The 1,130,807-nt window shown below is 41.3% G+C and overlaps 6 protein-coding genes and 4 pseudogenes across 13 annotated transcripts in view; 6 read left to right on the top strand and 4 right to left on the bottom strand.

Annotated features, from left to right (window-relative positions):
• THAP10 (THAP domain containing 10) overlaps positions 1-8,692 on the bottom strand; it is a 12,350-nt gene extending 3,658 nt beyond the window's left edge. Inside the window, exon 1 of the mRNA XM_036095179.2 lies at positions 7,972-8,692. Within this exon, the coding sequence (XP_035951072.1) occupies positions 7,972-8,400 (429 nt within the window). The 5' untranslated portion in view covers positions 8,401-8,692. The remainder of the gene's footprint in view (positions 1-7,971) is intronic.
• A 79-nt stretch (positions 8,693-8,771) lies between these two features.
• Positions 8,772-175,942, top strand: LRRC49 (leucine rich repeat containing 49). Of its 2 annotated transcripts, XM_036095171.2 has the most exons (17): positions 8,772-9,029; positions 9,683-9,739; positions 11,666-11,753; positions 14,718-14,915; positions 15,269-15,371; positions 19,441-19,644; positions 24,887-24,953; positions 42,702-42,845; positions 67,434-67,495; positions 110,137-110,284; positions 121,131-121,214; positions 126,181-126,344; positions 139,262-139,499; positions 152,480-152,665; positions 155,670-155,779; positions 166,045-166,198; positions 175,273-175,942. In XM_036095171.2, exons 1-17 carry the CDS (start codon positions 8,982-8,984, stop codon positions 175,474-175,476), a joined length of 2,259 nt encoding a protein of 752 aa, XP_035951064.1. In that variant the 5' UTR covers positions 8,772-8,981; the 3' UTR covers positions 175,477-175,942. The 2 variants fall into 2 exon arrangements, with proteins under 2 accessions (XP_035951064.1, XP_035951066.1); XM_036095173.2 differs by lacking the exon at positions 14,718-14,915 and having other exon boundaries at positions 8,777-9,029.
• On the bottom strand, positions 29,947-33,231 carry LOC118537592 (ras-related C3 botulinum toxin substrate 1 pseudogene; annotated as a pseudogene).
• A 34,920-nt stretch (positions 175,943-210,862) lies between the features above and the next one.
• Positions 210,863-211,816, bottom strand: LOC118537595 (small ribosomal subunit protein uS2 pseudogene; annotated as a pseudogene).
• Positions 211,817-232,168: 20,352 nt separating this feature from the next.
• THSD4 (thrombospondin type 1 domain containing 4) lies at positions 232,169-793,869 on the top strand. Its single transcript, XM_078079143.1, has 18 exons — positions 232,169-232,376; positions 254,499-254,606; positions 267,408-267,477; positions 314,459-314,826; positions 342,333-342,780; positions 355,618-355,720; positions 483,088-483,224; positions 681,999-682,203; positions 747,640-747,815; positions 750,213-750,309; positions 754,591-754,866; positions 761,333-761,462; positions 762,390-762,594; positions 763,153-763,326; positions 771,642-771,815; positions 778,545-778,724; positions 782,857-783,001; positions 787,249-793,869. The coding sequence occupies exons 2-18, from the start codon at positions 254,566-254,568 to the stop codon at positions 787,389-787,391; spliced, it is 3,072 nt and encodes a 1,023-aa protein (XP_077935269.1). The 5' UTR covers positions 232,169-232,376; positions 254,499-254,565; the 3' UTR covers positions 787,392-793,869.
• Positions 503,610-504,166, top strand: LOC118537598 (small ribosomal subunit protein eS24 pseudogene; annotated as a pseudogene).
• Positions 793,870-813,737: 19,868 nt separating the features above from the next.
• Positions 813,738-818,851, top strand: NR2E3 (nuclear receptor subfamily 2 group E member 3). The gene is made up of 7 exons (XM_036095204.2): positions 813,738-813,923; positions 814,100-814,203; positions 814,291-814,539; positions 814,625-814,800; positions 815,684-815,930; positions 816,185-816,290; positions 818,117-818,851. Exons 2-7 carry the CDS (start codon positions 814,119-814,121, stop codon positions 818,247-818,249), a joined length of 996 nt encoding a protein of 331 aa, XP_035951097.1. The 5' UTR covers positions 813,738-813,923; positions 814,100-814,118; the 3' UTR covers positions 818,250-818,851.
• Positions 818,852-822,126: 3,275 nt separating this feature from the next.
• Positions 822,127-1,098,911, bottom strand: MYO9A (myosin IXA). 6 transcript variants are annotated; one of them, XM_078079137.1, is made up of 44 exons: positions 1,098,518-1,098,911; positions 1,053,774-1,054,684; positions 1,038,769-1,038,863; positions 1,033,511-1,033,573; positions 1,026,118-1,026,217; positions 1,024,616-1,024,672; positions 1,021,138-1,021,235; positions 1,017,072-1,017,198; positions 1,009,554-1,009,643; positions 1,003,491-1,003,607; positions 999,249-999,383; positions 990,115-990,236; positions 984,737-984,878; positions 978,618-978,813; positions 969,223-969,342; positions 955,397-955,472; positions 945,327-945,470; positions 943,478-943,517; positions 938,771-938,893; positions 935,832-935,912; positions 933,522-933,632; positions 932,536-932,658; positions 930,574-930,723; positions 929,245-929,564; positions 927,075-928,676; positions 924,030-924,129; positions 923,305-923,520; positions 914,959-915,071; positions 905,169-905,311; positions 902,298-902,521; positions 901,668-901,784; positions 899,932-900,120; positions 898,641-898,688; positions 880,913-881,024; positions 878,552-878,613; positions 866,516-866,708; positions 864,687-864,815; positions 863,779-863,884; positions 862,873-863,004; positions 862,017-862,140; positions 860,672-860,725; positions 829,768-829,970; positions 827,554-827,696; positions 822,127-826,886 (listed from the first exon to the last, which is right to left on the bottom strand). In XM_078079137.1, exons 2-44 carry the CDS (start codon positions 1,054,611-1,054,613, stop codon positions 826,423-826,425), a joined length of 7,944 nt encoding a protein of 2,647 aa, XP_077935263.1. In that variant the 5' UTR covers positions 1,054,614-1,054,684; positions 1,098,518-1,098,911; the 3' UTR covers positions 822,127-826,422. The 6 variants fall into 6 exon arrangements, with proteins under 6 accessions (XP_077935263.1, XP_077935264.1, XP_077935265.1 ...); XM_078079138.1 differs by having other exon boundaries at positions 923,305-923,517; XM_078079139.1 differs by lacking the exon at positions 860,672-860,725.
• LOC118537611 (U6 spliceosomal RNA) lies at positions 991,184-991,278 on the top strand (annotated as a pseudogene).
• Positions 1,098,912-1,099,121: 210 nt separating the features above from the next.
• Positions 1,099,122-1,114,188, top strand: SENP8 (SUMO peptidase family member, NEDD8 specific). 2 transcript variants are annotated; one of them, XM_036095208.2, is made up of 2 exons: positions 1,099,122-1,099,291; positions 1,112,413-1,114,188. In XM_036095208.2, the coding sequence occupies exon 2, from the start codon at positions 1,112,493-1,112,495 to the stop codon at positions 1,113,129-1,113,131; it is 639 nt and encodes a 212-aa protein (XP_035951101.1). In that variant the 5' UTR covers positions 1,099,122-1,099,291; positions 1,112,413-1,112,492; the 3' UTR covers positions 1,113,132-1,114,188. The 2 variants fall into 2 exon arrangements, with proteins under 2 accessions (XP_035951101.1, XP_035951100.1); XM_036095207.2 differs by having other exon boundaries at positions 1,099,123-1,099,291; positions 1,112,457-1,114,188.
• The last annotated feature ends 16,619 nt before the right edge of the window (positions 1,114,189-1,130,807 follow it).

Genomic DNA, 1,130,807 nt, shown 5'->3' with positions numbered 1-1,130,807 from the left:
TAAGGATACAGAAAGACTGAAAATAGGGGCGCTGGGTGGCTCAGTTGGTTAAGCGACTGCCTTCGGCTCAGGTCGTGATCCTGGAGTCCCGCGATTGAGTCCTGCATCGGGCTCCCTGCTCAGCAGGGAGTCTGCTTCTCCCTCTGACCCTCCCCCTTCTCATGCTCTCTCTCTATCTCATTCTCTCGCTCAAATAAATAAATAAAAGAATGTAAAAAGATGTACTATGCCAACACTAACCTAAAGAAAGCTGATGTTGCTATATTAGCACTATATAACAGAATTAGATCAAATTATGTTAGAATTAGATCAAATATGTAAATTCAAAATTACAGCGGAAGATTTTTAACATGCCTCTCCCAGTAATTAATACAATAAGTAGACAAAAATTTCATAAGGATAGAGAACTTGTAAACATGATTAATAGACATATATAGAACACGTACTCAACTGCAGAACACATATTCATCTCAAGTGCATATGGAACATTTACAAAAACTGACCTATGTTTTGCCTAATACAAGTTTCAATAAATTTCAAAGGATTAAATTCATATGCTGTATATTCTCTGGTCACAGCATAACTGACCTAGAAATCGATAACAAAAATAGAACTACAAAATGCCAGTATGTTTGGAAATTTAATAACCTACTTCTAAATAACCCATGAAAAGATAAGAGATAAATTTATAGTGAAATAAAAAGATTTACGCGGGGCACCTGGATGGCTCAGATGGTTAAGTGTCTGCCTTCAGCTCAGGTCATGATCTCAGGGTCCTGGGATCGAGCCCTGCATCGGGTTCCCTGCTTGGCAGGGAGCCTGATTCTCCCCCTCTCCTCTACTGTTCCCCCTGCTTGTGCTCTCTTGCTCTGTCAAATAAATAAATAAAATCTTAAAAGAAAAGATATTTTATGCTAAATAATAATATTCTATATCAAAATCTTGTGGGACTCAGTTAATGCCATGCTTACAAGGGAATTTATAGTCTTACACGCACAAAAGAGTATAGAAAAATTAATTAGGCTTAATTAGAGTGGAATTATTAACACCACACAAAAAATTTATCCCACAAAATATTTCTAACATATCCTCATTTCAGAAGTCAATTTTTCCTCTCTTAATACCACTCTAGGGAATTCTACAATTGGGAAATACACATGCGAAACTCAGATGCCTCTTTGGCCATTAATGTGAAAATTCTGAAAACCCATGATCCAATTTAAATTCTCAAGAAGTTAGAAGAACAGTAAATAAAAATTTAAAAAGTAGAGGAATCAAGAGTGAACTATAATGTAAACTATGGATTTTGGGTGATAGTGATGCGTCAATGTAGGTTCATCAGTTCTAACAAATGTACCACTCTGGTGGGGATGTTGATAGTCGAGGTGCCAACATATGTGTGGGGGGCAGTGGGAATATGGGAAATCTCTCTATAGTCCCCTCAATTTTGCTGTGAACCTGAAACTGTTCAAAAAAAGTTAAGCCTTATAAAAATAATTTTTAAAATACTGGGGAAAAATTTGAATATGTTTATTTATCTGACAGAGAGAGACAGAGACAGTGATAGAGAACAAGAGTAGGGAGGAGAGGGAGAAGCAGGCTCCCGCTGAGCAGGGAGCCAGACACCAGGCTTGTTCCCAGGACCCTCGATCATGACCTGAACTGAAGGCAGCCACTTAATCGACTGAGCCACCCAGGCGCTCCACTACCGGAAAGTTTTTTTTTTTTTTAAGATTTTATTTATTTATTTGAGAGAGAGAGAATGAGAGAGAGAGAGAGAGCATGGGGGGGGAGGGTCAGAGGGACAAGCAGACTCCCCGCTGAGCAGGGAGCCTGATGCGGGACTTGATCCCGGGACTCCAGGATCATGAACTGAGCCGAAGGCAGTCGCTTAACCAACTGAGCCACCCAGGCACCCTCCACTACCGGGAAGTTTTAAAAAATTTAAGCAGCTGGGCAAAATTTGAAGTATTTGGTAATTCAATGTTTTGTCTTCACATAAGCAAGTTGGTTATTCTTACAATATTCTTTGCATGAAATACCACATCTTAATATGTACAGATATCTTTAAGTGAAGTTTTCACTTTTTAACAAGCTTGTTTAATGGAAAAATAGACAAGAAAATATCTCTGTTAATCATTTAGCTCAGTAATATATAAATCTAACCTATCAACTAAAAAATCAAAGTTGAAAAAAATAAGTACAGGGAAGGAAAAATGATACAAAATAATGAAAAAAAAATACTAGAAAAAAGACCAAGAAGGCAGTTTATTATTTGAAAAGATTAATAAAAATCGAAAAACACCTGGTGAAGCAGATCAAAAACAGAATGAAAAAGCAAAAATTACTACAGATCATATAGAATTTTAAAAGGTAAAAGATTATCATAACTTTGTGTCAATATATTTGAAAATTTAAACTGACAAATTTTTAGAAAAATATAATTTGTCAAAGTAAGTGCAGAAACACAAAACTGAATAACCATGTAACTGTTAAAAAAAAAATTGAATCCATCATTAAAAATCTCACAGGGGCGCCTGGGTGGCTCAGAGTTTAGGCGCCTGCCTTCGGCTCAGGTCATGATCCCAGGGTCCTGGGATCGAGCCCTGCATCGGGCTCCCTGCTCCGTGGGAGGCCTGCTTCTCCCTCTCCCACTCCCCTGCTTGTGTTCCCTCTCTCGCTGTGTCTCTCTCTGTCAAATAAATAAATAAAATATTAAAAAAAAAAATCTTCTCACAAGGGGCGTCTGGGTGGTGCAGTTGGTTGAGCATCCAACTCTTGGTTTCCTCTCAGGTCGTGATCTCAAGGTCGTGAGATCAAGCCCTGCAGTGGGCTCTGTGCTTAGCATGGAGTCTGCTTGAAATTCTCTCTGCCCTTCCTGCTCATGCGCACACGCTCTCTCTCTCTCAAATAAATAAATAAATCTGAAAAAAAAAAATCTTCCCACAAGGAAAACTCCAGGACTAGGTAAGGACCAGGTATCTTTATCAGCGAACTCTACCAAATATTAATACCAAATTTATTAATGAATATATGCCAATTTATAGAAACGTTTCCAGAGAATGATATAAGAGGAAATAACTCCAAATTGGTCAGCATAATCTTGATATCAAATCTGAGAAAGACATTTCTTTCTTTCTTTTTTTTTTAATATTTTATTTATTTGTCAGAGAGAGAGACAGAGGCAGGCAGAGGGAGAAGCAGGCTCCCTGCCCAGCAAGGAGCCCAAGGCAGGACTCAATCCCAGGACCCCGGGATCATGACCTGAGCTGAAGGCAAATGCTTAACCGACTGAGCCACCTAGGCACCCCTGAGAAACACATTTCAAGAAAGAAAAATTATAGACTGAGTTTGCCCATGAACACAGATGTAAAAATCCTATTAGCAAATCAAATCAAGCAATATATAAAAGAGCAATATGCATTGGCCAAAATGTGTTTACTTCAGCCATGCAAGTTTGGTTCTATATTTCAAAACCAGGCAATATAATTCACCACAATAACAGAATAATAGACAAAATATATGATTATAAATAGATTCAGAATAAGCACTTGATATAATTCAACATCATTTATGATTTAAATCTGTAGCAAAAACTAGTAATAGGCAGGAATATTTTTTTATGATAAAAAGCAGCTGCAAAAAAACCACAAAACTGTAGCAAAAATCATATCAAATGGTAAACTTAAAGGCCTCCCCTCTGGAAATAAGAATGAGAAAAAGGATTCCTCATCACTCCTTTGGTTCCCAACACTGTACTGAAGTTTCTAGTTAGTGTAGTAGGAATAGGAAATAAAAGCACAAATACCAACAACTATTTACTGACATGTTATAGACATGTAGAAAATTGGAAAATACCTACAAATTATTGGAATAAATAGGTTTACGCAAGGTTTCTGGATACAAGGTCAACAAAAATCAATTTATCCACATAAATACATAAAAAATAAAATTTTAAATACTGCTTATAATAGCAAAATCAAATAGGAATAAATCTAATAAAATATGTACAAAACCTTTACATAGAATGCCATAAAATATTTTTAAGAGGAACGTAAAAACCCAGATTAATGTAGGGATATACTACGTTCATGGATTGGAAGAACTGTTATTGTTAATATGCTCTTTCTCCCTACATTCATTTATAAATTCAATGTAGTCCCAATCAAATCCCAGTAGATAATTTGTGGAAATTGACAAACCAATTCTGAGATATATATGGAACTTCAAGGAGCCCCAAATAGCCAAGACATCCATGAAGATGAGCATGGTAAGAGAAATCGATCAATTGAATGTTGGCTCTTAATATAAGCCACAGTAATTAAGGTACTGTGATAATGCTGCAAAAAATATGCAAATGGATAAATGGGCAGAATTTAAAAGTGTGGAAACAGACTTAATGTGTACATGGAAACTTATGACAAAGTTGACACTGTAGGACAATGAGGAAATGCTGGTCCTTTCAATAGAAGACGCTGAGTCAACTGGGTATCTATAAGGGAAAAAAATGAAACTTAAACCCTATCTCACATCACACACAAAAGTCAATTCTGAATGGGTTGTAGATCTGAATGTAAAAATTAAGAACAAGTTTATAGAAAACAGCGTAATAGAATGTTCTAAGCATTAAGCATATAGAAAAATATTGGTAAGTTGGTCTACATTAAAATTAAGAATTTCAGTACATCAAAAGACACTATTAAGAGGAAAGAAGCAAGCCACAGTGGGAGAAGATACTTGAAACATATTTGACTGACAAAGGAAGCCAGAATTTATTAAGAACCCGAAATCAACAAGAGTTAAGATAACCTGACAGAAAAATGGGCCTATCACCAAAGAGGCTATCTACATGTACAATTAACATTTGAAAAGGTGTTCCCTTACTAATTTCATTTACAAATGGGAAATGCAAAGTAAAGCACCACTACAAACCTTGCAGGACTCAAATGTGAAAGTCTAACCAACCAAGTGCAGGCAAGAATGAGGAACAATGTAAACTCTCATGCTGCTGGTAAAGTGTGAATTGGTAAGACTATTTTAAAAAAACACTTGGAATTATTTATTGAAGTTTAACATAATACTATGTCCCAGCAATTCTAGGTATATACCATCAGAAATGTGTGCACATATGAAAAAGACATGTTCAAAAATGCTTATAGCAGCATTACTTATAATTGCCCCCAAATGGTAACAACCCAAAGGTCCAAATAGAGTAGAACAGATAAATTTTTTAGCATATTCATGCAATGGACTGCTACATAATAATGAAAACAAATTACTGCTGTATGCAACAACATGGATGACTCTCACAAATATAATGTTGAACAAAGAAGCCAGGTGCAAGAAATACCTACATAATGATTCTACTTTATGAAGCTTAAAAAAAAAAAACGCAAACTGGGTTTCTTCAAGAAGGAGGGAAGGCTGCAGCTCCGCTGATACAGGGGCCCCTGGGTTGTTAGCAGTGTTCTATTTCTTTGAGTCATCTAGTGGATACACTTGTTCAGGCTGTGATAATTTAATGACAATATTTGTGCACTTTCCTGCATATTTGTTACACTTCAATTAGACAGTTTAAAAAATACAGTTGGATAAAAAAATAAGAAATTAACGGTTAAGGAAAATAATCATAGTCTCATGAAGCAAAATATCAGATAATGTATAGTGCTCCTCAGAGCCCCCTTTCTCCTGGGAGATAGTCCCTCATCTCTTCTCAAGCTCCCTACAGATAGGGAACATTCAGTTATATTTATCTACATTAAGCACCAACTACCCAGAACAGTGTCTACAATAGCCCCTCAATAAATGCTGTAGAATGCCTGGAAATTTGATTTTTAGTCAGTTAGTCCTGGAATTGGAAATGAGTGGGGAAAGGAGCCAGAGGTGGTACAAGCAAACTTAGCAATGTTACTGGGGTTCTCAATCCAGACCTGGCGAAAAAGGGATTGCTAACAACTCTAAACTCTTTTTAACCTTATATACTTTTAAAGTAACTATTAATAAAACTAACACATAGTTTCCTAATAAACAGCAAGTATATTAATGTAATATGGATTGTTAGAAATGTTGGCTGGATATATTATATTAATATATATAATATTCTAATTGCAGAGTAGGTTTGGTATGTACTCCGGATTTCCTCAAGGTTAGCCTTTGTTATAAAATCTTTGTTTCACTAGCCTGGCTTTTCTTCTCCCAAGTTTTGATTAGGTGGTATAATTTTGAGGAAGTAAAATGGTGTAAGGGTGTGCATGGCATGTTTAATGTTCCTCTCTTTTACTACATATTTGCATTTGTGTATTATATATGTGCTTAGGTAAAGGCTGGATAAGTAGTGATAGTGGATAGATAAAGGGACAGATGTCTTGACTGGTATATAGCTGGGTGAGAAGGGTAGCTGGCAGAGAACTGAAAATTCTATTAAAGTACAAAAAAGTGTTCTTAGAGTCACATAATCATTCCACAAATATTTATTGAATTCCTAAAATTTGCAAAATATTGTCTAGGTACTGTCAATACAATCATGAACATGTCAGATAGGATCCCTGCTCTCATGGAGCTTACATTCTAATGTGAAGACAAACATTAAGCAAACGACACAATTATTTCATGACAACTGTGATGTGTTGTTGAAGTATATGTGCTACTGAAGCATATGAAATATATGAAGAATGAAAATATATAATTAGGGGACCAAAGGGAAAGGATGTTTGAATTGATTTTTAAAGTAAAAAGACTTAATTGATGATGATGGTGAATGGGAGGAGCATAATTCCAGGGTATCACGTGATACAAAAGAGTGAAGGCTTGTTGGTAGGAAGGAACATCGCATGTTCAAAAACAGAAAAGATCAACATGACTGGTGTATACTGAGCAACAAGGACAGCGGCCTTGGATAGGACTAGAATGGTAGGCAGGGCCAAAAAGCATGCAAGGACTTGTAGGTTGTGTTAATAATTTTGCTCTTTATCCTAGTAATTTCAGGATACCTTAAAAGTGTCTTAAGCACCCACTCCAACGTAGGGAGCAGGCTGGTATTTCAGAAAAAGTTTTGGTCTGGCAATTGGACTTAGAGCAAATATTACAGGCCCGTGAGGACATTCTCAATCTCCTGGATTGACATCCTTGTGCATAAAGTGTGAGTCTGGACTAGAAGAGCACTTAGTTTCCCTTCAGCTCTAAAAGTCTACCAACGCATCTGAATATTCAAAGCCAAAATGTCAGTTACAGATCAGCTGACTTCTTGGTGAACTCTTCCCACCTCTAGAAATGAACACCTTTTAGATCCAATTAAAAGTCATAATTTAATCTATGTAATGGTGACAGGGCTGAAGTCTGATTATCTCAAATAAGGCTGGGAAGTCTTCATTAAGATGGGAAGTGGGGAAGAAGATATAGTGAGCAGATGCAAAGTAAATCTAGTCAATGCATATGAGGATTAGTAAGTTAGCAGAAGAGGGCAAGGTGGGAAAATTCAGCTCACTGTGATGTTTTAACTTACAGGAAGCTAGTCAAGAGGAAGTTTAGGAGCAGGAAGGGATTGTTTATCAGCAAACCCCATCTTCATCCGTAGCTCCGCATCCCCCTTCCCTCACCATTTTGGCAGTTACAATCATTTCCTCAAGCTCAGGTAATATGTTACGCAGAAACAGTTTCAAGCACCCCTTTCCTTGAGATTTGCTCAAATAGAACCCTTTCTATTTAAAAAGTCTGCAGCGGACTGTGAAGGTGACTCTAGAATCTAAAGGACGAGAGTGGGAGTCTGTCTGAGGCTCGGGGAGAAGGAGGTAGAAGGAACTATAATTCCATAGTGTTCATGTTAAATAAGACCTGGAGATCACCGCTACAGCACCCTCCTAATTTTACAGATGGGAAAACAGAACCCTTCGAGGTGAGGGGACACTAGTGGCAGAGCCGAGCCACAGGCCGGGGTTCCTTCTACGACCCTCGGTGGGTCTGATGTCCCTTTACCTGTGAAGGCGCAGCCCTCTTCCTGGCCCGGAGGAGCGTACAGGCGGCCGGCCCCGGGGCGGCCTCTGCCTGCCTGACTGCCTGGGGCTCTCCTCCCTTTTCGGGGCCGCCCGCGTGCTCTCCCTCTTCTTCCCCCTTAGGTGCTGGGGCGGACAGCCGGTGCAGGGTGGGCACGGCGCCCGCTACGAGCCTCAGGCGCTGGGAGAAGCGCAGGTTCTTCTGGATAACCGAAGAGACGTCAAAACAGGCCGGAGCGAAGTGGTCCGAGCAGATGACAGAGCGGTCATTGCCCCCGTACCAGTCGGCGCGGCGGCCCCGCACGAAGCGGTCCCACAGCAGCCGCACGGCCCGGTCCTTGGGGAAGCGGAACAGCGACTTCCCGGACTTGGTGGTGTTGCCGCAGTGGGCGGCCACGCAGCGGGCCGGCATGGCAGCGGCCTCGGCCTCCGCACGCCCGCGCGCTCCCAGCCGGGACAACGCGGTCCCCCTGCGCCGGTCCGCGCGGCGCGGCGTCGGTGCCCCTACCTCCGGCCACCGGAAGTGCCGAGCTGGGGCCCCACCGGGGCGTACGCCGTGCTCGGATATCGGCCTCCGCCCGCGCGCGGCGGTCCTCCCCCGAGAGCAGGTGGCCACCGGCAGCGGGATCCAAATTTCGCGCGGGCGGAGCTGAGGTGGGCCGTAAAGAGGAACGGACCGGAAGTGGTGGTTGTCACAGCTACCGAGGCGGCCGCCCTCTTCCCGGTCTCCTCCTCCCCACACTCCGGCTCCTTTTGTACGAGGCCAGGAAAGTAGGACGAGGAAGTGCGGACGCACCGGACCCGGGCAAACATCACCGGAGGCGCTACCGACCGGGTTGGCCAGTTGATCTAGGAGAGGACCAGACCGGAAATGGTCGTCTCCATGGTAACCCCTGAGCGGGTTGCCTGGGAGATGACCCCTTTCTGTCTCTGAGTCTCCGCTGTATCGTCGCTTCTAAGGCAGATTTAACAGATCCTGGACTGTCTCCTGCCATGATTCCCGGGAAGTACCGCTCTGTTTCTGGCCGGGCTGCGAACAACGTAGGTTGGGTCTCCTGCCTTCCCTTTCTCCCCATTCGTATCGTTCTTTCTGACTGGCGTCTTTGTCCTAGGTGATGGGCTGGTATTATTGGGACCAGGACCGCTGAATCTACTCAAGCTATTGTCTGACCGAGGCTTGAGATAACGTGGACTGGACCAAGGCACTTGGAGGGTATTTAATATTGTATGATGGGTATTCAAAGTCTTGTCCAGGTTCTTGGCTTCCCAGAAGGTGGAGCTGGTCTGCTGTGAAAGGCTAAGGTTCATTTCAATTATTTTAACCAATCTCCCACCCCTTTTCTTAATTTAGAAAAAAATGTATTATTAATAGGTACTCCCCCTCCTTCACCTGTCCCATTGAGATATTTAGGTAGACTTGAGATGGCAAGTGTCAAAAACCTGAGGTGCTAAGGTAGAGGGTTAAATCGCTGCAGACATTTTGGAAAATAAATCACAGTGAAACCTTTTAATTCTTAGTCGTGATTTTATTGTTTTCAGCAGATCCTCAGAACATGATCATTTACCACAAACAAAAAGCAAGCATTCTGTTTTATTCTAAGTGTTTGTTATATCTTTATCTGTACCAGTTTGGGGAGAAATATGTGTGTATATAAGTTAAGAGCATATTTTATGCTATAATTTTTACATTGCAGGTGAACTGTGGGCTTCATCTGGTTATTCAAACATCATCGCTTCCTGAAAAAAGCAAAGTAAGATTTAAGCAGATTTGTATTTAAATCGAAGATAAATTATTTTGTAATCTACACAAATAGCAGCATGATTTAAAGAGTAGAGCTAAAATAATTTTTATTTTCTGCCCACATAAAGTCAAAGCCTCTTTTAAAAACTGATTCTTATTTCACCGATTACAAGAGGTGAGCTTTGTTTTGTTTTTTTTTACATTTAAACATTTCTTAAGTCAGGATTCTTCTTAAAATTGATGGCACATCATAGTTGAATTAGGAAAGCTTTTTCTTTCTTAGTAATGGTAAAATGATGGTATGTCTTCCTACTGATGGCATCTTATAATGGATAAAATGTGATAATTTGGGGGGAATACATCTACACATTCCGTTTAAAATCAAGGAGAACGTAATAGATTAGCAGTGAAAATATATTGAGCTTAATGCTATTTAGAAGTTAAGATACGAACGTAAGATTTTTTTCCCCCAAATTTGCACACAGTATCCCCTGGCATTTGCATTATTTCTAGCTTTAGATTTGATTTTTGAGATACACATTTTTCTTTCCCTCCTGTCTCACCTCAGCACTCAGACATACTCATCTACCTCCCACAGAACTGTCTCAAGACACAAAACAATTTTTCCCCCTTTGTCCAAGTTGGATACCTCCAACCATCACAATTCAGTGTTTTCCTAAAAGATTATTCAATAGATGTCACTGGGGGAACTCTAAAGTGAAGGACAGAGTTTACAAACAACAGCATGAGGAGGGTAAGGAGGGGCATGAGGAGTGTTGATGGAAGGACACCATTAGTCAAGGAGGCAGTAGTTGATTACGTTATATGTGAAAATAAACACTTGGAAAGTAGACCACTTGATCATCTTGAATAAATAGCAATTAGCTAGATTAATTGAAAATATTTTTTATTATAATTGGACGTAATGGATTCCCTCCAAAGTTTTGCTAATTGATTTTGCTGGAAAAATCCTGTTTTATCATTACAATGTATTTCTAGGAACTATGTGCCTTGTCCAGATTGTTTTCAAACCCATTTACTTTCTCTAGAGTGGACATATGTTCTGAGAAAATACCTTTAGCTCATATAATTCATAAAGTTATAATGCAAATGCTGTTATAATATTTATAGTATGGATGAATCAGAAGCATCATAACTCTTTTAAGATATGTACTTAGGGTTTTTTGGTGGCTAATCATGAGTGGTTGTTTTGGTTTTGTTTTTCTCAGTCCTCCTATCAAATAATTTAAAATCAATTTAGAGAAAACCCTTCTTAGAAGGTTTAGATATACAATTTTATTATACTTGGATTCTTAAAAGGAATTCTAATGATAAAAACATAGTGATTTTTTCTTCAACAGAATTTACTTTTTGTCATATGGTTTTTGCTTTTGTTTTCTAGAAAGTGGTTCTTTTAATCATTGTGTTTGTGGTGAGGGTATGGAGGAATTGCAAGTGGTTTGGAGCATAGTTTCATCTGACCTCATGAAATTGACTCTGATTGTGTGTGTGTGTATGTGTGTATGTGTGTGTGTTAAAAAACTCATAACATAAAATTTGCCATTTTAGCCATTTTAAGTTGTACAAATTAGGGGTATTAAATACATTCACAAGGTTGTGCGGCCATCATCACTATGTAGTTCCAGAACTTTTTGTCACTCAAAAGAGAGTCCCTGTACCCATTAAACAATCACTCCCCATTTCCTCTTCCCACCTCCTTTGAAAACCACAAATCTGTTTTCTGTCTCTTTATATTTTTTTATTATCAGTTTTTCATAGATGGAATCCTATGCTATGTGCCATTTTGTGTCTTGCTTCTTTCACTCATCATGTTTTCAAGGTTCATTTCTGTTGTGGCTTGTGTCAGTATTGTACATAATTTTATAATTATCTTAATTACTTACTGTTAAATTTTTCCCCAAATAATGTTTTTTAGGTTGAATTCAAGCTAAATAAAGAAACACCGTCATTCTCTGGTCGACTCTTGCAACATGATCTTGAAAGAAACTACTCAAGTAGGCAAGGTATTGTTCAGCAAGTAGAGGTCAGATATGGCTTATCTTATTTGAGTAATATTTGTTTAGTAATCTTGACTACCTAAATCCAAATTGACCTGAATTAAAAATGAAATGGTTCATTAACCAATGGTTCATTAATCAGATTGGTTTGGTATTTATTTGGATCAGAACTGATTTTATATATACAGTGTAGTAGATTATTTCAATACAGAAAAAGCAGTTGTACTGTAGTTTGAGGGTGGGCTTTGCACAACAGAATGGGAAAGAATCTTTCAAATACTGTCTTAGAACTAGGAAAAATGGCTAGTTAATGAGGGTAAGAGTATGGGAACACAGATGTCTAGGAAATAAGGAAACAGTGGAAAGAGTGAAAAGTCAGGAGTAGAAAAGAAAATCTTCCCCTTACTAGTGCATATAATTATAGATATTTTATATCAAAGGCCTTACACTTTGGTGTGCATCACCTGAGATTTTATTAGAAAGACAGGTTCTTAGTATTCCCCTTCCTTTCTTCCTCTTCCCCATTCTGATTTTGTAGTTTTTGAGTGGGATTTGGAAATGTGCATTTTAATGTCTCGAGTGATTCTGATGGATGTGGTTTGTGGACCACCCTTTGAAAAACATGGCCTTATATGATCTGGTTATATTTCTGAAATGTATTTTTCAGTTCAAGGAGGAATTTCCTTAGCACATTTGAGTTGTCAGTTGGTTGTTAACAACTGCTAGCCATCTGTAATGGGCTAATGTTAAACACTACAGAATCTTTATATAATGTGCCATCCCCACCTCCTCGGAGTTTGTATGAGGGGGTTGATCTGCATAGGCGTGTCCACATTGTTCATCTCATTACTGCATGAACATATGGTCATCTTGAATATTTGATTAGTTTTTCTTTTTTTGTTTTGTTTCCTCTTGGGCCCATCTAATTTGACATGGCTTTTCTCTTTCTTATATCTACAGTCTTGTCTTGGCCAACTGCTAGACAGTGGCATCGACCTAACTGCAGTTCCACACTACAGGGGGCATCTGTCTTGCTCTTTTTGATTCAGTTCAGTACATATTTATTGAGTGTCTACTATGTGCTAGACACTCTATTAGGAGCAAGACTTTGATTTTCTTTTTTTTTTTTTAACAGAAATAGTATGTGCAAAATAGATTTCCAATGAACTTTTAGTAAATTGGAAAATCAATTAATTAGTTTATTGATTGCTTACAGAATTTGGATTCGGGCAAGAATATAAGGAGTACAAAATGAGGTCTATCTCCCAAAGAGCTTATAAATTTAATTGGGAAAATAGGGGCTTCATATCTGGTAAATTAAATAGTGACATATGAAATAACAGGAGATGTTTTTGCCAAATAGTAATGTGGTTTATATGTAGGGTGAAACATCCCACAAATATATATGAATTTTGATATACAAATATATGTGCATATATGTGGGTATTTATATATCCACATAAGTGTGTGGATGTGTCAATCATAGATCACTCTGGTTTCCAGTCATTTAAAGGATCTTGTTTGTGGGTTTTAAGGTGTGTCTCCCTAATCATTCTCATTTCTTGCTATTTCTTGTAAGATATCTATCACACTGATTGTGATAGTAAGCTCATCATGGGGATAGGGATTATGACTTCTGTATATAATAGGAACTGAAAAGTATGAGGATAAAACTCCTTTAAGCATAAATGAAACTACTCTTTGATTATTTCCTGTATACCCCAAGTCTTTTAAAGTTTTAATCTGCCTCTTAAATTGAGGATTGGCTTGAAGCCTTAACAAAATAATTTAAAAACCTAACTCTGATGCTAATAAGAGAAATCAAGGTTGTCTGTTGTTTGGTGTTTTACCTTTATCATCTTTAGGTGACCAGCTACACCTTAATCAGTTAGTCCTTATACTAATTTTTGTTTGTTTCTATTTTTTTTCAACTATCTGAATTTTGATTTCCAAATCAGTGTACTGAATCATGGTTGCTTTGGTATCCTGTTAGGAGCTGAATCCTGTTACAAGAGCAGTTCATTGGTGAACATGATGTCAATTCTGAGTTACTCTAGAACATCATTATTAGTTATCTTGATGTTTCATGATATTTAGAAAAGTGGAGTATGAGCACTGATTATTTTGTACAAGAAGTTAGGTGTGTGATACTTCGGTTTGTGCTCTGAGACCTATAGAAGCTAGCAAATATCATTGCTTGACAGCTTTTTAATAGTATCTATACAGAACTTGATTTTAAGTTGTCATCATATTGTCTGATGGTCTCCCAAAGAGTATGTTAGGATCCTAGATTTGTTTTTTTCTTTTCACCTTATTGGTCTGTTTAAGCAGAAGAATTCTGTGGTAACGGTAGTTTCTATTTTACTGCTTATTGCTCCCTTCAACATCAATTGCTTCTTTCAGGAAATTTTCTCTTTATAGAAGATTCTTATACAGTAGATCTCCTCTGATGTTCAAACTGGCCCCTTTGACCCATTATTCAAATCTTACCTCATTTCTGGAACTTCCCAGCATCTCTTCTTGACCATTCTACATTCTTGTGGGTCTTTAGAATATACCTTAATACCCACCTCCCCCCAAACCCATCTTAAGTGGAAAATAACTGTCACATTCATGTGTGAATATATAACAGATGCTATTTTTTATTCTGCGTTTTGTGTACGTTGTTCTATATAGTCTATTAATTTCATATGTGTTTGCCAGTTAGATTGAAAGCTACTTAACTGCAGTCAGGTTTATAGGACCAACAGCCTATAAACTTCATAGGAGTATCATATACCCTGTGGACCCTAACAACAAATATACAGTATTTATCCACATCCATTGGTCTCTGCAATATTTTCTACTAATAGTAGTTGAATATACAAAGAAAAAGTGATACATCTGCTATCCAAAACTACTTTCTCTCTACTTCCAGTAGCAAAGTCATGTATTGTGTAGCTTTGTGATAAACTTTTTGATATTTTGAAGGAGATGGAAGAGTAATAAGCCCTTCACCTCGTAATAAATCATCATTCATCTCATCCACAACAAACGTGACAGAACTATGTGGGCTGGAAATGAAAACTACCATGAGTTCCTTATCAGCATTTGGAGATTCTTCCATTCAGACACCTTCAAAGTCCAGAATCCGGCAGGGCTGTCATAGTGCTGGCCCAAATGTATCTGGTAATGAGGGACTATCATCTCAGTTTTAAGAGTTAAAATTTAGTGCTAGGAGTCAGCCTTATAAAGGGGTAAAGATAGCACTAGAATAGTTCTGTACTTGCAACCAATCTATGGGGCAAGGGAAAAATTATTTGATATAGACAGAACATATATACAGAACATGTAGTTTAGGGTTGAGGAGGAAAGAAACAAACTCAAATGTAGTAATTAATTTTAAGTGTAGAGAGCTATGGAAACTGTACTTTCCAGAAAAGATATTTGTAGGTGCCAAAGTTCTCCAAATATAAGGTGACTTTAGTTTCAAGATTTTAAAGGCTTTTCTTAACAAGTAATTTGTATATCATTTTCAATAGGTGATCATATTCATCTGGCGAGCTCATCAATGCCATCATTTCCCATTCTGCAGCGTTCTTCTGAAGAGAAAATTCTTTACTCAGACAGGTTGACCCTGGAAAGGTGAGGACAGTTTCTTTTTTTTTTTTCTTTTTTTGACTAGATAATATATAAACATGGTACAGGATTGGAAAGATAGAAAAGTCTTTCTCTCTTCTCTTGTTCTCCAGCTCCCCCGTTCTCTCACATAGGTATAATCATTGTTACCAATTTTTTATTTATCCTTCCAGAGGTATGGGGAGGGGATTTTATAGCTGTGTAATGTAACAGAGCTTACCTATACCCTGAAAGAGTAGTATAGCAATTCTGGACTACGACATTGATAAAAATGGATTTTAGGATAGAAAAAATTACAGTGTAGTCTTCATATGGGCCCTCTGGGCCCTGTCCAGTTGAGTTCTTGTTACCTCACTGGCCTGACCTCCTGATTTTTCCTTCATTCACTCTGCTGAAGTTACCCTTGCCTCCTTGGTGCTGCGTGAATACACCAAGCAGGCTTATACCTCAGCACTTCTGCACTTGATGTCCCCTCCATAGAATGCTGTTCCCCCACATGTCTGTAGGCTTACTCTCTAACCTCCTTCAGGTCTTTACTCAGATGTCATCGTGTTGGGGATAACCTTCCCCGGCCACCATCTCCAAAGCTACTACCCCTTCTACCCTGACACTCCCCAACCCCCTTCTTTGCCTTATTTTTCTTCTTAACATTTATCACCCTCTAACATATGAAGTATTTTACTTATCAAGTTTATTCTTTGTCTCCTCCTACTGGAATATAAGCTCCACAAACACTGGGAGTTTTGTTCAGTTCTGTATCCCTAGCACCTAGAACAGAGCCTGGGACAAAATAGACTAAAAATTTTTGAACGAGTGAATATATTTAGGATTTGATCCCTAGCTTTAAATCTAGGAAGCCCTTGAACCCTCTTACACTGTTGGTGGGAATGCAAACTGGTGCAGCCACTCTGGAAAACAGTATGGAGGTTCCTCAGAAAGTTAAAAATAGAGCTACCTTATGACCCAACAATTGCACTACTAGGTATTTATCCAAAGGATACAAACATAGTGATTCAAAGGGGCACATGCACCCCAGTGTTTACAGCAGCAGTGTCCACAGTAGCCAAACTATGGAAAGGGCCCAGATACCCATCCACAGATGAATGGATAAAGATGGATAAAGATGTGGTATGTTATACATACATAACACATATATAATAAAATGGAATATTTTTTTTGTGTGTGTGTGTGTGTGTATAATGGGATATTACTCAGCCATCAAAAAGAACAAAATCTGGCCATTTGCAACGACGTGGATGGAACTAGAGGATATTATGCTGAGCTAAATAAGTCAGAGAAAGACAAATAGACAAATACCATATGGTTTCATTCATATGTGGAATTTAAGAAATAAAACAGATGAATATAGGGAAGGGAAGGAAAAAGAAAGTAAGATGAAAACAGAGAGGGAGACAAACCATGAGAGACTCTTAACTATAGGAAATAAACTGAGGGTTGCTGGAGGGGAGGTGGGTAGGGGGATGGGGTAACTGGGTGATGGGCATTAAGGAGGGCACTTGATATAATGAGCACTGGGTGTTATATAAGACTGATGAATCACTAAATTCTGCTCCTGAAACTAATAATATAGTATATGTTACCTAAATTGAATTTAAATAAAAAATAAAAAATAAAAAAATTTAGGAAGCCCTTGGCAATAGAATGGTGGATGAAGCACCCCTATCCTACCTTAGTGCTATAACCAGTCTAGACAAACCATCGCTGCTATGCATACCTTTAGCTTAGCAGTGTGTTTCCAAGAACGAATTGTTTTTTTTAAAAGACTTTATTTATTTATTTGAGAGAGAGAGAGTGAGCAAGCAAGAGAGAAATGGAGTAGGGGGAGGGGCAAAGGGAGAGGGAGAAGCAGACTTCCCGCTGAGTGGGGAGCCTGACATGGGGCTTGATCCCAGGACTCCGAGATCATGACCTGAGCCTAAGGCAGATGCTTAACCAACTGAGCCACCCAGGCGCCCATCCAAGAGCAAATTGTTAAGCAAACTTCTTACAGTAGCAGTGCACACCTGACTGAATTGTCATAGACCATCTGTGTGTGTAGTTGGGAAAAAGCTCTCCGGAGGGTGTGATGTATTGTAGGCAGAGCACCACTTGAGGGCACTAAATCTCATGACAGCTTTGCAGTATTGTTCCAGCATCAAGTAGGAAATACAGAGGCAAAAGTATTGTCCAATATACATGTGGTATTAGGGCAGGAGGTGTAGCAACTCAGGGATTTTGTTGGCCGAACAACCCCCACCCCCAACCCCCTCCCGGCGAGCCCTGGCTTATTATGTGTGTGTGTTTGCTTGTTTTGCTGCATGGCAGGGACTTAGGGGGCTAGGGGATGGATAAGTGAGCCTTGCAGTTGGGACTTAGTTATTGGATTTGGAATCTGAGAAAGTGACTTTGTTTCAAGCTATAGTGACTTATGTAAGAGGGAGGTCCGAGATTATTTATTTTCCTTTCTCAGTGATGAGTGACTCAAAGATTGGATGAACTAGAAGTTGGGGGTATTGGTAAGTTAACTGAGAAACAGAGGAAGACTGAAGCAGGAAAAATGAGACAAAGTTTTTTGCTAAGTGGATAAAGACATCAATTTTAAACTAGAATATTTGTCATTTATTAATTTATAATTTATAAGACAAGGAGCAAATGTGGTAGTATTGAATGCATGAAATGAATTCTAAATACTAAGCACACATTAAAAGAATTCAACTATTGTCTATTATGTTTTACTTTTCTTCTATTTTAAGCCGATTTTTTCAGGGTCTATATTTTTAAACATCATATCTTTTTTTTTTTTTTAAGATTTTATTTATTTATTTGACAGAGAGAGAGAGAGATAGCAAGGGCAGGAACACAAGCAGGGGGAGTGGGAGAGGGAGAAGCAGGCTTCCTGAGGAGCAGGGAGCCCGATGCGGGGCTCGATCCCAGGACCCTGGGATCATGACCTGAGCCGAAGGCAGACGCTTAACGACTGAGCGACCCAGGTGCCCCTAAACATCATATCTTTGTCAACCGTTCACCTTCAGTCATTTCTTTGTGCTAATCATCTTTTCTCTATAAATGAGGACGATTCTGATCACATCCACATTTCACTCATGCTTGTAGCATTCTGATTTATTTTCTTTAAAGGTTACATTTGCTTGATTTTTACTGAAAGGAAATAGTTCTAATAAGTCTCTCCCTTAGAGTTATTCACACACCGATCAATACAGTGACATTTTCCTTGAACACTGTTGAAAACCTTAGAGTAGAATCACTCCTCTCTGGCCATTTTATTATAGTAGTGGAATTCTTAAAGGGCCCTGTATGTATTTACTTCACATGTAAGACATAGTAACTTTTTGCACAATGGAGGCTTTACTGTTTCAAATACAGCTGAAAGCATGTAGTGGTAAGGTTTCATCCTATCCTGTAGCATTCTAAATGTTCTTCAAAGTCTAAAGTTAATGTTGAACATGTAAACATTCTTAAAATCTAAGCTTCTGAGGAAATGTGTTATAAGGACCACATTTCCATTAATGGATTTTCAGGATGAAACTGTTTCCATCAAAGGGAGCTGTAGGTGGCTGAATTTCTTACTTTTCCTAAGATGTTATCCAGCTCAAGAGTCTATGATTCTATGAGAGACCTGTGTATAAATTGTTGTTTTTTCCCTGATGACTTAGTTGTCTGGACAGTCCGTATCAGTGGATTGATGGCAAGGGCATCTCTTGTGTTATGTGACGTGGCTCTGAATCATTTCAATTTTGAGAAGGCAATTACATTGAGTGTTTTCTGATGTTAATTCAATTTTATGTGAAATAATTGATATTGGAGATTTTTTTTAATACAATGAGAGCTTAGACTAAATTTTAATAATTGCCTTTGTCAAAGTATATTGTCTTTTATAGAAATGATTTACAACTAGATCTAGGAGGCTCAGTTCCTGGAGGCAAGAAGTGGTTCTGTTTATCTTTTTTCTCCTCACAGCATGGGAGCACAAAGGTACTCTTAATAATATTTGTAATAATAAAACGAGGAGGCAGGTTGTCACATCAAAACTTTATTAACTTTTTAAAATGTTTTCTAGGCAAAAGCTGACTGTATGTCCTATCATTGATGGAGAAGAACACCTTCGTTTGTTGAACTTCCAACACAATTTTATAACTCGGATCCAAAATATTTCTAATCTACAGAGGCTAATATTCTTGGATTTATATGATAACCAAATTGAAGAAATCAGTGGGCTTTCTACTCTGAGATCCCTCCGTGTCCTTCTGCTGGGGAAAAACAGGTAATCTTTGTAGAACAAATTTGTTTATTTACTTAGGGCTAATGTTGAGACTTCCAGTGTCTAGATGGCAGCTCAGAATTGAATAATACTTAAGAAACTAATAGACTGAAAAAAAAAGAAACGAATTGACTAAAATTTGTTAAGATTATTTGAATGGATTAAGATTCAGTCATAATTTGTTTTATGAGATTCAATCTGACAGTCAAACCAAATAATATTTATTGAATGTGTATTTTATTATTTCCATTGCTTCCCAGTGCCATATTTTTATATGGAAGTAAATAGCAGACTTTGGCCTTAACTTTTTGTTTTCTCGGGCTATCTTGTAAGTGTGTGTATTCACTTTGGGCTTATGTGTGTTTCACTTATAATTCCTCCCAGTGCTTGACTGCGGGTAGACATTTGATATTTCATGTTTGTCAAATTACTGATTGATTCTTGTTCAGATGGTGTTTTCAGTATGTATTTACTATTACATCCTATATGAACTTCCCCAGTTCCTTTTGTAAGACTCTATTATGTAGTACAGTTACACAATTTCTGACTAATTTCCTTGGTATTTGTCTATGACTTTTCATTCTCTTTTGCTGGATAGCTTTTGCAATGCCTACAAAGAAGAGCTGTTTAGCAAACTCCAAAAATGATTTTTATATTATCAAATGATGAATTTTAGATACCAAGCTTGGTTCCACCCCCCCCCCCCCGCCCCCCACCGACAGCATGGATCTCGAATTACTTCTTTATTCTCACTGGCCAGTGGTAATATAGGATGCTTTTTCCAAGATCATGCCCCAGAATCCTAGGCTCTTGTCTGTTCTCTGTGGTTTCTTGGAAGTTCCCACCAACGTAGTTTATCGCCTATACTTGGTTCAAGCATTAAACTGAGCATTATGGTAGCTGGAGGGAATTTGGGGAAATTATAGGAGCATGGAGTCTTAGAGCATAAAATGACCTCAGAGATCAGTTCTCTCATTTCACAGATGAAGAAATGGAGCTGTAAAGGGACTTTTGCAAGGTTAGGTATGTATAAACTGTACACAGTAGGAGTACCCCAGCGGAGCAGTTGAGTGAGGTAAAGGAAGATGTCAACTTTTCATACATTTAAGGCATTCCCTTCTAGGTGCTCCCTGTTGTCTCTCCCAGAGATTTCCTAACTAGTTCCTGATCCCTGGAGTTTTTGATTTGTTTGCATAGCTTCCATTTATTCTTTGGCACTATCGCCTTATGCACTTCTTTCAGTCCTTCAGTATTTCCTAGCGGCGTTTTTAATCTCCTTTGCTAGTTTTAAACATAGTGTCTAAGAGCTGCTCCTGGGTCCCAGTGTTTTAAATCAACTCTCAATCTACTTTTCTTCCTGCTTCTACTTTGCAGCTTCTCTGGCTTCTTGGAAATAACCTTTTTAAGGTTTTTAAAAACTAATTTGTGGATCAAAGTCACCAGTCCATCTGACCTTCTGACCTTTCCAGAGGTCTCTGCTCCTCCAGTTCTAAGGGACCTAATGCCCTTTTCTGTATCCTTACTTTGGCCAATTAAAGCAATCTAATGCAGTCTCTTCTTCCTCTTTCTACTTCATCTTTTTGTTCATTTTGTTTGCACTTGGTCATGGTTTACTTTATTCTTCACATAAAGAAAATAGCCATTAAGCAATTTTAGAGCTGTTAGTGTTCTCGAATAAAAAAGAAAGTCAGAATGACAACTTTCCACATTCTCCCAAAATGCATATTTCTGAAGTATCAGAACAATGCACATCTGCCGTGTTCTCAGGTCAGCTGTGTGAGTCTTGAAGATACGAATCTAACCTGAGGCAGTACTTTAGTGAATTTTAGGCAAATCTGGCTGAGAAATGCTGGAGGAGAGAGCAGCTCTTCTGCCACCCTGTCTCTCCAGGTTTGTCTTGGATGAACTGTTGCCCCCTGCTGGGCGAGTCCGGGAAGTTTTCTCCCTCTCACTTTGCAAAGCACTGCACTATCTTAGTCCAAAACAATGGAGCCAGATGTTACAATCCAGGGCAACCATATTCCTCTAAGTTCAAGCAGCTCCAACAAAGATTTCTGCCCCAAAGCTAAAACGACTGTGCTCAGATTCTGTATATGAGGTTTGCATTGCTACCGAAGAACCCCCAGTCCTTCTGTACCACTGTGCTACTGAAGTTCTTGCCATCTCACTCTTCTGCTTTCTGTGTTCCTGTTTATCCTTGTGAGATCTTCTGGTGCCCTCATGATCACAGGCTAACAGGTAAAACTTCTATGCATTTTTTTCTGATCACCCAGGACTAAAGATACAAAACTCTCCACCAGGCTCTGGGATTCCATATTCCTTTCCTATTACTTCCTTGAAGGTCTCCACTTAAGGATTTGTCTCTAACACCCGAAAAGCCTAGCCTTCATATAGATTCTGCAGTGGGGTCCTTATGTAGGCCTCAGTATCATAATGTAGCCTGCAGAGATGGGCTCTGATGTACTAGGTATTTCAAGAGCAAAGCAGGTGAAGAATAACTTTGTAAACAGTTTTGTCTGTTTTCCTATCTGGTAGTGTCAGCATAAGCTTGAGAAATTCTTTTAAAATACTAAGGAAAAATAGGGATAGGAAGAACAAAAGATAAGATGGGGGGAGTGGTGTGTGTGAGAGAGAGAGAGAGGGAGAGAGAGAGAGATAAGGGAGAGAACTGCTGTCATATTGTGATGTGGCATAGTAGGTGTATGATAAATATTTTTTATACACCAAATTGGATTGAATTGGTTGTGGTGATGTAATTCTGGATTTGGCAATAATGGCTGAGGTCACATGGAGATGGAAATTCTCTAAGTTTAAACTGGTACTATGTTTACATGTTAATCAGCATATATGAAGTTTCAAGGGATGATCCAGGTTCTGGAAACATTTAGGAAGGTAGAAATGGTTCTTTGAGGCAGTAAGCACTGGCAACAGAAATAAATAGTGATAGGCAGATGATGATCAAGATGGATTGCATGTGAAAAAGTGTTCAATATCGCTCGGCATCAGGGAAATCCAAATCAAAACCTCAATGAGATACCACCTCACACCAGTCAGAATGGCTAAAATTAACAAGTCAGGAAACGACAGATGTTGGCGGGGATGCGGAGAAAGGGGAACCCTCCTACACTGTTGGTGGGAATGCAAGCTGGTGCAGCCACTCTGGAAAACAGTATGGAGGTTCCTCAAAAAGTTGAAAATAGAGCTACCATATGATCCAGCAATTGCACTCCTGGGTATTTACCCCAAAGATACAGAAGTAGGGACCCGAAAGGGTACGTGCACCCCGATGTTTATAGCAGCAATGTCCACAATAGCCAAACTGTGGAAAGAGCCAAGATGTCCATCAAAAGATGAATGGATAAAGAAGATGTGGTATATATATACAATGGAATATTATGCAGCCATCAAAAGGAATGAGATCTTGCCATTTGCAACGACGTGGATGGAACTGGAGGGTATTATGCTGAGCGAAATAAGTCAAACAGAGAAAGACATGTATCATATGACTTCACTGATATGAGGAATTCTTAATCTCAGGAAACAAACTGAGGGTTGCTGGAGTGGGGGGTGGGGTGGGAGGGATGGGGTGACTGGGTGATGGACACTGGGGAGGGTATGTGTTCTGGTAAGCACTGTGAATTGTGCAAGACTGTTGAATCTCAGATCTGTACCTCTGAAACAAATAATGCAATATAGAAATATAGAAAGAAAAAAAGAAGAAGAAGAATGTAGCAGGAGGGGAAGAATGAAGGGGGGGAAATCGGAGGGGGAGAAGAACCATGAGAGACGATGGACTCTGAAAAACAAACTGAGGGTTCTAGAGGGGAGGGGGGTGGGAGGATGGGTTAGCCTGGTGATGGGTATTGAGGAGGGCACGTTCTGCATGGAGCACTGGGTGTTATGCACAAACAATGAAGCATGGAACACTATATCTAAAACTAATGATGTAATGTATGGGGATTAACATAACAATAAAAAAATTAAAAAAAAAAAGATGGATTGCATGAACTGCATTTCTACCCTTTCTTTGCCATTGCTCCTTTCCTTTTACTGAATTATGGCAGTAGGAGAAAGTAGGATCTGTAGGAGGGGAAAATATAAAAGGGAAATAGTTTTTGTTTTGTTTTGTTTTGTTTGAACTGTCCAGTTGGAGGCAGTTGGACAGGTAAGGTAGCCAGAAAAGATAGGAATGAGGGAGGCAATGGGTGGGCCCTAATCATTAAGGAATATAAGAATGGGTATTTTAGAGATAAAATGCCGTGTTTTAAAATTTATAGCAATGTTTTAGCTTTTCATAAGATGGCAAATCAAAAATTCCAAATATTCACAAACTGAGCAGGTCCAGTAGAAAACATTTAAGTGGTGTCTAATCTGTGAATGTGATAAATAATCCTCTTATGAATACTCTTGGACATAAAACTCATCTATTTAGTTAGTATATGTTTATTTATTCATTAAACAAATATTTCTTGGTTCCTACCCAGTGCCAGCCCCTTTTATAAGTGCTGGGGATGGAGTAGAGAATATGTTGAAATTTCTGCACTCTTGAAACTCACGTTTTGGTTTGAGGAAGGAGATCATAAGAAGGTAAACACATAAACAATATAATTTTAGGCAAGGATAGGTGCAATGAAGTCCATTAAAGTAGGGGAAGGAGAGAGTAATGGGGATAGGAAGGGGGAGTGAACCATGCTAAGTTCTGGGTGAAGAACTCTGAGGAAGAAGGAGCAGCGAGGATAAACACCCCCAGGCAGAAATGAACTTGTCAGGTTAGAGCTCCAAGAAATCCCCTGTGGTTAGAGCAGAGAGAGCCTGAGCCGTGGTAGGAGATAAGCCTGGACAAAGAGTCAGCCGCCACAAGGTTTAGGGCCTTGAGAACTGAGGTAAGGAGTTTAGATCATGTTCTGAAGGAAACTGCCTTGAATAAGTGCCTTGTCCTAAGGTTCTTAGAAGTAGAATTGCTTTTTCCTAAAGATACAACTTTTAAGCTGTCTTTGGGACATTTCCTCCAATGGGATTGCATCTTTACCATTATAATTAAATCAACGGGAAATATGTTTTTGTTTTATATATGTATTTACATATAATCTCTCTCTATATACATATTTGTATAGCTATATCTATAGCTGTCTCTCTACTTATCTATAGAGAAAGAATAAATTAAAATGAGTTTTGCCTTAGCATGTTTTGATTTACAATAAATTTGATACATCTGTATTTCTACTCCACTTATTCTGATTTTCAGAATCAAGAAAATTTCAAATCTGGAGAACCTCAAAAGCTTAGATGTCTTGGACCTTCATGGAAATCAGGTATTGTAAAGCCCCTTTGTTTCTTTCTTTTCAGCAAAAAAGTCTGAGAAAGTTTGGTATTATAAAAGTTTTTTTTTTTTATTATGTTATGTTAATCACCATACATTACATCATTAGTTTTTGATGTAGTGTTCCATGATTCATTGTTTGCGTATAACACCCAGTGCTCCATTCAGTACGAATGATACTTGTGTTGAAGTATTTCAAGAGTTACTTTACTGGGGCGCCTGGGTGGCTCAGTCATTAAGCATCTGCCTTTGGCTCAGGTCATGATCTCAGGGTCCTGGGATCAAGCCCCGCATCAGGCTCCCTGCTCAGCGGGAAGCCTGCTTCGCCCTCTCCCACTCCCCCCACTTGTGTTCCCTTTCTTGCTGTCTCTCTCTGTCAAAAAATAAATAAGATCTTTAAAAAAAAAAAAAAGAGTTGCTTTACTGATTCACTGAAATTTCTAAGGTATTAAGCCTGTTTATTTAAGATATGGTAATCCCTTAGCAGTAAATGACAGATGAAACTCCTAAAACATTTGGAATCCTTAATAGTTACGATAATTTCATTTCTTATTTACTCTTTTATTTTTAATTTATTTTATTTTATTATTTATTTATTTGACAGAGAGAAAGAGAGAGAGAGCACATAAGCAGGGGGAGTGGCAGGCAGGGAGAAACAGGCTCTCCACTGAGCAGGGAGCTTGACATGGGGCTCGATCCCAGGCCAGGGATCATGACCTGAGCCGAAGGCAGACGCTTAAGGCACCCCTAGTCTTTTATTATTTTTAAAATACATATTTTCCAACCCTAGCCCAACAATTAGAATATTACTAATGATTTTCTTCTACTTAGGTATTCCTCCTTTATTCTGAGGCCACCACTATCCAGGATTTCACATTTATCATTCCCTTGTGGGTTTTTTTAAGTTGGTTTTATCACATATATGTGTCTAAATAATACCTTGTTTAGTAGTATTGTGTTGTAATTTAAAAAAGGTATTATACTGTATATTGTCATCTAGTGTTTGCTTTTTGCATATAACATTAGCTTACTGAGATTAATCTATTTTGATTAAGTAACTGTAGTTTACTCCTTTTTGCTGTTGTAAGTTCCATGGAATGATTATATGAAAACTTTTTTTCTCCAGTTTATTATTGATAGACATTGAGGTTGTTTCCTTTTGTTTGTTTCCTTTTAGGAATAGCCCTTCTAAGAGCATTCTTGTATGGGTTTCTTCCACATACCATATGTCACTCTAGGGAGTGAAACTGATAGAACAGAGGTTATTTAAATGTCTAACATAGTGGGGGTGGGAGGGATGGGGTGGCTGGGTGATAGACATTGGGGCGGGTATGTGCTATGGTGAGCACTGTGAATTGTGTAAGACTGTTGAATCACAGACCTGTACCTCTGAAACAAATAATACATTATATGTTAAAAAAAAAAAGAGGATAGCAGGAGGGGAAGAATGAAGGGGTGGAAATCGGAGGGGGAGATGAACCATGGGAGACTATGGACTCTGAAAAACAAACTGAGGGTTCTAGAGGGGAGGGGGGTGGGGGGATGGGTTAGCCTGGTGATGGGTATTAAAGAGGGCACGTACTGCGTGGAGCACTGGGTGTTATATGCAAACAATGAATCATGGAACACTACATCAAAAACTAATGATGTAATGTATGGTGATTAACATAACATAATAATAAAAAAAATGCAAAAAAAAAAAGATAATGTCAAATTGTTTTTCAAAGTGGTTGTACCAGTTTATATTCCCACCAGTAATGCAGGATAAATCCTGTTGCTTCACATTCTTTTCAACATTTGGAATTGTCATACTACTTTTTTTTTTTTATGACTCAAGGATTTATTAAGTAATACATGCAAAACATACTGCTAATTACATTAGCAAAAGATCAGTGTAAAAACACCCCGCAATTCTACAACTGTCAATTTAAAAAATGTTGTTCTAGTAGTTGAAAGGTACAACCTTATATTCTTGCCAGTGGGTAAGTTGTACAGAGCTTCATTAGCACGAGCACAGGCTTCCAGAACCTCATAGACCCAGAGGAACATGGTTAGGCAGAGCAACAGGAAGTGTGTGTCCAGGGGGGTAAGACCAAGAGGAGGGTCAGCATTAGTCAAGGTACAGTGTTGGTGATCTGGCAAGGCAGTGATGCTAAGAAAGTTCATAGTTTAGGAATACCTAAAATATTTCAAAAACTATAAAGCTGCAACATGTCATTTTTGCACCTAGTTACTGGAAAACTAAGTAAAGTGCTTATTAGCTTTGAATAAAGTAACAAGGAAATAAGAATACACCTTTACTAATCTACAAAAAAAATTTCTAATGCATTATCAGAAAGATTTTATAATATAAGGAGGCATATTGCTCATTAAGAAGGGATTCTGTAGGGGCGCCTGGATGGCTCAGTCGTTAAGCGTATGCCTTTGGCTCAGGTCATGATCCCAGGGGCCTGAGATCGAGCCCCACATCGGGCTCCCTGCTCAGCGGAAAGCCTGCTTCTCCCTCTCCCACTCCCCCTGCTTGTGTTCCCTCTCTCGCTATCTCTCTTGCTGTGAAATAAATAAATAAATTCTTTAAAAAAAAAAAAAAGGGATTCTGTAAGAAAAACACTAAGTTAGCAACTATGGGAATGACCAGTTCAAAGATGAATTATATGCCCAATTTCAGGAGGGATGGCAGGTCTAAGAAAAAGCTTAAAACAGTGATAATACCGATCTTTCCTTATCATTTACTGCATTTGACAGAGATTAACCTTTTAAAATTTTATCTGTGACACTTTTACTCAGTTTAATTTTTTCTTTTTTTTAAGATTTTATTTATTTATTTGACAGAGAAAGAGATAGCGAGAGAGGGAACACACGCAGGGGGAGTGGGAGAGGGAGAAACAGGCTTCCCGCTGAGCAGGGAATCTGATGCGGGGCTCGATCCCAGGACCCCGGGATCATGACCTGAGCCGAAGGCAGACGCTTAACGACTGAGCCACCCAGGTGCCCCTACTCAGTTTAATTATGATGTGTACAATGTAGTATAAATTAACCTCCATATTTTGTCAAAATAACTGTCTTCATTCTTTGATCACCTCCCATGCTGCTCACACCCCACCCCAGTGCGCCCACAGCTAGAGCAGATACTTCATCAGAGGAATGTGGGAGTAAGAGGTCTGTTCAAAATCTCAGCAATAGCATATACACTACGTTTTTTTAAAAAGAAAATCTCGGGGCGCCTGGGTGGCTCAGTTGGTTAAGCGACTGCCTTCGGCTCAGGTCATGATCTCAGGGTCCCGTGATCGAGCCCCGCATCGGGCTCCCTGCTCGGCGGGAAGCCTGCTTCTCCCTCTCACACTCCCCCTGTTTGTGTTCCCTCTCTCGCTGTCTCTCTCTGTCAAATAAATAAATAAAATCTTTAAAAAAAAAAAAGAAAAAGAAAAAGAAAATCTCACTACAGGGGTGCCTGTGCCTGAGTGGTGCAGTGAGTTGGGTGTCCAACTCTTGGTTTCGGCTTGGGTCATGATCTTAGGCTTGTGAGATCAATTCCCAAGTGGGAGTCAGCGCAGTCTGCTTGAGATTCTCTTTTCCCTCTGCCCCTCCCCCATAAAATAAATAAATTAATTAAAAAAAAATCTCACTACAAAATCAAAAAGATTGATTCAAAGAATTTTGAGTCCTTACACTCATTCCATTATGACATAAAGTCAGTGTTAGGGAATGGATGCAGGCTGATAAATTACTGGTGTGTTAGATGGCAACATTTCATGATTGTGAAATGTTGTGCTGCTTTCTTATCAGAAACTAGTTAGTGTCTCCATTTCCAAACATGAGACATTGCAGTCTCTTCTTCTTCTTTTTTTAGAAATAAAAATAAGATTTTATTTGGTAATGAAATATACCAAGTGTAATCAGGAAATATCTTTAGGTTTTAGGGTTTTAGGGGATTTGTGTATTTTCCTTAATAGTTTTATGTGTTTTTCAGGTTTTGTGATATAAACATGTCTTTTTTTTATTAAGTTAGCCACCATAGAGTACATTATTAGTTTTTAATGTAGTGTTCAATGATTCATTAGTTGCGTATAACACCCAGTGCTCATCACAACACGTGCCCTCCTTAATACCCATCACCCGGCTACCCTATCCCCCACCCCCCTCCCCTCTGAAACCCTCAGTTTGTTTCCCAGAGTCCATAGTCTCTCATGATTTTTCTCCCTCTCTGATTTCCCTCCCTTCAGTTTTCCCTCCCTTCCCCTGTGGTCCTCCGTGCTATTCCTTATGTTCCACATATGAGTGAAACCATATGATAATTGTCTTTCTCTGCTTGATTTATTTCTCTTAGTATAATACCCTCCAGTTCCATCTATGTTGATGCAAATGGTGGGTATTCATCCTTTCTGATGGCTGAGTAATATTCCATTGTATATACGGACCACATCTTTTTTATCCATTCATCTGTTGAAGGGCATCTCGACTCCTTCCACAGTTTGGCTATTGTGGACATGGCTGCTATGAACACTGGGGTGCATGTGGCCCTTCTTTTCACTACATCTGTGTCTTTGGGGTAAATACCTAGTACTGCAATTGCTGGGTCATAGGGGTAACTATTTTTAACTTTTTGAGGAATCTCCATACTGTTTTCCTGTAGTCTCTTCTTAAAGACAAAGATCTTGAATGGCTTAGTGCCTAGTGTTCTCAGCACAACAGTGCAACTTAGTTCACAAGCTATTTTGGCAACTCTTAATCTGAGCAAGAATAGGAGCTCTTGAAAAATAAGGCTTTAAGAAGGCTTGCCATTTTAGGGCTAAATTTTACTATAATGTGAAAGTTTGAAGTCTTACCCTTTAAACAAATAAAACCTAAAAATGGTTGGTTCAAAATGGTTTTATGGAAAAAGTAATCTGTAACAAAAACTTGGCACTATGTGAAAGGCTCCACCATTTTTGAGCAAAGCATATAAAATTTCCGAGGTGGACAGGGCAGGAGAGGGGCCCACACATTTATAGCAGCAGGCATTTTCTTTTCCTCGTCTTGACTGGAGGGCAGAGAACCCTCAAAGAGCTTCATCCAACACTGTCTTGAGGCCTTGCTTCGTGAGAGCTGAAGCACTCAGGTGTTTTCCAGCACTGATCTCCTTAGCCATGGCCAAACCCCGTGGCTAGGTGATGGGAGTTGGCTTCTTCTCCTGCAGTCACTCAGTCATGTCTTTGTTGTCCTTGAGATCAAGTTTAGTCTCTACCAGGATGATGGGGGTGTTGGGACAGTGGTGTCGCACTTCAAGGTACCACCATGCTCGAACATTTTCAAATGATGCAGGATTCATGAGAGAAAAGCAAATTAAGACCACATCTGTTTGTGGATAGGATAAGGGACGTAATCTGTCATAATCTTCTTGTCCAGCTCTATCCCATAAGCCCAGATTCACCCATTTTCAATCTACCATAACATTGGCAGGATAGTTGTCAAAGACAGTGGGGATGTATTCTCCAGGGAATCATTGGTTTAACTGATCGGTAGGTAACTTTTACCTGTAGCTCTGTCTCCCACCACCACACACTCGGTGGCTGCATCTGGGCTGCTTGCTGGGCTGCTGTGGCGTCGGGGCGCTGAAGCGAGAAGCGGTGGGCTTGCGGGGTGGGGTGTCAGGGCTGCTGTCTAAGCCACATCACCCTCCCCCTACGGGAAGCCAGAGCCAGCAGCGGCCACCACCCAAAGCTCTGAAATTGTCATACTTCTTAATTTTTGCCAATTAAATTGGTATAAAGTAGTGTCTCTTTGTGGTTTTGATTTCTATTTCCGTGATTACTATATAATCTGGACTTTTTATTCTATTGGGTCAGTCAGTTTGTCTGCCTCTCGGTCTGTCTGTCTGAATTTGTCTGAATCTGGTTTGTTACGTTCCCCCTCCTTCTCTCTCAGAGCATCTTGGCTGTTTTTTAGTCCTTTGTTCTTCCATTGAAATGTTTGTCTTTGAAATGGATTTATTTATGAACAGCTACATGAGCTACACTCATGCAGACGGTAGAGCCTCTCATGAGGTGGTAAGTGTACATTCTGGGATGATCCATGAGTCCCTGCCTGTTAATGAACAAGATCTGTCACTGCCACCTGCAGTTGGTTAAGTGCAAACTTCAGTATGATCTCTCTAGGCTTTCTAACAACTGCTAGTCCCAGTCGTTTTGGTGAAAAGCTAATGGAATAAATGAAAACCTTGACAGATCTAACTAGATCACATCCGCTAGGTTCTAATCTCACCCAGTCCCATCTGTGTGTATCTGTGTGTATCTGTGTGTGCCCAGAATGGGAGGAATGTTGGTGGCCTGGGAACTGTCCAGCTCTGCAGGCTGATTAGTGGCACTCTAGTAGAGAAGTTACCCAGTTAGTTGAGGGTGGAAGGGGAAGAAGATTAAAGAGTTTTGTCAGTAAAAGAATATCGTATGCAAAAGCACTGAGACTAAAAACAACACGATATTTTTTACTGCTTGAGAATTTAGCATGTGTTGAAGAACAGTGAGAAATGAGGGGAGAGAAGTAGCAGAGGCCAGACTGGGGAGGGCTTTGTATGCCACACCTGAGGAATTGCTATTTTATCTTGTAGCCCACTATTTTTATTTTATTTTATTTACTTATTTTTTATTTTTATTTTTTTGTAGCCCACTATTTTTAAAACTATTCATAACTAATTGCAACATTTTATGGTAGCAATTTTTAAAGTTTATTTTAAAATGTATATATGATAATTAAACATATTTATGTAGTTTTCACATTATATTATACCTTTAAGAATTCATTTTATTTATTTTTTATTATATTATATTTTATTTTTAGAGCAAGAGTTGGGGGTGAGAGGCAGAGGGAGAAACAGAGAGAATCTTAAGCATGGAGCCCAACAGAGAGAATCTTAAGCATGGAGCCCAACACAGAGCTTGATCTCAGAACCCTGAGATCATGACCTGACCCGAAATCAAGAGTCAGACGCTTAACCCACTAAGCCATCCAGGCGCCCCTACCTTTAAGAATTCATTGGGCATTACCCAAGATCTATGAAGAATCCTGGTTTACGAATAATAAACATATCACTTGATCCATATGTAATGTGTGGGAATTATTTACCAACCATTATGTTGATGAAAAATGCTCTGTTCCTTGTTAGCTGACCTGTGTTATGTCATATAATTTCAGCTTTGTGTTTGTACTTATTCTGTGTATTGAGATTAAGTATTTGTACCACACAAATTATTTCTCAAGGCTCTATAACTACAAGAATGAAGTTTTACGTGAAAATCCAAGTCTTGTTTCAAAATATCTAAATCCACTAAGCAGAAATTTGGAGTATTTCAAAGCAAAGACAGCCGTGGTGACCTTAGGCTTCTAAAAAGTCAGGAGATAAATTATTCAAGATGAAACAATGTCCAATTCTAAAAAGAAAATAGCATCAGGTAGTTAAAAACGTAAAAGAAAATTAAGTGAATATTTTTTGTTTTTGGAGTTTACTTTTGTTAGAAATAAAAATGATATTTGGTGTACATCGTGAAATAAAACGTATTTGGTTTATGGATGTGAAAATGGTCTGAGGGATGTTAATAGTGTGCAAGAGATAGGTTGGGGATAGAAGGAGTTGGAGGAAAGTGAAACGAGACAGAACAGTTGAGAGACTAATCCAGTAATCTTTGTGAAAAGTGAAGGTGGCTCGACCTGAAGTAGTAAAAATAAGGATTTAATAAGGGGGCAGATTGGATAAATATTTAAAAAGTGGAAACATCAAGATTTAGCAATTGATTATATTTGAATAATGAAGAATACAAAGGAATCTGAGAGGTTGGCTCTCAATTTCTGACAGAATTTTTTTGGTCTTCCAGAATTTGTTCTCTCGGTAAAAGCATTCTTTAACGTGGACACAAATGTGCTTCAGGAAGGATCTTTTCTTTCAAGGCCATCTTTTCCTTCAGGGAGAGTTTGTCCTTTCTGTGACTGCTTGACTGAAAGCAGACATTTGCCCTTTAGCATTGCTGAGTCAGAAGGTTGTCTTTATCCAGACAAAGCCGTCTGGGTTACTCTTATACATAAAGATGAGCCTGGAGTATCCAGCTTTCCTAGATGTATTAAGAAGCCCTGCGGTCTCCTGGAGACCCTCTCTCTGATCAGTATGACCCATGATTGGGCTTTCCGACATTCCCATCATTTCTTCTTCTTGCTGTGAAGTTTATTAACTAAACAAGAGCTGTGCTCTCACCCCACGCCACCTTTTGCCTGAAATTTTTATCATTTACTGTGACTTTGTCCATGGCTGCTATGCGTAATAGGCTCCATCAGAGACGCGCACAATTCTGGCCTATCTGATTGCAAACCAAGAAGCCAAACAATATCCCCAGTGATTTTTATTTTTTATTTTTTTTTTTAATTTTTTTTTTTTATATATGTGGGTTTTTTTTTTTTTTAATTTTTTTATTGTTATGTTAATCCCCATACATTACATCATTAGTTTTAGATTTAGTGTTCCATGATTCATTGTTTGTGCATAACACCCAGTGCTCCATGCAGAACGTGCCCTCCTCAATACCCATCACCAGGCTAACCCATCCTCCCACCCCCCTCCCCTCTAGAACCCTCAGTTTGTTTTTCAGAGTCCATCGTCTCTCATGGTTCTTCTCCCCCTCCGATTTCCCCCCCTTCATTCTTCCCCTCCTGCTACATTCTTCTTCTTCTTTTTTTCTTTCTTAACATATATTGCATTATTTGTTTCAGAGGTACAGATCTGAGATTCAACAGTCTTGCACAATTCACAGCGCTTACCAGAACACATACCCTCCCCAGTGTCCATCACCCAGTCACCCCATCCCTCCCACCCCACCCCCCACTCCAGCAACCCTCAGTTTGTTTCCTGAGATTAAGAATTCCTCATATCAGTGAGGTCATATGATACATGTCTTTCTCTGTTTGACTTATTTCGCTCAGCATAATACCCTCCAGTTCCATCCACGTCGTTGCAAATGGCAAGATCTTATTCCTTTTGATGGCTGCATAATATTCCATTGTATATATATACCACATCTTCTTTATCCATTCATCTGTTGATGGACATCTTGGCTCTTTCCACAGTTTGGCTATTGTGGACATTGCTGCTATAAACATCGGGGTGCACGTAGCCTTTCGGGTCCCTACTTTTGTATCTTTGGGGTAAATACCCAGTAGTGCAATTGCTGGATCATATGGTAGCTCTATTTTCAACTTTTTGAGGAACCTCCATACTGTTTTCCAGAGTGGCTGCACCAGCTTGCATTCCCACCAACAGTGTAGGAGGGTTCCCCTTTCTCCGCATCCCCGCCAACATCTGTCATTTCCTGACTTGTTAATTTTAGCCATTCTGACTGGTGTGAGGTGGTATCTCATTGAGGTTTTGATTTGGATTTCCCTGATGCCGAGCGATATTGAACACTTTTTCATGTGTCTGTTGGCCATTTGGATGTCTTCTTTGGAAAAATGTCTGTTCATGTCTTCTGCCCATTTCTTGATTGGATTCTTTGTTCTTTTGGTGTTGAGTTTGATGAGTTCTTTATAGATTTTGGATACTAGCCCTTTATCTGATATGTCATTTGCAAATATCTTCTCCCATTCTGTCAGTTGTCTTTTGGTTTTGTTGACTGTTTCCTTTGCTTTGCAAAAGCTTTTTATCTTGATGAAGTCCCAAGAGTTCATTTTTGCCCTTGCTTCCCTTGCCTTTGGCGACGTTTCTAGGAAGAAGTTGCTGCGGCTGAGGTCGAAGAGTTTGCTGCCTGTGTTCTCCTTTAGGATTTTGATGGACTCCTGTCTCACATTGAGGTCTTTCAACCATTTGGAGTCTATTTTTGTGTGTGGTGTAAGGAAATGGTCCAGTTTCATTCTTCTGCATGTGGCTGTCCAATTTTCCCAACACCATTTGTTGAAGAGACTGTCTTTTTTCCATTGGACATTCTTTCCTGCTTTGTCAAAGATTAGTTGACCATAGAGTTGAGGGTCCATTTCTGGGCTCTCTATTCTGTTCCATTGATCTATGTGTCTGTTTTTGTGCCAGTACCATACTGTCTTGATGATGACAGCTTTGTAGTAGAGCTGGAAGTCTGGAATTGTGATGCCGCCAGCTTTGCTTTTCTTTTTCAACATTCCTCTGGCTATGCGGGGTCTTTTCTGGTTCCATACAAATTTTAGGATTATTTGTTCCATTTCTTTGAAGAAAGTGGATGGTATTTTGATGGGGATTGCATTGAATGTGTAGATTGCTCTAGGTAGGATTGACATCTTCACAATATTTGTTCTTCCTATCCATGAGCATGGAATGTTTTTCCATTTCTTTGTGTCTTCCTCAATTTCTTTCATGAGTATTTTATAGTTTTCTGAGTACAGATCCTTTGCCTCTTTGGTTAGATTTATTCCTAGGTATCTTATGGTTTTGGGTGCAATTGTAAATGGGATCGACTCCTTAATTTCTCTTTCTTCTGACTTGTTGTTGGTGTATAGGAATGCCACTGACTTCTGTGCATTGATTTTATATCCTGCCACTTGACTGAATTCCTGTATGAGTTCTAGCAGTTTTGGGGTGGAGTCTTTGGGATTTTCCACATAAAGTATCATATCATCTGCAAAGAGTGAGAGTTTGACTTCTTCTTTGCCAATTTGGATGCCTTTGATTTCTTTTTGTTGTCTGATTGCTGTGGCTAGGACTTCCAATACTATGTTGAATAGCAGTGGTGATAGTGGACATCCCTGCCGCGTTCCTGACCTTAGGGGGAAAGCTCTCAGTTTTTCCCCATTGAGAATGATATTCGCTGTAGGTTTTTCATAGATGGCTTTTATGATATTGAGGTATGTACCCTCTATCCCTATACTCTGAAGAGTTTTGATCAAGAAAGGATGCTGTACTTTGTCAAATGCTTTTTCTGCACCTATTGAGAGGATCATGTGATTCTTGTTTTTTCTTTTGTTAATGTATTGTATCACGTTGATTGATTTGCGGATGTTGAACCAACCTTGCAGCCCAGGGATAAATCCCACTTGGTCGTGGTGAATAATCCTTTTAATGTACTGTTGGATCCTATTGGCTAGTATTTTGGTGAGAATTTTTGCATCCATGTTCATCAGGGATATTGGTCTGTAATTCTCCTTTTTGATGGGGTCTTTGTCTGGTTTTGGGATCAAGGTAATGCTGGCCTCATAAAACGAGTTTGGAAGTTTTCCTTCCATTTCTATTTTTTGGAACAGTTTCAGAAGGATAGGTATTAAGTCTTCTTGAAATGTTTGGTAGAATTCCCCTGGGAAGCCATCTGGCCCTGGGCTTTTGTGTTTTGGGAGATTTTTGATGACTGCTTCTATTTCCTTAGTGGTTATAGGTCTGTTCAGGTGTTCTATTTCTTCCTGGTTCAGTTTTGGTAGTTGATACATCTCTAGGAATGCATCCATTACTTCCAGGTTATCTAATTTGCTGGCATAGAGTTGCTCATAATATGTTCTTATAATTGTTTGTATTTCTTTGGTGTTGGTTGTGATCTCTCCTCTTTCATTCATGATTTTGTTGATTTGGGTCATTTCTCTTTTCTTTTTGATAAGTCTGGCCAGGGGCTTATCAATCTTGTTAATTCTTTCAAAGAACCAGCTCCTAGTTTCATTGATCTGTTCTCCTGTTCTTTTGGTTTCTATTTCATTGATTTCTGCTCTGATCTTTATGATTTCTCTTCTCCTGCTGGGTTTAGGCTTTATTTGCTGTTCTTTCTCCAGCTCCTTTAGGTGTAGGGTTAGGTTGTGTACTTGAGACCTTTCTTGTTTCTTGAGAAAGGCTTGTATTGCTATATACTTTCCTCTTAGGACTGCCTTTGCTGTATCCCAAAGATTTTGAATAGTTGTGTTTTCATTTTCATTGGTTTCCATGAATTTTTTTAATTCTTCTTTAATTTCCTGGTTGACCCATTCATTCTTCAGTAGGATGCTCTTTAGCCTCCATGTATTTGAGTTCTTTCTGACTTTCCTCTTGTGATTGAGTTCTAGTTTCAAAGCATTGTGGTCTGAAAATAGGCAGGGGATGATCCCAATCTTCTGGTACCGGTTGAGACCTGATTTATGACCTAGGATGTGATCTATTCTGGAGAATGTTCCATGGGCACTAGAGAAGAATGTGTATTCCATTGCTTTGGGATGGAATGTTCTGAATATGTCTGTGAAGTCCATTTGGTCCAGTGTGTCATTTAAAGTCTTTATTTCCTTGTTGATCTTTTGCTTAGACGATCTGTCCATTTCAGTGAGGGGGGTGTTAAAGTCCCCCACTATTATTGTATTGTTGTCGATGTGTTTCTTTGCTTTTGTTATTAATTGGCTTATATAAGTGGCTGCTCCCATGTTAGGGGCATAGATATTTACAATTGTTAGATCTTCTTGTTGGATAGACCCTTTAAGTATGATATAGTGTCCTTCCTCATCTCTTATTACAGTCTTTGGTTTAAAATCTAATTTGTCTGATATAAGGATTGCCACCCCAGCTTTCTTTTGGTGTCCATTAGCATGGTAAATGGTTTTCCACCCCCTCACTTTCAATCTGGGGGTGTCTTTGGGTCTAAAATGAGTCTCTTGCAGACAGCATATCGATGGGTCTTGTTTTTTAATCCAATCTGATAGCCTGTGTCTTTTGATTGGGGCATTTAGCCCATTTACATTCAGGGTAACTATTGAAAGATAGGAGTTCAGTGCCATTGTATTGCCTGTAAAGTGACTGTTACTGTATATTGTTTGTGTTCCTTTCTGGTCTATGTTGCTTTTAGGCTCTCTCTTTGCTTAGAGGACCCCTTTCAATATTTGTTGTAGGGCTGGTTTCGTGTTTGCAAATTCCTTTAGTTTTTGTTTGTCCTGGAAGCTTTTTATCTCTCCTTCAATTTTCAATGACAGCCTAGCTGGATATAGTATTCTTGGCTGCATATTTTTCTCATTTAGTGCTCTGAATATGTCCTGCCAGTCCTTTCTGGCCTGCCAGGTCTCTGTGGATAAGTCTGTTGCCAATCTAATGTTTCTACCATTGTAGGTTACATATCTCTTCTCCCGAGCTGCTTTCAGGATTTTCTCTTTGTCTCTGAGACTCGTAAGTTTTACTATTAGATGTCGGAGTGTTGACCTATTTTTATTGATTTTGAGAGGCGTTCTCTCTGCTTCCTGGATTTTGATGCCTGTTTCCTTCCCCAAATTAGGGAAGTTCTCTGCTATAATTTGCTCCATTATACCTTCTGCACCTCTCTCTCTTTCTTCTTCTTCTGGGATCCCAATTATTCTAATGTTGTTTCGTCTTATGGTATCGTTTATCTCTCGAATTCTGCCCTCGTGATCCAGTAGTTGTTTATCTCTCTTTTTCTCAGCTTCTTTATTTTCCATCATTTGGTCTTCTATCTCACTGATTCTTTCTTCTGCCTCATTTATCCTAGCAGTTAGCGCCCCCATATTTGATTGCACCTCATTAATAGCCTTTTTGATTTCTACTTGGTTCGATTTTAGTTCTTTTACTTCTCCAGAAAGGGTTTCTCTAATAACTTCCATGTTTTTTTCAAGCCCAGCTAGTATCTTTAAAGTGATGATTCTGAACTCTAGATCTGACATCGTACTAATGTCCGTATTGAGTAGGTCCCTGGCAGTCGGTACTACCTCTTGTTCTTTTTGTTGAGGTGATTTTTTCCGTCTTGTCATTTTGTGCAGAGGAGAATAGATTAATGAGAGAACAAAATGCTAGCAGGGTAACAACGTCCCCAGAAAATATACTCTAAACAAATCAGAAAAGACCTGAAGCAGTGGGAAAAGAAAGGGAAAGAGAGAAAAAAGAAAAGGAAAGAAAAAAAGAAAAAAGAAAAAGATAAAGATAAAAACAAACAAAAGCAGAACAAAACAAAACAAAACAAAAACAGAATGTGATCAAATATGATCAGGCTGGATTATAGATCAGTGCCACACACTAGATTTTGGGTGTATTTTGGTCTGTTAAAAGAAAGTCCCTCCCAAAATTTTAAAGAAAGAAAAACTTATATATGTACAAAAATAAGGGTTGATATGATGAAGGGATGGAATATGACTGTAAAGATGGAAATTATAAAAAATTTTAAAAAAGGATTTGATAAGTTGTTTGAAAAAAGAAAGAAGAGGATTAAAAAAAAAAGAAAGAAAGAAAAAAGGGAGAGAATGTGATCAGGCAGGGGAGTAGAAAAAACCCATACACTAGAGATTTAGAGTATATTTTGATCTGTTAGAAGAAACTATCTCAAGATTTTAAAGAGAGAACAACTTATATATATATGCCAAAAATACGGGTAACTACTATGAAGGGATAGAATATGACTTTAAAAATGAAAAATAAAAATGTTTTTTTTTTTAAAAAAAGGGATTGATAAGATGTTGGTTGAAAAAGGGAAAAAGAAAAATTCAAAAAAAAAGAAAAAAGGAAAAAAGAAAAAAAGACAGTTAAAAAAATAATTAACTTTGAAAGACTAAAGAATCATGGTAAAAAAGCCATGAATTCTATGTGCAGTGTTCCCCTAGCGCTGGAGTTCTGCCGTTCTCATTGATCGGTAAACTTGGTCTTGGCTGGCTGTTCTCGCTGATCTTCTGGGGGAGGGGCCTGTTGCCGTGGTTCCCAAATGTCTTTGCCGGAGGCAAAATTGCCCCGCCCTTGCCGGTCCGGGCTAAGTAATCCGCTCGGGTTTGCTCTCCGGAGCTTTTGTTCCCTGCAAGCTCTCCGTACAGCTTTGGAGGCGGAGAGTGAAAATGGTGGCCTCCCAGTCTCCGCCCCGGCGGAGCCGAGAACTCGGGGTCCCGCTCCTCAGCGAGCCCCCAGAGAAAAGCCGTCAGTCACTCCCGTCTCCCCGGTCTCCGGCCGCACTCTGTTCTCACCCGGCCTGTGACCGCGCGTTTCTATCTCTGGCACCCGACCCCGGGTGGAGTCTCCAAACCCAGCAGATCCCCGCGGTGCGCTCCTGCACCTCTCCTCCCGGGGGAAGAAGGTGAGTCTCCCCGGATCTGCCGCTTGTTGGGTCCCTGCTGGAGGAGCAGTGGCCCGACTGTGCCGCGGATCACGGTTTATAGCAACCCCGAGCTGAGAGCCCGCGCCTGGGCTCCGTCTCCGCAGCCGGCTTCCCCGCTCCAGTACCTGGGAGCTCTGCCGCACTCAGGCACCCCCGGTCTTTCTGTGACCCCGAGGGTCCTGAGACCACACTGTCCCGCGAGGGTTCCACCCCCCACTTCGCCACCAGAGTGACGTCCCTCAGCGGAGCAGACTTCTCAAAGTTCCGACTTTGTGCTCCGTGGCTCTATCACTTGCCAGAAGCGGCCGTCGGAGGCCCCTCCCCCGCCGTCTATCCTCCCGAATATCGCCTCGGATTCACTTCTCCGCACGTCCTACCTTCCAGAAAGTGGTCGCTTTTCTGTTCAGAGAGTTGTTGCTCTTCTTTTCTTTGATCTCCTGTTGAGTTTGTAGGTGTTCAGAATGGTTTGATCCCTATCCAGCTGAATTCCTGAGAGGAGACGAAATCCAGGTCTCCTACTCCCCCGCCATCTTGCTCCGCCTCCTCCCCAGTGATTTTTAAAAAAATTACATCTTGGTACCAATATTTTAGAATTAATAATGTTCCTTTTCAGAGTTACCAAACTAAATAAAAGGCAACTCACAATGTAGGCATTCTAATTATCAGTCCCACCTGGATGAAGGAATTAGAGAAAGGTGGTTTTCTAAGAGAAATGCCCCACGTTTAGTAGCAGAAGGGGGAAGACACTCTATGTATGTCATACAACAATTGTGCCCCTTCATTCTATATATTTCTATCTTTCCTGTTCTCAGGAAAATTTTATTTTATATATTTAAATATTGCTTTTCCATTCATGTTTGTTACATCTATATTATTTGTCTTCCATATCCCCGTCTTACCTTTTATTCTTCCTACCTCCATTTTTCCTTAGTATTTTAGGAGAATTTCTCAAACTTATGATGACATTATTGATTTTTCACAGTGTCTATTTTGCATTTTGCTGATTCCGTACATTTAAAATTCTATCACTTATATAGTTTTGAAATGCTTTTGTCTATGTCTCGTTGTAAATAGTTCTATCATCTACAAATACTGATTACCTTGTTTCTTCTTTTACAATTTTTATTTTCATTTTACATTAGTTAGACCAAAATCTTAGGATAAATTTTAAGGCATAGTCAGATGTCACCTTTATATATTACTGAATTTATAATAAACATAGGTTTTCCCTTTTGAACCTAGATGGAATCTAGATGGTATTTCTTGAATGTAAGAGAAGGTCCAATAACAACCTACAGACTGGATTATAAATCTAAGAAAACGTTCTCTTATCCAACATCTGTTTTGAAGTGTTAAATAAAAAATTTCAATTTTTTTCTCATCTGTACTGGGATGACAGTGTGGATGAGAAAGTTAATCCCTAGTGATTGTGAAAACCTTTTTTAATGTTTGGAAGAAAAGTGTCATGTGTATGACTCATTGTTAACTTAAGTAGATGGTTGACGCAGTCCCCCACAAGGACCCCTACTTATGTGTCATAGAGAACCATCTCACTGTGCTTGCTCTGTTACACTAGTGGGGCTTAAAATCCTGTTGTGCTCTCCTCAGTTCATGGGGATGGCTTTTCCTTACCCCACTTTACTGTGCAACTCAGAGCTCCTGTGCTGCAGGTCAGAGCTTGCGTGTATGTGCCTGTTCCGTGACTCAGGTCTTCTTGTTCTGAACACTCAATGTCCCCCATATTGCACTCTGGCTAAACCTTATCTGTTGCTTCTCTTAAGCACTTCCACTAATAAAGAACATCCACCCTCACTCTCCACTCGGGATCCTAGTTCCTTATATCTTTTCCATTTAGACTCTTGACGGCTTTCAGGATCCTGCAGTATAAATGGAAAGAACAAGGGGGATGTGGTGGCATTCCTTTTCCTTGCCTTTTCTCTCAGAGGGCTGTCTTGCTTGTTCAAAACATTGTGAGCTTCTGCCTCGGGCTCACAGTACATTTTTGTTTGGGAGTTAGTATGTATAGTTCTTGTCACCTTTATCTGGACCTGGCACAGTATTGGGTTATTAGAGATGCCCCCAAGGATGGACTTGTTGATTATTTGATAAAATTTACTTCAAATATTTACTATGGTGAAATTATAAAATATGTTCCTTTAGTTAATTTTCTTTTTTTCTAAAGATTTTATTTATTTATTTGACAGAGAAAGAGAAAGAGCACAAACAGGGGGAGTGGGGAAGGGAGAAGCAGGCTCCTCACTGAGCAGGGAAGCCTGATGCGGGACTCAATCCCAGGATGCTGGGATCATGACCTGAGTCAAAGGCAGATACCCAACTGACTGAGCCACCCAGGTGCCCTTCCTTTAGTTCATTTTCACAAGTTAAATGACTTCTTATTATCTACAACAGAGAAATTGGAAATATATATATTTTAAAGATTTTTATTTATTTGAGAGAGAGCCTGAGAGCGGGGTGAGGGCCAGAGGGAGAAGCAGACTCCCCACTGAACAGGGAGCCCGATGTGGGGCTCGATCCCGGGACTTCAGGATCATGACCTGAGTCAATGGCAGACGCTTAACCGACTGAGCCACCCAGGTGCCCCTGGAAATACATTTTTAAGTATCTTCATGTAAACCTGTCACTGAATCCAGTGACTATATATTTTATTTTAAGGGTTTTTATAACATGTGTATCTGTGACTTATGCCTGCTAATTATCCCTTTCTCATTTTTTAACAGATTACCAAAATCGAAAATGTCAGTCATTTGTGTGATTTGAGAGTTTTAAATCTTGCTAGGAACCTTTTAAGTCACGTTGATAATCTTAATGGGCTGGATTCACTAACTGAACTTAACCTGCGACACAATCAGATCACTTTTGTGGTGAGTATTAAAATGGAATCCATATGTGATTTCTGCCTTTTCTTCTAAGGAAATGAAATAAACGTTATGGCATTGCTTTATGCAAAGTAAGAATCTACGGTAACTTAGTTCTTTTCTGAATTTAATTGTGGATGTGATTATTAAGCTTTGTATTTTGATTTGGGAAGTGTTAAGGTGTTTTTAATTTTAAAAGATAAATGGAAAATTAGAAACAGAAATATTATCAATAAATGAATTAGCTAATATAAATGAGTAGTGAATTCTTTCCTGTTTTATCATGGGAATATAATTAATAAGAAAAAAGGTTATTGGTGACTTAAAGTTGATAAATTGTTGTACCAGGAGGGAAAAGGCTCAGAGAGGAGAGGCTAAGGGCTGTGAAGACATGGATAAATATAATTTCCTTTGCAGTGTTGAAAGAGGCAGGCTGGTATAGTGGAAAAAGCATTGCATAGGGCATCAGAGACCTCGTTCTGGTCACAGCTTCATCTCTCATTAGCTGGGTGACCTTGGGTAAATCGTTAACTCTATAAGCGTTGGTTTACTTTTCTATAAAGTGAGGGCCTTGGGTTAGATTATTTCTAGGATCCTTTTAGCTTGTTGAATCTGAAGAAAGACATTAAGGTGGTCAAGAACTGGCATGTGAGCAGGAGGGAACAAGTTCACACTGTGGGGGCAAAACTACAGGAAGGCGACTCTGGAACTCTGAAAATGAACTTTGTTAGATTTATAGCTTTACTCAAGTTCAGCCATGAAATAACAGCTTGATGCTCCGGTATTTTGTACTTGTGCACATGTGAGAGCACTAGAAATAGGACTTTTGACTGTATGATGTGATACAGGCTAAGAAGACTTCTAATGTTATATATAAATATTTGTGTTTTTTTTAACAAGCTTCCTTTCTTTACATGAAATAGAAAAATACTAGGTTCTCTCTGGATATCATTCAAGTACTTTTAAAGGCACAATCTAACTTAACTTTTTTGAGACATTGAGTTCCTTAGTAAATAATTAAGTGTAACATAAATGGTACACTTGGAAAGTTTGAGGGACAGATGATGCCTTATCTCTAGGCCTCATCGTACAGATTGGTTTCATTTTGAAGTTTTCCCAGAAAATCAGAGCTCAGTAATACTCACATCTTCTAGGAGGTTGGGATAATTTCAGAACCTTTTTCCAAGACATGGATTTATTCCAGAGCCCCTAAATTCTGTTGGATTTAAATATTGGAAATGGCTTGTTTATTTTAAAAGACATCCTGATTGAGTTAATCTGTTAAATTGCTGAGTGTCTAGGAACTGCTCAGGCTGGACTTGATCTGTCCTCAGGACATTGGGTATGGTAAGAATCCAAAAAGCCTTGGTAGAATGAGACACAGAAATCTATTGACTTTCACATATTCCTATCTCTATTCTTTTATTTGGAAAGTACATAATGTGTATCCAGGAAATTGCTTACTGAATTTCCCAGTGAGTATTATGTCTGATCATTACTGTTATAACTCAGGCAGCAGCCAACATCTATGGAAAAGGAAATTGTATTAACTTCTAAAAGTTAAAAAGATTTAATAAGTATGATGCATATGGTATCATCATGATAGTAAGTATCATGCATATTAATTTATAGGAAATTTGAATATACATGTAAGGATATATATATGAGACTGGATCCAACTTTTGTTTCTTTTTCAAAGCATCCTTTCCTAAATAGCCAAGAGACTTTTAAATCTGAGGATTCATTTTTTTTTTTCTTCAGTGTCTCTTCTTTCCTCTAGGGTCAGTTATCACACTTATTCTTTTGCTTTTTTTTTTTTCTTTCATGGTTTTGATTTTCCTCAGTGGCTGGTATTCCTTAAATGAAGGACTGTGTTAAGTAGTGACTGGGTCTCCTGTGCAGCTGAATAGGTCTTTTTAACTCTAAGATCTCTCCCTAGAATGACCCCTGGATTTGTGTAAGTTGTCGAATTCCACACATTGGCAGGCTTCCCTTTAGAGTGAGTGGAAGGGAAAAGGGAGGCTCACTCTGTAATTGCCAAAATAAGAGAACGACTATATGGGGGATAAAAGGACTTTACTACGCAAACAATGAATCATGGATCACTACATCAAAAACTAATGATGTAATGTATGGTGGTTAACATAACATAATAAAATAAAAATAAAAAAAGGACTTTACTATCTTCTGGGCGGAGTGAAACTGCCATTCCTTTTCCGTCTCTGGTTCTAACGTAGTAGTTATTAACCATCTCCATGGATAAGACACCCACACTCTCCATCCTTCCTTGACAGATACTCTTGTTTTGTTGAGAGAACAGAGCCTGAGGCTCCAGCTGAGGGTTTCTGCAGTGAGCTGCTCTGTACATGGCCTGTGTGTGTGTGTGGCAGGGGCGGGAGTGGGCTGAGGCTGAGGTGGGTTTGTTGCTCTCTGGTAATGGTGGTTAAGTAGACAGACCTTTAATTACACATCTGATAAGCCACAGTTAACCACTGTCCACTTCTGCTCTCTGCGTGTACTGAGCGTGAGCGCGGATAAAGCGGCATTCGGTCCGAGAGGATTGCTGTGGCTGCGGTGCCGCATGTCTCTTGCCAGTTCGGAGCTGTCTGCTTTCCGGCTTCCGGAAATTCATCAAAAATGTGCGTCTCTTAACAAGGACTCTCTCGTTTTTAGCATTTCCATGGATTTACTCATTTTGTGTATTTTTATTGCTTCGCCCATCGAATCTTGTAGAAGAGATGAAACAAATGCATTACCGACTTCACTGTCTTATCGGAAAACTTCTCTGATTTTTTTGATGTAGAAAAGTTTTTGTGTGTTTGTTTACTGTAGTTTAAAGTCACTGATCTTTTTCTGGGAGATGTTATAAATTTCAAACCAAATGTCTTTTTTGTTTATATGGTAGCTTTCCCTTTTAAACAATTGTGAAACATTTCAGACATTCTGAAAAGAAGATAAATAATATTACCAACATGTGTGTCTATCTACCAATCAACTTAATAAATAAAAACCCTTCGGATATAGTTAAGGCCTAATGGGTAACCCTCCCCCATCACATTCCCTCCCTCCTTTGCAGAGGTAAGCACAATTCTGAGTATGGTGTTTATTCCCATGCATGTCTGTTTCCTTTTCCATATATGTATGTGCCCTTTCCTAAACAATATCAAGTAATTTTTTTGTATGCTTTTAAATGTTCATCATACTGTACATATTTTCTATAAGTTGCTTTTATTAATATGCTTTGAGATTTGTGTTGTTATCTGTAGCTCTGGTTCACTAATTTTCATTGTTATATAGCATTCCATTGTATGATTGTAATGAACTATTCATTCTTCTACTTATGGACAGTAGTGTTTCCAATTTTTTATTATTAAAAAGTGTCACAAATAACATTTTTGTACATGTCTTTTGGTGGATATGTATAACAGTTTCTCTAGGACAGTGGCTTTCAGACCATAATCTATGATAATAAATAAAATTTACATTAAAACCCGATTATTAAATACCTAGTTATTAAATACTTATATGGGTATGTTATAAATAATAGAAGCAAGCATTTCATGAAGCTATACCTACCCTTGCTCTTCTATCAAAAATATTGGTCTCAACCTACTGAATTGATTTCTTGACCAATGAAAAGTTGGTCGCAACCTGTATTTGTCAAACAATGCTCAATGGTAGAGCTTGGGAGAGGCATTGCTGGGTGCCAGGATTACGCTCATCATTTCATTTTATCAGATATCATCAAGTTTTGTTGAAAACTTGATACAAAAATTTGGTACAACCAAATTACATTTCCATCAGCATTACCTGGGAGTTCCTTCAACTTCACGTTTTTGTTGGTACTTGATATTGTCAGACCTTTTATTTTTTGCCAGTCTTTTAACAATGAAATTATAATGCATTGAGATTTTAATTTGAATTTCCCGTGAGGCTGAATGCCTTTCATCTTTTTTCTTTTGTGATAATTGAGATTGCCTCTCATTTAGATTGCCTGACTAGTCTTATCCTTTGCCCATTGTAATGACAGGTTTTTGTTTTTTTTTTTCTTTTTCCTCTTGATCAGTGGTATTTCTTTCTTTCTTTTTTTTTTTTAAGATTTTATTTATTTGACAGAGAGAGAGAGAGCACAGATAGGTAGACAGGCAGGCAGAGGGAGAGGGAGAAGCAGGCTCTCCGCTGAGCAGGGAGCCCGATGCGGGGCTCGATCCCAGGACCCTAGGATCATGACTCCAGCTGAAGGCAGACGCTTAACCGACTGCACCACCCAGGCGCCCCGATCAGTGCTATTCTTTTGTTTCTGCTGTATTTTGAGGAACAGAAGTAAAAATTATCAATAGTTTTATTTATTGTTTCTGGTTTTTTTTTGTTTGAAAAATCCTTCCTTAAAGGTTGAGGACCTAAAGATATTTTTCTGTGTTGTCTAACAAAAGTTTTGAAGTTGCTCTATTTGGAAATGATTCGTTTCTTGTGGTATAAAATTGAAATCCAGTTTTGTTTTCCTTTTTCTCATATGGATTGCTAATTGTCCCAGCACCATTTATTGAAAAATGGATTATTTCTGTCCTTCCGTCTCCCCTTGGCAGTATCTCCCTCTAGCAAATTAAATATCCACATCTGCATGGGTCCGTGCCTGGCCTCTCTGGTCTGTTTGATTGATCTCTAACTATCTTAATAACTGTAATCTCTATTATGTCCTAAGAACCAGTAGCATGAGGTCCCCAATCTTCCTTTCTCTTCCCTAGACTTCCTTTCTTCCTTTAAAAAAAAAATCATGTTATTTATTTTTTTCTTTTTCTATATATATTCCAGAAATAGCATGTCAAGTTTCATGAAAAACCCTACTGGTCTGTTTCATTGGAATATTTTTGAATTTGAAGACAATTGACATTTTTGATATTGAACCTTTTTTTTTTTTTTTAAGATTTTATTTATTTATTTGACAGAGGGAGAGAGAGCGAGAGCAGGAACACAGGCAGAGGGAGAGGGAGAAGCAGGCTTTCCACGGAGCAGGGAGCCCGATGTGGGGCTCGATCCCAGAACCCTGGGATCATGACCTGAGCCAAAGGCAGATGCTTAATGACTGAGCCACCCAGGCGCCCCAGTATTGAACCTTTAATATCATAATATGCACATGGCATATTAATATGAAGGCATAATATGAATACAGCATATCTCTCAGTTCATATATGTCACATTTAATGATTTTTATTCTTCTCCATAGATAGCTTATTTGTTTTTTGTTAGCTTTCTTTCCAGATATTTTATACTTTTTTGCTACAGTTGATTTCGGTTCATTTAGCAACCATGCTCTGACACTTAATAATTCCAATAATATATCTGTAGGTTATCTTAGATTTTCTGTTTAGAAAATTTAAATTTTTTGTGAACAATTACAGTTTTTCCTTAATCATTATATGTCTTGTGTCTTCTTGTTTGACTGAGCTAGACTGAACGTCCAGTTTGACCAGACCTCCAGTACAAAGCTGAATAAAGAGGCAAAAGTGGGCATCCTTGTCTTATTCCTGATTTTAAAGGAAACATATCACTAGCTATGTTTGCTAAGTGCCATTTATCAGTCTGAAGAAATTATCCTCTATTTTTAGTTTGCTTAAGTTTATATTATGAATGGTTATTGCATTTTATTAGATGATTCTTATACAGCTCTTAGACTGGTCATATGGATTTATTCTTTAATCTATTAATTATGGAAATTATAAGATTTTGTAATGGTAAGTCATTCTAGTATTTTTGGTTATTATGCACTTTATCGCCTATATTTCATATACATTCCTGGATTTTGTCTATTAATATTTTATTCACAATATTTACATCTATGTTAAGTGAGGTTTATCTGTAATTTCTTTTTATTATTCTTTTCTGGTATCAAGGTCACACTAGCCTCATAAAAGGAATTGAGGAGTGCTTCCTATTTTAATATTTGGCATGAATCTCACTTTATATGAAATTAAAGATGATCTGCTCCTTGTATACTTGGAGGAACTTATCTGTAAAATAGTCTGGGTAGTTTTAAACTATTGGCTCAGTAATAATAATGTCAGTTTTGATATGTTATAGTTTCCTTTCATCTAAATTCATTTTTTTTTTTAGCTGCTCTCTCTGTCGTCATGTGCCTGTTGTCGTTTCTCATAATGCTTATTTATACTTTCTTATTTTTTGATTAGTATTGCCTGAGGTTTGTTTATTTTACTAGTAGTTTCAAAGAACTGGCTTTGGCTTTGTTGAACTTCTCTTATAGCTTTAAAAAAATATTGTTCTATTGATTTTTGTTCCTAACTCTCTTATTTTCTCCATTTGCTTTTTCTTTCTAAAGTTTTGTGTTGGATATTTGATACAAGTTTTCAGTCCTTTTTAGTTTCTAATATAAGGACTTAAGGCTATAAATTTCCCTCTAAGAACCACGTTAGCTTCTTCCCACAAATTTTGAAATTTAGTATTTTTATTCTAAATATTTTCTAAGTTCCATTATGATTTCTTCTTTGATCCATGTGCTATTTAGAAGTATATTTGAAAATTTTTTGATATGTATGGATTAATTATTCTTTTTTTGTCATTCTTTTCTAATTTAGTTGCATTGTGGCCAGTGAGTGTGGATTATATGTAAGCTGTTCTGTGAAGTTTGTTGAGGTTCACTGTATTGCCGAGTATGCAGTCAATATTTACAGTCAATACACACTATCTATATGTTTCCCTAGTATGTGATCAGTGTTTGAAGCTGTTTCTAGGTGCACACAAGGTCAAAATTGATATATCTTCCTGGCAAATTGTTCCTTTTATCATTGTGTATTAACTGTCTTTATTTTATTTTTTTAATAGTATTTTTATTTTTATTTATTTATTTTTTAATTTTTTAGTAATGTTAATCACCATACATTACATCATTAGTTTTTGATGTAGTGTTCCATGATTCATTGTTTGTTCTCCATGCAGAACGTGCCCTCTTTAATACCCATCACCAGGCTAACCCATCCTCTCATCCCCCTCCCCTCTAGAACCCTCAGTTTGTTTTTCAGAGTCCATCGTCTCTCGTGGTTCGTCTCCGATTTCCCCCCCTTCATTCATCCCCTCCTGCTATCTTCTTCTTCTTCTTTTTTTTTCTTAACATATATTGCATTATTTGTTTCAGAGGTACAGATCTGTGATTCAACAGTCTTGCACAATTCACAGCGCTCACCGTAACACATACCCTCCCCAATGTCCATCACCCAGCCACCCCATCCCTCCCACCCCACCCCCCACTCCAGCAACCCTCAGTTTGTTTCCTGAGATTAAGAATTCCTCATATCAGTGAGGTCATATGATACATGTCTTTCTCTGATTGACTTATTTCGCTCAGCATAACACCCTCCAGTTCCATCCACGTTGTTGCAAATGGCAAGATCTCATTCCTTTTGATGGCTGCATAATATTCCATGGTATATATATACCACATCTTCTTTATCCATTCATCTTTCGATGGACATCTTGGCTCTTTCCACAGTTTGGCTATTGTGGACATTGCTGCTATAAACGTTGGGGTACACGTACCCCTTCGGATCCCTACCTTTGTATCTTTGGGGTAAATACCCAGTAGTGCAATTGCTGGATCGTATGGTAGCTCTATTTTCAACTTTTTGAGGAACCTCCATACTGTTTTCCAGAGTGGCTGCACCAGCTTGCATTCCCACCAACAGTGTAGGAGGGTTCCCTTTTCTCCGCATCCCCGCCAACATCTATCTTTTCCTGACTTGTTAATTTTAGCCATTCTGACTGGCGTGAGGTGGTATCTCACTGAGGTTTTGATTTGGATTTCCCCGATGCCGACCTATGTTGAGCACTTTTTCATGTGTCTGTTGGCCATTTGGATGTCTTCTTTGGAGAAAGGTCTGTTCATGTCTTCTGCCCATTTCTTGATTGGATTCTTTGTTCTTTGGGTGTTGAGTTTGATAAGTTCTTTATAGATTTTGGATACTAGCCCTTTATCTGATATGTCATTTGCAAATATCTTCTCCCATTCTGTCGGTTGTCTTTTGGTTTTGTTGACTGTTTCTTTTGCTGTGCAAAAGCTTTTCATCTTGATGAAGTCCCAATAGTTCATTTTTGCCCTTGCTTCCCTTGCCTTTGGTGATGTTTCTAGGAAGAAGTTGCTGCGGCTGAGGTCGAAGAGTTTGCTGCCTGTGTTCTCCTTTAGGATTTTGATGGACTCCTGTCTCACATTGAGGTCTTTCAACCATTTGGAGTCTATTTTTGTGTGTGGTGTAAGGAAATGGTCCAGTTTCATTCTTCTGCATGTGGCTGTCCAATTTTCCCCACACCATTTGTTGAAGAGACTGTCTTTTTTCCATTGGACATTCTTGCCTGCTTTGTCAAAGATTAGTTGACCATAGAGTTGACGGTCCATTTCTGGGCTCTCTATTCTGTTCCATTGATCTATGTGCCTGTTTTTGTGCCAGTACCATACTGTCTTGATGATGACAGCTTTGTAATAGAGCTGGAAGTCCGGAATTGTGATGCTGCCAGCTTTGCTTTTCTTTTTCAACATTCCTCTGGCTATTCGGGGTCTTTTCTGGTTCCATACAAATTTTAGGATTATTTGTTCCATTTCTTTGAAAAAAGTGGATGGTATTTTGATGGGGATTGCACTGAATGTGTAGATTGCTCTAGGTAACATTGACATCTTCACAACATTTGTTCTTCCAACCCATGAGCATGAACGTTTTTCCATTTCTTTGTGTCTTCCTCAATTTCTTTCCTGAGTATTTTATAGTTTTCTGAGTACAGATCCTTTGCCTCTTTGGTTAGATTTATTCCTAGGTATCTTATGGTTTTGGGTGCAATTGTAAATGGGATCGACTCCTTAATTTCTCTTTCTTCTGTCTTGTTGTTGGTGTATAGGAATGCCACTGATTTCTGTGCATTGATTTTATATCCTGCCAGTTGACTGAATTCCTGTATGAGTTCTAGCAGTTTTGGGATGGAGTCTTTTGGGTTTTCCACATAAAGTATCATATCGTCTGCAAAGAGTGAGAGTTTGACTTCTTCTTTGCCAATTTGGATGCCTTTTATTTCTTTTTGTTGTCTGATTGCTGTGGCTAGGACTTCTAATACTATGTTGAATAGCAGTGGTGATAGTGGACATCCCTGCCTGACCTTAGGGGGAAAGCTCTGAGTTTTTCCCCATTGAGAATGACATTCGCTGTAGGTTTTTCATAGATGGCTTTTATGATATTGAGGTATGTACCCTCTATCCCTATACTCTGAAGAGTTTTGATCAAGAAAGGATGCTGTACTTTGTCAAATGCTTTTTCTGCACCTATTGAGAGGATCATATGATTCTTGTTCTTTCTTTTGTTAATGAGATACAATAGTATCACGTTGATTGATTTGCAGATGTTGAACCAACCTTGCAGCCCAGGGATAAATCCCACTCGGTCGTGGTGAATAATCCTTTTAATGTACTGTTGGATCCTATTGGCTAGTATTTTGGTGAGAATTTTTGCATCCATGTTCATCAAGGATATTGGTCTGTAATTCTCCTTTTTATTGGGGTCCTTGTCTGGTTTTGGGATCAAGGTAATGGTGGCCTCATAAAACGAGTTTGGAAGTTTTCCTTCCATTTCTATTTTTTGGAACAGTTTCAGAAGAATAGGTATTAATTCCTCTTGAAATGTTTGGTAGAATTCCCCTGGGAAGCCATCTGGCCCTGGGCTTTTGTTTGTTGGGAGATTTTTGATGACTGCTTCAATTTCCTTAGTGGTTATAGGTCTGTTCAGGTTTTCTATTTCTTCCTGGTTCAGTTTTGGTAGTTGATACATCTCTAGGAATGCATCCATTTATTCCAGGTTATCTAATTTGCTGGCATAGAGTTGCTCATAATATGTTCTTATAATTGTTTGTATTTCTTTGGTGTTGGTAGTGATCTCTCCTCTTTCATTCATGATTTTGTTGATTTGGATCATTTCTCTTCTCTTTTTGATAAGTCTGGCCACTGGGGTTTATCAATCTTGTTAATTCTTTCAAAGACCCAGCTCCTAGTTTCGTTGATCTGTTCTACTGTTCTTTTGGTTTCTATTTCATTGATTTCTGCTCTGATCTTTATGATTTCTCTTCTCCTGCTGGGTTTAGGCTTTATTTGCTGTTCTTTCTCCAGCTCCTTTAGGTGTAGGGTTAGGCTGTGTACTTGAGACCTTTCTCGTTTCTTGAGAAAGGCTTGTATTGCTATATACTTTTCTCTTAGGACTGCTTTTGCTGCATCCCAAAGATTTTGAACAGTTGTGTTTTCATTTTCATTGGTTTCCATGAATTTTTTTAATTCTTTAATTTCCTGCTTGACCCATTCATTCTTTAGTAGGATGCTCTTTAGCCTCCATGTATTTGAGTTCTTTCCGACTTTCCTCTTGTGATTGAGTTCTAGTTTCAAAGCACTGTGGTCTGAAAATAGGCAGGGAATGATCCCAATCTTTTGGTACCGGTTGAGACCTGATTTATGACCTAGGATGTGATCGATTCTGGAGAATGTTCCATGGCACTCGAGAAGAATGTGTATTCCGTTGCTTTGGGATGGACTGTTCTGAATATGTCTGTGAAGTCCATTTGGTCCAGTGTGTCATTTAAAGTCTTTATTTCCTTGTTGATCTTTTGCTTAGATGATCTGTCCATTTCAGTGAGGGGGGTGTTAAAGTCCCCCACTATTATTGTATTGTTGTCAATGTGTTTCTTTGCTTTTGTTATTAATTGCCTTATATAATTGGCTGCTGCCATGTTAGGGGCATAGATATTTACAATTGTTAGATCTTCTTGTTGGATAGACCCTTTAAGTAGGATATAGTGTCCTTCCTCATCTCTTATTACAGTCTTTGGTTTAAAATCTAATTTGTCTGATATAAGGATTGCCACCGCAGCTTTCTTTTGGTGTCCATTAGCATGGTAAATGGTTTTCCACCCCCTCACTTTCAATCTGGGGGTGTCTTTGGGTCTAAAATGAGTCTCTTGCAGACAGCATATCGATGGGTCTTGTTTTTTAATCCAATCTGATAGCCTGTGTCTTTTGATTGGGGCATTTAGCCCATTTACATTCAGGGTAACTACTGAAAGATATGAATTTAGTGCCATTGTATTGCCTGTAAGGTGACTGTTACTGTATATTTTCTGTGTTCCTTTCTGGTCTATGTTGCTTTGAGGTTCTCTCTTTGCTTAGAGGACCCCTTTCAATATTTCTTGTAGGGCTGGTTTCATGTTTGCAAATTCCTTTAGTTTTTGTTTGTCCTGGAAGCTTTTTATCTCTCCTTCTATTTTCAATGACAGCCTAGCTGGATATAGTATTCTTGGCTGCATATTTTTCTTGTTTAGTGCTCTGAATATATCATGCCAGTCCTTTGGCCTGCCAGGTCTCTGTGGATAGGTCTATTGCCAATCTCATGTTTCTACCATTGTAGGTTACATATCTCTTCTCCCGAGCTGCTTTCAGGATTTTCTCTTTGTCTCTGAGACTCGTAAGTTTTACTATTAGATGTCGGGGTGTTGACCTATTTTTGTTGATTTTGAGAGGGGTTCTCTGTGCCTCCTGGATTTTGATGCCTGTTTCCTTCCCCAAATTAGGGAAGTTCTCTGCTATAATTTGCTCCAATATACCTTCTGCCCCTCTCTCTCTTTCTTCTTCTTCTGGGATCCCAATTATTCTAATGTTGTTTCGTCTTATGGTATCGCTTATCTCTCGAATTCTGCCCTCGTGATCCAGTAGTTGTTTATCTCTCTTTTGCTCAGCTTCTTTGTTTTCCATCATTTGGTCTTCTATATCACTGATTCTCTCTTCTGCCTCATTTATCCTAGCAGTTAGCGCCCCCATTTTTGATTGCACCTCATTAATAGCCTTTTTGATTTCAACTTGGTTAGATTTTAGTTCTTTTATTTCTCCAGAAAGGGTTTCTCTAATAACTTCCATGCTTTTTTCAAGCCCAGCTAGTATCTTTAAAGTGATGATTCTGAACTCTAGATCCAACATCGTACTAATGTCCGTATTGAGTAGGTCTGTGGCAGTTGGTACTACCTCTTGTTCTTTTTGTTGAGGTGATTTTTTCCGTCTTGTCATTTTGTCCAGAGGAGAACAGATGAATGAGAGAACAAAATGCTAACAGGGTAACTACGTCCCCAGAAAATATACTCTAAACAAATCAGAAAAGATCTGAAGCCGGGGGAAAAGAAAGGGAAAGAAAGGAAAAGGAAAAAGAAAAAAAAAAAAGATAAAAACAAACAAAAACAGAACAAAACATAAAAAAACAGAATATGATCAAATATGATCAGGCTGGTGCATAGATCAGTGCCACACACTAGATTTTGGGTGTATTTTGGTCTGTTAGAAGAAAGTGCCTCCCAAAATTTTAAAAAAAGAGATACTTATATATGTACAAAAATAAGGGATGCCATGATGAAGGGATGGAATATGACTGTAAAGATGAAAATTATAAAAAATTTTATGAAAGGAATTGATAAGAAGTTGTTTGAAAAAAGAAAGAAGAGGATTTAAAAAAAAAAAGAGAGAGAAAAAAAAGGGAGAGAATGTGATCAGGCAGGAGAGTAGAACAAAACCATACACTAGAGATTTAGGGTATATTTTGATCTGTTAGAAGAAACTATCTCAAAAATTTAAAGAGAGAACAACTTATATATATATGCCAAAAATAAAGGTAACTACTATGAAGGGATAGAATATGACTCTAAAAATGAAAAATAAAAATGTTTTTTTAAAAAAGGCATTGATAAGATGTTGGTTGAAAAAGGGAAAAAGAAAAATTAAAAAAAAAAAGACAGTTAAAAAAAATTAACTTTTTAAAAATTTTTTTTTATTTTTTTATTTATTTGAGAGAGAGAGAATGAGAGACAGAGAGCATGAGAGGGAGGAGGGTCAGAGGGAGAAGCAGACTCCCTGCTGAGCAGGGAGCCCGATGTGGGACTCGATCCCGGGACTCCAGGATCATGACCTGAGCCGAAGGCAGTCGCTTAACCAACTGAGCCACCCAGGCGCCCAAAAATTAACTTTGAAAGACTACAGAATCATGGTAAAAAAGCCATGGATTCTATGTGCATTATTCCCCTAGCGCTGGAGTTCTGCTGTTCTCACTGATCGGTAAACTTGGTCTTGGCTGGCTGTTCTCGCTGATCTTCTGGGGGAGGGGCCTGTTGCCGTGGTTCCCAAATGTCTTTGCCGGAGGCGGAATTGCCCCGTCCTTGCCAGGTCCAGACTAAGTAATCCGCTCGGGTTTGCTCTCGGGAGCTTTTGTTCCCTGCAAGCTTTCTGTACAGCTTTGGAGGCCGAGAGTGAAAATGGCGGCTTCCCAATCTCCGCCCTGGAGAAGCCGAGAACTCGGGGCCCCGCTCCTCAGTGAGCCCCCAGAGAAAAGCCGTCAGTCACTCCCGTCTCCCCGGTCTCCGGCCGCACTCCGCGCTCACCCGGCCTGTGACCGAGCGTTTCTATCTCTGGCACCCGACCCCGGGTGGAGTCTCCAAACCCAGCAGATCCCTGCGGTGTGCTCCCATGCCGCTCCTCCCGGGGGAGGAAGGGGAGTCTCCCCGGATCTGCCGCTTGTTGGGTCCCTGCTGGAGGAGCAGTGGCCCAACTGTGCCGCAGATCACGTTTTATGGCAACCCCGAGCTGAGAGCCCACGCCTCAGCTCCGTCTCTGCAGCCGGCTTCCCTGCTCCGATACCTGGGAGCTCTGCCACACTCAGGCACCCCCGGTCTTTCTGTGACCCCGAGGGTCCTGAGACCACACTGTCCCACGAGAGTTCCACCCCCCGCTTAGCCACCGGAGTGACGTCCCTCAGCGGAGCAGACTTCTAAAAGTTCCGATTTTGGGCTCCGCGGCTCTGTCACTTGCCAGAAGCGGCCGACGGAGGCCCCCTCCCCCGCCGTCTATCCTCCTGAACATCGCCTCGGATTCACTTCTCCACACGTCCTACCTTCCAGAAAGTGGTCGCTTTTCTGTTCAGAGAGTTGTTGCTATTCTTTTCTTCGATCTCCTGTTGAGTTTGTAGGTGTTCAGAATGGTTTGATCCCTATCCAGCTGAATTCCTGGGACCAGAGGAAATCCAGATCTCCTACTCCTCCACCATCTTGCTCCGCTATTAACTGTCTTTATTACCTTCATTGAGTAAGTATTTTATGAGCGTGGACTACATGCCAGGCACTCTTCTAACTGTAGTATAGGTAAAGAAGTTAATCATACTTTTTGACTTAACATTTATTTAGTCTGATGTTAATACCAACTTTCTTTTGGTTATTTTTTTCCTCGTATATCTTTTTTATTGTTTAACCTTTTTTAATTTTTAATTTTGGCATAAATTCAGAAAAGGATGCAAAAATAGTGTAAAGATTCCTTAAATAGTAACATTTTAGTACATTTGCTTTATCCTCTCTCTCTCTCTCTTTTAAGATTTTATTTATTTGATAGAGAGCTTGCACATACATGAGGGTGAGGGAGGGGCAAAGGGAAAGGGAGAAGCAGACTCCCCACTCAGTGGGGAGCCAGGGCTTGATCCCAGGACCCTGGGATCATGACCTGAGCCGAAGGCAGACGCTTAACTGACCAAACCACCCAGGCACCCCGCTTTATCCTCTCTTTTGATTATTCTCTCTGTCCTTCTGTATCTACAAGTCTCTCTTTTTTTCTGAACCATTTAAGAGTAAGATGCAGGCATGTTGCCCCTTCATCTCCACATACTTCAGTGTGTATTTTCTAAAAACAAGAATCCTTTTATATAACCACATTATAATAATCAAAATTAGGGAATTAACATTGATAGGATACTATTATCTAATCTGTAGATCCCATTCAGGTTTTCTTAATTATCTCACTAGCAAGGACGCCTGGGTGGCTCAGTCAGTTAAGCGTCTGCCTTCGGCTCTGGTCATGATCCCAGGGTCTTGGGATCAAGCCCCACATTGGGCTCCCTGCTCAGTGGGGGGCCTGCTGCTCCCCCCTGCTTGTGCTCACTTGCTCTCTCTCTCTGACAAGTAAATAAAATCTTTAAAAAATTATCTCACTAGCATCCTTTATAGCAAAAGAAAATCCAAGATCACTCATTGTATTCCCGTAGGTATGTCTCCCTGGTCTTCTTTAATCTGCAAGAGTACTTGCATCATTCTTTGTATGTCATGACACTGACATTTTTGAAGAATAGTAGTTTATTATTTTGTAGAATGTCCCTCAGTTTGAGCTTGTCTAATGTGGCCTCATGATTAGATTCAGATTATGTACGTTTGGCAGGAGCAGCTGCAGAAATGATGCTGAGTTCTTCTCAGTGAGTCATATTACATATTCTTTTACTTTCAACCTTTTTCTTGTAAAGAGTGCACAACTTCTTTTTTAACTTACAATATGAGAATCCTTCTTCTGACTAGGGCCTTTAGTCTATTATACTAATTGCGATTACTGATAAATTCACCACTTTGCTGTCATTTCATGCTGTTTGTCCTGCATTTCCTGTGTGTGCATGTGCACCTTGCTGTGGGTTGTTGGAGTTTTCTCTGTTCTTTCTTATTCGCTTTAATGGTTACTCTTAATGTTTTAAAATACACACTTGACTTAAATTATAGAGTTAATGCATGTCCCTACCCGCTTCTTAAATAAGGACCCTAGAATCATTTAATCCGGTAACACTGTGCCGTTTTACATGTTTTTGTTTCCTAGGCTTTTCTTTTTATCTTTTTACTCCCAAAATTAGATATTTTAATTGTTGGTGTTTTCAGTCAGTGCTTATTTGGATTCACCCACATGCTTGTTTGGGTTTACCACTCTTTTGAAAATATATAATTTAGAAAAATTTCCTTTAAAATGGCTCTGGTGGTAAGCTCTCTGAGTTTATCTTTGTCTAATAATGTGTTTATTTTGCCTGGATTCATGATGGATGGTCTGACTTGATTGACAGTTATTTTTCTCCCAGGTTGTTTGAAGCTCATATTTCATTATGTTTGAACTCTATTATTGTCATTAAACTGTCTACTATTTTTTGTACATGATCTTTTTCTTTCTCTGGTAGCTTTTAAGATTATAAGAAATCTTTTTGAAGTTCTTCAGACTCACTAAGATGTGTAGGGATGTGGAACTACCATATTTCACCAATTTGGGATGCACATTTTTCCATATTTCACCAACTTTGAAATCTGGGTATGTTTTACAATGCATGGCATCTTAAAATCACTATTGGACAGGCTACAGCAATTTCATTGCTAAATATATGTGAACTTGGTTATAACTGTTTATACTATGCTCATTTCAGTTATTGGTACTACATGTTTTGAATTTAATCACTGTTCAAAATGTATTTAAAAAGATTACACCAATGGGGTGCCTGTGTGGCTCAGTCAGTATAAGCATCTGATTTCAGCTCAGATCATGATCTCAGGGTCTTGGGATCAGGCCACCTCAGGCTCCATGCTCAGCAGGGAGTCTGCTTCTCTTTCTCCCTCTGCCCCTCCCCCTGCCCGTGCTCTCTCTCTCTCAAATAAAATAAAGAAAATCTTTTAAAAAAAGGGTTACACCAAAATTTGGCATGGAAATGAAACATTTCTGTGTTCAAAAAGGCATGAACAACAAAGACATAAATTTAATATTAGTGAAACATACTTTTCTTTTGAGGAATGACTGCAATTCCACATTTTCTTGCTAATTAACAGTCAAATACTTTAAAAGGAAGAAAACCATGTTTGGTGAAGCTGTGTTCTATTGTGTTACCGAGATAGATTCAGAGAGTTTGCTTATCACATGCCAAGCAATGCACCTGAAGGCAGGAGAAATTGAGCAAACTCCTTGGAAGAGATGAAAGCATTTCAAAGCAACAAGAAGCTGTGGTATAATTCACACTGGTGTCTTAGACCGTTTGGGCTCTATCTATCACAAAATACCACAGACTTGGTAGCTTATAAACAAGATAAATTTATTTCTCACAGTTCTAGAGGCTGGGAAGTCCAAGATCAAGGTGGCAGCATGGTGGCATTCTCGAGAGCCTTCTTTCTGGTCCATAGCTGGCACCTTTTCACTGTGTCCTCACATGGTGGAGGAGGCTAGATCTCTTATAAGGCACTGATCCCGTTCATAAGGAACCACCCTTGTGACTTACGCACCTCCCAAAGGCCCCACCTCCTAATACTATCACCTTTGGGGTCAGGATTTCAACATATGAATTTGGGGGAGAGACAAACATTCAGACCACAGTACTGGTGTTTCTTTAACAATATAAAAATACACAGAATGGGTGTCACTAGTTTGGAAGAAAGTTCTGTAGACGATAATAGAGCACATTTTTAGGATATCCAGCATCACCAATGTTCTTGATGGCACAGAAGACAATATGATGTGAAAAGCATGGACGTTATTAGTTGAATAGTGATTCAGAAGTTGGACTCTAAGGGTGCCTGGGTGGCTCAGTAGGTTAAGCGTCTGCCTTGGGCTCAGGTCCTGATCTCAGGGTCCTGGGATCGAGCCCCGCATCGGGCACCCTGCTCCGTGGGGAGCCTGCTTCTCCCTCTGCCTCTACCTGCTGCTTCCTCTGCTTGTGCTCTCTCTCTCTCTGTCGAAAATAAATAAAATTAAAAAAAAAAAAAAGGAAACATTTCTTTCTCTCCAGAAAGTTCCCTTGTGCCCCTTTCCAGTCAGTGCTTTTCCCTGCCCTAGAAGTTTCTGACTTCTATCTTCATAGATTAATTTTGCCTGTTTTTGAACTTTTCATGAGGTATATATATAAAAAATATGTACTTTGTTACTAAACATGTTTTGATATTCATCCATTTTGTGGTGTGTATCAGTAATTTTTTTTTAATGAACTGAGTTGCATTCATTTTCTAATTATAATACAATTTGTGTTTTCATTCTTCTGTTAATAGTCATCTTGGTTATTTCCATTTTTGGCCCTTACAAATAAAGCTGCTATGAATATTCTTGTAGTCTTATTTATACATTTATTTTGGTGGACATGTACCTCATTTCTCTTAGGTAAATACTTAGGAGCGTCATTACCAAGCCATAAGGTAGGTGGATGTCTAAATTTATTAGAAACTGCCCAAACAGTTTTACCAAGTGATTATGCCATTTTACATTCCAACAGCAATAAATGGGTGTTCTAATTGCTCTACATCCTTGCCAACATTTGATATTGACAGTCTTTATAGTTTTAGTGATTCTATGATTCTCACTGTGGTTTTAATTTGCAGTTCCTTGATGAATAACTGGTGATGTTGAGCATCTTTTCAAGTACTTTTAGGCCATTCTAACATATGACGTATCAGTTCAAGTCTTTTGCCCATTTAAGAAAAAATTAGGTTATCTTTTTATCATTGAGTTGTAGTAGATCTATATTCTAGCTTCAGGTCCTTTGGGATATGTATTGGGTGTATTTACAGCATGGCTTGCTTTTTTGCTTTCTTAATAATGTTTTTGATATGTTGAAGCTTACATTTTAATGAAGTATGGTTTATCAATTAGTTTTCTTTTATCACTAGTTCCTTTTTTGCCCTGAACAAGACATTTTTGCCTATCTCGATATCATAAATATGTTCTCCTCTTCTTTCTTCCAAAAGGCTTATAGTTTTACCTTTAACTTAGGGTCTTTGATCCATTTTTAATTAAATTTTGTGTATGGTGTGAAGTAGGGATCCTGGTTAATTTTTCCCATATAGGGATATCTATTTGCTCCACACCTTTTGTTGAGAAGATCTTTCTTTACTCATTGAATTGGTATCTTTGTTGGAATTGAGTTATAATCAAATGGGTCTTTTTGTAGACCTTCTCTTCTGTTCCATCTATTTGTATATACCATTATGCCAGAACTACACCATCTAACTTTATGGTAAATGGAGATATTTTGGAGTTCATTCATTTAATGAATTTGTTTCGCTTAATTTTTATGTATGCATAAGAATGATATTTGATTAAAAGATGGTTAAATAAATCTAAAAGAACTCTTTGAGTAATAATGAAATAAAAATTCTAAGTGATATTTTATTATTGGTTAATTATTATACTATTGGGTATTTTATTATTGGTAATCAAGTGTTACTTAAAATAATTTTAAGATGATATCTTAGATTTGATCAAATATAGTAATTTTACTAGCATACCTAATATTTGTCTTTCCTGAATTGCAGATTTCTATCTTTCATTAATTATGGGAACATACTGAATCTTTATATTTTCAAATATTGCCTTCTTCCATTTTCTCTTTTACTTCTTAAACACCTACTAGATATAGTATGGATCTTCTTGTTCTATCCTTTTTTTCTTAAAATTTCTATCATTTTTTTCTTTCTGCTACATTTCTGCATTCTTTTTACTTCTTTAGTGCTATCTGCTAGTTAACTGTCTCCTCAGTTCTGTCTAGTCTGATTTTCAGTGCATCTACTGACTTTTTAATAATGACCATAATTTTTTGTTTCTAGAATCATGTTCTGCATGATTTTTTCATAAATGCCCAGATCTCCTTATTAATAGTATCTTATATTTTTTCATATTTAGATTTCTTTTATTTCTCTAATAATTTTAAAGATTGATCTTCCATAGTCTTTATCTAGTTACTATATTTTCTTAATTTTTGAGCAGTTCTACATTTGCTGCCTGAAGTTTCTGCTAACTCTTGCTCATACTAATTTTTCCCCACAGATTAGTAGTTTGGGATAGTCAGAATGCTGTAAACCCCGCGTTGGGTTTTGGGTCTTTCCAGAGAGTGTTGCCAGGAGTGTTAGGGGCATGAATGCCAGGAATCATTTTTTATGACGAGTCTTGTTAGATCATGCATGTGATGGAAATTTGAACTACAAATTCAAGTGAGGAAAGACCTATGATTATGGAATCCCTATGGGGATTAAACTGTATGTAGAAAAAATCAGACTGGGAAAGTAGCATGCAACTAGATTGAAAAAAAATATATATCTCCATACGATGGGTGGTAAATAAATATAAAAGGAGATGTATATATATACATATATATACACACACACACACATGCATATATATATACACACACACACTCATATGTATATATATATATGTGTGTGTGTGTATATATATATATATATATATATATATATATATATATGTCTTTGGTAACAGAGCCAGAAAATAGACTTTTTTAGTTTTTAATTTTTTAAAAGATTTTGTTATTTATTTGAGAGAGAGAGAAAGAGAGAGAACGCATATGGGGGGGAGGGGCAGAGGGGCAGAGGGTGAGAGGGAGAATCTCAAGCAGACTCCCCGCTGAGTGCAGGGCTGGATCTCATGACCCTGAGTTCATGACCTGAACCAAAATCAAGAGTTGGATGCTTAGCCGACTGAGCCACCTAAGTGCCCTGAAAGTAGACTTTTTTAAATCAGCATTTAAATGTACAATTGGACTTGTTGATATGATGGCTTGCACATATAATTTCTCATATAATATGTTTCTGTGTCAAAAGTGTTGGCTGTAGCTAGTAGTTATTTTGGAATTAATAAATCTTTTTATAAAAAGGAGTACTTTTTTACTTTTTTTCAGACTTATTCAGTGCTTAATCTCTTTTCAGTTCCCAAAATAATTATCCTATATATTTATGTGTTTATTTTTATTTATGACAGAATAGATAACAAAATGAGAGTAGCTATGAGGTTTTTTTAGTCCTCTTTGTCCTACTTGATGCATGCCAAAGTCTCCATCTCTTCACCTTTCTTCCTTATTCCTCTGCAGGAAGCTACTCCAAAAATAGCTTCAGTAATAGATGTTCTACACATGGTCAGATTGCTAAATCATTTAGTTCTTTTGTGAAGTTTAAGAATATGGAAAATCGTGTCTGAACTGAGTAGGACAAGCATGTTTCTCAAATGGCAAGTCACTGTTCTTTTGAAAAATAAAGAATTATAATCCTCTCAATAATCTGTAGTAATTTTATTTAAGTCTAATTATAAAGGATTATATTTTTAAAATATATAAAATCGTTTTGAATCTTCAAAAAATGTTGTGAATGTAATCTTAGAATTGTGTTTTGTTAAATATAATTTGAGACTATGAGCAGATTAATAACACACAAAGTATAAATATTCCCTTATATGTAAATATTTTATTTTGTCTTCTTTTTCTCCTCTTAGGTATGTTAACATTGTTGCTTCTTTGCAATAGTTTCTCTGCCCTGAAATAGTTACCTCCAGAAAAGATTTGTTGGGAGGATTTAACAATTGACAAATTAATGTGCTTTTTCTTCAAGTTATTAAGATTTAGCTTACATTATCCTTAACCCTCCATTTTGCCTTTCCCCATCATTCCAAAATAATTATATTTTTTGGATAAGTAGATTGTCAAATGCTGGCTCCCCCAGAATATCACTGGGATAATGTGTTAATAAAGAAAAGCTGAGATTATTACTTATTGGCAAGAAGAGCACACTACCTTGACATAGTCTTAGTGATGTCTTCAAGGGGAAAGGCAGGATATTTATTTTTGAGATTTCTTGGGGGGGTCTGGTTTAAGGTGGGTCTTTCAGTGAAGGGGCTTGATTCATATTGATGAATTTATGATGTAATATATTAGGATTGTCCAGCACAGCAAGATGAGCTTTGCAAAGTGAATATTGGATCATGGTATTAAACCATGAGATGTCATCCTAGGATTTCTCTTTGTCTCCCCCCAATGGTGAATCCCCTTCCTGGATCTTACGTATCTCCATCTTTGGTTTCCTCTCTCATATTAGAGGAGTCATTTTCTAGTGGCTTTCAATGAGTCTTTTTTTTTTTTTACTGTAAATAACTCACAGATAATTGATATGATAAATGTTTTCTTTTTGTGTATTGTAATGCTAGAAATTCATTACAATGTATATCTCAAAATTGCTAGCAAGATTAAAGTTGTAATTTTCTTATAGAAATGAAATTTGAAACAACAAAAATGATTGTGTGATTATGGGTATTTTGCTTTTTAAAGTTCTGGAAGGGCTGTCTACTTAACTGGTTATAGGGATATATGTAGTTAAATTCTGAGTTTTAGTTTTTCAGTTTGTTGTAAATATTTGACGAGGGGCTCTGGCTCATGACCCTGAGATCATGACCTGAGCCAAAATCAAGAGTTGGACGCTTAACTGACTGAGCCACCCAGGTGCCCCTGTTGTAAATATTTCTTATAGCTCTATCATGTAATGACAGCTAATGATTTTGAAAATTTGATAAAGACTTCTGGTAAAATTTTATTTCATAAATGAAGATAAATACAAAACATTATAATTTAATCAAATAAACTTTAAAAAACCATTTCTCACAAATTATAGACTGACGTAATTTGAGTTTATATTCCAATAGCAAAAACTTATGTCTTGAAAGGTGTCTGTAGTCTCTGAAGGTGGTAGGCTGGAGCTCAGAGAGGCAAATGTATTTTTTTTAAGGTGCCTTGATTTAAAGGAGATCCTGGCTACTGTTTCTCACCTTCTCCCAGTCAGATGTCAACAAACAATGCTTGTGCCCAGAAATATGTCAGGTAGATTTCAGGGAGAATTTGGGAGAAAAAACCCCGAGAGTACAGAGAGGGCTTTCAGTTTGGCTATGACCCATATTTTCAAAGACCAGATAGGAAGCAAGCCACCATTTCTTTGGAAAGTAGAGCCCTGGAATAAAATGAGACCTACCACCAGTCCATTACTCCTCCACCCCACTTCCCTGTCATTTCTGGCAATATCAGAGAGAGGAAGCTGTAGAGATGATTCAAGAAGTTGGCCAACATATAGAGCTTATCACCCACTGTGGGGAATTTGGCTGCCTTCCTGTTTTCCGCAGACTTATTCGTTGGCCATGGTTGAAAAACTCTAAAAACCTCTTACTCACATCTATGGAACAGGCTTTTCAGGGGTGGGACTGAGAATGGTAGTGCCAAATGAATGGTACACATAGTCCATGTTCTGATCACTGGCAGTTGTATTTGTTTTACACTGTTTAGGGTCTGCGGGGTTGAGAAGGTGTTGGAGAATGGTGCACAGGGAAACTCGATGGGAGAATGTCTTAAGCCAGATTCATTTCTCCTATGACCTCTCAAAAACCAGTGAGATATGGCTGTGCTACAATTCCATCACTTTTATATTTTCTTTGTATAACAAGCTTTCAAAAATAAATAAGTGAGGCATTTTTGGAAAAGCTAGGCTTGGCTGTCATTTTAATGCACTTGCCTTAATTCTTACTGGGGTCTTGGAAATGGTAGTTTTAAAAGGGAAGAAGGAAAAGAGGGAGGAAGAAAGATAAAGACTTACAGAAACAGTAAAACAAGTTTTGATTTGGGTTTAAATATTGGGCACAATAATATGTAAAATACATATATTAGCATTATTCCAACTCATATAACTAGGAATTAGTGTGATATTGCCCTTAAAAATGAAAAACGTTTCTTGTACACCTGAAACTAATATAACACTGTATGTTAATTATGCTTCAAAAAAGAATCAGTCCTAGACAAAATCAAAAAACAAAAACGAGAGAGAAATGTCTCCTGAATTTTCATACTCCATATTAACAGCAGATATTTTAGCTGGGTCATAATCCAGCAAATTAAAGTGAGTCTTGAAAAAAAATTTTTTAATGAAAAGAAAAAGAGAGAGAGAAAAACATTTTATATGGGAAGTGCCAGTGTGTAGAATCTTAACGGAAATCAGGATAACAAATCTTGTCCTGTCTTGGCCTCTAAGGCAGTATGTAATCCTGGGTCACCTTTCCACCCCACTCCCACCCTACCTCTGCAACAGCCTCAACTGTTTGCTTCTCATGTGCATAATAAGGTTGTAGACTAGGTAATCACTAAGCTTCTTAAGGTTCTATTACTCCAGTGTATGTCAGACTTTTAAGAAGTCTGTGTCTTTTCATTTAAGGAAGTTAGGTAGCTTTGTATTTATTTTGTGATTTTTTTAAAAAAATCATTTGAGCCAAAACATCTCAATATTTGCTAAGGATAAAACTACATTTAAACAGCCGTGGTTTACTTTGGGATGCTGTACCTAAACAGAACAGGGGTGATTTCTAATTGTAAGAATGTCTGATGTTTGCTTAGATTGGAAATTGCCCTTCAGTGACACTCATTATGATCTGCTTTTCGTTTTATGGGGGAGTTGCCAGCATATTGGTTCATTTATAACTGGGTGGTGTGTTTCCAAGGGTTTGAGAATAGTGAGGGAAATTGCTTTGAAATTCTCAGCACTGTTGTGAAAGCTAATTGCATAAATTTAAAATTTTAAAACATTTGAGCAGCTTCCTTTTAAAAGTGATTTTTAACAAATGTTTGATCCTACTATATTTGTGCTACAGTTGAAATGCTGAAGTAGCATTTTGGCTTCTTTCCCAAAAGCATGCTTAAAGAGGCTAGCAGCATCTCTCCCTATTCCCCTCAGTGCTTTTTACCTTGCGAGTGGTGCAGCTTGCTCTGCGGATGAACTGCCGCCCTCCCATTTAATCTGCAGTGGAGAAGAATGGAGCTCAATGTCTGGTAGAAAACAGTGCTCTAGCAAGGTTGCCGGAAACAGAAGTGAATATGTATTGCAACAGCTGAGCAAGAAGACATGTATGATAGTTTTTTTCTTTCAGCTGATAAATTTTTGCTTTCTGTTTCCTTCTAGAGAGATGTGGACAATTTGCCCTGCCTCCAACGTCTGTTTCTCAGCTTCAACAATATCTCTACGTAAGTGGAAACTCCCAGTTTGTCATTTATTAATAACCTGGCTGTGTGGGTTCTGGTGCTTTAAATGAGGATTGTAAGTACCTTGAAAAATCTTATTGTCATGTAAGATTTTAAATTTGAAAATGATAGGGCCAAATGACAAAGTTCTTTGTGGAAAAACAAAGCTCTGGTGGGGATCAGAGACTCTAAGGCTAAAATGATGAAATTAGTATAGCATGTGCTTTTTATTTAATTATACTTTAGGGTTGCTCTTTTGCAAAATGTGTATGTGGAAATGTCAACATATATTTTGCTGTCCTTTGTTTGACACTTACTGCACCAGTCAGTTGAATTAGAATTTCTTCCATAAATTATCATCTACAATCTGTGTAGCTACTAAGCAATTTTGATATAGCAGGCTATATTTGTCCCTGAGCCTCTTGCTAATTGGGCCATAACTTCTAACTTGCTATCCCTACTTTAGAACTATTGCTGCTAAGAAACAGTATATCAGAGTATATAAATGCATACATTTTGTTTTCCAAAGAGCTGAAGTGTATCATCCTTTACATTGTGATGCTGTCTCATTCAGTGTCAATGTGGAAGATTTCAGCACTGGAGCTGAGACAGGCATTCAGGCTTTTTGAAGCAAAAGGATCTCTACTCCTTCCCTCATTCTTTCCTTCTCCTCTTTCCCCCAGCCACTCAGTTTGAACTATGCTTTGTAACTGCCCCCTCTGTTCTTTAGTTTAACTTCAAGGCTGTACTTTGCACCAGCTTTTTTAAGAAGGTAAGAACTAAGTATAAAACAGTTCAGAACACATCTCTTCCTGAGCTCAACGTCTATGCTTCTGAAAATTAAGAACCAGTGTAGGGGCACCTGGCTGGCTAAGTCAGTAGAGCATGTGACTCTCTATCTCAGGATCATGAGTTCAGGTCCCACATTGGGCGTAGAGTTTACTTAAAATAAGTAAATAAACCTTAAAAAAAAAAAAGAACCCGTTTAGTTTTCGTGCATTTTTTTTGTTTGCGTATTTTTCCTCCCCTATCAGATCTAAGTGTTAACTCCGTATCTCTGTGCTATCTCTAAAAGTTAAGAGATTAAATCCAGGTAGTGAACTTTGCATATAGGCATTATTTCAAAGAAAATACCCTTATTCTGTCTCTCTTCTCTTCTGTGGGAAAAATATTGAAGTTTTCTGTAAGACTTTTCATACTCTTTTCAGTTTATGCTGAGTGCTGTTCCAGTGGTCTTTCCATCTGTTGGGGGGGTGGGATTTCTGACAATGGCAGTGGAAGGGACACTTAATTTTCTTTAGGGAATTTCTTCCTAAAGACCATTAGCAACTATTTTGAGAAGATAGTTTCTCACTCTCACAATATTTGCTGTTTAAGGTGCTGGAAACCCTTAGATTCCTCCAACTTATGGTGGAATACATTACTTTTGATTCTTGCCTTGATTGTGGGGAGTATTTAAATTTTTTTTTTTTTTTTAAGATTTTATTTATTTGCGAGAGAGACAATGACAGACAGAGAGCATGAGAGGGAGGAGGGTCAGAGGGAGAAGCAGACTCCCTGCTGAGCAGGGAGCCTGATGTGGGACTCGATCCCGGGACTCCAGGATCATGACCTGAGCCAAAGGCAGTCGCTTAACCAACTGAGCCACCCAGGCGCCCGATTGTGGGGAGTATTTAAAGAGAGATACAAGTTTGGGCGTATAGGGGCTATGATATTCCCAGGTTCCCAGGATACTCGAACTTCTGAACTTCTGGCTCTATATAGAGTTGGTTTGAATTGCTTGTATATAGGGAATTTTCTTCCCAACCTGGAAAGGAGTTTTACCACCCAGAAAAATAAAGATATGATTAATGGGATTACTATTGATAACTTTATTTTTTAAAAAACATTTTTAGTTTTATTTCAGCCATGGTAGGTTTTCCATGAGTTGTGAAAAGCTATGCTACTTGATAATAAACCTGTCGGTTCAATATACTACTTTGTAAGTTGGACCTCTGATTTTCATATGCCCAAAATCAATGATCTTTTGTGCCTTAAAGAGATAAATTACCAGGGGAAAGTTGTATCTGTCACATATATAATATATCCTTTGGTCATTGTCGCATTGTCATTAAGGAATATTTGCTTTGTAGGGGCAATTAAAGGTAATCAGTGTCATATGCTTCACTGTCCTCCTCCCTCTCTTATAACTTTCTTTAAAAAGCATGATTTCCCAAGAAATTGAGCTAGTGGTGAGTCAACAATTTTAGTGGTTTCATTTTCTTACTAATTGTTTTCTCTGTGTTTCTACATAGGCTTAGCCCTTTACCTTTCTTTAGTAATTCCAGCTCCCCTGCTTTTGAGGCTCAGTACATTCTCTTCTGTTCCTGTTGACACGTGTGGTGCAGGAGATGGTATATAGATTAGATTTGATCTGCTGGGGGAAATAATTGGAGAGTGCAAGCCTTGAAAACATTTCTGTTAGCTTTACTCAAGACACAAACATCTCAGATAGCTGGGCATCAGATGACATGTAGTGATAACTATAGTATCTTTTCAGGGCCTCCGTGTCCTGCTATAGTCCTGGCATAGTGGAGTTGTCTGGTTTTACAGTTTAGTGGCCCAGGAGTGACAGAGGTCAAGAAGAGTAGAAATAGCAGCATAAAGCTGAAAGTACCTTTTAGGACACCCTCTGGGAAACTCACAGATACTATTCAGCCAATGAAAACATCCAATTAACTGTATATCCATTTCAGGGAGACAATTATGTATTGACTGTTATATAGTAGGGCTTCCTAGTTTTTGACCAAATTGTTGGATTCTTAGAGGGCCATTTGCATAAACTATTAGGTACCTGGTGGAAATTCGGAAAGTTCCAAAATGTGATGGCACCCTATTGAATACAGAGAATTCCAACATGGGTTAAGTAGGTACCTATATTTATTTATTAAAAAAAAAATTTTTTTTTTAAGATTTTATTTATTTATTTGACAGAGAGACACAGCCAGAGAGGGACACAAGTAGGGGGAGTGGGAGAGGGAGAAGCAGGCTTCCCGCAGAGCAGCGAGCCCGATGTGGGGCTCGATCCCAGGACCCTAGGATCATGACCTGAGCCGAAGGCAGATGCTTAATGACTGAGCCATCCAGGCGCCCCTAGGTACCTATATTTAATGTCATGTGTACAGAACCCCTTTTGTATGTTTTCCTGCAGCTATTAGAACACTGCATTTAGCACCACCAGGAGGCATGCGAGATGTATTTAGAGAACGAATGACATGTATCTATGTTTATGTAGCTGAATAGAATCAGTGCTTCTGAAGTTAAAATATCTCTCAAACCTGAGGAAGGCAGAGACACAAATAGGTAATTATTATACAGTGAGTTAAACTTAGTTGTGGTGATCTGTGGGGATATTAGAAAATGTAAATCAGCCTGAGGAAGGGAAGCGAAGGAAGCATTCCCAGAGGGAAATGATACCTGGACCCAGTGCTAAGGGAAGAGTAGGCCTTAGTGGAGCAAAGGGTACTTGGACATTTCTGGTGGAGGACACAAGCTGGGCAGAGTTGGTGCAGAAGGCTCAGGGCGAACTCACTAGGCTTCCCCTCTCTGGACCTGCAGTGAGGTCCTTGCTCTCCCTTTCTCCCTCCCCGCCCGGGCCTTCCTCCAGACCGCAGAACACTGGAGGGACCTGCCAAAGTAGGTTTTATGATGACCACCCTGCGAGTAATATTCTGTGGTTAATCAAGGGGATCTGTTATATCTAATTCATTCTTCAGACATGGTCATTCCCCCATTATTCACCTCTTCTTCTGAGGTACTGTTTGTCTGGTTGATTTGTTTTGTTTTTCTTTGCTCTCATGATCTTAATTTCCAAGTAGTCTAATTGCATTTTTTTTCTAATGGCTTATTCTTAGTTTATGGTTGAGAGAAAGTTTTCTTTGATTTCTAGAATTTACTTTTTCCCCCTCAGAGTTAATCCTGTATTTGCTCTCCAAACAAAATCAAACAAAAATGCTCTTTCTTTTTTTGGTTTCTTTATTTCTTTGATTTTTGGATGGCAGTTCATATTTACAAATGAGAGTCTAGATGGATTTGTTTTGTCAGCAATGGTTAAAAAAAATCACTACAAATGCAAATTGAGTATAGGATCTCTGCAGAGGACATAGGGTAGGGAGGAGGGAAGATAACAACCCAGTTGGACTTTCCTTTATGATGTGCACGAGAAACTTGCCTTCTGGAAATGGAGGCTCCTTTTTCATCTTGGCCACCAGAATTTACCCAGAACACTGCCTTTCCTCTCTCATCATTTTCAACCTTCGGACAATTCACAAGGCAGCGACTCTGAGAGTGAGATGCTGGAAAACTGTTACTGAAGGCTTCAATAATTACTGGACAACTGACCCACATCCGTTGCCAACATTTGCTGCCTCTGATGTAGGGAATATTCTAAGGTCCTGCTGGCAACACTTACAATGTAACTGATCCTGTTCATTTCAGGATTTTAGCAATTTGGGGTTTTACTGATCCCATCTGCTTTATATCTTCCAGAAATTCCTTAGTGTTCTGGTCTGCTGATGGAACTCTTCCTGGTTTTCTAGTACTGCTATGGATATTTTCATGCTTTTATGTTCATTCATTTCAAAGAGATTTTGAGAGGGTGGAGAGAGGTAAGTGCATGTGCTCAGGCAGCCATTCTCATAACTGTCTTTTCTTTGAGTGATTTTCCCCAAATAGGCTACACATAAAAATATCGTTGGAAGCTTTAAAAATACATAGTCACTGGTTCACTGCTGGGTAATCTGCTCCAGCAGATTTGGGGTAGAGCCAGGGATCTGTAATTTTTTTTTTTTAAGATTTATTTATTTATTTATTTATTTATTTATTTATTTATTTATTTGACAGAGAGAGACACAGTGAGAGAAGGAACACAAGCAGGGAGCGTGGGAGAAGGAGAAGCAGGCTTCCCACTGAGCCAGGAGCCCGATGCGGGGCTCGATCCCAGGACCCTGGGATCATGACCTGAGCCGAAGGCAAGACGTTTAACGATTGAGCCACCCAGGCGCCCCAGGATCTGTAATTTTTAAAGGCTTCTCACAGTATCCTGATGTGCAACTCAGTGCTAGATTTGGGAACCAGTGAGTTATGGCGCCCCAAAATGAGAATATGTGTTAACATAGGCATCACGCAAAATTTCCCTTCACGAGGAAAAGCTCTATAAACAAAAATATTTGTCAAGGATAAAGTAAAGATTTGTGACCCTCAGGAGGTAGTTTATGATCTTTAGCCCAAAACTGTAGTGTTCCATCAGCTTCATCTCTTCCACTGAGATGGTTGCAGGGTGCTGCTCTTCATTACAAGGTTAAGTTGAAATCAATTCTTCTTTTCAGGCTCTCTCTCCTTTCATTCTCCAATGTAGAAAGTTTTTACAAGCTTTTTAAAAAACAAACAAACAAAAAAAAAAAAAGAAGAAGGGTTTATAATTCTAGTGTCTTGATTGCCTAAAAGGGAATGGTTGCTGTTGCTTCTAGAACTGAGGGGAATTCAGTATAATTAGGAAGGGAGTCAAATACTAGTGAGGATCAAATATCAGCTCAGGACTCTTGGGCTTGTGTATTCTTTTTTTTTTTTTTTTAATTTTTTTTATTATGTTGTGTTAATCACCATACATTACATCATTAGTTTTTGATGTAGTGTTCCATGATTCATTGTTTGCGTATAACACCCAGTGCTCCATGCAGAACGTGCCCTCTTTAATACCCATCACCAGGCTAACCATGAGAGACGATGGACTCTGAAAAACAAACTGAGGGTTCTGGAGGGGAGGGGGTGGGAGGATGGGTTAGCCTGGTTGTGTATTCTTTTTTAAAATTGTGGTAAATAAAATAAAATAAAATAAAATAAAATTGTGGTAAAATACATATAAATGTCCCATCTTAATCATTGTTAAGTATGCAGTGCAGTGGTGTTACATTCACATTGTTGTGTAGCCAATCTCCAGAACTCCTTCATCTTGTAAAACTGAAACTCTGTACCCATTAAACAACATTTTCCCTTTCTTCCCTTCCCCAGCCCTGGCAACCACCATTCTGTTTTCTGTTTCTGTGAATGTGATTGCCCTAGATACCTAATGTAAGTGGAATCATACTGTATTTGACTATTTGTGTCTGGCTCACTTCACTTGCATAATGTCCTCAAAGTTCATCCATGCTGTAGCATTTGTCAAAATTTCTTTCCTTTTAATTATTCTTGAGGTAGTGTGGAACATACTAGAAGATGGAACTTGCAGAATGAGCCATGTCTACCTCTCCATCCTCATTGCCTTCCCATAATGCTCTAGACTCCTGGTCCACTGAGCTTCCTTAAAGGTAGCATGCTCCCCTTTGCCCATTTAGTCTTTGTATCTACCATGGCTTCTGGCAATAACATTTTTCTACCTGCTCGGTGCCTGAATAACTCCTGATCATCCTTTAGATTTGAGATTAAATAATACCAAGGGTTTTCAAACTTTAATATGCCTAAGAATTATCTGGAGAGCCTGCTAAAATGCAGCTCTCCGGCCCCATCTTCCATGGATTCTAATTCAGTAGTTTTAGGTGGGGCTCAGGAATTTGCATCTTTAGCAAATGATGTAGCTGACTTAAAAATACCACTTGTCTGTGTTTTTTAGTCTTTGGGTCAAAACCCATATAGGGATCCTAAAATCAATCTTGTGGTTAAGGCTGGGAAGATAAAAATGGAATAGAAAATATCAGTTTGTCGCACATTTTCAGGACAAATATTGTTTCATGAAAATTTTCCAGTTTTAATTACATATGGGTGTGTCTATGCATGAGTTTGTGTGTGTACATTATTTTACTATAGATATGTGGGGACTGGGTTACAATGTAAATATATTTCTCAGTATGGATTGAGTTTACAAAGTTTGAACAATACTATGGTGTCTTGCTACACGCTTTCCTCATAGCTTCCTGTACTTCTACAATTATTGCAGTTCCGTAGTTTATTGAACTTTCTTTTATTTATTTATTTTTTAAAGATTTGTTTATTTATTTTAGAGAGAGAGAGGAAAAGAGCAGTGGGAGGGGCAGAGGGAGAGGGAGAGAGACTCTCGAGCTGACTCCATGCTAAGCTCGGAGCCTGACCCGGGGCTCCATATCATGACCCAGAGATCACGACCTGAGCTGAAACCAAGAGTTGGACACTCAACCGAGTGTGTCACGCAGGCACCCCTGAACTTTCTTTTTAAATTGTTCTCCCTGCTAGACTGTAAACTTGACAAAGGCAAAGGCACATATCTAAAATGCTCACTGCAGTCTCTCCAGCGTCTACTATGTAAATAATATTACTATTTTATCAAAAAATTTTCCAGAAGAATTAATTGAATCCCTCAAGTAGAAATATTTTTCTCTGTGGTTTCAGAACTGGTTTTGGTGGGTCCTCTTTAACGCCATTACTAAGTCATTTGGACTATTTTTAATGCCTGGACAGGTGAGGTTTAAAAGCTTATGCGATCAAAGTTCTCTTGGCAGTTGTTTCTGGCTTCTAGGTCAGTCTGTTGATTTGTCAGTAAAGATCTTGCCCAGAACTTCTAGAATAGAGGAAAATCTGTAGAACCTTCCCATTAGAGGGGTTGTATCAAGGGTAGGGTCACGGGTGTCATCGGCCCCAGGGTACGGGTAAGAAGGAGTTGCAGTATCTGTAGGGCATTTGAAAACAATAATAAAACTGAATAATTAAAACCTGCCCATGTGGGCCTCTCGTACCTCCTTCCTTTTCTTAGTAAGACTATGCTATTTGGACTCTGCTTTCTCTTTATGATGTCACTGAAAATTTTAAGCTAGGATTACATTTTCTTTTGGGGGGCAAGAATACTGTTACAAGTTCTCTAATGATCTCTTTTAGTAATTGTATGACTAAAGGTCACCAGACTGCAAGCTTTTGGGTGTGACTTTTCCTTCTTTATGGTTCTCTAGGGCAAGGGTATCCTCCAGGCTATTTTCAAAATTTATGAAAAATGGTTCATAATTTTACCTTTATTAGGAAATCATTCTCTTTGCATTTTTTTTTTTTTAAGATTTTATTTATTTATTTGACAGAGAGAGGGAACACAAGCAGGGGGAGTGAGAGAGGGAGAAACAGGCTTCCTGCTGAGCAGGGAGCCTGATGTGGGGCTTGATCCCCGGACTCTGGGATCATGACCTGAGCCGAAGGCAGACGCTTAACAACTGAGTCACCCAGGCGCCCCTCTCTTTGCATTTTTTTCCAAACTCTATTTCAACTTGGTTAGGCACACCATATGAATTATATATCCAGGAAGAAATCAAGTGAGAGAAACTCAGACTACCCTGCAGTTGTCTCTTTTAGTACTAGTTGATATTTTAAGGAGGAAATTGTTTCACTGACCTTCAGAATGTATTGGTAGTTGTTAGAAACTCAGGTTGTCATATAAAGTGTTCCTATAGCTGAGGCTTGACTCTCCTTGTGCTTTCCAGGATTGGAGGTGTTGCTTATGTCATTTTGGCTTGAAGGAAATTAATTTTTCTTAGTTCTAATATCCAGCAAACTGTTAAAATGGCTTCACATTTTTTTCCTTTCTGGCTCAAGTTAACAGATAACCAACAATAGGCCAATCTTCTTTCTAACCTAATAAAACAGAGATCAACAGAATAACACAGAAACCAATTATTGACAGATCTTTTCTGACCGCCTACTAAGAAAAGTTTTAAATTTAAGAAATGACTACATACTTGCCAAGGAAACTTCTGATTTTACTCCTCTTCAAGGTGTTTGCCTGATGGCTGACATGTGATTCACCTTCACACAAACATTTAATTTCATTTTTCTAAATGTGATAGGCATCATCTAAAGAGGACCTACAAAAAAAGTTCTAAAAATAGGGGCCCTTTCCTTTCCTTTCCTTTCCTTTCCTTTCCTTTCCTTTCCTTTCCTTTCCTTTCCTTTTCTTTTTTTATCCATTGCTGTTCGACTCCTCCGCAGTGAGCAAAACCCCTAGGGTATGCTAAGGCATAGTCCCTTAGCATCTAATCCTTAAGGCTACCTGCAGCTTTTCAGTCCTTTCAGAAAGAAAATAGGTGAACAAAAGTCTACAACTAATGACAGATTGGTTCCATCACTTCAGAAAAACAGACTTGAGGTAAGATAAATTTGTTTTATTATGTTTTGAGTTGACATAATTATTGGATCTAAATTTATTTAGAGCATGGAACTTTTACTAAAATTTTATATCATCTCCCATGTACACCTTATTTCAATATTGCCTTATTACAGGTTACTTTTCCATTTAGATATCAAAAGTAGAAATTATTCTAAAATACTGTAGAATATAAAAATGTTTAAAATGGATCTGTCGCATTTTCTTCATTGTTTTTAGGACATTTAATCTGTTAAATGACTATGCTATTTGTAATACTCTGCATTCTAATATAAAGTCTTGTTTGAATTTTTCTACCCTAAGCGAAGGATTATAGTTAGTTAATTTTCTCTACTGTTTTATTTTTTTTGTTATAATCAAAATGACTTTTTCTTTATGTCAGTTTTAAGTATTGGTTGATCTCATGCTGGACAGATTAGTGCCTTACAGGTGGAATATTAACATCATGATACCATGTACTCTTGTCAAGTGGCAGTATTATTGAACGTATTGGGAGATTTTTTTCTCATTTAAGGGAACTAACATTACTGCCATTCACACATTGACATTGTAAGATTATCCCATCAGTATTCTATAGATAAGGGAGCATTAGAAACCAATCTTTTTTATATATACCTTATATACCTTTATAGTATTTTGTACAGTTATAAATTCTATAATTTTTTTGCTTTGAGCAGCATTTTTAAGTGAACAGAGTATATTTGCTTTATATCTTCTTTTTTTTTTGTAACATTTTTTATTTATTTAAGTAATCTCTACACCCAACATGGGGCTCAAACTCACGACCCCAAGGTCACAAGTCACACACTCTTCGAACTGAGCCAGCCAGGCGCCCCTGCTTTATATCTTGTAATATACTACACTGCATATAAATTTTACTGCCAAGAGAAAATTACTTAAGTGACACAAATAGAGATTAAAGGCTTCATTCGGATGTATTATCAGCAGCACCTGAAAACCAGGCGACTCTCCAACTGAAGCAGGATCAGAGATTGTATAGGATTGGAAAGGTGATTATGGGATCTTGCCGTTTTACCAAAGGCAGCAGTTTTCCACCTCACTCTCCAATAGTGCTTGGGGGTTGTTCCTTTCTTCATGCCTCTTGCTTGAGGACTCCATAATAGAACGTATTTTCTGAGGACTATTTTTGCAAACCTTGTGGTTTATTGAAGAGCCTGAGCTCATAGGGCAGGGGTGGTAGTTAGTAAAGAAAAAACAAAAGGGGACAAAGGTAAGGCAGTAGGGAAACTTGGGACCCTCTATATATTTGTGGTAATTTCTTTTGTATTACCTTTGAAGGAGGGAAGGGCAGAAAAAAGTCAAGTGGATAGCAGTTCCTTTTTATTATTATGACAGCCTTATGTTATTATTCTATTTGTATCAGCATCCATAATCACTTAAAACATCAATACTGTGGTACAAAAGTACATACAAATGCTGTCATGGATTTTATTTATAGCGTTATGAAGGAACTTCACTGGAAGTTTTCCAGATACTTATTATCATCATAAAGTTTGATTTTCATGAGTGTGGAGGTAATATTTGTGTGTATATGTGTGAGAGTTATTCTCAGAGGAAGGATTATTGAACTCACATTAAACTAAGGGCCTGTGAGCAGGCTGTTTGCACACCTCGTCTCAGTCTGGGCTCACACATGCACAGTTGAGAGGCTGATAGCTATTTGGGGAAGTGAATTAATATTTTTAAAAGCATTGATGTATTAAAGGCCCTTTTGGGTTTTGTTGTTGTTAATGTGATGGTTCTAGAAGTTGCAGGAAAATTTTTGGTATGTATTACTTAGGGGAATTTTGAGTCTTAAAATTACTTATGATTAGGGGCGCCTGGGTGGCTCAGTAGTTAAGCGTCTGCCTTCGGCTCAGGTCATGATCCCAAGGTCCTGGGATTGAGCACCGCGTCGGGCTCCCTGCTCCGCGGGAAGCCTGCTTCTCCCTCTCCCACTCTCCTTGCTTGTGTTCCCTCTCTGGCTGTCTTTCTCTCTGTCAAATAAATAAAACCTTTAAAAAAAAATTACTTATGATTAAATATTATATCGGGTGGTTGTTTCTAGGTTCAGAAATAAACAAGTATGATAAATGAGACCAACGTGTTTTGCGATTTCCTTTTTGTTCTACAAATGCAGGGAAATACAAAGTATATTCAGAAACAAACTTAAGGTATATTTAAATCCAAAATACATTTAAAAATAAATTTAAGGTATGTGAGTAGCTTCCTCTAGTGCTATTCCTTGTACTTGTCTTTTTTTTTTTTTTAAAGATTTTATTTATTTATTTGACAGAGAGAGAGAGAGCACAAGTAGGCAGAGTGGCAGGCAGAGGGAGAGGGAGAAGCAGGCTCTCCGTGGAGCAGGGAGCTGGACGTGGGGCTCGATCCCAGGACCCTGGGATCATGACCTGAGCCAAAGGCAGCTGCTTAACTGACTGAGCCACCCAGGCGCCCCTCCTTGTACTTGTCTTATAGAAATACTTCCAAAAGGGGTTTAAAGTAGTGTACAATAAAAATCCCAAATACAGTGAACATCAACATTTAAAACAAAGGTAAATGAACAGATATTGAAAGGACTGAACACATTGGTAAATTCACTTCAGGAAAAAAAAACAAGCTCAAAATTAATTATGCCAGAACCCCAAATGCCTACTTCTACCTGGAGGAACTTCTGTTAATCCTTTATCATCCAATCCACACCCCAAACAAGGAGAATTGTTTCCTTTTTCTGATACTTCTACAACATCTCTTAGTATACTGTAATAGCTGTTTTTATATGTGTCCAGTTAGGCCACATTTCACTTATCTTTGTATTGGTCATATTTCATCTAACATTGTAGGCATGTAATAATCATTATTGTTTTAATTAATGAATGAATAGAACCCAAATCTGAAGCTGATATTTTCTAATATTCAGATAATTCTTAACAGCCGTATTCAATATGTTATTTAGTCGTCTGAGGATTCAGTTTGCAGCTACTTCATCATGGCTGTCCCCTGGGATGTAGACGGCTAAAAAGTAAATGAGACAAGGAAGCTAATTTAAGATTATTTTATGCAAAAATAGGATGATTAGTAACACCTGTCACAAAGTATTACAGCCCAAAGGCTGTCTTCAGTGACTTAAGATTCCATTGAGATACTTTTTAAAAATTTGAGTAGATTCAGAGTTGCTTCTTGGAGAAAAACTGAGACTTTGCTTGAGGAAGTTCCTAAATTATCTGGTGCAAAAATAAGGTAGCCTTCTATTTGAGCAGAAATATGCACCTGATTTTCATACATATATGAAATATATAGAAATACATATATTAAATATAGATAGAAATATATATGGAATCTATAGAAATATATATGAAATATATATGATATGTATAAATGAAATACAAAGATATGTTGTTATTAATCTTGGGGCTTGTATAGGAGCTGCTTTCATAGCTATACCTCTTCTCCTCTAGAGAAGAAGAAAGAGAAGGAGAGAGTGAGAGAAAGAGAAAAAGAAGGCTCTTTGGTCAATTACCCTTTGGAATGTAAACAAATGACTCCAGATTTTATTATTTTTTGAAATGTAAACACATAGCTCTGGGAGATAAATGTCTTTATTATTCCAGACTTGTCTATCTACATAATCACCCTTGAACCCAGATGCCAACATTCTTTTCTCAGAAAACCCTGGCCATACAGGAACAGGAACAGCTTCACATTGTTTCTCCATGTAGAGTAGCCCTACACCTAAAGCATAGCCTTTCTGGGGCCTCAACTATATAACCTGAGTGTTCAGTGAGCTCTTTTCACTGTGTCTGGTTGGAACTCCAGTGTCTCCCAACTCCACGTGACCTATAGGTACTCTTCATCTCACAACCTCAAGAGTTATATTTCGCTGGGCTTCCTGGAGTCTTGCCCTGTCGTGATGCATCGTAATATTCAGCCAAATACTTAAAAGACCTCTATGCAGATTTCTAGAGTTTCTTTTCTATATAGCTCCCTCTTCTCCCTGAAAATCCCAACAGCCTCAACAGACCCAAACTCTGACCTCTGTTTCATCCACCCAGTGAAACCTCTGTTCTCTTTTTGACTCCACTTCCCTGTGTTGTGATCTGGAAAGTGCCTCCAGGCAGAAAGCCAAGATGAATGTGGCTTTCTTGTTTTTCTCTTCTCCAAGGATCACAGCCCTTCCTGCCTGGATATTCAGTGTTTGCTTCATGCATTTTGTCCAGTTTCATAGTTGTTTACATTGGTAGAATGAGTCTCATATCATCATTGCCAAATTGCAAGTTCTTTCTATCAGATTTTCAAATTATCATGTTATGTATCATCTTCGCTGTCTGTCTGGTACTTAAAGGATATGAATTCCCTTTAAATTAACAATGTTCCTGTAGGTAGGAACCAATTATATAACCTAATTTTGAATTGACAGGTGTACAGTTTGTCTGAAAAGACTTCCTGATATTTAAAATGAACAGTTTAGAAATGGGCTAAAAATAGATTCTTTAGATTCCTTAAACTGCACTCTAGTATCATGTTATTTGTTCAGAAACTTCATGCTCTGTCTTTATTACTTTATCTTCCTGTAGAAATAGTTTCAAAAACTATGGTTTAGCAGATTCTAATCTTTACTGAAGAGACTGAGGAAGGAACTAATTAAACCACAAAACTCTGGCTGGTGAAAGATACAGTTGAGCATAGATTTTATTATGGGTCAGAGTGAAAGGAAACACTACACATGTATGATTAAATTATTGATACTTTTTATATGCACACACGATAATTATGTCTACATTTAGTCATTCTTGAGTCCCTGTCTGAGATTGCAGGATCAATGTCATTTTCAAAAGAAAAATGTTTTCCCCAAAATTTTGTGATGGAAAAATACAGGTGATTTAAAAGCTGTGTTAAATTAGGAATAAGTTTATAAGGATTGTGTATTTCCATGGAAGCTGCTGACTTTCAGTGTTTGAAAGGGTGATTGATAATCATACTCTTTCTCTTCTGCTCTAAGTTATGAATCAATTGAAAGATGTAGGAATCAGACAAATGGAATACAAAATAACAGAATGTAGTTTAGATATACATCTACAATAAAGCTTCCTAATACACCTGTCCTGAATGGGATGTTTGACTCACTTTGCCACTGGCAGAGAAATTGGAAAACTGAGAGCAACCCCTCTAGAGAAGGGGTGGAGCTGAAGAGAACGCCCCTATCCTGGAGACTGTGTGGCCTGAAGAAAGAGAACCTACTACAATTATTATGTATGCACTTTTGGGAGTTTACCTTTTAGAAAGAGTGTGTGTGTGTGTGTGTGTGTGTGTGTGTGTGAGAGAGAGAGAGAGAGAGAGAGAGAGAGAGGATACGTTATTAAATGGATAGAATTAGGTACTTTCTCCATATTAATTTTTAGTATTAAAAATGACTTTTATGAAGGGCTGAAATGTAACTTGGTCAGGAAGGAAAATTATTGCTTGATCTTGAAAGTCAGTGGATTTCTAATCAAGCCTTGGTTGAAAGAGGAGGCTATTTAACCCTTTAAGAAATCTTGTTTACAGCCAAATAAGGGAGTTGGGAGTTGGGATTCCCTATAAATGAGGAGGATACTTCTGGATTCTTGCTTTGAAGGGAAGTGAATCAGTTAGGCTTGTTTGTCCTGGGCACATAAAAAAGTATCACAGTGACTTATAGTTCAAAATTTTCAACTAATCTCTAAGAATTGTTTTTGGTAAAACTTCCTTCTTATGGTTTAAAAGGAAATTGACAATGTCACCTGTAGACCTCATGTTAAGGACCATAGTTTTTAGGTTAAGTATCTCCTAGAAAGCCCTGAGCAAATCTGTGAGTAAGATTAATGATATTTTTTGCTAGTTCCTTTGATCTTATCTTTGGGGCTTGCTTTTTTGCACTTAAGGAGAATCGCCTTTTAATTCTCCAAAATGACTCACTTGAGGGATTATGAAAATGATGCCAGTTTTTCAATAGCTGCATGGGTTCAGGATCTAGGACTATCTTTGGGATATCCAGAAGATGGTAGCTAAAAACTGGTCCTCCTTCTCCTTTACAATTTCATTAAAATATCTTCTTCATTTCTTTCATCTAAGAATTTAAAATTGTTTCCCAGTTGGTTGTTGAACACTGATTATGCAGTTCTATATGTAAAACACTAAATAAGGCATTGTGGGGAGTGACAGAAGATACATTTATGGCTTCTGTTTTCTGTAAGTGTATATATAATCTAATGACAGAGAATACACAAAGAACTGGATAATAGAAATGTAAAACAAACGAACCCTGCATCTTGTAGACAAGCCAGCAGGCCCAGCATCGGAGTCTATCCGCTTTGCAGCTCTGGTATAAAGAGCAGTTCTTCCCTGATAACTCTGGCAGAAAGTTTCTGAAGGGCCTTCATGTTCATTATTGTGACCCTGGACTAGCAGCATTGGCATTGCTGGGGAGCTTATTAGAAATCCAGACTCTCAAACCCTACCCGAGGCCTACTGGATCAGAATTGTCATTTTAAAAAATTCAAGTGTACATTACAGGCTGGGAAGCACGATTGCAGAGGATTCTGATGTGCTTATTTAGGTCGGGTGCCCAGGCAGAAGTCATCACTCTGGCCAGGGGCATATAGTGCACACTGAATGCTCAAGCCTGGGACGTATGGTCCCTACCCCTAGGGCAGTGGGGGTCGGATCAGGATGTGGATCGGGTTTACCACAGAACAGAGGTGTTCTATTGCTAGGAGAAGAGAAACTGAGCAGGAAGATAATAATAATAGGTACCCAATAAACTTATTTCCTCTTTCATGCCTGTGCTCACATTAATGTTAGGACTAGCTGTTCACTAACCCCTTCATGTTGGGCTGTTTCATCCCATTTTGTGCGTGTGCATGTGTGCGTGTTTGAGTGTACTACTCCCAACCTCACCTCACAATGCCATCTGTCTACTTGACCTAGATATCAGAGATCTTTCATTCTTCCACAGCATGGCTCTTCTACTCCACCTCAAAAGCATATTAACGCTTTCAGGGTTAAGTACACACATACCTGTGCCTCAATCTGACTTCACTTCCTTGCACTCTCGGTAAACATGTGTGCCTCCATCACTGCCTTTGGTTCTACTACTAGGGCGTTAACCCTTGCAGTCATGCCTTTTCAAGTTGTGAACTGTTAAAATGCATTTGTATTTTACTAGAGGGAGTCATACTTTTAGCCCTAAGGAAATAAAATCCTAAGTGACCACTTTCTAGAAAATTTTTGCATACAGGGAAAGACAAGGTTATAATCATTTACTATTATTACTAATTTTTTAAAAAAGATTTATTTACTTATTTTGGAGACAGAGAGAGCGAGAGAGAGAGAGAATCTCCAGCAGACTCCCTGGTGAGCGCAGAGCCAGACACAGGCTCGATCTCACAACCTGAGATCATGACCTGAGCTGAAATCAAGAGTCTGATGCTTAACTGAGTAAGCCACCAGGTGCCCCTATTATTATTCATTTTGATGCTCAAATTTTCCCAGAATTGTCAAGCTGGCTCCTGTTGTCTTTTGATATGTCCTTATTATTTTTTAAACTCTTCCTTACTTTCTTAGCACATCAAGATATTCCAGGCTCATCTTTTGCAGTCCTGGCTTTGGAATGAAGCAGTTTTCATTCCTTTTAGTGACAAATGGTATTTAGAAAGCAAGATTTGAGTGCTAAGTATATTCATGGTTATTGCAGTATCCTTGCTTCTAAGCTTTCTCAGTGGATAGTATTAGGAAGTGTGTGTGTATGTGTGCGAGTTTATTATACATCTTTATCTGTCTGTGTATATTAAAAACTGTGGCTTCATACTGACACCCTCCATGAATTCAATCATGAATCTTCCAATTACGGTCCACTACCACTGGGCTTACTTTAGCCATCCACCATCACCCCCTTTCCATATTTATAATTACTTTTTCTGACATTGATTCCCATTATATATATTTATATATTTGCTCAACATTTGAATATATAGAAAATAGTTTCAGAATTGCTAACCCATACTTCTCTGGGAGGAAAAAGACTACTAACCAGGGTTCAATATTATTTACACTGTTTTGTCTTTAGCTGAAAATACAATCAAAGAACTGTGTTCAGAAGTTGCTCCGGTTAGTTCTCCTCCACTGTTTTCAGGGTGTTACTCATTTGAACAGTAAAATTTATTTGTTTCTGTTTGTATTCCATTTTTTTGTTGTTTTTTTCCCCCTTAACCTTGCTATAATTTGATATATTTATTTTTCTGTTTGTGTAATAACATGGTTCCAAAACTCAAAACTGTACAAAAAGGTATCACTCAGAGATCCATCACTTTCCCATTCTTTCTACCCCACACCCAACGCCTCTCCTTTCCATTCTGTTTTCACCCACACCTATAGGAAACCAATCTCGTAAGTTTCTGGGTTAGCCTTCTGTTTTTGTAGACAGCAGATACATGAGTACTAGAGAGGAATTCACACATTTTTTTTTTTTTTTTTTTTTTAGTTCTTGTATGCTTTCAATGTTTGCATTAGAGCCCTGATCCACTTGGAGGTTATTCTTGCATAGTGTGAAGTTTGGAGCAAATTTAATTGTTTTTCATATGTCTATTCAGTTGTGCCAGAGCCATTTCTTAAAAAGCCCATCTTTGCCCCAGTGATTTGGGGTTCTTTATCTTTAGTAGCAACTTGTCTAACTCAAAATTAAGAAGCTTTTGGTATTTTTATTGGGATTGCATTAAAATTGTAAATTAACTTGGGGAACTGATCTCTTTCTTATATTAAATCATTCTATCAAGAACAAGTGATGTAGTTCCATTTATTTAAGTTTACTTACATATCTTTCAGGTGTGTTTGGAAGTTTTCCTCATATAGATTTCACACATTTCTTGTTAAGTTTATTCCTGAGTGTTTTATCTTTTTTAAAATTAATTAATTTTTAATTAACATATAATGTATTATTTGTTTCAGGGGTACAGGCCTGTGATTCATCAGTCTTCCTATTTTATCTTTCTTATTGATATTATAAAAGAGGTTTTCTCTACCATTATGTCTTCTAATGGGTCATTCTTTGTGTATATGAAGGCTATTAACACAGATTTCTCTGTGTTAATATTACATTCTGCTACCTTACTTAATTCTTTTATTGTTTGGGCTAGTTTTATCATTGATTCTCTAGGGCAGCACTGTCCAGTAAAAACCTGCTGAATAGAATGGAAATATTCTATAACTGCTCTGTTCAGTATTTTAAATGGCCATTAGTCACATGTCACTATTTAAATGTAAAATAAAATTAAGTCAAATAAAATTAAGTAAAGTAATAAAATTAATTATTTAAATCCTCAGTCACACTAGCCACATTTTAAGTCTTCAGTAGCCACATATGTCTAGAGGCTACCATATTGGTTAGACAGCATATTTCTATGGTTTTCCAGGTATACTATATGTCATCTGCACATAAAGGTAGTTTTACTTCTTCCCCAATTTTCATACCTCTAATTTATTTCTTTTATTTAATAACATTAGCTTTTACAGTAAAATATTGACTAACAGTGGAATAGTGGGCATGTTGGCCTTATTCGTGATTTAACAGAAATGCCTCAAATGTTTCCACTTCATTAAGTAAAATGGCCAACTGTCATTTATTTATATTTTTATCATGTTAAAGAAGAGTGTCCATCAACTTCTATTTTCTTGAGTGTTTTCTTTAAAAAATAGATGTTGAAATTTTTCAAAGGCCTTTATCAGTATCTATGGAGATAGCCATATGATTTTTTTCCTGCGATCAATTAATATTATATATTGTATTAACAGATGTCCCAAAATTGAACAAACTGCACTTCTAGAATAGATAGCATTTGGTCAAGTTGTATGATTTTCTTAATGTTCCTAATATTTTATTTAAAACTTTTGCAACAATACCGGCAAGTGACATTGATCTATCATTTCCTCTTGTTTAAAAGTACTATTTTTACCAGATTTAGGTGTAGTGTTATACTTGCTTCATAAAAAGGATGAGTAAGTTTTCCTTAATTTTCAATGCTCTTGAACAGTTTGTGAAGTATTGGTACTATCTGGTCTTTGAAGTTTTGGTAGAGTTTCTCCACGAGCCCTCGTATGTGTGTTTGTTCAGAGAACCTAGGTTGATAAAAATCCCTGATTCTTTGCAGGCCAAGTTGTCTGTGTTTCAACTACTTAACTTTGTTTTTATGCTACATAAACAATACAAAATGAATGAGGAGGGCTGTGTTGCAATAAAACTTGATTTATGAGGTTGCCTGGGTGGCTCAGTTGGTTAAGTGTCTGCCTTCGGCTCAGGTCATGATCCTGGGGTTCTGGGATCCAGCCCCACGTCAGGCTCCCTGCTCAGCGGGGAGCCTGCTTCTCACTCTCCCACTGCCGCTTATGCTTTCTCCCTCTCTCTGTCAAATAAATAAAATATTTAAAATAAATAAATAAAATCTTTTTAAAAACCTTGATTTATGGACACTGAAATTTGGATTTCATATAATTTTCATGTCATGACATATCATTCTTTTGAGTTTTTTACAATTATTAAAAAATATAGACTTATTAGTTTATGGGATGTACAAAAACAGGTGCTAGACCATGTTTGGTCCATGAGCTATACTTTGCTGACCACTGGTCTTTCTGAAACACTTTATACAGCCTATAATTGGGTCTTATTTTGATAGCCAAATTGAAAATCTTTTTCTTTTAATAAATGAGTTAAGCCCATTTACATTTATTCATATGACTGAACTATTTCTGTCATATAATCTTACATTTTAATTCTAATGTGTGTTATGTTTATACTTGCTAAGTTTCTTTGCATGATGGGTTTTCTTTCTTTTCAAATTTCTTTTGGTATTTGGAAAGTTTTGTATTTTTGTTCTGTTGGTTACTTTTTACTTAGTATCATTTAAGTGCCCTTAGTCCCAGTTTTTTTTAATTGACATATAACTGACATATAACATTGTGTAGAATTTCAAGTGTACAAGATGTTGATTTGATGCCCTTACCTACTGCAAAACGATTTCCACCATAGCATTAGCTACAACCTTTGTCATGTCCCATAATTATCATTTCTTTTTTGGGGTGAGAACAATGAAGATCTAGTCTCTTAGCACTTTTGTTGACTACTTTCACTCTGCTGTGAAAGATCTCCAGTCATCCGTTTTATTTCCTCCTTTACTAGCATGTCATTTTTAATGGTATCCTTTAACTCTTACATATTGTCTACACAATAATCATTAGCTTATTTTACTTTCCTCTTTCCTTCTCCAACCTTCCATTTTTTAGCTGCATTACTTGTACTTTCCTGCACATAAAACACATGATGTGTAATACATAACATGTTGTTCTTCCACAGAGGTTCCTGTCTTTATTTCAGTCCTAGAACGACAGTCAGTTCTTGTATGCTCATCACTAGTGCTCTCACTCAGGCTTACTCAGTCATCTCTCCGTGGGGGAAGCCCAGCCAGTATATTCCTCAGCAAGGACTCATGGGGACTGAATATTCCCATATCTTGCCTGTTTAAAAGTTTTATAATACTTTGCTACTTGAAAGATAGCTTGTCTGAGCATGGAATTCTTGGTTCACTCATTATGTCCTTGGGTTTTTTTAAAAAAAAATACAGCTGCATTATTTCTTCACATTGTAAGTTGTGTTTAGGGCATCTGATGCCAGTCTGAATTTCACTTTTGATCTTTGTGCTTAGACGTCCATGGCCTCTTTTTCTTTTATTTATTTTTTCTTTTATTTTTAAAGTCTAATTATTTGTTAGGATATGTTTTCAAATGGATCATTCTGGTTCAGTTTTCCCAGGTACCTTGGACCTTTCCCAGGTACCTTGTTGGACCTTTTCAATATGTACATTTTGGTCTTATTTCCAGAAAGTTTTCTTGGGTTATGGTAAGTATTTGTTCTGTTCAGTTCTTTTGTTTTTATGTTTAGGATCTTGAATTGCACATACTTGTTTGCTTCTTTGGTTTTCTTCTGGTTCAACCACTTTACTTCTGACCCATTTTATTTCTTTGCTTCATTTTCATTTTCTTGGGTTTTTTTCTGGCTTTCTTCTGTGTTCCTTAGTAACATTTTATTTGTATCTATTCTCCCTTGGTAATTTAACCTTTGTGTGATGGTTTTCTTTTCCTTTCATTTCTTTCCTAAGTTCAATCAACTCTCTTGTCATTTCTTCCTGTTTATTGTCCAAATCTGCTTTTAAGTTTTGAATTTCTTATTTAAGGTGGGTTTTCCCAGCTCCAAATGCTTACTTGAGGATATTTAATTCAGTGTGGAATGTTGTGTTACATGTTTCTTTGGGGGGAGGTGAATTTGATTTATATTCTTAAAATACTTTGTATATATTTATTCTGGTTTTGCCAGTTCATTTGTGGGTTTGGGTGATTTGTAAGAATCTTCCATCAAGGGGCACCTGGGTGGCTCAGTTGGTTAAGCCTCTGCCTTCGGCGGAGGTCATGACCTCGGGGTCCTGAGATGGAGCCCCACATCAGGTTTCCTGCTCAGTGGGGAGTTTGCTTCTCCCTGTCCTTCTGCCCCTCCCCCTACTCATCCTCTCTCTTTCTCTCTCTCAAATAAATAAATAAAATCTTAAAAAAAAGAATCTTCCATGAAGGGTGTCTTCTGTCAGTGCAGTGAGGCAGCAGTTGGGGTGTGTGTGTGTGTGTGTATAAAGGGGTTGTATATCCTTTTTAATCTTTAAATTTTTGGTTCTCTTTTATCTTACAAATCTCTAAATTTCCCCCTTTGCCTCTTCACTGTCACCATCCTGTCTCCAAAGAGCTCGTCTACTTTCCTTGCTATCTTCTCAGAAGCAATGATTTTTTGAAGACTGCCACCCCAAATCATGTGCTCTTTAAAGTCCCTTCCTTGTAGTACATGCTCAGATCTAGTAGCACTATTCCAATATTGTTGTGCCTCCTGAGGACTTTCCGCTGGTGATTTAGATTAGTCTTACACCTACTGCTAGCTTCCCTTTTCTGTCTTCCACATAATTTTTCCATATTGCACTTCCATATTACCTGCTTACAGGTAGTAATTTGATACTTGAGCCTTCTCTGTCTTTTAGTTATGTTGTGGGCATTGGTTTTATGTAATTTGTTCTTCTTGGTAGTTCGGTATTGTTTTTTGGAGGGTGGGTTTGGGAAATCAGTTCGTCTCTTTATTTACCTCATATATATGCATATGTGTATATTATATATATATATATAATCTCTCTCTTGCTCTCAATATCTCTCTCTCTCAAATAAATAAAATCTTTAAAAAAAAAGACTTGATCTTGGACTTCTAGCCTCTAGAACTATGAGAAAATACATTTCTGTTGTTGAAGCCACCCAGTTTGTGGTACTTTGTTGACAGCCCTAGCAAACTAATACTACAAGGATATTCATCATAGAATTTTGAAATAACAGCTCAAAATGGAAACAACACAAGTGTCCAACAATGGAGGCATAAGTTATATTGATCTCTAAAACTACCTATCCCACCTGCTTTGGCATTCTCTTTGATGGCAGCAAAGGACAACAAGAGTAGTCAAGGATGCAGACTGCTGCCATCGTAAGTAACCCGAGCCAAGTCATGAAAATTATTAGTAGAATAAGCTCCACTGTCTTTCAGTTTATGGCTTCCTCCATGCAATTGGTAGAATAGAAAGGCACCACAGATTAAGACATTCGTTTTATTTGTCCTGCTCATGAACATGCCAAAGAGAAAAAACTTGTGCCTGCAAATTTTAAACTGCATTGGCTCAATATATTCCTTTTCCCCCAAATGGTTTTATTCTGTCTTTTCTACACAGATTCCTCCAAACTCTACTTCGGAGCCTCCTTTGAAATAAGACTTAAACAGTTCAGTATTCTGTTTTATTTTCTCTCCATTATTATCCCTAATTACCATGCCAAGACCAAGATATACTTATTTATATCTGATAAATAATTGTTTTTGCCAGCAAAACCTTACAATATAGTCCCCAAAATTCATTACCACAAACAAAATCTCTGTCAAGTTTACTTCTCATATATGTTTTTATAATTTCTCTCCACTTTAATATAGTAGATTCCTCCCACAGATGATAGAATTCAGCAAGTTAAGTAAATAAGAATATTCCCCAAATATTGAAATATTAGGCACTTATTAAAAATAATAATATGGAAATAATTAGTGACATGAAAAGTGTTGGTAAAATGTAAAGGAAGCAGTATACAAAGTTATTTTATATAACATGATCCACATTTTGTTAAAAAATATATAAACAAGTATATCTTTAGAAGAAATGTCACATTGTTTCATTTTGGTCTTACACTTTTCCAGATTTTCTTAATGATTATGTATTTTATAATAAAGAGGGAAAAAAAGGAAGGCAGAAAGGAATAGCTAGGGAGAAGGCTGCTGATGGAATCTCATTCCACAGTTAAGATTTTTATTGCATAATTACAGGATGAGGTAAGGTTTTATTTAAAGAAAAAAACACTGTTATTATTTCATTCCATGTTTGTTATAGCAAAGACAAACATGTGTAAAGTAAAAAGTGAACGTGCCATCCCACAACCCCCAGGCTCAATTTCAGAAGCACAACTCTGTTAAGAGTTTGGTGAGAACTTACTAAGGAAGGATTCTACCAGATTTTTGTTTCTGTGCCAATACCATTGACACATGAATAATATTTTTGCAAATATAGAATCATGCTTTCTAGATTCTTCCTCACCTTGCTCTTTTAGTTAGCAAGGTACTGTAGCTATTTTTCCATGTTAGTACCTGTAGAAGGGGATAATGTAAAAAATGTCACAAGTATAGCATGGTATACTATAGCAAGGATAGTGTACTGATTCAGAAATTTTAACCAGTATAGCATGGGTACTGTTCAGTCAGAATAAATGCCAAACTGGGTCTCAAGGCTCCTGCTGTGCCAAGGGTTAATCTTTTTGCTGCCAAAACAACAGAGGTTCAGGGATAATGGGGAGTGTCAGGTAAGGCAACTTGAGGGCAGTGGCCTTTACCAACTGGCATGGAAGTATTTCAGAATTTTAACTTGTAATACAGTGAGTTATACCAGGTGAATACCAGCCTTATATGTATATCTCATTCTTTTTAATGGCTACTTTCCATTTCACTGTATGGATTAATTTTAATTTATTTTACGAGCCCCTTATTGATGGTTGTTTAGACAGTTTATCATTTTTTGTTATTACAAGCAATGGGGCAGTACACATTTTTGTACATATTATGTTTGTGAACATGGGCTGGTTTATCACAATGTGACCTTGGAGAAAACATCTTTCTTCTTAGAACTGTGAATGTTAATATTTATTTCTTAATATTAGTGAGGAATTGTAAGGCTCACATTAGAAATCTTTAAGGGTATATGAAGTTTACATCAGTGGTCTCAAACCTGACTCTGCATTACAGTCATTTATAGAACTATTAGAATAATATAACCATGACCCTGCCCCTAGCAATTTTGATTTAGATATGGATGGGTTCTAGGTATTTGTGTTTTATAATAAGCTCCACAAATGATTTTGATGCCCAGTCAGTATTAGAAGCTACTGAAATGTGGAGGAATTAATATTTTAAAATAGGACAAGATTATACAATTTGGAGATGTATAACATTTAGATAAAAAGTATTGGTGAAGATGTGAAGCCACTAGAGCTCCTATACCTGCCAGTGAGGGTGTAAATCAGTAAATCATTTTGTAAAGCTCTGGAAGTGTCTATTAAGTCAAACGTAATACCATACCTTATGACTCAGCAATGCCACTCCTAGGTATAAACTCCCCAGAAATGCTTAACATGTTCACCTGAATGTTCTTAGTTGTGCTATTTAGAATAACCTCAAATACAAACAATCCAAATTGTCCTCCCACAGTAGAATAGGGAAAGGGAGTTTAATGGAGTACTACCCGGCAGTGAGAGTCCTTAAGCTACAGCTACATGTAATATGGATGAATCTCAAAACATATGTGAAGCATAGGAAGCCAGACTCAAATAAGTGCATATGAAAGATTTAATTTACATAAAGTTAGTAGAGAGGCAAACCTTATCTATAGTTAGAATCAGGATAGTACTTACCTTGGGGAGGAGTAATAGCTGTAAGGGGACACAGGGGCGGGGGCATCAAGGTGTGAGTTATGGGGGAGGAAGAATTTTCTTTCTGCTTTTCTAGTATCTTTGGCTGGTTTAATAATTACATTGAGATAAGACAGATTAACAGGAGAAAAACAAGTTTAATTATATATGTACAGGAGCCCCATGCAAATATGAGACCCGAGGGCAAATTGAGCAGTAGAGGCTTATACGCCATCCTGAGCTAAGGAATGGGATGGGGCGTGGGGCTTCAAAGGGGAGGAGGATGATTCACAGGACGATAAGAAGAGCAGATGTTTGGTAATTAGATGTTTGCCCTGCCATACGTATAGATATGTATGCCATACATATAGATATAGATGTTTCAGTAAAAAAATTTTCTCTGGTAATAGCTCTTTCTGAGCCAGGCCCCCTATCTAAGTTCTTTTAGGTAGTTAAGGGAAAGGTACAAGTTTTTCTTGGATTTTGTGGGTCTTAATTGCCTTCAGCTCAGAATAATCCACACACCAAAGTGGCATATTTTGGAGTCATGTATTCTGCTCCTCTTCAGTCCCACTTTTGAAACTTCCCCAAGAAGTTTCACAGTCCAGAAGCTGAATTGGTAGATTGGTCCATTTTGTTGAACCAGTCCCTTAGTCTTGAGAGTAGGTTAATTCAGTTAGACAATTGTGTCTCCATTCAGAAGGCAACTGTGCATGTGGGCTCCCAAATTTAGGTCTGTGGTTCAAGCAATCAGGTATGTAGTAAGAGGCATTGCTATGGAAACAAAAGAAAAACAATTGTTAATGATTGGAGCAGATTATAATCCCAGTTTCTGCGATTCTGAAGGCAGCTTGTCAAGAAGATATGTAGAGTTTGGCTCAAAGCAAACATCTCTAGATGTTTAGTAAGGGCAGGTGGTGGCAATCTGATAGATTTTCCTGATTTGTAGTTTGAACGTCCCTGGTGATCTTTCTGAGTGGTATAGCAACAGGCATGAAGATTGTCCATATATGTACTGTTGGGGTGATTTCTCTGAAGTTTATATCAAATTGTCCAGCTTTAGTTTACATGGCTTCAGAAAAAGAGCAGTTTTAGTTAGTGATTCCAAGTCAGAAGGGTGGGAGAAAAGTTGGAAATGTTAGTTTGGAGAGTTACAGCCAAATATTGGAGGAAACTAAAAAATTCAGGTTCTAGTCCAGTTTACCAGTAGAAAACAAAACTTCAAAGACAATTAACAGTGTTAGAAACTACTATCCAGAAAGGTGTATCACTGAAACATAATTTTTCTCTCTACAGTCATACTCATGTCAGAGATAACTTCAATAAGAATAATTTGTTGAAACCTAGTTTCAATAAACTTGGCCTTATTCTTTACATATAAAGTGCAGAAAGAATGATGGATCATGTAGAATCTTTTAATCTGTTCTTTTGGAACTTTTCATAAGGAATCTCAGATTGTCTTTTTAAAAGCCTTGTGAGGCTAAGAAGCCAAACCAGGGTCTCACCATCAGACTTTGTGTGCAATACCTTTAGATTTGGGTGAGTTCCTCTCCTCGTGAGGTCCCCAAAATATCCTGAGGTTTCTAAGCTTGCCAGGAAGTGGCCTTCTTTTCTCACCTAGTGAGACTGCTGGGAACCCTGTAAGCAAGGTACCGGGCCAATTTTTCCAAGGAGTTTTATTGGCTCCATAAAGTCAACCTTAGTTCCTTAAAGCTGTCTGGCATATCTGATTCTATGCACATTCTCAAATATGATATTCCAGCCAAAGCCTTGGCAATATAACCAATGTTTCCAGTTGTGTCCTATTACAAGGGGAATAGATTCTTACTGAATTTATGCAATTAACTATATTGGCATGAAAATAAGAATACTAAATTTCCCAATTCTGGAATGATCAGATAGGGAGAAAACGTAATTGTTTCATCTTTGTTCACAAAGGTATATCTTACTGAAATTTTTGATAGCTTAAGAGAAAACAAAGGTTTCCTTAAACCTGAAAAAACAAAACATAAAAGAACCAGCAATGTCTCAATGAAAAAAATCATAAAAATTATTAGTCATCCTCCTCAGCTCATTCAGTCTCATGTTATTAATTCTTATTCTACTTGAATCCAGTTTTTCCATTAGTTCTGTAAATTGTTACCCAGTTCAGTTTTATGATCTTAAAGTTATCAGAAATCTGTACATATCAAAAGTCCTTTCCTTGAATCTCTTTGAAAATGAAGTACTTTAAGGGGCTCCTGGTTGGCTCAGTCGTTAAGCATCTGCCTTCGGCTCAGGTCATGATCCCAGGGTTCTGGGATTGAGCCCCGCATCAGGCTCCCTACTCGGCGGGAAGCCTGCTTCTCCCTCTCCCACTCCCCCTGCTTGTGTTCCCTCTCTCACTGTGTCTCTCTCTGTCAAATAAATAAAAAATCTTTAAAAAAAAATGAAGTACTTTTGAAGGAACGCTTTTGCAAAGCATCAGAGTAAAACAATAATTATCTGTAAATGACAAAAAACTTGAACGCTTTTGCAAAGCATCAGAGTAAAACAATAATAATCTGTAAATGACAAAAACCTTTAAAATGCCCATTGTTAAAGATCTGATGAAATTCATTATAATGAAATTGATAAGGAAATGTGTTTATTTTTGTGGCTCACATCTTGAGATAATAACTGGAATTATGATGATAACATAATCAGCAGTGCTCATACCAAATCTTTACTGGAGTTGCTATAGCCAAGGAATAAGTTCCACAAATGTTTTCTCCTGCTAATGTGCTAATTTAGAAAATGGAAAGGGCTCTCCCCACTCTCGCTTCCATCAGATCCTGGGCAGAAATCCAGGAGACTGATATAGTAAGAATTCTTACTTTATAATGGCTTTTGTCAGAGGTCCCAGCATCTCTCAGCTACAGTATCTTGAAGCAAGCAATGTCCAGCCAGTGAAGGTCCCTTCATGGTCACCAACTGTAGGGGAGGAAAAATTTCCTTTCTACCCTGCTAGGTTCTTTGGCTGGTTTAATAATGAAATTGACATATGACAGATTAACAGGAGAAAAACAAATTTAATTACATATGTATAGGAGCCCCATGTAAATATGAGGCCCAAGGGCAAGTTGAGGTTTAATATGCCATCCTGAGCTGAAGAATGGGATAGGGGCGTGGGACTTCAAAGGGGAGGAGGATGATTCACAGGATGATAAGAAGAGCAGATGTTTGGTAATTAGACGTTTGTCCTGCCATATATATAGGTCTTTCAGATAAAGAGTTATCTCTGATAAGGCTGTCTTTCTGATCCAGGCTTCCTAGCTAAATTCTTTTAGGTAGTTAAGGGAACAGTAAAAGTTTCTCTTAAATTTGCTGAGTCTTGATTGCCTTCAGCTCAAAATAATCCACATTCCAAAGGTTATGTATTTTGGGGTCAGGTATTCTACTCCCCATTAGGGTAATATTTTGTTTCTTAATCTGGAGACTATTTACATGGGTATGTTCAGTTTGTACAAAGTCATCACATTGTACACTTATGATTTGTAGACTTTTTTGTATGTATAGTACATCTGATAAAACGTTCAAAAAATACTGTAAAATCATCAGTAGAAGGAAGTTCCTCTATTCCTCTATTAATAACAAAATTATTTCATGATAGAATAATAACTATCCTTCCATTAACTGTAAAAGAGGAATTTGGTCTGCAGTGGTATGCTGGAGCCAGCTTGTGTGGCTCACTAGACCAACTTAGGTGCATCTTTTCAATTCAGCAACATCGTCTTGGTAGCTTGAAATCGGCTATGTTGGGAATATTTACACCATGGAAATTGGCAAATGCTACATCAGTCTGTTGTTGTTTTCCCAGAAAACTTCTTACCCATACAGTACAGTACTTAGATCTCTTTGCACATGGGAATGTTATTTGGCTTGCTTTAGAGACAGTGTAATTTTTAAACAATTAGTATAAATGTTGAAAGTGGTTAAGATGAGCATGCTTTTTAGAATTGTTATCACACTTTGAAACTGCAAAGAATCCTTCTCTTTTTCTTCTATAAATTTGAGGAGACTTATTTGTATTCACATGTCAGTTCATAAGAGGAAATATATCATCAAGAACTTTGTTGCCACTTTAAATTTGGCTTCAGTGTCACAAATTAGCATTATAAGAATATTACCATGACTTGAAATCTACTCTTGGTAATAAGAGTCATTATGAATCTCCTGAGACTGAAGCCATGTTGCTTTATTCTTTTTACTGCTAGAAAATGAATAAGGTAATAAAGAAAGCTAATAGAATTGTCACCTACAATTCTGAAACACTCAGTTCTGTGCTGGTGTCTTTTGTCAGCCAGGTGCATACAGACATAATAGATACTCTCCTTGTTGAATTGTTGTCAAGGGCATTGTTGCAGCAAAAGATGCCTAAACACACAGTTTAAATTTTTCTCTATTCTCTTTAATTCTTTATGTCTCTACCTCCTTCTTTTCGCTTTCTTTTTGTTTCTGTCTATAGCCATAGTCTTCTATTTATTTCTCTGTGGTATCACTTTAGCTTCTTAAAATCTTTTAAACACTGTGACAAGTGCGTTTAACTATTCTAATACTTTTCCCAAGGGAAATTTGGAGATTTTTTCATGTATGTAAAATTTTTTTTAATTGTTTCAGCCATATTTTTGCTTCATGACAAAAAATAATGGCTTATTTATTAGAAAGTGTCTTTACATTCTTTAAAACCATCTTGTTTCTAAGAACCCCTACTACCATCATGTACTAAAAATAATTTTAGTGACTAAGTAACTAACATTACTTAACAAGTATCAAAATAGATAATTATTTGTTAAGGAGCACCAAAAGAGAGAAACAAGAAAGTGAAAGAATTGTAAATGGAGGGAAAACAATGTGTGCTAGTTTTGCTTACTGTAATGCCAAAACTCATTATTGGGTTCACCTGTTGTTCACCTTTTCCATTTTTAATAAAGTCCCCCATCATCTTTTCAGTATTTTAGCAGTCATTGATGATCATTGTCTGGATCCGCTATTTCTTTAGGGATTACAAAATGGTGATAGTCCATCATTCCTCATCTTTTTAAGCTGTATTTCTTCTATAAAGAAAACTTTGATTGACTTTTTGATTACCCTGAAGAACAGTTTATGCAGGAAAGGCATGTAAATGCTTAATTCCTTTTATTTCCATTGACTGCCTTTGACTTTTTCTGTTTTAATTTTTAAAATATTTTTCTAGTCTGTGGAAGTTCTGTGTCTTTTCAGATCTTCTTGGAGTTTACTTGTATTTTCAAACCTGTTTTTCTTTCTTTTTTTAAGATTTTATTTATTATTTAGAGAGAGAGAGAAAGAGTGCTAGTGGGGGGGAGGGGCAGAAGGAGAGGGAGGGAGAGAATCTCAAGCAGACTCTGGGTGCAGAGCCCCACTCGGGGCTGAATCTCATGACACTGAGACTATGACCTGAGCCGAAATCAAGAGTCAGAAGCTTAGCAGCCCACTGAGACACCCAGGTGTCCCAACCTGTTTTTATTTCTTGAAATATAATGTTTTTATGTTTTTGTTTTGTTTTTTAAGATTTATTTATTTATTTATTTATTTGACAGAGAGAGAGAAATAGCGAGAGCAGGAATACAAGCAGGGAGAGTGGGAGAGGGAGAAGCAGGCTTCCTGCCGAGCAGGGAGCCCGATGTGGGGCTCGATCCCAGGACCCTGGGATCATGACCTGAGCCGAAGGCAGACGCTTAACAACTGAGCCACCCAGGCGCCCATATAATATTTTTATATCCTATGTTTCATAATCCAATTATGTGAAAAAGTCTTAGCCAATCTATGTCACCTATTGTTTCTGCTGGCTGTCAATCAGAGTGTTTTATTTCCTTTTGAACTATGAGCTATATATTTTTTGGTACTTTATCTTTAGAAATTCTTTGGGGTCTTGTATGAAGGTAGGTTCCTCCATGAAGGAGTTTCATTTGTTTCTGTCAGATGCCTATAGGCATAACCAGCCTTAGATGTCTTCAAAATATCAGTTCTCTTAAAATATTTTAGACCACCCATTTAGTGTGGATTCAGGCTGCAAATTGTGGTTTGTGGTTACAAGTAATCAGGGAAGAATTTTCCTCCCCTTCCTAGCCCCAGGTTTTGAGATGGGCTATATATCTCGGGTAGTGGGTAGGAAAGTTTATAACTAATTAACTCTATATTGAAAGTCTAGTCCTTGGGTCTCAGACTTATGGATAAGTCTCCAGTTAGACTCTCCAACTTGGGTAGCCCCTGGGATTTCTCTTCTGTTCCCCAGCTTTGAAGATTGTATGAACCAAAGTTCAAGTTCATTGGGTTCAATAAATGCCCTCACAGCAAAAAGGTTAGTTTCAACATTCTGGTTACCTCTTAGGGTTCCCACCTTTACTTTTTTTTTTTTTTTTAAACCTGTGTATTTCTCATTTTTTTTTTTAGCAGGTCATAGATGTACTTGAGAAGATTTTTAAAGCATATCTTATGTAGCATTTTTAGTTGTTTTTAGCAAGAGCCTCAGCCCACAAACTTCATTCTTTCAGACAGACAAACACCTTCATTATGTGCTCTTTTCTTGAACTGTGCTTCATTCTTTAATCCTTAATTATAGGTTATTGTACATTTTTCTAGGTATTTTATATTGTCAGTTGTGTATATTTTAGTTCTTTTGAGAACACTTGATTTATTCTACTGTTCCATTTCATTTCAGCCTGCTAGATACATAGTAACTATACAGTAAAATTTTCACTGATCAATATAAAATAAGTGAGGTTTTGTTAAGATTATTTCAGAGTATATGGTACTTTAATGGTATGAAAGAGTAAAACCCTTTTTCTAAAGTATCTAACTTACTTTTTGGAGAACTTTCTAATTGGAGAAATTTGACTGATATTTGGGGATTGTTAGTTAAATATCTATGTGGTATACATGCATATATGGGAATTTTATTTTCTCTGTATTTTATTAAGTAAGCAAAATGGACTGAAATATGTTCTTTTCCTTTTGAAATGTGAGTTTTGGTCAGTAGGGACACATTGTTCCTCTGTAGGTTCTTTAGCAGATAGGAAGCAGATGTGACATTGGGAGGAGACCACTAGGGAAAGAACAAATGCATGAGTAATCTGGAAAAAGATTAAAGACAACTTATGAATTAAATGTCAGCCTTTGGACCCAAGCTTTTCCATTTTTGGTACTCAGAAGAGGCAAGCAACTGAGTATTCTTAAAAAGAAAGAGACTGTTCTTAGAAGCCAGTAGTACTTCACTGTACTTACTGTCCTATTTCCAGGTGTTTTTGTTTTACAACGTGATTTTGATCTTCTTTGGTTAGGTACGATGTAACCCTTCATTAGCCTGGATTTGTACTTAACGAGTCTTCTTTCATTTGATTAGAGAATGTCTTTAAAATCATATGTACTTTGTCATTGCATTTCTAGGAATGTATGGCATGTTTATTGGTCAAATGCCTTGCATATGGAAATGAAATTTTGTGAGGAATCTTCTGGATCAAATACGGATTTATTTTTACTTTAATAAAACTATTCAAAGCATAAAGACTTTAGTCTGAATATCAGTGCTAGCAGCTGACCTGGAAAGGGTTGCCAGGACAGTACCTGCTAAAGATTGTAATGATTTTCCTACTCCTGGTGCCTCTTTGGTTGTGTTTGAATTATAGACATAGACCAGGTGGGCATCAGCAGGTCTTCTAGATCTCTGAAGTACTTCATAATGACTACATTCCCTGGACATAGGATTTTCTTCTATATTCACTAATGTGCTTTATATTTTAATTCAGTGAAGATACTGTGTAGTTTTGTGTTTAACACTGCCCATTTGGTAATTATTGGACTAATTACGTTCCCCAAAGGAATACTTGAGCGTTAGGGCTAGGAAAAGTTACAGTCATTTTAGTTTAAAATTATGCTTGCAGTAAGAAATAAATCATAGACTCATAGGCACCTCGGTGGCTCAGTCAGCTGAGCATCCGACTCTTGGTTTTGGCTCAAGTCATGATCTCAGGGTGGTGGGATTGAGCCCCACATCAGGCTCTGTGCTCAGCTCAGAGTCTGCTCAGGATTCTCTCTTTCCCTTTCCCTCTGCACCCCCCCCCCACTCACACTTCCTCTCTAAAATAAATAAATCTTTTTTAAAAAATATTTTATTTACTTGTCAGAGAGAGAGAGAGAGCACACAAGTAGGCAGAGGAAGAAGGAGGCTCCCCGCTGATCAGGGAGCCCGATGTGGGGCTCGATCCCAGGACCCTGGGACCATGACTTGAGCCAAAGCCAGACGCTTAACCGACTGAGCCACCCAGGTGCCCCTAAATAAATAAATCTTAAAAAAAAAAAAAAGAAATAAATCATAGACTCTCTGCAGCCCAACTTGTAAATAAATATTAAATAACAATAGGGACGCCTAGGTGGCTCAGTCGGTTAAGCATCTGCCTTTGGCTCAGATCATGATCTCGGAGTCCTGAGATCAAGCCCCATGGTGGGCTCTCTGCTGGGTGGGGGGAGCTGCTTCTCCCTCTCCCTCTGCCACTCCCCCTGCTTGTGCTCTCTCTCTCTCAAATAAATAAAATCTTAAAAAAATAAGTAAATAACAAAATCAGGATTTACCTACAATAAAATGAAGTTTTCCAGCCTCTCTATGCTTCTGGACATATTATTTCCCTTTTCAGTACACTTACCTGATTAGTGACAGATATCAGATCATAATGATTCCTGATAGCGTGATATCTCTTAAATAATTCTAAGACTAATGTAAGAAAAATTATTTATTAATTTTTATATCAAGGATAAGCCTTTTGAAATCATGTCCATTTATCATATTCTTTCATTCATTCACCAAAACTTTATCCCATACTTAACTAGATGCTAGGCACTATGTTAGGTTTTGGGATAGTGTTCACAGCACATTTTTAGCCCTCAAGAACCTTACAGTTTAATTCTGTTTAGATATGCTGGGCCATTGAAGAAAAATGCTCTTCAGCATAGAAGAGTTCTCTTGCCTCTCCTGGCTCTGTTGCCTCTCCTTTTCACATTACTTAATTTCTTAAAGTTTGAACTTAGTATCCTATCCTGTGGTAGTTGGAGGAAAACTTATTGAGAGCTTTTTTGAAACATGTCCTCACAGCCATGGGTCACCATTATAACATACTGTTCCAGATAAAAGAGACCTGATACATGAAAAGATGATCTGTCAAATATGTATTTTTTTGTATATTTAAATTTTTTATTTTTTTATTTGTAAATTGATATACTGATATATAATTTACATGTAATAAAAAACACCCATTTTAAGTGTAGACTTTAAGGAATTTTGACAAAGTATATGTCCTTGTAACCACCACCCAATCATTAACCCAAGAGAGAAACCTGGGTGTTATTCTAGAGCCTCTCTTCCTCACATTCAAAGAAGTACTAGTTTCTGTACATGCTACATCCTGGCTTCCACAGAACCTATCCTCTCTTCTTTATTCTCATGGCTTCTACCTTAGTTTTTGATGTGTTAGACCCTTTCTCCTTTTTTACCTCTACTTATTGCAATCTCTAATTAGTTTTTTGCTCTTAACTCATTTCTTTCCTTTATACCTCCCATAATGTTACTAATTATTCTAATAATTACTAATTATTCTAATCCTATTAGAACCCCCCTCCCTTGCTTAAAATCCCTTGATGACTCTTCCCAGTTTGCATTCTCAGGCATCAATTTCTGAGTAAGAGATTGTTCCTTAGCAACTGACTTGGTGGTGACATTATTTATCAGATAAGAAATATACATAGAGAAGCAGATTTGTGGATGGAAGATGATGACTTCATTCACTTAACACTGTAGAAGAAAAACAAATTTGCCTTGTGTTTCAGTTTTGAAATTATCAGAAGCATCTTTATTTGATTTTAGCTTTATGGAAACAACTGTCAGGGAAGAAGAGAAGCATTTTTTAAACATCCTTTAAACACCAGAAACTATTCTGAGATATCTTATATTGATGGGAAGAAATAATTTTGTTAATGCTAGGTGGGAAAAATTACAATGTTTGTTCAAGTTTATTTATGCTTGTAGTGATTGTTAATTTTAAGTTAATGAACTCTCATTTTCACCTGTATTCACTGGCCTTTTAAAAATGCCTTCCCAGTTGATACTGTTCAAATGTCAATACTACCAAAAGCCATATATAGATTCAGTGCATTCCCTATCAATATTCCAGTAGTATTTTTTACAGAAGTCAAAAAACAGTCCTAAAATTTATCTAGAACCACAAAAGAACCCTGAAATAGCCAGAGAAATCCTGAGAAAGAATAACAAAACAGAAGGCATCACATTTCCTGATTTCAAGCTCCACTATAAAGCCATAGTCATCAAAACAGTATGGTACTAGAATAAAAACAGACAATTCGACCAATGGAATAGAATTAAGAGCTCAGAAATAAACCTAAGTATAACAGGTCAGCTTATATTTGACAAGGGAGCCAAGATTACTCAATGGAGAAAAGACAGCCTCTTCAATAAATGGTACTGGGAAAATTAGATACTCACATGTAAAAGAATGAAACTGGACTCCTATCTTACACCACTCACAAAAATTAACTCAAAATGGATTAAAAACTTAAATGCAAGATCTGGGGGGCACCTGGATGGCTCAGTTGGTTAAGCGTCCAACTCTTGATCTCAGGATTGTGAGTTCAAGCCCTGTGTTAAAATATGACACCTAAAGCAAAAGCAACAAAATAAAAAATAAGCAAGTAGTACTGCATCGAACTAAAAAGCTTCTTTTTAGCATCAGCAAAAGAAACCATCAACAAAGTGAAAAGATAACCTATGCAATGGGAAAAATATTTGTAAACCACTTATCTGATAAAGGCTTAATATCTCAAATATATAAAGAACACATACAGCTCAATAGCAAAAAAACATATAACCCAATTTAAAAATGGGCAAAGGACCTGAATAGACATTTCTTCAAAGAAGATATACAAAAGGCCAACAGGTATATGAAAAGATGCTCAACATCATTAGTCATTAGGGAAATGCAAATTAAAACCATAATGAGTTATCACCTCATGCTTGTTAGAATGACCATCATCAAAAAGACAAGAGATAACAAATGCTGGTACGGATGTGGAGAAAAGGGAACCCTGTGCACTGTTGGTGGGATTGTAAATTCATACGACCACTATGGAAAACAGTATGGAGGATCTTCAGAAAATTAAAAACAGAGCTATCATATGATCCAGCTATTTCACCTCTTGGAATATACCCAGAGGAAATGAAAACTCTAACTTAAAAGATATCTGCACTGCCCTGTTCACAGCAACATTATTACAATAGCCAAGCCATGGAAACAAGTGTTCCATAGATGGATGAATGGATAAAGAAGTTATGGTTTATATACATACATGAATATATATACCTGAATATTATTCAGCCATAAGAAGTAAGGAAATCCTACCATTCATGACCACATGGATGGACCCTGAAGCATTATGCTAATTGAAATAAGTCAGACAGAGAAAGATTGATAGGTACTGTATGATCTCATCTATATGTGGAATCTAAAAGCAAAAACAAAAACCAAGCTCACAGAAAAAGAGATCGGACTTGTGGTTACTAGAGGTGGAGGGGGAATTGGAAGAAGGTGGTCAAAAGGTCCAAACTTCCAGTTATTAGATAAATTGGTACCGGGGCACCTGAGTGGCTCAGTCGGTTAAGTGTCTGACTCCTGGTTCTTCTCAGGTCATGATCTCATGAGTCGTGGGACTAAGCCCCATGTTAGGCTTCACGCTCAGCACAGAGTCGGCTTGAAGATTCTCTTTCTCTGCCCCTCCCCCCACACATGGATTCTCTCATCCTCTCTCTCTCTGTAAAATAAATAAATAAATCTTTTTTTTTTTTTTAAAGATTTTATTTATTTATTTGACAGAGAGAGAGAGACAGCGAGAGCAGGAACACAAGCAGGGGGAGTGGGAGAGGGAGAAGCAGGCTTCCCGCTGAGCAGGGAGCCCGATGTGGGACTCGATCCCAGGACCCTGGGATCATGACCTGAGCCGAAGGCAGACGCTTAACGACTGAGCCACCCAGGCGCCCTAAATAAATAAATCTTAAAAAAAAAGATAAATCAGTACTAGGGATGTAAAGTATTATATGATGATCACAGCTAACACTGCTGTATGATACATAGGAAAGTTGTTAAGAGAGTAAATGCTGTGGGAGTACCTGGATGACTTACTTGGTTAAACTTCTGACGCTTGATCTCCAGGTCTTGATCTCAGGGTTGTGAGTTCTAGCCCCATGTTGGGCTCCATGCTGGGCATGGGGCCTACTTAAGAAAAAAAAAAAGAAAAAAGAAAGAAAATGCTATGAGTTCTCATCACCAGGAGGAAATTTTTTCTTCTCTTTTTTGTCCTTTCTTTTCTTTGTTATTGTGTCTATATGAGATAAATGGATGTTAGCTGAACCTATTATTGTCATCATTTTACAATACATATAAATCTAAGCATTATGCTGTATGCCTTAGACTTATATAATGATGTATGTCAATTATTTCTCAGTAAAACTGGGGGAAAATGTCTTCCCATAATTATCTAAACATGTCTCAAAAACCATAACAAGTGTATGAATTGTGAGATATACCTATTAGATGGTAAAAATAATCTCTAAGGTAAAATAATTGATAGGAGAGGATCTTTTTACCTTGAGTGAGAGGAAACATGGAAGACATATTTAAATGTGACAATAAAAAAATAATGAACTTTATTCTTGCTATAGACCTTGCCTTGACCTTAATTGCCAACATATTATTTATTTTTTATACCATAAATATTCTGTATCCTCTAGCTTTTCTTAAAACAGGAAGAAGAGATATTCAATATAGTGCCTTAGTAAAGAAAGTATTTTTAGGTCTAAATGTTTACATTAGTTATTTTTTTTTAAGATTATTTATTTATTTATTTATTCATGAGAGAGAGAGAGAGAGAGAGAGAGAAGCAGGCTCCCAAGGAGCAGGGAGCCCGATGCGGGACTCGATCCCAGGACTCTGGGATCATGACCTGAGCCAAAGGCAGATGCTTAACCATCTGAGCCACCCAGGCGCCCTACATTAGTTATTTGAATAGTCATTGAATGAGGATGATTCTAATATAAATGATTTTTACTAACCTGCTCTGGGGTATTATTTAGAAAAATGAGTATTCCCTTTAAAAATGGAAAGTCTTCAAAAAATTAAAAATGGAACTACCATATGATTGAGTAATTCCACTTCTGGGTATTTATCCAAAGAAAATGAAAGCACTAACTTGAAAAGATATCTGTATGTTCATTGCAGCATTATTTATAGTAGCCAAGATTTGGAAACTAAGTGTCCATGGACAGGGGCGCTTGGGTGGCTCAGTTGGTTAAACGTCTCACTCTTGATTTTGGCTCAGGTCATGATCTCAGGATTGTAAAATCGAGCCCTACGTCAGGCTCCACGCTGGGCACGGAGCCTGCTTAAGATTCTCTCTCTCCCTCTGCCCCTCCCCACCACTTGTGCACTTTCTCCCCCTTAAAAAAAAAAAGTGTCAATGGACAGATGAATGGATAAAGAAAATGTAGGATGGATAGCTGGATAGATGAATAGGTAGATAGATAGAGATATATGTAATGGATATATATTATTCAGCCATAAAAAAGAATGAAATCTTGCCATTTGCGACTATATGGATGGACTTTGGGGCATTATGCTAAGTGGAGTAAGTCAGACAGAGAAAAACAAATACCATATGATTTTACTTATATGTGGAATCTAAAGACAAAAACAAAAACCAACAACAAAAAAAGCAAAACAAGCTAATACATACAGTTAACAGATTGGTGGTTGCCAGAGGCACGGGCTGGCAGGGAGTGAAATGGATGAAGGAAGTCAAAAGATAAAACTTTCAGTTATAAAATAAATTAGTCATGGGAATGTAATGTATAGCATATCGACTATTATTAATAATACTGTGTTGCATATTTGAAAATTGCTAAGAGAGTAGTTAAAAGTTCTTACACAAGAAAAAAATTCTGTGAAAAAATTTTGTAACTGTGTGGAGATGGGTGTTATACTAGACATATTGTGGTGGTCATTTCACAATCTATATAAATATTGAATTATTATGTTATATACTTGAAATTAATATAGTGTATGTCAATTATACCTCAATTTTTATGAAGTCCCAAACAAAATCCCAGCAAGTTGATCTCAACGAATGGATTCTAAGGTTTGTATGTGAAAGCTAAGACCTACAATAGCAACACAATACTGAGGAACACAATTGGAGGACTCACACTAACCTATTTCAAAACTTAACTGTTAAGGTACAGTAATCAAGACAGTGTAGTAGTGGTGAAAGAGTAGACATATATATCAATGGAAAAGAATAGAGGGCCTAGAAACAGATTCACACAAATATAGTCAAGTAATCTTTGACAGAGGAGCAAAGACAATTCAATAGAGAAAGGGTAGTCTTTTCAAGATGATACTGGAAAAATTGGATATTCACATTAAGAATCTAGACATAGACTTTATACCTTTTATAAAATTTACTCAAAATGGATTGTAGATTAAATATAAGACACAAAGCTATAGAACTTTTAGAAGAAAATTTAGGAGAAAATCTAGGCATTCTTGGGTTTGGTGATGAATTTTTAAATATAACACCAAGACCATGGTACATGAAAGAGAAAATTGATAAGTTGGGCATCATTAAAATTAAGAACTTCTGCCCTGTGAAAGGCACTATTAAGAAAGTGAAAAGACAAGTCACAGACTAGGAGAGATATTCACAAATCTTATATCTGTTAAATTATATGTATATAGGTATATTTTTATATATATCCATGATATACAAAAATTCAACAACACAAAAACAACAGGTGTTGTTAGGGATGTGGAGAAAAAAGAACCCTTGTACACTGTTGGTGGGAGTCCAAATTGGTGTAGCCACTATGGAAAACAGTATGAAGATTCCTCAGAAAGTTAAAAATAGAACTACCTTATGATTCAGCAATTGCACTACTATATATTTACCCAAAGGATGCAAAAACGCTAAAGCAAAGGGATACATGCACCCCTATATTTATAGCAGCATTATTTACGATAGCCAAGATTTGGAAGCAACGCAAGTGTCCATTGATTGATGAGTGGATAAAAAAGATGTGTGTGTGTGTGTATACATATATATATATATATATATGTATACACACACAATGGAATATTAGCCATAAAAAAGAAGGAAATCTTGCCATTTGCAATGACATGGATGGAGGTAGAGAGTATTATGCTCAATGAAATGTCAGTCAGAGAAAGACAAATACCATATGATTTCAGTCTTATGTGGAATTTAAGAAACAAAATAAATGAGTAAAGGGAAAAAAAGAGAGGCAAACCAAAAATAGACTTTTTTTTTTTTTTAAGATTTTATTTGCGAGAGAGAGAATGAGAGACAGCATGAGAGGGAGGAGGGTCAGAGGGAGAAGCAGACTCCCTGCTGAGCAGGGAGCCCGATGTGGGACTCGATCCTGGGACTCCAGGATCATGACCTGAGCCGAAGGCAGTCGCTTAACCAACTGAGCCACCCAGGTGCCCCCAAAATAGACTTTTAACTATAGAGAACAAACTGATGGTTTCCAGAGGGGAAGGGAGGTAGGGGAGGGTTAAGGAATGCCCTTGTCATGATGAGCACAAGCTCAAAAAGAAGGAAGCAACTCAATTAAAAAATGGGCAGAAGAACTATAAATGCAAAGAAGATATACAGATGGCAAATATGCATATGAAAAAAACGTTCAACATCCTTTGACATTAGGGAATTGCATTTTAAAATAATGAGACACCACTACACACCTATTGGAATGACTGATATAAAAAAAAAAAAACCTGACAAATACCAAATGCTCATGAGAATGTGGAGCTGGTAGGAATGCAAGATGTTACAGCCACGTTGGAAGACAGTTTGGCAGTTTCTCACAAAGCTAAACTTAGTCTTACAATATAATCCAGCAATTGCAATCTTAAGTATTTACCCAGTTTGAGTTGAAAATTTATGTTCACACAAAAACCTGCAGATAAATATTTATAGCAACATTATTCATAATCACTAAAATCTGGAAGCAACCAAGATGTCTTCAGTAGGTGAATGGGTAAACAGACTGTGGTACATCCAGACAATGGAATATTACTCAGTGATAAAAGAGAGAGAGCGTGTGCTCTCTGAAAACACAAAAAGACATGGCAGAACCTTAAATGCATATTGCAAAGTGACAGAAGTCAGTGTGAAAAGGCTATATTCTGTATGATTCCAGCTATATGGCATTCTGGAAAAGGCAAAACTATAAAGACAGTAAAAAGATGAGTGGTTGCCAGAGATTGAGGGAGAGAGGAGGAGGGTTGAATAGGATTGTTTAGGGTCATGGAGCTATTCTGTATGATACTTATGCATTTGTCAAAACCCACAGAACTTTAAAGCACAGAGTGAACCTTAATGTATGCAAATTAAAATATTTAAGAGGTTAGAGGATTCCAGGAAGGAATGAATATAGACTATGACAAGAGAAGCTAAGTGTATTTCAACTGTATGAAACAGCCTTGTTGAAAGGGGTGGCGGGAGGGGAGGTGCTGACCTAAGTAACTTTGAAATGAATGTGTAAGACTAAATGCTAAAGGAATTACACATAACGGTTATACTTCATAAAGTTGTTTCCCATGGGGATTCAGGTTGAAAATTCTGATACCACTATGCATATGTTCTAGAATTGAACAATTAAGTAAATGGATGAGAGCTGGTGAGAGATTGCTCCTTGTTGGAGGAGGAAGTTACAGATAAGCAAGGGAAAGAGGCTAGAGTGATCCTTTTGATAACAGATTAGAGTTGGGGAACATCAATGTGAACTCATGTTTAGCTTACTATAGACATAGACGTTACATATTACAGATAATATGTATACACACAGGTTAGTATGCACACATATATTTCCTTGCTTTGTCAGCAGAAGACATGAAAAAAATGACACCCCAGTGGCGAAAAGTATACCTAGCCACCAGATCTTTGGTTCCAGTACCATTCTCCAATAAAAGGAACCATGACTCCTTGGAGAAATGTTTGATTCTACGACTGGGGTAGGAAATAATATGAGTCTAGAGAATCTTATAGTGCCAGAAAGTAAGGAATGAATGAATGAATTGTAAATTATTTGTAAATAATTGTAAATTAATTGTAAAAAAAATGTACAATACTACTACAAGATGTTAATAATAGGGAAAACTGGGTGCAGAGTATATGGGAACTCTGTACTATCTTAATTTTTCTGTAAATCTAAAACTATTCTAAAATAATAATGTATATTAAATAAATGGAAGTACTATTGGAAGGTCTCACAATAATCCAGTGGTTTCTGTCTCTCCTACAGTTTTGAAAGTGTTTGCTGCCTTGCTGACTCTTCTTCTCTCTCAGACATCACTTTTGATGGCAATCCAATAGCTCAAGAGTCATGGTACAAACACACTATCCTTCAGAATATGATGCAGCTGCGCCAGCTAGATATGAAGAGAGTCACGGTGAGAACTCTTTTGAAGTGCTTACCATATTGTCTTTACTGTGGATTAAGAGACTGGGTGCATATTCTTTGCTAGAAATGCTTCTTAGTTTTAATAAACTATGGATTATCATGACTATACAATTCATAATTACAATTACAAATTTTTTACCACCTGTCCCTTATTCCCAATTTCATTCAGGGCTGTTAAATAACAAAAAATTTGACTGAGTAAATTTAAAAGATCTAATTGGCTTTATTAATCAATTCATAAATTGGGCAGCATCCCGTCTAGCAAGTGGAGGGGAGCTCTCAATGACTACAGAAAAAGGAAGGTTTTTAAAGGTAGAGAGGGAGTGGAAAAAGGGAAATTATTAGCAAAGGATCCATTGTTTTAGGCAAGGTCACCTTTCTAAAGGGAAGGGAAGGGGCCTATCAGTAAATTTCCTAGTCCTGACCAGGAAATTCACAGGTTGACTGGTTACAGATTACATTTCTGGGGGCGTCTAAACTACAGTTAGGTTAGGTTGTAAGTCTTGGTTTACTGGCTTGTGGCCTTAACTTAAGTGATGCCATTTTGGGTCTGTGGTTTCCTTTTTAACAGGTTTTTTTTTTTAACTAATAATTAGTCATCATGATTGTTTAATCACCACAGTTGTTTTATTTAAATTAATTATCATGATTGTTTTTTATTCTGGTTAATACCCAACTAAAAATTTATCTTGGAATGGATGAGTAAGAATGGCATTCATTAAGTTATGTAATGTAATGTTTCAGAACATGGGTGCCAAAGCCAGACTGCTTGAGTCTCAATCCTGGCTTGACCATTTTCTAGCCAAATGACCTTTGGCAATTTAACCTTTCTGTATCTCATTTTCCTCAAAGTAATGGGGGGCGGGGGGGTCATAATTATGTCAGGGTTGTTGTCAAGATAAAATAAAACACTAAACCTTAGAACAGCATGAGGTTCATAGGAAGCATCGCATGGAGCTGTTGTGCTTGTTATTGATGCCATACCTCTCAAAATAGCTCCTTTTTATTCATTCTATCTGCATGTTAGGTATGTTCTATACTTTGATGTTTTAATATGACTCCTGATCTAAGCAAAATGCTATATATGCACCTTTTAGGTGTACAGTGCACATTTGCATATTATAGGCTTTTAGAAGTTCTGTAATAAAGAAATTTGCCTTAGTTTTCATTGCATATATCAGATTTATTTGAACATTTTACTATCTCAGATATCATCTATTAATGATCTCAGTTTGATAATCTCAGAGCTAGAAAAATATCCTAAGCCTCCACTTGTTTTGTGACTTCTAGACTCTGCTAATTTTGATGTGGATTCTGAGTGGTCAGCTAAGTTTATTCAATTACCAATTGACTCATTGCCTATAGCCATTTTCACAATGTGTGCATTTTACATTTCTGTCTCAGCAATATCATGGACATCTCAGGTGACCAGCAGATAGTTACAAGTGTTGATGAATTCGTTAATGCCAGGGGTCTTCTGGGGGCTCTGCCTCTTTTTGTTCCAGCATGGAGATACAGTTCTTTGTCCTCAGCTTGTTCAAATCTATCCTGTAAACACGGTTTCATACTTTCACCCTTATCTCCATGTGTTTCTTTTTTTCCCCAAAGATTTTATTTATTTATTTGTCAGAGAGAGAGAGCACAAGCAGGGGGGGCGGCAGGCAGAGGGAGAGGCAGACTCCCCACTGAGCAGGGAGCCCGATGCGGGGCTCGATCCCAGGACCCTGGGATCATGACCTGAACCAAAGACAGACACTTAACTGACTGAGCCACCCACACGTCCCTCCATGTGTTTCTTAATTAAGCATCTTTGGTACTTAACAATTACTCTTCCTGGTGAGGTTGAAATGGGTGGGGTAAGAAATGAAGCTAACTCATTTATATAAATTAGTACTTAATTATATATTATGTTTCTCACAGTGAACTTATATGTCAGTCTTGCCTACCCAGCTGATGTATACAATCCTTAAGGTCAGAAGCCATTCTTCTTCCTTGCCTGATATATATACAGATATCCTATACATGTTTATTTCCTTTCCTTCCCTGTCTCACACAGTGCTGAGAATGTAGTAATGTTCATTAAAGTCTTAATTGAGTGAAGTTTATCTACTTTCATGCCTGAAATAAAGGAGAATGATGCTATATATAATCGTTGTCTTTGTACATTCCATGAGTGTTTGCCTGGTGAGAAATGAGAGAAAATCACCTGCGATGGGAGCAAGGCCAGCTGTTCTGCTAAACACAGAGCGGGATTGTACATCTGCTTCTTCACAGTTTAATTTGAGAAATTTAAAAAAAAATTAATGTCTTACTAAAAGCTTTACTTGAGGTATAATGGGCATAAAATTAATTGCACATGTTAACTGTACAAGTTGATAAATTTCAACATGTATATCACCTGTGAAACATCACCATAGTCAAGCTTTTTCATAATCCACTACCCAAAAAAGTTTCCTCATGCTCCTTTGTTATCCCTCCTTTCCACCCCTCCCCACCCAATCTCCATGCCCAGGCAACCACTGATTTACTTTTTGTCATTATAGGTTCAAAGTTTCCATTTTCTAGAATTAATGGAAACAATTTCAGAGTTACAGAACAGTTGTAAGTACACTAGCAAAACCTTTTTTTTCTTGAACTATTTGAGGGTAAGCTGCTGATTAGATTACCTAACAATCCTGAACACTTTAGTGTGTGTGTTCTGCAAGCAAAGACATTCTCCTATATAAACACAATATAACCAACAAAATTAGGAAGTAAACACTGAATAATTACTAGTGTCTAATTCTCACACCACTCTCAAATTTTACCAATTATGTCAATAATTTCTGTGTAGCGAAACAATCTGGTTTGGAAATATGTATTACATATGGTGCCTTTGGTTGTCAGGTCTCCCTCATCACTATTTTTCAGGAACAGTTTCTCAAGTCTTGACTCTAACATTTATGAAGATTACAGGGCAGTTTCTGGAAGGACCCTCAATTCAGACTTTTTGATGTTTCCTCACGATCAATTTTTATAGACTTTTGCATAAATATCACAGAAATGATTTTGATTTTTCTCATTTCATCCTATCAAGTGGTATGGTATTCTATTTATCCCTTTATTGATGTTGGCCACCATAATTAAGATGATGTCTACCAGCCTTCTCCATGTGAAGTTATTCTCTTTCCCTTTGTAATCCCATTCCTCATAAAAATTTTGGTTTATTCATTTATTCATATCAGTATGGACTCATAGTATTTAGTCTTACCTTTTATTTATGACTTTTTAGTAACTTTACTGTTGAAACAGCATACCTTTTTTCTCAGTAGGCTTTTTTTTTTTAAGACTTTATTTATTTATTTACTTACTTAAGAGAGAGAGATTGAGAGTGTACTTGAGAAGTAGTGTAATGTCCTACAGTTATACAGATTTCATTGGTAAGCAATTGTGGTTCTTTAAGAATGGTAGGTATATTTTTTTCTTTGAATTTACGTGTATCATTATTTTTTTCAAATGGCTACTAAGTTGCTAGAACATGAACACTTAATAAGTTGTTTACTAACTACTGAGTAAACAGAGCTATTAACACATTTCTTTTGACTTAGAAGCACCATGAAAAAATTCCTGAGCATTCTTAGGCACGTTGAACTGAAAAGTTCCTATAGTAGGATCTATATTAGACATTAGAGCTGACAAGATCAGAATCATAATTCATTCGTGCCCTCAAGTTACTCACTGTCTAGTGCAGACAGGTTATCATGCAAAATGCCAAGCTAGAGAAGATCGATTGATAGATATGTATATTTTTGTATATACGCTCACACACATGTGTGCATGTACATAGGCACAGCACAGCAACACTGAAGGGTAAAGGGGCGCCTGGGGGTCTCAGTCAGTCAAGCGTCTGCCTTCGGCTCAGGTCATGATCCTGGGGTCCTGGGATCGAGCCCCGCGTCGGGCTCCCTGCTCACTGGGGAGCCTGCTTCTCCCTCTCCTCCCCACTCGTGTGCTCTCTCTCGCTATCCCTGTCTCTCTCTCAAATAAATAAATAAAAATATTTTTTAAAAAATTGAAGGGTAAAGCGCCCCTACGTCTACCAGAGAAATAGGAAAAGTTCCAAAGGAGAAAATACTTGACTGGGGCTTGAAGAGTGGTTCAAAAGAAGGAAGATATATCTGTGGAGAGTGTTCCAGGGAGAATGAAGGCATGCAAAATGCAGAGAGAGGTAAGGAAGGGAATATAGCAACTGATAGCAGTTCAACATGGCTGAGCACTGAGTATACATGGAGGAGAGTAGCAGGACAAAGGGTGTCTGACAGGCAAGGCCTAGGCCATGAAGGGCATTTTGTCATAATGAAGAGTTTCGCTTTTGTCTTGGGCATAATAGGAAGCCCTAAGAGTTTAAGGTGGTTAAATTATATTTGCCTATTAAAAAAATTGCCTATCTCGGTAGCAGCCCAGGGGATGAATTGGGGAGGATAGGATGGGCGAGATGAGAAGCAGGGAGATGAGTTAGAGTGAGAGCTTCGGTGGGGGGAGTGGGGTGGGCACTGATCCGGAGGAATGGCAAAAGATAATATGAGGCCAAGAGAGAATAGAAGTCGATGGCCTCAGTTCCCGTTTTGCTTTTGTTATCTCTGTTAAGAATGGCTTTTAGTCTGTAAAGAGTAGAAATAAATATTAAGATGAGGAAAGTGAAGCCTAGGATAGGTGAACAGAGAAGTTTGATCTAGAGCAGGGGTTGGCAAACTTTATCTGTAAAGGGTCTGATAGTAAATATTTTAGGCTTTGGGGGCCATACGGTCTATTGAAAACTACTGAACTCACTGTAGTGTGAAAGAAGGCATAGACACTACATAAATGAATGCGCATGGCTCTGTTCCAATAAAACTTTATTTACAAAAATAGGTGACAGACTGGATTTGGCCTGTGGACTGGAGTTTGCCAGTCTTTGATCTACAGCACTGAATAAACGTAGTGAATAAATGGCTAGACCTTTGAAAGTTTTATCGGAGAAGCAGTGTAGAATAGTAGAGTACCTGCAAGGTAAGATGAACTAATCTGTCTTTTTATCATAGAAGGAAAGAATAAAAATTTCACAAATCGTGACAGTAAACTTGATGCCGAGTATGAAGGAACTCGAAATTGGATTATTAGAAGAGCTGTGAGTACTGAGGGGATTGGTCACTAGGAGGCAGCATTAGTTCACTAAAAACAATTCATGCCCGACAAAATTAATTTTCTATTTTAGCTTTTGTAAATAAGCCTTCTCAGAGGAGTGTTAGAGATAGTGTTTGGGTATTTAAGCAAAGCTTTTGACAAAGTCTTTTATGATACTGCTCTGAGTAAGATGTATGACAACATAGTGAAGTGAATTTGTGATTCGAGCGTCCCTACGGCACAGGAAGTAATGGATTAATGCCAGCCTGTAGAAGAATCTGTACTGGCATGCCTTGAGGCTTTTTCCTTGGGACCCTTTGATTCAACATTTTTGTTAATGATTGAATGAGAATATTTCTGTTATTCTGATAAAGTATGTGATTGACAGGAACTGGAGAACTTGGAGATGCTGATATACTGGTTAATCAAAACAGAATCCCAAAGTAGCTCAATAATCTACAGCAAGGTTTGGCAAACTGTAGCCTGTGGGCCAAATCCATCCTGCAGACTGTTTTTGAACAAGAGAAGAATGGTTTATATATTTTTAAAGCATTGTATTAAGGGGCGCCTGGGTGGCTCAGTCGTTAAGCGTCTGCCTTCGGCTCAGGTCATGATCCCAGGGTCCTGGGATCGAGCCCCGCATCAGGCTCCCTGCTCCGCGGGAAGCCTGCTTCTCCCTGTCCCACTCCCCCTGCTTGTGTTCCCTCTCTCTCGTTGTGCCTCTCTGTCAAATAAATAAAATCTTTAAAAAAAATAAAAATAAAAATAAAGCATTGTATTAAGAAAGTAAAGAAAAGAAAAACAACATGTGATAGAGATCTTTTGTGACTCACGAAGCCCAAATATTTACTATCTGGCCCTTTATAGAAAAAATTTGCTGACCTCTAGTGTAGAAAAACAAGCAGAATTTAGCAAGATAAAAATAGATACATTGAAAATCCTGAACTTGACTCCATGACAACAAACAATTCTCAGCACAAATGCAGATTTATGTGAGATGGGACTTAGCAAATTAAGTTCAGATTGAGTTAATTGTGAGATGTGATTGTTAGAAGTTATATGGTTTAAAAGAATATCATTTATCGAATAGAGAATTCAGAAAAATAGACACGGTAGTCGCCATTTTTTTCTTCGATGGTCAGATTACACCTGGACTATTAGTGTTAGAGGGGTGACAACAAACTGGAGTATTTCCAGAGAACCTGGCACGATTCATTGACAGAGGAGAAGACATAAGGAAGATATTACAGTGGTCTTCACATATCTTCACAACTGTCCATAAAAAAAAGAGAATAGACAGTGTATAGACAATTGTAGAATAGAGAATAGACATTGTATAGACAATTCTAGGATGGGCAGGATTTTTTCCTTTTAATTTCTAAGGCAGTATTTTGCTAACACAGACACTATTCTCAGAATTCTGAAATAGACACAATTTCACAATTTATAAAGTTTTCACTTCAGACGCACATCAGTTGGCTTAATATGACCTTGTTTACAATTTGCCCTCCAAAAATTGGAGCAGTCTGAGACAGAAGTGAGTTTTCTGTTGTGGCAGCTGTTACTAATGCTTACTGATACATTTTGATCCTCCTCTTTTGGGCAGGTGGGACGATTATATTTCCCTTCCCCTTTGAACTTAAGTGTAGTTGTGCAACTTGCTTTGGCCCTTGAAATGTGAGCAGAAGTAATGTACGTAATTTTCAGGCAGAAGCGTTTAAAACCCAATGTGTGGCACACTGGGTGTTATACGCAAACAATGAATCATGGAACACTACATCAAAAACTAATGATGTAATGTATGGTGATTAACATAACATGATAAAATAAAATTTAAAAAAAAACCCAATGTGTGATTTTCACTACTTTTCTCCTGTGTGATGGCCATTGTGGGAGCATGTATTGAGTTGAAAATGCCATCAGATCACAGCACCTGGGAATACTTAGGCACTACAAGGAGGACAGTTGCAGGGTTCTTTGCATGATCAAGAAGTAAACTTTTGTCATAAGCCAGTGTAAATTTTGAAGTTGTTATAGTATCATAACCTAGCTTGTTCTGGCTTTTCCCCCACCTAGTATTTAACGGCTTAATATCCCCGGGCCAAGAGAAGTCAGGTGATACGGCTTCCATCCTTCGCTCTGACATTAACTAGGACCTAGAAAGATCAGTTTTCTCTGTTATAAAAAAAAAAGATCATTTGAATGAAAGATACGAACTTCTCTTCTAAACAAAAACTCCGATTTTAAAGTCTGTTTTAATATTTGTTGTAGTCAAGGAGAACAATGTCTTTTATAACTATCCTAAAGTATATGGTTAAAAACCCACATTGCCATTTTTTTTTAATTCCCATAATAAATTACTGTGTACATTAGGACTACTATTATTTATTTGGAGCAAAACTTTTTCTTGTATAAAATATGCATTGTTTTAGAGCCTTAATAGTCTGCTAACAGAGTATAATCTAAGTTATCAAACACTTATTAAATCACTGTACTTATTAATTACTTTGAAATCATTTCTACATTTTATCTTCATAACAGACTGAAGTAAGGAAAAAAGATTTTTTGGTCCTAGATAGATCCTTTTGCTTTGCTATATAAAGGATATGGCTTTTATCCCAGAAATTGAACTATTATCATGAAGATGCCAGAAGTTTACAGGTTTTTTTCCTTCTTACCAACAGATTTATAGCTTATCTTTACAATTAGAGGTTTATTTTTGTTTCCAAGTTTAGTTACTCTATAATTATTTGGGTTGAAATATAGTCATTAGATGTATAAATTCCTTAAAACACTCAATATTTGAGTTGATTTGGCATATATCCAATTTTCTTAGGTTTAGCCTTCCTTTTAAAGTCCTACTGCCTTTAATAGAAGCTCAAATTCTTTTTGAAAATCTGATGAAATCATCTCTTAAGTATGTGTAGGACGTGATCCATACAGTTTCCAGTACTGTTTGAAATTGGCTCTTTGAATAACCAATCTGTTTCTAGTTCACATTTTATAGATGAGTCAACAATTGAACATCAATATATTTTGCTCTTTTAAAAAGTTTGTTCTGAAATAGGGTATACTTAATAGGTACCAAATCAGTACTTACTGAACAAAAGAGTTTAATATAGTTGTTAGTCCAGCTACGTTGTGAAGCTAGGAATCAAGCTTCTGAATGTCTTGAGTTCACCTCAGAAAGCTCTGCTTAGCCTTCGAACACCAAGAATAACTATTTTCCATATCGTAAAAGATTTTAAATTCACAAGTCACATTCAATTTCCATTCCCTTTAAAACAATTAAATCATATAGCAGATTACTATTGAGTTTTAACCTTACCTTTTCCATCTTCCTAAAATTAATAAAATACATTTAAACATGTCCTTATTATAAAAATACAAATTCCATTTCTCACAAGCTATGTCTTCTGGTCCTGATCTGGCTTTGTCACTAGCTGTATGACCTTGTATAAATGATTAACCTTCTCAGAGTATTCATTACCTTGTTTCTAAAATTAGAGTCTTCCAGTGGATGCATTTCTAGTTTTCTTTTTAACTTTGTGGTAATTTCTCTTTGTGCACTTTTATGTCCTTCTTTAGTCTAGGTCTTTTCTTTGTATTCAGAAGCATTTATAATGGCTCACCCCTTGAGTACATTTTCACGGCCTCTTTGTCCTTCCTTAATTCTAACATGCTATATATATACTGGTCAGGGTAGGCTAGATTATGCTGTAGAAACAACTTCTCTGACCTCAGTGGATTAAAGCAACAAAGTTTATTTCATGTTCATACTGCCTGTGTGCAGTATGTATGTATATATGTGGTCTGGAAACTTTGCTCTGTGTTGTCTTCATTCCAGAACCAAGGCCTACAAAGTACCCACAGTGTGGAGTTTTGCAGGTTCTATAGCAGAGGTGAGAGAGAGAACAGCTATCCCGTACATTGTCTTTGAAAGCTTCCTCCCGAATAAACTTCCTCCAGAAATAAACACATGTCACTTTTGTTCATCTGACATTGGTCAAAGAAAGTCACATGACAGCACCTAACTGATAAGGGGCAAGAATTGCTATCTTACAATATTGCCTGGATGTGGGAAGACACAGGAATATTTGGTGAACAGCTGTTATGACTATCTGTCATGTTTTAAATCAAATGCTGACTTCTGGTAGGGATGGAAATCAGTACCACACTTATGGAGGGCAATTTGTAAACATATCAAAAGTCCTAGAAATATGTCTTCCATTTGATTTAGTGGTTCCAGTTTTAGGAAATTGTTGAACAGATATATGAAGATGTATAATAATCAATTCTTCAAATATATATTTATTAACTATCTACGATGTGCCAGGAGCTGACATGGTCCATACCTTCAAAGACATATTGGGGTAGGAGAGGGGAGAGAGAGTAGCAGAGATTAAAATGGAACAGGTTAAGTGCTATAGTGGGGAGTATAGGGTGCTATGAAAGCATATGGGAAAATTTCTTCTGACCTGTTTTTCCATTGCCTGATTCTCTCTTCAGCTGTGTACAGTATGCTCTTCAGCTCCCCTCCATTGGATTTTTCATTTCAGTTTGTATAATTTTTCATTTCTGTAAGAGTTCTCCTTCAAATGTGCTATATTACTTTTTATGATTTCCTATCTCTGAAGATATATTCAAGCTCGTCTTTTAGGAAGGAATTGTTTTTCTCAAATTGTGACATCATTTTGAATACCTACAAATCTTTTGATACTAAAATTTTAAATTACATGTTTATAATTTACTAAAATTTGACAGTCTTTAGGGGAAAAAACATGATCCACACTGTGTATACAGATTGTAACTTGAAAAAATGTGTTTATTGGGCGCCTGGGTGGCTCAGTTGGTTAGGCGACTGCCTTCGGCTCAGGTCATGGTCCCAGAGTCCTGGGATCGATTCCCACATTGGGCTCCCGGCTCAGCAGGGAGGCTGCTTCTCCCTCTGACCCTCTCCCCTCTCATGCTGTTTCTCTCTCTCTCTCTCTCTCAAATAAATAAATAAATAAAATCTTAAAAAAAAAGAAAAAATGTGTTTATAGTTAATACTGTAAGGTGATAGAGAAATGATAAGATATGAGTCAGTATGTTGGAATTATGGCTGATTTTTAAATTTTTTTTTAAACTCTAATGTTATTTTATGGTTTTTAGAATTTAAGAAATTAGACTGACCAAATCAACTTAAAAATAATGTAAAAGTAATAATATTAATGGTGAATAATTTATTAATATCAATGGAGAGTTTTAAAAGGCTTTCATACTTGTTTTAGTATTTAAAAAGCTCTGGTTTACATCCATAGGTCAAATAAAAGTTGTGAGAAGTATAATTCTTGTCATTTTTATCATTATAGTAGAAAGTTTTTAAGTCTTATATGTGACACTGTAGTACATGGCATACAAAGAAAAACTATGTAAACCTGCTTCCCTCTTGCTTCTTGCTCTTCTCATTCTATTTTCTTTCTTGTATTAGCTGGGTTCATCTCACATCAAGAGTTGGGAGTAAAGTTAAGAACACACAGTTCTTTAGAATTGGGAAGAAAAAAGAATAAAGAGGAAAAGACTAACTTTCTAGGAAGGCATATTAGCAAGTAGTATGCTTCTCACAAAGAAAACCAGACTTGTAGAACCAAAGAAATCGCATAGAAGAGGTTAAATACTTAATAATACTTGTAAACGTTTTTTGCTTTTAGGAAGAAGAAAGGCGTATGGCATCTGTTGTAGCCAAAAAGGAGGAAGAGAAGAAACGGGAAAGTCATAAACAGTCCTTGCTTAAGGTACTTTCCCTAATGTCTGCATGCATGTGTGTGTGCACACTCCCACTGCACTGAAACTCGCTAGCTAGTCAGGTGGAAAAGCAGTTTCCCAACTTTGTAAAGTTTTCATTCCTATTGGTAGAATTTTTTTTATAAATAAATACCCTTATAATTTTTATAAGTTACCTATAAATAAGCCTGTACTTGTGAAATGCAACAATAATGTACATTATAAAACACATGCGAAAGCTACAGATTTTATTTTATTTTATTTTTATTTTTTTAAAGATTTTATTTATTTATTTATTTGAGAGAGAGAATGAGATAGAGCATGAGAGAGGGGAGGGTCAGAGGGAGAAGCAGACTCCCTGCTGAGCAGGGAGCCCGATGCGGGACTTGATCCTGGGACTCCAGGATCATGACCTGAGCCGAAGGCAGTCGCTTAACCAACTGAGCCACTCAGGCGCCCGCGATAGCTACAGATTTTTAAAGGAAAGGATAAAAAATAAATAGAACACAAGTTACATTTTTTTTTTCCACACCAGTGCATCACCTTGTGGATCCTTGTGCCATGTGCACTTCATTTTGGAAACCACTGTAATCGACCATCATCTTTACTGAGATATTTTAATGAGCTATGATGCATGGGTTTCTTTTTTAATAATTGCTCTTTAAATTTAAAAACTTTCTCTATTAGCTTCTCTTATATAGAGGTGGTAAAGATTTTGAGGATTTAGGAATTAAAATTTGTTTTAAACTAGTTTTAAATGATTTAGCATATCGTTATTTTCCTTAAATATTTTCTTTTAAAATATTTTATATTCACATCATGACTCAAATAAAGACAGCTTAAAGTTTATAGCTTGTACTATGTTCTAAAACTAAGGATATCATGCTGATTGTCATGTAGGTGCTTTTCTTTTTAAAATGAAAATGCCAGGGCGCCTGGGTGGCTCAGGCGTTAAGCGTCTGCCTTTGGCTCAGGTCATGATCCCAGAGTCCTGGGATCGAGCCCCGCATCGGGCTTCCTGCTCTGCGGGAAGCCTGCTTCTCCCTCTCCCACTGCCCGTTTGTGTTCCCTCCCGCTGTGTCTCTGTCAAATAAATAAATAAAATCTTTAAAAAAATAAATAAATAAATAAAATGAAAATGCCACTTAGAATTCAAAAGATGACTAGTAGGGATACAAAGTTGTACAAAACCTAGGAAACAAGGGAACTTGGTGCAATGGAAATGTATATCTTGATAGGGGTATGGGTTACAAAGGTGTATGCATTCCTCAAAACTGATCAAAGACTACTTGAATCTGTTTTACTCTATGAAAACTACTCCTAAATTAACAAAACAGAAAAAGAACTTGATCCCAAGCCCTCTCAGCTCAGGACTACTACTTCAAAAGTATTTAGAACTCTTAACCTGTTATGATACAATTTTCTCATTTGCTGTTATTTCTAACCTCCTGACTCCTCCCCAACTTACCTGTTTTCCCTCATCCCATTAATTAGATGTACCTAAGCCCCTTCTTGATAGCTCTATCTTTTTATTGACTTAGCCAATAGAATTTTTAGTCTTTCCTCTATTGGAATATTTCTAAGGGTTGGTCAAAAACACACTTTGGTTTAGAGGAAATACAGTTGTAGGCAAAATTTTTTAAATGTGTAAGTAGGAGCAAGATTTACCATTGCCAGATAACACTGTTGGTAAACTTTCTGAATGGTTCATTTGGAAAAAGTAGTAGAGTTGATTCTTGAAAAATATGAGTTTGAACTATGCAGCTGCACTTGTTACATGGATTTTTTTCAGTAAATACAGTACAGTACTGTAAATGTATTTTATCTTCCTAATGATTTTCTTAATATTTTATTTTCTCTAGCTTACTTTATTATATGAATACAGTATATAATTAATCTAACATACTAAATATGTGTTAATCAGCTGTTTATATTATTGGTAAAGCTTTCAGTCAATGGTAGGCTCTCAGTAGTTAAGTTTTTGAGGAGTCCAAAGTTTTACACAGATTTGCAGCACCCCTGACCCAACCCCATGTTGTTCAAGGGTCCACTCTATTTCCTGCTGTACAGCTGCTGTACACAAGCTGCCTAAGTGAATGAATGAATGAATGAATAAAAATATATAAGTAAATAAATAGACTAAAGCTCTCAGACCAAAAGAATACTTTTGTGTGAGTTCTAGAGCATGGAAAGGAAGAATAAACAAAGAGACTCCATTGGTGATTTAGCTTTAAAGCTCCCAGTTGAGCCTGGTATAGGCAACAGATTGCCCTTCACTCCACCTTTCCACTGAAGTCTTTTTTCTTATATACCCAATTCAGATGCTGTTCACTATCAGCATTTTTGGAAATATGCCATTAAACATTTAGCCAACATGGTTTTTACATGTTTGGAAAATTTTTATGAAAACTTCAGAAAATAGTGAATGCTTCTCTTGAAGTCACTGAATAGGACTCTTTAATTATGAGGGTTATTTAGCTTTAAATTTTTTTAATTAGAGGAGAAGCATGGGCAATCAAGAGACCTGGATTCTAGCCCGAGCCCAGATTTGAGATCATGATACCGAAGACCCTCAGCATTTGCTGGCTGTTGTTTCATTCGACAACACATACTGATCATTAAGAGAAGTGGGTGGGTAGTTATGAAGGGACCGGAAGAGTGCATTGACACATATCTTCTGTTACTTTTCTATCTTTCTGTTTTCCTTGCAACCTTGGAAATGAATGGAAGTGATAGTTACGGCTATACTGGTACGGTATTGCTCGGACTATGAAGAGTAGACTCAAGTGGCAAAAGCTGCAAATTTGGAATCTTCTAAAATAATTATCACCTTAACACAGACTTGGCAATGTATTGTTATGTAGCTTTAGAAACGTGACTATAATTGATACGCCAAATGCATCCATGATCTTTGAGCAGAAGATTTCCTTCGAATACCCCCCTTCTGCCTTGCAGAATCTCTAGCCTTTCTCTGGCTTCTTTTTTTTTCCTGCACCATAGATACCTAGAGCCCTTATGTGGCGCCCTGGCCAGCCAGTGACCGACCCCCACCTGACCCCAGGCTGCACTCCTATTTTAAAATATGTCTTCCCTCTTCCTGGCCCCAGTAAAAATATCCATTCTTTTAGTCAACCTGGTGTTGATCTAATTTCAATAACCCAAATAAAGGAAGCTTAACTTTGGGGTGGGTATAGGAAAGTGTTTGTATTTTCAGAGTATCTTACAAATTTGCTAACATGCTCAGTGGTATAAAGATATTGTGTATCTTTTTTCTAAATACCGCTATATCTACCTCATTAAGAATATTTCTTTCTGCCAACTCCCAGTGAGCCAGAAAACCAAAGGCCCGAAGCCAGCATGACAGCCATCTGCTGTGAACTCACTGCCCCTGCCTCTTTCAAAGTGGCCTGGTACTGAGCAAAAATGACACTACTTAGGTTAAGAATTGAGTTGTACCAGTTATCTATGAATAACTAAAATAGAATTCCTTAAGGTAAGATGCCTTTTAGTGTAGATTTGGGAAAAAAAATTTTTTACAGTCGAATAGCAGATTCCTACTTGCTTTAGATAAGGAAGACCTACATAAAGTGTCCAAAAGTCTCAGAAGTAAATGCATATTAAGTATAACCCATTTAACAGTCAAATTTGAAATACCAAGCAATAGAAAAAGAACCCATGCTAAAAACATTTTTAAACACAGAAACAGAACTTTTAGAAAGTTTAGCTTTAATTAAGCTTTGTCATCACTTTTCATTCCTACCCAATGCTATTTTTTGATGCTAAAATTTTCGGTGTCCAAATATAGACAGAGAGATGGAACTAAACGTTCGTTATTCTGCATGTGTATTTGCACTGAGGAAATGGGCAGAGAATTTTCCTAACCCTGACTCCGGAGGCAGCAGGTGAGGAGGGGTCGGTGTCACACGGCTGATCTGTCCTTGGATGAGTGCTCTCAGTAAAGAGGAAAGGGAAGATGTCTGCTTTCAGCACTCTGACCGAATTGACATGCCATTTAAAGATGCTAACTTTCGATCATGGACACTTTACCAGAATATTGATTATTTTCCTTATCAATTTATATAAGCTGAGTAGAAACATTTCAACCTTGCACATTTTCTTTCAGTAGTGTAGATCTGCATTTCTCAACATATTTCTGTGAGAGCATGGAGCCCCAATACCTGAAGTCCGTGGTTCTCACAGTGAGGTCCTTGGGGCAGTAGCCTTAAGGACAGCCGGGAGCTTTTAGAAATGCAAATTCTCAAGCTCCGCCTCAAACACACTAAATCAGGATGGGGTGAGAACCAGCAATTGGTGTTTTAGTAAGTCCTCCAGGTGATTTGAGGCGCCCTAAAGAAAAACCACTATCCTAAGGCATCCATTGCATATAATGAATTAACTAACTTCTTTCCTATTTATCTGGGATGGTACTAGTTGCCTAGAAATATTTCAACCTAGTACAATTTCTTTTCATAGTCTTTCTGTAACGAGTAGTTTTCAGACATTGTAATTCATTCTGTGAAGCTCGGAACATCGATCAATCCCTCTTCTTCTCCCCACCTTTCAACCAAGATTGTTCCATCATACTGGCCTGAATTATTGGGTAGGAAAATTAAGATATTATTAGTTTTCTTCTTGCTATGTTTAAATACCAAGGCATATAAATGTCTTTCAAATTAAAATCTTAGATAACAAGTGTAAAAATTTCTGTCAAATTAAACTTTCAGAGAGTGAATTTTCATATCTTCAATGGGAGTAATTATTATTTGTGTGTAATTTTTTCTCTTTAAGGATGATAGACCACTGTTGAGATGTTTGAATGCACAGGGTAAATAAAGGCCACTTGTACTTTGAGGGTACCTATTTATAGCTACTTTTAAGGAATAGACTCCTTTTAAAAGTATGATAAGTAGTATAAACAATGTGTTTCGGGGATACTCTCTTGCTATAAAAGTTGCATTATATAATTCTTTTTCATAGGAGAAGAAAAGGTTAACAATTAACAACGTAGCTCGAAAGTGGGACTTGCAACAGCATCGAATACCCAATATTGCTCCAAATCAAGATAGAAAAGTTTCTGACTCTTCTCAGGACCCTTCTCAGCTCCACGGAAGCACCGTCTCTGCATTTCCAGAGGAAACAGGGTATGCAGTGGTATTCTTTCTAGGTACCAGTGTCTTTGGAGAACTAAATTTGGAGCAGAAATGGCAAACCATTTCACATACAATTGTTTAAAAATAGTTTTCTTAAGAAAACCTACTGAGATCAGAATTTTAAATTTAAAAATGAAGACAGAAAAACTAAACATATAAATTGACCCCTAATGAAAACACCCTTCAGTGGTTTCCTGTTTTTCATAGGAAAAAAAAATCTCGATTACCTATTGTAGCCTAGGAGGCCCTCTACCCACCTCACCTCTTTCATCCCATCCCATCAGCCCCTGTTGCAATGCCGCATCATTGGCTTGCAGTTCAGTTACTCCCTAGCTCGGAGCCTTTCTCCTACAAACAGTTGTACAGTCCCCTGCCACTTCTTCCCTCCCCCTGACCTAGCTAACGCCAGCCCGAAGGTCTTAAAGTTGAACCTCCCGTCCCTCGAAAAGCCTTCCCTAACTACATCCTGGAGACTCAGCTAGATCGGATACCTCTTACGTCTCAGTACTGTGTACTTCCCCTTATCAGCACTTACCATAACCATAATTAAATAACGAGTGGGTAATTAGTTGTTTCATATCTGTCTTCCCCACTAGAGTGTAAGCTTGAAGAGGAAAAGAAACCGGATTCTGATTCTTGATTGTCTTGACCTCTTTCATGTCCCCAGCAGCCAGCATGAAACCTTACTCCTAACTAGTAGTAATTAAGCAATTTTGGCATAAAATCTGAATAACTACTCCAGTTGTGTTCTATAATATCGATCTATTCCAGTGGCTCACAACCTCTTTTCTTCTATAACATATGTGTCACATAAAATATAGCCCTGGTTTATGAGCAAATCTGAGTACACTATGTAGATTTTACATATTTCTCTTCCTCTTAAGAGAGCCTATTGGAATCAAGTAAATGAGAGAGATATAAAGCATATATATCTTTATAGTTTATTATAATTTTAAAAACATATAATTTATATATTTATATAATTTAAAACAAAGCCTAAAAATCAAAGATAAGATGCATTTCAGTTTTGTTTCATTTGATGAAGTACCATTATCTAATGACCTTAACCAAATTCTAAAGCACACTTCATACTAAATATAATGTAGATTTTCTTTCAAGTTTTTAGGTCATATTCTTTAAACTTTTAATATACAAAGAATGTCATGAAGAAAATAACAAGAGGCATTAGACTAATATTTTGGAAGTTTTCTTGGAGTTAAAGAGTGTGACATATATTTAGACAAATATACTTCAAAAATTTTAGTTACAGGATTAATTCAGGTTGATCAGTGTACTTCCTTCAGCTCACTTGGGTATCATATCCATATGTTGAACTTCTCAGCTCTTTGAGCTAGCAAAATAAAGCAAAAAGAACAGAAATTTTAATTAAGTGATAATTTATATAACAAATATATATCATTCTTATATTGCCCTAGAGCTTTTTTTAATATCATTTTACTTGATCAGAAGTATAACACTTTATAAAGTTAAAACTTTATAGCCCTGAGCTTTAGATTTATGAAATGCTACACAAGTCAGTTTCTGATTGCTGTTTTCTAAAAAACATTTTTTCCTATCTTCCTTAAGAAGTTTTCTTAGACCCAAGTTTATCCAAATAATCTTATACATTATATTCTAAAATTTTAATAAGGTTTTAAAAATTAGTCCTTTCTACATCAACTTTATTTTTATACATAGTGTTAGGTAAGAGTCTAACTTGCTTTTATTTCAGTTGGTCAATTTGATAATAGCATTTCTTAATTAAAGTATTCTCTTTTTTAATGAGAATGCCGTTTTCATCTTATATTAAGTTCCTGTAAATATTTGGATAGATTTCTAGACTTTTTTTTTAAGATTTATTTATTTGAGAGAGAGAGCGCATGAGTGGGAGGGGCAGAGGTAGAGGGAGAATCTCAAACAGACTTCACGCTAAGCACAGAGCCGGATGCAGGGCTCGATTTCAGGACCCTGAGATCATGACCGGGGCTGAAATCAAGAGCTGGACACTTAACCGACTGAGCCACCCAGGCACCCCTATTTCTGGACTTTCTATTCCATTTCACTAATCTGTTTATCTGTTTTAATGCCAATACCAAAGCTGCTTGACTATAGTAGTTTCATAGTAAGTTTTAATATCTATGTAGGGGAAATCTGCTTTCACTATTCAGAGTTTTAATTCTCACACACTTGTTCTTCCATATGAACCTTAAAATCATTTAATCTACTGATACAACATTGTACGCTAATTATACTTCAGTGAAAAACTATTTAATCTAAATGGAAATATTAAGAATTGTATTCAAATGACATTTAAGTTATTCATTTCGGAAGTATTGACATTGTTAAGATAATAAATCATCACTTTAAAGATCATGGTATATCTCCATATTTTCAGGTCTTGTTTGGTATCCAGAGGGAGCTAATTAGGGAAGTGTTGAAAGATTGAAGGAAAATTCTGAGGAACTAAATAAGGTTAGAGACCATGAAATTGTAGCAACTATAGTCTGAATTGTCGAATGAGTATTCCAGGAGCACAGAATAAGTAGGAATAAGAGTAGAGAAGCTATATGTTTGATAAAGAGTAAGGAGAAAAAGGATCAAAGATAAAGAATAAAAAATTCAACTATAATGATAAAAGAAAGAAATGATGGGCCATATGGTCTAGGCTAGATTTTTAAAGTATGAAAAATAGAAGGTTGCCAACAGATTAGGAGAAAATTTAGTATTTCTAAGACTGGAAGTCTAAATGAAGTTGAAGATGAGAAGCATATGAAGGAGTGAGTTGGAATAGTGGGAATTTATGGTCAGAGTTAAGTTTTTGAAGTTGAAGATTTAATTTAATTTAATTTTTATTTATTTATTTAAAAGATTTTATTTATTTATTTGACAGAGAGAGACAGCTAGAGAGGGAACACAAGCAGGGGAAGTGGGAGAGGGAGAAGCAGGCTCCCCGCCGAGCAGGGAGCCCAATGCGGGGCTCGATCCCAGGACCCTGGGATCGTGACCTGAGCCGAAGGCAGACGCTTAATGACTGAGCCACCCAGGCGCCCCTGAAGTTGAAGATTTTAAAGGTGGAACATACCTAAGAGCAATTTGGAGGCCATTATTGTGGCCATGGGAGTGGGTTGTTAGAGAAGAGTAGAAGTAAGAGTCATCGGAGAGAGATCAGTTGAAGCTATTATTGTAGATATTGAAGTTAGTGATGGTAGAGCTAGGTGTGGAACCGGGAACCAATTCAACAGTGCTCAGCCTTATCTCCTTCCAGTCTAAGTCATGTATCCTATGCTCCTGTTACAGGGCTGTTCACTGTTCACGTTTTACTAGGATTGGCAGCAACAGTGAGTGCAGAAGTGGCTTTGTTTATTAATTGGCTCTTTTACCTGGGAAAACGATCTCTGATAGGTATGGATTGCAGACTGTTAATATGATCTTCCCAGCACTTTGAACTTTTCAGGCAGCTCGTGGCCAAAAGTTCTGTGACCCTCTAAAATAATTTAAACTTATGGAGTCTTCACTTTTATGGTCTCAAAAACAAGCATTCAGTTCCAAGAGAAAGAGGAAGTATCTGTTAGTGAAAATCGTTATGCCTTGTAGTTACTGCCAAGAGTTTCAGAATTTTTATTAGAAGTTCCCCAAAGTCAAAGGCCTTTTAAGCAAGAAGCACAAAGGAAGACTTTGGGAGAGATGGGAAAAGTGATGTATGTGTTCAGTGGAGAGGATGTGGAGAACAGTAATGAATCATTGGAAAGGGATCCACAATTTCTGGCAAAAAATTTATTTTTTACTGATGTAAGTTCAAAGTGCCATGGAGACACCATTACATTATCTTGGTCTGACCCTTTTAATGACTTAAAAACTGTGAAGTCAAGGAGATAAAGATATTTGAAGTCAGAAAAGTAAAACTCTAAAGATAGTGAATTATTGGTAAAACTTAATGCAAAATTACTTACAACTTCTAGTGGTAATAGATAATTTCTTCAATTTAGTTTGTGGTTGTCTGATTCATGTAAAATCTCTTACATCAGAAAGATAGAAATATTTCTAAAAGAGCTGATTATACCTTGTACATGTATATACCAGGGACTCTTAGTGGAGCATCCAGATTGACTTCTTCAACTTGGAAATCCTTATTTTATACTTGAACTCTCCACACCATTTGACATAGTTGATACTGTTCATCTTGAAAAGCTCTTTGCATTGATTTTTCTGATAGCACATTCACCTGATTTTCCTTTTACTTATGTGGTTGATGTTTGTGTTTTTTTTTTTTTAATAATATCTTGCTAACTCCTTTTTGACCAGATCTCTACCTGTATATTATGTTTTCTCAACTTAAAAGATTTAGATAGACTTTTTGCTATAATAGATGAGGATTCGCTCACTTACTTGTTATCCCCCCAACACTGTATACCTAGAGTTCTTTTATTGATAACTTTTGTAATTTACTATAATTAAATCTCTATTTCTTTTTCCATCTGCTATAAATATTAGCTCTCAAATTTGCATTATGCAAGATGCGTCTACCCTTTACTTCTCCCACTTTTTTGCATTGCAGCTTTCTATGAGCTATATTTTTCTAGTTTCCCTTGTGATTTCTTCATTGACCCATTGTTTAAGAGTTTGTTAATTTCCATACACTTGTGAATTTTCCAGATTTCTCTCTGTTACTGATTTCTAGTTTTATTCCATTGTTTTTAGAGATGTTTTATGTGAGACTTGTTTTGTGGCTTAACATATAGTCTATTCTGAAGAATGTTATCATGCACACTTGAGAAGAATGTGCATTCTAATGTCATTGGGTAGAGTCTTCTATGTATGTTAGATCTAGTTGATATATAGTGCTCTTGAAGTCCTCTATTTCCTTATTGATTTTTCTACCTAGTTATTCTATCCATTATTGCAAGTAGGGTATTGAAATCTCCAACTATGATTGCAGAACTATTGCTCCCTTCAATTCTGTCAGTTCTTGCTTTAGATATTTTGGACATTAAGTGCAATATGTTTATAATTGTCACGCCTTCCTGATGGATTGACCCTTTTATCGATATAAAATGTCCTTCTATGTCTCTTGTAACACTTTTTGACACAATGTCTCTTTTGTCTGATATTAGCAGCCACTCTAGCTCTTTTGGTTATCATTTGCATGGAATATCATTTTCCATCCTTCCAATTTCAATCTGTTGTGTCTTTTAATCTTGTAGACAGCATATAGTTGAGTCTTGTTTTTTTAATCCATTCTGCTAATAATCACCTTTTAGTTGGAGAATTTAATCTATCAAATCCTGGTAAGAAAGCACTTAATTCTGTCATTTTGCTCTTTGATTTCTGTCATATATATTTTTTGTTCCTCAATTCCTCCACTATTTTTTTGTGTTCAAGGACTTTTTAGTGTGCCATTGTGATTCTCTTCTCATTCCTTTTACTGTATGTATTTCTTAGCTATTGTCTCAGTTGTTACCCTGGGGATTATAGTTAACATCTTAATTAATAACAATTTAGTTTGCATTAATACCAACTTACTTGCAATAATATATAAAAACTTTGCTCCTATATAGTTTCACTCTGTTTGTTATTGTCACAAATTTCATTTTTATACATTATGTGCACATTGACATAGATTTATAATTACTATTTTATGCATTTGTCTATTAAATCATATAGAGAAAAAGAAAATTTACCAGTCAAAAATAGAGTTATATTGGCTTTTATATTTACCTGTGTAATTACCTTTTCTGGTATTCTTTATTTCTTCATATGGCTTTGAGTTACTGTCTAGTGTCCTTTTATTTCAATCTAAGTGACTACTTTAGCATTTCTTGTAGGGCAAATGTACTAGCAATGAACTCTCACAGCTTTTGTTTATCTGGAAATGTCTTAATTTCTCCATTTCAAAGTGCAGCTTTGCTGGATATAGAATTCTTGGTTGCAAGTTTTTTCTTTCAGGACCATAAATATGGCATCCTCTGCCTTCTGCAGAGGATTAATTAATTATTATTAATTAAACAAAGAAATTTGGGGGCGCCTGGGTGGCTCAGTTGTTAAGCATCTGCCTTCGGCTCAGGTCATGATTCCAGGGTCCTGGGATTGAGCCCCGCATCGGGCTCCCTGCTCCGCGGGGAGCCTGCTTCTCCCTCTCCCACTCCCCCTGCTTGTGTTCCCTCTCTCACTGTGTCTCTCTCTGTCAAAATAAATAAATAAAATCTTAAAAAAAAAATAAACAAAGAAATTTGTGCTGCCTTTACTACATTCCAGTTTCTTTGAACTTCTTGTTTATCTATTGAAAGGAATTTACTCTTCTTGAAGCCTGCTATCTCCCTGACCTAATTTAGTCTTATTATTTCCTTTTGGACCATTGTTTACAGTTTATTATTTTACATCATATTACTAGTAGCTTTTTCTTGCCTTATGTATCTTTCTAATATCCTCAAGTACTTCTCTAGATGGTAGAGTTACTCAGATTGTAGTTCTGGGCCTTCTTTTCACTCTCTGCTTTCCCCCAAGCATTCTCATAACGTCTTTGCCTTTAAATAACATTTGTATCTTGAAGATACCCAATATATATACCTTCTCTTTTATGGTTTACCCATTTGGGTTGTATTTAAGAAAAAAACAATCCTCTACTACATTGAGATTATAAAAATATCCTCCAATTTTGTCTTCCTAAATAGGTTTAAAATTTCGCTTTTCATATTTTAGTTTTTATTACACTTGGAATTGATTTTTAAGTTTGAGATTGAGGTCTGATTTGTTTGTTTTTCTCATTAGGAGTAACCAATTGCCCTACTGCTACATACTGAGTGTTCTTTCCTTCTCCCACTGATCTGCAATGCCACTCGGCCTGTTTTATTGACAGTGGGAGAAGTAGGTGGTAGGGTCCTCTAACAGATCTTCAATTAAAGCCCCCATATTCAGTCTTACTTCTACTCCCATCTTCTATCATATCTACTGTTCTTTCCTTTCCAAAAGTCCTACTGGGCAGTTTGGCTATCATCTTTGTTCTTGTCCCCAGTGCATATTCCAAACAATAACTTCCTTTGTTTTTCTTCGTCATTCAACATTTTTTACTTTCCAGCTTCCAGAAGTTTTCTGAAACTTCTTACAGCAGATGGTCCCTCCCCTACCCCCAACTGTTGTACTTGTTGTTGTGGGTTTGTATCAGTTCAATTACTTTAATGGGGTTTTAGAGGGAGATTTCAAACATATGTGTTCAGTCTTTGTGCTAGTTTATCTGAAAGTACACAGTGAAATGTTTTAAATTTTAGAAGTTGTGTTACTATATTCTCTGTCTTTAAAATGTAATTAAATTTCATCTTTCTAAAATGATATAAGCCTTACTCTTTCTGAAGGTAGAAAGCTAGAGGGTCACAAAGTCCCTTCCTTAGGGTTCCAATTTGTTTTTTAATACTACATAAGTTTTTCCATTTTTAACAATCCCATTTATAGTCTTTAGTTTTTCATAATGCCAAAAAAGTGGCTAATTCTTGTGTTAGAGTATCTGTGACCTTTGACTTATGGGTGTGTAACAAATGCCTGGAAACAAGTATCCATGAAAAAATTATAGGCACATAAAGAGAAGAAATTCTATAAAACTTTGGTATATCCCATTAATGATTTCACTGTTCACAGTACTTGGGACAGCTCTACAGTAAAATGACATATTGCAGGTTTCTTTCTCCTGCCAGAAATGGGAAAGTACTTGGTGTAATGTTTTCTTTGCTTACATTGGATGCATGCAGTGAAGCTGGTTTATTTTTGGTCATTTCCTGTCTATGAAGACTGTGGTACTTTAGCCAACACTACCATAATAAAATATAATGCATAAAATGAATTTCCACACCTACAAATGTTGTAATAGAAATTCATAAAATATGTTATCATAGGAATCAGCACCACTTACTCATTGGGAAAAGAATCTTCCGAAATATCTTAAGTCTTTCTGTTCTAGCTTGTTATAGAAAGCCTAAGGATTTTTAAAAACACACCAGAAAACCCCATAATCCTCTGAAATATTGTCTTTTTTTTTCCATTTAGGCATTTAAGAGTATATTCTTTTTTTAGCCTGGCTTTCAGGGACTCGTTACTTTATTGCATTAAATTAATTACCCCACTTTTCTTAGAGAAGGCATAGAATATTTTTCTGACTCATTCTATATAAAGATCAAGTGACTAAATGAACATTTGTACTTGTAATTAATGACTTGATTGTGAAGATCTTGAAGAGAATTCCTATTTGATGGCAGATTGCCTACTGTTCAATAAATATTTGAGGTGGGAAATATATGTGGAAATGTATTGGGCTTTATGGGAAAACAAATTTTAAAACATGGATCCTCCATAGAAGAATGCCACATTTCTCCGAGTGTTAATTTAGACTAGACAGGGGTTGAAAACTAGACCACTTGACCCAGTCACCTACTCTAAAAATTTGAACAGCATTTGATGCTTTCCTCTCCTTTATTCCCCAGTGTCAGTCACTAAGTTCTGCTTTTATTTTTTCTTTCTTTTTTTTTTTTTTTTTAAAGATTTTATCTATTTATTTGACAGAGAGAGACACAGCGAGAGAGGGAACACAAGCAGGGGGAGTGGGAGAGGGAGAAGCAGGCTTCCCGCCGAGCAGGGAGCCCAATGCGGGGCTCGATCCCAGGACCCTGGGACCATGACCTGAGCCGAAGGCAGACGCCCAACGACTGAGCCACCCAGGCGCCCCTGCTTTTATTTTTTCTTAAACATGTTATTATCTATGTTCTCTTCTTTTATTAATAATAATCACTAAATTGTATTGAGCTGAGAGCGTGAGATATGGTTTTGAATACTTCTAGTTTATAACAACTTTGAAAAAATATGTATTATAATCACCATTTACATACAAGGAACCGAAACTACAAAGAAACTAACTTGCTCCCTAAGTCCTCTGTTTATCAGTGGCAGATCTGGGATTTGAACTAAGGTCTGTCTGGTGTTCTTGCCAATTCCATTTCCACTACCATGACCTCCTTTCTGTTATGCCCTTATATGATCTAGTCAACACCATAGCACTGCTTTTCCTACTAATCTAATCTCCCTCCATCCAGCCTCTCCCTGCTACATCTTCCACAAAGTTGGCCAACTTATCTCTCAGAAGTAGAGCCTTGAGGATCGAGAAATGTCTTGTTCATCTTTGTAACCAGCACCAGCACCTAGCTCCGTGGAGACACATTGGAGATGCTTAAAAATGTGCATCAAATATGGTCCTGTTACCTTTTTATTTTGCTCTTTTATTACTTTTTCTGCTCTTCAACCTCATAGGATAAAATCTGACTTTTCAGCTTCATCTTCAGCTGCGACTCTTCCATATGTTTCAGTGTTTTAGCCATATTGAAATTGTTCTTACCTGAATATGGTATATGTAATTAGTCTTCTGTGCCTTTCTTCATTTAGTTTTTCTTACCGGAAGTGTGCTTCCTCCTTCTAATTCTGGTGAAATTCTACTATTCATCTTTTAAGGATGAGTTCAAATGTTACCTCCTTTTGAAAACTGACTTCTCCCCACTAGAAGAATTCCTTCCTCTGTATTCTCATAGCATATCATTTAAATACTCAATATATGAAAATGAGCATATTGTATTACAATTAATATATATATTTGTCTTGTTCTCTACCCTCCATCCATATTGGGAGCTCTTTAAGGGCAAGTAAGTCTTAATTTATCTTTATATCCCCAGTGCCTATCATAATACCTGACACATAGTAAGCTCTACAGATAAACCTATTTGTTTAAGAGAGGTTGAGGTCATTTCAGTTTAATTTTATTTCATGTGTTTATTAAATTAATTGCAGAGTATGATTAGAGCAGTTATATTTCTGGGACTATAGCCCTATAAAAGTGAGGAAAAGTTTTGATATACTCAACACTTGTACATGATCTCTACACTGACTGTCCTTATCAATACAGATGAGGTAGTTGCCTATGCCAGAATCCTTAGCAGTGCCCTGTATATAATGGGCTTTCAGCAAATGTTTGCTAAATAAATGAACTAATGAAATAATATGTATGTGTGTATAACTGCAAAAATGTGGACACACCAACTAAGCATACAAGGAAAACTCAACATATAAACAAATTTTTAGCAAACTTTCCAAGTAATTTTTTATGCAAATCAGAGCACACCTTCCCCAAAGAACAGGTTCCTCTACTCTATGTTGGCCAGAGTTTGAGGCGAAACCCAAGCCTCATTCAGAAAATAACTGAAATGGGTGAGCTATTGTGTGACCTGTTTAACAGGTGCTACATATCCTGTTGAGAAGGATGAACCTTTCTGTAGCCCAGAAAACTCACCATTTGTTTTTTACAGAATGCCCATGTGAAATCTATGTAAGTTAGAGATTACTTCTGCTTTCTTTTGTAACCATATTACTGTTTTGCTGAGTGTAGGCTTATTTATTATTTCACTTATTTTCCCAATAGTTTGCTTGACAAACCTTTATACAAAATAAATAATCCCTTTCTGATGAAAGACTTTTATCTTGGAGTTTATATTCTTTAACTTTTAATCATATGGAAAAGAAAAAGAAAGGTAAGACACTTCCAAAGGACTATTCATAGCTGCGATTCCCCATCATTTTTACATTAAAATGAACTTGGTTTGCTGGATATCATGGCCATTAGGCATCATTGTATCAACGAGCTAGGTTTTTTTTTTTTTTCTTTCCTTGACCTTATTTCTTCATTTGCTTTTGCCTCACCTGAGAAAACCTTGCTAACCCTTATAATCTGTATCTGTATCACTGATTCTGCCCCTTTGCTGAAACCACAGCTTATAGTCAGAACATCCTTCTTAAGATTCAAGAGACAGTCATTAAAAACTTCGTAATTGTCTCACTTCATTAATTCATTCAAGAAATATTTACTGAGGGCGCCTGGGTGGCTCAGTCGTTAAGCGTCTGCCTTTGGCTCAGGTCATGATCCCAGGGTCCTGGGATCGAGTCCCACATCAGGCTCCCTGCTCTGCGAGAAGCCTGCTTCTCCCTCTCCCACTCCCCCTGCTTGTGTTCCTGCTCTCGCTATGTCTCTCTCTGTCAAATAAATAAATAAAATCTTAAAAAAAAAAAAAAAAGAAATATTTACTGAACACAACATGTGCTAGGAGCTGTGCTAGATGCTGGATCTACTAATGTGGCAAAGTTGGAGCGCTCAAGGATCACAGTGTTTGGTAAGAGAGACAGACAAGCAGGTAATTGCCATGCAGTGTGGTAAGTGCTGTAACAGGGGTATGCACTCTCTTCAGCAAGCCTTCTATATTTTGGTGGCAGTGAAATAGAACGCCTGTCCTTTATCTTATTCCAGAAATTATTGTATGCTTTACATAGCTCAACACAAAGCTATCAGACAAAGTACAATATAAGGAACTCTTAATTCCATCTTATTTTTGTTCTGTTATCAGTTTTTACCTTTATAGGATTATAGGTTATTCAAATACTACTGCTCGTTGAATGTCTAACTACTGTCATATAATAATCATTGTCTTAAGCACTAGTCTGGCAGAAATAAAGACTCTGTATTTTCTTGGTTGCATATTCATTTCAAATTGACTGTTATTACCCAGCTTATTATTGTATACACAGATGTGTTACAGGTTAACTGGTGCCTCTGTAAGAAGTGCATGTAAGTCCAGTAAGACATGATAAACCAACAAGGTGATGGTTTCTCAGTCTTTTCCTCCAATATCAGCATTATAAAAAATTTTAAGATCTTTGATAATTCATTTATTCAACATACATTGTGAAAAGCCCATTACCAGTCTCTAGAGCCCCAAAGATGAGGAAATATAGTCTTTAGCCTCAAGGAATTCACTGATAGAGAAGGCAAATTGTAAACATATAATTGTGATATAGTAAGAGAAGTGATATATTGGAGGAGTATATAAAAGTTCATAGGAGCACAAAGGAAGGTAAAGTACTAATATTAGTAAGGGCAAATAAATACTGCTAGAAAGCAAAAATAGCAGAATGAAAACATAACAAACAAAAGCCAAGCATTGTTTGAATTTTGAGATTGGGTAAAATAAATAGTTATGTCTCTATTCACAAATCAGAAAATTCGAGTTGGATTGAGCTATTTCTTTTCTTCTGTGGCTATTATTTGGGTACCTTTTGCAGAAAATGTGACCCCTACTTTGGAAATAGTAACTATTATCATTTTCATTGGAGTATGTGAAGTGATTTTGTGTATATTTTATATGTGTGTGTGTGTGTGTATGTATACATATGTAGAGAGAGATATTAAATAGTGAATTATTTTTCATCATTTTTTATTTCAAAATGGGGAATAAATATTAATTTTACTGCTTGTAACTGTAGTATACAATTGCAAAATGTCAAACAACATTGAGGTATTCAAAAATAGAAAGTCAGAGTTACCCCTTAATCTAGCTTCTGAGAGGTAAACTATTGTTAACAGTAATTATGTGTCTTCCTGAGTGTTTTATAAATATACTTTATATTATATGGTTCTTAATATAGAAATAGTATTCTGAAAAATGCAGGGTTTTTTTTTGCTAGACAGTGGAATACTTTTTAGATTAGGAAAACATATTCGTACTAACATGAAAAGATATCCATGATATGCTAAATCGATTGTTTTAAAACTAAATAGGATATCAATTACTTTTAATTGATATAAATAATTTGGGTTTAAAGTGGTATTTTTTTGTTCACATGTGCCTCTTTTTGAATTAAAATGTGTAACTAGAAGAATACAAAATGTCCCAATATTCTATTGAAATTTAATCTTTGGTGCTCTGGGTTTAATTATTGAAACAAAAAAAAAATGAATATAAAATTTCAAATACCTTTGCCAACAGGTTTTTATTGTCTCTTATTTACTTTTCATAATAAAACTTTCATTTAAAATTGTATGTTGCATTTTCCAGGTCTCTGGACTCAGGACTCACCAATGCTTTACAGGGTTTATCTGTCACAGATACACACCTTGTTGAAGTGGATGGGGACACACTTTCCCTGTATGGCTCAGGAGCACTGGAATCTCTAGATCGGAATTGGAGTGTTCAAACAGCAGGAATGGTGACAACAGTGTCCTTCACTTTCATAGAATTTGATGAAATCGTCCAAGTGCTTCCCAAATTGAAGATTAAATTTCCTAATTCTCTGGTAAACATTTCCTTTTAGTAGTATATTTGAATTATTCTCAGTCATGACTTGTGTGTTCAGGCCAAAGACCTGTTTTAACTTTTATTTATGCAGTTTCTATCTGGCAGGGAGACTAAGCTTTTGTGTTGATTTTCTGGATCTGGGATTTAAATTAGTATTCATAAATGGCCTTGCAGTTTTCTGTTAATATTAGAAATGGTCTCTCTATAAAATGATTCTTTATGGAGTATAAAGGACCAATATAATTTTATTCAAATTATGTTTTTCTACTTTATAAAGCATTCATCAGGACCTCACCTAATCCTATATTATGTATTCATTTATTCTATCAGGTATTAATGGGACATGTATATTTATATATAATTCTTACAGTAGTCCCTTAACAACATTTAAAATAATTTTAGTGGCTCATTTAAAATTAGTTTGAGAAGGGAAAAATGGTGGAATAGGAAGATCCTAAGTTCACCTCGTCCTATGGATACAGCTAGATAACACCCACAATAATAACCCAGAAAATGACCTGAAGACTGTCAGAACAGAGTCTCCACGACTAAATGTAAAAAAGAGGACACATTGAAGAGGGTAGGGAGGGCAGAGACAGGTCAGAAGATAATGGCATGTGCCATTTTCCTCTCCCACTCCACAGCCTAGATACACAGACACCTGCAGGAACTAGCACAACACCAGCACTCTCCATCTAGCTTGTGAACAGCATGCCCGATCCCTGCAGACTTCTGTGAACATGCCCTCTCCATCCTCGCCTGGGCAGGTGGTTTCCTGAGTGGCTGCAGGTCCCCTCCTGCAGTGGATGGATGCAGACCTTGCTGGCACCATGAGCCCTTCACCTGCACTCTCCTATGGGACCTGCCCCTTCTAATACACCCCTGACCAGAGCCCATCCAAAGTGGTGCCACAACCCTGGCACTGTGCAAGCAGCCCCAAAATGGGCCAACACCACTCTAAAATGACTGTTGCCCTGGGCAGAGGGGAAGATAACCATACACACCAGTCTGACTGTGGCACCAGCAATGGGCTGGGGGCAGATATCGGGTCTGACTGCAGGCCTCGCCCACCATTGAAAGCTTCTCAGAGGACAACACAGGGAAAGTGTCCTGCAGTTCAGTGCTACTGCATCGCTGGCAGACACCTGGTCTGACTCAACTCAAGCCCATGGTGGCCCCAGACTGGCCCACTAACAACACAGGGACCAAACCCTGCCCACAACAGGCAAAGAGAGCCATTCCAGATGGCTGGACTGAAGGCAAACACAGCTTAGCCACAATAGTAGGGCACACATGCAACACACATAAGAAACACCATTGAAACACTGGGTTCTGGTGAACAGGGGACATCGCTCTGCAAGGGCACTACAGGACCTCTACCTAAGGCTGCTACTTTCAAGAGCAGGAGATGAGCTGACTTTTTCAGCACACAGAAACAGATGCAGAGAGTTAGACAGAACAGGAGACAGAGAAATATGTCCCAAATGAAAGAACAAGACAAAATCACAAGAGAGCTAAATGAAATGGAGATAAGTAATGTATCTAATAGAGAATATAAAGTAATGGTCATAAAGATACTCATTGGACTTGAGAAAAGAGTGGAGGACCTCAGTGAGACCCTCAACAAAGAGATAAAAAACATAAAAAAAGAAACAATCGGAGATGAAGAACTCAGTAATTGAAATTAAAAATACACTAAATGGAATAAATAGTAGACTAGAAGAAGCAGAAGAACAGATCAGCAATCTGGAGGACAGAGTAAGGGAAAGCAATCAGCTGAACAGGGGAGAGAAAAAGAATAATAAAAAATGAAAATAAACTAAGGGAACTCAGCAACACCATCAAGCATAATAACATTCACACAGTAGGGACCCCAGAAGAGGAAGACAGAGAAAAGGGAGCAGAAAATTTATTTGAAGAAATAATAGCTGAAAAATTCCCAAATCTGGGGAAAGAAACAGAAATCCAGATTCAGGAGGCATAGAGAGCCCACAGCAAAATACCCAAGGAGGTCCACCCCAAGACACATAGTAATTAAAATGGCAAAAAGCAGTGGTAAAGAGAGAATTCTGAAAGCAGCAAGAGAAGAGAAAACAGTTACATACAAGGGATACCAGCTGATTTTTTCAGCAGAAATTTTGCAGGGCAGAAAGGAGTGGCATGATATCTTCAAAATACTGAAAGAAAAAAACCTGCAATGAAGAATGATCTATTCAGCAAGGCTATCATTCAGAATAGAAGGAGAGATAAAGAAATTCCCAGACAAACAAAAATTAAAAGAATTCATCACCACTAAACCAGCCCTAAAACAATTGTTAAAGGGGATTCTGAGTGGAAAGGAAAGACTATAAGCAGGAGTAAGAAAAGTAGGAAGCACAAAAGCAGTAAAATTAAGTATATCCATAAAAATCAGTCAAAGACTCCAAAAAAGGATGTAAAGTATGACACAATATACCTAAAATGTGGAGGGGAGAGGAGTAAAATTTTAGTGCTTTTATAATGGGTTCAAACTTAAGCAACCATCAACTTAATAGAGACTGCTGTATGTGTAAGATGTTATATATAAATCTAATGGTAATCACAAATCAAAAACCAGTAATAGATATGCAAAATAGAAAGAAATCCAAGTATATCACTAAAGAAAGTCAGCAAACCATGAGAGAAGAGAGCAAGAGAAGAAAGGAACAGGAAGAACTACTAAAACAAATATAAAACATGCAACAAAATGGCAATAAGTACTACCCATCAATAATTACTTTGAATGGAAATAGACTGTGCTCCAATCAAAAGGCATAGGGTGATGGAATGGATAAAAAAGCAAGACCCACATGGAAGTTATTAAAGAAACCCTTTCTGGAGAAATAAAAGAACTAAAATCTAACCAAGTCGAAATCAAAAAGGCTATTAATGAGGTGCAATCAAAAATGGGGGCACTAACTGCTAGGATAAATGAGGCAGAAGAGAGAATCAGTGATAAAGAAGACCAAATGATGGAAAATAAAGAAGCTGAGAAAAAGAGAGATAAACAACTACTGGATCACAAGGGCAGACTTCGAGAGATAAGCGATACCATAAGACGAAACAACATTAGAATAATTGGGATCCCAGAAGAAGAAGAAAGAGAGAGAGGGGCAGAAGGTATATTGGAGCAAATTATAGCAGAGAACCTCCCTAATTTGGGGAAGGAAACAGGCACCAAAATCCAGGAGGCACAGAGAACCCCTCTCAAAATCAATAAAAATAGGTCAACACCCTGACATCTAGTAGTAAAACTTACGAGTCTCAGAGACAAAGAGAAAATCCTGAAAGCAGCTCGGGAGAAGAGATATGTAACCTACAATGGTAGAAACATTAGATTGGCAACAGACCTATCCACAGAGACCTGGCAGGCCAGAAAGGACTGGCATGATATATTCAGAGCACTAAACAAGAAAAATATGCAGCCAAGAATACTATATCCAGCTAGGCTGTCATTGAAAATAGAAAGAGAGATAAAAAGCTTCCAGGACAAACAAAAACTAAAGGAATTTGCAAACACGAAACCAGCCCTACAAGAAATATTGAAAGGGGTTCTCTAAGCAAAGAGAGAGCCTAAAAGCAACATAGACCAGAAAGGAAGACAGACAATATACAGTAACAGTCACCTTACAGGCAATACAATGGCACTAAATTCATATCTTTCAATAGTTACCCTGAATGTAAATGGGCTAAATGCCCCAATCAAAAGACACGGGCTATCAGATTGGATTAAAAGACAAGACCCATCGATATGCTGTCTGCAAGAGACTCATTTTAGACCCAAAGACACCCCCAGATTGAAAGTGAGGGGGTGGAAAACCATTTACCATGCTAATGGACACCAAAAGAAAGCTGCGGTGGCAATCCTTATATCAGACAAATTAGATTTTAAACCAAAGACTGTAATAAGAGATGAGGAAGGACACTATATCCTCCTTAAAGGGTCTATCCAACAAGAAGATCTAACAATTGTAAATATCTATGCCCCTAACATGGCAGCAGCCAATTATATAAGGCAATTAATAACAAAAGCAAAGAAACACATTGACAACAATACAATAATAGTGGGGGACTTTAACACCCCCCTCACTGAAATGGACAGATCATCTAAGCAAAAGATCAACAAGGAAATAAAGACTTTAAATGACACACTGGACCAAATGGACTTCACAGACATATTCAGAACAGTCCATCCCAAAGCAACGGAATACACATTCTTCTCGAGTGCCCATGGAACATTCTCCAGAATCGATCACATCCTAGGTCATAAATCAGGTCTCAACCGGTACCAAAAGATTGGGATCATTCCCTGCCTATTTTCAGACCACAGTGCTTTGAAACTAGAACTCAATCACAAGAGGAAAGTCGGAAAGAACTCAAATACAGAGGCTAAAGAGCATCCTACTAAAGAATGAATGGGTCAAGCAGGAAATTAAAGAAGAATTAAAAAAATTCATGGAAACCAATGAAAATGAAAACACAACTGTTCAAAATCTTTGGGATGCAGCAAAAGCAGTCCTAAGAGAAAAGTATATAGCAATACAAGCCTTTCTCAAGAAACAAGAAAGGTCTCAAGTACACAACCTAACCCTACACCTAAAGGAGCTGGAGAAAGAACAGCAAATAAAGCCTAAACCCAGCAGGAGAAGAGAAATCATAAAGATCAGAGCAGAAATCAATGAAATAGAAACCAAAAGAACAGTAGAACAGATCAACGAAACTAGGAGCTGGGTCTTTGAAAGAATTAACAAGATTGATAAACCCCAGTGGCCAGACTTACCAAAAGAAAAGAGAAATGACCCAAATCAACAAAATCATGAATGAAAGAGGAGAGATCACAACCAACACCAAAGAAATACAAACAATTATAAGAACATATTATGAGCAACTCTATGCCAGCAAATTAGATAACCTGGAAGAAATGGATGCATTCCTAGAGATGTATCAACTACCAAAACTGAACCAGGAAGAAATAGAAAACCTGAACAGACCTATAACCACTAAGGAAATTGAAGCAGTCATCAAAAATCTCCCAACAAACGAAAGCCCAGGGCCAGATGGCTTCCCAGGGGAATTCTACCAAACATTTCAAGAGGAATTAATACCTATTCTTCTGAAACTGTTCCAAAAAATAGAAATGGAAGGAAAACTTCCAAACTTGTTTTATGAGGCCACCATTACCTTGATCCCAAAACCAGACAAAGACCCCATCAAAAAGGAGAATTACAGACCAATATCCTTGATGAACATGGATGCAAAAATTCTCACCAAAATACTAGCCAATAGGATCCAACAGTACATTAAAAGGATTATTCACCACGACCAAGTGGGATTTATCCCTGGGCTGCAAGGTTTGTTCAACATCCGCAAATCAATCAACGTGATACTATTGTATCTCATTAACAAAAGAAAGAACAAGAATCATATGATCCTCTGAATAGGTGCAGAGAAAGCATTTGACAAAGTACAGCATCCTTTCTTGATCAAAACTCTTCAGAGTATAGAGATAGAGGGTACATACCTCAATATCATAAAAGCCACCTATGAAATACCTACAGCGAATGTCATTCTCAATGGGGAAAAACTGAGAGCTTTCCCCCTAAGGTCAGGAATGCGGCAGGGATGTCCACTATCACCACTGCTATTCAACAGTATTAGAAGTCCTAGCCATAGCAATCAGACAACAAAAAGAAATAAAAGGCATCCAAATTGGCAAAGAAGAAGTCAAACTCTCACTCTCTGCAGACGATATGATACTTTATGTGGAAAACCCAAAAGACTCCACCCCAAAACTGCTAGAACTCATACAGAAATTCAGTAAAGTGGCAGGATATAAAATCGATGCACAGAAATCAGTGGCATTCCTATACACCAACAACAAGACAGAAGAAAGAGAAATTAAGGAGTCGATCCCATTTACAATTGCACCCAAAACCATAAGATATCTAGGAATAAATCTAACCAAAGAGGCAAAGGATCTGTACTCAGAAAACTATAAAATACTCATGAAAGAAATTGAGGAAGACACAAAGAAATGGAAAAATGTTCCATGCTCATGGGTTGGAAGAACCAATGTTTTGAAGATGTCAATGTTACCTAGAGCAATCTGCACATTCAGTGCAATCCCCGTCAAAATACCATCCACTTTTTTCAAAGAAATGGAACAAATAATCCTAAAATTTATATGGAACCAGAAAAGACCCCGAATAGCCAGAGGAACGTTGAAAAAGAAAAGCAAAGCTGGCGGCATCACAATTCCAGACTTCCAGCTCTATTACAAAGCTGTCATCGTCAAGACAGTATGGTACTGGCACAAAAACAGACACATAGATCAATGGAACAGAATAGAGAGCCCAGAAATGGACCGTCAACTCTATGGTCAACTAATCTTTGACAAAGCAGGCAAGAATGTCCAATGGAAAAAAGACAGTCTCTTCAACAAATGGTGTGGGGAAAATTGGACAGCCACATGCAGAAGAATGAAACTGGACCATTTCCTTACACCACACACAAAAATAGACTCCAAATGGTTGAAAGACTTCAATGTGAGACAGGAGTCCATCAAAATCCTAAAGGAGAACACAGGCAGCAACCTCTTCGACCTCAGCCGCAGCAACTTCTTTCTAGAAACATCACCAAAGGCAAGGGAAGCAAGGGCAAAAATGAACTATTGGGACTTCATCAAGATAAAAAGCTTTTGCACAGCAAAAGAAACAGTCCACAAAACCAAAAGACAACCGACAGGATGGGAGAAGATATTTGCAAATGACATATCAGATAAAGGGCTAGTATCCAAAATCTATAAAAAACTCATCAAACTCAACACCCAAAGAACAAAGAATCCAATCAAGAAATGGGCAGAAGACATGAACAGACCCTTCTCCAAAGAAGACATCCAAATGGCCAACAGACACATGAAAAAGTTCTCAACATCACTCGGCATCCAGGAAATCCAAATCAAAACCTCAATGAGATACCACCTCACACCAGTCAGAATGGCTAAAATTAACAAGTCAGGAAACGACATGTTGGTGGGGATGCGGAGAAAGGGGAACCCTCCTACACTGTTGGTGGGAATGCAAGCTGGTGCAACCACTCTGGAAAACAGTATGAAGGTTCCTCAAAAAGTTGAAAATAGAGCTACCATACGATCCAGCAATTGCACTACTGGGTATTTACCCCAAAGATACAAAGGTAGGGATCCGAAGGGGTACATGCACCCCGATGTTTATAGCAGCAATGTCCACAATAGCCAAACTGTGGAAAGAGCCAAGATGTCCATCGAAAGATGAATGGATAAAGAAGCTGTGGTATATACACAGTGGAATATTATGCAGCCATCAAAAGGAATGAGATCTTGCCATTTGCAACGACGTGGATGGAACTGGAGAGTATTATGCTGAGTGAAATAAGTCAATCAGAGAAAGACATGTATCATATGACCTCACTGATATGAGGAATTCGTAATCTCAGGAAACAAACTGAGGGTTGCTGGAGTTGTGGGGGGGTGGGAAGAATGGGGTGATAGACATTGGGGTGGGTATGTGCTATGGTGAGCACTGTGAATTGTGCAAGACTGTTGAATCACAGATCTGTACCTCTGAAACAAATAATGGAATATATATTAAGAAAAAAAAAAGAAGAAGATAGCAGGAGGGGGAAAAAAAAAAAGCAAGACCCATCTATATGCTGCCTACAAGAGACTGTTTTCAGATCTAAGGACATCTGCTGATTGAAAGTGAAGGGATGGAAAAGCATTTATCATTCGAATGAAAGTGAAAAGAAAGCTGGGGTAGCAACACTTATATCAGACAAAATAGACATTAAAACAAAGACTGTAACAAAACACAGAGACACTATATAATAATAAAGGGAACAATCCAACAAGAAGATGTAACAGTTGTAAATATTTATTCACCCAACATGGGAGCACCCAAATATATAAAGCAGCTAAAAACAAACATAAAAGAAGTAATCAATAGTAGTATAATAATAGTAGGGGACTTTAACACCCCATTTACATCAATGGATAGATCATCCAAGTGGAAAATCATCAAGGAAAAAGAGGCTTTGAGGGACACATTAGACCAGATGGATCTAACAGATATATTCAGGACATTTCATCCTAAACAATAGAACACACGTTCTTTTCAAGTGCACATGGAACAGTCTCTGGAATAGATCATGTATTAGGCCACAAAACAAGTCTCAACAAATTCAAAAAGACTGAAGTCATACCATGCATCTCTTCTGATCACAACACTATGAAACTAGAAATTAACCATAACAAAAAATCAAGAAAGAACACAAATACATGGAGGTTAAATAACATTCTACTAAACAATGAATGGGTCAACCACGAAATCAAAGAGGAAATCAAAAAATACATGGAGACAAATAAAGATGAAAACACAGTGGTCCAAAATCTTTAGGATGCAGTAAAAGCTGTTCTAAGAGGGAAGTTTAGAGCAGTACAGGTCTACCTCAGGAAGTGAGAAAAATCTCAAACAACCTAATCTTACACCTAAAGGAGCTGGAAAAAGAAGAACAAACAAAACCCAAAATGAATAGAAGGAAGGAAATAAAGATTAGAGCAGAAATAAGTGAAATAGAAATTAAAAAAAACAATAGAACAAATGAATGAAACCAGGAGCTGGTTCTTTGAAGAGATCAACAAAATTAAAAAACGTTTAGCCAGATTCATGAGAGAGAGAGAGAGAACTCAAATAAAATCAGAAATGAAAGAAGAGAAATAATAACTGAAACCAAAGAAAGAACAAAGGATTATAAGAGAATATTATAAAAAATTATATGCCAACAAACTGGCTAACCTAGGAATAATTTATAAATTCTAGAAACATATAAACTACCAAAACTGAATCAGGAAGAAATAGAAAATTTGAACAGACCGATTACCAGCAATGAAATTGAATCAGTAATCAAAACCTTCCAACAAACAAAAGTCCAGGATCAGAGAGTTCCACAGGTGAATTCTACCAAACATTTATTTTTATTTTTTATTTTTTTTAAGATTTTATTTATTTATCAGAGAGAGAGACAGAGGCAGGCAGAGGGAGAAGCAGGCTCCTTGCTGAGGAAGGAGCCCAATGTGGGACTCGATCCCAGGATCCTGGGATCATGACCTGAGCCGAAGGCAGACGCTTAACTGACTGAGCCACCCAGGCATTCCTCTAGCAAACATTTAAAGACAAGTTAATACCTATTCTTCTCAAACTATTCCACAAAATAGAAGAGTAAGGAAAGCTTCCAAATTCATTCTATGAGGCTAGCATTACCCTGATACCAAAACCAGATAAAGACATACAAAAAAAGAGAGCTACAGACAAATATTTTTGATGAACATAGATGCAAAAGTCATCAACAAAATACTAGCAAACCAAATCCAACAATACATTAAAAAAATTATTCACCACAATCAGGTGGGATTTAATCCCAGGATTGCAAGGGTGATTCAGTATTCACAGATCAATCAACGTGATACATTACCTCAACAAGAAGGAGGATAAAAATAATACGATCAGGGTGCCTGGGTGGCTCAGTTGGTTAAGTGACTGCCTTCGGCTCAGGTCATGATCCCAGGATCCTGGGATCGAGCCCCGCATCGGGCTCCCTGCTCGGTGGGAAGCCTGCTTCTCCTTCCCCCACTCCCCCTGCTTGTGTTCCCTGTCTCGCTGTCCCTCTCTCTCTCTGTCAATTAAATAAATAAATAAATAAATAAAAAAAACCTTTTTAAAAAAATCATATGATCATTTCAGTAGATGCAGATAAAGCATTTGACAAAGTACAGCATCCATTCATGATAAAAACCCTCAACAAAGTAGTTGTTATACCTCAACATGATAAAGGCCATATATGAAAACCCATAGCTAACATCATACTCAATGGTGAAAAACTGAGAGCTTTTCCCCTAAGATCAGAAACAAGACCAGGATGTTCACTCTCACCACTTTTATTCAAGAGTACTGGAAGTCCTAGCCACCACAATTAAGAAAATAAATAAAAAACATCCAAATTGGTAAGGAAGAAGTAAAACTTTAACTGATGGCAGATGCCATGATACTATACATAGAAAACTTAACAGACTCCACCAAAAACTACTAGAACTGATAAATGAATTCAGTAAGGTTGCAGGATACAAAATCAATATACAGAAATCCATTGCATTTCTATACACCAATAATGAAGTAGCAGAGAAATTAAGAAAACAATCCTATTTACAATGGCATCAAAAATAACAGAATATCTAGGAATAAATTTAACCAAGGAGGTGAAAGACCTGTACTCTGAAAACTATAAAACATTCATGAAAGAAATTGAAGATGACACAAAGAAATGGAAAGGTATTCTGCGTTCATGGATTGGAAGAAAAAATATTGTTAAAATGTCCATACTACCCAAAGCAATCTACAGATGTAATGCAATCCCTATCAAAATACCACCAACATTTTTCACAGAGCTAGAACAAAAAATCCTAAAAACCATAAAGAAACCTAAATAACTAAAGCAATCTTGAAAAAGAAAAACAAAACTGGAGGTATCAGAATCCCAAAGTTGTAGTAATCAAAACAATATGGTATTGGCACAAAAATACACACATAAATCAATGGAACAGAATAGAGAGCATAGAAATAAACCCATGATTATATAGTTAATTAATCTTTGACAAAGGAAGCAAGAATATGCAATGAAGAAAAGACAGTCTTTTCAACAAGTGTTGTTGGGAAAACTAGACAGCTACATGCAAAAGAATGAAACTGGACCACTTTTTTTTTTAAGATTTTGTTCATTTATTTGAGAGAGAGAGGCACGAGTGAGAGAGCAGCAGAGGGAGAGGGAGAAGCAGACTCCCCACCGAGTAGGGAGCCTGATATGGGGCTCAATCCCAGGACCCTGAGATCATGACCTGAGCTGAAGGCAGCCGTTTAACGAACTGAGCCACCCGGCACCCCAAAAGTGGACCACTTTCTTACACCATAAGCAAAAATAAACTCACAATGGATTAAGGACCTAAATGTGAGACCTGAAACCATAAAAATCCTAGAAGAGAACAAAGGCAGTAACTTAATTCACATTGGCTGAAGCAACTTCTTTCTAGATAGGTCTCCTGAGGCAAGGCAAACAAAAGTAAAAATAAACTATTGGGAATATATAAAAATAAAAAGCTTCTGCACAAAAAAGGAAACAATCAATGAAACTAAAAGTCAACTTACTGAATGGGAGAAGATATTTGCAAATGATATCCAGTAAAGGGTCAGTATTCAAAATGTATAAGGAATTTATACAACTCAACACCAGATACACAAATAATCTAATTTAAAAATGGCTAGAAGACATGAACAGACATTTCTCCAAAGACAAACAGATGGCCAACAGACACATGAAAAGATGCTCAACATCACTCATCAGCAGGGAAATGCAGTAAAAAACACAGTGAGATATCAGCTCACACCAGCAGAATGGCTAAAATAAAAAAGACAAGAAACACAGGTGTTGGCTAGGATGTGGAGAGAAAGGAATGAACCCTTGCACACTGTTGGTGGGAATGCAAACTGGTACAGCCACTGTGGAAGGAAGTATGGAGATTTCTCCAAAAATAAAAATAGGACCACTCTACTATCTAGTAATTGCAGTACTAGGTATTTATTCAAAGAATATGAAAAGACGAATTTGAAAAAATATATGCACTCCTATATTTATTGCAGCATTTTTTATAATAGCCAAACTATGGAAGCAGCCCAAGTGTCCATCCACAGATGAATGGATAAAGAATATGTCAGTCCACAGATGAACAGATGTGTGTGTGTGTGTGAGAGAGAGAGAGAGAGAGAAAGAGATGGCAAGATTTCATTCTTTTTATGGCTGAATAATATTCCAATGTATGTATGTATGTATATGTGATATATATAAGGATATATGTGATATATATAAAGGAAAAATTAGACAAATCAAAAAACAGACTCTTAACTATAGAGAACAAACTGATGGTTACCAGAGGCGGCGGGGTGGCAGGGTGGGTGAAATAGGTGAAGGGAATTAAGAGTACCCTTACTGTGATGAGCACTGAGTAATGTACAGAATTGTTGAATCACTGTATTGTACATCTGAAACTAATATAACACTGTTAACTGTACTGGAATTAAAAGTAAAAAAAAAATAAGGTTGAGAAATTAGCTTTTTCCAATTAGCTGTTTGTGGTACTATTATGTTACTTACTAGTATGTATTTGCAGAAACGGTGAGTTCTCCCTTGAGTTTTTATTATTGTTGTGTTTTTCTCCGTTAGCCAAGTGATTTCCTTCACCTGCCCTCTTATAGTTCTTTTTCTTTTGCCACATCATCCTCCCTAAAGAAGATAGATAGAAGTGGAGACAATATGTTCAGAAAAGAGCATCCAATTTCACAGAAAGAACACTTACATAGGCATTTCAGTTTTAGTGATTTTCTTTTCCCATGGCCAGTTTAACTAGCCTGAATAGTAATTGGCAAGATACAGGTAGTAATGACTAATTAATTCTTCTCAGAAGCATTGTGAGCCCTGTATTTATAAAGTTCTGGAAGTTTTATTTCTAGTCTTTCCTTTGTAGATTTAATTTCAGTGTAAAGCATATAAAAATCATTGTAATGCCTAAAAGTCTGAATTATTATATATTTATTTAATTTTAAGGATCTTAGTTTGCTAGTAAATGGGGGACATCCTTTGCAGACGGGAAATCACTTATAATTCAATACTGGGTGGGTTAATGGATTCCATCAATGATGTATCAGATGTACTAAAATTATGTAAATTTAGTAGATTCAGTTGATTTAATGTAATTGAAAACATACTAGTTAAGCCTAAAGTTTACAGATTTCTTGGGGAATGATCAGTGAAGCTTTAATGTTAATTTTTTAAGATGGTTAAATTCAATGTTCAGCTCTTTTTTGTGTTTTATTATTGCAGCACCTTAAATTCAAGGAAACAAATCTTGTAATGCTGCAGCAGTTTAATGCACTAGCTCAACTCCGCCGTGTCGACCAGTTGACAATTGATCCTCAAGGAAATCCAGTTGTCAATTTTACACTCTGGAAATACTATGTACTGTTTAGGCTGAGCCACTTTAGTATGCAGAAAATAAATGGGACAGAGGTAAGATAAACATAAGTCAACTGTAGAATTAAAATATTCCTTTTTAGGGGAAATAGTCATAATAATGGTCGGGAAATTCGGTAACCATGATAGAACTTTTTTTTTTTTTTTAAGATTTTATTTATTTATTTATTTGACAGAGAGAGACACAGTGAGAGAGGGAACACAAGCAGGGGGAGTGGGAGAGGGAGAAGCAGGCTTCCCACTGAGCATAGAGCCCGATGTGGGGCTCGATCCCAGGACCCTGGGACCATGACCTGAGCCCAAGACAGACATTTTAACGACTAAGCCACCCAGGTGCCCCACCATGATAGAACTTTTGAGAAATATTGTGGATCTTTCCCAAATCTTGACATTTAAGCTAAAAATCCATCAAAAAACTTCTAAAGCACTAGACAGACTTTAAAAATAGTAACCAAATCATGGTGAATAGCAAATACTTTTACTGTTGTTTGTAAACATTCAGAGAAGTAAAATGTTGGTAGGATGACAGTTAAGAAAAAAAAGAACACTTATGTAGGTACTGTGATCTTTGTATTCTTCAAAGTGTTTTGCAGACTGCCGGACACATAAGAAGGATGGGGAAGTAATACCCAAAGGTCAGCTGATAAGGGTCATGGTAGAGGAAGGGAGGAATAAAGTGAGAAAAAAAGAGAATGTATGCAGGAAAAGAAAAATAATTTTAAAAAGATGAGAAGGAGAAATAAGGAAGAAAGGTAAAAAAGAGAAAGTAAAAATGAGAAAAAAAGGAAATAAAACAAGCATATGTAAATGGCTGGACTGCTTTGTTAATAGTTTGTAACAGCTGCCTGTGGATTACCTGCACTGTATAACTCAGGCCTGGAATATTATTAGTGAAAGGATATTTTTCAGATTAATTTTGCTAAGCTTGTCACAAGGGTAATCTCCTTGCTATCCAAAGACCATGTTCTCTAAGTACTATTTTGGAAGAAAAGAGAAACTATGCTTCTTCCTCTCCTGTGGAATTCCTGCACTGAATTTAAATTAATCCTCCAAAGAAAGAAGATCTCTAATATGCTGTTAGTATTATTACGATTATCTCTTAACATTCAGAAGACCTCTTTATTGTAAAACGAGCTGTAATCAAGTTTGCCAGCATGGTGGTAATAGCAACTGTATTTCCCTGCAGCTGATGTACTACAAGTACCTCTGGCCTAGCACTCTAAAAATCTGGTAGAGTGTTAAGAGACTGGAGATCCCTGGGTCAGTGTACAACAGCCAAGTGAAATTTGCATCAACCATGGTAGGCTCACGACCACAGTATCAGCTATCTGTCGAAGATGTAGGACAAATCTGGAACCTTCAGACGACTAATTTCTCCAGCTAGTTCCCAAGAGATTTGGCTCAGTCTTGTGTACTCTTGTGTATTCTCTTGGCACTTCCCAGAGAGGTTGTAAGTCATTGATCAGAACTATATTTAGTCCCCTGGACTGGAAGTAGAATAGTTACTTTGGCTATGGGTGAGTATTCTCCTTCATTAAGGGCCAAACTGTTGACCCCATTAACCTAAGTAGTGTATTTACCCAGACATGGATCACTACTAGAGATGTATTAATTATGATAGAACCTTGAAATAGGAAGGAATGGTACAGTATAATTACATAAAATAGAGAAGAATTCGAAAGAACCAATATAACTTATTCTGATTTAAAGTTCCTAAAATGTCAATGCCTGGGATATTTGACCCTTTATTTAAACAGTCTAAAATAAAGCTGCTTATCTCAACCTTGACAATATGTAGTAATATTATACAATATACCTACTTTTCTTTGTATATGAGAGAGAATAATATTGCTTGAGGTAGAATTAAATTTGAATTGTGAGCATCAAGAAGAAAAGATGGAGTAGTGGCCTGCACTGGCCACTAGGTGACTATGTTAGACCAAACAACTTAGTTGTCAGCTAAAGGAAAGATTTGAGGGAACAGCAGCCTCGTTAACTCTGAGGGTCTTAGGGAAAATGTGAGATTGCACTGAATCATGTGTATAAGATGCTTGTGAATTACGGGTTTATTTTTTGGAAAATGCCTGTGAAGTGTATTACAGCAGTATTAATGAATTTTTTTAAGTTCCAAAATTTAACTATACCAGGGTTTCTCAACCTCAGCTCTGTTGACATTCTGGGCCACGTAATGCTTTGTTGTGGGGGCTGCCCTGTGCAATGTAAGATGTTTAGCAGCATCCCTGGCTTCAACCCACTAGATTCTAGTAGCTCCCCTCTGCCAGTTGTGATAACCAAAAATGTCTCCAGACATTGTCAAATGTTTCCCTAGGGGCCAGAATGGCCCCTGGTTGGGAACCACTGGTTACATAGGCAAACTAATAGTATTTAAAATGCAAGCAACCATATCTTATATTAAAGAAAATATGCCCAGATATTAATCCAAGTCCCACTTTTAGCTTTTAGTACCTTCTTGGTTAACATAGGAATAAGCCCTCACAGAGAATACCTGTGACAGTTCCTTGTGGAGAGAAAGGTAGACATAGTTTTAGAATGAACAGGAGTACCTTGCCTATCTAACGTTCCGTCTCTCAGAAAAGGACAATGTTATTCTTATAGAAGCAAGGTATGAACAACACCTTGGCTTACCTTTGACACATTATTAAAGTGAATCTATTCCATTGACACTTGAGAATTTTCCCCCTAAATCATTCTACTCCAGGAAACTATAGGATTTCTGAAAAAAAAAAAAATCATTAAGAATTTAAGTTGCCTCAAGTCTAATTCTCAGGGAACATTGCTTTGAGTCAGAGCGAATTCATCACCTCGGTCATCCTCCATCACCATGAGCCAACAGCTGTACGTCTTCACTTCAGTTAAGTTAGGGAAGAAAGAGATGTCAATGAGAACTCTCCTTTTACAGCCCAGAGAAGGCACTTCCCTGGACTAAAAGAAAACACGTTAGAAATTTCTTTGAAATTGTGTTAAGTGTATCAAGCTAGAGCCAGTGTCATTTTGACCCCTCTCCATTGTATCTCTTCAGGTGACGCAGAATGATATGATAATGGCTGAAAGGCTCTTTGGAATCTTAGCACATGTCGCATCTTCCGAGTTACCCCAGTACCGTATGATTTCAATTCTGGGTGATGCCAGGTAATCTTTAATTTCTGTCATTTTTATAGAATTTCTGTTGCACTAGAAAAAAGGAATACATTCCACACACCTCTTAACTGCCACTTGTGCATCCCACAAACATTGATCCTAAATTTGTCTTGTGGATGGCCCTCTTCAAAGTGTTGGGGTATAAAGTTGAATAAGACAAAATTCTTGCTCTTACGTGGCTTATAAGCTAATAATTTAAAGATATATGTAAGTACTTATAATGTGAATGTTTCAGATTTCAGAGAGGGCTGTAGGAGTGTAGGAGAGACCAACTGCACTTTGGAAGAACATAAGGGAAAGCTTCACAGAGGAGGTAACATTTTATCTAGCTCTTCAGGAATGAGGAGTTTTTCAGGTAGAGGATATAGGGGAAAGAGATTTGCAAAGGTGCAAGGAATTGTAACAAATTTAGTATAATTGGAGCATGGGATAATTGTGAATAGTGACAGTAAATGAAGCAAGAAAGATTGTGGTTTGATTTTGAAGAGTTTTGCAATCCATTCAAAACAAAAATGAATACTTGTGCTTTGTAATTAAGCACAACAATCGTGTGATTAGATGTATATTCTAGAAAGGCTGCCATTTGAACAGACAGAGATGGATGGACTGGAGACCAATCGAGAGGCTCATTATAGTCCAGGAGGGAGATTTTGAAGGCATGAACTAAGACAGTGAGAGTGGAGAATAGGATAAATTGAAAAATACTTAGAAGAGAACAGAACCTGATAGAACACACTAAGAAAATGTGCGTGGATGGAAGGAGAAAAGTCGAGGATGCTATGTCAGTCATGATTCAGTTATAGATAAGAGAATTCACTCTGGCTAGAATAAGCAGAAAACGACTGATATACAAGGAATTAGTTGTCTATAAAATCATCAGAAGGGACGGGGAAGCAGTCTAATGACTCCCAGAATGATACCACAGAACCAGCCCACCAAGAAAACTGCCGCCTCTGCTCAGGGAACTAGCTGATCAGGAGACTGTCATCCCAGTTGCAACCTCCAGGATCATACCACTTTCACTGCGTGGGGGATCAGGAATTCCTCACTCCTGTCCCCAGAACTTGGTTGCAGAATTTACAATTACAAATTTGTAATTTGTACCGAAAAAAACCAGGTATGTGTGTGCTATCTCTACTTCCCCACTTAGCTCAGTTCTGCTTTCGGATCTTACCCAAGTATGTCTGATTGGTAGAATCTAAATCCCATAAAAAACCTATAAAATCACTTGAGAAAAAAATATTGAAGGAGGGACTGCTACAAAATGAAGAGTGAACACAAGAAATAGGAAGCATTGAATTCAAAAACTGATGGTGTGGAAATAAGTAAAAATTAGAGGAAAAAATGAAACAAGATGAAACCAGAGAGGAAGACAAACCATAAGAGACTCTTGATCTTAGGAAACAAACTGAGGATTGCTGGAGGGGAAGGGGGTCGGGGAATGGGGTGGCTGGGTAATGGACATTGGGGAGGGTATGTGTTGTAGTGAGCGCTGGGTGTTATGTAAGACTGATGAATCACAGACCTCTACCCCTGAAACAAATAACACATTATATGTGAATTTTAAAAATATGCTCATAATTAAGGAATTAAAAATTAAAATAATAATAAAAATATGTCTAAAAATATATTTATCAAAAATATTAATGCATAAGGAAAAATTTAGTAACCTGAAAATAAAAATCCCAGAAATTCCTAAGGGAAAGGAAGTTAAACTTTCCTAAGTTTTTTTTTCCCCCTTGGGACTACTACTTAGCACCAAAAGTTGATGGAAAAATACATGTTTAACTGTGTATATTAAAATTTTAAGGGCTACATTAGGAAGAAAGGCTAGATGGTACAGATTCTAAACCACTAAAAAGAAAAAAGATCAACAAAAGGCTGGAAGGGAAGAAAAAAGAAAAATAAATATGTTATTTATAATAAATATTAATGAATGGAATTCTCCTATTAATAGATAATGGCTATCAGGATTAAAATTGAGTTACATGTTGTCTTTGGAGAAATACCCCTGAAGAAAGCAATATGTAAAGTTTGAAAATAAAGGGATGAAAATATATAACAGGGAAACGCCAACAATAGCAACAAACAAATCTGGGAATATTAATATTAGTGATAATAGAATTGATGACCAAAAGCTACAATCTACCAAAAAATATAATTATGAAACTTAATGTAACTCAGTTCCTAAATACATCAACAAGTACAAGTATACATTGACAAATTCACAGTTATTGTGATAGATATTAATCTAATAGATCAGTAGATCAAATAAACCAAAAAAAAAAAAAAAGAATATGGAGGATTTGAATAACACAGTTAATGTACTTTATCAAATAAATGGATTTATAATTTTATCCCCAGACTCTTATTTCCAATTCAAAAACAAATTCTATTCAAACACCTATGAAATGTTTGCAAAAATTGGACATATATTAATCTCAAAGGAAATCTCCCATGTTTCCCAAAAAACATACTCAAACAGATCACTTTCTCTAATCATATGATAAAATTAGAAAAATAATGAGCCAAAATTTTACCCAGTTGAAATTGGAAACACAAAGAAACAGGAGAAGCAGTTTCCCAGAAAATAAAATACAGTGCCTTTAAACTTAAAAAAGATGTTTAACATCAATCGAAGTCATAGACATGAAAATTTTAAAACAATGAGACAACTTTGTGGGGAAAGACTAAAAGTTTGGTGGGATACAGCATGTTGAAACAGAATTTTTATACACTGTTGGTGGTATAAGTTGAGGCAATTCTTAGCAATACCTAACAAATTTTAAGTTTATATCCCCTTTGACTTAGTAATTTTGCTTAAAGGAATCTTTTTCGGATAGCGTTTTTTTACATGAGCACAAATATATGTATGTGTTCAAGGATTTTCAATGCAGCCAGTGTTTATAATAGCAAAAATATGAAAGCCACTAAATTTCAACTAATAAAAGACCAATGACAGGCCACTCAAAAAATAATTAGTGGTTCTGATATGAAACAGTCTGTAAGATGTCTTAGAAAATAAAAGTGGAAGTTATAGGACGGTTGTATAGTGTACTGCAATTTATGAGATATGGGGCAGACATTTCAAAGATGTCCTTGTGTAGTTTTAAAATATTTGATTTTTAAAAAAATGACTGTCTCTAGGAGTTGAGCTGAGGACACTAGGGTTCCAAAAGTGTGTAAAAGCTTTCTTTTTACTGTATGCTTATAGATAACTGCTCGAATTACCTTTTTGGGTTTTATTTCTGTTTTGGTTTTTGTTCTTTTTATTATTATTATCATATTCCTTTTTTAAAAAAGATTTTAAAAAGTACTTTAACTCTTTTGGGTTGAAGAATAAATTAAAACCAAAGTTATAAATCACATATAAATGAATTTGATAATAAGGACACTCTGTGTCACAGCCTGTGGGATGTTGCTAAAACTGTACTGAGAAGAAATGATATATCTTTAATATACTTGTTAGGAAACAAGAAAGATTAGAAATTAATGAATGAGGCTTTCAACTCAAGAAGCTAGAAAAATACCAAAGTAAAGTAAAAGAAAATGGAGGTAAGAAATTCATGAAGATAGAGTAACTTTTAAAGAAATAAGAAAGAATAGTTGACTAGTAAAAGCAAAAATTGACTCTTTATAAAGACCATTTTCTAAGGAAAATCCAAGAACTCAACTATTAAACTTTTTTATAACTAATTAGAATATATAACAAGGAAACCAGACACTATATCAGCATACAAATATAATTGGCATTTCTTCATTAAAATAATAAATTCTTGAAAATAGTATTAGAAAAGTATCCCATTTAGAGAGGCAATAAAAATGATAAAATATCAGGAAATCCACCTGACATAAAGTAACTAAGAAGTAAACAGTGAAATTAGGAATAAAAAAAGAAGTCTAAAAAATGGAAAGATGTACATTGTTAATGAATTCTGAGGCTTAATAAAAATGTCAATTTATTTTAATTAAATCATGTAATTATTAAATTTCCAAACAACAATCCCAGTGTGATTTCTCAGTAAACTTTATTTTTATTTTTACTTTTTGTTTTTTTAATATTTTTCTAAATTTTATTTTATTATGTTATGTTAATCACCATACATTGCATCATTAGTTTTTGATGTAGTGTTCCATGATTCATTGTTTGCGTATAACACCCAGTGCTCCATCAATACGTGCCCTCTTTAATACCCATCACCAGGCTAACCCCTCTCCCCACCCCCAATTTCTCAGTAAACTAAACAAGATGAATTTTGTATCTTAGGAAGGCATTCATCACCTCAAGTTTATCAAAACATTCTGCTATACTTTCTAATACTTTTTAAAGTTTTGACACATTTAGCTCACAAAAATTTAGAACTTTTGTATGATAAAAGACATCATAAAGTCAAAAGACATGAACAGACAGGGAGAATGTATTTGCAACACATTTAACAGATTTAAGAAGTCCTACAAATTTAGTAAGAAAAAGACAATCAACATGAAAGTAAAAGTAAAGGATATAAAGACTTTACAACAGCAACAAAAAAAGACCAATTATTGTAAGAAAAGATCCAACTCACTTGTAATCAGAGAAGTAAAAATTAAAACAATGAGGTTTCATTTTTGCCAATGAGATTGAGTAAAAAATTTAAGAACTAATAATATTGGGGGTTTATTAGTATTCAGAGAAATATATAGTCTACATTATTGGTGGAAGTGTAACCTGATGCAGACTCGTGAAGGAAGTAGTTCAGCAATATCTATCATATCTTTGAACCCAGAAGTTCTAGTACTAGGAGTATAGCCTATTGAAATGCACATACATGGGCACAAAAAACTTACATACAGGCTGTCATTGCTTTATTGTTTGTAGTAACCCAACTTTAGAAAGTAATTAAATGCCTAACAATAGGGAAAGTCAAATAAATCATGATACTTCTAAACTATGAATGTAGTATCTATATGATACTGTGTACATTACAATCATTATAAGACAATAAGAAAAAGAAGAAAAAGGGAAAAAAAAGATTAAAGTAGTTTTTCTGTTCTGATGTGAAATGATCCAGAGACAGATAGTTCATTAAATAAAATAGTGTAAATGAGCATTTATATTATGACCCGATGTTATTTTTAAAAGCAACAAAATAAATGTATATGTATAAATACAGAGGCATAGAAAGGGAGTTAAAAAGATGAACACCCGATAGGATGTGGATGTTAGGAATGGTGGTTGAGTAGTTAAAGAGTGGTTTTCAAGTTTTACTCTATGTATGTTTGTGCAATTTGGAAGTTCTTATTGAGAATACATTAGACTTCTCCAATAATGGTAAGTTAGGTTGTTTTGACAATTCCTTGCACTACAAACAACTAAAAATTTGGATAAAATAAAAAATGAAAACTCCATAAAAGTACTGAAGAGGTGACAACACAGATACTTTGGATTTTGGCATTATTTTGTAAGGATTATAAAACGACTATGCATAGTGTATTTCATGATATAATTAGTCAAGTTTGAAAATACCTGGAAACAACAAGAAAATTTAAAAAGTGATCCATCAGATCTGGAAGGAAACCAAAGGAAGTTCTGTAAATGAAAAATACAACAAACACAATTAAAACTTGGGACGCCTGGGTGGCTCAGTCGGTTGAGCATCTGCGTTTAGCTCAGGTCATGATCCCAGAGTCCTGGGATTGAGTCCCGCATTGGGCTCCCTGCTCAGTGGGGAGCCTGCTTCTCCCTCTGCCTGCCACTCCCCCTGCTTGTGCTCTCTCTCTCTCTCTGACAAATGAATAAATAAAAAATCTTAAAAAAAAAACCACACACAATTAAAACTTAAGAGGTTTAACAGCCAATTAGACCTACTTGAAAAGAGAATCAGTAATTTGGGAAATAGCTTAGAGGGAATTTTGTCAAATGAAGCACAAAGAGAAAGGAACATCTGGAAAAGCAGTTAAGAAATTTGGAGATAGAATGAGTAAAAAGGTTTAAAATATGTTTGATTGGAATTTCAAAAAGATAAAGAAGGTGTGGTAGAGGTAATATTTAAAAATAATGGCAGGGACGCCCGGGTGGCTCAGTTGGTTGAATGTCTGCCTTTGGCTCAAAAAATAATAAATAAAGATAATGGCAAAGAATTTTTTAGAACTGATGAAATACACTAATCTACACATTAGACAAGCTCAATCAATTCCAAATGTATTCAGCTAAAAGAAATCTACCCAAGTCACCTCACAGTGAAACCACAGAGCACCAACTATAAAGGTAAAAAATTCTAAAACAACCAGGAAAAAAGATCTTAAAGGAGTGCACATCAGCAACTGACTTCACAACAGCAGCAGTGGAAGTTAGAAGACAGGATAATACATATATTCAGTGTACTGAAGGAAATTAATTGCCAACAACCTAGATTTCTATACACTGTAAAAATGTCTTTTAAGAATGAAGATAAAATAAAGACACTTTAAAGCAAAGTAATAAAAAACAAAAGCTAAGGTATTTCCCACCAGTATTCCTGCACTAAAAGAAATTATAAAGCCTGTAATTAAGCAGAAGGAAAGTGATCCCAGATAGAAGGTCTGAGGTGCAAGAAGAGCTAAATAAAGAGCAAGGAAAATACCAAATTTGTGGGATAAAGCCAAATGAACATTGACTGTATAAAGTAACAATAATTATGTGTTGTGGGTTTTAAAATATATAAAATTAACTTACACTACAATAGTGTAGTGTAGGAGGAAGTAGATAAAGATATAGTGTTTTAGATCCTTGTATTATCTAGGAAGGAGCTATAGTAATTAAGGCCAGATGTTAGTTAAGTTAAGAGTGCATGTTCTAATTTCTATGGTAACCAAAGAATAAAGAGTGTACAGCTTCTAAACTAATAAGGAGGAGGGGAGAGAAATGGAAATGAAGAGAAAGAGAAAAGAAACATAGAACATGTGGGTCAAATTGAAAGAAAAGAAAATGTCAGATTGAACCTAAATACGACTGTATCAGCAATTCCATTTGTACCAAAAGTCAGAGGCTTGGACCAAGAGTCATTTTCTCCCCTGAGTCTGCAAGTCAGCTGGATGGCTGTGCCTTCAGCTGGGGTCCTCATGCATCTGCAGTCACCTATGGGTTGGGTACGCAGCTCTGCTGATCTAGTCTGGGCTCTCACTTGTTCGGGAGTTGGCCAGCTATAAACTGGTCTAGGGAGGCCTTAGGACAAGTTGTCTTTGCTCCACCTGGTCGCTCATGCTCCAGAAATCTGCCTGGGCTTGTTTTCATGGGAGAAGAAGGGTTTAAAGAGAGAGAAAAAACATGCAAGGACTCCTGAGGCGTGGTCTAAGCAGGAGGTAGCCTGCTTAGCTGCAGAATCACATTGTAAAGGGCATGAATTCAAGGGAGCTCGTAATTATTACCATCAATGTTATCAATGATAAAATACAAATGTATTAATTGTTCTGGTTAAAAGCCAAAGATTGTCAGATTGAGTAAAAAAATGAAGTTCAGTTATATGTTGTTTACAAGGGACACATCTGAAACATAAGGTTACATAAAGTTTAAAAGTAAAAAAGTGAGAAAAGGTAACAACATAAATATTGGCCAAAATAAAAACAGAGTAGCCATTGAGGACTAAATAGACTAAGGTTAGAAGCCATACTAGAAATAAAGAGGATCATTTCAAAATGATAATAAGTTCAGTTCATCTGAAATATTAAGATAAATTTGCTAATTTAATTTGTATGCACCTATTAGCATAGCCTTAAAAACCTATAAACCAAAAATCGACATTACTATAACTCCGCCATTACAGTGGGAAGTTTTAATATACTTTTGAGTAGTTAATTTAAAAAGGATATGAAATACTTAAACAACATGATTAACAAATTTGATTTAATGGACATTCAAAGAACATTGCCTCCAATAACATGTTCTTTTTAAGCATGCATGGAAATTTATAAAAATTGATCAAATACTATCCATAAGGCAATTATCAGCAGATTCCAAAGGATTTACATAGCCCATGTTTTCTGTTCAAAATGCAATTAAGCTTTAACTCAGTTACTCAGTGTTAACCAGGAAATCTCCGTATATCTGGAAATCAAAAAACACATTTCTAAATAACCCACAGGTTAAAGACAATTTTATAATGGAAACTACCTTGAACTGAAATATAACAAAAATACCACATTTCAAAACTTGTGGAATAAAGTTACATGATGCTAAATGAAAACATTTTAGCCTTTGAAATGCATGTATTAGGAAAGAATAAAGGCTGAAAATGAATGAGCTAAACATTTATCTAAAGAAGTTAGGAGAAGAAAATAAAGAAGTTAGGAAGAAAAAAGCAAAATAATCCTGAAGGAAGTTAAAAGAAATAATGACATTAAAAACAGAATAACGAGGGACACCTAGGTGGCTCAGTCAGTTGGGTATCCAACTCTTGGTTTTGGCTCAGGTCATGGGCTCAGGTTCCTGAGATTGAGCCCCACATCTGACACCACTCAGCAGGGAGTCTGCTTCAGGATTCTCTCCCCTGCCCACCCTACCTCTTCCCCTACTTACGAGCACTCTCTCTCTCTCTCAAATAAATAAATAAATCTTTAACAAAATAAAAATAAAACCAGAATTAATGAAAAATTGATTATTTGAAAAGACTAATATAAGTGATAAAATGTACGTATGCATTGCTTTGGTAATTAAAAAGTCAATAAAGAAAATGCAGGTAAAGATCTATATGTTACTCACTTTTTTCTTTATAAAAGTGAGAAAATTATACTACCTAAATATCCAAAACAAGAGCCTGATTAGGGAAGTTGATTAACATCACAATTGAATTTTATTCATTCATTAAATTTTAATGACATAGAAAAATGCTGATTACATAGCATTGAATGAAAACAAGTGTACAAAATCAGATGTTTAGTATGATCTTAACTTTTTACAAAAATTCGTAGAAAAAACCTGCAAAAAAATACGTTGAATGTGAACAATGTTTTAGATTTATATAGATTTATGAGCTATAGATTTATGGGTGATTTTTATCTATTTCTTTATACTTTTCAAAATGTGTACTCCTTAAAATACTTCTAAAATTGCTGTTTGTTTGTTTGTTTGTTTTAAGATTTTATTTATTTGACAGAGAGAGACACAGTGAGAGAGGGAACACAAGCAGGGGTAATGGGAGAGGGAGAAGCAGGCCTCCCGCGGGGCAGGGAGCCCGATGTGGGGCTCGATCCCAGGACCCTGGGAAAATGACCCAAGCCGAAGGTAGATGCTTAACGACAGCCACCCAAGCACCCTAAAATTGCTGTTTTATGCTTTTAAATTAGAAAAGGGTAAAGAGCTATTCTTCTTCTCTTCCTAATCTTTAGTTTGGTTTATAGTAAAGTAGTAATACCCCTTCACTTAGAGACACCCTAAGTCTGGTGGAAACCAGAAATCAACTTTCACAGGAGATGAGTTGCATTTCTCTGTCTAGGCTTATGGGTCTGCCAGTGATGCTCTAAACACTGTTCATGTTCTTCATAATCAAATGAAGTTTCCAGTTTCATTATTTACCTCCTACTAGGATCTTGCCCCAATATGCTAACACTTGGAGGTTTTTAGGTTTTGTTTATTTTGGTTTTGCCTAAAGTTAAACCAGTATCCCATTCCATTTTCTAACTGTGAGTAATACTACTGAGCTGCATAATGGAATCATGAACTATTTGTGTGATTTATAAGAGGTAATACATGTTTTACGAAAGATAATGACTTAGAAAGTTTGGCCTAGGGTGGCTGGGTGGCTCAGTCTGTTAAGCGTCTGCCTTCGGCTCAGGTCATGATCCCAGGGTCCTGGGATAGAGCCCTGCATTGGGTTCCCTGCTTCATGGGGAGCCCGCTTCTCCCTCTGCCGGCTGTTCCCCCTGCTTGTGTGCTCTCTCTCGGTCAAATAAATAAATAAAATCTTAAAAAAAAAAAGTTTGGCCTACTACTCTTTAATTGGGTTGTTTTGTGCTCTGTGATTTTTAAATTTTGTATTGATTTCTTTAAGGTAGGGTTTGTTCACTTTAGAAATGGTTGAGACATGTTTATGTTGATGACTGGTAGTTGTGAAACAAAAGAATTTGGGTTGACTAGCTTAATTAGTAGAAAGATTGGGGTATTGAACTGAGTTCAAATAAATAACTCAGACTCATAAAACAGACATTCCAAAGAGCATATGCTTCCCTTGAAAGTCAACAAAAAGTAGACACATTTTAATAAATCTCATTGATAACTATATCTCTTGACTGTCTTTCTACAGAAAGAAGCAATTCCGGTATCTGCTAGAAACCAAAGGAAAAAAACCTGGTCTTGTCAATGAAGAAAACAGCGATAGCAAAAGACTTGTAGGAGAAAACACAAACCGTGCTATGCTAAATTATACCACGAGAGACTTTTATAACGAAAGGCTAGAGGTAAAACCACCATCAGTCTTTGGGATCTGGTGCCTGGATATCTCCCACCTGGCGTGGGACTTGGCAGTTGTATATTTCTCCCTTCGATCAGTGACGATAACATGTTTGTGGCCTGGAAAGTTAGCCGGCCTGATGTTATGTACAGCTGCAGACAGTGGGCACCATGGCGTTAGGAAGAAGTAGAGTCCATAGTTCCAATATCTTTATTTCAGCAGAAAAAAATGTTCCAAAGAAATCTGTACCAAAAATTTAGACCAAAGTGGACCAAGGGTTCTGATCTGTCTGAATTAAGACAAGAGATACGGGCTTGCTGTGAATACTTAACTGGCCCATGTTGGGTTGTGTCCTTGATGTTCTCATTCACCGCTTTCATTCTCCTACACCATTAACTTCTGCGTCCTTAATCGTGTGATGTCATTTTAACCTATTCTGTTTCCACTGTAGCTGCTTAGCCAGAAAAGCTGGAACTAATTCTTTACTTCTTTGTATTCAGAGGTTTATTGGAGGAATACAGTGTTAGGGGGCCACAGGAGCTGCAAAGAAGAAGAGCATGCAGCGCCGGCCTTGGTGGAACACATACGAAAGCTGAAGAAACAAATCCTCTAAATAATAATAGAATGTGGAGATTCTGCAAGAGATTTTGAGGGGACTGAAGGGCAAAAGAGCAAGACAAAGAGAGCAGGGAGCACTCACTGACTGAACATCTTTAACTGATGTGCAAGGCACCGTGAGTTATATTTATATAACTCACACAGGTTTTATATATGTATTATATATATATATATATATATATATATATATATATGGCAGTAAAATGGCCAGGCAAGTGGTTTTCAGATGTTTTTTAAAAGCCATGGAACTCTTTATTCAAACCATATTGTAGTTGAAACCCAGTATGTCAAAACAAAGCAAAAACAGCCGAGCAGCTGTTGTTATTAAGGGAAAGGAGGCTTCAGAGCTTCATTTGATTGGATTGTCTATTCTTTTCCTTTCTCCTCATCTCTCCCCGAGTCCTGAAGCATCTCTTCGGAACCCATAGGGGCTCTAAGGATTCAGCTTGAAAATACCTTGAAAACTCAATGCAATTGATATTTTTATAGCATCCTAAAAGATGTTCAGATTCTGCTTCAAATTCTTCTAGTACAAAAATTACTGCTTCATGAGGTAGCTCTTTATCACTGAACAATTCCATTGGTGAAAAAATTCTTACTCATGTGAAGCTGAAATCTGCCTCCTAATAACTTTTAATTCATGACCCTAGTACCACCTTATGTAGAAAAGAGAATTCATTTCTTTCTCATGAAAACTCTTCAAATGCTTGAAGTCAATAACTTGAAATCCTCCCCGACCTCCACATTCATGCTTTCACTCATTCAAAAATCATGTGTTAAACACCTGTCACATACATTACTTGGGCTGTAAGAAGTCCTTATCCTCACAGATCTCACATCCTAATGGAGGAGATAGACATATACAGGGATGGTTATAAATCAGTATACCAAAAGAGTATAGGAGGGATATCTTATCCAGGTCAAGGGAGGCTTTCCAAAGAAGAATCTTCCTGATAACAGTCTTAAATGATAAAATGTAGCTATATGCAAAGGGAAAAGGGAAATTCTGAGAAATAGCACAGTATGAATAAAAGGCATAGAAGCATAAAAAGACAAGGAGAGAGCCAGGAGCTATGAGCAATTCACTGTTAAGAAGCACAGAGATTGAGGTAGATGGTATTAAAAGAAGAGACTAGAAAGGTAGTAAGAGGGCTATGTGAAAGGATTGAATTTAATCTTTGGCCAGTAGGGGCTTCCTGATGTGGCCAAAGGAGGAAAATGAAAGCCAAAATGACAGGATTGCAAGTCTTTGTCTTCTTGAAGCAATTCAGTTCCATGAGCCAAAAATTAATACTAATTTCCATAAAAGAAATTTAGAAAAATATCAAAAAGCTGTATGCAAAACAAGAACAATTTCACAGAGAAATCAACCAATCTTTAAAGAACAGACAATTCCAGTGATTTTTAAATTGTGCAAGAGTACTGCAAAAGAAGAAAACTTTTCCATTTTTTTTAAGGCAGACATCATAACATTAAATCTAAAACCTGCCAGGATTGGCACAGAAAAAGAAAAGCCAGACCAAAAACCTGAGAATATTAATGATGCAAAAATCCTTTAAAAAAGGAGGAGTATCAAGGAGACTACAGCAGAATGTTAAATGTAGTTTAGTAGCCAAGTGTAGTTTATTCTAGCAATCCAAGGAAGATTCCTATCAGTAGATTGGTTGATCTCAAGTGAAAAGTTGTGATTATTTCTTTAGACATTGAAAAGGCGTTTCACACAATTCAACATCCATCCTTAATTTTTTTTAATCAACAAATAGAATAAATAGAAATTGAATAGGAAATGTCATGCTTGATGGGGAAACTCTAGAAACATTAGCATTAATGGTAGACAGAATTCTGACTGAGATGTCCTCCATGATTCCCACACCCTGGTATCCCTCTCTTCAGTGGCAGTAAAACATGTGACTTGCTTCTAACCAATGGAATATGGCAAGGGTAAAAAGATTTTGCAGATATAATTAAGGTCTCTAATCAGTTGGCTTTGAGTTAATGGAAAGGGAGATTATCCTGGGTAAGTCTGACCAGGTCCTTTAAAAGAGGATTCAGACTACTGCTGGTCTTGAAGAAGTAAGCCACCATGTGAGAGGGTACATGGCCAAGAACTATAAGAAGCTTCTAGGAGCTGACAGCAGCCCCCTGCTGGCAGCCAGCAAGAAAATGGGGCTTCAGTTCTACAACTGCAAGGAACTGAGTTCTGTTCAAACAACCACCTGGGTCTGGAAGAGGACCCAAGCTTCAGAAAGGAACACCACTTGGCTGACACCTTGACTATAGCCCTGTGACATCCTGAGCAGAGCACCCGGCTAAGCTGTGCCTGGACTCCTGATGCTTGGAACCTGTGAGATGATAGAAATGTGTTGTCTTAAGCACCAAGTTTGAGGTAATGTGCTGCACAGCAGTAGAACCCGAATGCATCACTGAAGTCAGCTTCAAGACAAGGGTGTCCAATATCGCCATTATCATTTATCGATACAGATAATGCAAAAAGGCAAGAGAAAGAGATTAGTGGTAACTTGAAAGTTGCGGAAAGGAGTGAACTTACTACTTGCAGACAATAGTATTGAATCTCTGGAAATCCCAAGATAATTAGTTGAGAAACTATAAAAGCTATAAAAAAATTCAGTAATGGAGCAGAAATCAACAGCTTCCATGTAAGTAAATAACAACCAGAAAGAAAAGACCCAACTCACAGCAGTAACACAAAAAGATAAAATACCTGATAATAACTAACTAATAAATGTGCATGATTTCTGTGAAGTAAGCTTTAAAACATTAATGAAGCACACCAAAGATTTATACAAGTGGAAAAACCTAACCATGCTTTGGATGAGAAGGATCTAAAGCAAAATGTCAGTTTTCCTTAATTTAAAAATTTAATATGATCTCAATAAAAATGCCAAAAATTTTCATTGAGGGTTTTTTGAGACAAGCTGACCCTATGGTACATGTGGGAAAATAAGCATAAAAACTCTGAAAAGGAAGAATATTGAGAATACTAGCACTAGTAGGTGTTAAGGTATATGATAAAGTCAGATCAATTCAAACAGGATGGCCATGAAGAGATAGTCTAATGGGATGGAATGGAAGATTCGAGTGCACATCCAAATACAAAAGAGAATTTATTATATGATAAAAAAGTATCTCAAGTCACGTGGACTCTCCAATAAATGATTTAGGAATAATTGGGGAACGGAGGAAAAAAGAAAGCTAGATTCAGACATTATATCTTACATCACATAAATTCCAAATGGGTCAGAGATTTTAAAGTTTATAATAAAAGTATAAAGGTTTTTCAAGAAATCCTGGAAAATCTATATGTGGCACTAGCATGAAAAAGACCTTCGGGGGTAGAAGAGGTAAGGGCAAAAGAGAAAGATGGTTCACAACTGAGCTTCCTCAATGATAAAGAACTTTTAGAAATCAGTAAGAAAAGGGGCTGACAACCCAATACAGGCTGTGTTACCTATTTAAAAATAAATTTAAAGTAATATACCATTTACTGTAACAATAAGTACTGTATAGGTATAAATAGCAATAAAATATGTATAAGCCCTCTATGGAGAAAATTATGTAATTTTATTGAAAAACATGGAAGAAGAACTAAATAGATAGTTCATGTTCAAGGACAGGAGCGTCCTATATGGGAAAGAGTCTTCCTGAATCCATCCATAAATATAAGGCAGTTCTAATCAAAATTTGGACAGGGTTATTGTAGAATGTCACCCGCTGATCCAAAAGCTATCTGATAGAGCAAAGAACCTAAAATACGCCAGAGTAAAAGTGGGGAGAACTTGTCTCACCAGGTATCAAATATTGTTGTTAAGCTGTAGTAATTAAGGCAGTGTAGGAATAGACAAATAGACCTGAGAACAAAAGAGAGCTATCCCATGTATATGAAATACATATATCCCACGTACATGGGGAGACAGCTAGGAGGTGTTACCGATTAGTGCAGACAATTTAATAAATGGTACTGAGGAAATTGAATATCAAATCAGAAATACATATTGAACCCTTACTTCACACCATACGACAAAAATTAACTCCAGATCAAATGAAAACCCAAGTACGAAAAGCAAAACTTTAAAGTTTTCATTGAAAAAGTAGGTGAAAATCTTTATGACCTTGATTGTATAGACTGTGATTTTCTAACACCCAAAAGGCACAAACCAGAAGAAAAAAAATGTCATAAATTTGACAATCAAGATCATTGTTTGTTTAAAACAGGAGTTGTTTCAGCGGAGTCAAGTCTCCGCTGAGACAAGCAATGTCTCAAAGTGGTTTGAGCAGTAAATAAGCAATCAAAAAGTCAGGACAGGGAATGTTGACTCCTGTTTTGAGAAATGTCAAAGGGAGAAGGAATCTGAAGCCAAGTAATATTTGGAAAGAACACTTGGCCACTAGGAGACCTGGATCTGAGCCCCTGATTCTACCACTTACTACCTGAAAGACCTCGCCCTAGTTCCTTAATCACTCTCTTGACTTACTGTTTAGCTTTCCTTCACTTAGACCATGCTCCTCACCTCTTGAAAAATATTTAAATCACTGCAGCAGAGAGTGCTCAGTCAGTCTCTTTGGTGTATCCTGAGTTGTTGAGGGAATTAATTGTAGTGAGTTCCTCACAAATCAGGCTAAGCAGACCCTTCCATTATACATATGACATGTATAATTATACGTACAACATGTATAATTCTGTTGCTTGGTAGCTGCTCATCCGTGCTCCTGCCTCATTTTAAAAAAGATCTAAGATGGATGTAGAGTCAGAGAGCTGAAAGGGACTAATGATTCCAGTCCTGTTCTTAGACAGATGAGGAAAACTGGAGACTCAGATGAACTACTGAAGATCACACGGTGAGTTACTGACGGAGCTGCCTCTAGAACTCAGACCTCCTGATTACTGACCTTGGACTCTTTCAGAGTGTATCATGCCACTTTCTGAAGTCTTCCTGACCACAAAGGGCTCTCTCTTTCTGAACACTGATTAGATTTGCTGTCTAAACATCTCATTCAGCCCTTAGTTACTGTTTAATATTTTTTAGTTAGCTTTTTCTATGTGTAGGCCATCTCTCCACCTGGGCTGCAGGTCCTTCAAAGACTAGATTAGAGTTTTCTCTGGGTAAGTAAGTATTAGTAGATGATGTGTAATCCTGAGCAAGTCTCTCAACTTCTGTTGACCTTCGTTTCCCATTTATGAGATGGAGATTATGGATTGTACCCCAGTACAAGAACCATTATAGTTAAAATCGTTCCACAACAGATCCCACCTTTGACTTTTTTTCCCAAACCATCTTCATGACAACAAAGTTTCAGTTCAATGAAATAATATTGTACAGAGTTCATCTCATCAGGATTGAACTTGTACAATACTTTATGAACCCCACAGGGATATTGTGGGATAGGAAAAAAATAAGTATATGAAAGCATTTGAGAATGGAAAAAGCATTATTCAAAGAGCAATAACTCCTTGACGGGTCAGGGCAAGAGAGGTATCTCTAATGTGCTTTTAACGGGATCATTCTGGACAGGCAGAGTGAGTCGTCCTGGCAGATACCTGATGAGTTTAGAGTATGCTTCATGGAGTTGGGAGTAATTGGCTTGGAGGAGAGAAGAAATGATGAAGTAAAACTGCTTTCCAACAGTTACTGAATTAAGGGTTATTATGGCAGATGCAATTCTGTAGCAACATGTTTATAAAGAAGTAGTGGAAGGAGCTATAGTAAGAAATTTTAAAGCACCAAAAATTGCACTATGCCAATTACAAAAAGTTTATATTATGTATAAATTATTTAACAAAATACATCATTTAAAAATTCTTTACATTTTCGTTATTCCTAAATTATTATAAAAATTTTCCAGTCTTACTGCTAGGACTTTCTTTTTTAAAAAACTCAAAATTGTGGGGTGCCTGGGTGTCTCAATCAGGTAAGTGTCAAGACTCTTGATTTCAGCTCAGGTCATGATCTCGGGGTTGTGGGATGGAGCCCCACATCAGGCTTGTGCTGCAAGTGGAGCCTGCTTAAGATTCTTTCTCTCCCTCTTCCTCTCCCCCCCTTTTAAACTAAATAAATAACTCAAAATTGTGTTTTAAGAAAACTCAGCAATATATAAAAGAAGCATTCACTAAATATGCTGTGTGCCTTCTATTTGTGTAAATGTATTGCACGTTGTAAAATATTGCTCGTTGGTAGCTTTTGATCGATCTCTGGTGATTCACACTTGTCTTTCTCCCTGGTAGTCCCTGTGTAGCCCAGATTTACTGAGTGTTAAAAGGGAACAGCTCTATGCTGTTCTCATCAACAAGCTAACTTAGTGCAGGTGACTAAGTCCCAGGCCATATTTCAGAGTTAAAGAAAGTTAGGTTCATCGGAGAAGTAGCCAGCTGGAACCATTTGTTATTTATCGCCCATCACAATCTGTACATTTTTTTATGCGAGGTCAACTCATGACCAGTTGTTTTTAGCGCATGAACTAAATCAGGTCAGCATGTTGACCCCTGAATGGTGAGTGATTATTTAGAGAAGTCTTGTATGTCATAAGAAAATTTCCAAAATATGCCTTTGTTAGGGAAAGTTAGTGACAATTGGGACTCATCATTAACTTACGTTAATTAATCAAGAATCTAAAATATGTTTTGTTGTTTTAGAAATTGTAAAAATTTGGAAAAGGAAGAGAAATAGAAAAAAAGAGGAAAAAACACTCATGGTCTCACAACTCAAAGGCAATCTTAATGATACTTCAATATATTTTCTTCCAATAATTTTCTTTATACTTTTTCTAACTTTTTTATGAAAATTTCAAACATATAGCAAAGTTGAAAGAATTTTACAGTAAATGCCCATACACCCAAACCTAGATTCTGCTATTAACTTTGTACTATAGTGTCCTTGCTTTGTCCCATATCTATACATCTATTCATCATCAATCCACCTTATATTTTTTAATTCACTTCAACTGCAGACATTATTAGCATGCTTCTTCCTAAGTAATTCAACATGCGTATCGTTAATCAGAGTTCAATATTTGGTATAGTTTCTTCTTTTGGGGTAAAACTCATATACGATGATATACAAATCTTAGGTGTATAATTGCTAAGTTTTGACGAATACATACATGTGTATAACCCAACCTCTATCAAAATTTTATTTTGTATTTTTGTTTTTCCATTTAACATTGTAATGTGTTTTCCTTGTTATTACAAGTCTTTGTAAGTATAATTTTAATGACAATATCTGTTGATATTTAAATTTAACTCTTTAATTCATCTTGCAATTATTTGGTATTTTGACTTGAGTTGGAGGTTTGAATGGATTCTTTTCTAAGAAGTTAAACCTATTGTCTCATTGACATTTATTATTTCTTTCCTCCTTCATTGATGTGAATTGCTTTCCTATAAATCTGATTGTCTGATCTATTCCACTAATTTTTCCATATGTATTATGGCACTTTGCATCATCATGCCTTGATCCTCCTCATAAGTATTAATAGCCAACATAAATGTTGAATTCTTTTTTTTTTTTTTTAAAGATTTTATTTATTTATTTGAGAGAGAGAGAATGAGAGACAGAGAGCATGAGAGGGAGGAGGGTCAGAGGGAGAAGCAGACTCCCAGCCGAGCAGGGAGCCCGATGCGGGACTCGATCCCGGGACTCCAGGATCATGACCTGAGCCGAAGGCAGTCGCTTAACCAACTGAGCCACCCAGGCGCCCCAATGTTGAATTCTTATATTGAACATTTCGTTTTGTTTCAGCCTCTAGGTGAAATTGAGGCCCAGTGCCTGAATAGCTTTAGGCCCAAAACTTCCCCTGTTGTGTTTTGGACCCAGATTTTTCATTTGCAGACTTCCAGACCCAGACGTTGAGTGAGAGCATTGTTTCTCTCAAGGCCAAGTTCTGGGTCCCAGGCTTATGTATGTTTCCTCTTCCTTCTTGTACACTTTTCCCCAACTTTGTCCAAATGGTCTAGGCTAATGAATCAGTGTAGTGCCACTAGTTTTCCTAACATACAGACTGAATTCAGAGTATGGTATTTCATGTATGTGTATGGATATTAACTAACCTTATACCGACTAAGATTGTCAGTATCAGTGCCCTGATACACTTACCACTTGAAGCCATGAAGCTGTGCGTTCATCTGTCTTGCGTGAGCTAAACTCCCTTACCTGAGAAAGGAGAAAGTCTACCAACAGAGAAATAGTAGTTACGATCCGGGTGATTCCAGTAAAGAAACATCTGCTAGCAGAGCTGTCTAATAGAGGTAGGAGTGGACTGGGAAGTAGAGAGCTCCTCATTGCTGTCTTTACTCAAGCAGAGCTCTGTGTCAAGAGTGTCTAAGAAAGTACTCCTGCTCTGAAGGGTGAAGCTCAGAACAGACTCTTTCATGTTACTCTGGTTCAGCTAATTGTTCCTTTGGCTCTTGGATTAACTATGATTCAATGCAAAACTTTCTTTTTTTAACAGGAAATAAAGGAAAAAAAGAAATTCTGCAAGATGTATATGGAGGACCTTGTGAAGGAAGCCACGGAAATCAACATGAAAAACGAGGCTCTGCAGAAGCTTTGGCCGCAGATGTTCATTGAGCTTGTTAGGGACGCAGTCATAGAAATCCGCAATAAAAATTCCTACATGAAGCTTTGCCTACAGCAGATAACTGACCAAAAATAGAAATGGCTTTTAGTTACAGTTGATTTTAGCAGTTTTGTGTTTTTGAAGGTTGAAAACAAGTAGGTTAAACATGTTGAAACAACACTATCCTACAAACTAGAAAGCCTAGCATCAAAGCACTATTGCCTACTGTTCCCGTAGTTAAAGGTGAGGAAGGAAGGAAGGAGAGAGAGAGGGAAGGGAGGATTGGCTTCCTTTGTAAGCTGACCAAACAACCTCTGGGAACTAAGCGGCCCTGAGAGCTCACTGGGCGTTTGCACTGGCCCCGTGACTCCGGCTCTCACTTCGCCTGGCGCCCCTGCTCTGGCCCAAAGCACGGAGTACTTGCTCAGGTTTCAGCATGAGTTGCTTCTACCTACTTGCAGCTGGTAATTTCCACTTATTTGCCTTTTTATTTTATGTCATGATTTCAAAGCCAAAAATACTTTCTTTTTTATGAGTGAAGAATAAACTTATTAATAAATTAGTAAAAAAAAAGAAAAGTGTGTTTGCCTCCTTCGTCCAGTCAGAAGTGTCATATTATTATATGTTCCTCTCTAGCTGAGGGGGAGCCCTTCTCTTCACGTAAGTAGGAAGAAGCTCCATTCTTCCAGGGATGCATCCTCAGGGCACCACAGGGGGTCATGGGGTCACTGTGGACAGAAAATATGAACATGAGTACAATGCGGGCAGGAAGAAAATGCTTTGTCTGAAGGGACCCCAAGTGAATGTAAAATGCAGTCACAAGTCAGTAAGTCTGCTTCTCTGAAAGGTGTTTCTTTCTGTTGTTAGCTGTTCGGGGCTCTGGCTTCAGGTAGGCGTGCATGGCTGTGCCTCAGAAGGATTAGGGATTCGTGGGTGAAAGGTTCTCATTTTTCTAATTCCCTTTGAAGATCAAAAAGGTAAATACGACGCTAGCAGGGGTTTGTCCTAGTTCATGCTAGTGGGGAGGGTGTTTCGAGGCCATTAGCATAGCTGGAGATAATACAGCTTCAGTAAAACAACCTTACAGGTCGGTAACTAGGAATTCTCCAACTTGCTCAGATTTCCCCTGGCAGCTCTCAGGGTAGCAGGGCCGCCAGGAGGTGGGACAATGAGAGTGGAAGTTACAGGACAACAAAGTCCTACAGAAATGCTCGGAAGGAAGCTAGGCAAGCTGCTTGTGCAGCTCTCAGGAGCTCCCCCAAGAAGGAGTGCTCCAGTTTTGACGATTAACATAATGTTTTGGGAGGCGACCTTTTAAGTCATACTGTCCTGGGTTTGTATCTTGGTGCTTATGCTACCAGTTCACTAGCTTGTGAGCCATCTGAACCACGCCTGCCTCATAATACAACCTACCTTAAATAGTGTTGTGAGGAGCAAATGAGATGATGCGTTTAAAGTACTGATCACAAGGCCTGGCACACAGCGAACACCAGTAAATGAAGCTATTCTTCTAGAAACAGGTTGAACCACAGAAGTGGTGCTCCTGGACAGGAAGAACTATTAGAGTTTCTTGATGATCCTTCAGCCTTTCGAAATTAAAACATGAACTGTCTGTCATCTGGCTGGTAAAGGGTGATTTCTCTCTGGGTTTTCTTGTTTGTTATGGAAATGAGATCCCACCTAGAGGGTGACGTTGAGAGGAGAGACAAAGATGTCTCGTTAATGGGCTTCCAGTAAATAGGAAAGGCCAGAACTTGCGATGCCTTGGGCATGTGGAGAACTTGCTCGCTAAAGGTTTTGCAGGTGAATCGTCTGGCTGTTTAATCAGTCATCTCTCTGGCTTCCTGAATGCTGTCTCTTCTCGCCTAGGCCTCCCATCCCCGATGCTACAGGCATCTGACCCTCATATTCACATGCATTCTTGGCTTTCCCCAGTTATTTTGGGAATTTGAGGAACTGTGGGTCAGCACTCAAAGACTTGGCAGCAAGCCAACAGCACTGCTGGCTCTACTCAGACCTAGTGATAAGGTTTCTGTCTTCTTCCTGAAACCAAGTCTTCTTACGCCCCAGCTCTAGTCACTTGGTCTCTCATCCCTTTGTACCTGAGCCGTCTCTTGCCTGACCCCACTATCCATAGTAGATGGATTTCTACTTCTTGAATCCTTCTTTTGCCTAGTCCCAAACTCCCAATGGCTATGTCCTCCCATGTAATTCCTATCCCCTCCAACTCAACTTCCTCCCAACCCATTTTGCTTGCTGGAGTTCCTAGGTGTAGATAATCCCCAGATGAAAGGACAAGGGGACCTGAGTCTACTGGGTGTGGAATCAAGTGAGGGTCCTATGTTGTTAGTGGTGATTCCTAGAACAACTTGTCCTCTCTACCTGGGGTTTCCCAGGGTCTTTGGGAAAGGAGAAGAGATGCACACCCCACAGTCTGAGACTATCTAGGTTAGTGTTGCTGAAGGATTGCTTTTTGCCAAAAGGAATCTCAAGCAGAAACAGAATATTGTGGTTGCTTCAAAAGCAGAAATGTCCAGTATCCCCCATTTGGAGAGACACTGCCCCCCACGTTCTGGTTCAGCAGTTAAATGGTTAAATATGCCGCTAGACCTGAGGGTGGTTGCTAAGTGTGCCATTGGATCTGAGGCTAGTTAACTGTGCTGCTGTCTGAGGATGGTGCTGGTATCAGCCTCCCCCACTCCTAAGCTTCACTCCACTGAAGGCCTAACACGTGAGCCAGCAAAACCTTACCCTGCTTCCAAGCTATTCCTGACCAGGGCAGGGAATCCACTGGGATTCATGTTTTCCTCCATTGATTAATAATAATAATCATAACAACAACTAAGATTGATTAATATCTTGTATTACTAAGCTCTTTACACACATTATCTCATTTAATCTCCCAATGTGAGTATATGATTGTTACGCCCATTTGAACATTTGAAAACTGAGGCACAGAGAGGCTGAATACCTCAACCAAGGTTATTTCAACCAATAAATAATAGATAGGACCTGCTTTCATAGCCAAGGTTAGTTTTAAGGATCTGGCATCTGAGTAAACTAAATGCAAGAGTGAAAAGAAAGAAAGGAAAGGAAGAAAATGAGGGAGAGAGGGTGGGAGGCAGGGAGGACAAAGGAACAAATGAAAGAAGAAGCTGGTTAGTCAGCAGGGCAAATGCAAAACAATACAGAGAGACTGCTCAGGAAAATACGAAGTTTAAATCTTGAAGAACAAAGGTTAGTTTTTGTAACCTGCTTTTCTGGGTCAGCTGGAGATGGAATGGGTGCCATCGCCAAGAAGTTCAGAGCCAAGCTTGAAACTTGATCACAGCAACTGTGGTTAACCAGTATTGATGGAATATTTGTTATCTTTGATCCTGATTTTCTACTTATGTTTATGTTTGTCCGGCTCATTGTATGTGTCTTTTGTTGCAAACTACCTTGAATTATTTGTGGAAAGAGGGTAAGGATATATAACTGATCTAAAGTATACTGAAAGCTCCAAAGAATGAATGACTCCTGTCATTTATAATATATAATAAATGACTTCCTTGGGCAATAGGAGAGTTTGCAGTTTCTCTTCAGGAGACAATGAAACTATTTATCCATCCTTTACACCAGTCTCTCTAAGCTTGATTTGGAGAGTTGACTCTTCTCTTTGTTTATCTTGAAATATTTCAACATGCAGAAATGCATGTAGAGTAGTAGTATCTCAAATAAATACCCTGTATCCACCACCAATCATAACAGATATTAATATTTTTCCACACTTGCTTCAGATTTTAAAAATAAAACATTGGAAGTAAAGATGGAGCCTCTGTTACTTTGTGCCTTCCCTAGAGGTAACCAGCATTCTGAACTTGAAGCTCATTATTCATTCATGTTTTCATACCATTTGTATTTATGCATTTATGCATAGGGAGTTTATTGAGTAGGTTTTTAAATATTTTCAAATTTTATAGAAATAGTAGCATGCAGTGTGTATTTTTCTGTGCCTTCTCTTTTCCCACTCAGTTTTATATTTCTGAGTAGGGCTACTCAGAAACATAATTGATGGCAGTAATCCTACTTTTTTTTTTTTTATGATGTTTGATATTCATTTTATGGCTAATATGGGGTTTATATATTCATTTTCCTATTGATGGGTATTGAGTGATTTCTAGTTTGTAACTATTACATGCTACCTTGAATATACTTGAATATATATGTTTTGAATATACTTGTGAGTTTGGGAGATACATAATTACTAGTGGAATTTCTGGATCATAGGCACACACTCAACTGTATTAAATATTGTCAAATTGCTCTCTGAAGTGATTTGTATCAGTTCACATTCCTATAGGAGAGAATACAAGTTCCAGTTGTTCCACATACACAATGACAATTAGATTTTCATATTTGCAATCTGATGTATTATGCGAAGGATGTGTGTACTTGAGGGTGGCCATTGTGCACAGAAGAGATTGTTCAAGGGCTTCTTTAAAAGATGAAATTCATGTACAGTGAAATGCACTTAAGAGTATAATTTGATTAATTTTGAAAGTGTAATCAACATCCCAATTAAGATACAAAACATTTTAATCATATCAGAAAAATTCTTCTAGTCAGTCCTTGCCCTTCCCCATGAGCAACTATTTTTCCTAATTTCTTTCACCATTGATTAATTTTCTCTATTCTAGAACTTCAAAAAATGTAACAATACAGCACTTACTTTTTTGTGTTGGCTGTTTTTGAGAATGACTCCTATTGTTTCATGTATCAACACATGATTGATTGATTATTTTTTATTACATAGTATGAAGATACCACAACGTGTTTATCCATTCTATTGGGTTATTTCTAACTTAGGGTTATTATGATTAAAGACATTTTTTACACAAGTCTTTTTTGTTCAGTGGACCTGAACATTTTAAAGGTTAACTTTATAAGGAACTGCTATACATTTTACAAAGGAGTTGTATAATTTTATACTCCCTCCAGCAATGCATAGAGAGTGCCAACTGCTCGACAGATTTGCTAGCATTTGTTATTGTAAGACCTTTTTTTTCATTTTTAGCTATTCTAGTGTGTCTTCTTCAGCCATCCTATTTATTTATTTTATTTTATTTTTCCTGATGTCTACTGATGTTGATCACATTTGTGTATGCTTTTTGGTCATTTATATATCTTCTTTTGTGAAGTAAATGTTCAGGTCTGGTACCCATTTTAAAAATTTTGAGTTTGTCTCTTTATTATTGAATTATATGAGTTATTTATATGTTCTAGATATAATACTTCTATTTTGAACTATGATAAAGTTCAGTTCATCAACTTTTTTATGGCAAGTGCTTTGTAATGTTCTTTCTGAAATGGTTTGCCTGATATTCTCAAATTTGCAAAGATATTCTCCTCTGCTTTTTTCTAGAAGTTTTATAGTTTTAGCTATTACATTCAGAAATATGGCCCTTCTGGGCGCCTGGGTGGCTCAGTTGGTTAAGCAACTGCCTTCAGCTCAGGTCATGATCCTGGAGTCCCGGGATCAAGTTCCACATCGGGCTCCCTGCTCAGCAGGGAGTCTGCTTCTCCCTCTGACTCTCACCCCTCTCATTCTCTCTGTCATTCTCTCTCTCTCAAAAATAAATAAAATTAAAAAAAAAAAAAGAAATATGGCCCTTCTTGAATTAATTTTTGTGAACGCTGCAAAGCAATGGTCAAACTTCATTTTCTTTTCCATATGAGAACCCAGTTGTTCCAGCAGAATTTGGGGCAGAATGCCTTTCCTCCATTGAATTGCCTTGGCAACTTGTTTTTGAGAATCAGTTGACCTGCATATATGTGGGTCTCTTTCTAAACTTACATTCTTTTCCATTTTTCTATTCTTACATGAATACCACACTGTCATGATTATTGTAGCTCTGTAGTAAGTCTTGAAATCAGGTAACATAACTCCTTAAACTTTGTCCTTTTACAAAATTCTTTTAGCTAGTCTAGCCCTTTGCATTACCATATAAATTTTAGAATCAACTTGCCAATTTCTATAAAGAAAATGACTTTGGGGATTATTATTGGGATTGTATTGAATCAATAAATGAATTGGGGGAGATGGACATCTTAATATTGAATCTTCCAATTCATAAATATGAGATATATCTTCATTTATTTAGATCATTTTTTCAGCAAAATTTTGTGGGTTTCAGTTTAAATTTTATTCTGAAATCAATTTATTCCTGAGCATTTCATTTTTTTACATCTTAAAGGTATTTTAAATTCTCATTTCTAATTTTTTTGCTAATATATAGTAATACAATTTATTTTTATTTACAGTTGGTCCTCATTATTTGCAGATTCTGTATTTGCAAATTCATCTCCTTGCTAAAGTTTATTTGTAACCCCCAAATCAATACTCAAAGTGCTTTCATGTTCATTCACGGACATGAGCAGGGTGGTGAAAAATTTGAGCCACCCAACATGACCTCCAGCTGAGGTCAAGGAAGGCAACATTCTTTTTTCAGTTGTCATAATGTAAACAAGTGTCCTTTTCAGGGTATATTTATTGTCACCTTTGTTGCATTATTATGTTTTTTGAGGGTGACTTTGTTATTTAAAGTGCCCCCCAAGGATAGTGCTGAACTGCTTTCTCATGTTCCTAAGTACAAGAAGGTTGTGATGTGCCTTACAAGGAAAATAGTGTATTAGATAAGCTTTGTTCAGGCGTGAGTTATAATCTGTTGGCCATGAGTTCAATGTTAATAAATCAACAATATATATCTTAAAAGATGTCTTTAACAAAAACACATGTAAAACAAGGTTATATATTGATTGATTGATAAAAATTTGCTAAGAGGTTCACAGGAATCTAACCCGTTTTCTTTAGGAGCAAATGTGCAGTACTCACCAATTCATTGTTCTCAACAACTTTATAGAACATAAGTACAGTGAATAATGAGAATATGCTATATTGACCTCATATCTATGTTTTATGCTCTATTAGTTCTGACAGTTTCTTTTGTGGATTCCTTAGAATTTTCCACATGAAAAAGCAGTTAGTCTTACAAATACAATGTCATAACTTCCTTCCCAGTCTTTACACCCTTCATTTCTTTTTCTTGCTTTATTGCACAGTTTGGGACTCTCAGTTCAATGTTTAACAGAAGTGGTAAGAGTGTTCATCATTGTTCCCAAGCTTACAGTAAAAGTGTTCAATATTTCACCATTATAAGGTTAGCTGTGGGTTTACATAGATAGCCTTTGTTATGCTGAGGAAATTCCCTTTTATTCTTAGTTTTCTGAAAGTTTTTATCATGAATTAGTACTGACTTTTATCAAATATTGTTCAACATCTATTGAAATAATCATTTGACTCTTTTCCTTCATTCTATTAGTCTTATTGTTTACATTGATCGATTTCCTAATGTTAAACCTACCTTGCATTACTAGGATAATAGGACAATATTCTTTAACATAGTAGTAGATTTTATTTGCTAGTATTTATTTAAAGGTATTTGTGTCTACGTTTATTAAAGATATTGGTCTGTGGGGTGCCTGGGTGGCTCAGTTGTTAAGCGGCTGCCTTTGGCTCAGGTCACGATCCCAGGGTCCTGGGATCGAGCCCCGCATCAGGCTCCTTGCTCAGCAGAGAGCCTGCTTCTCCCTCTCCCTCTGTCTGCCGCTCCCCCTGCTTGTGCTCTCTCTCTCTCTCTGTGTCAAATAAATAAAATCTTAAAAAAAAAAAAGATATTGGTCTGTAATATTTTTTCTGTTGCATCTTTTTCAGGTTTTGATATTAAGATTAAGCTGACCTCATAAAACAAGTGGGAAAGTGTTCCCCCCTACTCTATTTTCTGAAAGAAAAGAAGAACCATATCCTTTGAAATATATTATAAATTTCCTTGTGATTTATTCTTTGACTCAGAGGTTATTTGGAAGTGTGTTGTTCAGTTTCTAAGTATTTAGCCCCATGATATGAGTAATACACCTTTTCATGTCCTGTTAGTGTGTGTGTGATGTCACCAGGATCAACATCTGAAGTTTGGCTGACAGCTCCATCTTGTTTCTGAAAGCTGACTGAACATCTGTATGTATCAACTTAGGTCAAAATTCTTTTTTTTTTTTTTAAGATTTTATTTATTTATTTGACACAGAAAGACAGTTAGAAAGGGAACACAAGCAGGGGGAGTGAGAGAGGGAGAAGTGGGCTCCCTTGGAGCCCGATGCGGGGCTTGATCCCAGGACCCTGGGATCATGACCTGAGCCGAAGGCAGACACTTAACGACTGAGCCACCCAGGCGCCCCAACTTAGGTCAAAATTCTTAAGCATGTTGTTCAAATCATCTATCTTTTTCTTTTTTTCCCTAAGCTTGGCCTATCAATTATTGAAAGATTCAAAATCTCCCACTAAGATTGTAGATTTGTCTATTTCTCTTTGTGTTCTTTTATTTTTTGTTATACACATTTAAAGGCATGTTATTAGGTGCATACAAATTAAAAACTGACACATCTTACTGGTGAGATGATGTTTTTGACATTATGATGTAACTCTCTTCCATATCTAGAAAAATTTTTTTGCCTCGAAATCCATTTTATTCAATATTAGCTTTCTTTTTGTTAAGATTTGAATGAGATTTTTTTATACTTTAATTTCAACCTTTCTGTATCTTTATGTTTTAGGTGGTGTGTTTCTTTTAAACAGCATATAATTTATATTTCTATCCAATCCAACAATCTAGACTTTTAAAAGGTAAATTTTGTTCATTTGCTATAATTATAAAACTAGCTGAGTTTAAATTAACTACTTCAATTTGTGCTTTTACTTACTTCACCTATTCCATGTTTTGTAATATTTTTTTCCTTTTCAATTGCTTCCCTTTGAATTACTGGGCATTTTTTAACCATACATTTTCCCTGTATGGATTTAGAAGTTATATACTCTGTTTCTATTTTTTGAGTGATTTCCATAGAACTTACAACATATATAATATAAGTATATTTGATATTTATGTAATAGACAATGAGCTGAGAGCTAGGGGTAAGAGCATCACCAGTTCAATAATTTTATATAGACTTACTAATGTACACACTTAATAGTCACACTTTTATTTTTCATCTATTCATGTCAAATCATTTTACATAATTCCATTTGCCCAACATATTCATTTTCTTATCCTATATTTGCACTGGAATCAGCTCACTATTTAATTTGTTATTTGCATTAATTTAATATGTTCACCATTATTCTTGACCTTCAATAAGCCATTTTTGTGATTTGAAGCTAGACACATCATAATAGAAATGACAAATATGCAAATTAAGGAAACTCACTCATTCAATAGGTATTTACTGAGTACTTAGGTTGTGCTGTGGCTAGGGATGTAAAAGTAAGCAATAATAGATGCAGCCTCATAAAATTTGTAGTCAAGTGGACAATAGAGTGTGAATGATGAGAAGCTACATTAGCTCAGAGGAATTATACTGACTCATCCTCAGCAGAAAACAACTGATCAGAACATAGATAATTTTTAAGAATATAAAAATGAGAACATTTGTGTACATCTGTAAAATAATTAATTTTATGTTTCAAATTTGTGGAATATATATAAAAACAAGTTTTAAAGTATTTTGACCTCTCTGAAACTACCAAACTATCTGTAGGCCACTCCTTCAGACTGCTGGGGTTTACCGGTGGTCTAGGGAAAATGGTTTGAGAGATAAACATATAGTTGTGTTTTTTTAAATATTCCTCTCCAGCAGAATTTTGGCTGGTGGGATTGACTTTATTTGCTTGCTCCAGCGTGGGCCTTGATTGGCATAAACTGGTTAACATAGTTGCATGCCTCTTGCTACAATCATTGTGTACTGAGTAAAGCCTGAGCCGAACAACATATGGAATTTCTCTAGCATCAGTAACTGGCTTAAGTAGGACCAAACGGAGAGAAGGGCAGTTTTTGTTCTGTTTTGTTGATTTGTTTTGTTTTGTTTTGAATGGTTGGGAGCAAGACAGCTCTCTCTCTTTTGCTCTGAATACAAGATGTACAAATGTGAAGTCTGGAGCTTCTGCAACAATTTAATACCATGAAAGAAACCAGCCACACCCAGAAGGGGAAAGCTGAGAAATTGAAGAGAAATGGAAAAGGAGTCCTGTTTAAACCATGCTTGGAGGTTTCCCTACCACTGAACTTTTTCTCTGTTGAGTGGCCTGCGCCAGGAGGATGCAAAGGCTGGAGTCTGGAATCATCTGAAGGTTTATTCATTCATGTGTCCGGTGGTTGATGGTAGCTACTGATCCTGACGTCCGCTGGGTATTACCCAGATACCCGTATATGGCCTCTTCAAGTGGCTGATTGGGCTTCCTCATATCATGGGGGCTGGGTTCCAAGAGCAAGCATCCCAAGTTCTATTACGTTTTCTGACTTTGCCTTAGAAGCCACATAGTGTTACTTTCAGATCTGAGATCACATAAATTCAGCTCTGGACCAGTGGAGTATCAAAGTCATAATGTCAGAGAAGCATGTAGAATGGGAAAAAATGTTGCAGCCATTTTGAAAACTATCATTTGCCACACATACCATGCTACTTTTCTCTAAGGACTTGGATGTTTTGTAACATTTCCTTCTATCTTTTTCACCTGGCTAAACCATACTCAGCCTTCTCTGGGTGAGGTGTCCCTATCAACATGCACACAGCACCCTGTATTTCTGTAATCGAGTTTCCTTACCACTTACCTGCCTACGTCCTCCGCCAGTCTGTGAGTTCCCTGGCCGTGGTTGTCTTCATGTCTTCCTTGCTGTATCTCCAGCACATATAGCGAAACATACAGATGAACAATAAAGCTTTGTCTAGGGCTTCAGGTAGTAAATCAGTTTCATTTAAATTGGATCCTCATTTTAGCAAAAGCCCCCACCCCCCCCTGCTTCTGGCTTTTAATCTCCTTACATCCTGCAGTTTTGAGCACTTTGTGTTGACACCTCTATGCACCTTCCAGATGCAAAGTTTAGACTTTTATAAGCCAGGCAGCAAAGAACATCCTGAGCTACCTCATGGTGGCTTTGCTTGGCAGCCAACTGTTCAGTCTTATAAGCATCACCATGTGTGCACAGCAGAGTGAGTGGAAAAAGGAAAAATATGTAAGTCTAACACTGGTGATAAGAAGTGAAACCCTACAGCTACTACAACAGAGTCAAAGATGGAAACGATTAAGCATGATGAAAATGCCATGAAGAACAAGAAAAGGACAACATGTAAAGAACCTATACAAAATTCTGACACTGTATCATCAAAGATGGAATCTAAAAGGCAGGGCATTACTATGGATTTCATAATTTTTTTAAGCTTTCTGGGAATGAAAATCCCTCATCATACATAAATTCTCCTGTTGAACTTCTGCTTTTCTAGGAGACTTATAGGGACGTAGTCTGCATTAGAAGAGTGGACCGCCTCTCCTAAATAATATGTGAAGTTCATAGTTAGATTACAGCAGCTCTGCAGGTTGTGTTTAACGGTGTATCCAGGCTGAGATCTGATGTTGAATATGGTGACAGCAGGATATGTGATATGGAGGAAGACGTGAGGACTTGACGTATCTGTGCCTGACATAAGCAGGCAAGATACCTTCGAAAACATGAGCAAAGACCTACTGATATCACTCTGGGAAACATTTCTCAAAGAATGGCATGGGGATGCCAACATCAGAATCACATGTGGGAATCTTACAATTCAGATGCCTGCCCCCATCCCCTTTATTTGGACCAAATCCCTGCAGGTGGATCCCAGCATTTTTAACAGGCTCCCAGATGACTCTTGTTCATACCAAATTTTGGGACTAATGCTTTGGTAGATGCTGACATTGGGGCCATGCATCCCTTGGCCTCTTCCTGCAGTCCACTTTAGCCCATCACCATGAGAAAGTCAACCCCCAGATGATATAAGCCCACCCATATTAACAAGAAGAAATGGTTTACAAGAAAACAAGAAGAATCCAAGGAAAGTTTTTGTAATCAGCTTTTAAAATGCTAACTTTATGCATTTTCAAATGTCTGAGGTTTCTGCCTTTCTCCTCAAGCTGACATTGGGATATCAGGACGGGTAGTCATACTTCCAACAAGTTTCTTTGCTGCAGTGGTCATGCAATCCATCTGAATAGAAAACTGGACTATGGGAAGAGACTGGTGGCGAGTGGCAGAACATTTTGTAAGATTGTGACGCAGAGACTGAAGGCTTTGAGTATTTGTAAGAATAGTAACCCTCTGGCTTCTGCTCTGTGGAATGGACTGTTGGCAACAATGGAAATAGTGACAGGATAGGACTGATAGCCATGTGTGGGGCAAGTGAGGCCATTGACTTCCAGCTAATCCTAGCACTTAATGTACGATTGCAGAGATCTCCAACACTACAGATTACATCCAGTAGCTGAACTTACAAAGCCTATTACTCTAAGATGGTCAAAAGATGGACATGAAGATGCTGTAGCAAACATGAGGACTCGATGACCATTGCCCAAAAGAATCAAGCAAAACTGAGAATGGAAATATGGCACTAATCCCATAGAATTTAGTTCTTCATTTGAGTTCAACTAAAACCACTCAAATTCTGCTGTTTTTTCTGTCAGTGAATCTGTGGCTTGTATTTACAGTCTAGGAAAGAAACTGTATGAGCGAGCTTCTCTCTCTACCTTTCTGTCTCCTCCTGTCCATTTTTTCCCCTTACTGTCTTCACATTTCTCCCTAATTTTCATATCTTGCTGTAAATCCTTTCACAAAATCAATCATTTTCTTCAGATCTATCTTCTCTCCCTCCATTTTTCTCCCTTTATTTTTTGTCCCAAATATTTCTTTTTTTTATTATGTTGTGTTAGTCACCATACAGTACATCATTAATTTTTGATGTAGTGTCCCAAATATTTCTGTAATCCCCTCGCTTTTTCCTGTTCCCCCCCTCTCAGTGTTCTCTCTCTCCCCACACTTCTCATCACTAAGACACATCTCCCTCCCTCTCATTCCATTAATCTTTGTGTCTTTCTTGCTTGTTTCTGAATGTCTCTAGCCTCTGTTTTTCTATTTCAATCTTCCCAGACCTCTGTGGCTATTTTTTTTTTAATTTAAAAAAATTTTTCTTATTATGTTCAATTAACCAACATATTATCATTAGTTTTTGATGTAGTGTTCAACGATTCATCTGTGGCTATTTTTAAAAATCTCTCTGTTGATCTTAATCTCTATGAAATTATTCTCAGGAGTACTATGTGCCAAGGGAAAGGAAAGAGTCTGACAAGTAATGTCTAAAGCCCAATGACGAAGAGAGTAGAGACATGTTACACCTAGTTTGTCTCCTACTAGACTGAGAATTCCTCGAGGTAGGGACAGTGCTTGGACTGTATTAGGAGTATAACTGCTTAATGAACTGGCTGTTGTTACTGGGGAGAGTCTTAGTATCAGGAGATACCATTACTATAAGAAGAGAAAAGCATTGGAAACCATGGCTAATTTCTTAAAGTCACATTTTCCAGTGCAAATGGCTGAATAGCAGTGGTGGAAATTTTGCTCATCTTTTATATGCATCCTGCCATGGCCACTTTTTTAATCTGCTGTCAAGTAAAAGAAAGCAGGGCTTCCCAGAGGACAGATAGCTGCTTGTGTTGGAAAGGGGGGTGGGGAAGATCAGAATAAGCCTGGAATACCCTGTTGTTACCAGAAAGCAAGAATCTTATTTTTAAAAATGTTAGGGGTCATATCCAAAGGCCAAAGGACCCAAATTTAAGGGCTTCCTTTGACCAAGTTGTAACAATTTGAGCACAAAATTGTATTGTTATTATGGTTACCTGGAGCAAGTTGAGTCTATGAAAGAACATGGACTCATAATTATTCTCAAAAGAGAAAAGTTAACATAATGAGTACAAAAATATAGTTGTAATGCAAAAATGAATAAACAATTATGGATTTGCTTCTTGTTAATGGATTTTAACAAATGGCTATTGTTTATATAAGGATATTGTATTTCTCCCACTAAATTACTATTTTTTATAAAAATATACAAATATTTATGTATATATTTGTTTCTGAGGAAAAAATAAAATTATGCGACTAAGTAAACCAATAATCTAGGAAAAAACAGGAACTCTATCAAGAAGAGAGAGAACTGGTTTGCTTGGCACTAGGATTAACATACAATAATTTAGGTGGAAAGAAGGTCTAACAATCAGGATCAGTGATCACACAAAATTACCAAGTAGGAGAAAGTTTTAACAGGGTCTTCCAAAAAGATGAATTAGTCAAATGTCCCAAAAAAGAAGAAGATAATACCCAGACCCAATGCCTAATGCCTTATCTCACAGGAAATGAAACCACTGGATGGCCCTACTCATTTTAATAAAACACCAATAAGGAATACATGATTTTTTTAAAAGTAACAAGCCAAGTCAATATATCATACCGATAGGACATTGGGTTTTGTAAATCTGGCAAAGTGAGACTTAAAAGTACATCCTTTCCTGAAAGACAGCAGGTTGTAAAAATAGATAAATAAAGCCCAAGTGGAAGTGTGCCTTTAAAAATCATGTTGTGGTAACACTGGAAATTAATGCAGCCTGATGATGAATCTTGTGCCTAGACCCAAACTGGATCAGCCAGTCACCCAGATCCTGTAGCCTTAGCTGAGCTGAGCAAGTGTACTTTTTCTTTCAGGTCTAGTAATATTACTCCACCCCTGGGAAGAAATAAAAATATATTACTGAAACTCTAGGAAGATATTAAAATAAGTATACTAATATCCCCTAGGAAGGTATAAAACAAGCACATAAATTATCAAAGAAATGAATAAGTCCATTGTTCTGAGGATTTAGATTACAGTCAAGTGTAAGTATAATAATAAGCTTTGTAGTCACTGCATTTGTGAAAGTTTTATGATATTGGAAGTGTTCAAGAAGTCAGCCACAGTAAACATGTAATCGCACTTTAAATGATTTAAGAGAATTTAATCAAATATAGCTTACATTTTCAAGATAATTTGCTTTTAAATAGCTGTTTATTAGGTAGATGAGTTCAATAATTTGAGCATTATACAGAATGCAAGTTTCCAGTTCCTGACAGGAAAATTTAAAAAACCTGGGCTGTGAGGTCCGTTCCCCCCAGATCATCCCAGAGGAAATTAGAGACAGTGATTAAAAACATTTGTTACATGTTAGAATCACCCAGGGAGCTTTAAAAACTATTGATAATCAGGGGTCCTCCGTGGGCCAATTGTATCAGTCTCCAGAAACAGAACCTGGGCACTAGCATTTCTAAAATACTCTTTAGGTCCAACTCATATGTAGCCCAGGCTGAGAAACTGATAGAGGAGGAGAGAAGGCAGAGTCTGTGGAACTAACATAAAACCTTCGAGAAGGCCCTAAGGAGACCAGAGATAGTGGCGAGCTGGTGCAGAAGCTCGTGGCAGTATGGGAGGGACGTAGGGGGGGAGTAGGTGCAGCTGCGGAGGGAAAATGTTGCTGTTCCCCTACATGGCTTGGGCAAGGAGCTTTTCTGGCTCTATCACTTCTGTGGACTGGGAATTGGCAAGAGCAGCCCAGAAGTCAGGTGTGTGTGTGTGTGGGGGGAAATGGAAGTGTTGGGGGGACGTGGGGAGAATATCAGGGCAGCTTCAGGACCCTACCAGTTTGAGAATCTGGTCAGAACACATGACTAGCTGCGTTAAGGCATTTGCTTCCTCATTCCCTTTCTCTCCATCCCCTCAGTGACTGTGGATTGCGACCTAAGATAACCTGCTTTTTCCCAAGAATTTAAGGGAGATTCTCTGAATGGAGGCAATGCCCAGTAAAGGGATGGAAATGGCGTTAGTCTGCAGGTTCTGTCATGTGTGGCACTCTCATTCCTAGAGACTTTTTCCCAGCCTTCTCCATGAAGGGTCCTAAAGGTCAATATCACATAGACTATGTTCTCTGATCACAACACAATTATGTTGAAATAAACTAGAGAAGAGTAATTATTGGATGATAATTCTCCACGGGTCTCTTATGGTTCTGTATGTTCCCCGAGTAGAGACGTTGTCAGCTTTTGTTCCAGACTATATTTTCAAGGATGTTCATATAAGCAAATAGCCTTGGAAAATAAAGATTAATATCTCCCTCTTTGGTACAGGGCAGGTTTGCTGTCCAGTACAATGAAGACAATGTGTCCTTCTGGGGCACACGTTGGGTGGGTTGGCTTATACCCCCTTATACCCTCTTATAAAAGATCAGTTTCCCAATCTCAAGACCCCTCAAGTGTGTAGGTGCTGCATCCTCCTGGACCCACATAGGCGTCACTCTCGTGGGACTTGGGAGGCAGGTGAGCCAATGAGAAAATGAGGTGATTAAGTCCTTTGTTTCTGATCTAGGAGGCTCATGTCTTCTGCCAGCATTTTTGAAACTGTGACTGGCTACCTTGTTAGCTTATAAGTAGGGTAAAATCCAAGACTCTTCACGGTTCTTGCTAATAAAATTTTTAAAAATCCCTGAAGTCTGGATATGAAATAGTGTACAACTAAATAATTAGGTTAAAAAGGAACTCATGAAGATATTACAGAAAACAGAATAAACTGCAAGTATTTTGAGTTAAAATTTATGGACATAGCTAAAGCAGGATTTGGAGGGAAATTTATAAATTGAAATAAATGTATCAGGAATCAAGAAAGATTGAAAACTAATGAGCTAAGTGTTTAATTCAAGAAGAGGGTAAAAGAAAACTAGAACAAAACTAAAGAAATCAGAAGGAAATTTTTTTTTAAGATTTTATTTATTTATTTGACAGAGAGAGACACAGCGAGAGAGGGAACACAAGCAGGGGGAGTGGGAGAGGGAGAAGCAGGCTTCCCGCCGAGCAGGGAGCCCGATGTGGGGCTCCATCCCAAGACCCTGGGATCAGGACCTGAATCGAAGGCAGATGCTTAACGACTGAGCCACCCAGGCGCCCCAATCAGAAGGAAATATTAAGGGCAGAAATCAAACTAGACAACAAGAAAAACAGTACTAATGCAATATATAATAATAACAACAAACAACGGAGATCAGCAAAATTAAAAGCTGGGTTTTTTTTTTTTTAAAGATAAGCAGGATAGTCTTCTGGAAAGACTGGTCAAAAACAAGGAGAGATCATATAAAGAAGCAAAATGCAAAATGATAAAAAGGAAATAACTATAGATGCTTAAGAAATTTTAAAATAATAAAGTATTATGAACAACCATAGTGTGACATATTTGAAACTGTAGATGAAATAGATTTTGTTTTACTGGATGATGTATAAATTAATCCACAGGAAGAGCTTGGGCACTGACTCATCACAATGGATACCTACCACTCAGAAATCGGTGCTGCCGGGGGGCACCTGGGTGGCTCAGTTGTTAAGCGTCTGCCTTTGGCTCAGGTCACGATCCCAGAGTCCTGGGATCGAGCCCCGCATCGGGCTCCCTGCTCGGCGGGAAGCCTGCTTCTCCCTCTCCCACTCCCCCTGCTTGTATTCCCTCTCTCGCTGTGTCTCTCTGTCAAATAAATAAATAAAATCTTAAAAAAAAAATAAATCGGTGCTGCCAGGATGCACACTGGCCAAATAAAACCACCATTTTTCTGAGATAAAAATAAAATGGCCAATTGGAGAAATATAAACATCAAATAGGCCAGTAAGCATTAAAGAAGTGAAATGGTCATCAAAGCTTTCCTCTTCCAAAAAGCTGCAGCCCAGAAAGTTTTCTAGATGAAAGTGTTACAAACTTTTAAGGGACAGATTAATTCCCTATCCCATGTATTCTCAATGGGATACAAATTCATTGGCTTTTGTAGAGGGACAAAAACATCTTACATATCAAAAGAGTTTGTGGTCCTCTAAAGAGTTACAGTACAGATATTCAGGGTGTCTGCAGTATTAAAATTTCATGGTGGGGAATTAGGAAAAAAAAAAATCTAAAAAGGCTCCAGGAGGAGTAGCAGGCTATAACGGAAAAAAAAAGTGGAGACACGCTCCTAAATTTTCTTCAAGAAAATAGAAAAAGAGCAAAAGCTTTTCAGATCATTTTAACATTTTAAGAGGCTCATAGAACTGAATCCAAAACTGGACAAGAAGAACACACATGTATGTATAGACAGCTATCCCCTGCTTTTTGAAAGTTCACGTCACATCACTTTGCTTTTATGAAAGATCTACATTAGTGCCTGTTTCGCTAATGGAAAAAATCCGAAGACGATTTTCACTTTTGCCAAAAAAAAAAAAAAAAAAAAGATGAAAATAGCATTCAGGGTTAGTTTGGCAGCAACAGCCTGCGCCCAAGGAGCAGCGAGGGTGGCCCCACCAAGTTCCTTTCTGTGCTTTATCCCGATTCATTGTGTGCATTTGTTAGCAAGATGTGTGCTAAGCTAACAGAAAAGCCTAAGAGAGGTTATTTTTGGGGTCTGAGAATTCTCAAAAAAAACAATTTCCATATAAATTAATGGTAAGTGCGTCTTTGCTTTATGCCATTTTGGTGTATGAAAGGTTTCGTAGTCATGCTCTACTTTTGCATAGTGGGGGAAACCTGTAGTTATACACACATATGTAGGCATTTATATTCATAAGTGAAATGTGCCTCTTTATATATACGGAGTCATGATCAGTTATAAAAATGAGCGCAAAAATCCTCCATAAATATTAGTTAAATGAATCCAACAGAGTATTAAAAGTATATCATTGAACTAGCTTTACCTTCCTGTCTTAAGCAATGAGAAAAACTGGACAAAATATGTGGAGCAGCTGTTTGAAGATATTGGATAATAGAAAGAGAAGGACTGTGATCCCAGAGAAGAGGTAAACCAGTGCGACAAGTCCTGCGGCTTTCTGCCTGGAGGTGCCCTCCGGACGGCAGAGGGGTAGGGAGTTCTCAAGCAAAACACAGGGGTCTCTCTGAATTGAGGGGCAGAGACTGGAGTTCTCGAGTCTGAGGTGGCTGGAAGTTGTAGGGCAGAGTTCCAGAGAGGAGGAACTACATGGAAAAACAGCTCAGTCTTCAGTTAACAGTAAGATGTGTAGACAGTGAAACTCCTTTATATATATATATATACACAGAGATATGTGAGTGTGTGTATATGTATGCATATATGTATATATATAACTATAATATTACTAGAAGGTAGACTGTAATAATTAAAGCTGTTTACTATGAACTCTAAAACAACCACTAAATACAAAACAAAGAGTTATAACTCATAAGTCCTCAAAGAAGAAAAAATGGATTCATAAAAACATTCAATTAATCCAAAAGAAGCCAATAAAATAGGGAAAAGTTCACAGATAACAGATGGAACAAATAGAAACCAAACAGTGAAGTTTCAGAAGCATGTCATTAATGGAATAAAGTACAAATGGTCAAATTTAAAGGCAGAAATTGGATAATACAACAACATCTATCTGTATGCTGCTTACAAACAGCCCACTTCAAGTATAAAGACACAATAGATTAAAAATAAAAGAACAAAAAAGATACACTGAGGTAACTGATAAAAATAAAGCAGGAGTGGTTATACTAACACTAGACCAAGTAGAGGTCTGAGCAAATCTTAGCAAGGATCAAGAGGATCATTTCATAATGATGAAAGAATCAGTTCACCAAAGGACATAACAATTCTCAATGTTTTTGCACCAAGTAGCAGAGGATCAAAATACATCAAGTAAGAAAACCCAATAGACCTGAAAGGAGGAATTGGCAGTTACAATTGTAGTGAGAGATTTCAACATGCTCTCTCAATAATTCATAGAATAAGTAGAAAATCTGTAAGGACATAGAAGACTTGAAAAACACAATAAACACTATAAACCAAACCTTTTGTATAGTTATAGAGCACTCCCGCTCACAACAACGTAATTCTTTTCAGGTGTACAGGGAATATTCACTAAGACACTATTCTGAGATGTAAAACAAGCCTCAATAAATTGAAAATAATTCAACTCATTCAAAGTATGTTCTCTGACTACAATGGAAATAAATCAGAAAACAGTAAGAGAGAAATACCTGAAAAAAGCCCAAATATTTGGAAACTACCATACTTCTAAGTAACCCATGGATCAAGGAAGAAATCAAACGTGAAAGTAAAAAGTATTTTGAACTAAATGAAAATGAAAACACATCAAATATTGTAGGATGCTGGTAAAGTAGTGCTGAGAGGGAATGTGTTAGAAAGCTTTCAAATTAAAGACCTGAGTTTCCACCTTAAAAAAGTAGACCAAATTAAACCTCAAAATCAAAGGGAAAGCCAATGAAACCAAACATCTGTTTTTTAGAAAGTCAATAAAATTGATGAATCTCTAGTCAGATTAAGAAAAAAGAGAAGACACAATTTACTAATATCAAGAAGAAGGAAGCGACATAATTACAGTTCCAACAGACATTAGAAGGACAACAAGGAAACACTATGAACAACTCTACACACATAATCTGACAGCTTAAATGAAATGGACCAATTCCTTGAAAGACACAAACTGTAAAAGCTCATTCAAGAAAAAAATTGAGGGGTGCCTGGGTGACTCAGTCGGTTAAGCGTCTGCCTCCGGCCCGGGTCATGATCCCAGGGTCCTGGGATCAAGCCCCGCATCGGGCTCCCTGCTCCGCAGGAAGCCTGCTTCTCCCTCTCCCACTCCCCCTGCTTGTGTTCCCTCTCTCACTGTGTCTCTCTCTGTCAAATAAATAAATAAAATCTTTTTTTTAAAGAAAAAAATTGATAACCTATATAGCCCTAAATTAAAGAAACGGACTTTTGGGGCACCTGGGTGGCTTAGTTGGTTGAGCACCCAACTCTTGGTTTTGGCTCAGGTCATGAGATTAAGCCCCTTAGTCAGGCTCTGCACTCAGCAGGGCATCTGCTTGAGGATTCTCTCCCTCTGCCCCCCTCCCCACTTGTGCTCTCTTTCTTTCAAATAAATACATCTTTAAAAAATAAAAATAAAAAATAAAGAAACTGACTTTTTACTTAAAATCCTTACCCCAAAGAAAACTACGCTCAGATGTCATCACTAGTGAATTCTATTAAATATTTAAGAAAAAAACCCCATTAACTTTTTTAACCCCCACTAATTTTATTTATTTATTTATTTATTTATTTATTTATTTATTTATTTATACTTGTTAATTTTAGCCATTCTGACTGGTGTGAGGTGGTATCTCATTGAGGTTTTGATTTGGATTTCCCGGATGCCGAGTGATGGTGAGCACTTTTTCATGTGTCTGCTGGCCATTTGGATGTCTTCTTTGCAGAAATGTCTGTTCATGTCTTCTGCCCATTTCTTGATTGGATCATTTGTTCTTTGGGTGTTGAGTTTGATGAGTTCTTTATAGATTGTGGATACTAGCCCTTTATCTGATACGTCATTTGCAAATATCTTCTCCCATTCTGTCGGTTGTCTTTTGGTTTTGTTGACTGTTTCTTTTGCTGTGCAAAAAAAAGCTTTTTATCTTGATGAAGATCCAATAGTTCATTTTTGCCCTTGCTTCCCTTGCCTTTGGCGATGTTTCTAGGAAGATGTTGCTGCGGCTGAGGTCGAAGAGGTTGCTGCCTGTGTTCTCCTTTAGGATTTTTGCCCTGTGTTCTCCTTTAGGATTTTGATGGACTCCTGTCTCACATTTAGGTCCTTCGACCATTTTGGTCTATTTTTGTGTGTGGTGTAAGGAAATGGTCCAGTTTCATTCTTCTGCATGTGGCTGTCCAATTTTCCTAACACCATTTTTTGAAGAGACTGGCTTTTTTCCATTGGACATTCTTTCCTGCTTTGTCAAAGATTCATTGACCATAGAGTTGAGGGTCCATTTCTGGGCTCTCTATTCTGTTCCAGTGATCTATTTGTCTGTTTTTGTGCCAGTACCGTACTGTCTTGATGATGACAGCTTTGTAATAGAGCTTGAAGTCCGGAATTGTGATGCTGCCAGCTTTGCTTTTCTTTTTCAACATTCCTCTGGCTATTCGGGGTCTTTTCTGGTTCCATACAAATTTTCAACTTTTTGAGGAAACTCCATACTGTTTTCTAGAGTGGCTGTACCAGCTTGCATTCCCACCAACAGTGTAGGAGGGTTCCCCTTTCTCCGCATCCTTGCCAACATCTGTCATTTCCTGACTTGTTCATTTTAGACATTCTGACTGGTGTGAGATGGTATCTCACTGTGGTTTTGATTTGTATTTCCCTGATGCTGAGTGATGTTGAGCACTTTTTCATGTGTCTGTTGGCCATTTGGATGTCTTCTTTGCAGAAATGTCTGTTCGTGTCTTCTGCCCAGTTCTTGATTGGATTATTTGTTCTTTGAAACCCCCACTAATTTTAAATAAACTCTTCCAGAAAATTGGAGAGGAGATCACAGTCCCCAATTTATTCTTTAACATTACTCTGATACCAAAACCAGACAAAGTCATTATAAGAAAGAAAATTACAATCCAAAATCCCTCATGAACATAGATTTAAAAAAATTCTTAACAATATTTTAGCAAATCAAATCCAATACCACATAAAAAGATAATACATCATGACCAAGAGGATTTCATCCCAGGAATGTAAGGTTGGTTCAACATTTGAGAAATTAATCAATGTGATTCACCACATTAAGGACTAGAAAAGAAAAATCAGATGATTATCTGAATAGATGCAGGAAAGGTACTTTGTGCAGGGAACACAGGGAAGAGCATCCCTAACAGCTTGGGATATGACAACAGTCATCCCTCCACATAGACATCCAGATTGCTCCTGCATTCTTGCCTCTGGGCTGGCTCCAGGGAGTGGACAGAGAGGGCTTCTCTCTGCCTCATTACCAGCACTTCCCAGACCTGCTCTGTGTGATGTCCCTGCCTGTTTCCTTGTCCATCAGAATTAGTCCTTAGTTTCGGCTACTGATTTCATCAAAATGGGATTGTAGGGTTGGTTTCTGGCAGCCAGGTGCTTCTTCCCCAGTCACTGGAACTGACAACCCTCTCCACCACCACTGAGGTACTCCCCCACCCCATTTGCTTGATAATGGGTAAGTGGTCATTTTAGGGCTTTTACTATATGGCAGATGAATAGTGTTTACTGTTCAACCCACCTGACTCTTTGGTCATCCTGGATGCATTACAAAAGTGGGTTTATAGTTTAGTTTCTATGTGCTCCAGGGCCAATACCTACTTTCTTGTTTTTACTCTTAAATCCACCTTAATTTTTCACTCAGTAATTTCCATACTCTAATATTTCCACAGCATGCACTCTCTAACCCAAGTTCATTGTTAGCGTAGTTTCTCCAGTGAGGAGAGGGAGCCTGCTGACAAGACCCTGGCAAGAGGGATGCTGCTTTACATTATAAAACTTGGAAGCACTATTTGACTTTTAAGACTGTATATGTGTGGGGTGCTGGGGCGGCTCAATTGGTTAAGCATCTGCCTTCCCTTAGGTCATGATCCTGGAGTCCCAGGATTGAGCCTGGCACTGGGTTCCCCACTCAGCGGAGAGTCTGCTTCTTCCTCCGACCCTCCCTCTCTTGTGCTCTCTCTCAAATAAGTAAATAAAACCTTTAAAAAATAAAAAATTTCAAAAGAGAGAAAAATATTAAAAAAAAGACTGATACATGTAATTCTTTTATAAAATAAAATAAAATCTAAAACAAAAAAAGAAAAGACATGGTATGCTGCTGATCCTCCCCAACCTGGGCCTGATGCAGGCATCACTAATCCATAACGGCATTCCTTTCTGCTGACCCACGGCCTCCCAACCCCTCTGGATACCAGGCAGGCACTACCAATCAAACTAGAGTTGACTTGAAACCAGTTTTCCATTGCTGATCTTTTCCATTGGCTCTGCAAACGGATTTTGCTTTTGCTTTTCTAGCTCTGCTCTTTGTGCCTTTTCCAGAATGACTCCAAGCTCCATCCCCCTGGCATCATCCACCATAGCTTAAGATATATACTATTCCTAAACCAAGCCATGCCTTACTGCCAGGGAACCTTCTCTGGCCACATTCTGTGGTCTCCATGCTCAGTGGGGAGGGGGATTGGACAGTATAGTGTGCAGGAGCAGATTCATTTCAAGAGGTCCAAAGAGCCATCACCCCTGAGAGAAACCCCCTTTGGGATTAATGAGTACCGCGGATGGCACACCTATTGCTTCAGAGTTCTTCAATTCTTTCTCATTGGTCACAGGGAGTGACCTCTAATCTTTCAACACTTTCCTCTTTAAGAGGAGCAGCAACTTCCTACAGCCATTCCTGTGGTGGTTGGCTTACACCAGGTAGAAAGACCTTGCATTATATAGGGTGGATGTGGCCCGGGGAAGGTTACAGCTGTGAAAGCTGTTACCCTACGCTCCCTCCCATCAGGAAGAGCACTGACTTTTTTTTTTCCTATTTCCCCTTGCAAATCTTCAGTCTCGGAAGCAAAGCAATCAATCACGTTGTCAACACAAATAGGCCTCATAAAATTCAAAGTTAAAGTCAGCACTGACAGTTTCTTCTCCCATAAAATGAGGGGGTTAGACCAGATAATCTCTAAGGGTCTTTCCAGCTCTCACGTTTAGTGACTTTATGGCTTCAGTCAACAATATAAAACAAGAGGGGAAAGCAAAAGACTTCCTCTAAAATTTAGCACAGTTTCTGGAGAAACAGAGAGTTGACTTGAAAGGTAAGAAGCCCAAATGAATTCTGAAATGGAGCGGGAGGATAAGAATGTGCTTGTAAAATGTATCACCACCCATGTGCCTTCCAACTGGCTCTGGATAATTTCCAAACAGTGGTATCTGACTGATAAGCATCTTTCTTCGTTAATGTAACCTTGGTTTGTTGTGTTTGCCAAAGGTTGGAAGAAAACTGAGCCAACAGCTGGAGGCCAGAAGTTCCCCACTCCCGCCCTACATATCTAGACTCTAGGCTTTTACATTTTCTACTACATTGCAAGGCAAGTAACTCTAATTTTTGCTTCTCTGTCCCCTGTGACTACGATACACCACATCTCCATGGCAATCGGGGATGCATTTACCTTTACCAACCCTTCCAAAAATCCATCTAGAACATGCTGTAGCAGGAGTTAGCGTTCAGTTAGGAAGTTTCAGAATGCAGCCAGTAGCAGAGTGGCTTGTTCCTGGAATGCAAACACTCCTTGAATCCAGAGATGCAAGAGATCTCTCGTGGAGGAAGGGGGAGCTTTAACAGTTACAATGAAAAAGCCGTAGGCAAGAGAAGCTTGTCTTAAGTTTGGCATAGAATTCAGGACCATCGCTTTGGGAGTCAGTGGCACTGAGACAGGAACGGAGGCCTCTGGCAGGGGTGAGGCTGCTCAGGCAGAACAAACGTGCACAGAGAGGAGAGGACACAGGGCAGGAGGCTGGTGGGGTGGCGCCCTCCTGGGTCTGTTCCTAAGAAGCATGTGTCTCCGGCCTCTTCACGCCTCACACCCCCCCACTTAGGCTGGTGGCGTGTCGCATTTCTTCAGTTGTTACTGAGCTGTCCACTCCTTCACGTACTCGCTTGTTCATTCATTCAGTAAGCATTTATTCAGCACTTACCTTGTGCCATGCATTGTCATAGGTACTAAGTTCACACTGATGGATAGAATACCGTCCCTGCCCACCAGGACTCACAGCCCTGGCTGGGGAGGCAGATGACTACACAGGCAGATGCCCCTCTGCACAGTCCATGCCGTGGTGAGCAGATGATGTGGTGGGAGCATAGGAGAGGGACAGCTAAGCCACCTTGATGAGGGGATACAGTGGGCTTTCCAAAGGAGGCCCTGCCTTCAGGGTCCTGAGGATGTGGTGTTGTATTCCATGGGTGAGGAAGGGGCAGGGAAAGAGACACAGGGTCTTCTAGACCGGGGGGAGAGGGGGGTGCAGCTTTCACAATGGCTCAGAGACAAGGAAGAGCATGTGGGGCGTGGGGGCCGAGAAGTGGTCCAGAGAGCTCAGCTGACGAACTGACCCCACACTTCATGGTGGGCTGGACCCCATCTTCACTCAAGTGTTTACTGAGCAGCTTCTAGGAAGAAATTGGCTTGCTTAGGCTGGCCACATGGAATGATTTCACTTGATTTGATTGTATTCAACTCTATACAGTTGGGTTTAAGGAAATGTTGCCTCTTCAGAAAGAAGGTGCGGATTTTTGAACCAAAGAATAACCTGAAGAAATGGTGTAGTCATAAACAAGGCAATTGCTCAGTGAAGGGACTGGAGTCGGAGAGACCCCAGGAAAGTCTGGCAGCCCTTGGGAGCGTTCGGAAGGCACTAACACAGTGGGGAAGGGCCATGGTGTGAACTGAGCCCCTGCAAAATCAGGCACCAGGAGAAATGCTACTGATGGGTCACCTCCCCTCCCTCACAAGAACCTAATGGAAGGTGGTGTTTTTACACCCATTTTACAAACGAGGAAGTAGAGGGGTGGAGTTTGTCAAAGCCATTTGCCTTGCATCACTTTGAGAGGCTTGCCATGGTTTTCTGACTTGAGCGGAGACTGAGGTAAGTCATCAGAAATAAGACCCCCATTAGGCGAAGATGCAGCGCAACTGAGCGTCTGTTAAGCAGTGAGCAGCTCCGGACAATGGGATAAGTATGGTATCAGTGTTTAGAGCAGGGCACTCAGGAGTGGTTGGGGATTTTTAGCATGGAACTTCAATTCATTCATTCATTCTATTTATTCAGTAAAAGTTTTGCTAGAGTTGCAGCTGCAAAAGCAAACAAAACAAGACTAAGATCTGTACCCACATGGAGCTTCTGTCCTAGAGAGGAGGCTGATAATAAATAAGATAGAGGGATGCCTGGGTCCGTCGAGCCTCAGAGTCCTTTTTTTTTTTTTTTAAGATTTTATTTATTTATTTGACAGACATAGAGTGAGCACAAGCAGGGGGAGTGGCAGGCAGAGGCAGAGGCAGAGGCAGAAGCAGGCTCCCCGCTGAGCAAGGAGCCTGACGCAGGGCTCGATCCCAGGACCCTGGGATCATGACCCTGAGCCGAAGACAGACACTTAACCGACTGAGCCACCCAGGTGCCCCAGAGCCTCAGACTCTTGACTGTGGCTCAAGTCATGGTCTCAGGGTCCTGAGATGGAGCCCCCCCAACCATGTGGGGCTGTGCTCAGCAGGGAGTCTGCTTAAGATTCTCTCCCTCTGTCCCCTCCCCTGCTCACAGGTGCACACACACTCTCTCTCTCTAAAACAAAAAATGAAAAACAAACAAACAAAAAACAAGATAAAGAATTTAGTCACAGTAGGATAAATGGTGATAAGCGCTAGGGAGAGAAATACATGATGTCATTTGAAAGAAGCACAGAAACATCAGGGTGGCTGCAATTTTACATGGAGGGGCCAAGAAAGTAGCATTTGAATAGAGGCCTAAAGAAATGGAAGGCAGGAACCTGAGGACAACTGGGGAACAGTGCTCTGGCAGAGGGAAGAGCAAGGGCTAGAGACAAGAGTATGCCTGGGGAGTCCACGCACCAGCCTGGATCCCCTGCAGCTAGCTGGGAGGGAAAAGGCAAAAGAGAGGGGGCTGGACCTTGCAGGCCTTGAAGGCCATCCTAAGGACTACAGCCTTCCCTCCATGCAGGATTGGAAGTCTCTGGAAGGTCCTGAGTGGAGGGTAACCCCATCTGACTTCTGTTTCAACAATGTCCACTTGGTTTCCATGTTGGGGTCCATGGTCCGAAGGGGAAAAGGCAAAGCAGGGAGAGAATCGGGCAGCAGTGATCCAGGTGACACCGGGGAGCCACAGAGGTGGTGAAAGTGGTCCAACCTCAACATATGCAGAAAGTTGGGCCATGGATTGGATGTGGCGTGTGAGAGGAAGTGAAGGATGACCCCGGCATTTTGGCCCGGAACCAGAAGTGACTAACTGCACCAGGGCGGCAGGGCAGGGGGAGAGGGAGAGGAGGAGGCCAGGTGGGAGAGAAGGAGGCGAGAGGATGGGATGAGGAGGAGGCGAAGTTTGGGACCCAAAGCCAGGGCCTCTGTTAAGCTTGAGGCAGAGATGTGGAAGACACGAAGGTAGGACAGCTCCACAGAGGCCGGGGGCAAAAGGACTGGGTCAGATCCCACAGAAAGGACGGAGAGATGAGCTCAGAGGGGAGGTTATTGGATTTGCAAATAAACAGCCCTGAGATCACAAGAGACACACAGTGTGGGGTGTGGATTTCCACCCGGTTCCACATGCCCCTTACTTCTGTATGGGGCTCTTTGGGCCAGTTTCTTTTTTTTTATTTTCCTTCCCAGCTCTCTTCAGACCAGTGCTGGCCTGTGCCTATCCACTTCTCCAATACTGGCTTTGAAGCCTGTTTAATTTAATGGTCCCTCCAGGGATCTCTTGGTAATGGGTGGGAGGGTACCCTGTCCCCTGTATGGTATTTTTATGTTCATTTTTATGGGGCATTTATTTTTCATGCTAAAAATATCCTGTGCCTTTCTGGAGGTAGGGGAGGGGAGGGGAAGTGGAGTGGAAAAATTATTTCAGCATCTCGCTTACAAATCTGCTCAGTGGACCAGAGTCCTTACCTACCGTGGGTTTGAGGACTGGGTTTCCATGCCTGTTTCTGGATGTCCTCACTAACATATTCCAGCCCAGACCCTTCCTGTTTTAATGAAAGGAAAGCCCTGCAGTCCCTCCCACTCATCTTTGAAACTCCCTCCGGATGGCCTAGTGAGTTTCCATTCCAGTAGATGGCACGAAACTGAGTTCATGAAGCACAGAGAGCCCGAACATCTGTTTCTATGGGTCTACATGATGTCATTTGTCCTGAAACACCCCCAGCCTCACACATAGACAGCCCAGATTCTAAATTTGGAAGGAAACAAAAACCAGAAGGGGAATTCCTACTAGGATAACGTTCTGGGTGTGGAGAGGCACCCAAACCTGGCTTCGATGAATGGACTGATTGAGCCTGTAGACTTTAGAGGGCTAATCTCTTCTCACTGCTTCCCTAAACTCTGTCCTTTGAAAAAGAAAAGAAAAATAAACTGGGCAAAGTCGTTACTGTGTGAAATGAGCCTGGGGATTAGGATTTCCTTGGGTCTAAGAGCAATTGAGTCATTACCATTGCGTGGATTCAAGGTTGACTTCAGGGTAGTTGAGTTCATAGATCACAGGATATTTGAGACACTGTCTAAAGAAAAATTTACTGTGACCTACCCTGAGCCAAGGTAATAACTTGCTTCAGAAAGGCAAAAATAAGTAAATAATGTGGCTGTGGAAGAATGTGGGTGTAGAGACTGTTGCATGGAGAAAGGAGAAAGCTGTGTGAAGACACTTTTATGTGGCTCAGAACGAAGGGCTCCTTCCTGAGCTTCACTGTGTGCTGTCCCCAGGAGAGTCCCTGAGACAGTTCTCCAGGGTGAAGAGTGTGACTCTCTCCAGGTCTGGGAACCAGGACTTGGGACCACCGTGCTGGGAAATTTTGGTTTGGGGATGGTTTGTGACAATATTTAGCACTCCAAGTCAAATGGGCTCCTTTAAAGCAGTGCATGGTGGTGGTAGAAGGCAGGGGTGTGGGTGGATTGGCTGCGGGAATGTTCTGTTTTGCCAACTTGAAGCCCTAGAATCTTGACGGCAGCAGCACACGGGGTTCTCCTGGTAGAAAAATATGTCCACATCAATATCTGGAGGAGTGCTTTATCTGAGGACTTTAAGAAGGTAGCAAAGGAATGGTTGATGACATTTGAACCTATAATCTTTTTTTTTTTTTTTGAACCTATACTCTTGAATGAGAACTTTATATTGTTACTCTATGGATGACCTCTTTGATTATATACACCTGTGCAGGAAAATTAACACAGCAGGCCTGAGACTGCTCTCCTTAGAAAGAGCAAGGTTGCAAGGTTGCTTGCCTGCTTGCAAGGTTGGCCCTTGGCTGGTGTGGGAACTTGGCCAGTAAACTGTCTTTTGAATGGATATAAAGCTTTCCCTAAATGATAAGGGTAGCTCACTGTACCTATCCTATTTATACAGTGGTGGTTTCTGCTGAACACCTGGTTTCCTTCTGGGAGTCTGGAATTTTAGTACGGTTGGGTACTGATATGACCAGTCTCCAATACAAACCTTAGACGCTGAGTTTCTAATGAGCTTCCCTGATAGACAGCACTTCATATGTGTTGCTAGAACTCATTGCTGGAGGAATTGAGCTGGTCCTGTGTGACTCTGCTGAGAGAGGACTTTTGAAAGCTTACACCTGGTTTCCTCCAGATTTCTCTCCACAGCCTTTTCCCTTTGCTGATTTTGCTCTGTAGCCCTTCACTGTAATAAATCCCACGAGTGTGTTGTGAATGAAACCATATGCTGAGTCCTCTGAGTCCCTCTAGCAAATTGCTGACCCTAGAGGTGATCTTGAGGACTCTGACAGAACACTAAACCACTATCTGCGACAGGGTGGGGTTCTAAAAATTAATGACCGGATTCCCCTGCACTAAATAATTGAAAAAGTTCTTTAACCAGGTGGGGTTAAAGGAAGGTGTTGATGCCAGTCTGGATAGTTTTGTTGACCCTGTTTTTGATGACCCCTACTGGTCTTGTCCCATACCTCATTTCACAAGAGTAATTACGTCCCTGTACTTAGACCTTCCCTCCTGTGTGCACAGCATTCTCAGTCTTGATTTACTTGTCCTGGGGCAGAGGCAGATCAGAGACAAGGAAGGAGTATTTGGGTCTATCAACGGTTGGTGCTGGGAACTCCCTCGCTGCTTGCAGTTCACCTCCTACACCAGCAGGAGGGTGATCATGAGGAACTGGCCACAGGTAATGTTCAGGACAGACTCCCTCAGCAAGGCATGGATGTGCACTTTTCAAGTGTGCCTTTCTCACGGAGGTTTTTCTAGATTCCAAGTTGACCTACTTTTACTTGGTTTCCACACTTTCTTTCTTTAGATATGCTAATGTAATCAGGTAACTTATACAGAATCTTGCTCTGGCCTGTGGGCTTCACCTTCTGTAAGATGGCATTATCTGTCTGTAACCTGATGTGTTGACTTGGCTCTTGAAGAGCAACTTGATCCAAGTTTGGGGGCACTCCTCACTCATGGTCCTTTGCCCCAGCTCAGTTACCAGCTTGAATGCAGAATTGCTTTGATGCTTGGTGCCCTCTTTGGACATCCCATAGAGAAAAGAGAGTTTGTATATGCTGTTCAGGGTCATAGAAAGCAACTTGTCATGCACCCAATTCTGGGTTCCCATACAGCCACTCATGTGTGGAGGTTTCCCTGGTGGGACAGGTCTGTTTCTCCAGTCTCACCCATTTTGCACTCATAGCATACCCCCATGGGGATATGAGAAGGGGGCTTGGGAAGTACATAGGAGGTAATTGTTGGAAGTATGGAGGATTCACTTATGTTGTGGACCTTTGACTCTGAGGGCTGGTTTTCTAAATTTGCTAGCCCTCATTAGCTCATCCTTGAGAGAAAATAGCCCATGGGTCTGACAGCCATCATAGAGGGCCAAAGAGGAGTGGGACTCCTGGGTATGGAGGTGAAGGGAATAAGGGAGGAGAGTATGTAAGTGGCAACAGGACCCATGGGAATGGTGGGAGAAGGAAGGAGACAGTGTCTATGGATGAGGCAGTTCCCAAGGGACCAGGAAATCCTATGGGCTTGTCATCCCACTGGATTAAGGGACCATTCATGATTGTTGACCTTGTGTGGACCCTCATAAGTTGCTATAGGTGCGTTGTTGTAAGTGGCTTCAGATACAAAGTGAATGTTCTGCTTCAGCATGATGGATAGGCTGACAGTAAAACTTTTGGGTAAAGTATTGCCCACTCTCCCAACATGATGAGTTTAGTAAGAAAATCTCATAATTACCACTGCAGGAAGTGCTAGGTGACCAGGGAAATATACTAGAACTCCAGACTTTCCTATATGGAAGCTGTTTCTCCTTGTTAACCTCAGAAAGTCTCTTTATCAGAGGTATTTGGGGTCTACGCTTTGGGTTTCAATTAGAAGCTTTTAAGGGAACATAATGTGACAAGGGTCTCCTTTCATATCCAGGGGATCTGCTCTTCATCTCAAATGACTGTGCGCAGCAGGCCCCATCATGTCCACTGACACACATTGGCTACACACCTGGGTGGTTGGGGGAAGCCATAGAGTATTGACTAAGACCTGGCCTCTTTTTTCAGGGAGGTTGCAATCTAACACATTAAGATTGGTAAGTGGGATTAAAAAGATGCCATATTTTTTTAATACAAACATCATTATGATCATCAAATGTTCCAGCCTGCGGCGATTTCATTACCAAAATGTTTGCTTCAATTTTTTAAAGTTTTTAAAAATTTTAATTCCAGAGTAGGTAACATATAGTGTTAGTTTCAGGTGTACAATATAGTGATTCAACAATTCTGTACTTTACTCAGTGCTCATCATGACAAGTGTACTCTTTAATTTCCATCACTTATTTCACCCATTCCCCACCCACCTCCCCTCTGGTAACCATCAGTTTGTTCTCTGTAGTTAAAAGTCTGTTCCTTGGTTGTCCTTCTCTTTTTTCCCCTTTGTTCCTTTGTTTTGTTTTTTAAATTCCACATATAAATGCAATCATATGCTATTTGTCTTTCTCTGACTTATTCGCTTAGCATTATACTGTCTGGATCCATCCATGTTGCTGCAAATGGCAAGATTTTCATTCTTTTTTATGGGCAAATAATATTCCATTGCAAATATATATACCATATCTTCTTTATTCATCTATCGATGGACCCTTGGGCTGCTTCCATATCTTGGCTATTGTAAATAATGCTGCAGTAAACATAGGGGTGCATATATCCTTTCAAATTAGTGTTTTTGTATTCTTTGGGTAAATGCCCAGTAGTGCAATTACTGGATCACAGGGTCATTCTATTTCTAATTTTTTGAGGACCCTCCATACTCTTTTTCATAGTGGCTGCACCAATTTGCATTCCTACCAATAGTGCACAAAGGTTCCTATTTCTCCACATCCTCACCAACACTTGATGTTTCTTGTGCTGTTGATTTAACCAGGTGTAAGGTGATATCTCATTGTAGTTTTGATTTGCATTTCCCTGATGATGAGTGATGTTGAGCATCTTTTCATGTGTCAGTTGGCCATCTGTATGTCTTCTTTGGAAGAAGATGGCTGTTCCTGTCTTCGGCCCATTTTTAAATTTGATTATTTGTTTTTTGGGTGTCGAGTTGTATAAGTTCTTCATATATTTTGGATACTAACCAAAAGGATGCCATATTTTTGAACAGAGGTCAGGTTGGTTAACCAGTCCCAGTTCTCCATGGTGGAGGGGTCCATCCTTCCACATTTTCCATGTGCAGACAGATTTGCTCAGAGGACTGCACAAGCTGTATTAATTCCTCAGAAAAATGGCTTTCTGCACCGTCTGTAAGTATCTTTTAAGCAGGTCTTCAATGAATGAATTTTAATTTCTCATAATTCAAGTCAATCCAACATTTATTGAAGGCCTGCAAGGATGGGAAAAAATGTGTTCTCTGACCTCATGTCCTCTGCTTTTCCTGTCTTGGGATGGGCTGTGAACCCCAAGTCATTGCTTGGCAGGCAGCACAAAACCTACAGCCCCAGCTGAGCCATTTAATAGTTGCTTAAGTTGTATTTGGGGAAATTTTCTAGAAAAAAGAAGCAGTTGCCCTAAGCACCCAGGAATATTTCATGCAGCTGTATTTCTAGCCTTTGCATTTCTTCCTGTTACAAAGGATGACCTGTCACTGCCTCTGTTCAGGAATCCCACCACTTATGCACAGGTTCTTATCTCTTTTTCCCATTCAAGGACTTTGCATCTTTCTTTTGTATCATTGATTTTTCCATTTCTAGTGGATCATCCCATTGGCATACCAATATGTTGTAACATCCCTCCTTATATTTAAAAATAAATCTCTCCTTGACCTCCAATTCCTCCTTTATCTATTACTTTATTTTGCTCTCTTTATAGTAAAACTCCTCAAAACAGCTGTTGCTACTAGCTTTACTTCCTTTCTTCCTGTTCTTTCTTTGACCCTTATCAGTCAGGCTATAGTCTCCATAGTAATACTGAAACTAGAAGTTTCAAGTCATCAAAAACTCTCATCCTGCTAAATATACTGGTCACGTCACACCTTGACATCAGTTGACCTCTTATTAGCATTTATCACAGTAAGTCATATCCTTCTTCTGGAGACCCTTTCTTTGGTTGAATTTTGGGATAGCCCATTCCCCTGGCTTTCCTCATACTCACTGGTCACTCCTTCATGCCCTTTGCTGGTTTCTTCTCCTCTTCTTTCCCTCTCACTGTTGGGGTGTTCAAGGGCTCAGTCTTCAGACTTGTTCTTTATCTTCTCTCACTCTTCAGGTGATCTTACCCAGTCTCTTAACCATACCCAAACATTTCCTTCCAATTCCTGCAAGGCCCCCTCCTCATACCTGTCTTTTCTAGTTTGCCCCTCTCTCAATCAAGGGCACCACCACTTACTCAGATACTCAGGCTCCAAGCCTATACACTGTAACTGAATTTTCTTTTTGTCCGACACTCCATATCCAAACCATCAGTAAGTGTGGTTGGTTCCATCTGCAAAATATAAGCCAAATTCAATATCTTTACATATTTTGATCTTTACTATTGTCACCCATCAGAACTACAGCCATCTCCCTCTGGACCTACTCCGCTAGCCTCAGAGTTCATCCCTCTGCATCCTCTGTTGCTATCCCTCCCCCAGTCTATTCTCTCCATGGCCAGCCAGGAGATATTTTATTTTATTTTTTTAAAGACTTTATTTAATTATTAGAAAGAGAGAGAGTACAAGCGGGGTTGGGGGCAGAGAGAGCGAGGGAGAAGCAGACTCCCCACTGAGCAGGGAGCCTAATGTGGGGCTCGATCCCAGGACCCTGGGATCATGACCTGAGCCCAAAGCAGATGACTAACCAACTGAGCCACCCAGGCGCCCCAGGGAGATATTTTAAAAGCACAAATGAAATCATGTCAAACCCTACTCAAAACTTAGAATGAAATCCAGATTCCTTACCACAGCTGCCTCTCCCTCTCACCTTCTCTCTTGCTCACCATTCTCATCACACTGACCTTCATGCTTTTTCTCAACCCACTAACTTTATTCTCACCTCATGATGTTCATATTTCCTCTACCCACTGCCTAGAATGCTGTCAAGGATCTTTGCAGATCTCAAGCACTTATTACCTGATATTATAATGGTTATTAATGTGCTTACTTGTTTGTTGTCGGTCTCTAAGGCAATAGAATATATATTTCTTGGCAAGAGTTGAGTCTGTTTGGTCACTGATATATCACTGATGCCTGAAATAGGATCTGACACATGGAAGAGACTCAGTAAAATTTGTTGAATGAGTGAGAAATTATAGTAGCTAGAATTCATAGAGTATTTACTGTGTGCCAGATACTGTGATAAGGGCTTTGCATGCCTTGTCTCATTTAACTCTCAAGCAACCCTATGAGAAGTTTACTATTATTTTATTTTATTTTATTTTATTTTATTTTATTTTATTTTATTTACAAACTGTTTATTTTCCATCAACCTTTTCCATTTCTATTTCCATTTTGTTTGCCTTTGTGGAAGAAGAGCAGCTTAAGACCACTCAGTGGTTGTTCCTACCCATTCAGTGGCCTGAGCAGTGGGAGCTGCAGACTGGTCTTCAGTGGCCAGCTGGGCGCTCCAGTCTTCAGTAGGGAACTGTGGAATAGGCACTGAGGGCCCCTGCACACCTTCAGACCAGTCTGCGACTTCAGGCTGAGTAGCAGTGAACTCAGGAGCTGGAGCCGTCCGTTCACCCTGAAATTCCTCCTTAGTCACAGCCTGTTCAGCAGCGGCCTACTCTTCCTTTTCAATCTCTTCAGGATCTCTGTAGAAGTAGAGATCAGGCATGACCTCCCATGGGTGTTCATGGGAAATGGTGCCAGGCATGCGCAGAACTTCCCTGGCCAGCACCCACCACATCAGACCCACTGAGTGAGTTCCCTTGTTGTTGCGAGAGATGGCAATGTCCACACAGAGCAGAGGAGAGTCTGTGTTACACAGAGCAATGGTAGGCAGGTTAACATAAGACGCCTCTGTAAGAGGCTGGTGGTCAGCCCTGGGATCAGTAACCACCAGAAGTCTCGGCTCCCGGAAGGCTGCCTGGATCTGGTTGGTGAAGGTTCCAGGAGTGAAGCAGCCGGCAATAGGAGTGGCTCTGGTAGCAACAGCAAATTTCAGCACAGCTCGCTGGCCACTATTCCTGGACCATATGACACTGACATCGGCTGGGTTTTCAATGGCAACAGTGGCATGAGCTGCCAGCAGAAGCTTCTCCCAGGTTCTCTTCAGATTTATGATGTAGATACCATCACTTTTCTTTTTGTAGATGTACTGTTCCATTTGGAAGTCAAGGTTGGTGCCACCTAAATGGGTTCCTGCTACAAGGAATTTGAGGACATCCTCCTCCTTCATTTGCAGGACATCAAGGGCTCCAGACATTGTGAAAGTTTCCCTTTAAGTTACAATGGGAATGCAAAACAACACCGTATGGACCCTTCCCTGGGTAGTGCGGAAAGCGAGAAGTTTACTATTATTTTACTCAGTTTCCCAGATGAGTAAACAACAGCATAAAAAGATGAAGAAATTTGCCTAAGTTTACACAACAAGCAGGGGATGGATGCACCCACCTTGGTCTCACCACGGGAGATTATACTGCCCCCGACGAAGGCTGCTCTTCTATCAGTTAAAGTCCCAATGAAACCATTTTGAGATCCCCTGCTTATGAATTCAGCATGTGGCCACCATAATGCTCCTTCCAGTCTAAAGGGAATGGAAAGAACCATCGGTGCTTAGGGAAGAGTTGTGAGGACACTCTCAGCCTCCAGTTCTCCTGCCCAGCCCCTACAAATGAATTCATATTTCAGTGTGGGTGGGGGAGGGGAAGAGGAGGAGCACAGGTGGAATGGGACAGAAGCAGTCTACCCTGGAAGCTCAAATGTCTGATCTTTCAAGTCTAGGCTTTGACATGGGGCAAACACCTCAGGTTTTCCTGCTGTCTTCATCCTCCAGCTTTACTCTTCTCTTGCTGCCCTCCCTTCCTCCTCTTCTGGATGGCGGGGGGAGTTCTCTCTAGGAGACGCTCTTGGTCCCCCAACCATATGCCCTGGGTCTGCCCTAGAGCTCATTCCCCACCTAAGAATGTTTTCCTGGCTCTCTCCACCTAAGGGCAATTTCCAGCTCAAGAGTGCACTTCCTCCTGGTGGGCAACAGACCAGAGGGGCCAGTGAGTTAGCATGAGAGGGACCCCCTACCACTGAGGGACAGGAGTTGGTAGATAGAAACGTCTTCCCTGCTGCTCTCAGCAGGACAACTCTGCAGTGTGTTGCACAGTTTCCCAGAGGGTCCCCAGCAGGACTGAGCCCCACTTATCCACAGCAGTAATCTACTCATCAACACATCCTGCATGGCTTTCCTTTCTTCCCTGTCTCCTCCCCACCCCTTCACGTGCTTCCCAAGATCACCTCCGGAGTAAGTTACACATCCTGGAATCCTTGTCGCAGGGTCTGCCTTTGGGGAAACCCCACCCAAGACAGTGTTAAACCCGCTTGTTTGCTTTTCTCTTCTTTTATTATTCCAGTCAATGGTCTTCAAATCATTTTGTCAATGGAGTTTGGTCCATGCTGCAGAATAAAGAAATAGATGCACCTCCAGCATTTCCTTCTGCTCGGTGAATAGGTGCACCTGGTTCAGAGATTCTTCACAGTTCGCCCCTTCTCTCCAGAAATACCGGCTGGCTCCTGATCCCGGGGTGGAGCACATCTCCCCATCCAGCAGGTCCTCGCTGTGGGTCTGCAGCTGGGGAAGTTGGTCTGTTTAATTCGGAAAATGTGGCAGCTACCTGATTATGGCTTCCTCAGGGGTGGAGTGTGTGTTCTGCCCGTTCATGTTGTGTTTTCCCCATGACTCCGTCCTTTGCTATTCCACAGGAAGGCCACTCTGCCATAGCAACGCCTACTGACGGCGGCACCAGGCAGGCTGTTCCCTCTCAGCTGCAGAATGTTTCCTTAAAGAAACACACACCTGGAAATGGAATTCTGGAACGATTCCTGGATGCTTTCCAGAGGAACCCTGGCAACATGTGCACATACCCTTTTATTTTCCGACATGGGAACAAATATTTCCTATCTTTCTTTAGTGTGGAGGCTGGTGTCAATAACTATCCAGGGGACATGTTTCTGGGTGGCAGGAGTGGATGATGGGGGGTGAGGCTACAGCAATACCTCAGTCTGGGCCATTTGCACTGGCACTAAGTGGGTTATTCTGTTAATATCCCAGTGGAGATTATGGACTGGACTCAGGGGAAAAAAAAGATGGAGATGAAAATTCTGGAGTTATCTTCAAAGAGACAGAATTTTAAATTATGAAATGGATGCAATCTCTGTGGAAGAGAAGAGAGAGAGGGAGATTGGGACAGATGGGAGGAGACGGGGCCTTAGGCAGCTTGATCATATAATTTGTTGCCCAAACTGGAACCGCTTTGGGAGAGAAAGGGGCCACTATTAGTAATGACATTGGGACCTCAGATGTAAACCAGGATTGTCTCGGGCACACATAATGGTTGCCTAACAGTAGGGTCACCTCTGTTGAAGGGGCTGGGTGATGACTGCCTTTGCCACAGCCCTGACACGTGTTACACGAGAGCAGGAAGTGGCAAAGAGGTGGTCGCTTGCTATAGTCCAGAACATGTGTCCTTTTGGTGGGATCTCCGGAGGGGCTGTCGTGAACTCCTGCAAATTGTCTTCCCTTGGCTGGCAAAGGCCCCAGCCTTTTGATTGTTTTCACCTCCTTCCCTGGGGATGAGGAAGGTATGGTGAGAAAGGCCACAGAGGTGCGTGGTGCTCTCCAGATGTCTCAGGGGGAGTGGGGAATAGCTCTTGGAAAATTGATAGAATCGTCAAAAGAGTATAATCAGCTACAAAAATTGTTTAACCAAAATTATAATTGTGTGATGAAAATTAAATTTTTTTCATATATTAAAACTAATCATTACCACATCCATATAATTTCCCTCTTCCCCCAATTTAATTACAATATACCTTTGTCCCAACTTTGTTTCCAATCCAGCCCCTCTCTTCTATGCCTTCTTACCTTTTCTGGGGCCTTGATCCATATTTAAAAAAAATAATTTATTGACCCTGACTATCCATTTTGACCTATATCTAGAAGAATATAGATATAGCACCTTCCATCCACCACCCCTATTTCTCCCTAACCTGTGAAACCTGGATTTCTACAATCCCCATTTTCTTTAAGTGTATTAGACTACACGGAAGAATTCTAATAACTGATTTCATCTGGGTCCATATGGTTCACAATAGGCTCACACTAGTTAAGCCATTTCTGAATGTCAGGTTTCTAAGGGAAACCAGCTATCATAGTAGCAAATGGATTCCAAGTTGGTTAAAATCAGTTTTTAACTTGTTCTAAACAGGTCAAATCCAACCTTCCTGGATCAAATTGGATAAGGCCAGCTCAAGTAGAATAAAACATTCCAACTTGGAACAAATCAAATTGAGAGCAATTCATGCTGACTGAGACCAGATAAGCCTGGTTCCCACTTGTCCTTACTGGGTCAGACCAACATGAATCATAGTGGTTCAGAAGAAGGAAACTGGATTCAGCCAGGTGATACTGTTCCTATTAGGGGAAAATGGTGTAAAATGATTCTTGGCAGAGAGATTAATGATTCTTAGCAAAGGGATTCTAACTAAATCAAACCAGTTTAAAGTCACATTTGTCAAAGTAGCCTAGTTCAAACTGGATCTAATGTCAATAGTTTTGCTTTTGCTGATTAAAACCAGTTTGGGCCAGTTTAAACCAGATCAATCTGGCCAGCATTGCCAGATGGCTTCAAAGATATATTAACTATTTATTGAGGGAAAAAAAAGAGAGATGGATAGGTTATGGATGCCATTATCCACTATATCTTATTTACATTTTGCTTACATAGTTCATTAAAAGGTATATATTTTTTTAAAAATCCAAAGCAAGCTCTTTACTGATTCAGTACATTATTTGTAATGTTCCTTGGTCTATAGCTTACTCATACCATTAAAATGATTTTACACTGTTGAGTGTCCCAGATTAATCAAATTGGGGCAGTTTCTTTGCAAAAACAAAACAAAAAAAATTTTTTTTCTGATTATCTAGAGATGAGAGTCCATCGGTGGGAGTGAACTCATCCCCCTACCCCTGATTTCGCTTTCTATTACTCATGGTCACCTGTGGCCCAGAAGCAGATGACCTTCCTCTAATGTAAGTCAGAAGGTCAATAGTAGCCTAATGCTATGTCAAAACGTCTGTCATTCACCTCACTTTATCTCATCATATAGGCTTTTATCATCTCTCATCCTAAGAAGAATGAGTGCAGTACAATATTTTGAGAGAGAGACCACATTCACATAACTTTTATTACACTGTATTGTTGCAGTTGTCCTATTATTATCATTGTTAATCTCTTACTGTGCCTAATTTACAGATTAAACTATATCATATGTATTTATAGGAAAAAACAATATATTTCGGGTTCAGTACTGCCATTTCAGGCATTCCGTGGGGCTCTTGGCACATAGTACATGACCAGGCATCAACCTTCTCACGTTTTTTTTGGGGGGAAATCTTTTTTTTTTTCCCATGGGGACAAGACTAAGATTTGAAATTACTTTATCAAAAATAATTACTGAGGAGCCAGATCCACAGTAAGAGACATTTTCAAAGAGGCAAGATTTGCCCAGCTCTGTGAGGGCTCTGTCCCAGCTGGTGCTGTTTCTATGGAAAATATGTTGACTCTATTGAACTGCTAACCATCTTTCCATAATCTGATTATAACTCTCCAATAAAAACACTTTCATATTTTTTTCTTCAAAGAATTTCTGAATTAAATCCCAACTTAATATAGGGATATTTGACACTTTTGCTTAGTTACAGACTTCCTGCCTGAGGGACAGTGCAAACAGGAATGAATTCAAAACTACGTTGACTGCCTACATGCCACCTAAATTGATGCATAATCACATTTATTTATCCAAATGGCAAACCAATACAGGAGCAGAAAGGAAAGATGTAGAGAATGAATGAGAATACAAGTTGTACTGCAATGAACAGGAAAACTGAAGTGTAAAGGTAATTTATGTGAACTGCATTTAAAACAAATATATTTCCCAGACAAAGAAAATGTTGGAATTTATATTTCAAAACTGGACACCTACAAGCCTGCACACCAGGTCTGATCAGATCAAACTTGTTTAAAGAGTTTTATGCAAATGAAATTTGTTCTCAATTGTTTAAGCTGCTAGATTAAATTGGATTAAAGTGAGAATTGCCCTTTCATTTCAAAGTTTCACTGACCATGGCCTCAAGATGTCCCCTAGGAGGCTAGATGGTAAAGTAAGAGAATGCCTCTCCCCTTCTGCACCCCCGCCCCCCACCACTTCTCTATTTCTCTGGCTGCCTTTGAGAAGAACTGTTTGTGCATCAGGAGCTCCAACATGCTCCTTGTGTACTTGAAAGGAATGTGTGTTCTGCTGTTGGGTGGAGTGTTCTATAAATAGCATTTAGATTTGGTTGGTGTGTTTTCAGTTCTTCTACATCTTTGCTGATTTTCTCTCTATTTATACTATCAGTTACTGAGAGAGAAGTTTTGAAGTCTTCAACTCTAACTGGATTTGTCATTTTTCCATTCATTTCTATCAGTTATTAATTTTGTATTCTGAAATTCTGTTGTTGGGTACCATACGCACTGAGGATTGCTGCCTCTTTGATGAATTGACTCTTTTATGATTATGCAGTGTCTCCTCTTTATCCCTGGTAATTTTCCTTGTTCTGAAGTCTACTTTAATATTAAAATAGCCATTCCAGGTTTCTTTTGATTAGTGTTTGCATGGTTTATCTTTTTTCCATATTTTCATTTTGAACATGCCTATATCAATATACTTTTAGGCAATATATAGTTATGTCTTGTTTTATTATTATTTTTAATTCATTCTTTAAATCCCTGTCTTTTGACTGGGAAGCCTGATGGACACACTCTAACATGGTCCCCAAAGATTCCTGTCTCTTGAATTTATATTCCTTGCTTAGTCCCCTCTGCTGAAGTGTGGGCAGGTCCTGTAAGTTGCTCCTAACCAATATAATGTGGCAAAGGCGATGGGATGTCACTTCCTTGATTACATCATCTAAGATTATAACTTCCATCTTGATAGACTCATTCCCTTGCTGTCTTTGGTGAAGGAAGTTGCCATGTTGGGGAGAGTCACATGGCAAGGAACTGAGGGCAGCTGTCAGTCAACATCCAGCTGAAAACTGAGGCCCTCAGTCCACCAGCCCAAAAGAAATTGAATCATCCCAACAACCATGTAAGTGGGCTTGGAAGTGGGTCCCTCCCCAGTCAAACCTTCACATGAGACCATAGCCCCGGCCAACACCTTGGCTGAAGCTCCATGAGAATCCCTGAGGCAGAGGACCCAGTTAAACCATGCCTGGCTGGACTCCTGATCCACAGAAACTGTGAGATAACATTTTTTTTTTTTTTATGTTGTGTTAATCACCATACATTACATCATTAGTTTTTGATGTAGTGTTCCATGATTCATTGTTTGCATATAACACCCAGTGCTCCATGCAGTACATGCCCTCCTTAATACCCATCACCAGGCTAACCCATCCCCCCACTCCCCTCCCCTCTAGAACCCTCAGTTTGTTTCTCAGAGTCCATAGTCTCTCATGGTTCATCTCCCCCACCGATTTCACCCCCTTCATTCTTCCCTTCCTGCTATATTCTTCTTCTTCTTCTTCTTTTTTTTTTAACATATAATGTATTATTTGTTTCAAAGGTACAGGTCTGTGATTCAACAATCTTACACAATTCACAGCGCTCACCATAGCACATACCCTCCCCAATGTCTATCACCCAGCCACCCCATGCCTCCCACCCCCCACCACTCCAGCAACCCTCAGTTTGTTTCCTGAGATTAAGAATCCCTCATATCAGTGAGGTCATATGATACATGTCTTTCTCTGATTGACTTATTTCACTCAGCATAATACTCTCCAGTTCCATCCACGTTGTTGCAAATGGCAAGATCTCATTCCTTTTGATGGCTGCATAATATTCCATTGTTGTGTGTGTGTGTGTGTGTGTGTGTGTGTGTGTGTGTGTGTGTATACCACATCTTCTTTATCCATTCATCTGTCGAAGGACATCTTGGCTCTTCCCATAGTTTGGCTATTGTGGACATTGTTGCTATGAACATCGGGGTGCACATACCCCTTCGGATCCCTACATTTGTATCTTTGGGGTAAATACCCAGTAGTGCAATTGCTGGATTGTACAGTAGCTCTATTTTCAACTTTTTGAGGAACCTCCATACTGTTTTCCAGAGTGGCTGCACTAGCTTGCATTCCCACCAACAGTGTAGGAGGGTTCCCTTTTCTCCGCATCCCCGCCAACATTTGTCGTTTCCTGACTTGTTAATTTTAGCCATTCTGACTGGTGTGAGGTGGTATCTCATTGAGGTTTTGATTTGGATTTCCCAGATGCCGAGTGATGATGAGCACTTTTTCATGTGTCTGTTGGCCATTTGGATGTCTTCTTTGCAGAAATGTCTGTTCATATCTTCTGCTCATTTCTTGATTGGATCATTTGTTCTTTGGGTGTTGAGTTTAATAAGTTCTTTATAGATTTTGGATACTAGCCCTTTATCTGATACGTCATTTGCAAATATCTTCTCTCATTCTGTTGGTTGTCTTTTGGTTTTGTTGACTGTTTCCTTTGCTGTGCAAAAGCTTTTTATCTTGATGAAGTCCCAATAGTTCATTTTTGCCCTTGCTTCCCTTGCCTTTGGCGATGTTTCTAGAAAGAAGTTGCTGCGGCTGAGGTTGAAGAGGTTGCTGCCTGTGTTCTCCTTTAGGATTTTGATGGACTCCTGTCTCACATTGAGGTCTTTCAACCATTTGGAGTCTATTTTTGTGTGTGGTGTAAGGAAATGGTCCAGTTTCATTCTTCTGCATGTGGCTGTCCAATTTTCCCAACACCATCTGTTGAAGAGACTGTCTTTTTTCCATTGGACATTCTTTCCTGCTTTGTCGAAGATTAGTTGACCATAGAGTTGAGGGTCCATTTCTGGGCTCTCTATTCTGTTCCATTGATCTATGTGTCTGTTTTTGTGCCAGTACCATACTGTCTTGATGATGACAGCTTTGTAATAGAGCTGGAAGTCCGGAATTGTGATGCCTGCTATTTGGGGTCTTTTCTGGTTCCATACAAATTTTAGGATTATTTGTTCCATATTTTTGAAAAAAGTGGATGGTATTTTGATAGGGATTGCATTAAATGTGTAGATTGCTCTAGGTAGCATTGACATCTTCACAATATTTGTTCTTCTGATCCATGAGCATGGAATGTTTTTCCATTTCTTTGTGTCTTCCTCAATTTCTTTCATGAGTATTCTATGGTTTTCTGAGTACAGATTCTTTGCCTCTTTGGTTAGATTTATTCCTAGGTATCTTATGGTTTTGGGTGCAATTGTAAATGGGATCGACTCCTTAATTTCTCTTTCTTTTGTCTTGTTGTTAGCGTATAGAAATGCCACTGATTTCTGTGGATTGATTTTATATCCTGCCGCTTTACTGAATTCCTGTATGAGTTCTAGCAGTTTTGGGATGGAGTCTTTTGGGTTTTCCACATAAAGTATCATATCATCTGCAAAGAGTGAGAGTTTGACTTCTTCTTTGCTGATTTGGATGCCTTTTATTTCTTTTTGTTGTCTGATTGCTGTGGCTAGGACTTCTAATACTATGTTGAATAGCAGTGGTGATAGTGGACATCCCTGGAGACAACATTGTTTTAAGCTAAGTTTTTGGCAATTTGTTTCACTGCAACAAATAACTGGTATGTGTTTACACCATTTACATTTAATAGAAGAATTGATAGGTTTGTACTTAAATCACCATTTTAGTTATCTGTTTTTCATGTTCCCTTTCCTATCTTTTCTCATATTACTCAAATACTTTTGTATTCTGTTTTAGTTTCCTTTTGAGATTTTTACCATAGCTCTTTGAAAGGAAACATTTTTAGTAGTTGCTCTAGGAAATACAACATACATACTTAACTTTTCACAACCTATGTGGAATTCTATTCTGCAATTTCAAGTGAATTATAGAAATTTTATTATCATGTAAGTGCCTCTGGCATCCCTTTTCATGTTGTACTCATCATAGTATTACATCTGTTTACATTGACAACTCCATCAGACAGTGTTATAACTTTTGCTTTCAGCTGTCGTATATATTTTAAAGAACTTAAATTCTATTATATTTCCCAGATATTTGCCTTTTCAGTTGTTCTGCCTTCATTATTGTTACAGATTTTCCTCTGTAATTTCCTATTACAAAGAATTTCATTACCACTTCTTAGAGAATGGTTCTGGTGGCAATGAATTCTCTTCCTTTTCCTTTAACTGAGAATGTCTTTATTTCATCTTCATTCCTGAAGGATATTTTCACTGGATATAGAATTCTGGGCTGACAGTTCTCTTCTCTCAGCACTTTAAAATGTTCTTCTACTTCCTTCCAGTTTCCATGGTTTCTGATAAGAAATGAACATTCATGTGAACCTTTGTTCTCCTGTCTGAAATACATCATTTTTCTTTGGTTGCTTTCAGGATTTTTTCTTTGGCTTTTTCTTTCATTGGTTTGAGTATGATGTGTGGGTTTCTTTGATTTTATCCTGTTTGGAGTTCAGTGAGTTTCTTCAATCTGTATGTTTATGTCTTCTGTGAAATATGTAAGTTTTTCTACCATAATTTCTTAAGATATTTGTTCCCATTCAACACTCTTCTTTCCTTCTGGGAGTCTATTAACAAAAATATTAAATGTTTTGGTATTTTTCTAGGGATCCCTGAGGCGCTGTTAGTTGTTGGTTTTTTTCCCCCAATTTTTTCCTCTGTTGTTCAGATTAGATAATTTTTATTGATTTATCCTTGTTATTTCCACTCACTGACTTTATTTCAGTTGTTGTACTATTCAGTTCTAAAATTTCCATTTGGTTTATCTTTATATCTTCTTTTTTGCAGAGACTTTCTATTTTTCCATTTGTTTCAAGAGTGTTTGCCTTTACTTCTTGGAGCATGGTTATAATCACTACTTTAAAAATCTTCTCAGGGTTGACATCTGTTCTTTGTCTTTTTCCTTGTCAGTTGAGACTTTCAGGGTTCTCTATATGCTGAGTGATTTTGGTTTATATCCTGGACCTTCTGAATATTATATTATGAGTCTCTAAGTCTGGTTTAAGTCCTAAAAGGAACACTGATTTTTTTTTTTTTTTTTAAGCAGGCTATGGACCAGGCTCTATTCTGGCTGTAAGTTCCAACATTCCTCTGTGGTTCCTCTGGTTCCAACGTCAGGTCTGTTTTTAAAGTGCAGTGCCATTCAAATGAGTCTTGTGTGTGAGCTACGCAGTGGCCAGTCTTGGGCCTGGATCATGGTCTACCCTCTAGTTCAGTCCTCAAAACCTGTGTGGTATGCTGTTTAGGGTCAGATCCACACATGTGTAGCTTGGAGGGGAGCCCAGGAGTTCATCCATCAGTTTATGGGATTTCTTTTCTTAATTTCTCCATTCTCTATGATCTCTGCAACACTCTCTGGCTCTGTGGAGCCTCCACTCTGAGCCCTCCAGCCAGCAAGCTTGGGATTTAGTTTCCTTGCTCTGCCACATGCTTCCTGTGACTGTTTCTGTATCTTGAGCCAAAGGACAGGAAGACGGGGGAGGGGGGGGGGCGGGAGGAAGAATGAAGATTTGCTGCACATTCATGTGATCACTTCTCCTCTGCTCAAATAGAACAGTTCCCCCATTAGGGGTCCGCTCACTGCCACTGCCACCCCCACCTCCACGGCTGCCACAATATTGCCAGTGGGCAAAGTTGGAAAAAAAGAAACAAAACCCAGAGGATTTCTCCCTCTCTCTCTGACTCTTAGGAATCCCCTTTCTTGTTTCTTGAACCAGAAAGAGAGGACTTCTTTTGGAGCTCCTTCTGTCTGCTTCTGGAGCACACATCTAAGTTTCTGACTGCAATTGACTCCAGGCTGGGCAACACTGGAGGAAAAGAAGAATGGCAAACTCACTGCTGGTTTAGTGGAACTTTGCATTCTGGTCTCTTTCCCCGACCTGCAGGCTACAGTCTATGCTTTGGAGCCCTCAGATACCTGCTCCATCTAGTCTGTCCAGGATTTATAGTTGTATTTAGTGTGTCTCCCCTTATTTTAGCTTTTCTGGAATTAATAGTGTCTCCTTTTGCTTCTTAAATCATTCATCATTTGCTATGTGAAAAATGCTGTCTTTATATATGGCATTTATTGCAAAAGAAAAAGTTGCATTTAAAAAATTTCAGTAATAGCTCTTTGTTATGACCTAAAAGAGTTAGGCTGTCCACATCCTATTTTCTGAATCTATAATTAGAGGCATTTTTCCCAAAGACAAATTCTCAAAGGAACGCATTCACACTAAGATTGAACCACAACCTCATTAGGCCTGCACAATACTTTCAGTGGTTTTTCTTATTTGTATCCTCCTTTTTCACATTAATGGGGGAAAAAATGCTCTGAGAAGACCATAAGAACTCTGAGATTTTGAGCTTGAATGACTGGGAGAAGGTGGCTTTCACCCAGACATGGAGTGTAGAGTGGGAAACGGGTTCAGGTGGCAGGAGGGGAGGGGATATGTTCTGTGTTCTGTCCATAACACATCGATGGGAAGAGCCTGCCAAAATATCTAGGCAATGGGAGCCTGGAGTTGAGAGTCAGAGGTCCGACTGGGGTGGCATAAAGAATCACTCCCAGGGAAGTTATTGTGGAAGGTGTGAGGAAGAAAAATGATTATGGGAGGGAAGACAAGCTGGCATGGCAAGAGAGGAGAGGCAGGGACCGTGTCCAGAGGTGTGCTTAAGCCTTCCACGACCAAGGACTTCCCACCGCGGTTCCGGCCTCACTTCTGCATCCCTGCCCTGCAAACCGCTTCCCTCACTATGTCCTCCCCCCTTCCTGAGTTTCACTCTGCTCCCCAGAGCCTGGTGAATTCCCCCTAAGCAGCCTGCTTTCAGGGCCCTCTATCTGGAGTTTATTCAAAGGCAGAGGTGGTATTTTGGTCACCATGGCAGACCCACTGGGGGAGATTTTTCTGGATCTTCCTGATTCTAGCCCCTGGTGGAGACAATCTGGGGGTGAAATTGCAGCCTTCTGTGGCCACCTGACCTGTGCAAGAATTTGCATGGGCCTCCTAATCAGCACAATTACCTCTGTATGGTGAAGTAACAAGACTTTCGAAGCACTGTGCCGTTGCCAAACTGTATTTGCAAACACCACCATATTTTATTGTAACAACCACTGTATCAGTCACAGTCTGCTGGGTGGTGCTGCAGTAATAAGTCCACATCTCAGTGGCTTAACACAACAAAAGATGCTACACATGCTCACACAATAAGGGGGGGGTGCTTGCTCCTCAGAGACCTCTGAGACCCAGGCGAACCAAGGCCATATCTTAACCATGGTTTCCACGATCACAACATCAGTGGGAAGGGAACATGGTTTGTACACTAAGACTTAAAGCTAGCCCTTCCTCCTTCCTTCCTTCCTTCTTTCCTTCCTTCCTTCTTTCCTTCCCTCCCTCCCTCCTTTCAATTTTTAGAAAGAGAAGTCACATTCCATTGGCCAAAGCAAGTCACATGGCCACACTTAACTGTGGGACAAGGGGACAGGGAAGTTAAATTCTCTCTTCCCCCCAAGGGGGAAATGGTGAACCTCAGTAATGACTACCCAAACTGTGCACTTAAGAATTATTATCTCCGCTTAGGAGTCGAAAAACTCAGACTCCATTAAGTCATTTTTCCAGAGTCACACAGTTAATAAGTTAGCAGAGCAAGGATCCAGGTGCACGTTGGTTTAACTATAAAACCCCCACATCTTCCATAAGTCAGATGTCTCTTCTTCATGAAACAGAAGATGGTTCTTATTAGCTTCAAGGGAACTTCAGATGCTGACAAGTAAAAAGTTTGACCCCAATTAAAGTTAATCTTGTGAAAGTGTGTTTCTTTTTTCTCTCTCTTCTTGAAACAACCTGTTAAAAAAAAGAAAGAAAGAAATAAGGAAATAAAGAAAAAGAAAGAAAGAAAAGAAAAAGAAAGAAAAACAGAAAAAGAAAAAAAGAAAAACAAGCCCTTTGGGTTGACCTCTGACCTGTACCACAATATCTAATTGCATGCATGTCAGGGTGATGTGGTTTTTTTCTCACTGTGTGGTATTTTCCACTCATAGAACTGGGTCAGAAGAAGTTTGTGTCTTAATCTACATGCTTGTTCTTGCTTATGTTTGTTCCCTGCTTGATCCTGTACCCTTCATCCATCCTTTTGAATGTTCCCATGACAATGGAAGAATGGCAGTACAGCTAGCCAGAAAAAAGGGACAGAACAAGTACACAGTCCAACTTCTCTCAGACTTACAATTCAAAAAGGGAAGGTACAGGGCATGAGAGTACTCTCAAACCTGGGGCGCCTGGATGGCTCAGTCGGTTAAGCGTCTGCCTTCGGCTCAGGTCATGATCCCAGGGTCCTGGGATCGAGTCCCAGCTTGGGCTCCCTGCTCAGCAGGGAGTCTGCTTCTCGCTCTGCCTCTCTCTCTCTCTCTGTCTCTCATGAATAAATAAATAAAATCTTTAAAAAAGAGTACTCTCAACCCATTTCCCCACTTGAGAGAAGTCAGCAGTGAGTGTTTAGTCCCACTCTGCAGACAAGGAAACTGAGGCACAGACAGGTTAAGTGATTAAACCTGATTAAAACAAGCTGTTACTATTTTTTTCTGAATTGTAAGTTAGTTTCCTGTTCCCTCTACACTGAAGACTTCCATTTGCCTCCCCAACTCCTGGGAAACATGCCCTTAAGTAGCCCAGCTGATGCAGGGGGAGCTCTGCCTTGTCTAAAGACCTGTGCCCTCACATGGCTTTCTCTGTGATGGGTACAAGACCTAAGAGGTGAGGCGGTAAGCCCCCTCCCCCCCTCAGGCAGCTGGTCCTTGGAGGTTGCAGTCTTCCAAATGCTTTAGAAGAAATGCTTCTCAGGTCTCAGAACTCTTCCTGAACAAATCCGAAATCCATAGAAAAGTTCTAGAAAGAGGCATAGGTAGTAGTAGAAGCTCATGTCCATACTGCTGGGCTGAGCCTCTGCACAAGCCCATGAAGGAGACTTAGCAGTGTTCTTGCTTTAACCCCAAAAAAGGAAAAAACACCACTAGATTAGATTAAATATGATTTGAGTAGGCCCTGAAATCCTCAGCTTCAGTGTGTATGAGATTTGGAACTCAAGATGATGTTAGTGGTTGTGATGGCTTTTTCTGAAGTCACGAGACCCCTAGTTTCCTCCATCTGTGGACTTATGAGGGGTGGAAATGAAAGAAACCATTTCAAATGCAGCTTGAAATTTAAAAAAAAGAAGTCACATACTTCTCTGTGTATGTCATCTTTTCCCAGATGGATCCGAAATGAGCCACATAATTTCCCTGTTGCAGAGTTTCTGAGAGAATCATAGATTGGAGAGCTGGAAGGGGCTTCAAGACTTGGGGTGAGCCAGTCCCCTTTTCTTCCAACATATAAATACCTTCCTCCCATTTTATGGACAAGGTGACTACAGGTCTCGGGTTGGTGATTCCTATGATGACGTGGCCAGTGGGTGACGCTGGTATAGAGGTTGGGGGGCTGACTGCTTGCTTTTACTACACGGAACTGCTTCTTGCAGGTAGAAGACTCCATCGTGCAGAGAACAGTGACACAGGAAACACTAAAGGAAAAAATGAAAAAAAAAAAAAGGAACACAGGAACCATGAACATCTTGGCAGCAAAGTCTGGTAGGGCCTCTGTATACTGAAGAGAGGCAAGATGAAAGTGAGTAGGCAAGATAAAGCAATGAACTTGGAGACTGACTTTGTGAGCCCGTAGTGGCCTGGGTTTATATACGAACCATATCTGGCCAGGGTTCACTGGCTATGCAGTATCTCTGAGACTTTATAAAAATTAATTAATTCAACAAGAAAGCCAGTTTGCTAAAGAGGGAAAATTGCCAGGGAGGCCAAGGTGACAGCAATTTCAGGCGCAGTGTAAGCTGATTAGCCTCAAACAGAGAAGCAGCCTCCTGCACTGAGACCCCTCAGCCCCAGGCCATCTGGGAGGCTTGCAGCACTGGTCACAAGGTCAGCATGGGCAATGGGTGAAGGACAAGACCTTATTAGGAGAGTCTCCCAGGAAGCAGGGGAAGGCAGACACAAGGCATTCCTTTAGGATGATGGATTTGTTTTATTTTGCATTTAATTTTTTCATTACAAAAGAATTGTGGAATGATGTTTTTGCCTTACCTTTTTTTTTTTTTAAATAACAAAGTGGATTTTTTCCCCTCTCCCTTTGGATAAACACAGATCCGATCATGTCAGCCCCTGCTTAAACCCCCTCAGAAGCTTCCTCTTGCTCATTTGAAAATAACCCAACTTACAAAAATGGGCATAAGCATCACCACACTTTAACAGATTTGTGCAATATCATTTACAAAATGATATACTTCTATATTGGTTAGAATAATGGCCACTACCCAAAGCTGTCTCCTGCCTTCTTCCACTCTGGAACCCCTAGACGCCCCCCCCATCCAGCATCTAGGGCAGCAGGGGGCTCCAGGACCCCACTCCTTGTATCTGTTCTGATGGGACACCCCTGTGCCTTTGTGGTGGTCAGGAATTATGAGCCGTGCCTGCAAAGCTTGGCACACTCAGACCTCAGCCCATCCCTGCCCCACTGCCCTCCTCTCTCTTGGGTTCTGTGTCCTGGCCACACTCCCTTCCTTCTGCTCCTTGTGTGTGCCACGTCTCTCCCGGCGCTTTTGCAAACGTGCTACCTTCTGTCTAGAACAGTCTCTCCAACGCTGGCCTCTTTTTACTTTGGCTAACTTTTCTCATTCTCCCTGCAATCATTCGTCGTCAGCTTCAATCAGTAGAGGTTGGGGGGATGAATAAAAGGATGATCGATCAGTCATGTCTGGGAGGAGGCGCTAGCACGTGGACTTAGTCCGTAAATGGCGATTGTCTTCATCTAGGTGACTGGTGCCAGACGGACAAAGGGAGCCCGTGACCCTGGGGGCTGTGGTGTCCACTCTCGTTCTTGCTCAGTGTTGCCTCTCCTGGAGAGAAGCAGCTTCGGTCTGGGTGATGCCTTTGAGCTGTGAGTATTATCACTCTCCAAGAGGGAAAAGAGAAATAATCTGAATATTTGGGATTCCAAAAGTTGTCTTGTACCAGGTAACACGAAGTTTCCTATCTCTTCTGACCAGACATGGGGCAGGAAGGGATAAGAGCGAAGAGAGAGAGGGAATAAGAATTAGGTAATCTGAAATGTGGCCTGTCAACTCTGACGCTGGTTAGGAAACCTTGATATGCCATCTAGAAGCCATTTGCTTCTGTCCTCCAAGCTGGTGGCCACAGCTCCTCTCTTGCACGGCTGTGGATTACAGGTCAAGTAGGGGGGCAGCCCCAGGCCAGGGGCATGCGAGCTTGGGACTTGGTTTTTAGGTTGACATCCCAGATCCCCTGGAGGGAGAAGTGAATGAAGTGAACTCAGGAGGCAAGAAGGGGAGGAAAGGCTCCTTTGTACTCATCCGAGGCACTTAGAAACAGCTTAAAACCACAGATGACAAGTTTACCAGCTCACGACAGGTTGTGTTGTGTTGTGTTTTTGTGTTTCCCTTATTTCCTTATTATTTGCTGGGCACAAGCTTGCCTGACTTTACAGTCTGCAAAGGCACAACCAAGAAAGTAAAAGGCACAATTGTATAAGCATTGTGATGGATCCTGGTACCTCGCTGGAGCCTGAAATTAGGGGTTTGAGTATGTGTCTGTTTCCCTTCAACCTTCCAATGTTAACAAAGGAGGGATAATACAGGGGTTTCCTTCCCTGCCGGGACACAACCCCCTGAAATGCCATTAGGATGAAAACACTGGTATTTGTCAAAAGAGTGTAAAGCAGTGTTTTTCAAAGTGTAATTTTTGGAATTCTAGCCCCAAGAAATGTTCTGCTGGTAAAAGGATTCTGGTCGGTGCTTATTAGTGAAGTACAGAAGCTGGGTTACTGGTAAATCTCCCCCACAAAGATCTACTTGTCCTAGGTTTCCTTCCTGGAGTCTGTTCACACTTGGCTCTTACTCTGGTTCCACACGCTCTGAAATCCCAGGAAATGGCTTTCAGCAGTAGGCTGTTCTTCCTCAAGCATTCGGGAGCCTTTCCCATGCGCCAACGCTTCACCGGAGGAATGACTGACCGCCCGGGATGCGGCTCTAGGCAGGGGGCACACTTAGCCAGGTGGGGCAGTGGAAGTCCTCTGTAGGATGACCAGAGCCTTTCTCATCACAACTGAGACAACCAACGGAGTGAAGGGGCACTATTACTTATTACACCAGGACCACAGGTATAACCTAGGACTGTCCCACATGTGGCAGAGCTGACACACGACTGAAGAGTTATGTTTTTTTGTCTGTCATATCAAGAAGTCAGGCTAGTAGTTACAGGGGAATGGTTTCAGTTCAAAATGAAAAGGGGCTTTCTAACGGAGAGCCTCCAACAACAGTATGAGCTATTTTATTAGGTAGTGAGTACCTGTCATTGCAGATATGCAAGAGCGTAATTAACAACTCATGCTCCAAGATGTTGTATGTGGAAGACACTGACGTGCCAGGAAGTCACTGGGGCTAGATGACCCCTACTACTCTGAGGCGCCTGCTCTTCTTTGCCCTCTTTATTGGTAAGGGTTAGTAGCTTATCTCATATGGAAGGACCAAATCCTGCCTGTCTGATTTTACACATACATACGCACTCGGATAAAAGTAGAAATACAGCGGGACTGAAAGATGAAAAGCTTGCTGTTTTTAGCATAATTAATATTCACTGGTGCCTATGCATAATGTAAATATCTTTGTTTAAAATGAGATTGGATTTCACAGTATAGCCTTGACTTTTTTTAAAAAAGATTTTGTTTATATATTAGACAGAAAGAGAGACAGCACAAACAGGGGGATCGGCAGGCAGAGGGAGAGGGAGAAACAGGCTCCCTGCTGAGCAGAGAGCCCGACGTGGGGTTTGATCCCAGGACCCTGGGATCATGACCTGAGCTGAAGGCAGCCGCATGACCAACTGAGCCACCCAGGTGCCCCAGCCTTGACTTTAAATAAAGAGAACATTTGGGGTGCCTGGGTGGCTCAGTCAGTTAAGCATTCGACTCTTGATTTAGGCTCAGGTCATGATCAGGGTCCTGGGGTGGAGTCCCACGTTGGGCTCAATGCTCAGCGCGGAGTCGGCTTGAGGATTCTCTCCCTCTGCCCCTCCCTCCACTCGAGTGTGCTCTCTCTCTTTCTCTCTCAAATAAATTAATTAATTAAAAAAATAAATGTCTATAAAAAATAAAGAGAACATTTTGTGACAGTTAAGCAAAATACGATCTCTACAATTTGACCCAGTCTGAAGTGGATCAGAATTTGCTCTGAAGAAGCAACCTTGGTCAGCTGGGTCAAGTCTGGTCAATAATAACTGCACTTTGGTTATGCAAGATGTTGACATTAAGGGAAGAGGAAGATACAAGGGAATTCCTTGTACTAGTCTTGTAATTTATCTGTAAGTCTAAAGCTTGTTTTTACAAAATCCATATCCTTGCTCTTAAGGCCTATTCATACCAGACACTGCCTGAAGAACTCCCCTCATCCTTGACGACTCAGCTCAAGCAGAACATCCTAGATTTCTGCTCCCGTCCCAGCAGTCTTCAGAGACTTCTGTATACCCCCCAATGATACCACCTGTTAGTATAATTTCCTGACTATACGGCACCTCTCCCACCTGACTCCGAGCTTCTTTTGGACTGGAACATTTCCTCATTTCATCTGTAGCACTCAGTATATGTCTTTTATTTTTATTTTTATTTTTATTTTTTTTAAAGATTTTATTTATTTGACAGAGAGAAACCCACAGCGAGAGAGGGAACACAAGCGGGGGAGTGGGAGAGGGAGAAGCAGGCTTCCCGCGGAGCAGGGAGCCCGATGTGGGGCTCGATCCCAGGACCCTGAGATCATGACCTGAGCCGAAGGCAGACGCTTAACGACTGAGCCACCCAGGCGCCCAGTATATGTCTTTTAAATGAATTAATGAATCAATCCGATTTGAACACATTTTATTAGTTTTGCTTTGTTTAAATTGTGGTAAAATCTGCATTACATAAAAATGACCCTTTCAACCATTTTTAGGTGTACAATTCAGTGGCATTAAGTACAATGTGGTATAAATGATTTAAACTGGTCAGAATTTACGAGAGCTGTTAGATCCCCTTAATCTGGACCCATGGGACCTGTGACACTGGGAATTAATTTAATCCCACTCACACCAGGTGCCTCCAATCAAACTCTGTTTGATCAAGTGTGGAATTATTTCCTCCCATTTGAACCAGCACGGATCCGTCAGAACTGGCTCTGCCCACGCTCCTGGCCAGTAGCAGGCACTCAGAGTTCTTTGGCCTGATCTCTTGGGTTGCCACTTTCTCTTTGTTAATTTTTTTCCTGGCATTCTCTGCCCCGTTGCTCGCCTTTCTGCTCCCACACACCACACCCATCCCCGTGCAGCCTGGCTATGGGCAGGGAGCTTGCCGTCTGCAGCCACCTCCACCCGCCTGCTGTGCACCTGCACTTTCAAAACAGCTCCTGCAGACAGGCTTTAGAGGCAGGCCCAACAGGCTGACTCATTCTGAGGGAGACTGCCTATAGCTGGACAGCCTCTTCAAATGTGTTAGGTCATCCCCACCCCCTCCTGGGGAGGAGGCTCATTTCCACTACTTCCTACCTCATCAGCTGCCATCATCTCCCGTTTGAATGTAAGGAATACATTCCTTACTGCGTTAGGAACCAAGACACGGGGCTTCAGCACTTTTTCTGCCTTTAACTAGCTTTCCTCATGCCCTCCTTGGGACATTACTGGAAAGGCTTGGATATACAGACCGAAGTTCGATGATGATGATGATGGTGGTGGGGGTGGTTTGCAGCAGGCTTTTTCCTTCCCACACTGGTAACTTGAATAAGGCAAGAAAAAATGCTGAATCACCCTGGAGTGTGTTTCATGTCTACCTCATGCCCCTTGATGATAACTTGAGGGCTCTGGTCCTTTTCTGTTGCCTTCGGGAGCCCAGTGAGTCTTACCTTGGATGTGAGTGTGCGAGTGAGGGTGACCTCTGTGGCCTTTAGAGGAGGGCTCCTCCTTCCCTATCCTTAGAGTCCTGTCCTCTTCCCTGCTCTGGTTTACAGCCACATTTTCCTTGCTGGCTCCCTGCTTCAGCCTCAGCCCCATCCTGTTGCAGCCAGAATGATAGTTCCAAACACAAGGATGCACCTGTCCCTCTTGGACCTCAGTCCTTCAGTGGCTCCCACAAACCTCCGGATAAGATGAACCCGTAATTCAAGGCCTTCCACCATCTGGCCCTCCTTTACCTCCTGGTCTTAGCCCTTCTTCCTCTCCCCCAGCGGGTCCTGGCCGATCCGGACCACGCTTCCTTCCACTCTCGCCACGCTTCTGTCTAGACTGTCCTCCTCTTTACCGGACGATGTCTGTTGTCCTGGTACCCAGGGCTTAGTCCCGCTCGGGTTTGCAAGGGGCCCCTCCGGGGTCGCAGGGGGTGGATTGGGGGTCGGTCCTTCCCGAGGCGGCCGCCAGGGGGCGACAGGAGCGGCTCCAGATGACAGCGGGAGGCCGCGAGTGGGGGAGGGAGGAGGGACCGAAGGAGCGCGGATCCCGGTTCTCCGATCGCAAACTCCGAGCCACAGCTTTCCGCGCGCACCCGAGCCTCTGGCCGCCCGCTCAGCCCGACGCCGAACCGGGGCGCAGCGGGAGCCCGTGCAGGGCGGGCGCGGGGCGGCGGCGGCGGCCGTCCATGCGGCGTGCTCGGGGCTGCCCGGCGCCGGGAAGCACGCGGGGGCGAGGCGAGGCGGCCGCCGGCCGATCCGGGACGCGGACCGCCAGGTGAGCAGAGCCGCCCGCGCCGCGCGCCCCGCGCCCCCTGCGCCCCGACCCGGCCGGGGCCGCTGCCATCCTCTCGGGCCCGCTCTGGACCTCAGGACGCGATGGCGGGGGCGGCGGGGCGCAGTGGGTGTGTCCGGGGCGCCGCGGGGCTGCGCCCACACGGGACTTGGGGAGCCAGCGCGCGCTAGGTCCGTGCCGACGGCTGTGCCGCCTCTCCTTCCCTTCGCTTTCCTTCCACTTGGCTTCCCTTCCCTCCTTCCCTTCCTTGGGGATTTGCTCTGTCCCGGCGCCAGCACTCACCCCGCCACCCTCCAACTCTGAAACTCTAGGGACAGCCAACCTGGGCCGTTCCGTAGTCGGGGCCCCGCGCTCCCTGGGCCGGGGTCGAGGGGGGCCGGCGAGTGTACACCCAGCCCGTGCGCCCCAACCGCAGCCTCGCCTCCCTTCTGCCCCGGGCCGGAGAGCTGGTCGGTCTCGGTCCGCGCGCATCGAGCCCCAGCCCGGGGCCTCGGCCACGCCGTTTTCTAGAAAGCCTCAAATCCTTGTGTGTGTCTGAGCTAAGCCGCTGCAGCCCAGCGCCTCTGGGAGCCGGAGTGGATGGGTTGTTTCCGCCAACTCCGGAGACTTCCTCAAGTGCAGCCCAAGTACCTGCAGTCCCTTGGCGCGCTTATAGAATTGGCTGTTCCAGAAGTAGCTCGTGGAGCTTTAGAGATCTGCAAGTTAGCATATATTTTTTTTCTTTGAAATAACATCAGCCCTAACTTGGGAAGTGGATTTCAGGGCGTTCTCAGGCCCACTTAGCATCTGGAAATTGTGGGTCTGGTGTTTCCTAAGCAGTCTACACCCAGCCCTGGCTCCCCCCCACCCCCTGCCTCCCCTACTGCCTATTAAATGTGCATGCTTGCATCTCTTCGAGTCTCCTTTGTGACCACCCCCTCCCCCCCACGCCGCACAGTAAGTGAATCTGAAGCCTTGGACCTGGGTAGCTGAAATGATTGTGGGATGGGATGCCTGTTGGAATTGGGAATACGAGACATGGAGGGAGACCCGAGAGGGGTCCAAGAAATTATCTTGTCCAACTGTCTGCACAGCTGAAGGCACCCAGGCACTGAGTAATATTCTAAAGATTTTTCAAAGCTCACACAGCTCTTAAAACCTACACAACCTGCGTATGTCTTTACTTCATTGATTAAGGGGTGATGAAGGGCTTAATAGGATCTTACTGGGTCTCCATATACAAAGAAACAAACATTTTAAATACGCGATTTAAATACGGTACTACTCAATTCCTATAGATTTTTGTTGGCACCATAGCTGAATTCCTTGGAAAACAAAATCCTAGCCCTGGAATTAATACGAGGAAGCAGATGGGAGTCCTGGGACTTTCCCATAAACCTCTGCAGGGCTGGAGCAGGGATTTCCCAGAGGTCCCGGCCTGGGAAATGCGTTTGGGTGATCAGAATCCTGGAGTCCCTACGGAATAAGCCACCTGGCTGGCCTCTCCTGAGGAGGGCTGGTCAGATGAGCTCACGTGACCGCCGCCACGCGCAGCCCCGAGCACCCGGGTAGTTCTTTATCCCCATGTCAGTATCTCCTGCCCTGAAGAAATCTTTCTAACTGGCTGCTAGGAAAAAAATGAGTAAAATTAAATACAGTCCAGAGTTTGGGAGTAGGATCAGGGTTGGATGTTTTGACTGAGAGTTTTTTTTGGGGGGCTGTTTGTTTGTTTTGTTTTGTTGCCTAGAAATGCTTCTTGTCATTGCATCCAATTATCCTAGAGTGATGGGGCATTACCCACCCCCCCTTCTCCGCCCAGCATTTCTCTGCACAGCACTTGCCTCCCAATTGGCTGGAGTCTCAGTGTTTGAATGCCCTCGATGCCCCCATCCCGTCCCCCACATTTAGAGCCCGCTCATTACTGAGTTCCTTCCACATTCTTTTGTGATATCGCAGGGGATCATTTTCCTGTCTCCCTTCCCTTTGCCCCCTCCATAAACCATGTCCAGGTTACAGTAATAATCTCCCCTCTTGACTCCCAGCTACGAATCACTTTCTTCATTTTAATCCATCTTCTTTCATGCTGACAGATTAATATTCCTAAAATTCTGATTTCACCACATCATTTGCTCAAGAAATTACAATGGCTCCCCAGGATTAACTTCTATTTAATTCTTCTCCAACCGATATTTTTGGGCATCTGCTGTGTTCTAGGGACTGCTACCACGTGCTGAGGCTTAAACTCAGGACAATATCCGTGCCCTGGATCTGTTGACAGGCTAACAGATGATAGATAGCCACCCGGGAGAGAAAAAGATGTAAAAAAAAAAAAAGTAACCATGAAACAATGCGGAACCTTGGGGACGCAGATGAGGGAGAGGATTTTTCTGCATGGGAGAAGCTAGGAAAATTACAGCTGGGCTTTGAGGCATGAGGAGGAGTTCAAAGAGATGGGAAAGGCTGGAGGTAGAGAGGGCATGCCAGGCGGAGGGAAGAGATTGAGCAACGATCTAGCGACATGAACGTGCTGGTATGGACATGGTAGACAAGGCCAAGGTCAGTCTTCGTCTGGGCATTGGAATTGTCTTAATTCAAGTCTGCTGATCCAAGAGCAGCCCACCTCTTTCCTGCCTGATGTACCCAGTGTGTTTATGATGGTCTTGTGTGAGCTCTAACCGCAGCTCAGAAATTCAGTTCTGCCAGGAAGTGTACCCCAGCCTCTCTTGCACACACCTGTCTCAGTCCTCCCTGAACCCAGCTGAAGTGCTCCCCTGCCTCCTTTGCATTTACTGTGTATGCAGCCTGACATGTCCTAGTGGGCCAGCCTCATCTCCCAGGCGTCCTGAAGTTTCTCCTGACTGGCCCCTGGGCTTCTCCTTCCTGAGCCCTTCCAGGCTGTGTAGCCCGATGCCAGGCCACGGCCAGCTCCCGCCGGCTTCACAACACGACTGGGTTGGACCTTCCTTCCTTTGGTCTTCTTCTCTCCCCTTTCCCCAACCGTTTATCTCTCTTTTTCTGTGCATGCAGAATTGTGATAGGTATTTACATCTGCGTGGATGTAAGGGTTCCATACGTATTTATTGACTCTTCTCTGTGAAAATAGTGGATGAGCCGTGTTAGGCCAGGAGCCATAGCGTGACACGGGCGGGCGCCGGGAAGGAGCAGCCGCGGTGGGATGCTCTCTGGCCGCAGGATGCCTTGTGGACTCTTGCCCTCTTTCGGAACCGCCCCTTCCCTCCTCTGTGGGTCCCATGGGCTGACGCTGGGATCCCTCCTCACTTCTGGGCCTGTGTTGCCCTTTTTTCTCTCTCCAGCCCTTCAGAACTGACTTCTCTGGTTTCTGGAGCCTCGCTGGCCCGATGACCTCATTCACGTCATGTTTAGTGAGCGCTGGGGTGTGTTATGCCTGATGCCTTAATCCTCCCAGCAACCTGTGAGGGAGACAGTATAATCCGCATTTTACAAGGAAGAAAACTCCAGCTTACTTGCCTTGGGTCAACAACTCAGGTTTTGAACCTAAATCTTAGAACCCAGCTCCCTAAGTCAGGTGCTCTTTACATTATCTTACTGTTTCCTGAAAGGGTTGTCTGCGGAACGTCTGAATCTGAATTAGGGTCTGCTGGGAAGACACTCAGATTCCAGGGTGGAGGCCGGGCCTGGGAATTGGCATTTTTTTAAGACTGCCTCAAGTGATTGGTTGTTCTACACGCTGGATTTGAGGACCACTGCCCTAGGCTGCCTTAACAGCGAGGTTTTAGTGACAGGTGATGAGCTAATAAGCCACTTTATCCCAGGTCACAGTGTCCTTTTTTAACAGAGGCCTTGACCTTGACTCTAAGGAGTGAGCAATGGCGCATCGTTGCCCCAGCCAGGCAGAGACAGAGAACCCTGTTTTAGTCAAAGGGATCTTCAGTTCAGTCCTGAACTGCATGCTCCCCATTCCCTCCCTGCAAAGGTACGCAAGCCCAGCCCCCACCAGGCTCCTTGTGAATTTATTTCTGGGCCTGAGCAAGGCTGAGGGAGAAGGATCAGGTAGGTTGGTTCCAGAGCCCCAAGTTTTCTGAGGTAAAAAATGGGCTGGGACCCCCAAATAGGACTGAACATGCCGTGCCAGCCCCCCCTTCCCTGCTGGCCTCGTGAGTCGCCCCTTCCTCCCCAGAGCGGGGTCTGCTCACCAACACATCTCCTTTGTTCTACAAACCCTTATTTTGCCCCCTTTCTCAGTTTCAGCCATGTGTGACAGAGGGATGGCCAAAACCTGGGGGGCTGGTGTGAGGACGGGTGGACAGGCCCCCCAAGCATTAGGGAGAGGCCCAGCATGGAGTAGGTGCTCAATGCCTGTACTCATCCTGTTTCTCTTACCTTCTCTGTACCCAGTCAGGGTTTGGCAGGGAGTTGGCCCCCAATACATGTGCTATAAATATGTATATATATATACACACACATAATCTCAGGCCCCCTCAAGTCCAGGGGTTTGTGTCGGAAGGGCCAAATATTGCAAACTTATATTCCAACCCAGCAAATCAACACCCGCAGCTGTGCAATAATAATAATGATGATGATGAATTATCCATTCAACATCCCCTCCCCACCCCACTCCCTTCCCCTTCCTTGAGATTCCTCAAGGAAGAACCCCAGAAACAGATGGGCAGCTGTGTTCTCTGTTGATGGCTAGCTATCCTGGAAGAGTGGTTTCTTTCTGCTCATCTCTTTCTCTTTTTACCTCATCTTCCCACTGTGCATATCGCTGTCCCCTCCGGTGAGCCCTGCAGAAGCAGGTCCCTTCAGTGGTACCCCACGGTGTTCTCCCTCGGCCCTCTCCTCTTGGGCGTGGTCCAGAGGACAGAGAGCCAGGCTGTCGACGCAGAAAGGTGACCCTGGGCAGCTCGGGGCCTGGGCTGGGCAGCAGGCGGGCCCGCCCCACCCTCCCCGCCCGCTGGCTGGCTGCCTGAGGGCTGGCCAGCAGTGAGGACCCAAGTAATGAGTGATTAATGGGCGCCCCATCTAATCTCCTGCCAGGGGAAATGAAGGGCCAGCCGTGGGCTGGGGCTCGTCATGACCTGCTCCAGGTGGGCTTGGAATGCACCCAGCTCAGGATGGGGATTAAGGCTTGAAAGACAGAGGAAATGAGATGTTAACCCTTTAGGCCGTGGCCCTCTGAGCCCCAGCAGGGAAATCGCCAGGGAATTATGTACAGGCATCTGATGAAAGGGGGAGCATGGCCTTTGATTTATGGCTGGGATGCAGCCACATCACCACGGTGGGGGGGGGCGCGGGGTGACAAGCCACGCCTTTGACTTAACCATTTTTCTTGGAGGCTCAGTCAAGAGAGATTAATTTCTTAGGAACATGGATACATGGACAGCTGGGAGGCTGCTCTACCTGATTCCTTCTTGGAAACCTTCCGATCCTATCAGCAAGTTACAAATTGGTAGTTGCCAAACAGACTTTTCCTCCTGAAACGCAGTGCCTCTGACCACGTGTCATTGCAAGACAGAGAGGAGGGCGTGTGGCCCTGGCTGGCCCACATCTCTAGGAGTAGGGTCCACCTTCTCCTGGGCTGGGCAGCGGGCGCAGGGATGCTGAGGGTGGGAGCCCCGCGGAGCCAGCTCCCTGGGCTCCCGCCTGGCCTCCACTAAGCTGCGGCTTCCTGGACAGTTTCCTTTTCTGCTGTGATTTTCCGGTCTGTGGAATGAGGGTGATAATAGTACAGACCCCGGGTGAGATGCACGAGAGCGCAAAGTGCTCACTGCAGACTTAGACCCGTGGGAGTGCCGTCCTGTTCCCCCGGCTTTTTGGGCCGAGCCCAGAGACCACGCTTCTCTGCGAAGGGCGTGAGCAGCTTCTCCTCCAGGTCTCTAAGCCTTGCTGTGGGGGAACTGACGACGCTCTCTCTGATTGATCTCGTTTGTTTGACCCCTGACCCTCACATGCCTTGAATTCTGGCCCCCCTCTTCCCTCCCTCTGCTGCTGACTCCCTGGCCTCCAGCTGCCCTTTGGATGACACTGCCCTGCCCCTCGCCCCCTGCCTACATGCTCCCCGGCCAGACGCGGTGGATGGGCAGGGACACCTGCCTGGTCCTCCTGTGACATGCCCGCTGCGCACCAGCCCGTGGCCAGCCTTGCTGTGACCTGACGGCCCCAAGCGAAGCGGCTGAGGGTAGAGAGGGCAGTTGCCTTGCGAGCAGAATTAGGAACAGTGGAGACAGTCTGATCCGGATGCAAGTCACAGCTCTGTCCCCTGTTCTGGTTTCTCTGAACTCCCATGGCCTCATCCTTGATTGAGGCTAATAATAGTAACACTTATCTAATGGTTGAGAGGAGGGTCACAGCCGACAGTGGACAGGAGGCCCTTTGGACTGCGGGGGCGGGGGAGTTTACTGCTGGTTATAAGGCGAGCCTTCAGCGTGGAGCTGTGTCTTCAAGCTGAGTCTCATTAGAGGGTGTGCATTGACATCCTAGCCTCTGGCTCCTTTAGTGTCTTTGTCAGAACAGACAAGTACCCGGGGCCTGCTTGATTTTAGTGACGTTCCAGTGAGGGCCCAGGGTTTCATTCTGCTTGAAGTTCAAGGGATCTTTTGGCCTGCTAAGGAGAAGGAGCTACCATTTACGGAGCTCCGTATCAGGTCCTGGGATTTACCTGCATTAAGTTATTGCGTTCTCTCAATAATTCGTGTGAGCTAGACATTATTATTCCTATTCTACAGCCTAGAAAAGTGAGGCACAGAGAGGTTAAGGAACTTGCACATGCTCACACAGCAAGTAGATGTCAGAGTGATGTTTGAATTTCCAGTCATCTGACTCCAAACTGTGTGCTCTGGGCAAACTAATGGGCTAGTTAGTGCCTCAGTCTAATTGTAACCCACTGGGAAGTCTAATGGTAATCACTTAAAAGTCTAATTGTAACCCACTTACAATTTTTTAAAAATTGAGATGTAATGCACATACCATAAAATTCACCATTTTAAAGCGTACAATTTGGTAGTTTTTAGTTTATTCACGGAGTTGTGCAATCATCACCCGTTATGTAATTCCAGAATATTTTCATCACCTTCAAAAGAAACTCCATACCCATTAGAAGTCATTCCCCATCCTGCCTCCCCACCAGCCTCTCTGGATTCTGGACATTTCAGATAAATGGAATCCTACAATATGTGGTCTTCGGCGCCTCGCTTCTTTCTTAAGATTAATGTCGTCATCCCTCTTGAAGCGTGGATCAGTACCTCATTCCTTTTTATCACCACGTAACCCACTCTTAAAGTAAAATCTAAGGCGATTTTGCTTAGAGAAGGGATGGAGTTCCAGCCTCAAAACAGATGCAGCATCCAGGAGAGCTCATTCTTTACTGTGGGCAGATGTGAGAGAACCGGAAACGTCGGGGCAGGTGGAGCGAGTGCTCCTGCCAGTGTGGAGGTGCAGGCGGGTGCGGGCCTGGCTGGCTTGCTGCGCCCGGGACGCCCGGGATGCCCGGGATGCCCAGTTGCTCTCCTCCAGACACCTTGCTGCACCGCCCTTGGCTCATGCGGTCGGTGGAGTCTGTCGGGAGATGTCCTGGACAGGTGGCGTGGGTGCAGTGGACCTGTGCCCGGGAGGTGAAGCGGGCCGGGGGTGGGGTGGCATGGGGTGGGGGCTCAGGAGCGACCTTTGTCACAGTCCGTCCAGCGTGGGCGCTGCACATCGGCCGCGGCACTTGTAACCCAGGTGGACCGCGGTGGCAAACTCGGCCTGCAGGTTACAGCACCGCTGATTTGCTGGTTAGGTTTCTCAATCAGACTTGATTTTTTTCCAATTACAAAGATAAGGTATATTTATTGTAGAAAACTTAGGAAATAACAGAAAAACACAAATGATCCATAATTCCCCAACCAGTGATCCAGTGATGACCATTGTTTGTAAGGTGTACCTTTGTAGTCTCTCTCTCTACACACACACACACACACACAGTTTTATAAAATTGGTATCATGCTAAACATATTGTTTGGTTCAGTACTTTTTTCACTTAACACTAAATCATAAACATTTTCCCTAGATACTAAATATTCAGTATTCTTCCAAAACATGGTGTTCTTAATGGCTGCAGAGTATTTTTAAAAACATTACTTTTTGCTTAAACAGCCCCCTCTTGGGGGACATGTTGTTTTTGGTTTTTCAGTATTATTTACAAATAAAACTGCTTGTTTTGTGCGTGTTTGGGGTACTTCTGTTAATGCATTAGTGCTGTTTGGGGGACAAAAGATACAAATACTCCAAAGGTATATGATACATATGGGCCAATTGGCCTTCCAGAAAGACTGTATAATTTATGATTCCACAAATATGTTTTTTTTAACTTGACTTTTACTGTACATGTAACTTTACCAAAACTTCCCTCCCTCCTCTTTCTGCCCTCCTCGGCCCCTCTCATGTCTACATAGTACACTAACTGCTTACACCCTTCTGTTTTCTCCTTGATATTTGCCTGGAAGCACATGCACATCTGTCTTTTTTACAGACTGTGATTTTGTGTAAACATTTCTCTTGACCTAGTCAGGCTTCCCATTTTTAGGCATAAATGACAATTTCCATCATTTTAGTTCGTGGTCTCAGTTGTTTCTAGTTTTTCCCTAATCAAAAAATTAGTAACTAGCGGGGCACCTGGGTGGCTCAGTAGCTTAAGTGTCTGCCTTCTGCTCAGGTCATGATCCCAGGGTCCTGGGATTGAGCCCCACATGGGGCTCCCTGCTCGGCGGGGAGTCTCCTTCTCCCTCTGCGGCTCCCCCTGCTTGTGCTCGCTTTCTCTCTCTCTCTCAAATAAATAAATAAAATCTTAAAAAAAAAAGAAAAAATTAGTAACTACCAAGGTCTCTGTTCAACTTGCTGTTATTTTTCTCCCCGCCACCTCTTCTTCTCCCGCCCCCATCTCATGTTCTCTTTGGAAATTCAGTTCCCAGCCATGTAATGACCAGGTCCAAAGCCGGAGCCATTCCCATAGCGATCCGTGCAGCTCAGAGGCGCTGCAGAGAAGATGCACCTGGGAGGCTCAGGTGGGAGTGCTGAGAAACAGAAGGGGGGCTTGTTTTCTGTCTTCCCTTTCCCTCTTCGGTTCCGTTCTGTCCTCAGGCGGGCACCGGGGCAACTCGGCACCTCACTCCTAGCAAGAGGCGCGGGGAGGTGCGGCCTCCCTGACTTGCACACAGGGAATCCTGTGAGCGTTCATCGGGTGCTCACCTGGAAATGCAATCGTGCAGTGTGTGCTCTTTGGTGCCCGGCTGCTTCCTCTCAGCAGAGTGGGGCGGGAGGTCTCGCAGCTTCCGAGGTCGTGTTCCTCTGCTGGTGGGGGGGGGTTCCGTGTGGGCAGCTCCGGGCAGTCCCTTACTCCTGCATCCAGTGCTTTCTGAGCCTCTGGAGCCCCTCAGGTAGCAGCGCCCTGCGTTGTCAACGGTGTGAACTCCGGTCCTGACTCTGCCACTTACTGCCCATGCGGCTGGGGACAGGTGGTCTTAACCTCCTTGAACTTCAGCTTCCTCCTGTGTGAAATGGACCAGGAATCGCGGTAGGCACCGTAAGAGTTAGAGGAGACAGTGTTCATCTCTGTGATGAAAGGAAGGGCCTCCAATGTGCCTTACTTACCATCTTGAAGATAAAGAAGATGGTCTTCCTGCCCGGGGGTTGGGGGGGTACTTACAGCCTTGGGGAGGGGGCAGGCCGAGAGGATGATGGGTGCGATAAACATTATGCAGTAGGAAGGCTGGGGGCCAGGAGAGGGGCATCAGACTCTGACTGGGGGGAGTTCAGAGACTTGAGGGGGCCCTCAGCGTAACAGGGAATCAATGTGGGCGGAGGGGAAGGAAATAGAAGCCTGCTGGGTCTGATGGGAGGGCTGCATTCTTGAAGACCTCACAGGATTCAGATCTCTCATAATTGACTTTCTTTGTTCCCGTAAAATAAATGCAAAGAGCGTGCTGTGTGCTTGATACATTCTCCCAGAAAGTGTCGTTTTGCTTTAATGTTGCTTTTCCCGTTGTGGATCAGCGTTATCTCTAAGGTTGCTCATAAATTGCTCGATGAGTATCTCATGCCGGCTCTTTGGCTCCCTCAAGAACCACGCTGGTGGTGGTGGTTCATCATCATCATCTTGGTATGTTTTTAATCTGGCACCACTATTTGACAGAGGGCCTAGATCAGAGCTCGGCAGGCTTTTTTCGTAAAGGACCAGAGAATTAGTATTTCAGCTCTGCAGGCTGGATGGGCTTTGTGGCAATGAATCACCTCTGCCTTTTGAGCATGGGAAGAGCGATAGCACGTGAAGATGTGGGCCAGGCTGTATTCTAGTAAAACCTTTTTGTTTGTTTGTTTGTTTGTTTTTCTACGGATACCTCAGTTTGAATTTCGTATAATTTTTATGTCATAAAATAGTATCCTGATTTTTTCTATTTTTTTTTTTTTTAATTTGAAGATACCACAAAACAGGCAGTGGGTCAGGTTTGGCCTACTGGTCAGAGTTTGTTGACTATAAAGCGCTTGAAAATTGTTTTAAATTATAAAAGAGTGAATGCTAAAATATCCCAGTACTTAACAAAATCACTTGTAGAAGTCCGAATGCCCATAAGAGTATGTAGCTTAATTCACAAATTGATTCAAACGATTGTGGGTATTTATCATCTTGGGTGATACCAAGGTAGGCAATTACTTCGACACAGTTTGTAATTCTTTTTTTTTTTTTTTTTTTAAGATTTTACTTATTTATTTGACAGATAGCACAAGTAGGCAGAGTGGCAGGCAGAGGGAGAGGGAGAAGCAGGCTCTCCGCTGAGCAGGGAGCCAGATGTGGGGCTCGATCCCAGGACCCCAGGATCATGACCTGAGCTGAAGGCAGCCGCTTAACCGACTGAGCCACCCAGGCACCCCTGTAATTCTTTAAGTAGTTATTCTAACACGTTAAAAATTTTTAATTGTATCATTTCAAAATTTAGGCATCAAATGACTTTATTCACATTGTTATCGTCATTCCATCTCCTGATTCCAATTGTATCCCATGAAATTGTTTATTATCATATACTGTTGCGGAGTCTGGCAATTCTGCCTGACTCTCAACAGCATGATGACCTATGGTAAGGGCCTTGGAACTTGATTTTGCCTTGACTTTTTACTGTAGAGGCCCGGGAAGGCATGGAAGGAGGACCCAGACGTATGTCTGGCACATGGTGAACGTGGAATAAACTTTTGTTCCCTCCTTCCCTTTCTTTTCCTCCCCACCCAAAAGTTCTGTATATTTGATCAGCCCCCAAACATGCTGAGCCACTTTGAAACTGTGGCTTTGGTTCTTTCCACACGCAGTAAAGTCACTAACCTTTTTAAATGGAAATGAAAACAAAGGCTGTTAGAAAGCAGTTTCCCTTCCCGGGTCACCAGCTTTCCCTTGCAGAAGAACAAGCAGTGCTGGGCTGAGACCGCTGGCTGGCCCGCTGGGACCAGACCAGAGGCCCCAGGTCCGGGGCAGGCGCCTCCAGCTGGGTGCACACCCAGCTCTCCAGCCAGGAGGGGGGCGCCTGGCCTGCTGGCTGCTCTGAGTTCTGCAGCTCCTGGGTGTATCTTGGTTTCAGGGATTCCAATGGTAGGAAAGCCAGGATCCTCTCCAGATGGAAGACCACCAGCCCTGAAGGTGACCGTGATGCTGTAGCTCTTGGCTCGCGAGTGTGCTTTTGCTGTGTGTCTTGGACAGAAGGCCTGTCTTGAGTAGACGTCTGTTTGTGTTGTTTAGAGGATAATGGTGCATAACCACGTGTGCTTTCTGGCCTGGGGTCTGGCAGGATGTGAAAGGAGGCAGCCACTATCCTTTGGCCAGTGAGACTTTTTATTTTGCATTGGCTGGGGGCTGGTATTCTTCCTGCGCTTTAAGAGCTCTTTGGTTTACAGACAAGCGATCTCGGAGCCAGGGGCATGGGTGTTGAGTCCTGACTTTGCACGAACTTGCCGGATGACCTCCAGCCATACCTTCTCCATCTCTGGGGTCACTCATTCTTCGTTCCTAAGTGCATGGTGACAACCTAGACCATTTTGGAGGACTCTTTTCTCAGTCGAGATATGTGGGGAGCCTGGACTTTCATTCTCACCGAGCATCAATAAGACATCCCTCCCTCTCCCCACTGGGGTGTTCAGAGATGGCCTAGTGGGGAGTCAGGACTCTTAACACCACCCAGTAGTAAGGAGGCTATTTGTCCCCCTTTCCCTCCCACCAGTGGTGCCAGTGGAGGCCATATGAGGCACGGTAGTGAGGCATTCCTACCCCTTCCAGCCAGGGAAGTATCAATGGGACCTGCTGGAGAGCTGAACTCCTATCCGTGCTCAGCAGTTATGATGGGTCCCCCCTTCCCCTGCCAATGTCAGTGGAGGCCAAGTGGCAAATCTGGGCTTCCCTCTCCCCCGGCCATAATGGTAGGTTTACATAAGATCTAGAGCCTCATAACACGATACCTAAAACATCCAGGTTTTGATTGAACATTACTCATCATACCAAGAACCAGGAAGAGCTCCAACTGAATGAGAAAGGACAATCAAGGCCAACACCAAGATGATGGAGACGTGAGAATTATCTGGCAAAACTTTTAGAGCGGCCATCATAAAATGCTTCAGTGAGCAACTAGGAACGTGCTTGAGACAAATGAGGAAAAAACGGAAAGTCTCAGAAAAAAAAGAGCAGACATAAAGGAGAACCAAATGACAGCTTTTGAATTGAAAAATATAACAACTGAAATAAAATCTCATGGAGATGATGGAGGAAAAAATCAGTGAATTTGAAGCTGTAACAGTAAAAATTACCGGATCTGAGCAACAGAGCGAAAACAGACTGGGGGAGGGGAAATAAAGGACAGATCCTTAGGAAGCTGTAGGACTATAATAATGTCTCTGAAATCCTAAGACAGAAGAAAGAAGGTGGGACTGAAAAATACTTAGTGAACTAAAACTTCCTGGGGTTAGGCTAAGATACAAACCCACAGAATCAGGAAGCTTTAGTGAATCCCCAACAGGATAAACCCAAAGAAATCCGTACCGCGGTACATCATAATCAAACTTCTAAAAATAATTTTGCAAAAAAAGAATGTGGTAGGAGGAATCGGTCTGCCAGGTTTCAAGACCTCTGTAGCTACACAAATTCAGGCCGTGTGGTGTGAGCAGTGGGTCGGGCATGTAGGTCAGTGGCACAGAATAGAGAACCCAGAAACACGCCCATCTGATTGCTGACAAAGGTTCACAGGGAAATCAGCGACACAGTGTAATGGTCTCAGTGATGAGCGGGATGATAGAGTGGGGAGGAAAGAGTCCTGAGATAATAATCAGAGAGGTCAGAGTCCTTCCCCCGCATGCACAGCTCATTCGTGGAAGCTGTTATTGTTGATATTTTTCTCGTCCTGGTTTGGGTCACAGGGAGCGTCAACAAAGCAGACACAAGAGACAGGAAGAGAACAGATTTGCACAGCCATTGAAGCTAGAGAAAAGGGGTATGGTAACAGATTCATTCTGCTACACCTAATTGCCTTGTATTGTCCCCCTTGACCTCTGTGTGACCTTTGACTCCAATGACTTGCTTCTCTTGGTTTCCTTAAGTATATTTCCTAATTCATGACATGGCTGTCTGTTTCACATTATCATAATCTTTTAATCGCAGCACCTGATTTCGGCTTTACCTAATACCGGCCCATCACAGAATTGTGTAAAGGAAGTAAGACTAATTTGCTAGGCTTCTGCTTCTTTCTGGGAGGATATGTGGAGCCTCTTGGCATACACGGTACAGCAGTGATTGCTACAAATCATTGACTAGATTTCTATCACTTAAAAAAATAATGACATAATTCGAATGTCAATGCAGAAGCCCCAAGAGCCAAGCGAACAAAATGGCAAATCCTTTCCCCTGATGTTCGGAAGCACCAAGGGCAGAGCGTGAGGCTGGCTGATGTATGGCGGCCGAGGCGTACTGAGCCAGGACGTGTTCTGGCCGGGCAAATGCGTGCGGGCACTGAGGAAATCTCCGGGAGCCAAGGCCAAAGCCGCCCTGCAACGAGCAGGGCAGAGCACAACCTCACCCACGGCAGCACCCCCGGCTGGGGCCCGTGCTGCGGCCTGCGTGTTGTGCACTGGGTCAGCGTGAACACGAGCAGCTTTCCTGGAAACGTGTCTATGATGTAGCGCGTTAGGAGGCCCGGGAGACAGCTATCCAGTGGCCTGGGTTCAGATGCTGCTGCTCACTTACTAGTTCTGGGACGGCGGGCAAACTGCTTCACTGCTCACAGCCTCAGCTTCCTTTTCTGTAAAATGGGGAGATCGAGGGCACCTACCTCCTAGGTTGTCTTGAGAACATATATAAACGTGCCTAATTTTATAGAAAACTTTTTTCCTGAAAGAATACCACATGCACTGTGTTCCTCCCAGCCCTGAAGTCTCGCCTGGACCTATTTTGTAGATGAACGTGGCACTTGCCCTCTACGAATCTGTTATTTTACTGTTAGTGCTTCTGGTACACCCTTCTTCCCTGATACGTGTGTGCACGTGCACACACACACGCACATGTGCATACATGCACACGCACAGATGTACACACTGCTTGCTGGAGTGGCAAGAGGTCATTTGCAGGTGGCAGGACCTGAGTTTGTATCAGAAGGAAAGGAGGTGGAGCAGGAGGTTGGCTCAGCCTGAGCCAAAGCTGCCGTTAGTCCCATGGCCACCTGCCTTTGACCAAGTTGGTTTTTGAAATGAGCTGGGTCAGCATCCTGGGAGAGGGCCTGGGCGGCAAATCTGTGCTTCCCATGCAGAGCTCAGTTGTGGGAGTCTGATCTTGTTTCCTTTGATAACTACAACCTAGGGATCACAAACTGCTCCTGGCAGAGGGTGCTGGGGAAAGATTGAGTCCTCAGGCTGGGGAGGAGGGCTGGGGCTGTCTCTGGGTGTTTTTGATCCCTAGATAGGGTGGCCAGCAGCCCATCACAGCTGTTGATTTGCATGTTGGAGGCTTCCGGAGGGGGCCGGAGAATATCATCAATAGTGTTAATTTCAGAAAGCGTTAGCAATTATTGTGGAAGCAGAGTGGCTGTTCAGAGGCTGGGCTGGACAACGGTACCTTGGAAACACCGGAGACACAGTATGATCGTTTTGGAGAGAAGGCCCTCCGAGGGAGACTGAATGTAAATTCTCTCTGTCATCAAGGAGCACCTACTGTGCCCCAGGCGCTGTTCTAGGCTTCAGGAACATAAAAAAACAAGCCTTTTAGAAGAGTCTTTACTCTTCTGTAGTCTTGTGTTATGGGGGTTCAAAGACAAAAGCGAGTCACAGTGATACACTGTGACAATTGCTAGATCGGAGTTCTGCTGGAGACTTACAGGGAAGTAAAGACATTCAACAGGGTTTATCGAGTGCTGTAAATCAAATGACCAAGTAATATTTGGGGAAGAGAAAAGGTCTTTCTCCAGATGCATTTCTGCCTTTGATCCATAGTATCGTGTCATTTGAAACTGAAAAAGCAACTTTGTACAGAAGCAGGAACAAACGGCTCATTTATTTTAAGTATCTTGCCTTCCCGATTTTTCTGACCTTGAATATTCTCCTTAGTTACCTGGGAAACATTTTTTTTAGGACTGAAAACAAATGTAAACCACATCAGTGTTAATGACCATGAAAATGATGCAATTCGTATTGAAATCCTTAACTAATCTGTGCTGATTACCAATTCCTCCAGGTAAGAAAGGAGAGGTAGGTGTTTTCTTAACTGAGTAACCAAGCCTGCTGTAATGTGTTTGCTTGAAAGTATCCGGGGAGTTTCAATGGCTCTTCAAACATTTTCCCTAAATTGGATTCTATGGGTTTGCAGGTTGCTCTGGGTAAGCCAGCCAGTTTGCAGAATGGAGGCTCGTTGGGAAGAAATGAATTATGTGGCTGAGTTTGCCTATGACAGAGAAGAAAGGACAAGCCCTGCAAGGGGGTAGGACACAAGAGGGAGCACAGAAGATGGGGAGGGGAATGTTTTTCTGGCTGGCTTCGCCCAGCTGGAAGAGGCTAGAAATGTGACCTGGCCAGGGACTCCTCGGGTCTTGGCCTGGAATACCTTGCTGCGTGGGGCTGGATTTCCTGCAAGGGCTTTGGGGTGTGATGACAGCCACCAGAGGGCTTGGGAAGGTCAGCCCCTCTGGAGGCAGCAAGGGTCTGTGGTGGGTCAGCACCTTCCTTCTGGTTCTAGGGCAGTCTGCAGCCACTGATAAGTATCAGCAAGAGCAGAGAGAAATCAGACGTGGGCCCTGTTTTCTAAGAAGTGAAAGTCACACGTCTCTGCTCTGATCATTTAAGCCAGCCCTGTCTGGATGAGGGTGGAGGGCAGTGTCAGATGATGATCTAGTGCATAAAATCTGGGCTCGGGCTGCCTGGATTTAAATCCTAACTCCCTTACCTACTCACTGGGTGGCTTGGAAAAGTGACTTAACTTCTCTGTACCTCCATTTCCCAATGGTACTCCCTTCATGGGACTGTTGTGAGGATGAAATGAGATAATGTATGTCAAGCATGGAGAATGCCATTTGGCACATGGTAGCCACTCAGTAGATGTTTGCTAATATCCTCAGCCTCATGATTATTATTATCTGAAATAATAGATTATTAAGTCACTTATCTTGGCTCACTTTGCTCTAGACGGTGTTCATGGCACAGTAAACAATCATGTCCTGAAGTGTTTCATCTGCCAGCAAATCTGTGAGCCACACCCAATCCCTTAGGAGAGCATCCATCCATCCATTCATCCATCCATCCATCCATCCATCCATCCATCCATCCATCCATCCATCCATTTATTTACTAAATGTCTAGCTGAGCATGAATCTCTGCTAGGTGGGAGGCAGTGAGTCTAATAGCATGAAAAGAGGACCAGAGGACCAGCTCTGGTGTCGGTGATCTGTGCTCGAGTCCCAGGCCTACCCTCCACCCACTGTGTGGCCTCAGGTTTGTTGTGAGGATTAAATCATATGATTCATGTCCCATATCAGGTGCTTAGTAAAAGCTGGTTCCTGACTCTTCTTCCCCTTGACTGATAATGGAAGACAGTCATGGGTTGAACACTGATGTTGGGAGCCTACATCCTGGTACTTTTGTCCACAGACAGCTGGAATGTCAGGAAGGGGGCACTGCAAACAGCCGGCCACGGTTCTGTGGGAAGAAAATTGGCAGAAATGGTGGCAGAGCAAGAAAAGGTGTTGGTGATGTTGGTAAAGACAGGATAGGGCGGAACGTAGGCCCGGTGTGGAGGCTCTCGTTCTGTCAGGACCTTCAGGGGGTGGCTTTCATAAAGGAAAGGGCAGGTTCTGAGACTTGCCCCCACCACATGGTACTGGGTGCTGATTTGGGGTCTGGAACTGCCTCCTAAAATCTCTGGTCCTCATTCTTGTGGCGGTGCATCTCTTCCACTGCCCCAGGGAGTGTGGCTTTTGTCTGCGCGGTTGGTTGCTTTACATTATGGGAGTTCCAGAGGGAGAAGGCTGAGTGTGGGGGGAAGGCGGGGAGGTGGAACTGGACCCTGGAGTTGGGGTGTGGCCTCGGGGTGGGCCTCTCGGAACCACACACAAGAGGCTGAGCAGATCCTTCACTTCCAGGGTACGCGGAAATCGGGTGGATTTTTCCAGGAGTTCTGGTCAGGCCATGAGGAGAAGGGGCAGGAAAGATCCTCAGAGGTGGGCCTGTGGGGAAGGGGCAGCAGGATAGTGCCATTGTCCAGGGCACAGTGCCCTCTTCTGGGGTTGGGAGGTATTTTCTGCCCTGGGTTAGACCTGTCATGGCTCCTCTTTCTGTCTCCACCATACTGAGCCTTGGAACCCCCTGCCTCTTCCACCTGGTGTGTGGGGACTGTGCCGTGAGCCTGACCCGAACCAGGCGACTGTTCAGCCTTCCTGCAGGATTTCTGTGGAAAGGAGACAGGGTCGGGCCTCCATCCCCCAGGGAGCATATGTTCTAACAGAAACTAGATTGTTGGATTTTTTGATCACTGTCAAGAAAAGTTATAAATCAACAGAAGCAAACCTCAAAGAGCAGAATGGGCTCCACAGATAGCATGTTTACTCAACTCGCTAGCTCGGCACAGGATTGCCAGACGAATTTTCAGGAAACCTCACTTTCATCAAACCTCCCTGGTCCAGAACCTACAACGGCTCTTTCTTGGCCTCTCATCAGAATTCTCCTGGTGCGGCTTTTCAGGGCATTGGATAATGTGGCTTTGCCTCATCTTCATGATTTTATTCCCCCTGGTCAGGTAGAACCCTGCCAGGCCTTCTGGTCTTCCTGAGCAAGGGCATTTAAACAATTCCATGAGCCGTACCAAGACATGGTTACCCTCCCTGTGTGCGATGGACACCAGTGTATTTCTCTGCTCTTTTGTTCTTTTCTCTTTCATCTTAAAAAGTGCAGGTTATGGGGCACCTGGGTAGCTCATTTGGTTAAGCCTCAGACTCTTGATTTTGGCTTGGGTTGTGATCTCAGGGTTGTGAGATCGAGCCTTGGGTTGGGCTCCCCCCTTGGTGGGGAGTCTGCTTGAGATTCTCTCTCTCCCTCTGCCCCTCATGCCCCTAAAATAAATAAATAAATCATTAAAAAAAAAGTGCAAGTTATGACCCACAAAATTGATTCCATGACAGACTAAGGGGTTGTGACCCACTTTGAAAAGCAGAACTGATTTAGCACAATAGTAATCATAGACGCACAAGTGAACAGCAGGAAATAGCAGAGCTGCTCCCAGCTCTTCCGGACAAGCTCATCAACCATATCGTGAGATAAAAGTAGTGAATCAAGTCTGATTAAGAAGTTGGTCAAAAAACATTCTAGGCTAGTGGCCTCCAAAAAGTTGTTTTGATTGCACCCTCCATCAGTAAAAAATGTTTACACATATAAGTCCTGCGTACTGTTTGGTTATCCTTTTTAACCAATGTATGATGTGACCACGTAAAACATACACACCAAATACACATCTTCAAAGGATGAGATTGGGACGCCTGGGTGGCTCAGCCTGTTAAGTTTCTGACTCTCGATTTTGGCTCAGGACGTGATCTCAGGATTGTGAGATGGGGCCCCACATTTGGCTTCATGCTGGGTGTGGAGTCTGCTTGGGATTCTTTCTCTCCCTCGCCCCCCAACCCCGCTCACACATGCTCTCTCTCTCTCAAAATAAAAGGATGAGATAAAGATGAAAGAAACCCTATTTTAAGATGACATGCTAATCATGATGGCTTCATTCTATTATCAGCAAATATCTGAAGGCAAAATACACAGAGAGGACGGGGTCCGTGGTTCTTAGCAGTGGCTATAAATCTATTTTCAAATTGTGTTGATAATGTAAGCTGTTTTTCTGGTTGACTTCTTGTCAGATTTGGAAACCATTGCTTTGCAGCACACCTCCTTTCTTCAACATTGCCCTTCCTTCCCTGACAAAGCCAGAAAAGCTCAGTTGGTACCTTCTTTTGCTACTTCCATCCACCGGAAATCTGGGCGGAGTCATCACTAGCACTTCTCTTTCCCTCATGCCCTTGGCCATTCATTTACCCCATCCTGGGGATTTATAGCTCTCGATAGGGGGTCAGATCCTCCCACATTCGCCTTCCATTGCCGTGTTGTGCCACACTGCTTCCTTCTTCCTCCCATGCCTGTGCACACGGGGCTCCCTCCTTCTGTGATGTCCCCCTCCACACCGGCTGACACCTGCTTACCCATCAAGCCCCGGTATAACGGTCACTTACTCAGAGGGACCCTTCCCTGACCACCGCCCGGTATACTTTCTGAGGCACCTTAGAGTTCTTTCCTGGTGCTTATCACAATTGTCATTTTACTTCTGTTTCAGTTTGTTTAAAGTGTATAGTCCTCCAGCATCTAGACTCGAAGTTCCCTGGGGACAGAGACCATGGCGTGGTGCCGTGAGTGTGCGTGTGTGTGTGTGTGTGTGTGTGTGTGTTTGTCTAGCACCCAGTTCATGCAATCTTAACAAGTATTTAATACTCAGAACAACCCTATGGGTAGTTCCAAAGAGGATCCACACTTTACAGATGAGGAAATTGAGAGAGAAGGGTGATAATGCCAAAGGTCAGCTGGTTCGTGAATGAGCATGTTGGTCTCACACCTAGGTCGTGGGGGTTACACTTTTACCAGATGCTCGGGATTGTTCCTTCATAACCTGCATATACTAAAGGCTGATTTTACATCCCATCTTCCTTGCTGATGTCTGACCAGCCCTCTATAGTGATTCTTCTTCTTTTGAACTAGCTTGATTTGTGCATGGGGTCTCTGTATAGCACTATTTACACTATGCTGTTCTAGATAACACTGTCCTTTTCTCAGACAATTCCATGTCCCTAAATCTTACCCACCAAAGCTAGATTGTAAAGCCAGACCCAGCCCTGACTCATCCTTTTCTTGAATCTCATAGTAAGTAAATAATTATTGATTAGTTGATTATTACTAGGAGCTCGGCAAAGATTTTGTCCTCCTCCCAAGTCAAATCCTATCTTCGCATATACCCACTGCCCAGCCAAGAGCAAGACAATGCCTTGGATTCAGAGGAGTTTTAACTGTTCCAGTTTACACTTGTTGGCCTTCTTCCTGGTGGATCTCAGTGTAACTTCTGGCTGAGACCCAAGACTTTGAGGGTCTTCAATACCATGAGTAATTTCATGAGTTGCTGATGGCTAATTAGAGGTGATTACAGTTAAGAGTCTTTACTTTCTTAATAGCCCCAGAAAGGGCTGGTGGTAACTTTTAAAATCTTGATTATTTTTTCCTGGAAATAGAATGTTCTGATTCTCATTACTGTCTTTCCTTAAGTCCTTATAATTTATCTCCCCCTCCCCTCCACACCCCACTCCCTTTCTAGTAGGAAGGAAATTTGAAGTCCTGGGAAGAATGTGGAAACCAGTGATTTTGGAAAACTGGCTTTATTGGAGAGGACCCCGGGGCACGCCTTGAAACCTTGCTTCATTTAGATGCCTTTCCCTGAAAGGAGGTGTAGGAGGAGGGGAGGCCAGGCCATAGGTTTTCTGCCCAAGTTCTATTACATTCCAACCAAGCCTCTCCTCCCATCCCAGGCTTTCTGATGCTGTTTATAATTTACCTTTGAAACTGTTGGCTCATTTGACAGTGTTCAGACATTCTGTTCAGTAAAGGCTTCTGAGTAAAGGGGTATTTGTCGGTGAGGGGTTCTGCCGTCCTGTTTTTACTGTGATCACACATTTGAAGTGTCGCTTGACCTCTTCTTACATCGATATCAGCAGAGCGACTTGGGGACGGATGTCGCTCGGTGCCAGGCACTGGGCTGAGCACAGCACGGGCGTCTGCTCACCGATTCCCCACCACTGTGGCAGTTCTTCAGGCCGCGTTTTTAAGCAGTGTCATTGAGATATAATTTACATAGCATACCCTTCACCGATTTAACATCTACGATTGAATGGTTGTTAATACATTCACAAGATTGTGTGGCCGTCACAACAGTGTAATTGGAGAACATTTCTGTCACCCCAGGAGGAAACCTTGTACCTCCCGTTAGCCCCTCCCCACCTTCCTGACCCCGGCAACCACTAATGTATTTTTTGTCTCTATAGATTTGCTTATTCCGAACATTTCCTATAAATGGAATCATGCAATATGTCGCCTCTTGTGGCTGGCTTCTTTCACTTAGGGTAAGGTCTTCAAGGTTCGTCACACTGTAGCATGTATCAGTCTGTTTCTTTTTATTGTTAGGCAGTATTTTTAGCTCTAGGGTACAGTTGGGGAAACAAAGACACACAGAGGTGAAATGACTTTCCTATGGTCACGTAGCCTTTAATAGAGGGAGCTAGATTTCCAACGCCATCTTTAGCCCAATGCCAACTCTATTAGCCGGACTCTGAGATAATCGTACTAATAGTAATTTATTGAACATCTTTTATGGATCAATCCCTGTGCTGAATGTCCCATAACTTTGTTACCTCATGTGCATACATAATCGGATTTCGATTGGGAAATCTTGTAACCACAACGGGGCAGTGGCATTTTTGTTTTAATGTCTTCCATTTGCTCGCTTCTGGTTTCATTGGCCCACTTAGGCTCTAGGATCTTCCTAAGCAAACGATGCTGAAAATAGTATTGTTGTTCCTTCTACAGGAGCTGGACACCACTCCCATCTGCGGAAAATTGGTAACATCTTAGAGGAGCCCTTGCTTCTTCCCGGATGCCCAGCATCATGGTTTCTCATTTCATGGGGTCTCTCAGGTAAGTGGAGAACCTTTTAAAAATGAAAACAGGAAAATAGGAAATTCGATATTTACGTTTTACTGTATGGTCTTTATGGTAACTAGCCTCCTGGGTCTGCATGTCAGTGATCTCTTTGATATACTTTGTACGTAGGTGTGGTGAGTTTGCTCTTCACGGGGACCGCTGAGGCCTAGGGAGCTGTGTGCTGCGGGAAGAGGGGCTTGGACCGAGGTCCAAGAGGCTTGGCTGCTACCCTGTGCTCTGCTATTTCCCAGGAGACCTCCAGGATTCAGATTTTTATTTTTGAGTAAAGATGTTCCTGGATCTGTGGATATTTATCCTGGCTGCACACTAGAATTACCTGGAGAACTTCAGATAGTTTGTGTCCTCTGGCCGCATCAGTACCGATTTTGACTTAATTGACCTAGTGTGCTTAAAAAGTGACCTCTCTGGTTCCTTCTGCTCAGAACATCTTGACCTTCACCTGCATTTTTTTATTTGATCCTGATATCAACCAGGCGAGGTAAATAGAACAAGTAGTATTATCTCTGTTTCGTGCATAAGAAGACCATGCGGCCAACTCCTGGATGCACATTGCTTGAGTGTGGGGTCGGGAAGAGAGCTTGGTGCTCTGGAACTGTCGTCCGTGCCACCGAGGCTGTTTTCAAACTTTTTTTTTTTCAATTTAAAAAAAATTTTTATTTTGTTAAATTTTATTTTATTTTTATTTATTTGAGAGAGCGCACAAGAGAGCACGAGCTGGGGGAGGGGTAGAGGGAGAAGCAGACTCCCCACTGAGCAGGGAGCCTGATGTGGGACTAGATCCCAGGACCCCAGGATCATGATCTGAGCCGAAGGCAGGCACTTAACTGACTGAGCCACCCAGTTGCCCCCAAACTTTTCTCTATGCTGATGGACCCTTTTAAAAATTCATCAGTCCAAATGCTATGTAAAAACTCAATATACAAAATGGTCAATGGCAGTATTTTATCAAGATAAATTTATTTCCTAAGTTTGAATCTGTAACATTTACACATTATGAGCTCAATGGGTCTGTTTTGATAAACACCAACATTTAAAATCAGGATTTATGGATGATAGCTCATATATCAGCCTCAGCGTCTGGATTGTTCTGTGCTTGTCTTGGCTGCGTAGTATTAAAAGAATCTTGATCCCTCCAGGTAAGCAGTTGCAGTTCCTTGAGGAAGTTCGTCTTGCCATCTCAAGAGACTCTCTAAATAGACTCAGAATCTAGAAAGCAGGGAAGGAAGAAGGTTTTGTTTAAAAGTTGAGTCACTAAGGATATCTTGTACTTTTTTTTTCTTATACTATACATTAGCCCTGAATGCTTAGAACTTACAATAAAAAATAAAATGGTCTATAATATGTTATTATGGTGGTGCCACATATGATTGCCCAACTAGAGAGCTAGAGATTTGCTGGGCAGATGCTCTTAGGCCAACGCCTGGCATTTAATTGAGTGTAGTGTGTGTGTGTGTATATGTGTGTGTGTGAGCTTTAATCTTTAGTTGCTTGTATAATTTTACATGAGCAGACATGTGCAGGCCTGAAATCCAAAGACCCATGCAGAGCTACAACCTTCTTCATTAATGTCATTCACAAGCGTGTCACAAAGAGTCAGAGAAGTCAGGAAAAGCTCCATCCTGAGGCTTCTGCAAAATCCAGCCATTCACAGGGCAGCCCAGATCTGTTCAGGGTTAGAATTTGGTAACTAATCTAAATCAGTATGTTTGTATTTTTAAACCATAGTTTGAAAAGTAGTTTAAAAGGTATTTCAAGACACGGGCTATGTATCCTCTTTGTAGAAGCTCCGATATTCCTCTGTCTAACCACAGGGGAATAAGTGATGCAGTTGGGCCACTGGGTCAGTTCAGAACATATTTGAGCACCAGGACCCAATGGGGGACAGAGAAGTGGTCACAGTCATATACTGAACTGGATTGAAAAGAGCAGTGGGTGACCAAAGGTGGGTTCACCATGTGGAAAGCAAGTGTGAGTCTGGCCACCATCAGAAAGGCCCCTGCAAGTACTGAGGATCCTCAAAAATGTGGCAGCCGAGGCCACGCAAAGAAGGCCATGACTTGGGAGAACTCCATTTCACAGTTTTCTTCTTGATGGAATTTCAATTGATGCCTCTGCAAAAGCAATGAACCTCTCGTAATGACCTGATTGGTGGTTGGAAGCCATCGGTCTTCGAAGGCTACCCTCCAGGCTGTGCATTCTCTTGGAGAAATTGCCCACAGGTTAGAAATGAGCAGGGTGGGAGTAGTTGAAAGCTAGATGTGGCCTTGCTACCCTTGGGATGGAACTCTGGAAGTCTTGCCAGGCCTCCAGCGTTTGGATCCTTCCGAAGGGGTTGTTTGAACAGGGCTACTCAGCAGGACGTTTCTTCAAGAGTTCTGCTCTACGAAATAAGTCAAACAGAGAAAGACATGTATCATATGACCTCACTGATATGAGGAATTCTTAATCTCAGGAAACAAACTGAGGGTTGCTGGAGTGGGGGGTGGGGTGGGAGGGATGGGGTGACTGGGTGATGGACACTGGGGAGGGTATGTGTTCTGGTAAGCGCTGTGAATTGTGCAAGACTGTTGAATCTCAGATCTGTACCTCTGAAACAAATAATGCAATATATGTTAAGAAAGAAAAAAAGAAGAAGAAGAATGTAGCAGGAGGGGAAGAATGAAGGGGGGGAAGTCGGAGGGGGAGAAGAACCATGAGAGACGATGGACTCTGAAAAACAAACTGAGGGTTCTAGAGGGGAGGGGGGTGGGAGGATGGGTTAGCCTGGTGATGGGTATTGAGGAGGGCATGTACTGCATGGAGCACTGGGTGTTATGCACAAACAATGAATCATGGAACACTATATCTAAAACTAATGATGTAATGTATGGGGATTAACATAACAATAAAAAATTTAAATATTAAAAAAAAAAAAGAGTTCTGCTCTAAGGAGAGAGCAAATGTGAGCTCTGAGGATGGGTAATTCTTTGCAAGGGCTAAGCTGGAGCTTTCCATGAGGTCTCCTTCATAAGCCAGGTACTCATAAACCATTTTGCATTCTGTTTCTAAGGCCTTGTAAATCTAGTTTAATCTGAAAAAACCAAACAAACAAACCAAAAAACAAAACTAGAGTGACTTTTGTATAAATGCTTTAGAAAATGTTCTTGGGGAAAGGGCTATGTTTAATTTAAGAGCAAGATGTCTTTGATAACATTGGTAGATGATACATACATGCACACACACAAATATTAAGGGCTTGTTAATATTTATCAAGGCAACCAAATGCATAAAGATCAATTGGAAAAGCTGGAGGATTTCTCTACCTAAAGAGAAAACAGTCAAAATTAGAAGTTAGCTGCCAAGAAAATCCCTGAGAGGAAAAACCATTTAAGGGGATTCGCAATTCTGATAGGCAGAGATTTTGTTTTAAAAATCCCTCCCCGGTTTTTGCCAAGCCACAAAGAAACAGAAAGCCAGCTTCTCCCTCATTGAAAAAGACAGAGAAGCCCTGAGTAGTAACATAGTTAGAGTATCTCTGCCCTGCTCAGAGTCTGCTGTCATAAAAGGAATCACTGTTAAACCCAGGGGCAGGAAAAAAAGACATTAAAACTTTAACTCTTGATGGAGTTCGTTAGTGAGTTGTCATTGAACATGGGACAAGCCTGGATGCCATGCCAAATTCAGGGCAAGGAAAATCCATTTGGGCCAAAGGGTTGGTCAAGGCTACATTAGGGAGTCTTTGTCACCTGTTACAGCTTAATGAGGAAAAGATACTAAGTGAAACAGAAGTACATACATTTCTTAAAGTCTTGCTCCAAATGGTGCACCTTAAAATATATGTATATATGCACAGTTACAACTTGATGTGTTCGTTTAGTGATTGAGTGGAAGCAAACACAATTTTCTGTAGAATCAGTACAGCAAGTGGTGAGGACCGTGATGGCCAGCCAACAAAAATCTCTCTCGAGCTGGTCTGCTTGGTTAGGGGCTCATTTTGTACCTTGCAGTATGCTTTAGGATAGTCGACAGCGCTGATGTTTGGAATGAAAACACAGAGGAAAACAAAACGGTTGAAAATGCCAGACAAGTGGTTAAGTTGGCAGGAAACAACGTTGACTCGGTGAACCTTATTTTGAACGGCAGGTTTTGAAGAAATGCAGATGTAATTAGAGAGATTACAGAGGTAGATGGTGATTTTTATAGATCTTATGAAGTAGGGTTCTGGATTGTTTTAAGGGGTTTACAGGTTGATGGCCTTAGGTCAAGTGTCTGGTTTTAGTCTTCTGAAACGTAAAGCTTTTCTTTGCCATGATATACACTTCAATAAAGTAATACTACTGTAATGCTTGTCAGCTACTTCACTTAGAAATACAATCAGAAGGAACTGGAAATGAGAAAGAGAAAGATGGCCGTTTTGGGGGCAACTGAAAAAGATTCTGAATACAGAAAGAAAAAAAGAAGTGGGTTGAGAAGATGTGTTTGAGAATGCCCAAAATAGTGATGTTTGAGGTATGATGGATCAGTGAAAACGGAGACTCCCCTCAGGGATCGAGAACTATGTGGTCATTGGGAAGGATTGTGGGCTCAATCCGTGTCCCTATGCCAGTGACCCAGAAATGGGGCAGGAGAGGGGAAAATAGGGGAAGGAAGAAGATAAGAAAGAGGAGGAAGAGGAGGAGGAAGTGGAAGGGAGAGGGAGGGGGAGAGAGGGAAAGGGGGAGGGGAGAGAGGAGGGGGAGGAGGATCAGAGGGAGAGGATGTGGGAGGGGGAGGAGGTGGAGGGGAAGGAAGGTGGGAGGAGGGAGGGGGAGGAAAAAGAGGAGAAGGGCCCAGGTTTGATTATTAGTATTCAACTGTATGGTGTTAATAAGGCTGGAGAGACTGGGTAGCCCTCATCTAAACCACTACCCAGTTGATGCTTAGTAAATACTTGTTGAATATTGAATGAATACATTAATAATTACCTTTTGTGTAAAAGAAAGTAGGACATTTTTCTTTCCTGATGAGGATTATTAATTACAAAAGCAGGTTAAAGCAGAAAATCATACAAATGATACACACACACCTTTAACAGTTTATTTTTAACTTAAAGCACATGTACATTCACTCACTATTTTTTGATGTGGGGCCAAGGACTTTTCTTTGAGCATGAGCCCTTGATTGTCCTTGCACAGACCACACCCATAAGCATTATCTAAGGTTTCCATTTGGATTTCTTTAACGTGGAGTGAGAATTTAAAGACATTCGCAAAGCAATCTGAGTTCAGATGATTCTCAATTTTTATTATTTTTGCCCCTAATCATTTACAGTTGTCTCATCCACACCTAATTTGCCAGCAGTTTTTTTTTTCTTGGCTACTTGCCTTATTGAGTCTTTCCAAAGCATTCAGCTTCATTTTTATAGAAACAGCTAACAACTGCTCTTTTCTTTTTGTGCTCTGTTTCGTGGGCTTGTGTACCATTTGAATATTTGTAGGTATTTACAAAGCCACCGGAATAAGCAGGTTTGGGAACATGGTTGACTCTGTAGGAGCACGACTCCTCTGGTGGGAGCAGAAAAGTATGAGGGTAGCGGGGAAGAACCGGGGAAGAATCTTTTATGGGAAGCCTGGTAGGAGAGCCATCTGAATGGTAGGCAGAGAGGAGAGGAAATAAAATTGTTTTTTGGAGGACTGCCCTGGCAAACCCCTACCTATAAAATGATGGCAGGCATTCAAACAGTATTGATTTTTCTTTCTGCCTGGCACAGCCCTGCACCTGGATCATGTCCTCATCACTCAGTACTTGACTGTGGGATTTGCTAGAACATTCTCTACCAAAAGGGGTTCAATGGAGTCAAGTGTGATCACTGGGCTGCCAGTGACCCATTCCGTATGGACCCAAGTGGGTTGATAGGCCTCAGGGTAACATTGCCCCCCCTCCCCCAGGGGCTAGATCCTGTAACTGCCAACTTGTGGAAATCCTCATTTTAGGACTGTCTTCCTTTTGCCAGTTCTTTTATTTTCCCAACAGAGAATTCTGGGATGGACTTAGAAAACCCTTTCATTGTTGGAGTGCGGCTGACAACAGCACTTTGCCTCTCTTCCGAGACTGACCGTTCGTCCCTCCCTCTGGTTCTTCTTTCTCTCTCACTTCATCCCATCGTTCCATTCTTGCACCTACTGGCTATTGGCCTGAGGTGGGACAGAGCTGTGTCGACTGCCTCCTCGCGGCAAGGCTGTATCAGAAACCATCTCCTCAAGAAATCTCCCATCGAGGAGGGGAATTTACCAAAGGGTGCTGTGTCTTAAAAAGTCAGGCCGTGACAGACACCTCCCTTTTCCAGAGGCCCTGGTCCAGAACACGCAAATGGCTGCAAGAGTTGAGAACCTGGAAATAAGCAATAAAAGCCAATATGTATAGATTAGGTGTCTGTAAATCCAGGCTCCAAATCAGAAACATTCACCCCACGAAAGCCAGGTGGGCCCTTTCCCTGAGCCTGTTGGTCTTGCCTTGGCTGCAGGTTGGTTCTGAGGCCAGGACCGAGCTGAAGGGAGCCGAGTTAGGAGGACACAGGCTCATCCACAATGCAGTAAGCAATGCCTGACGGCAGGGAGGAGACAGCAGAGGGCCCACCGGATTCAGAACACCCCAGGCGTCTGCACCTCTCAACCCGCCCTGGTCCAGTGCTCCCACCTTGTGTCCCACAAATGGTTTGATCCTCAGGCTGGTGGTTCTGAGCCATCCAAAAGAGGTGACTTCAGCTCAGCATGCTCTGTAGAAGAAAGCAGGAAAATAAATAGAATGCAGCTTTTTTTTTTTTTTTTAATTTGGGATTGAGATGGTTAGCTTCAATTATTTTAAAATTTAGAAGGTTCTCTAGTGAGGCTGGATAAACTAGGTTTTATCACATGTACTTACTTTCTGATTATTTTTGCAAGCATGACAGAAAGTAAAACAGATGTGTGAAGCCACAGTGCCCCAAGACTGGGGAGGAAAATCGGTGTGATGAAATGCAAATGCTTGGTTTAAAGGGGTGTTGTGTTAATGAGGCCCCAGAGCACAGTGGTTAAGAGGGTCCAGGCCAAGGGTCTGACTGCTGGCATCGAAATCAGCCTTTGCCACTTAGTAGGTGTGTGTGACCTTCGATAAATGACTTAGCCTCTCTGTGCCTCAATTTCCTCACCTGCAGAGTGGTATATAATAAAAGTGTCTGGTGGGATGGTTGTGGAGATTCAATGAAATTATACCCATAAGTGTTGAGATCTGTGGTAAACCATCCAATCTTCATTTCCAATGTCATTTGTAGCCCATCTCCCTCTCTTGTCTGCCTCTACTCTTTCTTTTTTTTTAAAGATTTTATTTATTTATTTGACAGAGAGAGTGTGAGAGCAGGAACACAAGCAGGGGGAGTGGGAGAGGGAGAGGGAGAAGCAGGCTTCCCGCCGAGCAGGGAGCCCGATGCGGGGCTCGATCCCAGGATCCTGGGATCATGACCTGAGCTGAAGGCAGATGCTTAACGACTGAGCCACCCAGGCGCCCCTGCCTTTACTCTTAACTGCTGTCAGAGGAAGGCCGTACATGGTGACAGGCATGCTGGGCAAACCTTTTTCATCTCCGGAGCATAGTAGGGGGAGATTTCACTTCAGTGCTAAGGATTTGGCTCTCTTTTGCTAAGGTCAGTATAGTTTTATTAGTTTCCAGGTTGCTCCCCAAATATCTCTTGGGTTACACTAACTGAAGAAGAAAAGAAGTAAGATTTTTGGGTTTTGGTTGTTGTTGTTGTTTTTGTTTTTTTTCTTTTTCTTTTGTGTTTTCCTTGTTTTGTTACTTGATAATGCTCCAGTGGTGTTGAGTTTATTGAGATGATCCCTGGTACATGGTGGCTGTGATGTGATCCCCCCACACACCCGGAGTTGAGGATGGGTGGTGTGGGTGGTGGGGAGGGGTTGACCCAGGCCAATCCAGAAGCCCAGAGCGGAGCCCCAGTTCCATGCTATAAATCTTGTGCCAAATTTCAATGTGCGTTATTTTCTACCTGAGGAAATGAGACGGTGCAGTGTTTAAAATCTAGAACAATACTGGGGAGATGGCATTTTTTTCCCCCTGCGTGTGAAATGTTGGGTCATTTCTACTGCAAGGTGAATCGGAAAGTCTTGGTAGGAATGTGGCTTCCCCCGCCGCTTGGAGGGGAGAGTGTGATTTGTTTGCCAAGGGCCCTGGTAGCCTTCAATCTGTCAAAACGTTGCAAGCTGGGAGCAGTTTGCCAAAGCAAACTATCAAAGTGAAATAACACACGAGTTGCACACACGCAGACACACACATGCTCTCCCATTCCCCAAATATTCATTTTGAGTCGGGTCAGGAGGAGCAAGGATTTGGGCTAGATTGTTGGTGTTTTGAAGCGGTGTGGGCACAGCTATGGACGACCAATTACGTAGGTATGTGTGAGCAGGGTGGGGTATCCTAAAACAGACTCTACTGAGCAGGGGTGGGAAACTTCCAGCCCTTGGCAGAGGTTCATCTGGCCCCTGGGGTTATATATTGCTCTGGCCTGCTGTTATTGCAGCCCAAAGAATAATTTCCCCTCTGGGGGAATTTATTCTATTCCATTCAGAGCAGAGCCCATTTAATAACTAAGAGTTTATTCCAGGATGAATTTTATTGGGTACCCCTATGCATTTTAGTTCCACTAGAACCCAGCTCAGTGAAGAAAAGAAGCATCTGAACATCTAAATATAATTTGTGTTGCATTTTTGCAACAAGAGGCACCAACAAACTTTTTGTTGCCATACCTCGTGTTGAGCTGATGAGAATAAATTTTGAGGGCATCACACAGAAATTGAAAAATACAAGTGATTTTAGTAAATCCCTCATAAACTAACTTTTAAAAGCTCCCAAAGTGAGTCTGGGCATTTTTGAATCTGTTGATTCGCACTATTTCCATTTATCTTGAAATTTCATAAGCTGTCAGGATGATGGGACATCTTTCATTAATTCAGTAAATTAAGCTTTTATTATATAGTAGACACTCGCTAGATGCTGGGGAATAAAGTAGGGACAAAACCAACTCCTTGATCTCATGAAGCTTGTAGTCTAGTGGGTGGAGGGAGACATTTAAACGAATACTCAGTCTGTGAGATAGTAAGTGCTGTGGAGAAAAAGAAATAGGCTCTTTTGTGCAGGCCGGGGAAGGCTTTATGGAGGAGGGACAGCTTTGGGCAGACACTGAAAGAGGGGAGGGGATGAGCTATAGAAGTATCTGGGAGTAGACCAGGCAACTTGGAATGCCCTTCCTCTGAGACAGGGGAACACCCAGAATCTTCCCTCTTCTAATCTTCCACTCCCTGTCCTGCCCCAAGTCCTCTGGAAAGGTATGGAAGTACAGCCTGGGATGAGTGGTTATACAAAAGTGCTCCTGATTGCATTATAAATACGTGGCTTAGCTGTCTGCCAAGAACTTGGAGGGGCTGAGGTGTAACACATTTATGGAGCTGCTGTTTGTTTTTTTTAACAAAACCACTCCAATCTAGTTTTTTTTTTTTTTTATATGAGTAAACAGTGCCAGAATGTGTTACCATGATTCAGAGTTGTAGGCACAGGTTCATGAAAGGCTGTCTTTCACCTTGACTCATTTGAGGGAGGCCAGGCAGGTCATATTATTCCCATTTTACAGATGGGGAAACTGAAGTCCATAGAGGATTTATTTGCACAAGCCCATGTAACTAAGGAGCATAGACTTCTTAGTTGCAATGCACATGCACCTGGGTTTGGAGGACAAACTGGATCCAGTAAGGATTCAGCTAGAACATACCTGTTCTCTTCCCACCAGCGTGTTCACACCGACTCCTTTAGATGCCCCTGCCTTGTGGCTGGAGGACATCTTGGGCAGTTTTCTTGTTTGTTGCAGGTTAATGAGCAGTCTTGTTTTCAAGTATCAAAAAGTCCAAAGAAAGGGCACCTGGGTGGCTCAGTCCAACTCTTAAGCGTCCGACTCTTGAATTTGGCTCTGGTCATGATATCAGCTCAGGTCATGATCTCAGGGTGGTGAGATTGAGCCCCATATCGGGTTCCAAGCTCAGTGGGGAGTCTGCTTGAGATTCTCCCACCTTCTCCCTCTGCCCCTCCCGGGCTCTCTTTCTCTCTAGAATACATAAACAAATCTTTAAAAAGAAAAGTCCAAAAAAGGTGTATTTGTAGGAAGGGAGAGCCTTATTGGTGGAATGCCTGTCCTTTCAGAAGCTTTAGTTTTAGTTTTCCTTCAGTACTTTTTGGTATTCGTCTAAGACATGAGTCACTTCACCATCAGATCCGTGTACCTGTGCACTGGGTAGCGCAGAAATAGAACATTTCCATTGTCATAGAAAATTCTATTGGACAGCACTGGCCTAGATCCTTAGCGAGTTATAAACCAACTCTTTGATTCTCTTCATGACTAATTTCATATTATATTTTTCTGAATAGATCCCCTGCTTGGAAGGATTTTGCATATAGATATGCTACATTAAAATGAAAATCTAGTTAGGAAAAAAAAAAAGAAAGTCTTGTCAGACATAAAAATTTTAGTCTCTCATCCAATTGAAAGTGTCTCTCCTCCTCTCCCAGACTGGGAGAGTGGGGCCTCAGACACCTGTAGCAGGAAGAGAGGGTGGGGCTGGTTTCTTCACAGCCCAGTTCTCTGCCCGGCCCCTCCCTCTGCCACTGCTGGGGGCTCCAGGGTGGAGCAGGGGAGAGGAGAGGTAACTGGGCAGAGGGTTTCCATGGGCTTGGTGCCCCTGGTGATCTGGTGTTGCTGACCTTGGGTTGGCAGATGTCTAAGTTCTGCATTCTCCTCTCCTGGGGCACTTTGGGTGGTCCTTAAGAACCTCCCCCTCATTTGGGGTCTCCTGCTACATATCTCTTTATGACCCTCCCCCAACTCCCATACTCCATGGGTACCCACCACACATCACCTAACCCCGGCAAGCAGCCTTTGATGAGGTCCTTTCTAGACAACCTAAACCCAGGGTTTCATGGTGCCTGCATTCAGTTGGCGGGAAAAAGCCAGCATCTTCTGTCCCTGCAAGTTCCAGAAATGTAGGCTGTCCCCCCTCCAGCCCTCTCTCTCTCCACTCTGCCCTCCCAGACACTCCAGCTAGGTTTTGTCCTTTAGCTACTTTTCAGGGGAGAATCTGGCACCAGTCCTTATATCCCAAACATGGGGGCTCAGATAAAGCTCTCTACATGGTAGTCCTTCTTGCTTGTCTGGGGGGGGATCTCTGACTTTTCTTCTCCTACAGGAGAGGAGGAGGCTGTGCTCAGCACTCCTGCATCTCTCTTCAAAGCAATCCACACAGGGCAAACTTCTCTCATTCTCTGGCCCGCTCCTCGTGCAGGCTGGAGGTGGGGAGGGGCGACAACATGGGATGAGGGTGGGGCAGAGGGGGCACCTCCTTTTCTGGTCCTCAATAGATGGTGCAGCCCTTCCTGTTTGGAATGGGTGTCCATGTACTACCCTTGGGCCTCAGCTTTGTGGCCTCAGCCGCAAGTCTAAGACAACCATGGAAAGGATGCATCTGGCACCTCATTACATGTCCCCTTCGCCCCGATTCCTGCCCCACTGCCGTCTCTGACCAGTCTGTTCACATCCATTCTGGGTAGCCTGCCAGGGCTTGGCTAATGTTCATACAAAGAGGGGCTTAGGGCAGCATTTAGGAAACTTGGAGATGGTGGGAGCCTTTTCTAACTCCACACGCCCTAACCCCCACGTTCAGACAGGTTTCCTCATGTCCACCTCCACACAGTGAGTTCTGCTTGGACTGGAGCAGTGTTTCACGTCTCACAATTGTGTTGGAAGCCTCAAAAAAGGGTGAGAACCGCCTGGGTCACTCAACTGTCCTCAGGGTTAAACCCTAGAAAAGGATCCAAAAGATAACTAAGTAGGATAAGTGGCCTCTTTGCAGGGATGCTTCAAACAATGGCATTGATGATTTCAAGTCAAGGGACTTTGGGCATTTTAGTTAATTGACAATGTTTGTCTCTCCTCTGACTAACCAGCTGTGTGGGGGTTTCCACCTCTGTCATCCTCAGTGATCCCTCCAGAAGGTGAGGACGTTGAGGGTCAGACATCAGCTTGCCCAGGATCACCCAGATGGGAATGGTGGAGCTGGGATTCTAGCCTCAATGTGTTCGAATCCCAGGCGTCATCCCTCCCAGCACACCCTGCTGTCTCAGGGCCAGCTGGCTCCTATTCCTTACCTTCCCTTTATTTGATGACAAGTCCTAATCAGGGCTGGTGACAGTAGGGCTTAACACAGCTAATCCCGCCCATGGAGAACATCTGTGACACGAGAGGGCCAAGAACGGGCAGAGGGAAGGCTCCAAGGGAAGCATGGGGTGTAGGAGAGGAGCTTCCCTGGCCAGGCACAGAGCCCCACTTTCAGCCGGACCTGACCAGCTCCACCAGGACTAAGCACGCACTAGCACTTTCTCTGTGTCTGTCCTCCCCAAACCTCTGAGCCAGCTTCTGTGGTTGTCCCCCTCTTACCCGGGAGGAGACTGGGGCTCCTGAGGTTACACATCCTGACCTAGAAACCCTGCTGGTGAGTGGTAAAGGGTTTGATCCCAGATCTGCCCCCTGCCTTGGCCAAGTGCACAGCCCTGGGCTGCCTCCCCTGCCTCGAGGCTGGCCCTTGGCACCTTGGCTGGGTCACATCCCAGGGAGGGGGTTGGGCTGTTCTCTCCCTTCCGGGGATGAGGCAGAGCTGCTGCCTTCGACTGGGTGCTGTTACCCGCAACACACTCACGGCCCTGCCTGTTGCTGTTTTTCCTTCTCAGCATCCTGGGTTCCCTCCTGCTGCTTGGACTCCAGCTTGTCTGCCCACAGCCCTCCAATGAACACAGAAAGGTAAGCCATGGCCGTTCAGAGGCTTTGCTTCTCTGCACAAGGGGCTGGGGGCACTCCAGGCATCGCCCCGAGTTTGGTTCTCTTTGGAGGGGAGTCACCGCTAATCTTGAGAAGGGAGCACCATTTATAGAAGGTTCACCAGTCCTCCTGTCCCTCCTAAGCCCTTGGAGCTTAAAAATGAAGCTGGTGCCCAGAGTCAGGGTCCGACCTGAGAGCATCGCTGGTGTTGCTGGCTGTGTCCTTGAGGATGGGACCCTGAGGGAGAGGGCACTGAGAAGACTACCCACCCTGGAGTGGTGGAGCACCAGCATGGAGCTTTGACCCCCTCTAGGGGCACTTTCAGGGGCCGCGGGTACTGATGGTTACAGAGAGAGCTAGCTAGAGCCTTAGCTGTAGCTATATGCAAGAGGAGCCCCGATGGGGAGCCCTGATCTTTGCTAGGAGGACGTAGCCCCAGGCAACCAGCAGCCAGGCAGAGAGGGAGCAGGGAAATTAAGAGCTGGCCCTCTCTTTCCTCCCCTCCTCCATTTCCGGCTGGGGACTCCCTTGAGCTGAGCCCAACCAAAAGAAGACAAGAATCCCTTGGTCTGGTCCTCAGAGGCCAGCCTCCAAGGCAACAGGGCTGGATGGAGAAGGGTGGACAGAACACGGGGGTGGGGGACACACGGACAGTATGAAGCACACCTCCCTTCAGGCTCTGTGGGTTTGTGGCAGATGAACTATTCGCTGCTGCCGAAACAAGCTGAACCAGAACAGGTGCGTGATAAATGCTTCCTTAGAAGCAGATGCGTGAGGTGACTCTGAGTACGTCCCTAAAACCCCTTTCTGCTACCTAGGAGCTCCTCCTCTCTGCAAGTCACAAAATGCAGACGCTTCTGAGAGGGATGGTAGGTCAGGCTTTCGTATCTGAGTGCGACCGAGTTGGTTGGAAGCTTTTCCGAGAGAGGGATTTCACAGGGGAAATCCAGGAAACAAGGGCGCAGATAAGAGTATGCACAAGGGTTTGCCTGGATGAGATCCTTCTTGCAAGATTCTTAATGCTCTTGTCTGCATCGTCTGACTTCTTTTAGGTCTGTGGCTTATGTTCTGGCTTTGTTTTTCCGGACCAGATATGAACCTGTATTGTATTGTATGCCCCGCTGGGATGTTAGCTCCACGAAACTGCTGTCTTCCCAGCTCCTGGAAGGCAGCCTGGCATGTTGTAGGTGCTCAATAAAATACTTGTTAAGTGACCAACTGAATGAATGAATGACTGAATGAATAGAAAACCTTGCCAAGGTCTAAGCATCATTTTGTTAGAGTCACTGGAAATTTATACCCCTCTCACTTGGCTGCATTATCCCCATTCATAATTTCAGGAAGTCAGAGAGGACAACTCCTGTAGACTGAATGTTTGTGTCCCCCCCCAAATTCACCTCATTGAAGGTGAAACCTCATGTCCGATATGATGGTATCTGCTGGTGGGGCCTTTGGCAGGTGCTTACGTCAGGGGAGAGGAGCCCTGATGAAAGGGATTAGAGCCCTTAATAGAGTCCGGAGAGAGCTTGCTGCCTGCCCTGGAGGATATGGGGTGGCTGGGTGATGGACATTGGGAGGGTATGTGTTACGGTGAGCGCTGTGAATTGTGTAAGACTGATGAATCACAGACCTGTACCCCTGAAACAGATACTACATTATATGTTAAAAAAAAAAAAAGAAGATAGTAGGAAGGGAAAAATGAAGGGGGAGAAATCGGAGGGGGAGGCGAACCATGAGAGACTGTGGATTCTGAGAAACAAACTGAGGGTTCTAGAGGGGAGTGGGGTGGAGGGATGGGTTAGCCTGGTGATGGGTATTAAAGAGGGCACATATTGAATGGAAAAAAAAAAAAAAGAAATCTGCCACCCAGAAAAGGCAGCCTCCAGATTTCTAGACTGGATCTGGATTTCTAGCCTCCAGAACTGTGAGAAATAAGTTTCTGTTGTTTATAAGCCACCAGTGTCTGGTACTTTCTTTAGGCAGCCCCAACTGACTCTGACAAAAATGGACACTGGGAAGTGGGGGTGCTGCTCTGACAAATGCATGAGATGGTGGAGGTGGCTTTGGAACCGGGTGGCGGGCAGGGACCGGAAGAACAGGGAGGTGCGTGCTAGGAGGAGCCTACATTGCCATGAGGGGACTTTTCAAGGTGTTTGTGGTGCGAGCTTAGAAAGGGAAGAGGAGGGCTGTAGAGAAAGCCTCATCTGCTCAGGGAACGGCGATCCCGCACAGAAAGGTGGTGGACTGCGGATGGTGAAGGATGGGTCTCGGACAGAAATGAAGAACATGTTATTGGAAACTGGAGGACAAGCCATGCTTGGTATAAAGTGGCAAAAAAAACAAAACAAAAACCAAAACTTGGCCGAACTGTGTTCGTGTTCTCGCGTTTGTGGAAGGTAGCACTTGCAAGCAATGAAATTAGATATTTAGCTGAAGCTGTTTCGAAGCAAAGTGTGGAAGGAGTGGCCTGGTTTCTCTCGCCTGCTTGTGGTAAAATGTGAGAAAGGAGAAATGACTTAAAGATGGAATTGTTAATTGGAAAGAAAGCAGAGCACAGGACTTAAAGATTTGGAAAATTCTCGGCTAGTCTTGAAGAGGAAGAGAAAGTCTTCAGGAGAGAACACTAAGGGTGTGGCCAGGAGACCCTTTGATAATGAGACTAGTCCGCCATCTCACAGAAGCCAGGAACTATTTTCCAAGGCAGTGGGAGAAGGGAAAGGAGGGGATGCCCGTGCCCGACCCTCCAGCCACCACCTCTCTGGGTGGTCTCGCACCCTCTCCTCGGCTGCCCCAGGTGCTGCTCCGGCACCCCGATGAGGCGCGGGCTGTGCCCAGGGAGCTGCAGGGGCGTGGCTGCCTCCATCTTGATTTCAAAGGACCAGACCTCCCAGCAGAGCCAGGATCCCGGGCCCTAACCCTGGAGAGCCACAGAGGGGGCAGGGCTGCCCAAAGCTGTGGGGGCAGGGCAACCAGGAGCCTTGGGGCCTCAACATTACCCAGCAAAGCTGCAGGCAGGAGCACAGTCCCATTGAGTCTGAAGAGCCAGAGCATCAAGCCAAAGAGGATTATTCTTGAGCCTTAAGGTCTAAGGGAATTTGCCCCCTTGGGTTTTGGACTTGCTTGGGACTTGTTACTCCTTTCTTGTTTCCTCTTTCTCCCATCTGGAACGGGACTGCCTGTCCTGTGCCTGTCTCACCGTTGTATTTCAGAAGCACGAAACAGCTTTGATCAGGCAGGTTCACAGTTGGAGAGCAGATTGCCTCAGGATGAATTGTACGAATTTAGGCGATATTTAGATTGGACTTTGGACCTAGACTTTAATGTTGATGCTGGAACCAGTTAAGAATTTGGGGGCTATTCAGATGGAATGAATATATTTTGCATACAAGAAGGACATGAATTTTGGGGGACAAGGGTGGAATATGATAGACTGAATGTGTCCCCCCATATTTATATGTTGAAACTTAATCCCCAGTGTGATGGTATTTGGAGGTGGGGCACTTGGGAGGCGATTTGGTCATGAGGGGATTATTGCCCTTATAAAAGAGATCCTAAAGAAATCTCTGGCCCCCTCTGCTAGGTGAAGGTACAGTGAGAAGCCGGCTGTCTATCAACCGGGAAATTGGCTCTCCCAGACACCAAATCTGCCAGCCCCTTAATCTTGGACATCTGGGCCTCCAGAACTGTGAAACATAAATGTATGTTTTTGATAAGCCCCCTCTCCCCCCATCTATGGGATTTTTGTTATAGTAGCTGGCATGGACTAAGACAACTGTCTTTTCATTATTAAGTTACATTATTTATTACTGTTTAAAAGTATCAGGGTTGTTAATCCTAATAGTTGAATTGTTGACTCAATTATTGAATGAATTGTTGAATAGTTGAATCAATTTGCCAGTGTTTTGTTCTTGTTGCTCAAATAGACCATCATAGCTGAAAATATTTTATAAATGATCAATTTACTTTGCTATTTGTCTTAATCTTTCAAGTTAGCCTGATGACTGATTATATATATATATCCTGAACAAAAGATTCACAAATAGGTATTGCCTTCATCATTCTTAAGTATTTGTTTTGAGAAATGAAAGAAAAAAGGCTTATGAGTTACTTTGGAATGTTGAATTTTATTTTATTTATTTTTAAAGATTTTATTTATTTGAGAGAGAGAGAGAGAGAGAGAGCGAGCATGAGTGGGGGGAGGGGCAGAGAGAGGGAGAGAAGCAGACTCCCCACTGACCAGGGAGTCCGATGCAGGGTTCCATCCCAGGACCCCGAGACCATGATCCCAGGACTCTGAGCTGAAGGCAGATGCTTACCTGACTGAGCCACCCAGGCACCCCTGGAATGTTGAATTTTAACCAACTGAGCCACCCAGGCGCCCCATGGAATGTTGAATTTTAAAATTGAGCAGAAAGTATCCCATCTTGGCATATGATATCTCCCCAAAATATTGTTAAGAACTTTGCAGTAGAAAGATAGATTAATTTCTTTTTCAAAATCCTTTATAGATTAATTTACTCGGAGAACATACATTTTAGGACAGCTTTCAAATATAATTATATGCATTTTGGCTGCCAGTCATTGTCATTCACCCTAGAGAAGAAAGGATTCAATACTTTCTTGGGTGTTGAATTTCTTCTTGCTGTTTCATTAGAGCTTTGTGGAACTGTGGCTGTCATCCTGCCTGCTTGTATCCTAAGAATCCTGGCAGAGGTCCTGACAATGGTAGCATCCATTTATGGTAGCATCTGCAACATGAGAAGTAGGTACTTACTAAAACAGGGGTCAGAAATGTTTTTTCTATATAGGACCAGTTGTGACTATTTTAGGCTTTCTGGGCTACAAATTTCTGTTATAACTACTCAGCTGTGCTTTTGTAGCACAAAGGCAGCCATAGACAATAGGTAAATGAATGTGCATGGCTGTATTCCAATAAAACTTTATTTACAAAAACAGGTGGTTACCTGGATTTGGCCCATGCCCACAGTTGGCAGACCACCACTCTAAAGTCTGATAGAGAGGAGTTAACTGCATGTATATGTGTTTTGGAATTTGAAGGTGGAAGTTGTCTCCTTCCGGAACTTGAAGGAACACAAAAGATTGGAGAAAAAAGTCTGTTTTTTCATTAAAACATAAGAATTATGATTGCTCTCATTGCTTAGATAAATCATAATTGGCTTCCTGCTGACCCATTGTTTTATGACAAAATCCACTCCCAATCTGTAGCAGAGAGTGGCAGAAAGAATTAGAAAACCATTTATGGTAAATTCTTTAAGGACAGCATTACTAATTTGTGCATATTGCAGTTTAGTATGTATATGAAAACTACCCACTAAAAGACCTCTCTTTTTCTTTTTCATTACAATAGCATGTCCAACTTTAGCATATGGAAGCATTTCTGCAGTGTAAGTTATTCTGAGGAAAAGACATAATTTGTAAATGCTGTCAAGTAAACTATGCTTTTCTAAATATGGCTCGGGTGACTGGATACATCTCTGTCTCACATTGGTGCAGGAGAAGAGGACTCTGGTGCAGAGCATCAGTATCTCTTTTCAGATATTTCTATCCAGAGTCTTCCTCTTGCTCCTGGAACAAGGACAGTATCACAAAGGATTGCTCAACCTCTGTTCTTGGTAATTTTTATTTTATTTTATTTTATTTTATTTTATTTTATTTTATTATGTTATGTTAGTCACCATACAATACATCATTAGATTTTGATGTAGTGATCCATGGTTCATTGTTTTCGTATAACACCCACTGCTCTATGCAGTACATGCCCTCCTTAATACCCATCACCGGGTTCTTGGTAATTTTTAATGACACTTGGCAAATCATTGTATTTTTAAAACTTTCTGTGGCTTCATTTGCAGATAAGGTAAGACCAAGAGTAGGAAAAAAAAAACACTTGACCAAGACTTTAATAAAAACCATACATTATTAAGGGAAACTATGGAAATTGTAGAAAGCTTTTAAGTTAATGAAACTGTTCTACGGTGTCTGCCCAACAGACATTGACCGAGCAAGTTGCTTTTATAAGTCATAATGTGTATGGTCAACATAATCTGTTTCGGAAAGAGCTGTGAAACGTCGTATTTTATTCCTACAAATGAAAAAACATACGTATGCTTTCATCACAACTGCTCAATATGGTTTTTTTTTAAGTTTACTTTTTAAATTAAAGTATGCACATGTCTTATAAAGAATTTAGAAAACAATGAAAAACTAGAAGAAGGAAATAAAAACTCACTCCTTGGGCCCCCAGCCAAAGAAAAGGGCTCTTCAACCTGTTATTTATAGAAACTCTCAAGCAAAAAGAACAGAGACACTACAGAATGAAGTAAGGGTGAAGTAAAATATTTGTTTTGCTAACTGATTAGCAAGTCATGATGTGAACAGCAGGGGACCTTGTTTGTAATGGGTTTAGAGCCTACTATTAGTGTAGTAGGATGTGCAGCCCATGACTTCACATTGCCTGTTGACAGTGTCATACAGTTGGATATTGAACAGAAGGCTGATAGAAGGGCAAAAAGAAGTTTTTAGGCTACATATAATTTCTTATATCATTGCTGCTGTATTCAAGAAGAAAGAAGGAAAAAACAGTAATGTTTTTAGAAGAAAATATACGAAACTATTTTCATGATTTCTGGTGGGTAAGAATTTCTTAAACAAGTCACTCAAAGAACTGGACTACGTTGAAATTGATGACTTTTGTTTATCAAAATACGTCATAAGAAAAAGAGGGAAAAGATAAGTCATAAACAGGTGAGGATAGTCACAATAATATATTTGACAAAAGATTCATGTTCAAAATACATATTAAAAAAAAAACCCTACTGGTCGTTAAGAAAGTTAAGCAATCCAATTTTAAAATTGACCAAAGACTTGAATACACACTTCATGTAAGAGGATATTCTTATGGCCAATAAGCATATGAAAAGGTGCTCAATCAAAATCATTAGTCCTTAGGGAAATACAAATTAAAATGAGATACCACCAGAATAGCTTAAAATGAAAAACACCGACAGTACCAAGTGCTGATGAGGATGTGGAGCAACTGGAATTTCTGTACATTGCTGGCGTGAGTTTAAAATAGTGGACCCCTCCCTTTGGAAACTGTTTGGCAGCATCTCTTAAAGCTAAACATATGTCTATTCAGTGACCTGGCTATTCTACTCCTAACTATTTACCCAAGGGAGATGAGTGCATGTATCCACCAAAATATGCATAAAAATGTTCAAAGCAGTTTCATTTACAGTTACTCAAAATTGGCACTAATGCAAAAGTCTATCAACAACAGAATGGGTAAATAATTATAGTGTATCCATAAAAGATAACACTAAGCAAAATTAAAAAATAAACTTCTGATTCCAGCCAAGATTGGATTTACCTTCCCATCTAGAACAAGAGCACAATGGCCAAGATAGAGCAACAGGGACTGGATTTCCCCTTACCTTCTCCCTGAAACAATCCAAACAAAACATCACCAGACAGCATATATGAAGCAATGTTTTTCAAAACTATGGATATTGGTCAGCATAAGGCAATGATTTCTCAGAGATGGGAAACAAATGAGTTGAGCCCTAAAATTTCCCCAGCTAACTGCCTTGAGAGAGTTTCTTACCCTTGGAGTGAAGTGAGAATGGGAACCCAGGCAGAACCCGTTGGACTTCTTGATTTGAGGAGCTTGAGAGTCCAGCGAGACCGTGATGGCAAGAGTCTGCAGGACAGAGTACCAGAGAGTGGAGTGACACTGAGACAAGACACAGAGACTGCAGGGGTCCTCCTCAGGGAGGACCGATGAGGACAGGCATGAGACACAACAGCCTGAGATTGGGAAAGAACCGTCCAAAACGATTGAGGGAACAGTGTCCAGCACTCGTGCAGTACCAGAAGTACCAGAAGTAGTGACTCTTCCTAGCAGCCGGACTTTAAAAACTCACGATCCAGGGGACATTGGAGAGAATACTCAGGAAACTCTTGCCAAGGTCCTGGGGGAATAATTGACCCTAGACTTGTATTGCTCTGGACCTAACTAACAAATCATAAATGTAAGGAAATCATAAATGAAAGGATCAAACTGTTGTTGAATGATGTAACTATTCTAGCACAAAGCTCATGAATATAGGAATATAAAAATATCTAGCACCCAAAAAGGTACAATTCAAGATGTCTGACATTTGCTCAAAGATGACCAGGCACCCACAGGAGCACAAAAACAGCACTGTTCTTCATAAAGAGGAGAACAATCAATTGAAGCCAACTCAGAACTGACATGGATTTTAGAATTAAAAAAAAAAAAAAAGGCTATTGAAAGTTATTAAGACAGTATTTCACAGATTCAGAAAGTTAAATAGAACCACGGATGATAACTAAAAAAACCTTATCAAACTTCTCAGGTTGAAAATGACAAAGTCTGAAATGAAAAATATGCTAGATGGGATTAATGGCAGATTGGAGAGTGTAGAAGAAAGATGAATGAGCTTGAAGATAGAATGCTAGAAACTTTTTGAAACAAAACACAGAATGAGAAAAGAATTTAAAAAAATGAATAGAACATTCATGAGCATTCATGGGACAACTTCAAGTGGGCTTATATCTGTGCAATGAGAATACCAAAAGAAGAGGTGGGGAGGGGGTGACAGAAAAGATAATTTTTAAAAATTAGAAAATGTTCCAAATTTGATGAAAACTATAAACTCAGGAATATCAATGAACTCCAGGCACTAGCAACATGAAGAAAATAGCACAAGTCACACGGTAATCAAGTTGTTCAAAGCTAGTAATAAAGAGAAAAAATTCGAAAGCCCCTAAAAAAAAAGAGACTTGTTACACACAGAGAAACAAAGATCAAGACACAGCAGATTCCTTGTCTCCTGTCTCTCCTGTGAGGGAAACAACATCTTTAAAGCACTGAAAGAACAAAACTGTCAACCTAGAATTCTCCACTCAGAAAAAATCTCTTTCAAAAATAAAGGTAAAATTAAAAAAAAAAAAGGTAAAATAAAGACATTTTTTCAGACATACAAATGCTGTACTAACACTTGCACCACTAGAATTGTTACAGGACGTTCTTTAGGCAGAATAAAAATGGTATCAGATTGAAATATGGATCTCCATAAAGGAAATGAGTGCACCAGAAATGATAACTACATGGGTAAATATATAAAGTTTTAAAGATTTATTTATTTATTTTGGAGAGAAAGAATGTGCATGCGCAAGTGGGGGGGCAGGGGGAGGGGCAGAGGGAGAGGGAGAGAGGCAGACTCTCCGCTGAGGGAGTCTTGATTTCATGACATGGGGCTTGATTTCAGACCCTGAGATCATGACCTGAGGCAAAATCAAGAGTTGGATGCTTAACCTACTGAGCCATCCAGGTGCCCCAAGAGGGGCTCGTCCAGGATTTGAATAAATATATAAGGTTTAAAAAAATTATTTAAATCTCCTTTAAAGATCAACTCTAAATAAAGCAATAATAACAATGTGTTGGGGAATATATGTATAAGTAAAATGTTAATGCCAGAAGAGGATAAATGGAAATACAGTATTGTAAGATTCTTATAAACATGTAAAATGGCATCATATTACTTTGAAGGAAGACTGATGAGTTAAAGATGTTTACTATCAACCCTAAAACAACCATTAAAGTAACAAAACAAAGAACTTTTTAGCTCACCAGTCAAAAAAATGGAAACAATAGAATTTATTATTATTATTATTATTTTCAAATAACTCAAAAGAAGACAGAAAAAGGAAAAGGGATCAAATAACAGAAGGGACAACTAGAAAACAAATAGCAAGCTGGTAGACTTAAATATGATTATATTAATATTCACAGAAACAACTCAACTAAAAGGCAGAGATTGGCAGATTGGATAAAACACAAGACATACAACTGTATACCGTCCACAAGAAACACACTTAAATATAAAGACACACACATAGGTTAAAAGGATGGAAAAAGATAGACGATATTAACACTACTCAAAAGAAAGCTGGAGGGACCTTGTTACCATCAGATAAAGTAAATTTTGGAGCAAAAAATATTACCAAGGATAAAGAGGGTCATGTGATAACCAAAGTAATCAATTTATCAAGAGGACATAATAATCCTAAACATTTATGCACCTAATAAAGAGCTTCAAATTACTGAAGCAAAATCTGATGTAACTGCAAGAAGAAACAGACAAATCCACGAGTATGGTCAGAGATTTCAGCATTCCCTTCCTAATATTGATAGCACACATGGACAGAGAAATTAGTAAGAATGTAGACTTGACCATGATTATCAACCAACTTGACCTAGTGACATTTGTAGAACATCCCTCAAACAAAACCAGATATGCATTCTTTCCAGTGCATGATGAACACTTACCAAGATAGGTCATATTTTGGGCCATAAAACAAGTCTCAATATAACAAGATTCAAGTCTCAGACAGTTTATTCTCTGATCACAATGGGATTCAATTAGAAATCAATAATGGAAATATATCTGGAAAATTCCCCCAAAGTTGGAAATAACACACTTCTAAATGATCCATGGGTCAAAGACGAAATGAAAGGGAAATTAGAAAGCACTTCGACCTGAATGAAATTGAAAACACAAAAAATCAGAAATTGTGGAATGCTGCTAACACAGCACTTAGGGGGAAATTTATGTAACTAAATACCTATAAAGATAAAAAGACCTCAAATCAATGACCTCAACTTCCTCCATAACAACTAGAAAAAGAGGAACAATTAAACTCAAACTAAGAAGGAACCAATAAAGATCAAAGCAGAAATCTATAAAATAGAAACAGAAAAACTATAGACAAAATGATTTAACCCAAAAGCTGGTTCAGTGAGAAGACCAATAAGATGGATAAATCTTGAACCAGGGTGATCGGGGGGAAGAAAAGGAATGAAGATACAAATTACCATTATCAGGAGACAGAGTGGTGAAGTCACTACAGAGTCTGTAGCTAGTAACAGGGAGAATAAGGAAATGTTATGAATACATTCCTATGAATTTAACAACTTAGATGAAAAAGACAAATTATTTGAAAGATACAAACTACCAAAACTCACTCAAGAAGAAATAGGTCAACAGCATAGTTCTACATTGATTCAATCAATGGAATTTGTAGTTAAAAGCCTCCCTACAAAGAAAATGCCAGGTCCTGATGTCTTCACTGGTAAATTCCTACAAACATTTAGGGAAGACATAATGCTAATTTTATACAATCTCTTCCAGAAAATTGAAGAGGAAGAAAACTTCCCAACTCATTGTGAGACCAGCATTACATACCAAAGCCAGATAAAGATACTACAAGAAAACTATAGGTGGTTATCCATCAGGAACGTAGATACAAAAATTCTAAATATAATTTTAGCAAATTAAATTCAGCCTTATCGGAAATGGTAATGGTCATGGATAAGTGGGCTTTATTCTAGGAATATAAGCTTGGTTTAGCATTTAAAGTGAATCAATGTGTTTCATCATATTATCAAACAAACAAAAAAACTCAAACACCATATGATTATCTCGCTACATGCAGAAAAGTTTTGACGAAATCTGACCTCCATTCTTGATAAAAAGTCTCAGCAAAGTCGGAATAAAAAGAAACTTGCTTTAATCTGATAAAAGACATACACTAAAAACCTAGAGCTGAAGCCTACTTAATGGTGAAGGACTGAATGCTGTCTTTGAAAGACCAGGAAAAAGGACAAGGATGTCTTCTCTCCCCATTTCTATTCTACATTTTACTGGAAGTTCTAACTGGTGAAATCAGGCAATGAAAAGAAATATAATGCATCCAGGTTGGAAAGGAGAAGTAAAATTGTCTTTACTTGCAGACAGCAAAATTGTAGAAATCTGATAAAATCTGATAAAATAAAGAGGCTACTAGAATGAGAGAGTTTAGCTAAGTTATTGGATAGAAAATCAATATGCAAAGAATCAATCATATTTCTACTTACTGCCAATGAACCATAGAAAAATTAAATTGGTAAGAGCGTGAAAAATATGAAATACGAGAGACCTGTATGTTATAACTACAAAATGTTCAGAGAAATGACTTAAATAAGTAGAGAAACATACCATGTTTATGAGTTAAGAAACTCAACATTGTTAAAAATAACCATTCTCATTGATCTCTAGATTTAACACAATTCCAATAAAATTCCCAGCAGACTTTTTGCACAAATTGACAAACTGACTTAAAAATCCTTATGAAAATGCAGAGGATCTAGAATAGCCAAAATAAATTTCAAAAAGGAGAGCAAAACTAAGAGTTATACTACCTAATATTTATATTATAAAGCTACAGTAATCAAGATAGCGTGTTACTGGATAGATAGTAGAACAGAATAGAGTACAGAAATAGACCCACGAATAGATGGACAACTTTTTTTGGACAAAGATGCAGAGGTAATTCAGTGGAGAAAGGATAGTCTTCAACAAATAATGCTGGAACAATTGGATATTGGTAAACAAAAGAATGATCCATACCTTGCACAATATACAGAAATTAACTCAAAATTGATTACAGATCTAAATGTAAGACCTACATCTTTAAATCTTGTAGAAGAAAACAAAGGAGAAAAACTAACCAAATATTTTTGTTTTTAGATACAGCACCAAACTCATAATCCATAAAAGAAAAAGTTAGTCAACTTTTTGGACTTGATCAAAACTAACTTCTACTGTTCTAGGACACTCTTAACAGAATGAAAGGACAAGCCACTGACTGAGAGAAAATATTTATGAATCATATAATTGATAAAGGACTTGTATCCAGGATATATAAGGAACTCCCAGTAGTCCAAGTAAGGAAAAAATAACCCGACACAAAAGTAAGCAAAAGATTTGAAATGATGCTCCACCAGAGAAGATAAATGGTTGGCAAGTAAGCTCATGAGAACATGCTCAACGTCTTTAGTCATTAGGGAAATACAAATTGACAACATGAAACCATAGTGCGATATGACCACACACCCAGTAGAGTGGCTAAAATTAAAAAGACTGATCATCCCAAATCCTGATGGGGATGTGGAGGACCTGGTTTCCTCATACACGGAAATTAAAAATGGTAAGTGACTTTGGAAAACAGTTTGGCACTTTCTTAAATAATTACATGCCTACCTATCATAGGATCCAATATTTACCCAAGAGGAAAGGAAATTTGTATCCATACATAGATTTGTCCATGAATGTTCATAACAGCTTTATTTGCCATGGACTGGAAACAGCCCAAATGTCCATCAACAGGTGAATGAATAAATAAACCTTAGTTTACCTCTACTAAGAAATACTGCTGCACAATAAAAAGGTAGGCGTTATCGGTACATGCTGTAACATGGATGAATCTCAAATATAAGTATGCTGAGTGAAAGAACCTATATAAAAAAGTAGACAAACTGTATTATTCCATTTATATAAACTTCTAGAAGACATAAACTAATGTGTAATGACAGAAAGCATATCAGTGTTTGGGGGGATGAGGGAAGGGGAGGAAAGGAGGATGGCCAAGGGGTACCAAGAAACTTTTGGGGTGATGGACATGCCCATTATCTTGAGGATGGTGATGGTTTCGTGGTGCACGTGTGAGTCATCTCATCGAGTTGTACACTTCAAATATGTACGATTTATTGTGTGTCAGTTATACCTCAACAAAGCTGTTAGAAATAAACTGACACAAGCATCTACTGAGTGAATTTCACGTGAATGCCTTCACCGAACTCCCTGAAAAAGTTTTTCTCATCGAGCATACGAAGCCAGCCACAAAAGCACCTATGGTATGAAGCCATTTATATTTTTTTTAAAGATTTTTTTATTTATCTATTTGACAGATAGACAGACAGCGAGAGCAGGAAAACAAGCAGGGGGAGTGGGAGAGGGAGAAGCAGGCTTCCCGCCGAGCAGGGAGCCCGATGCGGGGCTTGATCCCAGGAACGTGGGACCATGACCTGAGCCGAAGGCAGACGCTTAACGACAGCCACCCAGGCGCCCCTGAAACCATTTATATTTATTCAAGAACAGGCAAAGCTAATTTGTGCTGAAAAGAAAATTGGAGTAATGGACACCAACAGAAGGGGTAAGATTGACCAGTGAGGGGTATGAGGAAAACTTCCAGGATGTTGGAAATAGTCTACATCTTGACCCAGGTGGTGGTGAGTTAGGGCTTAAAAGTATTCAAAGTCATCTATTTGCCACCAGCATACTTTATGCATTTTATATATGTTATGCCTCAATAAGAGGAGGAAGAAGAGGAAGAAGACGACACGGCGTATCAAACGGCATGTGTGGAAGTGGTGGTGGGAGGCTTTGGAGCAGTGTGGGACTGTCCTCAGACAGCACCCGGGAAACAAAGATGCTCTTCAAAGAACAGCATAGGGCACACTCTCATTCGTGAGTGTCCAGCGCAGAACCCTTCCAGAATTGGAAGCCGACTCTAAAGCAGGCACTGTGTTGTTCCCAGCTGGTATTTGTCAGGCCTTCTGTTTCTAATGGCATAAATATAACCGCGGGCTTCTGAAAAATTGAGAGTATTTTTACTTATGAGAAATGAAGAAATTAAAGTAAAAAGACCTTATTAAGGACTGGGAAGAATGTCTGTGTTCACTAATTCATGCTGTGCCAGATCTCTTGGATTCAAATCCCAGGGCAGAAAAATCAAAGTTGCTTCTGTTACACATGGAGCCGTGAGCTTAAGACTTTGTGTTTGGAAAGCCCTTTGTGCAGAGAGAGCACAACGTCAGGTTTTGGTTTGGGCACGATGGGGCAGTCCTGGCTTCTTAGCCTCTTCCTTGTTTAGGGCCAGGATTCCCCTTCAGATCTCTGAATTTTTTTCTGGGTATGTTTAATATCTGTGGCTAGGTGGCATGAAGTGGAACATAGAGTAAACAAGGCTGCCTGGAACCTGGCTTTGATGTTGGCCAATGCTTACCGACTTCCTTGACGGTGTAGAGTTGGACTGCCCGGCCTTCGGGGACCTCCTTGCCTTCTCCGTCCTTGGCTGCCTGAACTCGAATTGGTTTTTCATCCTCCCAGCCTTGGTGCTGGTCATGTCACCAGCCCATGCCTGGTGCCAGGAAGACTAGAAGGAAGTCTTAGCCATCCTCGTCCCCAGCCTGGTGGCTCTGCCCTCGACTATTTTGTGAAACCTTACCAGCTTCAGAACCCCCCACCTCTAGATTTGAAAGGAGTCGTTAGCTTGAGGGAAAACGCCAAATCAAGAAACGAAACATGAAAGACCTAGAAAAACTTGGGTCACATATTCTATCTGTAGAAGTTTGTGAGGATGCCAAGGGACCATCAGAGGAAGCAGATGCTGGGGATAATAGAATCTGGGGAAACTGAGGCAACCACCCCACATTTTTAATGGCAAAATGATACCCACTGAGTTGTGCATGTTCCTTCCTTATGATGCCCCCTGCCCTGGTTTCTTTAAATAACTCTTTTAGTATTTACCCCTAAGTTCAGGGGCAAAAAAACCCTTTGTTTTCTATATTGTGAATATTTCTTGTGTTCTAAGTATTTTTCCTGCTTCACAGAAACACACACAATCCAAGTTTATAAATTCTTTCCTTTGGAAATTTCTAGTTCCGTTTGTACTAGTATTTAAAAACATTTGTTATTATTGTCTGAACAAACTCTAATACCCATATCTCAAATGTGATCTTACTACAAACAAGCAGTTGCACAGAATAGATTTGTGTGTGTGTGTGTTTTGACCCTGTCAAAGTGGCTTTGGGACTATAAATGGTCCTAAGAAAAATGAGTATTTTATGTACTTTGATTTTTTTTTCCTGAAATTTCCATTCCCTCCTACACTTATACACACAACCCCAAACCATAAAAAGGTGTTTTAAAAATAACTTCTAAATTCCCCACTATGTTATGCTTCCAGGCCAGATTACAGTTAAAACAAAGTTTTGACAGACAGAATAACTTATCACTTAGGCCACAAATCTTGGTCTTTGGAAAAGAAAACCACTCATAGTACAGATCTTCCTTGACTTACAATGGGGTTACGTTCCAGTAAGCCCATCTTAAGTTGAAAATGCATTTGATACACCTAACCCACCGAAAGTCATAGCTTAGCCTAGCCCACTTTAAAGTGCCTCAAACATTTACATTTGGGCAAAACCATCTAACACAAAGCCTATTTTATAAGAAAGTGTTGAATATCTCATGTAATTTATTGAATACTGTACTGAAAGTGAAAACCAGAATGGTTGTCTTGGTATACAGAATGGTGGTAAATGTATTGACTGTTTATCCTCGTGATCTTGAGGCTGATTGGGAGCTGCCCCTGCCCCTGCCCAGCATCCTGAGAGAGGATCATGCCTCCAATCACTAGCCCAGGAAAAGATCCAAATTCAAAATTCAAAGTACAGTTTTTACTGAATGCATGTCTCATTCATACCATTGTAAAGTTGAAAAATTGTAAGTCAGGGACTATCTGTAAAGTCTTTAGGCACTGCCCTTGTGTGTATGTTAGCGGTCCACCTTCTTCTTGGAATGATGATGCTACCTGATCTTAATGTTGGAGGAATTTCGCAAGTGGAATCCTTCACGTGCTGGCTGGCTTCCTTCCCCACAGGTTGCTCACCCCTTGGTTAGTTTGGGAATAGAGGAGTCAATGTCCTTTTGTTCCTAATCGTATTCTCTTTGTGCATGTTTTTACTTATGGCCAAGTTCATTTTTTCCCTATTAACTCATCAAATACTTATCAAGTGCTTGCTATGTGAACTTTGGACTCTGAAGCCAGACTGCCTCGTTGATATCCCTGCCTAGCTGATATCTGCTGCTCACTTAATTCTGGACCTTGGGCGGGTCCTGTGCCTCAGTTTTGCCATCTTTGAAATGGGGATGATAATAGTACCTATCGCATAGGTTGTTTTAGAGGATTACATGACTTGTAAGTGAAGAGTTTAGGATGTTGTCTGAGCCATAGAAAATACTACCTAAGTGTTGTTGTCACTGTTCGCTGTTGTTATGACACATGGCAGCCTTGTGCTTCATGCTGGGTACCCAAACATGCTCCTTCTCAAAGTGTTTTCCTTCTAATGTCATGCATGGCCACTATCTCTACCCGAGCCTGATTTATCTAGCCCAGAGTTTCTCAGCCTTGGTGCTGCTGGTGTTCAGGGTCAGCCAGTTCTTCACTGTGGGACTGCCCCGTGCACAGCATCGCTGGTGTCTATTCACTAGATGCAAGAAAGATGATCCTCCAGTTAGGACAACCCAGAATGTCTCCAGACATGGCCCAGTGTCCCTTGGAGGACAAAATTGCCCACCTGTTTAGACTGGTACAGCCCACCGCAGAGGTAGCACTGTGGCTCCTTCCGCTTTCGAAGGCTCCTCTGGTCACATTCTGTGTGGTCATCTTCTCCCTGAGCTTGTGTTTGAAGATCCAAGTTCCGTGTTCCCTGTGCCTCTTACCCACATGTTGGGAACCTTAGGGACAATTCTGTTGTTACGTTACGACCGAGTCCTCCTCTTTAAGATAGCCTCCTCCTTCTCAATCTCTTGGGCTTCTTTAGAAAGAGAGTGGGGGACATGGTCTTCCCAGCACTTCTGCTCAGGGCTGCCCTTGGAAACAAGCCCCCCGGCCCTTTGCCGCTGAAGGACTGTACGGTCATCGCTATGGAGAACAAGCCGGGGTCGCCGGATCGTGCTTTGTGAGATCGCGTGGCCAGGCCCTTGGTCCGTGTTTCCCTGCTTCCTCTGCCCAGTGAGCACTGATGGTGGACTGTGAGAGAAGAATACTGCACCCCAGGCTCTGCACTGAGCACTTGATGAGGATCGCCGGTCATTGTTCACACCCTTCCTCGAAGGCAGATATTTTTATTCCCATTTCACAGATGAGAAAATGTCAGCTTTGAGACCACGTGCCAGTAGCAGGGGCACAGAGTCAAAGCTGGGCAGTGGATTCCAGAGTTTGTAACATCCGCAATGCTTGTCCTCATGTCAGCTCAGGCTGTGCCTCCCCCTGGTCTCTAGAAAGTGGCATCTCACTCCTGGCATGAACCCTGTCTGAGCCCTAAATCCTAGATCCCGTCCCGGTCACATACAGCTGTCCATCAGTAGCCTCATGCTGACCTGAGCTGTGACAGGGGCCACTTAATTATGTGACGTCACACCCGAGACCTGCTCCTCCCCCAGCCCTCTCGCTTCACTCTCTTTTCTTCCATGCATGTAGGCTGACGATGGGCTTCTGCTGTCAGGTCTCAGGGGCCATAAACCAACCTTGTTTATTGGATCTGAACTCTCGAGCTAAGCCCTTAGGCCACAGAACTTACCTTGCTGGCAGCAGGTGTCCTCACATCTAAATTTCCTTAATGCTAATCTCTTTAAAATGATTAATTCTATAGGTAAAAAATGATCACTTTTAATATACCTTCAGTTCTGTCCCAGACGCAGGACACCCTATAAGCCAAAAATAAAGAACTTAACCTAATTGAAAGGGCCTTTACTAGAATTTTATTTTGTCAAACACTATGTTGGCCATTAGGAGGTATGGTATCTTTTCCCCCTGATTACATTGACAGTTTATGCTCCCAGGTTATAATCTGGGCCATAAATCCATATATCACCTGATTTCTTTCTGGCCTTCCTTGCTTTTTTTTCCCCCCCCTGAGGCCACATGGATCTGCTTTAAGTTTCCACTTTGTATTTAAACCCTTGGCTTGAAGACCATTGTCCTTTAACAGTTTTAGTAAAAACATCAGCATCTGTAGAAAGCACTCACAGAAAATGAAGGTCATAAAATGTCAAAATACAAGTGAATAATGTAGAATCTTTGCCTGAGAACATTTCTGAGTAGCACAGAGAACATCCTGTTCTCTTCCTCTCTTCTCCTCCTGCACCCTTCATAGGGGAGACACAGCACATAGATGCCCAGACCCACAGAAGGAGGCCTTATAATTTGCTCTGGAGTTATTCATGATTCAAATAGTGCAGGAGGTTTATTGAGCACCTGCCATGTGCCAGGCCCTATCCGAGGCCCTGGGGACGAGATGGCAGCATACGGGCCCCTCCCTGGAGGAGCTCAGAGCCTAATGGGGGGCAGCAAGAATAACCTGGTTGCAGCTGGGGAGATGCTGTGATCAAGTCTGACGTCAAGCTTGGGATCACAGAGCAGCACCATGCTGGTGGTGACAGCTAACATTTACTAAGCACGTTCTACATGCTTGGCACTGTGCTTTCTACACCTTTATTTTTTAATCCTCACAACTGTGTGAGGTAGAGGTCCTATTATCCCCATTTTACGGGTGAGGAAATTGAGGCTCCAAGCTCCCTAAGCTGAGTTTTAAAAGCCAAGTAAGAATTATGTAGGAGGAAGAAGGAGAAAGCAGAGACTCTGGAGCGAGGGAGCAGCAGGTACAAAGACAGAGGTGCGTGGATGAGATGATATCTACATCAGGGAGGAGCTGGGAGCTGGGATCACGCCATCCGTTTTGCCCATGGTTAAATGATTTCAACCATGGGCCTGGTTTTCAGTGAAAAGCAACCTGTGCCTCCCAACACCCCACTCCAGGTTAAACCACCCTCCAGTGATGGGCCACTGAATGATGTAACACACCTATGTGGCTGGGGCACGCCGCTCCACCTTGAAGGGGTTGTCCACGTGCCTTTGAGCTTCGGCTTGGGGGAAATGACACCTGGGCCTCTCTGGGAAATTCACAGGGCTGGCAGGATCCCCAGTCTTCCAAGCTGGACTTCAAGTGGCCTTGGGCAACTCACGTAACCTCTGTGACATTTGCTTTGTCCCTGGGACGCTCAAGTCAGTATCTCTAGAACCTACTGCAGAGGCTAGTGCTTGACAATCCTTAAAATGGGGATACCAGTTATTGCGAGGCATTTCGGCTGATGGATGATAGTTCGAATGAAAGCCTTTAAACTGCTCAGTGAAAGGTAAGGAATAAATAAATAATCCCACTTCTCAAGCTTCCTTAATTAATTAGCCATCACTGGTCTAAGTCCTTATGTGCAGAGTTGGCAGATGTGCTGGTTGTTCTAGGAAAACCATCTTGGCCTCTGCCTCATGCAATTTCAGCTCACAGCGGGTGGATACAAATGAGAGCAAACCAGAGGTGGAATTTTTTTCCATACCTGGAGCATGCCCTACTGGAAAAGCAGCCTTTCCAGCGGGGGAAGGCAGGTTGCGTGTGCAGCAGGACAGAAACGCCCCGAGTCCCTGACTGTGCCTTGTCTGATGGCTTCTTTGCAGGAGCTGATCCCTGACACTGAGTGGGGGGAGGGTGGTGACCGCATTGAAGTATCCGCTAATAGGCAAGACCCTGCCTTCCTCCACACCCTCTCTCTTCCTCTAAAGACTTTCTGGAAAATAGAGCAAAAACAATGAGGCGACCCCAAGGGTTGATGAGAATTGCATTCCCCATGCAGCCCCGATTACCCTGTGCCTTTGTGCCTGTGGACTCCGTGAAGGGTACGGCTGTCAGGTGTCTCTCCTCCCCGGGCAGGGTAATCTGCACTGATTGACTTGTCCATTGTCCTTCCCCTGGAGCTAAAAACAAAACAGGAAAGGCTGCTTGGTGGGGATAGAGGGGAACTTGGTGGCCAAATGCTGTTGCTTTCCAGGCGTTGGACACAGGCTCATTCTCTCTGAGAAACTTACATCCAAAGGCAGTGACTTTGAAAGGACCGTGGCTGGGAATTAGAGACAGATGCTTAGCTGGCCATGAGTAGATATTAAATTGTATTAAACTATGCAAACCGCATTTCTCATGCAAGGCCTGTTTCAACCTTACATCAGTCCTTGGGCTGCATTTGCATTTCTATAGAGAACGAAATAAAAGCAGCATGTCACTTACTCATTTCTATTCATAACTGTGGGCTGTTATTATTCTAGCTCTCGTTCTCCCCTACACAGCACAGCCAGATTAATCTTCCTAAACCTCCATCAAGAGCTAGTTTAGTTCCCAGCTTTTCACTTTTTCAACTCATGTTTATAAGGCCCAGGCGCTGAGAAGAATTTAAGGATACATAAGATGGGGCTAATTTTAAGGTCACCAGACATCCTGCTCCGTCTGGGACAATCCTTGTTTATGCCTGTCATCCTGATAAAATTATTACTAGTACCCCTGTGTCACTCGCAGAGGCGATCCGGTTGTAACGATGAATTACACTCATGCCTGTCAAGGGCTCGTAAGCTAGAAGGGGTGGAGAGTATGAACGGAAATAATTCCAGAACGAGGTAGAGTCTGGAAGTAGAGGAGGGGAGATGGTGGAGGAGGGTCGCGGCCCCAGGGCTGGGATCGACAGGGAAGGCCTGTGCCGGCCTGGTCTTTCAAGAATGACCCAGACAAACGGGGAAGGTGGGGGAGCAGTGTGAGGAGAGGTGTGTGTTCTGGGCTCCTAGGGGGCCACAGAGACACGGAAAGGGAGGTTTCTTCCAAGGAGGGTGGGAGGGACGGATCTGGGGGCTTGAAGGGCAGGTGGGGAATGTGAGCTTGGCCCTGGAGGCTGGAGGAAGCAGAGGCACGAGCATGAAGAGCCCCAGGTGACTAGGATGTTCAGTGGTCCCGGTCGAGGGCTGGCCACCCCACTACGAGTGGCGGATGCAGCCTTTGGACGGTGGAGGCTGCCCCTGGACCGTGCTCTCTACCGTCCTGCCTGCCTCTCTCCCATGTCCCACACGATTAACGAGGGAAATTAAAATTTCCACACATGACAGGGTGAGGCAAATGGATGTTCTGGTGTCTTTGTTCCCTCTATGCAGAAGCCTCCAGCCAAGAGCTGACATGAGCTTGCTGTTGTCACATCAGTTAAATTATTTTAGCGTGATCTTTGACAGGAGAAAACCAGAAGCCTGCGTTTAGAAGAGCAGGCTGTGCAGTTAGGACAGGTCCAGTCCTTCAGGGGCCGTCAGAGAACGACTAAGCGTGGCGTGTTTATCTGGCCTCCAGGTGGGTCATGATTTCAGTAGTAACTTCGCTGGACTGTAGTCAGGGCTAGGGCTCCGTGCGGGCCGCACGGCTGTTCATTTTGTCCTGTGTCTGCTTCTGTCTCCTTTCTTCATTCCTTTCTTGGTTCTTTCAACTAAAACCGTTTATTCAGTGCCCAAAACGTGGCCATACTCTAAGCTTGCTGTTGAAACACCAATCCAATCCTGTGAGATCAGAACCTGCCCGTTCCACAGATGAAGAGAGTAAGCTTTGGAGAGGTCAAGGCAGATGCTCAAGGTGACCAGCCGTGTGTGGCGTTGAACCCACTCCCAGGAGGATTATCGCCAAGCAGGTGTCTGCAAATAGTCTGATTGTTTCCAGGGATGCTGTTGAGGGAATTCCACAGCAGACAGAAAGCACCAGGTTAGCGGTGCCCAAGCCTGAAAGTGCTTTAGCACCATTGGCGGAGCTTAAAAATATCCAGGTTCCTGGGCTCTATCCCCCAGAGATTCTATTTTGGGTCCTGGTGAGCTTAGGAATCTGTGTGTGAGTATGTGTGTGTGTGTGTGTTTAAAGTTCCCTAGAGTCCTGGTTCTCAGACTATAGATGCTTCAGCATCTCCTGGAAGGCTTGTTATTACACAGATGCTGGGCCCCACCCTTAGAGTTTCTGATTCAGGACATCTGTGGTGGGGGGTGTAGGGGAGGGTGTGGGGGAGGGTGTGGGGGGAGGGGTGCTGAAAATTTGCGTTTCCGGTGGAGCTGCCACCGCTGGTCTGAGGAGCACACCCTGAGAATTGCTGCTCTGGGGGGGGGGGCCCATGTTCCTCCAGCCCGGGGGCTGCTGGATTGGGGGGCTCATGGTCTCTGACTGAGGCCCAAATTGTCTGAGTCTATTTTGCTGAGGTCATAAGAGGATTAGAGATGCTGGACCCAGGATGCCCACCTAACCGGCCACTCTCCCTTCCTCCCGACCTGGGAGATCACTGTGCTCCTTTCTTCTGAGTCTGGACATGGGCTCAGTATCCCTCTCGTCTCTCTGCAGCCTGCCAATCCCAACCAAATGGACTTGGCTCACAAGCTGAACTTATTTTTGTTTGCTAAGCTAGACAGCCTAACTGGCACCCCCCAAGTCAATGATTTAAAAAGTCTGTTTGTTTCTGGAACTTGTGCCGTCTGTGTTCATTAGAAGGAACCCCTGGGGGAGTGGTTAACCTTGGTTGCACGGTAGAATCATCTAAGAAGTTACAAAAAATAACTAAATGATTGATGCTGGGCCCCCTCGCAGACCAGGTGGATGGGTGTGTCTGGAGGCGGGGCCTGGGCCTTGAGAGCATCCCAGATGATCCTCAGGTGCGGTCTGGGGCCGGCAGCTCTGTGCAGGCCCCTAATAAACCAGGTGTCATGCGAACTCCCCATGTCTGCCTGCAGATTCCCCTTGCACAGTGCCCCTTCTCTCCCTTCCCCGTCCCACACACCTCTTAATTTTTCTGCCACACAAAATGGAAGGGGAAGCAGCCAAAGGCCCACCTGACACCACTGTTGTCTTGGAGGATCCCTGACAAGTGGCCGAAATGGGTGGTGGCCACCGTCCCAGAGTGGTCAGAAGGAAGCTGTGTTTCTGGAGCAGTGCCCAAGGAACCGAGCTCCAGCCCAGAAGGTGTTGCTTCTCCTCGCTCACCTTATCTTTTGTGAATCTGGGGATGTGTGGTGTCCCCTGGAAAGGAAGTGTTTCCATGTAGAGACTCTCAGCCCCATAGTTCTCTCTCTGCACTCATGTCAGGCTCCTATGACCACCTTCATCCAAACATTCCCTTGTGGCTGCCCCTCATGCCTCCCTGAACTGCCCTTTCCGGAAGTAACCAGCCCCCTCCCGAGTGACACTGCTCCTTTTGTTTGCTCTCCCTGAATCACCTCTATTGGCCACTCTCTCCTCTCCCAGCATCCTAACTTTTCTGCCTCCTCTTTGTTCCTTCTCTCTTTCCTTTACCAACTTCTTTGTCTTCTCCTGCCGCCATCTTGGACCCTTTGCACTTCTCTGCACATCTTGGGATTTCTTCTCCAGACTCAAGGCTCTGGCCTGACATATGCTGAGTACCATTCTCCCAACAGCATCCATAAACAGAAATGTGTCCACCAAATCAACCCTGTCTCCCCTATTTCTATCCCACCATCTCTTCTGATTTCCTAGGCATGGGGCCTCACCTGCGCTGAGCTCTGTGATCCACTGGGTAACTGCCTCTGGTCCACACTGCCTTCCTGAGGCCTCCCGCTATGGCCATACTTGCCTTTGTCTCTGCTACCTTGTCCTGGATTATTGTGATAACCTTCTAGCCAGCCGCCCACTTTCTAGTCTCACTCCCCTCCCATCTGCGCATGGGACCTACTTCCAGGATGTCCTTCCTCCTCTCTCTGGATGCAGATGTCCGTGGAGCACCTGCTGTGGGCCAGGCACAGGGCTGAGTACGCTACACCTAGTACCCATTTCAACCTGACAGCAAACTTAGGAATCAGTAAACACTTATTATCCCTCTTTCGCCTGTGAGGACACAGATTCAGAGATGCGTGGGAACGGGGCCAAAGCTCCTAACCACTGACTAGTGTGGAACAGAAATTCAAACTCAGTCTGGGCCTCTGAGCCCTCACTCTTAACCACTCTCCCTCGCTGCCTCTCCCCTGGCCCCCAGGGCTCGGCCGCCGCCCAGTGCACATAAAATAAAGATCAAAATCCTTGGGTTGGCAAATGAGGCATTTCTAGATCTGCCCTTGCCCACCTTTGCAGGCTTACTTTCTTTTTACTCCTGGGCCCTCAGGTCATGCCCTCATTCTCTTCTCTATGTTTTCACCCAGACCCTTGGTGACGTCCAGTACCCCAGAGCAGGGCCCCTCCTAGAGCTTCACCTTCTTGACCTCTCCAGACCTTCTGAATTTCCAAAGTCTTTCTTGTGTACTCTCGTATTTTATTTAATATGAAACTGTTGTAGACCCCTTTTCAGGTTTTTCAGTGTTATCCCGTTGGGTTCTAAACCCTTGAGGGCAGGAACTATGTCTCAGACATGGTTCAGGTCCAGGGGCTCCCAGCACGCCTCCTTGTTCAGTGGTCCTGGTCACTGGTGCACATCCATGTTGGGCGTTTTGACATCTCTTGTCCCTTGCCTCAGCCAGCGCTGGGCCCCAGGAATAAGGCCACGAGGTGCTGCCCGCCCTCCGGGAGCTGTTCTGCGAAGGTGCCCTGATCCCTCACCGGTGCTCTGTGCAGCCATAATTGCTTGTTAGATTAGTTTTCCATCCTTCATGGGAATCATTTTTCTTCATGCGTTTCTGTTTTTCAAGTTTGAATAAAATGGAGACTTGGCTGTACACCAGGGAGGTTCAGGAGAGAAATGAGCAGTGGGACCTCCCCAGCCAAACCTGCCTGCAAACCGCTGACGGCACAGGAATACAAATGACTTCTGGCGGGATGGGCGGGCCTCCTGGGGGACCGGCCGCCATTGCTGCTTTGGATCAGGGCCTGGGCTGGCACGGGGACTCTGAGTATCCGCGCACCCCTGTGGCCTCCTCCCTGCTCTGTATCTGCTGAGGGTGAACTGACTGGTGTCCCCAGTCAGAAAGGGCCACCTCTGCTTCCAATGGCCTCTCGCTGATGGGCACAAATTGGTTGTGACTGGGTTGGCAGCTTGGGACGTGAACGTACAGAACTATGTGAATAGTAGCAACAAGCACTTAAACAGAATGAGGTCAGCCGTATGAACACACATCACCTAGAGATCTGATGTAGTGAAGCAAACATCTAGGTCCAGTTGGTACGGTTCTACTGTTCCTCAACTGCCAGGATTTCTAGATCCTTCACCGCCTGGGTTATGGTTCTAGGCCAGTGTCACACAATCTCGGTTACCTACAGGGAGAGCTGCTGGGGTTGGCGAGAGTGCCGAGGGACGGTGAAGGACATATGAAGGACATATGCTGTCTCTGTGCTGTTTCTTTCTTCCTTTTAATAGATGATGAAAAGTGATGCCCACATCCCTGTCCCACACGCTCGGCTTGCTTTTCATGCCACTGAGTAGAAGTTGCCTCCTTTGGCTTAGCCCCAGACAGCTACTAGCTCTAGCAGCTGAGGAGCATGGCGCGCCCACGGCCTCAGCACTAAGCCCAATGTGGAAGCATCTGGAAATAGTCTGCTGTTTCCACACTCTGGACCTGGGGGATGAATTTAGCTCCTCGGGGCACCTGTGGGAATGTTAGGGGACAGTTTCCCTGTGACCCCATCCTGGATGACCCGTTGCCCTACTGGGCCTGGTTTCCATTTGTCACTTTCTTTCTCCCTGAGATCAAGGCCTGACCCTGAATGTCGGCCCTGATTGGAGAGGCCCCCACAAACCCATTTAGAGCCTACCAGTCCCAGGCTGCACCTACTTTTTGGTATCTTCTAAGTGCCTCTGAAAAACATGCCCGTCTCTGCTTTGTAAACACCAGCAGTCCCTGGTCTTCTGTGACGTCCATTTGAGGGCTTTCACACTTACACCGTTGGATTATAAGACCCACTGCGGTGGCGTCACGGTAGAGGCATGAGAACCATGGAGAGCTATCACGTGGTGGGCTGTTACACCTGGAATCCCAGTCGGAGAAGCTGCTCTGGGAAGAGCTTTAGGCTGCCAGAGAACAGGAAGGAATGAAACAGGAGCCCAGGATGGGGCTATGCCCCTCCACAATGGGGGATGTGCTCTCTATGCTCTCAGGGGCACTATTTTCTTAAATTAGTAAATATTTATTGACCACTCTTATGTGCAAAGTGTCACATTAGTCCACTGCAGAAGGTGGAAAAGCAATGTTTGTGGGTGTTCCTGACAGCACTCAGGCCACGGGAGATGCTAATGTTGAAATCTTTAGGTATGTATATGAAGATATAATTTTCTACTCCATAAGACAAAGAGATGCTTGAGTATTATTGAGTTCAGTGAGGGAACGCTTCTCTGCTGGGATCCAGAGTGGTTTGTAAGGCAGAATTTGGAAGAGTTCAATAGATGGAGGCAGGTGGGGGGGACATTTGTCTGGTTAGCTGGGGTGTATGTAGGTGGATGGGGATGGGGAGAGACAGATGACAGGGAAGCCAGTGGTGGTGGTGATGGTGATGATGATGATGATGATGATTTTTACCAATTATTGAGCCAGCACCTAGATGCTAGATATGGTGCAGGCATGATTTCTGTCTTACCACCCTATAAAGTGAGGGCACTTAACCAATGAAGAAATTCAGGCATATCTGTGTTGAAGAGCCCACCCAGAGACGTAGAGCTTGTAAATGGCAGAACCAACAGTTGAACTCAGCATAGCCTTCTTTCAAAGCCCAGGCTAAAGTAGGTGAGGGTTTCTTTTTTTTTTTTTTAAGATTTTATTTATTTATTTGACAGAGAGACACAGCGAGAGAGGGAACACAAGCAGGGGGAGTGGGAGAAGGAGAAGCAGGCTTCCCGCCGAGCAGGGAGCCTGATGTGGGGCTCGATCCCAGGACCCTGGGATCATGACCTGAGCTGAAGGCAGACGCTTAATAACTGAGCCACCCAGGCGCCCCAGTAGGTGAGGGTTTCTTTTTTTTTAATCTTTTTTTTTTTTTTAAGATTTTTATTTATTTATTGAGAGAGATAGTGATAGAGAGAGAGCATGAGAGGGGGAGAGTCAGAGGGAGAAGCAGACCCCCCGCTGAGCAGGGAGCTCGATGCGGGACTCGATCCTGGGACTCCAGGATCATGACCTGAGCCGAAGGCAGTCACTTAAACAACTGAGCCACCCAGGCACCCATAAGTGAGGGTTTCTAATATGAATTTGGGGATCAAATTAGGGGAGTTATGATCCAGTAACTCAATAAGGTGATTGGAAGAATCAAGAAAGCTTGAGAACTGACCAGGTTTGAGGGGGCCAAGGGCACTCAGAGGGAGAAGTCATGAATCCATTTTGTAGTCTTGGATATTGGCAAAGAGGCAGGACAGCCCCCGGCCCCCAGCCCCCAGGAGGAGGTGGTCTTGAGGGGCTGAGGGAAGGTATTGAGATGAGTTTGGGAAATGTGGCGATTTGGTAGTGGCAGACGTGCCAGGTAGCCATCGTCTGTCACATCCTCTGACTCACATTCTAGATACACTGTGAGTATGGATGAGCAAAAACACAGGAAAAATAAAGCCTCTTATGTTGGGAGAGACTCTGGAGGAAGTAGAATGAGGGATGGCAGTAGGAGTAGCTGTCAGAGAAGCTGGAAGAGGAATAAAAATGGTGTCATGGCATGCATGGCAGAAACCAGCAGGGGAGTTAGTTCCAAGTGAGTTGTCAAGGCCGCCATACATGTCAGAGAAGTCAAGATAAATGTCCCTGTGTGAACTTGGGAGGGCTCAGTTCAACCCATGGCACATTCACAGAAGCTGTCATTGGCCCAGCCTTACGTTTGATGGAAAGGCAAGTCCCTGCTCTCAAAAGTCTCAGGAAATCTTCCGGAGACACACTTGAGTTGAAATGTGTCTTTTCCACTTAGCCCAAGATTGTCATTCTCTGAGCTTCTGGTTCCTGATATGTGGAACAGGCACACTAATCCCGGCCTCCAGGCAGGTACTGTGGCTGGGGATGGTTCTGGGACTCAGAACTGATGCATGTACAACACTTACATGGTGCTCGGAGCTTAATGGTGCTTGCTCGGTTATGCTTAGGATGTGTGATGACAAGAGAATGAAGGGCAGTTGCTGGGGACCTTCCTGCCCACCACACGGAAGCCTGCCTTCCTCAGGAGTGGCATCCTTTCTTCAGTGGTTTGGGCTGTTGAGTCAATCATGCCTGATTTCTGCCGCCTCATGTGGCTTTTCAGTACTAAGAAGAATCTCCTATTTCTAGAACTTCCCGTCCTTTAATGTGCTTTTTGGCCCAGATGTTCTGACACAGCTCTCTTTCATTTTTCTTCTCCCAGTTCAGACAGAGACCAGAGCCCCCTTCTGTTGGTCGGTGGTGTTCTCACTTGCCCCACCAGGGGGAAAACACAATTTGTTGTGCTCCATGGCAGATGACAGGGTCCCTAGATGGCTCCAAAGGTTAAGACAGCACAGATGAGCTGTGGGGACTGGCCCCTTATCCTCTGGGGGCCCGGGGGCTGCAGGGCCCAGGCCTTGCTGCCTGGCTGCATCCTGTCAGCCCCCTGCACATCCTCACTAGGGGCTGGGGAGTGGGGAGGGGGTTAGGGAGTATGGCCCTGTGTGTGTCTGGCACTCTTGGGAGACTAGGGAGTTGATGCCACAGAGACAGGGTTCCTGGAGAAATACATGTGTGACTTAGAAGCTGGAGCATGTGGTGGGGGAAAGAGATCAAAGCAGGGATGGGAAAAACCAACAAGGTGTGGCCTGTGAGGCTGGCATAGGCTGGGCTGCCCCAATGCAGCCTCATGCCCTGGCTCCTCCTGGTGGCCGCCCTGTCCCATGTGCTTGAGCTCAGCCGCCCCCCTCCATCCAGGGCACTGAGATGCTTTTTTTTTTTTTTTTAAAGATTTTATTTATTTGAGAGAGAGAGAGAGCAGGAACACAAGTAGGGGGAGTGGGAGAGGGAGAAGCAGGCTCCTCACTGAGCAGGGAGCCTGACACGGGGCTCCATCACAGGACCCTGGGATCATGGCCTGAGCCTAAGGCAGACGCTTAGCTGACTGAGCCACCCAGACGCCCCAGGACATTGAGATTCTTGTATGTCAGGCTGGGAGGGCCTCCCAGGGTCACCTGTCCCTTCTCTCTCTGTCTTCCCCACAGTTGGGCAGTTGCCTCTGTTTGCACAGATGGTTGGAGGAATGTGACTCACAGTGTCTTGGCATCACAAGCTTTGGACTAGGGGGGCAGGATGGATCTGAAGGATGCTCACATCCAGGGCAGGAGGCTTGCTAACTGGGCATGGTCTACCTCTTCCACCTGGCTGGGTATCCCTAGCACCCGAGCAGGCCAGCCAGGTTGTGGCTCTAGATAGAGTTAGCTCTGTCGGCCGCTTGCGTGGAGGCCTGCTGCCATCCACGGCTACGGGTGACCCGGTCATTCCTGCCTCAGCCATTTAATGAGTCAGCGCAGCATTGCTTTCCATCCCAATGGAGCAGTTCCAGTTGGGGTGTCTCCCCAGTTTAACCTCAGGAGTATCAAGTTTAATTAATTGGCACAAGAAATTCCCCTATTAATAGATTCATTGGAAATCCCCTGATGTGTCATCTTATTCATGATCTTGTTTGAAATGAGCCCATACCAAAATCCACTAGTCACGGACCAAGAAGCACGCTGGCCTCCCCAGGCTGTTTGCCCGGTGCCATGACACGTTAGTCAGGGCCAGAGGTGCAATCTGGGGTCCCCACAAGGACACTCTCACATTCCCATTCACTTTGGACCTTTGCTCCCTCTCACTTTGTGCCCCACCCCCTCCCTCCTCTCAGTTCTAATGCCAGTGGCTCTGGGGACTGGATTTTTTTGCTCTGCACTGGCCAGAAATGGACCTCCGCAGAGAAAAAGCCTGGGAGGGGGGGGGAGGTGTTAAGGTCTCCCTGGCTTCCACCGGGGCAGGGTTTCTCAGCCTCGGCACCACGGAGGACAGATAACTGAGCAGGGAGTGGGGAAGGGACAACTGTCTTGTACACGGTAGCTTCTAGTAGCATCCCTGGCTTCTATCGACTAGGTCCCAGCAGCTTCCCCCACCCGTGGGTTGTGACAACCGATATTATCTCCAGGCATTATCTAATGTCCCCTGGGGGGCAAAATTGCCCTCCTTAGGAACCATTGTTCTAGAAGCGACAGCAACGGTACATACAGGGGCACAGAGGCCTCTGGAACCTTCCCCGGGTGTCTCCTTCAGTTGGGAGTTTCAGGGGCAAATCCTGATGGGGGTGTTGGAGGGCATTTCCTAGAATTCTCACTACATCCCTGGGCCCAGCATGCTTCTTTTTCATTGCTGTGGCTGTTCTTTCAGCCAGAAACCCCCTCGCTTTTCACATCGTTCTGCTGCTCGCGGAGTCCCTGTTGTCCTGGACAGGCCAGGCTGCGGCGTCCCTGACCTTGCCTGTCAGGCTGACTGGGGGAGGCGTGGTGGATAGAGCCCGAGAGATCCTGGCTCGGCCCCTCCCTGGCTGTGTGACTTAGAGCACTTGGTGTGTCACGTCAGCGCTGTGTCCTGGTGAGCTCGTCACATCACCCAATGATATGATAGCCAGAGACCCCGAAATGCCTGGATCTTGCCTGTGGCATTCCCAGGGGAGAGAGACCCCAAGAACGGTAGCAGATGGGCGACAGAATACGGTGTGTCTTGCTCTAATCCATCAGTTTTGTCCTGGCAAGTCCTTGTGCTAAACATCAGTGATCAAAGCCATTGTTCCAAAGGAAGAAAAGGATTAAGTTTCGAGAGGTTTTGCTTGTAATAACGAAGTCATTTCTCTCTGGAAGAATGTAATTAATACAGTGTTTGTAATGGCCTCAAGGTATATTTTGGTAATATTTTCAGGCCATTGTCATCATAATCCATTGTTATAATCAAGAGAGTACAAAACTGAAATAAGACATCGGGGGCGGGGAGCACAAAATCAGACCTCAGTGCAGCTCCATTCATAACCACCACTGACGGAAGAATGAGACGCCATGTTGGTGCCATGTTATGGGAGCTGTGGTTTCTCCCATGCCCCAGGCTGGCTTCCCACAGGAATCTCACATGGCCAACATCTGGGTGATGGTGGTTGTGCTCACTTTTAATCATTCCTGTTATACCCAGTTCATAGTATAAAGATTTATGTTGTGAGTAAAATGCCAGAAAACACTTTATCCGGGTCAGCGCCTCATGGCTCCCAACGCAGAGTTCTGATGAAATTCTTACTGTACAGCTCGGCCTTGAGGCCTGCATGGAGCCTCTGGCCTCTTTAAGCCCAGAGCAGTGACCTACACTTTCAAGTGGTTGTGAAGAAAGAGACAGAGGACCCCATGGGGTGGAGCAAACAGCCAAAGTGGCACCTCTGCTTGCTGATAAATGTGGTCCAGTCGGCATTTGGGATTCTAACCAATTCGATTAGCAACTTTCCTTTGGCTGAAATGAGGACGATGGTGCTATCACAGGCTTGGGGTGTGGATTAAGTGGCGTCATGCACGGACCAGTGTAGTACTCTTACGATTACACACGCTCGGTCTCAGGCCTCAAACGGCTCAAAAATGCAAAGGTGCCTCTAGTTTCCCCAAGCCGGTACTGCCCGCTCAGCGCCGAATTGGCTCGCCCTCGTGGGGCTCCCAGCAGCGCCTTTGTTCTCCCATATAATTGACTGTGAGCATTGGAAATAGTTGTGGTTTTTAATACAGTGATATTTCCTCTTCAGAGACTCTAGCCTCTAGTCCAGTTTCAACAACTGCTAACTTGGTCCCAAGACATGGTTCTTGTTTCTTCCTTGTCTAATGGAGAGAGTGTTTGCATTTGCACAGGGTTTTAATGGGCTGTAAGCTGTTGGCTCTGAGAGGGATTCTTGGTTCAGAGCCAGGGAGACTTGAAATGTTTGGGGAAGCCTCCGAGCGCTGCGGAGAGGGGCTCCTTCTCTGCATGACACACGACCTGCGTCAGCATGGGCAGGTGGCACTCCTGTTCACCTGACGTGCAGGGGGAGCTCCTGCGGTGGGACGGGCACTGCCGGAATGTTCTGGTCCCTGCCTGAGCGAGGACTCTAGACCAGGAAACCTTGTCTGCGACTATTTGGGGCGGAAGTTTCAGATCAAGCCAGCTCCTGTAAAGAGGGGCCCTTTTCTTAATCATTCCAGAAACAGTGGTGGGGAGCTCTCAATGTGGCTGCCACGGGTGGTCTAGACCATAGCGTTCTCGAGATGGAAATAGTTTCCAGAGATTTTCTCTTTCAGGCAAGACCACACCTACGCCATCCCAGAAAGACAAATCCGTTCTATTTTGAACTGCTCTGGGGAAGAGACTTTACAGCCATCCCTGGAAACAGAGTCTATTTTTAATGATGTCTGTGCGTTTGCCTTCTTGCTCAAACCCCTTCAGCTGAGGTCTGTTGGCCTTTCTTTTCACCGAACCGCCCCTCATGGCCGTGAAGGTCATCACTGAGGGTGGTTGTCCCGTGACGACTTTCCTCTTTTTGAAATCATTTCAACCCCAGCACTTTTGGGTAGCATCCGGCATAGTTCAGGCCTTCCATGTGTCTGCCACACAAGTCTTCCACCAGCAGAAGAGTGCGAACATGTGCACATGAGTATACACACACATGTACACACCCACGTACGCATCCAGCCTTTGGGGTAGCCCAAAGTGGCCTTCGGAAGTCTCAGAATTTCCCTGAGGTCTGTTTCTTTAAAAAGTCATGGAAATGTGGCATTCTGTCCCAAAACATAACTGATTGTTTTCAGTTATTGTTTGTTATTCATTTATTGATGTTTTTATTTATTTATATGAGAGAGAGCGCACATGAGCAACGGGAGGGGCAGAGGCAGAGGGAGAAGCTGACTTGCCGCTGAGCGCAGAGCCTGATCTGGGACTTGCTCCTGACCATGACCTGAACCTAAGGCAGACACTTAATGAACTAATAATCCACCCAGGCACCCCTGATTGTTTATTTATTTTTATTTTTTTAAAAAAGATTTATTTATTTACTTGACAGAGAGAGACACAGCGAGAGAGGGGACACAAGCAGGGGGAGCGGGAGAGGGAGAAGCAGGCTTCCCGCTGAGCAGGGAGCCCGATGTGGGGCTCGATCCCAGGACCCCGGGATCTTGACCTGAGCCGAAGGCAGTCACTTAACAACTGAGCCACCCAGGCGCCCTGATTGTTTATTTTTAAAACAATTTTTTAAATTACTTAACGTTAGGACAAAATTCACATTAACATATCCCACCTTTTAAAAAAAAAATCCTTGAGGAAATTGATAGTTTGAGAAGATGCCACACATTTTTTTCTGGGATGTCTGGGGCCCTTGGTGCACGCTAACAACTCCATTTAAAGAAGCCTGGGTAGTGGGCATCTTGACTCCCGAAGCAGGTAGACCTGAGTTTGAATTCTACTTATATCGCTTCCTAGCTGCTTAACTTTAGGCAGATTCTATCAGCTTCTTGGTTAAAACAGCAGGATAGCATTTCCTACCTGGCGTAGGTGCATACGTTCAGCAGCTATTGGGCAGGCTGTGTTATAGGGGCGGGAAATAGAGGTGAAAAAAGCTCCACAAGACCTTCACAGAAAGTGAGGCTTTTCTATTCCGGGTGAGAGGAACAGACAATAAACAATTAAGCAAATAAGAACAATTCCAAGTATAATAACTTCTACAAGGAGGATGAAATAGGGCAATGTGATAGTGACTGGGTACGTGTGTGCCTGCCCACATGCGCTCACGACTTTAGATGGTGTGGCTGGGGGTGGGGGACTCTTCAGGGAGGTGACATTTGGATTAGGATTTGGTTGCTAAGAGGAAGCCAGTTTTGCAGATTAAGTGGAGTAAGTTAGTGGAGTGCCTGGCACGTGGTAGGGGCTTGGTAGACACTAATCACCTCTCTTTCTTCAAGAATCAGGCAGATACTACTTAAACGTGGGGAGGTAGGTTTTATAAATTGTTGGAAATGACTAACACGTAGCCAGGGAATTTAAATGGATTTTGGAAAGGATACAGTCAGAATTTGTTTGCATCCCCGATCCTCACACCCCACCCAGAGACAGCTGCTCCGTGGTGCTTCTGAGTAAGCAGAGGGTTTCTGTCACTGCCTTCATCCCTGGGGCCCTGATTATCAGCATCTTTTTCTTTGTTGCAAAAACCTAAGTTTTCTGCTCACCTGTTGCCGTCACCTGCTCCCAGGAAGCACGTAAATAGATCTTCACCTTCTTAATCAAATAATGCCGGGTTTGCGTTGGAACCTATTCAATATATGGGAAGAATGGATAATGATTATTTCCTTAAAGAGGCCTGGTTTATACTTATTCTATTTGTAAATCAGTGTAAAAAATTTAGACCTGGTTTTGTTTCACAACTTGGGGTACAGGACACATAAAAACAGAAATTATAATGGACTATAGTAAAGTGTGCCCAAAATGCTGTGGGTGCCTAAAGGACAGAGCCATGGTCCTTGCCTGGAGAGTTCGGGCAGTCTGCAAAGAGGGTGTACCATTCGGTAGGTCTTGAAAAATGAGCAGGAATTTATCAGGTGAGGTGAGGTTGGGGTGAGGCAGGGCTTTCGAGGCCAGTGATGTGGGTCATACGAGGCTCAGAGTAGTGTAAAGGCTTGGTATGGTTGAGTAAGAAGTTAAGAATAGAGAAGTGCCGGCTGGGGAGGCTGCAGTGTCAGCCAGGCTGGCCAGCTGGATTGAGTCCTGGAAGCAGAAAGGACCTCAGGGAGGTCAGTGAACATGGGACTTGGATGATGTGATTTTTAAGAACAATTCTGGACATAAATAGTGTGAGAGGTGGTGTTGGATGGACAGAGACCGGGTAAGAGCAAATGGGAGTGAGACCTTGACCCAACCATGGGCTGTGAGGATAGAGACAAAGGGACAGAATGCAGAGAGAGTTCTATGGTAAAACTGTCAGAATTGTGTGCCCAATTGGAGGAAGGGAGTACGGGATGGGACCACATCTGCATGAACCAGAAGATAGAGTGGATAATCAGGTCCTGGTTACATGACATATTGAGTATGGAGAGCCCATGCATCATCCGGGAGGATGTGTCCAGTTGGTTACTGGGAATGTAAATCTTGGGCTTGGGAGTCTCTTAATAAGGGAGACATCACCATGAAGATTATTGCTGATGCTACAGTATTTCTCTGTAAGAACGTTTGGATAAGATTGGAAGGTCAATAATGGAACCTTAACACTTGAGGAGCAGATAGAAGAGGAGAAGCCAGCAGATAGAAGAAGAGCTATATAGACAGAAGAGGAGAAGACAGCTAGCAGTTGAGGAGTAAAACCAGGATCATATGGCATCCTGGAGTCAAGAAGAGAGGAAGTTTCAACCAGCAGGAGATGGTCAGGGGATCCAATACTGAGGGCATGACTTTGAAGGGACAGGAGAACTGTCATTTGGATTGTCAGCCTCTTGTCATTAAGGCACATGGAAGGAACGTTTATGGATCAGAGACCAGCCAAGTGGCTGAACAGCCATGCCATGTGCTGCTATCAGGAGAGAGGAAGTGTTTGACATTTAGCAAAGCAAATGGGCAGGAAACTAAGCTGTTGGTACATGTATCATTCATTCATCCATGTGTTCATTCATCCACCCATCAAACATTTCCTGAGGGCCTGCCAGGTGACAGATTCTGCATGAGGTGCTATTCGAGTAGATGGAACAGAGAGAGAAAGAAGCCAAAATCCCTGCCGTGGGGAGCTCAAAGGGTTGTTGGGGGAGATGTGTGTGTACACAGATAATTATAGTGCCAAGTGGTAAGTGCTTTGGAGAGATGTGTGTGATAGCCCCGGAGCAGGGGAGAGAGACCACTGGTCCTGGATGCTGGGCTCGGACCTTGGACCTGGTTGGAGCTGAGTAGGAGTTCACAGGCAGGGGAGAAGGGGAGAAGGGAGAGAACACTTGAACTGAGAGCACAGCAGGGGGAAGGTGGGAGGGGAGAAAGGGCACAGCCTGCTTCGTGCATGCTGTGAACATTAGGGGTCAGGGGAGAGCAGTGGTAGAGTTCAAGCCAGAAAGGAAGGGTGAGCACAGATGATGAAAGGCTTGGAAGGCCATGGCAAAGAGCAAGCTTGGAAATCATCTTTTGGAGAGTGAGAATTCCAGAGACGTTGGTAAGCAAAAGAGTAACACAGTAGGGCTAGATTTCAAGAAAATAGCTTTGGTGGCACGGGGAGGCTTGAGCGGGCAGGGGAAAGCCGGTGGCAGCGAATCCGGGTAGCGTCCAAGCTCAGGCCATTTGCACTGTCACTCATTCAGCGAAGTATTTATAGAATGCCTACTGTGTGCTCTGCTCTGCGCTGGATGGGGACGTCTTTCAGGAAGATGCTTTGGAATCGCCTGTCGTCCAGGACCCTGCTGGATATTAACCCAGATGCAGATGGCCAACCCACCAGGCAGAATTCTCTGCTGGAAAGTTGCTGATCCCCCAAGTCAACCTCTGGGTCCAGAAGCCGACACTCTTTCTTGTGTACATTACTCATTATTTTGACTGTCCCGGTTGGCTTGGGTTGCAGATAGGCAATCGTTGTTGAGAGCACAAAGCCAAACGGACCAGTCACCAAACAAAAGAACACACACAGGCGCTGCGCAGAGACATCTGCTTCTGTTTCCCGAGTAACTGCGCAGCAACGCGGGGCTGACTCGGTACCTGGGCACATGCTCTGCATTCTGTTCGAGTTATAACTTGAGCACAGTTTCCATGTGGCTGGTGATGAAAGAGTCAGGTCAATTTCGTAAGGCGGATTGTTTCCGATTATGCAGATCACATCCAAATATTTACCTCATTCCATCATTTTGGCCAGGCCCTGCCTTTGAATAGCGTGGAAATGCATCCAGGCCTCTTTTGCCCTGCATTTAGGGGAGATCTTCTGTGCTGAGAGCCTGCTCTTTGCTGGCGTTGGGGAACCCGGGGCACAGCCTCTGTGGGGTTGCCTCCCTGTGTTGTGGTCCTCGAAGGGAATCAATACGTGGCAAGGAATGTCGGATCTCTTCCAGGAAAAATCAGAGCCTGTTAGCCCTGGAAGGGACCCCGGCCCTCATCAAGCCCAACCGGCTCATTTTACTGATATGGAAACTGAGGTCGAGAGCCGCAGACTGACTTGCTCCAAATCGTGGAGTGAGTTAACGGCAGACTTGGGACCAGATCACAGGGGCCCGTCCAGGGTTTCCCATGAGTCTTCTCTTCCTCTTCTTTCATCTTCCTGACTTCCCGCCGCGGCTCTCCTTCTGTTATTAAAAGTACATTTCAGATGGAGTCTGCTTCATACATGTGCGAGTCCTGCATTAGGCAGGTGTCATTCCGTGAATATTTTCACGTCTCATATGATAAACTCCAAGCTGGCCGCAGCTTGAATGGCTGAAATGGAAGGGGTGGGCCAAAAAGCAGGGAATTTGAGGGTAATAAAATAATGTGGCTAGAGCATCTGGGGGTTAAGGATATAGCGGTGTATGGTGGAGGTCCCAGGCCTAGGGGATAAGTTGAGTGCTTTCCTGTTTGAGTCTCACCTAGAGGTGTCCAGTGGCCAGTGGTTCTCCAACCAGAGGATGCATTCAGATTGCTGGGGAAGCTTGTTTAAAATGCATATTTCTGCCCCCCCCACCAGGTTCTTATTCACCAGGTGTCGTATAGGAGCCAGGACTCTGTGTGTCTCAGTAGATGTGAGGCTGGTTGTGCGGTAGGTACTCTGAGTCACACATGGGGCAAGAACACAGACCAGGAGAAGGAGGACAAGGGTATGTCTGTGTTGTCCAGTGTTTGGGCCAGAGTATATACTCAATATCACATAAGTAGGTGAATGCAGGAGGGCTTGATGTGTCTAAGATCATTTACTGCAAGGATTCACCAACTGTAAGGACACGGTATTGAGAGAGAGCCTTAGGGCTGGGCAGACAGAGCTGGAATTTGCAGGGCAACCAAACTCACACGTGCTAGCTTTTGGGTGACTGAATGACAATGGTTTTTCCTCTGTGTGGCTCTTGCTTTAGCCAAGGCTTAGTATTTCTCTTTCCACCTATCTCTGCCTCTCCTTTGGCCTCCACTTACTCCTCCTTTGTGATGGCTTTGTGCACAGGCCTCCTTTTAACTGTTCCTGAAATGCATTTGTAGAACTCATTCCAATAAAAATTACTGTGTGGGGAATTTGGATACAATGCAAGGCTGAGCGTGTTTTGCCCCAGTCTCCCATATATGGAGCTTCTTACACTGATTTTGCAGCTGCTGGCCCTGATGTTATGCTCAGACATAAGATTAGGGGGCCTTTATACTGTCGAGATAGGTGATGAAGATGTAGGGTTGAATTTGCGTCTCCGAGAACACCATTGTGGTGGTCCTTCATTTAGATCTGGATCGAGTTTGGAGCTTTATCAAAGCATGCCACCCTCCCCCGTGCTCCTGCCCAGGGTCCCAGGTAAGAGATGCCCCACGGAGCTGCTGGCATTGTGTTCCCGCTCCTGTGTGCTCTCAGCTGTCCAAAACTGTGCTCTCTGGGCACAGACTCCAAGGTTTATTTTTGTAATGTTTGCTTTAGGGTGTTGACTTGGTTATGTGGCTAAAACCAAACCTACTCTTTCCAGTCTCTTCTAGAATGAGACTTTAGAATTTCAGACTTTGCCTGTGACTCTATGAAGAACAGATGGTAGGTTTAATTTCATAGAAAGAAAATTAGAAACCAGTGAAATCTTACATGATTTCACATTAGTACTGAAACCAAATACATTGAAAACGTTTAGAGCTGTTCCTAGTTATAGATATACTGGTGGCGATGAGAAATTCCCAGGGCTTTCTCTGACAAGGACTGCCACCAACTCTTGGTTTACTTCTCGGTGCCTCCCACCGCCCACAATCTGTTCTGAATCTTTCTTCATTTAATCTATTTACTTTTATTTATTGAGCGAGCAGTATTGTAACCATCACTGGACTTTTTTTTTTTTTTTTTTTTTTTAATAACAAGAAAGCTTTCCCTGGGTCCAGCTTCAGTAACACATTGTATGTTTTCATTTTTCCACATCCCTTTCCAGGCTTTGTTTAGTATATGCCTACAGAATCTTTACATTATTATAATCATGGTCTAGTTACAAGTTTGTATCTGGCATTTTCCACTTACTGTTATATTACAAGACTATTTCCATATTGCTCTGGATTGCTCATTCGTTTTAATATTTCACGGGGTCTATCAAGCCCTGGTTTGTTCGACCATCCTTCTATTATGGTTGTATGTGTTCATCCCCCTTAAAAACATCATGATGAAGGAAGACGGCCCCAACTGCTCGGATTATTGCTTCTCCTGCTCTTCTCAGAGCTCAAACCCTGTCCCTGTGAACCCCCTATTCCGTCAGCCCATCCTGTTTTAGGGAGACCTTGGTTCTCTGGTTACGCTGACTGTGGTCAACTGTGGTCTCCATGAATCCTGGAGCCCTGGACTCCCCTTAACCCGAGGCTTCCGCCAAGTCTGGACCACTCGGGTCACCCCAAGCCCTGCTTTTTCTCTTCCAAATCCTGTGCCAAAGGTAGACCCAGCTTACTTCACATTACCTTGGTTACCACACTTGACATTATAATGTTTGTAATCATTTACTGGAACCAGCCTGGGAAGCAGGTGGGCATTGAGACATGCCAGAGAGCAAAAGAAATGGTCTCAGAGCATAAGCAGTGGGGTCAGGACGAAGGACTCCAAACCATTTGTCGTCTCTTGGCCCCTTCACTGGATATTCAAATTTCAGGGAGGGAGCATTCGATTGGCCCACATTGCTTACCTTGGCTTCCGCTGGCAGGGCCCCTGAATGTATTCCTATCACACTTCATCCAGTGTGGAGGGGTGATTCCTAAAGGACCCAGGGAAAGGGGAATGACTGCCAGGCTACCCTACACACACGTCTTCCTGTTGATATATATTTACACAAAAATCCCTGCCTACCATTAACTTCCGTACAACTGATCCCAAAGTGTTGTTAGTACAGCGTCCGGCTCCAAACCCAAAGTCTTGGGGGATTTCAATTCTCCCTCTGGTTCTGCTACCACCTCTTCTTATGTGTGGCCCAAGCTGAGTTAATAGGAATGTAACCACCCCGATTCTCTCACTTCCCTGAATGCCTTCCCTTTTTTCTGCTCCCTGGCTCATGCCCCAGTATTGACTAGTTAGAGAAGCACCATAATATCAAATAGTTGCTTTTAAATGACGAGGGGGATAGTAAAAGGTCTGGAGGATTTTATCCAAAATGCACCTTTCTTCCTTGACCCCTGCCTCACTCCAGGCAGGACATGTCATAATCTTTGGGGAAGGGGCATGGCATGCCATGCGTAGTCTGAGAAACTTCTCTTTTAATTCTGTTGTCTCACCCCTACACCCACCCTGCCCCACCCTTCAGAACCTCCAGTGGAACGGAGCAAGCCCCGGTTAGGTTCGAGGGTTGGATATGCTTCTTACACATTATAAAACTTGCGACTGGTGATATAAATTCTTTCAGAGAAGGGATGAATGGAGGTCTGTCATGCCCCCGCTGGGTGACTGGGAGTGTGCTAGATGCTTTACTTACTGCATTTCATCTACCAAACAACATTGTCAGATTTGCATTACTTTGTCTCTTGTATGTATTTTCAAAGCCCGTGTTTCATCCACTAGGGCGCTCTGTACCTCAATGACCACATCTGCAAAATGGATATAAAAATCCTTGAAATGAATCTTGTGAGTATCAGATTGGAGCTTGTGTTAAAGCAGTTCAGGCAGATAAAGGATATCTTGCTCTTCCTGATCACCTCTTCTTTCTATAAGCCTCCAGTATATCTGTCCCCTTCCTTCACTGGCAGCTCTTCTCTCTTTCGTACAAGGCTGAGGCCATCCAATATGGACTGCACCACCCACTCCTTTCCGTACAACAGAATATGGCTTTCTTTCCAGAATATCAAATGTCAGCAGTTGTTTCTATTTCAACCTAATGTTTAGAGAGATCTGTAAATAGGTTTATTCTTTACATACTTTTCTACTTCTTGGTATTTTTTTTTTTTTCACTAATTAATATGTTCTGGAGAGCTGTCACTTTAACACATATAAATCTACCTCATTCTAACAGGTAAATTGTATTTCATTGTTTGGATGGATCAGATTTCATTTAACCAGATTTCATTTACACAGATCTTTAGGTGGTTTCCACATTTTTTTGGTTTTGCTCTTTACAACAAATGATGCAACAGAAGTCATTCTATGTACAACTTTATGTACCAGTTTTGAGTATTTCTATAGGGTGAACTATTAGAAGCAGAGCCACTGGGCTAAAGGGTATGTGCATTTAAAATCGGGATAGGTATTGCAAAGTGCCCTCCAAAGCAGTTGCCCTGATTTAGACTCCCACCAGCAGTGAACGTTCTTCCCGCATCAGTATCATCAAACTTTTTATTCTTTGCCGATCTAATGAGCATGAAATGGAATTCTGTTGTGTTATTTTGCATTTGTTTGATTATAGATGATGTTCAACAGTTTTCATATATTACATTTATTTCCCTGTTGTATTGGTCAGCCCGGGCTGTTATGACAAAATACCACTGACCAGGGGGCTTAAATACCAGGCATTTCTTTGTCACAGTATCTAGAGGCTGAGAAATCCAGGATCAAGATTTAGTAGCCCGCGATGTCTCTCTTTCAGGCTTGCAGACACTATGTCCTCATGTGGTGGAGAGAGAGAGAGAGATTCCTATCTTTCTTCCTCTTCTCATAAGGACATGAATCCTATCATGGGGTCTCACCCACATGACATCATCTAAACCCAAGGAACTCCCGAGGCCCACCCCCTCCAAATACCATCACATTGGGGGACAGGGCTTCACCATTTGAATTTTGAGAGGGACACAAACATTCAGTCTGTGACAACCGTAAACCACCCGTTCATGCCCTTTGTCCCTATTTCCATCAGGTTTTTTTGACTGATTGGTTAGAAATCTTTGTAAGTAAGGAAAAACAGCAGTTTAGGGTGCATTTTAGAAGTGCCTCAGGTTTTCTGCTTCAGTTTAAAAAAAAAAAGATTTTATTTATTTAACAGAGAGAGAGAGAGCATAAGCAGGGGGAGCGGCAGGTAGAGGGAGAGGAAGAAGCAGGCTCCCCACTGAACAGAGAGCTCAACATGGGGCTCGATCCCAGAACCCTGGGATCATGACCTGAGCTGAAGGCAGACGCTTAACCATCTGAGCCACCCAGACATCTCTTTCTGCTTCAGTCTTAACATGACATGTGTGTACTGGGGAAGGAGCAATGTGCTGGCAGGTTACAAGGCTTTAAGGTTCTATTCTTTCTTTGGTTTTGTCCAATCATGATTTAGTCCTTGGTTTTGATGCTTGTCACTAACAGGTCCTGTTAGTTAATCATGATTTGGGGAATACTGTATCTCAGGACACTTGAAAGTTTTCCCATCCTGCCTCCCAGAAAACTCCTTGACTGTCAGAAAACAAGGAGGAAGGTGGTCACCAGGAGGGCTGGGGAGAAGCGGGCTGAGGGTGGGGGTCTGATGCAGCTAGGAGACCCACATCCAAAGCCCCCCTCCCTTTATTTTTTCTTCCTTTCTTTCTCTTTCTTTGCACTTCCCCTCCCTTCCTTCCTTTCCCCCACCCCCGTGTCTTTTTTCTTTGTTTCTGGCTGTGTACTATAAAAATACAGTTTTGGAGCATGTGGTTGGATTCCTACCATGGGGACTGAGATGGAATTTCAAGTCTCTCACCATAATTCATCTATAAATTAGAGAATTCTTATGAATAGAATAGGATGGAATGTGGTTTCATGTTTTCTTCCCCCAGGGACCCTGCCCAATTTGGCAACGGGAAGCTAAATTAAGGGTGGGATTAGTTCTAGGAAGTGGAGTTTTAGTGTAGCTGCATGTCTCACGCAAATGTTAGCGACAGTGCCTTCCTTCTCTATATTCATGAGAAATCAGGAGGGCCTGGGTATCTGAAATCCCCAGATGTGCCAGACACATACTTCTGCCTTTGTTTGTTTATCCCAATTATCCTTCTAGAACTATCAAAGGGGATTAATTTCGACTCATTTTACCCTTCGATTTTCCACCAAAAGCAGGCAGGGAGGCAACATGCCACAGGGGAAAAGAAAAAAGAACCCAGGAATAGGAATGAGCAGGCTTCAGCGTCAGCCCTGTCTGTGCCCCTTACCAGCCTGCGCCTGGGCAGTCATGCAGCCTCTGGAGGCCCCAGTTCTTCTCCGGAAAAGGGACAAAGTGACACCAACCTCTCAGGGTGGCTGAGGCACCCTGTAGAGTGTACCATGGAGCTAATGGTGCCTACGCCAGAGAGCGGTCCCTACCTGAGGTGTCTGCACAATTCCAGACTCAGAGAAGGTGCTCAGCAGACGCCTGTCCACTTTTCTTCCTTGTCCTGAAAGTACTAAGCACTGCATTAGCGTCCTTGGGCTGTTGTAACGAATTACCACAAACTTGATGGCTTAAAACAACAGAAATTTCTCCCTCACAGTTCTGGAGGCCAGAAGTTCAGTATCAAGGTGTTGTTAGGGCCATACTCCTTTCAGTTACGAGGGGGACATCCTTCTGGCTTCTTCCAGCTTGTGGTGGCTCCCTGTGTTGCTGCTCATGGCTGTTATCTCTCTGGTCAGCCTTGGTGGTCACACGGCCCTTTGCTCTCTGTATTTTCTCTTCTGTGTCTTATAAGGACACCTATCATTGGATTTAGGGCCCGCTTGGAAAATCCGGGATGTTCTTCTTTTTTTTTTTTTAAAGATTTTATTTATTTATTTGAGAGAGAGAATGAGAGAGAGAGAGAGAGCACATGAGAGGGGGGAAGGTCAGAGGGAGAAGCAGACTCCCTGCTGAGCAGGGAGCCCAATGTGGGACTCGATCCCGGGACTCCAGGATCATGACCTGAGCCGAAGGCAGTCGCTCAACCAACTGAGCCACCCAGGCGCCCAATCCGGGATGTTCTCATCTCAAGATCCTTAATTACACAGAGAATGACCCTTTTTCCAAATGAGGTCATATTCACAAGTTCTGCAGATTAGGGCACGGGACATATCTTTTAGGGAAGGCCACCATTCAACTCACTATACACACTTTAGGGATTACTTTCTAGATCAAGACTGTGGCCTGATGAAGCACATTTTTTTGCAGTCACCTCAGTGAATCCATGATCAGTTTGATATTTAAAAATCAGGACATGGAAAAGAGGGGAAGAAAGAACAAAAGCTTGTTTTTGTTTTGTTTTGTTTGTATTTACAAGCAGGCAAAAAGTCTTCTTTCCTGGATCCCCCATTTAGTGGTGATGCGTTGAATGTGTTCGCTATTCACACACCCATCCACCCTGCGGCTGCTCACATACTGGCATTAAGGAATCACAGTCCTCCTGTCACAGAACCTTCTGTCTTGCCCTTGCTCTGACCCCGTCTCCCGCTGGCTCCAGCCCACGGTACCTCCAGCCTTTTGCCTTGGCTCTCTGAACATGGCTCCCAAAGGCTGGCTGGCTGACATCCAGCTCTGGGCTTACCCCTCTGGTCAGATGCTCATTTGCTCCCTGGGTTCCCTCAGCTCTGTCTCATCCTGCCTTATTAGTTGCTCCCTGAACCTTCAGGAACTCCAGCTACAGAAGTCATCCACAGACCGCTCTGCACTGGAATGTAGTCAAAGGCAAATGGCCTCAATTAAACAAGCCCCATGGCTTCAGGGTGACTGATTGCCTGGGGGCAAGGACTCTAACCAAGGCCTGAGCCCTCACTTTTCCCGCTTACCTCAGGCACATCAAGTGGGTTTCCTCATCAAGTCCTTATATCCCTCCTCCGAGGTAATCTTAGCTCCACCTCTCATTTCCATGTGGTGTGAAGGAGCTCTGCCTTCTTGGATTTGTTCCACACAAAGGGGAGGACCATCCCTGGACCTTCTCATAGCTCAGCGGTACTGTGGAGACAGAGGACTCAACCTTGAAAAGTCTTCGAGCTTTGAGCTTTGGGCCAAAAAATGCTGTCAAAAACCAAGATCTAAAGAGAAAAAAAAAAAAAAGGCCAAGTTAATCATGGCTTTTTGTACTTCAGATGGAAGGGTGAGGTCCTCTGAAAAACTCACGTTCCAAGGAAAGTCATAGTGTTGGTCAGTGTCCCACAGGTAAGAAGGACATTCCAGGCGAAAGATCCAGAAACACAAGGGCAGCTGTCTGCTGGGAGAGAGCAGGGAGTACTGGAGCTGTGGGACTGGGAGTTGGGGAGACTTGACTCTAAGCCCAGCTGCAGCAGCATGACCAGGGCAGGTCACACGTCTCTGAGCCTCAGTTGGCAAACCTCACCTCTGAGAGGTAAGAATGGTAGACACCACAGCCACGGTGAAGCCTGGAGATTACACCTGTTACCTGGTACTAAGTGCGCACCGGACTATTATAGCTATTACCGGGACTCCTCCTCTGAGGCCTTCTTAATCCCTCTCCCCTCCCCACCCCACCCAACCCTGCACAGCCAGTCCCCCCAGGAGGCTCCCCAATCTTGTGCTAGCTGCATAGAGCTCTTCTGCTGGGTCCAGGCCATTTGTGTGGATCTGGGGTGCTTTTCTCCTGGTCCTCAGGGCCTAGCTCCACGCAGGGGAATAGCTGGTGCTCAGGGAGTGTCTGCATAATGAAGGAATACTGTGTCCCCACACTGAGCACCATGTCTGGCATAGCTATTCTCTGTGAGATGACTGGTGAAGTGAATAGGAGTGTAGCATCACCCTCCAGGTTAGAACTTTAAAACTTTCTGACATTTCTCACTTCTTCTGATTTACCACGGAAGCAGGAAAATCATCATTATGGTTACTAACAAATATTTGGTGCCAAGCTCCCTGCTCTGCACATGCGTGACCGGACTTAAATTCCTTATGTCCCCGTGAGGTAGGTACCATCCTTCTTTAGAACACAGCATGGCTCAGAGAGATTCAGAAACTTCCTAGTCACACGGCTAGAAGTGGTGGCAGGGAGGTGACTTGAGGGCAGGGCCTCTAAACTGCAGTGTCCCATCGTCTTTACTGCATGGAGACTGGGCCACGGGGCCTCCCCAAGAGGTTAAGGGAAGTCCAGTCCCTCTGGCCTGCACCCCGAGGACCAAAGTTGGAGGTCAAGGGGGACTCCTGAGGGGTAAGCCTCAGTAAGAGCTGAGGGCACCACGCTGAGCTCTCCAAGGCCACGGCAGCGGAAGCAAGGACCGAATTAGGACGTTTGTGAGCCTTAGGCTTTTTTATCTTTGTGTGGCCCTTCCCCCGTTAAAAAAGTTAAAGTTCTATTTTATGAGTGCGTTGGTATAAAGACGAATATCACCCAGGCTGGATTATATTCATTTCGTTCTTCTGATTTTAAAACCGGCCCAGTGCCTACTAGTGTTTAACGGATGGGGCTCTCGGGTTATCCAGAGCCTCTGCGGGTGAAGCACGAGCGGGTGTTCGGGTCCCCTAACCGGCCTCTGTCTCCGCAGGTCCCTCAGCGGATGGCGGCGGCCCAGGGCGTCCCCGAGGACGGCGGCGGCGGCGCCCCGGGCGTGTGGGGCGCCTGGGGGCCCTGGTCCGCCTGCTCGCGCAGCTGCAGCGGCGGCGTGATGGAGCAGACGCGGCCCTGCCTGCCCGGCTCGTACCGCGCGCGCGGAGCCCTGCGGCCCCGAGCGCCCCCGCGCGCCTTCGCGGGCCACGTGGTGTCGGCCGTGCGCACGTCGGTGCCGCTGCACCGGAGCCGCGACCGCGAGGAGCCGCACGCCCCCGCCGGCCCCGACGCCAGCCGCCCGGGCCCGGGGCAGCGGGGCAGCCGGCACCCGCAGGCGCGGGGCCGCGACCCCACGGCGGAAAGCAGGTACGCGCGCGCGCCCGCCCCTCCCTCGCCCCTGCCCCCGCTCCCCTTCGCGCCCGCCCCATCCCTCGCCCCTGCCCCCGCTCCCCTCCGCGCCCGCCCCTGCCCTCGCCCCTGCCCCCGCTCCCCTTCGCGCCCGCCCCGACGTCCCGTGCCCGGCTCTGCGCCCCGGCCGGCGCGGTGAATGCGTGGCTTTCGCCGGCTGGGGAGGAATTCTTGGCTCTGCGTATTTCCTTTCATCTTTTGATTTATTTTGCAGCCCTTTAAAGCGTTGAGGCCACTCCCACCCCACTCTGTGGTTCTGAATAGTCTTCAAAGTGAAGCTAATGCTGAGAAGGCCTTTCGGCATCAACCTTAGGGAGGCCCGGTGGAGGGGTGAAAGAAGGCGGGCCGTGGGGGAGCCCGCTGAGCCAGTGCGTGCTGGGAGCGGGGGGCAAGGGAGGTCCGTGGCCGCCGGCCGGGTGGATGTGACGAGTTTCGAATCCTTGGACAAATTGAACGTCTGGAGTCATACGTGCTCCCAGACAGTTGGTTTCAGGAATCTATGCACTTTTCTAGAAAGTTTCTCCAGAGAATTTTGAGTGAACACGCTGCTGTGAGGCTATGTCTAATTAAGGACCTAGACTTTTTTTAGAGTCTGCATAGAGTCTGTTGGCATGGTAGGCATTAAAACGGCTGTGTAGCTCTAGAACGCCTCCCATGGCTAGGCCCGCACCAATATGCCCAACTGGGCGGTGCCGATGGGAAAGGTAGCAAGGTCAGTGAATTAATCAGCCAGTATTTACAGATGACTCAGCATTCATTCACAAGTATTTGTTGAGTGCTCCTAGGTCCACGATAGATTCCGAGAGCTTATTAATACAAAAGCAGTAACAACAATAAACGAACATTTACGGGAGAACGGGAAGTGTAAGATACACTATCTGTGCTTCAGAAATGTATACTTTAGTCATCAAGCCAAGTTAGTGTCCATCCCGGGCAGGGCAGGTGGGATGAGCTGTCAGGTGGGCTGCCCCGCCCCTCCTGTCACTTGCAGTTCAGACATCAGCCTTCATGACCACCCTTTCCTCCTGTGGCTAGATGCTTCAGGAGGGTCCCTGTCAGCCTAGTGCAGTAGGCTATCAGTGCCAGCCACCCGGAGGTGTAGAGGAGATGCAACCCAGCCACCCTCCCCAGCCACATGCTCTTGACATGGTCAGTAGGGTTTAGAGAGGACCATTTCACAGGGAAGGTGCGTTAGCCGAATTCTGAAGGATAAACCGAATTTGGGTGGATAGAAGAAGGGAAGAGCTGTGAGTTCTAGGGCCTGGCAGGGGGAGGGGAAAGAGACATCCGCTGGGAGGATGCTTCCTTCCTTTTATCCGACCACAACCTGATAAGAGGATAGCTCCCCATTCCCTTACCTGAAATCCTTATGGCCAATGCATTTTAGAATCCAGAACTTCTCAGATTTTTTAAAGGTAATTCAGGGCATATTTCACATATTAATGGCCTTTCTTCTGTGGTATGGGGCAGCGTCCCATAATTGACTGCCTTATTACTTCTGCAGTGAAACTTTTGAAAGTTCATATTAAGTAGGATAACAAAAGATCCCTTTAAGTCCCTTAAGCTCAGGTGTGCCGCCCGGTGAATTCTGATACCAAACCAACAAAAACATAAGGAGAAAAAGGAAAGACAAAAGCTTCGTTTTCAAAACTCTTGGTTTGAGATTTGCAGGTTTCTAATAGTTAAGATCTGTTGAATGCCTGTTCTATACCAGGCGTTGTTCTTGTCCCTTGACACTGACAACTCCATGAAATAGTGCTAATATCATCCTCATTTTAGAGGTGAGGAAAAGGAGGCCCAGAGAAGTGGAGAAACTTGCCCAGAGCAACACAGCCAGTGTGAAAAGAGCTGGGATTCAAACCTAGGCAGTCATGGTGCTAAGGACCTAATCAAGTAGCAGTTACACACGAGGAATCTGAGGGCCTACGAGGTGAAAGGGCTTCCAGAGCCCCAGAGCCGTAGAAAAGCTAAGAGTTGAAGGTGCTCTGGCTCCCAGATCCCTGGAGTGCTCAGGGCCTTCTCTTACAGCCGCTGCGGTTGAGAATCTAGAAGAGCTGCCCGGGGAACAGGCTCTAGTTGGCTGCAGGCCTGTACTGCAGGCATTCTGGCCCATGTGTTTTGGCAGCGGGAAATTTTTTTCTCCTAACGTATTGACAGGGGGCCAGTTACTGTTTACTATGAAGTTCCTACAAGTTTTTATCATGCTCTTGTAATTTGACAGTTTCAGACGGAACAATCCAAATATTAGGCTGGGAGGCCTGCGCTGCCGACAACTGTCACGCTCTTCCCAGCTGACGAACATCACATTTGCTTATATTTATCAGTCATTAGGAACTTGCATAGTATATGTGACCCCAGAAGAAATGTCAGTGTGTTCGCTGGATGACTGTCTGCCTCACTTTCTGTTTCAGGTTTGAGGTTTGAGGCAAAGGCTGTTAAGGCTTAGATGTTCAAGAAACTGTTAAGTTGTTACGCTAGGCAACCGAAAACTTAATTGGAGCCAGATAACAAGTAAAACAGAACTATTCAACCTTCCAACAAATATTTATTAAGTATTTACTATGTTGTAAGGTCCTGGGACAGACACAAAGGTGAATAAAAGCCAGGCTGGGGGCTGAAAGCTCTTACTGACAGGCTAAACCAGCTGTTTGCAAACTCACTTTTTTTTTTCTTTTAGCATAAGAGGCCTTTCCGTAAAATCAGTGTCAGATTGGGGCTCAGTTTGTCACAGAGGGCATGCAAATGGACCAGTGATTTTCAACCTTGGCCGACCGACCGTTAGAATCTTCTGTCCACCTTTGAGAAATCTCAACACCCCGGTCATATCCCAGACCAACATCTGAATCTCTAGGGGTTGCAGTCCAGCCGAGGTTGGGAACCACGGGTTTGGAAGTATCTCTTTGGAACCTTAGAGTTCTATGGGAAAAAAACTTGGAAATTGAATATTGTCTAGCTGAATTTTCCAGGCTCAGAGAGCACATGTCAGAATCACTTGCAGTGGGCTGCGGAGGCTTGTTCAAAGTGGAGCTGCCCCAGCCCCACCATCTCCCCTGCCTAATGGGGATTCTGTTTTGTAGGTTTGGGGTTTGCCCTAGGTAGCTTCATACTAGGTGATTCTGACATACTCCAGAATTGGAGAACCACTGATCTAGAAGGTTAGAAAAGGCACGTGTGTAAAATGCCTTCCCTAAAAGACAGTGTGATGAAATAGTAATAGTAATGATGCTGGCTATCATTTTGGATCATGGCTTATGTGCAGGCGCTACATCAAATGCATTGTAACACTTATAGTTCATACAACCCGATGAGGCAGGTGCATATATTCACATTTTACAGATGAGGAAACCGAGGCTGGGAGGAATGGAGTGACTTGCTCAAAATCGCAAAAAGTGACGCTGCTCACTTTCAGCAGGTGTGGTCAGAGAAGCTGCTGCCCATGTCTTGAAAAGTGGACGGGATTTGGGAGTCAAGGCTAAAATGAACTGCATCTCTTCCTTGCAGGGTTAAGCTCTCGTAGCCAGGGAAATCTTTGCAGCACGGAGGTTCAAAAAGTTTGGCAACCACAGTCCCTGTCCTTGGGGGTCTGACACTGTGGTGGCGGATGAATGGCAAACCCACAAAATGCTGCACGTGCTGGAAAGCTGTAGAGATAGGGCCGGGGTTCGGAACATGGGGAATCCTTGAGGGTTGGAGCAGTCAGGGCGGACCGCACAGAGTAGGTAGGATTTGAACCCAACCTTGAAAAATATGTAAAATGCACTTAGCTGGAATATATTTAGGAACTTCTTCAGTCTACTTTCTTCCATATCAGAGCTTTGTGTCATTAAAACATACACATACATACTGCAAATCACACTCTAAAAAGCCTTAGAAATCATGTCAGTATTGGGGCACCTGGGTGGCTCAGTTGGTTAAGTGCCTGACTCTTGTTTTCGGCTCAGGTCATGATCTCAGGGTCATGAGATCGTCTGCTTGAGATTCTTTCCCCTTCCATCTCCCTCCCTCTCTGCTCCTCCCCCTACTCATGTTTTCTCTCTCTCTCTCTCTCAAACAAAAATTTTTAAAAAGATTTTATTTATTTATTTGAGAGAGAGAGTGGACGAGTGAGAGAGAGAAAGCAGGAGTGGGGGGTGGGGGCAGAGGGAGAGGGTGAAGCAGGCTCCCCACTGAACAGGGAGCCCGAACTCGGAGCTCAATCCCAGGACCCCAGGATCATGATCTGAGCCGAAGCCAGATGCTTAACTGACTGAGCCACCCAGGTGCCCCAGTAAATAAAATCTTAAAAAGAAAAAAAGAAATCATGTCCATATTTATTAGTGGTTCCCCAAGGATCTGAGCTTACTAGCTAATTTTTCTGAGCCTCAGGGGCTTCATCTTTCAAATGCAAGTAATAACAATGCCCAGCACATGGGATTGTTGAGTGATTAAATGAAATGATGTGATCATATTTCCTGGCCTGTAGTAGGTGCTCAGGAAATTGTAGCTATACCTCCCTGTAGGGCTTTAAAGGCTGGGTGTTCATGTGTTAGAGTTCCAGTTAGAAGTCTGGTTCCTCAGGAAGGATCAGGTGGAGAGCTGGGGCCACAGAGGAAGACAGGGAGCCAGGAACTGAGGGCTAGTCCAGGAGGATAGGACTCTGGGCAGCCCAGCCCGGGTGCAGCCAGGATCCCAGGGCCAGGGCACCCCGCCCTGTGCCCTCTCTTGGAATGACCTGCTTGGAAAAACCTGCCACAAAGGGTGGCCTCCCCCCTGGGATTTAGTCAGAGCACTGGCACCTGCGGAGGCCCTGGACTGGACGAGTTTAGCCTGCAGGTCTTGGGCAACAGGTTCCATGATGGTACTCCCCAAGGCCTCCCTCTCTCCATGCCCAAGGCCACGTCCTGGTGATGGCTGAAGGGGGGCGGCATGGGGAGAGGAGGATACTCGGTGAGCCCAGCCATCCATGCCACAGTGCAGCCACTCACCCTCCTCAGGAGGAGCCTTCCCCCCCACCAGTTTCTGGAAATGGGTGCCTGCAGGCTGGAGGGAGCTGGAAGGAGCCCCTGTGACTTCCATAGCACATAAACCAAATGGATTTCTTCTCATTCCCAACATGTCTGGTGATGCTGAAATCCAGAGAGCATCCTCCTGCCTAGAGTCCAAGTACACAACCCAACAGAAACCTGTTGTAAATGTCTATTGGGCAGTTTAAGTCAGCTTCCACAAAGACAGGATATGAGAGTAGACCCCACTCCTGTTTGAGGACGATGCTGGGTAACTCTCTCCCTGCTCTGGCTGCCGGGGAGCCTGCTAACGGGCGTTCCTTCCCCGTGGGCTTCCTTAGACTCGCCCACACTAGTCAGTTTTCCTCATCACTGCACATGGGAACTAGCTGGAATCTGGGGAGTGGGATGCTTGATGGCTTTAATGCCGAGATTTTTTCCAGGATAGGGAGCACTCCTCCCCTCCACCAGTGGCCATGGCCAAGTTGAGACCTTTCATCCACTGGAGACAGTTGCAGGAGCCAGGGACCATGGAAGCCACTGTTTCCATTGGGTGTGTGACACTCGGCGCGTCGTTGCCCTCAGATGTCAGAACAGTCGTGGAGGGCGGGCTTCCCAGAACTTCCTGGAGAGGTGGGGCTGGTTTCCCGTCGGGAGGTAGTCCGGCTAGAGGGGGGAGCCCTCACCCAGATGGCGCAGACCCACATCTCAGGAGCAGTTTGTGGCCGGGACTCAATGATTGCTTTTAGTTTTGTTTCCAGTATTGGTCTTCGGTCTCAACAGGCATTTGTTTTCAGTCTCTTAACCAGACCTTCAGGTGACAGGTGAGAGCAGGAGCCAGCACATCCGGAGAGGCCTGCATGACAGTGAAGAGTTTAGCCCTGGAGCCAGAGGGCTGGTTTCTCTGCCCAGCCCCACTGCCTCCCAGCGGTGTGTCCTGCCACGTGGCTGCGCTTCCCCCCGGGGGGAGGGTCACACGCCTGCTTCGTGGGGCCGCTGTGAAGTGGGTAATTCATACAAAGTGCTTAAGCGCAGGGCTGGGCCGCTCATAAGCCCTCAGGAGAGGCGGCAGAAGCCCTTCCCCCTGCCAGGCATATTATCAGGTGTTGCATGTACAACATTTTATCACATCCTCATCACAGTCCTGTGTGGTAGACTGGTACTGTTCCCACTAAGGGATGACAGACTCGAGGGTTGGAGAGAAAATGTCTAGATCAAGGTCACATAGAAGGAATGCAAGAGAGTCAGGGTTTAAACCCATCTGGGCTATGTTATGCTCCTCTCAGACTTGTACTTCTAGAAAGGCTTTTTCAAAATTAAAGGTAACACTCATTGGTTAAGCTAAACTTTATAAACTAATACCTCTCTGAGATGAGGGAAAATGGGATCTTTCTCCAATATTTGGTCTAAAATTTTTAGTATACTTACAACTTATATATAAAAGCTATAAGTATACTAAAAATATATAGTATGCATATGTATGTGCAATTACATATACATATAGTAACGTTGAAACTGTCTCCACCACGAGCTTTAAAGTCTACACCGGAAGCCCGAGGGACACACCAACTAGGGATAGTCAGCTGCTGGCCAGGCAAAACCTTAACATAAAGGTCCTTGCTTTTAAAGGCTGCCTCTGGATTGCAGCCCTTCATTAGTAGAGATGACCTAGCAATTACCTTTTTTTTTCTTTTTAAAGATTTTATTTATTTGAGAGGGAGAGAGAGAGAAAGAGAGAGAGCACAAGCAGGAGCAGAGGGAGAGGGAGAAGCAGACTCCCTGCTGAGCAGGGAGCCTGATGTGGGGCTCGATCCCAGGACCCTGAGATCATGACCTGAGCTGAAGGCAGATGCTTAACTGACTGAGCCACCCAGGCATCCCCTACCTTTTTGTGTTTTGTTTTCATTTTAATTTGGTCAGCATTCTTTGTATATTTGCTGTGAACCAGGCACTGTGCTAATGCTAACACAGAAGGGATAGACAGGTGAAGGAGGTGTGGTTTCTGAGGACCTCTGTGTTTACTAAGGAAGTAGCCCAGGGATGACCACCATGATGGAGTATGATGCATGTTCCACCTGTGGGGGAGCAGAGGGCTGTGGGGGCACAGAGGTGCAGCTCATTCTTGGGGAATTAAGGTAATTTCGTGGTGAAGGGTGATTTCCTTAATGGATGGGCTTGCATTTCTCAGGTGGGAAGGAGCTGGGAAGTACTTATTTTATGGATGGGGTATGGCAGTGGTCTGGTGACACCAGGGGAATGAGAACGTCTCCTTATTCCCAAGAAGCTTGTGCTGGTGGGGTGGAGGAAGAAGTCAAGCAAACAGACATTTACAAGCCCAGGAAGGAAAGGGACAGGAGAGGACTGGAGGAGCCAGGGAAGGTTTCACAGAGGAAGTGATGACTGAGCTGAGCTATAAAGAAGGATTTTAGCAGAGCCCGAGAGGGAGGAGGGTGTTCCCCCAAAAAGCGAACTGTAGGGATGGAGACCTGAAGGCATGTGTGAGCCTGTCACGTTCTGGAAGTCGTAAACAGTCTGATGGGGCTAGAGCCCAGGCTGTATATAATGAAATGTCAGGGCGAGTCTGGGGAAGTCCAAAGGCTCCCTTCCAGGGAGGGCCTATCAAGCAGGATTAAGTGGATTGCATTAGAATGTCTTTGAGAAAGATAGTTCCTGTTAATACAGATGACCATCTCTTTTCCGTTTTAAAGCCTGATGAGGTCTCCATTGTATAGTCAGCCTAAATCTCTCCTTCATGCCCTTGTGATTTCCAGAATGGCCATGCCACCCCCCTACCCCATCTTCATCCGTCACAAGAAGCCAGGGTTTACTGGCTTGAACAGCACAAACTTAACTCTCATACAGTCTGGAAGCCAGAGGGCTAAAATCAAGGTGTCAGCAGGGCTTGTTCCTTCTTCGGGCTTCAGGGGAGGATTCGTTTCCTTCCCTTTCCCTTTTCTAGAGTCTGCCTGCCTTCCTGGGCTCGTGAGCCTTTCCTTCCACCTCTCATCAAATTCAGCTACCTCTCCTTTTTGTAAGGACCCTTGTGATTACATCACACCCACTCCAGTAATCCAGGATTATCTCCTCATCCTGAGATCCTTAATCACATCTGCAAAGTCCCTTTGCCACATAAGATAACATTCACAGGTTCCGGGGGTTCAGACGTGGGCGTCTTGGGGTGGTGGGAACATGATCCAACCTACCATAAAGTACTTGCCTTTTGGAGGTCTTAATAATACGTTAGTCATAGGACAGTTTCTGGGTTAGCAGGACCACCGGCTGTTGCCCCACATCATGTCTGATAATTTCCATGGGAAATTTAGTAGTACTGTTTCCCAGAAAAAAAGAAAATCCATGCTTTCCCCACCCCTCCCTTAAGTGTCCTTCTTTGGACATGCGGTATTAATCAAGGACAGTGACATTAATAAAATGAAAGGTAATGGACGCCCGAGGCAGCTGGTGTGGAATAATGGGCTCTGTCGTCCAAATCCAGGGTCCAAGGTCCAGTTCCCGATTCTCATGAATGCTTTCATCTTTGGGCAGGTCACATCTCTGGGCCTTACTTTGCATGTCTGTGAAATAAAGGGATTCTATTCCATCTGTTAGGGTCTCCCGCTCGGTATTGGCACGTTCCTGAGGTCCAATTGCTGTTTTAAATGTTCCCACCACCGCTCTGCCATGCAGAGTCATGGAAAGAGAAGAAGGTGGCTGGAAGACACAGCTCTCAGCCACGTTTCCAGACATGCTCGGAAATGTGATGGTTTTTCTTCTCTCTAGATGCATCAACACCACCACCCTTCAAATCCCTCTGCTGAGACTTCTGTCTCATAACGTGACTTTTTCTTAAGAGTACCATCAACACGTCTGACCTTCTTTTGGTCTCCCCCTGAGGCTCTCGGCCCTTTTCTATTGAAAGCATTCACATTTCTTACCTCGGAGGAAGGAAGCCCCGGACTGGGAGTCATTAGACCCCACTTGCTGTCTCCGCTCCATCATCTGCTAACTGGATGACCTTCGGGAGTCACTTCATCTAATCTATAAAATGTGGATAATTATATGTCCTCTGTCTACCACACAGGCCCGCTGAGAGGGTCAAATGAGGTAACAGCCGTACAAGTACTTTAAAAAACGTCAGACATGTTTTAAAACAACGTGGCTTGATTATTTTATTCTCACTGACCAGATCGTCTTTGGGTTTTAGAGCCTCATGTCTCCTGTTGTAATTTCTTGTATGTGTGTGCATATGCACAGGTATGTGTTTGTATGAACGTGTATACGTGTGTGTGTGCGCGTGCGCAGGTGTGTGTTTTTACTGGGAAGGTCCATTCATTTGGAAATAGGACAGACAGGATCAGGCCTAGATCACAGGCTTTCCCCTACCCTTTCCCGCCTCCCTGGGGAAATGTCCCTGGCTGTGGGTAGGAATCATTTGTTTTTTTCAACTCCTTCTTTCCCACCCACTTTCTTGGAGGCTATTTGCATTTCATCATTAATAATGCTGGAGCAACATGTTCTTTCTGTCCTGAGGGCCCCTGGAGTCGAGTGGACCCCTTCATGATACTGGCTAGGAAAACTTGCTGTTAATTAAACTTCACAAAGCCATATGCCATTTTCCTGACCCTCAATCGTTACCTAGGGAGTCACGTTACATACGGGGTGGGGGGTGGGGTGGGGAGCAGAAACCACATGGCAAGGAGAAGGGAAATCTTTGGCCTTGTCTGTGTTTCTCCTTGGAAAACCTCCCTGGTGATCCTGGGCAGTTAGCAGAGCAAGCAGGTACATCTGTCTGAAATGCACACTCTGCATTTTTGGTGCTCTTTATATCCTCCTGCAGGGAAAGTTTTGTTTCTTTACCTTCCGAAGCAGGATTTCCACTTAGTCCCTGAATTGTTTGACAAGAGGTTACCCGTTGATGCTAACCAGATAAACGGTGTTTTAATACGCTTTGGTTTCTAAATCAGAAACCTTGGCCCTTTTCAGTGAGAGAGCTTTGTAGCAGAGCTGGACCCACTGGTATGTACATTTCTGCCTGTAGGTTAGGAAAGATTGGAGCCAGATTTTAAGCTTGAGTTACTCGGATCTCAGACAAGGCTCCAAAGAGCCCTTGTTCATTTCTTGTGGCATTTCATTAAGTGTCAGAAGTATTTCATTAGTTATCAGAACAAAGATCACATTTGCCATAAGAATGCTGCGTTGAACTTCCTCCAAGTCATTCATAACTCCAGGTTCCAGAAGAAAGATATGATGGGCTATGGAAAAAATCTAACTACAATATGTATGTCCTAGAAAGGGGATCTCAGCTTTGCATCTGGGACCCCTAGGGCTTCTCCTTGGACGCACGCCTGGTGGCAGACCGAGATGCCTTTGCGTGAGGATGGGGATGGGGGACACAGCCCGGATGCCTGCGTTACTGTGGTCTCCTTCACAGATCCTCCCTGCACGTCGCTGATTCGGCCGTCGTGATGATGACCGTTTTACGGCACCTATTATGTGCCACGCCATTTACATGCATTACGTGGGCCTCAACCAGCCCCATTTCACAGTTGAGGACTCCGAGCTGAGGTAGAAAAATCCCCGGCGTCGTGCTCCTGTAAGGGGCAGAGCGGGGTCTGAAGGCAGCGTTGCCCGACCCCCGTGTCCCCAGTCTTCCCACTGTCACTCCAAGCCCAGACGGTGGCGCCAGGTGATGTAGCTGTAGGTGAGAGGGTCTGGGGCACAAGTGCTGTGGCCTCTCTGTTGGTTCTCGTGGCAAAGTGCTAACCGCTCCTTACGGGCTCCTCGAGTCCTCCCTTGCTCATCCATCCATTGGCTCTTGCCTGGACGCATGGTTCTTCTGGCTCTCCTCTGTTAACCGGAACAGGAAGAGTCACAACCGATGTTTACTGAGGGTGGACTATCTGTCATGGGCTGAATAAAGGTACCAGGTCCTCATTCCCGGAGCCTGTAAATGCCAGCTTGTTTGGAAAAAGGGACTTTGCGGATGTGATTACATTAGGGATCTGGAGATGGGGAGATCTTGCTGGATGGTACAGGTGGGCCCTAAGTGCAACCGTGAGTGTCCTTATAAGACAGAGGCAGAGGGAGATATGATACCCAGACACACAGAGGAGAAGGTGTTGGGAAGACAGAGACTTGAGGGTACTGTCCTTGAAGGTCGCCGTGTTGGGGCCACTGGCTGAGGAACGCTGTGGCCGCAGAAGCCGGAAGTGGCAAGGAAGCAGGTTCTCCCATAGAACCTCCTCAGGGAGCACAGCCCTGCCGACTTCCCATTGATACCGATTTCAAACTTCTGGCCTCCAGAACTAAGAGAGGATAAATTTCGGTTGTTTTAAGCCACCAAGTTTGTGGTGGTTTGTTATGGCAGCCCTGGGAAATGAATACATGGTGTATAAGGCTCGGAGCTAAACCTCAAAGAGCCCTTATGATTAAAGTGTCTGTATTGTCCCTTTTTTGTATGAGTCGAACTCTGTACCTGGAGAGTTGAAGCATGAGCCTTGGGGCCCAGAGCTCGTAGGTTACAGAGTAGGGATTCTAAGGAGAGTCTGCCTCCAAGTCTTTTCTTCCCCACTGTGTTTTTCTCCCTTCCTGCCCCAACTCTTTTCTCGTGCCAGTGCTCCCTAGGTCAGGCCTGGGTCAAGATGAGAACTTGCCCTGGGCACCTGGGTGGCTCAGTCGGTTAAGCGTCTGCCTTCAGCTCAGGTCATGATCCTGGAGTACCGGGATCGAGCCCCGCGTTGGGCTCCCTGCTACGTGGGGAGTCTGCTTCTCTCTCTGACCCTCCCCCCTCTTGTGCTCTCTCTCTCTCTCTCTCAAATAAATAAATAAAATCTTAAAAAAAAAAAAGATTAGGGCTTGCCCCTAGAGCCTTCCCTTTCCTCTTTATGGTTCAACTTCCAGGTGCATGATATTGTCTGTGTTCCCTCCCAAATCTCTTTCCTACAGAAACATTGGTCCCCTGTGGGCCACGTGCACCCAGGAGCAGTGAGCTGAGATTTCCCTCTCCCTCTGAGATTGGAACGCAGGTCACCGTGGGCTAGTGCTGAAAACGTTTTCTTTCTGGATTTGGAGGGAAACAGTAATTTCTTCCCCCTGTTTTCCAGTAAATTCTCATTCCAAACAGTCCATCCCTGTAATCCTTTGTGAATGGCATTTGGTATTTATAAGCTGTGCTGTATTGCAGCTGTTTGAGCTCCTGAAGAGCTTACCATTCACTCATTCGGTAACATTTGTTGATATTACAATAATATCCGTTCGTTCATGCAGACTTACAGCTCGGACAGGTTGTTTAATGTCTTGTGGACTCAGTTTCCTTGTGTATAAAATAGGAGTAATGATCCACTCTGCTGTTTGCAGGGGTGGTTGAGTGGGGTAACGTGCATAAACCATTCGGCGGGTGTTCCGTAAATCATTGCTATCTGAATACTGAATTTATTGAAATATACGATGCTCAGTATTTTGGGGGATGGAGTAAAACTCTAGAACAAATCCTTCTTTCTTCCAGTTAACTGAGGGTGACAGACTTGCACCTAAATAACTTCCCCCTAATGCAAGGAAGAAAGTTATGCATCATTCTTCACACGTGGTTATTATGCTGGAAATATTTTCATATTTATGATAAAGAAAAAAAATGAAGTGATATATGGTATGTGGATACATAGAAAGTGGTTTAAATATTCAGAGCAGGAGAGGCATCCAGAATATGAGAGAAATACAATTGCTTCCTTCATGGGCCTTTCACATAAAAGATGTTCAAGAAATGTAAGTTGCATTAGAATCACAATTGCTGTTATATTAATGAATTCAGCAGGACTTGGAGAAAATCGTTCTTCAACCTGCTTCAACCTGCTGGGGGTCAGCCTCTGGGGCGGGGGGCACTGTTTGTGGGTCCCCAGGGGAGAGGGGTTAGGAGCTCACATTTGTTTAGCACCTGCCCGGGCCAGGCACTGTTCCCCACAGGTAATCTCACTGGGTTTCCCCTAAGCCCCTGTAGTCCTGGAGGGCAGCTCAGGTTCAGATTACATCCCACACCAGCCACGGGTTTGACTCCCAAGAGGACTCCTCTCAGTTACGCTGGAGAAATGAATGCATTTACTGTTCTCTCACGCAAAATCAGCTCCGTACCACTCAGCCCACATTTGGCTCTCTGCCTCCGCGGTGACCCTCACGAGTCAAGGTTGGAGGCTCTGTGTCTCTCACCTTCGGGAAGTGCAGCCAGTGTGATAACCACCATTTACAGAGGGCCACTGAGGGCCATGCCCTGTGCTAGTCACTTTACCTTCATTATCTCACTGATTCTGCATGCCAGCCATGGGAGGTGCGCACCCTTAGCCCCATCTTAGCGCTGGGGATGAGATGTGGAGTGACTTACCCATGGTTACACAGGTAATAAGTAGCTGACCTGGCTTGTTTGATGGAATACCTGGGCTTTTGTCCCAGTTGATCTGTTACCCTCCTTGCTTTTCAGGGATGCCCTGCCCAGCGGGGTGGGGCCGTCGTCTTGACTCTGAGTTCTCTAGTGTTAACTTAGCCTCAGCTGGAAATGCTCTCTGTTGGACCAGCACTAGTTCATTTTTTTTGCTTTTATTCATGAATCCAAAAATATTCCCCTTCCTCTAGCCAGATTCTTCTCTCCACTGGGGGGACACACTGGATTTCAACCTCCAGATGTCCTTGTGCAGTGAATAACCTCCTCAGCTGTAAGTAGGGTCCCTCTAGCCGCTGGACACTATTGCTTTCTGTTGGCCTGAAGTTGGTTGGCTTGAACCCCCACTCAGTTGTCTTTATTCCACCCTGTCTGAGCCCACACCGAATGAAAGTACCTGAGGATTGGTCCTGGAAAACCGGGATCACTCAGATGCATAGGGGCACCAGTGAACACAATGATGACTTATTCTTAGGGACCCTTGGCTGATTTTCAAACACTCTAAACAAGAAGAAGCGGCCTGATGATAATATCCGAAGTCAGAATCTAAGTCCTTTCCCAGGACTGCTCCAGAGGGCTGGGTCTGTTCTGGGCTTCTCCTCAGTTTTATTTTAAGGGTGTGTGTGCAGCCGCCCTATGGATCTCACCTCCTGGGAGGCCAGTGGGTGGGTCACTGAGGATAGGGTCTTCTTGAGGCTTGGCTTCCTAGTGCAAAAAGAGCCTTTCAAACTCAGAATTCCTCTACAGCCACCCTTCCGCTTCCTTTGCTAGCTTGCTTGCTTCTTGGCTCGTGGTAGTGTTCCTGAATCCCTTTGTGAAAAGACTTCTTTCCTTTCTCTCGTTAGCACAGATTAATCACTTCCCCCTGTGTCCCATCTCCCTCTTCTTCCCTGTCTTCCCTCCCCCATTTAGAAGCCTTCCAGATCCTTCTTCTCTGAAGGCTCAGAGCAAACCTGTCCACTGACTCTCACGCTGGTCTTTAGATGCCGGTCTTAAATACTTTCTGAGGCCCAGCAGCAGATCTGGTCAAGCTGGTTAATGTCTGTGACCGTGTGTGCCGCACAGTAGGCAACCAGGAAAGCTTTTGTTTTCATCATCTTAATTTTTATTTCCCTAAGTGGTCAGAGTTTTGCCTCTTACCTTCCGTAGACACCAGATAATTTATTGCCCGGAACAGCTCTGGCAGGAGCTACAGTCTTCTGAACTTCTAAGAAGACATATGCACTCAACCTAAACCACTTGCTCGCAGCCTCTTTGAATTTCGCACATGCTCTCCTTTCTCCCTTTGGCAGGTTGCATTGTTCACAATGGAACGGGGTGAGTTTCAGGACCCCAGGGCTCTGTTTCCAGTTTTAGGCTGCCGACTCCTTTTGGTCCAGCTTGCCCTGGATCACATGGCTTCTTGGTGAACACACGGTTCTGCTCCCTAGCTGCTGTGCCCTTGAGTTCTTCCTCCCCCTGAATTCGGGCTCTTGGGGCTTTCTAGGTGGTGGCCAGTGGTAACTGACTTTCAGTTTCACCGGCTCCCATTGCTTCCCACCAGATGTGTAGGGCTGCCTTGCTTTCTTGTTTCCTGGAACTCAGAGCCTTTTCATCTCTACTAATTGATCCAGAAAGGTAGGCTTTATTGACGCATTGGTTAGAATGTTGAGCAATTAAGCTGTGGTCTCCCACATACGTTATCCCAGCAAATGCTGCTGCTGGTCTCAGGGATTATGCACACAGGGTAAGAAACTGGGTAAGCCTTGCCCTGGAGAACCAGAAGACTCGTGAGGGAGGCAAGCCTCTTGCCTCATGATGTTACCAAGCTGCAGAGTTCATGCTATGGCAGGGGAGTGTGCAAACTGCGCCCCCGAGAGCACTAACAGTGTGGGGCGGCTCAGGGGAAGCACATGAGGTGCTGATATTTATGTTGAGCTTGGAAGGCTACTCCAGTGCAGACGTAGGTAGCATAGAATTGCAGGCGGGGCCTTGGAGGCCCAAGAGCTCAGTGTGTTTGGGAAATGCTGAGTGATCCGTTATGCCTGGAAAGTGTAGGGTTGGGAGGAGGCAGGGGGAGGGTGCTGAAGACTGGAGTTAAATCTGGTAAGACAGACTGAGACCAGATGATGAAGAACGCAACAGGGCACCAAGCTGGATGTGCCTTCAAACCACCTAGGTTTGAATTTTATTTTCTAGCCAGAGATGAGCCATGAGGGTTTTATGAATTTGAGGATAACGACCAGGGCCGTGTTAAGAAAGACAAATCTAGTGGAGAGAGAAGTCAAAAGTGCATGAGCTTGCTCATCCTGACTTGGGTGCCTCATGGGTGGAGATGGTGTTAGGCAGTCTGGGAATATGCACTAGGGATGTTTGTCATCACCAAAAGTACTGGATTGGGCATTATCGTCATTGCTGTTTCTTACACAGGCTGTGTTGCCCAAGACTCCAAAGAAGCTTCCACCTGGGCATGAGGCTGGCGATGGCCTTCACTGATCTAAAAACTTTCTGGGAGTATATGACTTTTCAGATGTTGACAGTGACATTTCAGAGGAGCATGTGGTCCCCTGATGATTTCTGCCCCCTCAGTCTTTGGGGCTCACAGCCTGTTTATAAGCGGGTATTTTATATCCAGTCAAAATGTCTGTATAATTATTAAGGTTCCTGACTTGGTTTCTCTTTGTGATGTTGTTTGTCCAGCAGATGCAGCCTCAGAGAAGCTGAGGGGAGGTTTCTGTATTTGCTCCTTATGATCCTCCCACACCCATACACAGTGACATTCTGAAAAAATTCAGTGGAGAAAACAGGTTAGGGTTTTCCTTTTTTTATTGCTTCCATGTATTGAAAACCTGTGCAAAAGGCAGAACAATTTTTTTTTAAGTTTTTATTTTAATCCTAGTGTAGATAACATACAGTGTTATATTAGCTTCAGGTGTACAATATAGTGATTCAGCACTTCCATACAACACCCGGTGCTCATCGCGACAAGTGCCCTCCTTAATCCCCAACACCTATGTCACCCATCCCCCCACCCACCTCCCCTCTGGTAACCATCATTGTGTTCTCTAGAGTTCAGAGTCTGATCCTTGATTTTTGTCTGTCTCTCTTTTATTTTTTCCCTTTGCTTATTTGTTTTGTTTCTTTTATTCCACATATGAGTGAAATCATACAGTATTTGTCTTTCTCTGAACTATCTCACTTAGCATAATGCTCTCTAGCTCCATCCGTATTGTTGCAAATGACAAGATTTCATTCTTTTTTTTTTTTTAAGATTTTATTTACTTATTTGAGAGAGAAAGCGCACACAAGCGGGGGTTAGGGCAGAGGGAGAGGGACAAGCAGACTCTCTGCTCAGTGGGGAGCCTGACATGGGGATCCCAGGACCCCGAGATCATGACCTGAGTTGAAGTCAGATGCTTAACTGACTGAGCCACCCAGGTGCCCCTGGATCACGTTTTTTCATGGCTGAGTAATATTCCATTGTATATATATACCACATTTTCTTTATCCATTCATCAATTGATGGGACACTTGGGTTGCTTCCATATCTTGGCTATTGCACATAATGTTGCAATGATCATAGGGGTGCATATATCCCTTTGAATTAGTGTTTTTTTATCCTTTGCATAAATACACAGTAGTGCAGTTGCTGAATCCTAGGGTAGCTCTATTTTTAACTTTTTGAGGAACCTCCACACTGTTTTCCAGAGTGGCTGCACCAACTTGCATTCCCACCAACAGTGTAGGAGGATTCCCCTTTCTCCACATCCTCGCCAACATCTGTTGTTGACCGTGTTGTAAATTTTAGCCATTCTGACCAGTGTGAAGTGGTATCTCGTTGTAGTTTTGATTTGTATTTCTGTGATGATGAGTGATGTGGAGCATCTTTTCATGTGTCTGTTGGCCATCTGTATGTCTTCTTTGGAGAAATGTCTGTTCATGTTTTCTGCCCATTTTTAAATTGGATTATTTGTTTTTTGGGTGTTGAGTTTTGTAAGTTCTTTATACATCTTGGATACTACAGAAAAGACATTTTTTATGGTACTACAAAGGATAAGAAATGACAAATGAGTCTGTCTCCACTCCTCCCTCTTGGGCGATTCCCCAGGTTTCATCTGTACCCTTCAGAAATACATCCTGCCTATGTGCACTTTTATACTATGTACATTTTTTCTCTGTTCTGTTTCTTTCTTCTTTATTCACGCAAAGAAGAGCGTGGACATCCTCAGTTCCGTGTCTTTGGTGTCTTGTTCTTTTTTACTTAACTGTGTTTTGGAGGCCACTCTATCTCAGTATATATGCATCTGCCTTGTTCTTTTAAGCAGCCTCATGGTCCTCCAGTGTCTACATGTACCATCATTTAACTCGCTCCTTATTCCCCCATTTAAGGACACGTGGGTTGTGTTTCACATTTATAATTTATTTATATATAAGATTTATTTATTTATTTGACCGAGAGAGAGAGAGGAAAGACAGCACAAGCAGGAGGAATGGCAGAGGGAGAAGGAGAAAGCAGACTCCCCGCTGAGCAGGGACCCCCCCCCCCGCCCCAACGTGGGTCTCGATCCCAGGACCCTGGGACCATGACCTGAGCCAAAGTCAGACGCTTAACCGACTGAGCCACCCAGGCGCCCCGCACATTTATAATTTATAAGTCCCAACTCAGATATGCAAAATGCACTTGATTTTTCTATAACCAGACTTGGTTCATGAGCCTCTGTGTCTGCCGCTGCAGGACAACTGCCAGTTCTAGGAGACTCCGATGCTCTGAAACAGCATGTTCGACATGATCTGTTCAGGGTTTATGCTTAGTTCAGTCAGGACTCTCCCCCTTCTTTGTATTCTAGCCTTCTCCCTGGGGGATGGGGCTCCCGCAGGAGGGGTTCCTGCACAGTCGCGGTGTCTGCTCTGCCTCAGTGCTTTCCACACTTTGTAGTAACTGCTGCCAAAATCCCCACACTCCTTTGGGATGACCCCTTGGGGGAGGCCCCTCCGCCATGACACCTCCCTCCCGTGTCTTGCTCAGGTAGGTGGCATGTTGGACGAGGTCTTCCCCACAAAGCTGGCAGGTCCCTTCCATCTCAGGCTCCTAAATGGATCTGGAGTTTGTGTCGTACCCCACCCCAGGCCGGAGCATTCTGGCCTAATCTCTGTTTACTGCCTCTCACTTCCTCCCTCATCTGTCTGCTAATCAAACTCTTCATTTCCTTTGGTTTGAGAAGATAATTACAAGGTCCTACCTAGCATCTTCTTCATATTCATAAACCATACCTCTGCTCTTTATGCCCCACACTTTGACTCTTGACAAAGCTTAGCTTTTCAGACTCTCTCCTTGTGGTGATCTTCGGGTTTTGTCTGGTGCTGTGATCATCAAGGTCATCCCAGAAGCACTGTGTGGAAAAGAAGGGATTACTAAGAGGGAGAAATGCACTAGGGCTAGTTCCAGAAAACATTGCCCTACCAGGTGGTTTCTAGTGTCCTGCCAGTTCACCATGGCTGCAGTGAGGACCCTTGAGCCCCGTCTCTGTGTACCTTTTTTTTAGGTAAATTTATTTAGAAGATTTTATTATTCATTTATTTATTTGAGAGAGAGAGAGCATATGTGAGAGAGAGCACAAGCAGGGGGAGCTGCAGGTAGAGGCAGAGCAGGCTCTTAGCTGAGCAGGGAGCCCGAATCGGGACTAGATCCCAGGACACTGGGATCATGACGTGAGCAGAAGGCAGATGCTTAACGGACTGAGCCACCCAGACGCCCCTATTTATTTATTTATTTATTTATTTATTTATTTATTTATTGAGAGAGAGCGCTCACACATGCTCGCATGCACGAGTGGGGAGAGGGAGAGAGAGAATCCCAAACAGTCTCCATGGCCAGTGTGGAGCCTGACACTGGACTCTATCTCATGACCCACGGGATCATGACCTGAGCTGAAACCAGGAGCTGGATGCTCAGCTGACTGAGCCCCCCAGGTAGCCCCCTCCGTATACTTTTATAAGCATGTAAGAATATAACTCCTACGTACAATTCCTACCGCCCAGCATCTTTTAAAATGTTTATAAAAACCTCGTAAAAGATGCATTTGGTCATACCAATGGATTTTGGAAAAAATATTTCACTTGATAGTAATTGCAAATGATGTCTGCCTCCCTCTCTCTCAGTTTAAGGTGCCAAGTGGAAATGCTTTGTTTCCTCAGTGAGGGGAGGAAAGGAAGAAGGATGTGCGTATCTGGGGGGCTTGTGTGGAGGCAGCACCCCCCATTTGTAACGAGGAATCTGTGATACTTAGTTTAGTATTTCCTCAGGCCTGTCTCAGGTCTGGAGATGGGCCAGCCAAATGTGCCCCAAAACATTGGCTTGGTAAGAGTTTCGTTTTGATATATCATAACAATGGGAACTACAAATATGGCATCAAGGATTCCTTAAAATCATGTGGAGATGATTCATTAGATGTAGTAGGAGTCCATAGGAGCTCAGACTTTCTCAGCAGCATCTGGCACAGGGACTCCCCAGCACCCCTGATTCTGTCTGGCATCTCTAGTTGTCAGTAATCTCCCATCTTCCCTGTGGAAGGATTGATTTCTGCTTCCCTAGCCATTCAACTCATATACCTAGCTACAAAGGAATGCTGCTTCTCTAAATGCCGTGAGAGCCAGAGCCCCCAGGATCAAGCAGGGCAGGGAGACCTCCCCCTGGAGCTGGGAGAGCTGGTTTCACTGCCAGCCTCCTTCATGGAGGTCCCGCTTCCCCACGGTGCCCGGGCTCAGACTCCTGGGGCTCCTCGCAGGCCCGTCCCAGGGACTGCGGCTCTGCTGGACGCGGCGGCCCACGTGTGGTTCCTGTTAGCACAGCTGAGAGAGGCCGGGCCCCGCACAGAGACTTGTCTGAGCTCTAAGGCCAAACAAAAGGGAACTCAACATGGAGAGTCTAAGAAACGCAAACAGCCTAGCTTCTGGAGGGCAGGCTTCTCTCTCTGCCTATTCCACTCAGTGCTCAGCAAAGAGGCAGGAAGCCGTCCGATGGCCACAAGCAACCTTGCCCGGTGGCTCTCCAGCTCTGACAGACATGCATGGAGGCGCCCCTGACCCCTTAATTCTTCCCTCCTTTTGAGAATAAAGGCCGAGTCCTGGCCCCTGCCGGGTCCCTCTTTCCATTCCGAGAACCTGTTCCTTCTCCAGGGGTTGATACCAGGAATGGCCTCTCCCAGTGGATGAGACTTTTATTCTTACGTAGAGGGAGGTGGCCTTATCCTCAGTGCCACACCAGCTTAACCGTCTTTTCATAAAATATAATAGTTTGTAAAGCAGGAATGAAACAAATGCGTTAATGGGAAGAGGGGGTTTTCCTTCCTTTGGCAATCGTGGTTTGAGCCATTCATTCATTCGTTATTTCAGTTCTTCAATAGTCGCTCAACACTTCCTATGCCAGGTTCTCGGGATAGAAGACAAATAAGAGGTATCCCCGGCCCCGAAGGAGCCTGCAGCCTGGTAAACTAAGGCAGACTAAACAATCATGCTGTAACTAAACAGTTCCATGGGGTCCAAGAGGAGGATGAAAGAGAAGGACATGGGATTTTATGCAGTGAAGCGTTGGGCTGGAGTTCGCACCAGGAAGAGCATTACTGGGGAAGTAATGCTTCCGCAGAGTCCCGAAGGGGGAAGAGGTAGTCAGTCCAGGACCTGGCGGGGGAGAAGGCAGCCTCGAGAGGAACTAGCACAAGCAGCGCGTGAGAAATGAGTGCACGGAGTGTGGTGTGGGTGGTCCGTGAGGTGCCAGGGGCCGTGACAAGACAGGCAGCCGGAGTCGTGTCGTGCAGGCTGGGTGGCAAGGCCGAGGAATGTGGACTGGACACAGAGCTGTGGGGAGAGCGGAAGGGCCAGCCGACTTCGGGCGATGTGGGGGTACATGGGGTGAAACAGAGCAGTGGTTTTCACAGTGTGGTCCCCAGACCAGCAGCATCAGCATTGCCTGGGAACATGTTAGAAATGCAGATTCTCAGATCCCACCCCAGATCTCCTGAATCAGACTCTTGGCAGATGGGCTCAGTGGCCCGTTTTAACAAGACTTCCTGGTGATCCTGATGCTTCCTCAAGTTTGAGAGTTGCTGATGTGGAGACTATAGGAAGAACTAGAAGGAGAACAGTCTTGGAGGGGGGAAGATGATGAATTTGGGCTCGAATGTGTAGAGTTTGAGATGTGTGTGGGGATGAGTGGGCGAGTGTGGTCCCAAGACCCACGGCATTGGCATCACCTGGGAGCTTGTTACAAATGCAGAATCTAAGGTCCAGCCAGACCTCCTGAATCAGAAGCTGTATCTTGACAAGATCCCCAGGTGAGAAGCAGACTCTCTGTAGTCTAGAGGTCAGTTGGGTCTATGTGGTTAACACTCAGGAGAAGGGTCTGGGCAGGCAGGAGAAGTGTGGGTGTTGTCTGTTACGGGTGATGGTTGAAATGACACATTTCCCAGGCACGTGCGTAGGGTTGAGAAAAGGAGACTAGATGTGGCGTCTGTGCTGGAATCCTCATGCTGGCCGGGACTAACATCACAAAGCTGCACAACATCACACATAATGAGGCCCTGGATGGCAGCCAGCCTGTTGTAAGGAAAACATTTTATGTGCTTGTTACCCTTTCCAAAATGCTATTTGCAGCCACTATCTCAAGAAACAACAATTTCCCAGACACCCACAGTAGGTCACGAGAAGGACTGGGACCGGAACCTGGTGTCAGAGCCCTACTGTTAGGTTCCTGTCATTGGGCCATCCTGTGGGGGAGGGAGGCTCTGCATTCACTTCTGTTTCAGGGTCTGAAATGTGGAACAAGCAGAGAAGACATTACACAGGATGCTCAATAGATGTTCATAGAATCTGCTCAATAAAGGTTTGTCGATGGTTGTTGAAACAAATGATGGAAAACAAAATGACAAAAACTGCTTTCAGATTCAAAAAGTGCATTCCTATCGGTAACCTCAGTTTGATCTTTAAAACATCATTATAAGTTGGTAAGACAGGAATTATTCATGGTCTAATTTTTTAAAAAGTAACAGCTTTATTGAGATATAATTAATATGCCATAAAACTAATCATTTAAAGTGTAATTCAGTGGGGCGCCTGGGTGGCTCAATCAGTTAAGCGTCTGACTCTTGATTTCAGCTCAGGTCATGATCTCAGGGTCCTGGGATTGAGCTCTGTGTCAGGCTCCCAGCTCAGCAGGTAGTCTGTTTCTCCCTCTCCCTCTGCCCCTCCCCCTTCTCTAGTACTCTCTTTCTTTAAAATAGATAAATAAATCTTAAAAAAAATTAAAAAATGAAGTGCATAATTCAGTGGTTTTTATTATATTCACAGGCTGTGCAACCATCTCCACTAATTACAGAACATTTCTGTCACCCCAAAAAGAAACCCCATACCCTTCAGCTGTCACTCTCTATTTTCCCCTCCCTAAATCAACCCTGGCAACTGCTAATCTTACTTTTTAAATTATTATTATTTTTTAAATTTAAATTCTAGTTAGTTGACATACGGTTCAATATTGGTTTTAGGAGTAGAGTTCAGTAGCTCATCACTTACATACAACACCAAGGGCTCATCACAACAAGTGTCCTCCTTAATGCCTATCACCCATCTAGCCCATCCCCCACCCATCTCTCTCCATCAACCGTCAGTTTGTTCTCTATCATTAAGAGTCTCTCATGATTTCTCTCCCTCTCTCTTTTATTCCCCCCTCCCGTATGTTCATCCATTTTGTTTCTTAAATTCCACATATGAGTGAGATCATATGGTATGTTTCTCTGACTGACTTATTTCGCTTAGCATAACGCTCTCTAGCTCCATCCACATCATTGCAAATGGCAAGATCTCATTCTTTTTGATGGCTGAGTAGTATTCCATTTGGTATATATACCCCCTCTTTATTCATTCATCAGTCGATGGGCATTTGGGCTCTTTTCATAGTTTGGCTATTATGTAGTCTACTTTCTCTGTGGATTTGTCTCTTCTGGTTAGTGCATATCAATAGGATATGTGGCCTTTTGTGTTTGGCCTCTTTCACTTAGAATGTTTTTGAGGTACATCTCTGTTTTAGCATATCTCAGTACTCTGTCCCCTTTGTGGCTGAATAATAACCCATTCTTTGGATGTACTGTTTTGTTTGTCCACTTATCTATCACTTGATGGACATGGGTTGTTCCTGTGTCCTAGCTGTTGTGAAGAAAGCAGTTATGTACATTCACGTGTAAGTTTTTGTGTGGACGTATGTTTTCCTTTCTCTTGGGTATATAGCTAAGATTGGAATTGCTGGGTCATATGGTAACACTGCATTTACCTTTACTGAGGAACTTCCAGATAGCTTTCCAAAGTGACTGCACCATTTTACATTCCCTCCAGGTATGTGCGACGGTTCGTTTCTCTGCATCGTCTCCAACACTTGCTCTTACCTGTCCTCTTTATTACAGCCCTCCTAGTGGGTGTGCTCTCATTTTATAGGTAAGAAAATGGATGGTGCATTGTTTACCGAAGTTCATAGAGCCTAGTAAGTTGCCAAGTTAGAACTTTTTTTTCTTTAAAGCAAATACTTGTATGATGCGTGCTCTGTGCTAGGCATTATTTAAGTCTTTTGCTCTTATTATTTATTCTTTACAACAACCTGTAAGGAAGGTACTGTTATCATCTGGTTTATAAGTGCACACAGGGCAGGACTGGACCTAGAGCTGGGGTCCTTGGGCACCACATTTAAGGAGACAGCACTCTGAGATTCCACCAGCACCTACACGACCCTTCTGTGCTGCATCCTGTGGCCTCACTGGCCTCATCCTAGCTCTGACCCTGTGTGAAGAAACTGACACATCAGAAGATGGAGTAACTTACCCAAAGCTGCGTAAGTTAGTAAGTGGCAGAGCTGGGATTCCAACCCAGGAAACCTGGCTTCCGAGCTCAAGTCATTAACCACTGTGCTGTGCTCCCACCTAGGCCTTTGATGTCCAGACTGGGCTTTTTTCTGTTTCTTTCTCAAGACCTACATTTCCCAAATTTGACAAGTGAGGAATACAAAGTAAAATCCCAAAGATGGGTTATGGGGAGACCAAACAGAACTAACTGAACCCACAGCTTGCCAGGTACCTACCGCATGTTCCCTGGAAGGGTTAACTGGCCACACAATTTCCCTTGGCCACATCTGTGCTTGTTATCCCAACGCTGCATAAATCTGCCTAGTTCGTGTCGGCCACCCTGCAAGTGTCCAGATGGACCCTGTCCTGATGGGGAAGGGGCCATCCTGAACCGTCAGGATGATGAGTTCTGCCCGCTGTAAGGAAAACACATGCTCTCTTGGCCAAGTGGGGATGAATCTGCCCTTCGATCCAGTGTCCCGATTCAAGGATGCAGAAATCACATCTCTCACAATCACACCCCGACCGGCGGCTCACTCTTGGTAGCCTGTTTATCAGAGTTAACTGCTCGTTTGTTTTTGAAACATCATCTTTCCAGTGGTGATGCTGTTCCTGTGGGTTTTGCATGGTTCTCCAGTTTAGGCCGAGGCTCCTGGAAGGTAACGTGGATACAAAAATGTTCATCGGCACATGCGTAGTTTACCTCCTCAGGGTGATGGGCAGTCTTTGGAAAGACGCTTACCCAAGTCATCAGCCAACAGTAGGTTCTCCCTCTGCTGCCTATGTTCCCCAAGAGCAGGATCAAGTCAGTCCCGGTTCAGTAGCTCTCGGTAGGTGAGATGCAACAGTGCATCCTGGCCCAGGCCGGCAGATTTCTGTTACGTCAGAAGAAAATTCTACAGCTGTTGTTCTCCATTAAAAATGGTCACTCTTGGGGCGCCTGGGTGGTGCTGTCGGTTAAGCGTCTGACTCTTGGTTTTGGCACAGGTCATGATCTCAGGGTGGTGAGATGGAGGTCCTTGCTGGGAGTCTGCTTGAGTTTCTCTCTCCCTCTCTCTCTGCCGCTGCCCCCCCCCCCCCCCGCTCTTGCACACACTCTCTCTCAAATCAATCAGTAAATCTTTTAAAAATACGATCACTTTTATGGTTGCAGTTTTACCCTTTTGTTTGGAATTTCAACTCCTCAAAGCTGTGGGACTCTGGACCAGCGGCACCAGCAGCACCTGGGAGCTTGTTGGAAATGCAGAGTCTCAGGCCCCACCCCAGACCAACTGAATCAGAATCTGCCTCTAACAAGATCCCTAGCTCATTCCTGGGCACATCCAATTTGAGAAGCACTGCTCCACGTGTCCTCATTTCTCTATTACCTTCAGCTGGCGTCTCTACCCAGCGTTTTCTTTGAGGCTGGAATTCTTGGTAGGCTTTCAGATCTTAAAAAGAAAAGACACACACATACAGAAATTCTTTCCCTCGCCTTTACATGATGTCATTCATTTTACCTGGCCTGCCACAAGAAAGAAAAAGGCAAATTACATCCAAGTTATATATATGTTTTTAAGACTAACTTCTTAATTGCATGTCTTAAAGCGGCACACTGGATCCCCTATCATTAACAGAGTCCCAAGTGTTGGCAAGATTAATTGAGAAATGCCTCAAGGCAAAATAAACACTGCAGCGCAGTTTAATTCAAAACCATATCAGCTAAGAATGAAGGTGCAATTAGTGATAAAGATGTTAATAATTAGTTGTGGTCTGTTAAATTTTATATTCAGTGGTTACATAGAATGAAGAAAGAATTTCCTCAAGAGGACAGAAATTAATGTTTCACCTTGATTGCTGTTTTAATGTGCTTATTTTAATGGGGCCATCCTGTAGAAACCCTTGGGCACATTTCCAATTTTACATAAATGTAGAATTAATTATTATGGAAGCATATAATTGTAGAGCTGGAATGACCTTCGTGGTCATTAGATCCAGCTCAGACATTTTACAAAGAAGTAAGAAATGATTTCTTCAGGTCCTGCCACGGAGTATTGGAACCTTGCTCCCCAACTCAGACCAGTGACAGTGAAACCTTTCTCACATCCCTGCAGACACAGACGCTTCTTTTTGCCTCAGAATTCCCAAATTACCGTGTGTAGTTGCTCTCAAGTCCCTTACCCCACATTACCCCATGTTCTGGTTGCTTTCTGTTGTAAGGTTGGGGACTTGGGAACCATATCTGACTCACTTTTATATTCTTGACCATTCCTAGCTCTGGGTTTTGTAAACAGTAGTCGCACAATAAATTTACATGCATTGTGGTGTGCTGGAGCTGTTGTATCCCATTCGCTAGAGCTGGTTGTGTCTTCACGATGGTGGCTTGAGATTGGCCATGGCGGAAGCATTTATACCCTGGATGTAGATAAATGCCACAAACCAGGGCTATCTCCCCCACCCTGCCCCGGAAAACCAGTCATTAAACATTTACCAGCACATAGTTTACGTGATTTTTCTAAGGTCTCACGAGGCAACAGGTCTTGACGAAATCTGAAGATTATACCAACACGAAGATGCCTGTTCACCCAGCATTCGGCGTGTATTGCCTCAAGAGTGATGGATAGCCAACTGTTTGACCTCCTCTGATTTCTTTGGGGATTAATTTTGACCGAGAGCAAGTCAGGCCTCAGGGCTGCATTAGGGTGTGGTTGCTTAGCTAAATTCCACTTACCTGGAAAAGCTATTTGGGCATGAATGGTAATGGAAACTGGTCTGAAATATCAGGCACAGTTGAGTGAGAAAAAAAACCCCACAGATTATTTTCAGAGAAAACAAAGGAACAGGAAGTTACTGTGGCCGAAATTACAATTATATCCTTATACTTCTCAAAAACCCTCAGTGGCTCCCTGCAGCCTGCAAACAGGCCCAAAGGCCCTGCCGTCAGTCACATACTGACCACAGCTTACCGTTCCAGCCTCATTTTCCACCACTCACACCGCCCACCTTCTTTCGACTTTCCAGCCTCCGTGGAGTCCCCTCTGTGCCAGCTTCCATGACGTCCCCTTCTCCTGGAATGCCCTCCCTCTACCTCCCTGGTCCACCATAGGCTCTGTCCCGGAGTTTCTGTCCCTCCCCTGTCCCCTCCGTCGTGGACCACAGCTTCGGGGTTAACACAGGACTTCCTATGACTCAGTTCATCTCCGCTTGTGTGTCTTTCTTTAGGAGCAGGACCCGTGGTCCCATCGGCCCTGGCAAGTATGGCTACGGGAAGGCCCCGTACATCTTACCACTGCAGACGGACTCTGCACACTTGCCACAGAGGCTTCGGAGGCAGAGGCCCCCGCCCCAGCATTCCAGGGCCCAGGCAGCATCCGGTCCTAGCCACGGCTACGGCCCGCCAGCCCACCGGGCTCCCCAGCACGGGCCTCTGTACCAGAGTGACGGTGGCCCTCGTTCTGGACTGCAGACCTCCGAGGCCTCCCTCTACCAGCGGCCCTTGACCCACGACCAAGGCTTTCCCGCAGCTTCCAGTCTCTTCCAGGGCCCGGAAACCAGCAGCAACCACGGCTTGGGGGCCCCCAGGGCAGCTCCGAGCTTCTCGCAGCCCGCCCGGTCCGCAGCCATCTCCTGCGTTGGAGCCTATCGGCAGTACAAGCTGTGCAACACCAATGTGAGTACACACAGCCTCATGCCGGCCGGGGGGCCGCTGTCGCCCCTCTTTCTGCGCAGCCATCATGTGGAAGACAGCGAGGGCCCGGTCCTTTAGGCCGTGTTAATGCACCCGTGTATCTTCTCTCCCTCTCTCTTCTCTCCGTGAGTTCTCCATGGAGACTTCTCCTTTTCATAAGGTTGTGACTTCAGTAACTTGGGAATAATTCTTGACAGTCGGCTGTTGCTGCGTATCACACAACCTCCACATTCTCAGGGGCACTGTACCACTAGTATTTATTCTTTGTGCACGGGTCGGTGGGTCAAGGGCAGTTTGGCCAGTTTAGGGCCAAAGGTGGCGGTGCCCAAGACGTGGGAGTTGGCGGAGGTTTGACCAGCACCCGTCCATTCCAGTCACCATCCTGCCATTCTAGGTGTGAGCACTTTGGATACTGTATGATGAAAAAGCCTGAGAGTGAATAACTTGCTGATGATTCCATAGCTAATCAGTAGCAAAGCGAGTTATAAATGGGAACTACATAAGGTGACCAAATGTGGTTTTTAAAAAAATATATCAGTTTAAAGAGTGTATCTAAAGGAGAAAGGAATAAGAGAACGTTCAAAGTTTAAATTTCCAAGTTGCTCTATTTTTCATTAATAATTTAATCTGCCTTAATATTCTGTTACTGGGCAACAGGACAGCTGTTCCATATTAGCTTCAATTTCCTCATTAAAAATATATTTCCTGCTATAGAGTCCATAGAAACGACTTAATTTGTGATCTTAATAATTCCTCTGAATGCCTGGATTGCTTTTTAGCCTGTTCTTCCACTGACAGACTTCAGGAATTATTAGTTTTTGTAAAGCAGTAATTTTTCTAAAGCCATTACAAATCAGTCAACCATTAAGTCTTAATCACTGCTTGCTTGTAACGGACCGGGAGACGTGGAAGATGAAAGAAAAGTCGTATTATCTATCTTGTAGAGTCGTTAGGAGGATCAGATGAGGTGATTTTGAGACAGGGCTTTATAAATCGAAAAGAAGTACTTGTGTCCATGATCATACGTGGTCCTTGTTCTTGAATATCATTACTATCCTTTTAAGGATCCTTAAGATTCAGGGGTGCCTGGTGGGCTCAGTTGGTTAAGCATCCGACTCTTGATTTCAGCTCAGGTCATGATCTCAGAGTCGTGAGATAGAGCCCCATGGCTCCATGACAGCCTCCGAGGTGGGCATGGAGTCTGCCCCTCCCCCACTATCTCTCTTTCTCTCTTAAAAAGAAGTAAAATTAAAATCTTTAAAAAAATAAATGAAATTAATTCATCTGTAATGTAGAACACAGTCTCTCATTGACTAGTATGTTTCTTAATTTTGAAGACTACATAAATCATAAAGAGAAAGAAAAAGAGAGAGAGCATTTGGCACATATGTGGACCTGATATCTGCTTAGTATTTCTGTCACTTCACCTACATTTTGCAAGCACGCACATTTTGCTAGGCCTGTGCTGCTGACAGCAGGGCCACCTCTCTCCATGTGCACGTTGTAGCTTGTCTGGGTACTGGGATGACTCCACTACTAAGGACATTGAATTGCAAGGAATCTTAGAAAATGCTTGTGAATTTATGATGTCTGCCATCATTTGGCATCTGGCAAAGTAACACCTCAAACCCAGGACAGAGACGTCAGTGTCGACAAAGGATTATATAGCTTTAGTTCCGTTTTCTTGGCTGTAACATTTCACACAGTGTCCTCCCCAGTGCACCCCATCATCCCAAGTCCCATCCTACTTACCCTTATTGAGAGATGCCATTCTTTAGAGGTTCCATGACTGCCTGTCTTCTTTTTATAAGCCCATGGCTTCTTGGCTCTTGGGTCATCCCCTATCCCCCATGAACACCTTAAGACTCCCTGTGTTAGGGCTCCCTAAGACCTCTCCTAGGTTTGATGATTTGCTGGGAGGACTCATAGCTATGATTTATTGCAATAAAAGGATACAGAGCAAAGTCAGCAAAGAGAGAGGCACATGGGACAAAGTCTAGAGGAAGCCAGGCACACACTTCCAGAGTCCTCTCCCAGTGGAGTCACACAGGATTTGCTTAATTCCCCCAACCAATGAATTGTGACAATGCGTGTGAAGTGCTGTCTACAAGGGAAGCTCATTAGAGACTCGGTGCCCAAGGTTTTTACTGGGTGCTGGTCACATAGGCACCCTCTGCCTGCCACATACCAGAATTCCAGACTCCTAGAAGGAAAGCAGGTGTTGAGCGTAAACTGTATTGCTAATACAAATAGTTTGGGCAAAGTGAGTCACTCTTATCACTCAGGGAGTGATGGAAACCCTTCTGAAATCCAAGTTCCCAAATGCCAGCCAAGGACCAATCTTGCAAGCAGGCCTTTCTGAAGAGAGCTGTTTCAGTCCTGCTGTGTGGAGTCTTACTTGCACACTTCCTGTGTGGACCCATGTGCTCCAGCACCTTAGCATGGATGACCTCATGTGGACATTTATGTACCCTCCCCTACCAGTGGGCAACATGAAGAGATAACATGAATCTCCAAATTGTATAAATCTTCCTACTCCAAGAGGAAAGAGGTGAAGGGCAGTATTGTGAAAAATCGTACTAGTCTCCCAGGGAATACAGGTTATCACTTATGTCCTCTCCAAAGATTAAAAAGGAATATGTGCATTTAGAGATTTCTCCCAGTTCCTATCTGGGAGAAGAGAAAGAAGGGAAGTTAGGCCAGGGCATGTTGGAAACATCCCGATTTCAGAACTCCATCCCTTAAACTAAGTGCCCAGTAGATCCCACCCACGTTCTCGATGGAATACCCCACTTGCTAAGACTACCCCCACAGTAGAGGTCTCAGTTGTGAGATGTATGTGATGCATATGAGGGGTGGTGTGAACTAGGGGAAATGGTTTGGCAGGCTTCCAGATCTGGAAACAGTGTCTCATCACTGCTCACAGTCCCTCCCTTAACACGCTTGGGGCCCAGGGGCAGAGAAGGTGCCCAGTGCGGCGGCCTGGATGTCATTGCCCTTGGTGCTGGAGCACTTGGGGACAGGGAGGAACTCTGGGAGCACAGAGCAGAGGCCACTGGGTTGGGGAAGACTCCACTGAAGAGGGAGTAGTTGAGCTGAGCTTCTAAGGATGGCCGAAAGAGAGAAAAGGGCATTTGGGGGGCAAAAGAAACAGCTTAGTCAAAGACAGGGAGGCAGGATTGTGCCAGAGGCTCAAGGCGCCGAGGCACCTGCCAGGTCGTAGGGCCCTTCCTTTCTTAACCTCTGGCCTCCTCCTATCCACTTTAAATAATCACAGTTTTAGTGGGCATTTTGTTCTTTAACATCTCAAAGTACAGAGATTTCACATGGGCCTTGCTTGACTTCTATACATGAGGTAGATGTGTGAGAAACTTTTAGAAACACAGTGCAGAGTGAGAAAGCGATCTGATCAGCTGGTTTAACGGGGCTTAGGCTGCAGGGCGTCTGAAATAGTGGGCTCGGGAGCAGGCTGTGCTGGACACGAGCCCCAGTTTCCTTGGGCAAAGCGCTCAACTCCCTGGGACCATCTGGGAATTGGGGATAATAACAACACCTGTTCCACAGGGTTGATCGTGCACACTAGGAGCTGATACGTTAGGAAATACGGTGGTTTGACCTGGAGAAGTAAACGTGGCTCTCGTGCCTCTCCGGAGCTTGGAGCGGAGCAAAGTCTTGCCATGTCACTTTCCAAGTGCTCAGTCATGAAACTGTGGTTGAGGTGGTCAGACTAGCTCAGAGTCCCCTTTTGTCCTCTGGATTACCTGGGGTTCAGAGTCCTTTCCCTTCGCCCAGCAATAAAACACGATTGCTGGGGTGCCTGGGTGGCTCAGTCGGTTAAGCATCTGCCTTCAGTTCAGGTCATGATCCCAGAGTCCTGGGATTGAGCTCGGCATAGGGTTCCTTGCTCCTTGGCGAGCCTGCTTCTCCCTCTCCTGCTCCCCCTGCTTGTGCTCTCTCTCTCACTCTCTCTGTCAAATAAATAAAATCTAAACAAAACAAAACAAAACACAATTGCCAAGAGCCCCAACATCTCAAGTGTAATGTAGCTTCCGTGCAATCACCCTTGGGCCAGGTGTAAAATGATGAGAAAGTGAAACTACAGATAAGTTCCTGCCAGTGAATGCTTAACAACCTCAAATGTGCATGTTTAATGTGAAGCCCTACCTTGTGATGTCATCTGGGAATTTTAAACATCTAGTGTGTCTTTAGGATTGTTTGACTCCTATTAAGATGTCCTTTATGAAATACTATAAAATAAATAATAAATGCAGTCCTAATGATCTCTGCATGTAGACTTTAAAGATAAGGAAGGTTTTTTTTTAAGATTTTATTTATTTATTTGAGAGTGAGAGAGAGCATGTGCTGGGGGAGAGGCCAATGGAGAGGGAGAAGCAGGCTCCCTACTGAGCAGGGAGCCCAATGCAGGGCTCAATCTCCAGACCCTGGGATCATGACCTGAGCTGAAGGAAGATGCTGAACCGATTGAGCCACCCAGTCGCCCCAAGGAAGGGTTTTTGGGTTCTGTTTTTCTTTTTTTTCTTGCTTACATTGTATGTGAGGAAGTTAAGGTGACACGCCCCAGTATAAATAGAGATGGTTTCGGTCTTTTAGAGCAGATACCAATCTTCGACCTCTATTGGTACAACACGCCAGGCCACTCGCTAGTGTGGGTTCTTACTTGGAGTCCATAAACACAGCATTGACATTGGCGGTGGGGTCAGGCGTGAGGCTGTGGGTCAGGGACACTGAGTTAAGGCAAGTCCTGGCTCTCAGTGGCTCACAGCCCAGTGGCAGAGACTCATAAATAGATCATGACAAGTATGGAGTGCAGGCAGCACTGCACGTGCTGGGAGCCTCTTTGAAATCGTACTAGGCCCGGCTTGGCCTCCTGGAGAAGTACAGGAAGGTTTTCTAGGGAGGGGGAGTGACAGGGGCTCCCAGAAGGGCTGAGGAGCATGAAGGTGGCTCTCAGGGGACCTCTCGGTGGAACCAGATGTTTTTCCTGTGAGCAGAGGCTTCCCCTGCAAGTACGTCCTCAGGAACGAAAGGGCAGCATGGAGAGGTCTCCGTGGTTTATCCGCAGCCCTGCACTTTCTCAGCTGTGGCTAAAAAGAATGAGTGCTCAAGGAATCAAGTAAATAGGTTTCTTCTCTGTGGAAGTTCGTGGAAGGCCAAGATTTGGAAGCAAAAGAACTGGAGTCTTGATAAGGGTGCCATGGGGGAAGGAGAAAACCAAATCACGGTCCCTCTGGTGCCTGAGGGGATGCAGTTAAAATCCTTCTACTAGCTGTTTCTGGGGGTTTGTATTATTATTTGCTAAATACATTAACAACCAAGACACTTTATGCCGTTTGTTGCGGAGGCCGAGGTGTCTCTCTCCCCACCTTCTTCTCTTAAGCACTCAATTCAGGCTTTCTCCCTCGGGACACTGACACTCTGGCTCCTTCTGGTGAAAGGCGGCTGGAGTGAGTCAGCTGGTGCAGGGTGGGGACGGGGTTACGACTTTAAAGGGCTTCACTGCCGAAGGAGACGTGATCCTGAGTTTAGACAGAGTGCACTTAACGTTATGGGGAAAAACCCCTGGGGCTAAAAGCAGATTTTAGCAAACACCAGTGTGATGAGTTCTGCTATCAGTGCCTCTCCAGTAAATCTCCCTGCAGTGGGACTGGCCTCAGACAATGGATTTGTCCGTGTGAAGTTGTTTCTGTCTCCAAGTAAGTGAAAATGAAGGGAAGATGTTGGACAAATCTCAGATATAGCTAAGCTCTCTTGAGGCAGGTTCTGTTTCTACCCCATTTCTAGTCTCCTGTTGAACAGCAGAGGATATGACAGCCTCCTGACTGTACTTTAAGGAGGAACTTAGCAAACAGATGGGCCAGGTCCAGAATTCAGAACAATTCCGTAAGGTGTGAAACTTATCAGGAACTGTGGGGCCGATTACGGGGTGGACAGGCCATCTAACCGTGGTCTCAACGGAAGTTTCTCTTATCATGAGTTTATCACCAACCTCCTCATCTGGGAAATATGTGCTGGTGTCAGCACTTTTTTGCATCAATTTCTGCTTTCCATCTCCTCAGACCACTTGGGATTTCCCATAGAAAGTTCTCTTATTGACTTTTTCTTACTCTATCAGGGACCTTTCGTAAATATATATGAAATATGTATGTGAATATATGCAAGTATAAATAGTAGAGATACTTCTTTGTATGTACAATATTTACATGTTTCATATAAATATATTTCATATATTTGAAAGATACATGTATGAGTCACACACACACACATATGTGAGTTGTTTTCATTTGTCACTTCTAATAATTATAAAAAGTAGTGCAAATAGTAAGAAATATCACAGTGGCAGAGAGAGCTGTATCCCAGTCCCTCTCCCTCGATGTAATTGCAATCAGTCATTTTTGATTTTTAGTTCCTAGAGTCATTCTCTCCATTAACTCTAATAGTTTACTAATACTTGTGCTTCTTGATACATCAACTTCAAATTTTCTCTGTTAGCTCCTCACTCCAAAAGATGAAGAAATGACCCCCTTTCCTCCCACAGCGCTTATCCCTGTTAGCTACGTTTCTATTTCCTGTTATATTTTTGATTACATATAGTATGTTAACAATTTTTATTTTCTTGATTTATCAACATTAGGGAGGATCCGTTAACTCCTTGTTTTGCAAGATTAGAAATTTAGTGCCCGGTTTGCCAAATTCTTCTCATTGCATTACATGTTTTGGCTGATGTATTTTTCTCCCTATGGCCTGTAAAATCCCTGCAAGAGACTATTTTTTTTAAAGATTTTTTTTTAATTTATTTAATGGACAGAGAGAGAGAGAGAGAGAGAGAGGGAACACAAGCAGGGGGAGTGGGAGAGGGAGAGGGAGACTTCCCACTGAGCAGGAATCCTGATGCAGGCTCGATCCCAGGACCTTGGGATCATGACCTGAGCTAAAGGCAGTCACTTAACAAACTTAGCCACCCAGGCGCCCCCCTACAAGAGTCTATTATGAGGGGTTCTTCTCTGTATCTTCCGTAGTCACAATACCTGACGCATAGTAGTAGGGGCCCAGTGAGTATTTGCCTTTGAAGAAATTTCTCCCCCTGTCCTAGCAGATGGCAGAGGGTCAGGAGGCCACTCTTACTAATGTGATCCCTAAAGTAGCGACTAGGGGGGAGTAGAAGTCTTAAATGTTTTAAAAAGTTTATATTTGGCCGTATGCTTTCTGATTAGTTAGAAGAAAGATGTTCTTGTTTAGGTCCTCTTACAGGCATAGAGATAAATAAATCTAAGGAGGGAGGAATGAACAGCACCCCTGGGATAGGTGTAGATTTGTATGAATGTTTATCCAGACTACTTAAAAATATGCGGTTTTCCTGGGTGAACAGATAGGCTTAGTCATCTTAACATCCATTGGGTCTTTGATGAATGTATTGAATGAGAGAGAAACACTTTCTCTAGAAGAACATTGTGAACTTGGATGGGGGCAAAAAAGGTGTTTGAGAACTACGAAAACCTCAGGATTTTGGAGGGGTCTTTCTGTTTTGTTTTTTGTTTTAAATCCAAAACCTTGACCCAACTCTTTTAGACAAACCAATTTACTGACTGTCCAGAGAACACTAGGAGTGGTAGCAGGTGGCAAGAGTTTTTGCAAGGTTGAATTTGTTCCAAGTGACTTGAGAAAGCAGATATGAAACATATTTGAAAAATGTGCTGGATAATTTTTAAGCAGTTTCAATCCGTGGTTGTATTATCCTGCAGCTGGAAACCCAAACTCCTTTTTCCAGCTGGGGAAGAGAAAGGGGAATGTTTGCTCAAAACACCTACCTGTCAGGGCACTTGAAGCTTCTGGAACTGCTGTAGTCATCTTTGATGTCCGCTTAGATTCCAGCTCAGCTAACATTTACTGAGCATTATTATGAACTAGAAATCTTTTTTTTTTTTTTAAAGATTTTATTTATTTATTTGACAGAGAGAGATACAGCGAGAGAGGGAACACAAGCAGGGGGAGTGGGAGAGGGGGAAGCAGGCTCCCTGCCGAGCAGGGAGCCCAATGCGGGGCTCAATCCCGGGACCCTGAGATCATGACCTGAGCTGAAGGCAGATGCTTAACGACTGAGCCACCCAGGCGCCCCTATGAACTAGAAATCTTAATGTATTACTAAGTCAGTCTTCACAAAAAATCCCTGCGGGATGGGAGTGCTGCGGGGCTTGCTACTGACATGCAGTAATTTGGGTTTAGAGAAGTGAAGTGCTTTGCCCAAGGCCACCCAGCCACTTTTCCCTGGCAGTGCAGGGATGTTAAATACATCATGTTGTCGGCTGGTCACTGGTCTTCTGATTGAATCCAGAGCAATGCAAAGGATAAAAACAATGCATGTCTGACCCATGCAGACTTCAAGGTCCTATTTCTTGGTGCCACCTTCATTGGGGATGACACCCTTCTGTCGGCTGAGGAACTGGAAGTAATTAATTATCAAGAGGTAAGTATGCAATCACCAAGAGTGGCTTCTTGAGCAATGAAGTTAGGTGCAGGCACTTGTCATCTCAGATTAACCGGGGTCTCTAGGAACGTAGCCCAAGTTTCCATAATACTCTTTGTAACTCATAGCAACCCTAGGCAATTGTCTAGATGGAACTTTGGATAGGCTCTGAAGTGCTTTGTAAGGATTCAGCTCATTATATCAAAGTCCATCTTTATTCCTTTTCCCATAAGAGACCAGTGGAAACATTCCTCCCTCTTTTGGGTGGAAGGAAGTCATTTGAAGGGAGGTTTCCCAGAGGCATCACATGGCAGTGAAGCTCCGCTCTTTGAGAGCCCCATCCTGCGTGAGCCTGATCTCTATCTGCACAGCTTTTTCCCTGTCCCACTTTTCTGGCCTGAAGATTACAAGAATCTGTGTCCATGGAAAGGATTAGTGTCTGCAGGAAATCTGCCCAAAGCCAACTCACAGTGTAAACTAGAGACAGTTACTGATAAGGTGAGGGTGACTCAGTCTATGGCATCAGGAAACAGCCCATTTAAAATGTAACAAATGTAAAATGATCTGTAACCTGGAAGTTTTAACTTCAGAAAGTCTGTTAAAATGAGAGGAGATCATATATTGATAATAGTATGACAAGTACAAACAGATGTAACCCACACAAGACATGAAGCAGAATTTCCCTGGCCTGCTTGGTTTTCATCCTCAATCCACAACTGCCTGATCTTTACAGCCGAAGCTGTAATCTGACCTTGGCCGCTAGGACTTCTCGGGCAAGGAGTTAAGGCCCCCTTGTCTGAGGACCCGTGACAGATTCACTTTGCTGTCCACACAGTCTCGAGGGGCACCATGTATGGTGGTTACTGGCATGGGTTCTGGATTCAAAGTGTCTGGGTTCAAATCCTGACTTCATCATTTATCAGCCCATGGCTTTTGGCAACTCATTTAGCTTTCTGCTGCCTTGGCTTCCTCATCTATAAAATGGGTATGATAGTTGTGGTGAGGATTACATGAGCTAAGATACATAGGATCATGTGGTGGAGTGCCTGGCATTTAGTAACTGTTCAGTAAAAGTGAGCTGTTCTTAATACTATCATCAGCCAGGCTTCTGCCTTCATCACCTTTACTATAATTTTATCTCAGGACCCACGTCCACATCTGGATCCTTTGAGCCTCGAATATGTCTGGCCTGGATCCTCTCCTACATGCTAACTGGCAGCTCACGTGGTATCCTGTGAGTCCTTGCTGGGGAGCACACAGGGCCTGGCCAGGGCTCCTGGTCATCTCCTGCAGCATCTTGTGCTCACCACGGGCTGGATACCACAGGCAACCTGCTGGGCTCAGCTGCCTTTGGGCAACTGGAGGTGGATTTGCTGCCTCAGCACCTGACCCCCCACTGTGGGTCCGATGCCACATGAAGCCCCCCCTTCCTCAGGAGGTAACTGGGCCAGGCTCAGATATAAAGAACTTATTGGTGACCTGGGGCAGGGGGCCCTGAATGATCCCTCACATGTGACTGGTTGGCTTGGCAGATGCATGTGGATGGAGTAGGAGCATTAGTGGGGCATTAAGATATACCATACGATTATAAACTACAAGCACATGTAAAGTTGGCAAAGGGCCAGTGTTTGAAAGGGCTCAGTAATGATCCATTTTTATTACACAAATATTACGTATTTATTGCAGAAAAATTAGTGTAATACACCAAAAGCTTTCTTTGTGAAAAGAAAAAATCTATAACCCACTTTCCAGAGGTAATGCTTTTAACCTTTCTTTGTCTATGTGTGTGCATACACACACACACACACACACACACACAATCACTTAACACTTTTTTTCACTTAATGGGTTGTGGACTACTTTCCATGTCATGAAATATACATTTATATCATCAAGTACTGAGCAATTCGGAATGATTCTACGTAGAGATGCATTGGTTCATGGTCTAGCCTCTTGGCATATTTTGCTAATGGAAGAGAAAGGGGTTAAGCAGCTTGGCTGGGTTTTTGTGGTCTGTAGCTTCCAATTCTGATAACTGCCACCAGACTAATTCAGGGTGGCTTCTGGCTGGAGCCTCACTGCCGAGCAGCTTGGCTTTCCATAGGTGTGGTTATTTGAGGAACAGGACATTTGCCCACTTGTTCTGGTCTGTTTCCATTATGAAAAAAATGCAACCCAGTAGCTCATCTCTAGTTTCTGATTAGGGCCAGAGTGGGTGGTCAGGCTCTGGGCTCTGTCCCTCTGTCACAGTGACCTCTAGCCAGCTGTGCCTCTTCTCCAGGCCTCAGTGTCTTCATCGATAAAGTGAAGGGTTGGGTCTGATTGTCACTGCTCCAACACTGTGATTGCCTGTTAACTAACCGGAGTAAGACTGAGGCTTGGGAGTGGCCTTTCATTGCTGCTGTGGTCCGGTGCCAGGCTGGCTGGGCCAGAATCAGCGAGGCAGTGCTTCAAGCATATATTCCTGGGCCCTTTCCCTCCCCTCCCATTGGGGTGAAGCCTGGGAATCTGTATTTTTAAAAGATCTTATTTATTTATTTGAGAGAAAGATAGAGAACATGAGCTGGGGAAGGAGCAGAGGGAGAAGGAGAGAATGTCAAGCAGACTCCGCATTCAGCACAGAGCCCGATGCGGGGCTCAATCTCACGACCCTGAGATCATGACCTGAGCTGAAATGAAGAGTCAGATGCTTAACCGACTGAGCCACCCAGGCACCCAAGAGAATCTGTATTTTTAACAAATCACTTAGTGATTCTTTCTCTCAAGTCACCCAACTGATCATATCCTCGTCAAGCTCTGGTTCTGGCCTAAGGGTTGTCAAAAACATCTCAGTGCCAAGTCCTTTATGGAGACAGCTGGTGTTGCTGGACGCCTACACGGTTCTGGCTTGGGGGCCACCAGCAGCCTGGCTTCCAGTGCCCAAGGAGACAGCCTTCCCCGGCCTGTTGGCTTCTCACTGATTGTCAGAGCTCAGCCCACCCTGTCCGTCCACTGGGCCTTTTTTCCCCACCAGTTTCTACCACATTCTGCTTCCCATAGCTTCCTGCTCCATATGCTTTGGTTCAGGCTGCAGCAGGGTTATGACCACCCAGGTGTTTGTACCAGCAGCCTCGCCTGAATGTCCTTTATCACACAAGAGATGCTTTTCCTTCCACCTGGTTTTATTCCTCCCTTCGTTCCTTCCTCTTCAAAAGACCTGGTGTTTCTGATATATACTATAGATTTCTTTATAAATCCTTCAGGACTTTGAGCTACCTTATTAGCAGTTTATTCCAGAGACTTCTTATACACAGGGTTTTTAATATTTAAGGGGCCAGATTCCTTTTCCTCTGATTATTAAAACACACACACACACATACCCCACACTTAAATAAGAGTATACTTAGGTTTTAAAAAGTTAGATCATGCTTTATCCATGATTTGAATTAGAGATTCTGATCTTATTATATTTCATATTTATTTCATGTCACATTTATAAATAAGAAAGAGATAAACCACAGGGAGCTGGATATTTTCTTTGAGTCATCTAGTATATCAGAATTACCTGGATAATTTGATAAAATACAGATTCCTGGACCTCATCCCAGACTTACTGACCATCCTTGGGGGAGGGACCCAGGATTTTGCATTTCCCGTGAGATCTCTGGGTGATTCTTTTGCATGCTAAAGGCTGGGAGCTGTGGCATTAGATGGTGGAGAGAATTTAGACAAGATGGGAAGGACACTGAGATGCAGCCTGGTGGCCACCAGACCACTTAGCCCTAACTCCAGCCTCTGCCCTCACTGGCTGTGTGGGTTCTTCTGTGCCTCAGTTTGCTCATCTGTGAAAAATCTGCAAAACTATCAGAGTGGCCTCATTGGTCACTGTGAGGATTAAAGTGTAATATGAGGATTAGTAAGTGTAATATGTTTAAAGCAGCACCTGCGCATGGTAAGGATTCTGTACATGCTTGCTGTGAATATTATCCCATGTCTGGGAATGGCACGAACAAAGTCAAACAGACGGAAATGGATGGCCTGTGTGGGGGAGGCGAGCAGACCAATTTGTCAGGAGCAGAAGGTTTCGGTTAGTGGTTTTCAAATTATGGTGCAAAAGCTTAACCTGGGGAGCTTGTTAAAATTTTAGTGTCCTTCCAAAGATTCTGATTTAGTAAACTTGGAATGAAGCCTTGAGATCTGCATTTTAAATTTTTGGTGCAGGTGATCCGCGCAGTTTCAGAAACACTGCTTTTGGTGGAGAAGGATTGGCATTTAAAGTTGGAGAGGTCTTCCGGGACGGGACTAGAGCTATGAAAAGATGCAGACACTCACTGCATATTTAATATCTGTTTTATTAGGTGTGTCCAGAAAGCAGTAGAAGCATCCGGGAGGTCCAGTGCGCATCCTACAACAACAAGCCGTTCATGGGCCGCTTCTATGAATGGGAACCATTTGCAGAAGGTAAGACTAGACCCAGCCCTGTCCAGAGGAATTATTCTTGTCTGTTCCCCAACCCTGTTCCCTGCTGCCTGATGCTGGAGGAATTGGTGTGATCCTAATTCTAGCGGCAATAGGGAGCAAAGTATGGCCCCAGGACGCAGGAGAGCCTGCAGGTAGTCTAGCTCAGAGGCATCGATAGAAAAGATAGAAGAGAGCAGCGTCTGTCCCCATCACCGGGTGAAGGAGACAGAACAGCGTTTGAGGAACTGTGGGGAGTGAGACGTTCAAACCAAGGTTGTGAGGATTGAGTGGGGACAGTTTCCCTTTTCCTTGGTTCCTGCTCCAGGCTTGTGTGGTGGCTTCAGAGGACACGTAGGGTTGTAAAGTTGCCAGTTGTGTGTGTGTGTGTGTGTGTGTGTGTGTGTGTAGGGGCCTCACATGCTGTTTCCAAAGCTGAAATGCCATAGGCAGGCATTGGTATCAAGGTTCCTGCCATTTCAAAATGGCAGCAGGTCTGATTTTGAAAGAACTTGGTAATACTGCTCTGGATCCCAGAGTCACTTTTCTTAGTTGAAACCAAAGTGATGACGTGCCTTTCGAACAGAGAAGTATTGAATTCTGGGAGATTCCTTCCATCCCAGAGAAAGTGGGCTCCAAAGGGGGGAAGGGTCAACCAAAACTTGGGGCGTTAAATACTGGTGGTCAAGTTGGCCAGAAGCGGAGAGTCCAGCCACTCTCAGTGTCCACTGTCGGCCCAAGGCAGTGGCTGGGACCCCGGTATTGGCCAAAACCGAGAGTGCAAAGTACTGTGGTCACGTCCAGGAGCTGGAGAATTTGTCCTGGGAGAGGGCTTCATAGTGATTTCATCACAAAACCCACGCCTGGGGAAGCCAAACTGTGGGAAGTCGGGTCTCAGTGGGGACCCTGGAGGAAGAGGGAGGCATTGATTTCTGCTCTGAAATTGGATGCAAGATGGTTTTTGTCTGTATATTTTCTTCAGAGGAGAATCTGTAGCTTCTCGCAGATTCTCAAAGTGGTCCCATGACCTCAAAACTGTTAAGAACTAACTTGACTAAAAAATTGGGGTTACCAGATCCAAACAGGAAGGAAGAAGAGATGAAACATAGTCAGTTGGACACAAATGTGAGGCTGGCTGGGAGGCTAGAGGGCAAGCTCAGGAAGGATGCCTAAAGTGAAGTTTTGATGCCATGAATCAGAGCTTGGCTGTGGCCCTTTTCATCCTAAAAAGCATTGTGTTAAATGCAAGCTGGTATCCTGATTTGGATCCCGGAACAGGAAAAGGGCATGGGTGGGATACCTGGTGAAAGATGCTTAAAGTATATAGTTATGTCAACAGTATTGTCCTGGTGTGACTGTCTTAGTTTTTATAAGTGTACCATGGTTTTATAGGATGTTAACATTAGGGGAAGCTGGGTGAAGAGCATACAGGAACTCTCTGTACTATCTTTGCAACCATTCTAGAAGTCTAAAATGATTCCAAAATAAAAACATGTTTTAAAAGGCATTGTGCTCCCAGTTAGCTAGATCTTATATGCATTCTGATGAAGATAAAATCTAAGATTTGCTTTATATGGGTGAGTAAGAGTGTCCCGGATTGAAACCTTGTGCTTCCTGGAACCTCAGAAGGTGTCCCTATCTGGAGACAGGGTTACTGCAGATGGAAGGTGTTAAGGTCCTACCAGAGTAGCGTGGCTCTTAATTGAGTAGGACTGATGATCTTATAAGAAGAAAGAACACAGACTTCCAGGGAGAGCGCCAAGTGACAATGAAGGGAGAGATTGGAGTAATGTGTCCACGAACCAAGTAACACCAAGGATTGCCAGCAACCACTAGAAGTTAGAAGAGGCAAGAAAGGATCCTGGCATAGAGCATGGCCTGCCAACATCTTGCTTTTGGACTTCTAGCCTCTAGAACTAAATTTCGGAGTGTATATTTCTGTTGTTTTAAGCCGCCAACTTTGTGGTATTTTGTCATGCAGCCTTAGGAAGCTCCTAGAAAGAGGAAAGAACTAGGTTCTGGATTGATTGAGGTCTGCCCACGCGAGTAGATCAGAAAGTGGGGGTGGTCTGAGCAGTAGCAGGGGATGCCCAGAAAAGTGAGGCACGAATCTACAGTAAGTGAGCATTTGACAGATCCAGGTCTACCTGAGTCTGTGGTTCTCAGCCCTAGCTGCTCGTTAGAATCATCGAGGAGCCTTCTGGAAATACTGACGTCTGGGCCCCGCTCCCAGAGATTGTGATTTCATGGTCTAGGATGCAGCCTGGGCAACAGGATTTTTCTAAAGATCCCAAGTGATTCTAATGGGTAGCTGGGGTCAAGAACCTCTAATCCCAGGAGAAGGCAGGACCCCATAAGCGGTGGTGGCTCTAGCCTAAATTAAGAGACAGAATCGTGGCTGCGTTTATAAACTGTGAGATACATTGTTGTGTCAGAACAATGGTGGTCCTCAGTGAACATTTGGAGAAGTAACCCAGGCCTTTGTCTGAGCCACACCCTTGCATATTTATTGGGGTGGATAATAGCTGCTTTATTGGGATTACCTGGGAGGAAGGGCGAATTCTTCCAGTGATGAATACTCCATTGTTTTGCCTGGAGTTGAAGCGCATGGCTGGACCTTGTCTGCATAGTTTGGGCTGGTCATCCACCATCCATGTCTGTTCAAGGCCCCCTGCTCCTGTCAGGCCCTCATAGATTCGGGTCTCGTGTCCAAAGCCCTGTGTATTGCAAAGAACTCTTGTGCTAAAGTTTTCATGTATTACAGCTATGCTCTCTGCACATCTACTATTGTCTGGTTTATGTTTGATTCTGCCTCTTCTGTTCTTTGGTTTGCCTTGATTTGTGCTGGACTTGAAGTGTGAGGCCTGTGAGATTTTTTTTTAACACTTGCTTTAACGTATGTAGACAGAGAGAGAATAGGTCGATAGTATAATAATAAGCTCCTTATACTTACCACTTAGTTTCAACAGTTATCAGCTCATGGCTGATCTTTTTTCTATATACCCCACCCTCTCTTCCCCACCCAGATTATGGGGAACTATTTGAATTCACATTATATGGCACTATTCCTTGGTAGATATATTAACTAGAAGTCTTGGTTGTGAATGACAGAAACCCAGTGGAAAGTGGGGATTGGGACACAGAAAAACAGATTCTTCAAAAATCGTTATATACTTCTTGATCATAAGCCATAAGATTTTGAGAACCAACTAGAATCGTGGTATTTTACAAAGTAAAGGAAAATGCAAAATAGCAGCAGTTTAGAGAAATCAACTACTGTCTACGATGTGTTACTCGGTCTAGAAGATTCAGCATTCTTTGAAAATATTTATCGACATTAATATGTGTCAGTGCCCAGGAGAGGAGGAGCCCATGGTCCCTGATATTGTATTTACTTTGACTTTGTTTCCATGGTTCTTTCTGCTGCTAAGATTGTTTTCTTGATTTTGTCCTTCTTCCTCTTAAATGACTCCCAGGCTGACCTGCGGGAGGAAGACGCTCTTCATGCTTCTGCAGGGTGTTCAGACTTCCCGGCTGGATTTTGCATTGGGCTCTTGGTTTTGTTTGGACGCCTAGTGCTATTCGCATGCACCTGCTTAGAAAAACAGCTGTACCCGCTCAGTCCAATGCCACATAGAATAGTAAAAGCAGAGTACACTCTGATAAACACATTCATTTTACCACATGCCTCGTCTTTGGCCTTTAATCACATTTCCTGGATATGGCTTTCTCTCCTGAGATAATGCCTCTAGGCATTTTTCTCATACCTCCTAGACCTAAGACTGTAGAGATGATGGCGTCGGAATTAGGGTGTCCACACGTCCCTGTGTGCCCCGGACAGCAAAGGTTTATACCTGTCGCCCAGTCCCCTTTCACTCTCAAGACCATTTTGGACAATAAATTATGCTGCTGGCCTAGCTGGCATGGGCCACATTAATAGGAAGACTCTGGTGTAGGTGCTGACAGTGGGGGACATGGTACCTGTTTTCATGCCTAGGGCACTGGGCCTGGGTAGCATTAGAGGCCAGGCTTTTGCTGGGTCCCTGTGGGCTACCCGTAGGTATCAGTCTTCATCCATGAATCAGGAGACAGCTTGGTGTGTGGGTAGCTTAAGTCTATTTTGTGGCCCTGAGGGCTGAACTCAACAGAGGGGAAATCTAAAAGCCAGAGGTGAGGCGGAGTTAGAAGTTGGAGGTTGCTGACCGGTCATATGAGCGGGCTGCGCTATCCCTTAGTATTGCCTAGATTATGCGACAGTAACAAAGAACCCCCCAGGCCCAATGACTTCACGAAGCCAAGGTTGTCTCTTGCTCGTGCTCCCTGTATAACGGAGTACGTGTTCTGCTCATTCGGAGCCCCACGCTAACAGAGGTTGCCTGTCACCTTATGCTCCCGTGGAGGCGGGGACAGGGGAGAAGTGAATCACCATGGATTCTTAAAGCTTCCGCCAGAAGCCATCCCTGTTGTTTCTGCTCCCATCTCATTGGCCAAAGCAAGTTTCCTGTCACACTGAACTTCAAGGGCAGCAGGGAGGTGCCATCCTGCCGTGTGCTCAGAGGAGGAGAAATGGAATATCCGCAACCTGCCCTCATGACTAGCACAGGCAGGAAGCTTCGACAAAATCCCTCGAGTGCCTTCCTTAGACATCCAGGGGACTTTGATCAGGCTGCTTGCAAGACTAGATTTTGCTCCAGGGAAATTAAAGGTGCCACACAGCCTCTCATGGGCACAGGGCCCCGAGCCATTGAGCTCAAGTTCTTCCCCTTGAGTAAAGCTCAGAGGCACAGAGATGGAACGGTGCCACCGAGGTGCCCAGCTGTGCTCTTGCTTCCTCTGCTACCCCAGAGGCTGCCCTGGCACGGACACCACGTTCAGGCATGGGACAAGGGCTGCCAGCTAAAAACACTCACAGTGTTATCAAAACTGTGGGACATGAGGCGAGAAGGCTTGGGACCGAGTCCTGCTGGACCCGGGATGAGGATGCTCATGTTGTAATCAAGCAGCTTCATTCCCAGGTACCTGGCATGCTCACCTCCGTAGCCCACCCCTCCTGCAGTCTGTAGTCATTATGAACCTTTCCATGAGGACAGGATAGGCCTTAGGGAAACAAGAAGAGTGTTCCAGTGATACCCTAACAAGACTCACTCTCGGGCTCTCTTATACACGGCTGGGAGTAACTGGCAAGACTAGGCCATGTATATTTGGTGTATGAGTATATCATTGAGGACAAAGAGAAATCCCGAGGGCAACCTCTTTGTGAAAACAAAAACAATGATTTCGGTTTTATACATGTTGAGTTTGAATGAATGGTAGCAAGATGCCGAGCAGAAAGTTGGGGATGAGATACTGAAATGGAACAATTGTCAACCTATATTTGAAGTTATTGGACTTGGTGTGATAATTAAAGCCACCGCAATGGATGAGACCTTCAAGAGAGTATAGAATCATAAGGACAATGACGTCAAGGAGGCAGCTTTGCAGTATGTCCACATTAAAGAAGCAGGGGAAAGAGGCTCAACCATTAAAGAGGGTTGTTAAGGGAAGGCATCATAATGCTATGGTTTCATCCCTTGTATTAATGAAGTCTACCGTGCTTTATAAAGTTCTCTTATTACATACACCACAATGAGGATCAAATGAGATAGTAGAAACTGCTTGTCTTTATTGAGCACTTACTGCATGCCAGGCACAGTTGTAAGTGCTAGCTCATTTAACGCTCACAATAACCCTGTGAGGTGGGTCCTATTGTCAGCCTCATTTTACAGAAGAAACAGAGGTACAGAGGGGTTAAATAACTTGCCCTGGGTCGCCCAGCTAGCAGGGGATAGAGCCAGGTTCAAACCCCAGAGTCTGGCTACGGAATCTCTCCTGTCAATGTGTGTGGAAGCCGAGAGAAGGATTTGTACAGTTGTGAGCATTTAAGACCAGTTTTTGGGTACCTGTTTTCATGGTAAAAATTAACTGAGTAATTAAAGTTTAGCTTTTCTTAAAAAGCAAGAAAGGAGAGAGAGAAAGAGACAGAGAGTGAATGCTGGTTAACACAGCCGAACACTGCAAGAGGTCAAAGAGAGAATGAGAAGTGAGAAAATAAAACCAGGGTGGGCTGTTGAGAACACAACTGGGAATTTAAAAAAAAGAATTGCCATGAAAAAGTCATATTGAGAGTGTTTGCTAGTTTCAGGGGAGAGAGAAAGGTTTGTTTAGAATGGTTGAGAAACATGGGTGTGTGCAGATGGAAAGAATGAAGCTGTTAGAGAGGGAGTTGGGGTTAATAGAATGGTATCTATGAACCTATCCTGTTCTAAAAGAAAAATAGGCATTTTCTTTTTCCCCTGCAGAAAGTATATTATTGTTTCTCTGCAAAGTATTATACTAAGAAAGCTTCTTCAGCATTTAATAAAAATTCATTTATTCAAGAGAAATGAAAGCAGTCATATGTCCATAAAAAAGATTTGTTTAAGAATGTTCATAGCTGCTGTTTTCCTAATAGGCCCAAAGCTGGAAACAACCCAAATATCCATCAACAGGACACTGAGTAAACAAACTAAAGTATGTTCATACAATGGAGTATTACTCAGCAGGAAAAAAAGAACACCCTACTGATATGTATAAAAACCTGGATGAATCTCAGAAACATGAAGTTGACTAAAATAAAGAGTACATTCTGTCTGATTACATTTACATGATGTTCTAGAACAGGAAAAATTAGGCAGGGGTGATAGAAATCAGAACAGTGTTTGCCTATGGGAGTGAGGAGGGGTCAGCTGGAAAGGGACATGATGGAATTTTCTAGAATGAGGTGATGTTCCTTTCTCTCTCTCGGTCGCTCTCTCATTTTATTTTTCTTACCCTTTCTTCCTGACCATGGAGGAACAAGAGAATTTTATGGAGAATAGACTCAGATGCATAGGATCATTTTTAGAAACATCTAGAATCATAGGGCTTTGTTGGGCCCGGAAATCCTCAGATAGGTCCAGAAGTTAGACATCTGTATTAGTTAATATTCTTTTTTTTTTGCCAGCAACAGACACTGATTTTGGCTAAGTCAAAACAAAAGGGTTTTATTGGAAGGATATCCAGGAGGTCAGAGAATCAACAGGAAGTGTGCAGAACCAGGCTTGGTGAAAGACAGAAATTGAGGAAGCTCTGGGGGTCCAGGTGGACAGAATTGATGGTCTTCTTTGTGTGCTACTGCTGCAATGGATAAGTTCCAACAGGTTTCTCCATCCAAGATTCAAAACCCTGGAAACAAGTAAGCTCAGTTGGCTTGGTGTAAGCCACATGCCTCCTTCTTGGCCTGAGGGGTGAGGGGGTGGGTCCCCTGATTGACATTCCCAGCAAGACTATACACAGTGGGGGTGGGGATTAATTCCCGAAAAGGAAATCCAGATGCTGAACCACAAGAATGGAGGGTGGATCCTGAATGGTCCCAACCAAGGTCCATAACAGAAACTCATGACAAGTCAGGGTACCCACCTGGCTTATCAACTCTCATTTCATCCATAGGCTCACAGGGCTTCTTAATACCTTTGAGGGATTATTGGAATTGGAATATAACATACGGGTATCACTCTTCCATTTTTCTTGTGGTGTTTACATTTCTAAAGATTTCTATAGATAGACCCCTTTAGGTATGCATGACCTGTACCTGTGTGGATCCCCCTTGCTCCTGGACATTCTGCTAGCATGATTCAAGTTGACCAGGGAGCATTTACACAGGGGCGTGGGAGAGAGGCTGGGTTTCCGTGGTACCCTTTCCACCCCACTGCGCCCTGTGTCGGATGATCTCAGGGAGAAGTGAAGTGTTAGCAATGACTCTTCCCACCACCCCCGATCTCCACAGTCTGGGTCACTGGGCTAGCCTTCCTGCTCCCCTGTAGGATTATGTGCAAACTTCTGGCATCCACACTGTGTTTCTCTCTCTCTCTCTCTCTCTCTCTCTCTCTGAAGAGTAAGGAGAATGTAAGAATGGCTCACATAGGAATCACACCTCTCAGTTCATCTTTTCCCTGGGCAATTTAAGATTTCGAAAAGGGAATATTGAGGGAGAAAATCATCCCTGCTGGAGGGTATTCCGGAAAGTGTAAATGATTCCTGTAAAAGCAGTTTCTTTCCTGGCACTTGAACCAGTGTCATTCTAAGTAATTAGTAAAGAAGAGCCTCAGGATAGATTTCAACATCTAGTGAGCAGATTCATCTAAACATGAAATAACTTTAAGGATTTAAAACCTAGTGTGGAGGTTAAACCCATTGCAAAACATTAAATACTGAGACTCGATCCTGTTATTTCCCACTTCCCCAAAGCTCAGTTTTCCACAAAGACTGCTTCCGTCCTATGGTGTGGCTGGTGGGGGTGGGCGAGATCAGGTGTCTCTGCTGTGTTCCTATTCTACAGATGTAGGAACTGAGTCTAAGGGATGGACGGTCTGCCCCAGGACGCAGAATCACATAGAAGGATAAGATGAAACAAGAACTTACATAACCACAGCCTGCTGAGCTGAGAGTAATGCCTTGCCTCAGGGGCTCCAGAAGAATTTCTCGCTCTGCTCTGTGTAACCAAGCCGGGACAGATCCGTTTCCTTTATAAACAAACAAATGTGTTTTTACATCAAGACTACCAAGACTTCTCCAGGAAATCCTGGGACTCGGTCTTCATCCCTTGTGCCCCCTGAGCAGAGGGCTCTTATGAATCGGTAGGGACGTGTCCCGAAGGAGCAGTCGGGACATTTTGTTGCACCTTGTGTGGATATCGAGAAATTAGTTTTGGGCAGACATCGAGAGGTTTTTAGAGTTAGAGGGTTTAGAGCTAGAAAGTAATCAGTGAATATGCAATTTATACTTAAATTGCAAATTCAGCCTGTCTTTCACGTATTTATCGAAGAAATTCTCCCCTTATCTGCATAGCCCCTCCCCCACAGCTATTAAACTGCAACCGTACCTGTCTGTCTCTATTTTCTTAGAAATCTCAGTGAGAACATTCCATGGGTCAGTGGGCCTCGTTTACAAAGGATTAAAGGAAAAATCTGTTGTATATCTGCGGTTGGGCGGGAAGAAGGGAGAGAGCATGCATCAGCGCCTCCTGTTTTTACCCAGTCGGCTTTACCTGCCTCCTCCTACTGCCTACCCTACCTCAATGCACTCTTGTGTGTTGCCACCATTGTTTACCTTGGGATGATATTTATTGCCTGGCTACCCTTTGGAACCACAGTGAATGAAAGGCCCAGTTTCCCCCTTCAGATATTTGAAAGCAGCCGTCTTGTCCCCCGGGGACCTTGCTTGAGCAGCCCGCTGAATACTTGTTTCCTTCCATTGATCCCCTGTGTATCAGGGCATGCTGTTTGTTTATCAGTGTGGCTGTTCTCTTTAGAAGATAGTACGTGAGTCCTACCAAGCAGGTCCCCCAGCCGGTGCTGGCTCTGGCCGAGTGTAGCTGTGCTGTGGGGGACTCAGGAACGAGGGGCGTCACTGGGATTGATTAGTGATGTCTTGCCCAGGCACGGGAAGGGAGATGGCCACACATATGCTGCCTTTTTGCCGTCTGCATCCGTTTTTTCAGTCTTTCGGATTGTGGCTACACAGGTGTCAGTTAACCCTTTTAGTTGCTTGGAAGTTTGGGATGAGTCCCCATTGAACAGAGATCCCTGAATGATTCGTAAAGTGCACCAAGCATTGCCTAGGCGTCGCTACAAATGCCTGTGTAAAGCTTCTGTAATCAGGGAAATGATGCAAATAAATATGATGAACACATAACATGGTATGCTGTCTCTAAAATATGTTCACATTTACCAAGTAAATAAAAACCAAACAACAGGTGGTAACTAGTTATAATTTTCCAAGAGAAGACTTTAGGATAGCTGTCATAGTTGGGGGCAGGCCTGATTTCCAGAATGGTCCTTTATTTTTTTTTAATTATTTTTTAAAGATTTCATTTATTCATTTGAGAGAGAGAGGGAGAGAGAACACGAGGGGGGGTGCAGAGGAAGAAGCAGACTCCCCGATGAGCAGGGAACCTGATGATGATGATGATGATGATAATGATGTGGGGCTCAATCCCAGGACCCTGGGATCATGATCTGAGCCAAAGGCAGATGTTTAACTAACTGAGCCACCCAGGCACCCTCCAGAGTGATCCTTTAAATTAGGGATTCCTTCAGGGGTGCAGGGTATCTAGAGGTGGAGGAATTAAATCGGGAATAATTTCTAAAAACAGGATTGCCTGATATCTATGTATTAAATAGTTTTCATTCTGCTTTTGGAATTGTACTTCCTGTCTGCGTCTGAGGCTGTATCTCCTCCAGCAAAACAAAATTGCAATAGAGGCAATTATTTGTATCTGGATTACCCTGCTTCCAAACCCAGCTATCTTCAGCCTGAACTGTGGGGAGCGCTTGTCATTAGATCCTGAGTTCACATGCATCATTGTCACACCTCTTCCCTGCAAACCCAGGCTGCACTAACAGCTCACTGTTGGAGGTCCTTTCAATCCGAATACTTTGCCACTGAGTATATCCTGGGATATGCTTCTCTTTAAGATTACTGACTGTGGTATATATTATTACCCTGAAATATAAGGCTTTTGTTCATTCACAGCCATTTCTGTTCACTTGGGAGAGATGTCTGGATTTTTTACTTGTCCCTCTCTTTTCTGTTCTGGGACTGTCACTTCTCCATTCTTGCCCCCGATGGCATCCAGTGATCTCTGGGCAGCCCACTGAGGAAGACACACTTTCCTGGGCCTGTTGTGCTGGGACTAAGACAGTGAGGTTCTGTAGGTCCCCCAGAGCAAAGCCCAAGGAGTCATCACTACTTTGTGGTATCAGATTCCTCCTGTTCAGCTCACCCTTCCATGGGCCATGATTAGTTTTTTTTTTTTAATCTGGATTTTTTCATTCTCTGCTTTGAAGTGTCCCGATACACACCCACCACCACCACCGCCACCCACCAACAACCCCTGTGAAGAAACCATGTCACCCTGTGTTGACAGACTTGTGTTTGGATATGTTTAAATGGCTCAGAAGTAAAACAAGGGAAGGCCTGGTATGAATTCTAGTTTGGAACTAAAGACTGCAAAAAGCAGGTAGCAGTTTTGTAAATGGAAGTGATGAATAACTGAGCAGCAGCTTTGGAGCTGGTCAACAGAATTTCCAACTCAAGATTGCTACTTGGTAATTAATAAGAAAGGTTCAGGAAAACGAAGTTCTACATTATGCTCGGTTAATTTTTTTCCTCTTAAGCCTTGCTACAGACAGCATTTCAGCATGGAGGCAAGGAGAAGGGTGAGTGGTCCCAGGCTGGGGAGGAGGAGACTGAACGGCAGTAGGTTAGGGGTGGAGAGAGCCAGCCCAGGCAGGGGTCAGAGGCGCGAGGCAGACAAGCCGTGTCCTGAGTTTAGTGAGGCCGGAAGTCAGCAGCAGACAGAGCAAGAGACTAGCAGGGCAACCATAGATTCCACGTGGTTACTGAATTAACTTTTGTTTTAAAATTTTATGGAGGGAGCCATAATTTATTGGACTGAGTCAAGTTTTGTCCAGGGGAGTGATGTGAAGTTAATCCCTGATGTGGGTTAACCCCTGAAACAGTTTTCATCTCAAGTCATGCTCTAACAAATGATGTTTGTTTTCATTTTTTTTTTGTTTTTTTGTTTTTTAATTGAGCTGCCTGTTAAAAATGGGTCAGATGTATACAGGACAGTGGAACTTTTGGTTTGGGGGAAAACTTACAGGAACTGGGATGAGGTGTCTGCTGTGATCATGAGGCCTGCCTGTCATGGGGAGGGGTGTATATGGAGAGGAGGGCTCTTGCCTCCCAGTCAATACAGGTTACCTCTTGATGCCAACAGTTAGAAAGGGGAAGCATATCAGATGCCTACAGCCCACATTCCACTTGTCCTTAAGGTTACGCAAATACTCATCATGTAAGAGCTTGGGCCCTTGTCCGCTGAGCGTGTGGCTGTGGGCGGCTTGGTGTACTCAGTAGGGCCCCATCCATCAGGCGTGATGCCTTGTCCTACACCCGGTTGCCATGTTTGTTTAAGCGGGCTCTAGAGGTTGTATAGAGAGCGGGAGCAACGTGCTCTCAAACCCTTGGTGAGAAATGTTACCTTTAAAAAACCCTTCATGGGGCGCCTGGGTGGCTCAGTCGTTAAGCGTCTACCTTTGGCTGGGGTCATGATCCTGGGGTTCTGGGATCGAGCCCCACATCGGGCTCCCTGCTTGGCTGGAAACCTGCTTCTCCCTCTCCCTCTGCTGCTCCCCCTGCTTGTGCTCTCTCTCTGTCAAATAAATAAATAAACTATTAAAAAAAATAAAAATAAAAAGCCCTTCAGCATGTTCCTGGGATTCAGAGGAGGACTGAAACCACTGACATTTATGATGGTTATCATTATTCTTCCGTGTCTGTGCTCATGACGTCTCCAGGCGGGGAGGGCCGAGGGGCGTCTGGGGTGTCAGCTCCCACCCTGGCCCCCTGGACCTGTGGGGCCTTTGGAATCAGCTGGTGTGCTGTCCTGCCTCACGGGGCCTGGTGAGGGCTGTGCAGGGCTACCCAATGAAACTGTGCCTCGGGACTGGACAAGCAAAGTCAAGTTCACACAGAATAGGAAGGTGCACTTTTTCTCCTTTAAAAAATTTTTTTGCTGCAACATGTTGGCATTAATTTATGCAGCCACCTTTTGTTCTGTGTGAGAAATAGCCTTGGGGCAGCAGGAAGAGCAGTGGGCAGAGGACACAGCCCAGAGGCACCACCCCCAGCCTCCTTGGGCCACAGTAAGAAGTTACTGCCTCCCCCTGTGAGGATTCGGTGACATGATGTGTATAAAGCACATGTATAAAGCTACTGATCACCGAGTGCCTGCTTCGTGCCCGGCATCCTCCAGGTGGAGTCTAGAAAGGTGAGGAGTATGGGGCACATGCAGATGTCAGGAAAGGCGTTCAGGCAGAGGGACTAACGCGAGCAAAGATGCAAGAGCAGAAAAATACAGAAAATGTGCGGGGGAGCATCAGGGAGTGTAATTTGGCTGGAGCGAAGGATGTATAAAGGGAAGAAGTGCAGGAGAAGGTTGGGCTAAAAGTTTGGGGCCAGATTATGGAGGGCCTGAAATAGGAGGCTAGGGAAATTGGACCTCATTTTACAGGCAGTGAGGAGCTATTGGGGTTTTTAAGCAGGGGAGTAACTTGATCAGAGCTGAGCTTCAGGAAAATTAATCTGGCAGCAAAATGCTGGAACAAGAAGGGGTATAAATAAATAATTTGAAAATCTGGCAGTAGCGTTTTCAAATATGTTCTGAAATGTATAAGCTGTATATTTTGAAATGATAATGTCTTTCTTGTTCTTCCTCCCGACCCCCCCACCCCGCATAAAAAATTAGCTAATTTTTTTTTTCATTCTCTCTTTTCTTTTTTTCATTTCTCTTTCTGTGTCATTCACTCAGGCTTTTCTTTTGTCCTGCTTGTTTTTCATGGTTAGTGGCATTTGGGGGGGTTCAACTCCAGCCAGAGGCAGAGAGTCCCAGGAGAGTGTTTTGAGAAGGTCCAGCTGCCGGGCTCTGTGCCCAGTGTACCAACTGTGACTGGGTTCCATTCTGGAGGCAGAGAAACCATCCAACCGATTTTCACCATCCCCAACCACACAAAGTATAGGTGTTTTGAATGAGTAGGCAAATTCCTGTCATTCATGTGGCCAAGGTTCCTATAATCGCATTTTCTGGACTCATCACCGAAAAGCTCAGCAGAGTTGTGAAACTCTTGGGTTAGCAAGAACAGTGGGATTTGTATGGATTCGGTAGATATGACCCCCACCCTTGCCCAAGCAAACTTCATAAATGTGTTTAGATCCTAGGTGTTCATGGATTTAACTTGCAGGTTTGTGACTCTCTGTGAGTTCCCCTGAGGGTCTATGGCACAAAGTTTGACTGAGATAATTGGCTCTAAAAAGTCTGTCTTGCAAGATACGTGTACAGAGAAGGGGCATTTAGCTTTGCTGTTCACTACTTACTTGTGCACTGGCAATAATGCGAATTAATTAATTAGAATTTTTTTTTTCGTGAGAAATGGCAGCCAAGTGAGAGATATACCTCAAGTGAAATGTGAAAGTGTGATTCATTTGTAGTGTGTGCATAAGGCTCGGAACAGAAAATTTATACGACTCTCCATGGAAATGTGATTCGCAAGAAAGCTAGGAGCCTCTATAAACATTTCTGTATTTGTGAATCTGGGAATTCAAGAAGGTTCCGGATGTGTGCCTCAGGAATGTCAAGAGTCTGCTGTAAATCCAAATTCACAAAACAGATAAATTATTGAGTGACTATTCAGATTGCAAAACGATTTTTCATTTTATTAACTATTTATTGCTTGCTTACCTTAGTAAATGTAGTTAATATTTGATTTACAGAAATTCAGTGTATACAACTATTTCTGGATACATGTATTATGTTAAGTGGAATCTCATTTTCATAGCATTAGGAAATTTTAAGATACTCATTTCTCCACTTAAAAAATTAATTTGCATAGATGAAAGGTATTTGTTCCATAATTACCCATTTGTTTTTTACCACAAGGAATTTTGCATTGATGATTCTAATTTTCAAAGCTGTTTAATAACAAAGGTTCTTATTTGTTAGTCTCAGTTATTACTATATTCACTGTCTTTTGGTTTAGGCCCATGTAGAATAGCCTTTAAAACCCTGACTCTGATGGTTACTTGCTCTGGGACCAAAGGCCTCAGATTCTCCATCAAGAAAATGGGGATAATAGTAGTATCCCCTCAAAGATCTTTGGAAAGATTAAGTGAAATAATTCATGCATCTTGCACCCAGTTGGTACTCAGTGAATGTTAGCTATTATAGTATTACTCTTATTTTTCCAGTCCTAGAGATGAAATCAGTTTACTCAAGCTGAGCAGTTATTTCCAAGTGAGTGTTTTTCATCCAGCTTCTGTTCTGTATTGAAACTATTGTACATTTCCCCAAATGAGGAAGTTTTGGGCATCTCACTTAAACTTCTGGTGTCTAGCAGTATCAGGAGATCCTGTGTTATCTGGTGCTTGGATTAAAGTGCTTTAAAGGTTCACTGATTTATGGTATCCCTATGCAACCGTACCATAGCCCGAGAAAGAAGGAAAAGGGGGCGAAGGGGGAAGAAGAGAGGAACCTGTGTTACTTTTATGTAAATGTTAGGTTGCTCCTGGTGTTTGTCACTGTCTTATTTCCAGCAATAACCCCTTGTTGGTGCAGTGGGGCCTTGGTTCTGACATCAAATCTAGCTCTGCTCCTTGACTTTGAAGGTCTGTATAGTCTAACACCCACAGCTAACCCACAGTTGCTTTCCTACCATTCCCACTCTAACCAGGCGATCACCATGAACTTGCTCGTGTATTGACTTTGTCTGGGGTTTTCTCCAGTTCACATTCACTTCTCCAAATTCCATCTGGCCTTCAGGACCCACTCATACCTTATCAGATCCATCAAGCCTTCCCTGACTGCCTTATTCCTCACTCATTTCTTCCTGAGTCAGCTTATGTTTCTTTTTCGGCCTGGGCCCCATAGCAGAGTACCCTATTATAATTATTGGAAATCACAGCAGTAATTTCAAACACCCACATCAAATTCTCTAGCCCTCATTTTCACTTGCTTATTTCTTTGGTTTTGCTACCAACCCTGTGAGGTAGGCAGGTCCGGTATTTTCAGCCCCTACTGTACTTGGCCAAGCCCATACAGCCAGTGAGACACTTAAACTCACCCTCTCTACCAGGCCGATTTCCCAAACATGGTTTTACAGCACTTGTTTCCTGTTTGTTAATATCATCTCTTTAACTAGTCTGTAAAACTCCTATTTATTTTTTCCATTTATTTGAGAGAGAGAGAGAGGGAGAGCAAGCAGCAGGGAAGGGGCAGAGAGAGAGAGAATCTCAAGCAGACTCCCTGCTGAGCATGGAGCCTGTCTTGGGGCTTGATCTCATGACGCTGAGATCATGACCTGAGCTGAGATCAGGACTTGGACACTTAACCCACTGAGCCACCCAGGTGCCCCTAGTCTAAAACTCTTGATGTCAGGGGAAATGTCTTTTACTGCTGTACGTCTGAATAGCATTTGGCCCTGTATCCAGCTCACTAAAGACCTGGTGCTTAATAATAGTAATATTTAGCAAATGCTTATTATGTGGCAGGAATCATGCTGAGCTTCTCTATAGGCAGTGTCTCACTTAGTCCTCAGAATGCCTCCATCATCTAGGTGTCATTATTAGGTTTAGGTTCAGAGAGGTTTAGCAATTTCCTAAGATCAGATAGATTAAAGAACTAGTAAATAGCTTTAAGTCATCACAAAGATCGCTGTTACCATGGGAGGGTTTTTCTGGTATGTTTTATTTATATATTTTTAAAAGATTTATTTATTTATTTTAGAGAGAGAGCAAGCACGAGATCACAAGCAGCCGGGGGGGAGGGGGGTGGTGGTCGGGGGGCGGCCAAAGGGAGAGAAGCAGACTCCCGGCTGAGTGCAGAGGACACGGGGCTCCATCTCATGATTCTGAGATCACGACCTGAGCCAAAACCAAGAGTTGACTGCTCAACCAACTGAGCCACCCAGGTGCCCCTGGTGTGTTTTATTTTTTTAAATTCAGACTTCTCTATAGCTTACCATTGATGAAAATAGGGAGATACTATTGTTTGGATATTTTAAAATTTGTATTGCTATATGAGTGCTAATGCTGTATAATAATAGGTTCTGGGTCCAGAGAGCTTCTCCCTCTTTCTTGGTGGGATAACATTTTGAAAGCATAAACTCCTACAAATAAATGCTGGGGTACTGTGTAGAGGGGGCGATGCCCAGAATGTTGCCAAAGAAGCAGTTCCATGCTACATTTTCAGGCTGCTAGTGATAGAAGTTTCAGTAAGCATTTCTTCTTGCTGGGAGTTCTATAATATTGTGTACCCAAAGCATTTTTGAGGTCAGTAATGGAAATAACTGGTGTTCTTTGTTTTGACCATTAAGGTAAATAAACTATCTCAAAGACACATAGTCTCTGGGATCCATGCTCTTCATATAACTCAGACTTTTTTTTTTTACTAGAGCAGTCAGCTCTGCCTTGCAGTGGTGAGTTGAGAGATTTCAGCCATGAAAAAAATTTCCTAAATAAGTCAACTTGTGAATATGAAAATAATTCAGGGTATCCAGGTCTTTTCCTTTATTTTGAGAACAACTATTCCTCCATTAAGAAAAACAACAATATTGGGGCGCCTGGGTGGCTCCGTGGGTTAAGTGTCTGCCTTCGGCTCAGGTCATGATCCCAGGGTCCTGGGATCGAGCCCCGCATCAGGCTCCCTGCTCAGCGGGAAGCCTGCTTCTCCCTCTCCCACTCCCTCTGCTTGTGTTCCCTCTCTCGCTGTCTCTCTCTGTCAAATAAATAAATAAATAAAATCTTTAAAAAAAAAGAAAAGAAAAACAACAATATTAAGTTCAAGAACACTAGCCATGATCTATTTTCCCCTCCCCCTATAGCTGGGATTCAACTAGGTAACAGAGCAAGCTTTCGGGTGTACTTTTTATTGCGGTGTGTCTAGAAAATCGAATAGTCAGCCACTGAGTGCATTTCATTCTTTCCTTTTAAGAGTGTGTTGTTCTCTGTGGAAGCCCCGGCAGTTTGGGGCACATTCACCAGCCCCCATCCTGGCTGCCGTTCTAACGTTAGGCACAGTCTGTGTTTGCAGAGACGTGAGCACCATCCTTACTATGAATGGGATGGAACAGAATGGAACCGAATGCAATAATCTTACCTTATTAAAAATTACTTTTTCAGATATCCCACAGCTAAGCATTTTGCACTTTAACAAGCCTTTACAACGACATTATTAACAGAACCATTTTATAGAAACAATTAAATGCACTAATCGTTCATACCAAACTTCTCAGCTGGCTGGAGAGTCCCTTCATTGCTCCTTCACTTGTGTCTGAAATGTGTCGTTTGGTGATACTCCTGGTTTTTAGCCTGGCTGTCTCTTTTTGATCCAAACAAGAAAAGTTTATGTGTATATATCAGGGCGTCACCAACATGCTCTTCATGGAGCTTTTGTTCACCTACTAAGGTGTTTCTGAAACTGACCCCGAAGGAAACTTCAAGCAACTTAGTGCTTCACAAATCAGGTTTTCCAATGGATTGTTCCAAATCCCAACTTCTCCATTAAATTGAAAAAAATCTGGGGTGCCTGGGTGGCTCAGTCAGTTGAGCATCCGACTCTTGGTTTCGGCGAAGGTCATGATCTTACAGTCCTGGGATCGAGGCCCGCAGCAGGCTCTGCGGTGTCTGCTTCAGATACTTTCTCCCTGTTCCTCCCCCTCTGCCTCTCCCCCGTCATGAGCAGGTGCATTTGTGTGCTCTCTCTCAAATAAATAAATAAATAACATATTTTTAAAAATCCTAGTGATTTTTCTTCAAAAACTTGCATAGTTTTAAAAATAAATATCATTGCAAGAAATTGTTTTCATGCAGCTGAAATTCATATTTTTTCCTACCACAATAAAAAAAAAAAGTCAGGTTTAGGCCCATTTGTATCTCTGCAATGGTATACTTTCATTTGACATATACATAGGAGGCATTGTTAAAATTTGACATATATATATAAAGGTGTCCTTTGCATTTTAGATTGATTGTGACCTATTTGCTGTAAGTTGGGTTTGGGATCATCCTGTTATTGTTGTTGTTTTGCTATTGTTGTTATTATTTCTTGTCGATTTTATAGTGAGAAAGTCTCAACTTGTGTTGATTTCAAATCATTTTGATCTGAAAAACTTCCAGGTTTTTTTTTAAGATTTATTTATTTATTTATTTGAGATAGAAGGAGAGTGAGCATGAGTGGGGGGAGGAGCAGAAGGGGAGGGAGAGGGACAAGTAGACGCTGCGCTGAGCATGGAGCCCGATACAGGGCTCCGTCCCATGACCCTCAGATCATGACCTGAGCCGAAATCAAGGGTCTGATGCTCAACTGACTGAGCCACCCAGGCACCCCAAACCTCCAGTTTTTAACGAATGATTGCCATTTCTAGGGCCGTGTGGACTCTCATTTGAGAAGCATGACATTAAAGTCATAGTCACAATTAATACTAAAAATTGTGACTGCCTGGAAAGTATCCCAGAGAAAAGGAAATATTTAGGAAACAAAGGAAAAGTACCCTTTGGGTGGTTGAATACAGCAGTGTAAGATGCTTGTATTTACAGAGGGAAATGGAAGAAAGCTCAGCATCTTACAGAATACCGTGTTAATATTTAATATTTAGAAAATCATAATAGTATCCAAGAAAAACTGAAAATAATATGCTTATTATCCTATAGTGTTTTTATATAATCCTGCAGGTCTAGAATTTTACCCATTGCACTATCTGTAATAAGCATTATGGGATAATATTAATGTCCTTACATTCTTCTTTGATATGCATGAGGATATTTTTAAATTTAAATGTTTTATATCCAAAGCAGTTCCAGACAGTACCCGAAAAAACAATCAAACTTCATGTGGTGAAGAGAAATAGGAACATGTCCCTGGAAAACAGATAGATATAGACTATAAAAACAGCTTTGAGTGAGGCAAACATAACTTGTGGAAAATCGTCTCGCACGCTTTTGAAATTAGGACGAGCCTCCAGCCACATAGGAGGCAAGGACCACTGTGGGGTCAAATGCCAAGAGGATGAACTTGCATATTTCAGATGCTTCATATTTTGCGTTTGATGTTCTGAGCTGCTGGAGTTGGGTGCAGCCCTTAGATTGATAAACTGTGTTAGGAGATGTTGAGTTCAAGAAGAAATTTTTAACCCTTCTGTGTTTAGAAATGAATGACTTCTGTGGCCAGGGGCTGATACGCTCCCTACAATCAAATCGGGAAAACATTTTGAGAAGAAATCGACTCCCTTTCACCTTTGGGCAATTTTATACAATATATGCAGCACACCCCATAAATACAGAGAGGTTGCCTACAAAGTGTGCTCGGTGATATTTCCTAACGCAGATGCCCTCGTTTATGCCCAGTGAGACATACACAATGTTTAGAAAAAAACTGAACTCTACAGTCCTGCCTGCCTGTTGGCTTGGTATTTACTAAAAGCAGTTCTGGGTTTTGATGATAAAAAGGAGCCAGTCCACAGTAAACACCTCATGTGGAGGGAGATAAAGACAAATCGGAAACTTTTTCTGTCTTGTCGTTTTGATCCATTTTTGAAGAGGCATCCTGACAGCAACGAGGGAATGTCAGTTTGGAATTCATCCCTGTTGGATTTGGCAGATGTGAATAACTATTCTTTCTGAAGATCTAAGAAGTAAAAACAGCAACTGAAAAGCACCTCAGAGATTATCTTAAATCCCCCATTGTACAGATGGGGAAACTGAAATCCGGAGGTGTCTCGGAACCAGCCAAGGTCAAAGGGCAGATGAGGGTGGGGGTTGAGAGTCAGAACAAATAGCTTGACTTCTCTTACCATCCCATCTCCTGTTGGTCAAGTCCAGCTAGAAGCCAAAGGGCAAGGGCTCCCTCCTGAGACACAGAGCAGGGCAAAGAAAGGCTGAGAACGGGTCTGGGAAGGCAGACAGAGAATGACGAGCATATCTATTACGTCCTTAATGAAAAGAGCTCTTTTGAATGGAGAGTCAGCTCATTGAGTAGATTTCAGTATCTAATTAATCACAACGGCGTCTGCATACGTTTGAAATAGTGCCTTTGCTCATGTGTGAAATGTGTTATGGGCACATTCTGCTGACAGCACGTGGTAGAGTTCCTGTATTCAAGCTCCCCTTACCACAGTACCAGAACCTTCTAGGGGTCTGCAGGCTTCTGCGTGGGGGATTCCTGCATAAAGAAATGAACACTTTCACTGGGCAAATCCCCACCTGGCATCGGTCTCTGTTTATCAGTGCTGCTTTTTGAAAATAAAATCAGCTCTGCCTTTTAACAAAATAGCTAAATATGACCAGAATTTTTGAATTAGGATTTCGATGGTGAGCCAGACACAATGTGAGGCATCTCTTACCTTAGATCCACTTGGCCTCACCAACTTGAGGGTCTTGGCTCAGTCACTGCCATACCTGTCCCACTGTGGACACCACCCAGCAGCTGCTAACCTCTCATCTGCCGCCCTGGAGCTTCCTGTCGACTCTGAGGGGGAGACTCCCAGGGGCCCTCAGGCACTCCAGCATGTGCCACGGAAAATGTGGGGAGGTAGCATACTGAGAGTGAATCTCTCCTAATGGGAAATGGGCGTCCTCCTGAGACACGGCATTTCATACTTCCTCTAGGGATCCGGTCCTGCGTGGTCCCAGGGTGAGTTGCCCTGGACAGCAGGCAGAGGTCAGCTCGGGAAGACACCCCGTCTCATTTTCTGTCTCTCCTTCCTTATCTCACTCCCCATATCCCTCCATCCCGAATAAAGTAAGTAGCTCTGCTTCAGGTAACCCAAGCCAGGGTAGACACCAAGGCCATATCTTTGTGGGTCCCCTTTTGAGGTCCAGTTTTCAAAGGAACTAATTAAGCAACTGTTAAATGAGTATGGAGGACATTAAGAGGACCAATCAGAGACCTAATTAGTATAAGTAACTGGATGCCTCTGTGACTCAGAAAACAGAACAACAACCATCTATCTTAAGAATAAAGAATAATAGAGGGTAGAGTTCTAAACCATCTGGCATTGCCTTACCCTGACAGGTTCTTAGCCCTTGTTTGGGGTCATCTTTTATCACAAGAACTGTCTCTTGCCTCCTCCTGACAGGGGAGGAATGATGGGAATTCACTTTCCTATTTTTCTAGCTGGATGATCCCTCCCTGCCAAATAATCCAGAATAAGGGGATGGTGCCAGCGCACTGGGGGAGTACCCACACAGGCTGAACACCTCCTCACCCACCTTTCCCCAGAGCAGATATGCATCAGGCCCCCCAAAATATTTACTAGTTCTTTCTTTCCAGCAATAGATGGAGTAGGGAGAAGGGCATAAGTTCTGCTCTGGATCAGACTGCCTCAGTCCCTTGGACCATGCATGTCCTATTGGTAGTCCTAGAGGTGCCAGGGCAGTGGGCTTCCCAGGAGCGGGTGCTGGGATGGCATGTCCTCGGTTCCTGGCTGAGTGGCTTCTAAGCTGGCTCTTCTGGAGATTCTGTCAACAGCCTAACGTCCTCTAAATACATTTTCCGCTTAAACCAGCGAGGGTGGGTTCTGTGTTCACAAGAGCACAGCAGAACACTTTTAAAATCCATGAATGATGCTGCCATTAGAGGTTTTAGTCCAAGTCCCAGGCTCTCATTTATACATCATTTAGATTTTTCTCCATCTATAAAAGACGTGCTATAATGTCTTTTGGGGACCTCCATGCCGATCAACTTACTGGTCTGCTTTTAAAAATGATCTTTTTTTACAGCAACATCCAGTGATCTTGGATGATCCATCCGGTGGATCCGTCATCCATCCAATGATCTTAGATCCCTTGTGATCTAAAAATGACCTGGTTTATAGCCACTTGCAAGAGCTCTTCACTTCTAACAACTGAATTCCAAGAAAGCAGAATGCGTGGTAATTAGATTTATTTCAGGCTTTGATTACCAAGAAGAGCAGAGCTGCATCATTTATTAGTACTTAATTTCAAAAATATTTATATTATAGAAATATCTATTTTAGTCATAATATAGATTTTAGTTACCTTTGTATCTTGTTTAAAACCTGTAAAACACTTGACTGCATGAAAAAGCTGTTGGCTGCAAATAAGTAACCTTGTCATCACGTGTTAAAGGTGGTCGGAAGGTTTGTTTCTGCTGCCAATTCCAATCAAGTTATTTTTAACATGTATAATCACATCCTAATTGATCTGTCTTGAAAATCTGGTTTCCTTTTTTTTCCCTTCTGTAACTTTTATTTATGAACACATGCATATAATTTAAAACTCAAAGAGTCCTGAAAGGCTTATAATGAAAAACAGTATTCTGCCCAAATCCTAGCCACTCCTCAGAGGCAGCTCTCTTCAATTTTTTGAGCTGTTTCTCTTGGCATTTAACTCCATAGTTCTAGGCAATGTGAGTTATCCATTTTGCATATTCCTTCTTGACTTCTTGTAAGGAACTGGATTTAACAATCTTCTACCAGCCACCCCCAGCTTCCCTTCCCTTCCCTTCCCTAACCTGCTCCATGTAGTTACAAGTGAACTTTTAAGTGATCATTATTTACATGATTATGACTATGGAAATACTGCTTAACTACACTTCTTTGATATGTTTCCATATTACTTTCTAAATAATATATCTGTACTAGTCAGGATTCTCCAGAGAAACAGAACCAATAAGATGTATGTATACATTTATATATGTGTGTGTATGTTTACTCAATTGGCTCACACAATTATGGAGACTGGAAAACCCCAAGATGTGTGGTTGGCAGGCTGGAAACCTAGGTAAGCCGATGGTGTATTCCAGTCTGAAAGCCAGCAGGCTCAAGACCCAAGAAGAGCTGATATTTCTGTTTGGCTCCAAAGGCAGGAAACAACTGGTGCCCCAGCTCAAGGCAGTCAGACAGGAAGGGTTCCTTTTGACCACAGGAGGGAGGGGTCAGCCTTTATGTTCTATTTGGGCCTTCACCTGACTGGATGTGGCCCACCCACCGTAGGGAAGGGAAGACAATCTGTTCTATTCAATCTGCTGACTCAAATGTTAATCTCATCCAGAAACACCTTCACAAATGCACCCAGAATAACGTTTGACCAAATATCTGGGCACCCCATGACCCAAATGAGGTGACACATAAAATTAACTCTAGTGGTATTTTTCTGACATCTGTCCATTTTTCCAAGTGCTCATTTACATTTTGCTTTCTCTTTGAGACCTTACCTCACTTAGTCCTCCTCCTCCACCTCCTGCTCCAATGTGGACTGGTTGTGTTCTAGGCTGGGGGCATCACTAGCATCCTCTGTTGTGATAGCCCCTGTCTACCATATCCCATGTCTTAAGCTTTCTTGGTTTGGTCTCTTGCTTGGCTGAAACATATCCTTTAGCTGCTTTCTAAGGAAGGGTGCAAGGGAAATATTTTTGGTTTTTGCACATCTAAAAAATGTGTTCATTCCACCCCCAAAGTTGGCTTATAATTAAGCTAGTTTTAGAAATCAGTATTGGAAGTCATTTGTCTTGAGAATGTCCCTTGTGACCTATGCACACGTCCTGATGGGCCTTTCAACCTAGAAACTCATTCCTGGGTAGTTTCTTTTAATATTTCTTTGATGAGTTTCTTCTCTGTATTTACTGTTTTCTTTTATTTCTGGAACTCCTTTTTGGCTAGTGTCTCAAATTCTCTTTCCTATTTTCCATTGTTGTGATTTTTAGGTCTATTTCCTTAAGAGTTTGCTTGGCTATCATTTAGATTCTCAGTTGAACTTTTTAATTTTTATGATCATGCAATTTCCAAGAGCTCTCTCTTGTTTTCTGATTCTTTAACATCGTATCCTGTTCTTGTTTCATGGATGCAATATCTTAATGTATCTACCCTCTAAGAAAATAATGGGATTTTAAAAGTTTATTTTATTTTCCCTGTATTTCCTCCACCTCCAGGTTATTTTTCTGTTTGTTTTACTGTTCCTTTCATGTCACAGGCTTTCCCTGAATGTCTGGCGACCCATTGTAAGTATTCACATTTGACAATAAGGCACTAAGATCCAGGTTGAAATTTCTACATGCATGGGTGGGGTAGTTGGCTGATGCGCCTTCCTTGGGGAGAACAGAGTTTGAGCTGGCCTTTGTTTTTGAAACCTCATACACACATGTCAGCATCTGGCTATCTTTCCTCTGAGGCTCTTCTTTTTCTCCTGAGAAGAATCGTTTAATCTCCTGCCCGGAGAGATGGACATGGGGCTGTGTTGTGGGAGCCCCTTGCCCCTTACCACTGGCCTCCACCAAGTCTACTCGCTGAGTCTGCAGCCCCTCCTCAACTTCTCCAGAGGAAACACCTCTTGCCCCCTTGGAGAGGAGAGTAGGGGATACAAGGTGGTCTGGCCACATAGAGCGTGCTCGGTCCCTGTGTTCCGTCATGTACCTGGGCCCCATCTTTCGTGAAACCGTGTGTCCAAGGGCTGAGCGGCTGGGTCATCAGGCCAGTTGGTGCTGGCCCCAGCAGGGCCCTTCATTGCAGATACTGAGTTTGTGACTTGCTCCCTTATAACTGTTTCATCCACTTCTCTCCAAGCTTGCTGAAACCTTGTCTTTGCTGATGCCTCCTTCTGTTGCCTTTATCCTTGTAGTTTAAATGATTTGTAATTGTTTTACTGACATTTTAGTAGGGTTTGAGGAGGGAGAAGAGGTAAAGGCAGATAGGTACTCCTCTGTGTTTATTTGGAAGTAAAAGTCTAGGCTTTCCCTTCAGGCCTGAGAGGTTCACAAGGAACACACTTCCGGTGTCGGGTGGGTGGGGGTTGCTGCTTGGGGGACTCTGAGGCTACCATGAATCCTGGGCGGAGTCATTTGCAGCTCATTTGCTAAATATTTGCCATTTCTATTTTGGATGTTTGTCCTCCTATCCTTCACTTTTCTTCATATTTTTCCTGCCTTACTCCTTTCCCCCTTTTAGTTCCTTCTGTTCTCATTTATCCTCCGCTGCTGCTTAAAATTACATTTTCAGCAAGTCTTTCACACCTCTGAGCTAAATGCTCTCAAGCAAGGCTTGATTTCTGCCAGCCTAAGCCTGCTCTACTGTCGTGAGCCGTGCGTCTCTCTTTCCTTTGTCTCCTTGCCTGTCCCAAATGACCTTTTGCAAAGAATGCCTGTTAGTCACTGTCTGGTTGAGTTACCAGGCGCTAACTCCTCAATGACACAAACAGGTTCCTCCAAGAAGTCAGATTTCCCTTGGACCGGATACAGCAAACACAGTGTGGCCTAAGCAAGCAGAGCTGGATGGATCTCTTCTCTTCACCTTCTGCCACGTTGACATTCCTGTCCAATTGTACGGGCTGAGAGTTAGGATCCACTGAGGTGGATTCAGTGCCGTCGATACCAGCGTTTCCATTTTTTTCTTCTCATAAAACATCCTGGCCTAAATGTTCCCCAGCCTGACACAGCCTGCACGTCGCTGTTAGTGCTCCAGCTGCCGTGACCCATCCTGGTCACTCACGATCCTTGCTCTATAAAGTCTGTATTCACATCAGGGCTCTCTGATTAGTCCATAATGTAAACGCCTGGCCCAGAGCTTATGGCCTGAGTTTATCCAAGACCCAAACAATTACCAAACATTCCTCTTAGATAGAATACAGATTTCTTTCCCTTGGCAGAGATTTTCTGCTGAGATATATTACAGGATGTTTTACATTCTCTTGGTCTTGTAATAACACCACGCCCCATCTAGTATTCGATGCATCGGTGGCCACTTGGAAAGTTGTTATTTTTTAAACATATATTGTTCTCAGTCTGGGGCTGTCGTATCTGTGAAGAAATACAATCCTGTCTCCCCTTTCCAGAGTTTCATGACACCTGGAAACTCGGATCAAGCTGGGGCTGGGACCAAGATCAGAGGGTGCCTGTGTCAGGGAACCTTGAAAGGGCCCGCGGGTGCCTGGAGGCTGGAAGAGATGCTCTAATTGTGGCATCTAGATAAGCAGATTGGGCCGGACATCTGTGGTTTTAGTTAGGCAGGGAGGAAATCATCTGGAATCATCTCTTGCCCGGAGTACTCAGTGTCTTCCTTACCAGTGTCATGGTGATCCTGCAGGGTGATGTTATCAGTTCCGTTTACAAATGGAGGGACAAGATGAGACCCAGGAAGGCGGAATGACCTGCCCGGGGTCACCATGAATTTTGGCGGTCAGGTTTGGAACTCAGACCTCCTGACTCCAGGTCTCTGGTCCTTCCACTGCCTTCTAGCTGCTTCCTGAGCCCCTTTCCTGGATCGTTGAAGCAAAACAAGCTGGCTTCCTGCTCTTTGTGGGGGAAAAGGGTTTAGTGGGGACTGACTCATTGAGGTTGGCTGTCCCCTCTGGATCATTTTACCAGGTCATCCCCCCAGCCCTCTGTTTCCTTTTGCAGAGATACAGATCAGAGGTCTTCTGGCTCTGTATAAACTCACTTTGTGACCCTGGGTGAATCATTTCCCTTTCTGTGTTTTAGTTTCCTCTTTGTAAGATAAGTATATTGGAATTCAGTGGCTCTCTAATCTGCTGGTAAAGAAACGGCTCTGTTGAGGTGTATTTTACGTATTATAAAATTTACCCATTTACATTGTACAATTCAGTTGTTTTTAATAAATTTACAACTTGTACAACTATCACCATCAATGGGCTTTAGAACATTTTCATCACTCCAGTACCATCCCTCGTGCCCATGTGAATCCCATTCTTATCCCCTGCCTCTGTCTCTACAGACTTATCTTTTCTGGACATTTCCTAGAAATAGAACCATACAATCTGTGGTCTCTTGCATCTGGCTTCTTTTACTTAACGTGAAGTCTTTAAGGTTCATGGATGTTGCCATATGCATCAGCAGTTTGTCCTTTTTATTGTTCATTAGTATCCCATTATACTGGTACACTGAATTTAGCCTGTCCGTTTGCCAGTTCATGGACATTGGGTCCAGCTGAAGGACTTAGCAGACAGCAAGTAATGCCGCCAAGAACATTCATGCCACAGGTTTTGTGGGGATGTATGTTTTCATTGTTCTTGAGCATACACCTAGAAGTGGAATTGCTGGGTCATGTGGTAATTCTGTGTTTAACTTTTTAGGAAATTGCCAACCCGATTTCCAAAGGGACTGTTCCATTTTATATTCCCACCACCAATGTGTAAGGGTTCCCCTAGGGAGCTTTTTAAAAATTCTCATTTCTGGGCCTTACTCCCCAGAGGTCTGGAGCGAGGCCCAGGAATTTGTGTTTTATAAGCTTCCTAGGTGATTCAGGTGCATCTGGTGGGTGGATGTGTGTTCAGACCCACTAAGACCAGGTAACCTCTGAAGCCTCCCTGAGGTCAGTTGTCTCTGTTAGTTTGTGCCTCTGGGGCAAGATGCATATTCCTGCCAAGTCTTTCTTGGTGTTTGTCTTTGGATCAGGGAAGCAGTGATGCAGAGCGGGGGTTGAGGGAGTTGGCCAAGTAGCATGCATAAACCTGTGCAGCACCTGTCCTGCATTATCCTTAACACAGGCCAAAGCTTTGTGTCCATGGTTTCATAGACATAACATTTTATCACAGGTTTGTATGTGTTATCACACTGTAAAAGTGCCATAAAATCAAGGGTCCAATTTTCAGTGTGTCTGAAAGCGTCCTATTGCTTTAAGTCAATGGTGCTGCTATTTTGGTAACTTATCGAGAAGCCTTGTCCCAACCTTGCCATTTATTAACTGTGCCTAGTTTCTTAATGGCTCTTATCTGCAAAATGGGATTAATGATATCGACATCATGGGGTCTTTTGTGAGGATTCAATGAGATAACATTTGAAATGTAACTAAGATGGGCCTTAGTGCTTTTTCCTCCCTCTTTCTTTCTAGTACTAGTGCTCAGGTGCCCTCTTCCATTATTTTTTAAAATTTTATTTTGTTGTAGCAAAAACACATAACGTGAGATCTACCCTCTTAAACTTTTAAGTGTGTGGTCTAGTAATACAGAGACAGTGTATTTTTTCATCTTAAGTAATTGAGACTTTATGCCATTAATTAGCAACTCTGCACTTCTCCCTCTTCCAGGCCCCTGGAAACCACTGTTCTACTCTCTGATTCTGTGAGTTTGACTATTTTAGGTATCTCCTATCAGCACAAGCATGCAGTATTTATTCTTTTGCGACTGGCTTATTTCACTTTAAGCATAATGTCCTCCAAGTTCTTTCACGTTACCACACATTATAGAATTTCCTTCTTTTTCTAAGACTGAGTAATATTCCATTGTACTTATATACCACATTTTCTTTATCCATTCATCCATCAATGGGCATTTAGATTTTTTCTATTGGCGAATAGTGCTGCAAGAACAGGAAAGTACTAATATCTCATTTCTCTTGGACATATACCCAGAAGTAGGATTGCTGGATGATTTGGTAGTTCTATTTTTAACTTTCTGAGGAATCTCCATACTGTTTTCCCCAGCAGTGTACCATTTTGTACTCCCACCCAGCAGGGTGCTAGAGTTCCAATTTCTCCATACCTTTGCCTACACTTGTTGTCTTTTGTTTTTTTTTGAAAATGGCCATCCTAACAGGTGCAAAGTGATATCTCCTTGTACTTTTGATTTACATTTTCCTGATGATTAGTGATGTCAAGCATCTTTTTATGTACCTGCTATTTGTATGTCTTCTTTGGAACAATGTTTATTTGAGTCTTCAGCCCCAATTTTTAATTGGGTTTTAGTGGGTTTTTTTTTTTTTGCTGTTGAGTTGTAGGAGTTCCTTATATATTTTGGTAATTAACCCCATATCTAATATATGGTTCACAAATATTTTCTCCCATTGTGTAGGTTGCCTTTTCACTCTGTTGTTTGCTTTGCTGTATAGAAGCTTTTTAGTTTGATGTCGTCTCACTGTCTATTTCTGCTTTTGTTGCCTGTACTTTTGGTGTCATATCCATGAAATCACTGCCAAGACCAATGTCATATAGCTTTTCCCCTATGTTTTCTTCTAGGAGTTTTATAGTTTCACTTCTTACATTTAAGTCTTTAATTCATTTTGAGTTGATTTTTGTGTATGGTATAAGATAAGGGTCCAGTTTCATTCTTTTGCATGTAAATGTCCAGTTTTCCTAACACTATGTATTGAAGAGACTATTCTTTCCCCGTTTCTCCTCTTGGCACTCTTATGGAGGACCAGGTGACTATATATATGTGGTTTGATTTTTGGGCTCTCTATTTTGTTCTATTGGTCTATATTATGCCAATACCTTATGATTTTTAAAGAAGATTTTATTTATTTATTTATTTGAGAGAGAGCGAGAGTGAGCAGGGGGAGGAGCAGAGAGAGAGGGACAAGCAGACTCCACTAAGTGCAGAGCCCACCACGGGGCTCAGTCCCACAACCCTGAGATCATGACCTGAGCTAAAATCCAGGGTCGGACACTTAACTGACTGAGCCACCCAGGCACCCTACCTTACTATTTTAATTACAGTAGCTTTGTAATATATTTTGAAATCAGGAAGTGTGATGCCTCCAGCTTTGTTGTTTCTCAAAACTGTTTTGGCTATTTGGGGGTCTCTTGTGGTTCCATGTGAATTTTAGTACTGTTGTTTTCTATTTCTGTAAAAAAATGTAAAAAATTGGGATTTGGATAGGGATTGTATTGAATCTGGAGATTTCTTAGAGTGGTGTGGACATCTAAACAATATTAAGTCCTCCAACCCAGAGCACAGAATGTCTCTCCATTTGTTTGTGTCTTCCTTAATTTGTTTCATCAGTGTTTTGTAGTTTCCAGTGTAAAGTCCTTCACCCTCCCTGGTTAAGTTTATTTCTAAGTTCTGGGGTATTTTTTGGAGCAAATGGAATTGCTAAATTTCCTTTTCAGAGAGTTTATTGTTAGTGTATGGAAATGCAACTTATTTTTATATACTGATTCTGTATTCTACAAGTTTACTAAATTTATTTAGTAGTTATAACAGTATTTTGTGGAGTCTTTAAGGCTTTCTATTTGTAAGATTATGTTATTTGCGAACAGGGACACTTTTACTTCTTCCTTTCCAATTAGGATGCCTTTAATTTCTTTTTCTTGCCTACTTGCTCTGGCGAGGACTTCCAGTACTATTTTAAATAAAAATAGCAAGTGAGCATCCTTGCCTTATTCCTGATCTTAGAGAAGTAGCTTTCAGTTTTTCAACATTGAGTATATTAGCTATGCGTTTTCCACATATAGCCTTTATTATGTTGAGGTAATTTCCTTCTATTCCTTGTTTGTTAAGAGTTTTTACCATGAAAGGTGTTGAATTTTGTCAGAAGGTTTTTCTTCATTTCTCAAGACAATCATGTGATTTTTATCCTTTATTCTGCTAATGTGGTGAATCACATTAACTGATTTTTGTATATTGAACCATCCTTGCATTCTAAGGATAAATCCCATTTGGTATGATCCTTTAAATTTTGCTAGTATTTTGTTGAGGATTTTTGTATCTGTATTCATCAGATATATTGGCCTGTAATTTTATATTCTTGTAGTATCTTTGTCTGGCTTTGGATATTAGGGTAATGCTGACTTCATAAAATGAGTTTAGAAGTGTTCTCTCCTTTTCAATTTCTTGGAAGGATTTGAGAAGAGTTGGCATTAATTTTTCCTCAAATGTTTGGTAGAATTCACTGGTGAAGCCATCTGGTCTTGGGATTTTCTTAGTTGGGAGGTTTTATATTCTGCTTTAATCTCCTACTAGTTATAGGTCTGTTCAGACTATCTCTTTCTTCATGATTCAGTCTTGATTTATGTGTTTCTGGGAATATAGCCATTTCTTCTAGGTTTTCCACTTTGTTGGCATGTAATTTTTCACAGTAGCCTCTTATGATTCTTTTTATTTCTGTAGTATCACTTGTAATGTCTTCTCTTTCATTTCTGATTTTATTTGAATCTTCTCTTTTTTTCCATTATTTTTTTAAATGAGGTGAAATTCACATAACATAAAATTAAGCAATTTCCTCCACATTCTCACTGCACTTGTTATTTTCCCTTTTAAAACAAATTATAGTATCTTAGTGTATGTGAAGTGGTATATCATTTTTTTTTTTTTTTAAAGATTTTATTTATTTATTTGACAGAGAGACAGCGAGAGCGGGAACACAAGCAGGGGGAGTGGGAGAGGGAGAAGCAGGCTTCCTGCCAAGCAGGGAGCCTGATGTGGGGCTCGATCCCAGGACCCAGGATCATGACCTGAGCCGAAGGCAGACGCTTAACGACTGAGCCACCCAGGTGCCCCTATATCACTGTGGTTTTGATTTACATTTCCTGAATGACTGATGATATTGAGATTCTTTTCCTGTGCCTGTTGGCCATTTGTATATCTTATCTTGAGAAATGTTTCCTCAAGTCCTTTGCCCATGTTTTAATTTGTTTTCTTTGTCTTTTTGTTGCTAAGTTGTAAGAGTTCTTTATATATTCTGAATACTAGACCCTTATCAAGTATATCATTTGCAAATATTTTCTTTGCCTATTCTGTAGATTGTCTTTTCACTGTCTTGGTAGTATCCTTTGGTGCAGAGAAATTTATAATTTTGATGAAGTCCAATGTATGTATTTTTTTTCTTTGTTGTGCATGATTTGGGTGTCTTATTGCCAAATCCAAGGACATAAAGATTGACCCCTGTGTTTTCTTTTAAGAGTTTTATAGTTTTTGCTCTTAAATTTTAGGTCTTTGATCTGTTTTGAATAAATTTTTGTATATAGTGTGCAATAGGGGTCTAACTCTACTTCACATGTGGCTCTTCAATTGTCCCAGCACCGTTTGTTGAGACTATTTTTTTCTCTTTGAATGGTCTTGGTACCTTTTCCAAAATCAATTGACGGTATATATACAGGTTTATTTCTGGACTCTTGATTCTATTCCCTTGAGCTATATGTCTAGCCTTATGATAATACCACATTGTCTTCATTACTGTAGTTTTGTAGTTAGTTTTAAAATTGGGAAGTTGGAGTCCTCTGATTTTGTTCTTTTTCAAGATCCTCTTCCATTAGTAACTGGCCATTCCAGTCTTCTGCGTACCCACTTAAAAACACATTTAAAAGAACACAACACATTCATTATTTTGCTACTGGACCAGGATATCAACTATGTGTACTATAGAGTCAGCTACACATGTCTGATCTCACTATTTTCTTTTCACCTGATGAGGCTTCATTTCTTCTCTTTTAGGATCCCCTAGCTATTCCCTCCTTCAAAATGATGGACTCCATCTCTCTCCTCAATCTGGAGTTTTACACCTAATTTCTCTGTAAACCCCTGGTCCTCTTTAAGCCTCTTTAAGTCCCTGCTGACCTTTTTATTTTGATCCCTTCCATGGTTAGGGAAGCAGAATTTTTGTTGTTGGGTTTCGAGGATGACTTTGGCTTCAGGCCTTAGTTCTCCCCTTGTGACCATCCAGCCTGGTTAGGGACCCTTGTCTCAGGAGCCCTCTCAAGGTGGGCTCCAAGACCCCATCCCGCAGTTTCTACCTTCCTCATTTGCCCTGATACTAGTGCTCCTCCCACAGACTGGGCACCTCTGCATCAGATCTCAATGAGCCTCCTGGGTTTTATTATCATCAGAATTGTCATTTTTACCATCACTACTCCTGTACCTTCCCAATTCATCCACATTTGTACTGGTTCCCCCAGAGAGATCAGGTGATTTTCCCAGTTAGGAAGAGTTGAAACCCATGGTTAGAACACTGGTCTTCTGATGTCAAGTGCAGTGACTCTGCCTTCTTTCTCGATGGCTGTGTTTTCTCTCTTTCTCTTGAGAAGAGCATGAACACTGATTTCAGACAAATGTAGGTTTGATTCGAGCCAAGGCCCTTGCTAACTGCACAGACTTGGGGCCATTTCTTAAACCCTGGGAGCCTCAGGTTCTTCATCTGTGAAATGGGGATAGCAGGGCTGACTTTGCAGGATTAATGCTCAGATCAAATGAAATAAGGAATGAAAACTACCTAGCACAATACTCGACACAGGTGCTGGATATCTTTAAAGGCCTCCAACCTCCTTGGCAATGATGTCTCCCATTGTGTGGACTTTCCAAATTCCCGCAGAGTACTGCATTCCTTCACAGATGGCCTTCAACCTGCACACCCCCAGTTTGGTGCCAGACATCTCCATCATCCCTTCCCCCTGCACCAGCCTGGTGCTCTCAGAGTCAGCCCTGGGCTTCTATGATTCTCTGCTCTGAGCTGTGCTTCATCCTGCTGAGCTGGACAGTGGGGATGAGAAACACAAAGCAGAATGATAATGGAAAGAGGGGGGATGGAGTTGGGTGACTTTTATAGAACTATTTTAAATATTTTACTGAATTTTGAATGTTTTTGAAACTTAGGTCCTGTTATAGTTCTTATTTTCAAATGTTCCATTTCTTGATAGGGGCAAACTAAGGACTGTGGATGTTTTGATATTCTTCAAATATTTCTTCCATGCTGTTTAGAAGAGAAGCTGATGTGAGTGATGGGGAAGAGAGGAGGACTGCCAGGGGCAGCCGCTCTTTTGTTGCTCTGTCCATTTCACTTCTGGCCTCAAGCTTGCGGGCCACACTGAGCAAATAAAAACGATGCCTTTAACAGGATCTGCCTACCTGAGGAAGCCTTTTGGTGACCAGCTACTGTCCCCTAAGCGTACCTCTTACTGTTGTCATGGCCACCACCAGTCCCCTCCTCAGAAGACTTTCAACCATTTACAGATCCTTTTTGAAAGAAGTTCTGGCAAATACTATTCTCTCTCTCTCTCCAGTTAGTTTTCCTTATATTTTGGCATCCTGGCAGCTTCCTGGCTAGCCTGCTCCTTAATCTGGCACCAGAAGAGACCCTGACCTTTTTAAAAAGCAAGTTCTGAAGAGCATTGTAGCTGAGGGCCCCGGGTTGGGTAGGGGATTCTGTAAGAGAAAATTGCTGAGCATACATGCTCTCTGGACCCAGAAAGCCCTAAACTAATGGAGGTTAACTCTCACACTCCCAGGGGATAAGAAATGGAATCTTCATGTATGTGCCTTTTGATAGTTTGTTTGTTTGTTTGTTTTAAATCTCTTTAGAATATATTCTTACAGGGCGCCTGGGTGCCTCAGTCGTTAAGCGTCTGCCTTTGGCTCAGGTTGTGATCCCAGGGTCCTGGGATCGAGCCCCACATCGGGCTCCCTGCACCATGGGGAAGCCTGCTTCCCCCTCTCCTACTCCCCCTGCTTGTGTTCCCTCTCTCTCGCTATGTCTCTCTCTGTCAAATAAATAAATAAAATCTTTAAAAAAAAAAAAAAAAGAATATATTCTTACATTGGAGGAGTCTGGAACATACTGATAAATTCTCACCCCTATTGTAAAGTGAAGGCCAAGCTTTAATATAAAGAAAGATTTTCTATCCATAGATGTTTTCCTCCAAATACTTAATAAAGCCTTTTCTTAAATATTATTTTTATCTACTCTGTCCTCAAGGATACACCATTCCTGTGTGTGTGTGTGTGTGTGTGTGTGTGTGTGTGTGTGTGTGTGTGTTTCCTTCAAAACCTACCCAGGTTAACAGAAGAACAGAAACAGCACCTTTAATGGGAATCAGAGCAGTATCTCTCCAGGATGAGGATCTTTTGTCTAGAAGGGGCTCTCAGAGCTGCACGGGATGGCTGGGAACTAGGGATGGATTAACTAATGCTGATTGTTAGAATTTGGCTTAGTTGTTATTTCTGGACCAGATGCTGTGTTCATACAAGTTTCTCATCACTTCACCCACTAAATCACTCAGTTCCTACCCTAGGCAGAGTTTGGGTTTTTATAGTACTAACACTTATCAATCCCCCAAAATTATCCATGAAGATAAAAGTATAAGAGTAAGAGGTAACAGTAAAAACCTAGAGAGTATAATGTGCTCTTTTTGATTGCTTTTTCTGCTTTCAGTTCTGTGTGTAATGTCTGGCAGTAGTGAGAGTATATGAGAACTCAATTAAATTCCAAATTAAGAAATCATAAACCAGATAATAAAATAAATGGATCATGCTGGCAAGCTTTAAGAAAACAACAAAGTGCCTTGATAAACATCTTCTTCCCAGAGAACCATCTCCCACCTTCTGAATCACAGCCAGGGGAATCTCTTTGCTCTGAAATTTTACCATTGTCTGAAACAGTATCTGTTTAATTGGATAACCCCTTTTAGGACATAAGAATTCCTTCCTTCCTTCCTTCCTTCCTTCCTTCCTTCCTTCCTTCCTTCCTTCCTCCCTCTCTCCCTCCCTCCCTCCCTCCCTCCCCCTCCCTCCCTCCCTCTCTCTCTCTCTCTCTTTCTTTCTTTCCTTCCTTCTTTCTTCCTTTCTTTCTTTTGAGGGAGGGATGGGGGGTAGTGGCAGAGAGAGAGAGGGAGAGAATTTTAAGCAGTCTCCACTCCCAGCATGGAGCCCAGTGTGGAGCTTGATCTCACAACCCTGAGATCATGACCTGAGCCGAAATCAAGAGTCGGATGCTTAACCAACTGAGCCACCCAGGTGCCCCAGGACATAACATTTTCTAAAGGGGAAGGTAAATTCTGGACAGAGCTTATTTTATTTAAAATAATCTGTGCCTTTGCTATAAGACAAGGCAAACTTCTCTGCCGTGAGGTCTTTGTCCCCTAAATACTTAAAACTTTTATTTCATTAAAGGTTGGGGGGTTTTGTTGTTGTCTGTGTTTTTAAACAGAAATAGGGACTGAAGGTAAAAGAGAAAATATCAGCTCTGATTCCATCACTCAGAAATAACTGCCATAATTATTTGATTTTATAGATTATTTAATTTTTTAAACAAAAACTGAGATCATATTATTTATAATGTTGCTTAGCCTGTATTGCTAGGTCAACAGAGAGAGACTAAGATCATGATTTTTAGTTGCTCCAAGTACCTCCATTTAATGGATAGATCATCACATGTTTTATTAATCACCTACTGATGGCCATCTAGGTTGTCTGTAAGATATTGATATTTAAAACAATGCTTGGGCGCCTGGGTGTCTCAGTTGGTTAAGCGTCTTCCTTTGGCTCAGGTCATGATCCCCGGGTCCTGGGATTGAGCCTGGGAAGCCTGCTTCTCCCTCTCCCTCTGCCCGCCACTCCCCCTGATGTGCTCTCTCTCTCTGTCAAATAAATAAATAAAATCTTAAAAAAATAAACAAAACAATGCTTCAATAAACATCTTTAAACATATACTTTGTGCATTGGGGATAATCATTCTTTTCCATCTTTGCTGTTCTAAAAATGTGGTATTTCTTAGTTTCTTTTTGAGCACTTTCCCAGGTCTTCTGGACATTTATATTCTACTTTTATGAGTTGTTGGTTAATGTTTTTTGATAATGACAGCTTCTCTTTAGATTTCTATAAAATTTTTATTTATGGGGTGAAGCCTGGCTCTCTTTGGACTCCTCTACCTGGCTCTGAACTCTAGCCCAGAGGTTTCTAAACATGACAACATTGAAGTCAGTTTTCTGGGGAACTCTGCAGACCGTGAAGCCCGGCTCCCACTCTCAGACATCGATTTGGTGGGGATGACATGGGCCACTGCTCTGGGGACATCAGTCATCATGCGTGCTTCCGTAGATGTGTATATTTTTCCAGTTTGTTCCATTTATATTTTGTCTTGAGTTTATTCATGGTCTGTACATCTTCAATTCTGCCTTTCTAAAGATTTCATATTACATCATAAGCCATTTTCCAAACTGCCTCTTTGTTTATTAGCCATCATTTTAGGCCTATATAATACCATTTCGAGTTTGTTAGCAATAACCTATTTAAAATTTATATATATAAAGATATATATTTTTTAAAGCTTTGTCACATTTATATTTTATGAGATATATTTTTAAACTATTATAATAAACAAACAAATAAATAAAATTTTTAAAAAATGGGGCACCTGTGTGGCTCAGTTGGTTAAGTGTCAAACTCTTGATTTCGGCTCAGGTCGAGATCTCGGGGTTATGAGGTCGAGATCTCGGGGTTGTGAGATTGAGCCCTGCATCCGGCTTCACGCTGGGTATGGAGCCTGCTTGAGATTCTCTCCCTCTCCTTCTGCCCCTCACTCCCTCCCCCCTCTAAAAAAAATAATAAAATAAAATAAACTGTCTATTGCATCCACTAATATGATTCCATTATAATTCCTTTGTACTATGTGTTAGTATCTGGAAAAACGGATTTCCCTTTATTACTCTGCCTTTTCCAAGACTCTCCTTGCTGTTCTGGGCTATCCTTTTTCCAGATTAACATTAGAGTGATTCTTGTGCTTTGCTTTGAGAAGTAATTTAATATCTCTTTTATAACACTTTCCTGGGGCTACCTGGAGATCTCCTCCAGTGATTTGAGGAGACTCAATTTATAACTCAGGATCTCTGATTGGAATGCGTGCTTCACCACAGCTGAACTGTATTCTGCCTGGACACCTGCGTGGTAAGTGTCCACTCTTCTAGCCAGTAGAACTTGTCAAGAGCAGAGGAGACACCACTTGGTGTTTGCAGTACGTGACATCAGATATGGGGTGCTTTTTGATCCCTCCTTCGGGGGGTGGGCCTTGAGGGGAGCTGACCTCTGCTGCCTGATGTCCACATTGGTCTGCCACAGCAACTTCAGGATGCTCTGATTTTATATGGTCAGGCAAGAACTGGACGGTGTGTCTGTGGGAGCAAGGTTAGAACTGGTTTATTTTGGGACACATTTCTGAAGACTGAGGTTCAGAGTAGTAGGTTCCAATCCAGAAAATCTTTCCGCACACAAGACGTGAGTTTCCAAGTATCATTGTCTCAGTCTCCCTTCCCTGGCAGGATTTTCAGTCCTTGTTTCAGATGGAATTCCATGGGCCTGAGACCACACAGACATTGTCTTCACAGAAGTGGCAGAAGGCGGGGGTAGGTCGAGGACACCAGAAGTGGCGGAAGGTGGGGGTAGGTCGAGGACACCAGAAGTGGCGAAAGGTGGGGGTAGGCAGAGCGGAGCTGAGACGCAAATAGGAAAGCCAAACTCTGATGACCCCAGGAGGGAAGGCCAGTGAGTCAGCAGAACCAAGAGGTCCAGAAACAGGCACGGAAGCCAGAACACCGCTGGAAAGGCCATAGTCAGGGAGGTGAGAAGAGCAGGGCCAGCAGTCCTCTGCACAGGGGAGGTGCTGGACTGCTGCGCAGAGCACTCCCCATCTTTGGCTTGGTGCACACCACTGGCAAAGGACCTGCTAATGTCCAGGAGCCAAGTGGGATGGCCTGGGGATGCCCGGGGGAATGAGCTAAAGCCACAGGTGATGAAGATGCAGGCCTGCTCTCTCCAAACACACTCCTACCTGTGCTGAGCCCAGTGGGCCCATCCCTTCTTTGGGCCAGCTGGACATCTCTTTGGCTGGAGGAAGGTGGCACGGACTGATCTGTCAGTCACTTCCCCTCATCCGGTTGAGATTGTACCCATTTTCCTCTTATTTGCAACACTGTGGCCCCCAAGCTGCTGTGCCTTCTGGCTCCTCGTTCTGTCCTCCTTCCTGTGCCACCCTGCATTGTACGAGGGGCTCAGGAGGCCACCCTTCCCTGTGAAGCCTTGGTTCGGTCCCTAGAAATGGCATTCTGCATTTGGAGAATGTTACATGCAGCTCTAGGTCTGCTGAGCCTGATGTAAGGTCTGCATTTATGAGGTGCATACCTCTTACAACTCTTGCTATTCTGATTCCTAAACTCCTGCACCTGGGAGGACACTCTGATCTGCCAGTTCTGGGAGAAACAGTGGGATCTGTGTTGATAAGGGCTCCCCAAGTGACTCTGGCAGTCAGCACATGCGGGTGTCACTAGCTCTAGGCACCACTACGTCCCCCATCAGCCGGGACAGTGGCTCCTGGGAAGGCCCACAGAGCCTCAGATGAGAGAGCATAGGGCAGGAAGCGGGCAGTCAGCATGGGCTGTTTTTACAATCTCTGGCACACAGTCTTGTCTGCTTTGGCTAAAGAGGGAATGGGGAGGCAAATGGTAAATGGTTTCTCAAGTTGTCATGAATAATGTGATATGTGCTAGCTTATAAATGTGGCACTCCTACGAGCCAGTGCTATGGATAAAGCAAGACATTTTAGATGAGTTTCTGCTTGTGTTTGTTTTTGTAGGAAGCACTAGGGCTGTGGGCCTGATAGCAATTGGTATTGGGTCTTGACTATGTCGCCTCTTCTAGAACCTTCCCATTCAGGTTTTTCCATGTTACTGTTGATACTCCTTCCCTGGAGTCTTGTGTTTAGTGCCATTCATCTGGGGGACACTGCCTCATCACTGGCTGTGGTGCTGGTGCCTGGGGTCCTCAGGGAGGATATTTCACTGGTGTTCAGGTTAGTCTGAGCCTGACATTGTGGTGTGGTTACTGCAGGAACGTTTTCCTAGAGAACAGCACCGGGCAGCTGCAGGAGGTCTTCCAAAACTCACTGGCTGTTATGTCTCCAGACCCCTCGTAGTTGCTCCTCACACTAGAAGCTTTGGGCTGCTCCACCTTGGTTCACAAGGATCCCTTGGCTTGGACCAGAAGCAGGTTCTTTTGATTCCCTTTGCCTGGTTGGTTCTAGATGGGCCTTCAGGATCAGAGAGCAAGAGTCGAGAAGGACATGTGTCTAAGAAAAAGTACTAGGGGCTGAAGAGCAGAGCTGGCTCCAGCTACCCATTCCATTTATTCCATCTGTGGGTAGGGTGCCTCCCACGGTGGCAGCTCATCACAGAAACCACCCAGGAGGGGAACTTGCTCTAGAAGGCCATCCAAAAGGACAATCATGCAAAGGCTGGGACCTCTCGTGCTTTGTGAAATATGAAAAAGCCTGCCCCATCTGGCTGTGACCAGACCCTTCGGTGGAGACTGTCTGGGCTGCCCCTCCCAGGTGAGGCCTGAAGGGAAAAGAGAAAGCCTTGTGCTCCTTTCAGAGGTTGGGTGGTGCCTTGACAATTGTTCCTTCAGACTGTAAATCCTCCTGGATGGCGTTCAAGGGGGACATCACTTATCCTAAAGTTGGCCATATAGAGAACAGCGTTTCTCTTCCAATGTATTCCAATGTATTCTGTCTCCAGTGCAGTTATAATGTATGGTATTATACTGCATATTTAAAAATATGTTTGGCAGTAAATTTTTCAGTCTTATCACTAAAATTTCAGCCCAAATTCTCTTTCCTACTTTTTTCTTTTTTTTCTTGCTCAGTTTGAGGATTATATCAATATTTCCCCTTGGGAAAACATAAGCACATTACCTAAGAACCTTGAAATTATTTTCCAAGAACTCAGGTGCCACTAATTTGGAAGGAACCAAAATGCATATTTGCCCCATCTCAGATAATTAATCTCTCTAACAGATGTATGGATTTATGCAAAAAGAGTGGTAGAATATAAAAGATCATTAATCATCCTGGCATCATGATCTCATGTTGTTATGAAATAAATATGCTTACTAAATGGATCCAGATGCTATCAGATATGTGTGTCCAATGAAGACTATTTTCTTTCCTTGGCTCGGGCAATAAACACACCAGGCTTGTTTATAACACCTCTCTTCCATCCATCACCAGTGGTCCCACACATATTTTTTGAACCTCTTTCCCCAACCGCTTGGTTGCTGGTGAAAGGTGGCTGAGTGTTTTCTGATACAGATTCTAGGGAAGACCCTAAGGGAGGTAGGAGACTTTTCCCCATGACCCAGAGCTGATGGATGATAGGGGAATGAAAATTACATGGCCAATCATCTACCAACCTGGAACCAAGAAGTTTTTCTTCATCAATCTTCTTTCCTCAAGCATCGAAGTACAAATTCCAACTGAAGACATTACCAGTCCCCAGAGGACGTACTTGAGTCTTCGAGAACCCCCTGCAATCTGCCATGTAAGGATAGAATGATAGAAAGATGAAGACATTTTCAATTATCATCCAACACCAGGTTCTTGATGTGGGTGAACTTTCTTCCCAAGACCACCCCCAGGAGTTGGTTGCAGGACTGCAAAGCAGAGGAGCCCACTGTGAGAAAAGCTGGAGCTCATTGTGAGCTGAGGGCAGTGGTTAACTGGGATTTGAAGCCAGATACATCCCAGTTCCAGTCTTGTGACTTTCAAAGATACTTTACCTCTCTTTGCCCATCTTCTTTATTTGTTAACTCTGAGTTGCTGGGAGAATTAATGAGGTTGTTATTATAAGCTGCCCAGCACCCAGGATGCACCTACAATGTGGTAGCTATTATTACCCTATTTACAAGATTACCGCTGATGCAGAATGAGGTTGTCCAGGAGAAGTTTTTGAGTGAAAGCTATTTACTCTAATGGCAGAGTGATGCTTATGTGTGCCTCTAGCCACAGGGCCTCCTCTCCTGAGAAAGGCCTCCCCTCATGGCCTGTTCCAAATCTATCCTAGAGTTCCCACTCACTGTCATCCCCAGTGTCCCTGGTTCTCTGGGTCCTGGAGTTGGACAGGTTGCCACCACCACCATGATGGCCAACGTGCATACCTTCCCGTTAACACTGGAGGAAGTATGAAGATGCCTACTTTGCCCCTTAAACAACTATAAGATCTTGAAGGCTCAAAGATAAGGAGGGAGACAGAGGGAATTACATATTTATTGTTACCTTCCCTTATGGTCAGCCCCTTGCTAGGTAATTCAAATATTTTATCTCATTGTTACCCTCCTAACAACCCTGAGGAGTGTGATCACCACATCTGGGGAAACTGAGGTCACATTCAGGTTTATCTTCCTTAAAAGCCTGCACTCATTCCAACATACCTTCTGCTTCTCAGGTACTTCTAAGAAACTAAGGTAAGCAAAGCATCACACATGCAAAAGGGTTCACAGGAGGAAGAGTCTTGAAACAAACATACTTGTGTTTTGCTGAGTATGGGTTTCCATTTCCCTGGATGAACAATATTCCTCAATCTGGTGTTTGATCAAATGGATCTCTGAAATCCTGCTTGGAAGGGAAATCTGTGGTCAAATATAGTTGGGAGTGCTGTGTGTTATATTCCTCTCTTGACAATTCATGGTGCAGATTAGCATATTAAAGGTTCTGAGAAAGTCCTGCAGTTAAAAACAACAACAAAAAATAGTTGTATTTGTTTAACCCAGTGTCTTCCAAACATATTGAAGATCTCTGTGAAACATGTATTAATATCCTGTTACACTTCTACTTCACAGATCATTCTATGGAAATAACGGTATGAAGAACAAGCATAAATTTCTTAGATTTTTAAGTTGGCACTATTTTCAAGTTTGGAAGGGTATTTAGGCTCCATGCCAGAATTTTCTCCCTGTGCTCTCTCCTGGTTTTGCTCTGTGGCCATCCCTCAGATCCCTACTCTTGAGGAAACCACATTTCTTCTAGGCTTTGGGATAACTTTGTCTCCTTTGTTTCTTGAGGATTCTCTGGAGTTCTGGTCTGTGAACATTGCTCTTCTCGACTGGGACCCCTTTCCCGCTAGCTGGTTATTAAGGCTAGCTGAATAAATGTGTTCAAGTCCTCCACTCAGTCCCTAGGTTTCCATCTTGCCCCAGTTACAGCTGTGGGCTGTGGTCAGTTTCCATCTTTCCCTCGTGTGACTGAATATTATACTCAGCTTCTACACCTCTGTGATTTGCTTGTATGTTAAGTACCCTGGATATGCCAGCATACTGAACCTTCAAAACTCAATGTGTTAGGGATTCGCAAGACCACCCTCAGGCTTGATGATTTGATAGTTGGAATCGCTGGACTCAAGAAAGGTGTTGTACTCACAGTGATGGTTCATTACAGTGAGAAATTACAGATTACAATCAGTGAAGGGAAAAGGTGCCTGGGGCGAAGTCCAGGGGAAACCAGGTGCAAGATTCCAGGTATCTCCTTCCAATTGAGTTATGCAGGGATACACCTAATTCTCCCAGCAAGAATGTGGCAACTCATTAGAAGTGTTGCCAACCTGGGAAGCACACTCAAGCCTTGGTGTCCAGGGTTTTTATTGAGGTCAGTCATGGGGGCATACAGCACCTGCATAACTGACCTCAGATGCTCAGACTGCACCTTCCCACTCCCCTCCCCAAGCAAAAACAGATTTTCATCATTAAATCACATTGCTAGGATCAACTTGTGTGATCACACTGTATAGTATGTCCAAGGCCTTGGGCATATGTAAACACTCTCATTGGACAATATTCCAAGGGCTCGGGGCTTATCTTCCAAGGAGCCTACCCAAGGGCCAGTCCTGAAGACAGGTCTTTCTCTGAAATATACAGGGTTTGGGCATCACAGGCCTCCTGAGTTAGCCCTTTCTTAACCCTTTCCTGCCTACTAAGGTTTAAATTGCTCCTGTAAGTTGCTACTTTCTCAGAATGACTAAACTCAGGTAAAATGTCAGGTACTTCACATTGATTTTTTCTTTCTTTTTTTTTTTTTTACTGCCTGAGTGCTTATTGAAATATGGCAGAGACAATTTTTTGCCTTGGTTTGAAGGTCAGGATAGCCCTGTCTCCTTTCCTTCTCTTTATTTTATTTATTTTTACAGATAAAATTCACAAAATGTAAAATTCACTCTTTTAACCATTTTACAGTATACAATTCAGTGATTTTTAGCATGCTCACAGTGTTGTATAACTATCATCATGACCTAATTCCAGAATGTTTCTGTCATCCCTAAAAGAAACCTCTTATCTCCCATTTACCACCTCCTCCTGTCCCTTGTGGATACTAATCTACCTTCTTTCTCTGGACATTTCACATAAATGGAATCATACAATAATATGTGGTGTTCTGTGACTGGCTTCTTTCACTTAGAATATTTTCAAGGTCTTCCATGTTGTAGCATGGCTCAGTTCTTTTTTTTTAATCAACAAATAACATTCCACTGTGTGGATATGCCACATTTTTATCCATTCATCTATCGATAGACATTTGGATTGGTTCCACTTTTTAGCTAACATGAAAAATACTGCTGTGAACATTCATGTACAAATTTTTATGTGAACATGTGTTTTCAATTCTCTTGGGTATGTACCTAGGAGTGGAATTGCTAAGTCATATGGTAACTCTATCATTACCTTTTTGAGGAACTTCCAACTGTTTTCCAAAGCAGCTGCACCATTTTACAGTCTTACCAGCATGTATGGGGTTTCTGATTTCTCCACATCCCTGTCAACATTTGTTATTGTCAATCTTTTTCATTTCAGCCATCCTAGTTGGGGGTGAAGTGTGGTATCTCATTGTAATTTCATTTTGCTTTTCTTTAATAACTGATGAAGTTGAATATCTTTTCATCTGCTTACTTAACATTTGTATGTCTTTTTTTGAGAAATAGCTATTCAAACCCTTTGTCCATTTTAAAATTGTGTTGTGTTTTTATTGTTAAGTTGTAAGAATTCTTTATATAGTCTAGACACTTATCAGTTATATGCCTTGCAAATATTTTCTCCAATTTGTGGGTTGTCTTTTTACTTCCTTTATAGTGTCTTTTGAAACACAGAAATTTTTTATTTTGATGAAGTCCAATATGTATTTTTTTCTTTTGTTGCATGTGCATTGGGTACCATATTTAAAAATCCACTGCCTAATCCATGGTCATGAAAATTTATACCTATGTTTGCCTCTAAGATTTTCAGTTTAAATTTTCACATTTAGCACTTTGATCCATTTTGAGTTAATATTTGTAAATGGTGTGAGGAAGGGGCCAAATTTGATTCTTTTGCATGGGGATATCCAGTTGTCCCAGCACCATTTGTTGAAGAGATTATTATTCCCCCATTGAATGATTTGGTGCCTTTGTTGAAAATCAGTTGACCATAGATATATGGGTTTATTTCTCCTTTTTTCCCCCTCTCCTTTCTTCTTAACAAAAAGATACACTTGACAGATGAATGGATAGCGTGCAGGCCCTGCTACACTGACAATGCAGAATACCCAGATCAGCCCAAATACCGATCTCCTTCTTTGCTCTCTGCTGCATGTACACTCAGACAGACCTCCAGCTATTGATGGCTCCTCACCTGTGTAGCTTGTCTTCACCCTGAATATATTTACTATTCATTATAACTCCTAAAATACAACTGTTATCAGCTTTGCGGGAGAACATTAGCTGGTAGATTGTAGAAAGATATCAGTTCAGTAACTCCAGCACCACTGTCATTTAGGGCAGTGGTTTTCAAATAGTGGTCCTTGGAGCTCTGCCCCTTTTAAACCAAATAGTTATGCTCTTAAAATTTTACCTACCTGTCTACCTAGTATGATTTTATCATCGGAACCCAGCACTCTTGTATACCATGGGATGGGGAGAGATTCTTCAGAAACGAGTTATCACTAAACTGAAAGGATGCTTAGAACAGCGTGTGGTTGTCTCCACCACAGTGTGCCGACGACTATCCCTCTCACGTTATATCAGCTCAGATTTAGTTCAGTGTTAAGAAGCAGAGATCCAAAACACGGTGCCTTAAAGAAGATGGAAGTTGATTTCTCCCTTACTTCAAAGTCCAGAGGAAGATAATCTGATGCTGGCATGATGGCTCAGCTCCACAAGGTCTCCAAGACCTAGAACCTTCCACCTCATCCCGTTCCATCCCTAGAATTTGGTCCTAGTTCTTAGATTCCAAGAGCCAATTAGAGTTCCAGCCATCATATTTTAATTCCAAGTGGCAAGATATTGAAGAAGAAAGGAGAGTAATGAGCAAAGTGCATTGACCTGCCTTTTTACGTGTAGATTTCCAGGAAGTTGCCATATGACACCTCCACTTATATTCCATTGGCCAGAAAGACATCTTGTGGCCACACCTAGCTGCAAGGAAGGCCCAGAAATGTAGTCTTGGGAGGGGGCATCCATAAGCTTATCTAGAAGTTCTATTATCATGGAAAATCATGGGTTTTGGGAGACATCCAACATTCTCTGTCACACCCATGATTTGAATAACTCCCAGAATCCAGCCTCTTCCAAGAAATTGTTTGAACTGATTAGAAAAGTACTGTGCTCTTACCCTTAGTCTGATCCAGGGATTTCCTGATTTGCTTTCTAACTGGCCACTTGGCCCTGCTTTCTATCTTCACACATCTGTTTTCGAGACGTCTAATGATGAACCTAGCATCATGTGTTGAAGTCATGTTTCTCTTTTATGCATGTGTGTAATATAATAAAATCTGTTTCCTTCTCAGTAAATGGCATTACTGCCTACGCAGTTGATCAAGCCAAACCCTTGGGAGTCAACACTTGGGAGTCTTAAGGCCAGTCTTCCTCTCATTGCTCCTGTTCAATCCATTCACAAGTCCTACCTTCTCTACTTCACACATACATCCTGTATCTGGCCTCTTCTTTCCACCTCTGTGCATCCACCCTGGTGCACACCACCACCAGTGCTTGTCAGGGCTGCTGCAAATACCCTCACAAGTGGCCTTCTTCCTCTCACCTCCAACAGCTCCTCCTCACAGTCCATCCTCCACACAGCATGGCAGGCAGTTACTATTTGTTAGGCTGCCCTGCTTCAGATTCTCCATGGCCTTCCTGTGTGCTTAGGAGAAAATTCAGAATTCTTCTTGTTTTTATGACCTCTACTATGGGCAGAATGTTTCCCCCTGAAATTCATATGTTGAAGCCCTAACTCCCACTAGCTCAGAATACAACTGTATTTAGAGATAGGGCCTTTCAAGAGGTGAAATTAAGATGAGGCCTTCAGGGATGGGCCCCAATCCAGTCTGAGTGGCATCCTGATGAGAGATTAGGACACGTGGAGAGCAATACAAGGGATGAGTATGCACAGAGAGACAGTCTGTGAAGTGGCATCTAAAGGGTGGCCCTTGGCAAGCCAAGGAAAGAAGCCTTAGAGGAAACCAACCCTGCCAGTATCTTGATCTTGGACTTCCAGGCTCCAGAACCATGAGAAATAAATTTCTGGTGTTTCAGCCCCCCAGTCTGTGGTATTTGTATGGCAGCCCTAGCACACTAATATAACCTCCTATGCACACATGATCGATGCCTCTAGCTTCATACCCCTTCTCCGTCTCTCACTGTACTCCAGCTACACTGGTGTCTTTCTGCAATTCCTCTGGCAGGACCTTTGCACATGCTGCTTATACTCCTTGGAATGATCTGGCCTCCAGATCTTCCTAGGGTTCCATCTGTGTCATTCAGGTCTCACTTCAAGTCACCTCCTTTCAGTGGCCTTTGCAATCATACCCCACCACTCTCTAATGCATCACCCGGTTTATTTCCTTCAGAGCATTTGCAACTGCCTGAAATTTATGGAATTCATTTACTTATTTGCTGGAATGAAAGCCCCATGAGAGCAGGCACTTCCTCTACCTTGTTCACTGCCATATCTCCACCAGCTAGAACAATGCCTGGCACATAATGGGGCTCGATAAATATTCATTGGAATGAATAAGTAGATGTATGATAAAATTAGTTTTAATATATGAATAATTTACAAATTTTAAAAACATTGCTTTGAGGGAAAGAACAAGTCCACCTCTTGCAGTAGTTTCTTAGGAGAATCATGTCATTTTTTACTTCTGTTTTGTCATACTTACCCTTGCCCCCACACAACTGACCTCTTGGTTGTGGTGTATACACTCCCCTCCATCTCAGCAGATTCGTACTGACACCAGCTCTCTGAGGCTTTGATGCCTCACGACCATCTCTTTAGCTGAAATTTCTCTGTTAGAACAAGGACTCAGGTAGTGAGAAAAAACATAGCACAGGCTGCTACTAACAAAAGCAAATGAAATCTATCATTTAAATGAGCTCTGATGGAAGTATTGAATCACTATATTGTACACCTGATGCTAGTATAATGCTGTATGTTAACAGAAATTAAAATAAAAACTTAAGAAAATAAATTAGCTCTAAATGTCCTAATACAGGTGATGAGGCATATAGAGGCTTTTTTACTGGGGGATTATTTTGTCTTGAGGGGCTTTGAATACAAACTTGCTGAAAGTCCCATGCTTTACCCACTCTTCAGAGACTATTGACTCTAAAAATGTTTCTGGGTGAGTTAGAAAGTATCGCTTTAGTCATATGATCATAGCTCTTTTTAAAGGTTTGGAAACAGTCATGATTTATTGAGAAAGATTGAATGTCTCCCTTTGGGTTGGGAGCAGGGAGGTTTTATTGTTTGTAAGAGTGTTTGTTTTGAACGGGAGGATTTAGTTTTAGATGTACTTAATTGGAAGTAAAGTTGGGATATTAAAGAAGAACTATTGGGCAGAAGTTGGAAATGTGAGAATGAAAAGCAGGATAGAGGCCAGGAATGGCAACAGAGATAAATTACTGCATTAGCAGAATCAGGTGGTGTGTGGCTTCAGTCCTAGCCAAGAGCCTGTCTTGGAACCAGATTCCCATATAGGCTGAATGTCAGACCTGAGAATTTTAGAAATGTACTGGTAGGATTTACCAATAAATGCCTACCTTTGTTCTTTTTGTTCTGTACCACTAAGGATGATTTCTGCCTAGTATGGAAAACTATTGGTTTGTCCCCAGAGAATTTTATCCCCATTTCCAGACCAGTCCCTGCTTGAAAATGGCCTTTGGGTCTACAGAAAAAGAATAACATGAAATCAACATGAAAGTTACCTTTCCCTTGTTTGAATTCTGTTAACACTACTTTAATCACAACTATTTGGTGACACTCTAGCTAAAGGAATCCAACCTCTCTACAAGTAAGAGATATTGAAACATTGTGGGATATGTTCAAAACAACTTTGATTTTGAAATTTCACATCTAAGTTTCATTTCTAAGTTGGATATCTTTGTACTTTTCCAGCACCACATTTCTGTTCTTCGGGAGATTTAGGCTACTGCGTCCTTATGAAAAATGTTCGGAGCAGGAATCATGAGTAATGTGATACCCATCCATTATATTGTACACTTTCAAGATGGCGCCGTATTTTGGGTGATCATGCTGGAACCCTTGTTATCCCTGAATAAGTTTTCCAAGAAAGGGTTGTATTGAAATACATGATTAAATATTTACATGGTTAGCTCTGATTGATTGGCTGATATTTAGTTACATCAAAGCTTATGGGGTATCTTGGAACACATCTTCACTTTGCTGTTTGAACAATTACTGTTTAAAGGTTCTTTTTGTTAATAACCCCAGAATTTGTATTACGGCTTTTTGATAGATTTTTAAGAGTAAAGGATCAGATGCACAGGAAGGAGAGGTATTTTGAGAGCCTCTTGAAAATTTCTGGGCTGAATTATCTTTTTTATGGTACCGGGGTGAAGAATAAGTAGAATTAAGACCATAAGAAAGCCTTTGTTTAACATGTTGGCTAACAGAAATTACCTACTTTACACTACTTTAGCAGTGATGATCCTATGTAGCTGTTGAAGAAGAAATAAGAGGTGCTTGTTGATTCTTGTGCCAACTAATTTGTGCCAGCATCTTTTTGGTTTGTTGAGTCAGGTTTCTGCCAGGTTTGCAAATGTAACCTAAAAGTGTCATATGCTTTGCTGGGCTAAGTTATGGTACTGTGTAATGGTCACTCATATTCCCTTGCGAGCCCAGCTTTTTCTGTGTGGACCATTTTCTCTCTCTCCACTTGCCCTAATTTTGTAGTCTGTGTGCTAAACTTGAACAATATAGCAATGTCAGAAAAAATAGCAATGTCAGAATAGGAGAGAGGGAGACCGAGTAGCCACTCTGACGGCACCCCTAAAAAGAGGATACTTGTTGAACCCAACATTACAGAGTCTGGTTCTCCCCTGTGGAAGCAGACGTTACATGTTAGTGACTTGGATTACATGAGCTCTAAATTATTAAGAGTAATTAAATGCAACTGCCAGGTGACCTAAAGACTCAGAGAAGTTAGTCCCCACATTCTTCTCCCCGGAAGAATATGTGTAGGGGAAGCCAGTTATTATTCTGATTGAAGAGCAGTTATCCTAATATGGTGAAATGAACATGAGCTGTTTTACTGGACAAGGATAACTTAAAAATAAGTTGACAACTCAGCCCTACCATTTACAGTGTGAAGCTTTGCGTGATCTTAAATTCACAGAACCTCAGTTTTCTTATTTACAAAATAGGGTGGCAGTCGTTCATTCTCCTGAATTGTACTGAGGATTACCTGACATAATATGTAAGTGCCAAGCACCAGGGCAGTTACTGATATTACAGTATTTTTATTAAAAAGTCACTTGACCATTGAATTTGAGCAGAGGCACCCTAAGAGGGCTTAATGCTTTGGAGTCTGATGTTTCTTGTTTCATGATCAGAAAGCCTGTGTCCAAAAAATAGACACTCATCCGATTTGCCCAGGACATGCTCTTCCCAGGGTATAGCTGGAGGTAATTCATGTTCCAAGGCCTCCCCTTCCTGAGACTCCAGGCAGGCAGCCCCCTTCTATGGATGCAGTCCTTCTGTGAATTGCTTTTCAAAGATCACCTTCAAAAATAAATTTGGCCAGGTCTTACTTACCTGTTTTGACAGACTTTCTGCCTTCAGGGTGAATTATGATTGATGCGGTCTTACTCAGGTTTTTTTTTTTTTTTTTTTCTTTTTGCATTGGTTGTACAAATTTATGCTTAGAGAGGGCTTTACTCACAGTACTAAAAATAGTAATTATAATATCTATCATTCATTAAGCAATTATGACATGTCTGCATTGTGCAAAGTGCTTTACATGGATTATCTCATTTGATTCTCAGAACAAATCTATGAGGTAGATATTCTCTTTATTCTCAGAGTGAGACCAAGGGGCGTAGCGGGCTGGAGCAACCCCTGGTAAATGGCAGAGCTGGTGTTATTGCAAACCTACACTGGCCCCATGTTTAGGGGACACGTTTTCTTTGCATTATAATTTGGTAGCTGCATTTAAAAGGTTTATCCAATGATTTGGGCTTTTTTATACTCTCATATTATTGTTATTCAAATTAGAAAACTGTAAATGTAGCAAAGAGTACAGAAAATAATACAACATGGCGTACTCACCTCTAATATTTACTGCATGCTCGCATTTTCCCATATTTAACACAGATTTTTTAAAGATACAGAAGTAACTAAACCTGCCTCATCATTTCTTCATATTCCCTAATCCCCTCAGCAGAAACTACTATACTGCAGGCCAGGAGTATTATTCTCTGCATGTTTTTATGGTTTTTGACTTGGGTACATCCCTAAACAATGTATGGGGTATTTGTTCCATGTGTTTTAAAAATGATGTCATGTTGTATGTTATCTTTTGTGATTTTTCAGTTGAAATTCGTCTTTGTCGATACATGCAAACCTAATTCACTCCTGTGGTATATATTCTAGTGTGTAAGCACCTCACAGTTTATCTCTTCCCACACTGACGGGTGTGTGTGCTGTGTTCATTTATTAGCCCCTGTGGACAATGCCTCCTTACACACACACATGAATTGAGCACACACTAATCTTTGGTCAGTTCTGTGTGTTACAAACAATGCCTTCTAAACCAGGGGTCAGCAAGCTCTTTTGCACAGGGCCAGATAGTGTTAGGCGGGGTGGCCCACAGAGTCTCTGGCGCAACTATCCAGCTCTGTCCTTAGAGTGTGAGAGCCGCCATAGACAGCCAATAGACAAACAAGCTCGGCTGTCTTCCGGTAACGCTGCATGCACAAAAAACAGGCAGAGGGCCAGATTATGGCCCAGGGGCTACAGTCGACTGGCCCCTGCTCTAGATTATCGCTTATCTTTTTGTTTATAAAGCCTTTTGTTATACTGAGCTCTTTATTTGAATGTAATCAGTTTTCTTCGGGTCTTTTCCTGTTTGGTTGTGCTTTTGTGTCCTGTTCAAGATACTCTTCCCTACTGCTTGTATTGAAGACTTTGTTCTAGTTATACCTTTAAAAGCTTTAAAGTTTTGCCTTTTACATTTAAGTTTTCAGTCAGCCTGCAATGTATTTTTGTGCGATGTGAACTCTGAATCCGTTTTTAATTTTCCTCTTCTGGGTCACTTGTCCTAGCCACTGACTGAATGGTTCATCTTCCTTCACTGATTTGTCAAATTGCCTCCTCTGCTTATACCCATTTGTGTAGATATAACCCTTGTTAGGTTCTGCAGAAACAACACTAAGCTGCTGCCTATTGCTTGCTCTTTACATGAAGAATTAAGCCCAGCTTGAGACCTCTCAGTTGGGCAAAATTTAAATACTCCTGTTGAGAGATACTTCTTTAGGATCCTTGCCTGAGAAACAGGGTATAATTAGTAACTTAATCTCATGACTGAATGCTATCACAAACAACCTCCATATCTCAGTGGCTTACCCCAATCAGGATGTATTTCTCACTCACATCACAGACCAGGGTGAGTAGGTAGTGGGTGGGTGGGATCGCTCAGTTCCACAAAGTCATTCAAGGACTTTAGCTCCTTCCACCTTATGGATTCACTATCACTTAGTGCCTCAGGGACCTCCAGTGGGCCCTCTGCCATAGGGCTGTTCATGATGGAAGAGAGAAAGCATATGGGGTTTGGTGGGAGGTTTCATCTGCAAGGTCTGGAGGTAGTGTACATGGCTTCTACCCGCATTTCTTTGGCCAGAACTCAGTCATGTGGCTGCACCCAACTATGAGAGGTCCTGGGAAATTTAGTCCAGCTAGAAGAGGAAATGGGTTAGGTGAAAAACAGGTGAATATAGGTACCCCTTCATTCAGACGCAGATATGATTCATAGTAAGAGCAGGACCATATTTATTGTACTCCCCCATCTCCCTAGCAACGGAAACAGTGCCTGGCTTATGGTAAGCGTTTAATGAAAAGGAAGGAAGGAAGGAAGGACAGAAGGAAGGAAGGAAGGAAGGAAGTGGGTAGGGGAGGGTGGGAGGGGTGGGGGTAGGAGAGTGGGAAGGTGGATTGACAGGAGAGTGAATGAATGAATGAATGAATGAATAGGGAAGCCCAACAGGTTACTGAGGTGATTGTTCCAGACTTTTGCAGAGTCTGTCGGTCAAACACAGGTCTACCTTTATGAGGGCAAGTGATAGAGAACTGTGACCCTGCGGGGCCTGGATATCATTTGGCTCTTTAAATGTATCACACCCCAATCTAAGCCCATTGCAGGTAGGGCTGGAGACTCACCCTGCTTCTAGGCTTGGTTCCCAGGGGCTGAAGGACTGAATAGGAAGGTACCTTCAGTTCCAGCTGCTAAGCAGAGTGGGGCTCCCTGGACCTAGGGCATCTCCTGGGTCCCCAGTGAGCCACAGGAATGGGCTGGAAGTCTTACATTCAAAGCCTCTCAGTGGAGTTCTAAGAAGACAGTGTAATGGATGATAGGATCAGAATCTGAGGACTCTCAGCTAAAACCTTTTTTTCTGCCTCTTCTGGGAGAGCCCATGCTGGAAAAATACCCAAAGTATTGTACTTTGTAGTTATCAGTGGGACCTAATAAACCATTGCCAATCTGACATTTATATTTTCATGCAACCCACAATGAGCCATGGGAACTGCCTTCCAAGGCCCCTTCGAAAGTGCTGGCAGAACCCAAGGTTTTTAAAAGATTGGGTGGGATATAAATGTTTGGACAGATTAGATTACCTAAGTGTTTGCTGTGTATAAGAATAGTCTGACTAAACTGCATAAGCATAGTGCTCAGGCTTGGGTATGAGTGTCTAAAGCAGCTGCTCCGGAAGTGACTAGCTCTCTAGGCTCTTCCTCTTGGAAGCAGACTTGTGGTCCTGAGAATTAGGAGGGAGGTGGAGCTACGGAAGGAAAAAGGGTATTCGTCTTCTGTGAACCCATTTCTGTGTACATACGATGGAAGTTGGGGGAAGGTGATAAAATGTGGCCATTGGGAACCTTGCTTTTCCTGAAGATTCCAAGGGACAGGTTGCAAAAGGGGACAGCCGAATAGTTGAGGACTGGGGATGATCTGGTTTCAAGTCCTGGACCCACCACTTAGAACTGACATTTGACAAATTGGTCAACCTCTCCGAGCTTTCTTTTCCTCCTCTGTATACATGGGGGAAACCATAGTGCCTACCTTCATAGGGTTCTTATGGTGTTAAATGAGATCGGCCACCTCAAGTGCTTGATGACCAAAATGCCTGATATGTTCCAAAGCCCTTCCTGAGATTTCCAGGAAATACTTTTACCTTAATTCCAGAGTAAAACCACTCTTTCTTAAAGCATTTAAGAAAAGAGAACATTGTTTCTTCCTCAGTATTTTCCTTTGTCCTGGTTCCAGAGTGCCCAGTTGGGGGTGGTGCCCCATTAGGAATCAGTTAGGGTGGCCCTGAATATGAGTTTTGCTAGGTTATTAATGAAAGCTTGTTTTGTCAACAAATGACAAACATGATCAAACAAAAGTGAGCAAATTCTTTATTACAGGACTTCTTAGAGCTTTTACTGTACTAATGTGGATTATAGATTTTTAAGAGGATGGTATAGTAAGTAGACTTTACCAAAAGGGTCACAGAACCTTTTTTAAATTTGGAGGGTTTTTTCACAGAGTTCTTTTGGTGCTGACATTCTTGAGAAAGTGCTCTGGGAAATGCTGACTCAGGGATTCATGTTTGCTGAGCTCAAAGTTGACTGGGTCACCCCTAGATGAACTCGCAAGTTTCTCGAAGTTGGCCTTTGAATGAATCGCCTTCCCACATCAGGGTGAAATGCGTAAGGGTCATTCTGCTGTCACTCATAATAACCACATCACAGTCTAACGGGATAATTCCACAATGCCTTACATTTGGTATAAGATTTGAGTTCATAAACACTTTTGTATATTTGGAGTGTACTAAAGACCATCAGTTATCCCAGACTGGAACCTCTAAATTATTTTTGAGTGTCTGTATTGTAGCAAATCCCCTTCTCTCAAGCTCTTCCCTTTTCCTCTTTCCATGGGGGAGCTACCTTCTAGCAGAGGGGACTCTCCTTTGCAGCCCCAATTACTGCCCTTCCCAAAGGTCCCTGATATAATAAGCTTTAAAATAGGGGTTCCGGGGCACCTGGGTGGCTCAATTGTTAAGCATCTGCCTTCAGCTCAGGTCATGATCCCAGGGTCCTGGGATCGAGCCCCACATCGGGCTCCCTGCTCAGTGGGAAGCCTGCTTCACCCTCTCCCACTCCCCCTGCTTGTGTTCCCTCTCTCGCTGTGTCTCTCTCTGTCAAATAAAATCTTTAAAAAATAAATAAATAAATAAATAAAATAAAATAGGGGTTCCTGGGTGGCTCAGTTGGTTGAGCATCTGCCTTTGGCTCAGGTCATGATCCCGGAGTCCCCAGATCGAGCCACTTGTTGGGCTCCCTGCTCAGCGGGGAGTCTGCTTCTCCCTCTCCCTCTGCCCCTCCCCCTGCTCCTTCTCCCTCGCTCTCAAATAACTCAATAAAATCTTAAAATAATAAAATAAAATAGATCAGCTCACATTTCTGGCCTTTTAACAGAATACCTTCCATCTTGGATTGGTAAAGAGACAGTACATAAAAGAGAAGATCTGAGGAGGCCCGAAAACTGTTCCTGGAATATCATTAAACGTTTTGTTCCACAACATAGCTTACACCGGGTTTTCAGAAAGTCTGAGACTACTCACTTCTGGCAGTAGCTCGCCCTTAACTTTAGGTGAAACCAGAAACCTTATTACATGACACTGAATCATAGAGTGAGAAAGTCATGCTTTCAACCCCAGGTTACATCTTCTTTTAACATCAAGAAAAATGCCTCAGGGCGCCTGGGTGGCTCAAATGGTTAAGCATCTGCCTTCGGCTCAGGTCATGATCCCAGGGTCCTGGGATCGAGCCCCACATCGGGCTCCTGGCTCAGCGGGGAGCCTGCTTCTCCCTCTCCCTCTGCCTCTCCCAATGCTCATGCTCTCCCTCTCTCTCTCTCTCTGTATCTCTGTGTCTCAAATGAATAAATAAAATCTTAAAAAAAAAAAAGAAAAGAATAATGCCTCAGTTGGATACCAGTTATGCCTTTAACAGTTCTCAAACTGGGCCAGCCTTCAGTAGTGCCTTGCTAGAATTTAATAACTCTTCTGGTTTTCTTTTGTATTTATTCTACTGTGACCTCTCCTTGATGGAAAGTGCCATAGGTTTTCCATCTACCATGGTAAGATAAAATTTTTCTTTAAAATAAATTTTTAAACTTTTGAACATACAGAAGTCCGTGTGATGGCAGAAAATGGTGAAGATTAGAGCTGCTGTCATAACAGTTGCCATGTCACCTTCCAAATTTGGCCCCAAATATAGGACGCATCATTTCACAGATGAGTAAACAGACTCAGAGCTGTGAAATGGCTTTGACTCAGTTATTTGGCTAAGATGGCCAGAGCTGGGACCAAGATCTTCTGAATCTCCGTGAATACTCATTAAAACCTCTATATTGGCACTTTGTACTAAGACGGAAACTTAAAGTAGTCTCTTACAATAGTTTTTCCTCTCCTCATCGCATTTTGTAATCATATTCCAAGAATAGATTAGAACTAAATAAAGTATTAAAATATTAAAAGCAGGTATGAAGGTAAAAGCACTGAAATAAATGTAATTGCATTCTTAAAATGGTTTAAAATCAGATGATAATTTTTAAGTGAAAATATTTAACCAAAAAACAGCTGAAATAACTTAAGACCTGTTAAAGCAACAAATGGGCAAATGTGAGCAAAGTCAAAAAGAATCTTAAAATATTATAGTCAATTTAATATGGGCAAAAAAAATTACTTTCTTAAAACCCTGAAAAGTAGCTAAAAAAATTCAAGCCAGAGTCAACAATTGCAAACGTGAATCACAATCAAAGCCCGTTAGAACGAAAGGGCAGATTTAGAACTGAGTAAAATGATAGCATAGATTTCTTTTTTGGCTTTTAATATGGGTCAGATTAAGTTGAAATCAAGCTTGGAGTATATTAAAATACACCTACTAATGGTTTTTATTTTTTTTTAAGATTTTATTTATTTGTCAGATTGAGAGAGAAAGAGAACAAGCAGGGGGAGCAGCAGGCAGAGGGAGAAGCAGGCTCCCTGCTGAGCAGGGAGCCCACTGTGGGGCTCGGTCCCAGGACCCTGGGATCATGACCTGAGCCAAAGGCAGACGCTTAACCGACTGAGCCACCCAGGCATCCCTACTAATGGTTTTTAAAAATCCACTTCAAGTCAGGTCAAACAGTGTTGTAGAATTCTCCCTGGAAGTCATGGGTGACTTTTTAGGAACTTGGAGGGGTTGCACCCCTAGTTTGCCTGATTTCTACCTATTGACTCACTTGTTGACAGAGAGGGTTTCCATGAGGTAAAGAGACCCAGAGGCTGAGATTGTATGTGGGCTGACAAACTCAGGGCCTGCTGGAGAATATTTGGTCATCAGAACCATCCAGGAAAAAGTGAGGAAGTTTAGTGCAGGGAGCAGACCAGAATAACTTATTAAGACTGATGAATCATTGTCATTTCCTCTTGTTTTAAAATTTGCAACCCTGTCTGTTTCAGGGGGTACTGGGTAGGAGAATTCTAAAAACACAAATGTATTAGTTATCTATCAATGCATAACAAATTATCCCCAAGCTTAGTGGCTTCTGACAAAAGTTCTTTGGGTCAGGAGTTCATCAGTGCTTGGCCGACTGGTTCTGGTTGGTGTCGCTCATGCGGTGTGAGAGTCTGAAGTTGGCTGGGACTGCAGTCATCTGAAGGCTTGACCGGGGCTGGGGGATAAACGTCCGAAGTAGCTCACTCGCGGGGCTGGCAGGTTGGTGCTGGCTGTTGTCAGTTCCTCTGCATGGGGGGCCTCTCCACAGGGCTGCTGAGTATTTTGCTCACTTAGTTGCTGGCTTTCCTCAAAGCAGGCAGTCGAAGAGGCAACATGGAAGGTGCAACACCCATAATGTCCTCGTCTGGGAAGGCATAAACTGTTACCTTGGTCATTCTCTGTTGGTTACGCAGACAAGTCCTGATTCAGCGTGTGGGGAGACTGCACACAGGTGCAAAGAGGAGGAGGCACTGGTCATGGGGGCCATTGGAGAGGCTGTGTACCACAACAAAGAATTAAAGGTCACAAAGAGAGCAGAGAAACCCCATGTTTGCTCTCTCCAGCTGCGCAGGAGGAGGAGGTCTATGAGGTAGACAAATGGTGGCAGCTTGGAAAAGGGGAAAGAACCAACTAAATCCCAGTGAGGCCGGTTGGAAAGAAGACAGGATTATTCAGACACCCATCGAGGAGCTGAGGGGGAGCATAGCAGGAGAGGGGTGGGAAGTGGGGCAGTTAGAATAGTCTGTTCAGTTCTCTCAGATTCCCTGAAAACTGGCTGCAGGGCTTTGGGCTGGTTTGGGTCCCAGGTAGGTCATCTTGTGCTGAAAGCTTTGGGCTTTGGATGCCATAGCGGATCCTTACAGTTAAGTTGAATGAGTCACCAGGTGGTAAGAGAAAAGCTTGATGGTAGGAAGAAAGATTGAGAATGAAGCAGTAAATATCAAGGGCTCTGTTGTTCCCTCTGGTTTAGCACGAGACGAATAATAATCTGATTCCTAGAAACACACGTAGAGCCCTTTTTCTTGTAAGGAATATATTTTTGATAGGAACTTAAAAAAACAGGTAAGTAAGAAGAAGGTCGAAGTAATCTGTAATCTCACTACTCAAAGAAAATTATGGTTTCTGTTTTTCCCAGTGACAGTATGTATCTCACCATCCTTGTGTGTATGTGCATTGGCTTTGTGTGTATGTGTTTTTACCAAGGCAGTGTCATGCCTCTGAAGCCTGCTTTTCTCATGTAATACTCATGTTTAATGTATCATGGTTTCTCACGTTTAATGTCGATCCCTGTCATAGATGATTCTACTATAGAAGTGTTTCTCAACCAGCATGAAATTTTAATACCACAGACACACTGTATATCTGTTTATATATTGTCTTCCTTTGGAAGGAGCAAATAATTGTAACATCTAAGGTGTTTTTTTTTTTAACCTCCAAAGCCCCCTTTGACCCTGCATGTATTGTAGCAACATTTTCTATAGCTTTATGGTATTTCATTAGATGAGTGTATAATAATTTATATAAAATCTCTCAATACTGAAAATGTTTTACTTGTTTTGTACAATGTTGCAACAAACTCCTCACACATGTTCAAGTATCATTTCTCTCATGCAGAGGAATCAGACTTTTATCCATAACCTCCAGTCTGATCTCCCCCTTCCCTTTTGATTTCAACACTGTGAGTTTTCTCTTTATTCTTCAGTTCAGTAGTAAATGAGTGCCTACCTGGAGCTAGCCAGTCCTGAGTCTGGCACTGGTAATAGAGAGATGACTGAGAAGCCCATTTTATCTGTCCAGAGCCCATGCCCACTGGAAGGAAGCAAGCAAATGTGAGGATGAAAAGGAGGCAGGGAGGGCACCTGGGTGGCTCAGTTGGTTAAGCGACTGCCTTCGGCTCAGGTCATGATCCTGGAGTCCCAGGATTGAGTCCCGCATCGGGCTCCCTGCTCAGCAGGGATTCTGTTTCTCCCTCTGACCCTCCCCTCTCTCATGCTCTCTCTATCTCATTCTCTCTCTCAAATAAATAAATAAAATCTTTAAAAAAGAAAAGGAGGCAGGGAACTTAGGTGCCCAGAGAAGTCCTCAGAATGGTCTAAGGCGTTCAAACATGGGTTATGCCATAGCTCCAGTCCTCCTTAGAACTAGGTCAGGGCATAAGATCACATGATTTGTGATTGTTGCAAACCTCAATTTCCACATCAGTAGAATGGGCTAGCAATACTCACTGCACAGGGATTTTTTTTAAAAACCTTCTGAAGTTGGGGCTCAGCTGCTGAAATGACAAGCCCAGAGCAGAGGGAAGTCAGAGGAAATGCAAATTAGAGCCAGTTTGATTCCTGAGTATGACCTTAATTAAACAAAAAACTCTCTAGAAATTCTGGATAGTTTGTCCAGAGGGACACTATGAGTTTATGATGACATCAAAGCCAGAGGAAATAAAGATTTTCGCTGGGAACACTTTTCCCTCTCACTCCTGAGTAATTTTAATGATATGCATGTAAAATACATTATGGCAAATCCTCTAACAATTTCCGCCTTCTGTAATAAATGTTGCATTCTAGTAGAGCAAGAACATCTGCTTAATAATTTCATGTAACTGCTTTGCAGAGCTGCCAGGGGTAGAATTTGGTCAGTTGGGTATAGCATGAAGCAGATGGCATGGGAGAAGAAACGACACAGTTTGAACCCAGATTCAACCACTCTTGTGACCCGGGACAAGTGGTTTAACTTCTCCAGGCCTCAGTTTCCACATCCACAAAGTGGGGATAAAAATGACATTCATATACCATACAGGGTTGTTGTGAGGATTCAGTGAGTCACTGTATGTCAAGGGTTTAATGTTAATACCTGCTCCAGAGCCAATATCTGGTCCAGAGAAAACACTAAAAAAATTGTAGATGATGATGGTAGTGGGAGTGATGTTGATGGTGGTAGTAGTGGTGATGGTGGTGGTGGTGGTGGTGGTGGTGGTAATGATGATAGTGGTGGTGGTGATGATGATGGTAGTGGTGATGATGATGGTGGTGGTGGTGATGATAATGATGGTGATGATGGTGGTGGTGGTGGTGATGATGGTGGTGGTGGTGGTGATGATGGTGGTGGTAGTGATGATGGTGGTGGTGGTGGTGGTGATGACGGTGGTGGTGGTGATGATAATGATGGTGATGATGATGGTGGTGGTGGTGGTGATGATGGTGGTGGTGATGATGATGGTGGTGGTGGTGGTGGTGATGATGGTGGTGATGATGGTGGTGGTGGTGATGGTGGTGATGATGTTGTAGTGGTAGTGGTGGTAAGAGTGACAGTCATGATGGTGGTGGTGTGATGGTGATGATTAAAAAGTGAAAACTATATTGCTACTACGAATCAGGAGTGTTTTTCTGGTACTGCAGCTCTAGCTGAGATGCAGGGACAAGGGAAAAGTATAGCAATTTCTTTTTGGACAGCATGAAACTTCTTCAGCAACGGGAAAGCATAGAGAGAGGAGAGGGGTGGGAGGCCGACAGACCGAGAGCAGCATTTTGCCCCTGACTCTCATTGGCTCTGTGTTGTGTAGTCTCTGTGATCCTCAGTTGTCCCCCATGAAATGGGAACAGGACCTCCCCTCAGATTGCAGTGATGGTTAAGGAGCTAGTATGTGTGAAAGCAGCTGGTGGTGGGCAGGCCCAGTAGACATTGGTTGTGTTCATGAAAGGGATATTCAGTTAAGAACTTGAACACTCCTATGGACCACTCTTTTTACTGCATTTCCTCCCTTTAATTGTTTATGGTGTCCTTTTATTCCTCCTGTGAAATGCATGAATTCCCATGCTTGTGGAGGGGCTCATGGTGTCCAGCCACCTACCATTGTTTCAAGCAGCTCCTGCCAGTCCAGATCTTAGCCTTCCTCCGCCAGATTCTGGTCACCTCCCTCAGGAAGCCCTTCCTGACTGACATGACCCACCTAGAGCTCACTTTCTTGGGACTTTCCAAATCATGCAGTTTATAAATCAATTCACTAATGCTTTACTGTGCTAAGTATGTATATTTATTTTATACATAAATGTGTTTGTTTTGTCTCCCTAATAAATTAGAGCTCTATGAAGTCAAGAGTTCTGTTATATTTATTTTTTGAATCTCATCTGCTTTCTCTTACCCCAAATCTCAACATCCCCCTGCAATCCTTTATAGTGTAGTACTGAACATATAATGGGCATTCAATAAATAAAGCCATATTTGGATTCCTTTTTTATAAATTCTTTTTGTCTTGCTGCTTTTTCTTTACCTCACTCCCCATATCATGTGCCTTAAAATATACACAAAGACAACCTTTTATGTTTATATATTTAGTGACCTGCTTGTGAAAATAAATGTGTTACCATGTGGGGCCTGGGACACCTGATACCATTTGAGCCTCAGAATAAATTAGCCGTGTCTGTGAGAGAATAGTGATTTCTCAATATAAACAAACATACTGTCGTGAATACAGCCTGTAGTTACTAAAATGAGGAATGGGACAAAAAAGGTAAAACTACTCTCTTAACTGCCTCGCTGATTGGCCGTGTGTCCTTCTCCCCGAACCCTGATATGATCTGACTCTGAAAACATTGAGAACTCTGGCTCAGGGGAGAGGCCTCGGTTCCAGGGCTGCATTCTGCTGTGCGATCCACTGCGACCCCTCTGCTCTCAGCAGGCTCTGCAGCTCTTTCTGGTTTAGGCCTCTCCTTCCTATTTCTTTTTCTTTTTAATTCAGTCTTCAATCATACAGTCTCGCCCTCTGTGTGAATCTGATAGTGGCCGTTTGCGCATTTCAGGCTGCCTTTTATTTCAGCCCAGGCAAAACCCCTTTATCTGATTCTCCTAAAAGACATCATTGGCCACATACCTTGGTTGGGAAGAAGGAAAAGGTTAATCTCACTTTCTTTCACTCGTGGCTGTGTTCTCTCCTACCTACCAAGAGTCAGTTCCAGCCTGAAGCTTATCTTTCTCATATTGACTCATTTGTTCATTTATTCGGTCAGTCTGCCATTTAATAAATATTTATCATGTTGCCGACTCTGAGCCAGGTGCTATTCTGGGCTCTGAAGCTAGAACAGTGAATAAAAGTGATAATGCCCTCCTCCCCGGGAGCCAACAGTCTAGCAGGGGAGAGAGAACAACATACCATGCTGGCTTTTTTCAGTTGGAACTTTTTTTAAACTCTGAACCTTGGAAAAAGTCCACTTTCCGTGGGCTTATTAAATATGCTGAACCAGACAGTTACTGCTGCTTTCTGGAGATCAGGATTCAACAAACTTTAGCTCCATGACCCAGAGCTTTTGATTTTATGATTTACAAAACAACAACAACAACAAAAATGATGGCCCTCTGCAGATGTCACATCTGATTTGTTCACTGTGTTTCCTAGAGGCAATGTGGTGTCATGGTAAAAAAGTCACTTCTGCTCCCTGGGCCTCAGCTTCTTCATCTGTAAAATGGGGGAGTGGGGAGGAGATAATATCTATGGTACTCTCCGGCTCTCCGGTCTGATGCCTCTAGTCCTGCAAGATCCAGATCCTTTTCCTGAAGAGCGCTCTGTCTTATTTTAGCTTAAGGCACAGCCAGGGCATCTGACAAATACCAAGGCTCTATTATGATGTGTCACCATGAAAACGTTGGCTGCCCTTTGGACGTAACTGCTGGTGCTGGGGCCCAAAGTTAAATTTAGATAAAAATCAGTTAGGAGCTAAAAATAGTCCTGGTTTTCCTGACAGGTTGTATTCATCATCATGGGAGGAAAAATAAGGAACTGGCTGCCTGGCTACAGGGAGTGGGCCAGGCTGAGTGTGAGTTCAGGCCTCGGCTAGAATCTCACTGACTTGAAAGGCCAGAGCCGCATCCTGGGAAATCTGAGGCAGACCGTGGGAGGCTTTGGCCTGAGGAAAGTTCAAGTTAGAGAGAATAGTGGCGGGGCCTCGGGGTGACCCACACTACCCAGAGCTTCTAGAAGGTTCTTTAGGGACTCCTGTTCAGAATGAAACCCAGGAACTTCCTTTGCTGCCTCCTTAACCGCTTGCCTTAAAAGAGATTCTTCAGCCAAAAGGCATATTTTAATTGAGTGGAAAAGTGAAGATTGGGTTGATGTCATGTCCTGTAATGTGCCATGTTGGCAGGCAATATGGTGGACTTGAGGTAGAACTCCAGTTCTGCTCAGATGACACGTGTGGCTCTGCCTTTCTGAGCCTCAGATTGTGACATTAAGGTAATGCCACTTACCTGACAGGGCCACGGCTATGATTTCATGAGATGATTTGTACAAAGGGCTGGGTTTCGTACTGAGGACATTTTAAGTGCTCAGTATCATTGCTAGTAGGATTATGCCACATGGGTGTATGGCGTCACTCAGTCTTGGTTTCAACTGTGTCCCCCACTTGCTCACAATATGACCTTGACTAAACTCATCTTTCTGAGTCTTAGTTTTCATGTCTCAGAAATGGGTACAGCACAGTTTTTGTAAGGTTATTGTAAGAAGTACATGAGCCCAACGTGCACAGTGGGCATTCAGTAAACACAGGGAATGGTTCCTTGTTATGGTTGATAGAGTAAGCTCTAAAGTTAGACTGACTTGTTAAAATCCAGGCTTGACCAGTTATTAGTTGGGAGGCCTTGGAAGAGTTGCTTCACCACTCTGAACTTCAGTCTCTTCTTCTATAAAATGGAAATGACGATTGTATCAGCTGTCTAGAGTCACTGTGAGGGTCAGTGCAGCAGAGCCCTCACTAACTGTTAGCTCTTTCCTTCCTGCCTTCTCCGTTCTTCTGGGACCCCGTTGAAGAGAGTGCTCCTGCACTGTGTTCCTTCAGACCTCAAATACCGTTTTATAACCCAGTTTCTTTCTCTCTCTGCCTCTGCTACAGCTGTCACTGGGCCATTGCTCTGTTGGCTGCCAAGAGTAAGAGGGAGGCTAGTTCGGTGAGTAACTTAAAAACAGACAGCCATTGACACATCCGAGGTTGGAATGGCACAGACCCTAACTAGCCTGCGTTGCGGGCATCTCTGTGGTCTGGCCCTGGCTGTGCTCATTTGCTCTCCCACCTGTGTGTCTCCTGGGGTTGAGTCAGAGAACTGAGCTGGACTCCCTGCACTCCTCTCAGTGCCCTCTGGCCCACAAAGCTGTCTGTCTCCCCTCCCATCTCTCTGCTACAATCATTTCAACAGCGTTGATTGGTTTTCCTGCAGTGGTGTTTGGGCGTCTCCCCCAGCCACCTAGGTGTTTGGCCTGTGATGGTGACGGAGGGGTGGCTGCCCTTCGTCAGGCTGCTCCTGGCACTGGGGAAGCAGCTCTGAAATCTCCGACTGGGGCAGGCCAAGAAAATTTGGATGCCGACACACGAAGCCTTGGTTTCATCTGAAGACCGTCGGGTCTCGGGCAGCCAGATCACTGGGAAGAAATGTGGCTTTGCATCTGAACTCTGGGTTTGGGGAAACTTGGAGTTATCAGTCTCAGCTGGCTCCTACTCGGAGTGGATTCGCTTTTATGAAATGATTGTCCCCGAACACACTAAATGCAAAAACCTGCCGTGGCTCCGCAGGCCCCGTGGGGCCGGGCTGGCCCTGCCTGGTTCTAGCTCTGGTTGTGTGGCGGGGCGGGAGGAGGAATCCCAGCCTCAGATGCTGAAAACCGAGGCTTTGGTCTTGGCTCACCGCTGATCAGTTGTGGGACCCGGGGAAAGGTGGATGGCTTCACAGAAAACACCTTGGAGCCCATCCCTGGGGCTCTTTGTGGAGGGGTGGGCAGCATCTCTGCCATTTAGATTTGTACAAGGAGCCGATACTGAATCATTTCTCTTTCCTCGGCCCCTGTGTGACACTGGGCTAGTACTTGTCCCTTGAACTTCAGCCTCCCCATCTGTAATAAGATCCTGTTGGTCAGGCTCTTGCCAGAAGCAGACACCAAGACAGGATTAAATGTACAAGGAATTTAATTAGGGGAAACTGGTAGACTAGGAGAATGGTCAGACGGCAATGCAGGTGTGTCCTTGACTGAAGGAGAGAGGGAGGGAAGGTTGGGGGAAGGGCCCTAGATTTCCAAGGAGGGTTCAGCAAGGCTGTATCGGGGAGCCCTGGAGTCAGAGTTGGCTCTTCGAGACATCCGTGTCTCCCCTCTCCCCGGACAGTTCTGTCTCAGCACCCCTGCTAGGTTTAGCCCTTGGCCCCTGGGAAGCTCAGCCGAGTGCCAGTGCTCAGTGCAGTGATGGATTTCAGGGCCCAGCAGCTGGGGCCTTTAGTCAGTTATGCCCCCTGTAGTTGGAGGTCCACACAGGACATTCATTCTCACAGGAGCCACGAATGGCTACAGCATGGGGTGGCTGTGAGGATCCGAGATCAAAGATGTGGAGAACATCAAGTCTTATCTGAAGGGTGGCTCTGTGGGCATGGGTACGTGCCTGGATGGAAACTCGTGGCTGTAGGAGGTAGCAGGAGGAACACCAGGCTTGGGAGCAGGAGGCCCGGGAGGAGGGAAGGAACCAGCTCAGGGTCCTTCAGATTACTCCTGAATTTAATCCTCCCCACAAACCCAGGGAAATTGGGTACCCAAGGTCACAAAGTTAGAACACACCATGCCTGAGATTTGAAACCCGGTTCAAGTCTTGTGACATTAACACTTTACGACCCAGTGGCTGTCACAAGGTTAAGGTAGGGATCATCATCCCTGATGGCAGCTGGGATTTTTGTCTCTTTTGTCCGTGCTGTGTAATCAATACCTGGAACTTGCCTGGTAGACAGAGGACTCTCAGTAAATACTGGAGGGATGAGTCCATTGACTAAAATGGTTAGCTTGGTGCCCAGTCTAGCTCACCCAGATTCCATTTGAGTCCCCCCACCCCCACCCCATTAAGCCTCCCTAACAGTGGTGTTCCTCTGGGGAGCGAGGGATGCTAGGTGAGAGGGACATCTTCCTTCTTGGCTGGCTGCAAGGTCACGGAGGAGAGAACCATTACCACACCTTGTGCTTTCTGCTTCAAGAAGCAGGGTGTGATGCAAGCTTTAGCAGCTCAGCCCAAGAACTCGAGCTTCCTTCCTCTGGGATCTCCAAGCTTGAAGAGCATCAGGAGGAGTATACCTAGGCTCAGCTTTCAGATCAGGTATGGTCTCTATGGGGTGGGTCCCAGCCAACCTAAAGCCCCCTTGTTACTGTGCTTGTGGCCCCAAATGTGTTGTGGGAGTGTGAAATAGCCCACCAAAATTCCAAACAGCTGCCTATGTTAGCTTCCCGTTTCTTGTGTGTGGGCCTCTCAGACTTGAGTTTCTCACCCTCAACATGCTGTCATTAGGCTGAGCCTTTGTTTTTTTCTTGGCCATGAGCCTTGTCATTCTGGCATCTACAACTTTGGACAGGAAAAGTGTGGGTTTGAGTGGCTGGCAAGTGGTAAAATGCAGAAGTGCATTGGTATTAGGGGACATTCCCATGGCATGGGTGTGGGCATTTTTATTTTCCTAAGAATCAGCCAGACCAAGGGTGCTAGGCATTGTATCATTGAGGACACATAGTAAGTCTTGGTTCAAACTTGACTTAGCGCTATTTCCCTCTCAATAGAGGTGAGTCACATTTGCATCACACACCCAGTTTTTAAGAGGGTAACAAATAAAAAAAAAAAAAAAAAAAAAAAAAAAAGAGGGTAACAAATAGACACAAACTTTTCTTTTTTGCAGGGCTTAGTCGATGCTTATTGAGAAAACATGGACTTTAGTTGACAAGATACTGCTACAGAACGTTGTGACATTGTGGACTCTGCCTCCCTTTCCCTCCCTCCCTTTGGTCCTTTATCCTCAACTAACATTTCTCTCCTCTTTTATGCCAAGTCTGTGGAGCTCAGGGATGAGGAAGACACAACCTCTGCCCTCAAGAAGCTCGCGACCTCCCAGCCTGATGTTTCAGTTGTGAATTTAGCTGATGAAAGTATTTAAAGAAAGGCAGTTTTTTAAGCTTTAGAATTCACAGTATGGAAGAAAGCCTGATAAGACACATCCAGCAAACAGGAAGCCAGAGTAGTAGGTCAACAACTAGAACAGTTATAAGGTGAGAACTTAGCTAGCTCTTTTCCAGAAAATGGTCCAGAGCATGTTCACGTGGATCATTTCTCTTCATGACATAGGACATGTGACAAACAAGGGCAATACACTCCTTGCAAGTGGGGAAACAGAGTTAAAAGATGTCTTCAGAATCCTAGCTTTAAAACCAACCATGTGATCTCTCTAGAACCATTTCTCCAAGAGAATCCATCAGCAGCCTTTCTGAATTAACAGGTCTTACAAGAGTTTGGGGATTAAGCATGAGAGTGTATGGGAAGCATTCGGCACATTTCCTGGGCACTAAGCAACCAGTAAAATTGGTAATTCTCATTTTTATTATTTTCATCATCATTCTTGTTATTTTCTCACTCCCCAGCTCTGGAGGCAGCTGGTGCAAGGCTGTTACCCAGGATCCATGGAGAATCCCCGAGGGCTGGGATTGGCACTGGGATTGGCATTGGCCAAGTCTATGGCCAAATGCTGGCCCATGGGGGCGAAAGATTCAGCAGGCCAGGGTCTGACCCAGGCCTGGGAGAAGAAACACAATAGCTTCCCTCTCTCCAGTTCTCCAAAATTAAGCCCTTGGCATCATCTGGATTTGTTGCTAGATAGACTTGTGGCCCTCATGGCTCTCAGAAATGTCAGCAGATATGGTGGATGGAAGAAGGAAAAATGTATGTTCTTCTTAGAAACTGTGCTGTCCATCTGGGGCAGAGGCAGAATATGTAACAAAGTCTGCTGCTTTTTGAAGCTGCACATTCAGAAATAGAATGTGGCTAAGTGACAGACTGGAGCAGATGGGCCAGGGCTGCACTGGATTTGAGAAGGGCCCTCCTTCTTGAGCAGAATTAATGGAGCTCAGGTCCTGGGAGGGTGAGAGCGCTCTTGGCATGCAGCTGTCCTGTGACTGTTGCTACATTCATCTGTGAAACATGTTGGATCTAAGAAATGAGTCTTGGATCCTGGGTGATGTTAACATCAGAGTCATCTTTTATTAATTAAATGAGACAATACATGTGAGGTGCTTAGAGCAGTGCCTGGCACACAGCTCACATTGGCTTAATGCAAAGAATCATCAGCACCTCCATCTTCCTTTAATTGATGGTTCTTTACTGAAATCAAGGTTGTTGGGCTCAGTCAGATATGACACTTCAATGAAACAGAACTTCCTACTCTGTTTAGGATTTGAATGAAGTACCCCCTTCCCTGTATCCCATGAAGATTTTTGTCTAATCCTCATCTCCTAGCGTCTAGACTCCCATGATGGCAAGTAGATTTCATCTGGTGCTATGGAGTCTGGCTTGACTCCCTTTTGAGAAGAATTCTGGGACTTCAGGCTCAGAGGAAAAGGATAGAGTAATTGATTAGTGATGTCTGTCATGGGTGTGGGAAAGGGAAGGAGTGTATGCCCTGCCCTTTTACTATCTCTCGCTAAGCAAAGGAAAGTTAAGGACCAGCCTTGGTGAAAACGAGCATGAGGCTCATTTCTGAAGATGTCGCCATTCTGGCAAGCAGCTGAGACCTGCACAGCTGTTTATCTTCCCGGTCATGTTTCTGGTTTCTGGCTGTTTGTCTTTTAACAAGAGGTCAGTGATCGAGGGCTCCACCACATCTGCAGGGAGTTTCCTGCAGAATTAGGATGTGTAAAATAAACCCACGAAATCAAAGCCCTAAGCAGATGCTGGGGATTGTTTCCCGCTTGAGGTCATCCTTCTTCTCAAGGGGCATGGGGGGGTGGGTTGTAGAGGAATGGTGTGCAAAGCCAAACTAAGGAGCTGAACTGTAACAAAACACAATCAATAAAGAGAAAAAAAAATTCTCCAATTGCGGTGAAATCACTTTAGTGGATGGCCTTTCAATTGCAATCCGTTAGGGAGGAGAAATAAAGCTGCCGCTGCCATATTTCCAACATGTGTGAGACAAGCATACATACACTCTCTGCCTCTACCACACATGCACAAGCTTCTAGAACTTATGTAATCGGTTAAGTGATTTAGGGCAATTGCTTTTCAACTTTTGATATAAAAATAAAATTTACAGCCTTGGTTGTAGTGGTGAGAGCCTAATGATGCATGGAAAGAAGTAGTATCCAATAAATATATTAATACTCTTGATTTTGTTAAACCTGAAGTGCAGTTTCCATTTAAACATAAAAGAAATTTAAAGTCACTGGAAAGTTAAAAATTTCTGATTGCAATATTTAAAGCATTGAATTTTATAGTTTGTCCTTTCAACATTTAAGGAAAAAAGTAAAGCAGTCATGTGGGTGTGACTTGTTTTTCTTCAAGTTGAAGATCAGTATTTGGAACAGTTGGTGTTACCACTGGCCATTAATTATATTCCACATTTAACCATGTCTCCGTTTGTCTTGAAGTTCCACATGTGCAAAGAAACAATAGCTCTCATGGAATTAGACATTTTTAAAAGGCATACAAATATTACATTTCTGTAAGACATGCTTTCAAAACCCCAGGCTACCATTCATCATTCCTGGTCCTCAAAACATCTTTTTAAATTCATAACTTATTTTCTCGTGTTTGGTCATTCAGATGCAGTTTCTGAGGCAACAAACACACTCGACCCTAATCTCACTTTTCTGTAGGAAGTGGGTGAAATGCAAAGAATGATGCACAAACCTATCAAAATGGTCGAGACTTTCGTATTTTCATCAGGGAAAAATGCTGTTTATGAAGGTCAGCTAGAAGAGGGCAGCATATACACTAGGACCTCAGAGGACATGCTGTTTGCATGGGCGTCGTTTGCTTGGGGGGCCTTTCGTGATCCAGACCTTAGGACAGATGAGTGTGGGGGCCGCACATGTGTCTGTTTTGGTGGAGTGGCACAAGAGGAGAGGAAGAAGGGCTATAACCCACCACCCTGGTCCTGGGCTGGTCAGAGGACGTCTGTGGATATGGATGAGGCTTGGCTGGGTATAGCACTAAATTGCCTCTCTAGCTGCATCCCTTAGAACTGCTCAAAAGAGTGAAGCGGCTGTTCCCAGACCAAGAGGGAACTGTGGGTGGCCATTGTGGCCTCAGCAGCCAGGCTCGAGGTGGAATTGACAGGGCCCCAGCAGGGAGGCCAGGAGAACCAACAGCTGCATCAGAGCCCAGGTAGACCTGAATGGCGTCGGGCCGCCGGGCCCTTGGCGGACTCACAGTGAGGAGCCTGCAGAGCCAGGGTACCTGGGAGGAAACCTGCTGCTGGTAGGCTTGGCCCTATTTGCTCAATGTGTGTTGCCCCAGGAGAGAAACCACAAATACTTGCCTTGTGAGCTAAACCCTACAAGAATCAACTAGTTAGCATGTAGAAAGTTGTCCTCAATGGGAACTGGAGAAACTGGTCAGGCCTCATACAGAACTAAAAGGCTTCCCAGCCAGGGTTGGGAAGAGGGAGCCCTCTGACATTCTGACATTGTGCCTGGGGAAGGTGCTGCACCCGGCAAGTCTTTATTCAGCCCCAGGAGGGCCGCAGAAGCCCAGGCCCTCGGTGGTAGGGACACCAGCCAGGCTGGAAGAGAGGGCCCTGCTTGTGCACGTGGAGGCCTTTGGGTACCACAGAAGAGCCCGTGAGAGGGCCAAGACACCCAGGAGGGAGGTGTCCCTGGAAGACTCGAGGGTTAGTGAAGGGACTCCTGAATGCAGTGTCATGGAGGCAGAATGTCCCATCCGAAGGTCAGACTGAGCTCTGCTCTGGCCTCTCATTCACTGATTTACTATGGCCGAGTGTCTGCCTTTCTCAACCTCAGCTCCCTCCCTGTGTAAATAAATCGGTGGTACTGATAATATCTTCCTCGAAGGACTCTGAGGATTCATTGAACTTTGTGTGGCAGACACCCAGTGCTACTTCACCAAGGCTGGTATTCCTATTTCCCTTCCTTGTGCTATGGTTAAACTCCCTCAACCCCCACCCTCAAGTTCTGCCATCTTGTTTCCCTAAGAACTGGGTTCACGGTATGGTTTTCAACACTGAAGAATCAAAAGTGTGAGCTTTGACTCCTAGAGTTTCCCTCGCTCACTGAGCGACCTGGAGCCAATCTTGCGATCCTGCCTTGCCACTGGAGGACTCCTCAGGCAATGGCCCAGGCCCCTCCTGTGCCGACCTTCCTTCTGGGCTCTCGACGGAACAGGAGAATCCGAAAGCAGAGTCTCCTTACGTGCTGCAGTTTTCCTTGGAGCTGTGTCTGAACTGGCCTCAGATATCAGGGAGTTGCACGTTGTCCTGGTTAATACTCACGTGTGGAACCTTGAATCGGGCTGTGAGGTCATGCGGAGAGTATGCGAACTATTATAAATTAATATGCTGATCTGCACCACAGCGAGGTTCCTTCGGCTCTGATTTCTCCTTTTATGGTGTCTTTGGAGAAAGGCAGGGAGGCCAGGGGCCAGTTGACTGAGGAGTTAACAAAGACACTTGTGTGCAGCAAGGCAGGCCTGGGGTTTCGCTTTTGTTTTTGGGCACGTTCTGTTGTTTGGGTTTGGTTAATCCATCTCTGAGAGCTAGGGTTATTAGAAGAAATAGGCTGAGCAGCCTCTTGAGGTGACAAGCACTTGGTGGGAGGTAAGAGGGGGGAAGTGGGACAAAATGCAAAAGACCCTCCCGCTTAAGCCACCAGAGGGGGCCTGGCAAAATCTCCAGGGCAGTGGGGCCAGAACTGCGGCCAGAGTTTGGCCTGTGTCTGGAAACCCAGGTCAGAGTTCTGGGCTCTCAGTAAAAGGACATCTGTCCTAGGGGCCTCTGTCCTTCGTTCCTATGGGAAGGAACCACAGGAGGCGGAATGGCTGGCGTTTGCAGGATGAGCGCTGAGCTCCTCGTAAGGCCGCCACACCATGTCTTGCTACAGCCACTGGCCCTCTCTGTGGCTCATCTCTTCTCCGGCCATCCTGTCCAGATCTCGTCCTGGGTCTTCTGGTCAGCCTGTGTCCAACCCTCAGGTATCACGCCCTCTGTGTACTGTGCGCTTCTCTGCCCGCCATGTTACCGTACTTACTATTTGGTCCCCATTAAACGTTTTCCATGTTCTGTGCTGTCTCTTGCTTTTTTTTTTTCTTTTTTTGCCCCTGCCGACCCAAACCATTGCTTCTGTCTGGGCCTCCCTTTTCTGTATTTTTTAACCCAGAAAAACTCCCATTCATCCGTCAAAACCAAGGTTGGGTTTCATCCCTCTTAGGAAATCTTTCCTGATCCTCTCGGATCAGGAAAGCATACAACGATTTGCTCCCGGTCACCTCTGTACTTTGCACACATGTCTTGTTAAACTGACGACAGTGTGTGCTTTTATATATTTTTCCACGCTCTGTCCCTATCTAAAAATGTAACCTCCTTAAAAATGGAAGCCACATAATATGTGTTAGAGTAGGCATAAGGTATAGTGTTTAGAGGATGGATTGACTAAATGAAGATCATCATGCTGCCATTTGCAAGCTTTGTGATTCAAGGCAGATTCCTGACCTTCCGTGCCTCGGTTTCCTAATTTATAAAATGGGAATAATTAAAGTATCCAACTCCTAGGGAAGTTCTGTGGATGAGATGATAAATATGTGTAAAACACATCATTGCTCAGTAGGTCTTAATTATTATGATGTTGATCTGAATTTCCAGGCTCCGTTACAGCTTTGGAGCTCAGCGCAGGCTCACTGGAACTATGCTGATTTGCTTTGCATTGTGGGTCTCTGACTGGGCTGTGTGCTTGCGGAGGAAGGGCAGTGGGGCCTACCTGTATCTTGTACACTTGGGCTCAGCACCTTGCTGGAGTGAGTCTCCTATCCCTGTTTCATAGATGAGGAACCTGAGACTCAGAGGCTTGAACCAGAGAGTCTAAAATGTCATCCACGGGGGCCTCCATAGACTCTTCCATAAGCATTCCCTGGGGGCTCACTTGTGAGAACGGGATGGGAGGGCCCAGAGTTCCTACGGTGGGTGTGTAGGTGATGGCCTCACCCCTTCTTCCTGGCACGTAGCTTTCTGTCTCTGCAGCTTTGCTTTCCTTCCCTTCCCTCTCCTCCCCTCCCCTTCTCTTTCCTCTCCTTCTTTCCGTTTATTTCCACTTACAGCCTTTTTTATTATATTTCTTTTAGAATAATGACCTTAATGCCTTAATGTTTTTTTCTAAAAGTAACATGTATCCAAAGTAAAGAATTCAAATAATCCAGATGAGAGCCAAGAAGAAAGTAAAAAATTACTCCATATCCCACCCGAGAGCTAATTCTTGTTAACAGTAGGTGACCATAATTCCAGACATCTCTACATCTCTAATGCATGTATTTCTCACACACACACAGAAGGATGGATGAGTGGGTTGATTGTTGGATGTCCAGATGGAGAAACTGATACATTGATTGAAAGAAGTGCTTTTTTATAAAAATGGGTCAGTAGATATTCTTAAAGAAGCACCAGAAAGATGTTCTTAAAGAATATCTACTGAATTTTATTTTTTTCCTAGAGTTTAAAAATAACATAACAGATGAAGTTTTAAAGTACACTCTAGGAAGCTGGAAGGGAGTGGCCATCCGGGTTGTGGAGATGGTATGGGAGGGCAAAGAATTCATGGTGTGCACAGCAAATTGAATAAAGAAGTGGGGTGCCATCCTGGGCTCGGGTGTAGGGCCCTCTCCCTACAGACCCTGCAGAGAGCCCCAAGTCTGAGGACATCGGGGAACAGGAGAGAGGAGACCACAGAAATGCAGTGTCAGCACACGTGTCTGTCCTTTCTCTGCCCTCCCATTGAACTGGTCTCCGCACACTGTAGCATCTCCTACTCCCTAGATTCCTCCCCTGCCTGCCCATGTCTGTCTCCCTGTCCCCTTGCCTGCATGCTCCGGCAGGGACAGACCCCGCAGGACTGCAGGGTGGCCCTTGGGGCACAGCATGGTTGTAGGTGCTTTGTTATCAAAACAGGTGGCTGTGTCGGGTGGGGAGCCAAGCCTCAGCCATAAGCAGAGCCTGAAGGGGCCCCGGCCGCCCACCCAGGACACCAGCCAGGTGCCCCTCTCCTCATGCTGAGTTCCCTTCTGGGGCCTTTGGTGTCAGACCCTCTCAGAAGGTGTGTAAGGTCCTAGTTTGTTTCAGGGCTTTCTCCCTCTTCTCTCATTTTCCAGTTGTGTGGATAAAAGAGTCTCAAGAGAAGTAGCCCGAGACTTTGTGCCCTACTAGTCTTACGTTATGATAACTGGGAGGGAAAACGATTTCCTCTCTGGACAAAGCCCACCCCTAAAGAACCTGCCATACCTACTATATTAGTTTCCTAGGGTTGCTGTAACAAGTGGCCACAGATTTGATGCCTGAAAACAACCAGAGTGTACTCTCTCACCATTTCAGAGAGCCGAAGTCTGAAAGCAAGGTGTCAGAAAGCAAGGTTGGTTCTGGAGGCTCAGGGAAGAATCATTCCATGCCTCTCTCCCAGCTTCTGGTGGCTTTCCTTGGCTTGTGGACACATCACTGTCATCTCTGTCTCTGTCTCCAGGTGGCGTTCTCCTCTGTGTGTGGCATGTGTCTCTGTGACTTGAATCTCCATCTGCCTCTCTCTCTTTTTTTTAAAGATTTTATTTATTTGACAGAGAGAGACAGCGAGAGAGGGAACACAAGCAGGGGGAGCGGGAGAGGGAGAAGCAGGCTTCCTGCTGAGCAGGGAGCCCGATGCGGGGCTCGATCCCAGGACCCTGGGATCATGACCTGAGCCGAAGGCAGATGCTTAACGGCTGAGCCACCCAGGTGCCCCTTTCTGCCTCTCTCTTAAAAGGACGCATGTCACTGGATTTAGGGTTACTCCTCTTTCCAAATAAGACCACATTCAGAGGCTCCAGGGTTAGGACTTGGACATATTTTTGGAGAAGGGGGCGGCCTTCAACCCTCTAAGCCCACCTTATGGAGAAGGGTTGGCAGCCTCCCCTAAAACATGTGAGCTGCCTCACAGGGGCACACAGGCAGGGTCCTGGCTGGGTGTCTGCTCCAAAAACTCTCACATCCTTTATCCTTTGTGTCCTCCTGGACACCTAGCACTGAGCTGTAAGCTTATCTTTAGTTGTTTTTTTGCCAGACATGGTAATTTAGGAAAACCAGTAAATTGAGTGAAAGTTTCCCTGGGCTTAGGGTAAGGGTATTATTTCATAGTCAGAAAAAAAACCCATGGAAATGCCAGATTGTGTCGTGAGCGTACAAAAGGATTTCTTGTGTTTTCCTCCATGGTTCTGAGTTCATATGCATGAGATCTACCCAACAAAATGACCTCAACTCACCTGAATTTTAAGGGTGTGGTTTTGAAGTTGGTGTGGTATCAACATCTGTTTCTCATGTCCAGCCTTCCAGAGTGGCTGAGGTGGAAGATGTCCTTTAGGGAAGGCGGGAAAGTGAGCAAGAATTCTGAGTATGTAGGCAGTAGCAAGGGAGAAGTGCGGGAAGAGGGTGCAGGTTACACACTAGGCAAAATATTGTAAACGGAGAGCATGAGACTAAAAGTCCAAAAGAAAACTGCTTTCTTCATCTTTATCCTTGACTTCTTAGTCTACACAGGGTCTGTGACAGGCTGTAATTATATATGCGATTTCTTGTTTCCCTAGGGTACACTTGTGTCTTAGTATAGTGGGGTGTGTGTGTGTGTGTGTGTGTGTGTGTGTGTGTAGGGTAAAGGGAGGGACTGATTTTGAATAAAGAGGGATTGTACCCCCACGGCCTGCCAATCAGAAGGGCATTTCGAGTGTCAGTCAGCAACTCTGGACTTGCACCACTGGAGGTGGGGGATGGGAAGCCGAAATAAAGGAGCCACTGGGATGGGGGAGGGAGGGATGCCCGAACAGCCTATAGTAGGAGAAAGTGCCGGGTTCTTTGACCCCTTTCTGCATACAGGAGAGCCAGTGCTGCCTAATGGCAGAATTTTCCTTTTTACTTCAACAGTTTGGCAGTAAATCACCCATAACAAGAAATCTGGAGGTAGCCAGTTTGTGGGCTTGTTCATTTAGTAGCTCAACAATGCCAGTCTGGCTTCTCTGAGTTCTTAGCGGCATTTCTCTAGGTGCAAGATGGTTGCCGCAGCGCTGGGCATCAGCCTCGACATATAAATGTCCGTGTCAGGTAGAAGGGAAGAAATTTCCCACACACTGTTCTCTCTTTTTGCCAGAGGTGAACATCTTTCTGAGATGTCTCTAAGACTTCACCTTACAGCGCATTGGCCCAAAATAGGTAGATCAGACATCATTCGGGTTCTACCAATTGTCCGAAGAATGTTTTTATAGTGAAATTATCTAATTCAGAATCACATGTTATATTTAGTTGTCAATGTCTTTGGTTTTCTTTGGCCTGGAACAATTTCTCAGTCTTTTCTTGACTTCCATGACTTTGACATATTTGAAGAGTGCAGGTCCATCTGATGTTTCCCGGTGATAGATTCAGGTAATGCTTCTTTGGCAGGAAAATCACAGAAGGATCGGTGTGCCCTTACTGCATCCTAACAGGTGGCACCGATGTCCATTTGTTCCTTTATTCCGTCATTTATTTATATCTGTATAGACACATGGGTTTCTCTTTTACTCAGTGGGTTATGATTCATTACTGTCATTCCTTATTCTGAGGCTCAGCTTGTCCCAGTTTGGATAGTGCTAGCCCTGTGAGCCTGCCCCCTGTCCTTTTTTCACATGTCTCCATCGTTCTTCGACTACTTCCTCAACTTTCTGGCACAAGATATTGTACTTTTTGTATAAGCTTATATTGTACTTTTTGAGTCCCAACCCTGGAATCAGCCATTTTTCGAGGAGACCTGGTTCGTTTTAGTGGAGAATGGTATTTAGAAGCTAAGATCTGGAAAATAGGCATGCCTGTTGCCATTGGGGTACGGCTGCTGCCAGGCCCTCACAGTGGACAGACCTCGGCAATATACACACATATTTCCATCTATATTCACTTTGCGTTGATCTGTATATACTGAAAATTGTGAGTTCACACTCAAACTTAAGTTGCAACCTAGCATCATAAGGTTCACTTCAAGTTTTCTTTTTCTCCATATTTGTTTTTTTTTTAAGATTTTATTTTATTTATTTGTCAGAGAGAGAGCACAAGCAGGGGGAGGGGCAGAGGGAAAGAGAGAAGCAGGCTCCCCGCAGAGCAGGGAGCCCGATCTGGGGCTCGATCCCAGGACCCTGGGATCATGACCTGAGCCGAAGAAGGCAGACGCTTAACCAACTGAGCCACCCAGGCACCTCTCAGCCTAACTTTCCATTCAGATGATCAGCTGGACCACCCAAACACTTGACAGTCCTTTAAATTAACTAGCCCGTCTTTATACCCACACGGCAACCACTTCACTAATCTCACCTGTTAGTACTTATTTATAACACCCTTCTGTCCATCCTCATTGCTCCAGACCATCCAGGATTCGCGGTCTGCAAATGCAACAGAAAATTAATACTGAGAATGTCATGGAAATTCTTGGACTTATAGTTGCAATAGTTATAAAATGAGAGTAATCAAACTCCTGCTTGTCTGAGCTTTTGAAAATTTGCTTTTTGGGGCATTCCTGGGAATCTTGATTCCAGGCTGTCTTTCCAGTTCCTCAGTACCTAACCCCTGGCACAGGGCTTTCTCCTCCAGACTAGTGCTTGTCAAACTTAAACATGAAGCAGAACCACAGGGAAATGTTATAAAAATGAAGACATTCTGGTTCAGTAGGCCTGAGATTCTGCATTTTAATGAACTCCAGTGGGTGCTGATGTGGCTGGTCTGGGGACCCAGATGTCTGAGATGCGGAATCTCAGAATGTCAGCACTCTCCTCTGTTTTCCCTTTGCCTTCCCTCGGAACACCTGCTCCCCCAAACTTGATGCCTAGATGAGTACTGTCTTTCAACAGAGATACTCTGAGAGTCTATACTCCATGATAGCCCTACTCCAGAAAACAGCTCAGAGTTCTAGCTCCTGCTGGTGTGCAGAGCTAGGTAGAGCCATAGTAGGTACCGCCTCTCTGTTGTAGTTACACCTAATCGTAATGGCCTTCACATAAAAGGTACATGTCACTCTACAACCTTTTACTCCAGATTTGGTTCCAAAAGATGAACAGCTGTTACCACCAAGCTATTTAAAGGAGTATGCCACATGTTTCATAATTCCATTTTTTAAAAAAGATTTTTATTTATTTATTTGACAGAGAGAGAGAGAGCAGAGTTGGGGGGAGGAGCAGAGGGAGAGGGAGAAGCAGACTCCCCACTGAGCAGGGAGCCCGATGCGGGGCTCGATCCCAGGACGCCGGGATCATGACCTGAGCCGAAGGCAGACGCCCAGCCGACTGAGCCACCCAGTTGCCCTCCATAACTCCGTTTTAACAAAGGGTCATATAAGCGTTTTGAGTGTCAGCAGCATCTTTGCAATGAGCGCCCAGTCTCCAGAGGTAAACTCCTCGGGAGGGGAGCAGTGCTTTAACTTGGATAGGCAGGTTTTCATGTCATAGTTAGGAAATTTGCTTTCCTTTACAGTCCTGCCCTGTATTGCAGTTTCTATGTCTACCCGTTCTGGATTTCAGACATAACTACTCTTTTTCTGGATTGTTCTTTCTACCTGTGAGCTCAAATCCATCTCATCCCCCGTGGCTTTCTAAAACAGCGTGGTAGAGAAGCTGGGACATTAGAGTCAGGGTAACCTGGGTTCAAATCCCAGGTCAGTGCTTCTTATTAGTAAGATCACAGACAAAAGATTTAACTTCTCTGAACTTCTGGTGTTCTAATTTAAAATGAGGCTACTCTCCAGTGATGGGTATTAAGGAGGGCATGTATCACATGGATCACCGGGTGTTATACGCAAACAATGAATCATGGAACACTACATCAAAAAATGATGATGTAATGTATGGTGACTAACATAAGGCTACTCTGACATGTGGGGATTAAATTAGATATAGTGCGTTCAAAAGATAAACTGGATGTAGAAGTGCCCAGGCCAGGGCGCCTGGGTGGCTCAGATGGTTAAACGTCTGCCTTCGGCTCAGGTCATGATCTCAGGGTCCTGGGATCGAGTCCCACATCAGGCTCCCTGCTCCTTGGGAGCCTGCTTCTCCCTCTGCCTTTCTCTCTCGCTCTCTCATGAATAAATAAATAAAATCTTTAAAAAAAAAAAAAAAAAAAGAAGTGCCCAGGCCAGCAAAGTACCCAAAAATGTTTCCCTTTCTTAATTGGCTCTCTCCTTAATTATTGACCCCTGCCTTGGTTGGTTCTTTCCTTCTTCATTCAACTGTGCATCTTTCCGCTATCTGGAAAACACCAAGACTTGAACTGGCTCACTTTTCTGGATGCTCTTCCATCTCCCCTCCTCCCTCGGTTGACAGACTTCTCGAAGACATGCCCACTGACTGCTCCCACCACTTCCCTGCCTGCCGAGCACCTGCTGTGACCCCGACCCTGGAGCGCAGGCCCTTCCTTGGCCTTGACAATCCTGTATTTTCTCTGAGCTGCTCACCTCGGCGAGGGGGCATGGCCTCCTTTCTTCGCTTAGTGGTGCTCTCCCAGGTGAAGGTGGGCCACAGCCCACACTGGCCAAAGACTGATGTGCAAAGAGAGGGATTGCCGAGAGATGAATCACAGGGTCAGCTTTTCATTTTGTTTTGCTTTCACGTGCTTTGGAGAAACAGGATGAGGCTGTGGGTGCGTATGTTTGGAATAGGATAGGGGTCCTCACTCTTAGAGGCTGCAGGGGGGCTTTGTACTTGAGGGGAGGTTCAGTCCGGGCTTGTCCAGGGTAGCAGCTGGTCTCAGGAAGGCATTTAGAGGGGTGAGAAAGACAAGGTATGGTCCATTTCACCAGGAGCTGGGCTTACAGTCCATTAATTTTAACGTAATGCAAATCGGTTTATGGAAGTGCTGACATGCTGTTATTTAAAAGGCATGAGTAGCCTGATAATTAAATCTCCGTCGATATTTTATTCTAGCACATTTATAGTGTACCTTGCCCAGTTGTGATAGATTTCCAGTCTTGTAATTATATAAACTGCAAAGTACCAGCAAAAGAGGGGGTGGTGAACGGCAATGCCAAAAACAAGGTGGGGTATATGAACTTAAGCTTCATTATTTTAAGCTGAACTTTGTTTTGTCCTTGAGTTTGACTACATTCGCTCACTAAAAATATCCCAAAGTTATGCTTTCCGGTATATAACAGAGGGGAGATTGGTGTCTGTTTAATATTTCCTTTTGGCACCTTGGCTTTGAAGCACGCATTCTTGGTGGGGAGCCGAGCGTCCTAGAGCTCAGATAGTGGAACAGAAATGCGCCCTTTGCTGGGAATCCGGAACCCTGAATTCTGCTTTGGGGCTGACTGACCGATGAAGTGACCTCCCCTCTGGGTCTCTATGACTTGAGCCAAGGCACTGTAACTTCTAGTGTGAACATTTTGTGACTTGAATTTTTCTTTTTCTTATCCCTTAAAATAAAAATCTCCCCACATAGTCCTTTACGCTGCTCTAAAGTTGAATATCTTCCGTTCCAAAAAACATTCAACCAGTAAGAATGGACCAACATGCTTGAGATGTCCCTGAAAGATTAAGAGGAGGGCAGGGCAGGTAAACTGAGGCCTTGTGGGAAGGGCAAATGGGGAAAAGAACAGTGGGGGATGAGGGTGTGCCACCCCCAGATTTGGGGAGCCTCTTCTTTATAAGTGCAGAGTTGCAGGCAAAGCATGTGGCTACACTTCTGTCGTTTTCATTGTATTAAGCCTGTTGGTAATTCAGCTATGAAATACCACTGGGAGGTTCCGTGGTTTTATTACCTTTAAAGCTGATCTGATGCGTGAGGCCACTCGGGTCTCTGCGTTCAAGGAGCATAATCAGACACGTCTGTCAACAGGCTGCAGTTGGAACAGCTTTGCTGTGAGCACCGGCTGGGGTACCAATTACCTCTGTTTGGGAAGTGCTTCCCAAGGCCAGCTGTGGTCCTGGGGTATCAGGTGAGTGGTTGGGGGACCACTGGGGAGCAGTAGAAGGCCGTGTGTATGCCGTAGGAAACCGGCCCTGCGTCACAATGAAATGTTGCATGGTAAATCAATCACGGGATGTGAGCCCTGCAAGAGGCTTTAGAGATCATCTAGCCCGAGCCTGTCTTTTATGGAGGAGAGGCCCAAATTCAGCCAGAGAGGGGCAGAGCCAATCTGTGGGGCCTGGTGCTGAGCTGAGCTGTCTGCATTTCCCGCTCTAACACACTATATATATGTTACTGCTACAAAAAAAAAAAAAAATCCTTTCTTTAGGGAAAGTATACCTAAGTAAGACAGACATATACAATAGGCCCTTAAACTATATTGCTTCTTTTGATTGATTTTACCCTCTAAATACCATTTTTTCCCCCTTAACTTAATGGATTTTGTGAGACTTCCAACCTTGCTGCTTCTCCCAGCCATCTGCTCCTTCAGTTCCACCTTGTACAAAAACGAAACCACCCTTTTACAGCCTCAAAACAGTATTTAAACATTTCTCACATGCTCTCTCACTCTCCTGATCTGTGCTGAGGCTGCAGGCTATTTCCAGAGTCTTGCCAAGATTCTTACCAGGGGGTGGAGATGACATTTTCCTGGTTCCTCTCCCCGGCTGGTGATGGTTCTCTCCACGGCCACACTGTACTGGAAACAATGTGGAGGCCAGTTCCTTTCTGCAGGGCATCTCCTGGCTCGGTCCACACCTTCGCTTCTGTCTCTCCACTCCCTTCCCACGGCCATACTGAGTCAGGTGTCGATTCCTGAATCATGGGAACGTGCCAACTCTGGTCTGCATTTGGGAAGCCCACTACTTTTTGTCATTTTGTTCTTCCACGTGCAGGTTGCCTGCGCTGGTTCTTTCTGAAATCTCTCAATACATTTGTGCAGCTAACCACTAAAAGCCCCTTTCGAAGAATCACGACAACCCTATACTTTTCACATCTTCCCTCTCTGGCTTCCAGAGGGGCCCGATTAATTAAACAAAAGAAGAGATTACCATGTCCGTTTCTTTTTGGCAGGTTGATGATTCAAACGGAGTCGAGACTTTCCTGTCCTCTCTTTTTTTGTATCCTTTCCCAACCAAGAACATGTTGAATGTTCATTTGGAAAGGCTGAAACTTCCAGGACCATCACACCTGGTGTTACTGTTTCTATTATGTGCAGCCCTCAGCCAGGTTAAGCTTTGATGATCGGTCCACATGGTAAACTTCTGGCCAAAGGCACATGGTCTGCGTTTATCTGAATTGAGCCCTGATGGTCGCCAGCCATTCTTTCTGAGGAACAGACATGTTTCTCTCCCTTGGAGATGACTTTGCCTGGATATAAATTACAGGATGGCCCCGTGACCGAGTCGCAGGCATTACTGTTTCTGCTGGGGCAGTTATAAATGGGATTGAAAGGTATGGGTCTTTTAAAATCAGGCAAATTGGAACATACTTGGACTTGACTAAAGCTTCTAAACACCCTGGGACTTAGAAAAGAGTTTGAGAGGATTTACTAGTGTAGTGGAGTTCATTTCAAAGAGTGCAGATGGACATCCTCTGTGGTCTCCTAGGGATACACAGGTTAGAGATAGGGTCCTGTCCCTGGGAGCTGACATCCCAGCGCAAAGAGATGAATAATTGTAGCACAGTATCATAAGTGCTGTGATAAAGGTTTAGCCACAGTGCTTTATAGTGCTTTTTATTTTCCAAAAGGAAAATGAATTCCAACCAGAGTTTGGGTAGACATGGAGTCATGGAAAGCTTAACAGTTAAGCTGGATCTTGATGGAATTTTCTGTAAGGACACATTGGTGGAAGGGCATCATAGGAAGACGGAATAGTATGGGTGAAGGCCCAGAAGTCTGAGAGCTCTGGGAAATGCTCCTTAGATGTGTGGCTGGTCTAGAATCGAGGGAGTAGGTAGGAAGATTAGGACACAAGGCTATGGAGGTGGGCTATGGCCGGCTTTCCAAGGACCTTGAAGGCAATAACTCATATTCATTCAACACCATCTCAGGTACCAGACCCTTCAGTGAGTACTCTCTATTTGGTATCTTATTTAGTGATCATGGCATCTCTACCAGATCCTTCTGGTGTGAACAGACACATGACACATGAGGCAGAACCAGTGTCTCTCTATTTTCGTCCAGGGCTGTCAAGGCTAGAAGAGCAGTGGGGCGGGGAGGAAATAAGATCTTTATGTCACACAACATCTTTGATTGGTTTAGGTCCTAGTGACATTTTTTGTAATAAATAAGCCATGGTGACAAAAATCAGGTGTCCAGTTTTTTATTGGAAATCACTTAATCTGATCACAAAACAACCCATGATGAGAGGCAGTTTTCAGTCTGCTTACTAGAGGCAAGTCGGAGCAGATGAGAAAGAACACCTAAACTATGGTTTTATTTAGAGTATTCGAGGCGCCTGGGTGGCTCAGTCGGTTAAGTGTCCGATTCTTGATCACAGCTCAGGTCTTGATCTCAGGGTCATGAGTTCAAGCCCAACACTGGGCTCCACACCCCTACTTAAAAAAATAAAATAAAGTACTTCAAAGATATTTTCTGTGTCTTTACAGGATTGGTTCTTAATTTGAGGTCCCTGACCCAGAGGGAGTCATTAATGAGCTTCAGGGGGATCTAAGACACTCTTTAAATTGTATACAAACGTTTCCTGTACTAACACCTTCATATGTCAGCTCTATGGAGAAAGTCCATGCTTTTATATAATTTCAAAAAGATCTGTTGGTCCCCAAAATAATAGGAGCCACTGATTCATAGGTTATCTGTGGAATGGAATGTTCCCACGAGTTCTTCAGTGCCTGGATGGTAAAATCCCAGCTTTTTGGTGCCGGAGGCATAGAGTTGAAACTCAGACAGGCCTGGATTCAAATCCCACCTCTGCCATTTGCTGCTTATGTGACCTCAGCTTTAGTGCCCTCCCTGTGAACGTGGAAAATATGGGAGCAGATACTGGGATTCACACCCATGTAATACAAAGAGAGCAGACAAGATTGCCAAGTGATTGAGGAAGGAAGGAGCTGAGGTTGGAACCCTGGGGAGCATCTGTACCCAAGGGGCTGTTGAGAAAAGGGGAGTGACAAAGGGGACCGAGGAGAGGCTAGGGACCCAGGAGGGAAACCAGGAGCTCAGAATGGTCTTAGACTATCCGGTTGGATGAGAGATAAAGACCCAGAAGGCACCTTTGATATTTCATTTCGATCCCAGATCATACTGCTCCAAAGTGTGCTCAGGAAGTAGGTGATGAGCTAAAGACTCCTTTGTTAATTCAGCATGAATCTGCTGAATGCCAATTGTATGCCCAGCATAGCTACTGATGCTACAGAGCTTGATTCGTGAGGTCTCACGTTTAGAAACTCTAGGCTCCAACGTGATTTCTACCTCCGTTAACAAACATAGAGTGAACCCACCAGACAATAATGTAGGTCTGCTACGTGGCCTTGAGTGGGCCACGTGATCTCTCTAGGCCTAAAGGTTAGAAACTGGATTATCTATAAAGTTTCCCCAATCTAAAATGAATCCCACAGCACTGCCCAGTCAAAATGGGGGGGGGGGGCTGGTCAAGAAATGCCTTTCACACACAAAACTCTGGTTGTGCGTCAAGCATGTCATCCTGTAGGCTGTCCCTCTATAAACTTCACATTCCTCTAGTTCTTCCTTGCGTTTCCCCTGTCTGGTGCCTGTGCCCCTGCTTGGCGGATGGATAAATGCATTGCATCTGAGGATTGCTTTCCTCCCAGGGAATCCTGTCGTTTTCACACGGAAGTATTACGGATGTTCTGTAAAACAAAAATAACATTTCATAAATGCGGGCCACGAGCTGGGCCCAGTGCTGGATTCTTTCATCTGCATGACTTTGTTTGGGGTGAGGGTCTTCTTTATGGAGATTTCAATGCCCTGCAGACCAAATAATATTGCAAATAAAGGTTTTCCTGGAGCAAAACCACAAGCCATAAAAGATTGATCAAACTAGCTTCCTGCATGAGGTGAATGTTAATCCTGGCCACCTCACACCCCGCTAGCTCACCGAGGAGCCTTTCTCTATTTGGAATTGGTCTCCGAACCCGGTGACTTTCCTTCAGCTACTTTGAAATTTGCCTCTTTCCTCCGTGTGCCTGTGTATGCATACTCATTATAGAAGCTCTAAATGAATGTCTGTTTGTGTATCACCCTCTCTGCCAAGAGATTTATTTCTTGTTTCTGTGGTGAGTGTGGACCTACAGCCCCGAGTATCACTGGGTTAGGTATTGTTCATTGGTGCTTTGAAAGGAGGGAAGGTTCACGAGGTAGAGAAGACTGGCCTGCGCTGCTGGCTCAGCCCCTGCTCATCTGGGAACGTGCTCTTGGGCAGCTGAGCTTGGGCCTCGGGAAGCTGAGTTCACGGATGCTGGGGCCCAAGGAGGATGCTGTTGCTCGACTGAATCTCCGTCAGCAGGACCCGGGGTCAAGGCATGAAGTAGTATTTTCTTCATGTGCTAAAAAATGGAGTCTCAACATAAGGCTTTCCCCAGTGTTCTGATGTAGGTTCTTCTATTTATTTCTAGTTAGTGTCTTCTTCCAACGAGGCTGGTAACTACTCTGTAGATAGTTGCTTCGGGGACCCAAACATGTTCCACAAGCACCCAAACCAGAGTGGCCATGCAGTCACTCCCTGTTTGGTCCCCCGTTCCAGCTCTCTCCATCACACCCACGACAGTCCAACATGGTTGGGGACATTTGTTTCCTTACTTATTTACTGCCCGTCACTCTTCCCACCCTCAATAGGGCATTACTTGGTGAGATTGGAGACCCATTGACCTCATTCACTACTAGGTTTCTAGAGCCTTGGTACATAGTAGGTGCTTAATGAAAACGTGTTGAATGGATGAGCAGGAAAGTGGAGGGAAGGAAAGAAAGGGAAGGAGAGACAGGGGAAGGAGGGGAGGGAGGGAGGGAGGAAGGAGGCTTTAGCAGGGATAGTAATTCTTCTTGTATGAAGCAGTCTGAGTTGGAGGAGACCCTAGTCACCAAAGCTCTGGGGTACCCTGCTCCCTTAGTGTGGTTCACCTAATCCTAGAGCCTACAGTGTTGTCCCAGGCCAGAGAGGAGTCTGCCATTACCATTCAGCTCTGAGGGGCCTAGAACTGCCCTCTCCTCCTCCCCCAGCTTCCTCTGTCCTCACATCTCCTTCTCTCTAAGGGGAGCTGTGTTCCCAGGACATTAACAGCACTGAACACCCCAAAACACCAAGGAACGGTGTGCAGGGAGGCAATCAAGTCTAGCCTAGGGGGTGCCCAGAGAGGGGCTGAGGCTGCCCAGTTCAGCCTCTGGTTTCCACCGCACAAGTATGAAAGAGAACATTATCCTTGTGCATTTGGGGTCACAAGAGCATGTCCACGTCAGCACTCCCAGGGCTTCCTGGGTGCATGGGACATGGTATCTGCTCCGTATGTGTCCTACAGCATCTAGGTGGGGGGCTGTTACTTCCCGGCATGCTCCTGCTCATTGTTTCATAGCAGGTGGAGAGAAGCGAAGGAAGGTCCCCTCCTCCTGCTGGCCTGCCTCCCATGTTAGCTGGCTCACGGCTCACAGTCTCTCGGTTTGGTGGCTGTCGCATATGGGCCAGGCAGTGTGCCGAGGGACATCTGGGCCGCAGTGATGAAGGTGTTGCTGTCCCCACTCGGGCTCGACCCGGGAAGGCGTGCGTTTCCTTGGCTACAGCTCCTGGCCCCGGGTGGGAGCTGACATGCTCCTCACTGTGTATTTCAGCAAGTCGACCTGGTGGGACAGCCTGCAGGCCCGCTTCTCGAGAGGGCTTGGGCTGCACAGCCCAGAGCAGCGGGGGCTGCTGCCAGGTTTGGAGAAAGTATTTGAGGCATTGAGGCCATGCAGGGCCCCACGCCCTTGCTCCCTCTCCCCTCCTGGCTCTCAGGCCTGCAGTTTTAATATGGGTGGGGGCTGGATTGAGTGTCTTGGCTGAATCCAGCAACCGGAGTCCTTTCTGGCAGAGGATGGGGAGTGCACATCAGGATCACATTCTAGATGCAGGGACAGAGATTTGGGAAGGATAAAACAAAGAGAGTGAGAAAATTAAATGTGGCGAGAAATGGATTTTCCCTTTCTGCCGTCTGAAAATAATTGAGTTATGTTATTTTGTAAAATAATCTGTTTTGAGGTTTTTCATGTTCCCCATCATACTACCAGTTGCCTCCCTGATTTGAAGGGGGTGGGGGGAAGCATTCATTTTGGCCCTGTGCTGTGATTCCTACCAAATACCTCAAACTCGGGCCAGGTTCTAAGAGGTGATTCTGCTGTCTGTTAAGACTAGAAATGAGAACCAGCCGGCCTCCGGCCTCCGGAGGAAGGGGCGGCTGGCTCCTCCCACTCATCCAGACCAGTGCCCCCGTAGCCTGGCCTCCCCCTGGGCCTTCCCCTTCTCTGGGCTTTGAAGGACTTAGTCACGTTTGGCCAGAGACCCCAGAGGGGCCTGTCTCGCCTCCTGATGTCTTGTCCGAGTTTCCCTCCCCATCCTTTCAAACTCTCCCTTGAATTCTGCCCCTGGCCTCTCCTTGTGGTGGTTTAATGGGGGGTTCCGTCAGGTTTGCCCTTCCAGTGAGATCTCTTTAGTACCACTCCAGGGAACATTTAGTCACTGTTAATAACTAGACTTGAATTGTGGAGTGCCATAAGATGGGATTTCGGGCAGCTGACCAACAGAAATCCCACTGGATAGGTGTCCATGGAGAAGCAGCTTCACGGCGTGACAGACACGAATGAGCATAGGGCTTTCTGGAGCTTCAGCTCTGGAACCAGATTTCATAAATGCATACCCCGGCTTAGCCACTGATCAATGGGTTGGCCTTGGGCAAAGATGGCGCTTCGCTGTGCCTCAGTTTGCCCATCTGTGAAATGGGCGCAAAGCCGGTGTTTACCCCTGGTTGCTGTGAGGAGTAAGTGAATCGATACACATAAAGTGCTTAGAACAGTGCCAACTGCTGCTCAGCTAGTAGTACTTAGCCTTGTTGGCATGGCCATCGTCATCTCTACTTACTCTGTGGGGGCTTGATGCAAGTTCCTTTGATTCTCTGAGCCTTCCGTGTAAAATGGGTATGATACCAATAGGATTGTCAAGAAGATTCAGAGAGAATGTATGGGACACCTGCTTGACACCCAGGGGAAACTTGGTGAGTTCCCTTGTCCTCTCCAACACCGCCTGCCTCTAGTATAGACTGTCAGCTACTGGGGTAGAAGGGCCCGTTTGATTATAATGGGGCTGGCTGTGTGGTGGCAAGCAGAGTCCTTGTTACGTATTTTAATAGGATGCAAGTTACCAGAAACTTCAGTGTGAACAGCCAGCAACTTTTCCCATCTCCAGTTCTCCCCTTCCCATCTTCTCTTCTGCCAGGAATCAGTCAGGCAGTTAGTCTCAAGGACCTTGTATGTGTCCAGGGTACAGCTAGGTGGCTCAGAGCTCACAGGAGATGTGTGAGACTTTCTCCTTGGATGTCAGACTCAACATGCCTGAAACTTCCCTGCATCATTCGTGTCACCGTTCTCCCAGTCACCCTGAGTGAAGGCCTGTGGTCACGTTACTAGGTGACTTCATTTTGTCATCTCAACAGTTTTCACAGTGGAAGGTTGGAACCATAAGCATCCCAACTTACAGATGAACAAACTGAGGCTTTATGAGGTTAAGAACCTTGCCGAAGGCCACTCAGTAATCAGCTAAGCTGGGATTGAAAGCCAAGTATGTGAGAATCCATCTTCTGCACTTCCCCTCTGGTATCTCGTGTCTGCTGGTTTCTTTATGTTTTGGCTATTTCTGTACAGCAAACCACTCCAAAATTGAATGGCTTAAAATGACAGTGTATTTTATTATTACTGTTGTTGTTCATGGTTCATGGGGAGTGACTGCACTCTACTGAGTGATTTTTTTTTTTAAGATTTTATTTATTTAAGAGAGAAAGCAAGAGAGAGAGCGAGCACACAAGCGAGGAGCAGGCAGAAGAAGAGGGAGGAGCAGGCTCTCCGCTGAGCAGGGAGCCTGATGTGGGGCTTGATCCCAGCATCCTGGGATCATGACCTGAGCCGAAAGCAGATACTTAACGACTGAGCCACCCAGGTGCCCCTCTACTGAGTGATTCTTGCTTGATCTCTCCTGTACTCACATTCAGATGGTGGCTGGAATTGGAGTTATCTAAAGGCTTCTACACTCATATATTTGGCCCCTGGGCTGGGAAGAGCTACAGCAGATCAGGTGTCTCTCTCCCTCTATGCGGAGAGCTTGGGCTTCCTCACAGCATGGTGGTCTCAGAGTGGTCAGATTTCTGACAGAGCAGCTGACTTTCCCCAGAGCAAGTTCTAAAGGATCCACTGGGAGCTGCTAGGCTTCTTACGGTCAAGCTTTACGTGTCCCAGACCCTCACTGCCACCACGTTTTATTGGTCAAACAAGTTACTAAGGCCAGTCCAGATTCAATGGGACCAGTTATTAGGCTTGATCTCTTGAAATGGGAAGCAGCATGTGAGTACAGTGAAGGAAGTAATTGATGATTACTCCAAGGCCCATCTATGTTTTTGCTTTAAAAAAAAAAAAATCCCTCTTAACCATTCTATTCTACTGCCATCACCTTAGTAGGCTCCAATTTTGTTGTGCTTCATTTTTGGTACAGAACAAGCATCTCCTAATTGGGTTCTGACTCTCTGCCCAGCTCCTAATCCCTTGTGTATTTTGCTAGCATACAAAACCTCATCAGATGCCTCGTTCATCCGTTGGTTCATATATTCATAGATCCACGAGGGACTTTACAAGTCATCTAGTCTTACCATCTCCTTTTACAGAGGAGGAAACCAGGACCCCAAGAGGGTATATTCAAAATTATATGGTTCATTTTTTTATGGAGTTTCACGTCAGTCAGTGCTTATAAACTATCTTCCTTAAGCTAGAAGAACAGGGAGAGAGAAGACCCAGTTCCTGCCCTTGAAGAGACGAGTTTAATAGGAGTGATGGATACGTTAGAGATCATTTTAATAGAAGTTTACACATGGTCCTGTGGTAGTACACAAGAGAAGCGTGTAATCCAATTCGCAGTTCAGGGAAGATTTCTTGGGGAATGTGACCTTGAACTGAGTCTTCCATTCTACAGAAGTTATGTGGGCAAAGAGAGGTGGGGGGGCTATTGGGACAGAGGGAATGGCCTGAGAGACAAAGGGAAAGAGGCAGGATCTAGGGTAAGGGTGTATGGTAGCACGTGCTATTTGATATTTCTAGAGCATGAAGAGCCTTGAATGTCCTACTTAGGGGCCATGACTTGATTCTTTAGGTAATGGGGAGCTGCTAAAGAGTAAGACCTACATGTGGCCCTTTAACATGGTCCATTTATCTGGGAAAGAGTATAAAGGCTTATTTACTGACTGACTTCTCTGCCTTCAGACTCTATCATGGCCATGCCACTTTGGATGGACTTTAAACCTGCCCCCCTCCCCCACCCATAAAAAGACCAGTAGCCCAAAAGTAAATGGACCAAAAATACTTGAATATCCAGTTCTTAGAGATGCAAATGCAAATGATTTAGCTATATGAGAAGATGCTCAGTCTTATTCATAATAAGGAAAAAGCAATTTTAAACTATATTAAGATACTACTTGTCGCGTCTTAGAGCAGCAAAGATCAGAAAGGCTAGTATCACCTGAGGTGGTGAGGATATAAGCTTCCTCATACATTGCTAGTAGAAGTGTAACTTTGGTACCTTCTCCATGGAAAACAGCGTGGCAATATCTATCAAAATTATAAATGCACATTTTTTTGATCTAGCAATTCTACTTTTCTGCCTACAGCTATTCTTATATTTAGAGGAAGCAACAAATGCATATGCTTATTTATTGTAGTCTTGTTTGTAATTGCAAAGGATTGGAAATATCTAAATGCCGTAGAAAGAAAAATAGTCAAATAAATTATATTTCATCCATACAAAGGGATGCCATGAAATCTTGAAAAAAAGATAATGAGAATTTTTGTATGTACTGATATGGATGGATTACCAAAATAAAGTATTGGGTGAATAGAAAAAAAATGTAAAAAGAAAACAGAAAAATAAATGTACATACATATTTGCTCAAATATATGTAAAATATCCCTGGACGGAGACATAAGAAATTTATATTGCTCCTAATGAGTAGCTGGGGTACAGAAGTAGGAGAAAAATATTTCATCGCTTAATCCTTTGTACCTTTTGAATTTTGAACCATATCAATCTTATTTTTTAAAAAAATTAAAAATGAGGGGCGCCTGGGTGGCTCAGTCATTAAGCATCTGCCTTCGGCTCAGGTCATGATCCCAGGGTCCTGGGATTGAGCCCCGCATCAGGCTCCCTGCTCCGCGGGAAGCCTGCTTCTCCCTCTCCCACTCCCCCTGCTTGTGTTCCCTCTCTCGCTGTGTGTCTCTCTTTGTCAAATAAATAAATAAAATCTTAAAAAAAAAAAATTAAAAATGAGACAAAACAAAAGCAGGAAATTCAAACAAATAAACCATTACCACCACCGAGAGCTTCTTCAGATCACGGGGTAAAATAAATATTCCATGGATCCTCTTCATTTTACAGTCAATTAAGGAGAGAGGAAACCCAACCAACTCTTCCCAAATTAAAAAAAAAAAAAGACCAGGAAAATAAAAACTGAAGCAAATGTGACAAAATAATAAAGTGAGTTGAGCTGAGTCTATAAGTATTTCATACTGTCTTCCAATATGCTTGAGTTACCTTATATTTCATAATAAAAAAGTATAATAAGTAGATAAATAAACAAATTAATCATTTACATGGCATGGCTTTGGTGTTTATTTTAGAATTATTGAAGGCAGTTAGCTCTGTTTTCTTGCGTACTCAACACCCATTCTCGGGGTCATCGCCCCCACCTTCCACACATGGGGACTCACCTTATTTTATTGTCCTTTTTGTATTCTCACCTAGGTATACTCATGACTTCCTTTTGCAAGATTATAAACTCTGTTGAGGGCAAAGATTGTGTCTAATTCAGAAGTCAGCAAACTTTTTCTGTGAAGGGCCAGATAGTAAATATTTTAGGTGTTGTGGGCCCATCCGTCTCTGTGGTGTTGATTCTGCTCTGCCATAGTAACACAGAAGCTCTAGAGAATACATCAATGAATGGATGTGCCTGCGTTCCAGTAAAACTTTATTTATTGCTACACCAGATTGGGCCCAAGGCCCATTCACAGTGTTCTAACATTGAATTTGTTGTTATAGTCCCTTTCGCTCTTTTCCCTTTCCCTGTCTTCCTCTAGGAAAAGGCTGATGTTCCTGGTGTCCGTGTGCATGTGTTTGTGTATGTATTCGTGTGCATTTGTGGTCCCTAGGCAGGGGGACGTGAGAAAGGAAGGAAGAGAGACACAGTGTGTTTCTAGATTACTGAGGGCTCCAGGCTTTACTAGAGACTGGCTCAGGCAACAGTGTGAAAGGTTAAGGAATAGCTTTTTAAGAAAAGGTTAAATCATGACTCTCTTTCAAATATGAAATGAACATGGGTCAAAGATTTTATTTAGCTCATTAATTAATGAGGGAATCAGTATGTTGTTACAACTGTTTCAAAAGAAGAAAGCAGGCACACGGAAAGGCCGTCAGGAGTGCTGAAAGGAATTTGCTATCCATGTAAAACTGGCCTCTTGGGGAGCAAGGAGGGCTTATTATTTGCCTTTCCGCCGACAAAACTTATTTCCGTTACTATTAGTTTTCCACAATTTATAGAGTTGCACAATAGCTCAGTTACACGCAGTGAAAGGTGCAGACCTATAAAATTAGATGATCCAGAAAAGGTTATTAAACAGTGCCTAATTATTCCCTAGAAAAGATACTCAGAAATATATATATTTTTTTTTGCTGTTTTCAAAGTTTTCCACGATTTTATGTGATAGAAGTAGCATTTGGTAAACTCCCAGATTATAGAAGGTCTTGAAATCCAGGCAAGAGGTTTTCCAGCTCTGTTTGATGGGTGGTGGCAGCCATGGCAGATTCTTGAGCCCATGGAAGAGCAAGGCCAAAGCACAGGAGGAGAGAAGTTCCCCAGCACAACTCGAGGGGAGGACTCACCTCTGGCCAGCGGAGGTGGGCTGGCGTGGACAATCCTGGGACCATTTCAGAAGAGGCAGTGTGGTGACAAGGAATCACACAGGACTGGAATTAGGGGCCTGAATCCGAGTCCCAGCTATGGGACTTACCGCTCCTGTAACATTGGGCAAGACTGGACCAGCTTGCTCACCTGTGGTTAGGGGGATACTGTGAACTGCCTCAGAGGCCGTGGTGTTAGATGAGAAAGCACACATCTCAATACTGAGCACTTTGCCTGCGATAGTTTGTAATAACTGTTAGTTTCCCACCTTCCTTGTGGGGTGCTCACTGGACACTGTGTGCCCTTGGGCAAGTTACTTCAGCGGGCTGAGCTTTGGTTTCTTTATCTGTTCAAAGGCAGAGAATGACATCTACCTCACAGGGTTGCTAAGAGAATTGGCAGGTGGTATTGCCAGGAAATACTAGTTTCCCTTTGAGGGTTCAGGAAGGCACACAGAGGAGATGGCCACTAAGTCAGGTCTTGATGGATGAGTAAAGGTGGAGTACATCAGCATTTCCAGATTTCCTAAGATTTCCCAGCACAATGATTAGCATTTGTATAATTCAGTTTTATTTTATTTATTTTGATCACATCATTTGGGACCATTCATGTTGTCTTTTTAGCCACGTATAGCACTGAGTTTTAAAGCACGTCATGGTAAGGGGCATAGTAAGTGGGAAACAGTATGAAATTGTTTGACACTTATTTGGTGGTGGGTTATAAATGGAACATTTATTGTGCATATGAATTCATGGTTATTTAAAGCTCTGTTAAATTGCAGGTTTTGGGGATAGCCCTAATTGCAAATATTTTGACCTATTGGTTCCAGCTAAACAATAAGGTATGTTAGGAATTCTGTTATTTTGGCACTTAAACAACGTCTCTCAGATTTTCCCTTTCCCCCCAAACAGTACAAAAATCATTTATAAGACCATTGGCGATGATGTACACTTTACGTGTAGTTTGTGAAATTGTTTCTCTGTATGTGTACGTATACATATGTGCCCATGCATGAGCAGGGGGGAGGCAGTGAGGAAGCTCACCAGCCATGGCCCACTTTGTGTAACAAGGAATTTGCATGAGGATTTCCAGGTGAAGCAGAGAATTAGCTTGCCTCCGCGTTGTCAGTCTTCCATACTTCCCTGTTGCTGATGTAACAGTAACAAGGCCGCCAAAATGGTGGTCCAGGCAGGACTCCAGAGTAGGAGCCCTAACTGCAGGGCACCTTCTCTACTCCATCAAGCTCTCTTTCTGCTTGGGATTCCTACCCTATCATCCTTTAGCTGTGGTTGCCCTAACTCTCCACCTTCCATCCTTGTACGTCTCCCAGAATCCTCCTTCTACCGTGTTTCCCTCTCTCCCAGTGATAGCCTTCAACAGCACAACCTGCTGATACTCTATAGAAATAGAGGGGAGCCAGGATGGGGACAAGGAAGAGATTTTACAAAATGAAAGGTCTCTTTTGCTCTTTGGCTTCCTTTGGAACCCTTGATGTCATAGCATCCCGAAGTGGTCCTTGTTGGCATGCAGATATAACTTGTAAGTGCAACCAGCAAGTTGACCAGGAGACTCCATGGGACATAATGACAAGCACCTGTTTTCTCTCTCTCCCTGTCCTCAAAGCAGCTCAGCAGGAGAAATTCTTTCACTGCCCTTGGTTGAAAATACAGGAAGTCCCATGACTTCTCTGATCACTCTCAAGTAATAGGAATTCCGAGGGCCCCTGGAAGTTGACTACACAGTCTCAATTCGGTTATTTAAAATGTCCAGTCTAGGGTGGGTGGCTCAGTTGGTTAAGCGTCTGCCTTCGGCTTAGGTCATGATCCCAGGGTCCTGGGATCAAGCCCCACATCAGGCTCCTTGCTCAGCAGGGAGCCTGCTTCTCCCTCTTCCTCTGCCTCCTGCTCCCCCTGTTTGTGTTCTCTCTCTCTCTCTGTCAAATAAATAAATAAAATCTTTAAAAAAGTAAAATAAAATGTCCAGTCTACATAGTCATCAAAATTTCCGGTTTGCTTTAGAGTTATACCTGTTCCCCTGTCCAAGCTGGAGCCTGCTGCAGGTGAGAAGAGCCAAGCTTCCTCTTTGCTCTGCTCTCACATATCCTCCCTTGCATTGCTGACCAGGTTTCTGACTCCTCTGTGTAGAGAGGTGGGGAGGAAAAGGCAGGGAAGCTCTTACTCAACAAATCCTGTAAGAAGATGTCTTCTCTGGATGGGCCTGGAAGATCTGTAGAGCCGACTCCTCTCATGGATTTTTTGTGGGTTCTCCTGAGACCCTTACTCTGAGTATCGACCAATATCTCCCCTGATGCATGATGCATTTTCCTTTAGCTAGTTGTCCCTTCCTCGGCTCTGTTTTTTTTTTTAGTGGTCCACTCTATACAGACCTTTTCTTTCCTTTTCCTTTTCCCTTTTCCCTTTCCTTTTCCTTTTCTTTTTCCCTTTTCCTTCCCTTTCCTTTCCCTTTCCACTTTCCCTCCCTCTCTTTTCCTTTCCTTTCCTTTCCTTTCCTTTCCTTTCCTTTCCTTTCCTTTCCTTTCCTTTCCTTTCCTTTCTTTCTTTCTGGAGACTGCAAGCTGGGGAGGGGCAGGGGGAGAGAAAAAGAGAGAATCTCAAGTAGGCTCCATGCACAGCACAGAGCCCATCGTGGGGCTCAATCTCAGGACCCTGAGACCATGACCTGGGCCGAAATCAAGACAGACACTTAACTGACTGAGTCACCCAGGCACCCCTATACAGACCTTTTCGGTTGGGGTTCTGTCACCTTCCCATGGAGTCCTCTTAGGTGGGATTTGAAATAGATCCAGGGGCACCTGGGCCACTCAGCCAGTTGAACATCCAGCCCTTGATCCCAGCTCAGGTCTTGATCTCAAGGTCATGAATTCAAGCCCCACACTGGACTCCATGCTGGACATGGAGTCTACTTAAAAAAATAAAAATAAAATAAAAGTAGATCCAGACTGACCCTCTCTGCAGTATGCCTTCTGTCTCACAGCAGAAGCACTCCCAGATCGTCTACCCTGACAGTCTCTGGGAGAACAGTGCCCAACAGACACCTCTCCTACCATTAGAGCATCTAATCGTTCAGATTTCCCAGGCAGGAATTAGACCCAGTCAGTGCCCTGTGTCCAGTGATTGTGAGGACACCAAATCCAACCCTCCAGGGATCACACTGAAGCTCCTTTCTCTTCACCTGAGGGAAAAGCGCCCCGCCCCTTTCCTGGAGTAGGGGAGAGGAGTGCAGGCACAGCTCTCTCCAAAGAAATAACCTTTTGTAGCTCCATTTTCTCAAAACTATGCTGTCCTCACCATGCATCTGGGATTCAAGAGTCATGTAGCGAGGTTTTGCCTTTCAGCTTTGAAATCTTTGTATGATAGTCTCTTCAAAATGTACCATTCACTGTTGTCACATGTTAGCTGAAAAGGAGACAGGAACAGCCCCATTTTAATATCCAGTTACACAAGCTTGGCCTTAATGTTGTTATCACGTTGGTTGAACAATCACTCCATGCTAGACCTTTTTCTTGTTATCTCTCAATCCTTGCAACTACCTCCTTTTAGGAAGAAGGAAATTGAGATATGATAGGACATATCCAGAAGCGTTCAGATATAGTATTAGGACAGGGACTGGAAACAATTCTTCTAAATAGTGTATAATCTCAGTTTGATGGCCTCTTTAATCAAAGAGTTATTTAAAGGAAGATAACTTTCAAGGGGATAGATTACAAAATAATTCTTTTACTATTGATTATCTAGTGTTACCGTTTGCTTTTTTGGGTCAGAAGTATAGCCCTGAATGTGTTCCAATTTTTAGAACATAGTGAGGTTTGTATAGTGGCCTAATACATGGGCAGTTTTAGTAACTGTTCCATGGATATTTGAAGACAAATGTGTTTGCTTTTTTATCGTTGGGTGCAGAATTCTGTGGCTTTCTCTGAATTTGGACTTCCTGGCTCCTAGGTCAGGATCTTACACACAGGAGAGCCCGCCAGCTGAAACAAAGACATTCAGGAGGTGCTTATGACCAAACTAGCAAATCACCATTGAAAACATTTGCATACCTGAAACTCAGCTACATTTTTGTTACTGCATTCCCAGCCAAGCAGGAAGTCTTTTCTAGATCCCTAAGATCTGGTGGTGAGTTTTTCCCCCACTTCTAATAGCACTTTGGATGAGAGGCAGGACCTGTGGGTTCTTGGCCCATCTCTGCCACGAACTTGCCCCTGGGCAAATTACCTCCCTGTGAAGTACAAGGGTCAAGGCAGATGTTCTCACGGTCGGTTCTGCTACTCGGAGTCTGAGACTTTGCAAGGTGGGCCTCTGGCATTCCCACCTGAGGGTCACCGGCAGTTCATGAAAGACGGTGTTCCCACTGAGAGGGAGCGTTTCTTGGAGAAAGCATGGTACGCTGGCAAATGCTGTACACTGGTCCCTGGGAATTACAAAATCATTATTTTTAAAACACTGGAACTGATGGTCCATAATCAGTTGTAAAACAAAAAAAAGTTAAACCCAAAGAACAGAAAACAAAGCTAACCCTTTCCTTGGTAAGTGGTCTGAACACTAGACTGAGTTCAAGTACAAACAAGGTCAGAGGGTAGATCTGGAAGGGTAGGCACAAGGCTGGCTTGTGTTTTCTTTGTCTGGAACAGTTCTACACGGGCTGGGTGATGTGTGTACTCCCGGAAGGTGATGCAAACACTTGTTTCCAGCACTCACTGTGGCACTTTCTCCCCTGACGCCCTTGACCGTGGGGTGAGCGAGGCTCTCAGGTAGGAGAAGCAGAGGGATAAGTAACCTCCTGTATGAGACACTTGGTTTGTTTTCTTCAATTCAAATGCACCATTGAATCATTAATTATTTCATTCATTTCCCATCTGTGGAGCATTCAGTACGTGTCAGGTCGCGTTGTCTTCTGTGGAGACAAGGCTGGATAAGAGACAAGAAGGGCCAGTGGATATTTGTCACTTCTTATCCCACCTACAGTGAGACATGAGCTAACAGCATTCTAAATACAAATAAATGGGTGTGGTAGGAGAGGAAATATGGTAGGAAAACGTCCATCTAAATTTCCAAATCAGAACGTGGTGGTTCTCGGGGGAAGGAGTCATGGTCTACCAATTCGGCGGTCAGAAAATGCTGTCTTGACCTCATCAGAGCTCTGGGCCTCCCTCCAGCTTCCTCAGAGGCTGCATTGGGGAATGAGTCTGGAGGGTGAGCAATGGCCCTGAATCTCAAACTTTGAATTCTAGGAAAGAGGTTGCTTGCAGGAATGAGCTCAGCCTAATCACTTGAAATTAGGGCCACAGAGGAAAACGCCCAATCTCTGTTTATGAATGTACAAAACAATTTCCTAGACACAGCTATTACTCAAGCAGGAGACTGTTCACAGATGGTGGCTTGGGCTGGGGTGGGGGGAGCTGCAGAGGCTAGGGCCATGGGCCATTAATCACCGGGCTACAGATACGTTGCTTGGTGCAAGCCAGCATCCCGGGCCATGGTGGGGCTTATTGGTGGGGCTGGACAGCAAATCCCCTGTCTTGCAGATTAGAGAAATCCTCACAGCCACAGAAATCACCAAAAGTCCATGGCAGGAGGTGGATGGTAGTTTCGGGCCAAACCACTTGGTCTCATGTTCCCCTCTTCTCTCCCGCGCCTTCCTAAATACAGAACACTTCCAGCCCATTGCCAATGGATGCATTCAGTCAGGGAATAAAAATGTCCTTGTCGGCTGGAGCCCAAGCACCTGAGGAATGCCTGTGTAGATTAAAGATTATCTCTTTGTCGAGGGGGAGGTCACTGTCTAGACGTGGAGATATGGCAGTGTGCTTGTGTGGGTGTGTGTATGTGTACACGTGTGTGTGTACAAGGTAGACAACCCAAGGCAGCGAGTAAATTTCCTCTCCCTCTTCCCAACCACCTCCTCCTTACCCTTCAGGCCCCAGCTTCAGCTTGTGCCTTCCTCTGAGCAGTCTGCTCTGACCTTCCAGGCCTGGCTGGGTGAGGTCCCTGGGCTAAGTGCTCCCACAGCTGTTTGAGCTTCCCCCCACAGCACTCCCCACACTGAACTGTACCTGCCCGTTAAATTGTCTGTGGCCTCCCTTCCCCATACCGTGACTTTTTTGAGAGTGTGGACTTTTCCTGTGTCACGCCCAGCAGAATCCATGGTGATTGACCGATCATATGAACAGTATTGATGATGTTCTCTTAGACTGGAGTTGGAAGAGGGCCTTTGAAGCCAAGGAGAAAGGATTCAGCTGGGCCCAAAGGATAAGCCCACACCTCCTAAATCAGAGACTCTGGAGGTGGGACCTGGCAGTCTGGGTTTCAATAAATCCTCCAGATGATTATGGGGCACATCCACTTTTGAGAAATACTGACCTAGCCCCTTGCGACTGTGATAACATATTATTTACATCTGTGAGCTCTCACTAGATTTGGCCCTACCTGTGAATTTGGGACCAGGTATGACAGATAGAACTTGTTTATGTGCTACTTTCCACTGATGGGCAGTGGCCGTCTAGAGATCTTCTGTGAAGGATTCTGAGGCTATAGCTGTGCCGGCGGTGAAGAAGTGTCATCACTGATGAGTGATATCTGCGGCGGGTGCCCAGGAAGGAGTGTTCACGCCCCTTGCGTCTGGCATCTCTGAGCTGGAGCCATTCCTGAATTTACGGAGCACGTGGTGCAGGTAGTGCTTAGGGCTGAGGGTTTGGCTCCAGGTTCTGTTCTGACCTTCATGCTCTGGTTTTCCAGGACTCAGCCTCCTTCCTTATGACCCAGTGTGGGTGTCCTGCCCCTTGACACTAGTGTCTCCATGATTGGGCCTTCAGTACCAGCCATTGGACCTCCCCCAAACTGCCCAGCACCCCGCTTGGTCTTGATTGATGGCCCACCCTGCCACTACTTGACCAGACCCCTCATTCTGAATTGGGACCTTTTCTCTAGTTGTCCTCAAGTCTTCCTGTGGCTGGGTCAGACCCTTTCAGTTATGCCCTTGGACAAACACAATTCCGGTATGCCCTGAGAAAAACAGATCTTTCCCCTTGCTCTCATTTGCAGACTGTTCTCTCAGTCTTGGCCAGCTCATGTTCACAAACTCTCAGTCCTGGCTGTCTCTGCACGCAGATCCACATATCCAAGGAAGGGTTCCAGGTGGTGGCACCAGGACAGACTAAGGCTTGGAGGTCAGGATGTAAAAACAGGATCGGGTTCCATGACGAGACCAGTCTGGCGTGGGTAAGAACCCATGCCAAGGCACACTGGATTGAAACACTGGCAAACAGGTGGGAAGATCAGATTGCGGAAGGTCCCAACACCAGCTCTGGAGCTCGGCTCTGGGTTGGGAAGGTAGTGACCCTTACACGAGGTGTTGCAGGCATTCTGACCTCACTTTTGCAGGGTGACAGGTGGGGGGGTGCCGTGGAACTGTAGTAGGAGTGCAAGGAAGCTGACCTATGAAAACACTGCTGGAGACACTCCCAATGGGGAGTCCACTGAGGGGGATGGCTGGCGTCATGCAGGGGGAAAGGGACAGAGAAGAGTCAAAGGGGACCCTGCTTTGAAGCTATGTGACTGGAATAACAATGGCTCCCGGCCCTGACATAATGAGGGAAGTCACATGGGGAAGAACAGAGGTGGGAGGAAGTTGAGAGTTTGAGTTTAGCCACAAAGTGAGTTTGAGGCGACAGTACGACACCCCAGTGGGGATGCTGAGTGGGCAGATGCTGAGCTGGTACCGAAGGTAGGGTGCAGGTGGGGGTGGACAGGAATGGGGGTGTTCCCCACCCCAGGAGACTGGTGAAAAGAGAAGAGTGGAAAAGGAACTTTGGACTCTGAGGCATGTTCCTTGGAGGATGCCTGTCTTGGGGAGGAGAGGGGAGAACAGGGAAGGATTAGCCCATGAGCAGAGCAAGCAGGAGACAGCAGGGCACGGCTGCTGGTGGCCAAGAGAGCACCAAGGGACAGGTGGCAGAGTGTTAATACTGCAGAGAGCGCAGGGAACGAGCAGACCTGATGAGCATGCCTGGGGGCCTTATGGACAACACCCAGAGTCCAGGGGGCCCTTATAGGTCAGGATAGCTATTTGCTATCTACACAGTGTATCTCCAGGGAAGTCATTTTGTAGACAGGTTTGCAGGTCACACTTGCTGGGCCTGAGAACTTTGTGAGAGAGAGAAGTCATTTTTATAATCCTTGCGATCTAACTTGATCACCCACCTTGGCCCCCTTTTCAGCCCTCTGACCACATACAGAAACACACTTACCCCTACCTCTTTGTATGAGTGACTCTGAAAGACAGTGCAAAAGCAGCAGAACATAAATTGTTCTACCATTTGCCGCCAACTCAGAGGCTCAGTTTTTCAAGGCCTGAAGAAAATCGTCTACCTTACACAGTTGTTCAGGTTGTGTACTGCACAAGTTATTTTATCTAAAGGGGTGGCATTGACATTGTAGATGCCTTTATTATTTTGATTTTTTTGGTATTTTTATTATGACTGTGTTGACTCTAAAGATGAGTGATTTGCATATTTACTCTTACAAGTTTCTGGCAGATGGCAGTAAAGTGGCTTTTTCTAACAACATCAGTACATTATGACAACTTTATATCAAGGGGACATAAAGTGTGTTGAGGAAGGGATACCTTTTCTAGTTCTTGGGAAGGCCCCATGAAGGAGACCTGCAGAGCTCCCACCCAATGAATGCGGGGTCAGCGCTTTGGCAAGTCGATCACCAGCCACCTTCCCTCCACGAGTGGAGAACATGGGCCCTGCTCAGTTCATTTCAATTTGACAAGCATTTGTCGAATACCTGGTGTGTGAGAGGACCTCTGTCCGGGCTCCAAGGATAGAAGACACTAGGTTCCATCATCGCCAAGGAACTCAGAATCTGAATGGGGCACAAGAAGAACATCGCCATGCAGTGATCATATGCGTACAGTGCTGGTGGCCTGGACTCAGTCCTTCCAGATGCCCTGTTCCCCTCCACTGCGCTTTTGCTTTTAATGCAACAAGCTTAAATATTAGCTGTAATTAATCCATTCCTTTAAAGGATCTTTTATTATTGGGAGTCACCGCTTAATAAACATACGTATTTCTTCTAGGCGGAAGGAGATCATTTGTTTTATGCCAGTTGTTGAGATGGAAAGCTTTTTAAGGCTTCTGCCCCTTGATGGGCAGCTGTGGAGAGAGACCCAAACAGAGAGAGTTAGGGGAGACAGAGAAAAGGGGGTGGTCTTGAGCTTTTCTACGTTCTCCTTCTCAGGGGATTTTTTCCCTGAAGGCCCGCCTGTTCATCCCCACACTTCTAAGTTTCCTTCAGGGAAGAAGGAGGAGGACTAGGCTCTCGGGCTTATCTGACTGCTGTTTTCTTAGAGTCAGGTGCTCTGGTATCCAGTTTGTCCTTCACCAGCCCTCCATCCTTAAGAGGAGGACACGATGAGCCTAGTAGCTTCTATTTCCTTGCCAGGGACTGACGCTGTCAGGTTTGTAGTCCGTTCTTGACTTGTCTGGGCCTCCGTTTCCTCCGACCTTCATAACTAGCATGGACTTAAGAGGGCATCCCAGCCTCCCCGCTGTGCAGGTAAAGATGGAAGCCCAGGATGCTGCTCAGGTTCATGCCGTGACTTTAACACCAGCAGGCAGTGATTTCTGAACAGACTCGTAGCTTGGTTTACTTTAGAGAAAGGAATGGCAAAATGGAGACAAAGCTCCAAAGGAAGGAGAGGAAGGTGGCGCTGAAGGAGCTAATAGAGAAGCAGAAATGACAGGAAAGAAGTGGTGTGTGTCCAGTATGCTCTCGTACTTCCTGGGGCTGGTCCCTGGCTGGGTGCCTGGCCGAGGTGGACTGAGCGCCGATGTACCGAGAAGTAAGAACCTGGCAGACGCCAAACACAGCCTCGTCCTCACTGCCTAAATGTTTGTGGGTTTGTTTATTTTTAAAATCAAAGACAAAACAGGCAGTTCTTGCACAGTGTGCCCAGCCAAACAAAAGAGCTCCTGCTGTGAACAGCTAAGAAGATCGAAGTTCAAAGGCATGCCAGCCCGAGGGCCACAGGAGCCCCTGACCTCCGGGTCAACAGCGTCCACATTCAGGGAAGGGTTTCGGGGCTGACCTGAGGGTGTATAGGTTAAAGAAAGACGGAGGGGACCTGCCCAAAGCCTGGGGAGGGGCCCAGGCTGGGGCAGGGGAGGTCCTACAGAAGCCATGGGGATCAAGTCCACGGGGGCCTCAGAAGTGAAGGAAAACAGGCAGATGTTTTAAATGAAATGGCAATACGTGTAAACAGGAAAATGGACGTGTAAATTTGACCTAGATTTATAGGTGAATAAAACAAACACTATCAGCCTTTGACGCAGACATCTGACTTTCCAGCAGATGGAGATGTTACCACACGAGAGAGAAGTGGGGCCAGGTGGGCCCGGCTCCTGACTCCCGGCTTTGCAGAAAAGGATGGTTTGTTTCTTGAGAGTGAGACACGAGACAGGACCCCTAAAATACGTAGACTCTGATCTTTAAGGACGTAACACTTATAAAAAGAAAATGTAGGCATTACCTAGGTTCCTAATTCAGGGGGTAAACTTTTTAAGTTCTGAGAGCTTGGCCAGTTGTTTCCTCCTGGGTTTGGGAGGATTTGGCAAAAATCATCTGTTTTCTAAGCTTTGTGTCTAGAAACCGTAGGCAGAAAAGGGTTCTGTTTGCCTTCTAATCAACATTCATTTGCATTACACTACTTGCTACTTTAGAAGTCAAGGTTTCAGGGTGGGGGGTGGGAGGGTTGTTTTTGTTGTCTTGTCTTTTTTTTCCTGGTCCCTAGACATTGGGCATAGGGTCAAGTTGTTTTCACAGCTTGCTTGCATTTTGTTGGAGGCTTCTGAAGACTTGGGCGGGATGCTTTTATCTGCGTTTGAAGAATTGAATAGCTGTGCCTTGCAAGCTAGCTGCTAGGCATAACTCATTAACATTAAAAAAAAAAAACCTGTCTAAGTGGCTATAGAACGGGATCTTTTTGACAATGTTGTCTGGGTGATCTCAGGTATTAGAGAAACATTCTCAGATCAGCGGAGGATGCTGTGCTTGGTGATTGTCTCCAAACCAAGGAAGTGGTACCCATGAATCAGGGCTTCTGTAGGGGTTGGCCGTAGATACAGATTCCATGGCCTTAGGTGTAAAGGGAAAATGTTTTATTTCCCCCAAAGTCTTTTTCCTAATGATTTTTTCTTTCTTTTTTTTAAAGAACTCAAAATTCATTCAAATACATCTTCAGGAAAACCGTAACATTGGGATTTTACTTTACTCTTCATTGGGATTTTAGTCTCAGAATAAATTCCAGGAGAGGGATGAATGAGTTGGTGGACATGAATTATGTTGCCTGGTATCTGCCTTATTTCCCCAAAAGCATTGGATCAATCATACAAAAACACCAGCCTGATCTTGAATTTGCTTTATGTGTTATTACTGGGAAAAAAAAAAAGAAGAGAAAAAAAATTTTTTTGTTAATTAGCAGTACACACGGCAAAGGCTAAGAAGTAAATATTATGGTCCCATCGGGGAGTTCCAGGCATGCAGCTCAGAATCCTCCCGGTCAGCACAATTTAGAAGTATCTTGGAGATTTTCTTCCCAGTCCAGAACCCCTTTTCTACATTCCTCTAAGTTCAAGCAAAGGTTACCCTCCGTTGGCCAGGGGGACCTCTCACCGCTGCCTGCCAGTCCGGGATGTCTGGATCTTCTTTTGATCTTCCCTTTTTTTTTTCCCTCAACCTAGAGCTATTTAACTCTCCTGGGAGAGGCAGGGATATTTGTTATTTGGCCATCAACAGTTCACTGCTTTTGTGGTTTGCACACATACACAGAAGACAAATCAAAACTGCACTCAGGATCTCATATTCTCAGTAAAACCTGAGACTTTCACAAGAACTGACTTTACCTTGTTTCACATAAATCCTCCCTTGAGTTTGTCCAGAAAGAGGCAATCAATTTGTGTTTGTGACACTCTTGAGGGCTTCTTACATTTCTGCTATATAGCTGCTTGCTTCACTCTCCCTTTCCTTTCCGTGGTTCCTTAATTTGCTCACCAAACCCACACAGAGTACCCACGATGTGCCAGGCACTTTAGAGTAGGGGAAGATGGGTGGAGCGATGAAAATGTATCCCCAGTGATGGGAAACACAGCAACCTTCAGGCTCCAGGCCTGCTTTATTGGTTTGGGGTCAGTAATGTCATCTTTGTTTGCAAAGAATGGCTGATTTTTCCATCTAGCAGGATGTGTGCCCTTTCAGAAGGTTTTCTGTTGTTCCTCTACGCCCAGCTTCACAGGAAGAGAGGAAGAATAGAAACCAGCCAGCAAATCTCAGTAGGGCAGAGTGGTCTGGTAGGCGATCATCCCCATTGCTGGAATTTGGCCACCAATTTTAGTGAGAGTTTCTTTTGAGTGTTGATTTGATGCCTTGGAATATCACTTGGAAGGTTTGAGTTCTGGCATATTGGCTCCATGGTTTTTAAAATGGTGGCAAAATACACATAACAAAAATTTACCATCTTGACTATTTTTAAGTGTTCAGTTCAGTAGTGTTCTGTACATTCACACTGTTGTACGTACGACCCATCTCCAGAACTGTTCTCATCCTGCAGAACTGTTCAGCAGTAAACCGTAGCTCCCCATTTCCCCACCCCCATCCCCTGGAAATATTATTCTATTTGGGGTTGCTTCTACTTTTTTTTTTTTTTTTTTAAAGATTTTATTTATTTATTTGAGAGACAGAATGAGAGAGAGAGAGCATGAGAGGGGGAGGGCCAGAGGGAGAAGTAGACTCCCCGCTGAGCAGGGAACCCGATGTGGGACTCGATCCCGGGACTCCAGGATCATGACCTGAGCCGAAGGCAGTCGCTTAACCAACTGAGCCACCCAGGCGCCCCGCTTCTACTTTTTTGGCTCTTGTGAGTAATGCTGATATGAATATAGGTTTACAAACATCAATTCAAGACCCTGCTTTCACTTCTTGTGGATATATACTGGGAAATGGAGTTGCTGGTCCATATGGTAATTTTATTTTTAATTTTTTGAGGAGCCGCCATATTGTTTTCCGTAGTGACCACCCTATTTTACTCTCTATTTTACACCCTACTTTACTCTCCCACCAACAGTGCGCAAGGCTCCCAATTTCTTGAGTCCTCCCCACCTGTCCATTTCTTTCCTTTCCTTCTTTCTGTCTCTCGTTTTTGATAGCAGCCATCCTAATGGGTGTGAGATGTTGGTTCTATTTTTAAAAATAAAACAGTATCTACAGCGTATCCTCAGCAATGCCTGCATTTTCAGATAAAAGGATACAAATCAGGAAATGCTAGTATTTGCCGCTATACACCTGGTATCAAAAACCAAACACAACGGGCCCAGTGGAATCTAGGCCAAAGGTTTAAGGGAGCTTATATAACGTTTCCTCTCTGTTTATGGAATCTGGTTTGATTTTCATGAGACTGACTGTTTTTGGTGAACTCTTTGTATGGCTTTAGCTGGACAAGGAAAGCAGGGTGGGGGGATTAGAGAGGACTTAGAAATATGGGTAGAACCACTGGAAAATTTCCAGATTGCACAGACCAACTATGGAAAGTTTGACTTTTCTTTACCGAGGTATACAAGGTTAAATCCAATGTTGCATATTGTGTTTCCTATGTCTACTCTCATATAACCTTCCCCTGACCTCCAGCCCTCTGAACCCAGGGAAAAGTTCTTGAATGTCCTTGGTCTAAACTTGTGCTTGCTTGCCCATTTGTCAGAGTTTTGCCATGAGGAGTAGTTTAGGCTTTTGAATTATCCAGGAATTTTTCTTGGAGCCCAATCAGAGTATAGTAGGACAGGGGTAGGTAATAACTTGGATAACCCAGTTGAAAAGATCACATCCTTTCATTTCAAATATATAGGGCATTTAAGGAGAATGCTCTCTTTTTTCTGGCCTCTCCCCCAATTTTTTCTAGGTAATTATGGATAGCCAGATCTAGCCAAAGGAAACCAGAGCATCAGGCTATAGCTACAAAGTCAAGGTGAAGTAGGGGACTGAAGAAAAGAGCCAATATCCCAAAGGTTTACTGGCTATGGCTACAGTTGGGGCACATTCTTTCCAGTTATCCACGTCTGTCCTCACAGATTTTTCAATGAGACTGAGCATGTTTGTGGGTGAGAACTTTTACTGAAGACCAAGTTCACTCACTGAGACCTGTGTGTTAACAGATGACGGTTGAACTGCAGGGGAGTATGGCCCTTCAGAGCACAGGAGACTCTCAGAAGAAGGAAGAGGAAAACCATTTCTCTGTGCAGATCCAAGAATGAAATGAAACTTGCAGGTGGCAATTTGCAAGAGTCATAAGGAAGAAAATGGAATAATGAGATCCTGAATGCCATCTCCAAGGTTTGCTACTGAGTCCTGGTGCCACCAAAAAGCAAGGAACCAGTCTCTCTGCTCTTCTTCCAGGCATATTTTAGCTTGGCCATCCTTCTATAACAATTATCAAAGACAATTCAAAGAACAGGCAGCTCAGAAGGGCTTTGGGGATGGCCAACCGTCGATGAACTACCTGCAAGCAAGGGAGTACTTTTAATAAAGCCTGGAGACTGCTGGAGACTACCACCAAGCCCATCTTTCCACTGCCAGGGGTTGCCACGTTTCGATAAAGGTAGATTATTTCTATGCAATTCTTACAAAACTTCCCAGCGCAGACATTCTGCCACTTCCCGGGGCACCCAGTTTCAGGGTAGAAGTAAGGAAGTGAACGTTTATTGAGCGCCTGTGCTTTTACAAGCAATCTCTTATGTGATTGTCAGGCAAGTATGCGAGATAAGCATTGGAACACCTATTTTTTTTTTTAAAGATTTTATTTATTTATTTGAGAAAGAGAGAGAAAGCACAGAGGGACAGTGTGAGGGAGAAGCAGGCTCCCCTCTGAGCAGAGAGCCCGATGCGGGACTGGATCCCAGGACCCCGGGATCATGACCTGAGCCGAAGGCAGACGCTTAACCGACTGAGCCACCCACAGGTACCCCTGGAACACCTATTTTAAAAGAGAAGAAAAGTAAGGTTCAGAGACATAATTTGTGCAATGACACAAGCTTCATATGTGACGGACTTCAGATTCAGACCCAGCTAAGGACATGCAAAAACTGTGCTCTTTCTTCTACCTGGATGCCTTTTAGTAGATTCGCAAATGTTAGGTAGTTTGCCTAAAGGTCTAACCAGCATCTTTTCTGCCGTATTTCTTGGAAACCAGTTGCATTTCGAAGATCCTCATGGACCAGAAAGTCCTTGGCTCTGGAGCCATGACGCTGGCAGCAGCAAGTTCTGCAAAACGTCTTTGGGTCTCAGCGAGATTGAGAGGAAGAAGGCTACACCTCATTTAACTCAGTGGCCACCATCCAAATTGTCCCACAGTCAAGAAGTGGGCTGCTTTTCATGCTGCTTCTGTACACATCCTTTGTTTTTCCTTTTTGTCTCTGCCCATCCTTTCCCCCAAATATCACAAAACACTGTTTCAGCCTGAGGTTTCAATTAGGTTCTGGCATGATGAGCTCATGCCCCGCTTTGTGTGGCCATGGCTAGAACATCCTTCCCGGGGCTTCCTTTGAGAGGGAGCTGGGGCTGCTGAGTTCCCTTTTTATCCTTCCACAAGGGAACCTCCGTTTCTCATTTGTCCAAATCCGTGTTTGTCTTCGGAAAGTGAAATGCTTGCATTTGATTGTGATTGGGATGGATTGACGTCTTTTCAAGTCCTGGAATGAAAGCCAAGCTCACTCAGGGGGATTAGCCCCTGCATTCAGTGGAGTTGAATGTGGAGGGCTGCATTCGTTTGGTAAATAGTGGTGGAGGGACCCGCCCTGCCTTTCTCTTCTGGTGGTTGTGCATATTTGGACAGAACGTGTTCTGCCTGCAGAGAGGGCCTGAAAAAAAAAGGTCTCTTAGCAAATATGCGGGGCCTGAAAGGGACAAATGAGGCTGGCTGTTGAGTCCCTTCAGGGTGGGTCACAGTTTTCATCTTAAGGTAAAAATGATCACTTTTCACACATGCTATGGAAATCCAGTGGGCCACCATGCAGGAGTAAATTCACCAAGCCAGCATGGAGGAAAGCCTTGGTTCTGGGCTCTTATAGAATCTCCAGAAAAAGGCAGGAGTGTAGCTGGTTGAAGTAGCCACTTGCTGGGGTCCTTTGTGTCTGCCCTTGTGTTTGTGCATGTGCAAATGGCCCCTTCTCTGTCTGGCTTGCTGTTTATTTTGTTTGGAAAGCTCCTGGCTGTCTGGGGTTCTGTCTATTCACCTCCCTCTGTACAGAGGCATGTAAATGAGCTTGTTAATTCAACTGAGCAATTGATTAAGCTCTTTTTTAATGTGCTCAGTGCCATCCTAGGCACCACAGGGAGGCATGGAAGAAGCCCCAGTGGGGTCTCTATCTGTGACGTTGAGCAGCTCCAGGTGCCTTGCTAAGTAAGCCTCCTGTTCTTGTTTGTAGATGTAGAAGGTCAGACTGGCTGGTTTCTAGAAGGACTTTTCCTGCTCTAGGGTTCTTTGAAGTCATCAGAGGCAGAAAGACATCAAGCCAGCTGAAAAATAAGACCTGTTGTGGTTAAGAACACAAACGAGTCATGCAGACAATATGTCCTTTGGTTGTATCCAGAGTAAGGTTGCTAGCAAATAAAAATAAAGAAGGCTCAGTTAAATTTGAAGTTCAGATTTACTAAAATTTTTTAGTATAAATACATTCTATGCAGTATATGTTGTATATCTAAAAAAATTTTCTGGTATCCTGCATTTTATCTAGCAACCCAATCCAGAGAGATCACGAGAACAGTGGACTTAAAGAAGAGCCACCTCTCCAGGCTGGCTTACTCTCTGCTGTTCAGCCACACTGACCTTTTTACTTCACCTCCTGCCACAGGGCCTTTGCACAGGCTGGTACCACTGCTTAGGACAGCTTCCGTCCTATCCCCTCCCTCATAAACTAACTCTTCCTTTAGATTTCAGTTCAAAAGTCACTTTCTTAGTAAAGCCTTTCCCAATATCCCCAGACAGAGTCAATTTTTCTGTTTCATATTCCTTGGGCAGGGGTGCAGGGGGTGTGGGCTCTGCCTCCACTTGCCACAGTTTTTATGTTGGTGTATTTTACAAACCTATGCTAAAGGTGGGTTTTGTGTTAGGTATATTGGAATATCAAGGACATTCTGGAGAGGTGAACAAAAAAAAAAATAGAGCCACAGAGGTGAGAGTGCCCATGGTGTGTTTCCAGAACAGTAAAAAGAGCTGTGGAGGAGTTAGAGACCCAATCGTAAAGAACAATGTCCTTGAAACCCATCTTAGGACAGTGAAGAACTTGGGTCGGCGGTCATGAGAGTGGTCACACAGTGAAAGTCACTCTTTTGTGGGTGTTATTAAAGCCTGACAGGGAAAGCTGAGCCCAGACCCCCTGGGCGGGGGTGCTGCGAAGGAACATGCCACGAGAGAGCATGACGTCAAGAAATACCTGCTGAGTTCCCTCTGCCTCCTGGGCACAGAGTCTATGCTAAGCAGGGGCAGTTCACGAAGACTCGGGTGAAACGCAGCCAATGCCCAGCTCCCTGGTTTCTGTCAAAAGTGGAGACGAGATAAGCTGGAACCCTTGCCATTTTCCCCTGAATTCGGAGAATTTGTCATACTAAAAAATTCCTTCCCTGAAGCCACCAGAACTTCCTTGCTGCTGAAATCTCTTTCCAGTGTTTTACCATGTCTGCTCTTCAATGTTGAGAAGACAGAGAGGGTTTTTGTTAGAACCACTGCTTGGCTTTCAGGCATGTGGATTTTTCTGCCGCTGCCCACACATTCGTGCAGTAAGTTTTTCCGCCTTATGAACCAGCCGGCATTGTGTTCTTATTGCTGTTGATTGCTTTGGCCCAGTGCCAACAGACTGGAAGATACGTGTACACATACATGCACACGCATATTCATGCACATGTACACACATACACACACTACATATATAAATAAACATACACATATACACACACATTCGTGCCCCCAGCTATATACATTATATACACACACTCACATAATATACACATGTGTACACAGCACACACACACACACAAACATATACACACATGCGTGTTTTACGAAGGCGATAACAGCGGGAGATGGGAAGGCAGGCCACCTTCCTCTGGCTGTCGGCTGCACAGGCGGTACCCCTTCCTCAGGCTCCGGGTTCCCCTGGCTTCTGACGCTTCTCATTTACATGGCATTTGTTCCAGAGTTCTCTGCCGCGAGTGCGTGCCTGCTCAGAGCTCACAACAGCCTTCATTCTTGACAAGAAAAACCCCAGCCACCTCATTTTTCTGGAGGATCTGTATGGGTTCCATATATTAATATGTCCGTATCCGCTCGGAGAGATCTGTGTTGTCCCAAGCTCTAGGAAACCGCTTACGACCTCCCGCGTCTAGCGCGGCTATCAGCCTGCTTTCCTGACAGTTAGCCAGACTGGCTTGCTACTCACAGAACCCCCTTCCGACGTTTATTTTTTATTAAATGTAACATGTTCAGACGTAACGGTACGTGTCACACAGCTTGAAGAGTTTTGAACAGCATGGCGTTTTTTTTTTTTTTCCATAACGGGTTTGTCTTCAGTCGCTTTTTCCAGCCGTAGATTGACTGTGACATGAGGGGAAAAGGAAACCTTTCAGAAAGAGGTCGGTCACACGGCCCACGTCAGCCGACCCGATTCCCAGGAGACTCGGCGTCTAGCAACTTGCTCCAAACAGGAAGCTACTGCCGTTCTGTGTTCTGCTCTCTGGAGGCGCGCAGGCAGCGCAGGCCATGCTGCTTCGTAGAGCTCCAGACAGGCGTGTTCCCTCTTTCTGTGAGAAGGACGGTCTGGCGTGGCCTGGGTCTGCCTCTGCGACCTCCCCTCGCGTCATCTCCCCTCGCGTCATCTCCCCTCGCGGTCTACCTCAGCCCCAGAGGTGTCTCTCACCCCTTGAATGGGCCACGTTCCTGCCTCGTGGGTATGGCCTCCGCTATACCTCTGCCTTGAATCCTCCTCTCTCCTCTCTGCCCCTTCCTGCGGTCAGCTGTCCTTCTCAGATACAGTCTCACGTTTGTCTGTGTGAAGAGCTAGTGAGTGGCTGCCTTCCCTGTGAGGCTAGGGAAGGACTTGGTCTTGCACTAGGTCAAGGACTTGGTCTCTTTTTCTTATCGTTTCCACAACACTTACGATGGTACCCAGAATAAGGTAGACTCGCAGTACATATTTACTGAGTGAGTGAATTCATAAAATGAATGAGTACTGATTGCCCCGTGATGGCAAAGACTCTGTCTTATCTACTCGCTTATGCCTAGATCCTGGCACAGTGCCTGGCACACAGTAGGTACCTAATAAGTGTGTTTTGGGTGAATGAACGAGCATTGCTCCACACGTACCCTGTGAAGTACCATCCTTTACCTCAAGGAAGTAAATTTCTATTTAGGGACATAATTTGTACCCAGGTGAAAGAAGTAAGGGTTCAGCAGGCAATGAGAATAAGGATTCTGCTTCTGGGTCAAACCTGGATTGGAACCCTGCTGGCTTCACCACTTTCTAGTGGTGGGGGTTTTAGCGAGTTCCTTAACCTCTCTGAGCCTCAGGTTCCTCATCTGTCAAATGGGATAATAACAATATTTATTTCGCCGAGTTGTGAGGGTAAGATGGAATAATGCCCATGCCGTGTCTCACACAGAACTTGGCATACTGCAACTACTACCTAACTAGCCGTGTTAGGTATCACTATTATTAATTCAGGAAGTCCCTCTGCATTTTAAGTGTGGTGAGGTCATTGATGAACAGCATGACTCTAGGCAAGTGTGTTCACTTTTCTGAGCTTCAGTTTGCTGTGTAAACTGAGAGGATTAGGTGACAGGTTCTTTTTAGGTGTGACATTCTATTTAGAGTAGAGATAACTAGATCAGTGGGGCAAGTGTAGTCTGGGGAAGCTTCCAGGAGCAGGCAGACTGAGCCACATCTGGAAGATCAAGTAGAATTTGCTTAAGCAGAGAATAGAAAGTGAGGTGTACCAACCAAGGGCGATGGCGCGTGCAAAGCCATGGTGGTGGGAGGGACACGGGGCACTTGGGGAAAGGGTGCAGTGGGGAGGGTGGGCATTTAGGATTCATGTGAAAGGAATGTAGAGCTGTGTCAGGTTCTTAAGAGGAGCACCCCCCTCTTTCCTGAAGAAGGAAGTTTTTGGGAGTAGTATAGCTTAAGCTGGATCAATGGGGAGAAGGTAGGGAGCTGGAATCAGGGAAACCAGCCAGGAGACCCTGTAACCCTTCTGGCACAGGCTAATGAGGGCCTGGACTGCGGTTTGGCAGGATAGTGAATGGGAAGAGAAGAATCCAACATGAATGAATGACACAGCCTGGTGCAGAGCAGAAAGAGGGAGTAAAAGAGATTTCTTGAATGCTTGCTGCACTGACAGAAATGTGTCCTGTTCTGAAGAAAAGTGTGTTGTGCCCTAGAAAGGTGCATCAGTGGTTGTGGACACCAGAAGAAGACCTGGTGTCCGCCAGCAGAGGGTTAGACCCTCCTCATTGGAAGCTAGCGGCCATAGGGAGAAGGCAAGCACCAAGATCTCTTTCTACTCCCAACACTTCTGAAACCAAATGTGTGAGTTTTGCACACCAAGCAATTCTCCAAGTTTCTGCAGACACCAACCAGATGTTCTACAATTTAATTCCGCTCTGCCACTAATTACCCAGAGTTAGTGTAGACCTTACAGGTTAGAGGCTGTCCCGCAAGCCCACCCCCCACTTCAGACACCATTTGCAAGTGGTGGGTCACCAAGTTACCTTCTGTCCAACTTGGCTCCGAGTAGGAGGTTCCCATGACCCTCTCCTCAGGTTTGATACAATTGCTAGAATGGCTTATGGAACTCAGGAAAACAGTCTACTTACTGTTACCAGTTTGATAAAAGATAGAACTCAGGAACAGCCAGATGGAAGAAAAGCAAAGGGCCAAGTATGAGGGAAGGAACTCAGGCTTCCAGGCCCTCCATGGGCATGCCACCCTCCCAGTGCCTGCATGTGTTCACCAATCCAGAAGCTTTCTGAACCTCATCATTTAGAGTTTTTTTTTAATGGAGGTCCCATGACATAGGCACGAATGATTAAATCATTGGCTATTGGTGATCATCCCAGTTTCCAGCCCCTTCCCCTCCCCTGTAATCCTGCTTTGGTCTTTCTGGCGACCAGTCCCCATCCTGAAGTTATCTAGAACCTACCAGCAAGTCAGTCATTAGTGTAAGCTCAGGTATGATTGAAAGGGGCTTACTGTGAATAACAAAAGACCCCCCCCTCACCCCCATCTCTCAGGAAATCACGAGGGTTTTAGAAGTTCTGTGCCAGGAACTGAGGTCGAAAACCAAATATATTTCTATCACAATATTATGGCGGGAATAGAAGGAGAGGTCGACAGCCAGCACGGGGGTCCAGCATCGGGGCAGAGCTGACCAGTTCTGATAGGAGTATGCTGGGAATTGGGCAGGTTAGGGGCTCAGGCTTAGAAATCCACAACAGAAAGGGAGGCTACTTTCTGGAGCCCCTGGAGTGAGGCAGGAAATGGGCTTCCTTTAGCTGGCTGTCCTGGGGGAGACCCAAAGTCCTCAGGTAGCCAAGGGATGCAAGCAGGATAGAGCTAGCTAGGTAGGTAACTTGGCTTCTAGTAGGTGACTTCAGGGTGAGTGGTGTCCCAGCTATATCCCATTGGCAGGACAGCAGTGGGAAGCTCTGGAATAGGTTTGGGCTCTAGCACAGCACGGGAGGGTGGAACACCAGCACCTCGGAGTCCCATGGCCCTGGGCTCAAAGCTGAGCTCTACCACCTACCACCTTTGCCTCGGGAGCCAGTCACTAAGCTGGCCTGACCCTCGGTGTCCTCATCCTCCATAGGTGAGGATTAGCTGGGTTAATATGTGTGAAGGGTCTGGCATACAGTAGGTGCTCAATAAACAGTAGACATATAAAAATTGTAAAAGATGGGAAGAGGTTAGGCAGCCAAATCCAAATGCAGATGCTAAGGAAAGAGAAGCTCCTTTTCCCACTCTGCCTTTTGCACAGCATGGGCTCTACCTGACGGCTCAGAGCTGTGACCTTTTATTTAGCCGGCCAGGAATCATTTTTTTTATGGCAGCTTTGGCAGTTCATTCCGAGGGTGTCAGGTAGTGGTGTGGTTGTGGCCAGGTCTCCTTTCTCCCTCCTGGCTCAACAGTTTCAGTTAGAACAGTGGTTCTCAAAGTGCGGTTCCTGGACCAGCGGCAGTGACATTGCCTGGGAACTTGTCAGAAATGCAGATTCTGGGGGCTCCACCCCAGACCTACTAAATCAGAAACTGTAGGCGTGGAGTCAGTCCATCCATCTGCGCTTTGACAAGACCTCCGGGGGACTGAATACACTCACGTTCGAGAACCACTGCCCTTCTAGTGTTGCAGACCAGAACTCGGTTTAAGTGTGAGTGATGACGCTAAGAGGAATTTACCACTTGTGGAACATTGAGCCAATAATTTTTCAGCATTTCCAAAAGATATTTCTGTTCACTGTAAATAATCTAGATCTCCAAGCCTGTTAAGACTGTCGGTGAAATAAGATCGAGTGGGGCACTGCATGTGAACTTCTGAAGTTTAAGTAACATAGGAGTCACAAGTGTGGGATTGAAAGTTAGGGACGTTAGCAATTGGTAAGCTGCATGTTTTTGCCTTTGAGTTTTAATAACAGAATGCTCCCCAAACAATTTCCTTTTTAGAACAGGAAAAGCTAAGAATTAGACAGTCTCGTCCCTCTTCTCTTCTGATTTTTTTTCAGAACAGTTTTCTAATTCCAGAGAAGAGCCTAGGCTCTTACAGGCATGCTCCTCATCTTATTTTCCATAACTTTGTCCTGGAAAATGCAGTCTGGGGGGAAGGCACTTTAAAGAGTAATCATCCGTATCTAGTCGAGAATGTGGAGTTCAGGGGCAGGCAGATCCTTTGTCATAAACAGGAATACTGCCTCAATAATGCAGGCAGAGGTTAAGCCTGGCTTGGCTGTCCCCTGGACTATTCATCCCCCAGCCAGTGCAGCAAACTCTGCCCCGCTTGCTCCAGCTTTGAGCCAACCCCTTTTCGTTTATGTAAACCCTGCCCATACACTTAAGACATTGCTCCACGTGTTTCTAATTCGTTTACACTTCACTCATCAGCATGTGTTGGGTAAGCACCCTGCCACATCCGAGTTTTATGAGCTGCGTTTATGAGGCTGCTTTGCTTGAACAGGGATATCATGTATTCCACAAAAAAAAAAAAAAAAAAACAAAAAACGGAACTTGAGCCTGGGAAATGAAGGTTTCGGTGCTAAACTTGGAGTGAACTTGTGAAGTTTGAATGGAGCCGAAACTAAGCACAGATGTTGCCCATTCTCTAAGAATAGCCTTGTGTATTTATGCAAAGGATCTCTCCGCTTTTCTTACCTGAAATTTTCTCCCTGCTTACATGAGGATGGGAGAATGTGCAGTTACGGGAAAGGTGCGAACCTTGTTTCCTGCCACTCTTGCTTCCTACCTAATGCAAACCTAAGAAGTAGCAAAGCTAGCTAAGGTCTAGAGTCTCCACACTACCACAACGTTTTGCTTTCCTAGAGAGCAGCATTTTGTTTTGCTGTCCCACTTATGCAAAGTTCCTGAAAAGACAGCAGGGAGTTTGACAGTTTCGTGTTAATTTTGAACAGAGGTGGGAGGGAGCCTACCACTGACAGACACTGTGCGGAAGGATTCGGTTCTGGGAACTCGAATTGTTGAACCTGAGTTTTTGCTCTTCTTTTTAAAATTAACTTTTCTCATTTAATCCAAATAATGTGGACATATATTTTACAGAAACAAATAGTTTGGGGCGCCTGGGTGGCTCAGTCGTTAAGCGTCTGCCTTCGGCTCAGGTCATAATCCCAGGGTCCTGGGATCAAGCCCCACATCGGGCTCCCTGCTCGGCCAGGAGCCTGCTTCTCCCTCTCCCACTCCCCTTGCTTGTGTTCCCTCTCTAGCTGTCTCTCTCTCTCTGTCAAATAAATAAAATAAAATCTTTAAAAAAAAAAAAAACAAATAGTTCCACAAACTTTGCCCCACCCCCACAATTTCTTACTCCCCAACTATTTTAGCTGTTCCTTTGATGTACCTTCATATCTATAAATACTGCCTATGTTGTTACTTCTGAATTTTTCAGTTTCAAGTGTGTTCTGTTGAAGATGAGGATGGAGCCCACTTTCATCATCCTCTCCTTCCACCTCTCCACACGTGCACACTTCCCACCCCGCACTCTCTCAATGTAATTATGTTTTAGTTTTGGTTAGATCAGTAAGCACTGCTTACAGTATGACTGGGTGCAGGCTCTTCACAACTGAGCCATATGGTGGACTAGCTTAGTTCAGGTCTCCAGGATGCTGAGCCTGAGGCAGAGATTCGTGTCCAGTGTTTATTGGCAAGTGATCCTGGTACAACGCCTGGGGTGTGTGTGTGTGTGTGTGATGCAATGCAGAGTGGGACAGCTCTGAGCTGGGCTAGCTTGCAGAGTTCCCCAAAATTGAGACCCACTCAATCTTTGTGCAACTACATGGACCAGTCGTTGGGCTCTCCCTGGGGAGGAGGCTTAACCTTGCGTGAGGCAGCTCCCTTAGGCTGAGGGCAAGTTCCAGAAAGACACAGCTGTGAGCTACCGGCAGGCGGCACCCCTAGCTGCCAGGGGAATTCTGACCTGGATCTGATGGTGCTGGTGGGTCATCTGGGCTTCACATTGTAGCACCCATTCCAGGTGCTGTGATTACTTTTCTCTTCCTGCAGTCCTTATTTTCTTTGTTGTTAATAAATACCCTTTTCCTTTTAGTTTGTCTGCTTTTCTGTGTACTTCACACTAACGCAACCGCAAGCACTTCTAAATTGTGTAGATCTATCAATTACTTGATATCTCAATATCGTAAAATATCAATATCTTAAAATTGATAGGATATTTTATCCATTTCATCTTCTCCTTGACCACCCCCTCTTTTTTTTTAAGTAGCATGGAGCCTAACTCACAACCCTAAGATCAAGACCTGAGCTGAGATCAAGAGTCAGATACTTAAATGACTGAGCCAGTGACCCTCTCCTTGACCCTTCTGACCTGCTCTAATCCTAGCCTAGTGCACATTTGTCTTGTCAGGGTCCCCTTTCACCCTAGTCCTGCACATTCACTCTTGCTTCTCTCTTGGGTTAGATCTTCTATTTCCTGGACCCCACACCTTCTACTTCCTTATTAGTCTATTCTTTCATTATGGTAGAATATGTTCTCTGGGAAGTGTGCATGAGAGGGAAATTGTGCAAGAATTGGATTTCTGAAAATGCCTTTATTTTTTCTCAGAGGTTGATAACTTGACTAGATATAGAATTCTAGTGATTGATAGAAAATTCTAGAAATGACTTTCATTCAAAAATCACAAGCCATTGCTCAATTATCTTCTCACTTTCAAAGTTGTTGTTGAGAAATCCAATACCATTTTATTTGTTTGTTTTCTCTTTGGTAGCCTCTGTTATCTTTTCTTTGTCCCAAGTGTCTTAAAATTTCACAGCCATGTGCCTTGGTGTTATTCATTATCATCCATTCATTGGGAGACACTTCTTATGTTCCTACAGGTCTTGTGGAGTATGCCAAGAATGCAAGACCTTGCCCACCCCAAAACCAGGTCACTTCTCAAGGTCATTTTTGCAGTGAGCAACCTCGAAGGATGAGATACATCTCCACCCAGGACAGAGAGCAGGGCTCCTTATTGCTTCTCCATAAATGCAGCAGGTTCCTCAAGCAAAATGTCCCTCAGCTGCGTGTGCAGTATCCATCTGGGCCCTTGTGCATTGCCTCTGTGAGACTTGGGGGCAAGGAGAATTGATATAAATCTGCTAATGCTCATGCTGCTGGCTCTTCCAAGACCAATAAAGTCCTTTATCTCTGACTCAGAAGTCTTGTATCCTCCGTTTGTAACCATGAAACAGTCAGGCTAACTTATTAATTATAAGTAGGGTAAAATCAAATCTTACCCCTAACATCATTGTCCTGGGCAGTTGGTGGACTCCTTCAATCTGGAAACGGAAGTTTTCTTGAATTATTTATTTGATGATTTCCTGGAGATCCAGGAAGCTAACTGCTTCTTTTTTTAATAACAGCTTTATTGAGATAAAATTCATATACCATAAAAGCCACCAATTTAAATACTGCAGTTTAATGTTTATTAGTGTATTTAGAGGATTGTGCAACTATTACCACTAAATAATTTCAGTATGGACCCCAAGAAGAAAGTCCATACCCATTAGCATTTGCTTTACATTCTCTTCTCTGGGAACTGCTAATCTACTTTCTACCTCTATATATTTGCCTATTCCGAACATTTCGTATAATTGTAATTAGACAATAGGTGACTTTTTGACTGGCTTCTTTCATTTAGGACAATGTTTTCAAGATTCATCCATGTCGTAGTACATATCAGTACTTCTTTCCTTTCTCTTGTTGAATAATATTCCACGTATGATATACCACATTTTGTTTATTCATTCATCAGTCAAGGGACATTTAGATTGTTTTCACTTCCTAGTTACTGTGAATAATGCTGTTATGAATATTCATGTACAAGTTTTTTGAAGTATGTTTTCATTTCTCATAGTTATGTACCTAGGAGTGGAATTGCTGGGTCATATGATAACACTGTGTTTAACACCCTGAGAAACTACCAAATGTATTCCAATGAAACTCTTCCATTATACATTCCTGTCAACATTGTACAAAGGTCCTGACTTCTCTACATCTCTTCTTACTGTCTTTTTAATTTTAGCCATCTTAATATGTATGAAGTGCTATCTCATCATGGATTTGACTTATATTTCCTTAATGACAAATGATATTGAGCATCTTTTCATGTGCTTATTAGCCATTTATATATCTTCCTTAGAGAGATGCCTATTCAAATTCTTTGCCCATTTTTTTTTTTATTGAATTGTCTTTTCACTATTGAGTTACAAAAATTCTTTGTAGATTCTAGATACAGGTGCCTTATCTGATACATGATTTGCAAAAATATTGTTCCATTCCTTGGGTTGTCATTTCATATTCTCAATGGAGTTCTATGATGAAGCCCAATTTATCTATTTTTTTCTTTTGTTATTTGTGCTTTTGATATCATATTATCTAAGAAACCATTGATGAATCCACTATCATGAAGACATATGCCTATGTTTCTTCTAAGAATTTTTTAGTTTTAGCTCTTACATTTAGGTTGATGTGCCCTTTTGAGTTCATTTTTTACATATGGTGTGAGGTAGGGGTCCAGCTTTATTCTTTTGCATGTAGATATGCAAAGTTATCCCAACACTATTTATTGCAAAAACTATTCTTCTCCCATTGAATTGTCTTGGCACTCTTGTCAAAAATCAATTGACCATATATCTAAAGTTGCATTCCCGAAGTCTCAATTCTATTCTGTCAATCCATATGCCAGGCCTTATGATATCAAAATGTCTTCATTGCTGTAATTTTGTAGTAAGTTTCAAAATCAGGAAGTATGAGTTCTCCAACTTTTTCTCTTCCCAAGGTTATTTTGGCTATTGGTTTCTTGCATTTCCATATCAGTTTTAGGAACAACTTGTCAATTTCTGCAAAAAAAGACAGCTGGTATATTGACTGATATTGTGTTGAATCTGTAGATCAATTTGGGGAGTATTGCCATCTTAATAATACTAAGTCTTTTGATTCATGAACATGGGATGTCTTTCCATTTATTTAGGTCTTTCTTAATTTCTTTCAAAAATATTTTGTAGTTTTCAGTGTGTAAGTCTTAAACTTCTTGTGTTAAATTTATTCCTAAATATTTCATTCTTTTTGATGCTATTGTAAATGGAATTGTTTTCTTAATTTCATATTCACATTGTTTATTGATAATGTATAGAAATACAATTGATTTTTGCATATTGATCTTATATCCTATAGCCTCGATGAACTTTTTATTAATTTAAATAGTTTTTTGGTGCATTTAAAAATTTTTCTATATACACAATCAGGTCATCTCTGAATACAGATAGTTTTATTTATTCCTTTCCAATCTGGATGCTTTTTCTTTTTTTGTCTAATTACCCTGGTTAGAAGTCCTTTTTATTTCTGTAAAATCAGTAGTAATATTCCCTCTTTATTCCTGATTTTAGTATTATGAGGCTTCTCTCTTTCATTCTTGGTCAGTCTATCTAAAAGTTTGTCAGCTTTGTTTATCTTTTCAAAAAACCATCTCTGGGTTTCATTGATTTTCTCTATTATCTCTCCCTTATCTATATAATTTATTTCCATTCTAGGTTTCTTCCTTCTGTTGGCTTTGGGTTAAGTCTGTTCTTCTTTTTCTGATACTTAACATGGGAGATTAGGTTATTGATTTGAGATCTTTTTTAACATAGGTGTTTACAGCTATAAATTTTCCTCTAAGTACTGCTACGGCTGCATCCCATGTTTTGATGTGTTGTATTTTTATTTTTATTTACCTCAAAGTTTTTTCTTATTTTATTTGTGTTTTTTTTTCTTGATCAGTTATTTAGAAGTATGTTAATTTCCACATATTTTTGAAATCCCCAAATTTCTTTCTGCGTCTGATTCCTAATTTCATTCCACTGTGATGAGTGAACATACTTTGTATGATTTCAGTCCTTGTAAATATATTAAGGCTTGTTTTATGACCTAACATTTGGTCCCTCCTGGAGAATGTTTCATGTACACTTGAGAAGAATGAGTATTCTGCTGTTATTGGGTGGAATGTTCTATAGACAGCTGTTAGGTCTAGTTGGTGTATAATGCTGTTCAGGTCTTCTGTTTCCTTGCTGATCTTCTGTCTAGTTCTGTTCATTATTAAAAGTGTGGTATCAACATTTCAAACTATTACTGTTGAATTGCCTATTTCTCCTTTCAATTCTTTCAGTTTTTGCTTCATGTATTTTGGGGGCTCTGTTGTTGTCTTCCTAAGGGATTGACTCTTTTGTCATCATAAAATGCTATTATTTGTCTCTAGTAACAATTTTTATCTTAAAGTCTATTTGGTGTGATATTAGCATAGCCACTCCAGCTGTCTTTTGACAGTGTTCTCATTGCTTTTATGAAGGAGTCAATTTTCAAAGGCTTTGAGCTAATCATTCTGGAAAGTGGAATCTCTGACTACTTCTTACAGATGATTTTTCTGTTTTTAGGCCTGCTTTCTGCCCTATTTCCAAAGTTATCTCTTGGAGATGCAACACTACTAGGTGGCTTCGTTGCTTCAATTCCTGCTTAGGCTCAGTTTTCTTGGGTCTGCTGTGTCATTTCCATGGGTCCTTTTGCTTCCTACCTTCCAAAATTTTGTAACTATTAACTCCTTTTCTATTTTCTTTGTCCTTTATCACTTAAAAAGTGTCTTTACTCTTGGGGCACCTGGGTGGCTCAGTTGGTTAAGCATCTACCTTCAGCTCAGATCATGCTCCCAGGGTCCTGGGATTGAGCCCTGCATGGCTCAGCCCTCTCCCTGCTCAGCGGGGAGTCTGCTTCTCCCTCTCCTTCTGCCCCTCCCCCCACTTGTGTTCTCTCTCTCTCTTTCTCAAATAAATAAATAAAATCATTTTTTTTAAATGTCTTTATATCAGTGGGCTTTCCAAGGGAACACAGTTCAGTGAGTGATTTAAATATTTAACCTGTTTTTGAGGATAGCTTTTGCTGTTAGCTGCTTTATTCTAAATCACCTGAATTTTCTTGTGTAATCTGCGGCATTTTTTTTAATAAGAGGGTTTTTTTTTTTTACCATCAGGGATCCAGATACCTGGCAATATTCTAAATGTAGTTCAAGATAGTGCTTATATTACCTTTGAAATTTAGGTGTGGAATTTGAACATCTTGGATTCAAAATAAGAACAGTCGGCTGCTTCCAAGCCTTCTCAGTACTTGATTTTCCTTAGAGGAGTGGCTCACAAACGACTGCCCCAGAATCACCCCGAGCACTTGTTAAAATACAGCTTGCCAGAATTTCTGCTGTAAGAGTTGGAGGTGAGGCCCCAGAATTTGCATTTTCAACAAGTTCCCAGGTGATGTTATGCTTCCAGTCCTGGGACACGCTGAGAATCACCCCCTCAGTTTGTGGAATAGAAAGGTGTCCCCCTTGGGGGTGGGGAGGACATTTAGGAAGCAGATGAGAACAGGGAGGGAGAGCAATAGGAGAATCGGGGAGAGAAGGATGTGCCCATTTTGCTCTTGGCCCCTTGCTCCCCACTCATGGACACTCTTCTGTTTTCCTCCTCTGTCTGCACTGATAAAACCATGATAAAATCTGCTTGGAGAAGAGGCTCTTGGCATGAGAATTGTAATTGTATTCATGGGGAAAAAAAAGGAACCAAGTGATTATCCATGAAAAACCTTAATCTGAGGCCTGCAAATATATTTTTATGTGGAATTTTAAAGTGGCTGGGGGTGTATGCTGGGCTGAGAGAAGTCAGTCCTTGTGTACTTTTATGAGACGCACCAGGTTGAGTATTGTTAAGACAGCAGGATTCTAAGCAGTTCTGTTAGGCAGCCCCTTGTCTGCAGGTTTCAGTTCTTTGCTAGAGCCCCCTTTTTCCTTCTTGCAAGTCTGAGAAGGGAGGGACACTGTCTAAGCCATATAGGCAGAGGGTCAGACCTAGTGGCTGGTTTGGACCACAGGGAGGAGGAGCCTAGACTTAAGGCCAGTCCTCCAGGTTGTTTTCATGTAGCTATTTGGAGATTCTGCCATAATTGTCTCACATTAAGCCATGGTTTTTTGTTCTCAGAATGTTTTTCTGTAATACGGTTGCGAATATTGAGAAATAAAATTGTGGCTGCAAAAGATAGTATCCCAAAGGCTAGAGGTAGTTGGGAGAAAGCCAAGAGAAGTGAGAACTCCAAACCCTTGCCCCATGTGAGGCTGCCTTTCAGACACTTTTATTACGTAAAAGGCAATGCACGTGGATAATTCCTGCTGTCAACTCAGAAGTGAGGAGCTGGGAAGGAGGAAGCAGAGTCCGGGGAGATAGATGACCTGAGAAAGCAAGCTTTGGAGACTAGTTTACCCCTTCCTTGTCACCTCCTTTCCTAGGCCTGCTGTGGTGTTGTGTTTTTAATCTATGAAAAGATGGTTTTAGATAAGTCCCAAAGATGCTTCTATCTTTGGTATTCTTTGATTTTCCCAAGATCGCCTCTTACATCTTTTGGGCAGCCAGGGTAAGAAACCCTGTCTCTTGACTTCTAAGACAGAGCTCAGAGTACATAGAAGATTCAGTGTTTCTAAACCTTGTGGTCCCAGAGGCTCCATGTTATTTCCTGTTAGCGGTTTTCAATGGCTTTGGAGTAAAGTTCATTGCTATGACAGTCAGGCAGCCACACTGGGGAAAATATGATGTATTGTGTTGTGTAGGAAAAAGTCAGTGTTATCCAATCCAGTAATCAGATTTTCAGACAAAGGCATGACCCTGGAACATGCTGTCTATGGCTGAGTACTGCATTCGTCTTGTCTCCAAAAACAGTTAAAAAGAAAAAAATCAGTGTGTACTTGGCTTGTCTGTCTGTTTTGGATATGGAAATATATTTCGCCTGAAAAATTTTCTCATTCTTATTTTGGAGGCAGCTAAATTGCTCTGAAGGTATTGGTTGTAGCCGTAATTAATTTAGCATTTATTAAGCACTGACTGTGTGCCAGGCTCTGTGTGATGGGACAGAAATAGAAAGACTCTGTAGGGGAATATATCGGTCGGGGGAGAGGAGAGAAAGCCAAAAAAAAAAAAAAAGGCCAATATTTATTCATCCCGCCTTTTATTCCTCAGGGGTTGTTAGAGTATTTGCTATGTACCCATCTCTGTACTATGCTGGGGATACTAGAGTAAATACGACAGACGCATCCCTGTGGTCCCTCAAGTTTGGTTAACCTTATCATAGAGGGGGCCAGATCAGATGGGTGGGTGTATCCACGGAGGGCTTCCCAGAGGAGGTGACCTGGGAACTAAAGCCGAGTAGAAACAGGTACCAGCCAAGTGAGGCAAAGGCAGAAGGAACAGCTAAGCAATAGCCGGACAGAGGAAGTGCTTAGTTGGGAACAGAACAAAGATTTAAGGACGAACAGTAGGAAATGAAACTGTGAAGGTGGGCAAGGTTCAGCTCTTGAAAGATGTTTTATCTCTTGCTGAGGACTTTGGACTTCCACCTAAGGTGATGGGGAGACCACTTAAATATCTCATAATGGAGGAATGATTACAGGAAACTCCAGCCATTTAACAGAGCATAAAAGTGATATAACTGCATAGATATTCAGTAAAAAAAATTTTTTAAAGCAGAATATAAAAATTGTGTGCTCACTGCAATTGCTGATAAGTAAGATATAATCACGACTATGTTAAAGCATGGGAGGATTTCTAAAAGTAGAGTCTATTATTTGCATTGTGAGATTCCTTAAGAATCTCTTTATGGTACCTTCTCAGCATTGATTCTCTACTATATGCCAGGAGATCAAGACCAAATTTCTTTCCTCAACCATCAAATATAGGGAGATGTCATAACTTCAATGCAGTTTTTTAAAAGTTTGTGATTATGGGGCGCCTGGGTGGCTCAGTCAGTTAAGCGTCTGCCTTCAGCTCAGGTCTTGATCTCGAGGTCCTGGGATCGAATCCCTTCTCAGGCTCCCTTCTCAGTGGGGAGTCTGATTCTCCCTCTCTCTCTCTCTGCCTCTCCCTTCCTCGTGCTCTCTCTCTCAAGTAAGTAAATAAATAATTAAAAAAAGAAAAATGTGTGTGGTGTAAGGAAAGGAAGGGGAGAAATCGGAGTGGGAGACGAACCATGAGAGACTATGGACTCTGAAAAATAAACTGAGGGTTCTGGAGGGGGTGGGGGGATGGGTTAGCCTGGTGATGGGTATTAAAGAGGGCACGTTCTGCATGGAGCACTGGGTGTTATACGCAAACAATGACTCATGGAACACTACATCAAAAACTAATGATGTAATATATGGTGATTAACATAACATTAATAAAATTTAAAAATAAATAAATAAATAAAAGTGTGTGATTATGGAATGTCCAGAATGGGCAAATCCAGAGAAAGAAAATAGACTGGTGGTTGCCAAAGTATGGGGGCAGGAGTGACAGTGAACAAGTCCAAGGGTTCTTTTTGGGGTGATAGAAATGTTCTAGAATTAGTTAGTGGTGTTGGTTGCACAACATTGGGAATATACTAAAAATCGCCGAATTGTACACTTTGGTTAAAATGGTTATTTTTATGTTATGTGAATTTTATCTCAGTAAGGAATACTGGAAGCAAAAAGACGCTTTTTTTTTTTTTTTGGTAGTAAAGGGCAACCGGAAGTGTGAGTTGAACTGCCAGGCAATGGGCTACCGCTTCTACGTCCGGCAAGCTGAGAAGGTCATTGATGGCACCCCCTGTGACCAGAATGGCACGGCCATCTGCGTGTCTGGGCAGTGCAAGGTAAGTGCCCTGGACTGGGTGTCTGTAGCACGTTCTCTGGGTGATCGATCTAGAACTGCCCACTCCATTGTGTTTAGCCAGGCCATGGCCTCTTACCTCCCCACAGCCCACGGAGAACCGAACCATGAGCTCTGGGACAAGTGGGCTAAAATAGGGCAGGTTGGTCCTCTCTGTGTTTTTGATCTTAGAACATCTTCCATGGCGCAGTCTGACATTTCAAGTATTAAGTGGTTTATATTTCCACCATGTGCATCAAAGGGGACTCAATGATTGTTCCTTACCTCTGAAGTGGAGGTTATGAAAAGGGCCCGGCCGGATCCATCAAGAAACTGTTGGCATCACGAGGGCAAGGGTGGCGTTTTAAGGGCAGGGTGTATTTAATCTTGCCTCCCACCAGATGGGGCAGGCTTCCAAATGAAAGTGGTTCAGTGCCTTTTACAGCAGAGTTGTACCTTAAACAGGATGAGTTTTTCGGCCTCTTTGGACTTGCGAAGTCTGTTCCAGGAACTCCCTGCCCCCCTATTCTGCAAACACTTGGGGCCTGAGAACATCTTTGTGGGGTGCTTACCTGTGCCAGAAAGAACTATTTGGTTAGCAATAGGCACTTTAGATAGGCACAGGTTCCATGGCCACATTAATTTGGGCCTGGACTGCCACCCTTCTTGCACCTCTAAATGTATGAGTGGAGCTGAGACCCCGGCAGGTGCATGACTCTTGGGAGCCCAGACTAAAATGCCGTCTTAATTAATGCCCAGTAGCTGGCAGTCTTGATTTTCAAAAAGGAAGAACTCTTGGTTATCACATCTGAAAGTTCCTGTTACACCTTCTATGTCGTCGTTTAGCTGAAGAGCTACTGACAGGTGATGTATAAGCACAGCCGTCCTGGACCGGACTTTTTTTTTTTTTTTTTTTTTAATGAGGAGGTTTCAGATAGGACCCAAAATGACTTATTCAGGCAGAACAGATGTTCTCAGATTTTCAATGAAAGTGAAGAAAGGAGCAGCCGTCCTTGGTTATCTGATGGATGGGAGGGGTCTTTGGAAGAGCAAAACCCCAAGAGAGGTAGGATGTGGCGTGGAAGAGGCAGGGGAGCGTGATGGGAAGTACAGTGGGGGCTCAGACCTGTCTGGCCCCCATTTTCCACCCAATCGGGGGAACCACGGGGTTCCACATGCCCTCTCTGTGCCTCGCTGACCTCAGATCATACCCAAGAGGGTTCTGTTAGAGGTTTTGATCTCCGGCTCACGTGGTCTCTGCTTCTAAATGTGACTGAGCCTGCAATGGTGGGCCTTACGGCAACCCAGCTTTTTCTTCCAGGCCCTGAATCAGAGCTGTTTCATTTCCTGAGTACAGTTGCACACCACCAGGAGCGGGTGGAGTGTAATGGTTAAAAATATGCCTTTGAAAGTCAGACCACCTGGATTCAAATCGTGCCTTGTCCACTGTGTGATTTTCTGTGTGATCTTGTGCAGGTTAGGTAAGCACTCTGTGCCTCCAACACATGAGGAGGGCAGTATCTACCTCCTGGTCTGGCATTTAGTAAGCATGCTGACATTTATTAGTATTAATACGTTGTTTATGTCCACATATGTCCTGTCGTATTTGAGTTTCCTATGCAAAAGCATCTTCTTTGTTGGTAGATTACAGATTTGTGAGACTCACATTGTCTTTTGTGAGAACACTGTAGGGTGAAATACCAGGGGATTGCAGATGCTAATTTGGCCGGTCTGGGGAAGGTCCTGAGAGTCTGCTTTTCCAGCAAGCTCCCAAGTGATGCTGATGCCGCTGGTTCTCAAGTAGCAGAGTTCTAAAGGATACATTGATGAAACTACAGTTAACTGAGACTCAGAAATGTACATGTAGAGTGGTGTCATGACTTGGAAGGAAGATGAAATGTGGGCTCTTTCCGCTGGAGGAACGTGTTTTCCTAGTGTTGCATTGAGTGTCTGTGACCTGATGATATGGAAGAAAAACAAACACTTCTGAGGACGTGGGTATGGATTCTTACTAATTGTCGAAAACCATTCAGACTATAGGGCAGCACGGTTTGCAGATGATAATTGCTAAAAGATCGGGACAAAATTCCCCAGGATGTGAGTAGATTAATAGGAATTTGATGTTACAAGGGCTGCTTTGATATCACTATGTATTTGTTCTCTGTGCTCTTGCCTGAAATTATCCTCCCTGAAGTTGTTGGAATCACTGACTATCCTGTCCTCTCTAGAACTTCAGTTCAGAGTAATCAGAAGTACATTTGCTTCCCAGGCCCAAGTTCTGTTTACTTTGCAACTTTCAAAGGGTACAGTGTCCTTTTCTGAATATTTGATTGGAAGCCCAGAATTCAAATTGATATCTCTGCCTTGCTGACTTGTGGCTGAGAGAGCTGTCACTCACGGACATCTGAAATGGCTCCAGAAAGCCTCTGCTGGCCACATAAAGTCCAAATGCAAACCCAGGTCTACAACAAAAGGTAATGAAAGGCAACGAGCATCAAATAAGAATACGAGCTAAACCCACAAAAGAGTAACTAAGAGAGAAGGGTGCCGTCCCCCTTGACACCAAGCCAAAGAAAGGCCCCAGACCCACCCCGGGCAAGCTGGAATGCTCTGTTCCTGGGCTAGCAGAGCACCCTCTGGCCAGCCTGTATTTACCCTGTTGCTGGAAATCCTCTGTGCTTTAGATCCAAGAGTTGGAAGAGGAGCCGGAAGAATGCAGACGTCCTAGGGCTGCCTTTGTGAGGGGCTGCGGGCTGGAGAAAATGGGGGTCCCTCTACAGTCCTTCAGTGCTGGGTTAGACTTTCTTTTCTTGACAGGGACTGAAGGGTCCCAAAAGTTGTCTTCAGGCTCAGGACTGCATATGGATAAGCTTTGAGGGGAAAGAACTACCTTTTCCTCAAGCAAAAGAATGTATCTGGAGCCCACAGAGACCCTCCCTTCCTCAACTCGACCCCTTCCCTGTAGACATCAAATAGGAATGTCTGGCCAGTCTTCAGAGACGTCTCTGAGACACTTATAGCCCTGCCCAATCATTGTTGTCATTTATGGGAACAAAATAGCATTTATATCTAATTAACAGAGAACGCAGTAATAATGTCTATCATTAAGCACCACATTAACTGTCCTGTGATTTTTTTTTTTGCTTGATCTCAACTCTGTCTAAATAACTCTAGATTTTAATTGTTTGATGACACATGTATTATTTTTGCTCACCACTTAATAAACCTAGATGAAAGTTTCTCTTTGGTGGCATAGCAGGCTTTTGAAAGAACGGGGTCACTTGGGTAAAGGACAAGGAAGAGAAAAATACTCTCAACTACCCGGAGACCAGCCTTACAGAAACCTCAGACTTCTAGACTTGAATGATCCTGAAAGTGAGAGCCACCCCCAAGACCCACCCCCCTCCCCCCCAAACAGGTCTGCGGGGCTACGCGTCCACGAGAATGTACACGCTGTCCCCTCAGCCTCGAGTGCTAATCTGTGTCCATCCTTGGCCCACGTGGTGGCCTCAGCTCAAAAGCCACTGGCTGACTCCCTTGAGCACTGTATTTATTCTTCCATTCCCACCACCCCCACCCACCACCCAGCAAGCTAGGAGCAGTTCCAGGCACTTTGCTTTAGCAAAATGCCTACCATTGAATAGGTGCTTAAAATAAATGTGTAAATGAATTGAGGTCTCGGTGACTCAGTCTGTTGGATTTCAGCAAATGAAATTAGTCTTGAAACCAGCACAGAGTTTTCTCATTTTTGGCTGGGATGGGCAATTGAGTGCAGAAAAAACAAGGACACAAAGCCCCCTTGGCCACATCCCCAGAACCCGAGGCCTCAGAGGTCAGGGAAAATTCTTGGCATCTGCCAAGCTCTCGATCCCTCGTCTCATTTTATCTCGCCCACTCTGAATTTCTTGAGTCCCTTTAGAGCTAAGGCAGGAAGAACCTAAGCAAGTGTGAGAGTACGTATTCCGATGGTGCCTTCCTTCTGTGGAGGGAGAAGAAGACCTTTTGCCCTTGAACTTCCTCTGCCTCTCATCCCTGGTCGGTCTTCGCCTTCATGTGGGGCGACTCTTGCGGCAACCATGGGCCCACACTCAGCGGGGGGCCTTCGCACCTCCCTTCTCAGCTGGGACACTGCTTGCCTTCAATCTGGACACATCCACAGACGCTTTCAGATTTATTCAGTAAATTAAAGCCAGGTAACTGTTTCCAAATGTTCAGAGATAAGCTCTGGGCCAGCGTGCTGCCCTGATGGAGAAGGATGACATGATGGGTGTGTGCATATGGGTGAGTGTCCCTGCGCGCGTTCAGGCCCAAATTCCCGTCATCCTCCTGTGTAACCCACTATTGCGCTTTCCTGAGCCAAATGGGTAGACCCTGCTCACTTCTCTGCCTGTTTGCCCGAAGTTGCTTCTTTTATTTTCCTTTGGGTTACTGGCTTTATTTTGTGGACTTTGCTTAGAGTTCTGTTGCCACTTGAGTGAAACCAAGAGGATAATTGTATTGGGTGAAATGTTCTCCCCTTTGCCAGACATCTGCATGATTCAGCCTTGAAAGAGGGTAGAGAGCTTTTACTTTGCTTGAATTCTGAGCTTACGTGACACTCTGTGGACTCCCTCTCGTATTCCCACCCCCAGCAAACTTGTGTTCTAAAAGGACTTTCTGCTTGTGACTATTAAAATGCTTATCATATTATGTGATAGTTATTTTGACACGTGTCTGAACTCCTGTATAGGAGAGGGAATTAGTGCCGTGCGTGTCTGTATCTTCGGTGCTTAATTAACACGTTAAGATTATTCTGTAAATATTCTTAAAATGTATGAAAGAATGAGTACAAGAACAAGTTAGAAACTGGCTGTGTAACCTCCTTTCCTACAAATAATCAAGAATAGGATTAAAGAAGCATTGAAATGTTAGATCCCAGGCCCTGTTCTCAGGACCTCTTGACATCTAAAACTGACACCTAAAGTAAAGCTGATGAAATTTGTTGCCCTTTTATGTGCACTTCTTTTCCATTATCTATAATTTTTCCCCCTTCCAATGATTGGGACCACTACTAATGTAAAAAGCCTGGTTAGATTTCTTAATTAATGCATACTTATTAACAGCCCAAGCAATATTATAGGATTATTAATTAATTCAACAAATAACCTTAACTGCTCACTGCTGTACAGTGTGCTAGGCATGGGGGATGAAATAGTGGAAAAGATGAACATGGTCCTACCCACATTGAGCTTAAAATCTAATGGAAAAAGTAGTAAAGAGAAAAGGTCGGTTAAGAGGCAGAAGAATTAGGAATTTTGACAAGCATGATGAAATTAATGGGGGCGCTGGGCTGGAGAACTGGTGAGGAGGCATACCTTAGATGGACTGTAGGGGAGGGCAGGGGTTGAGGCGCTACTGACCTTGTAAGTCCCCAGGCATGGGAGAAAATTCACACCAAGTCTCCAGCCCAGGACCTAGTACCTGAGTAGTGCTCCAGAGCTGATAGATACGGAGATGAACCTTTTGTGCCTTCTCCCTGCTCCCTGCCCTTGGGTTAATCTAGTCTCCCCTTGATGGTGCCAGACTTGGTTCCTCCAAGGTGCCCACACATCTTCCTGAACACATGCTGGCTTTAGCAATGGAAAGACCTCTATGAAGTCATTCTGTGTGCCCAGAAAAACTCTCCTGGAAACAGGATGATATTAAGAGCAAGTTTTGGGGTCAGCCAGGATCTCCAATATAAACGCAGATAAAAGAGAGGCTGCCCAGGTAAAATTGGGGTATGGTGTCCAGAGCTTCAACCTGCCCTTCCTGGTGGTCCCTCCTATACCAGAGAGAGGAATTTAGGGCCCCTTCCCCCTAACTTTCTGAAGGAATGGGCAGCATTCCCCCAAAGGGAACTTAAAGAAGTGTTCTATCTAAATAGGCAGGGTTGGTGACTGGCACTTGTAACTGAGACCTCAGAGGAAGCTTCAGCAGAGTCCCCTGGGCCAAATACCTACCTCTGCCTCCATGTACCCCCATCCCCACCCCTAAACCGGTCACAGACTAGAAGCACTGTCTGAGTATGCTCTGTTACGTACAGACGCCGCACACTTATGCAGCAGTCATTGCACACAAGCTCAACCCCACAGGTACTCTTCCCCAAGTCACGGGATAACGTTTTAGGGATGCAGAAAACTGTGCTGCGTATGGAAACCCCAGGCAGTCTCTGTTTAGGCTCACAAGGCTGAGGGGGGCAGTCGCTGGCTTTCCCTTTGGTCCGTCTGCACATTCTCCCTGAGTCAGTCATGTTCTTGACCGGTGATGTTGCTGTAGGATCAGACATCTTTAATGGAGGTTGCTGAGCCTGGTGATGGCTCCCGTAGAGCCTGAAAGTCTGAGTGAAGATTTGAAGGGGAAGCCCATCATCCTAACTGTGAGTCTGGGCATCTCGTTTAAATTGCTGCCAAATTTAGGTCAAACTGAGTTGTGGGTAGCTCTGTTAGTGTGATAGAAAAGCCTTAGAAAAATAGCCTCAGGTGTCAGACATCTAGGTGGAAATGGATATTTGAGGACAAAAGTGCCAGATGAAAATACTTAAATTTTATATTTTATATTTTTAATAGATAAATAAATTTACGTGACTCAGACATCAAAAAGTATGATCCCCTGTGCCCTATCCGCCCAGCTCCCCATGCCCCAAGAGGAAATAATCATTGTTTGATCATTTTTTTTAAGGCAGATATTTTTATGCCTGTATAAGCCCATGATTTATTATTGTTCTCCTTCTTTTTGACACATACAGTAGCTTATCACACACACGGTTCTGGACCTTGCTTTTCTTATTTAACATACCTTGGCAAGCTTTCCATTTCAATATCTAAAGGACGTCCTTCTTGCCTTTATGGGTGCATAGCATTGCACCGTATGAATTAACCATGGTCTATTTAAACATGATGATGCACAGTTAGGATACATCCAGTCTTAACCATTACCAGCAAATCTGCAATAAATAGACTTGTGTGGGGGTCATTTTACTTCTTTGCAAGTATCTGTAAGATAAATTCTTAGAAGTGAGGCAAGAATCCATATGTATTTGTGATTTTAATGCTTGGTGGGTGGTAAATTGCTCTCCAGTGTGGTTGAAACAACTCATATTCCCACCAGTGATATCTGTGGGTGGTGTGTTGTCCAACATTGGATTTTTGCCAGTCTGATAAGTGAAAAATGGTATCTTGGGTAGTTTTCATTTGCATTTATCTTATTTGAGTGAGGTTGAGCATCTTTTCATATGTTTAAGAACCATTTCGGGGCCTGGAGTAGGATGAGTGAGGTGCCTTGGGTGCAGAATTTAAGGAGGTACCTAATGTTAAATCCTTAGGGCCTCCTTGAATTCTGAGCCTTAGGCACCTCACCTGTCCTGCTCTAATCCCTCCCCCCAATAGCACTGCCCTCCTGACCCAGGAACCATTTATATTCCTTTCCTGTGATCTGGTTTTTTATTGGGTTGTTGATCTTTTTCTTAATTTGTAGGAGGTTTTCATACATGGAAGAGTTTTTTTTATGATATAAATTGCAAGTGTTTTTTTTTCAAGTAGCCTTTTGACTTATGCCTTTGATCATGAGGTTTTGTTTATTTTTTGCCATGCAGAAGTTTTAAATTTTTTTAAATGGTGAATTTAGAATTCTTTCTTTGATGATTCTAGATTTTGTGTCATGGAAAGACCTACTACACTTTGAAGCTTAAAAACATTCTTCTTTGTCTTCTTTCACTAATTTATGGCTCTAATGTTTTTACATTTTTACATTTTATATTAATCCATTTGGAATTTACCATAGTGTATTGTGTGAGGTATGGATTCAATTATACTTTTTTCAGATGGTTACCCAGGTTATGCCTTACCAAAATTGAATAAATCTTTCCCTCACTATTTTGAGGCTCCCTCTTTATTACTGTGTATATGTATATATGTAAACATATATTTGGCGCTTTTTTATTCTATTCCATTAATCTGTATGTCTATTCATACATGAATACCAGAACATACATTTTTGAGAGAGAAATAAAACATACCAGCATTTAAACTTATGTTGGGGAGGAAAAATTTTTCTTCTTTCCTTCAAGATTCTTCTGCCTGATCTAAGAATTAAATTGACCTGAAATGGATTAACAGGAGAAAATCAAATTTAATTAGGTACATATGGGAAACCCACATAAACATGAGAGATTCCAAAGACAGGTAAAATGAGGTATTTATGTCATTCTGGACCAAGGAAAAGTAGGTACAGGACTAGGGCTTCAAAGAGAAGGGAGGCAATTCACACCAAGAATGGAAAGAATGAGTGCTTGCTGGGCCATCCAGAAACAATGGGACAGAGAGGGCTTTGCTCAAACAGGCCTTGCTAGGGTCCTCCCTGTCTACCATACCTAGTGTATATCAAACTATAGTTATTTGTGGTGATAGCTCCCTTCCTGGAACAGGTCCTCTATCTAAATCCTTTTAGGCAGTTAGTAGGAAGGCAACAAAGAAAAACTTCTTGAGTCTGAAGATAGCAGGAGGGGAAGAATGAAGGGGGGAAATCGGAGGGGGAGACGATCCATGGGAGACTATGGACTAAACTGAGGGTTCTAGAGGGGAGGGGGTTGGGGGATGGGTTTGCCTGGTGATGGGTATTAAAGAGGGCACGTATTGAATGGAGCACTGAGTGTTATACACAAACAATGAATCATGGAACACTACATCAAAAACTAATGATGTAGTGTATGGTGATTAACATAACGTAATAATAATAATAATAATAAAAAATCAGTCTGAAATAATTCACCTGCCAAAGAGACACATTTGTATGGTGCCAGATTTTGCTCCCCTACGCTTACGAAAGGTAAGCTTGCTCTTTGCTTGGAAGTAATGCACTCACAGACTTTGAATGAAGACCTTTCTCTATCACTTGGAAAAGCCATCTGTGTTCAGGGGCCTTAGCAAGACTTCGTATTCACAACACATTTTTACTTCATGGGAAAAAAATGAATGTTCCATTACTTTTAGGACTGGAATAGCGAAAGTTACAATCATCAAAAGTACTCCTGATGACAAAACCGTGGTAGGCCAGGTCAAGATCCCATGGATGGTTGGGGGAAAGCAAAAAAAAAATAGAAGGTTTATTGAAAAACACAGAACATTTTTGTGTTTTCTTGTAGAATTAACTGCTGTTTTCTTTTAGAATTAACTGAATTTGACAGGAAAAAATGTTGCTGCCCCTAAGAGCAGCCCAGCTCTTGAGGTGCTATCTTCTGTCATTCAGTAAATTAGCAATATCTTCTACAAGTTTTATTTTATTTATTTTATTTTTTACAGATCCTATCAATTTCTTAAAGTTTATCAATCTATCTCCTGATGGTTTGAAATTTAGTTTATCCTAATTATTTTTCTCGGGTCTTATTTTCACAATTCTCAGCAAAATGCTAATAATTATAGCATTCAAGGATATTCTAGATCTGGTCTCCTAACCAAATCTTGAGAAGGTGCCAGGAGAAAAGATTCTTTTTTGCCCTGCCTCCAAACTCACCCAAATGGACTAAGGACGGAAGATCAGTGATGGCCATGATTGCTGAGAAACTGAAGATAATCATGTATGTAAAAAGATCTTGGACTCAAACATCTGGTGCCCAAATACTAGCCTTGTTTTCTTAAAACTGTACTTGACAAAGCTGTAAAGTATGTTTGTCTCCCTTGTGAGAAGGCTGATTAGCTTTTTCTGAGTGAAAGATCTTTATATCCTTTGGGTTTCAAATTAGTTTCTAAAAGCCTAATCTAAATACTTCACACATGCAATGTGAGGTTTCAAATATATGGTATAAATAAAGTACAATGCCTAGTGTTCCAGTGGTGCTTGATGTGGTTTTTTTTTTAAACAGATTTATTTATTTTTATTTGAGGGAGAGAGAGAGAGAGAGAGAACAAGCGTGGGGAGGGGCAGAGGGAGAGAATCTTAAGCCGACACCAAACTGAGCGCTGAGCTGGATGCAGGGCTCCATCGCAGGACCCTGAGACCATGACCTGAGCTGAAATCAAGAGTCAGAAGCCCAACCAACTAAGCCACCCAATCACCCTGCTTGATGTGTTCTTGCTATTATTTCTCACTTGGGGAAAAAATAGGGGTTTTTTGGGTTTTGTTTTGTTTTTGTTTTTGGGTGGGTTTTTTTGATATTTGAGCCCTACAAAGTGAGGCCAGAGATCATACAATATTTTGTACATGAGAATCTTATTGCTGTGTTCCAATTTTTATAGATTATGTAGCACGATATGAAGTAAATACGACTTTAATATTTCTTGGCGATGACTTTTTCTGATGACACATTCTGAGGACGATTTTGCAGAACTGGTTGATAGTGACACCTAGTGTTCAGTATTGAAATTACATGTCTTTTAAAAAAGCAGCTCCTCGGGTAACTAGCATAAATTACGCCTTAATTCAAAGATGAGGATAAGCTGAACAGGCCAAAATTAAAATAAGTGGAAGTGGAGTAATGGGGGCGATCACTGGGACACATGTGAATAAGAAGGGCAATTTCTCCTTGATGACAACACCCAGAACTCTACATAATACTGAGGGCAATTGTGTATGGACGCACAAAGTAAACTGCTGTTTATTTTCAGACTTAGTTCTGAATCACTTGTGTTAGTTCAGTCTCTCTGGCTCTTCCCAAACCAGGCATGGGTGTGAATTCACTAAACAAATTGCCTTGAGCAAGTCCTGTAATTTCTGTGAGACTCAGTACTCTTAAATATAAATTAGAGATGCTGAGACCACCTCATAAAATTCTGGGAGAATTAAATATTGTTTCATGTATAAAGACCTGATAGTAGCAGTGATGTGTCTGGGGGCTTATTTACACGGATCTTGATGTCTGGGGGTGGTGAAGACAGACGGGGACAAGGTACAGAAATTGTCCAGGAAATTATACCTGGATCTTGGTTGGGAACAGAGAACAATGGGAGCCATGTCCTGACATGAACAGAAAATGTGGATTGAATGAGACTCAGAGGAAGTGAACCATGGTCCCCAAAAAGTCGGTGGGTTTGAGAAAGCTACTGCCCAAATGACCTGGGATAGGGGGTGTGGGGGAGAGGGATGGAAGGAAGTGCCAGGCGTCCTTGGGGAGAGTGTTTCACCAGTAGAACTTTAAGAAGATATAGAGAAACAATTACGGACTCTGCCACTCACCAGCTGGGTCTCCTTTGTTAAATTTCTTGGCTTTTCTGAGCCCCCTTTTTCCCTTCTGTGAAGTGAGGACATCCGCACGAACCTGGCAAGGCTGCAAGGGTTTGAGGAGGAGATGCAGATAAGATCCCTAGCACCACCCCTGGCCTGGCTTAGCAAGCTCAAAATAGGTGCTAACTCTTGGCTGTTCTCGAAAGGGGGGACATGGAAGCAGAAGATTAGAAATGGGACAAGCAAAATCTGTTCAGCCCTTGGACACATGACTCTGATTCCTCCTTGCATTTCTACCCTGTTCCCTAGAAATCCTTTTCTTCCTCTATGTCCCACATAGGTCACCTCTGAGAGGCATTCCCTGACCCTGGGGGGCACGATGACTGCTCATATTGTGCCCCCAGCCCCCGCGGTGCCTTGTCCTGATACCCTTTCTGCTCTCATTAGGAGTGACCTTATTTGTCTACATATCTGACATCCCTGGTCCGCAGTGAGCCCCCAGAACAGAAGGACTGAACTTAGGTGCTTAGGAAGTGTTGATAGAATGGATGAATACCAGGGAGAAGGAGAGGAAAGGAGCAGAGAGTAAAACAGGTATGGTGAAATGTGCATTGAATCGAGGGGAAGGGCATGTGGATGTTTCTGGAAACTGTTCTTGCAACTTTTTCCTTTAGGTTTGTAATTCTTCAAAATACAGGCGTGGAGGGCAAAAAAAAGTGAAAGATTTCCCGTTTTCCTTGTTGCATTCAGAGCACTTCTTTTGGAGGAGGGTGGACCGGGCTTTGACATCTGCCCTATGTTTCCGTCTTCCATGCCTGGCCTCCCTGGGCTGCTCGAGCTGCTCATAAATACTGTTCGTGTCCAGACGGTGAGGCTGTCCTCTGCCCGCAAGTCTCTACCGGATTTGGCTCTGATCAACTGGGGTTCCATCAGTCATGAAGAGTAAAACTTCTCGTGATGTTGTCGGAAGCCACGATGTATTTTGGAATTCGGGGGCAGGAGGGACAATGTTCAATTTTGCAAAAATGAAGCACTGAAACAGTCTTTTGAAAATGCATGTTCAGTTCTGAAGGAAAAAAAAAATCCCAAAAAACTATGCGGCGTCACTTGCAGATCCCCCTGCTGGACATTTGGAGAACTGAGGCATCCTGGCTCACTTAAAAAATTCCTTAACCCTGTGCTCTTGAAAAGCGTCAAAGGTGCATGCATGTTCAAAGCTGTATCCTATCCCATTCCCTTCTGCAGCAAGCCTTGGTTAAAGTGTTATAAGCTCTGTATTGAATTAAAGCACAAGGGGCGAATGTAATTTCAAAATGAAAACTGTATTACAATATGCTCTTCAAATCCTGCTATTTTATTTTATTATTTTTAACTTCTTTTTTTAAAAGAGAAAGTGCCTGAGGCAATCCTAGAAGTAAAGACTGCCCTACATCCCTTCTGTTCTGTGGATTGCTTGAAGAACAGATGCCATGATTATCCAAGGCTGAGGTGGTATTTTCTGATATTTTCTAATAGAGCTTTTGTCAACATTAAAAAATAGTTCTGATACTGGAATGGCCCATTTCTCATGGTAATGCCTTCCCTAGGAAATACAGCTGAATGCCTAGTCAGTGTGTGATGAACGGGCCATATTGGGCAGGTAGCCACAGCGAGAGATGTACAGGCAAAATGTGGACAATCTGATAAACTGGTGGGGAAAAAGTGCTTAGATTGGGTGCAGGCTGGGACAAGATCACCTCTGTATACCTTTCTGTGTAAGATATTGCAACTCAGACCTTCTAGAGAATGGAGAGCCAGAAGCGCTGAATCAATTTGGAGTGTCCTAGACTGACACCATCTCTTCTGTGGCCACAAGTGACATTCCTGACTTCTCTGGTTGTTAATCAGTTTAATTCTTCATCAGAAGACAGATATTTACTAAGAGAACTGATGCACCTTCTGTCGCCAGGTGTCTCTCCTGAGCTGCAGACTCATGCTAACTCACTACTCTGCATCCCTACCTGGAGATGCCCAACGTGATCAGCCCAGAACTCATTATTACTTCCCTCCCACCTTGCTCATCCTCTTGTGCTTCTGATTTTGGCAAGTCACCCCTCCATCCTGCTCATCTCCCAAGCCAGACCAGCTGGATGCCTTCATCATTCTCGCCTCCCCACATCCAGAGGTGGTCAAGTTCTGTCTCCTGCATCCTGGAGTCTCCCGTGTCCATCCCTTCTTCCCCTCTTGATGCCATTGCTGTATATCAGGTCTTCACTCATTTGTTCTTTGGACCGTTGACGACTTTCCTGACTGGTCCTCCTGCCTCTTGCCCTGTTCTCTTTCAGTTGAGCTTTCACTTTGCTGCTAGAGGGATTCTAAAATATAAGTCAGAGTAAATTACTCCCCTGCTTCTGGGCCCATTGTGCCTATCCCCACCATCCATAGATGAAGTCCGGACTCCAGCATGGCATTCAGCAGGCACCGTGACCACGCCCCTGCCTACCTCGCCACTCTTCCCTCATAAACTCCAGCCATGCCAAACCAGGTAAAGCTCTCTGAATAGGTCACGCCTCTGTTTTATGCCTCTGGGCTTTGCACTCCTTCTTCTGCCTGGAACGTCTCTTCTTCCCTATACAAATGGCAGATAGCTGTTCACCAGGCAAGACTCAGCTTAGGTGCCATTTCCTCTATCATGCTCACTCTTGGTCCCAGGAAAGGGTGGATGCCTCTCCCCGTTGTGCCTCAACTAGGCTTCTATCGAGACACCTGTAATTCTTTTATTGCCCTTTTTGATTTACATGTCTGCCTCCCCGTGGATGCCCAGAAATACCTTGAACTAGTGACCAACCTTGTCTTGCTCATCTTTGATCCTCCATTAAGTAGCACAGAGAGTTGGCACATAGTACTTATTCAAAAGATGTTTGTTCAGATGAACAAATCAATCTATTCTTTAGCCAGCATGGGATTGTTCAACCCTGATCATCTGAAGTTGCTGGCATCATACAATCTATTCATTCTTCACCAGGTCTTATCTGGGGATCCCGTGAATGCACAACCACATAGTACAGGGATGTCACGTTTATAGCAACACCTCTGAGAGTCCATGTTCTGAGCTGCGCTAACGTGATCAGCAGGAGGTTCTGTGTTTTCTCAGATGATCCTCCAGTCTTTTCCAATAATGATATCAAGTGGACAGCTGGATATCCAAGTCTGAATTTCTGGGACTGGTCAGAATCATGATTTTGACTGACTAGGAAGAAGCAATGATTTAGCTTTATAGCTAAAGTCTCAGAAAGTTCTTTTCAAAGTTGTAGGACTCAAACGTTACCCATGACAGTGCACAAGCTCCTTATGAGATTGTGTTTTCCTTGTGCATCAAGACATCAAGCATGGGGAAATTTGGCCAAGCTCAATCATGGAGACCAGCCCATACTTTACCCCGTTTAGCAACTGTATGTGGGGTAGCTCTACCTACATGTCCAACAGACACCTCCAACTTCGGGATAGTTAAAATGGCATATTTTCTTATCATTTCCCCCCAACTCCTCCAGAAGATAATAACTTTGCCGTCACAGATGCTTTCTTCCGTATCTCCATGAGCAGCACCCACCTGGTTACCCAGTTCAGAAATAGGAATGCCACCTTCCATTCCTCTTTCTTTCTCTGAACCACAGCCAGTGGTGGCGAGGTCCTGAGGAAACTGCCTCCTTGATAGGTTTCTGTATTTTGTTCTTCACCCTCCTTCTTACCATCACTTCCTTTCTTCAAGTCTTTACCATCGCTGGGGTGGATGAGTAGAGCAACCATGGTGATAAGGTCTTCCTGTCTCTGGTGTTGCCCCTCCTTATACAGGACTGCCCTTATCATCTTCTAAAATATGAATCTGAAAGTGTCACTCCCCTGCTGGAAAACTCCCATGAGGTCCCCACTGGTCCTTAGGTCTCTGCTTAATTTTGCCATGTCCTCTCATCACATGACTCTTTCACCTTCCACGTTGGTCCTTACTACCTGCGGTTCTTAGAACAGGCCATCTTCTATCATAGTTCTCGTTCCCTTGGTACACACAGCTGCTTCTGTCTAGAATGCCTTTGTAGCAGGATACTTTGGGCTGTAGGTAACAGGACATGCACTCCAAAAGGGTAAAACACGAAGGGGACATTCCTGATGCATATAACATAACCCGGAGCGCCTGGTGGTTCTGGGGTTGCTCAACACAGCAGTTCAGTGGTGCCACTGAGGTCAAGGTTCCCTTCATCTTCTCACTCTGCTGAACTCTGTGTGGGCTCCCTTCCCTCACTTTCAGGATATCTGCCATGGACAGATTCCGGGCAAACACAAGGTCCAGCAAGAGGAAGAAGAGAGTATTCTTTCTTCTGAATCTTCTTTGTAAGAGTGAAGGAAAATTTTCTAGATGCCCTCATAGCAGAATATTCCTCCTGTCTTATTCATCAGAACCAAGTCTCCTGCCCATCCTCAACTGATCACAGGCCAAGGGATTTAACGAAGTCACTAGTGGAAGGCAAAGAAGGACACTGGAATGAGAATGAAGGCACTTTCAGCCTGGAGGAAGGGGGCAATGCCCATCAGGTTGGCATATAGCCCTCTTTCTCCTTTTTTACCAGGTTAATTCTGAGTGATTTCCCAGGCTAATTCTTGAATACTCAACTAAGGAGTCACCGTGGGGGAGACATCCCTGACCCCCTCCCTTGCCTCTGATGCCTTCTGATGAGTTACATTGCCCCAAACCTTATCTCACCAGAGTGCAAGTGCCTCAAGTCTGGACCATTTCGGATCTGACACCGTTACTGGTACATACCTGCGGGCACATACTCTCGTACTTCTGCTGAATGAGAAAATGAATGACAAAAGCTGAGTTGTTGTGTCAGCGATGACTTTCTGCCTGTCAGAGAAACCCAACAGTGGTGGTTTCACCCAGTGAAGCTTTGTTTTTCCTATGGAGCAACAACTCCAGAGCAAGAGGTCCTCACCTCAGCAAATGAAGATGTTCTTGAAGCTTGTCAAGGACCCAGGCTCCTTCTGGTGTCTTGTCTGTTCTCCTTAGCATGCGACTGCATGTTCTCATGAGCACAAGTTGACTGCTCTAGTCCACTGAGCCCATGCTCCAGGCAGGCAGAAGCCTAAGTGTACCTGTCAACCAGGCCTGTGACTTTTCCTCAAGGAATAGCTCTCTCAACAGCTCCACTGAACTGACTTGTGGTTCCGTCTCATTAGTGAGACCGGGGTCTGGTCTTATGGGGACGTTGCCAACACAAACATTGTCAGGGTTCTGTTAGTTAGGAAGAAGGGGAAGTGGGAGAATGTGAATACACCTAGGCGGTGCCTGCCCAGTCACCTCCAGAGCGTCTCTAGATAATTTATTCTTTATTGGTTGTTCTGTCTACCAGTTTGAAACAAAATAGCAGCCATTAGAAGCTGTTATGTGGAAGTATTGTGACAGCCTAGAGCTAGGCCTTGTAAGAATGGCGTATATCACACTGTCCAACATCCTCACTGAGAATATTGAGAGGACAGTGTCGAGAGAACCGAGGCCCAGGGAGATGCTGTTTGCCCAAATTCAATCAGAAATCTGGTGGCAGAGATTGGGGAATAACCTATCCTTATCTCAGTTTTAACTCCCTTAATGTACTGGGCATTTAGGGATTTCAGTGCCTATGATCTTGAGGTAAGAGATTTATTAACTTCTTTTTCCAGTCGTACATAACAGAGTCTGCAAAAGCCGAAACCACATTTGCATGATTTGCTGGATATAATGCCCAGTGCAAAGTCGTGTTATGAGGATCTTCATGCCGAGGAGCCCTCTGCAAGGGCTTCTAGAAAGACTTAGGAAAGAACAGTGCCGGGACACGGGCGCCTGCTGTGGCCTGCAGTTACCTCCATTCACACCTAGATGGCGCTCATACATTGATCGGGAGATGGTTGCCTGGTAGAAACTGACAAATTCTTGAATCAAGGTGGTGAAAAGTTAAATATAGATGGCTTTCAGGCCTGGCTGGGGGAATGGACTGGTTAAAGGAGAGGTGGTGAAAACCAGGGACTGGCTGTAAACACATTGGACGATTACACAGAAAGCTGCTTGCCTTCTGTTCATGCTTCCAGTCCCAGATCCCTGCTGGGCCAAGCACAGCCGACTGACCCAGAGGCAGACTGGCCGGTCTTACCTGGGTGTGCCTGTCTAACCCACGGGCGGCCTTAGCACTGCCCCCAGAGGACCCCGGGCAGCCTCTTCACGTGGGTCACAGACTCCGAGATGACCATCACAGAAGAGAAGGCTTGTGTGTGGGGTCGAGTTAGTAAACAGGGTGATTGGCTTGTAAATTGCTCTCATAGACATAAGCACATATGCAGTTATCCTTCAACATCATGGGCATCAAACTCTTGTTCTCCTGACTGATCAAATTATCCCGAAGAATATTGGACATTGCTTCCATGTGGCAGTAGAGAGGTGAAGAACAAGGGCTTGGGAGTTAGAGGGACCTGGGTTTCTAGTCTAGGTTCTATCACATACTACTGTGTGGCCTTGGGTAGATCAATTAGCACCTCTGTGCCTCAGAGAAGTGGACCTACTTCCCAGAGTCATTGTGAGGATTGAGTGAGATAATCCTGTGTCAGTGACCAAGCGCAGTATCTCCTTCTCCTGTAAGTGCTCCAAAAAATGAGCTCTTATTATTGCCATTAATCCACACTCATGAAAATCACAAAGGACAGTGAGGTTTATCAGTTGTTCCCAAGCTATACAGACATTTGGTAACCAATTTAACTTGAGTTTGACAAGTGTTGAGAGCAAAATCAGTAAAATTTGACAGTGAAACCTATTACTGGGTTCAAGTTAAAATAACATTTTAGGAATAAGTAGATTTAATTGGGGGGGACTTGACTTGCACCAAAAATTCTGACCCCTAACTACTAGAAAATGAAAGGTAGGTTATTTTATCATCCACGGCTATCTGTAGGATTTGCTGGTCAAAGTCAGTGTCTAGTTCTCTGGGTAGCTTTCACCATAGATGCATACTAGGATTTGTAGACACTTAGGAAAAACACATTTGGGTTCAAAAGTAGGACAAAAATTGCTCCCCTCATTAAAGCCACGTGACAATGCAAAGAGGTGGGTCAAGGCTCTGATGTTGAATGACTGCCCAGGGTGGACATGATGGCCCTAAGGAGGTATGAGGGACAAATCTGGATGGAATCAAAAGAAGACCCAAAGAGTGGAGGGTCTTGGTGTTAGACAGACATGTGGGTCCCGCAGTGTATGTTTGAGAACTTGAGGGGGACGGCAGATCTGTTGCCTCTCTCTTAAACCAGGTCAGGTCATGTCATTGTAGTCAACGACTTGGGTGGTTGTGTGTCCGCATCACCTCACGTGTCCCCCTCACTGGGTGGTGTTGCTGCCTGTAGGAAGCAAGGCCTGGGGAAGCAAGTGAAGACTCATCCACTTGGTGCCCTGTGATCGTGGGCCAGGGTGAAAGCAATGCAGGCAGCTGAGGACCTCTTTCCTTGCCCTTTGTGTTACCCAGGCGAGCTGTGCCCGCTCAGGGGGTGGGAGGAGGGTGCACGTTGAACTGACGCTCCGCAGACCCAACCAAGTTCACATCCGGCTTCCATCTCTTATGAGTGGCGTGCCTATAGACATTGCTTTCACTCTCTGAGCTTCCATTTTCCCATCTGCAAGTGGGAATAGTGAATGTCGTAACACCCAGCGCGGTGTAACAGGTACAAATGAAGCAGCCGCAAATGGGAGTCTATGGAGACGTGACTTTGTTCATCACTGAGCTCCAGTTGTTCACAAGGCCTCACCTTCTCTTAGGGGACAGGGACACCCAGGGCAGAGGGTGGCATTTCATCTTGTCAGTGTTAGTCATTTCTGGTTTAGAAGTCACTCAGGGAGGGGGCCTCCCAGCTCCCACTTTCCCACATGGGAAGGACAGCACACATTTCCTTGGCGTTGGGTTCCCAGCTCTTTCTGGAGGTTTCTATCCCTACCTTCAGTGTTTCGGCCCTGGGCTGGGTGGGGGCTGCGTGTGGCGAAGGAACAGGTGCCACACTTGAAACCTCAGCCCCTCCCCTCCCTGTCTCCGCTTGCTTGTCTCCCAGCTCTTAAAGACACTTAACACCTGCTCTAGACTGAATTTTGGCCCTTTGTCCCAAAATGTGGTGGTATTTGGAGGTAGGGGCGTTTGAAGTGTAAGAAGGTTTAGGTGAGGTCAGGAGGGTGGGAGCCTCATGATGGGCTCCCTTATAAGAGAAGATACTGGAGAGCTGGCTTGCTCCCTCTCCACACAAACACACAGAGGAAAGGTCCTGTGAGGACACAAGCAAGAAGACACTGTAAGTCAGGAACAGAGTCCTCCCCAGAAACTGACTCTGTGAGACCTTGGGCTTGGATTTCTAACCTCCAGAACTGTGAGAAAATAAACGTCTGTTGTTTAAGTCATGCCATCCGTGGTATTTTGTTGCGCACCCCAAGTGAAGACACCCCATGTCCCCTTGTGGCAAGACACTGCCCCATGCTAGAGTTTGCCTCTCATTTCCAGGCATACCCTGTGCTCAGCCCCCCAACTTTGGGTGATCTTGCAGGCTGAGCCTTTGTAGAATTCAAACTCAAACTTTTTGACTCTGAGGCACCTACTTGTTGCAAGTCAGACTCTCGTGTCTAAGATGAGCTTCAGGAGCTGCCCTTCTGCCTCCTTTGTACTTTACCATCTCAATGGATGGAGGACCATGGACCAATGTGGTGTTGCCTACCACGCATGAACAATACATTGGTGACGTGAGCAGATGTGAAATTGTTGAGTATTGTGCCTGGCAAACAATTGGTACTCAGTGAACGTTTCCTGAATTCTGACATTGAGTAACAGCTGTGAACTTGAGTGTCCTAAAAAACAAAGCTGAACCACACTAAAACAATGGTTGTCTGCTTCTTGATGGCTTTGTCCCCTGGAGGCATGACATTCAGATCTGGAGGATGTGGGTGAGTGGAGTTGTGAAGATTCTCTGATGGGGATCTAATGGATAGTACGGTAAAAAAGATCCAGTGTGGTGGTCATTGCCTTCTTGTAGAGTGACTGTCATGGCCGGGACTGTCAGGCCCCAGCGGCGAGGAGCTCCAGGCATGGGAGCATGGGATATTGGATGTAAATGAGCCTTGCTACCCACACTGGGTGAATACCCTTTAGAATGAAAGCACCGCATGGAATATGACTCAGGATACATGTCCATTTAAAACCACTCTTCCCTGGCCGCCATCATGAACGACACAGTAACTATCCGGACCAGGAAGTTTATGACTAACCGACTACTTCAGCGGAAACAGATGGTGATTGATGTTCTTCACCCCGGAAAGGCAACAGTACCTAAGACAGAAATTCGGGAAAAACTAGCCAAAATGTACAAGACCACACCAGATGTCATATTTGTGTTTGGATTCAGAACCCATTTTGGTGGTGGCAAGACAACTGGCTTTGGCATGATATATGATTCCTTGGATTATGCAAAGAAAAATGAACCCAAACACAGACTTGCAAGACATGGCCTGTATGAGAAGAAAAACACATCAAGAAAACAGCGAAAGGGACGCAAGAACAGAATGAAGAAAGTCAGGGGGACTGCAAAAGCCAATGCTGGTGCTGGCAAAAAGTGAGCTGGAGATTGGACAACAGAAGGAGTAAAGATGCTGCAGTGGCTTTATCTGGTTGTGCAGATTTTTCATGAGAGGATCAATAAACTAAGAATGTTAAAAAAAAAATAAATAAATAAAATAAAACCACTCTTCCCTTTCCTCTAGGAAAGAAATGAAAAAAAAAAAAGGAATAAAACTTGATGTTTAAGTCAAACAAGGCCGTTTCTGTATATCGCTGTAACTGGATAGCTTTGAGAAGGAGGGCGGGATCATCCCTGGCCTGGGCCTTGGAGCCAGGCTGCCAAAGAAAGAGGCAGCCTGGCCCCTCTCCCAGCTGTGGGGCTCCGGGGCTGAGGAGCCCGAGGCCCCGCATGTGACACCTCACTCTTGAGATACTCTAATTTATAGTTAACGCCTTTTAAGCAAACAAGAGGGAGAAAAAAAAATCTGGTTCATATTATGGCAACTTGCAATGAAGGGGAAGTCTGGGAGTTCAAAGAAAAAATGTCCCAGGAAAAGCATAGCCTGTTAAAATTCATTCTAAATGGTCAGGAAGGTAATTGAAAAGAAGGGTTTCTCAGTGCAATGTTGGCAGCCCAGTGCCCTCCCTCTGCCCCTCTTCCTCCCTCCCCCAGTCATCTCTCCCTGACACGAAGGTCATTCCAAAGAGGAACAAAATTAACACGAATGGATTACTAAGACATGCTAAACTGCCTGCATAAGTAAAAACTCCAGAGCTCAGTGGACAGGATCAAGGTGAGAGGAGGAAGTGCACTCGCCTTCCAAAGCCAGAATCTCCTCTGGTTCGATTTGAGGGCCAGGGAAGCTCCCTCTGCCTTTCCGTACTCACCTTTGCCATCCAAAAATATCTTCCTCCCCTGCTGATCATGTGGGGCTTGGTTTTCTCCCATCAGTAAGTTCCTAACTGGTTTCTCTGGGTCAAGGCAGCCTTTGTTGGAGGTCTGCAGGGCAGGGTGGGTAAGAACCAGCAGAAGGGGGAACTGTGCTCCCCCCCCACCCCCCTGGCCCTGCATCGAAGCCTTGGGCCTCACCGAGCTAGAAGGTTTCATACATAATGCAGCAGGAGCTCCCCGCGACTAAATCAGAAGGGCCCGGGGCTGCAGACCAGTTGGAAGGTGGTGTTACGGTGCTCATCTCATTGTGTGCTTAATGTGAAGCCCGTGGGTTTTGCTCAGACTCTCAGCTGAATTAGAGGTGGGGTGGGTGGGCAGGGTTTGAAGACGCGCACAGTGGAGGTAACATCCTTTATCCCCCCCATCTAACTATCCCCCCAACTAGCTATCCCCCCAACTAGCTATCCTGTTGGCCCTGCTAGTCCACGGATGGGAGAGACTCATGTCTCAAGCAGCCATCACTCAACCCTCGGGGGCAGCTTGGCCCTTCAGGCGGGTCCATATGCCATCAGCATGTCCAGCATTAGGCATTCGTTCCTTTGACCTAAGGAACTGGCCTGTAATAAAATGCTGTTCTCCTCTGGTGGCGTAACACCCGGGCCTAGTGTGAAAGTGAATTGGTGGAGGTAATCCGTTCCAGATGAACCCCAATTTGGTTGAGAGGTAGGGGGGAAGAATGAGGAGGACCGAGGAAGGGGGTAGAAATTTGTCACAGGAGATGCCGAAAGGGCGGTGGGAGGTGTCAGAGATAATATTGCCCTCTTCAGCCTCGGGGTGGCCCCGGATTGCAGCAAGAAGGAGCATGATCCTTTGTGCTTTTCTCGACAATTCTCGTAGGTTCTATTGTTTAGTTTCCCTTGAGCAACAGAGGCTGTGGATGACTGCCCCGTCTCACAGAGGTCAGTTTTCTCTCTTTCTGAGCCTGCCAGAGTGTCAAGGGTCAAGCTCAGCCCAGTTTGACCCACTGACTTTTTAGACTGGGCCTCTTTTGTAAACAAGGTCAGGCTTTCTCCCTCCCTTAATTGGAATCCCTCCGTATGAATGGCAGCGTTATTTTGTGGTGTTTGGTTTGGGTATGAGGAAAGAACGTTTCTCTTCCTCTCTTTTCCTCTCGTGGTTTACTTTGGGATTACTTAAATAAATAGATGAAAATGTCCCCAGTTAAGCATCCAGGGAGTGCCAAGGCAGCATGCCATGTTTATCCGTATATTTGCCAGCCTGTGTATTCCCTTTCAGCTCAGATTTTAAGGCAATCTTATGCATTTCTTTTTCCTACATAATTTCTTCCATTTCCAGAGAGAATTTTTTGCCAGTAGCAAAGAGGAGCTGCCTTACAGTGTCAGTAAGGTAGGGGAAATGCTGACATGACCATACTTGCGGGACCAGAAAGGAATAGCATTGTGGCATGCACAGTGGAGGTGGGTGAGGTGCTCTAACTAAAGCTCATCATGAAGCGGGTTCCATCAGGATCCTCAGCTTATGCATGGGGAACCTGATGCATATGAGGAGTTGTACCCGGTTGGTGGCTGAGGCAGAAATCACACCTCGTCTGCAGGCCTTCTGGGTCCAAGAGCCCCATCCAGAGGCTGCACTGTTTCCCAATATTTGCTTCCTGCTTAACAAGCCCTAATTAGAAATTGAAAGAGAGTTGGGGTGGAACGGGGAGGCAAGATAGTAGTGGATGAGGAGAGAGCCTCATGGACATCCTTTGGACAGGATGAAGGCCAGGGGTGTGTGGAATTCCATCTCTCGGCCTCTGCAGGAGCTGGCCTGGGAGTGATGGTGTGTCCGTGTTTCCAACGTGTGCATTCAGTCTGGGGTTAAGAAGTGGAGATTCATCACCTGGAAGAAAATGCGAACTCCTGGCTGTGGACTACGGAGTGATCTGCAGGCTGCCCTCTTCCCCTGCTTTACCCTCCTCTACCCTGCTCTCATGCAGTGTCCGCCACCTCTGCCTTCTTGCTCTGGGGTCTTGCCAAGCTCTGCCCACATGAGGGGCTGGACGCTTGCCGTGACACTTGCCTAGAGCACTTGACCCTGTGATGTTTGCAGGGCTCAGTCCTTCACGTTTTCACACTCCTCTCAAAGGGTCCTCTCACCAGCCTCCCTCCACTCGACCTCCCTTGCCATACTGTGCTCCCACCTACTGCCTCATTTTCTCCATAGCCCTGTTAACCTGAGGTGACTGTATTTATTTGATTCTATGTTTATGACCTGTCATCCCTGCCAAAACGTGAGCCCCATGCCTGTAGGGTCTTTGCTCCGTCTTGCTCCCCATTGGATTCCCTCCACCATTATGGTGCCTGGCATATAGCCATTGAATGAACAAATGAGTTCAGGGGTTCTCTGGTATCTGCGGTTACCAGAATCCTTTACCAGAGGATTTCTGGGCTTTTCTTGTTCTGGGATGAATGATCAAAAGTGACATAATGCTGTGAAAATCTAATCTTGTTATAATAAATCTCTCCTGTATATGCATTAGTTTAACGTTTTAATGACCACGGGTATATTGTAATAATTTTATCAATATTTTTCTTTCACAGATGATAAAACTGAAGCTCAGAGAAATTCATTGACTTGCCAAAACTCATATAGGCTTTGAACAAGGATTTTATGATACGAATACACAAGGAAATATAATTTGTGCATCTATTGTTATATAGTGGAAAGAGCCTAGAGTTTTGAGTCAGAAGGTTAATATTTTACATTTTGTTGTGCTTGTGTTTTAGTATATTTATAGAAATATTATCATAGGCAACATAACTCCCTTTCTAAATTTTAGTGTTCTTATCTGTAAAATGAAGATAATAAATTAAAAAAAACAGGACTTCATTAGGGCTACCTGTGATGGAATATTAAAGTCTTCAGTGAAGTCCAACATACTTGTTAGGCACTCAATAAATGCTAGTTGACTTATTTCCTATTTCCTATTTACTCACCTATAAAATATTAAACTTACCTCTCGGGGTTGCTATTAAGCTCAAAGTAAGGTGCCAACAATACTTCATGAACTATAACACAATGCAAATGGCTTTTTTTTAATATAAAGATTTATTTATTTATTAGAGAGAGAGAGCATGAGTGGAAAGCATCAGAGGGAGAAAGAATCTTAAGGAGGGATCATACCCAGTGTGGAGCCTGACATGGGGCTCAATCTCACAACCCTGAGATCGTGACCTGAGTTAAAATCAAGAGTGGGACACTTAACCCCACTGAGCTACCCAGGCATCCCCATGATGCAAACTGATCATGTAACTGTCATGTTTCAAAACACCAGGCATCCTAGAACTTTCTAAAAGAGAAATAATGGTGATGAAAATGTTCTATTCATCCTTACACATTGCTGGAAAACCTGTTCAAGGCATTTATGTTACTGAGAGAGAATCATTCTCATCCTGTGAGGTTTCTGCAACTTTATGTTTTACTTCTCTGCACGGAACTTTTTTAGAGATGCTTCCAAACAACCTTGGCTCTACTGTTTATTTACAGTGGTACTAAGTGTAGATGGCCCAGTCACAAGATCTGTCATCTGCTGGAGGCTCAGATGAGACCTCTGCTGGATTCCTCAACTCTACTGCCAGTAGGGTCTCGTATTTCATTCGAAAATTATATTCAAAGGATTGACAAGGGATTCTTGAGACAGCTTTCTTGTGGTTCCTAATTATACCTGTGTCAGTTCTCTTTGGGTCTTCAGCAGTGGGCAGGCTTTTTCATTTTCTTTTGTTCTCTGTCTTGTCCCCATGCTTCTCGGCTGGTCACTCAGCAAAGCATTCAGAGCTGTTACAGGTGGAGTTTTGGTTTGCTCACCTTGCTTGGTTCAAAGTGGACTGCAATATTTCTTCTGTAAGTTTTCTTCAAAAAGTTGTATCTCTTGCATTTGATAGACTATTTGAAGTAAGACTTATTTAGATTCCTTTCTCATTTGAAAAATTCGAAAAGACATACATGTACCTTCAAGGTAAAAATTACCCATGATCCTTGAACTACAACAAAATATAAATGTGTATAAGAAGCGAATATATACAACTAGGGAGTTGTATAATAACTAATGCTATTTCAGAATAACATTTAAGGTTTGTGAGAGGATAGCTCACTATGTAACTATGAACTAGAGGTTGGCAGGTGGATGGATGAATTCTGGAGACATATTTAGGCCCATAAGCTTTACACTTCTTTATTTTTTGGATTATGTTCTTAAAGGCCACATAGTCAGTCTAACACGGCCTGGATCTATACCTTCTCCTCTGCAACGATACCCCTTTTTTTAAGATTTATTTATTTATTTGAGAGAGAGAGAGCACATGAGGCCACACACACATGGGGGGAGGGGCAGAGGGAGAGAATCTCAAGTAGACTCCCTGCTGAATGTGGAGCATGACATGGGGCTTGATCTCAAAACCCACAAGAGTTGGACACTTAACCGACTGAGCCACCCAAGTGCCCCTCAACCCTACCTTTTGTAGCTCCAGAGTGACCAGCACTGTCTACCTCTGGGCCTGCCTGCAAGTTTCTACTCTGGCCAACTGACATCTCTCCTATAAGAAGTGCCATGGTCCTTTTTTGGTGTTTCTCTGGAGCAGTCCCTTCTCTACCCCTTGATCTCTGTGGCCCACAATACCAATGCTAATTTTCTTTCTCGAGCACATTCCCAAAGGATTCCCTAAGGGAATAGCTAAGAGGTTGAAACTCCAGGCCAGTAGTAGTTCTGAGCCAACTCATGCTAATCGAAGAAATAAATCACTCACCAGCATTTAAAAAAATAGAGGTAGATAAGCAAGGAGAAGAAGAAATACAAGTTTCCTATTTTTTTAAGCATGCCATTGACCCCAGATAACCCCAAGAGTAGATTAAATGGCATATTAAAAGGCACTTAAGTATCATGCCTCTTCTCCCCAAATTAATGGATCAGAGTACATTCCCCATTGGATTTATTATGCCTGCCAGCAGGGCTGGATGGCATGTGGACATATTTGCACATTGTGGAAACAGCTTGGTTTAGGCTCCTCAGGTCCTGAGCTCACATCAGACTCTGACAGCAATGCTGATGACTCTAAGGGAGCTGATTTATCTTGGACCATTTAAAGTCTTCACTTTTCACTCTCTGAGTTCTGGCCTTTCTCTCACGGGGCTGGTGGCTGTTCCTTTAGTGAAAATAGAAAAAGCTACCTTATGACAATGATGAATGTTCCCTCTTTGAGCACAGTTCAGCCACCTTTAGTGTTTAAGGTCAAGGTCATTTTTCCTTGTTGGTGTCTAGTCACTGCCACCCAGCTAGAAATTACTCTGGAAATTACCAGAGTACAGTTTGCTAGAGATGCTTATCTAATCATTCGTTGTGTGATGTAGTTGGTCCTGGAGAGACAAATGAAATCTGTGTTTTCTGTGTGGCTTACCTATGTCCTCATTTTATCCATGTTTGGTCTCCTTAGTGAGTCCCTCACTATTATTTAAGTGTGACAAAGAAGAACTGAGTTTTATTAATTGCAGATCTGTGTTAACTCCCCTGTGTTAGTTATCTCTTGCTGTGTAACAAATTACTTCAAAACTTACTTATTTCTAACAATAAGAAAATTTATTATCCCACAAATTTTCTGGTGGTCAGGAATTCAGGAGCTGCTCAACTGGGTGCTTCTGACTCTGGGACTCTCATGAGGTGACAGTCAGGATGTTAGCTGGCTTTGCTGTCATCTGAAGACTTGACTGGGGCCAAAAGATCTGCATCCAAGATGGCTCACTCACATGACTAGGAAGTTAGTAATGGCTGTTGGCAGGAGGCCTCAGTTCTTCTCTGAACGTGCCTCTATCCAGTATCTTTACAATATGGCAGCTGGCTTTCCCAGATGGCCCAAGAAAGCCCAGAGTAGAAGCCCTAATGCATTTTATGACCTAGCCTCTGAAGCACACCTTGACATTTCCACCATCTTATTGGTTACACAGGCTAGCCTTATTTCATGTGTGAGGGAACTACAGAAAGGCCTGAGTACCAGTAGGTCAGGATTATTGGAGGCCATGTTAGAGGTGGGCTACCACCTTCTCTAGAGCCTTTCAGAACTTTCAGTCCCCTTTAGTGGAAATTTCCTGTAGTGCCGTTTTCCAGTAAAGAGCCAAAAGTTGCTCTTGGGATCTGTAGGTTCCATCAGTATTAAATACGTCTAACAATATCAGTATTATACTGAGTCCTGTTAAAAGAGGTATTCATTTCCAAACATCTCATTTGATGTTTGTTAAGAAACAAAAATACGGTCCAGAAAAGTCAAGGTCAGAGTCCACTTTTGATCACAATTTCCAAGCAGGATTTTCTTCCACCACGATGAAGCCATATGGGCACTGTCAGGTTCCTTTTCTTCCCTCTTGTTTGCATTGAGGAAAGTTAAACAAACAAATCAAAACTGAACCTCTTTTCACAAAGTTACCATTTCATGGATTGCCATGTAGAGCGCAGGCCAGGTTCTTTTGTTAGCTGCTGCTTTGAAATCCATAGCCAAGATTGCCTGGCACAAAGCTTTGGGTGTTGGCAAGCCAACTCCAATGAGTAGGAAGCTCATTTGGAGCTAAAGAAACAAGACCAGCAGCAGTGTAGAATCGTATCTGTTATATCCTTGTAGTTGGAAGAGATCTGAGAGACCTTCCAGACCTAACCTCCAATGTATACGGGTTTATATCCTGAACTATGAAAGATGTGATAGATGATCAGCCTACTTCTGCTTTAATAGCAGCAAGAGAAAAAGCTTACTACCACTACCTTTGATTGTCCGAGAGTTCTCATTTTCTACTTGAGCCAAGTTTTATCTCTGTGTATCTTCTAACCATTGACCTTCAATTTTTCCCCCACTGGAGCAAAACCAAATGTGAAATTCTTTCATATAGTTGAAAACCACTCTCATGTGGGTCTCCTTAGTCTATTCCAGGTTAAACATTTCCCTGTTTGTTCAGCCTTCTCTTCTGAGATCAGTCTCCAAATCCCTTACCATCTTAGTTTCAAGGTCTATCTGAAAATGTGGTATCCATTCATTTGTGTGACAAGTATTTGTTGACTGCTGTCTATGGGCAAGGCACTGTGCCAATCCAGATGTCAGGACAGGACAGACTCGAGTGGGACTGTTTCTTCCAATTAATTTGGAGGTTGTATTTCTACTGATGTAACTAAAGGTTATATTAGCTTTTTTTTTTTTTTTTTTACAGCCATGTCAAACTATTGGATTATTTTTGGCTGTGATCAACTAAGATGATCAGTTTTTGTTGAGGGGAACTAGTTTCAGTTCAGGTCTTCCCAACCCTGTCTTCGTGTAATTCATTTTTTGAACCTAAATGAAAGACTTCACATTTATCTCTATCCAATTCCACCTCGCGGGTCCAGCTCATTGTTCCAGTCCACTGAAGTCATTTTGATATTTGCTAGCACTTAAATCTTGATTTCATTGTATTGTGTATTTCTCTAAGCTTTGTGCCATCTGCAGGTTTGGTGAGCATTCCTCCTATCTTTGTATCCCAGTCACTCAGAGTAATGAGGAATAGAATAGGACCAGCTACAGAGCCATTTGGCAGGTCACTAGCACCTCCCTTCCCCCTTCCATCAGCACTGTTGGAGAATAGGTTTTCAGCCAACTATGAGTCGCCCAAATTATACTGTCATCTGGTCTGCATTTCTCCATCTTGTCCACAAGAATTTCCTGAGAGACTTTGCCAAATGCCTTGATTAATCAATACATTCTGGGTCTCTGACATTCACAGTTGTCAGTTATAGGGACCTGCTTCTCACTCCACAGGAAGAAAGCAAATGGGGCAAGATGGGAACTGTTCTGTCCTCTGCTTGTGCTCCCTAAACAGCAAACTCCTGGGTCAGTCTAGGGGATTGCCAGATTCCCGAAGTTTATTGACCCCTTGTCCTGACCCTTTAAGACCAGGAGACCAAGTATTACAAACCTGTTTAGAATCCAAGCCTCTTAACTCCTAATCAGATGCTCTTCTAGCTCTCCTGGTTTCAGCTCATCCTCCCCTTTTAACTTCATTTGTCTGTTCTCTACTGTGCTTCGAGCCTCAGATTCATGGATTTTCATAATTCAAATCACCAAATATCTGAGCACGTAGTATAAGTTCCTGTGCAAGATCTGTCCATGCCATGTCAGTACTTTGTAATGCACCTGCACAACCATCCAAACTAACCCAGATATGGAGCCATAACTAGCCATCCTGGTCAGTTGTGCTCCACCTTAGGAATTCCCACAAACTCATGCCAGTTCCCCCCGATCCTAGTCATCCAGCCTTATGTATTAGGGCCTGTGATTTCTTCGTTCTTTTTGGCTTCCTGCCCTGGCTTGCACATTTTTTCCCCTAATTTGTGGTTATGAGTCTCAACCGTCACTCTTGGTGATACCAATGAAAAGGTACTCACCATCAAGGGTCACAATTCAAGGTAACTGTTTTACCCAGAGTGTGTGTCTCGGTTTGCAGGCCCTTTCAGTTATAAGCAGCACACTCAATCAGCTTGCCCTAATTTTTTCATGGAAAATACAGAGCTTTGGTACTTTTTCCCATTATGTCAATGGGACATACTCATTGTCTTCTAGTATAGTCATAGAACCTCATCTGAACATTTTCCCCTCTAAAGCTGAAGCTTAAAACTTTCTAAGATCAGAAATTCTTCTGCCGTATTCTTTTATTCTTTTTTTTAGAATTTTGTTTTGTTTTTCTCAGTTTTATTGAGGTATAATTGACATATAACATTGCATTAGTTTAAGGTGTATAACAACGATTTGAAATATGTATATATCGTTAAATGATTATCACAGTAAGGTTAGTTAACATCCATCATCTCACATAGTTAAAACTTTTTTCTTGTGATGAGAACTTTTAAGATCTATTCTCTTAGCAACTTTCAAATGTACAGTACGGTATTGTTGACTATAGTCACCATGTTGTATATTACATCCCCAGAACTTACTAATCTTACAATTGGAAGTTTGTAGCTTTGACCACGTTTACCCATTTCCCCCATCCTCCACCCCTTGCCTGTGGCAACTACCCATCTATTCTCTGTTTCTATGACTTCAGTTTTTTGTTTTTAGGTTCCACATATAAGTGAGAGCATATAGTATTTGTTTTTCTTTGGCATCTCACTTAGCATAATGCCCTCAAGTACCACCCATATTGTCACAAATGGCAGGAATCCCTTACTTCTTTATGGCTGAATAATATTCCTGTGTGTGTGTGTGTGTGTGTATACACACATATACGTACAAAGTTTTCTTTAGCCATTGATCCATCTATGTCTCCATGTCTTGGCTATTGTAAATAATGCTGCCATGAACATGGGAGTCTCTTTGAGATATTGATTTTGTTTCCTTTGGATAGATACCTCGAAGTGGAATTGCTGGATCATATGGCAGTCTTTAATTTTTTCAGGAACCTCCATATTGTTTTCCATAGTGGCTGTACCAAGTTACTAATTCCCACCAATAGTGCACAAGAGTTCCCTTTTCTCCACATTCTCACCAACACTTGTTATCTCTTGTCTTTTTGATGACCACCATTCTAACAGGTGTGAGGTGGTATCTCATTATGGTTTTGATCTGTGGTTCCCCCGATCATGAGTGATGCTGTGCATCTTTTCACATAGTTGTTGGCCATGTCTATGTCTTCTTTGGAAAAAATGTCTATTCGGTTCCTCTGTCCATTTTTTAATCTGATTGTTTACTTGCTGCTAAGTTGTATGAGTTCTTTATGTATTTTAGCTATTAACCACTTCTCAGATGGATGATTTGCAAATATTTTCTCCCATTCCATAGGTTGCCTTTTCATTGTGTTGATGGTTCCTCTGCTGTGCAGAAGCTTTTTGGTTTGGTGTAGTCCCAATTGTTTCTTTTTTCTTTCCTTCTCTCTCTCTCTCTCTTTTCTTTTCTTTTTTCTTTCCTCTTCTCTTCTCTTCTCTTCTCTTCTCTTCTCTTCTCTTCTCTTCTCTTCTCTTCTCTTCTCTTCTCTTCTCTTCTCTTCTCTTTTCACCTTTACTCTTGGTATCAAATCCAAAGAATCATTACCGAGGCTGATGTCCAGGAGCTTACCCCTGTGTTTTCTTTTAGGGGTGAGATATACGCTGTTTCTACTGAGGAATTCACGGAGTTCTCATTCCTGAGCCCCATGTAGGTAGCCTTCTACCAATTTCCCATCAATTCCATGTCTTCCAAAACTATAACCTTAAAATGAAGTAAGAGATGAAAACTTTGCCTCTTTCCTAAAATCTTTAATTCCCTACTTAGGAGAGGGAACATATGCATTTTTAATGTCAATGTAGGTCCCCTAAATGGTAAGTGAAAATGGACATTTAAAACTTTCCGAATTAGGTAAAATGTGTACTTGCGTGTGGCCCTCACCTGAGTTATTTTTTTCTTGGTGGGTGGGTGACTCTTAATAGAACTCAAGCTCCCAGCTCTCCCCCTTAACCCTAGGAAATCTGAGCTTTTAGCCACTGAAATTCTTTCTAAAGGAGCCCTGCTTATACACATTTTCAAACGTACTAATCTCTTCTTGCATTTCACTTTGAAGAAAACAAGGTTTTTATTAATTGAAGCGGGATCTCTCACAGGATGTGCAATGTGACTGCCCGTCATTACATAATAGTTATAAACAAATGAGCCCTCTTTGAACTCCGCTGTCCAGGCTCCCACTGCATCTTGGCTGTGCTTCCACAGTTGACACTTGTGCCGCAGTTAATTAGGGCGGCTGTGAGGGGTAGACAGGGGCAGAAAAAAGGCCGGCTTTAAAAGCTGTTCCTGCTACCTTTTGGGGAGTTTCAAGTCCTTTCTACATTATAAAGCTAAATGATAGATTTATGCTTTATTTTCTCCCTGGCCTCCCTCCTTGGCTTCAGACTTAATGAGCCCAAAGGAAAGGGGACTCATTATTTAAAATCTGGGTGACGTGCATTTAAATTTAAGATTTGTACTTGCACAGACTTTTTATCCCTGAGACCCAAGTTACCTACATATAAATCAAACTTCATCAGTTACATTGTCGGGCTGCATCTCCCCAGTTGGGAAAAGCTTAATCTAATGGGTTGTTTCCCCAAACTGGCTTTGTTGCTTGCTTATTTGTAAAGCGTATGGCATCAGCTGGAGGGGGAAGGGAGCTGGAAAGAATGCTTTGGTCACTTTACATGAGTTTTAAAATAGTGGCCGATAGGAGAATGCCTATTCACAGTGTTTATTAGCCATTCTGTTGGGGGTGCAGGGGGTAGGTGCTAAAGTTTCCTGCAATGAGAGAGTGAAAGGTCCAGAAATCAGGGCTCAGGCTGGAGTTGATGCAGGGAAGAGGATCTGACCTACCCTTCTTTGAGAATTCTATTTCTTCTTCCTCTTCTTTTTCTTCTCCTCTCCTACTTAGACATGGAGGAATAGAGGCCTGGAAAGGAGAAACTGGACCAGGGAAACGGGATCAGACTCAGATGTGCTGTAGACCCCTCACTGCCCACCGCCCCCCTCCCCAAGCCCTCCAGCTCGAGGTCCTCAAAGGTCAAAAATGTCATGTCTCTTATCTTTCAGACCTCCCTTCTCTGGCCCTGAGGCAGAAACCTCCAAGTAGACTTGCCTCGAGTCTTCCTCCCTCAAGGGTTCATTCTGCTCTCTGGGTCTCTCTCAAATGCTGCTGCACTTCCGGTCCCCTGGGAGAAGCCACCATTCCCTCTTGCTTGGATTGTGGTGGTGGCTTGGAAATGGACCTCCCTGCTTCGTGCTGGTGGCTCGCTGATCTGCTTTCTGTGATGCAGCCAGGGCTCTCTTCCTCTTCCAGAAGGTGTTTTGCCGACCGCGGACTCCTCGGATTAAACCCCCAGGGACTCCCTCCTCATTGCCATTAAGATGAAATCTGCCCCCTCCCCGGTTGTGACCTGGCCTCTGCTTATCTCACAGTCCTGCCCCCTTACCCCACCCAGCTCCCTGACCACTACAGAAGCCTGGCCATGCGCTCGCTGGCCTCTGGCCCTAATGCCAGAGGTCCTCTGGGCTCAGCTAAGATAGCTTTCCTTACCTGGCCCTTAATCCAGAGTTCCAAAACCCCCTCAGGGCAAATGGAAAGCCCTAAAAATGCCAAAGCATCTCCCATGATTTCCAGAGACTTCCAGGGTGTTTTTCATGCTTCTACCTCTTCAATTCCACATCCTCACGTGCTGCCTTGTTTCTGTCCTCGTTTGTCAAGCCCCCAAATCCAGTTTCTACAAAAATCCACATGGTGTGCCTTTACTTTTCAGGAATGGACTAACTTTACTGAAGATTAGAATGATCATGAGAGGTGACTTTAACAAGTGATTGGCCATAGGTTCAATAGCCTTCACTGGCTCAACCCTTATTCTACTCCCTTTCTCCTATTCCCCATTAAAGTCAACTCTAATAGAAAACAAAAATAACTGCAATGATTTAAATAAGTCTGTTTCTGTCTCACATTAAAGAAGTCTGAGAGTGGCAGGCAGTTTTGCTGTCCTCAGTATGAGACTTCATGCTTGGCTCCCAAGATCATCTCACCATTCCAAATGATTGCTGCAGCTCCAGCCATCACACATACAGTCCAGCCAGCAAAAAGGGCATGTACTCTCCCTTTAAGAATATTTCTCAGAAGTTGCACATACTACTATATGTCTCTTCTATTGGCCATAACTTAGTCACGTAGCCACACCTTGTTACACAGTAGTAGGCTGGGAAGTGTAGTCTTTATTCTGGGTATGCCTGTGCCCAGCTTAAACCTGGGTAATTCTATTACTATGGAAGAAAGGAAGAATAAATATTGGAGGACATCCTGCAGACTGTTACAGCTATAATAATAAACATCCATCCCTTTTTCTTGCCCTGCCTAGTTTGACATATGATCGGCCTCCCTCCAAGCTTCGTAGTTGACCTAGGAACTTGTTTGTGTATTTTTCCTAAACACCTATAGCTCACTTCCACAGAGGAAATGCTGAAAAAAATGTTCTCCGTCTTACAAACCATGCTACCTTCCTGTGCCCTGCATTGCCCTGGCCCCATGAGGTTGCCATGGTCTGTCTGTACAAGTGGGTTTCTTTGGAGTGCGCACATAGGCCAGCTCTGCACACATACATCACGGTTCTGGCTGACTGAGGACACAGTTGTAGATTTACCAGTTCTCAGAATGCAACAGCAGGTTCATAGGTCCACAGACGTGACGAAGAGTGAAAGAGCTATGCAGTTGTCCTTGGTGTGGCTCTCTCATATGCCACAGGTATGTGCACGTGCGCGCGCACACGCGCGCGCGCACACACACACACACACACACACAGGTGGCTGGTTTCAAAGCTGAGAAACTACCCACCAACTTCTTCTGCTAGCCTCCTTCTGGCGAAGCCAGGCACAGGTGCTATTTATCTACTAAACAGCACCCATATGAATACGTTCAGCTGGATATGTATTCAACGTATGCTCGACACATCTGCTTCAAATATATCTTTGGAAGACTGCCCTGTTTGGGAAGGAAGGTAGTAAATTCATGAACTGGTTATCTCCCTTCCCGTGATCCCCACCGCACTGGTCTTGCTCACGGCTGTGTCCTTGCTTGGTGTCTCACGTGGTGGGCATACAGTAGGCGCTCCATAAATATTTGTTAATGAATAGATGAGCGAACACCACGTGAATGATGGTGATACAACGATCATTGAAACGTGGTCTTTGTCCTCATAGCTCAAAATCTAGTGAGGGAGGCTAACCATAAGCAATTATGTTCTGGAGAAAAGTAGGCAGTATAAATCTATGCACAATGTCACGGGGGCACAGAGGAGATGCGGGGCTGCATTCTGATGTATGAGTAGGAGTTTACTAGGCCTAGGGAGGCGGAGATGGAGGTCTTACGGGCAGAGAAACTGACTGGCACAAAGGTGTAAAGGCATGAAACATCCGCAGGTGTTCAGGCAGTAAGTATAGGAGGTCCCCCAACTTAAAGACCTTGTAGCCTTTAAAGTAGTTTTTTGGTAAAACTAAACTTTTTTCTTCTAGAAGTGATTCATAATTACTACTAACTTACCGAAACTCAGAGCTTTGATTTAGGATGATTTGCATTTAAATTTATGGAAGAGGATCTGGTCATTTGTTAGTGTTCTATCCACTCCCCACCGAGTCACGAGTGAAAACTGAAAATTTTGATTTCTTTCCTAGAGGTTGACGACTTAGAGCCTAGTGAATGCTTGCATGCCAGTCGTCTCAATGTAAAGATATTTTATTTTATTTTTAAAGATTTATCTATTTGAGAAGGGGGGGAGGGAGAGAAGGAGAGAGAGAATCCCAAGCAGACTCCCTGTTGAGCACGGAGCCCCACACAGGGCTCAGTCTTACAACCTTGAGATCATGACCTGAGCCAAAATCACAAGTCAGACACTTAAGCGGCTGAGCCACCCAGGGGCCCCAATGTAAAGATGTTTTAAAACTCCATCAATAACCACAACCAGAAAACAACAGTAGCTAATATTCACATGACAGGGGACCAAGTCCCAGTCTAAGCATTTTATATGTACTGACTTGTTTAATTTTCATAATAGCCTTACTAGGTAGGGACTAGTATTACCCCCATTTCATAGATGAGGAAACCAAGTCACAGAGATTTAGTCACTTGCTCAAGGTCACAAAGCTAACAAGTGGCTTAATCAGGACTTCAAACTCTTATCCAGTTCAGAACTTTGATCATGTCTTTAAAGTTACCAGTTTGTTTTATTTTATTATTTATTTTTGAGCTTTTAGCTAAGCGAAGAACACATCATGGGGAAAACCAGAAAGAACTTGCTGATGTGGGGATAAGCCCTTGGGCCTTGACATCTCCAGACGAGTCCCTCCCCTTCCTGTGCTGTAGGCCCCAGACTTTGTTGTCCTCCTCCCTCTCCAGCCCTGAGTCCTTCTCCAGCTACTCCCCTATGGCTCATCCTGGCCCCCACCCCCTCAGCATGAGCATCCTGGCTGTCTGCATGGTGAGGTTCAGAATTAAACAATAAGGCAAGCAGGTGGAAGTATCCAAAAATCAAACCCATGGAGGAAGTGGGGGGGGGGGAACAGAGTTCCCAGAATGTCCTGCCCCCTCTGAGATGGTAAGCATGCTTAATCCTTTCTGTTTCTTCTCTTGAGAGCAGGGCATATCACTGTCACCTCTTGAGTGGTCCTTCTTGCTCACCAGGCCAGCCCTGAGGTGACCTACTGGTTTCACATAGACAGAATGCTCCTCTGGGGCCTTCTAGCCCACCGCTCTCCATTCCCCACTGTGGCCTCACCCTTGTCCCACTTTGACCTCAATCAGATATTTGCCTTTTGCAATGTGAAGGGAGAAGTCCGGTCTAGTGGTCAGGAGACACACCTAGGTTTAAACACTGGCTTAGCCACGTACTAAGTATGTCGCCTTAGGCAAGTCCCCTAAACAATTTATTTCTCAGTGTCCTTATCTATAAAAGGGGGGCAATAAGGCCTTCCTTGCAGTATTGTCATGAGGATTCGAATCAGATAATCCATAGCGCTCAGTAACTTTGGCTCCATGCGGTGGTTTGGAGCCTGGGCTCTGGAGTCAAACACAGTGGGTTTGAATCCCAGCTTGGCCACCGTCTAACCATGTAACCTGTGACCAGGTGACTTCTCCTCTGCAACATGGAACAATAGTAGCATCCATGTTAAAGGATTGTTGTAAAGATTTCACGCTTGTAGACTTAATAGAGCAAAGTGCTCAGCATGCACATAGTAGGTGTTCAAAAAATACCACTATTGTTTGTCATTGGTGATCATCATTACACCTGTTGGAGTTAATCCATTCAAGAGTAATTATCCTATCTGTGGAAGGTTCTTCTGAGCGGGATCCTTTCCAACACGGCTCAGACTGTTCTTGTAAGCCTTTACTTCTGCTCTCACTCAAAGTTCCCGGCTAGAAGTTTCCCAGTTGAAGGTTTCTTTGCTTTTCTTAGCAGACTACCCCCACAGGCAGAGTTCCTCCACCCGACAAACTAGGATTGTCTCCCCAAGGAATTTGCCTTCATTCCAAGATGAATGTTCCAGAAACAACCTTCTCTCGATGCATTTTTGGAAGTCCTGTTCGCTGACCTGCTTGGAAACGGGAATCTTGATTTTAAGAAAGGTTGATTTTGCAGGAGGTTGTATGTTATTCTCATAAAGCACATGTCATCTTAACTGGAAATGTGTGAGTGGTAAACTTCGCATTCTAAATTTAGAAAAAACGGCATTGGGAGGATTTGTAACCTCTGAAACAGTGGAGGAGTCACTGAGTTGTTTTATGTACCTCTGGTGGGGAGAATACCTGGCTTGTGCAGGCCAACTGTCACTGATAAGGGCCGTTTTGGTTTTTTTTTAAAGATTTATTTATTTTAGAGAGAGCGCACACACACAAGCGGTGGGGGGCGGGGGGGGGGAAGAGGGAGAGGGAAAATCCTCAAGCAGATTCCCCACTGAGTGCGGAGCCCAAGTGGGGCTTGATCCCACGACCCTGAGATCATGACCTGAGCCGAAATCAAGAGTCATACGCTTAACTGACAGAGCCACCCAGGTCCCTCCTTTTAGGGAGCTTTTGATTTTCTAATCTTTTCACATTTTTTATTGACAGTATCCAGCTTGGTGAATCTTAACCTGTTTTTACTTCATTCAATGTTATTTTAAGAACCACAGCCCTTTCTCCAGGCCACACCCCAGCCGGGACTCTGGATTACTCAGAGGTGTTATTATTTCCCAGTCTTCAAATCCACGAGGTGATTTGTTGGTAAATTATAATTCTAATTATAGTAACAGCCTCAGCACTAATGCCTCATACCACTGTGACGAAGGTGGTCTCACCACTGTACCCCCAACCCCACACAGAGAAGAGAGGCAGGGAGCATTCCCTTCCCGTTGTCACTGCTCCTGGAGGGCAGGAGATGGGGTGCCAAGGACCCTGCCCTCTATTTTGGGGGGCTATTGAAAGTAAAGAATGTTGAATCCTGGAGAAGTTTGTGTGGGGCCAGCAAAGCCTCTATGGATGCCGCACAATGTACAGAGTCATGAAGGCTGCCGCCTGTTGAAGGCTCTCATCAGGAAGTGACCAGCACAGGGCAGAATCCCCTGGGACATTCCTACTTAGCAGCCCGGCCCTACGGCACGCAGGCCAATTCAGTGGGAACTTCTCAGATCAGGGCCCATGTGGTCGTTTTCAGAGCTTCCCTGGTAGTTCGAATGTACGTCCAGGCTGAGACCCACCCCAACGAGGTCCCTCAGGATGGTTCACATGAGCAGATGCGACGGTGGTCAGTGGTCCTCTCCCAGGTCCCACTGGTGCTGGACAGTCTCTTGGTGCTAATACCTCCTCCCCACGTGGTTCTCTGGTCAGCCCCACTGATGGGCCCCCTGACTTCTGCCATGGTCAGGCTTTGCCCCCTCATGGAATCCCAGTGCCCCAGCGGCAGAGGCACCCACTGTTCATAGCCCCTGTATCCTGGCAGGGATATTCTGCTTTATTCAAACATAAATGGCAGCATCACAGTGTTTGTGGTTTGGCACTTGCTGCTTCGTTCTTGCTCGTGACTACAGAGTTCTGCCTGGCTTCACGCAACCAGTCTGCTGTTGTACCAAATATTTCCTCTTGCCCCTCCAGACCCCCTCGGCCACCCTTATCCATCCTTTGTCCACCTGTAGGAGGTTCTCTACCGAATGCATCATCAGACCTCCTTTCCTTCTGGTTTCCTGTTGAGGTCAGCCAGTGGGAAGCCCAACATGAGGCAGAAAGGAAGGAGGAGAGTGGGGATGGGTTTATCCCCTTGCCTTGCTCCTTACAAGGTCATCTTAGGTGTTTTCTCTACATGACCATCTCTTCCTGGGTTCCCACGATTTCTCTCTCCCCTTGTCCCATGGGGCCTGCAGGCATCTCCTTCACTGTCACTAGTCTTAGTTTACTTCCCTATGAAAGTAACTCTCAAAGCATAGCTGCTGCACCTGGGAACTTAGACATGCAGCTCTCTAGGCCCCCCAGACCTAGCGATTTAGACACTCTGGGGATGGGGTCCAGCATCAGGACAAGCCCTCCAGTGTCTGATGGACACTTAAGTTTGAAAAACACTGCACTGTGCTTTCCTCTTTTGCTTTATGCACGGTTTTGCTAATAATCCCTTTTCTAAGTCCTCCTCAGATTGTCTTAATTTGAACATGCCATCTTTTTCCTCTTGGGAGCACCTGTTGATGCACTTTTAGGTTTGCTGTCCACACAACTGTGATCTTTGTTTATAGATCTCAGCACATGTGTGTGAGTTTATAAGTAGAATAAATTCCTTGAAGTAGCATTTCTGGGTTAAAGGGAATGTGCATTTTAAATTCAGGTAGATATTGCCCAATTATTCCCCAAAGAGCTTGTCCCAATTTACTATTTTCTAAACTGGTCTCTAGTTATTTCACATTGTGTCACGTCTCCCATGACAATGAACTAACTGGACCACTGCAGTGTGTTAGGGTCACCCTTCTCAGACTTGGGTGCACAGAGATCCCCTGGGGGGCTTGTTGAAACACAGATTCCGATTTGAGAGGTCTGGCGTGGGGCCTGAGAGCCTGCATTCTTCACAAGCCTCCTGGTGATACTGGTCCGTGCTGGTCCTGAATAACAGGGGGTTGGAGAATAAGCACAAAGAAATGGCTAAGAAGTGGGTTTGGGGTTCAGACCCCAACCATTTAGTAATTGTGACTCTGGGCAAGTTGCTTAATCATCTGGAGCCTCAGTTTCTTCACCTATAAAATGGGGGTTGTTCTATGATGACCAAGCCAGGAAATCCATGCATTTGCAGGGCTTGGCTTGACACATCATTGCCATCCCACAGATGGTAACTCACACTGTGAGATGCCCTACCCCCTGTCTGTTCCTGACACTCAGCCGCCCTGAGCTGCCTGCAAGCAGCTTCCAGTGTCCCAGCCCAGCAGCTCCTCTGGAAGACCCCGCTCGTCTTCAGGGCGGCCCCCAGTCCACAGCGGTAGCGGGGGACCCAGTGCTGCTCTGCACCTTGGGAGGGGAGCTTGTACCACAGCACCATCCAGACTGCCACTGGGCAGTCTTTCCAGGACGCACCAGCTGCCCTAGCCGTCCCCCAGGCATCGAGTAGTTCTTTCCTTTAGGAGGGTCTTAGTCCTAATGAAAACCCGTAGCGAGTTCTCCACCCCTTCTTTTCTTCACGATGAGCTTGAGTCAACTCCCGGTGGCATCCTCCCATTTGGCAGAGGGGTAGAGCCCCTCCCTGCCTCCAGCAGTATCTAAACTCAGGTTTCTAGGGAACTTGGCCAGTGCCCACTCTTGTCTACACATACGTCCCTTAGCCCCTAGGAATATATATGCAGATGGGTCCCCAAAATAGCACTGTTCACCAAGGTGAACATGCAAGTCATTTGTAGTCCAGATCCTGGTTTACAAAGGAACATTTCAAAGCCCAGAGCCATGACATCACAGCGTGGCGAAGCAGCCTCAGATCCGCTCGGAGCCAGCCGGAGCCAGCTGCCTGAGAGTGGGACGTGCCTGGCCCCCGTCGAACGTGACCTCATTCTTCTGTTTCCCGTGGAGTTGAACATGAGCAGACAGCCGGTAAAGCTGTGAGCATATGGGTGGAAAATGGCATTTAGAAGTTGCCCAGAGGAGTCCAGAGGTGGAGGAAGTGGGTGTGCTGTCCTGCAGGCCCCGGGTCTTGAATTCATTTTCCCCACACTGAAGGCAGGGCTAGTGCCCAGAGGATGAAAGGACAGGCGGATCGCAAGAGACACTTGAAAGGTGCTGGGGCAAGTTCAGGGTATGGAGGCCACATTGGGAGCTTCACTCCGCCTGTTACGGAAAAAGAAAGAAGACCTGCTGTTTCCTTTTCTTCTTGAGCAACTCTTTCATCTCTGGGTCCTCAGCCCCTTCTGTCTGCTCCCCCTTTAGCTGGGTCAGCTCTTCTCCCATGTTTCAAACTGCCCTTCATGCTGAGGAGTCTTGTCTTCATCACCAGCCCAGATCTCCCTCCTAATCCCCTCCCTGGCATCTCCAGCTGAACATCCCCGCTGTCCACATCCCTAAAACCACCCTCCTCTCCCACTGTACCAAACCTGCTTCTCCTTCTGAACTTCACACTCCCAAGTAAGTCTTTGCTGGAAGACACTGTTTCTGTAGCTTAAAGAACAATTATGAGCAGTCATTCTGGTTGCTCCCAGATCTGTCCCGGGGTCAGGGGCAATGCAGCAGAGCTGTGTCCCCAGATCCAATTGTTCTGGTCCCAGGGAGTGGGGGGCTTATGCTCTTAGCCTGCTCTGAGGGCTGTTGGAAGAGACAGCCCTGGGAGACCACTGGCAGCCTTGGTGCAACATTTTCCTTGAAGATGTTGCTCATTGCATTCCACAGCAGCCTCTTAATGAGGACCCAAGCGAGAAATTTCCCTCAGGTTTAGCTGAGTAGAATTAGCTGTCTCTGTCCTGAGCAAGCAGCCTGCTCTGGTCCTCTGGTCCTGGGAACCCGGTGTCACATTACTGCTCACGGCAGAGAGCTCAGAACCTCCCTGTAGCAAGTACAGCAGAAGGTCTAGTATGTGTTGTATGTTAACTCCACTCCGGGCTATGTGGTGTCTTCATCTACTTATTTTAAATTATATTATCTTGTATTATTACGTATATTTATTTAAACCTATAAGATGGGATCTAAAATATTAAAAGTTATACCCACCATTCTCATATTTTTTTAAGTGAACACCTATATATACAGTACATGTAGAGATATGGTTCTGAAGTAGAAAGATGCAACTTTTATTGGAGAACATGATTTGGTAGATTCTACACAAAGGGTATATTAGATAGTAACATCCAAGTAACAGCACTTCTAGAAACCCATTATAAAATAGTGCTGCATGGTGAACGAGAGATTTGGACCTTGAATTTCAGCTGGAGAGAATTCGGGTTGTAGGCAGTTTTATGTGGCTTAAAACACACACACACACACGCTCACTATAATTATGTAACACGTAACAAAAAGCTATTGGGGACCGTTTTCTGATAATGGGAAACCCCTGGCAACCACATGAGTGATCTCAAGGAACAGGAACCATACGGGCCTTCTTCCAGACTGTGGGCCGTGTGGCAAAGTGTTCTAAGGACCTGTTCGTCCCTGTGCTCTCCTAATAGGCCATTAGAGAAAGGGACTATTTGCTGGTTGCCAGAGATGAAAGTTTCTGTCATTTTTCTGCAAGCAAACAGGTCTTTAATATTTCCTGAAACCACAGGTCTGCTTCGTGTCTTGTAACTGAAACAACTATAATCCTTAACACCAGAGACCAGTGGGCCTCTGATAGTGCTTCGGCGGTCCAGGGGAACAGAAACACCTGCGGGAAAATTAGGCAGAGCGTTTTTTTGCAAGCCACGTCTGGGATCTGTAAATGCTAGCTGATCCCTGGCAGATTTTTTTTTTTTTTTGGTCAAGTGTTTTCAAAGACTCCCCTCTACATGAGTGGGGTATTAGGTGGACATAGTTTGCAGAAATTCCCAGTAGACTTACAGACCATCCTCTGTGTCCATTTGTCCATGTTACTGATCATGTTCATAGCTTGTTTCTGATACCAAATCTTCGTCCTTTTAATTGGGTAAGCTCTCTCTTTCCCTGACACTAATGACATGATTTTCATTAGAGTCTGCACTTTCTTAATCATTGCATCTGGATTGGGGGTTTTATGGGAAAATCAAGGATAAATGATCAAGAGTTAGAGCTGGGAGAGAAGGTTAACTTTACCTTTGGGAAACTGGATGAGGGCTAATTCACAGATATGCTACTCAAAGTCAGAAACAAAGACTTGTCATTAGTGGATGGAAGAAACAGACAAATTTGGGGAACGTGCTGGGCTGGTTTTGGTATGTTGATGGGAATTTGGTTTAAGTTTTGAAGGCTACTTCAGCCTTTAGTTGCCAGGTTTTGAAAAAATATATCTTTAACTCTTTAGGAGAAGAAGAAAACTTTTTTTCCTATTGAAGGCCAATGATACCCGGCAAATTATAGCCAGAATTCTGTGTTGAGTTCTAATTGTTTTTCTAAATGAAATAACTTTGTTGTTTTCATGTTGACTTAAAATTTCTGTAAGCTTATTTTTTAATACAAAAAAATACAGATGTTTGTAAAGAAGATGAAAACATTTATTTTCTTACCACTCAGAGAGAAACATTGATAAAATTTGGTATATTTCTCTCAGGCTCTTTCCTGTACATGTAAACACACACACACACACATTATATATAACATATATAGTATATAAGAAAGGATTCATACTATACATACATGTTTATAACTTGCTTTTTTCTTAATTTATTTTAGATATTTCCCACGTCAATATGTATACAGATCATTATCATTAATAATAGTGACTTTAGTACTCCATTAAATGTATTGCAATTTATCAAATTCCCTATATTTTGACATTTATGTTGTGTATTGTCAACTATAGTCATAGTAACACTGCATAACATACAACCATAAAATCTCAGAAATAAGCACTTACTTCTTCCTCAAGAGTTTGTAGAATGGTAGGTATTTGTAGAACAGCCACTGATACTTGATGAGGTGGGTGGGGAGGCTCTGCTCCATGAGTCTCTCATACCTTCCTGGGATCTCGTCTCACACTGATGCCACCTAGTTATGTGTGTTCTTCTCCTGGGGATGACGTAAGTGTAGGAATGCAAGCCCAGTTCCATAAAAGCACCATCCAGGGATAGAGAGGGGCCCAAAGGGGAGATATACAGGTCAAGTTTGGCTGACTGCAGTCTCAAGTCCCACAGATCAGCTACATGGTATCAGATAACTCACTTCTTCTTGAGTACCCCCTTCTTTAGCTTCCCCCAAACTTTACATGTGTGATATATGTAAATTTATGGTCTACATCTTGATATCTTAGTATCATAACAGATAAAATGTTATTAATTACTAATGTTGAGGCATATTTGGCTTCTGACTGGACATTTGATTTAGGTGAGAGTAATGTTCTCAAACTTGGTCAGGTGGAGTGAGAGGCAGTGTGGTGTCATCAGAAGAGCATTCAATTGGTTGGCAGTTTACTTAGGAAAGTGACTTGAACTTGAACTTGCACAGCCTCCGTTTCTTCTTGTGGGGGAACGGAGTCAGCATCTACTCTGCCTACCTCCTAGGGTTGTGAGCAACAGATGAGAAGGTATACCATAAACAATGAGGCCCTTCCAATATGTGTTAGCAGAGTGTCTAGTTCATTTTGGGCCCATCAAACAGTTTTTCTCTGAACCTGAGCTTTCTCAGCATTTGAAACTGAGATGGAAGCAAGACCGTATTTCCAGAAGGAAGCTGCAAAATTCCTAATGCGCTGATGGCTGGGGAAATTCTGCCTACTGATTTTATTGACTCCATTGGCATAGTTTTATTTTATTTTATTTTATTTCATTTTAATTTTATTTTATTTAAAGATTTTATTTATTTATTTGACACAGAGAGACAGCAAGAGAGGGAACACAAGCAGGGGGAGTGGGAGAGGAAGAAGCAGACTTCCCACTGAGCAGGGAGCCCGATACGGGGCTTGATCCCAGGACCCTGGGATCATGACCTGAGCTGAAGGGAGACCCCGAATGACTGAGCCACCCAGGTGCCCCTATTTTATTTTTTTAAAAGATTATTTATTTATTTGAGAGAGAGAGAATGAGAATAAGTGGGGGGAGGGGCAGAGGAAGAGGGAGAAGCAGGCTCCCCGCTGAGCAGGGAGCCTGACGTGGAACTCCATCCCAGGACTCTGGGATCATGACCTGAGCCAAAGGCAGACACTTAACCAGCTGAGCCACTGGCATAGTTTAATCATGAAGAACATCTACAGACAGTGGTTCTACTTTTCTAAATTAGCTTTCAGGAGCCCCACATGCTACTGTTTCCACGAGTAACATCAGAAAAATAAATTGGCTTTGAGTCTCTTCCCAAATTGTTTTTCCAAACTATTATTATTCCAAATTTAATTTGAAGACACCAAGACTCAGAAAAATGATGTGTTTTGCCCACAATTGTACAGAGCCTGGCTTTTAAGCCAGACCTGCCTTGTCCGAAGGTAGAGCTCTTAGCCCCAGCTCCAGTCAGGGGTCAAAGGGAACATCATCAACATCAGAGTCCTCCTCTAGCTCCTCCTTCTACTTATCCCTTAAGCACACCCTTTATCATCTGTAAACCTCTTCTCAACCCTGAGGTTTACTGCACTGTGAGTTTCTTAGCCCCAATGTGCAACTGAGGCATAGAGACGGGAGGTGTCCTCTCCTTGGTGCCACAGGGAATTCATGATGGAGGAAGTAAGACCTGAGGTCAACACTCTTCCTCCATGACAATGAGAAACATTTTCATTTAAAGGAGGTCATGGGTTACAGACAGAGGGTTCAGTCCCTACTGGTAAAATATGCATTCTTGTTGAATTCACTGAAGGTTTCCCATCTTCACAGAAACAGACCTTGGACCAGAGTCCTCTGCTCTCCTCCTGACTATTGCTGACTAGCCCGTGTGGCCTTCAACAAACATTTCAGCCAGTCTGCGTCTTCAGTATGCCATTTCTCCACTCTCTTTTCTTCAGCTGCTCTAGAAGCTAGTGTTTCCAGGTTTGGAAGAGAGGGCAGGGCTGAGGAATAGTGTTTGATGAGTAACCACCGCCACGGCTCCTGCTATCCTCATTAACGTTAATGGCTTTTTCTAGGCCTCATTAGCTCAACAGCTGTAGACGTATTTCTGCCATGATTCAGCTGACCTGGTTCTCATCAGCATGGTATGGAGCCCTGGATGAGGAACTGGAAGATACGGATTCCCCGCCAAGGTCCGCCCTTAGTGGGTGATCGCACCCTCCATCTCTGGACCTCAGATCCTTATCCGTAAGCTGAGGAGGTTGAACTAGAAACCCTCTAAGGAATTTTTCAGTGATTCATTTTCCTCCATGGGTAGAGTTACAGCTCACCATCACTGACCATTTTTGGCTCAAAATGATTGTGGTTCAGGGGCAAAAGAGGAACTTACTGCAAATTCATCTCTAAAATGTTTTGAGACCATTACGAGAAAACTGAGCTCAGCGTTGCCTCCAGAGCATTTGATGTTACCAACCATGCTGGGCAGAAGGAGGCCTGGGTAAAGTGGCATTTGGAGTTGGAAGTGCCTGGAAGATCCTAGACTCCTTCTCCCACCTTCTGCGGAAGGGGAGACGTAGCCCAGATAACGTGTCCAAAGTCACCCCACTTCTAAGAACAAAATCGAGCATGAAACTGTTTCTTGTGTTATTTTACAATACCCCTCATAGAATGGCAAACCTTTATTAATATATATTTTAATGTTATTCGTATAAAATTAGTGACCACGTGTGATCAGCAATGTACACCGTTTTCTTTGTGGTCGAACCCAGTTACTACTACAGTTCAGTGACAAGCTCGTTTGGGGGCCTGTGGAAATAATTACATCGTCAAATACCACTTCATGATTAAAAACTTTTCTAACCAGGAATAGCTCCCACTTCACAGTAATTACTTGTGGCAAATATCCTTTTTTTAGAAAATAAATGCAGAACAAATTGAAGTCAGATCATTTTTCTCCTCTCCTGCTAGAATAATTGCGTGCCTAAGAGGAGATTCCAGTTTGGAGACGTTATTCATGGTGTTACACGTCGCGTGATACTTCATCTTCAGCATCCTTACGCGTCAAAATATTTTTCTTTCTCACAGAGAGTGAAGGCAGTATCCACCTTCTTTTAAAAGCACATGTTCTTTAATCCTCTCTCCTGTCCCCTTGGTGATATGGAGCTCCCAGTGCCCCATTGTTTTTCCTCAGCAGCTGTCATTGCTTCTTCCCTACTAGGTTAGGGTTCCAATTCCAGTTCATGGTGGGTGAGCATGGGCGAGTTAAACCCTCTGAGACCCAGGCAAAAAAAAATGGGGATAATTATTTTGCCCCACAGCATAGCTGTTGTGGGAATTATATGAGAAAGTGACATTTTAGGATGGTGCCTGCTACGTGAATAGCTCTTAATAAGTGTTCATTCTCCCACTTATTTATTGTTTTTCCATTTTGGCTTACGGCATGCAGGTACCGCTCTTACCGAAACCTTCATTGGAACCAGTTGTCTGCCTCCCTGATGCCAAGTTTCTCTTCTGGTTTTTGTTTTTTACCACTCTTTCCTCTAACTCTATAAACATTTTAGAAATAGTTTTTGGAAGTCTCTTTCAGCTGGGTCTTTCATCTGCGGTTCCTGGATGTGAATTCCTTGGTGCACTGAGTGTTGATGTCGGCTCACACTGGGATATTTCTCCCATGCTTTGCAATTTTGGAGTGTGAGCTGGTTGAGCAGGAGTCTTTTTTCCTGGAGAGGCCTACTTGCCCTGGGTTCAAGAGGAATACCTATGAGAAGATTGTGAAGTTGCCTTTTTGGGATGCTACAGGTGTCTCCAGCATTTGGTCGTGTCTTAATGTTAACATCTTGGTTTGGGAAGACACCACCAACTGAGTAGCTCCCCACAGTTGATAAAGCTTCCAACTTTATGCTGAGAAAACCCCTCAAGTCCAGCTCCCTTCCAGCTGGAGAGGGCATTGGCTTTGGTCTCTGTAGTGGACTATATTAAAATTACTTTCAAATCTTGTCCCTGCAGGTTGATCAGGGTCTGGTACTGCTGTAAGAATTTGGCATTATGCCAGCAACAACATTCTGACTTTACATTTCCTCCTTATTTCTGATGCCTCAGGATTTCCCTTTCTTAGTCTGAATTTGGCTATGTGGGATTTTTTTGTATGTGTTTATCTATATTTTATTTAATTTATCTATGTGGAAAATACTGGAAGATGAACTCCCTGTAATCCAGTGGAGAAGTTCTCTTGCTTTCCTTTGGCACAGAAATAAGTGGCTTTTGCTAAGGAGTGCAAAGCTAATTTTCAGCCCCACTACTACTTTCTCCAACTAACCCCTTTGTCCCTAAATCCAGTTGCCTTTTCTGAATCTCCATGTCAATAGATTTTAAAAAAATATTTTGACAGTTGTAATTGCAAGAAATTGTCAACAAGAATATGAGGTCCCATGCAACATGGTATGGAACAATTCTTGTTTGACTTGTGTTTGCTGGCTTCCTAAAGCCCAGCACATAATCTTGCATGTAGATATTTGTCTAGTTCCAAGGGGGAAAAACTGTTGATATTTATAATAAGATCATGTTAAATGTATACAATTCAAGAACATGGTATGACTTCGCATTTGTTCAGATATTCTTTTGGGTGCTTCACAATATTTTAAAGATTTTTTAAAAAGATTTTACTTATGGGGTGTCTGGATGTCTCAGTCGATATGCGTCTGCCTTCAGCTCAGGTCATGGTCCCAGGGTCCTGGGATCGAGCCCCACATTGGGATCCCTGCTCGGCAGGAAGTCTGCTTCTCCCTCTCCCACTCCCACTGCTTGTGTTACCTTTCTCACTGTCTCTCCCTCTCTGCCAAATAAATAAAATTTTTAAAAAAAAGCTCACACAAAAGATTTTATTTGAGAGAGGCCGAGCACAAGCAGGGGGAGGGGCAGAGGAAGAAGCAGACTCCTCACTGAGCAGGGAGCCTGATGCTGGGCTTGATCCCAGGACCCTAGGATAATGACCTGAGTCGAAGGTAGACAATTAACCAACTGAGCCACCCAGGCACCCCTATTTTAAAGATTTTTAGAAGTGACTTCCACATTGATTTCTATGCATTTTATCTTTTTATTACTGTTTTAAGTAGGATCTTTTTTCCCACTATATCTTCAATCTGATAATTGTTTGTAAATACGAAAGTTCTTGAATTCTGTGCAATTTTTCTGCTTTATTATCTTCCTATGTTCTATTATTTCAATAGTTTTTAATTCATTTTCCTTTTGGGTATTCAAGGTGTATAACCTTATCATCTGTAAGTAGTGATTATTTTACCTCCTCCTAATCAATATTTTTAGCTCTAGTTTCTTTTTCTTGTCTAATTATATAGGCTACTACTTCTTGTACAAAGTTGAATAAGAGATAAGTCTTTGTATCTTTGTTTTGTTCCCGACTTTACTGAAGATGCTGTTTGTATTTCTCTCTTTAGCATGATGCAAGCTCTTAAGCAGGGGTAGATTTATTCATATCATGTTAAGGGAGCATTTTTATATCATTGAATATTTTTATCAAGAATAGATGTTGCATTGTGCTTTTTCCCCATAAACTTGTTCATATGATGAATTACATTAAGGTGTCTCCTAACATTAAACTGTCTGTATTCCTGGCACAAACTCCACCTGATTAGGATGCATTGTTCTTTTTTTTTTTTTTTTTTTTTTTTTTTTTTTTTTTAAAGATTTTATTTATTTATTTGACAGAGAGAGACACAGAGAGAAGGAACACAAGCAGCAGGGGTGGGAGAGGGAGAAGCAGGCTTCCCGCTGAGCAGGGAGCCCGATGCGGGGCTCGATCCCAGGACCCCGGGACCATGACCTGAGCCGAAGGCAGACGCTTAACGACTGAGCCACCCAGGCGCCCCTAGGATGCATTGTTCTTTTAATGTCCTGGATTCTGTTTGTGTTATGACTTCATTAAATTAATATTTGTTAAGTGGAGCACAGGGTGTCAAATGGTGAGCCATAGTTCTCCAACAGACCACAAGAGAAATCAAAACAGAGACCTTTATTACTCACAGGTCCTAGAGGAAGTACTAGCTTGCCTCAAGGGGCCACCTGGGGAGTTCAAGGCAGAGTGTAGACAGTGAGAGGCAGGACCAGGGCACATGCCTTTTTTAGGGTCCATAGATGGAGTGCTTTGGGGTTCCCAATGCATTGGGGTGCTGTCTAGGTCATGTGCTTGCATGATGGGCTAGAATCAGTTTAAAATCCCTGCAGGCCAGTTTGCCAAAAAAAATGGACGCCAAGGCAACAATACCATGAAGTAGTTCACCTAAACTCTTGACAATTTAGTATTTTATTTAGGATTTTTGCCTGAGTAATCCTAAGAATGGTCTGGGACTTTATTTTTGAAATCTTTGTTGCATTCTGTTGTTGCACACTTCAGAAAATTTAGTTCTCATCAGTTTTTATGTTCTAGAATAGTTTAAATTACATTATGATTTTCTGTTCTTTGAAATTTGGTGGAAATCCTATAGGCAACCAGCTAGATTCTGTGCTGGGCTTCCAGAAAAGAACCAACTTTTTAGGAGATGAGGCTGTTTGTCAATTTTCCTCATTTTTTCCCCATGAAAATTGGTCTGTTTAGATTTTCTCTTTTTCTTGTGTCAGTTTAGGTAAATTCTGTTTTCTTCAAAAATTGCCTATCCATCTAGGTTTTCAAACATATTTGTTTTGAATTTAGCAAGTAGTCTTTTATGGTTCTTTTAGTTTGCTCAGATTTTGTAGTTATTTCTATATTTTTTACTTTGTATGTTTACTTTTTCCTCCATTTTTTTCTGATTGAGTTAGCTAGCATATCAACTGTCTTCCCCCCCAAGAAAGTTTTTAGTTCTACTTGTTCTACTATTTTCTATTTCTAATTCACAAGTACCTGCTTTTATTTTTATTAATTCCTTTCTTCTGCTTCTCTTCAGTTTCTTTTTCCTTTTCTAACTTAATGATACTCAAAATTAGTTATAGTTTTGGATTTACAGTTAAGTGTGATCAGAGTGCCCCAATAGTCATTTTGATGTGGTTTCCCCAGTCATCTTTTACTTGGCTGTAGTTCATCTTCTATAGATTTCCTCAGAAAGCTCATGGGAGCAAAATTATTATCCTATGAAGAGGTGATCAAGGACTATGCAGCCAAAAAATATAGGGAAAGAAGGTATTTCAAGATGGGGTGTCACAGAGGAGGGATATTGTAGAGGTGGATCAAGCAGATAGTTGCTGTTAATTATTAGAAACATTATTTTTCTGGATCTTGGAGGTGTGTGTAGAATTTACCAGCTTAAAATAGTACCCATTCTTTGTTCATTCTAAATAAATACATTTGTACCTAATTTTGTATTTAAAATGTATGATCTGTCTTTAAAAGGGACCCACAAATTGCAGGCCTATGACCCTGGATCTACTCCTAGCTGCTGCCTAGCTCGCCCCCATCAGTGAACCCTTCTTGTAGACAATGGGTCTGCCTTCGCCCCTCAGGTGTGCCCATCACCCTTTAGAAGTGCATTATTTTGGGTCTCTGAAATCTGCTGCTCTAGACTCTCCTTCCTTTTCTCTATACTACCTCCTGTGTAGCTCCAAGGAAAATCTGTTTTCTTTTTGTGCCCCTTACAAAAATGTTATGTTTGTCGCCTGGTTTTGCCAGAAATGGAAGATGGTAAGCTTTTTCTTTTCTTTCTTTTTTTAAGATTTTATTTATTCATTTGAGACACAGAGATACAGAGAGAGAGAGAGCACAGGCAGGGGGAGAGGCAGAGAGAGAGGGAGAAGCAGGCTTCTCTCAGAGCAGGGAACCCGACGCGGGGCTCAATCCCAGGACCCTGAGATTATGACCTGAGCCGAAGGCAGACGCTTAACGACTGAGCTACCCAGGCGCCCCAAGCTTTTTCTTTTTGTTCTCATTTTTGGATTATATTCACAAGCAAGAGGGGGAGAATGCTGGCTTATGCAACTATATTCACACCGGAAGTCCAATTCTGTCATTTAAAACATTTTTTTTCTATTTTAAAAATAAAACACACATATATTATAGAAAATTCAGATCCTGAGAAGTATAAAAAAGAAAATTCAAACCATAACTGTTAAAATCCTTGTGTATTTCTTTCTAATCCTTTTTCCATGCTTACATGTTCTTTCCTTTAAAAAATTGGGATCATTCTAAACCTACAGTTTCGTATCCTGATTTTTTTTTCATATAAGCATTTTTGCACATCACTAAAGAGAAAAAAAGTTGTAATAGCTGTATGAAATAAATTAGTTTACCATTTCCATACTGTTAGACATTAAGTGATTCTGGTTTTTCAAAAAATTATCATTATTATTATAAATGGTACTGTATGGGTTTGCAAACTACAGTCCATGGGCCAAATCTAGCCTGCAGTTACTTATTTTTGTAAATAAAGTTTTATTGGAACACAGCCATGCCTAGTTGGTTACAGTCTATGGCTGTTTTTTCCCTACAGTGGTAGAGTTGAATAGTTGCAACAGAGACTGATTGGCTTGCCAGGCCTATATTTATAGTATTTGCCCCTTTATAGGAATAGTTTCCCACGCTGCTGTCCTACAATGAACATCCTTCCATGTTCGTTTTTGTAGGCATGTATGTTTATTTTCTCAACATAACACCCTCTCAACAAAACTATTTTGGTCAAAGGAATATAAATATCTTTATGGCACTTGCCAAGTCATCCACTACTAGTATATTAAAGTTTGCCTTTTCCCCCCCACCTTTGACATCACTGGACACAAACGTATTTTTTTAATCTATGCATTTTGTAAGTCTTATTTTTGTTTGCCTGTTTTTGATTTCTAGTGAGGTGGAACATTTCTTCCTAATTGTGACTTCTATCTCATTTTTGAATTGCCTGTTCATGTCCTTTGCGTGTTTTTCCTTTTGGAGTGTTTTTTTCTTCACAATCTGTGAGACATATTTAAATATTATAGGTATTGTACACTTAATGCTTTGGATGTTGACAACTTTGCTTTTTTTTTTTTGAAACAGTGTGGTCTCAGCAGCCACTGGTCTGAGGGAGTCTGGCAGTTCTTATGGTCTCAGGTTCTGTTCTAAAGGGAAGCCTAATTGTGTAGGAAAGCAAGCTAGCACCTGGCTTCACCTCCCTGAGCATGAGAGAAAGAAAGCTTCCAGAAAAGAAACGCAGCAATTTAGAAAGCAAATCCCTCTTTCTTTGCTTTTCTCAGGCCCTGAGTTAACCCAGGGTCTTCTTCAAACTGGAAAATTCCCCATTGTTCTTAAATAAGCCCCTAAATCAATTCCATACTCATGGAACCTGGTAGTAGGAATTGATTTGTGTGTGGCAAGCATTATTCCTGAAGCATGCCATGTTTAAACCCTTTGCCCTCCATGAAATGTCTTTTTTATGTTTTTCAGAAACCGTTAATGAACTGTTGAAAAAGGGTTAATCACTATAATGCGTAAAGTAGCCCCTCTAAAAACCACACCAGCCATCAAACTTTCCAAATAAAAGTTTGTGAATTCAGGTGGGCGTCTTGGCTGGGAGGAGGCAGCAAGAAGATATTTCTGAACCATATGGTCATTCCCTGGTCTTAAAATAAACAAACCTGCTTGGGTTACTCAGGGTAAAAATGGTCTGGGAAGACTTGGTAGGTTGGCATCAAAGCACGGACACTCAGCCAGCTCTCACCTCATCATGCTCTGTGCACTCTGAGAGGTAATGAGATGGTAGCAGGTTTCTAGGGAGAGCTAGAGGGTTTCACATGTAGCTGGGAGACTGCCTCTGGGCTCTTCTGAAGCTTGGCCGACAAATCAGTGCTCCCTGTGCCTCTCCTTCTTATATTCCTTTGATTTTTTAAATAAGTTTTTAATGCTTTCTACTGAGTTAAGGACTGGAGCCATCTCAAATGTACTATTAGCCTGTATTTGTCTAGTACCCCGCAGGTGCAATGAGATTCCTTCATGTGATCTTTATCAGCTGCGAGGAAAATGGAGCTGATCATTATCCTCAGTTTATAGCCGCACACACTGAGGCTCCAAGAAGCTGAATGTATTGGGTATGAGTCGCATGGCTAGTATGCCTCAAAATTAGTAAATAAACGCGGGCTTTAATTTTACTCCAAGAACTCCCTACATTTCAGTGTGAACAAAGAACACAATTGAATTGGCCTGAAATTGCTGGCATGAGCTCTCTTTGTCTTGAGGACAGCTTCTTTCATCCAGAGGGCAAAGACTGGTTGAGCTCACACCATCAACTGTCCACTCCGCGAGCTGTTTTACAGACGGTATGTCAAGTCAGCCACAGCTGCCTTGTGAAGGAAGGGCTGTTGCCGTCATTATCACTGGGGAAAGGTGGCTCAGAGTGGCCACCTTGCCCAAGAGCACAGCATGGCTCATCCGAAGTTGCACTGGGTGGGAACTCAGCCCTGTACCGCCCCAGCACTGGTCCTGTGCTAACAGCATACGGCTCATGCTGTGTAAGGGCTAGCAAGGGCATGGCCGTACCTGGCAGCCTTCACCTACACGTTCCTAGTTCACAACATTGCTTTCAGGTGGCGTCTCAGTGATGGCACACCCAGATATAATCCAACTTTAATTTGATTAAAGACCGGGAGGGCGTCAATTTCTAAGGAAATTATGCCTACCAGTATCAGGAGGCTTTCAAAATCACACCCGAACCTTTATAAATGAAAAAATTTAGGGAAAACTATTTTTCAGTTTGGACCTACTGTTTTTTATCAGCAAACTGAACTTGTCGGGAGGAGGACTTTATTTTTTTTTAAATTATAATAAAATAGGTGAATGCCAACATAAGAAAAAAAAAAAAGGACTGAACTCATTTCTGTCCCCATCTTTTCCTTTTTAATCTCACCTTCCAAGCTGGGAAACCTTGTCACCTAACAGAGGTCCCTAGCACAAGGCACAAACAGCTCTCCAGCCCAACGGGACACTGATTGTTAATTAAATATTTTAAAAATCTTTCAAGCAACCTAAGTATGTATTATACAGTTTCCTCTTTACTCTTCCATGTTCTGGCCCCCTCCCCTCCCCCACCACACCATGGATCCCAGAAGAAATACTGTCTGGATTCTTGCCCACAGTGAATTCAATATTTTTCTTTTAAGTTCTGTTTCAGCTCAGGAAGAAGAGTGGCTTTATAAACCATTACCAAATCAAAGCCCCATCAGAGGAGGACAGAAGCCCCCATACATTGGGATGAATTATTTTCAGCTCTTGATTTTATGCCAGTGCTAGTGAAATTTCACAGCTGGTTATTAAAAAATCCTGGGGTCAGGGTTATGTGCTATTTATGTCACAAGAAGCAGGAGAAATAAAATACCCTAAAGATATGAAAACATTTTGTAAATCGACATATTTTTGGCATATGTTTCTCTTTCAGGGCCTAGGAAGCGATTTATGTGCTCTGATGAAGTGCTGGTAGAAAGACCTCCACTGAATCCCCGCTTAATGGTCCACGCACCTTCCAAAGTATTGATACAGCTGACCTGGCTAAGGCCCATGACGCGTGAGAGGAGGGAGGCCTGGGACATGTAGACAATTTATTGCTTTTCAAAAAGAGGGAGAAGAAATCATATGAGTGACCTAAGTCACAGTTCCCTTGAAAGGTAGAAACTGCTAACAATTCAAGTTGACAACTGCCAATAGAAACCCAACTTTGCTTTCCTCACTATAAACTTGAATCGTTGGGTTATTTTGGAGAATGTTAAAATGGAGCACCCCCCCACCCCCCCACCCCCCACTGCTTGGAGCAGTTCCAGCCCTACTGTGAAGATCTAGAGACAAGGATGGCCCATTAACCAGCCTCTCCCAGAGCAGATGTCTGCCCCAAGAGAGGAATGGACTTTGAACATCCCATTGTGATTAGCTGATGGTCCCCAGTATCCAGTCCCTCCCAAATTACAGCCTAAATGAAACTAAAATACTAAAAAATATAGTGTCTCTTTATTAGAAATACGATATAGGAGAAAATGAGGCATTTTTTCTTTGCTCAGGGGATCTGATACCCAACAAATCAAGTAGGACATGCCCAAGCTGGTGGTTCAGGAAACCCGCAGACTGCAGAGGTTGTAAAGGATTAAAATGAGGGTTAACATTATTATCATTGTAACAGAAAAGGATTTGGGTTTAGAAACCTCTCATGTGGGTGATAGAGGAGAAGGTCTAATGCCTTATTTCACAAACACATCTCACTACCCCTAGGGACTCTCCCACAAACCCAATCCATCTCGTCTCTCAGTTTTTTCATGAAGCCTCACTTCAGAAAAAGAATGTGCATCTTGTTTAAGGCTGTGGTAGAGTCACTAGAGGGGCCAACGAGAACTTCAGGCTCTGGAAGTATGTAGGACAGAGCCTCGTCCGTGTGTCCTCCAGAGGGGTGACTGGGGTTCACACTCGTCTCTTCCTGTACAGTAAACCACCAGCCCATGTGCTGGCCCGACTTGGAGCAGAGGCTTCTCCCTTGGCGGGGGAATGGATGATAGATAATACCATCCTTTGGTTTCTGAAGTTATAGATCAGTTTGGAACGTCACTTGTCAGGTGTGAATCTGAGATATTTGTTGGTTAAGCTGAACTAAGATAACTTAGGGATGTGTAATGATACCTGAACTACAACTTTGGCTTCCTAATGTTACCTCTGGTATATAAAAAATAAGTTTTTCATGTGAAAAATTGACTTTGTGTGCAATAAAAAAAGTGTTGGAATGAAGTCTCATATTAATTAGGATTAGAGTCAGCTGCCTGAACGGAAGACTCAGAATAACCATGATATAATCCCAAAAGGGTTTTCTTCTTTTTTTTTTTCTTCTTTTTTTTCACTACAAAGCAGTCTGGATGTAGGCAGTGAGGATCCTAAGTTCCTCTGGCTTTTTGTTCTCATGCAGCTTTCATCCGGGCTGCCTCAGGGTCCAAGGTGGCTACTGGAGCTCCTGTTGACAGAGATACATTCCAGGCAGTGGGATGAAGGAAGAGGAGAAGGGGAAAAAAGTATACTTCTGCTTAGGGAACACTCCCAGAAACTCACCCTACAACTCCCACTGACATCTCACGGGACACCCCTAGCAACAGGAGAGGGTAGACACTGTAGCCATTTAGTGGAGGCACACCGATGCCTGAAATAAAACTTCTGTGTCCTGAGGGAAAAATGAAAGGATAAGAATAGATAAGTGACTCTGAGTATCTGCCACAAGCAATACTGGAGAAAGTAAAAGACCGTGCCATGGCCCCCACCCCCTTTCCACTTGGGGTATAGCAGCCCAAAATGAGAGAAACCACTCCTGGAGCATTTGCTGGAAGCTTTGTGCCCTGAGCAGGGCGATGAATTAATTATCTTTCAATGGGGAGAAGAGAAAGGGAGTATGGCTATGTGTATGAAGGCATATATGTCCATGAAATTTGTATGTCCATCTAAATAATAAAGGAAAATACATATTTAAATTCGTTTTATAGGGCATACTACATTGCTTCCTTGTTCAAAGAGTCCTGTCTGCAGAGATCAAGTTGAATCTCTTTGGACTGAAATTTCCTGGGAAAAAAGAATACTCGCTGCCCTGAGTCGTCCTTCAGGCCACTGCAGTCTGTTGCGAGTGTTTTCTTCCTTTTTATCAGCATATGCTTGTCAGTCTTTGACTATAACCATGGGGCCAGAAAGATTTTTCAGTTGTTGGATAGGCATAATGTGTTTTGATTGCCATTGTCAAAAAAAAAAAAAAAAAGGTTTCGATGCCCTGAGAAGTAGAATCTAGAATATTGCTTCAGGATCATCAACCGGGTATGCTTCATGGATGGAATGTGTAGTATACGCCAGTGGAAATGTCAAAGTGAGGAATCAAACATATTTGAGTTTATATTTAAAAGAAACTCAGGGGGCACCTGGGTGGCTCAGTTGTTTAAGTGTCCGACTCTTGATTTCGGCTCAGGTCATGATCTCAGGGTTGTGAGATCAAGTCCTATGTTGGGCTCCCCAGTGGGCATGGAGCCTGCTTGAGATTCTTTCTCTCCCTCTCCCTCTGCCCCTCCCCCAGCTAATGCATGCACGCATTCTCTCTCTTTCTCTAAAAATAAATATATGAATAAAATAAACAAAATTTTTAAAAAACTCAGTTCTTTACAAGGGAAGAGTGGGTATAGGTTGATTTTATAATGATTTAGGTGTTCAGCCTAACTGGGAATGGCATGGAGCCAGCATAGATTGGTGATAGAAATCTAATACTCAAATTTAATAATTAAGTAGTTTTTAATAGATAGAAATTCTGCTGGTGGATTATATTACTGAAAACAATATTAAATTTTGTAACACTCTCTAATCAGAAAGAATCCATGGGAATAATCCATATAGTATTGTAATTTATCATGCTTTACGAGGGGAACAACTCATTCTTCTTGAGAAAGCTGATTATTTCTCACCTAATTAAAATGCCAACATTTTAGGGCCCATTGCAAGTTGAGACCCACAAAATTCCTGCTGTGAACAAATGCCTTAAATGTATTTTAGAATATTTTAAATTTTTTCAGCCCAGTTGTCCTTGTATGTTGATAATATCTTACTGATAGTGGTGGAGAATCAGTGTTTTCTGCTTGGGGACCAGAGAGTTTCTGGTATCTCTGAGATACCAGAGATCTCTCTTTATCTTTTAATCCTGTGACTGCCTCTCTTAATGCTCCTGTTCCTTAGGCTCTCTCTAGAATCATTATTTCCTCTCGCATGACCACTGACCCCCCACCCCCAGGCCGGGTGTCATCCGGGCTTCCTAGACATTGCTGTGGCCACCATGAGTGCTCCCTCTGCCCCTGGTTCCTACTTTCTCCATCGATCCTGTACCCGGCAGCCAGATTAATCTCATGACATGACTTTGGTCATTTCATGACCAAGTTCAAGAACATTCATTAGTATTAAATCGATGACAGATGAAATACTGTGGGTTGGTATTGACCAAAGGGGTCCTACCTTTTCCACCTTGTTTCTCATTATTTCCAAACACAAACCCTTCACTTTGGTCTGTTCATTCTAATTCCTGATGCCCAGAGTTTCTTGTCCCCTCCTTGAAGCCTTGCTCTATCCATGGAGCGGTGGTCTCTCCAACACTGAGTTTTCGAAGCACATACTGTCCCTGATGATTTTTTGCCATGTCACCTAGGATACCATGTACAACATTGCCCATATGTTTATCTGCTAAGCAATTTGAGGGCCAGGTGCTATATGTCTTAGGTGACTAGTGCAACTCTTCATATATAAAAATAAAATTGTTGGTGGTGATGAGATGGTGTGAGAATCAAAATCACCAAAGCTGTGGGTTGTTCCTTTTTTCTTTTTCTTTTTCCTGTTTTTTGTTGTTTTGTTTTTATTTTGAGGAGATAGGAAGAGAGAAGGAAAGAAATATACATGTATTTGGCACTTTCAGTGTACCAAAAAGTTTCTATTTTGATTATTCTGTACAAACTTAAGAGGTAAGTGTTGGTTTCCTTATTTTGCAAAGAAAGAAGCTGGGACTCACATTGAAAAACTTCAGTTATTAAAGGTCATGCAGCTAGTACATGGTGGAGCCTGGGTTTGCCCATAGTGGACTTGTCTGGCTTCCAAGCCTGTGTGCTGTTTATTGTCATCATCATCCCCCCCCCCCTCCTGTTCTCTCTTCCGTGCTCGTCTTTTCCAGTCCTGCCAATGTGAGCTGTTGGCTGCCTTCATACCAGGGCCAGGGAATGCCAAGGTCATTATCAGCCGTCTTTGTAGAGGGCATTTCAACACGGCAAGGGAATTTCATGGCTGAGCTGATAGAACAGTCCAGTGTCCAATGGCTTAATTCCTAACTCTTGTGAGTCTCTTTTGAATAGCTGGTAGTTGAAGGCAGATTTGAATTTAAAGACACAACCCTTTCCATTCTGACACCTTGCGCACCCCCAGCATCATTTTTGTGTTGGTGTCATGGAGTCATCTTTGTGACTTCCCTTCCTGTCTCTGCCGCCTCTGTTTAATTCATGTTACATAATTTCTGCCACCAAAGAGGGAACAAATCACACAGAGAACACACCTATTTAACTATGTTTAAGATCTGCCCAGGAATGTGGAATATGTTTAAATATAAAACTGAGAATGAGGCCTCTGACATTGATTGATTTTAGGAATAAAGTAGAACTAATCCACGATACCGATCTCATAGAGAAATATTTTCATAAAATTCCGGAACATTTGTGGGAACTGGACCTTAATTAGAGCCCTATTGTACAGGGATAAATAGCGTGATCGTTAGAGTTGATATAGTTACTGAAAGGAATGGTGCATAATCAGGGCAGGTCTGTGCGTTTAGTACTGTAGATGTTTAGAGGTGCTTGTATAGAACACGGGTCAGTTCAGAAGGCATTTAAAAATACATCTCAGCACTTTTTACGTGCTATTGAAATTAACTAGGAGCATGGAAGTTCATGAAAATTAGGGTGGGGAAATGAATGAAAATAATAGGATGTGTTGCTTTGTGAATTTCTATGGAGGAAAACAGTTTGAGTTCATCATGGATCACAGACGAACAGGAACACACTATAGCATCCAAAAGCAAGTACAGAGGACTGAACAATTATAAAACCTTTTTAAAATCTTCCAGCTTGAAATTAACTGTGTACAATAATAATGTATCAAGTTTTATGCTTCACAAGTTAGAGAAATGAAGGAATTTTGAAAGAGGGTAGGAAAGGACAAATATAATTAAAGCATTGGAAAGTAAAACGCAAGAAGAGCCGAAATAGTTGACTAGAAGAGTAATAGATTGGATCATAATATATTATATATTATATACATTTTGTATTGAATAGTGGCAAGATGTTTTACAGAAGATAATTTCAGGTTCTTGTCCATCTTTAGATAGAAAAAGGGTAGAGAACATTTTACATGAGAGGTAGAGAAGACAAATCATTTTATAAATGAGGTCTTTCCAGGGGCACCTGGGTGGCTCAGACGGTTGAGCGTCTGACTTCGGCTCAGGTCATGATCTCAGAGTCCTGGGATCGAGCCCCACAAGGAGTCTGCTTCTCCCTCTCCCTCTGCCCCTCCTCCCACTTGTGCTCGCTCTCTCTCTCTCTCAAATAAATAAAATCTTTTTTAAAAAATAAATGAGGTCTTTCTGACAAATGGCCAAATATTGGAGCCCTCACTCCCCGACACCACACATGCTATTCCTTCAGGCCTCCTCTGTGCCAGGTGCCGTGTCAGAAGCCTGATGTCCTACTCAGGGAACTTGTAGTAAATTAATGCGCTGTTCAATGTATATACTATAATAATATATGGATATGTACGGTATAGATAGTAATATATATAGTATACATTGTAGGATATATGGTATACATAAATAAACCGATACAGTCTGTTGAGTGAACATATTCAGTTCAGAAAAGCACACGGTACCAAATACTACAGGAGATGTGAACAAAACCCCAGCATGCTGGGGCAGAGTCTTCCGATAAGGGTGCTTTTCAGGTGTTACTGAAAATCAGGCAACACAAAGCCAAGAATCCGTTTTCTGGTGGGCTCTAGTAGGTTACGGCATCAGTGTGAGCATACCAGGTTTGTGGAGGACCCTGGCTTCTCTCTTCACGTGACACCCTTTCCTTGAGGAGAAGTCGTCATAAAGTTGTGGTCCTGCCTGCAGAGAGTCCTAACAGTTCTCACCTGTGCTGGGCATTTATGGGAGTCAGGTGACATGGTTTCCCACTCTGAGCAGGTGAATGCAGGTAGCTCTTGGAGTTACGGCAGAGCCCACTACACCTCAGGACTGGCTCTCACTACGAAGGAAATGAGGGCGCATTCCTGGTGCCTCTTCTTTTTTGCCACCACGTCAGTTACTATAATTCCTGATTTGTTACCATTTTACCGTGGATCGATGTCCATCTAGTTCTCATCTGTCTACCTGACTTAAGACCCTCCGTCAGTTAAGATGTGACTGGCTGCAAGTGACAAAGACTAACTAGTTTAACTAAACGGGCTGAACCGGATTGGGATTCTGTTTTTCTCGAATAGCAAGAAGCCCTGGGATAGGCTGTCCAGGCTGGTGTGGTGGTTCCATCATGCCGTGAGGGACCCGGGCTCCTCCCGCCTTTCTGCCCACTCATCCTTTGTCTTCACACCTGGTGCCATGTGATCCCAAGGCAGCTGTCCTTCAGCACAGCATCTGTGTTCCCGCTGGGAAGAAGAGAAAGGGCAAGAAGTACCTGCCAGCAGTGTGTTACCATGTAAAGATCTTTCCCAGAAGTCCCACTTAGCAATGTTCACTTACGTTTCATTGGCTAGAACTGTATATGGCCACTGCGAGCTGCAGGGGAGGATGGGAAAGGTCGATTTTTGGCTGGATACGCTGCTGCACCAGCAAGATCGGTGTACTGTACTGTTAGTGAGGGAGAAGCCAAGAGAGGTCATTGTGTAGGCAACGAGCAGTATCTGCTCAAGACTTCTTGCTTGACTTGACCACCATCACATTTCACAGAAGCTCTGACTCCCATTTATCTTTCCGGTCCCATGTGCTAAATGTAGCGTGCTCTCCTCCCTGCTTCCTCAGCCCCAGCTTACAGTGCAGTAGTGAAATCCCACCTCAGAGCTGCATCTAGGCATTCTCTGAGTCCCCAGCATCTGAGCCCTGACTCCTGGCTACATCAAGCATCTCTCCCTTTGGCTCCAATAGCAACAATCCTGGGGATGACTAGCTATGGCCCTAAGGAGTCGTGTGGCTTTATCAACTGGAGACTTCTTCAGGCCTGGACTTGCCCTAAGAAAAACCTGCAGACCCAGGGGAAGGCCAGCCTTTAAAAGGCTGGTGTAAACTTCACACACACCTGGGATATCTTTCCCTGTTCTGAGGCTTGCTGCTCTGCGGACCCTGCCCACGTTACAAAGATGAAGATATAGGAGGTCTCCAACTCGGGGAGTATCACTGAGTTCCATTGGTTCATCTCAAACTCAAACTCAGATGGCGCAAAGCAGTGCCAGCATTTTCAGCAAGAATTCAGCCCCTGATCCAAGTTAAACTTTTTGCAGGCATCCCACGAGTCGTGCCCCAGTCACCTGTTATGTGAGAATCTTGCCTCAGCCCTCAGAGTGATCCCTGCAGAGACCAGGCAAGTCGGGTCTGGAAATTGGTAAAGTAGGGAGCCACCCCCACCTGATTTATTCTGTCTGGCTCTCTTAAGCACACAGCTCAACCTCTTTAGCCACCAGGACGCCTGCCCCCAGAGAGAAAAGGAGAATCCACAGGGCAAACTTGAGTCAGAGTCTTGTTGACTTTGAGGGATATTGACCACAGACCTCTCTCTATACCTGAACCCACATACACAGTGGTCCACGGACCAGCTTTGCCTACATGTCCCACAAGCACCTCAAACTCATACGTGATTGGCTCATCTCCCCTAAATCTGCTCCTCCCGTGGAGCTCCCTGGGTGAATGGTACAGCCGTTCCCTGATACTCAAGTTGGGAAGTCCGGTCTGGTCCTAATGTGAATTCATCCAGCTGATTCATCCAGGGACTCCCAAAGCCCTGTGGGTTCTGACGCCTTGAGGCCTCCTTCTCCATTCTGTTTTCTACTTTCACTGCCCCCTGCAGGTGGATGCTGCTTCTCTTCACTTTGGAGGTGTCCTGACTGGTGGACACCTCCACCTCCACAGGAGGACCTGTCCTGTCCCAGGTGGCCTCCTGACTGGTTTTCTTATCTCTTTTTTTTTTGTAAAGGTTTTATTTATTTATTTCACAAGAAAGACACAGTGAGAGAGGGAACACAAGCAGGGGGAGTGGGAGGGGGAGAAGCAGGCTTCCTGCTGAGCAGGGAGCCCGATGCGGGGCTCGATATCAGGACCCTGGGATCGTGACCTGAGCTAAAGGCAGACACTTAACAACTGAGCCACCCAGGCGCCCCTGGTTTTCTTATCTCTTGCCTGCTCCAGGCCCCCCACCCCATCCCTTATAGGGAGATCTTAGGACAGCCTCGTATCATGCTGTTCCCCTGCATAACACCCTTCAGTGGCTCACCAAAGCTTCCAGGACCACACGAGGATTCGGAAGGTCGGCCCACAGGGAGTTTTAGGATCTGGCTCCCCCAGGGTTTGCAGACTCTGCAAGGCCACCAGACATCTCCACCTCCCACTCTCTGCACTTGGAATGCCCAATCCCCACCTCTCACCTGGCTCACTCTGTCCCCACTCAAGCTCAGGTCACATGTCCCCTTCACTGGGAAGCTTTCCATGAGCTCCCATTTTGTTTCATTGTCACCCAGACAACATTTATCAAGCATTTGCTCAGCCCCTGGCTCTATGGATATGTAGGTGAACAAGATTTAGGCAAAGATCTTATCTGCTCTTACACACCCCCAGTTTACTTCCTCGTGGGGAAAACCAGATAAAAACCCAGTGAACAAATTACATGGTTGTTCAGATAGAGAAAAATGCCATGAAGCAGATAAAATAGGGCCATGATTCCTAAATTGCATGCCTGGGTACCCTGGGGGACTGCAGTAAACTCACAGGATACTACAGGGAATTTTACAATTTTAGGGAAACACAATATCTGTCAGAGCCTGTGAAAACTGCTGTATTAAGTTGTTTGGTCCTAACTACTTAATAAATGAAACTATCAGATATTCCTTTAGGTCTAGGTTTACCATGAAAAAATTATCAAATTATCAGCACATTAAGAATGCCGTAAGCCAGGACAGTTTGGGAACCACTGAAATAGGTTCCTGTGATAGTACCAGGGTGTGGGTGGGGGGCAACTTTGAGTGCTGGGAGAGAAGCCCTCTCTGAGGAGGAGATATGGGAGGTGAGGTTTAACATGAGACCTTGTGAAGATCAGTTAGGAAGACTGTTCCAGGCAGTGGGAGCAGCATGTGCAAAGGCAGCAGGAAATATCCCAGCATGTTTGAGGAATAGAAAGACAGGTGTAAAAAAAAAAAAAAAAGAAAGACAGGTGTTGCCAAAATGCTGGGAGTGTGGTTGGAGATAAGGTCAAGAGGGTAAACAAGAGCCAGGACCTAAGGGTTTTATTCCTCAGGGAGCATTTCCACCATGACTCAGGTGCACACCACTCTTTACTATCCTCCCCAAGACCCCTTGGCTCAGGCCTCATGACCTGGCCTTTCTATGGAACTGTTCAGCCATGGGATTGTGAGCCCACCTATTAGGAGGTTGGTCCATATGTGAAAACGAGGCAGAAATCCCCTTGTACTGGGAAGACCTTGAGCCAGCAGAGCTCCATCAGCCTGCCCGGGACCCAGCTCAGGGCTGCTCTACCTCCCACCCATGCAAGGACCTGCGGCAGCTCCCCGACTGTGGTGCATTTTCAGTGTCTCTCTCCAGTGACCTCTAGCCTCCCCTTCCTCCGAATGCCACCCTCCAGGGTCACGGCCTATTGATTTGCTCCTAGGCCCCAACTGAGAGTTTAGAGGGGCAGATGGCACAGTAAAGCCAAGAGAAGCACTGAATCCACCAACCCTCCCATCTTTTTTAAACAGAGGAAAATCATACACAAAACAGGAAAATGGAAATTTTTGTGCTGTAATTTCCTAACTCAAGTGACTGTGAAAAACCAGTTCATACTGGCACTCACCATGCAGACAGACTGTGGAATCCAGTTACTCAGTAAGTTATGATTTTAGGGGGCATAAAGCATGGTCTTGGCTTAGGAAGGGAAGGGAAAGGTAGGAAAGAATGGCGGGAAATGGGGTGGAAAGGGAAGGCCTTCCGAATAGCAGAGCAAATCATACGTTTCAGATTCAAGGAAGGACCCTGGGACATGCCCTTGTTTTATGATGAGCAAGTTGTGAAGAATTTCACCTTTCTTTGTCTTGATGACTTGAGGGCAGGGACCCGCAGTCACCAGCGTATCTGGAGGGGTAGCTCAGGGCCCAGCGCACGAGGGGCTGAATGAATGTATGCATGCAGGGTCATGGAAGCTGAGACGATTAAAGGTGAGCATGGTCGCTGCTGTTGATTTGTGCGGAAGAATCGATGAAAGATACAAGGACTGCTTAATTAAGTCACATGACCCTGGGAGATCCAATTTTGGAAGCGTCAACACTGAGGTCACATGTCCATCTCGCAAAGTAGGCAAATAATTATAGAAGATGGAGAAGAGAAAAGATTAAAAAAAAATGGAGCCACGGAGTCAAGCCCAGTACAAGGAGTTTGAGAATAACTTATGGTTTGGATTGGGTTTTTAAATAAAGTTTTTTATTCAGACCCGTTGTAGACTTACAGAAAGAGCACAGTGAGAATAGAGAGAGCCCCTGCAATGGCTTAGGCAGTCCCAACTCTGCCTGATGGCAACACCTGGCGTCACCCATTGCCGGGGTACATTTGTCAACACTAAGAGGCGAATGTTGGTACGTCACTCTTACCTGAACTCTAGACTTTATTGGGATCACCAACTTTTCCATTACTGTCCTTTTTCTGTTCCAGGATCCACTCCGGCATCACATTAGGTGCCTGTGCCCCTTAGCCTCCTCTGGTCTGTGACATTTTCTCTGTCTTTTCTGTTTCTCATGCCCTTGACAGTTTTAAGGAATTCCATGAGGTATGTTGAAGAAGGCCCCTCAAACTGGGTTTGTCTGAGATTTTCTCATGGTTGGACTGGGGTTACAGGTTTTGGGGAAGATGACCACCAAGTTGAAGTCCTTCTCTTGTCACATCCTATCGGGGCACGTGACAGCCAAGTGGCACCACTGGGGATGTTAATCTTGATTAATTTTTTTGACCACAGTTTTTGCCTTTAGCCCAACATGGTCGCATCCTTCTGGCCAACTTCCCATCCTTCCAGGCTCACATTAAGTGGTATGGAAGTTTTGTATGGAAGCTCCTTTCAGACATCCTCAGAAGCCTCTTCCTTCATCCAACCGAGACGCTGCTCCCATGATTACTCTCTTTCCTGTTGGTAGCAACAATCTGTCCTTTTTCGGAGGTTGGTTATCTGTTTAGTATCTGTTTAAACATCATGACAGGGAGTGGATGAAACAGACATACACTTAAAAAAGATGTTCTTAAGGGCTCGGGGAAGGAAACCAAAGAGCTGCAATGCAAAAGCCGATCTAGAAGAAGAGAAAGATGAGAGGAAAATGTCAGCCAGAAGTTGACAGCCAAATCAAACAGGGGCAACGTTTGTGATCAAAATAGCAAATGCAAAAATGGAAAAGTGGTGCTCAGAAGCAAAAGTTTAAAAATCAGAACTTTCCAACTTTGAAATGAAATTTTGCAAAAGTAAAGGAAATTTAAGTGGTTCGAGTTTGTATGGGAACAGAAACATAGATGGAAAAATATGTTTCAAATAGGTAAGGCAAATTTTAATGAACAGCCAAATAACACAGTTATCTGATCTTACAAAAGGAAAGTACTGCAATTTGGAAAGGGCAGGAAGCTTCTGGCAGCGAAGTGATTAATAACGATCAGCTTGGGCTCAATGACGAGGTCCAAGGAGGACTGTCCAGAGGGCTCGAATTTAGGCCTGTTATTTTCTTTGTATAAACAGAATCATTTTGTTCAGAGAGGCAAACAACAAAGACATCTGAAATCTTTCTTTAAAAAAAATTAAGTTGGTCAAAGGGTTGTTTGTTTTTGAGAAAGAAAAAAAAAAGCATGACTATGTTTTCTAAAGGTGGCTCATGCCCACAATGTCCTATAGAATGTTTTCTTTCACTCAAAAGAATGTATTGTGCATCTTCTCTGCTCGGTGTCTCAGTGTCAGGAGTTGGTCCCTGAGTAAGGTCTATGATCTAGTTAGCATATACCCGTTTTATTCCTTACCTGCCATTTGCACGTTTGCTGGGTTAGGTCTTGGGAGTCAAATCTCTTTTGCAAGCAGGATTTGGGGTTTTGGTTTTTTTCCTTCTGTAGCCCAGAGAATTCACCATGACACTGAGGACAGTGCGTTACCCATCGGGATGAGTGACCTGTTCGGCGCCTCTCCCCACCCCCTCTGTTGAGGCCCAGGTTAAGTACTGCTTGTACTGATCCCCTCACTCTTACTTCCCCATGTTCGTGCAAGAGGAGAAGCCCATGAACATGGAAGAAACAGTAAGTTTGTTTTGATGGGATGGCTGTACTCTATAGCTCCCATGCCAGACCAGCCTAGGTTTGTCCAGACTGTGGTCCCATCCGGCACAAGGGCCAACACTGTGCATTCCATCCCATACAAGAATGTCAACACAAGGTTATGAAAAATCTATGAAACCCACCCAAAACAATATAATACATTAAACCTTCAGGTTGCATATAGGAAACAAATGTCCCACTGTATCCCATAATCCCCATTATTTTTTAGCTTTCTCATTTCCACCACTGAGGGTTGCTTGAAGAACAGGTTGTCTTTCCTGGCTGGAACCGACCCAAGACCCCTGCCGCAGCCAGATCTTTCTGCCAGCTACATGGGGTTTGTGTTCTAGGCTCAGCCATCCTGGGAGGTGTAACCGATTCTGTGATAACTCATGCTGTTGTGACATTGGTTTATCCACAAATGACAGGTAACAGGAGGAGTGATGTCAGTATACCATGGAAACTAGATTGATTCAACTGTGATTTTTCCAAGGCAGGAGGAGATGGAATCATGGAGGTAGAGCTATAAACTTCCACAGGACCAAACAAAAACAAAACCAAAAACAAACCAAACCAAAAAACCAAAAAACACCAAAACCCTTCAGCAGAGTGCTGCATTGGCAGGAGCTTTTTGAGATCTATTGAAAGCAACTTAAAAACGCGTGTCTGTCTCAAACTCCTCCAGAAGTACGCCGTCAGCCTGGTGGGGCTCCCGGACCCCGGGGAGATAGTTGTGCTTCCTCCTGCGCCCTTCAGTGGCTGCCCCGTGGCTCAGAGCTCTGCTTCCTCATCTTGCCTCAACATCCACAAGCCAGCAACAGCACTCTCTGCTCTTTGCACGTTTTTAATATCCCTGGAGGCTGACTCTAGAATGCTAAGCTTTCTGCTGGGGGTATTAAATTACATCCCAGGAACCAATTAATTGCTTTTGCTGACTTCCGGTCACAGAGTTGCATAGGTTTTAAGTCTTTAGTTTCCCCATCAACTACTATTTTTAGGACACTGTATGGCAGGACACAAGGATTTTCGAGAGTGCACATTGAGAACCTATCCTCAGCTGTTTGTTTTCCTTTCAACCACACTGAGATTTCCCTCTGGTGTATTCTCAGCCGGGGACCCTCACTGCTCCCTCCATTGTCCCAAAGTTTGAAGGGGGGCAGCTGAGTCATGCAGTCCCCAGCAGTTACCTCAATGAATTGCCCCTGCAGACTTCATCTGCCTCCCACTAGACCCCAAACCCCATGAAGGAAAGCTCACATCTTTGGTCTCTATAGCCCTCATGCCTAGAAGAAAGCCCAGACTCAGTGTTGGAATGTTAACTTGAGTTTTATGTAACAGGTGTCAGAAAGCCAGATGCCCTCCCCAAATACACTCCCCACGGAAGCAGGACCAGAATTATACTGTAAGACTTTAAGAGATAAACCCCAAGACGCTCCAACCAGTGTACTCTAACTCAGCTGAGCTAACTGACCAATGCCCCCATTAGATCTTTTAATCACTTGCATTGGGCTCTTCTCCTGAAAGAAGGAATGGCAAAGTAATTGCTACCAAAAAATAAAATAAAAAGTGTGGGGTACAGAAATGTCATTTGAAAATAATATTGGGGGAAGAAGAGAGAGAGAAGTACGTGACTGAGAAAGACATGTTACATGGGTTGTGAACATTGCTCAGGGAGCGGGAGGACCACTTAATTATCCAGTGAAATGGGAATTGTCTAGACAAGTAATTCAGAGAGCTCAGGCCGAAGCCAACCCTTCAGGAGTTTGTGCTAGAGCCCAACCTCAGTCCTGCCTACTGGAGTCTCAGGGCTTTGTTTTGCCCTGGGTTAAGCCACATCTCTGTTGGCTGCCAACTATTAACAATGAGTGGCTTACCATAAAAAGCTCAGGCCTAAAGGAATTCATCTTCTCCCTCATGTCCAGTGTAGTCATGGGCAGATGAACTTGAGTCCAGCTTCCAGCAGTCCTTCAACATGCAACAAACTGCTTTGCCCAAGTTCAGAGGGTCATGGTCACCCTGGCCAGCCCCTCCACGCGCAGCCCTGCTGCCCCCTTGCAAATCCTCTGAAGGCATAAGCCACAGAGTTGGAAATCAGAGGGTGTGCACCCAATACCAGCTCCGCAAACGGCCTGCCAAGGATCTGGGGGAGGCCATTTGGCCTGTCGGCTTCCCAGTTCCTCATCTGTGAGGTGAAGGGGCTGGACTAGAACATTGCATTTTTTCTTCTGAATAGAGATGATATAACACCCTTTCACTGCAGAATTTGTAGAACACAGAAAAATGGCATGCATATATAAAGTATTTTCAGATATTAGAAAACAAATTAGGATCCTGCTTTTGCTCCTAACATTATATGAAACACTTCTCTATTCATTAAAGAAAAACAATATATATTATTTGTCAGTAGCTTCCTAAACTTTCACAAGCATTTGGTTTCCAAAATGCCTCCCATCTCCAACATTTTAGAATTCTTTGGTGCTAGATTATAAAAAAAAAAAAAAAAAAAAAGGATACCTTTCTGAGAGAGAGGTAGCATGTTTGGGTACCAGGTTGTAGGAACTGTGGGGCATAGTTTAATCATATGAATATTGGGAGGTGGCCCTCCATGGCTCCCTCATGGTCTTACGTGTCTATGCCAAGAATATGAGGCCATGACTGCTTTTTAACTGAGCCATTCTTCAGCATTGGGTTTTCAGTGAGCAACCCTGAGAAATGAGGTCAGAACTACCTCCAGAACAAAGAGCAGGTTTGCTTAGTGCTTGCTTTAGAAGCAGTGCATTCCCCAAGCTCAGTGTCCCTCAGGGGCAGAGCAAAGCCACTGCACGTGCAACATCTTTCTGGACCCCTCTGCCTTGTCTCCCTGTGGGCTTGGGCCTGAGGCTAACTGATGGAAGTGCTCATGTCCACGCTGCTTGCTGGGCCGGGAGTCATGATGTCTTTTGTCTCTGACACAGGAGGCACATATCTTCCGCCGGCAAGAGTTAACTCATTAGCTTGAAAGTGGGATAGAGTTAACCCCCAGACCAAACAATTATTCCATGTTAGTTAAATGAGGACAGTTGAGCAGCAAGGACACTTAGACTCTAAGAAGTTAAACAAGATGCTTTACATGGCTGATGGGTGGCAGAGCTAGAAGTCAGTTCCGTAGGTATCGATTGCATGGCTGCTACAAGAACAGCCTGGGTCTGTTGGAATCCAAACCCCATATATTATATCAGCTGCTTTCACCACTCAGACACCATACCATATCCTCTAGTCCATAGAAACCACTTGATATGAAATTAACTGAGAACTTCAAACGGATTCTTCATTAAGAAAAGTAGTTGGTCCCAGTTCGATGGGAAGTCTGAAGCTACTTTCCCCAGAAAGCTTACCATCTGGTACCTATTTGGAGGACTCATCTACCAAGCTGCAGAACTGGTTTATTTAGATTAAATGAAAGCATTTAAATCTGGTTGTTGTGGTGTTTTATTGGCTTTAAAAAGCATTTTTTCTCCAGCAGGCTGCAGTGCACAAATATTACGGATATTCTTAAAAATGAAATGAACACAGTAGGAATCATTCTAATACCTATTTTGGCAGAAGTAATTAGCTTCCCATGCTGGTGAGAAGAGAAGGTAAGGTAATAAACCTGGGACCATGTGTCCCTGCTATCCTGGGGCAAGAAACTTTTTTTTAAGACTTTATTTTTTAGGGGCACCTGGGTGGCTCAGTCGGTTAAGGGTCTGCCTTCAGCTTAGGTCATGATCCTGGGGTCCTGGGATTGAGCCCCACATCAGGCCCACTGCTCAGCGGGGAGTGTGCTTCTCCCTCTCCCTCTGCTCCTCCCCCCTACTCATACTTTCCCTCTCTCTCTCTCAAAAATAAAAAAAAAGACTTTATTTTTTAGAGCAGATTTAGATTCACAGCAGTATTGAGAAGAAGGTACAGAGATTTCTCATATACCCCCCACCACCCATGCATGTCTTCCCTCACTATCAGCATCCCCCACCTGGTACATTTGTTACAACTAATAAAGCTGCATTGACACATCATTATCACCCAAAGTCCATAGCTGACATTAGGGTTCGCTGCAAGAGACTTTCTATTGTATAAGATGGAATATTGCCCATTGACAGAAAATACGTGTGTTGATGGAATACCTGAGGAGCTTGCTGAAAGTACTCTCAGCACTCAGTAACTGGTAGACATCATGATTTAGGTACTTGGTAAATGCTCTCCATACATTTGTTCATCCTAGGTCTTTATTCCAAAAGAACTGATTGCATGGCTGCTCCAAGGACAGACACTGGGAACGTAGCAATGACCACATCAGAGGTCCCTGCCCTCATGGAACTTGTGCTCTAGAGGCAGACAGGGTGTCAGTGATGATCACTGCTCTGAAGAAAAGCTGAACAGGAAGAAGTGGCTAGAGAGAGATGGGGAGGGTTGTGCTCTGTGAGATGTGGTCAGAGGAGGCCTTAGCACAGAGATGCTATCTCGGGAAGGGGTGGGGAGCGAGCAGCAGGAAGGTGTGGGTGATACTTCCTGGTTACAAACAGACATGGGAGTGATGTGAAAAAGAATCAGGTTTCCTTGCAGCCCAGCCTCCTGTTCTGTTTTGGACCATGGTCTCTCTCTGGGCCCAACTCACCTCCAGCCTGGGGCAGATCCTCGTGGAAAGAGGCAGCGAGCATAGTCTTTGCGTTATGAATGGACGACTAGAGTGCTCATCATTTACCACAGTTGGCCATCAAAGAAGCAGAAATTTTTATTTCTATTTGAATGGAATAAACATCTATCTTCCCACATGCCAGGCTCTGATACTGGAGGAGGAGTGTGATTGTGTCTGGTGGTGTGATGTAGTCACATTTTGTTCTAAGGAGCATGGGGAGGAGTATGAGTGGGGATGAGGAGAAATACAACATGGCGGCTATGTCCGGTACAGCCAGTCAGATGAAGAGGGGGCCAAATTCTGGGAAGCAGGGGGGACACGGAGGAAGAGAAAGAGAGTCGTGCTGGTTGTGGGTGGTTTATGGAACTGGCCGCCGGGTTGGCCACAACGGGCATTTTCAGGGACATTTGGTATTGGGCCGAGGCCAGCCTCTTTCTCTCAGCTTTTGGCTTAGAGGACTGAAGGAAGAGTAGATTCTCTCCCCTTCTTAGCAGAAGATGGGAGGATGAGGAGACTTTTAGATGGCCCGGGTCTTCTCACTGAGTTAAACCACACTCATTTTATTGTCATTTTTCCTTCCTCTTGGAGAGGGAGAGAGAGATTTACTTTCATTGCAAATATTCAAGCATTTGTTGGGTTCACTTTCACAAAAGAATTAAAACGTGGGAAAACCAAATCCCAACCCCACACCCTGCCACCCCCCTACCCCCGCCACTGCTTTCAGGCTTTTGCTTAATTTTGTAACATTAATTCTTTGATCCTTCCAGCCATAAATCATTTAAGTGACTTTGATTAAATAACCGCTTAACTTCCAAAATTCTTTGTATAATGACTGCATTTCTTGTCATAATCTATACAATTATAATGAGGTTTTACAAAGCAGGTTCAGATGCCAAGGCACCTGGACTCCTCCCGGCGCACCATGATTTAAGGCAACTTATTTCACGTCTCGGGGCTTAGCCTTACCCATTGATAAGAAAGGCTTGGTATTTAATATACATCCCCCATGGAGACGGTGTGGGGAATTTTATTCACTTAGTGTTTAAAAAGGATCTTTATTGGAGACCCAAGGGAGGGTGATGCCCATGAATATTTTAATATGCAATAGGAAATCTGCTGTTTGGACCATCCAGCCAATGTTATATAATGACCTGGTTTTGTGGCCCCATGTTCCCTACCGAGACCTTCTTCTGGCTTCTCTGGGGATGGAATTTTGCTCTTTTCCGGGGCGGCTGAGAGACCAGGGCATGGCTGGACAAGCTGAACACACGGTGGATTCTCTGCCCAGCATGTTCCTCCTTTGGTGTGGAAATCCGGATTCTATCTGCAGAGGACAAACCACGACTGCTGATGTCTCTCATTTTGAGGCTTAACACATATCTGTGAAATGCAAGACCCCCACCCAGATCAGCAAACCTTCTAGCAAATTCCTCTTCATTTTACTCACCCTCTGGCTTTACTAGTAATACCGGTTGACTCCCGCTGACATTTATGTGTTGCTTGTGACAAAGGGTGAACCGTTTCGATCAGGCAGTGTTTTCCTACAATCCCTGTGCTTACAGTAACTATTAAAGACAACAGTAAAACATATATGACGGACATTGTTCAGATATTACCCGCTGCTTCTGAAATGATTATTTCTCTACCAGAGCAAGAGACCAGTGAAATGCAGGCATAAGGACAGGCAGCCACCAAAAACGTGGGTTTTTAAGTTTAAGCTAATATTTAACGTGGGATAAGGACTACTGGTAAATATTGATTTATCTTCCCTCCTATTCCCCTCGGGGCTTAATCTCACAGCTCAGAACATTAAACAGTTGTTTATTATTCCACCGGCATTATAAAAACAATACTAAAATTCTTTTCCTTCTTTCTTTGCTTTGTTTTGTTTTGTTTTGTTTAAGAAATAAAAAGCCTCCAATATCCCAGCAGGACAGAGCAATGCCTATGTGTGGAGTGACACAGCCGTGTGGGAATAGGCCTGGATGGGCCTCCATTCTTTGCAGGGACCTGCTCTTTTGCCTGGCCTGGGCCCAGATTCTTACCTGCAACAATACTGGAAAGAGTTCTTTTTAACTCTAGGCTTTAAAGAGAGCGAAGAGGATTGGTGGGAAATCATTGACAACCTGCCAAGTAGCCACATGAGCCACCTAGAGCCGTGTCGTCTGATAAGAATGAAATGATAGGCATCTTCCATATCTGCACTGTGTGCTGACCAAGAACCACTTGGGGCTACTGAGCTCTTGAAATGTGGCTCGTGCAACCAAGGAAGTGAATTTTCAATTTTATTGCATTTTTGATAATTTACATCTAAATAGCCACGTGTGGCTAGCGGCTACCATTAGCACAAATTTATAGTTTCCCAAGAGTTAGCTTAAGAATGCATATATCCCCACGACAAAAGTGGAACTAAAATCAAGAGTGGTTCTGATATTACCTTGAACCTCTCTGTCGCCAGGTCCTGGGGCAGTCTGTCCCCTCCCTTTATGGTTGAACTTTGTCCCTTCTCTTCTGCATTTCACTTTGCCTACTCTCTTTTTTTATAACAATTTTATTGAGATATAAGTCACACACCATACAATTCACATATTAAAGGTGTACAATTCAGTAGTTTGTACTATATTCACAAGGTTGTGCAACCATCACCGCTATCAATTTGCTAACATTTTCACTACCCCAAACAGAAAGCCTGTACCCATTCGAAGTCACCCCCCACTTCTCCCAGAACCCTCGCCCCCAACCCCTGGCAACCCCTGATCTGTTTTCTGTCTCCACAGATTTGCCTATTCTGGACATTTCATATAAGTGGAATCATGCAACATGGGGTCTTTGGTGACTGGCTCCTTTCACCCGGCACAATGTTGTCAGGGTCCATCCACGTGGTGGTGGATGTCAGTATGTCATCCATTTTTAGTGCGGAATCACATTCTGTGGTATGGATGTGCCAATTTCTTTATCCACTCACCAATCGCTGGTCATGGAGTTGTGTTCACTTTTTGGCTACTATGAGTACAGATGCACACTTGTGTGAGTTTTTGTGTGAATGTATGTTTTCATTTCCCTGAGATACGCACCCAGGAGTGGAGTTGCTGGGTCACGGGCTCACTCTACCTTTAACGTTTCATGGACCTGCCGGACTGTTTTCCAGAGCAGCCGCACCATTCCACACTCCCCTCGGCAGTGTGTGAGGGCTTTAATTTCTCCACATCCTTGCCAGCACTTTTTACCATCTGTCTGTCTGACTACAGGCATCCCAGCAGGTGTAAGGTGGTATCTTACTGGAGCTCTGATCTGCGTTTCCTAGAGTCCTTTGCTCTTTGCCCCTCCCCCCATTCACATTCTGTGTGGGCCCCTCCCACAGGTAGATTTGCCCCAGGGATGCGGTTTTGCAAGAAAAGAGCAAGTTCCATTTTAGCTGTTTCTTCTGAAATAACAGAGGTTACTTCTGTGGCACAGTTACAAACTGAAACCAGCGGTGATAGTGTGTAACCATTTGGCGCCCAGTTAGACATTAGAGACATTTATACTTTTCCTGGGTCACATTCCTAGGCAGAGCTTCGCCCCCTAGAAACAGTCTGTATAAGTAAAAATGGTTTGAGCCAGTCCTAGAGGGAGTGCTTTTAAAAATTTCCTGTTACGAAAGTATTTCCCCAAGAGTCCTTTCCCAAGCAGGCACAGAATATTCTGAATCAAAATGTTAACACAGGGTGGAAACAGAAAGACAAAAGTCCAGGTGTGGGAGGTCCTGACACACAGGCCATGATTTGCCTGCAGGAGCGGTGCCACCCTCCAGCTGCCTGCATTCACGGCTTCACGCATCCATTTCTTTAATAAATAGTCGGTGCCTCGACGTGCTGGACACAGCTCTGGGGATAGAACCGTGCACAAAATGGACCTGGTCTTCGTTTGCTTAGATGAGGCAGATGGTAGTCAGATCGGCCAGTGTTAAGAAGGAAGAGCACGAGCTGGGCGATGGGTATTGAGGAGGGCAGGTGTTGTAATGAGCACTGGGTGTTATACGCAATTAATGAATCATTGAACACTACATCAAAAACTAATGATGTACTCTATGGTGGCTAACTGAACATAGTAAAAAAAAAAAGAAGGAAGAGCACAGTCACACTACAGATAGGACCATGTGTTGCTAGCTTTCGTGGTCTTTTCCTGTTCTCACCCCAGACAGTCCTGCAGTGGGAGATATACCATCCCAGCATGACCGACCTATGTATACTTTCTTTTTTTATTGTTAGATAGCCATTACTTTATTTCTTTATTCTTCTCTCTCTCTCTCTCTCTTAAACATTCTTTTTGACCTAGGTATCATTTTTATAACCAACTTGTTTCTAGCATCTTCGGAGATTAAGGGTTTGGTGAAATACATTTCTGTTCGCAACGATCTCTATCTTCTTTGTCTGTTAAATTTCTAGTTATCCTTTAGGGCACTGCTCAAATACAACCTTTTCTGTGAAAGATGGCCATCTTTATGGCCTCTGGAATGAATATTCCATTTCTCCCCTAAACTCCTATAGCACCATGTACTTGCCTCATAACCCTTCCCGTTTTGTAGAAGGAAGGTTCTTTACCTGTTGGCTTTCCTCACCAGTCCATGAACATCTCAGGGTAAGGATTTGTGTCTGAGGCTTATTTATATTTTTAGCCCCAATCACAGAAATTCATATCTAGCTGGTGATCAGTAAATGCTGAGTGAATAAATGAATGAACGAACACATAGAGAAGTCAAACAAAACAAAACAAAACAAAAAACCATGAGCCCAGATTCTTTCTTCTAGCTAGGAGTAACTTGCCATTGAAACAGCAGTGAGCTGTCAACTCTTGTGATCCTTGCTTATTATTTTATACTCATCTTTTCATTTAATGGGGAAAAATAGAAATGCATTTTCTTGTTGGAAAACTTATTTGAAAAACAACCAAAGCTAGGTAGGGGAAGATGATAGGAAGTCAGTTATTAAAGACCTTGATGGCTAAGGCCATGCTAATGTTTTATCCTGGGAAACAGAATTGACCTCTTACCCCACGGACATCCTGGCAATATTATTTCTAGGGTATTTAGAAATGAGGCACCAAGTCTGGTACATCATGGGTAAGCCCAGATATGCAAAAAATAAAGATTGGGCTGGACACAGGACAGATCCAGGGGCCCGAAGCCGCATAAACAGGACAGAGTACAAGAACCTTTTGACTCTTGGTATAAAAGCAAGACAGTGCAAACCAGAGGGACAAGCAGGAAGGTGGGCTAAGGACAGGATTCAGGATAAGCAACAGTCACACAAGAAAATAACATAAACCGTGGTTGTGAGAAGCTCAAAACCCAGTATTTCAGGAGCAAGGAAAGCAATCAGAGATCAGAGCAAAAAATTTGATCCAAAATTAAAGCCAAGATGAGGGAATGATAATCATGATATGAGTTGATGGGGAAGCAGCGTTGGGGAAGACGCAGAATCAAAAGAATCCTGTGGTAGACCAGCAGTGCCGGAGGCTTTCCAAGGTGGTGGGTCGAAGCCAAGGACTTCCTGTCCTCTGTGTCCGTGGAGGACGTGCCTTCCTTGCAATGCTTTTAGCCCCCATTTTACTGTTTCTTACAAATAGCAAAATTGTGATTTTTATTAAAGAAGGCTATCATTAAAGTTTATAGACTGTCATAGCATTGTCTACCTTGCTCCTTACCTTAAATGTTTGAGATAGGTAGGAAAGTATTTTTAAAACCATTTATGTGACAAGGGACTTACACCCAGAATATATAAAGAACCCATAACTAATAATAATAAAACTAACAAACTGTAAAAATGAGCAAAAGGCTTAAACTGAAACTTAGCAAAAGAAGATAGATAAATGGCCACTAATTACATGAAGGTGCTCAACATCATTAGTAATCAGGAACATACAAGTTAAAACCTCCACGCAATACCATGAATACCACTTCACTGATGATACCATGTGTTGGTGAGGAAGAGAGACAGAAGCCTTTATACATTGCTGGTGGGTGTGTAAAATGACACAACCACTTTGGAGAATTGATTCAACAAATCTGTTCCCAGGTATTCACTGAAGAGAAATCAAAAGACGTGCACACACACGCATACACACACACGCACACACATATGCACACGCATACACATACACAGGACTTGAACAAGAGTGTTAATAACAGCTCTATTCATAACAGCCCCAAACAGAAAACAAAATACCCATCAATAGGTGAGTGAATAAACAAATCAGAGTATATTCACACAACAGACACGTTCAACAAGAACAAACTACTGATCCAACAACATGGCTGAATCTCCAAAACATTATTTTGATCAAAAGAGGCCAGACACAGAAGAGTTGACCTACAGGATTTGGTTTCTATGAAGTTCTAGGACAGGCGGAACTAAACTATGGTAACAGAAATCAGGAAGTGGATGCTTTGGTTTACAGAAATTGAAAGGGGCAGGAGGGAACTTTCTGGGGTAATGGAAGTGTTCTATACTTTGACTTAGGTGGAGGATACATGAGTGTAAATATCTGTAATGTTTGTAAATGTCAAAACTCGGGGAACTGTACACTTAAGGGTTGCGCATTTTGTGATGTATAAATTACACCTTTATAAAAGAAGAAAATCAGGTTTGGAGAAGTGAAGATACTTGCTTAAAGTCGAGCGGCAAATAAATGGCAGAGCCAGTCCTTGAACCCAGGCCAGCTGATGTCAGAGTTAGAGCCCCCTTGGCTACATCACCTTCTCTGAGCATACACAGAAGGTGAAGAATAGTCGAGCACATCTGCGAGGGAACAGAAAGAAGACTCCTTTGTACCAGGGGAAGGAAGGGCAGTAGTCACCGAGGTCACATTTCTGTCCTGGGCACGAGGCTCATAATGGCCTGTGATGGAAAGAGCCCATTCCCTCTGGCCACCTGTGGAGTAATTAGGAAGGCTTGACAGATGCTGGAGCAGAGATAAGCATCACCATCCGGCTCCGGGATCCTGCCAGTAGAGATGGTATTAAGGTTATTCTTTTGTGGGTATCTACCTTGGGTAGTAAATAATCAACCTGTTTCATTTGTAAGACCTTTCAAAAAACTCTCTATGAATTAATGCATTTCCATGACAAGAAAATGGACGCTACAAACAAAAGGAGAAAAATTCAACACTTCCTAGGTCCTTTTATAGGGTGGTAATCTCAGCTATTTTTTATTGCTTGCTAATAAACAGAAAGGGTTTATTTTAACAACAGTGGGATCATACTATATGTGCCGTTTTGTGATGTGCTTTTTAAAGACCATCTCTCTGTTAGAAGATATACATAGATACCCTTTCTCTTGAGTACCTAACATCCCATGGACGGGTATATCCAAGTGTGTTTCACCAAACCTTGCTGTTACTTATGTGGTTTCCAGGTGTTTTGCTGGAAACATGTACATTGCATGTTTGCTCATCTTTCTAGGGACTTCCTCAGGGTAAGTTCCTAGAAGTAGTAATTCTGGCTCAAAACTGAGGTTTGGACACCTCATTCATATTGTCATTTTTTTCTTTTCAGAATGGTTTTGCCAATTCACATTCTCCCCAGCTGTGCATTCATCTGTTGTTCTGGGTCACTTGGATACACACTGCAACTTCAGGCCCCATCTTACCTACTACCTCTTTTCATGGAAACATGATCTGGCAGGGTTAAAAATTAACCCTTGATGTTGTGAGGCTCCATCTCCTCAGCAGTGCCTGAATCCCCTTTTGGATTCTGCTGGTTTGAAAATGAAAAATATTTCTTTTAAAACGTTAATTTGAGAACATGATTGATGTTCAAATGTAGTCGAAAGATTGGATGAGCTGGAAAGAGAAGTGATCCAGGGTCCAAATAGCTCAGTTTCACGGCCAGCTGTCTCATCACCTATTGCTGTGTGCGATCCTGGGCAGGTTTCTTGCTTGCTCTGCCTGGGCCTCCGTGGCCTCATGTCTAAGACGAGGGACTAAGGAGGACCCGATCCCTATGTCGTATTCACTTATGACATTCTATAAATCTTCGGCTATGGAAAGCATTCCTCTCAAGGGCTGGGCTTGTAAATTGCAAGTGTCAGACCTTTGAAATGCAGCTTGTGTGGGAAAGGAAAAAACCCAGCAGCTACTTTGCTGCTGGATCAGAATTCAGTGTTCTTTGTGAAGTAATAAATTGTGTCTTGGCTCCCGGATTATTCCAGGTTGCCTCGGGTTTTGTGGAAGTGGCTTTTTTCAGGAATTGTTCCCAATGCCGGAAAGTGGGTTTTAATTTGTGCCTTGGCTGTTTTTCAGGGCACACTCTGGCAGAGACCTGGCAGTTTTTTTTCAGAGGATCAGCAGAAGGAGGGACCTGGTTGTTGCTCTCCTTGCACAATGACACGCACCCTCCGCTAATAACGGGAATTAGACCTATAGTCAGAGGCCTCGGTTTTATAATGGACTGTTTACCCTGGGCCTTGGCAGGGGTTTTGGACCAAGTGGAAACACTCTGGTCAACATACCATAGGAAACAGGGCAGCCAAAAGCATAGAAACTGCTTAATATTCCTTAATAAATTATCTGAGATCCACTGAAATGGGGTCCAGGTGGGGTCCTGGAAGAGGAGACAAAACTAAAAAAAGTGAGGAGGGAACAAAATGGATAACATTGGTATTTGATTCTCTGTAGTTTGCAGCCTCTTTTGCTCTACCTTATTCACGCCACATGATATCTCTGGGGTATCATCAGCATTTTTGCCCCCAGTCCGCCCAGCAAGTGAATACAAGAGTGAAGTGTTGGTGGTAAGTGGCCCAGTCGCATCTACAACAACCACAGAGAGTGGCTTGAATGCCCCTAAATCTCTGCTTTCTTGGCAGATTTTTGCAGTCTCTCACCTCCTTCCTCTTCTCTCTCACCCGTCTTTGGCAACCATTGAAAAACAGCTCTTCTTTCTTACCCCGTGAGTCTGAAGCCACAAATTAAAGTCATTTGTCAACTTGCAGTATAATATGCTTGGAAACCACCCCCAGTCTAGTATCCCCCAGACTTCCATGATTTGGTCATTCAGCCTTCGTAATTTATGCCATGTTCGTGTATCACGTGTACTATTATTTATCTCATATTTGTCTTCAGATAAATGCCTATTACATTTTCCTATTCCAAGCACTACGATATCTGAAACCATCCATTTGATGTACTAGATAATAGTTTTCTAATATACCTTAAGATAATTCACTATTATTTTTAAGTGTTCCTTTTAATTTTAGAGCTATTAAATCTTTGAGATTGGTCATTTGTATACTAGTAATATATCTTGCCTATACCCCCTTTGGTGTACTTACCATCCTCTGAGAAACTAATACATCACATAAAAGTTAAGACTCAGTTCCTTGGTTGAATTAGCTGCATTTTAAATGCTCAGTAGCCACTGTGGTTAGTGGCTACCATGTCAGACCATACAGATGGAGAAAATTGTGCTGGATGGCTCTGTCTGCAGTTTGCCTCGGGCATGTTGACTGCTTTCATTGGCTCAAGCTAAGCTACTATATGGTAAGGTTACCGAAAGAACTGTGAAGAGTGATTCATTTAGGAGTTGCTAACAAGAATGTCAACTAATAGTTTATTCCAATGACCATTGTTCAAGCAAGCAGCAAGACAGGTTGACACATGCAAACTCAAGTAACAGATCCACTTCAGTATGCTCTAAACCACCTCTCTCCTGCAGACCTCGCTGTCCCTCCCTCCCTGCCACCCCGTTGTCCCCTCCCCACTCTCCCAGTCCGTCTCCCTCCTCCCCGCCGTGCCTGGCTGTGTTTTTCTGCTTTCCTGCTCCTTCCATCTCTTGCTCCACCTCTGTGTGTCCTAGCCTCGCTTTCATTCCTGGCCTCTGTCCTTTTTCTCCCTTCTTTCCTAGCTTCCTTTCACTTTCCCAACCGGAAACGTCCCTCATTCAAAACCCAGGTGTATTTGGATTTTGTTTTGTAAATTATTCATCAACTGCAATAATGTCAGGCCAAAGGACATTGTTGGTTGTAATGTGAATAAGCGATACCTCCTAGCGGTCTCCGTGGAGCTGTGACCAACGGCACACTGGACCTCTCTGCTTGGAAGTCCACTAGCATCTCATTGTCAAAATGCCTAAAACTGACCCATTGCCCACGCAAACCCCCGGCTGCCCCTCACCGACGTAACCGCATCCAGCTACTTGCTTTAGCCTGCTCCTCATCCAAAGCCACCTTTAGAAGAACAAGATAATTTTTTATCACACTTCTCTGCAGACCCATAGAAGAGGAACCCAAAGCTACCACTGGTTACCTTTGTTGAGCAGGCTAAAAGCTGGGGATTGCTTAAAAAGCTTGATGCAACTTCTCTTAAAATAAAAAACAACCCTGCCTAGTGCTTGGAAAGCTTGAGAGGATCCCCAGAGAGAGGGAAATGCTGCATAGACATATGTATGCTTTGTCTGTTGGCCTTCAGTGTTGAGGAGAACAGACCAGACCCCTTTCTCCTTATTTTAATTATCCAGAGATCCCAGAGAGGAGAGCGAAGAAGAAATTGGACCCGAGAGCTCTTGAGAAGTGCAGGATGCACTGGGGAACATATATGCGTTGCTTGATTGCACACAGTAGACCCTTCCTTAGGAGGACAAAGTTGAGACTTTCTCTTATTCCTTGCAGGGAGATGTGTTTTCCTTTTTCTCCCCCCTCATTCTAAATGCATTCAATTAGGCTATGGAAAATTTAGTTCCTCTTGCTAATTTATACAAGAAGTTATGATACCTTGGGATCCTTCATCTGTCAGCTTTAAACCTTAAATATGGGATTGATTATTCCCAGGAAGGTGATGTGTTGATCTGCTCTCTTTCTCAGACAAAGGGAGGCATTTGTCCAAAATGCGGAGTCCCTACCTGGGTGGGAGTCGTGGAACCATCCTTTTGGCTACATTCTGTACTGCTCCACTCTCTGAAAAAGAGAAACAGATCCAAGTTTAACAAACCTTAATCTTACTAAAATTTGAAGTCTGCGTTGTCCTCTGGCTAATAATAACCATAACAACTATTGGTTGAATGCTTGGAATTCAGCAGTGTGTTAGGTGCTGTGGATGCAATCTCATTAATCCTCATCACAACCCTGATGGTGTGGACCACTTTTGCCCATATTTTAGTTTGAGGAATTTTGAGTCTGAGAGAGGTAAACAACTTGCCAAAGGTCATGCAGCCAATAGGTGGCAGAGCTCAGATTCAAAGCCAGATGAGTCCAATGCCAGAGCTCTGTGGTCTTTGGACCCTGTAGTTCTTTGTTCTTTTTGTCATCAAATATTTATTGAGGGTTACTGTGGACCAGGCACTATTCTAGGCTTAGGGGATTCTACAATGAACAATAAAGAAGAGATCCCTGATCTTATGGAGCTTATATCCTAGAGAGGAAAGACAGGAAAAGAGTAAGTTAAAAAAAAAATCTAGATCATTTCAGATGTTGGTAAAGCCATAAGAACAATAGATGGAGTAAAGAGATAGTGAATGTGGGGCTATTTATGCTGGAAGTTCTTAGAAGGATTTTCTGACAAGATGACTTTTGAACTCAGACCTGAATGACATGAAGGATCCAGAGAATGCAGGTGCTGAGGGCAGTGGAAACAGCAAGTGCAAAGGCCCTGGGGTGAGAGTGAGGGTCAGTGTTTCAGGAACTACGAAGGTCAACATTGCTATCTAGTCAGTGGAAGTGAGTGAGAAACATGTAGACAGGCTTTGTGTTTTGTTCCAAGTATAATAGCACACCAGAGAAGGGTTCTAAGCAGAAGGAGAACAGGGTCTGAATTAAGTTTTTAAAAGATTATTCTAGTTTCTGTGTGGGGAAGAGTGGGTACAGGAGCAAGACAGGAAGTGGGGGAAATGGTTGGAAGAACATTAACTTCAGAGGGGCTGGAGGTTTTTGAGGGAGGAGGACAGTGCCTTGCAAACAGCAAAGGGGGTGGCTGCAAGACAATATTTATTCTACCTCCGTCCCAGCCCTGAAGAACTCGTGATGTGAGGAGGAGCCGCAGGGGCCAACCAGGTCCAGTGATTGGGCTGAAGGGCAGGGAACATTCAGAACAGACAATGAAGCTATAGGGAGCTTGCTTCACGTGCAGTGGTGGCAAATCACAGTAATAACAGTTTTATGGTGAGTGTGGTGAGTGTGCCATGTGTCTAGCAGTATTTTAAATGCCTTTTGTGGAATAACTTCTTTAGTCCTCTCAATGATCCTGAGGTGTAGGTACCATTATTACTCAGGAAACCGAGACAAGGAAGAGTTGAGACACTTGCAGCTATTAAGTGATATGGCCAGCACGACAGATTCTTAATTCTGGAGGTCAGAGCAGCGAGGTTTGGGGTTTGTCCAGGAAGGTTGGAGAGCGACCTCACTGAGGGAGGGGTGCACTGGTCTGGAGATGGGACCCAGATGACATAGGCGATCTGAGAGGTAGTGTGAAGATACACAAGTCTGCTCTGCGATGCCATTCACCCTGACTGACACCAGAAGAAGGTTCTGGATCAGCCCACACTGGAAGCCTACAGCCCCTGGCAGCGGCTCTTTCCCACAGCTTTCTGTGGGTGGAGGGGAGCCACAGGCTGAGCCAGGGCCTCCTCCCTGGGATTGCTTTCTTAGGCAGCTTGTGGTGGGAGAGCAGTGTCATCTAAACAAGAGGGTGTCTTGACCTCTTTAATCCTACTGCTCTTGGGCAGGGGGGAAGGCTCATACTTCCACGTTCCTGGGATGTTTTACTGTGACTCTCATTTGGAGGTAATAATCACTGACTATGGTTAATTAAGCACTTACTACCAATCAGGTTATGTGATGAGCCCTTGACATACAGTATTCCTTCCGTAAACACACCTATCATGATATAGCTGCTCTTCTCACTCCCCCTTCTCAGATGGGCTAACTGAGCTCGAGAGGGGTTATATGACTTGCCCAAGGCTATAGTGAATGGTGGATTTGAGATCTGAGCCCTGGTGACCTGGTACGTGAGGTCAATCCTTAATCACTCTGCTGTAGGTGAGGAACATATGTGTGCCGGGATGGGGCAAGTATTTCCCAAGAAGACTTTGTAAACCCCAAAAGAATGAGTGATTGCAGTAACAGAGGTGGAGGAGAGATGCTGGGGATGAACAGCTCAGGTCTTCCGTGACTGAACTGATCTTGAAATGTTGGTAGATCAACTGTCAGGATCAGAGAGCACCCTGAAGGTGATGGACTTGGGGGAAATGCAGGTGGGAAAGGGGAAGTCGATGTGAATAGAGAGAAAGAAATCATTGCTCTACTTACTTGTCCTCTATTAAATCTAACAGTGTCACCATTCAGATAATACTTTTCCCCCCTGTTAATTCCACTCAGTGAACACCTAAAAAGCTACCTACTTTCCCACTCTCCACACCCCCCTAAATAAGGAAAGTGGTGGGATTATGGATAATTTTTGGTAAGGTATTTTAGTTTCCTGTGATTTTTAAAAGAGAACAAATATGCAGGGTATTTTTAAAAGGAAATCATTTAAATAAATGAAATAAGATTCTTTAGGCATCATATTTAATTGAATTCATATCATCATTCTTAAAAATATGTTTTCTTTGACATTCATCTATTCCTATCCAAAAACATGGGTGGATAATCTGATCTCAGTTTTCTTAGGCTCAGTGATCTTGGCACAGTCACTTTTTAATCATATGTGTGTGTTTCTCCAACCTGAAAATACCTAGACTTGCAGGACCAGTGGAAGGGCCACGAATGCGTCTGCCAAGTAGCCATGAGTAAGGAGAAGGGCCTTGTCCGTTGCTCTTGGTCCTTCATTTGTATTCCCAAAGAATTAATTAGCCTGTAAGTCAATTTGTTTTCTTTTGATTCACCTGGTGGATCAGATTTTGTTTTCACTAAATGCTCCTTTGAGATCTTTGGAGAAAAAGGTCATTAACAATAGACCTTTGTCGACTTATTTTGCAAAAGTGTATTGCGTACATGTTGTGTTCCAGCCTACAAAACTCAAAAAACAGACAAAATGAGATCCTTGTTCTTAAGGGATTATTCCTTGTTTGAAGGAATTATTCCAGAAATTGGGAAGGGGCAGCTGGAGCCACCTGTGTGGAGAGCAAGTCTGTATCTCTTTGTGTGACAAAGACACACAAAGTGTGTCTTGAGTTGGCGCCTAAAGTCTTGAACACGTTGACGCCTTGAGTTGGTGCCTAAAGTCTTGAACACATTCACATAACTCTCAGATCCTCATCACTGACACAGTGTTAAAATAATGTAGTCCTACACTTGACATGGGCTTGGGCTTTGCCAATCATTGAGGCCTGCCTACTCTTGAGGATGGAGTGATGGCACCCAAAAGGACCACCCAAGTGGAAAATGGCAGAGCCAGGCCTTGGACCTTAAATTCCTACTTAAGTGCATTTTTTCCCATCTAAAATAAAATTCTTTGTGTTAGATGTACATTTTGTCTATGGCTTTACACCTCCCCAAATTTATTAGCATTATTGTTTATTTATTATTGACAGCCAGTATTTATCTAGATTAGCCAACAAGTTGTACTGTAAGGTTTTGGTGGAAGCGAATGCATAACTGTCCTCTGGGCTGCCTCTCTAGTCCAAGGCATGTAGAGGCCACCCGTAAAAGATTGTTCTCTTGGAAGGTATGGGGTTAGGAGTCAGGGTGAAGGAAATCCAGGACATATCCTTATTAAAAAAGGAACGTGTAGTTTCAGGCTGAGTGTTTGGGAAAGCAGAAAATGTTGCTCATTGATTGAAAGATATATTCAGAATTTCATGCTTAACCATAACCAGTTCTGGGTATAGTGGTTGTCACATAGTATGCGCACAATAAACATTGGTTGAATGAATGAATGAATGAATGAATGTGGGAAAGAGAAATACAAAGAAAACAAGCAAACCCAGAATCTTCATTGACTTTCTGTGCATCCCCTGGAATGTGTGATTTAACACCTTCGTGTCTTTAAGTGGGACTGAAAATTTTCAATGGCAGAGTTTATGGATGTCTATTTTCAAACGCTATTCAGTGAGGGAAGAGGCATGGTGGGAGTATATCTGGAGGTGAAAAGAAGGATCTAGAAAGCTCCAAAGTTGGAGGCTTCTAGCCAGCAACTTAATCAGACTCCAGTCTGGAACCTGAAGCAAGGGCAGCCAGCCTTCTAGAAGCCTCCCTTGTGCTATGCCTTCACACATGGATGTACCACCATGATGGCCATGCTTGGTTATCTGGCATGTGATGGGAACAGAGAAGTCAACACTTTAAGGGAAATCAGCACTGGCTCATGTTGCTTCATTTTTGGAGAGGACTAAAAAGATGTCATGATGATTGTATCCATTTCCTATGACTGCACAAATTGCCGCAAACGTGGCTTAAAACAACAGAAATTTATTCTCTGACCGTTCTGAAGACCAGACATCCAAAATCAAGGTGTCAGCAGGGCTGCACCCCCTCCAAAGGCTTTGGGGGAGAGTCAATCCTCCCTCTTGCAGCTTCTGGTGGCCCCGGACGTTCCTTGGGTTGTGGCTACATCACTGCAATCTCTGCCTCCATGTGCACCTGGCCTCCCCTCTTCTCTCTGTATCTCCCCTCTCTATCCCTTATAAGGACACTTGTCCTTGTATTTAGGGCCCACACATATAACCCCAAATGATCTCATCTTGAGATTCTTTTTTTTTTTTTTAAGATTTTATTTATTTATTTGACAGAGAGAGAGTGAGCACAAGCAGGGGGAGCGGCAGGCAGAGGGAGAGGGAGAAGCAGGTTCCCCGCCGAGCAGGGAGCCCGATGCGGGGCTCAATCCCAGGACCCTGGGATCATGACCTGAGCCAAAGGCAGACGCTTAACCTACTGAGCCACCCAGGCACCCCTTGAGCGTCTTTATACCAGATTTGATGAAGAGTGGAGAGTCATGGGAAACTGGGACAGGACAAAGGGGCCTGAGAGTGAGAAACTGGGGGAAACTTAGCAAGGCCTGTTGTTCAGACTGCTGTGGGTGTTCCTTCATCTTGGGGATAAAGGTGCCCCTTTCCTCTGGGTGTAGGGAGGGCACCTCTCACATGAGGGTCTTAAAACCTGTTTCAGGAGAAGATCGGAGAGTCTTTCCTACACCTACCATGTCTCCAGTTCCTTTAACTTAAAATCTTCAACTTGCCAGGTTGCCATATTTTGTGGTAGCACATCCTGAACCCCATCATTCACATTCACAGGTTCTGGGGATTCCTAATCCCCGTAGATGTATCATTTGGGGGACCACCGTTCAGCCCATTACAATGACATGGGTGTATTGTGAAGGTAGTTTGACAGGGAGAGAGGGATGGCAAGGGTAGGGCAGGGATACTGGGCTCATTGGCTGCTCAGGCCTTAGTCTAGGATTGAGGAAGTGAGCAACTGGATCAGGGTGGAGGCCGTGGGAGTGAAGAGAAGGAGGTGGAATCAGGAGACATCTGATGAAACAATTCGCCAGGACTTGGCCACTAATTGGTGTGATGAATGAGAGAAAGAGACATTTTAAATGTGACTCTAATACATGTTTCCTGGAAATGTGTGCTGAAGAATACTAGATCTTGGAATATCTATAGGTATTATGGAGGGGGGTGGGTATGGTCCTACAGACAGACAACATTTGGGAAGCACTGCATCAGACAGGGTCAAACAGGCTTCTCTTCTGCAGGATTTATCTAAGCCTTCAGCATACTCGTGCATTTTGTGCATCTCTAAAGGCAGGTTTCTGGGGGACAGCCTTTCCCAAACTTACTCGACTGTGGATCTCTTCTACCTAGATTATCCTGAAGGACCCATGATCCACACACCTCTGGAGAATATTGCTCTTAGATTCCCCACCCCCTGAGACAGGGATGAGGGAGAAAAGAAAATGTAAGTGAGGGCCAGGAGGATGGAGTGAAGAAAACTTGAGTCAGGTGATCTGTCGGAGGCCATCTTTGTTTTCCCAGACCCCTGCCAGCAACAAGGATAGCCACGGGGACTGGCAGCAGCTGGAAGAAGCCACTGGGAAGCCTTACACATACCTCTTCGACTTGAATCGTCTGTGGGACTGTCCTGTGGTTTGAGTTCTTTCACTGGTAGCTTCTTCTAGACAGGAGAAGATTTCACTTCTGAGGCCGTGTGGCATGTAAGTTTCAACCATTGTGCCAGCTCAGATCCAGGGGATTGCAACTCTCATGCGGCCAGAAGGACGCCAGGAAGAGTGGTATGAATGATGAGCAGTGTTTGTTGTGAGCACAGGAAGGGGTGGGGATGAGCTGCGGGCCCTTCTTCCCTTATATCTGGGAGAACCGCCTTTCCCACCTGCCTTGCTCTCCCTCTCCATGTATGGAAAGGGGCCACCCAAGAGCACAGCCGAACCCCCACCACTGCAGAACCCTCACCACTGGACCCTCCAATCTTTAGCATTCCCCGCCTCAGGTAGAGAATGGTTGGCACCAATGACAGAAATCTAGACATCAATTTTGCAATGAATAGTAAAAAGAGTGACTATCTACTGAGCTCTCAGTATGCATCACACACCACATTGTTTTACGTGGAATATCTCATTTAATTCTCAGGCTAGACCTAAGGGATTGGTACCATTAATCATCAGATTTTTATAGATGGGGAATACGAGGCACATGGAGATTGAGTGATTTGCCCAAGGACACACAGCTAGTGTGTGGTGCAACCAGAATTTGACTTCAAGCCGTCTAATGTTAAAATGGACATTCATAACCACCAGATTATGAATTTAATTATAGATGTTTTGGACTTCAAATGTTGATGAGACTTGGACATGGAAGTATGCAGAAGACAGTGGAGGGTACAGAACCGGACGAGGTCAGGCCTGGGCTTGGAGCCATTGAGAGAGATGGTGGCTGAACGGTGCCCGTGGATAAGTTTACTCAGACTATGAGGTCGAGAGTCAATTAAACAGATTTACAATGCAGAAAGAACTTCATGCAAAGATTTTATGTATTAGTGGGATGTTTTCCCAAGCAATGAGTTAGAAATAACTGACTACTATTATCACGGTTCATGGACAGAACATTCCAACTCTGAGGAAATGGGACCCAGACACAGAAGTCTATGTCCTAAATCATGCTGGAAAGTCAGAAGCAGTGGGGATTTTTTGAGAAGCAGAGAAATCTCTCTGGTCCCCTAAGTGCAGGAGAACACCACTGTCCTCGCTGGGCACTGGTGAGGAGATCTGATACTCTGCAACTCTGCTTTAGCATCCTTAACTACACACTCACTACCCTCCCCGTCCCCTCGAGACCTGGAGACCCCGGAGCAGGGGTCTGCATAAGTTACTAACACCAGGCATACTGCAGATACCCCGGAAATAGAGCTGAATTGATTGAGGCAAGGAAATGAGAGCCAACCCCGTTCAGCCACATTCTGCTCCTGGATTCATTATCAAATTGTGAAGTGTTTTCACTGACCCATCACCACGTCATTGCAGATGTCTGAATTTTCCCTCACATACTGGGGACAAAGCCACGATAAATTGCTACCCACTTGCGCTGAGTTTCATTTTGTTCTGATTCATTGCTCACTTAGGGACCTTCTAAAATCACAGTTTATGGACTCCACATCCTGGTGGTTCCCAGAGATAAATGAGCCTGGATTCCAGGGAATGCAAATGTCTTCAAACTTGCAGCCAGCTTCCCGGCTCCCTGCAAAGGTCTCTTAAGCCCCTAAGTATTTCCTCTCTTAAATCACACATCACTGGCACAGGCAGAATATTTTCAAGTTACTTCTTTCTCGTTAGGAGACCGTCCCTGAAAGGCCTACTGAGTACAGAAATGCTGTGGTTCTTGGCAGTTTTATGGCGCTGTTCTTAGGTCTAGTTAGAGATTCTTTTTTTAAAGCTGGGTTTGGTGGGTTGTGGTTTTTTTTTTTTTTCCCCTGAAAGACACTATTTCATCAGGGCTGCACTTGAACATGACCTTGAATCTCTCTTGGCATGCTTAAAGGCTGGGTGAAAGGCTGTGTGTGTGAAAGGGAGTTTTGGGTCCCACTTGTGCAAGTGTGATGACTTTTATATTAGACACATTTCCAATTAGCCAATGTGAATCCCCAGAGCCCGAGATGGGTTGTTGCAGACAAGCGGTACCTAAGTCTTCTGCCAAATGTTGCTCTGGATGTGAAAGGCATTTTTGCTTCAGCCTCAAATAGATTCTCTCACAGTGTCTGTCAGATGTGGCAGAGAATGAGGCACGCTTTTCTGTGCCATGAAAAAGAGGCATGGTGTCCCATCAAGTTAGCCCTTATGGAAAATGGCCATTTCTTGAGATATGCAAACACTTCTTGGGAATATAAAAAAAAGCAGGCGGTTCAGGGTGGTAAACAATTTTTCTCAAACGGAGGGCAGCAAAAGTGAATCATGTGACAATTGTGGGAAGCCTTTGGAACTTCCTGAAGCTTTGTTTTTCATAATCAGTGTTTACCTTTAAGGCCCTTCAAATGTGCAGCCAAAAATGTGAGTATTTGAAAGTGTGCTATGGACACACACAAAAAGGTTATAAACCACTAATCTGGTCCCAAGAACATCAGTTTGGCTCTGGTACGCACTCACACACGCACACACACTTAAGTTCACATTCATGATTCTTCTTTCGGATTTTCTTCAAATTTTGGTGCTTTTCTTCATTGAGATTATTCAGATTTTGTTGATTTCCACCCGTGTTTGTGTTTATACTATAATATTTTGCCTGATATCTCCTACGCGTGAGCCTAGGATAATTGCTTTCAGTAAGACTGAAGAACTCCAGCATCTCTTGCTATCAGGCAGATACCCAACTTTGCAAAGTGGAAACCACTAAAGTTGAAAGTGGAGGACTGCTAACCTGGAAACACCCCTCATCCTTCCACCTTGTCAAGGTCAGTGATAAGGATTAGAGGCAAGTGCCCCAGCCCCTATGTTGTGGGTATTTTTGTGGTACGTGGGGCTCCTTAATGCTGAGAATGGTGGCCCTGAAGGACATGGGGAGCTGCCATGGAGGGCGTTGTCAGGAACTTCCCATTTCAGGCTCCCCACAGTGTCACCTGTGAGCTCCTGGCTCTGAGGGAGCATGTTGGAAAGTACACAGACTAAGACAGCACCTAGACTGGGTCCACTTCTAGTGCAGCCTGGGGAGAGGTGCCTATTCTGTGAGCCTCAGCCTTCTCATTGTGGAAAATGGAAATAAAATTCCTTTCTCCGTGGTTATTAAAATTAAATAAGATAATGTCTATCCAGAGCCAGCTAGAGCAGCCACTTGATAAAAGTTCATTTCCTTGTGTCTCTTTACCCCACAATATGAGCAATAACTCTCTCACTGGGCTGCAGCTTCTGCTTCTGGAATATCTGCACATCAACTGATGGGAATGATGAGACTTGCTTCTTTAGCATATTCATCAGATCTCTTGGCTGGTCTTAGATGAAGCAGGGGCAGGGAGTGAATCTGGATGGAAAGCAGATATTCAGCCTCCTAGATAGCAGGGAGTAAGTCTGGGCTATCCAGAGTTACCTTACTAGAAACATATATCACACTTTACATAATACAGGTAACAGTGATGAACTCTCCCCTTCAGAAGATGCTGACTACTATGGCAGACTGTTCCATTCGTTGCCAAACCAATGACTCATTTTGCCTGGGCCCACAGCTGGGTCATATTTCCCCGCCTTCTTGCAGCTGAATGTGGCCAATGGAAGGTGGCCAGGCCTGGCGATCCTCCACTTTCTCCCCTCCCCGTCTGCCAGACGGATGTCAGTGTCCAGGGCGACCCTGGACACCACGTGCTGAAGTGGGCAGGCCCTCTGACAGCCTGGGTCCCTAAGTAACCGTGTGGAGTGGAGCACCACCTGCTCCACCATCTGGACTTGACCCAAACAAGAAAGAAACTCTCTGTGTATGAAGCCATTAGAACCTCCAGATTAATCTGTTATAATAGCTAGCACCACTCTAATAATCTTGATGACACAAGAGGTAAATTTTTAAAACTTTCCTTTATGATGGAAAGTTGACATTCTTCTGAACATGACAGCACCATTTTATATTTTGTTACTGGAGGGAAAACAAATTTCATAATTGCTTAAAAACTGACTACATGGTCTATCCATTCAAAATAGACTGTGTATATTGATCATAAGAAATATGAAACAAGGTTCTCTGTCAGCACGGAGTCTATTTGGTTTTTTGCCTAAGAGTTTCAGCAGAAAGCCAAGGTTAGTGATTAACTACATTTATTCCGTTTTAAATTTAGATTAACCACTCCTGATGCCAGGTGCTGGGCTGGGAAGGTGGACCTCAGTAAAGACAGAAAAAATAAAGATAATTATGTTTTTTAAAATTATTAGAAGTTCAGAAATTAGAAAACTAAAATTTTGGGGGCGCTGGGTGGCTCAGTCAGTTAAATGTCTGCCTTCGGCTCAGGTCATGATCCCGGGGTCCTGGGATCAAGTCCCGCATCAGGCTCCCTGCTCAGCAGGAAGCCTGCTTCTTCCTCTCCCACTCCCCCTGCTTGTGTTCCCTCTCTCACTGTGTCTCTCTCCGTCAAATAAATAAATAAAATCTAAAAAAAAAAAAAAAGAAAAGAAAACTAAAATTTTTCTAAAGCATCCTACATAATCTCTGTTTTCTTAAACAAAGTATACTGAAAATAGTTTTACTTTTCCCAGGCTTCAGCTTCATCAATCATAAAATGAGGGGATACATAATCCACAGGATTTGAGGATTAAATGGGGATCATGTCCACCTCCCACCACCTGGCACAATAAATATTAAATAATACACCCAATAACTATTGAAACCTTGACCTCTTTCTTAATGATCTGGTTTATTGGATTTTGCTTTGGAATTATGCTTAGGAACATGAATTTTCGCCCTCAGAGACTTGTAAAGTATCCTTGGCTGCTCACCCCGACATCAGTTGGAGCTACAGGGCCGAGCTTTGAGTTGTGGTATCTACTTTTACAATTTGTATTGACTTCTTCTTGCCACATTTTACTGACTACACCTTCAAGTTATCTTTGAATAGTTTTTTCCCCCCTATGGGGAGAAGAAAATAAAACACCCCTGGTAGAAATTATTGCTGAAAAATAAATTCAAGCTCTGTCTGCAAGCTGGGGAATGCTCGGGCGGAGCCGATTACAGCCATCGGAATGGCTGTTTCAGTGGCTTGGGGGCCCATTAGAATCAATGCCAACATCACTGCTGGTTCCAGCAAGCTGAGGTTAACAGAAGTCCACATCTCCCAGCCGTGGTGTGGTTAGCTGCTCTTCCTGCCCGCGCAGCTCCTATGCTAGGAGGAGGGAGAGAGGAAAGAGAGGGAAAAGATAAAGAAAAGGGGGTGGGGGACTGAGGGAGGAAAGGAGGCCCAGGGTAAGAAAACTTGGGTGGCTCTTCACGGAGGCGGCCAGGTGATTCATGTACACATCCAGCTCTTAGAGCACCTGCTCTGCTTTTCATTCTCACCCACCCTATGTCAGACTGCCCGCTTCCCTGCACTCCTGCCCCGATATAGCTGTTTGTCCTTCACCAGTTATTTCCCAGGGCATCGTGTGAACCTGGCATCAGGTTATTTGGTTTTTGTAATACTTTGGTTACCACCGATGTTAAATCGTTGTTCACATTCCATTTTCATAGTGCCTTTGTGTATCTTCATTTGTGAGCTGACTCTTCACGGGCTTTCCCATTTGTTATCGTCACCATTTCTTCCAAAGGAAAATAATTTTGCTCTTCTTACTATATTTATTTTTGTGCTGCTCATTAAGTTTTCTTAAGCATAACTAAAATTTTAAGAACAAGAATGTGATAAATCACCCTTTCTGTTTACCCAAAATAGAATTATATTAAGGATGCCATATTATGGCCTACTTTTTCTTTTTTAATTCAAGTTAGTTAGCATATAGTATATTATTAGTTTCAGGGGTAGAATTTAGTGATTCATCAGTTGCATAAAACACCCAGTGCCCATTACAACAAGTATCCTCCTTGATGCCCATCACCCAGTTACCCCATCCCCCCACCCACTGCCCCTCCAGCTTTTGTCCTAGGGTTAAGAGTCTTTTATGGTTTCCCTCCTGGTCTGTTTTCATCTTACTTTATTTTTCCTTCCCTTTCCCTGTGTTCATTTGTTTTGTTTCTTAAATTCCACATATGAGTGAAATCATATGGTATTTGTCTTTCTCTGACTTATTTCATTTAGCATAATACCCTCTAGCTCCATCAATGTCGTTACAAATGGAAGATTTCATTCTTTCTGATGGCTGAGTAATGGCCTACTTTTTATTTTTTTATTTTTTTAAAGATTCTATTTATTTGTTTGAGAGAGAGAGAGAAAGAGCATGAGGAGGAGCAGAGGGAGAGGGACAAGCAGACTCCACGCTGAGCATGGAGCCTGACACAGGACTTGATCTCACGACCCTGAGATCACGACCTGAGCCGAAACCAAGAGTCAGACCCTTAATTGACCGAGCCACCCAGGCACCCTGGCCTGCTTTTTTAAAAAACAGCTTTATTAAGAAATAATTCACATATACCATTCACCCATTAAAAGTGTACAACGCCATATTTTTGGTATATTCAGAGTTGTGCAACCATTGCCACAATCTAATTTTCAGAGATTTCCATCCCCCTAAAAAGAAATCCTGTACCCGTTCGCAGCCCTCCCCACTCCTCATCACACGTCTTGGGCCAGGAAACTACCAGTCTACTTTCTGTCTCTATAAATTTGCTTCTCCAGACATTTCATTTACATGGATAATAAGTGGTCTTTTGTGACCATCTTCTTTCACTTAGCATAATATTTTCAAGGGCCATCGTTTCTCTTTATTGCCAAATTATACTCCATTGTATGGGTATAGCACGTTTTATTTATCCTTTCATCCTGTGATGGACACTTGAGTTGTTTCCACTTTTGGGCTATTATGAATGAATATTGCTGCCATGAGCATCCATGTTCAAGTTTTTATGTAGGCCTATGTTTTCATTTCTCTTAGATATATACATAGGACCAGAATCTCTGGGTATTGTGGTAACTCTACATTTAACTTTATGTTGCAGATGCCCGACTGTGGTCCATAGTGATGCACCATTTTACATTATCACCAGTAGTGCGTGAGCGTTCCAATTTCTGCATATTCTCACCAACATTTTTTATTACCTATATTTTTGACTAGTGGGTATGAAGTGGTTTAATGTGGTTTTGATTTTCATTTCCCTAATGACTAATGATGTTGAGCATCTTTACATGCGCTTATTGGCCATTTGTGTATCTTCTTTGGAGAAATGGCTATCCAAGTCCTTTGCCTATTTTAATTGGATTATCTTTTTATTATTATGTTGTAAGAATTTTTTATATATTCTGGATATAAGTCCCTTATCAGACATATGATTTGTGAATATTTTCTCCCATTTTGTGGGTTGTCTTTTCATTTTCTTGATATCACTAGCAGCATAGAAATCTTCCATTTTTTTTAAGATTTTACTTATTTGAGAGAGAGAGAGACTATGAGCAAGGAGAGGGGCAGTGGGAGAGGGGGAGGGGAGCTGCTCCTCTCAACAGGGAGCCTGATGAGGGTCTTGATCACAGGATCCTGGGATCACGACCTGAGCTGAAGGCAGATGCTTAACCAACTGAGCCACCCAGTGCCCCAGAAGTCTTCAATTTTGATGAAGTCCCATTTTTTTTTCCCTTTGACACTGGTGCTTTTGGTGTCATATCTAATAAACCATCATGACCCAAGGTCATGAAGTTACTCTGATGTTTTCTTCTAAGGGTTTTATAGTTTTAGCTCCCACATTTGAGTCAGTAACCCGATACAAATTGATTTTCTTATAGCTGTGGAAGTCAGAAGTCTGAAATGGGTTTCACTAGGCTAAAATCAAAGTGTCGACAAGGCTGCATTCCTTGTGGAGTCCGTAGGGAAGAATCCCTGCCTTCTTACCTCTTCCGTGTTCTAGAGGCTGCCTGCCTCTTTTGGCTCACGGCTCCCTTTCATCTTCAAAGCCAGCAATGGCACACTGAGTTCCCACTTCCTCTTCATTCTCACTCTTCCACATTTCAGGACCCTTGGGGTTACTTTGGGCCCACCTGGGTATCCTAAGATAATCTCCCTCTTTCAAAATCGTCTGATTAGTCACCTTAATTCCATCTGCTCTCTTAATTCCCCTTTGCCACCTAATGTAACATTTTCATTATCCCACCTGCCACAATCTGTGATCCATTCTGAATTAATTTTTGTGCATGGTGTTAGGTGAGGGTCCACCTTCATTCTTTTGCATGTGGATATCCAGTTATCCCAGCACCATTTGCTGAAAAGACTATCCTTCCATTTATGTGTTAAAACAATATAACACCAAAGGTGCCCATATCCCCCAATATATGACATGGTCATTTTGAATGACTGGATAAGATTTCACTTTTTGAAGATACCATAGTGTATTTACATTGCTTCCAGCCTTTCACTATTAAATAGTCTTTATCTGATATATGGGTTTTTTAAATAATGATGGGCATAAACCCTTTTCCATTATCTGTGTTGTAAATTATCATTGAAATTATTCACTTCTTTCCACCATCCTGGTTTAAGCTCTTTTCCCTTTTCATCTGGCCCACAGCCTTCCTCTCCTACCTCATCTCCCAGTTTCCAGTCTTGCCCCTCTCCAGCCCTTTTTCCATTACAGAGTGGCCTTTCAAAATGCAAATCTAATCATGTAACGGCTGCCTCAGTCCTTCAAACAGATTTTTCAATAGGAAACAGCCCCCTCTTGGCCTTGAGCCTAATGCTATGGGGTGCCCCCACTTGCTCACTCTCTCCATCCGCACGCACCTCCTTCCTCTTGGGTCCTCAGGAAAGCCATTTGCTGCTAATGCAAGTGCTTTTATCGTGGGTTTGATTTTCTTCAAAAAATGGAATAGGACTTTTTGAGACTTTTCCCACCTTTTCCATTTTTCCCACTTTTCCCCAATGACGACAGGCCTCTAGCTCCGCACACATCTTTCCTCTTCAGCCCTTTCCACATTGCAATTTCAGATTTACTTTTGGTCTCCTGCACCTGCCAGTAAGGTCTGTGAGGATAGGAATGGACTCTGCTTTTGCTGATAACTACACCTCCAGGTTCCAGCACATGATAGGTACTGATATCTTAGCAAATAAATAAGATCAATACATTTTCTACTGTGTATTTGACTTTTAATTTCACTCATGCTATTTTTAATATACAGAATCCTAAAAATTTGTGTAAATCCTTCCCTTTATGATTTCTGCCTTTATTAGAGCCTTGCTTAAAAGTCCTTCCTGGCTCCAAGAATATAGCAATGTTGGCCTATTTTCTTGTATTGATTTCGTACTTCCATTGTTTGCATTAAAATCCTGAATCTACCTGCCACTTATTTTTGGCATATGCTGTAAAGCAGGAAAATAACTCTATTTATTTGCCAAGTGGTTAGCAGTATTCTCAGCCTTTGTCACCCTTTCCTTGCTGTCTTGAAATGACTCGTTGGCTGTGCATTAAATCCTTTCCATGTTCAGCTGTGGAAATAATCCGTCTTCCCTATTCTGCTAGTATTCACCACTGTTTTAACTATTACAACTCTAGACTGTGCTTTAATATCTAATAGTCACATTTGCTAAGAAAACGTGTTTTTATAAAATAATATTTTTAAGTTCTACAACCTGAATTAAGGGTTGCTAGATAGAGAACTGCGGCTTGGAGCAGCTCTCGAACTTTAGCGGGACTCCGTGGGGCTTGTTACGGCACAGATCCATGGGCCCCCAGCTGCCACCGATTCAGTAAGTATTTGCATTTCCTTTTTTTTTTACTATTTTATTTATTTATTTAAGAGAGAGGGAGACAGAGAGAGCACAAGCAGGGGGAACGGCAGGCAGAGAGAGAAGCAGACTCCCCACTTAGTGAGGAGCCCGACGCGGGGCTCGATCCCAGGACCCTGAGCCAAAGGCAGACACTTCACCGACTGAGCCACCCAGGCGCCCCAGTGTTTGCATTTCTGACAATTCCCTGGTGATGTTAATCCGGGGACCACGATGTGAGAACTTCTACCGTGAAGATGTGAAATAGAGACTTGGTCAGCCCAAGAATGGCCCTGATGCCCAACGTGCTCTCAGACGTCGGGTGAGCCTGCCCTGTGCACTTTGTGCGAGCACCTCCCTGACAGTCTCTGGCGCTGCTCCTGGCGCTACTTCAAAGCTGACCCAGGGCGCATAGCCCTCCTTTTAGCGACCCAGAGAGGTGCTCAGCCTAAGCGCACAGCTGCCCTCTCAGGCAGACACCGGAGAAAGGGAAGGATGCGCTGACTCCCTTTGTTTTAGGCTCTCGTGACTTTCCTTCTGTTCAAGGGCAGTGGGACCGAGAACACATTTTCATCTTCGCTTTGTTCATTTCCCGATCCCTTGGCTATTTAATGGCTCCTCGGTCCACACAAAGGGAGAGTTAATTACTAACACCTGCTTCTGCTCCCAGCCCCATCAGCAACTTCTTGACAGAGGCTTTCCCCACCTATTCCCCACAATGCAAGCATATTTAAGGAAATAAACATAGTTTTAACAGCTTAACCATATAGTATATACCTCTGTGGAGAGGGCTGCATCTCACTTCTTCCTTCATAAAGGGACAGACATTTTTTAAGGGAAATAAAATAGCCTTAGAGGTGCTATCTGCTATGGGTTTCTGCTATGGGTTTACTCTGTTGTTGTTATGAAGACAGAAGTGCGTGATTACGTTTTACATGAAATGTGTGGCTTTAGAAAAACATTTGTTTCTCAGTTTTTTGATAGTCCCGTGTCCTCCAGTCACTTATATTCTATCTAGGTCCCCCAAAAGTTAGGTTGGAAATTATTTGTGTTTCCTTGACGGGTGTACCTTCTGAGAATTTCTCCTTTTCATTTTTCCCCTTTGGGGTTTGGAAGACGCACCGTCAGAAGACCTCCTGTCACAAGCTGACGAGAGTTTCCCATTGGATCCTCCCCTGTATCCATTCCCTGTTCAGCAGACATTGAATAAGGCTGACCATGTGCAGAGTCTTGGGAACACAAAAAGACAATCTCCTGTCATCAAGGCCTTGCTGTCTGTTGAGGAAGGCAGACATGTTGAAGGTCATCAGAAGATGCCTGAGGACAGAGGCCAGGGGCACTGCCCTCAGCTTGGCAGGGAGCCTAGCGAGGCACAACTCCCAGAAAAGGTGACATGTGAGCAGATCATTGGGAGGAGGGGGATTTGTGCATTTATTTATTTATATCATTAATTGTTATTATTACTGTTACTTCACTTTTATTTACTTTTGGAATAGGAGTTGATTCACATGTTTCATAATTCAGTAAGTATGAAAAGGTTATAGAAGGGCTATCCAATAGAAGACAGGATGTGATTTAAAATCTTCCTTGTAGGGGCTCCTGGGTGGCTCAGTCGGTTAAGCATCAGCCTTCAGCTCAGGTCATGATCCCAGAGTCCTGGGATCGAGCCCCACATCGGGCTCCCTGCTCAGCAGAGAGTCTCCTTCTCCCTCTGCCCCTCACCCTGTTCATGCTCTCTCTCTCTCTCAGATAAGTAAGTAAAATCTTTAAAATATAAAAAATTTAAAAAATAAGATCTTCCTAGTAGCCACATCTTTTAGGAGTAAAACAAAACAAGGAAAATTAATTTTAATCCTATATTTTATTTAACCCAATATATATAAAATTATCATTTCATCATCTAATCAGCATAAAAACTATTAATGAGATGCTTTACCTTCCTTTTTTTTGTACCAAGTCTTTGAACGGGTACAAAGTGTACCTTACATATAACGCATCACAATTTGGAACAGCCCCATTTCAAGTGCTCAATGTTCACAGGTGACTAAGTGACTACATAGTAATCAGTTGCCCTCCCATTTCTGCCCTGAAGCTGCTGACTTCCACTCCCTGCAGGCAGCCAATTTTTGCTAGTCTCTAGTGTGTTCTTCCATAGATAGTTGATAGGATAGGAGCAATCGTAAACATACATGTACAAATAGTGGATGGCAATCACATCGTTGTGCATCCTACTTTTCTCGCTTAATAATAGATCTTGGAGATGTTTCGTATCATTACACAGGAAGCAAGCTCATTTTTTTCTTTCTTTTGTTTATTCATTTTACTGCTGTAGAGTATCCCAGTTTGCACACTCATGTTCATAGCAACATTATTCGTTTAGTCTTTACTGCTGAACATGTAGGTGGTTTCCAGTATTTGGTGCTTATAAACAATGCAAGCAGAGTTTTCAAAGAGGCAAAGAATGATGGAGCTAACCCAGTGAAGATGGAGAATGACATTCTAGAGAAAGGGACTAGCATGAGGCAGGAAGGCCCAGAGCACAAGGACACATGACATTTGAGGATAATTTCTTGTATGTCAGGATGTCTGGAGAGTGGGGGATGTGGCCAGAAGAGAGGGGGGAGGAGGCTGGAAGGGCAGGAAGAGACTAGATCGCAAACAGCCTTGCAAGTGTCATATTAAGGAGCTTGGACTTCTTCCTTGAGCCATCAAAAGATTTTAAGAAGCGGGGAAGAATAAATAAATGATTGAATTAATAAAGGTGGGAGGAGAAACAAATCTTCCATCCTGGTGAATTCTGATTCATAGATAATGTAGAAGGCATGAGGAAAACAGAAAATCACCACTTAAAACAGTACAATAATAATTGCTACAGGCAAGAGCTACTGATGAATATTAAATTGGTGGGCAAAATTTTGAGAACTGGGATATTTGCATAGCCTCAAAGTATCTGTCCCCAAAAATGTATTAATTATTATGATGGTTTTAACATCTGTCCAAACGTGCTTTGATACACCCCCCTCCAGGAAGTGGAGCTTAATTCCACTGGACTTACTGACTCACTTCTAACGAATAGGGTATAGAAAAGGAAAAATAACTCGACAGTGAGCAAACCTGGCAGACACCACCTTAACCAAGCGATCAAGGTTGACGTCACCAGCATGTCATGTTCATAGAGGGTACCCCTGACAATGTGATGGGAAAGATACTTCACCTGTACAGTATTATTACCCAAAACCTGTAACTTCAGTCTAATCATGAGAAAACACCAGGTAAAAACCAGACTGAGGGACATTCGACAAAATTCCTGACCAGTACTCTTCAAAAGTGTCAAGGTCATGAGAAACAAAGGGTGGAACACCGTCACCGACCCGAAGAGGCTAAGGAGTCACATGGATTCAGTGCACCATGGGATCCTGGCCTGGGTCCTGGAACAGAAAAAGGACATTTGGGGGAAAACTGGAAAAATGTGAGTAAAGTCCTTATGTTAGTTAATTCTGGGCCAGTGTTAATGTCCTAGTCTGCAGAAATGTGCAGATCATCGCTGTCTAAGTCGTTAACATTACAAGGAGCTGGGGAAAGATATACCATGACTCTGTGCCATCTTTGCAACTACTCTGTAAATATAAAATTATTTCAAAATAAAAAGTTAAACAAGGAAGAATCAGAGGAGTGACTTGATTAGATTCACATTTTAGAAGAATGCCAGTGGTGGCAGTGGGGAAGAAGACTAGAAGGGGAAAGACAAGAGCAAGAGCTTACAAGGTCAGGCTATAAAAAGTCAGGAACAGATGGTGGAGGCCTGGAGGGGAGCAAGGGCAGGAGTCTGAGGCCATGGGCAGGTTGCAGAAATCTCTAGAAGAAAACTCAATCAGACCAGGTGATGGTTTAGACAAGCAAGTGAGGCAGTAGGGGGACTCAAGATAACACTCAGTTTTCAACCTCTGGGAATGAGATGGGTGATGATGTCATTCACTGAGATGGAGATAACAGGAAGAACACGGGTCAGGGACGCAGTTCAGTCTTGGAGTCGACTGTTGAGTTTGAGGTACATCTGAGAGATCCAAGTATGCATTAGGCAACTGGATACATGGGCTGGCAGGTCAGGGGGGAGAGCTGGCTGTAGACTGCTGTGGAGAGCTGTTAGCATATAAAGAGTGGTTGGGACCAGTGAGAGGGTGACATGACCCAGGGAGAGGGGACAGAGAAGAGAGGGCATAGAACACAACCATTTAGGGGAATAGGGCCAGGAGGTAGCAAGGGGACTGGAGCGTGTCCAGAGAAAGTGGTGACAGTGCAATGTAGTCATTGGGAACTAGGTCCTAGAAGCAGGCTGCCAGGGTCAGAATATTGGCTCTGCCACCTACCTGTTGTGTGACACGGAACAGGCTCTTTAATAAGGCTGTTGTCAGGGTTATGTGACACACTATATGGAAAGTTCCTAGAATAATGCTGGGCTCTTGGTGTTCAAAGAATGTTGGCTAATTGGAGGCAAAGGAAAATAGGAACATGGTGGTCTGGAAGCTAAGGGAAGAGAGTGGTTCCAAAAGGACTTCATACCCCTGAAGATGGCTATTGTCAAAAAAGTGGAAAATAATAAGCATTAGAAAGGATATGGAGAAATTAGAACCTTCACGCATTGCTAGTGGAAATATAACATGATACAGCCACTGTGGGAAACAGTTGGGTGTTCCTCAAAAAGTCAAACATAGAATTACCATATGATACAGCAATTCCCTCCTTGGTATATGCCCCAAAGAACGGAAGGCAGGGACTCAACCAGGGGCCTGCACACTCATGTTCATAGCAGCATTATTCACAAGAGCCAAAAGGTGGAAACACTCCATGTGTCCATCAACAAACAAATGGATAAACAAAATGTGGTATTACATACATATGACAGAATATTACTCACCCTTAAAAAGAATGAAGTACTGATACATGGTATGACACGGATGAACCTTGAAAATGTTATGCTAAGTGGAATAAGTCAGACACAAAAGGTCAGATATTGTATGATTGCAATTCGATGAGGAACCTAGAGGAGGCAAATTCATATAGAGATAGAAAGTCACGTAGAGATTACCAGGTATGTGGGGAGGGGAGAATCAGGGAGTTATTGCTTAGTGAATGCAGAGTTTCTGCTTGAGGTGATGAAAAAGTTCTGAAAAAGGGTGGTGGTGATGGTTGCACAACACTGTGGATGTACTTAATGCCACTGAGTTGTACATGTAAAAATGTCGAAACTGGTAACATTTTATGGCGTGCGTATTTTACCGTAATATTAAAAAATCGAGGACGTGGTTAATGCTGCAGAGAAGTCAAATAAGATAAGCCCTATGAATTAGCCTCTGCATTTTATGACACCGGGGTCATCGGAGACATTTCCAGAGCCCTTGTCGGAAAGCAGAGGTCAAAAGTCAGATTGCAGTGGGTTGAAGGACGATTGGGAAGTTGCCTATACCAGAGGCTGGCCAACTACGGCCAAATCTGGCCTGTTTCCTGTTTCTGTAAATAAAGTTTTTTGGAACACAGCCCCACCCGTTAGTGTATATTTTGTCTCCGGTTGCTTGTGTGTGACAACAACAGGGTTGACTAGTTGCCACAGAAACCATATGGTTTGCAAGGCCAAAAATACTTACTTTCTGGCCCTTTTCAGAAAGTTTCCCAAACCCTGGACCAGACAAGAACCCCTGGTCTTTCGAGAACGTTGGCTTTCTTAGACGATGCCTGCATTTCTGGGGATGTTGTTGAGCAGATGACAGCGCCCCTCCCTGCCAGCTAGCAGTAACCAAGGCTAACCAGTAATAATAATAATGAACAAGAAGGAGGTAGAAGAGGAGGAGGGGGCAGAGAAGAAACTCCGTCCTTCCTTTCTCTCAATGGAGATATTATCTCCAACTTTCTGTCTCTTCTAGCCTTGGAAAAAGGGACTCTAAGGGATTCTAAGCCCCTTCACCCAGCTACCCCCCCCCCGCCAAAAAAAACAACCCACTAGTAAATTGTCATGTGACTGGTGATAAAAAACATTTTGAGATGGTTACAAACTACAGTTGGTTTAAAGTTTCCTAATTGAGGCAAGAAAAATGCCCACAACCGGAGGCTTTTCAAGGATTGATTAACTTCCTTTCTGGGACGGAGTGTCGATATTAATTTCAGATCAGAAGGAAAGCTGATGTCTTCGGCACTTACTGTGTGTCAGGAACTATTGCCACGTGTTGTGCCTTGGTGACCTCACTGACGGTCATCCAAACCATCAGATGGCCCTTCCCCATTTCACAGGTGGGGCAGCCGGGGCTCACTGGAGTTAAATAATCTCCCACAGACCCACAGGGCGTTCGTGGTAGACCTGGGCTTTGAACCGTCTCCCTGGTTCTGGGGCCCAGGCCGTTCCACTGCATCATGCCGGCATCCCCTCCTTGGCCGCAGAATGCTTTCTGGAGCCCATCCTAAGCAGAATCTAATACTTGGTGGGTTCTCCACCTATTTTAGACAATGGGCCCTGCTATTTCATAATAAGAGGTGGCCACTTAGGGTGCATCTCAAGTAGACTGTTGGCTTTTGCAGGACCCACTTCCTGGCCCACTCCCGTGTTCCCTATGTCCCCAAGCCCCACGTTGATGGCCAACTGATTCTACCCAGAGGTATTTCTTGAAAACCATCCTGCTTTTCAGTGCACTGCGCCAGCGCCATCTAGCACCCGGGCTTCACTTGCTCCCACTAATCATTTATTTTTTACATCATCTGCAAGAATTCCTCAAGCCCTTGGTTAGGCACACTGACCCAGGGAGACAGCAAGAGGGGGGATAGAGCGGCTTCTTCGGTCCCCATCCATGCATGCCCACATGATCAGTGCATAAACACACAGCACCCTTGTGATTTCTTTCCCCTTCGAGGCTGCCCTTGATAACGCAGCCTTTGACTGCCCAGAGTTCTACAGCCTTCAAGTCAGAACTGAAAGGGAACCCAGAGGTCATCTACCCGGCCCTTGACCATAGCTGCGAGAAAACCAACTGAAGCCCAGAATGGGTTGGCAGCGTCCCCGGGCAGACAGCTTGTCAGCGGCAGATCCTGGCCTAGGAAGGCCCCAGGTCTCCCAGCTCCGAGCCTGGAGCTCATCCTGCTGCAGTTCACTGCCTCCTGATGAAGCAGGGGTCTTCCCCCTGCATGCGGAGCGCTTACCTTGGAGCCCTTTTCATGAATGAGACCAGATGCAGAACTCCACATTGATTTCTGTCCCTCCCCTTTCTGCTTTCTGTTCAAGGCAGCCCCCCAGCTCCCAGCTGGCTCCTGTCCCCTCCCCCAGCCGGGAGAAGTTATTACATGAAGAGATCAGCTTACCAGTTTTCTTCAGAGCAGAGGCTGAGCTCGGAGCTCCGGGTAGTACCGTGAGGGAGAGCAGAGGGAACCAGCGCGGTGCCTAGCGGAACTCCAGGGCTGGAATCCCGAGACACAAGTGCATCTGCTAGCTGTTAGCACTTGGCAGACGGAGTTCTCCTCTAGGGTAGTTCTAACTTTGGGTAATAATGTTTGTCAGCTACCTGATATTAACATTGCTCCACGTTCAAACAGCAGTGTTAGCAAGACCTGGGGGAGAGGTAAGCCAAATAAAATATCTTGTCAGAAGTTGTATTTTTGTCAGCACTATATTTCCTTTTCTATCTACCAAGAGGGATCAGGGAACGGGTTTTTTTATGGTGTGCGAAGAGTAATGCTTTATATTGCGTTTTCAGGCTTGCTTTGCCTTTTCTTACAGAAAGACTTCTTTTCTTCTCGAAGAATCCTGTCATTTCTAAAAGCTCATTCTGAGGTTGTCTGTACAGTTGCCACACTGGGGAGTTGGCATGGCCTCGGTGACAGATGCCTGGAGCGTGCACATTTCTCCTTCTGCCGTTGCAGAAAAATAAATGTGCGTGTCAGATTCCGATAGGGACTGTTACCTTTTGAAAATTTTTCTCCAGTGTTGCAGAGAGGATACGCATGCTAGAGGAAATGCTTTTCTTTACTGCTTTTGCATCACATTTTCCTCCCTTTTGCTTTGATGTGCTTGGAAAAATCTGTGTTTAACTTTGGATCATAGGTTTGTAGCGGGATGGTGATACATGACAGGGCTAGAATATGCCCAGAGCTACTAAGGCAGGGAGGCATGTTTAAGGCCCTCGAAGGTGATTTATTCTTATGGGTCTAGCTCATATGTTTGCTGGATACATTTCTGAACATCATAGATGCTCTGGGAGCCAGTTCTTAATGCAGGCAAAGAGACTGGAAGGGGGGACCATGTGGTCTGGAGAGGAAGCATTTAGGTGTATCCACCCTCACCTGCAAATAAGGCTGCAACAAATTTGCCTCATCCGCTCCTTGTACTCTTTATTCTGATGAAAGATCTCAAAGACTGAGGCCCGAGTAATGAATGGAAGAACAGTCTCTTTCTGGAATCCATCTTCCTCTTGAAAAGCCAAGTGAAAAGACTGTCTCCTAAAAAGGCCAGGGACCACATCACAGCTTTGCCTTTTGTTAGCATTGTCAGGACGGAGCAGGCTCTGAAAGCTTCACGTAATGACTTTCCCTTCTCTCTGAGTGGAAGCAAGGGCATGCTCCCAAAGCCCGGCTGCAGGGCTAGCCGTGGGTTCAAAATAGACATGTGGCTCCGAGGTGTGCAGCAACGGGTCATTTGCTTCAGGCTTTGAGCCTATTAGTTACCCGTGTCCTCTGCTCTGCAGATATTCTCTGGGCCTGGGGTGGAGGTGTGGGTGGGGTGGAGGGGTGCGGGCGGGGGGCGGGGGGGGGTCGTCCGAGGGCTTGAATGGGAGCTGGAGGAACTGAATGGGTTTGCGACGCTGGAAAGCTGAAAGCAGACCATTGCCCTCTAGTTGTAGCCAGGGTTTGCAACTTCCCTGTTGATTTTTTACTGTGTAGAGTAAATGACAAATGGGCCAGCCTAACTCAGCCTGGAGCACTTAAGCATGTGAAAGGAGAGCTCATATGGAAAATATTTCTATCACCGCTGCCTGCGCATATGGTATGGGGAGACCCCCGTGCAGAGCAAATCACAGCGCTCCAGCAGCCCCTCAGTGGCGGGCCAATTACTCTTATTAACAGCAAGGCTAAGGGCAGGCTTCAGTTACCTGCGCACAGCTGGCTCCCGGGGAAGGCCACTCTGGAATGTGTGTGCCTCAAGCCTTGTGTCACATGCAGAGCGCGGGCGGCCCTGTTTCTCTTTACAATCGGCAAAGCAGATGAAAAACGAAAGGGGATTACACTGGCTCACCCAAATCTTGATGCTGTTCAGCCAGCCCTCAGCACTCTGGAGAGAAAGGCACAACTTCTGTCTTTCGAGCTCAAGTGTGAGTGCTTAGTAGCCAGCAAACCCAGTGGGAGGTGACGAGATGCCTGCTCTCCTGCTCCTTTGTTCTGCCCTGCCACGCTAAATACAGACCCTCGGGTGCCTGGTCCTCTTCTCTGGCTCCTGGCTTGGGCGCGCGCGTGTGCGCATGCGCGCGCCCGTGCACCCGTCACTTGCGGAGCCTTGGCTGCATAACTACTGGGCCGCTAGGAAATTGTACAATTAGGATTCCTTTTCCCTTGCTGGAAATGAAATGATGAGGAAGGACCATGAGTATGCCAGTAGCTCCCCTCCCTCCTTGAAAAGAATGCCGTTTATATAGAGCTTTGAAGAATGTGGCATTTATTTATAAGAGCCTCTTTTTTTTTATAGCCCTGTTACTTACAAGGCTCACCCATAAACATGTGGCGTCGTCCCCGAGTCACCAAGATTTTCTTTTTCGCTGCCAGCCGGTGTTCTTGCAGGTTTTAATTATCTTCCCTTTGGATGTTCATAAAAACACACGAGGAAAAGGAAAAAAGGGGAAGAGAGGGTTGTGCACCTAGTGTTGCTTATAGCTGCCTGTGGCTTAGCGTGGGGCTGGAAGCCAGGCGGCGAGCTCTGGGGAGAAGCTCAGAGTCCGTTTTCTAGGGTGTGAAGTCCCTGCAGATAAGCAGGGGCTAGCAGGTGGTGGGAGGAGGGGGTGTTAGTCCAAGCAAGCCTTATTTGGCGTCCTGTTGCTGGCACTGTTGGCCCCGGTAACGGTGAACCAAGGACAAACAACGTGGTACGGTGTGGGTGCATGGGTTTGAGAACAAACACAGGGAAGGACTGTTCTTTCCTTGATTTTCCAGTTGCAGGAGCATTAGGTTCTCATGACCTCGTAAGAACATTAAGGTCACCAGAAAGCTTTGGCCTTGTCAAAATTAGGAGAGAAGCAGTGTTCACTTGGAGAGATTGTGTGCATCCCCCGAAGAATGTAAAGGACTGTAAAGTCAGGCTGGACTTCTGGTGCGTTCGCCAGGGTGCGAAACACGCCAGGATCCAGTTTGTTTGCTGGACGCCCAGGATGGTATGTGGGAGTGGAAGGGTGCGTTTTCTTTCCTGATTTTGGACTTAACCTCCTCAGATAAGGCCAATGAGATACTGTTATGTGTGAGGAGGCAGAGGGAGAGGAAATCAAAACAGTTCTAGAAGTGCGTCAAAAAGATGTTTATGTTAATTTTGATGAAACAATTTGGCAAAACCTATCAACATTGAAAATTAAAATTAAAAATCAATGTAAAGGGTACAGATTGTGGTCACAATCTTGTGACTGTACTAAAAAAGCACTGAATTGTATCTTTTTAAAGAGCAAATTTTATGGTATGTGAGTAATATCTCAATTTTTGTTGAGACAAGCACCGGGTGTTGTAGGGAAGTGTGGACTCGCTGTATCGTACACCTGAAACTAATATTGCACTGTTAACCGACTGGGATTTATATAAAAACTTTTTTAAAAGATTAATTTTTTGACATTAAAAATAAATAAGAATAGCTCTTTGACCCAACTTCTCCATTTCTAATGCTTTATCATATAAATCTACTCCAAATGCGCAAAACGCTCTCCGAACCATTTTTCAGAATTAGATTGTTGCAAAAACCTAAAAGAGGCAAAGGAGCAGTGAAATCTGCCTAACGAAGTGAAGAGAAAATTGCATATCATCTGGGATGTAACCCCTCTGGTTTTATTTTTACCAGGAGGATAGTAGTAGTAGCTACTTCAAGAGGTGGTTGGAAGGATCGAACGTGATAGTGTGTGTAGAGCTCTTAGCTCGGTGTGCTAGGCATCGTAAGCAGCACTTACTGGCGCTCACATGGTTACTATTGCACATGCTGCCAGGGTGTACCAGCTAGACGCTCAGGAAAGGAAGGTGAAAAAGAGAAGGTCTTTCTCTTTGATGAGCTTCCCCTCGAAAAAGGGCACAGAGTGCAAACAGTTAATGATCATGCAATACGAAATCCTCTGTAACTGCAAGAGCGGAGACAGAGAGGCAAAGGAGCAGTGAAATCTGCCTAACGAAGTGAAAAGAAATGCCACAAACAGTGTCATATTTGAACTGAGACTCGAAGGGTTGTGTATCCGGGCTCTTCAAGACAATCCCCAGGTTCAGTGATGCACAGTGATTGAGTAACTCGGCGCATAGTTGCACTCACAGCTGTGATTTATTATAGTGAAAGGCTACAGAGCAAGGTGCTTGGGTGAAGTCTGGGGGCAGCCAGGCGCGACATTCCAGGGGTCCTCTCCGAATGGAGTCATGCAGGGCACACTTGATTCCCCTAGCGATGAGTTGTGGCAACATGTGTGAAATGTTGTCAACCAGGATGCTTGTTAGAGACTCGGCACCTACGGTTTTTGTGGGAGGCTGGCCACATTGGCACCTTCTGCCTGCCGTGTCCCAACAGTACAGATTTCCAGAAGGCAAGCAGGGTGTTCAGCATAAACATATTGTTAGTACAATGTGGGCACAGGGAGCCACTTTCACCAGTCCTGGAAATGGTGGGAACCCTCCCCAAATCCATTCCCAGACACCAGTCAGTGGCCTTGTTAGGCAGGTCTTTTTAAAAGGCGAGCACTCAGGTCTGATGTGTTAACTCTTTTCTTCACAGATGGGTAGGCATTTTAAGTGGGAAAAGAGGGAGGGAGGACATTCCAGGCAGAGGGAAAACATCTACAGAGCCCCAGAAATTAGAAAGAACATGACATGTTCTGGAAACAATGCTTGGTTCAGATTACAGAAGCATACGTTGTGCGGGGATGTGGCAGGAAAAGGCTTGTCCCCGGATCCCTAGGGTTGGAGTTTTTCTTTGTGCCTTTGAAAGTTCCAGAAATTACGTATCTACAGTCTTAAGATTAATTTTATGTTTTATGACATGCCATTTAGATTACTATTGTGCGATATTTTCATGGTCATACATTATTGAAATTGTTTAAGGATTAAAATAAATTAAATAATCATTGTAGAGTTGCTTTGTAAGTAGTGGTAGCCTTAAGCTAGCCATGATTTTAGTCTATTTAGTTTTTTCCGTACTAATAGATTTTAGTCTATTTAGTTTATTTGTGGCAAATAGAAATGAAGGATCCATGCAATGCCCTTAGTGACTGATTCTTTGTGCACAATTCTCAATGGCTCGACCTTTCTTTTGCTTTCTGATGTCCAAAATGAACTACCAACTATGTGGAGCTAACTCGATAATGCAAGAACGGAGTTTGAGCCTTGGGTCTACCATGTCCAGCTGTATGACTTCCAACATTTTGAATTGTTTTTCTTCTAAATTAGGAAAGCTATGGTTGTTATAGAAACAAATTCAAGAAATGCAAAGAATAAAAACTTAAAGGTTCCTCTTTACCCTCACTCCCTTCCCAATCCTTCCTCCCTCCCCGGATGAAACCATCGTTAACAACTTGGCATTTGTTCTCCTGGAACCATATCTACACATTTCTAAGCACAAGGGTGTGTGCATATGTGCATGTGTGTCTATGAGTGTATGTGCGTATATGGCTACATACATATGTGTGTATATGACCATATGCACATGTGGATATATGCCTACACACGTGTGTGTATATGACTACATACAGATGTGTGTGTGTGCCTACCTGTATCTGCCTCTGTGTGTATAGGCCTACAGCTTGCAAATAATGACAATTCTGCTTCTTCTTTTCTGATACCTGGTACTTCCTGTTTCTACTTCTTGTCTTCTTGCAATTGCTAGGACTTCCAGTACCCAGTGTTAAATCAGAGCAATGAAAGTGAACATTCTCATCTTCCAGATGTAAATGGGAAAGTTTCTACTCTGTCATCACTAAGTGTGATGCCTGCCAGATGTTTTAGGTAGATCAAATTTATCCAGTGACAATTTCCTAAGTTTTTATCAGCAGTGTTGTTCAATTTGAGCAAACATTGTCTGCCTTCACAAAGTGCTAATGTGGTATTTTCCTTTAATCTACTTAAAAAGTGAATTATACTGACTGATGAATCATTGAACATTATATAAAAAAACAGTGATGTACTATACCTTGACTAATTGAATTAAAAAATAAATTTAAAAAAGTGAATTATATTAGTACATTTCTTAATATTGGACTCTCTTTGCATTCTTGGAACTATCTTAGTCATGGTGATTTATTCATTAAATTCACTATTAGATTTGATTTGTGAATATTTTATTTTGAATTTGGGTTTTTTTAAATGAGTACTATTGTTCATGGCTCTCCTTTATTGTGCTAGACAAGGGTTTTGCTAGTTTTGTAAAATAAATTCAAAAGTTTCTCATCTTTTAGTGTGCTTTGAAACAGTTTAAGTAACAGAGGAATTAGCCTTTTCTTGAAGGTCTGTTGAACTCTGTCATATAGTCAGCCCTTTTATGAAGAGGTGGTTTTTGAGTACTTGTTTTACTTTCTCTTCTATTTCTAAAAAAAGTGTAATATTTAATATATGTAGGAAAATATATATACTATATAAGCAAGTTATGAAACAAAATAATAAAACAAACACCTGTGGACTTACCACCCAACTAAAGACGTAAAATATGCCCAGTACTATATGCTAGCGCCCAGGTCTGTCCTCCTCTCTTCTCTCCCAGATAGAAGATGGTTGTCATTTCCTTGCCCTTTTTAAAAATAATTTTATCATATATATATATATATATATATATATATATATATATATACACATATATATATATATATTTCTCTAAGAATATATAATTTCGTTTTGAGTTATATAAACATGGTATCTTGTTTTCCTTTATTCAACTTGATTTTTTATTCAACACAAGGATGCATATAGCATTCATTCATTTTTACTGCTACACAGCATTCTCTGTGATAAACTATCTTTTCTCCTGTTGATAGATACTTGAGTTCTTTCTAGGTTGGCTTGTTTTCTGTTATAAACAATGCTGCTGTGAGTCATTTGGAGCATGTCTATTCCCACGTATATGAAAGATTCAACCTAGGAGTTGAATTAGTGGGTCATAGAGTATGTGTTTGTTTAATTCCCCAAGATAATGTTAAATTGATTTCTAAAGTGGCCATCAGGTTTCACTTCCACTAGCCCTGTTTAAGTGTTCTCAATTATCTTATCTCCTTGTCAATATTTGGCATCATCAAACAGATTAATTTTTGTCGGTATAACATGTTATTAGTGTTGTTAGTTGACGTTTCTCTGATTAACAACGATTACTATAGTGTGATATTTACATGTGCACAAACTATCCATGTTTCTTCTCCCCGAGATACCTGTTCATGTCTATTTCCTGATTTTAGATGTGGTTCTTCACTTTTTCACTGCTGACTTGTAGTTCTTCGTATATTTTGAATATGAATCCTTTGTTTGTTATTCCATGTAATATTTTCCAGTTTGTGCCTTGAATTTAAAATTTTGTAGTATCTATTGATAAACAGAAGTCCTCAGTTTTAGTGTGTTTGAATTTAAGTTACTTTATGTTAACACTTTGAATGTCTTACTTAAGAAATTATCAATCCCAAGCTTATAGAGATACTACATGTTCATTTATAAAATTATTGGTTTTGCCTTTCACATTTATGTCTCTGATACACTTAGAATTGTTTTTTTTCGTATGAAGAATATGTGAATAATACGAATAATGGACCTAACTTCATTTCTTCCGCATACTGGTAATCAATTGTTGCAGGACCATTTATTGAAATCTCTCTACTTACTCTTTGGGAGTTGTTAGCTGTTAGCTGTTTTTAGACATTTGCTCTTCTTTGTGAAATTTGAACTTACCAATTTCCCTTGAAAAAATCCTTTAGGAATTTTTATCAGAATTGTATAGAATCTATAAATCAATATGAGAGCACTAACATTCCAATATTGAGCCATTCTATCCATGAATATACTAGAAGCTTTACATTTATTTAGGTTTTCTTTGAAGTTTTTCAGTGAAATTGTACAATTTTCTACATAAAGGTCTTGCATGTCTTTAATTTTAGATGTATTCCTAGCTATCTTATCATCTGCTATTGTAAATTATGTTTATTTTTTATTAAATTTTATTTTATTTTATTTAAATTCAATTAATTAACATACTGTATTATTAGTTTCAGAGATAAAGTTCAGTGATTCATGAGTTGTATATAGCACCCAGTGTTCATTACATCACATGCCCTCCTTTATGTCCATCACCCAGTTACCCCATCCCTTCCACCCAGCTCCCCTCCAGCAACCCTCAGTTTGTTTCTTATAGTTAAGGGTCTCTTATGGTTTGCCTCCCTCTCTGTTTTCGTCTTATTTTATTTTTCCTTCCCTTCCCCTATGATTCTCTGTTTTGTTTCTTAAATTCCACATAGGAGTGAAATCATATGGTATTTGTCTTTCTCTGACTGACTTACTTCGCTAAACATAGTGCCCTCTAATTCCATCCACATCATTGCAGATAGCAAGATTTCATTTTTTGATGGCTGAGTAATATTCCATGTATATATATACCACATCTTCTTTACCCATTCATCTGTCGATGGACATCTAGGCTCTTTCCATAGTTTGGCTATTGTGGACATTGCTGCTATAAACATTGGGGTGCAGGTCCCCCTTCGGATCACTACACTTGTCTCGTTTGGGTAAATACCCAGTAGTGCAGTTGCTGGGTGGTAGGGTAGCTCTCTTTTTAACTTTTTGAGGAACCCCCACACTGTTTTCCAGAGTTTGTTTATATTTTTAAATTAATTTTTTGCTTTGCTAATGCTTAGAAACACAAATGATCTTATGTCCAAAAGATTTGCTAAACTCACATTAATTTAAATCAATTATCTATAGGAACTTTTATGATTTCTAAGTACATAATCATATATCAACTGTGAATAATGACCCTTTTGAGTTTTTCCTTTTTCCAATTCTTATACATTAAAAAAAAAAAAACAATTCTTATTACTCTGGTGAGGACCTTCAGAGGCAGTGTTATTTTGTTCCTTATTTAAAGGGAATGCTTCTACCACTTTGCCATTAAAAATGAAGCTAGCTTAAACTGATTTTAAATTTTTTTAAAAAAAGATGCTTTCTACAAAAAAAAATGAAGTTAGCTGGAAAAAAATGAAGTTAGCTGCAAGTGTTTGGTGATACACTTTATCACATTGATAAACCGTTTTCTATTTATGGTCTGCTAAGTGATTTATTTCTTAATCATGAATAGTTATTGAATTTTATATAATGCATTATCTCTGTCTATTGAGAGGAACATACTGTTTTCCTTCTATACTCTGTCAGTGTGATAAATTTCAGAGATAGATTATATAATGTTAAACCATCCTTGCATTCCAGAGATAGATCCAACTTGGTTTTGATATATTTCTGTTTTTATTAAATAGATTAATGTTAAATCTCTGATTATCTTTCCACTGTCTGTAGCACCTAGAGGTGTATCTAGAGCTGCTACAGACATCCTTTTTTCTCTCCCCATTCCATTTTATTGACCATTCTCACCAGGAGTCTGGCAGTTTTATTAGTCTTTATGAAAAGCCAACTTTTGGCTTTGTTGATCCTCTGCATTGAAGCTCTCTGCTTTCTATCCCATTCAGTTCTGCTCTTCTTTTTCTTTCTACTTTCTTTGGATGGATTCATCTGGTCTTCTTGTTTTTTTTTCTTTAACTTTATCAACTTTGTAAATTTATGTATAGCCCATTGATTTTCAGCCTTTAATCTGTTCAAATATGAACATTAAAGATGGTAACTTTTTCTTAAAATACCACTTCTGTCGCATCCCTTAAGTTTTGATATATAGTATTATTATTATTATTTGGCTTTAAGTAGTTTAAAAAATTGTCATTGTGATATTTTCTCTGACCCATGCTTTATTTAATTATATTTTCAGAAGTATGGCCCAAGTTCATTTCTAACTTGATTGTACCACAGTCAGAAAATGTGGTATCTGTGAGGTTGACTTTTTGAAATTTACTGAAACTTACATTATGGCCTAGTATATGGACAGTCTTTGTACCTGTGGTTTCGGAGTTTAGAATTTTTCCATCTCTGCAATAGTCTATTTTAGTGATTTCTTCTGCAGTGGTCTCTTGCCAACATAAATTTTCTAATATCCACAAATTCCTCAAAAAATTTATCTGCTGATTGTATGCTTTCTTGTTTTATAGTTGTTGTAACATGTGCATCTTTTCTGCCTTTTGAATGGCATTTTGGAAAAGAGAAAAACAAATGTCTCCGCTTTGGCTGCTGTCTTTACCCTTTGTAAGACATATTTTTATCCTTTCTTCTTTCCTTCCTTTTTCATTTCTCCTAAGATAGGGCAAATAACCTTTCTAGACTTCTATTTCCTCATCTATAAAATGGGGATGATAATAATAATAATACTCATCTCGATGGCAGATGAGGAATATTAATAAGATAACGTCAACAAAATGCTTTGCAGAACTGTTAGGATCTGTACAAATGCAAAGGATAAATTTAGCACCTTTCTTTAACTTTCCTTTCCTTCTGTGTGGCTAATGTTATTAAGCAGCTCAGCTACATTAGAGAAAAGTGATTAATTGTGCTTGGCAGGTCATGAGAGGCTGAAACAAAATTTTATTTGACACTTTTTGAGAAAATTTGCTTGCAAGAAATTATTGGGTGCTTTAATAGAAAGTCACAAAATAAATGGAAAAATCTATTTAGTCTCAAAACGAATGCTCTAGCGGGTGTTTTCTTTTCCTCTTGCACTGTGTTGTTGGCATGCATACTCAATTAGGCACTTCTCCTTTAAAAATATTTTTTTACTTAAAAAAATCCATATTTCCTGATTCAGCATATTCATAAATTTATTTACTTTAGCTTAGAAAGTTAATATGAACTGACAGAAAGAATGCTAAAATTCAACCCAGCCATATTTAAGGGACAGAATGAGGCATTGATGTAAAAGACCAAGTACTTTGTATTAGAATGCACTAAAATCTGCCCATCTACCATTTTTTAAATTTCTACTTTGCACCAAGGCAAAATACACAACTCTCAAATAAATTGAAAACTGTATATTGAGTGCTATTTTGTGTATAAGGTTTGTGCTAAGCACTGTGGTGTGAGGAGGTGAGACCCGCTACCCTGCATCTGTCCTCTAAAGGTGGACACCAACAAGTAGGTTAGTTAAAGCTAAGATATAAATTACTCTAATAAACACATCACACCCTATTGTGAGGATCAGGGACAGCCATATGGAGAAAATAACATTCAAGATGGGATTGAAAAATGTTTAGGAGTTCCATACACAGATAGTGGAGGAAGCCATCTCAAGTCTCAGACACAGTATTAGTAAAGAAAGGTTTTCAGTTGGGAAAGATAAGGGCATACTTAGACCGTGGCAAATGATTTTGTTTTTCTTTTGGCTAGAACATCAAGTATGTGTGGTGGAAGATAATGCAGCTCAGGGATATATTGTACACAAGACAATTTTAGCCATAGAAAAAGGCTCGAGGTTTTCTTTGTCGCCAAATACACCAATTTTTGTAAATGTTCCATGGAAGCTTGTAAAGATATACTTACATTTTTATTATAGATGTATATAAAATGCGTGCATTCTTCCATGTAATTGTATCATTCCTTCCTGCTGTGTGGGTATGTTCTTGTATTTCTTAGGCTCTATTAGAAGTCACTAAAGCTAAATGATTTCTTAAATATGTTCCAACTTTAAAAATTCTCTGAATCTAAGAGTGACCACTAAACTACAAATGATAGCACAAACCGCTGAACAGGGTTAATGTCTTTAGCAGAATACGAGAAGACCCGCGCATGGGCTTGGAGACACATAGGCCTGAGCTTGAATCTCTGGTCCTGCTTGTATTCACTTGGGCAGGCTGACTTCCCTAAACATCATTTTTTCATCTTTTTTAAAAAATATTTTATTTATTTATTTGACAGAGAGAGAGGGGGAGAACAAGCAGTGGGGCGGGCGGGCAGAGGGAAGGGGAGAAGCAGACTCCCCGCTGAGCAAGGAGCCTGATGTGGGGCTCTATCCCAGGACCCTGGGATCATGACCTGAGCCAAAGGCAGACACTTAACTGACTGAGCCACCCAGGTGCCCTCATTTTTTCATCTTTAAAATGTTGAGGAATATGGCAACATTATAGAGTTTTAGTAAAGATCGAGGAGGTAATTTTCAGAAAGTTCTTGGTGTATGGCAGATGCTCAATGCATGGTAGCTGTCCTTGCCGTAAAAACATCTGATCTCTCAAGCCTAGTGGAGCAGGGTTTTTCAGTCAGGCCAGAGGAATGGTGTGAGGCCACGAGGAGGTATTTGTCACACTCAAGCAGAACATAAAGGGATAAAATGAGAGGGGACGAAAATGGAGTTGGGGGAGCGTGCGCGAGAACAAAGAGAAGTAGGTGGTCCTACAGAGGGGAGGCTGACAGTCGAGGATCCAAAATGTGGCCCCAGATTCTTTAACCAAATCTTAAGGAGTCAAGGGCCTGAGGGGAAGGGAGAGGAGAAGAAAAGATCTAGGGTGCTTGACAATGGGAAGACAGGGATGGGCAGTTGCAAAAGGAGAAGGAGCAAACACAGAATACCTTAATGTTGGAACAAGTTGGCCACACCTTCCCAGCTGGTGAAGGAGGGGGCCAGGAGGTCACTGTGGTTTTCTCAGCAGAAGGGTGGATCTGGGGCTCGAATGAAAAACAATCTGTCTTCCCAAGAGCCAAAAAGTGGTGTTAAATACCAAATTCCAGTCTTTTGAATCACTATTTGGGAAGGAACCTTAGAGATAATGTAGTCCAACCCACTAATTTCACATAGAGGGAAAATGAATCTTTTAGAGGTTATGTGGCTTGCTTAAGACCACACAGTTGCTCAGCCCAGAGCTGGAGGGCAAATGGTCTAGAAGCAACAGAAGCATGCTGGGCCTTGTTGTCGCATCTGGGAGCTTGGGCGAGTGAAGGCTTGGGGGTAACTTGAAAGACAGTGGTTGTGGCTTTCTGTCTTTATGGCAGCAACAGTTAAACCAGATACGCTGAATGTGTTCAAAGCTACTTGTAAGAGACCTCGGCTGTATACAGTTTGTTCCCCAAGTATGCTGACGCCGAGTGATGGTTAGATTTGTACATCAACCATCTGAGTCTGTTGGAAGGTGGTGGGGACAATAGGGAAAGAGGGGGTACCCCAGGCCTCCACTGCATTCATCAACACTTCATTCATTGAGAGCCTACTGTGTGCCGGGCACTGTTCTCAGGGGTTGGCGTGTATCAGTGAGTGAGCCAATCAGATGAAGATCCTGACCTCACACTCTAGCATTCTTGCCCCCGGAAATGGAGCAGAAAAACAGGGTCTAGATGTGGGGCTGTGTCGGTTTCATCACACCTCCCCCTTGCTGCCCATTTCGGTCCCACCTCTTCCAGGACACCCTCGCACACCATCTCTGGTCCTGGAACCCCATCTGCTTTGGCACATTCTATAACATCAAGCCTTGGACCCGGGTTTGATCTCGTTTGTTCTCGTACAAGTTTCCCCCATGAACATCTGGTCTCCCAGTGTGCCTGTAAGCACTCCGAGGGGGGGAAACCATTCCTACATCCAGTTTTGTCCTGTGGAGCTCTGCACTGAACACCAGGTGTGTGTGTATGGCACACATTTATTGAGCCTTCGTGTCAGACTGGAGCCGAAAACCTGCATCAAGCCTGAGGAGGACACCCTTCAGAGACGAGAGGTGCAGCAGAGTCTTGCCGGGGGACCCACTAGTGAAACCACTCCAGGAATCTTCCCTGTGAGGCTCAGGCAGGTGGTGAAGACCCAGTGAGGACCCTGGAGGCAGCTCCTTTGGAACCATGTCCTCTAAATGCTCTGGAAAACCCATTCAAAGGGAAGCGAAATCCCAAATGCCACTGAAAACATCTAAGAACTCTGAGTAAGCACTTGGGATTGTTGGATGAAGGGAGCCCTCTAATCATGAAGCATGTTGATGATTAACGGAATTCTAAGCCAAGGCTTAAAGCTAGATACACACCATAATGGTTAAGCCAAATAACGCTCAATTATTTTGGCTTTTATTCCTGAGAAAGAAAGCACACTGAAGTAGAAAGACACACACACACACACAGAAAAGTCCACATATTTTTATTGGGTTAAAATAAGTACTTACATGGCCTCTGACTTTCATATTTCATAGTATAGCTCTCATTAACCTCAACAGAGACGGCTTTGTCCAGCCGCGAAGAAGGATATATCCTTCCTATCCAGCCACGGGCTCCTTCTTCCCGGTCATTGCTCCTGTCTCCTGTAAATGGATCCATTTGGAGGGTAAACTCTTCATCCCATGTGGCAAATGTGTATTGGAGCCCTGCACCTTTCCCCAGAGGTGTAGCTTGACTTGCACGCTCAAGCAGCCCTGACTCGTTAGTGATGGGGCCGGCGGGTAGCCCTCTCAGTCACTTGTGTTGGTTAATGTGCCAGTCAGCCGATTCTAAAGCGAGTTTTCTTTATTTTACTTTTCTATATCAATGGAAAATGGGGATTTGCAGCATCACAAAATTGATTAGAACTGAAACTTCTGTGTCTCAACTTACAGAACTGGATTAATGTACTTTCAACGATTCTGTGACATTTCTGCCCATTTTCCCCTCTCTTTGGGAATTTGTAGAGGTGAGATGCCCTGCTGTCCCTAGGGCTTTGTATCCAAAACTGAAGATGCAAAGACTGGTCCCCTTTCAGGAGCCCATGGGGTGGGGGGTGGGGGGGGCGGCAAAGGTGCACAGAGAGAGGACCTTAAATGTGGTGTGAACAGTTCTATAGTGTAAGGTGTGTGGATCAAGCACCATAAGAACCCAGATGAAGACATGGCTAATTATGCTGAAGAGAGTCAGGGAATGCTTCACAGAGGAGAGGACATTTAAGTTGGGGCATACAGAATAATGAAGAATTTATCAGTTGAGGAAGATGAGGGGAGGGGTGCTGAACTTTCCAGGCAGAGGGAACAGTGTGTGCAAAGACAGGAAATCTGTACAAGTTATCTAAAGCTCTTGGGGCCCAGATGTGTTTCATAATGTGGTCATTTGTTTTGATATTAGAAGGATAATATGATACATATATTATATATTACATAACACGCCCAGTAGGGTTCTCATCAAATACATACATATATCCAGAGCAAAAAGTTTGAATATTCATACTAAGTGGGATTAATTAAAGACTATTATTAATAGTATCACATCAGTTAAGTCATGTTTTGTTACCAAATAAATTTGAATATCGAACTTACCAAAAAAAAAAGTCTTAGGTTTTTTTGTTTTTTGTTTTTTTTTAAGATTTTATTTATTTATTTATTTATTTATTTATTTATTTATTTGAGAGAGAGAGAGCACAAGCAGGGGGAGCGGCAGGCAGAGGGAGAAGTAGGTTCCTTGCCAAACAGGGAGCCCGACCCAGGGCTCCATCCCAGGACCCCGGGATCATAACCTGAGCCGAAGGCAGACGCTTAGCTGACTGAGCCACCCAGGTGCCCAAAAGCCTTAGGTTTTTAAGCCTTTCGGATTTTAGAATCTTGAATCAAAGGGTTGTGGCTATAATTCCAGCAAATTCCTAGCGCTAAATCTCACTGGGCGGAGCCAGGTCATGTGCTCGTTCCTGAGCCAATCACTGTAGCCAAGCGGATACAGATGTGATTGGCCAGCCCAGCTCCTGGGCTCCCACCCACCCCTGGAACTGAGTGATTTGTTTCAGCCTGCCTGAATCACACAGTGATAACAGGCTGGTTGTTTCTAGAAAAAGGAGGACTCAGCAGGTAAAAATCACAGATGTCCATTATATGTGCATGGCAAGATGTGCCCACATTATATGGCCTAGGTCACACGGTCCTGATCGCAGAACCAGGATTTGGACCCCCTTCTGTCTGATTCCAGAGCCCATGTTAGACTAGGCTGCTCGCCAGCGAATAGAGTTTACCCCCGTGCAACCCACTGCTCAATTATATGATGCAGACAATTAGAACCTAGCAAAGTATATAATAAGGCGCTAATTACGTGGGGTACAGAGAGCCCGTTAGTTGAAATGACTTAGAGAGGTAAGAGATGTTAATAGGCCAGAGCTTCACGGCAGCAGCAGACTCTGAGCTGAGCCTTGAAGGATGCGTTGGAAGTGACGGGAGAGACCTTATGTCTCTGCTCTCAGCTCCAGGGACTCTCTTGTAACTTTAATTGCCAACCAACATTGAATTTGAGGACAGAATAGGCAGATTTTCCTGGGCCCTAAATGAACCTCTGAGACCACAGGACATAAATCACGGGGAATGGTAACAAGAGGAAAACCATCGCCCTATAATTTATTGACAGGGGAAGAAAAGCAAAGGACTCATTAAGGTTTAGGCGCTCTAAGCCGGCCTCTGAGGTGCTTAGGACCCAAGCATGACGATGACAGACGGAAGTAACTCCGGGGCCACATAAAGAACTCTGTCCTCTGCTTTCCCAGGGGGTCCTAGAATTAAAACAGACCAAAGACGTGAGCAGGCTCCTCAAGTGCATCTGGCCCCGTGCCCCGTGCTGTTAGTTATGGGAAATCTGAGGTCCAGGGAGAGGAATAATTTGATAAGACCACAGCCAGTACTTACCGGTCACGAGCAAAGCATTTCATTTAGTTTTGTGTTAGAATTTTTTTTGCTGAAATTCAATAGCGAGGTCAAGGATCCTTAAGGCGCTGTTATTCTGTAACAGTGCATGGTTTGAATGTTGTGTGTGTTTTCTCTTTATGGGATTTAATCAAATAAAAATGCAAATGAGTTTTGAAATAGCTACGAGTAAAAATACCCACTTTTTAAATGTTGAGAGGCTTGTCATCAGAGATGCCCATGGATTTCCTTAACTCTGGATCGGTCAACAGATTGCGACAGCAGTATTTACTGAGCATCTACTTTGTGCTCAGGTGTTCGGCATTCTCATTTAATCCCCAGCAAAATCCTCTGTGATAGGGATTATTATCCCATTTTTGGATGAGAAAGCTGGACTAGACGGGTTAGTAACATGCGGAACATAACTTGTTGAAGGCTACAATGGGGATTTCTCTTTGTTCCCCAGGACACTGAGTTTCTATAATACAGACCTGATCTCTCAGACCATTTTGCCCCATAATTCCTTCCTATACTGCAGCCAAAGTTTGTGGGGTCCAATTGACTCGCTTTGCCTCCAGAAGGCCCCGCTGTTTCCTCTCTTGGTTTATAAATTGTCCTCTTCCCTCGAGGACCCCCCTTTGTCCTTGCTCCCTCCATCCCCACGCCCTTCCTACCTCCTCGGTCATCACGCGGAGACGTGTGAGAATCCCACAACTGACTGTTTTCTCCTCCAGGACACCTCCTATTTTCCACACCTGAGGGCTTCTACAGAACAGAGTGGCCGTCTCTGAAAAATTCTTTATCAGGGAGCACTGTGATTTTTTTTCTCCCTAAAAACGTAAACTTAGGTAGGTGTGGCATATTTTATGTCAAGGAATCTTAGAACCAGAGGGGACCAATGGGCCACCCCTCTCGTTTGAGAGATCAGAAATCTGTGGGCAGATAGAGTTATTCGCTCAGTCTCGCACAGCAATGCTGGAAGTGGGTTCTATCACATGGACCTCCCCGGGAGCAATAAGTGGGTGGCCATTGACATTGATTGTGCAAGACTGCCCTTGGCTGGACTAGAGGTCCTTGTAAGAGGCAACACATGACAATCATCATTAAGTTGACTGCATTTCACTAGATCCCACTGTGTCCCTGCCTTGGTTTGGGTCCCCCAGACCCAGACCCTGAGCCAAACACCCAAGTGCAAGTGGTCCATTTGATAGATGGTCTGAGGAATCCCAGGAGGGGAGAGGGGAAGTGGGACAGGGAGGGGAGGCACCCAGTCCAGGTGTGTTATCGAGCCAGTGATAACACATTGATATCGATACAATGACCTCTGCAAGTCAGCGTAGCACATAACTCAGAATTATCCAACAGAGGAGCGAGGAAGCTGGTGCACTTGCCCTCCTTGGCATCATCAACTGAGGGCCGCACCAGCAGCCGTACCTCTCCAGTTCTTCCAGCTCCTTCTGGCAAAAACAAAGCATCCAGGAAGTCACAAGTGTTCCCAGCACACCACCTTTGGAGCAGCAAACTGAGTGTGGAAAGGAGGCAGACGGGGCACAGGCGGACTCTGCAGCAGTCCCCAGGAAGACTGTCCATCAGCAGTCAGAAAGCAGGAAAGCCGGGACACATGGTGCATGCGTGCGTGCGTGAGTCGGACTTACAGTGATTTTGATGCCTCATCTTGCTTGCTTCTCAGTCTTGGCAGTTTGGAAGGTCAGAACCAGTTTATAGCCTCCCTCTAGCTATTGGACAAGACCTTCCAGGAATGCAATCTTTGTACCAACCTTACGCTTTTATTTCTCTTCTCTTACCCAGTTTGCTTCTGCCTCAGCTTTTTGGTATATTTATTCTTACCCTATTTGCATATACCTTTAAAAGTCCCCCCTTGAATTTCTGTGCTGGTATAAGTTGGGTACAAATAAATACAAAAACAGGTTACCCAGTTAAAAAAAGACAAACCTAGGACTGGTCATAAGCACCTGCCAGGCTGCTTTACCTACATAAGATTTTTTTTGTCAGAGCTTCCTGGTCTCCACATGAAGGTCCCGACTGCATGGGAAACCACAAATTCTTGTTCCTGCGTCAAGTTTGTCATGAGTCACCAGAGAACTGGAAACAAACGAAACTGCATATGTTCTTCAAAGTGGCCACAGAAAGAGGATGTTGATGTTCATCCTCCTCACGATGCTGTAAAATTAGAGATTCCTGCATCACGTGGGTGATGTGACAAGAGGTCCCCAAAGGCCAAATTGGAGCCCATGATTCAAAGTTTTGCTGAGTCAGGATGTGGGACCCTGCTCCTACCATGGAAAATAGAAAAATAAATGAAGGCAGTTCTAGCAGAAGCAACCTCCAGAACTTGTAATAGCTGAAACTGTACCTCTTTTTTTAGACTAATATTTAAAATAGTTCTTCCTATGCATGGTTTTTGCTGATTCATATTTTCACTGCTTGTCTGTACAATATATGACAAATTTTCTTCAATGAGCATGTATTTTAAGTGAGGAGAAGATAAAGCGTTTCCTTTCATCGGAATATTCTTTAATCATGACATTCCCCCCCCCCCAAATGTCTTGTTTTCTAAAAATAGATGTTTTACTAGAAGCATCCAAGGTAAAATGTGGTCTGCCACTCAGAAATCTAAGATTTTGGTTGTTTTCTTTGCTGGTCAGAAGCCCTGAAGAAATGAAGATTCTGTCTGATATTCCTGGTTGTGAGTGAGACCCGTACTAAGTATTTCTTTGCCCTTTGGTTTCCTGTTTCAAGGAAAATGTTAAGCCAGATGTCACAGTAAAAAGGAAGAAGGGATGGAGGGAGGAAGGGAAGGAAGGAAGGAAGGGAGGGAGGGAGGAAGGAATCCTAGGCTCTCTTGTTTGTTACAATATTCAACAACGTTAACTGCACATCTCTAGAAAGTTATTTATTTATGACTCCTTCATTCTAAAAAGAATTTAAAATAACCTTAAAAAGTTTAGTGAATGTAATGTACAAAATAACAAGTAAGGGAAGAAAATGGAACAATGGGAAAACACGGGATGAGAAAAATAGGAGGAATAAGGCTGGCGTCTAAAATCCATGTCATTAAGTCCTCCTGAGTCTGGGTTAGAAATCTTACTTTGAGCTTCACAGCAGCCAAAGCAAAGAAGGAAACACAATCAAATATATGACTCATAGGTTAAAAAAAAACCAGCTAATTCATTTGGGATGGGGTACTGAGTGAAATATTTGGAGAGGAGAAAAGATACTAACCCTTGAACTCAGAAAGTCAGTGTCGCTATTCTTGCAGACAGACAATAATACCCATGCAAAATGGGTGAAGGGGACTAAGTACAAACTTCCAGTTATAAAATAAATAAGTCACAGGGATGAAAAATACAGTGTAGGAGATATAGTCAATAATATTGCAGTAACTTTTTATAGTGACAGATGGTGACTACACTTACGGTGAACATTTTGTAATTTTATACTTTTCATAATTTTCAAGTTTGTAATTGTTGAATCACTATGTTGTACACCTGAAACTAATATAATATTATGTGTCAACTATAATTCAATTAAACAAGAAAGAGAGAGAGAGGAAAGAAAGAAAGAAAGGAAGGAAGGAAGGAAGGAAGAAAGGAAGGAAGAAAAAGAAAGAGAAAGAAAGAAAAGAGAAGAAAGAGAGAAGGAAAGAAAAATTCAGTGACAGTTTTACCAAACGGTGCCCTGCCTTGAATAAGACAAGAGCATTTGGTAACTTTAATAACATAAAAAATAAGTTATTTTTTCTAGGTACAATACATATTCTATTAAGTACACCACAATGGTTTTGCACTGTAATATTCTGTATAATAGCTACTTTATGGGTAATATTAATTCTCTAAATATGACTTAACACACAAGTGATTTGTTTCAGTATTCCTGGTAATGGTTGTTTTTATGTCCGAGAGAATGAAGGTTATTGCTCTTTTTAATGAGAGTAATAGCAGCTAACATCAACGGAGTGCTCCCACGCCCAGCACGACCCTCACCAGTGTAACCACCGCACATCCACCCCCATGCGTGAGACACAGCTCCTTATATTCATAAAACTAGAATTGATGGTTTACAAAAGGCCTTCCCATGTGTCTTCTTACACAGCTAGTCACAACAACTCTGTAAGATATTGGTCAGAAAGACATTATTTTTCCATGAGGAAAACGAGGTCAAATAGCTAGTAATGGGTGAGCCTGGACTATAAATTCAGATTTTTCAGATGTATCTTCTCCATGACTTCGTGATCTAGGGGGGCAAAGCCATGGCCATGAGAATATGGATATTGGCCTCTAGGATGTCAGGCTGAATTCACGTGAGGTATTTACGAGTTGGCCCACCACTGACTGGCTGTGTGGTGTTGGGCAAGTCTCCTCTTTTCCCTCGGAGCTTCAGTGTTCTCCACTGGAGAATCAGGAGGCTGATGGCTTGTCTGGGAAGATTCATTCCAGCTGTGACAGCCTGTTCATCGCTGGGTTTCTGTGGCTCCAGGCGGTTTCCCAGACTACACTCCAGAGTGTTCTTAGTCATTTTCGCATTAGCAGTTGCTCTGTGGTAGTTTGGCTGCACCCCTGTGGGTCATTTACCCTTCCCTGTTGTCCCCGCCTGCTTGGGGCCAGGCCTTGTGGGCTGCGTCTTCAGGCTGAGAAAAGACAGAGCTCCCTTTGAGCCCACGGTGTCCTATAGGATGTTTCCACAGTATTAGCAGCATTCTGTTGTTACTGATTGATACTTCATCTTCCGTGGATTTTCTGAGGAAGGTTCAAAGTGTAGAAAGTGCCTAAAGTTTGATCCGGACCTGGTGAAGAACTCACTTTTTTCCCCCCCTTCCCTCTTAAGCCTCTTCTGAGCCCAAAGATCCCATGTACACATCTTGGATTCTTCCAATTTAGCCATGTCTCTGTGGAGGGCTTCCCTGGGGGGTAGAATGTTGTGTGTTAGTTTCCCTTGCCCAAATAAATAAACCCTGTCCGAAGCTGTAGGCTCCAGGTTTGTTTCTGGCATCCCTTTGCCTAAACGTTTCTGTATTGAATAAAACAGAAATGTTTAGCAAATCCCAAGAAATTCCTTATTTAATGGAAAAAAGAGATCCCTGAGCTTATATTTCAAAATGTGATTTCCATGTTCCCATTGCATTAAGGCAAGTTCGCCTCACCAAATCCCCAGATGTCTGGTATGCTTTTCTGAAAATGCCTATATTTAGCCCCTAGACTGCACTTGAGTACATATCATGGACAGGATTCTCCTCTGAGCCCTGTAGGAGACAGAGTCTCTGAATGAGTCTCAAAGCCCACCCTATAATTTAGTTGTGAAGGTTGCATCAAAATCGGTAGGAAGTTCCAGCATTAGCCCACAGAAAGCTTTCGTCCCCGCGTGTGGATCTTTTCTGTTCTGCAGTACAGCACCTCTGTGTGGCTGTCTGTCCTTCCCCATGATGATGGAAGGGAACTAGCTCTGGGTCTGGCCACAAACAGCTTATCTCTCTCGCTAACTTGACATCTAGGGCCTGCCTTGGCAATTTCTCCATGAATTGTATTCTCTTTCTTCCGGCATCTTCAAAGATTGGGGTTTTTTTTGTTTGCTTCTTGTCTCTGCCAACCCTAAATTGCTCTCCCTCCTAAAATGTTTGTCTTTTATTATAACAGTAATTTGTGTTCATTGTTGAGAGACAGAGACAGAGAGACAGAAACAGAGACAGATTGCAGAGAGAAATGTAGAAAAAACATAATAAAATCCCACCGTAACAAATTTCTTGCTGTTACTATCTTGGGTTTACACAAGAATGTTTGCCTATAGTTATTTATCCTCAACCCTTGCCAATTATATGGATTTCCAGTTGGGGGATAATAACGATGTTAGATAGTGAGCAATACTCCTGAATCGTCCAATAGTCTTCAAAACCCTGACTGCTAATAGCTGTATAATATACAGTTGTATGGGCAAAGAGTTATCGTAAACATTTCCTTTGTGCTGGGCTTGTAGATGGTTTCCACACTTGTACTTCCAACCCACCTTTATGGTGGTGGTAGCTCTATGGGGGTAGCCATTTACAGAGTATCCAGCTCATGCCTGGCACTAGGCTAGGTCCAGAGATAAAGAAAGAAAAGCCGCCGACTTGCCCCCAGGGAAAGGGGTAGGGAGCGTTGGCACTGGGCCTTTGTCACATCTACTAATGTGATACCTGCTATTAGGAGCCATGCCTCTAGGGCACAGCGGAGTCTGAAAGGGCTTGCTGAGCCGTCTAGTGCTAAGTCATGTTCAGTATAATCTTTATTGTTTTCTAAGTCTGAAAAGTCTTCTTAGGGGTGGCGGTGGGGAGAAAGCTCCCCAAGAGAAGCTGACTCTCGAGCTACTTTTTGAAGGACAAAATGACATGGATGAGGGAAGGGTTGTTAGGAGGGGGAAGGGAGAAGTCATTCCAGAAAAGGCAAACATGCCAACAAAGGGAGCTTGGCAGGGTTGGGCACATGCCCGGGCTTTGTTCTGGCCTGAGTTTAGAGTCTTGTGAGGGCATGACGGAGGTGGCCGCTGGAGGGCCCTGCAGGGGACATATCCTAAGAGGCTTTTGATGCCCCACCAAGGAGAGTAACTTCATCCCAAAGACTTATGGAGGCCACCAAGGCTACACATAGAGACCTGAACTCAGCAGACATGCACTTCGGGGAAATTCACCGCGGCATCTGTAGGGGGGACAACAGACTTGGGGGTTTCTGGGGACAGTTAGTGGGTGAGGACTCTGAGCCTCCTGAGCACAGGAATTGTGACTTCTGTTTACCGCTGTCTGGCATACACTAGGGGCTCATAATTTGTTACAAGACTCCAGGAGGGCACACTGAGGGGGGCAGCAGTAAGAATGGAGAGGTCCTATAAGAAAGACACATAGGAAGGGGCATGGATGCAATTTGCTGATTTTAAAGCCAAGGACCCCAACAAGACCTTACTTTTTAGCCCTGAGCAAAAACTAGAATGTGGTTTTTGAAAAGAGTATTTGACTTAGGAACCAATCGACCAATGGAATGTTTCTAGACCTTTCAGAACTCTACTCTCTGCTTTGTGAATTACATAGTTTGGTTCTATTCAATGGGTCCCTTTTTTCCCGAAATACCACCTGTGAAATAAGTTAAACACCATACTGTTATAATGTAAAAGTATTTCCTCAAATCCACTGTATAAATTAATTACTCTTTAGGGAATAGGATAATCTAATTTCCCCTATACAATGTGCTCCATTCACATGCTCCACGTTGCTGGAAGGGTAGGTTATGAATCTACTGTTTCTGAAGGATTATGAGCCATAATAAATGTCAATATGAGCTCTGATTGATTTCCTGCAACCTCACTCCTTGTGACTTCATTTAGTAACTTAATACTAATTGTGTCGCTTTGATTACCTTTGATTTGCACTGTAACTGCAGCACTTACTAGAGTACCTAGAGCAAGCAAGGTGCCCCATAAATGCCTGTTGAATAAAGGAGGACTTTCAGTCCTTTAAAAGTGCTCCTCAGAGAAATTTCAGAGAGGTTAGAGAGAACTCTGCGGCTCAGGTGAGCGTGGACGTAAGAGGTGACGCCACAGCTCCGTCCTTGGGAAAGTAACATGGACCAGCTCTGACACAACACTTCATCCCGGTGCCCTAGCACATAGTACACACTCAACGAATATCTGCTGACCGACCAGCCCTGCTATAGCGATGTCTGCTGGTGAGCCCCAGCTCTTAGTTCAAGCTTGTGCTTTAGACAATAATGCAGCCCTTCATGTATGCATTCAGCCTTTATGGAGCATCCACAGTGTACAAACACAACAGCAAACATTCATAGTGTCTCTTGGATTCACAAGAGCTTCCTCCTTTTGAACCTTGCAAACCACCCTGGTAGATATTGTCATCATCCTCTTGTGCAGATGAGCACAATGAGGTTTGGAAGCACTGAGGTACTACTCCTCCAAGGTGGTGCTATCAAAGGGGAGGTTGGCTCTCTCACCTGCATCCTCACGGTACCAAAACCGGCTTCGGGATCTCCTTTCGCAAATTATGTAAACAGTGGTGGCTGTGGGGGGGGGGGTGTGTCAGGGTGGCAAAGCCCCCTGCTTTTCTGCTGTGTGAGCCTGAGCAGTTCCTTCTTGTCTCTGAGCCTCGGTTTGTAGTGCCCAGGTGCGTGGTGAAGGAGAAAATCACCTGGACAGGATGATGGATGCAAGATGAGGAGGGAAAGAGGGGCTATAAAATAACAGCCATTAATTTTTACCCTCAAGTCTGCAGGTCAGCTGGTGGGGGCGGGGCTGGTTCTGCCAATCTGGGCATGCATGCTGACCTTGGCTGGGCTCACGCACGCATCTGCGGTCGGCCGGGAGCTGGCTGAGCTAACAGAGCCTCATGCACACATCTGGCAGTTGCCTGGCTCTCCACCAACGAGACAGGGGTAAATGGACCACACTGCACTCATCTTCTACCAGGCTAGCCCAGGCTTGGTCACGTGGCAGTGTTAGAATTCCAAGATCGTAGCAGAAACATGCAGGACTTCCAAGAGGTAAAGAAATAGACTCCCCTCTCTTCATGGGAGGAGCTCCAAAGTCACATTGCTGGGTGTTCGGACACTTGGCATGACAGCCACATTGATTGCCTGAAGCTGATGAAATCAATCCACTTCTCGAGAGACCCTAGAGTAGCTTCAGATCAAGCCAGCCTGGCAGAAGCTCCATACCCGAACCCCAGCCTTGTTGCATTATGTGATGTTCTACCTTGACTAATGGCTTTAGTGATGCATCAGCCGTATGTAGGGGAAATTACAGAAAACTGGACTATAGAGCTCGCTTTTATTTATATTTATTTATTTGTCACATTTCTTCCCAGTTTGCTGTTGTAGACATTGCCCATGTTAGGACACGTGGGAGAGATTTCTGTCTTGTCTCCGTACTAGGCACAGCTGGGCTTTTCTAGAGCTGGACTGGTTTTGAATCTTACAGATTTGTGACTCGGGCAGCTCTTCAAGTTGTCTACTAGAAAACTCAAAACAGACCATGTGATCCACTAGTAATAAATACAGAGACCTAGTGATATATATTTTGGTACTGATTTCACTTCCAGTTTCATATTATTGTTCCTTTTAACATACCTCCTCCCTACTGACTTTTAGTGTCTTGTTTTGTTTGATTGCATTGTATATTTTTGTAAGTTGTAAGTTTTGAATATAGTAGATGATAAATAAAATGAGAGAATGAGTGAGCAAGCAGAGTGCCCATATACCCAGAATGGTACTGAAAATCAGGGTGGTTTTTTTTATTTGTTTATTTTTAATAAGTTGTATTGGAAGTCCTACATTGAGCCAAAATTCATACCTGGACATGACATCTAGAAAGATTTTTATTTTGGAATGCCTGCAGTTACCCTTCGTACCACTAGATGACACCCCCTCATTGTCATCTCTTAGGTGACTGTGGCTATAGGGACTCTGCAGAGGACTGTGGGACATTTATGAATGGCCCCTCTAAGGCATAAAACTTGTCTTTTATATAGGATTGGATGTGCATATTTTGGGAAACTGAGTGAAGAAGGTTGAGGGGATGGGATCACTGTGTGTGGGCCAGCCCCTGCCTGCAAGATGCTTACAATCTAGGTCGGAGGTTCCTATGCTCCTAAACTCAGTTTTTGGTGGCCCTGAGCAAAATGTGAAGTAAAGACTATCTTATAAAGCCTTACACAAAGCTACATCTATTCATTTTTAAAAGTTCTCTTTTACTCTGATATCATGCCCTTTCTACTTCTTTGGTGTTAAAAAGTCTTTTTTTAATGAAATGACATTAAGAGTAGATAACAGACACTTGTTTTCTGGTTTTCTGTAAAAAAAAAAAATTGTTCTGATTTGACAATACAAAGTGAACAAATCATAGAGCCTTCCAGGTTCTTTTTGGGAATTTTTAAATTTTGGCCAAAATTCTGAAAACCTCAAAATTCTGAAAGGGAACCAACATAGGAATATTTAATATAACCCTTCTCACTACATTTGTCTGTGTTGGGTCCTTAACAGAAAATATGATCTCCTGTCATTTACAGCCCAGCTCCTTTTATAAACCATGTTTTGTTTTTGTTTTTGTTTTTGTTTTAAGATTTATTTATTTATTTTAGAGAGAAAGGGAGTGCCCGAGAGCCGGGGTGGGGGATGGGGTGGAAGAGGGAGAAGGAGACACCAGACTCATGCTGAGCACAGGAGCCTGCCACCCAGGCCGGACCCCACAACCCTGAGATCACCACCTGAGCCAAGACCAAGAGTAGGTGGCTTAACTGGCTGAGCCACCCAGGTGCCCCTAAACCATGTTTTTTAAAGCTGGTATTTAGAAAGTCTCCTTCCTTCCCTCTAGCTGAGAATTCTGAATCTACCCTTGGAGCAAGATCAAAAGATGAAACAATCAGTTAAAAAGCCAATTTTGTCTTTGTTTTATTTTAAAGCTGACATTAAGGACACTTCCTCTTCTCTTACGCAGCAGACCCCAAAGTTCCATATAAGGACATTTTAGGATCCTTTCCAATGGCCTGGGGGCCTATCTTTTCTCCTCCTTTCAGATAACAAGGTAACATGTTATCTTTTTTGCCTTCCTGCCAGTGGCCTTAAGTTCAGATTTTATACTCAGCCAAAACAACTTTGTTTACAGCCTTAAGATCGATACATTTTCAGTTTCCCAGTTTCTTCTTCAATTTCTATCAACCTTAAATGTCTTTTATTATAGCCACCACCACCACCCCCCACAAAAAGCCTATGTTGGAGTGATATATAAATACTTTTAAAACTAAATAGAATTTTTTATATAATAAATGATGTTTTTTGGAATGTACTGGATTATTCAGTATAAACTGCAAATACCTCCGAAGTATGTTCCAGGACTGTCCTAACAAAAAGACCTTTAGTATTCTTTTATCCAAAATGATCACATGGTTAAGCCTTGTTTCCTGATCTAGAACGTACCCTGCTGTGGCAAGAAATTTTGTTTCGTAGGTTGCTTTAAATCCCTTGTAGTTTTAAGAGCAGTGCCGGAACATAAGAAATGCTCAATGACTACGTGCTGATTGACTAATCCACTGATTTGAGTTCTGGGGGAATCAGAAAAGCTTTCCAAGATGAGATGCAAGCAAATGGGCAGAAGGGAAGATACTCACATAATCTGTGGCTTCTCAAGTTTTAAACATGATGGCTAAGGTCTCTAACGTTCTGGGACGTTACAGTCTTGGTTAAGTTGGAGGACAGGAGACTGGAACGTGGTGAATGACAATGACCAGGTACATGGAGGAAGGTAGTAAATGTGATATTGTGGAGAAGCTTTCAAGGTGGAGAAAGGCTTTGTAAACTGTAAAGTGCTGTATAATTATGCCTCTTTGGTTTACAACCATTTGGCTTGACTAAAACTTCCACTCTGTGCCCCTGATTTAGCTCCAAGGGGGCTGTCATGGTATTTATGAAAACCAGTTTGGATTTCACCTTGTGAGCAGCTGTGGCGGCCTCCAGGTGGTCATCTGGGCTGTGGTGCCGTTGGCACCCACATCTGGCTGAGCACGCTCCTCTCAGATGACTCGTGATTTACTAGTTAGAGCAGAGATGCTGTTCTTGATGATGCCAACTCGTTCAGTGAGCGTGATGTCATTTGCACTGCGTTCGTTGATCTATTTTGACTTACCTTTTTTTTTTTTAATTAAAGGCTGAATTATTTAAGCTTCCGGTGTTATATACATGTTTTGTTTTTTTAGTCTAGTCTTAAGTATACAGGGGTAATAGCCTAAAGAGAACAGATAAACAGCTATTTGTTAGACTAACTAATAAAGAAAAAACGCTTGCTTAAGTTATTTTATGACACTAATGTTTTCTAGTAGAGTAATTAAGACCAGTTTAGCGATATTTGGTGTTGTCTTCTTTGCATACACACTGATTTAATTTGGGGCTCTGGATTGCGTTCATTTTTTTCTTATGAAATTAGTGGCAGTTACATTTTCAATTTAAGCTAATTTGCCCTTATAAGTTGGGGATAAGCTGAATTTAGGTAAGGCAATATTATTATGTTATTTCTTTTACATTTTCCATAAGGTCTGGCTGTTCGTAGGCATCCAGGACCTACTGTTAACTTGCTTGAGGCTGGCGGCATTTTGAAAGGGCATTACCTGGAGCTAGATGTCCTTCTGAAAGGGGTCCCAGGCCTGCTGTCATGGTGATCTGCCTATTGCAAGTCTATGGAGGTCCTGATGACAAAAAGGAATTAGAAATACTTTTGGATGGGGTGCCTGGGTGGCTCAGTCAGTTAAGCGTCCAACTTTCGATTGAGGCTTGTCATGGGATCGAGCCCTGTGTCGGGCTCCATGCTCAGCTGGGCGTCTGCTTGAGGATTTTTCTCCCTCAGCCTCTGCCCTTCCCCTCACTCTCCCTCAAAAAAAAAAAAAAAAAAAAAAACCTTTGGATAAACAAATGCCCAGAAGAGGGAAAGCATATGTGTGAAAAATAATTTAACTTACCTGGATTCACCTTCTCAACCGGATGCATTTCAAAACTTTTGTTATTTTATCCAAATAATTTCCCTCGGAAAAGACACCTACTATATTCCCAAAGCATGATTCTGCTCTCCTCTGCCACGCTGGCCATGGATACCCCCCCAAATTAGCTCCTTTATCTCTCCCTACCCTCAACCTTGGTTTGTATTTTCTAGTCATAACTTCTAAAGTATCTGAGCCACCATGACTTGGAAGGTAAAACCACAGTGAAGGAGAAACACCCATTTTACAGGCAGAGGGATGGAAAACCGAGCCAGTGGCTAAACCCGCCAATTGATGTACTATTTCATAGATTCTGTATTATATACAGAGGCATATACATTATAGGAATGCATGTGTATCATGTATTACGTCATGATGTCTATAGGTCCGAAGTCTGGACACAGCATGCCTAAGTTTTCTGCTCAGGGTGTCACTGGGCTGACATCAGGGTGTCCCCCAGGGCTGCCGTCCTCATCAGGAGCTTGGAGTGATCGTCCAAGCTCCCTGGTTGCTGGCCGACTTCATCTCTGAGGTCCCCATTTCCTTACTGGCTGTCAGCTGGGGGCCCTCTGGGCTCCCACATTCCTTGCCACGTGACCTCTCCATCTTCTAGCCAGAAACAATGTGACAGATCCTTCTTATGCTTCAAATCTGTGGCCAGCCACAGAAAACTCTCTGCTTTTAAAAGGCTCGTGTGATTAGGTCAGGCCACTCAGATAATTGCCCTATCTTAAAGTCAGCTGGGCCATTTAATATTACCTCATGATGAGAATAAAATCCATCACATACACAGTCCTTCGAGATTGTCCGGGGCATGGGGTGTCGGGGTGGGGGGGTCATCTTAGAATTCTGCCTACCATACTATTCTGTTTCCCTCACAGAGCTGTCTGCATCCCCTGAGGGAGGCTGCTTGTCACAACCAGCAAGTATCATGTCCACTGTGGAGGATGTGAAACGCACATAAGCTCTTCTCTGCCCCTTTACAGTTTGCAAAGCACTTCCATAGCTGAGATCTCATTTACTCTTAAAAAAAAAAGCTCTACCACATTTTCATTTCATATGTGAGGAAACTAGATTTCGAAGAGGTTCAAAGATCAACCTGAGGTAACAAACCTCGAGACTTGGAGCTGGGACTTCTGACTCCAGGGCGAGCTCCTCTGGCTCTCGGATCAGAACTTTCACTGTGATATCGTTCCAGCCTCACAAATCTTGTCCCTTGGGAACAAAGTGAGACCAGAAAGCAGTTGAAAACTAAAGAGTAAATATCATGTGGTGTTTTTAATGCAGCTTAAGTTCAACGGCAGTGTGTGTGGCGGGGCAGGTAGCCTGGGATCCTTGGTGGGGAGATGGGCACAGGTATGCAGGGGGGGAGGGAGAAGGGGCAGGCAGGGGGTACTGTGTAGCAAAGGCAGGATCGAGCCAAGTGTGTAGTGGGGCAAGAGGGAAACCTGTCAAAGGGTTAATGACCTGTCAAAGAGACCCAGGAATTTGCTGTGGGGTGTTAGACATTAGGGAACTGCTGTGTTTTTTTAGCTGGGGAGTGATTTAAAATAGCGGTGTTTAATGGGGAGTTGAAAGTTCACATAGCCCTCCATCTACTCAGCAATTCCATGCCTGGGTAGGTACCCCAGGCCCATTAGTAGATCATGAAATCAATTTAGTGGGCTTCGACCAGCATTTAAAATATCAAATGGAATAGATTATGTTAAAGGACAGAGGATGCAGTAAGGGTAATAAATATTTCTTGAAACAGCTCCACTTTGTGTGTGTGTGCGTACGTACCTATTTGGTGTTTCTAGTATATTGTGATATAAAAGATATTTCTTACTGTGGGCTGCAATCAAAGGAGTTTGAAAAATACTGCCCGGAGAAACTCTTACACATGTATACTCAGAGTCAAGTACAATAATATTACTAGCAGCACCATTTATAATCGTGAATAATTGGAAACACCTTCAATGTCCATCCTCAGGAGACTAGATCAGTAATTTGCAGCTTATATATGTAATGAAGCACCGAGCAGCACTTCAAAACATAGCATCGTGGACAAAAAAAAAAAAAAAAAGATGGAAGAACAAAGATGGTTTCTGAATTATGTATGTTTATTTTTTTTAAAGATTTTATTTATTTATTTGAGAGAGAGAGAATGAGAGAGAGCACATGAGAGGGGGGAGGGTCAGAGGGAGAAGCAGACTCCCTAAACTTTAAAAACATACAAAACTAAAAAATACGTTATTTATGGATCTGTAAAGACTAGTAGGCGTATAAGCATGCATGACAATCATAATACCTACTTGAGGATAGGGGTTCTGGCAGACGAAGGAGAGAAGAGAGTGGGATCAGGAGAAGGACTTCCTCCTGTTCTGTTGTGGGAAGTCTGGATGGTGGGAACACAAGGGTCCGTGATAGCATCCCCTAGATTTGTCTGTTGGTATGAAATAGTCTGTAGTGCATTTATTTAGAACAGAATTATAGGATAATTTGTGAGCCAGCGCTGGGCAGAGGCTGATGGGGAGACTGAGGCGATGTGGCTCTGGACCAGGTGTGGGGGCGCCAGCAGGCCACCCGATACAGTCGTGTGCACGAGAGCAGTAAGAATGCAGCCTCATATGATGGAAGGGCTTTTCAAAATCCCGAAGCACTTCTACACACATCTTTTCCTTTTATTGTCACAAAAGAGGCGGGCTATCATTTATTATCGTAAACCTCAGAACACTGAAGTCAAGAGCCCTTGACTGACTTGTCTAAGGGGAGGCCATAGCGTGTAGTGAGGCGGGGACCTGAATGGGTCTGCCTGTGGTCTTTCCAAGCTTTCAAGATGGGTGTGTTGGCCCACCTGTGACGAAAGCCCAGGTGTCATTCTTTAAGTTTTTTTTTTTTCATTGCCGTGTGTCACAGACACATGACCGTGTGATAAAGAGATGTTTATTTGGAGACGTGAAGCTGGAACACTGCCGTAACCATCCTCTTGGCCCCCTTCCATTGCCAAGGTGCGGGAGCAGGTCATCCGCCGGCCTTCCCCGTTGGGCATGTGGCACGTTCCATGTGTGACAGATGACACTGAAAGGGAGACATCCAGGGTGAGCACCTGGTGGACTCATGAGGGCAGAGCATTGGGAGTCGTCAGAGGACAGCTGCTGGGGGACTGGGGCCTGGTGCGACGTTCTGCAGGAATGTTTGCAACCAGCTCATTTGTGGCGAGAGAGGTTGAGACTGGGGCCAGATGTTTTCCTTAGCAAAAAACATCAAACCCAGACATCTCCCATATCCCAACAACTAACAAACAAAAAAGCAGTTCTGTAACAAGCAGAAGGCAAGTCAATGTGAATGGTATTGTTCAGAAGTGGTTTCACTGGATAAATCATGGAAGGAAAGATGAAAACAAATGTTTGTGGACCTAATGTGTGATCGGCCCTGTGATAAGTTTTTATGAACACTATCTCATGTAATTTTCCCAACACCCCTGGGAGGCAGGTGTTAATATCCCTGAGTTTGAAGAGAAGGAAAGGAGACCTAAGACACATGAGCTTATTGGCCCAAGGTTACACAGGCTTGTAAGTGATACAGCCGGGATTTGAACTAGAGTTTTGCTTCCTAGCTCACAGTGTTTCCTCCATATCACACAGCAGTTAAACACTGAAAGAGAGAAGAACATGCATTTATAAGCCAATATGTGGATACCAGGGGAAGAAGTAGTTTGGAGGGCCTGGAATACTGGAAGAGGAAATTTGGATCTTTCAGCAAGGAAACCATTCAAGGCTCTTGAGCAGATGCTTGCCGGGGCGAATGCTCTGTTCTTGCATGTTCCACCCAGCAGTGAAATGCCCGAGGCGGCAGGAGCTACAAGGGTGGCACAGGGCGCAGGAGGCTGTGGGGGTCCCACAGTGCCCTCCACCTGCCACCCTAGGAACCCTCTGAGCATGTGCACAGCCACATGCCCCCCGCTGTCCTGGCTGCTGAGCATCTTTGCAGAAAAGCCATTTGCCCCACATCACAAGTTGGATTTCAGAACACATTTTCCTGAACAGGCTGTGTCCTCCTTGGGGATTGGGATTTGGCTTACAGAACATTGATGGAATCTACTGTGGGCTGGATTGGCTTTTACGGGCAGGTCTGGGGACCCAGCCACAGGTGGAACATACATACTGTAGGAGAATGTGTTCGTGGTTCAATTTTCAAATGGACATCTGGAACACAGCCTACAATTGAGCTTTGAGGTGTCAAGGGTCAGGTTCCAGTGACTGAGGGGGGGCACGGGGCGAGGGGGGGTGTGTGACACTGAGTGACAGGTACCAGAGGCTGTTCCAGCTTTAATTCTGTGAGGTCAGTAGCAGTGTCCTCATTTTAGTGCAAAGGAATTGGACTCTCAGAGAGGTTAATTAACTTTTCCAAGGGTATACAACTGGGGAGAGTGGAGGTCTGAAGCTCGAGTTCTTTCCAGGAGTCAGATCAAATCTAGATCGAATGAAGAAATAAGTAGAGGTTCTCTTCCTGTCCCCAGCCTTTTCCATTAACATCATTGTGATAGAAAGAGCCTGCAAGAAGGCCTCACAGGGGGGCTTTTAAAAACACACTACATGGCTGGAGATGGTATAGCATTGGCAGGATGGGAACGCCCCTCACACCTGCCCCTGCCCCTTCCCCCACATGCCGGCCTTAGTCTCCCTTTCTCTTCTCTGTGCTTAGCTGGGCAGTCTTATACCCAATCAGTGACTATTTAAAGTCCCTGAGAGAAGGGGGTCAGTGGGAAAGAGGGAAGCGGGCAGGTGCTCAAGGTGCGAGGGGCATAAGAACGAGGTGAGGTGGGCATATGGAAGTGAGCTCCGTGGGGTGCTGAGCACAGCACTGTGGGGGTTGCCCTTTCCTGCCAGATGCCTCCTCTGTGCCTTCTGCCCCGAAGCCCAGGCACCCACCAGATTGCTGTTACCCTTTGCTCCAGTCCATTCCCAAGATACAGTCCTTGGGTCTCTTCCTACTGGGATTTCTGCCTCTCTGTGAGCCAGCCTCTGTCCTAGTCCAGGAGGCTCCAGCCCGGGTATTAGCAGGTGATCCGGGCTTCCCCAACCAAAGAGGTGCCCACGCTGCTGCAGGGGGAGCTCTGAGGCCTCCTTCTTGGAGTCTCAGTGACCTCTGTGGCTTTGGCAGCAGGTGCATGGAGGTGATATTGCAGCTCGCTAGAACCCTTGCTTCTCTTCATCTGGCAAGCATTAACCCACCACTACCTTGTGTGGTGTGCTGGAGCATGAAGGGAAATAAGATATAGGCATGGTCTGCAGGAATTCATCGTTGAAAGAGAGAAATAAACTGAGTATGTATTATGCATGAGGGGTGCACAAAGAGCTTGGGAACAGGCAAGTCAGTGGCTAGGTCTTCTTGGGAGGGAGAGAACTGGGGTAGCCTTCTCTGAAGAGGAGACTTCTGAGCTGGGCATTGAAGCAGAGGAAGCATTTACCAACTGTGTAGGGGCATGGACAGTCCCAGTGGTGGGAATCGAGTGGGAGGGTGTGGTAGGACCAAGAGAAGTCTGCCACTGTCAGAGCATACAGGACAAGGATCGGCTTGATGATATTGTTACAAACTTCTCTCTTTAACCAGATTGGGACTGGAAGCTGTACCACAGATTGGTACTTCTGTGTAGATATTGGATGATGCTGGGAAGACTCGATGGGCACAAGGGCCTGGAAGTCAGACACTGTGAATCCTAAAAAGTTATTTTGATAAACAGCGTAGTTAGAGCTTTGGAAATTCAAAGGACCTAAAATTGCCTATGTGCGTGTGCAAGTCCCAGGGAACCAGATAGCATCCTTCACTGGTTCTTGTATTTCCTATTTCCAAAGAGTCCTGTTCATAATTAACTGCGGTTGTACCACAGTGGAGAACATTCCCCCTGAATTATTAGAGCAGAAGAATCCCCTCACCCCGTTATCTCAAGGTCTGCTAGTTCAGTACACTCCTTTTAAAGATGGAAGGTACTGTTATGCCCATTCTATAGATGAGAAAACCAAGATCCAGAGAAACTTGCCCAAGGTCAGCGTCAGTGGCAGAAAAGGGTACGAGACTGTGTTTGCAAAACCCACGTGGTGTTTTCACTGCGAGAGAAGGTATGCTGTTTTGCCATCCCCTAACCTTTAAAGTAGGGACATGCGTCCTTCTGTCCGACCTCATCACCACTCTCCTTTCCCAAAAAAGGTTCTGTTTAGATTTTTTGTTGTTGTTGTTTTTCAAATCACAACCAGAATGTCCTTGAGGTATTCCTTGTTTGTGTTTTTGTTTCTTGTAAGTATTCATTCCATCCTTTATTAAAAACATGTCTTGGATAAATCACTGAGTGATGACTGAAACATTGAGGCGACTTCTCTTTTGCTGACTGGTTTGAGGGGAGAGTGGCCTTCCACAAATAACATGGTGCGTGCCACCCCTCTCTGGGTAGATGTGTAGTCAAAATCACGACGTTATTGCGGTTTTCTCTCCTCCTAACTCTTTCCTCCAAGTACAAACACAAGATAATTATCCAAAGCCTTTTTTTTTTTTTATGGAAAAAAAAAAATTCTTCCACCACATTCCAGAAGCAGCCATTTGTTTCTCTCACCCAATAAAGGCATCAAGCGTCCACCTTCCAGAAGGTGCTGTGAACACTTACTGCTAAGAATGTTGTATTTGTATAAACTGTGAATTCCCGTTCGGATGGGCCACACTACCTACCTAAGCCTGGCTCCCTGGGAGCAAGCTAAGAAATTTCGTTCTATCTTGTGACTCCACATTGAGATGCACGTGAGGACTCTGGATTCTAAAGTTTCCTGGTGTTGAAGAGGCCGAGGGTGATGCGTGCATGGACAGTGCTCTGTGGGCTCAGTCTGGGCCACCTGTTAGTGATGGGATCACTTTCTGCTTGTTTCCCGTGGCGCATGGCGGAGATGGAACCCCGCTCCTTAGCAGGGGAACGAAGCTCTGTCAGGGGAGAGCAGAAGCAGAGGGAGGTGGAGAAATGGTGGGGTTTGTTGGGCCCTCGGGTGACCCTGGCCCTTGGGGCTTGGAATACTGTTGTTTAAGAGTCGCCGCCGGTGGGGGCAGGCGGGGACCGAAGGGAAGCGGCCAAGAAACATCGGAGCCCCAGGCTTTAGGGAACAGGGCTGGGTGAGGCAAACAGAAACTATTGCTAAACCAAAATATTTGACTACATTTCACTTTTTGTCTTTCAGTCCAAATTCCTTGCTTGAAGGTTTAGCTTTGAAGTTGTTTCTTTTCTTAATGTTCCAACAATATTGTTCTTTTAATCTTGTTTTTGGGTGGAACATAGACTATTTAGATTATTTCTAAATTATAGCATCAGATTTCTCAGATTCCTGGCTACGCTTTCCGTCATAGGCCTTCTTTGGGACTACTCAGAATCTCCTTTCTCAAAGAGGCAAGTATGTGTAAAAAACAACCTGGCTAAAACAGATAGTTTGGATCTTCAGCATCTGGTATGTATTTTGCAAATTTCCAGAGAGTTGCCAAATAGATGATATATATTTACAGTATATGTAGCTCTTCCCAACTTCTTAATACAGAATATGTATGCTAGTTCTTTCAATAGACAACACACACTGTAAAAAAAAAACCATAACAGGAGAAGTCATTATAAGGATGATAAGATGTATAGAGAAAAAACTTTTCGCCAAAAAAAACATGTTTACAGAGAATACATCTTTCATATTTCACTTGGAAGAACAAGATGAACAGCTCCCTGGTCCAACCACTGAGAATTATGCAAGTTTCTACTGTATCCTTCCCCCCTCTCCCCGGAGTCATTGGATGATACTTATGGGTTTTTAACAAGCTCAGCACCCCATGTAAGAGGGCCTCTTCCATCCGTGGTCTCCTCAGGTGGGAGAGCCGATCCCACCCAATCCCCAAACCCAGCTTCTGAGCCCCCAGGCCTGTGCAGTGCATGTCACCAGGCAACAGCTCCAATGGGAGTGAGTTCAGGCACCCCCTTGAGTCCCCTTGAATTGCTTTTCATTCTTCCCTCGGACATTTAGGGAGTGCCTGCTGTGACCCAGGTCCTGTGCTGTACCCCAGGGTCATCCAGGTGAATAAATCGTGATCTAGGCCTTCACGGTGCTCCTAGTCTACCTGGGGAGAGAGAAGTGCTCATTAGAACAAGTGAAGCTGAGTAAGGAGAACGGCAAAAGCGATATAGGAAGGGCTGTTCCAGAAGGTGGAGTCATGGCAGTTAGCAAAGGCTTATAAAGCTAGTCACTGTGAGGTTAATTCTGAAAGGAGTTGGTCAGGTAGGTGAAAGCTGAGGGCCTTCTAGGCCAGGGGAGCAAGAGCAAGAACCAAGGGCAGAATGTATCGAACCCATGATATGTTTGGAAAATGGTGGTTTGGCTGGTGGGCTACATCAGGAGGCTTGAGAGGTCCGCCAGGACACTTGCCAAGCCTAAGAGTTTGACCTTCAATCTGTAGGCATTGAGAACTGGAAAGTATACATGATATCAACTCTAGCAATCCAAGTGATTCTTGTGAAGGCCAGGATTTGACTGAAGGTTGAGGAGAGGGGTCGGTATTTTGTTGAGTCCATTTCTCTCCTGCCCTGTAGCACTCACCCCTCCTCCTCCCCCCTGTGCTTTGTGCTGGAGTTTGCCACTCACACCCAGGGACTCACAGGTGTGGACAGTGACTCAGACAGTCTTTTGAAGTCAGAACCACCAGGTCCACGGGTTTGTGTTTGAGAGAACCCCGCCACATGCTCTGAGGAGCAGAGATGCTACCCCTTGAAGGTTTCTCTGTAATCCATGTCACTGCTAATTGAGTTGCTCATAGTCTTCAAGATGGCGGATGCCTCAAGCTAATGCCAAGAACAGTGTTTCCATAATTAAGCTCCCAAGTGGGAGAACAAATCTCCTTCATACATTCTTAATTTAGTGCCAATGCACAATAGATTCGTTCCATCAAATGCTGCTTTTTACTCTCCATCCCTCCCAGCCACAGAATTCATGCAGGATCTGGAAGAGCCACGTTATTCTGAATATGCTCCTGAAAGAACCATATTTGCATGATACCTAGAAGGAGAACAGGACTCAGGCAAGTGTACTTGTATGGCTGTGTGAAGTTCCAGAACAGCTCTGGGTTCAAACCCCCTTTCGCCTCTGACAAAGCCAATAACCCAGGACAGCAACCATCTCACAAGACGGCTAAGGGCTCAGAGACAACCTAATAGACAAAGTTCTTCCTGTTTCTCTCAGAAGTTATGTTTTAAGGATGGGTGAAGGTACGTGTCACCCCTGTCAGGGGCAACCTAGCTGAAGTTTCGCCCCCCTCGTGACATCTTTTTCAGCTCCTCAGACTTGTGCTGACCTTTTTATTTACTCTGAATCCCACTTGCACTCAAAGTCAATATTTACAGCTGAGACCACTTAAAAACCTTCGTAAAACCCTAAATGATATTGGGTACAAGTATGTATTCCATGTGGCTTAGTTTTGTCTCCCAAATGAAATTGCAAATCTCTGACATCAGGGACCACGTTTCATGTTTCTTTGACTCCAGCCCTCTGACTGGAGGTTGGCATGGTGTAATGCTGGTTGCATGGTACGTGCAAGAGAAATACTTGACTGATTGATTTGCTGTGGGTTTTTTTCCAACGAAGTGGAAATATGGATGCTCGTCCCTGGGGAGAGTCCAAGTCCTCTGGGCTGATGTCACATGCAGAGCCCACTTTCTGTCAATATATTTCTTCACATTGTCACATGCTTTCAGACACGACAGGCCTGTCTCATACACATCATTTATGTGCCCTCCTAGCTCCTAAATTTGATGCTCAGGTTTATGCAAACTGTTCACTGTTTGGGTCAGACCTTGTTCATCACCTGTGTGGTCCCAGAAATGCTGTGGAATATCTCAAGGGTATCAAGGACCTAAATCCAGGAGCCCTGTCCAAATCCTAAGGCAGGGTGATGACAGCACATCAGTCTGGTGGTATGCACTCCCACCCCCACCCCGCCCCGGCAAGGCCCTGCTCCACTGATGAGGACCTGATGAGAAGCATTTTTTAAAGTAAGAACTGTTCCATTCTGCCACTCAGCTGCTCTGGTGGACCCTGGCCACAGGCCTGGAGGAATGTGTGCGCATTCAAGGGCAAATGTCGCCTCCCAGCATTGTGTGCAGAGGGTCCCTTTGTGCCTCAAGACTGGGAGCTGCATAAAGCCCCAATGTCTTCCTCACAAGGCCCGCAGTATGAGAAGGCCCTTTTCAGCAGCAGAGCCACAAATCTCAGATATGTACTTTGGGTCTCTTTTCTCCCGAAAGCTCTCACGTCTCAAATTCTACACCATCCAGGCTTGGTTAGTGTCATCTTTCTATTATGACTCCATCTGGTGAAAACCTATTTAACTGCCCTTCCAAAGTGACTGATTGGAGCAGCAAAAGCTTATTTTTTTTTTAAAAGAAGAAAACAGCAATTAAGATTTTATAGCAATGTGGCCTTGGGAAAATACCACTAATTAGCTACAGTCAATTCTGTGGATTTAGACAGTATTCTGTACAATATTGCCACTCACACAGAGAGTTCTTTCTGGATTTCAAAGCTCTGCCCTCTTCCCGGACTGCCTGTCTCCTCGCCTTCAAATTGTCAAATCTTATCATCGTTTTTTTTTTTTTTTTTTTGCTAGCTCGGGTACCGCCTCCTCCAGGAAGCCTTCTGATTTCTAGTCCTCTACACACTCCCCTTCTGAATTCCCATAAGACTTTATTTGCTCTTCTCTTGGAACTCTTTTCCTTTTCTCTTTGTCTTATCTTAATACATGCATTGGTGCCTTTTGCTTTTCTGTAAGATCCTTGAAGGAAGAATCCGTGTCTTCTTAGTCATAATTTCCTTAGTACCTAGTACAGGGCCATACACATACAAAGTACTTTCTGAATATTTGGGGCACTGGAGTAGAAAAGGAATGTCTGGGAATTATTTGAATTAATCATACCCAACCATTTTGGTTTGGTTTTCAGTTTTATTGAAATGTAATTGAAATATAACATTGAATTATTTTAAGGGGTATAGCATAATGATTAGATATGTGTATATAGCACAGAACGATCACCGCAATGAGTTTAGTTAGCATCCTTCACCTCACAGTTACAGGTGTGTGTGTGTGTGTGTGTGTGTGATGAGAATGCCTAAGATCTACACTCCTAGCAGCTTTCAAGCATATAATACTGTATCGTTAACTGTAGTCACCATGCCATCCCCAGAACTTTCTTATCTTATAACTGGAAGTTTGTACCCATACTCAGACATTTTTAATGACCTCCATGCCTGGTTTGTGAGTGTGTTGTCTGGTGAGGAGGAGGAGAAGGACACCTAAAATAGTAACGAGGGCCATCACTGGTTGAACAGTTATATTCTAGACACTGTGGTAAGCACTTTCCATATTATGATGCCCATCTTAATGATGAGGAAACTTGGTTTTAGAGAGAATAAATAACTTGCCCAACAGTCTGAAATGAGTAAATGATAAAAGTGAGATTGGAATCAAGGTCCGTCCGACTACAGAGAGAGACCCATTGTCTGTTCTGTTGTGCTGAAGACTGTCATTGAACAATGCCTACTGGGTGGGAGGGCAGGCTCTTTCCCTTTATTCCCTCAAGGGTGGGTAGGGGGTTGGGAAGAACTGAGGCATCTGTGAAGGCAGCCTGGAAGGAAAGCATTCCACGGCTAGAAAGAGCATTGCAGGTCATCGTGCACTTGTACCCCAGCCCCAGCGATTGCCCCCCTGGCCTCCATGCTGTTTCCAGGACAGGGGAATGGAAAACCGGGTGAATATTCTCCGGGCCGCTGGACCTCGCGAGCCATTGTCTTGGGCCTGCCAAGCCTCTTTTCATGTTAGCTACTTTATAAATGACTGTAATTGCACCAGGCTTTGGTGGAAGACTTTGAGCCTAATAAAAATGTCAAACTCATTAAGAAGCTTTCCAAGACCAAATAAACTCTGAAGAGGCTGTAATCTTTGATGGCTCTAAATTTACGAATCATAAGAATGTGGAAAAATATAGGCTGCCACGTACAGGCTACTGAAATGTCACTGTTTATTGCTTCAATGTCATCTTGTAATGGAGGTTTGGTTGCACAATCAGAAATTTCTCCCAAAAGTATCGTAGCGGTGTTTTTCTTTATTGCGACAAAGCAGCTGTGTGTATGAGCAGCCCTGTATGTGTCACAAAGCAAAATCTAGAATAAACATAAGTTTGATTAGCTTGGAGTTGTGGCCAGAATCTCACTATATTGGAAATGTTTCGAGTCAGGCTGAAAAGGCTTTTTTTACTCTTCATGGTAGCTTAGGAAAACCAAAGGGAAAACAGAAGTTACACCAGGGAAGGTTTCACATGTAGGAGGTAGGATTTCAGCTGGATCTTAAATGTGGGGTTTGGAGAGGCAGGAATCTGGGAGTCTCAAATGAGCCGAGGGTTAAGGACAGAGAAGGCAAGTAAGGACAAGTGATAAAGAAGCTAAGTTGGCTAGAGCCAAGGGTTTCATCCTGAGAAATCTGAAAGAGCCAGAGAAATAATTACCACACTATTAGTAACTGATTAAAGTCCTCTTCAAGGCCAAACACTGAGCTAGAAGCTTTGCAAACATTGCCTCCATCCCCACGGCCATCCTATATGGTAAGTGTTATGTTTGGTGTGGAGGAGGTAATTAAAGCCGAGGCTCATGCAAATCCTGAGACAGAAAGCAGCTTGGTGGTTGACAGCGGCTGGGAGAGGGGAAGGGGGAGAGACTGATAAAGGGTATGGGGTTTCGTTTTGGAGTGAGGAAATGTTCTGGAATTAAGTCATTATGATGGATGTACAATTTTGTGAATAAACTACTGAATTGTGTAGTTTAAAATGATAAATTGTATGATTTGTATGATAAGATTATGTCTCCAAAAGGGGGGGTGGAAACTGAGGCTCGAAGAGATCAAGTGACGTTCTCAAGGTCATGAAGCTAGGGGTCAGTCCGCAAACTGGGATGTGGACCCAGGGCTTCCTGGTTCCAAAACTTGTGCTCTTCCCTCTAGATTGTGCTTCCTTCTGTCATTTCTGTCAGGACCCTATGAAGGCATAGCCATGAGGTTGGCCACAAACTTTTGATGAGTGAACAAAATGTAGTTTTACTACAAATGCAATAATACTGTCTGAAAGTTACCGAGGGGAAGCTGTGGGTCAGGAGATACATAGTAAAGTTTTGAGAAGGAAGTACACAAGATACTGGCCTTGAGGATAGCAAGACCCATCCTGGACCCCACCCGACGTCAGGTGGGGGATCTTGGTATGCTGGCTCCTAGGGGTCCAGGGACTACCTAGACCTCATGATGGGGTATTTTGGGAGCCTGCAGCTGGTGGGCTGTGACAGGTAGGGTCCGTGGGAGGGGCCATTCTACAAAGGGCTGGAAATGCCCTCCCCTCTCATGGTGGAGTTATAATTTGGCGCAGTGGGTAGTGATGTGTTAGAGAGAGCTCTTCGGCAGTTTACAAGAGTAGGTTAGTGTGAAGGAATCATGTGTGCATCAGGGAATCCAGCTGTGGCCATCCGGGCATGAGTTGGGAAGAGTGTAGTTCAAGGTTTTGGTATTGGAAGTGGACAAGAGGAGTGAAGCAGAGTGGAATTTAGGGGGGGAAATGGTAGCCTCGGCCACAGATGAGGGTATATAGTAATTGAGAGCTCTACTAAGTTTCTCTCCTTTTTAACTCCTGGTTTTACAGTTTGGAATACTAGAAACCTGAAGTGCTAAGGATGGACATGAAATAGAAAGAAGGCAAAGATAATAAAATAATTTGGGGTCCTAAGGAGTCTGGGGTGGTGACATAGGAACAAGTATGGAGAGGTCCTCATCCCAGACACATGCGGCCTTTCCTCTCTTCTTCCACTTTACAAAGGCAAGGTCCAAACTCTGTGTCAGCGGGAAATACAAAAGAGTAGTAACACTGACAGTCTCCGGCATTTGTATAACACTTTATAGTTTATAGATTACTTTGCTATCTTTTGTTCTATTTATTGTGACAGTTTTATCATAATCCCTCCCCGATGGTGAATTTGCCCTGCGTGAAACTGCATAGTTGGATTTCCTATGACATTCCACTCAGCAGTTTGAGGATTTCAGATCAAATATCCTTAAATCTGAGAGGTGAGCTCAAGTGAGTGACATGGGGAGTCCAAGAAGAATCAGAAAGGCCCTGAATATTTGGATGCAAGATGAGACACCCCCCTGGTGCCTGGTGAATTGGAGGTTACCCGCATCAAATCAGCAAATGCCTCACTCACACAAACGGAAGCTCCAGAAAAGTTCTAGCAAGTAAAGGCTGGGAAAGGTGTATGTATTATTCAGTGTCAATCACTTACTATTTTTATTTTATTTTATTTTAAATTCCAGTATAGTTAACATACAGTGTTATATTACTTCCATGTGTACAATACAGTGATTCAGCACTTCCATCCATCAGCCGGTACTCATCACAAGTGTGATCCTTAATCTCCATCACCTATGTCACCCATCCCCGGACCCCTCTCCTAACTATCAGTTTGTTCCCTATAGTTAAAAGTATGTTTTTTGGTTTCTCTCCACCTCTCTCTCTTTTTTCCCTTTGCTCATTTTTGTTTGTTTCTTAAGTTCTACATATGAGTGAGATCGTATGGTATTTGTATTTCTCTGACTTATTTCGATCATTTACTCTTTTAAGGTATATAAAACGTCAGTCGTAATATGCAAGGCAGAAGACAGTAGAATGGTGTCTTTTAGTGCTGAAAGAAAAAAAAAAATTGTCAACCTAGATTCTGCATTCAATGAAAATATTTTTTTAGAAATGATGGCAGAAGAAATACTATGGAGAAAAATAAAGGAAGAAAGGCCAGTATGAAATGCTTGGGGAGTGGGCCTCCATTTTAAGTGGAATGGTCAAGGAGGACGTTTCTGGGAAAGTGAGAAGTGTTCCAAGGCTGGAAGGAGGTGAAGGGTGAGCCATGGAAAGAAATGGGAGAAGAACATGCCCAGGGAGAGGTTATGATGAGCAGAGAGAGGGTGAGAAGGGGCATCTCTGACCTGCTTAGGAAACAACATGGAGATCCGTGTGGCTGGAGCAGAAGGGTCAAGGGAGAGAAGGGGATGGCCTCATAAAGTTGACAGGGGACCAGGTTGTGTGAGCTCTTAGAGGACAGATAAATACATGACTTGTTTTCCTGGACAATCCAAGTTTGCATCTCTTGTCCTGATACTAATTTATTCTAACAAATGTCCTGGTGTGGTAGAGAGACTTTATGGCAACCCTGAGTAGAGGTCATTAAAGACTCTGCCCTTCACACATATTGGGAAGGGGGCCTTGGGAGGGTTTCAACCAGAGATTCAGCTCCGACATGATCGTTTGACTGCCTTGTGGAGAAGAGATGACAAGTGGGCAGAACAGAAGATGGGTTAGTTAACCAAGTGAGAAATTGAGGGTGTCTTGGGTCACAAGGTGGCAGCAGATGACGAGAAGTATCTGGATTCTGGAAGTCTTTTGAAGGAAGAGTGGCATATTGGAGGTGGGTGTGGGAAGAAGAGGTGAGTAAATGGTGATGTCAAAGTTTTGGGCTTAAGCGATGGGAAGGATGGAGTAGCGTGCAGCTGATGTGGAGAAGATTCTGGGTGGAACAGATTGGGGAGGGAAGATCAGGAGCCAGGCTTTGGATTGTGAAGTTTGCCACACCTTTTGAACACCCCAGTGGAGATATCAGAGAGCCAGCGGGTACAGAAGTCAGAGGTTCAGGGAGAGCTTCTGGCTGGAGATACAAGTGTGGCATCTCATGCCAACAGACTGGATGAGCCTACCACGTACAGATGGAGGAAGGAAGGTGGTCGAAGGACTGAGCCCTGGTTGCTGTGATGTGTGAAGTCCATGAATTGGCCAGTACAACGAGTAAGACTGAGAAGCCCCAACCAGCGGAACAGACATAAAACCAAGAGAGAGTGTGGGGCTGGAGGCCAACTGAAGAAAGTGTTTCAAGGAGGTAGAGGAATCAGCTGGGTCCAGTGGTTTTGTTAGGTCAGGTACGATGAGGACTCAGAATCGGCCATTAGGTTTAGTCACGTGGCAGTCCCCGATGACTTTGGCAGTGGGCATGCGTGTACATTGGGCAGAAGCCTGATGGCAGCAAGGTCAAGAGAAACTGCTGTCTCTGTTTTTGTGGGGCGCTTTTTGGTTTGGTTTGGTTTTTCCTTTCCCCACTCTCATACTCCCCTTCGTCCTTAGGAAATTTCTCCGAGAGACCTCTTCTCTCTTACTTTGTGCAGCAGCTGGGCGGAGAGACCACAAAAGCTATGTGGCTTTCTGTTGTTGGCATCTGGCTCCTTTTGGGGGTGGGGGCATTCTGCAGAGGCGCACTAATTCTTCTCATAGTCCTTGTCACTTGAGCTTCTGCAGCAAATGAATGCAATTCAGGGGATGCAGACTCCAGCAAGGAGACAGGATAAACGGCTTAAAGAAACAAGACCTCCCAGAAATAACACATTTCAAGTGACAATTGTAATGTGGTTATCCTTAAAATTGGGGGATGAAATCTGAAAATGTTTCGGAGGGAAAAAAAAAAAGAGGCAGGGCTAGATGAGAGCTTGCCTTTGGGGGATGCATGCAAGGGGAAAGAATCACCAAAGCTTTTGGGGGGAGCCAAAGGTTGAGCAGTGCCTAGCAGAAATGTGTTGGGAGGAAGAGGGAAGAGCTGGGGGCAACACGGTAAGTTCACTTGGGGCCCTTTGCAGGAGATACAAATGGAGATGATCTATCAGCGGCTATACACAGAGCCTAGAGAGCCAGTATGGCTCCATGTGGATCCAGGAGTCTTGACTGGCAAGTGGCAGAGGCAGTCCTGTTTCATAGAAAAGGTGGGATTTAGGAGCTTTTGCAAAGGTTGGAGAAAGGCAGCTCAACTCTCTTGGGAATAAGTAGTAATGGGGAAGGTCAAAGACAGATGGTCCAGCTTGCAAGATAGCCCATAGGTGAGGACGGATGGCACTTAGAAATGACAGGGACCTTGAGAGGTGACCAAGGGGAGTTAAGGTGTTGGAATAATAGCATTTCACTCCTGCACTCGTTTGACTAACTGCTAAGACTGCTAAGTATCATGACCAGCACTGACGACTCAAAGGTGAGAAAAGTACAGTGCCTATATTTGATGATCCTTGTCATTTTGGTGAAACAGAAGTGTGTGGTCATTACAGCACAAAGCATGATATGGTGTAACTGGGGAATGAGGAGGTAGAACCATACCCAACCCTGAGTCTCAGTGGAGATTTGCACTTCGGGTCGCGCTAAACAGGGCTTAGCTAGGCGTGGGTAGGAGAGACCTGCAAAATTTTCCAACACCGGCAAACTCTAGGGCGCTTGGAGGAGCATGAGAGGTTAGGGGAGGTAGAGGGAGGTCAGATGTATGGAAGCAGCTGGAGTGCTAATAGAGCAGGCAATGAGCTGAGGGTCAGCCCAGCAGCAGCTCAGTAAGCATGCGAAGGGGGAGGAGAACAGGACCGAGACTTACGTGCCTACCGTGTAACACGCCCTTTGTTAAGATTTTCATATTTTTAAGCTTAGTTGTGATTTTTCAATTAAAAAAAAAGGTGCTCCTTGTAAGAAAATTGTAAAGCACAAAAAGTGGAAAGAAGAAAACAGTCTTCCATTGTTAGCATCCTAATGTACTTCTTCCTGATATTATATAACTTCTCTTCCATCCTTTCATCACTGAACATTTTATTTTAAAAGATTTATTTATTTATTTTAGAGAGAGAATGAGTGGGGAGGAGGGGCAGAGGGAGAGAGAGAATCCTGAAGCAGGCTCCCTGCTGAGCATAGAGCCCACCACAGGGCTCGATCCCAGGACCCCAAGACCATGACCTGAGCTGAAATCATGAGTTAGCCGCCTAACCGACTGAGCCACCCAGGCACCCCATCACTGAACATTTTAAAGGGGATTTCCCATATTATTAACAATTCTTTATAAACATCATGTTCAGCACTATCTAATATTCTATCGTATGAATATGCAATAATTTGTTTAATCATTCCCCCAGCATCATGCATTTGGGTTGTTTCCAGTTTTATGTAAATATAAATAAAGCTGTGATAAGCATCCTTGTATATAAATCTTTGACCTTGTTTTAGATTACGCCTTTAGGATTGATTCCCATAATCGGAATGTCTAGGTCAAAGAGCACAAGCATTTTAAGCCTTCTGATCCCTATTGCCAAACAGCTTTGCAAAAAAATCCTTCCAATCTCTGTTTCAACTGGCAGCATGTCACCACATACTCTCCAAAAGTGGATGTTGTCATCAAAAATTTGCTATCACTTAAACCTCATTATAGTCTCATAAAATGAGTATTTTCCCCAATTTACAGATAAGGAAAACTGAGGCCAACAGGTTATTTTACTAGCTCCACGTCACATAGCTAGTAAGACACAGAGACAGAACCAGCATCAGGTCTGGCTCATTCGAGAGCTGCATTCCTCTCCCCAGGCAGGTAAAGGGCGCTGGAGGTTTTAAAATCCGGAGAGTGACATGAAGCATGAGGTCCCCTTGGGTGCTGTTCCCAGTGCTGCCTTGTCTGGTGGTGATGAGGCTAAGGGAGATTAGCTACCACTAACACGAGAGAACCCTTTTTTAACACACTGCTTCTTGTTCTTCGGGCATTTATGAGCTGAACAGTGATGATGTGGAGAGAGGGAACAAAAGAACAAAAAATGTAATGTATGTTATTAATGTTAATAAGTAACATATATGTGAGTCATACAAGTAAGTTCACAAACAGGACCCACTGCTGTCATTTCTACACAGTGTTGGGTAGTTATTAATGATAGAAGGGGTCATTTCGCTAGGAACAAAGTTGAGCTGTTCTCAGCTCGACCACGTCTCTGATTCCTCCGGAATCTCTTCAGCTTTTCAGACCTGAAGGTCAGAGGTAAATGCACCCCCAGGTCCAGGGTCACCTCAGAATTTAACTCAGGCTGTGGCCAACTTAGCCACATGGATCCGATTTGGTCTCTTGAAAGACCCAAATTGGCCAGTAATCTCACTTGGTCACACATGGGGAGTATAAAAAAAATAACAATCAGAACTACCATTTATTGAGTGCTTACTGTATGCCAGGCACTTAGAGAAAATGAACTCCCTCAGGCACGTTTGGGGCCCAATAAGCAAACCAAAAACCAAATTAAAGACAGGCTCCCTCGCATGGAGTCCAAGACTGTCATCAGCAATAAAGAGGTGAAAACTGTTTGCAAAGGGATTTAAATAATCTGTTTCAAGGCACATGGAGTCATGCACATTCCTTCGTAACGTAAAGAAGAGCACACTGGTGTTAAATAGGGGAGAGCATCAGACTGACAAGTAATTGATAATGGCAACCACTCGCATGTCTTGGAGGACATCTTTGCTGCAGAGAGGTAGAGCACGGTGGTGGCGCTTTGCCCAGAGGGATGTGTCACCCCCAACTGCAGAACCCTTCATTCCACCTTCTGCCCTCTCTCACCGCCCTCCTTGGTTTTTATCCATTGCTCCTGTCACTAAGATAAAACAGCATGTTCCCTAAGTACGTGTGCACTGTAGAGACGGACCAGCATCCAGAGAACAGAGATCCTCAGGAAGGCACGGGGACATTCTCAAGGCAATGGTAATGCTTTCACAACAGAGCTCCTGTGGAAATAGGGCTCATATTAGCAAATAGACTGCCCTTTGAGAAACAGTCCGTCCTGAAGCAGGAGGGAGATTACTGTGGGGAAGGGGGCTCCACTCAGCAAGGTCAGGTGTGCAAGCCAGTCCTGGTTCCGGGAATTTACTAACACTTTCAAGAGTATACCCAGATGGGGCGCCTGGGTGGCTCAGTCTGTTAAGCATCTGACTCTTGATTTTGGCTCAGGTCATGATCTTGGGGTCGTGAGATGGAGCCCCATGTTGGGCTCTGCACTGGGCATGGAGTCTGCTTAAAATTCTCTCTCTCCCTACCCCCCTACTCTCTCCTCTCTCTCTCTCTCAAAAAAAGAGTATACTCAGGTAATTTATATACATTTATATACATATTTCCTGAAATATACTCCTATATTAATAGACTCTCCTTCCCTATGTTGTATAAAATGCTAGTCTTTTTAAAATTTTAATTCCAGTATAGTTAACATACAGTGTTATATTAGTTTCACCTGTACAATATAGTGATTCAACAATTCCATACATTACTCAGTGTTCATCGTGATAAGTGTACCCTTAATCCCCATCACCTATTTCACCCATCCCCCCACTCACCTCCCTTCTGGTTTGTTCTCTATAGTTCTCTACAGTTAAGAGTCTGCTTTTTGGTTTGTCTCTTTTTTCCTTTGTTCATTTGTTTTGTTTCTTAAATTCCACATATGAGTGAAATCATATGGTATTTGTCTTTCTCTGACTGACTTATTTCACTTAGCATTATACTCTCTGGATTCATCCATGTTGTTGCCAATAGCAAGACTTCATTCTTTTTTGTGGCTGAGTAACATTCTGTTGTATACCCACATCCTCTTTATCCATTCATCTATTCATGGACACTTGAGCTGCTTCCATAATTTGGCTATAAAATGCCAGTCTTCATATCTCTTTGCCTACATAAAGGAAAGTAAAACTTTGACAGTCACTTCCCAAATATAAATTGGAGGGGAACAGAGAGCATGGAGCAGATAAAACAGTTATGTCATGGGATTATGGGTCTAGAGAGGTGCCCCTGGGCGGGTTGGTGTGTATATATGCATCCATATGTATATGTATTTGTATATATGTGCATGGGCATTTATCTGTGTGCGTGTGTGTGTGTGTGCATGTGTGTGTGTGTGTGTGTAGAGAGAGAGAGTAAAAGAGAAAGGCTGGAGTGTGGGGACGATCACGTGGATGAACAGCATGCTGACCTCTATTCTTAGCATACAATTACTTACAGAGGCCTTGGCAATTTGAAAAGTGCACCTAGGTGCCTTAAAAGGAAAAGCATCAGACTTACGGCCAGGACTGTTGGGCCCGAGCCTCAGTCATATCACCTTACCAATTATGCAGTCAGTAAATATGCTAAGTATCGATGGTAGTTAGTCCAGTGGATGGATGACATTGCCCTTCTGTACTCCCAAGCCTTTCTATCTCCTAGTATCGCTGTACCTATCTCCCGTTTTCTGCACCAGGCATTTGGAGGGTCCTGGGTTTTTCACTGGAAATGAAAGAATTGCCGGTTTCCTTCTAGAACTCGATCCAAGGTTGTCCAGGCCAGCCTTTTTCATTTTGCTGTTACCTCCCTCCCACGGCCAGCATTTCCTGCAGAAGCTAACTCTCCCTCAGCAGCCCCTGTGCCCAGCCAGGGTGGAAACCCAGCAGTTCTGTTTTTACGGTGAGCACCCTATGGACACCTGCTTTGTGCTCAGCACCGGGAACTCTCAGGAGCTCAAAGTATAGACCTAGGAGAGGCAGATCACTGGCCGTTGTATAACATGATAAGAGAGAGAAGGATGAACCCTGCCTGGGGAGGTCAGGGGAGACTTCAGAGGAAATGGACTATCAGTTGGAACTTAAAGGATGATTTTTGTTTGCCAGGCCAATGATGACGATTGAGGCAGAGCCTACAGCATGATAGGATGAAGGGACAGGGAATCGTTTGGAATGCCAGGATCCCTGGGGGTGCTGGAGGAGCATGTACATTGAGGAGTGGGATAGGGCTATAAGTAAAGTTGGAAAATTAGGCAGGGGTCAGGTCTTAGAGGCTTTGAGCTGAGCAGAAGTCGAGCGGGCACTTTTGGCCAAGACCAGCTGCTATCCCGAGGCGTTTCAGTCGGTGAGTGTTATGTACCCTTCGTGGCTAAGATACATGGGCCCCCAGGAGTGCTGGTCTTTTGAAAGACAGCCCCTCTTAGCTAGTTCTCTGGAAATGGACAGCCCTCAGAGACGGAAAGCACTAGCTGTGTGGTCAGGAAGGGGCCAGAAGGCCTGGAAGAGCTTTGGAGAAGGGTCAGGAATGACCGACATCTTTGTGCTTTTGTCAGTGTCACCACTAAAGGAGGATTAAAGCCTTTTGTGAAAGAGGTAATGAGGCTTTCTTTTTGTTCCCCCATCATGGTTAAGTGTACTCTTTAATCCCCACCCCCTACTTTCCCCATCCCCCCCCCCCCACCTCCCCTCTGGGCACCATGTTTGTTCTCTAGAGTCAAGAGTCTGTTTCTTGGTTTGTCTCTCTCCTTTTTTTTTTCCTTCGCTCATTTGTTTTGTTTCTTAAATTCCACATGTGAGTGAGATCATATGGTATTTGTCTTTCTCGGGCTTTTTTCGCTCAGCATTATACTCTCTAGCTCCATCCATGTCGTGGCAAAGTAATGAGGCTTTCTAAGGTTGGATGAGCTCGCAATTTCACCTAATCATCCCCCAGTGGGGTTCATGCCAGACTTCGTCTGCAGGTTTCTTTGTAAGATGGCACCTTGAAGTGAAGAATTTCTAAAAACAGGTATTTCGTAGAGAAAATGGTTGCATGGAGATGGAGGATCTGGAATTCAAAGGGCAGGCTGCAGGAAGCCAGAATGATGGCCCAGGCTCTGTGAGGTTACTTGGATTATTAGCCCGCGAACCTGTGCAAGGCTGTTTTCTGGGCCAGCACCCGTGAAAAGGGGTGGGTCCTTGGCTACAGCTGTTGACAGAGAAAAGAAGGACATGCAGCTCCTTCAACTTTTGACACATTGCTATGGGACTGGAATGGCAGGCCATTCAACTTCCTCCCTCGCGTCTGCTACGCCTTCTGGATTCTACAATTAAAAAGGTCACACTTAGAAAGAGGCTCCAGCTGTGAAATTATTTCCCAACAGAGAGCCAATGCATTAATACGTTCCGAAGGCCCAAACCAGGCTACTCCAGTGAGCTTAGAGCAAGGTGGATGATTGTTGTAGCTGTTCTGAAGTTTCTTTTTCTTTTTTAATTTTTTTATTGTTATGTTAATCCCCATACATTACATCATTAGTTTTAGATATAGTGTTCCATGATTCATTGTTTGTGCATAACACCCAGTGCTCCATGCAGAACGTGCCCCCCTCAATACCCACCACCATGATTGTTGCTCGGTGTGGCTAAAGACAGAATGCTCTTGCCATCAGTAGGAAGGAGTTGGCATAATTCATAAATTATGCTTTTAGCAATAATTCTATCCTGAGGTGGTCACATGAATAACCAAGATAAAGCATTTGTGGAGTCTGCTTCTTTAATTAAAAAACATCGTGAAATTCACCTCGCTTTATAGAAAAGCAAATGCATTTCCATTTGCAGTGGCCATAGTCACAGGCATGGTGTTGCGTTTACATAGGCGGAGCTGGTGAAGAGCAGCCTTTCCTAAAGCATGTTGCAGTACCTTCGGTCCTGTGAGAGTCCTGCACAAGAAGGATTTTATATGAGAATAAATTCGAGAAATGCTGTGTGTTATATACCCTTCTTAGACTTTCACAAGGCCCTCTGGCATAGTAAAGACTCTAAGATAACTTACACTAAGGAAACCTGGTTGACTTTGTGTAATTTAACATTTCCCAAACTTGTTGTCCATGGAGCCATTATTTGGGGTTTGTTTTTTGTTTTTTCCGTTTCTAACCTCTTTTAAAATCCTGCATATTGAGAACAACTTTAGGAAAGGCTGATTTGGAGAACAAAGACATAAGTAGGAATAGGATTTATTGATTTATTGATTGTCTTTCCTTACTTTTGACAAGGTTGAGCTAGTTCATCTTTAACCAGAAGATAGATAGATAGGTAGATAGATAGATAGATAGATAGATAGATAGATAGATAGATAGATAGATAGATAATGGAGCCACATATGTAAATGAGTCATAATCTCTCTCCCTCCAAACCTCCCCTCCTAATCTAGACCCTCCCATTTTTATAACTCCCCACATCGACCCAAACAAGACTGGCCTGGCCGTGTCAGTTTTTTCCTCTGCAACCTGTTTATGAACCTATGTCCACACCAACTGTTGTCCTCCGGAGGGTTCTTTTACACACATGTGGGGATCCTATCCCATCTAAACCACTAAATCCATGCAGAACCTATGTACACCAATAAACCAGTACTGATTAGGTGAAATGAAGTGTCACATTTGGGCCAAATTCCCAGCTGAGCAATATGCCTCCTTTTATGTGGGGTGTAAGCATAGCTCACCTGGGCTTCGCGTATGTGTAACTAGATATCTTTCTACGGTCTGACTGGGGGTTTGCTGCATGTGGACCAGACCATAAACTCACTGAAGAAATAGACCCTTTCCCTGTCTTCCTCGTACTCCAGGGAATATTTATTAAAGCAACTTGTAGCCATAGAAGCTAGCTTCAGACATGGAAATTCTGTGGTTAGGGCTGGACATCAGAACGGTAGAATCGAAATGTTTGCTCCCAAAACCCAGCCATTCTGCTTTGGCTGGATATTTCTCTCTCTGCTCCAAATAAAGCACTTCTTCCCAAAAGCGTCTGGGAAGAACTCTACCCATCTCTTGCATTTCCTTGCCGCCATCTACTTCGGTCTATTACCTGTCCCAGGCTGGGTCCACCTACCCCTTACTCTCAAGGACACTGATAACTGCCTGATTACCATATCTGATTGCCATTTTCACAGGGTTTTTTTTTTCCCCCACCTCCTTGGAGATTTCTTGAGGATTCAGTTGTCCTGACTCCCAGGATGCTGAGTTCTCCTGGTCCTCACACATCATCCTGAAGTCAGCCCACCCAGTCTCCCATCTTCCACAGGGAATGTTCCCATTCATTTATCTCATTTATTCCAGCTACCAGTGCTTGTAGTCCCGCCTCCAATTCTTTGGGAATGCTGCGGGGGATAAACAAACAAGCAAACTGAACTTGTTGCTTCCTCCAAACGTTACTGTTTCTCTAAATGGGATCGTAAATTTCCCAGGAACATTGAACCTAAAACATCAGGGTTCTCTTTGACTTCCCTGTCTCCCTGATCTCCTGTGACATTTGTGACCGTGTCATCAATTAGGAAGCATGAGGTCAGATCTGTAAAAGATCATTTATTTCTTCTGTGTCCTGCTTAAATAAATGGAATTTATTTAACTCATTTTGGTTTTATGCTGTGAAGCTATCCTGCTCTCTAATATTCTCATACATTACTTCAAAATGCTTCCTGGCTTTAATATGTATCAATGAGTGGGATTAACATAACAATAAAAAAATTAAAAAAAAAAATATGTATCAATGAGGTTTGGTCTAGGCTTCCCCAGAGTATGCCACCTTGGCATATTGATTATTTTGAATTAAAGCTACTTAAGAAATAGCCGGCACAAGAAGGACACTCTGACCTCCGTGACCCCCTGAAAGCAGGAAATAAATCTCTCACGTGGAAGGTGCCCTCCCTGTACCAGGAGAAAGAGAGACATCCTTATCACCAGAGATGGGGAATTTAGGATGGAGAAGGCTATATAAACAAACCTGTTACTTCCCTAATTTACTACTTCAAGCCCAGACTTGTTTGTCTTGTTGATTCTTCACAAATTTATTGTTTCCTTGTCTAAAAAGTAAAGGTATAAAAGCTGCCTGCTTTGGTCACTTCTTTGAGCCTCATGGTCTGTACCTACCAAATTAAATTTGTTTTTCTCCTGTTAATCTGTCTTATGTTAATTTAATTATTAGGTCAGCCAAAGAACCTAGAAGGGAAAAAGGGAAAAACTTTACCCCCTACCGTATGCTTTATCAGCTGATAAGACATATACGTTTTATCAGAGCCTTCTATTTATCTACAATTCTGGTAGCCGTCTTGTGGTGAGTGGTCATGTCCGTTAAAGATTTTTTAAGCCTAGAACAGAGGTTTACCTTACTGCCCTGCTTCACCTTGTCCAGGGTTTTTGAGAAGAGCAGAGTAAGATTTGGTTCCGACTTTACAAAGCATCATCTTACTGGAAAGAACAGCCATAAATCTGAAATGTTTAAATACTGGCCTCTGAAAATATTTAATTAAATCCAGAAATGCTTAGTTGGAAGACATAATTCAAGGATAGGAAGGAGGGGGAGAGGTTGATGTTGGTTAGAGTCATCATGGAAGGTTCCTAAAAAAGATGAAATTTTGAGTGGAAATGAAGAGTATGTAATATTTGAAGAGAACAGTAATAGAGACAAGGAAGTTAGGGGCTAGTTCTTTCTCCTTTTAAAATGGAAAGGGGGGGTGCCTGGGTGGCTCACTTGGGTAAGCGACTGCCTTCGGCTCAGGTCATGATCCTGGAGTCCCGGGATCGAGTCCCACATCGGGCTCCCTGCTCAGCTCGGAGTCTGCTTCTCCCTCTGACTCTCCTCCCTCTCATGCTCTCTGTCTCTCATTCTCTCTCTCGCAAATAAATAAAAAAAAAAATCTTAAAAAAAAAAAATTTTAAATGGAAGAGGGGGAAAGATACCCCTTCAGTGTGGATGACCATGTGTTCCCCTAGCAACTTGTTCCTGGGCTGTTGGAAACTTCTCTTCACTCATGGGACTCACCTCACTGGATAGAGGTTCCTCAAGGGTAGAGACTGTCTCATTCACTGCCATTCCCAGCTCCAAGCGCAGCATCTGGGTCAGAATAGACACACAACACAAATGTGCCAGTTGAATGTGCCAAGATTGGAATGGACAGATGTTTACATTTTCAAAATGAAGGAGGGTAATAATTTGTGAACTACAGATATCTAAACTTGATGATAGTTCAAAAAAAAAAAAAAAAAACCCAAAATCAATCTGGAACAGACATAAGTGGCTGGATTGAAAAAATCTGCAATTCATCTAGACATGATCAGGAAATTTGAACTGACCTTCATTAAAAGCCACTAGTGCCATGAAAAGATTTTCAAAGAAAATCTAATTTCATTGTGTGTTAATAGAAATAGGAGTGTCGTGAGCAATCATGGTCCTTTTGTGTTCTTCTGGACAGACCACAGTATGTTCTGTTCTGAGTTCATTTTAAGAGGGGTACACCCCGGGGTGGGGGTGGGGGCAGGAGGGCGACCAGGACTCGTTATTAGTGTCCCTGTTAGATGAGTACAGTTGAGAGAGCTGGCATGGTTTAGCCCCGGGGAATCCTCGGTGGAGGTAGGCAGGAGGACGCAACAATGCCATCTTCAAAGCCCCGGAAAATAGATGTAGATGTCTCCTCTACCACTTGCAGGGGCACGAGAGGTGGAAGTAATAGGGGGCCCAAATTCAAACACCAGAATTGTGCCGCTCCATCTGCAGAGAGCTCCCTTCATTGCAAACGTTCCGTGGCACTGGCTGGCCTGACCTGTTCGGGGAAGCTGCAGGTGGAATTCCTGCACTGGGCGAGAGGTTTGAACTGGGTGGTCTTCAACTCCAAGAATCCGTGACTGTCCCACTTCATTCATCATGAATAGGATGGATGCTCTTCAGGAAACCTTGCCAGACTAGAGCCACTTTGCAGCAAAGCCCCTTGGAGGCTCCATTCACATTGCTTTCCAGGTCAACGGCTCAGGGTAACCCATGCCTGTAATAAGGATTCAGAAGAGGTTAGCCATTAACTAAGTAACGTCCTACCTGTCACCCGGGAGTGACCAATCTCTAATCACTTCTCATTAGTAGAAGATAATTTGTAAGTTAGAGAATCGATTTACATCGCATCGTATGAGATCATGGCCCATGTCAGCAGAAGTTTATTGCGATAAATCAACCGACTGAAACTCCAGTCTGAGATGTCCTGAATTCTTCGAATTCCCTATTTTGTATCCCTCTCCTCCAGTTGTTTCTAGAACAGGGAAGAGCAGTCTTCTAATTTTAAATAAGATCAGACACACGCCAGAAATAAATGAATGGAAGTATAAGAAATTAGACTCTGTAAGCATTTTTGTTAAATTATTTGAGTTTACAAATTTTTCCCCCCATCATTTAGACTTAACTTCTGTGTTTGTCAGTAATTTCTCACTGCCTGCCCCTTTTCTTCTCCTTCCTGTCTTTCGTTTCCTTTCATCTCCTTTTCCTCTAGGAATTTAAATTTTCTGAACTTTCCCAGGACTCAATTAGCATCACTTAAAAACATTTTTGTGGGACCAGTGAAGTTTTGGAGCTGCTGCATTTCATACTTAGCCGAACCCTGGAAACCCATCTGCAGCCACACATTTGGCTTTGGTTTAGAGGCAGCAGTCGAAAAAGGGAATTGATATGCAGGTGTGGTGCAAAGCTGGTCTTAAAAATACAGATGTTATTACCTCTGGGCCCCAGGGACCTGGAACAAAATGCAGCGAGCCACCCCCAGAGGTGAAACAATGGTCATAAAATGGTTTCTTGATCCCTGAGTTTTGCTGAGCTGTCTCTTCGCAACATTTAGTGACTACTTAATAACACCAACAGTTCTTTCAAGGAAATTGCTGACATTTAGGGAGCAAGGTTATGTAAAACAAAATTGAATTATGAAAACAATTTTCCAGTTAGCTCTGACATTTATTTCTGTTTATCTTTTTCCTCAAAGGAGCCATTTACCAGTTCCTACCCAGCTGGCATGAGCTGATGTCCACAGACCCCAAACAATCAGCACACACCTCTGAACAACAAGGGTCCTTATTTTCCATCCCTGGTCCTAGCCCAAAGCTTGGAAACACATTCAGTCATGGAAAGACCTAAAACCAAGAAGTACCGAAAGTGGTCTTTTGAAGAAAATTATGATGCTTGTTTAACCCCACTTAAATTTTCATAGAACTTCTCTCTTAGCCTAGTGCTGATGGAGGTAGTCTTATTTAGATGTAGAAACAGCGTGTATTGATGAGCGAAACTTAAAGACAGAGGCACATTCCAGTAAAACTGAAAATGCGCACACCATAAAAGTGAGCAGTTCCACTTCTAGGTATATACTTGAGAGCAACTCTCCCACATGTGTACACTTAACAACAGTTAAAATGAATAAACTAGATGCATATGTGTCCACATGGATAGATCTCAAGAACACTGAGTGAAGAAAGCAAGCTACTAAAGATACTGTTACCACCATGCAAATTTTTAAATAGAACACAAACATACACTATAAGAGCATGGATACTCCCCAGCTTCAGAGACCGCCTCTGGGGAGGAGATGGGATAGGGAGGGATATCAAAGCCTCTTCAACATTATTGATAATGTTGAAGAGGCTTTGAGATATATATATTGATAATATATAATATAAAATATAAATTGTTAAATATGTATGTATGTATTTATTTATTTAACAAAAATTTGATTCAGTGAATACTTGGGTGTTATTTTCTATACTTTTCTACAGCTTTACATATTTTACAAGTTAAAAATAAAGCCCAAACTAGGATTTAAACAAAAAGGGTGGACATGCTATCAAGCACCCGGGGCGGGGGGGTCACTGTCCAAACCCAGCAGAGTGGGGAGTTGGCATCTGGGAAAACAAGCCAAGACCCCAGTCTTTGGAGAGAACAGAAGTACCAGGAGTGTTATGCTCCAACCAGTTCATTCTTTTCTCTTCCAGAAGCCTGCTCCTCAGGCTCCATAAATGCTTCTCGTTTAATCACTTCACTTCCTGGTCACATTCCCCTTGCCTGGTACAAATTATTATTCCTAGTCGGTGAAATATAAATCATAATTTCCATTGCTCCTGTTTCTTCTGTTACTCTGAGGCCCAAGTTACCTCTTCTCTCTACATTATGTTCAAACATGTAGACCCAAATAGGACATATAAGTGAATGGCACAGCCGGCTCTCTATTTCAGATGGAACTTCATTTGTTAAGTGGAAATAGATACCTACACATGGAGGGAGGTCCATTTGATAGGAGCAATTCGTTTTTCCAACTCAGTTGGAAATTCCAACTCATTTTTCCAATTTCAGATTGGAGATCCCAACCAAGGTGTAAGGTTATCGAAATGATACATAATATTACTTCTGTTCAGCTAGTCTCTTCAACATCTTCTCTATCAAGAGTGACCAGCCTAGAAGACTAGAATTACACAGAACTCTTTAGAAATTAGTGGGCATTCCCAGAAGTCAGCTTGAAGAAAGACATTGTATGCACTGCATGTTGTATTGATGCTAAGGTTCAGAACCTTTGGGAGGGCTGTGGGGAGGCATTGAGGAAATAACCCGGTGTTTGGGGTCGCACAAGTGGGGCTTTAGATCCCAGCTCTGCCACTTCACCACCTGTCAGGCCTTAGCAAAGTTGCCTAACATGTCTGATCTTCTGTTTTCTCATCCAGAAGATGAGGTTAGTAATTCCTACCTTATGGGGTTGTTAAGGGAGATAAGTAATGTAAAATGCTTATTACAGTGCCTGACATATGGTTAGTATTTGAAAGCATAGTTGTACTTTCCTCATCCCCGACACAAGACACAGGTAGAGATATATGAATGCTACACTTATCTGTAAAGACACATGATTTGCATGCAGTGCTTTAACATAGCAAAAATGTTGGCCCGGCTTTGGTCGATTGGCATATCAAGGTTTTGTCTGGAGATTGTAACCATCCATGTGCTCTTTACCAAACAAAGGTCATCTTCTTGCATGATGATTTGTCATCAGGAGGACATCAGGATTAGCTCAGTGTTCTAGCCAAAGAACTCAGCTGAAACAACCCTGGTGATAATTGTGGTATCCAAGGGACATAATTAGATCTATGAATTCTCTGTGTAACCTTGTACAAGTTGAGAAGTGAAGCCTTGGGTGGATAAATTCAAGCTGGGCCTGTGCCGTGTGATCCCTTCAGCCTGCACCCGCTATGCTAGTGACCCTGTTGCTGGTGGGGACACATCATAGCCCTCAGGTGGGATGAGAGTTGAAAAGGTTACCAAGCAGCAGGGTCAGCGGGCTGGAAGTCCAGCCTGTTTCCAGTCTCCCTATCAGCTATCCGCCATGGTGTCATCTTGGGCGAATAACTCCCTGGCTCTAAATCTCCTGGTCTTTAAAGATGGGAATGCAAGATGTTAGACTAGATGATTTCCGAAGCCCTTTGTGGCAGTATCCTGCATGTTTATGATTTCTTGTTCTTTCCAAGTATGATTAAACACTAAAACGACCATGTGTTCTATTCTAAAATGCACATTTTTTTCATATTTTACCATTTAGGACATCAGGGTATAATTTAAAATTGACGGTAATTTAAAAGGTGAAAGATTTATGCCATCTGAAGAGAAACCAGAGTATTAAATTGATGGCAATTTAGATTGCTATGAAATATGGTACTAAATGCGGGAGAAGGTGCTTGTAATAAGCACTATTTTGCCAAGAGTTTCCACAGGAAAAATTGAAAATTGCAGTCCAAATATTGACTGAAAATGAGAGTGCACAATCCTCATCACTTCAATAGAGAATGTCAACAGAAAACAACCCGGGAGCTGCTAGGACAGTTGTCCCAGAGGACAATGAGTTCGGGTGTCCCCAAGGTCCCTTTCAGCCCTGAGAAGCTATGACACACTAACTTTATTTCTGCTACCTGGTTAGTTATTTTGTGTACTTATGAGGTAACTATAGAGGGTATGGGAAAAAACAGAAGATGGTTTATGGGAATGACATGGTAATGTACCTATTAAACAGTTATATGTAGATTGCCTTTGGAATGTTTAAGTTCCTGATACTCTGATCAGCTGAGTTTTACTATAGCCGTCACTCATGGATTATTTTCAAATAATATGTTTGGACACTAAAATGATAGTGAAAATAATTTCGTATTTGTTGATGGCTTAATAGGTCCTTTAGATTCTTCTAGGAACTCAAAGGTTATTTGTTATGAGCATAGTGCCATATAACAGAACATATTTATTCTTTGTACTCTAGATAAATGGAACTTCCATGTTAATTCTTACCCTACTTCTAGAGGAGATATTACTTGATTATAACTGGTAGTGATTTGGGGCTGCTGTTGAGCTTATATGCATAAAAAGAAGCCATTAGTTAGTTATGGGTGACCTGTTGCTTGATTTATCAGGCCTTTATAATGATCATAACACGTGTTGTCTGTAGTCAGCCTCATTGTGGCTCTTAGGGTGGCTGAGAACTGAAGCGATATTGAACTTGACTGTCCCAAGAATATGGCCCAGAGGTGTGGTGCAGTTGATCTTGGAGGAGCTGCTTAAAAAGTGACTCCCAATGCCAAAATCTGGGATCATTTATCCAAAAGGCGGTATTCAAGGGCTGGGTTTGATTTCTGGGTTTCCCTAATTGACAGTAGAAATCTCAGTTTTTCACATGGGCCATGAATTTGTTAGTCTGAAGGAATTAATCAAAATGCTGTTTCTATAAACATTTTTATTGATTCATCATTTCTGAAATCATGCAGTTTATGAGTCGGTCCTATTTTGGGTAATAGCGATTACTTATGAAAGCTGCTAGATTGTTTCTGTCAAGCTTAATTAAACTTTTCTGCTGGGAGACTTTTTAAAGAGTTTGTGAACTGTTGACTGTTGATACCATGCTCCAGATATTACTCATAAAATGGAATCTCTACCAGTAAAAATAACTCAGAGGCATCAAACCTCCAAATCTGGAAGCCAGTTGACTCCTTCTAGACAAATTCCATATGTCTTATTACCTCATTGCAGCTCAGCATTTGGTCTTGTGTATTATTTATAGGTGGGGGAGTCACTTTTCTTCTAAATCTTTTTTTTTTTTTTTTGAGATGTCTACTCCATTTTTTACTGTCAGCCTTTTGTAAATTTTAATGATGTGAAATGCACCCAAGGACCAATGAAGACACTCAGAATAGCAACCTTTGTAGGAGTTCCTGATGAAGAGCTCATCAAGGGATTTTTTGACCCAATTATGACACCTGAGGAAAATCTAGAACTTAAAGGATGTCTTTATGCAGTATTGGAAGCATGGAAGAATGTTAGGGTAAATGAAGATTCAGGACAGGAGTAGCTATGGACTGAAATTGAAAGGAAGTTTGATTGAGGGGGTCCACTTTGAGCTATGCTGGGTTTGGACTGATTAAAAAAATAATAAGTGAGAGGAATTCAGACTGAGCAGTGGTTCAAAGAAAATGAAGAAGAGTCTTTTCCATTGGAACGATGGTTGGATGACCATAGTGTGCGAGTTGATGAAGGTCTTGGTAATTAGGTGTCCCTGAAGAATTTTGAGTGGAGAAGTGATATATGAAAGCAATATTGTAAGAAAATAATTCAGGAGCATTGTATAGAAATGGAAGGAAGGAGTAAGGATAAGGAAAACTGAGATGGAGGAAGACTGGTTTCTATTATAATAGCAAGGAGTAAGGTAATGGTTGGGTAATGTAACAATGAAGGTCACTGGACTGGTGCCACTGCTCTGGCATTAATAACAACAATAACAGCTACCATTTATTGAATGCTTATTATGTGCCAGGCATTGTTGCTAAGTGATTTACATTGATTATTTCATTTAATCATCACAACAACCTTAAGAGATAAGTACTATTATCAATCCCATTTTACAGATAAAGGAACTGAGGCTTAGAAAAATTAAATGATATCCCCTAAGTAATTGGTAGAGTGAGAATCTCCTGATACCTGAACCCATGCTATAAAAGAAGGAAATTAGAACCATGTGAAGGGTAGACATGAGAACTAGCCAATATTTATTTTGCATTGTACTTGGTATTAGAACATTTTAAGTAGTTAAGACCCAGGATTTTAAGAGTTTAAAACCCAACCAGAGAATCATACAACATGAACCAGACAGATGTCATAAGTTGGGTTCCCCAGGAAACAGACTTTGGGATTTGGATGCAGGAAGCTTACTGGAGAGAGTACTTGGGAACAACATCCATCAGAAGGGAGGGATGCAGGAATGGGCAGAGGCTTCAGCTGATCTTATAGGGAGCTCTGGAGTTAGACTGACCCTTCAGATTGTCCGGATAAATGCAAGGAGGCCAGGCCCCTATACTCCTTCATCAAGCAGTCAGTGGATGCTGGCTGCCCCAGGAAGGGAGGGTCACCTTGGAGCAAAGCAAATTTTTCTGCTGATGACAGGTCTCGGGGAGGGACTCAGCTGTGAGTCCCTAGCCTCAGTCCTGAAGGAATTCTGGCCAGCACACCACACAGCATCCACTACAACAAAACATAAGAACATATTATATTTTTGAATGATCTGCTCTTCAGTATGTAAACACCTTAAGTTGTATTTTTAAGGAATGCTCCCTTTTAAAGTACTTTTTGGTGGAGAGGAGACACCCAATAAATCTGTCAGTACACTTCTTTGCCATGGTGGCCTTAGTTCTAGCTGAAAATCAGTATGGGAGGCATTTGGTGTGTGTGTTTTAATTGAAACACTGTGTTTTGGACCCATTTGGTGTTAATGTGTAAATCCAATATTGTTTTCACACCTGCCCCCTTTTTTATGATGCCTTGTTCATAAAAGAAGGCTAGTCTGGATTTCTTGCTTCAAACTGAAGAAAGGGCAGGGTCAACACTGGCCAGGAATCCAACTCAGATGGTGTCATGAAGTCATCCTTCAAGTCCATCAAAAAGACCTTACCGGGCTTACCTGCAGAGAGGAGGTATATAGAAAGACCATGTGCTAGAATCACATACAAAATACATGCGTACTTGGACTTCACCTCCCTAAAGAATCCGATTCCTGGTGGCTGGAGTGGGGTCCAGGCATACTTATTTGTTAACAGCCTCCAAGATTCGCCAGAGTTTGAGAACCCCTTTCTAGTGGGCCAGTGGAGACTTTTGATAAATCAGTCTATTCTATGGGAGTCTTTGGGGGATGAGATCACCTACTGGATGTGCTGGAGCTCTTCAATAGGCTAAATCTCAGAATGAAAGATCTTCTTAGAGGAACTGGGGACTATCATCTAGAAATAAGAAGATAAAGAGATGTTGGAAAACTCTGCACTCTAATAAAAAATGAAGGACAAAAGGACACAGGACAGAATTAGGAACTAGAGAGCAGGGATAGGGATTATGAAAAACCAAAGACTCATAGATCTTCTTTCACTTTCTCTTAAGAATGTGTCTCAATTGTCTCTTTTGAGAGTGATGTTTTCTCTGGGTAGGTGTTGGTAGATTTTTCAGGTTCAGAAAGTACCTTTCTAAGTTTTTCTAGGAATGTTTGATCTTAAATATGAATTGGATTTCATCAAATGCTTTATTTAAATTTCATCTTTTGAGATGCCCATATGATTTTTTTCTTTAATACCAATGATGGAATAAATACATTGATAGATTTATCACATTTTGTGCCATCCTTACATTCTGGGATAAAATCACTTGATTATACTTATTACCATTTTAATCCACTACTGGATTCTATTAGCTAATATTTTATTCAAGATTGTGCTTATTAAAGCAGGGAACATAGGTTTATTATTTTCTCTCCTCTTTCATTGTTCTTATCCAGCTTTGGAATCAAGGATAGGCTAATGTCATTAAATGAAATGAGCAGCTTTCCTTCTTTTTCTGTACTCAGAAATGACTTATGAAGTAGGGATTATCTGTTCCTTGAACATTTGGTAGAACTTACCCATAAAACCATCTAGGCCTACTACGTTGGGGGAGGGAAGTGGGGCCATAGGGAGATTCTTTATTACTGTATCAGTTTAGATAGTGGCCAGTGGTCTATGTAAGTCTTCTGTTTCTTTTGTGTTGGTTTTGGCATCCATTTTATTTAGATGCTCATGGGGGAAAAGAAAGGTGTCCCTGGGTGATACAGGAGGAGAATAGTGCCCCATGAGCTATACAAGGACAAAGAGCCATCCTATCTCGGAGCCAGAGGACTATCAGAATACATTGTCTGTGTAAAGGGGACTGAAATGCCCCCTCCTGTGACCTGTGTATTCTATTTGTTCTAAGAAGGGGGCCTCAAGAGGCAAGATGCTCAGCCCATGTGGGTTTGTGCAGGATAAAAACTCTCTGACATCTTCATCTGTGACTAGTGTTCAAAGTTCTTCATCCTGGCATTGGCCTTTTCTGGATCATTGACTTGGGCCTCAGGCAGCAAAAGGCCAACAAGACTGAAAACCCTCTCAGGGAGAGTCAGAGCTTACATGTAAATCCTTTCATTAGATAAGAAATAGGGGTTAGCTTTTAGGGCACATATATATCAAATAACCAATAACTGGCCTTCAGAGGAGCTTGACCAGGGTTGGGAAGGGTCCAGAAATCTATGAAGACTGCCTCTTGGAGCTGGACAGGAAAGGATAGAAAGGGGCATGACAGATGTGTTTCTTATATTTACAGAATCCCCATGGAGTGGGCCAGGTTATTGATTATTTCTGTGGTACCAGAAGGCAGGGGGAAACAGATTTGAGTTCAGAGTAAGGAAGGATCTTTCTGGTGGCACTGTGAGTCCTCCATTGCTATAAAAGTTTACATGGAGGTTTCAAGCAGAGCATCTTCTGGGGCAAGGCAGGAATTCATATTTGAAAATGAATTTGAAATTCAAGTGAGGGTTGCTAGCAGACTGTACACTCAAGAAGACATTTTAGAAAGGGTCACATGTGGAACATTCCCTGGGCCCTTCCAGATTCCAGATTCTGCACTGGATAGTCTTATACCCACAACCTCCTTAATGCTTCCTAACAACCCAGTGCATTACTTATCCCCATACTAAATAGGAAGACACCAGGGACCCGAAAAATTAAATAATTTGCCTGAAGTTGCCCAACGCCTAAGGAGCAGAACCAGGATTTGAACCAAGGGGCACCAAGGCTGAGCCCATCTGGACAGAGACCAGGGCTGCTCCCACTTTGGCGCACCTACGGGAGTCTCATGGAGAACTTGTTAAAATGCAGATCCTGTTTCAGGAGGTCCCGGGTGGGGCCTGAGGTTCTGCATTTAACAAGCAGAACCGGATAATGCTGACGCTGCTGGTCTATAGGAGACGCTTTGAGTATTGTGAGTATAGACAATCTTGATAAAGTTGTTCAGGAGTCGGACTACACATGCATTTGATGACTCTATTTTCCAAGTAAGAAACTCAAGAGAAACAAGGAGGTATTCCCCAGTATCTGCGCATGTTTGGGAAGTCTCTACCTATAGGGCTGGCAGTGACAGAAATAGGGTTGGTCATCTCATCGTTCAACTAATATTTATTGAGTGCCCATAGTGAGCTGGAGACTCTTCTAGGCACTTGAAATGCAAAGATAAACAAGGCACTTTTATAATCTAGGGGAGTGAGCCTAAACCAAAACAGTGATCGTGGGGTTTGGTTATGTGTCTACCTCACAGTTTTCCTGGCCCAAACCCTTGCAGTGCCCTGACTTTTCTCACTCTGTCAGCCTCTATGTCTAATCTGTCACCAGGCTGGCTCACTATGAATAAACAGTGCAACAGAGCTGCCAGAAAATGCGTAGAGGCTCCGTGTGCATGAATAGACGTGTCCTCAACGAGCTCTCTCTGCGCGGTCAGCCCGCAGCAGGCTGACTGGCTTCACATCTCTGGGACCTATCTCAGCGGGAACTGTGACAAACTGGCCCTCATCCAGGGGAGAGCAGCCAGATGGGAGGAGACCTGAGCCGTGTCGCATCAAGCACTGCTGACAGAGCCTCAAGACGGAGCGCCCAGAGGACCCTGAGGACCTTCCCCAGCTGTCCCTCCGCCTCCGAGCCCCCTCCATCGTCCTCCCAGGGATGACTCCTGTCTTTCAGGCCACACTCAGACATTGCCCTCCCTGACTAGCCACGCTAAAGCAGCCTCCCCAACTACTCCTCACCACAGGTCCGCCTTTTCGTTCCTTCCTAGCTCTTATCACCTCTGTGGTTGTACCTCCGTTTCTTATTTCTTGGTGAGGGCAGTTCAAGAAGCTCAGCTCTAGAGGCTACGATACATAAGAAGATTCTCAGGACTTACTCCTTTGGGACATTCATCCTTAGGTTTGCCTTTTCCTCGTCTAGCCCCCGGCCTCTGACCTCACATCCCACACCTAGACTGTTGTGTCAGCCTCTCTGTAAACTTCTCTTTGTTTACTTACTCCCCACCCCCATGCCCATCCTCAAGCAACTTCATCCTATATGCGGCTGCTAGAGCCAGTCTTCTGTGCCCTTGCCTCCTGAGGGGAACTTCAGGGACATTGTCAGCGCTCAGGGGCCTGTTTTCTCTAGCTGCCCTGCCCGTGTGACAGGGGACGGCTCGGTTCCAGGACCCTTCCTGGCTCCTTGGCCAACATGGTCATGCCCTGTGTGTGCTCAGAGAGGGGCCTCCATCCCCCCTGGGCAGCTCTCCTCTTCCTGCCTTAAGTTGGAAACTCTCAATAAAAGTGGGGACACTTTCCAAGCATCAGACTTGTGTCTTTGTGCTCTGGCTTGCAATCACTTTCTGACTTTTCTGAAAACGTGTTGCTATCTAACCACATTTTCAAGTTCCCCCAATTAAAAAAGAGAGAGAGAGAGAGAGAGAATAAACAGACAAAACAAAACAAAAACCCTCCTTTAATCACTGCTTGCTGAACTGGTGCTTCTGAGGCAAACGGATGACCACATGGATATTTCCAGGGTAGGGCAGGGGATGTGGAATTGGCCCAGCGTTCTGCTCGGCCTGTCACGGCACTGCCTTTGATCTTTAATTAGAGCCATTCTGGGCAGGGCTCAGTACGCTCTGAAAACACACTTTGTGATGAAAAAAATGTGCAGTACATCAGCCAAAACATTTGTTTATATTTTACCCCCAATTTCAGGGTTCTTGTTTCTTGTCATGCTTTCCTTGAGAACTTGCTTTATGTAATTAAAGAGGTGCGAGCGCTCTAGCATGACTCTGTGCGGTAGAAATACAAAGCGGGATCCCCTCCCCTGAAGACAGAGAAAGGTTTCTTCCCATCTTTCAGGCACAAAGTCCATAAGGAGATGGCAAAACACCCTTCGCTGCAACATTTCCAGAACGGTAATAACCATCGGGCTGTCCAGGAAAGAAGGAGCCTCACAAAGAATGAGACCTTCCAACCAGGGCCTCTTGCAGCGCTGGGGATCCCCTCCGAGGCACAAGAGTGTTTGAATGTACTAGTGTGTGTCTCCAGTTCTGGTGGAACAGGGTTTCCTGACAGCAGCACTGTTCACATTTTGGACCAATCATGTTGGCCAGGGGGCTGTCCCATGCACTGTAGGATGCTTGGCGGCATCCTTGGCCTCTACCTGCCAGATGTCCGTGGTACTTTCCCCCTGCCTCCACCAATTACACAATCAAAAATGTCTCCAGATGGGGTGCCTAGGTGGCTCAGTTGTTAAACATCTGCCTTTAGCTCAGGTCATGATCCCAGGGTCCTGGGATCCAGCCTGGCATTGGGCTTCCTCCTCAGCAGGGAGTCTGCTTCTCACTCTCTTTCTCTCTCCCTCTCCCATCACTTGTTCTCTCTCTCTCTCAAATAAATAAAATCTTTAAAAAAAATGTCTCCGGACATCTCCAAATGTCCCCAGGGGAGAGCACTATCTGCACCCCCAGAGACAGACACTGCTGCATGAAACAGACTTGGAACGGGGTCCTTCTAAGAGGCAGGGTCTGTGGGACCCAGAGAGCAGGTGCTAACATCACCTGAGAGGCATTCAACAAGTTGCAGTGGCCAGGCCCATGCCAGACCAAGTCAGTCAGGGTCTTGGTGGTAAGGCCGGGAATCCAGAGCTTTTAAAGGCCCCTCAAGTGACTCTAATATATACTCCGGGTTAAGAGAGAGAGAACTTCGTAAGGAGGGACTGTTTCATGACTTCCATTAAAGGGGTGAAAGGAGCGGTGGCCCTGGGAGTCAGACCGGAAATTCCAAGACCCACTAACAACCATCCTAAGTCTGTGATTCCTCCTTATGTCTTACTTCATGGCTGGTAGAGCTCTCGGATGTGCTGGGAAGGGCTGGGGAAGCTGGTAACACTCCACAGGCAGCTGTGAGAGGAGGAGTCCTAAGTAGAAGGGGTACTGGAGATTTTAAGAAGGAAAAGGAGGCTGAGACTTTGAGGTCTATGGGTAGAGGGAAGGATGGAAAGATAGAACCAAGAGGGGATGCAGCCCTGAGGCCGAGAAGTCAGTCCTTCTTGAAGGACTCCTTCTCCAGTTCACCAAAGGTAGGGAAATGGTTTCAGCAGTATAGTCTTGGGGGGTCTCATGAGGTCCCTCCATTTTCCTCTGTGGTACATAAATCCTCTGCTAAAGGGATAGGGAAAACAATGGGCTGCTTTAATGCCAGACTTCCAGGTTTCAGTTCAGGAAGCTATCATCCCACCTAACATGTTAAACTAGAAAGTCTCCCGTCATTTTGCATTCTGATTCCTACTACAGCAGGGAGATTAAGGGCATGAGCTTTAGGAGTCACTAGGGTTGTATTCAGTTCTTGACTCCATGGCTTACTATAGTTGAGAGCTCTTAGAGAAATAACCCGTTTTACCTCCCTGGGCCTCAGTGTCCCCTCTATAAAATGGGGATGCTAATCATGCTTATCTCATAGAGCTGGCACAAGAATTGAATGAAATAATCCTTGAAAAGTATTGAGTGTGGTGCTCACTAAATATTAGCCTGTGTCATTATATATTCTGTGGCCCCAACATTTAGTGGGTCAAGAAATCCTGTTTCCTGTTCCTTGGAAGTGTCTTTTGACAATATGGTGCCCTCCTTCCCATCTCTTTTGGTATTGAGTTCTGTGCCACCTCACCCCTTCTGTCAGGTCTGCCTTGCTCTGCCACCCAGCTAACCTCTCCCAGGAGTCACTAGGCTCATGTGACTCCTGATTAAAATTTTCAGGGGGGTCTTTGCAACCAACAGGGTGAATTCCAAAAGCCATATGGCCAGAACCTACTTCGTTGGCCACCCTGTGGTTTCCCAGTGTTTCGGAATTGTTAGTTTTGGTTCCCACGACCACAGAGTGTTGACTGGCTTCCCTTGCTGGTGTTTTAAACGTCTGCATGTTTTCAAGTCACTCTAAGTATTAGCTGAATGAACTCCCCTGTCCAGAGTTTATATATCTTGGACTGAAGTGTTGCACATTTTTTTCTTGTTATGTTTTAAATATAAAGTTTTGTTTTCCCAGCAAGTACTGTAAGTGATTTGGAAACATTGCCTGGTCCCGATTAATTTCTTTTTTGCATCTCATGTAGGGTCTTGTTTATTTATATTAATAAGAAGACTATACAAACAGCTTACATGTGAAATTTTCTCCTGAGGACACAGAGGCTGATGATAAAGGCTAGTTCATGAGTGAGGGGAGGTTGAAATCTGGGTTCTTTCAGCTCTTATCCGAGCCTAGTGCTGTACCAAGTCTCCCCATTACTGTGACACCCCATTTCATGCCAGGTCTCCCCAGTTTGGCAACTTACCTGACAGCTTGCCCTTTTCTTTGGGGGTCAAGATGGGACAGGAAAGGAAAGAGGAATTAAGAAAAGCAACCAAAAGACCAAAATCAAACTCTTTGGAACCCCTGGACATTTGTTGACTCTCAACAGGAAATTGCCTCCAGGAATATTCTGTTGCATTGCCCCCAAATTTGGACTCCTCAGGTTCTTGTTCTAAGTCAGGTGTATAGATGACCAGCTAGCTCTACCTGTGACAATGATTCCACTGAGGGGAAAGACAGGTGTAGTTAGAGAAACATGGTGACTTGAAACCAGAACAGTATTTCTCTTGAAGGGATAAATTTCTATTCCTTGAACATACAGCTCACCTGGGTACTGGTATAGATTTTTAATAGCTGTCTTCCTATTAATTCGGTTTCCTGCTAGATTATAATTGCCAATAATTGTGAATTTATTTGTCTATTTGCCTCCATAGACTAGGAGGCAAATAATGAGAGAGGAAAGTCAGCGCAGCATAATGGACAAGGCCATGGGACTTAGCAACAGATAAGCTTGATTTTAGTCCTACCTCTGTGCTCACCAGCTCCCTGGCTGGGGGGAAAGTTGTCTGATTGCACAATTGCTCAAGATTTAATTTTATCATTTGTCAAAGGAAAGAATAATAGTAGCCACCTCACTGTTCTGAGGACTAAGTGGGATCACATAAGTAGAGCACCTAGCAGAATGGTTGGCTTACCCAGCCCAGCTCAGCCAGCAGGGACAGGGGATAGCTTCTATAAGTTCCTTGAGAACATGGAGTCTTCTTTCGGCATCACCCACTTCTCGATCAGTATCTAGAAATGGAAGTATCTGAGATGAATCAATGAACGTCATGCCTATGTGTTCAGGTCTTGGCCGTCTTCAGTATAAGTATTTAGGTAAATAGGAGCACATCTGCAGCCCGTTGGTGCATTGGGTACTTTGGCCACAACTGGACAAGTGACAGTCTTAAATTCCTATGTGATTTGAGAGGAGTCTCCCCTGGGGAATAATTCACATGGCAAATGTGAGCAGAGAAGAACAGTGACTTGGGGACTGAGGGGATGGGAAGAACAAGTTGAAGAAAGATTGGTCAGACTTGAGTGGGAAAAAACTAGCCTCAGAGGTGAAGGGCAGACTTTCTTGAAGGATCCGATGCTCCTGTATGGCCATGGTAGCAGCAAGTTGAAGGGGAAGACCACTCTAGGTAAACTGGACAAACACCGACATGGGGGCCACTGCTTTGGACACCCAGTTTTATTAGTTATGTCACGCCATAGTTCATGTTCCTCCATTTTGATGAGTGGTGATTTAAGAGCTTTTACACACCACCACAAATTAGAACACCATTCTAATGGCTGTCAGCTGGGCTGTGGTTTGCTCACCGTTGTTTGCACACAAAAGCCTGATCCCATTAAGATGGTCAGAGATTTCCTGCCATCACATGGCCTCGTGCTCACAAACATTTGATGCTATTTAAAGCCTCTTTCTCTGCAAATATGCTTTGGTCACATTTGTGCCGTGCCCATTAATTAAGGCCAGATTTGAAGCTCTCACAGCTGTCACTTCTATTAACTGAGTGCAGAGAATGTAGGACTTTATTTTTTCAGGAGATAATTTGGACATGAGAGAAAAGCCAAGAGATCCTCGAATCCCTGTGGCACTTACCTTGACTTCCAGGCTTCTAATGAAAAAGCTTCTTAGACAAAAAGGGACACAAAGACCCTTTCACAGAAACCATCAACACTCTCTGCCAAGCAGGAGATTTATAGGGTGGGAACACACACACACGCGCGCGCACACGCGCACATACACACACGCGCTTTATTTGAGGCACCCTGGAAAATGAAAAACTATCTGGGAAAAGTAATCATGTGAGAAGATGGTCTGACGATAGCCGCTTGGTTTTCTGAGAACACAAAAATGGACCAATTTACAATCGTGACTTTGCTAGAAGGCTGAAAGGCTTATCTATTTTCTTTTATATCTACCTTTTTCTAAAGGAAACACATCATGGATTGGTTGGAACACATGATCTTCTGGTTACCAAATGCTTGAGAATAAAAAACATACTCTATAGAGATTGCCAGTTATCAGAGAAATAAACTCCTGATTCTTTCCCAGCAGTGTGATTTGGAGCGGGAGCATGGTGGTGGAGGTGATACTGAAAATAATCACAATCATAATTATTAATGGAGTTAATGTTTATTAGGTGCTTTACTACGTGGCACTTAAGTGTATGCGTTTTCACGTATGACCTCATTTGACTCTTAAAAGACTCTGGGGTAGGTGCTACTATATGCCCATTTCATAGATAAGGCAACTGAGGCTTCACCAGCTTAAGGAATTTGCCTAAGGTCACCCAGCTGGGCAATGGCAGGGTCAGAACTCAGATCTCAGTGAGGTCTGTCTGCCCTGAGGCTCCTGCTCATCACCTTCTGTTATCTGGGTAGTATGGAAGGAAGACATGTGGGCTTTGCACACAGACCAGGGTTTCTTCTGGGTCTGTCATGTGACCTTCACCAAATGGCTTAACTTTTCTGAACCTCAGTTCTTCCACTGAAGTAAAATGGGAAACAAATAATAGCTGTCTCATGGTTAGTATTTTTAAGATTAAATGAAATACGGATACATAAAATCCAGAGGTGCTAACAAATGTCAGTTCCTACTCCTCCTCCATTTCATTTCATTCCAGTTATTTCTTCTTCCCGTCACTGGACTGAAGCTCCCACCATCTTCTGCTACATTGTCCCTGAATCCTTGGCTTTTTCTTGGCTCTTTGTCGTGGAGCCCAGCACCGAGAAATTTGTCTTTGCTTAGCTCTTGCTAGCGGTCGGGCAGCTGTGCCTTCCATCCCCCAACCCCAGCTGTCCCTCCCGGAATCAGGAGCTCCCAGCTCTCTGAGACTCCCATGACATCACTGAGCAAAGGATGACCTGTTGGGGAGACACCTGCAGGCTTGATCACTGGCCCAGCTCTCCCTTCTATTCAGGGGATTTCTCACCTGTAAGCAGCTTCCTAAGAGAAGAGCTCTGAATGACAGCAAGTCTCTCCCTCAAAACAGCTTTCCAGATTTAGGTTTCGTTCCTTGAGAAATGAAGGCATTCCTCCCTTAGTATCTTTTCTGAGTTTCCTGGAGGATGAGTAAAAAAGAGAAAAGACAATAATTAACAGAATGCTTTTCAAATATAACCCGGGGACTTTAGCTGGAAAACACCAACACCTAAAGGTCTCCTTAAGATAGCTATCTTTTGAATTAGGAGTTCAGGTGAGAAGAGGAACAACTGGATGAGTTTACCAAAGGCAACAGAATAAATAGAAAACTCTGAGGGTAAATGGTTCTCTTGGAAGAGCACCCACCATTAAGAGGTAGAAGGGAGTCAATGCAGTTACTGCTATTTTAACTCTAACTTTTTTTTTTTAAGATTTTTATTTATTTATTAGAGAGAAAGAGAGAGCGCGCACAAGCCAGGGGGAGGGGCAGAGGAAGAGTGAGAAGCAGACTCCCCGCTGAGACGCGGGACTCGATCCCAGGACCCTGAGATCATGGCCTGAGCCGAAGGCAGACACTTAACCAACAGAGCCACCCAGATGCCCCTGATTAACTCTTTCTAACCATTGTTTACAGATCTTCAGTTTCTCATTTACTTTCAAAACACCTGCATTTGAGATTTTAGATGAAAACTAAAACACCTTTACTAACAAATCCTTAAAATGTTTGGCTTTCAGAAAACATCTTGAGCTGTATACACTGAGAAAGTGCAGCCAAGAACTGAGCTTTGGAAGCCCACAGTTAGGAGACAAGGAAAGGAAGGAAGGAGAACGTAGAGGGCCAAGGTGGCCGCTGTCATGCAATGCAGAGGCAGAGAATAATTCAAAAGGCGAGGCATGAGCAATGTTCTTGCAAACGAATAAGACCCCATTTGTTACAGGGAAAATAAAGTCATGAGTATCTTGGAGGGAGAAAATGTCTGTAACCTGGTGTGGGTGAAAGTCCATGGCCAAAGGTTAAGGAGACATGATTGTGTGAAAATTGGTGGGATATTTGGTAGTGAAAGGATAACAGCCAAAAGTAGATGCAGCATCAAGTTTGGGGCTGTGGTGAAGGTCAGGATTGTCAGTGATCCCGCATGTTCATTCCACGTTTTACAGGCCATGGTTACTCTTGTGTAGTGTCATGTTGAGCTGATAGTAAGCAGTGTGGACAAGTGAATACAGGATTCTCCGGGCTGTATTTTCAGAAGATTGAAGGCCATTTAGATACTTGTGGGCCTCTGTTTCACTCTGGCTTTGTTTGATACATGAAAGTTGTGATAAAATGTCCTTTAGATGCCCCACAGGGTCTTTCATGGGGCTTTCCAAACTATGTCTCATAACCCAGAAGCCCTGAGTCAGAGGTAGTTTCTGAACCCTTGAAAACTAACATTATACATGAAAATAATGAACCGCATATGGGACTGGCAAGTAGCAGTCTGTATTTATTAGCAGTTTGTCTTTTCTATACAATGAAGAGAAAAGTCTTTTTAAGCAATTCCAGCCACTCAATTTAAATTATTATTCTCATAATCACAGTACTTTTCCTTTAAGATATATCAGTATAATAGTACGCTTTTTTTCCGGCATTACAAAGAAAGAATTCAGAACATTGTTTGACTGTATCGACACTAGAAATTAGTATGATCTAGACTTTGTGACCTAGCAGGAAATTCTACATGTTTTGGCGGTAGGTTTAAGAATGTAACTGGAAGTTCTGTATCAATCAGATTAGTCTGTGTTATACTTGACCGACAATAACAAAATCTCAGTGGTTCCACACAGAGATTTCTTTTTCACTGTGGTACTTACAGAGCCAGAAGGGGTTCTGTTGGCAATGGCGCCACCATCCTCGGCAGCTGCCATCTCACCCAAGTCCCCAAGACTTGCTCTGGCAGAGGAAACCAGGGTGGAGAGTTTGAGCACCGGCAATTAAATGCTTCAACCTGGAAGCGACAGGTGCCACTCCCACTCACATCCCATCGGCCAGAACTAGTCACGTGGTCAGGCTTAACTCCAGAGGGGTGGGGACTGTAATCTTCCATTTACTTACAAATACAAAGAACCAGAGACTGAGAAACGTCAGTAATGTTGAATAGAGGTTTACCCTACTTTTCCCTTTGCCTAAGAAGAAAAGATGAGCATTTTCATCAACCTTGTCTTGTAGGACGGTTGTGATGTCATATTCCTTAAGTGTCAACTTACCTTTTAGCATCACATCATAGAATGCCAAAGCAGGGGAGGGTGTGTGTGTGGGGGGGGGGGGGGTTTGGGGGTGGTAGGGTGGAGTTTGGAGGGTAGGGGTGAGGTAAATCGTTCTTCAAGGGACCCTCAAGTCTAATTGCTGAGTTTTGCAAATAAAGAAACTGACTTTCAAAGAAGGAGAGTGACTTACGCAAGGTAACATGCAGGCAGTCCAGAGGAGGGCAAGATTGGAACCTAGCTAGGTCTCTCCCCTTTTCCACCACCACTTTCTTTCAGGACCCTGAGGTCATGACCTGAGCCAAAGGCAGACTGACTGAGCCACCAGGCACCCCCCCCAATCCATTTCTGAATTTTGTTTCAGTTTACAACTCTTGAGGAGTTCTTGATTAATGCAGACAACAAATTGCAAATTCTAGACAGGTAATCTCTTTGATTACAATAAAAATGGGAGCAGTTTGTCCTGAGGGCTGCATAAAAATAAGTTAATACTGTAGCATCCAGTGTATTAGGTGTATACAACAGTTGGGGATGGTATTTCTCAAGCTCTTCCTATTTTAAAAATATGATTTAAAGATTATGAAAACATTAAAACCTTAAAATAGTTTTAAAATTACTGATCTGTCTCATCTAGCAGACACATTTTATAAGTTAAATTAGTCCTGTGACCTGTCCAGGGTCTTGGCAGGGAACAGCAGTTCCTAGGCTGATTCCGGTATGGAACTTGACCCCTACGGCACTTCCTCCAACCTTGGTTAGACCACATGCCTTCTATGATTTTTTCTACTCCCAAGATTCTGTGGTTCCAGCATGCTGTGTTTAGTGGAAATACTTGCTAAGAAGCCTGATTTTACTATGATAAGCTTCCTCCTCATCTTATTGGTTGGGCCATTTTTTCTTCTCTATATTACAAAAATCTGTTATGAAATGAAATTTCAAAGTTATATTTTCTGAAAAGGATATGACCTTTATTTCAAATCCATTTTAGTAATTTCTGTATAAAATAAAGAACTGTGGTCTTCTACAGCAAGGAGAGTGAATGGTTATGGCTGACATGCCTTGGTACCTGTAAGGTCCAAATTTATAAGGAAACCCAAATTTGATTTTCATGGCCAGCTAGATCAATGCCCTATGCCACTCTTGCATGTATTCTGTTCCCTGGCATTTTAGCTTCTATTAAAAAACCTGGCTCAATTTGTTGATGACTTTGAGCCACAGCAGAGAGGAAGACAAACATCCTCAGCTCTGTCAATGACATGGTTTTCTGGCCATCCTAAGGAGCAAATAAATCATTTTGCTAGTTACTATCTCAATAGCTTTGTGTCAACCATGTCACCATTACCAACTTACTTGAGGCAAGGATTTTCCAGTGTTCAAGTAGACACTTTCTCTAGCAGTCCAATTCACTCCTTATCTCAGGGTTCATGCCTTGGCTAACTCACAAAACCCATAGGAGTCATTAACAACTAAAAATCAATGTTCTGCAGCAACGCCTATTAAGCTCTAGGTTTGTAGCCTTCTTGTGCTCAAGATTTCCAGAAATTTATTTATTTTAAAGGGAGTAGGCTGTTTCCTATCATCATTTAAAAACACAAGTTGAAGAAATTGAAATTATACAGTGATTTCTTTGCAGCCCTCAAATATATGTAGGATACAGTCACAAAAAGGGTGAGCTTAGATTTCAAAAGGGATTGAAAATCCCCAGGATCACTAGGATGACCCAAATAAACCCAAAGGAAAGGTGGTCTTGGGGGAAACCCTGACCTGTCAGCTCATGGTTCCCTTTCTGCTCGTCAAAGGACAACATTCTGGAGGCCTGAGGCTGAGAGATCTTCATAGGAAACAGAAGTCGCCCAAAGGATTTCATGTCCCAGACCCTTGGGTCTGCACTGGAGAGAAAGTCTCCATCAAATCCTTTTGTTACAACAGGAGAAAGTGGTTGGGAGACTTTTTAGTGTCAGGGCTTCCAGCAGCCCGTGGCGACAATGGAGAAGAGAGGACTCAAAGCTTCTGGGAAATCGGAGCTGTCCCATGAGTGTGAAGGGGAAGTCCATGATGATATTAAGGTGACTCCTTTCCATGAAATGTCAGGGAAGAGCAGGCACTCAGAAGTCACCTTTCTAGCCACCACCTGTCAACCCTAGGCTGCATGTCCTCACTCAGTGGACATTTGCTTTTGGGGCCCTTGTGTTCACCCACTTCCAGAGCAGTTCCGGCCCCCTCCTCTTGCAGGTCCTGCTCCTCCCCTGTCAGCATGTGCTATCCACCACCAGAGTCCCTGTCTCATCACCATGTTCACCTCACCTGTTTGGCCTGCATCTTATCACCCTGCTTCTGGGTTCTTGAGCTCTTTAGACATGGGTTAGCATCCTGATGCCTCGGTGTGTGACCTTGGGTGAGTCACCGAACTTCCCTCTTCCCTCCTCTGTTAAAATGGCAGTAAATATTTTCACCCGAGGAGATCCTTTCTATTACTTTTCTTGGGATGTTCATAAGAACTTCTATAGACCTCTCTGAGTAATGAGAGCACAACATTTTCGTGGGGCCCAGGGAGTCCATCCATTGTCGAAAGAGAATTTTTGACTTTTTGACTTTGGCTCTGGCTTTCTTTTAACTAGGGTTTATTCTACTCTGCCAAAGAAACGTTTTCTTTTTACTTCCGTATTTGCTGCCATTCCACATTCTTTAAAGTACATGCAGGCCATTCTCTCACTAAATAACATTCCAAGGCAGCTATTGTTTAAGCTAGGAATGAGTATCATTTGTTTGTATTTCTTTGAATGTGCCCTCTATGTTATCTTTAACTTGACTTTAAATAAAACATAATATGTATTGGGTGCCTTCCATGTGTCAGATGCTTTTTGCAAACTTCATCTGCCTTTAACATTGCCAAACCAACCCAATAAATTAGAATATATCATTAATAATTAGTGTTCCTAATTAGCATGTACTGTCATTTTAATAAAGTACCTTTGTTGTCGAAGGGTAAGGAGGCTAGATTCTTTTCAAAATTCCTACTTCACTCGGTTTTCCACACCTGGGGTAGAGCTTTTTCTTGAGCTGCTACAGCCCCAGGCGCTCCTTTCCACTTGGAATCAGGGACTCAAATATAGGCATAATGCCTGGGAGGAAATAATCAGCTTGTTTAAGTGACAGCTGACATCAGGAGGCCTTTTGAGCCAGAAGAATGACATGATGACAGCAGTATCTTGGAAAGATAAATTTCCCAGCCACATGCAGGATAGATTACCTGAAACCACAGCATTAGCCTTTCTTATGCTGACACATCTGGGGGGCATGATTTAAAAGCTCATAAATATGATCTGTTTAAACAAGGGACTGGTGAAAATTGAGAATTTCAAGGTTCCACCAAAGAAGGTGAAGGAGCAGTATTTATGCAACCGGTTTGGATGTCCTAAATATTTGTGTACACAAGTGCATATTGTTAATGTGATCACTTGGAAGCCGGGTGTCTTATGTGCCACCGCCCTACCTTCTGCTTTAAAGTTGCAAGAGTCGGGAAATTCTCTGCAAGCATGAGAATTATTCATCTGGCTGCCACCTGAATTATTGTTATGGAACACATTGAGTTTGACAGAGAACCCTGTTCTTAGCTATCCTTCAAAAGAAGCGTGAAGGAGCCTTCATGTTTAAATATTTCAGCCCAACTTCTTCCTTCTGAGCATGCATGGAACACACAGTGTCTTTATTTATTAATGAAATGAATATTCCTACTGGATGCATCGATGGTTAGAAGAGAGAATCAGAAGAAATTATCCTGATTGGATTTCTTGGTCATTCTAACACCCAAGAGCAAGCTCTTGGATGGGGTAATCTTATCTCCCGTGGAACAGGATGCTTTTCCTCAAGTCATAAATATTTCCCAGCCTGATAAACCAGCAGTTTCCATTCCCAGGAAGACAAATGAGAAAGACAGTTACTATTCTGGTGAATAATTTTGGACCTAGGAATTTGCTATGAAAAAAAGGGTAGGGTTATAGATGTTACCTCCCTTGGGTGAATGCGCACTGAATGAATGGGAAGAGACAACATGGGAGAGCAGGAGAATAAAGAGAAGCTCTAGGAGATGCCGAATCAATTGTTAGTCCTCGTGAAAGAAGAGACAACAGACTATAGGTGGAGCCCACGTGGAAGGGTCTTGAGGAAAGCCAGAGAGCAGCCCCCAGAGATATGAGCAATGAGAAGGAATTATTCCTATTTGATTTCTTGGTCATTCTGGCGGTTGGTATATGTGACCCATGGCCACAGGCCCTGTTCTCACAAGAAGGGTTTCCACTGGACTAGGGGACTATGCAACCAGCAGAGGAGAGAGAACCTGGGCTTTAAAGCCAGAAAGCCTTTTGTTTGAACCCTCTATCACACCTCTGTGTGACCTTACTTACCTTCTCTGAGCTTCGATAAAATAGTGAGGGTCAAGATCATTAAACAGGCTAACATATAGAGGATAACTAGTACACGGTGAGTGCTCTCTCCATGATAGCTGTCCCTTATAGACATGGGTCTTCCTACCGCCTGGATCCCTGCAAACTGCTTGCATCCCTGCTTGCCTCTGCTTTCCACCCACAAATCCTCTAAGACTGTGCTCCAATATGCCCAAGCTATAAGCTCCATCCATAGCCTCCCTTGCTCTGTTTCTAAAATGAACATAACCCCTTTACAATTTTTGAGGTTTTTCATAGCTGGTCTCCAACACAAGCCAGGAAAGACTCACAAAAGAAACACATTTTTAAAAAAAATAGAGAGGTAATAAATTTATAAGAAAATCTCTGAAAATCTTGATCGCCATTGTTCCAGAACATCGTGGAAATGCGAATGATCACAGCAGTTTGCCTGTTAAACCCTGGCTTCAAACACCACCTGAGAATCGTGTGTAAGTAGAAGTAAGATTGTGGTGGACAGTATGAACAGACCAGGCTCCTCTGCGAGTAGAGAAATGTGTGTGCCTTGTGTGAGAATAATAAGGATGCCTGCGCTGCCAGGGACAGGTCACTTGAAGCAGGACAGACACACCCTCCAGGAGGAAAGCATACCAACATTATCCCAGCCCCTATTCTATGCCAGTTCTGAACTAGGTGTCTTCGTCTCATTTAATCCTGTTCTCATTTAATCCTCACAAAGGATTTGAGAATTATACCTTAATGGCTTTAAGACTCAGAAAAATGATGTCACCTGCAGGTGTAGAGGGCTTTAGGGATGCTCTTAGGCATGCATGTGTCTAGAAGAGAAGACTTCTGGAGACAGGGGGAATGTAGAAGAGAAATTTCAGATGATGGAAATGGAAAGAAGGGGGGGCTTCAAGGAGTCTAAGCCAGGAATCCTAAAGGCAGGAAAATAGGCCCAATGCAGGTGTAGAAATTCAAGAAAGACATGGGAGGGCCAGGAACAGAGGGAGGTTTACATCTCAGCAAGTGAGCTTCAGGTGCAAGGTCAGTTAACCACGGTCCTCCCACCCACTCAGGGCTTCTGTTTGGCCCTCCACCATTTCTTAGCTTCTCTCCTGCTTTGTCCCTTTCTTCTCTCTCTAGCCCTGGAAGCAAAACCGGACTCCTCCCATTTAGCCATATCTCAGTTTGGCCATTATATCTTGTTGCCTTGGTTTCTGCTGACCCCAAGCCGTTTATCCAAGTATTTTCACAAAGACCGTTTGTTAAAAGGAGTTGCTCTTCTAGCTGGTAGATAAAAGCATTCTCACATGGTTATGGGGACATAATAAGCTCGAAGGAAAGAAGAGGGACCATTTGTGGTGAAGAGACAGTAAAACCCTGTCTCCGGAGAGCATCGCAGTGTCATGAAAAGGAGTCCTGGCAAGAAGTCCTCTCTCTGCCACCCCGGAGAAATCGCTTCCCCTCCCAGGTCTTGGTTCTTCACCCATGAGGCACGGAGCTGGGGGCCCCAGAGTCTCTCCTGCTGTGCATCACTGGGATTCTCAGGAGATTGTGTGTGAATGTGTGTCTTACCTCCACCCCGACCCCCCACCCCCGCCTTAAAAATCTCCCAGGGAAAAGCTCTCCGAAGGCATTCTTTCTTTCCAGTTTGTAACCAAAAGGGTAGTAGTGCCGCCCTATCTTTGTTTTGCCTGGATGGGAGAGTTGGCTGCCACTTAGGGGTTGGTGTGCAACTTGGGAAAAGTAGAAAGAACATGAAGTAAACAAAAAGTGACCCCAAAAGCCAAAGAATCCCAGATTGCACAGGAATCACCTAAGGGTGGTGCTCAAACACAGATTTCAATTCAGTAAGCCTGGGGTGGGGGCCAGAATTTCTAACAAGCACTCAGATGATGCCTATGCTTGCTGGTCCATGGACCACACTTTGAGTAACAAGGGTCGAGAAAAGATCAAATAATGTTTATTATTCTTGATTTAAAAAAAAAACAAACTGAGACAGAGGAGAAAAAAATATATACTTTGGAAGGATTTCCATCCAAAAAGCTAAAATGAAAATGTTTAGGGTGTTAGAGGAAAGTTCCACCCAAAGAGAGAGAATTAATATGACCAAATCCAGTGAACAAATTAATGATCACCAAGATCTACACCTTGATCCTGGCTCTAAGATGACTCCATCACAGGCCTGCACACCCCTTACCTCCCACCCCCACCCCCCACAGCATCTGTAAGGCTTCTGCCTGAAATAGGCAACATTGCTGTTCTTCCAGGTTCCCACGCCATAGACCTAGAAATCTTCCCTACTTTGCCTTCGATAGAGCATCCTTCTTCAGTCCATTGGCTGTTTCTTCAGTGTAACATCGTCAGTGTGCCTTTGCCCTCTGTTCTAATTCCCTCTCTCCATCCAGGCTTCCTTCCCTCTGTGCCCATCCAAATGTAGCTGTCTTTATGCTTCTCAGCCTCCAGTCTCTCCATCTCCACTCCACATCTATGTCTGCTCAGCATCTCCCCAAAACAGCATTTCAGTGTGCTGTTCCCAACTCCACAGCCTTGGGACTCAAGCCCCTGAACTTTTCCCTCTTCGTCTCCCCACCCAGCCAGCCAGCCAGCCAGTCTTCTCAGCCATCCCTGGAAATCACCCAGTGACATCCAAAAGCCCATTAATTCCCAAAGCTTAATGCATTTACGCAGATTTCTAAGCATTGTCATGAGCAATCAGAAAACAAAAGGCCTGACTCGTTCACTCACATTTTTATATGCTCCCCAAAAACGTTTTGAGAAGCAGAAAGTCCTATCTTAACAACCGTAAATATGCAATCAACCTGAATTGCTGAGCCCACCCTTCTGGTATTTCTCAACAATCATCCTTTAAATGTTCAACCACTGTTTCCTGTCCCTAAACTAGTTGCTTAGGTGAGTACCATTTTACCAAGGCTTCTAGGTGCCATCTTGTGGAGAGAGATGCAAACAGGCACGTTTGGAGAGACGCTTTGTGTCAAGGAAATGACAAGGATGCAAGCAAGAGTCTCCCTCATTGCCTTCTGGTTGGTGCTGGATTCACCCATAGTCCTCTGAGGGCCTTCTGGTTGGACCCACACCTGCAGGCTCAGGCTGCCTGAGCCCAGGAGGCCATAGAAATGAGGCCAGGGTGCAAGCAGCCTCCATCCTAGGGCACATTCATCAACCCAACTCACCGTTGCCTTTTTGCCAATACTTCCTTCCAGAACTTGACCCTATAGAATGTAGACAGTGTCTCTCTGTTCCTTTCTTCAGGAAACTTCCTAGTTCTGACCCCTTGGCCACCCAAGCCACAGTATCTGACAGACCTGCCCCGCATGGTATGGGCCTCTCCTGTGGCCCTATAGAGTTTCCATACAATCTGACCAAGTATTTTACTTTTTTCTAAATATATATATAGTTTATTATTTTGAAGTTTGATTCTTTTGAATCATTTTTCTTTTTTTCCCATTTTTAAAAATTTAAATCAACTAATTAATGTATAATGTATTATTGGTTTCAGAGGTAGAGGTCATTGATTCATCAGTCTTATATAATAACCAGTGCTCATTACATCACGTGCCTTCCTTAATGTCCATTACCCAGTTACCCCATGCCCCCACCTCCCTCCCCTCCAGCAACCCTCAGTTTGTTTTCTATGATTAAGAGTCTCTTATAGTTTGTCTCCCTCTCTGGTTTCATCTTGTTTTATTTTTTCCTCTTTTCCCCTATGCTCCTCTGTTTTGTTTCTTAAATTCCACATATCAGAGAGATCATATGGTAATTGTCTTTCTCTGATTGACTTATTTCCCTTAGCATAATACCCTCTAGTTCCATCCACATCATTGCAGATGGCAAGATTTCATTTTTTTGGTGGCTGAGTAACATTCCATTGTATATATGAACCACATCTTCTTTATCCATTCATCTTTCGATGGACATCTGGGCTCTTTCCATAGTTTGGCTATTGTGGACATTGCTGCTATAAACATTGGGATGCAGGTGCCCCTTTGGATTACTACATTTGTATCTTTGGGGTAAATACCCAGTAATGCAATTGCTGGATCATATGGTAGCTCTATTTTCAACTTTTTGAGGAACCTGCATACGGTCTTCCAGAGTGGCTGCACCAGCTCGCATTCCCACCAACAGCGTAGGAGGGTTCCCCTTTCTCTGCATCCTTGCCAACATCTGTTGTTTCCTGACTTGTTAATTTTAGCCATTCTGACTGGTGTGAGGTGGTATCTCATTGTGATTTTGATTTGTATTTCCCTGATGCCCAGTGATGTTGAGCATTTTTTCATGTGTCTGTTCTGACCAAATTTTTAAACAGAATTCTTTTTAAACAGAGAATTCACCGTACAGCCTTACATTTTATTTTTTTATTTTTTTAAAGATTTTTTATTTATTTATTTGACAGAGAGAGACACAGCAAGAGAGGGAACACAAGAAAGGGGAGTGGGAGAGGGAGAAGCAGGCTCCCCGCCGAGCAGGGAGCCTGATGCGGGGCTCAATCCCAGGACCCTGGGATCATGACCTGAGCCGAAGACAGACACTTAACCGACTGAGCCACCCAGGCGCCCCAACAGCCTTACGTTTCAAAAGTAAGGTGGAGAGATGCCTGGGTGGCTCAGTCGGTTAAGTGTCTGTCTTCGGCTCAGGTCATGATTCCAGGACCCATCATGATCCCAGAGTCCTGGGATCCAGTCCCATGCTGAGCTCCTTGCTCAGCAGGGAGCCTAATTCTCCCTCTGCTGCTGCTCTCCTGCTTGTGATCTTGTGCTCTCTCTCTCTGTCAAATAAATAAAATCTTTAAAAAAAAGAGTAAAGTGGAAGTCCAGAGGTTTCTACTATGGGATGCAAAAATATGTACACCTTATTTTTATTATAAAAGCAGTTGTCATTGTCATTATTCATTAATGCCCCCCCATTTTAATCCATTGGGAAGAAGACCATGAAACTGAAGCATCGGCACTTTACAGTTTGGAGCACCCCTACTCTCCATGGAAAGATGACCCTCATGGCAAGGAGGGTGGTAATTCTCTTGCAGCATGTGAAATGTTTCCCTCTCGGGGCTTCTTTCATCAGATTGGTAAACATCGTTGCAGCTGATTCTCACCCAATTTTATCCAACGAGAGCGCCAACATTTTCTTCTAGTTAAGTCACTGGTGAAGGTGCTATTCTCTAGTGAAACAGGATGAGGTACTGAAAAGCGACAACCATAAGCTTGATTAAAACCAGATCACTAGTTTCACAATTGCCTTCATTAGGGAAGCCAAAATACCTTTCATCCCATGGACCGTTTCTTCTCTTCAAATGAATGACAGTGTCAGTTTGTTTCCCATGGATTCCTGTTTCTAATTTAATTTTGTCGACATACGGCAAATTCCTCTGACTTTAGACATGGCAGGATTCCTCACATCGGGGCTGTATCTCTCTTTTTCAGAAACAGTTTAGCACCAGAAGACACCTTAGAGATGATCCAGTTGAGGGAGAAAATTGGTCCTATAACTTTGATCTCTCTCTCTTTTTTTAAGATTTTATTTATTTATTTGACAGAGAGAGACACAGTGAGAGAGGGAACACAGGCAGGGGGAGTGGGAGAGGGAGAAGCAGGCTTCCCGCGGAGCAGGGAGCCCAATGCAGGGCTCGATCCCAGGACCCTGAGATCATGACCTGAGCCGAAGGCAGACGCTTAACGACTGAGCCACCCAGGTGCCCCTAACTTTGATCTCTTGATGCCTCAACCAGCTGCTCTTTCATTCAACAAACACTTACAAGTACCTACTGTATACTAGTCACTGTGCTCTTTCTAGTACATAATCCCGCTCACACTGAAATTAAGCCAAATGGCAAGCTTGAAGAGCCCTAGGCTACTTGTTAGTTTGATGGCAGTGTGGAAATGGGTTTTTATTTTCACTGGATAATTAAGTATTCTTTGCTCATTAGCTTCTGACATGGACAGAGTGCTGTTTTGGTGCTTCTGTGGAACTGTCATTGTTCTGATGCTTTCTGGGGGATCTATCATGCTCTTCTCTGGTGTCCCATGAGCTATGGGTTATGCAAGAGCGGTGATTCTCAATCAGTTGGAGGTGATTCTGTTACTACGGGGACATTTGGAAAAGTCTAGATACATTTTCATCTGTCCCACTGAGGGGAGGAATGCCACTGGCATCCAGAAGCTAGGGTTGCCGCCAGCCATCCTACAATGCAGAAGACAACCCCCACACCCAGGAACTCTCTGGCCCAAAATGTCCCTAGAGCCATGGTTGAGAAACCATGGCCGTGAGAGAGAAGGTAGGAAGGTGAGATGCTGAACTTCCAAACCCTGCCTCATTTTGCATGTTGGAGTTCTGCATTTCTGCATGAGGTTTTGTTTGAGAAGTATGTTTTTTTCTGCTTAAAAAAAAGCACTTGAAGACTAAGGAGGTAGAAGATGGCAACTCTATGCCTTCTGTTTTAGGGTTGAGACAGAATGGGAGAAGTCAAATGGGTGGCATATAGGAAACAGGTGAGGGCAATCAGGGGTAAATCTGGAAGCATCAGCCTGAGCCTCAGTCTTGACCACACAGGGCTCTGGACATCTCCCTCCCACCTTGATATACTGAATCATGGGATCATGTCCATCTTCCGGTTTAGTCCAGAGGTTGGCATTTTTTCTAGAAAGTGCCAGATCATAAATATCTTGGGCACTGTGGGCCATACTATCTCTGTCACAACAATTCAACCCTGCTGTTATAGCACAAAAGCAGCCCTAGACAATAAGTAAACAAATGGGCATGTTTGTGTTCTAATAAAACTTTATTTACAGCAAACAGGTTGTGGGCCAGATTTGGCCTGTGGACTGTCATTTGCCAACCACTGATTTAGACCATAAGTAGGAATCCTGTTTGTTTTACCCTCATGTCTCCCTGCCTACACCTTGTTGGCACATCGTAGGGGTTGCCTCAGGAAATATTTCCTGAACTATATTGAGGGTCAATCGTGTAGGCATAAGTATTAGCAGATTTTAAAAGAATAACAATGGGGGAAGACCCATCCAGCATTTCCCAGAGAATTTCTATATATTGTTTAACTGTTTTTCTATGTTGGACACTTAGGATGTTTCTGATTTTTTAAATTAATAATAACAAATGTGATGAGCTGCTTCCTACAGAAATCATTGGCCTAATTTCTTATTATTTCCTTAGCATAAATTCCTAGAAGAAGAATTAGGGTCTTATATTACTAAATGGCTTTCCAGGAAGGTGGTATTGATGTACATTCCTAACAGTAATAAGAGGGAGATCTTTATCATTATGCAAAGGATTTCTTTCAACAGAATGTCATGAATAAAGGTTTTGGCATCCGTATGTATTTCCACGAATTAGCTTACTGCAAATAAAAGTAAATTGGTGTTAGATACTAATCATTTTAATAATAACATTCTCCCACACTCTGTTGTGACAGCATGATTATTAAGGCACGTTGTGTTACCTGTCCGTGTCATCTAGCCAACCAGTTGAGGTTGCCCTATCTGGTGTGTTTAGTGAGCACACACAGAAACATCTGTTTCCCATTAGGGAATCAGAAGCTCCACTATCTGCACGCCTGGCACCGGCCTACCCTGCCATGATGTGTACAGAGGCCTCCTCCCAGTGAAATCCACCACCAGATACGTCACGCAGATTGCTCATTTCCCTCAGGAAATTTCATTTAGGTTAATTTTGGCACACAATTGAGGGCAATTCTTGAGCAATTTCTCTTGTGATGGCTTGCAACGTGTAAAATTTTCCTACAACATGTTGCAGAAATCACTGGAAGAATACTCAGGATGTCTGATAGTTGTCCAATTGCCTTTGTAACAGCAAGAAATATCTCTTTTGAACCACAGTACATGGTAAAAAAAAAAAAGAAAGAAAGAAATGTAGATCGAGGAGCAAATGTTCATCCTATCCCTTTTCACGAGGTGCTATTGGAACAGGAAGGGTGAAGGGGCCACGCAATGTGCCTTACCCTCATGGTGAACATTGGCCCTTTCTTAGCTCTTTGGATTTTTCTGACTTTCTCCAAATGAAGAAGAGAATATCTGTGACTGAGAAGTACTAGAGAGTGTTCTAGAAATAGGAGTGGGTCTGTGGTTACGTGATGATGGAATTTACTTAAAAATGGATAGGTTCCCGGGGCGCCTGGGTGGCTCAGTTGGTTAAGCGACTGCCTTCGGCTCAGGTCATGATCCTGGAGTCCCGGGATCGAGTCCCACATCTGGCTCCCAGCTCAGCGGCAAGCCTGCTTCTCCCTCTGACCTTCTCCCCTCTCATGCTGTTTCTCTCTCGCTCGCTCTCTAATACATAAATAAATAAAATCTTTAAAAAAAAAAAAATGGATAGGTTCCCAATGAAATCCAGTATATGAAGGCAATAATTAACAAAACCTCATGTTTTCTGAGAAGCCATCCTATTCAAGCATTTTGCTATATGCCTTCTGTTTACCTCATTAGATCCTCCCAGCACTGCTGTGAGATAGACACCATACCATCCCCAGCCACAAAGAACCAGAGGCTCAGGATGGCTAATTAACACATCCAAAGATTAGCGCTCCTAAGTGGCAGAGCCAGCACAAAACCCGGTCCAGCAGACTCTAGTGCCCACTTGAAGTCCCTACGGATGGCCCTTGGGTGGCACCTCTGAGTTTGGAGATACAGACCAGCATTATTAAGTCATCCCCATCAGAGACCAACTGACCAGCTTCCTAAGGTATAAGGCAGGATTCAGGCCCCATTCATTTCTGGGCATCGTCCCCTGAAGGATCTGGTTGGTGGTGGAGATGTTTTCCATGCCGACCCCAGAAGGAAGTGACCATCCAGCCCCGAGGAAACAGGATGTCACCTTTAGTTCTTGGCAGCACTTGTGAGGTCACACACTTCGCTGAAGCCAACCTCCAGGCCATTTGGATGTCAGTCAGGAAAAACTGCTACAGCCCTCCCTCCCCACATCTAGATTCCTCCAGAGCGGCCGTGCTCTACTCCGGAAGTCTGGCATGTGGGGGTGGCATTCGTGGAACTGTGCAGAGCATTTTAATGTAATATCTGTTTCACAAGATGAAACGACATTTAGCCTGGCTGTGGTTGTCTGAGGCCAACCCTGTGATCATCCCATTCTGATTGGGCTGAGGGCTGAGGATTCGTGGGATGTCTCTCCTCGTCTTCAACAGCTCTCCTTTGTCCTTGAACTATCCCTGACACCCTGTTTAGAAGAGAGAGACTCACTAGCCTGTCTGTTCTCCCCACTCTGGGACCCTCTCCACAGCAGCCAAAACTATCATCTGGAAAACAAATCCGAGCACGGCCCTCCCTTTCTTGAGACATCCAATGGTTATTACTGATGCCATCAGATAAAATTCTCATTCTTCATCCTGGCAACCAAGATTCTTCAACACTTCAGCTGAATTCTCTAGCCTGATTTCATCCCTCCCAGCAACCCTACACTTGAGCCGTGTCATTCCTCGAACATGTTTTCCTACTTCTTAAGTGTTCTTTCCTACTTCATGCCTTGTGCACAGCGTTCCCTTTACTGGAGTGCCCCATGAGGATGAGCTCGGTCTGGGACAAACTGAGTCCGGGGGTAGCAGGAATGGAAAGGGAGGAGGGTGAGATTTTGCTGGACGGGGCAGGGACAGTGTGCCGACCCACTCTTGTCTCCATCTTCCCCATCGGTGACAGTCAGACGCATGTCCTTAATTTGATGAGACGCATGTCCTTAATTTGATGAGAATCTTGCTTTGGCAATGCGGTGTTTTGTTTGTGTCTTGCTTTCTTTCAAAGCCAAGGAGAAACCCAAGGGGTCAGGGATGGAAATCATGCATGGAAAACATTTTCCTTATTTTTCTACTAAAATGTGCATGGGGCAGGGGCAAGAAATATTTGAGGGAGGAGAACTACATAGCAAACATGGCATTTTGAAAGGTTAATTGGATGTGGATGAACATATTGAGATGATGTTCTGTTATTGTCAGAAATAATGTTTTACAGAGAAGCTATTTGTGAAGAGAGACCAGTTATTATTGATGGGCTAATGTGCCCTCAGGAATATGGAAGTAATAATGCAGAGGTATAGTGCCTACAGAAAGATGTCAGTCAAGCGTGAGGTTGGAGCAGAAAGCCTGAACACCTTCTGATTTGACTCTGCATGTAGGATTTGACCTGTAGGGCCCGCATGAACAGACCCAGGGGTATTTCACAAAATCAAAAGTGGATTTTGAATGGTTCGTTGACCACTTTGCCCTCTGAGATGTGGTCTGATGATTGCTCTTAGAATTCGAGAACCAACACTAACCTGTGATTTCAGCAAACATGTATCTCAAGTTTTAGAATCCCAGTCTGATTTCAAGTATCATTCCCGATCCCCAGAACCCAGTGAACTAATCCTGTCATCCCAGTACTTCATTGTCCAGGCTATCATCTGCTCCCTTCCATCGGCCCATAGAAATGTGACAGAATTCTTTGCTCAGACCACATGTCCAAATTTTAGATTCAGGAAGCATGATCGTGAGCCCTATGAAATCAGCTTCAGCAGTGGGAAAGGATGGCATAAAGATAATGATCTTGCACTTTGTTCCAAGGTTTGATTTTTTTTCATGCAAAATAAAATTGCCCCAACAGAAAACATGAACAGGGAGGGGAATGATAAAGCTAAAAGATCTTAGAATGAGTAATGGGAAGAATCTTTTTTGGAGGAAATTCAGGAAGGTCAGTGGAGTTCCTTTAAATGCCAATAAGCCTGTCTGAACAAGGACCACCCCGTTATTTATTTAGATGCGGATCATTGGGTTTGCTGATGTTTCTGGCCATTGCCTCCCTTCCCCCTTTTCCCCTGGGAAATATGCTTTGAGAGAGCCAAGCAAAATCCTGCTGCTCCAGGCTCTTCAGAGCCCCAGTGACCAGTGGAGACCCAGATCTCAACCAATTTGATTTAATTTCCTAAGACATTGGGCCTGCGAGTACCTCTTCTGAGAGTACATTGTTAAATGTTTATACAGTCTGTCATTTAGAATGCAGGACTTGGGGACAAACCCCAATTTTAGATGCAGTACTCATCATGGTCCCACAGAACTTTATATAAAAATCCCAGATTGGAGGGGGGGCGCACCTGGGTGGCTTAGTCAGTTAAGTGTCTGCCTTCAGCTCAGGTCATGATCCCAGAGTCCCAGGAATGAGCACCACGTCAAGCTCCCCGATCCGTGGGGAGTCTGCTTCTCCTTCTGCTGCTCCCCCAGCCGCTCCCCCTGCTCATGCTCTCTCTCTCTCTCTCTCACAAATAAATAAATAAAATCTTAAAAAAAAAAAAATCCCAAATGATCTCTCCTCTGAACCCAACAGGGGGATGGATTTGCAGGACAAATTCCCTGTCCAACCAGTGTAAACAAGTGGCCCGTCCCCAGCCCCTCCCTGTTCTTTCTCTCTACGTTATTTTTCTCCTTATCTTTCTCCACCACCAAGCATACCGTTTGATTTACTTGTCCTGTTTGCTGTTTGTGGCCTGCCGCCTGCCCCCTGCCCCTAGAGTGTACATTTCACACATACCGTGTGAAGAAGTTGCTGGCCCAGAGTGGGTGCTTTGTGACTCTGTCGAGTGAGGAAAGAATGCACTTGGACACCTGCAGGAGCTGAATGGGGGCAGGAGGGAGGTCAGTGCAAGACCCACCAATAGATCTTCCATCGCCCCCTCTCCCCATCTCCCCCCATGCTCCTGTGATGTGCTCCAAGTCTTTTGTTTTCCACCTCTCGGCAGAGCATTGGCTGTGACGACTACCTGGGCTCGGACAAAGTGGTGGACAAATGCGGGGTATGCGGAGGCGACAACACGGGCTGTCAGGTTGTGTCAGGCGTGTTCAAGCACGCCCTCACCAGCCTGGGCTACCACCGAGTGGTCGAGATTCCCCAAGGAGCCACCAAAATCAACATCACCGAGATGCACAAGAGCAACAACTATTTGGGTAAGCTTGGTCTGTTTCCAGAGGAAACCGTCTGTCACTATTGGATGATTCATTCCTTCCCAGGAGCATGACACAGCAGGGTCCAGATGTCCTTGGACTTGGAGAAGGTGCCACTGGGGAATGCCAAAGCACCACTTGGCCTCCTCCTTGACATGAGAAGTGTGGGTGGAGGAAATTTTTAAAGTCCTTGCAAATAAATATTTAACACCTACACATATAAGCCAGCCTTTGTTCCTTCCAAGAGAAACATGGTTATGCACTAGATACTGGGCTAAATGGTTTCTCTGAGATGGGGGAGGCTCTTTGAAAAGCCGAGGTACGGGCCAGTCTTCGTTCTGTTGGAGTTCAGACAGGGGCCATCGATGATCCTGTCTGGAGCTTCATTCCCTACAGGTCTGAAGTAAAAGCCATGTTTCTCTTCTTTCTGCTTCATCTGCCCAGGGCAATGGTATATGTGTATAGTATGTGTATATCTTCTGAAGAGCTGCAGTCATTTTGGGTAATATCAACATTGAGAGGCCATTTTTACCCATTTTCCCGCGGAAGTTTAGATCTTTGTTGATACTTCCTTCTGGGTTGCTGACTGATTGCATTTTATGCAAAGCAAATTGGGTCATACGAATTCATTTTGACCAATTCCTAATTCACGTGAGCATGCACAGATTAGTTAACAAAGTAATGTAAGGAAAGCAATTTCTTCAAGTCATTTAGTGAACAGCCATATTCATTTTCATTTTTTAATGATTTCTTGAACAGGAACTGAGACAGCACAGATGTTATGTGCCAGGCGCTATTCTTAGTGCTTTTCATGTACTAAATTACTGAACCCTCTCAACAACCCTAGGGGATAGGAGCTATTCCCATCCGCATTTTATATAGATAAGGAAACAGGCACAGAGAGATTATGTAACTTGCTAAGGTCACACAGCAAGGAAAAGGTGGAGCTGGGATTCGAACCCAGGCAGTCGATCTCCAAGCGTGGTAGTCTATCTATCAAGATATAATACCCATGAGCAATTCTCAGAACCCGAGTTCTTCTCGTACACCATTGGCCATGCAGCAATCAATGGCTGCAAGCATTGAGAGAGGATTATTTTTGCAAATTTCGAGTCCAGGAACACCGCAGAAGGTAACTCCAGGCCTGATAACTGCAGATGCTGCAGCTCTTCTTTCTGCACCGGGGCAAGCGTAACCAAAATTCGCTTCGCCTGGATTGATTGGCAGGAGGAGGAGGGGACGGCAGAGGAGACTCTGAGACAAGTCCATTTAAAGGGGAAATCTGTCCCATTTGCTCTGGCAGGCCCAGGCACCGCCGAAGTAGCAATAGCCTAGTTTTCCCAACGAGTGGTTTGGGTGTTATCTTTAGTTGCGAGGAAATAGTCTTTGTGTGTTTCCTTCTTTTTTTTTTTTTTTTAATATTAGAAAATCACATCTCCATGAATATCCTGTCTTCTAGAATGGCAAGTGTTCTACAGGGGATTATTCGAAGTGCAATTCCATTCAATGCATCAGCAAATAATGCCACTTTTTATGAACTTGGTGTTGTTTTTAGTAAATTTTCCCTTGCTCAGTTCAGAAAGCTGGTTTTAAGCTGTGCCCTCTGAAGATAAAATCCTGGGTGAATATCCACCGGATGTCTGAATGGAATCTGCTCTCAGAGCCTCAGTATTTTCATCTAGAGTAGGGGAGTAAGAATCTTGACCTTATAAGTATTCATGACAATCAATAGGATAACAGATATTCAGAACCCTGTCACTTATTAGCAATTAATGAATGGCCATTCCCTTTCTTTTGTCTCAGAGACCTTGTCAGTACACCAAAGCTTCATGGAGTCAAATGTCCCTGTCCCCCTAAAAAAGACTCAGTGGGAGAGTGATTCAGAAAGCCACAGTTACCCTTGTAGATGCCCAGAGACCAGTGGGGTACCTGAGAAAGCCAGAGTCCATCAGCAATATTACATGATGTTCTGTGGGCACGGGAGGGAGAATGGAAACAGAAGAGGAGACTGTAGTGAAAGGTTCCAGAGCTGATGATCCAGAGCTTCTGTCTGCAGCACTTAAATCATTTAAAGCACTGGAACGCTCTTTTTTTCTTTTTGATATAATTCATATATCATAAAATTCAGGCTTTTAAATGGTCTTTTTTTTTTTAAAGAGTTATTTATTTATTTGAGAGTTGGGGGAAGGGGAGAGGGAGAGAGAGAATCTCCAGCAGACTCCCCGCCGAGCACAGAGCCAGACGCAGGGCTCGATCCCACCACCCTGAGATCACGATCGGAGCTGAAACCAAGAGTCGGACGCCCCACCGACTGGCCCCCCTCCAGGCGCCCCAGATAGTGTTCTTCTCATCACAGGTGTTCTCTCTACCTGTCTCACGCATCCTGCTAAATCTCCTATTCTGTGAGGTCTGTGTATTTTAAAAGTTAAATTGCATGGGATTGCTTGAGATTAGAGCATGGGTCTCTCTAGCTGTTTTTGAACTGTTCAAGGACTATTTTTTACGTTACACATTTTCAGACACTTAAATGTTTTTCAAAGAGATATGTGGTGGGTTTCTCTACAGTTTTCCAGGTAACGATGAAGGTTTCAGTGTTCTTACCTCGTATTCCTGGCTAGGAAAACTATTTTGTATAAAAATGTGACTCGATGCACAAAATTGATTTGGCTGTTCACATACAGCTGTTCCGTAGAATAGGCAACAGACAGGAAATAAACAGTTCAGATTTTTATCATTGCTTTCAAAAAATGCACAACTTTTAAAGGTTTTCTCAGGTGCCCTATTGTTTCCCAGAATTAGCTTTAGTTATTTGTAATGCAAATCAAGCTTTTTCTTGTGAAACACTCAGTATCTTTTAATGACTAATTCTCCAAACTTGTTAGAAATAGAAAGTAGATTTCTATGAAAACAGAAGGACTTGTATTATTAGTGCCAGAAAAGATGGTCTTACCACCTCATTTTAAAAGGTTTTTTAAAACCCTCAATATGTGAGTGACGTTCTCAATATGCCAGTCACCTAGTTAATGAGAGGAGTCATGCTCTATGTATAGTAACTACTTCAGTCTCCAAGCGTTTTGCCGTGCCTGGCCTTCTGATTTTTCAAATTGAACATTCTTTACTTTGCCTGCTTCAAGAAAGATCTAGCTTTACTAAAGATGCAATTATAGAGTGAGGATGTGAAAATGGACATTGAAAAATCAGAAACCACATATGTAGAAGAAGGAGGCATGCATTCCCCAAATCTTGCCTAATATGTAAATAGTGATGGGGCATTCAACCTGACTCTGAGTTTATGGCTTAATTTGGTTTGACCGTTGAGAACTGGACGTTCTGGATTCAGATTCCGAAGGCCTGAGTTCTGGCCCTAGCCCTGCCATAACTCACAGGGGGACAGACACACGTGGAGCGGGGGCAACAGGCCAAACGCAGCACTTCACGATGCTCACTATTCTCTGAGCAAAGCTAGAGAAACTGTGACCTTTAATGGTGCACGGATTTTAGGAGATAGAATATTTGTCTCATTTTAGGTTGGAAGCCAATGAAATTCTGCAGACTTGAGCTCCACTTTTCAGTGTTTCTTTGAATTTGTTCACATACTCCAAAATACTGACGAGTTGGTGGATTATAGATTCCTAGATACACATTTTTTTTAACGGAAAAGACTTTGGAACCCATGTATCTGCTAAAGCCTATGTATTCTCCTTTTGCATGTGAGTTATTCTGAACCCTGCTCTTTGGAAATAAAAAGCTAAATCTAATTTTATTAAAATGATTGGCATTTTATATTCCTTACCACTTCCTTAATAATAAGATGTTGTAAAATTATTCTAGCTGAAATATCAAAGTTGGCGTAGTTCAGCTAGCTCAGTTTACTAATGTCATTATGTAACAGTTCAGAAATCAGACATAAAAGCATACCTAGCCAAATTGATTCTACAGGACATGTTCTACCTGCCAACATGTAACATTGTCACAGAGCCTTAGACTTGGAAGACATTTTTGAAAGGTCTATAAGCTTTTAAACATAAACTGGCAATAGCTTTACTGTTAAGCACATTTTCCTAAAAGTTTTAAACAATAATAATAACCACCAGCATTTAAAAAATCAGGTAACATGGATCATCTATAATTTGCAAACCTTTAATTTATCAGTTGAGCAGCTCTCTATATAGGAAGGACTGGAGTATTTAAATAATAAGATGTCTTATATTTGTATGACAATTAATCCCAAAGATTTTCCATATGCATTGTAAAAATTTTGAACAATACAGATGATATAGAGCAAAAAGATGAGATTCCTTCTGTGTCCCAGCCCCACACCTGGTCCACTGCCGTCAAGTGTTAAGGCAGATAAATGACCACTCTTAGCCGTTCTCTGTGCATCTTCCAGTCCTTTGTGGAAGTACAAATATATATCTTCTAAAAGTGGTGTTAGTATACATACTTTTTGCAGTTTGCTCCTTTACTTTAATATTATATCATACCTTTTCATATTACTGCATAAAGCTAATTCATTATTTTCTGAGTACAGAGTATTCCATACATCAGAGGTAATATAATCTATTTAAACAGTTCTCTATTGAGGGAGTTTAAATTGTCCCATTTTCTAATATTGCAAATAATACATTCATTTTTGTGGTTCAAGATGGCAGACTGAGTACACGAGTTGTTGTTTTTTTTTCTCCTTCCTCCCAAGATTCCATCAAAATGAACCTAAAGGAATAAGACAGGATATAACCTACGACCACCAGGAAAACAAGAGGGGGGCGTCTGTGAAATGATTTTAACAAATTTCTGGAACAAATTTCTGAAAGCAGATGGAAGAATGTTCACTAATAGAGAGAGGAAATCACAGCCTAGGTAGCAGAGGGGACTGTGATGAGGAGGGGCCAGCCTACAGGCAGAGCCCAGGAGCCTCTAAGTCTGGGGGCAGCAGATAAAATGGACGGTGGGAGGAAAAATGGAACTGAAAAATGGGGGAATATATGAACAGGCTCCCCTGCACACACATTCAGAATGCTGGCATCAACCTCCTTATCTAAAAGCTGATGGGAACTAGGGCATGGTTGTGAGGATTGGTGCCCAAGATCTCAGCGTTCATTGTGGAGTTTGAGGAGGGAGTGGCTCAGTGACTGATGCCCCATTCTCTCACCCTCTAAAAGTTGCCCTGTTAACAAGCTCTACCGAGCTTGTTACAGAGTTCTCAGGCAGCCTTCCCATTGCTTTCGTCTTAAACATCAATGGATCTAACGTAAGTGGACAACCAAGTATCAGTAGACATTTTTCTAAAGCCTATAGCATGAAAGAGAAAGCCCAAGATAAATAACTGGAAAAGTTGTTTCTAGAAGAAACAGAGCAAATTCTTGGAGAAGAAAATCTAAATAAAAGTCCTCCTACAAGTAATACTGCCATGAATATCCTAATAGGTATATCCTTTCATACTTATATAAATATTTCTGTAGGATAGATTCCTAGAAATACAATTTGTAGGTCAAATGGAATGAACACTTACAATTCTGAGAGATGAAGCAAGATTCCTCTCCAGAGCAGTTGTAACCAATTGGTACCCCCACCGAAAAGTGCCTTTCTCCACACCCATACCAACATAAAATATTATGAATGTACTTAACTTCTACTGTATCTTTTTTATTTGCATTTTCCTGACCACTCATTTTTATTGTGATTTGTACATCTGTGAATTTGCTATTTTTAAATTGTTTGTGGTTTTCTTACTGATTTTAAGAACTCATATATAAGTTATGATAATAACCATCTTCTGCTCATATATATGTATTAGTCTTTATCTTGTGTTTCAACTATGCTTATGATACCTATTTTTCCGTGGGGAAAAATTTTTATCTTTTTTGTCAAATCTGTCGATCATTTTTTTTTTTTATAGCTAGTGGGTTTTGTTTTACCTAGGAAGACCTGCCCACCTCCAACATTATAAAATTATTCTCTAATATTTTCTTCTATTACTTTTATACTCATTTTGTATATTTAAATATTGATTTATTTGAAATTAATTTTTGTGTGTGGTGTGAGGTAGGGATCTAACTTCCTTTTTCCAAATAGATAAACGGTTGTCACAACACTATTTATTAAATTTCCCCCACTAACCTGAGATGCCACCTCTACCATATATTAAATTCAAATATATATAGATATTTGGATCAAATATATGTGGATTCTTGATATATATGTGGATTCAAGTTCATTGATCTATTTGGCTCTTCCTGCTTTGATACCATATTGTTTTCATTACTATAGTTTTATGTTGTATTCTTTTAAAGGTCAACTTTCTGCCCCCTCCCCAGTTCCCTACCCAAACACTTTGTTCTTTTCCTAAATTTCCTTGAGTCTTCTTGTACATTTGTTCTACATACACTTTAAAATCAGTTTGTGAAACTCCGTAAAACTTCCATTGAAATTTTAACTGAGATTGCAATGAATTTATGGATTAATTTGAAGAGGAAAAGAAATGTCTTAATAACATGATTCTTTTGATTCAGGAATGTAGCTTATCTTCCCATTTTGTGTTCTTTAATAAAATTTCTTTATCTAGACTTTGCATATGTTTTATTAGGTTTATCTGTAGGTATTTTATGGGTTTTGCTAATATGGTAGAAGATCTTTTTTTCCACTATATTTCCAATTAGTCATGCCAGTATGTGTTAAATCAGTTTATTTTATATATTTATTTTCTACCTGGACATCTTGCTAGACTCCTTTAACAATTCTAAATTTTTTCAGTTATTTGACATGGATTCTTCTAGATGGAAAATCTTGGTATCTATAGATAATAATTTTGTCTTCCTATGACATAATCTACCTCTTATTTCTCTCCTGTCTTGTGGCACTGAAAGGCTCAGACCTTCAAAAAATTTTGGAATGATCCAGAGTTTAGAAAATAATGTTAGTGGGATTTTTTATCTTTTATTTTTTATCCTGATATTGGGAATGCTTCTTTTTTTTTTTTTTTTAAATTTTATTATGTTATGTTAGTCACCATACAATACATCATTGGTTTTTGATGTGGTGATCCACGATCCATTGTTTTCGTATAACACCCAGTGCTCCATGCAGTACGTGCCCTCCTTAATACCCATCACCAGGCTAACCAATCCCCCCTCCCCCCTCCCCTTTAAAACCCTGTTTGTTTCTCAGAGTCCATAGTCTCTCATGGTTCATCTCTCCCTCCAATTCCCCCTCCCCATTTTTCCCTTCCTTCTCCTATGTCCTCCATGTTATTCCTTATGTTCCACAAATAAGTGAAACCGTATGATAATTGACTTTCTCTGCTTGACTTATTTCACTTAGCATAATCTCCTCCAGTCCCATCCATGTTGATGTAAAAGTTGGGTATTCGTCTTTTCTGATGGCTGAGTAATATTCCATTGTATATATGGACCACATCTTCTTTATCCATTCATCTGTTGAAGGGCATCTTGGCTCTTTCCACAGTTTGGCTATTGTGGACATTGCTGCTATGAACATTGGGGTGCATATGGCCCTTCTTTTCACTACATCTGTGTCTTTGGGGTAAATACCCAGTAGTGCAATTGCTGGGTCATAGGGTAGCTCTATTTTTAAATTTTTGAGGAACCTCCACACTGTTTTCCAAAGTGGCTGTACCAACTTGCATTCCCACCAACAGTGTAAGAGGGTTCCCCTTTCTCCACAACCTCTCCAACATTTGTTGTTTCTTTCCCTGTCCATTTTGGCCATTCTAACTGGTGTAAGGTGGTATCTCAATGTGGTTTTGGTTTGAATTTCCCTGATGGCTAATGATGATGAACATTTTTTCATGTGTCTGTTAGCCATTTGTATGTCTTCTTCAGAGAAGTGTCTTTTCATATCTTCTGCCCACTTTTTGACTTGATTATTTGTTTTTTGGGTGTTGAGTTTGAGAAGTTCTTTATAGATCTTGGATACCAGCCCTTTATCTGTAGTGTCATTTGCAAATATCTTCTCCCATTCTGTGGGTTGCCTCTTGGTTTTGTTGACTGTTTCCTTTGCTGTGCAGAAGCTTTTTATCTTGATGAAGTCCCAAAAGTTCATTTTTGCTTTTGTTTCACTAGCTTTTGGAGATGTATCTTGAAAGAAGTTGCTGTGGGTGATGTCAAAGAGGTTACTGCCTATGTTCTCCTCTAGGATTTGGATGGATTCCTGTCTCACATTGAGGTCTTTCATCCATTTTGAGTTTATCTTTGTGAATGGTGTTAAAGAATGGTCGAGTTTCATTCTTCTGCATGTGGCTGTCCAATTTTCCCAGCACCATTTATTGAAGAGACTGTCTTTTTTCCATTGCATATTTTTTCCTGCTTTGTCAAAGATTATTTGACCATAGAGTTGAGGGTCCATACCTGGGTTCTCTATTCTGTTCCATTGGTCTATATGTCTGTTTTTGTGCCAGTACCATGCTGTCTTGGTGATCACAGCTTTGTAATATAGCTTGAAATCGGGCAACATGATGCCTCCAGCTTTGTTTTTCTTTTTCAACATTTCCTTGGCGATTCGGGGTCTTTTCCGATTCCATACAAATTTTAGGATTGTTTGTTCCAGCACTTTGAAAAATGTCATTGGAATTTTGATCGGGATGGCATTGAAGGTATAGATTGCTCTGGGTACCATAGACATTTTAACAATGTTTATTCTTCCAATCCATGAGCATGGAATAGTTTTCCATCTTTTTGTGTCTTCTTCAATTTCTTTCATGAGTGTTTTGTAGTTCCTAGAGTATAGATCCTTTACCTCTTTGGTTGGGTTTATTCTGAGGTATCTTATGGTTTTTGGTGCTATTGTAAATGGAATCGTTTCTCTAATTTCTCTTTCTACAGTTGCGTTGTTAGTGTATAAGAAAGCAACTGATTTCTGTGCATTGATTTTGTATCCTGCCACATTACTGAATTGCTGGATGAGTTCTAGTAATTTGGGGGTGGAGTCTTTTGGGTTTTCCACATAAAGTATCATGTCGTCTGCGAAAAGAGAAGAGTTTGACTTCTTCTTTGCCAATGTGAATACCTTTTATTTCTTTTTGTTGTCTGATTGCTGTTGCTAAGACTTCTAGTACTATGTTGAACAATAGTGGTGAGAGTGGGCATCCTTGACGTGTTCCTGATCTTAAGGGAAAGGCTCTCAGCTTTTCCCCATTGAGGATGATATTCGCTGTGGGTTTTTCATAGATGGATTTTATGAGCTTGAGGAATGTTCTCTCTATCCCTATACTCTGGAGAGTTTTAATCAGGAAAGGATGTTGTATTTTGTCAAATGCTGTTTCTGCATCAATTGAGAGGACCATATGGTTCTTCTCCCTCCTCTCATTAATGTGTTCTATCACATTGATTGATTTGCGAATGTTGAACCACCCTTGCACCCCGGGGATAAATCCCACTTGGTCGTGGTGGATGATCCTTTTAATGTATTGTTGGATCCTATTAGCTAGGATTTTGTTGAGGATTTTGGAACCCATATTCATCAGGGATATCGGTCTGAAATTCTCCTTTTTGATGGGGTCTTTGCCTGGTTTGGGGATTAAGGTAATGCTGGCCTCATAGAATGAGTTTGGAAGTTTTCCTTCTGTTTCTATTTTTTGAAACAGCTTCAGTAGAATAGCTATTATTTCTTCTTTGAATGTTTGGTAGAATTCCCCAGGGAATCCATCAGGCCCTGGACTCTTGTTTTTTGGGAGGTTTTTGATCACTGCTTCAATCTCATTACTGGTTATTGGCCGATTCAGGTTGTCAATTTCTTCCTGTTTCAGTCTTGGCAGCTTATAGGTTTCCAGGAAGGCCTCCATTTCATCCAGATTGCTCAGTTTATTGGCATATAGTTGTTGATAATAATTTCTAATAATTGTTTCTATTTCCTTGGTGTTAGTCATGATCTCTCCCCTTTCATTCATAATTTTATTAATTTGGGTCCTTTCTCTTTTCTTTTGGATAAGTCTGGCCAGTGGTTTGTTGATCTTATTAATTCTTTCAAAGAACCAACTTCTAGTTTCGTTGATCTGATCTACTGTGTTTCTGGTTTCTAATTCATTGATTTCTGCTCTAATTTTAATTATTTCTCTTCTAGTGCGTGGCTTAGGCGTCGTTTGTTGCTTTTTCTCTAGTTCTTTAAGGTGTAGAGTTAGTTGGTGAATTCGGGATTTTTCTATTTTTTTGAGTGAGGCTTGGATGGCTATGTATTTCCCCCTTAGGACCGCCTTTGCAGTATCCCATAGGTTTTGGACCGATGTGTTTTCGTTCTCATTGATTTCCATGAATTGTTTAAGTTCTTCTTTGATTTCCTGGTTGACCCAAACATTCTTGAGCAGAGTGGACTTTAGCTTCCAAGTGTTTGTATTTCTGCCAAATTTTTTCTTGTGATTGAGTTCCAGTTTTAGAGCATTGTGGTCTGAGAATATGCAGAGAATAATCTCAATCTTTTGGTATCGGTTGAGACCTGATTTGTGACCCAGTATATGGTCTATTCTGGAGAAAGTTCCATGTGCGCTCAAGAAGAATGAGTATTCTGTTGTTTTAGGGTGGAATGTTCTGTAAATATCTATGAGGTCCATCTGGTCCAATGCCCGGGGGCTGCCCTAGAGTCCTTTCCCGACGTTACTGGTCCAATGTATCATTCAAAGCTCTTGTTTCCTTGTTGATTTTCTGCTTAGATGATCTGTCCATTGCTGAGAGTGGAGTATTGAGGTCTCCTACAATGAACGTATTGTTATCAATATGACTCTTTATTTTGGTTAACAGTTGGCTTATGTAGATGGCTGCTCCCATGTTGGGGACATAGATATTTACAATTGTTAGATCTTCTTACTGGATAGACCCTTTAAGAATGATATAATGTCCTTCTGTGTCTCTTATTACAGACTTTAGTTTAAAATCTAATTTGTCTGATATAAGAATTGCTACCCCAGCTTTCTTTTGAGGTCCACTGGCATGGAAGATGGATCTCCATCCCTTCACTTTCAGTCTGGAGTCTCTTGTAGACAGCATATGGATGGGTCCTGTCTTTTTATCCAATCTGCAACCCTGTGCCATTTTATGGGAGCGTTTAGGCCATTCACGTTGAGAGTGATTATTGAAAGATATGAATTAATTGTCATCATGTTGCCTGTGAAGACATTGTTTTTATAGATTGTCCCTGTAAATTTCTGTTGTAGATCACTCTTGGGGTCTTTCTCCTTTTACAGAACCCCCCTTAATATTTCTTGCAGGGCCGGCTTAGTGGTCACATATTCTTTCAGTTTCTGCCAGTCGTGGAAGCTCTGCATCTCTCCATCCATTCTAAATGAAAGCCTTGCCGGATAAAGTATTCTTGGCTGCATGTTCTTCTCATTTAGTACCCTGAATATGTCTTGCCAGGCCTTTCTGGCTTGCCAGGTCTCTGTGGATAGGTCTGACGTTATTCTGATGTTCCTCCCTCTGTACGTAAGGAATCTCTTCCCCCTAACTGCCCTTAAGATGGTTTCCTTGGTTCTAAGATTTGCAAGTTTTACTATTACATGCCGGGGTGTTGGCCTGTTTTCCTTGATCTTGGGAGGGGTCCTCTCTGCTTCTAGGACTCAAATGTCTGTTTCATTCTCCAAATTAGGGAAGTTCTCAGCTACGATTTGCTCAAATACATCTTCTAGTCCTCTCTCTATCTCCACCCTCTCTGGGATTCCAATTATTCTGACATTGGAACGCTTCATGGTGTCACTTATTTCTCTGATTCTATTTTCATGGATTCTGAGTTGTTTCTCCCTGGCCTCCTCTTTTCCCTTTTTATCTATCATATTGTCTTCCAGGTCGCTTATTCTCTCTTCTGCCTCAGTTACCCTAGCTGTTAGATTATCTAGATTGGACTGGATCTCACTGATAGCATTTTTAAGTTCTGCCAATTCACCTTTTATTTCTGCCCTTAGAGACTCTATGTTGCCATTAATTGATTTCTCCATTCTAGCCATTGTCTTCACAATTGCTAGCCTGAATTCCATCTCCGACATCTTGGTTATATCTGCATCCATTTGTAAATCTGCAGCATAAGTCATAATCTCTGAGTCTTTTCTATTTTGGGGGCTCCTCCTCCTAGTCATTTGTTGATGGGTGTTTGAGGAAATGTATAGAGTCCAAATTATTGACCAGAACCCAAGCAAGATGCACCTGTTTTCTTGGGACCTTAGGGTTGCTGGTCTCTTGTTTTCCCAGCCTGTCTTCTGTGGGAGGGGCCTGCCGCACTGTTACTCAGGCAACCCTGTTTGGGCGGAGTTGCCCTGCGCCCCTGTGGCGGGGGATGGGCTCAGTGGGAACAAGTGTTTTTGGGGCTTTTGTTCTCTGGCGGCTTTCCCTGGCGGCTTTCTGTGTCTCTTCTGCGAGTCAGAGCAGAAGAGACCGTTTCCAAGCCTCTGCCTCAGAGCAGAGAGACCGCAGTCTGTTCTTCAGTGAGCTCTCCAGGCCACACCGTCTCCGTTTCTGTCCGTGCTGCTATAAACTGCAGCGTCCTGGGTTGTGTGCCCCTCCGCAGCGCTCCCAGTCCTGCCTCCAGGTCGGGGCACGTCTCTGCCCTTTGCGCTTCTAAAACCGCCAGCCGCTCCCAGTTCGTGGGTGCGACCCCGCCGCTCCGGGTTTCTGCCCGGGGGCTGCCCTAGAGTCCTTTCCCGACGTTACTGGTCTGCGAGTCTGTGCCCCGTCCGCAGCGCGCGAGGCTGTCGCTCACTGGAGATGTAGGATCCCCCCGTCCAGGCACCCTCCCGCTGCCGTTTATCCTCCGATATCTGCCCGCAGAATCACGGCTCTCCGCTTAGTACCTCAAAACCAACCGCCTGCGATATTCTGTTTGTAGAGATCCAGATCTTCTTACATCTCAGGCTGGTTTCGTGGGTGCTCAGAGTGGTCTGGTAGATATCCAGCTCAATTCTGGGGACCAGTTAAAATAGGGTCCCCTACTCCTCCACCGTCTTTTTTCATTGGGAATGCTTCTAATAGATGTTTGCTGAGTTTTCTGATATATAACTTTTATCAAAGTAAGGAATTTTCATTTTTTTAATTTAAATTCAATTAGGCAACATATAGTACATCATTAGTTTTTGATGTAGTGTTCAATGATTCATTAGTTGTGTATAACACCCAGTGCTCATCACATCACATGCCCTCCTTAATGCCCATCACCCATTTATCCCATCCCACCACCCACGTCCCTTTCCACAACCCTCAGTTTATTTCTCGCATGGTTTGTCTCCCTCTCTGATTTCTTCCCATTCAGTTTTCCCTCCCTTCCCCTATGATCCTCCGTGCTGTTTCTATTACTCCACATATGAGTGAAACCATATGATAATTGTCTTTCTCTGATTAACTTATTTCACTTAGCATAATCCCCTCCAGTTCCACCCACGTCGATGTAAATGGCAGGTATTCATTCTTTCTGATGGCTGAGTAATATTCCATTGTATATATGAACCACATCTTTTTTATCCATTCATCTGTTGAAGGGCATCTCAGCTCCTTCCATAGTTAGGCTATTGTAAAGTAAGGAATTTTCTTTCTGTAACCAGCCTTTAACAATTTTTATTAGAAATTGCTCCTGTTTCTTTTTTCTCCCAGTGTCTGATTTTCCTTACTTCTCAATTTATATTTATAAACTTGACGGATATTTGCTTATTATAGGTACATTAAGTGGGTTTCCTCCAGTTACTGCAATGACTTGAATGTTTATGTCTCCCCCAGTTATGTCTCCCCCAAATTCATTTATTGAAATCCTAACCCCCAAGATGGTAGTTTTAGGAGATGAAGCCTTTGGGAGGTAATTAGGTCATGAGAGCAAAGCCCTCATGAATGGGATTAGTGTCCTTCTGAAAGAGGCCCCGCAGAGATCCCTGACCCCTAGTGACAACCATCTAGGAAGCAGATTTCTTTATCTTGTACTTCCCAGCCCCCAGAGCTGTGAGAAATCAACATCTGTTGTTTACAAGCCACCCAGTCTGGGGGGTGTCTTACAGCAGCTCGAATGGACTAAGGGACAGCTGCGTCTGTAGCAGACCTTTCCTTCAGATGGAACAGACCCACTGTGGTGCCGTGTCTGACAGGTCTCCTCTGAGTGTGAATGGGCAAAGAGTAGATACATGCCCACGCTCTCTTAGAGATATGCAACGATTCAGTAAGATAATAAACATGAAGCGTCTAGCGTGCCGGTCCATATTTTCCCTACCTTATACCAAGACTCTAGTTTTCCTTATAATGGCTAAACAGGAAACAGCCTTCTCCTCCACCCCACTGCTAGAAGCTTCCAGGATTATCCCAGCTCCAGTGTAAAAGTTGCTGCCTTTCTTCTTAGACTTCCAAAGCCTACCTGATCTAACTTAATTGCTCTAACTATGTCCTTATGGCTTCTGCACCCCACTATCTTTCTGGGAGTAGTTTCTTTTTCCCCATAGAACAGAGAGAGAAACAAAAAGTGGATCTGTGTGTTCAGCCTCTCGCCTGTGCTGACCTCATTCTAATCAGAAAATGGCTTCGGTGAGGTACCCATCTGTAATCATGGGCTCCCCCCTTCCACCTCAGACTTCACCTTGGGCTTTGAGTGCCTTTTTCTGCTCTGCTCCTGTCCACCCTCCAGTCCTTGGCTTTGTCTTCCATTTACAGTCCAGCACTGGCCACTGAACCTGCCCTTTGCAGAACTACTGTTCCTGGCTGGGATGCTCTTGGACAAGTTCCTTAACTTTTCTGAGATTCCCTTTCCTCCTAGGTGAATTAGGAAAACAATTGTGGTTTCATGCAGTTGTTGGCTTTAAATGAGACGTATGTAAAATACCTTCCATCTTAGAGATACTCAATAACTGTGAGTTCCCTTATTGTTCTAGATCAGTGGTCCTCACCCTGGCTGTGCATTGGGATCACAGGGGGTGTGTGTGATATTTGAGGCCTATCTGAAATATACCAATGGCTGGCTCCCACCTCCCAGTTTAACTGGCCTGGGGCACAGCTTGGGTATTGGATTTTTTAAGCTCCCTAGGTGACTCCAATGTCCTTTCAGGCCAAAAGACAATTTCCATATTACAGTGGGTCTTGACTAGGAGCTATTTTGCCCCCCAACCCAAGGAGAGGCCAGGGATACTGCTAAACACCCTACAATGCACAGGACAGCCGCTAAACAAAGAACTGTCCAGCCCCAAATGTCAGTGGTGCTGAGATGAGAAACCCTGGCCTGTGTGCTCACCTAGATCCCTTTGGTGCTAAAGCTTCATGGATCACTTATTTAAGAATGGTGTCTAAAAAATAATGATAAATGTTTGAGGTGCTACTGGAATGACTATTCTATCTGCCATTAATTTTGCATTTATCAACTCACTATGAATTCCCAGTTTGCAATCCAAGACCCCTCCTTCCACTTCCCTTCAATATTTCACTCAACCTGTTGGCCATGGGCCCCTGAGTTGCAACCCCAGCAACAGAAGTTCCAGCTTAGAGCACTTTCCTGTAGCCTGCATTTCTAGCATTCAGAGTCTTTGCTTGCTTTCTTAATACATGGCAGAAGAATAAAAGACCAAGAAAAGGAGCAGCAAAAAGTTGGAATTTTCCTTTGGAGTCCCATAAGACTTTGATCATATCTCCGGTTTGGCACTTAACCATATTTTGCTGTAATTTATCTGTTCATATGCCTGTGTTCTCCCCAGTTAGGCTGTGTACTCCTTGAAGACAAACAGTGCAGCCTTAGACATTCTTTCCCTCAACTACCCTTTGTGGGCCAGCAACAATGCTGGGGTAGTGGGGTACAGAAATCAAGGCTTTCCTGAGGCTACACATGTGCCGTGCAGCCCGTTTTGGGGGCTTGTGCTCAGACACCTTTAACCCACCTTGATCACGAGACCTCATTCATGGTACTAGCTGTTGGAATCCTGGGTCCACCTCCTTCGTGTAACACAGCACTCACACAACTGGGGGAAGGGGGTGATGTGTTGTATCAGGACCTGTATTTATAGCTGAGGACGCTAAGCCCAGCGTGGTTGAGGGACCTGCTGAGGTGAGCAGTTTATGAGTGGTTGAGTCAAGGCCTCAAATCCAGGCACTGTCCTTGACCTATATTCTACGTGTATATACCCATGGCCATTGACAAGAAAGATGTGGTCGGGCGATGGGAGGTAGGGGAGAAACTCTGCCTTCTCCCTCCCCGCAGCAATAGAAGTGGGTTGTATTCTAATTCCTTGTGCCTTTTTGTCCCCTCCACGCTGTTTCATCCCTCCGCACCCCACTACTACCTCCAACTTGATGAGTGTCATGGGGCCTGCCCTCGCACCGGGAGCCCTTGGGCTAGGTTGCCATGGTTCTATCTTGGTCACTAGACCTTCACCATCTGCCTTAGCAGAGCTCTTGTGAAACCAGCATCTACAAGAACACCCAGCTCTTAAAAAGAGTGGAGTATTTTTGAGACATGAAACATCATGTGTTTTTTTTTTCTTTCTTTTAAATTGTAGTAAAATATACATAAACATAACATTTATCGTTTTCATGATTTTAAGCACATCGAGTGATATGAAATACATTCATGATGTTGTACAACTATCACCACTCTCCGCTTCCAGAACTGTTTCATCATCCCCAAAGCTGTACCTAATAAACAATAATTCCCCATTTCCCTTGCTCCTAAATCTCTGGTAACCTCTGTTCTCCTTTCTGCCTCAGGAAGCTGCCTATTTTAGGTGCCTCATACAAGTGGAATCCTAACAGTATTTCTTCTTCTGGGTCCGGATTATTTCTCCTAGCGTAATGTTCTCAAGGTTCATCCATGCCGTAGCATGTGTCAGAAATTTGTTCCTTTTTGTGCAGGATACCACATTTTATTTCTCCACTCATCGGTTGATGGACGGTTGGGTTGTTTCCACCTTTCGGCTATTGTGTACAGATAACTGTCAGAGTCCTGGCTTTCAGTTCTTTGGGGTAGGTACCCAGGAGTGGAATTGCTGGGTCGTATAGTAATTCTGTGCTTAACTTTTGAGGAACTGCCAACCTGTTTTCCACAGTGGCTGCGCCATTTTCTGTTCCCACCAGCAACGCACAAGGGTTCCAACCTCTCCACATGCTCGCCAACACCTCAGGCGTGTTTTTAAGAGTATTTAAGCAGATGATGTGACATGCCTCGGCGGTGTGCTTTCGGGCATCCGAACAGGATGCTGAGATGGCCTTGGTGACCCTCCTCGCTTCCCTGCAGCAGGTGGCGGCAGCCCCAGGAGATGGTCAAAAGGCAAACACCTCATGGCTGGATGCTCCTCATCGATGCCGGCATGTGAGCAAAGAGGATCACTGAGTATTTGATTTTTTTATTTGGACTCAGCTCTCGCTTTTTCTTCAGCAGCAAGCTTGTATGATTCCTGTCCAAAACCGAATCTTTGCAAACAAAGGTCCTGCGCCAGAGAGACTGTGCCGTCTTGCTGTGATTTGGGAAGATGTGGTTGTTTGTGTTAGCGCTCCTGGACTTCATTTTGCATTACACACTTCCCACTTGGTGTCTGACAGCGCCCGGCCCTTTGATTTCGAAAAGCTCTGCCGTCCTTGCGTCCGTTTACGCGGACTTTCTTTTCACTTCTGCAGTCACTCTGCCTTGAAAGGCTTTCGCATACGCTGGAGCAAAATGAAATCAACTCTGCTCCACTCCCTTGTGCTCATTATTGTTACCCATTCTCTGCTTTTTGGCTAGGAACCGGTTGCCTGGAAATGTAAGACTGAGTTTGCCTGTTTGTACTTGGGTCTGCCTTTTGCTTTATGGGGAAGAGTTAAGCTGTGATTTTTTTTTTCCTTTTAATTGCATCATCTGTCTAAGACATATGCAGAGCGCCCACACCTGCTTTTCTGTACCTAATGGGAGGCTTTGCTCAAATGCAGGAAACAGCTGCTGAGTGGGCTGGGCCTCGGATGTTTATGGAAGTGATCTGACAGCCCTGTCCCTGCGGGGAGAAGAGGATTCTCCCCCAGCCCGCTCTGGGCACCAGTGCCTCCGAAGAACGTCTTTAGCAGGGCTGCTCATCACTCCCAGGTCCCCACCTGGATTCGGGTGAGAACTCAGAACCCATTATCTGTGAGTCTGGCACGGATAATGCCTTCCGAAATCTCCCCATTCCCTAACCCGCTTGGAAGTGTGGCTAAGCCTTCCCTCTTTGAATCAAAGTCTGGCTTTTTGCGACGTGTTAGATCGCTGAGCCTCCATATTAGGGAATTAATACAAGAGGAGGAAGAACTATCTAAGGCTTTAAACAACATTTATGAACTAAGTTGACTTAATGAAAGAGAAGTGACAGCTGAGGAAAACAGTAACTTCCAGGCTTTCTTAACCAGTAGCTGGGGCCTCCCATCCTTGGCTGCTCCAGGGTCATGCCATCTTTTGGGATGTTCCTTATTTTCTGTCAAGGGTTAGAGCTTCAGAAATGGGAAATCTGCCTTCCAGGACCGTCCCCTCCTCTCTCCGGGTCTCACATTCCCATGGCAGAAACTGAGCATCCTTTTTCCTTCTGTCATTAAGCAGAACTCCGTCAGATTCTGCTCTTCTTCTTGCTAATAAATCCCTGAAGGGGTGAGCTTTGAAGATAAGCCTCTTTCCTCCTCCCCCTGTGGGTTGCCTCTGTTAGCTCTTCTCCAGCTGTTTTAGCCAAGCATCAACAGCTCTCAGAAGAACTTTCCGCCTCTCCTAATTCTGCTCTACCCTTTCCCCAAGCCAGTTAAGGAGGGCACGTATTACATGGAGCACTGGGTGTTATATGCAAACAATGAATCATGGAACACTACATCAAAACTAATGATGTAGGGACGCCTGGGTGGCTCAGTCTGTTAAGCATCTGCCTTCGGCTCAGGTCATGATCTCAGGGTCCTGGGATCCAGTCCCGCGTCGGGCTCCCTGCTCAGTGGGGAGCCTGCTTCTCCCTCTCCCTCTGCTTGTGCTCTCTCTGTCAAATAAATAAAATCTTTAAAAAAAAAAACAAAACTAATGATGTACTGTATGGTGACTAACATAACATAATAAAATTAAATTTAAAAAAAGAAATTAATTGAATTAGAAATCATATAAGTGACAGTATGGGAACGGTCTACCGCTTCTGTCTGAGTTCTAAGTCAATATTCATGTCCTTCCTTGGAAAATAAGCTTTCACATTGCCTCCTCTCCCACCTTTCTTTGTGGCCTGACAATCACACCTATATTTATTATGCTTTGGGAGCATAATTTGTCTCCTCAATCTGTATTTACTTCTCCCTTGATCTAGTAGTTATATAACCTGATTCGGTAAAGCATTGCTCTTTATCTGACTTAATAGTCATTCAAAATAGTTAAACATTTCAGCGAATGTCTTTAAGCAACTGTCTCTGTGCTGCGGAGACGTGAAGTTGAACAATACATGTTCCCTGCCCCACAGGCCTCTGTAATCCATTTGAGATGCCTCTGATGACTTTGGTAAGAGACCCAGCACCATGGAACTACAGGAGAGGGAGAAATTACTTCTAACGGCATAATCTGAGGAGTGTGAGGAGGTGGTGTTTAAACTGGGCTTTTAGAGCAGGGATTAGCAACGTGCTTTTAGAAAGGGCCACCTAGTAAATATTCTAGGCTTTGCAGGCCATTTGGTCATAGTGAGAGCGCACCATGGACAATATGTGAATGAATGGGTACAGCTGTGTTCCAGTGAAACTTGATTTACAAAAAAAGGCAGTTTCCAGATTTGATCCCATGCTGTAGTTTGCCAGCCCCTGTTTTATAGGATGGATAAGCTTTTATCAGAAAAAATAGAGAAAAGAACATTCCAGTCCAAAAGAACATCATGAGCTACAGAGGAGGAAGGAGGGGTGAGGCATGTCTGGACACTGCATCTTATAAATATGTGAGGGCAGCCTTGACTTCTGAGGCTGCAACTGTAGGATGAGGCCAATTGTGGAAGACCTTTTATTCCAAACTCCATCCTTTGGATTAATCTTTGGGCCATGGTGAGCCACCGAAGATGCTGCACAGGAGAAATACTGCGACAGTATCATAGCTCTGCTCTAAAGACATTTTTTTTTTGGCAGCCATAAGGAAGGAGAGGAACCAGAGAGCAAGTGTTTCAGAAAGGCCAGGTTTATACCAAGAGTCTGCAGACAGGAGATGACTGATAAACAAAGGTATTGGCCTATCAGTGGGCTCAGTGATTCCAAACTATAAACTGAACCTTAATTGAAAACTCAAGTCTAAGTACATTTCTTTAATCCATGACTGTAGGCTAAGCCTCTTATTATACAAAAATATAATACACATCAAAGTATTGCTAGGTGATAGAATGATAAAGTGCATTTGGCATTTTGAGATGATCTGAAGCAAAAGAAAGTAGAAGGGAAGATGAGTAATTTCGAGAGTTGGAAATATAAGTGATCAATCCCACTTTAAAAGACAAAGGGGGAGATAATATGCAAAGGGAAATCTGAGTTGTATTTGAGAGAAGCTAAGTTTCTTCCCTCTTCTCTGTTACAGCATTCTGGAAACCTAGCTCAGTCTCATCTTCCTTGTTGGTGAGTTCTGGGGACACCAGAGCTAAGTGATCATCTTGACCTTCACCCTGACAAGGACCTAATCCTTGTAGCAAGCTCTCATCAGGCAGCAGAGAGCCTGTCCCCATCCTCCATCAATGCTTTGTTTAAATTGAATTTCTCTATTTTCAGTTATCCCTAACACATCAGATGTCTGATAAGTTCCCAGAATTACTGCAAGAAGACCAGTGTCAGCCCTAAGATAGCTTTTTATTAGTATGGTAGAAATTCGTACATCAAAGAAAGGATCAAATGAACTGATTTAAATTTTCTTCTGATTGAATACTCCACATTGTGGTCAGCCTCTTCTTTACTTAGAAAAATGTGAATGGCTAAAACTAACTTGGAATTTTAAGAAAAAGTAGTAGTCACCAGTTTCAGTGGCAAAAGTACCCAGAGTATATTCTCAAAGTCTCAAACATACAAATGTACAAAATCCCAAACATTTCAGTACAGGCAAGATTGTGCGGGTTGTACAAGGTGACTCTCTGGCTTTGTGGCCTTCAGCCACTTCTTGACCTCTCCGTATACTCTTTGCTTTCTCTGCAAAATGAACTGACAATAATGCTTATGGGTCATTGGGAGAATTAAATAAGGTTCTGCTGGCAAAGCACTTAGCACAGTGTCTGGTAGGAAATACTTACTCAACAAGGATCAGATGTTATGATTGCTATTTTTGCTGTTGTTACCATTATATAAACTAGTCCAGGATTGTATGCTTACAGAACCACGTATTTGTGCTTTGAGATTTTATCTGGACAATAAATACCTTTCCAAAAGCAAAAGACCTTTTTTCTAACCATATCAAGCCAATTGGAAAATCACAGTTTTAGGGCACATGCTTCTATAACTGACAGTGAACTAGATCAAGAAGTGTTTGGGTTGTATCCAGTCACTGGAGTGTCCCCTGACTCAGCTCACTGGCTTGAGGTGTTACCAAGGTATTCACAGATGCAGTCAGAAGGTGACCAATGCAAGGAACGAGGAATGGGCTTTTAGACATTTAGATTTTTAATGTGAACACTGACTATTCTGTAATGCGTTAGTCTTTAAAATATCCAGCTGCCTCTCAGAGACCCACAGAACAATGAGATTTCTACTGTGAGCACGTGAGAGCCAAGGGCAGCGGTCCTCAGGATTGCTCAGCGTGGGGACTCCCAGGGGCCCCGTGATACAGACCCTTCCTGGAAGGGGTTCAACCCGAGGTCTTTATCGGCCTCCTTCATTGATTACAATTAGTTAAGTTTAACTTTTCTTCACAGAGCTTTATCTCCCCTTCTCAAAGCACAAGTGAAAAAGAAGTACATGTTTAAATGCAGAAAGCCTAACTTCCAGCCAGAGCCATCAACTGACCTAACACTTACTCATTTGTTCAATAAGCTTTTTATTGAAGTATTAAATATAATACATAAGAAAATCCCTCAGTTCAAAATCGTACAGCTTTGATGAATTTTCACAAAGTGAACACACTACCATAACTAGTACCCAGGTCAAGAAATAGAACTTTATTGGGGCGCCTGGGTGGCTCAGTTGTTAAGCGTCTGCCTTTGGCTCAGGTCATGATCTCAGGGTCCTGGGATCGAGCCCCGCATCGGGCTCCCTGCTCCGTGGGAAGCCTGCTTCTCCCTCTCCCACTCCCCTTGCTTGTGTTCCCTCTCTCGCTGTGTCTCTCTCTGTCAAATAAATAAAATCTTAAAAAAAAAAAAAAGAAATAGAACTTTATTGACATTCCAGGGACCCCTTAGAGTGCCCCCATCTCTGCCACTGATCTGCCCCACCCCCAAAAGGAACCACTACCCTGGTAAGGCCATAGATTAGTTTTGCCTGTTTTTAAAAAGGTATATATATAAATGGTGTGTGTATATATATATATATGTATATATATATATATAATACATATATGGTATAACACTGCATATCTGGCTTTATTTTTGTATCTGGCTTTATTTAGGGTGGGGGGTTGCTAAACAATTTTACATTTAACTTGGAGTGTAGTGTAAAATGAGAAAAAAGATTCATCCCTAATATTTAGCCAATTTTCCAACCCAGTTTGTTGAATACTTTGTTTATATAACACTGGAAAGTTAGAATGTGCTAGTCCTCATATTTATCCTAGGTCTGTTCTGTAAGTGTTCTGTTCCAGTTATCTGTCATATAATTTCTGTACCACGTTTGGACTATCGCAGCTTTAAAACGTGCTTTAATATTTGGCGTGGCAAGTTACCCTCTTGTGCGTCTTTTTTTTATTATTTTTTAAAGTTTATTTATTTATTTGACAGAGAGAGAGCACAAGCAGGGGGGAGCGGCAGGCAGAGGGAGAAGCAGGCTTCCCGCTGAGCAGGGAGCCCGATGCGGGGCTCGATCCCAGGACCCTGGGATCATGACCCGAGCTGAAGGCAGATGCTTAACTAACTGAGCCACCCAGGCGTCCCTCTTGTGCTTCTTTTTAATGATTTTTTAGACAATCCAGCGTCTTTCTATTCCAGGTGAATTTTGGAACCATTTTGTGACATTCAAGAAAAAAAATCCTATTGGTGTTTTCATGTGATTGTGTTAAATCCACTGGATAAACAGGTACCGAGTACTTGCTGTGTGCTGGGCTCCGCTCTAGGGCCCGTGAACGCCAGGCACACCACCACGTTGATGATTTACATTCTAGTCCGGGAGACTGGAGACAAGAGAACAAAAACATCATTTCAGATGGTGATTTGTGCTATCGAGAAAACAGTCCAGGGTGGGAGGAGAACGGGCGCCTGGCTGGAGAAGCAGGGTGCTGCTTGGGGCCGGTGCTCACAGAAGGTCTCTCACACCTGAACTGGCACCTGCATCCCACCAGGACATCTATAAAGCTATAAATTTTAGATCTATAAATCAATTTGGGAGGTATAGATAGTTAACACCTCCAGGCCAAGAACATAGCATTTATTTCCACTTATTCCAACACTTCCTATCGGCCAGTAAAATTTTGAGATTTTTCATGTCATGTTTCCATTTTAGTTGTGAAGATTGGTCTTAAATATTTACTTGTATTTTGTTGTGCGATGATGATGATGGAGAATGAAATCTATTTCTATTTTATTTTCAAAATTATTATTACTATACAGAAAAGTTACAGATTTCGATAGAGCGCCTGGGTGGCTCAGTCAGTTAAGCATCTGACTTGATCTCGGCTCAAGTCTTGATCCCAAGGTTGTGAGTTCAAGCCCCGTGTTGGGCTCCATGCTGGGTGTGGAGCCTACTAAGAAAAAGGAAGGAGGGAAGGAGGGAAGGAAGGAAGGGAGGGAGGGTTACAGGTTTCTTACATTTATCATTATGCAGCCACTTTGTTGAACTTTTGTTAATTCTGAGTATTAGCAATTGATTCTCATGATTTCCTAATGACGTAATCATATGTAGAAATAATAGTAAAGTTGCCTCTTCTTTTCTAATAGTCATACCTCTGATTTCTTTTTTGTGATATATTACCGAAAGTTTACCCCAACTTCTAAATGAGTGATAGCAGACATCCATAACCAATCTCTGATTTTAATGTGAATACCTCTAATTATCACTATCAAGAAAGATAGATGTATGCTCAATAAATATTTTAAATTAATATATGATTACGTGTTTATTATCAGATGGAGAAGGTCTGTTTCTAATTTTGTAAATGTTTTTACCAGGGTGAGTTTTAAATGTCATTTTGGCATCTATTTAAGTTATTTTTTCCTAAAAATTTCCTATATTAAATCATCCTTACATTCCTGGAATACAACCTGCTTCATCTTCCTCGGTGCTCCTTTTAATGTTCTGTTGAACTCAGTGTGCTGGTACCTTACTTAGGATTTTGCAAGCCGTTATTCATCCGCGAGATTGGCCCCTTTGCTTCCTTTCATACTACCTCTCTGAAGCTTGGGTTAAGTTAGCTTTCCAATTTTTATATGCTCTGGAAAAGTTTATATCATTACCTAGTCCTTTATATTTTGATGGAAACTCACCAATAAAAAACATCTGAGACTGTTGAATCTCAGATCTGTACCTCTGAAACAAATAATGCAATAGATGTTAAGAAAGAAAAAAAGAAGAAGAAGAATGTAGCAGGAGGGGAAGAATGAAGGGGGGGAAATCGGAGGGGGAGAAGAACCATGAGAGACGATGGACTCTGAAAAACAAACTGAGGGTTCTAGAGGGGAGGGGGTTGGGAGGATGGGTTAGCCTGGTGATGGGTATTGAGGAGGGCACGTTCTGCATGGAGCACTGGGTGTTATGCACAAACAATGAATCATGGAACACTATATCTAAAACTAATGATGTAATGTATGGGGATTAACATAACAATAAAAAAATTTAAAAAAAAATAAAAACAAAAAAAACAACAAAAAAAAAACATCTGGCCCTAGAATCTTTTTGGAAGAAATGATTTTTGGTAACTTTTAAAAATTCTTCTACGGTACTACTCTATCATATTTTCTTATTCCTCTTAAGTCAATGTGGTACTTTTTTTAGTGTATCTTTTTCATGGAGAGTTTCAAGTGTCATAGTATAGAAGTACATGTAAAGTGTACTTATAATTTGGATGTCCTCTGATGCATTTTTCTTTAGTGGTAATACCGTCTGCTTGGGCTTTGTTGCTTTTTTTCTTTATTAAAGTTGCTTACTAAAAAGGTAACTTCCAGTTATAAAATAAGTAAGTAAGTAAGTCATGGGGATGGAGTGTACAGCATGGCGACCATAGCTAGTAATGCTCTATTGCATATTTGAAAGTTGCAAAGAGAATAAATCTTAAAAGTTCTCATCACAAGAAAAAATCTGTAAATGTGCGTGGGGACGGATATTAAGTAGACTTATTTGTGGTGATCATTCTGCAATATATACAAATATTTAATCATTATGTTGTACCTCTGAAACTAACATGTCATTTATACCTTGGTTTTATTTTTTTAAAGATTATTTATTTATTTATTTATTTATTTATTTATTAGAGAGAGAGAGGGAGGGAGAGTACAGAGAGAGAGTGAGAGGGAGAAGCAGACTCCCTGCTGAGCAGAGAGCCCGATGTGGGGCTCGATCCCAGGACCCTGGGATCATGACCTGAGCCAAAGGCAGATGCTTAATGACTGAGCCACCCAGGCGCCCCTATACCTTGATTTTAAAAATGGGTCCAGTCATAATCTTCAATTCGGAAAAAATTTTTTTTGAGGAACCAACTCTCAGTATGTAATGCAAGGATTTTTTTAATTCACAAACTAAGATTTCTACTATGATTTTCCATTTCTTAAGAAATACAAGTATTGATGGCTTTGACCACATCTCATAAATTCAGTATGTATCCATTTTATTTTTACTTTCTTAGTCAGTGATTCTCAAATGTTTTGGTCTCAGGACCTCTTTACACACTCAAAGTTATTAAAGGCCCCAAAGAACCTTTGTTTATATCAGTTGTATGTATTCATAGTTACAGTATTCAAAATTTAAACTGAAATTTGAAAATTGTTTATTGGTTAATTTTTAAATAATAATCATAAACTCACTATGTAATAACATCTCTTTTAAAAGTATTTTAAAATTTGAGACAAAGACAAAAATTTGAGAAGAGAGGCATTATTTACAATTTTGCAAATCTTTTTTAATGTCTGGCTATTCTGAATAGAAGACCGCTGGACTCTCATATCTGCTTCTGCACTCAGTCCATTGCGGTGTGTTGTTTTGGCTGAAGCACGTGACCAAAATCTGGCTTCACAAAGATACGTAGTTGGAAAATGAAGAATGACGTTTAGTAAATCTTTTCAGATTATTGTGGATTTTTTTCTTTGGTACTACACCAAACTAGAAAAGTGGTAGTTTCTTAAAGATTAGTTGCAGGGCGCCTGGGTGGCTCAGTTGGTTAAGCGACTGCCTTCGGCTCAGGTCATGATCCTGGAGTCCCTGGATCGAGTCCCGCATCGGGCTCCCTGCTCGGCGGGGAGCCTGCTTCTCCCTCTGACCCTCCCCCCTCTCATGTGCTCTCTCTCTCTCTCTCATTCTCTCTGTCTCAAATAAATAAATAAAATCTTTAAAAAAATAAAAAAAAAAATTAAAGATTAGTTGCAATGTGGAATCCGAAACCATACTAATAACCTCTCATGCCCTTGATGTTCATGTAACATCTTAGCATTATTATGAAAACGTGTGATATAACAGACCCCCTGGCAGGGTCTCAGTGACCACACTTTGAGAAATGCTATTCTAAGTAAATGGAGTATGTATAATTTTTTTAAAGCCTTTTTTGGTGAAATAATGTTATATTTACAGATGAATTGCAAAGATAGTACAGAGTTCCCATATACCCTTTACCTTGCCTCCCTAATGTTAATTTTTTTTAAAAATGTAAAATATATATGACGAAAAGTTTATCATTGTAACCATTTTAAGTGCACAGGTCAGTGGCATTATGTGTAATCACATCATTGTGCAACCGTCACCACTATCCAGCCCCAAAACTTCTCTTGTCGTCCAAAACTGAAACTCCTTATCCATTGGGTATAATTTTGACTTACTTTTTAACCCAAATTATTTATGGTGTTTATTTACATGTTTAAGGTTATATGTGTGCTGTTAATTTCTGATTTTATTGCTCTGGAGAATGTGATCTGCATAATTTCAGGAGTTGGAGTGAGCAAGAAAAGTAGAAAAATTGTTCCCCTACTCTGTACTGATTGAGTCAGAGCTGTAGGGTTTATACCAAACCAAAAGGGTGACAGCCGTCCCTCTACATAAGAGTACCTTTGTCTTGAAATGGCCAGAGGACTCTTCCTTCATAACTTCATCAGAACTTGTCTTTCTGTATAAACCACGAAACCAGAACACATTGGGGACAGAGAGTGATGACATGGCCTTTTATCCACAAACACCATGTAACTAAGCTTAGGTTGGAAGGACAGAGAGAGGAAGAAATCCCTGGAGCCATGCTTGCTAGAAAGTGAAGTTGTGTTGGTGGTGGTATGGTGATGGTGGTGGTGATAGTGATGGTATATGTGGTGGTGGTGATGGTGGAGGTGATAATGGCGGTGGTGGTGGTGGTGGTGATGGTGATGGTATGTGGTGGTGATGGTGGAGGTGATAATGGTGGTGGTGGTGATGGTGATGGTATGTGGTGGTGATGGTGGAGGTGATAATGGTGGTGGTGGTGATGGTGATGGTATGTGGTGGTGATGGTGGAGGTGATGGTGGTGGTGGTGGTGATGGTGATGGTGATGGTATATGGCGGTGATGATGGTGGAGGTAATAATGGTGGTGGTGGTGATGGTGATGGTATGTGGTGGTGATGGTGGAGGTGATGGTGGTGGTGGTGGTGGTGATGGTGATGGTATATGGCGGTGATGATGGTGGAGGTGATAGTGGTGGTGGTGGTGGTGGTGGTGATGGTGATGGTATGTGGTGGTGGTGATAGTGGAGGTGATGGTGGTGGTGGCGATGATGGTGGAGGTGATAGTGGTGGTGGTGATTGATGGTGGTGGTGGTGGTGATGGTGATGACGTTGGGGTGGGTGGTAGTGATGGTGATGATGAATTCCATTGTTTCACTCTCTGGGGAGAAAGGTGGCATTAGGGGTAAGGGGAAGATTTCCAGCAATACTATAATAGAATTTTTTCTATAAAGGCCAGAGAGTAAGTATCTTAAAGCTTTGCACACAATATGTTCTCTGCCACAACTACTCAACTCTGCTGTTGTGCCAAAGCAGTGACTGGTTTCCCATAAAACGTTATTTACAAAAATGGATAACAAGCCACATTTGACCCACAGGCTACCATTTGCCAACCTGCACTAAATGAATGCCTGGTAGAGCTGAAAACTAGCTGTGAGTTCTGTCTCATTCTTTTATGACCTGAAGGTGATCATCATAGAGAAGACTTCTGCCAGGACACAGAGGAACCAGGGCAAGAGACAGTCACGTACCCTGCCTGCTAATGAGTACCAAGACTGGGCTCATTCCTCATTCCAACATTTAGTTGAGAAAATTTTCATGGTCAATTCTAAGCTTAAGGATAGATAGTGGCAAGCAACCACTAGGAAATAAAAATTAAGCTGCCAATGTCTTACTGAGGGTTCATTTTCTTTAATTGCTTATTCTATAGGGCTATTTAGTTTACCTCTTAATGTTGTTATGTTCTGCTGTTTTAAATAAGAATTTGATTTTATATGAAAAATTATGCTAATCTACTCTAATTTTTCAAAATTATGGGGTCTTGGCTGTTTGGACCAGGAGGCCATAACTAGGGCATCATTGCTTCTCCCCGATGGTACTTTCTATTTCAGGAAAAGGGCATCAGAGAAAAATGAACCACCACTTAAATGACAGAGCTCAAAAACCAACCTTAACAAATAACATCTCAGAAATTCTGCTTGTATGCAGATTACACTCATTCATTCTTTCATTCATTCACTCATTCATTCATTCATTCATTCATTCAATAGACATTCATTGAGTCTGTTAGGAGCTAGGTCTGTCTTAGGCTACAGTCATGACTTCAATTATAGTTTCTTGTAAATGTTTGTTTTGTTCTCACATGTTCGTAGGTATTCTGTGTAATTTCTTCTACGTTCCCTTTTAATAATGAAAGCTCGAGTGCAAGTCTGTATTTTCCCTTTTCTTCATGATGCTGTACAGTGCCCATCTGGATGCTCTGCATGCAGTAAACCACTTAGCACGTGATTTTGATTTACTGACTGGTGGGAAGCCTTTAGAATCCAGCCTTCTATCTTAAGCCCCATCCAGAATTCTTCCCTGGATTTTCCTATAGTTCCCGAAGGTTGCAAAGAACATTTTGCTTTCTGCCTGTAAGGGCTTGTGTAGAATTACCAGGACCCAGACTTCACCCTAAAGATGAGTGTATCTGCCACATGCTCAAATGAAGTAATCTGAGGTAATACCTGAATCGTGTCCTAACTTTTAGAGACTCCATAATGCGTTTGATTCATAAAATTGAAAGTAAAATACTAATGTGTAAAAAATGTTATTCCAGGTAATAAAATCTGTTCCCAGCTTTTCATAATCAGTTCCAGCCCCGTCGACAAGCTTATTAGCAGAAATAATGGGGGGAAAGGGGAAATTAAAACCTTTATAATTAAAAAGAATAACGCTTTTCTATTAAGTTACCTGTTTAATACTCTTGGTTGTTCTTTTTTTTTTTTCTTTTCGTGAGCTGCCTGTAATTTTTAAAAACGTACTTTTGAGGGCAAAATGTTAACATCTTGGAATAATCACACCCTGTCTGTTATTTATTTCTTTTTCATCATTCACTTTGACATTTCCATTTCCAGTTATGACAGCTGTTCCCGAACCACATGCATCTGGCCCTTCTGGAGAGCAGGGTCATTTAACTGCCTCCTCTCCCTCCTGGCCGGCCCGTGAGGGATCACACACGAAAGTCTTCTGTCCATCGATGGGTGCCAAGCAAGTGCCAGGGATCCTACACTCTGAAGCTCTGCCCACAAGGACATGCAGAGACCTTCAGTTTAATTCCTCCTCGCTGAAAGTCTGATAGTGTCTAAAATGACCCCCAAAATAATCCTCCTCCTCCTAGTGGCAGTTTCTACAAAGTGCTTTTAACTCTCAAAAAGTGTTCATTCTTTTAGTATCCTCACGTGGGTGTGTACAGTCAGACCAGGGATGGATTGCGGAGCTGGTGTGGATTTCCGGCTCTGGAAGCCACCCCCGGGTTCCTCGGGGTGGTTGGGAGCGCTGGGCTTCCAGAAGCAGCCTCCATGAAGGGGCAGCAGAGAGAGCCCCAGACTTGGAGCCTCAATCGGTCTTTGAATTCTGTATCCAGCCCTGGGCGGCTCTGGAATTACTGGATCTCGGGCATGTTACCTGAACTCTTTGAATCTCCTTCTCCTCACATGGGAATGATGGAAGTGGTGAGAGGTTTAAGCGAGATGTTATAGAACGCTGCCTCCACCCTCGGGGCTACCATAAAATCAGTGAGTCGGGAAGGAGAGCCAAGAGCATCCAGGCTTCCCTCGAAGCCAGAAAGTCATGTGGGACCTGAGCGCCAGGAGCCTGAGCTGTCCTCCTAGTGCTGCGCACCCGAGGACAAGCTGAGCACCTGGGGCAAAGTCTCCGTGCCTCCCATCAGCTTCCTTAGCCATAAAGTGGAGCAAATACTAAGAATAGGGTGCACATAAGAATGCTAGCACCTTATCTGGAGAGGACTCTGCGGGTGCTGCTTCTCTCCATTTGGGTTCTGAGTCTCGAATCCTGTCTGGAGCTCTGTTTGGACCCCACTCCACCACCCCCACCTTCCCTGAACAGCTCTGATTGTTCCAAAGTCTTTTCTATTCAACCAGAATCTGCCTCTTTGACCTTCCCACTGGTGATCCATAAAATGGGATAAATGCCCAAGCCTTTCTCCAATTAAGGTTTTTTTTTTCTATGCTAGTTGAATCAGATTCAATTAAGCACCGAAGTCAATCTTAAAGGGAAAAATAAAGAGAAAAGTAAATCAAAAGGCCAGCCATAGGGATATTTGCGGAAGGGCTCTCTCCTCACCCTTTGTCTTGGCCCTGATGGTATAAATGAGGCTTTGTGATGGATGGATACTTACACGTGTCTCTGAGACTCTTCTATTTTTTGGCCTTTAGTTTTTTTTTAATTGAAGTATAGTTGACGCACAATGTTCCATTAGTTTCAGGTGCACAACATAGTGATTCGACAACTCTGTCCATTATGGTACGTTCACCACAGGTGTGGCTACCATCTGTCACCATGCAACACTATTACAATACCATTGGCTATATTCCCTATGCTGGACCTTTCATCCCCATGACTTTTTCATTCCATACCTGGAGGCCTGTATCTCCCAATCCCCTTCATCCATTTTGCCCAGCCCCCCAGCCCTACAACCATCAGTTTGTTCTCTGTATTTATGGATCTGTTTCCACTTTGTTTGTTTTGTGTTGTTTTTTAGATTCCACACATAAGTGAAATCATATGGTACTTGTCTTTCTTTGTCCGACTTATTTCACTACCCTCTAGGTCCATCCGTGTTGTCGGAAATGGCAAGATCTTGTTCTTCTTTTGGCTGAGTAATATTCCATTGTGTGTGTGTATGTGTGCACGTGCACTACATCTTCTTTATCCATTTGTCTATTGATGGACACTCGGGTTACTTCCATATCTTGGCTATTATAAATAATGCTGCAATAAGCTTAGAGGTGCATATATCTTTAAATTAGTGTTTTCATTTTCTCTGGATAAATACCCAGTAGTGGAATTACTGGATCATATGGTATTTCTATGTTTAATATTTGAGGAACCTCCATACTGTTTTCCACAGTGGCTACATCAATTTATATTCCCACCAACAGTGCACGAGGGTTCCTTTTTCTCCGTATCCTCGCCAACACTTGTTCTTTCTTGTCTTTTTGATTCTAACTATTCTGACTTGTGTGAGGTGGTAACTTATCCTGGTTTTGATTTGTATTTCCCTCATGATGAGTGATGCTGAGCATCTTACCATGTGTCTGTTAGCCATCTATGTGTCTTCTTTGGAAAAATGTCTCTTCAGGTCTTCTGTCCATTTCTTAACTGGATTATTTTTGTGTGTGTGTTGAGTTTGATGAGTTCTTTACAGATTTGGATACTAAGCCTTTATCAGATATGTCATTTGCAAATATCTTCTCCTGTAGGTTGCCTTTTAGTTCTGTTGATTGTTTCCTTCACTGTGCAGAAGCTTTTTATTTTGGTGTAGTCCCAAATGTTTATTTTTGCTTTTGTTTCCCTCACTGCAGGAGACCTATCTAGAAAAATGTTGCTAAGGCCAATGTTAAAGAGATTCTGCTTATGTTTTCTTCTAGGAATTTTATGGTTTCAGGTCTCACATTTAGGTCTTTAATCCATTTTGAGTTTATTTTTGTATATGGTGTAAGAAAGTGGTCCAGTTTCATTCTTTTGCATGTAGCTGTCCAGTTCTCCCAACACCATTGACTGAAGGTCTTGTCCCCATTGTATACTCTTGCCTCCTTTGTCATGGATTAATTGACCACATACATGTGGGTTTATTTCTGGGCTCTCTATTCTGTTCCATTGATCTGTGTGCCTGTTTTTGTGCCAGTAGCATACTGTTTTGGTTATTCTGGTTTTGTAGTATATCTTGAAATGTGGAATTTGATACCTCCAGCTTTGTTCTTCTTTCTCAAGATTGCTTTGGCTATTCAGGGAACCTCCCATTTTTAAGACCACCTGGTGGAACTGTCCTCTTGGCATCACTGGCTCCCTTCCTGGGATGGCTGTGCACCAGCTCAGAATCCTTGCTGAAGAGCTGGGTCCCTGCAGAGCTGTAGCCCCTGCTCCCCGCTGCCGGGATGATGCTACAATCTATATTTACAGACTCTCACGAAGTTGTCTAGCAGGGTGGAGCCAGGGGTCAGGACACATGCCAATGATGGACATGGGGACCCGAGGGCCACCATCACCCAACCTCAAGTAAAATTGTGAGGAGGCAGAGCCATATTGATAGGCCTTCCAGAGATGCCCACATCCTATTCCCTGGAACCCATGTACATGTCAGGTTACTTGGGAAATGGGTATTGAAGTTGCAGATGGAATTAAAGGTTTTGGTCAAGCTCTATGACAAGATTATCTGGGTGAGTCCAATGAAATCACAAGGCCCTTGTGAGGAGAGGGAGGCAGACAAATTGGAGTCAGAGATTTGGGGGTATTTCATTGCTGGCTTTGATGATGGAGGAAGGGGCCCCAAGCCAAGGAGTGCAGGAAATGCGACTATAGAACCTGGAAAAGACAATGGAATGGATTATCCCCTGGAACTTCCATAAAGAAGCACCTGCCAACACCTTGATTTTAATCCAATGAGACCCATTTCAGACTTCTGACCCTGCCCCCCCAGAACTACAAGGTAATAAATGCAGAAGCCACTAAGTTTATAGTAATTTGCTGCAGCAGCAGTAGGAAACAAATACACTCCCCTTCTCTGATTATCAACCCATCCCTCCCCACTATGGGTGTGTCATTCTTTACTGTCACCTGGCTAGAGACTGTGACTGCCAAGGTGTTAACTCATCATTTAGAGGCAGCTTGTCTGGAAAGAAAGGAACACAGACACTGAATCCCGGCAGAGTTGCTGAGTTCCAATGTCATCACTCCCTGGCTGCCCCACCCCATTCAAATAGCTTCACCTCTCTGACCTTTATTATCCTCATCTATAAAATGGGTATCATGAAAGTACTCCTAGTGGAGTACCTGGCACCTCGTGGTCTCTCAACACATGATGAGGACTTGACCTGTGCCTCTTTTTCCTCCCCTCCCCTGGGAAGAGTTTCTCTCTTTTAGGGTGTGGGAGATTGACATTCTCTCCCCTGTCTAGCGATGGGTAGCCTTGCTCTAGGGACTCCGGGTGATGGCACTGTGGGTTGTCGGACCACCAGCTGGACTCAGGGTGGCTGGACAGACTCTTCTCCAAGGGCAATGAATACATGAAGTCTTGGCAGTGCTCATCACAGGAAGGTCAAAGCCAAACAAGGATCAAGATTCCCAAAGATCATGTCATCCAGGGGAGAGCCTGAGTAACCGAAAGTGGCAGTGTGGTTGGGCTGGAATGTTTGGCCTCCCCACCAGGGGGTAACAAAATTCCGGCTGGGACATTCACCAAAAGAACACGGGTGTGTTCTTTTCTTCCAATGACCAGAGCCTTAGTAAAGTCAGTTTCCCCTATAATTAGTTTAAAGGCAACAAAATACCAGGACATTAATATATACAAATGAGTGTTCCAGAACATCCAGGCACAAACTGATAAATGACACGTGGGTGTATGCGCATGTAAGAGAACATTTGAGTCTAATTTTGATTTTTCCATTATTCTAAGCAGAATTGCTGCTTTGGGTTTTGAGAATTATAGAGATTATGAGGTCATCTTACTGGAATCATGCTCCCAAGCCATCCTTCAGAACACTTTACTTTCCTGGATGCCAAGGAGATTTAGGTAGACAAAAGCTGCCCTTTATGGCAGGACACATTTTCTTCCACTGGATTTGTTTTTTTCATTCACTGCGTGGTGAGATTTAGCTCTGCAGTGTGTGGGGAAGCTAGCAGTGAGCTGGGGGTCAGGAGCCGGCCTAGGTGAGCTCAGCTCAACAGACAGAGCCAATCTGTCCAGCTGCCTACACCCTCCATGTCCTCTGTGCCCGGGGGGTTCAGACCGGGGCATCTCTGGGTAGCTCTGGCATCTGACACTTTCTTAGAGAAGCAGCAGTAGATAGTGTGGAGGAGAGAAGTGACACTCGGTGGCCGCAGACCAGGCTCACTGGCTCTGCTCCCAGCAGTAAGAAATCCTGCTGCATCCCAATGTCTGGAGGGACTCGTGTTCCAGGGAAGACAATTTGGAAACGCTACCCTGAGTGACATTTCATATTTGCATCTACTTTTTAAGTAGTTGGATAAACCTTCTTTACAAGTCACTATCCTGGAATTATAATTCCATAAAACCTCCAATTTGCGGGGGGGAACACTTAAGGAAGAGAGGACAGTTTCCTCAACCAATAATGAGAGTGGATTCAAAAATGTCTCGAATTTCTTGCTGTGGTTCTAGGTGTTTAGTCATAGGTTCGTTTGAAGACTGACTCAATCCTGATGTTAACCATGATTGATTTCAGGATGTGGGGTTGGTGGAGGAAAATAAACCTATGGGAGAGGAAAAGCAAGGAAACCGCCCCCACCCCCAATGCATACACTCAGTAGCCAGGCATTTCTCATCGCTATCAAAGATGTGAAAAGCCAGAAAAATCCCTTAGCAGGAAGCATCATGGGGAGATCCATACATCCATACATGCAGGGCAAGGAGGGCCGAGTCCCACGATCTGTCCTCTCGGGGCCCGTGGCAACAAAAGACTTCGAATTGGAGGGAGAAGGGGGAAGAACATGGCCCGTGTCAAGTGTGGAGCTCTGAGCAGGGACACGTGCGATCTTTCAGACGAAGGCTGACCCTTTGGTGAAGACCATCTGGGAAAGGCTCCCTCTGTTCAGAAAAGCCACCAGCCATTGAATGGATTTTCATTTATGTTCTAGTGACTTTAACCTTCTTGGACTGCCATAGCCATTCATCTCGTTCTGGATGGTTCCATTTCTCCTCTTGCACTTTTTCCTTTACGTTATACTTTACCCTACAATATAGATTTTGATCTGGTTGGCTTTTCATCAGTTGCTTCCAGAGCACAGTTTCTGATGACTTTTAACAAAGACCTGACACCCTCTAAGCCTGACTTCAGGTTATCACATTCTCTTTTAACATGGTTAGGCTTTTCCGGAGGGTGCCGGGGTGGCTCAGTCAGTTAAGCGGCTGCCTTCAGCTCAGGTCATGATCTCAGGGTCCTGGGATCGAACCCCACATCAGGCTCCCTGCTCAGCGGGGAGTCTGCTTCTCCCTCTCCCTCTGCTCTTCTTCCTTGCTCGTTCTCTCTCTCAAATAAATAAAAATAAGATTAAAAAAAAAAAGCTTTTCCAGAATTATACCTTTTCCTTCAATTTATTCAACAAGTTTCCTCACAACTTCTTTTTCCCTTCCTCTGTTTAGTTTAATGGAAATTTTGATTGAAATAATTGTGGATTCACATTCAGTTGTGAGAAATAATCCGAATGTTTCAGTTTTTAACGGAAAACTTCGGCTCCGAAACAAAAAAGTGAACAAACAAACGGAAGAGTCTAATGATAGCTGTCAGTGTTCTCCCGTCCCAAGGAAACGTGCGTATGTTCTGGACTTGCGTTTTCAGAGCATGTTTGTCAGGAGAAGCCCAACTCGGGGCAGGCCACGGTGCTGCACACCAGCCCGGTAGACCCCACGGACCACAGCAAACCACACAGAGCACCCCATGGCTTCCACATAGAGCTGCGTGCACCCGGCGGCCAGGATAGCCTGGAGCTGCAGCAGGTCAGGGGAAGCAGAGAGGTACATGACGGAGCTAGTGTGTGTGTGTGTGTGTGTGTGTGTAATTGCCAGCCACCCTCAGGTCTTAATTTAAACTGTTCCTTCTGTACCTCTTGAGCTCACATATCATTCTGTATCTTCATAGCTCCCTTCCCCCTGCCCACCCCCAAATCCCACAGAACAAGTGTCTAACTCAGTGAGTTGTTATAAGGTAAAGAACTACAGGTAGAGTCTGCCAGTCCCTGGAAGCCCCTCCACATGCCCTGCCGCCCTCTCGGCTCCCTTGCTTTCTTGTTCCCTCTCCTGACTGGTATAGAAATCTCTTCCTTACGTTTGTTTATGATTGCATTGCCCAGGTGTGCATCCCTGGACCTGACTGTATTACCCATTTTTATTTAGGTCCTTTAAGCATCTCTTCCTCTACAGATTGTCTCTTCTGTATCATTTACCTGTTGGGGAGCCAGGGTGCTCGGTTGTCACAATTCCCGCAGTGGTAAGTTTGCTGATGGCACGGTCACGGTGCATCTTACCGCACGCCTCTGTACTCTGCATTCTGCAGCTTGGCAGCTGGATCGGAAGCTAGGTCAGAGTCAGGTTCAATCCCCTGAGTGAAATGCTGGTCCTCAGCTAGAGAGCTGATCAAGCTCAGTCAAGAGGCTGGCAAACTGTAGCTTCCCCCCTCCAGAAATCCCCTCGACACCCCCTCCTGTGTCCGTTGCCCCATCCTTGCCGTCCCAGGAGAGGGGGCCAGCTGGACATGCCCCCAAAGAAGGCAGACCACCACTCTGTGAAGGCCGGGCACAGTCTCCCTGCGCGGAGGACTCCAGACGGGCCCCACCTCTGCCATCTCTACCACACTGTGCCGGGGCCCCCTCATGAAAGGATATGTGGCGGGGACCACAGCAGAGGCTGGTGAGAAGTTGGCCTGACCCCCACCCTGTCTAGAGAGTCACTGTCCCCACGTCTAAGAACAGCTTCAGCACCACACACCCAGGATCCAGCACACGTGCTACTTTCTTCTTCCTTCACAAGGCGGGGGAAGAATGGCTTTGGAACCAAAATCAAATCCCAGCTTTACGTCTCAGGAGCTCTGTGACCTTGAGCAAGTTACTTTGCCTGTCTGAGCCTCCACTTCTTCATCTATACGATGGAGCTAATAATGCCCACCTGGAGACTTCATGAAGATTCTATAGGCTAACGTAGGCATGCTGGGCAAAGAACTCAGCTTCTCTGTAAACTGTGAATAATAGAGGCACCTACTTGATAGGGTGGTTGGATAATGACATGAGTTCACACAGGGAAAGCATTAAGGATGTGCCGGGCACACACTAAGTCCTCAGTAAATGTTAGCTAGTTTTACTATTATTCTATAAGTATCTGGTCTATTGAAGCAGTTCTTTCATGGTAGCTATTATCACTTAAAAGAAGAACAGGGTAGCTGAATATAGTGGAGGCAGCTAGGTGCCCACCTCCCAGTATTTCCTCCACAAACAGTATAGACCCTCAGGAGAGGCGCAACTACACAAAAATCACACCCTTGGTATAACTTGAGGACAGAGAATGCCCAAACGTTAAAGTAAGCATAACTAAAAGGAGAAAGAACACCAAATTCACAGCACACCAAAGCTCCTGCTTCCTCTGCCTTGTGACAAGCAGAGATGCACAGAATCTGTAGGGAGGAGAGAAGGGAAGAGGCAGGGAGGCCTCAGGTTGGTCTAAAACCACTCCCAGGCAGAAGAAGCCCACTGAACCCTGTGTCCAGCCAGATCAGAGCGCAGACTCCAGGGGAATCGGAAATGCGTGTGAGTTGAGGGGCGGTCTTCAGAATGCAGAGCTTCTGGGGGCAGAGGAACGGGAAAGGCAGGGAGAAGCGCCCTTTGATCATCTGATGGTAAAGGGGGAAGGAAGCAAAAGGGGAAATTAGGGTAGCCACTGTTAAGAGCGCAGCTACAAGCTGTTATGTGCAAAGGGAAATTATGAGGAGAGGTATGCCAGGGAGAATTCTAGAAGGAATATTAAATTGGAGAGCTTTAAAAGAAACACTAGATGATGGAGCTGTCCCAGAAGTGTGGAAGAGGAGGAGGGAGGACAGTGACGTGAATGCGATCTGTGAGAGATGCATGAAGAAGGGAGCTAGGAACCAGCCAGCGGAAGGGGGAGGATGCTTGGACACACGCTTCGGCACTCAAACTCTCATTCATTTCAGGAAAATGAAGGGAAGCACCAGCTTGGGGAAAGTGGGTATGTGGACACATAGACATAAATACGCCTATTCTCTGAGCAGACTTCTGCCAGAGGATCCTGGGGCCAACCCGCAGGGGAAGGGGGCCAGTAAAACATCGAGAGAGGCCCTGCTGTCAGGAAAGAATATGCATTTAGGACCTAGATGAAAAGAGAAAAGTGGTGATTACAGACACCACAGAATAGGAATGATGTAGAATTCAGGTCACTGGGGTCCAAAATGCAGCATATGGAATGAGAGGAGGAAGACAGAGCAACCTTGAAAACACTGATCAACACTTGGGCTTTTGCAAATTACGATATTTGCAAAACCTGTATTTAAGTATTTGAAGGGAAAATATTATTGGATATTTATGAACCATCACATCTTTCCGGTTACAAGATATAAATTCATTTTGTGGCACAAGATGGGGGAATCGCCTCTTTGAAGTTTTTAAAAAGCTAGATAGCTAGCATTTTCTCTAGAATATCGTATTGGAAAGAACACACTGGGGAAGTGAGAACGTCTCTTACCAGATATCAAAAGTTTAGAAGCCTCCAGCAATTAAAACAGTATGGGGCCAACCCAAGGATGCCAAAGAGATTGCAAAGAAATGAAGTAGCCTGGAAATAGACTGTAAATATAAGATCATAGCATATGATAAAAGGTACATTTTAAATAATTGAAGAAAGTTTGGATAATTCAATACTCAGCCTTAGGATAAGTATGAAGGGAAAAGTAAAATTAGATCTCTGTGTCACAATGTATACCAATATAAAAACTACAAATATACCAGAAGTAAATATAGGATAACAAAAGCTGTAAAAATACCTGAGTTAAATATTTTTAAATCACGTGGGGAGGAGAGACTTTCAAACGAGATTCAAAACACTTTTTGCCTCTGTAAGCATTAATAAGATTTACAAATCTGATCTAATAAAAATTAGAGGCTTCCCTATGTCTAAAGACTGTATTAAAGACAAGTGAAAGACTGAAAGATAGTATCTTTGATATATAACAGACAAAGGGCTCATGACTAATATCCTTAATATTGGGGAAAGATCCTACAGTTCACTAAGAGAAGATAAAATAACCCAATGTACAACAGGCAAATGATATAAGCAAGTGATCCCCAGAGGGGAAAATGCCAGTGATCTAAAACCATATGTAAAGATATCTAACCCCATCAGTAATCAGGAAAATGCAAAGTGTCGCCGTACAATTTTTGCAGATTGCAGACATTTTAAATGTGGGTACAAATATGGTGTGGGAGAGGAAGCACAACTAGCTGGTCAATCTCGAGCGTGTGATACCACAGTGTGCATGTTACGGGACCTGGACTGGATCACTCGGAGATCTTGGAGGATAGGAGGTTTATTTAATGCCGGGGGGCTCAGAGGAGAGTGATCTCCAAAGGTCTGAGCCCCAAGCACAACAAAGGAAGCAATTTATACACTTCTACTTCTGCATACTGGGCACTCTTGGCACGTGCGTGAAACGGGGCAGGGAGAGGAACCTGGATTGGCACGCAGGGGAAGCAGAGCAGGGAGAAGAACCCGGAAGAGCCCCGGGGCAAGGGGCTGGGACTCCCTTGCTGGCTCAGTCGGCCATCTTAGGACACAGATCTGCCTTATGCAAAGCCTTGACTTGGCGGTTCCACTGCTGGGGACCCTATTCAAATACTCCTTTAAGATCACAAAGAAAGACCTGAGCAAGAGTGTCCATTGCAACCAGTATTATAAGCTGAAAAAAATTAAATGCAAACTAACCGCCCAACAATAGGAAAGTGATTAAATGCTATATTTCCATCCTAAAAATAAAAATAATGGAGTCAATGTACATCCCATGACACGGAATGAAGATGCCTGAAAGGATGCTGGGCTTAAAAAAAAAAAAAAAAAGTTATGGTAGGGTCCCCTTTTTGTATTAAAAATGTACTGCATGAAATTATACATGATTTTATATAGGTCTGTGTCTGCACATGCCCAGTAAGGTCTGGAAGGATAAGCACCAAATTGTTAGAAGTGGTTATCCTCGTGGAGGGAAGTGAGGTTGGAGCTAAGGGGAGAAGTGAGAACATTGGCTTCTTACTTTTATTTACTTTTTAAGATTTTATTTATTTATTTATTGAGAGAGCGTGTGTGCATGCACGCAAGTGGGGGGAGGGGGCAGAGGGAGAGAGCATCTCAAGCAGACTCTCTGCTGAGCACAGAGCCTGACCTGGGGCTCCATCTGAGGACCCTGAGATCATGATCTGAGCCAAAATCAAGAGTCAGATGCTTAACCGACTGAGTCACCCAGACACCCTGGCTTTTTACTTTTAGAATGCTTAATTTTTTTTAATGAATTACTTCTGTGATTTTTTTTCTTAAATCAAATTGTTCTGATGAAAACCACATGGAAAATAAAACTGCCAGAGGTAACACTCGTGTACAACCAATAAATCAAATCTGAAAAGTGTCTTCGGACCAGGTGCGCCCTGCCAGGCCTCCCTGCCCCCCCTCCCCCCCACCCCTCATCCCCGCCCCAGTCTGAGGTATTCTGAACTGTCAGTCTTCCAAAATGTGGTTCCTGTGAATTTCCTCCCCAGTAGGCTTTCCCCTGGATCGCTACCCCCAGTCTGCTGCTCAGGGCTCCTCCCTGAGGGCATTGCCTCATCCACGGCCTCCCCCTACCCCTGTCACCGCAGCCTGGAGTGCTGTCACAGGCCCAAGGAGGAGGTAGGAGGAGGAGGCCCTTAAGTCTCTGGAGAGCGTCATCATATTTAAACTCTTAGTTAATTGATTCGGGTCATCATTTCAAATTCATTATTTTAATGACATTTCATCTTTGAAGAGAAATTTTCACTCACAGGGACGTTGGAGATCTTTCAGTTCAATCCTAACATTTCACCATTTCATGTATGAGGAATTGGAGGTCCAGGGAAGGAGCGTTAATAAATTGTATTAGATTGAAGACCCTGAATTTGGGGACCCAGCCTTGTAAGTTTCTTGGGTCTTACGAGAGCCAGCTCCTTCCCCTCTGCTACCATGTGAGAATGTTATTGCCATCCTCCTGCCTGCCCACCTCCAAAAGGGGAACCACAGTCACCTCTCTTCATGAGAACAAAAGTCAGCCAGCCCTCTTGTCATGTCCTCGAACCCAGTTCTTCTGACCTTGGGGCCTTGGCACAGGCTATTCTCTCTTTCTGGGATGCAATTCCCTGCTTTTCACCCAGGCTGGCTCCTTCCCCACATCCAGGCACCTCCTGAGAGAGGCCTTCTTTGACCACCGCAGATAAACTAGACCCTCCCTTTCAACAACAGTTACCCTCGAAGAAAGCGGATTCCGTGTCTCCCTTGCTGTGTTCTTACCGCCAGTCATGGCCTGGGGCACATAGTAGGTGCTCAGAAAGCATTTAAGCGAATGAAGGAGCAAATCTGATACCCATTTTTTAAAGGTTTCTGGCCGTTGCTCTTCTGTGATTGTCTCCTCATGTAGCCCAGGAAATGTGTTATTAGGATTTAATTTTTTTGGAAGTGAAAAATGATACAGCTTTATTATTTTAATTTGTAGGCATTCCAAGGGTGAGTGAACCTATTTCCTTTAGCTGTGTCTTTTGCTCAGCTGTCCATTGACATCTGAATGTTTTACTCAGTCATTCCTGGGTGGTGACCGGAGCCAGCAAGAAGTGTGAGAGGTTGTAACCTGAGGCACGAGGCAAAGAGAGGGGGTAGATTTCAAGGAGGTCTTAAGTAGCCAAGGGCCAGGGCCCCCAGGGTTTGTGCTCTGACAGATGCCTAAAGCCAACCCTGCCCTCTGACCTCTTGCTGGTCTTTCCACAGAAAACAGCTCATCTGGGCCTGCAGTGTAGACAGATGGTACAAGAGAAATGGTTCCTCAGTGGGTCTGAAGTGAGGGCAGTTCTTCAGGACAAGTGTGAGGCTCAGCTGCAGGTCAAGATTCCACTGCTTGGGGGAGTTGGGGGGGAGACACTCTAATTCTCGGGACCCTCCGCCATTTCTTCCTTGTCAGGACTGTCTCCTGCCCTGGATCTTGGCAAATTTTAGCCAATATTTAATGAAAAACTTTTTTTCATTTAATGAAAAAATTTTTAACATAACTTAAAGTGATTTCACCCTAAAAAACCAGTTTTCTTAGAGTGAAATTGCTAAGTGACAAGATGAAGGTAGTGCATAATGTTAAACTAAAGGATTGAGAGCTAAGCATTTATTGAGGTATTGTGCATTTATCCAGAAGCCCCTGTAACCAGGCTGGACCCTGGAGATCCAAAGGCTATGTTGATACAGCCCCTACCTCGAATGCCTTACATGATGGCATGGGGAGAGCATGATGTCGTGCAAGTCACCAGAGCACTGGGCCCCAAACCCAGCTTGGAATCCAGACCCTCCCCAGACCTGTTAGCTGTGCAAATGTGGCAGCCTTTGGCCTTGGAGAAGAGGATAGTGATGCCATCTTCGTGGGCTCTGATTTAAAGATCTTGGCCTCGGGAAGGTATAAGAAGTCCACTTTGGGTCTTGAAAACAGAAAGAAAGCAGTGACATGTAGAGTAGTCGGGGGTGAGGCAGACATGGAGGAACGTGGGCCAAGCCTTGAAGAAAGGGTAGGATCTGGAGGGGAAAAGCAGAAACCAAAGGGCACGGATAATCCTAAGCCACAGAAGGGCAGTCAAGGAGCTGGCGGGACAGGAGTGAAGGGTCCTGCTGGGAAGAAGCAGGGTCAGAGGGGTGGGCACCCAGGACCAGTCAAAGGCCAACTGCCCCTCAAAGTGAGTCTTCAAGTACTCAATTTTCATTTCGAGGAGAGGCTGAGCCCTGCATGAGAAAAGGGAGGCTGATGGTGGCAGGGCCTCGATTTTCATACTCTAAACTAGCAAAACTAGAACCCCAAAGATAACCAGACCCACTTTCCTTGGAAGACATCTGAGTGGCTTTGGTTGTTGGTGAAGTGTTGTGCTGTGGTGGAGGAGAGGTCTCTTCTAGCCCAAACTGCCCGTGCAGGGCGTCTTCTTGCCATACACAGGAGCCCGAGAGGAGCTGTAACTACAATTTCCTTCATCTTCTAGTAAAATGTTGCTGTCCTGGAGATGTCAGAGCCCCTTACACATTAACGCCCCCAGCAGCTGCCAGGCCTGCCCGCTCCTGATTCTAGATCTCAGGGCAGGCCGGCTACTCCAGCCTTATTTCAGGATAACTGCCAGGAGAAAATTAGAAGCTATTGCTCATTTTCATCAAGGGAAAGGATTCCACACTCATGCATGTCTTCACTCAACGACTATTTCATGGTTGCCTGCTAGACACAAGAAGGATTTAAAGAAGAAAGCTCTAGACACTCACCTTTTCCCTCCAAAAGCGTGTGGTCAGTTCATCGAATGGGGCAGATAAGAAGTAATCAGTGATAAATTCCCTCAAGGAAATAAGTACAGTGTTATAGGAATCCAGAGGGAGAGATGTTACTTCTAGCTGGGGTGGGGCAGGGAGGGAGTCAGAGAAAGCTTTGGAAGGAGGCAGGAGTTGCCATGAATTGTGAAAGATAAGTAGGTTGTGGACATACAGACCTGGTGAGGAATTTCATCCAGAGAATCACAAAGCTTTAAGATTGCCTTTATAACCCCTGATTTTGCATGTGAGGATACTGAGGCCCAGCCTGGAAAGGGGCAGTAATGTCCACACGGTGCCCTCCTCACAAGGGACAGGCCTTCTGGACAGAGCACAGTGTAGGCAGGGGCCTGGGGGTGTGGAAGTTCTAAATGCATATGGTGGAATAGGGTTCGCAGTTTGCTCGGGAAATAGGATTTTGTAATTGATTAGATGTCAGAGCTAAAGGAGGAGCAGGGGGAAAATAAAGGTGTCTGGCCCAATGACTGGGAGGATACCTGAGCCTGGACAGGGCTGGGAGGAAAAATGGTGTATGGGGTTTGGGACGTGTTGAACTGGAGGCCTTTATGAAATGTACCAGGGTAAGTTCTAGCAGGCCATGGGAAACCCGGTGCTGGAGTTCAGGAAGGAGATCAGGACCAAAGATATGAATTGGGACTCATCTCTTCAGAGTGGAGAGTTGGGGTTGTCCAAGGGATAGAGTGGAGGAGAAAGAGGAGCTGACCAAAGACCGTAGCAACAGCTCCCTTTGGAGAGCAGGAGGCAGAGGACCCGAGGCATGGTCAGAGGTAAGCAGGGGTCAGGAGAGGCAATTCCCCGGAGGTGAGGGGTGGGAGAGGTTCCTCGGGGAGCGGTCTCTGTCCTAGCAGAAAGGGTTAACGTGCTGCAAACATGACACAGCTGTATCCAGTGACGAGAACATGACTCCTGACCTTTGCAGGTGCCAGGCAGCCAGACTCAATGTTATTTAGGAAATTTGACAGTGAAGAGGAGGAGAGAGATTAAGGGGTGCCAGGGCTGAGGCTGGCGTGGTATGTGGTTTTCTTTCCCTTTTTAAGGCAAGGGTAGACTTAAACATTTTTCTTGGAAGATGGAGATAAGCTGGCAGAGAGAGGGGGAGATAAGAGATGGAAAGGAGAAGGAATGCTTGGAGGGCGGGCAGAAGGAGGCAGGAGGGATTAAGGTCGAGAACAAGACCTGCTGACATTTGGAATTAAAGTCTCTGAGTTGAGGTGGGAGGGCCAAGCTGGAGAGTCACACAGGGGTGAGCACTGAAGCCCCACCAATCAATTCGGTCATGCAGGAAGAAGAAATCAAAGGACTGAGGCCAGAACCTTGGGAGAAACCCAAAATTCAAGGTCAAATAGGCACCAAGGAGGGGACAGCTGGAAAACATAGTCGGGATGTCCAGAGGCCCAAACAAGTCAGCAGTGGTTCCCAGCCCTGAAGACCGGGCTGAAGGGGGATGACTAACAAGGATGTTGGCTTTTGAGACAGGTTAGAATGGTCAAGCTCAAGTCCATTAACAGCATATCAAGCGCATGATTTCTCTGTTTACACTGGACTTCCACTTCCAAATATCTTAATTAAACCAATATGTGAACAGGGAAGACATCAAAAGAACAAGGACATTATTAATTCGAGAATCAAAGCAACTAATCACTTTATTCCTTTTAGTCATTTCCTCATGTAGCAACATCCTCGGTAACAAACATTCCGGCAGCTCCTCGATAATGTTCCTGGATTTAAAACCACAGTTTTGTTTCTTCCTCCCTCAGGGACTTATTTCTTATCTCTTGGGTCCTTTTGAAATAGGCAGTTATCAGATCAACCTTTAGCTCACTGGCCTTGGGTTGAATAGGTAATTCCCCACCCCCACCCCCCCACCAATCACAGGCTCGTAAGAATTCAAGCCAAAATTCCAGGCTGGCTTTAAGCAATAAATACTGTAATTAACTTCTAACCAGGCAAGCTAACATTTTGCTTGGAGAAAGCATGGTTTTCGCAAACAAATGCCTTTCAAATAAAAACAATTTCATGCCCTCTTTTTCCAGCGTGATACTTTCCAGTGCTTGGAAATAACCAGTGTCATCTGAGAATATGTTCTCGGAGATTTTTTAAGTCCTGTTTGCTCCGGTTTTCAAGTTCTCCCATAGTAGCTACTCTGTCTTCTAAGGGTATATTGTTTCTAACAGTTAACGGAGTTCCCTTTCACAAACTGTGAGGGAAGTTCTGTAGAGGCCTTCCTGAGCCTGTTAGATGTGACGTCTGTCCTGCCCAGCAGACAGGACAGAAATGGAGCCCAGGCCGGGATGGACATCTGTGACCGAATGTTACCAGAGGCATGCCACGGCAGGAGAGGAGGGTAGGTGGGAGTGCACCCACCCTTCTTCCTTTTTTTTTTTTTTAAGATTTTATTTATTTATTTATTTATTTGACAGAGAGGGAGAACGCACAAGCAGGGGGAGTGACAGGCAGAGGGAGAGGGAGAAGCAGACTTCCCGCGGAGCAGGGAGCCCGATGCGGGGCTCAATCCCAGGACCCTGGGATCACAACCCAAGCCGAAGGCAGACACTTAATGGCTGAGCTACCCAGGCGCCCTCTAGATGCTTTCATTACCGTTTTTAAATCCTCTACAGACAATGCATATCCTTATTGGCTGCACCTGGGACAGACCGTGCCCACTGCCCAGCCTGTGGGTGTCATGCTGTCTTTAGTTCAATCAGTGAAATAGGTGACATGAAGACCCAGAGTGGGGTCAGCAACGGGAGTCTGAAAGGAGAAAGTCCTGAGAATATTCAAAGAGCCATGAGAAAACCAAAGTCCAGGGTCAGAGCTGAGCTGGAAACCACAAGGGCGGACAGTCAAAGTGTCAGGTGCTAGAGGAGATTTTGTTAAGTCCCAGGGCAAAGGTAAGGCAGGAACCGAAAAGAAGGCACCACGTGTATGTGCAGGAGGGCATCCATCATGAGATGGGTTATGAATTCTCACCACACAGATTGCCCACTCTCTGGTCTGGTCTGTTTTTTGTTTTGGGGTTGGTGGTCTGAGTGGAGATTTTTTAGTTTGGGTTTTGGTTTTGATGTTGGTTCAGCCACGCACATGGCAGTCTTTCTCCAAAGAGGCTTTTAAGCTACCACATAATTTCTGGCAGCATTTGGAGGGAGGGGGAGGGCAACGCTGCCTGAAACATGGCCTTATTCTCTCCACACTGTGGCAGAGACACCCCCCCAGCCCCCCCATCCCCCCTCCCCCAGGGCTGCCGACGCTCCTGCATGCTGGTGGTGCGGAGAGCCTGGGTGGCCCTGGCCCCCTGCCACGCCAGGCCGCAGCTGTCCTGGAGGTAACATTCCATGAGGTCCTGTTCCCAGTCCGCCGTGGACTGTGCAGTTCCACGGGCACTCATGGGGCCTGGCACCCCGATCGCTGACTGCGGGAGCCGAAGCCCTGCGTAACGCCCCCCGGCTCTGCTCACTACTTACTAACCTCGGGGGTCTGGGGCACGTCTCTTCCTTGTTGGAAAACTACCTCCCGCACCTAAACGATAGGATTGGAATCAGGACAGCGGAGAGGGAGGAGGGATTGGAAATAGGGTGTGTGACTTTACTCTGTAAACCGTGAAAGGCTGAGGGATGTAAGGGTGGATTGTCCACAGGCTCTGCTCATTTGGTTTTCTGGCTGTCATTCGGTCATGGTCAGTAATTAGTCATTCCTGTCCAAATGCAAGGGGGTCGGGGGGAAGGAGCTTAGCGGCAGCACCTTTGTGAAAGAGGCTCTTTATCAAATCACCCATGTGCCGGGGCTACCTAAGAAATGCAGGAAGCCAAGTAGAGTATGGAGAAGGAGGGATGATACCTAGTTCTACTCCGATGTGATGCTCAAATCCATTCTCGCCTATTGTGTTCCAGGGAGGCACCTCACTAAGAGAAATATAGACATGCCGGATAACAGGTGGTAGCAGGAGACATCTGGGGAGCCCCAGGACTTTAATCAGAAGGGGAGAACTCCGGGAGGAAAGTGAAAGCTGTCTCTGGGTTTTGTAAATGTTCTTATGGAAGATGGATTTTGCTGGTGACATGCGTCTTTCCAGAGGAGCATGGGCACTTCACAGGTGCAGGTCTCAGCTCATCAAAGGCAATGTTTCCCAAACTTTGCTGCAAATTAGAATCACCTAGGAAACTTTTAAATCTCCCATTCCCGAGGCTGCACCCGGAACCAATTAAATCAAGCCTCTCTGGCCTGGGCCCAGGCATCAGTGTTTTCAAAATAACTCTCTGTGTCCCGGTGATTGCAACGGGCAGGCAAGTTCACCAAGCATTGATCTACACAAGGATGGAGAGCATCGGAGCTAAGCACAGAAGCAGGGAGGTGCTAAAGATGTGGAGATTCCCTGCCATCGAAGCTGCTCAGACCCAGGCTGCCTGTCACCGGGTGGTGATGAGCTCAAGTCTTCCAAGATGGTTAAAGTAGACAAATCTCAAGCTCCCTCCCATCCTGGAAGGCTGAGTCAAGGCTCTGAGGTGAAGGTTTTCAAATTCCTGTTATAGTTCCAAGGAACTGTGTGTTCAAATGAAATAAAATATTCAAAACAAACAAAGGAGGAAGGAAGTGGATTCCCCACAACCCCACCCACCCACTGAAGATCAATTTGACCTCTGAGGAGACTTCATGGAAATCTGGGAACTTAAGGAAAATCTCTAGAACTCCCAGGAACAGTTTTTAAAAACCACCAATTTAAGGGAAGGGAAATAGGACTTCCACAGAAATGAAATTTGCATTCAGCCATCTGTATTTGGAATCCTGATTATTTTGATGACTAGAAGTAGCAAATTCCAAATGGAGGAGAGCCAACATAAATGACCATGGGCCTGAACTATTTGTTAGTTGGGAACATGAAGAGCATCAGCCAGCGTGTGGTTAACCCCAGTGCCTTGGAAACTAGACCCAGATCTTTCTGCTTATTATCTCGGTGCCACACGTAGGATATAAGAGCCACTTCCTCCAGCTCACCAAGGTATTTCCAAAAGGAAGAATGCTTAAATATTATTTGTTGAAAGTTCGCAGGCTTTGAATTGCACAGACTCTAGTTTTTGTACCAAAGCTATAACTTGCATGTGAAGAACAAAAGGCAGCCTAGTAGAAGGGAAAGGAATAGGAAGTGAGGACAGAGAGGTGGAGTCCTGGTTCTGCTATTATCCAACTGTATGAATGTAGACAAGTCACCCAATTTATCCATTTCCTCCTCTCTAAAATGGAACTCATAATACCCGCTGCCTGTTTTGGATTGTGAAGTTAAAAAAGCCAAGGTCATATCCTTTTGAGTTATAAAAAATATGCATGATGATGGACAGCAAAAATTATAACATTGGAAAGATCTCAGTGGATGTAGATGTAATAAATGTGGCAAATATAAATAGGGGAGGATAAAAGGATCTATATGTTTTCAAGAACTCTACATTTTACTTGAAGTGGTAAATATTAACTTCAAGTAAACTGACAAATGAGGTTTGTTATTATAATCCCTAGACAACAATTAAAAAATAAATACAAGAGAGGGGCGCCTGGGTGGTGCAGTCTGTTAGGCATCCGACTCTTGGTTTCTGCTCAGGTCGTGATCTCAAGGTCATGCGATCAAGCCCTGCATCTGACTCCACATGAGCATGGAGTCTGCTTGAGATTCTCTCTCCTTCTCCCTCTGCCCCTCGTGCTCATGCTCTCTCTCAAATCAACCTTTTTTTAAAAAGTAATACAAAAGATGTGACCAGTCAATAGGTAAATTATATGGAAATCTAAAAATTATTCAAATCCCACAGAAGGGAGGAAAAGGGTGAACAGAAGAACAAAGGAAGAAACAAAAACAAAAACAAAAAACCCAGAAGAAACAAACAGAACACTCATAAAATGGTAGAGCTAAATCCAATCAATAACTATGTTAAATGTAGATAGTCTAAAACACCAAATAAAGATAAATGTTGTCTGATTGGATTTTTAGCAAAAGGCCAAATGCTATCTACAGAAACCCACTCTAAATGTAATGATATAAGTAGACTAAAAGTAAAAGGTTAAAAAAGAGATATGCCATTGAAATACTAATCAAAAGAAAACAGAGTGGCAATATCAAGATTACACAAAGTAGACTTCAGTACAAGGAAAAATTACCAGAGATAAGTAGGAAAGTACATAATAATAAAGGGGAAAATGGCCAAGGAAACGTAACAGTGATAAATGCATATGTACCTAAACAAAAGCCGGAAAACACATAAAGCAAAAACTGATAGCACTGAAAGGGGAAACTGAGTATAATCCACAATTATACTCAGAGACTTCAGCATTCCTCTCAAGATAATTAATAGAACAAGTAGACAGTTTGATTGGCATTTATACAACACTTCATCTAACGGCAGCAGAAATACACTTTCTTTCCAAGTACACATGGAACAGTCACCAAGATAAACCATATTCTGAGCCACAGAACAGACCTTAACAAATTTAGTATAATTGTAATCATATAAAATATGCTTTTTTTTTTTTACCACGATAGAATTTAACTAGAAATCAGTCACAAAGAGATCTGGAAATTTCCCAAATACCTGAAGTAAACGACATATGGAAATGAAACACCAGAAGTCTAAGTTCAGAAGTCTTGAACTGAGAAAATATTTTGAACTGAATGAAAGTGAAAATACAACGTGTCAAAATTTGTGGGATCACACGTCTATTGCACGTAACTTACAATACAATCTGAAAGCAGTAAGAGTAAATATAGCAAGAATGATGCTTAAGTTTTGCCTAGGGATTTTCATCTGTTTGTATCCTATTGTTTATATCAAGGCTGTATCCCATTTTTCATATAGAAATAAATTTCTAAGCTATTTTAGATAAGAATATGCTTATATGCAAGTGTGTATATACACGTGTACACACACGCATGTTCTCAAACACACACACAGGTATTCAGAGAACGTAGGTTGGATATCATATCCCTGGTTCGTACAGCGGGCCGTGTCTCAAGTTAGCCTAACTAACCTCCAGAGCAGTGCTTATCAAATTTGAGTGTGCAATAGAATCACCAGGCGGCCCCACTTCTGGAGATTCTAGTTCAGGAGGTCTGTGGTGGGCCTGAGAGTGTTCATTTCTAACACATTCTAAGATGATGCTGATGCTGATGCTGCTGGCCCAGGGATCACACTTTGGGAACCATGGCTCTACACCTATGCCATCCTAACTGGACTCTATCATCCCTTGGTGCTGAAAACCCCAAGCACAGCAACACTAACCAAATGGGGTTAATTCCATTCTGAGCTCCCCCGCTGCATTCCTTACCCCAATTTGGAAATGGAATTAAAGCAGAGCAGTAAAAAAATCAACTATATTCTTGGAGTCTGAACTGAGTGAATATTTCCAGGAAGAAGAACAAAACTACATCTCCTCTCCCCACCCCTGCCCCAGCTCCGAGGAAAGTGTAAGTAAGAAAAGTAAGAAAGCTAAGAAAGCAGTTAGAGAGATACAGATGAAGAATGGCTGAATGTTGATCATTCCTGATGCTCAGTGATGGGTACATGAGATTTTATTTTACTGCTTTATTTTTAATATATTTGACATTCCCATTTTTTTAAATGAAGAGTTTTTTAAGAGAGTAGGCTGCGAATATAACAGAAGATGAATGTGTGCTAGAGGAAAACATAAATGCTATTTTTAAATTCTCAAGATGGCGAGAGAACAATCCACTTCATTAGGGTTTCTTAACTTTAAGCCCATACTAGCCTAGGAAAGTTAATACTTTCTAGAGACTAAGGATTTAGCCCAGCATTGTTCTACTGCAAGTCCAAGTGTCTTTGAAATTTTGTTTTCTCTTCCAAATGTGATTTTGCATTTTAGTAAGTATCCATTGGGTTTCATCTAAAGATAATGTTTTAAATTATTATCATCATGGGAAAATGTTTCCTATCTGTTCAACTAGTGGATGGACAAGTTGCCACCTTTAGATATGTAACCCTTATAACTCCAAAGACCTAAGTGGTTCAGTCTTAGAGGAGTATCACATGCAAGAATCATGCTCAACAGTCAAAATAATTAAGCAGGAATTTCTTTCTCTAAGTTTGCTTTCCAAGGCATTAAAACTGATAGGTAATTATTGCTCAGAGTTCTCATACTCAAAAAACATAGCTAGGTTTAGGTTGCTTTCTATCCATACCATAAAACCTTTATACTAAATTAGCATCAAAGTACATCCTGTGTTTTTTTTAGATTAACTGCCTTTGCAGTTCACTAGTTAGGGATGAATTACTGCTGCCATCTTGGAACCCCCCGCAACACCACCATCAGATCCATTTGGGAATTTCCCTCACATGCTCGAATTTTTTCACTGGATTCAAGTTATGCTTCAAGCTTCCTATTTTTGGTCACCAATTTTTTAATTGAAGTATAATTAACATGCAGTGTTATATTAGTCTCAGGTGTTATAATTCTATGCAACATTTCTATGCATTACTCGTGTTCACCATAAGTGTAGTCACCGTACAAAGTTATTATGATATTATTTGATATATTCCCTATGCTGTACTTTTCATCTCCCTGACAATTTTTTACTTCTTTAAAGATTTATTTATTTATAAATAAAGGAGGGACAGAGGGAGAGGGAGAAAGAATCTCAAGCAGAGTCCACGCTGAGCAGGGAGCCCTACGCAGGGCTCCATCCCAGGACCCTGAGATCACGACCTGAGCCAAAACCAGGAGTCGGACACTTAACTGACTAAGCCACCCAGGAGCCCCCCTTATTTTTTTTATAATTAGAAGTTTATATGTCTTAATCCCCATTATCTATTTCACCCATCCACCCCTACCCACCTCCCCTCTTCTCTATATATAAGAATCTGTTTTTTTGTTTGTTCATTTGTTTTGTTTAATAGATTCCACAAAGAAGTGAAATCATATGGTATTTGTCTTTGTCTGTCTGACTTATTTCACTTAGCATTATACCCTCTAGGTCCATCTATGCACTTGCAAATGGCAAGATCTCATTCTTTTTTATGGCCGAGTAATATCCCATTGTATATACATATGCACCACATCTTCTTTATCCATTCATCTACTGATAGACACTCATATTGCTTCCATATCCTGGCTATTGTAAATAATGCTGTGATAAACATTGGGGTGCACATATCTTTGGAATTAGTGTTTTTGTTTTCTTTGGGTAAATACCCAGTAGTGGAATTACTAGATTGTATGGTATTTCTATCTTTAATTCTGTAAAGACCTTACTTCTAAATAAGCTCACACTCCCAGGTTCTGGATGGACATGAATTTTGGGGAGACACTGTTCAGCTGAGCAGAGTCTTGTGGCTACGCACACGTGAAGCGCACACAACAGCCCAGTAGTATTCATTACATTCTTCTTTTGTTCATAGGGCACTTTCTGTTTTATAGAGTATATGTGTGGGGTGTGTGTATGTTTGGGTTGTGTTTCTTTGTCATGGTTGTTTGGGGGTTTTTTGCAATCTAGTGACCAATGCTGTAAATCTTTGAGGCCTGCTTTTGGGGTGGTGCCAGGCCAGCGGGCGAGTGGGCTAGCATCCTGCATACAACTGACTGCCGTGGCCTTCCTCCCTCAAACCAAGCAGGTTACACCTCCTAGGGTTTCACCTCTTACTGGATATGCAGGATGCTCCTTTTTTGTGTGTTCTGATCACCGATGTGGAATCCTAACACACCTCTGTGAGGTCACCACAGATGTTCCTTAGTGAGAATGTTTGGGACAAAGCTGACCAGAGCATCCAGGAGACAGGAAAGGCTGAATTCTAGTCTCACCTCTGACATATTTTTTTCCTGACATATTATTTTTTAGACAGCTCCTAATTTTCCCTGTTTATGCCAGGGGGAGGATGCATTCTTGAAGACATGTTGCTACATTTCACCTACATTTGTGGGCCCTGATAAACTATTGATAAGGTAGCTGTTTTTAAAAATAAACCTTCTTGGCTTTGTCAACAAATACTCATTGAGCTTTTTCTAAATACCAGCTCTTTGTTGCCACTGTGGACCATAAAAAGAAAACCAGTCCCCACAGGACTAGGAGATCAGATAAGTAAACTGAGGCAGGTGTGTGCCATGGAATATTATGCAGCAGTTAGAAGACTCTAGTCATTACAGAAACAAAGGTAGACTTTAAAAGCAAAGGGTTGTTGGAAACATGGTAAATTTACCTGAATTCTGCATACACATATATACCACATCAGTGTAGGTGCTTGTTGGGATGGGCAGGGTGATGGCAGTGGGAATCCAGTGTGAAGGGGAAAAGTAAAATAAGGCAAGCGAGGTCTTGCCCAGCAAAAGTGTCATAAGCTGAAGAGTTTGATTAATTTAACTGTCTGCCCCTGGAGTTAAAAAAATCTTGCGGAGTTTACAATCAGCATTTAGAATAGTAAAACAATGAAGACAGCAATGGATGAAGTGTCAGAAAACAGGGCATAGACACCAAGAGCAGGGTTAAGAGGTTGGAAGCAGGAAATAGCAACGCTAGAATAGGACCCTCAGGATGAGCTGGGGACACTAACCGTACTCAACAACATCTGAGTGTCTTTTTGTCAGGTACTAAGTAAGACAGGGCTCCTGCCCTATGAGAAGTCACAACTGAATTTTTTTTAAAAAAGCAGACATACAAATTTCTGACATTTTCCACATTTGATTGAGTGCCGACAAGGGGCTGTGTGAAGTAGCTGAAGGTAGGGCAAATCACACAAGACCTTGAGTGTGAATCAGGGGAGGGTGGGCTTTTTCCCTTGGCTTGGAAGCTTGGGGTCCGGCGGGAGACAGGAGGAAAGGTGCACTTCAGAAGGTTCATCTAGAGTGGCACGTAGGGAGATCCACGATTCTCCGCCACGGTCCAGCTGTGAGGCAACCAGAGAACAGAGACAAGAGGCCACTGGACAGGAGAGGGATGGAGGGGACCACAGTGGCAGCAAAGGGGATGATACGCCTGATGAGTGATCAGCTAGCAGGGAGAAAGTTAGGAAAGAGCAGAAGATGGTTGCCAAAACTTGAACCTGAGCAATGGGAGAACAGTGTTTTAAATGGAGGGGTTAGGAAGCAGGCTCATTTAGGGTGAGAAAGATACTAGGTTTATCCCTAGATGAACTGAGCTGTAGTGAGGCCCTTTGCAGCAATTAACGCTTCTGGAATTCTTTCTAAAGGAAAGTACTAAACATGGTCCTTCCCTGCTCCCAGGGAGTAGACTTTGGAGCCATGACAGGGAGAGAAGCCCTGAGACCCCCCGGGGCCGCCGTGGCAGACCTGCTGGCCCCAAGGGTGGGAAGAGGCATGGTAGGTACTCAGCAACTGTGGTGTGAATGAGCTTTGGGACTTCTTATTCAGCAGCAGCGTTATCTCCAAACAGATTTCCACTGTCATTATCCCGATCAACATTTTTTCATGGCTCCCAGTGCCAAAACCCAGCCCCACAGTCAGCCCGAGGTCTCCCCTTCCCACCCCATGTCCAGGGGTGCTCCTCGCACACCCCCACTCCACTCCAGCCCCCAGCACCCTGGGTGCCCTCTAGCACCCCACACTGTCCCTCACCCCTCCAAGGTCAGGCCTGTTCCTGCCCCAGCCTTTGTCCACACCGTTCTCTGTCCCCAGATGCCCTCCCCTGTCCCCTGCCTGGTGACCTCCTCACCCTACCAATTCCTGCTCAAATGTCACCTCCTCTCCAAAATCCTCTATGTGCCCAAGGAAATTCTGACAGCCTCTCTGTTCGCATGTATTAGTATGTATCTGAGCTCCCAAAGTTGTGGGTGGTCTTATCTTTGTAGCGCCCACCCCCCAGTGCCATGCCCAGCTTATTTTCTTACTTAAACCATTGATGGTATCTATTTCATACAGCATTATTTGGGGCTTAAAAACACACAAAGTTCCTTTATAGTTAGTAAGTATTCAAAGGAAATTTGGAGTCAAAATAAATCAAATGTTAATATTTTAAAGAATGAGAATTAGCCATACTTAGCTATAATTTAGCAATGAAATAAGAACAAAGACTTGGCATTTCCCCTTATTCAACCTGTGATCATAGCGTGTCAAAGGGAGAGCCAACCTTCTTTCTCTAATACTCTGATTTTCAGTCCAACTGTGTTGCATTATGTTTTAGAGAATCACACAGGCTCAATTCTTTCCAAACCCAAAATGCCAAAGCAAATCTGAACTGAAAAATTATTGTGTGATATGTACGTATATTTATTTAACAGAAACCGTAATTGGAATACTTTATCAAACTGGACCTGGATCTCCCTAAAGAGAAATACTTGTGGGTTTTTTTTTTTTCTTTAACAGCATTTTTATGCATCACTGCACGTATTTACCATTGTGGTCAGGAGGCATGGAGGACATTTGTGAGATTGGAATTCTTAAACAGGATTATTCAGATATAAGCAGGACTTGAAGGAGTTTCCAAGAATCTCTTATCTCAACTCCAAGGTTAAAATATGATAGATCAGAACAATACAGCTCATAACTTACTTCTATTCAACAAGCATTTATTAAGTGCCAACCAAGTGCCAAATAGTGGGCAAAAATGTATATGTCACAGTATCTGCCTTTAAAGCACTCATCTTCGGGCACCTGGGTGGCTCAGTCGTTAAGCGTCTGCCTTCGGCTCAGGTCATGATCCCAGGGTTCTGGGATCGAGCCCCATATCAGGCTCCCTGCTCCGCGGGAAGCCTGCTTCTCCCTCTCCCACTTACCCTGCTTGTGTTCCCTTTCTCGCAGTGTCTTTCTGTCAAATAAATAAATAAAATCATTAAAAAATAAAAAAATAAAAAAATAAAAAAAATAAAGCACTCATCTTCTAGCAAGGGGGTGCATATGTAAATATATAAGTGCAGGGAATATATATATTATACATAACATACATATATATAGTGCAGGGAAATAAACTTAATAGAAATCAACCATAACATATATGTTTGTATAGATGCTACTTCCTTCTGTCCCCGTCAAATTTGGACTCTAAGCGTTCTTCATATTCAGATCCTAAAACTTACTCCGAACCACTTTCGACCTTGGGCAGTTTTGTGGGGCATCACGGTGACATACATAATTTCAAGATCATGAATTCACGCTATCTCCAAGTCAAATCCATCCCCACAGGGTTCTGTCTGGCCTTCCCCCATTCCACTTTTATGTCTCCTTCTCCACAGTGACATCCCTGGCTCCCAACATCAACTCCAGGGTACAACCACTTTGGAAAAATGTTTGGTAGTGCCCGCTGTAACTAAGCATATATATACCCATAATCCAGCAATTCTACTTCTGGGTATATCACCAGGAGAAATGAGGACTTATGTCCAGCAGAAACATACACAAATGTTTATAGCTCTTTTACCCATAAGAGCCAAAAACTAGAAACAACCCAAAAGCGAATTGATAATAGAAAAGGCAAATAAATGGCATATTCATATAACACTAAGTTGCTATGAAAAAGAATGAACTACTGATAAATGCAACAATTTGGATGAATCTCATGGGCATGAAGTTAAGTAAAAGACGTCCAGCACAAAAGAATATGTACGGTATTATTCCATTGATTTGAAATACAAAAACGAGCAAAACTATAGTGTTAGATGGCAGAGTAGCGGTGAACCGTGGGTCTTGTAGGGACAGAGTAATGACTTTGAGGGGGCAAGAGGTTGCTTTCTGGGGGTCTAGATGGTCTTTATTCAGGTAGTAGTGACACGGGTGTAATACAAATATAAAAAATCATCAGGCAGGGCACCTGGGTGGCTCAGTCAGTTAAGCATCTGCCTTCGGCTCAGGTCATGATCTCAGGGTCCTGGGATCAAGCCACGCATTGGGCTCCCTGCTCAGTGAGGAGTCTGCTTCTCCCTCTCCCTCTACCCCCTCCCCCCTGCTCGTGCTCTCACTGTCTCTCTCTGTCTCTCTCTCCCAAATGAATGAATAAAAAATCTTTTAAAATAATCATCAGCTTATAAACTTATAATTCAAATACTTTCTTAGATGTACTATATCCTAATTTAAAAAAAATTAATACAGAGGGGCGCCTGGGTGACTCAGTCAGTTGAGCGACCAACTCTTGGTTTCAGTTCAGGTCAGGATCTCAGGGTCACAAGATCGAGCCCCGTGTTGGGCTCTGCCCTCTTTGGGGAGTTCGCTCGAGCTTCTATCTCCCTCTGCCCCTCCCCCTTCTCACACGCTGCCTCTCTCTCTCTCAAATAAATAAATCTTTTAAAAAATTAATACAACTACAAATTGGACTGCTAGAAATTCGCTCAACTGAAGTGACTTACTCAAACGAATCTCACATGTGTTCAGGAAGTGACAACGACATCAGAACTTAGTCATCTGCCTGGCAACTATTGCTTTTCTGTCCTAAGACACATGCCACATCTGTAATGTGAGAATAGGGGAGAAGTGTGCATCCTCGGATTTGACAATACTGTATGTGGGCTTACCCAGTGTCTTGAGATCATTTTTTATTGTTGAGCTGAATTGGACTCTCTCCCCACCCCCACCCAGGGTCAGTCACAATCCAAACCCTTAATGGCGTCTGCCTCGTGTATATATAGGATTCCTGGTGCCCTCTAGGATTGCTTACTGATCACGCAATCCCTGGGAAGGTTGGCTCTGGGAATCCTAAATGCCCACAGACCAGGAGGGCGGGCATGGCAGTGAGAGCTTCAGTGGTAGAGTGGAATGAAGGCCACACCCCCAGACTGTCCCTTGGTCTTCTCCACTCTCAGCGTCTGCTCTGTTGTCCAGGCAAAGCCAGATATGTGAAGTAAAACCATGCTTCCCTTGATCGAGAAGCTTTCTCTTTTGATCGGGACTCAACAATAAGAGATGGTTATAACAAAAATTAAAATATAATAAAATAAGAGTGGGTTTCCAACTTTAAATGCACCATAACCACGTGGAGGGCTTGTTAACCCCGGATGCTGGACCCCACCCCTGAGTCTCTGAGTCAACCAGCCTGAGCCTCTGCCTCTAAGCAGCTTCCAGGAGGTGGGTTTCTACTGGTCCGGGGACCAGTCTCTGAGAACTACTGGTGTAACGGGAAGAAGATGAAATCAGAACATCAAAGTTCAAGTCCTAAACTACTAACAATCTGTGAGCTTGAGCAAGAAACTTAATCTCCCTGAGCCTATTTCCTCATCTGTATAATAAAGGTAATATGTGTCCTGCTTGCCTTATGCAACTGGCTTTCATGGTATGTGAGTACATTTCTGCTTTGAAAACCATAAATCATTAGGCCAGAAGTCCTTCACTTTTTTGTGTCACGGACTCCCTTGGCAGTCTGTGGATACCTTCTCAGACTACTGTTTTTAAATCCATAATATAAGATATAGAAGAGTACAAAGAAAACCAATTATATTGAAATATAATTATCACCATATTTTTAGAAAACAAATTTGCTTCTTAGTAATTTTTAGTAGCATGTGCTTCTTTAACATTAAAATAGGAGATCTCATGGAGGGTCTAATAATTATTGCCGATTCAAGATAGCGGTGAGTTTTTCAATAATATTTCAAAATACCAGGGTGCCTGGGTGGCTCAGTCAATTAAGCATCTGCCTTTGGCTCGGGTCATGATCCTGGGGTCCTGGGATCGAGCCCCACGTCAGGCTCCCTGCTCAGCAGGGAGTCCGCTTCTCCCTCTCCCCCCCACCCCCACCCCCACCCATGCTTGCACTCTCTCTTGCTCTCACTCTCTCTCTCTGAAATAAATAAATAAAATCTTTCTTAAAAATTCCAAAATACCTGTAACAGCTGTAATGTCATATGAATACATGTGTGATTTCTATTGATGACACAGTCACGGTACTGCTAATATTATGATTGGTTGCTGAATTTATAATAGAAGGAAGGCTACGATAAGGATGTAACTGACAGACCCCTCCAAAGTGGTCGTATGATGTGAGTAGGCGTGCTCCATTTTCAGGACATCCACATTAGCTAACATACTCTGAGACTCACTTGGGTTTGTGCCCACGTGTGAGCTTCCATGAAAGCTCATAGACTGGAGCAAAAATGGCAGGGCTCAGCCCCCCAGCAGGCCTTGTGGTGGTGGCCAGTGATGTCTGTCTGAGCCCTTCGCCCTCGAGCTTGTTATGCTACTTCCCAGATAGCTTCTAAGAACTACTGGAACTTGGAATTTTGTTAGTGGGAGGAGTCGATTTTCATTTTCCAAAGGGAAAAACAGGGACGCCTGGGTGGCTCAGTCGGTTAAACGTCTGCCTTCGGCTCAGGTCGTGATCCCAGGAGACCCGCATCTGGGTCCCTGCTCAGCAGGAAGCCTGCTTCTCCCTCTGCCTGCCACTCCCCCTGCTTGTACATGGTCACTCTCTCTCTCTTTCTGTCACAAAAAAATAAATAAAATCTTTAAAAAAACCTGAATAATTAAAAAATAAATAAAATAAAATAAAAAATAAAAAAAAGGAAAAAACAGATGTCTAGATCACAGTGATCAGTTGGCCATAAAGAAACCACCTTTCTTGTTTGGATGCGGGAACCAGTGGTTGGGTGGGCAACAGCGGGCATTAAGGTTGTGGGATAAATTGTCTGAGAAGCAGGACTCGGATGAGCAAGCGATTCCTATATGGATCTTGGAGAAGGGCGTTGTTGGTGCACATAGTTTAGGCCAAATACATATGCGCAGCGTTGACAGCTAGAACGAATAAAATCCATATGTCAGACAAGAGTGGAGGTTTCCTCCTATTGACGTAGCTGTGACAAGCTTCGCCAAAGCTTGACCTTCCGTGACCACACCCACTAACAAGAGCCATGAGTCACCTGCACCTTTTTGTGGGGTAGTTCTGGACACCCATTACATAGCACTGGAACTGCTTACAGGCCCATAAATTGTAGGTGCAGCTGCTTTCAATATGCAAGCCCAGGTGGGGGCTAGTGCTGGACCTATTTCAGAAGCTAACCTGTGGGCATATGGAACCGGGCCCTTGTCTGCTAAAAATCTCCTACAGCTTTTTTTTACGCTTTGCTATTATATGGTGAAAGATTCATCTAAACCCCGAGAGCGGGTGCTTGGGTAACAGTAGTAGATGGTAAAAAGATTCGGGGTCCCCGTGTTTTATTTCCTGGGAAACCCATGCAGTTTTCTCCTGTACAGTATTTCAGGTGGTTTTTTAATGGATTTTTTTGGGGGGTTTCCAGATAACAACCTCTTCTACAAGATTGCCATTAAGAGCCATAAAATCTTAGCCAGAACCTACCTCAGTTCTGAGCTTTGGATGCTCTGAATGGGATTTTAAGAAGAACCAAGAAAGAAAGGGAAAATATGTATATCCCTCGGGAGTATTTCTGCTTGTACCATGTCCTTTATGTTAACTAAAAAAGATTTAAGCTTTAAAGAAGGTAATATATGCGTATGGTAAAACAAAATTTAAATGGCAATAAAAAGATATAAAATGTGAAATAAATGTTTCCCTTCTCATCTCACATCCCAAACTAGTTCCTGTCCCCAAATGTTAAGAGTTTTATGATATTCTCTGAAAAGTTTTATGCATGTGCATACGTCTTATGTATATGCTATACACAAATGAGATCATACCAAACATGCTGTTCTGCATTTTTGTTTCATTTAAATTTATCACGGAGTTCTTCCCATACCCCCACACACAGACCTATCTCACTGTTTTGGGGACCACATGGATCCCACTGCATGGACATTCAGTATGACAAACTATGTAAGCAATCCATATTTAGGTTGTTTTGGGGTTTTCTCTTTAAAAAAATCTGCAGGGCATATCCTTGTTACAAACACTTTTGTATACTTATGAAAGTATATCCCTCAAAGTAGTTTCCTACAAGTACAATTCTTGGGTTAAGTGTATAGGCACTTAAAGTTTTAGCAATATAACCAAATTGCCCTCCAACATGGCTGAATCGGTTTACCTTCCTACCAACAATGTTATGGATGCTTGCTTACTCACGCACCTGCCGATTCTGGCAATATTAAATGTTTTCAAACATTTGTCAATCTGGTGGGTCAAGAAGATACCATTGCAGTTTTGATTTGCATTTCTTTTTTTTTTTTTAAAGATTTTATTTATTTGAGAGAGAGAGTGAGAGAGAGAGAGAGCACAAGAGCGGGGAGCGGGAGAGGGAGAAGCAGACTCCCCGCCAAGCAGGGAGCCCGATGCGGGACTCGATCCCGGGACTCCAGGATCATGACCTGAGCCGAAGGCAGTCGCTTAACCAACTGAGCCACCCAGGCGCCCGATTTGCATTTCTTAAATTATAAGTAAGGCAGGGCATCTTTCCATTTGCTTACAGAGTATTTGTACTTGGTTTTCTTTGAATTACCTGTTCATCATCCTTTGCCTATCTTTCCTTTGAGCTTGTGTCTTTTTCTGTTATGTATTTTTGCATTCAACAAATGTGAATTCCTACTATATGGTAAACACTGCGCTGGTCACTAGACCTGTAACAGTGAGGAAACACCTTTCGGAGCTTGCAGTGCTCTGGGAGACAAACATTAGTTCAATCATGTTCTGAATGGATGTGTGTACAGACTGAGTTAAATGCCTTGGAGGAGAGGCTTTTGCATCCCTTAAGCACATAAAAAAGAGACAGGCCTGAACTGGGGGTTGGGAAAGACTCCCCGAAGGAGCTGACATCTAAAGAACAAATATGATTCCAGGTTCAGAGAAACGCTTCTGGAAGAAAAGAATGGATTGTGGAGGGAACATGATGTATTAGATGAGCTAAAAGGCGGCCAGAGAGCAGAGGGCAGACAAGTGTGGTGCACGATGGGGCTGCACCATATCACTGCAGGCCCCAACCTATTAAGGATTGGGGTTTCTTCTCTTACAGAAATAGGAAGCCATTAAAGGGTGTTGAGCCACAGCTGATGGTCAAACCTGCATTCGGAAGACATTACTCTGGCTGCAAAGAAGGGAAATAGGTAGATCAATTAGACGGTTTTCGAGTTAGTCCAGATGAGACCTGGTGGTGGTCTTGCCCTAGATTATGGCAGTGGACGTGGAGAGAAGTTGATGGGTTCAAGAAATATAGAGGAGGTCAAATAAAATTTGATGATTGGATTGGATATAGGGGATAAGGAAGGGGGAGGGGTCAAGGATAATTCCTCCATTTCTGATGAAGTAGGTGGTAGCACCACTTACTAACATAGGAGACACTGGAAGAGGTCAAGGGTGAGTTCAGTCTTAGACATCTGAGTGAAACTGTCAAGTAAGCCATCAGAGAAAGAAGTCTGGGACCAGAGGAGAACTCTGGATTGGAAACAGAAATTTGGAAGCCAGCAGCATACAGTAATTAAAACCATGGCATAGATGAACTTGCCCAAGAAAGTACAGCACCCAAATCTTCATCCTCAAGGAATGCTAATACTCGGTAGCCAAGTAGAGAAAGATGACACAGAAAAGAAGAATGGATGAGCATCCCGAGAGCAGGAGGACAGCAAGCTGACTGTGGTGTCTCAGAAACCAGAGAAAGAACGTTTCAATTAGGATGGAGTGGTCAGTAGTGCCAAATTCTACTGAGACGTCTAGCAAGGGAAGGCCTGGAAGATGCCCGTTGGATTTAGCAACGTGGAGGGCTTGGTGACATTAGTTTGAATTGTTTCAATGGACTAGTGGGGGCAGGAATCAGGTTGGAGCTGGTTGAGAAATGAATGGGAAGTGAAGAATTGGAGACCATATGGACCACTCTCAAGTGTGATTTTTGAGAGAAAACGGCCCCAAACCTACTCTTTCTCAGTCTCTACTCTTGACCTTCTTTGTCACTCAAGCTGAATTGATTTTATAATTTGGTATTCAGTGCTCCACAGCTGTGGTCTCCCAGTGGCCATGGCAACCAGCCAGCCAGGGATGGAGTCTGTGGGGTCCCCTGCTCTAAATAGGAAGCTCTTCCACCCCGTGGAGCAGCTCTGACTCTGCCGGCCCCCGGAGGCCCACTGTAGAAATGCTGCTGAAAATGGGTTTAAGAAACAAAGGGTCCTTATATTTTAGAGACACCTCCTGAAAAATGTAAGGATAAATGGGGTCTGGGATTTGCAGAGTGAGACAGGATAAGCCATGAGTTGATAATTACTGAAGCTGATGTATACACAGAGGTTTATTATACTGTTCTCACTGCTTTGGTTTATATATAAATTTTTCCATAATACATTGTACAAAATTAAATTTAGTAATTCTGTGCAAGTGAAGTTGCAAAGAGCCAGTGACCATCACAGGCCCACTATGTATATGACACTTAACACTGGATGTCTTTTAAACTCAATCCACCATTGGCTTGGGGGTTCAGAGGCGCCAAATGCCTAAAGGAAGAAAGTCAGCTCTCACATGCTGTCCTTTCTTCTCTCATTAACTGAACACTTTGTTCCTTGCCCCTCTTCTCCTTTCTTACCTCCCTCCTAAGTGTGGATACCGTTCTATCGCTTCTCATCTTCACGAAATTGAACAAGTTCCCTCTCATCCCTGAACCATGCTCTGAGAGTTGGGGACACCTGCTTAGCAGTGTCATGAGGATCAATTTTGACTGTGTATGTGGGAGCATCTAGCCTCAAAAGCCCACAGAAGTCAGGAAGGTCATACAAATGAATGAAGGTGATCAGGTAGGAGAAAATCATGGGACCCACTTAGACCTATCTTTAGCTTTGTCACTTTTAGTAGACCTACCAGTAGAAAGAATTATAAGAAAATTTCTATTCTGTGAGACAAATAACAATGCCAGCATGATCATAGATGGAATAAATAATCCATAGTCATAAATGAATGGGCAATAAACTGAAACTTAGCCTCAGTGTCGGGGAGTCCTAAGGAGCGGTGGGGTTGGGGCAAACCAGAGCACACAGACCCCATCTAACGGGGCAGTCCTCCTCAGCTCCGCTGGTTGCTGCGGTGAGGGGATGTCGAGCCAATGCTAACATGTCTTCTTGTTTTACATGACAAGCTAGAAGCTAGAGAACCCAAATTGAGTTTGGGTTTAATTATTTAAAAACAAAACAAAACACCATGAAGGCCAAACTAAGCTTATCTGTGGGCCAAAATCAGCTCCCAGGCTGCCCATGTGCAACCTCTCACCTAGATAATGGGATAAGACACAGTTCCCCTTTCTCTCCTTTCCTCTTCTTCTTCTAACTTTCTCCTTCCCCTCTCCTTCCCCTTCTCTCCTAACCACTCCCACTCCCCCTTTCTCTACTAAGTCCAAGTGGTGGAAGGGATTGAGCTGGTTGAAGAAAGTGGTCAAGCCCTAGATGCCTCACCCCCTCAGGGCTGAGCTCAGTGCCTGGCACATAGTGGATCTTCTCTGTAGCAGATCTTCATAGTGGATCCTCAGGAAACACTTTGATGAATTTAGAATAAGCCAGTTCACTTTCTTGTGCACCCTGTGGGCTTACTCAAGGAATTGTCTTATTGTTCTTTTTGTTGTTGTTGTTCTTGACAGCTTTGCGAAGTCGTTCTGGCCGCTCCATCATCAACGGGAACTGGGCAATTGACCGGCCTGGAAAATACGAGGGCGGAGGGACCATGTTCACCTACAAGCGTCCAAATGAGATTTCGAGCACCGCTGGAGAATCCTTTTTGGCTGAAGGCCCCACGAATGAGATCTTGGATGTCTATGTGAGTTTGGATGTTTCTGGACTGTTGGGATTTTGCATCTTATGTTTCTTCCAAGGACCACACTTAGCACAAATAAGCAACAAATTGTTGCCTGTGCTCAATAAAACCATTCGAGCTGAGCCTTTGGAGGTGCCGAGGTGCTTGGCGTTCATTTTTGCCACTCACCTCTAAATGTACCTAGCTCACAGAAACCTTAAACTTTACCAGATGCTTATTACCCTCAGAGTTTATTGACCCCCTATAACCATTTTTACTTGTTGAACCAAATCAGAGGCAAAACATATCCTTTATTTCATGAGCATTGGCTCCCCTCCAGGCACTTTTCTCCTAATGCTAATTTGGCATGTTTTCTTTTTATGGCAAAAGAAAGCAAATGCCCTAAAGCAAGACAAGACCACTCAAGTTCCCAGCCCTCTTCAAATTCTATTAAAGCGAATGAAGAAACGAGAGCTCCAGAGTACTCCAGATGATACAATAAAGCTCCGAGTAACAATATAGAGGTTTACTACAGGTTCCTTGCCTGGCAGAAGACAAAATTTGGGATTTATTTTACAAGAAACTAAATTATGAAGTCGCCCCAGAGTTTAAAATGGTCCTTATTTTTTAAAGAAAGCACTAAGATCCAGTCTTCTTAAAAAGATCAGGAAATAAAAAAAAAAAAAGTGACAAGAAATAAAAGCCCGAAATCAGGTTTTGACAAAGACGACCTCAACCACGGATCTGCCCTCTCTTACCATCTCCAAAGCCATGCAAATCTACATGCTAGTTTGCTGTGTTAGAATTTTATAAATATTAGTTCTCCAATTATATAATTACATGTTCATTCCTGTTGGGCCTGGTGGCTCATAGACTAGAAACTATAAAAGAAGCCTTGTTATAGTTAATTTTGAATATTTTTTTTAAGACTGTCCAGTTGGTTGTTGGACTTCAGGTAAGTTTCAAATGGCATCGGGGTAAAAACCCCGGTCGTTAAGGGCCCACTGTGGGTGGTCTAGGATGTGGTGGCCAGCAATAACTTCATAAACGAGACAAGGTTTGCACTGGCAGAATGCTCATGCAGAAAAGGCATAAGAGAGGCGAGGGGGGTTTCCGGCCTCAGACCCACAGTCAGAATATGTGAAAAGAGAAATGAGGGAATTGGGGGTAAACAGTGGAACCAGAGGCCACACCCCTTCATCCCTTGGGGTTCTGTATTCACCACCATGGTTCCTGGGTGTCAGGAGCTCAGTGGTTCTCATGTCTGCCTTCCCTCGGGTGGTTTGTAGAATGGAGGCCCCATTTCCCCTGGAGAGAGCTGGTAAAGGGATGATGGCAGACAGAATGGACACTCTCATGAACCAACAGGACCCACTGTGCAGGGGTGACTGGGAGACGCTTGTGCTTTTAAAGGATCTAAGAGACAGCTGTGATTCTAAGCTCCTCCTCCAGATGAGGAAATCAAAAACTGTGAGACCATGGGACTTGCTCTAGGTTATACAACTGGTCAACAGGAGAACCCCTTTAGAAAGCAGTAGAGACAGAAATATCAGAACAGGACAGTGTCTCCTTCTTGCCTGGTTCATATTCACACTGCAGATTCCCCTTCTGCTCCTTCTCACCAGCAAGGCCATGGGCACAAAGGACTGTGTGTTCTGAAGCCAGTAGGGAGGGATTTATTCTGCAAAGCCGTGCTGATTTATGTTGTGCTTTCTGTCCCAGAGGATGTTTAATTCTTGACTTCCACGGCCTTCTGCAGTTTCCTGCTTGATATCCTGCTTTTGTCATTGGTTCCTGAGAGAATAGGAACCAGGGACACTTACTTCCCTGACACCAGTTGTCCTGACCCCATGTCTTTGTGGTTCTGGAGCTTTCCATGGATGAGAGGGGATGAGACCCAGAAAGTGGATGAGGGAGAGGGTGGGGCAGACCTTTCCTGAGCCAGCCTCATGGCCAGGAAGGGTTCTTTGAAGGAACATACAGGATCACAGGCTGGCTCTGCCCAAGAGGGTTGGCTCTTCTTGGCGTGACTCTATCTCGCCCCCTAGTGTTCAAATGAGTTCCCGGGGCGCATACACATGGCTTGGCCATTTTGAGAGAACCGAGCACAATCTAAACCATGGTGTGAGATGGTTGAGAGCCAACAGAAAGGTTCTACTACCATTGCTCCCATCTTCCTATTTGGAATGTATAAAATCTTGACTTTCAGACTAGTTTTCTTCTAAGTCCTTCATTCTTCAAAAGCAAAAAACCCATCTGGGAAGAGCTTTCCTTTAATCTGTCACAGGTTCACTAATATGATTAGATCTGAATCAACCCACTCATTTATAGATAGTGCCATGTATACCGGGGGTCCTTGGGCCAGCAGGAAAGGGATGTGAGTGTGTCCCGGTGCAGTGACATTGACGTCTGTGTTGTCAGATGATACACCAGCAGCCCAACCCAGGAGTCCACTATGAGTACGTCATCATGGGGACCAACGCCATCAGCCCACAGGTGCCTCTTCACAGGAGACCAGGTAAAATCTCTTGTTCTCCTGCCAAGCAGCCCCTCCCCCCCGCCCATCGTTTCTTTTTAAAGCCCTCTGTCTCTTCTTGTGCATCTCCCTTGTGTCTCTCAGTCAACAGAGAGAAAACCCACGGACACGCCCTTGACATCAGAGGATGCTTCACCATTTGTCTGAGCCTTTGCTGATAAGAGGGTCTCATTCACTTGATTCAGAAATGAGGTGAACATCCTGAGTCTGTCTTTCCAGTTCAACATTTTGAGATACCTGATACTAGTTTCCTAGAGCTGCCTGTCATATAACAAATCACCTCAAACATGGTGGCTTAAAACAACACACATTTGCTATCCTACAGTTCAGGAGTTCCGGAAGTCCAAAATGGGTTTTGCTGGGCTGGAATCAAGGTGTCGGCAGGCCATGCTCCCCTTGGAGGCTCTAAAAGGTTCTGTCGCCCTACCCTTTTCACTTCAAGAGGCCTCCTGCACTCCTTGCTTCCTGGCCTCTCTTTGCATCTTCAGTGCTAACTGAGTAGCACTTTCAGATTTCGGACTCCGACCCCCTTCTTCCATCATCACATCTCTGGGCCCAGCCAGACAATCCAGGACCATTCTCCATCCCCAAATCTTTAACTTCATCACATCTGCAAAGTCCCTTTTGCCATGCAAGGTACCATACTCACAGTTCCAGGGATTAGGAGGCAGACACCTTCAGAGGGCCATTATTCTGTCCACCTCATGCCTTTTCTCTTGGTCACCTTTTGCTTCTCCTGACTTGAAAGAAAAGAATAATGAGTTCACGCCTGATTATCTACCTCTTTCCTATGGGCTCTGCTGATATTTCTTTACCAAATGATAATGGAACCCACCACCCAAATGGAGACTGTTTTTTCCATCTTTTGAACAGGAAGGCCTACATAAATATCAATGATAATATCACTCACGTGCACGGAGTCCTTGCTGTGCGCCAGACATTACTGAGCCCTTCACATAGATGAGCTCATCAAATTATCACGACAGTGCTCAGAGGAAGGGGCTGTTTTGGGCCTCATTTTAAAAAGTAGGAAATGGAAGCTCAGAGAGATGGACTTATTGCCCCGGTCCCACAGTGACCTTAGTCTGCTGTCTGTTATATCGCTGAGGGTTACCTGCTCTGACACCTGTCCCAGGAAGTGAGGGCACAGATGTGAGGCCTGGCCCGCCAGATGGATAACCGAGTTATCTGACTGTCACAGGTCAGGGGAGAACAGCCTGGCTCCTTGGAGACAGCAGGGTGCGTACCGGGCACGCGGGCTGCGCATACTGTCTAAACTGCAAGTCAGCGCACTCAGCCCGACACGATGTTCGAGCCATTTGCAGGAACGATCCACAGTCTGAGAAACGAAGCTCAGATGGCAGAATATTGAGGTTCCTGAAATCTGATGCTGATGGATAAGGACAATTGGACAGACTATTTGAAATCCTACAGGGTGATGACGATTGATAACAAGCCTGATGGGTCTCAGCTAATGGGTAGTATGGAACTGGCTACCTGGGCCAGAGCGGGCCCAGAAGGAGTCAGTTGTAAAAAGTTAGTGAGGAGGGGCATTCTGTAGTAGGCTTTACCCTCCATGAACTCGAGTCCAGCTCTGCCTCTTTCTTGCTGTGCACCTTCAGGCAAGTCAGAAACTTCTCTGAGCACGTTTCCAGTCTACAAAATAGTGAAGAGAAAAACCCTACACTCGAAGGTTTTTCTTGAAGGGGTCAGGCAGTGGAGGAGATTGAATATGAGGTGTCCATCCCAGCGTAGTGCCCAGTGCATGCAAGGTGTACAAAAGATTTTTAAATGTTTTTGTCTGGTAATATTTTAGTCTCACTTACATCAGTATGCCTAGTCTTGATTCTGTTGATTGAAACTGTATTTAATATTTTAAGCCATGAAGTGTTGTAAGTGGTACAGGGTGGGGAAAGTCCTAAATTTTAACTGGATTCTACAGTAACCCTGGAATTTGCCTCCTTGTTTTGTATCAAACTAGTATATGCTTGAACAATATTCAATCAAAATAAAAATATATAAAGATGCAAGTGCTCCATAATTGCCCAGACTTGGAAGTCCAATGCGCTATCCATTGCGCTACGGAGCCACCTTTTAATTGCCCAGACTTGGAAGCAACCAAGATGTCCTTTGTTCAGTGAATGGATGGATAAACTGAGGTGCATTCAGCTAGTGGAATATTACTCAGCACAAAAAGAAATGAGCTACCTAGCCCTGGAAAAACATGGAGGAAACTTAAATGTGCATTATTAAGTGAAAGAAGCCGATCTGAAAAGTCTCCATCCTGTATGATTCCAACCATATGATATTGTGGAAATGGCACAACTATGGAGACAGTAAACAGATCAGTGATTGCCAGGGGTTAAGGGAGAGTGAGGGGTGAATAGGCAGACAGAGAGGATTTTTAGGGCAGTGAAACTATTCTCGATGTAGTGTAATGATGGATACATGGTATTCTACTTTTGTCAAGATCCATAGAATGTACACCACCAAAATGAGCCCTAATGAACACTATGGGCTTTGGGTGATAATGACGTGTCGATGCAGGTTGCAGATGGTAAGAGATGTACCACTCTGGTGCGGGGTGTTGATGAGGGCGGTAAGTGCATTATGTGGGGCCAGAGGAGGTATGGAAACTCTGTACTTGCCACTTAATTGAGCTGTGAACCTACAACTGCTCTAAAAAAAAAAAAAGAATAAAGTCTACTTAAAAAAAAAAAAACAATATGTCCCAACCTCATCCCCCAATCCCATTCCAAGAGGGAATATCTCTTCATGATTTGAAGGGATTCCACCCAGCCTTCAGATTTCCTTGACACTTGTAGAAAACTCTATCTCAGTAAATACGGAGGCTCCCCGCACACCCCCCCAGTATGAGTAAAGATCCCTGTCTGGTACAGGTAAGGTCTATGGTGCTCAGGAAACTCTGGCCTTCTGACTTCGGCCTCTCCTTGCCTTGAAAACATCTCTCCCTCTCTCAAAAGGCTCTCCACTTTTCCCTCCTCTTTCCTCCTCCTTCTCTTCCCATTGGCTGGCCCCAGTATCTGGGCCTTGTTATCCTTACTGAGAACTCAGGCTTTCACTGTGAGAAGGAAGAGCTGTTGACGTCCAGCAGCTTTTACTTCCCTGCAAAAATCCGAGTCCAGAAAACCTAAGGGCTTGGCCACTTGGCCTGGGAGACGTGGGACAGACACAAGGGCAGAACACAAATTTAATCTCTCATAAGGGGTCCTGCCACACCTGTGTGGATGCGTATACAAAATGAGTCCTGCTGTGCTTTTTTCTTTCATCAAACAATGCATCAGTCATATCTCCGTGTCACAACATACATTTTGCTTCATTCTTTAAAAGAAAAAAAATAACATAGCATCCGTTCGTGGTTGTAGCATGATGTATTTTAACCGGTACCCTGGTGGACATTTAAGTTCACTCTACTATTTGGCTATTTCAAAACACGCTTTAGGAGCCATGCTTATACATACAGCTTTGTGTAAAAGAATGGGAATATTTGTACGATAAATGTCCTAGAAACTGAATCCCTAGGTCAAGGGGTATGTGCATTTAAAACTTGGGTAGAGGGTTGCTGGAGGGGAGGAGGGTGGAGGGGATGGGGTAACTGGGTGACGGGTATTAAGGAGGGCATGTGATATAATGAGCACCGGGTGTTCTATGCACCTGATGAATCACTGACCTCTACCTCTGAAACTAATAATACACTATATATTAATTAATTGAATTTGAATAAAATAAAAATTCAATAAATAAATAAATAAAACAAACTTGGGTAGATATGGCCAAATTGCCCTCCAAAACTTTGTGTCTATCAGCAGGCTCCTCCTCCCCTGTTTTCCTGTATCTTCAATGAGGGGTTTAGGGATTTAGGGGTCTCCAAAGTTCCTCCTCTTTATTGTGAGGCTAATAAAGTTGTGGTGGTTGTTTTTGTTTTCACATGTAGTTCTTTCATTATGAGTGAAGTTGAGCCTTTTTGTGTGACTTTGGGCTGTTTAAAGCATTTCTTTTTATGTGACTCGCCTCTTCCTGGCCCTTGCCTGCTTTTCCTACTGAGACATTCATCTTTTTCTTACTCATTTTTAACAATATTTTGAATATTAGGGAAACTGGTATCTGCATGTTTAAAATACATGTGCTATGGATTGGAAATGACCTCATGCTATGTAATTTCTAATGTCCAAGGGATGTCCTCGGGAGGACTCCGGGTCCAGACCAGTCTTACTTCTGTGTGTGTGCACCTGCCTCTCCTAGGGGAGCCCTTCAACGGCCAGCTGGGAACAGACGGGAGGAGCGAGGAGGAGGGAGAAGAGAAAGAGGAGGCCGAGGAGAAGGAAGATGTGCACGGTGGGGCCCCCGAAGTATTCACCTCGGAATCAGCACAGACCTTCCCAGTCAGGCATCCGGATGGATTTTCTTCCCATCGACCAGACAATGTGGTGCCGGCAGCCCCGCAGCCCCCGCGGCGAAGCCGGGACCACAACTGGAAGCAGCTGGGGACCACAGAATGCTCCACAAGTTGTGGGAAAGGTGAGCTCGAGTGCGGGCGAGGAGGGTCTCTGCAGACCCCCTGGGCAAGGATTGGGTGGCTGGGCTCAAGGGACATGGCGCAGCTTCCCCTCCTTGAGCCTGACTGTGAGATGGTTCATTGGTATGACATTGGGTGGAGGGTCCCCAAGACCACCCTCAAGCTTGATGAGCCACAAGAAGGACACACAAGACTCAGAAGAGCTGCTATGCTTGTGGTCACAACTTATTACAGTGAAAGGATACAGGTGGGTATCATCAGGGGAAAACGCACGTGGGGCAAAGTCCAGGAGAAACCGGGGGCCGGCTTCCAGGTGTCCCATCCCAAGAGAGTTGCACCCGGATGCACTGAATTCTCCCAGCAGTAATGGGTGACAGCAAGACCAACTATTGCCAACTAGATAATTGAGGTTTGGTGTCCAGGGGGCTTACTGTGGCTCAATCACATAGGCATGGAGCCCCCACATGATTTACATTAGCTACTCAGCCTTTAGCACCCAGAAGTCAGACTGATAGATAGAACGTGGCCAAGACCACAGGCCCACAAATACAGGCATTCAGCCAAATCACATTGTTGGCATAAACTATCTTGTCAAACTGATACAGTGTGGAAAAACACTCCGATCAGCAGAATATCCCACGGGCTCAAAGGCTGTCTCCAGCCCTGCTCCAGGGCCAGTCCTGAAGACAGGACTTTCTTTGGAGTGTGCAGGGTTTGAGCCCCCCAGGCCTGCTGAGTTAACCCTCTCCTGCCTGATGAGCTCATGAATAACCGCAGAATGTGTTCACCGAGTTTAAGATCGAGAAGTTGAGATGTACGTACACAAATACCAAGTAAAACTCATTCTCAAATCTAAGATTCCAGAAAAAAAGCACCTTCACGGGGCTTGAGGTGTGAGCCGGCTCTTACGCTCACCAACGCTCACAGCTCCCCACGGCTCTCTCCGTAAAATCTTCACTGTGTATTGTCCCATTATCCTAACCCCATCAGCTACGACCCCGGGGGCAAGCCTGCGGCCCAGCCACACCAGCTCCATGGACTCCTTGCAGGAAGGGAGACCACACGCCAGAGACACCAGAAGGAACAAATGGTGTCTCTCCAAACAAAGAAGAGTTTAGGATTTGGGAGAAGGGCAGATGGAGTTCAGGTGACATTTAAAGAAAACGAGTTTTGATAGGCTCAAAGCAAAGGAGGCTGTGGGCAAAGGGGTCAATATCAATATCAGTCTGAACTGTGGGGTGGATCTGGGGTCCTATTTCCTTGAAAACTCCAAAGTTAAGGTAGGCGTGGAATGTGTCCAGAAGCCCCTTATTGAATGTCTGGCACCTGGGTTGGAAATTGAGGCTGTTTCTCAGTTTCAAGGTGGCCTAGCTCCTCAGTGCAAGGATCTGTCTGAGACCACTAGGAACTATGAGGCAAGGGTACTGTCTGCGTGGTAATGGCCTCCTGTCTGTAAGGAAGTCCTATTTGTGACGCTAAAACCGCTGTCCTTGGAGGCGAGGTGGCCACGGAAATGGGAAGGCTTTATCCCAAGAAGTTCCTGTTGCTTGGAAACTGATACACTAAGAAAAGTGGTTTGGGGATTTTTTTTTTTTTTTTTTCTTTTCTTCAAGAGACATGTACCCAAGGGTAGAAAATTCAGGAAGTCTGATATAATCTGCACCCGGGAAATTTTCACAACTGCCTGTAAAGCCTTTATCTTTTTCCCAAGAGCATCAGCTTGGTGGCTTTTGAGAACCGAATTGAGGTGTTTGGTTCTTCGTGGGGGCTGGAGCGTCTCCTGCCTGGACCCCCAGCCAGTTCCGTGATGACTGATAACTGGAGCACTGATTTCTGGAGCTGACACTGCAGATATTAGTGGGCTTTTGCTTAATATGTGTGCAAAGAATGTGGACTGAAGATTCATTGCCCTAACCTCTTTTTTAAGCTTTCGGAAGGAAAATGATACGCCCATAGAATGTGTCTGAACAGAGGCAGAAAGCTAATTACACAGGAAGGCCAAAATCATTTCAGTCAGGATCCAACCCTGGAACTGTAGAGGTGAGCAGGATGAAATGCAGTTGACATAGGAACCCGGGGTCCAAATGTGTGATTACTGAAGTTTGCACCATGGAGTTAGTGGTGCAATGCCCACCGGAGGAACCAGACACATTTGTGCTAGGTACACACAGGGAAAGTCATAAAAAGAAGAAAAATTGCCGTCTTGTGGTTTTATATCAAGGATGGCAGATGTGTGGAAGATTCTCTTCCCTTTCCTGTCCTTAAAGATCGCCTGGCCTAGTCTTTCGAGTAGCGTGAGATGTCGCCGTGTCCAGAGGACTTCGGGCATCGCCTCATGGACTTTAGTAGAATAAGGACGAAAGCGTGGGCCATTGCCCGCTCACCCTTCATGCTGCTCACACAGCCCTGCATTCACCGAATTAATGCCACATACCCCGGTGTTCATTCAACGGATCATTCAAGGCATGATGGAGGGACCCCATTTCCAAAAATTCTGGTTATCTTTCCCCCAGCCAACCACAGTCTGTGTGATCCACACTGAGCTAAAACACCTGCATCCCTTACACTATATCCTCTGGTATGGAGCCAGCAAACCACTTAGACTCCCCGATCTAGCTCAGATGCACCTCCTCTGTGAAGCCCTTCCTGGTTCTGCAAGGCACAGGTGGGCACTTATCCTATGGGACCCCACCGCAACTCAGGACACATTCTTGTCCCAGCTCTGCTTGGCCTAGCTGTCTCCGCGCATGGACTCTTTTCATCACCTGCTCCTGGGATGGTAGCCAGCACACAAGGAGACACTCCTCAAGTGTTTCTTGAATTGATGAATATATTGTCAAATGGGGCATATCCAGCTATTAGAAAAGGTGTAAGGGTAGTTTTTACATCATTGCATCCTGGATAGGCAAGGCTGTTACTGCCTTACTATGTTCTATCGTAGCTTAAAGAATGTGGATTTATGTACTCGCAACTGAAGAATCTTTTTCTCTAGATTTCCATATGATTTTATTTAACGTTCTTTTTTTTTTTTTTTTTTTTAAATTTTATTTATTTATTTGACAGAGAGAGACACAGCGAGAGAGGGAACACAAGCAGGGGGAGTGGGAGGGGGAGAAGCAGGCTTCCCGCTGAGCAGGGAGCCCGATGCGGGGCTCGATCCCAGGACCCTGGGATCATGACCTGAGCCGAAGGCAGACGCTTAACGACTGAGCCACCCAGGCGCCCCTAACGTTCTTAATATAGTCTTTCTGCTTTGCCTTGTGGACACACACACACACACACAGCATCTGCCACTTGGATGCTTGTGATGACATGTGCATCCTCTTCTTTACCTTGAGAAACAGCATGGTTTCTCCAGTCCAAGAGCTACGGAAGAGGTTCCTTGGAAATAAAACAAGAGCAGAGCTGTTTTTTCCCCCAGCCCTCCCTCCCCTCGTACTCCTAGCCCCTTGCTCTTCCACTGGACAAATGGCAGCAGCCCCTGGATGCCCCTCCTTTGCTCCCTGTAAGGTTTGTTCCCAGCAGCGCTGGCTGGATTGCAGGGCACATGAGGCCATGTGGATGCATCCATGTTTAGCTCAGCAGCAGTGACAAATGTACCAGGACCACGCCCTTCTGAGCCTACTGGTACCGTCTTGCTCTTATAGATGCAAACCACATCCATGCTCCCTGTGACCTCACCATTCGTCCCCACACAAATCTTCTCCAGTCCTTTCTGGTGGAGCTCAACAGACCACATGTCTCCATGCCTCTCAAGGGAAACCACCCCTCACTGTATCACTGTCACAGAGAGGGGTCCTGCCACCAACAGCCCAGAGTGGCTCATACTCCACCTGGCCGTTGCCCAGACTTCTGTCTGGTCAAACTTTTGGCTTGGCTCAGTTGATTCCTGGAGTTCCAAACCTCAGATGATTTCATTTTTTTCTTGCTCCGTATTTTGTCCCTCTCTCCCCAGTGCCGCACCAGCCTCTCTACGCCGTCCCCAGAACTCACTGACTTGCCCCCTTTAATATCTGCGGATTACCTGCAGTACGGTTCCCTCCTCCAGGATAATACACCTCTGTTCTGATCAACACACACAACATAAAACCCAACTAAAATGATCCCAGATTCTTCCTGCTGCCTGAAGCCCAGCCAGCACTGGACCTCACCATCCCATTCTCTGCAGAAATCAAAACTGACCCAAAAAAAGAAACCGTTGAGGTCATTGGAGTCAAGAATTATGGTTCTCACCATCAGAGAGTGAGCCTCTGGATTTACGTCCTTGGCTGAACACTGGAGCTGGACCATGGCTAAGTGTAGTGTAAAGGCACTAAGAGGGTGAGGAAGGTCCGTGGCCACGTACAAACAGCCCTGGGCAGGACCCATCCCTCCAAGGCACAGAGCATTCCTATGGTAGCCTGTATCCTTTTAGCTAAAGATATTAAATTGCCCCCTCATTTGAGTGCCATGTGGTTGGAGTAGTAACTTTTGCTTTCCAGTCTGCAGACTTGCCAGCAGAAAAGTTACACCCACATGGTCTGAAGGGATAAATAATAAGATTTTTACTTAATCCCTTAATAGCTGGGTCCCACATGGGTATCCCAAAAGGCGTGAACGGAATCTTATTCATCTTTGTAAGCGAGCACAATGTGCTTAATATATGTGGAATTTAATTTAAAAAATCTCTTCTTCATGGAAGCAGATATGTCACTGGACAAAATTTCATTCCACAAAAGTTTTTGCTTCTTATTAGTTTTATAGTCAGTACCGCTTTTTACTCCGCTAATAATTATACTTCATTGGAACATTATTTTTGTTTTTTTTAAAGATCTTATTTATTTATTTGACAGAGAGAGAGAGACAGCAAGAGAGGGAACACAAGCAGGGGGTGTGGGAGAGGGAGAAGCGGGCTTCCCGCCGAGCAGGGAGCCAGAAGCGGGGCTCAATCCCAGGGCCCTGAGCCGAAGGCAGTTGCTTAACCAACTGAGCCACCCAGGCGCCCCGGAACATTGTTTTTAAATAATGGTCTTAAAGTTATAGCTACGTTATGAATTTTTACTGCCAGAGTGGTTTTTAAACAAATGATCATTTCAGATTCAGAACTGTCTTCCAATCTGTCAAGGTTTCTTACAAGAACCACCCTCTGGCTTGGGGGTCACACAAGATCAACGTCAACAAGCACTGACACACTCTTCATGGCTGATGAAATAGGGAAACATTTCTGTGAAGAGTTATCCCTCCAGTTACAATTAAATTGTAGTAAGTTGGAAGTTCAGAAAATCCAAATGCCTGGCCAGTTAGCAACAGAGCTAAGATGGAACTGTAGGATGAGTGATCATGTTCTGCCCGGCAGGAATTGGGTAGTGGCCTAGAATGGGGCTCGGCACAGGGGGACAGACAGTTATTTGTGAAGAAACATCGTATTTTTCAAACAATTGCATGGCCTGTTCCTGGTTACCTTTCTCACTTGGTACACATCCTTTAGCAATACTCCCGAGCTGCCACCAGGGGGTAGCAGAGAGAGGCTGCAGAATTGTCAGCTTTTTTTTTTTTCTCAAAGCTAGAGATTCCATTTAACGGATTCTGACTTTTTCTCCAAAATACATTTATCCATATTAAGCCAGTGAAACTCGGCTGCGTATTTAAAACAAAACAACAACAACAACCCTGAGGCAGTCAGTATGATTTTTTTTAAACAAAGTAATAAAAACAAATATGAGACCTCTGATAAATATCCATTCAGCATGTTTATTGAGCGGCTGTTATTCTGTTAGGTACTGGGATTACAGGGATGAACAAGAATTAGTTCTGTCCTGAGAAGCTCTCTGTCTCATGGGAAGCAGACATCTACTCAGATAACTAAAAATACCATTGGATCAGTACTTTATTAGGGGAATGGGTAAAATGCTTTAGAGAGTAGGGCGAAGCTCGCTGCTCTTCTAGCCGGTCCTGAATCTTCTTACTTCTCTGCTTCAGCCGGCCTCTCACACGTCCCAGGCACACGCAGGCCAGTGTGTCGGGCACTTTTGTTCCTGTTCAGCCGCCTGGACAGCCCCCTCCCTCCAAGACACACATGCCCACAGCTACCCAAACCCCGCCCTTCCGTAGGATCCAGCTGGACCCTCTAGGACCCTTTCTTTGTGATGTCTCCAGAAAACTTCCAAGCAGTTATTACTTGTGCTCATTTTATAATCACTCTCCTGCCTCGTGATATCTTGAACTGTTATGAAAATTGTTTGTATCTGCCTTTAGCACTTTCCAACCATGTCCGCGGTTTGCACCCCCAATGTCCACAGTGCCTGTCACAGCCCCTGTGTGGGAGGTGTGTGTAAACACATGAATGAAGGAGGAGTGTTTGTGTGTGTGTGCATTTCTCTGTTCCTGCGGCCTCTCTTCATCAGTACCCAGATCTCTGTGCACCTGCACCCAGAGCCCAACATTCAAGTGTGTGGGGCTGTCCTTGAGAAGTTCTCCTTGTCCTTGCAGGATCGCAGTTCCCTATTTTTCGCTGTGTGCACCGAAACACCCACGAAGAGGTGCCCGAGAGCTACTGCGACTCCAGTATGAAGCCCACCCCCGAGGAGGAGCCCTGCAACCTCTTCCCTTGCCCAGCCTTGTAAGATGGCCTCTCTGTGGAGATCGCCTGTTATCGGGTCACTTCTGGGTGCATAGGACCTTATTAGCGGACATAAAATCTGTCTACATCTGATTTAGAGACAGGAGACTGAGTCTGTGCATAAACTGCAGTCTGTTCGGCAAGCACACCTGTCTCTGGGGATGAACGTGGAAGCTTGTAGCCTTTAGCAGTGAGCACACGCCTTTGGTAATTTGGAGCAATTACATGTTAGCCTGGTGAGGAAAGCAAAGAGGGAAGCTGGGAATTACAGTCCAGCGTGGTCAGTGTTGTAGGTGAGCCGTGAACAGAGAGAATAAGGAGAGTCACAAGTACGTGGGCAAGGAGAAGTCGGGAGGAGTGTCTCAGGAGAGGTCTTGGGCTGGTTACTGAATGATGAAGAGGACACTTCCAGAAGAACAGGGAGAAAGAACCCCCAAAAAGGGTCCCATCATAATTTTCAAAGTAATAGAAACATCCTCCTACGTATTGAGCATGTGCTGATGTCTTATTTAACTAAGTGACAAAGCAGGATGACTGGGAGGATCGTGAAACTGATGAGTAAGTAGCTCATGAGCAATAAAGAATGCTGGAGATTTCTAAGATCCAACGTGGGTTAATGTTCTACGGGGTGATGATAAAACTAACGTTTGGAGTTTGGGGCGTTTTTTAGATAAAAATCCTTTGCACCTTCTCGGTTTTCTTTAATTTTCTAAACCTGGGCTGTCGTCACTGGTAAAGAGCTTGGCGACAGAGTTACGTTGCTTCACGGAGTCCGATGGCCCTCAGGCAGGCGTTGAGCTGTGCTCTTGGGTGAGGACCACCCGTAACGGTGCTGATGGTTCTGTGCGAGCCGGCTCTCGGGGCGGTGCTCTCTTCCACCGGCTGAAGGTGATCTGTCCCTCTCGCGCTCTCTCGTTCCTGAGCTAGCTGGGACATCGGAGAGTGGTCCGAGTGCAGCAAAACCTGCGGCCTGGGCATGCAGCACCGCCAGGTCCTGTGCCGCCAGGTGTACGCCAACCGCAGCCTGACGGTGCAGCCCTTCCGCTGCCGGCACCTGGAGAAGCCCGAGACCACCAGCACCTGCCAGCTCAAGATCTGCAGCGAGTGGCAGATCCGCACAGACTGGACCTCGGTACGTGGGGCAGGCCGCCTGCGCTAGAGCTCCCCCTCCCAGACGCCCTGCCATGCCCCGCCCCACTGCCACCAACGACCTGACTCAGGACAGCCCTGAGGTCTCCTAAAGAGAACCCTTCCCGGGGCGGGGCTGGGGCTGGGGGGTGTTCTGGAAGGACTGTTTTGCAAACCAAAGCATGTTACCGATAGACAGCGCCCGGGGTTAAGGGTGGTGTGCAGCAGCCGCCCACAGCCGACTTGCAGGGTGAGCCCGTGGCAGTCCCGCGCATACACGTGCTCTGTCTCGCGTGTCATGAGAAGTCAGCTCCTTCCAGTCTCGCACCCCTGTTTCACAGATGACAGAACGGAGGCCCAGAGCCACAAAGTGGGCGGGACATCCAAGAAGGTCTTAGAGAAAAGGTGGCGAGGTTTTCAGGGCTGCGAACTCAGAGCCCCCCAGTGGGTCTCACCACAGTCGTCCGCTCGGGTGGCAGGTGACAAGGATGAGGGCACCCGGGCTGGAGAGGCCCCCGAAGGTAACGCTGCCCATCCCACTGACTTATTCCTGCTGTTTTAGTGCTCAGTGCCCTGCGGGGTGGGACAGAGGACCCGAGACGTGAAGTGTGTGAGCAACATCGGGGACGTGGTCGACGATGAAGAATGCAACATGAAGCTCCGGCCGAACGACATTGAGAACTGCGACATGGGGCCCTGTGCCAAGAGCTGGTTCCTCACCGAGTGGAGTGAAAGGGTGAGCTGAGGGCAGGCAGAGTGGGTTTCCTACAGCTGGGACCAAGGGCTGCTGGGCCAGTGGGCAGGAGCTGTACGTGACAGGCACCCCAACACCACGAAGATGAATCACCAGCTGAGAATCCCAAGGGTAACTTCTGACTTTGGGGAAAAGGCTTTCTATCCTCATACAAAGACCGAGGGGCTGCAAGGGTGGGCAGTGGGTGTGAGAGCATTAGTTGTCCTTCGCACTGCACGTGAACATTAAATCATGAGATACTGAAGCAGGGGAAGAATTACATTGCAGCTCTCGTATGGTATGTTGGTGCCTGGCATATAAAAGCACTCAGCAGACGGCAGGCCCCTTCCCTCCTTCTCACTAACTCAGCACAGTTCACAGACTGTCGCCCTCCCCAGTAGCCTGGCCTCCCTTGGGGTCCCTGGTGTCAGATGTAAAGATGAAGTCTGACGCACGTACAGTTAACCGTCGGCCCGCCAGTTACCTATGTGCAAGGTAAACCAGCAAGAGATAGAGTTCCTATATCAAAGACAAAACTAGGGGCGCCTGGGTGGCTCGGTCGGTTAAGCATCCAACTCTTGATTTCGGCTCAGGTCATGATCTCAGGGTCGTGAGATCGAGCCCCATGCAGGGCTCCACTGGGCATGGAGCCTGCTTAAGATTCTCTCTCTTCCCTCCTCCTCTGCCCCTCCCCCTCCTCGCTCACATGCATGCATGTGTGTGCTCTCCCTAAAAAAAAAAAATGACAAAAGTAGGATTTATAGGGATTCTGGAGTTGGGTCTGGTGATGGTTACACAACAGTGTAGATGTAATTAATACCACTGAAATGTACACTGAAAATGATTAAAATGGTAAATTTTATGTTATGTGTATTTTACCACAATAAAAAAAAAAGGGTTTGGGGAAAAGCACTAAGCAAAATTACAGAGTGTACCTTGGGGAGGGGAAGAGAGAGAGGGAAGGAGAGAGTGAGTTTTGCCTTCCTTTTCTTGTGGAAGCCCCTGACTGACGGGCTGGCAGTGGGAGAGGCCATCAGGGGATTCCTCCCAGGGCAGTGGGCTGGCCGCCACCCCAACGGTTTCTGGGTTTCTGGACCGTCTAGAGCCCTTGCAAGTTGAACTGGGATGGAGCCAGGACTGGCTGTCTCTGTCCTTAGTGCCTTCCTCTTGGCTAGGCCAGGTGGCCACCGTTTCCCTTATCAGAATTCCTCACCGTGCTGCCAAACTACGGTGTGCCTACAGGTCACCTGGGAATCCCCGCATGGTGCCGGGGCTGAGTCTGCGCGGGGAGGTGGGCCTAGGAATCTGCCTTCCTAACGGGCTCCCAGGGGGCACTGAGGCTGCTGGGCCAAGGGTAAGAGGGGACCAGGCAAGTTCCTAGAGCCTTAGGAAACACTGAGCGCGGGAGCCTCGTCTCCCTGTGGAATCATGTGAACAACAACAGGGCGACATCTCAAGTTCAGAGGAGGAAACCTTCATGCGTCGCCGTCCCGCCACATGGGTGGATTCCTGGGCCAGCATCCCTCCCGACTGGTGAGCATTGTCCAGTATTCTGAGCATCACCCTGCAAGCATTCATAGGGGTTTCCACTCCATCCGGTGCTAAGGTGCCCCTTAATTTTGTCCCCGTCATCACAGTAACACTGCACCTTGGTGGAGGGTTGAGGAACAGACCTGCCAACGCAGCTTTCACCTCGCATGCAGAGATCATCCTGGAGATTCTCATCGAGTGATTGACCTGCTGTGGATTCCTGACACCTCGTGGCTTACGGCCACTCCCCTTTAGCCCCAAGATGGTCCCCAGATAGAGAGCCCGTGTGCAAACACTGAACTCTTAGGACAAGCAGCTAACTGTGCCTCTGTCCCAGAGTGGGCTGTCATGGGCACCGAATGTCCATGTCCTCGGGAAGGCATTGACCCAAAGGAAACAAATGGAGAGTAGGTGCCCATCGAAAGGTGTCCATGGACTCAGACTTGGGCCCTGAGGCTGAGTCCAGCAGGGCCCACCCCCGTTCTGTCTGCACATCCCCTCTCCCTCCATCCAAGCCTCCCAGCTCACACCTCAGCTCCTGGCAGTGCCCAAGCAGCCCTGGGAGGCCCCCCAGAAGCCACTGTGCTCAGCCTCCCTGCCAGCATGAGGAGCTCTCTGCAGCGTCCCTGACTCAGCCTAACTCCTTCCCAGAAATTCATGGCGGATCCAGGCAGTTGCCCAGAGGGTTCCTTTGGCATTGGACCAAAATGTGTCTTGCTAACTCCCACTCCTGTCCTGTAAAACATGAGTGTTCCTCCTTACACTGCAGCCATAAAGATATTTGGAGACCTCTTCCACCTCTTCTCCTAAAAATTCCTAGTTCCTTCAACTAATTCTTTTGTGTTTCTGGATTTCTAGCCATCCCAAAACTCATTTGTGTTCGCGGTAAACTCAGTGAAGTTAGTGTGCAAACAAATGAATAAAAAAGAATGATGCCAGGCTTTCATTTTCCTCTTGGGAAGACTCTTTTTAAAATAATTTTGGATGAAAATTATTTTTGTCAAATATACATAAGACCTTAAGCTAAAATGTCTGTGTCCTATAATATAAAAGTTTGTGATGCAAACAGAGAACTTACAATACCAGTTTAAGTCATGAAACAAAAGGAACAAGATCGTTTGAAGTCTAGAGCACTTAAACCCTTTTAATCCTTAATATTTATATAAAATCTCATAAAGAATATGCAGAGCTTAAGGTAATAATTTCTTCCATGAATGTTCAATGACTCGCATGTCCAAGTAGACTGAAGTTTGGAAATTTTTCTTAAGGTTCACATTCACTAGAGGAAATCAAAGTTTTAAAATGCTCATGTAAAGGTTAAAACAGCTGAAATTATTTTCTCAGTAAATGCTTCCTCATCTTCATCAATCATTATTCTCAACTATAAAGAACATTTATTTATATAACACAGTGTAGTTAATAAAAGGCTATATGCAAAGATAAGACAATGCAAGACAGCTGAGTTTATAATGCATCTGAAATATTTAAAAGATTTAATCATAGTTCTTATATGACTACACACTTAATAACTTATCTCTACTTAACAAAATAGTAAAAATGCCATTTTCTACTTTTTGAATGTGTGTTTGCAAACATTTTCTCTCAAAGAACTTTTCACTTCCAATTAAAGAACTAATGTAGTTAATGGATAAAAAAATAATGTTCACCTTTTCTGGTCATAAAGTAACATATAGTATAAAAAAATCAGAAAAGCATACCTATAATCTCTTTACTAGCAGATAATATTTTAAGATTTTTAAGCTATATTGTCAAGCTTTTTTCTACTCATACATACTTAACATACATAGCTTTTTTGTACTCACACATATTTGAAGGATACAGATCATAATACTACATATGTATAATTTAGTAACCTTCCTTTTTCACATATGTATTAATTATAAACACGTTAATGGCATTTAAAACCTGTAAAGCATGAATTTTAATTAGACTAAGCTATTGTTTGCCAACTCTAACTGAATCCACCCTTATTCTTTATTCCCCCTCCAACAAACACTTGTAAATTTCCCTTTAATGTAAATTTGCTTTGCATTTTAACATAAGTACTTGCTGGATCTAACCTTTGTCTTAAAATTCTAAATAGAAGAAAGATGAGCACTGTATTCTTCTGTTTAGAGAACTTCTTTGTTCTTTTTTGGAAAGATGTTTTAAGCCATGTCAGGTTAGTGTTCTGATATAAATAAGTAGGTAATTTTGCTTTATCAGCCCCCAGAACATAACAGTATTCCAGAATGTTCATGCCTGGAATAGATGAGTGGGAAGGAGGCTTTGGTAGCACTTTTCCCAGGACTTATTTCTTATTACACCTCAAGCAAGCTGTTCTCTGACCCTCAGTTTCCTCATTGGCAACATTGCTGAATGAGCATGGGGGATAACATATTTGAAACCATGACCTAGATGATGAGATCGTGGGGTGGGCCTTGGAGTCACCACTTAGCCCCAGGAATGACCAGCTGGTGACAGTCTTTCACATGCGAGTAGTGGCTTTGTATAAAAATCAACCCTGTTAAGCTTTAGGCTGAGCTTTGCCTTTTTTTTTTTTTTTTTTTTGCAACTGCAATAAACATGTATCGAGCACTTAACAATGCCAGGCATGAATGAGATACGGCCTCCATGTAATGAGCTCAAGGGGGAGAGATTAAAGAAAATGTGATTGAAGTGCACAAACACTTAAGGATCCAGAATACATCCTATTTCCCAATTTAAAATAAAATTAATTCGGTGTACCTGGGTGGCTCAGTCGTTAAGCGTCTGGCTTCGGCTCAGGTCATGGTCCCAGGGTCCTGGGATCGAGCCCCCCATCGGGCTCCCTACTCCACGGGAAGCCTGCTTCTCCCTCTCCCACTCCCCCTGCTTATGTTCCCTCTCTCACTGTCTCTATCAAATAAATAAAAATCTTTAAAAAATAAATTAATTAAATTAAATTAATTAATCTCTACCTAATTGAATTGAACTTGTAAACTCAAACCTGGATCTTCTCTTAAACTCCCAGGGCTATGTAGTCTTTCTGACTCAATGACTCATCATAAACACGTCCTTGCAGCTACCTTTAACTGAGGGCGGGTCTTATCAGACATATGCATCATAGACTTTTTAGTTCTATAAATCAATGACAGGTTTAAACACATGTGCAATATTTAGTCACAACAGAAAAAGAAGAAAAAAACTTTTAGAAAGTCCACCAGCCTCAATTTTGTAACACCTAATATCTAAGGGTGTTTTCCAAGAGAAGAAGTAAGACCTTGAGTTTTTTGTTACTTAATTATGGAAGATGATACATGAACCTGAAATTCAGGAATAGCCATTAGAGCCTTGAAGTCAGTCCCTCAAGGGCTGATTGGGCCAAAGTTAGCATTCAGCTGTTGCTGGAGCAAGAGGACAATCCTCACCACACGGTTGCCTAGAAATTTCATGTGTTTCTGTGTTTTGTCAGCCCAGGAGTTCAGCTGGGAGTCAGGTCCTTTTCTGACTAGCAAGTGGATTTGGTCCTTCTTTCAGGCACATCCTTCAGGGATAGTGAATGGGTGTTTCAGTGCCTGGTTTTGAAGGGTAGTCCCTGCTGGCTGGTAGGGGCCCATCGTTCCCCTCATTCCTGCTGAGAAGCTTCCCGAGCCAGAGCTGGTGTAATAAAGAGAAGTCCCTCTGTAGGGTTCATCCCTATAGTGTTCTCTCATTGAGTGCTTGGCTTGGTCCTTAACATTCTTCTTTTATATGAAGCACATGGGGATATGGGGAAATTTTCCCAGATGTGAAGACATTATTTGGTTTGGAAAGCAGAAATTAAGTTAGTCAAATGGAAACTACATGGAAAGAAATATTCTTAGGGTTTGAAATAAGAAGATAACTTAATTTGCCTTGTATTCTTCAGGAGGATTTAAATATCTCAAGTGTTTAAAACTAGGAAAGAGACCAGATAATATATAGCTGAAACAAAAAACCCTTTAGCCTAGAAGATTCCAATTATTGTAACAAAGGATTTTGTTGTTGTTGTTGTTGTTGTAAAAAGGACTGACTCATTGGCTCAAATTCCTAATAACAATGCAAATAGAGTGTAAGTCATGCAAAGTGTTTGTGAGCCTGTAGGGGAGGAAAAAAAACTTTTCCTCCATCCTCTTAAGTTCTGTATTAGAAGCCTGCAAATTAAACTGACAAAAGCCAGATTAACAGGAGAAAAGCCGACACATTTTATTTGATGTTCATTTTTCTACATGGCACAGGGAGCCTCATAGGAAAGAAATGAAAATCCCAAAGAAGCAGTTAGGTTTGAACACTTCTATACCATTTTAACAAAGAGTGATAAATTTTGAAGAAGTAACTAGACAAAGGAAAGGGGCTGGGGCTTCTAGGGGCAATAGGAAAGTGGCTGAGAAGTATATGGGGGAGACTAATGGAAGATAAGGGTTATTTTGGTAAAGTTTGTTTGTTTAGACTCATCTTGGCATCAGCTCCTAACAAAATGTTTTCTTCTTCCTGATACTACGTGAAAATTTATGATCTGCTTTTAGGCAGGGAGTGGGAGGGCAGAGAGCCCTTCCTGGATCTGATGTTTCTCAATCACCTTCAGTTCAAAATATGTCAAAGCAGCATATTTTGGGGTGGCATGTTCCAATCCTCTTCAGGCTCTTTGCTTCAGAGAGTTTTCTCACTGAGGAGTCAGGCCCAACCCAGCAGTGGTCATGTAAATGTTTGCTTATTCATCCAGGCTGTGATTTTATAAGACTAGATAGCAATATACAAAAATGAAAATGGAAATTTTGGTAAGGAACCAGGGTTGTTTTTTTTTTCTTCCTTTCTTGAATTTTATTTAAATTATATTGCTTTTGCTTATATTTTTAAAATAGTAATGTTGGTAAAAAAAAAAAACAAAAAACAGTGACTCTGTGTTTAAGGGAATACCCAGCAGAAACCCTTAGAATGGGCTTTGGTTGTCCTCTAAACGGCCACTTTCAGAGTTGGAACGTACTGGTAACAGAAGAGAAAGGAGCAAGGAAGTACTCAAGTCTGTGTTCATTTATTTAACTGATATTCATTGCCCATGGGTAAGGTGCTGACCTGAGAAGGAAGTAGAGATGATTCAATAGTCCCTGACTTCACTGAGCCTACTTCTATAAAGGAAAAAATAAAGTAAGACATAAGTAACTGTAGTACAAAGGAGGATAGTAGGATGCACAGTGTCTTGAGAATTCTGAGGCTGGAAAGAGTATATTGACTTGGGCAGTCAAGGGAGTTTTCACAGAGGAGATGGCCTTTGAGCTGAGCCTTAATGGATTTCGATGTGTCCTGATGAAGGGGAAGAGCTCTCTAACAGATAGAAGGAACAACACGGATAAGGCACAGTGAGCACTTCATGCAATCAGGAAATGGAGGACCCAGGCTCTGTCCAGAATGAGCTGTGTGGGAGAGAATAATGGGAAGTTAGCCCAGAAGACAGAGGCTGACTGAGGTCGTCTTATAGGAGAGCTTGAATGCCAGGTGGGGAGGTCTAGTTGGACTGGGACGGCATCAGAGGGATTTTCAACATGGCACTCCCAGCACCTGGAAGCTCATCAAATTAGAAAATGTGATGATACTGAGCAACAAGCTGTGACCATAGTCCAGGAGAAGAACATCAATGCTGGGAACCATGGGCAGAAAGAAACAGGACAGGAAAAATGTGGTGAAACCAGAATCTGTGAGATCTGAAGGTTGGCTTGATGGCAGAAGCAAGAACTCAAAAGAATGGTCAACTTTTGAATCCTGGTAGAAATTTGAGCACAAATTGGAAAACCAAGAGTAGCAATGGGGATGGTGATGAGGGGGGTGCTTCATTGTTTTACATGGTGAACATGAGGTATCTGGGGAGCACTCAAAGAGGTCCAGAAAGGTCTGAACAGATAGGATGAGAAGCAAAATAAGGCAGTGAATATTCCAAAGCATTTCAAGACAGATGGAAAATGCTCTTCAAGCTTTGGGGTATGACTCGGGAATGTGTTCAGTAGGCCCTAGATGAGGACAGAGTGTGCTTGTAGGACAGAAATCACTGGTGGTTCCGTGGCTTTAAGTGAAGACCTTACCTCAGTTTCTTTACCTTAGAGTGGGGATACAGAACTTGACTCTTTCAAGCTCCTATACCATTTATTGAGCACCTTCTGTATGCAGAGCATATTATTCATTACCTGTAATCCTGCCAGGAATGTGCTATCCAGATGAGCATGCCAGAGGTAGAAGGGGCTGGGTTCCTTGCCCCAGGCCACCAGGCTAGTAGGGATATTAACACCGATGTGTCTGGTTCCCAGGCCAAGCTCTCCGTCTATAGGAAGCTGTCTGCTAATGCTGTCACCGCTGTGGCCTTCAAGGACTGGGACCCCTGCCTTACTATCAGGCAGCAGGGTAGAGGTGACAGACTTCACTTCCCCACTTCCCCAGAACAGCCCAGACTCAGCTACCAGCAAGTAGACCTATGCCCAAGTGTTCATGCTCTCACTCTTCTGCTGCTGGATCTATTTTCAAAAGCAAAAGTCAAAACAGGTTGTCTGACAAGTGTAAGCATATCAATCGCAGCACTGGGACAGGATATTTGGAATGAAGACTGTCCTAGGAAAGCTAAGATGGGGGTTTGCCGTACTGATGTCCCATAATGGAGTAGGCTGGGCGTGAAAAGTGGTCAGAGACTCCTAGGGGAAAGAGTTGGTAGGGAAACGAGATGTTCAATCCTTCACATCATTAGAAAGTGGCCTCAGAGCCTGCAGGGGGCCTGCCCTCTAACGTGCCCATCTCCTGTCTTGCAGTGCTCAGCAGAGTGTGGGGCTGGAGTGCGGACACGCTCGGTGGTGTGCATGACCAACCACATCAGCAGCCTGCCCCTGGAGGGCTGTGGGAACAACCGGCCCGCGGAGGCCACCCCGTGTGACAATGGGCCCTGCACGGGCAAGGTGGAGTGGTTTGCAGGGAGCTGGAGTCAGGTGAGTGGCCAGAGCTGGCTGGGTTCATTCGTCCCTGGTAAGAGAGCATGCATAGCCGAGGGGCCGGGAAACAGGACCCGGTGTATCCCAGGCATCCTGGGTGTGAATCCCAGCAGTGCTGCCCGTGGCCCTGGAGAAGCTGCTTATGCTCTCAGAGCCTCGTTCAGTCAACAGTGTTTCTTGAGCACCTATTATGTGCTCTTCTCAGCCCTTGGAATACGTCAATGAGCAACGCGAATATTCCTGCCCTCAGGGAGCGTATGATCTAGCATGGTTTCTTTGTCTATAACATGCTGTTAATGACTGTACTGTGTGCGGTTATTTTTAGGAGAAATGAAGTAATGTCTATGAAGAATGTAGCCTAGTGCCTGACATACAACAAATACACAATAAATCGTAGCTGCTGCTGCTATTATTGTTGTTAATAAAGCCAGTGTTGTCTGTATTTGAGTGTCAGAAGCACAAATAGATATGATCCAGCAGTCCTACTTGCAGGGATATATCCAAAGGAAGCCAAATCACTATCTCAAAGAGATACCTGCACTCCCATGTTCATAGCAGCATTATTCACAATAGGCGAGGTCTGGAAATAACCTGTCTGTTGATAACCTAAGGAAAATGTGGTGTGTGTGTGTATATATATATAATGGAATATATATGGTGTATACATATATATAGTGTATATATATTATATATATATATATATATAGGAATATTCAACCATAAAAAAGAAGGAAATCCTGCCCTTTGTGACAACATGGGTAGATCTGAAGGACATTATGCTAAGTTAAATAGGCCAAACAGCCAAAGACAGATACTACATGGTATCATTTACATGTGGAATCTGGAAGAAAAAAAAAAAAAATGAAACTCAGGGAAACAGCAGAATGGTGGTTGCCAGGGTCTGGGGGGTGGGGACATGGGGAGAGGTTGGTAAACGGGTACAAATTTTCGGTGACAAGATGAATACGTTCTGAGATCTAATGTATAACATGGTGACCACAATTGATAATACTGTATCACTGAAATTTGTTAAGAGAGTAGAACGTAAGCATTCTCACGCACACACAAAAGAGGTAACTATGTGAGGTGATGGATGTGTTGATTAACTTGGTTGTGAGAATCCTTTCATAATGCATATGTACATCAAATCATCATTTGTACATTTTAAATATATTACAATTTTATTTGTCAATTATAACTCAATAAAACTGAGGGGGGAAATAGAAGCAGATATAGGAAAAGTTGCAGTTGTTCCTTATAAAGAACAGATAATACCAAATACTTTAATAAAGTAACTTCACTGATCTACTGATGTTTTCCTCAGTGTTCCAAAATTGAACACAAATCCCCTAAGAAAATGTGGAAAAGATCGTTCCTTCTTACTGCCCTGTTATGATTGCTGTTAGTATTTTGAGTTCTCGGGCCACTTAGCATTAGGCAGGGTTGGCTGGTTCTCCAAGGACTTTTTGGCTGATGATCATGATTTATACATTATCAGGACCCCTGGCTCCGTATAGAATTTGATTTAAGTAGCTCTAAAAACAGACCCTGAAAAAAGAGACTGCCCGGTCCTTGTAAGTTGATACAACCCCCTTGGAAAGCAATTTGGCAATAAAAGTCAAGAACCATAAAAATGTTCATTTGCCTTAACCAGTCACTCCACTTCTGGGGATTCATCTTAAGGAAATAATTAACAGAAGAAAAAAAGGCTTTTTTAACAGAGGTGTTCATGACAGCAGGGCACTTAGGGATATTACGTTGTAATTAAAATATTAAAATATTATGTAACAACAACAGTGATAATTAGGGAGACCTAGAAAGTACACAGGATTTAGTGGCAAGTGAAAACCAGTGAGTGAACCTTATCTCAGCCCCTTTGAAGAATGGGTTTTTATATGAACAACATGGGTAAATGTTTTCTTCTCAAATTTCCTCTGATGTTCTTATAATACAAACTGTAAAATATAGAAAATTCAAAAAGAAAGAGAATTCAAGTACTCCCAGAGCTACACGAGTGCATATCAGAGTCAGACGTACCTGATAGCCGGTCCCAGCTCTACTTCTCTGCAGTTCTTCTGACTTGGGGCAGGCAACATAACGCCTGGGAGCCTGTTTCTCCATCCAAACATGAGGATGAGAATACCTACTAATGCATGTTAGTTCCCTGTTCCCTGTGTTTATTATTTTGTCTGCCCACTGTTTTCCATGTCACTATTGGTAGCCAAACACCTAGGACCCGAATCCCAAAGATAATTCAGAGGGGACTGCATTACACCAAATAGCCACAGAAACAAAGCAAAGGGAAGAGTCCTCTGGGAAACTGGGACAGCCTCCACATGGTGAGGATTAGCAGTGCAATTCAACTTGAACGTCTACCAATCTCAGAAGAGAAGGGAGCAGGATTCAGGGTCTTTTTTGCTTGCGGGCCTCCTGTTGACTCCAGGCCTATTCAGAGAACTGAGAGTAATTGTGAATCTGGGTGAAGGCAGTGTTTGTTTCCGCCAAGATTAGAAACATGGAATTCAGTGCCCTGTTGCCCAAAAGGGTCAAGACATGATTGAATGCGACAAGGTTTTAGCTCTGGATTTATAAGGATGTTGGAGCCTGCTGTCACCTCCCTACCCTGGGACTCTGATGTTATCCCCAAAGAAAATGAAATAGGGCATGCTTATGTACTGAAACTAAAGTGAAAATAAATGTTCCTTCTATCCATGTGGTTTGAATGGTAGTTGGCATCTGGAACGCCCCACGAGCCTGGGCACAGTGAACTGTCCAGGGTGGACATGGAACCCAAGCCAAGCCTAGCAGAATCCTTCCCTGGGACTTCAGTGTAGACTTAAGGGAGGAGACTCTCTGAGAAGTTGTGAACAAAGGTGCTGGCAATGGCCTTGTCGGGGCTTGTGGAGAAAGCCAGCCCAAGAGAATGGGACCTATCAAGCTTAAGGAGTTTTTTTTATACCTGGTGCCAAAGTAGCCTAAATCCTACTCATAAGCTATTCCACCAATATCTAGATTGGTGCCTAGATTGATGCACAGATGTTTCTTTTCTTCCCTTCCAGTTCTGGGTTTACTTCACCTGTAGATTGTCCTTGTTCTGGGGGGGCTCTTTCACAGTCTCTACCATTGGGAGCAGCTCTCTTGTCTGCCTTTCTGTCTGAATTTATTTTCACTGGCATCTGAGCAGATATTTCTGCTCTCATCTTGGATCAGTGATCCACCAGAGTACAACTGCAGGAATTATTCAGGTGTAGAAACACACATAATCACTACCAGTGCTCGGTGGAAGTAGTTATCGCTGTTAAATACCACCTCTGTCTTCTATGCCTTTCTTCTATGAATTCTATGAATTATATTCTATCTGATATTTGCATTACTCTGATTAGTCATTGTTGATTTTCACCTGGTATATCTTTGTCAATTTTTATGTATTTTTTAAGATATGTCTTTTGTATGCAGGACTATTTTTGTCTTTAATTTTACGCAATCTGCAAGTCTCTGTTTCTTAATTTTAACCATTCACATTTATTGTAATCACTTACATGCTTGGACTTTTCCTTGCCATCTTAATTTGTGTTTCTTATTTAGGTTATTGCCATGCTTTCTTGTCTGTTTCTTCTTTCCTTTCTGCACATGTGCACAGATCAGGTTTCCTTAATTCCATCTTTCCCCTCTAACATTTTGGAAGTTATAAATCCTATTTTTATTCATTTAGTCCTAACACTCAAATTTTTAACACAGAGTTTTAAACTGTCATGTTTCTGTGTCAAGCTATCAGCAATCACATCCTCCCCCAAAAGCAGACAGAAGCCTTAAGTCTCCATGTAGTTACCTCCAGTTTCTCAATCCACAATATCTCCAAAAAGATGTTGACATCATCTGGATCTAGCTCCATATTAATGTTAATTAATTTTATAGAAAATACTGATTCAGGTTTAAAAATAGCTGTCTCCCCTCCAAAGGTTATTTTTTTAATTGAAATATAATTCACATACCCTAAAAAAATTCACCCTTTTAAAAGTTTACAATGCAGCAGTGTTTAGTATATTCACAAAGTTGTACAACCATCACCACTGTCTAATTCCAGAACATCCAGAACATCATCCCCCAAAACCCCTGTATCCATTATTAACAATAGCTCTTACCAACTCTTCTACTTTGTGTCTTTCCTGGTTGTGTCTTCTTCCTGGTTCTTTTTCATTTTATCAGAGACCACTACCCAGTAAGTCTTTCAAACAGGATCATGAGTGGTAAGTTTCTGAACCCTTAAATATCCGAAAGTGTCTTCATTTTGCCCTTTGATAGTAGGGGCAAATGCCTTCATTTTCCCCTGCCAGTCAGCCCTGCCCTGCTGTTCCTGGTGAGTGCCTTAGCTGATCACTGTCTCACCATCCCGAGGCCTCCTTCCTGCTTCTCGTATTCCTTCTCACCTGAAGCTCTTGAACTGCTTCCTCTTTGCTGGGCATCCTCTTCTATATGCATTTTGAACGATGATGTGCTCCTTCAACTTAATCCCATCTGCCTTTCACCATTCAAATATTCCCCATAATTTCTGGTCCACGAAGGATGAGTGTCCTTTCCCATTTTCAAATGCTATTTCATGTATACATACATACCCCCCCCACACACACACATATCCATTCACTTGTTCCTAACACACATATTCTGCCATTTCTGGGCATTTAGGGTAGAAGGCTGAGATATGTGCTCATTCTCCCTTAATTGCCTTATCACTTAAGGACCTCGTTAAAATAGCAGAAAATAGGGGCGCCTGGGTGGCTCAGTCATTAAGCGTCTGCCTTTGGCTCAGGTCATGATCCCAGAGTCCTGGGATCAAGCCCCGCACTGGGCTCCCTGCTCGGTGGGAAGCCTGCTTCTCCCTCTCCTGCTCCCACTCCCCCTGCTTGTGTTCCTGCTCTCACTCTCTGTCAAATAAATAAATTAAATCTTAAAAAAAAAAAATAGCAGAAAGTAGCTTCAAGTTTTGGTCAAGGTTTGTCATCTGCTATTCTACCAAGCACTCGGTACACACACAGACCGCCAGAGCAGTCAGGGGTCTTTCAGATCAGGTTTCCAAACCCCCACTTTGCAAGCGAGACAGTGGACACCTGGGAAAGTGCAATATCTTGGCCAAAGACTCGGAGCTATTTAGTGACGATGTCTGGACTAGTTTCCATGTTTCCTGTTCTCCCCCCTGCCGCCCCTGGATCCTTAGCACACACTCTCACTCCCCCTGCAGGGGAGGCCAGGCCTTTGCCTGGTAGCTGGTCACCCCTCTCCTGCCTCCAGTGTTGTCGTTGTCCGCAGAATTTGAAAGAAAAGAAAAACCTGAATATACTCCAAATCAGTCATTAACTCACATGGAAGAAAATAAGAAAAACAAACCAAGAAGATTTGTCCTCTGGATGTCTTATGAAGATGTCCCCCCCCCCCAAAAAAGGGCACCAAGTGGAAATTGCTGAGGGTGATGCTTATTACATCCTGTGTGACTAATAGACCATAGTCTATTGGTTTGGGGTTTGCCTTTTTCTTCTGTAGATATGTGTGGTTTTTTCCCTGTTTTTATTTGACTATGTTCCTGCATACGGACAGCAGAGCTAATATGAAGAGTTTCAACTAAAGAAATTGTTAGAGGCTTTTATAAAGATAGTAGATTATTTAAGGTTATTAAGTAGATTATTTAAGATGTATATGGATCGGGGCGCCTGGGTGGCTCAGTCGTTAAGCGTCTGCCTTCGGCTCAGGTCATGATCTCAGGGTCCTGGGATCGAGTCCCACATCGGGCTCCTTGCTCAGTGGGAAGCCTGCTTCTCCCTCTCCCACTCCCCCTGCTTGTGTTCCCTCTCTTGCTGTGTCTCTTTCTGTCAAAATAAATAAATCTTTAAAAAAAAAAAAAAAAAGATGTATATGGATCACAGCTTTAAAATGTTGTAATCAGGAAGTATTAAGAGTAAACCAGACATGAACAGAAAACATTTTACAAAGTAATAGAAAGAGAATAATTTGTGAGCAGTTATACACATCACGTTTCTGTAAACTAACAATACATACCAACATGTGTAATTGTCTGACCGCCCTCTTTGGGTGACTACCCTCTCGAGCTTCCCACCAAAGGGGGAAGTGAGAGGCTTGGACCCTGCAGTCAGAGGTTTCCTGCTGGCCACCTGTTGGGAGGGGAGGGCTGACCTTAGGGGACATTGTCCCCAGTCTGGGATCTTCTCAGCTTTGTGTGTCCCAAAGAATTTTAATGTAGCCCCTCGTCCACAAGTGTGCGGGATCGGAGAGACTAAATCATTTCCAGTATCCACCCGCTGAAACCGGCAGATCAACCAGAATGATAGTTCATTGTTTTGCAGTGAGAAGTGTCAGAATCTACTGGACAGGAACAACCAAATTGACAGGCTGATGTGTCCCTCTGTGTGTGCCAAGGGAGGGGGCGTCTAAAGAGGTGGCCTAAAAGAAACCATTTTAATCTCACACAGAGGCCACCACGATCTCGGAGACCAGCATCCTGGCGCTGTGATAACTCAGGGCACCCACGCTCCATTCCCGACACAGAGCTCTTGGGAAAACTGGCATCCACCTGTTACATCCTACCCAGTAACATTTTCCAGGTGTCCCTGGGCTCGTCCTAACTGAATTGATGATAGAAAACACTCATAAACATCCCTTGATGTTCCTGTCCCCTTTCCAGCATGTGACACCCACCCTTCTCTGATTTTTCTCCAGTGTTCCATCGAGTGTGGGAGTGGGACGCAACAGAGGGAGGTGATTTGTGTTAGGAAGAACGCAGACACCTTTGAAGTGCTGGACCCCTATGAATGTTCCTTCCTGGAGAGACCCCCCAGCCAGCAAGCATGCCACCTCAAGCCTTGCGGGGCCAAATGGTTTAACACAGAATGGAGCATGGTAAGTCATGGTGCTCTTGACAGAGATTGCATTAGTACATCATTCTTCTTTCCTCCCAGAGACAGTCAGACCGCCTACTACGTGCCAGAATGACCTACTCTAGACTATCACTTTTGGGGCACCCCTGGAAGCAGCCTGCTTGGTGGGAGGAGCCGGAGGCTGGGACCATCTTGATCTCTAAACTGGAGAGGCCATAAAGCAGTGACTTTCAATCTCAGTGTGCATTAGAATCAACTGGGATCTTGTTTGAAAAGATGGATTCCGGGTCCACCCTAGCCGAGGAATTTGAATTTTGAACAAGCTCTTTAGGTGACTTGGATAAAGGTGTCCTTGGACTGCATTTTGAGAAATGTTGTTGCAGCAGATTAATGGCTGAAGGGGTTCAAGGATGCTCTTGAGGATACTACATGGTGCAGCGATCTCATTGTAAAACTCACTGAAGGAATTTCTGTCAGGCCTCAGGGACCTGTGTGTGTGTGTGTGTACTTTTTTCCTCATCCTGTAGACATTATGGATTTGTAGATTATGAGATTGATCCTGTTTTTCTCTTTGAATTGGCCGCTTGGAAACTCAGAACCAAAATTGTGGTCCATCTCTAAGAGAGAGTTTATCAGACCTCACAGAGTGGATTTTGTATGTTAATGTGCCCCAGCTTTTCTCTCTCTTTCCTACTTTTATCTTCTTTTTTGCTCCAGTCTTCTCACCTTTTTTTCCTTAAATCTTGTAAACCATTAAGTATTTCTTAAGACCTCTCAAATCCTTTCTGTGAGGAGGGAGGGTAGTGTGTAAATGAAGAGACAGAGAGAGAAAGAGTTAATACAGAAGTAGATAATTAAGGAACAAAATGGGAAAGGATGAAAATAGGGAAAAAAAAAATTTTTTTTTTCAAAAACCTTCCTAAGACAGAAAACTGCCTAAGGCATCATTGCTGGTGACCATGCCTTAGACACATGAGGGGTTGGCGGAGGTTCGTTCTGCCTTTTGTCACTGAAGATCATCAAGCAGAGCCTGTAGGGGAAGCCAGAGTAGAGGCCAGTCAGAATCATGCAAAGGTGATAAAAGGGATTTTGCTTATGAAATATATGTATAAAATCTGAGAATTCTGTTTCCCAATAGTGTATGTCTACTCCAGTGATAACAGGCTTTAGGCACGGGTAAACCACACCTCAGAGGCAAATGGGAACAAAGCACGTGTTGAGTTTGAAAGGTGTTTTGTCAACTTCTGGGAAATGGAATTCAATTGTTTTGATATTGGCCACGGCCTTTGAGAATGCAAGAACAGATCACTATGTTATTTTGCCCTTTGGTTTGGAAGGTCTAGAAGGGCCAAGTTCATCAGGCCAAGTCAGAGGAGATGACCTCCCAAAACACCTGGCTGGAAACAACCCAGATGTGCCTCCACAGGCCAGTAGATAAACAAATAGCAGTACATCCCGAACCACAGAAGAATACTCAGCAACAAGAACAAACGAGCCGACATGGTTGAACTTCAGATGCACTTTGCTAAGTGAAAGAAAGATCCCAAGAGCTACATATTGTATGATTCCTTTTATATATTCTGAAAAAGACACAACCACAGGGACAGAGACCGCATCAGTGATTGCCAGAGGATGGGGTGGGATGAGTCTTGCTACAGAAGGGCAGGGCAAGAGGATCTGCTGTGTTTGATGAAACTCTTGGATCTTATTTGCAGCAGGAAATACACGACTCTATGAATTTGTCAAAACTTACAGAACTGTGCGCCACCACAAAAAGGACTTTTTCTGTATGTAAATTCAAAACAAGTAAACTGAAACAAATATGAAATAAATGGTTATGATAACAGCAAAGACAGTGAAGGAAGAGAGATATTGTTGAATATGCCTTGTTTTATAAATTTGAGTAAACTGATATTTAGACAATCCTAAAACAAAATTAGATTTGAAAAAAGGAATCCCCAAAAATGGAAAATATAATGAAACAAATTAACCTAAATATGTATCCAGTTGGCAGCATCAGCACTATTGCAGGTGGCTTTAAAACAGTAATTTGGGGCACCTGGCTGGCTCAGTCAGTTAGGCATCCGACTCTTGATCTCAGTTCAGGTCTTAGTCTCAGGGTCGTGAGTTCAATCCCCATGCCGGGCTCCACACCCAGTGGAAAACAAACAAAAAAACAAACAAAAACAGTAATTTCACTGTCTATCCTTGAGGACCAAGAGAATTAGAAAATGTTGACACTGTTTGCAATGATCGTATTTTTAGTGAGAGTGTTGTACCGTAATCTGAGATAGTTGAGTGGATAGTGAGTGCTAAAGTGAACAAGTAATTTACCTTATGATAATATGTATGATACTATATTTAACAATACGGTAGTAGCTTTCTGTCTTTCCCAGGATCCTTGGGAAACAGGATTCTCAACTCAGGAGAATGAAGATACACGTGAGATGGAAGAGGTTTAAGTGAAAATCCTGTTTTCCTGAATTTGAATCAGAAACATCAGTATGAACTCACAAAATATCTTTAAAAAAAGTTCTTTCCCAGTTTTACCCATTTACCCATTGAAAGAGCCTAGAAACAATGGCCAACCCAGTAGCAAAAGGCGTGCCTATCAGCCAAAGTGTGGTTTCAGAATACCACTCTCCACCAAAAGCAACCAGGAATTCTTAGAGAACAGCTGATTCCAGGTTTGGGACTGTATACGTACAAATTAGATTAGAATATCTTTTTATCCCAGGTGGCAAGGAAGTTCTCAAAGACAATTGAGTTCATGCCCGAAGGACTCAAGAACCAAGTTTTGAGGGCTCAGACTAGCCACTGAGGAGACATCAGTGAACATCAGTAAAGATATTAATTGCCATAGATTGAATGAAATACATCATATGTATTTAAACCCATCCATTTATAATAAGTGTATAATAATAATAATAAAAAAACTAATTGGAGGATCCACCATTAGGGAAACCATCTCATTATTCTGAAGACTGATAAATAAAGGAAAGTAATCAAGCATTTATCCCGTCTTTCCTAAACAAGCTGTACCACTGGGTGTACCAAAGAGCAAATCTAGGTTAGGGATGGGGCAGGGATTATTTTCATTTCCTAGCTAATAAAAGAAGAAGAGATGATAGAGTTTTACCACCGTTCTTCAACCACAGTGGATTAATAGATCTGGACATGGCACATCCGTGGCTGCTGACATCCCCAAACAGAGACAACCACACACATCCAATGAAGCAGTCTCACCACAAAAACAAACAAACCTGCACCTGTTAGGGCCTCTTCTATACCCAACTTCCAATTTACAGGAAATGCAGAGGACAGAGAAAGATGTTAAACTGTACGATGCAGATGCAGTCCGCAAAATCCTGACTATGGGAAACTCTACAGGACAAATGACTCCTTTCCTCTAGATAATAAAGTACAATGGGGAGAAAAGGCAATGGGGGTGAACCTGTGGATTAAAAAGAGTCCTAGGAGTGCCTGGGTGGCTCAGTCAGTTAAGTGGCTGCCTTCGGCTCTGGTTGTGATCCCAGGGTCCTGGGATTGAGCCCCATGTCGGGCTCCTTGCTCAGCGGGAAGCCTGCTTCTCCCTCTGCCTGCCACTTTCCCTGGTTGTGCTCTCTCTCTCTCTGTGTCAAATAAATAAATAAAATAAAATAAAATAAAATAAAATAAAAGAGTCCTAAAAGGCCTGTCGGTCAACTGCAATGTGCAGGCCTGTTGTGGATCCTGATTCAAAAAAGAAAAAAAAAAGGTATTAAAAACTTGAGATTCACAAGAGAAGTGGAAATGGGAACTCTGAATATATTTTTGAAGATAAGGACATGTTGTTAATTTCTAGGTGTAATAATACAACTGTGGTAACTTTTTAAGAGTTTTGTCTTTTAGAGCTACAAACTGAAATATTATAGAAGAACTGATGTGATGTCTAGATTTGCCTCGAAATAGAAGTGGAGTAGACATGGGTGGGGTACGGACAGGACACGGTTGGCCGTGAGCTGATGGTTGTTGATGCTGGTTGATGCATGGGAGTTTGTTTTAGTATTTAGTCTCCTTTCGAAGATGTTTGAAATTTTCCAGTATCTGCCCTTCCAGTGTGCTGAGCTAATGGACGGCCAAAAACCTACCCCTCTCTTTTTGTCACCATGCAGTGTTCCAAGAGCTGCCAGGGCGGCTTCCGGGTCCGCGAAGTGCGCTGCCTGTCAGATGACATGACCCTAAGCAATCTCTGTGACCCTCAGTTGAAACCAGAAGAGAAAGAATCTTGTAACCCTCAGGACTGTGTCCCTGAAGTTGGTAAGTAGGGATTCCTATCTCGGAGAGAAAACAAACCCTTCTTAAACCCCAGCAAGTTCCCTGGTATGAAAATGCCAAGCCCATCCTTGTCTCTCCGTGACCTTGTGCACAGTCGTGGGGCTCAGGGGGTCAAAACACTTTCAGTATGATAAGTTTCATAGTTTAAGATGACTGTCCATAGCTTGGGTGGTGATCCAAGCCACCCTCCAAACTTAAATGCAAATTGACTAAAATGGTAATGATTTCAGAGATTTGGTTCCATTATCTTTAAGGTCGAAGGAGTGAGATTTCAACTTCTAATTGTAGGTGCAAAACAGTGGAAGGAAGAAAATTAATAAGAAAGGTCTAAACCTATTTAGAAAAAAGCGGTTAATAATTAAAAATAAGAAAACCTTGATATAGAACATAATAAGAAATGTGAATGGATAGAGAGACTAACTATTCCTGAATGGGAACACTCAGTACTGTAAAGAGGGGTCGCCTGGCTGGCTCAGTCTGTGGAGCATGAGATTCTTGATCTTGAGGTCATGATTTCAAGCCCCACTTTGGGTGTAGAGATTACTTAAAAAATAAAATCTTTTTAAAAAAATCTGTAAAGAGGTTAAAAGAAGGTTCATGAGGTTCAACATATAATATCCTCAAGTATATTGCCTTATTATATACTTGAACACATTATAAAACACAGAAATTAAAACTATATGCTGAGTCAGGAAGAGACAGGGTTATGGGTGTTATAATACAGAATTCCGATACGAGGGAAGTGAAGTATGATAAAGGCCTAATTTTTTTTAAGACTTTGTTTATTTATTTGAGAGAGAGCGAGAGCAAGAGAGAGCACATGAGCAGGCAGGAGTGGAAGAGGGAGAGAGAAGCAGGCTCCCCGCTGAGCAGGGAGCCCGATGCTGGGCTCAATCCCAGGACCCTGGGATCATGACCTGAGCTGAAGGCAGACGCTTAACTGACTGAGCCACCTAGGCACCCAATAAAGACCTAATGTTAAGGAAGTGGGGAGAGGAGAGACTTCCAGTGCATTCAGATAATCAAAGATCCATTTGAAAAAAACAAAGCAAAACATTTTAAATCTTGCTTTATGCCATATATACATAAATGCCTAAAGGACTAAAGACCTTTGCATAGAAAACACAATGTAAAAATACCAGAAAAGATAGATATTCTTGGGGTTGGTTAAGCCTTCATAAGCTAGACGCAAAACTCAGAGGCCTTATTGCTGAATGTAAAAACATAACATAATAAATTAAAAACTTTTCTCCTGTTAAGGACATTGTAATAGTCAAGGTTCTCTAGAGAGCCAGAACCAATAGGATAGATGGGTGGATGGATGAGTAGATAGATAGATAGATAATAGATAGATGATAGATAGATAATAGATAGATGATGATAGATGATGATAGATGATAGATAGATAAATAGATAGATAGATAGATAGATAGATAGATAGATAGATAGATAGATAGATGATAGAAAAAAATTCATTATGACGAACTGGTTCACATGAACGTAGAAGCGGAGAAGTCCCACAACCTACCAGTCACAAGCTGGAGACTCAAGAAAGCTGCCGGTGTAATTCAATCTGAGTCTTGAAGGCCTGAGAACCAGGGGAGCTGATGGTATAAATTCTGGCCCAAGGGCAGGAGAAGATGACATGAAATGTCCAGCTCAAGCAGTGAGGCAGGAAAGGGACAAATTCCTCCTTCCTCTGTTTGATGTTCTATTCAGGCCCTCAGTGAGTGAGTCCCATCTCCACTGGGGAGGGCCACCTGCTTTACTGGGCCCATCAATTAAAATGCTGACCCCATCCAGAAACACCCTCCCAGACACACCCAGAAATCATGTTTCATTGGGGCTCCCCATCACCCGTACATTTGACACATAAAATTAGCCATCACAGACATCATAACCCAAGTTGGAAGAGAAGAAGAAAGGAAAAGAGAGGGAGAATGAGCAACAATTGTGAGAAAAATGTGAAACATACCTTATTGGAATGTGATACAACCAATATAAGAAGAAAATGTCCAGCCTGGAGCCAGGAGGAAGAAATAGTGAGAGAAGTAGTACAGGCTCCTGCTTGTAACTGAGTGTAATCTTTTTAGAGAACTTTGGCAATATCGCTCAATATATAAAGTATTTGATATCTTTGACTCAGTAACTCCACTTCTAGAAATGTATACTAAAGATAGGCTCCTGGGTGGCTCAGTCGTTAAGCATCTGCCTTCAGCTCGGGTCGTGATCCCAGGGTCCTGGGATCGAGCCCCGCATCGGGCTCCCTGCTTGGCGGGAAGCCTGCTTCTCCCTCTCCCACTCCCCCTGCTTGTGTTTCCTCTCTCGCAGTCTCTCTCCCTGTGTCAAATAAATTAAAAAAATGATATAGACTCTCAAAATTGTACAGATATACATATACACGAAGAATAAGGCTCAGTAAATTGTATAGAATTAATAAATGAAGGAATTGTAGAATTTCTTGTAACTCATAAAAATTAGAAGCAATTATATTTCTACCAGTAGAAGGAAATGGTTAATTATGTTACTGTACACAGGATAGAATTGACATCTTCAAAAGAATGTGGTAAAGCTGTATGTTATGATACATAAATGTATTCAATATATTTGTAATATCAAAAAGCAAGCAGCTAAAATTATGTCAGTTATTTTCCAAGTTAATCTATAAATTCAAGCAATGTTAATCAAAATCTAGACAGGGCTTTTCATAGAAAATCAGACAGACTGTGTCTAAAGTTTACAGCAGAGACCCAATAATAGCCAAGGTAATTTTGGAGGAGGGATGTTGGGAACAATGTTGGGAAATGTATCTTACCATGTATGAGGACATACTGCACAAGGATAGACAAACAAATGGAACAGAATAGAGTGCCCAAAAATAAATCTGAGCATGTTATGGTGCATGATACATGGTCAAGGTTAACAGTATGAATCTGGGGAGGAAACATGAACATTCAGTGCATGGTGATGAGACGATTGTTTATCCATATAGGAAAAAAACAAACTGAATTCCTACTTGTCACCACACACATACACATCAATTCCAGGTGAATTATAAATGTGAGGAGAAATTTTTTTAACTCTTAGAAGAGAATATGGGGAAATATATATATTAGTGTAGGGAAGGATTTTGTAAATGAGAAACACAAATACCAAACCACAAATGAAAATATTATAACATCTGTTAGATTAAAAATACAATCTTTTTAATAAATAACACTGCAGCAAAGTGATGAGAAAAGCCACAGGCGTGGAGAAGATATTTGCAACACATCTAATGAATAAAGGATCAGGATCCATTGTATGTCAAGAATTTCCATGAATCATTTGTTTTAAGTTAACTAAATTAGCAAGTGGTCAAAAGATAGGAAAAGCAATTCATAGAAAAGGAAACTCAAATGGCAAATAAACATATGATGATCTGTTCAACCTCCTTTGGGGGTAAGGTCACATCCACCAGATCAGCAAAAAAATAAAACACGCAGCATAAGCAAAAGAAAGCAAAAGCATTCTGTACAACTGACAAAAGTATAAGTTGTTGCACCCACTTGGGAGAGCAATCTGATGAGAGCCAGTAGATTTGCACATACCTTATGACCCAGCAAGACCCAGAGAGAGCATGTGTAACAGCTGTTTAAAGGGGCAAAGTTTGCAGTCGTAAAAAATTGAAAACCGTCAGTAGAAAATGGATCAATAGGTTGTAGAATGTACGATGGAACACTATTCAGTAATGAAAATGAACTCCCTCGAGCATTCGTTAAACATGAACGAATCACACAAAGTCAACGTTGAGCAAGTTGCCGAGGAAATATACAATCTGCATCATTTCTTTTTTTTTTTTTGAAGTTGAAATGCCACATAGTGATTAGGGTACCAGCATTTACAGTTCAAGTATAAAGACAGGATTGGGGATACTAAACACCACGTGTGGGGCTTGATTCCTCAGGAGTGAGGAGAAAGGGGGAGGTGGTCACGGAGTGAACTCTGGGAATTGTGTCTATGTCGGTGAGCAGCGAGACCACAGTCCATTGAATTATATTCTCTATACCTAACTCTGTTACCATGTTTAAAAGAAAAGAAGAAGAATGGAAGCTCTTGGCCCACCCTACACCTCCCGTAGGTATTAAAGCAGGACCAGGATGGAAAGCCATGTCTCGCGCCCTTTCTCCTCCCACTGGTCCCGGCTGGCTCTGTGCTCAGAGAGTCTTTTCTGTTCTCTGTTGCTGCAGATGAAAACTGCAAGGACAGGTACTACAACTGCAACGTGGTGGTGCAGGCGCGACTCTGCGTCTACAATTACTACAAGACCGCCTGCTGCGCGTCCTGCACTCGCGGGGCCAGCAGGCACGCGGGCTTCCTGGGCAGCAGATAACACCCCCGCGCCGCAGCAGGAGGGCAGGTCCGGGAGGCGGGGAGCAGGGGGGCTGGCCGGCCGCTGCTCCACCGGGGGCTCCCCCTCCCCCCCCCCCCCCCCCCCCCGTGCTGCCAGCCGGCGTAGTCACCACCCCCACCTTCGGGAAAGCGTCCCCGTGGTGCCCCGGAGCCAAGCCACGTTGTCCTTTAGCATCGCCATAAACCGATGATCCCTCCTTGGGAGCCCTGGCGCCTGGTGAGGTGCTCTCTGAAAGCCAAGCGGTGGGGGACGGGGGGGTGCTCGTAGCTCTCCGTCAGCTCCCGTGCTAGCACTTTCTAAGTCAGCAAGTCGGGCCCTCATGCGGCGCTGCCTTGTCCATGGTGCTTCTGGCCTTTTCAATATCGGGGTCCCTGGGAGAGTGGGAAGAGGTGGCTCCCACCCCAGAGCCCCACTAAGCCTTGCTGAGACACCTGCTTCCCACTGTTGCCTCAGCCGGTGGTGCCTATTTGCATACACTCAAAGACATGAGGCTTTTTCCTGCCTCGTGACACAAATATCTCCTGTCAAAGAGTGCTTGATTATTTCGCAGGTGTATTCACAGATACTAGATCAGTAGCGGCGCACAAAGTCCCGGAATGGGAGCCAGGGACTGAATCCTTATCCCCATTTTACTGACAAGGCAACCGAGACTCAACTTAAGGAATTGACCTGCCGGGTATATTCACCTGTTGGGTGGCAGGGTTGAGTCCGACCACACAGCTCGCCTGCCTAGAAGCCTTAGGTCTACAAGATGCAGCTTCATTTCAGACCAAGCGACTGAGAAATTTCCCACTCAGCAATCAAAGCCCAGCTCTAGAAGTCATTCCTCTGGCCAGAGGTCAAGACAGCATCCGCGGCACTCAGTTGTTTCCCACGTCTCTTTCTGTTTATCTCTTCCCCGACAAGGTCCCAGATCCTGGTTACAGGACTCTGTGCAGGTTTTGTTAAACCCCATCCTTAATGGAATTGCCCCTGACACAAGGAAGCCACTGGGGTAGCAAGGTGATGCCTGAAATTCTGATTCCGTTCCCCAGGGGATATGTGCCCCCCAGGGAACTACACACCAGGGGCTCTCCAGCCATGGTGCCTCTCGAGTCTGTGCCCTGGGCTCTCCCACGTCCGCAGCCACCTACCCTGGGCTGGTCGCCACACCTCACCCGGTGGAATGTCTAACCAACCGGTCTCAGCATAAAACCTGTGTTTATATTAGAAAGAGTCTTCCTTTGGTTTTTCCAGTATGATTTATGGATTTCTGTTTGTGATTTCCCATCCCTCCCTCCCACTACGACTCACAACCTCTATCCCACCATCCCAGACTCGAGCACTAAGATCTGCATTCATGCCACTAGCCAGGGAGAGAGGGAGAGGGGCCATGGGCTCCTTCAGTGACAGCCACAGCGGCTGGGTCATCCCCAGTGCCCTTCACCTAACTCTGCATTTCCAGAGGCCTCAGGCTGCAAGGGGGATGCAGTGTGTATTGAAAGGTAAACGATCTGAAAAGTCAATTAAAATGAAAGAATATGTGTGTGTGTGTGTACACGCACACACATATATATACATACAGTTGACCGCTGAACAATGTGGGGGTTCAGGGTGCCAACCACCCCCTGCAGAGTTGAAAATCCATGTATAACTTTTGACTCCCCAAAAAGGTCCTAACAGCCTGCTATTGACTGGAAGCCTTACCAAGGACATAATCAATCAACACATATTTTTATATATCATATGCATTATACAGTGTATTCTTACAATAAAGTAAGCTAGAGAAAAGAGAATGTCATTAAGAAAATCACAAGGAAAAGAAAATACATTTACAGTGCTGTAGGGTATTTATCAGAAAAAAAAATCTCTGTATAAGTGGACCCATGCAGTTCAAACCCATGTCGTTCAAGGGTTTTATATATATATATAAATTTTATATATATATATATTCTTTCACCAATTAAGAAAAATATCAGGCTAAACAAATTGTAAGTTTATAGAAAATCTGTCATATATAGTACCATGGTCCTGGGTCTCTTTTTCTTTTAAAGCAAGCCTGGATTCTTAGTAATAGAGTTTCTTCCATGAGCCCTTTAACCCAAAAATTTGCTAATTTGATGATCACTTGAAGCTTTTGGAAGGAGTAGCTCCAGCCCGATCTGACACACTGTGTTCGGTCCTCGCTACCCTTGGGCTTTCAGAAATTCTATCTGGCCTTTCCATGGGTGTTCTTGAAGCCGGAGAGCTAGGTTCTTGTCTCACGGAGTCGAAGAATGAATCTCTCAGACAAAGGGGAGTGAGTAAAGCGATAGAGTTCTATTAAGCAAGGATACAGAAAAAGCTCTCGGGAGTGAGAGGGGTCCCGCCAGGGTTGTCAACGTGGGCCTCCACTGACGGTCTTTTATTTAAAACTGACCAGGGAGCTTGTGGCCGTATCATTCTTGAGACGTCTTGGTTTGCATAAGGACTTAGTGATAACATCTTTAATGGCTTACTTCTTGTTTAGGATCTGGTTATTCTTCATTGGTCACAGGTGACTGTCATAAAAAAAGAGCCCCCACCCCCACCCCGGACACCCAGGGCAGGGTGGTCTGGTGTGTTCCCTTATCTCTGGTTTCCTTACACCTCCGCATTTTGGGGATTTCTGTGAGCCTGATCCCGTAGCCCCCTACCTATCTCTCCCTACCTAGCCCCTCCTGTCCCTTACTCGTTCTTCTCTTCTTGGAGAGCCCAGCCACCGTTCTGCAAAAGTACAACCATCTCTCCTTCTTCGTACACAGGGTCACTTGTGCAATATGGAAGCTGGCAGAGACCCGCATTCCCATGCCCACCAAGCAAAAAAAAAGACCAGAGAAGCCAAACGGCTGGTTTCTGCCCTGTGCCCTCTCCCTCTCACTACCTACTTTTGCTTTTTGTCACAATAGAAGCATTGCCACATTTGAAGGATTCCTTGGAGGAAGCTTTCTTTACATGCTAGAGGGGGGAAGAAGATCAGTGGGTGGGAGAGCAGAGAAAGACAAATTTCAGCTCACATTGGGGGAAAACCTTCAAGCCATCCAGCCTGCCCAATAGAGGTCTGGGCCACCCTTCATGGGTGACGCTCTGTCCTAAAGGGGGTTTCTTCATCAAGCAGGAGGTGAACATCCTAGGTCCTTCCAACTCGGGATTCGCATGACTGGGCTGGCTCAATACTGGCTTGGCCTCTTTGACATCTCTTTGGTGTCCTGTGGCCCCCAAATATTACCTAACAGTTGTTTAAAAAGGACAGGGATCTTCCCATGAGAATGGCCATCCTGCCAATGGCAGAACTGAATCAGAGCAAAAGGGTTAGTGCCACGTCTTTAGCGGGGAAAAGTACCCAAACTAAGGGTCTTTTTCCTCTTCCAACAAATAGTTGAGCTGTTCTTGGAATACATTCATCTCTGGAAAGGTCATAAATTACGAGGACAGGTGTTTTAATGACTTATTTGTCTTCAAAATCCAGTTTTTGCTAATTTCCTGGTTTCTTACATCAACATCTAAATGCCTTTGTCCTTCACACAACACTTCTGGGAAGGTCCCTCAGTGTTTCCAGTGGTAAAGTTCCTGGAGAGGGTTGGAGGAAAGCTCACCTTCTGACAACTCTCTCCACAGGGATGCCTCTTTCTCCCTTCCTTGGCACCCCCTTATCTTACCCTTTCCTTGTCATGATCTGCCACCTCCTTCTCAACCCCCCTCCATGTTCCCTTAACAGGCCACTTGCAGAGTTGAAAGTTACATTTTAATGCTGTTTTTCTTTCTTCTGTGTCCTGGATTGCCTCATTGCCTGCTCTGGATTTTAAAATTAGATGAATTGAAGGAGTTACCTCTTTTTTCACAAAAGTCAACAAAGCTCCAAACAGAAAGAGTTGGCTGTTCTACTTTCGCTTATTGGAAAAGGAAAGTGTGCCCCTTGCAGCCCAGGCGAAGGTCATTCAGTGCGCTCCAGCCTCCCACCCTCACTGGGACTCGCATTTTCCCCCAGAGGAAAGGAATAGCCTAAGACACAGTAAAGAAAGCTTGTAACCCTGGCCACTAGATGGAGCCGGGAGTCCTCTGAGTACATTAACCGTGCATCTGCAGCAGAGAGAAATCCAGATAATACTAGTACCTTCTTAAACTTTCTTGGTTCTCTCTCGTGTTTAATACAGCCATTTTAGAATTTGAATATTGATTTCCTAATGCAGAAGGCATAAATATAAGTGGCAAAAAAGAAACCTGGCTTTCCTTAAAACAGGCTGAAAAATCAAACCTGGAAGAACCTATCTCAGCCTGGCGGCTGGAGGCCGACATCTGACACTTGCCATATAAAACGTCTTTACTGTGGCTCTGATGGGAAGTTGGACACCTTACTGATGAAACTGGTGGATGACATGAAAGTGGTGACAGTGACAGGTTCAGGATCCAAAGAGATCAGGGAGACTAGACCAAAACCTGGATCTTAGGAATTCACCAGGAAGCAACATGCGTCTACCTTTGGAATTAAAACAAAAACAAAAACAAAACTATACAAATACGGGGTGGAGGAGATATAAGAGTTTCGGTCGACTAAGCTCAATGTGAGTCAAGGAAGTGGGATGGAAGCACTCCCTCCAAACTGCACACAAACACACATATGCACACACACACACACACAAAATGAGGCACTTAGACTACCTAAGGAGAAAACATTGGGGAGAGTCCTGCCACACGGTGGTTGTGATTGCCAGAACCACACTTGAAGAGTATCGATGGTGTGTAGCATTCAGGTGAGCATGCCCAACCCTGAGGAGGGGTGAAGTCAGTTAGAAACGGTGGAGGGGACTTCATGAGAACGTTTAGTCTGGAGAAGAAGAGGTGGGGGGCAGCACTCTGAGATGGCCTAGCACTATGAGAGCAACCCTAAGGCCAGGAGGTAAAAGCTACAGGGAGACAGACTTTAGCTCCTGCAGAAGAACAGACTTTCCACAAGTGAGAGCCCCCCAAAGGTAGAGGGCTTTCCCATCACTGGAGGTCTCAGCAGAGGCCCAATGGCCATTTGACAGGGGTGCTGGAGAAGGGAGTCAAGCACCTAGCTGGGGCAATATGACTTCTAAGGTCCTTCTGAGTCTAGGCTTTGGTGACTCTGTCAGTAGAACAGCTTTGAGTGATTTGCCTCATCTGGGCTACTTCCCACTTCTGTGTCCGCCATTTTGATCCCAGTGTTGCACCCCTCACCGGAGCTGAATGTGGCCTCATATCTCAGAACCACTAGCAACTTGGTCAGAGCTGCCCTGTGGGGTCCTGCTTTTTAGATGAGTAACCCAACATCCCGATGGCTAGTTTCCTGACCAAGGTCACACACTTTAATGGGTAGTACCTTGACTAGACTAAGACCCTCTAAATACCTTCTTTCTTTCTCAACTCACTTGCTTTGCTGCACCTTTACTGGAGCAAAATCATTCTCTCCACCCCGAACCATCCCATACTCCTAGTTCTATTCGGTGGGTAACAGAGTTCCATTGATGTGCTGAGGAAAAGTGCCCAAGAGAGTGGAAACTTCCAGCCAAGTTTCTCGGCATCTTCCTTTGCCTCGGTGAGAGAAAAGCCATTCTGTTACATAAACTAATTTCCAGCTCCTTGACCTCCCAGGTCAGTTTGACAGAAGGATATACTTTGTTATAAGTTATTATTTTGTTCTTTGTAAATACAAGATGTTTATAGGAAATGTGTATTCTGAACTTTATGGGCAGAATGAGTCACTACACCAAAATAGTTCTATTATTTAGAATATGTTAATTTTAAAGGGACCTAATAGGTATTTATTTACATATACAATCCACATTTGTGTAAAATCATTTGATCCTACTAACCCAGCTTCCTGCAAAGTTGCGACACGACGTCCTATTCTAAGTTCATAGTTATGATTTAGTATACTGACTAGCCAAATTCTTTGGGTTTCAAGATCGAATATAAATTACTCTGCTTTTCGACTCGTTCAGGGGCTCTTACTCCTGGCCTTATACCTGAAACAGGTCTGTGTGCATCGCCACCTTTCCATCGTAAATATTATGTTTGCTCATATAATCTGCCCTCTCGTCATCCCCAGTTGGAGAAGGAAATATAAGGGTCTTTCTCATCCCTTCTCTTTGTCTTGCCTCCGTCGTAGAATCACCGACACTAAGTTGCTCGGGAGGCGTGGTCAGAGCAGTGGGTGAGTCAGGGTCCGCTGGCAGGGGCTCTGCTGGGACTGCTGGGGTGGGGGCTCTGGGTTGTCCTGTCACCTACACAGCGAGGAGCAAGGGACCCACTAAATACTCCACTGCCTCCATGTCACCCTTAGAGCGTTAAATTATTGTTTAAGCAGGTCGGGTGGGGGTAGAAGGTGAATTCTGTGAGTAAATGCAGTCTGTTTTCTCTTCAGCAAAAATGACAACTATTTTTGTGTATGACTAATTTATTTTTATGATTGTAAAAATACAATAAACTGGTTAAATGATCCGCTTTGTTAACACGTCTGTGCTTTCTTGGGCCTTATTTCATTTCTACTCACGTTGCTTCAAACGGCCCCCTCTAAAAAGAACTGAGCCCTTTAGAGGTCCATTGGCTTGTCAGACTGGTTCTGAGCGCTCTGCCCAACGTGGGGCCACTTGGAGAACGCAGAACACCTTCCCTACGAAGGACGTTACCTTTAGGCTGCTTTAGCTTTACCTGGTCCTCAACCTGGGCTGTATGTTAGAATCACCTGAAGAGCTTAAGATAAGCTGTTCAGGTGTGCGCACCACCCCCAGGAATGCACTCTTACAGATATTTCCTTAAACCTCCCCAGGAGGCAGGAAAGTTGGGACCCACTGCACCCATTCAGTGTGGCCCCAGTCTCTTCAACCGAATAAAACTTCTTCCAACTCCCCTTGGGCCGGTTTCACCTTGGTCTTGAGTTTAGCCAAGTGTTTGACAAAATCTTTCAGGCTCTTTTGGTGCCTAATAAAGTGAGGCATGACTTAGGTCCTCGTGTCCACTGAAAGCCATTCTGCACTGGAGACAGTCTCAGGTGGAGTCTGTCCTTGACTCCGTCCCGCGCAGTGTTCCATCAGTAACTCTCAGAAACTCATTATTGTGCCTACAGTGGGCTTCCCGGCCCTCCCACCCACCTTCCCTGCCTGGAAAATCTCCACACGGTCTCGTTTGTTTTTGATTGTGGTAAAATTCACATAACCTAAAATTCACTATTTTAACCATTTTGAAGTGTACAGTGCAGTGGTGTTTAGTGCATCCACAGCACGTGCAGCTAATGCTGGAACATTCTCAGGGCCCCCAAAGTCCATTCTTTCTTCAACACCCAAATCAGGGCTGAGGGTTCTTCCCAAATCTTCATAGCAGACCTAGCAAGCTGTAACGTTATCCCCTTCTGGAAACAGAGCATTGAGACGCAGAGTCTCCAGCAAAGCCTTGGTGGCTCGAGGACTCTACAGTTGGCTCCCCATCGAGACAGGCCTGTGTCTCTCCCAGCTCCATCTCTGCGGGGTCTGGCATGTTCTATGGTCCCAGCATCTGTTAGTTCCAGTCTCTCTCCACATCAATTCTGATCAATGGACATAATTGCACAAGCACTGAATGGCGTGCTTAGCTGTTGGTGAAAAAGTGCAACGCTGTGTAGCTTACTCAGGCTCCCTCTGACCAATATGATCGTAGGCTACATTTGAAGATACGCAGCTGCCCCTGAGAGAGAGACAGCAAGCCTGCTCTGTTCTAGGGGTCAGACCCAAGCTGGAACCGTCGGTCTCCCAATTTCATCCACCATCAGGAAAGAATCCAGAGGATGGTGGCCAGGATGGGGGTGGGAGGGACCTGGAGAGGAAACTGTCTTCAACCATCTCCAGATATCTCAGGGACAGCCAGGGACAGACAAGAAACTGGACGCCTCCAGCATATCAGCAGAGAGAAGGGACAGGGAGTCAAACTTGCTTCCCGTAATAGAGACGCTTAACTGGGAAAAGACATTTCAACAGACAGTGAGATACTCAAAAAAGAGTAATCAGCATAGGAAATTTTAAATATGGACTGTATTTAAGATGATGCAATCGAATCCATGTAAAACTTCTTGGATGTGTTGGTAGCGTTTGGTCAAGCAGGAGTATGTGCCTGCTGCAGTATTTAGGGATGAAGGTCACAACGTCTGCAATGCACTTTCATGGAGGTCAGTAAAATTTGTGCGTGCACACGTGTGGAGAGAGAGAATACGTGCAAATAAAGTAAAATGCACTTTGGTATTAGTGAACGGTATGTGGTGTTCATTATACTTTTCCGAGGTTTGAAATTTTCTAAAGTAAAAAGGGGGTGCAGATAAAGAACAAAAAGAGGATAAGGAGAAAAACTCACATTTCGGCCATGTTTTTCACATTTGTCTAATGATTGGGGCACCTGGGTGGCTCAGTCGGTTAAGCGTCCAACTCTTGATTTCAGCTCAGGTCTGATCTAAAGGTCATGAGTTCAAGGCCCACGTGGAACCCCCTTAAAAATTTTTTTTGTTTAATGATAAGAATCACCTGGAGTGCTCATTCAGCCCTCCCCACCAAGGTGTGTGCCTCCCCAGAGGAGAGCACAGCGGTCTGTATGGCAAGCCCATGCCCCAAGTGATCCTTATCATCACTAAGGCTGGGAAACCCCAATTTATTGAGCACCTGCTTTGTGCCAAGCATTATCCAGGTCCTTTACATAATTCAACTTAATCTTCACAGCAACACGTATGCGGCGAGCACTTCATTTTGTGGATAAATAAATTGGGATTCAAAGAGAATAAGTAACCTGACCAAAGACATGGCTATCCAGTGGCAGGGGCTGTCTTGGGTTTTCTTGAAGCCTCATTGTGTACTGGGACTTTTTGTTTGTTTAAGTGATGTGGGGACCCCACCCCCAGATATTCCAGTTGTCTGGGGTGGGGACCAGGCACTGGTGGTTTTAAAGCATTCCCAAGAAATTGTAGCCAGGACCGAGAACCACCGAGGACCACCGAGAAGGGTGTGTCTCACTGTTCAATGTGTATATGAATCACCTGGGATCTTGTTAAATTTAAGGTTCTGAGTCAGTGAATGCTGGGTGGGACCTGAGAGTCTGTATTTCTAGCAAGTACCAGGGTGAAACTGCTGCTTTGAAAATGAGGCATTCAACACTAAGAAAGTTGCAGGTTTTCTTCTTTTTATTGAGAAGTTGAGCACATGACCCCTCAGATTCTTTATAAAAGTCTTCTTTAAAATTCAGATTCTTGGACTTAATCCACCAGTTTACCCCTTCAATCAAGGAAATGTAGAGGCTCTGAAACTCTTTTAAGCCTGTACTCATGTGTCATACGTGATTCAGTTTTTTCAAACAGAAAAAACAGACAACCTGTGTATCATTCAGGCATCCATTGGCCACACGCAAAAGAAAGCCTGACTATCCCGACTCGGGGATTTATTTTTCTTTTACAACAAGAAGTCTGGCTGGCGTTGGTTAGTGACTCAGCAGTTTTGGGGCCAGCTTCTTTGCAATTCTCTTGGCCTCTTCCTCATGGTTACAAGACAGCTTCTCCTGCTCCAGCTATCACATCCATCTTCAGGCGAAGAAGGAGGAAGGACAGTTGCAGGTGCATTGGCCTCCGTGTACTAAGAAAGCTAACACTTTCCCAGAAACCACTCCCATACCCAACAGGCTTCCACTTAGATCTCATTGGCCAAAATGGGTTCCATGGCTGTTCCTACCTACAAAGGAAACTGGGAAGACAGAGAAAGGATTGTCATGATTAGTGTGAACCAGTTACGATCCACCACCGGGTGCTGGACTTACAGCTGCTCTGGGCACAGTTGGGATTCTGTGAGCAGAGACACAGGAGGGGACAAACATGGATGAGACCACCAATGATGGCCTGAGCACTGACTTCTGGACAGGAGCAATCGAAGGTCAAACACCACAGCCTCTGTTCATCTTTGGCCTGTCAAAGAGCTACTCCTTCAAATGGGTTCAGGCCGTCCATCTCCCTCTATGCAACAAGTATTTCTTGGGGCGCCTGGGTGGCTCAGTCAGTTGAGTGTCTGCCTTCCGCTCAGATCATGATCTCAGGGTCCCGGGATCGAGCCCCGCATCGGGCTCCCTACTCAGCAGGGAGTCTGCTTCTCCTTCTCTCTGCTCATGCTCTCCCTTTCTCTCTCAAATAAATAAAAAATATTTTAAAAAATAAACCACAAGTATTTCTTGAGCACACACCGTGTGCCGAGCACCACTTTAGGTACTGGAGACATATGAGTCCTGTGGACCTTACAAATTGCTGTCCATTTGCAGATAGGGAGACCCCCAAAGGAGTCAGATGGAGTGGATGAGCCAGTCTGCTGACACGAGTGGCAAATAAATGGACATCAAATTTGGCTATTTTCTAATAGCTGTCATGGGTGTTGCAGTACAGATCTTCGTAACCAGGCAATTAGGGAACTCACACTTAGCCTCCTCTGGGCGGCATTATTTAATACGTGGAGCCACCTTGACAGCTGGGTACTATTCTCTCCGTTTTACAGCTGGGAAAGCCAAGTCTCACTAGATTAGGAAATTCACTCACAATCACACATTCCTGGTGGCCAAAGAATTCGAACCCGGGTCTGTCTAATCTTCACTGCTGTGTCTGTTCCTCCCCATGGTACTACCCGCTCTGCAAGAATTGCAGAAATCCATGCATAAGACAAAAATTCCCTTTAAAACTAAACTTGGGCCAGAACATATTCCTCGAGCTTGTGGTCCACGTTACAGATGTGGATGACGGTGGCTTCACAAGGGTTCTCGGGCTGGAGGTGGAGAGCCCAAGGACGATGGGCAGCCCACTTCTCTGATACTTACCCACAGACACACACACACCGTTGCCTCCAGGGACAACGCTTCAAGGAACCCCCTGTCCTTCTCTGCCCTGCTTTCACCAGTGTTCTGAGAAAGGCAGAGTCAGTCCTGTCTGGAGGCTGGCCGGGGTGCGAGGGTTGAGAGCAGCGAGACACAAAGGATCAAATCCGCCTGAACTTGATACCCTGCCAGCCTCTCCTCTCACCCGCCCTGAGTCCTGGATGGGCCTGCTGTCTAACTTTTGCTGTCATCTTTGCCCTGTGGTTCCCTTGAGCTCCGACGCAGGGCCCCCTCACACCCAATTTATACTCTCAGGTGATGACCCTGTTTGTCTTATCAATTGCTGAATAACAGACTCCCCCAAAACTCAACGGCTTAAAACCACTCTTTTCCTGTTTCTTACAATTCTGTGGGTCAGGAATTCAATCAGGGCACACCGAGGACAGCTCCTTTCTTCTCCACGTGATGTCCCCGGGGGCTGGATCATCCCAGATGGCTCCTCACGCTTAGCTCTGAAGGCTCAGCTCGCAGGGCAGAGACGGCTTGCCTCGGGTCCTGTATCTGGAGCCTCAGTTGTCTGTGGGCTGGATTCACTGCTTCTCACCCGTGTATTCTCAGGGCCTTTCCCTCCCTACATGGCTTCTTGGTGTGGTCTCTCCTTATAGCGTGGGCTTCTCAAACATGGAGGAGAAGGAAGAGCATGCAAGAAGAAGAGAAAGCTGCCAGGTCTCTTAAGGCCAGGGCTTGGAAGTCCCAGACATCCCTTCTGCCTCGTTCTATTGGTCAAAGCCAGTCACAGGCCTACTCAGATTCAAGAGAAAGGAAATACGCAGATCCTTCAACCTGCTCAAGACCTCAGAACTCAGGCATTCTCCCTTGGAATTCACTTTCTTTCACCTGCCTTGATGTCTCCCCAGTCACAATGATCATTCACTCATTCAACAAGGACTTATTGAGCACCTAACTCCATGCCTGATACTCTGCTAGGCGCTGAAAATGTAGCAGTATCCCAAGTGGAATAAGACTGCCCTCAGAGAGCTCACGTGCTACCGGGGGAGGCAGAAAGTAAAGACATGAACAGGTAACTTCTGCGTGGCATGGCAGGTGTGATATGTGTTGTGGGAAACAGCAAAGCTGAGAAGATGAATGAGGTGTGGTGGAGCCCAGCAGGAGGTGATGTGGTTTTGGAATGTTGGTAAGATCCAGAGCCGATGGCCAAGAAAGAATTCTTAAGACGTCTTTGGTGCAAAAAAGGTGATTTTGTTAAAGCACAGGGACAGAACCACCTGGGCAGAAAGAGATGCTGCCCTGGGGTTGTGAAGGGTGACTAATTATATACTTGGGAGCTGGGGGAGGTAAGGAAAAAGGGAGGTGTCCAAAAGGACTTTAATATGCTAAAGAAGACTCTCAGGATACTGGAGGCCTTGCTCTTGTCAAGCTAGGGTTGTTTTTCCTTCTAGTAAGGGATTAACATCAAGACAGCTGGGAGCTTCCTGGAGGAATGTTATACTCTACCCATCTCAGGTCCTTGTCAATGGGCTGCAGGTCATAAAGAAATTCAACTTTGGGGGGCGTCTGGCTGGCTTAGTCCATTAAGTGTCTCCCTTCGGCTCAGGTCATGATCCTGGAGTCCCGGGATCAAGCACAGGGGTCGGGCTCCCTGCTCTGCGGGGACTCTGCTTCTCCTTCTCCCTCTGCCCCTCCCCCCAACTCCTGTGAGTGGGCTCTCTCTCAAATAAATAAATAAATAAATAAATAAAATCTTTAAGGAAAAAAAAAGAAATTTAACTTTGTTTACATTCCTTTCTGCCTCTGTTTCCTACATCACTTTTAGAGGGGAGGGTGATGTTAGGGCTCCAGGAAATTGAGTTACGGGTTTCCGAAAGTTAGGCTATCGATAAGAATGCTTTTTCCCTGTAAATCACTAAGACATTGGTAACGTGAGGGAGACTCCTGTCTTGCAGGACTGTGATCTTTATCAGTTAACCATTTGTTTTTCCCTTCCCTTAGCTTTAGGGCAGTCAGGGGTGCCTGAGGACTGTCACACAAGTCCCACCTGGGAGCGGGGTGTTGTGGGGTGTCAGCTTGTGCTTTGCCCTCGGCTTGCCTTCTGCTCCCTCATCAGGAGGTACAATTTTGTTTTTTTAAGATTTATTTATTTATTTATTTATTTATTTATTTATTTATTTGAGCAAGAGAATGAGCAGGAGCAGGGCCAGAGGCAGGGGGAGAGCCCGATGCGGGGCTCAATCCCAGGACCCTGAGATCATGACCCGAGCCGAAGGCAGACGCTTAACTGGCTGAGCCATCCCGGTTCCCCTAGGAGGTACAATTTTAAAGGAGGTGGCTGGGGGGACAGGAGCAAGCGGGCCACCTGGCTGCCTGGATAAGGATGTTCCAGGCAGAGGAACATGCACGAGCGCTGCCTCCACCAGCGCACAGAGCCTTCAGGAAGTGGGAGAACAAGGGGAGCAGGAGATGAGGTCAGGTGTCCCGGGGGCCTGGGGAAGACATTGGCTTCACTGTGAGTGAGACGAGAAGCCAGTCAGGGATTTGGGCGAAGAGTGACGGGGTTTGAGGGAGCCCAGCAGCCTGGCATGAGCGTGTGCATTAACTGTGCCCAAAACGCATGTTTTCCTGGGTTAAATCATGAGCATTGGAGGCAAGCTGAGAAATACCATTTCAGTGAAAATGTTGATTTATGAAAGTCCACTTAGCACAATATAGCAAGAGCCATAAAGCTGACCAGATACGCTTTCACTTAATAATTCCGTGACTGGTGGGGCACCTGGGTGGTTCAGTTGTTGGGCGTCTCCCTTCGGCTCAGGTCATGATCCCAGGGTCCTGGGATCGAGCCCCACATCGGGCTCCCTGCTCAGCAGGAAGCCTGCTTCTCCCTCTCCCACTCCCCCTGCTTGTGTTCCCTCTCTCGCTGTGTCTCTCTGTCAAATAAATAAAAATAAATAAAAAAATAAATAATTCTGTGACTGGGAATTCATCCTGGGGAGAGAACTTAATGAAATGGTGGGGTTTTTTTTCAGGAGTGTTTTCAATAGTAATTTTTCGTTTTGTGTTTTCATACATTAATAATAATCTTTTAAAAGGTATGTACATATACTCCATCATCTGGTTGACTTCCTTACAGCCCAGAACTACCATTGGGACCGGCACTGGTGATGTAGGAAAGATGTTGGGGTTCGGAGCTGATGGCAAAGAAAGAATTCTTGAGACATCTTGGGTGCAAAAAGGTGGTTTTATTAAAGTACAGGGACAGGACCCGTAGGCAGAAAGAGCCGCACTGGGGTCATGAGGAGTGGCCCATTATATACTTTCAAGCTGGGGGGTAGTTAGGGAGTTCATGAGTCTCTAAGGAATTTTGGAAGCAAGGTTTCCAGGACCTTGAGCGGCTGGCTTTGTTGGGAAAAAGTCATTTATTACTGTCTAGTAAAACCTGAGTCATGAGACCCTTCAGATGTATATTGGTGGGTCATAAGCTTGGAGGATGACTGCCAACACGTATCTTGGGGGGTAGAGATAAAGGAAGTTTCCAAAGGAATTTTTATATGTTAAAGTAGACTTACAGGATCCTGGGGGTCAGGCTAAGATTGCCTTTTGCCCTTAGCCAAGTGTCAACATCGAGGCAGCTGAGTTCCTAGAGGAAGTTCCCTCTGCCTGTTTCAGGGACTTGTCAGTGGGCTATAAGTAGTAAGGAAATTTAATTTTCTTTTGCCTTTGTTTCCCACATCTCTGGGAGCAGGCGGTATTGCTTTAATTGTCATGAGTGGAGTTAATATGGAATCAGATTTAGTATTAAAAAGTGGATGCCCGCAAAGCAAACGCCAGATTATGTCACAGACTTGCTGTTTGAGACAAAAGAGCTGCAGTAGAGCGGAGAGTTGCCGGTCCTCCCTCGCCAAACCCAGAAAAATCTGCACCCTACCCTCGATTCCTATTTCTAGGCTCCGAGGGGCAGCTGACTTTCAACAGGGCATTCTCTAGCCTGTCCATGTTGTTCCTTTTAATTCCGTTTGCTTGCAGGAGTGTTTTCACTTCATTAGCAGAGTTTGATCCTTCTACTTAGTTCGATGTTTATAACATTATAATTAAACATGAAGTTATTTACTGGACATTGGAGGTTAGTGAAACAATGATTTCCCTTTAAAAGTTGTCCGAACATTACTTGAACGCAGTAACCAGTAGCCCGAAGCATCGGATGATTCCAAATAGCTTTCCGGGTGCTGCCTCCCTGGTCACCCCTCTTGCCGGGGGGCCCCACGCCCCTGGGCCCCCCGGCAAGAGTGCGGGAGAGCAGTCAAGGGAGCCAAAGGCTTGTCATCACCTGCCCAGGTGTCTTCATGAAGGTCACCAGGGCTCCTCCACAAGCAGGCGCCCGACAGGTTGGTCCAGCACGGATTCGGGAGCGTTCAGCTCATTTATTCTGGTGATGACCAAACTCTGGGGGAAGCCGTAGGCAGGTCTATGTCCAGAAAGTTCTCTGGCTCCCAGCTCAGGGCATCCGCTTTTCATCATCACTCAGACTCTCTCCCGGGTGATCTCAGTCATCCCCTTCTGCACAGCCGGCTCCGAACCCCTCTCCAGCTTCCCTGTCTCCATGGCAGCAAGAAGTCAACGTCCTAGTCTCCTCTGTGTCATCCGGCCTCCACCCCTAATGTCTGCTGAGTAGGACAGGATCTCGTGGACGGAGCTGTGTTTGCGCCTAATCCCGTTGCTTTCATCCTTTTTCTCCCCTACCAATACAGTATGACACGCCAGAGATTCCCGACCAAGTCCTAATCCAGCAAATGTCCTTCCTGCTCAATGCCCACCCCACCCGCACCCCTGGTAATCTGGCCCTTGAGGCGATCGCCTCTAAAATACAGAGAAACCAAATTCCCACTAATTGCTCCATCACATAAACTCTTCTTTGATGCTCTGGTAGAAAAACACAGCTGTGCGTTACACACTGGGTAACTTGGCCGGGATTCGTCACTAAAAGATTTTAAATCCTCTGCCTGATGTTGAGAGTACTGAAGATTTTTCTTTTTCTTTTCTGTAATTTCAAAGAAGAAATTCCCCCAATCTCTCATGCTAGAACTTGGAGAGTGAAACAGTCCATGGAGCAGGCAAAGCTTTTCTCATGGAGTAACACCTCCATCTTGTGGCCTTGCTGGTTATTGCAAGTAGATCGGGTTACCTGTAATACTCTGACTAGTGCTACCATCACCATCGAGGATCTTAGATCCCGGAGACAACTTGAGAAGTCCTCTAATTCCATTTCCTGTCTTCAAACAGGAAGGGTTTATTAGCGCCACTATTTCTTTATTGTACCAGCCCAGAGAGGTTAAGAGGCTTGTCCGAGGTCACACAGCTAATACGTGGAGTATCTTACCCCAGGCTCCTGCAGTCCTCTGACCGCTTTTTAGGAAGAAGAAACCCTTCTTCAAACTAAATTCTACCAATTATAAAACCCAAATGCGAAGGTGTTCTGGTTAAAGTGCCAGCCCCTTGGTTCAGCACACCTTGAAAACCAGGGTCCCACACCAGGGGCTGCTTCCCTGGTGAATTGATGAGGAAACATCATGGGGGGGTGGAAAGACTGGGGAAGGATCCCTGAGAAGATGTCCTTCCATTCGGAGGTAGTTTATCTGACCAGTTTCCTGTTCTGGCCAGACAAGTCCCTTTTATTAAAACACATTCTCTTCTTATCATGATTATTAGCAGCTCTTCATTTTTACATGTCTCTTCCCAAGAGAATCTCTAAGTTGATTTGTTTGCAATTTCCAGTAAATGTTTTAAACCTCCAGTGACCGTGTGAATGGCAACATTGGCCTTGGGGGTGACAGCGGCAGGAAGGCATGGGGGAGCGTCCTCCATGCCAGGCTCTGGCCCAGGAGCAGATGGGTCTGATGCAGTGAGAGTATTCTAGCAGACACAAGAGCAGAGGGTCAGAGAAAGGAGCAGCGAACTGCGGGGAGGTAGGGGAAGCTTTCGGTTACGCTTTCAGTCAGCCGTCCAGCAGATCAGGCTGGTTCCACGTGTCAAGCCTTTAAACACGAGAGACGAGATCTCTGGTCTCATAAAGCTTACGTTCTAGTTGGAGAAGATAGACACTAACAACTAAACAAGTAGATGAATAGGAGAGTTTCTGATCGTGACTCTGCGTTGTGGGGAGCAACGTTAGAGAGCCTGGTCTGAGGAGAGGCATTGGGGCCCCGTCTGGAAGTGTGAGAAAGAGCGAGCTAGAGGGAAAGCGGAGATGTTGGTCGAAGGGTACAAACTTCCAGTTATAGGGTGAGTAAGTCCTGGGGATCGAGGGCACAGCATGGTGACTATAGTGAACAGTACCACACTGTATACTGGAAAGTTGCTAAGAGAAGAGATCTCAAATGTTCTCATCACAGAAAAGCGGTGCTCGTTATGTGAGGCAGTTATGTGAGTTAGTACTTGCTAACTCTACTGGGGTAACATTTCATAATATGTATGTGTATCAAATCGGCACATTGTACACCTTCAACTTACACGATGTTATAGGTCAATCATACCTTAATGATGCTGGAGAGAATTTTAATAATAATTCAATCAATCAATCAATCACCAAAATAGCACCATAATTTTTTTTTTTTTTAAGCCAGGCACTCTTACTCAGAAAGCTCAAGGGCACCGCTGCCTTTTTCTTCTTCCAGGAGGGGGCGCTGATGAGTGCGCCAGCCAACCCCATCCAAAGCCAGCACCTGGAATTTTCCGCTAACGCATCACCCTCTTCAACTTAGCTCCTCAAAAACTCCGTAGCAAGATCAAAACGGCCAGTGAAGACAGATTTAGGTAGAAGCAAAGGGAGAAAAAGAGAAGATTTAGGCTAGAGAGTATGTCCAAAGTCATTGACCACAATTTTTTGTTTCACTTTTCACGTTGAAAATATGTATATATGTTTTTAAATTAACATTTTATTATATAAAACTTCAATCACAAACAAAATTATAGAGATAATAGTTCAGTGAAATACCATGGACCCATCTCCCACATCAGCAAACACCAACTTTAGTCGTTCTGCCTTCATATACCTCCTCCTTCTGGTCACTCATTTATTAAACAAAATTTTTGTGCTGTCATTTTTAAAAAGCGAATCCAAGACACTGAATTACTTCACCAGTAAATACTTTAGGATATGTCTCTAACAGACCAGGATTCTTTTTCATTAAGCATAAGCACAATACCATTGTCATAGCAAGCTAAATGTAAAACAATTCTTCAACGTATTTGTTTTTTAACATTCTATTTTTGAAATAAGTTCATTTCTGAAAAAGTTATTTTATTGCATTTTTTTAACTTTTTTAAAAAAAGATTTTATTTATTTATTTGAGAGGGAGAGAGCACAAGCAGGGAAGGTGGCAGGCGGAGGGAGAGGGAGAAGCAGGCTTCCCGCTGAGCAGGGAGCCCGACTCAGGACTCGATCCCAGGACCCCAGGATCATGACCTGAGCCAAAGGCAGACACTTAACCGACTGAGCCACCCAGGCGCCCCCGGAAAAGTTATTTTAAATTTCAATGCCCTTAGTCAAGAATCTTACCTTAAAATCGTGTCTGGGAATAAAATGATAGATCACAGCCTTAATCAGAAATTACCTTTTGGAAACAGACTGTCAAATAAATAAAGATGCTGAAGAAACAGTATGACAACCTGAAAGATCAGTAAAATAATGCCAATTTCTATTCAATGGTATGTTACACTAAAGATAATAATAAATGTAAATAGGTTAAATCTGATACCAACCAGAGTGCCCCTGACTTAGCCGAATTACTTTGCTTTTGTGTACAAGTACCAGTGTGTCTGCAGTATATTGTCTTTTGCTCCTTCATCATGACTTTTTCCACATAACTCCTTCCAATGGCAGAAGAATAGCCATCTTGGAAATGTGCCATAATTTATTATATTAAAATATATACTTAGCTATTCCCAATGCATGCTGAATGAAAGCAACATCTTGACATATCACAGTGTGGTGTCTGTGTAAGAAATTCTAAAGAGCAGGTCTTTCAAGCTCCTTGGGAGGTAACTGGGGAGCCAGAACAGCATATGCAAAGTCCCCGTACTCGAGGGAGTGTGCTGCGATCGGGGATCCAAGAGACCTCCGCAGCCCCGCTGACAGGATGGGCCCCCTCCCATACCGTCACATCTTAGGGAGAACTGCTTGGAGCGTATGCATTTTCTAAAATGTCGTTCTAAAGAATACATCCCTCATCTATGAGGAGGCACTGGTTATCTGTGACCTCAGTTTAGCATTTTCACCAAATTAATAAATATAGCTAATAAGTAAGGTCAGAAAATACAGCTTACGTCAATATCAAAAGTCAGGAAGGCAAATGGGCCAAATTCACATTTGAACACTGCTCATCTAAATAGTTCTTTCTGGACAAATTCTAGAAGCCTGTGCAGTTGTCACGACGTTGTCTGGGATCTCAAGATTAAACCACAAGAGACTCAGGCAGAGACGGCACCTTTGTGCCGATAGAGCGAATCTCAGCCTACCTGTGTCACAGGAGGCCCGGGGTCTCACCGCACACATACTCACACCTAACCTTCACACATGCACACTACAAGTCATCCCCAGTCATACCTGGTGCAGAGCAATCCCATTAAAAGCAAACACAGAAAACAAAGACGTTTTCTGGAGAATTATCCTTTCACTTATCTCTATAAATTTTTTTTGCAATTTGAATCTAAGAATCTGCGTCTTGTAAAAAAGCTGAGAATAGAAATGTCAGTTCAAAGTGGCTTTCCATAGCCCAGAATATCTGCTGTTTTCTTTCAACTTTACCTGGAGACAGACTGTGTCTGGAGGGGATTTTCTTTCCGAAATATATGAAGGTGGTTTTTGTAAATATGATATTCCCACTTTTTATTCCCTTACCTTTGGGCAGATACATTCTCCTAACATAACCACCTTCTCTGCCTGGGTTTGAATCCCAGCTCTGTCACCTACTATCTCTATGACACTGGGTGAGTCGCTAAGCCTCTCTGTCATTCTTGGTTGTAAAGGGAGGACATAGTGATAATGTCTGACGGTGTCGTGAGGATTAAATAAGTTCTCACTGACCAACACTCAGAACTATGGCTGCTACATAACGATTTCTTAATAAATATTTCCCATTGTTATTATTATTATCATAGGTCATATTTATTTCAAATTAACCAATCTCTTATATTCATTTTTTTTTTTTAAGATTTATTTATTTATTTGACAGAGACAGGCACAGCGAGAGAGGGAACACAAGCAAGGGGAGTGGGAGAGGGAGAAGCAGGCTTCCCGTGGAGCAGGGAGCCCAATGCGGGGCTCGATCCCAGGACCCCGAAGACCATGACCCGAGCCGAAGGCAGACGCTTAACGACTGAGCCACCCAGTTGCCCCAGCCAATCTCTTTTAAAACACAAAAAAGCCTTATTTTGATTACAGTTATAATACATGTCCATTATTAAACACTCAAACAACATAGAAAAATATAAAGAAGAAAAGAAAATAGTAAAATTCTCCTTCAGAGAAACCTCCGTCAACCCTTTGAGCATCCTTCCAGATAGTTCCTGCGTCTGCATACCAAAGATAATGTTACATGCCTGATGGCCTGGGGCTCCTCCTGGACATTTGTCTTAGGCAGTGCTTTCTGCAACTGTAAAAACAGACTTGGTGAACTGTCTCCAAGAGAGCAGGAAATAACATGGCTTAGACCAGTGGTTCTCAACCAAGAACAATTTTGCCCCTCAGGGGGACATTTTTGGCAATGTCTGGAGACATTTTTGGTTGTCACAACTGGGGAGAAGAGGCTGCCTCTGGCATCTAGTGGGGAGAGGTCAGGGATGCTGCTAAACATCCTACAAAGCACAGGGCAGCCCCCACAACAAAGAATTTTCTGGCTCAAAATGTCAATAGGGCCCAAGTTGAAAAACCCTGCCTGAGGTTGTTTCATTTCTAGGAGATGATAAATATTAGAACCAGGAGGGTCAGTCTGCTAGAATACTCTGGTCTGATTATACCTGTTGTTAAACTTTAAAATACTTCTGTACTGGTTTTCAAAGAGCTCCCCACAACCAGGGGCCCTCTGCCTGGGCCCTCCCCCAGCCTCCAGCGCAGCCCCAGCACAGCTTGGAAGGGTCTAGAGCTGGTGTAGACAGAGAAGGGGCGCCTCCAAGACCAGGCTGCACTCGGCCGTAACCGCTTTGATGAGGCAGGGCTCAGGCCTGACGCCCCGTTCTGTTGAGATTCTAGCCCTCCCCTCAGGTAATGAGGGAGCAAAATCGAAGGCAGGAGAAACTTCTCATTCTCACACATAGAAATGTTTAACAATTTCTTCATAAATATTTCCTATTATTGTTAATAGTCGTAGTAGTAACATTTATTTCAAATTAGCCATTCTTTTTTTTAAATGAAAAGAGCTTTATTTTATCCTGCTTATACTTGTAATACATGTTGATTATTAAACATCCAAACACAACAGCAACCTTTCTGTTTGGGGTGAGAATTTCTGCTTGTGGTATCTTAATAATAGCTCTGCTAGACATGGGAGAAGCCCACCTCTGGGAGCACAGAGGGGAAGAAGTTAAACAGATACCCTTCACTGCCAGTCATCCGGGACAAAGGAGGAAGGGGGTCACCCCCAGCGTGGGGCTGCAGATCAGATGCAGGCGTTCTGGACAGACTGCCTTTTGTCTGCTCCCCTAGGACGGAAGAAGGAGCCTCTCGAGTTCTGCTCAGACCTTTAAAACGATTCTGGGGGAAGGACTTCAGAAGCCAAGGACTGGGAAAACTATGCAGGAGAATATCTGATTATTTCTAAATGTTATCTTGAAAAGAAAAGAAAGAGGCTTTGTTGAGAAACTTTCCTGCTGGTATCTGCCTCCGGGAGTCCTGAACCTTCCACTCACCACTCTAGAGAAAGAAACTATTGATGACTTTAGGTCCTACCAAGGAGAAAGGAGTCCCGTGATCTTTGGCCAGCAATTCCCTTGAGACACATGAAATCAGACATGCTGTTTTGTAGCCGGCTTTTGAGTGGAAACACTGTGGGCATATTTCCATGTAAATGAGTATAGAACCGCAACCATGTGCAATGGCTATCTAGCATTCCACTGTCAGGATGGAGCATACTGGGGGTAGCCTGCTGTCTACAGGTGGGTGTCTTACTAAAATTGCTGCAGGGACCAGCCCTATAATTAAATCTTGGTGAAATTTTCCATGGGATAGTTTCCTGGAAGTGGGATTGGTGTCCTGGGCTCCTTCTCCAAGATTGCAAAGATCCATGGGTGGGGAATAAAGAGCATTTTTTTTTTTTGACAGAGAGATAGAGAGCGCACAAGTAGGCAGAGCGGCCTGCAGAGGCAAAGGGAGAAGCAGGCTCCCCGCTGAGTGGGGAGCCCGATGCGAGGCTCGATCCCGGGACCCTGGGATCATGACCCGAGCCGAAGGCAGACACTCAACCGACTGAGCCACCCAGGTGCCCAATAAAGAGCATTTTTAAGAAGCCCCAGAAAATATGTTCCCAGGACCAAATGCCACGAGTGAGGCTTATCCCAAACCGGAAGCCCGAGGCTCCTGGACCTGTGGTGTTCAGCCCAGCCAACCTGACCTCATCCCAGAACCATTTCTCCTCCCTCTGACAACACCCAGGGCATCTCTCAGGCCTGGGATCCAGTGACACAAGATATGACAGGCCCTAAACCATGGGGGGGGTGGCTTTACCTGCCAGAGAGAGGTCTAGTTCTGCAGCCTTTTTCATCCATCCCCTCCCGGCCTGCCCTGCCTACCCCAGGCCTCCAGGGAGTCAGGGAAGTTGCTGACCTGTCCCCTGGGGGAATAATTGTATTAGTGATAAGGTGGCCTCTGGCGGCTTCGTCAGCAGATTCAAGGCTTTGGGCTGGGTAATCCTTTGGCGTCTGCCCCAGCAGCTGGTGGTCACAAATCGGGAGAGAGCCCCTGCCCCCAGCCCCGCTGGGCTGTCATCCGGCACTGTCCAGGCTCTGGCTGGGCCTGACTTGCCCAAGAACAGAGGGTCAGGGTGAGAGAGGAGCCGGGCTGACCCCCGTGAGAGGTCAACGTAATAAAGTCCAAACAGCGTTAAGAACGGGCACGTCGAACACGGCTAGTGTCTTTTATTCTGACGGATTTATTTTTTGCCATTCTAAGTACCACATAGCCACTACAGAATATCGGGAAAATAAAGACAAGTTAAAAATGAGCTACTGTGCTCTAAGTGCCTTGTCATCCACACGCCCAGCTGACCTGAAACTCTGAACCCAGTCCCTGGAACCTTCCATCGGCTGAGGAGGGAAAGGTGACCTGGACTGAGGTCCAACCCTGAGACAAGACCCGGCGCTGGAGTTTCTGCCTGCCCCCCAGGGCAGCCTGCTCTCCTTCTCCTCGGGAACAACGCTCGCTCGCCGTGGGCACCAGCTACCTTCTGCTGCTAAAGCCAAAGAGATGCTCAGTCTTCTTTGAAGAGCGCCATGGGGGAAGCAGGAGTCTGGGGATCCGACACCAGTCTGAAACTCCTGACTCCACCCCCAGGCTCCTCTCCTTCTCCGCAGCTGTGTGGCCAGAAGCGATTTGCTTAACCTCTCTGAGACTCGGTTTCCTCACCTGTGGGTTGAGGTTTGCTGTGAGGTTTGGGTATGATGTCGGGAGTATTTGCACTTGCTTTCTCCTTCTTACTACTGGTGATGCAAAGATGTCAGAGGACACTTGACCTGGATGATGGCTTCATCCTCGAATCTTCCCCTTCCCTTGCTCCCAGGACCCACGCTGTCCTGATTTTCCCAGTGGCTCCTCCTTGGCCCAGACCTCCAGGGTCCGAGGCCCTCAGCTCAGCCCTGGACGCTTTCCTCCCTGCACGGCACACGTATGCTCAGGACGGCCCCTCAATCCGGGGGCTTCGGTGACCATCTCCGTGGACAAGCTGGGGACGGGCTGGTTGAGGCGTGTGGAGTCGGTCTCCACACCTGAACTCTGGGTGGGTCTGTGGGTGGAAGCTCCGGCCCAGACCCAGGCAGGGGTCAAAGGGTCATGGAAGCCGGGTGTGTGTGCGAGATCCCCCAAGGAGAGCTGAAAAGGTCCTCTGGGGCCTGCTCTGGGGCACCCTGAGGTGATGACCATTCAGAGTGGGGAAGAAGATGGTAAAGACATGCTCTAGAAGTACGAGAGACAAGCTTTGGGAAGGAGGGACCAAGTACATCAAGTTTAAGGGAGATGCCCCAGGCTGTGGAGGTTAGATGGAGCTAGAGACTGTCCAGTAGAGGGCCCTGAGGGCTGCCTGTCTGGAGGGGTGCAGGTGAGCGCAGAAGCAGGGGAGGTCAGGTATGGGGCCTCCGCCTGGTGGCCTCGATCTTCTGAGGCCCCAGAAAGCGGATTACCCCACAAAGCCCCTCGAGCTGACTTCCCAAATCCCCAGTAGTGCTTCCCTGTCACAATGAGGGTTAACCCCACTTACATAAAGGCCCGCCCCTCCTCCTCTGTCCCCTTCACTCCATGATCCTTCCAGAAACTTCTCACTGTTCCCCCTCCCCCTTGGGCTCTAAGCCTAAGCCAAGCGCTGCCCCCCACCCCCAGAGGTGCAGAGGTCTGCTGAGGATGGGTGGTGTCCTCTAGACCAACCCCGCTCTGTCCTGGGCAGGGGGTGAGAGTGGGGGTGGGGGCAGAGGAGCAGGGAAAGGAAAGGCAATTTCCTGAGGCTTGCTCTGTGACTTCCTCAGAGAAATCATCATAATAACAGCCCCCATCACGTATTATGCTCTTACTGAGTACTGGGCACTGAAACTTTTGATACCCCTTTTCCCAGACACGGAAACTGAAGCTCAGAAAGGCTAAATCACTGGCTCAGGGCTGGGCCGTCTGACTGACCTGAGCGGGAGCAGGGATTTAAATTTGACTCTGTCTGAGCTCTCTCCACACTCCCTCTGGAGCCGGGGCTTGGTCCGGCGGAGGCCCAGACTCCTCCTTTGGCTCCTCACCTCACAACCACACTGGGCTTGAGCTGGGAGGACGGGGTCTGGGGACAGCAGAGAGGCTGGCCTGCCTGGGACGGTGAGGCCGGGTGGGGGAAAGGAGGGGAGGCCACCTGAGAGCCTGGAGCCAGACTCGGGGGCTGGGTCCTCACGCCCTCCCATCCCGCAGGCCCCGCTCCCCAGGAGCCTACAGCTCCTCTTCGGCTCCTCACAGACCTGAAGGAGACTCTCCACCTTGGGCCCCAGGCCTTCCTGCCTCCTGGCCAGCCTCAGACCCTACATTAGACCCATTCCCCTGTGTGATGGGCGCCACCTCTGTGCTGGATGTGTGGGGAGCCCCCTTCCAGGATTTGAGGGTCCTGGGCCCCAAGTGGTTCCTTATCAAGGGTTCAGGTGGGAACCATGAGGGTGGAAGGCTGGAGCCCCAGTGAACACTACATCCCTGGAGCCCCACATGCACACAGAGGCACACACCCCTCCCAGACATAACTTGCTCCCAGACACATGCCCAGCAGCTCAGAGAGATTTAAAGTCCTGGGGGACCTGGAGTCCTCACCTCCCTTCAAGATTTGGCATTGGATGGCCAGCCCGCTGAGAGCACAGGGCAGAAGGGACCAGGGACACTGGGCAGCTCGGGGGTTGGGGGGGGCTCCGGGGGCACCTTGGTGACGCCGCAGGTGTGGCTGGTTGATCCCCTGTGGAGACAGTAAAGATTAAGAGGATCATAAGCTGTGTCCAGCACTGCCCTGGGAGAAGTCTCCTAGAGCCAGAGCCGCTGTGGTGAGGGGAAGTTGGGGCAGCTCTGAGTTCAGACAGACAGACAGACGGGAGGCAGGAGGACAAAGAGGAGAGACTTGGGAGGGAGTGAGGGAGACCACCAGGGCCAGGGAGGGGAGAAGTAGGAACAGGAGACAGGGGCACCAAGAGAGGGACAGAGGTCAAAAGAGGGAGGCCAAGGCTGGGCCCACTCAGAGCGCCCCCCTCAGGAAGGCAGGTGCAGGCTGCCCTGGGACCCACTAGCGCTGGGCCCACTGCCCGAGCATGAGCTCCAACATGGCTGCAGCTGGGCCGGCCACTGTGGCTGCCCCCAGGAAGGAGTCCCCGGGCAGGTGGGGCCTGGGAGAGGAGCCCGCAGGTAGGGCTTTCCTGGAGGTGGGGTCTGGGCCCTCGGGGAGGGCAGTGTGCACCAGAGGGTCGCAGGGACCGTGAAAGGAGCTCCAAGGGCTGTGGGCAAGAGTGAGGGAACAGGCGGGCAAACCCAGAACCCTCGGAACATGGGGGTGGGCAGAGCCAGGATGGGACAGGAAAGGAGAGAGAAGCAGCCTTCGGGTGTGGCCGCGGAGCCCCCCAGGGGTGGGGTCCCGGAGGCTTCTGTGGGAGGACAGAGCCTGAAGCCACCGGCAGAGAGGGAACGGGGGCGGGCTGGTGGAGGCCGGCGCTAGCCCGGGGAGGGGCGCGGGGTGGGGTGTCTGCACCAGAGGGGCTGGCGCTTTAACTGTGGGCGGGGCCGGGGATGGCGGGGAGGGCTCGCTGAGCCGGTGGGAGGGAGGGGTGCGACCCAGCCGGGCCCCTGCCCCCCTCAGGCGCGGGCCCCTCGCTGCAGTGTCGCGTGTGCGGGGACAGCAGCAGCGGGAAGCACTATGGCATCTACGCCTGCAACGGCTGCAGCGGCTTCTTCAAGAGGAGCGTGCGGCGGAGGCTCATCTACCGGTGAGGGGGGCCCGCCTGGGACGGCCCTGCCCCTCCCGCCCCTGCGGGACCCTGGGCGGGCTGTGTGGGGGGAGGACGTTCTCAGGGGCGGAGGGACTGGGCCAAGCATGTCGCAAACCCACGGCCGAGGGCCTGGGTGGTGGGGCACTGACACCCTGGGCGCCCTCGGCCTGCAGGTGCCAGGTGGGGGCGGGGATGTGCCCGGTGGACAAGGCCCACAGGAACCAGTGCCAGGCCTGCCGCCTGAAGAAGTGCCTGCAGGAGGGCATGAACCAGGACGGTGAGTCGGGGCCCATCCCAGAGACGAGTGACGGAAGAGATGGGGGCCCAGGCCCGGGGGGTGTCCTGACCCTTCCTGCCTCCGCAGCTGTGCAGAATGAGCGCCAGCCGCGGAGCTCGGCCCAGCTGCGGCTGGCCAGCGTGGAGTCAGACCCGGAGCCCCGGCTGGAGCCCCTGGGGGCCCCCCTGGCCGCGGCGGGGCCCAGCCCACGGGGCCCCACGCCTGTTTCTGCAGCCAGAGCCCTGGGGCCTGGGGCCCTCACGCCGCCGGGGCACCACCACTTCATGGCCAGCCTTATAACAGCCGAAACATGTGCTAAGCTGGAGCCAGAGGATGGTAAGTGGGAGGCCGGCTGGGGCCCTGAGCAGCCCCTGCCCCGCCCCAGACTGGGAGCTGATGTCACCACCTCCTCCTCCAACAGCCGATGAGAATATTGATGTCACCAGCGATGATCCCGAGTTTCCCTCATCCCCATACTCCTCCTCATCGCCCTGCGGCCTGGACAGCATCCATGAGACATCAGCTCGCCTTCTCTTTATGGCTGTCAAGTGGGCCAAGAACCTGCCGGTGTTCTCCAACCTGCCCTTCCGCGATCAGGTGTGTGTGTCGGGGGATGCACTTGAGTCAGCTGCGTTGGGAGCGCATACAGCCCCTCGCAGGTGATGACTGCGGGTGCCCGAAGCTTGGCGATGGTGACAGTTGGGATGCACGTGTCTCTGAGTCAGTGTTGGTCAGGGATCCATGTCTCAGGGATGTGACCACTGGGGGCGCTCGCATCTCTGGGCAGAGGTGATAGTGGGCTGTGCACCTCGGGGATGATGGTGGCTAGGGCCACTCAGGGATTTGAGTGCCTATGGTCCCCTGGGTCTTTCCTCCTCCTGGACAAAACCTCAGGTCCTACAGTCCCTCTGTATGTGACAGGGCTGTCTGCACACCCTGAATAGTGCAAGTGGGAGACTCTGGGCTCTCTAGGAGCACAGACGCCTCTGACTTCAGGGTTCGAGTTTCCGCCTAACCTCTTCACCTGTAGGACTTCCCTCTGAGCTTCTCAAGGGCAAGCAGACCTGTCACGATAAACCCAGGAAGAGAGGCACACTGAGGGTCTGAGCACTTGGCCAGTGGTTTGGATGGAGCAGCTCAGAGGTCAGGCCGAGTCTGCTGAGCACACTCAACTTGGGACGCTTATGGGGACTGTCCCTGAGGCTGCCCAACTTCCATGGCTCTAGGCTTTCCTAAATGTTCCAGTTGAGGCTCTGGAGGGAATGCATAGAGCATCTTGGAGCCTAGGCAGCTGGGCCAGATCATACCAAATCCCAGAGCCCTGGGCCTCTGGCTCAATGTCAGGCAGAGGTCAGGAGATGGTCTGGGCATCCAGGGCCAGCCCTTCCTTTCCTAGGGCCCCGGAGAAGGTGGCAGAGGTTCAGGCTGAGCCAGAGATGCTGGATCTCCGCCATCATGCTCGCTCCTTCTTTGAGTACAGGTGATCCTGCTGGAGGAGGCATGGAGTGAACTCTTCCTCCTCGGGGCCATACAGTGGTCTCTGCCTCTGGACACCTGCCCACTGCTGGCCGCGCCCGAGGCCCCCGCTGCCAGCAGCTCCCAGGGCCGGTTGGCACTGGCCAGTGCAGAGAGCCGCATCCTGCAGGAAACAATCTCACGGTTCCGAGCATTGGCAGTGGACCCCACAGAGTTCGCCTGCATGAAGGCCCTGGTCCTCTTCAAACCAGGTAACCGAGTCTTTGCCCAAGCCTTACGGAAGTGTGGTTGGGGTTAAAGAATGGGAATTCCAGTGATTTCCTTCTGCCTCTCCCTCTGCCTCCACCACCCCACAGAGACCTGGGGGTGTGCAGGCTTCTTCCCTGGGGAGCAGGAGGAGTGAGGTGCAGGGCTGGGTTCACTCCGCCTGAGGGCCCTGGCTGACTGTGGCGGGGGCAGGCAGGGCGGGCTGGGAGAAGAGCTCACTGCCGATGCTTCTCTCCAGAAACTCGGGGCCTGAAGGATCCTGAGCACGTGGAGGCCTTGCAGGACCAGTCCCAAGTGATGCTGAGCCAGCACAGCAAGGCGCACCACCCTAGCCAGCCTGTGAGGTGACCTGAGCACCTGCCTCCCTGCCCATCTGTCTCTTCACCTCTTTACCCTCCCCCTCCCCCCCACCACTTTGACACCATCCCTGGTGTCACTCATTAGATGGCCCAAAGGTCTGATTCAATCAGCATGAATCCAGCATCTCCTGTGTGCCAGGTCCCAGGGGTGGGGACCAAAATGAGCAGAAGACAAAGTTGTTGCCTTCCCAGGATGCCCAGCGCAGTGGCCCCACTACAGATGAGAACCACCCCCATCAGATAGTGAGGGGTTCGGATACCTCTATCTCTCGCTACGCATCCAAGTAGACAGCTAGGGCAGGAGCCTGGTTTGGAAGGTGTAACAGATCGCTGCCAGCAGAAGGTAGGAGATTAAGCTAGAACAGCGTTCTGCAGCCAGCCAGTCCAGGACTTCGAATGCTGGCCGAAGGCCATATGGGATTTGGTAGGCAGAGGGGAGCCACTGCAGGCTTTTGAGCAGGAGGGCGTTGTACACAGAGCTAGAGTGAGTCCAGAGTACATGACCGGGGAGGGAAGCACGCACTGCCATCCTCCAGCGGAGTCCCTGGTGTCCTGCTCTCTGGGAGTGGTTGTAGGGAGAGGACAGTTGCAGGGGCCTCCAGGAGTCAGAATGCGTCCGACTTGGTACATGGATGGATGTAAGGAGCAAGAGAAGAGGTGCTATTTGGGAGAAGCGGGAGTCAAGAAATAAAAAGGAAAGTCAGGAGGAAGAGGTAGTTTTGAGGGACCATGACCAGGTCTGTTGGAGCTCCGGGGAACATCCCGTAGGGATGCACTTGGCTAAGCCATATGCATGGATGAGAGCCCTGCTGTGGCTGGGTTTGGGGGCAGTAGCTACTGAGAGGCTGCGAGCGTGGCTGGTGGTGACCCACTAAGTTTAATTTCAGATCCACTAGGGGACGAATACCTCCAGTTTGAAAAACAATTTCTCTACTTGACTTTCTAGTTACTTCTTCCTGAAACTCCCTAGCTCAGAAAAACAAGAGAGGAAGGAACAAGCATAAGACGCGCAACTTCTCTGTCCCACCCACTTGGCACTTGCAAGAGAAAGAAAGCCCTTGGGTTGAAACAAATAAGTCCTGCAGATAACTGGGAGATGAGGGAAGGCCTCCCACAGACCTCCACGGTGGGAGTTGAGCGTGGAGCTGCCCCACTTTGAAGTGGCCTCCTTGATGTTGGGCAGTGACCTCTGTTGATCCCTCCCATCTGTCTTTTGGGGCTTCACCATCTACCTTCTCTGCACTGGGGATCCTTGCCTTGGCAGATGGTTTGTTTGATTGATTGATGGATTGATTGATCGATTTGTTCATTCATTCATTCATTCATTCAGTAGGCTGCACACCCAGCGTGGAGTGCAAGGTGGGGCTTTAACTCACGACCTTGAGATTAAGACCTGAGCTGAGATCAAGAGTCGGATGCTTAACTGACTGAGCCCTTTTTAAAAAAAAAATTTTTTAATGGTTCTTATTTAAAACTGCAGTTTCTTTTCTTAGGATGAGTATCTCTTTTGCACACAAAAATTATGCTTCAACTTCAGAACACTTTCACTAATGGCTATTCTATCATCCTACTGGACTTACAGAGGGGCATTTATATTCTTATTCAAATATACATAGTATTAATCATCTCATAATTATAATAATCATATATATGATTAACACATTCTATATACCATTAATATAAATAACTTCTCACTTTACAATCTTTGCACATAATAAACAATATTTATTCACTATTTTTATCCCAGTGCCCCCCATGACTCATGCTCAGAAGCTGGTAATAAAACTAATGGTGTCCTCTCTCCCGTTCAGGTTTGGGAAATTGCTCCTGCTTCTCCCATCTTTGAGGTTTATCACTTCCGAAAGAGTTGAGCTCCTCTTCTTCCGCAAGACCATAGGGAATACTCCAATGGAGAAGCTCCTTTGTGATATGTTCAAAAACTGAGGGAGGAGGAAGTAAATGGGTCCAACTACTTTAGGAAACAGCCTACTGAAGGCACTCACTTGCCTGCCCTGTGACCCAGCAATCCCACCTGTAGGTATGTGTCCCAAGCAGAAATATCCACCAAAAATATTATGAAAATATTCACAGCAGCTTTATTCATAATAGCCCCTGACAGTACATCGGCAGTAGGATGAATTAATAAATTATGGTATATTCATTTAATGGAAAACGGCAATCAAGAAGAATCAACTACCAACACGTGAGAACATGGATGAATTTCGCAGACATAAAAGTAGAACGAAAGAACTTTGCCAGGCACAGCTTCTGCTTATACAAAGTTCATGAACAGGCAAGACTAAATGGTGGTGGCGGAAGCTGGAATAGTGTTTACCCCTGGAGTAGGGAGGTGGGGTGGTTGGAAAGGGGCCCAGAGGAGCCCTCTGGTTACTAGAAATGTTCTTGATGTTGACCTAGGTGGTGGTTTCACAAATTCTCTCATTCATAAAAATTAATTGAGCCGCACTCTTAAGATTTGTGCGCTTTACTGTATTATGTTAAATCTCAATAAAAAAGTGGACAAAAAATAAAACCAAGAAAACAAATGTGTTAAAGGCTCTCCATTGGAGGACACTGAAGAAATGAGCACAGGCTCTTGTGTTCCATCTGGTTTCCATGCCATGGCAGAGTCCAGGGGCAACACATTCAAGCCCAGCTTCAAAATCTCCCATAGGAGTGAAAACCCAGCCTCCCTCCAGATGGGGTCCCACCACCCCACAGGCGCTGTCGGTGTTTCTCTTCCTGCCCTTCCTCACCCCTCCATAAACAAAGGTGAGCACATCCCACTCGACGCCAGGCGGCTACAGGCACTTTTTTAGAAGGGGAGTCTCTTTTACTTCTTAATTCCTTATGGAGAGATGCTCCGAAAAACCTCCTTTGCAAAGACAGACCCAAAAGACCTAGGAAATGATAGTAATGCAAAAAGTGAACTTGTGTGGGCCACTTGATGATACACCAGGCAGTGAACTGAGTGCTGAATGGGCATTGATATTCAATCCTCAGATTAGCTCTGGGACAGGGACCAGTCATCCATCCCCAGTGATAAATGAAAAAACTGAGGCTTGGAGAGAACTTAAACCCTGGTGCAACTCTACTTAACTCCACTTAACTCTGGCACTGCCCCCCCACCCCCAGAGCTCCCCACCCCTGGAATGACTGAACGATTCTGTTGCCTTTCCTGTCCTCCAAGAAGAAATGCCTGAAGTCAAGAGGAGAAGGTCATGTGAGAAATCTGTAAAATCCTAGAGGTTTCTTGCTCTTTGGCCTGTGCATGAATTCTCCCAGCTCACAGAGATATCCTGCCTTGATGGAAGGAGGTGGTTCAGGACACTCTGCTCTGGAAATGATAATAGCTAGGCTGGTGCCCGAAGAGGAAAGAGTATGGCAAGTATTGCCCAGCTTGAGCCCTTTCCACTTGAGCACTTAAACTATTCTTGATCTTTATATATGGATATATAGATATAGAGTGGGGATGAGGGGTAGAGGAAGAGGGAGAGATTCCTAAGCAGGCTCCACACCCAGTGCAGAGTCTGATGCATGGCTCAATCCCACAACCCTGAGACCATGACTGGAGCCAAAATCAAGAGTCGGATCCCCAACTGACTGTGCCACCCAGATGCCCCATATCCTTGATCTTCTAAAAACACCAGACTTGCCTGTTATTCAAGCCATCTAATGTCTATAATGCCATTATACTATCCAGTTCCCTATCAAAAGTTTCATCCATAAGGTTTAAAGGCCTGCATATAAAAAGCCTGCGCAAAGGTACTGTAGCAAGAAAGAAGGATGAAATAGGACCAGATAGGCCCTGGACATCCACCCTACAGTCATGCATCTCAGAACATAGCTGCGCAGAGGTGGCCTGTTGAAGTTCATGGGCTAGTGTCTGGGATGTGTGAGCACAGCAATTCCACACCGGGAGAGATTGGGATCTCCAGGAGGAGGTCTTGGAGAAATAGAGGAGATATATAAACTGGATTAGCTGCTGTCAACCTGGCATCAATACTACCCCCTTCTAAGGTCTTGTCCTCACTGCAGAGATGCCAGGAACTACATTTCCCAGGATCCTCTTCCCCCTATGGCTAGCTAATGGAAGGCAGGTAAACGATGAAGTCATTCCTCTGGAGGCAGTTGCAGCCTGCTGTGTGGGAAGGTGATTTCAGGCTGCCTTCTTTCAAATTGCAGTAGCTTCCAGGCAAGCTCTTAACTTTGGATCTTTTGGCTGAGATCTGTGTTGGCTTTCTCGACCTTTTCTGTGGGAGCTTCTGTGACTTTTGTTTCTTCAGTTCTTCCAGTGTGTATTATTAAACCCCTAATTCCTGTATTATGTCCCTCTCACCTGAAATACACTGAGTGGCTCTTGTTTTCCTAATACAATACAGAGCTCAGTTGATCTCAGGATTTATTCAACATTTTGCTGTAAATTGGCCCCACTGAAATTCGAATGGATAACAGCTTTCATTGCATTTAGGGCCGTTGCTAGGAGAGGGGATACTGTGAAAGCTTTTCTGCCCTCAACGCCAGAAATGTCTTTGGTTATGAAGCACACAGAGACAGTCTCTGTGGACCTATTTGGGCCTTTCTTTTCAACTGCAGTTTTCAGATTTGTGAGACGGTTTTCCTCTTCCACCCTAAGGGACTATCTGATGGTAGGAAAGGCAGAGAAAGACCCAAAGACGCTAAGAAGCATTGGGAAGGTTTGTTGTAGATTTGGTTACCACAGGGGTACATTTTCAAAACGGTGTTTCCAGGTTTTACTTGGCCAATTAAAGAAACTTTAAGAAACAATTCACTATCCTTTTCATTTTGATGTAAATTTGATGCAAAAATGTAAACAATGCAAAAAGAAATGGGAAAATGATCTCAGGATTTTAAAAACTGAATAAATTTCCATTTCACCTTAGACCTAGTTTGGCATTTGGGAACCCCTGATCTCATTCAACCTGCTCGTCCAATATTTAAGCAAGGGCACCTTTTATTAGGTGCTGGGGATCTAAGAGTCAGGAAGATAAGCACATTTCTTGCCTTGGGAAGCTTACATCAAACAGTTATTTATTGACAGAGAGAGAGAGCGAGCACAAGCAGGGGGAGCGGCAGGCAGAGGGAGAGGAAGAAGGAGGCTCCTAAGAGCCGGCCATGGGGCTCCATCTCAGGACCCTGGGATCATGACCTGAGCCAGAGGCAAATGCTCAACCAAGTCACCCAGGCGCCCCTCAAAACAGTTTTTTGATGCCACAAATACTGGGCACTGTTGAGAACACGAGACATCTAATCCAGTTCAAGGGAGAAGAGGAAATTTCCAGTAAACTGCCTTTTACACTGAGACCTGAGAGTCCTTAGGAGTTACAGAGAAGTAAACCTGAGGAAGAGAACTCATCTCCAGATGGGAAAACTGACACCCAGAAAGGGCTCATGACTTTCCCAAAGTCACACAGCATAGTGGCAGAACAAAAATGACAACCTAGGCATGAATTCCTGGGCCTCTACTAGCAGATGTTGCTACTTCTTCATAGTCTTTTTGGTGAGGATCCTAACTGTAGACTTACCGTCTTCACTGTCCACCTCGCTCTAGGCTGATTAAAGGAAGTCTTAACAGCTAGCAGCTAGCATCTCTTACAGAAAAAGATTATCTCGAATCTCACCTTCACTTGAATTCAGCAGAGTTCCAATACTTACTGCTTCTGCACTTTGTTACTTTGGGTCTCAGTCCTTTCCTTAAACAAAAATCAGCTTAACAAACAAAAATCACTGCTGTTTCTTGGAGTGGAACTGGAGTGAGTTGGGGTGGGAGCCAGGATGGTCAGAAAACAAACCACACATATTGCTGCTTCTGGAAGCTTTGTTCTTTAATGAGCCATGGAGTGATTTGTTCATCAAGCTGCTTTTGTGTAGCTATACAGTGCATATTCTGAGTGACATAAACTGCACTTTACACAGATGATGTCTTGCTCCTCCCGATCCAAAAAAAAAAAAAAAACAACCCAAAAGGAAATTACAAAGTGCCTGTTGATTGCATCAGGAATGTAATCAGTTCCGTGGGTGAGATAAATCATTCTTTTTATAGAATTATTCTGTTAAACAGTAAAATGATATATTTCACAGGATACGTCCTTTTACAATACATAGTCTTTTAAAAATTTACACTCAGCATACTTATAAATTACTTTAAATCCATTAAAATAATATAATACTAATCTGTAATCCACACCTTTCCCCTAGTAAATACAATTACTTGGTTCAAAAGGTGCAACTTTTATGTGATCTAAGAGGGCTGATAAATAGGTATATTAATTATAAATGAATAGCAAGGTGAGAGGCCCGTTCGTGTGGCTTTTTTGAAGAACAGTTTTAACCAAGAGACCAACAAGACCCAATAGATCCATCTCCACAATCATCATTTTGCTGTTACCTTTTAACACCAAATCAAATGTGGGAGTGGTTCCAGAGAAAAGTGGTTAAAAGTATGTGAGGGGCACAGAAAGACTGAGGACTCCCTCAGATACCAAGGACTCTCACTACCAAGGCTAGCATGGTGCTACTGCGGGGCAGTGCTGGGGAACTGTCACAAAATTATGGAGAGGCATGATGCATTTGTCAACACAGAATGATGCATGCCCCATGCCTAGCTCCCCCACCAAGGGAGAAAAAAGAGGGGAGGAGGATGAGGAAAGCCATCTGGACTATATTTCTTTTTAAAATTAAAACTCTCTTAGCTTTGAACACATCCTGAGAATTTCTTCTCTAGTTTACCAAAGTGCTTGTGAAAGGTACACATTCGTTAGTTATAGTTAAAAAAAACAACAAAAAACAAAAGAAAAGGAAAACCATGGCCCACAGTCACTGAAGTGGACCTGCAGAACCTTGCTGGACCTCCTCTTTTCAGCATGCTTCTAGGACCCCCTCTCTTCTCTGTCTTTGACAGTGAAAACAAGCCTACTGTCAAGGAACACAGAAGTCTCCACCAACCTCCCAGCAGCAGGGTAAGAGCTGCAGCTGGTTTCCAAAGCATGAGAAGGTAGGGGCTCTGGTATCCCACCCCTGACTTCGGGTCCCTCTGTCTCTTCAAGGCCCATACTGGAACTCTGTATCTCCCTTTGTATTTCCAGAAGCCTAGAGTGGCAAAGGAATTAAAATGGCAGGAAGTGCATTACAAACTAAGTATGTCACTTCCCTGATTCTTGCTGTTAAACAAATTTGCTTCACTTAATGATACACACTGTAACCTTAAAATTGTACTACTCTGCTTCTATTACATTTTCCATGATAAGGGATAGTTGGCTTTAATGTGGAGAAGTGAAAATCCAGGCTTTGTTTGGGGCTGGGAATGTGTGATATGAACAGAATTCCTCTGTATTTTGGAGTATGGGCTCCAAATGTGGGGCTGCCCATTGCTGCCACACAGGGTTTTTGTCTGTGGCATCTGAGGTCAAAGAAAAGCAAAGGAGAAGCAATGGGCGGCACAACTGCAACATATATGAAGGTTAAACATTTTCGTCCTAAGTGATTATAATACAGCATCACTTCGTGGTAACATAACTTTAACCACGGAGAGGATCAGTTAAGACCGATGGAAGAAGATACAGCACTTGGTTCTGACAGTTTTTAAGAGTTATGGCTTCATCTCTTTATCAGGCCAACAGTACTTGTTATCCTATGAGAAGAAAAGCTTTCTTTCCTTCAGAGGGAGGGTCCCACACTTGCTCTCCATTCTTACGATTGTGTGGATCTCTCCCCACCCGCCACCCTCCGTTCTGGCAGTTGGTTAAATGACTAGAAATCCACAAATCTAGCAACCAAAAAACAAGTATTTTTTATTTAATTTTATCCAAATTCAGGTTTCAGGTCCCTGAGAAATATAAAGTCTCTTAACATCCATTGCCTAGTTCCTATAAAGTGACCTATATGAGTTTTTTTTTTTTTCAACTGCCAAAAGCTTATTTTGCAAACAAACAAACAAAGAAAATCTGAAAAAATTTAGAAGAGAGAACATATGCCAAGATGTGTTCTCCAGGCTGTTCCTCGGGGCCAAAGGAAATTATCCAACAAGGGTCATCTCTTTTTCATACGGTATTTAACCAATGTTCTGGAGCAAGCAGAGAGTAGTAGTCAATGCCCAGCAGGACACTACTCCCCCAGGAATACTGAAACAGCCTGCGCAGCCCCGCCTGGGGCCCCGGGGCCCCAGAAGTCCCACTTGGACCCGACCACGCTGAGGGGTTGGGTTTTCCTCTAGGAGATTCTCCAAAGTTCCAATTTTTAAAAGGCTTTACATTTATTACTCCTCAGCATGAACAAGGTGGCAGATGTTTGTGGGATATAAAATCTAACACTTACTCAACCATCATCATTCTGGAGATTTAAAAAGATTCCCTTCCCTAGCTCATTTCTGAAACCAAACCAGGGAGAGGTAAGACTCCTGCTACGTTTAGCTGCCACTCAGAATGATGTTCTAAGCCTGACCTCTGGGGCTTGACAATAACCACCGAGGCAGTGACATGAGGTTCAGTGTTGTGTAACAGGAGAGAATCTGCCTTAACAAAAGTCTTAATATTTCTACAACTTCAAATGAAGAAGTATGAAAAGAAAGAATAACCAAAATTCGGGTTACAGATGGTAAAGGCTCTTTTTCAGAACAGTGCACGTGGTAGTTAGACAAGATGCATTTAGTGACTTTAAAAATAAACATTTTCACATACTTATCTCAAGAAAGAGTATCATGTTTCACTTTCCATATATTATAAACAGCAAAAACAGATTCTAATCCCACAAATGCTAAGAAGCTTAAAATGCTATTATAGCTCAGGTGTATGGAGACACCCAGTGGTGAAAAAGATGGTCTGATTTTTCCCTCAACCCAGGGACAGTGGCTCTCACCCCTATCCAATGGCCCCTGATCTGTGGGAAGAAATTCCACGAGGAGGAGGGAAGCATAAGGTTAAAAAGAAATATGCATACTATACATATATATTTACAGTAAACTTCAGTAACCAGAATATTAACAAAAATAGCTTCAAGTAGTCCTTGATTTATTTTTTCATCTATTTAATACTGATGGTCTGAAGAAAAGAAGATAATAGTTAGATGGTTATATTAAAAACCTTTTCATTTTTTTGGCAGCTTTCTGTTAACACTTATTCATGCAGTGTTGTGTATGAATGTTTTGGGAGAAGTGATTAGATGGTCACATTACTTGTCTGAGTTTGTGGTGGAAGATGAACAGGTTCATATGCGATCTTCAGTTTAATCTATACAAAGAGGAAAGCCTGGGTGGATTAGGATGAGACCCTCATGTTTAGGGATCACCATGTCTCTGAGACTTAAAAAGAAAATTAGAGGAACCTAATCCTAGGACCAGGAAGTATGAGAACAGCAGGGCAACTGAAACTTCAGCCCATGCAATATATTTGGCAGGAACTAACCAGGAATGAAACCAGCATTATTATGACACTGAACATCATCAAAAAATAAAACACATACTCTCTTCTTCATCATGTAACCAGATGTCTGAGACATGCTCTGATGGCTTCATGGAAACAATTACTTTTTTACTTTCCCCAGGATATAACATGGAGTATTTCTCAAAAATCTTAAAATAGAGGGCTTAGGCTTTTTGTTTACAAATCCTTGGAAAAAAATTATATTCTACCCCAGCTCCTAACTATCCCAAAATAAACCCAAAGGCTTTTGCTTTCACGGTTAAGAAAGATTTATATGTTTTCTTCAAATGTCAAAAATCAGTGGTTCCCTCAGGCCCACCATGTCCCCCCGCCAGTTCAACACCCACCTCTGGGAAGGAAAAGAGGGTGGAGGAGAGGCAAGTAGGAAGACCGCCAACCTGACCCAAATGCGCCGGCCCCAGGCGGCTCCGCGTAGTGAACTGTCCAGGCAAACACAGCAGCCAAGGCACGGCTGGCACCATCCCCAGCAGTCTTCAGAGCAGCCTTTCTGCTTCTGCCGGAGGCCCAGGACATTAGCACCCAAGGCCTCGGGTGTATGCGTGGGCAAGAGGCAGGACCACAGTTAGGATGCACTACTGTGGACGAGGGGATGAGAAGAGGCCCTGAAGATGAGATGTGTTTACCACTCTGTAGCCATGAAGGGGTACCCAGCTGCCAGTTCAGACCATAAACTCATTGTTTCCAAAGAGAGCTAGCTGTTGGGTGGAGCTGGAGTCTGGGTCTGCAGTTTTCCTGCGGCCAGACACAACTGTCCCCTCTGGGGTCTCTTTGGTTTTCTGAGGTGAGTTTTTCACATTCTTTAATTTTTGTTTGCCCTTTTCAGGGTTGAAGGTTCCTCTGCTGATGAACTGAGGCCTATCTTCCAGGGATTTGGTCTGGCCCAATGGCCCTTCCATTCCCAGGGCCTCCCCAGCTGAGGCAGCTCGGTAGAATGGAGATTTAGAATAAATCTGAAATCGTTTTCTGGTCCCATGAGAAGATGCAGTGTTAGACGAACATAAAGGAGAGGCTGAAGAGTCCACCGAATCCAAGGAGTCTTGCTGCTTTTTTAGCTGCTTTCGTAGCTTGCTTGAAGGTTCAGGTTTGCCAGCCGCCTTCAGGGAGCTCAGGGCTAAGCTTCTCTCTAAAGCAAAAGGAGAGATCAAAGCTCTAAGTGACAATTTCCTCTAAAGCAAATCATCCCAAAAGAATAGGTTTCACCATTCCCATGTGATGGGTGGGCTGACGTCTGAACGGTCCAGGCTGACCTACTTTGTCCACAGTCATAACCTGAGAAGTTATCCATTTCTACACATATCATTTAAGAATCAACCCCAAGAAGTCTGGAGTTCGACTACCCATTAGGAGAGGTCTACAACTGTCACTATCATTTAAAATACTGCCAGGATATGTAGTAGTTCTAAGTCTCCCTGAGACATGCCAGGTAGTTAAATATCTCCTTTGGTATAAGCCCATCTCTCAGCAGGGCACAACTCCTACTAACCACCCTTAGAACATGGATCATGGGTCAGTAAGACAACATGTGTTGTGATTATTGGGTTTTCTCTGTGGTAAACAGAGGAGAAAACATTAAATTGACAAAAAAGACTCCATTACATTCAATGTTTGGTTTGATGAACAATACATAATGGAAGCTTCACAAAGATCAGTATATTTGAACTCCTTAGGACTTTGTCACCTTCTCACATAAGGTCAGGCATTCTTGAAAGGGATTTTGTCTTAGCTTGGGAATCCTTAATCCTCCCTTGCAAAACAAATCTGGAGTCTTTGATCTAATTATGTTCATTTACCTGATTTCTCAGAGATGGCACCTTCAGACTCAATATTCAAATTTTCTGAGCTATCAGCAGTCCCAATGGAGGCCTCAGACTCAAGGGTTTCATCATCAGAAGCACGGGGTTCCAGTACAAGCATCTCAAACGTTAGCTCCTCCCTGTAAGATATAATCAAGAAATCCACTAGCGTTTGATAAGAAGAGGAAGGAAGACAACAGGAAAAAAAGACCTATGATGAAAGAAATTTAAGTAGCAAAACAGTCACATTTCCTACTGTTCCCATCCAAGGTGGTCATGAAGACTGGTCAGCCACAGTAATGATGAAGGCTACAAACACAAAGCCTGGGACCTATAATAGAGCAAAGAGCGAGGTGGGAAAAGATGCTGCAGCTGTAAGGTATTTTGGTAAAATGAACTCTGGGCTGATAACCAGGGGATCAGGGTTCTAAACTCACTCTAAACTCATACATAATGCACTGGGAAAGTACTTTCCTCTCCCTGGACCTCAGCTTCCTCATCCACAAAACAAAGAGATGACATGAGATAATCTCTAAGATTCCTTCCAGCTCTTTAACTATCTTCCATGAACTGGCATTAACTGGCTACAGATGATATCCTTTACCTTAACCACAGAGAGACCTCTGATGAAGTAAAACGTCACTGATCTTTTTGTCCTTTGCCTCTTATGCCACCTCCACTCACAACATTCTCTACTCCTCTTCATCAGGCACCCACCTACCTCTCAGTTGTGTCCCCTTGTTCCCTCAAGTTTTGGTACTTGGTTCCTAATCTTGCTTTCTCGCTACTACCTGATGTCACCCTGATCTGTCAATAAACATCTTTGTAAAAGCTCACTTCAGTATTCTCACACCGAAGTGTCCTTTTGTCTGCTACTTCTAACAACCTTTCCTTCATGTTATATGGGCAACTTTCTCCAATGGGCAGATCTTAGAGTTTGTCACTACCTGGAAATATACCAGCTCTGAGTCCCAAACTGTCCACAACCTCCTTACCAAATCTCCTCTTTCAGAGCCTTCTCAGCTTTGCTTCCACTCTGCCTAGCTCAAACTATTCACCCTTCTATACCTCCAATACCATTTTCATCAAAGCTGAGTGAGGTCCTCTTTTCAAATCAGACAGCTAGCCCCTGGTCAATGTGCACCACTTCTGCCTTATCATGTTCTGCACAGCTGAGCTTCAGCTGCTTTTTTAGCTTACCAAAATTCTAGAATCAACCCTGACAGGCAAAAAGTTACTTTAACAGACTCATATGTCCCCTAATGCATCAAGCTCTCAGACCTGGGATCCTGGAACTCAGAAACAAAAATCCCCTTAAAACTTTAAAGATATTGTCAATAAGAACCGGTACACAGTACCCTCAAAAAGAACCATAGCATGTCCGTATTATCCCCAAGATAGAGTGTTATTGTTACCTACCCTTGCTCCAGTGATGGTAGAGGGCACAGAGCTGACTGTCTCTCTCCTAAATTGCAACCAATTTTCCGACCTAGTATCCCAGCATCCACTAGAGTTCCTGCCTTACCCTGACCATCCAGTTGGTGGCCCCATGGCTATATTGATCTTCAGATAATAGCCTTCTTTAGGGAGTTCTTTTTTTTTTTTTTAAGATTTTATTTATTTATTTGTCAGAGAGAGAGAGAGAGAGAGCAAGCACAAGCAGGGAGGGCAGCAGGCAGAGGGAGAAGCAGGCTCCCTGCCCAGCAAGCAGCCCGATGCAGGACTCGATCCCAGGACCCTGGGATCATGACCTGAGCTGAAAGGCAGATGCTTAACCGACTGAGTTACCCAGGTGTCCCACTTCAGGGAGTTCTGAATAATACCCATTCTTGAAAGGGACTCTGTCTTAGCCTAGGAATCCTTACTCCTCATTTTAAAGACCAATCTGTTCATTGAAACTGATCTCAGACCTGTTAGGAATCCTGGCTAAGACTGACACACCTTATCCCAGCCAGCCTTCTCCAGCACTGTCACTGAAGAAGCTTCAGGTCTCCCTCCTCATGGAGCTTCCCTCGCTAAGGTGACAACTCTTCACGCTCTTACCCGAGTCCAGGCAACATGTCTTTGTCATCTTTGCATCCCCTGTATTACCTGATACAGTGCTTGACACATAGGGGATATTTAATAAATAAGGAAAAATCAAGAGAGCAGAGAATGAAGAAAATGAAAGCAGGTAATAACTAGTCGCTCCCTTTCCTCCTAGAAACTCACTTCTCTTTCTGTAGGTTCTCAATCTGCTCAGTCAGTACTCTCTCCTCTTGCTGCATCGCTGCTTGCTGTTGTTCCGTGATGTCAGTCTCCACAGCTGCTTCACTAGTCAAGGTCTCTTCTGGGACGTCAGACATGGAGGGCAACCGAACTACAACAGGAGAGGATGGACTTGGATAGTTTCCTCGACGAAGTCGCCCCTTTCCCTGCAAAGAAAAATACGTGTTAGCAAGTAAAGTGAGTGACTGCATTAGTTGTATGTGGCCCATTTAGGATAGCAAGTGTACTTCCATCATACCAGGTGAATGGTAGGAATAAATGGAAACTTTCGGCAAGGCCTCAGATATTTAAAAGATACTGTCCATCAAACACATTTAGATTAACTATTTCTTGCAAGAGCACTAGAAAATGGATACTTTGGTGGGTGGGACTGTAGGAACACATTATGCACTGAGAGGAGATTCTTCATTTAATCTAAGCTTTGTCCACTCCAAATTAAGTATCCACACATGGCTATTTAAATTTAAATTAGTTAAAATTAAATAAAAGTAAAATTTTAGTTCTGTATTCATATTAGTCACATTTCAAGTGCTCAATAGCCACAGGTGGCTAGTGGCTACCATACTGAACAGTGCAAGATATAGAACATTTCCATCATCCTACAAAGTTCTGATGGACAACACTGCTCTGTAACTTCAACCTTGGAATGCACAGTCTCTCTAGGAAGACTACAGAAACAGGTCCTGAAAAGTCAGTTTCATAAAAAAAAAAAGTCATTTATGTATCACAGGATGCTAGTGAGAGAGATTCTGAGATCACCTTAAGGAATTTCCTTCTTGAGATCAGAGGGGAAAAAAATGTCATTGCTTTTAAGTTGGTTACCTTGTATGTGACTTGAGCTTCTGATAATACCAGACTAGGTATTTCAGATTAAACCTCCTGCTGAGAGCAACTGGACCAAACATAAAATATTCCTGAAGGCACCAGAGAGCTAGTTAACAAAGCAAACCAGAGAGGCTAGTTGAGCATTCAGGGCTAACCTAAATTTAAGAAGAGGTGGCTGGGAATCTGAGGAGAGCTTCTGACAGACTACAGCAGGGGTTAGCAAACTATGGCCCTGGACCAAACCTGGCCTTGTGCCTGATTTTGTAAATAAATCTTTACTGAAATACATTCATGCTCATTAATTCACACATTGTCTAGGCTCTTCCAAAGAACAATGGCAGCATTGATTGTTGCATCAAGGACTGTATGGTCCACAAAGCCTAAAATATTTACTCTCTGGTCCTTTATAGAAAAAGTTTGCCAATCCCTGGGGTAGAAATAAAACACACAAGGGTATGGACTGCTGGTAAGATCTTCATGCCTGACACAGGGATCCGCAAGGTTTGCATCCTAAACATAAGAGTAAACTGAAACAAAAGTCCTTGTGGACACTGTAGCCTAGCTTCGAGTCATTTGAATGGTCCAGAAAACTGTAATTCCTAAAACGGGATTAAAGTAACTCCAGATTGCTAGTGCCCTAGAACCTGACAGAAAAAAATGAAAACATGCCTTGGAGGAAAATCATATCCTCTCAGGCCTCAAAATATTTTTACAAATAGTTTTTCAAATACTATGTATGACACATAATCAAAGGTAACCAAGCACAAAAGGAGACAAGACAATGTAAATGAAAACTGGTGAAAACAACAAAACCCAGAAACCCTCAATGACTCCAGATATTGTGGCTATCAGACAGACTTAAAATAATCATGCTGAAGGAGATAGAAAGATCTGAAATAGTAGACTGGAAGTTAAGTCAGAAGAAAATACAAAGAATCAAGCAGAGAAAATAAAATTTTTCCTGAAAAAATTCAGGAAAGAAGGTAAAAAGTTAGAACACAATAAAAAGATCTACCATATGTAAAAAGAATACCAGAAGAGGCGAGAGATCCTATAGAATACTGAGGAGGTAATGACAGAGCATTTTTCAAAACCAATTAAATATATCAACCTGACTGAAGAAAGCCTTCAAATGTTAAGGAAGATAAATAAAAAGAAGTCCATACATAGACACAATTGCTAAAAATTAAAGACAAGAGATAATCTTAAGATTTATTTATGACAGAAAGCGTGAGAGCATGAGCAGGGTGGGGAGGAACAGAGGGAGAGGGACAAGCAGACTCCGTGATGAGCACGGAGCCTGATGTAGGGCTCAATCTCACAACCCTGAGCCGAAATCAAGAGTCAGAAAAAAAGTATACCTGCAACAAGGACACAAAGTTAATATTCAGAAATCAGTTAAATTTCTATATACTAATAATGAAGTAGCAGAAAGAGAAATTAAGAAAACAATTCCATTTTCTTTTTTTTTTTTTTAATTTTATTTATTTGAGAGAGAGAATGAGAGACAGAGAGCATGAGAGGGAGGAGGGTCAGAGGGAGAAGCAGACCCCCGCCGAGCAGGGAGCCGGATGCGGGGCTTGATTCCGGGACTCCAGGATCGTGACCTGAGCCGAAGGCAGTGGCTTAACCAACTGAGCCACCCAGGCGCCCCAAAAATTCCATTTTCAATAGCACCTAAAAGAATAAAATCCCTGGGAATAAACAATCAAAGAGGTGAAAGACCTTTACTCTAAAAACTACATAACAGTGATGAAAGAAACTGAAGATGACACAAACAAGTGGAAAATATATTCCATGCTCATGGATTGGAAGAATTAGTATTGCTAAATGTCCATACCACCCAAAGTAATCTACAGATTCAATGCAATCTCTCAAAATAGCAATAGCATTTTTCACAGAACTAAAACAAATACTAAAATTTCTAGGGAATCATAAAAGACCCTGATTAGCCAAAGCTATCTTGAGAAAGAAGAACAAAACTGGAGGTATCACAATTCCAGATTTCAAGATACTACAAAGCTGTAGTAATAGAAACAGTATGGTACTTGCACAAAAACAGACACATAGATTAATGGAACATAACAGAGTCCAGAAACAGACCCTTGCTCAAATGGTCAATTAACTTACAACAAAGGAAGCAAAAATATACAACAGGGAAAAGACTGTCTCTTCAACTAACAGTGCTGGGATAACTGGACAGTTACATGCAAAAGAAAGAACTGGACCACTTTCTCACACCAGACACAAAAATAAACTCAAAATGGATTAAAGACCTAAATGTGAGACCTGAAATCATAAAACTCCTAGAAGAGAACATAGGCAATAATTTCTCTGACATTGGCCACAGTAACATTTTTCTAGATGTCTCCTAAGGTAAGGGAAACAAAAGCAAAAATAAATACTAGAACTACATCAAAATAAAAAGCCTTTGCACAGTGAAGGAAGCCAGCAACAAAACAAAAAGGCAACCTATTGAATGTGAGAAGATATTTTCAAATCATATATCTAATAAGGGGTTAATATCCAAAGTATATAAGGAACTTACACAACTCAAAACCAAAAAAACTACAGATAATCCAATTTAAAAATGGGCAGAGGACCTGAATGGACATTTTTCCAAAGAAGACACACAGATGGCCTACAGACATGTGAAAAGATGCTCAACATCACTCATCATCAGGGAAATGCAAATCAAAACCACAATGAGATATCATCTTGCATCTGTAAGAATGGCTAGAATCAAAAAGACAAGAAATAACAAATATTGGCAAGGTTATGGAGAAAAAGGAACCTTCTTACACCAATGGTGGGAATGTAAATTGGTACAGCCACTTTGGAAAACAGTATGGAGGTTCCTCAAGAACTTAAAAGTAGGACAACCATATGATCCAGTAATTCCACTACTGGATATTCACTCAAAGAAAATGAAAACACTAATTTGAAAAGATACATGCACCCCCATATTTATTGCAGCATTAACTTACAATAGCCCAATTATGTAAGCACCCAAGTGTCCATTGATTGATAAATGGATAAAGAAGTAATGGAATATTATTCAGTCATAAAAAAAGATGAGCTCATGCCATTTGTGACAACATGGATGGAACCAGAGGGAAAAAGTCAAATAAAGACAAATTCACGATTTCACTTATATGTGGAATCTAAAAAACAAAGCAAATGAATAAATGAAAAGCAGAATCAGATCTATAAATGTAGAGAACAAACTGATGGCTGCCAGAGGGAAGGGGGCAGAGAGATGAGTTAAGGGAAGTAGGAGATTTCAGGCTTCCAGTTATGGAATGTATAAGTCATGGGGATGGAAGGTACAGCACAGGGAATCTAGTCAGTGGTACTGTAACTACCTGTAATAGCACTGCATACACCTGTGGTAAGCACAGGCATAACATATATTTGTTGAACACCTGAAACTAATGTAACATTGTGTGTTAACTATACTCAAAAAAAATTTTAACTGAGTTATGAAATGGAAAACTATATATACATGTGCAACAAAAAGAAACTATTAGGTTCAAAGGTTACTTTTCAACAGAAACAATGGAAAGCAAAACACAATAGACGGTATTTTTACAGTGATGAAAGGAAAGAAACTACCAATCTAGAAATCTACACACAGCAAAACCACTTTCAAGAATGAAGTTGAAATAAAGACATTTTTAGACAAAGACAGAATGTGTCACCAATACAACTGCACTAAAGGACATATAAAAAATGAAGAGAAGTCAGGGTGATAAATGAAGAGCAAGGATAACAGAAAATATGTGAGTAATTTTGAATGAATATTGATTACATAAAACATAAGAATAATGTGCTGGACTTAAAGTACACAGATAATTAAAAATAACAGCAACTATACCATATATAATAATATAATAGCTGAAGCATATGAAAGTCCTTACATCATCTAAGATAAAAGCACAAATTAATAGATTTTGATAGTCATAGATTTATGTTGTAATCTTTAGGTTAACTATTATAAAAAAAAAGAGGGAAAAAATGTAAAACTTGAAACTAACAAAAGAAAAAATGGAATAAAAAGTAACCAAAAGAAAAAGGCAAAACAAAACAAAACAAAACAACAAACCCAAAAAAGGCAATAAAGAAAAGGAACATGTATCAGGTAGGAATAATAAAAAGCTCAAAATAAAACAGATTTAAATCCCAATATATCAAAGATTACATTAAATGTAAATAGATTAAATGCTCTAGTTAAAATCTGAAGAATGTCAGACTGTCTCAGTAAAGAAAACCCAAGTATATGAAGTTTATAAGGGACACATATAAAACAAAAGAATTCAGAAAGCTGGGTGCCTGGGTGGCTCAGTCGTTAAGCGTCTGCCTTTGGCTCGGATCGTGATCCCAGGATCCTGGGATCGAGTCCCGCATCAGGCTCCAGGCTCAGCGGGAGGCCTGCTCCTCCCTCTCCCACTCCCCCTGCTTGTGTTCCCTCTCTCGCTATGTCGCTCTCTGTCAAACAAGTAAATAAAATCTTAAAAAAAAAAAAAAAAAGAATTCAGAAAGCTGAAAGTAAAAAGATGGGAATAAAAGACATAGCATGTCTAATCAAAAGAAAACTGGTGTAGCTATATAAATTCTAGACAAAGTAAACTTTAAGGTAAGAAGTGTTACCCGTGATGAAGAGGGATATTTGACAAAAGCTCAAATTATGAAGAAGATAGAAGATTTCCAAACTTGGAAGTGCCCAGGAAACGCCTTCTGAAAACTTAAAGTGACATATTGACAGAATACTCGAAGAAACAGACAAAGCTATAACTAGCCCAGAAAAAAACAAATGTGTAAACACAAACCAGTAAAGCTACAGAATGGAACAACTTGATAAACATAAGTGATATTACAGACATATTAAGAATTCAGTATCTAACAACTTCAGAATATTCTTTATTTTCAAGCACATACAGCAAGAAAATATATTTCCAAGGGGTTAAAAATATTTATCTGACCTTTAAAGTAATTTAAAATAAGTTTCCTGATAGTGTCATCACAGAGAAAACTAAAAATCCCTATAAATTCAGAAATTAAGAAAGAGACTTTAAAATATCCATGGACAAAGAAGAAATCACAATGGAAATTAGAAATTATTTTGAACACTATCAAAATATGTGAGATATACTTTAACACTGCCTACCTTAAAGTTATAGCCTTACATGCATACATTAGAAAAGAAGAAAGGTTAAAAATTAAAGAGATAAGCATCAATTTCAGGAAACTAGGTAAAGAATAACAAAGCAAACCAAAGGAGAAAAAAGGAAACAAAGAGTAAATGAACATTAGAAAAAAGAGGATCAAAGCTAGTACGTAACTTTTTGAAAAGACTGATAAAAAGTTTAAAACCCTGGCAAGACTGAAGAAAAAATAAGAATTCACAGATAACCAAAGGCAGGAATGAAAAAAGGGATACTACTATAAATCTTGTAGACATGAAAAAGTTAAGAGGCTACTATGAACAACTTTATGTCAGTAAATCTGAAAGTTTATATAAAGTGGAGAAATTTCTACAAAAATCCAAGTAATTAATACTGTCAAAGAAGAAATTTAAAAATGTGAAAAATCTTATAAATTGAATCTATAATTTAAAACTCTTCCAGAAAGAAAACTATGGGCCAGATGATTTTACTAGCAAACAAGAAGACAAATTCTTCCACAGAAGTTTTTAAAAAAAGAACTCTTTCCCAACTCATTTTCAGAGGCCAGCATTACCTTGATACCAAAACATAACAAGGGTATTAAAAGGACTATTATAGGATAATTTTACTCATTACCACAGGTGCAAAAATCCTAAAAACATACTATAAACCTAATCAAGCAATATATAAGAAGGCTATTACAAGACTAAGTTGATTTATTGCAGTAATATGTAAATGATGGTTTAACATTAGAAATTCACTGTGTGTGTCAATAAAATAGTCTCACTTTTTTAAAGATTTTATTTATTTGTTTCAGAGAGAGAGAGCGCACAAGTTGGGGAGACAGGCCAAGGGAGAGGGAGAAGCAGACTCCCCACTGAGCAGGGAGCCTGATGCGGGGCTCGATCCCAGGACCCCAAGATCAAGACCTGAGCCAAAGTCAGATGCTTAACTGACGGAGCCACCCAGGCGCCCCAATAAAATAGTCTCATGAACACCAAAATACATATAGTAACAACAATTCATAAAATTCAACATAAAATCATAGTAACAACTCTTAGAAAACCACAAATAAAAGGGAACATACTTAAAAAGCATCTACAGAAATTCTGTAGCAAACATCATACTTTGTGATAGAAGACTGAAAGCTTTCCCACTGATATTGGGAACATGCCAAGAATGATCCCTATCAGCACTTCCTTTCTACATGGTACTGGAGGTTCTAGCTGATGTAAGAGAAAGAAATAAAAGGCATAAAGACTGTAAAAGACCAAATGAAGCTATCATTATTCATAAACAATATGACTGTAGAGGTAGAAAATCCAAAGAAAACCACAGAATTATTAGAATAAGTGAGTTGAGAAAGGTCACCAGATACAAGGTGAAAAATACCATAATCAATTGTATTTAATGAGAAACAGATATAAAAATTTTAAATAACATTTATAATTGTATTAAAAATATTAAAATCCTAGTAATAATTCAAACTAAAGATATGTAAGATCACTATATATCAAACTTTAAAAAATTTTTGAGAGGAACTGGTCTATATGGAGAGAGAAATCATGTTCATGGATGGGAACAATATTGTAAAAAAAAAATCTCAATTCTCCCTAAAGCAATCTACTAATTCAATGGAATCTCAGTAAAAATCCCAAGAGAATTTTTGTGAAGCTGATTCATAAAGAGCCAAGAATAATCAAAACACTATTGAAGAAGAAGGTAGGATGACTTGTTCCAGCAGATATTTTTAGAAAGCTACAGTAATTAAAAACACTGGTGTTGGTACAAGGTCAAAACAGAGAGCACAGAAACAGATCCATGCACATATAGACTCTTGATTTATAATAAAAGGGGAACTTCATGGCTGTATGGAAAGAATGTTTTTTATTTTTTAATTTTTTATTTATTTAATTTTTTTTTTTTAGAGCAAGACAGCAAGCAAGTTGGGGGGGAGAGGCAGTGGGAGAGAGAGAGAATCTTAAGCAGGTTCCTGGCGAGGAGCGGAGCCCAATGTGGGGCTAGATCTGATGACCCTGAGATCATGACCTGAACTGAAATCAAGAGTCGGACGCTTAACTGACTAAGCCACCCAGGAGCTCCAAAAATATTTTTTAAATAAATGGTGCTGAAAAAACTGGATATCCATGTGGAAAGATAAAGATCACTGCCTTCATTTTATCACATACAAAAACTGTCTCCACGTGAACTGGATACCTAAATATCAAAGGCAAAACAATAAAGCTTTTTAAAAGATAATAAAGATGATCTTTATAACCTCAAGTAGTAAAAAAAATTCTTACACATGACCCTACAAGTAAAGATTGATAAATTAGACTACATTAAAATTAAGAACCTCTGTTAATCAAAAGATACCTTTAAAACAGGGTGATGGGTATTGAGGAGGACACGGGTTGTGTGAGCACTGGGTGTTACACCTAACTAATGAATCATTGAACACTACATCAAAAACTAATGATATATTATATAGTGGCTAACTGAACATAAAAAAAAGATACTTTTAAGAATGGAAGAAAAAATCTGAAACAGAAGTAACCAGATTCATAAAGAACTCCTACAAATCAAAGACAGACAGACAACCCAATTAGAAAAATGGGCAAGGGATGTGAACAGGTCCTTCACAAAAGAGGACAGCCAAATGGCCAGTATACTTATGAAAAGGTGCTTAAGCACATTAGAGTCACAGCATAAAAATGCAAATTAAACCACTCTGACACAACCATTAAAATGGCTAAAATGAAGGAATCTGGCAATATATGTAGTGGAGTAGAACAACTGGGAACCCTCCCTCATACACTGCTAGTACAGTACAACCATGTTGGAAAAAAGTTTACTATTATGTAACTAATGTTGATGATACATATATCTGTGACCCAGTAATTCCACTCCTATGTATCGTCAACAAAAATATGTGCATGTCTCTATCAAAAATACATGTATCAGAATGTTCATAGCAGCATTATTCATAATTCCCCAAAACATAAGCCAAAAGTCCTTCAACACTAGAATGGATAAATTGTGGTATACATATATACCGGGATACTATACAGTTAACAACAATGAGCTACAACTAACCACAACAATATGGATAAGTCTTACACACATACTTATTTTAGTCAGATATAAAACAATACATGTTACATGATTCCATTTTTATAAAGCCCCAAAACAGGCAAAACAAAACTATAGTGTTCAGAGATACATACATACAACAAATAAAACAGAGTAAGTGATTAACATAAAACTCAGGTTATTGCTTACTTTGGGAGAGAGAGAAGGGACTGTGTTCGGAAAGAGAAAGAGGAGAACCTCTGGGGGTGCTGGCAATGTTCTATTTCTTGACCTAAACGTGGTATTTAGATAGTCCCTTTATAATTCATTAAGATATGTATGTATGCTTCTGTGCTTTTTCTATATGTGTTGTATTTCACAATAAAAAATATATTTTAAGAGGTTCTTTTCAAAGTTTGCTATTTACGCAAATATACCAATATCTTTTGAATAGCATGGGAAAATAAACTGACAGATTTCTGAGTTGATTTTGGGAAGAAAGAAGGAAGATATGCTGTCTCAGAAACAGAAACTGCTGATCTAGCCCACGTTGTGAGGTGAAAGTGGAGGGCAGCTCTAAGGGCATTCAGGCTAACTCTTCCAAATTCATGCATTCTAGAATACAGAGCAGGATGAAAATCAAGAGGATTACAAGATTCTACTTTCAGTTCTGAGTTCAAAAAGTAAAGGATATATTAAGAAAAAGGCCCTCAAAATAGAAGATCAGTCTGCAAATTTAAGAAAGGATGACTCAGAAGAAGATGGCACTGTGGAACTGAGGAAGAGAACAGGATCTGGAGTTATTATCAACACAGTGTCCATTATGACTGGTCACAATCACATTATAAATTTCAGGACATCTTGATTTTGACTATTTTAATGAAGCCAAATAAATGACTAAAACATAATGTAATATAAAACCCTCAGGGAGCTGGAAAAATCTGAACTTATTCCTACTATACACACTTAGTATTCAAGAGAAGAGTTGCCTTTGTTCAGCGTTCATATCATCATCTAGCCAACTAAGTAGTTCACCATGGGTTAGCTAGGAATTATTTAAGAGAGCCGAAGAAAATCAAACAGGCTATTCAGGCCTAAGTTCTAATCAGCATTAAACAAAGATGAAGGAAAAGGTGAAACCCCTACAGCTCAGTTCTCTTACAAAGTCAAAGAAAGTACTTTTTAAAGTTGATTACACAGAGCTTTTAGAAACATGGAAATGGAAAACTGCTAATATTGTGTTCAAAATTGGACATAAATTTGTATACTGTAGGGTTTTTTTTTTATCTGCAAACATACCAAATTATTAACACTAGTTTGAGTAGAATAATATCCTTTATTCTCTACACTTTTCTGTACTTTCAAACTTTCCCATAATCGGCATGACTTTTTTTTTTTAAATGTAATTTTTTTTTTCAGAGCAATGTTCACTTGCATATTCTCTTTTAGTAGTTTTACCTGTAATTGGTTTTCTACCATCTATGCAAAAGTCAATAGGGTGAAAAAGGCAAATATTTTCTTGGCATTATAATAAAAATACATTTGACCTCATGGACTCTCTGAAGAGCCAGCAGTTAACACGTTGAGCAGTGGTTGGTGAATCCTTCGTTCATTTTTCACTAGGTAGGAGGTCTTTCCCTATTTATTTATATGAGCTTCTCCTTATTAATTTAGGGAAAATTAGACCTTGTGATATGAATTGTAGATATTTTCTTAGGATGTGTCATTTCCCTTTTGCCTTGCTTACGATCATTTCTATCGTACAATAATACTTTATATCTATGCTGACGAACCTACCAACTTTTCTTTTAATGTTTTCTATAATACAAAAACCTTCTCTACTCCAAGATTACAGTATATTTTTCTATCATAATAGGGATTTTATTGGTTTGGATTTATCACACACTTTATGAACAATTTATACCCAATTCTTCAGGCAAATACCAAATATAAAGTCAAATTGTAGTCCTTTTCTGAGAACTTAATTCAGTGATTTTCCAGCTTAAACTTCAGAGATAAATTATTCCTAAAAGCAAGGTATCAACTATAATTATCGCAAATGTTGGTTAAGTGCAGATCTGAAGTCTGACTAATCCAGGTTTCAATATCATAAATAATACTCAGATTTCCAATCCAAGTCACTAGGAAAAGCTGGACTACCACTACCAAAGATGTCACAGATAACACACAATTCTCATAGATCAGGGAGCAGTTTAAGACATTATGGAGGGTTAACTATTTTCAATTTTTTAAAAAAATTTTTTATTTTTTCCCCAACTTTTTATTTATATCCCAATTAACATACAATGTAATATAGTTTCAGATATAGAATTCAGTAATTCATCACTTACATATAACACCTGGTGCTCATTACAACAAGTGCCCTCCTTAATACCCATCACCTATGCAGTTCCCCCTCTCCTCCACCTCTACAATAAGTATCACTTTTGTTCTCTATAGTAAGAATCTGTTTCTTGGGTTTGCCTCTCTTTTCCCCCCCAATACTCATTTGTTTTGTCTCTTAAAATCCACATATGAGTGAAATCATATGGTATTTGTCTTTCTCTGACTGACTAATTTCACTTAGCATAATACTCTCCAGCTCCATCCATGTATTGCAAATGGTAAGACTGCATTCTTTTTTATGGCTGAGTAATATTCCATTGTGTGTGTGTATGACACACCACATGCTCTTTATCCATCCTTCAGTCAATGAACATTAGGGCTGTTTCCATAATTTGGCTATCGTAGATAATGCTGCTATAAACATCAGGGTGTATGTGTCCCTTTGAATCAATATCTTTGCATCCTTTGGGTAAATACTTAGTACTACAATTGCTGGATTGTTGGGTAGCTCTATTCTTAACTTTTTGAGGAATCTCCATACTGTTTTCCAGAGTGGCTACACCTGTTTGCATTCCCACCAACAGTGTAAAACACTGATGAAAGAAATCGAAGGTGACAAAAAGAAATGGAAAAACATTTCATGTGCATGGATTACAAGGACAAATATTGTTAAAATGTCTATATTACCGAAAGCAATCTACACATTTAATGCAATCCCTACCAAAATACCAACAGCATTTTTCACAGAGCTAGACAAATAATCCTAAAATTTGTATAGAACCACAGAAGACCCCAAACAGCCAAAGCAATCTTGAAAAAGAAAAGCAAAGCTGGAGGCATTACAATTCCAGACCTCAAGTTATATTACAAAGCTGTAGTGATCAAGACAGCATATGATACTGGCACAAAGACAGACACACAGATCAATGGAACAGAACAGAAAATCCAGAAATGGACCCACAACTGTATGGTCTACTAATATTCGACAAAGCAGGAAAGAATATCCGATGTTAAAAAGAGTTTCCTCAACAAATGATGTTGGGAAAACTGGACAGCAACAGACAAAAGAATGAAAATGAAACTGGACCACTTTCTTACATGCAAAAATTAATTCAAAATGGGTTAAAGACCTAAGGAAGAGAACACAGGCAGCAACCTCTTTAAAATCAGTCATAGCAACTTCTTACTAGATACGTCTCCTGAGGCAAGGGAAACAAAAGCAAAAATGAACTATTGGACTTCATCAAAATAAAATGCTTTTGCATAATGAACAATCAACAAAACTATAAGGCAACCTATGGAATGGGAGAAGATATCTGCAAATGACATTTCTGATAAAGGGTTAATATCCAAAATGTATGAAGAACTTAAAATTTACTCGACACCCGAAAAAACAAATAATCCAGTTAAAAACTGGGCAGAAGACATAAAGAGACATTTTTCCAAAGAAGACATACAGATGGCTAACAGACACATGAAAAGATGCCCAACATCCCTCATCATTAAGGAAATGCAAATCAAAACTACAATGAGATATCACCTCACACCTTTCAGAATGGCTAAAATTAACAACACAGGAAACAACAGGTGTTGGCAAGGATGTGGAGAAAGGGAAACCCTCTTACACAATATATTTTTTATTTTTGAAGTATAATTGACATACAATTTTATATTAGTTTCAAGTGTACAACATATTGATTCAACAATTCTATACATTACTCAATGTTCACCATGATTATTAGTTTGTACAGAAAAAATAAACTAGCACTTGATTTCACACTTTCAAAATGGAAGGAAGTGGGATTCCCTTCTTCTTTTCATAAATCTGCTCTATATATGTTCTTAGTGGTTTTTATGTGGATGTATGTTTTTCACACTAGTTGGGTAAATGCACTGGGGACACAGTTGCTATACCATATGGTGACACTATGCTTAGCTTCAAAAGAATCTGGCAAGATGTCTTCTTAAGAGGTTGTACCATTTGTATTCCCATCAGCAATGAATGAGATTTCTTCTTCTCCCACATCCTCACCAGCAATTGGTATTGTCAGTTTTGGTATTTAGCCTTCTAATGGATGGAGAGAGTATCTCACTGGTGTTTTAATTTGCTTTTCCTTAATGCACAATGTGTATCATTTTCCACTAATTCCCCAAGTTGAGCAATTTACACATGCTTATTTCCCATTTATTTATATTATTTGGTAAAGTATCTACTCATATTGCCCTATTTATCTTAATTTGGAGAGCTTGTTTTCTTATTGTGGAATCTTCCTAGTTATTTGAATATTTTGCATGCAAATCTTTCTTCAGATACGTGTTTTGAAAATACACTGTCCTAGTCAGGCACCTGTCTTCTTAAAAATTGTATTTTTAATCAAACTCATAGAAACAGAGTAGATTCATTGATGGTTGCAGGGGCTGGGGTGGGGATATAGGGGAAATGGATGATAGTGGTTAAAGGGTAAAAATTCCCAGTTATAAGATGAATAAATTACGGGGATATAATGTACAACATGCTGACTATAGTTAACAATACTATACTGTATATTTGAAAGATGCTAAGAGAGTAGATACTAAATGTTCTCACCACCACCACCAAAAAAAAAAAAAAAGGTAACTATGTGGGGTGATGGATGTGCTAACTAACTGTATTGTGGTAATCATTTCATGATATACAAATATATCATCAAAATATCACATGTAATCTTAAATTTACACAATGTTATATGTCAATTATTGCTCAATAAAGCTGGCGGAATAAGAGAAAAAAACCAAAACACATGTTTTTTAGAGCTTTAAAAAAAGTCACATATACAAAACAGTGATAAAAAAAATTCTTCCAGATTGTACAATAAGTGTAATACAGGGATCACTGACTTGATAAGTGATATCAATTTAATAACACTTAGCCTTAGTTTCTGTTTTCTGAAGATGTTTTTAGTTTCCTGGTTAGTAGTCACTTCAGTCTGTTTACCTTTTGCTCCCCCTTTCCCTTTTGTTTGCTTTTTTCCCCCTAAAGATTGATCCTTTACTGCCACTTTTCATAGCTTGGTTTCAACTTGTGTAGAAAAAGGTTTTAGTTGACCACCTTGCTGATTTCCTCTTGGGCTCTTCCATAACTGCCCTTTCAGCTAAACTAAGCTTCCTCTTGGATATTTTGGCAGTGCGAAGGTGAAGAGTGGGATGCTTGAGTGACTGCAGGATGCAGGGCAGTGAGAGCTCTGAAAAGCTAGAATGCCTGAGCTGTACTTTCATTCTGTTTTTTCAGTCTTTGATTCACTTGGATCTGTATTTGAATTCTTGTTTTTTCCCTACATGGCTATCCATTTTTCCTTCACCATTAATTGGATATATACCTTTAAAATGCCACTCGCTTTAATGTTTTATAATCTTTTTTTTTTAAGGATTTCCCAAATTTTTCTTATTTTCTTCTTATAAATTTTAGTATCAACTTGTCAAGAGTCCCTCCAAATATTATTTTGCTATTTTTACTGAGATCACATTTGTAGGTAAAGGGTTACAAAACTTTCTTTGACCTTGGAGGGAAGATGGCAGCAGAGTAGAAGGACCCTAGGCTTGCTTCGTCCCACAAATACAACTAGACAACTATCAAATCATCCTAAATACCCCAAAAATTGACCTGAAGACTGGCAGAACAAATTCCACAGGAAGAGAAGAGGCCACACTGAAGGAGGTAGGAAGTGCAGGAAACACAGCTTGGGAGAGAAACGGACTGTGGCTGCTGCACTGGGGAGGATCTGAGTTTGTGAAGAAGGCTGAGAGATAGACTAACACACAGGAGAGTGCACAGGGAAAATGATTCCCATAGCAACTGGTCTGGAAAGAGAAAGGGCCGGAGTTTTGAGAGTTCTTGCAACCAAGTGAGGCTTAAAGCCTGGCTTTAAAGGTCAGCATGCTTGCCTGTGGGAGAGCTCTGAAGACACTGGGGGTATACTTGGAGAAAAGGCAGGGCAAACAGCCCATGAACATACAGTGGGGACAGCAATCTGAAGAGTGCCTAGCGCACACAGTGGGGAGGTTAGTTGTTCATTTCTGAGCATGTCCTAGAGGGGCAGCGATCTCAGAGAGACCCCTCTAGGAACAAAGGAACTGGCAGATGCCATTTGCCTCCCTACCACTCAGCATAAGCACAGGGCAACTTGCAGGAACCAGCACAGCACCGACAGTTGCTACCCAACTTGCCTACACCAAGTCCCCTCTCCCCTGTCCCTGCATTCCATGCTCCAGAAGAACTGCCCTTCCCAGTCACATGTGCCTCAGTCCCAGCACAGCAGGCCTTCTCCCCCAGAAGACTGATCCAAACCCTCAAACCCCTGCCAATACTGCATCTCCTGACCCGGGAGTTTTGCAACGCCTTGGTTCCAGTGGTGGTGGCTATACATCTCATTTCACAAGCAGACCAGAGCACACCTAGTTAAAACATACCATATTCAGGTCAGGGACCAAATACTGCCCATAATAGGCAAACACAGCCTCTGTAGACAACTGGCCTGAAGGATAAAGCAGACAGGACACAATAAGAGAGCGCATGCAGCACACACTGGAGACACTCCTAGAAGTACGAGGCCCTTGGGAACAGGGGACATTATACTGCAGGGCACTAAAGGACCTCTTCCTCATAAAGACATATTGTAATTAAAATGGCAAAATATAATGATAAAGAAAAAATATTAAAAGTATCAAGACAAAAGAAGACAGTTACATACAAAGGAAACCCCTCTAAGGCTATCAGTGACTTTTTCAGCAGAAACTCCAAGCCAGAAAGGAGTGGCATAATATATTCAAAGTGCTGAATGGGAAAAACCTGCAGCCAAGAATACTCTATCCAGCAAGGTTATCATTCAGAATAGAAGGAGAGATAAAGAGTTTCCCAGACAAACAAAAACTAAAGAAGTTCATGACCACTAAACCAGCCCCACAAGAAATATTAAAGGGGACGCTTTGAGTGGAAAGGAAAGACAAAAAAGACAGTGAGAAGGCAAGAAACACAAAAGCAAAGAAAAAAGAGTATTTCTTTAAAAAAATCAGTCAAGGAACTCACAAAATAAAAGGATGTAAAATATGACACCATATACCTAAAACATGGGGAGGAGTAAAGAATGTGTTCAAACTTAATGACCATCAACTTATATGCAGAAGAGGTTATATACAAACCTAATGGTAAAGACAAATCAAAAACAACTAATAAACATGCAAAGAGTAAAGAGAAATAACTCCAAATATATCACTAAAGAAAATCAGCAAATCATGAAAGAGAGAAAGACAAGGATCAGAGAAAACCTTCAGAAATAATCACAAAACAATTAATAAGATGGCAATATACACATATCTATCAATAATTACTTTGAATGTAAATGGACTAAATGCTCCAATCAAAAGACATAAGGTGAGGGAATGCATTAAAAAAACAAGGCTCATCTCTATGCTGCCTACAAGAGACTCATTTTAGACCTAAAGATACCTGCAGATTGAAAGTGAGGGGATGGAGAAACATCTAGTGTGCAAATGGATGTCAAAAGAAGTAGCAATACTTCTAACAAGCAAAATAGACTTTAAAACAAAGACAGTATAAGAGACAAAGAAGGACACTATATAATAATAAAGGGGACAATCCAAAAAGAAGATAAAACAATTGTAAATATTTATGCACCCAACACAGGAGCACCCAAATACATAAAGCAGCGAATAGCAAACATAAAGGAATTAATAGATACTAATACAATAATAGTTGGGGACTTTAACACCCTACTTACATCAATGGACAGATCACCTAAAATAGAAAAACAACAAGGAAATAATGGCTTTGAATGACACACTGGAACAAATGGATTTAACAGACATATTCAGAATATTCCATACAAAAACAGAAGAATACATATTCTTCTCAAGTGCACATGGAACATTCTCCAGAACAGATCACATATAAGCCACAAAACAAGCCTCAACAAGTGTACTTGTTGTGATGAGTACCAGCTGTTAAATCGAAGTGCTGAATTACTATATTGTACACCTGAAGCTAATATCACACTGTCCTGTTAACTAACTGGAATTTAAATAAAAACTTAAAAAAAAAAAAAGACAACCTCAACAAATTCAAAAAGACTGAAGTCATACCATGCATCTTTTCTGACCACAATGCTAGAAAACTGAAGTCAGCCTTAAGAGAAAATCTGGAAAGACCAAGTATGTGTAGGTTAAATAACATACTACTAAACAATGAATCGGTCAACCAGGAAATAAAAGAAAATTAATAAGAATAAAAAATAAAAGAATTAAAATGTACATGGCAACAAATGTAAGTGAAAACAAAACAGTTCAAAACCTTTGGGATGCACCAAAAGCGGTTTTAAGAGGGAAGTTTATAGCAATACAGGCCTATCTCAAGAAGCAAGAAAAAGAAAAATCTCAACCTAACCGAGAAAGAAAAACAAACAAAACCTAAAATAAGCAAAAGGAAGGAAATAATAAAGATTAGAGCAGAAATAATTTATATAGAAACTAAAAAAACAATAGGATGGATGAAACCAGGAGCTGGTTCTTTGAAAAAAATCAATAAACCTGATAAAACTCTAGCCAGACTTATCAAGAAAAAAGAAAGAGAAAGGACTCAAATAAATAAATCACAAATGAGAGAGGAGAAATAACAACCAACACCACAGAAATACAAAGGATTATGAGAGGTAATTATGAAAAACTATATGCCAACAAATCGGGCAACCTAGAAGAAATGGGTAACTTCCTAGAAACATGTAACCTACCAAAACTGAAACAGGAAGAAATAGAAAATTTGAACACACCGATTACCAGCAAAGAAACCGAATCAGTAATAAAAAAAACTCCCAACAAAAGCCCAGGACCAGATGACTTCACAGAATTCACAGGCGAATTCTACCAAACATTTAAATAATAGTTCATACCTATTCTTCTCAAACCATTCCAAAAAATAGAAAAGGAAAGAAAACTTCCAAATTCATTCTATGAGGCCAGCATTACCCTGATATCAAAACCAGATAAAGACACCACTAAGAAAGAGAACTACAGGCCAGTTTCTCTGATGAACACAGATGCAAAAATCCTCAACAAAATACAGGCAAACCAAATCCAACAATACATCAAGAAAATCATTCACCATGATCACATGGGATTTATTCCCCTGCAAGGTGGTTCAATACAATCAACATGAGAAATCACATCAATGAGAGAAAGGATAAGAACCAAATGATCATATCCATAGATGCAGAAAAAGCATCTGACAAAGTACAACGTATCCATTCATGAGAAAAACCCTCAACAAAGTAGGTTTGGCGGGTATATACCTCAACATAAGAAAGGCCATATATGAAAAACCCACAGCTAACATCATACTCAATGGGGAAAAACTGAGAGCCTTTCCCCTAAGATCAGGAACAAGGGAAGGATGTCCACTCTCACCACTTTTATTCAACAAAGTAATGGAAGTCCTACCTAGCCACAGCAATCAGACAACAAAAATATATAAAAGGTATCCAAATCAGTAAGGAAGAAGTAACTTTCACTGTTTGCAGATGACATGATACCAAATATAGAAAACCCTAAAGACTCCCCCAAAAAACTGCTAGAACTGATAAATTCAGTGAAGTCAGAAGATACAAAATCAATGTACAGAAATCTGTTGTATTTCTATAAACCAATAATGGAGCAGAAAGAGAAATTAAGAAAACAATCCCATTTATAATTGTACCAAAAATAGTAAGATACCTAAGAATAAACCTAACCAAAGATGTAAAAGATCTTGTACTATGAAAACTATAAAACACTGATGAAAGAAATGGAAGATGACACAAAGAAATGGAAAGATATTCCATGCTCATGGATTTTAAGAACAAATATTGTTAAAATGTCTACACTACCCAAAGCAATCTACACATTTAATGCAATCCCTACCAAAATACCAATAGCATTTTTCACAGAACTAAAACAAACAATCCTAAAATTTGTATGGAAGCACAAAAGACCCTGAATAGCCAAAGCAACCCTGAAAAAGAAAAGAAAAGCAGGAGGGATCACAATTCTGGACTTCAAGTTATATTACAGAGCTATAGTCATCAAAACATATGGTACTGTCACAAAAACACATAAATCAATAGAACAGAATAGAAAAATCCAGAAAAAAACCACAACTATATGGTCAATTAATCTTCAACAAAGCAGGAAACAATATCAGGTGGGAAAAAATCTCTTCAACAAATGGTGTTGGGAAAACTGGACTGCAACATGCAAAAGAATGAAACTGGACCGCTTTCTTATACCATACACAAAAATAAATTCAAAATGGACTGAAAACCTAAATGTGAGCCCTGAAACCATAAAAATCCTAGAGGAGAGCAGACAGCAACCTCTCTGACATCAGCCATAGTAACTTCTTCCTAGATATGTCTCCTGAGGCAAGGGAAACAAAAGCAAAAATAAACTATTGAAACTTCATCAAAATAAAAAACTTCTGCACAGTAGAGGAAACAATAAAACTAAAAGGCAACCTATGGAATGGGAGGAGATATTTGCAAATGACATTATCTGATAAAGGGTTAGTATCCAAAATATATACAGAACTTATACAAATAAAAAAAAGAATTTAGTACAATTCAACACCCCAAAAACAAAGAATCCAATTAAAAAATGGAAGAAGACATGAACAGACATTTCTTCAAAGAAGACAAACAGATGGCCAACAGACAAATGAGAAGATGCTCATCATCACTTATCATCGGGGAAATGCAAATCAAAACTACAAATGAGATATTACCTCAAACCTGTCAGTATAGCTAAACTCAAAAACACAAGAAACAACAGGTGTTGGCAAGGATGTGGAGCAAAAGAAACGCTCGTGCAGTGTTGGTGGGAATGCAAACTGGTGCAGCCACTGTGGAAGACAGTATGGAGCTTCCTCAAGAACTTAAAAATAGAACTACGCTATGATCCAGCAATCGCATTACTGGGTATTTACCCAAAGAATACGGAAACACTAATTCAAAGGGAAACATGCGTCCCTATGTTTATAGCAGCATTATTTACAATAGCCCAGATATGGAATCAGTCCAAGTATCCACTGAGTGATGAATGGATAAGGAAGACGTGGTATATAAATACAATGGAATAGCCATTTAAAAGAATGAAATCTAGCCATTTGCAAAGACTTGGATGGAGCTAGAGAATTTAATGCTAAGTGAAATAAGTCAGAGAAAGACAAATACCAACTGATTTCACTCATATGTGGAATTTAAGAAACAAAACAAACCAGCAAAGGTGAAAAAAAGAGACACACACACACAAACCAAGAAACAGACTCTTAACTATAGATGGTTACCAGAGGGGAGGTGGGTGGGGTGAATGGATGAAATAGGTGATGGGGGTTAAGGAGTGCACTTAACATGATGAGCACTGGATGATTAAAATGAAAACTTAAAAAAAGATAAGCCTCCTTCCTTGTTTATGAAAATTTGATCTTTGGTCAATGTTCTAGCTGCAGGATCCCTAGAAACCTGGTAAAGGTAGCACGAAAACGATGTTATTAAATACACTGCCTCTGACAAAAATTACCTTGATTGGTAAATTCATCTAGAGAAGAAGCAGTGATAAATAAGTTATAAATATCTGGTCAAAAGCCATATATTTGGACTTTCCTGAGTGTGCAGTCTGTTGTAATTAGAAAAATTCCTTACAGGGACCTTGGAAACTATGTCTATGGAATTTTATAAAAGACACTGATTCCCATGGAGGCATGAAACTTGTAAGGCAGAATGGATCTGCACTCACTAAATTTGGGTCTCTTTTTTTGCACCTGAGCTGTGAGGTGCTAAAGAGGCTAAAGATAACTAAGTCCTTGATGGCTGTATGGCAGCATGGACTGCAACAAGGACTCTGGCAGAAGAGAAAGACCTTATGCTGTCTGCTGCCATGCTGTGCTTCCTGTCCCACATCCTTCTAAGTGATTCCGATGCCAAATGTAGCCCATGGTAGCCTTATAAGTCTGAAATTTAAGTCTAAGAAGATACCCCTTTTCCATGCTATTGGGTATTACAACAATAATAGAACTAAAATAGAACAGGAAGAACTGACACCCCCATAAAATTTAGTCTTCTTTTCCAAATGCAATTGTTAAAGCCTGCTTTTATAATTCTTGGGGTCTTTTTATTTTTCATATTTCTTCTTCCACATTTCTTTGTTAAGAGTATTTCTTGGTATTTTATGTTGGTTTTATGAACCCTGTATATATTGTATTTTTTTCCATACATACAATAATAAAGTTTAATTTATAAATTAGGCACATGCACAGGCACACACAAATACAAATGGGCATTTTTTTCCATTATATCATCCAACTGGTTGCATTTATTAAAGTTATTAACTACTGGGGTGCCTGGGTGGCTCAGTTGGTTGGGTGACTGCCTTCGGCTCAGGTCATAATCCTGGAGTCCCGGGATCGAGTCCCACATCGGGCTCCCTGCTTGGCGGGGAGTCTGCTTCTCCCTCTGACACTCCCGCCTCTCATGTGTTCTCTCTCTCTCATTCTCTTTCTCTCAAATAAATAAAATCTTTAAAAAAAATAAAGTTATTAACTATTAATTATGCCCAGACACCCTATTGAATTCTCTTAAAATCTATAACTTGTTTTTTAGTTTTCTTGAGTCTTACATACAATCAGAATAGAAATAGTGATAATTATAACTCTTAAGTTTTGTACCTGAGTCCTTTTCATCATCTAATTGCAGTAGCTAGTACCTCTAATCAACGTCAAATAACAGTGGGGATAATGGACATCCTTGCCTTTTTCTGATTTTAATCAGAATGTTTCCAGTGTTTCTCTATTAAGTAATATGCTGGCTTTGGGGTTGAGACAGATAAACTGTACCATGCTAAGGAATTACAGGTATACCCCTATTTTAATAAGAATTAAAAAAAATAATACATATATAATTATATTGAATGCCTTTTAAATATCTATGAGGATCAATTAACATGGTGAATTATGTTAATAGTTACCCTGATATAGAATCATCCTTTCATTCCTAGGTTATATCCCACTTGGTCAAGGTTTATGTTTATGGGCTACTGAATTATGCTTGCTACTATTTTAACTTGCAATTAACTTGTAATAGATGAGACAGTTCTAAATTTATATATCAAGTATTTTACTGATATATATATACACACACACATACATATAAATCAATGTGTCAAGTGCTGTTCCTATGACTTTGTGAATATTAACTCATTTAACTCTGTGAGTTTGGTATTATTAACCCCAATTTATAGATGAGAAAACTGAGGCATGGAGATTAAATGACTTGCCCATCACAAAATAGCTAGTAAATTGGCACTGGGATTTATACACAAAAGTCTAGTCCAGAGCCCATCCTGTACTCTGCTGCCTTTAAATTTTTTGTGTGCAAAAGATTAGCTAGATTAGCTAGATTAGCTAATGATTTGTCAGAGAATCAACTTTATTAGTTTCACCATTTTTTGTTGTTTCTAATGTATTTCGTGCTGTTACCTTCATTAACTCTTTCTTTCTCCTTTCCTCAGGTTTATTTTGTTATTCTAACTTCTTGATTAGAAGTTTATTTTTTCTTGTTAAGTTTCAAACACTGCTTTAGCTACATATCCCAGAAACTCAAGATAGTGTTTTTACAGTAATTTTTAAATCACTCAATAATTTCCTCTTTGCCTTTAAGGTTTTTCTTGTGGCCTGATTTTTTTCCCACAGACTTATTATTTTATTTAAATTTTATTATGAAATATTTTATACTTAAAGATAATACAAAATTTACAAGTATAGTTTCAAAGATAATAAAACAAATACTTGTGTGGCTACTACCCAGATACTGAAGTGTTGTGGCCTCATTTTGAGAATATTCCATGGGCAGCCAAAAAAGTGTACATTTTCTCTTTGTGGATATATAATTACACGTATTGTTGTCCCCCCTTATCTGTGGGGGATACGTTCCAATGCCACCAGTGGAGGCCTGAACCATGGATAATACTGAACCCTGTATACACTATATTTTTACCATACATACATTACAATAATAAAGTTTATAAATTAGGCACAATAAGTGATCAACAACAATTATAACAATATACTGTAATAAAGTTATATGAATGTGGTCTTTCTCTCTCTCAAAATATCTTATTGTACTGTACTCCTCCTTCTTCTTGTGATGATGGGAGATGATAAAATGCCTATGTGATTGAGGTAAAGCGGAGTTGAATGATGTAGACACTGCAGCATTAGGCTACTACTACCTTCTGGTGTATGTCAGAAGGAGGATCACCTGCTTCTGGACCATGGTTGACCATGAGTAACAACCCCAGAAAATGCAAACCATAGGTAAGCACGAACTACTGCATATACACATTAGACCAGTCATTATTTATGTTATTTAAGCACATTCACTTTAAACAATCTTTTCCTAGTACCAATTATTCCCTAAAAAGGAGGACATTCTGTGGCTAAAAATCAAATTTCCATTCCATTCCAACAGACTGCCCTGAAATCTTAGGGTACTCTTTAGTAATAATTATTGAGAAACCTGAAGGAGATCCAGGAGGAAATTTTAATATAATGGTTGAAAAATAAAACTAACATTACCTCTCATTCCCACAAATATAAAATAAGATTTAAAGCACCAGAACTTATGTTACGTACTAAACTATCTACAGTATAAGACCTTGTGAGTCCGGGGCGCCTGGGTGGCTCAGATGGTTAAGCATCTGCCTTTGGCTCAGGTCATGATCTCAGGGTCCTGGGATCGAGTCCCACATCGGGCTCCTTGCTTAGCAAGGAGCCTGCTTCTCCCTCTGCCTGCCACTCCCCCCCCTGCTTGTACTCTCCCTCTCTGGCAAATAAATAAATAAAATCTTAAAAAAAAAAAAAGACCTTGTGCGTAACCTCATGGCCCCACAGTGCTAATGTCTCAGTATGCTATAGAACAAAGCCTATTTTGGTTTTAACTTAAGGCCTCCCTTCTGTGTAAATACATATCCAAGTTTCTAGCATTCTTAGTTATATAGCTTTTTCCAGAATTAAACCATGTATGTTTCGTACCAACATGAGTTTCATCTGGTTAGTTCAGACTCCTCCCTTAAGATCTAGCTCATGTGTCACCTCTTCTACAGGCCTTCCCAGTACGCCGAGGCAGAATTTAGTACTTCTTCCTGAGTACTCTCACCATGCAATACAAGTACTATCTGATCCCTCCCTCCCTTCCTTTTAGAACATTCTAATACCCACAAATTCAGTCATCTAATCGTATAAATTTGCCATATTTTATCTGAGAAAGTCTATATGATTCTACTATCTACTTTTTCTAAGAATGATATTCTAAAACAAAGATCCTTAATTATTTGATTTGGGTCAGAATTCTGTGACTCTGTATTAGACTTCCCTGTTCTGTGAGACCAGTCTGTAAAAAGGCTTCTTACCATAACAAAAACATTGGGAACCAAATGCTTTATTGTGGAGGATCTAAATGAAGATACCCTCTTTGAGGTAATCTTCAGTTGGGCCCAACATTTCCATTTTCTCCTAAGGCTTGGAGAGATAACAATATGAGTAGAAGGCATACCAAAGTGTTAAAATGAATAAGGCCTATGAGAGAGTTTCGATTTCTTCTGAAAATGCTTTAAGGATCACGATGGAGGAAGGATGTGATAAAGACTGGCAAGGCACAATCAATGGGACACAAATAAATTCAACACTATGAGTCAAAGTAAGCCCAAAGAGTTAAAGAAAAATGAAGATAGAGATACTTGTGGTGGTTATATAAGGACTGGATTGCATCGCCCTTAAAAAACCTGATGGTTATATAGGGAAAAACATGTACTACCCTCACCAGGGAGTCATGATACTTTATGAAGATCCAAGGAAAGTATATGCAACTAGGTTGCCCACGGGCTGAATACATAAGGAGAAGAAAATATGCATCATCTAGACAGGACTGTATATAACTAGCTAAAGCAAAAATTTCAGATTCCTCACGAAGAAATTTTACCCCAAAATAGTACTTTGGGCCAAGATGGAAGATCACTATCGTGTCTCTTGTTAAGTCACAAAAATAGGAATCAAGGAATTGGATTATCAGACCTCTTCCTGAGGAGCCTCCTTTCCTGGTAAGGACAGGTCCTATATCCAAGGCTTTCTAGAATATGGGTTGTTTTGAATGGTGTTATAATTACGTTACCAGGCTTGATTTAAAAAATTCTAATGCTTGTAATTATGGTTCATCAGATAATGAGAATTAGTAAGTACTTTAAACACAACCAGTATGTGTTTGTGTGTATTTATGTCTTGCACATGAAAAGGAATTATCCACATCATACATTTCTGTACAATGCAGTGAGCCAGTAGTATTATAGTACTGCAGAGTAGTGGTTCCCAAAGTGTAGCAGACTGTGGATTCCTGGCAGGGGTTATGTTGTATCTCCAAGCCCATTTAAAAAGGGTCTGCAATGGGACGCCTGGGTGGCTCTGTCGGTTAAGCATCTGCCTTCAGCCCAGGTCATGATTCCAGGGTCCTAGGAACGAGTCCCACATCGGGCTCCTTGCCCAGCAGGGAGCCTGCTTCTCCCTCTGCCTGCTGCTTCCCCTGCTCATGCTCTCTCTCTCTGATAAATAAATAAAATCTTAAAAAAAAAAAAAAGGGTCTGCAATGTCAAAATCATGACATCTTCTAGCAGCAAAAATTACATAGGAAGCCAACAGCAATCATTTTCGTCTAATATTCTGTACTTTTTATTCTCTAAACACACAACCTCCCAGGATCACTCTACTGTTCATAAACTCTTCACCTTCTCATCTCTGACATATAATCCCATCATCCCCAAACCACAGTAATCCTTAATATTTTCTCACTTCCTACCTTCTGCCTTTTTTTCTTCAAACCTAATTGTTAGGCTTCCTGAAAAGGGTTAAGTTCCTTTCCCAGATATTACTGTACTTCTGCCATTCCTATGTAATTCTATCTATAAGAATTCCCTACATAATTTTTCTTTTTATTTGTTCCCATCTGAGAGAGTAAGAATATTCCAAGGCTTTGAAAGAGGTGCTTCTTTCACAAATACTGTTCCCCTTTTGCCTACTCTCCCAAAAAGGTCCTGTGCCTAATCCTCCTTGCCATTGGCCTTGCACATTTACTGCATACAGATGTAAGTAACACCTCTTGCATACTATAATGATCTCTGGAAAGGGCTTAGGGAGAAATAGAAAGAGTAGGGTTCTTCTGGTTGTGGTGTTATCAAAGATAACACTCCAAGTTCTCACCACAACAAAAAAAATTGTAACTCTGTGTGGTGATGTTACCTAAACTTATTGTGGTAACCATTTTGCAATATATACATATAGCAAATCATTATGTTGTATGTCTAAAGCTAATACAACGTTAGATGTCAATTATATCTTAAAAAAAAAAAAAAGTAACACTACAAAAATACCTGCTGGTCAGTACCAGAAACAATAAGAATGCTTCTATAATTTGAGAAAATCTTCACTCTCTGAATCTGATTCTTGTTAAGTCACCTGAATGTCAATGATAGACTTAGATACCATACAGTAATGTAAGGAAATGACAAAACCCTTTGCTAGAGTCAAGTAAATCCACACTTGTAATATCTCTTTCCTTTGGAGCTATTTAGAGCTGCCGCTTTTTTTTTTTTTTTTTTTTTTTTTTTTTGCTTTTGTGGATTTTCTTCTCACTTTCTTGATGGTGTCCTTTATTTGTTATTTATTTATTAATTTATTTTTACAGGCTTTTTTTTTATGTTCAGTTAGCCAACATATAGTACATCATTAGTGACATCAAAAACTAATGATGAGCTGCCACTTTTCAACTGATTCTTGGTTTTCCAATTATTAATACTTAACTTTTGGAGGGACATTTCTAGCATCTTTTTGGTGTAGTCAACTGCAAAGCTTAACCCTGCAGATCTACCTATCCGCGTTAATACAGAATTGAAGGTATGCTCATTTCTAACAGAGGCATGCAGGTAAGTTCTTTAGTAAGCTTACAACATGCAAAATTCACAAGCATTTAAGCACAGCAGTAAAATCTTGAAAAGACTTAGAGCAATTTATAAATTCCAATTAAGTAAATAAAGTAGCAACTGATACTGTTTAAAAAATTAGAATGTTGTTTTTTTTTAAATGCCTTTCTTAGAATGCTTGTTCAACTAGATATGTTATGAAGAAAAGCATTCCATGGTCAAAGTTTTGGAAGTGCTACACACTATATCCTAAACTTTGTTTGGCTATGGAAACCTTTGTGTATAACATCTTTCAAGAGAGTAATCTGTGAAGGTTTTACAGATTAGTAAAATTTCTTTCAAATGATATTCTTCATATTGTATTAGCTTAAATAGTGCTAAATCAACATTTATGCCTAGAATTATACCATATATAAATAAAAAACCATTTGTTACAGGAAAGGCATAACTGGATGAGACTATGAGCATATCATATTCTGAAATCCTAGTCTGGGGGTATCCTAGTCAAAGATTATGCTCCATAAACCTAATGACCTTCTTTCTGCATGGTGGCAGAACAGGTATTTTCAAAATCATTTCAAAATGAATTGATCAGGATTCAACCTATTTCAGTGATTTATGAGTCAAGAGCCTCCTAACTGATATACGACTGCCAGTCTTGCCTATCTCAAATCTGTTCTTCAGAATGCTACCAGTTATCTTCCAAAAGACACACTGATGGTGACACTCCCCTACTTAAAATACCTTTCCATAGTTCCTAAATTTTCTTTCAAAGCAGCAAATTCAAAATTCTTAATGTTGCACATCTGGTTCCCATCTACTTTTCCAAATTATTCTGCTACTTTCATACTACCTGTCCCAGTTCTAGCTATACAAGGTAGTTATTATTCACAGATTGTTATTTCATGCTTCCTTCCCTCTGGAATTCTCTTTCCCCTCTTTCTTTCCTCCATTTTTTAGATTACTACTCATCTTTCAACACCCAACTCAAATGACTTTTCACATTGGCAATAATACAACATACTTTTCATAAATGCATTTCACTCTACATTTCAGAAAAGTCACTACTGTATTTAATTATGGAATAGTAATGTTTTTCATCTATGAATACATGAACACTATTGACTTTGATTAGTCTATTTGTAGTGGATATGCTAAAAACTCACTGCTATCTCTCATAGATTTAATTCTTAGATTCAATTCCACAGATGCTTACTAAATACTATATATGTGCTAGACAAAGTCTTGTTCTTAAGACTGAGCCCACAGCCTTTACTATAGGCAAATGCAAAAGCAACAGTACGTTAAGTGGAGTTCTTCCTCCTGTTTTAAAATTGTGGCTAAGGCCAAAAGCTGAGGATAATTAAGTACCCCTTCTTTTAGCTTAAGAAGCCAACTGTAGTTGGTACCAACCTATTCTCTCAGGGTTTAGTGAGAAGCACTAGTTTACTGAACCAGCTCCTATCGTAACAATGATCATAACACTTTCCCCTCAAGGTGAATCTGAAAAGGTTAAAAAGAAAGAGGAGGTTACTGGACTTTAAGGGGAACACAGAGTTTATGAAAATAGGATATTCCCTTCTCCTCTGGAGAAAAAAGTTGTCATACTTGAATCCAGAGGGTAAGAATCAAAGTTTGAGGTTATCTAAAAGACAGACCCGTATTTGGTTACCTGTATAGGCAAATGACTTACTGATCTGCCCCTCTGTTATATACATAAGGGAAAAGAGAAATAGGGAGAAAAGTATGGTAGGGAAGTGTCAGGTAGAGAGATAGGCAAGACTATGGCCTGGTTCCTGGGGCCTGGTTCCAAGAAGTATGAAAAATGTAACCTTTCCCCTAAAATTGGCACTGGGAGGTAGATTTTTTTTTTAAGGATTTTATTTATTTGAGAGAGAGAATGAGAGAGAGAGAGCATGAAGGGGGGAGGGTCAGAGGGAGAAGCATACTCCCCGCTGAGCAGGGAGCCCGATGCGGGACTCGATCCCAGGACTCCAGGATCACGACCTGAGCTGAAGGCAGTCGCTTAACCAACTGAGCCACCCAGGCGCCCCGGTAGGTAGATTTGATTGTAAAGTCTTGAGGCAAAAAAAGACATACATATTAGAGTCCCATGGTGTGAATGCCATTAAAAGGTTTAGTCCAAAGATGTAACCAAATCTTCCAAGGGATTGCCAATGCCTATAAAATGGGACAGGACTGACCTCACTTTTAGCAGGGTAAATGGAAGCTACCACTCACCTACATTTAGGCTACTGACACTACAGCAGTGTTGAACAACCAAGAAAGAGGACTGACTGCTACCTCAACAGTGGGATAGCATGTAGAATTCTGCCTCCACTATCACTCCTCCTAGTTTCAACACCAGGAAGAAAAATGACAAGAAAAAGGGAGGGCAGACGTGTGTGACAAAAAGAACCTACTCACCCACCCCTAAAGTTTTCAGCCCCAGATTAAGGTCTATTCTGTCCTAGGAAAAAGTGATAAGAGTACTGAATCAATTCTGTGACTCAAGTTATAATACAAAGAGAACTAATTCTTAAATACTGGCAGGAAACTAGAGTGTTTAAACATTGCAGAATAGTGACAAGATGCTGCGAAGGCGATTGACATCCAATCAGAAAGGGGAGTCAGACATGGTAGAGTTGGCAGGCAGTTACTAGGTAAAAAGCAAAACTAATCTGTGTTTATATTGGGATCCTGAATGAACTGGTTACCCACAGATGGATAGCCTCTGAAATTAGTTTCCATATATACTGGTGTTCTCAGCTTTCCATCTCTCCATTCCTTTTTTTATATAATAAATGAAATCCTGGTATGAGCTCTATTACTATGATATTTAAGTCTAGAACCAGTCCATCAATTTTCTCACTACAATTTGCTGTTCTTTCTGAAAAATGGTAAGCAGATAAGAGCTATACACTTCTATGTTTGGGAAGTCACCATCAAAGTCACAGATATGAATGGACAAATAAGCATTACTAATGATGGAGGATGCTAAAAGTAGTAACAGGTATTTCAAGTAATAAAGTGAAGGAGACTGATAAGAACAAAGTTCTTGAGCAGAAATTAATTTGATACCTCAATGCTTTCAATGTTCACCTTTTAATGATCCAACCAAAGAAGAAATCCACTAAGTGGCTTATCTGACAAAGAGCAAAAACTAGTATATTGTAAATGGACACTGTTCAATTGCATGATACAGAGGAAGACAAGTGAAGGTTCTACAGAAAGAGAGTAAGAGAAAAAACAAGTGAAGGCTGGTCAGGAAGTGGGACCTGAACTGGGGCTGTACATGGAGGGTGGACAGGCATGGATGATAGACAGAGCAGAACAACTCCTAGATGGATGAGAGACAATAATGTAAAGTGGTTGTGACACATTGCAATATTAATACATACCGAGACTGAATTGCGGGTAATGCTCATAAATCTAACTGCAATTAGTACAGGTTTCTGGATTAGGAAGGACATGAAAAGGAAAGCAGAAGGTTAGAATGTACATGTCATTGCCCCATTAAAAGAGAAGGTTTAATCTTTCAGTGGACTGAATATATCCATCTTCTGCAGCATCAGTTTAAAAAAAAAATTAAAAAAAAAAAAAGCACAGTGTGTCTATCTACTTTGAAAAGTAGCTTTAGAGTAAAAGGTCTCTTCTCTTTCTTCTTCTAAATTGGGCCTCTAAGAACTGAGCTCCTGAAAATTCAGACTACCAGAAAGGGTTTCACTTTTAAATGGGGTTTCTGTTTTCATTTTCTAGGGAAAAGATTTTCAAATAGTGTCCTACAATTAATACCTTTACTGCCTGAAAAAGTCTATGTTTATGCTTGTTCTTAGAGAAGACCCTTCACTAATTTAATCAACTGACATATTTGTTAGGATTTATTCTGTGCCAGGCAGTTTAAGTATTAAACAAAGAAACAGAGTTATTTTAATCTAAGTATAAATCATGAAGATATGGATGAAGTATTGCTGTGTCCCTGGAAAAGCACGCACATGATGACAGGGAAGCCTGCTTCTCTTTAGAGCTTTACTGGGAATCTGACTGGGTCTCATTACTAAAGTTTTGTTTTACAGTTGAGGGGAGGGGTAGCAAATGATTAAACTTTAATGCAGCAGTTTTCCAGTTATCCAGACCCTACTGATTGTTGGTCAGTAAGAACTGATTGTTACTAGTTACAAAGGAAGATATTAAACAGAAAAATGGGCAAATGGAGAAAATAAATGATCATTTTTGCAAGGCTTTTCCCAAAACCTAATAAACCCTTAAAAATCTTTATTTGATAATAGTAGACTCATAGATGGAATTCCATTTCCTTATGAATCACATTCTTGCATATGATTAAGTTCTCTACATCGCAGAAGTACTGCCAGGAACATCAAAGGTGACATGGCTGAGGGTGGGAACAGATGGCGGAAGAAGTAGAGAAAAAGTTAGGATACGTTAAATTTTCATACAAAGGACAGAAAAAGAAAACAGGACAGATTAATGAACCACCAACATTTTATCCAAATACTTGATTTAAAAAATTCTACACATTTAACTGCATATATTCTGTACATATAACTAAAGAGGGCTAAAAGATCAAACATGAGGCATCCATAGTACCCTGAGATAAAGTGGTTTCTTTTTACTTGTTCCATGTAAAAAAGATTTGGAGAATAATCTCTCTTTACACCATAAATGCACACTTAAAACATCAGGAAGGCTCTCATTTTCCCCTGGACTCCACATCTGACTTCTTACCATTGATCTACGAATCAGTGACAGCCTGGTCTTTGCCTTATTCTCAGCAAATTCCAGGCTACTGATGTCTTTGAGACGAGCCTTGTATTTATTCATCTGTTCTACAACAATCAGCTCCACACAGCTGAAATAGGAGGAAAAAGAGAAAACCGTTAAGAGCTGAAGTAAGTCAAATAAAGTGTAGCCCTCCCACACTGCTTTTCAGCTAAATGTGGTAGACGTTTGGAGGATGAAAGAAAAATCAACATTCCTTATTTTATGAGCTCTAAGACAAGATTTATATAATGGTGGTTCACAACTTTGGCTGCACTTCAGTATCCATCTGAGAAGCAATTATAAGTTGCAACGCCCAGGCCACACCCCAGACTAACTAAATTAGACTCTCTAGGGATAGGACACAAACACCAGGATTTTTTTAAAGCTCCTTTTGTAGCCAAGGTTAAGAATCATTAATCTAGAAGGAAAGCAGAGGGCCATAAAAAAAGGCTAAAGTGAAATATAGAAATACTGAAGTACTATGGCCAAAGGGATTCAGAGCCAGTTAGACTAGATTACAGGAAGAGACAAAGTATATGTAATTTGGTAAAATGGAATTTTTAAAATATTTTTAGAGAATATAAACATTCCTAAGGAAAAGCTAAATTTAAAACGACCCTTCAAAACAAATGATGTCCAGTTGAAGAGAATCTAAAGAAATTTTTCATACTCAGCATAAGAAAACCCAACAGTGTCTAGTAATCTTCTTAAAAACATCTGAACTTATGAAATCATTCACTATGTTTGATATCTGGATAAAGTGGCTACACTGACTCAGAAGTCCCTGGGATCTTGTGGAGATGATGGTAACTGGCCTTACGTGGTAGTCTTACTGATGTCCTGCACGCTTTGTAGTGGGTCAATGGTGTCAGGGCATCGAAGAATGCAGGGGGCAAATACAATCGCCAAAGCATTAGCAGACATTCGATTCGTTTCTTCCTGTAGAGCAATCCTAAGGAATAAAAAAAACCAGGCGAAGTGGGGATTAAAAGGGAAAATAGTAAGGACATAGACAAAGGACATGAGAGAAAGAATACGTATGACATCAACCGCAGAGTACTGGAAGGATATTCATATCCGGTGAAAGGAGACACTTGTAGACTTTTCCCAAAGCTGTTCCTTTGCCTCTGGAAAATGCACTTCCACTCTGGTCCTTACTTGAAGCAATACAGGCCAGCAGATAGCTTATCAAGGGAAATTTCTGACCCACTGCCATACACCTGATGAACGTGTCTGAAGAATGCAGAGTAGAGACTTAAAGGCATTCTCAGACAGTCATATCAGATATTCATCTAACATTTATGTAATATTTACCAGAGATTTATCTAATCAAAATAAAGATGGCTTTCTTCCCAACCACTGCAGATATTTATACTCAGTCAGTCAGTTCTTGAGCCCCACCTAAACCCACCTCCTATGAATTAGGTTACGTCAAGACATATACCTCCTTTCTACTTTCTAGTTCAGGAATGAGAACAGGCTAGGCTACACAGTGCCACCATTAGCTGAAATTGTTACACGGCTCAAATAGGGCAGAGAAGTTCCTACTCTGCAGCCCAACTTAGCTGAGGATTTCTGCTCCAGGGAATTGTAAGCATCTGTTTCAGGCATTAGCTTTATAAACAGGAAAAAAAAGGTCTGTCAGTTTTCCAAACGAAGAAGTTCTTCACTGATCGAAAAGAATTCAGGAAAAACTATTATACATTCCCTTGTTCCTTGAAATTACCTGACTAGATGAAAGATGAGGCGTTCCAGTGTATTGAGATGAGTTCGGGAGAGCTGGTCAATCACAGAGTATACACCACGGATTGTTTCTTTCCTCTCCTGAAGGCCTAAAAAGATTAAGGATAGCCAGTAAGATTGAATATCCCCTCTCGTATGCTACATCTTCCTCCTGAACAGATAGTAGGTAGCAGGGGAACCTGGCTCAAAATTTTAAAGAGAGGCAGGTGTACCTGTATGGCAGGAAAAGAGCAGCTCAGTTACCACTAATCTTCCTTTGCTTGAGTTCTATATTCACTAAGCAGTCCGTGAGTTTTAATCTATATCCCAGTAATCCTTATTAGAGCAAAGGGAAAGAGATGCCCTGTTTTTTAGGCAATTTGTGGCAGACTGATTCCCTATTAAAATTAATTAATTGCCATATAGTTTATAAAATCAGTCTTATGGAAATTGGAGGAGTCATGCCTCAGGGCCTAAATACTTTTAGGCAGGCCTCCAGCAACATTCTACACAACTGTAGCACTGAAAAACTAAACTCCATCACCTGGGAGGTTTGGCATAAAATAGCAGAGTTCTTGCCTAGATTCACAATGTAAATGAATATAAGCCAGCCCTTAAATCTATTTAGTCTTTTAATTTATTTATAATCTTAGTCTTGAAATCTCTTTGTGAGAAGCAATGAAGTGACTTACTCAGAAAACTTTCAGGATACTGACATTTTAATGACTCTCTCAAAAGTCAATATTTGAGTAGGTGAGAGTACACCAGCAGTTCTGTATTGACTGTCAAAAGCTTATTTTTGGATCTCTATGGACTAAACCATTAGAGGATGGCTAAATAATCTATAATGAAGACAGCATTCCTTTCCCAAGTGTATAAGCCTTCCCTCAAATCCAGGAAGTCTGTGCTTACCCATAGCTCGAAGAAATTCCTCATAGAGTTCAAAGGTCATGAGTGGATTGGGCAAATCACGAAGCCATTGTTTGAATACACTTGCAATGACATGTATGTTATAGTCATCCAGGTTTACACTCTCAGCATCTATTTAGAGACAAGAGTTAGACAACAAAGCCAAAACATGCAAAGAGTTTCAAATAATTCACTTTAGAAACTATGAGCACCAAAAGAAGCCTTCATGTTCTTAATCAAACTAATATCTTCTATGATCTAATTCCACGCTTTGGAATAGCACTTCTAACCTTGGTAAAGGAACAGCTTTTTGTTTTCCAAATCTCTTGCAGACTGACAGATATGTAAAATAAAATACCACATGCTTTCGTGTTAAAGAACTGTTAAATACCACTACAGATGTTTCTAAATGCTTGCTCTCAATTTCCGTACTTACATTGTGGATTGATCTGTGAGCCACACTTTGAGTAGCAATGTTTTGGATGGCAGATGGGAAAAAGGCCCTAATTTTAAGTCATTTTTAAAGGTGAAAGGACAGTAATAAGTGACCATAGGAAATGTAATGAACATACCCTTACTCTGTTTCACTTATAAACTCCGCAAGGTTATACAAATGAAATGACTGGGAGGATACAGGATGAATGATTTTTCACTTGTGCTGACCCAAGGTACAAGAGATCAATTGTCAACTGCCTTTAACCTGGAGTAGACAGAATCTCTGGTAGGCAGGTTGTCCTGCTTGAGTTTTACCAAGCATTTTCTGTTGTTATTTCCATACTGACTAATCTCTCCCTGATTTGCTCATTAAAAAAAACCAAAACAAAAAAACTATAAAGAAAAAGCATGTGGGTAGGTTCTTGGAGACACAGAGATAAGCTTTGTATCTAAGTGTGATTCAAAACAATCTATTTCAGGGCACCTGGGTGGCTCAGTCAATTAAGCCTCTGCCTTCGGCTCAGGTCATGATCCCGGAGTTCTGCTCAGCAGGGAGTTTGCTTCTCCCTCTGCCCCTCCCCCTGCTCGTGCTCGCTCTCTCTCTCTCTCTCTCTCTCAAATAAAGAACTAAAATCTTTAAACAACAACAACAACAACAATCTATTCCTTCCCTATAGTGGTAAAGAGTAGAAGTTGACAATGAAACCAAAGTCCAACTCCTGCATATATATTCTAGGACTGAGGCTATAGCTCTACACAGGTACATGTTCAATCCACTAATTAACAGTTTAAATAACTATGTCATGAATGTAAGAAGGTGAGAACATGCATCAGAAAGACACTTCAAGTCAGAGTAATGGAGACTAACAGGCAATAGTTTAGATTATGAATTCAGAACATCTGGGGTTAAATCCCCGCTGGATCACTTATTGGTGGTGAGTCTTTGGGCAAGATCCTCTGTAAGCCTCAGTTTCTTTCTCTGTAAACAGGGATGATAATCCCTAATTCATAGGACTGTTGTGAAAATTAGCATAAAACCATCAGCACACTGCTCTACATCATCAACAGATCATCATTTAATTTCCCTGAACCTAAAATTTCTTCTTTGTTAATTACAGATACCATGATCTTACCAAATTGTTAAGATTTTAAATGAGAGCTGTGTCAAGTACCTAACAGTGCCTTGTACAAATGATACACTCAATATATATTTGCTGAATTGACCACACAAAAACAAAGACTTCTAGAAAGCCACAAAATGATTAACAAGCACCACAGAAAAGATGGCATTCTTCTGGCTGCAAGAAAAAGATTAACATGTAATGAAAACTTTAAAAGCATGAAATGATCTATTTAAATAAAACCATTTGGTCTTGATTTGGAGAGCACCATCTTACCTGTATCTAGACCTTGTCGAAGCTCCTTGATTTTATTAGTTGAACCAGACTTTCGGTAAATACCTTCTGTGTACAGTCCATGCATTTCAATGTAGCTTATGAGCTTTTCCACCACTAAAGGAACAGTTCGTTCTTCACTGGTCAAACGGGACAATTCAACCCCAAATTGTCGAGATGACAGCTCTGGATCATACTAAATGGAAGATAAATTTTTGTTTCCAAATACATTCAAACATCTTTAAATGTGTTTAACCAGTTATTTATGAGAAACTACTTTTTATTTCCCTGAAGTTTCATGAGCACAGTTATAAGAGTTGGAGGGAAAGGGAATTATGGTTAACATTGACAATATATATCAAGTCACACGTTAGCTTCAATCCTTTCCCACTAGGAATCTCCTCAAAATATAATAGGGTAGAGAATGAAGGCAGTGGCAACAGGTACTGTTTCCCTTCCTGTTAAAAAGCCCTTCATGTAAAGCTGGGATTTGGACAAGGGAGAAAGGGGAGAGACTTTGTATGCTAAACATGTACCAAGTACTACTAGAAAGTCTGATTTGATATGAATTAGAGTTGTCAGTAATTTCTGATGCTTAAGAATGCTTCAATGTTCATGTAAACTTTAGGGACCTTCAACTGAACAATGATATCATAGCTAAAGGCAGAGGCACACACAGATTGGCCCATGATTGGTGTTCGAGCCCTTTCTTATTTACTTCAATAGTGTATCTGATATCATAAACTAACTATAGTTTATGCAACTGCAAAATACTTACCCTGAAGATTATTTGAAGTAATTCACAGAAAAGAAAAATGCCAGGTATTACTTCTGAGACTGAAAACTTTTTTGTAAGTCTTTTTTGTAAATCTTTTTTGTCTCTTCCTTCTCTTGCATCACTCTCCTTTTCTAACAAAACAGGCATTCTCTCCTTCAGTCCGCATCAGTGCCAAGTTCTTGTGGTCAGTCAGCACACCCTATTTTTTCTTTTCTATTCTATTGCCACCAACCTATTTCAAAACCTATATGACTGCCCACTTGGACTATTTCCAACAGCTTCTTGGTGAATTTCCCCACATCCATTTTCTCCCCTTTTAATATATTGCATAGTGTATATAATCTACTTTAGTATCCTAAAAAACCTTCAGTGGTTAACTAGTATATATCAAAATAAGGTACAAACATTCTTGAGTCTAACATTCAAGATATTGCTTGAATTGATCCTAATTTCCCCTTCCAGTCTTTTGTTAATACATTTGTCATTTATGTGCTAGGTAACAGGAAAACAAAATCAAGTAAAAGTATCTACCCTAAGACTAGTGCTAAGACTAGTAGTGTTAATGTGTGGCGGTAAGTAAACAGTAACAACAGATTTATTAGGTAATATGGAACCATGGAAATAAAACAACTAGATTGGGAAGGATTGGGCTGGGTAACAACTAATGACCTTGAGAAGACCTGATGCTTAACCTAACTACTGGAAAGCAAATAGTACTTAAGAAGAAAAGGGAAGAAGCTTTTAGGCACAGAAAACACAGAACAAAGTTGGGCAAAACAAACAAAGTAATCTGATATGGCCGAACTAAAAATGAGAAAACACTAGGCAGAGAGATTACAAAGGGCTTCAGGTACTAAGGCACAGACTTTGGGTCTTGTCCTGACAGCTAACAAAAGGCAACAGAAAATTTTAAGTAGGGAAGACGTACGTTTTCACCTATATCTACTCTGCATTCTAGCATTTAGTTCCTTTTTGTTCAAAAAGATTTTATTTATTTGAGAGAGCGAGAACAAGCAGGGGGAGGAGCAGAGGGAGAGGGACAAGCAGACTCCATGCTGAGCATCATTAGTTTTTGATGTAGTGTTCCATGATTCATTGTTTGTGTATTAACACCCAGTGCTCCATTCAATACGTGCCCTCTTTAATACCCATCACCAGGCTAACCCATCCCCCCACTCCCCTCCCCTCTAGAACCCTCAGTTTGTTTCTCAGAGTCCATAGCCTCTCATGGTTCGTCTCCCCCTCCAATGCCCCCCTTCATTTTTCCCTTCCTACTATCTTTTTTTTTTTTAACTTTTTTTTTTTTTAACTATAATGTATTATTTGTTTCAGAGGTACAGGTCTGTGATTCATCAGTCTTACACAATTCACAGTGCTCACCATAGCACATACCCTCCCCAATGTCTATCACCCAGCCACCTTATCCCTCCCACCCCCCACCACTCCAGCAACCCTCAGTTTGTTTCCTGAGATTAAGAATTCCTCCTATCAGTCCAGCACTTAATTCTTAAGAGAATTAACAGTATGTCTACTTTGAAGCATGCTAAGTTATCTTAATATTTAGGCAGTATCTCTGAAAAGTTTCTCCAGGTCTGAGGTAGAAGAGAAAGGACACTTAATCTTAAAATATTTAGAGGATGCAAATTAAAATTTGCCTTGTCACTATATTAGGTTATTTACATAATTTCATATTTGCAATAGAAATATCACTTTTCTACCTCAAAGCGTTATTATGAAGATTAAGTAACAGATGAACATACATAGCACAGTATCTGATATCTGGCAAATACTCAATAAACTGTTAAAGAAATACTGCTCACTGCAATGATTAAAATAAACTTTAGTCCAACTTCTTGCTATTACTGTGACACAAACATGTATACACACACACATATATAATCTATTTATTTAAATGTTATGGCTATCCCCAGAGCATTAGGAATGTTAATAAAGATCTGTGAAAGCAAAAAAAAAACCAGAATACTTGAGGGTATTAAAAAAAAATTTTAATCGTTTGATTTGAAACCAACTAATTTAAAGCAAACATGCTAAAAAATTCTATTTCTTGAAATTAAGAGAAATTAATTTCACTATTTTCAACTGAAAAAAATTTAACTGAGTCTTCTTTGTAAAAACAACATATATGGGGCGCCTGGGTGGCTCAGTTGGTTAAGTGGCTGCCTTCGGCTCAGGTCAGGTCCCAGCGTCCTGGGATCGAGCCCCCCGTTGGGCTCCCTGCTTAGCGGAGAGCCTGCTTCTCCTCCTCCCTCTGCCTGCTTGCTCTGCCTACTGTGCACTCTATCTCTCTGTCAAATAAATAAATAAATAATCTTTAAAAAAAACAAAAAAATATGTTTTTATAGTTATTTTCCCTCCAAACTACTTTATATATTTTAAATAAAAATTCATTGAAGTATGACATACATACATAAAGGTGTACAAACTATAAGTGTACAGTTTGATAGACTTTGACAAAGTTGATGCACACTTGTTATCAGGACCCAAGTCAGGAAATAGAATACAACCAGCAGTATAAAATTCTCTTCAAAACCATCCCAGCCACTATGTATTTTCACAAATAACCAGCATATGTACTTCTATCAATATAAATTAGTTTTACCTACTTTTGAACATTATATTAATGGTATCATATAATATGTAGACCATGAGTTACCTTCATCCATTCTTGAACTTTATATAAATAAAATAATATGGTATGTGCTCTTTTGTTTCTGGCTTCAGTATCATGTCTGTGAGTAAAAATAATTTAAGATCATATAGTATTCCATAATATAAATAGTTGACCCTTGAACAAGGGTTGAACCATGCAGGTCCAATTATAAATATGTGGGGTTTTTTTTCCAATAAATACAGTACAGGGCACCTGGGTGGCTCAATTGGTTAAGCATCTGCCTTTGGTTCAGGTCATGATCACAGGGTCCAGGGATGGAGCCCCGTGTCGGACTCCCTGCTCAGCGGGAGTCTGCTTATCCCTCTCCCTCTGCTCTTCCCCACCCTACTTCGTACTCTCTCCCTCTCAAATAAATAAAGCTTTAAAACTAAATAAATAAAGCCCTGCAAATGTATTTTCTTTCCTTATAATTCTCTTAATAACATTTTCTTTTCCCTAACTTACTTTATTGTAAGAATACAGTATATAATACATATAACTTACAAAATATGTGTTAATCAACAACAGTAGGCTATAAGTAGTTAAGTTATGGGGGAGTCAAAAGCTATACACAGATTTTCCACTGTGCGGGAGGAATGTTTTTCAAGAGTCAACTGTATACCATAATTTATTTATACATTCTACTGCTGAGGGACATTTAGGTTTCTTCTAGTTTGGGGATATCTCAGTGCTGATATGAATGTTCTTTTATTTGTCTTTTGGCACAAACATCTGTGTATATTTGTTGGGTATGTATCTTGGAGTGGTACTGCTGAGTCATTAGAAATGCTTATGCTCAGATTTGATAAGGACTGCCAAATAACTTCAAGATAACTTATGTCAACTTATACTCCTACCAGTAATGTATTAAAGTCCAAGCTGCTCTATAACCTTGTTAGGATGTTTTTCATTTTAGCCATTCAAGTGGGTATATATTTCACTATGGTTTCAACCTGTATTTCCCTGATGATTAGTGAAGGTGGACAACTTTTCATGTTTATTGGTCTTTTGTCAAGTGCTTGCTTAAGCCATGTGCTCATTTTTCTACAGAGCTGACCATCTTTCTTAATGATTTTTAGATGCTTTTTAGATATTGTAGATCCAAGATGGATGTACGAATTGCAAATGCATTCTCCCACTCTGTGGTAGATTATTTTTTGTTGGTTTGTTTGAATAATGAGTGAGTTTTGAATTTTATCTAATGTTTTTCCTCTTTAAGATAATCATATTGTTTTATTTGTTCAATGTGAATTATATCACTTGATGTTTATTTTTTTCAGGGAGAAAATTTTTATTAATCTTAATTATAGTATAGTTAACATACACTGCTATATTACTTTTAGGTGTACAGTATAGTGATTCAACGATTCTATACATTACTCAATGCTCATCATGGTAAGTGTACACTTAAACCTCTTCACCTATCTCACCCATACCCCAACCAATCTCCCTTCTGGTAGCCATCAGTTTGTTCTGTATATTTAAGAGTCTGTTTTTTTGGTTTGTCTATTTTTTTCTTTCTTTGTTTTATTTCTGAAATTCCACATATGAGTAAGATCATATGGTACTTGAATTTTTCTTACTTCAGAGTTAGCATTATACCTTCTAGACCCACCCATGTTGTTGCAAATGGCAAGATTTCATTTTTATGGCTGAGTAATATTCCATTGTTTATATATACCACATATTCTTTATCCGTTCACCTATCGATGGACAAGTACTTGGGTCACTTCCATAATTTGGCTATTGAAAATAATGCTGCAATAAACACAGGGGTGCATATGTCTTTTTGAATTGATGTTTTCATATTCATTGGGTAAACACAAAGTAGGGCAATTACAGGATCATGTGGTAATTTTATTTTTAGCTTTTTGAGGAACCTCCATACTGTTTTCCACAGTGGCTGCACCAAGTTTGCATTCCCACCAACACCGCACAAGGATTTCTTCTTATCCATATCCTCGCCAACACTTATTTCTTGCGTTTTTCAGTTTTAGCCATTCTGACAGGAATGAGGTGATATTTCCCTAATAGTGAGTGATGTTGAACATCTTTTCCTATATCTGATGGCCATCTGCATGTCTTCTTTGGAAAAATGCCTTTCATGTCTGTTTTTGTCTGATTGCTATGGCTAGGACTTCCAATACTATGTTGAATAAAAGCGGCAAGAGTGGACATTCTTGTCTTGTTCCTGACCTTAGGGGAAAAGCTCTCAATTTTTCCCCACTGAGTATGACGTTAGCTGTGGGGTTTTCATATATGGCCTTTATTATGTTGAGGTATGTACCCCCCAAACCTACTTTACTGAAGTGTTTTTATCATGAATGGATGGGATACTTTGTCAAATTTTTTCTGGACTATTGCAATGATCATATGGTTTTTTATACTTTCTCTTGCTGATGTGATACATCATATTGATTTGCAAATACTGAACCACCCTTGTATCCCAGGAATAATTCCCACTTGATCATGGTGAATGATTTTTTTAATGCATTGCTGAATTCACTTTGCTAATATTTTGTTGAGGATGTCTGCATCTATATTTATCAGAGATATTAGCCTGTAGTTCTCTTTTTCTGTACTGTCTTTATCTGGTTTTGGTATCAGGATAATGCTGCCCTCACAGAATGAATATGAAAGCTTTCCTTCTTCTTGTTTAGAATAGTTTGGAAGAATAGGTATTAATTATTCTTTAGATGTTTGGTATATTTCACCTGTGAAGCTGCCTGGTCCTGGATTATTTTGTTGGAAGTTTTTTTGTTTTGTTTTGTTTTTAATTACTGATTCAGTTTCGTTGCTGGTAACTGGTCTATTAAAATTTTCTATTTCTTCCTGATTCAGTTTTGGGAGGCTATACATTTCTACGATTTATCCATTTCTCTAGTTGCCCAATTTGTTGGCATACAATTTTTCACAATGTTCTCTTATAATCCTTTATATTTCTGTGGTGTTAGTGGTTATTTCTACTCTTTCATTTCTGATTTTGTTTATTTGAGTCCTTTTTTATTTTTTTATGAGTCTGGCTAAAGGTTTATCAATTTTGTTGATCTTTTCAAGGAACCAGATACTGGTTTCATTGAACTGTTCTATTGTTTTTTTTTTTAGTTTCTATTTCATTTATTTCTGCTCTAATCTATCTTTCTATCTACTAGTCTTGGGTTTTGTTTGTTGTTCTTTTTTAGTTCTTTTAGGTATAAGGATAGTTTGTTTATTTGACATGTTTCTTGCTTCCTGAAGTAGGCCTGTACTGCTCTAAACTTCTTTCTCAGAACAGGTTTTGCTGCATCCTAAAGATTTTGGACCGTTTGGTTTTCATTTTCATTTATCTCCATGTATTTTTTTAAATTTCCCCTTTGATTTCTTCATCAAGAAGAAATGTTGACCCATTCATTTAACCTCCATGTATTTGTGTTCTTTCCAGATTTTTTCTTGTTGTTGATTGCTAGTTTCATATTGCTGTGTTCAGAAAAGATACACAGTAGAACTTCAATCTTTTTGAATTTGTTGAGACTTATTTTGTGGTCTAATATGTGATCTATTCTGCAGAATGTTCCATGTGCACTTGAAAGGAATATGTATTCTGCTGTTTTAGGGATGGAATATTCTGAATATATCTTTTAGATCCATCTGGTCCAATGTGTCATTGAAAGTCACTGTTTCCTTCTTGATTTTCTGTCTGTATGATCTATCTATTAATGTAATGGGATATCAAGTCCCTTTCTATTATTGTATTACTATTGATTACTTTATGTTTGTTACCAGCTGCTTTATGTATTTTGGGTGCTCCCATGTTGGGTGCATAAATATTTACAATTGTTATATCTTCTTGTCGGATTGTTCCCTTTATGATTATATAGTGTTCTTCTTTGTCTCTCAACAGTCTTTGTTTTTTTTAATTTTTTAAAAAGTTTTTACTTATTTATTTTTTTTGTACTCTTTATACCCAACATGGGGTTCCAACTCATGACCCGAGATCAAGAGTCGCACGCTTCTCCAAATGAGCAAGCCAGATGCCCCTAACAGTCTGTTTTAAAGTTCATTTTGTCCAATATAAGTATTGCTCTACCCTGGCTTTCTTTTCACTTCCATTTGCATGATAAATGCTTTTCTATCCTTTCACTTTCAATCTGCAAGTGTCTTTAAGTTGGAAATGAGTCTGCTGTAGGAAGCATACACATGGAACTTGGTTTTGTCTTTTTTTTTAATCCATTCCATCACACCAAGTTTTTTGATTGGAGCATTTAGTCCATTTGCATTCTAAGTAAATACTGACAGGTATGTATTTACTGTCATTTTGTTAATTGTTTTATGGTTGCTTTTATAGTTCTTTTCTGTTCCTTTTTTCTCTTGCTCTCTTCTCTCACGGTTTGCTAGCTTTCTTTAGTGATATGCTTGTATTCCTTTTTCTTTACTTTTTGTGTATCTATTACCGGTTTGTAATTTGTGGTTACCATTAGGTTTATATATAACATCTTACGCATTTAGCAGTCTATATTAAGTTGGTGGTCACTGAAATTTGACCCCATTCTTTACTCCTCACCACTCCCCATGTTTTAGGTATATAGTGTCACATTTTACACCTTTTGTTAGTCCCTTGGCTGATTTTTATAGGTACACTTATTTTTACTGCTTTTATGCTTCCTATTTTTCTTACTACTCCTACTTATGGTCAGTCTTTCCTTTCCAGTCACAGTTCCCTTTAACATTTTTGTAGGGCTAGTGTAGTGGTGATGAATTCCTTTAACTTCTGTTTGTCTGTGAAACTCTTTATCTCTCCTTCTATTCTGACTCATAGCCTTGCTGGATAGAGTATTCTTGGTTGCAGGTTTTTTCTTTCAGCATTTTCAATACGTCATGCCACTCCATTCTGGCCTTCAAAGTTTCTACTGAAAAATCAGCTGTTAGCCTTAAAGGGGTTCTCTTGTATGTATCTGTTTTCTCTTGCTTTTTTTAAAATAATCTCTTTATCAATAATTTTGGCCATTTTAGTTACTATCTGTCTTCGTGTGTACCTCCTAGGGTTGATTTTGTTGGGGCCTCTCTGTGCTTCCTGGATCTGGATTTGTTTCCTTCTCCATATTAGGGAAGTTTTCAACTGTTATTTCTTCAAATAGATTTTCTGCCCCCTTTTCTCTCTCTTCGCCTTCTGGGGTCCCTATTGTGTGAATGTCATTATGCTTGATGGTGTTGTGAGTTCCCTTAGTCTATTTTCATTTACTATTTTTTTTTTCTCTCCCCTGTTCAGTTAGCTTTCCATGACTCTGTCCTCCAGGCTGCTGACCTGTTCTTCTGCTTCCTCTAGTCTCCTATTTATTCCATCTAATGTATTTTAATTTCAGTTATTAGGTACTTAATTTCTGATTGGTTCTTTTTCATGTTTTCTTTTGAGAGTCTCACTGAGGTCCTCTACTCTTGTCTCAAGTCCAGTGAGTATCTTTATGACCATTACTTTAAATTCCCTATCAGGCATATTACTTACCTCCGTTTCATTTAGTTCTCTTGCTGGGATTTTGTCCTGTTCTTTCATCTGGGACATATTCCTCTGTCTCCTCATTTTGTCTAACTCTCTGTGTCTGTTTCTATGTGTTAGGAAAGTCAGCTACATCTCCTGCTCTTGAACGTGGTGGCTTTATGAAAGAGAGGTCTTGGGGCACCTGGGTGGCTCAGTCATTAAGTGTCTGCCTTCAGCTCAGGTCATGATCCCAGGTCCTGGGATCAAGGCCCACATCAGGCTCCCTCCTCAGAGGGAAGCCTGCTTCTCCCTCTCCCACTCCCCCTGCTTGTGTTCCCTCTCTCACTGTGTCTCTCTGTGTCAAATAAATAAATAAAATCTTTAAAAAACAAAAATGAAAGAGAGGTCTTATAATGGCCTATAATGCAATGTCCCCTGTTCACCAGAACCTGGTACTTCAGGGGTGTCTCCTATGTGTGTTTTATGCACCCTGCTATTGTGACTGAGTCTTCAGTCCAGCCATCTACAATGGCTCTCTCTGCCTGTTGTGGGCAGGGTTGGTCCCTGTGTTGTTAGTGGGCCAGTCTGGGGCCACCATGGACTTAAGTTGAAACAGACCAAGAGTTTGCCAGAGATGCAGTAGCACTGAAGTACAGGGCACTTTCCCTGTGTTGTCCCCTGAGAAGCTTTTGCTGGTGGGCAAGGCCTGCAGTTGGACATGATATCTGCCTCCAGCCCACTGTTGGGGCTGCAACTGTACTGGTGTGTATGGTTGTGTTTCACTCTCTCCGGAGCAGGAAACACTTTGGAGTGGTGCTGGCTCCTGTCCGGGCCACTTGCACACTACCAGTCTCATGATACCACTTTGGATGGACTCTGGCCAACAGTGTATTGGAGGGGGCATTTCCACAGGAGAACATGGAGGCAGGTGCACCAATAGCAAGCTAGGAGGAGAGTGTTGTTGCAGCACCCTAGTCCTTGTAGATGCCTGTGTATCTAGGCTGGAGGCAGGGAAGGAAATGATACCCATCAACTCTTCTATTCTTGAAGAAGTCCCCCAAATATCCCTGCCTCTCCAGCACATGTTCTGAGATTAGGAAATAAATCTCCTTCCCATATATCCCAGGCATTTTTCAAAAACTGCTGTTTCTATGCTGTATCTCAGCAGGACTGTTTGAATGTGAGGGCTCTACCCTCCTGGTTCCCCCAGAGCCAACCTTAAATTTCCAAGTACTTGAGGATTGTCTAGTTATCTTTATGTTGATTTAGAGCTTAATCCCACTCTGGTCAAAAACTTTACTCTCAATATTTTCAATCCTCTGAAATTTGTAGGGACTTGCTTTTTGACCCAACATATGATCAATTTTCTCAAATGTTCCATGTGCACTTGAAAAGACGATTCAGGCAGCTGTAAGATGCAGGGTTCAATACACATCAACTAGTTCAAGTTTTTTCATCCTGTTTTTCGTATCATTTACATCCTTACTAAATTTTTGTCCGTCAGGTATTGAAGCAATAATGTTAAGACTCTTCTAAAGTTAGAATTTTCATATCTCCCTGACAGGTTGACCATTTTATCATTATGAAATACCTTTATCTGAAGTAATGTTTCTCTGCCCTAAAATACACCTTAATATTAGTATAGCTACACCACCTTTCTACTGGTTAGTCTTTGCATGCTATATCTATCCTTTTGCTTTTAACCTTTCTGTATCTTTATATTTAAGTATGTTGCTTGTTAACAGCATATCATTTGAGAATTTTCAGTTGGTTTTAACCTAGTCTTTTAATTGGAAGTATCTTGCCTATTAACATTTAAAGTAATCACCAATACATTTGGACTTATACCTACCAATCTATGTATTTTCTTTACTGACCTAATTTATGTTTGTTTCTCTCATTTCTTGTCTTTGTTTACATTTAAGAACCTTTCATCCTTTCCTGTATGTTTCTCATGTTTATTTCTGTATTTCCAACTCCAATTTTTCTTTCCTTAGCAATGTGAAACTACAGAAAAATCTAATCTTTTTTTCCTGTTTAGCTTCTTAGCCTTTTACCCCATGTAGCTTAAGAACTCAAAAAATGCCTTGAGGGAAAAACCTCTAAATTTCAGGGTTATGTCTGGATCATGGTCCCTCAAGTCCCGGCAATCCCAAACTCCAACTTTTGTCTCCATAGCTCTATGAGATTCCTAAAAGTTTTGCTGACTTTTCTAAGTCTTGAATGTGGCCCTCTGCTCGGAACCTTGGTTTCTTGTCCTACAACAAAAATTGACAAACTCCCACTAGGAGAAAAACATCCCACAGACACAGATTCATCACTCTGCAATTATCTTCTCTCCTGGATCTACACCCCAAAAGTCCAATCTGCCTGGGCAGCTCTCTGATGTTCAGTAACATTTTCTTCGGATGTTCTCAGCATGGATATTAGTTTGCCACAAGCTATTCCATCTTAGTTGGAAGCAAATGTCCATGTACAGATGCAAATTCTGTACATGGACTGTAAACAACACACACACACACACACACACACACACACACATTTATATTACAGTTCAGATTTGCACAGTATTGTCACGACTGTCAATATATGACTAATAAGTAAAAAAAAATACGATTATATATCAATAAAAGCCTGAAATCTTTCAAAACTCATTGCCTCCTTGAAGATAAAGTATCAGAGTACATGTTTAGTATCTTTTAGATCTCTGTATATCCAAGTAGAAATATGTAAAAACACCAATGAGCTGGTGGATTTTGCTGTAATGTTAAAATCTTTAGTTATAGCCTACCACTTTTAAGACAATTCCTAGGAAGGCTTATGAGTATTTAATGAGGTAGGAAATCTTTAAAAGCAGTGTTTTAATAAACTGTCAGCAGTGAAACCAGTTTAGTAGCTCTCCCAAGTAGTAAAGGTAAATATAGTTCCAGGAAAATCAATTCAATTATACAAATATATCCTTATATATACATATATATATATGCTAGATCATGACATAAAATATATTTCTGTGATTTGTGGTCAAAAAGTTTAAAAACCACTGCTCTATAAAACCATCAAAGAGGACTTGATTTCTTTCACAAGGCAGAAAAGATCAACAGATCTGTTATTTATTACTCATAGGTGATAATTTCTTACCTTTTTAGAGCACTTGGCTGTGGTTTTCAGACAGCATTTCTTATGGCAAGCATATTTGCATACTGAAAAACAGGATAGGAATGCAGCACTTTTAGAAGTCTGTACATCAATGACAAGAACTTAAAAAGTTTACAGCTTTATTTTGGACATAAATTTTTTCTTTAAATCTGATACTGCTGTAATATCATATACATACTTGGTAGGGTATTAGAATAAAAAAGGATTTAACCCATTCTATTTAGAAAAATGAAGTTGAAAAACATGCCTAAAATTTCTAACTACTATCTATGAAAAAGCTTTGAATCTTTCAAGACTGCCTGCTTCTCCCCCTGCTCCCACTATATTCCTACAGAATACTTTCTTTCTGACTTGATTCACAAATTAGTCTTTATGCTCCCCTAATATGCCTGCTCTACAATCTGTTGAAGTGCCAGAAATACCGATTAAGAATCATTCCAATGGGTAAGAAAGGCATTACTGCCAAAGACCCTTACTAAAATGAAAACAAGGTACATAGCACATTAAGATAGAACAAAACCCTTATTATCTTAGAAAGTCCAGAACAGAGCTCTGAGGAACCAGAACATAAACAGTATCAGTTGTGACTGGGAAGACAAGATAAAGAAAATGTTCAGAAGAGAAATTATTCCTTGGAGCAACAGAGAACAGGGTGGCTAGGCAGTTGATAGGTGGGAAGAAGCAGTGAGAGGAGAATACTGAAATGTATTTGAACTAAGTCATTTTGCTACACCAGCTCTAGCTCCTGGATATCAACACCTAAAATCCTTCTTGAGCTTCTAAAGTGTAACATGTGGGGTTTTCAAAGCTGAGAGGGAGGCCATATCATTCTGCTGATGAAATCACCAGTATAATCACAAAGAAAGTTAGTTAATTCTATTAAGAAATCAAACCAAGCTCACCCAAGTCATAAAAAAAGCAGATTTTTTACATTTTCAGTTTCAAAACACAGAGAAAATTATGCCAAACCTACAAGATTCAAACTAACATTCAACAGTCAAGTTAATGGCAAACTACTTCCCATTTTGTTCTCACTATAATTTTTAGACTACTAATAATAAAACAAAAAAGAAACCATTGTTGAACGATAGAACAAGTGAACATATCTACCAATAGTGGTGATTTCACTATGGCAAACCTGACTTTCATCCTTGTCCTACTGGACAAACCCTTCCTAATATTTCATTCATTCAATTCTGGCCCACTAGTAAGCAAAACCTCACAGAATTACTGAAAGCACCAGAGTAGATGTATGGCATGACAGAAGTGGAAGCTAAAGGTCCTCTGTAAACCAGAACGAAGGTGACCTAAAAAAAAATTTCAACTCACATTCTAGGACTTACATATTCTAATGAAAAGATTAGAGTAGAAAAAAGTATCTTTTTGGTTATAATCTAATAATTTTTTCATTAATTCATCCATCCATCTACCCAACAAAAACTTATCAAAACTTGTAATACCAGAACTGTTCTAGGCAATGGTGATACAGAAGAAACAATTAAGTTTCCTGACCTTACAGAGCATACATTCTAGTGGACAGAGTGAAAACAAGAAAACAAATACTTAATATAATTTTGTGTAGTGATAAGTGCTATGAAGACTATTAAGCTGAGTAAGGGGACAGAGAATTAGGGGACCAAGTGGCATTTTAGACATGACAGTAAGGAAAGAGTTCTCCAAGAGGTAACATTTGGATGGAGACATAGATTAACTGAAATAGTCAAACTAATATCTGGGAGAAGAGCATTTCAGATAAAGTAAGCTGCAAGTACAAAGAGCAAACAACAGCAAAATAACTAGTTTGGCTAGAGAGTAGGTCAAAGAGGATAGTGAGAGGAGGCCAAAGAATCAGGAAATGTAAATTACCCCTTTATGTTAAAAAAGATATGAGTAAACTTAAAAAGCAGAGATGTTAAGTGGTTTAAAAAACTCCTCAAAGATCATTCATACTGGCTAATAAATACAGTAACGGTATGGTGAGAGGGTAGGTGTCTTCCCTCAGAGCAGCTCTTCCTCTGGCTTCAGAGAAGTTCAGACTGAGTCCTCAGGTTATTAGATGTGGATAAAAAGCTTCTAGAAGAGTTGCTTGGCCGTGAGTCCAGAGGGCAGGGACAGGACCCTTCTTAGCCACAAGCTTAAAGTGGGACCCCTGGGAACCTGGGAAGTCAGTTCAGGTCTCTGGACTTTATTTTGCGCTTCAAAGAATGGATATATGGGGATCTCACAAAGTACATGGGTTCTGCCAGATGTGACAAGATTTTATAGCAAAAAGAAGGTTCATGGTGAAATGTCTGCAATTGCTGCAATGAATTCCTTAAAAAAAAAAAAATCACTCATACTTACATTTGCAAACAGAGGCTCGGTCCATTATCCATATCAAAGAAGAACAGTACTCACAGTATGTAGGGATGCTATACTGGGTAGCCTTAAAGATGTGACCATTGTGCTCTTCCACCTGAATGAAAAAATATAGCTATTTATGTTAAAGCCAACATAGTAAATGCTGCCCTAACACGGTCAGCCAGTGGGGAATCCTCCAATCCCTTGTTAAGTCTTCAATGGACACTTATTCCAGGAATAAACACGATCTTCTGAGAAAATAAACAAAAGCAATACATTTGGTCCCTGCTTTCAAAAAGCTAACAATCTGGTAGGGAAACAAGACCAACTTGTATGAAAATTAGAAAGCAATGCTATAAATATAAGAGAACTGTCTTATGCGACTCTGAATCAGCATGTAAAATAATAAAAGAAATGGTCCTCAAATTTTATTTTAGCCTCAAGAGCCTTTTACATTTTTGAAAATTATTATTGCTCTCAAAGAACTTCAGTTTATATGAGTCATACCTATTGATAAATACTGTATTAGAAATTAAAACTGAAATAAATTTTGAGTATTTATCCAATTCACTTAACATTAACATTAAACATATTACATGCTAACATAAGTAACATTTTCATGAAAAACAACTATATATTTAAACCAAAGTGGTGACAAAAGGGGTATTTATTGTTTTACATTTTTGTAAATTTCTTTTATGTCTGGCTTAATGAAAGAAAACTAGATCCTAGGTATCCATTTCTGCATTCAATCTGTTGGCACCAAGATGTTTAGAAGAAAATCCACCTTCATACAGACATAAAATTGGAAAATGGGACTGAGATGATGGTTATGACTGTATAAATTTACTAAAAATCATTGAATTGTATACTCAGAAGAGATATACTACATTGGAAGTACATTTGCCTCAAGCTGTTTGAAAAAACCTTTTAGTCTATTCTGTACTTCAAATGGACATTTTACCTATACATGATTTTATAGTGTTAGGCATTGGTCATCTGGAAAATACTGGTTCACGGAGTTATGCAACTCTTCTAAATGTTGACACATTTCATTATACTCTATCAAAAGGTGACATTCCTTCATATTACCACCAATCTCATCAGAAAATTCTTTACTGGAAAGTTGTCACACTCACAAGTTTTCTACAATTCTAATTTTTGCTTGAAAGCTTAAATTTTACAAATATTAACAAATATTGTTAGGTGTTTTCCTTGAAGTGACAGAGTCACTTAATTCATTTTCAAAAAATGTCTGCCAAGTACCAAAGTCTAAATGAGTATAGCCTTGTCAATAAAGTAAAAGTGATGTTCTATGAAAAAAGTTGCTAGAAACACATGTTGATACAAAAACTTGTACACGAATGTTCATAGCAGCATTACTCCTAAGAGTCAAAAAGTGGAAAAACCCCAAAGTCCATAAATTGACCAATGGGTAAATAAAATGAAGTGTATCTATACAGTGGAATATTATTTGGTTATAAAAAGGAATGAAATACTACACATGCTACAACATGAATGAATCCTGAGAACAGTATGCTAAGTGAAAGAAGACACATACAAAAGGCCAATATTTTATGATTATTTTTTTTTTACCAATATGAAATGTCCATAAAAAGAAAATCCATTGAGACAGAAGGTGATTGGTAGTTGTCAGGACTGGAGGAAGAGAGAATGGGAATGACTGCTTATTGAGTAGGGACTTTCTTTTGCAAGTAATGAAAATGTTCTAGAATTATATAGTGGTGGTAGTTGCCCAATATAGTCAATATACTAAAACCCACTAAAGTATATACTTTAAATGGTTGAAATGGTGGATTTTAGGTCATATGAATTTTGTCACAGTTTTCTAAAACTTTAAAAGTTTTTTAAAACTAGATCAGTTTACAGTTCCATTATACAAGTGATTTTTTTTTTTTTTTGAGACAACCATCATGCAGCTATAGCATACTTCCCATTCCCATCTGGAGAAACTGCCTTGATTTGTGCTAAGTTGTCAGCAGTTCACTCATGATTCCTTTTGTTCAACTCAGTGAAAAAGGAAAATAATGTCATTATTATTATGAAAATAGCTTTAATTTTGCAAAATCCCTGAAAGTAGCCCAGAAACTCCTGCATATCACTTTGAAAACTACTAAAGAGTTTATATAAGTACAGAAAAAGCATAGAAGGATATATACCATACTGTTAACTACAATGATTATCTCTGCTGAGATAAAACACCCAGTAATAAATATAGCATGAAATAATTAAAAACTCTATATGAAAAGCTTTAAAACCCACTTAATGGACACAAAAATAGACTTGCACAGATGAAAAGATACAAAATCATAAAGATGTCAGTTCTCTGTATGTTAATTTATAAATATAAGGTAATCCAAGTAAAAGTACTACTAGATTTCTTCCCCTCAAAGAGACAACTGAATTCAAAGCTACTATGGAAAAACAAGTAAAAATAGCTAGAAAAGATCTGAAAAAGAAAATTAGGGGGGACGCCTGGGTGGCTCAGTCAGTTAAGCATCTGCCTTTGCCTCAGGTCATGGTCTTGGGTTCCTGGGATGGAGCCCTGCATGAGACTCCCTGGCTCAGCGGGCTCCCCCACAGGGAGAGAGAGAGAGAGACAGAGAGAGAGAGAATGTTTGTGTGTGCTCTCTCTCTCAAATAAATAAAATCAATGTTTAAAAAAAAGAAAAAGAAAACTAGGGAGGACTTAGCCAGATAATAAAAGCTCAACAGTTACAGTAGTGTGGAACTGACTCATGAATACTCAGATCAATTAATGGAACAGGCCAAAAAGATCCAAGATAAAGGGGAAATCAGAATGAAAAAAGGGTGACATCTCAAAGTAGATAGCTACAGCTGGACTTCAAAATAAATGATGATGGGTTTGGTAAGAGGTAAAATTAGATTTGTAATTCATACAATACACTAGGATAACTCCATAAAGACCAGAATTTAAATGTAAAAAATGTGGCCATTAAAGTATTAGAAGTAAAAAAACTGAAAATTTCTTTATAACCTTTAGGTGGGGGGAAAGTCTGTGACTCAAAATTCAGAAGCTATGAAAGAAAAGATTGGTAAGTCTAATTTCATAAAAGTAAAAATTTTCTACATAACAAATAATATTAAAAGGCAGCATCGAGAGACAAACTGGGGAAACATATTTACAACTCATATCACAGACAAAAAGTAATCTCCCTCATACATGAAGTTCCCAGAAATTGAGAAAGAAGACCAAACCCCAACAAAAAAACAAGCAATGAACATAAATATACATGCTACAGGAAAAAAAAAAAAAATCTAAATGATACTGAAGCATAAGAAGATACTCAAACTCACCAATAATAAGAGAAAAGCAAACTGAAACTACAGGGAAATACAATACTCCTTATCTACCAAACTGGCAAATCTAAAAATTTAACAACCCACTTTCATAGCTGAAACTGAGAAATGCGATTACTCCTTCAGGTAATAAAGGCAGGACCCTATATTATCTATAACCAGGAAGTCCAATCCTAGGAACCCCTGTCCATTCTCTCACACACACGAGTTATCCCTCATGCCATTATTGTTTATAACAGAAGAGAAACAAACCAATGGTACAGAAAGGAATACTAGATTTCTAGGCACAATTATTATATTGTTTTCTATTGTTGTTGTAACAATTTACCATAAACTTGGCAGTTTAAAACACCCATTCATAACCTCCCAGTTATGAAGTTATGAAGGCTAGAAGTCAGACACAACTCTCACCAAGCTAAAATCAGGTATTGTCAGGGCTATGTGCCTTTCAGGAAGCTCTGGAGAATACAATTTCATTCATATTGTTGACAAAATTCAGCTCCATGCAGTTGTAGGATGGAAGTCCCATTTCCTTGCTGGCTGTTAGCTGGCTGTTGCTGTTCTCAGTTTCTAATAGGCCATTCACATTCCATGGCTAACGGTTTCCCTTTCTCCATCTTCAAAGCTACCAACAGCGGACTGCATCCTTCTCATGCTTCCATTTTCTCTGACTTCTACCTATGTCTTCTGCATCTTTCTTCAACTACATCTCTCTGACTCTTCTGACTTCCTCTTCTGATTATATTTGGCTCATCTGCACAATCCAGGATAAACTTTTTATGTTAAAAACAGTGAGGTGATTAGCTATGTTAATTCCAACTGCAGTGCCTAGATTAGTGTTTGGTTGAATAACCAGGGCACAAGAACCTTTAGCAGGACTTCTTAAAGATTCTGTCTACCAGAGACACAGAGTGATTTCCTAAATATATTGTTCAATGATAAAAACAAGACACAAAAGAGTATTATACTATTATATAATATGCTAAATTTTGTGTGAGAAAGGATTGAAAATAAGCATATGCCTTATTTCTTATATTGGATAAAGAAACATTGGGAAAATAAATAAGAAACTAACAACAATATATACCTGTACAGGACAAAGAAGGGAAAGGGGCAGTTAAGACTTCTCAGTATACACACTTTTCAAAAGATGTTTTAATAATATAAATGTATTATCTATTAGAAAAAATACTCTTCAAAAAGAAATTATTTATATCAGTACAGACTCAGAGATTCTTATTTTATTCAATGGATTATAATCTTTTCCTGTCCTTTATTCCAATGCTCCAAATGTCACAAATTTGTTCAGTGGGAGTCCCTTGAGGCTATAAATTAGAAGGAAAAACTCATCTTTATGGCAAAAATTCAACAATGAATACAGAATGAATGATGGAATTTTAAAAAACACTATTTGGCAACCATCATAGTAATAACTGATTTAGGCAAGAATCATCAAGGGATATTAAAACTAGTGGGTGAGAGTTTGAAGGAATATAAGGATATTTACACAGTCTCAAGTATCTTCCCAAAAGATACTCAATTACAAAGGAAAATAATAGTAAATTTGATAGGGTTTTTTTTTTTTTTTTTAAGAAACATCCTTATGGACATCAAATGTAATGGGGCAGATAGATATCATATCTCCTGATATCAAACACTGAAAAAAAACACAGCATCTCTTCTGTGGTATTCCATGCCCAAAACACATAACCTGAATCTAATCATGAAGAAATATAAGACAAACTCAAACTGAGGAACAATTCTGAATAACTGGTATATGTTCCTCAACAATGTCAATGCAATGAAAACCTAAGACTGAGGAATTGTTCCAGATTAAAACAGCCTAAAAAGGCATGACAACTGAATATAACAAAGATCTTTTGCTATAAAGAGACAATATTGGTACAATTGGTGAAATCTGAATAAATCTGGGTGAAGAAACATAGGGTTTTTTTTACTTTTCCTGCAAATTTTCTGTAACTACAATTATGTCAAAATGAAAAGGGGGCAGGGTAGAGGAGAAGGATAGGAGGGCCATGGAGAGGAGAGGAGAGGGGAAAGAAACAAAAATGAAACAAGAACTGATCTAGGTCAGTGAGAAGACAAGTAGAGAATAGTGAGAAATAGGCTGGACAAGAATACAGGAGAGACCATGCAGCCCTTTCAAATCACTCATGCATTCACTCATTCAGTTAAATATTTATAGATGCTTACCATCTGTTAGGAACTGGAATAAGTATTTGCTTATAGAAAAGAATGCTAACAATATCCATTAGAAAGAATTTATTTTAATATAGAGTTGCAAAGCTCTAGCTGGGCACATGACTGTCTATCTAAAGTTTATATATTCCAGCTTCTTTTGCATCTATGAACAGCCACATGAGTGGTTCTGGACAATGAAATGTGAATATAAGTGATGCGTGGCACTTGTAGTTCATGCCTAGAGTTATGGGCTCTGTTGCCTTTTCTCTATCTCTGCTGGCTGAGATGCAGACCAAGAGATTGAGACCTGAAGCAGTGACTTTGAAAACAGGTATTGATAGCAGATGGTAAAAGTTCCACAGTACAATGGAAACAAAAAGAAAAAAGTAACTGTTTCTATATATGAAAAGGTATCATGGAGAGGGGAGGAGGTAATGATTGAGTTGAATCCACAGAATTGAGCAAAGGCACAAAAAAGAATAGTATGCTTAAGGAAAAGTAAGTACTTTTTTTTAAAGATATTTATTTATTTGAGAGAGAGAGAGAGACAGAGAGAGAACGAGCAGGGAGGAGGGGCAGAGGGAGAGAGAGAGAAGCAGACCCCCTGCTGAGCAGGGAGCCCAATGCGGGGCTCAATCCTAGGAACCTGAGATCATGACCTGAGCTGAAGGCAGCCACTTAACCGACTGAGCCACCAAGGTGCCCCAAAGTAAGTACTTCTATTTAAGCTGGGAAATACACAAAAACAGCCTCCAACAAATTGCAAAAGAAATACTCAACCATCTTTAGAAATTATGCAAGAAATGTTCTGTGATCATTCAAAATCCAATTGGTAAAACTTAGGGAAGCATAACTGAATTATAGTTTAATTCAGAAAGCTTATATATTAGTAACTATATTCATTCTATCTCAAGAAATGATATATTAACAGGATAATCTGCATGAAGTCTATAAAAGGAAAGCTTGGCTAGAATTGGGCTTTTTGTCTAACATCGTCTAGAGGCAAATGACAGCCAGTTCACAAGAATGAATCCCTGATTTTTTCTTCTGATGTTAATCGGTACCAATACAAATCAGAGAAAAAAATTAAAAAGGAACAAGATTTTAATAGTGACTATTTCTAGCAATGATTGTGTTTTATTCTTTACTATTTTCTCTGTATTTCCAATGTTTCTTAATAAATATGTATTAATTTAAAAATACAAATGTAGGAGGAGTCTGAGCTCATCCTGTCCCATGTTTACAAGTAGGTATCACCCATATCCAAATCAATAAACCAGACAGTGAACTGAAGACAGGCAGAACAAACTCCACAACTAAATATAGAGAACAAGCTGCATCTGAAAGGTTAGGAAAATCAGAAAAGTAAAGGGAGGCTTCCCACAGGAGGGAAGGAGCTACATGTGCAGAGAAGGCAAAGAGATGGGTCCTGGCACCAGGTAGCTCACATGGGGAAGAATAACCCCCATAACGTTTGGCTTTAACACCCAAAGGAGCTGAATTCAGTGAGTTTGGAAAACCAATGGGACTTGGAGCCTGGAGCTTTAAAAGTCAGCTGACTCAGCACTGGGTGAGCTGGGAGGGCAAGTGATAGCTGGGTCACCGCCCTCAAAGAGACAGCAGCTTGCCTGGAGAGGCAACATAAAAATGGCAGTTTACACAATGCTGGGGGCAAACAGGAGACCCATATGTTAATTATGCTTTGGGAGCCTTTTGGGAGACTTCTTTGAAAACGAAGGAGCCCGCAATCACCATTTTTCTCCCCCCGCCCCCCAGCAAAAACACAGAGCCACCTGGGGGAGGTGGGGCTGCACAGACACTTGTAGCCTTGGCCCAGGGATCAGAGGAAAAAAAGTTTTCTTTAGATGTTTTTATTTATTTACTTGAGACAGACAGAAAGAGAGAGAGAGACCCCACATGAGCCGGGGAAGAGGCAGAGGGAGAGGGACAAGAAGACTCCCCACTGAGCAGGGAGCCTGATGTGGGGCTCCAACCCAGGACCCTGGGATCATGACCTGAGCCGAAGGCAGATGCTTAACCAAACCTGAGCCACCCAGGCACCCTGCAGGGAAAATTCTGTTAAAGCTGCATGCACCCTGCCCAGCCACCAGGTGCACTGCTGCTGCCTTGCCCCACAGCAAGTAGCACTGCCCCGCCACGCACCCCCAGCCACCGTCACGTACCAGGCCCAATGAAACCCAGCCGTCACTGCATGGTCACAGCCAGCCTCACGCCCCCAGCCATTGCGGCGTGTCACGGATCCATCATAAAACTCGTGGCCCAATGCCACTTTTGCTGACAATGTGCGCTGCTCCCAAGTTCCCTGGTGGACATATCCTGTCAGAGCTGGCCTGTCTGGGTCCCACTAACACCACAGAGAGTAAGCACGGCCCACAACAGGGAGGGAGTCAGCGCAGATGACTGCACTGAAAGAAAAAGTGACCCAGACACAACAGCAAGGATACTCTCCTGAAGTGTCAGGTTCTGGTGAACAGGGGACACTGCACTGCAGGGCACTCTGGCACCTCCTCTTTGTTAAGTCACTACTTTCAAGAGCAGAAAACATAGGTGACATTCTAGACACAAAGAAACGGACACAGAGAGGCAGACAAAATGAGGAGACAGAGAAATTTATCCCAAATGAAAGAACAGGACAATGCCATGGCCAGAGATCTAAGCAAAACAGATATAAGTAACATGTCTGATAGAGAATTTAAAGCAATGATTATAAGGATACTCACTGGACTTGAGAAAAGAGTGGAAGACATCAGTGAGGCCCTTACCACAGAGATAAGGAACAACACAGCAGAAGTAAAGGGCTCATTAAACGAAATGAGAAACACACCTGATGGAATGAACAGCAGAATGGAAGAAGCAGAGAACCAAATTAATGACCTAGAAAACAGAGTAATGTAAAGTAATCAAGCTGAACAAAAGAGAGAGAAAAGAATTATGCAAAACGAGAATAGACTTATTCTAGGGAAATGAATGACTCCATAAAACACAGTAACATTCGTATTACCACAATTCCAGAAGAAGAGAGAGAAAAGAGGGCAGAAAATTTATTTGAAGAAATAACAGTGGGAAACTTTACTAACCTGGGGAAGGAAAGAGATATTGAGATCCACAGGAGGCACACACAACTCCCATCAAAATCTACAAAAGCAGACCCACACCAAACCATATTGTAATTAAATTTACAAAATATAGTGATAATGAAAAAACTCTCAAAAGCAGCAAGAAAAGTCAGTAACTTACAAGTGAAAACCCATGACTAGCTAGCAGATTTTTCAACAGGAACTTTATAAGCCAGAAGGAAGTGGCATGATATATTCAAAGTACTGCATGGGAAAGATCTGCAGCCAAGAATACCCTAGCCAGCAAGGCTATGATTCAGAATAGAAGGAGAGATAAAGAGTTTCCCAGACAAACAAAAAATAAAGGAGTTTGTGACCACTAAACCAGCCCTGCAAGAAACATTGAAGGAGACACTTTGTGTGGAAAGGAGAGATCAAAAGTGACAGCATAAAACTAAGAAACACAAAAGCAGTAAAAATGAATATTTCTGTAAAAAATCAGTCAAGGAACTCACCAAAAAAAGGACACAAAATATAACATACACCTAAAACATGGGGGAGAAGAGGAGAAAAGAATGGGGTGAAACCTAGAAGACCATCTGCTTAATATAGACTGCTATGTGAAGAAGACTTTATGTACAAACCTAATGGTAACCATGTATCAAAAACAACTAATAAACATGCAAAGAATAAAGAGAAAGAAATCCAAATAAATCACTAAAGAAAATCAGCAAACCATGAAAGTGAGAAAGACAAGAAAGGATCAGGGAAAATCTTCAGAAACAAGCACAAAACAAGTAATAAAATGGCAATAAGTATGTGTCTATCAATAATTACTTTGTATGTAAATAGACTAAAAGCTCCAATCAAAAGACACAGAGTGTCAGAATGGATAAAAAAACAAGACTCATCTATATGCTGCATACAACAGACTCATTTTAGACCTAAGGACACCTCCAGATTGAAAGTGAGGAGATGGACCTAAAGCATCAGAATACACATTCATATCAAGTGCACATGGAACACTGGGTCACAAATCAGGCCTCAACCAGTATGAAAAGACAGAGATCATACCATGCATATTTTCTGACCACAATGCCATGAAACTTGAAACAAGACAGTAATACAGGCCTACCTCAAGAAGCAAGAAAAGTCTCAAATACAAAACCTAACTTTACACTTAAAGGAGCCAGAAAAAGAACAGCAAATAAAGCCTAAAGCCTAAAACCAGCAATTATTAAGATGAGAGCAGAAATAAATGATACAAAAATTAAAAAAAAAAAAAAAGTAGAAAAGATCAACAAAACCAGGAGCTGGTTCTTTGAAAGAATTAACAAAATTGATAAACCCCTAGCCAAACTTATCAAAAAGAAAAGAGAAAGTACCCAAATAAATAAAATCACGAATGAAAGAGGAGAGATCACAACCAATACCACAGAAATACAAACAATTCTAAGAGAATGTTATGGGGGCGCCTGGGTGGCTCAGTTGGTTGGGCGTCCAACTCTAGATCTCAGCTCAGGTCTTGATATCAAGGCCGTGAGATCAAGTGCCATGCTGGGCTCCATGCTGGGTGTGGAGCCTACTTAAAAAAAAAAAAAAAGAAAAAGATTATGAGCAATTATATGCCAACAAATTGGGCAATCTGGAAGAAATGGATAAATTCCTAAGAAACATATAAACTACCAAAACTGACACAGGAAAAAGCAGAAAACCTGAACAGACCTATAACCAGCAAAGAAATTGAATCAGTAGTCAAAAATCTCCAAATAAACAAGACTCCAGGGCCGGATGGCTTCCCAGGGGATTCTACCAAACATTTAAAGAAGAATTAATACCTATTCTTCTGAAGCTGTTTCAAAAAATAGAAATGGAAGTTAAACTTCCAATCTCGTTCTATGAGGCCATCATTACCTTGATTCTAAAACCAAAGACCCCAGTAAAAAAAAGGAAAATTACAGACAAATATCCCTGATGAACATGGATGCAAAAATTCTCAACAAGATACTAGTTAACTGAATCCAACAGTACATTAAAAGGATTATTCACCATGATCAAGTGGGATTTATTCCTGGGCTACAGGGGGGTTCAATATCCACAAATCAGTCAACATGACACCACATTAATAAAACAAAGGATAAGAACCATATGATACTCTCAACAGATACAGAAAAGCATTTGACAAAATATAGCATCCTTTCTTGATTAAAACCCTCAAGAAAGGAGGGATAGAAGGAACATACCTCAACATCATAAAGGCCATAATACGTAGGACCTCACAGCTATATCATACTCAGGGGGAAAGACTGAAAGCTTTTTACCTAAGGTCAGGAACATGACAGGGATGTCTACTCTCACCACTGTTGTTCAACATAGAACTGGAAGTCCTAGCCTCAGCAATCAGAAAACAAAAAGAAATAAAAGGCATCCATATTGTCAAGGAAGAAGTCAAACTTCCACTATTCGCAGAAGACATGATTCTCCACGTAGAAAACCCAAAAGAGGGGTGCCTGGGTGGCTCAGTCGTTAAGCGTCTGCCTTTGGCTCAGGTCATGATCCTAGGGTCCTGGGATTGAGCCCTACATCAGACTCCCTGCTCAGCAGAAAGCCTGCTTCTCCCTCTCCCACTCCCCCTGCTTGTGTTCCCTCTCTCGCTGTGTCTCTCTCTGTCAAATAAATAAATCTTAAAAAAAAAGAAAGAAAGAAAGAAAACCCAAAAGACTCCACCAAAAAACTTAGAGAACTGGTACATGAATCCAGCAAAGTCACAGGATATAAAATCAACATACAGAAATCTGTTGCATTTCTATACACCAATAATGAAGCAGCAGAAAAAGAAATCAAGGATCAATCTCATTTACAATTGCACCAAAAACCTTAAGATACCCAGGAATAAACTTAACCAAAGAGGTAAAAGACCTGTATGCTGAAAACTATAGAGATTGAAGAAGACACAAAGAAATGGAAAAACATTTCATGCTCATGGATTGGAAGAACAAAAATTGTTAAAATGTAAAAAAAAAAAAAAAGTCTATACTACCTAGAGCAATCTATACAGCAATCCCTATCAAAATACCATCAACTTTCTTCACAGAGCTGGAACAAATAATCCTAAAGGAACCAGGAAAGACCCTGAATAGACAAAGCAATCCTGAAAAAGAAAAAGGAAAGCTGGAGGCATCACAATTCTGGACTTCAAGTTATTTTACAGAGCCGCAGTAATCAGAACAGTATGGTACTGGCACAAAAACAGACACATATATCAATGGAACTAAACAGAAAATCCAGAAAAAAAACCCCACAAATATATGGTAAATTAATCTTTGACAAAGCAGTTAAGAATATGCAATGGGAAAAGGACAGTCTCTTCAACAGTGTTGGGAAAACTGGAGAGCTGCATGCAAAAGAATGAAACTGAACCATTTTCTTACACCACACATAAAAACAAACTCAAAATCGATTAAAAACCTAAATATGACACCCGAAACCATAAAAATCCTAGAAGAGAGTATAGGCAGTAATTTCTCTGACATCAGCCGTAGCAAAATTTTTCTAGATATGTCTCCTAAAACAAGGAAAACAAAAGCAAAAATAAACTATTGCGACTACATCAAAATAAAAAGCTTCTGCATAATAAAGGAAACAATAAACAAAACTAAAAGGCAACCTACAGAAGGAGAGAAGATATTTGTAAATGACATATCCAATAAAAGATCAGTGTGGAAAATATATGAAGAACTTATTAAAACTCAACACCCAAAAAAACAAATAATCCAGTTAAAAAATGGGTGGAAGATATGAATAGACATTTTTCCAAAGAAGAGATATAGATGGCTAACAGACACATGAAAAGGAGCTCATCATCACTGATCATCAGGGAAATGCAAATCAAAACCACAATGAGATACCACCTCACACCTATCAGAATGGCTAAAATTAACAACACAAGAAACAGCCAGTCTTGGGGAGCATGCAGAGAAAGGGGAACCCTCTTACACTGTTGGTGGGAATGCAAACTGGTGCAGTCACTCTGGAAAACAGTATGGGGGTTCCTCAAAAAGTTAAAAATAGAACTACCCTGTGATCCAGCAATTGTACTACTAGGTATTCACCTTGCACACCGATGTTATAGGAGCATTACAACCAATAGCCAAATTATGGAAAGAGCCCAAATGTCCATCCACTGATGAATGGGTAAAGAAGATGTGGTTTTTACTCAGCCATAAAAAAGAATGAAATGTTGTCATTTGCAACAATATGGATGGAGCTAGAGGGTATTATGCTAAGCAAAATAAGTCAGAGAAAGACAAATGCAATATGATTTCACTCGTATGTTGAATTTAAGACACAAAACTAATGAGCAAAGGAAAAACAAAGAGAAAGAGGCAAACCAGGAAACAGACTCTTAACTATAGAGAACAAACTGATGGTTACTGGAGGAGAGGGTGGTAGAGGTTGGATTAAATAGGTGATGGGGATTAAGAAGTACACCTGTGATGAGCACAGGGTATTGTATGGAAGTGCTGAGTCACTCTATTGTACACCTGAAACTAATGTAACACTGTATGTTAATTAATTGGAATTAAAATAAAAACTTAAATACACAAAAAGAATAGCCTTCAAGACTTTTTAGTCATGTGTATATGGGGGTATACATGTACATATATTTGATAAAACAAAAAGTAATTTAAGAGATTTGATACATGCATAAACAGATCAATGAATAAGAATAGAAAATTCAAAATTAAATACAAATATATTTGGAATCAAGTATATTATAAAAGCGATATTTCAGTGAAAAAGAAATATATCAACAGTGTTCAGACAATTGACGTGCTTTTAAAAATAAATCAGACTTTGATCCCTATCTTACTTGAGACTAAAATAGATTCCAGATGATTACTATTTTTAAAGGAAACAAATCAAACAATATAATAGTGAAAGGCATGGGAAAAGTAAAAGAAAATTATTGTAATAAACATATAATTATTTGTCTAAGAAAGAGAAAAACCTCAACTATAAAGAAAACTGACAAATTTACATTTCTATAATAAACAAATCAACTATAAACAAAATAAAAAATCCCACTCAGAATATCCTGAAAAAGGAAGGAGAATATATATATATACATTCAAATGCTAACAAAGGCACAGAGTATTTCTGGAATTTAAAAAAAAAACTGGTTGCAATGGTTATATCTAGGAAGAAGGGCTGGGAAAAGAGGCTTACTTTATAATGAATATCATTTTAAATTATGTTTATATGAATTTCTGAATTAAAAATAAAAACTAGTTAAAAATTTAAGAGATTATGCTGACAAAACAGAACCAGACCAAGAACAGCATTGATGATGACTGGCAACACTGCCTGTTATTATAATATATTGTAGAGAAGGTTGCATAAACTTCCAGTTATAAAATAATTAAGTCATGAGGATATAATGTAGAATATGGTGGCTACAGTTAATAATACTGTATCACATATTTGAAAGTTGCTAAGAAAGTACATCCTAAAAGTTCTTATCAAAAGAAAAAAATTTTTTGTAACTATCTATAGTGACAGATGTTAACTGAACTTCTTGTGATCATTTCATAATATATACAAGTACTAAATGATTATGTTGTACCTTGAAACTAATGTTTCATGTCAATTATGCCTCAAATTTAAAAGTTAAATAGGGGCGCCTAGGTGGCTCAGTCAGTTAAGCATCTGACTCTTGGTTTTGGCTCAGGTCATGATCTCAGGGTCATGAGATCAAGCCCCCCATCGGGCTCTGTGCTCAATGCAGAGTCTGCTTGAGATTCTGTCTCTCCCTCCCCCTCAGCCCCTCCCCCACTCTCACACAGGTGCAGGCAGGCAGTCTCTCTCTCTCTCAAATAATCTTTTACTTATTTTTATTTTATTTATTTATTTATTTATTTATTTGACACAGAGAGAGAAACAGTGAGAGAGAGAGAGCACAAGCAGGGGGAGCGGCAGGCAGAGGGAGAGGGAGAAGCAGGCTCCCCGCTGAGCAAGAAGCCTGATGCGGGGCTCGATCCCAGGACACCGGGATCATGACCCAAGCCAAGGGCAGCCACTTAACCGACTGAGCCACCCAGGTGCCCTTAAATAAATCTTTTAAAAAAGAAAAAGTTAAATACAGTGCCTGGCAGTGGAGTGTTAATAGTCATTTTTGCCTTAATAAATTAATCAAATAACCAACTAACTAAATTAAAAAAAATTCACCTCACAGTTCATCCCAGTCTCATAATATGGCCTTGTTCTGTGATGCTTCAATTATTCCCAGATACTAACATTTTATCTCACAGATATTTCTCTATTCATAAAATTGTAAATCACACACATGCGTATTATTTTCTTCTACTGGAACTCTAATATTAAAGTTGTTTTTATTAAAAGTTATTTTATACTGAATGGATCAAAAGGTACAAAATAGAATCAACAAAAGGTAAGTTTTTCCTTACCTCTGGATTCTGACTAGTTCCTCTTTGTAGAAAATAATCATTGATATTAGTTTCTTGTGTCTAATTCAGATAGTTTGTGTGTATGAGTACAGATATAAAAATGCTTTTTGTTTTTTAAAAATATACAAATAGTAGCTTTCTATATAGTGATTAGCTCCTTAACAAAACACCTTGGAGAATGGCTTCTTTTACTTTAGTGTTAAAGCAGCATCCTATTTCATAAGTGTATCTAGTTTATTTAACCATTTCCTTATAAATTTACGTTGTTTTCAGTCTCTCCCTATTACAAACTCCTCTTCAATAAAAAAACTTGTACATCGCAGCATGAACAAGTGTGATATATCTACTGGATAAATTCTTAGATGTGTAATTGCTGGATCAACATTTTTTGTTTTTAAATATTTCTAAAACTAAATACATGATTGTTAAAGCACCTTCTCCAAGAAGGTTATGCAAATGACCCTCCAATTCACAATACTGAGAAAAATCTGTATTTATATATCCTTCCAAATTAGGTAACTAATTCATTTTCACTTTTGCCCACTGATGAACAAAATAGGAAATCACTGTTCATTTTAATTTGACTAACAAGTATAAACATTTGTCAATTTCTTAAGATTTCTATGATTTATCATAGTCCCTGAAATAAAATAGTTGTTGCATAAATGAATTGTCCTTACTGTCCTTTTTTTGAATATCAGATGCTTTGCTCATTTTTATCCTGAGGTATTGTTCTTTTCTGTACAGACATGAAAAAGACTATTCTTGCAAGGCTTAAAGTGTACAAAGTGCCTAAGCACTACCTGTTAATAACAGGCCCTCTACCTTCTCTACCCCTTCCTTAGTATATAATCTCGTTTAACCTTCACCAAGATCCTCAGTGGTGGGTGACATTATTCCTATTTTATACATAAGTACATTGAAACTCAGAGACTAAGCTGTCTAAGGTTACTCAATTGGAAAATCCTCCTTCAGAGAACAAAAGTAAGCCAGGCTAAGGGCTTAGACACAAGCATATGTCCTTTTGTTACGCTGTGCTTTACTGCATTTCACAGATTGAAGGTGTGTGGCAACCCTGAATTGAGCAAGTCTGTCAGCACCATTTTTCCAACAGCATTTGCTCACTTTGTGTCTCTGTGTCACACTTCGGTAATTCTGACAATATTTCAAGGTTTTCATTATTATTATATTTGTTAGGGTGATCTGTGATTAGTGATCTCTGATGTTACTATTCGTAATTGTTTTGGGGCACCACAAACTGCACCCATCTAAGAGCACAAAGGTAATCAATAAATGGGTGTGTCCTGACTGCTCCACTGACCAGTCGTTCTCCTGTTTCTCTCCCACTCCTAAGGCCTCCCTATTCCTTGAGACACAATAATATTGAAAGTGGCTGATTAATAGCCCTAAGTGTTCACATGAAAGGAAGAGTCACATGTCTCTCATTTTATTTTATTTTTTACATGTCTCTCACTTTAAATCAAAAGCCAGAAATGATTAAACTTAGTGAGGAAGGCATGTCAAAAGCCGAAACAGGCTGAAAGCTAGGCCTCCTGCACCAAACAGTTAGCTAAGTTGTGAATGCAAAGGAAAAATTCTTGAAGGAAACTAAAAGCACTTTTCCAGTGAACATGTGGATGATAAAAGAGCAAAACAGCTTTATTGCTATTACGGAGAAAGTTTCAGTGGTCTGGACAGAAGATCAGACCAGCCATAACATTCCCTTAAGCTAAAACCTAATCCAGAACATGGCCCTAACTCTCTTCAATTCTATGAAGGCTGAGAGAGGTGAGGAAGCTGCAGAAGAAAAGTTTGACACTAGCAGACGTTGGTTCATGAGGTTTAAGGAAAGAAGCCATCTCCATAACATAAAGGTGCAAAGTAAAGCAGAAAGGGCTGATGTAGAAGGAGGATCATTTGCTTCCAGACTGACTTTAGGTAAATAACACTGCAGGTAAGTGAAACGGTGGAGAACGGGGACTACTATACTCTTTCCCCTTAGCTAGATACTATCTGTCTAAGCTACTACTCCTTTGTCAAGAATGAGCAAAAATGTCTTTTCTTTTGTAAAGCTTTCCTTCATTTTCCCTTTCCATAATTCAGCAGACTTTGTACTATTTTCTACTAATGACTTTTTAAATGCCTACCTTCACTGGCAAATTATGAGCTCCTATAGGGCTTAAGTCATCCTAGTAATTACAGAGAGTATTATAAAGTACACAATAGAGATACATAATACAATAGAAAAGAACATAAACAATGGTAAAATATGTTGGAATGCCTTTGGGAATGTCTTTTGAATTAGAAGTAGTTACATTTGTAAAATCTTAAATAGTCTTAATATATTTTTTTTTTTTAGAAAGGAGGGAAAGTTAAAAAGCTCCTATGTCTGAAAAGAGATCATATTTGTACCTTTCATGAGTAAACATTTTCAAGTTTCTGCCATTTTAGGAAGCCACCACTGATAACAAGTCACAGATTTCAAGATGTGTCTACCATTGTAAATTTTTGTAAAGACATAAATGATAACCCCGTAGACATCTGATAAATATTCCTTAAATATATCCACAGAAATACTGTACAATGTACTTCACACTGCTAAAAATTACTTCTCACTAACATAAGAAATAGATTTTAACTTACTAAATCAGTTTCTTTTTTTCTTCTTTTCTTTCTTTCTGTTTTTGGTACCTGATGGGAGAGAAATACAGAAACTGTGATATAACAAAGATGAACATACTTTCTTCTTTGCGAATGCTGAGATTTTTGCTCCACAGGTAATAGTGTAAGCTGCTTTTTATTGTTCAAAAGAAAATGTGCAGTTCTAGCAAGCAAATGTAAGAAAATTTTTAAATTCAGTGAAACATAATATTCATAAAACCAATAGAATAAAAGGATACTTTAGGGATTCTTATCTTTTTAAACATAATTTCTGTTCAGAAGCCACTCCATATTAATTTAAATGATTATTTTATTTTAGTCATTAACTGAATGATTACTAACTTTTAAGACTGCACTTTCCATATTTTGGCTCTAAAATACCCTCCATCCCAGAGCTAAATATAAAAAGGTATCACTTGTGACACAGAAGGCTCTTTTATACATGATATTTCCTAATAACCACAGTATAGAATAATCCAAATCTAACCTTTAAGATTATAAACAAAGTCAGTATATGCTTACTAAAAATCTCTGTATAACCTAGACCTAGAACAGAAGAACTTTCAAGGATTAATTTATATCTGACTACTTCAAAAGTGAGTTAACATGGCTTGTAAATTTAAACACATATAAACTAGAATAACTGAAAATAGGACCCAATCAATAAAAAGGATTAATAGTATTCCTGATACCTAATAATTAGATACCTAATTATTTCAGCTGGGGTATGAAAGGAAACATATAACACATAACTTTGTCTTCTGTAATATGGATTTCACAATAGTTATTTAATAGGGCTGAAGCAAGAATTAAATAAAATATACAACATCTAATTCCTGGCACTCAATAAATAAATGTTATTATTACTGTTATATAGATTTCCAGAAGCACACATTTTCCTAAAACCTAACTCAAGAAGAAATATAATTTGTGGTTCCTTACAGAAAGGCCATCAAATGATACAATGAATTACATCTTTAACTACAGTTTTTCAAAAGGAAATTCATGTAGTGACCTCTATCAAAGTAGAGGGTATAATGTTGAGGAAACAATGTTATACTTTAACTCAGCAAAGACTATATTAATTGCAGAAGGTTTAGATAATATGGTCTGATAAACTTGTAAGATAGAATTAAGTTTGCTCAATCTAAAGTAGTGCTAAGTTGACATGTTCCCTGTAATGTTTTTCCCAAATATCAAACACTGTCCCAAAGAGACTCTTAAAAAGAATTCTTAACTGAATCCTTTTAGAAATCAAACATATAATATTTACCTTTGTGGGTATATAATCCAAAGTCTTGAATTCATTCATATATTCATCTAAAAACACTTTAAAAGTGTTGACCCAAACTCTGACTGGAGATTCACTCCAATCACGCTGCTCAAGCCTCATGGTCTTTTCCAGAATCTGTTCAAACAGTGCGTAGAGGTCTTTATACCGTATGCTTTTCCCATCATCTATCTAATGAGCAATAAGAGAAGACGTGTAAGGTATTATATAAAGAAATTCTCTAAACATAAAAGATTGACTCAACTTGTATTGGGTAGTGTTTAGAATAAAGATCAGGATCCTTTCTAATGGGCAAGCCCATGAGGTCATGTTGTATCTGTAAATGCCCTACTGTGGAATATCTGCAGAATAAAACCTATTAAATTTTAGCAAAATACCTAACAGTTTAAATAATGTAACAATTTCAGAAAGTCCTGGGAACTTCTCTACAAGTCTGGCTTTTAAACTATATTTAGCTACAGAGATTATTTGCATCCCACTTAATTACCTATCGCCTCAGAAATGAAACTTGTTTAGATAGTTCCACTCTAAAATTGAAAGAATGAATACTTGAATCCTTGCCTAATGATATGTTAGGTAACCATTATTTTATTTTTCCAAAGAAGAATGACATGTCCTGAATAACACTGTATTACTCGTAAAGGAATCTACATGGGATTACTTTTAACTTATTTAAATAAGGTCTGGAACTTTTGTGAGAGAAAAAAAAGGGGGGGGGCGCTTTAAATGACCAAAAAGTGTCATATATATTTAGAATTTGTTTCTCCTTCACTTCCTCAAAATAAGTTGAACATTTTTGATCAGGGTTAGAAAACCACTATTAAACTATACTTCATAATTTTGGCTCTTCCTATGTGATTTAAGTGTACTGGAGCACCCAACAACCCGGAGTCCCTAATCTAGGAAATACAGGTATGAAGCAGAGAAAGACATGAGCATAATAAGCAGTTGAGCAGGATTAGAAAAATACGGCCAACGTTGTCTCTATGCAAACCTAGTCATTTGCTATAGCCTGATTACCACTCTTACCATGGCCTTGAAATTCCTATTCTCTCAGACTGCATGGTTCATGTTTTTAAAAAAGCAAAAACTCTTACACTGAGAAAGAAAAAGTAAAGGATACAAAAGAAAGTTCTCCTGACTTCTCTTTTCACAATGAATTATAGACTGAACAAAGAAAAATGATTAAATACAAATTATTTTATAGAATATGAAAATTCATAGATTCTAGAGATCAAAGCATTATTATCTACTTTAGCCTTCTAAAACCATAAACTTTATACGACCAATGTCATATAAAATTATAAGGTAAATCTGAAAGTGAAATAAACTGATATATATAAACCAGTGAACATAAACTGCTCTAATTTCACTGGGGAAAAATGTATAATTCTACACATAGGAAAATTAGAAGCTAAAGCCAGAGCTAAAGGATTATGAGAAGTCAAAATAGCCATAGAATCACATTTATAATATGTGAATTTATCATCTTATAAGAAGATTCAACATCATAAGAGAGGAAAAAAAACTACTCAAGGAAACTGAAGGAAGGTATTAATCTGAGACCAGTCAGTATGCTTTTCCCTACCTATGCCTAAAACAAAAACAAGGAATTTGAGAAATCTCTCACTGAACACAGCCTCCGTATTATCTTCTACAGCATACACAAATTTTTCATATGTTAACTACTGAATATCTCCTAACACAGTCCAACTTACCGCTAAGGCAGATGAATAAAAGCTGAAGATATTCTGCCGAAATTCTTTCAGGGCTTTTTTAAATACAACATCCACTAATGTGTCTTTCTTGCTGTCGTCATTATCTAGGTCATTCATCTGGGGGCCACAAAAAGTTTTTGTACACAATCAACTAATTAAAAAGAGGTGACTACAACAGTGATATTGACTGGTTCTTCAATAATGATGGTCCCTATGGTCCTGAAAGTGCAAGCCCCTGCTATTATGGGACCGAGGTAAAAGCATGACTAGAGAGTCAACGTTTTATCACTACCAGATGATTTCTAAGGTCCTTCTAACACTGTATTATTCTATCATTCTGTTACCAGAGAAAAAACTCCAAGTATGCAATGACAAGCCTCACCTTAACACATGGAATATACTGTGACAATTAAGGTAAAATGCAAGTCAACAGTAAAGCGTAAAACCTTAACTCCTGTCCACCCAGTCTGAGTAATGCATATCCTATTAGTTACATCTTTTTCATAAAGAACAGACCATCTAACTTACTGAAGCTTATGTAAACTTGATCTATAGGGGCCATATTCTGATAAAAACAAGCATTCCGTAGTCAAAGCCACTTATGAGCCTAACTCAGCATGCAGAGTGTACCTTTTTCAGAAGAAATTCATCCATACTTTTTAAATCACTGACACTTGCTATGATCTGGACAGAGTCATTTTGCCAGTGCATAGACTCCAAAGCCACATTGCTGATCTTCACACTTCGCTTCCGCTTTGCCTTTGGAGAAGGTTCTTTGTTCTCTTTAAACTCCTTCCGGCAACTACCAGGCAATTCTGGGCTCAAAGGAGGTGTCGGGTGATACTGAACTAATTCTACAATTCAAGATAAAGTATCCAAAAAAAAATTTTTTTTAGTGAAAATATTGAAATCTCCACATTCTTCTTTTTAAATTTAACTTCCTTTAGTAAGTCACTGAAGGAAAAATATGTATCTGAGAAGCAAAGTAATATTAATGTTTGCAGTGAGGCAAACAATAAATACAGACTGCACAACTGTACAGAAAATGTACTTTAAAATTACCACTTTTCAAAGGAAAATGCCATTATGTCTGTGAAGGGGCTAAGGTCTGATACTAAAAACCTGGATGGAGGTATCTTATAGAACTAAAGCCTGGATCCCAAATACCTCAGTCCCAAAGGAAAAAAAGAAAGAGTATATGTAACCACCCTAGCACATTAAATGCTGACCATTAAACCAATCATAGCTTTACCATATTTGTTTGAAAGAATATTCAGCTATATACAAATTCAGCAAACCAGTGAAGTTTGATAATTATTATTTCATTACTAGGGTCTAAAGCCATAAATGCTTCAGTGATATTACCTGTAGTTATCCTGGCAACCTGTCTAGGGAGCCAGGTAAGTCAACCTGCTCACTTCTTGGTCTCCTTAGTATTTAGGATTTTCTTATACATCTCCCAAATAACTGTCTGAATTTCTCAGAGAATTCCTGGAATGCATTACCTTTGTATATAATATTGGAAAGCACAACAAATCTTCTCTGTTTACAACAGGGAAATTGACTGCATGTAAGTCCATCACAATCTAGAACTATAGTGGGTTTACCAAAGCCCTACCTGGGGCTTGATAAATATATTGGCCCCTCCTCACTTCACATATCTATTTGTTTCCCCCACATGTATTCATTCACCTGTCCAATGCTATGTCCTCATTCCCTCTAAAAGCTAACTCTGATAATGAAGGAGAAAAGTAGCCTCCTACATGCTAAATGCCACGTCAGGCAGAAAGGAAGACAAGCCCAATCTCTGATATGTCACCAGAATAAAAATTATAAAGATATAGAATATACATATATGCTAATTAGTATCAATTGATTTTAATTCCATTATAGAACCAAGACATAGAAGTACCTAATAATTTCATTTAGCAAAGTAAATATCTTTCCTATAATAAAAGAAATAATGATTACTAAAGAAATTATAATACTGTTTCAGTATTAAAAACAAGGGATACCTTAATAAATTACTACCCGAAGATAAATAAAAAGCTACAATCTTTATTTTTATATATATATATATATCCTTATGAAGCAACACACAATGAAGTCTGCTAATAATATATGCTTCAACTTAAGAGCTTTATGCTTCCTTCTTAAGAATTAACCAGGAGAATAGAACTGTGAAAAAATGAAAAATTTAGAATGATTACTATAAACCAGATTTAGATACAAGAAATCGATCCTCTTAGTAATGTAATGGTAAGGATTTCCCAAATTTCCAAACTGGACTTGTAGTATTCACTTAATTTACTATTGATTTTATCTATATCGTTTTGCCAACTCATAGAAGCAAAGCCACAAGACACAAAAACAGGGCTCTAACGATAGGTCTACCATTTTTTTCTCTGACACACAGGTGCCTCTGCTTTGGCTCATCCATTTCTATGTGAAGCTTAATCTTATTCTCCTTGTCCCTTTGTCTTATCCAGATATGAGAAGTTTTGTTTACTTATTGTAACTGGCCCCGTTCTATCTTTCCTTTAAAGATAACTTTCTTCCTAGACCCACTTTCTATTTTATTCACCTACCCACTGGTATTTTACCCACTCATTACCACACACCCACCTCTGATGTATATCCATCCCATCACTGTTGAAGATAGCTGGCATCTTTGCATAATGATTAAAAATTCTCATACATGTTTGAGCAAAGGGCTGGGGAAAATTGCATAATCATCTAATGCTGGAATTACTGGAATCCTTAGAGAGTTAGTAATTCTAGCATTTAGAAAGGCCAATTTTCTCAACAGAAGAACTAACTATTGGGTATGTTCAAGTGTGTTATGATTGATGCCCCAAAAATGAAAATAACAGCTACAATTATAAAGTCAGTATAGTATAGCAAATACTTAATATATAGTAGGTATTTAATATGTACCACAGTGGTTAAGAATGTGGCCTCTGGAGCTAGGCTACCTAAATTCAGGTCTCAGCTCTGCCAACTACTATAAGTGCGTAAGGAAATAACTTCTCTGTGCTTCAGCTTTCTCATCTATAAACTGGGAATAATAATCATATCAACCCCCCAAAATTGAGAGGATCAACTGAGTTAACACATACAACATGCTTAGTACAGTGCCTTGCAATGGTAAGCACTTAAATATTAGCTGCTATTATCTTTAATTTTTACTAATTATACATATTTGTTAAGTGAATGAATGACAGCTAAATTTTTACACTTTAGAAAAGTGAGGCTAACCAAAGATGCACCATCATTCTTAAAGTTGTTGCTGCTTCACCGTTTTGTACCACACTTCCTTGGAACTTCTATACAATGTCATTTTATAATTATCTTTTACTTAAGGAAAGATTTTACAATTCTGGTCCTATTTCATTAGACTATCTGGCCAATAGATTGCCATTACAAATACTAGAGGAATAATGAACTCTCAGAAAGAGTGAACAAATTATAAGACAATCTCCATCCTTTGTCCATTTTTACCATCTGGAAACTGATGAGCTGGAATCATATCAGAGCCAGCAAAGAATCCCGAAACCTCTGACTGGGTGGCAGCTTTCACTCGGGTAGTCTTCTTCTCCCCTTGTTTCCCTTTGGCCCAGAATCTCATCTTAGCTCTCTGAGGTCTATTTTTAAAAATAAAGGTAAAAATGGAAATTAGTATGTTGCAGTGACAATATCTGTACATAACTTTGAGCTATATAAAGACCTTTCATGTGTATTACTTCATTTAACCTTCACACTTAAGTTTAATCAAATTTAATCTTCAATTTCACATTTAAATTTCAATCTGGAAGGGAGATGGTTTCCTCACCTTGAGTACAAGAAATAATAAGCCTCAGAGATGGTAAATAATTCCCCAAAATGAAATGGCTAAAAAGCAGTGAAACTAGAATTCCAATTCAGGTTTTCTGGTTCCTAAGCTGCTATCTTTTCATTCTTGTCCTCCTTCCAGCCTGGACTTAGCATATAAACAACTTAACAACAAAGAAAATACTTTTTAAAACATCACTGATATCCCATCACTCTAAAACGTATTTGTTTACCTTTTTGGGGAGGGGTAATTTCCTTCCATTCTTTATCCATAAGTATGCCCATTTTTATATCACTGTAATCATGATGAAGATACAATTTTAAACCTTTCCACTTACCATTATATAATAATGGTTTTAACTATTTTATATTTAGAGGTTATCAATATTATTAACAAAAACTACCATTTATTTGAGTTGTTATTTTGCTCCAGACACAAGTGCTTACATTGGCTTACCTTAATTTATTTATAAAAACAAGTTTACTAAAAAAAAAAAAAAAAAAAAAAGTTTACTTTCAAACTACTATAACCATTATCTATGTGAAAACCTGGAGCCTTAAACATTAGATACGTTTCCCTAAATTACACAGTGAGTGACAAAGCTGATAACTACTTTGCTATATGGCCTCATTCTTAGTGTTTATATACTTTCTCCCATCACATAAATAAAAAAAAACCTTAATAACGACAGGTCACATAAACTGACCATATATCATGTATCCTAACCCTATACTAGGAGCTTATTTGTGTATTCGTTTTTTCCTTTGTATATTCACTTAATCAAAAAAATCCATGAGCATCTACCAGGAGCCAGGCACTATGCCTTTATGATATACCTAATTTTCACACCTACTATGATAAATAGCTCTTATTATCCTTACTTTTTACACATGAGCAAACTGAGACTTAGAGGGCTGATGAAGCTGGAAGTTAAAATCAGGTCTATCTGGTTTTGAAACCCACATTCTTTTTTTTGTTGTTCCTTTTTTTTAAAGGCCTATTACTAAACTTATGCATCTCAAGACTGTAAAGAAAAGTTGTTCTACAAAGCTTATTACAAATGACAGCATCCTTCTGCCATTCTTATTCCTTTTCTACTCCCTGGAGGCAACCCTTTTGAATTGATTTAACTGACTTTTTAATATCTACCGTACTTATATTGCTGTCGTACTTGCAACCACAAGTAATGATTAAGCATGTTCCAACACTTCTGTTCTCCACTCTGTTCCACAAAGACAGGTGTATCCCCAAAAGAATCAAATGGTAATTTGAGTTATCTGAATATACAGTATTTTCTTATAGTAACAGTCACTTTTTCATTATACAAATAATATTCAACTGAGGCATGCAGTTTCCTGCATAACGTGTTTTTTTCTAGAGTTAATAAGTGTTTCGCTTTACATTTGCTCATTTATCTACATACAATTCACCTTGAAATGTTTCACTAGTTGTGTATCTCCTTTCAACATGTTCAAACAAAATAGGTACTCCATTTCTTATTTTTTTAAAGATTTTATTTATTTGACAGAGAGAGACACAGAGAGAGAGGGAACACAAGCAGAGGGACTGGTAGAGGGAGAAGCAGGCTTCCCACAGAGCAGGGAGCCCGAAGTGGGGTTCGATCCCAGGACCCTGGGATCATGACCTGAGCCAAAGGCAGACACTTAACAACTGAGCCACCCAGGCGCCCCGTACTCCATTTCTTTAAAAAATCTCTCCCAGAGCTTTCCAGCCTGCTCCAACAGGCATGGTTTCCCTCAGTGCTGGTTATACAACCATTATTTGAAAAGCTACTTTCTTTCTTTTTTTTTAAATTTTATTCTGTTATGTTAGTCACCATACAATACATCATTAGTTTTTGATGTAGTGATCCACGATTGTTTTCGTATAACACCCAGTGCTCCATGCAGTACGTGCCCTCCTTAATACCCATCACCGGGCTAACCCATCCCCCCCCCAACCCTCCCTCCCCTCTAAAACCCTCAGTTTGTTTCTCAAAGTCCGTAGTCTCTCATGGTTCGACTCTCCTTCCGATTCCCCCCCTTCATTTCTCCCTTCCTTCTCCTAATGTCCTCCATGCTATTCCTTATGTTCCACAAATAAGTGAAACCATATGATAATTGACTTTCTCTGCTTCACTTATTTCACTTAGCATAATCTCCTCCAGTCCCATCCATGTTAATGTTAAAGTTGGGTATTCATCTTTCTGATGGCTGAGTAATATTCTATTGTATATATGGACCACATCTTCTATATCCATTCATCTGTTGAAGGGCATCTCGGCTCTTTCCACAGTTTGGCTACTGCGGACATTGCTGCTATGAACACTGGGGTGCATATGGCCCTTCTTTTCACTACATCTGTGTCTTTGGGGTAAATACCCAGGAGTGCAATTGCTGGGTCATAGGGTAGCTCTATTTTTAAATTTTTGAGGAACCTCCACACTGTTTTCCAAAATGGCTGTACCAACTTGCATTCCCACCAACAGTGTAAGAGGGTTCCCCTTTCTCCACAACCTCTCCAACATTTGTTGTTTCTTTCCCTGTCCATTTTGGCCATTCTAACTGGTGTAAGGTGGTATCTCAGTGTGGTTTTGATTTGGATTTCCCTGATGGCTAATAATGATGAACATTTTTTCATGTGTCTGTTAGCCATTTGTATGTCTTCTTCAGAGAAATGTCTGTTCATCTCTTCTGCCCACTTTTTGACTTGATTATTTGTTTTTTGGGTGTTGAGTTTGAGAAGTTCTTTATAGATCTTGGATACCAGCCTTTTACCTGTAGTGTCATTTGCAAATATCTTCTCCCATTCTGTGGGTTGCCTCTTTGTTTTGTTGACTGTTTCCTTTGCTGTACAGAAGTTTTTTTATCTTGATGAAGTCCCAAAAGTTCATTTTTGCTTTTGTTTCACTAGCTTTTGGAGATGCATCTTGAAAGAAGTTGGTGTGGCTGATGTCAAAGAGGTTACTGCCTATGTTCTCCTCTAGGATTTTGATGGATTCCTGTCTCACATTGAGGTCTTTCATCCATTTTGAGTTTATCTTTGTGTCTGGTGTTAGAGAATGGTCGAGTTTCATTCTTCTGCACGTGGCTGTCCAATTTTCCCAACACCATTTATTGAAGAGACTGTCTTTTTTCCATTGCATATTTTTTCCTGCTTTGTCAAAGATTATTTGACCATAGAGTTGAGGGTCCATATCTGGGGCTCTCTATTCTGTTCCATTGGTCTATATGTCTGTTTTTGTACCAGTACCATGTGTCTTGGTGATCAGCTTTGTAATACAGCTTGAAATCGGGCAACGTGATGCCCCCAGCTTTTTCTTTTTCAACATTTCCTTGGCGATTCGGGGTCTTTTCCGATTCCATACAAATTTTAGGACTGTTTGTTCCAGCACTTTGAAAAATGTCATTGGAATTTTGATTGGGATGGCACTGAAGGTATAGATTACTCTGGGTAGCATACACATTTTAACAATGTTTATTCTTCCGATCCATGAGCATGGAATGTTTTTCCACCTTTTTGTGTCTTCTTCAATTTCTTTCATGAGTGTTCTGTAGTTCCTAGAGTATAGATCCTTTACCTTTTTGGTTAGGTTTATTCCGAGGTTATCTTATGGTTTTTGGTGCTATTGTAAATGGAATCGTTTCTCTAATTTCTCTTTCTACAGTTGCGTTGTTAGTGTATAAGAAAGCAACTGATTTCTGTGCATGGATTTTGTATCCTGCCACATTACTGAATTGCTGGATGAGTTCTAGTAATTTGGAGGTGGAGTCTTTTGGGTTTTCCACATAAAGTTATCATGTCGTCTGTAAAAAGAGAAGAGTTTGACTTCTTCCTTGCCAATGTGAATACCTTTTATTTCTTTTTGTTGTCTGATTGCTGTTGCTAGGACTTCTAGTACTATGTTGAACAATAGTGGCGAGAGTGGGCATCCTTGACGTGTTCCTGATCTTAAGACAAAGGCTCTCAGCTTTTCCCCATTGAGGATGATATTCGCTGTGGGTTTTTCATAGATGGATTTTATGAACTTGAGGAATGTTCCCTCTATCCCTATAGTCTGAAGAGTTTTAATCAGGAAAGGATGCTGTACTTTGTCAAATGCTTTTTCTGCATAATTGGGAGGACCATATGGTCCTCTTATTAATGTGTTGTATCACATTGATTGATTTGCGAATGTTGAACCACCCTTGCATCCCGGGGATAAATCCCACTTGGTCGTGGTGGATGATCCTTTTAATGTATTGTTGGATCCTATTAGATAGGATTTTGTTGAGGATTTTGGAATCCATATTCATCAGGGATATTGGTCTGAAATTCTCCTTTTTGATGGGGTCTTTGCCTGGTTTGGGGATTAAAGTAATGCTGGCCTCATAGAATGAGTCTGGAAGCTTTCCTTCTGTTTCTATTTTTTGAAACAGCTTCAGGAGAATAGGTATTATTTCTTCTTTGAATGTTTGGTAGAATTCCCCAGGGAATCCATCAGGCCCTGGACTCTTGTTTTTTGGGAGGTTTTTGATCACTGCTTCAATCTCGTTACTGGTTATTGGCCTATTCAGGTTGTCAGTTTCTTCCTGTTTTAGTCTTGGGAGTTTATAGGTTTCCAGGAAGGCATCCATTTCATCCAGGTTGCTCAGTTCACTGGCATATAGTTGTTGATAGTAATTTCTAATAATTGTTTCTATTTCCTTGGTGTTAGTCGTGATCTCTCCCCTTTCATTCATAATTTTATTAATTTGGGTCCTTTCTCTTTTCTTTTGGCTAAGTCTGGCCAGTGGTTTATCAATCTTATTAATTCCTTCAAAGAACCAGCTTCTAGTTTCGTTGATCTGATCTACTGGGTTTCTGGTTTCTAATTCATTGATCTCTGCTCTAATCTTAATTATTTCTCTTGTAATTGAAAAGCTACTTTCACCATCATCATGGAAATTCCTTTTGTCTCTATTGTTTTATAATGAAATGTCTTTTAGTATGGGTCTGTTTCCATCCATTATATTGGGCAATCACTGGGCCCTTTGAATCTTGAAACTCAAGTCCTTCAGTTCTATGAAACTTATTTGAATTACTTTATTAATGATCTGTCCTCCCTGTTTTCTTTGTTCTGTCGTTCTGGACCTCCCATTAGTGGCTCACTGGATCTCCTGAACTGCTCCTCTCTTTTATCTTTTTTAACTGGTAGTGGAAAGAAGGGCCATATGCACCCCAATGTTCATAGCAGCAATGTCCGCAATAGCCAAACTCTGGAAAGAGCCGAGATGCCCTTCAACAGATGAATGGATAAAGAAGATGTGGTCCTTAACAAGTCAGGAAATGACAGATGTTGGTGGGGATGCAGAGAAAGGGGAACCCTCCTACACTGTTGGTGGGAATGCAAGCTGGTGCAGCCACTCTGGAAAACAGTATGGAGGTTCCTCAAAAAGTTGAAATAGAGCTACCATATGATCCAGCAATTACACTACTGGGTATTTACCCAAAGATACAAATGTAGGGATCTGAAGGGGTACGTGTACCCTGATGTTTATAGCAGCAATGTCCACAATAGCCAAACTGTGGAAAGAGCCAAGATGTCCATCCACAGACGAATGGATAAAGAAGATGTGGTATATATATATATATATATATATATATATATATATATATATATATATATACACAATGGAATATTATGCAGCCATCAAAAGGAATGAAATCTTGCCATTTGCAACGACGTGGATGGAACTGGAGGGTATTATGCTGAGCAAAATAAGTCAATCAGAGAAAGACATGTATCATATAACCTCACTGATATGAGGAATTCTTAATCTCAGGAAACAAACTGAGGGTTGCTGGAGTGGTGGGAGGTGGGAGGGTTGGGGTGACTGGGTGATAGACATTGGGGAGGGTATGTGCCAAGGTGAGCGCTGTGAATTGTGCAAGACTGTTGAATCACAGATCTGTACCTCTGAAACAAATAATACATTATATGTTAAAAAAAAAAAAAAAAAAGAAAAAGATAGCAGGAGGGGAAGAATGAAGGGGGGAAATCGGAGGGGAGATGAACCATGAGAGATGATGGACTCTGAAAAACAAACTGAGGGTTCTAGAGGGGAGGGGGGTGGGAGGATGGGTTAGCCTGGTGATGGGTCTTAAAGAGGGCACGTTCTGCATGGAGCACTGGGTGTTACACACAAACAATGAATCATGGAACACTACATCAAAAACTAATGATGCAATGTATGGTGATTAACATAACATAATAATAATTTAAAAAAAGGTAAAAAAAAAAAGAAGATGTGGTCCATATATACAATGGAATATTACTCAGCCATCAGAAAGATGAATACCCAACTTTTACATCAACATGGATGGGATTGGAGGAGATTATGCTAAGTGAAATAAGCTGAGAAAGTCAATTATCATATGGTTTCACTTATTTGTGGAACATAAGGAATAGCATGGAGGACATTAGGAGAAAGAAAGGAAAAATGAACGGGGGGAATCAGAGGGGGAGACGAACCATGAGAGACTATGGACTCTGAGAAACAAACTGAGGGTTTTAAGGCGGGGGCTGGAGGGATGGGTTAGCCTGGTGATGGGTACTGAGGAGGGCCCGTATTGCATGGAGCACTGGGTGTTATATGAAAGCAATGAATCCTGGAACACTACATCAAAAACTAATGATGTACTGTATGGTAACTAACATAACATAATTAAATTAAATTAAAAAAATAAACAAATTCCAGTTAACATACAGTGTAATATTAGTTTCAGGTGTACAAGAATAGTGATTCAACACTTCCATACAACACCTGTTGCTCATCACAAGTGCACTCCTTCATCCCTATCACTTATTTCACCCATTCTCCTACCCACCTCCCCTCTGGTACCCATCAGTTTGTTCTCTATAATTAAGAGTCTGTTTCTTAGTTTGTCTCTCTTTCTCCCCTTTGCTCATTTGTTTTCTTTCTTAAATTCAACATATGAGTGAAATCATATTGCATTTGTCTTTCTCGGACTTATTTTGCTTATTATAATGCACAGTATTTTCTAGCTTCATCCATGTCATTGCAAATGGGAGGATTTCATTCTTTTTGATGGCTGAATAATATTCCATTGTGTATATATACCATCTTCTTTATCCATTTGTCAGTCAATGGACACTTGGGCTGTTTCCATAATTTGGCTATTGTAGATAATGCTTCTATAAACATCAAGGTGTATGTATCCCTTCAAATCAGTATTTTTGTATGCTTTGAGTAAATACCCAGTACTGCACTTGCTGGGTCATAGGGTAGTTCTATTTTTAACTTTTTGAGGAACCCCCATACTGTTTTTCAGAGTGGTTCCACCAGTTTCCATTCCCACTAACAATGTAAGAGGATTCCCCCTTCTCTACATCCTCACTAATACCTGTTGTTTCCTATGTTGTTGATTTTAGACATTCTGTCTGGTGTGAGATGATATCTCACTGTAGCTTGATTTATATTTCCCTGGTGATGAGTGATGTTGAGCATCTTTTCTTGTGTCTGTTGGCCATCTGTATGTCTTCTTTGGAAAAATGTCTATCCATGTCTCCTGCCCATTTTTCAACTGGATTATTCATTTTTTGAGTGTTGAGTTTTATAAGTTCTTTATATATTTTGGATACTAACCCTTCATCAGATATGTCATTTGTAAGTATCTTCTCTCAGATAGAACTAACAAATTCAGTAAAGTCAAAGGATACAAAACCAATGTACAGAAATCTGTTGCATTTCTATACACCAGTAATGAAGCAGCAGAAAGAGAAATGAAGAAATCAATCCCATTTCCAGTTGCACCCAAAACAATAAGCTACCTAGGAATAAACCTAATCAAAGAGGTGAAAGGACCTGCATTCTGAAACTATAAAAAAACTTACAAAAAAAACTGAAGATGTCACAAAGAAATGGAAAGACATTTCATGCTCATGGACTGGAAGAACAAATATTGTTAAAATGTCTATACTACCTAAATCAATTTTTTATCTTTTCTTATCTTTTCTTGTCTCTTCCATCTCTGTCTTTTTGCTCAACCTTCTAAGATATGTCCTCAACTTTCTTTCCAACTATTCTAGTTGTTTCTTTATGCTATCATATTTTTAATTTTCAAAGGCTCTTTTTATAATGAATGTTTCTCTTTCATGCAGTTATATTTATTTATGCAGAAGGTCTGTTGATTAGTTTCATTTGTCTGTCTGGAAGTTTTCTTTACACTACATAGTTTATTTCTTCCAAGTTGTATTATATCCATTAATTTTAGTTTCTTTGATATAAAGTGTTTCTTCAAATGTGGTAAAAAGTAGGGTTAAAAAACAAAACAACACACTGTTTGAAAGTTCTAGTATGCATTGGTGGAGCTTCCAAACTGGTTTTCCTTGTATGATTATCTGACTAGTCCATTTTGTAGGGAGAACCCCTGGTACCAATATCTCTAGGTCTTCCCTTGAGAGCTGTACAAAAGTCCCAAAGACTTTTTGAACCATCTGCTTAGGAAAATGTGAAATGTGGAAACTGAGTGGAAGAAAAAATTAGGGGAATCTTAACATTCAGTATGTAAACATTCATTAAATCTCCTTATTCCAAATATGTACCCATGTCCTCAAATGTATCTGAGAACCTCCAAGAACAGAGATCTTCTATTTTATCCTTTCCAGAGAATAAATCTCCAGGTTTCTGCTAGGATTGGGGAAGATCAGTCAGCCAGATGCTTTACCCAGGTTTACCCAGTTGGTTTAGGATTCAGCTTTCTTCTATCTACTGAGACAATTTAAAATTTGTCTATTTACTTTTTGAATAATAGTTTTATTATTGTTGTCTCCAGTTGTTTTATTGTTTGTTGTTGTTTGGCCTGCATAAGTTTTGTCATTTTAGCAATTTTGGAGGAAGAAGTAGAAATTAAATTTATATATTTAATCTGCTATCTCCAGCCATATATGCCTTTCTACTATGGTTATCTTTTCCCCAAAATTTAATCTCTAGCATAATCTGGTCTGGATTTGCATTATCATGGATTATGCCACTACAGACATTGAGGAAATGGCCTTAAATAGAATTAAGAACCAGAAAGATTTCAATGTAATCTTCAAGTGTTCAGTGAGGGTTCAATTGCCTTATGTAACAAAATAAGAGACAAAGATATTTACTTGACAAATAACGTCATATAATGTCTTCAAGGGAACAGAATTATTTCCTGAAAGTCTTTTTTCCAGTTCCATTTGTAAAACACTTAACTCAGAACAGAATCCAAATCCAAAGCTGGGAAATATTTTCACTCTCATCTGATTTAATCTCCTTTCTCTTAAAACAAAAAACCACAAGTGACATAATGATTTAGACTTCACCCAAATCACACTGCTAAACATATAGAAAGATAAAGCTCGTCATGTAAATCTGAATTATCATGTGCCTGTCATACAGCAGGTACTTAATATTTTTTGAAAAATAGATAAATCTCAAATTATACCTTATGTCTGAATCTGAAGCCTTCTGCCTCACTGCCAATTTTGTAATCTCTCCTTGAGACATAGTCTTATGAAGCTTTGTTTCTTCATCAACTGAAGAAAATCGCTGTGATGTCTGTAATAATTACATATATGAAAGACTTTAAAACCAAGTAACTATATTATAACACTGTAATTAAAACTCAAGTTATAGAATTGAGAATTACATCTATTAAAAATATATAAAAATACATTCATATTGTTCAGCCATTCATTGAAATAAAAGAACCTACTAAAAACTTTATTACCTTCCTAGAATGATCTGAAGTAAAGAGAACTTGGGTCAATGAAATGCTGAATAGGACCTACCAGTTCCTGTTTTCTGACAACTTAACAATATCAAGTGGAAAAGTAAGAAAAAATCAAAGCCAACTAAAGATACAGACAAAAGATCCAGGATCTGATAAATCTAGAATACTAAGTATAGCCTTTCATGCCTCCTTTTATGTGTCCCTACAAGTAATAATTACTTTTATGGCCTAACCTGCTACTGTAGATTTTTATTATACCTAGTCAAGGATTTAAGAAAGGAAAATTAAAAACCAAAGGACCAAACAATTAAGATCATTATCACCACTACTGTTCTAAACTAAACAACTTAACATGGCTTTATCAAACGGGGACCTGAATTTCAAATGGCAATTCTTGTTCCATTTATTCACAATGTGCCCCTTTAAAGAAAATCTCATTCAGAAGAAAAAATTTCTTGTTACCTATTCAAATCCTTTCCTAATATTTCATTTTTCTATAATTATAATATCTTTTCATTAGCCTTTTAGTCTGCTACAACAGGGATCTGTTTTATCTTTTTGCCTGAAACAACCAAAACCAAAAACAAAACAAAAACCCAGACAAAATAGTAAAAACCAGCCTTTATCAAGATGATGGACAGTTCCTTGAGAGATGGGAAACAAAGGAAGTGAGTCCTTCATCTGCCCCAGCTTAGTGCCTTGAGACAGTTTCCAGACTGTGACACAGAGAGGAGGTTTCAGGTGAGCCCTGGCAGACTCTCTGAGTTGAACATATGAGGTTGAAAGTCCAGAGAGACTAAAGACCAAAAGAAAGGGGCGGGGGGGTGGGGGTACTGAAGAGGAAAGGGTTGCACAAAAAAAGAGCTCTGGAGATCTTCAGAGGGTATTTAGCTGAGTACTAATCAACACTTCTATTTCAGACAACTACCCGACACCAGGCAAAGGACCACCTGAAAGGATTAAAGGTAACAGTGCCCAGCACTTACAAAAAGCCAGTAACAGTGCCTGTGCTCAAGAGTCAGAATATGTAACTTTATGATTCCCAGGGTACTGGGTGAAGTATATAGCAGGATCTTGCCTCAACAGTCAAGAATAAGTGATAGTCAAAAATAAGTCCTAGGTGAACAACTGCTCTGTTTGGACCTAACAAATCTTAGTTTTATTTAATAAAAATTGTATATAAAGTGTACAAAATGATTTGATTTACATATAAATATTAAAATGATTACTGAAGACTGATTAACATATCATCTCTTCCCATTATTTCTTTCTTTCTTCTTCTTCTTTCTTTTTTTTTTTTTTTTGGTGGTGAGAGCACCTGAAATCTACTCTCTTAGAAAATTTCCAGTATTCAATACAATGAGACTAACAAATATTAAAAGGAAGACCTAACTGCTTAGGAACAAATTGCTTCCAGAACCAAGCTCTGAAATATTACTGGAACAAAACAGTCTCAAGAATATTAATCAAATACAAAAGTATCCAGCACCCAACAAGACAAAATTTACAATGTCAGGCTTCTGATAATAAATAACTAGGCATGCAAAGAAATAACAATATATGACTGACAAGGAGGAGAAAAAGTCAATCCATCTATAGTGACTCAAAACTGACACAAATATTGAGCACTAGATCAGAGAACTAACTAAAGGGAAAGGACTTAAAATTGCATGTGATTCAAGGTGACATATTTTTAAAGGCACTGATTCTGAGGAAAATGAATGTAAAAAGGAAAGAAGGGGTGCCTTTTGGAGACTGAGTAGTGAGGAAGAAGCAGAAGGGGAAAATTTAGAATCTAGCAAGGCAAAACAGAAGCAAAAAATGGAGGACACAACATTGCCTCCAACACACACACACACACACACACACACACACAAAACTAACAGACTCCAAACAGGCTGCCTGCAAAGAAACTTTTCTTTTTTACACTGACAGAAGAGGAAAATCTTGAAATCAAGTTACTTATAAACTATCCCAAATGCACAACATGAATAAATTAAGACAAATAAAATCTACACAAGCTACAATAAGAAAACAAAGAAAATTAGAACCAAAACAACTTAGATGATTAACCCATCTCCCACCAAACATACAGAAACCAAGCATGAAGCAGAAAACTATAAATAAAAAATGAAAAACCTCATATATATGAAACACCATACTGAAGCAGAAATTCAAAAATTAAAAATAGAAACAAGCCCCCTCACCTCAATAAAAACCAGGAAGCAATGAAGGGAGTTGAATGAACTCAGGAAAGAAATAACAAGATAGTGAAGAATAATTTAGAAGATGCCCAAGGGAGAAAAAATGCAAATGCAGATTTAAAGGGGCTGAACAAAGGCAGGAAGATAATAAAGAATAGAAAGTGGTATAAAGAAATGAGTAGAAAAGAGAGAGAAGGTGGCTGAGATGGAAGACAGGAAAAGAAAAAAAAAAACTTATTTATATAACTGGAGTCCCTAAACAAGAAAAACAAAATAATGGGACACAATATTTAAAACTGTAATCCATGAAAGTGTTTCAAACATAAGGCGAAACCAGAATTTATATATATAAGAATATGTAGAAGAATATGTAAAATTGTATGTTCTGACAAAATATAAATAAAATCCTAAAAAACAGGAGAGGAAAAGTAGAGACAAGAATAATTCATCAATAGTTGTGCCAAAATAAGTGAGAATTAAAAAATATTATTATAAATGACTAACTTGAGAATAGTTGGTTAAACTAAAATACAGTAAATTAAGGCATTTTTAAAAGTCATATACAAACCAACAGAAAAAGAAACCCCCCATATCAAAAGAAATTTTAAAAAGTAAAACAGCAAAAAAGTAACATAAACACAGCAAATTTAACATAACAAATAATAACAAAATTGTAAGAAAGACAATTGAGACTGCATCTATCAGTTATATCAATAAATAGGAATAGATTTAACTTATCTATAAGGCAAAAATTTTTTTTAATTTGGCTCACAAAGTAGGAAGCAACTATGCTGCATACAAAACACACATCTAAAACATAAGTATCCAGAAAGGCTAAAAATTAAAGGATGAGAAAAAGTATTCCAGGCAAATGGAAATAATTAAGAAAACACAGACTGTGATTACATTGATTTAAGTAGAATTCAAGAAAAAGCACTGAATGTAACAAAGGACACTTTTTAATAGTCACAATTCAGAATGAATAAGAGGAAACTTTAACACAACATTCTCTATATAAGACAGATCAAATGTGCAAAAAATAGTAAAGATACAGAAGACAACATAATCAGTAAGAAAGAGATTATGGTTATATACTGAAATTTTACATTCTGAATATAGAATACACCTACTTAAAAAATACACATGCTACTTTCTCAAAAACTGACCACATATTAACTAACAAAGAAAATAGTCAGGAAATTTGATCATTATAAATCATTATAAATACTCTTTAATCACAACACAGTAAAACTAGAAGTTAAAAAAGTTTTTTTAAAAAATAAAAATGTTCTTCCTCTGAAAACGAAAAGATTTTTATTGAACAGGTTTTGGGTAAAAAATAATATAAACTGAAATTACAGATTTTCTAAAAAATAATTAAAAACTTAATACACATTACAATAAACAAGATACATCTGAAGTAGTGATCAGAAGAAAATTCACAGCCTTAAAAACCTGCATCAATAAAAATAAATAAATGAATTAAATTCCCCCACTTAAAAGGTAGAAAAATAAGACAGTAAATTTTTTAAAAATAAGGAAATAAATAATAAAGGTAAAAGCAGAATTCAGTGGAGAATGGGGGTGGGGGAAACTAGGCATAATAAATAAATCATAATCCTATTATTTTGGAAAATAGTAACAACAAAGACAAGTGACTAGCTGACTTAAAGAAAAAAAGGAAAGAACACAAATCTACAAAATATGAAATGACAGAAGGGAAATAACCATTGAAACAGAATTTTTAAAAAATCATGAGACTAATTTCCAGACTTCTTTGCAAATAAATCTGAAAAGTTAGATGAAATGAGTGATTTCATAAGAAAAAATTATTTATCAAAATTGACTCCATTAGGTAGAAAGCTTACAAAACTAATTTCTCTAGAGGAAATACAGTTAATTATCAAGGAATTATGCCACAAAAAAAAATCCCAGATGGTTTCACAGGGAAATTCTACCAAATCTTTAAAGAGCAGAGAGTTGTGATGCTATGAACTGTCCCTAACTTTTTGGGGGAGAATAAAATACACATATAAATATTAAGTGTAGGGGCACTTGGGTGGCTCTGTCGGTTAAGCATCTGACTTCAGCTCAGGTCATGATCTCAGGGTCCTGGGTTCAATCTCTACATTGGGCTCCCCGCTCAGCAGGGAGTCTGCTTGTCTCTCTCCCTCTCCCTCTCTCTCAAATAAATAAATAAAATCTTTTAAAAAGAAATTAATTCAATTAATAATAAATAGATAGATAGATACTAAGCGTATTCAACAGTATAGCTGCTGCACTGGAAATGCCAATCCAAACCTTGTATGTCATAAACTCTGTTCAATATCAACCAGATTTCCAATTTGCAAGAACCATCTCAAAATCACCAGCTCAGGTTCTAAAATTCTATAAACAGGGGCGCCTGGGTGGCTCAGTCATTAAGTCTCTGCCTTCGGCTCAGATCATGATCCCGGGGTCCTGGGATCAAGCCCCACGTTGGGCTCTCTGCTCAGCAGGAAGCCTGCTTCTCCCTCTCCTGCTCCCTGCTTGTGTCCCCTCTCTCGCTGTCTCTCTCTCTCTGTCAAATAAATAAATAAAATCTTTAAAAAAAAATAATTTAAATAAAATAAAATTCTATAAACATCCTCTCCTGGCTTCCCCTTTCTGAGAAATTCCTAAGACTTAGCCAAGGTAGATTTTCCTTTACTGTAAAATAAGCTAAAAAACTTAGCCTTGCTCAATCAACAGGTTTTTCTGGCATTTTTTTGTGGAGAGAGCAGTGGAGAGAAGGAAAATTCAACACAGATAAGGATTGGAGAATATTTCAGATAATAACAAACAGAAACAGGAATATAAGAAGTGACAGCAGTTTGGGGGATAAAATGAGAAATTTATCATACTGGAGATAAAGAAGACAAATTTTGCAGAGCTACTTGGGAGTCCTGCCCATAAGAGATGATTGCTTTCTATCTAGGGATGACAGAGGAAACTATAATGTTACCTATACCAATTCTACTAATAAGGAAAAGAAATGATGTGACTAACTCACTTACCATCTAGAATACTGAGAGACTAAAAAACTATACGAAAACCACCTTAAAAATATTACATGGCAGAACATGTCATTCTTCTTGGATAAAAGCCAACAGAGTGGATAGAAGAACTGAGTGAGAGCAGCATCTGGAGATTAAAGTTATTCAAATGGCAGAATTAAAGGCAGAAAGTTAAAAAAAAACACCACCAAAGTCATAAGGAAGTAAACGACTACTCTTGTCTCTACTCCTCCTAACAGGTAACAACTAATTAATGACTGATGAATTCAGGAGGTAATGCTTATCAAATCCTCTTCAGGTAATTCATTTGTAACTGTCTTTATTCCATTAGATGAGTTATTTCACAACTGAAAAGGTCAGATGGCTTCTTTCAAGATTGAATAACACTCTTTTTAGCAAATGTCAGAGTGACAGGATCACTTTGTCCAGAAAAAAAAAAAAAATCAAGTTTTTAAAAATCCATGTGCCTAGAAAATCAAACGTATTTAAAATCCTGAGATATTTGAATTTTTGAGAACTCAGTAGATCCCATTTACAAACAATTAGTCTTTATCTTTACAATATCAGAGAACATTAGAACATGGCAAATTTTCAAGATAAACAAACAGAAACACACTTTAAACTGTTCCTACCCTTTCCACCCCCATCCCCAATAAGTATCTACCAGCATATTCTAGAAAGCAAAGCTTCTTCATGCAAGTGTCCACCAGAAACAAACACCACCACCTGTTCCTAAAATAGCTAGTGATGAAACAGGACAGCGAGAAAGCTGGAGAAGAGACTATATACACTGTGCAGGGAGGCAGAGTGCTCTACAACTACTGGCATGCAGTGACCGTCAAGCAGGTGAACAGAATCACAGGCAGAGGCTACCAGCTAGAACCCTTAAAGGGGCGGAATGCTCCAAGCAGAAAACCCAACTTCCGGTTCATCTCATTAAGAGTTTTCAGTGAGGAAGAATTCTACCACCAAAAGGACTAAGGTTTGTAACAAAGAAAACTCTCAGGAACAAAACAGCAATTACAAATGCTAAGTTCTTCCACAAATGAAAAATTTATGTATACTTTAGAGAATAATTTAAGTATGTTCCCTATTTACACTAAAAAAGCAATACTTTTCATTAAAATTAGTTGTTCCATAATATAATCTCATCTTTACTAATCATATGGTAAAGTATATTTCATTATTTATAACTCAAAAACAGGGCACCTCCAAAATGGAGTTATTTTACCCTACACTGAAGAGAGGGCTTTGGCTCTAATTGCATATATTAATTGATATACAGATTATTTCCAATTTTTATAATCCTACAGTTTAGCTCAGGGTAATGACTCATTTATCTAATTAGAGAACCTGTCATGCATTTTTCTGTTTTTATTTTTTCTTTTTCTTAGACTATCAATATTATCATTTAAAAATGGGGTATTTCTAACAGAAGATAAAGACATTGAGGATATTCTAGAAATCAGCAGAAAATTTAATTCTTTGGCACATTTTAAAACAGTTCAAAAATAAAACACTTAATGTCACAAGAAGACCAACCTAAAATTTTCCTGCCATAATGAACAGATACTAAGGAAGAACATTAGAAACCCAACTTAATTAAGGATATGCATGGAAATAAAACGCATATATCACTCCACTTCATCAGTGATAATGTTTTTAGTACATATTAGACATACAGAGTCCTTATACTGTGTATTTTCCAGGACAATTCTAAAATCAAACATTTTATGTCCATAAATACATTCATACTTGTCAAACTATATATTCCTAATGTTGGTTGAAATACGATGATAAAGTTATAGTCCTTAGTCAAATATTTTGACTAAGTGCAGGTTTATTCAAATATAACTCCAATGTTATAATCTGTGATTAATACAAATTCATATTACATACAGCCTTCTACCTGGCTACGTTGGTCCAGGAAAACATTTTTGGCATTGCTCATTAATTTTTTTTTTTAAATTCATGCTTATTTTCTAGTACTAGAAAATGGGGGAGGGGAAACAAGTTTAAAGGCAAAAACAAAAAAAAAAGGAAAAGATAGTCCCATTTCAGTTAAAAGCAATTGGATTATTTAACATATAGCCTATTCACTAGACCAAGGGTCAATCAGCAAACTATGGCCAGCACATCAAATACAGCCCACTGCCTGTTTTTGTAAATAGTTTTACTGGAGGGGTGCCTGGGTGGCTCAGTCATTAGGCGTCTGCCTTTGGCTCAGGTCATGATCCCAGGGTCCTGCGATCGAGCCCCGCATTGGGCTCCCTGCTCAGCGGGAAGCCTGCTTCTCCCTTTCCCACTCCCCCTGCTTGTGTTCTCTCTCTCACTGTGTCTCTCTCTGTCAAATAAATAAAATTTTTAAAAAAATAGTTTTACTGGAACAAAGCCCTGCCCATTTGTTTACTTACTGCCTATGGCTGTTTTCACTCTACAGGGGCAGAGTTAAATAGTTGCAACAGAAACTATAGGACCCACAACATCTAAAACTTTACTATCTGGCTCTTTACAGAAAAAATGTGAGGGCCCCTGCTCTAGACCTTTTAAGATATAACAGAAAGTCTTTACATTAGTGCTAAATTAAGTAACCTTAGTTTTCCCTAATTTATGATTTGACATACACTGTTAAAGTGCCCTTTATCTGAGTCCTATTAAATTAAGGTTTAGCTTTGTTGCTGTGTTCACTGAGGTTTCCCATGTACAAACCATTATATGAGGAAGAAGCTGTGAAGGTTAGCTTTAGATTAGCAAAGGCTATTCACTATTCCCATCAGATTTGTTTGTTTCCTATTTTTCTTATATTGCTGTAAAATTACCATTTCGGAGTCACTGTGAGAGGCCTGACCCAGGCTGGGTGCAGGCCCTAGCTCAGAGTGAGAAGCTTGGTCAAGGGAGAGAAGGGGCTCAATAATGTCATCGTAATCATCTTCCTCTGTATCCCCCTCCCCATCAGCAAAAGTACCTCTAGTCAAGAAATCGGAGCGCGTCCGCGCCATTCGAGCTTTCTTTTTATGGGCCGGTCTGGCAACCTGCTTGACCAAATGATAAAACAAATAACACAACAATGTTTTGTTTTGGTTTTTTTGGAGATGATGCCAATGAAAGACAGAGAGCTCATGAATTTCTTGAAACATCCCTCCACCCCACTAGTAGTGTCCTTTCTACTAGAAGTGACAGAGATAACCAAAAGCAATCCATATACATTACTCTGGACAAAGGACAAAAATGAAAGCTAAATCTACACTGTTCTCCACAGCCAAGGAAATCATCTTTCACTACCATAATATGTCACCAAAGCCACTTGCATAAATTGCCTTCCTTTTTTAAGCAACATCTTTTTTTGTAAACATAATCTGGGATTTTAGTCAACATTCCCTCCCTGAAGTACACCTCCCTGAGTATAACAGACTTAACTCATAGCTTCTTTCGAATACACACTTGGGAGTAAATGCATAAATGAGGTCCTCTACCTATAAGAATAATAATTTCCAAAATAGGTGCATCTATTTTGCATAAAATATAGATAAAATTCAATACTTACCTCTCCTTGGCCCGGCCCAGTTAACTGCACAGGTTTCCAAGTTGGTTCACCTTGTTTACGGAGTTGAGGATTTCCACTGTTTAAGGCTTCCTTGTTGACACTTAGGATAATAAACAACAGGATTACAATTCAATTCCTAGCAGACATCCCATGGCAGCAGTCTTAAAGTACAGCATGAAATACAGCCTAACAAGCCAAATCAAAGAATTCTAGCAAATTACATAAATACTTCCAGATCTTATTCAATTCCCAAAACAATTTTTTTGTGCTTACCTAATTAATAGTATTATCAAGAACTGACATGTTTGACTGGATTACTAGAGGCCTGTCCCCGATAATCACTGGGTATATTCCACTATGACATATGTTTAAGAATAGTAGCAGCAGAATTAGCTCAAGAAAACAAATGGATTTGATGATAAGGGAAAACGCCACATCCCCAAATCCTTAGAATTAGTCTTAGAAGAGACCTTTTATTCTAATCATTATAAAATACCTGATAAGTAGCTATCAAGTGATATAGATCCCATCACTTTGTTTTATACTGAGATGGTTACTATTAGCTAGCAGATTTTCTTTCTGAAACCTCTCTGCAGCTTTCATCTACTATCTTAGTTTTAAAACTTTGTTATTCAGAACAAAATCAATACTAGCAGGATAACAAATTGTTATCAAGTTAAAAGAGGTGTGCCATACAGAGGTGTTACCTTGTGAAAACTTAACTTTGCTTGAATAACCACAAAATGTGACTACTTTATCATTAAATTCTGTGTAGAAATGGGTATGTGATGAAAATCTGAATAGAACCCAGGGCTTTCATGGCCCCAATTACCTATACTAATTCAGTACCATGATTCTTAAAATTTATCAACAACATATTGCTAATCTCTCCTTAGCAGAACTATAAGCTCACTGAGAATCATACCTTACCTTCTAGCATAGGGCTGGGTTTAAAGTAGACAATAACTTATAAGTTGGCTTGTAATTGCTCTATCATTCAAAATCTTCCATTTAATTTTTACAAATGAAGACCTAGGGGCTGTAAGAGGTTATCTTGTCCTTTGCCCTATGCATTGAATCCTAAAACAAGCCTAAATAGATGGCAATCTTTGCTAGCTAAAGGCTTCTGAGATCTCCCTTTTTGACCAATGTATGATTAAGCCTAGCAATCCTAGGCTATGCTATCCTAAAAGATTCCCTTTTATTAAAATCTCTTGCCACAGTTGAGCCTATTGGCCTTTGCTTTGTTCTAAAAAGAGGGAAACAATTAACAGGACCTTTGACAGCACTTGACAACCCTAGTCAACTTTTAAACTCACAGCATTTTCTTTAGATTTCTCCATGATTTCTATTTTTGTTCTCCTTCATTAACCAGATGAAGACCACTATGCACTTATCTATGGCATAGAAAGAATACTAACTTTACTTCCTAATCATGAAACTCAACAGTGATTCCTAATCATGAAACTCGAGTTCTATTCCCAACTATTTCTCAGTATGTGACCTTGAACAAGTCATTTCACCTCTGTAGGCCTCAGTGATCTCATCTATAATATGTGGAAACGGGACAAAATAATTGAGAAACACCAACATTTACGATTCTATAAAATGCAACAAGAGAAGATTTGAAGTATGAATGTTACTTAAGCTTTCACATAAACAACCTAATATATAATCATCTTGAAGATAAGTAGATCTTAATGAGGTAAAGCAAACTAGATCGAGTAGCCCTAAGATTGTTTATCTTGGAAAATGATAAAAGGAGTTTACAAGAATTCACAAGAATGATTAATGTTTTTGAAATCTATAAGTAAGCCTTCTACAGAACACATTCATGGATCCAACAGCTACACACACACTCCTTACATCACTAAACTTAATCAGAATGACAGGAAATAATATTTTTAACACTCTGATGGGCTTATATATGCTACACAAGGTCTTTGAACTTTGGGGCAATCTCTAGGTTAATGGGCAAGTATAGGACCTCACACTGTCATTTAGTTCAACTGCATTTCATAATACCATACAAAAATCCCTGATGGAAAAATATCAATGATCTCTTTCTTGTATTTACAAAGGATCTATAAAGTCTGTACATAATTTTAAAGACTGAAAGATTAAAAGCTCAAACTATGATGAGAGAAAAGGTTATTTTCATGGTAAACGTGAAATTTAATTTTTTTATCCCTAAGATATATACCCTCCTTTTACTTAAACATTGACATTCTCCCACAAGAACTAAAAGAATCCACTATATACAAAGACTTAATACAAATTTCTTAAATTTTATAATCTTTGTTTTCATGTTCCATCTAAAAAGTGCTTTTCCATGGTGACCACTAGTTAAGTAAACTTAAAAGTATAAAGAACTTCCACTTATATGAGCCATCTATTTAAGTAGTCAAACTCTTAGAAAGTAGAATGGTAGTTGCCAGGAGCCTGGAGAAAGGGGAAAGGAGAGTAGCTGTTTGATGGGTAATAAGAGTTTCTTTTACAATTACGAAAAAGTTCTAGAGATCCACTGCACAGCAATGTGCATATAGTTAACACCATAGTCCTATACAATTAAGAATGGTTAAGATGATAAATTGTATTCTTTTTGTGTTTTTTACCACACAAAGAAAGTATAAAGTACTTAATGAAGACCATAAATAGGCTAATCGCTGGGACAAAGTACATTAACTTTAAAGCCTGACACTAACAAGATTGGACTTGCCACACCTGAGAGATCTAGGGCAACCAGCATTTGCTGAATGCCTACTGGGTTTACAGGCACTGTACTGCCCTTCACAAATGCTTTCTCACTTAATGAGGAGGAACCAAAAAACTCTATCTGTGCTTAGTCAAAGATTTCTATGGTATAATTTTATTCAATTTCAGGTAGCTGCTAGAGTCAACAATTAGGGAATTTTTTTTCTACACAGAGAAAATGGCTAATTTCAGTAGCACCCATACAAATAGTTGAGGTAGATTAAGGCACCTTAATAAAATTCTCCAAAAAGTTTCCCATTTATACATAAAATAAATAAGCATTTCACTTACAGGGAAATACTCATATTGTCCTTTGGCATAAAGAAAATAACCCTAGTAGTTCCATCTCTGGAAGGGTCATCAGATTTGTGGCTATAAGACTGAGCTGGTCTATGGTGTTCTCTTTTTGAAATACGATTATTAGAAACTTTACAGGCTACATTCAGTTGGGTGCACATTCTGTCTGTCTTGGATAATTCCTTGGTAGTAGCAAATTGGCATGGGCCTCCTTTCCTTTCAAAGAACAAGGTGACAGGTCGGTCCTTCTGGGGTAGGTGAGCAGAAGGACTGTCTTTTGGAAGAAGAGCTGCATCTTTTACAGTTACTGATGGAGGCCCTACTACATTCGGTTCTTCCTTATTTGGGGTATTCAGAATGAGGAGAGAGGATGGCCTCTCTACTCTTTGCTCTGATGGATGGAAAGATGGTGCCAGGAAGGACTCCCCAGTTCTTGGCTTTTCAATTGTCTTGAAGGCTTTACGCTCCTTCTCTAAAATATCTGTTTGCTGACGAATCTGTTCCATCATCTCTTTTTCATTCTGTTGCTGCAACTGCTTTTGCCTTTCTTCCTTCTCAATGTTTAGCTTTTCTAACTTCTTCAGCACAGTATTAGAAGAATCTGTATTCAAAGACGTAACAACTTGATTTTCTCCTGGGAAGTGGTACTTTCTGGCTTCCCTGTTGATATCCAAAGTGAGAGCTGAAAGTGTTTCTTCACTTTCTAATAGCTTGTTTCTCTGGATAGTATCTAGTTGGGAACTTGTTTTCAGTGGGTCTTGTTGAGGAATATAAAAAAATGTAGGCAAACTATTTGAAATATAGGGGTCTCTCAGCTGCGGCTTACAGGTAATAGATTCAGAACTGCAAACCAGTTTTTCCTTCATAGTCCCATTCTTCAAATACACTGAGTCAGAGGATGCCCCTTTTTCAATCAATGTATAGTTAGTCTCACTTGAGGCACTGAGGGCATTGTTCTGTGAATCAAATTTTGGACTGCTAGATATTTTAGGTGATTGAAACTGCAAGTCTCCTTCATCTAAAATTATGGACTCCAGTTTGCTCTTTTGGCTTTCCTCACAACTCAGAAGTTCTAAGCTTCCTTGAGAGCTTTCACTGTCAGGTGTACCCTGTAGAGACTGAAGGCCTTCAGGCATCAGTTCTGTAGACCATCTACGTTCCTCTGAAGGAGACACGCCACCAAGAGAACGAACTTTCAACAATTCTAAACTAAATATAGCTTGCTCTAGTTCTCTCATTCTCCGACTTTCTCTTTTGGCCCGACCTACTTTTTTTTGGTGGAGATCCTCCAAGGACTTAGGTCTCTCTCTTACAATCACTTCTTCCTGCAAGTCTACACCACTTTGGCTTCTGGCTCTCTCCTGTCGCTTGTGTGGGGACTCTTTCAAGCGGTCCATTGAAATTTCCTGGCTAATTCGATTACTCTCTATCACAGATTTACATTCCTCTATAGCTTTTACTCTGTTGTCAAAGGAACAATCCTCCCACTCTGAAGGGTCTGAACCCTGAATTTCCAGAGCTCCAGATGGCTCAGTATTTGCCAATCCAAGTTCTAGTTTTGTTTCTTTCAGTCTTTGTTCTTTTAAAACTTTAAATCTATATAAAAACAGGGAAAAATGGGTTAGAGATATCTTCTAATTACTACTGGAGAGAATACATTTTACTGAGAATTTAAGAAATAAATCGAGAGTTCCAGATTTTTCTTCTTAAGCTAACTTGGGTACACATTTCATAATTCCACTTCTATGAGTGAGATGATATTTTATTAAGTGCATAATTTCTAATAGGGCATTCTAGTCAAAACTCTCATTTAAAAAATATCTTTAAGATAAACCTTAAAATGAAATTAAAGTTTCTAAAAGTAAAAACAACTGAATATTGCCAATTTTTAAAGACTCAACCAAATGTAAAAGTTAACTCTTAGCAGTTATAACCATATGGACCATGTAGGTTTTCAATCCAATTTAATGCAATAAACATCTATTTAGCTTCTATTATAGACCACACAATGTGGGTTAAAACTGCTAGGAGTACCACAGCCTAGTGGAGAAGACAAAATTATATATAACCTATTCTAATACAAGTTAGGCAAGTGTTAGCGCAGAGATATAAACAAAATACTTGGAAAGAGAGAAGGAGTAATTATCATAGCAACAAAGATTACCTTTGTCTTGCTCTGAATCCTCTACATATTGATTGCAAAAGGATGATTTTGTTCCTTTGTTCTTGATATCTCTTACTTTCCCTGTAGCCTTTCCATCTCGCCTGAATGTAGACAGCAGCCATATGTCTCCGCCTATAATGTTCCTTCCATCTCTGCTGGATGATGATGGTTGCAGTCCGGAGCTCCAAATACCGCTGCCTCTCCAAGTGAGCGCGCCAGGAAGCCTGGAGAAGAGTGGCCGCACTAGCCATAACTAAAGCATCCTTCTGCACAGCTACATTTCTGACTTGCTTCTGATTTAGGTAATTCCTCCAGAATCGCTGTGGGGAAAACAATAAAAACTGCTGTCTTATCTTATACCATATTTTCACAGAAAAAAAGAGTAAGTTTATTATGTCACAATTAAAGGTTAAGTGGCTAAAGAGTTAAATTCCGCATGATTAAAGTGGGAAAAAAAAGTTTTTCTTTTCCAGATATGCTTGGCTAAAACAACTCTTCTAGAAAATATAACCTCAATGAAGTTACATAGAACTTAAAATAATTTAAAAATTTTTGATGCTTTAACAAATTACATTATCTTCTCATGCTACAGTTTGCCAATATTAATGGGTTTTAGGCCAACATGCACACGTTTCAAAGATTAAGATTCTAAAGATTTTCTTATATAAACAAAAAGGGGCCTATGGAGGAGAACGGTCATCATATATATCAATGAGGGAGAAAATAAAACAGAAAAATACAAAATAAGATTCCTATCATCCAAGATGAGTACAGAGCAATAACAATATAACTCTCAAATATTCTCAGGAAACTATCAAATAAAAATAACTATGTCAACAAAAATTAAGGCACATAACTCCTTTGCTCCAACCATACCTTATAAGACAATATAGCTATAAATTCAATTTAATTTAAATTCAACTCCATCAATATTTATCAGTAGTCTATTATTATAATAAGTAATCTGTTGGGTGCTATGAACCCAAATGAACAGGAGTGGCGCCTAGGTGGCTCAGTCGATAAAGCATCCGACTCTTGGTTTCAGCTCAGGTCATGATTTCATGGTCATAAGATCGAGCACTATGTCAGGCTCCGCATTCAGCAGGGAGTCTGCTTGAGATTCTCTCTCTCCCTCTCCCTTTGCCCCTCCCCCTGTCCATTCTTTCTCTCTCTCAAATAAATAAACTTTTTAAAAAGATGAATAGGACACATTCTCATCTCTGAAGAAGTTTATATTCTTATTCAAATGTTTCACAGTAAAATTCTAGTTACTAAAATAAAGGCCACATAAACTAGCAAATCTCATATGAGGAATCCTTTGCTTCCAACCTGGATAATGATGGATGCCTGTCTCAGATGGAGGAAATGCTGCCTACACAGAAGAACCCTGAACCATCGCTGCAACAATATGATTCTGCGGAGCACCTCTTGGTGAAGCAGATCTTGTAGGTGCTGTCGTTCCTGCTCCTTTAGGAACACCTACCAAAAAGGAGAAAGATGAGGAATACAGCTTAAGAAGAAATGAGAAATTTATTTCATGAATCATCCTTTCTGTGGTAAGCTTCTTTAAAGAAGAATACAATGGTAGACGTGAAAAGCAGTACTGATAAATATTTCTATCCATTTATCCAAAGAAGTCATTCTCAAATTTAAAAAGAGACATTAAAATATAGAAGGGGAAATGGAAAAATGAACATGAATATAAAATTCTCAGTCTTAGAGATTGTGATGTATTATTCCCTTGGGAAATTCACCACCATCATGAGCCAACGTACTACTGGTAACATGTCATTTTTCCTATTTTCAAGGATGTTAGGGTGGGGGGGAAAGTGGGAACCACAGATCTTCAAGTTTGATGATAATATGAATAAACCAATAATAAAAGTCTTTTTGAAACCCAGTATGCATCAAAGGTTTCTTGCTACCCAAGGCTATTAACCAGTTTATTTACTCTTCCATTCCATTAATAAATCTTTGGGGATCTAGGGGAAAACAAATATAACTTAGACATAAACCCTCTGGAAATAGGATTTGCACTTTACCCTTAAGAGCAGGTAGATAGTGGGCGCCTGGGTGGCTCAGTCGGTTAAGCGACTGCCTTCGGCTCAGGTCATGATCCTGGAGTCCCGGGATCGAGTCCCGCATCAGGCTCCCTGCTCAGCGGGGAGTCTGCCTCTCCCTCTGACCCTCCCCCCTCTCATGTGCTCTCTCTCTCTCTCTCATTCTCGCTCTCTCAAATGAATAAATAAATAAATAAAATCTTTAAAAAAAAAAAGAGCAGGTAGATAGAAACAATTATATATATTTAAGGTGTACAATGGGTTATTTTGATATATGTATCCACTGTGAAGTAATTATCACAAACTAATTAATGTATCCATCACCTCCCATGTCTGTCAAAAATTAAAAACTATTTAAAAAAAATAAGAGATAGATATTAGATATGCAAAAAGGAAAACAGTAAACTATAAGGGCAAAAGACAGAGGCCTCTACCTGAGCAAAACAAGGAGTTGGAAATAATAATAAATGTACATGTACATGGCAGCATACACAGGGGTCAACAGAACAATTAATCTTCATAAAGAAGATATTAAATGGTGTGCAGTCATGACATGGAAGTTCTTGAAGAGAAAGATGTTTGAATTTAATGAGGAGGTTATCATGGGATTATTATTAAGCAGGAAGCCAACATAAAAGAAAGAGGTACTAAGATGATTTTGATACTATGGGTAGAGTGAGTTAAATGGAATGACAAACAGACTGAAATCAGATGAGGGATCTGTTTACTGTAAGAGAAATAGAAGTGAGAGCTAAGGAACAGACTAAAATGCAAGCAGTAGGAATGAAGAAAAAGGGAGAGATGAAAATCATTTGTGAGGGAAAAAAGAAACAGAACTTTGTAAAAGGATTAAAGTGAAGGGTAGGCCAAATATAATTACAGTTTTTAGCCTAACAACCTAGAAGAAGGATGACAGAGAAAGAGTAGTTGATAAATTAAGGACAGTAGGGGAATCTGGATAAGGTCACTTCGAGCAAGTTGAGTTGAAAATTATGGTAGAATACCTGGGGAAGAGATTGTTTTTAAGCAGTTAAAACTACAGACAGAACTAGAGCATTGGCAAGAAGCTCTTTGGTTAATACTGACTATATTAAGTAAAAATCTTGGCCTAATCAATTTCCTTATGATATCTGGTACACTAACTTTTTCATGAATGTTCTCATGATCGTCATTATTATTTAAATATAAAAATGCACTCAAATTTGATAAGGACTGTATATGTTATATTTACCATGGATTTTCCAACTTGATAATTATCTGAATTAAGATTTATTTTCCTGAAGAAATCTTGAATGTTAAATTTGGATGGAATAATATTTCGGGGAAGAAGTACGTGGAAGTGGCTCACAAAATCCTGAAAAATGAAAAGAAAAATGTTGTAAAATCACAAGAAAATTATATGTAAACATGGTCCTAAACTAGCTAATTGTCCTTTTATTGATCCTTTCCTCATCTTTTAGAGACTGAAACCAAGAAATTACTTAATTTAAAAAATTACAAAACAGTTAATTTGTAAAATGGGGGTGGGGGTAGAGAGAAGATAGTGAATTCTACATATTTTGTTATCAAAGGGGAATGGAAGAAGAAAAAAGCAGAAACTAATGATCCCTTTTGAGAAAGCAATAATATTAACGACCAAAGAAAAAGTTATTTAATAACTGAAATTTTTAGCAGAAAAATATGCAAAGGTGTCACGGTATAACTGAGAACGAAGCTTTCCCTCCCAGAAACAGCAAAGAACTTGCTCAGCTGCTGAAAAGCTTCAACATAATTTCTATACCCATAGCAGCAATAGCTGATGAGAATAACTGTAAGCCTTGCTGGCAGCTTACGATGAAAGAAAATCTTGCTGAGATAACTTTACAGAAAACTAAATGGAATCTTTTGAACTAGACAGTTCTGACTGAACTCTTTCAATTACTGGAGTAATCAGTAGGAAGAACTACTGTGTTATGAGTAAACTTAGTATTAGCAAACATTCAGATCAAATGAGAATAGCCAGGAACTGGATTCTATCACACCACAAGTTTAATAAGATTGCTGCCATTCAATGGAAGTGAGTACTCTCTACCCCTCTTCAATTCTGTATACAAAAGATGGAATGCAAACGAAGAAATAGGAGAAATAAACAAGTGAGACCCAAATAAAAAATAAGCAAGACACAGGAATAACTTACTTCAGTGTATATACATTTAAATATCACTATAAAAACATAACCTGGAAAGAATATTTGCAGCTGTATCCGGATTGGCGAATTCGAACTGTCTCCAGCATCCCAGTGTACCGAAGCTGTCGAAGTACCAAGGCATCATTGAATCTTAACGGCAGCTAAAACAAAGCAAATGGAAAAAAATTAACCCAGACTAAGAGATCCCCAAATTAATGTTTCTCCTATAAGTATGGTTAGCTTTTGAATGTCTAAAAATTGACTGGAGATTGTCTGGTTAAGACACAGCAGAGGTGACGGGAAAATCTTACCTCCCCAGCTGGTAGCTTCAAAAAAGGTCTAACTGCCTGACCCTAGGGAAAAAGAAACCAAGCTTCCAGGCTGCTCTAGTTGCAGAGGGAGAGGACCTTCAAAGCTAAAAAGAAATGTAGTTGCCCAGAGGAGGAGGCCACATAGTCTAGCCACTACAGAAATCTATAACCTACTTATATATAGTCAATAGTGTCTGTATTTTTGTTTTTAATTAAGATTTTCTCTATAATCTCACTCAGAAACCACCTACCCCACCCACTCTACCAGTTGCCTTGGTTAACTGAGAGCTGACAGATTCTTCTTTCAATGACTAGTACAAGTTTAAGAGTAGCTTATTTCCCGTGGCACCTGGGGGGCTCAGTTGGTTAAGCATCCGACTCTTGGTTTTGGCTCAAGTCCATGATCTCAGGGTCATGAGATCAAGCCCCGCCTCCAGCTCTGCCCTCAGCAGGGAGATGGGTTGAGATTCTCTCTTTCTCCCCCTCTGCCCCTCACCCCCCCCACTCTCTCTCTTGCTCTCAAATAAATATATCTTTAAAAAAAAATAGAGAAGTAGCTTATTTCCCTAAATGCTTTTTGCTGATGATACTGGTAGGACACACTGAAAAACAAAAAATTGCTATAGTTCCTGAGAACTGATCTCCTCACTGCTTAGGCATTGATGAGGAAGAAGCTAATGGGAGGTAGTCATTCATCACCAGTCACAACACCCTGTCACTTGTAGGTATCTCAGTAGGCATGTTTTTAGCTATTCCAAAGATTTATTTGGGGCTTCTGAGATTTCTTCCTATTCTCTAAATACTATTTTTAATGACCCCCTAAGGCAATCCCAAACATTTTCCTGCAGAGAGATGGGACATACCAACTATCAAGGAAAAAAAATCAAATGGGCAACTTATGTTAAATAGTAATAGCAGTCAGGGCACCTGGGTGGCTCAGTCAGTTAGGCATCTGCCTTTGGCTCAGGTCATGATCCCAGGGTCCTGGGATTGAGCCCCACATTGGGGTCCCTGCTCAGCGGAGAGCCTGCTTCTCCCTCTCCCTCTGCCCCTCCTGTGTTCTCTCTCTCTCAAATAAATAAAATCTTTAAGAAATAAAAATAAAAAAATAGTAATAATAGCAGTCAATGTTTATTTAGTACTTATTCTATGCCCTGAAATACACTTCACTAATTAAACTCTCTGTATAACAAGGTCTCAATGAATAGGACTCAAACTTCTATTTAACTGTAAATAAAAAGGTTTCCTTTTTTGTTACTCTAAAAGAATAGCTAGCAAAATACTAAATAATTAGTACAGGGCCAGGAACATTCTAAGTACTTTGCAGGTATTGACCCATGTATACTACCAACACACTATTAGGCTGGTCCTATAATTATAGTATATTCTTACAAAGATGAAAACATAAAAGCCACAGAAACGGTAAGTTCACAAAGTTTGTAAACTGCAGAGTTGAAGACTGCTTCCTAAAAATTAAGAAAGCTGGACCTAATTCACACTACATATTTACAGTACTAGAGAACTATACATTTTAGCTATTCAGGCTGGGAACTATTTTTTCCTATGATGAACATAAAGAAATATGACAAATGTTTATACTTATTAGATATATTTTGCAAAACTCTAATTAGGAGACCTATCATAGAAAACAGGAAGGAATCAAGAATGTCCACAGCACCTTCCTTATTTAGCAGAGATAAAAAGCTCTAAACATAAAAAATGCTAAGCAAATTCTTTAAGAATGACAGCTTATATGCAAATAAGATTAAATCTCAGGGTAACAAAAGTTGCATAAAACTCTTTTTTATGATGGAATTTCATAACATATTTGTTTCTCAGATTCTTAGGAAACACTAAATCAAGCCCATTTAAATACCAAAAAGGCAGGTAAGTACAGAAACAGAAGGATATCTACAGAAAATACAGAACACTGTTTTCCTTAAAAAGATTATAAAAGCTCTTCCCCTCTACTTACTCTCCTTAAAAAAAATGTAAAGCCTGATTTGAAGTAAGCGGAGCTAGAAGCTCTCATTTAAAGGACATTTTTACCTTTTCAGCATTAGAACGAATGCATTTTACAAAATAGGGTTCTGCTTGACCAAGTGTCTCCATCAGCTTGCTTAACGAGGCCTGCAATACAGAGCAATATAATTAGCATTTTCTCCCATTCTAAACTGGCAGAAAACAATTTATAAATACAAACAATAATGTTGGCAAACTATGCTGAAACAATGGTATACACAGAAATAGCTTTCTTTCTCAAAAGCAAGTTGTGTATATTCCCATACTGATTAAATTAAGGAGAAGGATGGTAGTTTAATCTTAAAGCTGATAGTTTGGCAACAGTATATATTGCAGATATATTAAAGAATAACGTCTAGAATAAATTTTTCACTTTTCTTCACATTTCATGAAACAATTTACCCAAACTCATGCGTTCCTAGAACAACTTTGAAAATTTCCTGTAGGGTATCCACTAGCTAGTAGTCCCCCACTTTCAGTGTTCATGCTAGTGATGTCCCCCTCTTTCATTCCTGATATTGATAATTTGTACTTTACCTCTTTTTTTTCTGAGTAGTCTAGCTAGAGGTTTATAATTTTTTTTATCTTTTCAAAGTACCAACTTTTTGGTTTCATTGATTTTTCTCTATTATTTTTGTTTTCAATTTCATTGATTTCTGCTTTTATCTTTATCATTTCATTCTATTTGCTTGCTTTGGAATTAGTATGTTTTTCTTTTGCTAGTTTCCTAAGAGAGAAGCTTACGTTTTTGATTTGAGGCCTTTTTCCTTTCATTAAAAGCATTTAATGTTATCAATGAACCTTGGAAAACTGCTTTAGCTACACTGCACAAACTTTGATATTTTACTTTCATTTAAAATATTTTTAAAATCTTCCTTCCTCTTTGACTCATGCATTATTTAGATGTCTGCTTTTTATTTTCCAAATATCTGGGGATTGTTATCTTTTCTTTATTGATTTCTGGTTTAATTCTATTTTATGGTCAGATAACATATTTTGTTTTCTAGTATTCTATTTATCTATTGGCTTCTCTGTTACATTTCTTTGTAGTATTTTTTAGTGGCTGCTCTACAGATTATAATATGCAAACTTGTCACAGTCTACTCAGAGTTAATATTTTGTGACTTCCAGTAAAACTTAGAAGCCTTATAACCATATAGACTCCTATTATTATTGTCATATATATTACAGCAACATATAATTTTTTTACTTTTAAGTGCTCTTTTTTGTCAGAAATGTTTATTGTATTATAAAATACATAAAATAAAATGCTTAAATCACAAGTACACAGTGTGATGAATTTTCCCAAAAGGAACACACTCTTGTAACCAAAGCCCAACTCAATAAAATATTACCAGAACCTCAGAAGCCCATCTTTACCCCATCCCATTGAATTTAGCAAGGTCACTGTACATAAGTTACCCACCGCCACACCTGAACCAAGGGTAACAATTACCCTGACTTCTAAGATGGTAAGTTAGTTTTGCCTGTTCTATGACTTCATATAAAACCAAAGATATACTATATACTCGTTTGTATTTGTTGCATATAATTATATTTTGTACATTTTCAGGACTATATAATAGTGATCCACTATATGACTATACCACAACTAAATAATCCATTGAAGATGGATATTTATTTGTTCCAGTTTGGGCTATTATGAATAAAGTTGCTATGGGCGTTCTTCTACATATCTTTCAACTGTTTTCCAAATACCTGCATCAGTTTGTATTCCAACAGCAGTGTATAAAAGTTCTGGTTGCTCCACATCCCTGCAAACACTTTGTATAATCAGTCTTTTTTATTTCAGCCATGCAGGCAAATGTGTAGTTAATTTGCATTTCTCTGATGACTAATAATGTTGGGCAGGTATTTAATAGGCTCACTGGCCTTCTGGATTACATCTTTTGATATCAGACAAGTTTTGGCTGTTCAAGACTTTTGCCCATTTCAATTAGGGTATCTGTCTTTCTAAAAATTGATTTGTGGTTCTTCATATATTCCATACACAAGGTCTTTTTCAGATGTATTGCCAGTATATTTTCATACCTTGCAGCTTGTCCTTCCATTCTCTTAATAGTGACAGTTTGTTTTTAACAATTTTATTGAAATACAATTTAAATAATATAAAAATGTACCCATTATAGTCTACACATCAATGATTTTTAGTAAGTTTATATAATTGTACAAACATCACCACAAGTGAGATGTAGAAATCTTCCATCACCCCAGAAATTTCCCTCCTGCCCATATGCAATAATAACTGCTCCTGCTCACAGCCCCAGGAAACCACCAATCTGCTTCCTGCTGCTATAAACAAACTATCTTTGAAAAAATAATCCTTTTTAGGTATCTTTTCCTCTGATTATAAAGCCAATACGTAGGTATTGTAAAAAACTTAAGACATAGATATATGTTCAGAGAATAAAAGTCAGCGTGACAGTTATATAATTGTTATTTAATTTATTATGATCTCATTTATTGCCAAATGCCCGGTCACAACAAAAAGAAATGGATTTCTATGTATATAAAACTAAAATAAAACCAGAAAATACCTACAATCCCATTTAAATATAGATGGCAGTAGCATGAAGTTTAAAATATATATAGAAAAAAAACATACACATTATGTTAACAGTGACTATATCTGGACAATAGGGCTTAAAGGCAGGTTTTGTTTATAGTATCAATTTTCTGCTGCCTGTCTCCTCACACTGAAAACAATGAATTACTCTTTGGGATATCCACTACCCACACATAAAAGGATGAAAAAGAAAGGCAGCTGACTTTTTCCACCCCTGTTACTTCTCTTCAAAATGACCACTATAATATGGCTTTTAAGTCATATGTATCATCTTCCATTCACGTATCTTGCAGATCATCTTGACTTTTCAATGCCAATCTGAATGAAACAGATTCCTCTAAAAAACCTTTTTATATAAAAAGGTAAAATAAGAAATAACCTGAAACTGGGCACTGATGCTGGGAGGTTTTTTCTTCTTGTGCAAATGAAGAAGAGACTTGGTGATGCGATCCTGTAGCGTCAGTCTTGTCAGATGCTTTAAAGAATTTACCTCCAGCAAGTGCTGAAAAGAAGGGAGAAAAATCAAATTCCTCACATAAATTAATCAAAGAACAGGAAAAACAAAATTACAAGCCAGTTTTCATTATCACCTATGTATAATGACTGTGGTGAATATGAGAGATTGGATATTCAACATCCATCTTACCCCTCCTGCTTTCCAGCAGAAGCTTTCCAGCTAAAAAGAAAACTGCATTTCTCAAACTCTTGCATTTGGGTTCCAGATGCAATTTAAGTTTATCATTTAAAATCCCACACGTGAAGCTAGGAAGGTATAACTGAAGCAGAGACTTTGACTACTAGGTTCTGTTTCTTCTGACGAGCACGCACATCAAAGCACTTTAGCTTTTTGTGATCCCAATGTCCAGGTACTACCTTTATGAGTTGAAAGGCAGAGTACACGGAATTTGTGTTGTCACTGAAACTCTAATAAATGCACCTTAGCCCTGGAGCCAATAGTTGTAGCAGCTCCTTTCTGATTCCTGGATCATACCACAGATAGTATGTGCCTGAACACAGAAGCTAGAATGGCAGTTTCCTGTTTTCCTAGCTGATTACAGCTGGGGTCAGTTCTGCACTGCTGTTTTAATACTCTGAAACTCTAAGACTTCTAATGATTTTGTAAGTGCCTCTTTGAATTAAGTCCTTTTCTACTTAAAAATATCCACAGTTATTACTGTTATCTGTAACTGAAACCTGACTCACAGAGACAATAAATTAAATTCAATCCTAGGGCTACAGCATGTAAGCCAGAAATGTATACAGAAAAAGAAAACAAAACATCAACCCTATCAACCATGATCCTGATATACTAATTACTAATCTTAATAAGATTGGAGTTATACATAAAGCACTTAAAGAATACAAAATAGGATATTAATAAAGTATTTGAGAGCTTTTGTAGCCAATCACAATTTTTAAAACCATACCATATTTATGGCAGCGAGTCTGTCCATGGAAAGAATATATCTACACATACGTAAACTATATAATGTTACTCAAAAAGTACTAAAAATTTTATTATATGAGAAGCACAGAACTGAGTTAAAAACATGACAAATTTAAAAGTCTTTTTAAAAAATATTAATTTTGACAATATAAACACTTAAAAATACAAACCTTCAAGTGATAAGTACAATACATATTTTAACAAATGCAACTCAATAAAATTTTCCCAACAATGACAAAGACTTACTATCTGTACATAAAAACTATAAAAATTCCTTTAAAAACTCATCCCACAATTAACAAATGAACAAAAGATCGGAAACAGGCAATTCTCAAAGTAAAAATGACAACATAATGACAATCATTCAACCTGACCACTTTCTCACACTATACTCAAAAATAAACTCAAATTGGAGTAAAGACCTAAATGTGAGACCTGAAACCATGAAAACTCTAGGAAAAAAACATAATCAGTAATCCCTTTGAACATCAGCCTTAGCAACATTTTTCTAGATATGTCTCCTTATGGGGCGCCTGGGTGGCTCAGTCGTTAAGCGTCTGCCTTCGGCTCAGGTCGTGATCCCAGGGTCCTGGGATCGAGCCCCGCATCGGGCTCTCTGTTCAGCAGGGAGCCTGCTTCTCCCTCTCCCTCTGCCTGCTGCTCCCCCTGCTTGTGCTCTCTCTATCTCTCTGTCAAATAAATAAAAAAAAAAATCTTTAAAAAAAAAAAAAAATAGATATGTCTCCTTAGGCAAGGGAAACAAAAGCAAAAATAAACTACTGGGACTACATCAAAATAAAAGCTTTTGCACAGCAAAGGAAACCATCAACAAAATGAAAGGCAACAAAGTAAATGGGAGAAGATATCTGCAAATGATATATCCAATAAGGGGTTAATAAAAATGATGCAATTAAAAAATGGGCAGAGAACCAAAGAGACATTTTCCAAAGAAGACACAGAGATGATCAACAGACACAAGAAAAAAATGTTCAACATCACTCATTATCAGGGAAATACAAATCAAAACCACAGTGAGATAGCACCTTATACCTATCAGAATGGCTAGCATCAGAAAGACAAGAAATAACAAGTGTTGGTGAGGATGTGGAGAAAAAGGAACCCTCATGCACTACTGGTGGAACCTAAATTGGTACAGCCACTATGAACAATAGTATGCAGGTTCCTCAAAAAATTAAAAATAGAAATACCATACGATCCAATAATTCCACTACTGGGTATTTACCCAAAGAAAAAACACTAATTCAAAGAGATATACGCACCCCTATGTTTACTGCAACATTATTTACAACAGCCAAGATATGGAAGCAATCCAAGTATCAATTAACGAATGGATAAAGAAGAGGTGAGGTATATGTATTCAAACACACACATATACACAATAGGGCTATTACTCAGCCATAAAAAAGAATGAGATCTTGGCATTTGTGACAACACGGATAGATCAAGAGGGTATTATGCTAAGTGAAATAAGACAGAGAAAGACAAATACCATATGATTTCACTTATAATGTGGAATCCAGAAAACAAAAATGAATAAACAGACTCATACAGAAAAAAAAGTGGTAGTTGCTAGAGGGGAGGGGTGAAATAGATAAAGGGGATTAAGAAATACAAACTTCCAGTTATAAAATAAAAAAGTCACAGAGATGACACAGCATAGGGAATATAGTCAGTAATACTGTAATAACATTGTTGCTGACAGGTGGTGAGCACTGAGAATCAATGAATCAACATGTTGTACACCTGAAACTAGTACAACACTGTATATTAATTATACATCAATAAAAATAAATAGAGAAATAGATGGGATTTCTGTGACTGATAACTGAATAGAATTTGTTACTTCAGGTGTAGCCAACATGAATATTTTTAAACCATATGAAGTTTTAAGAGAAGTTATTCACTTGAGGAGAGTAAAAAGAATGGTACAAATAGCTAGACCCAGCGGTGGCATTCAAAATACTAAAAGGCTAATTAGGGGAAGAGTCCAAATGTCCATCAACCGATGAATGGATAAAGAAAATGTGAGATATATATATATGTGTATACACACACACACACACACACACACACACACACACAGATATTACTCAGCCATCAAAAAGAATCTAGCCACTAGCAAGACATGGATAGAGCTAGAGTGTATTACACTACACAAAATAAGTCAGTCAGAGAAAGACAAATACCATACAATTTCACTCATATGTGTAACTTAAGAAACAAAACAGCATAGGGGAAGAAGAAAAAAATAGGTGGGGGGAGGCAAACCATAAGACACTATTAACTACAGAGAACTGAGGGTTGATGGAGGGAGATGAGTGGGGGAGGGGCTAGATGGATGATGGGTATTAAGGAGGGCACTTGTGATAAGCACTGGGTGTTCTATGTAAGTGATGAATCACTACTTTCTACTCCTGAAACCAATATTACACTACATGTTAACTAACTAGAATTTAAATAAAAACTTGAAACAAAAACAAAAGACTAAAGAGACAGTGAAGGAAAGAAGAAACACAAATGAAAAGATAAGATGTTTGATAATGCAAGTGATACCCTTTTTCTCTACATAAAATCTTTTCGTGATAAGAATATAATTACAAACCACTTAACATAAATTTTCTTTGTGCTTTGTGGTTTAAAACAATATTTACCACTACCAGAAACCACATAAGCAGTGCATTACATTTTCCTTAGAAGCCTAAGAGGCTTAAGTAGAAGAAATAATAACCTCATATTTTTTTTGTTGTTTTTTGAACTAGAGAATTGTGAGAATAAACAGCTCCTTCTCAGTTTTTTTTTTTTTAATTTTGGAATTCATCAAAAAGGTGACAAGTGACAGGATTCCTTCTTTGGGACAGTACAAGAGAAAGAAACAGATTTTTCTTCCTTTAGTAAATTCAATAAATATTTTTGGAATGCCACCCAAAAATCTACTATGTAGATCACTGTAGGAAAATTATAGCCATGGGCCAAATCCTATCCACTGTTTTTATATGGCTTATATGGTTGAAAAAAACATTAAAATAGTATTTAATGACATGTGAAAAATTATGTGAAATCCAAATTTCAATGTCTAAAAATAAAGTTTAGTGAAATACAGTCACACTTATTTAGTTACATATTGTCTATAGCTGCACTTGCGCTACAATAGCATAGCTAAGTAGTTAACAGAGACTATAGGCTTGAGAGCCTATCTGGACCTTTATAGAAACTTGTCTGACTAGTGCTAAATGATAATGAGTTAGATAAGCACTAATTAGAAATTATTTAAAATCAGGTAAAATTCAAAATTTGACCTTAACCTGGCTTAAGGATAAAAGAAAAAATCTTATGTAAAGATGCAATTACTCAACAAAAATTAACATTTATACTTCAGATGCTTTTCAAACACTAGAATATGAGATATATCACAAATATTTACCTGAACCATTAAACCATTACCTAATATCCAGTGTTATTTCTAAAATGGATTTAACTAATTACACAAATTAATCCCCCTTTTGGGTACAAATAAGGTATTGCTTATCTTTGATTATTTATAAAGACTGTTTGCTTGAGTAATAAAAAAATAATTATGGTGTAGGGCACCAATAGAAAAAAGTTTTTCATAATACTCACCTTTGGAAGGCCAGGCTTGGACTTGAAATTTTTGTTTCTCCTATACAGACAAACCATTACATTTGAAAAATTAGAAATTATTACAAAAAACTATTATACAGATGAATGATTTCCAAGTCTCTACTAAAATAGTAGATTTATATTCCCATTTCCAAGATATAGGTCCCCTATATGAAAACACTGACTGATTCAACTAAGCAGGCACCTTTGGGAATGAAAAAAAGCAAGGAAAAGAACAAGAAAAGAAATGCCTGCTCTGTAATATTGCTATAAACACATTTAAGTCTGATAATCAGTAATGTAATGTTGTACATTCAAAACTAAAATATCGTTTTCTTTTGACATTATAATAAAGTTCTACTTTCTTATACCTATAGAAACTTTGTTTCTGTCATTTTAAGACTTTAAATAGAGGCCTAATTTCATGGATTTTTAAAATGTACTTATTAAAAAACTTAATGACTGTCCCCTTTTAGAAATTAAAAATTCTCGGGATGCCTGGGTGGCTCAGCCGGTTAAGCGTCTGCCTTCAGCTCAGGTCATGATCCCGAGGTCCTGGGATCGAGTCCCACATTGGGCTCCTTGCTCAGTGGGGAGTCTGCTTCTCCCTCTGCCTGCCACTCCCCGTTTGTGCTCTCTGACAAATAAATAAATAAAATCTTTAAAAAAAAAAAAGAAATTAAAAATTCTCTTCTGTTCTTTTTTTTCTTATAATTCAGTATTATATTTACATCAAGATTTTTTTAATAGATAAAGAAAGAAAAGGAATAATGCCCAAGGCTTATGAACATGAGCTGGGGAGTCAGAAAGACCTGAGCTTGAATCTAAACTCTACCTAAATCTAAATCCTACTAGGGTAGGATTTTTCTCTAAGTCTCAGTTTCATCAACGTGATAATGTAAAATAATGTAGAATATAATAATGTAAAATGAGGATGATAATACCATCAACCTCTTAAAAGTTATTGTGAGGATTAAATGAGTTAATTTACAATTCTGAAGTATAGCAAGACTTATATAAATTGAGCCCATCAGCACTGTTAAGCATTGACTTAGACAGGGATTAAAGAATCCAATTCAGTCATACATCTAGCTAGTGGCCCAAAAATATGCTTTGAAATAGTGTCTGAAATATGTGGATACAGGGAACTAAGAACTTTTTACTGGTCCACCCTGCATAGTTATATCCATGCCTTCAAACCAGTCCTATAATCAGGTAATGAAGAACGGCAGGCTGGATAAAGGTTATATTTCACTATATACGATCCCAGTCACCATTTTTTTTTTTTCCATGGTTCTTTCTAGTTTATTGTTTGGTAGAAAGACAGGCTCTTGAATGCTATATAAACATCTCACAAAGTGCTTCTTCTAGATTACAAAAAGTCAAAGCAAATTTTCTTTGAGATGGGGCCCTTAAATCTGACATTCAAGTCACCGTAATAGAAACAGGAGCTGTTGTACCTAATATTCTGGAAGGCCCAGTCACCATTTTATACGGGATTTTACTGCCCAATTTGCTAGGACTGTCCAAATTAAAGGACATTTGCAGTTCAAGATTGGGAATCCTAAAAAGAGCTAAAAGTTTTTTCTCTATCTGGAGGTAGGGTCTGTCAAAGAGTAATAATCATCTCCATGAGTACATCCAACCACGATTCTCCCGGTGAGATGAAAACAAACAAATCACCAGCTTCTTAATGCATGAGATTCACAGCTCTAAATACAACTTCTGATTCACTTGTTTCACTCAAAATTCTACTCATGAAAATGATTCACCATCACCCCTCTTCTTTTTCAGCCAGAAATTTTAAACCAGTCATAAAAAGCAATCCACATTTCTGATCAATACTAACATGAGAATTCCATGGGCTCTCTCCAAGAGTTTGCTGCTAGCTGAATTAGCAAATATCCCGTCTTTATCAAGCAAAGAGGTGCTACTTGATAGTCTGCTCTGACGAATCCCAGTTCTGCCATTCCACGCAATATCAAATGTATCTCTGCAAAAATCAAATACAGTACAATTTGCTTTAGTTAACTGAGACATATCTAACAATCTCCAAATTGCTTAAATAAGGAAAAAAGCTAAACCAACAGAAAATTATATTATCACAGAGATTACCAATCAATTTGAACTAATCTTTTCCTCGTTCAGAATGAAGAATTTCTATGGATTATGGTACATTCAAATACCAATGTGCACATATAATACAGCTACTATCTTTTTTTTTAAAGATTTTATTTATTTATTTGACAGAGAGAGACACAGCTAGAGAGGGACACAAGCAGGGGGAGTGGGAGAGGGAGAAGCAGGCTTCCCGCGGAGTAGGGAGCCTGATGCGGGGCTCGATCCCAGGACCCTGGGATCACAACCCGAGCCGAAGGCAGATGCTTAATGACTGAGCCACCCAGGCGCCCCTAATACAGCTAATATCTTTAAATCTATTAAATTATTTATAATCAGTAAATAATATAAGGTATTACATGTAATGTGATTTTTTTTGTCTTTGTTAGATATTAGAACTTCCAAATACTACTGAAGGAATTTACAATCCTAATAGGCTACCCCATTCTATGGAATATTTAATTTCTTCCTGGAAGATCACACACTCACTTACTACATACGACGTATCCACCAAAGTTACTAAGCATCTTCTATGGGCTGAGCACTATTCTAGCCACTGGAGATAGAGGAGTGAACAAAACAGATAAAATTATCAGTGATTAAAATATGAAGAATTAATAGGGGGCTTTCCAGGTACAGATAGCAAATTGGCCACATATTTGGATTCCTCCAGAAACCTGTGAAAATTTAATAAAATAATTTTTAAGGGAATAAACAAAGAAAATATACTGAGAAAATAGTAACAGTTTCGAAATATGGAAAGCAGATGAATATAGAAACAACCTTTTTTTTTAAAAGATTTTATTTATTTGTCAGAGAGAGAGAGAGAGAGCACAAGCAGAGGGAGAAGCAGGCTTCCTGTCGAGCAAGGAGCCTGATATGGGACCCGTTCCCAGGACCCTGGGATCATGACCTGAGCTGAAGGCAGACCCTTAACCAACTGAGCCACCCAGCTGTCCCTATAGAAAGCAATCTTAAACTGGCTGTGGAAAAAGACTGAGAAGTATCCATATTTACAAAACTCCCAAAGGCTCCAGAGCTGGTGGTACCATGTACCTATGGAAGTGGTGGAAAAGATGGGTTAAGAACAAGAGCACTAAGTTGAAAGTCAGTTTAAAAGCAGTTAGAACTCCATGCAGCCTGATGACCATCCCTCCTTTATCTAAGCAAGAGGATGAAAGAGAAAGTCCATGGACTAGACAGCACCAGGCACAAATGGGGATGGGTATACTTTACAAAAGTCAAAGAAAATACTGAAAATATGGCAGCTGGGACTATATCCTCCAAGAAGAAAATTAAACTTTTGTGTGGAATTTGACCAGCCCAAGAGGAAAGACCCAAAGATATACTGATATGTTCTAGACACTGACAACACACCCAATTAATCAGATTCCAATTAGCTTTTTAGTGTTTCAATACGAATATGAACAGTTGACCAAGGTTCACTAGACATCTGAGGAAAGCCCCTAGCATGAAACAGAGACCAAAACAATCATGACATAAACAACTTGGAAGTAAAAAAAGATTTTTAAAGCTATCAGTAATATGTTTAGAGAAGAGAGAAAATATTGCATCTACAGAGTAAGATATTATGAAAAATTTCAAAATTGAGAAAACAAAGTAATGAAAAGCTCCTAAAAATTAAAAATGTAACACCAATGAAAGAGTGCTGTCATGGAATATCTTTTCACTTATTTAGATCTTTCATTCTTTTAACAATATTTTTAGTTTTAGTGTACAAGGCTTACACTTCCTTTGTTAAATTTACTCCCAAGTGTTATATTATTTTCATGCTGTTATGAGTGGGTTTTTTGCTTTTATAATCAAATGTTCATTGCTATTATATAGAAATATAATTGAATTTTTAAACCTTGCTTAATTCATTAGTTCTAATAGTTGTTTAGTGGATTCCTTTGAGTAGTCCATGTAAGATCATGTCTTATGTGACTAAGTACAAATTTACTTCTTTCTAATTTGGATATATATATTTTTTTTTTGAACAAATAATCCTAAAATTTGTAAGGAACCAGAAAAGACCCCAAATAGCCAGAGGAATGTTGAAAAAGAAAAGCAAAGCTGGTGGCATCACAATTCCGGACTTCAAGCTCTATTACAAAGCTGTCATCAAGACAGTATGGTACTGGCACAAAAACAGACACATAGATCAATGGAACAGAACAGAGAGCCCAGAAATGGACCCTCAACTCTATGGTTAACTAATCTTCGACAAAGAATGTCCAATGGAAAAAAGTCTCTTCAACAAATGGTGTTGGGAAAATTGGACAGCCACATGCAGAAGAATGAAACTGGACCATTTCCTTACACCACACATAAAAATAGACTCAAAATGGTTGAAAGACCTAAATGTGAGACAAGAGTCCATCAAAATCCTAAAGAACACAGGCAGCAACCTCTTTGACCTCAGCCGCAGCAACTTCTTCCTAGAAACATCGCCAAAGGCAAGGGAAGCAAAGGCAAAAATGAGACCTGTATATTGGGACCTCATCAAGATAAAAAGCTTTTGCACAGCAAAAGAACAGTCAACAAAACCAAAAGACAACAGACAGAATGGGAGAAGATATTCACAAATGACATATCAGATAAAAGGCTAGTATCCAAAATCTATAAAGAACTTCTCAAACTCAACACCCAAAGAACAAATAATCCAATCAAGAAATGGGCAGAAGACATGAACAGACATTTTTCCAAAGAAGACATCCAAATGGCCAACAGACACATGAAAAAGTGCTCAACATTGCTCGGCATCAGGGAAATTCAAATCAAAACCTCAATGAGATACCACCTCACACCAGTCAGAATGGCTAAAATTAACAAGTCAGGAAACAACAGATGTTGGCGGGGATGCGGAGAAAGGGGAACCCTCCTACACTGCTGGTGGGAATGCAATGCAATCCTGCACCGTTGGTGCAGCCACTCTAGAAAAACAGTATGGAGATTCCTCAAAAAGTTGAAAATAGAGCTACCGTACGACCCAGCAATTGCACTACTGGGTATTCACCCCAAAGATACAAATATAGGGATCTGAAGGGGTACGTGTACCCCGATGTTTATAGCAGCAATGTCCACAATAGCCAAACTATGGAAAGAGCCAAGATGTCCATCGACAGATGAATGGATAAAGAAGATGTGGTGTATATATATATATACAATGGAATGTTATGCAGCCATCAAAAGGAATGAAATCTTGCCATTTGCAATGACGTGGATGGAACTGGAGGGTATTATGCTGAGCGAAATAAGTCAATCAGAGAAAGACAAGTATCATATGACCTCACTGATGTGAGGAATTCTTAATCTCAGGGAACAAACTGAGGGTTGCTGGAGGGGTGGCAGGTGGGAGGGATGGGGTGGCTGGGTGATGGACATTGGGGGGATATGTGCTATGGTGAGCGCTGTGAATTGTGTAAGACTGTTGAATCACAGACCTGTACCTCTGAAACAAATAATACATTATATGTTTAAAAAAAAAAAAAAGAAGAAGAAGAAGAAGATAGCAGGAAGGGAAAAATGAAGGCGGGGAAATTGAAGGGGGAGACGAACCATGAAAGACTATGGATTCTGAGAAACAAACTGAGGGTTCTAAGGGAGGGGGTTGGGGGGATGGGTTAGCCTGGTGATGGGTATTAAAGAGGGCACGTACTGAATGGAGCACTGGGTGTTATACACAAACAATGAATCATGGAACACAACATCAAAAAGTAATGATGTAATGTATGGTGATTAACATAAAAAAATTAATCTATAGATTCAACACAACCTCTAGCAAAAACCCCAGCTGCCTTTTTACAGAAAATAACAAGATAATCCTTAAGTGCATATGGAAATACAAGGAACCCAGAATAGCCAAAACAATGTTGAAAAGAACAAAGCTAGAAGAATTACAGTTCCTGATTTGTAAATCTATTACAAAGCTATAATAATTAAGACAATATGGTACTGGCATAAGGAAAGACATATATATCAAGAGAATAGCGTTGAGAATCCAGAAATAAACACTTCTATTTAGGGTCAATTGAGTTCTGATAAAGGCATCAAAGACAATTCAACAGGGAATAAACAGTATTTTCAACAAATGGTGCTGAGGTGACTAGATATCCACCTGCAAAAGAAGGAAGCTGGATCTCTCTTTCTCAACATATAAAGAATCAACTCAAAATCAATCATAGATCTAAATTCAAAAGCTAAAGCTATAAAACTCTTAGAAGAAGAAAACAGTCAACCTTTGTGACATGGGCTTAGGTAATGATTTCTTAAATATAACAAAAGTATAACAAAAAAGAAAAATAGATAAGTTAGACTTCTTTAAAATTAAAAATTTTACACTTCGAACAACACCATAAGAAAAGTGAAAGGACAATTCCCAGACTAAAAGAAAATATTTTCAAGTCCTATATCTGATAAGAGATCTAGATCTAGAATATATAAATAACTCTTACACCTCAATAATAAGACAACACAACTCAGAAATAAAATAGATAACTCAGAAATAAAAAGAAATCAACTATTGATACATTTAATAACCTAACAAATTAAGCACCATATTTAGTGAAAAGAACTAATCTCAAAGTTACGAAGGGAATTAGGACACATCACTCTAAATTATGATACTTTCATATAAGGGAACTAAGAAGAACCAACAGATAGAGGAAGAGTCAGTTCTATCCCTGCCCCTTAACCCCCTAAAAGCAGGGCATAAACTTCCCTTTGTGAAAGTGTTCCCTTCTCCCCTATTAGGAAGAGGAGAGCAACTTTTATCACCTGAGATAAGAAAGTAGGAACTGAGATGAGTTTACTTACATAAACCTTACTAAAATAACCCTCATCTTCCATTAGTTCCCCCACATATTCCCTAGTCACTTCCCCACATTTTACCATCCCTTAAAGCCCAAACCCGCTTTCCTTTATAAAAAGGGTATATAAGCCCCCAAGTGTTACACCACTTTTTTGAGTTTCACTTATTTTCTGTGAATACTCATGCACATAAAATACTAATAAAAATTATATCATTTCTTCCTGTTAATCTGTCTTTCATAAGTTTAATTCACAGGCCCCCAGCTACTGAACATAAGAAAAGATTTTTCTCCCTAACAGTTTCATCTTATATGATTCTATTTATATAACATTATCAAAATAACAAAACTAGAAAAATGACTAACATACTAGTGGTTGCTACAGGATAGGACAAGGACATGGGTAAATACAAATAGGCAGCATGAATGAATTTTGTGATGATGAAAGAGTTCTGTATCCTGATTGTGGCATTAGTTACACAAATGTATAGATGGGGTACAATTGCAAAAATCTATATAGAGACACACCTGCAGATTTCTAAAAATGGTGAAAACTGTAGTCTAGTTAATATTAATGTGCTAATGTAAATTTCCTGGTTTTGATAATACACTATCATTATCACTATATAAGATGTCACTCAGGGAAGCTAAGTGAAGAGTAGGTACATGGGACTCTATGAACTATTTTTTCCTTTGTACTACTTTTGAAACTTCCTGCTTTTGAAAAATGGAATGTAACCTTAAAATATTTTTCCATTAGTTCTTTTTAAACTATGCTTTTTGGATAGCTGGGACAATACCTTTAAAATTTTATAGTAATAACTGCCTTCTGTCTTTCTGGTCAAGCTTTTAATTAAAAAGGACAGAAGATAATCAAACATGCAAAAATTTAATTACAAAAATTTTCATCAATATAAAAAAACAACCTAAGTAACCAGGAATTGGAAACAGGTGAAATAAATTATGTTACAACCACCCAATGGAAGTCTATGAGGTCATTAAAAATCATGTTGTAGAGGCACCTGGATGGCTCAGTCAGTTGAGCACTGACTCTTTGATTTCAGCTCAGGGTCATGAGATCGAGCCCATGTTGGTGCGGGGTGGGGGGGGGGGGGTCTCCATGCTCACGGGGGAGTCAGCTTGAGATTCTTTCCCTCTGCCCTTCTCCCTGCTCTCTCTAAATAAATAAATAAATCTTAAAAAAAAATCATGTTGTAGAATAATATTTAACAGCATAAAAAGATGTTAGCATATATTATTAAATTTAAATACAATACTGTTTGATAACAGTTTTAAGACAATTACATTTTTATACTTGGAAAGAAGAATATATGCCCCCCCAAAAAAATTTTTCATAGCAAAGCAAACATTTATTCAAAGAAGATATATGAATCACCCAAGAAGATATACAAATGATCAATAAGCACATGAAAAGATGCTCAACATTTGTAGGCATTAGAGAAATCCATTATCAAAACCACAATGAGATACTACTTCACACCCATCACTAACACCACTAAAATTAAAAGGACAGTCAATAACAGATATTGGCAAAAGAGAAAATGGAACCCTTATCTATTACCAGTGGGAATGTAAAACGTCACAGCCACTTTGAAAAATAGTTTGGCAATTTCTCAAAATGTTAAACAAAACACAGAGATTTGACCCAGAAATTTCATTCCTAAGTACATACTCAAAATAATGGAAAACATATATCCACACAAACACTTGTACATGAATGTTCAGAGCAGCATTATTCTTAATAGCCAAAAGGGGAAGGGCGCCTGGGTGGCTCAGATGGTTAAGCGTCTGCCATCGGCTCAGGTCATGATCCCAGGGTCCTGGGATCAAGTCCCGCATCGGGCTCCCTGCTCCTTGGGAGCCTACTTCTCCCTCTGCCTCTCACGAATAAATAAATAAAATCTTTAAAAAAAAAATAGCCAAAAGGGGAAAACCTGAGTGTTTGTCAACTGATAAATGTATAAACAAAATAACCATACAATGGAATGTTCTGCCATAAAAAGGAATGAAATACTGGTACATGCTACAATGTAGATTATCCTTGAAAACATCATGCTAAGTGAAAAAAGTATCACACAAAAGGCCACATATTGTAAGATTCTATTTAAACTAAATTTCCAGAATAGGCACATCTGTAGAGACCAAAAGTATATTAGTATTTCCCTACAATTAGCAAGAATATGAGGAATGGAGAGAAACTAGTGAGTAGGAAGTTTCTTTTTGGAGTGATTAAAATGCTCTAACTTAGATTTTGGGATGATTAGCTAACGCTTGAATACACCAAACCCCACTAAATTATATATTTTAAATGAATGAAACTCTGTGGTATGTAAATTATATCTCAATAAAGCTATTTAAAAATAGGACTCAGAAATCAGCAAGTTAGAACTAAAACGCAATGTAGCAATGTCTTCAAAATTCTGAAGAAAAATTATTTCTGACCAAGAGTTCTATACACAGGCAAATTACCAATCAAGTGTGAGGTCAGAATAAAAGCATGTTTAGTTATGGAGGAACCAAAATATTTTCCTCTCATACATATTTTCACATGGAGCTACTAGAGGATATGCTCCATAAAAGTTTACAAAGTAGACATAAAAGAGGAAAAAATGTTAGAAAAAAGTTGATGCAAAAAGAATGACAAAAAGAATGCCCAATACAAAGGTAAAGGAAGATACCAATGTGACAAATCCAGATTAGTACAAATTAAAAAAAATGCCAGGAGAGATTTGTAGGGGAAAATAAAACTGATTCATGATGCATCTGTTTAAGACCAGAGGAAATTCAGCCAACTGACAAACTCAGCCAACTGACAAATTTAGCTTGGGGTTGAAATGGTGATAAACATTAGAAAATTTTAGAGGAAAATCTGGCTGAATGATTTGGGACTAGGAAAGAATTTTTAAAATAAGCTGTAAAATGGACAAATCGAGAGAAAAAATATATTTAGCTACATTAAATTTAAGAATTGTTGTTCACCACAAGGCACCATTAAAGTAAAAAGATAAGCTACAAATTGGGAGAACACATTTGAAACATATAACTGAAATGGGATCAGTACATAAAATTTATAAAGAATACTTTTTAAAGAAGAGATATGGGCAAATAGCATTTCAAAATACATAAATGGCCATAAAATATATAAAAACTGTTCAGCATCACTAATAAGCACGGAAAAGCTAATTATGAGATACCATTTCATAACCACCAGATTACCAAAAGTTAAGAAGTCTGACAATCAGTTGTGCTGGCAAGGAATGAAGCAAAGGGAACTTTCAATTGCCACTGTTTGTGTACATTAGTACAACTACCTTGAAAAACAATTTGGGATTATCTTATAAACTCCTACTGAACTAACAGTTCCACTACTAAGTACATATCCCAGAGATATAATAATAGGTGAACCAGGAGATTGGTATGAGCATGTTTAAAGTAGCACCATTTGTAATGGTAAAAGAACCACCCACATATCCACTGATGGACAAATCTATTACGGTATATTAATGTCATGTAATTATTTTATTGTGATAAAAAAAACACATAATGGGACGCCTGGGTGGCTCAGTTGGTTAAGCGTCTGACTTCAGCTCAGGTCATGATCTCGGGGTCCTGGGATGGAGCCCCAAGTCTGCTCCACACTCAGCGGGAGTCTGCTTGTCCCTCTACCCCTTCCCCTTTCCCCTGCTAGTGCTCCCTCTCTCTCTCTCTCTCTCTCTCAAATAAATAAAATCTTTAAAAAAAAAAATAACATAAAACTTATCACTTTTCTTTTTTATTGAGAAATAATTGACACATAACATTTCATTAGTTTCAGATATACAAAAGAACGATTGAATATTTATATACACTGCAAAATGATCACCAGAATATGTGTAGTTACTATCTATCACTACACACAGTTACAAATTTTTGTTCTGTGATGAGAACTTTTAAGATCTGCTGTCTTAGCAACTTTCAAATATACAATACAATATTATTAACTATGGTCACTATACTACACATTACTTTCCCAGGACTTATTTATTTTAGAACTGGGAGTTTGTATCTTTTGACCACCTCACCCATTTTGCCCATACCCTACCCCAACCTTGGGCAACCACCAATCTGTTCTCTGTCCATTTTAATATTTTCAATGTACACTGAGTATACTGTCATTGAGTACATTCACAATGCTCTGCAAAAATCACCACTATCCATCTCCAGTGTTAGCCAAACTGAAACTTTGTATTCATTAAACAATAACTCCCCACTCCCCCATAGTATATAATATTATACAACAACTAAAAAGAATAAACTACTTGCAAGAAGATGGATGAATCTTAGATGAATATTGTTGAAGGGGAAAAAAAAGTCATAGAAGACAGCATACTATATACCAGTATTTCTGTAAAACTCAAGAACTAGAAAAGCCAAACAAGTTATTGCTTAGAAAAAACATACATTTACTGTAAAACTTTTTTTAAGAGCACAGTAATGATAAACATAAAATTCTGGATAGCAGTTACCTGAGGGTAGAGAGGAGGGAGTGATCAGAAAGTAATATAAAGGTGGCTGCAGTAATACTAAAGTCTTCTGGTTCTGAACTTGGGTAGTAGGTTCATTTTGTTGGTATGCTTCCTAATGTACATGTGTCTTCTGTATATTCTCTTATATCAAATGCTACATTAATGTGTAAAGCTTGAATAGGAGCTTCCCACTAAACATGTTTATCAAACTTATTATGTACTATTTCAAATCCTCTCAGTCTTACCTCTTACTATAGCTAATGCTACTGCAAACAGTACTGTGACTAGTTACACACACATATTTAGTCCAGTTTCATACCTTGTTACACTATTCATAAAAGCATCATGAAACAAAAACAAACTAGGCCTGATTTTCTTCATATTTTTTAACCCACAAAAGTATTACTAAGGATTCTAATTATTTCTTCTATACTTCCTTGAAAACATAAACCAAGCATACTTACTGTTGGTGTTTTTCATTTAGAGTATTCATGCCCTGGAGATCAGAAAGAGGTGTTCTGGGATTTTTCCGGGTTATACCTAACAAACAAAAAGCAGACATTTTCAAATCAATGCTAAAAGAAACTAAACATGAAACAATTTTTCTAAGGACAAATAAAATTAATGTACTTCAATAGTAAATATTTGCTAAACATGTCAGAAATGTCTAAATAATAACATGAACCAAGTCCCATGACTGTTACTTACAAATCTGACTTAGCCAACAATGAACCCAATTAGGGAATTAAATAATAAATCTTATTTCTTCTCTCATTTAAACATTATCAGAATATGAAGGATAACTGGGTTGAAGGTCTAGAAATGTATAAGCTCATTATTTTAATATTCAAAAAATTCCTAATGATTCCTTTGCATCATTTTTCAGTAATAAATATATTGCTAACATGGACTATAGATTTCAGAGGCCAATTAATCTTACATATAGACAATGCGAATCAAAAACAACAAATTATTTCCTTACTAAGGATTACCAATATTTTAAAGTTATAATTTACTTTAAATCATATGATAAACATCGAAGCGCTATACACATAAGGCCATGAATTTACTAACACCATATACACGGACATTTAATATAGTTAAGACACATTGGAAAGGAAGTCAAAGTATCTATTCAAGATAACAATCCTGTATGTAGAAAATCCTAAGTAACCCACAAAAAAACTACTAGGACTAATAAAAGAATTCAGCACAATTATAAGATATAAGATCAATACTTAAAAATCAATTGTATTTCTATACAATAGTAATAAACAATCAGAAAATAAAATTAGAAACAATTCCATTAATAATAACATCAAAATAATACAAAAAGAATAAACTTTAAAAAGTATAAAATGTCAACATTGAAAACTACAAAACATCATTAAAAGAAACCTAAATAAATGGAAGAATGCTATTCATACTCATGGATTGGAAAACTTAATTACTGTTAAGTTAGCGATGCTCCCTAAATTTATCTACAGGTCCATGCAATCTCTATTAAAATTCCAGCATCATTTTTTTATAGAGATGAATAAACTGATCCTAAAATTAATATGGAAATGCAAAGGACCCAGAATAGCCAGAACAATGCTGAAAAAGAAGAACATGGTTGGAGGACTCACACTTCTGAATTCGAAACTTACTATAAAGATAGAGTAATTGAGACAGTATGGTACTTACATAAAGAAAGACAAACAATGGAAAGGAATGGAGAATACAGAATAGACCTTTACATTTATGATCTAATGAATTTTGACAAAGGTGTCAAGACAATTCAATGGGAAAAGAATAATCTTTTCAAAAAATGGTGCTGGGAAAACAAGACATCCTCATGTACAAGAATGAAGGTGGACCAAAAATCAAAATAAGTGCTAAAAGTATAAAACTCTTAAAAGAAAATATAGGAGTAAATCTTTCTGACATTGAATTAGGCAATAAAATTACTTAGGTATGTCACCAAAAGCATGAGCAACCAAAGAAAAACATGGATAAACTGGACATCATCAAAATTTAAAACTACTGTGCTTCAAAAGACAACAGATCAAGAAAGTAAAAAAAGACAACCCACAGAATGATAGAAAATGTTTGTAAATCAAATATCTGATAAGGAACTTGAATCCAGAAAATAAAAAGAACTCTTACAAGTGAATAATAAAAAGACAACCCAATTTAAAAATGAACACAGGATTACAACAGATATTTTTCTAAAGAAGATATGCAAAGGGCTAATAAGTTCATGAAATGATGCTCAACATCATTAGTCAACAGAGAAATGAAAATCAAAACTACAATGAGATACCACCCACCAGTATGGCTATAATCAAAAAGACAGATAATAACTGTTGCCAAGGACATGAAAAAATTAGAACCTTTTATACACTGCTGAAATGTGAAATGATACAGTCACTTTGGAAAGCAATCTAGCAGTTCATCGAAAAAGTAAACATAGGATTACCATATGACCCAGCAATTCTACTCCTAAGTAAATTCCCAGGAGAATTTCCAGTAAACTGTTACTGGAAATATATCTTGTGATCAACAAATTCAGTTAGAACTTTGAATAACTTTATTTTCTTATATACTGAATTCATTGTTTTTATTTAATCAGTTCCTTAGTTATGGGCACCAATTATCCCTATAAAAAATTATCATTTTCTATCCTCCATATCTATTCTTTTCTTCCGTGTATTGAAACATAATCATCTCAGGCCTTTCTTCAATATTAGTAATTCAATTTTCAGCTATTTTCCACCATTTTTTGAGTTCATACAGATGTAGCTTTATGCCTCTGAATGCTTTAGTAGTTCAATACCTCTTTTCAATATCATTCTGATATTTTATAGTCTTAAATTTGTGCTACTGCTTTATTGGATACACGTTCTTAAATTCTTCCATACTGTAAAGTACTCACAGGAAATTTTCTTCTCTTTCTTGGAGTATCTTCCCTGCAAACACAATAGGGTGTTTCTTTGAGGGTAATTCTTTTATGCATATTATTTGACTTTCTTTTTTCCCCTCTGTGTGATGATTTTCAAGATCAATTATTAAATATTTTAAACATTAAGAGGACATAAGGAGTCATACACTGAACGTTTGTAACTGATCACTTAGAAAATGAAGGCCTGTGTACCTCTCTCCTGATTCCATTCCAACAGCTTCAGATCCCATCATCCCCCACTTGCTAGGATCAGCATAAAAAAAAACTTTAAAATAGTTATCATAATGTTCAAGGACTTAAAGTAGAAGATGGTCTTATGAGTTAACAGACAGCAAAACTCAAGGGAAAACTGGGAACTGTAAAAAGGAACCAAATGGATATTCTGGAACTAAAAATAAAAAATTCATTCTATGGGTTTAAAAGAAGACTTTAAACGGGGGATGAATGAACTTGAAATCAATAAATAAAAACTATCTAATCTAAAGAATAAAAGAATAAAAATAAAAGAAAAAGGAACAGAGTATAAGGAATCTCTGAGACAATATCAAATATTCTAAAAACACATAACTGACATCCAGAAAGAAAAGAAATTGCAGTAGAAAAAAATTTTGAAACAATGTTAGCCAAAAATTTCCTAAATTTGATGAAAAACAATTGAATCACAGGTCCAAAAGGTACAGCAAATCCCAAAGAAGATAAATATAAATCACATCTAGGAAATAACAAATTACTAAACCAAAAAGCAAAGAGAAAATGCCTAGCAGCCAGAGGGGAAAAAGGTACATTAGATATGAAAGAATTTATAACAAGATGACATCTGAGTTTATCATCACAAATAATGTCAAAAGAAAACAAAGTATCTTTAAGGTACCAAAGTTTGACAGTTCCTAATGACATTAAACAAGTCTTACTTTAATGACACAGTAACCAACCATAAGTTTTACCTGAGGCATGAAAACATATGTACACAAAATGACTTGAATAAGAATGTTTAGAGCAGGGCTCCTCGTAATAGCTCAAAACAGTATACAGCCCTTATATCCATCAAGAAACAAATGATAAACACAAAGTTGTATATACAATTGTTTATATATATACAATAACCCAGCAACAAATTAATTGTATATAAACAACATAGATGAATGTGTTTATCACTATATTGCATAAGAGAATCGGAACACAAAAGAATACATACTGTATGATTCCATTTCTGTAAAATTTTTAGAAAAGGCAAAACATTTATAGTAACAGAAATCTTAACAAGAGTTGCCTAAAGTGGGAAACTGGTGGGAAACTGTACAAGAGAGCAAGAATAAATTTTCTGATACAACTTTATTCAATATTTTATTTTGAATCTGTGTTCATATGATTTAGGTTTTTCTCTAATAAACATCTTATAATCGAGTTTTTTCTTAATTGCATAAGCTGTTTTTTATTTAATTTGGTTCATTTCAATTTATTTATATTACGTTGTTTCTGGTTTTTCTGACTTCTTATTTTATGCCTTGAATTTCCCTAATTATTATATGCTTTCATCCAGATTTCTACTGAATTATTTTCTTTATATTCTGGTTTCTTTTGTTTCAGAAGTTATAAATACTCTCCTCTTTGATTATCCTTGAATTTTTAGCATATCCATGAATTCTAAACTGAATTCTTTCTTCCCTTTTGCTAAAGAGTACAAAAACCTTTGAATGCTTTGATTCTAGTTATCCCCTTCCCATCTCAGATGTTGTTACCCAGTTCTTATTTCCACCTTGTTTTCTTCCCATTAATCAAGCAAATTAAACTTTACTACTAAGTTTTATAAAGTAATTATTTAGATTTATACACATATTTATCATTTCTTTATCAGATCTCAAAACTTTCCAGTGAGTTCAGGTTCTGTCTTTCTCAACTAAATCTTTTTTTTTTTTTTTTTAATTTGACAGGGAGACAGCGAGAGAGGGAACACAAGTGGGGGTGGGGGGTGGGAGAAGGAGAAGCAGGCTTCCTGCTGAGCAGGGAGCCCGATGCGGGGCTCAATCCCAGGACCCTGGGATCATGACCAGAGCCGAAGGCAGACGCTCAATGACTGAGCCACTCAGGTGCCCCTCAACTAAATCTTTTAATAAAGTTCTATCAGTGTAGATCTGTTCAGATTACTACCTAACTTTATTTATTGCTATTGTTCACCACCTTTGCCTGGTATACCTTTGTCCATCCTTTTATTTTCATCATTTTTAAGAATCTTGTAGATATGGGGTGCCTGGGTGGCTCAGTCAGCTAAGCATCTACCTTCACTTAGGGTTATATATAACTACCTATATAACTATATAATCGAGCCCCGATTCTCCCTCTGCTCCCTGCTCATGATCTCTCTGTCTCTCTCTCTCAAATAAATAAAGTCTTTAAAAAAAAAAAAAAAAAAAGAACCTTGTAGATATTATTTAATTGAACTGCTTGCAAAATTCATTTTGAGAATTTAATTGATGAGGTTAATCTATTTTTATTAATTTTAAATAGCAGTACTTGTTTCATTCAGCATAATATTTTAACAACTGATATATAAAAGTATTTGGGTGAACATATGTTTTCATTTCTCTCAGGTAAATAGCTGGGATTGGTATTAATGGAATACATGGAAAGTATATGCTCACCTTTATAAAAAAACTGATTCTTTCCCGAAATAATTGTACTATTTTATACTGCAGTAGAGTATATAAGCATTCCAGTTGCTCCACAACCTCATCATCAGTTAATAGTGTTAATTTTTTATGTATTGTCAACTTCTTAAAATTCAGCCACGATACAGGGTTTTAATGTGACCTTATTGTGATTATAGTTTGCATTTCCCTAATGACTAATGAAACTGATCATCTTTCATGAACCTGTGGATCATTAATATATCTTCTTTTTTGAAGCACACATTTAAATCTTTAAGCTATTTTTAACTGAATTGCTTATCTTATTAACTACAGGAGTTCCTAAAATATTGTTTTCAAGTCCATTATCAGTTATCAGTATTATAAATTATTACACAAGTTTTGTTTCCCAGGGTGTGGTATGCTTTTAGTTTTCTTAGCAAGATCTTTTTTAAAGTAGAAATTATCAATTTTGGTGAACTCAATTTTATCCTTTTTCTTTTTTTAAACAGTTCATGCTCTTATGTCCCATCTAAGAAATCTTTGCCTGTCCCAAGATTGTAAAGATTTTCTCTCAGGTTTTCTTCTACAAATTTAATAGTTTTACTCTTTATGAAGAGCTGTATGACCCACTTTGAGTTCAATCTTATAGATAAGGTCAAAGTCCTCTTCTTATATAAGGCTACCTAGTTGTTCCAATGTCATTTGTTTAAAAGACTATACTCAACCCCACTGGATTATCTCAGCACCTTTGTGGAAAATCAATTGACCTATATGTGTAGATCTTTTCCTGGATTTTTATTTGGTTTTATTGATCTCTTGATCTTTACATTAAGAGAACAATGTCATGATTATTTTAGTCTTGAAATCGTATCGTGTAAGTTCTCTAGCTTTGTTGTTCTTTCTCAAAATTTTGTCATCCTAGATATTCTATATTTCTGTGTAAATCTTAGATATTGGCTTGTGAATTTCTACCAAAAAATCTCTTCATTTATTTAGATATTTTTCAATTCCTCTTAGTTGTATAGAGGTCTAACACATATTTCATTAAAGTTATCCCTACGTGAGGCGTGTGGGTGGCTCAGTCAGCTAAGCATCTGACTCCTGATTTCAGCTCAGGTCATGATCTCAGGGTTGTGAGATGGAGCCTCCCATCGGGCTCTGTGCTGGGCGTGGAGCCTGCTTAAGATTCTCTCTCTCTCTCCCCCTCTCCGCCCCCCCCAAATTAATTAATAAATAAAATAAAAATTATCCCTAAGCATTTCATGTTTGGTATATTATTACCCACTGCATATTAAAGCACTTCAAAACCTAGCACTTAGGGGCGCCTGGTTGGCTCAGTCGTTAAGCGTCTGCATTCGGCTCAGGTCATGATCCCAGGGTCCTGGGATCAAGCCCTGCATTGGGCTCCCTGCTTGGCAGGAAGCCTGCTTCTCCCTCTCCCCTTGGGCTCCCTGCTCGGCAGGAAGCCTGCTTCTCCCTCTCCCATTCCCCCTGCTTGTGTTCCCTCTCTCACTGTCTCTCTCTCTCTCTGTCAAAATATAAATTAAAAAATCTTAAAAAAAAAAAAAACCCTAGCATTTAAAAATGACAGTTATCATAATCACAGAGTTTCTACAGAAACAGGTTTCCAGAGCTGCTTAGCTGCGTGGTTGAGATAGGGCCTCTCATGAGGTTATAGTCAACCTGCTGGCCAAAGCTGTGGTCATCTCAAGCGGAACTAAAGGATTTGTTTCCAAGGTCACTCACATAGTTAGTAGCAAGGATCAGTTCCTAACTGTTGACTACAGGCTTCAGTGGGATTCTCAGCAGGGCTACTCACAAATGGCAGCTTACTTCTCCCAGAAACAGTGATCCAAGAGAGAGCTAGCAAGTGAGAAATTACCTAAGATGGAAACTGTAGTTTTTCATAACTTAATTTTGGAATTGACAAACTATCACTTCTGCCATGTCCTATAAGTCACACAGACCAAGACTGGTAGAATGCAGGAGACTACACAGGTTGTGAATAACAGAGTATGAGGATAACTGAAGAGTATCTAGGAGGCTGACTGCCAAAGATGTACAAATGAAATTCATAAATTTCATTTTCCACATGTTCATGGCTAAAATATTATAACTTAATTTTGTAAATTTACCTGGTATCCTGTGAGATTGTTGGAATTTACTTTCTAGATCATCTAAATAGCATATTTTAAACTCCTTAGCACCTTCTTTTTTTTTTTTTTTAATTTCCTTGGATATAGAGATATTTCCTTTTTTTAAAAAAAAAAAGATTTTATTTATTCATTTGACACAGAGAGAGAGAGACCACAAGCAGACAGAGTAGCAGGCAGAGGGAGAGGGAGAAGCAGGCTCCCCACTGAGCAAGGAGCTGGATGTGGGGCTCGACCCAAGGACCCTAGGATCATGACCTGAGCCAAAGGCAGTCGCTTAACCAAGAGCCACCCAGGTGCCCCTCCTTAACACTTTTTATACAGGTGATCATGTTGTCTACATCTTCCTTTTCAATCTATGCACCTTTTATTTCTTTTTGTTGACTTAGAGCACTGTGTATGACCTTCAGCACAGTGTTAAATCTGAGTGGCAAAATCAGGTATCTGTGCCTTTTCTCAATGTGAGAGAGTAGTATTCAATCTTTGATCATTAAGTATGAAGTCTACTGTAGGATTTTCATGCATATTCTTTAAAATGAGGAGGCTGCCTTCTAGTCCTAGGCTCTAAAAGTTTTTAAATAGGAATGAGTGAAGAATTATGACAAAATCTTTTTATCCAACTACTGAGATATCTATCATAAGCTTTTTCTTTTTTTTAGATGGATAATATAATGAGTTATAGGGATGCGTGGGTGGCTCAGTAGGTTAAGCGTCTGCCTTTGGCTCAGGTCATGATCACAGGGTCCTGGGATCGAGTCCTGCATCGGGCTCCCTGCTCAGCAGGGAACTGCTCCCCCTGCTTGTGCTCTGACAAATAAATAAAATCTATTAAAAAAATATAGTGATTTATATTGATTGATTTTCTATTATCAAACAACCTTTCATTCCTGGAATAAATTCCACTGGTTTTCATGTATTCTCCTTTAATATATTGGTGAATTCAGTTAGCCCTTATTTTGTTAAGGCTTTTTACGTCTATCATTGTGAGGTATGTTGGTCTGTAGTTTTCTTGAAATGTTTTTGTTTAATAATACTGGCCTCATGATATGATTTGCATAGGGTTCCTTGCTCCTGTATTTTCTGAACGAGTTGAAGAGAACTGCTATTATTCTTTCCTTAAACGTTTCTTAAATAAAATTTACTATGGAAGCTACCTGGCCTTTTTGGGTGTGGGGGAAGATTTTACTTATGAATCCATCATCATTAATAGATACAGGAGTGATCAAATTTTCTATTTTCCCTTGGGTCAATTTAGATTGACATTCAAGGAATTTGTCCATTTCATCTTTGTTGAATTTATTGACATAAGTGTTCATAATCTCTCCTCAATCTTTTGATGTCTATACCATATGTAACTGTGTCCACTTGCTCATTCCCGATAACAGTATTTGTGTCTTCTCTCATATTTCTCCATCAGAATGGCTAGAACTGTACTGTCTAATAATACAGCAGCCACTGGCCACACATGGCTTTCAAATTTTATTTGATTGAATCAAATTAAAACTTCAGTTTTCAAATTTTCAATAAATTTCAGGTGTTTAACAGCCATATTGACTAATGGTTACAGTTTTAGAGAGCACAGCTGGATATTTTCATCTTCAGAGAAAGTTGTACTGGACAGAACTAGAGCATTGTCAATTTCATTGCTCTTTTTGAAAAATCAGCTTTTGGTGTTCACTGATTTTCTCTACTGTTGGTCTGCTTTGTATCCACAGATTGTAGCACTTCACTTCTACTTATTTTGGGTCTAAAGTGCTCTTGTAGCTTCATAAGGTAAAAGCATTGATTTTGACCTTTTTCTAATATAAGGAATTAAAAGCTATCAATTTTCTTATAAGCACTTCTTTAGTTGCATTATGCAAGTATGTTATTTCCATTCTCATTCAGATCAAAATAGTTTCAAGTTGCCCTTATAAATTCTTCTTTAACTCATGAGTTATTTACACATGTGGTTTATTTTCAAAATATCTGAGTATTTCTCAAGGGGCACCTGGCTGGCTCAGTCAGAAGAGCAAGCAACTCTTAATGAGTTGTAAGTTCAAGAAATGTTAGGTGTACAGATTACTTAAAAAAAAAAAATTGGAGGATTTCTCAGATATCTTTCTGTTACTGATTTCTATTTTATTCCATTTAGGTCAGACTTAAATTACATTTGGATTTCTACAATGGAATTCCATTAATTGCATTTGGTCAGATTAAATTTTCAATCATTTGTGGGACCATACTGAGGCCTAAGGTCAGGGACATTAAGGCAGGCATTGTCAGCAAGGTGAGAGTAATAAGTTATATCAAGCCCACAGCATTTCTCTGACAATTGCTGATCCTTCATCTTCTTCATAAACATGTCCTGAGTATAGACTTAAGGTCAAAAGTATGGGTTCAAATTCAAGTGAGATTCTTCTTTTCTACCCTTTCTCTCTCTCTTCCTCCTACCATCTTATTCTTTTTCCTTACCAGGGCTCTTGACCTTTGCAGAAGTGGGACTGGAGGTCATGCTTCCAAGAACCCCAATTTCTCCCCTCCCCTCTCCTCTAATTTCCTCCCGACCAAATCTTAGAGAACAGTCACTAGAGAGAGAAGGTGGGAGCAACAGAAATGAAAAGGAAGAACCACAGTACCTTTTATGTCTTAATCGTTAAGGTCACACACTGTCTCTTGTCACTTCTGCCATATTCCATTTGTTAGAAGTGAGTCATTAAGTACAGCACATGCCTCTTGAAGAGAGGAGTATCAAAGAATTTGTGGACACATTTTATACCACCAGAACAATCTCATAGTTTTTACTTTAAATAGTCATATATCTTTTTAAAAGAAATTAAGAGAAGGAAAGGAAATATGTATAGTCATTTATTTTTATACACAGTTATTATTTCTATGATAATAGAAATAATTAATGAATCAGCAAACTAAGCCCCTGGGCCAAATCAAACCCACGGCCTGTTTTTGTACGGCCTGAACACAAAGAATGGCTTTTACATCTTTTAAATGGTTGAGGGGAAAAAAAAATCAATGGAAGAATGTTTTTGTGACATGTGAAAATTATATGAAATTTAAATTTCAGTGTCCATTATAAAGTTTTACTGGAACACAGCCATGCTTATTTATTTATGTATTGTCTATGGCTCCTTTCACAGTAGAACTGAGATGTTTCAACAGAGACCATAAGACCCACAAAGCCTAAAATATTTAATATCTGGCCTTTTGCAGAAAAGTATACCAACACTTACTATTCATCCAAGTTATCATCTGATGGTAACTTTAGCCTTCAGCTTAAAGAACTTCCATTATCAGGATGCCTGGGTGGCTCAGTTGGTTAAGCATCCGAATCTTGATTTCGGCTCAGGTCCTGATCTCAGGGTCATGAGATTGAGCCCCATGTTGGGCTCAGTGCTGAGTGTGGAGCCTGCTTAAGAGTCTCTCTTTCTCTCTCTCCCTCTTCCCCTCCCCCCCACTGCTCACACACCTTCTCTCTCTCTAAAAAAAAATTAAATAAATAAAAAAATAAAGTTGAACTTTCTGATTAAAAAAAATTTTCCATTATCATTTCTTGTAGAATATATATTATGGTGACAAATTCTCTCAGATTCCTCTTATCTGAAAACACCTTTATCTCAGGTTCATTTTTTTTTTTAAGATTTTATTTATTTATTTGAGAGAGAGAATGAGATAGAGAGAGAGAGCATGAGAGGGGGGAGGGTCAGAGGGAGAAGCAGACTCCCTGCTGAGCAGGGAACCCCATGCGGGACTCGATCCTGGGACTCCAGGATCATGACCTGAGCCGAACTGAGCCACCCAGGCACCCCTCAGGTTCATTTTTAAAGAATATTTTGCTAATAGACTGTGGAAAATACATTGTAGGAACACTAAATTCTGTTACATTTTTCTGAAAACTGTTGATTTTTCTTCTAACAGGTAGTTAACTGTCTAGACCCAAACTAAAAATATAGAAATTTTGCCTGAAAGTTGGGTTTTGTTGGGGGGGTGTTTTGTTTGTTTGGGGGGGGCAATATTTTAATATGACTTTTGGATATCTTTCTGTCTCCACTGCTTTAATAAGTCAGGTGTTAATCATTATCATTATCCCCTTGTATTTAATGTGCCATATTTTCTCTTGGCTGCTTTCAAGATTTTCTCTTTATCTTTGACATTTGGCAAATAATGTGCCTAATAATGGTTTTCTTTTTTATTTATTCTACTTGGAAGTCACTAAACTTCTTGGGATCTCTAAGTCAGTTTTGTTTTTTCTTTTTAACCAAACATGAAATGTTTTTGCCACTATTTCTTCAAATATTTCTCTGCCTCCTTCTCTCTCCCCTCTATTTATGGGACTAAGATAGCAAGACTTCAGCTTTTCTCCCACAGGAGCTATGCAGCCCTCTGTCAAAAAAGCAGCAAACTTGCAAATCTCACCTATTGCAGTTGTAGCTTTCAAAGGTCATGTCCTATTTGGTTTGCATTGCTTTGTTGACCAGCTTCCCTTAGTACTCACAGCTGTCATCCAGGTATGGTTGGCAGAATTTATACTCTAACATGGGGTTTTAGCCCTTTGGCAGCTTACTCATCAGTTCCAGGATTTTCCTCCTAAATTCCAAGTTGTTTTGCCAATCCTCAACTTTGTTCTCTGATACTTCAAGTCAGTATGGTTGTAGTCTGCTGTCTCTGGGGCTATGAGAGTTGGGGAGCACCTTGTTTAAAAAGCCACAGATTCACAATTCTTATCCACTACTTAACTTACTTCAAAGAATAAACTCTCCTCTGGTTTCTGCTTCTTTTTGGTCTTTCAGTGTTTTTTTGTGTTGTGTGTGGTTTTTTGTGTGTGTTTTTTGCTTTGTCTTTTTCCAGTGCTTTCAAATCATTTTGTTATTTTTAAATTTTCTCCAGGTTTTATCATTGTTACCTGTGGAAGGGTTCATTCACCTTGCCAATTATTCATTACCTAAAGCTGGTAGTCCCCTGTTTTTTTAAAAACCGTCTCCTAGACTTGAATTTGTAATTTTATATATTATAAAATTCTAATTACTGGTAGTACTATAATAGAAAATGGAATATACTACCTAAGATAATGGAAAAGCTCCAACTTCCATAAATTTGCATGTAAATATAAATATATAATTTCCTCATGCAGCCTGTGCTGAACATGGTGGTGCCCTCCTATTCTGAACCCATATCTACTAAGCTGGAATGCACTGAGGGTCATGAAAATCAACAAAACAAATAAACTACTTGCAACTATTTAAAAATTCAAAACAATTTTTAAACTCCCAAAAAAGATTTGTAGGCTGTTTTAAATAATGTCCCATGGATTAAAAGATTTAGAAAAGGAAGATAGGTAATTGAAATGAAGACTTATTGTATACCTTTTAGAAACAACAGTAATAATTAATAGTAACACTTAAGGATAGTCTTTTTAAAATGAAATACTTACCGTTGTTCTTTCTAAAATGAGAAAACATTTTTAATAGTATTTTTCAAAATGCATTACACATTTTCCTATACCAAAACAGCCAAAGAAGAACTGAAGAACCCACAACATTGCTTTTAGAAATTCTACTTACATTCTCCTTTCACTGATAACTGGATTCTAAAATTTCATGGAATTTCAATCACAAACTGAAATTAATAAAGTAAATCTGTGGTGATTTGTAAAAAGCTCAGAATATATAAGTAATTTAAGTCCATTATATGCAAATTGCTGAGTTAGGCTTTGAGTATTCTACAGGATCTCTTTATTCTCACTATAGCAATAGCCAAATAACTATAATCCCACAATAGGCAAAAGAATCCATTTTCATTCAGAATGAGTATAACAAATAGAAAGGAGGAAATGGAGACCAAGGGCATCTTTTCACACCAATTTTATAAAAAAAATAAAAAAATAAAAAAGAATATCCACCATGATTCTCATTCTTCCTTAAGCCAAAACATTAATGTGGTGGCTTTGCTCTAAACCAGACACAGAAAGGTCTGATAGAAATGCAATCAAACAAAATGGATTAAATAATGATACACAAAAGCAACATTGCTGATGCTGAAATTCAAGCATAAGCAAGCATAAAAATCAGCCAAAACAGAAAGGGGCAGAGGAAATTTTTGGCAGTATTGGGTATGGTAATTAACTAGATTGTGCTAATGATTTCACAAGTGCATATATATGTCAAAACTTACCAAACTCTATGCCTTTGCATGCAATTTTACCTCAATTAGGTTTCAATAAAGCTTTTTTAAAAAATTAGCAGGAAAAAACATCATTACTCATTTTTAACCATCATTCAGCTACTTTAAAGACAAAACTGAAAACCAATTCAGATTCTAAAACCAAGTATAATTAACAACTCAAGGATCACAGGCAAATAGTCATCCAGATTCAAAGAAGAGGTATATCAACTCTTTCAAAAGAAAGAAGAAATAAAGTCTCAATCAATGGAAGTATCCTGAGACTGGTCAAAGGATTATGGAGGTCACATTGCCTATGCAATTTATGTCCCACCCTGGTGCAGAATGCTCCTGGTTTCCATTTCCAAACAGATATGTGATGATATAGAGTTTATCAGGATTTGCAGCCTTACTGTACTTCTCTTCCTTGCACCTCTGCAGAATCTCTAAGCTCCTCTGGTGGACTGGGTGTTGGAGAAAGCTAAAACTATCCATACTTTTCAAAATTGCACATGGCGCTGTATCATCATGTCCTTAGGAAGCAAAAGAAAAACAAAAAATGGAGAAAAGAAAAAGATATTATATAAGCCCAAACAAACAGAGAATCAAGGACAATGCTGCCAACTATCTTAAGAATATATAAAAATATATCAAGTAATATGGGTTAAATGTGAATAAATTTTCTAAATTGATTTGAGGAAATTACACAAAAATAAAAGGAAAATATAAAGGTCTTTTTTTAGGTATTCCAAGTATCCCTTTCAGTACGGAAAGTGCTGAGTTATTATTATACTAAAAAATTCTAATTTAAAATATATGGGAAATTTCAAAACAATTTGTATGTTTATTTTTTTAACAGACCCATTTTTATCAGGTCTGAAAAATAATTAGCATATAGTTGGCAACAATGCAAGGAACAATGATGGAACCCCAAAGAGAAATATACCCAAAACAATTTGCCAAAAGTTAAATAATTCCTTCACAAATCTTGCAATTAACCACACTTGTAAGAATTCCAACAAGTGTGTCAATGTTTAAAGAGCAGGAAGAAAAGCACCATAGAGCAGGAAAACCCAGCAGCACTTTGGTATTTACAAATCTGAAAAGAAAGTTGGAAAATGTACCTCACCACCACTTAGTCAAGTGAGACAGAATCAACTACTTGTTGGAAAGGGAAGTGAGCATGTTCAAGTAAGGACCAAAGCCCCAAATTAGTGTTACTGATTAGTGTTACAGTGAGTCACTCTAACAATAAAGGGGGTTGGGGGGAGGTCAGTACCATTAATATTAGCAAGAGATGGATTTAAAAGAGAATAGGCATCTCCAGGTTGGGGTGGGGGAAGGTGTTGACTATCATTTATTTACTCAAAGAACATCTCTAGAGTTAGGACATTTAGTTCAAATCGGTGTAGATTTGCCTTTTAAAAAACAAAAGGGAACAGTTTAACAATAGATAGAGACAAAGTAAGCAACACAATGAATAAAGTTTCATTAGTGCATATTTACTGTATAATTAGGAATGAGATACTATCTATGAACAGTTCTCAATGCAGAATCATTGGATCCAGATGGATCCATTACTGGATCCAGAGAGCAAGCATCCACATTTTATCCAGGAGATGGAATCTTATATCAGATAATAATATACTTATAAATAGCAGGTTTTTAAAAATAAAATAGATTTGAAAATTATTTTCATATCCAATAATGAAAAAGTAAACTAATAAAACACTATCTCATTCATCCAATGTGGAGAGCCCATAGCTGCAAATGTTCAATGTTTCAAAAAGAGACAAATATCAAGTTACCCATCATTTCTTAGTTGAAGAATACCTCAGTAAAAATATTCTATGCCCATTATCAATAATCCTCCCCACCACTTTTGATAGGCTGCTTGAAGAAAGAACGCTTAGGCTCAGACTAGCCTATATACTTGGTTAGTTGGTGGTGCTGGAAGGTAGATATCAGTTGAGGGGGACCATTTGAGGGGGAAAAAAAAAATGCCTGTAAAGTTCTATTTCTACTCTAACCAAACTGTAATTTTAAAAAGTTATCACTAGACTTTCAGGCTATCTTGATAATCTGCCAGTCAGAAATAATTTTAAGGAGATTATGGTATTAAAGTGTTTTATGTAAAAGTTCAGGATATTAAATATACTAAATTAGTAAGCAGTTTGAAGAAATCACTTGACATTACTACAGCCACTGCACTCTTTTATCTAATAAATTGTGGCAATGACGTTTGGATATGGGTAATTTTGTATTTGTGACTGTTTTATGTCTCACCATCACACCTATCTTATTTTTTTTAACTTCTTTCATTCTGCTTTCTATGCCTTCTTGTAACTCTTTATTATTTTAGACTAAAATACTATTTCCAAACCTTAAATTGATCTTCCTCTCATTTGCTTAACAATGCCCTGTTAAGGTGGTTAAGTTTCCTAGGATGGTTTATAAGTACATTTTCAGAGACAGTTATTGTCTAAGGAGTCTCATAAACTCTTAAAACATGTTTATTTAGTGTTGGTTTATGCTAGTCCCTGGTCTAGTTTTGTTAATTTCTTACCTTGAGATTATGCACCAAAATACAACGTAAGTTCAGACCCCATATGTATGCATGGTAAACATATGGGGCACTGATTTTTTTAAAGGTAGTTTAAGAAAAACCTTATCTAAGGCCTAACACAGATTGCTAAAGTCCTTCTTATTTCTCTGCTCAAGGCCAACGGACAGAATTTTTCAATCATCTTTTCAGTGACAGAAAAGTCCAAGCTCTTTGAAGATACTACACCACATAACGGAACTCAATCCTAGTTGATCATTCAAACCCGAAGCCATGTCTCTGATCCTAAAGCAGCTTCTGTAATGCCAGCTTCCAGGCCTCATAGCCATTAAAGGTATATCTCAAACATAGTAACCCACCAATCTTAAGTATAAATTTGATGAGCTTAAAAAATATTTACATCCATCTAATCCTCAATCAAGATATAGAACATTTCCATTATCTCAGCAAGTTATTTCATCCCCTTCCTATCAATACCACCCTTGCCTTTGCAGAAGCAATCAAGTTATGATTTCTTTCACTATATATTATTTTGCCTGTTCTTAAACTAAATGAAAGCATGCACTATGTATCCTTTCATGTCTGGCTTTTTTGCTCAATATTTTTTTGTGACTCATTATGATACTCATTACGAGAATCAGTAATTTGTTCTTTTTTACTGCAGAATAATGTTACATGGTAGGAATGTATCACAACTTGGTTATCTTTTCTTCCACTGATAGATTTTTAGGTGTTTCCAACTGGGGGCTATTAAGAATAAAGACACTATGAACATTCTTTTTTTGTGTTTTGTGTATAATAGTTCCATTGAAATATAAACCACATACTATACAATTCACCTAATTAAAGTGTACAATTCAATGGTTTTTGAACCATCACCAACATCAATTTTAGAATACCTTCAATATACCCAAAAGAAACCCCATCCTTTTTAATTATCCTTTCCCTCATCTCCCAGCTTGCCTACTCCAGCCCTAGGCAAACACTAATCTACATTCTACCTCTACAGATTTGCCTATTCTAGACATTTCATAAATGCAATCATATATTTGTTATTTGTGATACATGCTTAATGTGGCCTTTTGTGCCTGATTTCTTTCAGTTAACAAAATGCTTTCAAGGTTCATCCATGTTGTAGCATGTACTAATATTTCATTCCTTTATACGGCAAAATTACATTCCACTGTTTGAGTATACCACATTTTGCTTATCCATTCAATAGCTGAGGGACATTTAGGTTGGGGGTTATTGGTTTGTGGTTTTCATTTTTGTGATGTCTTGTCTGGTATCCAGGTAATATAGGCCTCACAGAATGAGAATTAAAGTATTCCCTTATCTTATTCTTTGGAAGAGTTTATAAAGTTTGCATTTTAATTCTTCTTTAAGTTTTTGATAGGATTCATCCGTGAATTCACTGTTCCTTGGCTTTGCTTTGTGGAAGTTTTTTTTGTTACTAATTCAGTCTCTTTTGTTATAGGCTATTCACATTTTCTATTTCTTCTGGAGTCAGTGTTGGTTGTTTGCATCTTTCTAGGAATTTGTCCATTTCAACTAGCTTCTAATTTGTTGCCATACAAGTATTATAATCCTTTTTATTTCAATCAGATCAGTAGCAACATCCCCCATTCATTCCAAAAACTAGTAATTTGAGTCTTCTCCTTTTCTTCATCAGTCTACGTCAAGGTTTATCAATTTCATTTATCTTTTCAAAGAACCTACCTTTGGTTTTATTTCTTTTCTTTATTGACTTCCATTCTCTATTTCAGATCCACTCTTTACTATATCCTTCCTATTCCTTGCTTTGGGTTTATTTTGCTCTTTTTTTTTTTTTTTTCTTAAAGTCTTAGGGTAACGCATTAGGTTATTGATTTGAGATCTTTCTTCTTTTTTAATAGAGCTATTTGAAGCTATAAATTTCCCTCTAAGCATTGTTTCAGCTGCATCCCATTAAGTTTTGGTCAGTATATTTTCTTCCATTCATCTCAAAACTGTTTCCTAATTTCCCTTGTGATTTCTTCCTTGATCCACTGGTAATTAAGAAGTGTGCTGTTGAGGGGCGCCTGGGTGGCTCAGTCGGTAAGCGACTGCCTTCAGCTCAGGTCATGATCTCAGGGTCCTGGGATGGTGCCCCGCATCGGGCTCCCTGCTCTCCAGGAAGCCTGCTTCTCCCTCTCCCACTCCCCCTGCTTGTGTTCCCTCTCGCTGTCTCTGTCAAATAAATTAAATCTTTAAAAAAAAAAAAAAAAAAAGAAGTGTGCTGTTGGTGTACCTGTTGCTCAGTCGGTTAAAGCATCTGCTTTCAGCTCAGGTTATGATCCCAGGGTCCAGGGATAGAGCCCTACGTCAGGCTCCCTGACCCCTCCCCGCTCCCCTTACTTGTGCTCTATCTCTGTGTCAAATTAATAAAATCTTTTTTAAAAAACTGTGTTGTTGAGTTTCCATATATGTCTTATTACGTATTATTTTTGTTCCTCTTTTATTACTTTCTTCTCTTGTATTAAACAGATGTTTTCCAGTATATCTTACTTTTTTGTCATTTACGTTACCATATTATTTTTTAGTTATTTCCTTAACAAATGCCAAGGGAATTATAATTTGCATCTTATTACAATCAAGTCTGGATTTAAAATTACTTAATTCCAACAGTATATAAAAATGTTTCTCTTATATAGTTCCATTCTCTTCCTCTTCCTTTATGCTGTCACTGTCATACAAATTACACCCTTAAAATGTCATGCCCATCAACGGAGATTTATAATTATTGCTTTGTATGGTTGTCTTTTAAATCAGATTGGAGAAAAAAAGTTACAAAATGTAAAAAAATATATTCATACTATACTTTATACTTAATTCTATAGTTGCCTTTAATGGCGCTCTTTATTATTTCATGTGCTTTCAAGTTACTATCTAGCTTCCTTTCATTTCAGCCAGAAGAACTCACTGAAGTATTTCTTGTGGGGCAGATCTGATAATAATACTAGCTCAGGATTTGTTTATCCACAAACGTCTTAATTTCACCATCACTCTGGAGAGCAGTTTTGCTGAATACAGAATTATTTATTTTAATTTAAATTCAATTAATTAACATATAGTATTAGTTTCAGAGGTAGAGTTCAGTGATTCATCAGTCTTATATAATACCCAGTTCTCATTACATCACGTGCCTTCCTTAATGTCCATCACCCAGTTACCCAATCACCCCACCCACCTCCCCTCTAGCAACCTCAGTTTGTTTCCTATGATCTCTTCTGGTTTGTCCCCCTCTCAGATTTTGTCTTGTTTTATTTTTCCCTCCCTTCCCCTATGATCCTCTGTTTTGTTTCTTAAATTCCACATATGAGATCAAATGATAATTGTCTTTCTCTGATTGACTTATTTCGCTTAGACTAATACCCTCTAGTTCATCCACATCGTTGCAAATGGCAAGATTTCAATTTTTCTGATGGTTGAGTAGTATTCCATTGTGTATATATACCACATCTTTATCCATTCATCTGTCAATGGACATCTGGGCTCTTTCCATAATTTGGTTATTGTGGACATTGCTGCTATAAACATTGGAGTGCAAGTGCCCAATCAGATCACTACATTTGTATCTTTGGGCTAAATACCTCATAGTGCAATTGCTGGGTCGTAGGATAACTCTATTTTCAACTTTTGGAGAAACCTCCATATTGTTTTCCAGAGTGGGTGCACCAGCTTGCATTCCCACCAACAGTGTAAGAGGGTTCCCCTTTCTCCATATCCTTGCCAACATCTGTCATTTCCTGACTTGTTAATTTCAGCCATTATGACTGGTGTGAGGTGGTATCTCATTGATGTTTTGATTTGTGAATACAGAATTCTTGATTGACTTTCTTTTTTCTTTCAGCACTTTGAATATGTCAAGTAGTGCCCTTTAGCCTCAATGGTTCCTGATGATGAATCAACTGTCAATCTTGCTGAGGACACTTTGTACATGAATTACCTCTCTCCTGATGCTTTCAATATTTTCTATCTCAGGACAATTTAATTATGATGTATCTAAGTTTGGATCCCTTGTACGTTGTTGAACTTCTTGGGTATGTAGTCTTCTCATCAAGGAGTTTTTGGCCATTATTTCTTGAAATATTCTTACTACCCCTTTCTCTGTCCTTCTAAACTGCCAGAAATTGGGGTACTTTATTGTGTCCCACAGGTCTAAATGCTCTGTTCATTCTTATTATTTTTTCTTTCTGTTCCTTAGAATGGATAATCTCAACTGATCTGTAGTCAAGTTCACTGATTCTGGCCTCTGCCTGTTCAAATCTGTTGCTGAACTCTTCTAGTGAATTTCTCATGCATATATAAATTAATATTCTGTATTTGGTGAGACATTGTTCTCATACTTTCCTTTAGTTCTTCAGATATGGTTGTCTTTGGACATATTTAAAATAGCTTAAGGACTTTAATAAATTCAAGGTCTGGCTCTCCTCAGCAATACTTTCTACTGATTCCTTTTTTCACATATACAGGTCATATTTTTTTTTGCATGTTTCATAATTTTGTGTAGAACACCAGATATTTTAAATAATTTAACATGGCAACTCTCGAAATCAGATTCTCCCTTCTTCCCAGGATTTGCTGTTTCACATAATTGTTGCTACTGTTTAGGACTTCCCTGAACTAATTCTGTAAAGTCTGTTTGCTGACCAGACAAATCATTACTATTTCTCGTTCTACATCCCAGCCAGGCCAATATGTAGCTTCACTCACACTGCCTACTTATAATTCCACTAAGAACACTGCATGGTTTCCTGATCACCATAATACGCAATTATAACAAATTTATTCTTAAATAGTTAAATTGAATTTTTATTTAAAAGCCTTAAATGGCATTGTGTCCCTCAATCTTGAAGTCTATAAAAAAACAGTCAAATAGATTTTAATTTGATATTATTTGTGCTTGGATGGCTTGATGAAGAAAAAGAATGTCAGGGAAGTCCATAAGAAAATCCAGTATTTTTTAGTTTACTGTGAGGGTATTTATTAGCAATTTAGCTAAGAGACACTAAAATTTTTTTATAAAGATACTCTCAAAGGAAGTGAAGATATATTGTACATCTGTAGTCTACACCTTCTTTCTTCCCTAAAGTATTATCTTTGAACTCTTATTCTCATTCAAAATCTGAACTTGATTACCTTCTGCCTTCCATATATCCCACTTCTACTTAAATAATCTCTAATTCCTATAGTTCATTTTCATTTTGTCTTCATACTATTTATGGTCATTTTAAAAGTTCTAAATCTACTATTTATCCATTTTCAGTTACTCTGTTAGTTTTTATTTTACAATGCTACAATGTTCTAATTTTATGGCACCCTTTTATCCTAAATCCATACAGAAAGAGCAAAAATGCTAAATACTGGCACTGACAGTAATATACTGCCATACAATTATTTCCTGTAACGAATCTGCTCAGTGCCTCAAAATACAAATCAACTACAGTTTTTCTTTTTCTTGATAAAAAGTGAAATTTAAAAAGTTTCTTTTTAAAAGTCTAACTGAGACTTCTGGGTTGTTGGTAATATTCTACTTCTTAATCTAGGTGGTAGTTTAATGGTGTTTTCACTTTGTGATAATTAACTGAGCTATACATTTTGGGGGGCACACTTTTCTGTATGCATGTTATATCCCAAAATAAAACAGTATTCAAAAAGTTTATTATATGGATGCTCTGTGCTGGCCAGAAAGAAAAAATTAGATTACAAAACAAGAAGAATCTAGAAATGATCAAAGTAGAAATGATACAGTACCATTTTGTTGATCATTAATAACATTGTGTATCTTTGTACCAATTGATAATAATAAACACACAAACAGCTTTCACAAATAATATTTTAAATGCCAAAGGAACACAAAAACAATGTGAATGATCTTTACAGAAAGCAGTATTTTCAATAGTAAATACAAGAAAAGTTTCTTCTCAGAGTCAGTTACATCTTAGCAGGATACTTATCAATTTTTAAAATTTTCAAAATTGGTAAATCCATTGTAATGAGTAATAATGTATCTTAAGTTAAAAGAAAAAACTTTTCCTTAAAGCTTTTTACAGAGAGCCTCTTAGAAATAATTTTGTAAAAGGTAAAGCAGGTTTAAGATATTCGTTTTATTTTCCAAAAAACTATATTTCTCCCTATCTACAAAGGCCAGTTTGTACATATTATAATCTGAAAAACAGAAGCTAAGTTCAATTAGCTTTTCCCTCTCATTTTAGAAATACAATCTCCCAAATACATGTATTCATTTGAAATATGTAAAAGCTGAACTTAAAAGTTTTACTGCTAGTGCACATGCCAAAACGCCATATAAGTAAATCTGGGAGTCCTGAAAGTACAGATGTGTCCTAGCATACTTCTACTGAAGCTTCTCTGGACAGAACACTTTATTTTAAATGGCTACATATATATTAGTAAATCCTCACTATGCAGCAATGGTCTATCTAAGGCCAGAGCTACAGCAAGCAACAGTGCGGTTTCCATTAGGTAACAAGTGCTTATGAAGATAAGATGCCTTCCCACAGATTGTGAACTACAGTATTTCATGATTTAAGGGGAAAAGACACAAAAAAAGTATCCTGCTCCATTTGTTTCTAAATTTCAAAGTAAAATCCAATGAACTGAATTAAGGGTAGGAAGAAAAAATTAACATTCACAAACAGATACATGTATTATTACCTGGCTTTACCCCACAATTTTGAATTTTGAAGAAAAACTGCTAATAGTCACAAAATCAGTCAAGAGAAGAAATGACACTTGACTGATTACTGAAGTCAGGTTATCTCCACTAGACTGCCGTACCTCCCATCCCAATTTTTCTATCTCCTGATTTATGCTTCCACATTAATTATGTTTCATCTGCATAAAAACTATTGCATAAGAAGAAAATAAAGAAAGGTATCAATGTTTAATTCTATAAGTAAATGGTAAAGTATCATTTTGTTTAAAAATTTTACCAATGTCTTACTGTCTATTAAATATCAGGTGCTTTACATACATTACTCCTCTCATTATTTATTAATAAAAATGTACCAACACATATATATACACAAACACCATATATTCATTTAACTCAATCATATAAAGTACACTGGAACTAATCAGATCTGAAAATGATGTTAGGATATGGTAAGAAAACAGAAGAGAACAAAATTATGTCTCTACTCCTTAAGAGAGGTAAAAAACTAAAAGATGAAGTATGGTAGAATACTAATATCTACTGCTTACCAGTTTTTCTCTGAATGTGTCTTTTCCCAGCTTCCCTGAAAGCAACCATGGCTCTGAAAAAAGCTCTGAGAACTGCCCATCGGAAAACAGCTACGGGATCAATTCCAATCATCCCAGAGATAAATGCATTCTTGCTACTTCTTAGAAGAGCTACAATGTCAGGGCGCATGTGATCAGTATTTTTTTCCCGGAAATCCTACATGAAAAAAGTACCAGTGTTATTTTTGAAAAAATTATTGAACCAAGAAGATAATGGGTGACATGTTTGAAAAGTGGCTTAACAAGGACTATAGAAGTGATTTCTGTTCTAGGTAGCTAACTGGACCAGATACCTTTTATAAAGTCCCAGCCAACCCTAAAACTATTGAATTCTGTAATACATTTAAATGACAGTGAATATTCCACAATTTTATTGCAACTTGTTAAACAGAGAGCCTCTCTGAAGGGGTATCACATAAAATGACCAGACATGAGAAGACAAGGAACAGCGTTCCAAACAAAGAGAACACAACACCTACTACCTATAGGTGGTAGGACAAGTTAGGAGACAAGCAGTAAGACCAGGGGCTGGAACATTCTGGGCAAGGGTGAGAGTGGTGGAAGATTTGGCAAATAAATAGGCTATGCAAGCCTGAGTTAGGAGTTTGTAGATTTTATTCAAGTATAAAGGAAAGCCAATGGAAGCTAAATGATGTTTTATAAATACCATGGATGCCGCAGAGGGAATGAATTTATTGAAAGAATGGAAAAAGGGAGACTAACTATTGCAATATTCCAAATAAAAGGTGAAGGTGACCTAGATTACATTGGTGGTAACAGCATAAAGGGAAAATAATTATTATATTTGGGATACGTTTTGGAAGTAAGGCAAAGAATTTGCTGGTGTATTAGAGCATGGTGAGAAAATGAGGGAATAAGGTTAACACCTATATTTTGGGTTTAGGGAACTAGGTAGAGGTGCCATATTGATATGGAGAGAAGTCTAGAGAAAAGAGAAGGTTTACAGATAGGAAATGAGATCAAGAGATCAGTTTTGTGCAAGTGAAGTCTGAGATGGTGAGGATATCGATAGTAGCAAGCAACATTTATTGAAAGGTTAATATGCGTGTGGCACTCTTCTAAGCATTTTACATGTGTTATCTCATTTAAACTCATTTCATCCACCTAATAACTGCTTGAGACAGATATTATTATCATTATTCCTATTTTACACTTGAAGAAACTCAGTCACAGAGAGATTAACTATCTTGGCCCCTATCACACAGTAAGTAGAACAGGGGTTCAAAGACAGCCACTCATTACCACTATACTATATCTGCATACAGACATCAAGTAGGCAGACGAATATATGTGCCTATGAGTCCTACAGGGGCTTCAGAAAATATATGTATTACCTAAGGACTATAAATAGGCAGTACAAACCACCTGCCAATGGGGGATGGAGGGGATATAACAGAAGAAAATGGGTTAAAATATCCCACAGAACGAAAAGGAGAACAAAAAGTTTACATTTGTGGAAGAAGGTTCCAGACTGATATGTATAGTCTTGGCATTCGGCTGTAACCAAACCCAGATAAAAGGATTAAAACTTGGTAAGTAAATCACTCAGAGTTGGTGCAACTTCACAGAACAGCTCTAACTCAGAATTCTATGAGGAGCATGCCTGGTATGATGTTTTCCAGAAGGCAGTTTGGAGTCCTTTAGGAGTTTCCTTTCCTACTCTTTGTTCTCCTAAGAACAGGGGAAAAGGAGAAACAAGCCAGAAATCTTGGTCCTTGGCTTGTCCCTAAACACCCTTTGAGCAAAAGTATGTATTATAAAAGTTAATAAAACTGATTAAAAATTTTCAAATCCAAATCACCACCACCACCATCAGCAGCTAATACCTACCAAGGGCAAACAAGATGTCAGGCACGAAGTTAAGCACTATACATAACTTATTCAATTCTAACAATTACTTAATAAAGCAGAATAATTACAAACCATACTTTAGATAAATAAACAGAAAGATAAAGAAGCTTGACAAAGGTCAAACATAATAAGTACTACAGGAACTGAAACATGTGTCTGTTCTACACTGAAGACCAGCGCATCCTATTAACAACTATACCGTACAAAGTAAAATTCTAGAATTCTTTCCCATGATGAGTGTCAAATGTTGATGGAAACCTTTATTTTCCAAATGTAATGATCTCATCTGTCTTCATAGTTCTGTATTTCTAAGTACATTTCATAAACTAATCCCATCATTCTTATTGAAAATTTTCTCTTAGTTTCTATTAACAATACATTTTGTGATTTACTACTTACCCTATTGCTGGTTCCATATTTGAAATTCTTAGGGTTTGCTCTTACGTACTCTTACAATTTTCACTCAATCATCTAACATCAGGTGATCGCTACCATAGTAATGGCTTTAAACACTATCTATATGATGAGGCCCAATCTATATTTCCAGCTCAGACCTTTCTTGTTATGTCTGAGATCCATTTATACATCTTAAAGGTACCTCAAACTTGAAAGAGAACGCGTAAGACTAGTATTACTTAAATGTTTGGAAGCATTTGCCAGTGAAACCATATAGGCGTGGAATTTTCTCTGAGGGGAAATTTAAACTGCTGATTCAAATTATTTAACAGAAATAGGAGTCTCAGGTTTTCCTATATTTCTGGTGTCAGTTTTGATGTGTGTTTTTCATGGAATTCTCCATTTTATCTATGTTGTCAAATTTATTGGTAAATATGTTCGGACCCTTTTTAATATCTGCTGAGTACGTAGTTTTCTTTTCCGATATCTGTATTTTTAAAATCTTTTTTTCTATTACAGATTATTTTCTATTACCTTTTATTATCTTCTGTTATCTTTTCAAGGAACCAATTTTTGACTTTGTTAATTTCTCTATTGCATGTCTGCTTTCTACTGCATTAATTTCTAGTCTTCCCTTTATTATTTCCCTCTAATTTGGGTGGGGGGGTTAATCTGCTGTTCTTTTTTCAGTTTCTTGAAATGGAAGCTTAGATAATTACTTTCAACCATTTTTCCTAATATATGCATTTAAAATTATAAATTATTGCTTTAAATGCATCCTACCAATTGCTACAGATTCTGCAAATTTTAATATGTTGTATTTTCATTAATGCTCAGTTTAAAATTAGCATTGTAGGGGCACCTAGGTGACTCAGTTGGTTAAGCGTCTGCCTTCGGCTCAGGTCATGATCCCAGCGTCCTGGGATCAAGCCCCTCGTTAGGCTCCCTGCCCAGTGGGGAGTCTGCCTCTCCCTCTCCTCCCCGCTGGTGCTCACTTTCGTTATCTCTGTCTCTCTCTCTCTCTCAAATAAATAAATAAAATCTTTAAATATAAAAAAATAAATAGTAAAATTAGCATTGTAATTGTGATTTCTTTTTTGATTCATGGGTTACATAGAAGAATTGTGTTTAAACACTTAAAGACTGTCTAGCTATCCTTATGATATGCCAAGTAGGTCAGTTTTTAATAATCCTATTCAATTTTTTAGTTTTTACTGATTTTGTGTTTTATTCTGTTAGTTACTAAGAGATATGTATTAAAAGCTACAACTAGATGGATTTTTCTAGTTCATTTTTGTCCTCCCTTTGGGCTTTATATATTGAATCAAATCATTAAGTACATACAACTTTTGATGATTGTGTCTTCCTATCAAACTGGCCCCTTTTATTGGTATGAAATGTGCCTCTTTATCTTTAGTAATACTTCTTGCCTTAAAGTCTACCTGTCTGATAATAATTTCTTTTAGTTAGGGTTTGGGTGGTATACATTTTTCTATCCTTTTACTTTCTATATATATTTTTTCTATATATATATTTTTTCCATTAATTTACTTTCAACCTATCTAAGGATGATTAATCACAGGCACAAGTGTATATATTGTATGATTCCATTTACCTGAAATATTGTAATAACAAGTAAATCTAAGGACAAAAAATGAGGATAGTGGTTATTACTAAGTGGGGGAGAATGAGTAGGGAAGGGGCATGACAGAAATCTGTACACTTTAGATTTATGCACCTAACTGTATGATTTTACAGCTCGTTTTCTTGTTTTTGTTTTAAACTGCATTTTAAAATCCTTTTTTTAAATTGAGATAACTAACATATAATGTATAAGGTATACAATGTGTTGATTTGATACATTTATATACTGCAATATGACTACTACTATAGCATTAGCTAATACCTCCATCAGGTCACAGAACTATTTCTTTTCTGTGGTAAGAACATCTAAAATCTGGTCTCTTGGGGCGCCTGGGTGGCTCAGTCATTAAGCGTCTGCCTTTGTCTCAGGTCATGATCCCAGGGTCCTGGGATCGAGCCCCGCATCGGGCTCCCTGCTCCACGGGAAGCCTGCTTCTCCCTCTCCCACTCCCCTTGCTTGTGTTCCCTCTCTCGCTGTGTCTCTCTCTGTCAAATAAATAAAATCTTTAAAAAAAATAAAATCTGGTCTCTTAAGAACTTTGAAGACAATGCTATTATCACAATGTTAATTATAATCATAATGCTGTGCATTAGATCTCCAGAACTTATTCATCTTCTAACTGCAAGTTTGTATCTTTTGCCCAATATCTCAATTCCCCCAGCCCCCAGCCCCTGAGTATCATGATTTCACTCTATTATTCTTAATGTTTGTTCTAAAATCTGTTCCTTTCTGCCTTTTCCATCTCGAAATAACACCTCAAATTCACCCATCAGCTAGAGCCAGAAGTCACTTACTTAGCTAGGATCCATCAATCAGGTTCTACCAATTATACCTCCAAAATATATCTCATAATCATCTACATTTCCTCCATCTCTACTGCCACCCCTGCGGTTCAGTTTACCTTAACATTTCACCTCAACTATTAAAAAAAGCTCCTAATTGATCTCCCAGCTTCCATTCTTCATCCTCTGCTGTTTCTTCTCCTCAAAGTAATCAAAGCAATCTTTTAAAAACACAAATCACAACCTGTTTAAAATCTTTTCATGGTTCCTCATAATCATTTCAATAAAAACCAAACTCATTTAACTTGATCTAAAAGCCATGAAGAATTAAATTGCTATTCATTCTCTAAATTCGTTTCATTCACTATCTCCCTTGCTTACCATAATCTAGTAACACTGACCTGTTTTCAATTATTTTAAGATATTAATTCTTTCCTATCTCATGGCCTGGAATATTCATCATCCCAACTCCTCACCAAGGTGACACTTGCTTCAGGTTAACTCTCAAAATTTAAGCTCTCAGAGGGATATTCATGGATCTCCAAATTCAAAGTCCACTATTTCACTACTTTCTTTCCTAGAACCCATTCATTTATTTATAGCAATATCCCATTTATCCATATTATACACACATGCGCACGTGCTTGTACATACTGAGCCAAGAACATGTCTGCCTGGTTTATCACTAAATCATTCCAAACACCAAGCACAGAGTCTGACACATAGTCTGTATTTAACAGGTACTTCGTGAATAAGTCAATCATTTGCAAATGAATGAGTGATTTTAGTTGTGACTCTCACCTCAAGACCCAAGAGAAAATATATTGCTCCACTATTCTCCACACCATCACTGCCTTGCCTGGGAAATTATCTTAAATGACAGACTTAACACCAAGTGGTTGAAGGGTAACAGGCTCACTAATTACAAATAAGAAATGGCCACAATTATGAAGATTCCCCTCCACAGGAGTGAAAAGTTTCAATCTATTCATTGGAGTGCAAGCTCACAAATACCTAATGGTGCATAAAGACATGAAGCCTCTGTTAAGCCTCATGGGTGCAGAGAAGAGAAAAATTCAACAAACTACATAATGAAATACTAGGTTCAAGATATACTGATGCTATCTATTCTTCAGATTGAAAAAAAGTATTGGAAGGGACTGATACTGAGTTTATCTATAGGAGGAAAACAACAAAAATATCACATAAAACAGTAATGTGTTGCAAGGTAGAATCTGAATGTTAGTAGTATATAAAATGTCTCCAACTGTTACTGATCAAGAGCCTCCATAAATTACAGAGAAGGCAGTGTGACAGGGATGATAATACATACAGTAAAGAAAACACTTTTACCCTGAAGGCATATTAATGAGAAATTTACTGACCTTTACCCCATATTTTACTTTCCCAGCATAATGCTTTATGATGAAAGCAGGCTCCATCACGGCTGGAAATTCAATGTAAGAATTCTCTTCATGCTGATGCTTAAATTTATCTAGCAATGTTTGATTTGTAGCCTGTGGAAAGCTGAATTAAAAACAAAAAACAAAAACACACACACACACAAAAAAGATGCAGCTGTCAATACAGTCTTTTTTTTTAATACATTATAATTACATTGCCATCTAACACATTTATAGCAAATTACAATGAGTTTTCACTTATATTATCTAATCTGATTCTCTTAACAAGCTAAAAAGTGAGTATAAGAAGGACTGGTGTTTTATTTATTTTTTTTTTTTTTAAAGATTTTATTTATTTATTTGAGAGAGAGAGAATGCGAGAGAGAGAGCACATGAGAGGGGTTAGGGTCAGAGGGAGAAGCAGACTCCCCGCCGAGCAGGGAGCCCGATGCGGGACTCGATCCAGGAACTCCAGGATCATGACCTGAGCCGAAGGCAGTCGCCTAACCAACTGAGCCACCCAGGCGCCCCAGGACTGGTGTTTTATAGATAAGAGATCAAAAGTCACGATTTGCCCAAACTCACACTTTGCAAGTAGCAGAACTAAGAAATTAACTCAGGTCTTTAGATATTTAGCTCAGGTTGCATTGTGTGCCACTTCTGTAATACCCATAGGATAATAAAACTCAAATGATACATTGTTGGGGCCAAGAACTTCCAAACAGAAAATGATCTCTCAATTTGGACAGGTCTTAAGTCCATAGTCATCTTCTGTTTTCCTATTTCTTCATATACAAATTAAGCAGCAATTTTCTTACCTATACCAGTAACTACATAATTTTATACTATATCTATTATTATCTCAAATATGTCTCAATGGTTTATACTCATTGATGAACATTTCATATCTACTTATTAAGAAATAATTACATGATAGCAAATACAGGAATATCAAAGTTTAGAGGGCACCTGGGTGGCTCAGTTGGTTAGGCGGCTGCCTTCCACTCAGGTCATGATCCCAGGGGCCTGGGATCGAGCCCCTCATCAGGCTCCCTGCTCAGCGGGGAGCCTGCTTCTCCCTCTCCTCCCCACTCATGCTCTGCCACTATCTCTGTCTCTCTCTCAAATAAATAAAATCTTTAAAAATTAATTAATTAATTTCCAACTCTTGGTTTCAGCTTGGGTCATGATCTCGGGGTCCTGGGATTGAGCTCCATGTCAGCTCTGCTCTCAGCACCGTCTGCTTGTCCTTCTCCCTCTTCTCCTCTCTCACTCTCCCTCAATCTCTCTCAAATAATAAATAAATATTTTTTTTAAAAAGTTCAGAAAAGAAAAAAATCACTAGTGGTGGGAATAATGGGAAGATTCAAAGAAGATATAGGAGGCAATTATGAGCTAAATGTTAAAGGTTGGGTAGGAGTTTCATATAGAGGAAATATCATTGACAGAAAAAGGAGAAAGCAAGTATCTTTCAGAAAAGTTTCATTTAATCATAATTGAAATAATGAGAAATAATGTGACATGAGGTTGCAAAGATGCTGAATACAAAATCTAATGTGTAGAAATGATTCCAAAATTACAACAGAAATAGTTAATTTTGTTATATGTATTAGAATCAGGAAGGAGAATGGCTTTTGGTGTCAGACAGTAACAGTTCAGATTACCAGTTCTGTATGTGACCTACGGCAAGCTTTAAGAACTAGTTTCCATAAATGAGTACAGTGAGGTATCGCAATGTTAACAGAATTAAATAACACTGGTAAAAACATCTAACACTAGCTGGCATCCTATAGGGAAGACATAAATGTTACCTACTTTCTAACGTTGCCAACACTGCCATTGTCCTATTCATCTAGGCCTGCTTTTGCATTCAAACACTATCCCTTCCTCAAAACACCTTCACCATCCAGCTCTCCCTGTCCATTCCAGAACTCTAAAGCCATTCTAGAATGGACTATAACTCTTGCAATTTGAAACAGAGAGTACAGCGACAGCCTCTACAGTAGTCTCAGTACTCTAATCTTACCTTGTTTCAAGTCACCAAATCAAAATATCAAAATTTTCCTGTAATACTCCTTTAATCATGTGCCTCCCCTACTCAGTAAAATTTATGGATCACCAAGGCAAAGAGACCAAATCCAAGCTCATAAGCCTAGACACAAACTCAACCTCTGCAAACTTATGCCTCACTACTTCACAGCAGGATGCTTTTGGATACTCATCTCATTGTCTCTAAGTAATCCTCTGAGTAATCAAAAAGCTTGTGATTTATTTTTCTCTTACTTTCAAATGGAGAAAATAAATTTTCAAAGGAAGACATATATGAGAACAGTTTTTATTCCAAACAAGGAAAGATGGAAAGAAAAGCTCTCCATATGAGAAAAACTATCCACACTTGTGGATACACACTGCAATATCAAGTAAAAGAGCTTGGAACAGAGACAAATCAGACATTATTGTGCATTTCAAAGCTCTTCCATCTAGTGTTCCCCAAAGGCTATCTGCCAGGAAGCCTTAGATTAGTGTTTCCATGCTTCTTTCTGTGTTTCTTTAGCTCTCAAAAATACCAATACCTAGACCCCATTCCTGTGATTTTACTGAAGTGATGCTAGGGTCATGATGACCAGTACTATTTCCAAGTACTCCAGGTAATTCTTATGAGCAGGCAAGAATGACAAAATGCTGTCCTAAATGAATGCTCTGATCTTAATTTCATTTGTTAAAAGAAGACTGGGGTGGAAGTCAAAGATTCTGCATTTCTAACAAGCGTCAAGGGGCTGCCAGTCCTGCTGTCAACAGATCACACTTTGAATACCGAAGGAAAGACTGGTAACACTCCTAACATCCTGCTCACACCTAACTTTGCTTATTCTACTCCTTTCTAAATTTCATGCTGCATCCTTTACAGTCAAGCTTAAATAACTTGCCCGAGGTCAAACAGCCAAGAGATAACAGAGGAAAGATTAAACAAGACTTCTGACCCATGCATCTAAAGCACTATAAACAACACTGAATGAGGTAGGAACACCGCTAAGGATATATTTCATGTTATATATTCCCTATAGAACAAAACAGTTTTTAGAGGAAACTTACTCAAAGTAGTTCCCCAAACAGCCTTCCTAAATGTGTCTAACTTATTTTCAATCCAGCTCTGGCAGAGAGAAAACATTTCATGCCTTTGCATCTTCTGGGATGTTAAAGCACAGAGCAAAGTGGTCCATTTACAAGAGGAGGTAAAAACAACAGGACTGATACATAAAGCGAAGAAAATAATAATAGAATTTATAAAAAGTTTTTGTGGAGGACTGAATATAGAAGCATAATTGAAGGGACAATTAAAAAGTTATTCAGTCCAGGGGTACCTGGGTGTCTCAGTCAGTTAAGCATCTGCCTTCAGCTCAGGTCATGATCCCAGGGTCCTGGGATAGAGCCCCAAGTAGGGCTCCCTGGTCAGCAGGGAGTCTGCTTCTCCCTCTCCCTCTGCCCCTCCCCACCACTCATGCTTGCTCTCTCTCTCTCAAATAAATAAATAAAATTAAAAAAAAAAAAAGAGGTTATTCACTCTAGTCTCCTACCAACAACAATACCCTGACAGATGATGCAAAAGAATTACTATAATGGAAAATTTTATTACTTTATAAAGCAGCTGCTAATCAGCTCTAATGATTAGAAAGTTCTTTCTTACACTGAGCCAGAATCTGTCTCTGTGTAATTTCCGGCCACATGGCTTACCCCCAGGAACTTCTGGGTAATGGCAGAGTTAATATTCTCTTATTGGGCAATATTTATATCTATGTGAGGTAGCAAGTGACCAGGGAAATATAGTCTTTGTATAATAAGATGTGAACTAAAAATATTTTACGTAAGGAATGACAGGCCAAACAAAAACCCTTTCCTCTACTCATGTTTTAATTACATACTCGGCTATCTCAATTGCTGCTCACAACCACCTTAAGATATATAGCAGACAGCATTATCATTTCTCATCATTTCCTTTTTACATGCAAAAAACTAAGAACGAAGACTATTCAGAGATTTGCCAAAGGTAGCTAACAGAGATGGAATGCAACCCTGAACTTCTGACTCTATAGCCTATTATGGAGAAACATTATAGGACAATACTTCAATGCACAAGCTAATTAGTCAGAAATGCCTGGAGTGTCTTCAAGTCCATCACTTACTATCTATATGATCTTCTTCTAGACTTGCTTAAACTGTGTTCTTTTTGTTATCATAAAATACCTCAAACAAATAAAACTGCTTAATATTTTGACATCAACCATAATAGTTCTCAACACTGAATATCAAAATTACCTATGAAGCTTTCCAAAATAAAATACACCAGAGGTAAGGTATGTGAGCAGTTAAGAACCACTAACCTTACAATTTTATAAAAGATAATATATGTTGTAGGGCATATAGAGCAATGCAAAAAAAACTTTTACACAACTTTGTACATAAAATATTTTTGTATTAATTGCATTTTAATTCATTTAGATTAATGGAAATAGTCTATATGTTTATGGCATATTAACAGGGTGACATACAACTTACCATACAAACCAGGATATTTGGGAGTTAAAGTAGGCACCTTTAATAACTAAACTGGACAACAGGCATAAACTTTAGATTGTCCCATTCAAACCAGATGATGTATGGTCATCCCACCTATGATAGTTAATCCCCAATATTTTATATCTTACTTCAGTGGGTATAATGGTTATAGCTAGAAATCAAGTGACCTAATTTAGTTACTTAATATTTTAGTGAAGAGTGACAGAAAACTCACATACTCTCCATCACTTCAGTTTCTCCAGTTCTAGATTTGCCATCTTATAGGATAACTATAAATAATACTTTACAGAGTACTAAAAACACTCTGGAGGATGCTATATGAAGTTTTATTTCTGAAGCTTATTCAGCTTATGTTTGGTATACTACACAAGGATGTCAAATACTTGGCATATGTTGCTACTTTCCACCTGCACAGCTGTGGCAGACATCACTAATCTATCATGATATTCTTTTCTACTGAACATGAAAACTACAAACACATCTCATATAAAACTCAATTCAAGAAGAGAGGAATATGCAACAATAAAAAAATATGCCAACAAATTTAACATCAAAGTTACTCTGTAGAAAAATCTGGAAAGACTCAAGGAAAAAATGCATTCAATATTATAGTTTACCCAATTTTCCTAGAAACATACACACACAATAAAATGCACACAAGGGAAACTTTGGCTCCTTATTGATTATGTAAGAAGAAAATTTAAGACTTAAAAAGACATGAAAAGCCCAAATGAAAAGAATCATACTTTTGATTGAAAAGTACTTGCTGAAAGAATCATACTCACTTGCTTTCTTCATCCAAAAGATGGAGCAGACCTGTTGGTTTCTTGCTAATAAGATTTATGCAACAGGTATTATCAATATAATCTATATTGTGCCAGCTGATACCTTCAGTTCTATACTCCTCCTAGGAAATAAATTCACAATTTATTCATCTTGCAGAAAATAATAGGTATATGATAATAAAGACTGAAAAGCTTTTGCCAGGCTTAAAAGAACTAAACTTTTCCCTTTTAAATCACTAAATCTACACAATGGAAGAATGTATAATTTTGGTTATATGAAACCTTCATACAGTATATGTCTATTTTCATTAAAAAGTACATACAATCAAATTTTTTTGTTACAATGCTATGTGTATGCCACTCAGGTGAAAATTTAGGGCTGGATTTGTTTTAGCCGCACTATGTAAGGACTGCACTAAAGAAAAATATAAAATATAAGAAGCCTAATTTCTCCCACATGACCCTAAACCAACAAAAAGGACTGAGTATTTGTTGGATTATCAATAATGAATTTAATGAAACAATGTCTGGGAAAAGTAAAAACCATCACCTCCAGTGATCACTGATATCATATGGAATTCATACATACTTCATTTGGTAAAATAAAACCCTTAGGGGTTTAAAAAAAAAAAAAAAAACCCTTAGAATATGTTAAAAAAAAAAAGTTTCAAATCCAAGATTTTAAAAAGTCAAAGCTCAGGCATTGAACAACTATTCAACTATTAGGCCCCTATTGTTGTTTATTTTTTCTCTGTACTGGGAAATAATCTTATATTCATCCTTGTGATGCTTTTAAACTGTTTTTCAAAACAAGGCCCCTGACAATCTAAAGAAGGTAAGTTTCTACACTGCAAGAATATTTAGGCACCAAGTAAATACCCCAGTCGGCTGATGACTTTAGTATGCACTGATAACGTTCACACACTTCTCTACAAATATAATGGTTTTGCAAATTAGGGATTTTTTAATTTTTATCATTCTTTGGGTATTATTATTATTATTATTAACCTGTAAATAAGACTGGTATACTATAAACTGTAGTTACTCTACTTGGGAAAAGTAAATGTCTGTGCTCACTTCAGCAGCACATATGTTAAAGCTGGAAGATTAGCAGGGCACCTGTGCAGGGATGACACGAAAATTTGGGAAAGGTAAATGCTTAGTTCTCTCCTTTTAATTAATAATTTCACAAGAAAGTAATTGCTATATAAAGGTCACCCTGCACAGTAGTAAGCAAGTTTTTTTTTGTCCTGTTTCTTTTTTGTAGCATGGTTAACAAGCATATGGATTCTTATAAACGTTAATATAGCAGTCCAAAATCCTCCCCTCATCTCCTCTTCCCAATGACAATTCACACCCCCTTGCCAAAGTTAACTATTATCCTAACTTCTAATAACACTGATAAGGGTCGCCTGGGTGACTCAGTCGTTAAGCGTCTGCTTTCAGCTCAGGTCATGGTCCCAGGGTTCTGGGATTGAGCCCCACATCGGGCTCCCTGCTCAACGGAGAGCCTGCTTTTCCCTCTCCCTCTGCCTGCCTGTGTTCCCTCTCTCGCTGTCTCTATCTCTGTCAAGTAAATAAAATCTTAAAAAAAAAAAAAAAACTGATAAGACTCATCTGTTTATAAATCTAATATAAACAGAGCCATACAATATATATTCTTTTCACTTTGCTTTTTTTTTTCACTCAACATTAGTTTCAGAAACACATCCAGGTTGTAGGATGCATCTAAAGTTCATTTATTTTTTTTTTGCATTTTTTATTTTATTATGTTATATCACCATACATTACATCATTAGTTTTTGATGTAGTGTTCCATGATTCATAGTTTGCGTATAACACCCAGTGCTCCATTCAATACGTGCCCTCTTTAATACCCATCACCAGGCTAACCCATCTCCCCCACCCCCTCCCCTCTAGAACCCTCAGTTTGTTTCTCAGAGTCCATAGTCTCTCATGGTTCGTCTCCCCCTCCAATTTCCCCCCCTTCATTTTTCCCTTTCATCTTTTTTTTAACATATAATGTATTATTTGTTTCAGAGGTATAGGTCTGTGATTCAACAGTCTTACACAATTCACAGCACTCACCATAGCACATACCCTCCCCAATGTCCATCACCCAGCCACCCCATGCCTCCCACCCCCCACCACTCCAGCAACCCTCAGTTTGTTTCCTGAGATTAAGAATCCCTCATATCAGTGAGATCATATGATACATGTCTTTCTCTGATTGACTTATTTCGCTCAGCATAATACCCTAAAGTTCATCTATTTTTTTAATCCTTTATTTAAATTCAAGTTAGTTAGCATATACTGTATTACTGGTTTCAGGGGTAGAATTTAGTGATTCATCCGTTGCACAGAACACCCAGTGCTCATTCAATCAAGTGCCCTCCTTAATGTCCATCACCCAGTTACCCCATCCCCCCAACCACCTCCCCTCCAGCAACCCTCAGTTTGTTTCCTAGAATTAAGCATCTCTTACGGTTTGCCTCCCTCTCATTTTCATCTTATTTCATTTTGCCTTCCTTTCCCCTATGTTCATCTGTTTTGTTTCTTAAATTCCACATATGAGTGAAATCATATGGTATTTGTCTTTCTCTGACTTAATGATTTTGCTTAGCATCCATTTTAATTGCTGTAGGGCAGGGGTTGTGGAACATCATATTCACTCATTTATGCTTTATCTACAGCTGCTTTCTCAGTGTTCTAGCAGGATTGAGACCACATGGCCCCAAAATCTTAAAAGACTTATTCGGTCCTTTACAGAAAAAGTATGCCAAATCTATGAAAGAGCATTAGTTCTCAAACATTAATACTCAACAGAATCACATAAAGGACTTATTAAAACACAGACCACTGGGCCCCAGGCCCAAAATTTCTGAATAAGTAGGTACAGAGTGGGGTCCAATATTTGCATTTCTAACAAGTTCTTAGGTGATGCTACCAGTAGGGATAGGAGAACAATACTTTGAAAACCAATGCTGTGCAGTATTTATATGCAATTTATTCACCCACTGCACTACTGATAGACATTACAGTTATTTCTAATTTTTAGCAATTAAAAATGCCATTATTAACATTTGTGCACAAAAGTTTTAGTGTGCATTTATATGCATTTTGAAACTGAAAACACAGGCTTATAAACTACACATGTATAATAACCTCAACAGATACTGCCAAGCAGCTTGCTAAAGTACGTGTACCAATTTATGCAACCATCACCCGTGTATGGGACTTTCCCATGTACAGTATCTCTAATATTTGTATTATCAGTTTTTTTCATTTCGTCATTCTCATGAATGCCTAGGGGTATCTCACTGTGGTTTTAATTTTAATTCTCTGATGACTAATAAGTGAAAAATCTTTTCCTATGTTTACCCTCCATTTGGATGTCCTCACATGTCTATGTTCATAATAAAAACTCTGAGGAAAAATCTCTGCTTTAGTCATAGGGATTCAGTCTATTTCCATTAAGTTGGATATTATTTATAGATTTTTGTAAATGCCCTTTATCAGGAAGTTCCCTTCTATACCTAGTTTGCTGAGGATTTTTTTTTAACATGAATGGTTATGCAATTTTATCAAATGCTTCTATTGAAATAACAGTAAGTTTTTTCCCCGTTTTGTTAATAAATGAATTAAATCGACTGATGATTAGATGTAACACACACCAGAAAAAAACTCCACTTGGTTCTCATATATTATCCTTTTACAAATCTTGCTGGATTTAGTTTGCTAATATTTGTTTAGAATTTTTTAATCTATGCTTATGAGTGAAATTCACTTAAATTTTCACTTCTAATAATATCCCTAAAAGATGTGGATATCAGTGTTATCTTAGCCTCCTAAAATGCACTGTGAATTGTCCCCTCTTTTGCTATTCCACATAAGAATATATGTCAAACTGATACTAATTCTTTCAATGTTGGCAAAATTCACCAATGGAGCCATCTTGGTTTACAATGTTCTTTATGGAAAGGCTTTTAATTACACATTCAATATTTTTAATAGAATCAGATTTTGTATTCTGTGTCAGTTTTGAAAATATTTTTTTCCTATCATTTCATAAGTGTACTTATGGACATAAAGCTGTTTAGTGTATACTATTATCTTTTTATTTTTAATATGTGTAGGATCCACAGTGAAGTCCTCTTTATAACTGGAATTCTGATTATTTATATCACTCTCTGTCTTTCTCTGTCACTCATTTGGATGAATTTCTTGAGGGGTCTTATTAGTCATTTCAAAGTAATACTTTTGACTTTGTTGATCTTCCATGGCATATTTGTTTTCACTCTTACTTAATTTCCTCTCTTATCTTCATTATTTCCTTCTTTATACTTTCCTTTGGTTTAGTCTGCAGATCTTTTTCCAATTTGTTGGGATGGATATTTATATTTATCATTGCTCTTCAATTTTAAAATCTTCTAACAGCTATAAAATTTTCCTCTAAATACACCTTTGGTTACATCCCACAAGTTTTTGGGTTTTTTTTAAGATTTTATTTATTTATTTGACAGAGACAGACACAGCGAGAGAGGAAACACAAGCAGGGGGAGTGGGAGAGGGAGAAGCAGGCTTCCTGCTGAGCAGGGAGCCCAATGCGAGGTTCTATCCCAGGATCCTGGGACCATGACCTGAGCCAAAGGCAGACGCTTAACGACTGTGCTACAAGTTTTAAGATGCAACATTTTCATCCAGTTCAGTATATTTTCTTCAACCTCTAGACTATGTAGAAGTGCATTAATTAATTTTTACCCATAAAGGTACTTTCCAGTTATCTTTTGATTGTTGGTTTCAGGCATAATTTCTTTATGGTATTTAAATATGTATGGTTTCAATCCCTGAAATTTGACCCTTGTGTTATGGTCCAGTATACAAACAAATCTTACACATTTTGTAAATTTGCAGTTATCTATATATGTCAAATAAGTATTTGCTTTAAAAATCTCTTAGGGAAGCCTAGGTGGTTCAGTCAGTTAAGTGTCTGCCTTCGGCTCAGATCACGATCCCAGGGTCCTGGGATCAAGTCCCGCATCGGGCTCCTCGCTCAGTGGGCAGCCTGCTTCTCCCTCTACCTGCTGCTCCCTGTTTGTGCTCTCCCTCTCTGACAGATAAATAAAATCTTAAAAAAAAAAAAAAAAGGAAAGGAAAATATTGAATGCTAGATCCTGTATATGAAAAATCATACAGATAATTTTAGCACTAGGATGATCTCTTCCTCCACTGGACAGTGAATTTGCTCTTGGCAGGTGGCTAAGAACATTAGGAATTCTATCTTCTTTTAACCCAACTGGAACTGAGAAAATTTTAAACTGGGCTTCAGTCCCTCAGATGCCTGATCTATTTCTGGTTTATCTTTACTTCTAAGATGTAACCCTTTAAGGTCTCAAGCAGAAAACCTGTAGGAGTTACCAGCGGGTTCTTCCTTGTTCTTGAATCTGGAGAAAACCCTGCTCATCTTCTCAGATTCTCAAGCCTGGCTCTTTCAGAATCAGCACCTCTCTACCAGAATAAAGAAATGTCTTTAGCAACAAAGCAGTCCAAAAATGCTGGGCTCATCTCCCTGGGTTTCCTTCTTGCAGATATAAGCCCTGTAGAACTTCACTTATTTAGATGTACCCCAATGCCTTCAAATATATTTTGTTCATTCTTTTTAGGTGTTCTGCAAGGCAATTTGGTCAAAATTTCCTAGTCTGACATCCCCAGAAGTGACAGAAACAAACAAACAAAAAAACCTCACTAGATTATAAATGCCTCAGATAAGATCCCTGCACTCCAAATTTTCTGTCTTCAATGCCTAGCACAGTGCGTGACACACAACTGTTATTCAATTTAGTGATGAACCAATGCCTTGAAGAATAATTCTGAGCAAGTAAAGGAAATAAGAGAGCAGTATTATAAATGACAACATTAAATATATTTTCAAATCACAGAAACTTCTGGTCTGTCTCTTATTCCACATTATCTTTACATATAACTTAATTCAGGACTCAGAATCACACAGTCACACTACTTCAACTGGCTTATGGATTATGTCCTTCCCTCCAGGTATTTTACCCTCTCTTCAGTCCATCTTCCACAGTTCAAATCCTCTGCTAAATATACTTCAAATTGCTCCTCATTTTCTAAAAGAAAAATTCCAATCTCCTTTACATGACATATAAAGCCCACAACTATATGACCCGAGGATATTTCATAAACTTATCTCTCTCCCTGTCTCCATTCTTATATCATGTATTTTAGCTATGCTATTTTCAGTTCCTCAAAAGTGTCATGCTGTTTTATGCCTCACAATTTTAAGGATATTGTTACCTTTGTTTAAAATATCTTCTCCCCATTGACAATCTGGTAAACTCAATCTTCTATTCAAAACTATATTCCAGAATCACCCCTGGGAAATCTTAGTAGACTTTTAGGAAGTTCTAATCAACTTCATCCTTTATATCACTACTTTTAACCTGCTATACGATTTTGGCACTCATCATCCTGCAGGGCAATTATTACACCTCTCTCCCATCCTGTCAGACAGGATGGGACATTTTTGGACAAAATTTATTTTAGTATTCAAAATTTTCAAGATGTTTCCTCCCAAAGCATATTTGATAACTTTTTATTTCTATCTTCTTTTTCAAAAAGTTTTATCTACTTAACCGATTTTGTATTCAGCTGAATTTAACAAATACCCATCTCAAGTACCAGAGATAGACAAATAAATAAAACAGTTAATATTTAAACTGCCTTAAATCTATTATTCCCAGCAAATCCATTTTAAGTGAAAAAACATGACAAGGGAGAGAAAGGAAGAATAAAACAGATGAGATGGCAAAGAGGTGTAAGGTCTCTAAACCTTCTATAAATTATAGCAAAAGCGTACCCGCCACATTAAATTACAGAAGAGAATACTGAAACTTGAAAGGAAAAACAAGATGTATCTTAGACTCTAAGTCTTCTGATCCATAATTCCACCACACTGCCCAAAATTATGATATTCAGGTAGCAAATAAATAAAGATCACCCACGCCCAAATAGTTCCGAACACATTTTCCATAAACTGTAAGGTTTTTTTTTAATACATGTTTTTAGGCTATTTCTTATGGCTCCTCAATGTCTAATCTACACTTCTAGAAAAGGTAAAAATAATTTCAGTAATAGTCAGATAATACCTTTTCTCTTCAAAAGCAATTTACTTACTCTTCTAATGACCCAGAGAGTAACTGACACGTCACTTAGTAAAACACAGCACACAGTCAACAAAATGCATTTCTCCACCCCTCCAGTATATATATCCATTTGCAAGAGATAAAAAATACTAGTTTAGCATGAGCTAGCTAAAAAAAACACTAGAATGAGTCAAGCAGACCAATCCCAGCCCAGCTTTTTGGTTAAAACAAGAATTATGGAGGCAGAGTGTTAAGGTCTGAATACTGGCTTTAGTTACCATCTGTAAAACTAGAATAAAAATAGCACCTGCCTGACAAATAGTAAGTACCACATAAATGTTAGCTAATATAACAAATAATACTGCATTATCTTTTAATAGCTCCATCAGAGAGTCTAGCTAAAAGGTTATGTGTTAAAAATTGTAAGCATCATCAAGATGGCCAAAACTAGCGCTGCTTGTGCTACTGTTAATCAGTCCTCAGAACCCTTTAAGCAAGACAGATGTGCTTAAGCTAGGATAGAGGGCAACAAGCCCTAGTGATAAGAAAGATCTTTTTTTTGTTTTTGTTTTGTAGACCTGTTGTGCTCCTCCTGTTCATTTCATTTCTTCACCATTTCCCTTGAGATAAATGTGAATCCTGCTTCTGTTTATATCCTCCTATACAAACTGAAATTGTGGGCTACAATCTCAACTTGTTACTAACTTGAAACTTAGCTTGCAGAGGGACGCCTGGGTGGCTCAGTCGGTTAAGCGGCTGCCTTCAGCTCAGGTCATGATCTCAGGGTCCTGGGATCAAGTCCCGCATCTCCCTGCTCAGTGGGAGCCTGCTTCTCCCTCTCCCTCTGCTTGTGCTCTGTCAAATAAATAAAATCCTGAGGGGTGCCTGAGTGGCTCCCTGAGTGGCTCAGTCGTTAAGCATCTGCCTTCAGCTCAGGTCATGATCTCAGGGTCCTGGGATCAAGCCCCGCATCAGGCTCCCTGCTCGGCGGGAAGCCTGCTCTCCCTCTCCCACTCCCGCTGCTTGTGCTCCTGCTCTCGCTATCTCTGTCTCTGTCAAATAAATAAATAAATAATCTTAAAAAAAAAAAAAAAAGAAACTTAGCTTGGAGAAAGAGCCCACATTTTCTATGACCCTGCATTTACCATAAGCATTCTCAGGGAAACTGATGGCTCACTCTTTCGACTCTAAATCAATTTGAGCTTCTCCCAAGAAATATCTAGTTACCCATTTTGGTCTCTCCACACTATCCTATTTCCCTATATCCGTACTCTAAATTGATTCAAGATTCTGTTAATAAACTCCTCTACCCCACGGATAAAGAAGACACCAAAGCGGGCGCCTGGGTGGCTCAGTTGGTTAAGCGACTGCCTTCGGCTCAGGTCATGATCCTGGAGTCCCTGGATCGAGTCCCGCATCGGGCTCCCTGCTCGGCAGGGAGCCTGCTTCTCCCTCTGACCCTCCCCCCTCTCATGTGCTCTCTCTCTCTCATTCTCTCTGTCTCAAATAAATAAATAAAATCTTTAAAAAAAAAAAAAAAAAAAAAAGAAGACACCAAAGCAATCAACTTGATTGGAACGAAGAGACCAAAGCAATCAAACAAGCATATTTAGCATTACACACAGTGACCAAGCACATGGCAGCAATCAAAAAATCACCAACAGAAACCCAAACCAAACTCATGCACCTTTTCATTCAAAGGTGTACTCAAGCAAGCACATATTTTTTAATCTACTTGAGGTCTATTAAAAAAATAAAAAAGGAAACCCTGTATCATATGGCTCAAAAACTATGCTCTAATTTTTCATTTGCTAACACTGACATGAAGACTATAATATCTGCATGGAAGTATTAGATTTAAAATGCTTGTAACTATGACTCAAAAATTTATATATGTGAATATGTGTGGGAAGATAAGTGGGTGAGACAATGGGAGGGGGGAAAGTGTATATGAATTTAAGTACTCACTTGCTCCAATTTAAAAATATGCTGATTGAAGTAGTGCTGTAAACGTTCATTAGCAAAATTAATACAGAACTGTTCAAAGCTGTTATTTTCATAATCTTCAAACCCAAAAATATCAAGAACACCAATGGACAAAGTCTGTAAAACAGGAAAAAAATTATTATGGTTAAAAAATGATCCTCAAATTTATTTCATGAATAATATCCACAATGATAGGTTAACAAAATGCTCAAAGTTCTTCTATAGCAGTGGACAGGAAATTTTGGGGAGCCAGTGTTCAACCAAAATATTCCACTAAATAAAAACAATTTTAGTTTTATTTTCATCTTTTTCTTTTTATCCCAATTATAAAAATACATCCAAAATTTTAACACATGTAATACACTGTTTACAAAAATGTTCGAAGCAGGGTTAGTGACCTGTTATCTCAATCTCAGAAATCCCAAATTCCAAGAGACAAGGAAATAGAAAGAATCACCTATGGGGAAGTAAAAAATAACCTAAAGCTAGATTTTTCCTGGCTATCCCAGGTTACGCAAAGAACACCATGCAAGTTTTCCTATTTTCACTTTTATAGCCCAACAGAATTCTGCTTTGCAAACCAAGCTAATTAGTATGTTTAATCAGCCTTGTGCAAGCTAAGGATGAAACTGGATATCAGAATATGTGGTTTCACAGGGAAAGAAACAACAAATGTTGAAGAGGTTGTGGTGAAAGGGGAACCCTCTTACACTGTTGGTGGGAATGCAAGTTGGTACAGCCACTTTGGAAAACAGTGTGGAGGTGCCTCAAAAATTTAAAAATAGAGCTACCCTATGACCCAGCAATTGCACTACTGGGTATTTACCCCAAAGACACAGATGTAGTGAAAAGAAGGGCCATATGCACCCCAATGTTCATAGCAGCAATGTCCGCAATAGCCAAACTGTGGAAAGAGCCGAGATGCCCCTCAACAGATGAATGGATAAAGAAGATGTGGTCCATATATACAATGGAATATTACTCAGCCATCAGAAAAGATGAATACCCAACTTTTACATCAACATGGATGGGACTGGAGGAGATTATGCTAAGTGAAATAAGTCAAGCAGAGAAAGTCAATTATCATATGGTTTCACTTATTTGTGGAACATAAGGAATAGCATGGAGGACATTAAGAGAAGGAAGGGAAAAATGGGTGGGGGGAATTGGAGGGAGAGATGAACCATGAGAGACTATGGACCTGAGAAACAAACAGGGTTTTAGAGGGGAGGGGGGAGGGGGGATTGGTTAGCCCGGTGATGGGTATTAAGGAGGGCACGTACTGCATGGAGCACTGGGTGTTATACGAAAACAATGGATCGTGGATCATTACATCAAAAACTAATGATGTATTGTACGGTGACTAACATAACATAATAAAATTAAAAAAAAAAAAAAGAATATGTGGTTTCTTCAATTTTTAAAACAATCTTTTTAAAGATTCATTTATTTATTTTAGAGAAAGAGAGTGCGAGGAGGGGCAGAGGGAAGAATCCTCAAGCAGACTCCCTGCTGAGTGTGGAGCCTGACACAGGGCTTGATCCCACAACCCATGAGATCATGACCTGAGCTAAAACCAAGAGTCAGATACAGATGCTCAATTGACTGAGCCACCCAGGTGCCCCCAATTTTTTTTTAATTTTTATTAAAAAAAACTATACAAAGTTTACAATGTTAAATAGTTCTAAAAAATTATAACAAAAAACAATAATCCCTTTTTCATTATCAATTTCTGCTCCCTAAAGTCAACACTCAAATCTTTTATCTATTTGGTATAAAATAGTACAGTATAGTATACAAATGCTTATTCTTCTATGTCTTGATTATTTTGCTTCTACATACTATATTCTAACTTCTTACTATAGATAACAAGGATTCAGCTCTAATACCCCCAAACCAGCATTCTTCTCACCACCTCACCTCATTCTTAAAATACAGTTACATGACAATTTTGGTTAAATGAAAACAATCTTTCTCCACTAGTACTAAGAGAGATACTGGGCAAACTAATGTAATGAGTAATAAATACTAAGAGATTTTTTTTTAAGATTATGAGAGAGAGAGAGGGAGAGCATGAGCAGGGAGAGGGGCAGAGGAAGAGGGGGAGAGAGAATCCTCAAGCAGAGGGACTGTGGAGCCTGACGCGGGGCTCAACCCCAGGACCCTAAGACTATGACCCAAGCTGAAACCAAGAGTCGGCCCCCCAACTGACTGAGCCACTCAGGTGCCCCAATAGTAAGAGATTTTTTAAAGTCTCCATTAAGAGTATTTTCTTTGAGGTACCTGGGTGGTTCAGTCAGTTAAGCCTCTGACTGAAGTGATTTCTGCTCAGGTCATGATCTCATGGGTAATGAGATCAAGCCCCACGTGGGGGCTTTGCACTCAGCAGCGAGTCTGCTTGAGATTCTCTCTCTCTCCCCCTCTGCCCCTCCCCCTGCCTGCACTCTCACTCTTTCTCTCTCTCAAATAAATCTTTTAAAAATAAGAGTATTTTTTGGGGCGCCTGGGTGGCTCAGTTGGTTAAGCAACTGCCTTCGGCTCAGGTCATGATTCTGGAGTCCCGGGATCGAGTCCCACATCGGGCTCCCTGCTCAGCAGGGGGTCTGCTTCTCCCTCTGACCCTTCCCCTCTCATGCTCTCTGTCTTCCATTCTCTCTCTCAGATAAATAAATAAAATCTTAAAAAATAAAATAAAATAAAATAAAATAAAATAAAATAAAAATAAAAATAAAAATAAGAGTATTTTTTGATTGATTCTGTTAATTCTAAACCCTTATGAAAAACAGTAAAAGTAATGACCTCCAAAAATAAGTCACTTTGGTGAATAAGATTCCTATTACAATTTTCTAACTGTAGGCTTACTCAAACCATGAAAAATAAATGTTAGAACCATTTTACATTTAAGACAGGAGGATTAAGTGATAAAGATGACGTATCTTAATCACCCTAAAGATGCAGACTACTCCACAGAAAGCTGCTGGGAAATAAAAACGGATTTGAAATGATTTAAATATCTAAGATCTGCCATATTAAAAAATAAATTCCAGGGGCGCCTGGCTGGCTCAATCAGTGGAACATGTGACTCGATTTCAGGGTTGTGAATTCGAGCCCCATATTGAGTGTAGAGATTACTTAAAAATAAAATCTTAAATAAATTCCAATGGAAAAAAAAAAAAACCCTGAATATAAAAAAGTCTAAAAGCATGAGAATAAATATTTTTATAATCTTAGGCTGAAAGAGGCCTTCCTACATAAGAAAAATAAATAAATAAAACCCAGGAAAATAAAGGGAAAGAATGGCAGAATTAACTGCACAAAAATTTAAAACATACGGGCCCTAAAACACAACATAAACAAAACTTAAAAGTCAAGAGAAAATATATGCAATATATATCAAACTATGAATCTCTGCAATATCCACAATGACTCCAAGAACGTAACAAAAAGACAAAATGAACAACATAAAAATAGCAGAATATATAATGAAATGATGAAAAACCATGAGAAGATACTCGACTTTCATCTATCATTGAAAAAACGGACAATAAAATGCGATAGTCCTCCTAATCAGATTAGTAGATGAAAAGACTGATAATATCCAATGTGAGTAAAGGTGTAGGGAAATAGGCATTTTCATACACTACCAGTGGAAGTGCAGTCTTTTCTGAGCACTTTAGCAATTTAGCAGTAGCTAACAAAATTCTAAAATGTATATATTCTTAAATCCAGCAATTCATTTTAAGGATTTTATCCTAAAGAAATGTACACAAAGAATATTTGTTACATCATCATTTATAACAATAAAACAAAAGCAATATATTTTTATGGGGAAATTTATGGTATACAGGCATACTATATAATATTACAAAGTTATTAAAAATAATGAGGTCCAAACCTACTTCAAGACATATCAGGTAAAATAAAAAATACAAGTTAGAAACAATACAGATAACATAATTCTATTTTTAAGCTTAAAAGCAACTCTGTATATGTACATCCATAGAAATGTACATAAGAAAAAGGTCTGGAAAGACACATAGAACAAGTATCCCTGAATATCAGGGTAATAAAAACATAACATACATAAGGAGGGAAACAGCACAGAATACAAACAAAAGGTGATTCTTATTTATTACTCTACATAATTCTGTGTTTTTAAATTTCATTTATTATTTTAATAAAAATTTTCCAGGAAAAATATATAATAATCCAATGTATGTCTACCTTTGTATTTTGCTCCAAATCTTTACTATTCAGAAGTGCATGATTAATCCGAAAAACTATCCAGTCAAACAGGGCACTATATAAAGACTTAGCCATGGAGTTCCTCACTGTCACAGCCTGAAAAAAAAAAAAAGAAAAGGGTTGGAGAACAAATGAAAATGGCAATAATCTAAGATACTATAACAAAGTGTATTTTGCGCTCAACTAATAAAGAAAGCTTACTATCCTGAATTAGAAATTTAATTTTCTCTCAATTTAAATAGCCTATAACTGAAGTTTTCCATATACCCATACTCATTAATCTAGTCTCAATTCTAATCTAGGCTATAAGGTAAGAAAAACAAAATGTAGGTCACTCAGTTCAAAACACTTTGACTGAAAATTGGGGTATACATTTTACCTAGTAAGGAAGGTATAATAGGAGGTTTACAAACAAATCAAACTTGCCAGCAAAAGTGGGGAAGACTATTCCAGGCAGAGGAATAAATCTGTTGGCAAACAGGCATCAGTTATCTGTGGAATCCTAGTTAGACTCTTAAAAAATAATCATAGGGGCGCCTGGGTGGCTCAGTTGGTTGGGCAACTGCCTTCGGCTCAGGTCATGATCCTGGAGTCCCGGGATCGAGTGCCGCATCGGGCTCCCTGCTCAGCAGGGAGTCTGCTTCTCCCTCTGACCCTGCCCCTCTCATGCTCTCTCTCTCTTTAAAAAAAAAAAAGAATAATAATAATAATAATCATAATACCACCACAATTACATTCCTGGTTGTCTTCAACTTGTCATCCACCATAACCTCAAGGATTTCTCCATCCCCAGATAGAGTAATAATTCTTTCATTATGGAGTAATACAATTTCTTTTTTCCCCCTCACTTCAAGCTTTTCCCAGTTTATGGAAACTCTCTGTAATAACTGCTCAAAATTTCTGTAAATCTGAAATTGTTCTAAAAAATAAAATCTATTAGTTAAAAAAACAATCAACATTTAGAAAGTACTACAACCTAAAAAAGAAGGGGTACATATTTTAGATAATTGAGTCCTAGCACTTAGAGAATATAAGTCCTAATTACTTAAGCTTTATATTCAGGTACATACTTATGTATCTGTCCTACAGTTTAGAGGAAATAGAGAATAATGATTAAAAGCTAGGCTCTCCTCCAATCCCAGTTCCTCTACTTATTCTAGGTATGTAACCTTGGCCCAAGATACTTTAACTCTTAAGCTACAGCTTATACATTTGTAAAATGTAGATAATACCACAATCTACCACATGAATGATGAATTTCTGAATTTCAGTGAATAAAAAAAACGAAAGCTTCAAGTTTCTAGACCAAAAAATTAACTACCTAAACCATTACCTGCACAGGAAAGAGAAGATGCTATCAAATTCTCTATCTTCAACACCAGAAACCTGAACATAATTGGAAAATGTTCACAAGTTCTGAGAAAAAAAGGAATGTGACCCTAGAATTCTATACTTAGGCAAGTTATCAACAAAGTATCTTTAAAATTCAAAAAAATCAATTAATAGAATATATAGAGAGAATAACCATTCTATTTTTCTCCAGAGGGAAGAATGAATACAATCTGATCTAGTTCAGCAAAAGTAAAAGATTTTAAAACTAAATACACAAGCATAGACAAGAAAAAAAAAAAAACACAGAAAAAGAAAACATAGTAGCATAAAAAATACAAATGGGTTGAATTTTTTAGTGAAAAGATAGATCTTCACATTAAAGTAAAAACTATAACCCACCTACTTATGGTTTAAACCAGTCAGACAGAATCTAGATATACAAAATATACCAAAATAATACTTATTTACTCCATAACTTCCAATATTATATTTTTGGCCTCTTTTCTCTGAAATGTGGTCCTATCACAGCTTAATCTCAATAAACCCAAATACCAATTAACATTTTCCCACCCAAACAAGATCTCACTGTTTCCTATCTCAATGAATGGTACTAATACTCTTACAGTTGTATGAGCCAGAAAATTAGGATTTATCCTTAGTATTTCCTTCTTTCTCCTTGCTTCCCAGTAAGCAAATCATTGCCAGATCCTTTTGATTTTACCATCTAAATTTCTTTCATACCCATTTCTCCCTATCAATATGTCACTATCCTAGACAAAGCAGCCAACCTCTTTCTCTTCAGGAGTACTACTACAGCCTCCAAATTCACTCTTGCCCTCTATATTAGAACCCTAAGATGGTCGCCAAGATTCCCATTCCCTTGTATACATGTTCTGTATAACCCCCTCCTGTTAAGTGTGAGCAGGACTGTAAATATGATGAATTTCACTCCAGTAACTATCTTACATTATATGACAAAGGATTTTAAAGATATAATTATGGCCCAAAATCAGCTGATTTTTTTAATTAACCAAAGGAAGATTATATGGGTAGAGCTGACTTAATCAGAGAAATCTCTTAAGAGACTAAGCCTTTCCATTAGAGAGTCCCCTGCTGGCCTTTGAAGAAACAAACTGCCATGTTGTGTACAGGACCACAAGCAAAATCTGCTGAGCATGGCCCCTGACAGCTAACAAGAAATTAGTGCTCTCCAGAAATGGACCCTCAACTCTATGGTCAACTAATCTTCGACAAAGCAGGAAAGAATGTCCAATGGAAAAAAGTCTCTTCAACAAATGGTGTTGGGAAAATTGGACAGCCACATGCAGAAGAATGAAACTGGACCATTTCCTTACACCACACACAAAAATAAACTCAAAATGGATGAAAGACCTAAATGTGAGACAGGAGTCCATCAAAATCCTAGAGGAGAACACAGGTAGCAACCTCTTCGACCTCAGCCGCAGCAACTTCTTCCTAGAAACATCGCCAAAGGCAAGGGAAGCAAAGGCAAAAATGAACTATCGGGACTTCATCAAGATAAAAAGCTTTTGCACAGCAAAGGAAACAGTCAACAAAACCCAAAGACAACCGACAGAATGGGAGAAGATATTTGCAAATGACATATCAGATAAAGGGCTAGTATCCAAAATCTATAAAGAACTTATCAAACTCAAACCCAAAGAACAAATAATCTAATCAAGAAACAGGCAGAAGACATGAACAGACATTTTTCCAAAGAAGACATCCAAATGGCCAACAGACACATGAAAAAGTGCTCAACATCACTCAGCATCAGGGAAATCCAAATCAAAACCTCAATGAGATACCACCTCACACCAGTCAGAATGGCTAAAATTAACAAGTCAGGAAACAACAGATGTTGGCGGGGATGTGGAGAAAGGGGAACCCTCCTACACTGTTGGTGGGAATGCAAGCTGGTGCAGCCACTCTGGAAAACAGTATGGACGTTCCTCAAAAAGTTGAAAATAGAGCTACCGTATGACCCAGCAATTGCATTACTGGGTATTTACCCCAAAGATACAAATGCAGTGATCCGAAGGGATACATGCACCCCGATGTTTATAGCAGCAATGTCCACAATAGCCAAACTATGGAAAGAGCCAAGATGTCCATCGACAGATGAATGGATAAAGAAGATGTGGTGTATATATATATATGTGTGTATATATACACACACACACACACACACACACACAGGAATATTATGCAGCCATCAAAAAAAAAAAGAAATCTTGCCATTTGTAATGATGTGGATGGAACTAGAGGGTATTATGCTGAGCGAAATAAGTCAATCAGAGAAAGACATGTATCATATGATCTCACTGATATGAGGAATTCTTAATCTCAGGAAACAAACTGAGGGTTGCTGGAGCGGTGGGGGTGGGAGGGATGGGGTGGCTGGGTGATAGACATTGGGGAGGGTATGTGCTATGGTGAGTGCTGTGAATTGTGTAAGACTGATGAATCACAGACCTGTACCTCTGAAACAAATAATACGTTACATGTTAAAAAAAAAAAAAGAGAAGAGAGTAGGAAGGGAAAAATGAAGGGGGGGAAATTGGAGGGGGAGACGAACCATGAGAGACTATGGACTCTGAGAAACAAACTGAGGGTTCTAGAGGGGAGGGGGTGGGGCGATGGGTTAGCCTGGTGATGGGTATTAAAGACGGCATGTATTGAATGGAGCACTGGGTGTTATAAGCAAACAATGAATCATGGAACACTACATCAAAAACTAATGATGTAATGTATGGTGATTAACATAACATACTAAAATAAAATTGAAAAAAAAAAGAAATTAGGGCTCTCAATCCTATAACTGCAAGCAACTGAATCCTATCAACAACCTGTGAACTAGAAAGAGGATGCGAGTCTCAGATGAGATCACAGACTTTTCAGACATCTTGACTTCAGCCTGGCGAAACCCTGAGCAGAGGACCCAACAAACCTGTGCCCAGACTGATCCATGGAAAGTGTCAGAAAATATTAAGTCACTATGTTTGTTACACATTTATAGAAAACCAATACACTCTCCTCTAATTGATTCTTGTACACTGTTGTGAGAGTGATCCTTTAAAAAAAAAAAATCTAAGACACCATTTTTGCTTAAAACATTTTAAGGCTCTTCCATTGCTCATCAGATAAAATATTAAAATCCCTAAGGGCTGCTCGTTATTTTACCCCAATGCCTAGTACATTTCTGGACACAAAAAAGGTTTTCAAATATTTACTACACAAATAAATAAATACACCAAACAGATATAAACAAAAATAAATCAGGATCTACAAAAATCATCTCAGAAAGTTGAATTTAAAGTTAAAAATATAAATAGGGCACCTGGGTGGCTCAGTTGGTTAAGCAACTGCCTTCGGCTCAGGTCACGATCCCAGAGTCCCGGGATTGAGTCCCACACATCGGGCTCCCTGCTCAGCAGGGAGTCTGCTCCTCCCTCTGACCCTACCCCATCTTGCGCTCTCTCTCTCTCACTCTCTCTCTCTCAAATAAAATAAAATAATATAAATAAACATAAGGAAATTTTTTTTTTAAGAGAGAGTGGGAGAGGGGAGGGGCAAAGGGAGAGAATCTCAAGCAGGTTGCACGCTGCCCAGCGCAGAGCCTGACAAGGGCTTGATCTCACAACTCTGAGATCATGACCTGAGCTGAAACCAAAGAGTCAGACACTTAACCGACTAAGCCACCTAGGTGCCCCGGGAAATATTTTATATTGAAAAAAGTTATAAAAGAAAATATAAAAGTACTGAAACTTTATGTATAAGAAGGGCAAAACTTTTAAAAATGTTTGGCTTTTCTGTTTAGAAAGGAGTTCTCAAATTTGGAGATTATGACATAAGACACATGACATAAGAAATGTAGACTTGATGGCAGTTAGGAAGAACCCCCAAAAATAGGAAAAATGCATCAGTGGTCAGCCTAAAAAGCATTCTCTACAGTTCTATCACTATTTCCCCACCTCTGTGTCTTCTAATCTCACATTCCTGTCCTATTTTTATAATAACTGTCATAGTTTGATTTATCATCACTGTCATTACACTACAGAACAGTAGGCTTTTCAATAATTTTCCCATTCATATACACCTGAGTGGTATATTATAATAATAATAATGGCAATGCCATCTCATCTGGATGCCTCAGTATACAAATGATACTTAAAGCAATGAACTGTGTGAGGTAATCTAGATAAGGAATATAGAGAAGAAAATACAAAGACTATGTACTGGAGAACTACATTTTTTAGAGGTCAGGTGGAAAAGAAAGAGCAAACAAAAAGAATTACAAATGAGTGGCCAACAATGAGAAAGTGAACCAGAAGAGTATGACGTTCTGGAAGATAAGAAACTGCCTGAAGAAGAAATAATCAACTGGATCAAACACTGCTCATTTGTAAATCCATCTACTACCTGTTCACCCCATATCAATAATATAAAACTTAAGAATGGTGAACAGATTAAGATCTCAGAAGAAAAATGTATGCCTATTGCTTAAAATCACATTCGACTTTAAATTTTCAGGTTGATGAAAAGTTCACAGTTGAATTTCAAGGGTCCAGAAAATATTTCAATCAACACTCTTTTTGATGTTATTTTCATTCTGTTAAAAGAAAGAACACAAATTCAAACTTATAAAACTGTTTGGAGTACTTTGGTCTCAAGAAAATCTATTCATACCTCTGCCAGCTTGTATGGCAAAATAAGCTTTTCTCCCACTGTCACAGTCTTCCTTGTAACTAACGCTTCAAATAGCATTTCTTCTTTAACCTATACAACAGAAAAGTAAATTCAGTGTATAAGATTTATGACAACGAGCTGAATTATTTATTGAAAATCCAAATAAAGAAAAAAATGTTTAATGAGATTAGCAAATATACAATAGAAAAAAGCAAAGACAGTACATTTAGCCATTTAAATATTGGCCAAGGTGAAAGTTAAATGTTCCACTCACCCTACTTCCCACCCCCCCCCAAAAAAAGAGAGGGTAAGTAAGACAGATGGGTCTTTTTAGTTAAAAGTTTTCTTTCTGATCATAATGGAGAAACATGTTTCTTTGTGCAAAATATGGAAAATATAGAATAGTGCAAAAAACATTTTAAGATCAACCATAATCCCACAACTAGCAGACAAGGACTAAAAAGTGACAATACTTCTTGAATTCCAGGAACATTACAATGAGTACTAATTTTTGTTTCAGATGGTTTATATTTATTTGCATATGTTAATTTTAAAATAAAGTTGATGTTTCCTTTGTTCTCATTCTCTCTAAAGGTAAATACTATCATGAATTTGACATGTTATCATCTCAGTTTGGGTTTTTCTACATATATAATATATATATTTGATGTATTTGTAAACACTACATTACACTTCCAAGTGTATTTAACTCTTATCTGTATGGAATCATATTGCCCGTATGTTTTTGAGATTTAACTATGTTGATCATCAAGCTTATTCATTTTAACTACTATATAGCTTCCCAGTATATAAATTACTGCAGTGTGTAATCCATTCTCCTATGTGTAGGCATTTATACTATTAGGAAGTAAACTGAATATTCTTACATATGAGTTCAAGAATTTCTCTGAAGTACAAATCTAAAAGTGGAATTACTAGGTTATAGCATACACATTTTCATCTTTAAAGGATACTGCCAAACTACTGTACATAGTTCTCACCAATCTGCTCTCTCATCAGCCCTGAGCATTCCTATTTCTTCAAACCTTGACTACTTACTATTTACCTAAGTAGACTACTACTACTTATCAGACTACTGACTTTTGCCACACCGAGGGGCATGAAATGGTAAAACAAGGGCATTTTATAAAAGCATCCATACAAATAAAGATATAACACTCAAAATTTTAAGTACATAATATGATATGAAGTATAGCAAGCAAAAAAGATTCAATTATAAGGAGAAATTGAGTTACAAAACAACAGAGTGAAGCATTACCTTGCCACCAGCAATTCATGACAGATCAATCATTTTTTAAAATATGGTACCATAAAGGAAATATACCTTCTTTTGGAGCATTCACTGCTCAATCTTCAAATTCAAAACAAATTGGAAAAAATTTCAACTTCAGTAAAACTAAAAATAAATAGCCAAAGTTTAAATATAAGACCTCAAGCTTTCACATATGTTTAAAATATTTTGAAAAACAAAAATTAAATAATACCAGATTACAGAAATATGACAAAACTAATAAAACTAAGAAAAAACTTAAGTGATAAAAACCACTGTTATATTGTGAGATTAAGCAATTATTATTAAAAGTGAATATTTAAAAATAAATGATCTAGGGTGCTTGGGTGGCTCAGTTGGTTAAGCGACTATCTTCGGCTTGGGTCATGATCCCAGGGTCCTAGGATCAGAGCCCTGCATCGGGCTCCTTGCTCAGTGGGAAGCCTGCTTCTCCCTCTTCCGCTCCCCCTGCTTGTGCGCTCCCTCTCTCTCTCTCTCTCTCTCTGCCCCCCTCTCTCTGTCAAATAAATGAAATTTTTAAAAAATAAAATATCTAGGCAGTAGACTCAAGAAATTTTTTTAAAGGAACAAACAAATATAAGCTGGCAACAATGTGGAGAAAAAGTCACTTCCATACACTTGTATAGACTGGTACAACCACTATAGACAGTAATCTGTCAGTATCAGTAAACTATTTATACTCTAGAATAATTCTCACACATGTCAGCAGAGAGACATGTACAAAAAATGCCTATCCGAGTACTACCAATAAATGAGAAATTACAAATGACCTCAAACCCCCCTAAAAAAAATGTTTTATTCATATAATGAAATTTTATAAAGCAACTAAAAAGAATCATGTAAATGTTTAAATAAAAGTATTGAAAAATCTCAAAAACATAGTATGGAATGAAAAATTCAAGTTTTAGAATGATACAGTAAAACATTTACATAAAGTAGGAAAATATATAGAAACCGATATATTCTTATGTAAACATCTACCTATTCTGAAAATAGAAAAACAAGAATGAAAATGATAAACACCAAACTCATAATAGTGTTTACTTCTGCTGTAGCAGAGTAAAAAGTGAGCTACAATTATATGCAATATTTTATTACATGAGTGGGGTTGTGAGTACACAGGTGTTTATTATATTGTTTTCTATATATATTGTGTACTGAGAACAATTCATAATTTAACAAAGAGAAAAATGAAGAAAATATGTTAAAACAGAAATTAAAACATATTAAGTAAAATGGTAGAAATGATAAATCTAAAGGCCACTTACTTGAAAACAAGAAATGAAACACGACTCTCACCAAATCAAAAAAATTAAGAAATACAAACAGAAAGCTAACACCATAAGAAAAAGGTTTTAAACATTAACAGAATATTTACAAAGAATGCCAAATAATAAATTTTGAACATTTAATCAACACATGATTTCCTAGATAAACAAAAATCATCAAAATGAACTCAAGGGGCGCCTAGGTGGCTCAGTCCTTAAGCATCTGCCTTCGGCTCAGGTCATGATCCCAGGGTCCTGGGATCGAGCCCCGCATCGGGCTCCCTGCTCAGCGGGAAGCCTGCTTCTCCCTCTCCCACTCCCCCTGTTTGCGTTCCCTCTCTTGCTGTCGTTCTCTCTGTGTCAAGTAAATAAACAAAATCTTTAAAAAAAAAAGAAAAATGAACTCAAGCCAGACTTGAAAATCCTAAAAAATTAGTTAATACAAAACAAACTGGAAGGACATCAAATAAAGTTGAACATAAGGTTGATATCTCCCAAATCTTTAAGGAACATGTTTTTCTTTGCTAATGATTCTTCTCTTAAACGGAGAAAAAATTTTGAAAAGATAAAAAACTACCCAACTCATTTTGAGTTGGCTTAATGCTGGCACTAAAACCTAATAATGATCACACAAAGATCTATATACAAAACAAACTAATCTTGCTTATCTTTGATAAACATCCTGAAGAAAATATTAGTAAATTCATATTTTAATCAACTACCTCTATAATTTCCCAAATGTCCTTAGTTGTACATATATGACTTTTAAAATTAAAAAAATAAATTTTATTAACACAAAATAACTAAGAATGATTCAATATCCAAGTCTACAATGTTTCTCATATTTACTTGAGAAACTGATATGTGTGTTAAAAACCCATTCTTTATATTGTTTCAACAGATGTTAAAATATATTCAAAATACATAAATCTGCTAAAAACTGAACAGTTTTTGATAATGATGATGGTTCTAATATGCTCCAAAATATGCAAGAAAAATACGTTCCACAATTACCCACAATTAAGTCTACTGGAGCTTGTTCATCTTTCAATAATTTCACAAGTATATATCTCAAATAGAATTCAGTGAACAGAATACTCAAAATATTCACTAATGCCTGAGGTAACTACAAAATTATAAAAATAATTGAAAAAATAAAATAAAATTATTTCAGAAACATTTGTTCTTAAAAACTAAATCTATATTTATCATTGAACTGAATCACTTTAAGAAGGAGAGGAATTAAATTAAATCTTAAGTAAAGAGTTTACATTTTGGGGCACCAGGGTGGCTCAGTCATTAAGCGTCTGCCTTTGGCTCAGGTCATGATCCCAGGGTCCTGGGATGGAGCCCCACATCGGGCTCCCTGCTTGGAGGGAAAGCCTGCTTCTCCCTCTCCCACTCCCCCTGCTTGTGTTCCTGCTCTCACTGTCTCTCTCTCTGTCAAATAAATAAAATCTTAAAAAAATAATAATAAAGAGTTTACATTTTAATTAAACCAGTTATTGCTCCTATCTTTGAATTCTATCTCAACAAAAGCCTTAAGGTTGCAATTATTATTATTAATTTTAACCAATTACAGGAAATCATTTTATTTTTTAATTTTTTAATTTTATTTTTTATTTAAATTCAATTAACATAAAATGTATTATTAGTTTCAGAGATAGAGGTCAGTGATTCATCAATCTTATATAACACCCAGTGCTCATTACATCAGGTGCCCTCCTTAATGTCCATCATCCAGTTACCCCATCCCCCCCCCCAACAACCCTGTTTAGGAATCATTTTTAAAAATAATTTCTAAGAACTAAATACAAGCAGGATACTATTCGATAGGTCCTGTCAGTACTTGTCTAGCTCCTCAACTTTGAAGATAACTTCTTCCTACTTATTACCAAACCTCCATTCCTAGAACCAGTCCAGACTAAACACAACAAGAAGGAAGTTAACGGGTGCCTGGCTGGCTCAGTCAGTTAAGCATCTGACTCTTGATTTCAGCTCAGGTCATGATCTCAGGGTTGGTGGGATCAAGCCCCACAACGGGCTCCTTGCTCAGCAGGGAGTCTGCTTGGGATTCTCTCTCTCCCTCTGCCCCACCCCCCACTCACATGTTCTGTCTCTCTCTCTCTCTCAAATAAATAAAATGCTTAAAATAAAAAAGAAAGAAGTTAAGAAGCTTGGGTTCAAAAGTGAGATTTGGTAACCAATCACATTTGCAGTTAGTCTAACTATGACACTGGTAAGCCCAATTCTCAGAACAAGATTTCTCCTTTTTCACCAATACTTGGTTCCTTTTAGAATTACCTGAATTGCTCTTACCAGTCTCTAACCAAAGAAACAATACTGCACTAGGACCAGAATCCTTGGAATTTGCTGAATGCCTGAACTTATAAATAAAACCACTAGCTACAATGCACTATTATTACCACAATACCAAGTGTTTCTGTTGACTAAAATATCACCTAAAATGCCTGACTGAAATACCATCTGTTCCCTGATCCTCATGACCTTGAAAATTACCACCTTCAGATACCACATTCCATCCACCTCCTGGTAGAACTTCTTTCCAATGAGTGAGTCTAGTTTCAATTTAATGTATCCCCTTCTCCTGCCCCGTCTGCCAGACTAACTCATTTCATTAAAGTTAATAAGCAACACCCAGGCATGTGCAAAATAATAAGCACTGTAAGGTTAGATAAATAAGAAAGAGGCATCTATTGCTCTCAAAGAGCATTGCTGCCTTATAATGGACACAAACTAGTAAACAATTAACTTTCTGCTACAAAATCAAAATTAAATTACGCTAAGTAGACGCAAATGTTCTACCTAATGGAGTCAGTTTAGATCCTTTAATAAGGTTAAACCCTATTAAAGTGGCAAATGAACCAAGATTTGAAAGATGAGTAATATTTTAACAGAAAAAAGGTAGGCTACTCCTAACTGCAAAAAAAAATGGAAACAACCAAGATGTCTGTCAATAGGTGAATGAATAAACAATGGTACATCCATACAATGGCATATTACCCAGCAATAAAGAGAAATGAGCTATCAAGCCACAAAAAGACATGAATGAATCTCAAACGCATGTCGCTAAATGAAACAAGTCAGTCTGAAAAAAGGCTGTATACTATATAATTTCAATTATGCTACATTCTGAAAAAGGCAAATCTACAGAGGTAGTAAAAGATCAGTGGTTGCCAAGGGTATGAGGATAGGGATTGAAGAGGTGAAGCACAGGGGATTTTTAGGACTGAACTATTCTATATGATACTGTAATGGAGGAACATGACATTATTCATTTGTCATAAACCATACAGCACAAAGAACGGATCTTTTAGAAAATTATTTCAGACATTGGGGGATCCTAGGAAAGAATGCAGACCATGACAAGAGAATCTAACTGTATGACAAATATATGAAACAACCTCAGTGAAGGGAGTGGAAGGAAAAGGTGCTAACCTAAGTAATTCTGAAAATTAATGGAGTCTGAAAAACTAAAGACAAAAGGAACATTATACTCTATACTCTAGTTGATAAAGTCATTTCCCATAGCAGTGCACACATACATCAATACATGTACATTCCCATACATGAACAGTTGATCCTTGAACAACACGGGTTTTAACTACACAGGTCCACTTACCTGTGGGGTTTTTTGATAAATACAGTTCTGTAAATGTATTTTCTCCTTATGATTTTCTTTTTTTTTTTAAGATTTTATTTATTTATTTGACAAAGAGACAGTGACAGAGGGAACACAAGCAGGGGGAGTGGGAGAGGGAGAAGCAGGCTTCCCGCTGAGCAGGGAACCTGATGTGGGGCTCTACCCCAGGACCCTGGGATCATGACCTGAGCCGAAGGCAGACGCTTAACAACTGAGCCACCCAGGTGCCCCTCTTCCTTATGATTTTCTTAACATTTTCTTTTCCTAGCTTACTTTATTGTAAGAACACAGTATACAATGCATCTAACATACAAAATATGTTTCCATCAACTGTTTATGTTATCAGTAAGGCTGCTGGTCAACATTAGGCTATTAAGTTTCAGGGGGGTCAAAAGTTATACACAGATTTTTGACTGCCAGAGGGGTTGGTACCCCTAGCCCCTGCATTGTTCAAGGGTCAACTGAACACTAAAATTGAATAATTAAGTAAATGAACGGCAGAAGGTAGGAGATACTTTCCTCACTGTTAAAATGGGAGTTTACAGATAAGGAGAGAAGCCTAGAATGATACATGTGATAATGCATTAGTTAGGAACATCATTAGTACCTCAAGTTTATCTTTATATAGCTATAGATGGATATATAAAAACATCTGTAGTATGTGAATACACACAGGTTAGTAAACACACATATATTTCCTTGCTCTGTGAGAGGAGAAGGCCTATAAAAAATGATGCCCCTTTCGAGATGAATCTAGCAAGGTGAGAAGTGAGCTGGGAAAACATGAGAAATCATCACTCCAGGAAGAAAGAATGAGGTAATAAAGACCTTGATAGGAAGAAGCATGGTAGATGAAGACCTCTGGCTCTTATTTAGACATGAAGATAAAAAGTTAGTACCTTTTTCTCTCCACTCATCCAGATACCCCATCTTCAGATAAATAATCCAATCAAAATCTTAGTATGAGAAGAAATCTCAAATACAGAAGGAGAAAAACTATTAACGGCTTAGAATATGGTACAGTCTAGAATGAAATACTGCTCCTATCCAGCAAATTGAGGGATTATGGATATCGAGGCCAAAGGGAGGCAGACAAGAAAACCCAAGCCTTCCAAAGATTCAGGTACGATCAACAGCAAAAATTCCATCTTTTGGAGAAACACTATTAATAAAAAGCATTAACCCATTTACACCTAACCAAATAATTACACAAAATTAAAAGTGAGAAGTTACCCAGTATTTGAGAAATGATAACTGAAAATATAATCACTCACTTCTAATAATTCTGAGACAATAGGCAGAACTTCAGGATTACAGATATCTATGGAGTCATCCCGATATGTCTTCTTTTTATAACAGATATTACCCAAATGTAGTATCGCTGAGAGAAGAGAGAAAATCCTGTGAAAATAAAACCATAAATTATAGCTTGCTTATGTGCAGTCTCCAAACTTATTTCACTGCAAAATTCTAACCAAGCAAATAAACCAGTACAAATGATGTATTCAGTCTTCATAAGAATAAAAAATATGGGAATAATAACTATAATAACTAAAATTTATGTGTACTATGTCAGACACTATGCAAAGTGCTTTACATAACCTTACTTTCAGTACTGTACCACTGGACAGAGTTGTTTGAAGAGGATTTGCCATTGCCTGAATCTGTACAGTGTTTCAAAGTCTTTCCAAATGCTTTTCATCCTGCCTGGAATGCCCTTTCCCTACATTGTCTATTTCAGATCTACTTAATCAGAATCTTTAAAGGCAAGGCCTTGGTATCTGTATTTTCTTAACCAAATAGCCTAGGTGATTTTTTATGATTAGTTATATTTAAGAAATGGTTTCCTACAAAAGCCCTGATAAATGCTTTTAAAATAAACAGTATGAGGCCATTGGGATGTATTACCTAATATCAGGCCCCACCTATAAAACATCTACAACTGGACCCTCCCTTCCATTCTTCCCTTCTGTCTTAGAGGAAAACATGACCTTCCTTTAGTCAAACTAGACCCCTACTTGTGCTCTACAACATCCCATGAACTCCAGTTTACTCAGGAACTTTATTATACATATTTCCTATCTCTTACCTGAATCTACAAGAACTTTCTATCAAAATAATATTATCTTCACTTTTCTCTTACTTTAAACAACCCATCCTAGATCCCATATCTTCTCCTTACCTTCACAAACAAGCTTATTAAACTGTTAATTTATACTCCTTTTCTTCACTTTGTCATTCCTTATTTACTATCATATCCTGACATCTGACCCCATTAAAATATCTCAGAGAAGTTACCAAGGACCACCACATAACTAAGAAAAGTATGTTACACCCTAGCTTATCTGACTTCTCAAAGGCATTTAACACAGCATCTAAAAGCCCTTCCTGGAAACCTATATATATATATATATATACACGTACACACACACACATCTTTGTGTCTTTTCCGATTATTTCCTTATGATAAACCTGTTCTACCTATAAAATTTTAACTATGTGTTTTCTGACAATTAGGAAGTATTCTAAATAAAATAAAGACACTGCTTTAGGAACCAAACAGCCACACTTTCAAAGGTCTTGAATCAACATCTAATTGATAGATCTAATTTTTCAAATAATTTAAAATTGTAAATGTTTGAATCATTGACATGACTCAAACAAAATACAAGTCAATCATAAAGGAATAATTCATAAAAGTACTCTGGGTAAATGAGAGGAAATGCAGTATCAACTGAATCATTATAAAGACTAATGGAAGCCAAAAGATATAAAAACGCAAATTCATGGGCCACTTATTAAAAACTATTTTTAGTAGTAGTTATACGGTTGTTAATTATATCATTTCAGAATCTGGGGTTCAACAATCAGTACACACAAATATGTGATACATATTCTCCAACAATAAATGTTATATAAACAATCTAATATACTATAATAACTCAATATAAAAAAGATTTACAAATATGAATAAAAAATCCCTATTCTCAAAAAGCTTAAAATCTTGCATTAGGAGATAAAAACAACAACAACAAAAAAACCCTATACTATAAGGTAGGGTATCTCAAAATACTAAAGATAGAAACAATGCACAGTTAAGAAAAATTTCATTAAAAAGATAGGACATGGGGCGCATGGTTGGCTCAGTAGGAAGAGTGAAACTCTTGATTTCGGAGTCATGAGTTCAAGCCCCACATTAGGTGTAGAAATTACTTAAATAAATAAAGAGCTTAAAAAATAAAAAGGGAGGACATGAACAGTACTCTAAAGCAAACATGTTTCCATTGACATACCAAATTTTGGGATGCCTGCAAGGTTGTGTTAGGAGGAATTCTGGGTTAAATCTGAGTGCAGTTGAAAAGAATGCTGTGATTTATTAGCACAGTCAATCATGGTCAAAGAAGAGGGGAATAGCAGTATATATGATATGTTATAAAAAAAAACAAACCTGGAAGTATTTCAATGAGTAAAAAAGAGATAAAGATGGGTCCTTCAAGAAATGGGGAAAATACTGGACATGCAGAATACAACATGTTTTAGAGGATACTATCAGTCTAGTTAAAATGCAAAACTTGTGTTAGGGAATATCTGATGATAATATCTAAAATAGAGAAAGGTCAAATTATAGGCCAAGCTATTAAATATATTACCTATATTTTCCAGTGGCTTCCAATATGGGATACAGTGATATCAGAAAGTATGAAAGACACATAACCCCTTGGTGTATGAGAAGTACATATTTTATTTCCAACTTATGTTATCTAAAAAAATGAAATTATGTTTCACTATCATTTAATATATAGATTGACACTTTGATCCATGTATGTCAATTAGTCAGGTGTGTCACATGAGGTAAAGGAGGTATGTTGAAGAAAGAATATAAATAATATAGCATGGAGGAACTATAGGGTTACTCTAATTTACTTAGTAACTTTCAGTGAATTGCAGTTTATGCAACCAATTAAATGGACTTGCATATTTACATTTGGTTTTATCTTTCTTTTTTTTTTAAGATTTTATTTGTCAGAGAGAGAGAGAGAGCACAAGCAGGGGAAGCTACAGGCAGAGGGAGAAGTAGGCTCCCCACTGAGCAAGGAGCCCGATGTGGAACTCAATCCCAGGACTATGGGATCATGACCTGAGTGGAAAGCAGCCGCTTAACCAACTGAGCCACCCAGGCGTCCCTTAATTTATCTTTCAAAAAAAAGAGTGGCAAATAATCTGCTAACTCAAGATTCCATAGTAATCACAAGCAAACAAGAAAACAGCAGAGCTGTTATTCTTCTACTTTTAGTATGACATTAAAAGTTGACAATATAATCAGGGCGCCTGGGTGGCTCAGTTGGTTAAGCGACTGCCTTCAGCTCAGGTCATGATCCTGGAGTCCCCGGATCGAGTCCCGCATCGGGCTCCCTGCTCAGCAGGGAGTCTGCTTCTCCCTCTGACCCTCCCCCCTCTCATGTGCTCTCTCTCGCTCTCTCTCTCTCTCTCTCTCTAATAAATAAATAAAATCTTTAAAAAAAAAAAAAAAAAAAAAAAAAGTTGACAATATAATCAGATCTGACATAACTAATTCCCTTCCCAAAAAAATAGTTGTTACTATTTTTTTCTGGTGAGAGTCAAGGTTATTTGTGTTATTTTTTTTTTTTTTTATTATGTATGTTAGTCACCACACAGTACTTCATTAGTTTTTGATGTAGTGTTCCATGAATCATTGTTTGCGCGTTAACACCCAGTGCTCATTGTGATACCTGGCCTCCTTAATACCCATCATTGGGCTTTAATTTTAAATAGTTTTATTTTAAATATAAGTTCCTTCATCTTCATCCCTCAACCTTTTTACATTTCTATTTTGTTTATAATAAACAAAATATGTTTAGTACAATAGTACAGACATAAATTTACAGAGGAAATACAGGGAAAATTATGTTTTACTGATAGGTATGCATGACTTAATAAGATTAGAGATCAATGATACAGAAAATAAAGCTATAAAAATAGTGTTATAAAGCAAGTTTCTAAGAAAGGTCTATGGACAGGCTTCAGGAGCAAAATGAACTCCTGCAACTATATGCAAATATTTATGCATGCACAGTTTACAGGAAGAAGAGTTCCAACTTTCAAGAGATTCTCAAAGAATTTATAATAAAAAAAGCAATTCAAAGCAAGTCTTCTAGAAAAATAAATTTTCAAAGCAATGCTTAACAAGGAAGGAGGAGGCACTAGATCCGGAATATCTGTTAGAAAATTCTTTCAAAGGACCAAGGAAGAGGAACTTGTGAAACACACATTGTGATTTGTTCTCTACCAAAGGTGTAAGAATACAATAAACAAACTCACTGTCTTCGTGTCTTGGGAAGAAATCCTACCATTTCCATGGCCAGTTGTAAGCGTTCAAAGTCATGCCTCAAATCTTCCCCCTCCACCGAGAAGCAATCCTGCTTATTTAAGAAAAAGGGAGAAGAAATCAAGATTATCTATTGAAAAGTAAGGTAAGCCACTCAGAAATAGAGTAATTCTACATAAGTATACCTGTGTATAAAAATTAGAGCTGGTGAAATATTTAGAGAATTCTTATTACAGGTATGCATACTAAACACATACCTACCAAAATACCAGTAAGTTACCTTTTTATTCTCCCTTTCACAATCACCAAGGCAAGGATCTCAAAGTAACTTAAGATAAAGAGCTAACAATATTATAAAATGTTCTGATACAAAGTTTGATTCTGAGTGGTGCTGAAGAGTTCTGAAGATCCAAAGCATTAAAGAGAGCTGAATTCCACAAACAAATGTTATTTATTCAACAAATATTTAATAAATGCCTACGCTTATGCAAGGCGCTGAACTAGATCCTGAGACACAAAAATAAATTTTAGAAGAGGCAGTAATTTAGTTGAGAAATGGAGCCTAGATTTATATAATATAAAGATGTTTATATCAATATTAGATATAATATAGTTCCTAATGAAATTATATAAACAACATGATTATCAATCAGCAAAAGAAAGTATACGTGAAAATTAAAAATCTGCAAAATACACACATTAGTTAGTAAAGATAGCTGTGAACTACCAAATAAAAAAAATATTTTTAGAGTAACGCTTGTATTGGGGCGCCTGGGTGGCTCAGATGGTTAAGCATCTGCCTTCGGCTCAGGTCATGATCCCAGGGTCCTGGGATCGAGTACCGCATTGGGCTCCCTTCTCCTTGGGAGCCTGCTTCTCCCTCTGCCCCTCTCTCTCTCTCTCTCTCATGAATAAATAAATAAAATCTTTAAAAAATTAAAAAAATAAAAAATAGAGTAACCCTTGTATTCCAGCTCCCAAAAAAGTCAAACATATATATAATCTTTATCTTTAAAATAACAAGTAAGTTTTTAAAGCCCTTTACTATTTGTTCTCACAGTCCCTTACACCTACATTTTCAAAAACCTCCTCACATGTATATACTTTTTTAATGTCTATCTCTTACTGTGGAATGTTGCACCAAGTACTCAATAAATGCCTTAACTGTTATCTGTTTTATTCACTGCTGATCTCCAGCATCAAATCAGTGCCAAGAAGAGAGTAATTACTAAAGTAAATATGTAATAAATGAATTACTGAATAAGTACTGAATTAAATGAAACATTCCTTTTTGAGAAAGTACTCATTTATCTTTTTTAAACTACTAATGTAGATATAAAGTTTAAAATTCGATATAAACACAAGGGGATAATTATGTGTACATATATATAATTATATATACATTCAATAGGAAAGAAAACAGGCTCAGAGGTTAAATAATTCACCTAAATGGCAGGGGTGGCAAAACGAAAATCTACCCAGTTCTGAATCCTCTGCACTCTCCCAGGCAATACCAGTTGCTTAAGCTTATTTATTTAATAGGATAACCCTTAATAGGAATTAAATCAACATACAATGGGCAACAAGAGGTCCCTTGTTAAAAGCAATTTTCTCACCACAGTTCCCCTTGGGATCATCTATACAATTCCATTATATGTATGATAATATAGGTCAAATTACAAAACAGTACCTAACAATCCTCTCTTCTTATAATGCTAAGTCACATGAGTTCTCATAATTCAGAGGGAAACAAAGTTTAGTTTGCCCCCAAATATACTCTGAGGACCTAAGAGGAAAAAACAAACCAAAAGATCCTCAGATTAACTGCTTGCTTTCATTAATTAACTTGTGAGAAAAAGCAACAGAAATTATTCAAAGTTCAAACAATAATAGATTGAAAACACAGTAAGTGAGAGGCTAGTGATGAAAGACATAAAGGGAGGAGAGGAGTATGGGTACAAAATTCTATAAGGAAAAGATGGATAATGATGATTTTGATGGTGGCAGCAGATCTGGGAACATGTACTGTATACTTACTAAATATTAAACACTCTATCAAGCTATTTAGATGCATTGTCTAATTTAATTCTCACAAAAGTTAAAGACCATTTTTATCCCATTAAATATAAGATGGTGGAAACAAAAGAATTACGTGACCTGCTCAGGTTCTCAAAAACTAGTAAGTGGATAAGCCAGTATTCAAGTCAGGTCTGTCTGCTTCAGAGCCCAAATTCTGAAGCATAACTTAGACTGTCTAAATAACAGCAGATCAGTTCATAAAGTCATGATAAGCTCTGTACAGGCAATCAATTCTTACACTTGCCATGTGAGTTTTACCAGTCTCCTACCTACTTCCCAATGAGACTCAGTCACTTGATGTTAATAGGTGAAAGATGGAAGCTTCTCAAGAGTGGCAAAACAGTGTAAATTTTTTCTACTAAAATGTATCAGAATCTATAAACTTAAATGTCTAAAATTTTCCAAAATGTTAAATCTGAAACCATAAATTACTTGATATATTATAAAAAGGTAATGCAATTAACTTTTATATGAAGGAAAAAATTAATGACCATAATTCCTGATCCTCCTCAACTCTGAAACAGTCTAGTTTTGTAATTAGTGGAGTATGTAATCACACACAGTCAAAATTAAAGTCATAGTTATTTAAAGCTAGAACTAAGACATGTTATGTTTCCAGAAGGAATAATTAATAAATTAGTTCATTAGTTAATTAATAGATATAGATGAGTGCATGTTTTCAGCCTTTACATATGACCTCATTAAAAGGAAAGGAAAAAGATTTTTTGTGTTCTTTTTTGATCACAAACTTGTCCTTATAAAATATAAAAATAAAGCTAAATTTACCTACTCATTTTATATTACATTATATATGCCCTTAAATCACTCAATTAAAAACAAAATAATCTTATTTATACGAATTTCAATTCTTTTTAGAAAATTATATAAAGATCAAAGAAAAAATGTACATGCATTCATCATGTGAAAAGACTGTTAAATGACACATAAAACAGTAAGGCTATACCTTTTTAAGATAAACATTACAAAAAAAAAAAAAAGATAAACATTACATACTACTCATAGCATGTGAGTAATGAAACCACCAAAAAAATAATTGAAAAAAAATACACCTCAAGAAAAAAACCTGTAGTTCATAAGAATCCATATCAATGCTGAAGACAGGAATACAATCAATTTATTGTCAAAATAAATATAGACTAAACATGAGCAACAAAAAAATAAATTTTTTAAAAAGTAAATTGACTGGTTTTTGATCCACAGACCATACACATACAAAATCAATTCAAAGAAATTAAACATTAATTTAACTTCTTTCCTAGGTTCTTTGTATTTCAGCTGATTTTCTTTCTAAGTCATGAGATAGGTACAAATGAGCAAGGTGAGTAAGGGTCCTTTAACAGGAACACAGAGTATTTAGGTACTTGTACTGACCGGCTCAGAGTCATAGCAATAATCATCCCAGCTCTGTCTGAGAGGTTTCTTTGTTATCTGAAAGTAAGGCAGATTAGTTAGGTAGAAGTAATGGTTATCACTCTTCTCTAATCATCTCTTAGATGTAGTATTCAGTTAGCACTGCTGCTACGCAAAGAAAGTTATTTTATGTAGCAGCATAAAACAAGAAACAACTAGGTAAACATTCAGATTCTGGGAGATCATATATTATTACAACCAATCCATACCTGCTGTTTTCCAGTGACTCTGAGATTTGTATTAACTGCTCAGTCTCATATTCTATGAATAATGACCACTTTATAACAAGAATATGTATGGTATGGCCACTGATAACAAAAAAGTATCTGGAAGAAGAGTAAAAAGCTCGGGACTATCAGCTCATTTATGAGCAATTATTAGTTTTTAAAAAGGATATATTTAATCACCCAAATATCTGCAAAGAGTTTAACAGGGAAAAGAAAAAGCTCAGAAGCTAAATCAATGATTTTTTTTAAATCTACTTAATTTTATACAGTACAAATGCCTAGTATTATATCAAGAAGTGATATTTTAAATAATTTTGAAATCAATATATTAATACAAAGTTTTATTAGTTTATATAAATATGTAGTTTCAAAATTAAGAAATATCAGTTACATAGCATCATGTGTATCTTGGGAAAAGTCTAAGATCTTACTTCCATAACCTTAAATACATACTACAACCTTTGAACCATCATCAAAATGTCAATTTCCTTACAAAACCCTCACAAGGATTTTTTAAATTACCATAAAGGCATTTATGTCCATGTATATTACATCTCGCCTCAATCAAAAAAAAAACAAGAAAAGACAATCTGTTATTTAAGTGATCTACTGTCATACCAATTCCATTAATATTGATTCTAGAATTTTTATTAATATGAGAAATAGTAAAATTGGAGAAACCATTGTAATGAAAAACTACAAGAAATTATCCCTTAATTATGGAAATTTAGGAGTGAATTTTTAGTTTCACGAAAGATACGATGAATTTCATACTGAATAGGATCATTTGCTAAATTATAAAAATAATCATACTCTGTTAGTATCATAATATCATGCAAAGAGGTATAAGTATTAGACTTCAAAACATACAAAAAAGGTTTCAAGTAATCCCATGCAAAGGGTAAACATTATTAGTAACACTGAACATGCTCTTGTCTTTAAAAGGTAAATCACTTTGAAAAGACCAATCCATTTTTCTAACATGTAGGTACATGTATAAATTGTTGTTCTCTGAAAGAGTTTCACAAAAAGCAAAGGGCACACATATAACTAACCTCTCCCAACCATATGAGTAATAATAATTTTCAAATTTGAGAAGCACATCACATAAATTTTTAGACTGCATGTATGAAAAGTCTAGTTAATATCCATTACTAGGTTTGGGGAAAAAATTTTTCTCAAGAAGTAAAATTTAATAATGCCCTACATTTCAAAATACATTTCATGAACTCTCACCTGATTGAGATAATGATATTCTTCCGGTTGTTTAAGATGGAATGCTAATCTTTCTTCTTCACTTGCTCCTGCCAGGAGGTAATAAAATACATGATAGTTCCTGTTGAAAACAAAGAGTATGGCTTTATAATGAACATGATCTATGGTTATCATTTAACAGAAAAATGAGCAAACATTAATTAGTAAAATGTTTCAACTTTGTTTCATTTTTTAATACAAAAGTGGTAAGTTCAATATTTTAGGTACTATAAAATAAAATGATGTTTTGGATGCTAAATTCAAAAGAGAGGCATGAAGGCAGCTATGGCAAAGGTTAAGACCTCTGAAAATTCTCTCCTCCATAAAAACAATTAGAAAACTGGCAAATTTGTCAGAATCAACCTTTTCAGAACTCTGAAAATTAACCAAAAGCTTAGAGCAACCCAAGGAGTGTTTACATAACAAAAACAGCTCAAACTCAGTAAAAAATGCAAACTTTGTAGCCTTTTAACTTGCCCTATTCCATCTCCTGTTCACCAAATCCAGGTTAGCCATCAAAACCAATAGGTTACAATCATGATGGACACCAGAAGCGTGGCAGTCATCACAAGAAGGCAGAAGAGGGTTGGAGCTTGTTCAGAACCTCATTCCCTGAGAAATATCATTACCTGAACTATCTGGTGGGTCCCTGGAAGACGCTATGCTCAAAACTGTCTTTATTGACCTGACTCAGAGTTAGCCCAGTGTGAAAACCTTTTCCCCAGGCGCAGGTATGAAAAACTACAGGCAATTTTTTAACATGTCAGCTACGTGAAGCAATGGATAAATGTTAGGGCAAACAACAGGCTAACCAAAAAATTTAAAGGGAAATGTGATCGCCACACAGGGTTTTAAAAGCTCCAATATATTCCTGGGAATCTAGAAGGCCATGCGCATGCATAAGATTGTGCAGGCACCCAGGGCTTCACGCCTTCTCAGCAGAGACCAGAGAAGGTACTAAACTCTCACCCCTGGCTGACCTTGAAGGAATGCAGGAGCAGGAAGTTGAGGTGAAGGCAGAATTATAAAATGCCTACCTGAGTGTTAAAGGCATGGCCCAATACACACAGAAAGCCCTGAGGCTAAGACTAGGAGATTTACTGTTTCCAAGCATTTAAGCAAATCCCTGTTCAATCATTAGCTGACAACTAAGCTAACCAAGCAGATACGAGAATGGCCACACTTGAAACAGAACACAGATCTAACAAAATTAGTTCCAAAAAGTCATGATATAACAGAAACACAAACAACCACAAACCCTGGGAAAGGGAGAATCTCATTTCCAGAGCAGCCACATGATTATTTTAAATGTCCAATTATTATTTAAAATGTCCAATTTTCAACAAAAATTTATGAGGCATTAAAGAAACAAAGTATAGTACATACAAAGGAAAAGGCACAATCAGTAGTAACCATCCTTGAGGAAGCCCAGGCATTACTTAGTACACAAGATTTTTAAATATGTTCAAAGAACTAAATGAAACCATGTTTAAACAACTAAAGTATGAATGAGAATGATGTCTTATCAAATAGAGACTATCAATAAACATATAGAACTTATTAAAAAATAATCAAAAAGGAATTCTAGAGTTGAAAAATATAATAACTAAAATGAAAAACTATCTAGAGGCACTCAACAACAGATCCGAGTGGGTAGAAGAAGGCATCAGTGAACCTTAAGACAGGTCTTGAAACTAGTCTGAAGACAAAGAAAAATGAATGAAGACAATTGAACAGATCTCAGATATCTGTGGCACAATAGGAGTCCCAAAAGGAGAGGAAAGGAGCAAAAAGAATATTTGAAAAAAATAATGACCAAAAACTCCTTAAATTTGATGAAAAAACAATCTGCACATTCAAGAAACTCAACAAACTCTAAGGGAGAAAAACTTAAAGAGATCCACACTTAGATAAATCAAAACTACTGAAAAACAAAGACAAATTTTCAAAGCACCATGAGAAGATATGCCTCATCGAGGATTCCTAATAAAAGATTACCAGCTGACCCTATGACCCAGCAATTGCACTACTGGGTAGTGAAAAGAAGGGCCATATGCACCCCAATGTTCATAGCAGCAATGTCTGCAATAGCCAAACTGTGGAAAGAGCTGAGATACTCTTCAACAGATGAATGGATAAAGAAGATGTGGTCCATATATACATCAGAAAGGATGAATACCCAACTTTTACATCAACACGGATGGGACTGAAGGAGATTATGCTAAGTGCAATAAGTCAAGCAGAGTCAATTACCACATGGTTTCACTTATTTGTGGAACATAAGGAATAGCATGGAGGACATTAGGAGAAGGAAGGGAAAAATGAAGGGGGGGGAAATCGGAGGGAGAGATGAACCATTAGAGACTATGGACTCTGAGAAACAAACAGGGCTTGGGGGGCGGGGTTAGCCAGGTGATGGGTATTAAGGAGGGCACGTACTGCATGGAGCACTGGGCATTATAAGAAAACAATGAATCATGGATCACTACATCAAAAACTAATGATGTATTGTATGGTGACTAACATAACATAATAAAATGAAATTTAAAAAAAACACAAAAACAAACAAAATAAAAGATTACCAGCTGATTTCTCATTAGGAGCCATGGCAGAAGGATAACATACTCAAAGTACTGAGAGGAAAAAAAACTATCAATCAAAAATTATACACCCAGCAAAGCTACCCTTCAAAAATCAAGGAGAAATTAGGATAGTCCCAGATAAACAAAAATTAAGAGACTTCATAGCTAGCAGATGGGCCCTACAAGGAAAGATAAAGGGACTTTTTCTAGCTGAAAAGAAAGGAAACTAGACAAGTTTCAATAAAACATATAATAAACAGCACTAGTAAAAATAACTATGTAGCTATAAAAGATAGTATAAACTCATTTTTTTAAAAGATTTTATTTATTTATTTGACAGAGAGAGACAGCCAGACAGGAAACACAAGCAGGGGGATGGGAGAGGGAGAAGGAGGCTTCCCCCCGAGCCGGGAGACCAATGCAGGGCTCGATCCCAGGACCCGGGATCGTGACCTGAGCTGAAGGCCAGCCGCTTAACCGACTGAGCCACTCAGGCGCCCCTAAAGTCACTTTTTTATCTGTAACTTTTTTCCCTCCTATTGTATTTCAAAGACACCAGCAAAAAACAATAATGACTAATCTGTATTGATGGGTCTACTATTATAAAGATGTAATTTATATGATTTTAATAGCACAAAAGAAGGGGAAAGGAACAGAGCTACATAGGAGCAAAGTTATTTGTACGTTATCAAAATTAAGTTGTTATTAATCCAAACAAGATTGCTAAAATGTTAACTGTAATTGCCAGGGCAACAATTAAGGAAATAACTCAAGAAATATGTAATAAAAGAATTGCCAGTGGTACACCAGAAAACATCTACTTATACAAAACAAGGCAGTAATAGAATAGAGGGACTAAACCATCATAAAAAATACATAAAACAAAGAGCAAAATAACATTCATAAATCCTATCTTAGCAATTATATTGAGTATAAATGAGTCCGAAGGTGAGTAACTGGCAGAATGAATTAAAAAAAAATCCAACTACATGCTATTTACAATAGACACACTATAGACTCAAAGATACAAATAGGTCAAAAGTAAAAGGACAGAAAAAATATCATGCAAACAATAACCAAAAGAAAGCTGAAGTGTCTATACTAACATCAAATAAAATAGACTTTAAGACAAAAATTATTGCTAGATGCAAAGGACATTTTATAATGACAAAAGGGCCAATTCATCAGAAAGATATAACAATTTTAAATGTAAATGCATATAAAAACAGAGTCCCAAAATACATAAACCAAAAACTGAAGGAATTGAAGAAAAAAAACAATTCAACAATAGTACTGAGATATTTCAACACCCTACTTTCAATAATGAACAGAACATGATCAACATGATCAACAAGGAAAAAGAGGACTTGAAAACTATTAAAAACCAACTACACCTAAGAGACATCTATAGAATACTCCATCCAACAACAGTAGGATACACATTTTCTTAAATACCCATGGAACATTCTCCAGATGAAAAAATGTTAAACTCTAAGACAAGTCTCAATGTAAGGGGACTGAAATCATACAAACTATATTCTCTGATGATCTTACAATGAAATCAGAAATCAATAACAGAATTTTATATATTATAACAGAATTATTTCCAATAACAGAAATTTCCAAAATGCGTAAATACATGGAAATTCAAAAACACACTCCTAAATAAAAATGGGTTCTAAGAAGAAATCACATAGGAAATCAGAAAATACACTGAGGTACATAAAAACCAAAACACAACATGCCAAAATATGGGAACTATTGAAACAGTGTTCAATGGGTCTTTATAGCTGTAAACCATGGTAAAACAGAAGAAAGATCTCAAATCTAACCATTCACCTTAAGAAACTACAAAAATTTGAAAAATTTAAAAGAAGAGCAAACTAAACCCAAAGCAAACAGAAGTGATAAGCATAAGAGAAATAAAACAGGAACAGTAGACAAATAGAGAAAAATCAACCAAAACTTGGTCCTTTTAAAAGATCAACAAAATTAACACATTCTTATCTAAACTGACACAAAAGGTGGGTGAGATTGCTATGGTCTGAATGTGTGCCCCTCAAAGTCCTATGTTGAAATCCTAACCCCAAAAGGTAATGGTATTAGGAGGTGGGGCCTTTGGGGTTGATTAGAGCATGAGAGTAGAGCCCTCATGAATGGGATTAGTGATCTAATAAAAGAGATCCCACAGAGTTCCTTATCCCATTCCACCATATGAGGACCAAGCAAGACGGTACGAGTTATGAACCAGGAAGAGCTCTAACCAGAATGCAACCATGCTGGCACCTTGATCTTGGACTTCCCAACCTCCAGAACTCTGAGAAATAAATTTCTGTTGTTTGTCAGTTACCCAGACTGAGTTATTTTGTTATAGCAGCCCAAAGATAGGAGAAGACCTCAAATTCAGGAAAGAAGAGGGGACATTATTATCAACCTGTCAGAAATAAAAATTGTTATAAGGGAATACTATAAACAATTTTTTTTTTCCAACAAATTAGATGACCTAGATGAAACAGAAAAATTCCTAGACTGATAAAAACTACCAAACCTGGCTAAAGAAGAAACAGAAAATCTACAGAGACTTATAATAACTAAAGTCTTTGGATTAGTAATCAAAATTCCCCACAAATAATAACCTAGAACCAGTCGGCTTCACTAGTGAATTCTAGCAAACATTTAAAAAAGAATTAACCCAATCCTTCCCAAACTTTTCCATCTCATTCTATAAACCAGTATTATCCTAATAGCAAGACCAGACAAAGACATAAGGAGGAAAAAAAAACAAAACAAAACCTTACAGCAATATCCCTTATGAATACAGACACAAAAAATCCTCAACAAAATACTAGCAACCCACATTTAGCAACATACCAATAAATATTATACATCCATTCACAAACAGAATCCAGCAAGATAATAGAGAATCAGTTTTTAAGTTCTGGATCTTCACCTCCCATTGATTCTTCGAAATCATGCTATATCCCTAACACTCCATTAAAATGTGTTGGAAAAAGTTACTAATAACCTTCTAATAGCAGTATCTGTTAACTCTACAAAACTTTAACGAAGTTATTCTCTTCCTAAAATTCTCTACCTTCATTTCAAAAAAAACCTCTAATTTAGATTTCCTTATCTACTAGCCACAAAAAAAAAAAAAAAAAAAAAAATGAACAGGAAAGTCTTGAGTTCTAGTCCTAACCTGGCAGGTATTCATTAGATAATGTTAGCTACTAATTACTGAATATAATCATGTATAAGGACCACACTAAGCACTTTATAAATGTTATTTCATTTATTCTTCTAAACAACTCTAAGACAGTTATCTATCTATAAAATGGGAATAAATATCAAAGAAGCAGAAAAGTTAAATGAGATGCCAAAGCCATATTCAATATCTGAATATAAGTCTCTTTAACTTCAAACTCTGGCTCTTTATTTTGTCTCATTGCACCATGAAGCAAATCATTTACCTCTCTGACATTTGGTTTCTTTTTTTCCCCCTGACATTTGGTTTCTTCATCTATAGGAAGTTACATATATAATCTCTGAAGTCCTGTATACCTCATTATAACATAATGAAATTAAGTGCTTTATTAAAAATTTTCTCAAATTAGAAACAAAATACTAAGACACGTAAAGCAGTAAGAGAAACACCTGAGCTACCACTGTTTTTCTTTTTTTTTTTTTTTAAGATTTTATTTATTTATTTGACAGAGAGAGAGAGATAGTGAGAGCAGGAACACAAGCCGGGGGAGTGGGAGAAGGAGAAGCAGGCTTCCCACTGAGCAGGGAGCCCAATATGGGCTCGATCCCAGGACCCTGGGATCATGACCTGAGCCGAAGGTAGACGCTTAACGACTGAGCTACCCAGGCACCCCTACCACTGTTTTTCTGTTTGGACAGTTTGCCTAGAATTTATAAAGGGTTAACAGTTCCACATGCAGGCATACCTCAGAGATAGCGTGGGTTCAGTTCCGGACCACTACAATAAAGCAAATCTCAAAATAACATGAGGCAAATTATTTTTTTGGTTTCCCAGTGCAGGTAACAGTTACGTCTACACTACACTGTAGTCTCTTAAGTGTGCAATAGCATTATGTCTAAAATACAATGTACAGTGGCGCCTGGGTGGCTCAGTCATTAAACGTCTGCCTTCAGCTCAGGTCATGATCCCAGGGTCCTGGGATCGAGCCCCACATCAGGCTCCCTGCTCCGCAGGAAGCCTGCTTCTCCCTCTCCCACTCCCCCTGCTTGTGTTCCCTCTCTCACTGAGTCTCTCTCTGTCAAATAAATAAAATCTTTAAAAAAATAAGTAAATAAATAAAATTAAATAAAATACAATGTACATACCTTAATTTAAAAGCACTGTATTGCTAAAAAATGCTAACCATCATCTGAGCTTTCAGCTAGTTGTAATCACAGATCACAGATAACCATAACAAATATAATAATAATATAAAAGTTTGAAATATTGCAAGAATTTCCAAAATATGAGACAGACACAAAGTGATCAAAGGCTGTTGGAAAAATGCCAAAAGACTTACTCAACACAAACCAATGTGTAAAAAAACAGTATCTGTGCAGTGCAATAAAACAAGGTATGTTTGTACTTATTAAAAAATCTAGCAGCCTCTGAAAAAGTATAATGTTCTGCCCATGACAGAAATAGCAATTATATGGAATGCGATGCACAGTGTAAGCTAAATTAAAGGTCGTAATATGCAAACATCCTAAAAGTCAATCGCATAATACAAATGTTAACTTGATCTAATTATACTAATAAAAATATGTACCGTTCATTATGCTCTTGATAAACGAGTCTGGACTTCTCCAGTAGATATTTTTCAACATAGGCACTAGAAGAAAAATAAAATTGGTTGATATAAATAATAAAGCTTAAGGTAGATAAGTATTTTTTCAGACAAGATGCAAAAGTATAAAGAATACTATCCAGATCATTTTAGTACACTTACCATTACAATTGTGTTATAAATGCTGTTAGCGTTATCTGTGTTAAATTCATAAACTCGTAAGTCTTTTTTTTTTTTTTGGCTTTCAACAAAGCAAAATAAAGTCAGAAGTTCGAAACATGGCACACAAGACCCACCCATGGCATAGGCTTTACTTTCTTTCCAGACTAATATGCCACTACACATTCTTTCAGATATTATACTTTGGCCAGGTGACTAAATAAGACTCAAAGACATACTTTCTTAACATATTCATGCTACTGCCACATTCTGGAATCCATTTATTATTTACTGATTTATTCAACAACTTCATTAATTGGGCACTGTGCTAAGCACTGTTCAAATATGGAAATAAGTGATACACTATCTATTCTCAAGGGGCTTACAGACTAGTAGAGGGAAATGTAAACAAGGGGCTATCATACTGAGTTGATATAGGATTTATTATAGAGCAATGACCAGAATATTATGGCTGTACCAAGAGAGACAGGTAAGATTCAATCCAAGAAGAAAACAATTATATAGGGAACAATTCCCAGAGAGGTACTCACCTCTATGTACATAGCACATAGTAAACATTCACAAAATCTATTTGGTGACTGACTGAATAAATGACTCTGAAATCTGAAAGACTGACCAGAAGGCCAGGAGAACTGCTTTATGCAAAGGCATAAAAAGAGGGTACTTAACCTCAGGGAAGATAATTCCTCAACATGGCTAGAGAATGAGATAGACAAGTGGACTAGATGAAGAAGGACCAATATACTATGTGCCAGAAGAATGGAATTTATCCTGAAAGTAATGAGGAACTAAAACATAAATTGTATTTCTGATATGTCATTCTCTTTATCCAGTCTGTACCTCTTCAAGTCTTCAATACCTCTTGCCCAAACTGAAGCAATCAGTTAAGCTCCCTCTGGAAAAGGGGATCCTACAGTCTGAAATTTAAAGGTTTTCGACTATTGAATCCAAATTACATAGCACAAACCTCTGTGGAGTCAAAAATCTGACTTTTGAGCTGTATTCCCATCAGTTCCCTCCTATTGCATGCTCAGTATTTCAGTCACTCCCAAATACAGGTCATTCCCTCAAGCATGCCATTCACTCCTGGTTGCATTGTCCGTGCTCTTCCTTCCACTTCTAATTCTACAGTCTCTACCCATTCTCTATCCAACAGGCTCCATTCATTCATAAAATGAACCTCAAATGTGCCTTTTTTGCAAACCTGTTACTACTACCACTACCAGTAATTAAAATGTGATCACTTCCTCTGAGTAACCATCATCACCTCTAATCAAAATACTGAAACAGGTTCTTATCTAAAATGGGAGAAAGGGAACATAAACTAATATGTTAAATTCTTTTGAGTATAGTTGACACACGTTACATTAGTTTCAGGTGTTCAGGTATGTAACATAGTGATTCAGTAAGTTTACACATTATACGATGCTCATCACAAATGTAGCTACCATCCTTCACCATACCTTTGTAAAATACCCTTGCCTATATTCCTTATGTGGTACCTTTTATTCCCATGACTTATTCCATAACGGGAAGCCTGTATATCACACTCCCCTTCACTCATTTTGCCCATTCCACCACCTTCCTTCCCTGTGGCAACAACCAATTTGTTCTCTTTATTTATAGGTCTAATTCTGCTTTTTGTTTATTCATTCGTGTTTTAGATTCCACATAGTACATTAAATTCTTAAACCCACCCTGCATAGCAAATATTACTGCCTATTTCACAAGTGGAGAAACTGATGCTCAAAGATATTAAGATCATGCAGCCACTAAACAGCAGAACTATGATTTGAAGCCAGGTCTATTTTAACTACAAAGGCTCCCTCTTTCTACTAACATACTCCTAAACATCTCACCTTCCTCCTCTCCACTCCATGAGTTATACTGCTATGAGAGTTAGTTACCCATAAAATAAGATCTACTCATGTTATTCCTCTACTTTCACTTGCTACTCATACTAAAGTACATAAGGGTGAACAGATGTTACATCTACTTGGGATTGTTTTATTTCAATGCATCAGCATACAAAAAGAAAAAATAGACAAAGCAAATATGGCAAAATGTGATAATTCTTGAACCTAAATAGGCATTCTTTCTATTACTCTCTTTACTTCTGGGTACATTTCAAATTTTTTATAATAAAATCTTTAAAATCTGCTTCCCAGTCAAGAGGATAAATTAGATACATTAGAGCTTTATTCACAATCTGAAATCAACTGAACACTATGTCCATAATCTGAAGCCCTTGAACTTACCTCCTCAAGTACACCAAGCTCTTGTTATGATTCCATTCATCTGTTAATGCCAATTCCTCAAATGATAATGTGATTTCCCACTTTTTCTGCTTAGCAATTTTTCAAGACCCAAAATAAAAATCACCTTTTTTTTGTGAACTTCTCCAGACACATGCTTCAATCACTGTACTTATCTCATTTACTGTAATCCTCTTATGTAAACCTATCTCTCCCAAAAGACTATGAGAACTTTTTTTTTTTTTTTTTTTTAAAGATTTTATTTATTTATCTGAGAGAGAGAATGGGAGACAGAGAGCATGAGAGGGGGAGGATCAGAGGGAGAAGCAGACTTCCCGCTGAGCGGGGAGCCCGATGTGGGACTCGATCCCGGGACTCCAGGATCATGACCTGAGCCGAAGGCAGTTGCTTAACCAACTGAGCCACCCAGGCGCCCAGACTATGAGAACTTTAATGGCAGAGAACATGTGTACTTTTTTTGTCCTCAACACTTAGCACGGTGCCTGGTACTCCATAAATGTTTGCCTAATGAATGATAAAATGAAAGATGAAAATGTTTAATATATATTTGCCAAGAGCTAAAAATTTTCAATATGAAAAAGAATTTTCAATATGTATGTGTTGACTTACTAATCAAGATGAAGATTTCTGCTCATCACTGTTGTAAGAGAACATTTCACCTTTTCAGATAATTGCTTAACATACAAGAGCCAGAATTTCATTCATAAAATGGGAAAATAAATATCTGCCATTCCTAACTCATGAAACTGTCTTAACAATCAATGAATATATACAATAATACTTTGTAAGTTACAAAGCAACATATACAACTGTACCTATTATCAACATCTTTTGTATCACAATCATAAATACTAGAAAAGTGCAACTTGACAACCTGACTGCATCCCATTTTTTTAGTAAAAGTACCAACTATACTTTTGGAAACATGGTTTTCAAATCAGAAAGGAAATGAGTTATGAAACTCACCACTGAAGGACTTATTCTTCTTGTTTTGTTTTTCTTGGGGGGGTGGGTAGAATACATATAGTTTTGGTCAAATTTTTTAAATTAAAAGCAGAAGTGAAAAGCATAACTAAAATAGCATAAAAAGAAAAATACTAACCAATCTCACTATTAATATAGATGCAAAAATCATTAATAAAAACTAGGAAACAATAGAACAACCAATTTATATGCGCGTGTATAAATATGTGTACTTATGTATGCGTGTGTGTGAGTGTATCTTAGTACGACCAAGTGGGATTGTTTTCCCAGGAACACAAAATGATTCAATATTAGGAAAATAATGGTAACACTGACAGATCTCAGAATGAAGATCATGCTAATCTTCACAGATGCCCAAAATGCATTTGGTAAAATGCAGTATCATTTTGTTACTCAAAAAAACACTAACAGAAAATTTAAATTGATGCCTAATTCATTAATGTGGTAAAATGGCCTAAAATCAGTATTTCACTTAGTGGAGAAAAGTAAAGTCATTCACATAAAGGTCTGAAACAATATTATTTGGAATCAGATGAGAGAGAAAATAATTAAAGATATAAGAACAGAAAAACAGGTAAGAATATCTATTTTTGCAGATATACCAAGAAAAGGTAAAAGAAACAATAGTAAAACTAATGCAAACAATAAAATAATTCAATAAGATAACAAGATACAACTTAATATAAAAATTAATAAATTTCATATATATGAACATATATGCATGAATATATATCATATATACAAACAACTAGAAGATATAATGTAAGAGAAAATCACACTTTCAATAACAACAAAACATTAAAATAAGATACTTAGGAAAACACTCAATAAGAAATACAAAAAAATTTAAAGCATTTCTAAATAGCACAAAAATGTCAATTATCCCCAAATTAATATATACATTTAACATTAGTCCAATAAAATCAAGCCATGAAAGGCATGGAGGAAACTTTAATATACAGTGCTAAGGCAAAGAATCCAAATTGTAAAGACTATAAGACTATAAGGTTCCAACTATAGGACATTATGGAAAAGGCAAAACTAGGGGTACTATAAAAAGGTAAGTGGTTGCCAAGGGTTATTGGGTAAGAAGGGATGAACAGGCAAACCATAGAGGATGTTAGAGCAGTAAAACTATTCCACATGATACTGTAATGGTGAATAAATGTCTTTATACAATTGTCAAAGCCCAAAGAACATACCACACAAATGGAACACAACAATGCAAGATGTTATTAATAGGGGAAACTGGTCAATAGGGTGAAGAGGTATTTGGGAACTCTTTGTACTTTCTACTCATTTTTGTTGTGACCCTAAAACTCCTCTAAAAATAAAGTCTATTAGATGTTTTAAAGTTAGGAAGAATATTGCTAGAACAACCAGAAGTACTCTATTTACAAACTGTATAAGAAATGTTATTGTAACAAAATTAAATTTCTTGAATATAACAGCATTATGTTGGAAAATGCAGCTGTGATTCCTGTGGGGAGTCAAATTATATGCCCAACTTACTCAAAAACAAATTTAAAAAAATGAATGTATGCATAATGCAGAGAAATAAAGTAAATGCAGCGAATTGTTAACAATTAGCAAATCTAAGTTACAGATGTATGCCTTACACTATTCTTTGAACTTTTCTCAGGCTTCAACTTTAAAAAAAAAAAAAAAGTTAGAGGAAAATAATTGAATGCAGACACCAAAGTCACTATTCTCATTAAAAAACAAATGAACAGTCTATGGATTAAGAAGAGACAATGGTGAAAATATAAACATACTCCAAAACCTGCTACTGCTACTTACCCAAGTACAGTGCCAGTTTCTTGGTAATTTACTTGAATAAATTTGCCAAAACGACTTGAATTGTTATTATGAGCTGTCTTTGCATTTCCAAAGGCCTGTCGAAATAAACAGTTATTAATTTCATTTTAAAAAATGGAAAATCTTGCTTAGGTTGGCTCAAAGAGACAAAATGCAATTCTCCTTAACTTCAGACTCATATGGTTCAGGTAAAGTAAAAGAGAGCAGGGCGCCTGGGTGGCTCAGTTGTTAAGTGTCTGCCTTTGGCTCAGGCCATGATCCCAGGGCCCTGGGATCTAGTCCCACATCGGGCTCTCTGCTCAGCAAGGAGCCTGCTTCTCCGTCCCCCTCTTCCTCTGCCTGTTGCTCCCCCTGCTTGTGCTCTCTCTGTCAAATAAATAAACTCTTTAAAAAAAAAAAAAAGAGAGCAACTAATAGTTGAAATAAAACCAAGTAGAAAGTACTTCATGCTTTTCAGTAAAATAAATCTTAATTTTAAAAACTTAACACTCCTTAAAATAATTTAACTTTTACATTCGAGAGCCAGCAAGCTTCCTTAATATATTTCTATATTTTTTTAAATCTTGCTAAATTAAATAGGAGCTAGAAACAGAATAATTACATCAAAATAATTGCAATTTTAGAATAGTATAAATGAAATAAAATTTCACTATGTAATGTATTACACTTTATTACATCAACCTAAAACAAAGCTACAGTACTATTTTAAAAAGAATTAAAAATATATGTTGCCTAAATTGTTACCAAAGTATACACAATGCAATAAATACTACCCAGCATAAAGATAAACTAGTACATACATCAACACTGATAAATATGAAAACATTGTGACATGTGGAAAAAACCAGACTCAAGAGTACATACTGTACTATGAAATTTTAGAAAAGGCTAAGCAACAGTAACAAGAAGAAGATCCGAGTTGTCTGGGAATTGAGAAATGTGTAAAAGGGGCACAAGGAGTAATAAAAATATTCTATAGCTTCATTGTATGATAGTGGCTATATAAGTGTATATACATTTATCAAAAGTCATTGAACTATAAATTTTAAATGGCTTTACTGTACTGTAAGTTATATATCCCGATAACACTTCTTAAAATTGAAATTTAGAAGAATAATCCCTGGTTGAACTTACATATTCAACAACTTGAACGAATTTCCAAGACATAATGCTAAATGAGAGAAGCTAGTCTCAAAACTTTACTTACTGTATGATTCCATTTCTGTGACATTTTGAAAAAAACAGCAATGGAAATCAGACAAGGAGTTCCCATGAATTAGTATGGGAGGGAAGTAAGAGGATATGAAGATAAAGAATAGTGTGAAGGAGTTTCAAGAAGTAGTGGAACTTTTCTGTATTCAGATTGTATAGAGACAGTTACCCAAATTAATGTTTCAAAATTCATAAATTTTACTGAAATTTTAATTCTTTTTATAATTTAAATATCTCCTAAAAAAAAGTAAATAAAAAAATTAAGGCCCCAAAAAAGACCATTTCTAATATGTCAATCTGAAAATCTTCATCATAAGCCAGCCCACACTAAAAGGAACATTAAAGGAAGTCCTTCATGTAGAAGGAAAATATCATACTCAAATATGGATCAAGTACAGAATGGAGAACAGCAAAAATGGTAACTACAAAGGTAAATATATAAAGTATTTATTACTTAAATCTCTTGAAAAGATCACTGAAACTGAGGTCAGAGAAAATGATAAAGATCTCTGAAAATCCCCTCTTCTTCCTAAGAGAAATAAAACTAAAAAAAGTATCCAAATCGGGGCGCCTGGGTGGCTAAGTCGTTAAGCGTCTGCCTTCGGCTCAGGTCATGATCCCAGGGTCCTGGGATCAAGCCCCGCATCGGGCTCCCTGCTCCTCGGGAAGCCTGCTTCTCCCTCTCCCACTCCCCCTGCTTGTGTTCTCTCTCTCGCTGTGTCTCTCTCTGTCAAATAAATAAATAAAATCTTTAAAAAAAAAAAAAGTATCCAAATCAACTTTATGACAATTCTAGAAATTAACTAAAAGCTTACAATAATCCTTTGTAGGGGAACACTTAATCAAGGAAAACAGCTGAATCTCAGTAAGAAAAACAGACATTGTGGCATTTTAACTTACCCAATTGCCATCTCCCTCTCCCTAGCTCCATGCTGAAGAGAAATGCAACACTCTATAATTAGTCTGTTTCAAAGGCAGCCTAGAAGCCACTGAAGGATCAAAACAGGATTACAGCGAAAGCCCCATCCCACAGGTAACTGTCAGAATTTGAGCTATATGGCAATTCCCTGGAAAACCTCATTCAAAGGATTATCTTTACCTGACCTGACTTGGAGCTCACTCACAAGAGACAGCCTTTTCACCCATGTATGTTTGTTAAAAACAATCAGAGGCAACTGTTTAAACACTGCAACTGCCTAAGTTAGCAATAGGAGAATGAGGCAAAAAATGAGGTAACCAAACAACTTAAAAGGAAAACATAGGAATGACTTATACAAAAGGGGCATTTAAAGATCTGAAGCAGGGGCGCTTGGGTGGCTCAGTTGGTTAAGTATCTGCCTTCGCCTCAGGTCATGATCCCAGGGTCCTGGGATCCAGCCCCGAGTCAGGCTCCCTGCTCAGCAAGGAATCTGCTTCTCCCTCTGGCTTGTGCTCTCTCTCTCTCTCAAGTAAATAAATAAAATCTTAAAAAAAAAAATAAAGATCTGAAATATTCCAGGGAATGTAAAAGGTGTTTTACCTGTGCAGGACTGTGCACATGCCCAGAAATATACACATGCTCAGTAAAGAGTGGACATCTCTGGTTGATATTTAAGCTCTATGTAAATAGGAAATAAAAGGTAAGGCAGATTTGACAATTGCCTGGTTAAATGTTGACAAGTATCCAAGAAGCACACAGAACTTCACAGAAAAAAACTGGGAGCCTTATTGCTTCAGGACATTTAAAAAAAATCCTTGTCCAATTATTATCTGACCACTAAGCTAAATGAAGAAAGAATGTAAAGGCCTCACAGGAAAAAGAACAGACTTCACACACTTATTCCAAAGAAGTCATGGAACAACCAAACAGCAATAACAAAACCACCACCACAAACCCTGGGAGGAGGGAAAAATCTCATTTCCAGAACTATCACACTGTATTAATAAAATGGCCCACTTTTCACCAAAACATTATAAGACATGCAAAGAGGAAAGAAAGTATGGACCAGGAAAATTTTATAAAAGCAATAAACAGAAACTGTCCCTGACAAAGCCCAGATGTTGGACCTCCAAAGCCAAAACTCTGTATCAGCTATTTTAAATACTTTCAAACTAAAGGAAAGTATGAAAAAGATGCCTTAACAATAGAGAATATCAGTAAAGGGCTAGAAATTATAAAAATTCCATTATTGAAAAGTAGATTAACTAAAATGAAAAATTCATTGGAAGGGCTCCAGTAGAGACATAAACAAGTAGATAGAGTGGAAAACACAAAATGAGTATTTCAACAATGAAAGGCCCAATACTTCCCAAATTTCATGAAAAACACTAATCTACATATCCAACAACTTTCACAAACTCCAAGCATGAAAAACTAAAAAAGATCTGCACCTAGACAAATAATGATCAAATTGCTGAAAGACAAAGAGTAGTTCTTATATGGTCCTAGGGTCCTGGGATAGAGCCCCGCATCGGGATCCCTCCTCAACAGAGAGTCTACCTCTCCCTCTCCATCTGCCTCTCCCCCACTTGTGCTCTCTCTCTCTCAGATAAATAAAATTGTAAAAAAAAAAAAGAATAGTTCTTATAAGCAGCGAAAAGAGATGAAACACATACCATATAAAGGTTCCTCAATAAGCATAACACATAATTTCTCCAAATAAAACATTAAAAATTAAAGACAGTGGAGTTATATATTCAAATCACTGAGAAAAGCCTGTCAACCAAGAAATCTGTGTCCAGTAAAACTATCTTTCAAAATTAAAGGAGAAATTAAAACATTTAAATAAACAAAAATTGAAAGAATACATTCAGCAGATGGGCCTTACAAAAAATACTAAATGAAGTAATTCAAGCTGAAATGAAAAGACACTTGATAATAAAGCAAATCTATATGAAGAAATAAAGACCACAAGTAAAGGTAAATGTAAATACAAAACAGAGTATAAATATTTTGTTTGTAACTTTTTTTCTCCTACCTTGACCTGAAAGACAATTCCATAAAACAATAAATATAAATCTGCGTGTATGGATATACAATGTAGAAAAATATAATCTATATGAAAATAAAAGCATAAAGGAGGGAGAAAGGAACAGAGCTATACAGAAGAAAATTTTTGCATATTATTGAAATTAAGTTGGTGTTAAAGATACAAAAGTAGGGACCCGAAAGGCTACGTGCACCCCGATGTTTACAGCAGCAATGTCCACAATAGCCAAACTGTGGAAAGAGCCAAGATGTCCATCAACAGATGAATGGATAAAGAAGATGTGGTATATATATACAATGGAATATTATGCAGCCATCAAAAGGAATAAGATCTTGCCATTTGCAACGACGTGGATGGAACTGGAGGGTATTATGCTGAGCGAAATAAGTCAAACAGAGAAAGACATGTATCATATGACCTCACTGATATGAGGAATTCTTAATCTCAGGAAACAAACTGAGGGTTGCTGGAGTGGGGGGTGGGGTGGGAGGGATGGGGTGACTGGGTGATGGACACTGGGGAGGGTATGTGTTCTGGTAAGCGCTGTGAATTGTGCAAGACTGTTGAATCTCAGATCTGTACCTCTGAAACAAATAATGCAATATATGTTAAGAAAGAAAAAAAGAAGAAGAAGAATGTAGCAGCAGGGGAAGAATGAAGGGGGGGAAATCGGAGGGGGAGAAGAACCATGAGAGACGATGGACTCTGAAAAACAAACTGAGGGTTCTAGAGGGGAGGGGGTTGGGAGGATGGGTTAGCCTGGTGATGGGTATTGAGGAGGGCACGTTCTGCATGGAGCACTGGGTGTTATGCACAAACAATAAATCATGGAACACTAAAAAAAAAAAAAAAAGAAATTAAGTTGGTGTTAATCCAAACCCAATTGTTATGTTAATCGAAATGCTCAGGAATACCACTAAAAAAATAACCAAAAAACCCAAAAAGAGAGACAACAACAAAATTAAAATGATATGCTAGAAAACATCTCTTTAACATAACAGAAAGTAGTAATGGAAGAATACAAGACATAAAAAAAGCATATAAAAAAAAAAAAAACAAATGGCAGGTGAGCCTGGGCGGCCCAGTTGGTTGAGCATCTGACTCTTGATTTTGGCTCAGGTCATAACCTCAGGGTTGTGAGATCAAGCCCCACATCAGGCTCCATGCTGGGGGGAAGGCTGCACAAGATTCCCTCTCTCCCTCCCCCTCTGCCCCTTCCCCACCTCATGCACTCACTCTCTCTCAGAAAAGGAAAAAAAATAAAATAATAAAATTAAAAAATGGCAGACATTATGAGTAAATCCTACATTATGAGTAATTACATTAACTGTAAATGGATCAAACATTCCAGTCAAAAGATAGATAAATGGCAGAATAGATTTTTTTTTTTTAAGGATCCAACTCTATGCTTTCCCCAAGAGACATACTTCAGAGGTTCAAAGTCACAGACAAGTTCATAGTAGTTCTATATCTACTTTACCTACTTAAAAAATTGAAACTTTGTTTAAAACTTTCCTGCAAACTTATCAGATAAAGGGCTAGTATCCAAAAATCTATGAAGAACTCATCAAACTCAACATCCAAAAACCAAAAAATCCAGTCAAGAAATGGAAAGAAGACATGAACAGATATTTCTCCAAAGAAGATATACAAATGGCCAACAGACACATGAAAAAATGCTCAACATCACTTGACATCAGGGAAATACAAATCAAAACCACAATGAGATGCCACCTCACACCAGTTAGAATGGTTAAAATTAACAACTCAGGAAACAACAGATGTTGGTGAGTATGCAGAGAAAGCAGAAACCTCTTACACTGTTGGTGGGAATGCAAACTGGTGTAGCCACTCTGGAAAACAGTATGCAGGTTCCTCAAGAAGTTAAAAATAGAGCTACCCTACAACCCAGCAATGGCACTACTAGGTATTTACCCGAAGGATACAGTGATTCAAAGGGGCACATGCACCCCAATGTTTATAGCAGCAATGTCCACAACAGCCAAAATATGGAAAGAGCCCAGATGTCCATCAACAAATGAATGGATAAAGAAAATGTGGTATATGGGGCTCTGGGTGGCTCAGTTGCTTAAGCATCTGCCTGTGGCTCCGGTCATGATCCCAGTGTCCTGGGATTGAGCCCTGCATTGTCTGGGTCTCCCTCCCCCTGCTCTTGTTCTCTCTCTCTCTCTCTCCCTCCCTCTCAAATAAAAAATGTTACACACCCACACATATACACACACAGGAGTATTACTCAGCCATCAAAAAGAATGAAATCTTGTCATCTACAACGATGTGGATGGAACTATAGGGTATCATGCTAAGTGAAATAAGTCAGTCAGAGAAAGACAAATACCATATGATTTCACTCATATGTGGAATTTAAAAAACAAAACAGATGAACATAGGGGAAGGGAAGGAAAGATAAAATAAGATGAGAGTTGAGAGAGGCAAACCATAAGGGATGCTGAACTCTAGGAACAAACTGAAGGTTGCTGGAGGGGAGGTAGGTGGGGAGAAGGGCTAACTGGGTTATGGGCATTAAGGAGGGCACTTGATGTAATAAGCACTGGGTGGTATATGCAACTGATGAAGCACTAAACTATCTCTGAGCTAATAACTTAAAAAAAATTTTTAATAAAATAATAAAATTTTTTTAAAAACACCTTCCTGCAAAGAAAAACACAGGCCTAGACTGTTTCATATCAATTCTAACACAGATAGTCGGGGGAAAAAAGTTCTACACAAACTCCTCCAAAAATATAAGACATCCCAACTCATTCCCATGAGGCCAGAATTATCCTGAGACGGAAGGAAGAAAGGGAGGGAGGGAGGGAGGGAGGGAGGAAGGAAAAGAAAACTTATCAAAAATTCTAAACAAAATTTTAGCAAACCAAATCCAGTAATATATTAAAGGATAATACATCATGAAAAGTGGTGTTTACCCCAGGAATGCTGAAATGGTTTACCAATCAAAAATCCAGTGATATAACTCACCGTATTAACAAATTATTCTTTGTAAACCATATGACCATCTCAAATAGACACAGAAAAAGCATTTGACAGAATTCAACAACCATTCCTGATAAAAATTCTAAACAAAGTAGGAATAAAAGGGAATGGTCCTCAATCTAATAAAGAGCATCGACACAAAACCAATAGCTATTATCATACTTAATGTTTAAAGCTGAATGCTTTCCCCCTAAGACAAGAATGTTACTTTCACCACTTACATTCATATTGGCATAATCAGTGAAATCTGCAAGCAAAAAATATCCAGATTGGAAAAAAAGAAACAAAACTGCCTTTTTATTCATAAATATGATTTCTTATGTGGAAAATCCAATGAAAACTTTAAAAAAGCCAGAATATTTGTATCTAGCCAGTTTGTAGAATACAAGTCAAAGTGCCAATATCAACTATATCTCTATATATTAGGAACTAACAATTGAAAACTTAAATAACATTTATAAAAGCATCAAAAAATACTGACAAGTATAACTTACTATATATGTTAAAGTCCTCTACATTAAAAACAACAAAATACTACTGAGAGAAATTAGAGACGATCTTCATAAATGGGAAAATAAACTTGTTCATAAGTCAGATGACTTACTATTGTTAGCATATATCAGTTCTCTCCAAATTAAACTACAGATTTAACACTATCCCAATCAAAGTCCCAAAAAAACTTTTATAGGAAACTCACAATTTAGTTCTAAAATTCATATGGAAATGCAAAGGATAGAATATCCAAACTAAGCAAAAGAAGGATTAATACAACTAATTTCAAAAATTATTATAAAGTTACATAACAAAAGTAGCAAAACGCTATCATAAAGACGAATCAACAGAACAGAAGAGAGAATTCAGAAATAAACCCACATATATATGGACAATTTTTTGACAAAGACACAAAGGCACTAAGGTAAAGAAAAAAGTCTTTCAACAAAAAAGTCTTGAAACAAGTAGATATTCATAGGAAAACACTGGATCTGCGTGGCTTAGTCGTTAAGTGTCTGCCTTCAGCTCAGGTCATGATCCCGGAGTCCTGGGATCAAGCCCCACATCAGGCTCCCTGCTCAGCGAGAAGCCTGCTTCTCCCTCTCCCACTCCCCCTGCTCATGTTCCTGCTCTCGCGGTCTTTCTCTCTGTCAAATAAATAAATAAAAAATCTTTAAATAAAAACAAAAAACACTGGATCTATACCTTATACCATATATAAAATAAACTCAAAATGGATCACAGACCTGAATGCAAAACCTGAAACTATAAAACTAATGAAGAAAAAAAAAAAAACACAGAACATCTTTGCAACCATGGGTTAGTCAAACTTTTCTTAAATATGATACCAAAAGCACAATGCATAAGAGAAGGAAAAATGGCTAAATTGGACTTCATCAAAATTTAAAATTCTGCTCTTCAAAAGGTACTATTAAGAGCAAAACTGAGTGAATCTGAGCAAAGTTTCACCAAAGAGGTGAAAGATTTGTACAACGAAAACTGTAAGACACTCATGACAAAAACTAAAGAAGACACAAATAAATGGAAAGATATTCTGTGCTCATGGATTGGAAGAATTCACATTGTTAAAATGTCCACACTACCCAAAGCAATCTACAGATTCACTGCAATTCCTATCAAAATTCCAGTGGCATTGTTCACAGAAGCAGAAAAGACAATCCTAAAATCTGTAGAGAACCACAGAAGACCCCAAATAACCAAGGCAATCCTGAGAAAGAACCAAGCTAGAGGCATTACACTTTCTGATTTCAAATTTTATTAAAAGCTATAATAATCAAAACAGTAGAGTACTGCAAAAAATATATATATACAGATTAAAAAAAAAAAAAAAAACAGAATAGAGAGCCCAGAAATAAACCCACACATATATGGTCAATTAATTTGGGACAAAGGAGCCAAGAATATCCAATGGAGAAAGGATAGTCTCTTCAATAAATGGTGCTGAAAAAACTGGACAGCCACACGCAAAAGATTGAAACTGTATCCTTATCTTATACCATACACAAAAATCAAGTCAAAATGGATTAAAGACTTAAACATAAGACCTGAAACCATAATACCCCTAGACGGAAAGATACCAGCATTAGAGATGATTCTGGGGGAATGACACCAAAAGCAAAGTAAACAAAAGCAAATATAAACAAGTGGAACTACACCAAACCAAAAAATTTCTGTAGAGCAAAGGTAACCAACAACAAAATAAAAAGGCAACATATCAAATGGGAGAAAATACTGGCAAATCATATACCTGATAAGAGGTTATATCCAAAATATATTGGGAACTCAACTCAACAGCAAAAAAAACAAAAACAAAAAAACAAAGAACCCAAATAAAAAATGCGCATTCCTCATGTTTAAAAAAAAAAAAAAAAGGTATTTTTTTTCCTATAAAGATCTACAAATGGCCAAGAGGTATGAAAAGGAGCTCAACATCACTCATCGTTGTGGAAATGCAAATCAAAACCACTATGAAATAACACCTAATACCTGTTAGAATGGTTACTTTCCAAGAAAGAGATAACAACTGTTGGCAAGGATGTGGAGAAAAAGTAACCCGTGCACACTGCTCATGGAAATGTAAATTGGTGCAGTCACTCAAAAAAAAAAAAAAAAAAAAAACAGTATGCTGGTTCCTCAAAAAATTAAAAATAGAAATACCAGGGACGTCTGGGTGGCTCTACCAAACATTTTAAAAAGAATTAATACCTATTCTCATCAAACTATCCCAAAAAATACAAGAGGAAGGAAAGCTTCTAAATACATTCATGAGGCCAGCATTACCCTGATGCCCAAACCAAAAAAAGACAACACCCACACACAAAAAAACTACAGGCCAATATCCCTGATGAACATAGATGCAAACACCCTCTACAAAATATTACCAAACCACAACCACATACCACAATACATTAAAAAGATCATTCACCACGATCAAGTGAGACTTACTCCAAGGATGTAAGAATGGTTCAGTATTCACAAATCGATGTGATACACCACATCAACAAAACAAAGTATAAAAATCATATGATCATCTCAGTAGGTGCAGAAAAACCATTTGACAAAATTCAAATTCCACTGACAATACAAACTCTCAAAAAAGTGGGGTTAGAGGGCACATACCTCAACATAATAAAGACTATATATGAAAAACCTACAGCTAACATCATACTCAATGGTGAAAAACTGAGGGTTTTTCTTCTAAGATCAGGAACAAGACAAATATGTGCACTCTTGCTACTTTTATTCAACACAGTGTCAGAAGTCCCAGCCACAGCAATCAGACAAGAAAAAGAAATAAGAGGCATCCACATTGGTAAAGAAGTTAAACGATCACTATTTGCAGATGACATGATACTATACGTAGAAAATCTTAAAGACTCCACCAAAAAGCAACTAGAAGTAATAAACGAATTCAGTAAAGATGAAGGATACAAAATTAACACCCAGAAATCGGTAGCATTTCTATACCCTAATAACAAAGCAGCAGATGGAGAAATAAGAAAACAATACCATTTACTACTACCAAAAAGAAGAAAGGACCTAAGAATAAACTTAACCAAAAAAGTCAAAGATCTGTACTCCAAAATCATAAAATACTGATGAAAGAAATTGAAGATGACACAAACAAATGGAAAGATATTCCAGGCTCACGGACTGGAAGAATTAATATTGTTAAAATGTCTATATTATCCAAAGCAATCTACAGATTCAATGCAATACCTATCAAAATACCAAAAGCATTTTTTTAAAAACTAGAACAAATAACAGTAAAATTTCTATGGAACCAAAAAAGACCTGGAATAACCAAAACAATCTTTTTTTTTTTTTTTAAAGATTTTATTTATTTTTTGACAGAGAGAGAGACAGTGAGAGAGGGAACATAAGCAGGGGGAGTGGGAGAGGGAGAAGCAAGCTTCCCCCGGAGCAAGGAGCCCAATGTGGGACTCGATCCCAGGACCCTGGGATCATGACCTGAGCCGAAGGCAGATGCTTACCGACTGAGCCATCCAGGCACCCTAACCAAAACAATCTTGACAAAGAAAAACAAAGCTGGAGGTACCACAATTTCACATTTCAACATATACTACAAAGCTGTAGTAATCAAAACAGTATGGTACTGGCACAAAAAGAGACACAAAGATCAATGGCACAGAATCTCTTAGAGAGCCCAGAAATAAACCCACACTTATACAGTCAATTAATCAATGACAAAGGAAGCAAGAATATATAAGGGGAGACAATCTCTTCAATAAATGGTGCTGGGGAAACTGGACAGCTACACGCAAAAGAATGAAACTGACCACCTTGTAACACAAAAATAAACTCAAATTGGATTAAAACCTAAATATGAGACCTGAAACCATAAAAATCCTAGAATAGAACACAAGTAGTAATTTCTCTGACATTGGCCAAAGCAACATTTTTCTAGATATGTCTCATAAGGCAAGGGAAACAAAAACAAAACAAGCTATTGGGACCACACCAAAAAGAAAACAACAACAACTACTACAACAAAAACTTTCACACAGTGAAGGAAACCATCAACAAACAAAAAAACAACCTACTGAGAGGGAAAAATATTTGCAAATGATATATCTAATAAGGAGTTATCTAAAATATATTAAAAAAAACTTCTAGGGGCATCTGGGTGACTCAGTCGTTAAGCGTCTGCCTTCGGTTCAAGTCATGATCCCGGAGTCCTGGGATCGAGCCCCGCATCGGGCTCCCTGCTCGGCGGGAAGCCTGCTTCTCCCTCTCCCACTCCCCCTGCTTGTGTTCCCTCTCTCGCTGTGTCTCTCTCTGTCAAATAAATAAAAAATCTTTAAAAAAGCAAACTCTACAACACCAAAAAAATAAATAATCCAATTAAATTGGGCAGAGGACCTGAATACATACCGATGGCCAACAGACACATGAAAAGATGATCTATATCACTCATTATCAGGGAAATGCAAATCAAAACCATAATGAGGTATTACCTTACACCTGCTAGAATGGCTATAATCAAAAACACAAGAAATAACAAGTGTTGGCGAGGATGTGGAAAAAAAGGAACCCTTGTACACTCTTGGTGGAAATTTAAATTGGTACAGCCAATATGGAAAATAGTATGGAGGTTCCTCAAAAAATTAAAAATAGAAATACCATATGATCCAATAATTCCACTACTGGGTATTTACCCAAAGAAAACGAAAACACTAATTCAAAGAGATATAGAGATATATGCACTCCTATGTTTACTGCAGCATTATTTACAATAGCCAAGATATGAAACAACCTAAGTGTTCATCAACAGATGAATGGATAAGGAAGATGTGGTGTGTATATACAAAGGGATATTACACAGCCATAAAAAAGGATGAGATCATGTCATTTGAGACAACATGGATGGACCTAGAGGATAGTATGCTAGGTGAAATAAGTCAGCCTGAGAAAGAAAAATACCATATGATTTCACTCGTAAGAATCTAGGGGGAAAAAATAAATAAATAAATAAATAAAAAGCAGAATCAAACCTATAAATAGAGAACAAACTGATAGTTCCCAGAGAGGTACGGGTGGGAGGTTGGGCCTAATGGGTGAAGGGGAGTGAGAGATACAGGCTTCCACTTATGGAATGAATAAACCATGGGAATAAAAGGCACAGCATAAGGAATATAGTTAATGATATTGTAACAGCATGTATCAGGATAGATGGTAGGTAACTTGTGGTAAACACAGCACAGTATTATAAACGTGTGGAATCACTAAGTTGTACACCTGAAACTAATATAGCATGTCAATTATACTTAAAAAAAAAAAAAAGAGGTGGTTAAATCTGGGAGAAAATGTGTGCAAACACATATGTGATAAAGGACTTACCCACTACACAAAAAACTTTCAAAACACAGTAAGAAAACACAGTAAAAAGTTGGACAATAAATTTTGACAAACATTTCACCAAAGAAGATATGTAAAAGGCAAATAAACACATGAAAATGTGCTCACAGCGTTAATCATTATAGAATGCAAATTAAAACCTCAATGAGATACCACTATATATATATATGTGAATGGCTAAAATTTAAAGGAATGACTCTATCAAGGATTAGCAAGGATGTGGAGTAACTGGAACTGACACACACTGCTGGGTGAGAATATAAAATGGTGGGTACAATCACTTTGGAAAAATTTGGCAGTTTCTTAAAAAGTTAAGCATATACCCTATCATATGACCTAGTCATTCCACTCCTAGGTATTTACCCAAAAAGAAACGTATGTCCACACAAAGACTTACAGAGTTTTATATGTAATAGCCAAAAACTAGCAACAACCTAGATATCCATTAACAGGTGAATGGATAAACAAAGTGTGGTACACCCAGACAGTGGAATTCTACCTAAGCAAAAGGAATGAATTACTGACACATACAACAACATGGATGAATCCTGAAATAATTATACCAAGAGAAGTCAAACATAAAAGAGTACATAATAAATGATTCCATTTATATAAAAATTAGTTTGTAGAAAATACAAACTAATCTATAGTGACAAAGTAAGTGGTTTCTTGTAGATGACTGAGCTGGAAAGGGTTAAGAGAGGAATTACAAAGAGATATGAGGAAACTTTAGCGATAATGGATATATTCAGTATCTTGACTGTGGTGGTGGTTTAACTATTATGTATACATGTCAAATTTTATCAAATTGTACATTTTCAATATGTACAGTTTAATATATCTCAATTATACCTCACAAAATCCCTTTTAAGAAATAAGTAATATGAGGCACCTGGGTGGCTCAGTTGGATAAGCATCTGACTTCAGCTCAGGTCATGATCTCAGGGTCCTGGGATTGAGCCCCACCTTGGGTTCCCTGCTTAGTGGGGAGTCTGCTTGCCCCTCTCCCTCTGCCCCTCCTCCCATTCATACGTGCACACTCTCTCTCTCTCAAATAAATAAAATCTTTAAAAAAAAAAAAAGTAACATTACCTTTTCCTTTCATCTCTAAAACAAAAATGGTGTATTCTCTATCCTTTCCACCTTTGGTAAATTACTTCTAAAACATTATAGAACTAAATTTTTTCCCCATATTCTTTACATTTTCAAACTTAACTCTTAGAATTCAATACTAGGCACAGATGCTAAAGTTACAAGGATATAAATATATTGATAAGAGTATTTTCCCCAAGAATGAAGGGAGGGAAATCGGAAGGGGAGACGAACCATGAGAGACGATGGACTCTGAAAAACAAACTGAGGGTTCTAGAGGGGAGGGGGGTGGGAGGATGGGTTAGCCTGGTGATGGGCATTAAAGAGGGCACGTTCTGCATGGAGCACTGGGTGTTATACACAAACAATGAATCATGGAACACTACATCAAAAACTAATGATGTAATGTATGGTGATTAACATAACAATAAAAAATTAAAAAAAAAAAAAGAGTATTTTCCCCAAACACCTAATTCCACAACCCAATTACAGACAGGAGTCCTGCCCCTGCTATTTCCCTTTACAGGGGGATACATATGACCCCAATCATCTCCTTCTTTATCACTATTACCCAAAAACACCTTTGAAAAAACAATGCCACTGTCACACTTTTAAACTTCCACACTGCCTTTTTTGCTTTCCATCTTCCATTTTTCCTTGGTAACTAAAAATGATGTCTATACTTCTAGTTTCATTTTCTCACATCTACCAAATTTTTACTTTTTATTTTTCAAAGATAAACATGTCAGAGTGTATCAGTTTATACCTTATAAACATACAAGAGTAAGAAAAGTATTTCTACGCACTTACCTCAAGTACTGGTCCAGCTCCAAGAATAATTTGTTCCACTCCACTGGCAAATCCCTTCTGACTGAGAGCAGTAAGGTGGTGAATAAGAAAGTTTGTGCTTTGAGTCTTCCCAGAACCACTCTCTCCTGAAATCACGATGCACTGATTCTTTTTGCGCTGAAGCATGGCATGATAAGCTACATCAGCCACAGCGTAAATGTGGGGCTCCAGTTTTCCCAATTGGTGGTTATCATACATTTTGACATATTTGGGATTATAAATAGGAAGAAACTTGAATGGGTTAATAACTATTAGAATACTGCCAACATAGGTATAAATTTTTTCATGCTTAAAGCGATTTCTTAGGTTTTCTAAAAGCGTTTTCTCATTCAAATCAGGTAAGCTACATAAATCATCAAAGTCTTTCTGTTGAGGCTGTGGAAGAAAACCCCGTTCCATCATCCTGCGGCGTTCTTCTGTTACCCGTAGCCATGACTGCAGACTACCATAATGGATTGATCCATCAAGGTTTTTTTCTCTCAGAAGAAAGCGATAGTCTTCTCCACTCAGGCGATTTTCCAGAGCCATCCGGGGCCACAACATCATTCGCTGAACTGGACAATCTGTTGGATTGAGTATCCATTCTTCTCCACCAAATTCCTTTACTTCTGCAAGAACATAACATTTCGTTTTGTCAAGATGAAGTCTGTTTATAAGAGCGTCAATCACCTCAGCAGCTGTGGAGTTTTTTCTGGCAGGAATTGGACAGTAGATAGTCCCTTCTGAAATTGTCCCAGGATATATATGTAATGTATGTTCATTATCCTCAAAGCGTCGTCTTCCTCCATCATTTATATTCATATTGGACCCTGTCCCATCAGCATGGATAGTATGTGTTCAAGACCGTGCAAACCATTTTCGTGGCAAAAGAACTGTAACATAAAAAGTGTGAAACATTTAGAAATCATATTACACAATCTTCACTTTCTGATGCTCAAGAAAGAAAGACTTAAATCATTTCATTACATCTTTTAGAACATAAAATCCTAACTCTTAATCTAGAAACAGTCCTGAAAACAGTCTCCTCAAGACCACATATTACATTTTATTGTCCAAATCTGGACACTTTCTAAAACAGCAACCTGCCAAAGATTTTTTCCATGTTTTATTATACTAATAATTTAAAATCCAGAGTGCAAATAAAAATTATTTTGTCCTCCACTATCTCAAATGTTTCTGAAGTACCTGAGATTGTGGAGTCAAGTTCTTTCTTTATATATGAAGAGCCTCAGCAAAGCGGAATTAAAATGGGCAGAATAATCATGCAAATCTAATCACTCTGCATCCAAAAGCTCTTATGAATAAAGAAACAAGAAAGAATGCCATCAATGAAGCCAAATTTTGTGAAATTAAAAACAGTAAGAAGATGAAATTAACAACACAGGAAACAACAGGTGTTGACGAGGATGCAGAAAAAGAGGAACCCTGTTACATTACTAGTGGGAATGAAAACTGGAGCAGCCACTCTGGAAAACAGTATGGAAGTTCCTCAAAAAGTTAAAAATAGAACTACCTTATGATCCAGCACTACTAGCTATTTACCCAAAGGATACAAAAATACTAATCAAAGGGATACATGCACCCCAATTTTATAGCAGCATTATTAACAATAGCCAAATTATGGAAAGAGCCCAAATGTCCATTGACTGATGAATGGATAAAAACAGGTGGTATGTATGTGTGTGTGTATAATGGAATATTATATATATATATATATATATATATAAAATATATATATATTACATATAATAATATATATATATTACATATATATATTACATATGTTATATTATATATATATAATTATATATATATCACATATTCCTATATATATATTCCATATATATCTATAATGGAATATTAGCCATAAAAAAGAATGAAATCTTGGGGCATCTCGGTGGCTCAGTCGGTTAAGTGTCCAACTCCTCATTTCGGCTCAGGTCATGATCTCAGGGTCCTGAGATCCAGCCCCGAGTCTGGCTCCCCACTCAGCAGGAAGTCTGCATGAGATTCCCTCCATGTCCCTCTTCCCCTCCCCCCACTCATGCACATTCTCTAAAATAAATAAATAAATCTTTAAAAAAAAAAAGGAATGAAATCTTGCCATTTACAACAACATGGATAGAGCTAGAGAGTATTATGCTAAGTGAAATAAGTGAGCCAGAGAAAAAAAAATACCACATGATTTCACTCATGTGGAATTTAAGAAACAAAACAAATAAACATGGAGGGGGGAAAGAGAGGCAAACCAAGAAATAGACTCTTAACTATAGAGAACTTATGGTTACCAGAGGCAGGGGGGCGGGGGTTACTTAGGTGATGGGAATTAAGGAGGGCACTTGTGATGAACACTGGGTGTTGTATGTAAGTGTTGAACCACTAAAATCTACAACTGAAATGAAAGTTACACTGTATGTTAACTGAAATTTAAATAAAAACTTGAGGAAAAAAAACAGAAGATGAGATCAAATAAACAGAAAAACTAAACTAGATGAAATTATAACTAAAAGAATAATAAGAGAAAACTGCTATAGAATAGAATTTCAAGGACTTTTGCGCTCTGACTCTCCACCTCCCCTAAGTGGTGAGTTAAGGCAGTCAACAATAAGATCCTGCCACTGGCTTGCTGAACAAAGCTGATAAAATTATACAGCAAAATACTATTATAAATTTTACTCAACCTTCCCTTTTCCTTCAAGGCTACTTTTTTATCTAACTTTATTTCAGTCCTTTCAAATGTTCTGCATATCCTTCTCAAACCCCACATACATAACACCTCGAGACTGATTTCAACTTTGGTAACTCACTGAGAAAATAGTGCCTTTTCCAACTCAAAATGTATTTCTATTTTCATCTCATCTCTGCTTTTCCATTCCAGTTTACACAGAAAATAATATTCCACATCCTTTCCAGGGCTAATAAAACCTATTTCTTATCATCTCCATCAGTAACTTACCCATCAAAAAAACCATTCTCATGTGTCATCACTCTTTCCCTTTTTAGTTTATTTCACCCTTTAACATATAAAGATGCCATGTTATTTTTATATTTTTTTATTATTTTTAAAGATTTTATTTATTTATTTGAGAGAGAGTGAGAGAGAGCATGAGCAGAGTGAAGGGCAGAGGGAGAAGCAGGCTCCCTGCTGAGCAGGGAGCCCAATGTGGGACTCGATCCCAGGACTCCAGGATCATGACTTGAGCCGAAGGCAGAAACTTAACCAACTGAGTCAACCAGGTGCCCCGCCATGTTATTTTTTAAAAATACTTTCAGTTACTTCTTTCTCATACTACTGCATATTTGTCCAAGTCCTCAAATGAAGAAACTTTGTTTCTTGCCTTTTTCCTAGATTATCTTTCAAACACAGAGAATATTATGGAACATATAAAAAGCAGTCATATACATGAAAAAATGCTCAACATCACTTGACATCAGGGAAATACAAATCAAAACCACATGAGATACCACCTCACACCAGTCAGAATGGCTAAAATTAACAACTCAGGAAACAACAGCTGTTGGCGAGGATGTGGAGAAAGCAGAACCCTCTTATACTATTGGTGGGAATGCAAACTGGTGTAGCCACTCTGGGTAACAGTATGCAGGTTCCTCAAGAAGTTAAAAATAGAGCTACCCTACAACCCAGCAATGGCACTACTAGGTATTTATCCAAAGGATACAAACAGTGATTCGAAGGCGCACATGCACCCCAATGTTTATAGCAGCAATGTCCACAATAGCCAAAATACGGAAAGAGCCCAGATGTCCATCAACAGATGGAACGGATAAAGAAGATGTGGTGTGTGTATATATATACACACAATGGAATGTGGTATACAAACACACACACACACAGACACACACTGGAATATTACTCAGACATCAAAAAGAATGAAATCATGGGCACCTGGGTGTCTCAGTTGGGTAAGTGTCTGCCTTCGGCTCAGGTCATGATCCCAGAGCCCTGGGATCTGGCCAAGTCAGGCTCCCTGCTCAGTGAGGAGTTTGCTTGTCCCTCTCCCTCTGCCCCTCCTCCTGCTCATGCTCTCTCTCTCAAATAAACAAAATCTTTTTAAAAAATATTTAAAAAAAAAATTTTACTTACTTATTTGACAGAGAGAGAGAGCACAAGCAGGGGAGCAGCAGGCAGAAGGAGAGGCAGGCTCACCGCTGAGCATGGAGCCTGATGTGGGACTCGAGATCCCAGGACCCTGAGATCATGACCTGAGCTGAAGGCAGCCACTTAACCAACTGAGCCACCCAGGCATCCCTCAGATAAGTAAGATCTTAAAAAAAAAAAAAGATGAAATCTTGCCATTTGCAATGACATGGATGGAACTGGAGGGTATTATGCTAAGTGAAATAAGTCAGTCAGAGAAAAACAAATACCATATGATTTCACTCATAGTGGAATTTTAAGAAAAGAAGAGATGAACAAAGGGGAAGGGAAGGAAAAATAAGATGAAAATTTAGAGAGAGGCAAACCATAAGAGATGCTGAACTCTAGGAAACAAACTGAGGGTTGCTGGAGGGGAGATGGGTGGAGGGGATGGGGTAACTGGGTGATGGGCATTAAGGAAAGCATTTGATGTAATGAGCACTGGGTGTTCTATGAAGCTAATGAATCATTAAAGTCTACCTCTGAAACTAATTAAAAAAAAAAAGCAGTCATATATCTACCACCCAATTCAACAAGTTTGAAAACTGCTGCTATAACTCCAGATCAGTTTATAAACAAAATATTGAAGATATAAAGCTCTTTCCTTTGCTCTGCAGAGATAACCACTATCCTAAGCTTGATATTCCCATACACATTTCTATATTTTTATTACATATGTGGGTCTCCATAAATTATAGATAGTACTGTTTCACTTTTTTTTTTAAAGATTTTATTTATTTGAGAGAGAGAGAGCACAAGCAGGGGGAGTGGCAGAGGGAGAAGCAGGCTCCCCGCTGAGCAGGGAGCCCGATATGGGACTCTGTCCCAGGACCCTGGGATCATGACCTGAGCCGAAGGTGGACGCTTAACCAACTGAGCCACCCAGGCATCCCACTGTTTCACTTTTTTAAGTTTTAAAATATGGTGTCATATCATATTTAATAGTCTGCATCTCACATTATTTTTTGTTTATAAATGCTGATGCATGTAAAAGTTCATTAACTGCCAAAAAATATGCCATTGGATGTAGGTTCATTAATTGTAACAAAGGTACCACAGAGTGGGGGTGGTGGGATGTTGATAATGGAGGAGGCTTTGCATATGTGGGGGCAAACATAGGGTCTGGATCTTCTGTTCAAATTTGCTGTGAACCTAAAACTGCTCTAAAAAATTAAGTATTTTTTTAAATACCACAATTTATCAATCTACTGTCCTTCTAGCAAACACTTGGAATGTTTCCAGTATTACACTATTAAAGCAATGCTGCAGTTCACATATATGTCTCTTCTTGTGCCTTTGCTGGGCTTTACACCTAGGAGTGGAATTGTATTAACAAAATACTCTCCAAAGTAGTTGTGCCAACTGTGTCACAGCCTGTGTCGAAAGTGCTCATGTTTCTCTGCCTCCTTACCAATAAAAGTTAGTATCGTCAGACTTGAGTTTCTGCCAGCGTTAAGTGCCAAAAAGTATCTCATTACTTTAATTTGCATTTCCCTGATTACTAGTGTGACAAGTGCAACACTTATCCTATCATCTGTCATTTCGACTATGTTGCTTACTCATTTCTGGTCTTTGAGTTACCTTTTATTGGTTTGAATGAGTTTTTCATATATCCTGGATATTAATTTTCAGTTAAATGTGTGACGAATATCTCCTACCAATCAGTGCCTTAGCTTTCTATTTTGTTTACCTTTTGTTGCAGAGAAGTTTTTATTTTTAATAACCAAATTTATCAATCCTTTACAGGTTATGATTTCTTTTTTAGTAAATTACAGTAACAATAACTACAGTTAGCTCTGTGTGTTTATTTGTACTAGTCATTTTTCTAAGCATTTCACATGTTTTATTTCTTACAATTCCTCTCTGAGGGCTGTTTTGTTGTTGTTTTGAGAGAGCACATGCATGTGAGAGAGAGAGCGTGCAAGCGAGTGGGGGGGCAGGGGGAGAGGGAGAGAGAGAGTCCCAAGCAGACTCCATGCCCAGCACAGAGCCCGACTTGGGGATCAATTCCACTACCCTAAGATCATGACCTGAGCCGAAATCAGGAGTTGGACGCCTAACCAACTGAGCCACCCAGGCATTCCTCTGAGGGTTTTTCATCATCATCATCATCATTTTACAAATGAGAAAACATAGAAAAATTACGTAACTTGCCCAAAGTCATAACCAGAATATGATAAAGTTGCGATCTGAAGCAGGCAGTCTGGCTCCAACGCCTACATAGCATTATCTCCTGGTATAGTTTTTTAAAATCCCTCTTCATCCTGAGGACGTGAAGTTATCTTTCTGTATTTTCTTCTAGAAGGCCTAAATTGTTCTTTTCTCATTTACATATTTAATCCATATAGAATTTATTTTCATAGGGCTCTTAACCAACTGAGCCACCCAGGCGCCCTTCATAGGGCTCTTAATTGTTTTCATGCCAATTCAGATTAACAATTTTAGTGGCACCACAATCAAGAGTCCAATCTTTCCCCTCTGATTTATAATGCCACCTTTGTCATGTAGCAAATTCCATATAAGTATCAATGTGTTCTGGGTTCTGTATTCTCTTCCACTAGTCTATCTGCCCATCCCTGAACCTATCTTAGTTACTACAGCTCCATAGTAAGTTTTGATATCTGGAGGGCATATCACTTCAATTTGTTCTTCTTTAATGTTACTTTGACTTTTTACCATAAGAATTTTAAGATCAGGATGTCCACTACCATGCAAAAACCTTCTGACATTTTGATCAACACTACACTGATTTCATAGATTGATACTGGAAAACAGACATCCGATTTATCAACTTCCCATTTATCAACATCATGCTGTTGTTTTAAATTACACTAGCTTTCACTTATAAAATTTCTGTCATTTTCATATCCACCTGATCTTTTTCTACCTTAATGCCATAACTGTTTTAATTTAAGGGATATTACTCATCTCCTTGAAAATACTAAATATAAAATTTGATATTTTCAGACTAGTATTTTAATGTCATCCAGAATAAACTACTCTTAGGATTTTATTTCATATTTTCAGCATTAGATGGCCTAATTTGTTTGAAAATTTAGATTTACAGGTATACTTTCTGATGGAAATTTGGTTTTTCATACATTTACTGAGAACCTACTACTTATTTTTTTTTTTTAAAGATTTTATTTATTTATATGACAGAGAGAGAGACAGCGAAAGAAGGAACACAAGCAGGGGGAGTGGAAGAGGGAGAAGCAGGCTTCCCGCCGAGCAGGGAGCCCGACGCGGGGCTCGATCCCAGGACCCCGGGTTCATGACCTGAGCCAAAGGCAGACGCTTAATGACTGAGCCACCCAGGCGCCCCTACTATTTACTTTTTTTAACATAACCACAATACCATTAATCACACCATCAAAAATTAACAATATTTAGTATTACTGGTCAGGATTCAATTTCACCAGTTATCTCATAAATATTTTTCTTACAGTTGGTCTGCTCAAATGAGGAGATCTGTCCTGCACTAACATTAAGGATATGCTTTGAGATGGCAGGTTCCTAGTTGAAAAGCTGTTTGTATTCCCCTGAATCCCTAGGTATAAGAAGGCTTCATATAAACTGTGGTTTCTGGCAGCAGTCAGCAGCAAAGCTACTCCTTACAGCCAAGCAGGATAGGCCCTGCATTACTCCAGTAGATGCACTGCATAACTATAGTCTGATTCCTAAGGTGTACAATAGGGCAGGCCCTAGAACTAAACTCAGAAGTATCTTTTTTAACAGAAGAGCCCTTATCCATCCTGGCCCATGATTTCCAACGATGAGCCCAATTCCAACACCACCTCCCTGTTACGTCAAAGAAACCCAACCTCAGCTGCTTTACCTTCAGGGTCCCAGCCACAACCCTACTCACTAGTTTGTGTTCTACTGCTTTTCTGAAACACTGAAATGCTTATCGTTTTTGCGCCCCATTTATGTCAATTTGGTTTTCTCTTTTTACCTTATCAATCATTGCTTTGTGTTTGGGAAAGAGGGGTTGCCTCACGATATCACTCATAAATAATCTTGATGGCAAGCCATTAGTGTTTATCAAAATCATCTGGGCAATGTTTTAAAAATATACATTTCTAAGCCCAATAATGGCTCTGAGGTTGGGAAATCTATGCAGTTCTGTTGTTGCTTGTCCAAAAAATAGTATTTGAGAATCAATGGTTTATATTTCCATTCTTCTACCACTCTTCCCACATAGCAAGCTCTGCCAATATTATTTGAAAATGTCACCAATTATCATAAACTTGCCAAATCCAAAGGCCTCTTCTGAATCCTCATCTTAACATGCCACACTATAGCATTTAACCTAGAAAGCCATCTTCTCATTCTTGAAACTGTCCTCACATGGCAATTATTTTTCTTGTAATCTTCCTGATAGGCTCACTCCTTTTCTGACTCACTCTTAGAGCTCCTTTTCCATGACCTCACTTTCCAAAAAAAAAAAAATCTCCCAGTTTCTGGTCTCATCCCAGTGTTCTTCTACCTGGATGACTTTACCTAATCCTCTATCTGTAATTTATATCATTACCTGTTATCTATGGAAGTTTCTGTACTACAATGACAGACCATATGGTTCACAAAGCCAAAAATGTTTACTAGGTTGCCCTTAAAGAAAAAGGTTGCTGACCCCTATTCTAGGGTAACCACTAAAAAAAAATAGAAAAAAAGTATAACTTCTCAATTAACAGTGTGAAAAAGAAGGAATGATTAAAAAATAATCAATTCAAAAGAAGGCAAGAAAGGAGGGGGGTCCTAGAGTTAGAACAGATGGAACAAATACAAAGCATATATCAGTAACTATACTAAATGTAAATGCTCCAGTTAAAAGACAAAGATTGCCAACAGATTTTTAAAATCCAACTATATGCAGTATTCAATAGACACACATCTATGAGGATACAAGATCTGAGAGTTAAAAAAAAAAAACACTTATGTATACCATGTAAATTCTAGACAAAAAAGTTGGTATAATCAAAATCGCATCAAGCAAAATTAAAAAAAGAAGTTTAGGGGCGCCTGGGGGGCTCAGTCATTAAGCGTCTGCCTTCGGCTCAGGTCATGATCCTAGGGGCCTGGGATCGAGCCCCGCATCGGGCTCCCTGCTCAGCAGGAAGCCTGCTTCTCCCTCTCCCCCTGCTTGTGTTCCTTCTCTCGCTGTCTCTCTCTGTCAAAATAGATAAACGGAATCTTTAAAAAAAAAAAAACAGAAGTTTAGTTAAATATCTCTTAGGTCCCTTTTAACCCTTTAACACTGTAATTCTAGGTTTAAGCCTGAGACAAAAGTCTCTGGATATTATTGGTGACTCTGAAAAGTAGGAAGTAAGAGGTTAAGGAAGGAGTGGCAGAAGATAGATTGGCAAGTAAGTAAACTAGTGGAGAATGGTCAAATCTGCTACAAAGAAAAAAAAAAAGAAGTATGAGTGAGAGGCACCTGGGTGGCTCAGTTGGTTAAGCAACTGACTCTTGATTTTGGCTCAGGTCATAATCTCAGGGTCATGAGATAGAGCCCAACATCAGGCTTAGCACAGAGTCTGCGTGTCCCTCTCCAGAGCTCTGTTCTTTCCCCTACTTGCTCTCCCTCCTCCCTATCGCTCTCTCTCTCTCTCTCAAATAAATAAATAAAATCTTTAAAGAAAAAAAAAGTATGAGTGAATCATTTATAAGTTAGAGGGCTTGGGAGCACGTCTTTATGGCTATCAATAGAATCAAGTAGAGAAGCAGAAACTGAAAACTTAAGAAAATGCTAATGATAAGCCAAGGTTCTTTGTAAGCAAGACTAAATGAGATTTAGGTCAAAGGTGGACAGGTGCCTCTCTCAGAAACTATAAAACACACTATTTCTTTCTCTTCAAGAATTTAAAAAAAAAAAAAAAAGAAGTTGAGAAGCGGCTTTTTAGGTAAGATGTGACATAAGTGCACGTTAGCTGATCTTCATCATTAGATATTATATAGAGGCCCAGTTTTACCTATAGTAGGTCAATGCCAAGTAAAAGTCCAATTGGGTGCTGAGAGAAAATACATTTTCTGGTATTTCAACTAAGAAAAGGCGATGAAAGAAATTATAACACACTATAACACAGGTACATGGACAGCTAACCAGTTTAGCCTAGCCCTTTTTCTAGTGAAAGTACAATACTGTGTTTGCCTTTGAAGAACTACCTCCCTTGTCATTTGACACAGTTTGAATGGACTGACCTCATCCCCCAGTTAGGGGGGAAGGGTAGTATTAGTCGTGACCCAGGCCCAGCCCATCAGTTTATTCATTCCCCCTAGCAACAGTAGTTGCTCACTGAAATTCCATACTGGAACTTTGCTGCAACTCTTAGGAAAGAAGCATTTTCTTTTCTACTGGGCTGGTTATCTGGAAAGATGTAAATCTAGAACTGTTCACAGCCATCTTTCCTGAATGCACAGAAGCCTCTACGCAGCAAAAGAAAATTAACAAATACGTATAGCAAAGCCTTATCAACATTGTTTGGGCCCCTGAATCTAGCTGTGCCTCAAACTCCGCCACTGAACTTTCTCATTAAGTATGACAAGCAATTCTTTTTATCCTGAGCCACTCTGAGTTGGATTTCTGTTCTCTACAATCAAAGGAACCCACTACAATAGGTAGCATTTCAGTGCAATACCCTTTGACAATATAGTTATCCCTTGTTATTCAAATTCCTGATATCTAAAAATTTCACAGTCTAAACTCAGGAAAATATATTTAAGTAAACTTTTAGATACTTTCTTCACAACCATGCTATTTGCTTTCCAAACTTGGGGAACCAAACAGATTCAAACAGAGCAGTACCCCCTGACATCCAAATTCACTATCGAAACTGAAGACTGGATAAAACGGATTTGGATGGGGAAGGATACTTGTAATGCCAGGCATGCAGAAATATGGCAAGGGATGTACAATATATTGTCAAATGAAAAAACTTTAAATATAAAATTATATATAAAGGCATACATATATAAAAAAGGACAAAAATATTAGACTTCTGAGTAATCTTCAAAATTTCTATTTATAGTTTTCATCAAAAATAAGTCTGATGTGCATTACCTCATTTGAGCTGAAGAGGAAATCTGAGACAGGGAACAAACTAATACCTTCCAAATTAGCAAATTAAGGCTTAAAGAGCAAAAAAAAGTCTATGAAAATTTACCTTATGATAAAGATGGCATCCAGCAGATAAAAAGATTATGGATAAATGACTGATTGGGAGAATAAAATAATTTAAACAATCCAAATAAAGAATTAAGCACATTACTGGCACTTACATAGCAATTACACATTGCTATATGTTATAAAGAAAATTATTTAATACTTTTTTTTCCTATCCCAAAATAGTTATTTCAAAAGTATATGCTAACAGAGGGAAACAATGCGGTGAGACAGTTGCTGTGGTCGGTTAGGGTGTGGTTCAAAATAGGCCAGCTTATGCTGTTATTCACTGGACTGAGTTAGAAGAGACTAATTATAGAGGAAAACTGTGGTGAAGAAATAAAACAGAGTTAGGGAATACTGAGTTTCCTTTAAATTAGAAGTTCAGTTAAAAAGATAAAAAGAAATAACTAAAGATTTTTAATGCCGTATTTTGCATCTGTGTGCTAGTAAAATTTAATTTTCAAATAATGTTTATGGTTGCTTTTACTTCTTTACCAAGTTCTCAAGGTTATTTCCAAAAAAGAAAAAAAGTAGTGACAATCTATTTCTCTTTACACTCACTTTATCATAGGGATCTACTGATGAATGTTAGTAAGATCATATTATTACCATTCAGTAACAAGAGAGTAGAAGAATAAAAAAGGCATACTCATGTCTAAAAAATAAAAATCTAGTTTCACTATAAAGAAAATAACTCAAAGCAAAAATCTCACCAGTACATATGAAAGGAAAACATTCTACTATCAAGGCAGGGTCCATTTGAGAAAACAACACTGATTTGGATACAGCTGTAAATTTCATGAGAGCTATTAAACGTTCTGAACTTATTTTACAAAAATAACTGAGAAAGTGGTGTTCAAGAGCTAATATTCATATTTCTTCATTTTTTAGTACTTACAATTAAATTTACAAATAAATATGTAACATTTAGATATGTAAATATTTTTATTTTTAAACTTTTGCAAACTATGTATTTTATAATAACATTTTTTTTTTCAAAAGTCTCCAAATACTCTTTTTACAAACCCATTTCCTCCTCTTCCTGGGCACACCACCAGACTATATTTCCCGACCTTCCTTGCAGTTAATTATTTGGTACCATGCAACTGAATCCTTGGCCAATGGTATATGGGCAGGGGTGATGTACACCCCTTCAGGGGAACCAATAAGAGCCCCTTAAAAGGAGGGGGAAGCTGCCTTTCCTTGTCTGCTGGAAAATGGAGAGGATCCAGGGTAAAGCTCTAAGGTCCTCTGGGATACAGAGCCACTAGATGGAAGAACCCTGAGTCCCAAGCAACCACATTGAGAAAAGCGCCCACCATCACCCATCCCCATCCACCTACATTGGGCTTTGATGTAAATAAGAAATAAAATTTTATTGTGTAGAGTCACTGATATTTGGGGGTCATTTAGTAATAGCTGTTAGTCTACCCTAATACATTATTAAAAAAATTTTCCAACCTCCCCCATAAGGAAATTCCTCAATATCCAATCCAACAAAAAGTACTATTGGTCTGTCTTTAAAATATATCCTGAATCAGGGTGCCTGCGTGGCTTAGATGGTTAAGCGTCTGCCTTCGGCTCAGGTCATGATCCCAGGGTCCTGGGATTGAGCCCCGCGTCAGGCTCTCTGCTCAGCAGGGAGCCTGCTTCTCCCCCTCCCTCTGCCTGACTCTAATACATAAATAAAATCTTAAAAAATAAATAAAAATAAAATAAAATATACCCTGAATCTAACCATTTTTTGCCATTCCCATCTCTACCACCTAGCTCAAGCCCAATATCATTCTCTCATCTAAATTAGTGAAAGAGTACGATATGCCTGTATCTATCATTGCTTCACTACAGTCTATTTTACACCCAACAGGGGGAGTCAACCCTTAAGATAGATCATGTCACTCTCTTATCAAAACCTTTAATGGCTCTCCATAACACAATTAAATAAACTGCAACCTCTTACTGTGGTCTAACTTCATCTTTCCCTCACTCCACTCCACTGCAGCCTCACTGGTCTTTTTCTGAATTTAAGCTTATTCCTGCTTTAGGACCTTTACACTTCCTGCGCCCTCTCCCTGGCCCTTCTTTCCATTCACTGAGGTCTCTGCTCAAATGCCAACTCCTCAGAGAGGATTTTCTTTACTACCCTATCTATAACCCTCTTTCCCTGCTCTATTCTCCTTATCCTGATTTATTTTTAATCACAGAACCTGATACACTACATAGAATTATATTACTATTTATTTGGTTTTTTGTCTATTGGAAGACTTCCCCACTAAAAGGTAAAAGATTTGTCTTTTCCATCATAGGTATCCACAGCTCAAAAATATATGTGAAGAAATAACAAATTCACATATGCATTAATTCATGTATTTTAGAAATCATTTTTATTGCTTAGTCATTTTATTAATAGCTTTTTTTCTCCTTTTTCCTACTTTCTCATCTATTTTCATCTGTACACATCACTTTATCTGACTTCCTGTAAGAGCTGTTTTTAACAGTAATTTGACAATGTCTGGCTTTAAAAATGACCAAGTAGGGACACCTGGCTGGCTCAGTTGAAAGAGCATGTGATTCTTGACCTTGGGGTGTAAGTTCAAGCCCCATGTTGGGTGTAGAGATTACTTAAAAACATAATTTTTTAAAGAATAAATTAATTAAAATGATCAAGTAATCAAATTTCTTTTCTAAGCAGTTAATCAATTTTGCTGATATAGTAAGTGTGCCTAGCAATATATATGGAAGATGGGTCTTAAGAGGATCTCCAAATGGCCAATAAGGATATGAAAAATAACAACATCTGTGGTGGATTAGACTATTGTTCAAAAATATTCACTACCTATCCTCAAGTCCAGCGGAGTATACCTCCTCATCCCTTGAACTGGGCTATAAGCGCATGACTTAATTTGGAGAGTGGGAGGTCAACAGACATGATGTAAACAAGGTCTCAAAGTATGCTTGCCCAGTTAGCTAGGCTTTCTTGCATTTGTGCCACCACTATGAGAACATGCATTATCTAGCCTACTAGTCCCAGTAGGAAGATGAGATACACAAAGCAGAGCTTTGCCAGCAGACCCACAAAATCATGACCAACAAATAAATACTTATTGTTGTACACCACTGGCAATTTTCAAGCTGTTTAGTAGCAGTATTAGTTGACAAATACAATTTCATTATTCATCTGAGAAATGTGAATCAAAATCACAATGGGAAACTACCAAACCTCCACCAAAATGCCCTGTGTCCACTAAAAGATATGTACAAGAATGTTCATTGCCACTTCATTCACAAAATAGCCAAAAAACAAAAACAATTAAAATTGCATCAACAATAAAATTAATAAATGGAATACAATACAGCATTAAAAAAGAACAAATTGCTGATGCACACAACATAAATCTCACAGACATAATGCTGAGTGAAAAAAGCCAAATACAGAGAGATATAAACTAAGCTATCCAATTTACATGAAGTTTACAAACAAAATAAATCTATGTTTATAAACTTCAGAAGCATGGTTCCCTTTAGGAGAGGGAGGCAGGGCACAAAAGGAAGCCTTATGGAGTTTTACAAACAGTCTTTATCTTGATCTGAGTGGTGGATAAGCAGATACACACATAATTTTTAAACTGTGAAAACTGAAGACTTGTGCACTTCACTGTATCCTTAATAAAAAAAAAGAAAGGAAAAACTTTTGCATAATTAATAAGATTGGTTATTTGAAGCTAAAGTGGTATTCCAAGTAATAAATATTGATTATCAGTCCAGTATTGCAATTATTACTGTATAACTTAAGAATGTCTCAAAATGGGGCACCTGGGTGGCTCAGTCGTTAAGCGTCTGCCTTCGGCTCAGGTCATGATCCCAGGGGCCTGGGATCGAGCCCCACATCGGGCTCCCTGCTCGGCGGGAAGCCCGCTTCTCCCTCTCCCACTCCCCCTGCTTGTGTACCCTCTCCTGCTGTGTGTCTGTCAAATAAATAAAAATCTTAAAAAAAAAAAAAAAGAATGTCTCAAAATTACACTTTACTATTATCACTAAATACCTGGGTAAAGTATAAAAATTAGTATCTAGTTTAAATATTAATCCAAAGATTTATTTTTTAATTACATTATTTTAACATACAAAATACACTGACCTTTTGCCATTCTACTGGGACACCATGTGGAGACTATACTATGACCAAAACATGAATCTTAATTTAAAATCTCTCCCTCGTGCTGTGAATTGTGTAAGACTGTTGAATCACAGACCTGTACCTCTGAAACAAATAATACATTATACGTTAAAAAAAAAAAAAAGAAGAAGAAGAAGATAGCAGGAGGAGAAGAATGAAGGGGGGGAAATCGGAAGGGGAGACGAACCATGAGAGACTATGGACTCTGAGAAACAAACTGAGGGTTCTAGAGGGGAGGGGGGTGGGGGGATGGGCTAGCCTGGTGATGGGTATTAAAGAGGGCACGTTCTGCATGGAGCACTAGGTGTTATACGCAAACAATGAATCATGGAACACTACATCAAAAACTAATGTATGGTGATTAACATAATAAAAATAAAATCTCTCCCTCTACAAGACAGATCTCTAGTGTTTGTAAATAAGATTTTTTCTTAATACACCAACATAATATGGATGGTGTAATTATGATGTTTCTGAGCTTTTATCCACTTAATAAAATTCCAGAAGCTTCAAAATGTTTACTCATTCTAATAAAAATCTTTTAAGGCTACAAAAAAAATGTTTATATTGTTTTACTCAGTAAATTTTCTACTCTCTAGAAAACCTCACAAGTTTATTTGTAATTACTATACAATGCAAAGTTTGACAGAATATGAATCCTACAATTCTTTAGAATTCTTAATGAAAATACAAAAATTTTATTTGTAATTAGAAAAAAAGTTCTACATGATTTTTTCTAGGTCATTTATTCTAAGATTTCATTTTATTAGCTCAATGATATTTCTCTACAAGACTATCAAATTACTCTTCCACAGTCCTTTACAGGAAGAAAACTGTACCTCAAACAGCTTTCTCCCTAGGCTCCCAATCTCTAAATAATTAATATATTAAGTGAACATGCATTTAATGGCTCCTATAAGCTCCAGAATGTGCTACATCTCAGCAGCATTTCACTTCTTTGGAAATCTGTAACAATTTCATTCACAGCTTTAAGAAAAATAACTCCTCTTTATTGAGAACATATAGACACTGTGTTGTATGTGTGGTATGCATTACCTCATTTAATAAGAAATGTATTCTATTATTGTCTTTTACAGATGAAGAAACAAACTAGTGATATAACTAGTATGGGAATGATATGGGGTTAGAAACCAGGTCCCAATTTCTTAACCAATATGCTACACTTGGCACAAATAAGAAACATGATGATGTCAATAACAATAGCAACACACTCATTTAACACTTACTATGTGTTTAAATCATTTAATCCTCATAACAATCCTAATCAAATGTGTATTATTATCATCCTCATTTTACAAATCAAGAAACTGAAGCACATGGAGATTGCCACTCGCGTCAGGTTACAGGCCAATTAAATGGCAGAGCCAAGTTTTGGACCTCAGTGGTCTACCCCAGGATTTGGGTTCCTAAACATTATGCCTCTTTGCCTTTCATAAACTGCTTCATGTTACAGTTGATAGGTACATGTCATATTTCCTCTATGAAATCATAAGCTTTTATAGAGCAGAGATCAAATCTTCTGACCCCACTACAGCTCAACATTAGGTTTTCTTTAGCATAGGGACTGGTAAATAACAAAGGGAAACTAGGAGGCATACTGGGGTCCGAAGGAAGGCTTCTCTGCAATAGTGATGTCTAAGCTCAGCCTTGCCAATGAATTCTAAAACTGTACATCAATTGCTTAGTCCATATTTGCCAGTCTCCCCTACTTGTCTATATGCTTGTTGAAGCACAGTGTTTTTGTTTTTGTTTTTGTTTCAAGGTCGGGGAGGGGCAGAGGGAGAGGGAGAGAGAATTTCAAGCAGGCTCCCCGCCCAGTGTGGAGTCTGATGTGGGGCTCTATCTCACAACCCTAAGACATGACCTGAGCCAAAATCCAGACTCAGACACTTAACTGACTGAGCCACCCAGGCGCCCCTGAAGCAGAGTATTTCTTTGTCTTTATGTTTGCTACACAATGTTTGGTACCTAGTAGAAACTCAAAAAATATTGAATAAATATGTGAAACTCTATTATGAAGGGCTTTACCTCACGATAGCCACTATCAATAGAATCAGTAATATAAAAGAGATCCATAAGCAATTATATAATTTGTGATAAACCACTTATCAGGCTTTTGAAGTAGAAAAGAGATCAGGGAAGAATAGTGATAAGACAGTAGAAACATAGGAACGCCTGGGTGGCTCAGTCGGTTAAGTGTCTGCCTTCAGCTCAGGTCATGATCTCAGGGTCCTGGGATTGAGTCCCACATCAGGCTCTTTGCTCAGCGGGGAGTCTGCTTCTTCCTCTGCCCCTCCCCCTACTCGTGCTCTCTCTCTCTCTGACAAATAAATAAAATCTTTAAAAAAAAAAAAAAGATAGTAGAAACATATATTATTTACACCCAGCAGTAAATATAAGAACAAAGCAGAGAGACTTTCTTAATTTACACATTCATAAATTTTTACTCCTTCAATTCTTTCAAGATAACCTTCTTTTGAGCACTTCTTCCTTTAACTTTCAGTAAGAATCAGAGACTTGGGGAGTTCATCTATGGGTTGATCCACTTACAAACTTCATAAATGTCCACATATTTTCAAGTCTTGTTGACAAGGCAGATATGCTCAGTGACTATAAAATATAAAATGTACATCAAAATGCTAAGACTCAGCATCACTTTCCACATTCTTAAGCCTGAGCAACAAGAATTCAGCACTTATTTAGAAGCATGGCCTAGGAGTATCTTTCAACTCTACTACTTTGTTTATGGAACACATTTCCATAATATGACATCTTTCCGGTACTTAATGGCTTTTCAGATATGCACACTTTTTTTTTTTTTAAGATTTTATTTATTCATTTGAGACAAAGAGACACAGAGAGAGAGACAGAGCGAGAGAGAGAGAGACAGAGAGAGAACATGAGCAGGGAGAAAGGCAGAGGGAGAGGGAGAAGCAAGCTCCCCGCTGAGCCAGGAGCCTGATGTGGGGCTCGATCCCAGGACCCTGGGATCATGACCTGAGCCGAAGCTTAACCATCTGAGCCACCCAGGCGCCCCCAGATATGCACACTCTTAATCACTTGAATAGTTTTACAGGTATATTTTAAACTCAGATTTGAATCCTCCATATGAAGGATTCTGAGGAACTTTCATAGTCATGTAGGCAGGAGATTCTTCTAATAGATCATCTCTTCTTGTCCACTTTGGGAGATGTCCCACAGACTCTTTAGTCTTTATCCCTACTTCATTTTTTATTTGTCCTGTTTTTATACTCTTTAACAATAATCCTAATGTTCCCTTTATTAACTACTGCTCAATATCTCCATTCCAGATAATTTAACCAATGTTCCAAAACTCTTAAAATTAAGCATTCTGAGGACAAAACAAAACAAAACACCAAGGAAACAAATGAACGAAGTAATTTTGGATAGCCATAGGTCTTTTTCTAGAAAGAGCCAGATAATTATTTTAGGCTTTGTGGGTCACATAAAGCCTCTATCACATATTCGGGGTTTCTGTTTGTTTTGTTTTACTCTTTTAAATGTTTAAAAATGTAAAAACCATTTTTAGCTCTCAGACAGAACAAAAACAGGCCACCTGCCGGATTTGGCCTGTGGACAGCAGTTTGTCTATCATTATACTAGAGGACTTACATATGCTATTTTAGTTATCAGTAGTACACAGTAAAGCCTCAGGGAGGTGGTGAGAAACCTGTATGAAATGAAGGAGACAACTGTGATAACGTATGTGAGAAATACTCCAGGCTAAGAGGAATAGATAATGCAAAATGCTTAAATCAGAAACAAATTTGGCATGGCTGAGGAACAGAAAGGAGGTTAGAGTGGCTGAAACAAAGTATTCTGAGCGGAAAATGGTGAGAGATGAGGTTAGAGGTAGAAAGAGGTTGGATGTTGGATGGTACCGGGGATTTTATTCTAAATGTAATAGAAAGTCTCTGGGTATTGTTTTATTTTGTTGTTTATATACAAGGAATAATATTACTGATTTGTTTTTAAAAGGTTACTCCAATTGCTTTAAAGAGAATGGATTAGAGGTGGGAGGGAAGAAGGAGTAGAAGCAGGGAGACCAGTCAGAAGATTGTTACAGCAGTCCGGGCAAAAGATAATGGTTGTTGAATAGAGTAGTAGCAGTGGGGAAAGAAAGAAGTGGACAGACTGGGTATGTATTTTGCACTCACTGATGGATTAGACGTGGGAACAAACACAACACTTAGGTTTATTTGAAAGCAACTAGGTAAATAGTGGTTCTATTTACTAAAATGAGAAAGCTGGAGAAGAACAGGTTTCTTCATGTTCATTTGTTGGTGTTGTTTTTGTTGTTGTTTAGGGGGGAATATGGCTTAGTAAGCCTTTGGCCATGTTAAGTCTAGAACATTTAAAAGATATGCAAGTGCAAATACAGTGTAAGCAACTGGATATACAAGTCGGAAAAACAAATGAGGAAAGGGCTAGAGATAAGGCACATCTGGTAACCATCAGCATATAGATGGCATTTTAGGTAAACAGACTAGATGAACTCACATACAAAGAGACTGTAGGTAGAGAAAAAGTACTTTGATCTAGCTGTATGGGTCACCATGTTTAGTGGTCCAGCAGATAAAGAATGGGAGTCAAAAGTAGAGCAGTTAATGACTTTAAAACACAGAGTAATAATAGCAATAGTATTAGTAATAATAGTAATAATGGTTAACCCTTAGAATACTTAACATGTGCCAAACTATTCATTTGAGTCATTCAATCTTAGAACAATTTTGTGGAGCTAAGCAGCACTATTATCACTATTTTCAAATAGAGAAACTGAAGAACAGAGGATAAACACCCTGCTTTAGATAACACATCTTAGCAGAGGAAAACAACCAGACAAGTGAAGGCTCATGAAAGAAAAGTATTTCAAGAGGTGGCAAATGAAGTCAGACAAGGATAGAGAAATTTCCCACGGATTTGAAACCATGGAAATCATTTGTGACCATTTCTGTATTTGATTTTTCTTTATAGCTAGTTAAGTCTGGGCATGTACCCCAATCTCCTCACGGGGTTAGTATGAGAGATAAATAAGTTATTATTGAGTATTCCATTACCTACCTATAAACAGACATCTCATCTTTCCTATTATAAATCATTCATGGTTAGTAATCTATTTTTATAGTATCATTCTCTAGTAATATGAATATTTAAGACATTGTGGAGATACAGCAAACCATCTGTTCCCAGAAGTTAAAGCTAAGCCACTACTAACCACCCAATAAGAGTGACCTTCCACTGAATTTGTATTTACCTCTAAAGAGGTAAATATGTCAAGATCAACAACTTGCAACATTTGCCTCAGATACTTAAAAATTACTGCAAGTGGCTCTTGTAACTAGGATGAATCAGAAAGTGTACCTAACTCAACCAACTACCACTACAACAAGGGTCCATGGAACATGAAAAAATCATAGCCAAGTAATGCATTTAGCTACAACCATTAGATTTAAGTGTACCCCCACCCTAGTAAATTTATTCCAGAGAGCCAACATATCACTTTTTTTCATACCTTAAGGGAATCTAAATTAAAACATCAATGACAGTCTCGTAATGATATAAAAAAGAAATTTAGATTAGGAAGAGCCACAGAAACCATGTGTTTGATTGAGACAAACAAATATATAAACTAGAGTTGGGATTAGCTATTTAGCAACAGTTCACCAAGGCATTGATTTTATAGCAAAAGCTCCCTAGGGAACTAAAAAAAAAACAACAACAACAACAAAAAACCAGCACTGATATACAATATTCTTCCTCAATTTGGAGAACTTTTATAGATGGAATTGAGTGCCTACTAACAGAAAGCAACCAATAGGAAATGACAAGTAATATGTAAATTTGGTACCACAGTCTGTTGAAATTAAAAGGCTCTCCAAAAAGTTACGAAAAACGATAGCCAAAAGCAAAGTAGCTGTGTGACCCAGAACAAGTTATTTAACTTGCATTACTATTCACTGGCATTTAATTATGGTCTGTGCAGGGGTCTGCAAATTTTATCTGTAAAAGGCCACACAATAAATATGTTAAACTTTGCAGATCGTATGGTTTCTTTGCCAACTACTCAACTCTGCCCTTATAGCACAAGAACAACTATAAACAAAAACTTACCTTTACATCACCTGGCCTTTACTCATAAAAGCTGAAATCCAAAATTAACTAATGAAAATTTAGATATGACCTGACATTCCTGTGCTATAATAAAAAATAGAGCATGCTCCATATAGTTTATATCATCTTCACTAGAAATGAGAAGGAAAGCAAAGCATAAGGCACATAGACATACCAACAAACTTGTTAATGCTATTAAGTAATTAATAGAACACTACCTTTTCAATCTGTACCAATGAAGAAAACAAATATAATTTTTAACTAATTTTTTAACTCAAATTTCAAAACATCTTTTTTTTTTTTTTTTTTTTTAGAGAGAGAATACAAGCAGGGGGAGCGGCAGGCAGAGGGAGAGGGAAAAGCAGGCTCCCCACTCAGCAGGGAGCCCGATGTGGGGCCTGATCCCAGGACCCTGGGATCATGACCTGAGCCAAAGGCAGACGCTTAACCATCTGAGCCACCCAGGTGCCCCCAAAACATCTTCTAAACCTTTAAGAATAAACAGCCTTGGGGCGCCTGGGTGGCTCAGATGGTTAAGCGTCTGCCTTCGGCTCAGGTCATGATCCCAGGGTCCTGGGATCGAGCCCCACGTCGGGCTCCTGGCTCAGCAGGGAGCCTGCTTCTCCCTCTCCCTCTGTCTCCCCCCTTGCTCATGCTCTCTCTCTGTATCTCTGTGTCTCAAATGAATTAAAAAAAAAAAAAAAATCTTATAAAAAAAATTAAATAAATAAATAAATAAAATTAAAAAAAAAAAAAAAAGAATAAACAGCCTTGGCATAAATTAACATTGGACATAGATCTTTATAAATATTTCTATACCTATGAGAAATTTTAAATCGCTCAACTGTGATTGGGAAAGGAACAAGCACTATTTGCTGATTTCTGTTTATCAATAACTCTATCCCTACAATGATTACGGTGTTTCCATTGCACCCTCCTCTTTCTCTACTTAGCTGACTCCTAGATACCCCCTCCAAAAAAACGCCACAAAAAACCTAGTACAGGGTCTGACATCCTGATAGATACTATAATAGTGAAGTTATAATACAACATTCAACAGCATCCATTATTTCAGAATATGCCAAGAACTGATCTGAGATATGCTACCACGACATGAATAAACAATGTACCAATCCATCAAAACTATCCTATGCTTGTCTTTTCTCTTATACTCTTCCACTATGACTTTCTCTAGACAAGATTTAGCTTCTATTCTTTTCTCTGTTTGGATTTACACTACTATTATGGACTGAACTGTATTCCCCCAAAATTCGTATGTTGAAGCCGTAACCCCCAATGTGGCTATATTTGGAGACAGGATGTTTAAAGAAGTAATTACGGTTAAATGAGATCATCAGGCCCTAATCCAGTCAAACTGGTGTCCTTATTAAAAAAAAAAAAAGAGAGAGAGAGATACCAGAGATGCACATGCACAGAGAAAAGACCATGTGAGGAAAAGGTGGCCATCTGCAAGCCTAGGAGAGACCTCAGGAGAAACCAAACCTGCCAACACCTTGACCTTGGACTTTCAGCCTCCAAAGCTATGAGAAAATAAATTTCTGTTATTTAAGCCACTCAGTCTATGGTATTTTGTTATGACAGCCCTATCAAACTAACACAACTATATAGCAGTCTTTGGTACACAATTACTAATACACCTTAATTTGACACTATATTATAATGAACTCTACAGGATACGAACTCTAGTTTTCTGCCATTGCCTGAGAAATACAATGCCCTCCCTCTGTGCCTCGTATATGTATGGTTTTCTTTTCCCATCAGAGCTTGAAATATTATACTCAAGTTCCTTTCTCTTCTACCCCCTCAACTGTGATCATTTCTGATTTCTACTCTTAGTTATTTACGATAGTCAGACATCTGCTTTCCAACACACTATCAAATATGTAATCTGACATATTTGCCACTTGCCACTCTTACACCTTCCCCTCCCCACCCCCAATCAGCCCTTTACCATCTGCTTCACATATACTTCTCAGCCTTGGCATTCAGAAGTATCACCAACCAATGAAAGCACTTCTGGTCCATGAACAGAACAATAACACACTGCTTTCTATTATTTATCTTATTGCTCACACCAATAGGCTATCTTTTGCAGCTGTTCCCTGAGTTGGGAAAATTCAATGTTTAACTCTATGTAGCTTATTAAAGTGAAAAACTCTGCTCTTCAAATACTATCTAAAAAGATTCCAGCTTTGTGGATTTCCATCAATAAAACATGTGCTAAGAGTTGACTTAATGTAAGTAGAAACTTACATTAATAGGTCTGTGCTCATTTATCCAGTTACCCAGTCTCCCTTCTCTGACCAATGATGGGCATTTCTACAAAGCAACAGCATTCCAAAAACAGGAGTATGTTCAGAGAAGAGAGTATCCCTTACCAACTTACTGGAGAATAAAGGCTAAAGTTTTGTTCTCATTAGACTAGTACACTGAACAACTAAGTTAATGCTTCAAAATACACATCAAATATTGCCTTACTGTCTCAGTAAGAAGCAATACATTATGGAAAAATGTATCATCAAGATCTTGATTTTTATCAACACAATATTGCCAGACCACTTAAAGTAAAGTTTAATCTTGGGACGCCTGGGTGGCTCAGTTGGTTAAGCGTCTGCCTTCGGCTCAGGTCATGATCCCAGGGTCCTGGGATCAAGTCCCGCATCGGGCTCCCTGCTCCGTGGGGAGCCTGCTTCTCCCTCTGCCTCTGTCTCTCTCTGTCTCTCATGAATAAATAAATAAATAAATCTTTAAAAAAAAAAAAAAAAAAAGAAAAGTTTAATCTTAAAAGTTTTCTTGGGTTTTGATCCTTTTAAAAAGGTGTCTTCATTCACTATGTGCCAAAAACTATATTGTGCCAATGACTTTAAGTGGGATTCTAAACAATCTTATCTCTACTTTGTTACGTTGTGAGGTAACAATGCTAAATTAATAACTAAATATAATAAATAAAATAACTAAATAATAAGTATTCATGATAAGAAGGTAACAGTTTATGTAAAATAAAAGTGCAAGTTAACCATTATTTTACTGCATATCAATTAGATATATAGCAAGTCATAAATTACTTATCGGTACATCGGTAAAATCTCAGCTACTCTGAATTTTTGAGAAGTCATTCTAGAAATCCAACTCTTCCAAAGCATTGGAATTTCAGCTCTTTAAGGATTAGAAGTTGTTTTCAAATACTCTGGGTGAAATTATTTCCACAACATATTTCTAACTTTCTTTTTAAGCAGAGTATACCGAATATAATTTATGTATTTCTGAAGAATCTGGAAATCTTGTAGTGAATGTCAATTTTTATAGCATAGTGGTATTCATAGAAACTACTGATATACATAAGCATGGTTCTCTGTCCCTATCTCAGTATCACCAGATTGGCTTACTTTTAGTTTATAGAAAAGCTTTTCATGCTGTCAGCCTAACAACCTACAAATGCCCCTCTGTTCTCATTGCTGCTTCTAATCCATGTGACCTTAGAAACCAAAAACTTATTTGAATTGTCTAAAATAAGACTAACCTCTAAAGGAAAGCCTAAGGGATTCTCATACAAGTACAGAAATGTTAACCATACATTTTCATAAAATCTCCATTAACTATTTAGAGACTTTTTTCCTTTTTTGCAACATAATTTTATGGAGAAAATATGGGCTTTATAGTCACACAGGGGTTCAGATCCTACTTTTAGCATTTATTAACTGTATAGTCCTGGGTAAATAATAAACCATCTTCCCTAAAAGTCTGCATACTTGTTAAAAGTAATCACTATCATCACCTCACAGTTGCTATGAAGTTAAATGTGATACTGAATATTAAAAAACAATGACTCTCACAAAGTCAGTGCACAATTAAAAGGTCTACTACTTTCATCTTTGATTCACTTAACGTGGCAAATATGCTCAATTTTATCACCTTTTATACAGTCAACAAAATTTTCCATTTCTTTTTCAACATTTTTAAGTTCTCTAGTATCTATATATGGTGTTATAGTTTCTCCCACCAAATAGCTTTTGAGTAATTTTATGCCTTTCTTGTCCTCTGTAACTGAGACTTCTCCTGCATGGCCCAGGCAGCTGAAATCCTTAGGACTATACTGGGAACAACGGAGGGGTGGGGGTCTGTATTGGGAACATAGGAAGGAATGTGCAATCCTAAGTGCTCACACTCTAGATCATGAATAAATTTTCTAAAGTCAAAGTCTCTGTCTGCTACTTACTAGTAATGTAACTTTGAGGCAAGCTAGTCTATCTCTCTGAGACTTAATTTCTTCATATTTAAAAAATAATATCAATATCAATCTCTAATAATATGGCCAATTATTTGAAACAAAACAGAGATTTTAAAAACTAAATAAAATAAAAAATATATATATTCTTAAAAGTATCAAAAAGCTGACAAGATAGTAGGGAATCATAAAGCCAAAACATAAGAAAGGGCAGGAATTCAGAGAGGAAAACAGAGTGCTGAAGCCAAGTTAGTCCCTAACCAAAGCCAAACTTGGGCTTTGATTATCACAATCTCATAAAGATAGAAGCCAAGCCCAGGGCCCACCCTAGGTAGTAAGTCTGATAGGAGACCCTATACTGTACAACTGGAACCCATAAAATCAACCAAAAAAACCTGTTCCATTCTAACCCATCCCCTAAGAACTGTAAGTAAAGTTGCTTTGGCAGTGAACTGTAAAGAAAAAGGGGAAAGGAGAGTTCCTGTCAAATTATAACTTCTTCAGTAAAGGGACAGATTTAAGTACTTTATGCTCTGGAGGCCAGAGATCTCTGCTGCAACTACTCAACTCTTTTGTTGTAGCTTGGAAACAGCCACAGACAATAAAGAAACAAATGAGCATGCTGAGCTCCAATAAAACTTTATTTATGGACACTGAAATTTGAGTTTCATATAATTTTCACATGTCACAAAATATTTTTTTCCTATCATTTAAAATCTAAAAACCATTCTTAGCTTGCAACCTTACAAAAACAGGTGGCACAGAGCAGTTTGCCTTAAGTTGTAATCACAAGACACACCACCACCTAAGCTACCACTATCCTACATACACAGATTTGTGGCCCTAATTCACATCACCTAGACGACAACACAAAACAAAACAAAACAGGTCAGGCACCTGGGCAGCTCAGTCGGTTAAGCGTCTGCCTTTGGCTCAGGTCATGATTTCAGGGTCCTGGGATCGAGTCCCACATCAGGCTCTCCACTCGGTGGGGAATCTGCTTCTCCCTCCCACTCTCCCTCTGCCTCAAAAAAGTAAATAAAATCTTTACCAAAAAAAAAAAAAAAAAACAGGTTACAGGCATTTACTGTGCAAATGTCACAAATAATGACCCAAGAAAAGGCATTACTTTGACCAAGCACAAAGAAAACAAAACACCATGAATGAGAGCAAGCAAACAAAGGTTAGAAACAGATCTACAAAAATGTCAGATATTGGAAATGATCATACACAAAACATAAAATAGCTGCTTACTGATGTTTAAAGCAATAAACAAGACTGAAAATATTTGAATGGAACAAGAACCATAAAAAATGCCTTGGAAGATGTGGGAAACAACTTCTAAAATTGTAAAACACACCAATTAAAACTAAAAATAAAATGGAACAGTGAAGAAGAAATTACCCATAATGAAAGAAGAAAAATATAAGAAAACAAGATGAAGAAACATTTAAGAAAAAGAGAAAAATTAATAGATATGTAAATTGGAGATTCGGAAAAGAAAAAGTACTGAAATCATAACATCATGTTCTTTGAAAAAAACAAAAATCAGTAATGATGACTAGGAGCAACAAATGGTATCTGTAATGCCAACATACATCCCATCCCACATACCTTTTACAATGTAATGTTCACACTCTTCCCTATGTTCTCTCCCCCATTGAACTTGGATGGACCTTTTTAACTGTCTCCACCAACAAAATACAGTAAAGTGAGGCTGTATGACTTCTGAGGTTAGGTCATAAACAGTAACATGGCCCCTACCTAGCACTTTCTTCCTCAGGAATTCCAATGTTCATACAGAACAACACTTTAAAAGCTCCATGGAGCGCGCCTGGGTGGCTCAGTCAGTTAAGCATCTGCCTTCAGCTCAGGTCATGATCCCGGGGTCCTAGGATGGAGCCCCGCATCGCACTCCCTGCTCAGCAGGGGGTTTTGCTTCTCCCTCTCCCTCTGCTGTTCCTCCTGCTCATGCTCGCATGCATGCTCTCTCTCTCTCTCTCACTAAATAAATAAAATCTTAAAAAAAATAAAAAACTCCATGGAAAAATCCACATGGAAAGGAACTGAAGCAGAACTGCCAAGCTGAACTGCTCCTGAATTCCAGACCCACAAAAACTGTAAATGATAATATGCCACTACGTTTTGGGCTTAATTTGTTATGCCACAATAGATACTTAACATACAAGGAAATCCTCTGAGTTGTAAATATAGTCCGTCCTAGGGTGCCTGGGGGGCTCAGCTGGTTAATGCGGCTGCCTTCAGCTCAAATCATGATCCCAGGGTCCTGGGATCAAGCCCCACATCCGGCTCCCCGCTCGGCAGGGAGTCTGCTTCTCCCACTCTCTCTGCCTCTCCCCCTGCTTGTGCGTACTCTCTCTCTCTCACTCTCTCTCAAATAAATAAAATCTTTTAAAAATATAAAAATAAAAATAAATAAAACATAGTCCTAAATAATCCATGTGACAAATAAGTAAATAGAAAATATTTTGAACTAAACTATAACAAAAATACTTATAAGATGCAGCTAAAACAATACCTGACAGGGAAATTTATAACTCTAAATAGGTATAACAGAAAAAAACAAAAATTAGGGAACCGTCTATTCAAGAAGATAGGAAAAGAAGAGCAAAATAAACCCAGGACAAGCAAATGGAAATAACAGAAATGAGAAATAAAAGAAAATATATATTAGAAAGGTCCAGGGGCACCTGGCTCAGTTGATTAAGTGTCTACCTTTGGCTCAGGTCATGATCTCAGGCTCCTGGAATGGAGCCCCACATTGGGCTCCCTGCTTAGGTGGGTCTACTTCTCTCTCTCCCTCTGCCCCTGCCCCTCCACCCCCTGTCCCACTCAATGCTCTCTCAAATAAGTAAAATCTTTTAAAAAAAGAAAGAGAGAGAGAGAAAGGTCCAACAAAGCCAGAAGTTGGGTCCCTGAAAAAATTATAAACTGGCAAACTTCTGGCAAGAATGGTGAGGGAAAAAAAGAGAAAGGGATCAGGAATGACAAAGGGGGCAAAAACTACAAACATTACAACAGTAAGAGGATTTTTTAATATAAATGAAACTGAAAAAAATCCTAAAAATATATATAACTTAGCAAAACTTACTCAAGAAGATACAGAAAACTTAAGTGGTCCCATTAAAACAAAACACAATGACTAATACAAAAAAAATCTTCCCACAAAGAAAAGTCCAGAGCCATACTGCTTTATAAGTTCTCCCAAGGAATAAATAACCCAATCTTAAATGAATTCTTCCCAATTCTTTTTATGAAGCTGGCATAACTCTCAAATCAAAATTTCTGGCAAGGACCAGACTAGAAAGAGATATCATAAGCCAGCCAATCTTACCCCTGAACTGGTATGCAAAAATTCCAAACAAATATTAGCAAACAAAAACCAGCATTGTAAGCATAATATACTATAACCAAGTTAGGCATATCCCAGAAAAGCAAAGATAAATCCGATATTACTATCAGATGGCCAATTAATATAATCAACCATATTTTAAGAAATCCCTAAAAATTCAGTATTTATTCATGTCTCAAAAGGAGTCTTCACAAACTAGGAATTGAAGAAAACATCCTTAATTTGATAAAAGGTACCACCTATAAAAACCTATAGCATAGTTAATGGGGAAAGCCTAAACATTTTTCCTTTGGTACCAGGAACAAGATAAAGATGACCCCTATATACTTCTATCAACATTATACTGGTGATCCTAAGCAGCATAGGAAGCCAAGAAAAAATAATAAAAGGCATAAGGATTAGAAACAAGAAATAAAACTGTTTTTATTTGCATATGACGTAATTGTGTATATGGAAAATTTGAAAGAATCTATAAGCTCTTGTTAATTTTATAATTTAACAACAAGGACCTAAGCAGACATTTTTCCAAAGAAGACACACAGATGGCCAACAGACACATGAAGAGGTGCTCAAATCACTAATCATCAGGGAAATGCAAATTAAAACTACAATGAGGTACCACATTATACTTGTCAGAATGGCTAGAATCAAAAAGACAAGAAATAAGTGTTGGAGAGGATGTATAGAAAAAGGAATCCTTGTACACTGCTGATGGGAATGCAAACTGGTTCAGCCATTGTGGAAAACAGTATGGAGGTTCCTCAAAAAATTAAAAATAGAAATACCATATGATCCAATAATTCTACTACTGAGTATTTACCAGAAAGAAAGAAAACAAAACACTAATCTGAAAAGATATATGCACCCCTATGTTTTGTGCAGCACTGTTTACGAGTGGCCAGGATATGGAAACAACCTACGTGTCCATCAATAGATGAATGAACAAAGAAGATGTGTGTGTGTGTGTGTGTGTGTGTGTGTGTGTGTGTGTGTGTGTAATGGAATATTACTCGGCCATAAAAAAGAATGAGAGCTTGCCATTTGCAACAATAGGGATGGGCTTAGAGAGTATTATGTAAGTGGAATAAATCAGATAGAGAAAGACATATATCATATGATATCACTTCTATGTGGAATCTAAAAAAATGAACAAACAAAAAAAAGCAGAAACAGACCCATAAATACAGAGAACTGGTGGTTGCCAGAGGGAGGGGGTTTGGGGGTTAGGCAAAATGGGTGAAGGAGAGTGGGAGGTACAGTCTTCTAGTTATGTAATGAATAAGTCACTGGGATGAAAGGTATGGCAAGGAAATAAAAAGAAAAAAAAGAAACAGATATAAATTGATATTAGTTTCATATTTCTATATGCCAGCAACAATTAGAAAGTAATCTTTTAAAGATATCACTACTTAAAATTGCATCAGATAATATGAGTGCTGAGGAATCTAGCAAATAAGGGACAAAGCATCTACTGAAAAAATGAGACTTAATTATGAATCATTACAGAAATGGAAAGATATCCATGTTCATAGACTATAAGACTCAATGTTGGAAAAATGTCAGTTCTCCCCAAATTAATCTATAGAATCAATTAAGTCTCAATAAAAATCCCAAATGTTGTTTTTACACTGGATTATTTAGTGTGTGTATCTGTGTGTGGAATTTGACACAGTGATTCTAAAATATATATGAAAGTACAATGGGCCAAAAACAGCCAAGACTCTCCTGATGAACAAGCGCTATGTGGGAAGACTTGCCTCACCAGATACCAAAACCTATAAAGCTAGAAGTAGTTAAGAGTGTGTTACAAGTACAGGAATAGACAGACCAATACAGCAGAGGACCAAGTCCAGAAACACACCTACACAAAGACAGATACTTAATATATGTCAGATGTGGCACTGAGATCAGTGTAGAAAAGATAAACTTTTCAAAACCAATGCTAGGACAATCAAGTACCCATTTGGGATGCGAATAAATGAAACTAGACCTCACATTATACACAAAATCTATTCCACGTAAAGAGCAAATTTTTGAAAAGTTAAAACTTAGAACATCTTCTGTAATGTAGCCTAGGAAACGGTTTCTTTAAAAGGGTTCAAAAAGCACTAGCCAAAGTTGATAAATTCAACTATATTAAAACTGAGAAATTCTGTGGATCAACAGGCACCACAGAGAGTAAAATAACAAGCCAAAAACGTAAGATACTTGTAACCGATATAACTGAAGGGCCAGCATCCAAAACACATACAGAATTCCTAAAAATCAGTAAGAAAGGCAGAGACCATCTAAAAGAAAAATATTGGACAAACAACCTGAATAGGCACATCATATGAAGAAAACTCAGATGACTATGAGAGATGTACAACTATATTAATCATGGAAATGCAAATTAAAATCATGAGATACCATCACACCCTTCAGACTGGCAATACTAAGCATTAAGAATGTAGAGCAATGGAGGGGCACCTGGCTGGCTCAGTCAGTGGAGCCTGCAACTCTTGATCTTGGGGTTGTGGATTCAAGCCCCATGCTGGGTACAGAGATTACTTAAAAATAAAAATAAAATAAAATAAAATAAAAAGAATGTAGAGCAATGGGAACTCAAATACTGTGTTGAAGTATAAATTAAAATAATAATTCTGAAAAACACTTTACCATTATCAAAGTTGAATATGTGCATACCTTACAACCTGGCAATTCCATTTCTACAAATTCTAGAGAAACACTTGCACACTTGCAAACATGAAACAGTAGAAGAGCACTCACCACCAAACTGTGTGTATAATAGCAAGAAAATGAAATAAACTTCAATGTCCATTAAAACTAGAATGAATAAATTGTAGTGTAATCATAAAACAAAATACTTGACCACAGTGAAATCTAATGAACTATGGCTAATTACAACAATCTAAAACAAATTTCACAAATGCTGAACTAAACTTTTTATTTTATTTTATTTTTTTTATTTATTTACTGAGAGAGCAGGGGTAGGGAGCAGAGGGAAAGGGAGAGAGAGAATCTTAAGCAGGTTCCACGGCCAGCACAGAGCCCGACAAGGGCTCGATCTCACGACTCTGAGATCATGACCTGAGCAGAAATCAAGAGTCAGATGCTTAACCAACTGAGCCACTCAGGCCCCCGTGAACTCACATAAATCACATAAAATACTACATGAAGTTCAAAAACAAGGAAAACTAAACTATATTGTTTATGAATATGTAACCTGAGATTCAAAATTATGAAGCAAAGCAAGAAAATGATTAATAAAAAAATTAGGGTTTAAGGGCACCTGGGTGGCTCAGTCAGTTAAGCGTCTGCCTTCAGCTCAGGTCATGATCCCGGGGTCCTGGGATCCAGCCGTGGATCCCAGGGATCCCTGCCTAGCAGGGAGTCTGCTTCTCCCTCTCCCTCAGCCCCTCCCCCACTCATTCTCTCTGGTTCTCTCTCTCTCTCTCTCCAAAAAATAAAATCTTTTTTAAAAAAAGTTAGGGTATTAACTACTTCCACAAAGGGGGATGTACATCAACAAGGGCAAGGGAAGGGAAAGGTATGGGGGAGGCAATCCTGGTTTGTTGGCCTGAGTGATAACAACACAATTCACTTCACAATTTTCTTTAAACTGCAAGTTTTATTCACTCTCCTGTATATATGAATAAAGAGGAAAAGTAACAACTGCATACAACTGCTATGGTAATTTAATACAATAAAGCAACCTATGTAAGTATGGTACCTAGTGTGCCTTAAAAAAAAACCAGTATAAGTATATAATTTTTGTATCCTCCAAAGTTGCTTATGGTAGATACTCAAATATACTGTTCACTAAATGAAACAAATTCAGATGGTAAATACACTTACCATGGTGAAAACTGCCTAATGGGTCATATATAGAAAGAACTGTGAATTCCCAATGTTGTACACCTGAAACTAATACAACATTGTATGTCAACTACACTTCAATTAAAAAAACCCAATAAATGAAACAAACTACTTTCAATCACTGGAGTAAAAGACAATTTAAATCTGAATGGCTAGGTTCCCTAACTTCCAATTTCTATTTCACAAGCCCCAGAGTTTGAATTCATTCTATCCTAACAGGTACTCTTCCCTCTCCCTTTAATATTCCCGGTCTCTTACTCTTTATACTCATAGTATACATCTTACTATACATCAAACTGTTAGCAGCTGTCACTGAATGCTTGGAATCTAAAATCTGAGAGATCTGGGCGCCTGGGTGGCTCAGTCGTTAAGCGTCTGCCTTCGGCTCAGGTCATGATCCCAGGGTCCTGGGATCGAGTCCCACATCGGGCTCCCTGCTCAGCGGGAAGCCTGCTTCTCCCTCTCCCACTCCCCCTGCTTGTGTTCCTGCTCTCGCTATCTCTCTCTCTGTCAAATAAATAAATAAAATCTTTAAAAAAAATAAAATAAAATAAAATAAAATAAAATCTGAGAGATTTAAGGCAGAAAAGAGGAAAAAGAAAAGCTAAAGTTAGGGAGAGGGAAGTTGTGGGGAAAAAAACAGTGGGGACAGAACTTGAGTTATCCTTACATGAAAACACCCACGACATCAGATCTTTAGTTCTAATGCTTTAAGAAGCCAACAAGCAGAGGGAGAAAAAACAAGTAAACCATCTATCGTCTGACCCAGGTTTCATACAACAATTAAAGCAGAGTAACACTGATACCAATTACTTAATATTTAGGGGCAAGAAAGTGTACCTATGTCGCAAGATATATCTACTTCTGAAATTCTCTTAACAAAAAAAACCAGTAAAACAAACAAACACAATAAAGCCCCCTCAAAAGATAGGCTCTGTGGAAGAAATCAACCCCTTCTCAATTACTTGGGGGAAGAAACTTTATTTTTTAATTAATTTATTCCATATGTATTACTTATTAATCCAAAAGATTAAACACAAATATCAGATCCAGACTCATTCATAAAATAATGGTATATCAGCACAGCAGAGTATTATGCCTCCATGAGAAAGATCTGAAATGTACCAATATGGAGTGCTCTCCAGAATATATTAAGTGGAGAAAAAAAAAAGAGGTACAGAACAGCATATAGAGATACACACACACATACACACACACCTACCTTTGGGATATGAAGGGAGAATACACACATACATCTTATTTTTGAAAGAAAAAAAAATACCGGAATGACTGATCAAACACTCACAAAAATGGTTACCTTTATAGGAGAGCAAGGAGGAAATAGAGTAGAAGAGATAGAGGGAGATAGAGAAAATGAGATTTCTATATATACCTTTTCATCTGGTGTCACCTTTTGAACTATATAAGTGTTTCATATATTCAAAGGGTAACATTAAACCAAAAAACTAAGGGAAACAAACCCTAAAATGAAAAACAAATGGACCTAACTACATACATATTAAATTGATAACAATCACACTGAGAAAATAATGATTTCAAGCGACTTTTAAATATAGTACTAACAAAAAGTATATCCTTAGTGAGATACATTCTAAGGGCAAAATGAAATGCAAAGAAATCTTAAGCTCCACTGAGTAGGTTTATTTATTTTAAACTACTTTAGGTGTACTTTAAATAAATATATATAAGTATATATCAATGTTAATAAAAACTAGGATTTTCTATGTAAAAGAGATTAAAACTGAACTTTAAAAAAAAAGACTGAAAAGGGACGCCTGGGTGGCTCAGTTGATTAACGTCTGCCTTCGGCTCAGGTCATGATCCCAAGGTCCTGGGATTGAGTCCCACATCGGGTTCCTTGCTCAGCAGGGAGCCTGCTTCTCCCCCTGCCTACTGCTCCCCCTGCTTGTGCTCTCTCTGACAAATAAATAAATAAAATCTTTAAAAAAAAAAAAAAAAAAGCCTGAAGAAAGAAACCACACAATATTAAATCTGAATTAAAATTATCAATATGACCTCATGTTTTTTTTTCTCTCCAGACAAGACCTGGAAGCAATGACAGCCCCATAACAAGATGCATACTTAGCATCCAGATATTGGTTTCTAAATATCATCCTCCACTCTAAGAAGACAGAGCTCCTTAGAGAAATTGCTGATTGTGGTCTAAAACAGGAAAAGTCTATGGTGAGCCAAGATATCTTATACCCAAAAGTAAGGACTCACTCAAAGACTAATAATGCATTTATGCAAAAAGAACTGGGGAGGGGCACCTGGGTGACTCAGTAGGTTAAGCATCTGATTCTTGATTGCGGTTCAGGTCATGATCTCAGGGTTGTGAGATCAAGCCCTGAGTGAGTCAGGCTCCACACTCAGCATGGAGTCTGCTTGAGATTCTCTCTTTCCCTCTCCCTCTGCCCCTCCCCCTGCTCATGCTCTCTTGCACGAGCGCACTCTCTCTCTCTCTCTCTCTCTAAAATAAATAAACAAGTAAAATCTTAAAAAAAAAAAAAAAAAGAACTGAGGAGTATGCTTGGAGGGGCTCCCAATGTCCTTACTTGAGACAATTTCAGCATCAAAAAAACAATGTAACTCACTATAATACAACACATAAAAATCCAAGAGAACATAAAACCATTCATTGTCACCACTGTAGATAACCATTAGACCAACTGCTCACCTCTGAAAATTAGATGAGAAAGAATTAAGCATTTATTTACTCTGCCCTTTAGGAGGAACTATATAGTTCACTCCCAGCTGATGGAAGGTTATAAAGCTCTTGTTAACTGAAGAATGATAGCTAATAAGTGTAAAAGAATTACAGAATTAGAAAAATTACCAATTTTCAACCTTCAATTAAATAACTGATTTGCCTAAGGTTCAATAAAGGATAAAATTATTAGGTAAAGCATACGTTAAGAATGGAATTTTATATGGTACCAAAGTATCACCCCCACAGATTATTGTACTTGATGATCATAGCAGGAAAAATATACTTCTACAGGGGCGCCTGGGTGGCTCAGTCGTTAAGCGTCTGCCTTCGGCTCAGGTCATGATCCCAGCGTCCTGGGATCGAGCCCCACATCGGGCTCTCTGCTCCGCGGGAAGCCTGCTTCTCCCTCTCCCACTCCCCCTGCTTGTGTTCCCTCTCTCGCTGTGTCTCTCTCTGTCAAATAAATAAATAAAATCTTTAAAAAAAAAAAAAAAAAAAATATACTTCTACAATGGAGAGACAGCAAACACCAACCTTAAACTTCATAAAACTTATATCACTAACAGTGATAGTATGTACCTCCCATAATATGTAACATGAAACATAACATCACCTATGATGTATTCTTGCCAAAACATTTTTTTTAAAGATTTTATTTATTCATTTGAGACACAGAGATACAGAGAGAGAGCAAGCATGAGCAGGGGGAGAGGCAGAGGGAGAGGGAGAAGCAGCCTCCCTAGTTAGCAGGAAGCCCGATGTGGGGCTCGATCCCAGGACCCTGGGATCATGACCTGAGCTGAAGGCAGACGCTTAACCATCTGAGCCACCCAGGCGCCCCTTGCCGAAACTTTTTTAACATGCATCTAATCAAGCCTTTAAAATATAACTTCCAGTTTATAAGATATACAGTGAACAAAGGAACAGGTAAAACAAAAGCACAAAGAAACAATGAGATAACTCTAGAAAACAGGCCATTCTACAAGGAAATGACCTGATCTTCTCAAAGAAATGTCAGTATCATAAGAAAGAGGAGTGGAGGAAGGAGCTTTTCTAGATTAAAAGAGACTAAAAAGAATCAACTGCAATGCAAAAATCTTGACTGAATTCTCGTTTGAAAAAAATCATTTTATGGAACAAATGGAAAATTTTAAACATAGACTGAGTATTAAATGCTATTAGGAAATTACTGTGATTTTTCTTAGGTGTTAGTAATGGCACAGTGGTGACTGTGGAGATATCTATTTTCTTTTTAAGTTTTATTTATTTAAGTAATCTCTACACCCAACGTTGGGCTCATGACCCCTAGGATCGAGAATCACAAGCTCTTCTGACTGAACCAGCCAGGTGCCCCAAGAATATCTATGTTCTTAGGAGATACATACTGAAGTATTCTGAGGTAAACATCATAATATTCACAGCTATCAAAAGGTTCAGTAAAAGTATACAAGTGCACATATATATAGAAAACAATAAAGCAAATATGGATGGCTATTGGTAACCTGAATCTAGGTGGCAGACATATCAATGACCTTTGTTCTGATTGTTCAACTTTTCAATATTTTCTAAGTTTTTTATTCCAAAAAAAAAAAAAGGAGGGGAGAGGCAGGAAGAGAACTAAAAGAAGATAGAGTTGCAAAAGCAAATAAGGAAAAAATATGATCTAAAAGTCGTTTATAAACACATATCTACGTGGTCACCTGAAGAACTTTCTCCCTTACAGTTAAGAAAAAAATCCAGAGATTACTCAGCCCACTATCATCTGATCAATGTAAGTAAACAGATTTCAAACACATACTTACACACTACAAACAGCAATAGTACTACAATCTGTCAATGATTTAAGGAATGTTTGTCACTGGCAAACAGAACATTTTCTTATGATACCTCATAGTGAATCAAAATACATTCTAACACATCTATTAAACTATTAGTAAGAAATCAAGAAAAGCATTTCTTTGAAATTTCTTTACTTCAAAAATGTCTTTACTTCAATCACACTTGAGACAGCTAGCCAACTATCTAAGATTTACTTTTATTAGCAACAAACTTTGATTAGCCATTTATTCTAAATGCCACACAATGGGGGCGCCTGGGTGGCTCAGCTGTTAAGCGTCTGCCTTCAGCTGAGGTCATGATCCCAAGGTCCTGGGATTGAGCCCCGCATCGGGCTCCCTGCTCGGCAGGAAGCCTGCTTCTCCCTCTCTCGCTCCCCCTGCTTGTGTTCCCTCTCTCGCTGTGTCTCTCTCTGTCAAATAAATAAAATCTTTAAAAAATAAATAAATAAATAAAAATAAAATAAAATAAATGCCACACAATGAAATTCTTTAAATTTCTGATCTCCTATTTAAATATAACAAGAAATAGACACATTTGCGGGGGGAATGGGGGACTTGTTGAGTATCAACTACGTGCCTACTGTTTTACATAAAGTGTTTAATGATAATCTTGTCTCAGGTAAATATTTCCAATTTGAGAAATGAACATTGTTGAAGCTCAGAAATGTTAAAGTGACTTGCCTATAAATGACAGCTTGTAAGTGATGAGGCTGGAAATTGAACTGAGGTCATTGGAAACCCAGGTTTGAAAGTCCCTATTCTTTCCACTTAACTGGCCTTAATGGATTTAACATTTAGACAGAAAAGTCCATCTAAGGAAAAAGTGTGTTTAAGAAAATACCTTCATATTCAAAGAGCTACATAATGTTAAAGAAAAATCAAAACTGAGAAAAAGAAAAAATACACTCTAAAATTATTGCTGGTTGTAAAAAAGAACCAATTCTTAGCAAGCCAGCTGTCTATGACATAGGACAGCTAGTACTTTCCTCACTGTACATGTAAAATTACACTCCAGTTGCCCGTTGGATGACCCCACTGCCAAAATATGCTAGCAACATAATTCACATTAAAACTCAGAGGCCAAACACCATTTGGAAAGAGCTTTACATGTTTACTATACACATCTCCAGCAAGTTCACCATTCAAAATTAATAGGCGATTTTCAACAAATATTCTTTGATCTATGATATTCTTTTTTGCCACTCTAAAATATTAAACTTATAAATGAGAAAATCTACCTAAATACAAACATCCCACAACTGAATATGAGAATATTAGTACAATGCGATTTTAAATGTCTGTTGTATATAGGTATGCAAAAATTGCACTTCTACAACATAACTTATGTTTATTCTTTCTATAGGATCAAAATCCCAATATCTTTGTCTCTTTTATGTTTAAAGATACATACAAAATATGTAGAAAAATCTGTACGTTAAAGAGTTTTTCCCATTTTAAAATTAAATCCTCTTTGAACTGGATTAGTGACTAGAAGAGGGCATGAGGTGGCTTATGGAGTTGTAATATTCTGCATCTTAATATGGGTGTTGATTACATTGGTGTGCTTACTTGGTGAAAATTCATTTAGGATGTGTGTACTTTTTTGTATACTTTATAATTTATAAAAAGCTAATGTATATATTTTAAATCCCTAATCTAAAAACCTTCCTTCCTATATTATAGGGATATCAAAGAAATTAAAGCCCAGTGAAGAAAACAGACAAGTAATCAGGAATTTCATTAGGGAGCTATAACAAAAGCAAGCACTATGTAGGAGCACACAGGAGTGGCATCTAACTCAACCTAGAGGAGGTAAAAAAAAAAAAAAAAAAAAGCTTCCTGAAGATTGAACTGAATCCTGAATGGGAGAAGGGAAATACAGGAAAGGAACAGAGATGCAAAGACAAGAGAAAAAGTACTTTATCTGAGCAGAAACCTCAGTTCCATAAGGGTGGATCAAAGAATTTAAGGAAGAGAGCAAAGAAGGAAAGCCTAGAGAAGTAACAGGTCATGAAAAATCTCACATACATGACATGCTACACTTAAGCTTTATCCTGAAAGCAATGAGAAAACACTAAAGATCTGGGGCGCCTGGGTGGCTCAGTCGTTAAGCGTCTGCTCAGGTAATGATCCCAGGATCCTGGGATCGAGCCCTGCATCGGGCTCCCTGCTCAGCAGGAAGCCTGCTTCTCTCCCTCCCACTTACCCTGCTTGTGTTCTCTCTCTGGCTGTCTCTCTCTGTCAAATAAATAAATAAAATCTTTAAAAAAAAAAAAAAAAAACACTAAAGATCTTTCAAAAGGAAAGGACATGATCAGATTTGTATTTGTACTACAAATGTCAATTATAGTATGTTCCATGCTTGCAATCCCATTTTGTGAGAAATTAGCCTGCACACTGCCCCTATGCTTTTCACCGTTATGATCCTGCCCCACACCCACAAGCACAAATAAACACACGGCCAACACTAAATGGCCAGGAGTGATCACATGACCCAAGTATACAGACTTGCTAGCAGTCCATGAGAAAAAGAACTGAGCCAAAGAGATTGTTTCTTAGGAATTCAAACCAGAAAATCCCTGGGAGAAGGAAGAAGTTAGTAAACAGGAGCTCAAGTTAAAACAAGAGCAACCAGGAGGCAAAATGTTGGCACAGTAGTGACAGTAGTTGTAAGGAGGCAGAAATTAGGAATAAATGGAAGCTGGGAGATAAGAGGAGGAAAAACTGGAGTAGAGAGAAAAAGTAAGCCAAAGAGAAATAGTAAGAGTAGCTAAGACAAGTTAACCGTGGAGCACTAGAGTGAAATCTGTCTTTTCCTGCTTCTAGTTTTATTTATTAAACTCCTGTTCTTCTTGAGATCAAGTTGTGTAACTTTTCCTAGGTTCCCTTGTGCATGTTTCCTTTCAAAAAGCACTCTAATACTTACTGTAACTTGAGTCTCTTTTGCAAATGAAACAGCCTAACAAAAAGAGCATTTTAGAACACCTAATCTGGCAGCAGTGCAGAGAATGAACGGGAGGGTAGGGCAAAACAAGAGGCAGAAAAGAAAGAGCAACAAGACCACTTAGAAAGCATTAGAGGAGGGGCACCTGGGTGGCTCAGTCGTTAAGCGTCTGCCTTCGGCTCAGGTCATGATCCCAGGGTCCTGGGATCGAGCCCCGCATCTGCCTCCCCGCTCAGCGGGAAGCCTGTTTCTCCCCCTCCCACGCCCCCTGCTTGTGTTCCCTCTCTCGCTGTGTCTCTCTGTCAAATAAATAAATAAAATCTTAAAAAAAAAAAGAGGCATTAGAGAAGGACAATAGACATCTGGGGTTAAAATAAAGTAGAAACAGGGCACCTGAGTGGCTCAGCCGGTTAAACGTCTGCCTTCAGCTCAGGTCACGATCCCAAAGTCCTGGGATAGAGCCCCACTTAGCACTCTCAGCGGGGTGTCTGCTTCTCTTTCTGACCCTCCCCCCTCTTTTGCACTCTCTCTCTCTCACTTGCTTTCTCTCAAATAAATAAGATCTTTTAAAAAATAAAGTAGAAACAATAAAAATAGAAATAAGAAATTATCTGAAATATCATGAGGGAAAATGTGCAGGACTTAATGACATTGGTAGTAAGGTACAGAGTGGAGGATGATTCACAGGTTCCTGCAGACTTCTGGAGAGGAGAGTGGTACAATTCATCAAGATAGGAAATCAAAAACAAAATTCGTTGCAGTTTGCCTCCTTCTACCCCCTCCTTTTTGGAAGGAAGAGAAGCAGAGAAAGAGTTTTATTTTGTAAAAGGCTGAAGTGTTTGTGAAATGTGAATCCAAGTGGAGACGTCCATTAGCAGTGATTCACAGGGATCTAGAGTTGACAGAGATCTATGCAGCAGCTCTAGACTTAGGAATAAAGTTGATGTTAGATTTTAAAACATGACCCAAAATTCTTTGACTAATATATATTTAAAACTAAGTTAATATAACTTAAAAAATCATGCAAACTAAGAAACTTAATATTTTTGGCAACCATATTTTCAAACATCCTGCACTTCTCCACAAACGAAGACTGAACCAACTTCTAAAACAGCAAAATCCAAATGATTAGAAAAGATGGACTTATAGTACTAATTTCTACTGAGGTTTTACTTAAAAAAAAAAATCGAAGTTTATTCCATTTCCCTCATAAACTACCTACCACTAATGTTAACTAAGGGAAAAACTTAATCACATGTTAGACAGTGAACCTCATTACTGATACTTAAACTACAATAAGATTTTTTAAAGAATTTAATCACTTAGGGGAGCCTGGGTGGCTCAGCCGTTAAGCGTCTGCCTTCGGCTCAGGTCATGATCCCAGGATCCCGGGATCGAGCCCTGCATCGGGCTCCCTGCTCTGCGGGAAGCCTGCTTCTCCCTCTCCCACTCCCCCTGCTTGTGTTCCCCCTCTCACTGTCTCTCTCTGTCAAATAAATAAATAAAATCTTTAAAAAAAAAAGAGAGAATTTAATCACTTAATTTACTATCTTTAGACATTCAACTCTACCTACACTGTAAATGTTGGATTTCTGTCCTAAAATCTTTTCTCCTCTCATTTACACATTTTGCCCCCAAAATCTATTACTACCATCCCAGAAGTTGATAATGAACTTAAGGCACAAATCCAGCTGCCTCTTGGCCATCAAGATCTGACAGAAGTATAATCACCCAAATCCAACTTGTCACAAATTAAATTCTTCTTTCTTGACAAAAATAAAAATAAAAATCCCATTCCTCTCTCATATCGATTCCCACTTCAGTAAAAGGTACAAGCTAGAAACCTAAATCTTCTATGAACCTTCTCCCTAATCCCAAATCCAATGAAATCACCAAGTCCTGTCTACTCCCAATACCCAAATCCAGACCCACTATCATCATTTGCCTGATATTCCTGCCTTCAGTCTTAGACTACTCTTTAATCCACTCTACTCACTGCAGCCACAGTGACCTTTTAAAAATGCCAATCTGATCATTTCAGTACCCTACTTTATATCCTTCAATAACTTATTTGATAAATATTATAATCAGCATCAAAGCTAGTCACTCCATGGAAGCTCAGAAGTTCAATGAGAACTTGAGTTATATCCTTTTTTGTAAATTCAATACAAAAGAGTCACCAGGAAATTTGAAATCCTGATAATTACTTGGGACATACATATAACAGCTAATACATTTCAAAGAAAAGCATGTAGCATTGTCTGTAAAAGCAAAGACTAAAAAGAATCTCAAGATCATAAAAACAATAGTGTCCAGCCCATAAATGAGGCATTTCCATATGTACTGTTGTTGTATGATTTCTAGGATCTGTTATTAAGTAGGGGGGAAGAGGAGGGGGAAAGCTCTAGAGTGTATAGGAAGCTATAGAATGTAAAGTATTTGTGGTGATTTTTAAGAATATAAATATATTTAAGAATATAAATTTGAGAATGTATAGGTTTGTATATGCTAGAAATATCACAGGAAAGACCCACATGAAGATGGAAATAGAGGTTGCCTCTAAAGAGTGAAAACGGGTGGTTGGAGGATATAGGGGGAAGAAAAACTTTTTACTGCACACTCTTTTGAATCTCTTGACTTTTATACTATGTCGAGTTATTACCTATAATTTTAATATGATGTTCTCCCTCCTCAGCTTCACACACACAAAATAAAAATTTTAAAAGTACTAACTACAAAAACCTCACTATACTTCATCTCTATACTAACGTTAAAATTAGGTACTGATCATTTAGTGTAACACTGCATTTTTTTCTTGACAACTCAGAAGTTCAACTTCCACAAAATTTTATTCACTATTATCACTACTGCTGAGAAGGCTGTTGGTAATGACATCAGTCAACACTGCATGGTAACTGTACTTGCTCCTTAGAAAAGCAAGACAGCAGCATCAGGGAGCAGAAATTTATTATTAGATTGACATTAAAATCTTCAGGGATTAAGGAAAGCTACAAAACGTATTTTTCCAGCAAATTCAAAACAACACATTAAAAAAACAATCCCCCGGTATCATTCAAAAACAAAAAAATGCGTAAAAATCTACAGGAAGGTGAACCAAATGATATTACATGGAGACACTGTCACACCCCTTAGTGTAATGTGATTTAATCCTTAAAGAGGTCCCTAAATGTCACACGTTCTACAGAAGAGACAAGATGAGAAGCAGGCTGTGTGACGTTCTATTAGCACACACACCCTCTGCCCTGGGCTTCCACACTCTTCCCTGTCCCTCCCTCCTCAGCCACCAGATTAAACCCTCCAAACACGGGTGTCAGGTGGTCCCCTTAAGCCCCACGGGGGGTGGGGGGGCACTAAGTTAAGCAAACATCCCTTCAGGATTTAATAGCAAACCCTTTCAACCAAAGAAAAGAGAAAGATAACAGGTCTGCCCGAGAGAAAGGCTGGGGGAGAGGCTGCTGTCTGATGGTGTCTACAGAGGTGCTGACCACATCTCCTGGGAGGTGAAAGCATCACCAAACAGACTACCCCAAAGCCGAGGTGGTGGGTAGGGCTGCCCGGGAGCGAGCTGGGAGGGAAGGGGTCTGCAGGGAGGGAGTGGGCTGCGATGGATCTGCCGTGGAGCTGGGGGTCGCTATGGGTTAGGGGGCGGCCGTGACTGGGTCTCGGAGGAACTGTGATCAGGTCAGCTTATGGGAGGCCGTAACGGAGTCTGGAGGCTCCATTAAGAGTCCTGAGAGAGTCCGAGGGGGTTTCTAATGGGCTGTGCTGGAGTGGGGGCCCGTGACAGAACCGCCGGGGGGCTGGCGGGCCGGAATGGTATCTGGCCAATGGAAGATACGATGGGTGGGGTCTACCAGGGACCCCGCGCAGTGATCGGGTGTCCGGGAGGCTCCCGGGCAGACTCGCTCGCGGGGCGTCTCCGCTGGGGCGGGGCGGAGGGGCCCCGCAGAAGCCAAAGAGCGAGACCGAGACGTGGGCCGGGCCGGGCAGCAGGGCCGCGGGGCGGCTTGGGCGGGTCTTACCTCGGGCTCCGCCGCGGTGGCCACCACAGCCCCCTCCTCTTCGCCAGAAGCCACCTCCCACGCGGCTCCAGGGTCAGGCCGCCGGAGACAGCATAGGCTGAGGCCACCGAGGGTCGGACGGTTCCAGGAGGGTGGGCCCAGCAGCCTCAGGGTCCGGGAGAGCGGCCGCCGCGCATCCCCCGCCCTGTCAGAGAGACTCCGCCCGGCCCGGGCAGGCACATCCCCCGCCGCACCCCGCCCAGAGAGCACGCGTCGGACCGCCGCCTCAGCCGCTGTCGCTGTCTCTGCCGGGGCAGCGGTTGCCTCCGCCGCCGCCTCTCACAGTCCTTGCGGTACTCTCAGCAGCCACCGCCAACCGCCGCCTCGTCCCTCGTCCGCTCAGGCCCGCGCGCCCCCGACCCCGCGCACGCGGCCCCGCCCCGCGCGATTCCCCGGCTGCAGACGAGCAGGCGCGCGCGCACTTACCTCCCACGCCCCCTACCGCCTGCCCGGGCCGGCCAGCCTGCCGGCCCGGCCCCCGCACGTGACGCCGCCAGAGAGTACCTCAGGCGCTTGCGCGGGCACGCCCCATTCGTCCGCCCCAGGCGGCCCCGCCCAAACTTTTCTTCCTCACCTTACGGCAGAGCTCGGAACCGTGCCTCAGATTCTCACTCCCACTGGAGAGGAATGTCGCAAGGTTGGGGTAGAAAACTCTGGGTTTGCGACTGTAGCTCTCGCTTTCCGGCCAATACAGAGGTGCCTGAAGGCTGGTTGGGGTGGTGAGGCCCGAGGCAGGTAAGAAGCCGCCTCCCTACTTCGGTTGGTCGGGCGGTCTGTCCCGTCAGGGAGCCGCTTTTTAGCCCTCTCAAACTTAGCATATCCTTGCCCCCTCCCCAGTTCTGGTGCAGGGTTCTCAGCGCCGCCCCTCTTAGCCCCCGCCCCTTCCCACACACACGCCCTCTCTCCCCGCGTTTCCCCGCCCCCGACCTCCGTTTCCTAGTCTGACTTTCCATTCATTCCTCAGACTTTTCACAGAGTGCTTTCTCGTGCTTTAGACTCTAGGAAGTCAAAAGCAAATGAAGCAATTTCAGTCTTCTGAAGTGCGGTGTTATGTGGGAGACGTTGAGAGAATCCGCAGTAGTAATAAAGTAAAAGTATGACAGAAAAAAAGCACAGGACCCTCTGAGCATAGAAGAGGGGCCCCTGATTGTGTGGAGGGACTGGGGGAAACCCTTTCCAAGGTGACCTTTGAGTCACTCCTAACTTGTGTTAAAAGGCTAGTGAGCAGTAGCTGGTCGGGAAATATGAGAGGAGATAGAAGCAGAGGGAATGACGGGTGCAAAAGCATATGACAGTATTGACTGTAAGAGTAAAAAGTTAGAGGAGTAGAGTTGGTGGAGCCCATAGGTGTAGATTACCCTTTAAAGAAGCATCGTTGTAAAGGGTGAGAGAGATGAGGGGCGAGAATGTGGGCCGAAAGAATGTTTTCTTTAAAGATGGGAGACTTAGGCATAAAAGTGTACCATGGAACCCAGGAGTGGACAATTCATGGATGAAGGTGGCTAATTTATAGCGTCTAGAGCACTAGTGGAACTCAACCTTGTGTGCACGTTAGAATAACCTGAGAAGTTGTTTTTTGTTTTGTTATTGTTGTTTTTTAATAAAACCAATGTTGTTCCAATTAAACTCTGGAGTTAAGGGCTCAGGCATCAGTATTTTTTAAAGATCCTGAGGTGCGCTGAGGGTTGAGAACCACTAGAGGAAAGGAAAGGATCGAAGTAAGGAAGGGCAGGAAGTTGATGGCGTTGGCTCTGTAACATTAAGATGGAAGTCACTTGATGAGAGAGTTGGGGATGGAATGAGAAGCTTGAGCAGAGTGATGGAAGTTTTGGATAACTACTCCGGGCAATGGGAAAGGTGTCATTTCTGCCTTTCTCTTCAGCACACTTCCATCCTTCAATCTTAAGTCCATCTCAGGGCTCTCTTTCCCTTTCCCTACCATCCAGCATCTATCAGCTGGGGATCTAGCCTTAGGGCTCAATCAAGGGCATCTTCATTTCTGTCCCCAAAAAGAGCTAAGTCAATTTGAGATGCAAAGACTAACTTTACTCCCCTAGAGATTACTGCATACAGTGCCTTGCCAATTTAGAATCTGTCTTCTGTTATTCAGCAATCATTTAAGTTAGGAAAGAGATATATAAAGACAGTTAAGATATGGCCCTATTAAGATCTCATACTATTAGGGAAAACAAACCTTTTAAAAGAACAATTCACTTGGCAGGCAGAGAGGTCTCTGTAAGGCAAAGGCAAAGCCAGTGCATGGCTACCGTTTATTAACTAGGGCTAATCCAAAAACTTGTCTATCAGCCTCCAGATAAGAGTGAGTTACTGTTGTCTGTTATGACTAGGGCTTAATATGGAGAGTAGGGGTGGGGCAGAGATAAAGATGATAAAGTGGGTGTGAACAGATTATGAGGAGCCTTGAATTCCATGCTGAAGTGTTTAGATTATCTACTATAAGCAATTAATAGGTATAAAAAACAAAGATAAAAATAAAATAACCTTTTTTTACACCATGGACTTCTTTGGCAGCCTGTCCTGTGGGCCCTATCTCAGAATGTTTTTAAATGTGAAAATAAAATACATAGAAACAATATCAATTTTATTGAAAGTTTTAAAAATATTAAAAAACAGGCGCATGATGTAGTTATGTATGTGCCTCTTTATGCGTTAAATAACACCTGGCAGCAAGTAATTTCAAAATAGTGATGAGTAGAAATTATATTTTGAGATACCTGTACAACTTCAGTGTGATATGAAAATATATTTCTATTGGTGGACAAAGGTATAGGGACTGCTAATACTACTATGGATCATTGCCTATATTTACTGAAGAAAATGCTAAATTTCAGTTAGATATTATCAAAAATCAAGGTGCAATTTTTTCCCAGTCCAAGTTCATGGAACCTTTAATTCTAACTACATCCTGGCCCATGGACTGTAGATTTATAAAAAGCTGACTATAATGGTTTTAAGCAAGGGCATGACAGATCAGATCTGTGTTTCAGAAGGTACTGCCGTAGTGTTCACCTCCCAGCCTCTCTGTGGGAGTAGGGAACTGGCTATTCTCCTTTTGTACCTAAGGGCAGCAACCAGTACTAATCCATTGTTGCCTAGTAATTTGGGCCTACAGGAGTATTGGGCTTGTGGCTATATATGCAGGAGCAGTACTAGGAAATAAATTGGGAAAGATATGTTGGGGCTCTTTTTGTGGAAATCATTGAATGCCAGGGTATAATTTATACTTAATTTGGTAGATAATGAAGATGTTAAAATTTTTGGAGTAGAATAATGTAATTAGAGTTCGTTTGAAAAATTAATCTAGCAGTAATGTGTAGATTGGATTGTGAAAAGAGAAGATAGGAATGAAGAGTCTGGACCAATAAATAATTAAAATTTTTTTAACTAAATTTTACTATAAAGTGATCTCTAAAGGGTCTGCTAAGTTACTTTGTTTCCCCAGTGTGACTGACTAGTCTAAAGAAACATAAATTGGTCTAAATCACATACCTTTCAATAGAGATGTACACACTAGTGTGGAGGTCAATTAGCATTTTACACGGGCAATGGCTTTACCATAGATATAGGTTCCCAGGTGTTGCTAAAGCCTTTCTTGGTTAAATTCCATCTACACCTGTAAGTCCTATATTTCTGACTTTTTAAGGTCAAGTTTGCTGTCTCTTTGTCAATTCCTTAAACCTCTTGGATGAGTAAAATGCATTAGCAAACAAAAAAGAAGTCCTCAAAGCCCAGATAACCCATCTCTTTAGAAACTGATTAATACCAGACTATGCAAAACTTACTGCCCAAATTCCAGCTAGTGCCCAACTTGTATGCTTTAAACATATTCAAAACATTAATTATGGGGTCCAGGTATTACTAATCCAAATAAGTAATGTCAAGTTAACTTTCTGAATCAGTTTCTCTGAGAGACTACCTTCTTCAGCATGACTAGCCTATACTGATTTTGTCCATCTAACTATTGGAGACCATTTGGGTAGTGCTGTGGTTCAATACAGACTGAGAATCAAGTTTATATAGAGATTGGGGTTCGTCTATCTCCTTTTTAGGGGAATGGGGAAACAGGTCTGTCTGCAGCAAGAATACTTGAAACTTACGAAGCTTTTTAAGAATATTACTTACAAAAGATCTCTGAAATTTCCTTTCTCTGGCTTCCAATTAAATGGCTACCCCTTCCACACCTTCATCTGTTAGAAAAGCACTAGAACACAGTCCTGAAACTGAAAAAAAAAAAATTGTCCCAATTACAATTATTATTTTTGAGCATCTAAATTATAGGTTTAAAAACTTGAGGCCTTCTGGGGCGCCTGGGTGGCTCAGTCGGTTAAGCGTCTGCCTTCGGCTCAGGTCATGACCTGGGATTGAGCCCCACATTGGGCTCCCTACTCATGGGGGAGCCTACTTCTCCCTCTCCTCCCCGCTTGTGCTCTCTCTCACTATCTCTGTCCTATCTCTGTCTCTCAAATAAATAAACAGAATCTTAAAAAAAAAAACTTGAGGCCTTCCTTCCCTATGGCCAATGAATAAATACATAAGTACTCTGTCCGAGTACTGTGGTAGGTTCAATTCCTTCAAAACAATAGCTTGGGGATTTGGGGCCTTAGTTGGCTCTAATATTCTCACTACTATTTGTTGTAGCAACTTGGCAGTTTACATTAGCAGCTAAAATAAATAGTTGCTAGAAATGTTTAGCCCTGCTGAATAATATATAATTCAAGCTTGGTCAGATAACTCACAAATATTTGTGTTAGTTAACATTTAAAGACAAATTGCTACAACAGAAAATTCCTTATGTATAATTGGGCCACTTCAGATCTCGTTTTCCTGTGACCACAATACGGTAAACATAAATTCATTCTTTCATTCATTCGTTAAATATTTATTGAACCCCTACTATGTGCCAACCATGTTTTTGAAACCCAATAATTAGGAGTTTGTAATAACAGTTTACCTCTTAACTATTTATGAAAAAATGATTTACCAGGCTTTGAAATCTACAGGACAAATAAGATTAAAAGATGATGGATTTTTCATACTCTTTCAAACTATGTTTGCATACAGCTACTGTGTGCTGAATACAGTGGTTATTTATGAAATCAGGCAGATTATAACTTTAGCTTGATCACACCTTATTAGCTTTAATTTGATAATGCATATGATAAAAATCTGTCCACTCCTTTTAAAATATAGTCTTACTGAGACCTCTCATTGAACCTATTGGCCTCCCCACACACTGTCCTAACAACCCCAGGTATTTTAAATTTTGCAATTGTATAAAGTCATTTCTCAGAAGATTATCAGCAAAGCACAGTTTAAGAAAAGGCTGGTGTTTACATCAGGTATATATGAAGGAAAAAAAAATGTACAATTATAGATGGAAACTTTGAGTTAGAAATGATAGACTGAGAATAAAATTCTTTTCATGGTCAATGACACCTTAGCCCTTGATAGTCATACCTAATAACAGAGCAGTAAATAGAGAACCTTGATTCTAGAAGAAATCCTAAAAAGCCACCTGTTTTATCTCCCTGGCCCAAGGCAGGACCAAATGGAATTTATGGTAGTAAGAGTTAACAGGCATCATCATCATACCAAGTAGTTTTTCTACTTTGAGAGCTGAATTCCTCTACTTGTAAAATATTGATGTCAGAGGACTGTTGTTCAAATTTATAAATAATCTATGAAATTGAGAGATCTTCCTATGTTTATAACAATTTTGTGTTTTTAAGAGTTTTTCAAAATGTATTTTACTTCTGTATTTTGTTCAGGAAAAACATTTATTAAAATTTCTCCAGTTTGTCAAGCACTAAAGAAAACAGGGATGAGTAAAATCTAATAATCTCTGCCCTCAAGAGGGATATATAAATCTTAATGGTAATTTTTACATTCCACTTTATACAAATCTTTGGATGGTTTAAGCTAGCATTAAAAGGAAATGTTTAATAGGAGGAAATTGAAACCAAAAAAAAAAAAAAAAGTTTGAACTTCCTTCCTGAAAATATTTCTGCTTATGCTGCCATGAAAAGCACATTTGGTCTTGGATTTTATTCTTTTTGTGAAATCGCAAATGGAGTCATACATTAGAAGTTGGACATAATCTAATTTTAGTAAAAAGATTAATTTTACATCTTTGTGTTTGAAGGGTTATAGAAGAGAAATTAGACTTTCTCTGTTTTTTTCCAGAGGACAGAAGTGAGACCAGTGAATTGAAGAAACAGACATATTTTAGGTCAGTGTAAGAGTGGGAGGTGGTATATCTTTTTTTTTCCTGAATGGAAATAGCTGTATTTACTGGTTATGTGCTCATTATAAAAAGAAGGGGTGAAAAAATAAAGCAGACGGTATCAAAAGGTAGAAGGAAAAAAGTTAAGAAGTACTAATAATTCTCTTTTTAAAATTATATTTAAACTTTGAATGGCTATCATTCTTGATTATTTTTGTGTCTGTTATTCTTGTACAAATTTTTATATAAACTTTCTTTTCATAGCCTATTATGAATATCTATGTCAATAAATTTGTATCTACAACTTTATTTTTTAATGGCTGAAAACATTTCATTGTGTGAAAGCCTGTTATTTAAATTTACCAGTCCTCTTTTGAACTTTCAGATTCTTTCAGTTTTTCTTTTATAAACACTGCTGTGATGAACATTCTTGTTAAATTTTTGCACACATCCTTAATGTTTCCCTTAAAATAAATTTCTGAAAGTTTAATACCTACATGTAGACATTTCTTAAGAATTAAAATATAATGGCAAATTACCCTTCAAAAAGCTTGCATTTGTTTATATTCCTATAAAGAATGAGAATGCCTGTTTTCCATGGTCTCTCAGCAATGCTGGTTATTATCAGTTTTCCTCATCTTTGCTGATTTGATAGATAAAAAATGAAATCTTGCTTCAACTTGATTTCTTTTGATTACTAGTGAGGTGTTGAGTTTCTTTACATGTGTTTATTGGCCAGTCACATAAATGTATTAAGCTCCATTTTCTTCTAATATTTTTGTTTCCTTTCTTAACATTTAAATTTTATTCCACCTAAAATATAATTTGATATAAGGTATGAGTTAGAGATCTAACTTCTTTTTTTATCAAATGTTTAACAGTTCGTCTCAATGCCATTTATTAAATAACTCAGCAAGCATATTCCAAACTTCACTACAGACAGTTAGGTGTCAATAGAATTCTGTTAAAAAAAAAAAAAAGGTGTCTCATGGTCAAATGAGTTTGGGAAAAAAATAAGACCAAGAAAAGTTACCTTTCTTTATTGCAGAACTTCTAGCCTCTAATATGCTTGTGTGCGTTATGAATCTCCAATAAGGAGTTTTAGGATGCAGCATTTCCCTAACTTATTTAACCATATAATTTTATTTTTTTTCTTTCAAGAAATACCTATGAAATCTGTGGAACTGTACTGTCCAAAATAATAGCCAATAGCCACATGTAGATATTTAAATTTAAGTTAATTAAAATTTAATATTCAGTTCACACTAGCCACATTTCAAGTGCTTGATAGCCACAGGTGGCAAGTGACTACTGTTTTGGACATTGCCAATAAGGAACATTTCCATAATCGCCAAAAATACTATTGGACAGCACTCCTTCAGAACATAGTTCATTGAAACTGACTCCCAACCTAGTGTTTTTTTCTACTGAACCAGCAGCTTCTTTCCTTACTTATATCAGCAGGTAATCAGGTTGGCTCCTATTGAATTATAAATTTTCCCTTTAAGGTAGTTTTTATTACCTTTTATGTAATTACCTTATTTTTTATAACAAATATTCAAACAATATGCTTGGGTTTAAGGATTTTAAGATTAATATGAAAAAGTAGTCCCTTTTTAAAAAAATTAAGCCTTTGTTTAGGAAATATTCTATGTTATGGTTTCAATATTAGCTTCATTTAGCTACAGAAGTTGGAAGATAAACTGTAATTGCAGGGCTTGTGTATACTGACAACACATTAACATCATTGCTTCACTCAGTGGAGAGAACAATTTTCTCTGGAGTTAGCATTCACTCTTCTTATGCCAAAGGTAAAGGACAGAGCAGAGTCATGCCCTAGCTAGGTCTATCCTTTATGACTTTGTGGCTTTATAAAAAAAACGAACATGCTTTATTTTCAAGAAATTTCTGGGGTGTCTGGGTGGCTCAGTCGGTTAAGCGTCTGCCTTCAGCTCAGGTCATGATCCCAGGGTCCTGGGATCGAGCCCCGTGTCAAGTTCCCTGCTCCACAGGGACCCTGCTTCTCCCTCTCCCTCTGCCTGCCACTCCCCCTGCTTGTTCTCTCTCTCTCTCTCTCAAATAAATAAAATCTTTAAAAAAAAAAAAAAAGAGGGGCTCCTGGGTGGCTCAGCCATTAAGCGTCTGCCTTCTGCTCAGGTCATGATCACAGGGTCCTGGGATCGAGCCCCACATCGGGCTCCCTGCTCTGCGGGAAGCCTGCTTCTCCCTCTCACACTCCCCTTGTTTGTGTTCCCTCTCTCTCTCAAATAAATAAATTATAAAAAAAAAAAAAAAGAAATTTCTAAGTCCCATTATTACCACCCCAAATAATAGGGAGCAAGGAAGAAAACTCTTTTTGAGAGCCTGCTGTATGTCAGACGACATGCTGAGTGTTGTGGTTTGTTTTTATTTTTAAGATTTTATTTATTTGTCAGAGAGAGAGCACAAGCAGGGGGAGCCACAGGCAGAGGGAGAAGCAGGCTCCCCGCTGAGCAGGGAACCCAATGTGGGGCTTGATCCCAGGACCCTGGAATCATGACCTGAGCCAAAGGCAGATGCTTAACCAAATGAGCCACCCAGGTGTCCCCATGCTGAGTGTTTTTACTCATGTTTGTATTTTGTGTAACAACCCTGTGAGGCAGGTGTTTTTATTACCTCATTTTACAGATGAGGAAAATGAGGCTCAGAAAGAGAATAAATAACTTGCCCAGAGTCACATAGATAGGCAAGTGGCAAAGTCAGAGCCTGGACCCAAAGTCTCCTAACCCCAAAATATAGAACTATAATATAATTTGTAGGACTTTACAAATAGAATTAGGAGGTTATTGTCTCCCCAGTTCACCCCCCAGTATTCCTTACCATCCACCAAGACCAAGTACATAGGTCTTATTTACTATTAACAGAGGAGAACAGAAAAAACACAAAACCAAAGCAAAAATGGGGATGTGAAAGACAATACAAACATCTTAAGAGGCCTTATTTATCTTATTTTCCCTATTCTATGTTCTGACTCCTTTTTTGAAATGTTTCAGTCATCTGGCAGACATTTATTGTACCTCAGATACGCCAAGCACAGTGCTCACTATATAGAAAGGAAATATCCCTAGGATGGTTCTAGATGGTTCTTGGTTCTTTTGCTAGGTCCCTTTCTGTCTCCCTTTTCCCTACCCCATTAATAATGGGATCATCATCCTTTCAGTCACCCCAACTAAAACCCACAGACCATTTCCTAATTCTCTCTTATCTACTATTCTCTGATCACTTCCTGAGTCTCTGTCTACAGTACCTTTTCCTCCTTGCCTCCCCATTTCTACTACCATTTCCCCTGATTTAGGTCATTTCCTCCTATACCTTCACTTTTTTTTTTTTTTTAAGATTTTATTTATCTATTTGACAGAGACACAGCGAGAGAGGTAACACAAGCAGGGGGAGTAGGAGAGGGAGAAGCAGGCTTCCTGCTGAGCAGGGAGCCCGATGTGGGACTCCATCCCAGGACCCCAGGATCAGGACCTGAGCCGAAAGCAGACGCTTAACGATTGAACCACCCAGGCACCCCTATACCTTTACTTTCAATAAAAATCTACTTGATCTCTTCCTCCAAATTCTCTCCCTACCAATTAATCCTATATACCATGGCTGAATTAGTAAACTTCCTAAAGCACCAGCCTTGCCATAATGGCTTCCCATTTCCTCCAATATAAATTCCAAACTCTTTCACCTGGACTTCAGTCTGTTACCATTTAGTTTCTAATAATCTTCCTCTACCCTCACATGTACCCTTACTCTTACTTCATTCCAGCCAGACTGGACCACCCTTCTAAAGGCACTTCCCTTGCCTCTCTCACCTTCTTAATGCCCTTCTCCATGCATCCAACTCTACCTGCCTTTCAAGAGCCCACTCATGTCACTTTCTCCTTGAAGTCATTCCTGATCTCAGCTCTCTTTCCCTTTCACCCTCTTAGCCAGGAGTGATTGTTCCCTATTCTGAATTCCCATACATTTTATTTCTGCCCCTTGTGGGTTTCTTATCTCATTGACTATAAGCCACCTTGTACATCTTGGTATCTCCCACAATAGCTAATATTAGGTACTCAGGGGTGCCTGGGTGGCTCAGTAGGTTAAGCGTCTGCCTTCGGCTCAGGTCATGATCCCAGGGTCCTGGGATCAAGTCCCACATCAGGCTCCCGGCTCAGCGGGGGTCTGCTTCTCCCTCTGCCACTCCCCCCCACTCATGATCTCTGTCTCTGTGTGTCTCTCTCTCTCTCAATAAAATCTTTTAAAAAAAATATTAGGTTCTTGGTAGGTGTTTATTGACTAAAAGAACTGTATATTTACAATGTCTTCATTGTAACATAATAGGCTTAAGCTCAATGAGAGTAGGAACTATGACTATTTCATTCCCATTCTGTATTTCCAACCCCTAGCACTGAGGAAACACTCAATAAACATTTGTTTTTGTTTTTGTTTTTTGTGGGTTTTTTTTAAAGATTTTATTTATTTATTTGACAGGGAGAGACACAGCGAGAGCGAGCGAGCACAAGTAGGGGGAGTGGGAGAGGGAGAAGCAGGCTCCCTGCTGAGCAGGGAGCCCAATGTGGGGCTCGACCCCAGGACCCCGGGACTATGACCTGAGCTGAAGCAGACGCTTAACGACTGAGCCACCCAGGCACCCTCAATAAACATTTGTTAAATGAAATACATTACAGTTACCAGTTATTGGGATATAAATTTCTTCATGACACAATGGATGTCTGGAAATACTACTTTATGTTATATTTTGAAAAATCTTCATTATCAATGTTTCTTCATTTTATATTCACAAATACTCTGTGATAAAGGTCATGTATTAATATTGTCACTTTACAGAAGAGGATACTGAGGCTTAAAGAAATTAAGTAGTTTATTTATGATCATATGGCCAATGAGTAACAGAACTGAGTCTAAAATTCAAGTCTTCAGATGTGAAGTTTAGAGTTTTTCTTGGCTAATGATGGTTTGGCCAAAGGCTAGTTTGGTTCCATTTGCTTTAGGATTGTTGGGGTTAAACTATTGCAGTCGTGTAATCATTCCATCCAGTGGAGTAGAGCCAGATCCTTGATTGACCCATTGTCTGTATTTTGGGTATTTTCAAAGTCAAACAAAACACTACAGCTTTTCTGAAGGAAATCTTGGCCACTTCGGTCACTCCCTCCAAGATGAGATGCCTGTCTCTTCAGGCACTCTTCTCCTTGTAGACTTCTATCCCTAGTTGGTTTGGCTGTTAAGATGTGGGTCTGATTTCAGCTGACAGCATAGAGAGTAAGTAGGTCTCCAAGTATTTGCCAGGCAGTACAATCTGGCACTTACCACTACATAGTATTCATTGAAAGCATGGGGGAGAGATTGAGGGAGACTTGCTTGATGCACAAGCAGTCATTACCTTTTCATATTCATTTACTCTTAAGTCAGATCAGCAGCAAGCTGAGTACCTAGCCTCCATAGACTTGCTTTTACTAGATTGCTGTTTATTCATTTGCCATCAGGCTGGATATGAAGGATCATTATAAGAAACAATCCTCTGAAACTACTTCATCTATTATAAAAATATTGTGGGACATTATTCATTATGAGACACTGTGTCTTTTATGAAAATTTCTTGAAAGAGAACTGTCGAAGCTTAATACAAAGAATGCTTTTATCTCTTCTGAGCAATTGCTTTGTTTTTACCTTATGGACATTGTGAATGTTTAACTTAACGCTCTCTGGTTAGCTGCCAAAAAGCTTACAGCCAGATTTGTGGCCCACCCATAGCAAATGTGCTCTATGCCTCGTTAACTTTGTTCCTGGCTCTAGTTTATGTCTCTGCTGAAGTTATTCTCTCTTAAGAAAATCTTAATTCATGCCATCTAATTTTGTATATCTATATTAATATGTATATATATATTTTCTCGTAAACAGCCTTCTATTGTTTCTGAAATAGTTCAGATTATGATATACTGTATGCACATAAAACCATTTTTGGTGCTTCTTAGTTACCTCATTTACTTTAGGCTTTTTCTCTTGAGGGGTATATTTATTTTTCTGTATAGTTTTCACAGGGTTTTAATCACAGGAAAATGGTTGTGCCACAAAATTTTATTATTTTAGTAGTGTAATCAAGTAGTAGAAACCTGGTCTAATGGGGAGAATTGATTAAATTGATTATTCTAGCCCAGTCTTTCACAGAAATGGTTACATTTTCTTACAATATGCTTTGTTTTGTACTGTATCTGCATGTGACTGTTTATTGCTTTGTGATCTGTAGTGATGTTGTAATGCTGCCAGGTCATGAATAGCAGTTAACTCTCTTTTGCTCAAATATTGTTACCTTCCACACTGATCAGACTTCTTGTCTTTGTTAGCACCTTACCTTGGGTGATCATAAGTGTATTAATCTTACCATATAATTTGTCTTGCTCTACTCTAAATTAGTCATTTTGTTTGGACAAGATAATAGGAATAGATGTTTGTTTCCAAACCTCATTTCCTTCCATTGGTGTGGAGTGCTATCTAGATTTTCTGATCACCTTACTAATTCAATTAATAATATAAATACTATTAGTACAACATTTTATATTTTAATACCTTCAAGTAAAACTATTTGGCCTTTTCTACAATTCACTAAGGCATGTAAAGCAAATGTATACCCTTTTTACAGACAACAAAAGCAAGGACAAAATCATTTAAATTTTGTGGTAGGACTGGGGCTAGATCCAGGTCTCTTGATTCCTGTGCCTAACTACCTTTCAATTTACAAAAAAAAATCTAACTTATATATATTTTTTAAAGATTTACTTATTATTTGAGAGGGAGAGAGCACAAGCAAGGGGAAGGGGAGAGGGTGAAGCAGGCTCCCTGTTGAGCTGGCACCCTGATGCGGGGCTCTGTCCCAGGACCTGGAGATCATGACCTGAGCCGACGGCAGATGCTTAACCACCTGAGCCACCCAGGTGCCCCCTAACTTATAAACATTACATAGTCTTTATCTTATCACTTGAGGTTAAAGATGGGAAGTGGACTAGGACATATTATATCACTCATGCTCACAACTCAGGCGGAACCAGGAATGTTTTTTATTTGTGTTACTCTCACAATTTTCTGTTCTTGAAATTGTGGTTCCTTTTAACTACAACTGTAATCACTGTCACTTTCCATTATGGAATGAGGAAGCAGTATTTTTATCTTATCTCTTGAAAATTAATGTTGAAATGGAAACTATTTCCTTTGTTAATGAGCAGCATTTTTCTTTAGACTCTTTGAAAATTCACTTTAATGTAAAAATAATTTGCCGTTATTATCATGCATAAAGGGCCAAATAAGTATATGGTTAATGCTAGGAAGTTTCATAAATGTTTGTTATAATTTTAACGAAACTGTGCATCTAAAGAGGAAATTAAAAATTCATGCTTATTGTTTCAGCATGAAATGTTTCCAAAGTTTTCATTCTAACTGTTAACATATAGCACATAAGTTAGGGTCTCTTGAATGTTTACTCTTAGCCAGGTATTGTTGCTGAACATTTTACAATTATATTTAATATTTACCAAAACCCTGTAAGAGTAGCTCCTATTTATGACCCTCATTTTATACCCAGGTATCATATTCAACAGTATATATTATCTTCTGCCTCTCCTTCAGCTTCTGGAATTTCTAATCAACCCTGGTCAGTACAAGATGGACCCCGTAGTCTTGAGTTATATGGACAGTCTACTGCGGCAATCAGATGTCTCACTGTTGGATCCTCCAAGCTGGCTCAATGACCATATCATTGGATTTGCCTTTGAGTACTTTGCCAACAGTCAGTTTCATGACTGTTCTGACCATGTCTGCTTCATCAGCCCCGAAGTTACCCAGTTCATCAAGTGCACTAGCAACCGAGCAGAGATTGCCATGTTCCTTGAACCCCTGGACCTCCCCAACAAGAGAGTTGTATTTTTAGCCATCAATGATAATTCCAACGAGGCAGCTGGGGGAACCCATTGGAGTTTGTTGGTTTATGTCCAAGATAAAAATAGCTTTTTTCACTATGATTCCCATAGCAGAAGCAACTCAGTCCATGCAAAGCAGGTAGCGGAGAAACTGGAAGCTTTCTTAGGCAGAAAAGGAGACAAACTGGCCTTTGTGGAAGAGAAAGCCCCTGCTCAACAAAACAGCTATGACTGTGGGATGTATGTGATTTGTAACACTGAGGCCTTGTGTCAGAACTTCTTTAGGCAACAGCCAGAATCACTATTGCAGCTACTCACTCCTACATACATCACAAAGAAAAGAGGAGAATGGAAAGCTCTCATTGCCAGACTTGCCAAAAATTAGCTATCAAACTGTATCTGTGACTTTTGAAGTCTCTTCTTTCTGCCCATCCCCATTTATTGGATGGCTGCAGTCTCAGTGCCTGAAGGAAGCTGCCTAGTAGAGGGAAGCTTAGTGTTCTTATTTTTCCCTGGAAGAATGTCATCCTCTGCATTATCCAAATGGAAAGTTTCACTTTAACCCTAACTTGAGAGCAGTGTGCAATGTGACAATTTCTTCAAGTTATGTATCAAAACCTTAAAACCACGCTATCTTAACATTTATTAATTCCCTTTTTGTCTCCCTTATCCACATTGGCTTATTCCAGAGGAAAAGCAATGATCTTTAAAGAAATCAAGTATACGTGAAATCTAGAGGAATGCACGAAGAACGTTATAGAAGAATCAACGTATTGCACAGAGATCAACTGGCTAGAAGCAGGTCAAGATCTAACCTAATTCAAGATCTAAATATTAGAATCAAATACTCGTTTCTGTGGGATCTCTTCCATTCACCATGCAGAGGCTTTCCTGGCTATCTTTGTAACCTTTGCAGATATTTGATAAAGATGATGTTAGCCCATCTTCCCCCATCTGATTCCTGGACTGCTTTAAGAAAGGGGGGATCTTGAATAACTTCATTAAAATATATGGCTGTTAGACCTTTTAGTTCACTCAGTGAATGGGTCGACTTGCTGCTCTGCATTGGTAGCGGCTTTTCTTCACTTTGTCTGTTAGCCGTGCATACACTCCTTCCTTATATCCAAAGTTCTGTGGTTTTAAAACTCGTAGCTGATAACTTCCCAAAGTTACCTGTTAATTTCTAATATTGCTGCTTTCTGATAGTCATAGTTTTTCCTTTCCTCTCTATCTGTAATCTGGCAGAATTGTTTTCAGTTATGTCATGGTGATATCAGGGCTATTTTTGTATCTAAAACTTGCAGACTAAAAGTTGGTTTGTTTTTGCGATTATAAAGCAGAAAAAGTGACCTTTCTCAACCCTTCCACTTAATTCAAAATGCAGACGATGTTATTTTTTAAATATGGAACCAAGAATAAAAAGAAATGCCATCCCTCCTAAATCATTTATGTGTTTTTTTCTGAGTTTCAGATAGTTAACAACTAGATGATATGTTGGGTACACACATTAATTAATTCTACTCCTAACAAGAATTAGATGGCAATGCACATGAGGCTTGAAAACCAAAGATTAGTTTCAGCTGTGAAATTTATTTCACCTCCCTCCCCAGCCTACCTTTGCCCCCAGCCCTCATGGCCCAAAATAACCTCACCACTCAGTAACCGCAAAGGCAGTAACTCAGTTCCTTTTAGGCAGGGAGGGAAAACACAGTGTAAGTAATATAGGTTACATAGCAAGCTGAGTGAACATGAGTTGAAACTGAAAGTCTGAGAAAGCTACAAAAAAGTTTCCATTTCAAGTCAGTATGTTTTGGATAAAAAAGAGACCTAATAAAAATGGGAGCAGGAAAATAAAATATTAGGAACTAGCAATCAGCCATAGAGGTGAAATGGGGGAGAGAAGGACAGCAAGAGGAGTGACAACTGAGGCCATTAACTGTAGATAAAGATAAGAAGGCAATATCATTTCAGTAACTGTTAACTTAGGTATCTGGATTATGAAAGACTCAAAGGCTCTCTGGGAAAATTTGTTCTGATAAAGCAAAGTATATCTGTTTAAATGTCAGATCATCTCCCTCTTACAAGTCAATCCATATGAGAGCAATTTTCCTGACTCCCTAAAAGTCGTTATTTTTTTTAACTAAACTAGCAAAGTCTTTAAAAAAGAAAAAAAGATAAAATCTAAGGTTTCCTTTTCCAAATACATAACATGGTTGGACTGTACCACAGATTAGTCTTCTATACAATTTTTGAGTATGCCATTTGTAAGTGTTAGCATTGTAAATGACAGGAGACTTTAAGAGTTTACTTGTAATATTTCTTTTTTTTTTTTTTTAAAGATTTTATTTATTTATTTGACAGAGAGACACAGCGAGAGAGGGAACACGAGCAGGGGGAGTGGGAGAGGAAGAAGCAGGCTCCCCGCGGAGCAGGGAGCCCGATGCGGGGCTCAATCCCAGGACCCTGGGATCATGACCTGAGCCGAAGGCAGACGCTTAACGACTGAGCCACCCAGGCGCCCCATACTTGTAATATTTCCCTAGGTACTATAATGGCCATAGGTTATGCACTTGCTTGACCATACACTTTTGATGCTATGCGATACAAAATTGGGAAAAGCTCTTCTGTGGTACTGTGTTTCCTCTTCTCTTAGAGTCAGAAGAATCCAGTCTGCAAAACTCAGCTTCAGAATATTCAAAAGGAAAGCAGGTTTTTCAGAATTGGATTGAGCAATTATACTGAACTTCCCTGCTTTCAAATACCCGGAAGTATTGCTCCATACTATATTCAGACTTATCCAACCTGTGTCTCATGGAATTTGGAAAAGTCGCCATTTGTAAGCCCAGCTATAAATGGTGGTCAAAAATAAAAATAAGTATCAGTGGGCTTTCTTTTTTTTTTTATTTGAGTATAACTAACAATGTTATATTAGTTTTAGGTATACTGTGGGCTTTCTATTTAATACTGTTCAAATCAAAAATATTTCTCCCCTTTGGCTAGATAGCTATTTAAGTTTATATTCACCAGTCCTAATTGGATCAGAATCATTCAAAAATCACAAGTGGATTATATTTCTGATACATACCTTATTATTTTTACTATTTCCGTATTGACCATATGTTTTAATACATATTTCATTTAAATGACAAAATAGAATTTCTCAGTCATGTGGTTATTTAAATTTTTTCTTCCATCACTTAAAATAGAAAAAGGGAAAATACAGAAATTTACATGTTGTGGTTGTGGGAAAGAGCATGAATGTGTTAATCAAATTCAGGCCCTATCTGTTATAAATGTATAGCCTCAGGCAGGTTTAAGATTTCATAGCCTCATCTGCAAAATCAAAGTAGTAGCCTGTTTAAGCGGGTACTATGAGGATTAAATATTATATGTAAAGCATACACTAAAACCTATTCCCATTCTGTCTCACTACCCAGTTCCATTTTAAATCTAGCAACAAGTTTGAAAACTTAGTTTTATATTGCAACTAAATAGCTATGTAAAAAATGGCCTGATAAATACTATTATGTACAAAAGAGAAAACTATTCAAGGATTGTAAATGGCAACAGCTAATCTTTGTATCACTTTATAATGTGTAAGTTACTTTATATATGTTACTACATCTTATAATTATATAATCTCATTTAATTGTCATGTTTTGCCAGCTATCATTATTCTCTGCATAGATAAGAAACCCAACTCAGAAGCTTAGTCACATGATTGAGAGTGACAGGGCCAAGACTCATATGCAGGGCCTCCATCTCCCTCCTCACATTTTCCACCTGTTCCTTTCTCCATCTCCCAGAAATGGTGGCCAGAACTCCTTGCTTGAATATTTTAAATAATCTCACTTCACTTTATAAATTTCATAAATTCAGCCAGCTTATCACAGAAAGCAATAGTGAGAAATTGTCATCTCAATTAACTGCTAGGTAGCAGAACCTCTATAATAACTGGCTTTGTTTTACATATTAGGTCATATTTCGATCAGCTCCTGACATTGATCTACTGATCTAACATATTTTAAAAGCCCTACATTGTACTTCCTTTCAGATTCCTTGTATATAAAAGATGGGAGGTAGAACGAGAGCAGTAGCCTGGGGAATCTCATAAAAAAGAGAGGACTTAAAGGAATTTCATTTCGTATAAATGAAACTAAGCACAGATGGAGCACTCTGTATAAAAGCAGGGAAAACGAGACAAAATCCTCTAAGGAAAGATCAGGTGCTAAATGCATGTAAACGAAGTTTTCTTAGGCAGGGAGAAACTAATGTGTCAGATTGTCAGAGGAAATGGTAGCCAACTTCAGTGTCAATAGTAGGGAGGAGTTACCAGTGATCGGGACAAAATTAATCTTAGATCCTGCAGTTTGTGTTAAAAGACAGGAGAAGAATTACTTCATGGCTCTTTTCCCTCTGTACCCAAATGAAGCATCCTGTATTTGGAAGAAAACCCTTTCCCCATGACACAAGCTGGATCAAGGTTTTCTGCAGGGGGTTGTGCTTTGCTAGCTGGCTCATACGCCAGCTCTCCACTGCTGCTACCTCAGTCTTCGTTCCTCAAACCGGCAAAGCCCTTACTTCCTCCTGCACTCTGCGACTTCAGAGAGAAAACAGGAACTATCGTGAACTTTTTCAACTTTCCTGACACCAAATCTACAAACCTACCTGTACCTGTACCCATTTTTGAGCATTCTTCACTCCTATTGCAATGACCCTCATAGCAAAAGGCTAATCCCTTAACCTATGCACTGGACCTTGTGCAAACAACACACACACACGTCATCATCATCATCATCATCATCATCATCATCATCATCATCCACTTCTCTGCTGGCTCCTTTCCATCAGCATCTAGATGCACAGATGTATTAAATCTCTCCATCTTTAAATAGAAGCATGATCTCATGTCTTCCTCTAGATACTGACCTTTTGCTTTCCTCCTCTTTAATAGCCAAATCTAAAGTGTCACAATTTCTCACCTCCCTCTCACTTCTCAACCCACTTTAATCTAGATTCTGCTCCCACCACTGTACAAAAATGCTCAATAAGATCATTTATGGTTCTTATTTTTACTAGTCTTCCTAGCAACGTTAAAGCTTCCTTTTCAAACCACTCTTTAACTGATGTGATACCTAGTTTTCCTAGTACTTCTCTGACCACTCTTTCTTATTTTCAAGTTTATTCTCAACTTGATAGAGATTCTCAGGATTTTGTCCCAAAAGCCCTCTTCTCCTCATTCTGTCCACACTTCCTAGGTTCTCCCAGCCATTTCCCAGGCCAATGATAAATTTGGGCACTTCTGACCTGTACTTCTCTCCTGAACTCTTCCAAAATTCTACCTGTATATCCTTTTACTGGACATCTTCCCTTAGGATATTTCATAAGCAACTCAAACCCAACAAATCCTAAAGCTCAACTCCTCTTCCCCCATCATCAAACCTGCTTTATCAGTATTCCCTACCTCAAGAAATGACACCACTGCCCACCAAGTTCTAGCCAGAAATCTAGGAGCCATCCTTGACTTGTCTCTTTCTCACACATTCCACATCTATCAATCTCCTAATCATGTTTGTTGCACATCTTAAATATCCTTTAAATTTGTGTATCTCTATCATCAGTGCCACCACTGTAGTCCAAACAACCATCAGCTTTCATCTGGACTGCCCCAGTAGCTTCTAGGGTAGTCTTCCAGTATTCATGCATACTCTCCATCCCTCAGTCCATTTTATATTCTGCCAATATCTTAAAGCTCAGCATAATCTGGCTCCTTCCTGCTTTTCTTACATCTTTATGAGCTAAACCACCCTTGCCCTGGTTTACTGTGCTCCAGCTCTGCAGACTTTCTTTTAGTTCCTCCAACACAACCCATTCTTTTCTTCCCTTAAAGCCTTCCCACCTAATGATCTCTCTCCTTCTAATTCCCCCACACTCTTCATCAGGGTAACTCCTATGTAATCTCTTCCTCAGGGAAATCCTCCCTGATGCACCAGACTAATTTGCTTTCAGTGTACCCAAATCATGTATAATTTTTGGTGTTAAATCGCTTCCCACTAAACTGTAAATGCCCTGGAGGCTAGGGACCGTGTCTGATTTGTTCATCATTGAATCCCTGCTGCTTAATATAGTGCCTGGCACATAGACACTGGTTGTTATTTGTTGAATGAAAAGGTACAAATACAGAAGTAATTTATCAGAAAGAGCCCATCATCCGTCCATGGCATTGCAATAGGAATCAAAATGCCATGTTATCAGCATAACATTTCATGCTTGCATAAGAGCAAGCTATCATGGGGGAAGGGAGGTTGATGAACTTAAGCAACCTGACAGAAAACAAGAAACTCACGGAACATGTAACTCTAATGTGGACATCTCTTCAATTTATCTGCTGATTTGAGATTTTCACATTTTACAAAGCTGTAATCCCTGTGTAAGCATTTCTTTCCCCGCCCCCCTTTCTTTTTCCTAAGTAAACTCAACATCCAACATTGGGCTTGAACTCACAACCCCGAGAACAAAAGTTGCATGCTCTGCCGGCTGAGCCAGCCAGGCGCCCCATGTGTAAGCAGTTTTAATTCTGCTTTTTTACAAATTTCCACCCTAAATCGTTGTCTACTTGTTATGTTTAAAGGCAACATGGGATTACCTCAAGTTAATAGGTCATGATTTTCTTAGCCATTTCCCCACTGCTAGGCTTTTTGGTTAGTTCTTCCATTGCTATGAATAGCAGTGCTACAGACACTATTCATAAATAACTTTTTCATTTCAAATTATCTCCTTGAGGAATATAAGAGTGGAATTAGGACATCAAAGCATATGAGCAATTTCTATCCCTTCATATAGATAGAGAGTTCTCAAAAGAAAAGAATCAGTGTATAGTACCATTAAAAATATATAATACAGAAGCACCTGTGTGGCTGAGTCGGTAAAGCATCTGACTTGGTTTCGGCCCAGGTCATGATCTTAGGGTCATTGTGAGATTGGGCCCCGCGTGATTTCCTCCCTCGAGATTCTCTCCCTCTCCCCCTGCCGCTCCCCCTGCTTGTGCACTCTCTCTTTCTAAAATAAATAAAATCCTTCAATATATATATATATATGCTATGTATTATATGCAATATATAATACAAAACCTAAATCTGATTCCATGTAGTCCTACCAACATTGGGTTTTATACTTGTTTAAATTTATTTCGTGAAGTTTAAAAGATAATAACTTTTATTGAGCTCTTTCTATGTGCCAGGGACTTCAAAGGATTTGATATGAATTTTCCCATTTAATAATCACCATAAAACTGTAGGGTAGATGCTATCTCCTCCCTTTTAGTAATGAGAAAACTAAGGCTTAGCATCGCTCAAGTAATTTGATAAGGTTTAAATGTAGATGTACTGATTCCAGAACTGTACTCTTAACCAACATAATGTTTGTTAGTGATAGTGTTTTTTTCTGTTTTATTTTCTCAAAAGGAATAACCTCTCTGATTTCAGGAGTATAGTATAATGTGCTTCTAGAAAGCTTGTTGTTTGTTGAGGTAAATATCTAGATGGACCTTTTGGTTGAGAAAAGTCAACTCCCTGGGTTGGTTTAAGTGGGTTGGGGGGATACAAAGAAAGATCAGTTACTCCAAACAATAAAATGAAAGAAATTTGAATTTTCATTGGATGCCCTAGGAAAAGAGAATGAGGCCTAGGTAAGAAAGAAGCGGAGGGAGATTGATGAGAAGAACTGAGATGGGACGCCCACCAGAAACACAGCAGGAGGCAGGGTCCTGCTGGAGATGGCCAGTGAGAAGTTTCCCAAGATAGTGGAGAATGGCTTTCCGTTTCTGTGAGCAGTCATGTATACACTGACTTTGAAGTTGTTTTCTGTTTTGTGCTGTAGCCTTCCATTAACTCTAAACCTTGTGTGCAATTTGGATACACCCAACCATCTTGGTGGTGGGTCATTTGGAGGAATGAAGGAAGAGAACAGGCACATCACAGGCAATAGCCAAAGGACAAACAGGCTGCATCATGGTCTGCCCCAGGAGATAGAGAAGCAACTTGGAAACACTTGGGGAAATTGAAGTCTCAGGACTTCCCACAGTGGGTGGAAATGGGGCTGTGGCCATTTTTTTATTGAGAGAATGACCCTTAAACATTAAATTGTTTGGGGTTGCCAGATCAGAAACTTTGGAGTTGCATTCAAGTGAAAAAGTACTTTTGTTGAGACACAGTGAAAGAAATATGATTTATTAGCAGCATTTGTCAGTCCTTGATATATAGTAATTAAAAACTTCCTGATCTCCCACTGAAGGTGTGCCACGGGGCTCAGACCTCCATCCTCTCCTCTGTGGACAGATTCAGTCCCTTGGTGATATCTCATCCAGTTTCATGCTTCTAGATACCATCCCTATGTTGACAGTTCCCAAATTTATATCTCCCAGACTTCTTTCCAGTATTGCCCACTTGACATTCCCAACTTGGATGTTTAAAACTCATCTCAAATTTAGCATGTCCAATATTACATTTCTGATATCCCTTCTTCAAACCACATCACTCATGGTTTTCTCCATCTCAGTCATTGGCAACTCTATCCATCCTTTCAAGCTAAAACACAGAGTCATCCTTTATCACTCTTTTTCTGTCATACCCCATCTCTAGTTTGACAGGAAAGTCTGATATTTTTACCTTCGGAATATATCCAGAATGCCCATTCCCACCATCTCTACTTCTACCACTCTGGTCAGAGCCACCATCATCTCTCACCTGTATTGCCACAAAAGTCTCAGATTGACCCCCTGCTTCCACCTCCCCCACCCCCCCAGCAGCCAAGGGTGATCCTTTTAAAACCTGTATAGGAAAAGCTTGTTACTCCTCTGCTTCCCATTTCATTCACAGTAAAAGCCTAAGTTCTTCCAGTGGTCTTCTGTGATCTCCGCATCCCCTGCCACCCTGCCCTGCCCCACTATTACCTCTTTGACCTCACTTCCTTGCCCTGCCCCCTTGTTGTCTCTCTTCAGCTCCACCTGCATCCTTGATGTTACTGAACAAAGCCAGGCACCTTAGAACTTTGGCTATTCTGCCTGGAATGCCCCACAAAGTGTATTCTCTCACTTCTTTTACATCTTTGCTTAAATATCAACTTTTCAGTCAGATCTTCCCTTAACCATCATCCTCTTTTATTTTTTTTTTATTTTAATTCCAGTATACTTAATGTATAGTGTTGTAGGTTTCAGGTACAATATAGGGCTTCAATAATTCTATACATTACTCAGTGTTCATGATAAGTGTACTCTTAATCCCAACACCTATTTCACCCATCCCCCCCACCCACTTCCCCTCTGGTGACCATCTGTTTGTTCTCTATATAAAGAATCTGTTTTTTAGTTTGTCTCTTTTTTTCTTTGTTCATTTGTTTCTTAAATTCCACATATGAGTGAAACCATATGGTATTTGTCTTTCTCTGACTTATTTCACTTAGCATTATACCCTCTAGATTTATCCATGTTGTTGCAAATGGTAAGATTTCATTCTTTTTTATGGCTGAGTAATATTCCATATTATATATATAATATATTTATATATTATTGGATTTTATATCCAATTTATATATTATTATATATATAATATAATATGGAATATTATATATAAGGGTGTATATATATATACATATATATACACACACCATCTCTTCTTTATCCTATTCATCTATTGATGGACACTTGGGCTGCTTCCACAACTTTGCTATTGTAAATAGTGCTGCTATAAACATAGGGGTGCATGTATCTTTTCAAATTAGTGTTTTCAGATTCTTTGGGTAAATACCCAGGAGTGGAATTACTGGATCATATGTATGGTAATTCTTTTTAATTTTTTGAGGCACCTCTATACTGTTTTCTGCAGTGGCTGTACCAGTCTGCATTCCCACCAGCAGTGCATGACCATTATCCTCTTTTAATTGCAGTATCTCATCAGCATTTCCAATCCCAGTTCTCTCGCTTTACACTCTTTCCTTTAGCACTTAATCACCTTCTAGCATACTATATAATTTATTGTTATAATTAACTGTTATAATTTATTATCTTTGTTGCTTATTGTCTTATCTTCCTCCACTCACCACTACAATATATAAGCTCCATGAAGCTAAAGATCTCTTTGTACCTTGTTCACTAATATATCCCAAGCACTCAGCATCATGCCTAAGTCATTCAATGCCTAACTCACTCAATGATAATTATCTGAGTGAAAAAAAAAAATGAAAATCTGTCATCCCCAGCAACAGAATGAGAATCTTAAGTCCACAATTTCATACAAGAATACACATTTTCCTTTAGACCAGGGATCAGCAAGCTTTTTCTTAAATATTAATAAATATTATAGGCTTACAGTTCATATGGTCTCTGTTGTAACTACACAGCCTCCGCCTTGGGAGCTCTAGGGTGGCCAGAGACTGTATATAAACAAATGGGCATGACTGTGTTCCAATAAAACTATTTACAAAAATAAGCAGCCAACTAGTGGGCTGTACTTCACTGATTCCTCCTTTAGACAAAGACATATCTCAGTAAATCATAACTCTTCATTGGCAGGCTAAGCTCTACCCATCGACTTTACTAATTGCCAAAAACAAAAGTCTGGAAAAGTGAATGCAAACCTAGCAAAATTACAGATGAGTAGCTTCTCTGCCTGCAGACAGATTGGGCATTCCTTACTCAAAGTGGCTGTTGAGCAATATAGGATTTGGGGGTGGGAGATAGGGAGAAAAACCCTGGGATCAGCCACTTTCTGACTAATGAGTGTAGAACACATTATCTGTAGCTTTGGAGTATCCTCTAGAGGTTTCTAATATGCAGAATGATCTACTTCTGAGACCTCTTTTCTCTAGGCCATTAAGTTCTTTGGCATTGATGATGAATTTCCTGTGGAAAAGAAACCACTTTTATTTTTGTCAGCTATTCTAAAAGTCAGTAGATTGACACAGTGGTTGTGAAAATACCTGCCAATATCCTGAGGCCCGAGCCCTAATCTCCTGCCATCTAGACCAGTGATTCCCAATCAGGGGCAGTTTTGCCCCACAGGGGACCTTTGGCAACATCTGAAGATGTCTTTGGTTATCACAACAAGGGGCGGGGGGGGGGGGTGGGTGCTACTGGCGTGAGGTAGACAGAGGCCAAGGATGCAGCTAAGCATCCTACAATGCACAGAAAACCCCTATAACAAAGAACTCGGCAGCCCAAAATATCAGTAGTGCTGAAGTTGAGAAACCATGATCTCTACTATTCTGCTGGACTTTTTATTTTATTTTATTTTATTATGTTATGTTAATCACCATACATTACATCATTAGTTTTTGATGTAGAGTTTCATGATTCATTGTTTGCGTATAACACCCAGTGCTCCATTCAGTATGTGCCCTCTTTAATACCCATCACCAGGCTAACCCATCCCCCCACCCCCTCCCCTCTAGAACCCTCAGTTTGTTTCTCAGAGTCCATAGTCTCTCATGGTTCGTCTCCCCCTCCAATTTCCCCCCCTTCATTTTTCCCTTCCTACTATCTTCTTCTTTTTTTTAACATATAATGTATTATTTGTTTCAGAGGTACAGGTCTATGATTCAACAGTCTTACACAATTCACAGTGCTCACCACAGCACATACCCTCCCCAATGTCCATCACCCAGCCACCCCATCCCTCCCACCCCCCACCACTCCAGCAACCCTCAGTTTGTTTCCTGAGATTAAGAATTCCTCATATCAGTGAGATCATATGATACATGTCTTTCTCTGATTGACTTATTTCACTTGGACTTTTAATCTGCTTTGTACTCCACTGCCAGACCAGCATTCCTAAACCACCAAATTTATCTAAACATCACTCCTAAGCTTCAGTAGCTCCAGTAGCTCCTCGTTGCCTGAAAGTTCAAATCTTTCCTTCTCATCCTGGCATTTAAATCCCTCAGGATTTTGCCCACTTGTGTTTTCATTCCCCAGCAGGAACTCTGCTTCTCACAAGTTTTCATCTGCATCATCCTCCACACGGTCATCCTTTTACCGATGTTATCCCTCACACACGTACCTTGTAGGCTCCTCCCCACATCTCTTCTCTGATCCAGCTCTTACTCATTCTTTGAAGCCCACACACGCTGCACACCCCTCTGCCAATGAGTTGGTCCCTTTTTGTACCACTCCTTTCTGTACTTACCATGGGCTCACATGTTTTACACTGTTAGAATAGCTCTTCCCTCTGTCTTGTTTCCTCAATGAACTCCCTGAAGGGTTCCACATTGTATTTCTGGCCTTTCAGTCTCAGTTTGCACAGCATAAGGTGTGAAAACTGTATAGTTGTATTGAGAGATTCTTGTATTGAGAGTCAAATGAGATGAGTATAAAAAGCACCTTGTACAGGGCCTGGTACCCAGTTAAGTGCTCAGAAAATTATAGTATCATAGTATCTATAGGAGCATACAATCGGGAGCCCACAGAATGTGCTTAATAAATCTTTTAATAGTAGTTACGTACTGGAGAGAGCATGCATTCAGACTAGCCTGGTATTTGGAAGTAACAGCAAAGAAAAACTTGCATCAGAAATTCTACACCAATTAACACTCCTTCATGCTAGAGCGAATCCAGGAGAAGTGGGTGTCACATTTTCTCAAAGTGGTGCCTAAGCCAACCTTTCTGCCTTTAACAAGTTAATGAATAGCTTATGAGTAAGCTTTGCCCACTCTGGCCCAATTTAGAAGGCTGCCAATAGGATAGGATGTCGATATGCCACACTCAGCTTTGCTGGGGTCCCAGCTGCATCCTCCCTAAGTGATTCTGCTCTCAGCAGCTGGAGGCTCTGATATCCCTAGAGAAGTGGGCACCAGTGGGATGAGGCTGCAAAGAGGTCCTGGCCTTTCCCCAAGAGAGCCTTGTCTCAGATCTTGTGTGGGGCCTGGTATTCCGAGCAGCCCAGGTTTGGCTTTGGGCCAGGCACTGAGTGGCAAACAAGAAGGAACACATTCCGGGAAGGCAAGGAGCCCTGCCAACACAACGGGGGCCGGGCAAGCTGGGCCTGCTGGGCGCCAGGTGCTCCTTGGCTCTGTGGAGGTCAGGCACTCAGGGAAATGCACTAGGGTTTCTCTGGATTATCATTTCAGGGGCTTAAACACCTCCCTCCCTCTCACTTCAGGTGGACAAAACAGTGCTAAACCTCTAAACCTGTATCTTCTGCCTTCTGGGTTCTAGCCCCTCATCCCTGAATAAAGGTAGGAGAGGAAGGAGTGCTGTGGCCTCCTGAGATCACACTTTGGGGGAGCCAGGTTTCTGTAATTCTGTGCCCTGAGTAAGAGAAGATGCTACCGACAGCAAGGACAGGTCAAGGGGAAACCTGGGATTTCTATGCCCTTGTTGGAAGAGAAGCCGAGCTCCCCACCCTCCCCCTCCTACATCCACCCGTCCCCTCACCCCACACCCCCAAACAACACATGCTGGTTCTTCACGCCTGCCAGTTCTGCCTCCCTACTGGCCTGACCTTCAGGTCTGGAGAGCCCTTGGGAAGGCATTCCATTCTGCCCCCCACCAACACCCCTCCCCCCCATGAAAGAAGAGGAAAAGGAGAAGAGAAACAACCAAAGGAGACCATGGAGAAATGGCCACGGGAGCTTGCCAGAGCTCCCCTTCTGCCGCTGGATAGGCAATGCACTGGACTCGGACCAGACCTGGCCCGGTTTCACCCCACAAGGGGACAGCAGCGGGGGCCTTTGACAAAGGAGAATGAAGTCTGGTCCTCTCTGCGGCTCCAGCTCCTGCTGGGCTTTGCTGCCACCTAGTGGCCTAGATGGCATCTCTTCCCCCTCAAGGAGACCAGCCTGGAAATCGGCTTCAGTCCCCGCCTGAGGCAAACCTGAGAGCCTTCTCTGAGAAGCTTCTCTACCCTAGGATGCCCTGCTTCTGCAGCCCAGCAGCTGGGAGAGAGGGGCAGCCCAGGTTCATGACCTCACCCAGCTCGACAGGTGTCCTAATGCCATCGCCACCAGGTAGGCGGGCCAAGGCTGGCTGGCTGGGGGCCGGGGGTAGGGGTGGGGGCAGTCTCTTACTCGCAGGAGACCCCTGTGGGTTACGATTCTGCCAGAGCTCCCCTCATTCCTGAATGCCCTTTTCACTAGAGCTCCTGCTCCTCCAACGACCCTGCCTTGTCTGGCTACACCTGTGTTGTAAAACCCAGGCTCCTGCATTTTATATATATATATATATATATAATTCTCCAATCTCTCCAAATTTAAGGCAGTTGTTTCTTCCTTATAAAGTTAGCTCATTTCAACTTTAAAATTATAAAGATTATATGCCCTCTCTGTGATGCTGCTGCTATGAACCAGTCCCTGAGAATAATGGAAAGGGGGTATATTATGTAGATTATCAGCCATATTTTCCTGCATATTACATTCACGTGTTTATTTCATCTAGCAAAAGAAAGCACTTGGTTTCAGCAACCACTGATCCTACAGACTCCAAACTTCCTGATCTGAGCAGCAGTACCCAGGGATTGTATAAAGTCCAAACTCCCTTTTCCTGTCTACCTCTCCAGCCTCTTTGTCTGTGTGCGTGTATGTGTGTGTGTGGTAAAATACACATAAAATTTACCGTCTTCATCATTTTTAAGTGTGTAGTTCCATAGTGTCAAGTATATTCCCATTGTTGTGCAACCATCATCACCGTCTCCAGAACTCTGTTCGTCTTGTAAAACTGAAACTCTATGCCCATTAAACAATAACTCTCACTTCCCTTCCCCCCAGCCCCTGGCAAACACCACTCTACTTTCTGTCTCTATGAATGTGACCACTCTAGGTACCTCGTATAAGTGGAATCATACAGTGTTTGTCTTTTTTTTTCTAAAGATTTATTTATTTATTTGAGAGAGAGAGTGTGTGTGAGCAGGGGGAGGAGCAGAGGGAGAGGGAGAAGCAGACTCCCCGCTGAGCACAGAGCCCAATGCAGGGGTTCGATCCCAAGACCCTGCGATCATGACCTGAGTTGAAATCAAGAGACAGTGGTTCAGCTGACTGAGCCACCCAGGTGCCCCAATGTTTGTTTTTTTGTGGCTGGCTTATTTCACTTGACAGAATGTCCTCAAAGTTCATCCGTGTTATAGCATGTGTCAGAATTTTCCTCCTTTTTAAGGATGAGTAACATTCCATTGTATGCATATACCACATTTTGTTTATCCATTCATTGGCTAATAGACACCTGACCTGGGTTGCTTCCACCTTTCGGCTATTATGAGTAATGCTGCTCTGAACGTGGGTGTGCAGATAGACAACTCTTCAAACCCTGCTTTCAGTTCTTTTGGGTATACAGCCAGGAGTGGTATTACTGGATCATATGGTAATTGCCTTTAATTTTTTGAAAAACTGCCGTACTATTTTGCACAGCAGTGGCGGCACCATTTTACATTCCCACCTGCAGTGCATAAGGGCTCCAATTTCCCCACATCCTCACCAACACTTGTTTTCTGTTTGAGAGTAGCCATCCTAATGTGTGTGAAGTGGTGCCTGATTGTGGTTCTGATTTCCCTAATGACTAGTGATGTTGAGCATTTTTTCATGTGCCTGTCGGCCATTTGTATCTCTTCTTCGGAGAAATGTCCATTCAAGTTCCTTACCCATTTTTTAATTGGTTGTATATGTTGTTGGTGTTGACCTCTCCAACCTCTTTCCACATCACTCTCCCACCTCATCAGTATCCTAGCGTCATGCAGAGTCTCTCTGTGCAGAAGAGACATATGCGTTCTCTCCTACGTTTTGCAGTTACTGATCCATTTGCCACGAAATGCTGCTCCCGTGGCTGGTTCCTCATCCTTTAACGTCAATCTAAAAGTCACTTCAGAGAACCTTTCCTGACTGACCACCCATCTACAGCCAACTCCCCATTTACTCTCATATCACCGTTTCTCCCCTTCATGGAATCTAATCACAATCTGCACTTACCTTGCTTGTTTACATATTTACTTGGAACTTCTGTGTACGTGGTGTGTAAGTGCCATGGGGACCCAGAGATGCTGCCTGTCATGTTCACTGCTGTATCCCCAGTGCCCCGCAGAGTACCTGGCTCGTGCTCTGGGCTCAGGATTTGCTGAATGAATGAATCACTACTAGAAGGGGCATCCTAGGGAAAAAGAAAGGTAACGTGACGCAAACTGGAACTTCACCTCCCTAATCTAGGCTCGATGTCATAGAAAAGGACACAGGGATTTTCTGGCTCGGAGTTCTGGACTTGAATTCCTGAGTCAGAAGCACAGTACCATTTGAACCCGGGACGTTGCTTTGGAGCTGCCCAAGAGAAATAGGGAAGCCTTCTCGGTGTCCCCCCAGCAGAGGCAGGAGGCTGCGGAAGTTTCCTGTGGCCGCTCTTCGCCTTCCCAGTATGCCTGAAGTATGAGGCGGCTCGGCTACAGCCCTGTGAGATTTGCAGAGTACTCGAGATTCTGGGGATGACTTGGGCCCCGTCAGTCTCCTTAGTGCCAAATATGTTAACACGAAGACCTTTTGTGAGTCGTCAAAAGATAAAAATGAACTTTCCATACCACAGGACACTAGAAAAAAATTGAATGTTTATATTTTAAAATATTTTCAAAGGCTACTGCCATGCCAGAACAACCCAAGGATAGTTGAACCAATCTCTCAGGGACTCAAAGGGACTCAGCCAGTGCAAGCAGGTCTGTATAAATACACACAGTTTACAAATGAGCACAAGGGAAAGGACAGTGGCCCCACAGGACCAGGCTGAGGAACAAAAGGGAGAAATGGACAGGGGGCCCTCCAGAGTGACAGGCACACTCATACCCAAGAGGACCTCCAGAGCTACCTCCCCTATAGCATGCCTCTTGCCTTTTCTGAGCCCGGGGCATGGCTGGAGACCAGATTCACCAGCATGTTGGCACAGCTACCCATGACTTGGCACCTCTGGTGGCCTCTCATGAGCCTCTGGCTCAACCTAGCAGGACTCAGAGAATGGACCTATTCTCCCTGCCCTTCAGCAAGGACCAAGGCGGGGAGACACTGGGGCAAGTGGGACTATTTCCCTGAAAACGTGATATAAAGGAGTGATGAAGGGGGCTGGTTCCAAAAAAAGGATGGGTTTTTATCCAGTGTGGTGCTGTGGGGAGAACGGAATATGAGTTCACCTGACACCCCCAGAGGTGGTCCCAGCAACCCCCCAGGCAGGCTCTAAGCTTAATCCTAGAACCTGCAGCGGGGGGAGGATAAGGAGACCGCTCGTCTGAGCTTAGGGACTTCTCACCTACAGATCCGTCCCCCACATCCTCATTTGGGTTTGTCATAAACAGGACAATCATGGCTCCACAATAACTAATTTCCACTTGGATTTCTCCCTGATTAACCTCTCAGGTGTTTGAAGAAGGAAAAGCAATGACTGTTTCTGACACACTCACCCCATCACCATGACTTTGCCTGATACATCTGACCTCCTCACGAAGGCCCTTCTAGAACCCCCAAAGGCACTGTCTTGGCATATTGGAGTCCCAGGGAGAGCAGGCAGAGTTCTGAGGCACAGAGGAGCTGTTTAGAATAGAGAAGGCCTTGGAGAGATGGAGAACTCTCTAAGGCAAAGCTACCACTGTGTCCACTCTTCCCATCCCCCATCTCTCTTGTCCCCAGAGGAATCAGACAAAACCCCTTGACCTGGTCCCTGCACTGTACCAGGCCCACCTTGGACACCCCCACCTTATTCATGGAGTGGAGGACCCTCCCCCATGGCCTGCAACTCACTGATTCCAAGTGACACGAGTGAGCTCTGCCCTGCAGTGGCCCAGCACCCTCATGCCCAGCTGCCCAGCTGCCCAGCCACGCCTCCCCAACAGGCTACTATTGGTCATGGCCTCTCAGGCAGTCAGGCAGGGAGTACAAAGCCAGCTCAAATCAAAGCCACCGACCTTCCCCTCGCCCTCCATCCTCTACTTCCCGCCTAGGGCACCTTAGAACTGTTTGAGCACACCAGGGGAAGATGCAGTACCAGGTCTGTGACCACAGTGATCACAGGCCCTGTTCCACCTGTCTCACCAGGAAGTGGCAGCTAAGGACACAG

Source organism: Halichoerus grypus, chromosome 8 (genome assembly GCF_964656455.1).
Source record: "Halichoerus grypus chromosome 8, mHalGry1.hap1.1, whole genome shotgun sequence".
NCBI lineage: Eukaryota > Metazoa > Chordata > Mammalia > Carnivora > Phocidae > Halichoerus > Halichoerus grypus.
Note: the sequence above shows the minus strand (reverse complement) of the source record. Positions and strands in the feature narration are given on the sequence as shown.

Bases quoted from the DNA above. Each gene is read 5' to 3' on its own strand.
- NR2E3 (XM_036095204.2), top strand. From the start codon at position 814,119: ATGTGCCCGGTGGACAAGGCCCACAGGAACCAGTGCCAGGCCTGCCGC. The intron at 814,540-814,624 runs GTAAGTGGGAGG...CTCCTCCAACAG, and splicing joins TAAGCTGGAGCCAGAGGATG to CCGATGAGAATATTGATGTC. The intron at 815,931-816,184 runs GTAACCGAGTCT...GCTTCTCTCCAG, and splicing joins CCTGGTCCTCTTCAAACCAG to AAACTCGGGGCCTGAAGGAT.
- LRRC49 (XM_036095171.2), top strand. From the start codon at position 8,982: ATGATTCCCGGGAAGTACCGCTCTGTTTCTGGCCGGGCTGCGAACAAC. The intron at 24,954-42,701 runs GTATTGTAAAGC...ATTTTTTAACAG, and splicing joins TGGACCTTCATGGAAATCAG to ATTACCAAAATCGAAAATGT. The intron at 121,215-126,180 runs GTACTTTCCCTA...TCTTTTTCATAG, and splicing joins ATAAACAGTCCTTGCTTAAG to GAGAAGAAAAGGTTAACAAT.
- THSD4 (XM_078079143.1), top strand. From the start codon at position 254,566: ATGCCCAGCATCATGGTTTCTCATTTCATGGGGTCTCTCAG. The intron at 750,310-754,590 runs GTAAAATCTCTT...TGCCTCTCCTAG, and splicing joins GCCTCTTCACAGGAGACCAG to GGGAGCCCTTCAACGGCCAG. The intron at 754,867-761,332 runs GTGAGCTCGAGT...TTGTCCTTGCAG, and splicing joins CTCCACAAGTTGTGGGAAAG to GATCGCAGTTCCCTATTTTT.
- MYO9A (XM_078079137.1), bottom strand. From the start codon at position 1,054,613: ATGAATATAAATGATGGAGGAAGACGACGCTTTGAGGATAATGAACAT. The intron at 1,024,673-1,026,117 runs GTGAGAGTTCAT...CCTTACTTTCAG, and splicing joins AATATCATTATCTCAATCAG to ATAACAAAGAAACCTCTCAG. The intron at 990,237-999,248 runs GTGAGTACTTAA...TTTATTTCCTAG, and splicing joins ATATTTTTAAATTGGAGCAA to GAGGAGTATAGAACTGAAGG.
- SENP8 (XM_036095208.2), top strand. From the start codon at position 1,112,493: ATGGACCCCGTAGTCTTGAGTTATATGGACAGTCTACTGCGGCAATCA.